At 42.2% G+C, this 1,153,433-nt stretch overlaps 6 protein-coding genes and 1 non-coding gene across 9 annotated transcripts; 4 read left to right on the plus strand and 3 right to left on the minus strand.

Annotated features, from left to right (window-relative positions):
* The first annotated feature begins 1,534 nt into the window (after nt 1-1,534).
* Nucleotides 1,535-141,708, plus strand: JARID2 (jumonji and AT-rich interaction domain containing 2). Its single transcript, XM_075270818.1, has 18 exons — nt 1,535-2,135; nt 62,858-62,993; nt 69,856-69,988; nt 85,354-85,523; nt 91,615-91,791; nt 100,861-101,090; nt 105,379-106,393; nt 110,174-110,670; nt 116,688-116,780; nt 121,204-121,322; nt 121,403-121,473; nt 124,721-124,835; nt 127,281-127,386; nt 127,847-128,029; nt 128,314-128,444; nt 130,739-130,922; nt 132,145-132,252; nt 139,432-141,708. Exons 1-18 carry the CDS (start codon nt 2,091-2,093, stop codon nt 139,612-139,614), a joined length of 3,696 nt encoding a protein of 1,231 aa, XP_075126919.1. The 5' UTR covers nt 1,535-2,090; the 3' UTR covers nt 139,615-141,708.
* Nucleotides 141,709-150,254: 8,546 nt separating this feature from the next.
* TRNAS-CGA (transfer RNA serine (anticodon CGA)) lies at nt 150,255-150,336 on the minus strand. The gene has a single exon. It is a non-coding gene; the product is annotated as a tRNA-Ser (tRNA).
* A 14,376-nt stretch (nt 150,337-164,712) lies between these two features.
* DTNBP1 (dystrobrevin binding protein 1) lies at nt 164,713-275,871 on the minus strand. The gene is made up of 10 exons (XM_075270849.1): nt 275,714-275,871; nt 268,945-268,998; nt 266,429-266,479; nt 263,962-264,022; nt 260,178-260,310; nt 258,458-258,590; nt 243,992-244,014; nt 170,603-170,758; nt 168,412-168,555; nt 164,713-166,258 (listed from the first exon to the last, which is right to left on the minus strand). The coding sequence occupies exons 1-10, from the start codon at nt 275,767-275,769 to the stop codon at nt 166,014-166,016; spliced, it is 1,056 nt and encodes a 351-aa protein (XP_075126950.1). The 5' UTR covers nt 275,770-275,871; the 3' UTR covers nt 164,713-166,013.
* Nucleotides 275,872-316,046: 40,175 nt separating this feature from the next.
* On the minus strand, nt 316,047-807,144 carry ATXN1 (ataxin 1). Of its 3 annotated transcripts, XR_012715457.1 has the most exons (8): nt 806,908-807,144; nt 727,858-727,954; nt 700,099-700,169; nt 630,770-630,827; nt 611,744-611,860; nt 572,984-575,027; nt 563,920-565,578; nt 316,047-316,057 (listed from the first exon to the last, which is right to left on the minus strand). XR_012715457.1 is itself a non-coding variant. In XM_075270820.1 (7 exons), exons 6-7 carry the CDS (start codon nt 574,856-574,858, stop codon nt 565,054-565,056), a joined length of 2,400 nt encoding a protein of 799 aa, XP_075126921.1. In that variant the 5' UTR covers nt 574,859-575,027; nt 611,744-611,860; nt 630,770-630,827; nt 700,099-700,169; nt 727,858-727,954; nt 806,908-807,144; the 3' UTR covers nt 553,543-565,053. The 3 variants fall into 3 exon arrangements, 2 of the variants coding, with proteins under 2 accessions (XP_075126921.1, XP_075126922.1); XM_075270820.1 differs by lacking the exon at nt 316,047-316,057 and having other exon boundaries at nt 553,543-565,578; XM_075270821.1 differs by lacking the exons at nt 316,047-316,057; nt 806,908-807,144 and adding an exon at nt 804,759-805,239 and having other exon boundaries at nt 553,543-565,578.
* MYLIP (myosin regulatory light chain interacting protein) lies at nt 410,530-430,217 on the plus strand. Its single transcript, XM_075270810.1, has 7 exons — nt 410,530-410,818; nt 414,253-414,443; nt 421,618-421,797; nt 423,572-423,769; nt 424,876-425,040; nt 425,846-426,266; nt 427,946-430,217. Exons 1-7 carry the CDS (start codon nt 410,732-410,734, stop codon nt 428,033-428,035), a joined length of 1,332 nt encoding a protein of 443 aa, XP_075126911.1. The 5' UTR covers nt 410,530-410,731; the 3' UTR covers nt 428,036-430,217.
* Nucleotides 477,838-539,145, plus strand: GMPR (guanosine monophosphate reductase). Its single transcript, XM_075270850.1, has 9 exons — nt 477,838-478,191; nt 483,352-483,471; nt 485,639-485,722; nt 486,130-486,303; nt 505,963-506,044; nt 507,406-507,512; nt 517,560-517,602; nt 525,043-525,202; nt 538,883-539,145. Exons 1-9 carry the CDS (start codon nt 478,105-478,107, stop codon nt 539,061-539,063), a joined length of 1,038 nt encoding a protein of 345 aa, XP_075126951.1. The 5' UTR covers nt 477,838-478,104; the 3' UTR covers nt 539,064-539,145.
* Nucleotides 807,145-1,050,610: 243,466 nt separating the features above from the next.
* STMND1 (stathmin domain containing 1) lies at nt 1,050,611-1,060,802 on the plus strand. Its single transcript, XM_075270855.1, has 5 exons — nt 1,050,611-1,050,787; nt 1,055,278-1,055,452; nt 1,056,203-1,056,339; nt 1,057,884-1,058,018; nt 1,060,512-1,060,802. Exons 1-5 carry the CDS (start codon nt 1,050,668-1,050,670, stop codon nt 1,060,800-1,060,802), a joined length of 858 nt encoding a protein of 285 aa, XP_075126956.1. The 5' UTR covers nt 1,050,611-1,050,667.
* The last annotated feature ends 92,631 nt before the right edge of the window (nt 1,060,803-1,153,433 follow it).

Raw genomic sequence — 1,153,433 nt, forward strand, 5'->3', positions numbered from 1 at the left:
TGTGTTTGCCGCGCACTGCCCACACGAGATTCCACTTTTTCCATGGATCAGACTGATGGGCCTTTTTTTCAGTGATCTAATTTGTCCATTTAAGGTAATACGCCTGTGAAGAAAACACGGATGCCAAATGGGATGCAACTCAATTTAGCACTTTATGTGATTATATCTTAAGGGATTCTAATCTGGGACACTCTCTCCGAAATGCAGCCCCCATTATGTCAATGACAGCCATGGCTAGTCAAACATGTCATCTGGGGAATGTAGTATCTTATGACAACATACTGGACACAGAGTGACTATTCCTTCTGGTTCATGGAGGTAGTAGTAGGGTCTTAAGCAGCAAAAACCATCCCATATGCCCTAAATCAGGGGTGGGCAATTCATTTTCCCATGGGGCCACATGAGAAATTGTAACGGTTCTAGAGGGCCATGCGCGTTGTGGCAAATTTAGCTCCACTCACTCCAAATGTCCCACAGTATTAAGTCCCTCTCCTGGTGCCCCAGTATAAACTAGCAGAAACTAGAAGGGACATTAAACTGGGGCAGCTGAAGGGGGACATTAAACTGGTGGCAACTAGAGGCTGCCCCAGTTTAATGTCACCCTCCATCTACCCCTTAGTTTAATGTCCCCCCTACATGTGCATTAAGTTTAACTGCTCCCATCTGCCCCTAGTTCCCCCCTCTTGCTCACACATGCTGTCTCTTCTCTATCATCCAGTAGCCTCCACTGCCAGCATCTTGTAGAAAGTATACAGTCCCGTGTGGCTTCGCCCACTAACGATTCATAGCCTATCCTGGTGATAGGCTATGATGACATCATCACAGGTCCTTGAACATCTGCCCCCTAGTATAATGCCCCCCCCTCCATGTGCATTCAGTTTAACTGCCCCCCTCCATGTGCCCCTAGTTCCCCCCTCTTGCTCACACATGGAGTCTCTTCTCTCTTTATCATCCAGCAGCTCCCATTGCCGGCAGCTTGCAGAAAGCACACAGTCCCGTGTAGCTCCGCCCACTAATGAGTCATAGCCTATCCTGATGATGGGCTGCGATGACATCATCATAGGTCCTTGAAAAACCTTCCAATAGCTAAGCGGGCCACCAGAAGCAGTCAGAGGGCCGGATGTGGCCCACGGGCCGCACATTGCCCGGGTCTGCCCTAAATAGTGGATATGGATGGGGGTTGTCTTCATGAAGCAAACCCCTTTAAATAGACCGCTTCACCACAAACTTCCTTAGACATAGTTCATGTACCTGACCATAGGTTGGTAATAATCCCTGTGCACCTGTAAGTCGCCTCCAGCAGGCAGCCTGCAGCGCACTCCCTAGGCCTTGCCTGATGAATTAGTAAGGCAGCACACAATACTCCATACTGGAGTTTCCTGTCATTTTGGCCGCAGATGTGAGGCTGTGTAACTGTGAGCCGCTTCTCAGATTTCTCTCATGCAGGTTCAGGGCATCCTGTAAGCTCCGCCCCGCCCGGCCATGTGACGCGCTGACGTCACGGGGACGTAGAGAGTCTTTCTCTGCATGAGGACTAGACACCACCCTGCTGCCGCTGCTATTGGTTGGAGGAGGCCGAGAAAAAAGAGACACACACACACACAGTGCAGACCTCACTGCTGCTAGAGTTCACTCTCTGGCAGCGTAAACGTGACTTCCAGCATTCGCTTTTTCATTTTCTTCTCATTATTTATGCGCCCCTTCCCCCGTTTTGTAGCCCCCTGCAGCCCCAGCTCCCCAGGTGACATTACTGTGCAACATGTAGCTGCTGAGCAGGCGCCACAACCATGTTCCTCTGGCACTGGAGACTGTGAATACTAACCACAAAGAAGCCCAGGGCGTCGTGTCTAATCCGTTCTCCTCCGGCGGCTCCAGCAATGTCTCGTCCACTATGGTTACTGTATGAGTGATCCCTCTGCATGCAGCAGCGCCAGCCACAAAGGATTGCTCTCAAGGTGAATCTGGTGACCGAGAGTCGGATTAGCAGCCGCCAGTGACCCGCACCAGCAGGATCTTTGCGTTCTGGAGCGTTTTTCCCTTTAATTCATGAGGCAGTCGTTGTCTTGTGCTGACCCTGTCTGGATCTCAGAATGAGCAAGGAAAGGCCCAAGAGGAATATCATTCAGAAGAGATATGTAAGTAGCGGCGCTATTGGGTGTTATTGTTGTGCGTGGCAGATCTCCAGGCGGACCTTTAAATGGCAAGGCTGCCTCAGCCTGCACTGACCTGACCTGACACGGTGGTGGGATTATACAATGGCTAGAAGTTTGGGGCTGGCTGGGCGCAGGCTCGGGCTTTCCTTTGTGTAGCTGCACAGCCATCCGGTGCGGGACCGGCCTGTGCACTATGGAGGGGCACTGTCGGGCCTTTGTCGCGCCGGGCGCCCCCCGGTCCTGCCTCATTGTTGCTAGAACCGCTTGTACTGGCGGTATGTTAACCCTTTGGGCTGCCGTAGCACAGATCCGCATTGCAGAGGGCATCCTAGGTGATGCCGGATCGGGCAGCCTTTGTTTGGGCTTGTGCTTAGGATGGGGTGAGCCCGGTGTGCAGGGTGTTTTCAATACATAGAAACTTGCATAGACCGCGGGCTGCCTGTGCCCCCTCCTCTCTGTATTGGAGGAACTCGTGCCACCCTACAAGGAATCGTGTCGCAGAGATTCTGCCTGGCAACATCTCAACTCCCCCAAATGGTCAGGGGGCGGTGTTTGTTTTTTTTTTTGGGGGGGTGGGGGGGTGGGGGGGGGTGGTGATGAGCCAGGAAGGGGGCGCAAGGAGGTATATGTGCTGAGCAGACCGTGGCCCATAAATCAGCCCCCTTCCCTCCCACTTGCAGCCATAAGCAAGGCTGCTGTCTGCTCGCCGGCCTGGCCCCCTCCTCCTGCCTCCCTCACATCTGCAGCCTGGTGAGAGCAACAGGTTCCACTGGACGGGCAGCCCGGCGATGAGGTGTGCCAGAAGGATCAGTGACGTCACAATGCTCTCCCAAAGCTCACGTTATAGGCTCTGTGACATGGGCAGTGAGCTGGGCACGTCATAGTAGAGGCGGGACGGCCTGCTGATGCCCTCTGGGGAATGTCAGGATGGTATATGTTACATCTGGTGACGTCACAGGCCGTGTAATGGCTGCTCTGTGCTGAGCATTACCTCACAGAGTGAAGGGCCAGAAAGACCCTGACTGTTAGCCATCAGTATGGCAGAGAATACATCTGTATTCTATATGTCTATACATAAACCATCTAGAAAATGTAGATATTTACCCTTTTTCTGTTTCACATCCATTGTGAAGAGCATTGCTATACCGACAACCACCATGCCAGTCAGCAATGGTGGCAGGTCCAGAAAATATTTGACCAAACACCCTGGCCATCTTCCAGGCTATATTATATGGGATCAGCCTGTGTGTTTGGAGAGGGCTGCAGTAGATAAATGTATACATCTGTATCCCATACACCTTATTACATGGTTCCACTGGCGGTATTCTCTTGGCCATGTGTCTTTATCCAGACCATGTCACAGGTCCATGTTGCACAAAGACTTCTCCAACGTCTTGGTGATTTTTTTTTTCTTAAGCAGACAGTCCCTCCTTCTCTTCTAGGTTAGTTGTAGGACATACAAGGTATTTCCATCACAGCAGGAATGTGAGATGTCTCGTAGACACCTATAGTTCCTAGACTTCCCACTAGATCTAGTCTCGTATTTTTAATGAAATTGGATATTGTGTAGGATGCATACTTGGTCTGTCCTTTTTCAGTAGTGTTTACGTCCCTGCAAATTCCTATAAATAGACGTATTAGGATAAGCCTTGTATTCACAGGCATTATATGTGGGACGTCCAAGAGTTTCTAGGCTTTGTACTGGTAAGATGCCAGGATAGTGGACTGACTTGACTCCAGCGCTGCGGTTTATTAACCATTTTGTAATAACGTGCGGTCACACTAGCCACATGTTCACCATACCAAATGTGTACTGTACACTCCAATACTGAGGAATTGTATGCTGTATTCTTCCATGCACAGATATATATGTACAATATAATGCTAATAGTCTGGCATCTACAAGTCAACGACAGGCCAGACCACTATGTTTTCTGGAATATTGCAAATCCAAATAAAATAAATCCTATAAGATTTCGTAAGACGTTGAGTTATAAAAACCGTACTGCAGGAGGCCTGAATGTTCCTTGCCCTTTAACATCTTCAACTTGTGGGAACAATATCATATCGATAAATCCATAGTCAAATGTATGTGGAAATCTTTAAGGAAGTTTTTTTAAATGTATTTTTTTTAGTTAAGTGGTTTAGAATACTATCTGAGTAATACTTTACTGATACCCCCTTCCAAACCCCTGTTCATATGCCATTGCTGCCCCAGGTTCCCTGTTGGTCTCTGTATTTTGGCCTTCAGTGGAGACATTTTGGCATTTATGTGGGACTGCTATGAAACATGTCTGTGCAACATCATTGGAGACCACGATACAAAGACCTGAGACCCATGTCTGCTTTTAGAGCTGAGTATTGGGCTACAATGCATACAACAGAGATGGGGGCGATTTCATAGCAGACTGCACTTCAATTATATCAGACTGCCATCCTTCCCCCATTGACTTCAGTTTGTTCCGATGCCCAGAGCAGGATAGGACTTAATCTATGATCATCCTAACGACACATCAGACCCACAATCTGCAGAGCCTTGACCTGCACACTCGGACATGTGCATGAGGCCTTACTCAGTTTATTTAATGCCACTGAATACACAGTGGCTCAGTGGTTAGCACTGTTGCCTTGCAATGCTGGGGTTCTCTATTGGTTCTCACCAGGAAGCTTTTGGTGAAACCATTCTAAGGGGCCAAACAACATTAAGTGCTTTCTTTCTAATGTTGAAAGACTTGCTGGTATCTTGCTTTTAAAGGTTTACTTCAAACATGTTTTTTTTTCTGAATGTGGTGTTTGAACTACTATACTATGCATGTGGAAAAAGTATACAGAGCATATAATATTTGGTTGATAAGTCAGTGCATAATCACATTTATAGATTTCAGATGATGGTTCCCACATCTATGTCATATATTTCTTGCCATGCCTAACCATGCTTCAAGAACAAACAGTGCAACTTGAATGAAGAATTGCTCAAGAATTTAGGGGGTGTTCCAGGATTTGGAACAACCTGGGGTGATGGATGTTGGTATAAAAGGAGAAAATAATAGGCATACTTTCCTGCCCGCTGCTGTTATCCATGCTCTGTTCCCTTCCCATTTTGTGTGCCAGGGCTCACAGTACTAGAAGCTGGTGAGTTCACATGACTGCTGGGAGGGAACTGGTGGCACCATTTTGTGATCTTACCGTTTTCTCACCAGTGAGCTCTTACGCCACTGACTGGTCTCAGCAGTTAGGTAAACATCATGTTTTCTTAAAGAAAGGGGACTGGGAGTGGACAGCAATGGACATCATACCTTTCTTTTCCATCTCAAGTTGCTCAGTGTGAACTACTTGTTTAACTAAGCTCTATTATTATTATTCAGAGCTCTGATCTATGACTTTAGCTTAGTTATATTGCTAGCAGGGAATATGAGGTAGCCCAAGGCTAGGTTGACACCAGTGTTGGCTCTCCGTTTGGGGATTCCGTTCCCTTCTTCGCTTGGAAAATGTGGAGCGTAAAGCGCTGCCAGCAGCACTTATCTCTCTGTATTTTTTTGCCCTTTTCAGGCGTAAACTTAGCGGACCCCATTATAGTATATAGGGTCCGTGGGCTTCCACAGGTAACTGCTTTTTTAAGCAGATTAGGTCTGCATTTGGGAGTTGGGGGGTTCCCAAGCGGGTACCCCAAATGGAAACCCGAATGCAGTTGTGAACCTAGTGTAATACGTGCCCCCATCCCATCATTGGCTCCCTCTTCAAGATAGATCTGTATGCTCAGATTGTGTATAAGCACAGTCTGTGATAAACAGGTCTGACAGGAGGTCAGTAATGAAAAGCTGATGTATATTACAGTAGAGGTAGAAAGGTTATAGAATACAGATTACTATCCCGCCAATGGGAATTATTAATGGGAGTATTAGCTAAATAGCATGCACATACTGAGGTAAGGGCAACCTGGAAGGTCACTTTAATGAACCAGTGGTGTTTTAGGATTGCTCATATGTTCCACAGATGGAATATGTCTTACAAAGTCTACTGGGGGTATGTAAAACTGAGGTTCTACCTGGATTAATGTATACAGTGAAGGCAGCCATATTGTGGCCTAGTTTGTCTTCCTCACCTAGTAAGTGAGGTAGACATTGTATAGGAATAGTGTTACCTACTCCAGAACTGTTAGGGTCAGTTCACACGTGAAAACCGCCTAGCTTATTTGTGCGAGGTAAAAAACCTCGAGGAGTTTTTTTGACGCTGTTTTTTGCATTCCGCGCGGTTTTTGACGAGGTTTTTGACGCGGTTTTCGCTAGCAGTTTTCGCTAGGTTTTTTTTTTCCTATATGTGCTATAGAAACTGCAGGCGAAAACCGCGCGGTTTTTTACCGCGCGGTTTTCGCCTCCCATTCACTTCTATGCAATTCTTCAGGCGTTTTCCGCCTGAAGAAAGGTCATGTCGCTTCTTCAGGCGGAAAACGCTAGGAGGAAAAAAAAAGCTAGTGGTCTACATAGACCACCATGTTAAAGGAGAGGTTTTTGAAGCGAATTCCGCTGTCAAAAACCTCCCCTTTGCCCACGTGTGAACTAGCCCTTAATGTGCTCTTAGAAGCTTTTGTTTCCCTTGTTCCTTCAAGGAGACCCGGAGTCTATGTAAATCTCTCACCTTTATTTGAACATCCAGTGCTTTTCTTTTGTTAGCTCCCCTGGTGATTCAGGGTGTAGTCATTTGGTGTGGTCAAATTGCGGTTTATTGGCACGAGACCACAAAAGCACATCAAAATGCTGCTGTTCTGTCGGGATTAAAAAAAACATCAAAAAACTGCATTTTACAATAAATTTGTAGTAACTATGCTAATAAAATTTAAGCCTGAATTGTGGGGCATCAGCTTCCCGCTGTGTTGGAAAATGAAGAGGAATTCCTCTTCATTCTCCGCCGTGTGAACGTACCCTAAGAGCATACATGTTGTCTCAGTGCCCTAAGGATACATAGTCTAAACCCAAACTGTATGTATTTACAATTTTACATACTGCTGCAGGCAAGTGCCCGGATTTTGGGGTGTTTTCGGTTATTCATATAGTAATCTTATTTATATTCCATATTATAACTGAGAAAGTAACAAACACATGCAAAAAGGACCAAAGAAAGAGGCCTGACAAGAACGCCCTTCTGACAGTGGGCAGAGATCGGTGCCAAAAGTAACTGCACCAATATCTCCAGCCCCGGGGCATATAACGGGAAAGCTGACAGTGCGCTGCATTCAGCACACAGTCTGCTTTCTAGAGGTATATAAAACCGCATGTGCAGGAAGACTTGAAAGGTCCTCTTTAATGCTTACTATGTGCTTTTGTCGAATTTGTTGTGAATATTTACCAGAACGTCTGAATGCCGTAAACCTATAGATGGCAATAATATAATAAAACTGTAAAAACCAGCCTTGTATTCACTATACACTAAAACTATAATTATCTTGCTGTTAACCCTCCCTTGTGCTACAATACCTGCCTCGAGTGCTAACAATCCCTTCCGTTTCCTCCTCTCTACTTGCAGATCTTGTCCTAAGCTGCTTCTCCATTCATTTGTGTCTTGTCACCTTGTTGCTCAGTTGGTCTCACAAAGGAATGTCTTTTCTAGCTTGATTTGTATTGTTTCTACTGTGGTATTTTACATTGTTATGCTTTTGTGCAGGCTAGTCGTTTTCTTCAAGTGTGTTCATTTTGAGCAGAAAGAAAGGAGCATAGCAACCATCATCTGCTAATTCTTCCAGCTGTTCCATTATTCATTTTGCTACTCCCATCCCCCATTCACTTGCCTCTTCTAGGCCTCTCGCACTTGCACCTGTTTCTTACTATGCCAGACGCCGTGCACTTTGGTGCATTAATTTTGCCTGAAACATCTGGATCTCCGATTCTTGTTTGGGTTACCTTTTTAATCTGTGATGGGTTTTTTTCCCCAAGTGAATGTTATTTGCTGTACTTTTAATGGTATTATTTACAGTTATGCATGATATTTCTGGTAAAGCAATTATCTAACAAGAATATCACCTCTTTATATAGAAGCCAATGCATGGATCAGCTGATCAGAAGTCACAGTTCCCGCTTTCCTAAACATCGCCAATCGGCTGAGGGCATCTGCAACCTTTATCTATTTTTTTCTGCATTGAATCAAATCAATATTAAGTTTTGAAGTCTAAAGTGAAATTTTAGGCAAACTTTTGAGAAAGGAGTGTATCGCCTCCCCCCCAATCATAGTAAACTGTCACTACCATGTCATAGAGCACATTACAGTGATAAACTGATACACATAAAGGTATGTTTTGTAGATTTGGAGACTCTTGTGGCAAAAAGGCAAAAAGTGTTGTAGTTATAATAACTTTATTGGCTAACCAGAAAAATTACATTTGCAGGCTTTCACAGTGGCTCCTTTTTTCAGGCTTTCCAAATGAATGCCTCACTTTCAGCTACTCTAAATCTTAAAGAGGACCTTTCACCACTTTTGGGCACATGCAGTGTTATATACTGCTGGAAAGCTGACAGTGCGCTGAATTCAGCGCACTGTCTGCTTTCCCGATCTGTGCCCGGTGTAAAGAGCTTACGGTGCCGGTACCGTAGTGCTCTATGGTCAGAAGGGCGTTTCTGACCATTAGCCAGAGACGTCCTTCTGCCTCGCGGCGCCAATCACGCTGTGCTGTGGAGCGGGGAGGAACTCCCCCCTCCCGCTCCTGATAATGCTGGTCTATGGACGAGCTGTGTGAGCAGAGGGAGGGGGCGTTCCTCCCCGCTCCACAGCACAGCGCGATAGGCGCCGCGAGGCAGAAGGACGTCTCTGGCTAATGGTCAGAAACGCCCTTCTGACCATAGAGCACTACGGTACCGGCACCGTAAGCGCTTTACACTGGGCACAGATCGGGAAAGCCGACAGTGCGCTGAATTCAGCGCACTGTCAGCTTTCCAGCAGTATATAACACTGCATGTGCCCAAAAGTGGTGAAAGGTCCTCTTTAAATACATTTCCTGAACAAAACCATATACATCAATATTAAGGGCTAGTTCACACGAGGCTATCCACGTCTTAATCCGCCCCTTTCAATGGTGGTCTATGGAGACCACTAGTTTTCTTTTTTCCGTGATCGGCAGCTGCCGATAGCGGGAAAAAAAGAAGCAAGCTGCCCTTTCTTCAGGCGGAAGCTACGGCGCACTGAGCCGTGGCTTCCTTCTAGTGGCAGCACCCTCCGATGTCGGCTCATTCATTTGAGCTGGCTGCGGAGGGGAAAGCCGCGATGGTCGTGGCAGGTGGGTTTTGACCCGAGTGTGACACGGCTCGCCGCCTCTCTCTCTGTGTCAAAACCCGCCCCACGTGTGAACGAGCCGTAACACTATACAAACTATATTCTCCCATAAACCTACAGGTTGGCCAAGATATCTGAGATGGAACAGCTATCAGTCACAACACACAAAAAATAAAAATGATATATATCACAATCTACAGCCAAGCTTTATGGTACAAATAGATCAGTTCATACTGTAAATACCGGAAAGCCATGCTAACATTAAGGAATACCTTCATACAACAGGGATATTGTCCATAGGCTGTAGATGAGCAGACCCATAGAGCTACAAGAATTCCAAGGAGCAGTGTCTTAGAGTACAAGCAGATGACATCAGCAGAGCGCCCCTAGTGGTTACATACGACCCTCAAATCAATATGTTGTGGAAAATTGTTACTAACCTTCACCTTTCACAGGGACAAGAAACTGAATGACGTGTTTCCAGATTTGTCTATCCTTGCATACAAACAACCATGGGCCATGGAAGGTGGAAAAAAAATAAAAATAACTCTTCTGTACCTTAGGTCTGGTCCTGTTGCTCAAGTGTCTGAGTTGTTGTTTTTTTTTTTTTGGACAACCCCTTTAAGTAATCTCCTGGTTAGAAGTATGCACACCTTATCATCAGTGACTGGTACGTTTCCATTCAACAGCAAAAAAATTAAAGACTTCTACCTATATCTTGTCATTAAAGAATGTCAACATACCAAATACAGAAGGACTATAACATTTCTGGGACATTTAGCTGTATGTCCTCCAATGTGGTACACATGACACCAAGTACCAGGCCACAGCTTGTCACACTTACTAGTATTGGTTATAAAAGATTTCTTCAAGAATGACAGAGAAAAATTTGGGAATTCAAGCTGGTAATAAAACTCAGATCACTGACTGACAAAAGGACCCAATCTAACACTTGGATTTATGAGACACAATTGAGCCCGTCCATCAGACTGACTCCAAACCATCCCCTCCCCCAACTCCTCACCCCTATAACCTCAGTTTATTACTCTAAACTTATCTTTATTGAGGAATCTCCTCATTAAGTAATTGTCTTTGGGTAGCATCTTGCGGTGTTCTGGTGAGGTCTCAGCCATTCTCAAATTAGGGTGGGGAGTGTTGGCCCCACATCTATCTTTTATTGACGACATATCCTAAATTTGGGCCTGGAGTTTCATTTTAAGCACTTCCTGCCTATTTTATCTGCTACTCTTACAAATGCCATAAGTAGGTTCTTCCTGTTAGGTTTCCCCATGGCTGAGTGTTGTATTTTGTGTGTCAGATGTGTTTTTTGTTTTGTTTTTTTTTTTTGGTAACTTTCTACAGTCTGGCTAATGAAAACACAAAGTGCTTCATGCAGATTGTGGGCATAGACAAGTACATTTTACTTATCTCTTGTCTATATATGTATTAAAAAAAGCAACCCAGCTATATGTCAAAATGTGGTCTATTGCTCACCTATGAGTCTGCCTACACACTAAAAGGAAGTGCAGGAAGTGAATGTACAATGTGTAAGTAGTTCCACAGAGAGGAAGCTGTCTCTTCTTTCTTTTATTAAAAAATCCAAAACCCCACAAATCTACTAAAACTATAATATAGGTTTAATAACGTGTATTTTTTTTCCTGCTCACAAAACAATAGAATTAAAGAGGACCTTTCACCGATTTGGGCACAGGCAGTTCTATATACTGCTGGAAAGCCAACAGTGCACTGAATTCAGCGCATTGTCGGCTTTCCCGATCTGTGCCCCAGGTAAAGGGCTATCGATCCCGGTACCTTAACGCTTTACAGTCAGAAGGGTGTTCCTGACAGTCTGTCAGGTACGTCCTTCTCCACAGTGAGCGGGGAGGAAAGCCCCCTACCCTCCTGATAATACTCGTCTATGGACAAGGAGTGTGAGCAGAGGGAGGGGGCGTTCCAGCGATAGGCGCTGCTGTGGAGGAGGACGTACCTGAGTGACTGTCAGAAACGCCCTTCTAACTGTAAAGAGCTACGGTACCAGGACCGAAAGCTCTTTATCCGGGGCACAGATCAGGAAAGCCGACAGTGCGCTGAATTTAGTGCACTGTCGGCTTTCCAGCAGTATATAGAACTGCCTGTGCCCAAATCGGTGAAAGGTCCTCCGTACTATGTAATAAGTTGAGCACTATATAGCCTCACTGAGACTTATACATGGCACGTCTCATGATGATATGAGGTGCACAACACCAAGGAACAGCTTATTAGTCGCCCCACACTATTAGATCCGGCGGGCTGCCCAGCATCTTAAAGGGATCCTATCTTTCAAACACATTTTTTTTCTAACTAACACGTAGGCATAGTCTTAAGAAAGGCTATTCTTCTCCTACCTTTCGTTGTCTTCTCTGCGCCACTGTTCGCTTGAAATTCCGCTTTTTCTCGGTATGTAAATGAGTTCTCTCGCAGCACTGGGGTGGGTACCAGCGCTCAAATAGCACTGGGGGGGGGGGCGGCCCCAATGCTGCTAGAGAACTCTCCAGCTCTGCCTCCATCTTCTGGAACGAGGTCTTCACTGGGTCGTCTTCCGGCGGTGTCTTCTAACTTCTAGGCCTCGGGCCTAGGGCAAGCCCACTGCGTGTGCCCACTAGTCACGAGAAAATGGCCACAGTATATGATAGAAAAAGCACGAGTGATGAAACATCGACTCAATCCAAACCTACAATCCATGAGGCAGGTGGATGGCAGCACTTCAGATGCACACAAAAGAGACATCTCCCGAGCACTTATACAGAATCCGTTACTAATAGTAATATAGTTTTATCATTCTAGTGTGAGTGTACCACTAGTAATCACATGGGAAAAGGCATATAATTTGTAAGTTTTGTAACTTCATTCAACGTCATACACTATAGAGCCCTACCTTAAAGAGTCTGATCTACATCGCTACTTTGTGAAAGAGTATAAGGAGAAAGGTTGTAGATTGCAATGCCTGAAGCCATCAGTCTAGACCAGACCTGGGCAATGAAAGGCCCGCATAGCTTTTGGAAGTTTGTTCAAGGACCTGTAATGACATCATCACAGCCTATCACCAGGATAGGCTATGACTCTTTAGTGGGCGGAGCCACACGGGACTGGGTGCTTGCTGCCAGCAAAGGAGGCTGCTGGATGATAAAGAAGAGACAGCATGTGTGAGCAAGAGGGGGGAACTAGGGGCAGCTGTAGGGGGCAGTTAAACTGAATGCAGATGGAAGGGGGACATTAAACTAGGGGGCACATGAGAGGAACATAATACTGTGGGACATTTAGAGGGAAACGTTATAATGTGGGGGTGTATAATGTTAGGGTGACTGTAGGAGGATTATACTTTGAGGGGGCACATGGAAAGATGATTAAGAATTGGCGGAGGCAGAGTAGAAGTGGGTGGAGCTAAATTTGTCACGGTGCGCGTGGCCCTCTAAAACCGTTACAATTTCTCATGTGCCCCCTTGGGAAAATTAATTGCCCACCCCTGGTCTAGACGTAAAAATCAAAGTATGCTTATGAAAGAGAATATGGATAACATCTTGTAAAGTCTTTTTCACATATCACTGTTTTCACCAGTGATTTGTATTGGCATGTGGCTTTTGAATACACTTCGCTCATGCAAAACACCATAAAAAGGCTTTTGGGGGACTACTTTTGGGTAGTGTACCTCTTAGTGAGAGATTGTAGACATGCCTCTGATGAACTCAGACATTTTGTGCAGTTGACCAACTTTAAGAGGAGGAAGCAGGATGGATGTTTTGATTGCCTGCCATCTAGACTGTTGTGACCTAGCTGTTAGAAGGTGTTAGGAACAGTGGTTATGTGAGGGCATGAACACAAAGTGAAAGGGCTCTGGACGGCCCAGTCGCACCAAGGAACATTTCATCTGCCAACAAGTGCGAGCTGCTCCCACAGTCTTGTTCTTCACCATCCAGAAACACGTCACCTTCATTACACAACCCTGTCTCTGCCTGGACCTTTTCCAGATGCTTAGAAGAAAATTTGGTGTGACGTCATTCATTACTTGTCCTACTATTGACAGCAAGCAACCATTACTTTAGTTTGCAGTGGTGTTGTGAATAGCAATCTTGACTGGAACTTTGTTGTTTTAACAACAAAATGGTTGGGTTGCAGCATGGAGGACTCTTGAAGAGCACTTCAATCCTGCCTTTGCTGTAGTGTGACTCTTCCCCCAACTGCTGGAGTGAAGATCTCGGGAGCAATCCAAGAGATACCAACAACTCTGTAATATATTCAGGACATCCTGAGATCATATGTTGCCACCACCTTTTTTTTTTCAGCAGGATAATACTTGTCCACATACAACAAGGTTTTCTCAGGAATGTCTCAACAAAACTTCAGCACTATCTAGGCTTACCTACTATATTTATCGCTAGTTGATCATTTATGGGACCAACTGGAACTCCAATTTATGTGTGCAAGATTTGTAAGCTCAGCTGCAACGTTTGCGGGCAGATATGCCACAGGGTGCTATTTGTATTCCTCCATGCCCAACCATTTCTCCTCTTGTATCTAGGCCAGAGGTGGACCAGGATAGTAAAGACTCCTTTTGTGTGTATAGGTTTTCCCAATAAGTGTATAATTTTGCACTAATACTTTATTCGCATATATCATGATTACACTGACAGAGTTTCATTCGATTCCTATAACTTGGTGTAGTGGTGTTTTGGTTTTTATGTCAGGTCGGCATATCGGCATCCCCTTATTACATGTACATAAAAGATGCGATAAACTAACAAGTGCTTGGTTGTTTGACTGATCACAAAGAATGTTTCCATGGCCTGCCTCTGTCTCTGCCAGCTGTAATGAAAAGTGTCGAGCAGGGTTCAAAACCAATATTGTGGTACATCCTTGGTGCCAAGAAAGGGACATGTGCAAAGTTAGTTAATGCCCCCTATTATGTGTTGTATTTCTGTACAATCCCTGATGGAAGCAGCTATTGAACCAAAGTCTGTACCTTAACTAAAAGGGAACATGGCGACATAGGGATTTTTTTGTTGAATTAATCTAAACCATGATATATTTATATATTATAGTGCTTATATCATTATCATACAGAATATTCGTGCCAAGTTTGGGTTGCTTCACTACAAAGTTCTTAGATATGGTACTAAAAACCATGAGCTTTTCTAAAAGAGCTGTGATTTTGTAAAACCTCAGCATTTTGTTCCATTTGGAAACATTGAGTTCTAAAATGCAGCAAAGTGTGTGAATATAGCCCGAGTGGCTCTAGGCTAAAACAATCTCCACTTGTGTAGAATTTTCTAGAAGTGTTCATGCTTTTCTGTGGTGTTGGGTTCTTTGTTTTCATGTTGCCATCTTTGACTCAGCGGCTGTTGTAGTTTGTCATAATTTTTAATTTTTTTTTTTCCCAATGATTGCTTGTAACCTCTGTCAAGATGCATTTTGGCACGAGAAGTTGTTTTGACTTTATTTGGCAGAGAAGCTTGTCAGTATAGCTGTTGCTATATAAAGGAAACATGCAGAATTGTCAGATTTGTGGCAGATGGCATTCACTTCTTTACTGACACATGACAGTTCTCGTATGGTCTGACATTGCATGAGGGTTTTTTTTGTCAGGTCTAGCATTGAAGTTGTGTGGTTGCTTTTATTTTTTTTATAAATTTAAGTTGAGGCCGGAGCCCCACATAGCGGAAATGTCTTGATTTTTCTGCAGCAAAAACCCAAGCATTTTACAGTAACTGCGAAGTGGATGGGATTCTGGCGCATTGCAGAAAAATCCCCACAGCCGACATGCAGACATGCCGTGATTTGAAAAACCCTTGCGTTTTTTGTAAATTGCAACATGTCAGTTATACATACAGAAACTAAAGGTATAATTGACCAGAAAATCCACAGCCAGAAACTCTGAAGACTTTCTGAGAAAAGCACTGCAGGAAAAACCACCATGCGCTTCCGCCATGTTTTTTTCCAGCAGCGCCTTTTGGCTGCAGCTGTCACATGTGGCGGGTGCGGTTTCTGCCTCAAGACAACAACGGAGCTGCAGGAAAATCGCCAGAGCCTCGGGCACATGTTGCATATGGTTTTATTTATTTATTTCACGTCCCCCAGCCTAATAAATAGATAAAATTTTAGGTTGGACAACCCCTTTAAATGTTTTGGTGACATTTTTATTGTTCATTGTAGATATTTTTGACCCTTTTATTTCTTTACATTACGTTACTATTTAACCAACACAAAATCTGCTTCAATATACGTATGTAGATCCATTCAATATCCTGGTTTGTGAGGGACCTGTTAAATTATATTTTGTTCATTACTGTGATATAATATAATATCTGCCTTCTATATACATTGGTAACAATACTGAAATTTTAACGTTTGTGTGTTGCCTGTATTTCTAATTCAGTCTCTGCCTCCTGAAATCTTGTCTTGTGTGATTGTTGCTTCTGTGGGGTTTTGCAAGTTTCTAAAATGCTCATTAAGGTCAACTTTTTAAGGTTTTTCTAAAGAACTGGCCACTAATGTAATTCAGGATATTTGAAGGGGGAGGGCGCGAGGCCTGTGGTTGACAATGATAGTCTTACGATATTGTGAAAACCAGTTCTCTGTAAAGGTCCAGCTGGGCTGCTCGCTTAATTCATTGCTCCATGGTGGGATCACCACAGCTGCTGGAAGCCCTTTACAAATGCAAAAAAGCTGTCAGTGTTTGTTCATCAGCGACACATGTGATGGGGCCAAGTTTAGGAACCTATGGTAGGGTGCTGCACATAAAATGGAAATATAATTGAGAACATCATTTGTTTTTTATGGCTTCTTTGTTCCTTCTAAAATTTGAACTGCTTTCTCTAGAATACAAGCTGACTTATATTTCTAATAGGAAAAAAAAATGGCTTTAGTAGGATGGTTGGTTGGCTTGTCGTGTTTTTTTTTTTTTTTCTTTTGATGCAGTGTTTTTAGAATGTTAAAATATCTCCCCATTTTGGTAAAATGATCCAAGCTTTGCACAGTTAGCCCCCTACATAAACACATGATAATAGACAGGCGTGTGTATGGGGCCATAAAAACATAAGGGGTCAGTGTGCTAGGTGTTAGAAATACCGCTTGCACACTGACAAGCACATGTTCTTTTGTATGGAGCCATGGAGTATTCTCGTGTAGACCTACAGTCTCCATATGTGAAGAAATTATCCCTAGGAGCAATACTTTTTTTAGTATCGTATGATCTACAATAGAACGTGCTATTTGTGTTATTTATGTTTTTTTCCTGTTGTATGTATTCAGAATCCAACAGATAAAGTTTCAATGTAAAATTGGAGACGTACAGAGGTCCTGAAATTCTATAGCCGTGCTATTATGGCTATATACAAAATGGAGCCGCATAATAAAGTAAGAAATTAGAAATGAATGCAAGGGAATCTCAGGGCAGGCTGTCTTTTAAGCTCTAGATTCTGTTCTATACCGTCTATACAGTCTGAGTATTGAGTTAACCCTGTATGTTTGTAGACCACGTATTCTGAATGTTTTGGTGTAAAGTGATGCCCTGCTGGCACTGCAGTGGGCCAATTTTGTGTCATAGCTGTAAAACAACAAAGTTCAAGTTATGCCAAGTACCCTCGTGAACATCAATCTGCATGATTTTGGTGGGGTTGAGTAATGGGTATGCCTGAAGGTGTTCACGAAAGCTTGAGAAAGTTGGTTTCATAAGAAGTGGTTGGGGTCAGTCTGCCACCCGGGGCCGGAACTTGGGGAAGCGCTGCAGTCATCATCATTTACATCAGCTCATGTACCTGCACACCATCCATTTAGTAGTGGTGGTGCAAGTTATTACAGCTTTGTCCCATTCACTAGCCTGGAATACAGCAGGTACTATGTGAAAAGCTTGCGCCTCCTAGGGTCCTGTGGTGGTGTAGGTTTGGTTTGCTAGACTTTTATTGGCTCTGATTGTTTTGTCTATATTGTCACCCATTTATTACTGTGTGCAGCGGGCTCTTCTATATATTGGAACCCATGAAAAGGAACCTAATGACTCTTTATTCCTTTACTAATGTTACCATTTGGCTTTAGTATTGCTGTAATACCATGTGGCACAGTTGTGCAGTAACATATCCAGTATGAAGTTTAGGTTCTGACGGTAAGTACTAGTAGATGTATGCATGTTCTTCCATTAAAAGAAATGTTAGGGGCAAAAGACCCCTCACGTATGCTGAAGTAGGTCTAGTTTAAATATGCAAGCTTGGAGAAGTCACGGACACACACACACAGTGTAGTGTATTAAGTGAGTTCTGATTTATTGTTACAGAGAGGTAGTTTTTATACAGACAAAAAGCAGGTTGGAGTTATAACATACCAGGATTGGATGTGGAATGGTAGCCTCTATCCATTGGCTAAAGCCTCATTACATTCCAACAGGAAGCTAACCCCCCACAGTCACTGTATATGTGTATCTCAAGGCTCCGAAGATAATTAGAGATCAAAGACTTGGTGCCACTTCTTGGATCTAACATTCAATAGACTATAGACATCCTCTGTTTACACACTTTACATTGACATGAAGGTGCAGCTCTGAAGTCCATCAGCTAGATAAGGATTCATTAGCATTCCATTTCCTTGTAGCCCATAGCATCTCCATGTTAATTAGTCTAACCAATTCCTTTTTGAGACAAACTACTTATCTTTGATAGAGAAAGATGGATGCCAAAATACAAGATGGAGGATGTGATCCTAACAGAAACTATCCCCCCCCCTTTTGCCTTATATAACAGTGTGCGACCAATCTCACATGGCTATGTGCCAGCGTCTTAGGCTAAGGCCCCACGGGATGATTCGCAGTTATATAGCACTGCGGGAAAAAACGCGGCGGGAATGCATCATAGTTGTTCCCGCAGCACTTTAAACAGAACGTTTGCGGAATTTTCCTCCGGAGACATTACCAAAATATCTACAGGAAAGTAGCCGGCGTTTCGGTAGATATAACTGACCTGCTGCGATTTCCAAAACCGTGCTGGTCTTGGAAATCGCAGCGTGTCCGCGCTGTGGTTTTTACTGCAAAGTGGGCATGGGATTCACATGAATCCTATCCACTTGGTAGTTACTGTAAAACGCTGCGATTTTTTTTTTTTTTTTCTTTCCCCTTGGCGTTTCCCACCCGTGGGGCCCCGGCCTTACAGAGTAGAGCCATTCAGTGCAGGGCTATCGGGTGCCTTAGCCGCCTGATCTTGTCTTTTCTCGGGTTTATTCTAAACTCACAGGCCTTTTTGACACTTTATTTCAGCTGTTTTTACATAGAATTATCTTCAATATATTTCTGTAAGATGTGAAAGTGACTACGTTGAAGAAATAAAGATGTTATTGAGTAAAGTGAATATTGGCACTACGTAGGTAGAAAGGTCCTCAGAAGGCACGGATTGTATCTAATACTTGCCTACGTGCAGTACAGGCTTTGAAATGGCTACCGTCAGTAGAAGATACAGCAGAGGGTCTGACTAGATGAGGTAATGCTGTACAAAGCAGTTTCCTCTGTGAAGGTTAATGGGTCTGTTTCTTTCCTGTCTTGTTGGGGAGTCTGAGCGACTTCCTTTCTTCATCACCTTTTCACTGCCTGGTAACAGGATCAGGTCTATTGATCTGGTTTCTTGTGGCCAGTTTGTCCAAATTGAGGATCCTTTCGGTATGCCATGTGGAAGAGTTTGGCGGGGTTAATTCATTACAGCGACATGATTCAGACGTGGAAGTTGTTCTACAATTTATCATGCTGCTGATATAGCAGCTCCTACTAAGACTATGCGGCTGTCTTGCTTCAATATGATTGTGAACAATTGTATGTGTATAGAGTCTGTAATTGAATTAGGCTTGGTGCCTGTGTATATACTGTCACCACTACAGGGAATATCTGGCAATACATTTGTGGCACGTCAGATTGATTTCTAATAATCTGTCTTTTACCGCTAACATATTTCACAATGCCTTACAACTGTGGAAGTAACAGATATGTGAAAAACAGGGAGGTAAAATAAGCGGAATCTGTACCTATAAGACCCCATGAACATAAGTGTGAAAAACTAAGGTTTTCTCAAGGTCTGTTATATTTCAGTTTTTAGAACAATGGGAGTCCTATTTTTGTCAGTTTTATAAGGATCCTATCTTTCAAACACTTTTTTTTTTCCTGAGTAACACGGAATAGCCTTAAAGGCTATTCTTCTCCAACCTTTTGTTGACTTCTCCGTGCCGCCGTTCAGTAGGAATCCCGGTTTTTAATTGTATACAAATGAGTTCTCTCACAGCACTGGGGGCGGGCCCCAGTGCTGCAAGAGAACTCTCTCCAGTGCCGCCTTTATCTTCGTCAGCAACAGCCTCTTCATCCTCTTCTTCCGGCGCAGGTTTCAGACTTCTAGGCCTCGGGCAGAGCAGACTGCACAGGCCACAAGAAAATGGCCACTTACACAGTATTGCAGTACATGCGCAGTCTGCTCTGCCCGAGGCTTAGAAGTCTGAAACCTGCCCCGGAAGAAGAGGACGCTGCTAACGAAGATGGAGGCGGTGCTGGAAAGAGTTCTCTCGCAGCATTGCGGATGCCCCCAGTGCTGCGAGAGAACTCATTTGCATACCGTTAAAAACCGGGATTCCTACTGAACGGCAGCGCGGAGAAGACAACGAAAGGTAGGAGAAGAATGGCCTTTCTTAAGGCTATTCTGATGTGTAACTCAGAAAAAAAAGTGTTTGAAAGATAGGATCCCTTTAATGGATGGGCGGATCAATGCAAGTCAATGGATTAGTTTTTAACACCCGATGGACCCCGTGTAACTTGTTTTAGCAGTCTGCCTTTCCATTCGGGTTTCCTGACGGACTAAAAAAATGGGGAAGCAAAACTAGTATGCATCCATTTTAATGTCAGGTTCTTTTTCACTCTTGTGTACAAGTAGCCTAAAAACTTACAATCGAAATGGAATTGGAAAATTGTCAGAATTGATGCATTAGCTATTTGTTTTGGCAAGGGGAATATGAAGGGGCTTTTGCTTAGATATCAGCACAGCTACACAATTACTGCCTAATTAAGACTAGGAGGGTTCTCATGATTGGTCAGACTTCCATCCATCAAGCATTTGCTCTTTATCATGTAAAAATCCCGTTTTAATTTTTTTAAACAGCCGGCCGGTAACATGGAGTTCTGAGAGAATAGGGTTAAGGATAGAGTACAGATATTCGTGACCTGGTCAGGTTGTGTGAGCCATTATTTGGCCTCCTTCAAGAAATTCGTTTTTAAGAGACTCCACAAGGAGAGAAAAAGAAGGATATTGGGAACAAGTTTAGTAATTCATGTTATAGAATGTGTACGGCACAACTTTGGAAAGATAAGAGTTGAAAATCATTGGCAGAGTAAAAAGCCACTTTAGGTTGGAAGATGGAGATGAGGGGAAATGTAAGACTATGCATGTCCATAAAAGTAAATGATGTAGGCATGACTTTGTCACTGTCTTGTGGCTTCATACCACATGGATCCTGAATACAATGGTACGCATGGCTCCTAAGCATCTGCTGCTGTTGAGCTCTCACCTAAGGCCTGTTGGAAATGCTGGAGGCACATTTTATGTGACTAGCATGTAGGTCTTGCCAAGTACTGCTTGGTGGGTGGCTGCAGAATTACATTTCAGTAAACTAAAGGGGCTTGTTTCCAAACATTTAGCACAGTGTGCAGCTCAATCTATCTGAAAGCACTATAGTCATATGTACTCGAAGAACGCCACCAGCAGAGAGCTACAATAAGCGTTTTGATTTCTTGCTCGTGAAATAGTTACCATAGCCGAAATGGTTACGATACTTAATACTTGAAGTGTACTTGCCTTCACCTAGTCGTGCTTCTCATGTGCACCCATTACAGAACCCAGTAAATCTTACGTACCAGCCTCTTATTTCTGAAATATTGCTACAGTATTGAATTGCAGAACTGTACTGGTTTCTGTGAAATGGGGTATAACTGTGGTCTGGTTATGTATCACAAGACAAGTAGGGTGTAGTCATTTTCTTTGTGCTTATGCAGAATGTATACATGCAGTCTTGGGTTTTTGTAGGTAAAATCTGAACATGTTATATTCTTATGCCCGTCCATATGCTTAGATAGATGTTGGCTCTTTTGATTCCCCCATACACATGAAAACTTGACTTTGTCAAGCGATGCTTATGTACTGAAATGGAAGAGGGGGAAAAGCTGCTAGGATATCTCCCTGGGAACAAAAGGTTTGGGCAGTTGAGATTAAGTCCCTGGTTCTTTGGCGTGCTAGGAGAGGCCTCCATCTATGTAGATGGCCAGCAGGTCCTTATTGATATTGGTGGGTTTGACGAATACTCCCCTGTGTATGGGCAGCATGGTGGCTCAGTGGTTAGCAATGTTGTCTTGCAGCGCTTGGGGTCCTGGGTCAATTTCATGTGTACTATTGTTTGCTGGTATCTACAGTGTGAAAACTGTCACAAAATAGAAATTCAGCGATGGAAACATGTGGATCAGTCTTCTGAAAATCTCCAGTAAATCTGTGTGAATGTGGCTTGAGGCTAAATGCATTGTTTAAGGTGCATTTAAGGACTTACAGGAAACTTCTTGTATCTCAAGTTTGCTTTTGATAGTTGGTAATTGTGTGCAATATACTGTCTAGATTTTCTAGGCCACTTTTGCCCTTGTGCATGGGGCTTGAATGGGGATAATCTGCATTCATATCAATGGTATACCAAGCTGCAAGTCTGTGGCAGAAATCTAATGGTGACCCCTAAATTTCTCCTTTGGGTAATCTGTTCGATTTTTCCAGAAAAAACTGGTTTGAACATACCCTAACAGATTTGTTGAGAGCTTTTCTTGTTTTGGCATTTTTGGGTCAACAACTTTGTACTCACTATAAAGCTTTCTCTGTCCCTGATCATAAATCTAGGCTCCTCCTTTAGGGCTAGTTCACATGGGCGAAGTTGGCAGTGGATATTGACGCAGAATCCACCTAAAAATCCGCTGCCAAAAATTGCTCCAATTGACTTCAATGGGAGCCACTCGCTTCTTTTTTCCACTAGCTAGTAGCAGGAAAAAAAGAAGCGAGATACACTATCTTGCCGCGGATTTCGTGGCTGAATCAAATGCGGCGCAAGGCTCCGGCCCATTCGTTTGGGCCTAATACATCGCGGAATGCCGCGACGGGATGCCAGTGAACTGCAGCGGCATCCCATCGCAGCTAGCTGCAACGGAATGTGTACACACGGAGTTCATTGAACTCTGTGTGAACTAGCCCTTATATAGGATCATTTTGCGCTGAATGGGGTATGTCCTTTCTGTCGTTGAGCAAACAAATTCCTCTTTCTGGTTCAGATGAGATGTTTCTAGTAGTCAGGAGGTTCTTATTTAGATCTGTGTTTTTAGATTTTTGCTGCTGATGCTACAGTTAGGTTCACACCTGCACCTGGGTTTTCCATTCTTCAGGTCCACTTAGAGACCTGAAGAACGGAGACCTAATCCCTTAAAAATCAGTTACCTGCAGAAACCCATGGACCACATAGACTTTAATTTCCACCATATTTCCACCCGACAAAGTCCTGCTTGCAGGACTTTACTCTCCGCATTTTTAAAAGCAAATTCAGGGAAGGAAACCCCCAATGGAATCCAGGTGCAGGTGTGAACACAGCCTTAGTTATAAAACTAGTTTGATATATTAATTTTGTTGATATGTAAAAATAATAAAAAGGGTAACGCTGGAATAAGGCTAGATAGGGACTTTGGTTGCTTAACATGAAGATGACAGTGTCACATTGCAACATTATATCTAATAACGGTCTGTGGTCACATTATATGAAGTAACGTGACCATGATTTGACTGTCACCATAAAGCCATACCCAGTGGCGTAACTAGGAATGGCGGGGCCCCGTGGCGAACCTTTGACATGGCCCCCCCCCCCCCCCCCCGGCTGACGTCGAAAACCCCGATCGACGCCGAAAACCCCGACCGACCCTACTCCCCGCATTCCTGCACACACTATTACGCCCCATAGTGGCCCCTGCACACATTATTACGCCCCATAGTGGCCCCCATAGTGGCCCCTGCACACATTATTACGCCCCATAGTGGCCCCTGCACACATTATTACGCCCCATAGTGGCCCCTGCACACATTATTACGCCCCATAGTGGCCCCTGCACACATTATTACGCCACATAGTGGCCCCTGCACACAGTATTACGTCCCATAGTGGCCCCTGCACACATTATTACGCCCCATAGTGGCCCCTGCACACATTATTACGCCCCATAGTGGCCCCTGCACACAGTATTACGTCCCATAGTGGCCCCTGCACACAGTATTATGTCCCATAGTGGCCCCTGTACACATTATTATGCCCCATAGTGGCCCCTGCACCCAGTATTATGTCCCGTTGTGGACACCCATTAACAATTATTATACTCTGGAGTCTTTTCAGACCCCAGAGTATAATAATCGGAGACCCAAGGGAAGAACAACATAAAAAAAAAAACACTGTAACTTGCCTGTCTCCCGACTCCCCGCTGGCGGCCATCTTCAATGACGTCAGGGACGTCATGTGACCGGGAGCCTGCGTCGCGACGCACAAGGACGCAGGCCCCGATCATGTGACGTCTGAGACGTCACACAAGTAGGCCGAAGCCTGCGCGGAGCCTGGAGAGGTAAGTATATGGGGCCCGTTAGCGGCTGGAGTAACTCCAGCCGGTAACGGCCTATTAAAAAAAAAAAAAAAACGCAGCGGTAGCGGCTGTCACCGGGCCCCTAATGTCCCGGGCTCTGTGGCAGCTGCTACTGCTGCTACCATGGTAGTTACGCCACTGGCCATACCTGTTTTTGGTTCCAAGACACATGTGATTTTATCTTGCTTGCCTGACATTTGGCATTTTTCTTTTTATTATTTTTTTATTTTTCCCTTTTTCTGCAAACCAATTACAAGTCTGAAATAACTGGGTGACTTCATGTTGAAGATAAATCACACAGGTTATGTGCTGAGGCAACCATAATCACCTTTGGGCCTAGCCTAATCCATTTGTGATCTGCGTACTAAGAATTGTTTACAGGGTTTCTAACTGGCTTCAGTAGGTTTTAAAGATAAGCCCAGTCACTGAATTGAAGTTGAAGACTGAAAAAACAGATCCTGAGAGATTAAATATAGTGAGGTCCGGCAGGTATCTGCTATGTTATCCGTCATCTACGATTTTCGCTGGACATTGTGACAGGTTGCATACGGAACCCCCGGGGCTGCTGTAAGTTTTATGTAGTATATAATTATATAATGCTGTTTAACTGAGTAATGAGCAAATTTGTGTATCCTAATTATTACTAATGCTGATGTTTCCTACGCCAGTCTTAATAAAGGCCCCAAATGGCGCGAAACACACCGGAATTGAAGCCCTGGTCTCCTAATATATCAGACCCATACCTGTGCGTCAGAATGGAAACCTAGATTTCTTGTGTGATATGAGTTATAATAAATATGTTGGGCCGAGGCATCCCTGGCCTGCTCACTTTCACAGAAAGGGGCAAGTGAAGTGCCAAACTAGAGAAGTGATGCATCTTTGGTGCAAGAAAGGGCCTTGTGTCTACAGACTTATACAATCTTCTTAGAACCCCCAGGAATCCTGAGACTGAAAGGGCTTGTAGCACCAGTTTAGTACTTTGACTTTAGCAAGAGGACATCTTCCTCTTTTCTTCCATCCCCCCCCCCCCTCCGGCTACTCTTATGGCCCATCAATAAATGAGTGAGCATTACCAATTACTTTGAATGTTGCCTACAACAGCTTTCTGCCCATGGCGCCACTCTGCGGGACAGAACAAACCCCTCTCTTCACATGGGATCTTCTACAATGTTAGGACTCCAGGTTTCAAAGGCCAGTGTTACTGGTTTATCCATGTGTGTCTCTTACATCCGTGAGAGCTAGCGGAGTGGAAGAGCTGGAGGTAATATTTCAGAATAATTGAGAAACCCTTCAACCCCCTGCCCCCAATTCCACAGTTTCCTGTTTGGTTCAGAGACGGTTAGGTGAGCTTAAATGAAGATGCTGCAGTGGTAGATCTAGTGTGCTTTGTTTCTGTATTTTAGTATATGTGCTCATTGTATGTAATTTATCTATAGTCATGTTATATGGAGTGCTGCACAAAAGTACAGTAGAAGGTCATGTGTGCATTGCATAGCTGATGCTTTATTCCTTGTACTAGATTAAAAAAAAAAAAAAAAAAAAAAAAAAAAAGCTGTGGGGTACAAGCTTATAAGGTTAGAGGGGTTCTCCTATCCTTAGGCTAGGCCATCAGTGTTTGATCATAGTGGGGCTGACCTCATAAACTTCCTCTGTTCGGAATAATGCATGGTCTGTATAGACGTCGTGGCTTCTCTGTATGAGTGGCTGTGCCTTGTTCCACCGGTCAAATAGTGATTGTCTCAGAGAACCTTTTTTCAGCTAAACAGCGTGCATGGACCTTGAATGGGATCACATGGTATTCCGCATATGTCTGCACTACGGAACTGTGAGACAATATAGTCCCTTTGTTTAGTAGCATGTTTTTCATGCACATACCGAACCTAGTGGGTCCCATATTATGAACCTGTACAATCTAGATCAGTATTATATTTATAGACCCTTATGACATAATCACACATACATACATACTGTACATACAGTCTGGAAAACTAAGAATAATGACGAGGATCCACAAAGTAGTTCTAAATAAAGACAATTCTTGGAAAACCTCTTAAAGCTATGGCAAAACATTAAAAAGAAAACCCAAACCCTCTTTTATATATGTGATTATATAAAACGTGTGCTATGGTAAGGGAATTCTGGTGCGGTTGGGTGTGTGAATCTGACCTATGCATAGCGCTATGTACAATTCTTGGCTGAGCTTTATCCATGTGTTGTAATTTTTTCCTCTTGCCTAAATAAACACTTTGACAGCTTATATAAACTTAGTGTTATAGGACTTTTTGTTGTGAAGGCAATAGATTGCAAGCTCATGTGGACAGGATTTAGGCTAGGGCTAACACAGTATGATCTCAAAACTTAGATCATGGATGGTGGGCAGAATCTCCAGTGAATGTAGTCACGTTGCAGCAAACCATTTTAAAATGACATAAGACATGGCCACCACCAAAAAATCCAAACCTACTGGATTTCAGCAGAATTACTCTCCTGTATAGCGACCTATAGTATCTGCATCATTTACTGAATCACGTGGTTAAAGCTGCTGCCTAGCCCTACTGTTATGGATGTTAGTATATACATTTAGTATGCAGGTCTTTAATGTGTTTTGATGTCGGCTCCAGAGGTTTTCTATGACAGAGCGAGGAGCGCTTTCCTGCCACACGTAAGCACAGCTGTAGCTCGGGGCGTCAGCGACAGACCAGCTTCAATGTGGGTGTATAAATAACAGAGTTAATGAAATCAAATATCACCACACCTCTCTTATGCTGTGGGAACGGTGCACGAAAAAGTCAGCCGTGTGTGCCAGCTTCGTAAAGGCCACGATGAAACATGTTTCTACTGATAATGCTTTCTGTTTGGAGACTCTGAGGGATTGCCGCTGATTTCATCTTGGTAGTCAATGTTTCCAAGAGCATGTACCGAGAAGGAAATCTTCATGGGAAGCTGCTTAAACGTAAATTCACACACGCAGGTTTATTGCAGAAATTTGCTCTGAAAATCAGTTTCGTACATCTGAATGAGTTTGTATCGGCAGCATGTGCATGGATTCCTACAGGCCCCATTCAGCTGACTAGGACAGTCACAGAAATGTCTGCAATAAATCTGCCGTGTGTAAATTCACCCTTAATGTACTTAGTAGTTTCTATCCAGTATTATTCTGAAAGCGCGTTGTATCATAGACCATATACTCCTACGAGCTTTGGCCTCCCATCCTGACATTCTTTACTGTACATAGATATTGTGACCTTTCACTCAGGACACGGTAACAAGGACAAACATGTTTCCAAGCTATCCCATCATAAGTAGTAAAACATGACTGGGGATAAAGGGAGGAAGCCAGCGGAGGGGGTGAATGTAAACATAAATGCGCTTCACTCACTGCTGCTATTTCATGCCAAAGTAAATGCTGGCTTTATGTCAGCCGTAGTGTTATAGGCTTATTTTACCTTTCCCTGTCCCTTAAAATAGATGACGATGACGACTGTCCCCGGTTATGTTGTATCCATGGGAATATCCGTTTGTTTATCCCTTTCCTTGGCTTTAAAGCTAACATATCATGAGAAAATGACCTATTGTTTAAATCATGTTTTTATGTTAAACATTTTTTTTTTAATAAACTTTTGATATTCCATGTTACTTGCAATTCAACGAAACCTGAGGTAATTTATCTTCCTGTTTTCATAGACACAATGGGGCAGGTTTAAGACTTTTTGCAAAGATAACATAGAAATTAAAAAAAAAAATAAAAAAAAAAAATCCCCAAATTCTTACATTTAATACTTGATTGAAAAAGCGCGTTATTTCTCTGGTGACACTTTCCATTTAACCCAATATCAATCGTAATAGTGCAGCGAATGTCAGATCTATAAATATGGCACTTAGGAGCTATATTATTATACAGCAAAGACTCTGTATCGGTGCCTGTACTGGTCAAACGTGAATGGGGCAGAGTTGCAATACCAAGCACAGCCACTAATGCAGTATATGGCACTATGCTTGCTAAACATTGAATAGGCATACCACTTAGCCAAACACTGCTGCTCCTTTGCTCAGCTGATCGGTGACGGTTCTGGGTTTCAGACCCCCACCAATATGATACTAGCAAGATCTTGTGGTGCTATGCGTCTAATCAAGTTAAAGTGAATAATAAATGCTGCGCCTAAGTGTCTCCTTTGTGTTCCTTCATGTAGAGGTCCAATGATACATTGAATAGCTATTTTGCTAAAACTGGCCAAGATCTGTCTGATCAGCTACTTCAGTTAACTATTGCACATATTTAAGGTTAAAAGCTGTATTTGTATGGCAAAAGTAAAGCTTTCTACTTTTCTTCCTAACCTTTAGAATCCAGTTCTAGCCTTAACAGAAAAAAACCAGATGATTTTTCAGTATTATCACCAAACTTTGACTTTGACTGCAGTGGGGTAGTGCTGAAGCGCCTAAAGCCACCGCTACTAGGGTTCAGCGATCAGGATCGGAAAAAAATCGGATTTCGATCGGCGATCGAGGAAATTTCGCGATCGGAATTCCGATCCCGATCTTTTTAGGCAGGATCGAGGTTGGAGTTTATTTCCCACAATGCTTTGCTACTGGACAAGCATTGTGGGAAAAGCTAACAATATTAGCTAGGTCCCATAGGAATGAATGGACACAGCCCGTGCTGGCGTCCGGCCGCTTAACCCCCTGGGCATCCATTGGCGGCCCCTTCCCCCCAAAGGGTATACTACCCCCCCCCCCCCTCCCTCCCTCCAGGCTCGCTCCCATGCACTTAGCCCCTCCTCCCTCCCCCCTCAGAGCAGCAGATACATCACTTGACTTATGACCAGATAAGTCAAGGGATGTGTCAAAAAAGCTGCTGGCTTCATGCAGGGCAGGAGCATAGCGATGTTGCAGGCATCTGTGCCGGCGTCTACACTCCCCGGCATCCGCCTCTCTATTACAGCGGATGCCGGGTCTGTAATCACATATGCAAAGCCAGTGGCGAGATGCCGGTGGCCCTGCGTGCACGCTCATAGATAGTGAGACCAGTCTAGCCTTCACAATGCCAATACAGACCCGGCATCCGCTGTAATAGAGAGAGGCGGATGCTGGGTCTGTATTCGCATTGTGAAGACTAGACTGGTCTCACTATCTATGAGCGTGCACGCAGGGCCAGCAGTATCTCGCCGCTGGCTTTGCATATGTAACCCTGCCCACCAATGACGCAACAAAGCAGGAAGACAGAAGATTTTACAGCAACGAAGACTGGTGAGTATGCGACGTGGGAATACCCCTTTAACCAAATCAAGCAAAATGACAATGCACAACATTCCCTGCCTGCCTGTTTATAGGGGTGATAGGTGGTATGGGGAGACCCTGTATTTGTGTATCCATCCTCTGATTATAGTTGCATTTGATGATTCCCGCAGTAGTGATGAACTAAGAATTTACACACCTTCTTTTAAAGTGAAAAAGGCCTAATATTTGTATGTGATTTTACAGCATTTTAGAATGTTGAATTGAATTTTAATTCTACTTTACGGCTTGCAGTGTTCTTGTAGAACTATTGCAGTATGAATTTATAACAGTGACTTGGGCTAAAGCCTCACATTGTGGAAAAGCTGCTGATTTTTTTTTTTTTTTTTTTTTTTTTTTTTTTTAAGGCAAAGCCAGGAGTGGATTGAACAGCAGGGAACAGTATTTGTGCTTCCTTTCTTTCCCATTCCTTTTCAAGCCACTCCTAACTTTGGCTCAATAGACATCAGCAAAATCTGCGACAAAAAAGCAGCTTTTCCACAAGGTGGGGCCTCGGCCTTATAAGGCATTTCTCCTTTTTTTAATCTGACTCTTCATTTTGTTCATATATGGTGAAATGAAAAATCCTAATCTGTATGTTGCTTCTTAATTCCACTGGCAGATGTGACGTGTGCTTGCCATGTGTTTCTTGCTCTCTCCTGACTTTGTGTGAGGTTTATGCTTATGACACGTACATCCTGTAGATACGTTCCATAGCGCTGCAACAAGTAGTGGCTGGAGCTCAATCCCATTGTGGTTTTGGCACAAAGATAAGAATTTAATTAGAAGAATTTGGTATATATTTTGTTCTTAGTTTTGGCTTTTTATCACTTCTTTTACTTTTCCCATGTGTTGTATACTTGAGCTTGTCATTGAGCTTGGAGCTACAGCACAGTTTCTGTCCTTTTAGAGATAATCAGATAATTCCATATTTGGGCTGCTAGCTACCGACACATGAAATTGTGCAGATTTTATTGTATTTTGTTTTTTAACTACACTGTGCAAATTTCCCTGTGAATCTTTTCCACTAAGGGTGATGTTGCATGAAGACTAAAATGGTTGCTACTGCAGCCTAAAATATAATTTGTCTCAAAATTTTCAGACTTGGGAGTTAATGACATAATATGTGTTAAACCTTTCCTACCCCAAGAACTGCTATCAGAAGAGAATTGTAGGGACCTTGTACACATTAGAAGGTCTGCAAAAATCTACGGGTTTGGATACCATGCATTCAGTAGGTATGGGCAGCCTCAAGCATGCTCTACAATTGACCACTGTTACATTGAGAGCAAAGACACACATTCAGGTTTTGTTCATGCAGTTTTTAAAGCCAAAACTGAGAGGATTGGGAAAATGAGAATTACATCTGTCTTGCCGGGTATTTTTTAAATATTCATGTTTTCAGATGGAATTTTTGAAGCCAAATCCTGCAGAGGAGAAGTAGCACCTGTTGTAGACTTTCACTCCCTTTATGTTCCACATCTGGTTTTGGCTTCAAAAACAGCACCTAAAAATGTGAGCATGTAAACAAATCCTTTAAATGCCTTTCTCTGTATATTGCTGCCATGTATAAGTAAAATTACATTTTAGGTGGAGAATGGAATGGTCACATAGGAGGGCTATAAGGTTGCACCATATGAACCTGGCCTTATACCAATTTATGTCTTTATTCACTTTTAAATTTGTGGTTATCTGGCGTCTTCATGACTTTTGGTTGCATATAAGATGCTGTTAAACCACTGGTTAATCACAACCTGTTTCCCCATCGCAAAGGTGATAGGGGGTTTTCTGAACATCTCCAATGTTTCTTATTGGAAAACGTTAAATGGTTGTCCAGAAATTACAGCAAACTTGGGGAGCTGTTGGGGTTGGTGTAAGACAAACAAAAAAAAAGCCATGCTCACCATTGTACAGCCTAGGTTCCCTTTCAGTCTTATACTGCTACTTGCTGGGCTGGAAGTAGAGGTGCTCACATAACTAATGGAATCAGTCAGGTTTCATGTTCCTTCCTGTGCCAGGACTTGCTGCGCCGAGAGCGGAGGGCTTCACTTGACCTCTAAGGCCAACCAGTGACCTCAGTAGTTGCTGGAGAGGGATCAGTGATGTAAAGAATTAGTGGTGGTTGTGACTGACAACTACTCAGGCCAATGGTTGGTCTCCGTGGTAATGCGAACCCCTCTGCTTCCGGCCTGGCAAGTCCCAGCGCAGGAGAGAGAGGGAAATCTATCCCTGTTCTTCCATTTTCAGTATTATGGTCTTAATTTGATCTCTTTGTAAACCAGTTGCACCATTTCCCATGGTATAGAATCTCTCCTAACTTTGCTTGAAAACCAAAGCATAATTTGGACCACAATGCAAAATTTGTAATGGGGCCCCCACCTACATTGTTATTTAGGATTAAGGGTATATTTTATCTGGCAGACAGAATGTGGGGCCCCCTCAGGATCCAGGGCCTGGTACTGACTGCCAATGCACATGAAACTGGCCTAAAGCTAGATAATTTCCAATACATCTATCACTTTTTAAGCACAAATGCCTAATTTAAGTATTGCTCTGGTGGTGATTTTGCCTTTTTCTTTTCAATAATTTTTATTAGATTTTTCAAAGAAACAAAAAAGAACAAGTCCAACAGGATATAACACAGGATCACTTAAGTGACCGCAATAACAAAGACATTACGTACATTAGATAATACAATGAGAATTACAAAGAAAATATTCGTTATTCGCCAATCTGCCTTTTTGTGTATGTATATAATGCTCTTAATATTGATTGAAATCTTGTGTGGTCTGCTGTATGACCTCTCTACCTCCTACAGCATTATAGTCAACACATGTAAACACTGTTTTATTGTCATATGTGGTCCTGTAGTAGCTTCAGCGGGCCAGTTGTCTAGGTCTTCCATATCCTGCCAGAGTTTTGTCCTTTAGGGAGAAAACCCACTCCCTATTTTCTGCGGAGAGGCAGTGGGAGGTACACCTATGAATGTATTTCTTTGGAACATGTTGGTCCTCAAATAATGAAGAAATAAAGCTGTATGACTTTATCAAAGAAGAGATTGTGATTCCTTTCTGCACACTGTGATACATAGGTAGGAGGTCAGTACTGATCTGCTTTACCAAACCCATTCCCAACATAATAGTACAGCGGGATTTTTAAATATTGTTGGCGTGCCTTATCCTTTTTAATGCTTTTGTCAAAGATGGCCAAAGTGCCATTTTGCTATAGGTGTATGGACACCGCCATTTTTGGGTGGATTGCTGGATCAAGAGGTGGTGATCGGTAATCATAACAATCAGGAGCCTATTGAAGGCTCCCATACTTGCCATTGTATCTGTTATATTACAGGAGCAAATTTTCAATTAATCCAGTACTGTTGGGGTGTGTATAGACAGTAGGGAAAATGGTCAGTTTATTCGATATGTTGTAGGTATCCTAAGAAAAGGTTCACAAGGGAGATTTTGTAGTGGGGCCCACCAAGATCCACTGACCATTCACTTCAATGGGAGCTTCTGGTGGAAACCATCTGAAGATTGAGCAAGATGCTTGAACCTAGCCTCTTTTAAGAAAATATGCTCTAGAATTATTTCATGGTAACATGTTTACGAACACTTATCTGGCATGGTGGAAAGGTCTTCAATAAATGTTTACATTAAAGATGTTTCTAGTTTACAGCATGTAGCATTACCATGCCTGGTCCCCCTTGTTTGGCAGCAGCAGTGGCTATACTCTACATTGATATCAGGATTTTGGAGTTAGCCTGGGACAATTTTGGGTATAGTTGGGGAAAAAAAGTTACTGACTACGCCCCAAAAAAAAAAAAAAATAAACTATTGCCGATATTGTCTAATAAATTGGATGTATAGTTTGAATTCCTAAGAAAGTAAATATAAAACAGTGACTAAATAAAGCTAGGTACGTACTTCTGCTGGGCTCTCTGCCATTCTGGTCTGCCGGGGATCCAAATGACAGTGAGCCCCTCAAACAACAGTTACCCATGGACCCCATAGCTTATTATGGTGCTGTGGGTTTCCAACATTTATACTGAAACTGGCGGAGAGAAAAGGAAGAAGGAACAACACTAATTCCGAAACGCGTAGCAATGTGTGCTATGACTGCATGTTTTGTGAATTCTCTATGGATATGACGTTTTTTTTTAAGACAAAGACTAAAGTTAATTTTTTAATACATCGTTGCCTGGTCGGTACTGGAATTATCCTAGGTTCCTTGGTGAATATTTCTGCAGGCACAAGTCCACCTGGCTCCGTGCACCACAGTAAGACGATCATTACTTAAGGGTGAGCTGGATATAATAGTTTATTGTATGTCATGTTATACCTTACAAGAATATCCAAGAGCAGTGGCTGTTCTTATCAAGCCTTTAGTTTGCTCTCCCCCTCATCGGTCTAGTCATAATGGAATGGAATGAGTGACGCTTGTTTGGTCGTGTGTTCCATAAAACAGCGATTTGAGCACTTCCTGCAGCAGACAGAATCGTATATTTTCTCAGCATGTTATGTAAATGAAGCCAATGGCCTCTTAATAGATAGTGTGATGGAATTTTCCAGCAAAAAAACTTTTGACGTATTATTTGGTGTGTTAGGCATGTTTACTATGCGACTTAAGAACCCCCCCTTTTCTTATTTTGATGGTGAGCGTCTGAATATGCACGGACTCCTCTCCATTAAGAATGAAGCTGAGAAAGGGGCAGCCTTTTGTTCTTGAGATCGGTAATCTTCCTTCTGCTGCCCACCAATTTGATTGATGTGTGTTTAGCAGGAAATGCCTATTTAATATTTAATATGTTTATTATATTATGTAAGCCAGCGTATGAGTAACCATCGTGCCAAGCCAAGGAATCTTGTGAATGAGCATTTTCTGACCTTGTGAATAAAAAAAACAAAAGACTTTCTAGTAGAAATCTTTCATCTTGCTGTTACCGTGATAAAATGAGGTTTGTTTTTTTCCCTACATAGAAAAACATGCTTAATTTTCAGCAAGCGTGTAGACTTTGCTTAGAACGGTCTTGTAACTTCCTTATAAATCCTATGGCACATAACAGACCCTCTAATCATATAATGGGAAATGCACATACACATATAGTAGTACTTCTTTTTCCACTATTGTTTAGTGCTTGCTGGACTAGCAAAACAGGTCAAATGGAAGAAATCTAACTGGACCCCTGGCCAGTAGTGGTCAGTTAGTAGACTGGTCTTACAGGATACCTCACAGTGAGGGCTCGCATAACTCCAGGTTAGGTCACCAGGCTCTTATCCTGTTGGCGTCTAGATTACCATAGGCTCAAGGGGCCTGATTCACCCCTGTCCCGCTCAATAGAACAGGATTGTATTGAATAGGGTCTTGAGTGTCAGCCAGTGCCTAATATAAAGAACAGGCCTCTCCTGGTATAGACTATAGTCCATATCTCACATAAACCCATACTCAATCTCTTAAAGATTGTTTAAACTTATAACATTGTTTATCTATAGCTTTTGCAAACTTGGAAAGCCGTATTTTTGGACAGCAATGAACCAAATGGGTAATGTGTTCTGTAAGCTTTGTGATGCCAGGAACTGGCAGTGCCCTCAGCACTATATACCAGTGGAACATGGCATGTATTGGCTCCAGTATGGCCTGATGTTTCTGCTGATGACTCTCGTTGCTTGCTTACCACTGAACAATGCTTTCTGAGCACAGTCGCCTTCTAGTACAGGATGTAGTAAACTTTGTCACTCTTTTGATCTACCACAAGTTGCTACTGCCTTGACCAGTGACATATAGAAGCAAGCTTCACAGAGACCCTCATTTTTCCCCCTATTTCTTTTAGTTTCCTTGCCTGCGGCTCCTGTTGTTAAGAAGGGTGAACGGAAATCGTCCAGACAGACTTCCTTTTGAGGCCTGATAATCATTAGTGGATTACTGAAATTTGCTGTCCCTGACCCCCTGCTGCAAGCCTACAGAAATGGCCTAGATTGCAATTAGGATTGTACATGGACTGTAAAGATCATTTGTCTAGCTTTTAAAGTGCTTCACCATCTTCCAAGTGTCATTTGTAGTGAGTTGTCTTGGTCCTTGAGGATTGATCACTGTCCCTTCTGGTTAACTCGAATGACACCAGGATATTATTTCCTGTCCTAGTTATCTGCAAATCCTTACTAAACAGCTCACAAGCAGGAAAGTGAAATCTGACCTATTCAGTTTACAATGAGCAAAGCACATCCTTTACTGCAATGTGCCATCTGCGCCGAACCATTCTGCATCCTGTATTTTATGAAATGCAGATGTAAGTAACGCTTACATCATTTCTTACTATGCATGAGAGTGGAGATCACGCTCTATATTTAACAATTCTAACAGCATTTATCATTTCCTTTGTATGTGAAAATTAATAGAAATATCCTCTTCTCAAAAGAACTGGTTTACTACGCGCTTGTCGCATTACTTCATTCATGCAATAATTCCTATAGTGAACAATCTTTGAACTGGTAACCTCAGATATATAAATATATTTATCGATGCATTACTGATCACAGTTGTACATAAAGATCTAGATCCAGGTTTGCTTCACTGCGCCACTTCCCATATCTCTTGTAAGAGAGAAGAGTACAGTAGTGAAGTACTCTTTCCCATGTTTTACTATTGTTGCTATGTTTGTAGCGAACACCTTGGTTAAGGCCATGTTCACATCTGCGTCAGAGTCTCCAGTGCAGTGTCCAGCAGGCATCCATAATCAAAAAGTCTGCTACACCAACTTTGTCTGCCAGCGTTGTCTGTTAAAAAGTAAGACTCTTCAGTGACCCCATTATAGTCAATAAGGGTCCCTCAAGATCAGTTGCTATCCGCCATTTAACAGACCATTTTTCTGTTCTTCTAAAACAGACACAGGTGTGAATCAAGTCCCATTTTACATGGGTGGATGTTATGCCAGATAGTGATGATTTCTAGCTGACTGGAAAAGATTTGATCAAAGATGATCAAGCAAATTATTGCTTATGGGTTGGTCGCCTGGCGTGTTGCATAAGTCAACATTTAGGACCGGTAATACTAGTGATTATTTGGCTGATTTTCTTCTGTGCAAAAGGCCCTTAAGGGCTAGTTCACACGGGGCCAAAGGGGCGGATTTTGACAGCGGAATCCACGTCATAATCCACCCCTTTACAATGGTCGTTTATGGAGACCACTTGCGTACTTTTTTTCCACTATCGGCAACTGCCGATTGCGAAAAAAAAAAGAAGCGAGCTGCCCTTTCTTCAGGCAGATTCTGTGGGTCGCTGAGCCGCGGCTTCCGCCTGGCAGCCGCGACCTCCGGCGTTGGCCCATTCATTTGCGCCGACTCCGGGGTGGGGGAAGCCGCGACTGCGGCATTGTGGCAGGCAGGTTTGACCATGTTTTGACTTGGCTCCCCGAGTCAAAATATGGTCAAAATCCGCCCCACCGCTCCCCGTGTGAACGAGCCCTAAAACTCCCTAAACTTACACCTCATACTTGTCTGATCCACTCTCATGGGCTTCTATGATCAAAATGACGTTTGATACCCAACGTGAGAGAAGAGAAACATTCCTAAGCAAGTGTTAAAGGGATAGTCTAGTTTCTTGAAACTGATGATGTGTCCTCAGAGTAGGTCATAAATATCAGATCAATGATAGTCCAGCACTTAAATGGAAGCTGAGCTGTAGTAAGCCAGCATGAACACTATACAGTGGACAGAGCCGGCTGCTTCTGGCACAGTTCACCACGTAGTTCCACCAACCTGATCTTAATGGCATATCCTTTAAAGGGTTTCCGGTTTTAAATATGGATTTATCCTAAGGATAGGACATTAATATCAGATTGGCACCTGTTTAAAGTGGCACTCCTTTGATCCAGCTTTTGCCTTAAAGGCCAAGTAATGTCATGTCTGACAGTTGCATGGCCTGTTTGCAGCTCAAATATATTCAGGACAATGGGAATGAGCTACAAATACCGAACACAGCTGCTATACAATGTACAGTGCTGCGCTTGGTAAGTAGTGAAGAGGATGCAACACTCCTCTGAATGTTGCAGTCTCTTTAAATCGTTTATCTGATTGGTGTGGATGTGACAGCCAATCTAATATATACAATCTGTACTGAGGATAGACTGTTAATATGTTAGTGTCAAAAAACTTTAAGGAGAAAGAACTATGGTAGAGTGGATATCTCAAATGTGATGTTCAAGGGCCATGGGAAATGCCTTGTTGGTCTTCACACATTAGAATACGATTACTTTTCTAAACTCTGGTTCTTGTGTGAAATTGCTTGACTGACAGCTGGTAATCTGATAATAGCACTTAGAGTATTGTCTGTCTTACAAAATGGCGTGCATGAGGTCGCAGAGAATTGACAGGTCTATCATTGGTTTCTATACTCTCACACTGATTGTTAAAGTATCTCCTGGCTTTGTGACAAAGCATTTTAACAACCCTGTTTGTAGTCTGCTAAGCAAGATATGCAGGTTAAGGAGAGCTGGATTTATGATGATGAGTGCTGGGTTACTGCCCAGTATCATGCCGAGTGGGCACTGAGTTTTTCAACGAGGAAATCCCACATCAAAGGCCGCTGTGTATTTTGTCGAGCCGCTCCTACTGTCATTAAAGCCAACAACTGAGATATATATTTAGATGACTCTTGAGCCACATACAATTGTTTGATGCTCTAAATTATAAGGTGTTCTTGAGGTAGTGTTAAATGTCTTCCGTGATTCCGTGTACCGGTGGTTCCTGTATCTTTCAGTATTACAAATGGCCCCTTTCTTGTTTCATGTGCTTAGAATAGCTGCTATGTAGATGCCAATTTTGGCACCATATGTAAAAGATCTCAACATCAGTCAAGATCAGGCCTGGATGGTAGGGCTGTATACAGATCACATGTAAAACTACTCAGAAGTGTTTGATTGAGAATCTTCCACAATAGGACAAAAAGGTAAAAAATGCTACAATATTTTTCAGTAAAATGTATTAAATATTTTCGGTTATCTATTTGTTTTGATGTGTTTTTAAGATGGTGCACCAATATAAGGTTGCATTCACACGATGGGGCCCTGCACTTTTTCATGGTCAAATATACATCCAAGGGAACTCAGATTTCACAGATCCTTCTGAGACATGGATCTACTGAGGGATCCATGAACTTAGCCCGAAATAAAGACTTATTCAGTATTTTTTTTTCTTGGATCATGGATTGTTAAAACAGCAATTGTGTGAATAGATCCATTAAAGGGGCTCTATCATTGGGAAAAGTAATTTTTAACTAAGCACATTCTTGCATAGCCTTTAGAAAGCGTATTTCACACCTACCTTTTGTATGTAAATCACCTCAGTGGTTTTTGAATGAGTCCGTTTTCATTCATATGCTAATTAGCTTTCAGCCAGCACAGGAAGTTCCCAGCAGCACTCATCTCTGCTATTCTCTCCTATCTGTGCGTGCAAACAGGAAGGAGGAACTCATCAGCAGCAGCACAGGCTACATAGGAAAGAATAGGAAGAGGGTGCACGATGACACTTCTGGGGTGCACCAAGAGGCTAATTAGCATATGAATAAAAACGGGCTCATTCAAAAACCACTGAGGCGATTTACATACAAAAGGTACTTGTGGAATAGCCTTTCTAAAGGCTATACAAGGATGTTCTTAGCTTAAAATGACTTTTCCCAATGATAAAGCCACGTTAAAGGTCTATGGGGTCATGTCCTGGGACAGATTGTTGTTTGCAGCCCTAGTATAACATTCTGGCATTCAGTCAGGGTTCTCAGGCCTCCAGGGTGTTGATCCCTACAGAACTGAGATTATGGCAGTTGTTTTAGCTACCTCCAATAATAGTTCTAAAAAGTACAGTAATTCTTCATAGATTTATTATGCCAAGGTGACTTGGTGGTTTTTATGGGCAGCAGATAATGTTCTTCGAGTCTTCCCTTCTACCTCAAAAGTCTTTGGACACTGCTGTATGTGAAGTGCTTGTAACCATTTTACAAGGCATTTTTCTGATTCTTTTCTCTTGCACTCTCCTCTGACATTAGTTGTGTCTCCATGGACAGAATAGTTGTTACTGTACAGAGAATTGGAAAAATAAGAATTAATTTCCCATTTGACAGTCTCCTTCCAGCTCCATTCAATATTCATGTCTCAGCTGGTGATGTAGGAAGAAGACTGCACCAATCCTGGCATATTGGCCAGCGGAGCAGAATGAACAGATTGAGCCATGAAATACATTTCTCATTCGTTAATAGCCATGCTGTAACTATATATTTGCGAAATTCAAGGAATTACAGGCAGCGCTCCATTGGTATAACATAACATATGGTGCCATGTCTAGTTGCAAGTCTTAACCCTTTAATTTTAAATGCGGTTTGACTTTATATGTGTTCCACTAATCTATTTTCTTTGATTCCTTATCTCATATTTCAATTACAACCTGAGACTTATTTATATAGAAATTTTCACCAGAGCAATGCCCCCATTGTCCTGTGTTGCTGTATGACGATTGGCAAGAGCAGGGCTACCCTACTTAGTTCTTTATGCCATAGGACAAAAAGATCGTAAAGACCCTCCTCCTTGGATAGACTGTGTCTCCTTAGTTGATCTCCAGCCAATGATAGATCAGGTCCACAGGGAAGTAAATGAAGTCTATCACCTCCCCCCAAACTTTGTCATCTGTCACTGCATATATAGATAACATACCTTTTGTCATGTATGTGACTTTTGTAGAGAAAAACTATGAAATCTTATCCAGATGAGGCAGTTGGTGCACTTGGGGCTTTAGATGGTAGGGGTCTCAATGGCAAGAGCAGTGCTCGGGGATGCAGGCCCACCCCTGTGCAACAACTAGCTCACTTGCGTAAGACTTCAAAGATGTTTTTCTCCAAATCTAGAAAAATCACATGCATAACAAAGGTATGATCTTTATCCCTATAATGTGCTGTGTAACATTATGGAGCCAGTTGAATATGCTTCAGGCAGGCGATAGACACCCTTTAATCGCTGTTTTCTCCAGAAGGATTTCTACAAGACTAGGTTAGGATGATGCAGACATTTTTGTTTCACTCCAGCGTTCAGCACTCCGTTCTCAGGTTTCCGTCTTCTGCATGCAAGAAGACAGAAACATGTCATGCCGAGTCCGGCCCTGAGCACCGGTGAGCGTTTTATGCTCTCCGTGGCAAAACCGTTTTTTTTTTTTTTTTTTAAACCGGACACAGAGTACTGCATGTCCAACTCTGTGTCTGGTTTAAAAATAACGGTTTCGCCGCGGAGAGCATAAAACGCTTACCGGCACTCACAGCCGGACACTTTTCAAAGATGCCGGTAGGTTTCCGTCTCCTGCTCAGTTTTGTGCAGGAAACGGAAACCTGCAGAATGGACTGCCGGGCGCAGATGTGAACGAGCCCTAAGCCATACTAGAAATAGTAGACTGCCATTCTTACGTCTTTTCAGGCACCGTATATTGGCTGTGGCAAACCTCCAGTTTACAGTAGGTATATTTGCCAGCTATGCAATTTTTCGCAGGATGGTTCAGGTCTGAACACATCTTGCTCTGCAAGGTTGTTAACCTGTGATTACCCAGAACCCCATCTGCGGTAAGAGGTCTGTGTAATGTGGGATTATGTGGTTAGGTAGGTTTGTGGACCTGGTAGGGACACGTGAATGAGAGTTACTGTTATGGTGTGTGTTATACACACAACTGCAGTATGCAGAGCAGATTGATACCTCATTATATCATATGTACTTTTGTCAGGTTGCTAAGGAATACTAGTGTTCGAACTCCATCAAAATTTCATTTGTTTTAATTGCTTTCATCTTGTGTGGCCTTGGGTTGATTTTATAGTGAGTCTCTCTTTCCTTGTTCCTACCACCTTGTCCATATCCTGCAGCCTTTCAGTGGGGTCTGTAATATCCACTTGTGTGGCCAGACCTTTACTAGGCAAATCCTGAAATAGAGCTTGTGTTCTGTACTGTTTTTATTATACATATAAACACACTGAAATGATTTTTAGCTGCCATTTTCTAATGGATGTAGTGATATTATTTACTATTCAAAGTAATTTGTAGCTCCCTTGTTTGGAGTGATTGTGGTGAAAGTTCTGTGGCATTCCTATGTATTAATCTCAAGTGTGAACCAGATGTGTATAGGGTCTACAAGCCTTGAAATACTTTATTGCTTAAATAAGCATGTCAGTGAAAAAAACCTACCAAGCACTGTATATTTAAAGATCTTATGTATGCCTTGTATGTACCTATTTTACATGATGTCTTATAGGAGTTGTTTGCTATCTTCATTCCTTTTTTTCTCTCTGGCATGGTTCCCCTAATGTAACATACATTTCTCATTATGCCTCTGACTTCGTAGAGACAGAGGGGGGGGGGTGTCTCGGTGCACTTCATATGCTCTGCCCTGAATCCTATCTAGGGGAAGCAAGTCACAAGTAAGTGACGTATAACTTCTGTCCCCTAACTCATAATGAAAAGTTTGTATTCCTATGTGCCTGTATTCACAGCCTAATGCTTCTGATGGGTTTCTGCCTGTCAATGCAGTCTTTAAACACTTGCCCACTGCCTTCTGCATTCATCTCATAGAGCATACACTGGAGATTCCGCACACAGCACACTCTGATATCATCGACCGTTATTGTGAGTTAGGGGAGTTGTAAAACTTTGCAGCTAATCATTGTAAGGACTAACCTATTACATCACTGTATTCCTCTTCCATTATAAATTGTTTCCCTCAGTACTGGATTTGCAAGCATTTTCAGTCACCATCCCAGCGGATCTGGATGTTCCAGTGTGGGTTGGAGAGTGAGGTGTGGGGGATACACAGCTTATCAATGTTAGATTTTATAGGTTTTAATAAGAGCATCCAGAACTGTGCACAAAGTTGTCTATATCTTTAATTCTGACGTTCTTTAGAAATGTATAAAGCAATGATCAAACGTGACACAATTGAGTTTTCCTGAAAATCAGTTTAGTCAGTCTTCTGCCATGCCCATAATGGCTACTTATAGGACAGCAAATATAGCTTTAACGTCTTTCCCCAGCCTCCTGTTGTACACTGGCTTGATGACAGAGGCTGGGTGGGCTACCAAGAGAGCAATCTCTTGACAGGCACGCCACTATTAAATCACCACAAGAAGGAAACCTCCGTTTACAAAAAGTCCCCGAGCAGCCAAATATTTGCTTTCAGTGTAATGACTCTTGTTTAAGGAAACTGCTATATTTAAAGATGCTTTGAAAATGTAGATTCTGTCTGGCTTATGAGGATCACTTCTTTCAATGCTTGCCACAGTGGAACCGCTGTAGAGGTATAAGCTGAAAGGGAGCCATAAGTGGAATCAGACTGCGCTGGATTAGAATGGTAAACAAGTCATTTACCATCAAATATGGTTGTAAATTTAGTCCATTACAATTACTATTATGCTTTAACGTAAAGTATAGTGTGATATAGAAAACAAAGTCAAAATGGTTCCTAGTGACCTGTAAGCTGGTTAGAAATGAGTCCATTAACTGTAAAAGTTACTTTTATTTTATAAACTAAATCATAATTTATCAATACGCTCTGTTAATAGCACCGTATTAACACCTTGCTGAATGTTTCAATAGAAAGAATGTCAAAATCCAAAAGACTTCTACTCGCCTATACAAATCTACAAACTAAATGCAAAGAATATACTGGTCACCAGAGCATTGTTTTGCAAAAATACTGGTATTATTATGGGATCTGAGGTTCTTCTGAGAATAATTGTTCTGAGTTCTTGATCATCCAGTCAGGATTTTAGCCATGGAACTGTTAGGAGTTATATCCATCCAAAGTGTTTCATTATCTCTGCCAACAGATACAATCCAGTATATTGTAAAGCTTCTCACTCACTTTTTAGGTGGATTTGTTTGGTTGCTCCTCCCATCCACTAGCCATATGCCCATTGCTCGAGGCCAAGTGTGCCTGTGTTCTCAAAGGGCAGAAGAGGTTAACCCTGCAGTGGAAAACATAGTATTACATGGCAGCCAATCAGGTTAATGGCCATCCTAGTAATACAAGACTACTTTCAGTTCACTGATGAGGTGTGTGTAGTGTTGTGTGTGTTTTTTTTTTAACATATATATATATATATATATATATATATATATATATATATATATATATATATATATATATATATATTAGGCCATTACCTGCTGGAGTAAGCCACAGATAATTGGCCCTATTTACTTACCTATCCCCGCTCCTGCTCATGGCTACCTGTGCTTCCCCTTCTGAAGATGTGAGCAGAAGCGGGAATCCGCAAGGGAGGCTGCGGGCCCGCGAACTCCACAAACACTGCAATTATTATACTCTGGGGACTTTTTAGACCCCAGAGTATAACTATTGGAGACCCAGGCGAGGTGAGGGAACATAAAAAATACGGTTTCTTGCCTCTCCAGCAGGATTTGGGCATGTTTGGTATCATCACTTGGATCGGGTCTGCATCATTATGCATCGCAATGCTGGCCTGCCTCATGTGACATCAGTACCAACGTTTAAGATGCCTGAAATCAGCTGGGAATGCGCTGGAGCCAGGAAGAGGTAAGTAAAAGTGTTTTTATGTTTGTATCCTCCCCTGGGTCTCAGATCATTATACTCTGGGGGCTGAAAAGACTCCAGAGTATAATTATTATTCATGGGTGGTCCACAATGGGGCATAATACTGTGTGTAGAGGCCATTATGGGGCATAATAGTGTACACAGGAGCCACTATGGGGCATTATACTGTGTGCAGGAATGCAGTTTGTGTGTTGGAGAAATCTTGGAGGAATCAGTTTAATAAAACTGCTATAGAGGTCCTCGTAGCTATTACACATGGAAGAAATGATAGCAGAGCTTGCGTAGGACAAAAAAGGTCAGAGGGGAAGTCCATATATATGTGTTTCTATATGGTACATGACTGTTTTCTTTCCTGTAACTTTCAGAACTTTCCTGATGTTACCGAAGATTGAAACTGATTTACCTATAAACTTACAGTAAACTCGATTTCCCCTTAATGTTTGTTTAGTTAGTGTCTTTCATGTTGTGTCTAGGTAGGTGCTGAGTTATTTCTGCGTCATAGGTAGAAGTACTGATTTTAGTTGTCTCCAGCTTACGTCTTCGATTTTGTTGGCTCCGCTGTAAAATTCTCCTAAGCAAGCAACCAGGTCATACAAAAATAGTATCAGTATATTCTTCTGCTAGTCCTTTAGCAGTAGAAAATAACTTGGCTGGATAAATGAAAAATGTTGAATTTTTTGTGATATATTTACAAAGATTTAGATTAATCTGTGCTGTTTATTTATAGAAAGATTATAGTTAGATGTTTGCTTAAAGATATAGTAGGTGCGGGATGAACCTACTTCAGTGTATTTGATGCCAGGAAGGGGTTAATCAAATAAGACTTGCTTTGTGCCCAGAGCATTGATATTTGGCAATCTATTTATAGAATGACCTTCAGCTCTGGTAACTGGCACAAGGTGAACTGCCTAGAAATGTATGAAATCTTGCGAATAATACACTCGGCAACTGTATTCTATATATTTATATACCTAAAATCCAAGGGCAGGTTTACATCGGGACAATATCTGTAATGTATAATGTGGATGACCAGAATTTGCCCATAAAACACTGAAAAGGGGGTCCCTCATTTCTCTTGATGTGTATTTTACTAAATACTTGTATTTTTCATAAAAACATTTTCATTAAACATTTTTAGAACACTACATCTTAAGCAATTTTTCTGCTATTCCTCCTAGATATTGATGAATGAATTGATAAATGGATGATACCAATCGCTGCTGACCATGACTATGACTATGGAGGGATATGACCCTTAGTATTTCTTCATACATTTCTTGAAGGAAAACGCAACAGTTATTATGGAAATGAGACTGGTTCTCTCTTTAACATATATGTACAAATAATTGTAGAGATGGGACCACGGGTATATGCACAGGTTATATCTTTTTGCTTGTTTTTTTTTCTGCACATGTGTGATAAAAAGCTTACACAACCTTGTTTTTTAATACTTTTGAAAATGAGTCTGTGAATGGGTTAAAGAGGTCATCCAGCAGGACGTTTGGACTCTGAGTGGGTTAAAAACATAAAATGGGGCTCAACAACTTTAGGCACCCTACACATGTGAAACTACAACCCCAGCATGCTGCATCTACTGCTGTGAGCAGCACCAAGAAGATCAACAGCTGGAGTGCTGAATGTTGCCTGTCCCTCATGTAAGGCTACGTCTGCATTCGGGTTTCTGTTCGGGGGTTCCACATGGGGACCCCCTGAATGGAAACTTAATTCGCATAAAAAAGTGGTTACCTTAGGAAACCCGCAGACCCCTTAGACTATATAATGAGGTCCGTGTGGTTTCCGCCCTAAAAGGAAGAAAAATGCAGAGAGAGCCACACTTTTCTCTCCATATTTTTCATGCGGAGAGGGAACGGAATTCCCAATCGCAATACAAGCAGGTATGAACCCAGCATAAGCTATTCAATACTTGCATCAATTTTTCAGCGCCAATTTTTTTTGGGAAAAATCCACTGCCAAAAAGCCCCGGCATGTTTTTTTTTTTTTTGTTCCACCTCCAATTCATGTTAATGGGCTTTGCCTGTAGGCGGAATCATACCTGCAGCCCAACACAATGCATTCTGATAGCCAAGACATGGCATTATACGCTGTATATGGGTGTATAATACATGTTTACATACTTTCTCCTGACCTTTCCTTGACTCTTTCTTATTACAGACTGATATGTTGAATACAGAATATGTTGCCAATAGGCCATATGATGATCATAATTCAATCCATTGCTACTGAATGCTTTGGCAATCATTCATCTGCACAAAACAAAAACACGAAGCAGCGCGCAATGCAAATGAATCAATGCGATGTTGGCTAAATAAGATGCTGATTACAGGCGGGATAAATAAATAATTCTGCATGGAAATGGGATCTGTCATGGTGCCCTTGCAAATATGTTGCTGTTGCAGAGCAGGGTGGAAACCCCTCATGTGCCACTTTATCTCTCACATACACTCTCTTTGGCAGTGCATGTGTCAGATCCTCCAGATGATGCAGACCAGTGCACATTGATCTTGGCACACTGTGCACGCTTGTTGGCCAAAGCAGGTTGTCAGGGATTTTGCTAACAAATCAATTAGCAAGTAGTAAATGGTTCTGACAGCAACAAACGCAGTCACTCTGTCTCCGATTGACAAGAAATTGCTGCATCAAACATAAGCTGTACATTGAGTGGATACGTTGGACGCCAAGAACTAGGAAACCTTATGTTGGTAATATGAGAGACCTCATTGATCCTTTAGGTTAGTCACATAGCCTTTATACCATATAAACAGCTGTTGCATCCAAGCCAGTTATTCAAGGGGTTAAGGCCTAGTGGTTTTTATGCTGGCATTATAAGACATATTATCACTCAATCACTGCTAATCTTTTAACAGCCCTCTCCATTGAAGGTGGATCCCCTGGATGTTGTCATGTGGTTAAAAAAACAACAACATTTTTATAGACCACAAAAGGGCTCAGGGGCAATATGGCCTGACACGTTACTGCAATGCCCACATAATGTAAAGTCACGTAGTAAAATGTCCCTGCATCATATTGGATCTTTGCTTTTTTTAAAAAAAAATTCTAAATATGTACCTCTGCCTGGAATCTTTATCTTCTAATCTGTTATTTTGTTATTGTAAAAAAAAATAAAAAAAATTATACTTTATATTTTTTCATCCATGATGGCAGCAGCCATCTTCTCTGAAATGTTTTTCACAGCATTCAGAGAGATGCCTTAGGCGGAAAATTGATTCCGCGTGTGAATGTCGCGGCATTCTGCTCTGGATTAGGCCCGAATTAATGGGCCTAATCAGGAGGGAGGGAGCCTCGGACGGCACGGAGGCGTCGGCCGCGGGAAGAAGGGTCATGTCGCTTCTTTTTTCCGCTACTAGCTAGTGGGGGAAAAAAAAGCGAGCTCCTCCCGTTGAAGTCAATGGGAGCCGTTTTTGGCAGCAGATTTTGAGGCGAATTCCGCGTCAAAATCCGCTGCCAAAAAACTGTGTGAACGAGCCCTTACAGCAGCCACATGATCGTAGAAACCTGCAGTCTGGAGATGACTCCAAGACATCTCTCAATGCAAGAATAAGACCACACCAAACACAATACTACTTTATTTGGAGGGGAAAAAATTTCCAATGCCAGTGATTGTTTCGGCATGATCTGTGACCTGTGCATGGGGCGGGTGTAATAGCATCAGCTGTGACCAGGTTGGCCATGGGGGACTCCTGCCAGACGGAATACAAACAAAGATGTGAACCAACCCTTAGGTTGAGGCCCCATGTTGCAGAAATGCAGCTTTTTTTGTTGCATATTTTGCTGTGGCTGTGTGTGTGTGTTTGTTTGTTTCTTTTAAGCTAAAACCAGGAGTGGAATGAACAGAAGGTAGAAGTATAAGAACTTCCTATATATATCCTGTTCCTTTGCAGCCATTCTTAGCTTTGGCTCAAAAAAAAACGCAGAAAAATCTGCAACAAAAAAGAAACTGTTTCTGCAACGTTGGGCCTCAGCCTTAGGCAGAATAAACTGCAAGCGCACCTGCTTTTGTGGTCAACCCACCTTGTTCAGGACTCATGCTGGAGTGCAGGGTATTCTTGAAGGGGTGAGTCTTACTTTCTAGAAAATAATTTTGCACATTGTGCTGTCAAACCTAAGGCTGGTCAGGCAGTGACCATTTCCTATTTGAATAGCTGGTATCCTGTGTTATTGTTGCTCAGGTGTTATTTTTCAAGGTAATCCTGCCAGGGGGATTATGAGATGACTGCTAAAAAGATAGTTAAAAAAAACAAAAAAAAATGCTATTGAAAAAAAATGTCTAACATAAAAACTGGATTTGAACAGTCATACATTCCCCTTTATAAAGGCAGTCTTTCACCAGACAAACCCTTTAATAAGAAGCATCTGTCAGACATTGCACCAAAACAGGATTAGGCCTCACATTGTGATCATTATGTCCAGTGTTATTTGTGCTGTTTAGTGGCATTACTATTCAGTCATGTTCTACACTGTGGAAATAAAAGGAGTATTATGGCTGCATTCTGTATTTCTATTGGTTTGTTTTCTTGTTTTGATAATTTTGCTTAGTGATTGTCTGCATTTTTTTTCTTACATCATGACAGTGTGCCCTGATAGCATGGGCTATTTTAGTGCCAACATTGCCTTCTGCCATGCCTGTGTGTACAGAGCGGCACGTATGCTCCAGCTGACCCTGCAGTTTCTCTAGATGGGTGGGGAGAAGCAAGGAGACTCCCTCTTCCCTCTCCATCTTAGCTTAGTTACTTTAAATTACTGCCACTTAAAGGTAATGGCCTGGTCTAGGAGGTCATGAATACGTGATGTGTGCTCATATGTGCTTCTTTTCATGTGATTAGAGCAGATTACTTTTGCTCCAGTCATGATTCTAGACATGCTGTCTCCAGAGCTCTACATTGCTGCGGCAGAGATCACATGTCCCTGGGCTTTCAGCTTTCATTGTCTTCTGGTAGAGGAAAAAAAAAAAAAAAAGAGGAAGTGCTCCACTTACCAGCAGATCTGTGAAAATGCACAATGCAAATAATAGTGCTGGCAGATTCAGCAGAAATCGCTTCATGCGCTCTACGTTGCTTACAGAAATAAATGGCCAGAAATCTGGAAAGTAACAGACATTTTAACCTGCAGAAAAGTTATTCGGACCATCAAAAAGCTGATGTCTCAGCAACACCTAAAAGTGTTACCATCTTTCTTTTTCAATATAATTTTTTTTCTCACCATGTGCTTTGAAAGAGGGATCATATATCCTGTAGACTGGCCTTTAATGCAAAATCGTAGCAAAATTTCTTTCAACAATTTGCAACATTAGTTTAAAAAAAATTATTAAAATGTGCACTTTCAGAAGAGTTTGCCATCTGCTCATTCATAAGATTGTTTCCTACTGATCACCCTGACTCATTGCATTTGCAACATCTCATAGACTGCACTGGTATTCTATTTTACCCCTCCTGGTGTGTGTTCCTATATATATATCCTATATATATATATATATATATATATATATATATATATATACACATACACACACACACACACACACACATACATACATACATACATATACGCTTTCTTTTGTCAAATTTTGGCTAGTGATGCATCTGCATCAGTCTCTCTATTGCCATTTAAAATCTGATGCACTCATTGTATGACAGATGGACATTGATGATGGTAGTGTGAATTTACCCTTAGGGCCCGTGCACACGGAGTTAACGCGAGCATTTAAGCATAATACACGCGTAAAAAATGCATAAAAATACACGTCATGTATTTTGATGCTTTTTTTTTTTACACGTGTAAAAAATTTCATTGAAGTCAATGGGAGTGTTATTTTTACACGTGTACCGTATTTTACGGACTGTAAGGCGCACTGGAATATAAGCCGCATTGCCCATGAGCGCCTTATAGTCCGTCTCGGTTCATATATAAGGCGCACCGGACTATAAGCCGCAGTCCGGTGCGCATTATATCTTATTGAAAGCGGCGGCAGGCAGACTTTGCCAGCGGCCGCTTAACCCCCCGCGTGCCAGCCGCTTCTATTGGAAGCACTCGGCAGGCGAGGAGGGGCTCTATCAGCAAAATCATGCTGATAGAGCCCAACCGTAAACGTTAGATTAAACTACCCCCCCCCCCCCCCCCCCCCCCCCGTTTTAAAATAAAAGCCTGAAACAGAATTGGGCGGGCATTCAGGCCTCCTCTTCCTCCGATGTTCCGTCCTCCTCCGGCGCTCGCAAGCTGATAATGGCCAGGGCACATGCGCAGTAGAAGCATTATGATATTGCGCATGCGCCCAGGCCATTATCAGCGAGCGCCGGAGGAGAAGGACGGAACATCGGAGGCAGAGGAGGCCTGAATGCCCGCCCGCCCGCCCTGCACCGCCGGGTAAGTTTCACGTTCTGTTTCAGCGTGACAGCAGGGCTGCCGGACACTTCCTATTCATTTCTATGGGAGCAGGCATGCGAGCGCTCCCCATAGAAATGAATGGACTGCTTTTTTCCATTCATTTCTATAGGGAGCGCTCGCATGCCGGCTCCCATAGAAATGAATGGGAAGTGTCTGTCCATTCATTTCTATGGGGAGCGCTCGCATGCCTGCTCCCATAGAAATGAATAGGAAGTGTCCGGCAGCCCTGCTGTAACGCCGGCGTGTACGGCTGTGATACACGCCGGCGTTCGGTAGTGTGAATGCACCCTTACGGTGCCTTTTATGTATGTATGGAAGCGGCACGCAGTCTTTGCCGCCGCTTTCATCCATATATAAGCCGCACCGGACTATAAGCCGCACTTACGATTTCTGAGGAAATCGTAGGTTTTTATGTGCGCCTTATAGTCCGGAAAATACGGTATTCTATTCACGTGTGTTATGTAAAAATACACTCGCGTTAACTCCGTGTGCACGGGCCCTTAGATCGCTGCTGAAAGATTATGCATTTGAGACCACCGCAAAACTGGACTAGTAGATTTTCTAATCGCATGTCTGGAGTTGGTAGGTGTCACATACAGACCATCCTAACATGCGATGTGGGTTTGAGGGTTTATTCACTCTACTCATTCAACCTTGAGCTTGCCCTTCACTCAGGTTGAAAATTGAGCCTAAATCACACCCAAAGTCCACGCGCCCCAGATACATGCTGCCACCGCTACTAACTTAAAGAGGACCTTTCACCATATCTGGGCACAGGCAGTGTTATATACTGCCAGAAAGCTGACAGTGCGCTGAGTTCAGCGCACTGTCGGCTTTCCCGATCCGTGCCCGGTGTAAAGCGCTATCGGTCCCGGTACCGTAGCGCTTTACAGTCAGAAGGGCGTTTCTGACCATTAGCCAGAGACGTCCTTCTGCCTTGCGGCGCCAATCGCGCTGTGCTGTGGAGCCGGGAGGAACGCCCCCTCCTTCTCCTGATAATGCTAGTCTACGGACAAGCTGTGTGAGCAGAGGGAGGGGGCGTTCCTCCCCGCTCCACAGCACAGCGCGATTGGCGCCGCGAGGCAGAAGGACGTCTCTGGCTAATGGTCAGAAACGCCCTTCTGACCATAGAAGAGCTACGGTACCGGGCCGTAAGCTCTTCACACCGGGCACAGATCGGGAAAGCCGACAGTGCGCTGAATTCAGCGCACTGTCAGCTTTCTGGCAGTATATAGAACTGCCTGTGCCCGGACATGGTGAAAGGTCCTAACCACATATCACTCACATATGTACACTTCTGTCTGTCAGACACTAACACCCCTCAAAAAGTTAATGGGTTTATATATATATATATATATATATATATATATATATATATATATATATATACACACACACACACACACACACACACACACACACACACACACACACGGAGCTGAACAGTTTGTAAAATAAAACGAAGAAAAGACCGAAAAACCTCGTGAATTAGTCCTTTTGTTTCCATGGAGCTTGAAGGATCTCAGATGGACACACACAATCTGTAATGGTGATCCCGTAATCGTGTTCAGCCACATCTACTCTGTATGAGGTGGGGGTTGAAGTGCCACTTCTTTTTGTCTGAGAAGGTTGGGAAATGACCTGCCCCATCTCCACCTGGCAAAGCTGAGTACCTACAGATCTCTAAGATCAATTTCTGGTTACAATACCCCACACTCCTCATGCCTGACTAATTCTTGATAGTAACAGGGATTCCTTAGAGCAATAAATCTGGCCTGTCTGGCATTACTTCAAAGGGTCTGCTGTGACCACACCTGGCAATGAAATGGAAGGGGATCTGATCCTGTGATCACAGGAAGATAATAGTTTGACTCCTGACTGTTCCCAGACATTACAGATATACACGTACACCAATATAATACACTAATGATACATAAATAATGTAATTCACTACGGATATATACCAAGAACTCCTCTATTTTCACAATGATGCAAAGTGACTGTGATAACACAGTAGGACCAGAGCACAAAAAAAACAAAAAAAAACTTCAGTGCCCCTGACGCAGAAGAGTCATGATGACCATCAGATTCCACAAAACAGAACAGGAAGAGAGAGAAGCTTGTTATGTAAGTCACCTTCAACAATTGGCCTAGAAAAGGAAGTTCTGGAAGAGATGGCAGTCTAGATCAGTTTTATACAGGGATCTGAGATTGATAGAACATGACGCATTTATATGGTAGATTTCTAAACCTTATTGAATTCCCATGAAAGTAGATATGTAACAAGCTTTGCATTTAGTTATACAATATTAACCCCTTCTCACTTCAGGCATTTCTCGATTTTCGTTTTCGACTCCCTGCCTTCCAAACCCTGGGCATTGTTTTTATGGCGTTTACTATACTGCCAAAATTACATGTCTTCTGTATTCTGTGGTTTGGTATGACTTCAGGGATAATGAATTTACATAGTATTGCAGTCCATGGGACTTTTGCTAAATAGCTATTGAGGCTGGTCATAGGCACAGGACGGATCTTACAAGATGTGGGAGCTGCTCGGCACTGTCATAGGTAAGGTGCTGGTGGAGTTTTTTTGGGGTTTTTTTAATAGAATTTTTAGGAGGCTACAGCAAGGTGCAATGCCCGCCATCGGAGTGAACTCTTAGCTCCAGATCTCCATTGAGCAAAACCATGGTGACCTGGTAGCTATGGCAGCCGTTCTGCAGCAGAGACTCCGCCATCTTTTAAAGAGGATCTTTCACCAATTGGGGCACATGCGGTTTTATATATCGCTAGAAAGCCGACAGTGAGCTGAATTCAGCGCACTGTTGGCTTTCACGATCTGTGCTATCAGTGCCAGTACCGTAGTTCTTCACTGTCAGAAGGGCGTTTCTGTCAGTCAGGAACGCCCTTCCTCACAGCAGCGCCTATAGCACTGAACTGTGAGAGCGGTGAGGAACGCCTCCCTTCTCTCCTGATAGTACTTGTCCATAGATGAGTAATGGAGGGGCGTTCCTCACCGCTCTCACAGTACAACGCTATAGGCTGAAGGCTCTTCACCGGGAGCACAGATCGTGAAAGCCGACAGTGTGCTGAATTCAGCGCACTGTCGGCTTTCTAGCGGTATATAAAACCGCGTGTGCCCTAGGTGGTGAAAGGTCCTCTTTAAAGATCCAACATTTGCCTTAATAACTAGATAAAATGCTTCTGGTTTGGTATAGATCCAGCTTTGAGGAAGGGCAACCTGTTGGCATGGGATTCTGGTCATACACTAGTTTTGGGTGAAGTAGAAAAACCTTACCAACCATAGCTATAAGATAAAATAATTGTATATACCATATAATTATTGAAGAGGTCATACCAGCGGATTCTTTATCCGTCTATTTCAGTTTGAGCTGGACATTGCGGTACTTCAGCCATTCTTTCCTATGGTTAGAAGGTTAATAATTATTGTGGCATAACCTCTTTAGTACTTTGATATACAATTTATTTTATTTTGAAACCACAGTTGGTAACCTTTTTCCTACTTCACCCAAAACTGGTGTGCAGCTAGAATTTCATGCCAACAGGTGACCCTGCATCTACGCCTAACAAAAGTCACTTTATCTTGTCAGGTGCCGCTTATTTTATACTGGCTTATTATTTCCACTTTAAATTGTGCCCTGCTGCTGCTTTTTTATTGGGGTGTGTAGGTGGTGATTTAGCCCTCGGCCTGTACAGCAGGCTCCAGATTGCCCCCGCTGATTAGCTGTTATTTAATGTGACCATGTGCCCGTACAGTCAGGGTCATTAAATCATGAGTCCCCTGTTTTGTGTCCCCTCTTATTCTTTTGGTGTAGCGAGATGCCCGCTCTAATTAGGGCAGCGATTAAGTTCATGGCTTGTTGAGCAGATTAGCGTGCTTTCAAAGTTTCCTTTCTTTTCTCTTATGTTTTTCCTCCTTCCCTACATTGTTTGTGTGTCTGCACCTGTATACACGTTGGTGTGAAAAGCCTCCCTTCCCACTGTGAGGCCTGTGCTGGACTTTTGGAATTATACACAAAGACTATTCCCTCAGTAGAATCCAGTTTTCCCTTCAATCCCTCGACTCGTAATTGCCACAGATGCTTCGGCCCCTCCCATACCACACTCACTTTTGTTTCATTCTGTGCCTTCTCCAACCGCTCCACATGTTGGTTACGTGACTAAAATTTCATTTCACCCATTTCACCATAATTGGCAAGGGTGTGTTCCATCCTTGTTTGCAATCGGCATGGATTGTGTTTCATTGCAAAGCATGTCGTAGTGGTTAATGTGAATATAGGCAAACCTTCTACCCCAGAGGGAAGAACTATAAGCGCTTCCTTTTATACTTTCCATTTCTCTTCAAGCCACTCTTGACTTTGGCTCAAAAACCGCAGCAAATATGCAACAAAAAACAGCTTATTAACGTGGCGCTTTAGCCTTTCCTGGTTTTATTTGCACATCTTTCCTCAGACTACTTTGTGGTGCCAATTTGTCCCTCATTTTTCAGGACACTGAAGGGCTTGTGTATCAGTGGCTTTAAGGTTCTTGAAAAAAATGGAGTATATACTTATGCAAGGTTGCTTGTGATAAAATGTGACACTTGCTGGTTTGCTCCAATGTAGAACAGCGAGGAGATGTCGCCATCCTATTTGGTTATATCACAGCTGGAAATAAGACTGGTTAGGCCAGTTTCAGGTATTGCATTGTCTTCTGAGTCAGATGTGGATTAGTTCACATTGAGTCTGAACCTTCCATCAGATGTAGATATTGTGAGTATTGCCCAGTGCATTGTCCACTTCTGGATACTTTGACTTATACTCCCAGGAGCATTCTTATCAAGCATACAGGACTCAAACAAGATGGCAACAAAGCCCCAGATCACTAAAATGTGCATGCATTCTGCCATCTGATACAAGTATCAGATACAGTATATTTACCTGCAGTGTACTGTTAGGGTCTTTTTCTACGGTTTTACCATGGCTGGTGTATATAGAAGTGGTTCCCACTCTGTTCTAGATAGCTGTTTTTGTTCCTGGTAAACTTTCGCTGGTTGCGGATTCTAGTACAATGGTTGCCTGTTGACACACCATTATTGATGTGTGTGAATTTTATGTACGTTTGGTCACTTACATCCTGTATATACTGTGTTTTCACAAAAACTGATCGATGGGTCTTTTTACAACAACTCTCATACATAAGATATTGGGATGTTTCTGAGGCTTGGAGTGAAATGCATTAGCGCCACGGGTGGGATGCTTTTTTATATCTTAGCTCATGCACCTGCTCCCTTAACCATGTTGCTATGTTTTGCACAATTAGACTATGGAAGTTCATGTTTTTTAGTAGTTTATTTAGTTTTAAGCCTTCAAAAATTAGCTCGTGCACCTTCTTCATAGTGCTTGCACACTACATTTGGTACAAGCCAGTTATTCTCTTTATGGGCTTATTCACTAAGAGGTATAGGTACCCCTATTAGAGGATTTTGCACATTCAGGCAATTGTGGCTTTAGGTTTATTGGTGTAGTATTTTAATGGCTCTAGTTTCAGATAGTGAATGATGGTTTCACTATGGTTTTTTGTATGTTTCTGAGGCTTGGAGTGAAATATTGAGAAATAAATGCTTCTACAGTCATCTACTCTAAAGCCACTTGTCCATTTACCATATATGTATTTCTTACCGATTCTCCTGGACCGTCTTCGAATCTACTATGAAAATGAGAAAATCTCTTGTTTCTTCACCTTTACTCGTAAGACTGGCCAAACGATCCTTTCCATATTTAACAGTGTGAACATACGCTAAATTTGTGGCAGCTAACCTGCGAAGATCATACAGTGTATGTCCCCAGCCCAAGTAATCCTTTTGCTAGGTAATGAGCCAAGCATCCGGATTCCAAGACAGAAGCTGCAATTTTCTTTTTCAGGTTTGACAAGTTCCTCTAAGTGGGAATGGCTTGGGCCTCATCCTTGTATTCTATGACCTTCTGTTTTGTTTTTTTTTGTCTTGATATAGAATTGAAGTCTAAAGTTATGTCCCTGTCTTGGCTGGAGTCAGTAATAAAAAGGTTTGACTCTGACTACAGAATAAAATGATTTTAAAGTATATTCTTCAATTCGATTAATTTACATTCATGGCAATTCAAGCACTGGCTTTTTTCCCCGAATTAGAGGCATTTTACTGCTCTTGTCTGATCATGGTTATATAAGACATTTATGAGGGAGTCTGTCGGGCTGTGGAAAAATAGGAGTCCCAGTTGATAGGTTAGCTTGCCACCTCCATATTTCTGGTTATATCAGGTCATCGTATGCTACAGTAGTTGGTTAGTCTCTATGGAAGGGTTAGACGATGGATAGATGAACAAGTAAGTATCATTTGTTGTGTAATATGGATGTACCGTAATGCTCAGAACAGCATGAAGTCGATCGCATACCTTCACTCCAAGTGTCAGCCTGGAAACATTCTCCTCTTGAAGCTTTATTATAACAGGTTCTGACCTTGTAAATTGAAGCCTCTCAGTCATTCGCCCTCTAGATGTTTCTGGAGAGCAATGAAGGCATTCATGGGATTTTTTAAGTAGAAACATGTGTTTTTCAGCTCTTTTCTTCTTTTGTTAAAATGCTGTGCTGACATGTTAAACAGGGGATGCAAATAGCACTTACATGCGTATGGTAGATAGTCTTGCTGGTGTTAGGATGGGGGTGGGGGCACCCTAATGCACTAAGCATAAAGCTTTTATGATCCAGCCTAATCTCCTCTGCACTGCATGTGACAGCCTTCTATGCTGTTCTAGATACATGGGAAGTAGAGCAGCAAATATTATTTAGCGGAAATCTGTCGTGCCTATGTGGCTTAATCTGGCACAAGTTTATAGTGCTGTGCACTCAGCAAGCTGTACAATGGTATCGAGCCATTTTTCTGGATGTGGAGCTATTTATCAGAGGTGGGAGCCAGCATCCCCCTTATTGCTTCCATCAGCAGGCTTGGACCTTTATATCCACAGCAGGGAGGGCTGCTGACTGTTTACAATGGAGATGCTGACTTGTAAATTCAGGCACTTGCACATGATTATACCGTGACTCACACAGAAAAGAATCTACCATGTCAAATCTGAATCACCGCTACTGTAATGTTACAGCCCTTTATTCTGCTGAGCAATAGGAAGTCCTAAGCTCTCTTACATCACCTATAAATAAGCATATTCACATGGACTGGTGTGTACCTTTTGTGTGTGTGAAGAAATACATACATGAGAAATGAGCTATTTGTCAGAAGAAACCTGAACAGCGCTCTTCAGAAAGCTAGCGAGCAAGCAGGCCAGATTTTCACAGTCAGCACATTGTACAAGTCCTAGTTATTCATTTACTGATTCTATATACTATGCCGCCTGGTTTATTCCATTGTTATGTATTGTCCTGCTTCCTTGCCATCCTGCTCGCTTCCTGCACTTAATCATTGGCTTTGCTCTGCTGTAAGGTTCCATGAAGTTAGCACTGCTAGATCTTCGCCGCATATAAAGACAATACCTCAGATACAAGTCTTTGTATCCACTAAGACATTTCATAATGCAAATTGGTTTCTTCTCTACTGCAGGAGAGCTTTCTCATGTTGGCTAAATCCGGCCCCCATCTCTAGACAGCTGCTTCGGGGTTCTTTCCTCTCTTCAGTACAAAACAGAGTTGTGGTTGTCTGGGGGAGATGCCGTTTGGCAAGTCTCCATACACCAGCTTGGTCTCTTCACTGAGAACCCCATCACCCAGACCTGCGACAAAGGCATCTCAACTGGCCAAGCAGCATCCTGCTCTGTATTGATGAGGGCCAAGAACCCCTACAGCCTCGTGGCTAATAATAAACTTAGGACTCATTGTGACCATCCAGGTAATGGTAGGATTGCTTGCATGGTCAGGGGGCTGTTCACTTGTTTGAGAATCTGTGGAATTTAGCTGATGATAGCGACTTTTGGCCAACCATTCCAAACATTGATAATAGCAGTTTGCGGTATTCTTATGGCTGATCATTTGCCTTTGAAGGTCTAGTGTGCAGTCCGCTCTGATTGTCTTCCTTCTGGAGAAGAGCTGAATGCTTATGTTGGGGGGGGGTGTAACATTCCATTTCCAGAAGCATCTGGTTTTGGTGTACGTGTGGAGGGATGAGGTGTGCTAATTTGTGGGATACCTGCAGAGGCTCTAGAAACTGTAATAATTAGAGATGAGTGAGTAGTGAAATAATCGAAAATTCGATTTGAGTAGACTCAATGTTCGACTATTCGTTCGAATATCGAATCCCATTATAGTCTATGGGAAAAACATGCTTGTTTCAGGGAAACCAAAATTCAACCAATTTGAGTCACCAAGTCCACAATGACACCCCAGGAAATGATGCCAACACCTCTGGAATGCAACTAGGATAGCAGGGGAACAAGCCTGGGTGCATCTAATACGCCCAAGTCCCAGTATTATTATTATTATTACTGCTGATTTAGCCAGCCAATGACTGTATACGTTTATTTTTCCAATGCCTATGTTGTCCTAGTTCATGTCCCACCTCCCCTGCATAGTTTTTGGTGTAAAAAAGCGCCAGGGAAGGTGGGAGGGGAATCAAATTTTTACTGCGTAGTATTCGATTGAGTACGAGTATTTCGAATACCGTAGTATTCGATCGAATACTACTCGCTCATCTTTAGTAATAATGGATACATATCTCCTTGCCCTGTCTCTGTTGTTTTTAACCATTTAAGGATCTTATAAAGGTGCCCATACACTTTGGTTTGGTGATTTTTAACCAAACCATTTGTCAAGTGAAATCTATTGACCAGTGACTTACCATGATCACCTGGTCTGTTGCATTGGAAATCACTGCCGGATAGTCAGAGGATACATTAATTTTTTTAGTTCATACTTTGCCCAGGGCCATTGAAACTGTGTGGCCAGTTTGAACAAGGTCCATGCCTAATATGGAGTAAAATGTGTACGGCAGTATATGTGAAATGATAGATGTATGACTGTTCAACCATTTTGTGTATGGACTTTTGTTTTTTTTCTCCCTTCCCCTAATGGTGTTAATATATCATATAGTATGTATACTTTGATATAGGTTATCAGGATAATAAAGCATACAGTGAGGTACTGTTTAACCATATTTTACTTCAATTTCTAACACCGTATAGCACATGACTAGGGTTTATTGTAGACAGAAAGTATGCAAGGGCCAAGAAACATAAGGTTTTCAGCTTTGTAAAACCACTCTTCCTGCTGCGGTTGGTGTGGAATTAAATCCAAAAAAAGTTCTTACACCTATTTTAAAACTCGGTGTAAACAGCAGTGGGATATGTGATGGCTTTTTCTAGAAATAAAGCAGTGAGCAGCTTCTGTTTGCATACCCCCGTACTGTGCTTCCTCTAGGGCCATACAATGATGTGTATGCTATGTGCACTGACAGGGACTGTATACAGCAATCGACTGGCTGATCTGTCTGTAATACAGTCCATTTCTAAATGATGCAAACAGTTAAAATAAAAAAAGAAGAAAAACCCAATGAGCACTTAACCTAATTCCACGTTTGTTTCCATAAGCTCATTTTGGAGCGGCTTGAGCTACAGAAGTGAGATCTGTCAGTTATTATAGCAGACAGGAATTCCAGCACAGCAGGTAATGACTTTACATTGTGCCTGTAATAAATAATGGATCAGTAGAGATTCATTAACAAAAAGGAAAATAATCAACACAACCGCAGGTTCATATCGCCTGAGTTTGTTAAAAGCCGTCTTTACTCGAACAACACATTATATATTTAACATTTTCATAAGCAATGCATGCTGGAAGAAATCGGGGGACCTTTGCTTTATAAATTGAACTCTCTGAGCAGAGCTCTCTATCGTGTTAACTCTTTGATTTGTATATCCATAAGGGGGCTGACTCGCCCTGCAAATGGGTTTTTCATTTGTAATATTTTGTTACTTTTGTCACCTACCGATAACTCTGGTGTAAAGCCTAAACCGGCTTCTAACCATCTACCAGTTGGCTTGTTATTTGTGTCTTTCCTTTTTCTCAGATAAAAGCCTTTCTGGCTAACAATGTCACTGTACATGTGGCTGTCTTGACTACTGCCTAAGATGTCTGACAAGCTTAGACTCCACGAAGACGACTTGGCAGCCGACCAACATATTTTTTAAGAAGGCTCAGCTGGTGGTCAGAACGCTCAGGACTTGCCACATTTGTGCAGTGCCAAAATTGTTTTCCTCCCGCCACTCTTAATCCAATTTTAAGTGCAGAGTTAAAGCCGCTTCTCACCTCTGATAATAAATAAAATAAATGGGCATGCCGCCCTGGTGTCTGTCTGTTCAGGCTCTTGCAGCCTGTTTTGTTAGCCTCTTCAGGTAAAATGAAATACATCTTTGTATAATTTCTTGATCTTTTATTGTATGCACAATTTTATGTTGTACTGTATATGATCTGTTGTTGGCATAGTTTTGTTAATGGAACATACAGAGCATAAAGTGATTCTTCCTTTGACTATATTCACATCTGCGCTGGAGATCTCCATTGGGGACTCCATAGCAGTCTGTCTGTACAGGACTCTTTCCTCTTCTGGTTTCAGATTTAAAATGACAGACACCCAACGGACTTAATGATGGTCAATACAGTCCGTCGGATTCTGTGTTTCTGCTATTTTAGCAGTCTGCCTCTCTTTCTGGTCCTCTGATGGACTAGAACAAGGGGATGCAACGCTTTTGTGAACTGAGCACCAGGCTGCACATGTCAATTTAAATGCCATAACACGCCTGAAGCATAGTCTGTGTCCAGGCTTGGTTGCCTGGACTGACCATCGCCATGTATATGGAACTCCCTGTATCTTAGTGGATTATGATGCAGTTAGCTCACCAGTGGCCAGATCACTACTGTAAAACTATCTGTTGGAAGGCCGCACTATTCGCACGGCGGCCATGGTCTGTCTGGGAAATATGGCCCACGCACACTGGCCTTGTTTCACAGACAGAGTATGGTCTTGTGAATAGGTACTTATTGCTCTTTAGGGAAAAACTAGGCGAATAAACTTTTTTGTACATGGGACTCACCTGTGCTGGGTCTCCAGCGAGAGCTATAGGTAGCAGCTATACTGTAAGTTAATGTGGGACCTAATAAAGAGCCTTGAAATATGGTTATGAATATCAGTTAAATCAGCGATCTGTCTCTTTTGCCTAATATTTCTAGTCAAGTTTCCAGGCTCTTTAGTGGGTCTGATATTGGCTTATATGATGGCTACCTTTATACTAATTTACATACTGGTTTTACAAAGACGGAGGACCAGGTTGAGAGATTACATTCCTACTGACAGGTGACTGCAAATAAGTTGCAAGCCCTTTTCATGACATGACATGGTCTGGTGACACAGACTATCACCAGGGCGGATACATTTTCCTGTTCTATTTGCCATATAGATATCAGAACCTTTGAACAAGTGTTAACATGAAATTAACTTATTGTCTATAAACTACAAATATGGCAGAATTACTAAAATAACAAGGCTTTGCTTGGGGTCTGCGTCAAATTTGGCATAAAAGTGGCATTGGGTTAATTTTTCCCCTGTAAATTGCCAGAAACCCATTGTCACAAATCCATTGTGAGTCATTGGGGTCCTTCAGTTGCCATTGGTGTTTTACCATATGGTGATCCGTCTCCAGCATTCTATGATGGAACAGAAGAAAAACAAAATATTTAATGCAGATACAAACCCAACCTAACAGAGTTCCTAATAACTACATTGACCCTGGCGATGCTTTAATGATGCGTTTGTGTGTTCTATACCTTGTTTGTAACTATGGGAAGGAGATAACCAGTGACAAATTTGGCACTAACCTATGTAATTTAGTTGAAAATAAATCTTTTGCTGTGGCACTTGCCCCATGCAGCCACTTTGAATTGGCATCCGTATAGTTGGGATCATTGCTAAAAACATACATACCTTTTTAGAATCACTTCCAGCTGCTCCTGTATGTGCTGACTATATGCAATTATTTGTCCCATTTCCCCTCTGATGATTGAGAGGACCCTAATGTCAGAGGCCGTTTGCAGATTGAAGATGTAACACAGAGCTTGGATTCCAGCCAGACTCAGGGGTTGGGGTTAGATCCCGAGGTTAAGTGATAACAAAGAGTATGTTGTTCAGTAATGCGATCATTGTGCCTCTCCCAGTAGCTGTTTAGGTGACTATACAAAGGTTAATTGGGTACAAAAATAAATGCAAAAATGCCCCGCAGTGCATAAGTCGTGTTTTGTATGAGTTTACATGTGATAGGTCAGTATTGGTCAACTCTTGCAGTATCAAGTGATGGGAATCCATTTGTGGCAAAATGAAAAATAAGACCTTGACTCAGTAAAGGAATCTACTGATACTCTGGAGATAATATATGTAAATCTATGTTTAATGCATACTGTCTTAAGACTGTACTATACATAAATGTAAATAAGCAGTATATTTTTATTTTTTTATAGGATGACAGTGATGGTATCCCGTGGTCAGAAGAAAGGGTGGTGCGTAAGGTTTTGTATCTGTCTCTCAAAGAATTCAAGACTGCACAGAAAAGACAAAGTGATGACTGTATTAATGGGAGCTTCAAAACTCCAAAAGGTGAGTCTGACATGTCGTCTTCCACACCAGCTCCTCCTGCTATGTCCACATGTCACGTTGATCCTTTTAAAACCCCTTTTTGTTTCTCCCTGACTCAGGGTATTTTAATAGTTTCTCTCCTATCTAACCTATATTTAGCAGGCTTAACTGCTTCTGTAACTCTGTAACCAAAGAGTGAATAGAGCCAAGGAAATGTTTTCATGCATCCCATTCATTTACCACCTGGATTTGGGTGGTTGCCTTGCCTGGTAGCACAGAGATCCTTGGAATGTAGAGATAGGAGAGAGCCACACCTATCAAATTTTTAAGCCATAACCTGTTTCTATAATTTTTTTTTTCTAAACGGGTTGTTGTATGATGAAACCCCCATCTATATTCCTCAAAGAATGTTGATGAGTGAGTGGGAGGGGATTATTTCCATCTCTGGTAACTGCCTTATTAGCCAGAAGAGAGTCACTATTGTAGCAATACAGGGAACCCATGGCTTATAATTGTATTCACCATATAGAATAGCATTTTTGTGTTTTACACTTATAAAAAAAAATTATATATATATATATATATATATATATATATATATATATATATATATATATATATAAATTTATTTCCCAGGAATAATTTTAGAATAGTATCTCCTGCTGTTTCTATTAATAGCTCTTACTATGTCCAGACAAGAAAATAGGCAAAAGTGGACGCACATGCTCAGTCTTTCTCCTGTCTCTGTAAAATATGCAGAGGGATCCCTGATGTGGTGAGCCACTAGACTTTGAAGCTGTTCAGTATTAGGTGTTTGTCAGAGGAGATGCTCAACATACAAAAACGGAGTGAGATAGCGTTATTGCAAATACATAGTTTTACAGCTGAAAATTAGAGGAGACCATGGCGTTTCAGAAGCAGTCTGTTCTCCTGATCAGGGATCCCTTTATATAAATAGTGGAGAAGAAAGAAGCAATGAGCACTACAAGGGAGACTTTCTCAAGCTTTTGTGGAATCTGTTTACCAGGCATGGCACCATACTGTAAATAAAGACTGTACCTGCAGCTCAGATTTGTTCACTTAAATACAATAGTAAAATGTTGTACCAAGCTCATCTGCAACTAAAAGGAGTGGAGCATTAATAAAGTGTTCCAGCCTAATGTCCTATAAATAGGCCTCAAACCCACCTTAAAACCCACATTGGGCAAAAGGTTTTTGGTGTTGCAGATTTTGTTTTCTTTGCTGCTTTCTTCTTTTTTTGTAAATCAAAGCCAGGATTGGATTGACTTCCTATACATTTCCCATGCCTTTGTAGCCACCCTCTGCTTTGGTTCAAAGAACTGTGAAATCCGCAACAAAAAAGCAGCTTTCCACAACGTGGAGCTTTTAGCCTTAAGGGAGGAGATATACATAAAATTAGAATGGAATCTATCTTAAATTCCATGCATTCATGCATACTTTTGGAAAAAAAAAATAAAATCGCACAGCTAAGAGTCAGCACAGCAAACTGCATGCGCTAATGCTTTTAGCTTCAAGCTATACATGTGGCAGTACCCCAAATGCAGTTCTCCCCAAGAGGTACCGTTCTCCTGTCAAATAGTTTTGTGTGACAGGTTAAGGAGAGCAGGACACCGCCCATCTATTGTATTCAGTAAAAAAAAAATGGGGGGCGGATTTTGGCACCGAGACTGTCGCAGCTCAGCGAGCTGCAGAATCCGCCTGAAGATAGGGCAGCTCACTTGTTTTTTCCGCTAGCGTCAACAAGAACGCTAGTGATCTCCATAGACCACCATTGTATGGCGGTGGATTATGAGGCGAAATCCGCTGTCAAAATCCACCTCCTTGCCCCCGTGTGAACTAGCCCTTACTGTATATGTTTCAGCAAATAGGAAAAGTTCCACTTACAAGTTAAAAGAAAAGAATTTAAAGATGTTGCTTCTTCTTACAAGTAAATACAGTGCTTGCATTCTCCATGAAATGAAAGAAACGTTTCCAATAACTCTGTGTTGCCCTCTGTTATTCCTCGTTGAAATGTATCAATAGTTTGGCTGTTACCATTCCCCTTGTGGGTGTCCCTACATGATGTGCACAGAGACACATTCCGAACTGGTAACGCCCAATTGTCCATTTATTCATACATTTCAAGGATGAGTAATAGAAAAACAGCACAATGGAGAGTTCTAAGAAGTGATGTCCCAGAATTAAAGCATGGAAATAAATTTACGGAAACATACATGTAGTGTGAGTGGCAACACCTCTTTAAGATCTCCTTATAGATAAAGTATAAAAAAACAAACTTGGAAGTCTTCAGTAGTTGATACCTTTTTAATGGCTAACTAATAATGATGACAGATTACAGCATTTCGGAACTCTCGGCTCCTTTCTCAAGTAAATTTAAAAACCATTTCTGAAGGATGCATATTTATGTACAAAAGGACACATAGGGATAGAATTCTAGGAGGAAGAGGGTTATTAGTTATTGGTAGAAACAATGTAAACAATTCCAGGTTCTTATCAGTTCTCAGGGTCTCAGGTCAGTGATTTCTGTAAGATGCCATGAACCCATGTGACAGATTTAACCCCTTCTCCAGTGTTTGAAGGGGTTAAATCTGTCACATGGGTTTATGGCATCTTACAGAAATCACTAACCTGAGACCCTGAGAGCTGATAAGAACCTGGAATGTTTACATTGTTTCTACTAATGACCCTCTACCCCCCCTTCCTCCTAGATTTCTATCCCTATGTGTCCTTTTGTATATAACTATGCATCCTTCAGAAATGGTTTTTAAATTTACTTGAGAAAGGAGCTGAGAGTTCCAAAACGTTGTAATCTGTCACCATTATTAGTTAGCCATTAAAAAGGTATCAACTACTGAAGACTATCAAGTTTTTTGTTATATATATATATATATATATATATATATATATATATATATATATATATATATATTTCCTACCCACTGGTTAACATGGTACAAGAACAAACATTTCCTTTGATAAAGTATGTAATTCAGAGCCTCAGCTTTGGTTCTCCGAGCCCATGTTAGACCCACTGGTGACCTGATTTACCCTTGGAGTCGGCTCGCAGGGGGATGAGTACTCTGGGCCTAGTCATTTGTCCTCTGACTTTGGCTGAGTATAAATAACTGAGCCTCCAAGTCATAAATCAATGCAGTGCTTCTGCCAACACCTATTACCATTTAAGCAAACTGGAATGTATGCATTATTTCAGGGACTCTAGTAGTATTTACATACAAAGATTTATGGAGCTCTTGTCAGCAAAATAGCATTACAAAGTGGAGCCACAAACGATCCCCTTGGTTACTATAACAAAGTGCAGACGCACTTGTCTGCTTCCCAAGTTTGCAGCAGCTAACATAATAAAAGCAGTGATGCCTTTCTTAAAGCAAAACAACCAAATGATGTGTTTTGTCTCTAGATTTCTATATAGCTCTTTCCTCACATGCAGTCTCACTATATTAAATGCTGCTATTTCAAGTCCCAGTAAGAGTTGTAGAGGAAGTCTAACTGTGTCTGCATATCAATCCCCTTGTGCAGCCATAACAAAGCTTTTTTTGCAAGTACAAATATTCTAAAAACTTATAGATATTTTTCTTTGTTTTATGTAAGACAAAATGAGATCAAGGTGTGTGTGTATGTACATATACATACATACACACATGGGGGTGGACAAAAAAAATGGAAACACTTGACGTTTTGACATCATAATGTTTGAACATGTTCAAATCAATCAAAACTTGACATATTTTAATGTTTTTTAATTCTGTTATTTGATATGGGTTTTTTTTAAACTACCTTTTTTAACACAAATTTAAGGAAATTTTTTATAACCTTCTAGAAATGGCAGACCTCTCAGACTTTCAAAGAGGCCAAATTGTTGGTGCTCGAATGGCAGGCGCTAGTGTAACAGAAAGTGCCCGAATGTTTTTGGCGTTTAAAGAGGTAATGTCTCAAAAGTAATGACTGCTTTTGAAAAAGAAGGGAAAACGTCCTCAGCCATGCACAGGTCTGGTCAAAAGTCGAAGTTGTCTGGGAGAGACAGTCTGACTCTAAAGCGAATTGTTAGAGTGGATCGCAAGACCACAGCTCCTAAAATCACTGCAGAGCTCAATAGACATGTACAGAACCCAGTTTCCACAAAAACTGTTCAAAGGGAGCTTCACAAATCTGGATTCCAAAGAAGAACTGCAATTAGAAAACCTCTGCTCTCAAAGACAAATGTTTCAAAGCTTTTAGAGTGGTGTGGAAACCACCAGAAACGGTCCCTCGAGCAATGGCAAAATGTGATTTTCTCTGACGAATCATCGTTTACCCTTTTTCCGACCTCTGGCCGTATTAACGTTTGGAGACAGCCAAAAGAATCATTTCATCCAGACTGCCTTCTCCCAACCGTCAAACATGGCGGGGGTTCAGGATGATCTGGGGTGCTATTTCTTGGAAAGCCGCGGGGACAATGATTTCCCTTCAAGGAAGAATTAACAGCCATCACTATTTAGGACTTTTGGCTGACCAAATTCATCCTATGGTACAAGAACTGTTTCCAGAGGGGGATGCCATCTTTCAGGATGATAATGCACCAATCCATAGAGCAAGAATTGTTAAAGAATGGCACGAGGAACATTCTAATGAAGTTCAGCATCTCATCTGGCCGCCACAATCACCAGAACTCAACATTATTGAGCATTTATGGTCGATTATAGAGATTCAAGTAAGAAGTTGATTTCCACCATCGTCTCTAAAAGAACTGGAGGGTGCTTTAACTGAAGAATGGGCTAAAATTCCGTTGGAAACAATTCACAATTTGTATGAATCAATACCTCGGAGAATTGAGGCTGTATTTGCTGCAAAAGGTGGACCAACACCATATCAAAAGTTATTTTGATGATTTTTCAAGGTGTTTCCATTCTTTGTCCACCCCCTATGCGTGTATGTGCGATATATAAAATCTGTGTGCCCAGGGATCTCCACCCAGGAAACTGCAGTGGAATGTGACCCAGAGTCAAGTGTCCAGGTCACATCTAAGTTCATTACAGCTTGTTTATACTGGTGGGTAGAGGGAAACTAGGGCCATTCTCAGATTCCACATTTTAATAGTTGTTTTTTCTGGTATTTTTGTTTGACGTTTTGGTTCTTTTTCCCAAATATCTGCTGCTTTGAGTAGGTTTTTCTTTTCTTTCCTTTTGACGTTGCCTTTGGAATGTAACTGAACACACTATGTGTCACTGCTTGTTGCTTCACTTAGCTTGGAGTGTTATTGTTTTTTTTTCTTGTCAGTCTAGGTTTTTATTGTTTCCTTTGTGTGTAAATGTAGTATTGTAATAAGTGATGTGGAAGTGCTGAGCTCTGAAATGACTAACCTTTGGTTAATGTTGTGATGTAGCGTGGTATTATAAAATATTGCAGATAATAAAGGACATAACTACTCTTCTGTGAATACTAAATTCATTTTTGTAGATTCAATGACAGCAGTTAAAATTAGATGCTCTGCCAAATGGCCGTTTCAATAATGTTTGTGTTGCGTTCACCAACCTCTAATATTTGCGTTACATAAATATCATTAGATGGTTTAACAAAGAGAATCAACCATGACTAAAGCAATTATCATCTCTGGTTCATAGGACTATCAGGTTACCATGGCTATAAAAGCTATGTGAAAGGGGTTTTATTAGAAGAGACCGGCTTCCCTCTTCCTATGAACAACTTAAAAAGCATGTTGGATGTGTATATTTATTGGCAACAATGTATTGAGCATTCTAGGTTAGGACTGATGTATGAAAACCACATTAAGCAAAATACTGTGAAGGAGTATGAGATTCTATTTGTTCTAATATACATATTACATCATCTTATCTCATACTGCTACTATGTAACATATCATGACATAAATTAGTAATGGCGTATGGTCCTGTTTAGGGTAGGCTAATGGAATCACTATGTTTATGAATATCCATACAATAGTAGGACCTTTGTCTTAAATGCTAGTAGTGTATCGATTCAGAAATTGGAACCATTACATGTGCATTGCCAATAAGATGTTCAGAGATAATAAATTATTGCTAGGTTTGTCTTGCATGGAGTCTTGGGCCATGTTCACTTCACATTTATAGACCGTGTATTGTATACAGAATAGCTCTGACAGATACAGTGGCGGCCATTATGTATAGGGTTCCACTGTTAAAAATTGAGAATATGCAAGCCATCCTGTGTATACCATACATTTGTATTGGAGTTCAATCCAGTCATTTTACTTGGTAGGAGATGGGTAGAGGAACCAGTGAAAGGCTCTCACTCCCCATTCATAACCATTTTAGGTAAGGCTAAGTACTAGGCTCTTTCTTTTGGCTAATATACCATTGTGTATATGCTTGAGCTGTTTATATTGTACATTGCCATTGTAATTTATCTAATTAGAGACCAAACTTTCCAGTTTTATGTAGCCATTTCTGTGATGTGGTTAAAATGTGGCCACCAGTTTGTGTGGATTTACATTCAGGCCAGTTTTTATAGTTCTAATTCACACACTTGTGAAATTCTAATAACTGATTTTGTATCTCTTTATCTTGTACAGCTGTTTTGCGCCTGTATTCTGTTTGGTGTAGTACACTTGGTGTCAGTTCAGACCAACTTTACTTGATTTGATTGTGAGACAGTTTTTTTTACAGGTTTTCTTGCTCACTGCAGCGGATTAGCCTGGAACAGATAACCTAGCCTAATAGAAATCTGATTTCTTGCTTTCTGGACCCAAACTGAACACAGTCACACTATAAAGATATGACTGTCGCTGGAGGTCCAGCTAGTCTATAATTGTTGCATTGTTCTGTGTTCTTTTTAATCTTGTTCATTATTTGTGGCCCTCTTGTAGGTCTTCTGCTTAATGGACAGTCTAAAGGATCAAGTCAATCCTCAGAAAATGAGAAGGATGACACATCTCAAGGTTCTTCACTCGCTAATAGTGTGACATCTTCAGATTCAGAAGATGGGCCTGTCAGGAAAAGGTAGGTCATGTTTAGATATTTAGGATACATTTCTAATAAATTCTTTTTGTGGTTGATACGTCTGTAAAATATCTTGCTTCACTTTTTCTCTGTGTTTGCAAACTTCTTGGGTGAATCGTGCAGCTGCCAATTGCCCATCATTTGATAAGTATTGTAAAGGAGTTGTCCTAGTTCTAAAAACGTTCTACTTGCAGGTGGAGGCAGTCCTCTCAGCTTCTATTTCTAGTGAAATGAATGACTCCTACTGAATTGCTATATGAGAATGAAAGAATAGAAAAAAACAATACAATATTAAAAGTATAGCAACATTTTTGATTATGAAAAGGAAATTGTAACTAGTGACTAGAGATGAGCGAATAGTATTCGAAACTAGAGTTATGAATACTTCGCTCCCATAGGAATGCATAGGAGCGGCCATACAGCAAGGGGTTAAGTGCTGCTATGGGAGCGAGATATTCGAAACTCTAGTTTCAAATACTATTCGCTCATCTCTACTAGTGACTAAAGACTTTTTAATGTTTTGTTTAATTTACTGCTTGTAGTGGCAGAATTTTAACACCTTGTATTATGCAAGATGCTGGCATTAATGGTTTATTATATATAATATATTTAAGTTAGTAAGGAACCACTTTGAGATTCAATTACAACACGTGCCGTCCTTTTATGATCTGTGAAGTTCTGCCCTCAGGCACTCCCATCGATTGAAGGAGCTGGAGCTCTAGTTTAGTACATTCCCTTCTAATTTTTTTTTTTTTTCTTGCACAATGGTACTGCCAGCCACATGAATAGGGCAAGCTGCTTTTTCCTGCACAGCGGCTTCCTGGCCACCCAGGGGAATATGGTGAACTGGGTGAAGCACTACAGCCTCTTCAATCCCAAATAGTGGGTTTCCCAGAGGATAGATCCCCATAGATCATAAAGCACTGGAGTTTTCTAGCTATATCTCATCACTTTACAAGATGGGAGTTCCCCTTTAATTTCTAGCTGTAGGCAAAAAAATTAAAAAGAACAATCCGAGAACCCAGGCCGTCTTGTATGGCTGCAGCCAATGCATATACTGTATGTGTCAGCATAAGGTTTATGTACGAAGTAGACAAACTACTGGTAACCACTGATTTTGTTACATGTTTAGAAATTGGGGTTATTGATACAGGAGGTTATTCTGGGGTAAATGCACAGAAGCCCGAACAAGATATTTTGCTATTAATTAAAGAAAAGTGGTTCTGCAAGATGAGTTGGGCCGAGATAAACGTGTAATGACTTCTACATCTTTTCTATTTTTGATGTGGACAGGGATTATCCGCACTTTGCACAGGTAGACCTGCTGTAGTTACCCAGAAGCCAGTAATCAAATTTAGTTTTTGAATGTGAAAATTAGTGAATAGTGCAGCCGCCTTTCTCGAAGAATTCAGTATGAAGTGAAGAGGAATGTGTGAAGAGTATTGTTGACCGACTTTTCATCGCTGTCTCCATTTAAATGGTGTAATTGATGCCATGGTGGAAATCTGTGTGCAGACGCTGGCTCAGAAATTGCTTTTTCAGTTGGATCAAACCTAAATGGCTAGTGAAAAGCTAATATTCATTCCTTGCCTGAAGTCTGTCTGGGGACCCCTAGCTGCTCGGGAAAAGTGCCATGCTTGTGCCTTCATAGCCTTTGCCAAAGTTAATAGGGGTTAAGGTTGTAGAAAAAAAAAAATACACGTCTACAGTCCATAAGGAGAAGGTGGAATATGCTGAAGATTCCTTCTGGAAATAAAATATCCTAGTTTCATTATAATATTAAGTATCAGTCTGAATGATGTAGCAGCAGTGTCTGACTGGAAAAAATCTTTACTACCATAAATGTATTTTACGGCATAGGAGTACCCAATCCTGCGTCTGACAGTACATTTTTGGCGCATGTGCTTAAAAAAGATTTTACAGGTAGTAGAAAAAAGCGCAAAAAAATCCACATAAAATTCTTTGAATAGAGGGTCAGTCAGCTGTGCAAAAATATGTATATATGAATATATGCATGTACAGCGTGTGAAATGAGTATTGAATACGTCGCCAATTTTCTAAGTAAATATATTTGTAAAGGTGTTATTGACATGAAATTCTCATCAGATGTCTGTAACAACCCATCCAATCCACACAGGCAAAGAAATCACATCATGGATGTCCATAAATGAAGGTATGTGTAATAATGAGAAATGACGCAGGAAAAAGAAGTGCAAAAAGCCACGGAAAGTCCTGACACCAGCTAAAATATATCAGTGACTAGAAAGCAATCCTGTTACTAATATGAAAAATATCAGTAAGTCCTCCACCTCCATGACTTGTATGCACACTGACCATGCAAGACTCCATTACTGAGCAAAAGGCATGTTCAAGAGCGTTTAAAGTTTACTCTACAACATATAGACAAGCCTGTGAAATACTGGGAGAATATAGTCTGGTGAGATGAGACCAACATTGAACTCTTTGGAAGTTTGGAGGTGGGAACATCATAGTGTGGGGCCTCTTTTCAGCATATAGCACTGGCAAACTTCATATAATTGAAGGATGAATGCACAAATATGCTGAAACATTCTACTGCCAGCTACCAGAATGATGATGATGATGAAATGAGGGAGGACAGTTCAACAAGACAGTGATCCCAAGGAAACTCAATTGGTTTCCAAGATAGAAAATAAAACTGCTAGAATGGCCCATCCAAACACCTGACCTGAATACAATATTAACTGCGGAAGGAACTAAAGCTCAGAGTTTGTGTGGAGTAATGGACCAAAATCACAGCGGAGCAATGCATGTGACTAGCTTCTCCATACAGGAGACGTTGTGAAGCGGTCATCGCCAACAAATGCTTTTGTACAAAGTATTACATACATTTCCGTAAGCGGGTTCAATACTTTTTTTTTTTTCCTGCGTCATTTATCATTACATATAACTATGGACATCTATGGTGTGATTTCTTTGCCTGTGCGGTTTGGATGGGTTGTTACCGACATCTGGTGAGAATTTCATGTCAAGAACACCTGTACAAATATATTTACTTAGGAATAAAGGATAGTCAGATATACTGAACCTTGTCTTTTTCTACTTGAAATTAACTATTTGCTTGACTTGGATGCAGGGTACAAATAATCCATATTTTGCAACAACCTAGGCAGCCTAATAATATTTGTTGTTCTTCTGAATTAAAAAAAAAAAAAAAAAATATATATATATATATATATATATATATATATATATATATACTTCCAGCTGTGAGCAGTGACTCTCACGTGGTAACTTTGATAGATACAAGCCACTGCTTTAATAGCCAGTGAATGGTAGATCTATTGTAAGTCTTTTTAAGACTGCAATGATAGAGTATTATACATAATAGAAACATGTTGTAGTCTCATTTTGAAGTACTCTTAGTCACTATTAAGTGAAATGAGATGATTGAGGTCAAGCGCCAGTCCTCTACAGCTGCCTCATATTATCAGCTAAAGAGTTGTCCCGTTTCAGCAAATACATGTAATTGTTTGTATAATGAAAATGTATACAATTTTCTCATATAATTTCTGTATTTTTTTATTTTTTTTTCAGTCTTCAAGATCTCTGTTTGCTGTCATTCCTTGTTTACTTCCAGTGGATAAAAATCAGTCCACTGTTGTGTAACGCACCCTCCACGGTCGTGTGACGCACCCTCCACGGTCATAAACATGGAATGACATAGCATGACATAGTCTCATAGCACAGTAATCAGACATCTGCCTGTTAACGAGCTTTTTATACACTGGAAGTAAGGGCGGGTTCACACTAGTGCCCGATCTCCGTTTTCAGGTTTCTGTCTTCTGCCGACAGAAGACGTAAACCTGGCAGACAGTGCCTGGCCATGAGCGCCTGTGAGCGTTTTGCGCTCTCCGTGGTGAAACCATTTTTTAAATTTTTATTTATTTATTTTTTTAACCGGACACAAAGTCCTGCATGTCTGACTTTGTGTCCGGTTAAAAAAAAAAATACAGTTTCTCAGTGGAGAGCACAAAAGGCTCAAAAGCGCTCACAGTCGGACACTTACCAAACCCTGCTTGAGGGGTAGGGAAGAGGGAAAACACAGCCCATCAACATAGAAGAATTATGAAAAAAATGTGCAAAAAACTTACATCCTTCTTGAGAGAACTGGATGCACGGATACAAGCCCTGTTGGCCCAGGGCGCACTTTGAGCAGGAAACGATGAAAACGACATCCAGCAGCCGCAAATTCTAAAAATCCACCCAGGCTACGACTAAGGAACCACGTTTTCCGAAACGTGTCAGCCAGTCAAGACGCATTCCTTTTACAATTGAAACTATTTTTGCTACATAAGAAAACTTATATTTTATCTTCAATACTAATAAAAGTGGATTTTTAGAATTTGTGGCTGCTGGATATCGTTTTCATCACTTTCCGAACCCAAATGAGTTTGAAAAGTGACTGCAAGTTTCCGTCTCCTGTCCAGTTTCTCGGGCAGGAAACAGAAACCTGCAAAACGGAGATTGGGTGCTGGTGTGAACCCGCCCTAAGCAGAATGACTGATAGCAAGCGGAGATCTACAAGACCGTACAAAACTGATACAGAAAGCATATTGGAAAATATTATTTTTTATTATGCTAAATATATTTATAGAAGTTGGTAGGGAAGTGCTCCATGACTACCCTATTAAGTCAGTACGATGTATATTAGATTTCTGTGCAATCATCCAACATTTAGATGTGTATAGGCCCAGTAGATGTTGGGGTACTGTTGGACTTTCTTCATATAAATACAGTCATAATAGTCAGGTATGTATAGCTTGGCACCATTTCACCTCCAAATTGTTATACACACAAATACTACTTTGCGGGACTGTAGCAGAGGAAGGTATATTAGGTTTCAATGTGCCTGGTTAGGGGTGTCCGATTTATTAATGCACTTGTATAGAACACAAAAATTAAAAACTGCTTTAAGCAGTAAAATAAACTATATTTCATAAATTTATTCTAAGTATATATTAATACAAATATAAGTTTTTGCTTTCATTGTGCTTGTATAGATTCTCATTTCAGTTTTTCTAATCATTGAAATGTGCACATGTGAGTATAGGTCAGCAAAAAAAATCAAAAATAAACGGACATTAAATAAAATTAAAAATTGTCATAAACTTTACCAAATGTGCTACAGTATAGAACTATGTAATGGGCGCTGTTGTTGCCAAAGATGACCTGTAAGGCTGGTCTTACATGGCCGTAATGATTTTACGGTCTACAAGTTGCTGATCAGCAACACTAGTTGCCCGTAAACGGCCGCACTCGCCCATAGAGTTCTATGGGCGAGTCCGTGTAGTGCCACAATTCACGGCCATTACGGACATGTTCTATAAATTGCGGACCACGGTTGTGGCCCGGCCACACCACGGATAAAATATCTGGTGGTGTAAGAGGCCGCATTAAATATAATGTTAATTGCTGACCATTTGCGGACTTACATTACGGCCGTGTAAGACCAGCCTCACACATAGATGTTTGTTTGTGCCATCCTGGTCTATGTTATATTAACAAAGCTTTATGTAATACTTTGCACTTACTTATATGTTGGTAAGTAAGTTTACTAGTCAGACTTTTCACGGCTGTCTTTATTCGTGAAGTACTGCCAAAAGAACATAGGCTTACTATTTTAGTAAGATAGTGTTGGTTGTTGGGTTTTTGGTTTTTTTTTCACTTTTTGTTTTTGTCATGTGATCTCATGGATTTCTGTCCCCTCTTTTCTTGATGACTCTGTTCTCAGTAGACCAGGTACCCAGAAAATTACATCTGTTTCTTGTAAATGTCAAGCAGCATGAACACGTTGTCATCGGGACAGCCTTCAGGGTCTGTTCAGTGTTTGGTCACAACTGTTGAAGTCAAAAGAGTTTGCTTGCAATCTGTCAGTTGCTAAAAATTCATGAAAGTCTCCAGGCTTCAGCAGCTAGGCTTCAAATATTGCTTTAAAGTGACAGGCGTGCCTGGAAATAGAACCATTCTCCAAGAAAGCTATACCTGCTGTCTTCAGACCTGATGAATTAGAACTAGTTTTGATATTTTAGTAGAATATTTGGCATTGTGTGTGCACACTTCAAAACAATATGTATACTCTATAATTGGATGTAAAGAACATCTATGTGTGGTCTTGCTTACATTAGGTTCACACCTGCATTCAGTTTTCCGTAAACCCAATCCACTTTAAAAAGTGGTTCTCTTCGGAAATCCTCATACCCCATGGACCAGGGGTTGGCAAGCCCTGGCTTGTGTGCCAAGAGTGGCACTCCTGGCATATATCATTGGCACGCCAGCAGCACGGGACCTGCAAGAATTACAGTCGGAGCTTCCTTCAGTGCTCTGCTAGAGCTAAGGCATAAGGACACTCCCCTTCTCTCACTGCCCTCCTATGAGAGGGGTGCAGGAAACCCAGGGGGTGGAGCTTAATCGCTCAGGTCTCTGCCTGCTATAGTGATAGCTCCTGCCGTCTGCACCCTGCAAAGGCCCCCGAGGAGAGGAGAGCTGCTAGCAAAGTGAAAAAAAAAAAAAACACACAACAAGTAGATGCTGGATTTACTATGCCTATTAATGTCAGGCATTTGGGGTTATTAATTTAGTGTTAGTAACTCCATGTGCCGCACATTAATAGTAATTAACCCCATCAAGTCCCTCACATTAACCCCTGTGTGCCCCACATAAGAGTTTCTAATATGTGAGACATATGGAGGTAATAATAAAAGACCTCAATAATGAAGATACTTAATTATTACCTCCAAGTCTCTCACATATCAGTAACTCTTACACAGGGGTTAATGTGAGGGACATGATGGGGTTGCTTGCTATTAATAAGAGGCACATGGAGTTGCTAAACTGTAATGCACATGACCAAACTTTTATCCACAATTGTGGATAAAACTATGGTCCTGTACAGTTCAATAGACCCGTACATATAGATCCTGTTTTTGCGGCTGAGTGTCTGGGCCATATTGAAGAGCTGTAAAATATAGAGCAGGTCCTATATGTGTCCTGTACCTTTCATATACCTGTCTGCATTTGCAGCCCTGTCAATTTATTTTTAATCTATAGGTCAATGAAAATCATATCCGTGCCATTTGTGTGCAGGAGGCCTAAGGCTGAAGCCCCACGTTGCGGACACAAAGAGCTTTTGTTGCAAATTTTGCTGTGGGTTTTTGAGCGAAAGTCATGAATGGCTACAAAAAAAAAAAAAAGGCAAATATTTAGGAAGCTTCTTATATGTCTCCCTTGTTCTCAATACACTTGAGCTCAGAATAACACAGCAAATTATGCAACAAAAACAGCTGCATTTCCGCAACACGGTGCCTCAGCCTTAGGCTAAGGCTCCATGTTTCAGAAATACAGCTTTTTTTTGTTGTTGTTGTTGCAGTTTTATGAGCCAAAGTCAGGAGTGAATCGAGCAGAAGAGAAGTATAAGAACTTCTTGTATATTCCCATTCCTTTTGTAGCCATTCATGGCTTTGGATTAAAAAAAACGCAGCAAAATCTGCAACAAAAAAACTTTGTTTCCACAACGTTCGGTCTCAGCCTTAGGGTGTTTCTTTTTGGGTAGTGACATTGTGTACCCAGGTGCTCCTAAAGCCAAATCCAGTTCCTGGGCACCAGCACTGTCATTTTGGTGTAAGTGTGACACCTAGTAATTCCTGGATGTGGTTTAGCTGTTACCGCGCCACCAGGAATTAAATGTGGCTGAAATTAATCCACATTTCACTTACAGAAAAGTGCAGGTACTTGCCACCGGGGATGTAGCATCCAGATACATAGTTGTTACACCTCTACAGGTGTTACCTCACTCTGCTACCAGTCACATATGTTATCACTAATTGTAGGTTACACATGTACTTCCATCGCTTCTAATGGAAAAGTACAGGTGTATCAAGGCAAATAACAATAAACACATGTGACTGGGAGCACAGTAGGACAGCACCCCTATGTTACGGTTTGTTATATATGACTTTAGCCCCTTCCCGACCCATGTGGTACTATTACCACATGGATGTCTAGTGCTTCACGACCGATGTGGTAATAGTACCACATGGATGTAAACAATCCCCGCAGCGCAGTGCGGGCGTTCTTGGAGCAGGTGTTAGTTGTATCTGACACCTAACAGCCTGCTCCATCCCCCTCCATCAGACATGAGTGCTGATTTTGGGTTTTAACCCGTTGATTGCCGTGATCAAACATGATCACGGCAAACAACGGGTTGCCCGATCTTGTAGGGATCCCCGGCACCCCCCGCTGCGAGATCGGGGGGTGCTGGTATCCCTACCATGTAGCCAGGGGTCTGATTAGTCACCCCTGGCAGTCCTGAGTCCCACTTACCTTTCTTATTCTGTGCGGGATCTCCTGAAGATAAGCTGTCCCGTCCGTCTGCACGAGCGGAGCCTCACTTCCTGTTTACAGAGTGATAACGTGCAGGCTCTTACTGAAGCCTGTGACTCACTCTGTAAACAGGATCAGTGATGCAAGCTTCACTCATGCAAGTGTCCCATAGGGACACATGAAAAAGTTAAAAAAAAAAAAAAAAAAGTGGAAAAAAAAAAAAGTGTTTTGAAACAATTAATAAAGTTATCAAGCCCCAAAAACCCTTTTTTTCTATAGAAAGTGAATTATATAAAAAAAAAACTTAAAAATTAATAAAAACAATACATATTTGGTATCGCCGCATCCGTAACAATCTGTACAATAAAACTGAAACAATATTTAATGTACACGGTGAATGACGGAAAAAAAAAACCCGCCGGAAGTAGTGATTTTTCGCCATCTCACCTTACAGAATGTGCTATAAAAAGTGATCAAAAAGTCAAATGCACCTCACAACAGTACCAATAAAAAGCACACATTGTCCCGCAAAAAATAAGCCCCCAACCAACACTGTCAACCAAAAAATAAAAATGTTACGCCTCTCAGAAGATGGCGATGCAAAAAACATTGATTTATGTCTCCAAATGTGTTTTTGTTCTGCAGAATTAGTTACGCATAAAAAAATAATATAAATGAGGTATCGCCGTAACCGTACCGACCCACAGAATAAAGATAATATGTTACTTATACTGTACGCTGCATGGCGAAAAATTTACAAGGTAAAACGCAATACCGGAATTGATTTTTTTTATTTAAATCCAGCAAAAAAAGAGTTAATAAAATGTATTCAGTAAGTTGTAGGCACCCAAAAATGGTGTCATTACAAAATACATCTCATCCCGCAAACAACAAGCCCTTATATGGCCACGTCACCAAAAGAATAAAGAAAATATAGCATCTAGTAATGCAAGAATAAAAACCCGCAAAAATCGCCAAATCATTAGAATACAACTGGCGGCGTCAGGAAGGGAATATATAAGCTGTGCGAGCGAATATCAGGGGACACCCCAGATTTAGAGCTTACGAGGGAAAATATACCAGAAGTGACCCCAAAGTGACCCCCAGAGTGACTCCCCCAATTATAGGAGCTACTGGGACATAGTAGGAAATTCGGTGTTTGCAATGTCCTCTGCACAGCTTATATATTCCCTCTTCGCCATCCGCTGTGCAGTCACGTCTGGGATACTAATACTCACTACACCCCCTGATAAATTCTTTGAGGGGTGTAGTTTTCAAACTGGGGTCACACCTTTGGGGAATCCACTTTTCTGGTACCCTACAGGCTCTACAAACATGACATGGCATCCAGATACCAAACATCTGAATCTGCGCTCCAAAAGCCGCATCGCGCTCCTTCCCTTCTGCGCCCTGCTGTGTGCCCAAACTGCATTTTATGCCACATATATGACACATGTATGATACTGGTGTACCCCGGATAATGCACGTAATGTCATATGTGGGTATAAATTGATATTAGGGCACAGCCAGACACAGAAGGGAAGAAGGGTTATTGGGTTTTTGTAGCACAGACTTAGACGGTTTGTTTGTTTTTTTTTGGATGCCATGACACTTTTGCAGAGACCCTAAAATTGCCCTTACAGAATGGGGTCACTTCTTGGGGAATTCCAGTTCACTGGCACCTCCAGGGCTCTGCAAAAACATCATGGCACCCAGAAAGTCCCTCTAAATCTGTACCCCAAAAGCTAAAAAGCGCAGTGCTCCTTCCCTTCTGAGCCCTGCTATGTGCCCAAGCAGCAGTTTATACCTACATATATAATTTTTTGCCCCTCAGGATGGCCCACTTAATAGTTTTAGGAGTGCAGGTCTCTGACAACACGAAGTGGGTGCAACGTATTGGGCACCGAAATGGCAGATTTCTTTAAAAATTAAAATTTTCATTTTGTACATTAATTTTTGGGAAGCATTTTTAGGCTCAAAATGATAATACCCCTTTATTCATTCCTTGACAGGTGTAGTTTCTAAAATGGGGTCACTTTTGAGGGGTTTCCATTGTATTGGTACTTTAGGGGCTCTGCAAATGCGACATGGCACCAGAAAACTGCCCTCAAAAGCCAAATAGCCCTCTTTCCATTCTGAGCCCCGCCATGTTCCCATACAGCAGATTATGGCCACATATGGGGTATTGCCGTGTTCAGGAGACATTGTGTGACAAACTGGGGGGCTTTTAATTCTCTAACTACTTGTAAAAATTAAAAATATGGCGCTAAATGGACGATTTATTGGAAAAAAGTAATTTTTCATTTTCACATCTCAATGGTAAAAAAAAATCTGTGAAACACCTGTAGGGTCCAAGTGCTCACTAAACCCCTTGATAAATTCCTTGAGGGGTCTAGTTTTCAAAATGGGGTCATTTGGGGAGGGGGGTTTCCACTGTTCTAGCACTTCAGGGGCTCTCCAAATGCAACATGGTGCCTGAAACAGATTTCAGCTAAATTTGCCCTCTAAAATCCCAATAGCGATCCTTCAGCTCTGGACCCTACAGTGTGCCCATACATCACTTTACATCCACATAAGGGGCATTTCTGTAGTTGGGAGAAAATGCTTGACAATTTTTTGGGGTGCATTTTCTCTTTTAACCCCTTGTGGAAATGCAAAATTTGGGGTTAAAGCAACATTTTATAGCAAAAAATGTCACTTTTCCTTTTGTTGGGCCAATTCTGTTACACTCCTGTAGGGTCAAAGTGCTCACTATACCCCTTAGTAAATTCTTTGAGGGGTATAGTTTCCAAAATGGGGTCACATTTGGGGGTTTCCACTGTTTTGGCACCTTGGGAGCTCTGCAAACGGGACATGGTGCCTGAAAAGTATTCTAGCAAAATCTGGCCTACGAAATCCAATTAGCGCTCCATCCGCTCTGAGAGCGACCGTGTGCCCGTACATTAGGGTACCAGCACATATTGGGTATTGTCGTGTTCGGGAGAAATTTTGTAACAAAATGTGGGGTGCAATTTTTCCTTTAACCCCTTGTGAAGATGAAAAATTTGGGGCTACAGTGACATTTTATTATAAAAAAAAGTAATTTTTCATTTTCACATCTCAATGGTAAAAAAATCTGTGAAACACCTGTAGGGTCCAAGGGCTCACTATACCCCTTGATAAATTCCTTGAGGGGTCTAGTTTCCAAAATGGGGTGACATTTTGGGGGTTTCCACTGTTTTGGCACCTTGGGGGCTTTGCAAACGGGACATGGCGCCTGAAAAGTATTGTAGCAAAATCTGGCCTACAAAATCCAATTAGCGCTCCATCCGTTCTGAGAGCGATCGTGTGCCCGTACATTAGGGTACCAGCACATATGGGGTATTATCGTGTTCGGGAGAAATTGTGTAACAAAATGTGGGGTGCAGTTTCTCCTTTAACCCTTAGTAAATGTGTAAATTCTAGGGCTAAATGAATATATTAGTGACAGAAATTGAAAAATGTAAATTTGACCTCCATTTTGTTGTAATTGTTGTGAAATGCTGAAAGGGTTAAGAAACTTTCTAACTGCTGTTTTGGATTCTTTCAAGAGTGCAGTTTTTAGAATGGAGTGATTTTCGGGGGGTTTTATTAGAGAGGCCTTTCAAGTACCCTTCAGAACTGAACTGGTCCCTTGAAAAATGTGTTTTGGAAATTTTCTTGAAAATTTGGAAAATTACTGCTTGACTTGTAAGCCTTATAATATCTGAAAAAAATGAAAGGGTGATTAAAATTTGATTGCTACATAAATCAGAGACATGGTTAATTATATTTATGAAAAAATTTGGGTAGTATGGATTTCTATTTGAAAGGCTTGCAATTTCAAAGTTTGAAAACTGCATTTTTTTCAAAATTTTCACCAAATTTCCTATTTTTTCATAATGAAAGACAAAACATATTGACAAAAATTTACTACTGACATGAAGTACAATGTGTTACGAAAAAACAATCTCAGAATCACTTGTGTAAGTTAAAGCGTCTCAAAGTTATTGCCATTTAAAGTGACACATGTCAGTTTTGAAAAAAAGAGGCCTGGTCCTCAAGTCACTTTTGAGCTGTGTCTCTATAGGGTTAGTATGGGTGTCATCAGCCTAAAAATTATTGTGCGACAATCAAGTACCTCATCAAAGGGTTGCCTACCCCTGCTATAGACTATGATGGGGTCTGCCGGGTTTCTGTCCGAAAAGGGCAGAAAATGCGGAGAGAAAAGAGCTGCTTGCAGGACTTTTGTCTCTGCATTTTTAATGCAGAATGGGGAATGGAATCTCCAGGCAGAGAGAGGCTTAGGGGGCATTCACATGATGTAACTTGGCGTTGATTCTGACACTTTAACTCGTGTCCGAATTAGCGCTGCAAAACAGAATCCCATTGACTTCACTGGGTTCTGTTTAGCGCGCGTAACACATTGAAATCAATAGGTTAAAAAGCCTCCCATTGATTTCAATGTGTTACGCACGCTAAACGGAACCCATTAAAGTCAATGGGATTCTGTTTTTCAGCGCTAATTCGGACACGAGTTAAAGTGTCAGAATCAATGCCACGTTACATCATGTGAATGCCCCCTAAGCCTCTCTCTGCCTCTCTCCCCTTACAGCTATAAAGTATTTATTTTTTTTGCATTTATTAGACTCCCTAAGGGTCTTGAACCCCAGGGTGCAGACAGAAGACGGAAACCTCAGAATGGAGACCAGACGCTGGTGTGAACCCTGCCTAAGGGCTCGTTCACATCTGCGCCCAGGACTCCGTTCTGTAGTTTTCCGTTTCCTGCACAAAACAGGGCAGGAGATGGAAACCTGCTGGCATCTTTCAAACCCATTCATTTGAATGGGTTTGAAAAGTGTCTGGCCGTGAGCGCCGGTGAGCGTTTTATGCTCTCCGTGGCGAAACCGTTTTTTTTTAACCGGACACAGAGTTGGACATGCAGTACTCTGTGTCCGGTTAAAAAAAAAAACAACTGTTTCGCCGCGGAGAGCTCAAAATGCTCACCGGCGCTCACGGCCGGACTCGGCATGACAGGTTTCTGTCTTCTGTCAGGAGTAGACTGAAACCTAATACGGAGTACCGAACGCTGGTGTGAACCCAGCGTAAGAAAGGCTTCTTTGGAAAGTGTAGAAGCCACCCTACAAGGTACTGTTATTAGTCCTACAACTTTTCCTGCTGACAGACTCCCTTTTAAAGCATGTGTTTACGCTTCACAGTAGTACAGTATAGTATTATACTATTCCATCAGGTTTTATACTGCAGATATATGGCAAATGTGGCACACATAGCCTGGGCTGTAACCTTCCAGACTTGCTAGACATGTCGGTGCTTCATAACAGGGAGGGGTTAAATACCTCTAATTGTTCAAAAATATTCTGGTGTTTGTTTGCAACTAATGGGCAGTATAAACTTTAATCTGAAAATGTGTCTGATTTATCACAGTGGTTTACACTCCAGCAGACACCCCCCCCCCGAGTATAATAATCGGACCCCCAGGGGAGGTGAGTGAACATAATATACGGTGTTACTCACCTCTCCAGGATCTGATGTTAATCTTAGCAGGCTTTGGGCCTGTATGGTATTATCCCAGACGTCACGTGGTCTGGGATATTAGCATATAGGCCCGAAGCCTTTGCTAGTAGTAATAGCCTGTTACTGCTAGCACAGGCTTTGGGCCTATATGGCAACAGGCTGGTACTGCTAGCACAGGCTTTGGGCCTATATTGTAATATCCCAGACCACCTGACATCTGGGACATTATCATACAGGCCCAAAGCCTGCTTAGATACATGAGCACAAACAGAATGCCATGCATTTTCCCCCCTCGGCTTATACCGAGTCAATAAGTTTTCCCAGTTTTTTTGTGGTAAAATTAGAGGCCTCGGCTTATATTCGGGTCAACTTATACTTGAGTATATAATTAAAACAGTCTGCAGCGGAAACCTCTGTGAGCTTTATCTAAAGCGCTGCAGAAAGAACTGTGATGCGTTGCCACCGCTGTTATTCCCACAGCGCTTTTTTTGCTATGGGATGTTATATGGGGCCTTAGCCAAAGATGACACCTCATGTGATTTTGGGCATATGAATTATACCTTCAGAGCCATTTCGGATTTTCTGTAGCATGTATGGGGTTTTCTTATAACTTGTCTACTGTATGTGTATTGTATTGCACTTTAGTTGCAGCTTTTCCCCGTGAATTCTGCACTAAGCTTTCTTCATCTGATGCATATGGATATAACCTTACTGCTAATACAGAGACTTACGCTAGGTTCACACCTGCGTTCAGGGTCTCCGTTCTATGGTTTCCGTCTTCTACATGCCAGAAGACGGAAACCATAGACCGGGTGCGGCATTGAGCGTTTTAGGCTCTCCGCCGCGAAACCGGTTTTTTAAATCCGGACACAGAGTACTGCATGTCCGACTCTGTGTCCGGATTATAAAACCCGGTTTCGCGGCGGAGAGCCTAAAACGCTCACCGCCACTCACGGCCGGACAGCTTTCTCACCCATTCAAATGAATGGGTGTGAGAGACTCCTGCAGGTTTCCGTATCCTGCTCTGTTTTATGCAGGAAACGGAAACCTGAAGTACGGAGAGGAGAACGCAGATGTGAACGAGCCCTTAGAGTTATTGGCAAGTGACATGGAATGCTTTTGTGATACTGGATGATCTGCCCGCTCTATCTAAATAACAGGGCACAAAAGGTTAATAATGAAGTATATTGAAGATTTCCTGGAACTCTCTCTACTTAGAAATTTTATCACAAACTAATGTGCCTCAAGCAGAATCAGCAAACCACCATTTTCTGTCCAGACATATCAAATGTATTACTATGGGGCCTGGGCAAAATGAAATCTTAGATTGTCAAATGTCACCCTGTGGCTAGTGATGAAGTGATGTTTTCTGAGTGATGTTATGTGTAGTACTGAATGTGTGTGACTTGCTCTATTCTCAAATACCTGTGTTAAAGAGCTTGAATTTTAATATGATTCCTTTTGTTCTTCAGGCCAAGGCTGCAAGCACAAAGAAAATTTGCCCAATCCCAGCCAAACAGTCCGAGCACAACCCCCATTAAAATTGTGGAGCCATTGCTACCCCCTCCAGTTACTCAAATATCTGACCTCTCCAAACGCAAGCCCAAGACTGAGGATTTCCTCACGTTTTTGTGTCTTCGAGGTAAGGCTCTCTTTATTGTCCTACAAAATTATTTTATTCACAGTCTCCAGGCAAAGCTAAGTCGCTGTATTATGGCCATTATAAAGCCTGACAGGGTAGACTATGACCATGATTCGGAGTACCGAAGAGAGAGTGCACGTCATGCTCCACCCTCTTAGGACCTGTGCTATATAGAGTATGGTAAATCTGCTTTTTCTGGAGTGTTCCTTTAAGTACGAGTGTGATGTGATTTCTGTGGTTACGTGGATGGCCTTGCCTTTCTATTCATTGGTTTGGTGACCGTTGGGCACATGATGTTCTAATGATCATCAGATACAGCCAAACTTAGCATAACTCTTAATTAAATAAACAATTGTGACCATCCTCAACTTGACTTTTCACCTTTTTTCTATGTCTTTTTGTTTCAAGACAGTGGCGGTGTACATTGGCTATATCACTCCTTAGTCATACAGTCCCTGTGTGTGCAGCTGTATTGTTTAGGTTATCACCCACTTAGAGAAAAAGAGCTAACGTACATATAACCTACTAGGGCCCATATCCTTTCTAATAGTAGATGGATAAGTAGAAAAAAAATGGTGACAGATCCTCTTTAAAAATCCTCCTTTTGAATTGTGTATGGAGGAACATTAGAGGCCCCAAGCATGTTTTCTGGAAGCTCTAGTACTACTGTGTACAATGTAGAGCTGTAATGTAGCAGCATTTGTGTATCCAAAAAGTAATGTTGGGCTGTGGCGACAAAGGAAAAAAAAATACCAAGTCCAAATTCAGTTTTAAAGTAATATGATTCATTTGTGAGAATTATTAATATTGTATAATTAATTAGATGAATAGTTTGTTGCATATTTACTTTCATAGGAATTTAATCCACTGCCCTAGAAAAATTCCTATAAAAAAAAAACCTGCACACGGTGAACCATTTGTTTAGCTACATCTGTAGTTGTCTATTGAAATAAAGAGAAAGCTACCCTGTCAGGAAACTGGCAAGTATGATGTGAGAGATTAAGAATTTTTTTTTTTTTTTTTTGCAAATCCCCACTTTCTGCCAAAATATACCTTATATTTCACCTATCTGTATTTGGCTCAAAATAAGTCTTTGTATTGTGCAAAAATTGAGTATTTTTTATACCTGTACATTCACCCTCATTGCATGTAACAAAATACTGATTCATAACACACTTCCTTTGTCTATAGGCTCCACAGTAGTCTATGGGCAGAAGGCAGTCCATGGATGCTGTTAAAAGAATCATTGGGGCTTATTATGTACAAAAAGGACATGAATTATAAATATGCAAACGTGAACAAAGTCTAACTATGTAAAATATCTGGCGATTCAGTCCTGTGAATTATAAATATGCGACTGTGGATACTATCCTCGTGATATGTCACTCTTCATATGTTAGGAAAAGATGAAATAAAAATACACAAAATAGACAACTGGGCACAGCTTGACATGTCTGGGAGCTTTCCATTTCCTTCATTTAAAGGCAGTGACAAATATGACATAGATATCAGTGTTAGATGATGCCTGCCTGCGGAAGTTTTTCACGTTGTACTATAGGTTACACACAGGGAATTGTGCAGATTCTTGTTCTGTATCATGACTATTTTCCCTGCTATTAAGGGTAACAATTCGCTAATTCCTCAGATGATTTGCTTTCATCCAATTTTAATCATATACTGCAAATGAAGTTATAATGTTTCTTGTTCTCTTCATGTGGAACAATTGAAAGTGTTCTCAGGGCCCATTATATTGATCTCCTGTGCCTAGGTTAGGTCATCAACAGGGTTGTAGCTATAGGGGGTGCAAAGGTACTAATCTTTTGCAGGCCCTGGAACCTGTGGTGTCCAAAGGACTTTCTACAACATAAGAATACACAAGTATTACATATTACATGGCACATAGTAAGAGGAGGCCCAATTACAGATTTGGCACTGGGGCTCAGGAGCCTAAAGTTATGCCTCAAGATCTGATCAGTAGAGGTCTGATACCTGGAACCCCCATAGATCAGCTGAGTGAAAGGGCTGCAGTGTTTAGACAAATGCCATGGCCTCTTCACTGGTTTACCAAGCACCTTGCTGTACATTTAGTGTTCTGGCATGGTGTTGCAGCTTTGCCCCATTCATTTTAATATGACTGAACTACAGCATTGTCATATAACTAATGGACATGATGTCCCTGGCCTGAGAAGAGTGGAGCTCACCCAGGTCCTGCAAGGTTTTCACATATCTTGTCTGTGGGCTCCCAGGTCTCAGACTCTCCTTAGGATATGCCATCAATATTAAATCTGTAACATTATGAACAGCATAATCAAAATGGAGACCCGAAGGACGGAAACCCAAATGCCATTGTGAACCTAGCATAAAAAGAGCAAGCCAGATGAGATTACATGTTTCTGCATAATGCTGTGGTAGCCATGATGGTTAAATGTGCCTTAAATTTTGACCAGTACAAGCAGCAAAGCACCTTTGGACAACACAACTGATGGCCTCTTACGTATTATGAAGGCAATAAATTCCACAAATTAACTGAAAACCATTTCTGATGGCTACTTCATAAAGCAATTAGAGAAAATGCCAAGAGTGTGCAAAGCTATCATTATAGCAGAAAGATACTTTGAAGGAATTGAAATATAAAATCTGTTTTACCTCTTGGTTTTACAGCAGTCACTAAGTGGCTCTATTCCACCATACGCCTTTGTATAATATACAGTATATTCTCATATGTATGAGCTTGCCATGGGACTTCCATACCTGGTGAACCTGGTACTTGCCTATCTACTCAAGGGTTTTTCTGATCAGGGATGTTTAACCATTTAGATTCCATGGTCAATAGCAACTGCAGTATTTAAATGGCTCCAGGAGGAGGGGTTCCCCCTATTAGACTTTATCATTGCCTTGTTTGCAGGGTGACACTGCAGTTACAGAAAACTATAGAAGGTCCTACAAGTAGTGCGTCATGTAGTGCAAGAGGCCAAATCTAGATCTTGTCCTTTCATTATAGACAGCATAATACATTTCACTACATAAGTGAAAACAATCATGAAAGAACTGAACTTTAATGAGTTTCATTAAAATTATTAAATGGGGGATGCTCCCAGTACATACCTTCAGTGTAGCTTAAACCCTTGTTAAAGGGATTCTACCATTAAAAATCTTTTTTTCTGTGGCTAACACGTCGGAATAGCCTTTAGAAAGGCTATTTGTCTCTTACCTTTAGATGGGATCTCCACCGCGCCGTTCCTTAGTAATACCGGTTTTTACTGGTATGTAAATTAGTTCTCTGGCAGCGATGGGGGCGGGCCCCAGTGCTGAAAATGCGATGAGGGCGTCCCCATCGCTGCCCGAGAACAGGATCCTGCGCCACCTCTATCTTCTGCTGGATCCTCCCCTTCTTTCTTCGTCTTTCTTCTGACGCCTGCGCAGTTGGCTCTGCCACTGAGACACTAGTAGAGCCGACTGCGCATGCGCGCAATTGCGGCCTCAGAACTATGGCCGCGCATGCGCAGTCAGCTCTACTAGTGTCAGAGCCGACAGAGGTGAAGCCACCGAAGAAAGATGAAGAAAGTCTCTTTTGAGACAGGCCCCTTTTACCTGGCGTATGAATACAGCCAGCAAACCCATGGTGTGTGTGTGTGAGGCTAAGGCTCCTCATTATGAAAATCTGATTTTTTTTTTTTTTTTTTTTTTTTTTTGGAGTGGATTGAGCAGAAGGGAGATGTATAAGAGCCTCCTTTTTATTTTTCCTGTTCCTATTGTAACCACTCTAACTAAACTGTGGGTTTGGCTTGAAGAAAAAAAAACAAAAAAAGCTTTGGCTTTTGCCTTGGGGCTTTAGCCTAAAAGAGCCTGGTTATTTGATAGGACCAAAGGATCTGGAAACGTTAATAATGTAATCTAATCAACCCGAATAAGATATTTAAGTCATTTGGCTTGCATGCCGTAGTGACCCATACTTAGACATTTTAAAATGTGTCTGGGTAAAAACATATGGTTTCTACTCCTGTAAACATTACGGGTCTGCTGCCAGCTAACACTGGAAAAAATAATGAAATGCTCTTTTGGCAAGCGGCAGGCATTTTCAGTGCTTGCAGTTAATCCAGCTGCCTGCTCCAAGACTTGAATTATTTCATCAGATCTTTAAATGTCCTGAAATTAGTCTGGAACGAGGAGTGCTTGTAGCTGTGATAGAGGAAAAACAGTTTATCTCAACATTCAAGCCGCGTACAGCACACGCTGTTACTGTCACTGCTTGGTCTTGAATCATGGGAGGTGTAGTTCACAGAGAACAGAATGGCCAGACCTGGTACACACAGCGATATGGCCTGATGACACGTAGCAGGTATTTGGGTCTATTTGGAAGGAATTCGTGATAAAACCCATTGTCATCAAAATCCAAAAAGTAATACGTAAGGCTCGTTTCACATCTGCATTCGTTCCCTTCTCCTTTATAGTCTACGGGGTCTGCGGGTTTCCTTAGGTAACCGCTTTTTCATGCATAGATGTGAACCGGGCCTTAGCACAGTAACACAATCTTGTATAGTGGTTACTACCATCATGATAGTAAAAAAAAAAAATCATCAACCTTGGAGGCTTTATCCATGGAAATCAATACATATGCTAACTCCTGTGAAGAACACTGAAATAGTGGTATTGTGGAAAGTGGTTAAACTGTAACTCTATTTTTCAGGCTCACCATATAAACCTTGGGTGCAGCCGGTGATATATCCTCAAGCTAGAATTTTTGTCTCAGAAAAATAAACGATTTATCCAAAAAATAAATACATTTTCAAGCTATTTTTCATGCAAGTCAACTTTAGACTTGACCACCTAGTGTAGGATTTCTCAATCCAAGTTCCCTGTGACCCGGTGCCAGTTACTTTAAAAGACCTACAGCAAGTATTTTCATGGTGCGGATTGTGAAATTGGCCTAAAACTACACAGTAGTTTGTGTTCACTTGACTGAAGATCACAACATTGAACCTAATGATAGTGAATGTGGTCATTGTGACCCACAAATTGGCACAACCACAACATAGCAGAAAAACATTTTTCACAACCACAATAGCTTTCTGCAGTTTAAAAGTAGCAATTTTAATGTTGCTTGGCCCCAAGTCGCTGTGTAGACCTAGCCTAATTTTGACCTTCCCAAAGTTGGTTATTGGGGGTGGGGGGGCTGGCAGAACTTACCCTTTGTCACGTTTCTTTGAAGTAAGATTGGGAGCAGGAATCTCCTAGGATGGATTTTTTTTTTCTTTTTCTTACAGAGATATTCAATGAATCGTTCTTCTATAAATTCATGAAAATCTTTCAAAGAAATAACTTCGGTGCCCACCAGTTATTACAAGGATGCACATGTGTGTCTGCAGCCAGCCACAGCGTACTTAGGCTTTGATTCTCTAAAAGAAACTTGTGACATTGAGCGTGCCCACGTGATCAGTTCCTGGCACAGAATAAGGTGGTGCAGAAGGGTCATCAAGGATATGAATTACATTTGTTCTCCTTATTAACATGCGTATGTGTTCTCATTCAGGAGCAATTACAGTTCTGTTGTCTTACTGGCAAATCGTCCATGAAGTAAGCGATGATAATCCCTTTAGCCTTGCTGCTACATAGATTCCTTCCTTTTAAATGTGGCTTTTTATGCCATGTAATGTAGTTGGCATCATATCAATAATGCCAGTGCTGCAATAGTCAATGTGTTTTTTATGGTATTTTTAACTAGTCTACATCAATCTTTTGGTAGTTACCCTTTTTACAGTACAAACAGCCTTTATAAAGGAATTGCAGCATCTGTATTCTGTATTTATATATATTTAGGCCACATAAAGAAATCTGCCGCCATATAACAGCATAAACTTATTTCCATATAGTAGATGGAGCTCCATCACAAGGAAGCATATAAAGGCCATCATGGAGATGGAATATATTAATGCAGCTTCTTGTCGGTATACAAGTCAAGGAAATAAAATCACTGGCGATCTATCTATACATTTGTGTGTCATACTTATAATGGTAATTCAGTGCTGTCATTATGTTAACAGGAGGTGTGTTGTACGTATAAATATAGAACAATTGCTTTTGTCATACATAGGTTCGCCTGCGTTACCAAGTAGCATGGCATACTTTGGAAGTTCTCAAGATGAAGAAGATGTTGAAGATGATGATGCAGAACTTGAGGACACAAAAATGACCACCACTAACTCTTCATCCTCATGCCACTCTACACCTCGGAAAGGCAAAACGCAGAAGCATGTTACCAATGGACATGGTTAGTATCCTCTTATGTGGATGTTGGCGCCGTGTTTGTATTTTATGTAATATAAACCAACTGACCAAATTAGTACAGTTTTTGATTTCAAAGCAAGTTTTATTTAGAGAAGTTCCTGAAAATCCCCATTCACCTCCTTGGAGGGGTTCCCATCTCAGACATTTATGGGACATCCACAGACGCCTTTGGGACCCGCACATATCGTTAGAACAGCGGTATGAGACGAACCACCACTGTCTAAGAAAGTGCAGGTCTTAGAAATGGGACTTGCATTGTAAGACATTTATGGCAAATCCACAGAACATGCCATAAATGTCTTGTTCTTAACATTCGTATTTATTTTATTGTGGTTTTTCTCTGCTCAGTGTATGTGAAATAACTTAACTCTCGCCTGTCATTCTCTGAACTTTTCATTGCTTTTTATGTTATGGATCTTATATGATCTAATATCCACTTATCTTTAATATCCTGTTTTCCAGCAATGGTAAGTTCTCTGAAATAATCATATAACCATTGTATTTTTTTTTTCTACCATGTTACCTGGTTTTCTTTGGTGGTCTCCAATACCCCTGTGGTTAGAGTTTGGCAGTAATATGTGGGCATGTCACGAGTACATGAAAACCTGTTATATCTCAATATGCCTTTAAAAAATACCTTTCACCACCTCCTCCAACTCCTCTGCTTTGGTTCCCTCAGTAGGTGCCACTCCATTGATTCTGGCTCAGTTGGAATTTTTTCTCTAGCTCCCACCATTCCTCAGCACTCAGCACTGTTTGTTTTGGAACAGAATATGCTAATTACACTCTGTACTGTCCGGGAGGGGGTCCTAGACTATCTTCTCCAGCCGAGGGCTGCCCACCTGACAGTAGATGGTCTAGTTGGTTTACTGGTACTGAAAGTAACCGCACTAATTGCTTGGGAATAGTGGGGACGACAGAAAACTGTAACTGGGCTGAAAACCGTGGTGCCTCTCAAATGATAGATGCAAAAAACCTGGAGTTGACGGAGGTGGCGACAGCTCCTAATTTTGTACAGAGGTTTTTATAATACTCAGTCACATGTATTAGAGTTTCTTTACTAGTAGTGTTGCTTGCAAAGAATATCATTGTTTTACAGGGGATGATACAGCTCACATTTATGATGTAGAAAATAAACCTGATCTAGACTCTAACCTTAGAAAGTTTTCACTTCTCTGACATAAATAAAGGGATTGACATATCTTGGAGATAGTCCCACTTAAGAGTTGGAACACAAACTCTTAACACAAATCTCCTATCCATGTCATCTGTTTTTCCATTAAAGCAGATTTATATGTTATGAGCTAAAGATATTTAAAAAGGCTATTCAGGTGCTGCTATTAGTGTGTAAAAAAGACTCCCTCCCTGTTTTTGTTAATTACCTTGTTAATCAATATGTAAATTAGCTGGATCATGCATGGTGGGCACGTCGTGCACCCCTTAGCGTCATAGCTTCTGCATACCCACCGCTGCCTCCAAGCCCCCCCTCCTCCTGCTTATTCACATCGGGTTCTGTTAAAAGCTATTGAAAGCATGCGCTACTGCGCACGCATCAGCGCCATTTTCGCATAAAGACCATTGCGAGCTGGAGCATGTGCAGTAGTGCGCCGGAGGGAGCACCACTATGCACGGGCGTGCTTTCAATAGCTTATAATAGAAACCGACGTGAATAAACATGAGGAGGGGGGCTTGGAGGCATCAGTGGGCGTGCAGAAGGATAAAACTCTGACCATGGTCATGTGATTTACGGTCCATAGTCATGTGATGCACAGTAATCAGACATCTGCCTGGTAACGAGCTGTGCACCTGTGTACTCATCACATGACCATGGACCGTACATCACATGACCATGGTCAGAGTTTTATCCTCTAGAAGTAACAGAATGAATGACAGCAAGCAGAGATCTAGAAAACCATGAGGAATTGATACAGAAAGTATATTGGAAAATTGTATATCTTTTTATTGTACATTTGTTTGCCAATATTGATTTGACAGTGGCCAACCCCTTTAACTTGAATAAATTGGCAGTGGGCATGTACAACTACCGCTCCATTCTGCTGAACCCTGTCCTCATGAGTGGTGGAGGTCCCAGTGGCCAAACACTTTGACTAATCTGTTATCCCCAATCCATTGGACAAGTATATGTGGTGGTAGGGAAATAACATTTTTACTGCCTCCAGATCAGTCCATATTAATCTAGAAGTATAGTTACTTATAAGATTGGTTTGTTTATGAGTTTGTATTGGTAGCTGGCGTGGTGAAGGCCTGCATCTAGTTGATAGGGTTTTGTGGTTTAACGGTCAGTGTTCTGTCATTGCCACAAGACAAAACAGGCTTAAATATGTGGAGTCTCTCCGATATCTGCAGGTCATCAGCTCTAGTGACACAGAAATAATTTGTTTCTATAAATATAGCATATATTGTGTCCAGCTGTATATGAGGATTTTGTCATCAGATATAGGGTGCTTTGGGGGCTCTAATAACTCCAGAGTAGCAATGACATTTCCAAGACCTTTACACTGGAGAAGTCATTTCATGAATATTACAGTTCTGTAAACACTTCAGTGTATTCAAGGACCTGATGGGTGTAAATCTGTCTGGTTTGTGCTCCAGGATTTTGTAATTTAATAATGAACATTATATAAATATTAGCATCAACACTGTATAAATAGTAACTGAATTACCTTTACTGCCCCTGTACCTTGCTGCCACATCTCAAGATGTGTCTGCCATCTTCAGTGGAAGTATTCTTTAGGCATGCTAAGTACAGAGCCTACAAGTCTGTTTCCATGGTCTAACTCTTGGTTGCTCTATAATTTCAGAGAAGGACCAAAAGTAAAAGCGGTTTCACCTCCACACTCATCATCACCCTTGTTTATAGATCATTTATTGCTTTACCATCCCACCCCGGTAGACTTTATATCCTTAATATGATCGCTCCATTTATCCTGACCATACAAGTAAACCACCATCAGTTGAAGTCTACTACATTAAAACACTCTAGTTATAGATTTATTGCTTTACCATCCCAAACCTGCTAAGCTATTGCTATGTATCTGTATATCCTACATAATATTATCCTACATAATCTAGTGAAATCATCATGAAACACCTTGTCATAGGTAATGTATTGCTCATTAGGTCCCACCCCTTGTAAGCTATTGCTATATATCTGTATAGCCTGCATAATGTAAACTCCCTGCATACCAGCGGTTCTTAACCTTGTTTGAGGTACCAAACCCACCAGTTTCATATGCACATTCACCGAACCTTTCTTTAGTGATAAATCAAATATGATTTTTTTTTCCACATTCAAGACATAGGCATATGTTTTTTCTACTGGTACACAAAATGAGCCGTGCATTAAGAACCACTTCTGTATACACTGACCATATGAGCAGCCTTAGACTACCACATAGTACAGTCTATGTTTTAATATTCTTTAACAAATGACATTAAAAATGTCCACTCCTGAAGATCAGAGGAGTGCCTGCTGTGAGATGTGCTGTTACTGCTTTGTGGGAATCTGACACACAAGTTTATTATTGTGTGGTTCCCTCCAAGCCGTCTACGTGTGTGTGAAACTGTGACCATGTCTGGAGCTCCTTCCTGTTGGCTTCTTGTAGTGCACAAGTGTAGACACAGGAGGATTTCCTCTCGAATCTTCACTCCAGTTCTAGGGTTTAATGTTGAACACAATGCTGAAGCATGCATGCTATCTTTGTACTAAAATGTGCATCAAATATGGATGTGCCTTAGCAATAATTCAAGAAGATATCCCAACCATCTCCAATAATTGGGAAGCGCAGTTTTTCTCTTGAAGATATCTGGTAGGGAAAAGAATATTAAAAACGAGTACAATAATCTGAATATGGCACAGTTTGGTGATCCTGTTTCTCAGGCACCTTTTAGAATTCTGATTCAAGTTGATCTCGAATTATTTTGTGGAGAATGCAAGCAATTACTGATACAGACATGGCAGTACATGATTCTCTTTAACCAAATCTATATATTCACCAGCTGAGATTAACTCTTTGGATGATTACCCCAAAATGTACATCTGTATTAGATAACACTTTTATCCAACGTAACATGACGCCAATGCTTTTACTCTATAATTCTTTTCATTCTTTTCTCACTACTTCACTGTTGGATGGTTAGAAGGATTGACCCTTTCTGCTGAGAGATTGGGATCTTGGCCAGAGATTCAGGGTTTTCTCATGCATATGATAGCTTTTAGCTTCCAGTGAGTGCTTGACAGTGCTGATCGAATGTGTATTCTTGTATATACAAATATACATATATGAAACATCCCAATGCATAACATTCCTTCCAGCATGCAAATATTTGTATACAATGTTTTCCAAGCAGGCCCACAACCAATAGCCCTGTGATACAAAATGGCAGAGGTCTGGCATTGATTCCGAGTGGCTGCTGCCAGCTGTGCTTCCCTCTAAGCCTCGATGTCTTGGGATGCTGTGTGTTTAGCCTTGGTTTTTTGTTTGGTTTTTTTTCTCCTCTTGTGCCAGAATTAATTATATGACATAATGATGTTTTGATGGCAGTGATGGAGATGTATTTGTACAGCTGTATGTGCATCACTTGCTCTCTTAATATCCATAGTTTTTTCTATCTGGATCTACTTTGGCACAGCCTGCATGTAGAAAATCTCATTAGCGTCTTGAAATGATTCTGCTCTCTGGCTGCATGCTGTTCAGCTGATCTCCTGCCTGTCTAAACTGTGCTGAAGGCTTCATTCCTTGTTTTGCTATGACCTCACTTGAGCTCTCCCCATGTCACATTCCCAGTTAACTTGATAGTTCGTCTGGGAATAGAACTGCACTGTGTAGATTCTTATATGTACGTACGCAGTCATTTTGGGTGGAGTCATATAGTCAAGTTCGTTCTCGTTTTTGAGGTTTATGATAATGCTAAAATAAATTTTTCTCTATATTTCTTTACCACTCGCTGTACACACGGTCTACTCACTCACATCAGTCTTCAGTGGGGCTCCGTTTAATTCCACTTCCTTGTAAATGTAAATCTTAGTATAACAAGCTATTTTTAAAACCTTCCAAGATAACACACTATGATATATACGCACACCAATTTAATAAGAATCCGATAAATCCAGTGGTGATCAACCTTGGTACATTCTAGAAACTCCATATATGAAGGGCTGTACCGAATTTCTATCTGGGGCTTTATCTTCTAGCAGACTTCAAAATGCTCAATCCTTATACTCCACATCTGCTCTCAAGGAGAGATGGGAGGCCCCTATACTGTACTTGCAAGATCCTTGACCTGAATTTTCGACAAAATTTTAGTTTATCACTCATTATAATGGTAATAGGTGGTTTCAATCTATGTGGCTGCTTAACTCCTTTTGCCTGTTGTTGCACAGAAAACACATGAAGGATGTGTCTTGGCTTATCAACTCCACAGTACTAGTATTATACACTCACCGGCCACTTTATTAGGTACACCATGCTAGTAACGGGTTGGACCCCCTTTTGCCTTCAGAACTGCCTCAATTCTTCGTGGCATAGATTCAACAAGGTGCTGGAAGCATTCCTCAGAGATTTTGGTCCATATTGACATGATGGCATCACACAGTTGCCGCAGATTTGTCGGCTGCACATCCATGATGCGAATCTCCCGTTCCACCACATCCCAAAGATGCTCTATTGGATTGAGATCTGGTGACTGTGGAGGCCATTGGAGTACAGTGAACTCATTGTCATGTTCAAGAAACCAGTCTGAGATGATTCCAGCCTTATGACATGGCATTGCATTATCCTGCTGAAAGTAGCCATCAGATGTTGGGTACATTGTGGTCATAAAGGGATGGACATGGTCAGCAACAATACTCAGGTAGGCTTTGGCGTTGCAACGATGCTCAATTGGTACCAAGGGGCCCAAAGAGTGCCAAGAAAATATTCCCCACACCATGACACCACCACCACCAGCCTGAACCGTTGATACAAGGCAGGATGAATCCATTCTTTCATGTTGTTGACGCCAAATTCTGACCCTACCATCCGAATGTCGCAGCAGAAATCGAGACTCATCAGACAAGGCAACGTTTTTCCAATCTTCAATTGTCCAATTTCGATGAGCTTGTGCAAATTGTAGCCTCAGTTTCCTGTTCTTAGCTGAAAGGAGTGGCACCCGGTGTGGTCTTCTGCTGCTGTAGCCCATCTGCCTCAAAGTTCGACGTACTGTGCGTTCAGAGATGCTCTTCTGGCTACCTTGGTTGTAACGGGTGGCTATTTGAGTCACTGTTGCCTTTCTATCAGCTCGAACCAGTCTGGCCATTCTCCTCTGACCTCTGGCATCAACAACGCATTTCCGCCCACAGAACTGCCGCTCACTGGATGTTTTTTCTTTTTCGGACCATTCTCTGTAAACCCTAGAGATGGTTGTGTGTGAAAATCCCAGTAGATCAGCAGTTTCTGAAATACTCAGACCAGCCCTTCTGGCACCAACAACCATGCCACGTTCAAAAGGCACTCAAATCACCTTTCTTCCCCATACTGATGCTCGGTTTGAACTGCAGGAGATTGTCTTGACCATGTCTACATGCCTAAATGCACTGAGTTGCCGCCATGTGATTGGCTGATTAGAAATTAAGTGTTAACGAGCAGTTGGGCAGGTGTACCTAATAAAGTGGCCGCTGAGTGTATATGGCTGTGGAGTCAGTAGGCCAAAGCACTGGCTTCGGCTGCTCTGTCTACCCACAGCCTGACTCTGACTTCTTTATAAATGGCCATTGTCAGACAGACTTGGTAAAGCTCCTTTAATTCGTGAGAAAACTGGTGATTGATTCCATGCAGAAGTATGGGGTCGGAGTCGGTAACTTTGTTCCCAACACCATAGATCTGGTAATCTAAAACCACGAGTATCTATTCATTCCATAATACCGTGGAACATTTATTCCTCTTGAACTAACAGCAGTTTCACATCCCCAGTTTTTTGATGATGGATTCTGCTCCTTCCCCTTTTTTATTCTCAGCGCCTTCAGGTTTATCTCCCCTCCTTACATCAGGCCACTTCCCATGTCTCTTACAGCCCTGTCTTTACGAACATAATCACGTAAGGAACCTAACCACAAATGAACACTTAGTGTAGAAATCTCACAATGTGAAAAAAACAGCAGTTCCTTTTTTTTTTCTATTACAATAAGACACTATTGCCGTTTACTACCTAGAAAATGTTCATGTAAACCACATCTACTCAAGCTTGCATCTGTTTTAATTTTATGCGTAAGATATTGTTAGAAATGTAGACATCAAATGATAGTGAAGTGAATAAAGCTGAATGTTTTTGAGAATTAATATGTTATATGCTAATATATGCTATTATTTTTAGCTGGATCATAGTTGTAGAAGGTAACGGTTTATGATCTGCTATTTCAGTTCAATACAATGTGCAGTAGTCTTATTGAATTTCCCCATGGTTGGAATATTAAAGGATTATCGTATTTATTTATTTTTAAAAAAGGTGTCTAGTGATCATGCTAGTAATAGGTCTTATTTTAATATGTATAGTAAATGATACTTCATAGTAAGCTAATGTAATACATGGAAATTTCTTTGATCTGGCCATCCAAATTTGCGCAGAAAAATGGTTTGTTTGTTTTTTTATAGGGGTGTTCCTTTCAAAGAAAAACATATACAGAATTGAGGCTTAAGTGTCTAATAGAGTCAGCAAACAAGTACAGTCTCCCCAAAATTATGTATTATATTCTTTAGCATATTGCACGGAACCAGGGCTTGACTGGGTTAATAAAACCACCATGGCACTGTACCATGGTACAATTTACTTGTACTGTACATCATAGGTAACCATAAGAAGCTCCAAATCTGTTACTCCCCTAGTCACCTGCACAGTTTGTGGTTTGATGGCCCCAATATGGCATATTTGTCAATCTTGGTCTGCAGCATGGCTTTCCTCTCATTCCTAGTCCGTAGTATGGCTGCCTCTCTCAATCCTGGTCCCCAGTATAGTAACCCTTTGACTTGTGGTTCTGCACTTGGTTCCCCTCTCACTTTTGGTCCCCAGAATGCCTACCCTTTCTATTTCCCCCCTTCACTGCTAATCTTGCTGATGTTTGTTGACATTTCATTGGCCAAAATCTGAACAGTAAAGCCCACCTAGGAATGCCCATTTTTGTGTAGAGTATAGATAAAGCCTGTCCCCTTTTGTGGCCCAGTTCCCGGCTTGTATGGAAGTTTACGGTGTGTTTTTTGCGGATACAAAAAACATATGTGAAAAATGATGACATCCGTTTACACAATCCATGTTAATTAAAAATGGATCAGTCTCTGTCCGTTCTTTTGTGGTTTGTTCTACTTTTCTGTCCTACAGTAGCTTTTTAATTTAACATTGACTATGTAAACGGATGGATCATTTTACATCTGTTGTCTTCAGTTTTTCGCATCAGTTTTTTGTCTCTGCAAAACTGATCAGTTAAACTGATGATCAAATGCGATGTGAATGGCCCCTTAGTTATATATTTTTTTTTATCTTGATCAGTTGCCAATGGATACATCCATGAAGGGAAGAACTTAGTCTAGCACTTGTTAGAAACCCAGCCATGATTTCCATAATGTGGAACTGTTGTTAGGCAGTCATACTACTGACCACAATAAGGAAATAAAGAAAAAAAAATCACCACTGAGATGAGTGGGGTAAAAAAAAATTCTTTAAAACTCTTCAACATTTTGAATGATTTAGATTTGCAAAAATGTTTTGCCTTTTCAATTGGGAAAACTATTTTAATCTTTAAAAGATTGTACTTTACCTTTGACTGTTTCTTCTCCATGCACATTAAATCCATGTCCTCAGAAATATTCTGCAGTGGGTAAAGGTAACATTTCTAAACTACTTATGAATACATATTGAAGATTTCAATCGCTGTGATGTAATGCATAGATCCAGTGGGAGAGAATACAGCTGCAGATGGTTAGCCTTTTTTTGTCATTTGATCATGTCAAGGAAGATCATTGTTCTATATGTTTTAACCTTTTTTTATGTTGTTACTTTGTAGTCTTTAACGGGTCTTGCAAATCATCGAAGGACAAAGAAACTTCTCATAGACACAAAAGCAAAGAGGCCACACCAGGGAAAGAGAAGAATAGCGATCACAAAGCCGAGAGCCGGAGAGAGTCTGCCGCTGCTAATCACCAACCTGCTTCTAACACGGGCTCACACGCCAAAGGGCTCGCTGCTAACAACCACCACAGTCATCTTAGATCGGCTCAGGATTTAAGGAAACAGGTAAACCTTATGCTCGCCTGCTTAAAGGAAAAATAAGCCCTACAAAATCTTAGATTTAGTCTTAAGATTTTTATTGTTTTCACCGTTGCATTGTAATTGGCACAATACATATTTATACCTGGGAAAGCGTTGACATTGCTGATGCAGGGTGAAGCGTCTAATGCTACAGACTTTATGGCACCTCAGGCCATGGTAATGTATGTGGAAAATCTAGAGAGTATTTGTTACTAGTGATATTCTACGCCTGGCTCCCAGATTCTTCTCAGTGCTGCAAGATGGGGAAATTCTGCACTCCAAGGCAACTTACTAAAGATAGCCCATAGCAAAGCACTGGGACAAAATAGAGTTCTAGTGAAACTAAGAGATCATTAAATCTCAATGTTACATACTGGCCTGATCTTTCTACTGGAGCATGGTATGTTATCCATTGTAACATCTATTAATACCTCTCTGTCTTCCCCTTCTTCAGCCCATCTCAGCACATTTGTCACATTCACTGACAGTCTTGTAACTGGGAATCTGTTCCTTTTGGAATAGAAATACTAATTTGGCAATAAACCCCGCATCATGTCAGTAGGCCTATTAACTGAGTCATGCATGATGTTAAGGGGGCTGCCCCTAGAGGGCAGCATACAGAGAGACTGTTCTCCTAATTACATCCTGGAGAATAGATTTGCATATTTTTTACCCAGTCTTGTAACTAGTTACAGTGCTGGGATTAAGAAGGAATATGCTTTCATCTTTGATGCGTTTTCCTTATTGTTAACCTGATGTTAAGGTAACTCATTATGATAACTTTAGGTACATACAAGCTAATGTATTGGCATCAGTCAGTGAAGATAAAGGGGTTCTCCGCTTTGGGTACTCTCTGCTTGTTAAAAATGTCCCTTGACAAAAGGTTGATCATGAAGTGTCTAACTGCTGGGATCACCAGTGCTCGGCTGTAATCTGCGAGGGGAACATGGCAGCAATTGTTTAATCTCCTTGCAGCGACACTGCAGGGGAAACAGAGTGGGATGTCTGACAGGTCCTCCAGAATAAGAGACTCTGTCACTATTCTCCACTCTGCCCAAGATAGGAGAATTCCTTAATACTTTATATGAAAAGTGGGTTTTCTAAACTGGACAATCCCTTTAAATTCTATAACCCTTTCTTATTTGTTTATTGTTGGACAAATTGCAATAAAAGTATAAAGTAAGTCGAATTGTAAGCCTAAAAGGAATAGAAAGCAAATGTATCAAACTAGGCTAAATAAAACCCACCTTTTTCAGTCTTTGTACCTAAAATCTACTGACATTTTGTGGCTTTCACGTGATGTGGAAGAATGAACTCTGAGATTTAAAATCCACAACATGTTCCGTATTGCTGCAGCCGTTGTATGACAGTGAGAGAGATCCACGGCACATCCACATCACAAATCCAAGTATACACTTATGTAATGTCTTTTCATACAGGTGCTAGGATTCTCATGTGTTTCATGACATTAGTTAGACTACAAGGTATTCAGATGGGTGCATGTAAATGAGCACTGTATACTCATCCTGATATAGTAGCTTGCTGCTGTATGGATATATATTGTATACTATACCTTCCTTCCTGTTAATAGTACAGAAAATGGAAAAGTCTACCCAGAGCCTAGCCGGGACTGATTTATCTACCTTCAGTTCTACCGAGGTCTGTTAAATGCAGAGCATTATCACAACAAGCAGGGAGCAGCTGCATCTAAAAGCTTTAACCTTTTCCCTGCTGGATGGGCGAATAGCACTTTTTGTGCTTTCCTCTGCAGGAACAGGCAGGCATATACCACCACATGGCTAGGTTTTTACATGGCCTCTAAGTACTGTATTTTTGTAGCTTGTGTCTCTGTTAAACATCCTTGTTAAATTTATTTTTGTCTTGGTTGTTAAGACACTGTCATTCCAATGCTTGCAGTGTCTCTCCCGATTTTTTTTTTTGTGTTTAAAACTTAGATTTTTTTTTCTCTTGTTCCCAAAGACAATTTCTGGAAAAAAATTATTTAAAGAAAACTATTTGTTTGCTGGTTTGTGAAATGAAGTGAAGACAAACCTCTTTTTCTCCTGATGTTCTTTGAAGGTTGGCTGTTTTGGGAAGCATTTCCACTATACAGGTGTTACACAGTGGAGGGAGTTTATTATGCCATCTACACTAGTTTTCTGACATAAATCAGTGATAATGTAGTGCATTTTTGGCGCATGTCCCTTTCCTCCATTTCTGGGTCTCACTCATTACTTTCTGTGAATGTGGACGGACTGGAGTGGGATTCCTCGGCTCAACATAATTGTTATAATTTGCCTTTTTTTTTTTTTTGGAAGGGGCAAGAGCCTCGTGATAAATCGAAAAGGCCTTGTTCCTATCGGACCCTTTATTAAGACTGGCATACAAAGTGCCAATCTTAATAAATAACACCCATTGTTCTGACAACACACAGCCAAATTATAATTGACACCAATTCATCTATTTCACATACTTCTAAGCCCCAGCACTGAATGCGGCTTTGGTGCAGTCTGAACAATACGTGGTAGCATCCTACTAATTTTTATAAATGCTATGGTGGAACTAGCTAATCCTAAACACCATAAGAAGTGACGTGCACTACAATTAACTGATGGCACCATAGATACACTTGAATATCATTCAGAAGTGGCTGCCAGGAGTAAATTAACTTTATTTCTAAAGAGTATACAAAGGAACGTTTGGAAGTTTATCAAGTAATATGTGGCAACTTTGTGATGGGAAAGTAGCAAATTTTGGTGCATGGAATATTTGCACCAAAAATTTGTGCTGCCTCTTACTAATTTTAAAAAGCGGTGGGAAAGTGGGTGGAGATAGCTGGGAGGATTCACATAATCGCATAAATCTTCTAGGAAGATTTGCCTGCTCCAACTTTCTTCCTAAAGCAGTAATAGTGCCATGTAAAGGCCTTTAGAAGGATCACCTTTGTATGCATTGCTTCATCAGTTTGTGGCCACAGTCTTCTTTTGATGGATATGCAGGCCATCTGAGTTGCCTTCAGATAGCCGTGACATAGGTGGAAGCTGAAATTTTGAATATGTCACAATTTACACCATTGAAACTTAATTTTAGACTTGTATATAAAACACCAATCTTAATAAGGGTAAGTTCACACTGGGTTTTTTGGATCGGAACCTGAATTGTGAATTGTGGTACTGATGTGTGGAGTTTCAGGATTATTGCTATAGATATAGTAACTATTGCTGTCGGCATGTCTGCAGACTGACATTGAATGTATTAAACTTTAGTATATACTTCAAGCTCAAAGGTATAGATTTTCAGCCCTATTGATGACCCCCCTCTCTTCAGTATAGTGTATATTACAAACCCTACATTACATATATATTGTATCTACATTGATATGGGACAGCTTTAATGAGGAAGGCTATGGAATCCATACTTGGAGGAGTGTATTATTTTATAGCATGTTAGTAAATTGGTCCACACGTGTAAAACACAGGGATAGGTTTGTCGCACTTACTTTTTTCCCCTACAGCTTTAAAGTTTCATAGTAATAATAGAGTGTCAGTCAGCATGTTTCCCAGTTTAGTGAGACAGTCTGGCATGTATTAGTAGTGGAGACAGACTCGCATAATTATAAGCTGTGAGACTGTTGGAAATGTCTCCTCCTTGCTGCCTGGTCTGGAAGGAGATAGGGCGCCTTTATTATGTTGTATCTCCCCCTCACTTGCCAATGACCGAGGATGAACTTCACAGATCACATTTCTCTAGACAAATACTATTCTCACATTACACAAGTCACGTTCAAAACTTAACTTTGTAGTGCTGAATAAACCCCTAAATAATTTACTACTTTATTTACAACTTATCCCAGATGTCTAGTAGTGTATTATTAGATAGGTTACACTATATAGCTGTACTATTAGGGTTATGTATAAACATTTTGTACTGTTTGATATTAAACTCATGGACAACTAAAACCAGGCTAAGAGCCCTAAGTCTAAGACGAGTTTAAAAGCAAAGCTTCAACTTATAGCTGAGAATTTACCCTTTGGGTCTATAGGCTTGAACTTGTAGGGAAGAACTTTCCTTGCACCTTGATCTTCTGTAACTTATAGCCAAGAACATATCACTATATTACATCTTGAAGTATGGTGTCCTGGGAAGCAGCCACCATAAACAAGTCATAAGCTTAAGTAATTTATTGACCTGTGACTTGCTACATTAATTGTTTGCTGGTTTGTAAATGGTTTCTTTTTTGACTCACATTATGCCCATTTTCTCAATTTTCCAGGTTTCAAAGGTGAATGGAATAACCCGATTATCATCGGGTAATAAAGCAGTCGGTGCCAAAAAGACTAGAGAAGCAAGACCTTCACCGTCCAAAACTGTGAAGTATACTGCAACGGTGACCAAGGGAACTGTCACATACACCAAAGCCAAGAAAGAACTGGATAAGGCAACCAAACTGAATCACAACAAAACCAGTTCATCTATTCACCACACAATCTCAGGGACCACAGAAAGCAGCAATGCAAAAACTCGTAAACAGGTGCTATCTCTTTCCACATCCAAGCCCAACTGTGCCACTGCTATTAGCTGTGTCAAGGTGAATGGCAAGTTGAACCAAAAGACTTGCACTAGGGAAGAGGGGCGGCAGCTAAGGGAGGGACTGCGTAACTCAAAAAGACGTCTGGAAGAGGCAAACCACCCCAACAAGGCACAGCCTTTGGTAAAAAAAATTAAAGTATCCGCCAGCTTGCCAGAGGTTAGAAGCAAGAGGCTAGCGGCGGAGAAACAGGTGCTTAATGGACATGTCAAAAAAGATGTGCCAGAAAAGATGCTGGAGAGAAACAGGCCAAAGCGGGCCTCTGCAGCCAAGAGCACACTAACTACACAAACACGCAGTAGGACGGAAGATGCTGGCTGTGAAAATCGCTCTACCTCACAGACCGATTCCTCGCACAAATCTGTGGACTCCACAAAACCTGAAAAAGTTGCTGGGAGGGCCAGGTGTGTAGCCATGTGTGAGATTCCTGTCCTCCGACCCTCTGCCAAGGAGTTTCATGACCCTTTGATCTACATTGAGTCCATCCGAACCAGAGTGGAGAAATATGGGATGTGTACGGTGATCCCGCCACCAGACTGGAGACCAGAGTGTAAGCTGAACGAAGAAATGCGCTTTGTGACGCAAAACCAACACATCCATAAGCTCGGTCGTCGCTGGGGCCCCAATGTACAGCGGCTGGCCTGCATCAAGAAGCACCTCAAATCTCAGGGCATCACCATGGATGAGCTTCCTCTGATAGGTGAGGTCATAACAAAAAAAAAAAAAAATTATATATATATTTTGCATGTGATGATTCTCAGGTCTGTTTTCTCACCGCAAAAGCAAAGGGGAAGATGACAGTGTTTGTGACCCACAGCTGTGTAATTTCAGTTCCTATTAATATTTCTATGAAAACAATTGCATAAACCTCCTATAGAGAATGAAAAAAAAAACTGATTGATAATTTTAGGGAATTTCCTTTGTGTTCCTTCTTTCTGGTGTAGTTCCTCTGTAGTAGTCTAAAAATGTCTATACATTCTATTTAGGAAACCTAAGCTTCTGAATCCAGTGCACACTGTGCTGATTTTTTCTTTTTTTTTCTTTTTCATGATTATCTACATGATCTTTAATTAACTTCTTCAATGAAGCAGCAAGCCCATGAAATTTCATGTGATAAATTCTAAGTCCTGAAGGAATGTCAATCATTTCCAGACATTGCCTTTGTTGCTCCTTTTCATTACTCTTTGCTCCACTTTATGCTCCATCAGGGATTTCTTTTGTAAGCGTTTCAGGATTCATATGTCTTAAGATTATTTTAAATGTGTGTGTGTCTAAGATTCTGTATGCTTTCAATGTGTCATCCCACTCGTCTTTGGTAAAGACGAGTCTTTTTGTGGGTGCCCAGATTTCATCTCGCGCTTTTGTGCCGTTGCCCGCTCACTTTCTCTTGTCACTGCTCTGAGCTCTCTGTGTTTTACATTTTTTACCTGTTTCGTGACTGATTTGTTTCAGTAACACTTTGCATAACCCACAGTCATTCATATCTATTTGCATCTATGTTTGTTTGTTTTTTGCTTCCTTAATGCAATGATAACTTTGTAATTCACACTTTGACTTAAATTGAACACTGACAACACAAGCAAAAAAAAACCCTGATGTTTGACATTTTTTCCTGGATACTTGAAACATTTTTCCCAAAACTGTTTCAAAGCTGATAAAATTACAAAGGAACTACAAATATGAAATGAGTGTCACGTTTTGTGTCTTCCTCCTAGGACCACAATCCGTGTGTGTCCAGGGATGTCTTACAACTCATGGACCCACACGTCTTGCTGTCCATGAAGTCTCTTATCTATTCTTCTCTTTACACTTGTTCCTGCAAAGTCTATGGCTTATTCAAAGAGGGGCAATGTACTAAGATGACTTGTACACTTTTTTTTTTTTTTTGTCTGTTGCTAGTAACTTCAAATTCATGCTTAACCTTTAACTCTTAACGTAACAAACTAGATGAATTTGTTACTAGCTGGATGGTAACGTAGAAGAGAGAGAGGCTTTAGCAAAGATCAGGATGTCCCCCTTTTTTGCCACACAGAGAATACGTGGTTGATGTTCTTTTCCCTTTTGCCTCATTTTTTGAGGTCATCAGGCCACTTTCTCACTGCCATGTTTGCTGATCAATGCAGTTCCTCAGGGGCGGTCCTGCACAGGTACTCATTATTAACACAGGTCACAGGAACAAACATAACTGAGCTCCATTTCTCCAAGGGTCCCTTTATCAGACTTATAATGTGTCTTTGGTACGTACTCAATTCTTTCTCGCATCCGTATTTCTCCACCAGTAACTACTGTGTTTGCCTGTTTGCTCTCTCTTCGGTGGTGTACAAAGCTCTTAAGATACAGCTTTTGTGTATTTTGTGACCATTTGCTTCATATTAGTACATAGCCCCTAATTTTTGATCTCCTGTTAATGTTTTGTTAAAATGTTTGTACACTATGTCACAACCTTTTTTTATTTTTTTTTCAATGAAAAAGCTTTGAGACATGATTCAATCCACGATCAGCTGGTGTCTGAATAAGCACCTGCATTTGCCTGGCTACTCAGTGCAGTGGCTGATGTTTTCTGCTCTCTATTGCCTCGCTACACAGGCAAATTTTAACCAAATTTTTTTTTTCTAATGTGCATTTTATCGAGTTACAACACAAGTGAAAATTACATTGCCACAGCCTTATTCCACCAAATTTTTATTGCATAGATTGTTTTGGATTTATGTCCTGGCAACTTTTACTGCTCAAGTTGCATATTTAGTGAAATGTGTATGTCTAATTTTTTGGAAGATGTGATCAGTAGGGTGTGATCTGCTCTTCTACTGATCCACTGATTTGTTGAGGAAATAGATGACTATGTAAGTGCTTATTGATGCACAAAGATTGAATCATATTCTCAAGTGTGTGTCAGCACAGATCCAAAGTGTGTTGATGGTCCACTATCTTTCCTGCTAAATAGCGAGAAGTTTTGCACAAAAATCTTCACGCATTAGATGCAGTCTAATTTCTCTGAATGTTTCCATCAATAGCAGATTTTCTAAAAATGAACTTTTGAATCGGATTCTAAATTTCCAAAGGTCTGAAATATTGATCTTTAGAGGATTCCCAAAAGTACAATGGTTTCTGTTCTGATTTCTGTATGCTGACACTACCATGCATATATCTAAGAGATATATATGATTAGGGTTGTCGCAAGCTTCAGTAGAAAGTGAAGGCGACACATAAAGTACAGCATTCGAGAGAGGATGGGTTGGCTGGTGGGTGTAAACACACATTGTTCTTTAGCAGAATTATGTGATGTGATACACATCCCAAAAAACCCAAGCCCCTTAATGTTTAATAACTACGCCCAGGGATTGTATTCCTGTGGCTTTCCCTACACTTGTGACAACCCTAAGCACCTTTGTGGCATTCCCTTTGAAATCCACACATTTTTTTCAACTATTAAGAAATTGATCTCTCTGTGTTTCTTTATGGCGCTATGCCTCCCAGGCATTCAAGAATCTTTCTCAGCACTCTGCCCTGACAGAAGACCAGGCCACAGAAGCCTCAGTGAACTCTTGCTATTAGGATCCATCTCCAATACTAGATTATAAATGGAGCCACTAATACATGACCCCCATGCTGACAAACCGGCAGGGTGGGGGTTATGTATTACAAGTTTCATATTGATGATCTTCCAGAAGTGAAGTGTCTATCAGTAAATTCCTTGTGCTGTGTATCTTGATCTCCACTGCCTAATAGTATGGGAACTTGCCAGCGAGCACCCCTGAGAATAGGCCTGTGACCAAGGTACCTCTCACTTCTAATGTTAGTCAAGACCTTTCTGGATTTGGTAAGTTGGAATATGTAAGCCAATACCTCTGGAGAGGAAACGTAAGCCAATCTTTCATTTTTTTTTTTAATGTAGTCCTGTACTTGTCTGCTAGGCTTCATAGGGCGTGTTTCTAGCTTTCTTCTTGTTACTTCTCATTATCTATACCATAGCTATGACTAATTTTTTTAGCCATTGCTGTGCTTACCGAATATTAAGTAGGAATTGCTACTTTTGTTAGTCCTTTGTCAGAGGTGAGGGTAGGACTGAGGTGCATGTGTTGAGGGATATCATTTGATACTTCAGTTATGTGATCTAGATTTTGTAGATAGAACACAAATTGATCAAAAGGCTCAATAAGTGGATTAGCTCTTACCTAAAATATAAAAGGTCAGAGTAACGTCTGATACTACTTGTTGGACACCCAGTATAGATTAAAGCTCTGATGGTTGTCTACCACTATAAGCTTTTAGGACTAGGCAAGAATCCAGAGAGATGTTACAGCCAGTGCTAAGCTCTACTTTAATGTGTTGGACACTTGGCAAGTATTGAAGTGATAAGTGTATATTCCTTTTTGAAGCTTTGGACCTTTAACAAGTGCCTATTAATGTGTATTTTAACACAAACACCCTTTCTAGTGTTTGACTATGTTTTCTTGTTTCCCTTACCACCTCTACGTAGGAGGCTGTGAGTTAGATCTAGCTCGATTTTTCCAACTCATCAATGAAATGGGAGGCATGCAACAAGTGACGGACCTCAAGAAGTGGAACAAGTTGGCTGACCTGCTTCGCATCCCTAAAACTGCGCAAGATCGACTAGCAAAACTACAGGAGGCCTACTGTCAATACCTTCTCTCCTATGACTCCCTTTCACCCGAGGAGCACAAAAAACTGGAGAAAGAAGTTCTGCAGGAGAAAGAGAACTTGGAAAAGAAAAAAGGTCCACTGGAGGGGCATGCTGAGAATTCTTACAGATTGCATTTGCTCCCAAGGTATGAGCCCAAAAATGGATTAATTAATGGAGTGGTGCACCGTAATGGCCTGCGTGGGAAGTTGAAAGAAATGGATGTCCCTTTAAAGAATGGAAGACGAAGGCTTTTTGCTCAGGAAAAAGAGTGCACAGAAGAAGAGCCTGAAGATAAGAGTTTATTTGGTGACCTACACAAGTGCATTTACAAAGTAAGTAAAATAGATTGTAGAGTAATAGATATTATAGATTGATGTTCTTCCTCACATCATGCAACACTTAGAAGCAAATATTACTTTAGAGAAGAAATTATCTTTAAAGGGGCTATACAAATGTTTCAAAAATATAAGGAACAGCATATGGTCTAAAATGACTTAACCCTACCATGTTTCACCCATCAAGCGCAGATACGTAGGCGGTGTCCTGTCTTCTATAGACTGCCAGCAATGCCTCTAATATAACACGACAACTGAGCCCCCTGTTTGGCTGCAGTGACCACGTGCCATTATTAAAGGTCAGCACTGGCAGCCTGTAATAAAGACTAGTGGGGGACCTCCGCAGCATTTGTGCTGAATTAGCATGGAGTGAAGGGGTCACTAGGTTTCTTGTCCTTTACCAGAGAGGTTCTACAGGAGGGACCCAGCTGCTGAACCAGAGCGGCTGCCATATTTAAAGACACAACATCTACCATACTAGTATGGCAGATGTCGATATATGGTATAATGAAAAACAAAACCTCAGATTATATCATGGCAATGGAATCGAATTTCCTCTACTTTCACAAGACTCATTTGGCACCTTTTTTTATACCTCAGTATAAAGGCACATTCAGCTAAAAAGGGGCAAAAAAAAATTGCTGCAAACAAACAAATATTTATTCCAAAATTGGTGGGGTCTGACCGCTGAGCATTAACGGGCTGCAGTAATAGTGTTGTGTCCCTTGAGAGTTTCTCTTGTTCAGCGATGCTCCCTGCCCAGCCAATGATTAGTAGCATAGGTGGGGTCTGACTGTCAAAATAATGCAATAGCCTTGTGTGAAAAGGGGGACCCTTTAAATTTTGTCAGCATTTGTTCTGTTATCTTGTAAATTCTAGAATGTAGAGATGTGCAGACAGTTTGCAGCACACTTTTTGACTCCCATTGTTTTATTCTGTTCCCTTGCCAAGTTTATGTTCATTTGAGGTGTGGCGATTTTATATCCTGTTTTTCTTTACTTCTTTTGATGAAGTATGGCAGTAGTAAAATTCCATGCACGTCTTGCTTATGTTATGTTTTAGGAACTCACTGTAAAAATAGAAAGGAAATACGGCAAGAAGTAACTGGAACTTTTACTAAATAAATTATATAAATATTCTATGGAAATAAATCCTCAGGTTAGGACAATTGATACAAGCACTTTATAAGAGTCTCGCCATGGCCTGCTTTATGATCGGACAATTAGAGTTTATTTAGATATTGTGCTTTGGATATGGTTGAAACTGCATTTAAAAAAAAATAAGTGATTTTTACCATGGTTTTTACTGCTGTTGCAGATTTTATAGGTGGAACGTAAAGGTAAAATGTAGTTAACGTATTAAAACTACAATATATATCCCAACTACTGTCTGCATACACTTTTAGGTTAAGGCCCCTTGTTGCAGAAACGGCTTTTTTGGTTGCAGGTTTTGATACGTTTTTTTGAGCCAAAACCAGGAGTGGATTGAGCAGAGGGGAGAAGTATAAGTACTTTTTATATATTTCCCATTTCTTTTGTAGTCATTCTTGGCTTTGGCTCAAAAAATTGCAACAAAATCTGCAACAAAAAAAAGCTGCGTTTCTGCAATGTGGGGCCTTAGCCTTAAAGAGGACTTTTCATGTCCTCATGCATATGCGGTTCTATATACTGATAGAGAGTAAACAGTATGCTAAATTCAGCACACTGTCAGTACCATAATGTGCCCCAGGTTTGGAGATATTGGTGCTGTTAATTTTTTCCCCCGCTACACTGTCAGGAACGCCCTTCTGACACTGGCGAGAGATCGGTGCTGAAACTAACAGAACCGATATCTCCAGCCCTTTTGGGACACATAACAGGAAAGCCGACAGTGCGCTGAATTCATTGCGTTGTCAGCTTTCTAGCTGTATATAAAATCGCTTATGCATGAGGACATTAAAGGTCCTCTTTAAGCTAAGTCTCATGTTACATAAACAGTCTTTTTGGCTGCAACAGAAACGGAGTGGGAAAAATGCTATATTTTACAGTACCAGCAAAGTGAATGAGATTCTGGTTAATATTCACATGCTGTGGGGAAAAAAACAATGCAGATGAGCTACATTTTCAAAAACACATGTGTTTTTAAGAATCAAAAGAATGTAAATATTAGCTACAGAAACATGACTTTTCCTATAGATAGAATAGAAAAATTATGCATTTTTTTTCTGCAGGATTTATTTATTTATTTTTTTAAATAGCTTCGGTTCACTACATTGAGCCTTAGGGTCAGTTCACATGTGAACAGCCCGCACGGGTTTTGACACCGAGAGAGACGCGGTGAGCCGCGTCTCTCTCTTGTCAAAACCCGCCTGCCGTGACCATCGCGGTCGCGGCTTTCCCTTCCGCTGTCGGCTCAAATGAAAGAGCTGACATAGGAGGGAGCTGCCGGGGGCTCAGCCGCGCGGCTTCCGCCTGAAGAAAGGGCATGTCCTTTCTTTTCGCCGCTAGCGGCAGCCCACCGCTAGCGGAAAAAAAAGCCCGGTGGTCTACATAGACCACCATTGTAAAGGGGCGGATTTTGAAGCGAAATCCGCTGTCAAAATCCGCCCCTTTGCCTACGTGTGAACTAGCCCTATAGTCTATAGCCAGTCATTCACATTCACTCCCATTTCGCTGTTTGAGGCTGGTCTTACACTTTTTTGCTGAAAAACTGCAAGTGGTTAGTGTTTAATTGTAGTAATGAGTATCCTGTGTCACTACATACGTCACCTGCATAATAACAGCCAGGTACAGGAGGCTTTCAGTTTATTATTAGCTGTTAGTATAGAAGTGGCATGTATAGTAATGTGCTAGGCATTACTGTATGCAGCAAAACAGCACCATGTAATTCCAGCCTAATAGTATGGCAAGGGGTACACACTATAAAGTGAAATACTCTTAGAATATGGAGTGGGAAGAGGTTAAAGTTCTTGTCCAGGCTTAAATTTTGTTTAGGCCGGGGAGGTGGGGAAAAAAAATCATGCTCGCCTATTCCTGGTTCTCCTGCATCCTCCCTATGCGGTCCGGTCCTGTTGCTTAGTTGCTCTCTTGCCTTGGAATTCCTCACCGTTTTTGACCTCCTGGGTCCCTTCCTCAGTGGTCATGTGTGTCAGGGACATCCGCTGGAGGAAAAAATAGAGTTGCAGGACCGGACCATGCTGGTTGGCATCAGGAACTGATGTGTGTTTCTGGTTGTTGTTGTTTGTTCAGTAATACTCACAGGAGACGTCTTCTCACATTTCCCGTCTCTTCCCTTTGGACCGCCATGACCACTTCTTGCAGCTTTGACTTGACTCTGTAAAGTTTGAAACACAGACATCTTTGACTCCTCACTTTCCACGCCTCCATCTCTATCTTTATCTCTCTATCATTCTCTCTCTCTCTCTCTCTATATATCTATCTATCTATCTATCTATCTATCTATCTATCTATCTATCTATATAACCTGCAGCCTATATTATGCCACAGAGGGGGGGGACAATAGACTGTGGGGCATGATAGAGGTTGCAGGGGGGGCGCTGTGGGGCATAATAGAGGTTACAGGGGTCACAGTGGACCCTTCAAGCTCTATTCTGCCCCACAGTTGCAAACCCATGAACTATTATTATACTCGGGGGTCTTTTCAGACCCCCGAGTATAATAATCAGAGCCCCAGGGTAGGTGAGGGAACATAATAAACTTTGTTACTCACCTCTCCTGGATCCGATTTTAATCCTAGAAGGCTTTGGGCCTGTATGGTAATGTTTCAGACGTCACATGGTCTGGCATATTACCATATAGGCCCAAAGCCTGGGCTAGCAGTACCATACAGGCCTAAAGCCTGTGGTAGCAGTAATAGCCTGTTGCCATACAGGCCCAAAGCCTGTGCTAGCAATAACAGGCTATTACTACTAGCACAGGCTTCGGGCCTATATGGTACTGCTAGCACAGGCTTTGGGCCTATATGGTAATATCCCAGACCATGTGACATCTGGGACATTACCATATAGGCCCGAAGCCTGCTAGGATTAACATCGGATCCCGGAGGGGTAAGTAATAGAGATGAGCGAGTACTATTCGAAACGGTAGTTTGGAATAGCACGCTCCCATAGGAATGAATGGGAGCAGACGGGGTTAAGCGGTAGGACGCTGGCCCCAGCTGTGTCCATTCATTCCTATGGGAGCGTGCTATTCCAAACTACCGTTTCGAATAGTACTTGCTCATCTCTAGTAAGTAACACTGTTTATTATGTTCCCTCACCTCCCCTGGGGCTCCGATTATTATAATCGGGGGTCTGAAAAGACCCCCCGAATATAATAGCAGTAGTGGGATTGCAGCCTGGACCCGGGCCTATTCACTACCGCCCTCCGCGGCCTATAGTACAAGGGGAAGAAGGGGCTGCAGTGAGCAGGTCTGGGGAGGTTGGTAAATAAGCTGCTACCTGCTGGGGATACTCAAATATAAAACAAACTATAAAACAAAAAAAAAGTTATCTTAATTACCGACCTCGCTGCTGCTCCCGCTGCCGCCACCTCTTCACCCGGCAGTAAGACGTCTGCGTCTCAGCGTAGGCGGCTTGATGACGCCACCTCCGCTGAGATGCAGACGTCTGAACCAGCGCAGGAGAGTGGCAGCTCTCCTGCGTTAGTTAGGGGGGGGGGGGGGGGGGGGGAGGAAAAAAAATAATAAATCGCCTGTGCTGCCACCCCCTCCGGAGTGCCACCCGAGCCGGTCTTCTCACCTTGCCTCACTAGAGGTGCGGCGCTGTGCACAGTAGCAACATAGTGGATGAGATTTTTCCAAATGTCTAGTGTTATAGTCTATGGGGTCTGCAGATAACCGTTTTAAGTCGGTTAGGTTTCCGTTTGGAGTGGTCCCCAAATGGAGCACCCCCTTCCCAAATGGAAACCTTAACGCTGACTTGAACCTAGCCTTGCACTGTCTATTGTGTATGCTTACCTCCCATGGTCCTCTGCTAACTACACTGGCTAGGTCTTTGGTACAATTGAAACAGCTTGTGAGTACACAGAACAACAGAACCAAAATAACCATAGGCAGCAGGGTGACTCAGTGGTTAGCACTGCAGCCTTGCAATGCTGGAGTTCTGGCTTTGAGTCCTGCCAAGGACAACATCTGCAAGGAGTTTGTATGTTGTCCGCATGTTTGCATGGGTTTCCTCCCACACTCCAAAGACATACTGATAGGGAATTTAAAAAGAAAAAAAAATAACCGTTGTGCACAAAATTGCATCAGTTATCTGAATTAACGGTTGAATTTGATTATTTTTCAATTAATTGCCCAACCCTAATTTTGGTTAAGCTGAGACATGGGTACTTCATGTGTCAGTTGAATCTTGAAAATGAGGCATGCCCAGTATGTTTGCTTGCCCCTCCTCACAAAAACTGATACTGTTGCACCCTGACAGGGGTCATGTCAAGCTAGAAGGGGTGGCCTTGCTTGCACTCACTGTGCTCTTGCAAAGGGGTAGTCAGATGTTTGCAAGCATGGCCCAGTACCTTGCTCTTGCCCTGTTCTGAACAATCAGGGATTATGTGCTAAAACCAGGAGCGGATCAAAACCCAGAATAAGCGCATATCTTTCCATTATACCTTACCTCTGTGTAATCTACACTCCTGGTTTTGGCTCCCTATCTCTGACCAAAAGATTGATGTGAGAAAAAGGCGTTTTGTAGGTGTTTTGTAGAGATCATGCAGAGGACATGGTTATTTATATCTCCTGAATCCTTTTCGCCTCCCAATGTGATTATTTTGTTCACACGCATTCGTGCGACGTTTCAGCCTCCAGGAGATCCTTAGTCCCATCTCCAAACAGAGAGAATTGCTGATCTCTTGGGATATGTACATCATTTCTGTAATATTTTTCAGTTCTGATGACCATATAGATTGTTTTATTTCATCCTACCATCACCTTTGCACAGACAACAGGAACTGCTTTACTTTTTTTTTTTCCTGTATCCTTAGTATGTATCATTCTAATTCTGTTTTTGCTGTCTGCAGGGAAGGTCCATGTCGCTCACCACCTTCTTCCGGACAGCAAGGAACGTCATGAATATGTGCTTCAACAAAGAGCCAACAGTAGCAGAGGTGGAGGTGAGCAACTAATTGTACATAACTGTACAGTGGTATAGAACGGAAAGAAGTAATGGAATGTATATGTGTATCTATAACACTTATGAGAAGACAGTGGAACAATAACAAGATGAAGCATATAGGAAATATGCAGGGTTTAATATCACCCATATATACACTAATGGCTACCTCCTTCATCTGGAACACATATCACGAAAACAAGTATTGCATTTAGGCTGAGGCTCCATGTCACGGAAAAGCTGCTTTTATTGTTGCAGATTTTGCTGCGGTTTTATGAGCCAAAGCCAGGATTGGATTGAGCAGACCGGAGAAGTATAAGAGTTTTAGATATTTCCCATTCCTTCTTAGAACCATTCTTGGCTTTGGCTCAAAAAAAGCAACAAAATCTGCAACACCACCTGCAGAATCCGACCATTAGGACTCACACTAACCATAAAAACTCAGGACCTATTGCCACCCTTTCAAGGGAGTGACAGTAGAGTAATGCGCACTGCAACTCTTCTTATTCTGTGCGACTGCCAAAGATGGCTATGCAGTCCTCGGCCACATTGTGGTCTCATAGAATTTAAGTGGGGACTATAGAACCCCTTTCACATGATTAGTGGGAAGGCTAAGTGGTTAAAATCCATTGATCAGGCACTTACAGTTGTATTCTTGGAAAAACCTCTTTAAGGCCGGGGCCCCACGGACCGGAAACGCAGCACTTTGCGAATCCCATCCCCACTTTGTGGAAAAGATCGCAGCACGGACACGCTGCGATTTGCAAAGCCGTTGCAGCTTTGCAAATCGCAGCATGTCAATTATATCTACGGAAACTCCAGCGGCTTTCCCGTAGATATAATGTTAAGAGAAAGTCTGCAGAGGAAAACTCTGTGAACTTTCTCTTAAAAGCGCTGCGGAAAGAACTGCAATGCGTTCACGCAGCGGTTCTTCCCGCAGCGCTTTAGTGCTGTGGATGCAGCCCGTGGGGCCTTAGACTGCTTTCACACAGTCAGTTTTTCTTTTTTTTTTTTCCTTTTGTAGATTGTGAGCCCCACATAGGGCTTTCAATGTACATTTGTTTTCCCTTTCAGTATGTCTTTTTTTTTTTTTTTTTTTTTGAGAATGTGATGGAAATCCACGCAAACACGGGGAGAACATGCAAACTCCTTGCAAATGTTTTTTTGCCCTTGGCAGGATTTGAACCAAGGACTCTAGCTCTGTAAGTCTGCAGTGCCGTGTGGCCCCTACAGTCAGTGATTTTCGACAGTGTTTGTGTGCCAAAATTAGTGGGTTAAAATCCGAGAACAGGTACAAATATTTATATTATACCTAATCTCTGTGTAGTCGCCACTCCTAATTTTGGCTCACAATCACTGAACAAAATTACAGACCAAACGCTGGCGTGTGAAAGCAGCCTAAGTGTAATGGCTCAGAAGAGACTTTGTCATATTGCTATCATTGTCTTATCAGGCGAGGCTATTACTAGAATGAAGTGGCTGATGTGCTACAAAAGCAATGCCCTACATGTTAACTTTTTATGTATATTATTTTTTTTTTACTTTTTTTTTGTACAAGTGATTTGTAGCAGTGTCTGTTTTGCTGTATGGTTTGGAAATGATTGAGGTTTTCCCAGAAGTAGTTAGACTGATGATGGTATTGTAGTCCATATGGAATATTCATGTTGTAGCTGACCTGTATAATACCACTTTGTTTCATGGGGAATGGAGAGCAGCTGCTAGCAATAATCTGTGGTGTACATGATATTTATGTTCTTGTTGGGCTGTCTAAAACTTCTAGAACAAAATTAATCTCATCCTCTGAAATGAGATTGTGAAATGTGAAGGCGCCCCAACAGCACCAGCATTATGTAGTAGGTCATGTTAGGACATTGCACAGAACAAGCTGCATATTATTATGCTCCTGCCATTGTGCCCTAATGCACTAGTGACAGACTGAGGGATTTAATATATAGGAGTATAAATAACAAGCGATGACTGAGCTGTACTGGAATATATATTAGGAAACTTAATACAAGAGGCAGACTTGTAGTTTGGTGATGGGCCTGACACCTTTCTTTGCAATGCAGCTGGGAGAGGATTGAACTGGGATTTGATAAAATTGCTATAGAATTAAAGAGGAATATTGTGCCTCAGCTCTGCTCTATTAACCCTAAGCCTTTATTCCATTCCATGTGTATTTTGTGCTGTGCTATTGGTGATGGCCATGTTTATTTCCCCTGAATTCTATAAAGTAACCATTTTGGACAAGGTATTATTGGGTATGATGATGTTACCTGCAAGTAAATATGGAAATGATTCCTGCTCTTCACTCAAAATAGTAGAGCTTTGTGGGTTTCCTGGAGGGGAAGGTATTTGCCTGTCTGCGGTGGTTTTAAGACTATGAATGTTTTAGAGGAAAGTTTTCTGCTGGTGACATGTGCTACATACTGTAAAGGTCATCTTTTTGGCCTCTAATGTCCATTCTTGTTTAAAGGCAACCATTCATATGCAGGTAGCATGTTATAAAGCAGGAGGGGTTTAGGAGATAGAGAGATATTTACCGTATTTTTCGGACTATAAGACGCACTTTTTTCCCCAAAAATTTCGGAGGAAAATGAGGGTGCGTCTTATAGTCTGAATGTGGGATGGCCGCGCTACTGCCACCGCTGGTTTTCTTCAGCGGCAGGAGTGTGACAATACTGCAGGCCCTGGCAGCTAAGACACTCCCCGGCATCCGCCGGTCTATTACAGCAGATGCCGGGGACTGTCTTAGCTGCCGGGGCCTGCAGATTGCCGCGCTACTGCCGCTGAAGAAAACCAGCGGTGGCAGTAGTGCGGCCATGCTGCAAATCCACTCCTCCTCCACAGGTCCCGGCAGTCAGTTAGCCCCGGGGCCGGTCCCCACCGGCCCTATACCTTCAGTGATGCAGGCCGGCTCCTGCACGGCGAGGCCGCAGGAGCCGACCTGTTCCGATGACAGCCGGGAGCCTAATGAAGGCTCCGAGGCTTGTCATAGATATATATTACTATCGCGGCTGGTCTATGACCCTCCGCGATAGTAATGTATAGAATCTCCCATAGACGGCAATACACTTGTATTGCCGTCTATGGGACTTGCAATCAAATGATTGCAGGTTCAAGCCCCCTAGGCGGGGGATAATAAAATAGTAAAAAAAAAAAAAAAAAAACACTTAAAAAAAATATAATAAAAAATAAAATAAATAAAAGTTCACCTCCTTTCCCTAGAATACATATAAAAGTATAACATTACTGTGAAACATACACATTAGGTATCCCTGTGTCTGAAAATGCCCGGTCTACTAATATTTTTATGTACAGTGAACGTCAAAATCAAAAGTGCTAAACTGCCGGGTTTTTCTCTCTGTTTTGCCTCTGAATTAAATAAAAGGTGATCTAAGCAATAAACATTTCCCAAAATGGTATATCTAAAAAGTACACCTGGCCCCACAAAAAAACCGCCCTATACATCCCCGTACAGCTGCAGGGTCACCTGTCAATGTGGCCTTGCAGCTGTTCCAAAACTACAACTCCCATATATTAAATATTTTACCATTTTTTGCCTGAAAATTTTTTTTCCCTATTTTTCTCCTCTAAAACCTGGGTGCGTCTTATAGTCCGAAAAATACGGTATCAGTCACTAAGCAAGACTATAAAATCTAGATTTACATCTGTATTCCTAAAATGGAACAGAAAAATAGAAATTCTGATGTATGTGAGCACAGACTAAAGCTGGCCATACGGATTAGCTTCTCGATGGCCATTATACGGCCATTTGATCACTTGTAGGCTCATCTGTCCAAATGATCCCACCATGAGCAACGTTAACAACTTGAAATTTAGGGTTTTTTTTTTTTAAAAAAAAAAGCAGTTAGTCTTTGCGAATTGGCAGATGACTGAGCTTTATTTTATTTTATTTTTTTTGCAGCTTGGAAAATTCAGTAATTTCTCACTCTTTCTTTCCTCTTTTTTTTACGACCATCTTCTTCGACTCTTTTTAGGCTAAAGCCAATGTGTCAGCGACACTTACACATTAATAAAAACCATGAACATATAAGCACATGCTTCAATGTCTCTGATTGGTACAACTGGTTGAGGGTCACGCCAATGCTCCTCCCTGAACATGGTGCACTGCAAGAATATGTTGAAAGCTGCTCCCATATAAAAGGTTGTGGCTTACATAAAGAGAATGTAGTTCACATTATCCACCTTCAGAAGACTGAATAGAGAAAACCAAGTACAAGACTATATGTCCTGTATTATTTTTGGTGGTCGTCTTTATCCATAGAAGTGAATTTGAATCTGTGTTTTTGAAGCAGACTAATTATATGGTTGCTAAGCTGGAGATCCCCTTTAAAACTCTGATCACTTTTTGACAATACCTCAATATTAAACTAAAACTAACTTGGTTCTCCTTATTGCAGCAAGAGTACTGGCGTATTGTTGAACAGAAGATTTGTCATGTAGCTGTGCATTGTGGAAAGGTTGACACGAAAACTCATGGCAGTGGATTTCCTGTGGGTAAAGCGGAGCCCTTCTCAAGGTGAGTATATTCTCATGTATTCGTCCTTTGTCACATGGAGCTGTGCAAATAGTCATATAGTTTCCTGTTATGTTTTCTAGGCATGGATGGAATCTGACAGTCCTTCCTAATAATTCAGGATCTATCCTGCGACACCTTGGTGCTGTGCCTGGTAAATTTCTGATATTATTTATAACTTACTTTATAAAGTTCCATTCTCATTCTGGTGACTTGTAGTAATTTGTTGAGGATACACTCATTGACAGAAAATAAAATCAAAATACACACCACGATAGAAATGTTGGATTGCTACTAAACTCGATGTGCAGTTAAAGAAGATCTGTCACCAAGTACAAAATGCTAAATGCCATACAGCGAGTCTCTGAACAGTTTGGTGTTTTTCTTTAATTCTGACCACCCATTTAAAAGATATGACCATGAAAGGGTACCATGTAAGCAAGCTCTGATTCTCTGTGTGGGTGGGAACCTTTTGTATTTTATTTTTTTTATTTTTTTTTATAAAAATGTAGATTGTGAGCCCCATACAGGGATCACAATGTACATTTTCATTTTTTCCTATTAGTATGTCTTTGTAGAATTGGAGGAAATCCACACAAACACGTGGAGAACATACAAACTCCTTGCAGATGTTGTTCCTGGCAGGATTCAAATCCAGGACTGCAGTGCTAACCACTGAGCCACTGTGTTGCCCCTAATTATTATTATTATTATTATTATTATTATTATTATTATTATTATTATTTTTTATTTTTTTTAAAGATTGTGAGTGCCATGTAGGGCTCACAATGTACATTTTTTACCTATAAGTATGTGTTTGGAGTTTGGGAAGAAATCCATGCAAACACAGAGAGAACATACAAACTCCTTGGAGATGTTGTTTCTGGCAGGATTCGAACCCAGGACTCTAGCACTGCAAGGCTGCAGTGCTAATTACTGAGCCACCATGTTGCCCCCTTGCATTTTATTTTATTTTTTAAATAAAAAGGTTTCTGCCAACGTGGAGAGTCAGAGCTATTTTATAATGACATTTGGTACTTGGTGAGGGATCCTCTTTAAGTCTCAGCAAGGTATGTAATTGGTTACAGGGGTTGCCGCAAGCAAGTATAAAAGTGCTTTCCCCACTGCCCTATAAAAGCTCTCACAGATGCTACTTTTGGGCTGTTTCCCTTTTGGTGAGAGTTTGATAAGTATACCTCTACGATGCATCTGAATACACAATGCCCAGTTGACAGACCTTGGGGGAATCATTTCCAGGCACTTAGCAAAAGGAAAATTGGTGTCACAAATGTCTCCCATTGCCTGCATTATCTTCCAGCCATCATCGCCTTAGTTTACAGCGGTGTCGTGAACAAGAAACATGGACTGGAACAGCCTAGATTCTAGTGACAAATCCAAGTTATGTTGGAATCTGACAACAGTCATGTTTTAGTATGGGGGTCTCGTGATAAGAGCTTATATCCTTATTGTGGAGCAAAACACTGCCCCATCTGCTGGTGTGATAATCTGGGCAGCCATTACATACAGCAGTCAGTCACCCCTTGTAGTGATACAAGGGAAACTAACAGTAATATGTGCAGGACATCCAGAGACCATATGTGTTGCCTCACATGGCTGGGCTTTCATCTGGCATTTTTCAGCAGAATAACACTCACCCTTACAAAGCAAGGGTTTCCCAAAAACTTCTCCGCCAGATTGCCATGCAAGCAGGCCAAGGAATTTTTTTTTAGATTTATCTCCAGTTGAACATCTGTGGAACCTGCTAGAACACAAACTTTAACAACCTTCAGGTATGCAGGTTCTACAGGCCTAGCTGCAGCCTCTGGTGGAAGAGAGTCCTAAAGGATACCACCTGGACTGTGTATACTAAAGAGAAGGGGAAAAAGAACAGAAATAAGCACTCCCTGTGCAGAACTTGTGATTTGTTTTAGGGAAAGACCCTAAAGGTGAAAGCCTTTAATCCTCTGTGGTTGAGTGCTCATGTGATGCGGTTGTGTATAGACACAACCACTATAACGGCATCAATATGTATAGTATAAAAGGGCAGCATCACTCACAAACTGCTCCTGGAACTGCCAAGGACGTTTCAACGTATACTACAGACAACAAAATACAAATCAGGATTTTTTGCTGACTCTACAATAATTGTTCCATAAATGTGGACCACGTGGAAATATTAACCGTTGGTTTTTATTCAAAATAAAAAATAGATAAACCCAAAGAAAAAATATATGGCGTCGGAGATAACACGTTTCGGGGTTTAAAAAAAAAACAAACCCTTCCTCAGATCAAAAGACACAAAAGAGATTGAACCACATCTTTAAGCTCTAGCACTTTCTTAATTAACAAAGTTGATTGGTGGAGAAGTTTTATTAACATATACACACACATGTACATAAATAAATGGGTATATAGATTTTAATCAAGTCACAAGGAATTAGCATAAGAAGGAAGTGCTAGAGTTAAAGATGTGGTCTTTTGTTCAGTCTCTTATGTGTCTTCTGATCTGAGGATGTATTTTAAACCATGAAGCATGTTATCTTTGACACAAGATTTTCTTTCTTTGGCTCTATCTGTTTTTTATTTTGAATAAAAAACAATGGTTAATAGCCGGTGGTCTGCTTTTATGGAACCATGCCTGTAGAGAGAGTGGTAAATCCTGTTTTTCTTGTTGCTCATACCAAGCCATAGAGCTTGGACTGGAGTATCCATGCCCAGTATCTCATCTTGTACCCAGGCTACACGTGGCCCAACAAGGCACTAGAGCCTCCATCCAATTGTACAGTTTTCCCCAGTAAACTTATCCTTTTAGTCTAATATTGTAATCACTTACATATATCATTTCATTAACGCACAAAGTTCATCCCATCCCAACAACTCTTCTTAGTGCTTTTTTTTTGGCACGGAGTGTTTATAGGTTATCCATTGATTCTGCTTTCACCATATATATGTCTTTAGTATGATATTTGTAGTGAACACCAAAGCTGTGCCATCTTCAGAAACTGCCATGTCCTTAGTGATTGAAAGTGCCTTGAAATCTTCATTTTTACAAATTGAAGCTTTCTAAGTCTGACCATTTGTTCTCCTTCCCTGCTGTGCAGGTGAAGGGAATGCTTATTTCTGTGCCTACTATCAATTCATCGCCCCTCCCAAAGAAGCATCAATAATATAATAGCAGTGAAGATTTCTTGCACTCACCCCTGGCAACACTTCAAATGTTTTTGCAGTAAAGCAGGTGTTAAGATTGTGGGATGATAGACAAAAATGTGGTATGGGTCATGATGTCCGGCTTTCTGATCTACTGATAAAATCTTCTTTCCAACTGTAGCCTTGATGTTTTATTCTCACAGCTATTGCTTGTCTTGACACTGTAAATAGAGTTCTTTATTTTCCTGTTTCAGGAGTAACAATTCCTTGGCTCAATATTGGCATGGTTTTTTCTACCTCATGCTGGTCCCGAGACCAAAATCACCTTCCCTACATTGACTACTTACACACTGGTGCTGACTGCATTTGGTAAGTGTTGAGATCTTTAAGTGTCGCACACTGTCACCAGCATTACCATTGGCTTTCTTTTATACTATGTGTTTAAGTCTTTTTGTGATGTTGTGTGTGAGTGTAGTAGCGCCTTACCACCATTAGGCTAGGGCTACACGGTAACGTTGGTCACAACTCTTGTGTGACCAAAGATTACTGTGTCACTGCAACTCCTTTACTCATGTTATTGAATGGACTCGCTAGCCTTATAGAAATTGGAATTCTTCATTTTCCTGGATTATTGAGTAAACAGTTTCAGGAGCTCAGTGGTCCAGAAACACTTCGATGTCCAGCAGCCTACATTTCAATGTCCTTAGTGGATATTTCTTACAATGCCAATCTCCTTAGTGAATATTTCTTACAATGTGTACTATGGCAGTCACGTCGTGTTATACGTCTCATGTGTACACAAACTAAAGAGTTCACATAGGGAGCCTGGCTACCATTCTACTGTAATGAACATTGCATTATTTATTCTGAAAAAGGTTATGTCCTTTGGCAGCCATCCTATATGTACACTAGCATGTCCAATCAGGTCAGGTTTCGTGTACCTCTATTCTAAGAGGAAGTGCTGTGTGTTCATCTGGATATATGTAGACTGAATTTAAATTTTTTCAACATTTGGAAATTGCAATCTTTCTGGCATTTTTGAAATGTTATGCAGAAGGTTATGAGAACCCACCCCCCTGCAAAAAAAAATAAAAAATCCCTACACTATACAAATAACCAAATTTCTGTATATGTAGACTTTGCAATAGTTTGTGATACACTTTAAAGGGAATCTTTCACCATCTCCAAAAATCACAGCTCTCTACATCAGTGAATAGATGCTGCTCCACTCATGCTGGCACAGTGGGAATTTTTTCTGGTGCCAGATATGCTATTTAGACTCTGTACTGTCAGGAGGGCGATGTCAGGCAGGAGCAGACAAGGGGGCGTGATTCTGAGCTCTTACACAGGCTGCCTCTGATTGGAGCTCTGAATCACACCCCCTGCCTGACACGGCCCTTCTGACAGAACAGAGTTAAAATAGCATATCGGTCACCAGAAATAAGGGTACTTAGAAACAGCGGAGGCTAGAGAGAAAATTCTAACTGCTCTGAAATCGGTGAAACTATGCCTATTAACAGATGTGTAGGGCTAGAATCGATAGATGTGGTGAAAGGTTCTCTTTAAAGTAACATCTGGCATTTTTGAGACAAATAGAACACTCCTCCAAAATATGTCAAAATTTTAAATCCAGACTAAAGCTCCACTCCAGTGACTATTTAATTTTTTTTAAGCCCTGTATTCCGGGCATATTAATGTGTATGTATGCAGATCATTCTCCTGATCACATGAGCTGGCGGCCGCTTTGTGCAGTTGAATAAAGTAAATGATACACCTGTGCACTGTTCATCACAAAAATCACTGGCTTTAAAGGGATTGTCTGGGAATTCAAGAAAGAAAACTGTGTCATTGCAGGAAATGTTATAAATTCAAAAAATGAATTAAAAAAAAAAATCTACATGTTATGTATATACATATTATTCTACATATATTATTAAAATTCAATTTTTTTCTGCCTACCACGTAGGAATAGCCTTAAGAAAGGCTATTCTTCTCCTACCTTTAGATGTCTTCTATGCTTTGCCGTTCGGTATATAATCCTGTTTTCGTCCGTATGCAAATGAGTTCTCACGCAGCACTGGGGGTGTCCCCAATGCTGCAAGAGAACTCTCCAGCGCTGCCTCTATCTTCTTCATGAACAGGTCTTCTTCCGGCTTTGGCTTAAAACTTCTAGGCTTTGGGCAAAGCCGACTGTGCATGCCTGCCGGCCACAAGAAAATGGCTGCTTACTATACTGTGTAAGCAACCATTTTCTTGTGGCCGGTGGGCATGCCCAGTCGGCTTTGCCCGAGGCCTAGAAGATTGAAGCCACTGCGGAAGAAGACCCGTGAAGAGGACATTCCTGAAGAAGATGTAGGCGGCGCTGGAGAGTTCTCTCGCAGCCTTGGGGACGCCCCCAGTGCTGCGAGAGAACTCATTAGCATACCGATGAAAATCCGGATTATATACTGAACGGCGGTGCGGAGAAGACATCTAAAGGTAGGAGAAGAAAAGCCTTTCTTAAGGCTATTCCTATGTGGTATGCAGAAAAAATTGAGCTTTAATGATAGGATCCCTTTAATTTCTTAAACTCCCGGACAATATCTTTAGAGTGTTTTCTGATGTAACTTTTAGAACAAGGGTACTACTATCAAAAGGAATCCTCCCATTTTTACAGTGAAACATATTAAGTAACCAAACGGTCATAAATGGTAAAAGTATTACATCTAAATAGACAGCTTATGGATGACAACTGGCACAGACAAAAATGAAGGCAATCTCTTATAGATCTGGATCCCTCTGTGTTGCTCTAACATCCACTATGTCCTGATATAGGTATTGCATTCCTGCTGAGGAAGAGAGCAAACTTGACAAAGTGGTACATACTCTACTTCAAGCCAATGGTACTCCTGGTCTTCAGATGCTTGAAAGCAATGTCATGGTAAGTGCATTCTGTGTATGTGAAATTGATTGGTTATTGGTAGACTTGTTCACACTTTTGCTGCCGTCCTGCCGTTATACATTACATCTGTTCACCAGTATTTCAGGCCCTTTTGGAGACTGTAAATTTCCAACAGATTTACACATGACCTGAAAGGGAGACCTACTTATCAGCTTGACTGTTTGCTAGTGGCAGAGTTATAGCACCTAGTTTAAATATCTACATTTATCTTCTGGATGTTTTCCAGGGTACAGTTGTGAAGATTTTCAGTTTTGGCATATAGATAACATGAACATCATCTCTCTTTGCTCAATATGTACCTGTGTGGTGAATATTCTTTCTTGCCAGTTAGCAAGTAGTCAGTATTTTGCTTCTTTTTGAATAATGTTTTTTTCTGACATTGCATTTGAAGTCTATATTCACATACCCTAATAATATTTCTAACATTTTCCACCCACAGATCTCCCCAGAGGTGCTGTGCAAGGAGGGGATCAAGGTGCACCGTACTGTACAGCAGAGCGGACAGTTTGTGGTCTGCTTCCCAGGATCCTTTGTGTCAAAAGTGTGCTGTGGCTACAGTGTTTCTGAAACTGTGCACTTTGCAACCACCCAGTGGACAAGCATGGGCTTCAAAACTGCCAAGGTATACATGAATATTTGCAAACTTAATTGCTCCCTTTAATATATAGCGATTTTCCAGCAATGACCATGTTCCTGACATGCTGCTAGTAACAGAAGAGTATCTAGCATCCACATCACATATAGTTCCACCCTAGTTAGAAGTCAGGCTAGTTATAAGACAAATGACATATTATCGGAATTCATCTTTACATGTGTCTTATAGATCACATCTATAATATGTTCTTGCTGCAGAATTTCATTATCTTTCCATCACGTTTTGCTCAATGTCTAATTTTTTTCTTTCAGGAAATGAAACGTCGACACATAGCAAAACCGTTCTCTATGGAGAAATTATTATATCAAATTGCAACAGCTGAGGCTAAAAAGGAGAACAGCCCAACTCTGAGTGTCATTTCTTCACTGCTCGGAGAGCTCAGGTAAAAGGAGATATATGGCTGAGGTGTTGGGTCCACAACACCATCAGTTTCACATTGTAGAAGTTTGAAAATTATATTAAAGTGTAACTAAACTTTCAGCTTTTGGTTTTCTGGCAGCTTTTGTAACATTGTATATTGTAACAAGTTTTACAATATACGCCTTTTTTTGAAGTCATGCGTTTCTTTATTGCTTCCCTTGCTTCTTTATTGAGAGCTGCTTGTCACTGTGTACAATATGCAGGTTTGTGTGTGTAATAAAGAGAGAATGGGGAGGGTCCCTTTTACACAGTTTTTATATCTTGGGTGTTCTAAAAAGTAGAAACTTGCTTCTAGTGTTGTATGAAAGAGGAGATTCTCTTTTCATTAGACACTAAGGTTTTTCCTGTTTTGTTTCCAAAGGGAAATACAGTCAGAATTGGGATATTTTTATGTACCGTATTTTACGGACTATAAGGCGCACTGGACTATAAGCCGCATTGCCCATGAGCGCCTTATAGTCCGTCTCGGTTCATATATAAGGCGCACCGGACTATAAGCCGCAGTCCGGTGCGCATTATATCTTATTGAAAGCGGCGGCAGGCAGACTTTGCCAGCGGCCGCTTAACCCCCCGCGTGCCAGCCGCTTCTATTGGAAGCGCTCGGCAGGCGAGGAGGGGCTCTATCAGCAAAATCATGCTGATAGAGCCCAACCGTAAACGTTAGATTAAACTACCCCCCCCCCCCCCCCGTTTTAAAATAAAAGCCTGAAACAGAATGTGAAACTTACCGAGCGGTGCAGGGTGGGCGGGCATTCAGGCCTCCTCTTCCTCCGATGTTCCGTCCTCCTCCGGCGCTCGCAAGCTGATAATGGCCAGGGCACATGCGCAGTAGAAGCATTATGATATTGCGCATGCGCCCAGGCCATTATCAGCGAGCGCCGGAGGAGAAGGACGGAACATCGGAGGCAGAGGAGGCCTGAATGCCCGCCCGCCCGCCCTGCACCGCTGGGTAAGTTTCACGTTCTGTTTCAGCGTGACAGCAGGGCTGCCGGACACTTCCTATTCATTTCTATGGGAGCAGGCATGCGAGCGCTCCCCATAGAAATGAATGGACTGCTTTTTTCCATTCATTTCTATAGGGAGCGCTCGCATGCCGGCTCCCATAGAAATGAATGGGAAGTGTCTGTCCATTCATTTCTATGGGGAGCGCTCGCATGCCTGCTCCCATAGAAATGAATAGGAAGTGTCCGGCAGCCCTGCTGTAACGCCGGCGTGTACGGCTGTGATACACGCCGGCGTTCGGTAGTGTGAATGCACCCTTGCGGTGCCTTTTATGTATGTATGGAAGCGGCACGCAGTCTTTGCCGCCGCTTCCATCCATATATAAGCCGCACCGGACTATAAGCCGCACTTACGATTTCTGAGGAAATCGTAGGTTTTTATGTGCGGCTTATAGTCCGGAAAATACGGTAGTTGCTCCCAACCCCGACTGTGTTTTCAACAAATGATATCTCTTTCATAGTGTCATATGAAAGATGAGAATCTCCTCTTTCGTACAAACCCAAGAGCAAGTTTCTATGTTTAATGCCCGAGATAATTGTTTGGTTACCCTCCTCCGCCCTTATTTTCTTTTCATTACACACACAAACCCCAACATTGCACACAATGGGAAGCCGTGTACAGCTCCCAATAAAGAAGCAAGAGAAAGCTTAAAGAAATGCAGGATTTCACAGAAAGCTTTTGCTCGTAACAAGCCAAGTCTCAATATTAGCATGTTAACGGCAACAACCAATCTATTATGTTTCATAAGCTTGCCGGGCTTGTGACTTGGTGGTGTTGCTTGTTTAATGCTGTTTTTTTTGTCTACTATGTAGCGTCTGTTTCCCAGAGGTGGTGGTTGATGACCAGTATCCGTAACTATATCTTCGAATTATATTTGTGTTGCAACTTTCTCTGGAGATCCCCTCCCGTATAAGGAATAGCTGAACGTTGAGAGCATCTCCATATGAAAACCGAGGCCATACACCATAATCTGAAGCATTGTGATGGATTCAGCTTATGCAGTGTCCTGAGACCTGAGCTGCAGTATTTACCGGCAGCTTGAGTCCAGTATAGCCCCATAACTGAGGAGTAGAGTGTAACCACAGGTGTCATCCTATTTCGACATATATCCTACGTGCTTTGCAAGTCAACAAATTTCCTTTTCAGTTCCAGTTCTTATTGCTTCACCCTGACTACAGAGCTGTGGAAGAGCTGGCTGTAATGAGGGTAGAGTGATCCACCATGCAGTTTCTGACTTGCTTTTTTGTTGGTCAGGGATACAGAGTTGAGGCAGAGAAGGGAACTCTTTGAGGCAGGCCTCCATTCATCGGCACGCTATGGGAGCCATGACACCAGCAACTCATCCATGGATGGGAAGAAAAAGCCTCGGAAGTGGCTGCAGTTTGAAACGTCCGAGAGAAGATGCCAGATTTGCCAGCATTTGTGTTACCTTTCCATGGTGAGCAAGAGCAGATTTGGTAATGGTGGTGTCAATGCTTTGGTTACTGCAGTATGTTCTTCAGTCTTCTTCTTGAGAACATGCAATAATTATATTCACAGCAGCACATTACTTCTAAGACGAGAGATAGCATGGCTGGATGCAGCTTGCAATCACAATATGACATGGTTCCTTACTCCCATTTCATCTACAATATACTTACTTCCATAGCATTACTTATGCATTGTATCTGTATATATAAACTCAGTGATGATGACACATCAGGCAGTTGTGTTTACTATTTGTAGAATTGAATTTCGAGATTTGTAAATTAAAAAAAAAATTTTTTATCAGTATTTCCAGTTTATACATCTTGCTGGCTCCCGCATGAATAAGTGATGTCATCTATTCATGACAAATCTATTTGAGCAAATCGTGATAAAATTCATGTTATTGTTTGCTTCTCACCCCATCCCTGTTAACTATTCAGTTGTCAGTTTGTGATGCGGCGCGATACATAATGTCTTTAATCAGCAGTTGTGCACTGATACTATATTGGTATTAGCCGATTGCTATATCTATATACTGTATTAGCGTAAGCCAGCAGGGGAGGTTCGGAGGATACAGAGGCAGTGTATGATCACTTATCCTATAGATTGTTTTAATAGGGTGACAAGGCTAGCATTTTATGTCCCTAACTTGTGTAGGAGACAAATAATTGTAGTCCCCTTACATATCCTAATATGTTCCTCTTCCAATAAAAATTGCTTTCTAGGGGACTATTAACCGCCTAAATGGGTGAGCAATATCTTTAAGATATCTGGCACACTTACACACCATGTCATGATATGGGAACTTTTACATATATTTTGTAACTGTTACCAGTCACCTTCTCATTTTGGACCAACTTGTATTTTAGGTTTAGTGGCCCTTTGAAAATTGGTTTCCATTCTGGATGTCCATCTACGGCCTGCCTCTTACCTTGCTGTTGGTACAAAGGGACTCAAATTACTGGGTTTGTTACTGCCACACAGGCCACTTCTTCATATTGTATCATTCATTAGAGCAATGTGCACTGGCGGGCATCCTCCAGTATGTAATATAATTACTGCGTACAATCACTATTTAACCTCCACCTCAATGAGATTATGTAGCTGTGTTTCAGTACTGGCTCCATTTCCTGCTCAATACTGACCGAATGTTGTTCTTGTCTAATATTCTCCTTCGCTTTATTTTCTCTCAGGTGGTGCAAGAAAATGAGAATGTCGTGTTCTGCCTGGAGTGTGCACTACGTCACGTGGAGAAGCAGAAGTCATGTCGCGGGTTAAAGCTGATGTATCGCTATGATGAGGTTCGTTGATAAATCCGACTGGTAGTAATCTAGAATATATACATAATATACTTTTTGTGTAGTTACTGCATGTTCGACAGCCATTATAGGCTACATATGGGAGTGAGGGCCCAGCTCACAAGACCTTATAATGAGGAAAAATGGTAAAAGTGCTTGTACAGTGGTCCAGCCATCTTTTATATCATATAGGATAATACACACAAAGGTGCATGAACCAGTCATCCACCAGTACATTTGTACACCGATATGAAGTGTATTTAAAGAGGACCTTTCATTAGATTGGGCACAGGCAGTTCTATATACTGCTGGAAAGCCGACAGTACGCTGAATTCAGCGCACTATCAGCTTTCCTGATCTGTGCCCCTGGTAAAGAGCTATCGGTCCCGGTACCGTAGCTCTTTACAGTCAGAAGGGCGTTTCTGACAGTCAGTCAGGTACGTCCTTCTCCACAGCAGAGCCTATCGCGCTGTACTGTGTGAGCAGGGAGGAACGCCCCCTCCCCTCCTGATAATACTCGTCTATGGACGAGCACTGTGAGCAGAGGAAGGGGGCGTTCCTCCCCGCTCACACTGTGCAGCGTGATAGGCGCTGATGTAGAGAAGGATATTCCTGACAGACTGTCAGAAACGCCCTTCTGACTGTAAAGCGCTATGGTACCGGGACCAATAGCGTATTACCCGGGGCACAGATCAAGAAAGCCGATAGTGCGCTGAATTCAGCGCACTGTCGGCTTTCCAGCAGTATATAGAACTGCTTGTGCCCAATCTGATGAAAGGTCCTCTTTCAGTGTGTGGATGTTAAGGGGTAGAGATGAGCGAACAGTGTTCTATCGAACACATGTTCGATCGGATATCAGGGTGTTCGCCATGTTCGAATCGAATCGAACACCACGTGGTAAAGTGCGCCAAAATTCGATTCCCCTCCCACCTTCCCTGGCGCCTTTTTTGCACCAATAACAGCGCAGGGGAGGTGGGACAGGAACTACGACACCGGGGGCATTGAAAAAAATTGGAAAAAGTCATTGGCTGCCGAAATCAGGTGACCTCCATTTTAGACGAATAGTGGATTTCAAATCCGGGTCATATGAGAATGTGAACTTTGTGACTATGAGACAGGGATAGCTGTACAGGCAGGGATAGCTAGGGATAACCTTTATTTAGGGGGGAATGTTATTAAAAATAACTTTTTGGGGCTCTATCGGGTGTGTAATTGTGATTTTTGTGAGATAAACTTTTTCCCATAGGGATGCATTGGCCAGCGCTGATTGGCCGAATTCCGTACTCTGGCCAATCAGTGCTGGCCAATGCATTCTATTAGCTTGATGAAGCAGAGTGTGCACAAGGGTTCAAGCGCACCCTCGGCTCTGATGTAGCAGAGCCGAGGCTGCACAAGGGTTCAAGCGCACCCTCGGCTCTGATGTAGGAGAGCCGAGGGTGCACTTGAACCCTTGTGCACCCTCAGCTCTGCTACATCAGAGCCGAGGGTGCGCTTGAACCCTTGTGCACACTCTGCTTCATCAAGCTAATAGAATGCATTGGCCAGCGCTGATTGGCCAATGTATTCTATTAGCCTGATGAAGTAGAGCTGAATGTGTGTGCTAAGCACACACATTCAGCTCTACTTCATCGGGCTAATAGAATGCATTGGCCAGCGCTGATTGGCCAGAGTACGGAACTCGACCAATCAGCGCTGGCTCTGCTGGAGGAGGCGGAGTCTAAGATCGCTCCACACCAGTCTCCATTCAGGTCCGACCTTAGACTCCGCCTCCTCCGGCAGAGCCAGCGCTGATTGGCCGAAGGCTGGCCAATGCATTCCTATGCGAATGCAGACTTAGCAGTGCTGAGTCAGTTTTGCTCAACTACACATCTGATGCACACTCGGCACTGCTACATCAGATGTAGCAATCTGATGTAGCAGAGCCGAGGGTGCACTAGAACCCCTGTGCAAACTCAGTTCACGCTAATAGAATGCATTGGCCAGCGCTGATTGGCCAATGCATTCTATTAGCCCGATGAAGTAGAGCTGAATGTGTGTGCTAAGCACACACATACAGCACTGCTTCATCACGCCAATACAATGCATTAGCCAGTGCTGATTGGCCAGAGTACGGAATTCGGCCAATCAGCGCTGGCTCTGCTGGAGGAGGCGGAGTCTAAGGTCGGACCTGAATGGAGACTGGTGTGGAGCGATCTTAGACTCCGCCTCCTCCAGCAGAGCCAGCGCTGATTGGTCGAGTTCCGTACTCTGGCCAATCAGCGCTGGCCAATGCATTCTATTAGCCCGATGAAGTAGAGCTGAATGTGTGTGCTTAGCACACACATTCAGCTCTACTTCATCAGGCTAATAGAATACATTGGCCAATCAGCGCTGGCCAATGCATTCTATTAGCTTGATGAAGCAGAGTGTGCACAAGGGTTCAAGCGCACCCTCGGCTCTGATGTAGCAGAGCTGAGGGTGCACAAGGGTTCAAGTGCACCCTCGGCTCTCCTACATCAGAGCCGAGGGTGCGCTTGAACCCTTGTGCAGCCTCAGCTCTGCTACATCAGAGCCGAGGGTGCGCTTGAACCCTTGTGCTTCATCAAGCTAATAGAATGCATTGGCCAGCGCTGATTGGCCAGAGTACGGAATTCGGCCAATCAGCGCTGGCTCTGCTGGAGGAGGCGGAGTCTAAGATCGCTCCACACCAGTCTCCATTCAGGTCCGACCTTAGACTCCGCCTCCTCCAGCAGAGCCAGCGCTGATTGGCCGAATTCCGTACTCTGGCCAATCAGCACTGGCTAATGCATTGTATTGGCGTGATGAAGCAGTGCTGAATGTGTGTGCTTAGCACACACATTCAGCTCTACTTCATCGGGCTAATAGAATGCATTGGCCAATCAGCGCTGGCCAATGCATTCTATTAGCGTGAACTGAGTTTGCACAGGGGTTCTAGTCCACCCTCGGCTCTGCTACATCAGATTGCTACATCTGATGTAGCAGTGCCGAGTGTGCATCAGATGTGTAGTTGAGCAAAACTGACTCAGCACTGCTAAGTCTGCATTCGCATAGGAATGCATTGGCCAGCCTTCGGCCAATCAGCGCTGGCTCTGCCGGAGGAGGCGGAGTCTAAGGTCGGACCTGAATGGAGACTGGTGTGGAGCGATCTTAGACTCCGCCTCCTCCAGCAGAGCCAGCGCTGATTGGCCGAATTCCGTACTCTGGCCAATCAGCACTGGCTAATGCATTGTATTGGCGTGATGAAGCAGTGCTGAATGTGTGTGCTTAGCACACACATTCAGCTCTACTTCATCGGGCTAATAGAATGCATTGGCCAGCGCTGATTGGCCAGAGTACGGAATTCGGCCAATCAGCGCTGGCTCTGCTGGAGGAGGCGGAGTCTAAGATCGCTCCACACCAGTCTCCATTCAGGTCCGACCTTAGACTCCGCCTCCTCCAGCAGAGCCAGCGCTGATTGGCCGAATTCCGTACTCTGGCCAATCAGCACTGGCTAATGCATTGTATTGGCGTGATGAAGCAGTGCTGAATGAGTGTGCTTAGCACACACATTCAGCTCTACTTCATCGGGCTAATAGAATGCATTGGCCAATCAGCGCTGGCCAATGCATTCTATTAGCGTGAACTGAGTTTGCACAGGGGTTCTAGTGCACCCTCGGCTCTGCTACATCATATTGCTACATCTGATGTAGCAGTGCCGAGTGTGCATCAGATGTGTAGTTGAGCAAAACTGACTAAGCACTGCTAAGTCTGCATTCGCATAGGAATGCATTGGCCAGCCTTCGGCCAATCAGCGCTGGCTCTGCCGGAGGAGGCGGAGTCTAAGGTCGGACCTGAATGGAGACTGGTGTGGAGCTATCTTAGACTCCGCCTCCTCCAGCAGAGCCAGCGCTGATTGGTCGAGTTCCGTACTCTGGCCAATCAGCACTGGCCAATGCATTTCTATGGGGAAAAGTTAGCTTGCGAAAATCGCAAACTGACAGGGATTTCCATGAAATAAAGTGACTTTTATGCCCCCAGACATGCTTCCCCTGCTGTCCCAGTGTCATTCCAGGGTGTTGGTATCATTTCCTGGGGTGTCATAGTGGACTTGGTGACCCTCCAGACACGAATTTGGGTTTCCCCCTTAACGAGTTTATGTTCCCCATAGACTATAATGGGGTTCGAAACCCATTCGAACACTCGAACAGTGAGCGGCTGTTCGAATCGAATTTCGAACCTCGAACATTTTAGTGTTCGCTCATCTCTATTAAGGGGTGCATACGAGTGCATTCATATGTACGTATGAACAGTTATATGAAGACACAACCTGCATTTGCATCCTTTTATCTTCTTTTTGCTGTATTTAAATGGATTGTTACCTAAAGACAGCACCTGTCCATATACCCTATTAGATTCCCCCAATTCATGAGTGATAGTTTTCCATGAGCCGATCCTGTTCTGACAGAACTTCTGCCTTTGTATTACCCGGATGTTTATTTATCCGAATAGGTACAATGTAATAATACATTTTCCCTCCAGTGGCTCCTGCTGTTGAAATTGCCTGGCTGTCACAGCTTTTTCCCAGTACAATCAGATGTTTGGTGGGTCCGGACCTAGAGTGCCAACTTGTTGCCCCAGGGCAACATTTTTTAAGGTTTTTCTCAGCTTTTAGGCAACTCATTTTAAAGGGGTATTCCCACGTCGCATACTTACCCGTCTTCGTTTCTGTGAAATCTTCTGTCTTCCGGCTTTGTTGCGTCATTGGTGGGCGGGGTCACATATGCAAAGCCAAGCGGCGAGATGCCGCTGGCCCTGCGCGCGCGTGCTCATAGAGCAGTCTAGCCTTCACAATGCGAATACAGACCCGACAGGGTGTCGGGTCTGTATTCGCATTGTGAAGGCTAGACTGGTCTATGAGCGCGCACACAGAGCCGGCGGCATCTCGCCGCTTGGCTTTGCATATGTGACCGCGGAGCGGAATAACAGCATCGCTTCTGCCGCTGCTGGCTTCATGCAGGGCAGAAGCATAGCGATGTTGCTGGCTTCACCTGTGCCGGCGTCTAACAGTCCCCAGAATCCGCCTCTCTATTACAGTGGATGCCGGGGAGTGTTAGACGCTGGCACAGGTGAAGCCAGCAACATCGCTATGCTTCTGCCCTGTATGAAGCCAGCAGCGGCAGAAGCGAAGCTGTTATTCCGCTCCCCCCCCCCCTCCCCCCCGGCATAGCAGCATCGCTTCTGCCGCTGCTGGCTTCATGCAGGGCAGAAGCATGGCGATGTTGATGGCTTCACCTGTGCCGGCGTCTAACCCTGTATTGGCGGCCCCTTCCCCCCCAAAGCGTAAACTACCCCCCCCCCCCCCTTCCAGGCTCGCTCCCGTGCACTTAGCCCCTCCTCCCTCCCCCCTGAGAGCAGGCTGATGCATCACTTGACTCATGAGCAGCTAGGTCAGGGCTGTGGCCACAAAAAAATGAATAAAGTAAGATAGTGGACAAACAAAGCAGTTTTGCTGAAGCAGTGTATTTAGGAAAAGTCTTACATCCACATTAACAAGCAGTATAGATAGGATCCTTGTGATGGGACAACCCCTTTAAGTATAATTTTGTAAACTTGTGCAAATAAGACACATTAAAGAAGGGGCGGACAAAGGCGGCAGAGGGCCCCTGTAAAAATAATGTCTGGGCCCTCCATCCCCACTAATTTGCCTCAGCAATCACATTGGGTTCAGGGCTTCTGAGGAATGATGGAATGGTGTATGACTGAACAGACTGCATATTTAGACACCAAAACGCTGGGGACACAGTATATTGTTCTGTAGTGGCCCCATTTCACACTATAATGCCCTTTAGTGGCCCTTCTACACACTAATTTCTTACAGTAGCCCCCACACACACAATAATGTCATATAGTGGCACCTCCACTTACTATAATGTCCCATAGTGGCCCCCATACAGTTTAATGTATGACAGTAGCAAATCCACACACTGTAATCCCCTATAGAGGCCCATACAGTTTTCTTTTACAAATTTTCCCCAAAATTTCTTCAAACCCCAAAGTATAAGGTGCATGGGAGGTGATTAAACATAATAAACAGTGCAGGTCTACTGGCCTCTTGGGATCTTAGCCGTCTCCTGATGCCATTCATGACGTCTCTGAGGCCTGTTATTAGGCCGCAGCAGTCACATCTGCATCTTTATGCAAAATGACACCTAAGTAACATCACATGGGTTACATCGTTGTTATGACACCGACGTGACCGCTGAGGCCAAGTCTCTAAGACCAGAAGAGGCCGATGACTGGTGCTGAATTCAAGGAGAGGCGAGTTACACGATTTATGATTAATCCCCTCCCCTGTTCAGTTATACTCTGTCCCGGACGGACCCACTGTTTACCGTCCACCTAAGTGGTCCTAAGGACAGTTCATCAATTTGGTAACACTATGGACTCTACACTGAAAACCAAGCACCATGCTGTACATTTCTGTAGCAGCTGTGCTTGGTATCGCAGCTCAACCCTGTTCACTTGAATGGTACTGAGCTGAGAACAGGCCATGTCATGGATTGAATGTGTTGTCACATGACCTGTGAAGTGGAGGGTCCATATTTTCAAATGGCTGATTTGCCTGGGTCCCCGGTGTCACAGCCCTGTTTATCTTCAATTGATGACCAATCCCAAGGGAAACTCTTCTAAATAGATCTTGCATTAAATCCTTCCCTGACTCCCCCCTTAAACATACATGGTGAGATGTTCTCTTCCTATGTTTATGGCCGTAGGATTAAGTGTAAGTGTCTCACACCTTTTGGCAGGATCTGTTTGAGCCCCATATGTTTTAGATACGTAATGCATTTTTTTTTCTTTTTTGTGCAAGTATAAACCTAGCGTAAAGTTTGTCACTGAATCCCAGCAACATGCCAAATGTTTTTCAAATTCACCTGTAGCTCTGAAGTTGACCACAAGGTGGCACAAATCTTGTTGTTTTGTTTTAAATGAAATTCTTCCAAGGTAATTTTTTTTTTCTATAGTGTAAGAAGTGAGAATTGTGAATACTTTTGTACCAAGAGAAAATGAACATTCAGAATTGAAATGCCAAAATCTATGTAAACGTTCCCACATCGTAGTAATGCACAACATATGGTTTTGTGCAGCTAGAATAGTTGCTGCTTTATCGCTTACTATTTTTAATGACTTTCATTTTGCTTCCAGGAACAAATAATAAGTCTTGTCAATCAGATCTGCGGGAAGGTGTCTGATAAAAGCAACAGCATTGAGAACTGTATGGTTAAAACTACACCAAAAAGGGGACCAAGGAAGAGAGCCACACTTGATGTGCCATGCTCCAGACTTTCATCCATCAGTTTGTCCAAAAGTGCTTCAAATTCATCCTGAAGATGCCAACACTCTCTCAGTTCTCTGATCATCATATAAATATATATATATAAATATATATTTTTATTTTGTAATTCTACCATAGTTTGGAGTACTTGCTGTAGAATGCAGGCTGTCTTTGCACTAGCTCTATGAAGATTTTTTTTGTTTCTTCTGGTTTTTAGAGAAGTAACTTTGTTTTAGCATTAAACTGTTGATTTTATTTTGTTTTGTATGTAGACGCTGCAGTCAGACTTTCAACACTGCAGTCTAGTCACTGTTTTATGGTAGTCTAAGAGGAGGGGCAGTCTGTGTTTTTTGATTTTTTTTCTGCCGCCCCATAGACTGAATTCTATACAGAAAGCCTTCCTTGACAACCGTGTGTGAAAAAAAAGGCTTTTAAAACATTTTGATAAGTTTAAGGTGTTTTTTTTGTTTCCCCCCCCCCCTTTGTATTTCTTTATCCAGTCAAGGGGAGCAGTTTTTTTCTAGAGGAAAAAAAAAATCGAAACTTGAACAAAATCTGCTTTTACTTGGCTATGTCTCATTCTGTCACGTGCAAGATGAGTTTTGTAATTTTTTTAAAATTGGGGTCTAAAATATAGTAACTTAAAAGGTAAAAAAAACTAAAAAAAAAAATAACAAAACACAAAAAGAAAAAAAAACAAAACACGGAGGATAGTTTGGCAGCTGATGGACTTTTTTTTTTTTTTTTTTTCTTCAAACAAAACCGGAGGCATAATGCTGAGACTTGGAAATGGTTCTCTGTTACCAGCACATTTCTATGCATCAGTTAAAGGAGAAGAAGAGGCAAACGAACTCAAGCTATGCCTTCCTGGCAGAAGTCACGTGGGGGGTGGGGGAATATAAACTGTGCCTGATTTCATAAGGAATCCATTCTGTTATTTTTGGTGCTGTTGGCTACTTTATCAAAAAATGAAAAAGAAATGTTAAAAAAAAAAAAAGAAAAAAAAACTTCAATAGCATCCTTTGGAAAAGAAAAGGAAAAGATGAATTTAAAGTATATAAATATATATATATATATAAATGGTCGAAGCCAGAAGTGCTTCTATGTCATAGACGTGCAATCTTTCTAACATTCCATTTCATTCCACTGCTACTATATCTCAACACATCACACAATCAGCATTAATATGTATGTACATTGTTTTATGTTCCAGCCCTTCTCTGTCATGTGTTCCCAGGACAGAGACCAATTTGCATCATCCATCACCTTCTAGAGCCACTAGGGTCTGACTTTTTTTTTTCCCCCCTTTTTTAATTATTTTTGTTCTGTCGTGAATGTGAAAATTAATTTTTCCTCATTGTCTTATTTTTCTCTGTTAGCTCTGTGTTCGCGAAAAGAAAAACAAATTACAAATCACAACCTTTTTTTTGTACATATGCTTGTAAATTGAATAAAATACTTGAGCCTTCTTTTGGGGATTGGGGTGGACAGGGGACGGTGAGAAGAAAAAAAAAGATGAAGAAAAAGCCTTACATTTCAGTTTCTTCATCAGGTGGTCTGGATGCTTACAGGGTTATTCTTGTAACATATATAAGTGCTGCTTACATCACTGAACAACTGAAAAGAAATAATGGCGGAACTTTTGCCCCTTTTTTCTGGTTGTTTGTATGTGTGGGACTAAAGTATAAAAAAAAAAAATAACAAAAAAAAAAGGGAAATTTGTTTTCACAAAATTTGTTCTTTGTTTCATGATTGAAAAAAAATCCGAAAAACAAACAAACAAACCCTGTAGCTAGCCATATTGCACTGAACTCGCCAGTGGTGACTATTGGGAGAGTGTCCTTTAATACAATTTGTTGGTTGTTGTTGCAGAAGACTGAACTGTTTTTGAATATTTAACAATAACATAAACTGAGTCAAGTGTTTTCAAATGTGGTTGTCCAGTTTTATGGCCTTGCTGTGTGCTTTTTCCCTCTTGACAGTAAACTTCTATGACTACGGCTTACAGGTTGACATTTAATTTATTAGCACTGCTCTGCTCTCTTTCCTTGTGACGGAAAGACTCCATGTTGTTTATTGCCAGTTTTGTTTACTTTTCAGGTTTGTACAACAAGGTTTATTAATAAATGAGACAATTTTTTTTTTGATACGTGTTTTGATTATTTTTAAGACTTGCCAATGTTGTCCGACTTCCACTGGTGCTAGGGCTGAATAACATTTAGTCACTTAGACACAAAACCTTAGTGTTCTTGCTAGCAGTCTGTAGACTTCTGTTTGACTGACCCATATTGCAATCCATAGTGTCTCCATGAAGACTTGTGGTGGCATCTATGAGAGGCACACAGAGGTACAGTTTGGGCCCATAGTTTTGGACTAGGCTTTACCTGTAGTGATTTTTACCACCGTGTAGGATGAATATCAGATTGTAGCGATGCTTTCTGTATAGTCAAAATGATCTGCTACATTGGATTAAAAATTGACACATCTGCTCTGTGATCTATATATGTTATTATGGGAATATGAGCAATACGGTCTACAGTTTCCTTACCACTGATCCAGTCATTGCATTTAGGCAGGCGCACAGTGTTCTTCAATGGGATTAACTTTTTTACATAAACCCGTGCATGTAATATATTGGCAGAGCATTTTTTTCCTGTGTTCTAAGTTTGTGACACTGCATTGTATAATTTTTTTTTTTTTTTTATTTTTATTTTTTGTAATCTGCTCCCATCTAGCACAAGCCCAATGGTGAACAAGAATATTGTCTTAGTCCCAGTGCAAAAATAACATCTGTAGAAATGTATGTGAACCCTGTGGTTTTCAGCCATTTTGGCCCTGCCTTTTGGAGTTTTTTTTCAAAACTTGATGATTAAACTAGTTTGGTTTGGTGTCTGTGTTTTTTCATTTTCTTTGATCATTGAACCAGGGTGTCCTCGACCAAATGGGAAACCCAGGGGGCATGGAGGTGGTAGTGAATAACAATCACTTGTCTTCTAAGGGCTGCCAGCAATGGAGGACAACAACTCGCATATGTTTTAACACAGGCAGGTACTAGGCATTGGGGTAAATGCAGAACATCTAGCTTGGTTTCTCATGAAAGGGGTCATAGCTTTGATGTGAAAAAATATGCCAAAATGTTGTCGCAAAGTCAGCCAAGAAATAGGAGGTACAAACCTACACTAGAGAGTTTACTGATGCAGCATGTTTAACCAATAGTAAATGTGGACCATTGTTTGACAATGGGGATTGGCAGGTTTTGTCATGTCAGAGTGCCTGCACTAACTCCTGCCCACAACTGATAGCACCCTCGCTTGTCACAGGAACATCAAAACTGGACCATGGAGAATTGAAATGAGGTAGGAGGCCTGGTATGAATCTCAGACAGCTGGAGCATGTGTAGAGCTTAACAGGAGTCAGCAGAAAATGGAGATATAAACTAATCACAGTACCTTGCAAGGCTGTCGGCACAGTCTGGAAGTGAGGGAAGCTGGGTTCAGATGGGGCAGCATGTGATCAGACATGCACAGTACAGTTAGTGGAGGGGGGAAGGGCTGAGCAGCCCATTGATGGAAAGCCCCGCCCCTACAACCTTTCTGCTAATTTGCATAGGGATAAAAGGACGATTTTTACAAGAATGGAGCAATGGTCCTCAATAAGAAATGCATCGTAAATTGTGCTAAGAGTGATACAAGGTACTATGATTAGTTTATAGCTTTATTTTCTGCTGACAGACTCCCCTTAGGACTCAGTATGTGAAGAAAAACTAGTGTAGGCAGTGTGAAGGTTTGGGTAATGCTCTGCTGGGAAACGTTAGCTCTAGATATTCATGTTAGTTTGATATGTGCTTGATGCATGTCACAAACAACCCCTTCACGGCACTGGTATTGTCTAATGGGTAGTAGGACTCCAAGTGAAGGCTCCAACATGTCTTCTGATACCACCGGATACATTCAGGGGTCTTTGGGCGTTCTTGCCTCAACAGGTCAGAAATTTTAGTAGCATAGGGAGGGAGGGGGCATCTACACAATATTAGGCAGGTAATTTCAGTTTTATGGCTGATTAGTGTATATTGGCGAATACATTTACAGGTTGTTCCTTCAAGCTGTTCTAAGCAGGAAGTAAGAATTTGAGGCTGAATTTGTGAAGCAGAAAATTTCTGCTTCAGGATATTGAACCAGATTTTATCTGCTTGCCAAACTGATGCAGATTTTGAGGATGAATATGGAAAAGGTTTATTTTCCACTTCCCACTCATTTCAATGGAAGTTCTCAGGCAGAATCCACCTGAAGAACGAGCATGTTGCCTATTTTTTACACTGGATGGGAAGAAAATATATATCATCAGGCAACCTCCTGCCCCCCAGCTTTAAAATAAATTCTTAGGCTAAGGCCCCACGTTGTGGAAACGCAGCTTTTTTTTGTTGCGTTTTTTTGAGCCAAAGCCAAGTAATTTTATAATAAGCTCTCATACTTCTCCCTTCTGCTCAATCCACTCCTGGCTTTAGCTCAAACACCACAGCAACACCTGCAAATAAGGGCTCGTTCACATCTGCACCCGGTCTCCGTTTTGCAGGTTTCCGTTTCCTGCCCAAAACAGAGCAGGAGACTACAAGCTGCCGGCATGTTTCAAGCCCATTCATTTGAATGGTTTTGAAAGATGTCTGGCTGTGAGCGTTTTATGCTCTCTGCAGTACATGCAGTACTCTGTGTACGATTTTAAAAAAAACGGTTTCACGGCGAAGAGTATAAAACGCTCACCACCGCTCACGGCCGGACCAATCTGACAGGTTTCTGTCTTCTGCATGCAGAAGACGGAGACCCAAACACTAGTGTGAACCTAGCGTCAAAAAGGCTGCATTTCCGAATGTGGGGCCTTAGATCAGGGGTAGGGAACCTTTGGCTCTCCAGCTGCTGTGAAACTACAACTCCCAGCATGCTCCATTCACTTCCATGGGAGTTCCCAGAACAGCAGAGCCAGTATGCATGCTGGGAGTTGTAGTTTTGCAACAGCTGGAGAGCCGTACGTTCCCTACCCCTGCCTTAGATGGTATTGTGTCTTGGGGGTTCTTTGGATCCCTAAAATCAATCTCAAACGCTGTGATAATTAGTTTGCCAGGTGGAACTAATTAAAGGAAACTTACTTAAGAAAGATGTTCCACATTATTAAGCAGGTCACATATTTCAAGCAATATGGGAAAGAAAAAAAAAGGATCTCTCTGCTGCCAAAAAGCGTCAAATAGAGCTATGCTATGGACAAGGTATGTAACCAGTACATATTTCGTGAAAACTTGTGTGCTCATCATACTTTGAAGAGATTTGTGGCTGATTCAGAGAACAGATGGGTTTGTGCAGATAAAGGTAAAATGAAGAAGGTTTCTGACAGACAAATTTATCGGACTAAGGGCTCGTTCCCACGATGTAACACGGCGCTCATTCTGACACGTAAACACGTGTCAGAGTCAGTGCTTCAAAACAGAATCCCATTGACTTCAATGGGTTCCGTTTAACGTGCGTAACACATTGAAATCAATGGGTTAAAAAAAAAAAAAAAAAAAAAGCCTCCCATTGATTTCAATGTGTATCGCGCGTAAGATGGAACCCATTGGGGATTCTGTTTTGAAGCGCTGACTCTGACACGTGTTTATGTGTCAGAATGAGCGCCGCATTACATCGTGGGAATGAGCCCTAAGAGAGCAACTGCTAAAATACTGTCACAAAGCACCTGTCATTTGCCCATTTAGGAAAATTAGATAGAAATATTTGAATAATACAGTGCCTTGCAAAAGTATTCATACCTCCTTGACCTTTTACTTAAATGTATTTTATTAAGATTTTAGGTGATAGACCAATACAAAGTACCAGAAAATTGTGAAGTGGAACGAGTGATTATGAAGATAATCTTGTTTCCCTTAGTCCTAACAGCGGCACAATGTGGGGTATTTCTGCCCCTGTGTGCTGGTAGGACAGGCGGATATTTAATTAGCCAATCAAATGCGTGGCAGGCCCTATAAGAGGGCACAAGAACCTCCCCTCTGCGTGTAAATACAAAAGTACCTCCATTACATTTATATACAGTTTTATACATAAGATATGATTCCCAGGGTGGGAAATCTTGTGCCGCTGTTAGGACTAAGGGAAACAAGATTATCTTCATAATCACTCGTTCCCTGTCGTCCTCAACAGCGGCACAATGTGGGGATATAGCAAGCAGGTCCCCAAGATGGGTGGGACAAACCCATGACCGAACTTAAACTGGTCTGGGCAAAGGCAGTGGAATCTGCCACTTGGTCCTTCAGGCGGTAATGCCAAATGAAGGTGGATTCAGATGCCCAAGAGGCAGCTGCATATATTTGGTCCACAGACAAAGCACTTCTTTCTGCCCGTGAAGTGGACACTGCCCTGGTTGAATGGGCATGAAGGAAAGATGGAGCCGACAGCCCTTGGGCGGTATAGGCGACTCTAATAGTCTCGGTAACCCACCGGGATATTGTAGCTTTGGCGGCTTTGGCGCCCTTGTTTTTCCCCGTGTAGCTGACCAACAGGTTTTCAGTCCACCTAAAGGGGCAAGTGCGCTGCAAGTAGATCTGCAGGCATCTAACCACATCCAGCTTGTGCCATCTTTCTTCTTCAGCAGAAGAAGGGAACGGAAAAAATACTGGAAGGGAAATCAGTTGGTTCCTGTTTACAGCAGATGGCACCTTGGGACGAAACCCAGGGAGGAACCTAAGCTGTACATGGTCAGAGAAAAAGGTGGTATATGGCTCCTCAGCGGACAAAGCTTGTAGTTCACTAACGCGTTTGGCAGGTGTGACTGCCAATAGCAGCGCCATTTTGCCGGTTAGCGACTTGAGGGAGACCTCTTCCAGAGGTTCAAATGGCTGGCCACATAGGGCGTTCAGGACCGGAATAAGGTCCCATTGGTGGACAGGGGTGTTTACCACCGGTCTCAGCCTAGTTGCCCCTTTAATAAAGGTGCTCACTAAAGGATCCTGAGACAAACGCCTCCCCAGATAGGCGGACAGGGCCGCTACGTGTACCTTGAGTGTGGCCGCAGTAAGACCTCTGTCTAGTCCGTCTTGAAGGAAGTCCAGGATCGCCTCCGTAGGGGGATCGGTGGAGTCCACTTGATGCTGCAGACACCAGGCATTAAAGATGTTACCTATTCGACGGTAGTTCCTGTTAGTCGAATCTGCTCTGGCGCTGGATAGGGTCTTCAAGACGGCTTGTGACAGTCCTCTATTTCTCAATAGGGACTGGTCAACCTCCAGGCTGTCAGGTTGAGTCTCCTCAGATCCTGGCATCTCAGCTCTCCTTGGGTTACCAGGTCTGGGAGTGGGGGAAGCCTCCAATATATGCCCTGACTCATTTGTATGAGCTGAGCAAACCAAGCCCTTTTTGGCCAGAACGGGATTATGGCTATTCCCGAGGCTTGGTCCTGTCTTATTTTTATCAATACCTTCGGTATGATTGGAATTGGAGGGAATATGTAAAACAGCCTGAACCTCCATGGGATGGACAGGGCATCCACCGCCAAGGGATTGTCCTCCTGGTACAGAGAGCAGAAGGTCCCCACCTTGGCGTTGAGTCGGGTAGCCATAAGATCGACCTCCGGGAGACCCCATCTCTGGACGATCTGTTGAAATACGTCTGGATTGAGAGACCATTCTCCTGATACGGTAATACCCTGACTCAGCTGATCCGCTACTATGTTCAGGGAGCCCTTTATGTGAACAGCGGATAACTGGACCAGATTCTTCTCCGCCTAGGCAAATATGAGATTCGTCTCTCTCAGCAAGGTTGGTGACCTGGTGCCCCCTTGTTTGTTTATATAGACTACCACCGTCATATTGTCTGACCGGTTTTTGACAGACTTGCCTTTCAATTCTGGGGCAAAGGGTACTAGGGCCAGGTACACTGCTCTGAGTTCCTTGAGATTGGATGACCCCAGCTCCGGACATCTCCATCGTCCTTGTACAGTTTTGTCTTGACAATGGGCTCCCCATCCCCACTGGGATGCATCTGTTGTCAACAGGGTCCACACTGTCGGGACCGTGGACCTTCCGTCTTTCAGGTGTATCCACCATCTGAGGGAAAGACGGGTAGCGGGAGAAAGGCAGATCTTCTTGTGCAATCCCCGTGGAGACCTGTTCCAGGTTCTCAACACTTCCATCTGCAGGGGACGCAAATGCCATAAAGTCCAAGGCACCGCCCTGGCCGAGGATGACATCAGGCCCAGGACTCTCATGGCGGTCCGGATGGTTACCTGCCAAGTGCGCAATAGGAATCGTGCACTGGCTTGGATTCTTTCCTTCCTTGGACTGGAGAGGAAGATCTGCATCGCTTCTGAATCCACTATAAATCCGAGGAATTTTCTTCAGGTGGATGGAACGATTTCGGACTTCTCCCAATTGATAATCCTAACTCCTGTAGGAAGTTGATGGCAAGGTTGAGCTGCTGGAGGAGGGCAGCAGGAGACTGAGCTTTCAGTAGCCAGTCGTCTAGATAAGGGACGATGAAAAGACCCTGAAGTCTGAGGGCCGCGGCGACCGGAGAAATCACCTTGGTGAATACCAGTGGGGCGGATGTGATGCCGAATGGCAGAGCTGTGAATTGATAGTGCTCCCTGTGGCCGGCCATAGCGACGGCAATCCTGAGGAACTTCCTGTGGAAATGAGCAATGGGGACATGTAGATAGGCGTCCCTCAAATCGAGGGTAACCATCACCTCTCCTGGCTGAAGAAACACAGCCACGGAATCCACGGTTTCCATTCGAAATGACCTCTTCCTGATAAACCGATTGAGGTACCTCAGATCTATTATCATCCTCCAGCCCCCGGTGAACTTGGGGACCAGAAAGACGGGGGAGTAGACTCCCAGACCGAGGTCTGAGGCTGGTACCTTCTCCAGGGCGCCCTTGGTAACATTCGGCAACCAAGGCTTCTAGACTGGCCTGCTGAGAAGGTGGAAGAGTTTGGGTGGAAACGAACCGATCTGGAGGTGGAAGATGAAAGTTGATGTGATACCCGTGTTGTATGATCTTCAACACCCATGGGTCTTGGATATGGGTGAACCATGCTCTGGAAAAGGAGGAAAGACGTCCTCCCAGGAAGGGGGGCCACAGGGAGCTGCCCCACGTCAAAACTCAGGCTTCCTCTTGGTGTCCTTCTTGGAAGCGCCACGACCAGCTCCCCTAGGGCGATATCTAAAACGCCGTTGTTGGGAAGGGCGTCTATAATTAGAGGAAGAACCTCTGCCTCTAGAGGGAGCACGTCTGCCCCTGGATGCTTGAGGTAGGGACCTTCCCCTACCTTCAGCTAATCCCTCCATAATGGCGTCTAAGCTTTGGCCAGACACCCTTCCCGGCTCAAAGGGGAGAGCACAGAGTGCTGCTTTAGACGCAAAATCTGCCCGCCAAGGCTTTAGCCAAAGGGGTCTACGGGCCGCAGTAGACAACGCCATAGATTTGGCGGAGATTTTTAATTGATGGCAGGAGGATTCCGCCAAATAATCTGCAGCCCTATGAACTCTTTTCATAGAGGCCAGAATCTCATCTCTGTCTACGCCCAAGTCTATATCCCGCTCCAAGGCGGCTAAGCGGTTGCGCAAAAGTCACCAACCATAGAGGAGGCTATGGCCACAGAGGCTTGCGCGGAGGAAGCTGAGTAGACCTTCTTCAGAACGGAGTCCGCCCTACGATCCAGAGGGTCCTGAAGATTTGAACCATCTTCCAAGGGCACCAGGGTTCTGCGGGACAGCTTTGCTACGGCCAAATCCACCTTCGGGGGAGGCCCCCAGGAATCCCACTGGGTAGTGTTAATAGGAAACAAACTCTTGAAGATCCTGGAAAGCGAATGTCCTTTCTCTGGCTGTTTCCACTGCTGCGCCATAAGGTCGGTCAGCGTGGCGTCCGCATGGAAGGCAATATGTCCCCCAGAGGCAGACGTGGAGGCTTCCCCGTCAACATCTCGGCCCACTGTAGACCGGATGGACTTCAGCAGCCTGCCCGTTTGTTCATAATGGAACGCAGTTCTGCTGGGATAACTGAGTCGTCCTCGGAGGAATCATCCTCTGCCACCCGCAGGTGTTACAGGGGGGGGGGGGAGAGACGAGGAACGGAGCTCAGAGCATGGTCTCCTGGTGAGCTGAGACAAGGTGCAATGGATCCCTTTGAGGGAATCATCCTGCAAAACAAAAAGGAGAGTACAAGCAAGGGAAAAACTATTTACCCAAGCGATGCCCAAACTCACCATCTCCTTGACCCAGGCCATCATATCTCTGGGAGAGGGCTCCACAGGTGGAGGACCTCTGCACCCGCGACAACGGGCCCACTCATAGCCTGAAAATAGGCAAGTTATAGGACCAGTAGTACCCCGCAGGGCACAACCTTTCAAGCCGCTACCTACCATCAGGGAGCGGTGTGTCGCAATCGAAGCAGGAAAGATGTTTCCTCTTGGAAGAGGTTTTCCTCCTACCATCCCCAGGAGGGGTAGTAGAGGATGACATATCCTACAGAGAGAGATAATAGACCATGCAACACTGTCACCATGACATCATACCAGCTTTTAAAAAAAGGGTAAATCTTACCAGGTCCAGTAGACCGGACAGCGAGGTGACTTGGCGCCCAACGTGCGACTCGAACCCACGACCTTGAGATTAAGAGTCTCATGCTCTACCGACTGAGCTAGCTGGGCTGGCGCTGTGAACAGGATCTGAACCTGTGCGGGGAGACCCCATTGGATTTCGAGTCCAAAACCTTAACCACTCGGCCATCACAGCCGGTTCCCAATAAAGTTTGCAAACTGGAAAAGAGTTCAAGATCAATGAACACCACAATCGCACGCCTTCAGCAGATACTGCAGGAAGGTCTCTGACACCAGGCCAGCCAGCCTCCTAATTCTGGCCGGCTGGAAGTGGGCGGAGCCACAATCAAAGCAGGTGAGGCAACCTGCCCAGACAACTAACCCTGTAATCAGGGGTCTGCTAAGATATACATTCCCCCCCACCAAGAGGCCCTTAACACGGGCACTTACCCCCACATCTCCCCGTCTTTTCCGGCCTTTAATAAGGCCTGAATCTTCCCTGAGTGAGCGGCCGCCAGCGCCAGGCCGTTGCCATGGCGCTATGATACTTCCGGCGAAACCGGAAGTGCGCGCTTACAGCGGCCGGCGGGGAACAGGATACACAACAGTGTGGTTCCACCCGCCGGCAGTCCGTGCGGCCACCAGAGGCGGCATGCGGAGTCCCCGGACTCTCACCAAAATGTCAGGTAAGTCACAAGGAGCAGGGGAAGCGGAGGAGAGGGGGGGCAGGGGGGATAGAGGGGGGTAGCCACACATGGCTAACAAGCACCTTCTCCCCGCAGGGCACAGAAGGTGACAAGAAGAAAACAACCGCTCAGGAGGTGAGTGATCCTGCTGAGCTTCTCAAAGAGGACACAAGTCCTCCCACCTGTCCTCTGTCCACACAGGACAGAAAAAAACACGCAGAGGGGAGGTTCTTGTGCCCTCTTATAGGGCCTGCCACGCATTTGATTGGCTAATTAAATATCCGCCTGTCCTACCAGCACACAGGGGCAGAAATACCCCACATTGTGCCGCTGTTGAGGACGACAGGGAAGAAAAATGATACATGGGTTACAAAATTTTAAATAAAAATCTGAAAAGTGTGATGTGCAAAAATATTTACCCTCCTACCTGTACTTTGATGCCCCTAACTAAAAGCCAGTGCACACAATTGGCTTCAGAAGTCAATTAGTTAATAGAGTCCAGCTGTAATTTAGTCTTAGTGGTTTGCTGGAGAACAATAGTGAACAAACAGCATCATGAAGACCAAGGAACTCAATAGACAGGTCAGAGATAAAGTTATGGAGAAGTTTAAAGCAGGGTCAGGTTATAAAAACATATTCCAAGCTTTGAGCTTCCCAAGCAGCACCGTTCAATCCACTATCCAAAAATGGGAAAATTATTCTACCACTGCAAACCTACCAAGACATGGCCGTCCATCTAAGCTAAAAGATCGAGCAAGGAGAGTTCTGGTTAGAATAGCAGCCAAGAGGTCCTTGGTCATGCTGGAGGAGCTGCAGAAATCCACAGCTCAGGTGGGAGAATCTGTCCACAGGACAACTATAAGTTGTGCACCTCACAAATCTGGCCTTTATGGAAGAGTGGCAAGAAGAAAAACATTGCTGAAAGAAAGACATAGTGCAGTTTTCAAACGTAGAAGGTGCTCTGGTCAGATAAGACCAAAGTTGAACTTTTTGGCCTAAATGCAAAGTGCTATGTGTGGCGGAAAAGTAACACTGTTCATCAACCTGAACACACCATCCCCACTATGAAACATGGTGGTGGCAGCATTATGCTATGGGGAGGGTTTTCTTCAGCAGGGACAGGGAAGATGGTCAGAATTGATGAGAAGATGGATGGAGCTAAATACAGGGCAATCCTGCAAGAAAACCTGTTGAAGACTGTAAAAGACTTGAGAAGGAGATTCATCTTCCTGCAAGACAATGACCCTAAACATACAGCCAGAGCTACAGTGGAATGGTTTAGATCAAAGAATATTCATGTGTTAGAATGACCCAGGCAAAGTCAAGACCTAAATCCCATTGAGCATCTGTGGCAAGACATGAAGATTGCTGTTCACAGACGCTCTCCATCCAATCTGGCTGAGCTTGAGCTATTTTGTAACTAAGAATTGGCAAAAATCTCAGTCTCTAGATACACAAAGCTGGTAGAGATATGCCCCAAAAGATCTGGAGTTGTTATTGCAGCAAAAGATAGCTTGATAAAGTAGTGATATAGGGGGCTGAATACTTTTGCACATCACACTTTTCAGATTTTTATTTGATTAAAATTTAGAAAACAATGTATTATTTTCCTCCCACTTCACAATTATCTGCTACTTTGTGTTGGTCTATGACTTAAAATCTCAAAAAAATACATTTAAGTTTGTGGTTGTAAAGTGACAAAATGTGAGAAAGTTCAAGTGGTACGAATACTTTTGCAAGCCAATTTAATTTGGAACACTTTGTAGATTAATAACTCACCTTTTACAGATCCTCTGTTCCAGCATGTTTTTATATATACTATTTTCTATATAAATGTTTTTGTGGAGCCAGACAACTTTCTCCAGCATGGTTCACTTATAAACTACTTGCCCCCTCCTTTGAAAAGTACAGGTACAAAATGTCCTTCTTAACAGTATGGGGATATAGTATGAACTGTTAGAATGTATGTGATCGACCATTAACGGATGAAGGCGGAGAAATCATCATTATCAATGGTAAGAATTGTTAAAGGTGAGTTAGGAAGTAAGAAAGTACACTTACGATAAAATTCCACAAGATGGCAGCGCAGAAACTTGTTGTTTAATTAGAACTACAGTATATTTGCCAAAGACATTAGAGATGAGCGAATAGTATTCGACCGAATAGTAGTATTCAATCGAATACCTCCCTTTGCATAGTTATTGGTGTACTCAGTCGAATACCACGCGGGAAAAATTCCATTCCCCTCCCAAATTCCCTGGCGTTTTTTTTTTTTTTTTTTTTTTTACAACTATGCAGGGGAGGTATTCGATCGAATATTCTCGCTCATCTCTAAAGGACATGAATGTTTATCACAAACAAGATGAATTAGCTCTGGATTAGATTTTCTCTACTCTTATGAATGTTTTCTCTATTCCCGGTGCACTACATGTCTAAGATTGTGGTGATATCGTATATAAATTACATGGCTTTTACAATATAGGTATCCGTGCACCGTGGAAGAAAACTGGACGAGCCCTGGCAAATAGCACATAATGGATGAGGCCAGGAAACCAGTGTCTTGAGTTTACCCTAAGACTCACAAGAAGGTCTCAAGATAACTTGTTAATTACCAGGCTACAGCTTGTAAAAGGATTATTCCCATCCTATAAAGTCATGACATATTGCTAGGATATGATGTATGGGGCGCCAACCTCTGGAAGCCTCACTGACTCTACAAGTGAAAGATTGTATGGCTTTAGAAAGACAGGAGCGCTTACAGAAAACAGGAGCTTACCTGTTCATGGGTTGTGTCTGACATAGTAGCAAAATGTTTCTAACGCTAGGTTCACACCTGCGTTCTACTCTCCTTTCTATGCTTTCCGTCTTCTGTATGCCAGAAGACGGAAACCACAGACCAGGTCCGGCCGTGAGCACTGGTGAGCATTTTATGCTCTTCGCCGTGAAACCAGATTTTTTTAATCCGGACACAGAGTACTGCATGTCCGACTCTGTGTCCGGATTAAAAAACCCGGTTTCGCAGTGGAGAGCGCAAAACGCTCACCGCCGCTCACGGCCGGACATCTTTCTCACCCATTCAAATGAATGGGTGAGAAAGACTCCTGCAGGTTTCCGTCTCCTGCTCTGTTTTATGCAGGAAACGGAAACCTGCAGTACGGAGAGCAGAACGCAGATGTGAACGAGCCCTAAGCAGAAATACCAAAAACAAATCCTGTGGACAGGTGTAGTGCTGTTTTTGTAAGGAAACAGCCATGTTTTTCTAGTCCTGGACAAACTCCCTTTAACTCTCTGAGAGAGTGTTATATCTTAAATGATTGCTTGCAGAGGTGTAGCAATCATGATCGCACCACCTGCATCTGCAACAAGGACTGGAGGAGTACAGGACCCACGGCCACCATGTTAGCGGTCAGGGAATCAGACTTTCTCATATTGCATACATATTGTAAATGGAAAAGGGTCTGGCTATTGCCGGTCTCCTTTCCAATTGATGCCAGTCCAGCGGAGGCGACTAAAAAAAAAATAAATATATATATATATATATATTCATACCCACCTCTCCTGGGCTCAGCATCCTTTTCGAGGCTATTCCTGCTGGTGACTTTAGTCACGTGCTCCTGATGTCACTGCTGCAGCCTGTGATTGGGCCCCAGTTTTCACATGGGGTGCACCAACATAATGATGTCATCACGCCCCACGTCACTGCTGAGACCCTATCATAGGCGCCAGCAGTGACATCTGGGGCTCATGACCAGTCATCAGAAAGCAGGAGAGAGCGAGGATGCCTGGGTGAGGTGAGGTAAGGTGAGTATTAGTGTTTGCTATTTTTAATCACTTCCCCTGGGTCTGAGGAGACCCCGGAGTATAATAATAGCTCCGGCTCTAGGAGGGCTCTTGGGATCATATAATACCGTGTGCAGGCCACTGCAGAGCAGATAACATTGTGTCAGGGCCACTGTGGAGCAAATAATACTGTGCGGGGGGACACTGCAGAGCATATAATACTGTGTGTGGAGGCCACTGTGGAGCATATAATGCTGTGCGGGGGACACTGCAGAGCATATAATACTGTGTGTGGACCACTGTGGAGCATATAATACTGTGTGGAGGACACTGCAGAAGATATAATACTGTGTGGGTGGCCACTGTGGAACATATTATGCTGTCCCAGTATTGTTTACGTGCCAGGTGCTGTGCTGCTCACTGTTACGGTTCTGTATATATATATATATATATATATATATATATATATATATATATATATTTTTTTTTTGAACAACAGAACCTCTTAGCTGCAAGACACTGCAGCGAGGTCCACAGGCCCAATGGTGGGCGGCTGTATGTCTGAACTCAATGTGAACTGCTGCAAAGACACTGCATCCTGAAAGTCAATGTAAACTACTGCAAAGACACTGCAGCGCGGTGTCAACTCAATGTGGTGTGTGTACTGTGCGACACTCCATGTGAACAAGGTGCAACTAAAACCCTGCCCGTTTAGCTCACTGGCCAGGTGCACCAGTACAAGTGAAACACACACGGCTGCCAAGGGTTAACACTCACCCCAGGCCAGCAAACACACACTTGACAGCTAGGGGCCACCACAGAAGTTTAGAACATTCTCCTGCACACAGCTTGGAGTTACCAGGGGAGTTTGCATGCTCTTGCACACAGCTTGGAGCCAAACACCCATGCTCCCGCACACAGCTAGGAGCCATACATGAAGTCAGACAGTACACATAGGCTATCTCAGAGACCATACCTGCTGCAGATCTACAAGCTGGAATGGCGTCTACCGCTCCTAGCCCTGTGTAGATCTAACGGTTCAGGGTTTACAGGTCTTACCGAACAGCACCCAGGAGAAGCAGAGAAACCCCACACAGAGGCCTAGTCTGAAACCTGCCTGAGTACTGGAGCCTATCCCTGCAAACTACTGTCATTCACTCCGTGGACTTTGAGGAGATTTTAGTCAAAGTGTGAGCACCCGGTGGGCGTCAGCTCACACTATTAAAAGGGAAGTCCCCGCCCAATAGGGGCGGTGGCCATGACCTCACCGCTCATGCTCAGTAGGGGAGAAATGGCACTTAGCTTGTGAGCAGCTCCAATACGTCTGAGCATGCTCAGTAAGGTGAAAGCTGCATGGTTAGCTGTGCGCTATGATAGCAACCTGTGGGACCCGATCCTAACACTCACGCACTGTATTATTGATAACTGTAGTAATGGGTACTACAGATGTATCCCTTTTAAGTATCTGAGATACCGCTGCAGCACTTGTAACCATCACTATCAAAAATTTGCTCTAGGGAAGGGGCTAGGGGGCCCTGCACAAAAGTTTCCACCATGGCCCACAACACTTGTGCCACTGATTGTTTTTCCATCTCTGTAGTTCGAAAGTCAACTTTTTAAAATTTCTCCATTGATAGTCATATGAGGGTTTGTTTTTTGTAGGATGACATGTAGTTTTACATGACATCATTTTGGGATACATATAATGGGGAAGATTTATTAAGACTGGGCTTTTGTGACACATTTTCACACCTTTGTACCAGAAACCTGGCATAGAGGGGTTGAAAAATTCCCCACATTGCTTTGTTTAATGTTAATAATATTGTTTGAGGGACTGCGCTTAAAAAAAAACAAACATAAAAAAACTGCAATGACAATTGTTTTGGGGTTTAGTGTTTGTGACACTCGTCTGGTAAAAATAGTAACTTTTCTATGTGTCATTGTTATTTCAAACATACAATTTTTGTTATATTTTACTGCTTTGAGGCACTATATCCTTAGGCCTGGTTCACATCTGCATTCGGTATTCCGTTCGGTGAGTCCACTGGGAGACCCCCTGAACCAGACCTGGACAATGTACGGCCCGCGGGCCACATCCGGCCCTCTGACTGCTTCTGTCCGGCCCGCATAGCTTGTGGAAGTTCGTTCAAGGACCTGTGATTATGTCATCACAGCCTATCACCTGGATAGGCTAAGACTCGTAAGTGGGTGGAGCCACACAGGACAGTGTGCTTGCTACAAGCTGCCGGCGATGGAGGCTGCTGGAACATAAAGAAAAGAGACGAGACAGCATGTGTGAGCAAAAGGGGGGAACTAGGGGCAGATGTAGGGGGGGCAAGTAAACTGAATGCAGATGGAGGGGGGACATTAAACTGGGGTCAACTGGAGGAGAATATTAAACCATGAGGGGTAGCTGGAGGGGGACATGTCTGCCTCTAGTTGCCCCCACTTTAATGTCCCCCTCAACTATCCCCACTGTTTAATGGCCCCCTCCAGCTGCCCCAGTTTAATGTCCGCTCTAGTTCCCCCAGTTTAAACTGGGGCACCAGGAGAGGAACTTAATACTGTGGGACATTTGGAGGGAAACATTATAATGTGGGGACATATAATGTACGGGTAACTGTAGGAGGATTATACTTTGTGGGGGCACATGGGAAAAATGATTAAGAATGGTCGGAGTCAGCGTAGAAGTGGGTGTAGCTAAATTTGCTGTAGTGCACATGGCCCTCTAGAACCGTTTCAATTTCTCATGTGGCCCCATGGGAAAATTAATTGCTCACCCCTGCCCTGAACAGAATACCGAACGCATTGACATGCGGTGAGCACTGAAAGCACACGGACCTCATAGACTATAAAGGGGTGCGAGTGCTTTCCATATGGTCTCCACACGAGTCATATGGAGAGGAAAGTAGTTCATGAGTCTTTTTTTTTTTTTTTTTAATTTATAAATGGAAAAAAAAGCAAACCAAGACACAAGACATAAAACCATATAAAGCCGAACATCCAAACAAACAGGAAATGGTTAACAATAGGTAGGGTCAATAACAAACAAAAGGACAATGTGTGAGGCACTCACAGTAAAACACATGATGAGGTAAATGTAGAAGCAAAGGCTAGAGTGAAAATAGAGCCAAAAAAAGGGACCCTGTCTATGTCGTAATGTGCGGTAATTTGCTGCTGGCCGCAGACACCCCAGGAGGGAGCCTATTCAGAATATATAGTAACATGCCGCTGTCACCACTAGAGTGGGCCTGTGCCATATGAGATAGTAACGTACCTCTGGCCGCGGTAACTACTAGAGGGAGCCTAACATAGCACAAGCTACAGGCACCACTAGAGGGAGCCTATTCCATACAATATAGTAAGATGCCACTGTCACAACTAGAGGGAGCTAATTTCATAATATAAAACACCAATGCAGTCACCAATTGAGAGCCACCCGCTCTATGTGAGAGACTAACATGACACCGGCCACAGTCACCCTTAGAGGGAGTCCATGCCAGATGATATAGTGAGAATGTGAGCTGAGCACACACAAGGGAGAAGGGGGGGCAGGGAGCAGAAAAGAGGGGGGATAGAAGGAAGGAAGAAACAGAGAAGAGTTCATGGAGTACTTGTCTCTCCACATGACTCGTGCGGAAAATACATAGTCCCAAACAGACTCCCCGAACGGAATACCGAATGCAGATGTGAACCAGGCCTAAGTATCATAATTACATATTCTCTATGTAGCAGTATAAAGCAAACTTAAGGGTTTTTTATGTTTGATTTTAGGGAACATACAACTTTTTTCTTCTTTGGGTTTGTGAAATAATAATAATAATAAAAAAAATAGTTCACCACAATGGCTTCATGGGAACTGCATATCTCTTATGACGTACTGTCATAGCATATGTTGGGAAGGCGTTGAAAACCTCACTGTAAATAAAGGAAGTCTCCAGCAATGGACATTGTTTTATTTTAAGGCCCCAAATCACTTCTCATTAACTTCACGAGCTCTGTTTTTCATTGTATCCCCAGCAGACTCGCACATGTAGATTTACTTGTTAGGAGTTACAAACCACATGTACAAGGCGTTCTTACAGCTCCGAGCCAGAGTTGTCGTCATATTTAGTTCTAAGGATGGAATGGCTTTCCTATCCTAATATGCGGTCTGCCTTTGTCTTGGTTGTAGACTTCTCCCATCTGCCCTGGGCAGTTCTCTCAGCCTTTACTGTATATATGGGGACACCCCTTACCTCTAGTACAGAGGTATAGCGTTCCACATGCCAGACAAGCACACTGCTAGGTGTCATATGGAGTTATTGTCTCAGTAGAATAGGATATGCAGCATCTGATGGCCACATTTTGTTTTAAGATTCATATGGAAGCAGGAAGAAGAATGAAAAGACATCAAAGCGGATTTTCCAGGCTTCATTAAAAACAAAAACATAATTAAAGATTATTATTATTATTATTGACCTATCCTGTTCTTAGGCACCATTACACACTTGCAGAGCTCCTGAGTTACCAGAACAGTTGAAGCCCCCATTTTGGAGACTACACCACCAATCGAGGAATCGATCTCAGGGTATAGTGATATTTTTGACCTTGCTGGTGTTTCATAAAATATATTAAATATTGGGCCATGAAAATAAAAGGGTTTTCTTTTTGTACAATAAAAACGTGCTTTTCCCCTAAATTGAATTTTCACAAGCAGTAAACAACATGAAGCACCTCAACATCTCAAAATTTTCCTGAATACAGAAATACCCTACATGTGGTTGTAAAGTGCTATATGAACACATGGGAAGGAAAGGGTGTTTACAGTACCTGTACCTGCTAATCCCATCCACACATTGCAGAAAATAATCCAGTGTGGAAATGCTGCAATTTGAAAAATGCTCAAATACCTACAGAAATGCTGACGGTTTCCCTATAGATATAATGGAAGCAGAAAAAGCGTGGCAGGAAAAATCATGATGCATTTCTGCCATGGTTTTCACCTGTGGTGCCTTTCAGCTGTGGCCCACTACATTGGGCCTTACCCTTAAGCAGATTATCCCCAGTACAACAGTGTCATACATGTGGGTGTAAGCTGCTGTTTAGGCACACAGCTCGGCTAGTTTTGGATGTCATGTCCTGTTTGCCTTGGAAGCGCCAGTAATGGGAAATTTCCCAAGAAGTTACCCCATTTTAGAAACTACACCCTTCACTGAATTGATAAGAGGGAATAGTGAGCATATTTAACCCCTGTAATTATTGTGCAGCTGCAAATTGCAATAGTTTCAGAAATATATTTCTGTGCCCAGCTTGTGCCAATAGAGACAGTCTAAAAACTGTTAATCGGGTTATCCCAGGTACAGCAACTTTAGCAGTGTGTCCACATAGACACAAGTGGGGCACATCATATTGTGCACTGGAATGATGCAATTACATCTTCACTTTTCTACTGCGCATTTATTTCTGGAAAATACATTAATGCAATGCTCGGGGGTAAATATACTCAATACACACCTGGATAAATTCCACAAGATGTGGTTTCCAAAATGGGGTTATGATATCTCACTTTACTTGAACTTTAGGGGCTCTTCAAAGGTGCATAATAAAAGGCAAGTGGCGGTCCTTTCATCCTGTGCCCAAACAGCAGTTTATGTCCACATATGTGACATGAGTGAGATTTTCTGGGTACAACAATCTCATGTGCGCGTAACCTGCTCTTTGGGTGTAGAAAAGAAGGAGCGCTGAAAGAGTACGATTCCGTTTTTAGAGTGCAGATTAAGATTTTGTGCTTGGAAGCTACAATCCCCAAGAAATTTACCAAGATGAGCTATAGTTTTCCAGAGGTAAATGAACAGTGGATAGTGAAAAGTGAATAGACATACCTCCCAACTTTCAAAGGACAGAAAGAGGAAAAAAATATTTGGAACCCATTTTTCTTTGTGCCCCCACACAGTACTCCTACAGTCACCCTAACATTATATGACACCACATTATAATATCCCCTCCAATTGCCTCACAGTATGAAGTCCCTCACTTCGTACTTCAGCTTAAGCTAGGGGCAAATAGAGAGGGACATTAAATTTGGAGCAACCAGGGGCAGACATGTCCCCCTCCAACCCCCACTGTTCAATGTCCTCCTCCAGTTGCCCTCAGTTTAATGTCACCCTCCATCTGCCCCCCCCCCAATTTAATGTCCACTCCTCCATCTGCCCCTAGTTTAATTACCCCCTTTCATCTGCCACCAATTTAATGTCCTCCCCTCCATCTGTCCCCAGTTTAATGTCCCTTTCCATCAGCTTAATGTCCCCCTCATCTGACACCAGCTTGATGTCCCCCTCCATCTACCACCAGTTTAATGCCCCCCCCCCTACATCTGCTACCAGTTTAACTGACCCCCTTCCCCAAAGTTCAACATAATAAAGTCACTGATACTCACCTCTCCTCACTCCCCTGCTGCTCTGTCTTTTCTCCTGAACTGTTCAGGGAGTTGCAGGCACGATGTGAGTGACGTGATTACATTGCGCCTACAGCACCCGGGGTGGCACATAGGGAGGGGAACAGTTGGGAGGTATGGGTGTAGGGCATTCTGGAGGGGGTCAATTCTGGCATCTTTTTCCTAATAAATGCTAAACCTAAACCCTACTCTGATATGCTTGCACTTATTACACATTTTTAATCCAATAATTTTTTTGTGTTTTTCTTTTTTTTTGTTCAAGCTATAATATTTTGGGGGTGTGCCTATAAGATACTAGCTAAATTTTAACTGTTTCTGGGAGGGACTAAAAATTTTTTAAAAAAAGTTAAAAACCCCACTATTCTAACATTGGCTTTTAACATTTTAGCCATTCAATGTACAGCATAAATAACATTTATTCAAGTTACCTTTTTTCTATGGTTTGTACAATTCCAATAATACCTAGTGGTAGTAAACTCATTGCAGGAATTAGTTCCAGGTCTCCGCTGTACATTACACATGTACTTTCCCAATGGATGCTGATGGGTGGGCCTGCTTATGAGCCCCCACGGTTGGTGACTGTGTTCAGGACAGGAGTCTTCCACAGGGATTGCCATTCTGCAAATATGCCTAGTTTTGAGGTTATGCAGGAAGGGGGTGCAGGTAATGTAAGCATAGCTTATTAAATCTACAAGCGTAACTAAACTTTTATTTATCAATTTTTTCTTAAGTCTTTTGTTCAAGTAAAAATAAACTTTATAATATACTTTATTATATTATATTTATTAATATATATATATTACATCACCCCTGATGAAGGCGATACAACGAAACGCACATCGGGAGGGCGGTTGTGGGACTTGTGTGAACATACACCACTTTATATTTACATCATGGGAAAGCAAAAAAAAACTTTTTTTGACGATGAACTTGCGGTGGTCTCTGTCATTATGCCTTGCTGGTTACTACAATTGAGGTGTATTTGGACGTCATGGTTTTCATAGACCTTCATATGGGGGGACACTTGACACTGAAGTTTGGCCTTATTTATCATGGCATAATTGTATACAAGATAGCTGGTTGGTCATAGTATTACTGCACTTGCATGCTAGTGCATACAATCTTTGTATATCCCGTGCATTTTTTACACAGCAATCTGCATATTATTATCAGGTGATATAGTAACACTATCTGCTGCATCCACCCCTGGTGGGAATTCCCTGTACTGCGGTTTTATCCTCTTATTTACATTTTTGTGTATTTTAATATATGTATTTATTGCAATAAAAATTATTTACATTTTTCTTATTTTATGTTTAGTACTTTAATTACCAAATTTGTCGTGTTTTCGTTTTGGTGTCAAGTTTAAGGTAATAGCACGCTCATGGAGGGGACATTTATGATATATATGGAGAATCCAATATAATGGTTCATTGTAAGTTAACCTTCCCCATTTATGCAATCTTTCCGATTTTTATAAATATGTCCTGTTTCTTCACTTATTTGCTTCCTTCTGCCACTGATCAAATCTGTGCTATAGACATCTATGAAGATCCTAAAAGCAGAGAAACATCTGTACTGTACAGTGACAGTAACAACTCATCTGAATTAGCAGAAACTGTTCTCCACCCTGTACTCACCTCTCCCCAGCAGCTCCAATAATCTGTATATAGGTCCCACGGCCTGTGACTGTCTAATGCAATGATCTGGGAAAAGCAGCCCAGGGACCTATATACAGAATAATGGAGCTACCACTGCTGGAAAAGGAAACCCATGGAGAGGGGAGTAATGGTTCGTTACATTTATGGCCTTACTTATTGCACTATTAAATAATAAGAAATATGAGACAGAATTCTCCTTTAATTCTACATTTGACCTCATATACAATAGCTACATAGTAGATGAGGTTGACTAAAAACAAGACTGTCAAGTCCAACCTATAACCCTACAATGTTGATCCAGAGGAAGGCAAAAAAAATTAAAAAAAATCCCATGAGGCTGATGCCAATTCCCCCATGTCAGGGGAAAGAAATTCCTTCCCAGCTCCAAATCTGGTAGTCAGTATAAAAGCCTGAATCACCTTTTCACCAAAAATCTGAAACCATTGTCTGTAACCTGTCCTTTCAAGAAAGGCATCCAGGCTCACAGTGAATTCCCCATCACCATATCTGGGTCTCTCTCCTTCTATTCCTCCCCCTCCCTATAAACTTCATTGTAAACTGATCACCTTTAGCATGGAGTATGGGACAGAACTAGCCTAGATTCACACAAGATTGAAGCTTTTTTTTTCGTCTTTATTGTTTTAGGATAAAGCTCCATGTAGTGTGCCGCAGCCAAAAAGTGCTGTGGAAAAGCATCACAATTTTTTCAGAGCGCTCTTCACAGAAAATGTGCAGTTTTCCTCCGCAGGCTCTGTGTCTCTATTATTCCTAGAATGAAAACACCAGCGTTTCTCTACGTATAAACGACATGCTGCAAATTACAAAAACATAAGGGTATTGAAATCGCAGCATTTCTGCTGTGCAGGTTATTCTGCAATGTGTGGATGGGATTAGCCAGAATCATCCACTTTGCAGGTTTTGCAAACTGCCATGTTTTTTTGCTTTATGTGGAGCCCCAGCCTTACATGTTATAGAAGTCTATCATGCAGGAAGAGGCTGCTCATTCAGGCATTTTGGTAGCTCTCCTTATAATACTCGGTACAGGACAGTATATTACTGGGAGGCAAGGAGTCCTGCTAGAGTGACTCACTGTCCTGCAACATGGTGATGGCTGTGCTGTCCTCTCCCCTCCAGTTTTTTTTTTTTTTCTTCGGGTCTCAGGAGCATTTTTTTTTCTTTTTAATCGAGTGGAGGTCAGTGTGATTTTATATATATATATATATATATATATATATATATATATATATATAGCTATGTGATATGATTATATATACATATAGGATTATAGCTTAGATGTGGGATCAAAACAATCACTATGCCCCTACAAAATTGCCTTGAGACAAGTGGGATGCAGCTGACTCTCCCTGGTTCTGTTGATCCAGCTGATAACAATACTGCCAGTTACAGATCTGAGGCGTAGAGGTGCCGTGACCACCCAGCTCTAAATCTGGGTAGAGCAGGAAACCTATGGCCTATACGCCACAATCTACCGGGAAGCGAGGGGGTGGTATCTGTTCAGTATGTCACAGAGCTGCAACCAGAGCAGACAAAGGTTGGGACCAGCTAGCAGAGCCATAAATAATGAACATCAGTGTTGGGGCACTGGGGAGGGTCCATTATCCTGTGTGGAACATTAGGAAAAAATATTAATGTAAGAGGAACAAGGGACACTATGTGGGGGGTGCATGGCCTGAAAATGGTTTAGAAAAAAATAAATGCCAGCATAAAGCAGACTTAAGGTAAATGTTAATTATCAATTATTTAGTGTGTCACGACTATGCCGTGACGTAGAGAAATTAAAATTTTAGAAATTGCTAAAATGTATCGAAATTTTCTGTAATTTTTGGATTTTATATACGTAAATGTAAAACACATCAGTCACAATCACATTCAAATGTGATTCTAAAATCTTGCAAATGTAGAGATTAGAGAAGATTTATTATGCCTTGTACTTTGCTTTTTCTTTATCAGTCTATGTTCCAACTGCAATGAATAAAGTTTACACAGTCTTAATGGTATGAAATTATTTAATTCATCAAGGCAAATACACAATAGTTGGCACAGAATAAATCAAAGAATACTGTCTGGAAGAAGTTCTCATTGTTTTCAAGTCTTTTTATGATATGTATTACAAGACTTGGGGTCTTCAATGTCTCAGGTAATATTCACCTTATTTCAGCAAGTCAATCACTGCTTCATAGGAATCTCTTTTGGGATAGAATTAGGTGACGTTCACATTAATATCTGTCTGGGGCTCATTCTTGGTTTTCTTTTGGAACAAGGATTCTAACTGATGGTGAAATATAAAAGAAGGTTGTCCACTTTCTGAAATGACAAACTGATATACTTGTATAGTTAGGCCTAGGTTGAGCTCAATGGATACAGAGACCGCTTCATTGAGTGTCTACATAAAGCACCCATGGGCAGCAGTATGCTTCAATGTGCCTGCTGAACAAGAAGCGAGGTTTACTATTCTAGTACAAATTATTTTATGACATTTCAGAAATATCTGTAGAAAACGGATAACCCTTTTAAGTCGAAATCAGTCAAAAATAAACATGTAGACTAAAAGGAAGAGTTCCTTTGATGGTCCCTCTACCCTTCCAAATCATGCATCAGTCATTGTACCATAAGTGATGCACAAAGACATATGACAGTGTATGGACTGCCATACTTCAGAGAGAGGACACCTTCCGCTACATGCCACAACTCCAACCTCCACCAAATCCATAGGAAAGAACCTTCATGTGAGACACAATAGAGGTCCACAGAATTCTATGGTTGTGGTATTTTGGAATCTATTGTGATTGGATCTCAAATCTGGTTTTGTACATGAGGCATAACTGTGAACTCAGCCATCCTTGTCATTCATATAACTAAGCTTTATCTTTGAGGGCATTTCTGTCATGTCTATTGTTTTCTGCTAGCATACAGGGGTTTCCAGAAAATACTGCGATCCGGTTATGGAAAACATTTGGCCTAGCTAAACATAAAAGCATCTATATTCCAGTAGTTGTTCATGCAGGACTTTAGTCCAATCCTCTCGGAGAGATAAATATGGTGCTTAAAAAACTAAGCACACACGTAAAACTGCGTAACTGAGCAGCACACCCACTCTCCTCCTCTAGTCTACAATCTCCATAAAAACACTATTTTAATATCAATTTGTTCGCAAATAACTCCAATACACAAGACTTTTGTGTACATTGGTAGGATAACAATTGCACTGCAAGTGGTGTTTGGCTCTTAAAGGCGGATTAGTAAAAGATGGCTAACAATCCAGGATACAGCAGCCACACAGAGCTGGCGTTCACGCGGTGTGGGAATCGCTTTCATCAGAACTTGTTTTTGCAGCATGGCTGACGCCTGGTACAGAGTCCACATGAACATCTTCATCGTCTGACTGGATAATGGGTGACTCCCCACCATCTTCACTGTTTTCCTGGCTGGCTGAATCAGTGCACGTGGAGGACAAGGAAGAAAGTTTATGTCTGAGTTCTGCTTGGCTGGGCACCTGAAGGGTTATCTCGTTTCGACAAGTGTCAAAGTCGGGGCCTTTAGCAGTTAACATAAGGAGAAAACACAAAGAAAAAACAACAAGGTATGAGGTCTGCATTCAAGATAGCAAGACAGCAGGTAGAGTTATAAAAAGGAGGAAAATGAAGCTTTCAGTACAAGACGGCAAATACACTTAATAAAAAGAAGCAATCTGACTGGCTGTTTGACTTTCCTGGGCACCAATTTGATGAATGCCCAAGTGAGTATTTACTGACACATACAAATGGAATATCGGTTTCATTCGGTCATCATTGAGCAAGATTAAAATAAAAACTGAAGATTCTTCCATCTGCAGGTTTTGTAATGATCTAGTGAGTCAGAGGGTGAGTCTTAACCAACACTGCCAACTGGCATCACATAATAAGCTGACAGCTAATATACCCTGTAATGTACAGGGCGTAGGATTAGTGTGGTCATATATGAAGAACAACAAGTGTGGAGCAAGTGCAGTAACTGTGGCTGCCATCTCTGCCTTCCCTTGTTCCCTGGTAGGTCTTAAAGCTCAAGCTCTCCATATAGTGAAAGTATTGCAATCCCTGCCCAATGGTCTGTAGCATTTCTATCTTTACTGAATCTACAGGGGGATTTCTGTCCAAATACAACCAAATCAGGAACATTTCCCATCTACTGTATCATGAAACTAATCCTCATGGGTTTCACCTTTTTTGAATTCCAAAATATACTAAATATCTCAGTCATGATCAAGTTACAACTTTTATTTAATACTTACAAAACCATTCACTGTCTTTTTTACAGTATAAATTATATATACATTGTATATGTATATATACATAAGCAATCTTCATCTTCCAGTCATGTAACAAGACAATATACTAAAGTCTGATCGGCCTCATCTATTCTTGGTCATCTTCAGTACAATGTTAGCTGGCATTATTGCAAGACTATCCAAAACATCTAGCTGTCATCCTTAATAATGCCTCTGGGTCCATGGAGCTGCTTAGTGATCCTTCCTGCAACTGTAGTACAACCCGTTTTATTGAATGGTTACCATATGTGCTGCTTAAAACCGACGACAATATCGCAAACATTAGTATTGGCCATTGTCTTAACTACAATGGATATTTATAGTACAGGGCATAGGAAAAGAACATGTAGGCTCTACTGCACAGTATTACCTGCCAATACTCACTAACGTCACCCAGCAGCGATGACATTAGTATGGCATGTGAGGTCACCTATAGTCTTCTGTATGTGCTTGTATGGCATATTATTGCTAGCACAGTGCTAGCTACATTGGACCAGAGGGGAGACTGGAGAGGTTTTCTTGTTAATTTACCCTGCATAATATGAGCTTGCATGTTTATAGGGAAAACAGGGAATACCTTTCTTAACAAGAACTATGCAAGTTTAAAAGCCAACAATCTGCATTACAGTGGCTCCCATTTTATTTTTGTTTGCTATTGTGTTATTTTTGTAATATACTTTATAAACTATTAATTTATCTAACTTCATTTTAATAGAAAACAGGCTATAAAGTTCCCACTAGGAATGCTCTAACTATGCCCTGCCAGGGAGAGTCTGTCCTATAGACCAGTACGCAATGCAGTACATAGAGCTGACGCATTTAACAAAGGGGAATGGTCACTTCAAATGGCTGCGTCTCTGGTTTTATACCACCTAGGAAAATTCAATATCACTAGTTAAAAAACATGTAGTCAGAAATGTTAACTTTATTTCCATTAGTCCATGTTCATCGTAGCTAGTAATTCATTCTTAGATTCTTGGTAGTGTACAGCTGAAAATCTTCTCTCTCTTTTGATACCAGAACCATTTTTCTAGGTGGTATAAAACCGGAGATACAGCCATTTGAAGTGACCATTTTCCCCTTACTAAATGCTTCAGCTCTGCATACTGACACTACAAATGTGTCCAGACTTATCCCTAGCTACAGCTCAGTTAGAGGGTTACAGCTGGATTTCTAGTAGAAAGGAAGTTAGGTAGGTTAATTAAATTATACTACAAAAATGTTCACAAAACAATCCCCAACGTTATAGCAAAAAATAAACTCCCAACAGTATTTATTTAAATAAATACTACATAGTTAGGGGATATCATCAATTGAAGCTCATTGGAATACACTATAATGTTGAGTATAATATTACAGACAATATGAAGAAGGTTACCAGTACCGATCATAGGGGAAAGCATATTGTTGTCCTCTCCTCCAGAATTTAAGAAAACGTCTAGTGCTTCCTGATCGGACATGTCCATCAGGTCCATTTGCTCCAACATGTCCACATTGACTTCCATAGAAGACATACTTCCTATGGGTTCTACAATAAAACAACAGTATTATACTGAATGCATAGACTTGTGTGAGCAATAATCACTAATTCAGAAGACGCTCTTGTTTCTTCATGTTTCTTATATGTGTATCTTTACTGAAAAAACATTTACCTTCAACAAAGAATAAAAATATACATCCTATTCTACTTGAATCTTGTCAAGGAAAACGATACAATACACTATAAAATTATATAAAGGAAACACTTCACAGGGTACTAGTAGAGCACTTGCCTTACATTTTGAAGAGCTATAAAGTATATAAAAGGAAAATTGCAATGCAAATATAGAAGGGCAACCATCATGATCTTCCCAACTTGCTGTTTCTGCAAAGATGCGGGCACACAGTTAAAGGGGTTAACTGGGGCTTTAAATTTATCCAGAAGATTCTTCATCATGGATCCAAGGTTACAACCTTCAGGTCACGTGATGGGAGCCAGCCCTCCATCCCCACGATCCCTCTGCCACCTCCCCTCCTTAACACACAGGTGTGCTATGGGGGTTGGGTTTACCATAGTCAACCAGCCCCCATAGTGCAGATTAATTACCAGTGAGATCAGGAGAGATGGGGGGGGAACATCCCAGGGTTGAAGGCTGGTTCTTCCAATCACATGACCTGGGGGGTCAGACAAGGCCAGAACTCTGAGTCCATGATGAAGAGTCAGCCCGATAAGTCAATGTAAATGTATGTCTCTGGACAACTCCTGGTAGAAAGCACAAAATGCTAAATGACATATTATTTCATTTCTGTTTTGCCCCTTAACTTCTTGGAGTTTTTTTTAAATCCGTCTACCCATTCCAAGGTCATTATGCAAGTTAGCTCTTATTCTTCAGATGGGTAGGAACCTCAGAACAATAGACAGTTACTACCCACTTGAAGAATAAGAGCTCATTTACATATAGCATTCCAGGGGCTGTATATTCTGAACAAGTGGACAGATTTAAAAAAACAAAAAAAAACCCCAAACCCTCAAACTGATCAGGGGTGTGGCCACAATCAAATGATGTAGGACATTAAAGGGGCTCTATCAGCAAAAGCATGCTGATAGAGCCCCACATATGCGTGAATAGCCTTTAAAAAGGCTATTCAGGCACCGTAAATGTTATATTAAACTGCCCCCCCCCCCCCCCGGTTTAAAATAAAACCCTAAAACAGAGTGTGATAAACTTACCGAACATGCACGGTGGGTGGGCATTCAGGGTGCACCGTCTTCTTCATCCACGCCTCCTCTTCCTGCGATGTCCTCGGCCCCGTCTTCCTCCGGCGCTCGCGAACTGACATTTGCTAAAAAAAAAAAAAAAAAAAAAAAAAAAATGGCCTGGGCGCATGCGCAGTAGCATGCTGCTTCTACTACGGCTACTGCGCGGGCTCCCAGGCCATTTTTTTTTTTAGCAAATGTCAGTTCGCGAGCGCCGGAGGAGGACGGGACCGAGGACATCGCAGGAAGAGGAGGCGTGGATGAAGAAGACGGCGGACCCTGAATGCCCGCCCAGCGTATGACAGGTATGTTTTCCATGCACAGAATAGGTGAACCATGTCTATCTGCAGAACAAGGGTTTCTCCAATACCAAATTGGGGGTTGCCGTCAAGATGAGAATGCATGGAAATGTGGCCAAGAAAGTATATGGCTTTCTTTATCCACTGCTACGGGAGTTTTGTTTCTGTAACACCCATAAAAATAATTGGAGAGAGCTGAAAACGTCAGGGAAAATGTTCTGCATATAGGTCTGGGTCCCACCTTTGTAATCGCACCTATCAGAAATTTATGTGGTATCCGGTGGAAGTCCCATAAATGTCTACAGCAACAGCAAAACAGGACTCTCAGTTTTCTCAAAGGGATACAGGTTAAAGAAACTGTTCCAGGAAATGTCCTCTAAATGAAAGACTGTATATGTAGTACAGTGAGTAAAAACTGCTCGGAGATCCAACACTTAAGTAAATACTCTAATACTCAAAACAATAAAACATTTTTTTTAAAAATCACCAATAAAAAAAGTCAGTGAACAGAGATACATGAAGGCATGGTAATAACTTGCCTCGTCTCTCAGCTATTTGCAGATATCCAGTAGACAAGTATTGTTCCATGTCCTGCTGAAAAGCCTCTTCAAAGAACTTTTGTCGTTCCTTTAACTTCATCTGCTGGGCATACTCCATGTCCAAAACCCTCTGAGTATGTTCTGAATCCAGATCAGCTATAAGAAAAGAAAAAATCCACTTAAGTTTTCAATACAAAGCACAACCTGGAATTTCTAACGTATAGAATAATATGTTACCATAATTAATGCAACAGATTAGCCTGCATTTAAAGGGGTTCTCATAATTTTCCACCAAATTGCAGAGTAGTAGACAGGTGTATAAAAGAAAGTAATAAACTTTATTCACCCCCTTCCTTCTGTTCCAGAACTTGGGGTCTGGTCCCAGCATCTCCAGCCCACCCGGACCAGCAGCAATGACGTCACAACTGTTTACATGATGATTCAGCAGCTACATGTGCAGCACATGAAGATTGAAGCAAACAATTGGCTTAACAGTCAGATTAAATGGGTATTCCCACGTCGCATACTCACCAGTCTTCACTGCTGTAAAATCTTCTTTCTTCCTGGTTTCTTGTGTCATTTGGTGGGCGGGGTTTCACGTGCAACCTGCTGTTTAGTTCCACCCCCAAATTAACATGTAGCTCCGCCCACCGCATAGCGTGATCATATGTCATCAAAGTTCCTCAAACAACACTATATGCACAATGCTGGACTATGAAGTACAGGCAGCAGCAACTCCATTCTGTGTTACATACAGAGACTGCCTGTCTCTGCCATAATGAACACAATTGAATTAGCTAGCTTGATAACTGAGAGAACAGAAGACGAGTTCAGAAATGAAAGCAGCTCCTCTCCTCTATCTGAAAGCAGGACCTAGGTCACGTGGTGTAGACACAGGAATAGCTACAGACACAGGCTAGCTCCCGTGCACTTAGCCCCTCCTCCCTCCCCCCTGAGAGCAGGCAGATACATCACTTGACTTTTGAGCAGATAAGTCAAGGGCTGTGTCAGCAATGGATTGAATAAAGTAAGATAGTGGACAAAGAAAGCAGTTTTGCTGAAGCAGTGTATTTAGGAAAAGTCTTACATCCACATTAACAAGCAGTATAGATAGGATCCTTGTGATGGGACAACCCTTTTAATGATGGATGTTGTCAAGACTTCTAGCTTTTAACAAATGACAATACTATATGTATTTTAACAGAAGTCCACGAAAGACAGATGCCACTAGACATCCAAGTCAGAAGTTTCTGTCAATAGATCACCCAACAGAATCCTCAGATGCAAAACGCAGTGTGTAAATGGTCTTGTAACCTTCATTTCCATACAAGCCAACCAACAATAAAAGTGAAATTTCATTTCTGGCAAAAAAATAAAAAATGTTTGCTGTAAAAGTAGCACACAGAACATGGAATGCATGAATGATACCACTGCTGAAACCTGACCTCTACTAAAATACCACAGATCAGAGAGATCATTGTCTCCCGACTACTAGTCAAATTAAAGTAGTAGAAATATAAAATTGGCATTTCCTTTCTGTAGATCCTACATTATGTAGTCTGTTAAACTATACTCTTCCAAGTAGTTGTAAGCCATAAGAAGAAATGGTCCAAAAATACAGAAGAGGTACAAATCTTTTCATTGTGCTTCTCTGTAGGTTCTGCTCCAGTTTTGGTATAAAAAAAAAAATTCTGAGCAGAATACTGCTGTGTGAACATACCCTAATAAAAACCTATAAATTCACTGGAATCGCTCTGGATGATGACCCTCCTTCCTCTCTATCTTTCCACGAAAGTTCATAAAGCTATAGACCATGAGTAGGCAACCTTGGGCACTCCAGCTGTTGTAAAACTGTAACTCCCAGCATGCATACATGCTCTGCTTTTCTTGGAACTCCCATGGAAGTGAATGGAGCATGTTGGGAGTTTTAGTTTCACAGTAGCTGGAGTGCTGAAGGTTGCTTACCCCTGCCGTAGACTATTAGGCTTCCTATCGATAGCAGAGAGATCCGTTATCCTTAGACTGAGGAAATCCCTGGCGCCCCCCTCTCTGTTGTCTTGGCTTCAGGAGGTCTTGCGCATCCGCACAATGAAAAACTTGCTTGCGGAATTGAAACAAGATAATAGAACCCATCAGTAGATGTGGCTCCTGTGGAATTACTTTTATTACTCCGCTGAGTTTGTCTGCCTTCTCTTCTGTATCTTCATAACCTTCCCTTTTCTTTCATACTATTATACCATGTTGATAAAAGAGAGAGGCAGATGGACATGGGTAATGGGGTGGACGTGGCATATCGGGACTTTTCAAAGGCTTTTGATACTGTACCACGTAAAAGGTTGGTATGCAAAATGAGAAGGTTGGGACTGGGGGAAAACATATGCATTTGGAACTAGCTTTAGAATTAGCAACTGGCTCACTGATAGGAAACAGAGGGTACTTGTTAATGGTAAATATTCAAACTGGGTCACAGTCACCAGTGGGGGCCACAGGGGTCAGTATTAGGTCCTCTCTTGTTTAATACTGATCAGCACAGAACTACAAGACTGTACTGCCCATGTGCAAGATTTGGACTATAGCGGACGTCAGAGCTGCAAGTGATGCGGCTAGGAAAGAGAGAGGGGGAAGGCACATAATGGAGAAGAGGATGGCAAAAGGAAGAAGATGCATTATTCCACGATGACACGGCTGTGCTCCCTGAGCAAGGCTAACACCCCATGTGTTCTTTGGACCTCATTTACATATGGGTAAAAAGGTGATTTATTCAAAAATGATTGGGCGGATCAGAGAAATTAAGATACTGTTGAAATAGCCTTTATAAATGGATATATTACTGTGTCATCAGTTAAAAATGCAATTTCCCAATGATAGACTCCCTTTAAACTTCATTAGTCATTTCTACAAACAGTTGTCCAAATCTCTGTATAATATTACACTAATCACCTTTGTTTTATAATCTTATAGAGTTCAGTACCATCTGAAAATTTGAAATTCCACTTTGTAGGCCCCCAACAAGAACATGCATACACTATAAAGAGGCGAACCCCATGCTGACCCCTGTGGTCTCCCACTTGTAACTGTGATCCAGTCAGGATGTACCATTAATAACCATCCTCAGGTTCTCATTGCATTCTGCATAAAAGCCTTTGAAGAGACAAGATACACAACATCCAGAAACATTTCCTACTACGGTATCAGCTGTCGCCGCTTTAAGGATTATCTATATTTAATCTTATGTAAATATGTGAAGCTCTGACCTTGCCCTGTGCTGTGCCAAAGTAGACTTAAGGCTTGTTGAGAAAGTGACAGAAATATTCATATTGGATATGAAACACTGTCAAAGAGATTCTCTAACCCCATGTCAATAAAAAAAGGAATTAGCTCACAGGCCGACCCGAAGATCTATTATTACATGATCTATAAATAGAGCGCCATATAATGCACTTTTCTTTCTCCAAGATCAGATTAAAGCAGTGCAAATCTTTAGAAAATTGGTGGATGTGTGCTAATGACTATTTAGACATTGTAAATACTGCTGAGCACTCAAGACGTCTGCCTTCACTTAAGACTGGCCTTGCTACTCCTGTCACAAGTGATTTCTAGAGAAGATATTCAGCAGTCTTTCTGGCAAATAAGGGAGGTCCTATATCCAATTTATTAAAGCTTCATTTATATTCGCTTATTAAAAACCTGTAATCTTTCTGTTCAGAAAAGGTCTTGGAATATAGTACCAATGTTATTCTAGGTACAAAGGGCTCCAGCCATGGGAAAAATAACTTCAGCTTTAATAAATGCCATGAAATCCAGATGAGATATGACGCAAGCAGGTGTGCAACAGACCCCTAGTCATAGCATGGCAATTGCTAGCCACCACCTGCAATACAGCTGGCCAATCAATACATTTGTCAGCCAGAACATTGACTCTCTCTCAGGTGAAGCTGTTGCATTGCTTATTACTAGAGATGAGCGAACACTAAAATGTTCGAGGTTCGAAATTCGATTCGAACAGCCGCTCAATGTTCGTGTGTTCGAACGGGTTTCGAACCCCATTATAGTCTATGGGGAACAGATACTCGTTAAGGGGGAAACCCAAATCCGTGTCTGGAGGGTCACCAAGTCCACTATGACAACCCAGGAAATGATGCCAACACCTCTGGAATGACACTGGGACAGCAGGGGAAGCATGCCTGGGGGCATCTAACACACCAAAGACCCTCTATTACCCCAACATCACAGCCTAACAACTACACACTTTACACACTCAATACCACCTCTCTGACAGTAGGAAAACACCTTGAAACATGTGTATTTGGCACTTGCAGTGAGGAGAGCTTGTCACCAGCAGTGAATTTGGCCCTTGTAGTAAGTTGAGGTTGGCACCAACATTTGTTTTGAAAATCAGGGTGGATTGAGCCTCTAACCAGCAGAGTTTGGGCAAATTCATGGTGGAGGGAGCCTCTAAAAACCCCAGTTTGGACCAATTCATGGTGGAGGGAGCCTCTAAACAGCCCAGTTTGGGCAAATTCATGGTGGAGGGAGCCTCTAAAAACCCCCAGTTTGGACCAATTCATGGTGGAGGGAGCCTCTAAAAAACCCCAGTTTGGACCAATTCATGGTTGAGGGAGCCTCTAAAAACCCCAGTTTGGACCAATTCATGGTGGAGGGAGCCTCTAAACAGCCCAGTTTGGGCAAATTCATGGTGGAGGGAGCCTCTAAACAGCCCAGTTTGGGCAAATTCATGGTGGAGGGAGCCTCTAAAAACCCCAGTTTGGACCAATTCATGGTGGAGGGAGCCTCTAAAAACCCCAGTTTGGACCAATTCATGGTGGTGGGAGCCTCTAAAAACCCCAGTTTGGACCAATTCATGATGGAGGGAGCCTCTAAAAACCCCAGTTTGGACCAATTCATGGTGGAGGGAGCCTCTAAACAGCCCAGTTTGGACCAATTCATGGTGGAGGGAGCCTCTAAAAACCCCCAGTTTGGACCAATTCATGGTGGAGGGAGCCTCTAAAAACCCCAGTTTGGACCAATTCATGGTGGAGGGAGCCTCTAAACAGCCCAGTTTGGACCAATTCATGGTGGAGGGAGCCTCTAAAAACCCCCAGTTTGGACCAATTCATGGTGGAGGGAGCCTCTAAAAACCCCAGTTTGGACCAATTCATGGTGGAGGGAGCCTCTAAAAACCCCAGTTTGGACCAATTCATGGTGGAGGGAGCCTCTAAACAGCCCAGTTTGGGCAAATTCATGGTGGAGGGAGCCTCTAAAAACCCCCAGTTTGGACCAATTCATGGTGGAGGGAGCCTCTAAAAACCCCAGTTTGGACCAATTCATGGTGGAGGGAGCCTCTAAACAGCCCAGTTTGGGCAAATTCATGGTGGAGGGAGCCTCTAAACAGCCCAGTTTGGGCAAATTCATGGTGGAGGGAGCCTCTAAAAACCCCAGTTTGGGTAAATTCATGGTGGAGGGAGCCTCTAAAAACCCCAGTTTGGACCAATTCATGGTGGAGGGAGCCTCTAAAAACCCCAGTTTGGACCAATTCATGGTGGAGGGAGCCTCTAAACAGCCCAGTTTGGACCAATTCATGATGGAGGGAGCCTCTAAACAGCCCAGTTTGGGCAAATTCATGGTGGAGGGAGCCTCTAAAAACCCCCAGTTTGGACCAATTCATGGTGGAGGGAGCCTCTAAAACCCCCCAGTTTGGACCAATTCATGGTGGAGGGAGCCTCTAAACAGCCCAGTTTGGGCAAATTCATGGTGGAGAGAGCCTCTAAACAGCCCACGAAATGTATCCAATATGTAAAATTTGCCAGCTACATCCGAGAGGTAATCCAAAAAATTCCACGATAGTAATAAAATATAACTTTTATTGTGTCTTCATCTTAAAAAGGTTACAGAGTAACCATAAAGGGGTACATCATTAACACAAGGCACAAGGCAACGCGTTTCGGGAATCACTGTTCCCTTTGTCTTAGCTCAAATTCAATACCCTCACTGACTCATTATAAACACTTAGTTAACGAGACCCCTCCTTTTCCTGTTACGCCTCCATACATCTTCTCTAAAAGACTTATTTAATACTCATGATCGCAACATATCACATCATAATCATTAGCAAATACATAATATAATATTTCATCTATAAAAAACAATATATAATACATAATAAACATGTCCCAAAAATCATTGTAATGAGAATACATACTATCGCATCAGTATCGCACATATAATCGCAATAGTAATCAATCCCTGTAAACAACACATACTATCGTATAAACACTTCCTATATAATGTATAAACAGTGTCCTACCTTATATAAAGGGCCCATAAATCCATAAAGTAAATTCTATTGATCTTACTGGAATAACGGAAAGTAACACTCCGTATACGACGTAATCCATGTTACTGGCCCCGCGCATGCGTATAGGCTAGTTGACTCACGCATGCGTCATAAATTAATTACATATAGAAACTTAACTTCCCATGCAAGAGGTTCCTATGTTAGCAGTTCCGCGCATGCGTATAAGCCAACCATCCCACGCATGCGTCATGAATTGCCTCACTCCCATACAAGGCAAAGCCAGCATTACTGGCACTGAAAATCAAATGGGAAAATACATATGTACATGTATAATTAACAATGTACATATATAATAACCATTTAAACTGCAAATTGATCACACTTAGACTCACCGGACATCCTCCCACTATACTACTACTCTAGAATAAGAATAATAATCAGTATAAATACATTGATATATAAGTACATTGATATAGATATGCTATCTACATCACTTACTGAAATTCACTCCAATTCAAAAAATGTAAGATACATCTGATCTAATATTAAGTCCTGATGGTTGGCGAGTTTTCAATCTCATAATCCAATAAGCTTCTCTCAAGAGAAGTTTTTTTCGCCAATTACCCCCCCTCGGAGGTCGGGAAACCTGTTCAATGGCATAATATCGTAAGCCTGTCATATCTCCCTGATGGATTTCTGAAAAATGACGGGAAACTCCTGAAGTATTTTCTCTATTCTGGTTAGATTGTGTGATGTGTTCAGAAATTCTTGTCTTAACCTGTCTAATCGTGCAGCCTACATACATAAGGCAACATATAGTGCACTCCATGATATAAACTACATGATCTGAACAACAGTTCATAAATGAAAAAATAGAAAAATGTTCCTTATGATCTGTGCTTTCAAAAGAATTGGTTTTATACGCATATCGGCACATATTACACCTACCCTGACCACATTTATGAAATCCCTTTAAGTTTAACCACGTAGTGGAACGCTCTTTTTGTTTGATGTACATACTCGGGGAGATCATATTCCCCAATGTACATCCCCGTTTCGCAACTATATCCACTCCACCTTTTAGGATGTCTCTGGTAACACTATCTTGTAATAAGATGGGCAGGTTACGGAAAAAAATGTTCTTAATGTCAGAAAATTGTCTATTAAAAGATGTTGAAAACACTGGCTTCTTTTCTCTAACAGTTTTAATCTCTTGTTTATTGTTACTCAACAAGGATTCTCTACTTTTCCTACTCACAATTCTTTCTGCTCTAGATAAACTCCAATTAGAATATCCTCTTTGTCTGAGTCTATCCAAGGTGAGTTTTTTTTGTGTTTGATAGGTCTCCTCATCAGAGCAAGCCCTGCGTGCCCTAATCAATTCTCCTACTGGTATGGATTTCAACGTATGGCCCGGGTGTTGACTGCTGGCCAATAATATACCATTGCCCGCAGTCGGCTTGCGATACAGACTAGTTTCCACTTTGTTAGTGTCTACATTCCCATGTAACTCTATATCTAAAAATGAAATACATTCTTTATGGTAATTATGAGTGAATTTCAGATTAATGTCATTAGCATTAAGGTATGCCATAAAACCAGAAATTCTTTGTTCATCTCCCTTCCAGACGACCAAAAGGTCATCTATATACCTTCCTAGCCAAATAATATTCTCATAATAGGGATTCACAGTAGTAAATATGAACTCCTCCTCCCACCACGAAAGAAATAAATTAGCAATCGTAGGGGAGAAGGGGGCACCCATGGGTGCCCCCCTAATCTGTAAGTAATATCTGCCACAAAATTCAAAAAAGTTGTGTTGCAGTAAAAAGGATGTAACCATAACAATGTACTCACATAAATTCAGTGAATACGAACTATATCTCCTCAGATGAAATTCTAAAGCTCTTAAAGCAATATCATAAGGAATACTAGGATATAAGATAAGATATTCCTTTAATAGTCCCACAATGGGGAAATTTCAGTGATACAGTTTCATAGATGGTACAGTAGTATATAGCAAGAGAGAAACACATAGAAGCTCATGGCAGATAGAGAAATCCTAGGAATCATAGCAACTAAAAAAAAGAAAGAAACACAGACACACTGCAGGATCATTTAGTTCTCTGTGCAGATTGATGTTAATAATAATAATTATAATAATAATAATAATACAGCCGACTTGGTTGTAGGACACAAGGAGGGGGGTCACAGCATGTGGATATAACAAGCAGAAATTTTGCAGAGGTGGGGGACATAGTCAGCTATCATGATAACATGTGGTAGTTCCTTTGGTAGGTGATGAGATCTCCTGCTCACAGCTGATAGTTCGGTATCTTGCATCAGCACTATTGTCCATTAACCACAAAAAATGCCCCAAATGTCCTTCATCACAAGCCCTCCTCCTCCTCCTTTCTTCTTACCACAGTGTTCTACTGCCCCAAGGAAGTCAGAGGCCATCCAGGTATACAGGGTGCTGCTCTCTTGCCAAGCTTCCATAACTCCTGGGGTAGGTGGGTGATGGTAGGTTCCCAGGTTGTAACAGTGTCCCACGTGTCCACAGTAATAGAAAGAAATACCAGTCAGCTGTAGCATCTTCACACATCAGCAATTGACGCCAGAAATCATCTCCTTGAATGAAGAAGTCCGCATTTCCATGTAGGTTTCTCTTCCATGCCGCATGTTGAGCCATGCTGTCCTAGCTGGGGGGATGGTAACAGGCACATGTGGAAACCAGCTGAACCAGGTCTTGAGTCCATGCTTTACAATGGAAACAAAAGGAACAAAAAACTCCACAGGGTCTTCCATTCGATTTATAGTTGCTAAATTCATAGTGCTAGATTGCTTGGTTACCGGATTCTTGAAGCTAGAGAGAAAAAGAGTGAAAAAGGAAAGAAAAGTTTGCTCCCAGCTTGGAGCACTGCATCAGGCAGCCAGCCTCTCAGGGGGCGGCGCCTAAAAAAAAACAAAAACAAAAAAAAAAAACAATTGTTCGATATCACAGGTCAGCCATATGTAGTCATCTTTCCATTTAAAATTCTGAAATTCTCTCAATACTGATTTTGAGTCTTGCAAAAAACCTGGGCCTCGTCTTACTAAGGGTTGTAGAAGCCCATCCAACCACACACAAAGTCTAGAATTAACGGAATCTATCCCTGCGATAATGGGACGCAACGGGGGTGGAATACATTTTTTGTGCGTCTTCGGAAGCCCGTGTAAAATGGCCATTATCGGGTGATCTGGAATCAAAAACTTAGCTTGTTCACTAGAAAAAATGCCCAAGCTAACCCCTACATTGATAATATCCTTTAGTTTGTTCATGAATTGATCTGAGGGGTTCTGCTCTAATTTCTTATATACTGATTTGTTCTCTACAATATCTAGACAACCTTGTACATAATCCTCCTCATTAAGTACAACAATTCTATTATCTTTATCTGACTGCTTATATACTATGCCCTTGCGATTTTTCAGATGTTTCAAAACTTCCCGTTCATAAATATTCAGATTATCTTTTTGTGGTCGTTTGCGGTTTTTAACTTATAACTTATGTATTATATATTGTTTTTTATAGATGAAATATTATATTATGTATTTGCTAATGATTATGATGTGATATGTTGCGATCATGAGTATTAAATAAGTCTTTTAGAGAAGATGTATGGAGGCGTAACAGGAAAAGGAGGGGTCTCGTTAACTAAGTGTTTATAATGAGTCAGTGAGGGTATTGAATTTGAGCTAAGACAAAGGGAACAGTGATTCCCGAAACGCGTTGCCTTGTGCCTTGTGTTAATGATGTACCCCTTTATGGTTACTCTGTAACCTTTTTAAGATGAAGACACAATAAAAGTTATATTTTATTACTATCGTGGAATTTTTTGGATTACCTCTCGGATGTAGCTGGCAAATTTTACATATTGGATACATTTCGTGGACGGCGGGTTCTGAAGTCACCTGCAAGCCGGGCTCCCTTGAGGCTCCTTATATACGTGTCGATATGGTGAGCTGAAATTTTCTTCTTTTTGGTTTTCTAAACAGCCCAGTTTGGGCAAATTCATGGTGGAGGGAGCCTCTAAAAACCCCAGTTTGGACCAATTCATGGTGGAGGGAGCCTCTAAAAACCCCAGTTTGGACCAATTCATGGTGGAGGGAGCCTCTAAAAACCCCAGTTTGGACCAATTCATGATGGAGGGAGCCTCTAAACAGCCCAGTTTGGGCAAATTCATGGTGGAGGGAGCCTCTAAAAACCCCCAGTTTGGACCAATTCATGGTGGAGGGAGCCTCTAAAAACCCCAGTTTGGACCAATTCATGGTGGAGGGAGCCTCTAAACAGCCCAGTTTAGGCAAATTCATGGTGGAGGGAGCCTCTAAAAACCCCAGTTTGGACCAATTCATGGTGGAGGGAGCCTCTAAAAACCCCAGTTTGGACCAATTCATGGTGGAGGGAGCCTCTAAACAGCCCAGTTTGGACCAATTCATGGTGGAGGGAGCCTCTAAAAACCCCAGTTTGGACCAATTCATGGTGGAGGGAGCCTCTAAACATCCCAGTTTGGGCAAATTCATGGTGGAGGGAGCCTCTAACCAGCCCAGTTTGGACCAATTCATGGTGGAGGGAGCCTCTAAAAACCCCAGTTTGGACCAATTCATGATGGAGGGAGCCTCTAAACAGCCCAGTTTGGACCAATTCATGGTGGAGAGAGCCTCTAAAAACCCCAGTTTGGACCAATTCATGGTGGAGGGAACCTCTAAACAGGCCAGTTTGGGCAAATTCATGCTGGAGGGAGCCTCTAACCAGCCCAGTTTGGACCAATTCATGGTGGAGGGAGCCTCTAAACAGCCCAGTTTGGACCAATTCATGGTGGAGGGAGCCTCTAAAAACCCCAGTTTGGACCAATTCATGGTGGAGGGAGCCGCTAAACAGCCCAGTTTGGACCAATTCATGGTGGAGGGAGCCTCTAACCAGCAGAGTTGGTGGAAATCAGGGTGGAGGGAGCCTCTAACCAGCAGAGTTGTGGGAAAGCAGGGTGGAGGGAGCCTCTAACCAGCAGAGTTGGTGGAAATCAGGGTGGAGGGAGCCTCTAACCAGCAGAGTTGTGGGAAAGCAGGGTAGAGGGAGCCTCTAACCAGCAGAGTTGTGGGAAAGCAGGGTGGAGGGAGCCTCTAACCAGCAGAGTTGTGGGAAAGCAGGGTGGAGGGAGCCTCTAACCAGCAGAGTTGGTGGAAATCAGGGTGGAGGGAGCCTCTAACCAGCAGAGTTGGGGGAAATCAGGGTGGAGGGAGCCTAGTATTAGCAGAATTGTGCAACGCTTATGGTGGATGAGTATGAGGATGCGGAGGAATTGGAGAGGTTGAGTACAGACATGGAGTTTCATGTTGGGGTGCTTTACACAGGTGGGCACAAAAATGAAGGCTCTATCCAGTGGTGGTTCATTTTTATCAAAGTGAGCCGGTCGGCACTCTCAGCTGACAGACGGGTGCGCTTGTCAGTGATGATGCCACCGGCTGCACTGAACACCCTCTCAGATAGGACGCTGGCGGCAGGACAGGACAGCACCTCCAAGGCATATAGGGCAAGTTCAAGCCACAGGTCCAACTTCGACACCCAATACGTGTAGGGCGCAGAGGGGTCGGAGAGGACAGGGCTGTGGTCGGAAAGGTATTCCCGCAACATGCACCTATACTTCTCACGCCTGGTGACACTAGGACCCTCCGTGGCGGCACTTTGGCGAGGGGGTGCCATCAAGGTGTCCCAGACCTTAGACAGTGTGCCCCTCGTTTGTGTGGACCGGTGAGAACTTGGTTGCCTACTGGAGGAACTGCCCTCCCTGCCGCCAACGTCACATGCTGGAAACATCTCCATCATATTCTGCACCAATTGCCTGTGGCAAGCATTGATGCGATTGGCCCTCCCCTCTACCGGAATAAAAGACGAGATGTTGTTTTTATACCGGGGGTCAAGGATAGCAAAGATCCAGTACTGGTTGTCCTCCATGATTTTGACAATACGCTTGTCGGTTGTAAAGCACCCTGTCACGGGATGGTTAGAGTCTATACTATAGGCAATGTGTAATATATATTTCATGTGGAATGTATTCTCTAACCTGTTATATACATCAGTGTGTAGTTGGCTGATTCGGGTCTAGTGTGTTAGCACATTGTATGCAAATACCTCTAACTAGTGAGGACAATGGGTGGAGATAATCTGATCAGTGTCTCCAAGAAGATGTTGGATGGTGCATTGTCCATAGTAGACAGGGAGTCTGCTCTCCTTGGCATAGGTGAGGGGGGAAGGATCTGTGGCTCAGCCCTTCCCACCCCCAGGTATAGGTGTAACAGTTTAGTATATAGTATATAGCTAGCAGTTAGTATGTGTTAGCCGGCCTGTGCACAGCTCTGCAGAGAGCCAGAATTTAGTTACAGGACCAAGGAACCAAAGCTATCATTGGATTGTGACTTCTGTGGACTTATTGTTATTACGGTTGATGTGACCGCCGCCGGCTACTAACTTTGTGGATTACAATAAATTGCTGTTGTCTCCCGACCTCTTGCGTCCCTGTTGATTCAAAAGACCATCCGGAGGAAGACGTATACCTTTGCTCCGTGACAACCTCTAACTAGTGAGGACAATGGGTGGAGATAATCTGATCAGTGTCTCCAAGAAGATGTTGGATGGTGCATTGTCCATAGTAGACAGGGAGTCTGCTCTCCTTGGCATAGGTGAGGGGGGAAGGATCTGTGGCTCAGCCCTTCCCACCCCCAGGTATAGGTGTAACAGTTTAGTATATAGTATATAGCTAGCAGTTAGTATGTGTTAGCCGGCCTGTGCACAGCTCTGCAGAGAGCCAGAATTTAGTTACAGGACCAAGGAACCAAAGCTATCATTGGATTGTGACTTCTGTGGACTTATTGTTATTACGGTTGATGTGACCGCCGCCGGCTACTAACTTTGTGGATTACAATAAATTGCTGTTGTCTCCCGACCTCTTGCGTCCCTGTTGATTCAAAAGACCATCCGGAGGAAGACGTATACCTTTGCTCCGTGACAGAGGTATTTGCATACAATGTGCTAACACACTAGACCCGAATCAGCCAACTACACACTGATGTATATAACAGGTTAGAGAATACATTCCACATGAAATATATATTACACATTGCCTATAGTATAGACTCTAACCATCCCGTGACAACCCCTCCCCCTCTCAAAACATGTGCATGACACAATTGGCCTACACAGGTAAATTGGGGAATGCACATCAGTCTCTATAGCTCATATGTCCTCCTGCCGGGATAACCCATCCGCGTTCTGGTGTTGGTTCCCTCGGCGGTGCTGAATGGTAAAGTTGTAGGGTTGAAGGGCTGGCATCTGTCAGAAAATCCGGTCGATCCATGTTGGCGTCTCTCTGAGCTTGGCTTCGGGTCACTGCTCCCACAAAGTGGCACTGTAGATTTCCAACATCGTTGCCTAACAGAACATCGGCCGGCAGCCCGCTCATCACACCAATTGTGCATCGTTTTGGTCCATAACCATAGTCGAGTTCCACGGTAGCTTTAGGAATACGTTTCCGAGTACCCCCTGCCAACTTGATAGAAATGCCAGGACCCTCCTCTAGGGCCTCGGGTCGCACAACTCGGGGGTCCGCTACCGTTAGGAAAGCTCCCGAGTCCCGGAATCCAACAACTGTTCGGCCATCCAGTAGGACCTCCTGCAAGTGCTTCCTCTGAAGGTTTGCGGGATGTGTGGCGGAAGGCTGAATCCCATAGACCCCTGGAGGTGGAACAGATGGGTCATTCATGGAGTCATCTGGACATGGGGCCAAACTTTCTGTCCTAGGGGTGGTTCCCAGGTAGTGAATAGGCCGAGATGCCACGGTGGCCCGTGCCCCCATGTTAACAGGGCAACTAGCTTGCAAATGTCCAGGCCGCCCGCAACCAAAACATCTGCGCTCTAGCATTCTTCCAGTAGGTCGTTGTCTAGGGACAGGGTTGTTCATAGCTGGAGGCCGATGGGCTGGGGCAAGGGTAGAGGGGAAATTGTAATCCTGAGGCCGGGCACGAAAGGTGGGTGGCTGGCTGAAGGGTGTCTGGCGGACTGTGGTAGTTTTCCGCTCCTCTGCAAACAACCTCTTCCACTGCGGCTTGATGGTCAGGCCCTCATCTGCAAGAGAAGCAGCTTGCTCAACTGTGGCTGGGTTCCGTTCCAGCACCCACTCACGGATCTCAGCGGGGCACTGGGAAAAGAACTGTTCCTTAAGTATGACTTGGAGGATCTTATCGACTGTGACAGCCTCCTCTCCTTCTAGCCAGCGCTTGCATGCTTGCTTCAACTTGTGGGCGAACATGTGGAAGGAGCTTCCCCCATTGTAAGACAAAGAGCGGAACTGAACTCGGTAGGACTCTGGAGTGACTGCATAATACTTCTGCACCGCTCTTTTAATGGCCTCATAGTCCCGCTGATCACTAGGGTCCATGGCTCTGAGAGCTTCCGCAGCCCCATCTCGTAGGTGCCCCACCAGATACCGGACCCAATCCTTCTCTGGGACTTCCATCAGGTGGCACTGGTGTTCGAAGTCCTGAAAATATCCATCAACATCCCCAGCCGCTTCATCAAAGGTCTTGAAGTGTTTATGGGAGACATATGGTGGTTCTCTCACTGTTGGGCTGGGGGTCGACGTTTGATTATAATTCCGCGCAGTTATCTCAGCCATTCGCATTTCATGCGCCATTCTTTCCTTTTCATGCGCCATTCTCTGTTCCTCCTTCTCCGTTTCCTGAGCCCTCTGTAACGCTCTACTCCTTTGCTCTGCAGTTGCTCCTAGCCCCAGCACTGCCAATTCCTCCTCATACAAAACAACCCATCTGCTCTTTTGGGTCTGTACCTGCCACTCCCGTATCTCTACTGTCTCCTGGGGGCAGCCCTCCTCATGGTCGCTTTGCAGGGTCATCTCCTCCAGTGCCTCGATCAGTTGCTCTTTCGTTCTTCCCTGGTAACTCAGGTTTAGTTCCCGGGCCCTTACTTGTAGACTTGCCATAGTCCAGTTCCTGTATTCTGAGGTTGTGGCTCCATTAATCGCTGAGCTGCTGTAGTCCATCTCGCTGTCCGCTGTTGATCCCACCGCTGCCACACCCCAACATGAACTCAGCCATGTCTGCCACAGTGTTAGTTGGCATGACTCCTCTGGCCCCACCGGAAAGTTCAATCTCCATTTCCTCCTCATCCTCCATGTCTACCCATCCGCGCTGCAACAATGGGACGATTCGAAGTTGCCCGGAAGCCTCCTGTATCACCATCACATCATCGGACAACTCTTCTTCCTCCTCCTCCTCCTCCATTAAACGCAGTGAAGCGGACAGATGTGTGGACCTACTCTCCAGCTGTGACGGATCGGATGCTATCCCTAACTCCTCTGTGTGATCTGAGTTATCCCTGATGTCAATCAGGGATTCTCTCAGAACACACAAGAGCGGGATTGTAAGGCTCACCATCGCATCCTCAGAGCTCACCCTCCTTGTGGACTCCTCAAAGACCCGTAGGATGTCACAAAGGTCTCTCATCCATGGCCACTCATGGATGTGAAACTGAGGCAGCTGACTTTGTGGCACCCTAGGGTTTTGTAGCTGGTATTCCATCAAAGGTCTCTGCTGCTCAACCACTCTATTCAACATCTGAAACGTTGAGTTCCAGCGTGTGGGGACGTCGCACAAAAGCCGGTGTTGTGGCACATGCAGGCGTTGCTGGAGAGATTTTAAGCTAGCAGCGGCTACTGTCGACTTGCGAAAGTGGGCGCACATGCGCCGCACTTTCACCAGTAGCTCTGGAACATTGGGGTAGCTCTTTAGGAAACGTTGCACCACTAGGTTGAAGACGTGGGCCAGGCATGGAACATGTTGGAGTCCGGCAAGCTCCAGAGCTGCTACCAGGTTCCGGCCGTTATCACAAACGACCATGCCTGGGCCCAGGTGCAGCGGCTCAAACCATATTGCCGTCTCATCGAGGAGGGCATCCCTCACCTCGGAGGCAGTGTGCTGTCTGTCCCCCAAGCTGATCAGCTTCAGCACAGCCTGCTGACGTCTACCAACGCCAGTGCTGCAACGTTTCCAACTCGTAGCTGGGGTCAATCTAACAGCGGAGGAGGAGGCGGTGGCGGAGGAGGAGGCGGTGGCGGAGGAGGAGGAGGAGGGGGGTGTTCTTCTCATGTCCCTGCCAGGAATGTTAGGCGGGGAGACGAGGTACACCGGGCCAGTTTGGGAAGCAGTCCCAGCCTCAACTACATTCACCCAGTGTGCCGTCAGTGAAATGTAGCGTCCCTGTCCGCATGCACTTGTCCACGCGTCGGTGGTCAAGTGGACCTTTGTGCAAAGCGCGGAACTAAGGGCCCGCCTGATGTTGAGTGACACGTGCTGGTGCAAGGCGGGGACGGCACACCGGGAGAAGTAGTGACGGCTAGGGACGGCATAGCGAGGTGCCGCAGTTGCCATCAGGTCCAGGAAGGCGGGAGTTTCAACAAGCCGGAACGCCAACATCTCCTGGGCCAGCAGTTTAGCGATGTTGGCGTTCAAGGCTTGCGCGTGTGGGTGGTTAGCAGTGTATTTCTGCCGCCGCTCCAATGTCTGAGAGATGGTGGGTTGTTGTAAAGAAGCGCCTGATGGTGCCTTTGATGGTGCAGGAGAAGGAGATAAGACAGGAACAGGGGAGGATGAGGGAGAAGTCAACAAAGTGGCGGAGGCAGATGAAGTGGTGTCCTGGCTCGTCCTCTGGAGTGCATCGCCAGCACAGTCAGCAGTGGCAGTGGCAGAGGCAGTGGCAGAGGCAGTGGCAGTGGCGTGAACGGCAGGCGGCCTTTGTCCTGCCGTTGCTGCCTGCCACTGATTCCAGTGCTTGGATTCCAAATGACGGCGCATTGAAGTGGTGGACAGGTTGCTCTTCTCAGAGCCCCTAATCAACTTCGAGAGGCAAATTGTGCAGACAACACTATATCTGTCCTCGGCGCATTCCTTGAAAAAACTCCACACCTTCGAGAAACGTGCCCTCGAGGTGGGAGTTTTTCGGGGCTGGGTACGAACTGGAACATCTTGGGAGATTCCGGGTGTGGCCTGGCTTCGCCTAAGCTGCTGACCTCTGCCTCTGCCTCTAGCTACCCTTTTTGGTGCTGCACCTGCCTCAACATCCACACTACTTTCCCCGCTTGACATCCCCCCTGTCCAGGTCGGGTCAGTGTCCTCATCATCCACCACTTCCTCTTCCAACTCCTGTCTCATCTCCTCCTCCCGCACAATGCGCCGGTCAACTGGATGCCCTGACGGCAACTGCGTCACATCATCGTCGATGAGGGTGGGTTGCTGGTCATCCACCACCAAATCGAACGGAGATGGAGGAGACTCTAGTGTTTGAGCATCTGGACACAGATTCTCCTCTGTTAGGTTCGTGGAATCGTGACGTGGAGAGGCAGGTTGAGGGACAATGAAAGGAGCGGAGAACAGCTCTGGGGAGCAGGGACAGTTGGGGTTATTGTTCTGTGAAGCTTGGGAATTTTGGGAGGAAGGAGGACAAGACTGTTGGGTAATAGGAGGAGAGGAGGCAGAGTCTGACTGGCTGCTGGACAATGTGCTGTAAGCGTTCTCTGACAGCCATTGCAAGACCTGTTCCTGGTTCTCGGGCCTACTAAGGTTTGTACCCTGCAGTTTAGTTAATGTGGCAAGCAACCCTGGCACTGTGGAGTGGCGCAATGCTTGCTGCCCCACAGGAGTAGGCACGGGACGCCCTGTGGCTTCACTGCTACCTTGCTCCCCAGAACCATTCCCCCGACCTCGCCCACGGCCTCGTCCACATCCCTTTCCGGGAGCCTTGCGCATTTTGAATTCCCAGTTAGAAATTGGCACTATATACCAGTAGCAAAAATTGTGGGTGCACGTAACCCCAATATATTCTTTGAATTCCCAGTCAGACAATGGCACTATATACCAGTAGCAAGAAATGAGGGTATTTATAACCCCAATATATTCTTTGAATTACCAGTCAGAAACTGGCACTATATGGCAGTAGCAAGAAATGAGGGTATTTATAACCCCAATATATTCTTTGAATTCCCAGTCAGACAATGGCACTGTATACCAGTAGTAAAAATTGTGGGTGCACGTAACCCCAATATATTCTTTGAATTACCAGTCAGAAACTGGCACTATATGGCAGTAGCAAGAAATGAGGGTATTTATAACCCCAATATATTCTTTGAATTACCAGTCAGAAACTGGCACTATATGGCAGTAGCAAGAAATGAGGGTATTTGTAACCCCAATATATTCTTTGAATTCCCAGTCAGACAATGGCACTATATACCAGTAGCAAGAAATGAGGGTATTTATAACCCCAATATATTCTTTGAATTCCCAGTCAGACAATGGCACTATATACCAGTAGCAAGAAATGAGGGTATTTATAACCCCAATATATTCTTTGAATTACCAGTCAGAAACTGGCACTATATGGCAGTAGCAAGAAATGAGGGTATTTGTAACCCCAATATATTCTTTGAATTCCCAGTCAGACAATGGCACTATATACCAGTAGCAAGAAATGAGGGTATTTGTAACCCCAATATATTCTTTGAATTCCCAGTCAGACAATGGCACTATATACCAGTAGCAAAAATTGTGGGTGCACGTAACCCCAATATATTCTTTGAATTACCAGTCAGAAACTGGCACTATATGGCAGTAGCAAGAAATGAGGGTATTTGTAACCCCAATATATTCTTTGAATTCCCAGTCAGACAATGGCACTATATACCAGTAGCAAGAAATGAGGGTATTTATAACCCCAATATATTCTTTGAATTCCCAGTCAGACAATGGCACTATATACCAGTAGCAAGAAATGAGGGTATTTATAACCCCAATATATTCTTTGAATTACCAGTCAGAAACTGGCACTATATGGCAGTAGCAAGAAATGAGGGTATTTGTAACCCCAATATATTCTTTGAATTCCCAGTCAGACAATGGCACTATATACCAGTAGCAAGAAATGAGGGTATTTGTAACCCCAATATATTCTTTGAATTCCCAGTCAGACAATGGCACTATATACCAGTAGCAAGAAATGAGGGTATTTGTAACCCCAATATATTCTTTGAATTCCCAGTCAGACAATGGCACTATATACCAGTAGCAAAAATTGTGGGTGCACGTAACCCCAATATATTCTTTGAATTACCAGTCAGAAACTGGCACTATATGGCAGTAGCAAGAAATGAGGGCATTTGTAACCCCAATATATTCTTTGAATTCCCAGTCAGACAATGGCACTATATACCAGTAGCAAGAAATGAGGGTATTTATAACCCCAATATATTCTTTGAATTCCCAGTCAGACAATGGCACTATATACCAGTAGCAAGAAATGAGGGTATTTATAACCCCAATATATTCTTTGAATTACCAGTCAGAAACTGGCACTATATGGCAGTAGCAAGAAATGAGGGTATTTGTAACCCCAATATATTCTTTGAATTCCCAGTCAGACAATGGCACTATATACCAGTAGCAAGAAATGAGGGTATTTATAACCCCAATATATTCTTTGAATTCCCAGTCAGACAATGGCACTATATACCAGTAGCAAAAATTGTGGGTGCACGTAACCCCAATATATTCTTTGAATTCCCAGTCAGACAATGGCACTATATGGCAGTAGCAAAAATAGTGGGTGTATATAGCCCCAATTCTATTGCTAGGGGACTTGCAGTGTATTTCTGGGGTGAAGGTGGGGGGCACACCGTTGGAACGGGTATCGGGGGTATATATCGGGTATACGGGAATACACTGTCAGTGTATTCCATTCAGGATCCTGGGAAAGCTGGGTTGCGGCGATTGAGCCCGTCAGTGCCACGTTACACTGACAAGCTTCTCCCTGGAATTGAAGTTATATGTAAGCCCAATATATTCTTTGAATTCCCAGTGAGACAATGGCACTATATGGCAGTAGCAAAAATAGTGGGTGTATATAGCCCCAATTCTATTGCTAGGGGACTTGCAGTGTATTTCTGGGGTGAAGGTGGGGGGGCACACCGTTGGAACGGGTATCGGGGGTATATATCGGGTATACGGGAATACACTGACAGTGTATTCCATTCAGGATCCTGGGAAAGCTGGGTTGCGGTGATTGAGCCCGTCAGTGCCACGTTACACTGACAAGCTTCTCCCTGGAATTTAGCTCTTATAAGAACTGTTGGTTGTCTTCTCCTTCCTATCCTAGCCTGTCCCTGCCTACCCAGAATCTAAGCCCTAGCTAACTGGACGGAAACCTCCGTCCCCGGTGAATTGCAAGCTCAGAATGACGCGAAGCTGGGCGTCGCTGTTCTTTTAAATTAGAGGTCACATGTTTTCGGCAGCCAATGGGTTTTGCCTACTTTTTTCAACGTCACCGGTGTCGTAGTTCCTGTCCCACCTACCCTGCGCTGTTATTGGAGCAAAAAAGGCGCCAGGGAAGGTGGGAGGGGAATCGAGTAATGGCGCACTTTACCACGCGGTGTTCGATTCGATTCGAACATGCCGAACAGCCTAATATCCGATCGAACATGAGTTTGATAGAACACTGTTCGCTCATCTCTACTTATTACACTTCACACACACACAAAAAATCAATCAATAAAAAAAACAAAAAACTGCAACACCGATTACAAATATGAGCAGCAAGAGAAATGAAATGCTATTCTTTGGAATTAGTCGCGTATCCACTCTTATATATGATTGTATTTTGTTCACTCACTCCCCATTGTTTATTACATGGTATACTGCAGTTGCTATGATGGCTATAATCTGCCCATAGATACTACTGGAGCCTGAAAATATCTAGATAATGGACCAGAACAGAGCTTAAATAGTAAATAGATTTTCTGCAAATGCGGGGAATATTGTAAAATAATGACATATATACGACCAAGTGAATATGGACAAAAATAAAATGAAATGAATATATGACAGGATTACAATATATGAATGATTATTTTATTGCACTCCCCTTTTGCCACTGAATTTTGGTTATTATTAACATATCAGCAATCCGGAATGGATAGCATAAAGTTAGTGACATGTCGATGGCAGTGTGAGATAGGATGGATGCAGAATAATTGAAACGATGGATGTGAGCAAGTTCCCTCTGAATGATTGAAGGTTGGCTTAATTTCTGTTATCTTTCAATGTATTGCCCAGGCCTAGAAGTATCTAATCTGCACCTATTAAAGCAGTTGCTTGTCCACTGCCATCACTGCTCTGGTCTCCAACCATAATCACTTTCTTTTGGCAAGCTGATCTTGTGCTTAGACAACACGTGATCATAACTTGCAACTTTTTGGATGGCCCAAGATGTAAAATAATGGTACTTAGCTTTTGGCCATCTCCATAGATTTGAATGGAATACAACACATAAGAATGTTTGTTGTTTCATTCAAGCAAGAAACTATAGCACCTGTGTTTTGGAGATTTAATTAAATGAGTTAGGTCATATATAATAAGGAACCAGATAACTACTTTATAGAGCAATGTGAAACATTCATAACATTCATCTATTTCCAAAGTCAAAAAGAAGGACATTTAAGGAGTTAAAAGGAACAGAGAGAGGGACGATTTGGAGGTAAAGCATAAATGCTGTGGCCAACCACTAGACTTATTGGCGGTATCTCCTGAGGTCCAGTGACTGACTGGACAGTCAGTCATGTGCTATACTTCTGCAGAGAATCCTGGCTCTCTGTCTTCTTAACCTAATCTATAACCCTTACAGATTCCATGTGTGTGACTGAGGCCTACTTGCTTTACATGCAGCCTCAAATATCTTGCAGATGAAAATTACTGAGCATTTGAGATTGTACCTCAATAATGGGACACAATAAAAGGCATGGGGAAAAAGAATGAAGAAAAGGAATGACAAATTATCAATTGCCATACATTTTAAGGCAAGTATAAAGAGTTTTTTGTGCTTTGGCGACATACAATGAAGAGGTTATGCATATAGTTTATACTGGAATGAACACATATTCCACATATACAGACAAATAGTCAATTCCCTGTGCTTCCTAGATACAGAATGAACAGCTTGTATAACTAGGTTATAGTGAAATCAACACATACTCCACATATACAGACATGTAGTAAAACCTTTGTGCTTCCTAGATATGGAATGAACAGCTTACAGGAATAGTTTGGAGTGGAATGAACACATATTCCACATATGTACACATGTAGTAAATTCCCTGTATAATACGTGGAATGTGTGTTCACTATATACTACATACATAATTTATTCAAATGGAATTGACAATATGTCAATATATGTGTGTGTTGACTCCAGTATAAACTGTATGTATAACCTATTCATTTTATGTCTCCAAAGCACAAGAAACTCATTATACTTGTCTTAATAGTTATAGCAATTAATAACATTGTTCATCCTTTTCCTTAATATTTTTTAGTATGTCCCCTCAAAAGCCACCTTTATAATAAAAGGGACTGCCTCCCAGAACACAGACCAGATCAAAGTCTATGCACTATGCTGAAAATATGGAAGCCAGGAAACTCACTGCAAGCAGCAAAATTGAGATCCATTTAGCAGATGTTTCGATAAGGCATATGTACCCATACAAATAAAGAAAATGAGACATTGTGTTAGTAATGGCACATGCTGCTCAGCACCACTGGGAAAGTCAACACAAATCAAGGGAAATAAGTGGAGCAGGAGACACAGAGAAGTGCTAATCTACTGAGTGCAGAAATAACAAAAAACACCTCATTGTATCCAATCTAAGTAATCTGAAGCCCTCATTAAAAGGATTTATAGACATGTGGTCAAAAGTAGAAAAACAAAGAAATCTACACTCTCCTCTTCAAACTCTTACCACTCCAGTGCCATGTCGTATATCATTCATATGACTACTGAAGAAAGGTGGTGACTACCAAAGTAGCAATGCTGGAGTATTAAAGGATGGGTGAGCAGGGGATAGATATTATTATTATTATTTTTTTTTTTATCTTCGTCCCTGCATTTGCAAAAATTTTTTTCATAAACTAAACATGTTAAAGAGCTAGTACAAGGTGAACCCACTAAATTGTAATATTGTAGTATTTTTACAAGATGTTAAATATGTAATGTGCAACATGCTATGACATGCTATACATTGAGTGATATTGTGGTCCTTGAACCCTTTAACTATCTCATCTAGGATTACTCAATGGTCATTTTCGCAGGAAACCAATCCAATCTAATGCGGTTTCTGTAGCTGAATTATAGCGCCAGCTAGATCCTACACATTTGTGCCAGGACCTCAATCGGGAAGAGAACTACTGTGCAAATATGATCCAGCAAATAGAGAATGTAAATATATGAATATAACAGGCAATAGGGTAGAAGAATATATCAATGTGAAGCAGGTGAACAGCAGAAAGACTGCTCATCTGTTACAGTGTGCCATGGTGACAAAGTATACATTTGCTGTAAGGCTGAAGTATAGGTCGTATCCATGACCACATATTAAATCTGCGCTGTTACATTTATGTTCTTCCAGCATACCAATCCATCAGAGACTGAGCAAACACCAGTCAATCTCAGAAAGACCTCTTGGCAATCGCAGATGAAAAACAGAACTTGTCAAGGACAACCCCTGCAATCCTTCCAGGCTTCTATTAACTACCCAACCACTGAACAAAGCCATATCAGTAAAGAATAGATTTACTTTACACAACTCTACTAGCAACTATATATTTGGCTCAATATCCACTACAGGCAAAATAGTTCCAAGAGAAGTGAATGATGGAATATTTGATCCATGCATCACAATGATATTACCTTGGAGGGTTTCCCTTTACTACTTGTATTGCTGGATCGTGTAAAAATGCATATTCCTATAGATTTTAACATAAAAGCCTAAGAAAGTGAACAAACCACTTAACAGCCATAGAGGGGCAATGTGGAATCTATATCAGAAGTCACACAATTTTTTATGCTTTGTCTGGCATCCTAAAACTTCCCAGTAGGCTTCTGTACAACCTATATTCAGGTTAAATACCAGACTCTACATTATATATTGCTAATTCTACTAAAATTTATACTACTGTACAAGACGACAGCTGGACAATCCCTGGGGCTGGTAGCCACTGCTTTTGGAGATTTACTCCTCAAGTCTACATTTTCTTTTTCCTTTGTAGATTTTTTTTTTCTTAACAAGTAAAAAGGGTAGAATTGGCTCGGACTGGTCTGTCTTCTACAGTTTGTATAGTTTTAGCCATATCTGACATGCACTTTGTGCACAGTTTATACTGGCCAGCTACTCAGATTTGTTGGACTGCATTTAGTGAATACATTATACACAACAGGAGACTATACATTGAGATTGTGTGGCACGTCTGTATGCCAGTGTGATTCCCAACAATCATACCCAATCTATGTAATGCTCCATCAGTCAAAACAGCAGTTTGCTACAATGGCCCAGATTTACTATTGTTGTTAAGGGGCTCTATCATTGGGAAAAGTCATTTTTAACTAAGCACATACTTGCATATCCTTTAGAAAGGCTATTTCACACCTACCTTTTGTATGTAAATCGCCTCAGTGGTTTTTGAAGAGAAGAGAAGGGAGAAGAGTTATCAGCACAGAAGCCTCTGGGTTCGTTCACATCTGCGCCCGTACTCCGTTCTGCAGGTTTCCGTTTCCTGCACAAAAAGGGGCAGGAGACGGAAACTTGCCTGCATGTTTCAATCCCATTCATTTGAATGGGCTTGAAAAGTGTCCGGCCGTGTGCGTTTTATGCACTCTGTGGCGAAACAGTTTTTTTAAACCGGACACAGAATCAGACAAGCAGTACTCGGTGTCTGGTTTGGAAAAAAAAACAAAAACAAAAAACACATGTTTCGCCGCCGAGCGCATAAAACACTTACCGTCGCTCACGGCCGGACTCGGCATGACAGGTTTCCGTCTGCTGCATGCAGAAGACGGAGACCTGAAAACGGAGTTCAGGCGCTGGTGTGATCCCAGTGTTTGCTGTACAAACACAGAGAATAGAGGGTGCACAATGAGACTTCCAGAGAAGGCTCATTAGCATATGAATAAAAACTGACATTCAAAAACTACAGAGGCAATTTACATACAAAAGGTAGGTGTGGAATAGCCTTTCTAAAGGCTATGCAAGTATGTGCTTAGCTAAAAATGACTTTTCCCAATGATAGAGCCCCTTTAAAATCAGACATTGGCATATTTGTGGCACATTTAGTTTAAGTTAAAAATTTTCTAACTTGCTTTTTCAGAAAAGTCGACATGGCGTAAACTTTTGATAAAGCAATGCATTTAGGAAAAGTCTTAAATCCCCATAAACTAGCAGTATAGATAGGATCCTTGTGATGGGACAACCCCTTTAACCTCTTCGCTGCCAAGGGTCTCTGGACATTTTGCACCTCCAGTAGCCAGAGCAATTTTCACAGTTTTGAGATGGACAAATCAAACCTAAATTGCAACATTAAAAAAGCATCCAACCCCCCCATACCTACCGTATTTTATGGACTATAAGGCGCACTGGACTATAAGCCGCATTGCCCATGAGCGCCTTATAGTCCGTCTCGGTTCATATATAAGGCGCACCGGACTATAAGCCGCAGTCCGGTGCGCATTATATCTTATTGAAAGCGGCGGCAGGCAGACTTTGCCAGCGGCCGCTTCTATTGGAAGCGCTCGGCAGGCGAGGAGGGGCTCTATCAGCAAAATCATGCTGATAGAGCCCAACCGTAAACGTTAGATTTAAACTACCCCCCCCCCCCCCCGTTTTAAAATAAAAGCCTGAAACAGAATGTGAAACTTACCGAGCGGTGCAGGGTGGGCGGGCATTCAGGCCTCCTCTTCCTCCGATGTTCCGTCCTCCTCCGGCGCTCGCAAGCTGATAATGGCCAGGGCACATGCGCAGTAGAAGCATTATGATATTGCGCATGCGCCCCGGCCATTATCAGCGAGCGCCGGAGGAGAAGGACGGAACATCGGAGGCAGAGGAGGCCTGAATGCCCGCCCGCCCTGCACCGCTGGGTAAGTTTCACGTTCTGTTTCAGGCCGGCGTGACAGCAGGGCTGCCGGACACTTCCTATTCATTTCTATGGGAGCAGGCATGCGAGCGCTCCCCATAGAAATGAATGGACTGCTTTTTTCCATTCATTTCTATAGGGAGCGCTCGCATGCCGGCTCCCATAGAAATGAATGGGAAGTGTCTGTCCATTCATTTCTATGGGGAGCGCTCGCATGCCTGCTCCCATAGAAATGAATAGGAAGTGTCCGGCAGCCCTGCTATAACGCCGGCGTGTACGGCTGTGATACACGCCGGCGTTCGGTAGTGTGAATGCACCCTTACGGTGCCTTTTATGTATGTATGGAAGCGGCACGCAGTCTTTGCCGCCGCTTCCATCCATATATAAGCCGCACCGGACTATAAGCCGCACTTACGATTTCTGAGGAAATCGTAGGTTTTTATGTGCGCCTTATAGTCCGGAAAATACGGTATATATTTTCTTAAAGTAGACACCTGCAGCATTGTCAGAATGCCACTTGGTACTGTATACGAACAGGCACCTTCATGCAATTTTGATTTAAAGTGAATGTTTTATGAAAAAATGCAAAAAAATGTATATTAGTTGTTAAAAGCAGAAACCAAACAAAAAATTAAATGCACCAAACCTCCTAAAAATAAGAGTTCAACATGTGCAGAGTTCATACATATCACTATGGCCTGAACCCGCATGCACGTGTCTTCAGAAAATCGCTAGAACTGGAAGGAACAAAAATCTGCTTTGAAGCTGGAAATGTTAAAAAAGTATCATCCTATAAAATGTAGGGATTACACACCATGAAAAGTAAGTGAACCCCTAAACTCTATATATTTTTTGAAAGTAGACAACCTGAAGATTACAAATGTCTTAATGGGTCATCGATAGCCACATCCACCTTCATGCAACTTTGCGACCAACACAAATAATTTTTTGAAAAAATACGCTAAAACACATATTTGCACCTACATTCATATACAAAATACTTTTAAAATAATAGCTTATGGTGTATACAATGTGTAAATATACTATATCTACCGCAAACATCAACTACAACAAGAGCTCGGACTCCCAAAAACACGAATACAGAAGACAAGCAGGATTTTGCTGTTGTTCACTAATATGTTAAAAAGCTATACTGCACCTACCAAACTGTGACTGTGATACCAAAATCTAACTTTTTTCAGAGTACACAGCATACCGTATATAAAAACACAATTTAATAGTTTATATATACAACCACCTTCATTCAACTTTGCAGCAAACAGAGATTGCTAGCAAAAATTGCGCAAAAATTCAAATTTGCCACTGAAGTGCGGCTCAAGAAATCCCTTTCTGCAAACATAATGTACTGTACATAAAACTGCAATATGTGAGGAGTTCATGCATACCACACATGTATATATTTACAGGGGCGGGTGTTAAAGAATCGCCAAAATCGCAGAAATGCGCCATCCCATTTTGTGCATGCAAATTAAATAGGACTTCACATAAAAATGTTATTTCCCATCCCCCTATAAAAATTTTAGCAATCTATACGTTCATCTCTAGTGATAATCGTTATTACTATTATTTTAGTGTGTAACGGACATCACTAGAGACGTATTTTACTGTAGAAAGCTCAGGTATAGACAGGACAGGGATTGGGTGAAATGTAAACTTTATTTGCGACTTTATGTATATGTTGTGTAAGTGTTTGGTGCGACTTTTTTTTGGGGGGGCTGCGACCTGGACAATGGTAAATGTCTGGGTCACAGCGCTAATAAACTTCCTGGTTATGTTCAGGAGGTATAACATAAGAATACCCCACTAGTAAAGCTCAGGGGGGAATTACATTATAACTGTATGTGACAATCAGAGACAAATGTATAGTATACGCTCTGATTGGCAGGAGAAGGGTTAATAGGGACAATAGAGTCCCTGTCACCCCCCTCCTGCTGTCACATACAAGTTATGAAGAGAGTCAGATCGTTTCTCTGTCTCTCTCTCTCTCTGCTGAACTGCTCCGTGTCCCTCTCCCTTTCCTGTCATAGATCGCAAATTGGTTGCTTAGACAGGAGGGGGGGACACTTTGGAGCTCTATATCTTTGGACTGCATCAACATATCTTGATGCTTTCAATTGCATTTTAAAGAGGAGAATCTCATCTTTAAAATGATATCAAGAACTCGATGATTGGATGTACAGTTTTGGAGCAATTAACTGTTGAAACGCTGTCGGGAATTGAGATCTGCAGTTGGATCTCAATGCCAAATAGTGTCTTCAACAGTGAATCGTTCCAAGACTGTAAGTAAAATCATCAAGTCCCTGGTATCATTTTAAAGATGAGAGTCTCTTCTTTAAAATGCATTTTAAAGCATCAAGATATGTTGATGCAGTCCAGAGATATGGGCATTAGTAGGGAGGACGTAGTAACTACGTCCTCCGCTACTGGAGTGCCACCTTGGGAGCACGTATAGCTTACGTGCCTGGCAGCAAAAGGGTTAAGATACCATTCCCCTTTGCTAAATGCTTCAGCTCTGCAAGATGCATTGAGTACATGTGTACAGCCAGAGTCTCCCTGGCAATATTTAAACTATTGCTAGGCTGGGTTCACATCTGTGTTACAACTCCGTGGGAGACTCCGCCTAAAATCGCCCTGCAACTCCCTCCAATGGTCTCATACTGAACCGGGTGGAAACCCCACAAATCCTATTATAGTTTATGGGGTCCGCAGGTGTCCATGGTTAAGCAAACATGCTCTCCGTCTTTCAGCTTCCCATGCAGACTCGAACGCTAATGTGAACTTTACAGCCTGTTTTTTATTAAAAGGAAGTTTGAGAGATGAATAAAGTATATTACAAAAATGTTCACAACACCCCTCTGACCCAATAGCAAAAAAAATAAATAAAATACATATATCATAAAATGGGAGTTACACTGCCACTAGGAGTTTCCCTTCTAGCCAATTTGCTGTTCCTTTCCTGTTACTAAGGTAGTCCCATCCATAGATTCCATTAAAAAGCAAGATGGTTTCACAGTGAGTGGAAGGAGGAGGGACTTGTCTCTTCACATAGTGAATGCATAGGTGAGGGGTGGTTTTTCCTTACAGCCTCCAGTCTGTAAACTGCTTTATCGGTGCACTCACGGTCATTCTGCACATCTCAAATCTTACAATGTAGGAAAAGTCTTCTAATGTATCTACTTCTGTCTGCTTGTGTAATTAGAGATGGGATATTATTCAGATTTCAAGCAGCTTTCCAGACTGTGCTCATAGACTGCTCTTTTCCTGGGTGAGGAATCTTTTTAGCTGCATCATACATGCATGTATTTTTCCTGTATTTGCAGATCAGCGTTCTTGGATATCTTATTATGCTCACTTGACCTTTTGTCAGCCATTTCCTATTGTACAGCTACTACTGGCAGAATTATATGTAAATAAACCAGTAGTACTTATAGTGGATAAGGGAGGGGGGCAGACTGCTGCTTATTGTGCACACCCACAGCGACAAATGTAAAATGTGCTAGTCATAATGAGGATATTTGCATAATAAAAACTGATAGGACACCACGTATAAAGTGTGCACCCAATATAGGGCTGTGTTAGCAGCGGAATGCAGTCTGATGACACACGGAGTGTCATCTGAGTGCAATCATGTCTATTGGGCTTCCGGACCCATTTTGTTGCAATAGCATGGATGGTTATAGAGCAGTTCCTATTCTGCACCGTGTTATAGGACTGGAATGGATCTAGAAGCTAAATTGATGTGAATGCAGCACTGGATGCATTTGGATGTTGAAACCTCAGCAATTCAAAGCAGAATTCACAGCACCAAGTAGACATGGGCCCATGAACTTTTATCCCACAATCCACAGTTTCTTTGCCAGTGAGCACCATTGCTGGCACCAAATCAAGACAAGTTCTGCACTGCTGTCCGGCTGGAAAGAGCCAATATACATTGACTCTTGTCATTCATGTGACAGACTACTCACTCTTTTACATCACCCTGGACAGAGAAGTCACCATAAAGGTGGTAATTACATTGTAAACTGGATACCTATTGTAATATCAGTGCCGTAACAATTACTGCTATAGCTGTTCTGGCACAGCTGGGAAGTTAGAAGCAAAATGTAGAAGAATGGTAGAATAGAGGCGGTGTTGCAGGGACTTATTTTTCAAATGGAACTTAGTACAGTATCTTGGGGGTCCCAAACAAAAACCTCAGCTAGAAACGGGTCCCCGACCCCAGAAAGTTTGTAAACCACTGCTATTCAGTAACGTCCAGCAGAATCACTGAGCAATGAACAAACTGAAGTTATTGCTGACAGATATCAATTAGGTCTATAGAGGAATAATAGAGATTAAAAACAGCGCACACATTTTTAAAGTGTGAATACTAAATTACAGCAATTTCCTCTATTTAGCTATACTAACTGTGCAACAACCATACACATCCAAATCTTCAAGTCTCTAAGCTGCAACCTAGCACACTAAAACAGAATCATAGCTGACAGTTTCTTAAGTTTTAAACCAATTTTCTAGTCTGTTCACTTATTTTATCATTTCAGAACATACAATGTGCAGTTACAGTGTCAAACCGCATCTCCGTCCAAACCTAAAATAGACTTTAGATCCAGATACACTGCCTAATGGATTTCTAACTGTGCCCTGGATTTCCTCCAGAAGTCCTGGGGGGGCTTTGGCTATCGCAGCACAAAAGACCCATTCACTGTAATTGCAGCCAGGCTACAGTTAATTCACAGTCTGCACAGAGACATCCCCGGGTGATACCCAAAGCAGTTAAACCAAGTCATTGGTAAAATATATATGTATATATAAAACTATACAACTAATGTACTTAGACTTGTATTACACCATTTACATCCATGCTAAAGACAAACATAATGCACGTCCTACAGTAGACTTAACATTTCATTCATTGATAGATGAATTCAAGTACTCAATTCAGTTATATAGGGTTATATAGTCCGGCATAAATAAATCCTTGTATAAAGAAAAGTTCTGCAACTTTCTAATATTTCTGTTTAGTTCCTCATTTCAAGATTTCTTCTGCTTTCTGTCAGTGAAGAGAAACATTAATATTTACATCTGGCTGAAAAACTGTATAGACCCAATACTGAGCTACAGCGGAGAGTTTGCTACACTTGTATCTAGTCAAGGTCTTGTTCACTCAGATAAGCAGGAAGAAAAGATGCTGCTCTGACCTTCAGCTAGTCTAGAAAATTAATCCAAGCTAATGTATGGAATCAGAAAATAATTTCTAATTATCTTTTGCATATTACCACGGTGGTGAAAAATAGAATTATGTATATTTTTAAAGGGATTCTGTCATTCCTAAAATGCATTTGTAGCTAAACATATGCCTGAATAGCCTTTCAAAAAAAAGCTATTCAGGTACTGCCTCTGCTACTGCAGCTCAAACCATGGTTTCTTTTAAAAACAAAAAAGTTGCATATGTAAATCAGTCCTAAGGAGCACCATGGGTGTTCCCCAGCGCCTCTGAGCACCCCCTCCCCCCTGTCATACCTTTGAAAACGCCCTTCCACAGCTTGCACTCTGTATGCCCTTCTCCTCATCCAGACAGCCCTGTATTCTCCATTGCCGCTCCAGCTGTTGAAATCTTGGGCATGCGTAGTACCGCTCCGTTCTGAGTGGTACTGCGCATGTCCGAGCGCCATTTTGGTGCAGTTCGCTATATAACTGTGCATACTGAGTATGCTATTGTATTATATGATTACAGTGTATTAAGTTATCCTATTTTGCCACATTGTAGCTTTTCCTTGCTCCCTTTTACTGCTGTATACTATTTGGTAAAACACTAATAAAAAAAAAATACAACAAAAACAAAACACGCAGTCGGTATTAGATAATTTATATGAAGCGCATGATATATAAGATATATTACCATCCCGACTGAGTTTTCAACCAGTTATAGCTCTTGAAAATATATAGATAGAAACTTGCTTTTGGTAACTAAGGATGCAGGGCTAAATTTTAGATCTCCAAACAAAATTTGACAAAAGGAGACAAAATTTGTTAGTATATTACAAAAATTATGATGATGACACAAATACTGCCAGAAAACCAAAAGCTTAGTTACACTTAAAGTACAAATATTACCTTGCTACCTACCTTGCCTTAGATTAGGCCCCCCATGGCTTTGAGATCAAGATGATTGGTGACAAGGGTACCAAAGTGACAGTAAGTAGATGGTGCCCAGGAGGGAGGATAGTGGTTGGCCTGTCTCTGAGCCTGGATGTCATCATCTCAGATATCTAATGCATATATATACTGTATATATATATATATGTATTATAGAGCACATAGACTGCATGAGATGCTGTACATCTGATATAGAGCGCAGTGAGTGTACTATGGCATGCACCCTTCTGGTAGTGGTTGTAGGGCTGGGGGCCCCAACAAGGGATTCACTGATTCCCCTGTGGGCCTGGTCACTCATCTGAATGACCTCCATGTAATACTACATTTCCTTTGCAGCAGCCACTGCATTATCAGATGAAAATATTAAAGTCTTTCTTCTCTTGAAGCACAATGACACTAATCTGGTACCTTATGGAGCACTATATGGTGGTTTATAAGCGCCATAGCTCTGTAACACAACTACATTGGCCTTGTGTGCTCCTAACCAGCACTTACACATTTACAATAGGATATAACCTGAATGGGCGCCACACTTCATGTTCAAACATTTCCAATAAGTGTAAACAAAATGAAATGAGAACGCACAACGTAAAGCAATTTTGTATAAATGGTATAATACAAGAGATACGTAGCTAGAAGGGTTAACATTAAATGACAAAATAAAAGGGCATGCCCAGGAAAATGAGGACACTTGTTCATGCCAAATTGATAGAAGACGCTATCTGACATTTAAAGTAAATGCTTTGTTATTTAACGGTGACTGAACGTCTCCTATGAAAACAGCTCAGCATCTGAAAATGCATGACTGCCTTCTGTAGTAATGTAGAGATGCATTATATGATCATCGCTTAAACTATACCGACAACAACACAATACCCAGCAATATTACCGTGGCTAAAGATTGGCATGAAACTCAGAAGTGCAAGAGATAGCATTATAAAAATCAGAGCTAGAAGCTGATGCTCTTCTTCAGCACTTGATGTAACATCTCATCTGCAGCAGAGGTTCTGGTAAAATGACAGGCACCATGAAGGATACCTTATGCACCCCAATATAGTCAATCAAGTCCATCTGGATCTACCTGTGTGTCATCTGATGGACCTGTCTTTAAAAACATGCCTCCCGTCCCTCCCATTCATTTCAGTGGCAGTCACGCAGATTTTTTTCTTCTAGCTCGTCGGCTACTGGCTCCCACTGAAATGAATGGGAGAGTATAGGAAGTGGGGTTTTTTTTAGAGGTAAATTCTGCCTCAAAATACACCAATAGAAATCCCAGTGTGAACATACACTTAGACTGCCTAGTCTAAGTTTATACCACATACTACTTTTGCCTGCAGTTTTGTACAGACTGAACTGCTACAGTATATGCTATAATTAGCAGAGGCCCAGGGGAGGTGAGTAAACCTACTAAACGTTGTTACTCACCTCTGCTGGGCTCCAGGCTATTCTTTGTCTTCTTCTGGGCTCCTGAATAACAATAGCGGCTGGTGAGACCTGTGATTTCGCTTCAACAGTCACATGGGGTTGTGATGAAAAGACACAAGTGTGAATGCACCAGCCATGCATCTTTGAATCATAATGCCACGTACCTGTGATTGAGCCTCAGCAGTTCCTAACATCATACAGAAAACCTGAAAAGGACCAGGAGCAGTGATGGCGCTTGGGAAGGTGAATAATACTGTTTTTTTTTTAATGTTTGCGAACTTCCCCTGAGCCTCTGTTAAATTATAGTTTGGGGTCTGAGCATAATAGCAGTTCTAGTTTGGCCGTGTCCAGTCCAAACGAACGACAATGCCAGGCAAACCTCCAAAGCTAAATTTTGAGAGGTTCACCCAACATATACCTGAAAAGAGGCATGAACTAAATCACCATTAATCGTAATTGAGGTAAAATGCCCGATTAATCACAATTTATATTTAGCCCATAATCACCCAAACCCTATTTACAATTAACTATTGGCTATGTAGGAATATCATTTTAACCAAAGACCTTGATTTATCAGGATAATGAAGAAGTATAAACTTAGTGCAAATGTAAAAGGTATATGCTGTGCCTACAGTTTCCTAGTTTCAGGTCATTCTACTCCTCCATTACCTCTAATACCCTAATGTTCCATACAGAACTGTTTTCCACATGAGGTTTCATTTAATTAATACTGTTTAGAAGCTAATGGAAGCCTGAAGTCTACCGTGAAATACCTCTAGGCCTCAACTGTATATTAAATATATGTCTCACATTCACATTAGGTTTTCCATTTATCATGAAATTATATTTCTCTGCTAGCGGCAAATAACTGAGCACCTGGTTCCTTTGAGGCTAAATGACATTTGAACATTTCCCCACAAGCAATTGAAGCTTTTCTAAATCCTTGCCATCCACTTCATAAACTTCTTAGAACTAGGCTTACCGTTAAAAAATAATATAGATAATAGCACAGAGATTATCACATGAACCATGCGTGCACTAACAATTTTAAGTATGTATGTATTAAATTATACCAACACAAATACAGTATGCTTAGAGAAATCCCTATTAAAATACACACACCACATAATATGCTGTATGAACACATGCCTACTGCAAATCTGAGCCCTGTGCCTTTGTAAAATGATACTTTGCAGCATAGAAGTTGATGCTTCCTTATCTTTTTCTGCAGATGGAGTATCTTTAGTGAATTTTAGAAGATGTAATTTAGCTACTTATTACGGCAATCAATAATATTTTACGCTTGGCCAAGTACAAGAATACACAAGCACAACTTAAAAGAAGGTCTTTCAGATGTAGTTTGAGTTTTAGTAACATGCAGACATCTGAGGACCTGCCTCTTCTTTGACATGTCTCTTTATGAATAATCATATTTACCAAAATACAACTAGTCTAGAATATCTTTTCTTAAAACTCTGCGTTGTATCGTTCCTCTGTTATTCTTCATCAAAATTTATGAAGTTGATAACTGGGAGAAAGGGGTGCTGCTACATAGTCTGACACAGTCCAGTCAGGGCTGACAGTGTCAGACTGAATAAGTACACTCCCCTTTGCCAGTTTCAATGTAAAGACATTCCCCTTGACAAAATGTATGGTAACACTCAGTGTCTAGGAGCGACAGCAGAGGAATGGTACTACATAGAGTTATGAGAAAAGTGACTCCAGAATTCTAATGTGGGAAACACAACTAGTCCGTAAAATAGTTCTCAGGTCCTATTTAGAGTGGTTTCAGACAAAGGTGCAGTTTTTCAGCCAAACCAGAAAAGACTTTAAGAGTAATTCCTTCTAGATCCACTTCTAGCATTTGGCTCAGAAATAATAAACTGCATCAGTCTTCTTAAAAATTTTAAAAAAGCAATATGTGAAATTACCCTAAACGACATTTTACCACAAATGACCATGTATCATCTATTGACAGGATAATTCACAGGTAATAAGTATATGGTGGTGGTGGTGGTGGTGGGGATCTCCTCCAAATACTTGGAGTACCAAGTTTACATTTGAGTGAGGTATGTGTCAGGCCCTGGCTGTTTCGCTCAGCTCCATACACTTTCAATGGAGCAACAGCGTACACTCATCTCTGGTTCCTGTACTAGTTATCATGAGGGTTCAACAGATCAGACATATCCTGTGGATTGCTAAAAAACTGTTCTTAATGGGGAAAATCCCCTTTAAATCTATACACTCACCGGCCACTTTATTAGGTACACCATGCTAGTAACGGGTTGGACCCCCTTTTGCCTTCAGAACTGCCTCAATTCTTCGTGGCATAGATTCAACAAGGTGCTGGAAGCATTCCTCAGAGATTTTGGTCCATATTGACATGATGGCATCACACAGTTGCCGCAGATTTGTCGGCTGCACATCCATGATGCGAATCTCCCGTTCCACCACATCCCAAAGATGCTCTATTGGATTGAGATCTGGTGACTGTGGAGGCCATTGGAGTACAGTGAACTCATTGTCATGTTCAAGAAACCAGTCTGAGATGATTCCAGCTTTATGACATGGCACATTATCCTGCTGAAAGTAGCCATCAGATGTTGGGTACATTGTGGTCATAAAGGGATGGACATGGTCAGCAACAATACTCAGGTAGGCTTTGGCGTTGCAACGATGCTCAATTGGTACCAAGGGGCCCAAAGAGTGCCAAGAAAATATTCCCCACACCATGACACCACCACCACCAGCCTGAACCGTTGATACAAGGCAGGATGGATCCATGCTTTCATGTTGTTGACGCCAAATTCTGACCCTACCATCCGAATGTCGCAGCAGAAATCGAGACTCATCAGACCAGGCAACGTTTTTCCAATCTTCAATTGTCCAATTTCGATGAGCTTGTGCAAATTGTAGCCTCAGTTTCCTGTTCTTAGCTGAAAGGAGTGGCACCCGGTGTGGTCTTCTGCTGCTGTAGCCCATCTGCCTCAAAGTTCGACGTACTGTGCGTTCAGAGATGCTCTTCTGGCTACCTTGGTTGTAACGGGTGGCTATTTGAGTCACTGTTGCCTTTCTATCAGCTCGAACCAGTCTGGCCATTCTCCTCTGACCTCTGGCATCAACAACGCATTTCCGCCCACAGAACTGCCGCTCACTGGATGTTTTTTCTTTTTCGGACCATTCTCTGTAAACCCTAGAGATGGTTGTGCGTGAAAATCCCAGTAGATCAGCAGTTTCTGAAATACTCAGACCAGCCCTTCTGGCACCAACAACCATGCCACGTTCAAAGGCACTCAAATCACCTTTCTTCCCCATGCTGATGATCGGTTTGAACTGCAGGAGATTGTCTTGACCATGTCTACATGCCTAAATGCACTGAGTTGCCACCATGTGATTGGCTGATTAGAAATTAAGTGTTAACGAGCAGTTGGACAGGTGTACCTAATAAAGTGGCCGGTGAGTGTATATTTCTTTTTTTAAAGGGATTTTTTTTTTGAGACTCACATATTGATAACCTAGTTTTATAATAGATCAACAATCTATGATCAATAGGATTCTGACAACCAGGATCACCCTTCCCCATCCCAGTTCAGCTTTTGGAAGAGACTGCGAAGCTTGCAAACGCTGAGGCCTCTTCCCCATACCAATGACATTATATGCAGTCACATGTTAAGGTAGCTGCTCAGTCCAACTAAAGCAACCTCTTCGGTATATACAATGCTGAGCTTGTTATTCAGTGAAAAGGCCATAGTACTCATTGTGGGTTTGTGTGTTTGGATGTTTGTTCCTCAATCACAGCCAAACGGCTGAATGGATTTTGTTGAAATTTCACACACACCGACATATTGCCCAGGAAGGAAGAATAGGCTACTTTAAATGTGGGTCACTCACCCCAAATCGCCACCGCAACCCTCCAAAGTTCTCTCCTGCTCTGATGTAGGAGCTGGCATTACGCCAGCCCAGGTCTTTCCACGCACCTCCTGTTGGTGCATGGCAGGGTGGGTGCGGGCTATGGAGCCAGCGCTGCAGCACCATACGTTGCCAGCAAAGTGTGGGCGGGCCGATTGACCGGGAAGACAGTAGTCAACATGGCGGCAGCCCGCATGCTCCAGCTGCCGCTGCCATTCCAGGCCGCCTACACACTGCCAGCATGCCGGCCGGCTACACAGGACCGGCAGATGTTGTGGACTACACACCATACACAAGGTGAATCCATCGGGATGGGGGGTGTCCGGTGTCCGCAACGATCGTCTCCATTAACCCTAACGCCGCCTCAGTCACAGCTGACCTGTCCTGATGTCCTCTGCCGATGCGTGGGCGCTGCTCCTTCTCTGCTATATTCCTTCTCTGTGTCGGCACCCGGACCAAGCTCCGGGGCCGGCGTCATGTTCCTATGGCAGCTGGGAGCCTTGCGCAGGGTCCCCGTCCCCGTCCTGTCGGTAGAGGTAGATGTAGGAGGTGACTGTAACTCTAAAGGGGGAAAGGGGGCCGGGGACGCGGGTGGGGGGTAAGGGGAGAGCCGGGGGTGCAGGTAGAGGGAAAGGGGAGGGCCAGAGGTGCAGCAGCGGGGCCGTGGGGTCCTGGCCCACGACGCTGTGGGAGGTGACCGCGCTAGCCGCAAGGAAAGGGCCATGGGGGGCCACGGGCCGCGCTGCAGGTGGATCGCGCAAGGGTGAGGGGACAGCAGACGAAGTCGCGGGCTATAGCTAGTACCATATATACTCAAGTATAAGTTTTTGTGCTGAAAAAGCCCCCCTCGGCTTATACTCGAGTCAAGCAAAAAAAATATTTATTTTAGCAAAGCAAAAACAAAACAAAAAAACGGACAATATAAAAAAAAAAAAAAAGTACACTAACTGATGCTGAATAACTGAAGCTAGTGTGTCCTTTCTTTTTTTAATTGATCCATTAAATGGATCAGTTACAAAAACGGACACATTAACATCAGTTAGGGCTCGTTCACATCTGCGCCCCGGTCTCCATTTTGCAGGTTTCCGTTTCCTGCCCGAAACAGGACAGGAGACGGAAACCTGCAGGCATTTTTCAAACCAATTCATTTGAATGGGTTTGAAAAGTGTCCGGCCGTGAGCGCCGGTGAGCATTTTGTGCTCTACGCAGCGAAACCAGTTTTTTTTTTTAACCGGACACAAAGTCGGACATGCAGGACTTTGTGTCCGGTTACAAAAAACGGTTTCGCGGCGGAGGGCACAAAACACTCACCGGCGCTCACGACTGGACACATTCTGACAGATTTTCGTCTTCTGTCTGCAGAACACGGAAACCTGAAAATGGAAATCAAGCGCTGGTGTGAACCCAGTGTCAGCGTCTGCTAATGTCTGTTATGATAAGTGTCCGTTTTTTTCTTTTTTTAATAGACACCTTCATTACGCAGTTCAACAGTAGTGTGAACCCTGCCTTACATTGCAGTAAGCTTAGCCAGTAAACAAATGCAGGAGACACAAGAGGCCCCCAGACACCCAGGAATCATTCAAGATGCTAAAAAGTATGTGGTTACATTTAATAACCCATTAATAGCACTAACAGGCACTTTTTAAAAAATATTTTTTGCCCGGAAAACCCCTTTAAGGTCATGTACAATACATACAGTGTACAGCAATAAAATATCCACAGGAACAGCTCATCCTGGCACAGAAAGAAAGATGCATGATACATGTAGTACTGCACACAACCTCATAGAGGTGCTAGAGATGCCAATTTGTGCATACACTTCAGAAAAACACATCTCTCCCTGCTGGCTTTACTTGTCAACATTTTAAAGTCTTCATTCATTGACATGTGATGCACATGGACAAGCTGAAGAGCCATTGTCAGCTGAAATTACTACAACTAGAAGCCGAATTACATAAACCAGATGACAGCACCATCATCTACAACATCAGTTTAAAGGGAGTCTGTCAGCAGGAAAATTGGTGTTAAACTAATTACAAATACCTTGTAGGGCGACTTCTATACTTTCCAAAGAGGTCTTTCTTATTCTGCATTGCAGCTCCACTTTCGTGAAAACCAGTGTGTTTTATTCTTATGCAAAGTAGCTGAAAAGGACTTTAGGGGCATTTCATCTCGTGCCAGGGCTTCACTCTAACCAACCATAACTACAGACAAGGCAATGGGGTGAAGAGATGGTCGGCAGAGAGTGAAGCCCTAGCAGGCATGCTCACACCCCTAAAGGCCTTTTCAGCTAATTTCCATAAGAGTAAAATGCTGAAAAAATTTCCTCAGGGCATCCCCACCAAATTAAGTTTACCAAAAAAAACTATAGTTTTGTTGTGCTTTTTCCAGTGCAGTTTAATTACAGCTGGAATGGATACATGTGATGGATACCAGGCAGATGTCTGTGCTGTGACTATGGCGAGCTGTGTACCTGTGTGCTCATCACATGACCATTGACCATATATTGCATGACCAGTCTCAGAATTTTATCTAATAGCAGTAACATTTGCCTCTCAATATTCATCTCAAAGTGGCTAAGCCCTTAAAAAATGCATGCAATTTTTCTATTGCAGTTTTGAAGCAATTGTAACTGCATCACGTGAATTCAATCCTCAAAACTACACCATCCTATACTTTCCAACCAGCACATACAAAAATTCACCTTTTACCATCACCAGGCTCCCTTAGTGGCCCCACATAGTATCAAGCTCCCCAGTGATCCACCGTGCAGTACATTCTCCCTAGTGGACCCCAGACACAAAAACGTGCTCCCCAGTGACCCCCAGGCAAGTAATAATGTCCCCTGTGACCCTCAGACAAGTATTAATGTCTTCAGTGGCGTATAGGCAAGAAATAATGGCCCCCTGACAACTAATAATGTCTCCCAGATAAGTAATGTCCCCCGGTGGGCCCAGGCAAGGAATAACGTCTCTCAGTGGTCCCCGGACAAGAAGCAATGTCCCTCAGTAGCACAATGACAACTAATGTCCTCAGTGGCCCCTAACAACTAATAATGTCCCCAGTGGCCCGACACTGTAGTTGTGCAGATCGATGCAGCAGGTCTTCAGCGAACATCACTAGCTCTCAAGGATGCTGATATAGTTAAAAGGAAGCATAAGGCTATTTCTCCACCATATAGTCGCTGCATCCCTGAGGGAACTCAACAGCATCCCTGGGTGCCGCAGTACCCCAATTGGGAACCACTGGTGTAAAGATATGATATAAGGGAAAATTACTCATCTAAAAGGATTTCTTGAGCCACATTCATTACATTTTAGGAAGTTTTAAAAAAAAAAGCCAATACTTTGTGCCACAATCTCAGTGAAGTTTGATTCAAAGGAGGCCAAACAAGAGGTCGCATAAGGAAGAGTCAATTATGTGTAGCAAAATGCGCCAAATCATGAGCTATGGGGATAAATTTGGCACATCTTCTGCCTGCCTGGTCTAGTTTGCGCTGTATGGATTTAAGACCATTATAATATTCTTTCTGTAACAAATGGGAAGCTGAAAATATTCCATATTTACTATAGTACGGCTCTTAGATGGCATTTGAGATCTGTAAATGGGAGAAAATGATCCAGTGTAGATGATAGTAGAAAGGGGAAAAAGTGGAGAAGACAATAATTGGTGACTGCTGAAATACAAAATAAAAAATATAAATCTGGAGTTATCTTTTTAGCATTATAAGAAGATATGGCCACTGAAACATGAATAGAAGTGTAATCTGCAAACAGAGGAATGCTGGAAGGCCACAGATCATCCCTGAGTCCTCCAAACATCCATCTCTCCGCTATGTGACAGTTGGATGACTGCAACCTCAGTCCAGGTTTCTATGGAAATCAATATACAGCACAGTTTGGCAATAAAGTGTACAGTTATATCCTTACTTGCTCTGTCAGCGTACAGAAGTTTATCTTCAAAACATGCAAATAAAAAGATCATTTTTACCTTTTAAGATGATAGATAATTTGCATGCCATGTTCCTGAAGAGAAATGCCCGGCCTGCAACATGCCCCTATGCTAACTGATGGGCTCCACAAGGAGTAAAAGAGCCCCCAACCAATCTAAATTTTCTGTAAAACACAAAGCGGTGCAAATTTTGTATATCTGTATATTACCAATGTGTACTTTCATCAGCCATCCATACAACCCAATTTCAGAACCCACTGTATGTGCTGACAACTGATGTAAACTAGAATTAACGCTCTTGTGAAAGACATCAACAGTAAATACCACGTGACAAATGTATTTATCAACTTGTATAAATTACCACACATCCAGAGCTTTTACCTTCCACCATCTCGTTACAGAAGAGGAAGTCTCTCAGCTACTTTCTTCATCTCGCCCTACAACCTGCAGTAGTGACCCCTTCCCCTCGCACCTTTTCCAATCTCTGTCGCCTGCTGTCACGACTTGCCTTACTAAAATATTTAACCTCTCTCTCTCTTCTGGAATCTTCCCATCCTCCTTCAAGCATGCTGTTATAACCCCGCTATTGAAAAAACCCTCCCTGGACCCATCCTGTGCTGCTAACTATCGACCTGTCTCTAACCTCCCCTTCATCTCTAAACTCTTGGAACGCCTGGTCTATTCTCGTTTAATCCGCTATCTCTCTGCTTGACCCCTTACAATCTGGTTTCCGCGCTCTGCACTCTACAGAACCAGCTCTCACAAAAGTCTCCAATGATCTCCTAATGGCTAAATCCAATGGTGACTTCTCTCTTCTTATTCTTCTGGACCTCTCTGCAGCTTTTGACACTGTTGACCATCATCTCCTCCTCACTATGCTCTGCTCAGTCAGCCTCATGGACACTGCGCTCTCCTGGTTCTCCTCTTATCTCTCAGACCGCACTTTCAGTGTATCATTTGCGGGTTCTGTTTCTTCCCCTCTTTACCTTGCCGTTGGGGTTCCTCAGGGCTCGGTCCTAGGCCCCCTGCTCTTTTCTCTCTACACAGCCCCCAATGGACAAACCATCGCCAGATTTGGCTTCAGGTACCATCTTTATGCTGATGACACCCAATTATACACATCTTCCCATGACATCACCCCTGCACTCATACAGAACACCAATGACTGTCTTTCTGCGGTCTCTAATATCATGTCCTCGCTCTATCTGAAACTAAATCTCTCTAAGACTGAACTACTACTGTTTCCACCATCTAATAGATCTGTCCCTGATATATCCATTGTAGTCTCAGGCCTTACTATAACTCCTAGGCAGCAGGCCCGCTGCCTCGGGGTCATGTTTGACGCAGACCTTTCCTTCACCCCTCATATTGAATCACTCGCATGTTCATGTCACCTCCACCTCAAAAACATCTCCATAATATGCCCTTTCCTCACCAGAGATACATTAAAGACACTTATTGTCTCTCCGATTCATTCTCGCCTTGACTACTGTAACTCCTTACTAATCGTCTTCCCCTCACTAAACTCTCCCCTCTACAATCTATTCTGAATGCAGCGGCCAGGCTCATCTATCAGGCTAGACGCTACAGCGATGCCTCCGGTCTGTGCCAGTCGCTACATTGGCTGCCTATTTATTATAGAATAAAATATAAAGTTATCACCCTCATCCACAAGGCTCTCCATAATGCCGCACCTCCATACATTTCCTCCCTCATCTCTGTCTACCGCCCAACCCGTGCTCTCCGTTCACTCAATGACCTAACACTTACATCCTCTATTATCAGAACCTCCCACGCTCGTATATAAGACTTCTACCGAGCTGCACCACTTCTCTGGAATGCTCTACCCCGGACAATCAGATTAACTCCCAATTTCTACAGTTTCAAACGCAAACTAAAGACGCATCTTTTCAGACAAGCCTATCACAATTCTTAATGTAAACCCTTCTGTACTGTAATTAGAATCCCCAAAATTTAACCTTCCTCTGTTCCCGCTCCCACATTACCCCACATGATATGTTGTCTTTTCAGGCTAACTTTATTTGTCCAAGCTCCATCCACATGTTACAGGACACCACTAGTGATGGCTCATAAAGTTTTGTTTGTGTAATGACAGTAACCTCTATTACAAAAATGTCTGAATACTGTATAAGCAATGCCAACCCCTGCTACCTCTTGTGTCACCTCCTCTACCTCATAGATTGTAAGCTCTTGCGAGCAGGGCTCTCAGTCCCATTGTGTGAAATGACGTTCTTTGTTATGTATCTGTCTGTATTTGAACCCTACAAATTGTACAGCGCTGCGGAATATGTTGGCGCTATATAAATAAAATGTATTATTATTATCTCGGAAATGGAGATTTGGTGAGCTGAGTGTCTGTCATCTTCCTGTTAAAAACATCTAAATGAAGCACTAAACCTCTATCCAAACAGGAAGGTCACACTACCGCCTGCTGGGGTCACATATGTCATACAGGAAGTATACATGCACTTTGTATCTGAGTCCTTTAGAACAAAACATTATATAATTTCACGGAAAACTCCAAAGACAGACAAAACTTACTGGTACCCTCAACTTAACATTTGGCTGGACAACCTTGGAAAAAAATAACTGAACTCAACTAGAATTTTGGACCGCTCTTCTTTTGCACACTGCTCCAGGTCTCTCATATTTGAAGGCCAGTGCCAGCAAAACAACTCCAAAACATCTTTGAACCACCATATCTGACTGTTGGTACTGTGTTTTTTTTTTTTGTTTTTTTTTTCTTAATGTAGATTGTGAGCCCCACATAGAGCTCACAATGTACATTTTTCTCTATCAGTATGTATTTGGAATATGGGATGGAAATCCATGCAAACACGGGGAGAACATACAAACTCCTTGCAGATGGTTTTTTGCCCTTGGCGGGATTTGAACACCAGGACTCCAGCGCTGCAAGGCTGCAGTGCTAACCACTGAGCCACCGTGTGGCCCCCCTCTGTGTTTTTTTTTTTGTAGGCCTCATTCCATTTTTGGTAAACTGTAGAATGATGTGCTTTACCAAAAAGCTCTATCTTGGTCTCATCTGTACATAAGATGTTTGACCAGAAGGATTTTGGCTTACTCACGTATGTTTTGGCTGTAGTCTAGATTTTTTATTTCTCTGTATCAGCAATGGGGTCCTCCTTGAGTCTCCTGCCATAGCGTTTCATTTCATTCAAACGTCGACAGATTGTTCTCATTTACAGTGATGCACCCTAAGCCTGCAAGATAGCTTGAATTTTTTAGGAATGTGATTGGGGCTGCTTATCCACCATCCTTACTATCATATGTTGCAAACTTTCATCAGTTTTTCTCTTTTATTCATGTCCAGGGAGATGAGCTACAGTACCATAGGTTGTATTTTCTTGAATATGTTACGCACCGTGGACACAGAAACACCAAACTTCTGGAGATGGACTTGTAACCTTAAGATGTTTGATATTTTTCCACAAATTTGGTTCTCAAGTCCTCAGACAGTTCTCCATTGCTTAGTGTGGCACACACAGACACTCAATGCAAATACTGAGTCAACTTCTATTCTTTTTATCTGATTTCAGGTGTGATTTTTATATTGCCCACACCTGTCACTTGCCACAAGTGAGTCTGAACAAGCATCACGTTTAAAACAAAGTTATTCGATCCATATTTTCTAACTTGCTTTAATATACTGTGACCTTCCTTTGTTTTTCCCTTTCCTTTTTGTTTCTTGTCTTATGTTTTCCCCTTAATATCTACATATTAATGTAACTTAATTACTGTACTATAAAAAAAATAATCCCTTAATAAAAATTATTGAAACCTAAAACAGTTATATACTTACAACTTTGAAAAGGTGTCAATTTTGTCCACCTATTTTTGAAGTTTTGCATGAAATTATGGCCAATTTGCCTTTTTTCCTCTTTTGTTTGTGTTGTTCCAATACAAACAATGGAAAGAAACTTGTGTATAACAAAACATGTTTAATTGCAATAAATTTCTAGGTGAAATATTTCATTTTCTTGAAAAATTTTAGGGGTGCCAACACTTATGACCATGACTGTATACACACACGTGCATTCATATATATGCAATGGCATTTCTGGTCAAAATGTGTGACACATTCCTGTTTCACATCTATATATTATATGAACAAAATAAAACAGAAGAGGCTCTTACAAACCATCACTCTATAGTAAAACTCTAATGTCATGGTACTTGACTCTCTGTTCCCATAACTTTAATTGCTTATGAGAGAGAATGAGAGAGGAGCAGAGTACAAGAACTACTTGTTCTGTCAATCATTGGAGTGCCACACCATCTGAACCCCACTGTCCTATGGACCCAAGGGGATAAGTGTCTGAATTCTAGGGGCTGCTGGCACCCCCAAAATGTATGACAATGGGAGTCCCATGCCCCCAGTTTGAGAGGACCAGCAGCTAAAGATTGTCAGCTGCTACTCCATTCACAGCATATGGGACTGCCAAAGGTAGCCAAGTACAGGACTAAAAAACACTTATAAAAAGGTAATGAATGTTTGAAATTTATGTTGCAATTTAAATACTTTAAAAAATTTGCACTGGCACACATTAAGCAAAAATAAAAAACAAAACTGCAGCAAAATAAATTCCAAGGCAACATATTCTAAAGCTATAACTGTTTTAAACACAAATGGCCTATTACGTAACATCTGGAAGCCATGTTTTTTCCATAGTCTAAAATCAAAATTGAAATGCAGTCAAACACCAAGTGTAAACTTGGTCTAATGCAAACATATACAGCGGGCATTTCCTAAATAACAACGCATTTTATTATAAATAATAGTGTAATAATAGTGTATTTAATCTGGTCTTTGACCATCAGCAAGCAGAGGATTTTTCAGAGTAAACAGATACAGATGTAGGCAGCAGAATTGTATTCTATGACTCATTTTCAAGGCTATTTGTTGCTTCTGCAGATTAGGCACTAGCAATGATAGCGCAAGGTACTACCCACATAATGAATAATAAGAGAAAATATAACCTAACACCCAGGGGCTTATCAACAGGCGCCATGAAGCCCATATTGATTTGCAAAAGAAGCAATTTATTTGGTCACACACCCAAGGACCTAGAATTCACCATCACTCACGACAACATTCCAGTACTCACATTCATTTTACACCACAGATCAATAACAGAAATATGTGAAGGGGAAGAAAAATCCTATCAGGCATCCAGTGAAAAGTAATCAATATAATCCAATTACTAGCATTTCATAACTTTTACAAATTGCAGGTGAAATTATAAAATACAACATCCTAGTACTACCGTTTCTATATTCCATAGAAATAAATACAACGCCAATACAATACAATGACCAAATAAAATTCAGGATTAGAGTATAAGAGACAAAGCATGCTAATTATATAAGGCAAGAAATACTATATCAGGATTCAGCACATTCCCTCCGGATTAGTGACAAAGAACATTAAGCGTGATTAGGATTTCTTTGCAAAACCATTTTGCCAGTGGGCAAAATGAAAGGAAGAAGTCGTACACCACAAACCGACACATGCTTCCTAAACTAGACTGTGCCAGCACTGCAGTGCAGCGCGCCTGTTCTAGACAACTTTAAGTCTGCACCTACACCAAAAATCCCAGTGGTCCAAGAGACCATTGACAAGCAGCTGTACCTACAGGAATTTCTCTGGCTGCTCCCAGTAGATCCTGGGGATGACATTGCTGGGAGGTTTCAGTGAGCAGACAGAAGATGGGAGCTGTCCAAGCCTTCAGTTACCAGGCACTGGAGTGCATCCTCCTGTAGAACAAAGAGACTGGAGAAGGATTCCGGCAGCCCGTTTTATAAATGAATAGTGCCGAGCTCCACAGTTTTTCAATTGGTTGCTAGTGCACATAGACTCATACATGGACATTACTAGCTCTGCCTCTACGAAGGCTGAATATGAACTGTCACGCTCGCTGGTGCACACAGATTCATGAATCTATTAGGGGAACGTACCACATGCTGCAAAAAAGAAAGGGGTGGCAAAAAAGGAGCATTATTTCTCAGCAGTGTTACCCACTGCACGCACCCACTAGAACAAACGGTAAGGCCTAAAATGATGGAAAGAAGCACAACAAATAAACAGGATATGTGAAATTGTGTGGCTAAATTTTGTTTTAAAATAAAGGTATAACCACCCCTCTCGTGGAAACACAGTGGCAATTTTCTGACGACCCTCTTAGGGGTCCTTGACATTCTTGTCACTGCCTGCCCCTATTCTACATGAGGTTTTTCCTCTATATTCACTGAAATGAGAAAATAGCAAAATACTGATAGAGTTACCTACAATGTACAATTACACACCTTCAGAGCATAACCTAAACTGATTATTGTCATAAGTGTCACAAAATATACCTTTTATACAAATAATTCTGTGGTCACTATAAAAAAAAAAAAGTTGTGCCACTCCACTGTTGTCAGGTTATACTTACACACTCATCTCTGCTATAGGGACGTGTATCATTACAGTATGTAAATCTGACTGCATACACTAAAGTAAGAAGTATGATATGGTACATGGCTATTTGTTACCCAAAGGACACTATTTACAATGCAATGTCACAGTATATATACACAATACAGCAATATAAAACACAGGAGCCTGCACACCTTAAAGGGGCTCTATCACTGGGAAAAGTCATTTTTATCTAATCACATGCTTGCATAGGCTTTAGAAAGTCTATTCCACACCTACCTTTAGTATGTAGATTGCCTCAGTGGTGTCTGAATAAGTCCGTTTTTATTGATATGCTAATGAGCTTCCAGCCAGCACAGGAAGTTCCCAGCAGCCTCCTCCCTTCTACTATCTTCTATGTGTGTGAAGCAAACAGGAAGCTGAGTCATCATCATCATCAGCAGTCTCCCATAGAAAACAATAGGGAAAGGTGTGCACGATCTATCGTGCACCAGTCTAATTAGCATATGAATAAAAACGGACTTATTCAGAAACCAATGAGGCAATCTACATACTATAGGTAGGTGTGAAATAGACTTTGTAAAGGCTATGCAAAGGTGTGATTAGTTAAAAATGACTTTTCCTAGTGATAGAGCCCCTTTAAGCCACTGCGCAGAACATCTGCATTTCCTCTACGACTAAGTACCTGTGAACAGAAAACTACTCTGAACGTGACACGCTAGAAGTAAAAGGGCTGTAAGCACTATCCAGCATGTAAATGGTGCGGTCCTTATCATGTATATTCTTCCGCCATACCCATAATCATGTCATGGAGCAGACATTATAAATTACATTCTGACAAGCAGCACTTATAAGTCGACAGACAAGCTTTTAAATATAATGTATCGCCTATTTGGAAGAGAAATTCATTACAACCCTACCTAGGAACAAGCCTAACACCTGTTTATTTCAATACAAAGACTGAAATACTGTGCTTAAGCTGTCACCGTATCATGTCAAAGCCTCCTTGATCAAGGCTGAAGCAGAGGAGATGCATGGACACAGCAGATGTGTCTGACAACGCTCCACAACTGCAAAGTAAGTCAGGCATGTCTGTTACATAATACTAGACTGAGGAGTACGGTAATAAAGAACCACAGACCTTTTTTGGACCCTAGTGCGGTGCTCAGCATTTGTAATAAGGCTTTAAAATTACAATTAAAGTATATGGAAGCAAAATTCATTACAATACAAAGGGTTGATCTAATTCAGTGGACCATGCATACCACCATCTGGAAATACTGTAATATAACCATACTTTTTATTGTTCAGTCCCACAAAAATGAATAAAAATATCATGTTTCCATATACTTGAATAATAATACATATATGGATAGATGCATAGATATAATCTCTTTATGCATATATAGCACCTATGCTCCCATCCACCTATTTGCCTATCTATGCATCTGTCCATGTATTTACCGTTCTACTAATCTATAAAATTAACAGGTCAGAACTCCAAAAATAGAAAAATAATGGACTTTATTAGCCCAAGATGCAACATTTAAAGAGGACCTTTCATGGTTTGGGGCACAGGCAGTTGCATATACTGCTGGAAAGCCGACAGTGCGCTGAATTCAGCACACTATTGGCTTTCCCAATCTGTGCCCTGGGTAAAGAGCTTTTGGTCCCGGTACCGTAACTCTTCACAGTCAGAAGGGCGTTCCTGACAGTCAATCAGGTACGTCCTTCTCCACAGCAGCGCCTATCGCGCTGTACAGTGTGAGCGGAGAGGAACGCCCCCTCCTTCTGCTCACAGTGCTTTTCCATAGATGAGTATTATCAGGAGGGGAGGGGGCATTCCTCCCCACTCACACTGTACAGTGCTATAGGCGCTGCTGTGGAGAAGGATGGTCCTGACTGACTGTCAGGAACGCCCTTCTGACTGTAAAGCGCTACGGTAGTGGGACAGAAAGCTTTTTACCTGGGGCACAGATCTGAATTCAGCACACTATTGGCTTCCTGCCTGTGCCCCAAACCATGAAAGGTCCTTTTTAAGTCCAGTCAGGACCTTTTTCAAGTTGTACTACACTGGCACGAGGATAAATAGCGCAAAATTGGTGAATTCAATTAAAACGTGATTAATAATGTGAAGACATACATAAATGTGCATGGATAAAGCCTTGGATATGGAATATGTGTGCCGCCGAGTCTTCTTCCTTTTCTTGGACATTAGATTTAGAGAAGCCGGGATGAAAACAGAGCCAGCCCTTCTACATCGCCCACAAAGCAAGTCATTCTAATTTGAATATGTGATTTTTGTAGAAAAATAACACAAAATTCACAAAAATAAAAAATATACTGTCCACTGCCAGGTAGTGGGCCTGGTTACATCATCATTTCCCTATGTAACACCCCTTGACCAGCTTTTAGGACTGGTTTATAAGCATTGCTCCAGCACATTCCTCCTAGAAATGTATAAATACATTGACATTGGAGTTCATACATGCTGATTCTACCAATCACTGCTGACAGCGTTGGCCTGTGCAGTAACACAACCCTTGACAAGGGGAATGGTAACACCCAGTCGTCAATTTATTCACATTGCTCAAGAGTTTAAAAAAAAAAAAAAAAAAAAAAAAAAAAAAAGGGCCAGAATTGTTCATTCATGGGGAATAAAAGTACTTACTAAAATGAGGTGTCAGAAGAGGAGAAAGATCTTCATGGGGTTTCCTGCTGCAGCAATGTCGTACTCTCTGTACAATTTATTGGAGTCCACTACATTCCACAAGCAGTGGGGGAAGGGCACATAAAGACCACTGCAATGTTTCTAGCGGTGCCTCTGTCTGCACAGCATTTTCCCATGGCTATACTTTACTGAACAGAAATATGTCTGTGTGAATTAGTGTGTATCTCTCAACCAGTGGATAGCGGCTGCAACAGAAAAGCCATCTATTCACCAAATACACAGAAATCTTCCATTTGCACACAGATAAGAACATAAGCTCTAAACATTGAATAATGAAGCATGCTTATATTAGCAGATGAAAGCACAGCCGGCATCATGAAGTAAAGCGCTCATTTCTCAGACTTCATTAACAAAGCCTTTCTCATCTCCATGTTTTGCTGTGCTGGGTAACCCTTCGACATATCCTTAATCTAATTAACCTAAAGGTCTGAGGAAACAGTGAGATAAATCTCAAGTCAACAGACATACATGAATACATCAGTCACGCTGGTAACCCATTGGGAGCCAACATGAAATCAAAACTAAGGTCTTGGAAAAGTCAAGATATAACAGGAAGTTAAAAAGCAGCAATTCCTATAATAAACATGGAACAACAAAAAATTGCAGGATTATAAATTATTTTTAGTATGCACAACAGCCATTGTTACCCTTACATGCAAGACATGGATGTATTTGGGCATTTAATCTTCTAGTCTGTACAATACCTCATGGGCCATATTACATAAGACCTTTACCAATTCAATATATACAGTGCCTTGTGAAAGTATTTTGTCACATTTCAGGCTTCAAACAAAGATATTAAATTTAAATGTTTGGGGGAAGAATCAACAAGTGGGACACAAATGTGAAGTGGAACGAAATATATTGAATATTTTAAACTTTTTTTTAAACAAAGAAAAAACTGAAAAGTGGGGCGTGCAATATTTGTCCCCCTTGCGTTAATACTTCGTAGCGCCACCTTTTGCTGTGATTACAGCTGCACATCACTTGGGGTATGTTTCTATCAGTTTTGCACTTCGAGAGACTGAAATTCTTGCTCATTCTTCCTTGCAAAACAGCTGGAGCTCAGTGAGGTTGGATGGAGAGCGTTTGTGAACAGCAGTTTTCAGCTCTTTCCACACATTCTTGATTGGATTCAGGTCTGGACTTTGACTTGACCATTGTAACACCTGGATACGTTTATTTGTGAACCATTCCACTGTAGATTTTGCTTTATGCTTTGGATCATTGTCCGGTTGGAAGATAAATCTCCGTGTGTATGTATGTATGTGTGTGTGTATATATATATATATATATATATATATATATATATATATATATATATATATATACACACATACATATATATACACATATATATATACACACACATATATATATATATATATATATACACAAATATATATACACACAAATATATATACACACACATATATATACACACACACATATATATATATATACACACATATATATATACACAGATATATATATATATATATACACACACATATATATATATATATATATATATATATATATACACACATATATATATACACATATATATATATATATATACACACACATATATATACACATATACAGTCCTATGAAAAAGTTTGGGCACCCCTATTAATTTTAATCATTTTTAGTTCTAAATATTTTGGTGTTTGCAGCAGCCATTTCAGTTTGATATAGCTAATAACTGATGGACACAGTAATATTTCAGGATTGAAATGAGGTTTATTGTACTAACAGAAAATATGCAATATGCATTAACCCCTTAAGGACCCGGCCATTTTTTGGTTTCGCATTTTCGTTTTTCCCTCCTCACATTTCAAGAGCCATAACTTTTTCATTTTTCAGTTCACAGAGTCACATGATGGCTTATTGTTTGCGGGACAAATTGTACTTTGTAATGGCATCATTCAATATGCTGTGCAATGTACTGGGAAGCTGGAGAAAAAAATCAGAATGAGGCGCAATTGGAGAAAAAATGCATTTGCGCCATTTTCTTATGGGTTTAATTTTTACAGCGTTCACTGTTTGGTACAAATGACATGTTACCTGTGTTCTACGTGTCAGTACGAACGCGGTGATACCAAATTTATATAGTATTTGAAATGTTTTGATACTTTTAAAAAAATGATAAACTTTGCAAAATAGAAAAAAAAATTTGTGTCATCATGTTCTAACACCTGTAACTTTTTCATATTTCCATGTATGGAGCTGGTTGTGGTGTCTTTTTATGCGGGACAAGATGACGTTTCTATTGATACCATTTGGGGAAAGATCTGATGGTTTGATCACTTTTTATTCAATTTTTTATAGGAGGCAAAGTGTTGAAAAAAACGCTTTTTGGCGGTTTTTATTTTTTTTGCCGCTACGCCGTTCGCAGTACGGGATAAATGTTTTAATATTCTAATAGTTCGGGCATTTTGGAGCGCAGGGATACCTAATATGTTTATGTTTAATGTTCTTTAATTACTTTTATAGCTAATCTAGGGAAAGGGGGGTGATTTGAACTTTTATATTTTTTTTATTTTTTTAATACTTTTAAAAACTTTTTTTTTTCTTCTGTTACATTTATGATCAGACCCCTTAGGTACCTTGAAACCTAGGGAGTCTGATCGCTCATACTATTCACTGCAATACTACAGTACTGCAGTGAATAGCAGAATCCCAGCACTTCTATTAGACGATGCCTCTGGCATCCTGTAATAGATCTAGTGCAGAGACAAGCCTGGAAGCCTTCAATAGGCTTCCGGCTGTCATAGCAACCGATCACCGCCCTCATGTGACGTTCAGGAGGGCGGCGATCGGCGAAACATGGCGGCGCCCATGCCGCCGGCGCCGTTTACACACTGCGGTCACGTTTGACCGCAGTGTGTAAAGGGTTAACAGCAGCGATCGGCTCGGGCACCGACCGCTGCTGTTATTGGCAGGTCCTGGCTGTATGATACAGCCGGCATCTGCCGTGTATGGAGCGAGCTCAGCGTGTGAGCTCGCTCCATACATCCCCATGCGACCCATGACGTACAGTTACGTCAAGGGTCGCTAAGGGGTTAAACCAAAATTTGACCGATGCAAAAGTATGGGCACCTCAACAGAAAAGTGACATTAATATTTAGTAGATCCTCCTTTTGCAAAGATAACAGCCTCTAGTCGCTTCCTGTAGCTTTTAATCAGATCCTGGATGAAGGTTTTTTGGACCATTCCTCTTTACAAAACAATTCAAGTTCAGTTAAGTTTGATGGTCGCCGAGCATGGGCAGCCCGCTCTCAAATGATCTGAAAACAAAGATTGTTCAACATAGTTGTTCATGGGAAGGTTACAAAAAGTTGTCTCAGAGATTCAACCTGTCAGTTTCCACTGTGAGGAACATTTTAAGGAAATGGAAGACCACAGGGACAGTTCTTGTTAAGCCCAGAAGAGGCAGGCCAAGAAAAATATCAGAAAGGCAGAGAAGAAGAATAGTGAGAACAGTCAAGGACAATCCACAGACCACCTCCAAAGAGCTGCAGCATCATCTTGCTGCAGATGGTGTCACTGTGCATCGGTCAACAATACAGCGCACTTTGCACAAGGAGAAGCTGTATGGGAGAGTGATGAGAAAGAAGCTGTTTCTGCAAGCACACCACAAACAGAGCCCCCTTAGGTATGTAAAAGCACATTTGGGCAAGCCTGTGGACTGTTGAAACAAAGATTGAATTGTTTGGTCATACAAAAAGGCGTTATGCATGGTGTCCAAAAAAAACAGCATTCCAAGAAAAACACTTGCTACCCACTGTAAAATTTGGTGGAAGTTCCATCATGCTTTGGGGCTGTGTGGCCAATGCTGGCACCGGGAATCTTGTTAAAGTTGAGGGTCGCATGGATTCCACTCAGTATCAGCAGATTCTTGAGAATAATGTTCAAGAATCAGTGACGAAGTTGAAGTTACGCCAGAGATAGATATTTCAGCAAGACAATGATCCAAAACACAGCTCCAAATCGACTCAGGCATTCATGCAGAGGGTCAATTACAATGTCCTGGAATGGCCATCCCAGTCCCCAGACCTGAATATCATTGAACATCTGTGGGATGATTTGAAGCGGGCTGTCCATGCTCGGCGACCATCTAACTTAACTGAACTTGAATTGTTTTGTAAAGAGGAATGGTCCAAAATACCTTCATCCAGGATCCAGGAACTGATTAAAAGCTACAGGAATCGACTAGAGGCTGTTATCTTTGCTAAAGGAGGATCTACTAAATATTAATGTTACTTTTCAGTTGAGGTGCCCATACTTTTGCACTGGTCAAATTTTGGTTTAATGCATATTGCATACTTTCTGTTAGTACAATAAACCTCATTTCAATCCTGAAATATTACTGTGTTCATCAGTTATTAGATATATCAAACTGAAATGGCTGTTGCAAACACCAAAATATTTAGAACTAAAAATGATTAAGATCAATAGGGGTGCCCAAACTTTTTCATAGGACTGTATATATATACATATATATATATATATATATATATATATATATATATATATTTATTAGCTGGTACCCGCGACTTCGTCTGCGGTGATTGTAGTAGTGGGTATATACAGGCGTGGGTAAGGTTTTCGTAGTGTGTATAAGGTATGGGATATGAAATGTAACTATCTTGTTTTTGCTATAATTCAGAGAATACGTGAGACTTTTGTGTTGAAGTTAATTTTTATTTGAGCTGCTATACGGTGTTGGTATAAACTTTACATAGTGACTTTGGGACAGAGGTATTTGAAGTTAACCCTTTCCCGCCGATGGCATTTTTTGATTTTCGTTTTTGACTCCCCTCCTTCTAAACCCCATAACTTTTTTATTTCTCCGCTCCCAGAGCCATATGAGGTCTTAATTTTTCCTGGGACAAATTTTTCTTCATGATGCCACCATTATTTATTCTATATAATGTACTGGGAAGCAGGGAAAAAATTCTGAATGGGGTGGATTTGAAGAAAAAAAAAAATCTTTTTTTGCGGGACCAGGTGTACTTTGTATTTCTACCATTTTCGGGAAATGTTATTGCTTTGATCACTTTTTATTCAAATTTTTATCAGAATCAAAACAGTGAAAAAATGGCGGTTTGGCACTTTTGACCATTTTTCCCGCTACGGCATTTACCGAATAGGAAAAATATTTGTATAGCTTTGTAGAGCGGGCGATTTCGGACGTGGGGATACCTAACATGTATGTGTTTCACAGTTTTTAACTACTTTTATATGTGTTCTAGGGAAAGGGGGGTGATTTGAATTTTTAATCCTTTTTATTTATTTATTTTTATATTTTTTTTACTTTTTTTAACCTTTTTTTTTTTGCATTTATTAGACCTCCTAGGGGTATTGACATGGGTGGGTGGTGTTGCGGATTGTCAGAGCGGTGGGGGTCGGCAAACATGGCTGCTCCGGAGCGTTAAAGAGAGCCTCCTGGAGTATCGTTAAGGTGAGGGGCAAAGTGGTAAAGTATATGTATATGTGATTGTGTGGGGTTAGGGGCGAGGCTGTAGAGGGCAATATGAATTTTGTGGCTTGCTATGGTCCAAAGTGTGTGAGATTGCAGAGATGGTGGTGTGAGTTTGGGTTTTGTGGGGGTCCTGGCACAAATGTATGTGCGCTATTGTGACGAAAAGTAGCCTATTGTTTAATTGGGTGTATTAACTATGTTTGTGGAAAATTTCAGCCAAATCGGTGGAGCGGTTCTTCCGTGATTGAGGAACAAACATCCGAACATGCAAACATCCAAACACACAAACCCACAAACTTTCACATTTATAATATTAATAGGACACATATATATATATATATACATATATATATATACATACATACATACATACATACATATACATACATACACACACACCCCTCTATGACTATGCAGCCCTTGTCCTGGGACTCTCAGTAAAAGGATGAGGCTGTAGATACATGATAATCTCCACCATGTGTTTCCCAACATCAGCATCTGGGAGTTGTTGGCCGCAAACTGAAGCATCCTCATTGTTAATATACCATATATACTCGAGTATAAGCCGACCCCCCTAATTTTACCACAGAAAAATGGGAAAACTTATTGACTCGAGTATAAGCCGGGGGGGGGGGGGGGGGGGATGCAGCAGCTACTGGAAAATTTCAAAAATTAAAATGGTCGGAGTTTTTGGGTGCAGTAGATGCTGGGGAAGGGGAGGGGTGTTGTGGTTGTCTGTCTGCCCCTTCCCTGAGCTTGAGGACTTGTTTTTTTTCAAATAGGTCTTGCACTGGTCGTCACACTATCTAAACAGGTCGGTTCTAGAGATGAGCGAACACTAAAATGTTCGAGGTTCGAAATTCGATTCGAACAGCCGCTCACTGTTCGAGTGTTCGAATGGGTTTCGAACCCCATTATAGTCTATGGGGAACATAAACTCGTTAAGGGGGAAACCCAAATTCGTGTCTGGAGGGTCACCAAGTCCACTATGACACCCCAGGAAATGATACCAACACCCTGGAATGACACTGGGACAGCAGGGGAAGCATGTCTGGGGGCATAAAAGTCACTTTATTTCATGGAAATCCCTGTCAGTTTGCGATTTTCGCAAGCTAACTTTTCCCCATAGAAATGCATTGGCCAGTGCTGATTGGCCAGAGTACGGAACTCGACCAATCAGCGCTGGCTCTGCTGGAGGAGGCAGAGTCTAACATCGCTCCACACCAGTCTCCATTCAGGTCCGACCTTAGACTCCGCCTCCTCCGGCAGAGCCAGCGCTGATTGGCCGAAGGCTGGCCAATGCATTCCTATGCGAATGCAGACTTAGCAGTGCTGAGTCAGTTTTGCTCAACTACACATCTGATGCACACTCGGCACTGCTACATCAGATGTAGCAATCTGATGTAGCAGAGCCGAGGGTGCACTAGAACCCCTGTGCAAACTCAGTTCACGCTAATAGAATGCATTGGCCAGCGCTGATTGGCCAATGCATTCTATTAGCCCGATGAAGTAGAGCTGAATGTGTGTGCTAAGCACACACATTCAGCACTGCTTCATCACGCCAATACAATGCATTAGCCAGTGCTGATTGGCCAGAGTACAGAATTCGGCCAATCAGCGCTGGCCAATGCATTCTATTAGCCCGATGAAGTAGAGCTGAATGTGTGTGCTAAGCACACACATTCAGCACTGCTTCATCACGCCAATACAATGCATTAGCCAGTGCTGATTGGCCAGAGTACGGAATTCGGCCAATCAGCGCTGGCTCTGCTGGAGGAGGCGGAGTCTAAGGTCGGACCTGAATGGAGACTGGTGTGGAGCGATCTTAGACTCCGCCTCCTCCAGCAGAGCCAGCGCTGATTGGCCGAATTCCGTACTCTGGCCAATCAGCGCTGGCCAATGCATTCTATTAGCCCGATGAAGTAGAGCTGAATGTGTGTGCTAAGCACACACATTCAGCACTGCTTCATCACGCCAATACAATGCATTAGCCAGTGCTGATTGGCCAGAGTACGGAATTCGGCCAATCAGCGCTGGCTCTGCTGGAGGAGGCGGAGTCTAAGATCGCTCCACACCAGTCTCCATTCAGGTCCGACCTTAGACTCCGCCTCCTCCGGCAGAGCCAGCGCTGATTGGCCGAAGGCTGGCCAATGCATTCCTATGCGAATGCAGACTTAGCAGTGCTGAGTCAGTTTTGCTCAACTACACATCTGATGCACACTCGGCACTGCTACATCAGATGTAGCAATGTGATGTAGCGGAGCCGAGGGTGCACTAGAACCCCTGTGCAAACTCAGTTCACGCTAATAGAATGCATTGGCCAGCGCTGATTGGCCAATGCATTCTATTAGCCCGATGAAGTAGAGCTGAATGTGTGTGCTAAGCACACTCATTCAGCACTGCTTCATCACGCCAATACAATGCATTAGCCAGTGCTGATTGGCCAGAGTACGGAATTCGGCCAATCAGCGCTGGCCAATGCATTCTATTAGCCCGATGAAGTAGAGCTGAATGTGTGTGCTAAGCACACACATTCAGCACTGCTTCATCACGCCAATACAATGCATTAGCCAGTGCTGATTGGCCAGAGTACGGAATTCGGCCAATCAGCGCTGGCTCTGCTGGAGGAGGCGGAGTCTAAGATCGCTCCACACCAGTCTCCATTCAGGTCCGATCTTAGACTCCGCCTCCTCCGGCAGAGCCAGCGCTGATTGGCCGAAGGCTGGCCAATGCATTCCTATGCGAATGCAGACTTAGCAGTGCTGAGTCAGTTTTGCTCAACTACACATCTGATGCACACTCGGCACTGCTACATCAGATGTAGCAATCTGATGTAGCAGAGCCGAGGGTGCACTAGAACCCCTGTGCAAACTCAGTTCACGCTAATAGAATGCATTGGCCAGCGCTGATTGGCCAATGCATTCTATTAGCCCGATGAAGTAGAGCTGAATGTGTGTGCTAAGCACACTCATTCAGCACTGCTTCATCACGCCAATACAATGCATTAGCCAGTGCTGATTGGCCAGAGTACGGAATTCGGCCAATCAGCGCTGGCTCTGCTGGAGGAGGCGGAGTCTAAGGTCGGACCTGAATGGAGACTGGTGTGGAGCGATCTTAGACTCCGCCTCCTCCAGCAGAGCCAGCGCTGATTGGCCAAATTCCGTACTCTGGCCAATCAGCACTGGCTAATGCATTGTATTGGCGTGATGAAGCAGTGCTGAATGTGTGTGCTTAGCACACACATTCAGCTCTACTTCATCGGGCTAATAGAATGCATTGGCCAGCGCTGATTGGCCGAATTCCGTACTCTGGCCAATCAGTGCTGGCCAATGCATTCTATTAGCTTGATGAAGCAGAGTGTGCACAAGGGTTCAAGCGCACCCTCGGCTCTGATGTAGCAGAGCCGAGGCTGCACAAGGGTTCAAGCGCACCCTCGGCTCTGATGTAGGAGAGCCGAGGGTGCACTTGAACCCTTGTGCACCCTCAGCTCTGCTACATCAGAGCCGAGGGTGCGCTTGAACCCTTGTGCACACTCTGCTTCATCAAGCTAATAGAATGCATTGGCCAGCGCTGATTGGCCAATGTATTCTATTAGCCTGATGAAGTAGAGCTGAATGTGTGTGCTAAGCACACACATTCAGCTCTACTTCATCGGGCTAATAGAATGCATTGGCCAGCGCTGATTGGCCAGAGTACGGAACTCGACCAATCAGCGCTGGCTCTGCTGGAGGAGGCGGAGTCTAAGATCGCTCCACACCAGTCTCCATTCAGGTCCGACCTTAGACTCCGCCTCCTCCAGCAGAGCCAGCGCTGATTGGCCGAATTCCGTACTCTGGCCAATCAGCACTGGCTAATGCATTGTATTGGCGTGATGAAGCAGTGCTGAATGTGTGTGCTTAGCACACACATTCAGCTCTACTTCATCGGGCTAATAGAATGCATTGGCCAATCAGCGCTGGCCAATGCATTCTATTAGCGTGAACTGAGTTTGCACAGGGGTTCTAGTGCACCCTCGGCTCTGCTACATCAGATTGCTACATCTGATGTAGCAGTGCCGAGTGTGCATCAGATGTGTAGTTGAGCAAAACTGACTCAGCACTGCTAAGTCTCTGCATTCGCATAGGAATGCATTGGCCAGCCTTCGGCCAATCAGCGCTGGCTCTGCCGGAGGAGGCGGAGTCTAAGGTCGGACCTGAATGGAGACTGGTGTGGAGCGATCTTAGACTCCGCCTCCTCCAGCAGAGCCAGCGCTGATTGGTCGAGTTCCGTACTCTGGCCAATCAGCGCTGGCCAATGCATTCTATTAGCCCGATGAAGTAGAGCTGAATGTGTGTGCTTAGCACACACATTCAGCTCTACTTCATCAGGCTAATAGAATACATTGGCCAATCAGCGCTGGCCAGTGCATTCTATTAGCTTGATGAAGCAGAGTGTGCACAAGGGTTCAAGCGCACCCTCGGCTCTGATGTAGCAGAGCTGAGGGTGCACAAGGGTTCAAGTGCACCCTCGGCTCTCCTACATCAGAGCCGAGGGTGCGCTTGAACCCTTGTGCAGCCTCGGCTCTGCTACATCAGAGCCGAGGGTGCGCTTGAACCCTTGTGCACACTCTGCTTCATCAAGCTAATAGAATGCATTGGCCAGCACTGATTGGCCAGAGTACGGAATTCGGCCAATCAGCGCTGGCCAATGCATCCCTATGGGAAAAAGTTTATCTCACAAAAATCACAATTACACACCCGATAGAGCCCCAAAAAGTTATTTTTAATAACATTCCCCCCTAAATAAAGGTTATCCCTAGCTATCCCTGCCTGTACAGCTATCCCTGTCTCATAGTCACAAAGTTCACATTCTCATATGACCCGGATTTGAAATCCACTATTCGTCTAAAATGGAGGTCACCTGATTTCGGCAGCCAATGACTTTTTCCAATTTTTTTCAATGCCCCCAGTGTCGTAGTTCCTGTCCCACCTCCCCTGCGCTGTTATTGGTGCAAAAAAGGCGCCAGGGAAGGTGGGAGGGGAATCGAATTTTGGCGCACTTTACCACGTGGTGTTCGATTCGATTCGAACATGGCGAACACCCTGATATCCGATCGAACATGTGTTCGATAGAACACTGTTCGCTCATCTCTAGTCGGTTCCATGGCTCAGATCCTCTTGGAGAGGAATTTGCAAATATATCCTCCTTGGTGGAAAAAGGAAACTTGCTCAAGCACCACCTTTTGGGAGGCATCTCCCTACAGATCAATGTCTGGCCTTCTTGAAACCTAGTTGCATATTGTGAGAATATAGCCAAGCCAGAATGACTCTTACAAAAGGAAAAGAACCCCCAAGCTGGCTGTGTGTGACAGATCCTAGTCATGGCTCAGAAAGAGACGATGCCTCAAGAGAAGCCGATTTGCAATGTACAAGGACTTATTGCCATGCATGCCCTGTAAAGAATTCTGTGAAATGGAAATGCAAATAAGTCTTCCCTGGTGAAAAAGAGGAACTAGCTCTAGGGCCACCTTCTTCGCAGTCATGTGAGGTAATACCCCCAAAACTGCTGTCTGCAGAGTTATTCTGGCTTTACTTTATAAACAGGCTATGTTGCTAGGTTTCAACTATAGAAGTTCCCCTTTCCCACCAAGGAGGACTTATTTGCAAATTCCTAGCACGGCACGCATGGTCTAATAATTCCCTGCACACTGTAAGATGACCTCCTTAATGAGACATAGTACCCCGTCTGACTCAGATCCTCTAATTCACAGGCAGTGAAGTGATTCCTACTACCATTGCGGGCCACCCAATAACAATCAATGCACTAGAAGTGTCTTGTCATCACTGTTTAACACTTACTTAGCCTTGGTTTATAGTCCTTGAAATATAGGTCTCTGTATATTTTAGCTCAGTGCAGAGGAACCCAACTTGTAATTCAGTTTATAGTGCTGCTCTGTAAATGAAATGCCATTTCAATTAGAAAGGATTTTATGAGCCCACAGAGTATAGAGGGAAAAAACTATTTCGGCTTGCAAAAAAACAAAACAAAATTGCTTATTCTACATATCCTTGAAAACCAGCCATCAATTTACTTAGATTTTATTGCACACTAGAACAAATTACCAGCAAACACTAATAATTCCTCAATAATCTTTGTCCTTTACCATGTCAATAGGAAGGGGACATGATCTGGGACTAGAACACAGACATCTTGGTTGTCTTGGCCTGTCCTGGTAACATGCTACAACATGATACTTCACAAGAAAAGCCATTGCAAACAGTGGAAAGAGTCAAAGTGATTGGCAACTGTTTACTTAATGCGTTAAAAATCATGTTAAACTTGGCTAGATGTGTAATATGGACACTCTTTGTATCAGTGTGTTCTTTGCACTCACACATTTATAGAAACAGAAAACCAGTACGCCATTATCTATTATATTAAAACACAATAAGTAATATGTTTAATATAACAACATTGTTTTGGAAAACCCCATTCCAACTTGTATTTTCACCGTTTTCCATCATTTTGTTGAAGTGGAACTTCATAGCTTTATGTTCTAAACAATATAAATATTTATTTCATATATTATCTTATGTTATGTGATGCTTCCTATGCCTGTCACACCAATAAAATCTCCAAGGCTTTCCAATGCTACTATGGTCAATATGTCAACTTTTCTTCTTTTAGTGGTTCTGTCATATAAGTGTGACCCCTAATTTCTCCATTACATCTAGGCACTGACTGCTTTATGGAAGTATGATACAGATAATGTATAACAATGTACAGCATGGATAACTTTACACCTTTAAAATATATGACTATTTACAACGGCTGCTAGAAAACTATCTGCAAAACATTATTTTTTTACCCTAGGTGGCTCAAAGTACATCATAAAATTGTACTGACACCTCCATCTGTCTCCAGCAAGAGCCAAAACGAGTTCTGTGCTCCAGTTCGTCGTTGTGACTACATGGAGGTTTTACAGTATGCAGATTAAACACCATAATGATAAGTTTCTTTGCAATCCCCTATTGGCTGTTCTTTATGTCAGTGACAATTACAGTAAGATCTCCTGTATCCTCACTACATGATTCACAGAACATGTCGCTTCATTCCCACCATTTCATTAGATGGTTCCTCTGTGCTTACTGTAATTACAGCCTAGTGTTATAGGCCTAACTGCACTTCTACTTACAGAGAATTCTGAAAAATGGATCCACTGAGCAGAAGGCAGTATGTACACAAATGCTAGTTCATTTTATTATACAATTTTATTATAGAATTTATCCTAAAAAAAATAAGCTGTGTTTCCGCAACGTGGGACCTCAGCCTAAGGCACCATGGGTCATCCCGCACTAAAAAAGGGCTGCGGAAAAAACCACGGTGATAACACATTGCGGTTCTTCCCGCAGCACTTTACACAGAAAGTTTGCAGAGGTTTCCTATGAGGACTTTCTGTTACAATTATATAGGGAAACTGCCAGTGTTTCCATAGATATAATTGACATGCTGTGATTTCCAATGCCACAACAGTTTTGGAAATTGCAGTGTGTCCGCACCGCAGTCTTTACTGCAAAGTGAGCAAGGGATTCACTAGAATCCCATCCACTTTACTCTGACTATAAAACGCCGTGATTTTTCAAATCATGGCGATTACATGCATTGAAGCCCCGGCCTAAAAGGGTTTTTCAAAGACCCAGCATACGGCTAATCAGCTGTGTGAAAAGCCAAAGCGCTTGGGGCCAGTAATATTCATTTGTCACATGTCAAATGAATGGGTCTGAGATGCAATACCAAAGTATAGTCAGTATACAGTATATGAATTTATTTGATATGCAATGAGGAGGCCACAACTTTCATCTGAGCGCCAAAGCATCTTCAAACAGCTAATCTGCAGGAATGATAGATCATCAATATGATATTGTGGGGTTCCCACACCTTAAGAATAGGCCATCAATATTAGAGCTAGTTCACACGGGGTGCCGCGTGAACATATTCAGTGCACCGGCATCCCGTCGCAGCTATCCGCTGCGGATTAGGTCCAAATGAATGGGCCTAGTCCGAAGGGTGGTGTCGCGAGGCGGACACCGCGGCTGAATCAGCCGTGAAATCCGTTTGAAGAAAGGGCAGCCTGCTTCTTTTTTCTGCATGCAGAAACAAACTGCTCGCACAAAAAGGAAATGACCAGCTTCCATTGATTTCAATGGGAGGAGGCAGTATTTTGATGCAGATTCCGCATCAAAATCCTGACCATTTTGCCCTGTGTGAACTAGCCCTTTAAGTCCACAAAACTTCTTCAAAGAAGCACAAAACAAATATACAAAAAAAAAAAAATAAATAATATCAAGGCACTTCCTCCTTTAATCTCCAACTTTCCTTTGATCCTATTTATCTCATATTTTAAATTAATCTGAAATATGTATGAAAGAATCACTTTATTCTCTAAAGGAATGTAACAAGACCGCTTGTGGAAAATTTATTAAGGCTGGAGTTTTATATGCTATTACCAACATGGGCAATATAAGTTTATATTGCTATTTTCAACCCCGGGGTTCTACAATCATGGCCAAAAGTTTTGAGAATGATACAAATAGTAATTTTTACAAAGTCTACTGCTTCACTTTTCCTAATGGCAATTTGCATGTACTCCAGAATGTTATAAAGAGTGATCAGCTTAACAGCAATTACTTGCAAAGTCAATATTTGCCTAGAAAATGAACTTTATCCCCCAAAACACATTTCAACATCATTGCAGCCCTGCCTTAAAAGGACCAGTTAACATCGTTTCAGTGATTGTTCCATTAACACAGGTGTGGGTGTTGATGAGGACAGGGCTGGAGATCAATCTGTCATGATTAAGTAAGAATGACACCACTGGACACTTTAATAGGAGGCTGGTGCTTGGCATCATTGTTTCTCTTCTGTTAACCATGGTTACCTCTAAAGAAACACATGCAGTCATCATTGCACTGCACAAAAATGGCCTAACAGGGAAGAGTATCGCAGCTAGAAAGATTGCACCTCAGTCAACAATCTATCGCATCATCAAGAACTTCAAGGAGAGAGGTTCCATTGTTGGCAAAAAGGCTCCAGGGCGCCCAAGAAAGACCAGCAAGCGCCATGACCGTCTCTTAAAAGTGTTTCAGCTGCGGGATCGGGCTACCAGCAATGCAGAGCTTGCTCAGGAATGGCAGCAGGCAGGTGTGAGTGCATCTGCACGCACTGTGAGGTGGAGTCTCTTGGAGCAAGGCCCGGTCTCAAGGAGGGCAGCGAAGAAGCCACTTCTCTCCAGAAAAAAACCCATCAGGGACAGACTGACATTCTGCAAAAGGTACAGGGAGTGGACTGCTGAGGACTGGGGTAAAGTCATTTTCTCTGATGAATCCCCTTTTCGATTGTTTGGGACATCTGGAAAACAGCTTATTCGGAGAAGATGAGGTGAGCGCTACCACCAGTCTTGTCTCATGCCAACTGTAAAGCATCCTGAAACCATTCATGTGTGGGGTTGCTTCTCAGCCAAGGGAATCGGCTCTCTCACAGTCTTGCCTAAAAACACACAGCCATGAATAAAGAATGGTACCAGAATGTCCTCCAAGATCAACTTCTCCCAACTGTCCAAGAGCAGTTTGGCGATCAAAAATGCCTTTTCCAGCATGATGGAGCACCTTGCCATAAAGCAAAGGTGATAACTAAATGGCTCAGGGAACAAAACATAAAGAGATTTTGGGTCCATGGCCTGGAAACTCCCCAGATCTTAATCCCATTGAGAACTTGTGGTCAATCATCAAGAGACGGGTGGACAAACAAAAACCTACTAATTCTGTTCTGACAAAATGCAAGCATTGATTGTGCAAGAATGGACTGCCATCAGTCAGGATTTGGTCCAGAAGTTGATTGAGAGCATGCCAGGGAGAATTACAGAGGTCCTGAAGAAGAAGGGTCAACACTGCAAATATTGACTTGCTGCATTAACTCATTCTAACTGTCAATATAAGCTTTTATTACTCATAATATGATTGCAATTATATTTCTGTATGTGATAAAAACATCTGACAAACACATATAAAAAACAGAGGGCAGCAGATCATGTGAAAATATAAGATTTGTGTCATTCTCAAAACTTTTGGCCATGACTGTAGGTTCAAACACGACCAAGGGCAGCATATGCAAAGAGTTTTCATGTTCTCCCCATGTTTGCGTAGTTTATCTCTGGGTACTCTGGTTTCCATACTACAAAGACATACTGATAGGAATATAGATTGTGAGACCTATATGGGACCGTGATTATCAATATCTGTATTGTACTATGGAATATGATGGTGCTATATAAGTAAGGACCGGCTCACATCTGCGTTTTTTATCTCTGCATGTTTCATGCAGAAGCAGACGCCACACAGACCTCATTATAGTCTATGGCAGGGGTGCCCAATACATCGATTGCGATCTACCAGTAGATCGCAATGGACGTATGGGTCGATCGCGGGATGCAGCCAGGGATCCCCGGTGTCTGCTTGTTCACAGTGCATGCTGAGAGTCGACTCTCAGCCTGCGCTGTGAACAGGCACTCCCGACACTTGCAGGCCGCTCTTAGGGATGGAGGGGGCCGCAGCGCTGCTTCTTCACAGCGCAGGCTGAGAGTCATCTACGGACACTGGCAGGTGGGGCTGCCGCAGCCCCAGCCTGCCAGTGTCCAGAGATAACTCTCAGCCTGCGCTGTGAAGAAGCAGACATCGGGAATCCCTGGGCAGCCACAGAACTCCGCTGTCTCCTGCTCTCACGCTCCGCAAGGCCCCGCCCACATGCCAGTCCCCGCCCACAGAATGCCCATCCCGCCCACAGGTCCGTCCGGCCCCGCCCACAAGAAGTGGGTAGTAGATCTTTCAACTTGGTCATGTAATACAGTAGCTCACACGCTGACAAAGTGTGAGCACCCCTGGTCTATGGGTTTCCTTAGGTAACCGCTTTTTTAATGTGTGCAGATGTGAACCATGCCTTAGCCAAACAAATAAACTAAAATCAATAAACATGAAGGTTGCTGGAGTACAATACACCAACATTTATTAAAGCACACCTTAAGGTTGAGAAACAAAGTGAAGATATTTTGTGGGATTTCTGTACACTAACTTTTATTGTTGATTCTAAAAAGTTTTTCAATGTATGAATTAAAATCAAATCACAGTACCAATATGGGATGGGTCTACCTGAGGATATCTGGCATATTCATATATCCATATCCCAACTAACGAACAGAAAAAAGTTGACCCACCTAATTCCTTACCAATCTCTATCAAAGTTAGGGTGCATTCACACAATGTAACGTGCAGCGTGATCTGGCACGTATACAGTGTGTCAGAGTTTGCGCGCCGTAAAAGCGAATGTAGTGAGAGAGTCCCTAACTCCCATTGAAATGAATGGGAGCTTTTACGGCACGCAAACTCTGACACGCCGTATACGTGCCAGATTACGCTGCACGTTACATCGTGTGAATGCACCCTTAGGGAGTAGTCCGTAGTCAGACCAGCTGTTAGAAAATTTGCTCGCTGACCCCCAACAAAAAATAGCCTGATAGCTAATAGTCGTGTAAAAGACTCTCTCACTACATTCAGTGAAGGGATATATGGCTACTTCTCCCTCATAGTCTCCCATTCATACACACCTATCCAGAATATGATTCTACCCTAAAGATAGGACACTTGCTAGGGCTATCTGATATGATGCAAAATCTGGAACCCATGCATACAGAGTCGTAAGTCCTTCTTTAAGTGGGTGATTGTACACTGGGGGTAGGAAGCTAACTTGGGTCAACTATAATTTCAATTCAGGAACCCATGCACACAATAAATTGTTCCTAAAGCGTTTCTGCTGTCTGCCTAAACAGACAGCTTCATCAGAGGTACGACAACGTTAATGAACAAGTTTTAGGAGCGGAGTAACGAACTTAGTTTGTGCCCGGGCGGCCTCAAGTGTTAACAGCCACCATAGAAGAAATAGAATGACAGACCGGAGAGCCTTCACAGCTGCTATGTGAAGGCTCCCAGCTGTCGTAGCAACGTGACACCGGCCCCCGTAACACCCGGCGGCCGCCATAGTTAATCACCTGCCATCCACCGTAATAGTACGGCGGATGTCAGGAAGGGGTTAAATAATATCAAAATTTGGTGGCCCATCTGCACTCCTACCAAGTACCACCCACTTGTCTCAAGTGCAAGAGCAAAACCTGTTATAAATGATATGATCACTAATTTATAAAAAAAATAAAAAAATAAAATTCATTTCTGCAAAACAAATGCTTTAGCCTTCCAAACAGTGGGATAGCATCTTATCTCCCTCTTGCTTTTATCATTTATTTTTTTAGGGTTTTATTTTCGCATAAAGTATATTCTAAAGCTAGAAAGCCATGGAACGGAAGCTGGCAATTATTGAATGTGGACGAAACACTATACCGTGATTTGGCATTCAGTAAATACTATGCTGGTATATTTATAGCATGTAATCATCACTGGCTTGTGTCACTCAGATCCATATGTTGTGACGTCTATTAGCCATTTTTCAAATCACAAAAAAAAAAAAAAAAAAAAAAAAAAACAGCCAATGCAAACTGTGAACAATTCAGTAAATGTATTTTCAATAGGCCAGTAGAATCAGCAGGAAAACAAAGGCAGATCCAACTACAAGTGACAACAAACCAACCTGAACAGATCTGTAGCTGCTCGAGGTAGCCGGCTTTTCCTCATAATTAGGCTGTAATTGCCTCTAGTTCCTCAGCTCTAATGTACCATAGGCAATTAAAGGAGATATCAGCAGAGGAAGGTTTTACAGAGAAGAACAGTCGCTTCTTAAAATGTGCCCAAACAAAAAGGTCCATCAAGAATGCTCTGGATCTAAACATTGAGACAGAAGTGGGCTAAAAGCATTACCAATTAAACATACAATACACAAAGAACTGCAGGTAACATTTGCTTACATCCTGGAATTCTTCTCTATACGCTTGTCAAAGAAATCAGCAAGGAACAGTACTCAATAACAAGTCATGGCTGCAATACAGACTTCCTTTCTAATTCATATAGCAACTAGTAAAACCAAGGCTACATTGTGCCTTTTTGTAGCACTATTGATAGATTTTAACCATTCAGTGACCGTTGCAGAACACAACATTGCACACAGCTTAAAGGGGGTTGTCCCATCTCAAGGATCCTATCTATATTGCTAGCTTATGTGGATTCAAGACTTTTCCTAAATACAGTGCCTTAGTAAAACTGCTTTGTTCAGCTGTTATCTTAATTTAATCACTTCATTGTTTACACTGTGTTTCAATAACCATGGGATGATCTTATCTCTCCTCCCAGGAAAAGTGACATAGCTCCCTGCTCTCAGGAGGAGAGGAAAAGAAGAGTTCTCAGAGCAGCTTGTATTTCTGAGCTGTTTATCTCCCTGCTTTTCCAGTTATCAGCTCTGCTAATTGAATTTTGCTGATAAGGGAGCACACAGGCATGCAAGGCCATCAGCATAGAAGCGACCCACCACTGGCCTTACATGTGAGACAGCAAGTGAAACCCCGCTCACCAATTTACGGAGAAAACCAGGAAGAGAACAGAGTTTACAGCCCGCAAGTTGGTGACTGGGCGACTTGGGAATACCCCTTTAAAACATGTCAAAATGAGGCTTAGTAGTGTGTGTGGCCTTCACATGCCTGTATGGCCTCCACATGCCTGTATGACCTCCCTAAAACGCCTGGGCATGCTCCTGATGAGGTTGCAGATAGTCTCCTGAGGCATCTCCTCCCAGACCTGGACTAAAGCATCTGCCAACTCCTTGACAGTCTGTGGTGCAACGTGACGTTGGTGGATGGAGTGAGATATGATGTCCCAGATGTGCTCAATCGGATTCAGGTCTGGGGAACGGGTGGGCTAGTCCATAGATTCAATGCCTTCATCTTGCAATTAACTGCTGACACTCCAGGCACATGAGTTCTAGCATTATACTGCATTAGGAGGAACCCAGCGGCAACTGCACCAGCATATGGTGTCACAAGGGTCTGAGGATCTCAACTCAGTATCTAATGGCAGTCAGGCTATCTCTGGCGAGCACATGGAGGGCTGTGCAGCCCTCCAAAGAAGTGCTACCCCACACCACTACTGATCCATTGCCAAACCGGTCATGCTGAAGGATGTTGCAGGCAGCAGATCACTCTCCACAGTGTCTCCAGACTCTGTCACATGTGCTCAGCGTGAACCTGCATTCATCTGTGAAGCACACAGGGCGTCAGTGGCGAAGTTGCCAATCCTGGTGTTCTGCACGTTGTTGGGCTGTGAGCACAACCCGCATCTGTGAACCTCGGGCCCTAAAACCATCCTCATGGAGTCGGTTTCTAATAGTTTGTGCAGACACATGCAAATTTGTGGCCTGCTGGAGGTAATTTTACAGGGCTCTGGCAGTGCTCCTCCTTGCACAAAGGCGGAGGCAGCAGTCCTGCTGCTGGGTTGTTGCCCTCCTACGGCCCCCTCCACATCTCCTGGTGTACTGGCCTGTCTCCTGGTAGCGTCTCCAGCCTCTGGACACTACGCTGACAGACACAGCAAACTTTCTTGCCACAGCTCGCAGTGATGTGAAATCCTGGATGAGCTGCACTACCTGTGCCACTTGTGTGGGTTATAGAGTCCGTTTCATGATACCATGAGTGTGAAAGCACAACCAACATTCAAAAGTGACCAAAACATCAGCCAGAAAGCATTGGTCCTGAGATATGGTCTGTGGCCCCCACCTGCAGAACCACTCCTTTATTGAGTGCGTCTCAATAATTGCCAATAATTTCCATCTGTTGTCTATTCCATTTGCAAAACAGCATGTGAAACTGATTGTCAATCAGTGTTGCTTGGAGTTACATTGTGTTCCTTAAGTGTTCCCTTTATTTTTTTGAGTATACAAAGTGTTTTGGCCAAATTGGACACAATAGCAGCAGAAAAACTAAAAGGACACCAAGTAAAGTGATCAGCAAAAGGGTAAGAATGTTTTGAACTTTTGACTTTCAGGCTCCATATCTCACCATCCACTACAGATTTGAATGTGAGACTACCATCATTTTATAGACAATCATCTTGGCTATTTAGCATATTAGTTATACAGATTGTCATGTAACTGCATTGTTATAGTTTTGCTCTTGTTGGTGAAATTTTTTTGTACCCTATAAATTACAACCCGTTCTGACATTCCCTAATAGCTCAGTGTGTTATTAGGTTGATCCTCAAACGAAAGGACACTGGTTTAAATCTAGGATCAGCCATGAAGAAGATTTCCCGAAAAAAAGAGAAACAGCCTCATTCAGCGCATTGATAGCGGCCTCTGAGCCAAGAAAATTGCCACACTGCATTATGTGAGTGCCATGACAGTAATAAAGTCCATCCATCCATTGAAAAGCGAAGAGATGGATGTCTAGGCAAAATATTGGCGTCAACAAGTTGGCTCCTCACAAGGTCTATTAGTTCTGGCACAATAAACACAGCACTGGAGTTGGCTTGTATGCTTCATAATAGTGAGATCACAAACGTCCATACAAGCACTGTATGACACGTGTTACACAAGTCTGGTGGCCCGAAATAAGTGAAGAAGCCTCAACTTTAATACAGTCATAAGAAGTATCAGATTGGGTTTACGAAAAAAGTACGAAAAGTAGACGGTAAAATATTGGAAACAGGCAATTTAGAGTGATGAGACGAAAGTCAATAGACTGTACTATGATGGGTGTAAATAGGTCTGGAATAAACAAGAGGAAAGGGGGCTAACTGATTGAGAAATTGAAGGAACTGTCTAGTTTGGTGGAGGAAACCTGATGATATGGGGTTGTTTCATAGTCAAAGGTGTCGGATACCTGACCAGTGGTCTCAATGCTGAGTCATATGCGATTATCCTAAAAGATGAGTTAATTCATACAGTACTGTGAGTATGAAAAGGACAACAGTGTTCCAGCAGGACAACGACCTGAGGTATAGGTTGAGATTAGCAAAGAAATGGTTCAATGACAATGAAGTAGAGGTGAAGGGGCAACACGGTTGCTCAGTAGTTAGCACTGCAGCCTTGCAGCACTGGAGTCCGGGGTTCGTATCCCGCCAGGAACAACATCTGCAAGGAGTTTGTATGTTCTCCCCATGTTTGTGTGGATTTCCTCCCATTCTACAAAGACATACTGATAGGAAAAAAATAAAAAGTACATTGTGATCCCTATATGGGGCTCACAATCTACATTTAAAACAGTCCCCAGACCTCAACCCAATCAAATACTTTTGGGTAGAGTTAAAGAAAAAGCTGTTTCATACCCAAATGAGTCCACCAGTATGCACCAATATTGGGAATGTGTAGAAGAAACCTGGAATCAGATTTCGGTCAAGACATGCTTCAATCTGATTGAGAGAACATACCTTAAAGGGATTACGGCAACACTGAAAGCCAAAAGGTGGATTTACAAAACACTAACAAAATAATAAAAATTAAAATTTAGATTTTTAGAAGCAGAACAGTAACAATACAGTTACATGAGAAGAATCTGCATAACTAATCATATGCTAAATAGTTACAAGTCAAATTTATGTATGAGATAGCCAAGATGATTATCTATAGATTGATGGTAGTCTCACATTCGAAGATGTAGTGGATGGTGAGATATGGAGCCTGAAAGTCAAAAATTTAAAATATTGCTACCCTTTTGCTTGTCAGTGTAGAGATTTCAACTTTTTAATAAAACTTAGGTAACCTTAAAGAAAAAAAAAAAAAAAAAAAACCTTAGTGTACCTCCAGTCTGAGAAACTTTTGCCAGAAAAAACTAAAAACAAGACATTTTGTATTCTGTGTATTTGCAACAAGAACATAGCTAGCATCCATTCACAAATATGGACTTCAGAATTAAGATATAAGAATAGAAAATCCTTTACCTTTTACATTTTCCAGCTCTTTCCTGTAAGAGAACACAAAAACCATCTTACAATCGCAGGTCACAATATCCACATACATACACATTTAGGACTATTCAAGACAGACAGGATGTACATTCCATACAAGGACAAAGACTCCATTGACAAACTGGACCTGACAAAATAAAAACATGAAATCTTGTAAGGCTAGGTTCACATCCGGAACCCGAATCTCAATTGTACACAGATTAATAGAAAGTGCCTAAAATTGTTGAAGAGAAGAGTCCTGTATGTAGGACTTTTTTCTCCTCTGCTATCAGTTTTAAAATGGCAGACATCCGGAGGACCCCATTATAGTCAAGGGGGGCCGCCAATGTCTGGCACTCTGTCATTCGTTTTCACTGGCAGACCCAAACAATGAAGACGATAGCACTAGGGTGAACCTGATGTCACAATTCTTCTATGTGGGTGATCTTCGCTGCCAGACAACAAACTAAGGGCTAGTTCACACGTGAGTATAAGGGGAGGTTTTTGACAGCGGATTTCGTGTCCAAAACCTCCCCTTATAATGGTGGTCTATGGAGACCGCCGGGTTTCTTTTCTCCGCTAGCGGCGGGCTGCTGCTAGCGGAGAAAAGAAGCGACATGCTCTTTCTTCAGGCGGAAGCCGCGCGGGCTGCGCCGCACGGCTTCCACCCGGCTGCAGCACCCTCCATGTTGGCTCATTCATTTGAGCCAACAGCGGAGGTGAAAGCCGCGACCGCGATCGCCGCGTCTCTCTCTGTGTCAAAACCCGCGCGGGCAGTTCACGTGTGAACTAGCCCTAACAGGCACTGTTCCTGGTGAAGAAAAAACAAAACAAAAAAAAAAAGGAAACAGGAAAATCTAAAATCAGTGTATTATACTACTCAAAATACATCTGTTTAAGGGTGCATGCACACTACGTAACGCCGGGCGTGTATGAGAGCCGTACACGCCGGCGTTACAGCAGGGCTGCCGAACACTTCCCATTCACTTCAATGGGAGCGCTCGTAAACGCCGCTGTTACGAGCGCTCCCATTGAAGTGAATGGGAAGTGTTCGGCAGTCTGCTGTAATGCCGGCGTGTATGGCTCTCATACACGCCCGGCGTTACTCAGTGTGCATGCACCCTAAAGAGAACCTGTCAGGTTGATTCGGGATACTAAACCTAAACATTCTGTAAATTATATATCAGAATTGGGAAATGAGAAAAAGTGCATTTGTGCGACTTTCTTACGGGCTACATTTTTATGACGTTCACTGTGCATCCAAAATTACATGTCTCCTGTACTCTAGGTTTCGGTACGATTCCGGGGATATCAAGATTACATAGTTTTACTTTACCTTATCCCCTTAACAATTATTACTGTATTTTTCGGACTATAAGACGCACTTTTTTCCCCCCCAAATTTCGGAGGAAAATGAGGGTGCGTCTTATAGTCCGAATGTGGGGGGGAGGAGCGGATTTACAGCATGGCCGCGCTACTGCCACCGCTGGTTTTCTGCAGCGGCAGGAGCGTGACAATCGGCAGGCCCCGGCAGCTAAGACAGTCCCCGGCATCCGCCGGTCTATTACAGCAGATGCCGGGGACTGTCTTAGCTGCCGGGCCTGCAGATTGCCACGCTCCTGCCGCTGAAGAAAACCAGCGGTGGCAGTAGCGCGGCCATGCTGCAAATCCGCTCCTCCTCCGCAGGTCCCGGCAGTTAGTTAGCCCCGGGGCCAGTCCCCACCGGCCCCATACCTTTAGTGATGCAGGCCGGCTCCTGCACGGCGAGGCCGCAAGAGCCGACCTGTTCCGATGACAGCTGGGAGCCTAATGAAGGCTCCCAGGCCTGTCATAGATATATATTACTATCGCGGCTGGTCTATGACACTCCGCGATAGTAATGTATAGAATCTCCCATAGACGGCAATACACTTGTATTGCCGTCTATGGAACTTGCAATCAAATGATTGCAGGTTCAAGCCCCCTAGGCGGGGGATAATAAAATAGTAAAAAAAAAAAAAAAAAAAAACCACTTAAAAAAATATAGTAAAAAATAAAATAAATAAAAGTTCACCTCCTTTCCCTAGAATACATATAAAAGTATAACATTACTGTGCTAAACCGCCGGGTTTTTCTCACCGTTTTGCCTCTGATTTAAATAAAAGGTGATCTAAGCAATAAACATTTCCTAAAATGGTATAACTAAAAAATACACCTGGCCCCACAAAAAAAACAAAAACAAAACGCCCTAATACATCCCCGTACAGCTGCAGGGTCACCTGGCAATGTGGCCTTGCAGCTGTTCCAAAACTACAACTCCCATACATTAAATATTTTACCATTTTTTGCCTGAAAATTTTAATTATTCCAAATTTTCCAAAAAATTATTCCAAACTTTGCAAAAAAAAAAAAAATGGCGCCATATTCTGGCACCCTTTTTCTATTTCCGTGTGTGGGGTAGCATAGGGTGTCTTTTTTTTTTTTTTGCAGGGCCATTTTCTTGCGTGTAAATTTTAGTTATACCATTTTGGGGAATGTATATTGCTTTGATCACTTTTTATTTAATTTTTTTTCCAAAGTCGAAACAACAAAGAATGGGCAGTTCAGCAATTTTATATATATTTTGCAGCCAGGGTGTTTTCAGACACGAGGATGACTAAATGTGTATATGTTTCATAGTATTTATTTAAATTTTATATGAATTCTATGGAAAGGGGTGGGGGTGATTTGAATTTCTACTTTTTATTTATTTTGTTATTTTGTATTTATTAGACCCCCCTAAGGATCATGAATCCCAGGAAGTCTCATCACTAATGCATTGCAAAATATCAGCATTTGTATGACATACGATTAAGCTGAGTTCACACAGTTTTTTGGTTAGGAAACCGACTCAAATTCCTCCTCCAAAAAACACCTCCCCGTACAGTTCTATGGTGAGGCGTTTTTAGGAGGAGGAATTTGAGTCAGTTTCCTGATCAAATAACTCCGTGTGAACTCAGCCTTAGAGTGGAAAGAAGGGGTCAAAGCCCAACCAAACTTTAACAATTTTTGATCGTCTGCCAGTATTTGTGCCATAAATACATTCTGTAATATTCTAGTTTAAATACATTTTGAATCCTTTCTGTGATGCGACCATCCTGGGACTAGGCAATGACCAACTCTCCACTCTGTGTGGTTCTAGGCCTAGCACAATCAGCAGCTGTACAGAACATATATGGTATAGGGCACTCGCTGGTAGGGACTCAGATAGCCCCACCAAGCTCAGATTGTTGCCCTGGGAGTGGATTTCTAGATCAACTTTATAGGCCATCTTAGTATTGTCCACCAACAGCTCTCTGATATTAGTTTGTGCTGTCGCCACATTGTCTTCAAGGGATGAAATCCGCTGCTCTGCTTCACCCAGACTATCACCATGGGCCACAACATCAGTTTGTATACTGTGCAGAGTTTCCAACATAATGGCAGCTTCCTTCTCTTGGATACCAGGTGCAAATTTTCTGACCCATTTACTCATAATCGTTTGCAGTTGAGCCAAATGCAGTGGAAGCTGGTGTCCAATTCCTCCTGCTCATCATCCAAGATATACTCCCCGTTGGAAGCCACATGACTCATTGCCATTTTGACACACCGCTGACTCAGTGACATGAGTTGAGAGGTGGTGAGTGGCAAATGGTTTTGTCTCCCTGCTGGCAGATTAATTTAGTCTCAGATGTCCACCCTGGAGATCTGTGATGGAGTCGTTGCTGACAGTGGCGTAACTACCACCATAGCAGCGGTAGCAGCTGCCACAGGGCCCGGGACATTAGGGGCCCGGTGACAGCTGCTACCGCTGCTATCATTATTCTCGGAGGTCTTTTCGGACCCCCGAGTATAATGATCGGGGCCCCCTGTTGGTGGAATACTTTCCACCAACAGGGGGCCCCGAAGCTGCAGCAACGGCTGAGAAACAGGAGCTGCAGGTCTGGCTCCTGTCAGCGCTTCAGGACGCTCTCCCTCTCTCCCCCCTCCCTTTCTCTGCTGTCCTCTGCCAACCAATGAGAGGAGGAGGCGGGGCTGATCCCTGCCGTCCTGCACTGGAGGAAGAAGCTGCTCCAGGAAAATGAAACTGAAGCTACACAGGTACGTACTGGGGTTACTTATTACTATCAGGCATTTGGGGGGATTACTTGTGTTTTAGTAACTCCATGTGCCTCATATTAATAGCAGTTAACCCCATCATGTCCCTCAAATTAACCCCTGTGTGCCTCACCATAAGAGTTACTGATATGTGAGACATATGGGGGTAATCGTAATGAAGATATTTTATTATTACCTCCATGTCTCTCACATATCAGTAACTCTTATGGTGAGGCAGACAGGGGTTAATGTGAGGGAGATGATGGGGTTAACTGCTATTAATATGAGGCACATGGAGTTACTAAATTGTAATGCACATGACCAGATTTTTTATCCACAATTTGTCCTGGTATAGCGGTCAGCGGTGACATGACAGTATTTAGTCCTGTAGGGGCCACTAAGGGACATAATACTGTGTGCAGTGGCCACTAAGGGACATAATACTGTGTGCAGGGGCCACTATGGGACATAATACTGTGTGCAGGGACCACTATGGGACATAATACTGTGTGCAGGGGCCTCTAAGGGACATAATACTGTGTGCAGGGACCACTATGGGACATAATACTGTGTGCAGGGGCCATTATTGGTCATAATAGAGCGCGCAGGAATGCGTAGGAGGGGCTCGGTCAAGATCTTCGGTGTCAGGGGGGCCCCATGTCAAAAGTTCGCCACGGGGCCCCGCCATTCCTAGTTACGCCACTGGTTGCTGATGTATACGGAGATTTAGAGGACAGTCTACAACAAAGCCTGGACCTCCCTACTCCCGTCTTTGCACTCTTTTACGATGAGGGGAAAATAAATAAATAAATATATATTTATTTTTAAGCTAAAACCAAAAGTGGATCTGGTAGACAGGAGAAACACAGTATAAGTGCTTTCTTAATACACTCAGCGGCCAAAAGTCTCGGGAAGGCATGTCCCACTGCCAGTTGTGTCAGATATGACGCTCAGTGTGACACGATATAGCCTATGGCGCTAGTGTCGCCAGGATATCTGAGCAGTCTGATGCAGACAGGTGTCTCGTGAACATGGCAGCACGTTACGAGTTAAGTGACTTTGAACTTAGGATGATAATCGGTGCAAGACGCATAGCATTTTGGAGATTACCCAGGAATTTGGGTTTCCAAGGGCAACAGTGTCTCAGGTAGACCTGCAATATCGCAGAGACAAAAGTTGGGAGCTGCATAAACCTGCGCACTGGTCCACCATGAGTGTTCGATGAATGGATGTTACGTCACCTCCGCAAGTCGTACAGGGCTCTCGACGGTCTACTGTGGGTGAAATCGCCACCGATTTGGATGTGGGGTGCCAGGACCCCATTTCCACCAGTACTGTATGCTTAGAACTGCACTGCATAGACTTCAACAGTCAACGCCTGACCCATGTCCCTTTGCTGAGAGCTCAAAGACTAGCAAGGGCCCGCGACCATCGTCACTGGCCAGTGGTGGCATGGTCTGATGAATCATGGTTCCAGTTGTACAGAGATGATGGGCATGTGAGAGTGTGGTGTATGCCCGATGAAGCCATGAATCCTGCAAGCCAACAGGGACGTGTCCAGGTGAGAGGTGGCTCCGTCATGGTCTGGGCCGTGTTCACATGGTTGCAATTGGGCCCAATTGTCCGGGTGCAGGGATCAATGACCAGTGCTCGATACATGCAACTTATGGCAGACCATCTACATCCCTTTCTGGTGTTGGAGTTCCCTGATGGGGATGCTGTGTACCAACAGGACAATGCAACATGTCATCACTTGTTGCTGGCAGGGGACTGGCTTAATGAACACACCAGTGATCTCATGACCCTCGATTGGCCTGCACGCTCACCTAGTCTCAACCCCCACAGAGAATTTATAGGATGCTGTGGATACCAGTGTCCGCTCCATGGACCCAGAGCCAACTACACGTGACCAACTGTGAGCTGCAGTGCAGAATGTGTGGATCAATATCCCTTTAGAAGTCTTCTAACACCTCATGGAGTCCATGCCTCGTCGTCTTGCTGCAGTTATCAGGGCTGGGGAGGGGAGACCCCGCTCTATTAACAGTGTATCCGGTACCTTCCCATGACTTTTGGCCACTCAATGTAGTTCCTTTTCTTTTTGAAGCCAGTCTTCGCTTTAGCCATGTGTGGCCTCAGCCTTAAATGAATATCTTCACTGGATAAAACAAACATTCTACCTCATACAGATTAGGGGTTCCTCAGCACCCCAAGTATTAGACTTTCAGAGCGCATTGGAAACTATACTGTAGAAAGTAATGCACAACCAGCTCCTCCAGAGAAATGGGAGGTTTTCAGGAGCCGCAGTCCAAGGCAGAATGCTAACAACCCTTACCCTTCCCAACTAAAAATATATTTATACATTTATCAGTACTAAAATATTAAATGTAGTGTTGTAATTAAGGAAACTGTATTAAAAGCCAGAGCAACAGGCAAAGAAAGGCATCTATAGATGAATATAAAAAAAAATGCTTTAGGGATTATCTGGCATTTTTCACTTGCAGAACAAAGAAATGACAAAGAGTACTAGAAAGTGGAATTATCTCACTTCCTGCCTCTCTGCAGACTATTGTGGCAGTTCTAATCCTGTCCACAAAGCTCAAGTGTTCTGTACTTAAAGCAGACAAATGGAGTCTAATTTTACCAGAAATTAAAAGCATCTCAATCTCTTCTTTTAGGTCAGGATAAAATTAGTAGGTAAAAGCCAGTTTGGGGGATGTTCAACACAGAAGAAGTTTTATTACACTGAAGGTAGCCATTAGTGGAGACACATTCATTTTTTTTTTCCCCATAAAAAATTCAAGTCTGCATATATTTTACATTTGCACAATGCAACCATGTACAGCAGAATTCAATACAAAGAATACATTTATTTTTTAATGCAAGAAAAGCTTGGGGTAATGCATACTATTGTATGACAGATCTATGTTGTCCGCAAATCGTTACTTTCCAGAATATAAAGTACTAATAAAGAGTATTGTGTCTAATGTCTTAAAGGGTTTCTACCATAAATGAACATTATTCCCTATTCACAGGAAAGGAGATAAAGTGTGTGATTGGAGAGGGTGTACAAGTCATGAGAATGTGGGGTCCTGAATTCCTCTGAATTGTGCAGCAGTCGCATATGTGCACTGAGGCAGCATTAATCTCTATGAAACTGCCGAAGAAAAGTACATTGTTGGGCTACCTAAGGCAATCCCATAGAAGTGAATAGAGCATCTATATACATGCAACTGCCATTTTATTACAACACAGGGACTCAAAACCCTCATTACCATTACTGACAAGGTCCCAGAAGACAGACCCCCTAGAAATTAGTTGTTATCTACCATTCTGCAGATAGGCAAGAAGATAAAACAGCACCCATTTAAGGTGGCTCTATTGTTGAAAGAGGAAGCAGAGTTGGTCACAGGTCTCTTGTTGATGATACAGATCTGTGTATACACTGTGTTTTTACAGTGCTACCACCCTGGCCATCAAGCTGATTAGGAAAGGTCATCCTAAGAACACCATCAATATAAAAATCCTGAAAACCCCTTTAACCCTGCTGTTCTGTTCGCATTTGCTATACACTTGTACTGTTCCCGGGTCAATATGACCCGACCTATTAATTCTTGATTTTTAGCTACTCTAATTGTTTTATTTGAATACTTTTTTCATTCAAATACTTTATGTGAACATGTTTGATCATAAACATAAGAAAAACTTAAATTCAAACTTTATTTTTTTATTTTTTTTCCTAAAAAGGTTACACGGGCTTTTTGCAATTATCTTCGATTGTTGACATTCTGCACACAAATAATAAAGCAGCTTTACATTACTATTACTAAAACATGAAATTTATCTTTTTGAAAACAAATTTTATAAATCGACAAATGAAAAATCATAAAAACTTCAACCATTTTAGAAAGAAAAAATAAAAAACTGAACATGTTCATGCGTTTTTACACTGAGCACAATAATAAGACCCATGTCCTTTACACAGATATTTTGAACATCCAGCACATGTCAGATTAGTCTTATTGTCACAGGAAGATGGACAGAAGCTCCATCTCTTCCTTTGTTTGCTGGTAGCTGTGCTGGTGGAGGCCGTGGATGTGGAGTCTCTTTCTTGAGCATGCTGGACACTTTTTACAATGGCTGCTGCTCCCTCACTTCTGGGGGTCACTTTTCTGCTCTCAATATATGGCCTCACCAGGGATTTTCACAATTCCTCAAGAAATAATCTTCTTTTATGCAGCTTATTCCGGTTCCAATCAGGGTCGATTTCTCTCCATAAGACAAATGCATTGTATGCAGAAACATCCAGTATGTTATAAAATAAAATCATTGGCCACCGATTGGTTTTGCGTTTGCATGTATATGTTGATATTACTTGGTCTAAAGTATCAACTGCTCCCTTTGTGGCATTATAATCCAAAATAATGTCAGGCTTTCTGTCTTCTCTATCACTTACGGCATTGTCATGGTGCATTGTGCTCATGAGAATTACCTGTATGGTTTTTTTCGGAACATAAGAAACAACAGTTGTATTTCCAGAAAAATAAAAAGTAGAACTGTAGACCTCTCTCTTGCTAAGGATACCTTGCGGTAGTTCAGGTTTGTTTTTTCTCATAGTACCCAGCATGGTAAGTTGTTTTTTCTTCAACATCTGGCCTAGTTGATAGGATGTAAAAAAGTTGTCACATGTGACATTTTGTCCTTTTAGTCCATGAATCAAATCTAGAACAACACACATACCCTGATTTTTTTCAGGTCTTTCATCAGGGGCTTTTCCTGTATACACTTGAACATTTAGAGCGTATGAACTTTTGCCGTCGCAAAGTGTCCAGATCTTGATGCCATATTTTGCTGGCTTACTTGGTATATATTGTCTGACTGGGCACCTACCTCGGAATGCCACCAGTTGCTCATCAACAGTTACATTTTCACCACTGTTATACAATTTTGGTAGAATCTCTACCCATTCATTCCAAACATTTCTATTAGGGGCTAGTTTATCTTTAGCTCTTCTTTCCATTCTATCTGTTTTAGAATCAAACCACAGTACTCTCGAAATGTCATGAAAACTTTCAAGACACATTGTAGCTCTAAATATGTGGCGACCGGTTTCGCAATTCCACAAACTTTTACCCTTTGAATGATAGACAACCAGTCTCCTCTCTCACAAACAGACTAGATAATTACTTGCTTACTGATAAGAACAGTGAAACCACCAACATTTGGGGATGAAGAACACATAAAAAACCATAACTTTTGCAGTAAGAAATAATCAGAGACCTGTAGAACAGTATAAAATGCTATCGGGTCATATTGACCCGAACAGTACAAGTGTAACAATCAGCATGTAGCAAAAAGTAAACAAAAGAAAACAAAAAAAAAAATGTAGAGCTCCACAAATGAGGAAAAGTCAAGGAACCACTAGTTTCAAATCCACATTTTAAAAAATCTGCAGGGTCTCAAAAATGATTTTGGGTCATATTGACCCGAACAGAACAGCAGGGTTAAATAATAAAATACTGGCCTTCAGCAGCTTTAAGTGGGGAGGTGGGGCACATCCACAAACTGTTTTACTGCACTGTGTAATAGGTGCCTAAGCTCTCCCTCTAGTGGTGTCAGAAGGCAGACAGACCAAAAGCTCCACACAGTATATGAAAAGCTGCACAGATTGATAAAACATATACAAAATTATTTTCATCACATCCCCTACAGTCGCACATGTTTGGTGACTGGCAGACATCTGCCATCAGAAGAAATATGGGTCATACTGTTTAGATGTCATAACGGTGTCATGGAATAAATAGAATCTACCTGAATTTGCTTAGAAGCAATTACTTCTATGCTTGGAGTCAATGTCCGCAACCTTTAAGAAATCAAGCAGTCTTTTCTGCCATCTGTCTGCAATTCTACAGCAGACACAACACAAGCCTAGCACTGTTTAATACCAATCTGAATCTCAATTCAGTGGTCTCGAGAGGGTTAAGTCATCCCAGCTTCCGAGTGTGGGAGAAATGTGTACAGGCCTTTAGCCACAGTCTCCTGGCATCCTACTGCCATGGGGTCTGTAAACTTCCTCTAAAATGACACATTTCAAAAACAGATTTAGTGAAAAAATGAGCCTGGTGCACAATAAAATTCAGCGGAAAAAAAACAAAAAAGAAAAAAAGAAAAAAAAAAACAGAAATTAAACTAGCAGGACAATTAGAAAAGTCATAAAAAGATGACACTCGTGGGTTAAAAGCAGTTTCTTCAGCACCTCACCAAGAAGCACTGGTTTAAGGTTTATAGTGTCCAAGATAAAACCATGTCCCTGTTAATAGTTGAGGCCATACTGCTTTTCACTGGAATATGGGTGTGAGAGAAGCAAAATGAAAGAAAAGGGGGATAGAAGACCGATTTTTAGTACAGGATTTTATGAAAAGGATCCGCGGTATTCCCATCTCCAGGATCATACTTACAATTATAGCATAAATTGGTTGTCTAGAATCTGAAAGTAATTGATACTGATGATCTATACACAGGATAGACTGGAAGATCTATACACTATATTCACTTGAATAGGAACAAGGCTTCTTTCGGCTGTATACTTCGTATATGTGGCTTACAGCAGCCCAAGAATATAATGGGGACAGGGCCAGGGTGTCAAACCTCACCCAATCTGATACTGATGACCTATCCTTTGGATAGATCATTGGTATCAATTACATTCAGATGTTGGACAACCTCTTAAAGCAATGTATTAGGTAAAACACTTCAGTTAGCTTAATTCATCTTGAACCAACTGTCAAAGACAATTGACTATATCTCCTCAGTGTTTTCTGCTTGTTGCTTAGACCAGGCATGTTCCTGATGAGGTTGCGGGTGGCCGCCTCCTCCCAGACCTTGACTAAAGTATCTGCCAACTCCTGGACAGTCTGTGGTGCAACATGACGTTGGTGGATGGAGCGAGACATGATGTCTCAGATGTGCTCAATCGGATTCAGGTCTGAGGAACGGGCGGGCCAGTCCATAGCTTCAATACCTTCATCTTGCAGGAATTGCTGACACACTCCAGCCACATGAGGTCTGGCATTGTCCTGCACTAGGAGGAATCCAGGTCCAACCGCACCAGCATATGGTCTCACAAGGGGTCTGAGGATCTCGTCTCGGTACCTAATGGCAGTCAGGCTACCTCTGGCGAGCACATGGAGGACAGTGCGGCCCTCCAAAGAAACGACACCCCACACCATTACTGACCCACTGCCAAACTGGTCATGCTGAAGGAAGTTGCAAATTGCTCTCCATGGAATCTCCAGACTCTGTCACATGTGCTCAGTGTGAACCTTCCTTCATCTGTGAAGAGCACAGGGCGCCAGTAGCAAAGTTGCCTATCCTGGTGTTCTGTGGCAAATGCCAAGGGTCCTGCAGTGTTGGTCAGTGAGCACAACCCCCATCTGTGGATGTCGGGCCCTAAAACCATCCTCATGGAGTCTGTTTCTAACAGTTTATGCAGACACATGCACATTTGTGGCCTGCTGGAGGTCATTTTGCAGGGCTCTGGCAGTGCTCCTCCTGTTTCTCCTTGCACAAAGGTGAAGGTAGCGGTCCTGCTGCTGGGTTGTTGCCCTCCACGTCCCCTGGTGTATTGGCCTGTCTCCTAGTAGCACCTCCAGTGTGTTACGTTGCACCACAGACTGTCCAGGAGTTGGCAGATGCTTTAGTCCAGGTCAGGGAGGAGATCCCTCAGGAGACCATCCACAACCTCATCAGGAACATGCCCAGGCATTGTAGGGAGGTCATACAGTCACATGGAGGCCACACACTGAGCCTCATTTTGACATGTTTTAAGGACATTACATCAAAGTTGGATCAGCCTGTTGGTGACTCCAAATCCAAATTGATGATTTTTGTGTGATTTTGTTATCAAGTATTCAATGAGAATATTTCGTTCATTCAGATCTAGGATGTGTTATTTGAGTGTTTCCTTTATTTATTTGAGCAGTGTATATTTCTTATTGTGGCTAACTACTGTATAAGCATGCTATCCTCTGTTACACTTGATAAAGGGGAGTAATCCGAGAAACACAGTGTTTGGATGAAATAAAGCTGTTTCTCGTATGGGATATGCATAGACAAGAACTGTTAATTTCCTACCTTCACAATCAATGGCTTGGGAATTGGTCCTATATCCTTATGCTTCCTGACTCCTTTGAGTGATCATTGGAATCTGCTGCTCCAGTCCCTCCAGGAAATCATTACTTCAAATCTATCTGGTTAATATCAGCATTTCAGCAGTTGTGGCTGGGTTTACAACCAAATAAGGTGAGAGTCTTGCTATTCTTTTTAACAGATTCACCTCCTGGCCAACAGTATTATGCTATGCCCTGCTCGGTGCCATTTGTTTTTAAGCTGTGCCTAAAATAGTCTGGGAAGGATGAGTGTCAGCCAATGATAAAACAAGCCAATTGTTTGCACTGTCATTTACACAGGGTGCTGCAAACTATATGAGGAGAAATGATCACTAAAGCAATCAATTGGCCCCCATACAGTTTTAATGTTTGCCGGCAGCAACATCCCCGTTTACTCATTCTGACATGTTGCTGACAAATGATTTTATTTTTTGTGTTGCACAAAGCATGCTGCCTGCAGGAGCAAGTGCACTAGAGGCGGACATGATTTGCCAAAGTTGTCTACAGACAATCATAGTGCAGGCGGAGGCTGTAAATGTCAACTAAGGTAAAAGTAATTGAGTTCACGTGACAAAAGTATTCACATCCATACACAGACAAACATATATGTAACATCTCTATTGCATGCTGTCTGTAATTTTATGTGTCAAGTTCATTAAGACACAGCAGCCTAATCAACCTACACAGAAAAACTATAACTACATTCTGTGGGACAGATTTATAGGGATTAAAAATTACAATTTTTTTTTTTTAACGCAAATTGGGTTTTGTGCACACATTTTAATCTTTTTTTTAGTTATGTGCCAATCAAATATATAAAGTGATCTGTATATTGCAGAAAACAGTGTAAAGTTTTAGCCTGTCTAGCCTTCCTCATACTCTATAATATAATCTGAATAGACAATAGGATACTATAACTATAATATTGTCAGTCCATGACTATACAGTTTATATGTACAATATCATAGATCAATAATATATGACTTTCAGTATTCTGGTACTATATACATATATACACCTCCTGTGGTTTAATTAAATATAATGGTAACACACGTTTATACTAGATTATCATCTACATAATCTGTAAAACCATAGTGTTTATTTATCATAGGCTATATCAAGGGCTGTACATTGTGTATAAATAGCAAGCCACAATAAATAAAGAGCAAAATAGGTTCAAGCGAAAGAATAAAAAACCCACTCACCTGCACTATAATGAATGTAGAGGTAAAAGTACATACAAAATTCCATACAAAATCCCGGTTGACCAGGTAAAGAAGTGGGAGGATTTTTTTTTTTTTTTTTACACTACATACACACTATTTCCTCTGCAATGTACAGATCACTTTATATCTGATGTGAATTAATCCAAACCATAAGTCTAAATGGAGACAGTGATCCAGGGTTTTTACACTGACTGCTAGATTGGAATCGGGAAGGAATTTTTTCCCCTGAAATGGGACAATTGGCATGAGCCTCATGGGTTGTTGTTTTTTTGCCTTCCCCTGGATCAACACTATAGGGGACTGTAGGGTTATAGGTTGGACTTGAAGGACTGATGTTTTCATCCAATCTCATCTACGATGTAACTATAAGTCTAAATATGGCACAAATGGTGTGAAGTAGATTTATAACTTGTATCCAGGTTGCCACCCTACTGAAGCACCCTAAAGATTGTGAATTCTTAGTGCAGCATATGTGGCTGTTTATGTGAAAAGGGCCCACACTGTCGATATGGAGTTCTTGGTATCATTGTAACGGTTATGGTGTAACATTGTCCGAAACAGCAAAAAATTTTTTATTGAAAGCACAATTGACATATTTTTAAATAAAATTTTTGCATAAAACAAAATTGTGATTTTTTTTACCCAAATATGTTTTGGACTATTTTCTCTATAATTAGTATCGACGATCTGGGCCCTTTTCACGTAAACAGCCACATATATCTCTTTATACATGCCAATAGATTTATTATCATTTCCTCCAGTTTATTGTCTCAAATGATCCCTGAAATCTATATCAGCTACACACTGGAATACAATTCAGTATGCAGGCGTGCAGTCTGGTGGAGGGTGTGTCTGATTTATGAAGAGGCATGCAAGTACTCAGTGAGAAGGACATGAAGAGTGACACGGAATATGCCAGTCTTCAGAAATCTTCCCCTTTGTCACTATGATTCTATGCATATGTTGACACCAACCTTTTAGTTTTCTTGTAGTTTTCTAGTTGTCTGTACTGCATGTGCTGGAACCGCTGAAATTCACATTGCTCGCATAGTTCCTCTAAGTCTGCTAAGCGTTTTTCAACATCTTCAAAACTTCCTTCCAGCAAAACTGATCAGTGAACAAAAACATTGTTACAGCACAAAAAAAATAAATAAATAAATAAAACACATGAAAAGGAAAAAAAAATAAATTTTTTTAATTTTATTTAAAAGACACAGATAATAGGCTCAAGAATCAATGCTAACATTTACAGCAATACAAATGACCTATTAAAGGGTTTAATTCACAGTACTAAATCTATGGGATTAAATATAAAAGCAGCATAGGGACTGGTACCAGTGGTACATTAGAAGGTCTGCTCCATGCAGATCAGCAGACTATGTAGAAAGACCAAGACAAGTAACAAATCATTCTGTGTTTTCTTCAACACAAGGGGCTGAGCCAAGACTGAAGATATGCTAAATGTTTCTCTTCAGCCGAAAACAGAAATGTACATTGTGCCATTCCAGCCAGCTGACTGCAGCAACTCTACTATCTCTGATACGGCGAATATCCTGAGAGAACATAGATAAAGCAATATTGTACAACAGGGGTTACAGCCCAAAGAATTTCTCTTCTTCACTAGGGGCACGTCAGCAGTCTCTCCGGGCTCTTAAAGGGGCTCTATCATTGGGAAAAGTCAGTTTTAACTAAGCACATTCTTACATAGTCTTTAGATAGGCTATTCCACACCTACCTTTTGAAAGTAAATCGCCTCAGTGGTTTTTTGAATGAGCCTGTTTTTATTCATATGCTAATTAGCCTCTCGGTGCATCCCAGAAGTCTGATTGTGCACCCTCTGCCTATTCTTTCCTATGCATAGGTACAGCACAGGTTGCTGCTGATGACTTCCTGCTTGCACACACAAAGAATAGCAGAGACGAGTGCTGCTGGGAACTTCCTGTGCTGGCTGGAAGCTAATTAGCATATGAATAAAAACAGGCTCATTCAAAAACCACAATTTACATACAAAAAGGTATGTGTGAAATAGCAATCCTAAAGGATATGCACCCTCTGCCTATTCCAGATTAGGAGGCAGAGGGGGAAGGGGGTTCCCCTTCACTGGCCTACCAGGAGGCTTAGTGTCATTGAGGTGTCCTACTTGGTCTTGCTGCTGATATGTCTATTGCTTAGCAGGCTGCTTCCTAATCTTATACTGAAACACTTTTGAAATGTAGCATTCTCGTCTCCACGTTCCAATCATAAGCTGTCCAAAAATACCTAGCATCTGAGCATTGAGACATGCTCTACAGTGATCAAAGCTTAAAAACAAAAAATTTTTATTATGTTTGATGATTTTTAAAAAAAATGTATTTCACAATCTAGAATAAAAAAAAATAAAAAATCCTATAATGATTATTCTGGCCACTAAGTCAAAGATTGACACTTTCCAATTCTGTAGGGGTTTTCTTTTCTGCAACAGTCGCCTCATATACATTACACGAGACAGAAATAGAAAGCAACATGTCTATAGACAATATCCATAGTGACCCATCATTGCATCCACAACTGACAATAGATGATGTCACAGTTTATGTATTCCCTCTCTATGCATTCCTAGAAAACTCTCCCATAGACTTTATTGATTCAGATTGAAAAGTGCTATATATCCCACTATCAAGTTTTAAAAAAATATTGAGATACAAGGTTACCTACCAAGTTTGGAAGTGACCGACTCGATATCTGCGAGTAATACTGGCATGTTTTGTAGCTGCTCCTGTAGTTCCACCAAGCCACTTCTCTTCTTCTCCCAGTGAGCAGACAGCATAACCACCTCACTGTCTATTAGCTGCAAACATTAAAAAAATTACAACAAAAAAAATAACCAAAAAAAGCCAAAATATTACATTTGTCTTATAGATACACATTTAGTTTGAAAAGCTAGCAATGTGTATAGGCATTTCCAGGAGTAGATGATGACATCTAGTGGCAGAATGATGCACTGTATTTATTCATTACACTTGCATGAAATGTCAAATGAATTATTATAGCTCTTGGGCAGTTATGCCAGAAAAACATGCCTCAATACTTACCGTATTTTTCGGACTATAAGACGCACTTTTTTCCCCCAAAATTTCGGAGGAAAATGAGGGTGCGTCTTATAGTCCGAATGTGCCGCGCTACTGCCACCGCTGGTTTTCTTCAGCGGCAGGAGCGTGACAATCTGCAGGCCCCGGCAGCTAAGACACTCCCCGGCATCCGCCGGTCTATTACAGCAGATGCCGGAGACTGTCTTAGCTGCCGGGGCCTGCAGATTGCCACGCTCCTGTCGCTGAAGAAATCCAGCGGTGGCAGTAGCGCGGCCATGCTGCAAATCCGCTCCTCCTCCACAGGTCCCGGCAGTCAGTTAGCCCCGGGGCCGGTCCCATACCTTTAGTGATGCAGGCCGGCTCCTGCACGGCGAGGCCGCAGGAGCCGACCTGTTCCGATGACAGCCGGGAGCCTAATGAAGGCTCCGAGGCTTGTCATAGATATATATTACTATCGCGGCTGGTCTATGACCCTCCGCGATAGTAATGTATAGAATCTCCCATAGACGGCAATACACTTGTATTGCCGTCTATGGGACTTGCAATCAAATGATTGCAGGTTCAAGCCCCCTAGGCGGGGGATAATAAAATAGTAAAAAAAAAAACACTTAAAAAAATAATAATAAAAAATAAAATAAAAGTTCACCTCCTTTCCCTAGAATACATATAAAAGTATAACATTACTGTGAAACATACACATTAGGTATCCCTGTGTCTGAAAATGCCCGGTCTACTAATATTTTTATGTACAGTGAACGTCAAAATCAAAAGTGCTAAACTGCATTAAACATTTCCCAAAATGGTATAACTAAAAAGTACACCTGGCCCCACAAAAAAAAAACAAACGCCCTATACATCCCCGTACAGCTGCAGGGTCACCTGTCAATGTGGCCTTGCAGCTGTTCTAAAACTACAACTCCCATACATTAAATATTTTACCATTTTTTGCCTGAAATTTTTTTTTCCCTATTTTTCTCCTCTAAAACCTGGGTGCGTCTTATAGTCCGAAAAATACGGTATGTGGTATCGTCATAATCATACCAATCCATAGAATAAATAACATGTTATATAGTTAAAGATGTATGTAAATTTTTATCTAGAGCTAACTAAAGAACTTTATGAATATTTACCCTATCCTGGCTCATTTGAGACCTCAGAAAATGTTTCTGATCAGAGCGTCCTTCCATTTAGCCTGTTGTACAGGCTTTGGCACTATATCACATGCTCCTCATGTAGATTTTCTAACCTTTACTTATGCTACATGTTTGCACGACTGGTCCATGGAGAACAGACACAGTGCGATCGCATCACTTTGTTATAAGTGGTGTGATCGTGCATACCCCTTCCTCTAGCCATGAGCGTGTCTATACACCCAGTACTACGGCTGTGCCCTTCCAATGACGTGTACGGAGACCGGTGGGTGCATTCTTTTGATAATCTCCCACCTTAAGTCTTCTTCAGAGGGGGCAGCGCAATCTCTATGGATTCGGTTTTATAAGGCCAAGCCTTGTCAGTGCTGACGTCAGCTATTTAAGTACTGAAGGGATTGGCAGTTTTTACTGCGTATCTTTCTATTGATCTGTTCCTTTGTTTTTGTACCCACATTTATTACTGTTCCTCATGAACCCTCATATATTATAGATTAAGGGGGAAACGCGTTGAGATTTTGAGGCATTGAGACAGGAGTACCCTCCTGGGTTCTCTTTGTTCCTTAGTGCGAGGCATTGTGCTTCAACTACTGGGGTTTGGATGTGTAAGTCAACAGATGGGGATTGTCCTTCTCCTGTTATCGGGGGGTTGTAGACTAGTCTGTTATTGGACTACACCCGTCATAATGTTTATTTGGGGGACATTTGAATCATAGGGCCATAATATTATTAGATTTGACTAAGCTATGGTGTATACATATTCAAGGCCCACTTTATTGGATAGTATAATCACATGAAAGAGGTGACTGATTATCTGACGAGAGAGGTCCTAGAGTGAATTTCATCCTACAGCAAAAATAACTGTCCCATGTGCCTAACCCTTGGATGGGAGCTCCTTTTTGATATCTGTTCATGCAGACATTTCACCTAGTTTTATCCTTTCATCACAAATAAAAGTTATGTTTTAGACTTTATTTCCCTACCATTCTGCTTTGTAACAAAATTCTTGAGCTTTGAATGGTGCTCACTCCGAATTGAAAAGATGGTGGAATTGCTGCTGTTTTTAATGATGCTACTGAAATATGACTCATGCCCCACAGAAAAATAAAAAAATAAAAAAACCTACAGCTAACATAAATTACAGCTATAAAGAAAAAAACCTGCTTCATCTTTAAGGCCATTTCTTAAAAGGATTTTCCATTTACCCCAGTTCTCATGACTATCAGGGTTCTTTGTGATCATACTGTGGATGGGGATAAACATTATCAATGAAAGACCACTAATGCAGCATTCATACTTGCGCCGCTGTCCGCCCTTTAGGCTTTCGTCCTAATCCCCAGAAAAACTGAATAGGGGACGGCGTACCGGCAGTCATTTTAAAAACCCATTCATTTGAATGGATTTTTAAGGCAGACTGTCGATATCCATATGCAGCCTCTCCGCAGTGAAATCGGTATTTTTGCACAGACGCAAAGTTGGACATGCAGGACTTTGTGTCCGTGCAAAAAAAACGGTTTTCCCGCGGAGAGGCTGCATACAGACTACGCATGTGGACTGGAAGAATCCCACTGCCAACCTGTCCTCTGGTCCAGGAAATTCAGCTCATGTAACTTCAATAAAGAGCCTTAGCAGACTACATTCTGCTGAAACATGTATCCTTCTGGATTTCCATTATCCCGCCTGGCTGAGGAAACCAGGTGAGACATACACCCCATCCACAATTGTACCATACACACAGTCCATAATGCTCTAACTCATTGTGCTGTATCACTGAAACTCTTTGTTTGCTTTAGATACTGCTGTTTTACAGTGTAAGTGAAGATCAAGGTAATATGGCATTTCTAGGAGTATAGGTGTTTAGGGAGGTATTCATTCCAATCTACAGATGAATTAATGACCCCCACACTCTGAGGTTGTTTTGCACTTTAAATTAGCTTTATTGAATGGAAGCAATCTATGTTACTTAATCTGTGACGTTTCAGTCCATCTTGGACCTAATCAGACGTCGGCTTGCAGAAAATAGGAAGGCAATGGTTGGGAGCCATGTAGCATAATATGGTCCAAGATGGACCACAACATCACATATGAAGTCATATGGATTGCTTTCACTTAATAAATATAAATTTAAAGGTGCAAACCAACCTCAGAATGTCAGGGGTCAATACTGCAGTTACACCCGATATGAACTTGTGACACATCAGAAGAGAGGACATACTGTGCCACAGAAATAAGTTTCAGGTTATACACACTGGTAACCTTTACCTCTCCAGCTTTAGCACATTCTTTGGCTCCTCTATGTAGTGCAGCCCAGGAATCTTCATACCTGTATAAGAAGAAGGAATCAGTATATGGTGCCATTATAAAAGACAGAATTATTGTACGACCTTATAAAGAGCAGAGTGGCTATTGCCTTTCACTACATCAGATTCTTCATAACTCTTAAGGCAGGTGACAGTTATGTGCCACACTATAAGTAAGTATTGACAGGAGACCTCATTTATTGAACATATTGAGAAAAGTTGTCTTGTTGCTTAAACTGCACTACAGGGGGCAAATTCAAGCCTTACAGTTATGACTCATGCTATCAAAAAGTCAGAAGAAGAAGAACATTTTTTGTACAGAAACTTTTTCCACCACCTAATCCAGTAAGTGGGTGTGAAGCAGGTATTGTTAACCTGACAAACTGATGTACCCCAGATTTACCCAAATACAAGATTTTAAAAAGTCATAAAAAAGATGGCTCCAACAGGAAGAATAACAGACTAGTCAAATCAGGGTTGGGCCACAGCAGATAGCACCATAGGGCAACAGGATAGATCTTTTCTGACTATGACATCTAACATAAAAGAACTTGAATGGGTTCCACCAAACAGTAAATCTAATTGATGGAGGCCGAGGCCCCATCCACCAAGAGGCCGCCATGGCCATAGTGGAGTGGGCTCTTGAAGAAGACCTTTCATGTCCTCAAAGATGTGCGGTATTACATACCACTAAAAAGCAGACATTGTCATGAATTCAGTGCACCGTCAGCTTTTCCAGTATATTGGAGATATCAGTAACGTTGGGGCAAGAGCATCTCAAACCCCAGGGAGGCTCTGAATCTGGCCAAACAGCAAATCCTTCCCTCGCCCTACATAGGAAGGAGGAGAAGACCTTGGGCTGCCGTGGACCATGGAATTATACCAAAGAACAGGTAGGGAAGTGAACTGCTTACCCAGGATATCTGTTCTCTGGCCCAGCCCTCTTAGCAAGCCAGGGAATAATGTAGGCTGGGACACAGGAAAAAGCAGTCAGTCAGTACCGACAGCAAGACTTTCGCAGTGTTATGGTTGCAGGGACCATTTAGTGTTGTTCCCTGTCCCGGGTGCGTGGGTATCCTCTGTGCTGCTGTGAAAGTGATTGACTTTAAAATTGATAGCTCTTCCCTATGGACTCTGGTTAACAGCTAACATGGGCAACTTTTTTTCTAAATTATTAACATTTTATTCAAATTACTTGAGAATTTTTTTTTTTTTCATTATTCTTAAACTACATCCAAAGAATTGCGCCTTTTTCATGTACCAAACATCTCAAAAATAGATGTATCAGTCTGTTGAAGGGGCTTATTCATGTAACAGAGAATAAGAGCTGTAACAAATATGTGTATAGACCCATAAATATTCATGGGTTTTTAAACAGCCTTTCATAAAACAACCATCACGTTGCTTTTATTCACCACATCATGTGAACAAGGTCTTGCCCTCACTAGTGGGAATTTGCATTGTGCACCAGTCTTAATAAAGTGTGCACTGGTGGATGATGCACACGAATTATTAACTCATACCAGTTTTTTTTATGCAAATTATAGTAAATCTTTCAGGGTGAGAAGTTCACACACCAGTATACTAGAAAACTGGCGCAGCAAGATAAGTAAATTCCTCATGTTGATGCTGACTGAGTGGTAACATAACGTTCGGCACTGTCACTGAAGCTGCCAGAAGAATTTCAAGGGTGAGTAAGGGTAATAATTCTTTATTTTATACGATTTCCTGGAAGTTTTTTGACCTTTCATGTTCTCTAATATGCAAAGCAGAATTTGCAGGTATGTGCCCCAGTGCAAGATAATTTGGTACCAATATCACTGTACTGTTAGAGGGGCGAGCCTCACAGCTCAGATTCAACTGACTATAAAAAACAAAAATGGGTGAACTCCACCAACCTAAGCAACTTCATTTTATTGTGAAGGAAATATACATTCCACAAGGATGTTGAGACTTGACCATCACAAATTAAAGAGACACTGTTTTGCATTATTTATGGAATTTTCTCTAGTGTTTGTCAAACAAAAATGTTTATACAAATGGTTACAACACAAAAAAGCCACCAAAATTCTTATAAAGAAAAGCTATTGAAAATGCTTGAAATGCTCAGTGCTTTACAAACAAACATCTAAACAGACAAAACAAGGGGCGGAAGTATTGCATTTCCGATTTAGTGTTGAGGACTGCCTGGTCTTCTATTTGGTTTCTCTTTCTCAGCAAAAGTTGATCATTTATAGAGAAAACAACCAAACAGGCGTCCAGGTACAGAGATCAATATCCCACGCCACACACGTGTTTCTTGTGTGCAGCGTTTGGAACGCAGCTCAAAGTGCTCAGCTAAATGAGCCCTCAGTAATCCGGATTTTATAGTCCATTGTATTTTTCTTTGCAGTCACATCAAAGGGATTAGAGATTGGTGAAGCCATTACCTGCTAAGAAGTTCCAAACCAGCTGGAAACTTGACAAACTGTTCAGATGGCCTATGAAGTTAAAACAAAAAAAAAAAACTTTTATAAGCTATTACTTTAGACATAATATAAATAAATTTGAAATAATTGTGCCAGTCATTGCACTACAGACTAAAGGGTATTCCCAAATTGTATGTGATGGCATATAACTAGGAGCTATGTGGGCATCATGAAGAAACATTTCCAGAGCCTAAATCTGCTTGTTATTTCAGGTGCCTTTTTCTAGAGTATCTTTCAGGGGAACATGCTGCTGAATTCTATTAGCATATCCATCCTGCATAGATTCAGCCTAAGGGTAAATTCACACGGGTTTTTTGGTTAGGATTTTGAGGCCGTATCAGTCTCAAAATCCTGACCAAAACGACGGCTCCCATTGAAATCAATGGGAGCCAGTCAGTTCTTTTCTCCTGGGAGCAGTTTGTTCCAGCTCCTGGAAAAAGAAGCGACATGCTCATTCTTTTAGGTGGATTTGTCTCGCGACAACCACCTGAAGACACTCCCTCCCGACTAGTCCCATTCATTTGGGCCTAATCCGGAGCGGAGTGCGTGACACTGCAGCGGCATCCAGTCGCAGCTACCCGCATTTTGGTCCAGAACCTGAGGCGGCCTCCGCCTCAGATTCTGGACCAAAAGACCCTGTGTGAACTTACTGTAAGAGCGGTTTCATATATGGCACTTCTGGGAAAATTGCTACTACAATTTTTGTAGGTTTCTGAGCCAAAGTAAGGAGTGGCTTCAAAAAAAGGCTGAAACAAAAAAGGATGGACTTCTACATACTTCCCCTTCCTGTGTTTAGGTCAGTAAACTTCATTGAAAACTACAGTTTAATTTTTTCACAGCAATACTGTGTGTGAAGCCACACTGAAGGTTAAAAAATAAATAACCTTAATTTTTGCAGTAATTGCTTCCTCTCCCACAATTTTATGCAGGACATCTAGGACATACATAGATGTGGTCAGCGTTTGGTTATACCCAACAGCTTCAGCACATGATGTCTATGCTTTTGATTTATCCTCCCTTTAGGAGCTCTGAGTGCTGAAGGCCATGTAAACACATACTGGAACGACGCTGCAAAACAAGAAGCTATCCTTCTATAGTCTTGGCTCCTGCTAGTATCTGCTGTCAGGGAAACCAATAAGCAGTAAAGGACTGTCAGGGAGTGACTACTATTAGCCAGAACTGCAGGTAATCTCGTGGTAGAACCCGTAAACTGGACAGGTCCGAGCAGTCATAAATCATCAAACAGCTCATTTGACCAACACACTCCTTTCCCACCATTGGCAGAGCTAGCATATTTAATTCAATGAGGAAATGGGTTTTCCGGGACAAAGAAAGCAAAAGAGGCGGACCAGGATTTTTTTTTTTTTTTTTAAGGTTTGTCTTTATGAAGCACCATAAATATCTGATTGGGGGGAGGGAGGGGGAATGACAGCTGGCCCACAGACAGATCAGCTCTACATGGCAGCTTCTGTTGCCCATACTATATACAGCATGGAGCCACAAGCAGTTGGCTCTGTACCCTGTATTAACTTCAGTGGGAGCTGAGCTGCATTGGAGCCAATTGCTTCTGTCTTCCTGTGGCCCCATACAGTTGATCAATGCAGGGACCGGCCCCCATGATCACATATTAATACCCAGGAAACACATAACACATCAACGTCCATCGGCGCTGAAAACTGTCAGTTTATTCAACATAAATCTTATTTGTTTGGCCATTCTTCATACAGGATGTACTAGGAGAAGACAACAGTTGTCTTCCCCCTCTCTTTTATTATGCCTCATCAGTTTGGCTGCGGCATATAAAACACTGGGTCTAAGTCTGTGTATGAAGAAAACATTTTACTACAGGGAGGGCAGAATGATTGTTTATTAAGTATGTAAAACTAAACCACCAGTAAGAAAAATGTTCCCAACAGGCATGTCTGCACCTATAGCGGCAAATGAGTTCTACTAAGGATGGGGAGGGGTAATCTGAAGAGTTGAAGGGGCTCTATCATTGGAAAAAGTCATTTTTAACTAATCACATCCTTGCATAGCCTTTAGAAATGCTATTCCACACCTACCTTTTGTATGTAAGCTGCCTCAGTAGATTTTGAATAAGTCCGTTTTTCTTTTTTTTATTTTTCTTGTGTTGCGGTGTATGCAACATAATAAGTCCGTTTTTCTTCATATACTAATTAGCCATTCCGTGCACCACGGTAGTCTCTGCTGTATATACAGCACAGGCTGCTGCTGACTCCTCCTCCCTGCGCTCATACACAGCATAGAGAGGAGAGCTGGCTGACAACTTCCTGTGCACTGAGAAGCTAATTAACATATGAATAAAAACAGACTTATTCAAACACTACTGAGGCAATTTACATACAAAAGGTAGGTGTGGAATAGCCTTTCTAAAGGCTATACAAGGATGTGATTAGTTACAAATGACTTTTGACAAGGATAGAGCCTCTTTAAGCTTTATTTTTTGTTGTTTGTACCTGTGTTGTTTTTTGATCTTCACGTCTCTTGACTTGTCACCCAGACTTTTCAACCTGCAATTGAGACAACAAAATTACTGACTCACACAATTCTTACAAGAAGATATATGCTTGAGAAGTATTGCGATACCTATAAATGTTTACCGCTTTCCAGTAGATTTTTTATTTTTTTTATTTCATTTTAGACCCTACAGTATACTTACACATACATCACTAGTGAACACAAAACGTGTGTACACTATATGTTTAGATTGCTTTCAATTTAATGTTACAAATCTGTCATTTAACATAGACAAATCAGCACACCACACCAATGTACACTTGTTAGAAGTTCTGTGCCTCTTTACACTAAGTGAAGCCATGCCCCTCTTCTATCTCAAACAAAGGCCTCTTCCTCATCACAAAAAATGGCAACAGATGAAGGGACCACTTTTATCTGGACTTGTGCAAGTCCTGGATATCCAGGAAACTAGTGTACGTGCAGTGCGCTTCAAAGGTGGATGCTGATGGACATGTCACTTCATCTTCCATACTGGTGACCTATCCTGTCGATAAGTCAGCAGTATCCAAAATACTTGAGTTCCTTGACAACCTCTGTAATAAGAGACATGGCTTCATAAAGTAGAATAAAGGTGCAGATACTTAAAGTCTAAATTTCTAGTTGGCACACATCTGATAACATTATACGTAAAGCACCCAGTCCCACTTACTTGGGTAAACAGAAGAAAGAGAATATAAGAGTCAATAAAAAAAAAATGCTCAAGGAAATACTTGACCCAGACAGCCAATATTTGCTCTGCCGCCAGCCTGTGAGAACATTTTCCACAGTGATTTCTGACTGGAAAGAAAGCGCTAGTGTAGATATTAGAGCAGCCATGGTCACCAAATTCTGAAATTGCCTTTACAGAAATGTCCTCATATAGAAGCGTCAGCAGATGTTCCCTCTTTCATCATTGTTAAGCTGTTACCTCAGAACCAACAGCTACATGAACGGAAATGTCCTTCAGCACAGAATAATGAGAACAGCCATGCGTGCGGCAATAGCACAGTACTACACAGTGTATGGAGCCGTCTGCATAAGGTGCAGATTTCAGCTGATCCGTAGAGGTTCAGGACCCCCACTAACCTAAGGACAGCCCATCAATATGTCATCTTGGACATCTTTAATGAGCGCAGACTTATGGAGCGCTGCAGGTAACTGCTGTTTTATAGGACGGGCTCTCCATTTGTCTCTCAACGACAGAGAGATCAGCCCAAGTGTGAATCTAGTCTAAAATGTAAATGTAGCAGATTTATTAGAAAGGTACGTAAATACCTGAGAATATGCTTTGAGCGAAGCTAGATTAAACAAAGGGACGTCTGTTAATGTGGCAGATCAAATACTTTGAAAATTCAGTAGAGCAAAAATGGGATTACAAAGACAAGTATTCATTGCCTAGTGAGCGACACAGAATGTATTGTGCCCAAACACAAGTCACAGGATAGACAGATCACGCGAGATATAACCAGCAGACAATTTTATGCCTTTTTCCAGAAAGAAGAAACTAGGATTTATGATCTGTATATATGTATGTATGTATGTATGTATGTATGTATGTATGTATGTATGTATGTACGTTTAGGCCAGATTCAGGTGATCAGGAACAAACTCCAGAATAAAAGAAGGCATTGTACTGTGAAAACCATGTAGTCACCGGTGTATGAATCTCACATATAGCCAACACTTGTGAAAGACTACTAGAAAGTAATGGCCCAAGTAATGTAGCTAGATACACCAAATGTATCACACTGAGCCAGGGGTCCGTGCTGTTATGTCCCAACTGCCCAATAGATAACAGGGGCACATCCTACCATAGAAGCTGGAATTAAAGAGGACTCAAACCCTAAAAAACAGCACCATACCAGTATCCCACCACCACTAAATAAATCTGAAAGAGAGTGCTTGAATATCTTGGTCACTGCCATAGACTTTGGATGGAACGGTGGTATGCTTGCTAGGCTGCCGATTCCAGCCTGGGTGAACAAGACATACAGGTCTCAATGGATTGAGCCCCCACCATTGTCATAGTTTCAACCTATGAAGGATATAGATGATAAATTGTTAGAATTGGAATATGCCTTTGAAGTGAAAAGAACACATATTATCATTTATAAGATAAACAGAATGGAGTCATTCACATCCCGGTTTTAACAACAATGGATGACAATGAATGGCCAACCATTTGCATTCATTTATTATCTGCTAAAAGGATGTTAAAATGTGATGTGAATGGTCCCACAGGACAGCAGACAGAGTTTGGTGGTGAGGTTTGGAGGCAGATAACCATCCACTGTTCTGAGCACTCTACTCTACTATGGACTTTCAGAATGGCAATATTATACTGTATCAATGGTTTTTTTTTCCCATTTACCACTGTAACTGTAGTCGGCCAAAGAACACCATCTACACACTGCGGCAGCACACGTACAATAAGGTGTGTAACTGAAAGTAACATTTTATCATTTACATACTACAACAACATTAGAGAATAAAATGCCTAATAAAACTAATCTATCATCCAGAAGAACCTGTACTTCCTGTTTAATGAGTAATATTCTATAGGTTCATACATGTTTGTAGGGCATCAGAAGAAATCTCATTCACTTGAGAGGCTGTCCACAAAAAACTGGTCTAAAGAAAAAGGCTACGGGCTCGTTCACATCTGCGCCCAGGTGTCCGTACTTCAGGTTTACGTTTCCTGCATAAAACAGAGCAGGAGACGGAAATCTGCAGGAGTCTTTCTCACCCATTCATTTGAATGGGTGAGAAAGATGTCCGGCCGTGAGCGGCGGTGAGCGTTTTATGCTCTCTGCCACGAAACCGGGTTTTATAATCCAGACACAGAGTCGGACATGCAGTACTCTGTGTCCGAATTTTAAAAAATCGGTTTCACGGCGGAGAGCATAAAACGCTCACCGCCGCTCACGGCCGGACCCGGTCTGTAGTTTCCGTCTTCTGGCATGCAGAAGACGGAAACCACAGAACGGACAGCTGAACGCAGGTGTGAACCTAGCGTCAGGAAGCAAAAAGTACTTCACGAACTGCAAGCTGTTTAAGGGGATCTTTCATGTCCTCTCATGAAACACAGGATATGTTACATACTTTTACAAGCTGTTCTTGTGCTGAACAAAGACTTCACTGCTGTTGGTTTTGCTACCGATGTCACTGTACTGTCAGGAGGGTGGTCGTACAGCCCCGTTCCATAGTGGAAGACAATATAAGTACTGCCAGGTGGGTGTACCTCAATGCCAAGAGGTGACGCTTTAAGGACTCTTTTGTCAGAAAAGTAAAAAACATGATGGAGACATATTCCGTCATGTTTTATACATGTGGGTGAATGCAGATTGACACTAGACGGAGGGGGTTGCATCTGCATCTGTATTTTAATGTCCATTGATCTCATAATGTGATGGATGAGAGCAATGGATAATACATAATGGTAGTGTGAACTCACCCTTACCGCTACGGTGTTTGCCGTATGGGGATAAATATCTTTATAATTTGGCCATTTTTGGACACAGATGTTTAATATATATATATATATATATATATTTTGTGATCTAGGAAAGGGGAATTAGAATATTTATTTAATATTTAATTTTCTAAAAGATTTTTTTTTTATATTCTATTGACCCAATAGCAAAAAAAAAAAAAAAAAAAAAAGTAAAATGGGAGTTAAACTATAAAGTATTGATGAGAGCACTGTACTCATTTAGTTACTGTATGAAACCACAGCGTGCAGGGTATGCTAGTAATACCACGTTGCTGATTACCCATGTGGAGTAGTGTTGCTTCATAGAGCTCATTTACATAATAACAAAAACAACAACATCTACTCAAGTGAACCTAAGCTATTAGCAGGGCTGGCTTCTGGACACAGACTCCCTTTAGGCTACAGGCTCATGTTACAGAAACACAGCATTTTTGGCTGTTGAAGAAACCTAGTGGAAAGAAACACTGCATTTTACAGAACCAACAAAGTGAATAAGATTTTCATTTCACCTCATCCACAAACTGAGGGAGAAGCAGAGCTGCAGAAACGACATTACTTTTTAGCTGCGGAATTGCAAAGGGATTTCCCTATATATTTAGCATAGGTTTCACTACATAGTGCCTTAGGCCAAGGACCCACATGGCGGAAAAGCTGCTTTTTTTTTTGCAGATTTTGCTGCAGTTTTTTTTTTTTCTTAGCTAAAGACAAGAATGACTTGAAAAGGAATGGGAAATATAAAGGAAGTTCTTCTACCTTCTGGTAAATCCCCTCTTGGCTTTGGCTCAAATGATTACAGCAAAATCTGCAACAAAAAAGCAGGTATTCTGCAATGTGGGGTTCACGCAGCAAAAAATGCTTCAGAAAAATGCAGTGAAAACTAACTGCATTTTTTTCTGGAGTGTTTTTCAGAGGAAAGGAAGATTTTGCAGAATTTCTGCCCCTATTAAAACTATATGAAAAAAGTCAGCGTTTCCGCAGTTGTAATTGACAATTGGCGATTTTCAAAAGCACAACTTTTGTGTTGCAGATTTTTTTCTGCAATTTGTGGATGGGATTAACCAGAATCCCAACCACTTTGCAGGTACTACAAAACAGTGTTTTTTTACAACATGGGGTCCTGGCCTAAAAGGGTTTTCTAGGCAAATTATATTGATGACCAGTCATCAGGTGGGTGGTCCCAGGAGTCCTGATAGTAACCTAGGACAGGTTATTAATATCATTTGTCTGGAAAACACCTTTATAGTAAATATCAATACTTACATAAAGAGAAAGTGAAACTGAATCCTCTCAAAGGACACATTGTTATATTCCTAACTGATGACTGGCTGACAAATATGCAGTTAGGAGACTCCTGCATTATGGATAAGGCCAGGCTCAGACTGGCCCACTGGGGTATGGGTGAATCCCCTGGTGGGCCCTGTGCCTTTTGGGTGCCCTACCAGATCCCTACTGCTTTCTTATTAGGCAGTGGAGGTCTGGTAATGTCACAACAGTGCAGCTACAACAAGGAAGAGCAGGCCTATGGAGCAGACAGGTAAGTAATGACCTCATACGGGGAGGGGGGGCAGTGAAGGGGTTCTTCACTTGTCGTCCCCCCCCCCCCATACTGCAGCTGACCCATTTCACAAGTTCCCCGCCATATAATGGCCTCTTCACTGGCCCGCCATACTGTATGGGAAGTAGTGATGGGGCCACTATATTGTGTGGGGGCAGTGATGAGGGCCAAAATCCTGTGGAGCGGGGGAGGGGAATTAAAGCATGGGGCATTGGGGGAAAATATTGAAGGGGTTGTCCGGGCTTAAAAAAAAAAAATAAATTATGGCCTGTCCTCAGGGCTCGTACGGCTGGACCAAGAAGCTGCTTGTGGTGCTATCTTATACAAAATGGGGCCAGAAGCAGAAAGCTCTGTTCACTTTATAGGGACCGAGCGCCTTATCTGCAACTCAGCCCTTATTGAAGTCAGTGGGAGCTGAGCTACAGTGAAGGTCCCATGTCGCTTTCCATTAATAGAGCCTTCTGCTTCCAGCCCTGTATTGTGTACAGGACAGGTGCTGGAAGCAGCTCCATAGAGCTAATGGAACAGTGTGTCGGCCCCCTAAAAATCAGGTACAAAAAAATTAAGCTTGGACAACCCTTTTAATATTCCCCACTAATTAATTAGCTCCCATTACTGGACGCATACAGTACTTATACGCAATATAATGGTGCAATCACTGGTCACCATACAGTATGGCGGATCGGTGAAAAGGTCACTGTGGGGGGAGTGAAGTGTCCATGACACTGAATAGACATTTGCGACAGATAATGGAGCATTAGGAACAGTCGAGTATGTCTTTTTTTTTAACTTTACTCCTCCCTGAAAACCACATGGGTTGCTCCAAATCCTGGACAGCCCCTTTAAAGGGTTTATCCATCTTTTGAGTTTTGATGTATCCTTAGGATAGGCCATCAATATTATAATTGAAGGGTCCGACAGTCAGGGCCTCTGCACATCAGCTTTTCCAGGACAGTGCAGCTACAGGTAATGTTAACAATTCCAGGAGCCACTCTGTTCACGTGCCATATAAAGTGTAGTTGTGGGTTTAGGCAGTGCACATCGTATGGCGGGTGTGCAGTACGGTAGTGTTATTTCCCGTGGCCGCGCTGACTTGGTACAGCTGATCTGCAGGGGTCCTGGAGGTTGGCCCCCATACATTCCATTCCGACACTGGCTAGGGTCATGTGGTGACTTTGGCCACAATTCCCATCATAGGACCAGCGATCATTGAGTTACTACGTGTGTCACTCACTAAGGCTAGCGATTGTAGCTGCATTGTACCACTGAGTGTGCCATGGCTGCAAGTTTACCATTGCTTGACTTTTTTGCGACTTGAAGTCGTGCCAATATCATTCACTAACATCAATGAAGGCGTCATAGAGCGACATGGCAACCTTTGGTCACACAATGGGAATGGCAGACAAAGTCACAGTGCAGCCTAAGAGATGGGGTTCTAAAGGAGTTTCCCATAAAGCTGCCAGCACCTGGCACAGACCATGCTGGATATGATGCCAGGGCTGAGGCAGGGGCACACTATACAATAGGATTTCCCCGGCTCATGCACACACAACACTTGTGAGCAGTCCCGCAAACTAGTGATGTGACCTCCAGCCCTGACTACAAGCATCAGCCTCCCTGCACCGAGATGCCCCGGGCGCACAGTGACAGCCAAGCCACACACAGGACCGCACAGATTTACCCGCTGGTCAGGTCCTGCTGCACACTGAGCAGTCGCTCCCTCAGGTTCTCAAACATCCTGCTGCGACAAGGGTCAGGCGTCAGCTATGCGACTCTCCGGGCAGCGCTGCATCAGCCCCTCCGGCAACAAGCGCGGCTCATCTTCCTCATAGCGTCACAGTCACAAGGAGAGAGGCGGGGCCGGAACAGACACTCGCCCCGCCTACTCACGCGCTCCTACTCTACTCACTCTGACGCTAACGCTGATACGACCCTGAGACACTAGAGGGCAGCATAACCCATGAAAAGGATTGGAGCTGCTGAGTACTGGAGGGATCTATGGCTGTGCTAGTCAGTACTCAGGTGTCCTCACAGCCCTGCTAGCTGACTGCTGTACAAGGCCTAGATCTCCAAAGTATATTGTTAGTACATGTCCTCATTGAAGACATCGGAACATGCTCAGGACTTGATAAAAATCACAACGAATGGGCTGAAGGAACTTTAACAGCAAGAATTACATGTGAAAGCAAAACTAGATAAAAGAAACAGTACAGAGAAAAAGATAAGATCTGGATAAGAAGTGATGCTGGACAGCGCCATTGTAACACATTGGTGGGCTCAGTGCAAAGACTGTATAAGTGCCCCCCTTCCCCATCACCAACGCTTAGGAACACCTGACCCATTTTTGCATTTTTGCTTACCTAAGCCAGTGCAGGACAAACTGTCCTGGACTGGCTTAGCGTCACCGTCTCGGCAGTCCGACATGGGAAGCGAGCGGTGGATTGGGGAGGCCCTGTGGATGCAGCGCTGCTCCATATTTATTTATAGCTTTTCCTGTCCCCCTGTTCAATTATCTCTCTGATCCTGGAGTCTGCAGGGAGCAACAGGCACAATGTAAGTGACGTCACCACATCGCGACTGCCTGCTTCATCTTTATCTTCAACTCATCCATGTCCGGAGTTGGGGCAACCTGAATCCACTGCCCGGAACAGTGGGACAGCGAATGCAGGACTGAAGGGAGTCCCTGCAACCATAGGGCCCAGTGCAAGGCCCAGTTGGCCTTATGGTTAAAGCAGCCCTGATGCTGGATCCTCCACACCTGTGGCACTGTCAGAGGCATCTCCACGCCCATGGTATAAGATGAGCTTCCTACCTTCTGTACCAGTCTATAACACTTCTGGCTCCAGGTCAGGGCATTCAGCCTACAGACTCCAATGCTGACTTGTGGACTCTTGGTGATGGTGTCCTATATATATAACACGTTCTGAGAAATCGGGTTTCTACCATCCCCAAGTATGGATTCATGACAGTCAACAGGGAAGTGCCTACATATGCTCCGTATCCGCCCCAAAATCCTGACCAAAAAGACGTCTCCCCCTGAAATCAATGGGAGCCGGTCAGTTCTTTTTTCGGGAGCCGTTTGTTCCACTTCCCAGATAAAAGAAGTGACATGCTCATTCTTTCAGGCGGATTCGCCTTGAGACATCCGCCTGAAGACACTCCCTCCCAACTAGGCCCCTTCACTTGGGCCTAATCCAGAGTGGAGTGCACAACTGGATGCCGGTCACAGCAACCTGTATTTTGGTCATGAACCTGAGGCGGCCTCCGCCTCAGGTTCTGGACCAAAAAAACCCATGTGAACTTAACCTAAAAGAGGTTGTCCAGAAATAAGGTTTGTCTGTCTAACCCTTAGGATCAGCAATAAATACCTACTGGTGGGGGAACAGAGACTAAAAACAGGAAGAGAGAATAATGCCAGGTGAATTGTCCGCAATACTAAGCACCAACAATAGGGGCAGCTAGTATAAATATCAAATATTGTGATATTATGATATTGAAAAAAAGCTAAACTATTATAAATATAACAACTAAGTATCACACAAAGAATGACTTATGCTGAGAAAACAATATATAGCTCCATTTTAAGGAGCAGCTTTCCCAGTTATGTGTGTATCTACATGCATCCATCCTGAACATACAGTCAGCTGTCTTAATGGTATATATACACACACCCGAAAGCACCACACTTAACACACATCTGTAAAATAACTGACTGGCTCTGACAGGGGCAGTATTTAGTAGTATGTGAACACCCTAGATTCACCAACGCTGCTGAAACACAGAAGAAAAAAAAATGCTGTATTTTACAGTCTATGCAAAGTGAAAGAGATTTCCTTAGAGGGATTATCCTGTTTATAACTTTGATGACCTATCCTTAGGATAGGACATCAATATTAGATCCACGGGAGTCCAACACCCCAGGTCACCGATACCGAGTCAGCATGGTTTGCTTCTCATCTGCCATACAAACTGTAATGGCATGTGTAGGTACTGCAACGTTGCTCCATTGAAATCCCATGTGGCAGCACTACAATACCTACACTTGCCGCTACATTTTTTTATGGCAAGTGAGCAACGTGGCTCACGGTATGTAAACCGAACTGTGCTGTCTCAGTACCAGTGACTTGTGGCGGTCCTGGGTGTCTGATCCTCAAAGATCTAATATTGATGGCCTATCCTAAAGAAACGCCATCAATGTTTAGAGCTGGATAACCCCTTTAAGGTTATATACACGCAGCTATGTGCTTTAACAGCTCGCACACTAAGCCATTATTTTGTTATGGCCCCATAAACGCACCCATGTATTATCATGTGTCCGTGTAATAGGCTATGAGTCTGGGGCAAAACAGGTCCTAATACTAATCTATGTTGAAACCCTGGTTTACAATATGAAATAGGCCCATGGAGAGTAAGTTTTCATCCATGCTCTGTCCATGCCATTTTCCCATGGACCCATAGATGCACACGTTATGGTGCATGCAGTCTTAATCTCATCCATGCGATGATGGAAATGGAGCGCTTTCAAAGACACACACATTTTTGAAAACCACAGCATATTTATTTTACCTGTGGGCATGCTGTGTTTTTTCCCCATATACTCATATTGGGGAAGCAAAAATGAAAAACGCAATAGAAAAAGTAAGTGTTTTTACTGTCCTTTTTCCTGCTGAGTTTCCACAGTTTTTTTTTCTGCAAAATTTTTTATCTGTAGATGCATTCTGTTATGTGTGACCTCATTTGTATATACAATAGATTGTGCATTGGGGTACAAAAATTATGTTATGCTTAAAGGGGCTCTATCAGCAAAATTATGCTGTATGAGCCCCATATATGCGTGAATAGCCTTTAAAAAGGCTATTCAGGCACCGCTAATGTTATTTTAAACTTCCCCCCTCGTTTTAAAATAAAACCATAAAAACATATATGTAAATCATACCTTAGCGTGCACGCTGGGCGGTGATGCACGATCTGACGTCATCTTCTGGCCTACCTCTTCTTTCTTCTTCTTTCGGCGACACCCTCCAGTCCTGGCTCTTCCCCGGCTTCATCGTCTTATTCTTCCGGCGGGTCAAATACGATTGGTTCAAATCCGGTGCGTGCGCAGAAGCCCTCCCTCCGGAGCTACTGCGCACGCTCCGACGCCATTTTTCTCAATGGCAGTGCCCATGCGCCAGATTTGAACCAATCGGGTTTGAACCACCAGAAGAAGACGATGAAGCCGGGGAAGAGACAGGACCAAGAGGGCGTTGCCGAAAGAAGAAAAAAGAAGAGGTAGGTGTGAAGGATCTCGCCTAGCCACCTCCACTTTTACCCAGCCTCTGGCCTACCTGGCCTTGCCACGGGCAAATCTTCGATCACCTTCTTACCTTTACCATCCGCTCTCACCCTGAGAGAGAGACCGGGTCTTATAGGATAATATGAGACGAGCTTTCTAAAGTTTTATATTTATTAACCCAAGAGGGTCGATACTAGACAACCAACATACATAGAGATATATGCCAGCGGATACAAGCTTATATGGTTACAGAAAGGTATGTTCTAGTGCAGTAAGATAAAAAGAATAAAAGATTAGAAGCAGAATTATAATACCCAGTTGGGTCTCCGGAGTTCACCTCATGAAATCCAGGGCATGGTCCTTTAGAGTCCACAAGTAATCCTTAGGTGGTAAGGGTTTGACTACGCCATTAACAGAATAGTCCAGGGTGCATGGTATCTCCATAGGCTATCGGGACCTTAGTCCAAGGGATTAGCTTCCACAACATCACAGCACTTCGTGACACATCCCAGCAGTCCAGGAAGAACAACAAGACCCTGGGTCTTCTCATGTGTGACAATATATCTCCACTCAGCCCCCTCCCACAATGAGGTCAGCAAGGTGGGCAGCTCTTCCACTCACCTTGTACTAGTATGACCATATACGGTCATAACTCTTTGAAAGTCTCCTATGGAGTCAGCTTGTCTGCTAAAAAGTGATAGCAAGGCTCTCAGTCCACTGATCCCAGACATCCCCTGCTAAGAGTAACGAAGTTAGCACAATCATGACAATGCTGTGCCCAGGTTGAGACAAAAAGATGAGCCAACTACCTCCAGGGAGGAATTAGGCTTGGGCAATTGGACACTATCTCTGGCATCTTGCTAATCAGGTCGAGTCAATTAACAGGGCAAAAGGTAAATATATTTGAGAAGGCAGTGAAAAAAAAAACATAACTTTGGGCCATTCATCACACCTCCCCCTTTTAGAGCGTGCTGGGAGGAAGGAGGGTCCTAAGATCACCTTCCTCACGCACCTCCATGTCCTCACACTGTCCAGGCAGGTCCTGGTACCTGAACCGCTCCCGGCTCACTGGTACCCTCCTCCCCACTAGTCTGAGTAGAGACTCTTCTAAGGCTCCCATTCTGAACTCTGCACCCCTGGCTACCCCAGGCTGCTTTGGGCCTTCCAGAGTCCTGGCATCTTGCAGCTCCACACTCACAACCCCAGGTTCTCAAGGTACCATTGTAGAGACTCCAACCTGGCAGTCTCCAAGGGCCCCTCCCACACTAACCACTAGCTGGGAGAGCGGGCCCCTGCACAACTGGCTACCTTTGGCCTGCTCCTGGCCCTCTCCAGAGTGCTGACATCCTGCAGATCCATACTCATAACCCCAGGTTCTGGAGGTACCATGGCAGAGACTCCATCCGGGCAATCTCTCAGAGTCTCTCCCATCCTAGTCTCGGTACTGAACCGCTACAGGTTCACGGATACCCTCCTCTCCCCAGTCTGAGCGAAGACCCTCAGCCACATTCATGTCCTGAGCTGGGCCCACCTGTCTACCTTCCCTGCACTAGAACATACAAAAATTTTGCAACACAAAGCACACAAAAAAGCGACTGCTTCAGAAATAAACTAAGTATGACTATGTCAAAGAAGGGACAGAATCAACGCAATAAATAAAATGACAATTTTTATTAAGTGATAATAAATATGAAAACATAAATTACACATAAACAACGGGGTAAATGCTTCACAAAAAGGCGGGTGGTGTGTGGTATTAAATAGTATATAGGTCTAGGGTGAAAAAAGTATGTATATGATAGTCATATAATAAGGGTTCACATGTTGTTGCAAGTGTGGCTCTTCCAAAGCAGATAAAAATATCCCATCAGTAAGAATGCACAACTGAGAGACATATGTGAAAATTGCATACATAGAAAAGGTGTAAAGCACCTACCACCCGTACCGCGCCCCGACGTGCGTTTCGCCCAACGGCTTCGTCCCCCTGACGAAGCCGTTGGGTGAAATGCGCGTCGGGGCGGGTTTCAACATAGACTAGGATTAGGACTAGAGATGAGCGAGTAGTACTCGATCGAGTAAGTATTCGATCGAATACTACGGTATTCGAAATACTCGTACTCGATCAAGTACCACTCGCTATTCGAATGGAAAAGTTCGATGCAGAACCAGCATTGATTGACCGAATGCTATACAGTCGGCCAATCAACGCTGGTTCTTCTCCTACCTTTAGAAGTCTTCTCCGTGCAGCTTCCCCACGGCATTTTCCGGCTCTGAATTCACTCTGCCAGGCATCAGGCCTGGGCAGAGCTGACTGTGCAAGCCCGCTTGTAGTGCGGACATGCGCAGTCGGCTCTGCCCAGGCCCGATGCCTGGCAAAATGAATTCAGAGCCGGAAGATGCCACGGGGACGCTGCACGGAGATGACTTCTCGGAGGATCCAGCCCGACCCTCACTCGTGGACTTGGTAAGTATAATTTGATCGAAAGTTGCCTACCCCTGAAACGAGCATTTTCCCCCCATAGACTATAATGGGGTTCGATATTCGATTCGAGTAGTCGAATATTGAGGGGCTACTCGAAACGAATATGGAATCTCGAACATTTTACTGTTCGCTCATCTCTAATTAGGACCTGTTTTGCCTCAGACTCATAGCCCCTTTAATTTTATGTTAAATTAAATTATGCTTCTTTGTACAGAAGTAAAAAGATAAAGCCATAGAGCTCCACTGACGAACAATGGCTCTGTATTTAAGACATTTCAAAGAGGTATATACTATAAAATATGACACATATTACACATACAGTAAATCTTCTGCAGTATGTCAGAGAATATTTTGATAACAGCGATTCTTAGGATATTATCAATCAATTCCATTCAATTCCTGAAATACCCTTCTTCAGAACTAAAAATACTCATTTGCAAAGCAAAAAGAACAATAAAAAACGGGAAAAAAATTAAGCTATTGCCCTGAAGTGCTATCTTATTTGCATATATGATAAATATCGCCCTGACGGCCTGTAAATAACAATAAAACTCAAATGTACCTGAACTGGCTTGCAGGATTATTATGAGATGCAGGAGACCATGAAAGAGGTGTTAATCTTTATTCTATTGCTTTACGTTACAGCTATATCAATGAATAAAACATAAATGTTATGTGTTGGCCTCATTGGAAGAGATACAGAACACTGCAGTGTGTGCCTGGAATACAGCAGTAAGAGCGGGGTTAAATTAATTATGATTTCTATAATTTCTCATTCTGAACATAACCAGCTCTATTCATTTTGGCTTGATATGTGGTGGATAAGTAATAGTGCCCTCAATCAACCTGGCACACAGCCTGGCTCTTGTGGAAGTCACAGGTCCTACAGTCATTAAAGCGAATATTGTGAACCTTTCGATGAAGATGATCTAGAGAAAATGAACTTGTACAATTTGCACTGATGTGGACATTACTTTCTGTCTACACAATAAGTGAATTGGTTTCACCTTGTCATTTCACAGCCTCAAGATTTTAATTGCATTTTCTTTCATTTGGTTTGAATATTTAAATATACACTGCTCATTTACATACAGTATATTCTAACACAAAATTAATCAGAACATGATGATACGTGGCTGCTAAGAAGATATTTCCATTCTAACATGGGCCACATATTAAAATGGCTTTCATTCAATAACCCTTATCTCTCCTTTTATCTATTAGGCTAAAGAATTTCTAAAGCGGTAAATGGCTCTCATAGATGCACAGTATTCCGAATCCTTGTGTGAATGGTCACTTAACTATTTTATCTGACCAGTTAAAAAGAATAGCTATTGTATCCTAAGGGAATAATCCAACTGTGGTTCAGTTTCTGAATTCCAAGTGCAGGCAGCCGCTCTATGGTAGCCCCATGGCCCATCTTCTACTGTCCACTTTTCATCCTATCCTATCCTATCCTATCCTTCCTATCTTATCCTATCCTACTAATCCTATCCTACTATTATAAATTTTGTTAGTCAATCACCCAAAAATGACTGAACGGATTTGAATGAAATTCGGCACATATATAGTCTGTAACCTCGATTAAAACATAGGCTACTTTTTATCCCAGTAAATGACATAGCTTCACGACTGTTATGAATTTATGTTCACATACTATATTACCTGCTCTTATCTCAGCTTCTGAGAAAGCCAGGGTTATTATCTCTCTGTGTAAACACACGCTAACCCTCAGTGGTTTGTGTACACACATTTGTATATTATCTGAACTGCTCCAGGCAGTGTAGGCACACTGACATGGACAAACAACTTTAATCCAAATTGGCAGTTTGTCAATTTTAAACATGCCGGGAAAAACAAAATCTAATTTGTCACAAACAACGACAGCTATGAAGGAAGCCAGAAGTCAACAGAGTTCTCTTCAAGTGGAGCTGAGGGATATAATTGACGCCAACACATGAATTATATGGCATTGCAGCGAGCTGCTGAGATGCTGGAACAATTACAGGCACGGTGGGAAGAACAACTTCAGTGCTAGGCCAACGGAGCAGGAGGATCATCAACAGCAATAACACGCTCATTATATGGCGTTTCAGCGAGCTGAGATGCCTCAACAATTACGGGCACAGCGCCAGAGTTCAGCGACAGGCCAGCTTGAGAGTTGCCAAAACGCAGGTGCAAGTGGATTATCAATGCCCACAACATGCTCATTATATGACTTCCCAGTGAGCTGCAGACATGCTGGAACAATCCCGGGCACAGTGCGAGGAACGCATTCAGCGACAAGCCAGCTTGACAGCTGTCGAAACGCCGGAGCAAGTGGATCATCAACACCAACACACTCATTATATGGTGTCCCAGCGAGCTGCTGAGATGCCGGAACAATCATAGGCACAGTGCGAGGAACAAGCTCAGGAGCAAGACAGCATGAGAGCTAACAAAACGCCGGAGCAGGCAAACCATCAATGGCCGCAGTTTGCTGAATATAGGTGGATCATCCACTCCAACAACCCGCAGACAAAGTCGCGGGCAGAAGTTAGTGCTATATATACTTGTGCCAAGGCTTCTTATGACGATATTGAAGTTAAGGCATCTTCAACTTTTTTCGGGCAATCATTCCAGACTTGTGCAGTGTGCGTTGCACGGTCATCTGTGATCTCACCATTACGATGCAATATAGTTACTGTAAGAACTTGATCACTTGGCTGGTGTGGGGGGCTAATAATATCTTATGAAAAATTATGTATAGAGGTAGAGGCAGCGATTATTCTATCTGTCCATCTCTCTCCCAGAGAGATGCAGTTTGGATCTTGCCAGACTGGTTATGCAAGACACTATGTACTGTGCTATCTTACAAAGAAACTAATTAAAATGGAGACAGTTCGGCAGGGACTACGGGCATTGTTAGGAAAGGATCAAAGACCAAAGACCCTTCCAAAGATAAAGGGACAAGAGAAGGGTAATTAAGCTAATTGTCTCCAACAAGGATGTCTATTGTCTTTAGAATACCATGAGATAGACATCTAGGATGTGTATTTGAGACATGTGCTGATGGCTGCCATTTTGATTGATACATGCGGCTACCATGAGGTCACTGACTCCATTTTAGAGTAAAACTAGCCTTCAGGGGGGTGTGACCTCTCTCCAGTTTCTTATCCAATAGATATGCATCAGGGCTATTGTTACAAACTTCTCCACCAATAGATGTATGCTAATTATACTAGCCAATCCTGTTCTGTCTATGCCATGTGATATATACTTTGTTCTAGCCACCATTAAACCAGAATCCATTTTGATACACGACCACCATGTGTCTCTGTTGATTCTCCAGGCCAAGATGGCGGAGGCCGATCTTGGCCTGTTAATTAATTTTCCTTTACAGACAGCATATCTCTGGGGTATTATGATTTCCCCCGACAGAAATTGTCGCCCAACGTGAGGGCGTTGATGATCGTTTGATGTGCAGCCGATAGTGTACTGATCCACTCACCAACCGATTTGGAGACGGGCCCGGAGGACTTCAGATGAATAAATCAGCGCTGAAAGAAAGGTAAGCGTTTGCTTTACCAAATAATTAATCTGAGTTCCTACGTGTCCCGGATCCTGTGTGTTGATAAGTGAGGTTAGTGCTGCATATAGTATAAAATCAACGCCATTTTTTATATAGCTCGGAAGAACCAAAAGAATATATATTGTCTGTAAAGGGGGTGGGAATGTTATACCTCATTCTTTGTATACTGTCCATGCTGTAATTTGATTGATACATCTGTTATAAAGTGTATAGGGAGGCATAGAAGGGAGAGTCAGTCTCCATCCTTAATACTGAGTGATTGAAAAGTCCTTGTTTAAACACTAAGGACTGAGTAGAATCCGCGCAAGTACGTGTAAAGATTCAGGGGTGTTCAGAATAGGTTTTGCCTTGAGCACAGATACCGGAAACTTGTACATTAGAGATTAGTTCAGTGAAAACAGAGTGACTGTTTGGGAGATCCCACTAAGAGAGGTCAGTATGTATGACCCTCGAGTAGTCAAGGGTGACCCTCTATTGTCTTAATTGCCCTAGAGGAGTGGGAAGCTCACAGCTGACTGGCCATCAGCTAGTATGGGGAAGGGACCCTCTGAGATATGGTACACCCCATATGAACTAATAGAAAGAGAGAGAGAGAGAGAGAAGTTGCCGCCCAAGTAAAAGAAAAAGGAAAAAAAATAAATAAATAAAAATCCTTAAGAGAGCAGGGGTTCCTAAGATAGGATTGTTTGATAGTAAATGTTGGGAACCAATGGAGATTAGATCATGCAGGACAGATACAGGAGCATAAGTTACAAAGAGGAATAAGCTCTGATTGAAGAACAGAATGGGGGGAGTGCAGAGTCAGCCAGTATGGAAATCCACCCAAAAGATAGTTTAAGGAAAGAGCAGTTAGAAATGGAGGTGAGAAACTGCTGATAAGATGTTGGATAGTTGGAAAAACAAATTAAGTAAGGATTGGTTACAGAAATAAGGTATTAAGTGTTTGTATATTTTCCTTAGTGTAAGGAAATGCATAGTGGACACACACTCAGTCCAGTTAAAAGATCAATGCGTTCTGCACATGGCATTGTGTTGTTAGTGCCATGTGAGTGATGATGAAGGTCAGGCCCCTCCCCCCAGTGTGACTCGTATATATCCACAGCAGAGGTATCATGGTATACAGGTTTGGTAGCAAGAAGGGGGGAGGGGAGACACGGCAGGTAGCTAAGATTTCAGCTATGAGTGATACAATGTAACATCATTGGTATAATGTATGGAGAATTATGAATATATGGTTTAATAATTTGTAACTGTATAATGTAAGCTGTTTTTAGAAATGCCAGTATTTGATTTTTAAACCTTGTGTAACAGTGGTAAAAACTTTGATTGGAATCTCATAAAGAAAAAATGTTAAAATTCTGGCAGTTGGCCCTTAAGGCAAAACCTCAAATATAGTTTAAAAGGTTCTGAACATCTGTGGTAATTAGAAGAGAGGGGTTTGCCATAGACATATTCAAAAACTGCACAAAGATATTAATATGTAATGTTGGTATCAGTATTGGCTGTTTAAATCATATTTAATGTCTTTAGAATTGGATTAATGGCATAAATTTTAGATAATCATTATTATGTTTATTTTTCAGTGATATACACATTGATAAGAAGTCGAAGCCAACTAATGACATGTTTGTTTATTTTTCCTCAATATTCAGCTGTGCAGGAATTATAACTAACCCTGTGATTATTTGTAGGAAAATAATTTATCATAATCTTTATGATTTTTTTTTTTTGTAACTCAAACTTTATTGAAATTTTTTTTTTTTTTTTTTTATACAATAAGAAAAGAAAAAACAATTACAAGGTACAGGGCGAACACCCGCCCTGCGAACAGAAAAAGCACACAGTGCGACACAAAATACAATCATAGAAGAAGAAAAAAAAAAAAAAAAATTAAAGACAAAGAAAACAACATAGAAAAAAGGGAAAAAGGAAAAAGGGGGGGGGAGGAGGAGGGAGGGGGTTAGTGGGACAGATGGGTGGGGGAGAGGACTAAATGTGGGGGGTGAAAGGGTAGGTAGGGGTGAGTGTGAGCAGTCAGGAAACCAGTGAGAGCGCTCGTCAGGTCATCCATACCACAGCCAGTTGGGAAGGGCTCGGGAGGAACCACTGGTCAAATACCTGAGACGAACAAGAGCATCAATCAGAGGAGGGGTCAGAACCCAGAAGCGTCCGGTACTCTGCAGACTGTTGAAACCTGAACCAGTAGAACCAGGTTTTGATGTACGCCTCAGTCGTGCCATGCAGGAAAGACGTGAGATTTTCCATGCGCATTATCTCGTTGACCTTCGAAATCCAGAGGGAGAGAGGAGGAGGATCCACTCGTTTCCAAAAAAGGGGGATACAAGTCCGGGCAGCAAGGATCAGGAATCTAAGTAGGGAGCGCTTAAAGACCTTTACAGAAGACTCACAATGATTAAGGAGGAACAGGGCAGGGCCCAAATGGTGAGAAGTTTCAGTAAGCTGGAGGGTTATCCGCTTGACCCCCTCCCAGAAGGACGAAAGGGCAGGACAGGACCAAAAAATGTGTAGCAGTGTGCCTTCCTCATCGCCACAGCGCCAACATAATGGGGAGACCTGAGGAAACATAGCATGGAGTCTCGTAGGAACCCTATACCATCGGGACAAGATTTTGTAGCTGGCCTCCTGGTGGCGAGAGCTGATGGAAGCAGTATGAGAAAGGCGAAAAATGCGCCTACGCTGCTCCTGAGAGAGGGAAAGGGACAAATCAGATTCCCATTTCAGCAAGAACTGCGGAACAAAATCCTCTGGAGGTTCAACCAGGATTCGGTAAGTGAGCGAGAGGGAGTGGCGAAGGGGGCCAGCACCAACACAAATCTTCTCCAAGGGGGTAGGTTCGACGCGGAACACTGCAGGAGCAGGGAGAGAATGTAAAAAGTGACGAAGTTGCATCCCCCGCCAAGCATCCAAAGGGGGCAGCTCAGGAGGGGCCTGGGAATTCAGAAGTGTAGTCCATCCCCCTGCGTCCTGGAAGTGACAGGCACGGAAAATCCCATGACGGCGCCAATTACGAAAAACTCGGTCAAACATTCCAGGTGGAAAGGCAGGATTGCCCAGCACTGGAAAAAAAGCGGAATCCTCAGGGAGGAGAGTGGAGCGAACAAGGCCTCTGGAACAAATCCGAAGCGTGGGACCAAGGGTAGGGTGAGAAAAGAGAGATGACAATGAGGAGGAGTCTAACCACGGGGCAACCTGCAAAGGGATCGGAGAGAATGCCTGTTCGATGTAGACCCAAGGTTTAGAAACAGCATGCCTACACCAGTCCACGACACGAGTCAGGTGAGTAGCCAAGTAATAGGACTTCAGGTCCGGAAGCGATAAACCACCGCAACTCTTGGGACGAAAGAGAAAAGCCTTGCTCACTCGGGCGGGTCTGCCCGACCAGATGAACTTCAATTGGACGGAAGTGAGGGATCTAAGAAAAGACAGAGGGATGTGAATGGGAAGCGCCTGCATCAAGTAGAGAAGACGAGGGAGAATGTTCATTTTAAAAATCGCGCATCTCCCGAACCAAGTAAAGGCTCCAGCGGACCATCGAGTACAATCAGCCCTGATAGACGCCAGAAGTGGGGGGAAGTTGCAACGAAAGAGATCTTTCGGCTCCGGAGTAAGATAAACCCCCAAATATTTGAGAGAAGTGGAGGCCCAATGAAAAGGGAAAGATTGACTCAAGGAGGTAGCCGCCGAAGAGGGAAGGGTCACATTAAGGGCTTCCGACTTCGAAAAGTTGATTTTAAAATTCGAAAGGGTCGAGTAAACCTGAAAGGCGAGCATCAGAGCCGGAAGAGAGACATGCGGGGAGGAGAGAAAAAACAGCAAGTCGTCTGCATAAGCCGCCACTTTGTATAAACGGGAAGAATGAGCAGCGCCTGAGATGTTCGGGTCGGCTCGAACCTGGCGGAGGAAGGGTTCAAGAGTCAGGATGAAAATGAGAGGCGAGAGGGGGCATCCTTGCCTAGTACCATTTCGGATAGGGAAGGATTGGGACAATAAACCGTTCACCCTGACCATCGCTGTAGGGAGAGAGTATAGAGCCATGATCCAACTCATCATGCGATTTCCAAGGCCAATATGTAACAGGGTCTCTTCCATGAACCGCCAGTTGACCCTGTCGAAGGCTTTCTCAGCGTCAGTTGAAAGAAGCATGAGAGGAGAGCCCGATTGTTTAGCTCCATACATGAGGTTGATAGTTTTGGTAGTATTATCTCGAGCCTCACGGCCGGGTAAAAATCCAGCTTGATCCGGGTGAACAATATTTCCTAACAAGGGCGATAAACGGGTCGCAAGGATCTTGGCTAAAATTTTTAGGTCAACATTAATTAGCGATATGGGGCGGTAGTTAGAGCACAGAAGAGGGTCCTTTCCGGGTTTGGGGATAACCGCTATGTGAGCACAGAGGGAGTCACGACAAAGGGCCGAGCCATTGGTGAGAGAGTTGAAAACTTTCAACAGTCTGGGGCGGAGTTCAGGGCCAAGTTTCTTATAGTATACCAAGGTAAAGCCGTCTGGGCCTGGGGCCTTACCCGTTGCCATACTGGAGATAGCTAAAGAAATTTCCTCTTCAACAATAGGAGATTCCAAGGCCGTCAAGTCCTCTAGGGACAGCGACGGGAGACCAGAGGAGGAGAGATAAGAGCGAATGCGATCTCGGAACTCCGTTTCAGGGAGAGGAGAAGGGCCAGAGTCTACAGAATACAAAGAGGCATAGTAGTCCCGAAAGGCAGCCGCAATATCGAGGGGCATGTGTAATCGAGTACCCTGGGCGGAACCGATGCATGAAACATAGGTGGAGGACTGCTGAACCCGAAGGGCCCTAGCTAGGGAACGCCCGCTCTTATTTCCGAATTCGTAAAAATGACGTCTACATTTAGCTAGAGTACCCTTCACCCTATCAGTGACAAGCGTACGCAATTCTTCTCGGGCGTTGGCAAGCTGAGAATAAACATCAGGAGTGATTTGGCGTTTATGAAGAAGTTCCAATGAGCGGATCCGCTGCAGCAGAGATTCAATGCAAGCCCGGCGTTCCTTGTTCAAGCGGGAACCATGTTGCAACAGGATACCCCGGATAAAACATTTGTGAGCTTCCCACACCATTGGGGGAGCAATCCCCGACAGTTCCTCCCTCTCAAAGTATTCCCCCAACCGGGTCTTAATGTCATCCAAGATTGTTACGTCATCAAGAAGTGATGCGTTAAGTTTCCATTGACGCTGGAAGGGAATAGGGGAGGACAAGGAAACAGACAAAGTAACCAATGCATGGTCGGAAAAAGTAATGTTGTCGACTTCCGCAGCCAATAAAGAATGGAGATGTTGGTGACGGATAAAGAGGTAATCGATACGAGAGTAGCGGTGATGGACCGGAGAATAATAGGAGTAATCCCTATCTAATGGGTGGAGTAACCTCCAGGAGTCCACAAGTTGGTGGGAATGAAGATCCCTCTTAACCCTCCTGATGAGCGAGTAAGGGTGAGAAGAGACGCCAGCAGAAGAGTCCAATGAAGGGTCTAGGACCAGATTGAGGTCCCCCCCCGCCACCAGGAAGCCCTCCACAAAGCCGTCCAACAGTCCTAAGTAAGAACTAAGAGCACGACCCTGTCCCGAGTTAGGTAAATACAAAGAAACAAAAGTAAAAAGCTGAGAGGAGATACGACCCTTGACCATAACAAGTCTCCCCTCAGAATCAGTGCGAGTCTCCAAATGTTCCCAAGGCAGGGAGCGAGAAATCAAGATACTAGTCCCTCTGGATTTCGGGTCGGGAGAAGAGCTATGATATGCATGAGGAAACCAAGCATTAGTCAACTTGTATGGCTTGGTAGAGTAATGGTGAGTTTCCTGCAAAAACACAACATGAAGGCGCTTACCTTTGAGCAGATTGAAGAGTCATAATCTTTATGATTTAATGGATGTGTGTGTGTGGAGCTCCAGTGTGAAGTTTGCATGGAAAATGAATGGGCCCATATGTGTGTCAAGTATATGTACAGGTTACATGTGTTTGCTATATGCACATGCTCTGTTTGTCCATGTTTGTATTGTTACATTTTTAGTCTCCACAGGGAGCAGATGAAGAAATTGAATGCTGATAGTCCCACAGAGGGTGGTGACAAGTAGATATGAGTTTCTTTCCATTGCTGAATACATATATGTGTGTTTTGATAAATATGAGATGTACTTAGTCATTGTTATTTAGATGATCCTTCTGATATGGGATTAGGCACCATAAGGGGTAGGCAATGCATGTGAGCTATCTTAATATGTACACGCAGGTAAAGATAAATCATAGTTTTGCAAAACAAAAGTGGTATTTCTGCGGCATTGTTTGCTACAAGGTGATAGACATCTGACTAAGTAGATCAGAAGTCACTCGAATATCTGCTCTGTAATGTGTTTTTGTGTATAAATTCTTGTTATGACGGGGGAGGGGGGAGATAGATTGATCCCTTAAAGTTTTTGCCTTCTCTGCTGATATATTTTGAGCATTTAATGAATTAGTTGTAATTCTGGAATAATTAGAAGTTGTAGAGAATTGAATTTACTTAGGATTGTATAAATAAGTCTGAATACAGGTTTGGCAAGTTTTAGCCAGCCAGCCACTTACAATGGCTGTACCCTCATACTACAATGTCTTAATTAGTGTCTTAATTAGGTCTCAAAAGTCCTATTGTATAATGGCTAAAGGGTAAATAGAGTATTGTATTGCCCTGTATAGCTTAAAGTGAGACACTGGAAATCTAATTAGAAGTGTCTCTTATTGTCACCTTAACTAAAAAGAGTCAAGAGAAGTAATAGGGGATGTGACACTGCCAGAAATAGGCAGAGTATTAAAAGATTAGGCAAATGTTTTATGGGAAATTAAGTGAATATTATGGTGATATGTTGATAATTTTAATTTTTTTTGTGCTACAGATAGACAGACCTGAACCTGATGTGTTTTCCTCTATCAGAACGGTGGTAAGGCAATCCTCACACAGATAGACAGATGTCATATTTCTTTGGCAAGATAGAGTAACATGGAATTTGCTCTACATCCTCCTCAAACATCTCATTTCAGCGTTATTTGACTTTTGAATCCTGCAACTCTTATACCAGTAGGAGTTCATGATTCAAAGGGGGAGTAGATAATGAGATATTTAGTAGATGAGATATTTTTAAACTCCTCTCAGAAGAGTCGGCTTCGGTCATGTCACTGACGCCCCATTGGAGAATCCTGACTATGATATGTTTGTGGACGGTTCCAGGTACCTAACAGAAAAAGGCAAATTTGAATACAGGGTATGCTGTAGTCATTATACATGACACCATAGTATAAGAAGCCCTTCCACCACACATGTCAGTACAAGAGGCCTGACCTTAGAGAGGCCTGATAGCATAGAAAACATTTACACTGACTCCAGGTATGCGTATGGCATTGCACATAGTTATGGTCCAATATGGAGGTCCAGGAACTTCCTGATGGCACAGGGCAAACCAATTAAGAATGGAAACTTAGTAAGTCAGTTGAGATATGGCCATATTGCTCCCTAAGCAGTTGGCAATTGTAAAAGTCAGAGCTCACACAAAGGGAAGAGACCCTGAGAGTATTGGAAATAGAAAGGCTGAGTAAGCAGCGGCACTACTGCCATGGAAGGGTCTCAACCAGGTGAGACATTGACCTAGCAGACCCCAAGGGGCTGTACTCTAAGGTGACTGGTGAGGAAATTGAGAAATGGACAAAGGCTGGTGCCAGAGAATGTGAAGGAATGTGAAAATGGGGGATAAATCAGTGTACCCCCAAATGGATGGTTTGGCCCACGGTAAGGTGCATGCCTCTTGAAATGCCATGGAGTCATTAGTGGGTAAACTATAGTTTGCCTCAGGTTGGAAGGGCTGCAGGGAATCACGTAAAAGCATGAAGAAGAAAGACCGATGGATGCGAGGATAAACTGCGCTACTCTCTTGAGATAAAATACGTTCTTTATTCCGCTTTTCTTAAAAACACGACGCTACATACAGCGTTTCGGGGGATTCCCCTTTCTCAAGTGTTACAGAAACACACAATGTACCTTAATAAAAACAAACAAATATCATAATGAATACAGGATATAGTTTCCTACAAAAAAAAAAAAAAAAAAAAAAAAAAAAGTAAACATGGATTTTAAGTCTCTTCCAACCATTATTAAAGACCTCAGTGTTACCCTCCAAAATAGTTGTCACTAATAAATGGTCTGGGTAGCTAAAGAGGCAAACCAACACAGATACAGAGTATAAGTCATCAAATGTAAATCATCCAAAACCAACAACATATAAAATACAATACAGCTAGATAGGAAGAGGGTTAGGGTAAGTTTTCTTACCAGACACAAAGTCAGGAGCAGGGATCAGGAGCATTGTATTTTATTGTATTTTATATGTTGTTGGTTTTGGATGATTTACATTTGATGACTTATACTCTGTATCTGTGTTGGTTTGCCTCTTTAGCTACCCAGACCATTTATTAGTGACAACTATTTTGGAGGGTAACACTGAGGTCTTTAATAATGGTTGGAAGAGACTTAAAATCCATGTTTAGTTGTTTACCTTTTTCTTTTTTTTTTTTTTTTTTGTAGGAAACTATATCCTGTATTCATTATGATATTTGTTTGTTTTTATTAAGGTACATTGTGTGTTTCTGTAACACTTAAGAAAGGGGAATCCCCCGAAACACTGTATGTAGCGTCGTGTTTTTAAGAAAAGCGGAATAAAGAACGTATTTTATCTCAAGAGAGTAGCGCAGTTTATCCTCGCATCCATCGGTCTTTCTTCTTCATTTATCGTTCCCTAAGGGGTATTTGGATGTTATTACTGCTGCTGTAAATCTCCCTTGTGTTTGGTACACGATCTTTTCAAATATATTTAAGTGTATGTTTGGGAATCATCTGGGTTGCTCGGTATATATATATATTTTTTCTTGTCACGTAAAAGCATGTCACATATGTGCTCTACACAATCCAGGACAGGTAGTTAAGACACACCGCATGCACACCAAAACCCCTGTATCCATTACATACAGTTGCCTGAATCTACAACGTACAAATGTGTTGGTCTGTGTGGATTTGTTCTCAGGTTGGATCAGCCGAGCAACGACGCAGGTAACTGCCAAGAAATTGATATCTGAGCTTGTGTGTAGATAGGGGATACCTGAGATGATAGAGTCTGATAGAGGGACACATTTCACAAGTGAAATAATGAATAAAATAATGTATGTATTGGGGATTGAGCAGAGTTCAGGCAAAGTAGAAAAGGTTCAAGTGCACACTCAAGGTGCTTTATGGAAGGGTGCTTAGACTAAGGGTTGTATTTTCCCCAGACTTCACAACTTAAGTATGATAAGTACTGCCAGCTATGTCCAGAACTTGTGTCAAAGACTGAAAGTAACACATGAACAGGCGTTTTCTTCTATTCTAGACCCCGTTTGATCTTTTGATTTTTTCCAGGAGCACATAGCTTGCAGGTGGTGATTGGGTGATAGTGAAAAGAGATATCAGAAAGACGGCCCCTCCCAAGTGCTGATGACAACTGCCGTCAAATTGGAGGATACCTGCTTCCCATTGTACAAAGATTCCTGAATCACGGCAGGAATGAAGAAATGGACATTATTTGTTTTTGTTTTGCTTTCCTAAAAGATAATGGGGATATGGCAAAACATTGTACAAATTGCCATGGGCATATTGTGTATATAGTACTTTCTTTCAAGTTAATTTTGATATGTCTTAATAGATGTTATGATAAAGATAGATATGATTGAAAGACCTTGTATGGGTATCAGATGGGGAATCCAGAAGATCTGGCAGCTAGGGAGCTAGTTGAATGTACTCTTCTGATACAAATACATATGTCTTAATGGGGGAATTGTGGGGGGCTAATAATATCTTATGAAAAATTATGTATAGAGGTAGAGGCAGCGATTATTCTATCTGTCCATCTCTCTCCCAGAGAGATGCAGTTTGGATCTTGCCAGACTGGTTATGCAAGACACTATGTACTGTGCTATCTTACAAAGAAACTAATTAAAATGGAGACAGTTCGGCAGGGACTACGGGCATTGTTAGGAAAGGATCAAAGACCAAAGACCCTTCCAAAGATAAAGGGACAAGAGAAGGGTAATTAAGCTAATTGTCTCCAACAAGGATGTCTATTGTCTTTAGAATACCATGAGATAGACATCTAGGATGTGTATTTGAGACATGTGCTGATGGCTGCCATTTTGATTGATACATGCGGCTACCATGAGGTCACTGACTCCATTTTAGAGTAAAACTAGCCTTCAGGGGGGTGTGACCTCTCTCCAGTTTCTTATCCAATAGATATGCATCAGGGCTATTGTTACAAACTTCTCCACCAATAGATGTATGCTAATTATACTAGCCAATCCTGTTCTGTCTATGCCATGTGATATATACTTTGTTCTAGCCACCATTAAACCAGAATCCATTTTGATACACGACCACCATGTGTCTCTGTTGATTCTCCGGGCTAAAGATGGCGGCAGCCGATCTTGGCCTGTTAATTAATTTTCCTTTACAGACAGCATATCTCTGGGGTATTATGATTTCCCCCGACACTGGTATTGTCTATAGGGAAGTACAGAATTTAGTACACAAGTAAACCAGAATGCTGTCGCCGTGATGTGGCAGATGGGCTCGCATAATTTACCTGTGCGTTACAAACCTCACATTTATAACTGTAGTCAGTGATGCATGAAAGTGTACACAAAGAGATTTATCATTTAAAGCTCTGCACCAGAAGGAAAAGCTCACTTGTCAAAATTGGGTCTAGTTTCCGAATGGCTTCTCTACTATTCTGGGTGCATCAGTCATCATCTAATCTACCTGGGCTTTTACTTTCCCTCCATTAATGTACTTTTTAGCTAGATTTAAAAGGTTATTCCAACAAGAAACATTTATCACCTATCCACTGTGTAGATGGCAAATATTAAATTGGTTGGGGTCCAAGTAGGCTGGCCACTAGACCGATAAATCACCAGTGCAAATATTGAATTTCTACCAGCCATATTAAATGTCAGTAATATTTAGAAAATATGACTTGATTTGCAGGAAGTGGGTGCTTGATTTGTGAGTCCTCATCTTAGGCCAGCAGTGTGCTTATACAGTTACCTGTAGATTTACTTACAGAGATAACAGCTTCACTGATCAAGCATTGTTCTAACCATCATTAGTGCTCAGTACCTTAGAGGACTTTGCAGAGTGAGAGTAAAAAGAGGATATAGGTGGCCGGAAACATAAGAGAATATAGGTGATCGTAGTCTTAGGCCCAAACACTATAAATAGATGAGAGGTGGTCTGAAAGCTAGGTAACAAGCTGTAAACACTGAGCTGGCGTAATAAGCAATATGTGATAAATGGAGCAAGACACATAAAACTAGCTTAACTTAAAAGTTTAAATATGATCCTGGAGATGGGAAAACCTCTTTAGGGGGCATTCACACGGAGTAACGCAGCACTGATTCTGGCACGATAACTCGCATGAGAATCAGCGCTCTTTAACAGAATCCCATTGACTTCAATGGGTTTCATTTAACGCGCATAACACATTGAATTTGATGGGGAATAGAGATGAGCGAACACTGTTCGGATCAGCCGTTCCGAACAGCACGCTCCCATAGAAATGAATGGAAGCACCTGGCACGGCGACCGGCCGCCGGCAAAGTGTACGTGCCAGGTGCTTCCATTCATCTCTATGGGAGCGTGCTGTTCGGAACGGCTGATCCGAACAGTGTTCGCTCATCTCTAATGGGGAGCTTTTTAACCCATTGATTTCAATGTGTTACGCGTGTTAAACAGGACCCATTGAAGTCAATAACACCCCCCTTTCTCACCGCTTAGCATCATCACTGGGCGGTAAAGAATGCCCCCTCTGACAGTACATGTCAGGACCTGAGTACTTTATAAAAATTTGTCTGTGTTTTGTAGGGGATTTGAGCTGGTGTTCTGTTGCTCTCTGGTGGTTTTCTTACCACTGGGCTATTCATTGGGGTGTTAAGTATCTGCCTTTAGTGTACACTTGAGGTCTCTTTGATGTGAGCCTCAGGTGTTTGTTATATTCATCACCCTATCAGATTGTTCTGGGGTCTGTATAAGGCAGAGGGCTGGCTTCAGTCTTTGCTGATTTTTGTTGTTACCAATCTGAATTTGTGGCCCAGTTAGGAGGAGTTACTTGTGGAAGTTGCACAGTTAAGGAACTGATTTGGAAGTGGTGTCACCTTGTAGAGATGAGCAAGTACTGTTCGGATCAGCCGAACAGCACGCTCAATAGAAATGAATGGAAGCACCTGGTACTTCCGCTTTGACGTCGGCCGGCCGCTTAACCCCCCCGCGTGCCGGCTACGTCCACTCATTTCTATGCGAGCGTGCTGTTCGGATCGGCTGATCCTCGCTCACTCATCTCTATTACCTCTATTACCTTGTGTGAGAGTCTGTTTTTCCCTCAACACTTCTACTCAACCCCTGTCCTACATTTTCTGGTTGCCTGACACTGTCTGGGTATTAGTGAGGTTTTGTTTATGGTTCCAAGTTTATTTTGCCCCTGTCCTGTTTAACCCTTTCCTCACTATTTCCACTGTTCCTTCCTTCATACTCCTGTTGTGTGTTTATGTTGTGCTGCGTGCTTGTTTACCAGCACGTCCCGTCCTAGTTGTTTCTGTTTGCAGCTGCACCTGTTCTTCGCTAGGGTGACCACCTTAAATATCCCAGTCCCTAGCCTCTTCCAGCTCTCTCCCTACCTATCCGTTAGGTCTTCTTGTTTAGAGAGCCAGAAGTTGTCGGGGCCAGGCTTAGCTTGGGAACAGACGACCAACACCCTCAGGCAGGGCCTTTTCAGCTGTGGTAGTGCCAGGGAGAGTTTTTTACCCCATTCCCATAGAGGTGCACACTGCATTCAGTATCCGGTTGCTTGGACATAGACACAATTGTGTCAGTACAGCGCTATGGACACTACTGTCAGGAAGGTGTTGCTCACAGACTGTCAGAAATGCCCCTCTGACAGTGAAGCGCTACAGTAACGGCACCGATAGCTCTGCACCAGAGGCACATAACGGGAAAGCTTATAGTGCGCTGAATATATAATACTGCATGTGCCCGAGGCCATGAAAGGTCCTCTTTAACTTTAGGCAAAAGGCAAAACAAAACTCCTACTCTTCCAAACTCTAACTAGTACAGAATGGGGTTAACTATATGTGTGGCTTGACTTGACGTGTGGCACTGGCTCCTCCAAAGTGGAATCCACCACCTGTGTCATGGGAGTAGTGGTAAAATAGCGTGGAATTATCCTGGGGTACAGTGAGTATTTTTACCCCACAAATGTTGCATCAATTTATGTTCCAGAAAACAATGCATAATCAGATGTGCAAAGTGAAAAAGCCAATATATTCAGGAATACGTCATTTCAGTTCACAATATGTTCTGCCTGGCTTGTGTCAAACGCGAATACTCCAAAAGCTGTTGTACCAAGGATAACCCGCTAAACAGTTATTGGAGTATGGGTCTTTTGTGACACAAGATAGGTACAGCATATTGGACCATTTTAACTTTTCACTGTGCATTCATTTCTGGAAATTAAATGAATGCAGTACTTGAGAGGTAAAAATGCTTGCTATGTCCCTTGATACATTCCTTGAGGAGAGTAATTTCTAAAATAGGGGGTCTATAGTCTAGGGCTAAATGAAAATATTAGTAAAAGAAATTGAAACGTGTAAGTTTCACTTCAAATTGTCTTAATCCCTGCTTATAGGGTTAAATACTTTGTATATGATGGTTTGACTTATTTAATGGGTGCCATTTTGAAAATAAGGTGATTTAAGGAGGTTTCTAAGGTTGGCTTCCATTGTGAATGTCTGTTGCTGTCTTCCATCATAGGATGACAGAAAAGGACATTAAATTGTTGCAGAGAACAGACACAGACTGATTCTGTGTCAGTTCTTATTGACACTAATGTAAACAACATGACAAAATGATGTGGACTCTGTGGATTTTCTATGAAAAATACTGCGGTAAAAAAAGCAATGGGTTTCTTCTGCGTTATTCCCCGCAGCACTTTTTTGCTGTATCCCACTACATGGAGCTTTAGGCTATCTTTTTTTGTCTAGTTTTCTATATTTTATATATCCATGAAAAATGAATGAAACACTTTTTTGTCTCCCAGACCCATAGAATTGCAGTGGTGTGATGCATCAGTTAAAAAAATGGATGTGCTTCTGTTGTTCATTCTTCTAAATAAACACAGTGGGCACCTTTATGTCTCAAATGTATCTACCCCTTATAAAGCTGATGTTACAAGTTGCCCTTTGACCTTGCAGCATCACAAGTAATGTAAGTGAATGGGACTGGAGCAACTGCCACTCTCAGTCAAACAGAATGTGTGCCCTTGGTTTTTTTGGCTTGGGAATGAAAATTGTGACCATGACAATCTCAGGTAGGATTACAAAATCATTGTATTTGCCCAGCCTAATATGCACCCATAATGGAACTAATTTGTTTAACAGTTTTTGCTGCTTGTTTACCCTTTTGTTCCATAACAAATATATTTTCCTGTCATTTCTACCAAAGAAAAGCAGATGATGTCTATTGTGCCAGTTTTATTTGTATAATTTAGCAATCACCTCAAATAACATGGCTTACTGTATTGCAGAAGGTGAGCCAGTTACAAGGCTACCAAATAGGTCTGTTATTTTCTGTGGTGTGAAAACTGTATTTCAGCATGTACTGCATTTATTGTTAATGTGAGTCCTCAGCTAGCGCTAAAATTGCACTGCACTGTGCTAAAGGAGAATCTACATGTAACATAAGTACAGGGAAGTGTCCGTCTAGATTCTCCTGCTGGATATGCAGAGCAGGAAGCAGCAGTGGCCCCTCTCCTCATGAGGGCCCTGGCCACTGCCTGACCTTGCTGGGTGCTGAAAACAGCCCTACATTTCGGGGCAACCTATTTTGCATATGATTATCTTAAATACAAGCTTTAGTTTAGAATGGCATCTCTATCTTCATCTCTTATTGACATCTGTTACTTCTTTTGTTTAAAAATAACCCAAATGTGAACACAGCCCAACTCACATGTATAGACAACAATCTCCAATCTTTTCTGGAAACACTACTGTGCACGGATCCTAAACCCCCTTCGGCTTGGGGCAATGTTATACGGAAAAAAGAAGCAAAAACCGGGTCCAGCAATCAAGGAGGAATCCAATAAAAATTAAAACTTAACGTTTAATGTTGATGCATGAAAAATCAAGGTTGCGTGCAAAAGACCATGATAAAAAAAACAGTCCATGGGTTAGACTGACGCGTTTTGGAACCTTTACGTTCCTTATTCATGGCTTGATCTTGCTGGGTGCTGAAAACAGCCCTACATTTGAGGACAACCTATTTTTCATATGACTATCTTAAATACAAGGTTTAGTTTAGAATGTCATCTCTATCTTCATCTCTTTTAGTAACATCTGTTTCTTTTGTTTAGTCTGTCATTTAGGCTGAGGCCCCATGTTGCGGAAATACAGCTTTTTTTGTTGCAGATTTTGTTGCTTTTTTTTGACAGTCTTAATCTGTGGTAGATTTTTTTAAAGTATACTGCTGATTGAAAAATCTTGCACTCCTTTACCCTGTGTAGTCTAATTTTATACCAGTGTTTAGATGGCTTAGTTTCTGATAATAACAAAAAAAAAAAAAAAAAAAAAAAAAAGCAGCAATATTCTTTTTAAGTGCATGGTGTTGTATATTAAATCCTGCTCTGTTTTACAAGCAATGCCCCTTTCCGGATAAGCTTCTCACAATTGCCGGATTCAGAGACTGTTAGAAAGTGTAGAGAATAGGATGTAGAGCATGTAAGCCCGTTTTTTGGGGGGTTTTTTGGCACAGACTACCCCAGAATTATCCTATTGGCCTTGTCTTTAGTATATCTTGCCCGTTGTATTGTATACATTCAAGTCATAATTTTTTGTAAATTAGATTATAATTTTTAATTTAGTTTTCACTTCTTAGACAGAAAAAATAGCACCGCAGTCTGCATTAGTTTTTAAAAAAACAAAACAAAAAACAAACAAACAGGAAGCGGATGGAAGGGACTTTCCATTTTATTTTAACATCTAAGTAAACAAGAAGTTTGTGGTTTTTTTCCTCTGTACAAAAAACGCCCAAAGTCAGTAGGAAAGGATAACATTGACCTGAAGACCTGAATGAGGACAGAGGCAGATAAAACTAGAGAAAAACTTTAATGTCCTTCATTCTGATCATCTAATGGATCAGAACAATGAATACTGTGCCAGTATCATAAATCTACCTTCACATATGCATGTTCAGGCTAGGAAACATAGCCTGTATATCAGCTGCATTTACAGGACTGACCACAGCTCTGTTAAACTAAACTCAGCAAGTCAGTTCAGCAACCGAGCTGCGAACATGCCAGCAAATGCACTTGATACATGAATCACTCTTCCTGGTCTAAAGGTGGCTGTTTGAACCCAGCTTTAATGAAACAATGGATGGATAATTGATGTGATGGGCAAAGGCATAAAGGGGGCATTCACATTTGCGCTCCTGTGCGCCGTGTGTCATTCTGCCAGGTGTTTTCCGTCCTATGCCCCACCGAAACAGCACAAGGGACTGCTTCCCGGCGGTCAGTTTCGCCAGGGCTTAGGACAGAAACCTGGCGGAATGATACAGAGCTCACAGGGGTGCAAGTGTGAACGCCCCCTTACCATGTGCTATCCATAATATTGGTGTTTTCTTATTTTATAGGGAAATCTTTGGAATCCTTGAGATTTCAGTGCCCGATAACAAATAGAAAATAGCTACCACTGCACCCACTAAAGCTACACCACAAGTGATGGATAGCAACCAATATCATCCAGCTCAACACATGTCATTTATAGCTTAAAAAAGGGAGAATTACCTGACAAGTTGTCAAGTTGTATAAAGTAATGACATCCTGAAAGTTATATGGCCAATATTGTTTGTTTTTTTTTCATGTTTCTGTACCCTAGCTGAATGCGGTGTGTGATGCCATTCTTTATTAGTTCAATGTAATACATTTTATGAATATGGAAATAAAGGCATTGAGAACCAGAGCCAGAATATAAATTGAATATTTATCTTGTTGACAATTGTGAATGTTTATTAACATAATATTATAACACAAAGTAATATTTGATGTGACAAAGAACAAAACTGTCTGAGCCGCAATGAATGAGACAATCCCTTAATTATTCCCTGTTGGAGATATCCCGCTCCTTTAGTCACAGTTAATAAACACAAAAAGAATATCTGTCAGAGTGAATAGGAGGGGAAAGTCGCACTGGCTGCTTATTCTAGCAACATTCTGCAGTTATTCACAGTAGTTTTGTTTATGGAAACAAAGAACAGTGTTCATAGTAAAACAGTCATTTTATGTAAAAGTCATAATAAACAATTTATGTGCATTGTACATTTTATTTAGTAATACATATAAAGTGAAGGAAATGATTCTGGATCACTAACCCTTATCAAAGATTTGTTAATATAATACTGTACCTAGAATTGGCCAAACAGTTTACATCTACTTTGCACATGGTTTAAAGTGAATCCTATCTTTTCTTCAACTGCATCCTGTATTCAGTGTCACAATGGAATTTCTTGGGCCTACTGGAGATTATTTGGAAGGTCTGGCTTCTATCCATGTAGAATATGTGTGTAAACTTTCAAACAACATTTGCGTCGCTGCTAGCATTTGTGTCTTTAATACATTTTATAATATACTTTATTAATAGAGATGAGCGAACAGTGTTCTATCGAACACATGTTCGATCGGATATCAGGGTGTTCGCCATGTTCGAATCGAATCGAACACCACGTGGTAAAGTGCGCCAAAATTCGATTCCCCTCCCACCTTCCCTGGCGCCTTTTTTGCACCAATAACAGCGCAGGGGAGGTGGGACAGGAACTACGACACCGGGGGCATTGAAAAAAATTGGAAAAAGTCATTGGCTGCCGAAATCAGGTGACCTCCATTTTAGACGAATAGTGGATTTCAAATCCGGGTCATATGAGAATGTGAACTTTGTGACTATGAGACAGGGATAGCTGTACAGGCAGGGATAGCTAGGGATAACCTTTATTTAGGGGGGAATGTTATTAAAAATAACTTTTTGGGGCTCTATCGGGTGTGTAATTGTGATTTTTGTGAGATAAACTTTTTCCCATAGGGATGCATTGGCCAGCGCTGATTGGCCGAATTCCGTACTCTGGCCAATCAGTGCTGGCCAATGCATTCTATTAGCTTGATGAAGCAGAGTGTGCACAAGGGTTCAAGCGCACCCTCGGCTCTGATGTAGCAGAGCCGAGGCTGCACAAGGGTTCAAGCGCACCCTCGGCTCTGATGTAGGAGAGCCGAGGGTGCACTTGAACCCTTGTGCACCCTCAGCTCTGCTACATCAGAGCCGAGGGTGCGCTTGAACCCTTGTGCACACTCTGCTTCATCAAGCTAATAGAATGCATTGGCCAGCGCTGATTGGCCAATGTATTCTATTAGCCTGATGAAGTAGAGCTGAATGTGTGTGCTAAGCACACACATTCAGCTCTACTTCATCGGGCTAATAGAATGCATTGGCCAGCGCTGATTGGCCAGAGTACGGAACTCGACCAATCAGCGCTGGCTCTGCTGGAGGAGGCGGAGTCTAAGATCGCTCCACACCAGTCTCCATTCAGGTCCGACCTTAGACTCCGCCTCCTCCGGCAGAGCCAGCGCTGATTGGCCGAAGGCTGGCCAATGCATTCCTATGCGAATGCAGAGACTTAGCAGTGCTGAGTCAGTTTTGCTCAACTACACATCTGATGCACACTCGGCACTGCTACATCAGATGTAGCAATCTGATGTAGCAGAGCCGAGGGTGCACTAGAACCCCTGTGCAAACTCAGTTCACGCTAATAGAATGCATTGGCCAGCGCTGATTGGCCAATGCATTCTATTAGCCCGATGAAGTAGAGCTGAATGTGTGTGCTAAGCACACACATTCAGCACTGCTTCATCACGCCAATACAATGCATTAGCCAGTGCTGATTGGCCAGAGTACGGAATTCGGCCAATCAGCGCTGGCTCTGCTGGAGGAGGCGGAGTCTAAGGTCGGACCTGAATGGAGACTGGTGTGGAGCGATCTTAGACTCCGCCTCCTCCAGCAGAGCCAGCGCTGATTGGTCGAGTTCCGTACTCTGGCCAATCAGCGCTGGCCAATGCATTCTATTAGCCCGATGAAGTAGAGCTGAATGTGTGTGCTTAGCACACACATTCAGCTCTACTTCATCAGGCTAATAGAATACATTGGCCAATCAGCGCTGGCCAATGCATTCTATTAGCTTGATGAAGCAGAGTGTGCACAAGGGTTCAAGCGCACCCTCGGCTCTGATGTAGCAGAGCCGAGGCTGCACAAGGGTTCAAGTGCACCCTCGGCTCTCCTACATCAGAGCCGAGGGTGCGCTTGAACCCTTGTGCAGCCTCGGCTCTGCTACATCAGAGCCGAGGGTGCGCTTGAACCCTTGTGCACACTCTGCTTCATCAAGCTAATAGAATGCATTGGCCAGCACTGATTGGCCAGAGTACGGAATTCGGCCAATCAGCGCTGGCCAATGCATTCTATTAGCCCGATGAAGTAGAGCTGAATGTGTGTGCTAAGCACACACATTCAGCACTGCTTCATCACGCCAATACAATGCATTAGCCAGTGCTGATTGGCCAGAGTACGGAATTCGGCCAATCAGCGCTGGCTCTGCTGGAGGAGGCGGAGTCTAAGATCGCTCCACACCAGTCTCCATTCAGGTCCGACCTTAGACTCCGCCTCCTCCAGCAGAGCCAGCGCTGATTGGCCGAATTCCGTACTCTGGCCAATCAGCACTGGCTAATGCATTGTATTGGCTTGATGAAGCAGTGCTGAATGTGTGTGCTTAGCACACACATTCAGCTCTACTTCATCGGGCTAATAGAATGCATTGGCCAGCGCTGATTGGCCGAATTCCGTACTCTGGCCAATCAGCACTGGCTAATGCATTGTATTGGCTTGATGAAGCAGTGCTGAATGTGTGTGCTTAGCACACACATTCAGCTCTACTTCATCGGGCTAATAGAATGCATTGGCCAATCAGCGCTGGCCAATGCATTCTATTAGCGTGAACTGAGTTTGCACAGGGGTTCTAGTGCACCCTCGGCTCTGCTACATCAGATTGCTACATCTGATGTAGCAGTGCCGAGTGTGCATCAGATGTGTAGTTGAGCAAAACTGACTCAGCACTGCTAAGTCTGCATTCGCATAGGAATGCATTGGCCAGCCTTCGGCCAATCAGCGCTGGCTCTGCCGGAGGAGGCGGAGTCTAAGGTCGGACCTGAATGGAGACTGGTGTGGAGCGATCTTAGACTCCGCCTCCTCCAGCAGAGCCAGCGCTGATTGGCCGAATTCCGTACTCTGGCCAATCAGCACTGGCTAATGCATTGTATTGGCTTGATGAAGCAGTGCTGAATGTGTGTGCTTAGCACACACATTCAGCTCTACTTCATCGGGCTAATAGAATGCATTGGCCAATCAGCGCTGGCCAATGCATTCTATTAGCGTGAACTGAGTTTGCACAGGGGTTCTAGTGCACCCTCGGCTCTGCTACATCAGATTGCTACATCTGATGTAGCAGTGCCGAGTGTGCATCAGATGTGTAGTTGAGCAAAACTGACTCAGCACTGCTAAGTCTGCATTCGCATAGGAATGCATTGGCCAGCCTTCGGCCAATCAGCGCTGGCTCTGCCGGAGGAGGCGGAGTCTAAGGTCGGACCTGAATGGAGACTGGTGTGGAGCTATCTTAGACTCCGCCTCCTCCAGCAGAGCCAGCGCTGATTGGTCGAGTTCCGTACTCTGGCCAATCAGCACTGGCCAATGCATTTCTATGGGGAAAAGTTAGCTTGCGAAAATCGCAAACTGACAGGGATTTCCATGAAATAAAGTGACTTTTATGCCCCCAGACATGCTTCCCCTGCTGTCCCAGTGTCATTCCAGGGTGTTGGTATCATTTCCTGGGGTGTCATAGTGGACTTGGTGACCCTCCAGACACGAATTTGGGTTTCCCCCTTAACGAGTTTATGTTCCCCATAGACTATAATGGGGTTCGAAACCCATTCGAACACTCGAACAGTGAGCGGCTGTTCGAATCGAATTTCGAACCTCGAACATTTTAGTGTTCGCTCATCTCTATTTATTAACAAATATTTTCTCTTTTCTGTGAAATCCTGCATTTCTTTATTTCTGTCTTTGCTTCTCTAGGCTGTGTCCTGTATCCTCACGAGACTATGCTTACTTCCAGCAGTTGTCATGTGCTGTACATCATTTACAACTCCAATTCCAAATACGTTGGGACACTGTGTAAAATGTTAAAGAAACAAAAATGCAATGCAAGAGAACAATGAATGTAATGATTTGGAAATCTCATATGACCACAATTTATTCTTTATAGATCAGAGTCTATATCAGGAGGTGAAAGTTAGACATTTTTCCATTTGATGTCCAGGCCAGCAGGTAACGAGGATCCGCAACTAGGAGACAGATGCACACTCACTGGTATATAACAGAGTTTACTTATAGGAAATGGGAATGAAATAACAAGGGAAACAACTAAGTTATATATAACAATATGAAAATAACACACAATATAAACTGGCCGTATCTGTCCCTGAAATATTTGTATGGTACCAGGTTTATACAGTCTCTTAGCTCTCTGTGGTGCTCCCTCGGTGCAGGCCTGGGTCCAGGAACTCAGCAGACTCTATCTTGCTTCTGTCTTGGGTGAAGGTCTGAACACAGTCTAAGGCACACTCTATAACACACACAGCAATCCAGAATGATGGTAAAGCAACTCCAGGAAACAGTCTATGCACACTTTTGGTTGAGCTTCAGCCATACATAGAAAGTCTCTCAACTTGGCTTTAGTCTCTAGAACAATCTCAGCAACACTGCTGCTTTCTCCTGTCAGTCTCTGCAGTGCTTCAGGCCTTCTACTGTGCCCTAAATCAGCAATAGCATCTAACAGGTCCTCAGCATCAGAATCTGGGCCCAAACTTGCTGCTCTGAGCTTGCTGCTCCATGTCACTTCCTTTGGACTGCACCATTCAGCAGGCAGAACCAGGGAGATTATTGTCTCTTACATTAGTACAGTCCCAGGCTATAATTCTTCACCCCAGTAGGTGGAAGCAGAACAATACTGTTAAGACAATGGGGGCTACTGACTGCTACATTGATATGAAAACGTTTAACTCATTTAGAAATTTATGGACTCAACACCTCTCAAATTTAAGAAAGTGTTAGAGATTTTCACATATCCCTCTCTCAGCAGTTTTGTCTGCTATTTCTCACTTCCTGTATTCTTCCACAAGCTGGTGGGCAGGCTTTGACCGTTTTTTGGACAGGACACTATGAAGTACCTCAGTAGATACAGGCATTACCTTTACTATAAGAGATTTTTATGATTACTATGATTAATATAAATGCAGAGTAAATAATATTCACAATAAATGTATATTACATTACACAGGTTTGTAAAGAAAAAAAATGTATACATGCTGCCAGGACTGACAGCTGATGTGCAGTAAACTCAATGTTATCCTTGTGTTTATATAGAGATTTACATACTGTCTGAACCTTTATTAGCAAAATGCATATTGCTGACCTGATTATCCTGACCAAAACGCAGCTCTGAAAGCAAGCACAACCCCATGAACTAAGCCCCCCTCCCCTCCAGAGAGCAGTGACTCACATAATCTGACCTGAGATTAATTAACAGGCAGGGTTCCTTGACAATCTTGTGTAAACAATGGAAGGAAACAAAGCAGCATTTCTAAGGCAATGCATTTAGGAAAACTTGAATTTAAATAAACTATCAGTTTAGATAGGATCTTTTATCAAAAGGTTGGGTAAGTAAATGGTACTATTAAAAACAGATGCCAAGGCGCACTCAACCATTGTCATCTGTTTTAGCTATGCATTATAACAAATCTAGTAAGCAGATGATGGAAATGTGATGTGATCCCAGCCTAAAATCAGCTAGGATCAGCTCTTTGTATCTCTGGCTTTCACAACATTTACTTTATATCCTTTTCTCTTCTGTCTCCATGCTCGAGTAAAGACAATGTGACCTCATGTCTTCACAATTATGTGGTTGCAAAGAAGAATCATAGTACTGTACATAGCTGGTCCTTAATGCAGTATTAATCTTGTGTAGACTCAGGTTAGCGTCCTAAAATGTCAGGTATGAAATGTAAACATGAAAAGCTCTAGTGAAGAACAGCTTTTATGGAAAAGCCAAACATGTCATACGGGTAATGTGCTGTGGCAAAAATCTATTTTTTCCTAGTCATTTAACAGAGTTGTATAAATAACATCAGACAAGAAAACTGTAGAAAAGCTCGCTTTCTGGTAGATCTCTCTTTTTTCACTCTCTCCCTCCACAAACTTTATGGATATATCTGTAAATAATATTGGAAGATACAAATGACATTGTGGGGATAAAAGGGACATGGCTGGATGGTAGCTATGACTAGGCTGTAAATGTACAGGGTTACTGTTTGTTTAGAAATGATCATGAAAATAAAATGATCAAAATAAAAAAATATATACTTAAAGGGGAGTTCACATCTGCACCCGGTCTCCGCTTTGTGGGTTTCCATCTTCTGCTGACAGGAGACGGAAACACAGCAGTCAGTGTCCGTCCGTGAGCTCCTGTGAGCATCTGGAAGTCCTGATAGCAGAGCCGACTGCGCATTTGTAGAAGTTTAAACCCAGCTCTGGAAGAAGACATGCAGAGAGGGTGTTCCTGAAGAAGATGGAGGCGGCACTGGAGTGTTCTCTCGCAGCATTGGGGACATCCCCAGTGCTGTTTGAGCACTGATGACTGCCCCCAGTGCTGCGAGAGAACTAATTTGCGTACAGACGAAAACCGGAATTTCTACCAAATGGCAGCGTGGAGAAGACATCTAAAGGTACCAGAAAAATAGCCTTTCTTAAAAATGTGATTTTATTGATAGAAACCCTTGAAAAGCAGGTCAGTGATTAGTAAGGGTTAATCAAGATTTCTACCTAAAATTTAAATTTGGCTTATTATTATTAATTCAAAAATTAGAGAAATAGCCAGTGTTTGGCAATTATATTTATTTTACTTACAAAATTATTAAAGTTTTGTTGTCGTGCCGGTTTTTCCTAGGTGGTATCAGAAAGTATTGGTTATCATTTTAAACTGACAACAAACTGTTAGTGATAGAATGATTTAACCATCAGCTTATGAGAAGGGATTTGAATGGTAAAAACAGTCTGGTCGCACTTCCTGGCTCAAATCATCAAATCGTAAAAAACTGCTAATACTTTTTGTAAGTGAAGTAAATATAATTACTATATCAAATATTGCCTATTGCTTAAACTTACGATTTTCCAGGCAATTAATGCATCAAAATACATACTTTTACTATAAAGTAATTAATTTATGTATTTATTAATAATAAAAAAAACTGTATATATTTTGATGTATTTTGTGATATTTTGGATGTTATTTGTAGGGCTTCTTTTATTGTGTTTGGGTGTAGCCCAGTATTTGCTGGTAGTTGATGGGAACTCTTGTAGGTTAATAAATACTTGATAATTGACAATTTACATTTTTGGGGGAAATATTCTTTAATACCTCAAGAACATCATTGGACTTGTGATTTCAACCTATAGTATAAAACCAGCTTGAAAATACTATACCAGAAAAGCAATAATAATTTAGAAACTAGGCTGTCTTATTCAATTTCCAATACTTCTTCAGCTCTCCTCGCCTAAATCCAATCTCTCATAGTTAACAAATGTTGTCAGAGTAAGCTCCTCACATATTTGACATGAGGTAATAAAATGTCAACAGGAAAGTGGGACAATTTACATTTCCGCTCATAAAAGCTGTCTGCAAGGTACAAGAGCAAGTTATAAATTCATTATTCATTAGGGTTTGATATGCATAAAAACAAAATATACATTCCAAGAGACTAATAAAAATAATAAAGTCCATGTTTATACAAGACAATTATAAGCAGATTTCTGAAATCTTCTGACAGTTCCTGGATAGAATTTAGAGGAGACAGCTGTACAGTTTTGGAATAAAAAACAAAAGAAAGAATAGATTTTCCTTTGTAAAGGTTTTTCAGATTTGCAAATTTCTTTAAATTACTCTTTTTAAGGCTAAAGCCCCATGTAGCTTTGCGGAGCAATTTTCACTGAAAGTTCACAGAGGTTTCCTAAAGAGGTGGTGGCAAAAGAGGACCTTTCACCACCTCTACCAACTCCCATCCATAGCATCTGTTAATAGGCTCTGGTCCATTGATTCCAGCACTGTTCTGGAGTAATAATCTGTATAAAAGTTTAGTGTGATCAATTTTTCTTTAGGTATGAGCCAGGTTTTTGACTCACAAACACACTTAACAAAGGTGTAATGAAGGCAGTCGCTCTACTATTAGTCTCAATGGTAGGTTTTCCTTTTGCTAAACGTCACCATTTTATGCTAACTGACTGATATAGTGATTGCACTATATGTATCATTAGTTGTGATTCATATTTCAAAACTCCAATCAGCATAAAGCTTAAAATAATTTTTCATAAATGAATGTGTGTGTGTGTGTGTGTGTGTGTGTGTGTGTATATATATATATATATATATATATATATATATATATATATATATATATATATATATATATCTCCTATTAATATTATAAAGGTGAAAGTTTGTGAGTTTGGATGTTTGTGGGTTTGTGTGTTTGGATGTTTGTTCCTCAATCACGCAAAACCCGCTCCACCGATTTGGCTGAAATTGCACAAACATAGTTACTACACTGGATTGCGCAATAGGCTACTTTTCGTCACAATAGCGCACATACGTTTTTCCCAGGACCCCCACAAAACTCAAACTCACATCACTATCTCTGCAATCTCACACACTTTGGACCATAGCAAGCCACAAAATTCATATTACCCTCTACAGCAGAGGTCAGCAACCCCTGGCACACGTGCCAAGAGTGGCACTCCTGCCATATTTCACTGGCACGCCAGCAGCACAAGACCTGCAAGAGTTAAATGAAGTCCGAGTCTCTTCAGTGCTCTGCTAGAGCTGAGGCATAAGGACACTCCCCTTTGAGAGGGGTGCAGGAAACCCAGGGGGTGGAGCTTAATCGCTCAGGTCTGTGCCTGCTATAGTGGTCTGCATCCTGCAAAGATTCCCCGAGGAGGAGAGGAAGCTGCTAGCAAAGTGAAACTGAAAAACACACAGGTACATAGGATTACTATTCTCATTAATGTCAGGCATTTGGGGTTATTAGTTTAGTGTTAGTAACTCCATGTGTCTCACATTAATAGCAATAAACCCCATCATGTCCCTCATATTAACCCCTGTGTGCCTCATATAAAGGTTACTAATATGTGAGACATATGGAGCTACTAATAAAAGACCTCAATAATGAAGATACTTAATTATTACCTCCAAGTACTCACATATCAGTAACTCTTACACAAGGGTTAATGTGAGAAACATGATGGGGTTAATTGCTATTAATAAGAGGCACATGGAGTTACTAAACTGTCGTGCATAGGGCCAGAATTTATGTTGCTTGCTCAAGAGTATCCTGTGCCCAAAACTTACATGTACTGGCGGAAAATAACAAATCATATCATGTCGTATATCGAAGTACAGGGCCGGCGTCAGCGCACGGCATAGTCGGGCAAGTGCCGGGGCCCTCAGAGCCTCTGGGGGCCCCCCGGCACTTGCCCGCCCCAGCACTTGCCTGTCCCGATTTCAGCTCATCGGCATCCGAAGGGGAGGGAACGGCATGACACTGGGGAAGATGAAGGGGGTGGGGAGAGAACGGCATGAAACTGGGGACAGAGATGGAGGGGGCCCAATGAAACTGGGGGGCAAATGAAGGGGAGGAGGGGAACGGCATGACACTGGGGAAGATGAAGGGGGTGGGGAGAGAATGGCATGAAACTGGGGACAGAGATGGAGGGGGCCCAATGAAACTGGGGGGGGCAAATGAAGGGGAGGGGGGGAACCGCATGACTCTGGGGAAGATGAAGGGGGTGGGGAGAGAACAGCATGAAACTGGGGACAGAGATGGAGGGGGCCCAATGAAACTGGGGGGCAAATGGAGAGGGGGGGAACGGCATGACACTGGGGCAGATGGGGGGGTGGAACAGCATGACACTGGGGCAGAGACGGGGGACATGAAACTGGGCAGATGAAGGGGGAGAACATGATGAAACTGGGGACAGAGGTGGAGGGGGGACATGAAACTGGGGGCAGAGGAAGGGTGTATATGAAACTGGGGGAGAGATGGAGGGGGGGCATATAATTTACGGGTGACTGTAGGAGGATTATACTGTGTGGGACCACATGATAAATGAATGAGTGGGCGGAGTCAACATAAAAGTGGGTGGAGACAAATTTGCCGCGGCGCACAGAGCACATTTTTCCCCTCTTTCTATTCTTTAAAAGTTGGGAGGTATGGCGTTGGTGATGCCACACTCCTGCGTGACGTCACTTGCTTCATCTGCAACGCACAGTGTCTCGACTCCCCCGCCTCCTTTACAAGGGGGCCCACTGAGGCTCTGTCGCCCAAGGGCCCATAAAAACCTGGAACCGGCCCTGTCGAAGTATATTCACTTGAAATACCTCTGTCCCAAAGACACTATGTACAGTTTCTCAGAACAACGTATAGCAGCTGAAATACAAATTACATTCAACACAAAAGTCTCACGTGTTCTCAGAATTACAGGAAAAACAAGATACAAAGTTACATTTCATATCCCATACCTTATACACAGTACGAAAACCTTACCCACACCTGTATATACCCACTTCTACAATCACCGCAGACGAAGTCGCGGGTACCAGCTAGTATATCTCTCTATATTATAAAAATGAATTCTTGTCTGTCTGTCTGTCTGTCCGTCCGTCTGTCTGTCTGTCTGTTCTCTAATGCGAACCAAACGATTGGACCGATCTTCACCAAATTTGGTACAGAGATACTTCAGATATCCGGGAAGGTTTAAGATGAGACTCCAACTCGCTCGGACGTACCGTTGCTGAGATACAGCATTCCAAACACAGTTCCCCCCCCCCCCTTAGCCAAAACAAAACTGCAAGACTTTCACTCATATTCCAACTGCAATACACACGGTCACTCCACATGCACAATACAACACTGATATCCAAACTGAGATACACGCATCAGAGGATTAGATACACAGATCAGCACACAGTATCACACGCCAGAGGATTAGATACACGGGTCTGCACACAGTCCCACACACCAGAGGATTAAATACGCACTTCTGCACACAGTTCCACACACTGAAGGATTTGATACGTGTATCTGCACACGGTTCCACATGCCGAAGGATTAGATACAGGCGTCTACACACAGTTCCACACTCCAGAGGATTAGATATGCGCATCTGCACACATTTGTACACGCCATAGGATTAGATACACGCATCTGCACAGAGTACCACATGTCGTAGGATTAGATACACGCGTCTACACACAGTTCCACACTCCAGAGGATTAGATACACGCGTCTGCACACAGTTGTACACACCATAGGATTAGATACACGCGTCTGCACACAGTACCACATGCAGTAGGATTAGATACGCGCGTCTACACATAGTTCCACATGCCGAAGGATTAGATACGCGCGTCTACACATAGTTCCACACGCCGAAGGATTAGATACGCGCCTCTTCACACAATACCACACAGGGGAGGATTAAATACGCGCATCTGCACACAGTACCACACGCCAGAGGATTAGATAAGCGCGTCTGCACACAGAACCAAATTACGTAGGATTAGATACGCGCGTTTGCAAACAGTACCACATGCCGTAGGATTAGATACGCGCCTCTTCACACAATACCACACAGGGGAGGATTAGATACATGCATCTGCACACAGTACCACACGACCGAGGGTTAGATGTGCGCGTCTGCACACAGTTACACATGCTGAAGGATTAGATACGTGTGTCTGCTCTAAGTACCACACGGGGGAGGATTAGATACGCACATCTGCACACAGTTCAACACGCTGGTGGATTAGATACGCATGTCTTCACATAGTACCACTGCCAGAGGATTAGGTACGCGTTTCTACACACACAGTATCACACGGGGAAGGATTAGATATGCGCATCTGCACACAGTACCACATGCCAGAGGATTGGATATGCACATCTTCACACAGTTCCATATGCCGGAGGATTAGAAATGCACGTCTGCACACTGTACCACATGCCGTAGTATTAGATATGTGCGTCTGCACACAGTTTCACACGCCGGAGGATTAGACACGCGCGTCTGCACACAGTACCAACCGCTGGGGATTGGATACATGCGTCTGCACACAATACCACATGCCAGAGGATTGGATACATGCATCTGCACACAGTTACACACACCAGAGGATTAGATAAGCAGGTCTGCACACAGTACCACATGCCGTAGGATTAGATACGTGCGTCTGCTTACAGATCCACACGCCAGAGGAATAAATACACGCATCTTCACACAGTTGTACACACCATAGGATTAGATACACACGTCTGCATACAGTACCACATGCTGTAGGATTAGATACACACATCTATACACAGTTCCACATGCCATAGGATTAGATACGTGCCTCTTCACACAATACCACACAGGGGAGGATTAGATATGTGCATCTGAACACAGTACCACACTTTGGAGGATTAGATACAGGCCTCTGCACACACTATCACATGGGGAGGATTAGATACGCGCATCTGCACACAGTACCACACGCCAGAGTATTAGATACGCACATCTGCACACAGTACCACACGCAAGAGTCATTAGATACGCACGTCTGCACACAGTTTCACTTACTGGAGGATTAGATACGCACCTCTTCACACAATACCACACGGGGAGGATTAGATATGTGCATCTGCACAAAGTAGCACACCAACAAGGATTGGATACTTGCATCTAAACACAGTACTACACGGGGAAGGATTAGATACAGCTTTACTCCAGGTATACATAACAACTAATCACAGGTTTTTCACTGACATCCAAAATGAGATACGCATAATCACATGACGCTTATGGACATACACATAAACAACATAAAAAATACATCAGTGCAAAATTGGACAATTCTTATGGGGCCACTACACAAACATATAATGTAATATACCCGTGCGAAGCAGGGTCCTCCCTCTAGTATATATATATATATATATATATATATATATATATATATATATATACCGTATATCTATATATATTTTTTTTATATTAAATGAAAGTCATGAGAAGTAACTCCAAAAGACATACTCATATTGAATTTAGATAGTGAGCTCTATATGGGACAGTGATTGACAATATCAAACCCAAAGCAATCTCAATACTAGATAAAAAACAAAGATACCCGCAAAAACTCAAAGCACCAACTAAGTATCAATGTATAAATAACACAAAAAATTCTTTTGATTTTAACTCTAAATTTATTGTTACAAAAATGTTTTTAATTGTAAAAAATATTATTGGTATCAGGAAAACACAAACACATAAAAACATTTAAAAACACACAACAAGAGTGGAGGTCGCACTGGACTGAGCAGCTCCAGCAGGTGTATAATCTGCTAGTGTGTGGGGGATGAGAACAGCCACAATAAATGTGTGTATAGAGAGGCCCAGTATTTTGTATATATAAATGTAAATAGGCTCCTATTGCCCACAATATCACAAGATCAGGGCACTTAATTGAAAAAATATATCTGTAGCATTGCAAAGATCATACCCACATCACCACTATATAGTAAGAGCATATCAGGTAACAGAACCAATGTAAAGTTACACACACACATGCCAGTATTACATAAGCCAACCTACATAGGACAAAATGTGAAGCATATACTTAAATCACTGCTCACCAGCTGCGACCTCCACTGAGCCCCGACGGACCGTTTCGCCCCTGCTTCTTCAATATCTGCAAAGCACTGCAAAATATGTTGGCGCTATGCAAGTAAGCAAAATAAAATAATAATATAAAGGCTACGCCCCTTCAAAAGGCCGCTTCTGCTTTTGGGCTCTCCTAGGTTTAGGTTTGTAAATATAGTTTATTAACTGGGCACATAGATGTGATTGAGGTGGTAATGGTAAAGCAGAGCAAGTAGAGTATATTAATATGTTTGAGTGTAGTAGGGCAAGCTCCCCTGTGTTAGGGAGGATGACAGTCTCAGGCTGCATTCACACTGAGTGACGCTGGCGTTTTTTGGGCTTATTTTTGCACATAGCGCCGCGTTAACTCGGTGCTATGTGCAAAAATAAGCACAAAAACCGCCAGCGTTACTCAGTGTGAATACAGCCTAAGGAATTTTACTGTCTCACAAGGGGACTTGAACCTGCAATTCCTCAGTCCACTGAACCCTAAATTACAACACTTCTCTTATAGCATGTTCCCAAGATCCCCCTCCTATATTTGTCTCAAACTGAAGGAGGATTTCAACAATAAATTATATAGTAAATGTTTACATAACAGTGAAATCACTCGGCCAGGATACTATAATACTGGATAAATGGAGACTTGTACAAGTTAAGTTAATTGCTTGACATTGGCTCTTGGAGATTCTTCTTTTTTTTTTTCTCCTATCAGTATGTCTTTTGTAGAAAGGGAGGAAATCCACGCAAACACAGGGAGAACATACAAACTCCTTGCAGATGTTGCTCCTGGCGGGATTCAAACCCATGACTCCAGCATTGCAAGGCTGCAGTGCTAATCACTGAGCCACTGTGTTGCTCTGGCTCTTGGAGATTCTTTTGATGAACTCGGGGGTTCTGGAAACATCACAGTCACTGGGTCATTTGATTGGAGGCAGCATTTGGATCCCCAGGTTGCTCCAACCCCCTTTTTTCCTCCAATTTTCCAACCCCCTTCTTTACCCAATTTCACAGATAAGTAATTACTGTAAGATCGGGGGAGGAGTGGTAGGAGCGACCTGGGAATCAGAGCAACCAGGGGGGGGGGGGGTTCAGAATGCTGCCTTTGATTACATCGAAAATCGAGCAGAACGCTTAGTTTTTTTTAGTTTTCTGCTGTCTGTCTCTCATTGAAAATAGTAAAAAGATTGTCAGGAGTTCAACACTCAGGGCACTCAAGAATCATTTGATCGAAGACTCCTCCCGGACAAATTATGTCACGCAACATAAGGGTTGGGCAGAGTACTTTGACAGCAGTTTCTTCCCCAATTCTCCATTCAGTACCAATGTACAGGTTATCTGTATATGCATGTGTGAGAGAATCTGGAGAGATAGTTGTCTGCCAAATCATTGACGCAATCTTATGTGTCTAGCCAGCATTATGCATTCAACTATGTGCAGACAAGAGAGACAACAGTGAGCACATTGACATAGATAAGGGATGGAAAGGCTTACTCTTCTTACAAGGAATTTGGTTCACACATTTGCATACCAAGAGGACCTGAGTCTTCGGCTTTATGCACTGTACCTTATTATGGCTTTGTCATTTACAGATGTCTGTGGGGCCCTAAAATACCCCTGACTGCCTCCAATTTCATACAGAGACATAGACTTTTATCTGCCAAATGGTAAAATTGTGCCAAGATCCAAAAAACACTCTGTTATTGTTGGTCTAGTATAGATTTTCCAAAACTATGTAGATTTCAGTGCAACCTTCAATGTTTTAGATACATATGTCTGTATATTTATTGATATGATACAAAGTAGTCACTCTATTCAATTTTCTTATATGGCACCGGGAATAACTTATAAGCACCTTCATTTTACATGAAACACGTGACAGATTCTCGACATTTTAATAATTCTAGAAACTGAGCTGGCGCATTGCTAATGAATTACACAGATTACACCTTCTACATCCATAAATAGACTTTTCTATCCTTTTACCACATTGACAGAACATTCCAAGTGTGATTCATAAATGCAATTGTAATTCTAGCTGATAATTGATCTGTACAAATATCACAGCATCATTATTGGGCTGCCAGTGACACAAGCCGGGTTTTGTCAATTCCACGCAGCAATGGCAGCCTTCTCAAATAAACCTTTCGGCGATATCTAGAGTTAACATCTGTACTGTCAAATAAAATTATGAATTTTTTGAGAAGTACCACTTTTTCTCTCTGAATGACTTTCTAAAGAACAGAGTTTATAAGCCCTGATAGAGCTGACACTGAAAATACCAGTTTACAAAGAGCTGAGAATTAATCAATGGCATTTCCCATGGTGTTAGAGGAGCTTATTCTTCTCTTATTGATTTTCTTAGATTGCACTAAACTGTAATAGAATTGCCTTTAGAAAACTGTCTGGAGTTATACAGTTTTGAGCACATTTTCCAAATTTCTATCATAAGAAACCATAGCTACATAGTTCTGGCATGGGAATGATTAAAGCAATGTCAAAATGGTACACACCATAGTCGTTGGTTATTATAGTATAATTCAACACACAGGGTGTAAGGGCCCCTTCACATGGAGGATACTCAGGCTGATTCGGAACGTGTAAACATTCCGAATCAGCAGCGTTTAAAGCAGGTCCCATTGCTTTCTATGGGAGCTGGCATACGTGCAGGCCCCATAGAAATGAATGGGCTGCTTATTCCCATTCATTTCTATGGGAAGCGCACGTATGCCGGCTCCCATAGAAAGCAATGGGACCTGCTTTAAACGCTGCTGATTTGGAATGTTTACACGTTCCGAATCAGCCAGAGTATCCTCCGTGTGAAGGGGCCCTTAGTATAACACAGGGTGTAAGTTGTTGGTCATTATAGTATAAATATAAAAACCACACTATCAACACAAGTAGATAGAAGGTAGACTTGTTTTCGGTCAGGCACAGGTGTATACATCCACTAGACAATGAACAATTTAATTTATTTCGTTTAAAAAGGGTTTCTAATGATAGAATTCCTTTATGAAATTCACACATTAGACTAGACCTCTTCATATATAAGACCCCTTACCAGACTCCCTAAATTCATTGTTATATCCTAAATTTATTCAGTCCCCAGACTTCCTAAATTGATTCATATCTTAGACCAGACCCCCAAATTAGAACACAGATCAGACCCTTTAAATTAATTCAGACCAGACTCCCTTAAATTAAAGGGATTCTCTGGTAATTACAAGTTATCACTTGTCCTTAGTATAGGGCATAACTGTCTCATTGGAAGGGGAGGCAACTGCAGGGACTGCCACCAGTCACAAGAACGTGAATCCCATATCCCCTCTATGTGAATGTAACAGAATGCCGCAGTTTAATTAATTTCTAGGGGACTGTTGATTAGAAGCTAATTATAGCATTCCAATATCTCTAATAGTATGCATGTACCACTCATCGCTCCATGCATAGGAGGCATACGGGACCCCTTTTCTAGTGATCAGTGTGGGTCACAGAAGTCAGATCATCACTGATCTTACAGCTATACACAACCCTGTGCTTAGGAGAAAACTTGTAACTACCCGAATTGCCCTTACGCAATACCCCCCCCCCCCCCGAACCAGGCCTTTAAGTTAATTCAGCCCCATACAAGACCCTTTAAATAGTCTAACACCAAATTAGATTTCAAATTTAATCATCCCTTAATCCATGACTGGGATATTCCCATGTCATTGATGTAACAAGCATTTAACTAACATGTGTAACCCACACTCTCACCCACCCAATGGAAATAAAGCAGTCACACACCAATATACGATGGGATAAGAGGGCCACAACAGCCAATTTATTGAAAAACATAATAACAACAACAACATTTTGTTATTGGAAGGTCGAGCAGGGCCAGCATAGTGATAGGCAGCCCAAGCGCAAATCTCCCAGCCGCAACGCGCTGACACGGGAGAGGACAAAAATCCTGGTACTGCCTTAACTCCCTTTACATGTTCATAACTTTATTATAGTGATACACAAAACACTCGCAGAGGTACCCTTCACCATGGGTCCCCTGTATTTCGCTGAAACTTCGGCTTACAGCGTGCCCTGCCAGACCTTCCACCGCCAGCACTAACATGCGTGATTCCTTAAGCATGGTAGTCCGCCCACACACTAACTGCTTTCTCAACACCCTCCTGCAATGCTAGCCAACCCCATACCCAACATCATTGAGGTGAACCCCATCCCGGCTCATATGACCGCTGTGTGGCACCTCCAAATCCCGGTGACGAACGACTATTCCCCCATTACGAGCGACAAAGGCAGAAACAGTGGTATTAACTTTACGTCGGGCTTTATTTAGCTTAGCAACCGACCGGGCATGTCGCCAGGACAGCCTGGCAACTATTTCTGTCCATACCAGTACAATGCCCGGGTACATAGACCAAATACGAAGAAGGTCGTACTTGATATCCCTCGCCAGCTCACGGGACGTACGGACACCAAGGTCATTACCGCCCGCGTGAATGACCAGGACGTTTGGAGGCCTATCCATCTGGGAATGAAAATGTAACACCGGCAGCAAAGCACTCCACAGCATCCCTCTCCTACCAATCCATCTTACTAAGGCTTGAGAACAGGACAAACCCAATTGCCTACTATTAGGCCTAACATCAGCTCTGATGGCTCCCCAGTGCACATACGAGTGCCCAACTATCCAAACGAGGCACAGGGCAGCATCTGAAAGAAAACGCACAAGGTACAAAAAACACTGAAAGAGCCAATTGGAAGAAACCGTAAATTAACAATATTAAAACAGTTACAGCATGAGTGGTTCTACAGCAGATTCGGACGAACATATATGCGATAACGTTTGGAAGCCCAACGACTGACGCGCATGACCGTGGACTCCGGCAATCCGCATCTCGCAGCCTCCGTTGCAGCCCCGATGCGAAATGAATGCGAATTATAGTGACAGGACGAAATGCCCAAACTGTCCAAGACTTTACGAAAAACCGCAACAAACTGGAAGCGAGAAAGAGCTTTACTTGACTCATGGATCAAAAAGGCCCCGCCGACAGCAGGCCGCATATGTAAAAACCTGCTAACAGCAGCAACCGGACAAGAATACGCACAGAGAACAGGCGAACCGTAAAACCTCTACCCCCTTGATCTGTCTTACTACGCAGCACCCGGCAAGAAACCCCTCCCCCGTCAATCGTAACATGGGACCTCAACAAACCATCATGGGAACTACAGGACGAACTGACTAACTCGCTGATACGGAATGCCCCAAAAAACGCAAGGGAGAATGCCACCCCAAACAACTGAGTTTCGAAAGCATTTCTGCAGACCAACGGTAGCCTTGAAAAAATGTCCTCCAATAAGCTAAATGACACCGGGCGCCTAGGATCAGGCATTGGGGGAGAACGGCTGAAACCCGCAAGGGCCTGACAGACCAAAAAATGTTTGGTGGTATCAGGTAACCCGTAAAATTTCAGCCAAAAAGAGAGGGCCGACAGGCTCCTGCGGGCAACAGACTTCGACCTACCCTGAGAAAAGCAAGAACCCAGCCATGAAAGAAGCAAGGAAACAGGAGCACCTGCATAGCAATCATGCCCTACCGTACCACAAAGACATGACCATTCCTGCCAGAACCGGGTATACGCCTTCCACGTAGATGCACAAAGGGAGCGCCCAACCAAGGTCAGAGCTGTCCGAACGCCAGATCCCATAGGTGAGCCGGACAAGGAGTTCCGTGAAGTGCTGCCCCCGGCGCCAAGGCCCGAAATCGGTCCCACTGGAAGCGAGAAAGAGCATCCGCAATGGAATTAGTCACCCCTGGGACATGGCGTGCGGACAGCCAAACATTAAAAGACAAACAAGTAAGCACCAAATGACGTACAAGACGAATGACTGGAGGAGAAGAAGAAGACAAGCTGCGTAATACATCAACAACCGACATATTATCACACAAAAACCTAACTCGTTTGTTTCTGAAAAGAGGACCCCAAACCTCAAGGGCTGCAACAATTGGAAAGAGCTCGAGCAAGGTGAGATTACGGGTGAAAGCAGCTTGTTTCCAAGAAAGGAGCCACTCGCCAGCAAACCACTGTCCCTGAAAGTAGGCACCAAAGCCAAAACTGCCAGACACATCTGTGTGCAAAGAGATGCCAACGTTATCACACCATGTCTCCTGCCAATCGGACTTGCCGTTGTAGGCAGAAAGAAAGGATGACCACACACGCAAATCGGACCTGTGCTCCGCTGTGAGTCTCACAAAGAGGGCTAGAAATCCCCGCCGTTGCTTGGGCCAAACGTCTGCAAAATATCCTCCCCATAGGGATAATTCTGCATGCAAAATTTAGTTTACCAAGTACCGACTGCAACTGGCGCAACCTCACCTTACGATATGTGATCAATTGATCCACAACCTTCCTCAAATCCACAACCTTCTCCAAAGGCAATCTGCATTCCATAGAAATGGAATCTATCTCAATTCCTAAAAATTGTAGCCTGGTGGTCGGTCCATCCGTCTTATCGGGAGAGAGAGGGATGCCAAAACGATAGGCAACCTGCTGCAAGGTAGACAGAAGAACTGAGCACACTGCTGAACCTGCTGGACCGATACACAAGAAGCCGTCTAAGTAATGCAAGATGGAGTGCAAATTAGACTCTTTCCTAACTACCCATTTAACAAATGTGGCAAAATGTTCAAAGTACGAACATGATGTAGCACAACCCATCGGGAGGCATCTATCAACATAATAAGAGCCCTCCCACCGAAAACCCAGCAAATATAAACTGTCAGGGTGAATTGGAAGGAGGCGAAATGCCAACTCTACGTCCGCCTTAGCCATAAGGGCCCCTGGACCGCATCGTCGCACCCAATCCACCGCCCTATCAAACGACACGTATGATACAGAGCACAACTCCTCGTCAATACCGTCGTTAACTGACAGTCCCTTAGGGAACAACAGGTGGTGGATTAGGCGAAATTTATTCGCCTCCTTCTTGGGAACAACGCCTAAAGGAGAAATGTGAAGATTGTGCAAGGGGGGATCAACAAAAGGCCCTGAAATGCGACCTAGCGACAACTCTTTTTTCAACTTGTCTGACACTACATCAGGCCGCAAGGGTGCGGATTTCAAATTCCTCAGACATGGGACAGAAACTGGAACAACAGAGGGTATGATAAAACCGTCTTTAAAACCTGCCAACAAAAACTGAGCTGCATTTCTATCAGGATAACTATTTAGATAAGGAAGCATCGGATCTAGCTGAACTGGTGTCATCCCTTTTTGTAGCAGAGTCTGCTTGCTTGGTCCTATGCTTTCTAAAACATTGGGACCCCGTGTGAGACCCTCCACAATGGCAACATTCGTGTTTGAAGCGGCAAGTGCTGCCGAAGTGGCACTGCCCCTCATTAAATTGCCAGCAACAACCGGGACGCTGCACTGAAAAAGACCCCCCTGTGCTGGACCGAAACGGCTGAGAAGGCAATCTAGCCGCCACCATGAGGCTCATCCACAAATTAATATCTTTGTGATCCCACCGGATTGACGGCCGGACCGCCTTCCTTTGACGAAACTGCTCATCGTAGAGAATCCAAGCGGTCCCGCCATAAACCCGGTAGGCCTCACCTATGGATTCCTCATAGCAAAATAAAGCAGAACAGTGCTGGGGAGCCTTCTCACCAATTATGCTAGCCAGTATATGAAACGCTTGGAGCCAGTTTGAGAAAGTGCGCGGAATCAAGCGATACCGGCGTCTTTCCTCCTCCTCTTTTTTTGACTCAGTGAGCTTGACTCTATCTAAGTTGAATTTTTCTAGAGGCAAAAGAGAAAATATCTCGACGTATTCGTCTCTCCATATCTTCTCTCTCACCTCTTGTTTAACATGAGCCCCCAAGAGGCCATCAAAACAGAGATAGATTTCACCCTTCGCTTCATCGCCGAGTCGAACCGGGTCAACCGGCACCTCACCCTGCGAAGTCCCCCCCGCATCAGGCGCCACGGCAACAGGTGTGACCGCCGAGGCCTCGGGAGCCGTCGCAGGAGAAGGAGCCGAACCCGGAGCGACCCAAGCCGCAGCAGGAGAAGGAACACTAACTGATGGTACATAACTATCAATAAACTGACGCACACTAGCAAACAGAGTAGCTAAAGGGTCAGGGGAGGGGGAAACATTAGCTGATGGGCAAGGATGGTTCAGGGGTGGGAGAAACCCTGACCGTAAAGGAATAAGAGAGTGTTGTGACTCACCAAGCTGGCTTCCGGTGGAGCGCTGAGGCAGCCGTTGTCCCGTAGTCTTCTGGAACGTAGTCCACATCCCCGGCATCTTCATCCTCATCATCATCAGTGTGGGGCTCAGCCGTAGCGGACCGTAGCTGGCGGTGATAGCAAGGTAGAATTCCGGACTCCCTGAAGTTGGCATGCTGGGCTCCATCTTGGCAGACATCCGGCACCTGGGACAAAGGTGTGCGAGGCTCCGTCCCCAGTGGGCGTGCCGCTGCGTGCAATCTCCTGGATGATTTCCTATGAGCCCTGGTGCTTGTGGTTGTAGAGGGCTGGGTGGAGGCAGAGGAGCAGGCAGGTAGGCGGGCCTCAAAGTCCTGAGGCTCCGCCTCCGTATCCCCGGCAACAGCGCGGTGTCTCCTGGTGCCTGTAGCTGCAGAGGGTCGTGTGGCAGCAGAAGAGCAGGGAGGTAGGCGGGCCCCAGGATCCCGAAGCTCCGCCTCTGTGTCCCTGGAAACGGTGCGACGTCTTCTGGTGGGCGGGACTAAGGATCCGGAGGTCCGGGCAGCGTCGCTGGAGGCCGACGCACCCGCTGACGTCACCGCGCCGGAAGTGGGCAGAGCAGGAGCGTCTAGGCCTGAAGCGGCCGTGGGAGCAGTGGAGCTGTGGTGCCGTGCGGCTGGATTCCGACGCATCCATGCTGCCTCACCTGTGGAAGGGAGCGCATCGGAGGCAGCTGCAGGACGCGGCGGGTCCCGTGAGGGGCTCCGAGCACGGCGCCGATGCTGGGGAGAAGCAGAGGGGCTGAGCCGCTGCGGAGGACGAGAAGGCCTGATGGGCCTGGAAGAGACTGGCGGGGGAGACGCCACAGCAGGAGGGGAGGCAGAGTCCGGCAAAGCCTCCAGGAGAGTGCGGCGGAGCCAATCCGTACCGTGGATGGCGGCCAGGCGCCGCATGGAGTCTTGGAGAAGCTGCTCGTCCGACATGGCTGCAAAGGTCCAAGATGAAGAATGACAGAGGGGGCAGAGAGGGGGATTATTAAATAGACCCCAGTATTGTAAACAACCCACCCCTTGGCCCAGGACTAACCCTAAACATAAACCCAGATCCCCGCCATAAACAATTAACCCTTGATAAGCTACCACCTCTGTTCATGACTATAGAAATCCCTGTCATGCTGGGCCTTTTGCTATATTTTATGCTCCGGCCCTTTCTGTCCCTCAAAATTTATAAGAGAACCGACTAGGCCCCCTAAAAACCCCAGATAAGACCTCCTTAAATGGTATATACCATTAGATCTAAGTAATTTTCAATAACTACATGTTGGAATGTCTTTTAGAAAGGCTATTCTATTCCTACCTATTCTAGTCTAGAACTATATGAGTGTATTGTGCCTGCGCAGTACACTTGTTCATGAACAAAGCACAGCGAAGAGGAATGATTTTCAAAGAAGTGGGTGTATCTGAGAGAGGAGGAGGAGGAACGCAGGCCATGGCGATAATGTGCTCAGAGCAGAGGAGTACCGCCCTGTGAAGTGAATTTGCATATCGGTAAAAAGCATTTTATTCACTAACGGTGGACAGGAACAGAAGGAGAAAGGTAGGACTAGAATAGCCTTTCTAAAGGCTGTTCCAACATGTGCTTTTTGAAAAATACATAGATTTAATAATAGATTCCCTTTAATAATCTGGCTTTAGACCAGAATCCTATACTTATCCGAAAGCTCTGGTGGATGATTCTCTGGGGCCTTACATTGTCAGTATAAAGATGTTGTATGTGCTTCTGTACATACACCCTCATGTTGTATGGTATCATAATCCAGTGTGGTGCTTAAGATGAGCCACAAGGGAAAAGTATATTGATGCACCCTAAAGTGGCACTGCTGCTCTGCTGCTTACCTGGTTTGCTTCCACACAAGAACCTGTAGATGAACAGCAGTGACAAATTCTGGAAGATTATTAGTCTCCCTAGACGGCCTCTAGACTTACGATATTACATTGGGGAGGGCCTGACTCTCAGACTAACTGCTGATATGTAGTTTGAGGGGACCATGGAATGAACTTGCACGGGATAAAGTTGTAACACCCTATACAACCACTACAAAAATTGCAGCTTTCTGCAATACAGTGTAATGCAAACAATGAAAAAGCTATAGACCCCACCCAAGGACCATAGTCTGTACAAACACCTGACTGGAAGGGTCCTGAGACCTGGACCACTGTATATGAAATACTTGGATGGCAGCTTTTCATACAGACCGCTGCACTACACAGTAACAGTGTCGACTTCTAGCCGTAAAAATGTTATTGAACGTCCTCTAATGCCTACCGTGAGGAAATAGCAGAAAAACTCCTACATATTCCCATGAAAGAAAACTTAACAAATCCTCCCAGCAGAGGAAGAACATAAAAGGGAATAGAAGATAACACAGTAGTCAAGAAGGTTTCTTTAGCATCATCTGCTCGCCTTTTATCAATCAGCTACAAAGTGGATTGGACAGTAGCGCTTTTATCTTCCTGCCATCCCTCACAGCAAATGTGCCAAAGTGAAAAGTAGTATTGATATAGACAAGTCCAATTTTCCCACGTTCTTCTGTGTAATTCATTTATATGTTCTGATTCATATTTGCTTTACATCATCGTAAGGCAAGAAAAGTGTTCTGGCAGTGAAGATCTCCTCTACATAAGCTTGTACTGTAATGGACTTGACACATTTTTTATTTCTGTGGTTACAACGTGGCGTTGTAGACTAGCTTTATCTAACTGGGATTATTGAAATAAATTTAACATTAACATGCAACTTGGGTATTCTACTTATGGTTTCTCATAAACCTCCTTTGATAATGACAGGAGTGCGATGTTTACACTGTTGTTAGAATTCTTTATTAATATGTTGCAGTACCATCAGGATTTTTGCAACAATATTCCTAAATTTGTGAACACCGCCTACGCAGGAAATGAATTTGTACACTCAGATGGGACAGAGATTAAGGATTTTATACACCTTCATTTTAAGCATCAGACCAAAAAAGAATTCCCCGTTTTTATTTTTTATAGGGAAAATTTTGCCAGGAAATGACCTATTGTTTAACCCTTTCCCACTGCAGGCATTTTTCAATTTTTTCGACTCCCTGCCTTCCAGATCCCATAACTTTTTTAAAAAAATTTCTGTTCATTGAGCCATATGACGGCTTAATGTCTGTGGGACAAATTGACTTATGATGGTATAACCATGGAGTTTGGCACATGTATGTGTGTATGATATAGAAGACGGGACTCTGTTACAATAAATTGGGACATTTATACATACCCTCAGACTGCATATGTATGCGTTCCCAATCCTGTAATGTTTGTTTTCACCCTTTATGGACACAGGGCAGTTTATATGCTCAGCTACTTTAATACTTTCCCTCCCCATCTTCCAAAACTCATAACTTTTTTTTATTTAGTGACAGAGCTATGTGACGGTTATTCTTTGCATGAGGAGTTGCACTTTTTTTTCACAATTTTGGGGTCCATATAATGTTTTTGATTTTTTGGGAGTCCATGTGAAATAACACAATTCTATCATAATTTTTGGCATTTTGTTTGTACGGCATTCACTCTGCATTAAAACTAACATGGCATTTTTTTCCGGCGGATCATTAGAATTAGAGATGAGAGAACGGCGTTCGATCGAATTAATATTCAATCGAATATCAGGCCGTTCGAGGTATTCGATTACAATCGAATACCACGAGGCAAACTCACTAAAAATTCGTATCCCCTCCCACCTTCCCTGGCGCTTTTTTTGCACCAATAACTGCACAGGGGAGATGGGACAGGAACTACGACAACAGAGGCATAGAAAAAAATCGGAAAAAGTAATTGGCTGGCTAAATCAGGTGACCTCCAATTTATACGAATAGTGGATTTAAGATCCGGGTCATATGAGACTGTGAACTATGTGACTGTGAGACAGGGATAGATGTACAGGCAGGGTTAGCTAGGGATTTCCTTTATTTAGGTGGGAATGTTACTCAAACAGCTCTTTGGGGCTTTATTCATGTTAAGACCTCAACATTGTACACCTGGTATTATCCCTGGATTGTCTATTGGCCATAAATCCCACCTGGTCTTTATGGACCAGATCGGGGAGAAGCGTTCCCAGGTGGTTGGCCAGAAGTTTAATAAAGATTTTCCGGTCCACATTAACTAAATAAATAGACCAATTGATAGTACAGTCATTGGGGTCATGGTGTACAGAGCCAGAAGCAGTAGCTAAACACAGATATTGCAGCTCATCTCTTATTCAAGCTTCCAAACTCTTTAAGCTCTGTTGTATGTTTTCTGACATAGAAATGATGAAATGGATGTGTGAAAATGCTTTTTATATTTTTTTTTTATAGTACTAGAACATGAAATCTATATTTACAGAAAAAGATAATGACTGGGTTATTCTTATGTAATAAATATATAATGACTGAGATGCAGGCAATGAGAAAACGGAAGGTCGTTGTGCTAGTTACTGTAGCTTAATGTTACAGATCCTTCACTATGAAATTTAGATGTACGGTACAATAAAAAGTTATAGACGTCAAAATACGGTACCCCAGAAAATCATTCATTTTCATAAAGAAACGTTTAATTTGTAAAAGATGTAATTGTAATTAGAGAAGAGCAAACAGTGAAATATTCGAGATTCGATATTCGTTTCGAATAGCCCCTCAATAATCGACTATTCGAACGAATATCGAACCCCTTTATAGTCTATGGGGAAAAATGCTTAGTTTCAGGAGAAGCCACACTTCGACTCAGGAGAGTCACCAAGTCCACTGTGACACCCCAGGAAATGATGCTAATACCCTGGAATGCAACTGGGACAGCAGGGGAAGCATGCCTGTGGGTATCTAACATGCCCAAGTACCTGTATTACGCCACTTTCTTGTCAGGATCCCTGTCAGCTTGCGATATGCAGGAGCTGACTTTTTCCCATAGGAATGCATTGACCAGCATTGATTGGCCGAATGGCATACAGAGTACAGTATTCGGCCAATCAACACTGGTTCTGCCGGAGGAGTCTAAGGTTGGTCCACAGCAGTCTCCATTGTGGCCCGATCTCAGATGTAGCAGTGTTGAGCACACTCAGCTCTACCACATCTCAGGTGTAGCAGAGCTGTGCGCTCAACACTGCTACATCTGAGATCTGACTGTGGACCAATCTTAGACTCCACCTCCTCCGGCAGAACCAGCGTTGATTGGCCGAATGCTGTATTCTGTATGGCATTCGGCCAATCAATGCTAGTCAATGCATTCCTATGGGAAAAAGTCAGCTCCCATCAGCTCCCATCATTGGGGTGTCATAGTGGACTTGGTGACTCTCCTGAGTCGAAGTGTGGCTTCCCCTGAAACTAAGCATTTTTCCCCATAGACTATAATGGGGTTCGATATTCGTTCGAATAGTCGATTATTGAGGAGCTATTTGAAATGAATATCGAATCTCGAATATTTCACTGTTTGCTCTTCTCTAATTACAATTACATCTTTTACAAATTAAACGTTTCTTTATGAAAATGAATTATTTTCTGGGGTACCGTATTTTGACGTCTATAACTTTTTACTGTACCGTACATCTACAGTCCTATGAAAAAGTTTGGGCACCCCTATTAATCTTAATTAGAGATGAGCGAACAGTGTTCTATCGAACTCATGTTCGATCGGATATTAGGCTGTTCGGCATGTTCGAATCGAATCGAACACCGCGTGGTAAAGTGCGCCATTACTCGATTCCCCTCCCACCTTCCCTGGCGCCTTTTTTGCTCCAATAACAGCGCAGGGTAGGTGGGACAGGAACTACGACACCGGTGACGTTGAGAAAAGTAGGCAAAACCCATTGGCTGCCGAAAACATGTGACCTCTAATTTAAAAGAACAGCGCCGCCCAGGTTCGCGTCATTCTGAGCTTGCAATTCACCAAGGACGGAGGTTTCCGTCCAGCTAGCTAGGGCTTAGATTCTGGGTAGGCAGGGACAGGCTAGGATAGGAAGGAGAAGACAACCAACAGCTCTTATAAGAGCTAAATTCCAGGGAGAAGCTTGTCAGTGTAACGTGGCACTGACGGGCTCAATCGCCGCAACCCAGCTTTCCCAGGATCCTGAATAGAATACACTGTCAGTGTATTCCCGTATACCCGATATATACCCCGATACCCGTTCCAACGGTGTGCCCCCCCACCTTCACCCCAGAAATACCCTGCAAGTCCCCTAGCAATAGAATTGGGGCTATATACACCCACAATTTTTACTACTGGTATACAGTGCCATTGTCTGACTGGGAATTCAAAGAATATATTGGGGTTATAAATACCCTCATTTCTTGCTACTGCCATATAGTGCCAGTTTCTGACTGGTAATTCAAAGAATATATTGGGGTTACGTGCACCCACAATTTTTACTACTGGTATACAGTGCCATTGTCTGACTGGGAATTCAAAGAATATATTGGGAATACAAATACCCTCATTTCTTGCTACTGCCATATAGTGCCAGTTTCTGACTGGTAATTCAAAGAATATATTGGGGTTACGTGCACCCACAATTTTTACTACTGGTATACAGTGCCATTGTCTGACTGGGAATTCAAAGAATATATTGGGGTTATAAATACCCTCATTTCTTGCTACTGCCATATAGTGCCAGTTTCTGACTGGTAATTCAAAGAATATATTGTGGTTACGTGCACCCACAATTTTTACTACTGGTATACAGTGCCATTGTCTGACTGGGAATTCAAAGAATATATTGGGAATACAAATACCCTCATTTCTTGCTACTGCCATATAGTGCCAGTGTCTGACTGGGAATTCAAAGAATATATTGGGGTTACGTGCACCCACAATTTTTACTACTGGTATACAGTGCCATTGTCTGACTGGGAATTCAAAGAATATATTGGGGTTATAAATACCCTCATTTCTTGCTACTGCCATATAGTGCCAGTTTCTGACTGGTAATTCAAAGAATATATTGTGGTTACGTGCACCCACAATTTTTACTACTGGTATACAGTGCCATTGTCTGACTGGGAATTCAAAGAATATATTGGGAATACAAATACCCTCATTTCTTGCTACTGCCATATAGTGCCAGTTTCTGACTGGTAATTCAAAGAATATATTGGGGTTACGTGCACCCACAATTTTTACTACTGGTATACAGTGCCATTGTCTGACTGGGAATTCAAAGAATATATTGGGAATACAAATACCCTCATTTCTTGCTACTGCCATATAGTGCCAGTTTCTGACTGGTAATTCAAAGAATATATTGTGGTTACGTGCACCCACAATTTTTACTACTGGTATACAGTGCCATTGTCTGACTGGGAATTCAAAGAATATATTGGGAATACAAATACCCTCATTTCTTGCTACTGCCATATAGTGCCAGTTTCTGACTGGTAATTCAAAGAATATATTGGGGTTACGTGCACCCACAATTTTTACTACTGGTATACAGTGCCATTGTCTGACTGGGAATTCAAAGAATATATTGGGAATACAAATACCCTCATTTCTTGCTACTGCCATATAGTGCCAGTGTCTGACTGGGAATTCAAAGAATATATTGGGGTTACGTGCACCCACAATTTTTACTACTGGTATACAGTGCCATTGTCTGACTGGGAATTCAAAGAATATATTGGGAATACAAATACCCTCATTTCTTGCTACTGCCATATAGTGCCAGTTTCTGACTGGTAATTCAAAGAATATATTGGGGTTACGTGCACCCACAATTTTTACTACTGGTATACAGTGCCATTGTCTGACTGGGAATTCAAAGAATATATTGGGAATACAAATACCCTCATTTCTTGCTACTGCCATATAGTGCCAGTGTCTGACTGGGAATTCAAAGAATATATTGGGGTTACGTGCACCCACAATTTTTACTACTGGTATACAGTGCCATTGTCTGACTGGGAATTCAAAGAATATATTGGGAATACAAATACCCTCATTTCTTGCTACTGCCATATAGTGCCAGTGTCTGACTGGGAATTCAAAGAATATATTGGGGTTACGTGCACCCACAATTTTTACTACTGGTATACAGTGCCATTGTCTGACTGGGAATTCAAAGAATATATTGGGAATACAAATACCCTCATTTCTTGCTACTGCCATATAGTGCCAGTGTCTGACTGGGAATTCAAAGAATATATTGGGGTTACGTGCACCCACAATTTTTACTACTGGTATACAGTGCCATTGTCTGACTGGGAATTCAAAGAATATATTGGGGTTATAAATACCCTCATTTCTTGCTACTGCCATATAGTGCCAGTTTCTGACTGGTAATTCAAAGAATATATTGGGGTTACGTGCACCCACAATTTTTACTACTGGTATACAGTGCCATTGTCTGACTGGGAATTCAAAGAATATATTGGGAATACAAATACCCTCATTTCTTGCTACTGCCATATAGTGCCAGTTTCTGACTGGTAATTCAAAGAATATATTGGGGTTACGTGCACCCACAATTTTTACTACTGGTATACAGTGCCATTGTCTGACTGGGAATTCAAAGAATATATTGGGAATACAAATACCCTCATTTCTTGCTACTGCCATATAGTGCCAGTGTCTGACTGGGAATTCAAAGAATATATTGGGGTTACGTGCACCCACAATTTTTACTACTGGTATACAGTGCCATTGTCTGACTGGGAATTCAAAGAATATATTGGGAATACAAATACCCTCATTTCTTGCTACTGCCATATAGTGCCAGTTTCTGACTGGTAATTCAAAGAATATATTGGGGTTACGTGCACCCACAATTTTTACTACTGGTATACAGTGCCATTGTCTGACTGGGAATTCAAAGAATATATTGGGAATACAAATACCCTCATTTCTTGCTACTGCCATATAGTGCCAGTGTCTGACTGGGAATTCAAAGAATATATTGGGGTTACGTGCACCCACAATTTTTACTACTGGTATACAGTGCCATTGTCTGACTGGGAATTCAAAGAATATATTGGGGTTATAAATACCCTCATTTCTTGCTACTGCCATATAGTGCCAGTTTCTGACTGGTAATTCAAAGAATATATTGTGGTTACGTGCACCCACAATTTTTACTACTGGTATACAGTGCCATTGTCTGACTGGGAATTCAAAGAATATATTGGGAATACAAATACCCTCATTTCTTGCTACTGCCATATAGTGCCAGTTTCTGACTGGTAATTCAAAGAATATATTGGGGTTACGTGCACCCACAATTTTTACTACTGGTATACAGTGCCATTGTCTGACTGGGAATTCAAAGAATATATTGGGAATACAAATACCCTCATTTCTTGCTACTGCCATATAGTGCCAGTGTCTGACTGGGAATTCAAAGAATATATTGTGGTTACGTGCACCCACAATTTTTACTACTGGTATACAGTGCCATTGTCTGACTGGGAATTCAAAGAATATATTGGGGTTATAAATACCCTCATTTCTTGCTACTGCCATATAGTGCCAGTTTCTGACTGGTAATTCAAAGAATATATTGGGGTTACGTGCACCCACAATTTTTACTACTGGTATACAGTGCCAATTTCTAACTAGGAATTCAAAATGCGCAAGGCTCCCGGAAAGGGACGTGGACGAGGCCGTGGGCGAGGTCGGGGGAATGGTTCTGGGGAGCAAGGTAGCAGTGAAGCCACAGGGCGTCCCGTGCCTACTCCTGTGGGGCAGCAAGCATTGCGCCACTCCACAGTGCCAGGGTTGCTTGCCACATTAACTAAACTGCAGGGTACAAACCTTAGTAGGCCCGAGAACCAGGAACAGGTCTTGCAATGGCTGTCAGAGAACACTTACAGCACATTGTCCAGCAGCCAGTCAGACTCTGCCTCCTCTCCTCCTATTACCCAACAGTCTTGTCTTCCTTCCTCCCAAAATTCCGAAGCTTTACAGAACAATAACCCAAACTGTCCCTGCTCCCCAGAGCTGTTCTCCGCTCCTTTCATTGTCCCTCAACCTGCCTCTCCACGTCACGATTCCACGAACCTAACAGAGGAGCATCTGTGTCCAGATGCTCAAACACTAGAGTCTCCTCCATCTCCGTTCGATTTGGTGGTGGATGACCAGCAACCCACCCTCATCGACGATGATGTGACGCAGTTGCCGTCAGGGCATCCAGTTGACCGGCGCATTGTGCGGGAGGAGGAGATGAGACAGGAGTTGGAAGAGGAAGTGGTGGATGATGAGGACACTGACCCGACCTGGACAGGGGGGATGTCAAGCGGGGAAAGTAGTGTGGATGTTGAGGCAGGTGCAGCACCAAAAAGGGTAGCTAGAGGCAGAGGTCAGCAGCTTAGGCGAAGCCAGGCCACACCCGGAATCTCCCAAGATGTTCCAGTTCGTACCCAGCAACGAAAAACTCCCACCTCGAGGGCACGTTTCTCGAAGGTGTGGAGTTTTTTCAAGGAATGCGCCGAGGACAGATATAGTGTTGTCTGCACAATTTGCCTCTCGAAATTGATTAGGGGCTCTGAGAAGAGCAACCTGTCCACCACTTCAATGCGCCGTCATTTGGAATCCAAGCACTGGAATCAGTGGCAGGCAGCAACGGCAGGACAAAGGCCGCCTGCCGTTCACGCCACTGCCACTGCCTCTGCCACTGCCTCTGCCTCTGCCACTGCCACTGCTGACTGTGCTGGCGATGCACTCCAGAGGACGAGCCAGGACACCACTTCATCTGCCTCCGCCACTTTGTTGACTTCTACCTCATCCTCCCCTGGTCCTGTCTTATCTCCTTCTCCTGCACCATCAAAGGCACCATCAGGCGTTTCTTTACAACAACCCACCATCTCTCAGACATTGGAGCGGCGGCAGAAATACACTGCTAACCACCCACACGCGCAAGCCTTGAACGCCAACATCGCTAAACTGCTGGCCCAGGAGATGTTGGCGTTCCGGCTTGTTGAAACTCCCGCCTTCCTGGACCTGATGGCAACTGCGGCACCTCGCTATGCCGTCCCTAGCCGTCACTACTTCTCCCGGTGTGCCGTCCCCGCCTTGCACCAGCACGTGTCACTCAACATCAGGCGGGCCCTTAGTTCCGCGCTTTGCACAAAGGTCCACTTGACCACCGACGCGTGGACAAGTGCATGCGGACAGGGACGCTACATTTCACTGACGGCACACTGGGTGAATGTAGTTGAGGCTGGGACTGCTTCCCAAACTGGCCCGGTGTACCTCGTCTCCCCGCCTAACATTCCTGGCAGGGACACGAGAAGAACACCCCCCTCCTCCTCCTCCTCTACCGCCTCCTCCTCCGCCACCGCCTCCTCCTCCGCCACCGCCTCCTCCTCCGCTGTTAGATTGACCCCAGCTACGAGTTGGAAACGTTGCAGCACTGGCGTTGGTAGACGTCAGCAGGCTGTGCTGAAGCTGATCAGCTTGGGGGACAGACAGCACACTGCCTCCGAGGTGAGGGATGCCCTCCTCGATGAGACGGCAATATGGTTTGAGCCGCTGCACCTGGGCCCAGGCATGGTCGTTTGTGATAACGGCCGGAACCTGGTAGCAGCTCTGGAGCTTGCCGGACTCCAACATGTTCCATGCCTGGCCCACGTCTTCAACCTAGTGGTGCAACGTTTCCTAAAGAGCTACCCCAATGTTCCAGAGCTACTGGTGAAAGTGCGGCGCATGTGCGCCCACTTTCGCAAGTCGACAGTAGCCGCTGCTAGCTTAAAATCTCTCCAGCAACGCCTGCATGTGCCACAACACCGGCTTTTGTGCGACGTCCCCACACGCTGGAACTCAACGTTTCAGATGTTGAATAGAGTGGTTGAGCAGCAGAGACCTTTGATGGAATACCAGCTACAAAACCCTAGGGTGCCACAAAGTCAGCTGCCTCAGTTTCACATCCATGAGTGGCCATGGATGAGAGACCTTTGTGACATCCTACGGGTCTTTGAGGAGTCCACAAGGAGGGTGAGCTCTGAGGATGCGATGGTGAGCCTTACAATCCCGCTCTTGTGTGTTCTGAGAGAATCCCTGATTGACATCAGGGATAACTCAGATCACACAGAGGAGTTAGGGATAGCATCCGATCCGTCACAGCTGGAGAGTAGGTCCACCCATCTGTCCGCTTCACTGCGTTTAATGGAGGAGGAGGAGGAGGAGGAGGAAGAAGAGTTGTCCGATGATGTGATGGTGATACAGGAGGCTTCCGGGCAACTTTGAATCGTCCCATTGTTGCAGCGCGGATGGGTAGACATGGAGGATGAGGAGGAAATGGAGATTGAACTTTCCGGTGGGGCCAGAGGAGTCATGCCAACTAACACTGTGGCAGACATGGCTGAGTTCATGTTGGGGTGCTTTACAACCGACAAGCGTATTGTCAAAATCATGGAGGACAACCAGTACTGGATCTTTGCTATCCTTGACCCCCGGTATAAAAACAACATCTCATCTTTTATTCCGGTAGAGGGGAGGGCCAATCGCATCAATGCTTGCCACAGGCAATTGGTGCAGAATATGATGGAGATGTTTCCAGCATGTGACGTTGGCGGCAGGGAGGGCAGTTCCTCCAGTAGGCAACCAAGTTCTCACCGGTCCACACAAACGAGGGGCACACTGTCTAAGGTCTGGGACACCTTGATGGCACCCCCTCGCCAAAGTGCCGCCACGGAGGGTCCTAGTGTCACCAGGCGTGAGAAGTATAGGCGCATGTTGCGGGAATACCTTTCCGACCACAGCCCTGTCCTCTCCGACCCCTCTGCGCCCTACACGTATTGGGTGTCGAAGTTGGACCTGTGGCTTGAACTTGCCCTATATGCCTTGGAGGTGCTGTCCTGTCCTGCCGCCAGCGTCCTATCTGAGAGGGTGTTCAGTGCAGCCGGTGGCATCATCACTGACAAGCGCACCCGTCTGTCAGCTGAGAGTGCCGACCGGCTCACTTTGATAAAAATGAACCACCACTGGGTAGAGCCGTCATTTTTGTGCCCACCTGTGTAAAGCACCCCAACATGAAACTCCATGTCTGTACTCAACCTCTCCAATTCCTCCGCATCCTCATACTCATCCACCATAAGCGTTGCACAATTCTGCTAATACTAGGCTCCCTCCACCCTGATTTCCCCCAACTCTGCTGGTTAGAGGCTCCCTCCACCCTGATTTCCACCAACTCTGCTGGTTAGAGGCTCCCTCCACCATGAATTGGTCCAAACTTGGCTGTTTAGAGGCTCCCTCCACCATTAATTGGTCCAAACTGGGCTGGTTAGAGGCTCCCTCCACCATGAATTGGTCCAAACTGGGTTTTTTAGAGGCTCCCTCCACCATTAATTGGTCCAAACTGGGCTGGTTAGAGGCTCCCTCCACCATGAATTTGCCCAAACTGGGCTGGTTAGAGGCTCCCTCCACCATGAATTGGTCCAAACTGGGGTTTTTAGAGGCTCCCTCCACCATGAATTGGTCCAAACTTGGCTGTTTAGAGGCTCCCTCCACCATTAATTGGTCCAAACTGGGCTGGTTAGAGGCTCCCTCCACCATGAATTGGTCCAAACTGGGGTTTTTAGAGGCTCCCTCCACCATGAATTGGTCCAAACTTGGCTGTTTAGAGGCTCCCTCCACCATTAATTGGTCCAAACTGGGCTGGTTAGAGGCTCCCTCCACCATGAATTGGTCCAAACTGGGATTTTTAGAGGCTCCCTCCACCATGAATTCGTCCAAACTGGGGTTTTTAGAGGCTCCCTCCACCATGAATTGGTCCAAACTGGGCTGTTTAGCGGCTCCCTCCACCATTAATTTTTCCAAACTGGGCTGGTTAGAGGCTCCCTCCACCATGAATGTGCCCAAACTGGGCTGTTTAGAGGCTCCCTCCACCATGAATTTGCCCAAACTGGGCTGGTTAGAGGCTCCCTCCACCATGAATTGGTCCAAACTTGGCTGTTTAGAGGCTCCCTCCACCATTAATTGGTCCAAACTGGGCTGGTTAGAGGCTCCCTCCACCATGAATTTGCCTAAACTGGGCTGGTTAGAGGCTCCCTCCACCATGAATTGGTCCAAACTGGGGTTTTTAGAGGCTCCCTCCACCATGAATTGGTCCAAACTTGGCTGTTTAGAGGCTCCCTCCACCATTAATTGGTCCAAACTGGGCTGGTTAGAGGCTCCCTCCACCATGAATTTGCCTAAACTGGGCTGGTTAGAGGCTCCCTCCACCATGAATTGGTCCAAACTGGGGTTTTTAGAGGCTCCCTCCACCATGAATTGGTCCAAACTTGGCTGTTTAGAGGCTCCCTCCACCATTAATTGGTCCAAACTGGGCTGGTTAGAGGCTCCCTCCACCATGAATTGGTCCAAACTGGGTTTTTTAGAGGCTCCCTCCACCATGAATTTGCCCAAACTGGGCTGTTTAGAGGCTCCCTCCACCATGAATTGGTCCAAACTGGGCTGGTTAGAGGCTCCCTCCACCATGAATTTCCCAAAACTTGGCTGTTTAGAGGCTCCCTCCACCATGAATTGGTCCAAACTGGGCTGGTTAGAGGCTCCCTCCACCATGAATTTGCCCAAACTGGGCTGTTTAGAGGCTCCCTCCACCATGAATTGGTCCAAACTGGGTTTTTTAGAGGCTCCCTCCACCATGAATTGGTCCAAACTTGGCTGTTTAGAGGCTCCCTCCACCATGAATTTGCCCAAACTGGGCTGGTTAGAGGCTCCCTCCACCATGAATTGGTCCAAACTGGGCTGGTTAGAGGCTCCCTCCACCATGAATTTGCCCAAACTGGGCTGTTTAGAGGCTCCCTCCACCATGAATTGGTCCAAACTGGGTTTTTTAGAGGCTCCCTCCACCATGAATTGGTCCAAACTGGGCTGTTTAGAGGCTCCCTCCACCATGAATTTGCCCAAACTGGGCTGGTTAGAGGCTCCCTCCACCATTAATTGGTCCAAACTGGGCTGGTTAGAGGCTCCCTCCACCATGAATTTGCCCAAACTGGGCTGTTTAGAGGCTCCCTCCACCATGAATTTGCCCAAACTGGGCTGTTTAGAGGCTCCCTCCACCATGAATTTGCCCAAACTGGGCTGGTTAGAGGCTCCCTCCACCATGAATTGGTCCAAACTGGGTTTTTTAGAGGCTCCCTCCACCATGAATTTGCCCAAACTGGGCTGGTTAGAGGCTCCCTCCACCATGAATTGGTCCAAACTGGGCTGGTTAGAGGCTCCCTCCACCATGAATTTGCCCAAACTGGGCTGTTTAGAGGCTCCCTCCACCATGAATTGGTCCAAACTGGGTTTTTTAGAGGCTCCCTCCACCATGAATTGGTCCAAACTGGGCTGTTTAGAGGCTCCCTCCACCACGAATTTGCCCAAACTGGGCTGGTTAGAGGCTCCCTCCACCATGAATTGGTCCAAACTGGGCTGGTTAGAGGCTCCCTCCACCATGAATTTGCCCAAACTGGGCTGTTTAGAGGCTCCCTCCACCATGAATTTGCCCAAACTGGGCTGTTTAGAGGCTCCCTCCACCATGAATTGGTCCAAACTGGGCTGTTTAGAGGCTCCCTCCACCATGAATTTGCCCAAACTGGGCTGGTTAGAGGCTCCCTCCACCATGAATTGGTCCAAACTGGGTTTTTAGAGGCTCCCTCCACCATGAATTTGCCCAAACTGGGCTGGTTAGAGGCTCCCTCCACCATGAATTGGTCCAAACTGGGTTTTTTAGAGGCTCCCTCCACCATGAATTTGCCCAAACTGGGCTGATTAGAGGCTCCCTCCACCATGAATTGGTCCAAACTGGGTTTTTTAGAGGCTCCCTCCACCATGAATTTGCCCACACTGGGCTGGTTAGAGGCTCCCTCCACCATGAATTGGTCCAAACTGGGGTTTTTAGAGGCTCCCTCCACCATGAATTTGCCCAAACTGGGGTGTTTAGAGGCTCCCTCCACCATGAATTTGCCCAAACTCTGCTGGTTAGAGGCTCAATCCACCCTGATTTTCAAAACAAATGTTGGTGCCAACCTCAACTTACTACAAGGGCCAAATTCACTGCTGGTGACAAGCTCTCCTCACTGCAAGTGCCAAATACACATGTTTCAAGGTGTTTTCCTACTGTCAGAGAGGTGGTATTGAGTGTGTAAAGTGTGTAGTTGTTAGGCTGTGATGTTGGGGTAATAGAGGGTCTTTGGTGTGTTAGATGCCCCCAGACATGCTTCCCCTGCTGTCCCAGTGTCATTCCAGAGGTGTTGGCATCATTTCCTGGGGTGTCATAGTGGACTTGGTGACCCTCCAGACACGGATTTGGGTTTCCCCCTTAACGAGTATCTGTTCCCCATAGACTATAATGGGGTTCGAAACCCATTCGAACACACGAACATTGAGCGGCTGTTCGAATCGAATTTCGAACCTCGAACATTTTAGTGTTCGCTCATCTCTAATCTTAATCATTTTTAGTTCTAAATATTTTGGTGTTTGCAGCAGTCATTTCAGTTTAATATATCTAATAACTGATGGACACAGTAATATTTCAGGATTGAAATGAGGTTTATTGTACTAACAGAAAATGCGCAATATGCATTAAACCAAAATTTGACCGGTGCAAAAATATGGGCACCTCAACAGAAAAGTGACATTAATATTTAGTAGATCCTCCTTTTGCAAAGATAACAGCCTCTAGTTGCTTCCTGTAGCTTTTAATCAGTTCCTGGATCCTGGATGAAGGTATTTTGGACCATTTCTTTCTACAAAACAATTCAAGTTCAGTTAAGTTAGATGGTCGCCGAACATGGACAGCCCACTCTCAAATGATCTGAAAACAAAGATTGTTCAACATAGTTGTTCAGGGGAAGGATACAAAACGTTGTCTCAGAGATTTAACCTGTCAGTTTCCACTGTGAGGAACATAGTAAGGAAATGGAAGACCACAGGGACAGTTCTTGTTAAGCCCAGAAGTGGCAGGCCAAGAAAAATATCAGAAAGGCAGAGAAGAAGAATGGTGAGAACAGTCAAGGACAATTCACAGACCACCTCCAAAGAGCTGCAGCATCATCTTGCTGCAGATGGTGTCACTGTGCATCGGTCAACAATACAGCGCACTTTGCACAAGGAGAAGCTGTATGGGAGAGTGATGAGAAAGAAGCCGTTTCTGCAAGCACACCACAAACAGAGTCGCCTGAGGTATGCAAAAGCACATTTGGACAAGCCAGCTTCATTTTGGAAGAAGGTCCTGTGGACTGATGAAACAAAGATTGAGTTGTTTGGTCATACAAAATGGCGTTATGCATGGTGTCCAAAAAAAACAGCATTCCAAGAAAAACACTTGCTACCCACTGTAAAATTTGGTGGAGGTTCCATCATGCTTTGGGGCTATATGGCCAATGCCGGCACCGGGAATCTTGTTAAAGTTGAGGGTCGCATGGATTCCACTCAGTATCAGCAGATTCCTGAGAATAATGTTCAAGAATCAGTGACGAAGTTGAAGTTACGCCAGGGATGGATATTTCAGCAAGACAATGATCCAAACACTGCTCCAATTCGACTCAGGCATTCATGCAGAGGAACAATTACAATGTTCTGGAATGGCCATCCCAGTCCCCAGACCTGAATATCATTGAATATCTGTGGGATGATTTGATGCTCGGCGACCATCAAACTTAACTGAACTTGAATTGTTTTGTAAAGAGGAATGGTCCAAAATACCTTCATCCAGGATCCAGGAACTGATTAAAAGCTACAGGAAGCGACTAGAGGCTGTTATCTGTGCAAAAGGAGGATCTACTAAATATTAATGTCACTTTTCTGTTGAGGTGCCCATACTTTTGCACCAGTCAAATTTTGGTTTAATGTATATTGCACATTTTCTGTTAGTACAATAAACCTCATTTCAATCCAGAAATATTACTGTGTCCATCAGTTATTAGATATATCAAACTGAAATGGCTGCTGCAAACACCAAAATATTTAGAACTAAAAATGATTAAGATTAATAGGGGTGCCCAAACTTTTTCATAGGACTGTAAATTTCATAGTGAAGGGTCTGTAACATTAAGCTACAGTAACTAGCACAACGACCTTCCGTTTTCTCATTGCCTGCATCTCAGTCATTATATATTTATTACATAAGAATAACCCAGTCATTATCTTTTTCTGTAAATATAGATTTCATGTTCTAGTACTATAAAAAAAAAATATAAAAAGCATTTTCACACATCCATTTCATCATTTCTATGTCAGAAAACATACAACAGAGCTTAAAGAGGTTGGAAGCTTGAATAAGAGATGAGCTGCAATATCTCTGTTTGGCTACTGCTTCTGGCTCTGTACACCATGACCCCAATGACTGTACTATCAATGGGCCTATTTATTTAGTTAATGTGGACCGGAAAATCTCTATTAAACTTCTGGCCAACCACCTGGGAACGCTTCTCCCCGATCTCGTACATAAAGACCAGGTGGGATTTATGGCCAATAGACAATCCAGGTCTACAATGTTGAGGTCTTAACGTGAATGGACTCTCCAGGTTTTCTTCTGAGTTTTGACGCAGAGAAGGCAATTGACTGACTAAACTGGTTGTTTTTATACGCCACTTTGATGAGGTTTGGATTTTCAGGTCCATTCCTAACTGCACTTTATTCTCTTTGCACTTCATACTTTATACTTCACTGATTACTGATGTAAACCTTCCCTACGAATCCTTGCCCCACTCAATATCTATAACTGAACAGGGCAGGGATGTCCCCTATCCCCTCTTCTATTTGTGCTTTGCAGGAAGCCCTTGACCTCTTGTATTTGCTGACATTCAGGGCATCATGGTTCTAAGATGGCTTGTTGTCAGGATATAAAATAAATAACTGTAGGACGGAAGCCCTAAGTATAATCCTCAACTCTTCTGTCCTAACAAACCTATGAAACCCTCTCAGACCCACTACCACAGATGGAGGCCGATTGGTTTCAATTGGCCTTTCCCTTTATTTGGGCAAAAGGACGTCATAGAATTCTGAAATCAGAACTACTAACTGCAGACTCTCTTGAGGGATTGGCAGTCCCAGATGTGTACCATCATTATTTGGCAGTCCTGCTTTGGAGGATCCCCTGTTGGGCCTAATTTAGCGCTTATAAAAATTGGGTTAAGATTGAGAAACTGTGGCTAGGCCCAATCCACTGTAATGCTCTTTTATGGTCTAACCTAATAGGTATGTTGCAGACTCCTCTGTTGGGACCAAGGACTTTCATCAGAACAATTTGCCAACTTTCTAACAAGCTTTACCTCTAACCTCTCTGAAGGCCATTTCTTCCTTCCTGTGTACCCTGTCCTTACTTTCCAGCTGCACCGCGTCTTATATTAAACCATAGGTTGATGCAGGGTTATTCCATTATGCCAGCATTGTTGATCTTTCTATAAGGACTAGATTACATTTTTCAGACCCTACAGTCCAGATGTTCAACTCATCCCTATTACCTAAGGATTACACACCTAGCCCTTCCGCTTCACCCTCACCCAATGTTCTTTAAGCCTACAAGCTTTCTCTTTCCATGCTCTTCCTTTTTGTTGCCCTACCTTTTCTCTCAGTCTTTGTCATGTATCACCCTGGTTTTATTTTTTTCATTTTATTAACAGCTGACTGTTTTCTTTTCTTTTTACTGTTACTCACATGTTTAATCCTCCACTACTGTAGCCTGACTGCCCCAGTGGTACCGCCAAGTGTTAGTTGCCTAAGAGTATTGATTGAGTGATTGGCATGTCGTTACTGCAGAACAACTCAGCAAGACCACTGGCCCACTAAAACATTGGATCAGTGGGGATTTTTTTTTTCTTTTTTAAATTTACCAGTAACAAATTCCCTGCTTTTATAAATAAAAAAATATAATTAGATTTGTGTCAATCTATTTAATTTCTGATCCAGATCTTTGTTAAGTTCCTTCCCTGACAGGTCTACATGACTGCTAATGATCAAAGTTGTGATCGCATCAAATGTGTGATTTGTTGTGTTTTGTGATTTTATTGTGATTTCTCCAGGAATTGGGGAAAACAATAAAAAAATAAATAAAAATCTGTCACCATACTTGCACTAATTCATTGTTAATTAACTTTGCGTAAACTATGGGATAGGAAATTAACATCAATCAAATGTAAATGGTTTCCATAAACCTCACAAATCAACATGTTTTCCCAGTATTAGGGAAGCAGCACACGACCGTGTTTGACCCGTGAAACACAGTCCGTGTGTTAGCCAGATTTATCGGCTTGAACTTTGTGCGGGGGACAGGACTCCTAATAGTATAGTTATGTATACTGCTAGGAGTCCCTTCCTTGCAGCGACATACTGTCCTGTATCATTTAGAGTGTAAGACAGTATGTCGCTGCGAGATTGGGACTCCTGGCATCGTAGATAACTATACCGTTAGGAGTCCTGCTCCCAGCATGAAGTTCAAGCTGGTAAATCTGGCTAACACATGGACTGTGTTTCACGGGTCAAACACGGTCATGTGCTGCTTCCCTAACACTGGGAAAACATGTTGATTTGTGAGGTGTATGGAAACCATTGACATTTGATTGATGTTAATTTCTTATCCCATAGTTTAAGCAACGTTAATTAACAATGAATTAGTGCAAGTATGGTGACAGATTTTTTTTCGGTCAACGGACCGCTTCATGGGTGAATCACGGTCATGTGCTGCCCCCTAACTCTGGGTCATCAGGGAGCTAACTGCAGATATGAGTACATGTTTATTATGGCAGTGGCAGTGTCCAGCCACATCAACAGGTTACATAGTGAATAGTGCCCAACCCTGAACTACCTTGTTCGGTTTATGCACCTGAATCTATGACACTACAATCTGGAAAATCTGGTAATTTTGGAAATAAAGAAAACGAGCAATCTGAACAATAATCGAGATATTCATATTCATATTCATTGAATATCCAGCACAGTATCGAACATTGTATAGCGACTGTATTTGGCACTGCAGCGCAATCCCATTCACTTGATAGGGCTTCTTCACGCAACTGATTTGAGAAGTCAATAATATCATAAAATCCTTTTAAATAATGTAATTATGACATTTGTGAACCAATGAACTTCTTAATAATAAATATATTAAAAATTGGTGATGCGTTCCTATTAAATGGAAGAAGATGTCAGATAAACATACTTATGTATTGTGTCAAATAGATTTATACATTTTATATACAGTATATATATATATATATATATATATATATATATATATATATATATATATAATCTGAAAGGTAACTCTTTATAATGTATACCTTTTGTAATAGCAAGAGGGGGTTTTTCTAGAAATTTGTGCCATCAGCATCAATAAAAGTCAGATTACATTTTACAGCTTCAATGTACCTTTGTGAGAACAAACAAACATAAATGGTTTTGATAGATGTCAAGGCCATGCTATCACTTAGAAGGTAATGGAAAGCATGGGTTACGTAATTCTGTAGGGAAACATAGATGCATATGTATGCTGTCTTCTGCTCTCTTTGACCTTTCCAGGAGTCAACAAATAGGCTGAAAATGGATGAATGGGATGTTTTCTGTCGCTGCACAGTTTTTGACCTTTTATACTTTGTATTCATTTTCATACCTTTTTTTTAGGATTATTTATTACTAGCTGGTACCCGCGACTTCGTCTGCGGTGATTGTAGAAGTGGGTATATACAGGCATGGGTAAGGTTTTCGTACTGTGTATAAGGTATGGGATATGAAATGTAAGTTTGTGTCTTGTTTTTTCTATAATTTAGAGAATACGTGAGACTTTTGTGTTGAAGTTAATTTGTATTTGAGCTGCTATACGGTGTTGTGAGAAACTTTACATAGTGACTTTGGGACAGAAGTATTTGAAGTTAACCCTTTCCCGCCGATGGCATTTTTTGATTTTCGTTTTTGACTCCCCTCCTTCTAAACCCCATAACTTTTTTATTTCTCCGCTCCCAGAGCCATATGAGGTCTTAATTTTTCCTGGGACAAATTTTTCTTCATGATGCCACCATTATTTATTCTATATAATGTACTGGGAAGCAGGGAAAAAATTCAGAATGGGGTGGATTTGAAGAAAAAATGCATTTCTGCGACTTTCTTACGGGCTTTGGTTTTACGGCGTTCACTGTGCAACCAAAATGACGTCCCCTGCATTCTGTGTTTCGTTACGATTCCCGGGATACCAAATTTATATGGTTTTATTTACATTTTGACCCCTTAAAAAAAAATCCAAAACTGTGTTAAAAAATTATTTTTTGAAAAGTCGCCATATTCCGACAGCCGTAACTTTTTTATACGTGCGTGTACGGGGATGTATAGGGCGTATTTTTTTGCGGGACCAGGTGTACTTTGTAGTTCTACCATTTTCGGGAAATGTTATTGCTTTGATCACTTTTTATTCACATTTTTATCAGAATCAAAACAGTGAAAAAATGGCGGTTTGGCACTTTTGACCATTTTACCCGCTACGGCGTTTACCAAACAGGAAAAATATTTGTATAGCTTTGTAGAGTGGGCGATTTCGAACGCGGGGATACCTAACATGTATGTGTTTCACAGTTTTTAACTACTTTTATATGTGTTCTAGGGAAAGGGGAGGTGATTTGAATTTTTAATCCTTTTTATTTATTTTTTTATATTTTTTTACTTTTTTTAAACTTTTTTTTTGCATTTATTAGACCTTCTAGGGGTATTGACATGGGTGGGCGGTGTCGCGGATTATCAGAGCGATGGGGGTCGGCAAACATGGCTGCTCCGGAGCGTTAAAGAGCGCCTCCTGGAGTATCGTTAAGGTGAGGGGCAAAGTGGTAAAGTATATGTATATGTGATTGCGTGCGGTTAGGGGCAAGGCTGTAGAGGGCAATATGAATGTTGTGGCTTGCTATGGTCCAAAGTGTGTGAGATTGCAAAGATGGTGGTGTGAGTTTGGGTTTTGTGGGGGTCCTGGCACAAACGTATGTGCGCTATTGTGACGAAAAGTAGCCTATTGTTTAATCGGGTGTATTAACTATGTTTGTGGAAAATTTCAGCCAAATCGGTGGAGCGGTTTTTCCGTGATTGAGGAACAAACATCCGAACATGCAAACATCCGAACATGCAAACATCCAAACACACAAACCCACAAACTCACACATTTATAATATTAATAGGATCAATGTACAGATAGTTTTCCAATCATAGTATGACATAACTTTACAACAGAAGTAGGGCCAGAAATATTAACTGGTAAAGAATAAATCAATGGCAATTACAATGAGACCTATGTACTAGCTGGTGACTAGTCTAAAAATCCTATCCTATTAATATTATAAATGTGAAAGTTTGTTTGTTTGGATGTTTGTTCCTCAATCACACCCGAATGGCTCAAAGGATTGCTTTGAAATTTCATACACACCTACATATTGGCCAGGAAGGATAAATAGGCTACTTTGAAAGTGTCTCACTCACCCCAAATCGCCACCGCGACCCTCAAAAGTTGGCTCCAGCTCCGCTGTCGGCCCTGCCATCATGCCAGCGCAGGTAGTGACACGCAGCTCCGATTGGTGCATGGCGGTGTGGGGGCGGGATAGGGAGACAGTACAGCGGACCCATAGGTTACCGCCGAAATGTGGGCGTGGCCAGCGCGCGAGGACACTTGCCTGAACATTGCGGCTGCCTGCATGTTCCCAACGCTGCTCAAATGCTGGCTGCCCACACATCGCCTAATGGTGGCATTACATGCAGCAGCGTAAGTAGGCCACAACTGCAAAGCCGCCCGTACCCACTGTTACCAACACTGTTGACATGCTGGCCACACATTGCGCAAATCATATTGTGTGACTAAAGATTAAGGAGTCGCCCTGTGACTCCTTCACTAATGTAAGTGAATAGAGGTGCATTGCGACCATGGGAATGGGCAGCATGGTGGCTCAGTGGTTAGGATTGCAGCACTGGAGTCCTGGGTTCAAATCCTTCCAAGGACAACATCTGCAAGGAGTTTGTATGTTCTCCCCGTGTGAGCCCTATATGGGACAGTAACTGTCAATGTCTGTAAAGCGCTGCAGAATATGATGGCGCTATAAAAATAAGCATAATAAATAAATAAGGGAATGTAGCAATGTTGACATCTAGTCACAAAAAATATGTATGCACTGTATAGCACTTTTTGCCAGTAGATGCCACAGTTGCAGCACCCTTCAGGCCACAATGTAAGTCCACTCACATTAGTGAAGGAATTGCAAGGCAACATGGCAATCTTTGGTCCTATGACAGCAGTTGCATCCAAAGTCAACCTAGCTGCAACGCTGAGTCTCATAAGAGACCCTCTGACGCAGCCGGGGGTCTACTTTAAGCTCTGGCTATACGGAAAACAGAGCTATCAGATTCCGATTTTGTTCTCCATATAGCGGCTAGTGAGAACAGGGGAAATCCCTTTGAAATATTATATGTCTGTATATTGTCCCAAGCTAAAGGCATGTGCCAGGTTTTAAAGCCGAATACCTGAGCCCAAGTCAGAAGAATGGATTTTGAATTGTTACTTGAATTGGAATTTAAAAAGCTGTTTCAAGTCCAAGCCTTCGGCTCATTATTAGGTTCCCTGGTCTTGCTCAACATTGGCATATTATGTGAGCAATGATCCGCAAGAAGTGTTTGGCACTAGTACACTGGGCTGCATTGTGTCAGGCATAATATTGATGCTGTTCTCTGAAAGACTTTGGCATTTACTTGTGGCACAACCTTAATGCAACATTCTGTAAGAATAAAAATAGTGCACATATTTGGGTATTATTTACCTAATGAAAAGCTTTATACCAAGGGCTTATTAGGATTACAGAGGCCTTCTTAATTCATTTACTGCCGAATTTCTTCAACTTACGGGATACTTAATTAAAACGCTCTAATTAACACTATTAAATACTGCACTTTTTTTTTGGAAAACTTTAAAGAGAATGTCTACTTTGGACAATATCTTTTTAATAAGTGTCTTTTGACAAAAAAATCTGATAGTATTGATCAGTTGATCAAAGTGCACCATGCTTCTTGATCCCTCAAGTAACAAGTATAATGTGATGGAAACCCTACAGCACATCTTCAATTTTCATGCTTTTACTAAATCTCCAAAGTGAGAGAATCTCTTCATAGTCCCTCTCTGCTCTGCCTAATAAAAAGGGTCTCGAACGGAGATAAACTTTATTGACTTGGAGGGTGACAAATATATTTTATTCCAATAATGACACATGTAAGTCACAAAGTCAAAACATATATCCAGATCACCCTATATCTTGACCATCCTCCTGGGAAGCACGGATGCAAATGGAGACTCCAACCAGCTGATATCAATAAAAACAGAGAAATCCAGCGTTAACCAGGTGATGTAATTAAAAAATAACTTATTTTTCTTCTATAAAAAAATTTACGTAATCACAGTGCGGAGTAAGCTAAGGATGTATAAGCATCATGTGGCCCCATCATGCTTATACATCCTTAAAGAGGACCTTTCATGGTCCGGGGCACAAGCAGATCTATATACTGCTGGACAGTCAGTCAGGTACGTCCTTCTACAAAGCAGCGCCTATCGTGCTGTACAGTGTGAGCGGGGAGGAACGCCCCCTCCCTCTGCTCACAGTTCTCGTCCATAGACGAGTATTATCAGGAGGGGAGGGGGCGTTCTTCCCTGGTCACACTGTACAGCGTGATAGGCGCTGCTGAGGAGAAGGATGTACCTGACTGACTATCAGGAACGCCCTTCTGACTGTAAAGAGCTACGGTACCGGGACCGATAGCTCTTTACCAGGGGCACAGATCGGGAAAGCCGACAGTGCCCTGAATTGAGCGTACCGTCGGCTTTCCAGCAATATATAGAACTGCCTGCGCCCCGGACCATGAAAGGTCCTCTTTAACTTACTCCGCATTGTGATTATGTAAAAAAATTTTATGGAAGAAAAATAAAAGTTATTTTTTAATTACATCACCTGGTCGACGCTGGATTTGTCTGTTTTTATCAATGACACATGTAAGGTTGGGTTCACACACCACCAAAATTGGCAGAGAAAAAAGTCCTGCACGGGGAACTTTTTCCTCCACCATTTTGAACCGGTGTAACCAGTGTAATGTAAAAGGTTATTCTGGTAATTGCAAGGAATCCCTTGTCCCTGGGAATGGAGAATACTGTCTTATTGGAGGGGGTCCAACTATTGAAACCCCATTGATTACATGAAGAAGGGTCCTGTATTCCCCATATGAATGTCATGTTGTACATATATGATGCCTCTCCATTCATCTCTTTGGGAACCAAAAACATTGAGTACTGCACTTGGCTATCTCTGCACCCTGAAGCTCCATTTATACAGGACACATAGGACCAATCAGACAATTTTCCCTTATTATGTGGATAGGAGATAACTGTAAATACAGAAGTACTCCATTTATACCGTATGCAGTTAGCTCCCATGCTCCCTCTAGTGGTGATTGCAGACAGCCAAATATTATTTTTGGAGCTTTGTATGAGAAAACCAAAGCTAAAATTGCTGTAAATATATATTAGGAAATGAATCAGCACAGAATTGTGGAAGAAGAAAAAAATGACATAAAGCATATGAGTTACTGATCTTATTATTTTACTTATTATACGCAAAATTAATCCTTTTGTGTAGTTTCTTTCCTTCAGAGAATTTGTTAAATAAATTAACCAACGCACTTCATCTCTTATATTATGATAGATGAAACCTTCCTTACACAGTGGGGTCAGGACTGCAAAACATAATGTTTACTGGCACCTATTGCTAACCCATATGCTACCTGAAAATTGTTAGATAGATAGATGTCATATACATGTTCTATTTACAAACATGACATTGATATATACTTGTCACTTTAGATATGATACCAAGAACTCAGTACTATTAGTAGAGCTTAGCTGCTAGCTCAGGACTTACAGTTGTCATATTGTTGGCTGTCATGGAGAGTCGCATTTCTCACAACCAATGGTATTAGTGAAGCAGTAGTCTGAGACGCTTCCTCACATTATGCTGAGGCTTGTAATAAGACATTGCTACAGTCTAGTGAATAGAGTCAGTGGGTGCAACTGGCGATATTTGCAAAGCTCTGAATGCTTACTCTGTTCTGAAGAGGAGTTACATGGGAACTCATACTAAGTTACTATTTTATTTTAGTTGCGCCAATGTTTAAGCCACTCTATGGAGAACACAAAATGACTGTCTGTTAACATATTAATGTAATATTTGCTCATCTGTAATATTTGAGTGCCAGAAACGAATTAGAATTTCTTTGTTTGTACACGGGGTACAAACTGATGCTAAAAAAGGAGAAACGCTCTATTTTTACGGTAAGTAAAACCTTCCTCAAACAAGGCTGTTATCAATACATCTTATTATAAGAGTTCATTCTGAAGCATAAAAATGATACATTCTACTGAAATAACTTATTTCTATCTCCACAATGTTCTCTTAACATAAGACCTATTATAATAACCTTGTATTGTATTCCACGTGCGCCATATTTAAATTCCATTTGTGTGAAGCATTTGATAAGATGAATCCTTCAGTCTGTGTGATCTCCAATGCTTTAGGTGATGTTATATCGGGTAGAATAGCTAAACCTTGCATTGCAGAACTTACCATTGTCTAGTATTTGACAATTGCATTTACCATTAATTGTAATGCCATTAATAGAGATGAGCGAGTATTCTTCGGATCAGCCGATCCGAACAGCACACTCCATAGAAATGAATGGATGCACCTGGTACTTCCGCTTTGACGGCGGCCGGCCGCTTAACCCCCCGCGTGCCGGCTACGTCCATTCATTTCTATGCGAGCGTGCTGTTCGGATCGGCTGATCCGAACAGTACTCGCTCATCTCTAGCCATTAACTATTACATTTTCTCTATCAATCCATAGTCTGATAATTTTAGAGTATACATCATATTGGTATAAATATTTAAATATCAGCATATTAGAGACAATAAAGAGAGTGAAAATAAACAGTAGGCTGTTCCATCGGCCATTTTGCGGTGGTCTTCTACAAGAAGTGGAGGATAATGGCTGATGGCGCCATTGGACCAAAATCATTGCATTTTTGTAAATCGCATCATGTCAATTATACCTACAGAAATACTAGCGTTTTCGTAAAGGTATAACTGAAGCATAAAATCAGCAGAGGAAAACTTTCCGCAAAAAGCGCTGTCGAAAAAAAAAATGCAATGCATGTATCCATTGCGGTTTTTCCTACGTCGCTTTTTGGCTGTGGTCTGTTACGTGATGCCTAAAAGTTTATTATTGGATATAGTGGATGAGTGGATTTGTATAACTTTTGTTTTATAAATTTTCAAAGACATACGGGAAAGTCCGGCCGTCAGAAACTATTAGACTGTGACAGCGGGGAGGTAACAGTTTCCATCATTGCGTCAATTACTGTCAGCTGGTGATCTCAGTGGACATCCATCAGTAGCCATGCATGATGCTTCTGCTCTAATGCAGATAATATCAAAAAGGGAACATAAGAAAAAGATCAAAAGTTTCTGTGACATTTTATCCTCTTAATAATCAGTTAATGGAACAATAAGTTGACTGTATAATATCCATTTTCTTTGCTTGGCTAGAGACAGAGTACCATATTTCTCTATGCTTTTTGGCATGCTGCAAATGAGCGTGACCACATAAAAATAATAGATATAGTCCAGTGATGGCGAACCTTTTAGAGACCGAGTGCCCAAACTGCAACCCAAAACCCACAAAATTTTCGTGGAGTGCCAACACGACAATATAGACTTAATACTATGCGGATCCACAATTGCGGACAGTTACTGACCAAAAATTACAGTCATGTGGGGCTTTACAGAGCTTTCAATAATACAAACAACGTTGTACTGAAATGTAAAGGTCTCGGCATTTGGTACTTTGAACAATTAATTTTCACTATTTACATCGCACAGGATCTGTTTTATAGTTACCGTGTAATATTCTTACATCCTGTACTAATATCACGTCTGCTATAAAACAGATACTGTGTGATATAAATAGTGAGGGGACCCCAGACAGTATTATATGCTCTGCAGTGGGCCCACCACACAATATTATATTCTCCACAGTACCACAGTAACCTCCCAGTGTTATATGCTCCGCAGTAGGTGTCCCCCCCCCACAGGATTATATGCTCCACAGTGGCATCCACACACAGTATTGTGTGCTTATAAATAGCCCCCCCCCAGTATTATATGCTCTTTAGTACACCCCCCAGTATTATAAGCCACCCCAGTATTATAAGCCCCCCAGTATTATACACTCCCCCCAGTATTATAAGCCCCCTCAGTATTATACACTCCCCCCAGTATTATACACCCCACCCAGTATTATAAGCCCCCCCAGTATTATACACTCCCCCCCAGTATCATACACCCCACCAAGTATTATAAGCGCTCCCCCCAACATCATATACACAGTGAGCCACTCTCATACTCACCCCTGAAGAGCCGCCGGCATCCACCTTCTTGTCACTGGCGGCGCTGATGACGTCATCGCGCCCGCGTCGGGGCAGAGGTCAAACTCTGCAGCCAGTGTAGGCCGCGGTCGCGCGATCCGCGGCCTACCCTGACAGCTTTCAGCTGTATGTGCATTTGCACATACAACTGAAGGCAGTGATCGCTCATCAACGGGGAATCCTGTACCGGATTCCCTGTTGGTGAGCGATCCGAGCGACCGCACGCGTGCCAGCATGGAGGGCTCTGCGTGCCCTCTCTGGCACGCGTGCCATAGGTTCGCCATCACTGATATAGTCCATGAGCTGTCCTGCCAAGCATCATTTTGGCTGCCATTACAGCTCCCACAATGGTTGTTGCCTAGCTTATCAAAATACAGTATGATAAATGTACAGCTAAGTGAACATATAGGAATAGAAGGGTACATGACTCCATAAATAAATGGAATTGTGGTGTAAAAATATAGAAATGCTCCCTGGCTGTTTTTATGTCTTATAGGATCAGGGATCATAACTTCCCACTATCTTCAGCCTAAAGATTGGGCCCCACTCAAGGATGGCATAGGTTGGATTAGACAAACATAGAAAGTGAACTGAAACAATTTATTTACTGAAAGTGAGGCAAATCAGTCATACAAGAGGCAACAAGCTTATGGTTACAGAGGCAAACATGAAGCAACTGGCTTGGTGGTCACAGAGTCTCTCATTGCAGATACAGCTTCCAGCTATCTCATATTTGTAACCCACAAGAAAAGTGCCCTCACACTAGCAGTACGCAGGGTGCAAACCTGCAGTATAACATTAATGTCAAAGTCTACTTTAGCTCATAGCAGCAACAGACTATGAGTGCAAGCCTTGCTCTCACTCAGCCTCAGGGTTGTAATCGATGTCACAGCACGGCTCATCAGGAGTCATCACCTTATGCTTTTTAGTGAGTGTGTGGAAACCATTAGAAATTTGGAGAAGAAGAGCTCATATTCTTTTTTGTGTATCAGTTCTTGATGTATTGCTCCTTTCAGAATTAAATCTAGCTCCTTCGGAAATACTAATTTAGGTTTAGCACTTGTGGGGGAGTAGGCTCAGCGGTAGCAACAACGGACCCAGAGACAGACACACCAAAATCCGATATAAGCAGGTTTTACCCTGTGCGTTTATTTTGAAAAACAGCAGAAAATAAACAGGCCTTTACTTCAGGCAAAAACATAAACAAAACCTGCTCACTTGAGCTGCTAACTAAACACAGGAACAATAACTGTACCCGTGTGGCTTGCTCCAGCCACACGAAAAACAAAACCAAACAAAACAGAGGCTGTGTTCACACAGGTCTCTCACCAGAGGTTAGGTTGTTGCGTGTTAGGATTATGCAGAGACTGCGGCCATGATATGGGTGTCGCTGTCTGTTCCTCTACACAATCCAGGGTTGCAAGGGTTAACCTGCCTTGCAACAGCCGGGCGTGGTCGACTGGTTGATCGACATGTGTATCAAGCAATGGACGCTCGGATTGGGCAGCTGGGCTATTTGCTGGTGACCGCCCCTTGCCTATATAAGGGGGCTGGTCTGGACGCCCGGTGCTCTATGATCAAATTCCAAACCCTGAAATGATGTGTGTTGTGTGTGCTTGGGTTCCTGCCTGAAATATTAGAAATTGCCCTAGTTAGCAAATGACCCCCGAGCTAGCATTTCCACTGTTAGTCAGGCAGCATGCTGCCTTGTATGTGTGGTGTAACTCAGTAGGGTCAGCTAGCAAAACTTCCCAGACAGGGTGACTGGGAGTGGGCTTGGCAATAGTTGCCTGGGTGGTTGGGTGGAACTACCACACACAGGGTTACTTGGTCTCTCGCTAGTCCTGGAGTTCAGGCTAGCCAGCTTGTTTATTTGTGCGGCTGCTCTGACTGCACAGGCCTCTGTGAATGTTAACAGAGCGCACCTGGTCATTTAATTTAGCTGGCAGTGACAGGAACTGTTAGTCTGTATTCACACCAGGTTGGTTGCAGTAATGGCCCAGAGGGCTCCGTAGGGTTTTCATTTAAGTTGTTTTTTTTTAATAAACCCTGCTGACCATAACATTGCGACAGGGCCCGGCACCTCATCTCTGCCCCAGGAACTGCCCAGGACGGAGGTCTTGACAGGGTTTTATAGGGCCTTGATGAGCCCCAGCTCCCACCTGTGCATGACAGCTCCTTCCTGCACTAGGACAAGAAGTGGTTAATTGCACAGGTGAGATTTTGCTACAGCCCTGTGTTAACCTCACTCACCACACATAAGTGAGGAACCTGGGAGAGATATAGCGTCCTTCTAGGATTTTACCAGTCACTTTCTCACACACTATATTTTCCATAAAAATACGGTCCGAAAGTAAGTTAAGGCAGAATGATTTACAGTAAATATTTCTCAGTATCCAAAATTATCACATTAAACCCCCTTGTCATAGAGTTTTATGGTTTTATTTAGTTCTAGATTAAATAAAGCCTGCCTCTCGGAAAACGAAAGATTTCCCACTTCCAAATTTTCAAAATATTCCCTTGCTAATTTGGAGAATATTTCAATGTGTTGATTATGAAATTGGGGCGGCACCCGTGTACTTTATAGTTGTAAGGCAGTACGTGGTGTTTTTGAAGTATCCCGATCATTATTAACCATTTATTATTCTTTAGCAATCTATTATCATAATAGGTTCATTATCATCCAATCTGGTGCTGCCCAGATCAGGACACTGTACTGATCCTCACTAGAGAATGATCCATGTAACCTTAACCAGCCCTGTCCTGTAGCATAGTGCATGACCTTAAAGGTACAATGTATATGTTACAGGCAAAGTACGAAATACAGGCATTATATAGAATGCCTGGCGTCTTTAGGCAAAGTATGAAATGAGAGAATTGTTACGTACTTTGCCTAGGCATTCTATAGAATGTCTAGGCATTTTATAGAATGCCTAATGCAAAGTATGAAAAAGCAAAATCGAATCAGAATGCCATTTCCCAAAACATTTCTTCGAATGACAATGAAAGTTGGACAAAACCAAAAATAAATTAGTCAAAATTGTTGCCTTAAAATGACAATGACATTTCGAATTACATTTCATGCTATTTTTTATGCAAATGCATTTCAAATTTTGGCACTTTGTTTTATACATACATTTGACAAATCCTTGACCGCTGTCACTAGATTGAGCGATTGCAACTGACCAGAGAGGAATTTCTCAGTCAGGAAGCGGGACAGATGCGCCGACTTCATTATGCTATAAGTGGGACAGAGAGATCATGAGAGATTCAACTTTATTAGATTCTGATTCTGGGGAGACACAGGAATTATTGCTAATGTAGATCACACCTGATACTGGCCCATGTCTACTGCGAATTCCCTAATGCCATTGTTTTAGCTTATAGCTTCACACCACATCTGATAAGCAGGAGTCACAATGTAGCCATATAAAGATAAAAGGCTATTTTTTAACTCCCAGCGGTGGAGACTGAGTGAGGGAGAGTTCCAACGTTCACAGCAACGCATATGTATGCTCATTGTAAGCTTCCAGGTCTACTCCGCATAGATCACTCTAGCCTTCCCTATCACAATCTCTTATATATTTCATACTTTGCCGTCTTCTCGTCAGGCATTTTATAGAATACCTAGGCAATGTGTGAAATGACAAATCATTTCATACATTGCCTGCTAGTTTTAGGCATTCTATAGAATGCCTAATTTCATACTTTGCCTGTAACATATACAAATCAAAATGCATGTACTTTGTCACTTAATACGGAAGATGTCCGCCACACCAGCTATCTACAAAGGGCAACTATCCACATAATAAATGTTACATTTTCACAGTAAACAGTTGAAAATACACATACAGTATATTGCAAGAACACAGCATGGGAAACATTAACCGATTGTCTCCCTTATGCATTCAAATAAAATCACCAGTGACCAAATAAAATTACAGTATTATGAGCAAATAATACTGCCATATAAGGTAAAGACAATAATCATACACATGACAAGCAAGGGTGAGAGCTGGGATCTGTGATAGCAGTGCCTGCAGAGAGTCAGGTAGTCTGAGACACACCCCCTGCCACATCAGTGATTCTCTGTAGCTCCGCCTTTTCAGGTTGACTTCTACAAGTCTATTACAGATTTACCAGAAAACTGATAACTATTATAGCAAAGGAAGAATGAACATGAAATACAGACTACTAAATTACCAGTGAGACGCAAATGGACATCAGGTCATTTCCTTAGGAGGGGAGACTGGAAGATCACTTTAAGGATTTAAATTACATTTGTATCTGACTGTGAATATGAAAGAAAGAAGCTAGCAGAATACACCATGATACAAATTTTCAATGCAATGTGTGCTATTGTTTCAGAGTTTTTATAGCATTTTTTTTTTCACTATAAATAGATGTATGAGTAACCTAGCAAGTCAGCCATATGGGATTTAATAATCAACATTGCTTGCAGGAATACGCCTCATCTACAACAACATTTAATTTACAAAAGGAGATACACAAAGGAATGTGAAGCCTATTAAAGTATTTACTTGTTATACGGACACTAATTGTATATCACTCACATAATATTAATATATAAACTTATATCATGACACCATCTAACTAGAAGCCTTACAGAATGATTTAAAGACAATTTGTCAACAGGAAGACAAATTACAGTAAATTAAAGGGGATGTCTGGGATAACTATAAAATCCTACACTAATCTAAACACCTTCATCCCTTCGACTTTCTAGATTACATTATTAATCAAAAATGCCTATTTACCCATATCCCTGGGGAGGTTATGTGGTGTATAGTTGGCTGCGCGTTCTTCACAGAAGGAAGACAAGATTAAGACAGGTAAAGTATAATAGGGTAGAGGGGTGGTTGGGCTGAGTGAGTTGGGAAGGGCTAGCAGTGGGAGGAATATCTAGGGAGACAGGGAGGGGGAGGAGTGAGAGGGAGATAGTGTAAGAGCCTACAACTACCAGAATGAACTACTAGGAAGCTACACCATGTAAACAAATGAAGAAGATGCTAGGCACTCCCAGAGCAACCCAGAAATCACTCAAAACACTGCTAAAGTTATATGGGTGCACTTATTAACCCATTAATAGTACTAATAGACCATTTTAAAAAAATGCCCGGAAAACCCCTTTAAGCGGTTTATTAAAGTGATATTCCTATCTCGGCATTTAGGGCTATATCCATAGAATAGGAATAGGTTGGATCCATAGTTATCAGGCATGTATGGGATATCCTATGGATAAAATTATGAACGTAAAGAGAGAATATCCCCTAAAGGAAATAGATTATTTGCATTTGGGAGCTTTAGGGTAGACTCTGCCACATACTCTTCTCCTCCCTGGGAAGCAGCCTTATCTTCAGGCGAACTACACCCAAATCTCCCACTGAAGAGAAGATTTCTCTCGTAGATTTTGCATAGCAAGTCTACCGTTGAATCTCTTGTGTGAACTCACCTTAGGGTATCCACTAACATTGTTAGCAGTTAGCTTAATAAAAATGAACCATCCATATGAGTGCCTGCGTTTCCTTCCTGACTATTTAGTTGAGGGAATTCATGTGAAGAAAAACTGATGTGTAGCTGGTGATGTTACATATCCTACATATTTTTGGAAGCTAGTCCATATATATATACATACAGTCCTATGAAAAAGTTTGGGCACCCCTATTAATCTTAATCATTTTTTGTTCTAAATATTTTGGTGTTTGCAACAGCCATTTCAGTTTGATATATCTAATAACTGATGGACACAGTAATATTTCAGGATTGAAATGAGGTTTATTGTACTAACAGAAAATGTGCAATATGCATTAAACCAAAATTTGACCGGTGCAAAAGTATGGGCACCCTTATCATTTTATTGATTTGAATTCCCCTAACTACTTTTTACTGACTTACTGAAGCACAAAATTGGTTTTGTAACCTCAGTGAGCTTTGAACTTCATAGCCAGATGTATCCAATCATAAGAAAAGGTATTTAAGGTGGCCAATTGCAAGTTGATCTCCTATTTGAATCTCCTCTGAAGAGTGGCATCATGGGCTACTCAAAACAACTCTCAAATGATCTGAAAACAAAGATTGTTCAACATAGTTGTTCAGGGGAAGGATACAAAAAGTTGTCTCAGAGATTTAACCTGTCAGTTTCCACTGTGAGGAACATAGTAAGGAAATGGAAGACCACAGGGACAGTTCTTGTTAAGCCCAGAAGTGGCAGGCCAAGAAAAATATCAGAAAGGCAGAGAAGAAGAATGGTGAGAACAGTCAAGGACAATCCACAGACCACCTCCAAAGAGCTGCAGCATCATCTTGCTGCAGATGGTGTCACTGTGCATCGGTCAACTATACAGCGCACTTTGCACAAATAGAAGCTGTATGGGAGAGTGATGAGAAAGAAGCCGTTTCTGCACGTACGCCACAAATAGAGTTGCCTGAGGTATGAAAAAGCACATTTGGACAAGGCAGCTTCATTTTGGAAACAAAAATTGAGTTGTTTGGTTATAAAAAAAGGCGTTATGCATGGCGTCCAAAAAGAAACAGCATTCCAAGAAAAACACATGCTACCCACTGTAAAATTTGGTGGAGGTTCCATCATGCTTTGGGGCTGTGTGGCCAATGCCGGCATCGGGAATCTTGTTAAAGTTGAGAGTCGCATGGATTCCACTCAGTATCAGCAGATTCTTGAGAATAATGTTCAAGAATCAGTGACGAAGTTGAAGTTACGCCGGGGATGGATATTTCAGCAAGACAATGATCCAAAACACCGCTCCAAATCCTCAGGCATTCATGCAGAGGAACAATTACAATGTTCTGGAATGGCCATCCCAGTCCCCAGACCTGAATATCATTGAACATCTGTGGGATGATTTGAAGCGGGCTGTCCATGCTCGGCGACCATCTAACTTAACTGAACTTGAATTGTTTGTCCAAAATACCTTTATCCAGGATCCAGGAACTGATTAAAAGCTACAGGAAGCGACTAGAGGCTGTTATCTTTGCAAAAGGAGGATCTACTAAATATTAATGTCACTTTTCTGTTGAGGTGCCCATACTTTTGCACCGGTCAAATTTTGGTTTAATGCATATTGCACATTTTCTGTTAGTACAATAAACCTCATTTCAATCCTGAAATATTACTGTGTCCATCAGTTATTAGATATATCAAACTGAAATGGCTGTTGCAAATACCAAAATATTTAGAACTAAAAATGATTAAGATTAATAGGGGTGCCCAAACTTTTTCATAGGACTGTATATATATATATATATATATATATATATATATATATATATATATATATATATATATATAGGCAAAAGTAGGGTATGATCTTTAACTGCAATGTTTCCAAATTTGGGGGGAAAAGAAGGGTGCGTCTTATAGTCCGAATGTGGCACCTGGCACCCGCTGTACTAGAGAGGCGGAAGCCGGAAAGGGATAGACGCCGGGGCCTGAGACATCGCTGCGCTCCACTGTCCTGCATGAAGCCAGCAGCGCAAGGAGTGATGCTATTCTGCTCCTCCGTCCCCCCGCCGCTGGCTTCATGCTGGGCAGAGAAGCGCAGCGATGTCTCAGGCCCGGCACCTGTGCCGGCGTCTATCCCTCCCCGGCATCCGCCTCTCTAGTACAGCGGATGCCGGGTCAGTATCAGCGGCCTCTTCTCCCCCGGGGCTGGTCCCCACCGGCCCCGTACCTGTAGAGTTGCAGGCCGGCTCCTGCGCGGCGATATCGCAGGAGCCGACCTGTTCGGGTGACAGCCGGGAGCCTAATGAGGCTCCCAGGCCTGTCACTGCTGTATTAGTATTGCGGCTGGGTCTAGGACCAGCCGTAATACTAATAGACAGAATGTCCCATAGACGGCAATACAGTTGTATTGCCACCTATGGGACTTGCAATCAAGTGACCGCAGGCTCAAGCCCCGGGGGGGGGAATAAAATAGTAAAAAAAAAAAAAGCTTTAAAAATATAAATAAAAGTTCTAAATCACCTCCTGTCCCTAGAAAAAAAAAAAAAAATAAATATATATCATAAACCACCGGGTTTTTTTTCAATACAAGGTGATCTAAGCAATAGATGGTATAACCCAAAATGGTATAACTAAAAAGTACAGCTGGCCCCACAAAAAAAAAACACTCTATGCATCCCCGTACAGCTGCAGGGTCACCTGTCAATGTGGCCTTGCAGCTGTTGCAAAACTACAACTCCCATATATTAAATATTTTACCATTTTTTGCTTCAAAATTTTTTTTCCCTATTTTCCTCCTCTAAAACCTAGGTGCGTCTTATAGTCCGAAAAATACGGTATATTTTCATTAAACTTATGACTCTACATATCTCTGCGTTGCAGGTTGTCATTGGATATAGAAATGAATCTGTACCTAATGCACGTCTAATCTGTAATGGAAGCTTCAGCTGTTCTCATGCACCTTCATTACACCACTATCCCATTTACATTATGGTAAAAACTGTTTTACCAAGTTAAATGTTTCATTGCTTTCAGCAGGGGAAGATTGAGGTTACTGGCAACTAAGAATAGCTCAATATTGATTCAAACTGTTCCTTCAGGACAGGATTTGTTACAGAATTCTGATAGGCAGAGCATTAGCAAAAGACGAAGAATTACTCATGAAAAGCAGTAGGAGCGAAACAAGTAAAATTAATTCAACAATAAAAAGGACTACATATCACTAGCAAGTATGGATAAGTATGGATAAGAAATCCAACGTATAGACTGATATACATATATATATATATATATATATATATATATATATATATATATATATATTTGTACCGTATAAGCCGGTAGATATAAAAGATAAAAATTGCAAGTTTTCAGTGGTTGATACCTTTTGATAGCTAACTGAAAACATTTAACTACTGAAGACTTTCAATTTTTATCCGGGGACTTTGGTTTACTAGTTAGTGGGTAGGTGTATATATATATGTAGAAGACTGCTCAGTTGGTATGCAATTTTTGCACATTCATTAGATTTCTGTATGTATGGAGGAGTTATTTCTATATTTGATTGTGATGATTCTCTAATTCCAGATCTATTATAGGCATATACTCTTTGAGTGGAGTGAACCCATTTTGGAGTTGGTCTGCTTCTACCTACATGCATTATTATATTTGCTATCTGCTCTTAATATTGGTATTAATCTAGCGGGATCTGTTTGCTTCCTATATTGGTATATCCTGGAGCATTTTTGTTATGCACTTTATATTTTGAGACCTGGGCGATATATTTATCCTTTTATTATAAGGTATACTATAACATTGCACTTTGTATCTATTTGTTAGCCATCTATTGTATACTTTTTGTCTGTGTAGCCCTATATACCCATGTCCTGTATGTTTCAGTCTGTATGTCTTTCTGGCAATATAACATCTGCCCTTCTGTATTATTTTGTAATAATAAATATATTTTTGTAGATTATTTGACTATAGTATTTTTTTTTGGACTGCATTTTGTTGTTTGTGTATGCCTAGTCATTTATCTTCCATACTGACCTTCATTTAGCAAAGTTTCAGTGGATCTTCCAAATTACCCCTAAGGATCCATTCACACGGCAGAAAATGAAGAGGTAATTTCTCTTCATTTTCCACCGCCGGCATTTTCACACGGGTTAGTCGCAACAGGATGCTGAAGCAATGCCGAGATAAATGGGCCTATTCAGGAGGGAGTCTCGAGCTGCAGACCCTGCAGGCAGAATCTGTGGCAAGATTGAGCAGGACGCTTCTTTTTCCCGCATCCTGCTGCGATCTCTGCCTTCCATTGCAAACAATGGGAGGCGAATTTAGGAGGAATCTGCTCCGAATTTGAGAGTGGAATCTGCCCCCAAATCCGCAGTAAATTCCTTCGTGTGAACTTACCCTTATGTGATGCATTTGTGTATTTATTTGTTTTTTATACATGTTATATAAATATGAATTATTATCTAATTGTGGGCCATTTTTATTACATTCTCCAAGTGAAATAGAACTGTAATATAGCCCCCATCGAAGTCTATAAGGCTTGGAGTACTTTATTCTCTTCTCTATCTTATGGAGAGTTCTCAAACTTTTCAACAATAAAAAATATCATAATACTTTATTTACAGTCACAAAAAAACAATCAACTTCTGAATTAACATTAATGTCATCTGGCAGATATGCAAATGTAATCATAATCATTAATCTCCAGTTTACTGTGCACCTGTGTCTGCCATTAGGAAAAACACTACAAATAATTATGTAATGTCTCCTACTGAGCCAGTGACTGCACCACTAGTAACAGAGCGGAGAGTATATCTTAGAAAAATGCCTAATTAAGTAGTTAAAGAACATTTATAGCTCTATAGTTAAGCTAGGGAAAAATTAATATTTCATAAAAGTTTTAAATAATTGAAATCACCACGGCTCAAATTCATATCACTTTGTTGAAACATCTAGTTACAGATATAACCGATGAGATATGAGAGGTTGCCAGAACGCATTATTGGCCTGAATGAAATTACATTTCCAATAAATTTAAGTCAGTGTACAGGGTGTGTCAGAGGGGATAAAGGCTAAAGCCCCACGTAGCGTGCTGCAGCAAAAAAAGCAAACCGGGGAAAACGTGGGGTTATGCATTCTGGTTTTTCACAAAGTCCCCAAAGGAAACCTTTCTGCTTCCATTATTCCTATAGGGAATGGTTGTATCCATAGGTATATAACTGCTGTGATTTCCAAAATTGGGACGGTTTTGGAAATTGCAGCTTATCCGCTGGAAGTATTTGCAGGGACTGTAAAACTTCATGTTTTTTTCCTTTGGCATTTCCACTGCGGCCAAACTGCAGCATTTACACCACAGCCTAAGGGCTAGTTCACACAGAGTTATTGGCAGCGGATTTTGATGCGGAATCCGCCTCATAATCTGCTGACAAAAACGTCTCCTATTGACTTCAATGGGAGCCGCTTGCTTCTTTTTTCCGCTAGTTAGTGGCGGAAAAAAAGTGACATGCCAATTCTTCCTGCAGATTCGTGTCCACGGCTTGAGACTCCCTCCCAATTACGCTAATTCATTCGGGCCTAATCCGGAGCGGAATGCCGTGACAGGATGCCGGTGCACTGCAGTACAGTACGGTATGTTCACACTTGGAATCCATTTTTTGCCGTGTAAACAAACCCTAAATCTGTATTGTCCCTTTTAAATGTAGTTTAGACAATTTGAAATTTTAACATGATTTTTTCCCCTCTCTCTTGCCAAGTTAAGAGACTTTTATTCAAAGAAACAAGTTCCTAAAGGTAAAGTCATATGACAGTTAACTCTTTGAGGTAGTCCTACTGCCAATATATTTACCATACTGCAGCAATAAAGGTTAAATAAGATCTGTCATCAGATTTCACAACAAAACCTGCAAACGTTATTAAAAAGATCTCTTCACACATCATATCTCTGATGTATTTCATTTACAATCCATGGCAGAATGGCCGTATAATGCAATACCTTTTGAAAGAATTCCCACTTGGGGGAAAACATATGCATTTGGGTTCACACCTGGCTCACTGATAGGAAACAGAGGGTGCTTGTTATGGTAAATATTCAGACTGGGCCACAGTCACCAGTATTAGGTCCTCTCTTGTTTAATATCTTTATTAATGACCTGGTAGAGGGTTTATAAAGCAGGGGGTCCATATTTGCAGATGATACTAAGCTTTGTAAGGTAATAAAAAATTACAGGGGATCTAAGGAAGCTGGAAGCATGGACGGAGACTTGGCAAATGAACTTTAATGTTGGCAAATGTAAAGTCATGCACTTTGGTTGACGTAATAAAATGTATGACTATGTACTAAATAGTAAATTACTGGGTAAGATTGCCAATGAAAAAGACCTGGGGATTTCGGTGGACAGAAAGCTTAGCTTTAGTGACCAGTGCCAGGCAGCTGCTGCCAAGGCAAATAACATTATGGGATGCATCAAAAGAGGTCTAGATTCTCATGGCAAGAGCATAGTTATGCTTTTATACAAATCACTGGTACGGCCACACTTAGAATATTGTGTGCAATTTTGGGCCCCGATATACAAGAAAGACATAATCGAACTTGAAAAAGTGCAAAGACTGGCAACCAAAATGATTAGGGGAATGGGTGGACTGGAGTACAACGATAGATTAACAAATTTGGGATTATTCAGTTTAGAGAAAATACATCTATGGGGAGATCGAATAACAATGTACAAATACATGAAGGGACAATACAAAGAAGTTTCTAAGGATATTTTTGCTCCAAGGTCGGTGACATTGACAAGGGGACATTCTCTATGTCTGGAGAATAGAAAGGTTCACCAGCAACATAGAAGGGGATTCTTCACAGTAAAAATAGTGAGGCTCTGGAACTCTCTGCCCCAGGAAGTGGTGATGGTGGATTCATTGAACAAGTTCAAAGAAGGTCTGGGTGCCTTTCTTGAAGAGAACAATATGGGTTATGGATTCTAGATTTTAAGGACACGTTGATCTAGGGCTTTTACACTGATTGCCAGATTGGAGTCAGGAAGGAATTTTTCCCCTGAAATGGGGCAACTGGCATGAGCCTCATGGGTTTCTTTGCCTTCCTCTTGATCAGCACTATAGGTTACTGTAGGGTTATAGGTTGGACTTGATGGACTGATGTCGTCATCCAACCTCATCTACTATGTAACTATATGTAACTATGATAGTAAGATGTTCATTTTATTATTCCATCAAGAGCAGGGGTGGATTGACCATGTACATCACCGGGAAAATTCCTGATGGGTCGACTGGGATATGGGCCGCTAAGCCGGCAAGTTACCTGTCCAGAGGCCTGGCCCTTACCATAATTATTGCTGTGGAGTGCAGCCCGTGACCCCTGCTCTATAACTTCAGAACCAAGACTGCTGGGCAGCACTGAGAATATGTGTTGGATGAATCTCACGAGGTTCACCAAGCAGTTTCATCGGGATAGCACAGGTCCTAACTGAAACTGATATTATACTCTTCAGACCACAGAGTATAATATGCTGAGGCCCAGGGGAGGTAACAAACAAAATAATCAGTGTTACTCACCTTTCCTGGGTTCTGATGTGGGTCTTCCAGCCTCTTCTGGTCGTAGGGAAGTCACAAATGACGTCAGAGACCACTGAGGCCTGTGATTGGGCCTCAGCCGACACATCGGTGTCATGACACATAATGACACCGGCGTGACCCACGTGACGTTATACCAACATGTAGATGCCAGAAGACAGGTGGCAGAGCCATAAGGGGTGAGTAACACTATTTATTATGTTTAATCACCTCCGTGGGGCCTCCAATCATTATACTCTGGGGTCTAAAGAGATCCCAAGTATAATAATGGTTTATGGGTGGCGAATTATAATGAACATAATTTAATAATGAAATGTTATTAATAAATTATTGGAACCAAAAAAGAAGAAATCAAAAATATAACGTTTATTAATATAATTAAATACATGGATAGCACTCTGACCCACACCACGGTCATCTGCAAATGGCCTTAGGGTGCATTCAGACTACGTAACGCCGGGCGTGTATGAGAGCCGTACACGCCGGCATTACGGCAGACTGCCGAACATTTCCCATTCACTTCAATGGGAGCGCTCGTAACAGCGGCGTTTACGAGCGCTCCCATTGAAGTGAATGGGAAGTGTTCGGCAGTCTGCCGTAATGCCGGCGTGTACGGCTCTCATACACGCCCGGCGTTACGTAGTCTGAATGCACCCTTAGAGTGTAGTTTTTAATTGCCTAATTCACAAGTGCAAAGATGAGTTAAAGAGACAGTGCTCCAGTGGCTTTAGGTTTAACCCCTTCCTGACATCCGCAGTACTAGTATGGCAGATGTCTGGTATTTAAATATGGCAGCCGCTCAGGAGCATGAGGTGGGCATTACAAGGGAGTTGCATGACCATAATGATGATGAGTCTAAAGAAAGTGGTGATGAACACATTGATATTTCCAATAATGATTCTGTTATGGACAGGATCTAGCAGCTCAGTCAGGGTACCACTGACAACCAGATGATATCAACGGAAATAGGTGCAGGCTGCAGCAAAATGTGACAACATGTGTGATACGTTTCCAGATATCTGACGTATGCATTACCAAATAACAAATTCATGACCCTGTGAAAGATCTGCAATCAGAAAAAAAGCCGTGACTGTGAGGGCACAAACATAGGAACTACATCTCTGTACTTACATGAAAAGGCATCATAAGCTCATTTGGGCAAATGAAATTGGTACTGGCAGACAATTTTCCCTTTTATCTTTCCTATAGCCATGCCAGATCTATACCTAGCACATGGTCATTGTTTTCATGGTCATCACTATCTGCTTCTTCTGCTCCATTCCAACGTCAGGCATCTATATGGGAATGTATGTCTTGTGCTCAGCCTCAATAGACGATACCTAGCTGCCATTATTTTTCTAGGAAAGCTGTCCCTGCTTTATATTGTTATATGTTGGGGAATGTGGCTCGCTTCCTGGATATGTCACTGTGTGGAAAGGTGCACAGCACCACTGACATGTGGAGCAGCAATTATGGACAGGAACAATACATGGCTTTCACATCCCACTACATGCAACAGACCACAATGAAATATTTTAAAATCCACCATTGGAGGCTCATGAGGGAAGTGTGTCATGACTTGAGGCCCTTGAAAGAGGTCACCAAACTTGTCAGTAGGACAACTGCGGCATCAGTGATGTCATCCCTGATATATATTTGTTGGAATTGCCTTTGCTAGGTTCGAAGAGCACTGTGTTTGCATCCACCTCCAAATCAGACCAACGACACCACATAGTTTTAACCTGACTAGTTGTCAGGTTTATTTTAACCCCTTCTGACATCTGCAGTACTATTACGGTGGATTCCAGGCCTTTAAAGATGGCGACCGTTGTGCTGCAAAGCGGCCACCATAGCTACTGGGTTCCCGCTGTAATGTACAGCAGAGACCTGGAACTGTTTTTTATAGGCCACTTCTTCTGTTTTCAAGTTCTGTATTTGTCACCTCCCCGATGCTATACGGTTGGCATAATACAAACAAAAAAACCTGAACTTTCTTTCTGCAATATTGCTATCTTCTCCAAGCCATGCCACTTTTCAATCAGGCATACTGCCATAATTTTTTCTTTAAATTCTGCAGTTGTCACCACTGTCACACTATTGGCATAATAAACAAAAGAAACCCTATTACTTCTTCCAAAACAACCATTGTGTGTCCATGAAAAAAACAAAGGCATTAATCTTTTTAGAGCATTTTTAATTTTAAAAAGTGTAAAAAAGTGACTGTATTTAAATAAGCAGACTGTATCCACTGCCTACCATCTGTTTTCCCATAGACTGACATGTTGCTGTGATTTTGTTATTACTTTGCCTGTGTTTTTCTGTTTCTAGAGGGCTATAAATTACATAGGGTCCTGAGAGCCCTGACAGTGTCATACACTATGTTTTAAAGCAATTTAAACACTGATTAGGAATTCATTTATTGAGACTGAAAGGAAACAAGGGACTGAACCCAAAATCATACTGCAGAGTCTTGCACATCTCTAGTTATAAATAATTCGGTGTCAGATCAGCATAAAAAAGAATCTGCTTTTTCTTAAAACAGTACAAGTGTCCCTTTGGTTGGGAGAACAAGGACCTGCTGACATGACTGCAAGAGCTATGCAGAGGTGAACCTTTGCACAGATAGATTATCTGATTGGAAAAATGGCGTGTGGCGATCCATCCTTGTACAGCAAGTGAAATTGGACATCACATTCCAAGCCAAAGGCATACCTCCCAACCGTCCCGATTTCTGCGGGACATTCACAATTTTCAGCTCCTGTCCCACGGTCCTGCACAGCTTCCCCATGTCCCGCTCTGCCCTGAGGTGTTTTACTTATTAACATACTTTCCCCGATCTCCCCCAGCTCTTATAACAGATACAAGGTTGTTACTGGGATAAGAGCCCGGGTGTGATCGGGAGAAAGCTGAAGGACCTTGTGTGACATCAGACGTCACGTGACTAGGTAGGCGTGTCTTAGTATCCCGTGCAATGCTGGAAGAGAAGGATAGATGTATCGGCTAAGGTACTGAGGGGGGAGGGGGATGTGAGATGAAGAGTGGAGAGTGTGTGTGTGTCTGTCTGTGTATATGTGTGTGTCTGTGAGTGAGTGTGTGTCTGTGTATGGTAATACAACTCTGGATATGATTAGTATAAGATAAATTAATGCTGCTCTGGATGATTAGTGATTAGTGTAACATATCTGACTGTAGCTCTAAATGTGGCTAGTGTAAGATACGTAAATACTGCTCTGGATGTGACTAGTGTGAAATATTTAAATGCTGCTCTGGATGTGACTAATGTAAGATATGTAAATGCTGCCTTGGATGTGACTAATGTATGACATGTGAATCCAGCTCTGGATGAGACTAGTGTAAGACATCTATGTGCTGCTTTGGATGTGACTAGTGTATGACATGTGAATCCAGCTCTGGATGTGACTAGTGTAAGACATGTATATACTGCTTTGGATGTGACTAGCAGTATAAGGTGTGTGTGTGTGTCAACAGTAACCTAGGGGCAGAGATGGAAGGGGAACGTAATACTGGGGGCAGAGATGGAAGGGGAACGTTATACTGAGGACAGAGATGAGTGGGACATGAAACTAGGGGCAGATAGAGGGGGGCAGATAAAGGTGGATATGGCTATTGATGACCCATTAAGACATTTGTAATCTTCAGGTTGTCAATTTTAAAAAAATATTTAGGGTTTAGGGGTTCACTTACTTTTCATGGTGTGTAATCCCTACATTTTATAGGATGATACTTTTTTAACATTTCCAGTTTCAAAGCAGTTTTTTGTTCCTTCCAGTTTATCGATTTTCTGAAGACACGTGCATGCGGGTGCAGGCCATAGTGATATGCATGAACTCTGCACATGTTGAACTCTTATTTTTAGGAGGTTTGGTGCATTTAATTTGGTTTCCGCTTTTAGCAACTAATATACATTTATTTTCATTTTTTCATAATACATTCACTTTAAATCAAAATTGCATGAAGGTGCCTGTTCGTATACAAGACCAAGTGGCATTCTGACAATGCTGCAGGTGTCTATTTAAAGAAAATATACAGGTATGGGGGGGGGGGGGGTTGGATGCTTTTTAATGTTGCAATTTAGGTTTGATTTGTCTGTCTCAAAACTATGAAAATTGCTCTGGCTGCTGGAGGTGCAAAATTTCCAGAGACCCTTGGCAGCGAAAAGGTTAAAGGACAAATGCAGATCAGATGGAGCCCGCTCTATCAGGTGTATGCACTTATGTCACAATGCTGAAGGACACCAGGACACTACGTGCAGCGTTCTGGTGTTTTTCAACATCAGCTTCAGCGCACCCTGGAGGTAGCAGTGGAGCCCGTCTGCACAAGAGTGTGGATGGGTAAATAAAAAGTATCAGACACTGCTTATTGCAATAACAATAAGTAGCGGCCAATTAAAAAAAGAATGCCACTCCCCCTGTAATATACTTGGTGGGGGCTCAAAAAAAAGATCATATTCTGAGGGTGGGTGCGAAAAAGAGGGACATATACTGTGGAGTTCCAAAAAAAGTCATATACTGTGGGAGAGGCAAAAATAGGTACCATATATTGGAGGGAAGGGATCATATACTGTTGGGGGGGGGGGCAAAAAGGAGTGCCATTTACTGTGTGGGGGACAAAAAGGGGTCATATACTGTGTCAGGGGGAGGAGGAAATAAAGGGATGCCATATACTGTGGGGGGGAGAAAAAAGGGTGTCATATACATATTGTGATAGGGGCCATTAAATTGTGTATGGGGCAAAAGAGGGCCATTATACTGCCTAAGGGGACAAAAGTGGGCCATTATACTATGTTGAGAGCATATAGCAATATATTGTGTGGGAGTCATTACAGTATCTGGGAGCATATGGGAGCCATTATTCTGTGTGCTGAGTATGAAGAGGGCCATTATACCCTGTGTAATGCATTATATTGTCATGCTGCTGAGCCCCTGCCATCTACCTCAGTCAATAAACATTTAAAAGCTTATGATCGTAGTTCACCCTCATCACGACTCATATAAGAAAATTAACATATTATATAGATAGATAGATTGTGAATTTTTTTTGTCCCTCTCTACACCGCCCAAAATAAAATACAGACAATGATATACTGTATATCTACCACAAAATAGTTAATAATATCACTTGTTCCACAAAAACAAGGCCAATATGGCTACATCAATGGTAAAGCAAATAAAAATGTGTGACTCTTGAATTTTGGCAGCAGGAAAAAATATTTTTTATTTGAAACTTGCTATTATGTTGCAAAAGCAGAGAGACAAAAAAAACTAACCTATACATATTTATTAATATAATTAATGTAAATGTTTGGCTCCATTAATGAAAAATAGTTAATAAAAGATGGTCATTTAGTAATATGTATCTTATCCTGCAATAAACAAGCCCTCATACAGTAATGTCTGTAGAGAAATAAATAGACCTTGATGCTAAAACAGTATTGGTGCTTAAATGGTTAAATCTTCAGCTGCATTTGTCACCATGGCAACTACAGCCAGCGACAACCAATAGGATTGCAGGATGGGAATTTGAAAAAATCAGTTGGCTGTGGTCAGTTAGTAGACGGTGAAGAGAGAAGAAGGACATGGAGGTGCTCGGGCTCTGCAGAGGTGATGACTGTGATAAGTGACCGGGATCTAATCCTAATACCAAAGACCTTAAGACATGACCAATCATTAGACAGACTGTATTACAGATAACAGCTAGGGGGCGACTGTTAATAAATGACCAGTATTAGCCTCTGTTCACATGAGCTTCTCTCTAATCTGACCCATCATTTATATAACAATAAGAAATATTTCCATGAATGTGTCTTGTCATTGTTAATAAGATTTCTTCCTATGTCCAATGGTGTCAGTTATCATCAGTTATCTCCACTTAGTCAGGTTTGGGTTTTTATGGGGCAGACAGGATAGCGCAGTCAGCTCTGCTATTCTACATAGTTATACAAGTGAGATCCAGACCTTCTGATGTTAGATTTAGACATCTGTCCTGCCTCCTGTTTTCATCCATTGGAAAGTAGTCATAATCTTTCTGCTTTAGTAAATGTCCAATGAAATGCCAAATATGTCTACAGATTGACAGATGCCAAAAGCATGGCTGCCATATACTTGCAAGGGGACGTTCACACTACCATTGCTAATGTTCGTTGCTATTATCTGTCATTGTTGTTAGCTAACTTACATAGTTTTATCTTTGTTTCCATATAGGATAAACTACATGAATGTGTCAGAGATACCAGGTATCACGTATGTAAATGTCTGTGTGTAGGGTGACCACAGTTGTGGTAAGTATGTCAATACTTAGTATGTGTAAGGTGTGTAAGGGGTACAGGAGAAAGATAAAAGGTGCAGAACGGTAGAGGAGGCAATAGAGAGGTGGGAAGGGTAGAAACAAAATGCATTGAAGAAGCAAGGCACAAAGGGGTAGAGAAGAGAGGAAAAAGGTGAGACTAGAGGCAAAGGAGAAAGGCACAGAAGTGTAGAGGAGAGGGGGAGAGGCGTGAAGAGAGAGAGAGGTGAGAGGCATGGCGGTAAGGCACAGAGGAGACAGGTGCCAGGCACTGAGGGTTAGAGGAGAGAGGTATGAGGGGGGGGGGAGGGGTAAAAGAGAGAGGTGCAGAAGAGAGAGGTAAAAGTATAAGAAAAAAATAGGAAGGTATAGGAAGAGAACACAGACTGGGACGTGGAGTGATAGAAGAGAGATGAGAAGAGAGGCTAAGGTGCAGAAAGTTAGAGAAGAGAGGCAAAGAGTAACAAAGGTGTAGAGGAGTGAATATCAAGGTGCAGAAGATTAGAAAAGATAGTCATTAGGTGCAAAGGGCTAGAGACCAGAGGTGCAAGGTGCAGAGTATAAGAGGAGATAGGCATAGAGGGGTAGAGGATAGTGGCACGGTGTGTGGTGGAGTACAGAAGCAAGGTATAGAGGTGCAGAAGGGTAGAAAAAAGAGGTGAGAGTCTTGAGGCATAAAGGGATCAGGAGAGAGGTACAAATTGTGGAGGAGTATAGGACAGAGGTATGGGGAGGGGTAGAGGAGAGAGGTGCCAGGCCCAGTGGGGTAAAGGAGAGAGGAGTGAGATGCAGAGGCGTAGAAGAAAGAGGCAAAAAGCATGGAACAGTAAATAAGAGTGGTAAGACTTGCAGAGATGTAGAGGAGAGAGGTGACAGACTTGAAAGAGGAGAGGTGCAGAGGCATAAAGTAGAGAGGTACAAGGCACAAAAACATAGAGGAGAGAGGTGCAAGACACAGAGGGGTAGAGGACAGAGGTGCCAGACTTGGAAAGAGAGAAGTTCAGAGGCATAAAGAAGAGAGGCATAAAAGCATAGAGGAGAGAGGTACAGAACATGGGGGGGAGGGGGGGGGGGGGGTAGAAGAGAAAATCGCAAGGCACAGAAAAGTAAAGAAGCGAGGTGTGAGCAGTGGAGGGATAGAGTAGAGAGGAACAAGAATGCAAGGTTATAGGACAAAGGTAAGGGCCATGGATGGGTAAAAGGGAGAGACTTGATAAATGGAGGGGTAGAGGAGAGAGGTATGGAGTGGTAGAGTAGTAGAGGAGAGAAGAGTGATGTGTGAAGGGATAGAGGAGAGAGGCAAGAGTCCCAGAGAAGAGAGGTGCGGAGGGGGAGAGATAAGAGGTCTAGTGGAGAGAGGCATGGATGGATAGAAGAGAGAGATCTGAGGTGGGAAGAGCGGAGGGGTAGAGGAGAGAGGCCTGAGGTGCGGTGGAATAGAGGAGACTAGAGAGGTGTAGAGGCGTAGAGGATAGAGGCAACAACTGCAAAGTGGTATAGGAGAGAAGTGAATAACATGGAGGGGTGGAGAAGATGAGAATGACATAACCCCTTTAATACTTCCTACTATAATACATGTAGCAATCTATGTAAATAGTATATACTGTATATAGGTGTTTGTGCTAGTTATATATGTAGACATGTCTAGATGTAGTTCAAGTTATGCAATTTGTATCTGTTATTGTCCACTTATGTAACAGTGTAATATATCTATATCAATTGCAAATGTCAGGTGCCTGTATGGTATATAGACATATATACATAGTAAAAACTTTACAACAATGTGTATATTTTATATAGGTATATTTGAAATTATGAATGAATGAACTATATATGTATTATATAAGTGGACAGCAGTTGCAGACTATTAGAAACATGGCAGTATATGATGGGTACATAATTTTTTTTCATAAATTAAGAATGTGTAAAGTGTGTACTGTATGTATTTCTATAATTATTTAAATATATATTTATTACATATTTGTATTTAAATATATATATATATATATATATATATATATATATATATATATATATATATATATAAAATATAGAAAAGTAAAGAAGCAAGGTGTGAGCAGTGAAGGGAAAGAGTAGAGAGGAACAAGGAATGCAAGGTTATATGACAAAGGTAAGGGCCATGGATGGGTAAAAGGGAGAGACTTGATAAATGGAGGGGTAGAGGAGAGAGGTATGGAGTGGTAGAGTAGTAGAGGAGAGAAGAGTGATGTGTGAAGAGATGGAGGAGAGAGGCAAGAGTCCCAGAGGAGAGAGATGCGGAGGGGGAGAGATAAGAGGTCTAGTGGAGAGAGGCATGGATGGATAGAAGAGAGAGGTCTGAGGTCGGAGGAGCGGAGGGATAGAGGAGAGAGGCCTGAGGTCGGAGGAGCGAAGGGATAGAGGAGAGAGGCCTGAGGTGTGATGGAATAGAGGAGACTGGAGAGGTGTAGAGGTGTAGAGGATAGAGGCAACAAGTGCAAAGTGGTATAGGAGAGTGGTGAATAACATGGAGGGGTGGAGAAGATGAGAATGACATAACCCCTTTAATACTTCATACTATAATACATGTAGCAATCTATGTAAATAGTATATACCAGGGGTCCTCAAACTTTTTAAACAGTGGGCCGGAGGCAGAGCAGGTCGCACAGACATCGGGAGCGGTGCCCTCCAATAGGTAAAGTGAAGTGCGCTCCATGGCCTGGCCCGAGCTCCCCATGAGCTTCATTATAAATGCACGCCTGCCGGCGTTGTCAGCGAGGCCAGACAGAAGTGCTTGGAGGGCCGCATGTGGCCCGCGGGCCACAGTTTGAGGATCCCTGGTATATACTGTACATATGTGTTTGTGCTAGTTATATATGTAGACATGTCTCGATGTAGTTCAAGTTATGAAATTTGTATCTGTTATTGTCCACTTATGTGATAGTGTAATATATCTATATCTATAGTAAATGTCAGGCGTCTGTATGGTATATAGACATATATACATAGTAAAATCTTTACAACAATGTGTATATTTTATATAGTATTTTATATAGGTATATTTGAAATTATGAATGAATGAACTTATGTATGTATTTCTATAATTATTTAAATATATATCTTTGAGTTGTGCCATTTACCTAATAAGTATCTCTATATAAATGATGTAGAATTTTTCTACTGTGTGTCTTTAAATATATTGTATGTCAATAAATACAATATTATATATGTTACAGTACATTACTATTATTAGTATATTATAGTATATTACTAAAGTTTTGTATGACATGTTTGAGCCCATCGACCACTTAGTGGCCTTATTGTGATGGGTCCCTACACTAACACTTTACATATAGGACAGGAATTTACATTCTTATAGACCTACTGTTACAGAGCAGTTTCTAAAAACTTGATCTCTGGGGTCTTATCTATGGGTAGTGGGGTGCAGCATTTATTAAACAAATAAAGTCTTAGTGTAGGGACCCATCTGAATGAGGTCGCCGTGACGTGGCAGATGGGCTCGCACAATTTGTCAAACTGTGCGCTAAGAACCTCACAATTATATCTGTAGTCAGTGATACATGTAGTCCATGCACTTTATCATTTAAAATTCTACACAAGAAGTATCAGCAGAGGTGCAGAGGTGTAGAGGAAAGAGAAGAAAGGTGCGAGGCACGGAGGAAGAGGGAGAGAGGAACAAGGTGTGGAGGAGTAGAGGACAGAGTCATGAGGTGTGGTGAGGTAGAGGAGAGAGGAGACAGGTGGGAGATGCAGAGGTGTGGAATGGAGGTGGAGAGAGGCAAAAAGCATGGAAGAGTAAATGAGTGAGGCAAGAAATGCAGAGATGTGGAGGAGAGAGGACAGAGGTGACTGACAGATTTGGAATGGAAGAGGTGCAGAGGCATAGACAAGAGAGGCACAAGGAAGAAAAGAATAGTGGAGAGATGCACAAGACTCAGAGGGATAGAGGAGAGAGGCGTAAGTAATGGAGAAGTAAAGGAGCAAGGTGCGAGCTGTGGAGGGATAGAGTACAGAACAAAGCATGGAGGAGTAGATGAGAGAGGTGAGAGGCACAGATGGGTAAAGTGGGTGGCATGAGGCATGAAGGATTAGAGGAGAGAAGTATGAAGGGGTAGACATACCTCCAAGTGTCCCGCATTTGGCGGGATAGTCCCGCTTTCATACTCCTGTCCCGCGATCCCGTGCAGCTCCCTACATGTCCCGCTATGTCCCTTTAATGTTTTACTGAACAATCATTCCTCCGATCACCGCCTGCTCTTATAACAGATAAAAGGCTCTGGAGGTATGCTTCACTATGGTTCAAGGACCCTGTGTGACATCATACGGTCACGTGACTAGGTGGGCGTGTCAGTGTCCTGTGCAGTGAAGAGATGAAGAGGTGCGTGTAAGGTACTGAGAAGGGTGGGGTGTGTGAGATGCAGGATGGAGCGAGAGAGAGAGTGTGAGTGTGTCTGTCTGTGTGTGTGTATGTCTGTCTGTCTGTGTGTTTGTCATTATACTGGGGGCAGAGATAGAGGGGGGGGACATGAAACTGGGGCTGAGAAGCAGGGGGGACATGAAAATGGGGGCAGATGAAAGGGGATATGAAACTGAGGGAGAAAAGGAGGGGGGAGATGAAACTGGGGGCAGAGATGGAGGAGGGGACATGAAATGGGGCAGATGAAGGGGCACTTAAACTGGGGGACATTAAACTGGGGACAACTGGAGGGGAGCATTAAACCATGGGAATAGCTGGAGGGGGACCTGTCTGCCTCTAGTTGCCCCTAGTGTAATGTCCCTCTCCAGCTACCCCTACGGTTTAATGTCTGCTTCTAGCTGCCCGAGTTTAATGTCCCCCTCTAGTTGCCCCCCGTTTAATGTCCCACTTCATCTGCCATTAATTTATTGTCCCCCTCCAACTACCCCATTGCTAATGTCCCCCTCCAGCTGCTCCAGTTTCATGTTTAAACTGGGGCACCAGGAGACGGACTTAATACTGTGGGGCAGTTGGAAGGGAACATAACAATGTGGGGGCATATAATGTACGGGTGACTGTAGGAGAATTATACTGTGGGGGCACATGAAAAATGAATGAGAATGGGCGGAATGAACTTAAAAGTGGGCGGAGCTCAATTTGCCACCACGTGCTATGCACGCCGCACATTTTATCCCTCTTTCTGTTGTTCAAAAGTTGGGAAGTATTCAAAGGCAGTAAACAGCATTGACACAAACCACTAGCAGAGCCGACTGCGCAGGCATCGGAGTTGACGCAGACAGAAGACAACAGAGAAGGGGAGGATGCAGGTGAAGATGGAGGCGTCGCTCGAGAGGCTGGGGCCCCGTTTGAGGCTGGGGCCCTCCCCCATTGCTGTGAGAGAACTCATTTGCATACCGGTTAAAACCAGTATTTCTAAGGAACGGCGCCATGGAGACTACGTTGAGAGGTAAGAGACGAATAGCCTTTCTAAAGGCTATTCCGACATCTAAAGCAAAAAAAAAGCGATTTAGTGGTAGAATCCCTTTAAAACCATTTCATTTGAATGGGTTTTTAAAGCTAACCACTAGAGATGAGCGAACAGTGTTCTATCGAACTCATGTTCGATCGGATATTAGGCTGTTCGGCATGTTCGAATCGAACACCGCGTGGTAAAGTGCGCCATTACTCGATTCCCCTTCCACCTTCCCTGGCGCCTTTTTTGCTCCAATAACAGCGCAGGGTAGGTGGGACATGAACTACGACACCGGTGACGTTGAGAAAAGTAGGCAAAACCCATTGGCTGCCGAAAACATGTGACCTCTAATTTAAAAGAACAGCGCCGCCCAGCTTCGCGTCATTCTGAGCTTGCAATTCACCGAGGACGGAGGTTTCCGTCCAGTTAGCTAGGGGTTAGATTCTGGGTAGGCAGGGACAGGCTAGATAGGAAGGAGAAGACAACCAACAGCTCTTATAAGAGCTAAATTCCAGGGAGAAGCTTGTCAGTGTAACGTGGCACTAACGGGCTCAATCGCCGCAACCCAGCTTTCCCAGGATCCTGAATGGAATACACTGTCAGTGTATTCCCGTATACCCGATATATACCCCCGATACCCGTTCCAACGGTGTGCCCCCCCACCTTCACCCCAGAAATACCCTGCAAGTCCCCTAGCAATAGGATTGGGGCTATATACACCCACTATTTTTGCTACTGCCATATAGTGCCATTGTCTCACTGGGAATTCAAAGAATATATTGGGCTTACATATAACTTCAATTCCAGGGAGAAGCTTGTCAGTGTAACGTGGCACTGACGGGCTCAATCGCCGCAACCCAGCTTTCCCAGGATCCTGAATGGAACACACTGACAGTGTATTCCCGTATACCCCATATATACACCCCAAATCCCCGTTCCAACGGTGTGCCCCCCCCCACCTTCACCTCAGAAATACCCTGCAAGTCCCCTAGCAATAGAATTGGGGCTATATACACCCACAATTTTTGCTACTGGTATATAGTGCCATTGTCTGACTGGGAATTCAAAGAATATATTGGGGTGACGTGCACCCACAATTTTTGCTACTGCTATACAGTGCCATTGTCTCACTGGGAATTCAAAGAATATATGGGGGTTATGTGCACCCACAATTTTTAATACTGGTATACAGTGCCATTGTCTGACTGGGAATTCAAAGAATATATTGGGGTTATGTGCACCCACAATTTTTACTACTGGTATACAGTGCCATTGTCTCACTGGGAATTCAAAGAATATATTGGGGTTATGTGCACCCACAATTTTTACTACTGGTATATAGTGCCATTGTCTGACTGGGAATTCAAAGAATATATGGGGGTTACGTGCACCCACAATTTTTGCTACTGCTATACAGTTCCATTGTCTCACTGGGAATTCAAAGAATATATGGGGGTTATGTGCACCCACAATTTTTAATACTGGTATACAGTGCCATTGTCTGACTGGGAATTCAAAGAATATATTGGGGTTATGTGCACCCACAATTTTTACTACTGGTATACAGTGCCATTGTCTGACTGGGAATTCAAAGAATATATGGGGGTTATGTGCACCCACAATTTTTACTACTGGTATATAGTGCCATTGTCTGACTGGGAATTCAAAGAATATATGGGGGTTATGTGCACCCACAATTTTTACTACTGGTATACAGTGCCATTGTCTGACTGGGAATTCAAAGAATATATGGGGGTTATGTGCACCCACAATTTTTAATACTGGTATACAGTGCCATTGTCTGACTGGGAATTCAAAGAATATATGGGGGTTATGTGCACCCACAATTTTTACTACTGGTATATAGTGCCATTGTCTGACTGGGAATTCAAAGAATATATGGGGGTTATGTGCACCCACAATTTTTAATACTGGTATACAGTGCCATTGTCTGACTGGGAATTCAAAGAATATATTGGGGTTATGTGCACCCACAATTTTTACTACTGGTATACAGTGCCATTGTCTGACTGGGAATTCAAAGAATATATTGGGGTTATGTGCACCCACAATTTTTACTACTGGTATATAGTGCCATTGTCTGACTGGGAATTCAAAGAATATATGGGGGTTATGTGCACCCACAATTTTTACTACTGGTATACAGTGCCATTGTCTGACTGGGAATTCAAAGAATATATGGGGGTTATGTGCACCCACAATTTTTAATACTGGTATACAGTGCCATTGTCTGACTGGGAATTCAAAGAATATATTGGGGTTATGTGCACCCACAATTTTTACTACTGGTATACAGTGCCATTGTCTGACTGGGAATTCAAAGAATATATGGGGGTTACGTGCACCCACAATTTTTGCTACTGGTATACAGTGCCATTGTCTCACTGGGAATTCCACAAATAATTTGGGGATTCATTCACCCTACATCTCAGGCTCTTGCCATATTCACCCAGGTTGTCAGTGCTGCACCAGCTCGTTCCCAGACAGCTCGGCCCGAAAAACACGTTACCTATATAGAGGATTTGGACAATGAAGACAACATGTTCTAAATCTAATGTCTGCACCTTCTCCAGAATTAAAATAAAGGCAGCGTTTAACTTTCAAATAGCACTGCACAAAGGAAGAGCTTATCAGCTTGTCTCATGACATGCTACTGAAAAGTTTCATTTGTGTATCTTAATGTAAATATAGTTGTATAAGCTTTTTGGGTTTTAGGCACTGCCAAGTTATTTATTACCACCCGCTCCCTTATAATGATGATGACGCCAAAGTCACTGTGGGTGTTCAGAGCTCACAGCTTTGGGTGACATTTGTCTTGCTCTCTGTCGGTACCAGCTGTCTTTTTGGATACCGTAAAGTTATGTTGACTTTATTAACAGCTATAGAAGCTTTAGCCAGGTTGTGACGGTGTGTAACCCTAACAACACTAAGTGGGATACACATTAATAGTCAGTCTATGTACGCTAAACGTATCACTGAAGTAATTTTTTTTCCCTCTCCCCTAATATAAGAAAGGAACAGACATTAGACCTAGACCGGGATTCGAGGCTTGAAAAAATCCAGTATTATTTGTTCTTCATGATGTGAAATATGTGTTGAAAAGCAACCCAAGATGAAGTCAGCCATGTGTGCCAGTGTGTTACTTGGCATGCCTTTGCTGGCCCCAACTGTAAGGGTCACTCTCCATTTCCTCCATTTTCCACTCCCCTTCACACCATTTGTGGTGAAGCAATGGGATGCACTGAAGTGCACCCTCTAGCCTCGTGTGGGATAGGGACATCAGATGCCACTCCAACCCCCTCGTCTTCCTCCGCCAGCCAACGGTGCGAAGATGAGAGGAGTGTGCTCTGAATGTTTTCTGCCTAGTTCTCACTTACGAAAATGGCCCCACTTTGACCTGTATATCAGGCACAATGGTGTAGGTTTCAAAGAAACATGGCACCAACAAGTTGGAAAACGTGGGCCATGCGTGGACCGTGTTTGAGTCTGGCAAGCTCCAGATCTGCTACCAGGTTCCAGCCATTATCACAGGCGCAAAAATGCCAGGCCCCAGGTGTAGCAGGGAAAAAAAAATGCCATCTCAGCCAGGATGGCATCCCTGACCTCGGAGGCACTGTGCTGTCTGTCCCCCAAGCTGATCAGTTTCAGCACGGCCTGCTGACATCTCCCCATGCCAGTGTTACAGTGTTTTCCGCTAGTAGCTGGGGTGGAGGTTGCAGCTTCGTAGGGTTTCAGTCTACTCCTGCCATGAATTTTGGCCTGGGAGAGGAGATAGGCCACCCCAGTTTGCACCCGGGGAACAGACTCCACCACATTCACCCTGCCTGTCATTAAAGATAAGCACTGTAGCATCCCTGACCACAGGCGCTTGTCCATGTGTCGGTGGTCAAGTGGACCTTGCAGCAAAGCGCAGAGCTCTGGGCCCGACTGATGTTATGGGACACATGCAGGCGCAAGGCAGAGACAGCACACCAAGAGAAGTAGTAACGGCTAGGCCCAGCATAGGGAGGTGCCCCAGCTGCCATCTGCTGACGGAAGGCCTGGGTCTCCAGAAGCATAAACAAACACCAACATCTCCAGGGCCAGCAGTTTATCGATGAGGCTGTTACAGGCTTGGGCATGGGGGTGGGTTGTATTGTACTTCTGCCTGCAATGAAAAGCTTGGGAAATGTGGAGTGGCTGGGAAGAGGCGCATGATGGTGCAGGCCAAAAGGGCGCATGAGGGTGAACTCCCCAATGTGTCAGAGATAGGTGTGTAGGTGTCCTTGCATCATATACTTGCACCATATTTGGCTTTGGAAGTTAATTTTGTGCCAAAAAGTGGTTAAGACAGCGATCCCTCAGCTACTCCCGTTACACTGTCTATTGAAGTTACCATCTGTGGAAGTGGACCACCATTTCTAAGATCCCAAAGGAAGCAGGCAAGAGATGTGCAGTTCAGAAAAAAAGATGAGAAAATAAGTTTAGGCTGTAGAGCACAGAGGGATCGGAGAGGACAGAGCTGGTGTCGGCCAGGTATTCCCACAACATGCGCCTATACTTGTCCCTCCTGGTGACACTAGGCCCCTGAGTGGCAGTAATTTGTCCAGGGGGGCCATTAACGTGTTCCAGACCTAGGAATAAGTCTTCCAACAGGGTAGAGTTTTGCATGCCTTTGCTTCTACCCACTGTTTTTGCTGCTTAGCTTCCCTCCACATCTACTCTGCTTTCACCCCTAAACATCACCCCAGTTTATGCCTTTGCTTCTACCCAGGTTTTTTGTTGATTTAGCTTCCCTCTACATCTACACTGCTTTAGCCCCTAGACATCACCCCTGTCCATGTGGGGTCGGTGGCCTCGTCATCCACCAACTCCTCTTCCAATTGCGCACTGCCCCCTTACTGCAAACCGCACATGACCACAGCTTGCCTTGATGGCAACTGTGTCTCATGATCCCCACTTAGGTCCAGACAAGTCGGTGGCGGGTCCAAAACCCCAAAATTGGAAGGAAATGGCAGATGCTGCAGTATTTCTAACACCTGTTCCTGGTGCTCGGGCCTGGTCTGTGTTGTACCCTGCACCCTGCTTAACGCATCTGCCATATCCGAAGTTGTGCTGAGCGCATGCTAATGTTTCGTGTCCAGTGCAATGGATGGGATGGGATTTCACATAAGTCTGCCACCCATGGCCACTCATGGTTGAGCAACTGAGGGAGTTGACTTTGACGAACCCGAGGGTTTTGGAGTTGGAACTACATCAAAGGTCTGTGCTGCTCACACACTCTGCTCAACACATGATATGTTTAGTGCCAGCAGTGTGGAGACGTCGCACAACAGCCGTTGTTCCAGCAGGTACAGGCGTTGTAGGAGTGCATAGAGGCTAGCAGCGGCAACTATACACTTTAAAAACTATCCGCACAAGCACCACACTTTCACCAGTAGCTCAGGAACATTGGGGTACCTTTTTCAAAAGATTAGCAGCAATGAGTTAAAAACGTGGCCCAGGCATGGAATATGTTGCAGGCTGCCAAGCTACAGAGCCAATCCCAGGTTACGGCCATTATCACACATGACAACATGCCTGGGCCCAGGTGCAGTGGCAAAAACCACATTGCCGTCTCATCGAGGATGGCATGACTCACTTTGTAGGCAGTGTGCTGTCTGGCCCCCAAGCTGATGAGCTTCAGCACGGCCCGCTGACGTCTCCCCACACCAGTGTTGCAGCGTTTCCAGCTCGTAGCTGGGGTCAATTTAACAGCGGAGGAGGGTGGTGTTTCAGCCCTCCTCCCAGGAATGTTGTGTGGGGAGACAAGTCAGGCCACCACATTTTGCGACCCGGTCCACGCCTCAACTACATTCAACCACTGTGCCCAAATTGAAAGTTAGCGTCCCTGTCCGCATGCACTTGTCCATTCGTAACTGGTCACATGGAACTTTAGGGCTAAGCGCTGAATTTAGGGACCGCCTCATGTTTGGGGGAAAGTGCCGGTGTGGACGGCACAGTGCGGTGGCGCAGTAGACACTCTGCCCAAAAAGGGCAGAGTGTCCCCCAGCCGGGATTCCAACATCTCCTGGGCCAGATTTCTTGAGATGAGGCCGTTGAAGCCTTGGGCATGTGGGTGGGTTGCGCTGTACTTTAGCATGAAATGAAAGGCTTGGGAGATGGGGAGTTGCTGGGAAGAGGCGCATGATGGCGCGGGCAAAAGGAGAAATGGCAGGAAAAGGTGAGGATAAGGGTGAACTCCCCAAAGTGTCAGAGGCAGATGTGGAGGTGTCCTGGCTCCTGGTCTGGACTGCAGCGCCAGCCCTGTCAACAGTGGAAGAGGCAGTGGCCGCCAGGCCAAACGACGATTATCCTGCGCTTGCTCTCACCCACTGAGCCCAGGGCTTGCCTTCCAAATGATGGCACCCGCAAGAGGTGGTGAGATTCCTCTCCGCAGATCTCCAAACCATCTTGGACTTGCAAATTGCACTAAATTTGTCATGTAACTGACATGTATATGATGAGTCTATCCATTGTCTGTTCATTTTGGTGAAAGTCAGCCTGTCAGCTGACAGACAGCTGTGCTTGTCAGTGATGATGTCACCGGCTGCTTGTACCCCCAGTTTTTGCTGCTTAGCTTGCCTCCACATCCACACTGCTTTTGCCCCTACACATCACCCCTATCCATGCCTGTGCCTCTAGCCATAAGTCTGCCACCCATGGAAACTCATGGTGCAGAAAGTGAGGGAGCTGACTCTGAGGAACCCTTGGGTTTTGTAGCTGGTACTCCATCAAAGGTCTCTGCTGCTCACACACCCTGCTGAACATACGGTATCTAGGGTTAGAGCGTGTGGTGACCTCGCACAACAGTAGGTGCTTCAGGCAGATGTAGGCCTTGCTGGAGTGTATTGCGGCTAGCTCCAGGTACTGTAGACTTGGGAAAGTGGGTGTCCAAGTGCCGCACTTTCACCCTTAGCTCAGCTAATTTGGGGTATGTTTTTAAAAATCATTGCACCACTACATTGAACATGTGGGCCAGGCATGGAACGTGTTGGAGGCTGGCAAGCTCCAGAGCCCTCCAACAAGCTAAAAAACCTGGCCCCAGGGGCAGCGGGGATAAACAAATTGCCATCTCATCCAGGATGGCATCCCTGACCTCAGAGGCAATGTGCTGTCCGTCTCCCAAGCTGATGAGCTTCAGCCCAGCCTGCTGACGTCTCCCCACACCAGTGTTGCAGCGTTTTCAGCTCGTAGCTGGGGTCAATCTAACAGCGGAGGAGGAGGAGGGTGGTGTTTCAGCCCTCCTCCCAGGAATGTTTTGTGGGGAAACAAGTCAGGAAAATTCTTGAAACGGGAGAGTTTTGCATCTTTGCCCTTGCTGCCTATGGACATCCCTTTGCCTCTAGCCACCATTTTCCCTGCTTTGCTTGCCTCCACATCCACACTGCTTTTGCCCCTAGACATCACCCCAGTCCATGCCTTAGCTTGTACCCCCAGTTTTTCCTGCTTAGCTTGCCTCCACATCCACACTGCTTTTGCCCCTAGACATCACCCCAGTCCATGCCTTAGCTTGTACCCCCAGTTTTTCCTGCTTAGCTTGCCTCCACATCCACACTGCTTTTGCCCCTAGACATCACCCCAGTCCATGCCTTAGCTTGTACCCCCAGTTTTTCCTGCTTAGCTTGCCTCCACATCCACACTGCTTTTGCCCCTAGACATCACCCCAGTCCATGCCTTAGCTTGTACCCCCAGTTTTTCCTGCTTAGCTTGCCTCCACATCCACACTGCTTTTGCCCCTAGACATCATCCCTATCCATGCCTCTTCCCCTAGCCATAACTCTGCCACCCCTGGAAACTCATGGTGCAGAAACTTTGGTTGCTGACTTTGAGGAACCCTTGGGTTTTGTAGATGGAACTCCATCAAAGGTCTGTGCAGCTCACACACCCTGCTCAAGATATGGTATTGTAGGGTTTCAGCGTGTGTGAATGACGGACAACAGCCTGTGTTTGGACAGATGTAGGCCTTGCTAGAGTGTTTTTAGGCTAGCAGCGACTCCTGTGCACTTGCAAAAGTGGGCGCACAAGCGCCGCATTTTCAACAGTAGCTTCGGTACATTTGGGTATGTTTTTAAAAAACTTTGCACCACTAGGTTAGACGTGGGCCAAACATGGAACGTGTTGGAGGCTGGCAAGCTCCAGAGCCGCTACCAGGTTCCAGCCATTATCACAGGCGTAAAAATGCCAGGCCCCAGGTGTAGCAGGGAAAAAAAAATGCCATCTCAGCCAGGATGGCATCCCTGACCTCGGAGGCACTGTGCTGTCTGTCCCCCAAGCTGATGAGCTTCAGCACCGCCTGCTGACGTCTCCCCACACCAGTGTTTTAGCGTTTGCCGCTAGTAGCTGTGGTGGAGGTTGCAGCGTCGTAGGGTTTCAGTCTACTCCTGCCATGAATTTTGGCCTGGGAGAGGAGATAGGCCACCCCAGTTTGCACCCGGGGAACAGACTCCACCACATTCACCCTGCCTGTCATTAAAGATAAGCACTGCAGCATCCCTGACCACAGGCGCTTGTCCAAGTGTCGGTGGTCAAGTGGACCTTGCAGCAAAGCGCGGAACTAAGGGCCCACCTGATGTTGAGTGACACGTGCTGGTGCAAGGCGGGGACGCCACACCGGGAGAAGTTGAGACGGCTAGGGACGGCATAGTGAGGTGCCACAGTTGCCATCAGGTCCGGGAAGGCGGGAGTTTCAACAAGCCGGAACGCCAACCTCTCCTGGGCCAGCAGTTTAGCGATGTTGGCGTTCTAGGCTTGCGTGGGTGGGTGGTTAGCGGTGTATTTCTGCCGGCGCTCCAATGTCTGAGAGATGGTGGGTTGTTGTAAAGAAGCGCCTGATGGTGCCTTTGATGGTGCAGGAGAAGGAGATAAGACAGAAACAGGGGAGGATGAGGGAGAAGTCAACAAAGTGGCGGAGGCAGATGAAGTGATGTCCTGGCTCGTCCTCTGGAGTGCATCGCCAGCACTGTGAGCAGAGGCAGTGGCATGAACGGCGGGCGACGTTTGTCCTGCCGTTGCTGCCTGCCACTGATTCCATTGCTTGGATTCCAAATGACGGTGCATTGAAGTGGTGGACAGGTTGCTCTTCTCAGGGCCCCTACTCGATTTCGAGAGGCAAATTGTGTAGACGACACTATATCTGTCCTCGGCGCATTCCTTGAAAAAACTCTACACCTTCAAGAAACGTGCCCTCGATGGGGGAGTTTTTCTGGGCTGGGTACAAAAGGGAACATCTTCGGACATTCCGGGTCTGGCCTGGCTTCGGCAAAGCAGCTGACCTCTGCCTCTGGACATGTCTCTGCCTCTAGCTACCCTTTTTGGTGCTGCACCTGCCTCAACATCCACACTACTTTCCCAGCTTGACATCTGCCTTGTCCAGGTGGGGTCGGTGTCCTCGTCGTCCACCACCTCCTCTTCCAACTCCTGTCTCGCCTCCTCCTCCTGCACAATGCGCATGTCAACTGGCTGCCCTGACAGCAACTGCGTCTCATCGTCGTCGATGAGGGTGGGTTGCTGGTCATCCGCCACCAAATCGACCGGAGATGGAATGGAGGAGACTCTAGTGTTTGAGCATCTGGACACAGATACTCGTCTGTTAGGTCCGTGGAATCGCGAAATGGAGGGGCAGGTTGCGGTACAGTCAAAGGAAGAGAGAACAGCTCTGGGGAGCAGGGACAGTTGGGGTTATTGTTCTGGGAAGATTGGGAATTTTGGGTGGAAGGAGGACAAGACTGTTGGGTAAGAGGAGGTAGAGGCTGACTGGCTGGTGGACAATGTGCTTTAAGCGTTATCCGACAGCCATTGCAAGACCTGTTCCTGGTTCTCGGGCCTACTAATCTTTGTACCATTCAGCCTAGTTAATGTGGAACTTTTGTGCAAAGCGCAGAACTTAGGGCCCGCCTGATGTTAAGGGACACACGCTGGTACAAGGCTCAACTCACCCTAAGTGCCAAAAACACTGCTGGTGCAAGGCTCTACTCATGCCAAGGGCCTCAATCTCTGCTGGTAGCTCAGCTTAAGGTCATGTAACTTTGTTTGGAAGGGCTCATGTTAAGGGCTAGAAAAGTGAATTTTGGAAGGTCTTACCACATCACACACACACACACACACACACACACACACACACACACACACACACTCAAAATGACAGTTAAGGGTGAGGGCTTTTGGAATTCCCATTGCCTATTCCATTTGTGGTTGTCATGGGGAACATGATTTAAAGGGGTGGTTGTTACTGTTTGTTGAGCTTAAATTGGGGTTTGTGTCCATCCATTTGGGGAGTAAAGAAGGTTTCCAGGTATTTTCCCACTTTGATAGAGGTTTTTTTGAATGTGGAAAGTGTGTAGTTGTTAGGCAGTGATGTTGGGGTAATAGAGGGTCTTTGGTGTGTTAGATGCCCCCAGACATGCTTCCCCTGCTGTCCCAGTGTCATTCCAGAGGTGTTGGCATCATTTCCTGGGGTGTCATAGTGGACTTGGTGACCCTCCAGACACGGATTTGGGTTTCCCCCTTAACGAGTATCTGTTCCCCATAGACTATAATGGGGTTCGAAACCTGTTCGAACACACGAACATTGAGCGGCTGTTCGAATCGAATTTCGAACCTCGAACATTTTAGTGTTCGCTCATCTCTACTAACCACTGGTGTCCATATGCAGCCTCTCCATGGGGAAACCGCTTTTTTTGGATGGACACAAAGTCTTGCATGGCCGACTTTGTGTCTGCATACAGACACTGGCAGTTTGCTTTAAAAACCTATTCAAATAAATGGGTTTTAAAACTGACTGCTGGGAAGCTGTCCCCTATCCAGTTTCCCAGGAAACAGGACAGAGACCCGGCGGGCGGACAAGTACCCTATGCCTGACTAGTGCCAGAGTTTGCCTTTGATAAGAAGATGCCGCACAGGAACCTAAACCCTGGACAGACACTAAGTCATACAGACAAACGCCAACAAATACCACTACACAGACACTATCACAGTAGGCCAGAGAAAAAACAGGCAAAGCAAGGATGCAAGACTCCTAAAAAACGCCTCACCATAGGACTGTATGGTGAGGCCTTTTTTGGAGGAGGAATTTGAGTCAGTTTCCTGACCAAATTCCTGAGCCAAACAACTCCGTGTGAATGCAGCCTTGGGAAAAACCTCTCCAAAACCACAAAGTCCAGACACACCGAGATTAACCCATGCCAGCGTGACCAGCCCCCTAACAGCTATGAGCCAAACGTTCAGCTATAGGTGTTCCATTGACCTCATATCACTGAACTCAAAGGCTATCATTGTGCATGGCAAGAGAGCAATGTACAGTAGAATAAAATGGAGGTCTTTCCGCTTCAATGATGAGTCCCGATTTTGTGTTGGATGCAACGATAGCTGGAGATTGGTCTGGAGACCATGAAGTGGGAACATCTTGCTCCCAGGAATATCGTGTGTAGTGGCATAAGGTAGGTAGCTGACACTTCTATCCTCAATTTAAGGTACACTAACAACTTAATGTTACATTGATGTGGTTGTCGAACCAGTGGTATGGCCATTTCTCCACCAGTATATAAATATATCTTACCCACACCTACTGTGTCTGCTTATATTCCCATATGGACTGTACACCTGAGGGCAGGTATCTCTTTCCTATCATGTTGGACATCTATTTAGGTCTGTGTTTACTGTACTAGATGCTGCAGAATATAAGTAAGCAAAATAAGTATCCCTCCACAAATGTGCAACACCATGGAATTAATGATAAATAATAATAATAATAATAATAATAATAATAATAGTGCCCCAATAGGGCACAATAGGTTTTATCTTTTTATGGCGTCTACCATGCAGTTTAAATAACACATTAGCTTTTTTGTTCAAGTGCAATGGTATAATAACAACAACAATAATTAAAATAATTTACTGTAACTTGATTTAAAACATTATTTCACCTTTGTGTAATGGTGTTTTTGGTATGTCAGACCTGAAGGACTTTTTGAGAATCTGAGCTGCTATGACAACCTTTAACCATCCGCCATTGTATAGTGGGGTTGCTGATGGAGAAACAAAAGTGGTCCCCTACATCTATAAGGTTGAGTTGACACGGGGTGTTTTGGTCAGGATTTTGAGGCTGTATTCACCTCAAAATCCTGACCAAAAAAATGGTTCCCATAGAAATCAATGGGAGACGGTCAGTTCTTTTTTTCCAGGAGCCGTTTGTTCCGTCTCCTGGAAAAAACGAAGTGACATGCTCATTCTTCAGACGGTCTCACCTCGCCTGAAGACACACCCTCCTCCCGACTAGGCCCATTCATTTGGGCCTAATCCTGATTGAAGTGCCACGACTGGATGCTATTGCAGTGCAATGGCATCCAGTCACGGCTACCCATAATTTGGACCGGAACCTGAGCCGGCCACCGCGTCAAATTCCAGTCTGAACCCAGCCTAAAGTTCTTATATGCTGCAATGCTGAGATGTTAAATGGACGCTAAGAGGTTAAGTGGACAGTCCTTTTATAGGGACACTGTGGTGGCACTACAGGAGAAATAAACTCTACCAGGTATCAATGCAGATTACAGAAAAACACTGTAGTCCATGCATGAAGTACTGATATATTAAGGTAGGTGATTACCAAATGCAATGGTATTTTGTCATTAAACATGCCCTATTTATGTACGTCAAAGTTTTTAATTATGACATTTTGTGAACAGAAAATATCTCAAGCCATTTTGACAACCTGACATTGTATAGTAACATTGTATTTCTAATCAGACATAGAACGTACTTGACATCCCATTGTGACTGTGTGACAAGTGTGCGCTTGTCACTGTCGCATCCAATAAGCCCCTGGCATATAACAGTAAGGAAGGCTCTTTTGTCTGCTATCTGACTCTCCAGACGATGTGAAAGGATTGAGTTGTTAATTTTATTATTTCATCAGACAAACCATGAATTACAAGTCGTAGCAGAATGTGTGAGAAGGTGACAGGCAGAGTGCTGAGGTACCGCTATATCAGCTCCAGGTTCCTGACTTATGTGTGGTCCAGGGCGGGTCTGGAATAGGCCTCAGGCCCAGGTGTGGGTCCATGGATCGTCACTGGACCATTAAAGGCTGCAAAGCCTACACTTCAGGGCAGATCCTGAGAGCGAGAGGAGGTGTATGGGTCTGTCCTGGCACAATGAGTCTGGTAAGACTGTGCTGTGTTTTTTTGTTGATTCGTGTGGCTGATAGTAAGCCACATGTACAGTTAGTGCGTATTGTCTAGTAAGCGCTCAGTGGAGCAGGCTTTTGTTTGACAATGTTTCTGCCTGAAGTTATGGCTGTATTTAATTTTGCTCATTTTTGTACCTGAAGTGAAGGTTTATTTATTTTCCTGTTTTTTTTTTTTGTTTTTGTTTTTTTTTTAAATAATGTTTGCTACAGATTTTGTGTCCCTGTTTCTGACTGGTTAGGTCTGCACCATTGCTGCTACAAAGCCACCTTCTCCACAAATGCTCGTAGAGTCCAGCAAAAATAATGGGTTAAACCAATTAATAATTTATTGAAATACATGCAGACATTGGAATTTATTACACATTATATTACTCCAAATATTGTGTTTGTATTATGAAATAATATATATATAGTGTGGTAAAGTGTACGGAAAGGTGGTGGATGGAGTGTATATCTCTCCTGGTTTCCTCAGCAAGGTGAGATAAAGGAAAGCCAGAGCAATCATGTTCTAGCAGAGCATAGTCTGCTGGAACTCTTGTTCCTTATTATGGGCTGGCTTTTCTGGACTGGAGGGCAGGTTGGTAGTGGGAGCCATCCAGTCCACACCCTTACTCCACCACGGGTTTTGCCCTGAGTCCAGGGCAGTCACAGGTGAAGCTTCCTTAGGACTATTTACTGGGAAAGGAAGCTCAGTTATGGGCCCTGATACACACACGGAGTGTGTGACAAAAATCACTCCTGAGACCAACAGGTATAGTGTGGACTTTGACCTGCTATTGTGGTGATTCAACCTGCTCTAGGTCAGAGAGGTAACCTGCTGTTTAGGTAGAGCCGGACAAGGCTTAGGTTTTGTTGTTTTGTTTCTTTGCTTGCACAGTGTTTTATGCAGAAAACCCAAATAAAACACTCTGGACTTGTTTATCCGACTACTTGTCTGCATGGTGTCATTGCCATTCCCAACCGTGTGAGCTGAACCCCCTACAATAGTTTTTAACTTTTTGATAGTAAGCAAGTTATCCTACACTATTCTATTAGACAGATGGTATTCTTGCTACAGATACCTGAACATGGAGTATGAAATCAGATACTGGTGTATTCAAAATGCACTACTACACATTCTATTACATTACTCCTATCCCTGTACCATCTCAAGCTACTATGACCAGGGACATTTTAACCATTGGGCCAATGGTGCACTTGCATCAGGCCCTATTGTACTGGGGGCCTCCTTCGGACAGTCTTGTCCCACTGCCCCTACTTCAACTCATTGGCAACCTCAAGACCTGTCCATTCCCTGTTACACTATTCATCCCCTCTCTTTCCCGGGAGCTGTAGGCAGGGATTTGCATTGCGGGAGGGGGGAGGGGGGGGGGCAAACTGGGTAATTGCCCAGGGTATCCATCCCCAAGGGGACCCCCGAGATTTGAAGCATCAGGGTTTTGGTCTGATGACTTGAATCCTGGGAGCTCCACAGGTGTTTTGGTGTGCTGTGCACCCCAACACTGCTTAATCCTATGACAGAGCAGGGAGCTGAAAAGTCCCTGCTCTGCCGTAAAGGACTGCCGGTAATGCACAGGACGTCACAGCGTGACGAGTTGCATCGTATTTGTAAGCATGAGGCCTGATACACACATTCATAGAATAGGATGTTACTGAGAAACACATGGTAACTGGAAATGATTTCATCTATTCTTAAGTCAAGTAGATGCACAAAATATTATACTGGTACATTTCTGAAATAAGTCTGGATGTACAAGGCTCCATGGAGTTGACATACTGGTCTATTATTTTATTTTCAAAACCAAATCTCTTGTTGAGCACAGAAGCCACATCTGCTATTAAGGTGCGAGTCTGTTTCCCTGGAAACTAAAATAACAGGTTTTGAAGAGTTAATTGACTTGCAAAGTGCAATACTCTGCAAAGTATTGGGACTGTGCATAGTGTAGAGTGGATAGTGTAGACATAGGAACATTATTATTTGTTTTTATATAGCTGCCCTTCAGTAAACCCTTTAAGGATTTAGCCTATTTTGGTTTATGGATTTGGCATTATTTTTTTTTTTAACTCTGTTTTCTGTTTTTCTGTAGGAGGGCATGTGTTTTAGGCTGAGACCCCATGTGGTGTAAACGCTATGGTTTGCCCATCGCAAAAATGCTGTGGAAAAAAACGTGGTGTTTTACAGTCGCTGAAAGGTGGATAGGATTCTAGTGACTACCATCCACACCTTGTGGAAAAATATACATGCAGCATCCATACTGCGATTTTCAAAACTATCTTGGTTTCCGAAATTGCAGCATGTTAAAAGGGGTTGTTCCATCAAAAGCATCCTATCTATACTGCTAGTTTATGTGGATTTAAGACTTTTCCTAAACACATTGCTGTATCAAATCTGCTTTGTTTGTACGCTATTTTATCAAAACTGCTTTGTTTGGCCGCTATTTTAACTTATTCACTTCATTGTTTACACTGCGTTTCTATGACCACGGGCCTGGTGCTGAGCTTATCTGCTCAGTCCACAAGTGACATAGTTGCCTGCTCTCAGGGGGGGAGGGAGGGGGCTGAGTGCTGGGAGCAGCTCTGAGCTGTGTATGTCTCTGCCACAGACAAGTAACGGAGCTCCTCAGATAGGGGAGGGGGGAGGTGTGCTCCGGTATTTCTGAGCTGTTTTATCTCCTGCTCTTCCAGTTATCAGTCGGTTTAATAGAATTTGGCTGATAAGGGCTGAGATAGGGAGTCCGGTACCTCTGTATGTATTGCAAGCTGACTCAAATCCATCTCTGCTACATCAGCTTCTACATCAGCTTCATACTGTGGTAATTAATTTACAACCAATCCCTCATTACTGACTGCAAACATAGCAGATAGCAGAGCAACCCCGCCCACCAATGTACCAATAAAACCAGGAAGTGAAGAGAGCACACAGCATGCAGGTTGGAGAACAGGCGAGATGGGAATACCCCTTTAATGATCCCTATGGAAATGCCAGCAGTTTCCCTATAGGTAATATTGAAGCAGAAAATCCACAGAGGTTTCCTTCCAAGGAGTCACTGATAGTGCCGCCTGAGGCGGCTGCCTCACCTTGCCTCATTTGAGGTGCGCCCCTGGATGAGCATCTCTACAGTCACAATCAGTGCTGATAATGCCAGGCAGTGCATGAAAATGTTTCCTTGATAAGAGGAATAACACAGCTGTCAATGTATCCATGTCTAGAAGGATAACTGAGGAACAGCACAACACAGAAGGGGAAATTTATTGAACGCAATAGGGAAAAAAGCAGTCCATTCATTTCTATGGGGAGCGCATGTATGCCGACTCCCATAGAAAGCAATGGGATCTGTTTTAACGCCGATGATTCGGAACGTGTTACACGTTCAGAATCAGCGAGCGTATACTCCGTGTGAAGGGGCCCTAACATATTGTACACCACATTTATCAAGTGGTTTAGATATTTTTTAGACAATTCCGACTTGTTCCAAAAAGAGACGTTGCCTATTTGGAAAAGGTGTGGCCTAACAGTGATACTAAAGCCAAAAATTTGCCAAAAAATTTTAAGCCAACTAATACGTGATGTAATGTTAGACTAGACAATCTAACAATACATGAGATTTATCAAACAGCATCAGACACTTTGTTAAATTTGGTGCTGCTTAGGACTGTCTTGTCTAAATTTGCACTTTCTAAAATTTAGAAACTATTAGTAAATCTATCCCAGAGTTGTAAGAAAAGATACTGTAGAACTGTTATTTCATTGGTAATGCAAGTATTTGCTAAAGCAGACATAGCAGAAGAGGTGACAGGTCCACCTTTTCCTTAGCGTATGTTATTAAGTTCTGCTCCACTGATTCCAAGGTGGTTGGAATTTTTTCTCTAGCCCCCAGTGTTCTCAAGCAATCATTGCAGTTAGTTTTGGTGCCTGATATGCTGTTTAAGCTCCGTAAAGTCAGAAGGGTTGTGTCAGGCAGGAGGCGTGATTCAAAGCTTCAATTTCAGGCAGCAAATCTCAGAGCTCAAAAATCTCACCCTTTGTCTGCTCCTGCCTGACACCGCCCTCCTGACAGTACAGAGACTAAATAGCATATCAGGCACCAAAACTAATGATTGCTTGGGAACACTGGGGGCTAGAGAGAAAATTCAAACTGTGTCAGAATAAGTGGAGCAGCTATTAATTGATGTAAATGATGGACTTGTTGGAGGTGGTGAAAGGTTCTCTTTAACAATCACCATTTATTTCATACATACATTTCTTTACTCTCATCTTCCTTGTAACTTTACTGCAGTGCTATGAAATGCTTAGACCATACTTTTGTAACATATTTTTAAAAATGTTTGTGTCTCAAAAATTTGTTTATCCACATGTACAGATTGTTAAGCAATTCATTCTTGCACTTACCCTATCTGTATGGTGTTTTATAAATACATTTTCTGCGTGACTAGAAAGGAAGGGTTCAGTATACTAAATCTAGACAGAATAATAATAGGAATGAAGGCTAACACACTGATATTTGGAGGACAAAACTACCTGACACTGAGAAGAAATTAATGAGAAGTATTCTAGGATCAGTGTTTCAATTATCATTGTCTGTAGGTGAAGGTGAAATAGACATATTTGGTCTTTCTGATGTACTACTGACTGAATACAAAAATATTGAAATTCAGGTTATTTTTAGTGTTGTGTGAACCCGTCGAATTTTGCCCAAAAGTTCAGTTCGGGTACCCAAACCTCATTGAAATGAATGGGGAACAAATCTTGGTAACCCAAAAATGGGGATATTAAGAGGTAGAAGGCTGCAAAATGGGGGTAATAACAGGGCTGTAAAAAATGGGGTAGGGACAGTACTTAAAATAATAACTATGTTGATTTCTTCGCACCAAGCTACTTGCCTATTGCAGATTCAGTCTACCAAGCCTAGTGCAGGGCTACAATCTTGTTTCTGGTGTCCTTCGACAGCTCTTTGGTTTTCACCATAGTGGAGTTTGGAGTCTGACTGTTTTTGAGGTTGTGGACAGGTGTCTTTTATACTGATAATAAGTTCATACAGGTGCCATTACTATTGGTAATGAGTGGAGGAAAGAGGAGACTCTTATAGAAGAAGTTACAGGTCTGTGAGAGCCAGAAATCTTGCTTGTTTGTAGGTGACCAAATACTTATTTTCCACCATAATTTGCAAATTAATTCTTTCCAAATCAGACAATGTGGTTTTCTGGATTTGTTTTCTCATTTTGTCTCTCATAGTTGAGGTCTACCTATGATATCAATTACAGGCTGACCTCATCTTTTTAAGTGGGAGAACTTGTACAATTGGTGGCTGACAAAATACTTTTTTCACCACTGTAAGTACTTCCACGTTGGGTGTTACTGTGCTAGGAGACGTATTGGTATACACACACTTACAGTTAGGGCCAGAAATATTTGGACAGTGACACAATTTTCGCGAGTTGGGCTCTGCATGCCACCACATTGGTTTTGAAATGAAACCTCTACAACAGAATTCAAGTGCAGATTGTAACGTTTAATTTGAAGGGTTGAACAAAAATATCTGATAGAAAATGTAGGAATTGTACACATTTCTTTACAAACACTCCACATTTTAGGAGCTCAAAAGTAATTGGACAAATAAACATAACCCAACCAAAATATTTTTATTTTCAATATTTTGTTGCGAATCCTTTGGAGGCAATCACTGCCTTAAGTCTGGAACCCATGGACATCACCAAACGCTGGGTTTCCTCCTTCTTAATGCTTTGCCAGGGCTTTACAGCCGCAGCCTTCAGGTCTTGCTTGTTTGTGGGTCTTTCCGCCTTAAGTCTGGATTTGAGCAAGTGAAATGCATGCTCAATTGGGTTAAGATCTGGTGATTGACTTGGCCATTGCAGAATGTTCCACTTTTTTGCACTCATGAACTCCTGGGTAGCTTTGGCTGTATGCTTGGGGTCATTGTCCATCTGTACTATGAAGCGCCGTCCGATCAACTTGGCAGCATTTGGCTGAATCTGGACTGAAAGTATATCCCGGTACACTTCAGAATTCATCCAGCTACTCTTGTCTGCTGTTATGTCATCAATAAACACAAGTGACCCAGTGCCATTGAAAGCCATGCATGCCCATGCCATCACGTTGCCTCCACCATGTTTTACAGAGGATGTGGTGTGCCTTGGATCATGTGCCGTTCCCTTTCTTCTCCAAACTTTTTTCTTCCCATCATTCTGGTACAGGTTGATCTTTGTCTCATCTGTCCATAGAATACTTTTCCAGAACTGGGCTGGCTTCTTGAGGTGTTTTTCAGCAAATTTAACTCTGGCCTGTCTATTTTTGGAATTGATGAATGGTTTGCATCTAGATGTGAACACTTTGTATTTACTTTCATGGAGTCTTCTCTTTACTGTTGACTTAGAGACAGATACACCTACTTCACTGAGAGTGTTCTGGACTTCAGTTGATGTTGTGAACGGGTTCTTCTTGACCAAAGAAAGTATGCGGCGATCATCCACCACTGTTGTCATCCGTGGACGCCCAGGCCTTTTTGAGTTCCCAAGCTCACCAGTCAATTCCTTTTTTCTTAGAATGTACCCGACTGTTGATTTTGCTACTCCAAGCATGTCTGCTATCTCTCTGATGGATTTTTTCTTTTTTTTCAGTCTCAGGATGTTCTGCTTCACCTCAATTGAGAGTTCCTTTGACCGCATGTTGTCTGGTCACAGCAACAGCTTCCAAATGCAAAACCACACACCTGGAATCAACCCCAGACCTTTTAACTATTTCATTGATTACAGGTTTACGAGGGAGACACCTTCAGAGTTAATTGAAGCCCTTAGAGTCCATTGTCCAATTACTTTTGGTCCCTTGAAAAAGAGGAGGCTATGCATTACAGAGCTATGATTCCTAAACCCTTTCTCCGATTTGGATGTGGAAACTCTCATATTGCAGCTGGGAGTGTGCACTTTCAGCCCATATTACATATATAATTGTATTTCTGAACATGTTTTAGTAAACAGCTAAAATAACAAAACTTGTGTCACTGTCCAAATATTTCTGGCCCTAACTGTATTGTTACTCTGCTAGGAGACAGTATGGGTATACACACAGTTATTGCTACTGTGCTAGGAGACGGTATGGGTATACACACAGTTATTGCTACTGCGTTAGGAGACATATGGGTATAAACACAGTTATTATTACTGTGCTAGGAGATGGTATGGGTATACACACAGTTATTGCTACTGTACTAGGAGACATATGGATATAAACACAGTTATTGTTACTCTGCTAGGAGACGGTATGGGTACACACTCAATTATTGTTACTGTGCTAGGAGACGGTATGGGTACACACGCAGTTATTGTTACTGTGCTAGGAGACGGTATGGGTACACACATGTTTATTGTTAATGCGCTAGGTGTTACTCTGCTAGGAGACGGTATGGGTACACACGCAGTTATTGTTACTGTGCTAAGAAACAGTATGGGTGCACACTCAGTTATTGTTACTGTGCTAGGAGACGGTAGGGGTACACACATAGTTATTGTTACTGTGCTAGGAGACAGTATGGGTATACATGCAGTTATTGTTACTGTGCTAGGAAACCATACGGGTAAATTCTACTTACCAAGTCCATGAGTGAGGGTCGGGCTGGATTCTTCTCCCTGCGCAGCATCCCCGCTTCCTCTTCTGGCCTTGAATTCACTCTGCTAAGCATCGGGCCTGGGCAGAGCCGACTGCGCATGCCCGCACTACAAGCAGACATGCGCAGTCGGCTCTGCCCAGGCCTGATGCCTGGCAGAGTGAATTCAGAGCCAGAAGACGCCGCAGGGACGCTGGGAGGGCAGGGAGAAGACTTCTAAAGGTAAGAGAAGAACCAGCGTTGATTGGCCGACTGTATAGCATTCTGCCAATCAACGCTGGTTCTGCATCGAATCTTAACTTCGAACAGCGAGTGGTACTCGATCGAGTACGAGTATTTGGAAAACCGTAGTATTCGATCAAATACCTACTCGATCGAGTACTACTCGCTCATCTCTAGCAGTTATTACTACTGCACTAGGTACACACACACAGTTTTGTTACTGCGCTAGCGGACTGTATGGGTACACACACAGATATTGAGCTAGGAGATAGTATGGGTACACATGTGGTTATTGTTACTGCGCTAGGAAGCGGTATGGGCAGTGGCGTAACTAGGAATGGCGGGGCCCCGTGGCGAACTTTTGACATGCCCCCCCCCACCGACACCGATGTCGAAGACCTCGACTGGCCCCCTCCTCCGCACTCTATTATGTCCCTTAGTGGCCCCTGCACACAGTATTATGCCCCATAGTGGCCCCTGAACACAGTATTGTGTCCCTTACTGGCCCCTGCACACAGTATTTTGTCCCTTACTGTCCCCTGCACACAGTATCATCCCCAATAGTGTCCCCTGCACACAGTATTATACCCCATAGTGGACAAACATAAACAATTATTATACTCTGGGGTCTTTTCAGACCCCAGAGTATAATAATCGGAGACCCAGGGGAATAAAAACATAAAAAATTACTGTTTCTTACCTGTCCCTGGCTCCTATGCTGTCTTCTCCACTGCCGTCCTTCTGAAATGACATCAGACGTCACATGACCCGGGACGCAGGCCGGGTTCATGTGACGTCAGAGACGTCAGAAAGGACATCAGGAAGGAGGCCTGGCAGGATCGTGGAGAGGTAAGTAACAGTGTTTTGTTACGTTCCCTTACCTCTCCCAAGCCTCCGATCATTATACTCGGGGGTCTGCAAAGACCCCCGAGCATAATTATAGTATTTGTGGGGCCCGCGGTGTCACTTGCTGATCCCGGCCCAGCCAGGATCGGCAAGTGAATAGGGCCCGTAACGGCCTATTTAAAAAAAAACAAAACGCAGCGGTACCGGCTGTCACCGGGCCCCCTAATGGCCCGGGCCCTGTGGCAGCCGCCTCCACTGCCTCTACGGTAGTTACACCCCTGGGTATGGGTACACACATGATTATTGTTACTGCACTAGGAGACAGTATGGGTGCATATGTGGTTATTGTTATTGCGCTAGGAGACGGTATGGGTACACATATGTTTATTGTTACTGCGCTAGGAGACGGTATGGGTACACACATGTTTATTGTTACTGCGCTAGGAGACGGTATGGGTACACACATGTGGTTATTGTTACTGCGCTAGGAGACGGTATGGGTACACATGTGGTTATTGTTACTGCGCTAGGAGACGGTATGGGTACACACATGTTTATTGTTACTGCGCTAGGAGACGGTATGGGTACACATATGTTTATTGTTACTGCGCTAGGAGACGGTATGGGTACACACATGTTTATTGTTACTGCGCTAGGAGACGGTATGGGTACACACATGTTTATTGTTACTACGCTAGGAGACGGTATGGGTACACACATGTGGTTATTGTTACTGCGCTAGGAGACGGTATGGGTACACATGTGGTTATTGTTACTGCGCTAGGAGACGGTATGGGTACACATGTGGTTATTGTTACTGCACTAAGAGACGGTATAGGTATATAAACACAGTTATTGTTATTATTTCTAGGCTAACTGTTCCTCACAGTATCAGGCTTCTCTCCGTACCTAGCTGCACTGCCCTGAAAAGGACAATTGTTACATTTAGCCAAGACCCTGACTGTCTCAATCTGAAGATGGCGGCTCTCCCTACCTAGCCTAACTAGCTGGAATGGCGACTGGACCTGTGACCCTACCTCTTATATAGAGGGGTCACATGTCTCGCCTGGCCAATCACAGCCATGCCCATACTGGACATGTCTGTGGACTTAAAGCTGATTGATTGGCTGCTCAGCAGTAAATCAACCAGCTTTAGGGCTTAACTCACAGAAAGAAGCCAAACTTTGTTAATTAAGTGCATTATAAAATGTATTAATGACACAAATGCTGCCAATGTTCAGTTAAGCAATAAAAGGCATTTTTTATGTGTTTGCCATTAGAAGGCAGCTATTGATCTTGTCCCCAGCGGATAAGTGGACACACACAAAGTTCTGCTTCAGACAAGCATGTTATAGTATTACAAACCATGTATGACTGTGTGTCTGCCGTCCTAAATTCACAGCAGATTTATAATGCTGTAAGTTCAGGTCAGTAGAGTCGCTCTTGGACCAGACAAAGTCTGTAATATGGGCACAAAAGTGTACCCATAATAGGCTCATATGAAAAAATTAGGTGACTGCAACTTTACAGCTATTGCTAAAAATCCAACATGTTGTAATGACTTCACATGGAAACATATATAATTTATACTTATAGCATAACATGAGACCCTACCATAAGATAGATGTCTCAACTGTAATGTGTTACAGTCTGGCATGAATAAGAACATCATCACATGTAAAAATAGTAATACATTTTGTCTACAGAATGGAAAAGTTTTATTTAAAAAAAAGGCAGAAAAAAATTAAAAATTAGAGTTGGAATTTGTTCGCTATAGCAACCTATCCCACTAAGATAAGATTGCTTTATGATGAACTGTAGAAAATAAAATGCAGTGCTTCCTTCTTCACAAACTAGATCATTCCCTGCTTATTTCAGGATCTTTTCCCTTTGGATGATGTGCAAGTTTCATGGCTGTACAGTGCAACAAGTACAGCAGTCTAGCCATAGCCATGTGATACTTTCCATAAGCGTGTACGTGTCACGCTAGTTTTGTACTATTGCAATCAAGTGCAAGTTTTCCACTTGCATAGTCCAATATGCAGACTTTAGGATTTGTGAATTAATGAACCATACACATTCTGCAAACACATGAGAAAGACCAGGTGCATGATCTTTTTTTAGTAGGGAGGACACAGATGTTTCTGGTTCTTGTAAGCTATTAATGTGGCCATTACTAAAGATTTAATGTAAATGAATATCTATATACAGTACATAGTAATGAATACTATATATAAAACCTGAAAGTCCTTGACCAGTGCATGAATGAGATCTGACCTTTTACTGTACATGTGCAATTGTAAGCCTTTGTGGACAGGGCCCTTTATCCTGCTATACCAGTTGGTCACTATCTATTATTAGAGATGAGCGAGTACTGTTCGGATCAGCCGATCCGAACAGCACGCTCGCATAGAAATGAATGGACATAGCTGGCACGCGGGGGGTTAAGCGGCCGGCCGCCGTCAAAGCGGAAGTACCAGGTGCTTCCATTCATTTCTATGGAGCGTGCTGTTCGGATCGGCTGATCCGAACAGTACTCGCTCATCTCTATTATACTTGTTTTTGTGTATTTTGTGTTTTGCATGTAAACCCTCTTTAAATGCAGAATCAATAAAAATAAATAATAAGAAATAATAGACAAATATCTTACGTTATTGACTGTGATAGAAAAAGCAGAGTGGAAATTCTCTAGAACCCCATCTGTCAGAAATTTCAATGTCCGTATTCCTCTTTTTCCAGCTAACAGCTGTTGCTTTAAGGTTACCATGGCCACCATCAAACTCTGCCCTGGGTTTGAGACACACACCCAATCAGAGCTCAGATTGTGGCTTTAAACTTGGTTCTAGCACTAGTCATATGTCATTCACAAGTCAGTGCCTACGTGCTTACTCACACGTAAGGGCGGGTTCACACCAGTGCCTGATCTCCATTATGCAGACTTCCATTTTCTGCCGGCAAAAGACGGAAACCTGCATTCAGTGTCCGCCCGTGAGCGTCTTCTGCTGTTCACGGCGAAACCATTTTTTTTTAACCGGACACAAAGTCCTGCATGTCCCACTTTGTGTCCGGTTAAAAAACCCCAGTTTCGCCGCAGAGAGAAGAAGACGCTCACGGGCGCTCACCAGCGGACACTTTTCAAACCCATGCAAATGAATGGGTTTGAAAACTGCCTGCTGGTTTCAGTCTCCTGTCCAGTTTCTCAGGCAAGAAACGAAAACCTTCATAACGGAGATCAGGCGCTGGTGTGAACCCGCCCTAAGTGTTTCATGGCCTTGTGCTAGCCGTTTATTCAGTAGCCCCTTTGTAGATAAAGGATCAATTTACACAACCGTTATTTGTAACGGCCCATGTAGCTGATCCCTGAAAAAAAAAGAACATGACAATTTTTAGGCCTGTTTCAACTAAGCTGTGAGACAGAAACTTTGTCCATTACCAAGATCGCAGCAAAAAAGACAGCAGGTAGGATTGCATTACAGAGAAGCTGAACCCCAAGGACTGGACAAAGGTAAAAAAAACCCTCAAATCTGATTGGTAATTACATCTTGCCCATGTAGCAGTCCTATGCGTATCAAATGTAAAAAAAAAAATTGAGGTGGGAAACATAACCCCCTTCCTAGCACGTGCCTTTTACACAATACGTTTTTCAAATGTAAGCACTATCAGAATGATCCTGTGGTGGAGCAGCTGTAGAGATCAATACAGAAGGTGGAGAGGGTGGAAACAAAGAAGGGCAAAAGTGGAGATGAGCTACCCACAAAATGGTCGTATAGCCATATAAGGTAGCTGAGCATTATCAAGTATGTAATGCAGTTTCAAGCATAAGTTTTTGGGTTTTTTTTAAATCGTATTTTTTAATTAAAAAATATTGCCAAAATTGAGTTTCTATTGATTCTTCTTTAATCAATATATATATTTTATCAGTTAATATTTACGTTCATCATATATATAATACATCATTTACCTTACACTATTTGTGGTATAAAATACAATATTTTTATAGGTATGTGCAGAGTGTGTGTTTGCATTTATAAATAAAATTTCTGAATAAAATTTACTTTTGATTAAAGTCTTATGTTGTATATACGTGAATTTTAAAAGGAGTATGTCTCCGGAATAAAGATTATATATTTTTACATAACAAGAAACTTTTGGAGTGCTGGATATCTATGTGTTACTTTTGATTAAACTTGAAATAAGACTTAAAGAGGATCTTTTGTGTCCTCGGACACCTGCAGTTTTATAATCCGCCAGAAAGCCGATAGTGTGCTGAATTCAGTGCATTGTCAGCTTTCCTGTTATGTGCCCCGATGCAAGAGATATCGGTGCCCTTACCGATATCTCTTCACTGTTAAAAGGGCATTACTGACAGTCTATCTGGGCTGTGAGGAACACCCCCACCCCTACTGTTCATAAGGCTATACTGTCAGAGGGGGCATTCCTTACCACCCAGCGATGACGCTGAGCAGTGAGGAATGCCCCCTCCTCCTGACAGTACTCGCCCATAGACTAGTACTTGGAGGGTGGGGGCAGTGGTGTAACTAGGAATGGCTGGGTCCCGTGGCAAACTTTTGACATGGCCCCCCCCCTACCGACACCGACGCAGAAGACCTCAACCGACCCCTCCTCCGCATTCCTGCGCGCTCTATTATGTCCCTTAGTGGCCCCTGCACACAGTATTATGTCCCATAGTGGCCCCTGCACACAGTATTATGTCCCTCAGTGGCTCCTGCACACAGTATTATGTCCCTCAGTGGCCCCTGCACACAGTATTATGTCCCTCAGTGGCCCCTGCACACAGTATTATGTCCCTCAGTGGCCCCTGCACACAGTATTATGTCCCTCAGTGGCCCCTGCACACAGTATTATCCCCAATAGTGGCCCCTGCACACAGTATTATGTCCCTCAGTGGCCCCTGCACACAGTATTATGTCCCTACACACACTATTATGTCCCTCAGTGGCCCCTGCACACACTATTATGTCCCTTAGTGGCCCTGCACAAAGTATTATGTCCCTTAGTGGCCCCTGCTTACAGTATTATGTCCCTTAGTGGCCCCTGCACACACTATTATTATATACAGACCCCAGAGTATAATAATCGGAGACCCGGGGGAATAAAAACATAAAAATCCCACTGTTGCTTACCTGTCCCCCGGCTCGTATGCTGTCAGCTGCCACTCTCGTCCGCCGCTCTCGTCCTTCTTTAATGACGTCGGACGTCACATGACCCGAGACGCAGGCCGGGATCATGTGACGTCAGAGACGTCAGACAACTACCGTAGGCCTGAGGCCTTGCAGGATCGTGGAGAGGTAAGTAACAGTGTTTGTTACGTTCCCTTACCTCTCCCGGGCCTCCGATTATTATACTCGTGGGTCTGAAAAGACCCCCCGAGTATAGTGATAGTGTTTGTGCGGCCTGCGGTGTCACTTACCAATCCCGGCCCAGCCAGGATCGGTAAGTAAATAGGGCCCGTTACCGGCTGAAGTAACTTCAGCCGGTAACGGCCTATTAAAAAAAAAACGCAGCAGTAGAGGCTGTCACCAGGCCCCCTAATGTCCCGGGCCCTGTGGCAGCTGCCTCTGCTGCCTCTACGGTAGTTACGCCCCTGGGTGGGGGCATTCCTCACCGCTTAAAGGGGCTGTATCATTGGGAAAAGTGTTTTTTTAACTAATCACATCCTTGCATAGCCTTTAGAAACGCTATTCCAAAACCTACTTTTAGTATGTAAATTGCCTCCGTGGTTTTTGAATAAGTCCATTTTTATTCATATGCTAATGAGCTTCCAGCCAGCACAGGAAGTTCCCAGCAACACTCGTCCCTGCTGTTATCTCCTATGTGTGTGTGCAAACAGGAAGCTGAGTCATCAGCAGCAGCAGCCTGTGCTGCATACGCCCATTGGAAACAATAGCAAAGAGGAGTGCATGATGCATCTTGCACCAGTCTAATTAGCATATGAATAAAAACGGACTTATTCAAAAACCGCTGAGGCAATTTACATACTAAAGGTAGGTGTGGAATAGACTTGTCTTGGTGTATGCCGATACAGTTGATTATGAGGTCAGATTATAATGGGGCAAATGGGCAAATTTACCACTATGCCAATTGGAGCCTTGGGTCCCATGCAACCACACATTTCACCCTTATTATAATCCACCCAACAGCTGGGGTGATATGCTTAGTTCTGGCAGACTCCCTTTAAAGTTTTTGTCCAATTTCAGCAAGTAACTACTATTTATTATATAATGAAATATCATACCATTTTCCAATATACTTTATTGATTAATTCATCATGGTTTGGTAAATCTCAACTCAAATTATGACGAATTGATGCAAATCCCGGAGAGCAAGATCATGGTCATCCGATGGACACCTAGGTACACAGCTAGTGAAAGAGAACTTTTTCCCACCTCCACAAAGTCTAGCCCTTTTATCATTTAATAGACATTACACCACTGATTCTAGCACAGTTGAACTTAAAAAAAGAAAAAAAAAACTGCTGTAAATTACATTATGTAAAACTAACCACAGCTAAAAAGTAAAGCATAAAAATAGTGGGATGGTTACTAAGGTAATGAGAATGGCATGGTTGTTAGTATTGTACTAACTAGGCGACAGATTATAACTTATCTTAAGACAACGATCAGCTCTTTCTAAGCAGAAATTAACCTTATCATCTAATATTAGTCTCCTGATGGACGAGAACAATCCAAAGTGACTCCGGCAACTTGTTGCACGTAGACATCTGTCAGAAAGCATGGAATTTCTCTGGGTGCTAGTAAGGGTCCGGGTTGAATAGACGGACCTTCCAAGCCCCCTGAGAGATGATAGGATGAATCTGCATCTGCAACAAATTAGCAACAGCATTTTTTTTATGTCTGATAAAATCAATGAAAAATCATCCATCAAATTGAAATGGTTTCCACTGAAGCGTACATCAGTTCTCAAAATAGGACTATTTAGTTGTAAGGAAATTGCTAAAAGAGCAATTCTGCAGTAGCTGCCAGTGAACCCTGGGAGGAGGGGCACAACAAAACAGTGAGCCCTAAGCTGAACCCCTGTTCCTACCTACTTACCTGAATTAGGCGACAGACAACAACTGGGCGGCAATCCCTTTTTAAGATATAAGTGATGACAGAGAACACAGACAAGACAAACAACAACTAAAGGGACGTCAGCTAGCCAAGGGGTTACTAACAGTCGAGCAGAGCAGTACAGAATCCAAATTCGAGAGAAATGTAAAGCCAGAGCTCAGGAATATGAATACAAGTAACAAACAGCAAAGAGTAAATAGCCAGCACGCACAAGGCAATAGCAAGCGCCAAGGTGAATGTGAGCAAATAATAAATAGAAAGGAGGAACCCGCCCCAGACTTTATAGAAAGATAGGCTGTTAATCACACAGGTAGGGCAAGATTAACTATTAGAGGAGCAGAGGGAAACCAAGGTGAAAGAGACGAGTGTGGTGGAAAAATAAATTACAGCGGTGAGTAAATAGGACAGTGTTCAGACAGTACAAGAAAACCAAAAAAGCAAGGAATCAAAGCTGAACACGCCTCCTACTCTGCAGCATGCGGTCGGAGGATGGCACCGAAATCTGAATGGGCAAGGACGTTACAGTTGTCTGGTTCTCATGGCCAAGTACACACCATGGATGTGTTTACTCGCTGTTTACTCTCTAAACCACTGTCTGATGTTGGTGATCTCCTGGTGCTGAAATTTAGCTTGTTCTTCTGGATTTCCCCTATGTCCTGACATGGCTATTTCTGTGACCTTCTGGAATTGACTATGGTTTGGACTCTGACACATCTCTGGTGACATTTTGACAATTCTGCACTCTCCTGGTTTGACCTCGGCTAGTTTATTACTCCCTCAGCCTGTAATAGGATAACTGGTTTGGATTCCTCTCTGCAGGTGCACTTCTTGTACCAAATTTTGACTTTGCAACCTGGGATCTGCTTTGGCTAAAATCCAACTGGACTGGCAGCAGGTTCTAGCGGAAACATAGGGTGTGCCTTAGACTCTGCAAATTAAAATGTTGGTGTTGGAATTGCTGAAATTTTTTTCCAGAAATTTAAGTGTTGCTTCCACAAAAAAAAAAAAAAAAACAGCGAAAAAAAGGCTAATTGGACATAACTTCACACAAAACTCCAAAAATGGACCAGACAAAATTGTTGGCACATTATCAAATTGTGGGTAAATAACTTTGTTTACAGCATGTGATGCTTGTTCAAACTCACCAGTGGCAAGTAACAGGTGTGGGCAATATAAAAATCCCACGTGAAACCAGATAAAAAGGAGAGAAGCTGACTCAATTTTGTATGTGCCGCATTAAGCTGTTAAAACAGAAAGAGGAAAAGAGAACTGTCTCAAGACTTGAGAACCTAAATGATAGAAAAATATCAACACTCCCAAGGTTATATCTCCAGAGATCTTGATGTTCCTTTGTCCACAATGAAAAACATAATTAAAAAGTTTACAACCCATGGCACTGTAGCTAATCTCCCTGGACGTGTACAGAAGAGAAAAATTGATGAACAGTTGCAACACAGAATAATCCGGATGGTGGATAAATAGCCCTAATCAAGTTCCAATCATGAGGCTTTCTGGTTATCCCGGACAAGCCCTTTAATTTTACACTTAGCCTATGTAACAGACCCTGTACTGTACTATACTAACCCTTACCTCCCACTCAGACCTCTGCATTTTGCACACCCTATACTAGATTATACCAACCTATCTCAATCTCTTCACTGCTTCCCCTTTCTTCCTGGGACCACATGGACCACTTCATGGTTGGTTACGGACGTTTCATCTGTTCGTCACTGTTGCCTTACAATGCTGGAGTCATTGGTTTGAATCTGATCAAGGGCAACATTTTTTGCTGCACAGAAGTGCGCCGGCCAGTGAATGGCACCATGCTGCAGGTCCCTGTACGGCAGCGCAGCTGGAAATGCCATTATGCAGCGAAAAAGTAAAGGGGTCATTGCACTGAATCAACGGTGGAGCATCAGTCTCAGGATTGGTGGGGTCCCAGAAGTTAGACCCCCACTGATCATATCTCCAATGGTCAATCTGTAGTGGTATACCATCATATTATAACTTGCAAAAACTGTGCTTTTTAGACACTTGTGCTATAATTTTCGGATCCAGTGAAGAGCGGTCAGAGGATCTTTTCTCGCCACCACTGAGGCCACTGATTAGCCTCGGCGGTCACGTGCAGCGCAGGACTTCTGGCAGCGATGGCACTGCGCGTTTCTGAACGAACAGCTGCAGCAGACACTGGAGCAATGGACATGTGATTTTTTTTGTTTTTCACCCACCCTAGCTTGATTAGACCATATCACGGACAATCCCATTAAAGGATTTTGACTGATAGATACACAGGGATGATACCATAGTGTATTCAGTCATTAACATCCCAGTGGTGGCTGTATATATGTAATAGACCTGATCTTGACATGACACTGTTTATTCTGTTCACTAGCTCTTGTACCTGTATAATCACACTTTGACCACTAGGTGTCTTCAATCACTTTTCAGCCAAGAAGCGTTGGTATAAACTACTAGATGCTACTGTACATGCAATCACTTCCCGTGCTGCCCTCTCAGCGCCTGGCTTCAGTTTGAACCAATGCGCATGTCCTGCAAGCCTCGGCACTAGGACAGCTGCCAATGAACCAATAAGTGTTGGTGGGTGTGGCTTATACTTGGGGAGGGCGTGGCTTAGACTGGATGATGGGCGGGCTTATGTGCCAGGCAGACGGGGACGTACTGCTCGGACTCTCCATTCCCTTGTGAGGAGGCTGCTGCCAGCAGGCGCCTTCCTGCGCTCCCTCATCTACATGCACGTACCCATAGGGGGTGCCCGGCTAGGACACAGGCCGCTCGTACACAGGAGGAGAGGGCTCAGCAGCTCCTTTATACTTGTATCTATTGGGAGAAGGCTTCCTCAGTGCTGCCATGCTGTTCTATGTGACGAGACCGGACTCGGTGGTCATGGAGGTGGTGGTGGATGCCAAGGCTAATGGGGAGGACTGCCTCAATCAGGTACACTAGTCTGGGATCATGGGATGGGGGATTCTTCTACTTCTCAGCAATCTGTTTTGTTGACCTCTTTCTGCCCACGTAGCAGCCCCCCCTCTGCTGCTAAGCAGACAGCCTGGCACAGCGGCGGGCACTCCTCACCTGTGCCCGGGCATTTTACTATGTCATATGTCGGTGTATCCTGGGGATCATTAGCCCTGCAGACACAGCAGACCCTGGTACACACCTGGCAGGTTGTTGCTGGCCCTGAATCAACAGCTGTATTCTGTTACAGTGCTTATATATATGCTGGCATCACTGGTTTACTACATGGTAGATATTGGGCACAGGCTGGTGACTTATTTACATTGCTATTTACTATGTGAGACTAATGTACATTCCTGCCTGCATGCCAGATTAGTAGTGTGCACACCTGCCTGTATATAGCAGTGCACTAGTCTACCTGTATACGGGCTAGCAGTGCACTAGTCTACCTGTATACGGGCTAGCAGTGCACTAGTCTACCTGTATACGGGCTAGCAGTGCACTAGTCTACCTGTATACGGGTTAGCAGTGCACTAGTCTACCTGTATACGGGCTAGCAGTGCACTAGTCTACCTGTATACGGGATAGCAGTGCACTAGTCTACCTGCATACGGGATAGCAGTGCACTAGTCTACCTGCATACGGGATAGCAGTGCACTAGTCTGCCCGTATACGGGATAGCAGGGCACTAGTCTACCCGTATACGGGATAGCAGGGCACTAGTCTACCCGTATACGGGATAGCAGTGCACTAGTCTACCCGTATACGGGATAGCAGTGCACTAGTCTACCCGTATACGGGATAGCAGTGCACTAGTCTACCCGTATACGGGATAGCAGTGTGCACACCTGCCTGTATACCAGAAAATAACGCACACCTTGAATTGTACAGTGAACACCTGACTGTATATTGGGTATAGTCTTGTAAGTGCTCTGTTCCTCCTAGATGTTAATGTATACCCTATAGATGTTTACTATTGCTGTGTACACATCTTACTTCATGCAATGTTTATTTTGTGCTTTCATGTGTGTTAGAAGATCACAGCACTGCAAAGAAGTCTTGGAAACTGTGACTTGTTATATGTAGGTCTTTGAGCAATCTAGAACCATTGGCAACTCAGCTATAATTTCCAACTTCAACTCCTAACATGCTCTGGCAGGCACATGCTGGGAGTTGCAGTTTTGGAACAGTTAGTTACAGGTTGTGATCTGCTGTCTAGCAAACTCTAGAGACACCAGATCTTATTGACTGATAAAGGCACAAATGTCTGGGCACAATTGTACAGAAGTTCTGACAAGTAAAGTAAGGATCACTCAGCATGGCGTCCAGTACTTTAAGAGAAAAAACAGTGCTGCTCTATTTCTGACAAATATAATGGTATCTATTGCAGTCTTGGAAATGATCTTTCAACACAGACGCAAACATAATCCAAACTATGTGAATCAGTAGCCTTCAACCTTAGGTTCAATAATTGTTGCAAAACTACATCTCCCAGCATCTTCAAGGCATGTCATAATAGTTTTATGGCAGCTGCAAAGCCCCCGGTAGGAGACAGACTTATATTGGTTGACCCAGTATTCAAGAGAGGTTTCTGACAGTGGCTTTTCCCCATATAGAACATGTGCACACTTGGCAGAACAGAGGATGCAAGTATGTGTAGAGATTGGGAGGAATAGCTGTCAGATGAATGTTCTTTAGTATGGGAACCCATTATGAAAAAGGCCAGCTTAATTATATTGGTGACAATCTCTATCATGCCACAAACATTTACTGACCTTACTATTTTACTACCACAGATTCCCAAATTGTCCCTCTGGCCAGTTGGATCATCTATGGTCACTTTAAGATCAGAGCTATGGAATGGTATTAAGTCTTTAGGTTTCCAGAGCTTATGTAGGTGGCAGTGTTAAGCTCTGACTACTGTTTATATGAAATGAACTTTTCTACAATCGCACTTAAAATCTTGTTGTTGTATTTTATTTTTTTAATGTGATTCATTCTTGCGTCAGAATTTTCTGCAGCTCCAACATTCCAGCTCACTGCTGACTCCTCTTAAGGGCCCGAGAACTGCTATGAGGGTTACTAGAGTTCATATCTATTTTAACCTATCTAGAGTGTGGAGCTGGAACGTTTTACTTTGTCTCCAGCTATCAGGCTCCGTTCTACACTTGGCGGGTTGTGTACACTGATATATACCGCCAGTTTGGCTCCATTACAAGGCCATACTTTAATTCCTATATCCACATTACAACTCTTACGCTATTGTTAACCAGGGCTCCATTATTGGTTAATTGGACCCCCGCACATTAATAATGGCTCTCTTCTTCTCCTAGCGGCGGTACTGTACATGAAGGACTACGATGTATTCTAGGAGTGAAAGCTGCCTTTTCATAGCTGTTACTGTAGCAGAATTAATACACAATAAAACAGCAATTGTTTCTTAACAAACAGCTGTCAGTGTCTAGAATATCAACTCGGATTATATGTATTCATAGCCATTGTCTGCGCAGTGTATGAGTCTATGAGCACCAGCAAGAGGAATAGTCTCCATGTATCTGGATACTTGCTGACTACAATATATAGAGAAACCTGGATACTTTCTTTAGAAATATTTAGGATCTGCTTTTAATATGTGAATGAGAATCCGGAAAGGGCGGCCTGACCACAAAGTTAGAATTGCCCGAGGTGTGTAGTATGGCTACTTACGTGTAGAAATCCTCTTATCCCATTCCTTTCATTTTGGGTAACTTGCTTATACAGTAAAGAGCTGACTTTATGGCAATCTTTGTCCTATGACGCACACTTTAAGCAGCCCACATACTGAATATTTATAAATCGTGCCCCTTATAGGGTAAATCCAGCTTTAGCAAATAGTGCTTTGTATTAGAGTGAATTATGGAGCTAGATAATACAGCGTATTCCAGGGTAAACAGTCTTTCGGATTTCACTGGGTTATCCGAGCGGTCAGGTATATATTGGATGTTATTGACTTGAAATACTCCTGTCATTCGTACCTTTGTGTTAGCAGAGTGCAACAAGAATTTGTTCTGAGTGTATTTGTTCGCTCGCTCAGTGGTTGAACATGAGCCAACATGTCTGTTCAGGGCTTACGATAAGCAAAGTGTCTATTCTGGTTTTTCAGAGTTGTGAGGGGGGTGGGCTGTTATATTTGTAGCTGGTATTAGGGGCCCCATCAAAATGGAGTAACACTTGGTTCTGTCTATAATATAGATGCAGAAGAAATGTATGTACTTGGTGCTGACTTTATATTACTGTGGAGTAAAATGAGTTCTGTTGTTCAGAGGTTTCTGATCTAAGACTATACAATGGTGGTTTTACAAACGTGACTTTATTGGGATTTTTATTTGCGTTTGGAAATTACTGACTTTTTATTTATTTTTTTTATTTTTTAGGTTTGCGAACGGCTCGGTATTATTGAAGAGGATTACTTTGGGTTACAGTTCAGTGGAAGTAAAGGAGAAAGTCTGTGGCTGAATCTGCGAAACCGAATATCCCAGCAGATGGACGGGCTGAGCCCCTTCAGGTTGAAGCTCCGAGTCAAGTTCTTTGTGGAGCCCCATCTTATTCTTCAGGAGCAGACCAGGTACAATAGTGATCTATAGAAGAAAGAAAACGGCCATTGGTTTTCTACTGTAATATTTATGGCTGTTAAGCTGCTACTAGTTCCCTAATGGGTGACATGGCTTAGAAAACTCTGTTAGAGAGAGTTAATAAATACACCCACTTGTCTAACAAGTCAGAATAAATGACCTTAAGGAGTTGTGCTGAGATGCATACAGATGCACCATGTTACAGCACATTTTCCAACAGTGTTTAGTTAGAACCAGACATCTTAGATGACCACACACTACTAGATAGTGGTGTCTGCTACATAACAATCATGTTTTGTAGTAATACTTCGCCTTCACAGTCAATATCTAGAATTTTCTGATCAGAAACTAGTGAAACTTCAAGCCAAGGATAATATAGAGTAAGACTTCAAAACAAAGAGCAAGCACCTTTATGTGTTTAAACCTTTACGTTGTCTTTCTATGACTTTAGTGTATAGGGAAGTAAAGTGGCTCTGGTTAACCTCACTCGTTTCGAGTCTGCCCTGTAGTAACCTCGCATAGCAGACTGTGTTATTATAGGTCATACAATACCGCAAGTACAGCCGAGCAGGAAACTCCCTCCCTCTTTAACTGGCTCAGCTTTTTTCCAGTTCTGGGTGCCGGATAAGGCTGTGAGTTTTTTTTTTTTTTTTTTTTCAGGAAGTACAGTTCAGATATGTAAAAGCGTAAATGTTTGGAGCCATGCAGATGTCGTGTTGGAGTTTTGCATTGTGAAAACCACTGTCCTTAGTGGCTGCTTCTTGTTACGATGTTGACAGCCTGTTTTTTTAATACCCTTGTATGTTGTGCGTAGGTACAGCACGGTATTGGTGAATAATTTATTAGTGTTGTCAGAGGATTTCAGAGTGTGTTGTGCAGATACCGGTTAATAGATTGGTGTAAACTGTTGAGGCAAGTGGATAGGCATTTTTAGATGTGTTTAATATTTTGTACCAAACAGAATTTTTCTGTTATGTATACAGTTTTTTTTTCCATTTTAAAGCATTCTGTTAACCTATCTCTGTACAACTGATGGTATTATGTGGTTAAAAAAAACCTCTTTGTAATACCCTGTCATTGTATACTGTGTTGATAGAACAGGGTATGATCATTTAGGACCCTCCCTATTAACCAGAGAGTCTACAGCAGTGATGGTGAACCTTTTAGAGACCAAGTGCCCAATCTGCAACCCAAAACCCACTAAATTATCACAAAGTGCCAATATGGCAATTTAACCTTAATACTGTGCAAATCCAGAATTGTGGACAATTCTGGACCGGCAAAATATGGACGTGTGAATGGGCTTTACAGAGCTTTGTTATGCAAACAACTTTGTTCTGCATTTGCTAGAATTTTGAACAATTAATGTTCACTATTATCATCGTACAGATCTGTTTTATAGGGCCGTGCAATGTTATTATGACTTGTAATAATATCACGTCTGCTATAAAACAGATACTGTGTGATATAAATAGTAAAGGGTCCCTTACTTATTACAATCATTTACAGTTACATATTGCTTATTACAATCTGCTCCACAGTGACCCCCACACAGTACAATCTGCTCCACAGTGGCCCCCACACAGTACAATCTGCTCCACAGTGGCCCCCACACAGTCCAATCTGCTTCCCAGTGGTCACCACACAGTATAATCTGTTCCACAGATGGGTGCCCACAGAGAAACACCTTTAGGTTCGCCATCACGGGTCTACAGTGTCAGTCACTGAATTCTCCACGTGGCCACTGCAGCAAATCACTGAGTTGGGTATGTTATTACTGCAGTGATAAGAGTATAATAAAGCTTCTTTCTTTTGTGGTGGTAACGCAAGAAACTGAACATTTTCTGCCATGTTCCACTACATATAACAAGTGATGGCTGGGACAGCTGTTGGAAACCTTTCTAAGGACATGTAAACGTGAATGTATGAAAAATCATCTGCAACAAACAGCTAGTTTTATTCATATGTGTATTGAGGTTGTATGGAGATAGCCTGTAGTCTCCAAGTCCATGTCATCTGAAAGTACGTTCTGCAGTTTTTGTTTTTTAGGGCTGCTTCATAATATGGCTAAGACCCCACGTTGCAGGAACACTTTTTTTTTTTTTTTTTCCTTCAGATTTTTCTGCGTTTTTTTGAGCCAAACCTAGAAGTGGCTACAGAATGGGAAATGCCTAGGAAGCAAAGTATACTTTGTCCTTCTGCTCGATCCATTCTCCTAGTTTTGGCTCAAAAAACCTCAGCAAAATTTGTAACAAAAGAAGCAGCTTTTCCACAACATGGTGCTTTAGCCAAAACGGAACATTTTACTTTGATTATATTTTATGAACGATCATTTGAGGTCACTTCCCATTTTATATGCTTTGCCACTATATATTTACGACCCCATACTATAGAATTTAGTTTCGGTTCAATTATTCGCATATCAGCAATCCTGATTGGACAGTGTACAGGTAGTGTCATATCATTGAGCCAATGGCAGATACACAATTGATATAATCCATGTGATCAAGTTCATAATAATTAATTGAGCTGATTTTCAGACTAATTTTTCGTGCACTACTACCAGTTTGTCTACAGTCAATTTTGTCAATGGCCCAAAATTGTATTGTTTGAATAGGGCGTAATAAAAGAGCATGAAGTAAACCTAAAGAATCCTCTAATCCAGTCGCAGTCATGTAACACACTATGTCTGGCCTACTGTTACACCTACACACTGCATAATCTTTTGCCTTGGCCTCCATGGAAGCATACAGTATAATTTACTACGGATAAATATTTCTCATTAAGAGGAAGTCGCATGACTGTAATATGATGACATTGGGTAACAGTGGGTCATTGACTCATAGTAAACTCGGCTAAGAGATGTTGGCAGGAGATGTAGAATATAGATTGGTGTAATAGGAAACTCCCTGGTTGGCCAGAGCTGCTTGTTTCTATGCAGAAGCTGCAGTCGCTGCCTTTCTTCCTCTTTTTGCAAACCAGTTTACAGCTTGTTTGTTGTACCTTAGAGGTCAGGATTTATACTCCATAGTGAATTTCCCTTGATAGTATCACATGCAGGCACTCTGTGTTTTGGTAGGGTGTCTGTAAACAGTGTTTGTACAGGTTTTCTGAAGCAGTTTTGAAGCAAAACCCAGCTGTGGATTTTAAAGGGAGAGAAAGCATAGGGGGGATATATTCAGAAAGTCAGGCTGACTTCAGTTAAAACCAGTTGTGTTTTTTTTTTTTTTTTTTTTGTTCCTCCCCTGTGCGGTTTTGATGTAGTTTTAACTGCACCCAACTGTTTGATTATACCATAAACAACAGATGCAACTTCTCCTCTTTCCTGATGGCACTCCGGTCCTGAAGGTCTGACACGTGCTCATTGCTCTTAAAGGGGTATTCCCATGTCCCTTGCTCACCAGTCTTCGCTGCTGCAAATACTTCTTTCTTCCTGGTTTTCGACTTAAATTGGTAGGCGGGGTTTCATATGCAAAGCCATACTTTCCGACTACCTCCAGTTTAGCTCCGCCCCTAAGTTAGTGTGTAGCTCTGCCCACCACATAAGCGTGTCCCTATGGGACGGCTGAAGGGCCTGTGATGTCATCAAAGGTCCTATAATACTTGGATTTAGCTTGTTCTATATAGAGTCGGCTAAATCCTAGTGGGCTAAGGGAACAGGTCCTTCTATCCACTAGCTTTTAGCCTGCTCTATATAAGAAAGCTAAATCTTAGTGAGCAGAGGGACCAGGTCCTTTAGCCCACTAGGATTTAACCTGTTTTATATAAGAAAGCAGCACTCATTTCCCCCCTCCTTTATCTGAGAGCAGGAAGCTAGGTCACAGGACACAGACACAGGAACAGCTACAGACACAGGCTCGCTCCCGTGCACTTAGCCCCTCCTCCTTCCCCCCTGAGAGCAGGCAGCTATGTCACTTGACATTTGAGCAGATAATCCCAAGGGCCATAGAAACTCGGTGTCAACAATTAAGTGAATAAAGTAAGATAGTGGACAAACAAAGCAGTTTTGCTGAAGCAGTGTATTTAGGAAAAGTCTTAAATCCACATTAACAAGCAGTATAGATAGGATCCTTGTGATGGGACAACACCTTTAAGCCTCATTTGTATGTTTTTTAGGCTAAGGCCCCACATAGCAAAACACACCCACATGATGTAAATGCAGCGGGGGGAAAAAAAGCAGTACTTTACACTAACTCCAAAGTGGACATGGGATTCTAGCAGATCCAATCCCCACTTTACATTAAAATATGTGCTGCTAACACTCGGCGATTTCCCACACCATTGCGGTTTCGGAAATCACAGCATGTCAATTATATCTACGGAAACGCTGACTGTTTTCCTGTAGGTGTAATTGAAGCAGAAAGTCTACAGAGGAAAACTCTGCAAACTTTTTCTCAAAAGTGCTGTGGGAAGAACCGCGATGCGTTTCAGTGCTTTTTTTGCTGCCTCGCCTAATACTGCTGCTACCGGGAGTATAAACAAGTACTCACCTGTGACTGGCTGCCGCACTCCCCTCACTCAAACTGCATGGGGTCTGTATATAAATGAACAGAGCTGCTGGCGGGGGGAAAACGGAGTTCTGTAGAGAGACGAGTACTCGCTGTTTGTGTCCTGTAGCAGCAGTATTAAAGACTAAGAATAGGAACTGGACAGCCTCCTTGACTGTGTAAATTACTTCTTGCAATTTCTTTACTGTGTATAAATAGGCAAAATGATTGTTTGAGCTGAAAGAGAAGGTTACCTGGGCTGTCTCCAAAATATTCCCCTATTATCGTATGATATGATATAAAAATGCCTAGAAGTCTTACTGCTGGGCTACAGATGTCTCTCCTTGCTGTATGGTCAGTGTAGAGAGGTGCCCTGATAATCTGGTAGTGATGGGGGCCACTATTTGGTGGTTTGTCCATCTCTAGTCTGGATGTTTGCTGTGTGTACGGCTGCGGATTGCACATAGAAAGCTGATGTTCAGTGTAAGTAGGGGAAAGGTTGCCACACAATGAGGTTTGTAACTAGAGAACACCAGGTGCGCGGCCGTCTTCCTCCTCCCAGGATTGTGGCCTCTGCTTAGTACTGTAGTTTCTTTCGTCGTTTTCTACCTTTATAAATATGGAAACTGATATCCTATTGACTGTACATGAACTACATCTAGCAAATGTATGCCAGAATCCTGATTTTGCCATAGATAATAATAAACTTTATATAGCGCCAACGTATTCCGTAGCACTTTACAAATCAGAGGACACGTGAACAGACAATATGAGACATTACAATGTGACAAAGAAATAAACCTATCAAACAATAGGAGCATAAAGCATCTATAAGCTGACTGTTTGGTAACTCTCCACCCCCTACCCCACTCCAGTCAAAATTGTTCCGGACTTCACAGGGCTGCTTGAGTTATCTTTTTTTCTTTTTAATGCATATCAGATAAGTTAGATTTTAGTACACCTTCTCCATAGTTGAGTAACGGGGGTGACAGGCCATTCCAGTGAAAATTGTGCTGCATACTGTGCTATTTTGTGAATCTGGGACAGAGGTGCAGATGTGTACATAGCCTAATATAACATTGCACTTTTTATTTTTTATTTTTTTTTTTGCTATTCAGACTTTGTATGGATCTGTGATAAAGGGAAACTGTGCTGTGTGCAACAGGTTATGGAAAATATTACAGATCTTAAGAAAAAAATGATGGATGATGCTGCCATGTGCATGACAGCACAGTTCACACTACACAATCAGGGTATGGATGTCTCCATTCCCTGGTGTTGCTTTATAAAAACAAGGATGCCATCTATGAGCATGGGTCTTGTCAGGAGGCATTTTTCATCAATTTTTGACAGGTTTCCATATAGATCAATAGAGCGGCATGCTGTGCTTTTCATTCGTCTGTCAGGAAATATAAAAAGGTACGATAATGCTCTGCCATCCTTTGATAAAGCGGGAACAAGGACTTGTTTACCCAAATGTATTGAGAACAAAGCGTATCCATCCTCGAAGATGTTCTCATAGGCTAGACGGTGATAAAATATACAGGAGATTTATTCTAATTTATAAGGCGCAGTTATCGCCCTCATTACTGTTATCTCAGATTTTTTTTTATTTGTTCTGAAATCTGCATTGACGCACAATGTACCGATGAGAGATGGCATTATTTTTAGTCTGTCCTGGTTTCCTACATGCAGGTTTACTTAGTAGAACATATTGGTAGGACTCAGTTCACAAAGCTCTCAACCTGTACGCCAAACATGTAGTATACTTTTCTGACGTTGGTGACATAGTGAACCTTCATATCTGCTTTTTCCTTTAGCTTTGGAATAAACCTATAATAGAAGAGATTGCCTTGTATCATGGTCTCTCTTATGTATTTGGTGGTTGCAGTGATCCATGAGCTTATGTATATGGCGCTGCCATGATTTGACACGTGAAGCTCCTTTACTTGTATGTTGTATTGAAGTGACTGTTTGTGTTGCTTTCTTCAGTCTGCAATAATCTGAAGGCACGTGTCCTAAGGTACATGAGCGTTACCATCTGATTCTTGTATTTTGGTCAGTCTTTAATATGATGTACGGTTTGTTTTGTGTTTCCTTAATTGGTTTGTTATGCAAGCGTTACGTTTTATAGGTGTGTTTTTTTCCCTTCCATGACACAACACGCATCTTTCGTATCCTCATTTTGGGAAGGGTAATGTTCTTGTATTTTATATTAATAGATATGTGTCTCAACCGGAAATATGTGCAGCTAGGTCTAACATTTTTAGTACCTGCCCACGTTTTGTTTTATCTCTAAATAGTGTCTCGATGAGCCAACTCATTATGTTACTGTACAGTACGTGCCGGGTACGCTACATGTGGAGCACATTAACAGGCCTTCATAAAACATATTAAAGCACACCCAGTTTATTTCTATTCTTTTTGTTACTGACCTATTTATGTGGACCTGGACAACTATAGTGCTAGAATATTTGAATATTTCCTATTATGTTTATTTTTCGAGATTTTTTTTTTTTTTTTTTGGTCTTTCAATTCACTCCAGCAATGAACACAACATTGCCCATTCTGTGATATCTAAATTTAAAGTTAAATTGTTTAGGTTACTGAGGAAATAACATGACACTATTGCCAAGGATTAGTTTACAGTGTTCATGCATTTCTTTTCTCTTTCCACTAGGCACATGTTTTTCTTGCACATAAAGGATGATCTCCTGGCTGGTCGGCTGCAGTGCACCCCAGAGCAGGCTGTGGAGCTGAGTGCCCTTCTTGCCCAGTTGGAATATGGAGACTATAATCAGAATACTGCCCGATACCAGAATATCTGTTCAAAGGAGCTTGAAACTGCTACATTAGAAAGGTATTACAATTCTTTTGTTTCTCTTGGGAAGTTTGCAATCTGACATGTTTTAAAGAAATCTTTATTTTCTTTGGGCTTGTGCCAACATTTATAGGCACAAAAACTTCCTCATATATACACGTGACCACGCAAAACCACCTAAACTGCCCAGAAAAAGTGGTGAAGAAAAAAACCTACTCTGTTGTAGAGCAAAAATTTAGAATATTTATTCAATTCAAAAATACAATACACAATAATACAAAATGGTTAAAAAGACATGGGCTAGATGAAAAAGTTTCGCTCAATTAAAGATGCATAAATGGGAATAGCTGCATTATGTGCAATCATTCCTATAGTATAATATCAAACTATAAATGTAATAGTTAATATTAAGGTGTTGACCACAGTATAAGCATGTGCAGAGGATCCACAAAAAATGTGTAGAGGGCACACCGTATATTAAAGAAATGAGAAGTCAATGACTGTTACACAAAACATTGTATTGCTGATATAAATTGCTCTAATAGCAATACTTCCTACTACACAGTGTATATACCTAGACTGACTGGCTCAGAGACATGCAAAAAGTAAACCCTAAATATAACAACAATTCTTACGGACAGCAAAGGTCTGTCTGTGGCCATGGTGAAAGTTGGCAATAGTCCCCCCAAAAAAAAGAGCCCCAGTGTTGAGGAGCCACCTCTGTTTATGTCTTTAGCTGAGGGCTGTTTTTTCATCTGGCCTATGTCTTTTTAACCACTATATTGTTTCGTATTGTATTTTTGCATAAATATTTTATTTCTATGCTATACAATTGAATTTTTTTTTTTTTTTTCTTGCCTCCCCCCCCCCCAACAAAAACACAAGAAAAACAGTACATGGAGTCAATGCAAATCTCTTCCACGGAATGGAAGCAAAATGTGGATGCTAGCTTGCTATAAAATGCCATTGTGAACTGAACTTATGCTAGTAGGGTTTTTTATGTCTTCGCCTTCAGTCTGCCTAGACATTTAATGGTTACACAAACAGGTATCATTTTTATATTGCAGATACTGTGGTATATTTACTTGAACAATGATTAATTCAGAACTAAAAAATCTACTTGATGGCACTTAATAATAATGAGCTGAATGTGAAAGGTGTAGACGCAAGAGGTTAAAATTAGACTACTTGTTCTGTTCTTATTACATAATTCATGTGAACTAGAAATCATTCCTATGGCAAACGTGTTACTGTAGGACATTGTTTTTGTCCTAAACAACTTGCCACCCTAACCTTGGGTGTGGTGAGATATCCATGTGCACATCGGTCAATGAGCAAAGTGTGCAGAATTCCAGTATCTTTCTAAAAACAGATCCTACACCCTGTACACTGCTAATCTCAGACATGAGCTGTACATCTAGTACCTGCAGTACAGAATGCTTCCTGAATAATAAGAGGGCTGTAGGAATATACAATCTAGTGCAGGGAAATGTGGAACCATATGACTTAAGCTTTGTTGGCTTTGCAGCTTGTATTCATATATTGTAAAAAACCCTCTCCTTCCTGTAATAAGATTATGCTGTAGCAATATGCGCAAGCAGCGGACCATTTTCTGATCATAATAACAGGGCTTAGGATGTCTATGAGAGGAGATTAGCAGAGGATGCACAGCCATGCTTTTTACGTGGCTCTGCCTGCACTACAGATTAGTTCCAGTTTCCTTGTCAGCAAGCAGCAGCATAGATCTTCTTCTTGTCATACTTCTTGCCTGTTCATCCAAGTGAATGCCCTGTCTTCTTTTGTCACCTTGCAGTATTATTGAAAAGCACAAAAGTCTGGAAGGACTAAGCCAGGCATCAGGAGAGTACCAGGTTCTTCAGATCGTCTCCACGTTGGAAAACTATGGGGTAGAGTGGCATTCTGTGCGAGATGCCGAAGGACAAAAGCTTGTAATAGGAATAGGTCCTGAAGGTGTTTCTATTTGCAAAGAAGACTTCAGCCCAATTAATAGGTGGGTATTCTGTTTAATGCCAGCCATTGTGCGACTGAGAATAAAAGTTTGGCCGTCATGTGTCTTGTAGCATGTGTTTGTGGACATTTACTTGCTTCCTGTTTTGGAACAGAACAATACAGTCACTGACTGACGCCTGAGCCTTGAGTAACAATTGTGTTTGTCCCGAACACGGGTTACAAAGTTCTTAAGACATATGTTGTTAGGACAAGTGTGGCTGCTAGCTGTGCTATTATACAGATTCTTGTTATTTAATAACAGACTTGCTAATGTTAAGAGGAAGTCGTTATTTGGATGAAAGTTCAGGCAGTGTACTTGACTGTATTATGGCTGTCCTGAAGAGATTGTTACTGATGTGGGGCCAGCTGCTGGCTGTGACATTACAGTGGAAATATAGAAGTACAGTGCCCACTATAATCACTAGGAGACATTCATACATGCCATATGGAAACCAAAGTGAACTAAACTAAAGTCAAATGTATTCAGGACAATATCAGTTTACCTGTCCATGTGCCAAAAATGAAAAACTATGCCCGCTATGAGCAACAGATTTGCTTTGTAATTTGCACCAATTTTTGGTGTAAATTTTATAGTAAATCTGGTAGACTGACAATAAGGACCTCCCACCTAACCATCACAATTTCTTGAGATTTTTTTCAAAAGTAGCACATAAAATATAATAAATTAAAAACTACAAATGTTACAAAATTTTAGAGCAAATATAACTCTTAATACATTCCCATTCAGTGAACCTGGGCTCCGGACCAGAGAATCTCTTTGTGTTGTCTCATTCCAATGTTTCTGTGTGCGCTCTCTCCATTTAATTCTTTTTCATCAGACAACCTATTATAGATGACATTGACTAGGCAGGTAGGAGAATAGAGTAAGGATGGAACAATTTTCCTTGAAAGTCAATCCATGTTGTTCCAAAACAGACCTATATAAAAAGGTCCTATCTGTCTAAATATCTGGTTATATATAACTGAAAGCTGTGCAACAAAGATGGCATGCAGCTTTGTAAATATATGTTTTTTTATGAGTGCTACCTTCATTTCTTGCATTTGTTGCTTATTAATTTACATTTTTGTATATCCCATATAAATTAGGATTACGTATCCTGTCATCCAAATGGCAACACAATCGGGAAAGAATGTATACTTGACAATAACCAAGGAGTCTGGAAATAGTCTGGTTCTTCTTTTTAAAGTGATCAGCACCAGAGCAGCCAGCGGTCTCTACAGGGCGATAACAGAGACTCATGCCTTTTACAGGTTAGTGGACAGAGCGATGTGAATATATTCAGTCTGTTATCAACTTCATTACTAAGCAGGTTGAACGTGTGGTTTTTATATTATTTATCTTGTAAGATTGGTTGGTTTAGATCTGCTGGGGCATATGGATATCAGAGGTTGGCGCTGGTCACAGGACCCCTCTTCAATTAACCAGAGTGGAATGTTGTTTTGTTTTTGTTTTTTCCGCATCAGCCATTCCTTTTATATGGCTGGCATGTTCTGCAGCATTTGCCAAGCTCAACTTTTCTTGGCAATAACATGCGATGGCTGGGCCAGTTTCAGTGTAGATGATATATAGCTTTGCAAGAAAGATTCAGTATAACATGTAATCTATACAGTTAAATCTCAGCTTTTCTATGGTTAATTTAGTCTTAGATCATCGTGGTAGATAGATGTAGTAAAGAGATTCCGGGGATTTCAGTCTTGCTGAGATTTCCAGCTATCGATGTACACTCATAAAGGGAATTATGTCAATCACTGATAGGACTGCCCACTGGACTCCTATGCCCAAAATGAGCAAGGGTTTCACGGAATAGATCACACTATACTGAATCTTCTCCCACACATCTATGTATCAGTCTCCTCAGCTTGCTAGCTGCAGATCAGGAGTTAACTGAACGGGCCCCCTTTATTGAGGGTCTTGCCAATATTTCATGGGACTGGACAATCTGATGAGTTTGTCAGTGCATATGTAATGATTCTTTTAACTTTTAGGAGTAGCATTAACTTTGGGTGGGCAAAGTTTATTATTGTATGTAACTTTTTTGTTTCTTTTGTATTTCAGGTGTGACACGGTTACCAGTGCTGTTATGATGCAGTACAGCCGAGATCTTAAAGGACATCTGGCATCACTATTTTTAAATGATAACATCAATGTTGGCAAGAAGTATGTGTTTGATATTAAAAGGACATCAAAGGAGGTTTATGACCATGCAAGACGAGCCTTATATAATGCTGGCATTATGGATCTGTACCCAAGGAGTGACCATAGTGGGCAGGGTTCCCCACTCAAGACCTCTGAAAGTACTCTTAAATGTAACAGCTGCGAGAGTCTCAGCTGTCAGCAAACAAAAGCCCTGCAGGAGAAGCTGAGGAAACTGAAAGAAGCCATGCTGTGCATGGTGTGCTGTGAAGAAGAAATTAATTCTGCCTTCTGCCCGTGCGGGCATATGGTGTGCTGCGAGGGATGTGCCACCCAATTACAGGTAACTGCTAAATCACTTATATTAACAATTGTCACCGGTTATTAATTCCCACTTGAAGCATGTGTGTATTGTGGTTTTTGTGTTTTTGTTTTTTTGGGGGTTTTTTCTATTCTTTACTCGACTGACTACTGTAAAATACTGAACTGTACAATAGATAAATGAAAGGACAGACTGTTCACTTTGAACGCAAAGCTGACTATAGTATGGTTAAGCGGCCTTATGGCTGTGTCAGATGTGCTGCATTAAATGTTCCAGTAAAATGAGAGAAGTCCAACGGAGCAAAAAGTTTAAAACCAAGAGTTTCATCAGAATCGAAAAATTTATGTTATCAATGTCCTGGGGTCTGATCTATCCCACGCAGCTACTCTTCATAGCACAAGCTATGATGAGCCGTTTCTTCACTGTAGTCTAGGGGTCAACAAACTTTTTTTTTTTTTTTTTTTCTTAAAGTCAAATCTGAAGTAGTTCATGGGCTTTTCAATAATTCTAAGGATGTTGACCCCCTACATGAACGTAATATATAATACATACCATAACAGTAACCAGTTAACTGGTTGATTGAACTTCCATTCCATGATCCTTGTCCATGACTTTGTTCGCAAAGATGATCCTTATCTGTTGGATATGAATATGAGTGAACACAGGATCTAGAGTTGTTTGCAGTAAGACTGCTTTGTGGGGGCACAAAATGCCCCTCATACAACCTGGTATTTTTGTTGAATAAACCAATAATAAATAAAACCTTGTTGAAATTAACAAATGCCACTGGTGTGTTCGGGCAACATCTGAGAGTGCCCTATACTGGGTGAATAGGCCTGAGGTGCTGAACCTGCCACAGGAGCCTGGGTTGCTAACCCCTGCTATAGTCAATACTTGGGCGGTAGGATAGGGAAGCCTGCTTCAGATATGTCTTGAGTAGCTCTACTTAATGAGGTTAACCCAAGAAAAGTACTAAACTTCATAGGATATTACATAAAAAGCTGATCAGTGGGGTTCTGAAGGCCAAGACTCTCATGATCCCAGAAAAATGTTTTGCTTTTTTTTTTTTTTTCTCCCTGCTGCTCCTTGAGCCTGACTGCAGCCGGGCTGAATGTAGATGTGGCACTTAGTGGCCAGCACTACCATTCACCAAGCCACACTCCTACATTCCGCTTGGCTGCTGTCAGACTTAATGTGCAGTGGGGGAAAATAGCTAGGTTCACACTAACATTGGGTTCTCCATCGTTGGGGAACCGAATGACGGAGAGCTGGACCTCTACAACAGTGGTTACGGAGAAACTGAGACCCCATTGCCCACAATGGGGTGTGCTGTTTTGAAACTGAAAGCAGTGGAGGAAAAAAATTCCAGCCTGAACCTACTCGTAGGTGGTATAAACTTTGACTACAAAGTCTAAAGCTAAACCAGATTTATAATCCAGCATATCAGCCCTCTGTAATCTATCAGTTTATATTGTCTAAGTATTACTCTGGATTAGTAAATCTGTTCTGTAGTTTGACTTTACAGACGCAATATAATTTGTATGTATGTGAGTTAAGTGAGACACTTAAGACATGTTTAGACTTATGAAAAATCTGAAGTTTTTTTTTAAAGGGACGCATTTGCCTTTAAGCCACAGTGCAAAATGAACAAGTTTAGGCCAAGTGTGTTGTGCTAATGAAATTCTTTCCTTTCTTCACAGTTGTGTCCAGTTTGCCGGGCTTCAGTAGATCACGTTCAGCACGTTTATTTGCCAACACACACGAGTTTGTTAAATCTGACTGTTATATAAGAAGAAGATACTTTAATTCTGCCTTGGACACTTTAACTTAAAAACCTGTATCTATGTACATTATCATTAACTACACCGCAAAATGCTACAACCATTGAATTTGCTACAACTAAAGAGGAGAGAAGATAAAATGCATCTTTCTGCTGGAAGACGCCCCTCAACAAGGATTTTTCAATTGACCTTGTACCTGATTTGATAGAAGGATAGGCGAGTCCTTCCTTCTGTTAGACCTTTTATTTTATGTGATCCACTTTTGGTTTATGCCAAACATAGCACAGATCTGTTCCAAATGTACTCCAATGGTGGATGTCAAGTTTTAGGGGTTTTAAATGGGTGGTTTTTAAGTTTCCGCCATTTTCTTGCCACTTGTACTTAGATTTTTTTTTAGCTGAATATTTGTATACCAGTCATCTATTCAGTGGTGTGACCATAATTTCTCATGAGTCACAGCTTAATTCACTAGAAACTTGTGAACTTTCTGAGAAAGGGGGGAAAGTGATGCTGCTAGACCCTAGTGAATTGTGAACTGTTTAGGTGGGTGGTACACTCTTAAAGGGCTAGGTGTGCTGAGTAAAGATGGCGATTCGAATCCATCTTTGTTTTATCTTTAGGCATATAAATTATTTTAAATTTAGTTTTTGTTTTAGTGAAAAGGGGACTAAAAGTGCAAAAAAATAAAAAATAAAAATTTGGGGGGAGGGGGGTTAATTTACAATCCTTTTACTCTGCCACCTTGTTCTTGGCCAATCCGTTAGTTGTTCGTTTTTGGTTGAAAGACTTTTATTTGTCTTATGTTTTATGTATTCTCATTCTGTATATTTTATTTATTTGATTGCTATAGTGATATCCCTTCAAGGCTAAAGCCCCACATTGCAGAAACGCAGCTTTTTTCTTTTTTTTTTTCTTTTTTTTTAACCAAGGCCAGGAGTGGATTGAGCAGAAGAGAGAAGTATAAAAGGCTATATATTTCCTATTTCCTATATATTTCCCATTCCTCTTGTAGCCATTTTTGGCTTGGGCTCAAAAAAACGCTGCAAAATTTGCAACAAAAAAGCTGCGTTTCAGAAACGTGGGGCCTCAGCCTAGATCAGTATTAGTATTAGAAAGCTTATGTTTAGGAGCTGTTCTGACTAATTTTTTTTTTTTGTGAATTTTTTTTCTCCTTTATCTTTTTTTGGTTAATATATGAATAAATAGCTTTATGTGCTCTGGTTATACAATTTTTATTTTAAATGTGAGATGTATAGCAAATGAATCATAGGTCAAAGGGCACAAAATATTGGGTGCATGCTGGTTTAAAATATCTATAGTAGATTTTTTTCTTTTTATTTTAAGGGATGTCCGTTTTGTTAAAACAATCAGTTCAGTATTTGTCCTTTTTGTATGTGTACAAGCATAGTATTTTTAGCTTATGCACTCTGTTCACTATCCTGTTCCTTTACGTTCTTTATTACCTGGGCATTATGGTCACCTAGGATGTTCACTGTACATGTATAGCACTGTGTATAAGTTTTCATTCTCGAAGGGTCTGTTTACATTTCCATAATTTCCATTGTGGTTTTTGTCATGAACTGAAACTATAGTGCAGTTCCAGGTCCATCACATGGCGGACACCAGCAGTAACAAATGGACCCTATTGACTTACAATTGGTCCATCAGGTTGCACCATGGTGTCTGCATTTTTGACAACTCTGCTCCTGCCAAATATGAGTATCTGTCACTGTCGTTTCTGGTTTGTGAACATAACCTAAGGACAATACTCAGTTCTAATGAGTCAGACTTTTGTCACATCAAGTGGGAAAACCATTGCTACACAGATATAGTGGAATCCAAGGTGGCCATTTTGGTGCAATACCCTGCAATTATAAAGCTGGGAAAATGAACACTGTCACTTTATGGAAAGATGTTCTTTATATACCTTTCTTATTGCCTTAATGTAGCAGTAATTTGTTCTTTATGCATTTTGTTTCTTTGCACAGACATTTTGTCAAAACTAATTAGAAAATTTACTCTACTTTTTTATGGCACATTGATGATGTATAGCCTCAAATTCCTAGAGGTATTTATTTTTTCACTTTGTAAAATATGGATTTTGCTTCCACATTCAACACTGGAGTCATTTCCTGTCTAGTGTGGTAGACAATATCTTGTCTTTTATATCTAGTTAAATAAAGGATTTCTGAAGATACCGTGATGTCTGAGTCTCTTGGGGACTTTAAACAAGCCATTTAGTGGTCGCTTTTACAACTTTAAAATTCTTTGCCTCGTCTCTTTGGAAGGAACAAAGATAATCTGTTGCTTAGTCTGTGTCTTGACAGTGCAAATATGCAGGATATTCTTTCGGCTCCTATAATGAACTGCTCTGAAAGAATACGTTCATTATGTCTACTTTGTCTTTATGACAGCTTTATACTGGAAAATGCATGGTTGTCAACAAGAACGAAAGGCTTAACATTGCACAATAGACCAGCCTGTTGGAGAATGGAAACCTGGCAGTTTGTTAAAACATGCAACAAAAATGACTAATAAATTGGATTACAAAGGAAGTCTACTCTCAAATTACAATGTGCCCTCCAGCTATACGTATACTATACATATGGTAGCCATCTAATCAGAATCACTTTTCAATTTGTTAGGCCATATATGCTTGTACATTGGCTGGCTGGGGTCATATCCGTAATATTCTGGAACAATTCATTACTACCACTGTTTTTACATATGCTATCAGACTTATCCACAGTCCTTAAACATCCAACATTTGATAGATTTTGATGTATACCTATTATGTCTTCTACTAAAACACGGACAATATTCCAGTAGTATATAATGTACACAGTAGATACAGTACATTGTAAAAAAAAATATATATATATCAGTATACGTATAGCACCAACTTTAATGTCCATATACATAAAAATGTCACTAACTGGTATGGAAAATTTTTGGCATTTTACATCCAGTAGATCTTAAACCATTTATCAAACAGGGGCAACTTGATGGCAAAGGGCTCAGTATGGGTTTAAAAAAACTCAATAGTGGTACTCTCCTTACAGACCCCTGGTACTCCTGTTGTCTAAACTGCCCACATCCCTGCTGGTCTCTACTTCTTACTCCTGTCGTAACACACAGTAAACTCTAGGAAATGTCTGCTCAGCGAATCACTGGTGGAGACAAGCTACTATGGCCAGTAACTGGTTACGTGAGCGGTCCTGCATGGTGAGGCTTAAAAAGGAATTAGAGAGTAGTGAAGAACCATGCTGGAATAGGAACAGTGGGGTATTGTGAGGGGGGGTCCTGCGATTTTGGCTCCATGGGGGTTATTTATTAACTGCGCCTTTTTTATTGAAAATTTTCACAGCTGCACCTTTTTTTATTTTTTCTCAGTTTTTTTGATAGTGGATATTTACTAAATAGGTGCAGTTCATTGATGAATGTTAAGCTCATTAGTTATTTTAAATCCACTTGCGTGGAATCGTGATTCCAATGTAACGTGGCATGTGATTTTTTTTTTTTTGCATGCAGGGTTTTTCTGTCCGCTTGAGAAGTCGGACATCTTCACTTGCGGACAGGGAAGGACGGGCACGGAGTGCAAAAGAACACACCCGATGCCCATTGAAATAAATGACAGGTGTCACGGACACAGCTAGTGTCCGCTCCTAATGTCCGTGCCAGATTTTGAGCGGACACTACCTGTCGGACACCAACGGTAGTGTGAACGCCCCCTAAGGTTGAAAACTGCAGTAGTAATTGACATAATGTGGGTATAAAGCTTGCCATGCAACTCGCATTATATGGTGTAAATCAAGCATGTGGATGAGTTTTGAGTGGGTTAGCATCGAGCCAAGTCATGTATTACTTTAAAATGTTTCTGGCCTTCCCCCTTGACCATCTGGGGTGTTCGCCTCTCCTTCAATCACAACATGTTAATAAGCTTCATTTGGTTATGAATGTGCAGAATCTGGTTTATTCACATAAAAATGTCACTTCAGACCCCAAAGTATAATGTATAATAGGTGGAGGCCCAGGGGAGGTGTAAAAAAAAATAAAAATAAAAAAACTCTCCTACCATCAGCTCTTTTGGGCCTTTTTCTGATGTCATCGCCCACGGTTAAGGCTGAGGCCCAAGTACAGGTCTCAAAGTTGAGGGAAATATAAATTTTGTTTTTTCACTTCCACCTATTATACTCTGGTGTTTATACTTTAATGAAAGTGTCCTGTTTTACAATCACGATTCCACATTCAGTTGTGAACATGTAAATAGGTGACCCCTGACATCCAGTATAACTTCCAGTAATCTAGATTAAAGAATGTTCAAAGGTTTATTACAGTCCAACCTTTGGAAGCCACATAGCGAAGAAATCCCCAGCAACATACAATAGCACTGACTAATATAGCTCTGTGTATTCAAGGGTCATCTGATGTGCGCCCAACTGCAGTAGTAGGGAGCTATTGGCAGAAATGACTACAATATTGCTATAGAGCAATGTAACAATCGGTCTTATTGTTAGCCAGAGTAACATGTCAGCTTTCTATTGAAAAACGTTCCACTAGGTTGAGGCATATAGCTTTAATGGGGCTCTATCATTGGGAAAAGTCATTTTTAACTAATCACATCCTTGCATAGCCTTTAGAAAGCCTATACCATACCTACCTTTAGTAAATTTTTTGTAAATTGCCTCAGTGGTTTTTGAATGAGCCCGTTTTTATTGATATGCTAATTAGCTTCCAGACAGCACAGGAAGTTCCCAGCCGCACTCATCGCTGCTATTCTCTCCTATCTGTGTGTGCAAACAGGAAGCTGAGTCGTCAGCAGCAGCCTGTGCTGTATACACCCATAGGAAACAATAGCAAAGAAGGTACACCAAGCCTAATTAGCATATCAATAAAAACGGACTTATTCAAAAACCACTGAGGCAATTTACATACAAAAGGTAGGTGTGGAATAGACTTTCTAAAGGCTATACAAGGATGTGCTTAGTTAAAAATGACTTTTCCCAATGATAGATCCCCTTTTAAAATATCACTCATGTATGTATTCTTTGGTACCTGAAGCCATGATCTTGTTTTTTAAGCAATGAAACTGATGTTACAGCAGTTTTCAAAACTTGGGCATTTTATAGCAGATCCTTGACTGGGACTCGCACTCCTCTTGAAAGCAGGGGTCATAAACCCTATCCAGTGTCCACACATATATGGCTCCCTCTATTTACTTCAATAGGAGTTGTGGAAATAAGGAACTAGAGAGCACTAATAAAGCACGAACCTCCTCTACATTCACAGCCATGACAGGTCGGAGTCGTCCACCCTGGTTTAAATAAGATAATCCTTTAAAGGGGTATTCCCACGTCACATACTCACCAGTCTTAACTGCTGTAAAATCTTTCTTCCTGGTTTCTTGCATCATTTGGTGGGCGGGTTTTCACATGCAACCTGCTGTTTAGCTCCGCCCCCAAATTTGTGTGTAGCTCCACCCACCCATATTGGACTATGAAGTACAGGCAGCAGCAACTCCATTCTGTGTTACATACAGAGACTGCCTGTCTCTGCCATAATGAACACAATTGAATTAGCTAGCCTGATAACTGGGAGAACAGAAGACAGTTCAGAAATGAAAGCAGCTCCTCTCCTCTATCTGATAGCAGGCAACTAGGTGACATGGTGTAGACACAGGAATAGCTAGAAACACAGGTTCGCTCCCTGCACTTAGCCCCTCCTCCCTCCCCCTGAGAGCAGCAGATACATCTCTTGACTTTTGAGCAGATAAGTCAAGGGCTGTGTCAACAATGAATTGAATAAAGTAAGATAGTGGACAAACAAAGCAGTTTTGCTGAAGCAGTGTATTTAGGAAAAGTCTTACATCCACATTAACAAGCAGTAAAGCAGTATAGATAGGATCCTTGTGATGGGACAACCCATTTATTAGTCCCACAGTGGGGAAATTTCAGTGTGTTACAGCAGCGTGGTAATACAGATACAGGGTAATACACAGTAATATATTACAGACGTAGGCACACAGATGCTGAGAAAAGAAAGACAAATACTATGAATCCATAGTAGCTAAGGAAGAAAAAGAAAGAAGACTTCAGAGTCATTTAGTTCTCTGTGCGGAGTGGCCTCGCTTGGTCTGATGTAGATTATGTAGCCTGATCGCAGTTGGGAGGAAGGAGCTCTGACAGCGCTCCTTCTCACACTTAGGGTGAAGCAGTCGGTCGCTTATAGTGCTGCCAAGTGCCGTCAAGGTCCCATACATGGGGTAGGTTTTATTCTCGTGCATGGAGCTTATCAAGGACAGTATTCAGGGGCGTAACTATCGTAGAGGTAGCGGAGGCACCTGCCACAGGGCCTGGGCCATTAGGGGGCCCGGTGACAGCCGCTACCGCTGCGTTTTTTTTTTTTTTTTTAATAGGCCGTTACGGGCCCTATTTACTTGCCGATCCTGGCTGGGCCGGGATTGGAAAGTGACACTGCATACCCCACAAATACTATCATTATACTCGGGGGTCTTTGCAGACTCCCGAGTATAATGATCGGCGGACTGGGAGAGGTAAGGGAACGTAAAAACACTGTTACTTACCTCTCCACGATCCTGCCAGGCCTCCTTCCTACTTGTCTGGCGTCACATGAACCCGGCCTGCTTCCCGGGTCATGTGACGTCCGACGTCATAAAAGAAAGACGGCAGAAGAGAAGACAGCGTAGGAGAACGGGGGACTTTTCAGACCCCCGAGTATAATAATCGGAGCCCCAGGGGAGGTGAGGGAACATAATAAACAATGTTACTTACCTCTCCGGGACCCGATGTTACTCCTAGCTGGCTTCGGGCCTATATGGTAATGCCCAGACGTCACGTGGTCTGGAATATTACCATATAGGCCCGAAGCCTGTTCTAGCAGTAACATATAGGCCTGAAGCCTGTGGTAGTAGTAATAACCTGTTACTGCGAGCACAGGCTTTGGGCCTGTATGGTAACAGGCTGTTACTGCTACCACAGGCTTTGGGCCTATATGTTACTGCTAGCTCAAGCTTTGGGCCTATATGGTAATATCCCAGACCACGTGACGTCTGACACATTACCATATAGGCCCAAAGCCTGCTAGGAGTAAAATCAGATCCCGGCGAGGTGAGTAACAGTGTTTATTATGTTCTCTCACCTCCCCTGGGGCTCCGATTATTATACTCAGGGTCTGAAAAGACCCCTGAGTATAATAATAGTACATGGGTGTGCAACTGTGGGGCATAATAGAGCTTGAAAGGTCCACTGTGGCCCCTGTAACCTCTATTATGCCCCACAGCAGCCCCCCAGCAACCTCTATTATGCCCCACAGTCTATTGTGCCACCGTGGGGCATAATATAGGCTGCAGGGGCTGCTGTGATATATATATATATATATATATATATATATATATATATATATATGGTCTGGATGTGTGGAGAAGTGAGGAGTCAAAGATGTCTGTGTTTCAAACTTTACAGAGTCAAGTTACAGCTGGAAGAAGTGGTCATGGCGGTCCAAAGGGAAGAGACGGGAAATGTGGGAAGACGTCTCCTGTGAGTATTACTGCACAAAATATTACTGCATTGTATTTATTGTAATGTTGTGATTTATTGTAATGGTACTGCTAGCACCCCCAATCCCCCCGCTGTCTGAGGTGGACAATCGAAAGATGCCCCCAAATCTTTCAATTACTACAACTCCCAGCAGCTCCAGATGCCCTGGAACTGTTGAGAGTTGTAGTCCACCCACCCCATAGATGATGTCCCACTCTATTGTTATGCTGGTGCCCTTTTCTAGAGCTCCAGCATAACAATATCCAAGTTTCAGAAACGCTGAGGACTTAGGATATGTTCACACATCAGTATGCCATCCGTCCGTTTGAATTCAGTTTGACACTTCAAAATGGACTGATACACATACTGATCTCTACTCTGTTTCCAATTGCTACTTTTAATCCCCTTATCTGTCCTCTAGGGGACGGAGAGCGTTTGCTATCAGCATAAAAAGGTGTCAGTATACAATCAGTATGTGCCTCAGTCCGTTTTGAAGTGTCAAACTGAATTCAAACGGACGGATGGCATACTGATGTGTGAACATACCCTTATCTGCCTGAAAATGGCTGACACCTGGCGGACCTCATTATGTTAATGAGGTCTGCCACTGTCTGTGTGTAACCGCCATTTTAATAGTCCACCTCTCCGTCATTCTGGTCCCATTGTGGACCTGTATGACGGAGAGCTTGCCGCTGTTGTGAACCTAGCATTAGGCTATCTCTACACTATAACTTCTGTCATACAACCAAAGATGTCACCCTGTGATTCTTTCACTCATGTTAGTGAATGGAGTCACATTGCAACCTGAGGGACCCAATGCGACTCCATTCACTAATGTGAAAGAGTCCCAAAGGGACACTGTGATCTTTGGTTGCATGAAGGAAGTAGTAGTGTAGCCATAGCTGTTTTGCACACTGTATTGTGCGTGAAAATGCACTTTAAACGTGTATAATGGCAAAAACTGGACGGGCGATATTACATATGGCAGTAGGGTGGGCCCCTGGAAATAATCCCACTGGTGGGCCCTAGGCACCCCAGTCCGACCCTGGCCCCGCCATTCCTGGTTACGCCACTGACAGTATCCTTCTGTCACCCACCACGTGTACTGGGTCCAGAGGGTTCCCCAGGACAGAGCTGGCCCTTCTGATCAGCCTGCCAAGTCTATTTCTGTCCCTGGTGGATAAACTGCTCCCCCAGCAGGCCACACTGAAAAAGATGGCTGAAGCAACCACCAATGGTGAGAGCATCACCTTTCCTGCATTCCCTGTACCTACCTGTATATCATAAATGTCTGCTGTGAGTAACCCCCTACATCCCCAGCTGAAAATATGTGCTGTCCCTTTTAATATTTTCTGAGCGAATAGCTTCAATCTTAGGTAAGCAGGGGGTACACTAGTCAGAAGAGGAGAAAATCTGTGCTTGTAAACCATTTGTGATTCTTAATTGTAATACACTCAGAGCTGTCACACAGCTTCCGAAAAGAAGCAATTCTGAGACAGAAATAGCATCACTTATGTACTCTGCCATAGCAGTTACTACCCACCATGTTCTATGATATTCTGAGTAATTTCACTCTTGATTGAAGTAAGAATTATTAGAAAAATACTTCCAGGTCAGGAAATAATAAGATATAGATCAGAGCAAGCATCTCGGCTCCCACTGTACAAAATGACAGAATAAATGAATAATCTGTATTATAATTCAATGCACTAACAACGTGGACTGCGTACTGTACATAAGGTCATGTTCTGTTCTTGTACTCCTGTCTGTAGGTGGAACTCCTGCAAAATCTGTCATTAGTATTATTTATAAAACAGGTCACGGACTGTGAATGGAGTAGAGGAAGAGAGTGTTACAAAATATCATAGGAATGTGGGTGGATACTTACATAGGAATAGTATTATCTATGATCTTCCACGTCACATTGTTCATTAAAAGTACAGTGATGTTCTGTATAACTATCATGATATGGATGTGTAAATGGACTTTAATAGTCACTTAAAGGGATTGTCCATGGAAAAATGATCTTAAATGCAACATTAACATTTGCCAAACACAGTACCTATAGAACTACAGTTGCTCCTCAGTAACATGCAGTACAAGGAGGCTATTAATAGACATAGTACACAGTGGCTGGAAGCAGCAACAAATATAGAATCAGAGTCCAGAAGCTTCAAAATACATCCTGGCACAAACAACATTATTTTGAGTACCACCACTGACATTATGTACAAATGGATTCCAACCTATGGCTTGTAACTCCTACATCAGTACATTGTGACCCCATGCTCATGACAGCATAGATCTACACCTATTGCAATCCCAGTCTGCCTGCACAGTCCCATACTGTCCAATATGTGCCGTACTGTTTTTATACTTCAATAAAAGGTTCTTCAACTGATATTTGGATTTGTGATTCACTCCCACAACCACTGAGAGCGGATCTTCTGGTACGGGACTTGGATCCCCACTGCTGTCCATTATACTGTTCACTGTCAAAAGTGTATTCTTATATCTTGTCTCATGTTTTCTTTCAATTAACATACAGGCTCAGTCCAACTGAGAGTGCATATTTATGAGTAGGCCAGAAGTCTCCCACCTCAGCTAACAGTCGGCCATGCAGTATATATGTGTAGTACTTCAAAGTACCTTCCTAAACAGTAGGGGAATCTGTAATAAATGTATGGAAGTGTGAATAGCAGTCCATGGGCTATGCCTGGCATTGTAATTCAGCCCTTTTCAGTTTAAGGTTAGTGAATATGAAGTTTGGAGTGCTGGAACCCTCACGGATCATGAGAATGAGGGTACCTTGTACCACTTTGTGAAAGGAAAGGAAAAGTGATGGTGCATGGGCAGTTGTTCCTTCATTTCCATGGGAGTGCCAAAGAGTATAGAGGTCAGCTATCTTGGGAAGTCCCATAGAAAATGAATAGAGAAGCTTGTGTGCATGTTCTACTTTCTCCTATGTTGAGATGAGGAAAGGAAACCCCTGTTGTTGTGATCGATAGAGCTCCTAGTGATCAGACCTCTGCTGATCAGACAGTAGTCCGATATCCAGTGCATAGGAATATCGTCAAATTCCTGGGACACCAAGTCAAGGTCATCAGTGCAAAGAGCACAGAAATCATATAAGTATTCTATTTATATTATAGAACAACTAGAACAATTAATTAGAGGAACTGTTCATACAGTGCTTTATTTATAGATGGCGCATTCATGTTCTGTCAACTGTAATTAAAAAGTACTCGATTACCATAAAGTGTGTCACATTGTACAGAGCTAAATACAGTGTTACATGGAGATGTACAGTATAAATCTAGTCTATAAATAGCTATGCCGAGCACTGTAGTTATGAGTATGTAATAATAATTATAGGCGGGATTACTTTTATCTTACTCATCATTTTATATTTATTTGTATTGTGACATGCTTGCATTGTATATTTACATAATGAGCAGAGAGTTTATTTTCATAGTCTTATATAGAATATAGAAATCCTATTTTATTTCACCCCAGAATCACCAGATGTTGTGGAATTCACAAAGTCCAAAAGGCAGAAAAGCAGCAGGAAGGAATAAAACGGAATTTTAAAGCAGCACTTCATGACATTTCTTAGACATGTAATGCTAGCCCACCATTAATATTACATAGCTAGTATGGTTGAAAAAAGATATATGGCCATCAACCAAGGGATGGGAAAGGGTATGACTAAAGTGATGAGTGAACGAAATAAGTGTTCTATGCATTACCATAAGATTCAATGAAATTTTGCGGCAAAAAGGCATCTAAGCAGATTTTGAAGCTGTCAGCTGTGGCCAGCTCCTGGGGAGGTCATTCCACAGATTTACAGTCCCTACACTGAAGAAGCCTTGTCTCCTCTGAATATTAATGAATGTAGGAGTGCCCCTTGTTTTTTGGAGGGATGTTACATGGAAAAGCTTTTTCCCATATGTATGTGCCATTTATATATTTATACAGATTTATCATATCTCCCCTTAAACACATTTTCTCAAGACTTCTCATAACTCTTTTAATCTCTCCTCATAACCGAGGCCATTTATTAATTTTGTGGCTCTTCCTTGTATCTTTTCTATCTCTAGGATACCGTTTCTATGACTGTGTTGCTTTGCACCTCACTGCGCTTGTTGCTCGGGACGGGAATGGAGGGGGCTAGATAAAAAAAATGCAACTGTTCTGTGTAGTGGAGCAGTGCCTATTACCAGATGCTAAGAACTTGAATTGTGGAGCTGGTGAAAGGTCAAGTTTAAGGCTGAGGCCCCATGTTGAGGAAACTCAGCTTTTTTGTTGCAGATTTTGCTGCGTTTTTTTGAGCCAAATCCAGTAGTAAGAGTAGAAATATAAGAACTTCCTATCTGAAACAAAAAAAGCTGTGTTTCCACAACATGGAGCCTTAGCCTAAATGTTTCCCACTTAAGATCTTGTGAAATGCGTCCCTTAACCTTAAAGTGGCCATTTTAAAACCGAGGGATTTTGCCCTGCCGACCTTTGTTTGTTTTTTACAATTTAAGTGGAATCTACCACCAAGGTTTTCAACAACACCGACATTTCCAACAAGTCCTCCATTATTAGAAATGACCAGATCCAACAAAGCATCCCCTCTAGTTGAATATTCTACAAGCTGGATCATAAAATCTTCCAGCAACAAGTTGAGCGATTTCTTTCCCATTGCAGATGATACGTATTCTAGCAGTATTATTTATTACATCCCAAGTCAGCTGCATATGTATATATAGAGGGGAGGTCAGTCCGTTCTGTGTATCATTATCTTTGAATTCTTTTCTGGCAGCTCTCAGATATGTGTAGAAAAAAAGCGTTCACAGCCCTGTGGTTTTTCTCGTGGTCTTAGTGCGAAAGAATTTTTTTCTTGTGCTACTACAGGTGCACGGGTAACCATGGAATCCTGCCGGTGCAGGTGCCAATACAAAATTCAAAAAAATCCAATAGTAATCCAGCAACCAGTTTTGCATTAGATTAAAACATTATGTTTTATTAGTCCATTTTTAAAAAAGGAGGTAATTCCTTTGCTTTGATAGAAAACCAGTGACAATAAATATGAAAAATGACACAGCACTTACATGAAAAAACGTGTTCGGATTACATAGGACAATAGACACACGATGCTTAACCGCCTACGCGTTTCAGGGTCCAAGCCCCTTCCTCATGGCGAAGTAAAGACTGAATGTGAGAAGGAGATGATTTATACCTTCCCTAACTGAGTGTTAATTAGCTGTAATTGGACACAGACGTATTCTGGCCCAAACCCACACTCAGTCCATACCTAACATGAATGCATGTACATACATTTAACACACACACAAAACATACAAATATAAACCATACATAAATAAAAAGTGAAAAATAAAAAATGTATTAAAATTAAAAACATGTTCTATTGATCTCGTGTACCAGTCTCATTTGTTTGTCCTAAACAGTTATTTCTATTATGCATCCCTCAATTTAATTATGCTCACTAAATTCTATTCTCGGAGTTTTATTTTTCCCGTGATCCACTGATGTACAAATTATCTGGTTTTTAACCTTATACCCTACCTGTTACGAAGTTGATACGCATATTTCCTACTCGCATTCTCCATTCCTTCACTCCTAGTGCATTAGTACGTACTGCGTGAATGACATGTTGTCCGGTCACATGATTCTTGTTACCACAGTAACTACTTATGTCATGTGATATCACATATTAAAACTTATATCAGGTAATATCGTGTTGTTTGTACGTACTATAGGTAGAAGGAATATTTCTACTGGACCGGAATAGTTTAACTTCTGTTTCCTACTGGTGAGTATTACCTTTCAATTGACTATGAGGCTATCGTGGTGTTTTACTAAGGTAATTTAGTTCAGTACTTTGAAAACGACAGTTTACGTTTATTCGTTATAGTAATTTCTAATTTATATTTAAATAGTAAATGTAATATAAATGAAATTATAAATAACTTTTCCATATACCACTAACAGGATGCCGTATGGAAAATTAATGTACATGTCAGTATGTGTATTACTGTATGATGTTACTCATTAACCAAATGAATATCCAAATATTGAACAAATATTTTCCCTATTGCGGACTATATCTAACTCCACTCCGTACTACTTGATGTTTTTGTTATAGAGACTTCGTGCTTAGTCTACCCCTATATACTTTTTAATAGAACCAAGACCGAAGTCAATAAAAATATGACAAATCCGTTCTATAATTTAAACCCATCGGGAATCTTGTTCCTAATTCTAGAATCCAATAAAATTCTCTCTTTCTTAACTTTCTCTGCCAATCACCTCCTCTAGGAGGTTTCTCCACTTGCTCTATTGCCCAGAATTGAAATGTTTGCAAAGATCCCTGATGTTCTTGGGAGAAATGTTTAGATGCACCTGATACATTAGTCGAAGTAGCTTTAGAGATGTCAGATATATGCTCGGCTATTCTGATCTTAATCATTCTAGTTGTGCATCCTACATAATATTTGTCACATGTGCTACACCAGATTATATATACCACATGGTCCGATTTGCAATTCAAAAAACTTGGTATTACATATTTTTTGTGGGAATTTTTGTTAAAGAAAACATTGATTTTTCTTGCATATTTACATGTCTGGCACCTCACTCCTCCACATCTATGGAAACCTTTATAATCCAGCCATGTTTCCCTAGTATTAGTTAATAATTTTGGAAGATTACTGGGTGAAAGAATATCCGACAAAGATTTACCTTTTCTAGATATAAATCTGCATCCTTTGTGTAAGATTTCTGTAAGTATTTCATCTTGTTGGAGTATAGGCAAATATTTGCACACTATACTTGTTATCTGTTTAAAATTGTTGTTATAATTTGTGCAAAAATATGTGCCTTCAAATTTCTCCCTATTATTTTGTCTACTATCTTGTAAAAGAGATGTTCTATCCTTATTGTTGATATTATTCTTGGCTCTATTTAGGGACCACATTGGATATCCTCTTTTTTTGAGTCTATTTATTGTATTACTTGCTTCCTCCTGAAACTTGCTGTCACTTGAACATGAACGTTTTACCCTAACCATCTCTCCCATGGGAATTGCCTTTTTCGTGTGGAAGGGATGGTTACTGGCAGCATGCAAAACAGTGTTACCATCATTAGGTTTTCTATAAAGACTAGTCTCAACTCCTCCTTCATCCGAATCCAAAGCAAAGGAATTACCTCCTTTTTTAAAAATGGACTAATAAAACATAATGTTTTAATCTAATGCAAAACTGGTTGCTGGATTACTATTGGATTTTTTTGAATTTTGTATTGGCACCTGCACCGGCAGGATTCCATGGTTACCCGTGCACCTGTAGTAGCACAAGAAAAAAATTCTTTCGCACTAAGACCACGAGAAAAACCACAGGGCTGTGAACGCTTTTTTTCTACACATTGACTTTTCCGGCTCTGTCCACGCGCCCACAGGTGGTGTAGTGCTCGTTTATAATAGAATCACAACAGGACTATATCAAAATAAGAGCAACATAGTGGTCTAAGTGCTATAAGAAAACCAGTTGACCAGCACTAAGGGAATTATAAAAATTTATTTTTTCCTACATACATATCGGATTACGAAAACTCGCCAGCACATTAAGAATATATATTTAGTCCGAAAAAGTTAAAAATGGATTCCCACTTTTCAGATGATATGAGAACAAAAAAACTAGATGACATGTTTGACCATGTGGTCACTACAGACAGTCATAATGGAGATTGTAAAGAATTATTACGCAAACTGAACAATACCTGGGCAGCTGAGGTTAGAACGTGGTGGGACTTTAATACTTTGAAAAAGTACATAGATAAATCTATGATCCCTAGAGGACTACGTATTAAAAAGTTCCCTACCACGATTTTCAATGAAAATTTTTGCACGAAGTGGGAGCAAATTTTATCTAAATGCTCGCTAGATTTAATGGCACTCATTGTGGAAGAAGAAGAAGTCAAATTGGGTAATTACAAAGAGGAACTCAAGAAAATTAAAATGGATCTGACTAAATATGAAAATACCACAGTGTACACAGAAAATTATGCCAAGTTAAAAAGCAAAATACAACAAATGGAGGAAAATATCACTAATACAAAACAGAGGAAATTTAATCGAGATAAGGCTGACTATGAGTCTAACCAAGTCTATAACTGGAAAAACACTACATCTACCCCTAAATCTATTTTAAAAAAAACGTAGAAGATTCAACAATTCGGGAAATTCTACCAACAATTCTTCCACTTCCAGGAGAGTGTCATTCAGTTCCTCAGGATCGGATTTTTTGGACGACAAGAATATACAATATCCTCCAAAAACCGACAAAAATTATGCAACAAGAAAAGGAAACACAGAGCAGGAAGAAAGCATAAAAACAACAACAAAAAAAACGAGATATTACACTCGCAGAACGAAAGAACACTAATAAAAGATAAGGAAGTACAACAAACATCAGGAGATCCCGAAATTAATACGGAAAGTGAGGATACATCTGTACTTAACCTGTCTTCTTACACTCTCACTAAGGATATGACAAAACTCCTGGACAAAGGACTAAATTTTGTACCAGCCCAGACAATCAATCTTACAGATACTTTATTGGACGTTAATAAATTCGTGCGATCTTTAACCATTAAACGCCATTTTTTTGATAGTGATGAGAAGGATGATGGTATTTTGAATGAAACATCCAAAATTCTCAAGAGAGAAAATGAATATGGTGATATGATGTTCAATGAACAAATGAGTTTAATCAATCTACAACAACTTGAAGATAGAGAACATATACGGCAAGTGCACACTATAGGCATAGCGGCTAAAAATCCGTATTTCTACCCCATCAAATCTAGAGTGCCAAGTTTGGACTCCTTTCAACATTTAGTTGAAAGGGATCTAAAACTCTTACATAAGGAACAAACACAGGCACGTTTTAAGGATAATCTTCCACCTAGGGAACGTGTAGCTTTAAAACAACTAGCTAATAATAAAGCCATCATAATTCGAACGGCGGACAAAGGTGGAAAAGTAGTGGTTCTAAATAGGGAAGATTATGTTGTAGAAGTTTTGAAAATATTGCATGACACCACAACATATAGGGCATTACAGGCGGATCCAACTAAAACATTTAAAATCAAACTTATAAAACTGGTGGAAGAAGGAGTTAACACAGGTATAATAATGGAAAAACATAGTAAATATTTAATACCAGAAAATCCAATTATACCTGTGTTTTATGGGGTGCCGAAGGTCCATAAAGGAATTATACCTCCACCCCTTCGTCCAATCATATCAGGGGTTAACTCCCTTAATGAAAATATCTGTTCATGGCTGGACGAGCTTCTCCAACCATTGGCAACCAGAGTGCCAGGATTCTTGAGAGATTCTAAAAGTGTTCTCAAACAGTTTGAAAATTTTGAGTGGCGAGACAACTATGTTTGGGTAACATGTGACGTGTGTAGTTTATATTCCAGTATACCACATGGTCTGGCTATCACAGCTTTATCTCACCATCTCTACAAATATTCAGACTATACAGAGGAGTTGTGTGAATATATTATTAGTGTAACGCAATATTTGCTAACACACAACTATTTCTGTTTTGATGATAGTTTCTTTTTGTAAACTTGCGGAGCCCCGATGGGGGCCCGCTTTTCCCCATCATTGGCTAACATCTATATGGCCTGGTGGGAGGAGGTGTATATCTATACTGATTCAAATCCTTTTTCATCTGATATAAGCTGGTACGGCCGCTACATAGATGACCTCCTACTGGTATGGTCGGGGGATGTGGCGGCCGTACCAGCGTTTGTACAGTATATTAATAACAATCATTTGAATCTTAAATTCACACATAATATACATCCGAAAGTTGTGAATTATTTGGATATAAGCCTGGTGGGAGATTCGGATGAAGGAGGAGTTGAGACTAGTCTTTATAGAAAACCTAATGATGGTAACACTGTTTTGCATGCTGCCAGTAACCATCCCTTCCACACGAAAAAGGCAATTCCCATGGGAGAGATGGTTAGGGTAAAACGTTCATGTTCAAGTGACAGCAAGTTTCAGGAGGAAGCAAGTAATACAATAAATAGACTCAAAAAAAGAGGATATCCAATGTGGTCCCTAAATAGAGCCAAGAATAATATCAACAATAAGGATAGAACATCTCTTTTACAAGATAGTAGACAAAATAATAGGGAGAAATTTGAAGGCACATATTTTTGCACAAATTATAACAACAATTTTAAACAGATAACAAGTATAGTGTGCAAATATTTGCCTATACTCCAACAAGATGAAATACTTACAGAAATCTTACACAAAGGATGCAGATTTATATCTAGAAAAGGTAAATCTTTGTCGGATATTCTTTCACCCAGTAATCTTCCAAAATTATTAACTAATACTAGGGAAACATGGCTGGATTATAAAGGTTTCCATAGATGTGGAGGAGTGAGGTGCCAGACATGTAAATATGCAAGAAAAATCAATGTTTTCTTTAACAAAAATTCCCACAAAAAATATGTAATACCAAGTTTTTTGAATTGCAAATCGGACCATGTGGTATATATAATCTGGTGTAGCACATGTGACAAATATTATGTAGGATGCACAACTAGAATGATTAAGATCAGAATAGCCGAGCATATATCTGACATCTCTAAAGCTACTTCGACTAATGTATCAGGTGCATCTAAACATTTCTCCCAAGAACATCAGGGATCTTTGCAAACATTTCAATTCTGGGCAATAGAGCAAGTGGAGAAACCTCCTAGAGGAGGTGATTGGCAGAGAAAGTTAAGAAAGAGAGAATTTTATTGGATTCTAGAATTAGGAACAAGATTCCCGATGGGTTTAAATTATAGAACGGATTTGTCATATTTTTATTGACTTCGGTCTTGGTTCTATTAAAAAGTATATAGGGGTAGACTAAGCACGAAGTCTCTATAACAAAAACATCAAGTAGTACGGAGTGGAGTTAGATATAGTCCGCAATAGGGAAAATATTTGTTCAATATTTGGATATTCATTTGGTTAATGAGTAACATCATACAGTAATACACATACTGACATGTACATTAATTTTCCATACGGCATCCTGTTAGTGGTATATGGAAAAGTTATTTATAATTTCATTTATATTACATTTACTATTTAAATATAAATTAGAAATTACTATAACGAATAAACGTAAACTGTCGTTTTCAAAGTACTGAACTAAATTACCTTAGTAAAACACCACGATAGCCTCATAGTCAATTGAAAGGTAATACTCACCAGTAGGAAACAGAAGTTAAACTATTCCGGTCCAGTAGAAATATTCCTTCTACCTATAGTACGTACAAACAACACGATATTACCTGATATAAGTTTTAATATGTGATATCACATGACATAAGTAGTTACTGTGGTAACAAGAATCATGTGACCGGACAACATGTCATTCACGCAGTACGTACTAATGCACTAGGAGTGAAGGAATGGAGAATGCGAGTAGGAAATATGCGTATCAACTTCGTAACAGGTAGGGTATAAGGTTAAAAACCAGATAATTTGTACATCAGTGGATCACGGGAAAAATAAAACTCCGAGAATAGAATTTAGTGAGCATAATTAAATTGAGGGATGCATAATAGAAATAACTGTTTAGGACAAACAAATGAGACTGGTACACGAGATCAATAGAACATGTTTTTAATTTTAATACATTTTTTATTTTTCACTTTTTATTTATGTATGGTTTATATTTGTATGTTTTGTGTGTGTGTTAAATGTATGTACATGCATTCATGTTAGGTATGGACTGAGTGTGGGTTTGGGCCAGAATACGTCTGTGTCCAATTACAGCTCTCAGATATCTTTACTCCCCAATCAGCTTGACTCTCCTGATTTATCTATACGACCTAATGGAAAAGTAGTGCAGTAATATAACAAATAAGTCCTTACAATTATTTGCTGCACAGTTTTAAAAATCCCTTGATTCACACTAACTGCCTTTATTATCTGTATGTGCTGTGTGCAGAATCTTCAGTGTATTTCCAACAGAGGCAGAATGACATTGTGTCCCCTTTTTATAATGTGAAAGAGCTGACAGAAAGAAACCTATTACAATCAGAAGAGACATGTTGACGTTGCATCACATAAAAACATGCACTGCCACTCTTCATTGTAAATTACGGGACAGTAGTTTCATATTGCATATCTATTGCGTGCTGCTAGATAGGATTCATAGCAGAGAAGGTTCACTATAATGAGACATCACTCCTCTACTTCCGCAAAGTAACTGACTTCATGGGAATTGTAACCTGTTTTAGTGGAACCATATCAGAGGTACAGGAAAAAAAGATATACACAAGACAATAAATTCCACATTTTTTTTTTTTTTACTAGGGAGCTTCTTTTAAATCCCTTTGGGGGGATCTAAGTGACCTGAAATGACCTGTGATGGACTCCCAAACAGGATGAAAATCACATATAAAGGATTCTCTAGTACAGCTCTCAAAACTCCTAACTCTGTGCAATACCATCAGTATTCGCTGTGTATATATTTGGATTGCACTGTGAGCACAAGTCTCTTTTCTGTCACCATATAATTTAAGAAGATGACAAAGGCACAAGGACATTGTCTTGAAGACTTCAACATAGAACTTTATTTGTAAAATATGATTATTGGATATCTACCAATATGTCAGGTTCATCAGTAATATTTCAAAGTTTGGCCAAAATAGGTAATTTAGCAAAGGCTTCACACTCTTTGCATGACATATAAGGAATGACATAGGCAGTAACTGATGCATGTTTACTCAACGCAAATATTACTTTGTTCATGTGAATGCTATTGACACAATAGAAGCACAATTAAAAGATATGCCCACAAATGCAACCTTTCCCTTATTCCTAATAGGTCTAAACCCTACCAATCACAAGAACCTTGGTGCCTTAGAAGCCTATATGAAAGAAGTGGAGGTCAATCAGACATGCTGCCATTCTGTTCATTACTATGGGACTGCTGGAGATAAGTGAGAACCTTACTTAGGCTATCTGCAAAATTCCTAATAGAAATGAACAGAGCAGCAGAGTGGTCATTCACAAAGAGACCATGGTCTTGTGATTGGTGGGGATTTTATGCTAGGTTCACACTAGCATTTAGAGAGCATGTCTGCTTAACAAAACAGTTACCGGTGTACACCCACAGACTCCATAGACTATAATAGGGTTCGCCCCGGTATCTGCCTAAAGCGGCAGAGAAAAGTCTACCTTATAGGACTTTTCTCTCTAACAATTTTCTGTAGTTGTGAACCCAGCCTTAGTGATTGGATTCTAAATGATCTTCAACCTATTCCGTATTATGTAGATGGAGATAAGATGAATTTATGAGCAGACTCCAAACATTCAATTTGTTTAGCTTTCTAACAACATTGCTTAATACGTGACCTGATTCAAGCCCTGCAGATTTCCAGAAAGCCTTAGTTCAGTATTTTTATCTAATAGATACTGTAACTTCCGAACTAAGATGACCTAGCTAACCTGCTATTGCATAACACTGTATGGAGGAGCTCCCATATAGAACTATCTGATACATAAAATAAGGTGTGTGCTGTGTGCTGAAAGAAAGACAACCAGGAAATACTCCCACTAAATTTATGTAACTGACATTAGTAACTTTATTAGTAGAACATTAGTGGCCTTGCCTTAGCTTTGTATGAAGTTCTCTAGAAAACAATATGCACCTGTTGAATTTAAAGAAGTTCTTCACATAAAAATATTTTTATCAAAAAACAGGTGTAAATTTGATGTCCTTCTAAGATTACTTTCCCCCACATTGTCTTCATTTCAGTAGCTTGAGTTAGGACAGGCTGGTTGCTAGGGACATGCTTCCTGACAACTCCATAGTAAAAACTATGATAGTTATGGAGAGCATATCTAGCAACCTGTCTGACAGTATGACAGGGCTGAAAAACGAAAAAGAAGCTTGAAATCTGCCACATCGGATTATTCCATATCTTTGGGATTAGTTAATTCGCTCTAGACACTGCAGCAGTATCCACAGTCTCTACCATCAAAAATATAGCATATGAGCAGCGCAACGCTTGGCATGTAAATAGTTCCGGTAACTGCGTGATCAGGAAAACAGCTAATCTGCAGGGGTCCCAACTGTCAGAGCCCCCCAATCTAAAATCTTGACAGCCTATCTTAAAGAGGGCCTGTCACCAAATACAAAAAGCTGAATGATATACGTCTTCTGGTCGCCATATGCCCCTGATGAAGTTGGTGTTTTTTGGGTTTTTTTTTATAATCCATCCACGCATTCTATAAGATAGCCCCCATGAAGCCACATGTAAATTAACTCTTTGTTTCCCAAGTAGGCAGTAACCTTTTTATTTTCTCTGAGAAAATAGAAAGTTAACACCCACATGGCGAACAAGATCTAATTTACATCTGGCGAACAAGATCTAATTTACATCTAACCTATAAGTAGTCATATCTTATGAATGGGTAGGTGGATTAAAAAAAATGCCAAACTGATCATGGGCACAGCAACAATGACATGATGTATGTAATGTAGCTTTCTTGTGTTTGGTGATAGGTCCCCTTTGAGGATACCCCTTTAGTTTCCTAAATTGAACCTCTTAAATATCTACACCCCTTAAAACTAAATTTACTTGAGTCTGCTAAAAATTGGAAGGGTTCTGTGACAAATCCTCTGTAGTTAATGGCATGTTCTTTATTTCTGACAGCATGTACTGAAGTAGATGAACACTGCTAGTTTAATAACAGAGCTGACTTAAGAAAACAGCAAGAGGTTGTTGCTGAAATATGGCAGACTCGGTTCGTTATCTTCAGTACCGCTGAGATAACTCGTTTTTTTCTATATAGTCAGCATGTTGCCAATCATTAACATAATGTTAGGGGCATAAAGACAGCATAAACCAGAAAAGATATGAAACGTATAGTCAGATCATAGTATCTACTATTATATAGTTAAGACACAATACCAAAAGTTAATCTTATCTCCCTTTGCTACATATGAACAGGTTATTTAACTGAAAATATATCTTTGTTTGCTGTGTAAGGCCATTGTCATACAGGCAGGCTATATGCACAAGAACGTGTGCATGTATGGGACCATGAGAGAATAGCACAGACAACACATGGATGGTATCTGTGTGCTGTCCAGGACCTCCACAGACCCTATTGAAGCCTATGACCTTCTGCTCTGCCAACAACAGAAGTGGGTCAGGGCTCCTCTTCTTCCCCGATTCTGGGATCTGGTTGTAATTTAAACAACTAGATAAGCATAACCCAGGAGAATTGGCAGCATCCCATCTCTGGCCCTATCTATGGCCATGTTTACATTGCAATTTTTTACGGAAGAACTGCATGCTGTTTTTATTTTCAATGATGTGCAGCATATGAATGCAGCATGTCAATTTTACCTGCGGAAATACTTGCGTTTTCCCTATAGATTTAATAAGGGAAGAAAAATCTAAGAAAAATGCAATGAAAAATGCTTCAGAAAAAAAGCAACGCGTTTCCACTGTATTTTTTTCCACAGAATTATTTTTAGCTGTGTTCCGCAACATGGGGCCTTATTGTGCTGCTGATCAGCTGCTCAGCAAGCAACTACTTTTCGGATGGCTGATTTAATCTTTTACGTAGTAGTAGAGAAATACTCAGCAGTGCCCGAGTATACAATGTGGGTGCAAAGGTCATACCGAAGTCACGAAGATCACCCGGCATCTGCTGGACCTCTTCAAGACTTGTGATAAAATACTAATATGTGCTGAAAAGTCATAAAATGTAAGATAAGAATGCTTTATCTAAAGTGGTGAAAAAGTGAAATGAAGCGGTTGCTCAAAGCAACCAATCTGGTGTTATCTGAAAGTCCTAATCTGATCGGTTGGTATAGACAACTGCTCCACTGTACCTTCCCATGTAGGATTATGTATTATATGACTTGATACTGACCGATAAGAAGGCAAAAAGTAAAAATCGTAAAATCCTGGAGACTATGTCAGATGAAGACTGATTTTCTACTATTATAATACAGGCGATCTCTCCTCTGGACTCAATCCTCTGATAATAGCTGACAACAGAGAACAATACTGAGTAGTGCAATCCTCTGATATTGCTGTATGTCAGCAAGGCTATTAAAAGAGAAGGACCTGCAATCTTCAGTTGGCTAATATGGGCCATATGAGTGCTGCCCTCTGATAATGACTGATAACAGAGAACAACAGTGAGGGCTGTAATCCTGTATTTTGCTGAGGCTATTAAGAGTAAAGGAGCTTCTATTGGTTAATATGGGTCATGTGATATAGAGGAAGTTAACCTGGTCTAAAATCTTCAGAAGGTAAGGTTCTGCTGGCATATACCAAACCACTTTTTTAATATGAGGCTGGGGAAGGTGCTCCAGTATCTTTCAACATGTTCCAGTCCGGTGTTTTTTTTTACAGCGGAAGTCCCCACAGCACTGTGACATCTCATGTCAGTGACCTCAGGAGCAGCAGAACCAGACTATGGTGGGAGACATCGGAGCACCAAGTATTATGGCCCACAGCACACGGTATTATGCCTCTGCACACGGCATTGTTCTCCATAGTGGCCCCTGCACACAGTATTATGCACTATAGTGGCCCTTGCACACGGTATTGTGCCCCATAGGGGCCCATGGACACTGTATTATGCTTCATAGTGGCTCCTGCACACACTATTATGCTCCATAGTGGCTCCTGCACACACTATTATGCTCCATAGTAGCACCTGCAGATGCTATTATGTCTCATAGTGGCCCCTGCAAATGTTATTATGCTTCATAGTGGTCCCTGCATAAGGCATTGTGCTCCATAGTGGTCCCTGCATACGGCATTGTGCTCCATAGTGGTCCCTGCACATGGTATTATGCCTCTACACACAGTATTATGCCCCTAGACATGGCATTATGCTCCATAGTAGCCCCTGCACAGGGTATTATGTTCCATAGTGGCCCCTGTACACACTATTATGCTATTATGCTCCATAGTGGCCCCTGCACATGGTATTATGTTCCATAGTGGCCCACTCATGAACTATTATTATACTCTGGGGTTTTTTAAGACCCCAGAGTATAATGATCGGAGACCCAGGGAAGGATACAAACATAAAAAACAATGTTAATTACCTCTCCTGGGCTACTGTGCACTCCCCGCTGCCTTCAGATCTCTTCAGTGTTGGATCAGACGTCACATGGCCGGCATCATGACAAATATTGAGGCCGACCTAGGGGGCAACACGGTGGCTCATTGGTTAGCACTGCAGCCTTGCAGCACTTTAGTTCTGTGTTCAAATCCAGCCAGGAACAACATCTGCAAGGAGTTTGTATGTTCTCCCTGTCTTTATGTGGGTTTCCTCCTATTCTACAAAGACATGCTAATAGGTAAAAAAAAATGCACATTGTGATCCCTATATGGAACTCACAATGTACATATAAATAAAAAAATATTGAGGCCGGTCTGGCCCATATAATGTCTGGGATGTCATTAAAGAGGCCCAAAGCCTGCTGAGAGTACACCGGATCACAAGAGAGGTGGCTAATAGAGATGAGCGAGTAGTATTTGATTGAATACCTCTCCTGCATAGTTATTTGTGTAAAAAAGCACCAGGAAAGGTGGGAGGGACATTGAATTTTTACTGCGTGGTATTCGACCAATTACACCAATAACTATACAGTGGAGGTATTTGATCGAATACTACTCGCTCATCTGTAGTGGCTAACACTAGCTTTTATGTTGAGCTCCTTCCTTGAGCCTCCAATCATTACACTCCGGGTTCTGAAAAGACCCCAGAATATAATAATAGTAGTATTTGTTGGGGTTTGCGGGCCCGCGGCCTCACTTACTGATACCCCCACCCTGCTCACAGCCACATCTGCTTCCCCTTCTGCGTCCCCTAGTAGATCTGGAAGTGGAGGCGGTCAGGAGCAGGAGCAGGGATAGGCAAGTAAATAGGGCCTGTTACCTGCTGGGGATACTGGTGCTTCCCTACTGTTTTATTAAAAGGCTTAAATGTTGGTTGGATAAGGTTGTGGTTTGCTTATAGAGAGACAATGTCAATAAAGGATAATGGGAGAAAAATCAAGGGTGTCTTCTCAAAGGAGTGGTCTTCTGGAACGAAAGGGCACATAAACTTCAAGTTACCGCCTGCTTAAAAGGGCTCAGGGGCAGTTGTTTTTTCACTAGTATTTAAGTGACTCCACACTAGTTAGGGTGCAACAGAAAAAATAAAAAGTCCTACAATGCTATAATTGTCAAATTTTAATAGGATAAATGTATTCGCCTCACATAAAAGTACATAGTGGGAGCTTTGGTGTCACCACTTATTATAAGTGAGCCACTTTATCACAAGAATGAGGGCCATTATATTCACCCCAGCCATTCTTTATTCTATGAGACTTTCAACTGTTTGACAACAGGACAAAGATCTTGTGATCTGCACTTCACCACCACTTCTGTTTTCTGATGACCATAGAAAAATCTCCAATTATTGGCACCATGCCACACTTTCTTTCTTCAGATCCAGTGCTAGTGCAGGGTAGAGACAACTTCTTTTTTCTGCATTCATATATTCATTTTTCATGGACCTATTGTTTTATGGATGTGTTTTGTTTGTGGTTGATGAGGCATTTAGGCATCATTCCTGAATTGTTACAGACGTGTGCTGTCAGACCTTTTACAGTCCATGTCGGTGGTTGATGTAAATATCTATATTTTTTTAATTCTTTGGATCCATGTACTACCCATAATATTCACAGACCTATAGACTACAATGGTGGTGATTAGTCTGAACCAAAACACAGCATACCGTATATACTCGAGTATAAGCTGACTTTTTCAGCACAGTTTTTATGCTGAAAAAAACCCCCTCGGCTTATACTCGAGTCAGGGTCCAACTCAGGGTCATTTTGCTAATATAAATGCATTGGTCAGAGGCCCCGATCATCCCCCTCACCGTCCCGATCAGTCCCTTAACCAATGCATTTGCATTGGCAAAATGAGGCATGCAGCACAGGACTGCAAGGACCTGCATAAATTAAGTGAAGGGGGAGTGTCCTTCAGTGGTTGCTCCAGTAAATGATGTAGGACACTCGCTTCTTCACTAGCAAGAGAGGTGAAAGCCCGGGAGGTGGCAGGTCCCTGCTCCTGTGTCTGCATCGAGGAGAGCTCATACAGTAAAGTGACAGTAAAACACACAGGTACATACTGGGATTACAATTTCTAGTAATGTCAGGCATTTGGGGTTATTAATTTAGTTTCAGTAACTCCATGTGCTTCACATTAATAGCAGTTAACCCCATCATGTCCCTCACATTAACCCCTGTGTGCCCCATGTAAGGGTTACTAATATGTGAGACAAATATGGAGGTAATAATAAAGTAGCTTAATAATGTTTAATGTAATAATTATTACCTCCATGTCTCTCTCATATCAGTAACCCTTATGTGAGGCAAACATGGGGTTAATGTGAGAGACATGATGGTGTTAACTGCTATTAACCTGAGGCACATGGAGTTACTAAACTGTAATACACATGACCAGACTTTTTATCTGCAATGGTGGATAAAATTATGCAATTATTACATTTCAATGGGCCCGTACACATAGATGCCGTCGCTTTTGCGGCTGTGTGTCCTGGCCAAATTGAAGAGCTGCAACTTATGGCGCAGGTCCTATATTTGTCCTATACCTGTCCTATATGTGTCTGCATATGCAGCCGTATCAATTCATTTTTAAAGGGATCCTATCATTCAACCACAATTTTTTCTCATTAACACGTCAGAATAGCCTTAAGAAAGTCTATTCTTCTCCTACCTTTCATTGTTTTCTCTGTGCTGCCGTTCGCTTGAAAATCCGTTTTTTTCAGTATGTTAATGAGTTCTCTAGCAGCACTGGGGGCAGGCCCCAGCGTTCAATCTGCACTGGGGTCGTCCTCAATGCTGCCAGGGAACTCTCCAGCGCCGCCTCCATCTTCTTCTGGAACGAAGTCTTTACTGTATCTTCTTCCGGCGGTGGCTTCTAACTTCTAGGCCTCGGGCCTAGGGCAAGCCAACTGCGCATGCTCCTCAGCCACAAGAAAATGGCCGCTTTCAATACTGTGTAAGCGGCCATTTTTCTTGTGGCCCTGGGCATGCGCAGTCAGTTAGAATCCACCGCCGGAAGAAGATGCGGTGAAGACCTCGTTCCAGAAGAAGATGGAGGCGGCACTGGAGAGTTCTCTGGCAGCATTGCAGACGCCCCCAGTGCTGTTTGAGCGCTGAGGCCCGCCCCCAGTACTGCGAGAGAACTCATTTACATACCAAAAAAACCTGGATTTTCAAGCAAACGGCGGCGCGGAGAAAACAACGAAAGGTAGGAGAAGAATAGCCTTTCTTAAGACTTTTCCGACGTGTTAATGAGAAAAAATTTTGATTGAATGATAGGATCCCTTTAATGGTCATCTGTTAATGTCATTTTATTGGCATCTATTTTAATTTTTGAAATTTTCCAGTAGCTGCTGCATTCCCCCCCCCTCCCCATTGACTTATACTCGAGTCAATAAGTTTTCCCACTTTTTTTTTGGTAAAATTAGGGGCCTCGGCTTATATTCGGGACAGTATCTATATGGTATCTCCTTTTTTTCATTTAATATGCCCTAGGTATGTAACCAAAAAACAAGAACATCTGAATAGCAACATAAAATGAAATGGGTCTGTGTGCTGTTTCTGTTGAACAAAGAGAGCAAATACCTGTTAAAAAATGTAATTATGAATATGCCCTTAGGAACATAAGAACTTCTATATATAAGATGCATCTCACATGGAGGACACATATAGAGTTGTCTACCTCATTTAACACCACAAACAGACACTGAAGAATGTAGAGCAACAAAAGAAGGTATTTTTTATTTTAGGCATTTTACTTTGGGGCCACAGTGAGAGGGCATTACTTATACTTTGTGTGGGCCACAAAAAGGGGGCATTATTTATACTTTGTGGGGACCACAATGAGGAGGCATTATTTACAGTGTGCGGGCCACAATGAGGAAGCATTATAGTTTGGGGCTTACAATGAAGAGGCATTATAGTGTGTGAGGTCCACAAAGAGAGGGCATTATTCAGTGTGGGCCACAAGGAGGATATTATACTGTGTGGTGGCCACAAGGGGTCATGATACCGTATAGGGGCACAAAGTGGGAAATGATACTGTATGGGAAGGACTGGTTAGGGCTAAATAGGGCATGGATGGGTTTGAGGCATTGCTTATGTGATGATGTGTAAGACCTGGGTCATATTAGATGCTATGATGTGGGCACATAGTATGGTGGAAAGAAGACATATATGCATCAGGTTCAGCTAGAGGTACAAAGATTGAGATTTGGATAAAGGGGAAGGTGTAAATCAGTAGAAATAGTTGTTTTTTTTTTTTTTTAACCACCTGAACTTTGATTTCGTCTGCCTCTTGAGTTCCTTATTTGCCATTTACTTACATTATTTTTGCCTTCAGACATTTACAGTATATATATTGCACTGACTCCCATGTTAGCTTGACATATTGAATTCCTGAGATATTTGTTTGCTCCTCTGTATTTTATTGTTTTGCACCTCTTGTTGTAGCTAGAATTATTACAATAAGGGCTTGTTCACATCTGCGCCCGTACTCCGTTCTGCAGGTTTCCGTTTCCTGCACAAAACAGGGGCAGGAGACGGAAACCTGCCGGCATGTTTCAAACCCATTTATTTGAATGGGCTTGAAAAGTGTCCGGCCGTGAGCATCGGTGAGCGTTTTATGCGCTCCGCGGCTAAACCGTTTTTTTTAAAACCAGACACAGAGTCGGACATGCAGTACTCTGTGTCCGGTTTAAAAAAACTGGTTTCACCGCGGAGAGCACAAAACGCTCACCGGTGCTCACGGCTTGACTCGGCATGGCAGGTTTCCGTCTTCTGCATGCCCTGAAAACGGAATTCAGGTGCTGGTGTGAACCCAGTGTAAGTTTCTGTCATTGTCTCCTCTTGAAATGAATTGTTCTCTTCTGTATGTAACTTGGCTTCTTGAAAATAGAATTTACAAAAAAAAAAACAAGTTCAAAATCGGCTTCCACATACAGTAGTGTTTTATGGAATAACAAATTTTGTCTTTGGATACTAAAAAATAAAATGGACTTAACTGAGTCTAAGCAACAATACTTGACACAACCTTTGGACAAGAGTGGCACTGTTAGCTGTAATGGAGGAGTAATTATGGAAATAGTTGCAGTTCAGGAACCCCTGCCCCCCATAATATATATATATATAGCTAAGATTGATGATGCTGTTTCTAAATGATATCAGCAGTCATTTTACTAGACAAACACTCACAAACAATATTAATCTGTTCACACTGCAGAACACTGATTTTACAATTAGCAAAAAAAATACTAATCAACTTTACATGTGTTATCATTTACTTTCTAAATGTAATTTTTGAAGTGTCTACAGAATATTACTATTCTCCATTCTTGGTTGCTTCCAATTAATGTAAAACATTTCTCTTTTTCTTCCGAAGCTTACAGTACACTATTCTGATGTTTTAGTGTATTATGATATATTATGCTATGCTGTAAACATTTCTTTTCTTTACATTATACTTTTCTTAAATTCTTTTGTCTGAAAGGGGCTCTATCAGCAAAATCATGCTGCTAGAGCCCCACATATGCGTGCATAGCCTTTAAAGAGGACCTTTCACCATATCTGGGCACATGCAGTGTTATATACTGCCGGAAAGCTGACTCCCGCTCCTGATAATGCTCGTCTATGGACGAGCTGTGTGAGCAGAGGGAGGAGGCGTTCCTCCCGGCTCCACAGTACAGTGCGATAGACGCCGCGAGGCAGAAGGACGTCTCTGGCTAATGGTCAGAAACGCCCTTCTGACCATAGAAGAGCTACGGTACCGGACCGTAAGCTCTTCACACCGGGCACAGATCGGGAAAGCCGACAGTGCGCTGAACTCAGCGCACTGTCAGCTTTCCGGCAGTATATAACACTGCATGTGCCCAGATATGGTGAAAGGTCCTCTTTAAAAAGGCTATTCAGGCACCGTAAAAGTTATATTAAACTACCCCCCCCCCCGTTTTAAAATAATAACCTAAAAAAGAATGTGCTCTACGTACGGAACGTGCACCCTGGGCAGCATTCAGGGTGTGTCTTCATCTTCTTCCCCGCCTCTTCTTCCTCCGACGTCCTCCGGTCCCGTCTTCCTCCGCCGCTTGCTTGCGGACACTGATAAAAAAAATAGCTTGGGCGCATGCGCAGTAGCACGTGGCTTCTACTACGGCTACTGCGCATGCGCCCAGGATATTTTTTTCCATCAGTGTCCGCGAGCAAGCGCCGGAGGAAGACGGGACTGGAGGACATCGGAGGAAGAAGAGGCGGGGAAGAAGATGAAGACACACCCTCAATGCCCGCCCAGGGTGCACGATCCGTAAGTAGAGGGGGTAGTTTAATATAACATTTACGGTGCCTGAATAGCCTTTTTAAAGGCTATGCACGCATATGTGGGGCTCTAGCAGCATGATTTTGCTGATAGAGCCCCTTTAAAGAAACAGTATGCATTCTACATAAACAAAAAGAAGGTCACGCCTAACTGTGATTATATGTATCTCTAACATGGGATCATATAGATATCTAAATTAATCTGCAGATTTGGATTATCTAAATATTGTCATTGAACTAAAATATAGCCCCAAAGTAGTGGGCCTCCACTGAACCAAACTAAGGGGGCATTCACACAGAGTAACGCGGCGCTGATTCTGGTACGATAACTTGCGTAAGAATCAGCGCTGCAAAACAGAATCCCATTGACTTCAATGGATTCCGTTTAACGCGTGTAACACATTGAAATCAATGGGTTAAAAAGCCTCCCATTGATTTTAATGGGAGGCTTTTTACTCTGTGTGAATGCCCCCTTAGATCACTATACCTTAGAACAGAGGTGGTCCGTATATATTGGCAATCATAGGGCTTTAGAATAAAGAATAGAGATGAGCGAACACTAAAATGTTCGAGGTTCGAAATTCGATTCGAACAGCCGCTCACTGTTCGAGTGTTCGAATGGGTTTCGAACCCCATTATAGTCTATGGGGAACATAAACTCGTTAAGGGGGAAACCCAAATTCGTGTCTGGAGGGTCACCAAGTCCACTATGACACCCCAGGAAATGATACCAACACCCTGGAATGACACTGGGACAGCAGGGGAAGCATGTCTGGGGGCATAAAAGTCACTTTATTTCATGGAAATCCCTGTCAGTTTGCGATTTTCGCAAGCTAACTTTTCCCCATAGAAATGCATTGGCCAGTGCTGATTGGCCAGAGTACGGAACTCGACCAATCAGCGCTGGCTCTGCTGGAGGAGGCGGAGTCTAAGATAGCTCCACACCAGTCTCCATTCAGGTCCGACCTTAGACTCCGCCTCCTCCGGCAGAGCCAGCGCTGATTGGCCGAAGGCTGGCCAATGCATTCCTATGCGAATGCAGACTTAGCAGTGCTGAGTCAGTTTTGCTCAACTACACATCTGATGCACACTCGGCACTGCTACATCAGATGTAGCAATCTGATGTAGCAGAGCCGAGGGTGCACTAGAACCCCTGTGCAAACTCAGTTCACGCTAATAGAATGCATTGGCCAGCGCTGATTGGCCAATGCATTCTATTAGCCCGATGAAGTAGAGCTGAATGTGTGTGCTAAGCACACACATTCAGCACTGCTTCATCAAGCCAATACAATGCATTAGCCAGTGCTGATTGGCCAGAGTACGGAATTCGGCCAATCAGCGCTGGCTCTGCTGGAGGAGGCGGAGTCTAAGGTCGCTCCACACCAGTCTCCATTCAGGTCCGACCTTAGACTCCGCCTCCTCCGGCAGAGCCAGCGCTGATTGGCCGAAGGCTGGCCAATGCATTCCTATGCGAATGCAGACTTAGCAGTGCTGAGTCAGTTTTGCTCAACTACACATCTGATGCACACTCGGCACTGCTACATCAGATGTAGCAATCTGATGTAGCAGAGCCGAGGGTGCACTAGAACCCCTGTGCAAACTCAGTTCACGCTAATAGAATGCATTGGCCAGCGCTGATTGGCCAATGCATTCTATTAGCCCGATGAAGTAGAGCTGAATGTGTGTGCTAAGCACACACATTCAGCACTGCTTCATCAAGCCAATACAATGCATTAGCCAGTGCTGATTGGCCAGAGTACGGAATTCGGCCAATCAGCGCTGGCCAATGCATTCTATTAGCCCGATGAAGTAGAGCTGAATGTGTGTGCTAAGCACACACATTCAGCTCTACTTCATCGGGCTAATAGAATGCATTGGCCAGCGCTGATTGGCCAGAGTACGGAACTCGACCAATCAGCGCTGGCTCTGCTGGAGGAGGCGGAGTCTAAGATCGCTCCACACCAGTCTCCATTCAGGTCCGACCTTAGACTCCGCCTCCTCCAGCAGAGCCAGCGCTGATTGGCCGAATTCCGTACTCTGGCCAATCAGCACTGGCTAATGCATTGTATTGGCTTGATGAAGCAGTGCTGAATGTGTGTGCTTAGCACACACATTCAGCTCTACTTCATCGGGCTAATAGAATGCATTGGCCAATCAGCGCTGGCCAATGCATTCTATTAGCGTGAACTGAGTTTGCACAGGGGTTCTAGTGCACCCTCGGCTCTGCTACATCAGATTGCTACATCTGATGTAGCAGTGCCGAGTGTGCATCAGATGTGTAGTTGAGCAAAACTGACTCAGCACTGCTAAGTATGCATTCGCATAGGAATGCATTGGCCAGCCTTCGGCCAATCAGCGCTGGCTCTGCCGGAGGAGGCGGAGTCTAAGGTCGGACCTGAATGGAGACTGGTGTGGAGCGACCTTAGACTCCGCCTCCTCCAGCAGAGCCAGCGCTGATTGGCCGAATTCCGTACTCTGGCCAATCAGCACTGGCTAATGCATTGTATTGGCTTGATGAAGCAGTGCTGAATGTGTGTGCTTAGCACACACATTCAGCTCTACTTCATCGGGCTAATAGAATGCATTGGCCAATCAGCGCTGGCCAATGCATTCTATTAGCGTGAACTGAGTTTGCACAGGGGTTCTAGTGCACCCTCGGCTCTGCTACATCAGATTGCTACATCTGATGTAGCAGTGCCGAGTGTGCATCAGATGTGTAGTTGAGCAAAACTGACTCAGCACTGCTAAGTCTCTGCATTCGCATAGGAATGCATTGGCCAGCCTTCGGCCAATCAGCGCTGGCTCTGCCGGAGGAGGCGGAGTCTAAGGTCGGACCTGAATGGAGACTGGTGTGGAGCGATCTTAGACTCCGCCTCCTCCAGCAGAGCCAGCGCTGATTGGTCGAGTTCCGTACTCTGGCCAATCAGCGCTGGCCAATGCATTCTATTAGCCCGATGAAGTAGAGCTGAATGTGTGTGCTTAGCACACACATTCAGCTCTACTTCATCAGGCTAATAGAATACATTGGCCAATCAGCGCTGGCCAATGCATTCTATTAGCTTGATGAAGCAGAGTGTGCACAAGGGTTCAAGCGCACCCTCGGCTCTGATGTAGCAGAGCTGAGGGTGCACAAGGGTTCAAGTGCACCCTCGGCTCTCCTACATCAGAGCCGAGGGTGCGCTTGAACCCTTGTGCAGCCTCGGCTCTGCTACATCAGAGCCGAGGGTGCGCTTGAACCCTTGTGCACACTCTGCTTCATCAAGCTAATAGAATGCATTGGCCAGCACTGATTGGCCAGAGTACGGAATTCGGCCAATCAGCGCTGGCCAATGCATCCCTATGGGAAAAAGTTTATCTCACAAAAATCACAATTACACACCCGATAGAGCCCCAAAAAGTTATTTTTAATAACATTCCCCCCTAAATAAAGGTTATCCCTAGCTATCCCTGCCTGTACAGCTATCCCTGTCTCATAGTCACAAAGTTCACATTCTCATATGACCCGGATTTGAAATCCACTATTCGTCTAAAATGGAGGTCACCTGATTTCGGCAGCCAATGACTTTTTCCAATTTTTTTCAATGCCCCCAGTGTCGTAGTTCCTGTCCCACCTCCCCTGCGCTGTTATTGGTGCAAAAAAGGCGCCAGGGAAGGTGGGAGGGGAATCGAATTTTGGCGCACTTTACCACGTGGTGTTCGATTCGATTCGAACATGGCGAACACCCTGATATCCGATCGAACATGTGTTCGATAGAACACTGTTCGCTCATCTCTAATAAAGAACGATTCACACCTATTGCTGAAAACTAATGTAGAGTAAAAATTGCAGCAAAAATCCCAGCTAAATGTCAGCACATGAGCTTCAAGTTGGAGTTGTGTAATATTTGTAGATGTATTATTTTGCTGAAGAAAGACTTTTTTAATGGTAAACAGGATTTACAAGATGGTTTAGATAGAAGATTGTTCTGGAGATGCTAATCTAGTAAAAAATACAAGAAGTATTAATGAAGGCACTGCCCCCTCCCCCATCCGCTGACTACGCCTCTGCTCAGATGTCTATCTGAGTGTCATCTGAGTGCTTGCTGCTTCAAAATCGACACATCAGACAACATGCTCAGTCATGTTCATGGGGATTTATTCTCTTAGCCCTTACTAATGCATGACTATTACATTTGGTTAGCCTTAGATTTGGGTATTTTTGCATAAGGTAGTTTTTCTGCCCATAGATATCCTAAAAAAGTATATCACCTAGATAAATCATTCAATAATGTTATGGCTATATTTGTTGTAGTAATGTAATATAATTATTTCCCAAGGATATGATGATCATCTGCAGATGTTAGACACAGGGCTGACAGGGGGCATCATAATCTGATACCAGACCCACATTAGTAAAATGTCTTCCCATGCAGTAAAGTATGGATGTGAATGGCCAGTATCTACAAGCTGGATAAACACCAATGTATCATTGTCCTTACTGGAATTAAACCATGGAAATGTGTCCAGTAAATTAGACATGAGCGAGTACTGTTCGAATCAGCCGATCCGAACAGCGCGCTCCATAGAAATGAATGGATGCACCTGGTACTTCTGCTTTGACGGCGGCCAGCCATTTAACCCCCCGCGTGTCGGCTACGTCCATTCATTTCTATGCGAGCGTGCTGTTCGGATCGGCTGATCCAAACAGTACTCGCTCATCTCTATCCAGTATGAACAGATAGGTGATCTCACATGTTATATTGTACAATACTGACACCATATTACGTTTTACTCCAGGTAGTGTCTCAGTGCAGTAGTTGGTATCAAGAGACTGCTGCTAGTGGGAATAGGAGCTAAGCAGTCTAGCAATAAATACGGTAGAAAGGAAGCCAGATTGTCAGCTCAGGGCCCTAGAGACAACAGAACAGACATGCTAATTTTATCTTCATCTTCACAAGCTACTGTATCACTATTAGAAGCTTATCGAAAAGAAAACCCCTCAAGTTCCTGCTTGGTGTAGACCTGGACACTGTATGCAGCATTAAAACTATTCCTCCCATACTTTTATTTGTGTTGCCGATGAGAGCTATACACTTTTATATACTGTGAGACGGTGACAGGCAGAGTGATGGAGTCCCGGTATATCTCCCCCAGATTTTTACCTTATGGGAAATATTTTTTATACTTTAATAGTTTGGACATTTTCAGACTTGGAGATGCCTAATGTGTTTATGTTTACTTTTATTTATTTATATTTCTATGGGATCTAGGGTAAATTAAACTTTCAATTTTTTACATTTTTTTATATTTTTAAAAACTTTCATGCCTTTTTTAAAAACTTTTTTTTTAGCCCCTCCCCCTCCACGGTGTGGTGCAGACAGGAGATAGTTGGGATCTGAGCAGCAAGCGCAGTGCTCCAAGGAGCTGATACCCCCCAGTGCCCCAACTGTATCATTTACACAAGATATGTTACAAAGTTGTTCTTTTACAAAACTGTCATAGATAACAAATGTTGTTTATCACTGTAATGTGCTGTGTAGCAATGATAACTGTGAGAGTATGTTCACATGGAAGAATTCCTCTTTATTTTCCACCGTGTGAACATACCCTGCGAGGGGTAAAATTTCCCTGGTAGCAGCCTTAGTCGTAACAAAACAAACAAATGTGCAAGTGACTAGGCCTCAAGCCCGAGGTGAGGCCTAGAAACACTGAGACAACATGCCTGGTGAGTCCAACAGCAGAGGCCAGAGTGAGGCCTGAGATGTAGCATGCCGCTGGCCATTTTTGAGAAGCCGCTCTTGCAGTTCAATATAGGAGCATACTGCGCAGGCGTCAGAGCTTGGACTGAGACGAGACGGAAGACAGAAGAGCTGCAGCTGAAGATGGAGGCGTCGCTGGAGAGAGTTCTCTGGCAGCAGTGGGGACGCCCCCATCACTGTTTGAGCGCTGAGGCCCACCCCCACTGCTACGAGAGAACTCATTTGCATACTGGTAAAAACTGGTATTTTTACGGAACGGCGGGCCGGCGACCACGTCTAAAGGTAAGAGACGAATAGCCTGTGTAATGGACTGCTTTTTTCCATTCATTTCTATGGGGAGCGCTCGCATGCCGGCTCCCATAGAAATGAATGGGAAGTGTTCGGCAGCCCTGCTGTAGCGCCGGCGTGTACGGCTGTGATACACGCTGGCGTTACGTAGTGTGAATGCACCCTTAAGCACAAAAAAAAAAACTGTTTTAGGGCTCGTTCACATCTGCGTCGTCGGTCCTTATTGCAGGTTTCCATTTCCTGCATAAAACAGATGCAGGAGACGGAAGCCTGCAGGAGACTTTCTCACCCATTCATTTGAATGGGTGAGAAAGCTGTCCGGCCGTGCGCGGCAGTGAGCGTTTTGCGCTCTCCGCCACGAAACCGGGTTTTATAATCCGGACACAGAGTCGGACATGCAGTACTCTGTGTCCGGATAAAAAAATCCGGTTTCGCGGCGGAGAGCCTAAAACGCTCACCGCCGCGCACGGCCGGACCCGATCTATGGTTTCCGTCTTCTGCCATGCAGAAGACGGAAACCATAGTACGGAGACCCCAGACGCAGGTGTGAACCCACCGTCAGTGGTAGAATCCCTTTAAGGAAATATGATACCCCAGGAGTATATCATATCTACATTATCTTTTTTCAAGTAATAGTTTTGTACTAGGTAGGATATAAATTTTCTGTACAAAATGGTTAGATAGACCATGGATGATCAATATAGTGAAATGAAGTCAGACAGTGACATCCGGTGGTTAACATTGGAAATGCAACTTTTATGAAAATAATGAAGGCTTCGTCTTGGCTTATTAGTAACAAAAAGTAACTACTGTATATGCTGATATATGTATATATATACTGACTATATATATTGTATATATATACATTTCAAAAGTCCCATCCTATGCAATAATCTAGTTGCCTACCTTTGAACTCTTGCTAGCTCTTCTACCTTTTACTATAAGGAGCCTAGCCAAAGCTTAACCCAAAATACAACATGGTACCTTACAAGATACGTTTAAAATGAAAATGTTGCATTAAGATTTTTCCTTCTCTTATTAGGTGCTAGAAGCACTAGCATGGTATATTTTATGGCTAGCAGAAAACAGAAATTAATACCCTTGTGCCTTGTCATGTTGAACTTTCAGATGAGATGCAGCGTAATTAATACTATAACAGAACAAGAATGTGCTGCCATGTCATTCACTCTTATACATCACTGGCCAAGGTGGCTTAGAATCTTGACAAAAGTCACCTGGGCTCAGTGTGTTGAGCCACGACCATGATCAGACAAGGTCTGTAGCCTGCGTTGCTCTGTATGTGGGAAATCCCAACAAATAAGCAAAATATAATTTCTCCCTTGAACATTTATTTTCACAATCTCTAATTGCAATAATACAAGGATCCTTTGCTGCCCAATGATCATAGTCCGCCTGAGTAAAAGACAGAAATTGGATCCAGCATAATGTTCCAAAAAAAGGGAATCTTATTTGTAGTGAGCAATAAACAGGCATGTGGCTATAGGGGTTATAGAGGTAGCACTTGCCACTGAGCCATAGATCTTCAGAGGACCCAAAGACCTCTGCACAACATAAAAAGGCACCAGTATTATAAGTGGTACATGGTAGTTAATAGGGGCCCAATTACATATTTTGCAGTGGGGCCCCAGAGCTTCATTTACACCTCTACAAACAATGTTCTTTGTTAAGCATACTGTATATCTGGCAGGTAAAGCAATTTTATACTCGCCATGGCTCATCTTAGCTAATTCTATCTTAATATCTCCAATAAGGATGTTAACCAGAATTAAGCGGTGTAACACATACAGTATTAATTCAGTATAAACAGTGCCCAATAATACAAATTATTGAACCCCCTATGCATGTTGCTAAAAAAGATACCAGTAAACCATCACATTAGTAAATGATGTATATGTACATAATAAGGATAAAGGAAAGACACTACATTCTAACTTCTCAATGGTTGTATTGCTATACATTTAAATTAGATCCTCTCATCTCAGACATAGAAAGAGGTTTCACACTTACTGACTAAATTTTAGCTGCCGCTGTGTTTTGTCTCTTCTGTTTTAGCAATATCACTTGGTACCAGTTTACACTTATTGAACATTTCACAGCTGACCCTATGCTAGCAGTTCATTGCACATATATTTATTATGACTTGCTCCACTATATCAACACAATTTTTTGCAACTAGGGATCTGTAGAAACCTAAATAACTAATATCTATATCCCAGCAGTCCACTACACCATTCAGCACTGTGGGTCCGCTTCCGACACCAGTACTATACACATCATAGGCCAGAAGCAAGTGGTTTTAATTTCTGTGCAGTGGCCATAAATTAGACTTCAATGGGAGCTGAGCTGCAGTTCCTGCGCCTGAGTCCTACACAGGGCACCAATCCAACTGCTTCCAGCCCACTACACCATTTTTAATATATGAGGCTGGGAAAGGTGAATAAAAAAAACAAAACAAAAATCCTAAAGTCACCTCTCCCCTGTGCTGTGTTATCTCCTAGCATGGTCCGGACCTGCCGCTCCAGTGTTTTGCTGTGGTGGAAGACTTGTGAGGACTTCTGCCTAAAGAAAACACGGGAGCAGCAGGACCAGACCACGGTGGGAGACACTGGAACATCGGGGGCATGTCAAAATATATGGTTTTTTTTTTTACCTTGCTCAACCTATTTAAAAAAAAAAAAAAAGAAAAAAAAAGATTATCCTGTTGTGGGATAAATTGTTCTTCATAATGGTACCATTCAATATTCCATATAATGTACTGGGAAACTGGTAAAAATTTAAAATGTGGTAGATTTGGAGAAAAAATGCCCTTGTGCAACTTCCTTATTGGAATTCACTCAAAATGACATCTCTCCTATATTCTGTGGGCTGGTACCATTCCAGGGCTACCAAATTTATATAGATTTTTTGTTTTTGTTTTTTGACAGTTACTATATTCTGGCACCTGTAACTTTTCTATATTTACATGTTCAAGGCTGCATAAGGCATCTTTTTTTGTAAAGAACAGATGTAAATTTTTATTTATACCAAATTGGGAAATGTCTATTACTGTGATCACTTTTTATCTACATTTTATGGGAGAACCAGCAAAAAGACAGCGCTCTGGTTCTTTTGATTTTTTACGATGTTCACTGTATGGGATAGCTTTTTATAAGTTTGTATACCATGAATTTTTGTGGGATTCACCGGTTTCCTGGTAGGACAGTCTGAGCCTAGTTGCCATGTTTCCACTGTATAACACAGCAGAGACTTGGTGCAAATGCCCACAATCAGAGTTCAGTCCCAAGCCTGTCATAGAATTATAGCTATTGAGGCTTGTCTGTGTCAGGCCTCAATAGCTATGTAGTGAATCTCCCATAGACTGCAATGCACTTGTATTGCAGTCTATTGGACAAGCAATCATAGGTTTAAGCCCCCTAAAGGGCTCCCTACCAAGATACATAAGACTGATCCCCACAATCACAGGATTCAAGAAGGCCCTGAAGACTCACCTATTCAGGAAGGCCTACAACCTCCAATAACACTATCACCTCACTGACATCTGTACAGTCTCCCCCTCTCCTTCTGTCTCTCCCCCCTTCCCCCATAGATTGTAAGCCCTCGCGGGCAGGGCCCTCTACCCCACTGTGCCAGTCGGTCACTGTTAGTATTATATCTACCTGTATATTCTGTGTACTGTATGTAACCCCCAAATGTAAAGCACCATGGAATTAATGGTGCTATACAAATAAATAATAATAATAATAATAATAATAATAATAAAAAGAATAATAATAAAAAGGGCTAATAAAAAGGTCTGTTAGTGCTATTAATGGGTTAATAAGTTCACCCAAATACTTTTAGCAGTGTTCGGAGTGATTTCTGGGTTTCTTGGGGAGCTCCTGACATCCTCTGCATTTGTTTACTGGTGTAGATTCCTGCTGTCAGTTGTAGGCTGACTCACACTACCTCCGTCTCACTCTCCCCCCTTCCTTTCTCACTCCTTTAGACTCCCTACCTGTCTCCCTAGTTATTCCACTCACTACTAGTCCTTCCCAACTAACTCAGCCCAACCCTTTACCCCATCATACTTATGTGTCTTCTTCTCCAGACTTTCCTTCTGAGACAGTTCCTCTTTGACTCTGCTGGCTCGTGAGTAGATTGGCGGTGTCTCCGACGCCTGTGCAATAGAGATGGCACCTACCTCTGCTGGTACGTGCACAGGCCCGAGGTGCCTGTGACACCTGTGCAGTAGAAATGGAGTGCCATGGAGAGGAAGACACTTAAGTATGATGGGATTGGGGGGAAGAGGAGTATTTGTGAGGCTACATTTCCAGAAAAAGGGAAACAGAACATTACCAGTTAATTAGAAAATATGCCTGGCTTGGTCACATTATGAGTAACTATACATTTTTTCTACAGTGTGTAATTTAGAAAGTATACTCAAAACAAAAAAGAGACGACACCGAGCAGACTTCTAGTGTAGATATTTGTGGAAACCAAAATGAAGGATATCCAAAATATATGGTAATAATAGTGACCCAAATGGCCTCTCACCTGATGTGGTTGTGACCCGTTCACAACCACGTAAAGAAATTCTTTATTTGTATATAGATGGAGGGAGCAGCACATCCAAAGAGCACCGATCAGGGAACAACCGGGAAAGAGAATGATACGAAGAAGTCAATAGACCACGCTCGGAGGTCACAGTAGAATTTATTAGTTAAAAGGTGCACAACGCTAAAACACTGCGTTTCGGGCCCTCACGCCCTTTTTCAAGTGCATATACTTAATCCACAGATGGCGTAGCATAGACCAGCTTTCTATGACAGAAAGTGTCAGATGAAAAGCGGTACGCAGTGTTTTAGCGTTGTGCACCTTTTAACTAATAAAGTCTACTGTGACCTCCGAGCGCGGTCTATTGCCTTCTTCGTATCATAATTTAGAAATTAGGCGGGGGGAAGGTGTTTAGATTAGTGTAGGAAAACCATTTTATCCCAGACACCCCCTTTAACTTTTATTCTTTTTTTAAGATGAGCAAAGAATAAAAATCAGCAATTCTAAGATTTTATTTAGTCTTACTGATCCTGCAGTCCTTTGATTACTTATATAATATATTGCAATACTTCTATGTACTATGTGCAGGGCCGCCGATAGGCCAGTACTACTGCTACTGGCGTCAGGGGCCCGGCCAAATTTAAAAATGGGGGGGGCCCGGGCCCCCTGGCGCCGGCAGCAGTCATTGTATGTCCTGTTTGTTTCAACTCAGATCTGCGACCAGAGGACGCAGATCTGAGTTGAACACGTACGCGGCTGAAGCAAGGAGCTGACACAGGTCAGCTCCTCGCTTCGCTGCTGCGCGCCTCTCTCGCTGACACATATGCGGCTGAAGTGAGGAGCTGACCTGTGTCATCTCCTCGCTTCGCCGCTGCCGCCTCTCTCGCTGACACATATGCGGCTGAAGCGAGGAGCTGACCTGTGTCAGCTCCTCGCTTCGCCGCTGCCGCCTCTCTCGCTGACACATACTGTATGCGGCTGAAGCGAGGAGCTGACCTGTGTCAGCTCCTCGCTTCGCCGCTGCCGCCGGCTACCCGGCAGTGTAGACGCGATGTGATGACGTCACATCGCATCTACAACTGTGTGCCAGTAAGAGAGAGAGGCGCGCAGAGAACAGCGGGGGAACGAAGGAGAAGGTAAGTGTAATGTGGAACGTGAAACTGGGGGCAGATGAAGGAGAGGACAGCATGACACTGGGGGCAGAGATGGAGGGACATGAATCTGGGGGCAGAGATGGAGGGGACATGAATCTGGGGGCAGAGATGGAGGGGACATGAATCTGGGGGAAGAGATGGGGAGACATGAATCTGGGGGCAGAGATGGAGGGACATGAATCTAGGGGCAGAGATGGAGAGGACATGAATCTGGGGCAGAGATGGGGGGGACATGAATCTGGGGGCAGAGATGGGGGGGACATGAATCTGGGGGCAGAGATGGAGGGACATGAATCTGGGGGCAGAGATGGTGGGGACATGAATCTGGGGGCAGAGATGGAGGGACATGAATCTGGGGGCAGAGATGGAGGGGACATGAATCTGGGGGCAGAGATGGAGGGGGCATGAATCTGGGGGCAGAGATGGGGGGGACATTAATCTGGGGGCAGAGATGGGGGGACATGAATCTGTGGGCAGAGATGGAGGGACATGAATCTGGGGGCAGAGATGGAGGGGACATGAATCTGGGGGCAGAGATGGGGGACATGAATCTGGGGGCAGAGATGGAGGGGACATGAATCTGGGGGAAGATGAAGGGTGTATATGAAGCTGGGGGAGAGACGGAGGGGGGACATATAATTTACGGGTGACTGTAGGAGGATTATACAGTGTGCGGGCACATGAAAAATTAATGAGTCGGCGGAGTCAACATAACAGTGCACGGGGCTAAATTTCCCGCGGCGCGCAAAGCACATTTTGTCCCTCTTTTGGTTCTTCAAAAGTTGGGAGATATGGGTACAGGGGGCAATGGAAAGATGTTAGAGGGTGGACGGGGGGGGGGATTGTTGGACATCGGGTGTGCGGCACTGCGGAGAGGGAACTGGGGCAATAGTATATAATATATGTTTTTAGCTGGAGAATAATAATGATGTAGGCTATGCTACTTGCATAGCAGCCTGTTTGGGGGTGGGACTTTCACTTTAAAGGAATGTTCACGTTGCGTTTTTGGCCTCCCTTGCCGGGATACGTTGGTAACCAGTCACAATCAGCTCCCCACTTATCCCTGCACGGAGAACTGCAGGCCCCCCTTTTTTTTAATGGCCAGTTCTTCGTGCAGGGATAAGTTGACAGCTGATTCTGACTGGTTACCAAAGTATCCTGGCAAGGGAGGCCAAAAACACAATGTGAATAAGCCCTGAGGATTTATTAGGAGGGCTCTTATAAATGGTTTTCGGCTATCTATAGGCGCTGTCACACGTAGCAGATTTTACCTGCAAATAGAATCTGATTAAGCCTTGTAATGCTGCTAAATAAAGGGAAATGTAATACATAATTGGTATGACACAAAATAAGGTAGTTTTAAAATGGCGGGGGGGCCCAGACACTTAGGCTGTATGGGGCCCCAAAATTCCTGATGGCAGCCCTGACTATGTGATAAACTGTGATAAACTGTCACGCAGTCTCGAATCTAATTTGAGGGCCTAATATGGTCACTCATGTGGTTGACCTGCAGGCATTTGCCAATTGGCAGTCCACAATCACATGAGAGGGGGTGTCAATGGAATCAGGGACATAACTACTGGGGTAGCAGACGTAGTGTCTGCCACAGAGCCCGGGACATTAGGGCGCCCAGGGGCAGTCGCTACTGCTGCAGAATTTTTTTTTAATAGGCCGTTACCTGCTGGAGTAACTCCAGCAGGTAACAAGCTCTATTTATTTACCGATCCTGGCTCCTGCTCACTGGTGCTAGCAATTTCCCTTTTGAGGAGGTGGCTGTGAGCAGGAGTCAGGATCGGTAAGCAAGGCCGTGGGCCAGCGAACCCCACAAACACTATCATTATACTCGGGGGGTCTTTTCAGCCCCCCGAGTATAATGATCGGAGGGCTAGGAGAGGTGAGGGAACATAAAAAACAATGTTACTTACCTCTCCTACGCTCCAGAAGGGTTCAGGCCTACTTGTGTGATGACACAGGCATCACATGAGCTGGGCTTGCGTTCTTATGCCTCACGATGCAGGCCCAGCTCAAGTGACGTCTTTTACATAATTGAAGATGGCCAACATCAGCGGGGAGTGCGTTGGAGTGAGGTCTTTTAGCCCTGTGGTTTCTGTCTTTGTCCATCATTGGTGGATCATTGATGAAGAAATCCATTGCCTTTTGAAAGAAACTTTAGCTTTGAATCTTGAACCTGCCGTATTATTCAAGCGCAGTGTTGGAGCAGCTTGAATAACATACACTTTGTTTCTTTATTAGCATAATTACAAATACTTTATATTCTTCATTGTTGATGAGGGATTTTGGCCTTTCTGCTGCCTAAGGAGAAGATTAAAGACAAAACCCATGCCCTCTGAGTTATACAGTAGATGAGAAAGGGAAATGAGAACATGTGGTATGCAAAAATGTGGTTTACAAAAACATTATGAAATTTGTGGCAAAGAACATGAAAAAACCTTCGTTTAGATTATTGGGAATATTACCAAACAGGCCTTGGGTCCATCATAAGGCTCATAATTGCCATGAAAACTAGTGAGCACCCCATGGTCCTGTTATAGGAACCTAATGGAGGGTCAGAGGGAGTCCTGCTTCTGACTAACCATTCAGATGCTGCAGCAGATGAGCTCACATCAATCCTGGAAGTTTCCAACTTGTGTAGCGTGGACTATTTATGTAACATACATATGTATACAGGCCGGTAAGAGTCCGCCAAAGTGTCACAACATAAAAATAAATTGGATTAGTTTTAGCATTGACACTAAGACACTTGATAAATGTAGGTTGATGTTACTGAAATAAATCAGATTCCAATTCTTTATAAAGAATAGTAAGTATCTGACATAATGAACACAACTAAACCTTCTTTTGTAGTTGTTACTTGGTAAGCCTCATTTCTGTAAGCTGTTGGGTTTCAATAACAACCTATACCAGAAAAAGCTACATTCTGGATGCTATGAACATCATCTGATAGATTGGAAGAAATCTGTTTTTCTTAACTGTACAGTGCATTTGATATAATAGTCATTGGAGACCCTTCTACTAACTGATTGTGTAATCTCATTTACTAAATTATTTCAATTGTTTTCCACATTTTTTCTTCTAAAATTTATTAGAAGAGCTGCAGATAGTGACTGGTCACATGTTTCTGTCAATTCTATGTTTTTGGAAAAACTTTTCAAGAGACTGGGCAAGCCCTTTTATAGTTACATATAGTTACATAGTAGATGAGGTTGGATGAAGACATCAGTCCATCAAGTCCACCCTATAACCCTACAGTACCTTACAGTGTTGATCCAGGGGAAGGCAAAAACCCACAAATTTTATGCCAATTGCCCCATTATAGTGGAAAAATTCCTTCCCGACTCCAATCTGGCAGTCAGTATAAAAACCCTGAATTAACGTGTCCTTAACAAAATCTAGAACCTATAACCCATAATATTGTTCTGTTCAAGAAAGGCATCCAGACCCTCCTTGAACTTGTTCAATGAATCCACCATCACCACTTCTTGGGGCAGAGAGTTCCAGAGCCTCGCTGTTCTTACTGTGAAGAATCCCCTTCTATTTTGCTGGTGAAACCTTCTCTCCTCCAAACATAGAGGATGTCCCCTTGTCACTGTCACTGGCCTAGGAGTAAAAAGATCATTAGAAAGTTCTTTATGTGGTCCCTTCATGTGTTTGTACTTTGTTATTAGGTCTCCCCATAGCCATCTTTTTTTCTACTCTGAATAACCCCAAGTCAGTTAGTCTATAACTATACTTCAATCCACCAATTTCCCTAATAATTTTGGTTGCCCATCTCTGCACTCTATCTAGTTCGATTATGTCCTTCTTGTATACTGGCGCCCAAAATTGTGTGCAATAGTCTATGTATGGCCACACCAGTGATTTGTATAGAGGCATAACTATGTTCTTGTCATGACAATCTAGACCTCTTTTGATGCATCCCATAATGTTATTTGCCTTATCAGCAGCTGCCTGGCACTGGTCATCCTATCCTACTAATATGTGAAAGTTTGTGTGTTTGGATGTTTGTTCCTCAATCACAGCCAAATGGCTGAACGTATTGGGCTGAGATTTTGCACATACCAAGATATTTATCAGGAAGGAAACACTGCCGACAGGCCTACCGTGACCGGCGAAACGCAGCCCCTGCTCCACTGCAGGACCTGAGATGACGTCATCACAGGTCTGTCAGCAGGGCTCCGATTGGTTTGCGGCAGGCTGTGGGCAGCCAGGTGGAGAAGCGGCGTGGCCCGATACGTCCGCAGCAGTCTGTGGGCGGTCCGATGTGCGATCCGGCCAACATCGCCATGTTTGCCACAGCCTTGCAAATGAGCAAGTACTATTCGAAACTCCAGTTTCGAATAGCACGCACCCATAGGAATGAATGGAAGCGGCCGGCACGCCGACTTTTCCGCTTAACCCCCTGCGTGCTGGCTACATCCATTCATTCCTATGGGTGCGTGCTATTCGAAACTGGAGTTTCGAATAGTACTTGCTCATTTCTAGTAAGCATCCTCTGTTTCCTATCAGTGATTGGGTGTTAGAAAATTATTTACATTGAGATACTCCAGGATAGCATCTCTTAGAAAGGCTCAAATATCTTTCCCACCACAGAAGACAAACTTACTGGCCTATAGTTTCCAGGACTACTTTTAGACCCCTTTTTGAATATTGGCACCACATTTGCTGTGCGCCAATCATACGGAACAGACCCAGTCGTTACTGAATCCTTAAAGGGGTTGTCCAAGATAAAATTAAAACCATACACTAATCTAAACACCCTCCCCCACCTACTTTCTATTTAACATAATTTATCAAAAATGTATATTTACCCATATCATGTAACCGCCCCAGGGACATTTGCTGGCAATCCGGTGATGATTTGTTTCCCCGTCACTACTACTCCCCCCCCCCATCCACTCCATCATACATACCTATCTTCTTCCTTCCAGGATTCTTCCTATGACACAGCTCCTCCCTCTTTATCTACTGTTGGTGTGTGCTATAGACCCAGCACTGCTTTGTACAGCTGATAACCCACCTTTACTGTGCAGGCTTGGGAGCAGCTCAGAAAACTGCGCAGTAGACGTGGATTGTCAGCTACAGAGCAGCACTGGGTTTATAGCACGCGCTGGCAGTCAGAAAAGAAGAATGGGCCAGTATACAGTATAATGGATTCCTGACCTTCCACCTACCGCTAGCAACGTGCACCATGACTGCTGGATCCACACCAGCCCCACCCAGTAATCTGTCAATCCGATCCGCGATGTGTCGAACTTGATCAAGAAGGCCACACTGCATGACGATCCCGGTCTTTGAGGCAGATTTCCCTGTCTATTCCCCTAATAATTGAATCTCCCACTACCAGCACCTGTCTAGTCTTCTCTGTGCTCCTATCCCCCTTCTTACTGGATCAGACATTCCCCTGGCTTTCAGAGGAAGTGTCTTGCTGCAGCAGTGTTACCCCTGTACTAACATCCTCCTCATCTGCCTATTTAGCAAAATTGTTGGAGTGTGCCAGTTCAGGACTAACCTCCCTGACACTCCTCTACCCCACTGCTTTCTGTCACCCAGCTGGCTGCCTCATGTTCCTGCACCTCCATCCTACCATCCCCCTCTGCACTTACCCCGGCAAATTACTGCTATGTGAGCAACAAACTCCTTTCCAAGTTATCAATGGATCTCAGTTAATAAAACGAGTAGTCCTTTGTATGCTGAGATGAAATTAATCAATCCATATTTTTATTCATTCCTTTATATGACATAATTACTTGTATGATAGCAAAGGGTGAGACACTTAAAGTGGCTGTCCAGGGAGTTTTATGTTACTTCTTCTGGGTTTTATTTTCACGATGGAGCTGAGCGTTCTGTGCTGATTCACAACATGCAAATGAGCAGAAAGTGCTTTGGGGGAGTGGCAATGCAGACAAGCCAGGAATGCTTACAAGACTGAGAGGCTGGGAAACAGGAAAGTTGTCAATTAATGGTATGGTGGTGGCACTGGGTGGAGTTGGCAGACAAGAGGCAGAGCTGGAAGCTAGCCCATCCAGGCTCTGACACACCACCACATCGCTATCTTGAAAAAAAATTTTTTTTGTACAAATGAGTCAAAAATTTTCAAAAATCAAGTAGTGAATGTACTCCGGAGACGATAGAATACAAGGTAGTGAGGGTAATTGTATAGCCCTTTGCCTGCTGACGGACTCCATACAAAGAGGTTGTCCAGTTTTTCAAAATTGTTGCCGTATCCATAGGACAGGTCATCAATTTCACATAGATCAGAACCCCTGACAATCAGCTGTTTCCCCGTGACAACTCGACCTGCAGTGTACTCACTGTACTTTTAATAGTGGTGGCTGTGAGTACTGCAATGGTTGCCCCATTTAAGTCTTGGGACAACATCTGTAGTACTCACAACCGCTACTATAAAAAGTACAGTGAGTAAGCATTGAAGGATGAGCCATCACAGGTTGCTAAAATCATGAGATATGTGTAGTTCTAATTAATCAAAGAAAAAAATGAAAAATTTCCCAACACATTATTTTTGACCCAATGAGTGCGATATTAATATTTTTATACCTGGTCATTGTCCAATCTTAATTATGATATATTAAAAGTAAATTTTTAGAGTGTACTCAGTTCTTTCAATTTTTTCTTTAAGCTGTCACGGGGGAACCGTCCTATCCTACGAAAAAGCTGGATAACCCTTTAAAGTCAGGGTGATTCTTTTATTGTGGCGGTGATTTGCAGACAGCAGGCTTGTCCTGTACCGAATAATATAATGAAAGCGACCGGTCCCTTTAATGGTACAGTCACCGTGATAAGTGCAGCTATGAATTATTTTGCATGTATAAGAGCTTCGCCTGTTGTGTTTAGTCAAGGAATAATTCCTGCAGGCTGTGCTTCCAGATCTCAGTCTCAGCATAAAAACCCCTCATTGATTGTCGTCCCTATGCAGAGCTTTGGTGTGGTTACGCAGCATTGCTATGGAGAGCCGTAGACTCTGTTTCACACACACATTCTCGCTCTGTCAGCCGGCAGAACAGGAGCCAGAGGGAAGACTACAGTTCTGTTGCTGAGCTCTTTCTAAAAACAGCACTTGCCTAATAAAGATATGGTGCTTGTGCGTTGACTGTTGGCCTTTTCCACACTATAAATACGCTTGCTGAAGATCATACAGGCTTTGCTTGTTTTAGCTTTGTATCTGGTACACACTCTCTGGAGCTAGCAGGAAGGATATCTGCACCCACTGCATTACAGGACTGTAAGATCTGATCAGTTACAAGGATGCCCAGAGTGGACGCAGACCTCAAGCTGGACTTTAAAGATGTCCTTTTCAGGCCAAAGAGGAGCAGTCTCAAAAGCAGATCGGAGGTGAGCTTTACTCGTCTTCATACTACAGCTGATATTTCTATGTGTTACTATTAGTATTATCACTTATACAAGGTACACATTGGTTAGCTTTTATCACATAATATACTGTAAGACAACAATATACTGTAAGATAACATTCTAAAGGTCTAAAGGGTGTTTACGTTGTATAACATTGTTTGACATAGTTTGCTAGTTAGAGTCCATTACAGCAGGTGCATGCATATTCTGAACTTGTCTTAAAAGACTTCTTTTGGTACAAATGGAAATTTCCACTTTTTTTTTTTTTTCCTAGGGAGGAATCTAGTTACATTGTAGACTTCGCAGCAGGGGGTGAGGCGTGCAGGATCTGAACCTTGTTGGGCTGCAGTCCTGCTTTCACCTTCAGTATTTCACCTTGGCAGCTAAAAGAACAATTCATAGATCTAGTTAGAAGTAGATTAGTCAGGCAACGACATTCAGAAAGCTAAGTGTGCAAAAGTATAAACACAAATGACAATGACAGCCGGCAGCACATACACCGGAGCTTTACAGCGCATACACTTTTCAATAAACATTCGGCTTATGATACAGTGTATGAAGTCTAATACTACATAAAGTAGTATAAAGTATAAAGTATGGCAAGGTCTGAGGCTATTTTCTGCTGTTATCCAATGTAACATTTTCAGTACTATATCTTCTATTTTGCAATCTATTAACCTATGAAGTGCCACACGTTATTTTAGTATATGAAGCATATAGTTTAACATTAATAGATGTATATTATTGATGCCTAAAATGGGGCTTATAATAACCATATTCCTATGCATTGATTGCAAGAATTAATAGAATTTTTATGTAATAATATGCCTGCTACATAACAGCAAGTCACTGATATTAACAGTATAATAAAGTATATTCAGGCAAGTGTATTTTCCTTAGCTTTGAAAAGGAAGTCACCTTCAAGGCATTCTTGCTGTAGGAGACTGTATCAGGCATGTGCTCTATTCACTACAGACAGTGGGCGCCTCCCTCTGGTATAGTGGCTTTCTGGGAAACTGCTATCTCATGTCCTGGTTGTTTTACCCATATGAAGCTTAGGTATTTCAAGGTACTTTATCTTAGGTAGGTCCCTTAGTTTCCTTCCAGTGACAGACAGCTAGTGATGTCACTATGATGCACTTACCCAGGGCTGGCACTATAAAGCATCACTGCATTGCAGCTGCGTCTGCTTACTTCAAGTCTGTTGAGGGATGGTCCTATGGCACTCCTGCTTGTGTCTGCACAATGCTTTCTTGACAGTAATGTGCAGGGCTTCACGTTATGCTCTGAACAGGGATACACTTGTATTTTTCTTGCTTCATTCATTGGTATGGTTGGTATAATCTTATATGAACAACTAAGGATACAATAAATATTATTTTCATGTTGGAATTTCCTTTTAATGTTAATAAAAAGTGTAAAAAAGTAAATAACTTGTATCCAGCCACATGATAATCTGTACACATTTGCATTACAATGCTACGTTTGACTCCATTGTGTGTGTTTGCTAAGGTAATAGGACGTTTAGGAAACACAATTAAGGGTATGTTCACACTTGCACCCTCCCTCCACTCAGGGATTCTGTTCCCCATTCCCTTTAAAGAGGACTTTTCACGTCCTCAGCCCCCCCCCCCACTCCTGCCAGTACAGGTCCATAGATGAATACTGGGGGGGGGGACGTTCCTCACCGCTCGGCGTCATCGCTGGGCGGTAAGGAACAACCAGTCTCACAGTACAGCACAGTAGACGCTACTGTGAGGAGGGACATTCCTGACAGACTGTTAGAAACAACCTTCTGACACTGAAGAGCTATGATACTGGCACCAATAGCTCTTCAGCGGGGGCTTAGAACGGGAAAGCTGATAGTGTGCTGAATTCAGCGCACTGTCAGCTTTCTAGTGGTGTATTCACAGTCCTTCTGCACAGCAGTGAATACAGCGCCTATAGGAGCGCTCCCTCTCTATGGACGAGTACTGTGAGAAGAGGGAGGGGGTGTTCCTCCCCGCTCACACAGTACAGCGCTATAGGTGCTGCTGTGCAGAAGGACATTCCTGACAGAGTGTCAGAAACGCCCTTCTGACTGTGAAGAGCTACAGTACCGGCACCACTAGCTCTTCACCTGGGCAAAGATCGGGAAAGCCGACAGTGTGCTGAATTCAGTGCACTGTTGGCTTTCCAGCAGTATATAATACCGCATGTGCCCAAATCCATGAAAGGTCCTCTTTAAACAGAAAGTTCACAGAGTTTTCCTCTGTGGACTTCCTGTTTCAAGTTATATCTATGGGGAAACTGGCAGCGTTTTCCCAGTGGGCTAAAGAACATTTGATCATGAGGGCTCCTGAACAGGACTTTTTCTGCTATTTGTGGCAGAAAAGCAATTAAGATTCCAGAAGGGCCCCCCAATCTTTGTTGCAAGGTGGCATCCAAGCAAGCACCTTCTTTTGCCAACCTCTTATTTCAACCTTTGTCTCTTGGTCCAACCAGTTCTCTTTCAACTAAGCTGGACACAGTTGATGGAAAAATTGATCACTAGGAAAATTTATTTGGCATTATTTTATGTTGATGAAGTCAAGTTAAAAAATAGAGGCATGGTTAATTTACACTGAAGCAAGATAGTAACATACAGCTCCTGTCAGATTTATGTGTCTCCATGGTTACAGACTAGATACAAATGTTGTGGTCTGATTCTGTAGTCATTCTTCTCTCTCTTAAGAGTTCTTTCATTACAAAATGTCATTTCCTTGCATCAGAGGTTCACGGTATTTGTGAATTCATTTATGGAGAAAGGTATTGAAAGCTTCTTTACCTTTTAAGTCTCGTAGTAGTGTCAGTGCTAAAAGGCAAACTGAAGATACATGAGTAGTCACACGGAGGATTACTGGAGAAATGCCAGGGCAACATATTCCCATAATATGCCAAAGTGCATGATAAAATAGAGACTGGTCAACATAGGCCACGTTGTACTTTCTCGTCTCCATTCTCCATTATCAACTCTGCAGAATGCACCTAAAACTGTATTAGAGTAGCTGCTGCTAATTCTACCCATCCCATATTATGTGTTTGCATTGCTACTTTTTTCCCTTTATGTTCTTTTTCATTCTATTTATACTGAACAATAAAATACAAAGAGGAAATCGCCTAAACAGGTCATATATATGTATAAAATATGTTTTTACATGTGACAAATATACCTGAGGGGCTACATACTATGCCTTAAGAGGATAGTCCAACTTTTCTTGGTGCACTACAGAGTAGGATCATATAAAAGCATTCTTGTAATAGAAGAGAACATAGGCTAACTAGTTTCAAAGGTTTTTCTGACTATACTAAGCAGTGACATATCACTAGGTTCTCCTGCTGGGACCCCCATGATCCTTAGGCCTAGTTCACATCTGCGTTCGGTATTCCGTTCGTGGAGTCCGCTTGAGGAACGCCTTAAATAACAGTTAGCAAAGAAGCCACACAGACCCCTTATATCATAATGGGGTCCGTGTGTTTTTGGTGCGGTGTCTGCACAAATCATGTGAAGAGAAAAGTACTGCAAGCACCACTTTTCTCTCTGCATGATTTGTGTGGACATGGCAGGGATTACACACAAACCACATTACAGTGTATGAGGTCTGTATGGCTAACCGCTTTTAATGCGTTCGGCATTCCGTTCGGGGGTCCCAAGGTTGACTCCCCAAATGGAATACTGAACCCAGATTTGTAAAAGGCCTTAGAATGAGGGAACTACATCTCTAGTTTTCCTGTCATGGCAGTAATCACACCGACCAGCTTAAATGGAGTGTTGCAGTTTACTTCACAACAGGGAGTTGAAAACCATCCCTGAATGTGTCTAATAAGAGTGTATTCAGACACAGGAAAATGGCGCTGAATTTGGTGTGGAATCCGTGTCAGATTTTGCTCTGAAAAAAAATCCCATTAAAGTCAATGGGAGGCTTTTTTTTCTCAGTGCTCAATCTGATGCAGATTCCACACCAAATTCAGCGCCATTTTCCTCCGTGTGAATACACCATAAGGGTCAATGCACACAGAGTTTTTTGGCGAGGAAAAAATCCGCTTCAGGAATTAGGAAATGTTTTTTTGGAGCGTTTTTGAGGCTTTTTTAGTTTTTGGTTTTTCTCCTCCAGCACAGTGTATGAACCTTGAAAAAAACGGTAGCGAGTTTTCCACCTCTCATTGACTGTGTTGGTTTTTGCAGGTGGAATCTGCCTGAAGGAAGCTTTTTCATTCGCTTGTGGAAAAATTCTGCGAGTGGAAAAATAAAGCGAGCGGAACCCATAGAACTCTATGGGGAGGCATTTTTTCCACTCGGATTCTGACATGGAGTGTCAAAATCAGCGCCCAAGCATTCCTTGTGCATTGACCCTAAGAGAGACCAGGGTAACTGTGTATTTAGGCTGGCATTTTGGCATCATTGGTATTTGCCTGAAGCAACAGTTTCCAGATTGTTTCTTTTTTCATCAATCTACTATCTACAGTCTGCAGAATAATCCAGTTTATTTTAGCTTTTTCTGGCTGTAAATGAAATAATCAATGTCTTCATGAGTTCTGTCTGAAATAATATATTGTGGATATCCAGTTTTCCCAATCACTTATGGTAGCTTAGTGTTCTCTGCCATGCTCGGTTTTATCCCCAGTTTACATCCTGCCTCAATCTAGTGTGACTCATTCTAGGTGTATAATTCTCTTTTCTGGGAGCGGAACATGTTTTTGTTTCACGCTTTTAAGGTGATTACCTGCAAGGATTATTACATAGTGCAATATCAGGGTAGATCACAGAGCAAAATTGAACATTATTGTTGTGAATATAAACCTATGGGATGCCATGAAATAGCAAAGATGTGATATTTCATTGTAATCTCCAAAGATCCCACAGTGTGATAATTACATCTCAGGGCCCAAGCATTAATGTAGTTTTATAGCCTAGTCTACAGCTCCCCTGCTATACTTGGTTTATTTGGTCTACTGTGAATCAGAAGCAGCACTCCTGTTGTTCATACATAACCTATGTCTTATTAGCACTATCTGGAAGTAAGCAACTATCTTGTTTAATCTCATACAATCCCTTTAATAGGAAGATAATGACACAGATAATTAAAGTGTATTCATTCATGTATTTGTGACTGTGTATTGCAGGTAGATCTGGTTCGCACATTTACATTCCGGAACTCCAAACAGACTTATACTGGGATCCCTATTATTGCAGCTAATATGGATACCGTGGGTACATTTGAAATGGCAAAAGCTTTGAGCAAGGTGAGATTCCATTCATCAAAAATGTAATTTAAAGGGAACCTGTCTCTTTATAATTCACCATGTGACCGTAGACTTAAAGTACTGTCTGTGGTTGATCTGTTTTTTTTTGAAGGATAACTCAATCATGTTTTCCAATGTCTTTGGGTCCCTGGAAAATTGACAGCATATGGATGATTTTTATAGACCCATTAAAAAAAAATGTCCAAACCTGATGACTTCAGTAAGATCAGCTGATGTGTATTGTAGGTGACATCACTACATTGCGCCTCCTGCTCCTAGGACACTGGTTTAATGGTGAAGCAGGTAGCGCCCCATTTCACTATTGTGTCCAATGAGTTGGAGTTCCCACAGCCTGGACCGACTGCCGGGAACACAGGTAGAGCAAATGCAGGACTGTCCCGCTGTCCCAAGGGAGCTCCCGCTACCATAGGGACAGTGCAAATGCATCATTAGCCCTATAGTTAAAGTGGCTCTGCATGCACATACCACCTTAGACTTCATGTATAGGACCATATTATGCTTCCGTTTTTTATAGATCTATCATACAGCGTCCATGGTTTGTATATAATCTGAGGAACCTGTACGCATAATATCAGTCCATAGCAGAGCTGTTCAGTGGTGGATCCAATATAAATTCTGAATACAGATAATGTAGGTCATGATTATGGTGTCCATAGAAATGCATGAATCCCACTGTTCCTCTGTATGCCTCCAGTTTTATACAGAAATACACAAAGGTATTTTCTCATGAAGAAAAGAAATAGTAACATTTAGCATTTGTATTGGAAAGCTGTCAGTGGGAAATCCATGGGATTCTTATTATGCTTAATACTTGGGGGTGCAAAGTACTACATGTTCTCTAAACCTAATCATAGAGATTTAATCCCTCAAAAGCTGCATTCAATAACAACTGCTGTATCTTGAGGAGGTTAGTCGAGGCAGGGACCCTCTTTAACCTGCGATCAGAAAAGGAAAATGTCCGGAAGGGGTTATAGTGAGTCAACATAGTCATTGGATATAAACTATACTCACACTACAGAAGGCCATTTTACTCACTTCCAATGGTACCATATTTTGGTTATTTGATGCCGTCATGCTCAGAAATAAAACTTTATGTAAATATGCAATGCATTCCCAAGTGCTACTTGGAGTGTTCCTTCAGAACCAAGTGCCAGAGCTCTAAAATATCGTAATAAACTTTATTAAATGACTGGCACAAAACATAGTCAGTAACATAAACATATTTAGAATCACTGTAAGGCCCAGTTCACATCTGCGTTTGGTATTCCATTGGGGGAGGGGATTCCACTTGGGGACCCCCCGAATAGAAACCTATATGCATTAAAAAGCGGTTAGCTAAGAAACCACATGGATCCCATAGACTATAATGGGGTCCATGTTTTCTACACGAAACATGCGCAGAGAAAAGTGCTGCTTGCAGTACTTTTCTCTTCGCATGATTCGTGCGGACACTGAGTGGAAATCACATGGACCTCATTATAGTCTATGGGGTCCGTGTGGTTCCTTAGCTAACCACCTTTTAATGCGTATAGGTTTTCATTCAAGGGGGACCCCAAGCAGCCTCACCGAATACAAAGAATGAACACAATAGTTTCTTTTATTTAACCACCAACAATCTGGCTATGATATTATTACATGGGATCTGAATATCTTTAGCTTTATAAAGGCCATGCCCATTAAAAAGCCCCTCCAACTTTTACCACAGTTAACCATTCGCACTTATGTGCACTACAGTATCTCAGAATGGGGTGGAAGCGAGGACGAATGAGACGTGGCAGTTGGAGTTGGTGGGGAGCATAAATGAGAAGGGGTGGATAGAGGCAATGGATGGGCATGGACCATGAGGTTGACAGGTGGGGAACCAATATGAGAGCAGTAGCACTTCAACATTCATTTGCTTATTTAGAACACCCTCGATTTATGAGAATAGGAATATTGAGTAACCAAAAAGGTAGCATTTCAATCATAGCCAAATGGCCTATAATACTATATATTTAGTTTATACCTGGTGATTCTGCTGACAGATTCCCTTTAATACACATGCTGGACAGATAAATAAGAATACACCATTATATAACATCCAGTATATGAGGAAGTTGTAAATGTGCTCTGCTAAATATACTGTTCCTCTTTTTTATCTTTTTAGCATACATTATTTACTACAATTCACAAGCATTATACATTAGAAGACTGGAAGAATTTTGCGTCTACATCTCCTGAATGCCTTGAGGTAGGTATACTTTAATATTCTATTTAGAGTTGTAAAATATAGAGTTTCTGACTTTAGCAAACTTAAAGTGGACCTTTCATCACTCTAACAAGTCCAGTTTTTTTTTACCTCAATTAATAGGTGACCCTCCACTTTTTCTGGAGCAGTTAAAATTATTTCTATTTCTCCTACTGTTCCTGAGCAATCAGTGCTGTTAGTTTTGGTGCCTGATACGCTATTTAGGCTCCATGTTGTCTGTGAAGAGTACAAACAATATACATTCATGATTCATAGATGTGTCTTAGATGGTCCTAGTAAAAAACCTTGCCAACTCGCTGATGTTTTGTTGGTTAGAGATCTACCTATTATTTTCATACAATGTGATATTTATCTCCAGACATTTATGATTTCATTGTGTTCTTCCACAGCACGTAGCAGCAAGCTCTGGAAGTAGTCAAGCTGATCTTGACAAGCTGAGCAGCATCCTGGAAGCCATTCCTCTTATTAAATATATTTGCTTGGATGTAGCTAATGGATATTCAGAACATTTTGTAGAGTTTGTGAAGACTGTACATGCCAAATTTCCAAACCACACTATTATGGTAAGTTACCTTATGTCATCTCATAAGCCATTTCCGAATCCTGGTTTGTACTTGTTTTGCTTAAATTCAGGTTTAAGACTTGAAGCTAATATTTATAGTTCTTAGCAATAAAGGTGTCTTTAGTGAGCTCCACAGCTATTCCTAGAGGAAGGTGGGCAAGGGATCGGAAGCTTTGTAACCAAAAAGCGAGCTCTTACCACCCAAAAAAGGAAATTGTAGGTACATTTGGAAGTGATACTGTTTGTATTACAGAAAAAATCTGATCTCATTTCTTGCTATGGCTAAGACCTTCAGTTTTCCACAATCTGTTATAAGCTAGCCCTAGTGTATATCATGCATATGGTTTTGTGCTATAGAAATAAACATTCACATGCTGCCTAAATGATTTGCTGGAAAATTTTAATCAAGTTGGGCTGACAAACATCATAAAATCTATAGACATGAGTATCATCCTATTAACAAATCTGCCACGACATCTCTGTTGACATTGACTTTATGGCTGTACTTAATTTAACAATGCCGCTAAATATATGCCTTAGAGCTATGGATCTGTATGCCTGTGCCGCTAACCTTTATTCATAAGGCAAAGCTCATGTCTGATATGCGAACCATATCCGTCTATCTATCTATCTATCTATCTATCTATCTATCTATCTATCTATCTATATTTATATATTTTTTTAAACTATATGGAATAACATCAACTACACTATTCCAAAGATTACTGTGTAGTTTACTTCAACTTGTGACCCTATGGGCAACTTATGCCACTGTATACCTATACACTGGCACACATTTAAGGAATCAGAGGTCTACATTCTACCTACATAATACCACCAACATACAATGGGCAATGTAAAGGCTGATTTATTCTAACAATGAATGACTTGTCATGTTGCTGATCGTCTGCTTGAGCATTGAGGAGTGTAAGTGGGCCATATGTTATTTTTTTAAGAATTCCAGTTGTATAAACAACCATAGTAGGATATGCTTTACAATACAGATTAAAACAAAAATTAAAGCCACATGAACAGTACCAGACGAACACGTACAAAAAAATGGATATTCATGGCATATATCTGGCCAATAGAACTTTAAGGGCTACTTTGGTATTTGTGTCAGGAGCACTTCCTAATGTATACACTCAATGTAGAGCCCAAATGATTATTGAATGGAGGATTACATACATCCCTTAGTAGAAAATTACTGTGCTAGGTAGATTTAGCAAATGCAATCGAATGTGCCTCCCTTGCCGGGATATTAGCTGGTATAAAAGCCACAAATTATCGCTATATTATTCTAGATGGTCAAAAGCTATAGCCACTATTACTATTACTAATATAGTCCTGTCTACACAGCTCTCTTACATCTGGGTGTGGTAATGGCAGAGCAATTGCTTTTGTGTGCTAAATACATCTGTGCCCCCACTGTCTACTTTAATGGGAAAATGTGTGTAGACCGTAGTGGAGGAACCATTACCTCACTGTCTCAGTAGAATTTAATTTGTGAACCACTAATGGGTTCTAATGATCATAGAAATATTTGTCAAGCTTTATATTTATGACTGGAGTCAATTACTAATGGAAAACTGTGTAATGGGATTTTGGGTCACAGTACAAAAAAGTCAATACTGTAAGATGTATATTTTGATAGGTGTTTCTACTCTTTTTATAACCCTATTCAGATACAGTGGTTTGCAAAAGTATTCAGAACTAGAGATGAGCGAACACTAAAATGTTCGAGGTTCGAAATTCGATTCGAACAGCCGCTCACTGTTCGAGTGTTCGAATGGGTTTCGAACCCCATTATAGTCTATGGGGAACATAAACTCGTTAAGGGGGAAACCCAAATTCGTGTCTGGAGGGTCACCAAGTCCACTATGACACCCCAGGAAATGATACCAACACCCTGGAATGACACTGGGACAGCAGGGGAAGCATGTCTGGGGGCATAAAAGTCACTTTATTTCATGGAAATCCCTGTCAGTTTGCGATTTTCGCAAGCTAACTTTTCCCCATAGAAATGCATTGGCCAGTGCTGATTGGCCAGAGTACGGAACTCGACCAATCAGCGCTGGCTCTGCTGGAGGAGGCGGAGTCTAAGATCGCTCCACACCAGTCTCCATTCAGGTCCGACCTTAGACTCCGCCTCCTCCGGCAGAGCCAGCGCTGATTGGCCGAAGGCTGGCCAATGCATTCCTATGCGAATGCAGAGACTTAGCAGTGCTGAGTCAGTTTTGCTCAACTACACATCTGATGCACACTCGGCACTGCTACATCAGATGTAGCAATCTGATGTAGCAGAGCCGAGGGTGCACTAGAACCCCTGTGCAAACTCAGTTCACGCTAATAGAATGCATTGGCCAGCGCTGATTGGCCAATGCATTCTATTAGCCCGATGAAGTAGAGCTGAATGTGTGTGCTAAGCACACACATTCAGCACTGCTTCATCACGCCAATACAATGCATTAGCCAGTGCTGATTGGCCAGAGTACGGAATTCGGCCAATCAGCGCTGGCTCTGCTGGAGGAGGCGGAGTCTAAGGTCGGACCTGAATGGAGACTGGTGTGGAGCGATCTTAGACTCCGCCTCCTCCAGCAGAGCCAGCGCTGATTGGCCGAATTCCGTACTCTGGCCAATCAGCGCTGGCCAATGCATTCTATTAGCCCGATGAAGTAGAGCTGAATGTGTGTGCTAAGCACACACATTCAGCACTGCTTCATCACGCCAATACAATGCATTAGCCAGTGCTGATTGGCCAGAGTACGGAATTCGGCCAATCAGCGCTGGCTCTGCTGGAGGAGGCGGAGTCTAAGGTCGGACCTGAATGGAGACTGGTGTGGAGCGATCTTAGACTCCGCCTCCTCCAGCAGAGCCAGCGCTGATTGGCCGAATTCCGTACTCTGGCCAATCAGCACTGGCTAATGCATTGTATTGGCGTGATGAAGCAGTGCTGAATGTGTGTGCTTAGCACACACATTCAGCTCTACTTCATCGGGCTAATAGAATGCATTGGCCAGCGCTGATTGGCCGAATTCCGTACTCTGGCCAATCAGTGCTGGCCAATGCATTCTATTAGCTTGATGAAGCAGAGTGTGCACAAGGGTTCAAGCGCACCCTCGGCTCTGATGTAGCAGAGCCGAGGCTGCACAAGGGTTCAAGCGCACCCTCGGCTCTGATGTAGGAGAGCCGAGGGTGCACTTGAACCCTTGTGCACCCTCAGCTCTGCTACATCAGAGCCGAGGGTGCGCTTGAACCCTTGTGCACACTCTGCTTCATCAAGCTAATAGAATGCATTGGCCAGCGCTGATTGGCCAATGTATTCTATTAGCCTGATGAAGTAGAGCTGAATGTGTGTGCTAAGCACACACATTCAGCTCTACTTCATCGGGCTAATAGAATGCATTGGCCAGCGCTGATTGGCCAGAGTACGGAACTCGACCAATCAGCGCTGGCTCTGCTGGAGGAGGCGGAGTCTAAGATCGCTCCACACCAGTCTCCATTCAGGTCCGACCTTAGACTCCGCCTCCTCCAGCAGAGCCAGCGCTGATTGGCCGAATTCCGTACTCTGGCCAATCAGCACTGGCTAATGCATTGTATTGGCGTGATGAAGCAGTGCTGAATGTGTGTGCTTAGCACACACATTCAGCTCTACTTCATCGGGCTAATAGAATGCATTGGCCAGCGCTGATTGGCCGAATTCCGTACTCTGGCCAATCAGCACTGGCTAATGCATTGTATTGGCGTGATGAAGCAGTGCTGAATGTGTGTGCTTAGCACACACATTCAGCTCTACTTCATCGGGCTAATAGAATGCATTGGCCAATCAGCGCTGGCCAATGCATTCTATTAGCGTGAACTGAGTTTGCACAGGGGTTCTAGTGCACCCTCGGCTCTGCTACATCAGATTGCTACATCTGATGTAGCAGTGCCGAGTGTGCATCAGATGTGTAGTTGAGCAAAACTGACTCAGCACTGCTAAGTCTCTGCATTCGCATAGGAATGCATTGGCCAGCCTTCGGCCAATCAGCGCTGGCTCTGCCGGAGGAGGCGGAGTCTAAGGTCGGACCTGAATGGAGACTGGTGTGGAGCGATCTTAGACTCCGCCTCCTCCAGCAGAGCCAGCGCTGATTGGTCGAGTTCCGTACTCTGGCCAATCAGCGCTGGCCAATGCATTCTATTAGCCCGATGAAGTAGAGCTGAATGTGTGTGCTTAGCACACACATTCAGCTCTACTTCATCAGGCTAATAGAATACATTGGCTAATCAGCGCTGGCCAATGCATTCTATTAGCTTGATGAAGCAGAGTGTGCACAAGGGTTCAAGCGCACCCTCGGCTCTGATGTAGCAGAGCTGAGGGTGCACAAGGGTTCAAGTGCACCCTCGGCTCTCCTACATCAGAGCCGAGGGTGCGCTTGAACCCTTGTGCAGCCTCGGCTCTGCTACATCAGAGCCGAGGGTGCGCTTGAACCCTTGTGCACACTCTGCTTCATCAAGCTAATAGAATGCATTGGCCAGCACTGATTGGCCAGAGTACGGAATTCGGCCAATCAGCGCTGGCCAATGCATCCCTATGGGAAAAAGTTTATCTCACAAAAATCACAATTACACACCCGATAGAGCCCCAAAAAGTTATTTTTAATAACATTCCCCCCTAAATAAAGGTTATCCCTAGCTATCCCTGCCTGTACAGCTATCCCTGTCTCATAGTCACAAAGTTCACATTCTCATATGACCCGGATTTGAAATCCACTATTCGTCTAAAATGGAGGTCACCTGTTTTCGGCAGCCAATGACTTTTTCCAATTTTTTTCAATGCCCCCGGTGTCGTAGTTCCTGTCCCACCTCCCCTGCGCTGTTATTGGTGCAAAAAAGGCGCCAGGGAAGGTGGGAGGGGAATCGAATTTTGGCGCACTTTACCACGTGGTGTTCGATTCGATTCGAACATGGCGAACACCCTGATATCCGATCGAACATGTGTTCGATAGAACACTGTTCGCTCATCTCTATTCAGAACCCATTGAACTTTTTCATATTTTGTCACCTTACAACCACAAACTTAAATGTATTTTATTGAGATTTTAAGTGACAGACCAACACAAAGTATCAAATAATTGTGAAGTGGAAGGAAAACGATACATGGTTATCAAAATTACAAACCAATAAAAATCTTGAAAGTGTGATGGGCAAAAGTATTCAGCCTGTACTCCGAAACCCCTAAGTAAAATCCAATGCAATCAATTGTCATCTGAAGTCACTTAATGAGTTATTTGAGCTCAGCTGTGTGTAATTTAGTCCCAGTATAAATATACGTCTTCTGTGAAGACTTCAGTAGTTTGTTAGAGAACACTTGTGAACAAACAGCATCATGAAGAACAAGGAACTCACCAGACATGTAAGAGATAAAGGTGTGGTTAAGTTTAAAGCAGGGTTAGGTTATAAAAACATATCTCAGGCTTTGAGCATCCAAAGGAGCACTGTTGAATCCATCAAAAATGGAAAAGGTATTCTACAACTTTAAACCTACCAAGACATGGCTGTCCACCTAAACTGACAGATCAAGCATGGAGAACACTGGTCAGAGAAGCAGCCAAGAGGCCTATGGTCAATCTGAGCTGCAGAAATCCACAGCTCAGGTGGGAGAATCTGTCCACAGGACAACTATAAGTTGTAAATTCCACAAATCTGGTCTTCAAGAAAGAGTGGCAAGAAGAAAACCATTGTTGAAAGAAAATCATAAGAAGAACCATTTGCAGGTTGCCACAAGCCATATAGGGGACACAACAAACATGTGGAAGAAGGTGCTCTGGTCAGATGAGACCAAACTTGAACTTTTTGGCCCAAATGCAAAGCACTATGTTTGGCTCATCACCTTGAACACACCATCCCCACTGTGAAGCATCATGCTGTGGGGATGCATTTCTTCAGCAAGCACAGGGAAGCTGGTCAGAGTTGATGCGAAGATGGATGGAGCTAAATACAGGGCAATCCTGGAAGAAAACCTGTTGGAGGCTGCAAAAGACTTGAAAATGGGAAGGAGATTCACCTTCCTGCAAGACAATGACCCTATTCCTGGCGCCGCCCCCTGAGTGTCTGGCTGCCTGATACAGTCCTCCAAGCTGGGAGCAACCTTTATCTTTCCTTTTTCACTCTTTTTCTCTGTATCTTCAAGAATCCTGTAACCAAGCTAACTAGCACTATGAATTAGCAACCATAAATCGAATGGAAGATCCTGTGGAGTATTTTGTTCCTTTTGTTTCTATTGTTAAGCATGGACAATGACTCAAGACCTGGACATGTGCACATGTGCCTGTTACCATCCCCCCCATGAGCTAAGGACAGCATGGTCACCATGAGGCAGAGAAAGCTAGAGGAGAGACCTGCAGGAAAGTACGGACTTCTTCTTTCAAGGAGAGGATTTTTGGCGTCTATTGCTGATGTGTGAAGATACCTACAGCTGACTGGTATTTCCTTCTTTTACTGCGGACACATGGGACTCTGTTACAACCTGGGAACCTACCATCACCCACCTACCCATGTGTTTATGGAAGCTTGGCAAGAGAGCAGCACCCTGTCTACCTGGATGGCTTCAGACCTCTCTGGGCAGTAGAACACAGTGGTAAGAAGAAAGGTAGAGGAGGGCTTGTGATGAGGGATATTTGGGGGCATTTTTTTTGTGGTTAATGGACAATAGCGCTGATGCAAGATACCGAACTATCAGCTGTGAGCATGAGATCTCACCACCTACCAAAGGAACTGCCACGTTATCATGATAGCTGCATATGTCCCCCACCTCTGCAAAAAAAAACGTGTTTTTTTTGCCTGTTATATCTACATGCTGTGACCCCCCTCCTCGTGTCCTCCAACCACGGTCGGGCTGTATTATTAACATCACTTCACACAGAGAACTAAATGATCCTGCAATGTGTCTGTGTTTCTTTCTTTTTAGTTGCTATGATTCCTAGGATTGCTCTATCTGCCATGAGCTTGTATGTGTTTTTTCTCTCTTGTTATATACCATCTATGAAACTGTATCACTGACATTTCCCCATTGTGGGACTATTAAAGGATTATCTTATCTTATCTTAAACATGCAGCCAGAGCTACAGTGGAATGGTTAAAGGGGTATTCCTATGAACATAACCATTTTTAAATTGTAGATAATAAATTTTCATTTTTTGCAAATGTAAGTAATTTTGCAGAGTTTAAAAGATTTTCTCTAAATATCTTGTGGTCACAGTCTGTTGTCTTGATCAGTTGCCAGTGGATACGACCATGGATGCAGGAACTTACTAATGTCAGAAAATCCACCATGATTTTTTTTTATGGTGGCTGGGATATATTCTCGTACATGTAGTGTCCCTGCTACAATAAGAAAATCATAGCTGGGTTCCTAACAAGTCCCAGACCACAGAAAGTTTCTGCATTTGTGGTCTTATCCATTGGTAACCAATCAAGACAACAGACTGTCATCGCTAAGATAGTTAGAGAAAATCTTTTAAACTCTGCAGAATTTTTATCTACTTATAGTTGCAAAAATGTATTTTAATTATCTACAAATATAGCTATGATTATGTTCATGGGAATACCCCTTTAAGATCAAAGAATATTCATGTGTTAGAATGGCCCAGTCAAGTCCAGATCTAAATTGAGCATCTGTGGTTGGTAGAGACAAACCCCAAAAGACTTGCAGCTGTAATTGCAGTGAAAGGTGACCCTACAAACCATTGCTACATGGGGGCTGAATACTTTTGCACATCACACTTTTAAGATATTTATTTCATTAAAGGGATTCTACCATTAAAACCTTTTTTTTTGTGGATAAAACGTCGGAATAGCCTTTAGAAAGGCTATTTGTCTCTTACCTTTAGACGTGGTCTCCGCTGCGCCGTTCCTTAGAAATACTGTTTTTTACCGGTATGCAAATGAGTTCTCTCGCAGCGATGGGGGCGTCCCCACCGCTGCTAGATAAGTGTCTCCAGCGCTGCCTCCTTCTTCGTCTGCAGCGTCATCTTCAATGTCTTCTTCCGGCGCAGGCTCGTAACTTCTAGGCCTTGGGCCCTGAGCAGAGCAGACTGCGCAGGCGCACAGGCCATGGGAAAATGGCCGCTAACAATACTGTGCAAGCGGCCATTTTCCCGTGCCTATGCGCCTGTGCTGTCTGCTCTGCCCAAGGCCCGAGGCCTAGAAGTTACGAGCCTGCGCCGGAAGAAGACATTGAAGATGACGCTGCGGACGAAGAAGGAGGCGGCGCTGGAGACACTTATCTGGTATCGGTGGGGACGCCCCCATCGCTGTTTGAGCGCTGTGGCCTGCCCCCATCGCTGTGAGAGAACTCATTTGCATACTGGTAAAACCCGGTATTTCTAAGGAACGGCACAGAGTAGACCACGTCTAAAGGTAAGGGACGAATAGCTTTTCTAAAGGCTATTCCGACGTCTTATCCACAAAAAAAAGGGTTTTAATGTTAGAATCACTTTAAAATGTTGAAAACCACTTATTTTCATTTCACTTCACAATTATTTGCTACTTTATGTTGGTCTATCACTTAAAATCTCAATAAAATACAAATAACTTTGTGGTTGTAAGGTAAAAAAATGTGAAAAAGTTCAAGGGGTATGAATATTTTTGCAAGTCACTGTATACTGTTCCAAAAGCCCTATTGAGTTACACATTAAATACCAGCAGTGTTAGATCTATAAAATGTTAACTCTTTAGTCCGTTTGAAATAAATTTTAATGTTCCTAAAATACCGGGTACCATGTTTATCAAGATGCTCATCTCAAAATGTGACTTGAAGGTTTGTTTGTACCCTTGGACACATAAGCTGTGAGTCACTATCTTCCATGGAGGCTCGGTTATAAAGTAAATTTAGGAAATTTTCTGTATGCGTCTGACTTGAAGAATAATCATGTCTATCCAACTCATTCCAGCCAAAAAGAACCACATTAGAGAATGATGACATCTTGAGATTGAGACACACCTAATAGTCTGAGACACTTCAAAAGGTTGTTTTATTTAAATGGTCATTAACCTTTCAGCAAATTTTGGATAAATGTATGGTACAGTATATGTACATGTGGAATAAGTCTATTTGTGGTTGTTATGTGACTTATATTTTGCATTTCTTTTCACTCTTTTCAAGCCTCTATAGTTAATTGTTGGAAACTAGCTGCTATGATCAAATTTATATCTATGTGAAAATATACCAGAAGTCTTAAAGGGATTCTATCATTAGAAACCATTTTTAAACTAAATACACATAGGAATAGCCTTAAGAAAGGCTATTCTTCTCTTACCTTTATTATTCTGATCTGCACAGAACGGGAAAGGCCACCGGAAAATGGCCAACTGCACATGTCTGCCAGACTTTTCCCTGTGGCCTCTCTCGTTCGGCTCACAGGAAAATGGCCGATGGACATGCGCAGTCGGTGCTTTTGGACCCAGAGAAGAAGGAGCATGAGAGAAGAAGGCGGAGGTGGTGAAGAAGACAGGCCATCGCTGGAGAGTTTCCAAGCAGCACTTGGGGACACCTCCAGTGCTGCGAGAAAACTCATTTACATAAAGCAGAAAAAAGATATTTCTAAAGAACGGCGGCGCGGAAGAGAATAATAAAGGTAAGAAAAGAATAACTTTTCTTAAGGCTATTCCTACGTGTCTTTAGTTTAAAAAGGGTTTCTAATGATAGAATTCATTTAAATCCTTAATGACCAATGATATACTTGTAAGTCTTTGGTCATAGGAGCTGAGCCCTCTCCACACAATGCAAATGCTGGCTGTATAATACAAACAGTCATGTTATTCTGTCTTAAAAACAAAAGGAGATGCTCCCATATAACGCCCTACTAACATGAAGTCAGGGAATATATGGAAATAAATGTAACTTGTCCCTATTGCTACTGAGGTTTGTAACAAATGCAGCAGGAATAGTTTCACTATATACTTGAAGGTGATTGTCAAGTGGCAGCAGTCCAGCTTGTCATCGACTTAAATGAGTTTACTGGCAAAACATGTTTGAATGCAGATGAGATAGTTGTAATACGTAGATTTGTTTCAAGGAATCGATGTACAATTATTGCTGCTTATTCTAATGTCAGGATGGACAGCAAGCACCTGTCAATAACCTAATACATGGAGCTATTGATCCTGCACACATAAGGTGTGTATATACAATGTATATACATGTGTGTGTTGCTGTATGTGTATATACAGTTTGTATATATTTTTTTGTCATACCGCAGGGTCATTGAATGACTTTCATAGCTGCATTATACAACATATGGAAAAACAGGAGATTCTGCACAATTTCTTTAACTCACTCATTCACTCAGAATCATGGAGGACATATAATATATATTTATATAGTATTGAATTGCACTGATGTGAATAAAGGACTTTGGAGTGGCATAGAAACTTCCTATTAGCTGCTGCAGTCTCTGTCTGTATATATATGCCTCCTTTCCATTTTCCGCTCCAGTTTGCTTCTACCTCTCCCCTCTTCATAGAGTTCTATTTGCAGCTGTAATATGATACTTCAGTAAATTGCAGTCCCTAATGAGAGACCATAAAACTTGTGCCTGCCTTTGCATAACTCCCATGAGGTGAGACCAAACCTAGCAAGTTGGTGTCTGTCCATATTTGCATGTGTTCCTGTGATTTCTGCACTACGGAGCGCCCCCTCTTTTTTCTTTTGTATCCTAATAAGAGACCAAGATATTCAGCAGAGATTTCGTAGTGAATGTCAGTTTAGGAAGCAGAGGGAAGATCAGAAAAATAGCCTGGATAGTGGATAAAGAATCATTTTTATTTTAGGATATGTTACAATATATATTTTTTTAAAATATTTGCTTGTACTAATGATTTATATTTGTTGAAAAGTTAGTGACCATTTAGGAAAAAATAAATTACACACATTTCAATATATATATATATATATATATATATATATATATATATATATATATACACAGACTCAAGAAGAAATAACAATACTTTACTCCCATGTAATGTATTGGGGTCTCCCAATTCTTACTCACTACTCATTATGCAACACTCAGGAAGGCCAGGACTGGTATCACGGGTAATATCCAATGTGGCCGGCTTTCAGGGGGTCCCTGGATCCCAAATGTGCACAAAATCTCCCTTTTTGATGTCCCCGACTACCCACCCCTGCTCTGATATCTGACAGTGACAACAGACAACCAGGCTTCGGGGGTAATCGTTGCTCTTTTTAATAGCAGGACAAAGTAATACAAATGTACATATGGAGGAATTCTACACAGACAATACAGCAATCTTTGTAGGCAGTGTCCAATTAAGCAGGTGATGGAGCTTGGAGCAGGAATGCTTTGGATAATTTAATTAATAGTTGCTTGAGTAGTAAACTTGTATATATTTGTAAAGATGGCCTGTATCCAGGGGGTTAATTCTCAACAACTGGGTACACGTATGTAGAATAGCAAATACAATTTTTCTTAGCACCGGGAGATTCTCGATTTCTGCCAGGCTAGCTATGGGCTTCTTAAATATACACTCACCGGCCACTTTATTAGGTACACCTGTCCAACTGCTCGTTAACACTTAATTTCTAATCAGCCAATCACATGGCGGCAACTCAGTGCATTTAGGCATGTAGACATGGTCAAGACAATCTCCTGCAGTTCAAACCGAGCATCAGTATGGGGAAGAAAGGTGATTTGAGTGCCTTTGAACATGGCATGGTTGCTGGTGCCAGAAGGGCTGGTCTGAGTATTTCAGAAACTGCTGATCTACTGGGATTTTCACGCACAACCATCTCTAGGGTTTACAGAGAATGGTCCGAAAAAGAAAAAACATCCAATGAGCGGAAGTTCTGTGGGCGGAAATGCGTTGTTGATGCCAGAGGTCAGAGGAGAATGGCCAGACTGGTTCGAGCTGATAGAAAGGCAACAGTGACTCCACCCGTTACAACCAAGGTAGCCAGAAGAGCATCTCTGAACGCACAGTACGTCGAACTTTGAGGCAGATGGGCTACAGCAGCAGAAGACCACACCGGGTGCCACTCCTTTCAGCTAAGAACAGGAAACTGAGGCTACAATTTGCACAAGCTCATCGAAATTGGACAATTGAAGATTGGAAAAACGTTGCCTGGTCTGATGAGTCTCGATTTCTGCTGCGACATTCGGATGGTAGGGTCAGAATTTGGCGTCAACAACATGAAAGCATGGATCCATCCTGCCTTGTATCAACGGTTCAGGCTGGTGGTGGTGGTGTCATGGTGTGGGGAATATTTTCTTGGCACTCTTTGGGCCCCTTGGTACCAATTGAGCATCGTTGCAACACCAAAGCCTACCTGAGTATTGTTGCTGACCATGTCCATCCCTTTATGACCACAATGTACCCAACATCTGATGGCTACTTTCAGCAGGATAATGCGCCATGTCATAAAGCTGAAATCATCTCAGACTGGTTTCTTGAACATGACAATGAGTTCACTGTACTCCAATGGCCTCCACAGTCACCAGATCTCAATCCAATAGAGCATCTTTGGGATGTGGTGGAACGGGAGATTCGCATCATGGATGTGCAGCCGACAAATCTGCGGCAACTGTGTGATGCCATCATGTCAATATGGACCAAAATCTCTGAGGAATGCTTCCAGCACCTTGTTGAATCTATGCCACGAAGAATTGAGGCAGTTCTGAAGGCAAAAGGGGGTCCAACCCGTTACTAGCATGGTGTACCTAATAAAGTGGCCGGTGAGTGTAGATTTGTCCCAAAGACTTACTTGAATAGAGAGATGCGTGTAGAAGTCCCAGATGTATGGATAAAACAGGTCCGTCAACTTTAGTGCTTGTAGGCTTGGAGCTCCAGAGGAAAACACTCTCTGAGAAGGACCTTGAGAACAGAGGGAAAGACATCTCTGCTTGCTGTACCCTGATAGTGGGCAGCCATTATCAGTTATCCATGTGCTCTGTCTTCTGGCTGTTTCTCTACCCCAGAAGACAAAAAAACCCAAAAGGTTCCCAACCCCCTCTCTAGAGAGGGCGGTCACTCAGCTCTGCCTCCAGGCCAGCCAAGCTCCCTTGAGTGGTCCTGGAGGTCACCTAATTATAATGGACACTCCCTGTACAGTGCCAGCTCAAATTACATTACAATGGTAAATATAGGCAGGTGTAGTACACAAAAACATCCACAAGATGGTGCATTAAGAGAATGTTACTGACTACTGGAGTGTAAGCATCTCCCAACATGAGCTCCTGACTTTCATCAAAGTAAAACCTTGTAATTGAGCTACCTGCAAGACGAAAACCAGGAAATATCGGCTCCATGGAAGACATAACTAAGCGAGACTAAAAACATCCCAAGAGAAAAATGAAATAAGAACAGAAAAAGGATTTTAAAATACAAGAGAAGATTCCTACAGACCTCAGACTGGCTGAATGCAACAGGAACATCACATCTGACCCCAGGATCCCACATCACAGAAGGTAGGGCCATCACTTGGCTAATCCCATAAGCAAGTAGATTATCCCTCAGAAATAAGGAAATCGGGGACACCCTCAGATTTTGGGAACCTGGGAGATTATAATATGGAATTCTTAGATGAACCTAGTATGAGCTCCATAGAACCTAGGACAAGGTCCCAGCACAGCAGGGGGTCAGGCATCCCAGAAGGTGTGAAAGAAGCAATGCAGCCAACAGAGGACATTGACTGTTATGCTAAGAGCACTGTCTCTGTACACAGTGGGGGGCAGGCCACTCTACAGATTACATACCCTGATAACATGAGTGCCAATGAAAAGAAAAATGCAAAGAAAGATCTCCTCAAAGCCCATGCTGAGACCCTGTTTGCTGATTACACATCAAACCAAAGAATGACTAACCTCATTATGCACACCGATTATATAAGAGCCTGGCAGCATGCAATATGTGACTGCTACAAGAGTACAACAACAGAAGAGGCGGATACAGGCAAAATAACAATCAGAATAAAAAACCCACAAGGGGCCGGCGAAGTGATTCTCACAACAACCATTTTTAATAATGGGACTTTAATGATTCAAGGAAGAGAAGATAGGCTTCACCAATATATAGAAAAATTCCCAGAAATCAAGAATCAGGCACAACTAAAAAGGGGCACAGACACAGGATCACCCACTGACTCAGGTGAATTACCCGTGACATCCCCCAACACTGCCAGCACACAAGCCAGCAAGCCCTCCCCCGACTCCTCACACCTCTCAGTAGAGTCCCTCACAGAGATTGTATCCCGGCTGGAGAGAGATTTTACTATCTATAAACACAATTATAACAGAAACTGTAATGTCAACGAACTGTCCAGCACAAATGGCGACACAAAAGCCATCCACAAACTTATCCAGGAAAACACAAATCTGAGAAAAGAGATAGCAGCCTGCCAGCAAGAGAATGTCAAGCTGTGGGATAAAATGACGCAGTGCCTACAAGAAATCACAGAACTAAAGGAAGAGTTATCAGGCCTGAAACTACAGACACAAGAGATAAGATCTAAGGAAGAGGGGGAGGAAAACACAACAGACTCTGATCAAGGTATCAATAAGCCAGAAATGCCTCACACATCACAAGAAAGCCCAGAACTGCCCATCACCCCAGACATAGAGCCAGAGAGAACCCAAACAACGAGAACCTCAAACCCAGATATAGTCCTGATCATAGACTCCAATGGCAAGTACATTAATACAAGAAAGCTCTTCCCACGGCAAAGAGTCAAGAAAATCCACAGCCCAACCATTGAAAAAGCCAATACCGTCATTTGCAAGCCTTTCTTCACTACCCCGAAACACATTGTCATACACACAGGCACAGAAGATCTCACTGACCAGCCCCAACAGACAGCGGGCCAACTGGTCCAACTAGCAGAGAAAGCAAAGCAACAGTTCCCAGACAGTAGTATCATCCTGTCATCTCTGCTCCCACGAGAAGACATCTCTGAAGCTACCATCATGGGGATCAACAAAGAGCTGGCGACCAGAATCAGACAAACATCAGGCATCACCCTGGCACAACACCCCTCCATAGATAAGCGTCACCTATATGATGACAAACACCTCAATAAACATGGCGTCAGCCTCCTAGCGAAGGAATTCAAAGACTTAGTGCTCAACAGAGCCCCCGGGCCTAGACAACAAACAAGACAAAGAACCATGGAAATAATACCCGACAACCGCCAATATCCAAGACAGAACCCCCCAAAGATGCCACCTATCAAGAAAAAGCCAACCAGAGCAACCCAGAGCACCAACATAGAGACAATAAAGAGAATAGAGCATGCGGTTACTACAATGGCCACAACAGCAATGCACATAAACCAATACCTGGCCACACTGCAACCAACCAAGAACCCAGCCCGTCCTCTGCAGGACAGCTCATTACAAGGTTGACACACTGAAGATGAAATCACTAACTATCAGTAGTTGGAACATACAAGGGCTGAACGCCTCAGCCTTTGGATCTAAATCAAAAGATCCAGACTTCATAGACAGACTAAAAAACATAGACATTCAAATCCTCCTAGAGACATGGACCCGGGCAGATGACGAGTCCCTAACACCCATGGGCTACAAGGAATTCTCAGTGCCCGCCCAGAAAAATAAGACCACCAAACATGGCCGCCACTCAGGAGGCATACTAATATGGTACAAGGAGGAGCTCAAAGAACACGTAAAAGCTACCAAACGTGGAACTAATCACATATGGATAAAAATAAGCAGCTCCATCCTCAGCGGCCAGCAGGACATCTATCTCTGTGCAGTATATATGCCCCCACCAGGGTCCCCCTACCACGACCCCGACACTTACGAGGTCCTACAAAGGGAAGCTGTCCACTTCCAACCCAAAGGCAGAGTACTAATATGCGGAGACCTGAATGCAAGGACAGGCACAGAGTTAGACTACCTGCCTCCAGACGACAACCCACATACGCACGGTAGTGAGATCCACCACCCAGAACCCACACAGACAAGAAGAAACAGCCAAGACAGAATTGTCAACAAGAGTGGGAGACAACTGCTGAACATGTGCCGAAGCCTAGGACTGTACATAATAAACGGACGTACCACAGGCGATCCCAGAGGACGCTTCACACTAAACTCTCAAGTGGGCAACAGCGTGGTGGACTATGCCATTACAGACGCAGACCTGTCAGACATTGAAGACTTCACAATCGCACCTGACTCCCATCTATCAGACCACAACCAGATCCTACTATACATGAGAACCAGGAACAAAACACCCATACATGAGCCCCAACAGTCCGGCCTCTACAACCTACCAAGACATTTCAAATGGGCCAACCACCAGGCCATAGAATATAGCAACGCAACCAACCGACCCGAAATCAAGACACTGCTCACAAACTTCCATACAAACAACTATCAGCCAGACCAACAGGGAGTCACCAGAGCTGTGAAGGATCTCAAGTACATCCTACAGACCACAGCAGAACTAGCAGGCCTGAAACGAACCAAACCCATAAGACAAACCAACAAACAGTCCCACAAATGGTTCGACAGCGACTGCAAAGCACTACGCCATACCCTAAGAACAGCCTCCAACCAAAAACACAGGGACCCCAACAACAAGGAGGTGAGGGAAGCCTACAGCAATCTATGCAAGCAATACAAGGGCACCCTCAGAGAGAAGAAACAGAGATACCTCTCCCACAAAATTGAGCAACTAGAGGACTCCCTCCAGGACAGCTCATTCTGGGAGACCTGGCACCACATGGGCACAAAGCCCAAGAAAAACTCTCTCCACATCCAAAATGGCAATATCTGGCTCAACTACTTCAGAGGTCTCTACAAAAACATCCCAGAAGAAGAACTAACTCCAGAACAGCAACAGATAATCACCAAACTGAGGGACATGGAGAAAGTCATCAAAGACTTCCAGAACCCTCTGGACTCGCCAATCACCATAAAAGATATACAGGAAAGAATTGTCCTGCTGAAAGGCAAAAAGGCCAGTGGCCCTGACGGCATCCTACCAGAGATGATCAAATACAGCCCTCCAGCAATACACGCGGCACTGGCAAAGCTATTCACCCTCGTGCTCAATGCTGGACACTTCCCCGAAGACTGGAACAAAGGGCTCATAACCCCCATCTACAAGAATGGGGACCAATATGACCCCAACAACTACAGAGGGATCTGCGTCAGCAGCACGCTAGGGAAACTGTTCAACAGCATCATCAATAACAGAATCCTCACCTTCCTCACACAACACGGGGTCCTCAGCAAGAGCCAAGCAGGGTTCATGCCAAACCACCGCACCACAGACCATATCTACACCCTGCACAGCCTCATCAAGACGCACGTCCACAACACCAGAAGAGGCAAGATATTCGCCTGCTTCGTGGACTTTAAGAAGGCGTTTGATTCAGTATGGCACCCAGGCCTACTTCTAAAACTCCTAGAGAGTGGAATAGGAGGAAGAACGTACGACGTCATCAAGAGCTCCTACACCGGAAACCAGTGCAGTGTGAAGGTGAATGGGAAAAGGACCGCATACTTCCAACAGGCCCGAGGGGTCAGACAAGGCTGTAGCCTGAGCCCAACGCTCTTCAACATCTATATCAATGAACTGGCTACAGCCCTGGAGGCCTCACCAACCCCAGGCCTCACCCTGAACGACCGGGAGGTGAAGTTCCTGCTATACGCCGATGACCTCCTACTCCTGGCCCCCACCGAGAAAGACCTCCAAGAAAGCCTGTCAGTGCTGGAAAAATTCAGCACCACATGGGCCCTACCCATCAACCAGAAGAAGACCAAAATCATGGTATTCCAGAAGAAGGGCCACAATAAAGCCTCCACCACCTCACAATTCACACTGAACGGCTCCACACTGGAGAAAACCAACAGCTACACCTACCTGGGGCTGGAGCTCAGCCAATCAGGAAGCTTCAAAGCAGCAATAGAAACCCTGAAAGCAAAAGCCTGCAGAACCTTCTACGCCATCAGAAGACAACTGTACCACCTCAAACCACCGGTGAAGGTCTGGATGAAGATATTTGACGCTGTCATCTCCCCGATCCTTCTCTATGGCAGTGAGGTTTGGGGCCCAGCCACCTACCCAGACCAGTCAAGGTGGGATTCCAGCCCAACAGAGAACTTCCACCTGGAGTTCTGCAAATACCTGCTACATGTCCATCGCAACACCACCAATATAGCCTGCAGGGCAGAGCTAGGCAGACTCCCCCTATGGCTCACCATACAGAAGAGGGCGCTAGCTTTCCAGGCACACATCCAGGGGAGCAAGCCTGACTCCTACCACCACCAAGCATGGCTAAGCCACCTGAGCAAACCAGACATTCAACAACCAAACAGCAGCCAACCACCAAACCAAAAACTCCAACAGATGATAACCAAGGCCGAAATAAAGGCGACCACAGAGGCAAACAGAGAGCGGTACATTGAAGAATGGAGAAACGAAATAAATAACTCCAAGAAACTCACCGTGTACCAATCCCTACAAAGGGACTACACCATGGCCACCTACCTGGAGAGAATACGCCACCCCAAGCACAGACAGACCCTGAGCCGATACAGACTGAGCGCCCACAACCTAGAGATAGAGACGGGGCGATACAGACAGACGTACAAGCCACGGGAGAAGAGACTGTGCCAGCACTGTGACCAGGGGGCCCTAGAAGACGAGACCCACTTCCTGCTACACTGCACCAAATACTCAGCTATGAGGGCCGTCTACTACCAAAGACTCTCTGCCCACATCCCAGACTTCATATCTGCAGACGAGAAGAGGAAACTCTACATCCTACTGGGAGAAGAAGAGGCCACTTTGGAGATCGCTGCCCAATACGTGTCCAGCTGTCACCAAACCAGAGGAAGATGAGACTCCACGGACTGTTATATTTATCCCAATACACCCGCCCGCCCACCCCCACCTCCCCATATAGCGGTCACCAACTAAGAGGAAGATGAGACTCCATGGACTGTTATATTTATCCCAAAACACCCGCCCCACCCACCCCCACCCCCACCTCCCCATATAGCAGTCACCAACGAAGAGGAAGATGAGACTCCATGGACTGTTATAACCTAACCCCCCCCCCCCCATACCCACCACCCACCCAACCCAACTCCCCCCCCCACCCACCCACTTTACTAGCTTTGGCAATGCCAAATACCTATTCGGACGTGCCAATAAAGCATTTTTTTTTTTAATAGACCCCCTGTGTGCTGGCTCTGGAAAACTAGAAATGAAGGAAGGAAGGGGGAGTAAATGCTTTACCTTATATGCAAAAGTCCATATCATCTCGGTCTGCAAGGACTATAAAAGGGAATTGGACTAGCAGTACCGGGACATTACAATTACGCAGATATTTGGGAAATGAGGGTGAATGAATGGGCATATATATATATATATATATATATATATATATATATATATAATTGATGGGGCAACCAAGGTTGCAGAATAAGCGGCGGCATGGCACAGTCTCGTAATGTGTATTGTACTTTCACACTGGATATTTTGGGATCATTTTTATGACAAATACTTTTACATTATTATCCAAGTTTGGTAAGTAGGGTAATAGGCGTGAAATTTTACATGTTGCTATTTACAAAGCAGAGAGCTTGTAAACTGGTTTGATGTTTCTTAATGTCTTAATATTTTATAGGCTGGAAATGTAGTTACAGGTGAAATGGTGGAGGAGCTCATTCTTTCTGGTGCTGACATTATAAAAGTTGGAATTGGACCAGGCAAGTTCAAAAGCAAATAATTTCAATTTGTATGAATCATTTATAGAATTTTATTTTTTACATATTTGGTTAACATTAATATCTATTTCAATCTGTATTAATAATTTATAGAGTTATATTTATTACATATTTACTTAATATTATTCATTCTTATACACAGATTTTGATAGTTTCATACCTACTACACATACTGGCACAGATTTACAAAGCCTGCTATATCTAGAAAGTTGCCTAAAATGCATCTTAACTTGGAGTATTTTGGCGCATGATGGCACAACGTAGATCCTGTGCCCTGTTCACCACTTTTTAAGACAGTGGGCATAGCATGGCAGCAATCTACCTGGGCTTATGCCAGAAAATTGGCATTTGTACCGCATATCTGTGACAGTTTCAGACTGTGTACCTACATACGCAATAATTACAAAGAAGCCGCATCCTGTGCCTGGTAGGGAATGAATTAAGATGATAATTAATAAGACTTGGCTACCTACATTTTGCACAAGTGTGCTGTGTGTACTTCCTCATAGACAGCCAATGCTGAGATGGTTTCTATTTATACTATGTACATCTTAGTCATTCAGCTCCCCATGATACTTTGCTCAGTTGTAACATAGATACTGTTTTGGTACTGTAAATAGCTTGTCTGATACTTCTCACTAAAGAGACAGCTGCATGGCCTGAAAATCATTTAGGGATGGATAACATACAAGACAGGCTATATACATTAAGGCTAGGATAACAGCTATTTTTTCACAAATCATATGACCACTTAAAATAGTATCAGTGTCAGTTCCACTTCGTGAGGCCCTTACCTTGAAGTCAACCCAAGTAGCTAGATTGCCAACAATATAATATGTATGGGACCAGGAACCAAAAGCAGGATCTGGCAAGTTGTATTTAGGCGACATGCACATGACTATGATTGAATGCCACAGAAGTCACATATAAGAGGCCTTAGGCTGTTTTTACACATTGTAGTGAAATTGTTTCAAATTGCAAAGTTTTGTCAAAACTGCAGCAAGTAAGGGTAAGTTCACACAGGGTTTTTTGGTCAGGATTTTGAGACCGTATCTGCTTCAAAATCCTGACCAAAAAGACGTCTTTCATTGATTTCAATCGGGCCTAGTCTGGAGCGGAGTGCACGAATGGATGCTGGTGCAGTGCACTGGCATTCAGTCGCAGCAACCTGTTTTTTGGTCCGGAACCTGAGGCAGCCTGCGCCTCAGGTTCCGGACCAAAAAAAACATGTGAACCCAGCCTAACCATGACTGCAGAAAAGAACACACAAGATCATGTTGTGAGAATCCAGCCATAATCATGGAGCATTCTAGAATTAAGACTTTATATTCTTACTTTGACAGGCTCAGTCTGTACAACCAGGATTAAAACAGGTGTCGGCTATCCCCAGCTGAGTGCTGTGATCGAATGTGCTGATTCTGCCCATGGTTTGAAAGGACACATCATCTCGGTAAGTACAGACATGCTCTTAATGTTAACATATAAGACATAATTGATTGTATCTTCAGAACTCTGCTTAGTTTTATGTCACACCTGCTATGTTCAGTTTATGAACTTTTTGAGTCTAAAATAATTGCATTTTGGTCACAAAACCTGAAGGCATTATTGTACTATCCCAACCTTAAGGCTGTTTTCACACAAGACTACATGTATTGTGTTTTTTGATCCTTCCCTCTTACTCCCCTTTCCCCCTCTTTTTCTTTGTCCTTTTGTTATTGCTTGTGATGTTTTGACACTTGATTTTCATGCCATGTCTTGAATCGTCCGTTCGGACTTGCCTTCTTGTATGACCTTGTTTCGCGGGCCTGGTTTCTACGGCCCTGCCTTGTTATGGTTTGCTTTTTTGTTTTGCTTCTTTGTAAATTGTTTAAAAATAAAGAATTTATAAAAAAAGGACTACATGTATTGCGATCTATGAAACAACAGAAGTTGAACATTCTAGTGTATTTCTGTGTGCCATTCATGTCCAATCCATGTTTGATCTATGTAACATATGCTGATATAGCAGAAGTTTGATCACAGGTATATAGCGCTAGTATGATATGCCTGTGATACACTATTTGAATTTCCAGGTAGTCCCTGTATTTATTTGCAGGTTATTCCAGCAATTCATATGGATTGCCTGAAGCTCCTGTCTCCCTCACCTCTCAGCCCTACACACTAAAGTGTTTAATAACATTCATCCAGCATGGAGGCATCTGAAAAGTTGTATGCTGTCAGTACCTAGGAAAACTGGATAGTAAACATATAGTACCCATCTTTCCAAGGTACTAAGACTACAAACAACTCATGAGCTGCTTCCAAACTTCATCAATATTATTATGCCTCTTTATGATTGCTGTTACTCCTGGTCACCTTGACAGTAAGTCACTTCAATGGTTTACTTTCAATGTCACCAGGAGTAACTTCAGTCACATAGCTAGTGCAGAGACTATTATGTAGCTGAGGAGTCCCTGCACTAGCTCATTCTGGCACACAGACCTTTGGGATGAGTAAGAATTCAGTCTCATCTCCAGGTCCCCAGTGTCGAAATAGAAACCAGTTAATTGAACTCTGGTTTCTCTTCATTTACCACAGAAGAAAGATAACAGCTCTCTCTATTTTTTATTTTTATTTTTCATACTGCAGTTTTTTTGTCTTTCAGATTGTGCTGGGTTGCTTGGATTACGTTGGATTCGTCAGGCTAAGCTGATGATCATTATTTTAACAAAAAAATCTCGTGTCTCTCTGTTTTTTTTTTTTAATACATTTTTACCACTTATCACAGTTTTTGGCCTGGCCCAGCCAGGGCCAGGCCAATACCAGTGTGCAGAGTTCCTTCTGCCTGGCTTTCTCTTTAGGATGATACCCATCTTTTCCTAGCACCCCTGATGATGTTGCGTATCTGGGCAATGTTTGGAGGATAAATACTAGCCTTTTCACCGGCTAACCCTAAGCCCCATCTTTGCAATGGACACAGTTAATCAATCAGACAGCAGCTATTACTAGAGCAGTAATAAAGTATTTAAAAGAAAAAACACAGACATAAGATTTTTTTTTAACTGAAATAATAACCTCCACACAACCTTTTTGACCATTTTATAGAAAAATAAAAAAAACAATGATTACCGATGAAGTACATCAATGTATTCCAAGTGATTCAGATAAAAAACACAAAAAAACTCAGCAGTATGAAAAATAATCTTTCTTCTATGATAAAGTAATAGAATCTAGAATTCTCTGAATTCTGGTGTCTATTCTGGTGCAGAGGACCTGGAGAGAAGACAGAATTCTGTCTCATTTCAAAAGTCTGTATGCTAAAATGAGCTAGTACAGGGACTCCTAAGCTACACGAGTCCCTGCACTAGCTATTGAAAGTAAGCCATTGAAGTAACTTTCTGTCAACCCAGTCACATTGAAGTGTAGGTAGGGCTAGGGGGTGGGGGGAGAATGGGCTGCCCAGCCATTCATATCAATTGACAGGCAGGAGCCATGCAGGTACAAAATTTCACACCTGCATTGCTCCACACCTATAGCAATATTTGTGTTAAGAATGGGTAACACACAAATGATGTCCAAATGCTGTCTGTTTTTTTTCACTTCACTGTTTCTTTACTGTCTCTAAGTCAGTGAAAAACAATGTATGTGTGAAAACAGTGGCATAACTAGCAAAGACTAGGCCCCCAGCAAATTTTTGACTTGGGGCAACTCCTTGGCATAGCGCCCCCTTTCTTGGCCCCCACACAGTATAACGCCCCATTTACACACATTATAATGTCCCAAAGTGGCCTCCAGACAGTATAATGTCCCATATCAGCCCCTCCACACAGTGTAATATTTCATAGCGGCCCCTCAAAACAGTATAACGTCCCATAGCAGCCTGTCCACACAGTATAATGTCCTGTAGTGGCTCCTGCACACACTATTATGCCCCATAATGGCCCCTGAACACAGTATTATGCCTCATAGTGGCGCCTGAACATAGTAGTATGTCCCACCATGGCCCCTGCACACAGTATTAAGCTCCATAGTGACCCCTGCACACACATTATTATGCCCCATAATGGCTCCTGAACACAGTATTATGCCCCATAGTGACCCCTGAACACAGTATTATGCCCCATACTGACCCCTCCACACACTATTATGCCTCATAATGGCCCTGCACATAGTATTATGCCCCATGGTGACCACTGAACAAAGAAATATGCCCCATAGTGGCCCCTGAACACAGTATTATGATGGCCTATAAAAAAAAAGCATCAGGGGCTTACCAGTCCCCCTAAGGTCCTAGGCCCTGTGGCAGCTGCTACCTTTGCTACCTCGGTATTTACGCTACTGTACGGTATTTACGCTACGTATTTATACTACGGTATTTACGCTACTCTATTGACTATTATGGGTCCATTTCCTGAGTGTTGTCCAGTTTTTTCATCAATAGCATACAGACAGAAAAATCATTAGTGTGAAAGTCTAAGAGCCAGCATTATAGATCCTGCTGTGTAGATTTATAAAAATGATTATATTGCAGCATCCTGACAAAATGTTTTTTTCCCTTTATAACTAGGTTTTAAAGTTACAGGAATTTGTCTACTTTCCAGCAGGGGTCAGGAAAGATTTTTTCTCTGCTACTGATAAATAGGAGTTTGAAAATAGAGGCTAGGGGATGCAGTGGTAGCAGTCGCTACAGGCCCATAGATGGACCCCAGAAGTCCCTCTGTCACATACAATATACACATAGAAAAAAGACGTGGACCCCAAATCCCATTATACATTGATCTATGCTTCCAAGCAAAATCTACAAAATGAAAAATAAGGCTCTTAGTATACATTTTGTTCACTACAGCCACAATGCAGGACCACATACTGTATAATACAGTATATACCACTATTCTAAACGGCACAAAGTTGGAATGTGGCCCCATTACTGATTTTACATTGGGGCCCAGGAGCTTTACGTTACACTTCTGTTTATTAGTATAAAGGGTTGAATTTAATGATTTTCAGCTTTCAAAACACCATGTATCTATCTGTATCTATAGGTATACAGTACATCTTGCTAGAGAAGCACTTCGGGAGCCAATGGTGTTTTGGAGACTAGATTCCTTCCTACTAAAGGTTTTAGCTAGAAATACAATCTTCCAGCCATCAGTTCAGCCTGCGTGGAACACTGGAAAAGGGAAGGAGGGGTGCAAAACCGTATTTACACCTTACAGAGATATCTCAGATCCCAGGCCCTACCCCTGTTCCTAATGGCTTTTTATGAAGGGGTAATATGAACTTTTATCTATATTATGTCCTGTCATAATAAACAGATAATCTATTTATACTCCAATTATCATAGTGTATATAGGTTTTTATTTTAGGTAAAATAAATAAGTTTCTCATTTAATTATATATCTGTAACTGATTATTTGCTAACTCCGCAGCAGAAGTAGGTACCATAATCCAGATCATGGCATCAAATAAGTCACATAAACTACCTGCGCCATACACACAGACAGCAATATAAGCTTAGTTTATACATTTTACACTGCCTCTATTCTGTTTGTATCTGATCTTTAGCATATAATCCTCTAAAAACAACACCTTTGTGCAGCAGAAAAAAACTGCATGAAAATAAGAGCATATTCATTCTTGTGTGGTAAAGATGGGGATGTTCACATTAAGCTTCACCCCTGCAATGAATGCATAGGGTGAAACCTGTGGCCAAATATAACACATACAGATTTTGCCATTAATGGGGTTGTACAGGATAACCAGGTTTTCTTTTTTTAATACGAGGCTTGGGAAGGTGCGAAAAACCCAAAACATACTCACCAGTGCTTGATGTTTGGTCACTTACAATTAGCCATCTTTGCTTTTATTTGCAGTAGTGTCATGAACAAGAAACTCCTTCTGCTAAGTGTCTGAAATGGTGCCTAAGCCTGGATGGTGGACAAGGAAACTGTGGGAGCTAATCTTGACTTTAGGCGGATCAAACAGTCCTCTCTACTGGTGGACTATTTGGGCTGGGCCCAGACTTTGCTAGTTATGCCCCTAGAATAGACATTGCACTCAACGAAAAAAGAGAGATTAACCAAAGGAGCAGGTTTGTCTGTGACTCGTCTTCTAAAAAAAAAACCTAAATCCAGGATGTGGCTATTGTAACAAGCTGGTCTTGACTGACAAAAGGATGAGGACCCTTTGGGACAAAACTGGCTTCCCTGAGATAGTAGTTTTCCATATTTTATCAGAATGAGTATGATAACCACAGACCCTGAGCCAATAAAAATTATGGCTATGATACTGTTGTACTTGGTGCTAGAGACATCAGATTACGATTAAATCCCTTCATGAGATTTGCATCACATCCAATGGTGAATAAGTGTCCTCCCAATGTATGGATGAAAAAACCCAATTACTGGAAACTTGTCATTTCCCGCCATAAGTCTCATTGAGCCTCTATTCAGTTTATTAAAGGGATTCTACCATTAAACTATCTTTTTTTCTAATGAACACATCGGAATAGCCTTAAGAAAGGCTATTCGTCTCCTACCTTTAGTCGTGGTCTCCGCCGCGCCGTTCAGTAGAAATACCGGTTTTAACCGGTATGCAAATGAGCTCTCCACAGCAATGAGGGTGAGCCTCAGTGCTAAAACACCGATGAGCGCGTCCCCATTGCTGCCCAGAGCTCTTTCCTGCGCTGCCTCCTTCTTCTGCAGCAACTCCGCCTCTTCTGGATCCCGGCCCCTGCCAGGATCGGTAAGTAAGTAGGGCCCATTACCGGCTGGAGTAACTCCAAGCGGTAACGGCCTATTAAAAAAAAAACAAAAAAAAACGCAGCGGTAGCGGCTGTCACCGGGCCCCCTAATATCCTGGGCCCTGTGGCAGCTGCTTCCCCGGTAGTTACGCCACTGCCCAGACTATAAACTAGTCTGGACCTCAGATGAGGCTCAGAGTCTGATGCAAATGATATTAGGGAGGTTCTCCTCAGCCACCTAAAGGTGCTGCTTCTATTTCTTTCTGGGCAGTCTCCTTGTTTTCTGACCCATTCAAATAAGAAGCTGATAGTAGGTTCACACTAGTGTTTGGGTTTCTGTTCTTCAGGTCTGCTTAGGGACCCAAAAAATAAACCCCCCAAACTCAGTCCATTTAAAAAGCAGTTACTCCTGGTAACCCATGGACCCCATAATGGGGAATACTGGATTTCCACATGAAAAATGTGTTTTTCAAGCGGATTCGAAGACGGAATCCCGAGTAGAGTGTGAACGATGGTGTGAATCCAGCATTAGCTGTAACATCCACTTTGAAGACCTTTGGCCCCAAGGAGTTGGTATGTCATTCAGTGGATTGCCTGGACAAGTGTAGCTGTAACATCCATTTGAAAGAACCTTGGTTCCATGGAGGTGATATGTCCTTTTGGCAGTTCCTTGGTTCTGTAACTGGATTGTCTGACAAAAACTCAACATCTAGTTTTTCAGTCCTCTCCTCCCTGCAAGATAAGGCAATATGCCCCAGAGCTCACCACTGGAGCCTGTAATTGGACCTCAGCAGTCATGTCATTATGATGATGTCATCAGATCAGTTGAGTTTGTGTGAACACTATTGCAGAATTTCTGTATCACCCAAGTGACCACAAGCAGATATATATATATATACAGTCCTATGAAAAAGTTTGGGCACCCCTATTAATCTTAATCATTTTTAGTTCTAAATATTTTGGTGTTTGCAGCAGCCATTTCAGTTTGATATATCTAATAACCAATGGACACAGTAATATTTCAGGATTGAAATGAGGTTTATTGTACTAACAGAAAATGTGCAATATGCATTAAACCAATATTTGACCTGTGCAAAAGTATGGGCACCTCAACAGAAAAGTGACATTAATATTTAGTAGATCCTCCTTTTGCAAAGATAACAGCCTCTAGTCGCTTCCTGTAGCTTTTAATCAGTTCCTGGATCCTGGATGAAGGGATTCTGGACCATTCCTCTTTACAAAACAATTCAAGTTCAGTTAAGTTTGATGGTCGCCGAGCCCGCTTCAAATCATCCCACAGATGTTCAATGATATTCAGGTCTGTGGACTGGGATGGCCATTCCAGAACATTGTAATTGTTCCTTTGGATCGATTTGGAGCGGTGTTTTGGATCATTGTCTTGCTGAAATATCCATCCCCGGCGTAACTTCAACTTCGTCACTGATTCTTGAACATTATTCTCAGGAATCTGCTGATACTGAGTGGAATCCATGCGACTCTCAACTTTAACAAGATTCCCACTGCCGGCATTGGCCACACAGCCCCAAAGCATGATGGAACCTCCACCAAATTTTACAGTGGGTAGCATGTGTTTTTCTTGGAATGCTGTTTTTTTTGGACGCCATTCATAACGCCTTTTTGTATGACCAAACAACTCAATCTTTGTTTCATCAGTCCACAGGACCTTCTTCCAAAATGAAGCTGCCTTGTCTAAATGTGCTTTTGCATACCTCAGGCGACTCTGTTTGTGGCGTGCTTGCAGAAACGGCTTCTTTCTCATCACTCTCCCATACAGCTTCTCATTGTGCAAAGTGCGCTGCATTGTTGACCGATGCACAGTGACACCATTAGCAGCAAGCTGATGCTGCAGCTCTTTGGAGGTGGTCTGTGAATTGTCCTTGACTGTTCTCACCATTCTTCTTCTCTGCCTTTCTGATATTTTTCTTGGCCTGCCACTTCTGGGCTTAACAAGAACTGTCCCTGTGGTCTTCTATTTCCTCACTATGTTCCTCACAGTGGAAACTGACAGGTTAAATCTCTGAGACAACTTTTTGTATCTTTCCCCTGAACAACTATGTTGAACAATTTTTGTTTTCAGATCATTTGAGAGCGGACTGTCCATGCTCGGCGACCATCAAACTTAACTGAACTTGTATTGTTTTGTAAAGAGGAATGGTCCAAAATACCTTCATCCAGGATCCAGGAACTGATTAAAAGCTACAGGAAGCGACTAGAGGCTGTTATCTTTGCAAAAGGAGGATCTACTAAATATTAATGTCACTTTTCTGTTGAGATGCCCATACTTTTGCACCGGTCAAATTTTGGTTTAATGCATATTGCACATTTTCTGTTAATACAATAAACCTCATTTCAATCCTGAAATATTACTGTGTCCATCAGTTATTAGATATATCAAACTGAAATGGCTGCTGCAAACACCAAAATATTTAGAACTAAAAATGATTAAGATTAATAGGGGTGCCCAAACTTTTTCATAGGACTGTATATATATATATATATATATATATATATATATATATATATATATATATATTTTTGTGCATTCCATATTTAACACAGACAGTTGCTAAAATGCGTAATCTTTCATTGTTGTCAGTACAACTCATATTTAGATACATGCCATTCCCTTGATAGTTCCATTTATTGGCTTTCTATCACTATAGCGTATAATCTAGCAGCTGAAATCAGAGCTTCCCAGACAGCCGCTCTTACGGACCTTTGTGGCTTGTATGATTGTAACATTACATCATTTTACTGTAAGGCTTGGCAAAGTATTTTAAAAGACAAAAGCAAGACAGAAAGAAATTTTTTATTCTGCACACTAGGTGGCGATCAGGATCTATGATATTTGTCCAGGTTGTGCTAAATGGCATCTGAGGGAAACCCTTTACCTTAGACAGCATTGCGAAATCAGTTTTACATTTAAGTGTGGATTTTGGCTGGGATTATTTTGCAGCAAGATTATTATAATATTTTTTAATCATTAGCTAGAACCTCATTGAAGATGACATTTAGGGTTGTATATAATACCTATTGTTTATCCATGTCTGTCTATTATCTCTCATGCACCATACAGTCCTATGAAAAAGTTTGGGCACCCCTATTAATCTTAATCATTTTTAGTTCTAAATATTTTGGTGTTTATAACAGCCATTTCAGTTTGATATATCTAATAACTGATGGACACAGTAATATTTCAGGATTGAAATGAGGTTTATTGTACTAACAGAAAATGTGCAATATGCATTAAACCAAAATTTGACCGGTGCAAAAGTATGGGCACCTCAACAGAAAAGTGACATTAATATTTAGTAGATCATCCTTTTGCAAAGATAACAGCCTCTAGTCGCTTCCTGTAGCTTTTAATCAGTTCCTGGATCCTGGATAAAGGTATTTTGGACAAACAATTCAAGTTCAGTTAAGTTAGATGGTCGCCGAGCATGGACAGCCCGCTTCAAATCATCCCACAGATGTTCAATGATATTCAGGTCTGGGGACTGGGATGGCCATTCCAGAACATTGTAATTGTTCCTCTGCATGAATGCCTGAGGATTTGGAGCGGTGTTTTGGATCATTGTCTTGCTGAAATATCCATCCCCGGGGTAACTTCAACTTCGTCACTGATTCTTGAACATTATTCTCAAGAATCTGCTGATACTGAGTGGAATCCATGCGACTCTCAACTTTAACAAGATTCCCGATGCCGGCATTGGCCACACAGCCCCAAAGCATGATGGAACCTCCACCAAATTTTACAGTGGGTAGCATGTGTTTTTCTTGGAATGCTGTTTCTTTTTGGACGCCATGCATAACGCCTTTTTTTATAACCAAACAACTCAATTTTTGTTTCCAAAATGAAGCTGCCTTGTCCAAATGTGCTTTTTCATACCTCAGGCAACTCTATTTGTGGCGTACGTGCAGAAACGGCTTCTTTCTCATCACTCTCCCATACAGCTTCTATTTGTGCAAAGTGCGCTGTATAGTTGACCGATGCACAGTGACACCATCTGCAGCAAGATGATGCTGCAGCTCTTTGGAGGTGGTCTGTGGATTGTCCTTGACTGTTCTCACCATTCTTCTTCTCTGCCTTTCTGATATTTTTCTTGGCCTGCCACTTCTGGGCTTAACAAGAACTGTCCCTGTGGTCTTCCATTTCCTTACTATGTTCCTCACAGTGGAAACTGACAGGTTAAATCTCTGAGACAACTTTTTGTATCCTTCCCCTGAACAACTATGTTGAACAATCTTTGTTTTCAGATCATTTGAGAGTTGTTTTGAGTAGCCCATGATGCCACTCTTCAGAGGAGATTCAAATAGGAGATCAACTTGCAATTGGCCACCTTAAATACCTTTTCTTATGATTGGATACATCTGGCTATGAAGTTCAAAGCTCACTGAGGTTACAAAACTAATTTTGTGCTTCAGTAAGTCAGTAAAAAGTAGTTAGGGGAATTCAAATCAATAAAATGATAAGGGTGCCCATACTTTTGCACTGGTCAAATTTTGGTTTAATGCATATTGCACATTTTCTGTTAGTACAATAAACCTCATTTCAATCCTGAAATATTACTGTGTCCATCAGTTATTAGATATATCAAACTGAAATGGCTGTTGCAAACACCAAAATATTTAGAACAAAAAATGATTAAGATTAATAGGGGTGCCCAAACTTTTTCATAGGACTGTATATGCAAATAAACGTATATAATAATATTGGCAATAGCATTAGAATGATTTCTGTTATATTTTTTATAGGATGGTGGCTGCAGTTGTCCAGGAGATGTGGCCAAAGCCTTTGGTAAGTTGTGTCACCATTTCCATTCCAAACACACCTTGGAGTTTCTTTTTATTTTTTACAGTAATTAACCCCTTCCTGCCACAGGCATTCTTCGATTTTTGTTTTCTGTTTTTGAATTCCCCCCTCCCCATTCCTAACCTCATAACCTTTTTATTTCTCCGCTCTCAGAGCCGTATGAGATCTTAATGTATGCAAGATACATTTTTTCTCCATGTTACCATTAAGTATTCTGTACAATGTACTGGGAAGCTGGAAAAAAATCAGAATGGGGTGGATTTGAAGAAAAAATCTATTTGTGTGACTTTCTTACGGGCTTAGTTTTTACGGTGTTCACTGTGCAGACAAAATGACATATCACCTGTATTCTATGTTTCGGTACGCTTTCGAGGATACCAAATTTATATGGTTTTATTTACATTTTAACCCCTTAGCAAAAATCCGAAACTATGCCAAAAAATGTTTTTTTCTAAAAGTTGCCATATTCTGATACCCTTAACTTTTTAGACTTCTGTGTACGAGGATGCACAGGGCATCTTTTTTTCAGGGTCAGGTGTAACGTTTTATTTATACCATTTTGGGGAATGGCTATTTCTTTGATCACTTTTTATTAAAACTTTTATCAGAGGCAAAACAGTGAAAAAACGGCGGTTTTGCACTTTTGATTTTTTCCCCCCCAGATTTTCTACAGTGTTTACCATATGGGAAAATGTTTTTTTTTTTTTAATAGATTTGTAGAATAGGCATTTTTGGGCACAGAGATACCTAATGTGTATGTGGTGTTTCACATAAGATAATCCTTTAATAGTCCCGCAATGGGGAAATTTCAGTGATACAGTTTCATGGATGGTACAGTAGTATATAACAAGAGAGAAAACACATACAAGCTCATGGCAGATAGAGGAATCCTAGGAATCACAGCAACTAAAAAAGAAAGAAACACAGACACACTGCAGGATCATTTAGTTCTCTGTGTGAAGTGATGTTAATAATACAGCCGAATGTGGTTGGAGGACACGAGGAGAGGGGTCACAGCATGTAGCTATAACAGGCAGAAACGTTTTTTTGCAGAGGTGGGGGACATATGCAGCTATCACGATAACATGTGGCAGTTCCTTTGGTAGGTGGTGAGATCTCCTGCTCACAGCTGATAGTTCGGTATCTTGCATCAGCGCTATTGTCCATTAACCACAAAAAATGCGTCAAATGTCCTTCATCACAAGCCCTCCTCCTTTCTTCTTATCACTGTGTTCTACTGCCCAAAGAAGTCTGAAGCCATCCAGGTATACATGGTGCTGTTCTCTTGCCAAGCTTCCATAAACTCATGGGGTAGGTGGGTGATGGTAGGTTCTCCGGCTGTAATAGAGTCCCACATGTCCACATTAATAGAAAGAAATACCAGTCAGCCGTAGGCCACCGGACATGCAGGACTTTGTGTCCGGTTAAAATAACCCCAAAAAACGGTTTCGCTCACAAAATGCTCAGGGACGCTCACTTTTCAAACCCATTCACTTGAATTAATTTGAAAACTGACTTCCGGGTTTCCGTCCCCTGTCCAGTTTCTCAGGGCAGAAGACGGAAACCCAGCAGGATTGCTTAAAGCATATATAGGCGCAGGTGTGAACCTGCCCTGACAGAGTTTATCACAGTATATTGTCACACCTATAAACTGTGCTATCAGTTTGTAATCCGTTTTCCAAAGACTTTTCCAATCCTCAATGTTAAAAAAAAACGTATTGGTTGCTGTTTGTCTGGAATACATATTTTTAGGTCGACAATAAAGTCCTGCAAGTTCTACTTCTCTCTGTGCACAAAAAAGCAGAAACCAGACGGAAATGGCACAAACTGATCTATGCTGATACTTTTAAAACCCATTGAAATTAATGGGTTTTAAACCGGACAGTTCAAATTCAGCTTTTTGAAGATTTCAAATACTGATTTCGAATACATTTGCTGAACGCAGATGTGAACCGGGCCTTAGGGAGCCTTCACGTGGAGTTTATGCTCGCTCATTCTGAACGTAAACTTGTTCAGAGTGAGCGGCGTAAATAACAGATCCCATTGACTTCATACGCGCATATCACATTGAAAGCAATAGGTAAAAAAGCCTCCCGCTGATTTCAATGGGTAGCACGCGTATGCCGGCACCCATTGAAATCAATGGGATCTGTTTTTTACACCACTTACTCTGAATGAGTTTTACGTTCAGAATGAGCTAGCGTAAACTCCGTATGAAGGCTTCCTTAGTAGAGTTTATGTCCTACTGAGAAGAGACATCTTATGGGCCATCCTACAGCTCCTCTGCACTCCCTAAAGTTACACTCCTTCTTGGGAATTATTCATAGGTGCGGCCAGCCAGAAATTAACCCTGTACTGGTCGGAGGCATTTTTTGATTTTCAATTTTTGTTTTTGACTCCCTACCTTTCAAATCCCATAACTTTTAAATTTTTCCGTTCACTGAGCCATATTAGGGCTTAATGTTTGCTAGACAAATTGCTCTTCATAATGGTGCCATTTATTATTCTGTAAAATGTACTGGGAAGCTGGAAAAAAAAATTCAAAATTGGAGAAAAAGAAACAATTGCATTTTTGCGACTTTCTTAGGGGCTTCGTTTTTAAGTCATTCATTGTGCAACCAAAATGACATGTCACCTGTATTCTAGCATAGGGCATCTCGGTTTGCGGGACCAGGTGTACTTTTAAGTTACACCATTTTGGGAATATATATATATATATATATATATATATATATATATATAATATATATATATATATTATACACACACATTTTTTAATACTAACACCTCCTGGGGGTCTTGGATCCCAGGGGGTCTGATCACTAATGCATTGCATTACAATGCATGGCAAAAAATTGGCATTTGTGTCCTACATAAATGCCATAGAAATGATTGACAGACAAGCCTGAGAGCCTTCAATAGGCTTCCAGGAAGCATGGCAATGGTTCGCTGGCTCTGGATCTCATACCAGGTGGAGTCAATACTAACCAAAATGGCATCTCGGTCAGCTTTGGGTTACTTGTACATTTGGTGAAACTTCTAAAACATTTACGTATACAAAGAGAGAGGAAAAATTTATATAATTTAGATTTTTCACAGTAGATATAATTGCATTGCAATATATATATATATTTTTTTTACTGGAGAGCACTTTACCGCTTCACATCTTAATTTACTTATAAAGTAACTTCGGAAAATAATTTGCATGACATATTTTTGTGCAGTCTGCTTTAAAGTCAAGTCAAGACACAATTATTCAGCCTTTTGGAACTGAAAATGCCTAGCATTCATTGCAGTTTGCTTTCTAAATACTGTCCCAAGATAGGTAATCAGTAAGTGGGCATGGTTATCTGGGACCTCCGCTGATCATCTGTTGGAAAGGTCCAAGGCACATGTACAAGCACCATGACCTGTTCATTGTGTACATTGCACATTATTTCATAACTGCCGAGTGACATAAGTACAGCCCTGTCCCATATAATTGAATAGAATGAGCTTGTTCTAACATCACAAGTCAGCAATAAATGGTCTGTAATCTGACGTGTGTGAGCATTGTGGCCCCTCCAAAAAGCTGATCAGCAGGAGTACTGGGTGTCGGACCTTCACTGATCTTTTATTGATTGCCTATCCTGAGGATGGATTATTAAGAAAAAAGAATTGCAGAACCCGTTTATTTCTTATATTTTCTTACATTGTGGCATACATTGGAAGCTTCTGATGGAGGCATACATTCAGAGAATAATCTCAATTCAGGCTACGGCCCCATGGGCCGGAACCGCCGTGCTAAAGTGCTGCTGGAACAACCGCAGCGTGAACTCATCGCGGTTCTTCCCACAGCGCTTTGGACAGAGAGTTCATGGAGTTTTCCTCTGCAGACTTTCTGTTACAGTTATATCTATGGGAAAGCTGCCGGTGTTTCCGTAGATATAAATGACATGCTGCGATTTTCAAAACCGCAACGGTTTCGGAAATCACAGCGTGTCCGCGATGCAATTTTTTTTTACAAACTGGGCATGAGATTCGTATGAATCCCATCCACTTTGCAAGTACTGTAAAACGCAGCGATTTTTACCGCGGCGTTTCTGCCGTGGACAAATCGTAGTATTTATGGCCTTATACCACCAATGCAGCCAAACAAGGATGTTGACAGAAACATGTAGATGTTGACATAAATAATGCCACCATAAGATGCACACACAAATAATGTCACATCCAAATATGATATAATTTCACACAAAACTCCAAAAATGAGCCAGACAAATAATGTCCAAATTTCCTTTTTTCAGTTTTTTTTTGTGTTATTCCAGTACACAAAAGGAAAATGAATTTATGTAATTTTTAATGTTAATTCTAGCAAATCCCATCCACAGAAAAATACGCGCAGCAGAAAAGCTGAAATTTCCAAAACCATTGGAAATCGCATGTCAGTTATACTTACGGAAACACCAGCAGTTTTCCTATAGGTATAACTAAGGCAGTAAGATAGAAGAGGAAAACTGTAAAAAAAAAAAAAATTGTGATGCGTTTCCGCCTCAATTTTTCCCACAGCGCTTTTTTGCTGTGGCCCGCTACGTGGAGGCTTAGTCTAAAACAGGAACAAAAATAACATATGCTGTAAGACATTTTGGAGCGGTCTGTCATGTATGATTTAATTATTCTTTGTGGCTTGATGTCAAGTTAATGTCTGCTGAAAAAAAAATGATTTAGGAAAAGGATAATACAATTTTATTTGAGAGTGTTGAGATTGTGGAATGTGAGCATGAAGAAATGTTTATAAGTCGCAGTATTCCCACACTAACACTGAAAAACATCTTGTGTCAAAAAACTCTTGAGTCAGATAATTCTCACTGATTCCTGCCCTGAGCTTGTGCTGTGACCAGCAACCTGCTAGATTCAGCTGGAAACAGGACTGTACCAGGCATCACTGTGCAGCGTCTGACCTCCAGATACAATCAGCGTTTTTTCCATTTTCTTTTGGCTGTATTTCAGTGTTAATTCTGCTTTACATTTGTGTGAATTATAGGCACATTTCTTAGATTGTAGCACTTTTATCAACACTCGTGCCTTGCGGCAATGTGATCCTGAGTGTGACCAGAATCTACTGACTTGATCATAATGTACAAAGACTGCAAAGAACCATGTAAAAAAGGAGAAAAGATAGTCAGCGAGTATAGAGCAGAGTCATTTGCTAATTATCCATGAAGCAAGTTTTAGGCTAAGGCCCCAATAGGCATCCAGCAGCAACAAAGCGCTGCGGGAAAAAACGCGGCGGGAACGCATCACAGTTCTTCCCGCAGCACTTTAAACAGAAAGTTTGTGGAGTTTTCCTCTGTGTACTTTCTGTTACAATTATACCTATGCGTAAACCGTCGGCATTTCTGTAGGTATAATTGGTATGCTGCGATTTCCAAAAACACATCGGTTTTGGAAATAGCTATGGCGGTTGTTACTGCAAAGGGGCATAGGATTTGCTAGAATCCCATCCACTTTGCCCGTACTGTAAAACGTTGCGATTTTTCCCACAGCGTTTCTCCCACTGGCAAATTGCGGCGTTTCAGTCCCGTGGGGCTGGAAGGAGCTTAAGGAGTGTTCACACTCTGTGTAATAGAAATTTCTACAATTTCTAGAAAATATCTTTTATATATCTGAACAGGTTTTTTCTACAACATGGGCATTAAGTTTTTACAAACTCTATTCAGTTATATACAAGATGCAGAGATTTGTGCAAAGTCCATCCCTACAATATTATAAGGCCAGTTCAGTTTTGTTAATTATTTTGCATCAGTATTTGAAAACCAGCCAGGAGTGGGTCCGAAATACAGAAGAGGAGCAAATCTTTCGATTATACTTTCTCTGTGGCCAGAGCCACATGGTGCATGAGCTTAGCTGCTGCCAGCTAACCCGCTGTGGGCTACAGTAGCAGCACTATGGATGAGGTAAAGCCCACAGTGCACATCACTCATTTTTCTTGCAATGTCAATCATTGGTATGGGTTTTACCAATGGCTTTCAGCCTTTGCAATCGATAATTATACCTGTGAAACCTTGGCAACTTGCTGCAGAATTTCACCACAGAATGTTTGCACTGCGTGGCCTTAGCCTTAGGCCCAGTTCACATGATGGTATCTGCTGCTGCTGATTTTTCTCCAGGAGAGGCAGAGATCAGAACAGGATGCTGAAAAAAATGACCATCTTGCTCGGAGTCCGCGGCTTAACACTTCATGGACGAGATGTCATTTTTATTTTAGCTTTGGGGTATATTGGAATTCTTGATTAACATTTATTTTTTGGGTGAGGGAATGGGTAAAAAAGCATTTCTGTTGGTTTTTTTGAGTCTTTAAATATGTCAGCTTCTCAGGAGCTATATTGTAAAATGGAGTCTTGGTGGCGATTCTCGTAATCAGAGCCCGCTCCGAGATTGTGGGAATTAACACAAGTGTGACCAAGGCACCTTTTTATATTTTTTATGATTACTATTCCTCTGAACAAGATCCATTGCCATGACAGCCAGGAGCCTATTGAAGCCCAGTATTGCCATTAGTAGAGGTCTATTAAATGCTGTCATAAGCAGTCTGTAATAGACCTCTATGAATTTTCCAATATACTTGAATGTATTAGCACTGCATTGTATAGTATTAGTAATCAGACTGTCTGAGGTTTATGTATAAAAGTAAAACAAAAAAATAAAAAAAAAATTGAAACTAAAAAAAACAAAAAACAAACAACTAAGGCCGGGACCCCATGTTGAAAAAATGCTGTGATTTGGCTGTAACAAAAATGCCACAACAAAAACTGTGGCATTTTACAGTACCTGCAAAGGGGATGACTAATTCTGACTAATTCCATCCATATTTTATTTTTTTCAAAGTTTTAGATTTTAAGGTGTTACAACATAACAAAAACAATATATACAGTTTTCCTCTTATTCATAATCCACATTCTGATTTTTTTTTCCAGCTTTCCAGTACATCATATTGTACCAAAGTGCAATTTGTCCCACAAAAAAATAAGCCCTCATATGACTCTATGAACAGAAAAATATAAAAGTTATGACTTTGGAAGGAGTTAAAGTGTCCATATACTGTAATTTACCAAATAATTTTTATAGATGTTTTTATAAGGAGGAACGGGAGAAAGTGGCAAATTGGAATGGGGTTGAGGTTTTTTAAAAAAAAAAAAATAAAAAAAAAATATTGTTATATAATTAAAGCTTAAGGGGTTAAAGAATTGGATAACCTCTTCAAGTTAGTAAAGAACAGCCCAGACACTTGATAGCGTAAAGATGGATCCCCCCAAATCATTGAGGGTAGGACCATTATCCCTTTTAGCCCTTATATATTGTTGTGGTGGAGTAGAACAATGGACTGTGTGATTGGACATTATGAAGATCTGCCTGTTTCACATCTTCCTTTATTTATTTATCCAGGAGCGGGGGCAGATTTTGTAATGCTGGGAGGAATGTTTGCTGGCCATAATCAGTGTTCAGGAGAAGTCACGGAGAAAAATGGAAAGAAAGTCATGCTTTTCTATGGTATGAGCTCAGACACCGCAATGAAGAAACATGCTGGTGGAGTGGCAGAATACAGGTACTACATATAAAGAAAATCCTCTTCCTAAACCTTTCAGTGATTACTGTCTTTTGTAGTCATTGTAACCATGAAGGACATATCTGCCTCCTAGACTTACCCTTTTTGTCCTCAAGGTCTAAAAGTTTTTCTTTTGCAGCTATAAGTCTGTGGATTATTTCTCTTTATATGTGCACAATACATTTCATTGCTACATAGGGGAAAATATTCTACAGTCATGGCCAAAAGTTTTGAGAATGATACAAATATAAATTTTTACAAAGTCTACTGCTTCAGTTTTTCTAATGGCAATTTGCATATACTCCAGAATGTTATAAAGAGTGATCAGCTTAACAGCAATTACTTGCAAAGTCAATATTTGCCTAGAAAATGAACTTTATCCCCCAAAACACATTTCAACATCATTGCAGCCCTGCCTTAAAAGGACCAGCTAACATTGTTTCAGTGATTGCTCCATTAACACAGGTGTGGGTGTTGATGAGGACAGGGCTGGAAATCAATCTGTCATGACTAAGTAAGAATGACACCACTGGACACTTTAAAAGGAGGCTGGTGCTTGGCATCATTGTTTCTCTTCTGTTAACCATGATTATCTCTAAAGAAACACGTGCAGTCATCATTGCACTGCACAAAAATGGCCTAACAGGGAAGAGTATCGCAGCTAGAAAGATTGCACCTCAGTCAACAATCTATCGCATCATCAAGAACTTCAAGGAAAGAGGTTCCATTGTTGGCAAAAAGGCTCCAGGGCACCCAAGAAAGACCAGCAAGTGCCAGGACCGTCTCTTAAAAGTGTTTCAGCTGCGGGATCGGGCTACCAGCAGTGCAGAGCTTGCTCAGGAATGGCAGCAGGCAGGTGTGAGTGCATCTGCATGCACTGTGAGGCGGAGACTCTTGGAGCAAGGCCTGGTCTCAAGGAGGGCAGCGAAGAAGCCACTTCTCTCCAGAAAAAACATCAGGGACAGACTGATATTCTGCAAAAGGTACAGGGAGTGGACTGCTGAGGACTGGGGTAAAGTCGTTTTCTCTGATGAATCCCCTTTTCGATTGTTTGGGACATCTGGAAAACAGCTTATTTGGAGAAGACGAGGTGAGCGCTACCACCAGTCTTGTCTCATGCCAACTGTAAAGCATCCTGAAACCATTCATGTGTGGGGTTGCTTCTCAGCCAAGGGAATCGGCTCTCTCACAGTCTTGCCTAAAAGCACAGCCATGAATAAAGAATGGTACCAGAATGTCCTCCAAGATCAACTTCTCCCAACCGTCCAAGAGCAGTTTGGCGATCAAGAATGCCTTTTCCAGCATGATGGAGCACCTTGCCATAAAGCAAAAGGTGATAACTAAATGGCTCAGGGAACAAAACAGAGAGATTTTGGGTCCATGGCCTGGAAACTCCCTACATCTTAATCCCATTGAGAACTTGTGGTCAATCATCAAGAGACGGGTGGACAAACAAAAATCTACAAATTCTGACAAAATGCAAGCATTGATTGTGCAAGAATGGACTGCTATCAGTCAGGATTTGGTCCAGAAGGTGATTGAGAGCATGCCAGGGAGAATTGCAGAGGTCCTGAAGACGAAGGGTCAACACTGCAAATATTGACTTGCTGCATTAACTCATTCTAACTGTCAATATAAGCTTTTGTTACTCATAATATGATTGCAATTATATTTCTGTAAGTGATAAAAACATCTGACAAACACACATAAAAACCAGAGGGCAGCAGATCATGTGAAAATATAAGATTTGTGTCATTCTCAAAACTTTTGGCCTGACTGTATAGTGAAATCTTCTTGCCCATGCAATAAAGACATGTTCACATGACAGACCTTTTACTCTGAAAAATCTTACACTGATTTGCAAGAAGATCCAGAGTTGAAGTGTAAAGCTGACCATCTGATTTCCACTTTGCTATGTCATAGCTATGCATGATATGTATGTATAGTGTTCTGTGTGAGCATGCCCTTAGGGAACTGCGTGTATATGACAATCTGGTACTGCAGTGGATCAAAGACTGCATTCAGAATTGATGTACTTCAAGAATTTTCCTCATTTACATTGTGCAACTTAAATTGAGCTCTTTGTGATGTATAATTTAAGGGATATTCAATTAGGTTTATCTAGAATGAATTAAAGAGGATAAACATACGTCATTTGACAGGTGCTGTCTCCTGAGCATTTTGGTGTTTTGTTTATCCAAATCCATCCAGCCATTCCAAAAATATAAGCCCTTTTAATGTTGGTGCAACTTAGGGTATAAGAGTCAAATGAGTGGTCACACTGTATAACATATAGCACACAGAGAACAACAGTGTTACCACCCACTTGGCTAGTACATCAAAATACCCAGGGTGACAATGTCTATCAGATGCTATATGCCATTGGGCTTTTCAGACCCGGTGACAGGTTCTCTTTATAGCACCAAATATTGATGACAGTCTTTATGTAAGGTGTAAGTAATGAGAAAATATGGATATCCAAGTCTAAAATTTGCATTAAAAAAGGTATTTTTGTATCTTGTGATTCCTGTAAAAAGAAGAGTTTCACTAACTTTCATGGTGTGAAAAGTTGAAGGGCTTGGAAGAAAACCCACTTCTATATGCCCTGGCATGCTTGTATGGACAGCAAATATGAGGGCCCTCAACTCTATACACCTGTCAGACTTATATTAATCTCATGCTTACAATTAAAAAGTGCCATCTAATACAGGTCACGCATTCGACTTCCTACAGTCCTTTGTCATTTTTCTTTCTATAATCCATCCACATCATCAAGTTCACCTCTTCTATAAGCGAGACTGAGCCCACTGACCTGCTAGGCCACATAGCAGCTTGTATGCCCGATACCCTGCTAAAGAGGACTTTAGTAACATAAAAAGGGGCCACTTCTAAGGACTTTGCTGCTTTATGGATTCATGATATTTTCATATGTATTATACTATTTATATTGCATAGTATTGGCTAATTGCGCTTTCGAGTTTTATGCTGGGCATTTAGGAGTTGATCACCATTTCTGTGTTGCTTTGCTCTAGGTTTCCTAGAATTCTCACTAGCAATGCTCTAGTACACAGTGCAGTATGTAGAGCCATAAGGAATAAGGTCACTGCAAATGGTTGTATCTCCGGTGTTATACCACCTGTAAAAATGCTTCTAGCATAAGAAGAAGGATAATATTCTCAGCAATACAACACTGTCTTTAAAAGGACTGAAGATATCACTAGTTGAAAACACAGTTGGGAATGTTATTTTTATATGTACCATGAACTGCTGCATATAAAGCTCAAATTTCCAACTATGTTTTAACTATTGACGTCTCAGATTGTTTTATAGCCATAGCTTTATATGTCATCTTTTATATGATACCAACAGCATTTTTATAGGTAGGTAGTATAAAGATACAGCCATTTGAAGTGACCATTGCCCCCTTTAGCAAATGCTACATCTGTAGAGTAGCAATACAATTGTGTACAGATTTTCCTGTTAACAGCTCAGTTAGGCCCCATTCACACGGGGCAAGAGGGAGCAGATTTTGGCACGGAATCCACGTCAGAATCCACCCCCTCTGAAGGGTGGTCTATGTAGCCTGCTAGCTTACTTTTCTTCAGGATGGATTCAATGAGCCGTGGCGTCTGCCTCGCGGCAGCACCCTCTGGACTAGGCCCATTCATTTGGGCCTACTCCGGAGTGGGGAGCCGCGACTTTCGGAAGCCACGACAGTTGTAGGAGGCGGATTTTGGCCCTATTCTGACGTGGCTTCCTGCATCAGAATCAGGACTAAAATCCACCATCCACGCCCCTTGTGATCGAGCCCTTAGAGGGTTCCTTGTGAGACTTTTACAGCTTGTTTTCTATTTAAAGGATGTTAGATGTGTTAGTTAAGTATATTACAAAAACATTCACCAAACACCCCCAACACAATAGCAAGGAAAAAAAATTAAATTAGTTACACTTTCAGTTAGCAAAAAGCTAAAATCCCTGTACTGTATGTGTCTATGATACATAAATGGTTAACCTATGGTTGGTTTATAACATTATTTTTCTAGGTTTCAGACACTTCTAAGGGTTCCACACAAGCTTTGCCTCCGAGAGATCGTAATAGGACTCCCTGCTGGTTAGGCCCATTTATCTGGGCCTAATAGGCAGCGGAAAGCCTCAATAGAATGCCAATGCCCTTCCCCTCACAGCTAGACCATGGCTGGAAAACCATGGCGGAAAATGAAGAATCATTCCAGTTCATTTTCCCCCATGTGAACTAACGCTTACTGTGGGCATTCTTTGAGTATTTAAATACAGGTTTATTAACGTGAATGGTGATTTTTAACAACAATGTGTATTTTATTTTAGTGTTGGCTGTTTCATAGCTTTATAGCTTTAGAATAAAAGAGCTAGATTCTGTGACCCTGGTTTGGGTGTATTGTGTAATAAAAGTAGGAGTTTGTCTGAAACCATTGTCCTTTTTGATCACAAACTTAGGTCACTGTTCAGTCCTTCCTCCATGGGGCCTCCATGCAGTTAGTCGTGATTTGTGGGGCTGCTGAGTATGAACATAAGCCAAATATAATCTCAAAAGGTAGTCAGTGCATGATGGATTTATATTATAAATATAGAATTTATATTATAAATATAGAATAATAAACATATATACACAAGACTATTGGTTCTAAATCTGTGGCTTTAACTATTGCAGACCTGCAGCATCCAGCATGTCATGACAGCCATAGGGGATCCTGGAGATCTGCTTTAACTATAAAAGAAGTTGATTCCCAGCCCTGTTTTAGTCACCGCATACTTTAGTAATCAGTAATATGTACTTTTGGGAAATGTATGAATGCTATTAAACTCACTAAAACAATGAGTTCATTCATGTCCCATTTTTTCTGTTTGGCACTAATAGAATCGCAAAAGAGACATGAAAAATTAATACATATAGTACATTCACTTGTCCTTACAGAAGTAGCAGAATTTAGCTTCACAATTAACATGTTAACAACAGTGTTGCACAAAGTGTTATGTTGGGTGTGTCAATAACTCCACAAAGACAGAAAGTCAAGGTTAACCTTGTTACATTGATATGAATGTGTACGGTATATACAGTCATGAGAATAACAAGATGCAACATCTTTGAATTCTATAATTTTATGTACATAAAAACATCAGGTCCTTACAAGGTTTTAAAATAGGTAAATACAATGTGAGATTAAGTACAAAACACACAGATTCCAAGGTTTCACTATTCACTATTAAAGGGGCTCTATCATTGGTAAAAGTCATTTTTAACTAAGCAAATCCTTGCATAGCCTTTTGAAAGGCTATTCCACACCTACCTTTTATATGTAAATCGCCTCAGTGGTTTTTGAATGAGCCTGTTTTTATTCATATGCTAATTAGCCTCTCGGTGCACCTGATTGTGCATCCTCTGCCTATTGTTTCCTATGTATGTGTACAGCACAGGCCGCTGCTGATGACTTCCTGCTTCCTGTTTGCACACACAGGTAGGAGAGAATAGCAGAGATGAGTGCTGTTGGGAACTTCCTGTGCTGGCTGGAAACTAATTAGCATATGAATAAAAACGGGGTCATTCAAAAACCACTGAGGCAATTTACATACAAAAGGTAGGTGTGAAGTAGCCTTTCTAAAGGCTATGCAAGGATGTGCTTGGTTAAAAATAACTTTTCCCAATGATAGAGCCCCTTTAAAGAAAAACGAAAAACCTAAATACACCCCATGAATCAGTAACTTGTAGAACCTCCTTTTGTAGCAAGAACCTGAAATAATCACTTTTTGTTTGACTTTAAGACTCTCTCACATTATTGTGGGATGACAAATGAGGAATTTTGGCCTATCCCTTTTCTATAGCATTGCTTCAGTTCGTTGGTTTGGGGGCACTTGTTTAAGGTGTCATCACAGCATTTCATTTCAGTTGCGTTGAGGTCTGGATTTTGACTGGGCCATTACAGCTCGTTGAGTCTTTTCTTTTTCAGCCATTTTGTTGTGGATTTGCTGGAATTATTCTGTTGCATAACCCAATTGTGGCCAAACTTTAGCTGTTAGATGGCCTCACACTAGAAATGTAGTACTGTTCATCATGGCCAAACATCTCCACTTTAGTCTCCTCCTTCCAAAGGACGTTGTTCTAGAAGTATTCTGTTTTGTTCTGATATAACTTGTTTAGTTTGCAAACTGTGCTATTATTTTTTTTTTAAGAATACACTTTCTGCTGGCAACTCTTCCAAACAGTTAACTTCAACATCTAACATCCTAACTGAGGCCTGTAGAGTCTTAGATGTAACTTTTGGGTTATTTGCAGTTTCTCTGAGCATCACATGGTCTGACCTTGGGTTGAATTTGTTGCAATATCCGTGAAGATTGTCAACTATCTTAAGTATTTGCTTCTCTAAGTTCATTGCTGACGTCTTTCCTCCTTGGCATTGTACTAACATATGCCTGAATACTCCAAACCAGCAAATTGCCAAAACTTCTGCTATAGAGGTGATCACACTTGCTGATGATCAATTAATCAAGGATGTTTGAATAGCAGCACTTTCCTGCCACCTACTCTTTTAATTCCTACGGAAGTAGTAAGAGTAGTTGCAAGAGTGAACTTCATTTTACACACAGTTTTTTTATTAAATAAATATGGACATGATGTAATATGTAAGATTATGTTTACCGATCTTCAAAGACCAGATGTTTTTGTCTGGATACATAATACCATAGAATTTAAAGAGGGTGCACTTTGCTTTTCCAAAGCCACTGAGTCACAAAGTGGTAGAATATGTAAAGAGACATGCACTAAGCTGACTCATTAACTGAAGAGCTCCAAACCTCAGCTGGAATTAACCTCAGAACAAAACTGTGCACGCAAACCTTAATGGCGTTATATTTCATGGCTGAGGAGCCATGTCATCAGATGGAGTAGTATAAAGCATGGTGCCACCGAACTCTGGATCACTGGAAACCATGCTTCTCTGTCTGAAAATTGGTGAATCCATCAGGATTTACTAAATGCCAGGAAAACTATACCTGCCTCAATGCATTGTGCCAACTGTAAAGTTTGATGGAGGAGACATTATGCTATGCAGGTGTTTTTCAAGTGTGACCTAGGGCCCAGCTCCAGTGAAGGGAAATCTTAATGCTTCAGCATACCAAGACATTTGGGACTAACTGTTCCCACAACTTGGTAGGAAGACTTAGGGGAAAACCATTTTCTGTTCCATCTAGGTCCATAACAACATGATTGGTTGAGTTTGATGTGGATGAGCTTTACTAACCTGCTCAGAGCTCTGACCTCAACCATATCAAACTGGATTGTGAGCCAGTGCTTTTGCCCAACATCAGTGTCTGACATCACAGATGCAGTTCTGCATGAATGGGCTAAAATTCCCAAAGACACACTCCAAAATTTGAAGAAAGTTTTCCCATAAGAGTAGAATCTGTTTTAACGACTGTTTGAACACATACACACACACACACACACACACACACACACACACACACACACACACACACACACATCAGAAGTAATAGCTGAAGATGGGCATATGACAAACTGTAAGGAGATAATTAGGTGAAGAAAAAGCCCAGTGTATAGAATAAAATCCCCAGGGTGACTTCTTTCTCTTTTACATTTCCGTAGCAGTGAAGTGTGAGGATAGTGTCAAGACATATTTATGCACTCCAGCCTGTCATAGCTGATACCTCACAGGATTTGCCATTTATTGCAGTCTGATGCTGTGTTCCTCACCAGTTAATTTATTCCCTTATGCAGCCTCTGGGAAAGTCTTGTGCCGAGTCCCTTCTGACATGATGATAAGACAGGAATTGTTATTTTTACATTTTACTTAGTAGGTTATTTTCCAGTCATTAACATTAAAGGTGGCCATACAACTTGGATAGATGTCTGATGAAAACTTGTTTGGCCGTCAGCCGACCCAGACTTCCCTGATACACATATATGCATGTGTGTATGTTCTCAAGGAGAAGCGAGTGAATAACCTGCTGCGTGACAACAGTGGTGGTGGATTATTATTTGTGAGAACAAAAGGATGGGACATGTTGAAATCCTATATGCCTGACTCCTCCGTTTCCCTGACATGTGCTAACACTTGGGAATTCCTGGTACAGCTGGTCTCACCAAAATCGGCAGGTCCCATTGATGGTTAACTCATTGATAAACCAACCTTAAAGGTCACATGTAAATTACTACCCAGTCTGTAGGAAGCATATTATACAGCAGGAGGAGCTTAGCAGATTGATATATAGGTTTCTGGCGGAATTCCTTGGTGGGCCTTGTGCCTTTTGGGGGCCCTACAGCATCCCCACTGCTTTTTTAAAAGGCAATGGCGGTCCAGTAAGGGTTAGTTCACACGTTGGGGGTCCGCGCGGGTTTTGACACAGAGAGAGACGCGGCGAGCCGTGTCTCTCTCTGGTCAAAACCCGCCTGCTGCGACCATCGTGGTCGCGGCTTTCCCCTCCTATGTCTGCTCAAATGAATGAGCTGACAGAGGAGGGTGCTGCCGCTAGGCGGAAGCCGCAGTCCAGCGCACCGCGGTTTCCGCCTGAAGATAGGACATGTCGCTTCTTTTCTCCACTAGCAGCAGCCCGCCGGTAGCGTGAAAAAGAAGAATGGCGGTCTGCATAGACCACCATTGTAAAGGGGCGGATTTTGAAGCGAAATCCGCTGTCAAAATCCACCCCTTTGCCCACGTGTGAAGGAGCCCTAAGGGTCTGTATTAACTTACCTATCCCCACTCCTGCTCACTGTATTCTTCTTCAGCCTCCAGGGGTCCCCTTGCACTGCAGATTATGTCATTGCGACACAATGTGCAGCACAGGGCCCATTGAAGGCTGAAAAGGGAAGAAGAGGCCGAGAGCAGAAGGGGATTGGTAAGTGAATGCAGCCACTTTAAGTGAATCAGTAAATGACTGCAGCCATGTTAAAAATACAACCGGATCAGCAGAAGTATGGAGAAGTTGTGCCCCAACCACAGGCCACAAGCTTCCTGCTCTACCATTCCCTGACTTGTAGGCCACAAGCTATTGATAAATAGTCATTTCAAAAGTGCTACAGAAATGCACTTCTCTTGATTGAAATTAGGATGGCTTTTCTCCTTTTTCAAGCAAGTTTTTCTCATGCAGTCTTGATGCTATGATTTCTGAAGCCTTTTTGGATAGTCCCAAATCATTCAGCTCATGCTGATCAAATGACTTACCAACTGAGTTTATCTTCATTGTTGCTTTCACTTTGTTCTTCACCATACTCCTGTTTTTCTAAAGAGGGTAGTTCAATAAGACCTGGCCTTGGGATTTCAACTGAATGAGACACTGGGCTTATAGCTGATGGTACACTAGGATGCTCTGTTTTACATTTATTTTTTTATGTATCTTGGGGTTTTCACTATATAAAAGTAACAAATACTACTATGTAAGGAAGCTATGTGGATTATGAGAACGGAGCTTTAGGTCCTTTAGGCTTAAATGATAGAAACAATATGGAAGTGTTTTTGTTATTTAAAGATGATCGGTCAGTTTACTATTGAGGGGCACCTTTATTTCTGTACTATATAAATATGAAGTAGTGGGTACTGCTTTAAATTTCATATTTGCTGGTTCTGCACTTTTTGATCATGGAATATTTTGCATTTTTTATATATATATATATATATATATATATATATATATATATACACAGTCCTATGAAAAAGTTTGGGCACCCCTATTAATCTTAATCATTTTTAGTTCTAAATATTTTGGTGTTTGCAACAGCCATTTCAGTTTGATATATCTAATAACTGATGGACACAGTAATATTTCAGGATTGAAATGAGGTTTATTGTACTAACAGAAAATGCGCAATATGCATTAAACCAAAATTTGACCGGTGCAAAAGTATGGGCACCCTTATCATTTTATTGATTTGAATACTCCTAACTACTTTTTACTGACTTACTGAAGCACAAAATTGGTTTTGTAACCTCAGTGAGCTTTGAACTTCATAGCCAGGTGTATCCAATCATGAGAAAAGGTATTTAAGGTGGCCAATTGCAAGTTGTTCTACTATTTGAATCTCCTCTGAAGAGTGGCATCATGGGCTACTCAAAACAACTCTCAAATGATCTGAAAACAAAGATTGTTCAACATAGTTGTTCAGCGGAAGGATACAAAAAGCTGTCTCAGAGATTTAACCTGTCAGTTTCCACTGTGAGGAACATAGTAAGGAAATGGAAGACCACAGGGACAGTTCTTGTTAAGCCCAGAAGTGGCAGGCCAAGAAAAATATCAAAAAGGCAGAGAAGAAGAATGGTGAGAACAGTCAAGGACAATCCACAGACCACCTCCAAAGAGCTGCAGCATCATCTTGCTGCAGATGGTGTCACTGTGCATCGGTCAACTATACAGCGCACTTTGCACAAATAGAAGCTGTATGGGAGAGTGATGAGAAAGAAGCCGTTTCTGCACGTACGCCACAAATAGAGTTGCCTGAGGTATGAAAAAGCACATTTGGACAAGGCAGCTTCATTTTGGAAACAAAAATTGAGTTGTTTGGTTATAAAAAAAGGCGTTATGCATGGCGTCCAAAAAGAAACAGCATTCCAAGAAAAACACATGCTACCCACTGTAAAATTTGGTGGAGGTTCCATCATGCTTTGGGGCTGTGTGGCCAATGCCGGCATCGGGAATCTTGTTAAAGTTGAGGGTCGCATGGATTCCACTCAGTATCAGCAGATTCTTGAGAATAATGTTCAAGAATCAGTGACGAAGTTGAAGTTACGCCGGGGATGGATATTTCAGCAAGACAATGATCCAAAACACTGCTCCAAATCCTCAGGCATTCATGCAGAGGAACAATTACAATGTTCTGGAATGGCCATCCCAGTCCCCAGACCTGAATATCATTGAACATCTGTGGGATGATTTGAAGCGGGCTGTCCATGCTCGGCGACCATCTAACTTAACTGAACTTGAATTGTTTGTCCAAAATACCTTTATCCAGGATCCAGGAACTGATTAAAAGCTACAGGAAGCGACTAGAGGCTGTTATCTTTGCAAAAGGAGGATGTACTAAATATTAATGTCACTTTTCTGTTGAGGTGCCCATACTTTTGCACCGGTCAAATTTTGGTTTAATGCATATTGCGCATTTTCTGTTAGTACAATAAACCTCATTTCAATCCTGAAATATTACTGTGTCCATCAGTTATTAGATATATCAAACTGAAATGGCTGTTGCAAATACCAAAATATTTAGAACTAAAAATGATTAAGATTAATAGGGGTGCCCAAACTTTTTCATAGGACTGTATATATATTGTGTTTGGACTATAGTGTATGTGTCGATGTCCTCAATACTTTGTTTGCCCATACTGCACGTGACCTGGTTTTCGATAATTATGAGGCTGTGAATCATGTTCTAGCGATATATTTGTCCTCATATAAAGTCAGATTGGCCTCCTAGAGCGTCTCATCATTGCTTTGGTAGCCAAGCATCACATGACATGAGTGGAGGGGTGTGGGGCACAATCGGCTGGGACAGCACGGAGGACAAAACATATAACAGGTGAGTTCTGGGGATATAGCATGACTTAGCGTTTAGTATGCGACACGATCGTTGCCTGACACTATTTGCGTGGCTCTCTTCCTATGCTTGTTGTTTTTTACAGATCCTGGTGAGTGCCCCCATCTTTCCTCTTTTTGCACTGTTGTGTGGACTTTTCTTAAAGGTATATTCATCACCTATTGGGATCTTTGCAACACCTCCATTTTGCTGTTTTTTAATATCTGAAGGATGAATTAGGGAGTGCTGCTCCTGTTATTTTTTTTTGGACTATTGATCCAAAAGTAACATCACTTGAATGATCTCTGGGCTCTCACCAAACAATAGGCATACCAAATGGCAATTTATCCCGTGTCCCCTTTGTCCACATCCATAAACTCTTGACACACTGCTTGCACACCTTGTGAGGAGCCCAAAATTTTTCTTGATCACCAAAGTTTACTTTAAAATATGCAAAATAGGCTTGCCTGACAAATAGGCTGATGTTTGTTCTTTGACTGGGAATGGTGAAACTGACACAGATATAACAAAATGAATCGGGGCTGTTTAGGCTGTTAGGATAAGAAATAGCAGAGGAAGACATGATCTAAAGGATATAAGTACATATGTAAATAAAAACATAAATTCTGCTAACTCCTTGTATGAAGACAAGAACTTGGACTATACTTAGGAATACGATTCACTATATAGAGTGTGACACAACCTCTCACCACACTGGCTCATGTGTAACTGAATAGCCTAGACACGTATGAACCTGTCGCTGGTCTCCAAGGTCGCCCCCCACCCCTCTAGACTTGAGGGAGGTTTGCTCTCAGCTAACAGGAGAGTATTAGTGGTTCCCTCAATCCATCCTTGAGTTGTCGCATTAAGATAAGGTGTAGAGGAAAAACTTGATGTGATGAAAGAAAACTAACTGCAGTCTAAACAGTGGAAAAATCGAAGTCAAAAGGAATTGTTCCCCAGTGAATACATCTGCATATTAATGAAGGCTAAACAATGTATAAAATAGAGCTTATATGTAACACATTCACATGAAGACATTTAAGAGGGTATTCCGGTCACAGCAAGTGACCCCCTATCTAAAGGTCTGACCTCTGGGACTCTCACCAATCACAGGAAGTGGGATGCTATGCTGTGATTGGAATACCCCTTTAACAAGCAGAGCAAGATAGAGGGGTCAGTTGTAGCAAATTATTTGAAACAGGACTATTCTTACATCTGATGAAGGGATTACATCCATTGGTATTTATCACCTTTACTTATATGATAAATGATAGGTGAACTCAACTACCGGGACTCCTGACGAGTTTTATTACATACCGAGAGGATGGTGGAGCACGGGAACCTCTTGCGTCATACAGCTCAAGAGGAGGAACCTAAGCAGCCATATACAGCTGTGTATCTATCTCTTTTTTTTGAAGCAATATACTTATGAGTTTGGTAATCGCTCCATTCATCTGCTTTATAATATCACCTTGTTATGGAGGAGGACAGAGACTCTAGGTTCCCCATTCTGGTGCCAGTGTGGGTTTCAGAGGTCAGACCCTCACAACCTGTAGATAGATGGTAATTGTAATGGCTATTATACTCTTTACATGCAGTCCTTCGGCCAGTCTGTCCCATGACTTTCATGTGCAGAAATAATCTGTGAAAAGTAACTCTAATCTTCAGGATGACACTTGTGCTGAGCTGACAAGATGTCTGTAGATAGAGAAGTGCCACGCTCTGCTTTGTTCCTCTGTCTATGCACCTGCTTTTCCTCTGTCTTGTCGCTTCCCTTTCCTGTCCTCTTACCAGCAGTGTGGTTGTATTTCCCGCTGTTAAGCCCCCTATGTACCCCCTCCCCTTTACAGCTCGCAGGAGTTACTTGTAGTCACTGACAGCAAAATATAATTACATTTCATAATGGCCTGTGCTTGTTAAAAAAATGCATTACTATCAATCACCATAACTAGTACTGACAAGTATGTGACAGTTCCTGTGACAGCTCACTATAATGCAGCAGGAGTTCCTTATATACCACATTCACAGTTAACTCTTTTTTATCTAGGCTAATGTTAGCAGTGTATTGTATGTGACTACTGAGGCGTATACTGGATCATTTATCCTATATATTCTGGTTTCAGGGCTTCTGAAGGCAGGACAGTGGAAGTTCCATACAGAGGAGATGTGGAGAACACTGTGCGGGACATCTTGGGTGGACTGAGATCCACTTGCACATATGTCGGAGCTGCCAAACTTAAAGAGCTAAGCAGAAGGACAACTTTTATTCGTGTGACTCAGCAATTCAACCAGATGTTTTCTTAATGTATTTGCTGTTTCCATACTAATCTCCTCACCCAGCCGTCCGGTTTTTAATTCCAAAAATAAACATGGGAAAAAAATAAAATGCAGTTGTAACATATGAAAATGTTTCTATGCAGTCGATCAGTGGTCTCCAACCTGTGGCCTTTCAATGGTTACAAAACTACAACACTCAACATACACACAACAGTCCCAGGCTGTGAGTTGTAGTTTTGCATCTCTTGGACTGCCAATGGTTGGAGATAGCAGCAGCAGATACAAGACATTACCATTAGAGATGAGCGAGTACTATTCAAAACTGCCATTTCGAATAGCACGCTCCCATAGGAAAGAATGGACACAGTCGGCACGCAGGGGGTTAAGTGGCCGGCACAGGCTGCATGCTGGCTGCATCCATTCATTCCTATGGGAGCGTGCTATTCAAAACGGCAGTTTCAAATGGTACTCATTAATTTACTATGTTTCTTGTGTTAATCTTGCCAAACCTTCTTAGTCTTAGTGACGGTAGACAGAAACAATTCATAGACAGTGCAGACAGCAATTTCTACTTAACATTTTTAATTTATTTCACAGGCAAATATATATATTTATTTATTTTGCATTTTATATTCTTATTTTAACTTCCAGTTTGACTCACTGTTATGATTGAATGTAATATATGCATTAACTTCTGCCACAGAAGTGCATTCATATACTGTGCTCAAACAACATTAGGCCAGGTTAGCCAGTAGATGTCATTTCTGGCCATTTTGTGGCCTTAAAAGGGAATTTCCTTTAGAATCATGTTCAGGCAGGTCACAATGATATGCCAGATGACATCACAATGGTGACCTGTGTTCTCTTCCTTGAGGCCTTAGTTCTGTATAGACTCAATCCTTGTGTTATTGAAAATGTAATTTCTTTGTGAAATGTCATATATTGATATTATGGTGAATTTCCCTTTTTAAAAAGGGAACATTTTTCTTTTACACACTTGTTAAAAGGTTGATGAAATATACCAAAAGGTCAAACTAGTGCCTTTGGTCTACCCGGAGGAAATAATTCTGAAGGCCTACCTTCAGTCAATACAGAACATGTACGCGTCCACTTTTAGGCCAGGGCGACACAGCAGTTTTGACTGTCACTCCCATCACGGAACCATAGAATGTTGTGTCCTTCACTAAGGACATGGAGTCGCATTGTGACCGTGAGGATGCCAAAACTGCTTCTAGTTACAAAATATTGAACACTGCTGTATTTTTTTGGCTAATGGTTACAGTTGCAGCATCCTTAGGGTTACAATGCAACTCAATTTACTTACACTAGTGGAGGAGTCACAGGATGACTTAGTGATCTTTGGTCATGTGATAATAATCACAACTAAAGATGGGCAAAACTTAAAAAATTTGTGTCAACAAATGTTTTTGAGGTCAGTATCTTCAGCGTGAGATTATGAAATTTCTCCAGATCAAAGGGTGTAATAAGTAGAGGCCAGGGGAGGTGCAACAACATAACAAACAGTTATATCCTTCTCCTATCCTGAGTGTCCAGAGGTGTCCTGGTGTCCTCTTCTGGCTTTTAGCTGACATCACATGCCCTGGTGCCACTACCGAGATCTGAAGTGACTCCAGAGTACAATACAGTTTTGTGGGTGAGCTCAAAAGTTTCCAGTTCTAATTGAGCCCAAAACATTTGAAAAATTCAGGTAAAATACAGTTTGATCTAATACGTTTCGCTCATCTCCAGTTGTAACACAATCACCATGTGGCTACAGCCTGAATTCATCTTATCTTATTAATAAATACCCTACTTGTAATAGGTGATGGTCTTCAGATAAGCTCCAAATAGAGTTGTCTTCTAGTAGAACCTTGAGGACAATTATTTAGTCAAAACTTGGCCCATCAGAGGACTCTTTGGTGATTTACCTGGCTAGTCCAACCTTGATAATAATGGCTGGCAACCTTAAAAATTTTATTTTTTCCGCTCTTTTTCACATTTCTATTAATAATTTAGGGGTTCGCCATCAGCCGCCATTTATTTCCACAGGTAGACATCTTTAGCCTTTCTAAGTGTTTAGATGTATCTAAAGTACAAACTCCTGCTACTGTATCTGCAAATCCACTGTTCTAATACGCATATGACTTTTTCCTGCAGACACACTTGTATGTCTGCCCGGAATATCGAAGAGGTTGTCTCCAAGACAACTAAGAACTTTTGAGTGGCACTAATGGAAAGTATGCAGACTGCCATGTAAGGTGTCTCAGTTTAACCTTCCATTTCTTTAATACCAACTTTTCATCAGGTATAATAGAAAACAGTATAATTTCAAGTTTACACCTGAAACTAATTTAAATCCAATAAAACTACTTATATGCATGGTTTATTGCTAAAAAATAATGCAATGTGTTAAAATGAAGATCATTCTTGCCAGACATCAATGCTTTGCACTGTGCAGAAGTTTGCAGATAAGAATATTATGTGACTGGAATGTAATATCTTTTCTATGTAACGTTGACGCTTATAGCATTCACTGTATGACCGAATTGTCCTGTTAACATGCACTCATATACTCAGCAGATCCTAGAAAATGTATATATTGTTGTAAGGATTGAATGTTCTTGTGGTTTTAAGATCATTGTGATATGTATGTGTTTCAGTATCATGTTTGTCTTGAAACTTACTCCCTTCTGCATAAAATTTGCATTTCTCATGTGACATGATGGCACAGCACCAACACATGTCCTCAATCGTCCATGCAAGGCTTGGGTCACTAAGACAGGTGTCAATCTTCTAATCATGTGCCATTTCAATAGATACCAGACAGCCATAATGATCTATGGATGACTAGAAGGATAACTGCAATGGCCCTATATAGGAACAGTACATGACATGAAGATGACAGGATGCAATGGAAGATTTTCTGTAGATGTGCCTTTATTAAACAGCTGCACTTTGGAAGAACCTTAAATTGTCTTCTAATCTTAGCCATAAAATAAAGATCCAAGCTGAAATGAAGATGATGGATAGTCTCCAGTGTACATTTTCTCTGTAATGTTTAAAGATCTACCAAATGCCTTCCATTGTCTAGTCATGTGCTTTTTAGCTCTATCATTTCTAATATATAATATTTGTATATTTAATGTCCGGATATAGATGTTGGATTATTTTTTGTCTACAATCAGGGATTTTTGCAGGGAAATCCATTGCAAAAGCGCCACCTCACCCCCATTCATCCTGCTCAGTCTTTTGGCAAATTCATCCCAAACGTCCCATTGAAGGGAATGAGAATAGGAAGTCTTACTGCCCCCGGCAAGAAAATTTCCATGGCAGATTTTTCATAGCAGCTTCTGCTGTAAAATATACCGTGTTACTCTCCCATAAAGAGGACTTGTCACAACTCCAGACATCTTTAAGTAAATACCTGTATTCATCTTGAAATAACAATTCTGAGGCATTTTTTCTTAGAACTCTATATTATGTGGTTCTCCTGTTATTCCTCCGAGAAGATTTTGAATAATTTCATAACCTGGTGATATCTCTACAAATATCTCTGAAACTATGAGCACCAAATGGACAATATTAGAGTATGAAGGGAGACGCCAGAGTATGAAGGGAGACCCTACAATTTTTGTATATGGTGGCCCAAACATAGTGAAACATTACTCACCTCTTCTGATCACCTTTTCCATTCCAGATGCTGCCCTGGTACTCGCTGCTCTTGTCTCCTTGGTGTCTCACACATGCAGAGAATTTTTGGAGAAGCAGAGATGGGTCACCACTTCAGCCAGTGATTGGATGGGAAACACCAAGCATTTCTGATGTGTTGGGAGACTCCGGGAAGTGCAATGCAGCAGGAACGCAGGCAGCATGTAGGCCAGAACAGTCTGGGAGAGGTGAAAATTTGTTACATCATGTTAGGGCTTCTCTCTTCAATCATTTTAGGAATATATATTTTCACCTTTTGTGACATTTTCCAACTTCTAATTTAGGAAATCTTTGGTCATACTAGGTAGGATAGTTTTCAGACAGACATATATGAATGATACTACCAGGGCCACTTTAACCATAGGTGCAATGGTGCAACCGCGAGCCCTATGGTTGCAGGGCCCCCTCAGCTGCTCTGGATGGAGTGGGACAGTCCCAGATTTAGAGTGAAGTCCCGCTTTTTTGGGCAGCAGGCACTGATTTCACCTCTATCTGTGTCCTTCAGCTGATATTGTCTGCGGCAGGGAATTGCATTGAGCTCTGAGCTGAAGACATCACAGTCGAAGTCTGCAGGTCTACAACAATGCAGTTTGATGAGTATTCCCTTTTTTTTTTTTAATATAAAGTTGGTGGTTGAGGGGGGCAGGGGAAATTAAGTTATGGGGGGTATTTGGGGGCTCACTTTCAAAAAATTTGCACAGGGCCCCCCAATACATTAAAACAGCCCTGGATTCTACAGTAGTTGTACAGCAAGGCTCAGAATGTATATAAACTCATATCAATGTCACATGAGTATTTGCATGTTTTCTAATATGACAGACCCAATTTTAATTATAGGTTTTAACAAAACAAATTACTAAAAGGATTGGCCTACTGTATAGATCAATGTGAAAGGTATCTTAGGTGCTATATTCTTTTCGAAGGTTTCCAGGAACATATGACTTATGAGAATATTTTGAGAGTACTTTATAAGGTATGACTCTTAATCCTGGCATGTGCATGTCTCTATGGATCATGGAAGAGTGGGAACCCAGATGACTAGCTGTATAATAGTCTCCCAAATAAATTCGGTATATGTTGTTCCTGAAGGTCTACATAGCCCATAGACTCTTATATTTGATAGTGCTTGTTTCACGAGTGTGACCGGAGGCAGATTAGAATACGTCACCTATTAAATGTGCTTTAGGTAGTTAATGTTCCGGGCAATCCGGCAAGACCTTGTGCTGCTTGAATGGCTCCTCACAGTCCATTAGTACAATATTTTGCAGGCTGCTTAAACAGATGGTTGGCGAAAGAATCTACCACTTGTTTTCAGTCTATTACAACCTGAAAATGACTTTATCTTTGCAGTGCCATTTTAATTACAATGCGGCTGCTTTGTCTCTTATTTTAGACCATGGAATAATCCTGCATGATGTATATTTAATTAAAATGTTCAGCAGCGTTTGTCTGAAGCTGCCTGTGGTAGTGAGGAATGAAGCCTGACTGCATGTGTGGGAGTGCTGTAGGCATGCAGGCTAGAGTACTCCAGAAATAGCAGAGCTGAATCAGAAACCTCTCATTTCCACATTCTAGTAAATACAGGTCTAATGGAGTGAAAGCCTGAATTGTGCTTATCTAGATGCTGACCACTGTGCCTTCAGAGCTAAGTGCAATATTCTCAGAGCTTTATTCATAGCTACTGCTGTCCTATATTTAAAAAGTCTGTATTATTACAGCCTCCATCTACCCCTGAACCGTTACTCTGTATTATTACAGCCTCCATCTACCCCTGCACCATCACTCTGTATTATTACAGCCTCCATCTATCCCTGTACCATCACTCTGTATTATTACAGCCTCCATCTACCCCTGCACCATCACTCTGTATTATTACAGCCTCCATCTATCCCTGCACCATCACTCTGTATTATTACAGCCTCCATCTACCCCTGTACCATCACTCTGTATTATTACAGCCTCCATCTACCCCTGCACCATCACTCTGTATTATTACAGCCTCCATCTACCCCTGCACCATCACTCTGTATTATTACAGCCTCCATCTACCCCTGCACCATCACTCTGTATTATTACAGCCTCCATCTACCCCTGCACCATAACTCTGTATTATTACAGCCTCCATCTATCCCTGCACCATTACTCTATATTATTACAGCCTCCATCTACCCCTGCACCATCACTCTGTATTATTACAGCTTCCATCTACCCCTGCACCATCACTCTGTATTATTACAGCCTCCATCTACCCCTGCACCGTCACTCTATATTATTACAGCCTCCATCTACCCCTGTACCATCATTCTGTATTATTACAGCTTCCATCTACCCCTGCACCATCACTCTGTATTATTACAGCCTCCATCTACCCCTGCACCATAACTCTGTATTATTACAGCCTCCATCTATCCCTGCACCGTCATTCTATATTATTACAGCCTCCATCTACCCCTGTACCGTCACTCTGTATTATTACAGCTTCCATCTACCCCTGCACCGTCACTCTGTATTATTACAGCCTCTATCTACCCCTGTACCATCACTCTGTATTATTACAGCCTCCATCTACCCCTGCACCATCACTCTGTATTATTACAGCCTCCATCTACCCCTGTACCATCACTCTGTATTATTACAGCCTCCATCTATCCCTGCACCATCACTCTGTATTATTACAGCCTCCATCTACTCCTGCACCATAACTCTGTATTATTACAGCCTCATCTATCCCTGCACCATCACTCTGTATTATTACAGCTTCCATCTACCCCTGGACCATCACTCTGTATTATTACAGCCTCCATCTACCCCTGCACCATCACTCTGTATTATTACAGCCTCCATCTACCCCTGAACCATCACTCTGTGTTATTACAGCCTCCATCTACCCCTGCACCATAACTCTGTATTATTACAGCCTCCATCTATCCCTGCACCATTACTCTATATTATTACAGCCTCCATCTACCCCTGTACCATCACTCTGTATTATTACAGCCTCCATCTACCCCTGAACCATCACTCTGTATTATTACAGCCTCCATCTACACCTGAACCATCACTCTGTATTATTACAGCCTCCATCTACCCCTGTACCGTCACTCTGTATTATTACAGCCTCCATCTACCCCTGAACCATCACTCTATATTATTACAGCCTCCATCTACCCCTGAACCATCACTCTGTATTATTACAGCCTCCATCTACACCTGAACCATCACTCTGTATTATTACAGCCTCCATCTACCCCTGTACCATCACTCTGTATTATTACAGCCTCCATCTACCCCTGCACCATCACTCTGTATTATTACAGCCTCCATCTACCCCTGCACCATAACTCTGTATTATTACAGCCTCCATCTACCCCTGTACCATCACTCTGTATTATTACAGCCTCCATCTATCCCTGCACCATCACTCTGTATTATTACAGCCTCCATCTACCCCTGCACCATAACTCTGTATTATTACAGCCTCCATCTATCCCTGCACCATCACTCTGTATTATTACAGCCTCTATCTACCCCTGTACCATCACTCTGTATTATTACAGCCTCCATCTACCCCTGCACCATCACTCTGTATTATTACAGCCTCCATCTATCCCTGCACCATCACTCTGTATTATTACAGCCTCCATTTACCCCTGTACCATCACTCTGTATTATTACAGCCTCCATCTACCCCTGCACCATAACTCTGTATTATTACAGCCTCCATCTACCCCTGCACCATAACTCTGTATTATTACAGCCTCATCTATCCCTGCACCATCACTCTGTATTATTACAGCTTCCATCTACCCCTGGACCATCACTCTGTATTATTACAGCCTCCATCTACCCCTGCACCATCACTCTGTATTATTACAGCCTCCATCTACCCCTGCACCATAACTCTGTATTATTACAGCCTCCATCTACCCCTGAACCATCACTCTGTGTTATTACAGCCTCCATCTACCCCTGCACCATAACTCTGTATTATTACAGCCTCCATCTATCCCTGCACCATTACTCTATATTATTACAGCCTCCATCTACCCCTGTACCATCACTCTGTATTATTACAGCCTCCATCTACCCCTGCACCATCACTCTATATTATTACAGCCTCCATCTACCCCTGAACCATCACTCTGTATTATTACAGCCTCCATCTACACCTGAACCATCACTCTGTATTATTACAGCCTCCATCTACCCCTGTACCATCACTCTGTATTATTACAGCCTCCATCTACCCCTGCACCATCACTCTGTATTATTACAGCCTCCATCTACCCCTGTACCATCACTCTGTATTATTACAGCCTCCATCTATCCCTGCACCATCACTCTGTATTATTACAGCCTCCATCTACCCCTGCACCATAACTCTGTATTATTACAGCCTCCATCTATCCCTGCACCATCACTCTGTATTATTACAGCCTCTATCTACCCCTGTACCATCACTCTGTATTATTACAGCCTCCATCTACCCCTGCACCATCACTCTGTATTATTACAGCCTCCATCTATCCCTGCACCATCACTCTGTATTATTACAGCCTCCATTTACCCCTGTACCATCACTCTGTATTATTACAGCCTCCATCTACCCCTGCACCATAACTCTGTATTATTACAGCCTCCATCTACCCCTGAACCATCACTCTGTATTATTACAGCTTCCATCTACCCCTGCACCATAACTCTGTATTATTACAGCCTCCATCTATCCCTGCACCATCACTCTGTATTATTACAGCCTCTATCTACCCCTGTACCATCACTCTGTATTATTACAGCCTCCATCTACCCCTGAACCATCACTCTGTATTATTACAGCCTCCATCTACCCCTGAACCGTTACTCTGTATTATTACAGCCTCCATCTACCCCTGCACCATCACTCTGTATTATTACAGCCTCCATCTATCCCTGTACCATCACTCTGTATTATTACAGCCTCCATCTACCCCTGCACCATCACTCTGTATTATTACAGCCTCCATCTATCCCTGCACCATCACTCTGTATTATTACAGCCTCCATCTACCCCTGCACCATCACTCTGTATTATTACAGCCTCCATCTACCCCTGCACCATAACTCTGTATTATTACAGCCTCCATCTATCCCTGCACCATTACTCTATATTATTACAGCCTCCATCTACCCCTGTACCACCACTCTGTATTATTACAGCCTCCATCTACCCCTGCACCGTCACTCTATATTATTACAGCCTCCATCTACCCCTGTACCATCATTCTGTATTATTACAGCTTCCATCTACCCCTGCACCATCACTCTGTATTATTACAGCCTCCATCTACCCCTGCACCATAACTCTGTATTATTACAGCCTCCATCTATCCCTGCACCGTCACTCTATATTATTACAGCCTCCATCTACCCCTGTACCGTCACTCTGTATTATTACAGCTTCCATCTACCCCTGCACCGTCACTCTGTATTATTACAGCCTCTATCTACCCCTGTACCATCACTCTGTATTATTACAGCCTCCATCTACCCCTGCACCATCACTCTGTATTATTACAGCCTCCATCTACCCCTGTACCATCACTCTGTATTATTACAGCCTCCATCTATCCCTGCACCATCACTCTGTGTTATTACAGCCTCCATCTACCCCTGCACCATAACTCTGTATTATTACAGCCTCATCTATCCCTGCACCATTACTCTATATTATTACAGCCTCCATCTACCCCTGCACCATTACTCTATATTATTACAGCTTCCATCTACCCCTGCACCATCACTCTGTATTATTACAGCTTCCATCTACCCCTGGACCATCACCCTGTATTATTACAGCCTCCATCTACCCCTGCACCATCACTCTGTATTATTACAGCCTCCATCTACCCCTGCACCATAACTCTTTATTATTACAGCCTCCATCTACCCCTGAACCATCACTCTGTGTTATTACAGCCTCCATCTACCCCTGCACCATAACTCTGTATTATTACAGCCTCCATCTATCCCTGCACCATTACTCTATATTATTACAGCCTCCATCTACCCCTGTACCATCACTCTGTATTATTACAGCCTCCATCTACCCCTGCACCATCACTCTATATTATTACAACCTCCATCTACCCCTGAACCATCACTCTGTATTATTACAGCCTCCATCTACACCTGAACCATCACTCTGTGTTATTACAGCCTCCATCTACCCCTGTACCATCACTCTGTATTATTACAGCCTCCATCTACCCCTGCACCATCACTCTGTATTATTACAGCCTCCATCTACCCCTGTACCATCACTCTGTATTATTACAGCCTCCATCTATCCCTGCACCATCACTCTGTATTATTACAGCCTCCATCTACCCCTGCACCATAACTCTGTATTATTACAGCCTCCATCTATCCCTGCACCATCACTCTGTATTATTACAGCCTCTATCTACCCCTGTACCATCACTCTGTATTATTACAGCCTCCATCTACCCCTGCACCATCACTCTGTATTATTACAGCCTCCATCTATCCCTGCACCATCACTCTGTATTATTACAGCCTCCATTTACCCCTGTACCATCACTCTGTATTATTACAGCCTCCATCTATCCCTGCACCATCACTCTGTATTATTACAGCCTCCATCTACCCCTGCACCATAACTCTGTATTATTACAGCCTCCATCTACCCCTGAACCATCACTCTGTATTATTACAGCTTCCATCTACCCCTGCACCATCACTCTGTATTATTACAGCCTCCATCTACCCCTGAACCATCACTCTGTATTATTACAGCCTCCATCTACCCCTGCACCATCACTCTGTATTATTACAGCCTCCATCTACCCCTGCACCATCACTCTATATTATTACAGCCTCCATCTACCCCTGAACCATCACTCTGTATTATTACAGCTTCCATCTACCCCTGCACCATCACTCTGTATTATTACAGCCTCCATCTACCCCTGAACCATCACTCTGTATTATTATAGCCTCCATCTACCCCTGCACCGTCACTCTGTGTTATTACAGCCTCCATCTACCCCTGCACCGTCACTTTGTATTATTACAGCCTTCATCTATCCCTGCTCCATCACTCTGTATCAGGGGTGTAACAACCGGGGTAGCAGGAGTAGCGGCTGCCACAGGGCCTGGGACATTAGGGGCCTGGCGAGAGCCACTACCCCTGCGTTTTTTTTCTTTTCTTTATAGGCCATTACCGGCTGGAGTTATTCCAGCCAGTAACGGGCCCTATTTACTTACTGATCCTGACAGGGGCCGGGACCGGTAAGTGATGCCGTGGGCCCCACAAGCATCATTATTATACATTATATATATATATATTATATATATTATCTTTTCAGACCCCCGAGTATAATGATCGGAGGCCCCGGAAAGGTAAAGGAATATAATAAACGTATTACTTACTTTTCCACACTCCGGGCAGGCTTCAGGCCTAGTTGTGTGATGTTCCTGATGTCCCATGACCCGGGACTTGCGTCCTGGATCATTTGATGTCAGTACGTCAATAAAGGTGGCCGAAACCACTGAAGACTGCAGCAGAGCAGGAGATAGGTAAGTAACAGTGGTTTTTTATGTTTGTATTCCCACGGTCCTCCGATTATTATACTCTGGGGTCTTTTCAGACCCCAAAGTGTAATAATTGTTCATTATGGGGAATACTACTGTGCACAGGGGCCACTATGGGACATACTACTGTGCACAGGGGCCACTATGGGACATACTACTGTGCACAGGGGCCACTATGGGACATACTACTGAGCACAGGGGCCACTATGGGACATACTACTGTGCACAGGGGCCACTATGGGACATACTACTGTGCACAGGGGCCACTATGGGACATACTACTGTGTACTGGGGCCACTATGGGACATAATACTGTGTACTGGGGACACTATTGGGCATAATAGAGCGCGCAGGAATGCGGCGGGAGGTCGGTCAGTCGAGGTCTTCGGTGTCGGTCAGGAAGGGGGGAGGGGCATGTCAAAAGCTCGCCATGGGGCCCCGCCATTCCTAGTTACTGCTCTGTATTATTACAGCTCTCCCTGCACCTTCAGCTTCAGTAAGTACAGTAGTATACAGTATGGTTAAAACAATTGTCTAAGATGAGGAAAAAACAAGACACTAGTGGGAAACTGTATCAAATGGAAAAAGCCGTATTTGCTAGATTCAGCCCAAAGATTAATTTTGGGTCTATTAAGTTTGTCATGAACCAGAAGTGCTATTAATATATTCCTGGGCACCCTTTCACTCCTTTAGGGTACTATATTGACCTGTTTTCCTGCACTGGGGTAAGCGGGAGGGGGTTTCACAAACCCCTGGGTCACCGTTGAGGCCCAGTCATTAGTAGTTCCATATGCTGTGAGGATGCCCAGTAGACATGAGGGACGGTGAGTATCTGTTTGTTATTTTTGCACACCTCCTTTGGACCTCCACTTATTATACTCCCTCTGAAGAGACCGCAGAGTATAATAATTTTACATCTAGTTCATGGGTGATAAACCCCAAAAGTTTTGAATTTGGCGCAAAACTAAAACTTTTGAAAAATTTGTGTCAAATGGATCTGAACCAGTTTGCACATTTTATTGCGCTTACCTATTACATCCCCTGCAATTCCAGTGCTGCAGCTCCAGTGCTCCCTGCTGGTCTTTGTTTACTGTGCTGCAGGAATGATGCCACAACACATGAAGCCATTGAGGGCAGCGTGTCAATGTGATGTCAGTCCTGCAGCAAGGTAAACAAATGCAGGTGGGGTGTTGCACTGAAATGGCATGGGGTGAGATGGGCTCATATTCTTTTACGGTTTAAGGCTAAGGCCCCACATAGCGAAACACAGTAAAAAAAAACACTGCAGAAAAAAATGCAGCGAGAGAAGGCAGCGTTTCCACTGGTATAATTGACATTCTTTTAAATTGCAGCTTTTCTGCTGCAGATTTTTTTCTATAATGTGTGGGTGGGGTTAACCAGAATCCCATTCACTTTGCAGGTACTGTAAAATGTTGTGTTTTCGCAACGTGGGGCTTTATGTTATGCAGTTTCTCACTATTGCCCTATTTTTGATTTATTCCAGAAATCCCCTTTAATAAACAACAAAAATAAAATGAATACACTTCCGGTTTATGCTGCTCATGGTAGCCACAGTGTTTGCTACTGGTAGAAAATGAAATCTTGGTTTTTCGACTGCTCATGTAATAGATAACCAGTGAATCCTATGTGATTATTTATACACTAGGGCTTATTCACTTTTTTATTTATTTGTTCTGTTTTTGTTGCATATTTTGTTATAGGTTGTGAGTATTTCACCCATAATTTTTGTTGAAGATTTTTTGCAGTTCTGTTGCTGTAATATGTATTAAAAACAAATATGTACATATGAAATATGCAAAAATAGTACATGTACATTTACATTTACATTTAAATTCAACCTATTGACATCCGTGGACTATAAACAGCACCAGTATACATATATTGGAACATGCAACGTGTTGAAAAAAGGTAATGTGCATTAAAAAACACATTCAGTATTTTCTGGAAATTAGGCTAAGGCCCCATGTTGCGGAAAATCTGCTTTTTCGTTGCAGATTTTGCTGCAGTTATTTTTTAAGCAGCCCTAGACTACAGAAGATATACAAAATATGCAACAAAAAGCAGCTTTTCCACAAAGTGGGGCTTTAGCCTTAGATACACTTTTTCTCCTTTGTGCTTTGCTCTAATGTTCTTGTATGTCTATTGGCCAAATACAGGGAGTGGCCGTGTTACAGTTAGGCTCGGTTCTTACCCTGGTATTATAAACATTGGAAAACTGATGACAAAATTAGAATTCATAGAAATTATCTTTGAAATGGTTTAAATAATCAGCTGGTTATTTCAGAGGGGAATTAAATTAAATGACCCCCCATTTCGTTTCGTACCATAAAACAAGTGATGCTGCACAAGGTGATCATTTCTGACCCTTCTTACCACTCACCAATTTAGAAATGTGTGAGAAAAGTGGTTTAGGCTTGGTTCACATCTGCGTTTGGTATTCAGTCTGGGGAGTCCACATGAGGATCTCCTGAACGGAATACCAAACGCATTGACAAGCGGTGAGCTTATGAAAGCACACAGACCCCATAGACTATAATGGGATCGGTGTGTGAAAGTACTTCATGAAGTTTTGGCCGGGCGCCAATACTGCAGTTCATCTCTCACTGAAGTCAATGGGAGTTGAGATGCAGCAGCGTTGATGGCCACGATACAGCGACCAGAGCTATGTGCTTCAGCCCCGTGTTGGGTATAGTGTGGGAGTCCTTTACAGTTCTTGACCAACATGGTAAACATGGGGGATTCTGATACTGGTTTGTCTAATTTCCATAAACGTTCAATGATACATAAATGGTTTTTATACAAAGGAAACACAGTATTATCATGGCTACCAGTAGCCATATATTGCTAAGCAGAGGGTCCACTGCCATTTTATATACATTTATATAGGCCTCGGGTAGTATAGAGGTTTCTGAGATAAAATAGTGGGGTCCTTCTTACTTTAAGAACTATTAATGTAAAAATGAACACAGTAACAAATAAAACGAATCCTTATGGCCACATATGGCATATTAGCCAAATGAATGTGACATGACTTACATGTTCTTGTTTATGTCACAGATGGACCTGGTACTTACCTGATCTGGGAATGTATTGCTGACTGAGTGAATAAAAGAATATTGGTGTAAAACTGTGAATTTTATGTGTGTTTTCTTTGTAGCGAAATAAAGAGAGAACAGACACAGGGTTGCAATTGGCACTGTTATTTTATTAGTACGAGTATACTGAAACAATAAACTTGTACTGGTATACAGACAATTTATTTAAAACAATTTTGTTCAAATTTTGAATCAAACATTGTTTTATTATAATGAAATAATTTCTACCTAGAAAACCTGCAAGCACCATCAAAGAAAGGGACCATAAAATTCAATAAACAGACTTGAGTGTATCCTACAAATAGACACACCACAATTAGAAAATAGAATATGAATTCTTCCATTTTTTTATATTTGTTTTTATAAAAGCTAGTGCAAGTACAATATTTTACACTGGAATTACAGAGAGTATGCACGCATATGGAAAAAAAAATTCTGTCACAATAAAAGCTCCAAACTATATCTGTATGCACTGAAATTTTTCCTCTGCTCAATAAGGTGCAAAACATTATTTCCTCCATCTTTCCACTTGATACTGGCTGGATCAGCCTAGATGGATTTTAAGACAAAGCTGCAAGTTCCTTTTCGTTTGGCGTATCTTGGAAGTGTGTCATACAGCAGAATATGAGAACAGCTCATTGATTCGCATTCGCTAGCACAAAATCATGACTTTCATATACTATATACCTGAGGTTGGGGATTTTCTTGTATTATCAAAATGAATTGTGATGTTATGGAGATAATCACAAAATAAAGGGTTAAACCTCTGTAAAGAGCTTCTGTCCAAATGTAATTCAGTGTATTTACCTACTCTTATAGGACTCTCAGGAAAAAGTTGTCCTATATATTTTACATCTTGTCACATGATATAGGAGCTGGGGTCATTCAGTATACATGTGCGAGATTTCTTCAACACCGTGTGTGTGTGTGTGTGTGTGAATATATATGTATGGACAATTCTCCATAAAGGTGATTCTTCCATCCTAAACTGTAAATTCTAAAAGAAGAGGAGGGCCTACAAGCAAGACAGAAGCAGAACGTGACACTTATTAAGCTGTGCACTAGAAATACACTTATTTTACAGCAAATATTTTTATCTTGCAAAATGAATCAATGTTTTTCAATTGTGTAATATCTGACATATTACAGAGATATTTTGCCCTGGAAGGATTGTTTGTAGGAGAAGCACAGAATGCTTATGCCTCTGCACAGAGCAACAGAAGACCAGTACTCCTTGTACTTTCATGTAGGCTCCCATGGCACCAACCTGCCAAAGTAGTATCTGAATGTGCTGTGACTTGGGGTATTGTGACATGCTTAAATCACGCTGCCTGATAAAACAATAAGTGCAGTAGTGACTGTCGGGTGGACATTATGTTCCAAAGCTAATTTTTTGCAATATTCAGATTAACCCTTGCAGGGTACCAGACACATAGAACATGTTGTTACATAACTTTTTGCACCATGTGTCTGAAGTTATGACATACCCACCCCTCTTCCTGCGTTACATAGCCATACAATGTGTGGTTTCAACAAATGTGCAGTCACAGATATTATGCTCCTCTGTCGCGAATGTTCTCCAATGTATGGATTGTGCTACTTTTTAGAAATTCATTTTCGATATTTTTAAATAAATCTATATGATGCATTATTATAAAATTTATTTGCACATTTTTTTCAGTGCCAGGAGATTAAGGACTTACCTAGCACCGTAAGCGTTATCTGTGAAACGCTTCCAAATTGTGACAGACACACGACCAAGAAAAGACATTTGCAGCTTTGACCAGCCAAAATAGAAACATTCACAAAATTAACATGGGTGAAGTCTTCAATTAGTTTCAATGGAAGACTTTAGTCTTTTCACGCAATGACAAGAAAACAATACAATTCAGAGATTATATCACAATAACTACTTCTTGTGGCAAGGTCACAAAGAACAAATATTCTTAATTGTAATTGCAGAAGAAACATCAGAAGCCTTCATTCATTCATTCTTTCTATCTGGGCAGTAGGAAATCCTACTTAGACAATATTTAAGGGAAAATTCTAGGTACCAAAAATTATATTTTATTTTAGGCCTGAATTTTTTGTAAACATTTTTCACAAATATAAATGGGAGGAAAAACATATTTGTGTCTCCAATAAGGGTTTGGACCTTTTTTGTGCAAGGCCATTTTTTTTTCTTAAAGCACAGCAGTAAGTTAGTCTTCCAATCATTTTACCTCATCCAACTCACTTGATATTTAAAGGTATTGTGACTTAAAGGTGTGTTATTTGGGATCGATTCACTCACACATTATTGGTGCAGTATTTTTTTAAGGAAGTTTTTCTTATCCAAACCCGCCATGGATGGAAAGGGATTAGGGAAAAGTTGTACTTTTCCTCTGTTATGAATCCTCTTTCGGGTTTGGCTGATAAAAAAAAAAAAAACACAACAAAATTGCTCCAAATACTGCCTGAGTGTATTTAGGGTTAACACAGACACAACTAGAATCACAACTGTGAAAGAAAACCTCACCAGACAAGATATGTGCCAGTATACCAGCTCCACATGACCAGATGTGGTGCCCTCAACGCATGGTACTACGGAGCAGCATGTGATATACTTTTACATACCTTGCAGAAACATCTATAAATATAACTTGTGAGTTTAAAGAATTTTTTTGGCTTCAGACTGCCATATATCATGTGTGTGCCCTCTTAGGACATGTTGAGCCAGAAATAGGGGAACCTTCATTACTTAAAGTTACCTTAAAGGTCCTCATCTCAGCACTCAAAGAATGTAAGGTGCAGAAGGAAATCGATGGATGATGTGGATTTCCACATATTTCCCCGTGCACCCCACTATACTTCGCTGCTGTAGGTAAAATGTGTATAATCTTGATAACAGCTGATTGTCTTAGTTCTAAGCATAGAGATTTACTTTTACTTCTAGTATCTGAGGCAATATACCATGCCACATCTACATCGACACAATCTTTGATAAACTGCTTCAGGTTTGTAAGAAATTTCTACATTGAATGGAGTTCCTTAAGACAAGTGATGGTGTTGAGCTCACCATCCTTATTCATGTTACATACCTATACACCATCATGGGAAAGACAAGGGGGATATGTATCAATACAAAGGTAAGCATTTCCCCAAAAAGTTTAGTGTCTCGTTGGTGTCCACAAATGTGCCCTTTAGTTTTGATAAATATCCCCGAAATGGCATGCCCAGTATCATATATATAAATTGATAAAGTGAGGGTGCTTGTCTGAAGTGGTCCATTTACATCTGTATCTAGGCCTCAATAATAAATCGTAAAACGTGGTTTAGACGATACTACTGATGACAAAATCGAATTGCATACATAGAAAAAATATTCAAGTTAGGATTTACTGACTAATCTTTGTGTAGTAATACTATTTATATGCAAATGGATACTAGAAAGGTAAATCATTATGACGACCCATACATTGTATATACATCATTCAGTTCTAGTGACCACACAATTATGCTATGTAACCAAGTATTTATAGAATAAGTTCCCTAAGTTTCCAGTTTTGGTCGATTTCTTCATTTTAACAGCGGATGAATTCAAGCTCTCAAATTCTTTAGGTCCAACAGTCCTAATTAAGTATAATTGTCCTTGACAAGCCATCAAAAAGTAGAAATTGTCTCTGGCTGAAGCCATGTACACCTGATCATCTAAACTTGACAGATTTCTATATACAATAAGAAAAAATAGTAAAGTTTTTTACCTTTCTACTTTTGTATACAAACGTGAATATCCGCGTGTGTGCGCACGTGTATAAACAAACGTTTATACACTGACGGACACACACAAACACACACACACACATACACGCATATATATATATATTTATATATATTTATTTACTTTACAAAGTATGAAACCCATCATTGTTTCAATAGAATCCATGTCTTTTCAAACACTGAATTACTCATTCCAACATTCATTTTTTGTGCAATTTTGTTTAAGCTTGTCATGTACTCCTAAATATGAGTGCTTCTGAAAAAAAAAAAAAGTATACGCTTCTCAGATTAGGTTTACATTAAAAAAAAAACCTATATATTCCAACAACATACAGTATAGTGCTACAAGAAAAGATTCTATCAGTAAGGTAACACATCTGAAGCGAGGTCATCTGCGTAAAAATTAAAAAAGAAAAACGTTTACTCCGGAGTAGAGGTGTGCAAGGTGTTTGGGTTTGTTTGTCATTTGGTTTAACACAACACTGCAAGATACAGTAATACCTAAGGACTTGACACTTGCAACCATATGACCGTGCTGCCATTTTTATCGTAATATGTTATTCTGCAAATTATTGACAAGGAGCCCAAAATAAAGACCAAGCGAGTGAAAACCTTTCACATCATCATTTTTATCATTTCTCTTACCACAGATAGATTGCCTTTGGGGCACAAACTGGAGTGTTATCTTGTCACATCGCCACAAGATAAGGAAAAAGTGCATTTTTTGTCTTGTTTTTTTTTTTAAATTTTGGCCATCTTGAAGTTATATGTTTGACATTTCAATGTCTTAAGTTACAGAAATTTCAAGATTCCTCCGCTTGGTTTCTCAAATTTTGCTCAGCAAAGGCTTGGCAGCACATAGTATATGGTCGCATTTTTTACCCGCTACTATATGTATTGCCTTTCTCTATTGTGTTGTCCCAAGCTGAAGGTAAAAACAGAACAAACATTTCTATATTGAACATCCCTACTCCAGAGTAGTGAAAGTGCTGCTTCTGGTCACATGTGTACCAAACATACACCAGCCCCATCCCTGAGTAAGAGGTGTGAAAGTTGTCTAAAAGTTAGCTGATAGGAAATACTAATGATGTCACTTCCTGTGAAACGGTGATGTTACAGAAAGACATGATAAAATTAAATGACTTCGAATTGGTGTAAATGGTAAATACAGACGGAGGAGGTTGAGGATCACATACACAATGTACACATAATCCAATGAGTTTAAAAGACATAAGGCAAAAAAATTATTGTCAATAAGTCACCCCTACTTAATGTGACCCACATAAAAGTTACCCAGTTAAAATCTGCAAACAGCAGTCATTATTCATATAGAAATCCCTATCGAGGTTCTTTTTCTTTATTGACTCCCTGACTAATTTATTGGTGATTGTGTTTCATTGTAAACTCAATGTCTGGCACTAAAACAAGGATTAAAAGATAAAATAACACAAAATAGAATGGCTGCCGTCAATGCTATTGCAAGGAGGACAACGGGAAACAGTGAAAGCCTGGTCTGCTATAAGCTAAATGTCAATTGAATAGATGTTAGGTATGCCTACTATTGTTACACCTCTTAATCCACCCAGCTCAAGAAACAAAGACAAGAATACGAGTACCATGAAGTTCTACGCAAAGATCCAGACTATGCCATAACCAAATAAAATACAAAACAAAATAAAAAGTAGCCATTATGGTTTCACAATCACTAGTTGCATCTGTATTAATAAGCAAGTGCGTTAAGAATGAATATAATCATAAGATAATATCTAAGGAGATATACATTGAAAGGATTACTCATCCCACAGTTCTGATAAATTCCACAACTGACCAATAACAGAGAAACACGTCAACATCGTAACATGCAAAGTAAAAGCAGCAGTCCATTATCACTCTTCTATCAGTCAACCCCATAAGTGGCCAGCACATAACAATTGGTTGCAAATATTTGAGAAACACAAGTTAAGCACTGAAACCCCAAAACAAATACCGTATGCAAGAAGCAGAGACTCCCATATGGGACACCGGAAACAGTATAGACAGCAATTGCAACAACTACATGTATTTTATATGTCATTGTTTAACGGAATTATCTTTCAACTCACCCGAGCATGCAATAAAACAAGCATTTGCCTACGTCCGTGACCATTCAATGGACTGCTGCTTTAATGTTGCTTGTATAGTTTATAGCATTCTTAAAAAAATATCTATTACTAATTGGTGCGGCGCCATAATGCTTGGTGCCAATGTTCATTTTGGGTTTGCTGAATGTAAGGGGTAGAAAAATAACACTTCACCTGTATGTATACTTTGAAATGTAAAAAATATATATGATGTCTATATACACATAGATCTATATCTTTTTTTTTATCTCTATTTTTTTTTTCTTGCTATACATACAGCTATATATACCTGACCCTGGAATTACATTTAGTAACGAATGGCAGAGCCATGAGTTAAAGATATTAAAAATCTAGAACAAGTGAAAAAACATGTACATGACTTGTATTACATTCATTTTTTCACGTGGCCATATATGTGAATGATCTCTATAAAGAGTGATGTCATGGAGCTTCCTGGACATTCTATAGACAGGACTGGTGCCCATGAGGATACTGGGAACCATTGACATGTGTCCCTATATCACAAACACAGAACCTACAACTAGACTTCTAAACCATGATCATATATAAATTCCTATACCAGGATACAAAGTTCTGAATTCATAATAGAAATGTGATGCCATCACGTATAGAGACTCTATATTGCATCTGAGGATGAGATAATAGAGACGTTGCATAGCAACCAAGTTATTTTTGCCTTGTCTCCATGCAGCTGCTATAATTTTTCCCCCCTGCTGCTGACAACTCTGCACACTGAGGTGAGATACACTCTGATTTCTATCGAGTGCATGCATGTGTATGTGAGTATGTATGCATCTATAGAAGATATATTCACATGCATATACATACATGGATGTACATGCAGCTGAGTGCTACCGTGGGACATGGATACTGTGAGAACTGTTTAGAGGATGCATTTGGGATGGCCCTGATCAACTCACTCCAGAAAAATTCATTCATCTATTTTTATTAAAAAAATAAATCTGCTATTTGTCTAGCCACCATGTCATTTATGAGGGTATACCGAGGTTAGATAACAGTCACAGGCATAGACTAAAACAAGGAGGCTTTGCCAGCATACAAAAGAACGCTTCAAATTCTCACATAGAAGTATGCAAAAATCTCCCGCTATTTACTATGCTTTATGGTGTACATCTCTTACGTTTCATGGAGATCTTCTATTTACCACTTTTCTTATTGGGAGCTGTCATGGTGGGACAACTTAATATATTAGCCTGGGAGCAACGCATAATGATCGCAATCCAGAAATTCGTAGTGCTAGACATTCCCCCGTATACTGTGCAAATGACCAACAGGCTCATGTGCAGTCACAGTGAAACAAAGGACCAGCACTTCAAAAGACTTATATGGCTTTCTTCACTGTAAGAACTGATGTCATATCGCTAGGATATGTTCTAATTCTCTCCATCAGTTCTCAGAATGAAGAGGCTACAGTGCTAACCCCATCGCCGCAGTAGTACTCCTACTCCAAAAAGAGTTGTGGCACATCCCAGTTTACTGGAATGGAAGGAGCTATGCTGCAAGGAGGGCTGATGGGCAGGAATATTACTAAAGGGACCTCTTCATTCTCAGGTTTGGTAGGGTTCACCGAGCTCCAACTTCCATTTGTCATAATGTTGCAACATGCCATAACATTACAAGATTAAAATGCAGATTATTTGTGCAATATCTTGCCAAGAATCAAATCTGAATGAGATCAAAATCTGCACTGTTTTTCCCCATCATTTTGTCTTAAGGTATCTATGAGAGATCCTCCAGACGGATGTTTGGTAGCAAGAACAGCTGCGATAACATGGCGTTTGCTTTCAGGTGCTCCCGTGAGTTTTCAGGGATATCTGAACTATGTTGCCTTTGCATGTATAGTGGTGATTGTAATTCCATACACATTCCCATCCCTCATACCAGATTAAACAGAAGTAAAAAGTGCCCTGAGGATAATAAGTACATCATCAGCCTGTCCGCAACCAGAGAGGACAGACATACTGTGTGAGACATGGGGTATGGGAGAGATGCTTTGTGGATATGGGTTCAGGTAGATGCAGCCACTCAACAAGCAGACTAAAAGAAATCCTTCTGAGTGTATCCGGATATCAGATTTTTGAGGTTCAGTTGATTAGTGAAAGAGAAGATGTTGAAGATATATAGCGTTACAGTATGATATATTGGTTCAATGCTACAGGATATGCCAGTCTTTATTTTTCATCACCTATCTTTTATTGCTTCCTGGATTGGCTGAAGTATTAGTAGTTATAAGGATCATTATCTTCAGTGTACTTTGAGGAGATGGTTATTGCCCAAAATATGTTTTACTTGATTTCAATGATTATTTTCTGCTTTTTGTAAATGTACACATATTGTTAAGATATGAAAATGTACATATATATCATTACAGTATAGGATCAGTTTTATGCTACTTGACTAAATATATTAGGAGACTGCTCAAGCAGAAAATCTCCAGTGTAATGGTGTTGATAATGTGTTATTACAATATCAGGGGTGCTGAAAAGTATCTTACACCCCCCTGCAGACTCCCGTGCTGTATATCAGCTGGCAATAGGCTGCTTTATGGCAGCCTGTGTATCAGTGCCATAAAATGTAGCCTTCAGTCTGCTGACAGATATTGAGGGATGCTAAAGTTGCTTCCCTAAGCCCTGCAGTATTTTCAATCGCAAGGGCGGAATTCTGTTATTAAAATTATATTACGGAATTACTATATGAGCATTACCGTGTTATTTTTCATAAAGTAGTTGAAAACTAAACCTGTGCTATAATAATTCATGTACTCCTGTAAGTGGATTTCAGCCCATGTGCTGTTCTCATACAAAGTGAAATGTCTGGACATTCCTTTAACTTTAGAGAAAGAAACCTATTTTATTCCCTCTGTAACCTGTCCCTGCCGCACTAATAAATGATAAGAGAGCTGTACCTGAGAGCTTGCCGGTTATTAGAGTAGGAGCATTGAAATTCTGTTAAATGGAGGCACTGCAGACAATTGGTGGTCTCGATGATCAAAAAAAAAAAGCGACAAAAACAAATTATGTCCATTCATAAAACAATTGGCAAATTGAAAAATAAAATTTGAAAATTCTATAAGAAATCAAATTTTATGGGACAAGCTGGAACATCCTGCAGAAACAGCATGTATCTACCATTAGAAGCAAGTATATAGATACCCAGTTTTCTAAAAAGAGATCTCTTTATCTCTTGAAGCTACATTTAGACTAGAAGATGACACTGGAGTCATGGTAAAGAAAAAAACTATGAACTCACTTTGGAAATTAGGGCCATAAAAGCCAGTATGTGCAAGACTCAAGTAAAAAATATCACAATATACACAACATCTAGAAAATCTAATTCAGGAGGATAAATATGATACAGAGAAAAAGAAACGAAACGCAACAGTGATTCCGTATTCGGGGAAAAAGTTGTCACACTTTTTTTTTCGGAAGTTCTCAACTAAAACAATAAAAGGAAAACAGAAGCTCAATCTTCATCCACAAGAGCAAGTTACCATAATAAGTATAAGGTGAACAACTGAAAATATGAAAGGCAGGTCGAAAGAAAAAAAGTGCATATAATACATATGGTATACATGACTTTTTGGACTAAGTGGGAACTACAAATTGACATTTTTCTCTGTGCAATATAAGATTTATGCCAAAATGCTTTTTGTTAATATAACAATGGGTAACTATGCATATCTACATATAAACTTCTTGTACTCGTGACTATAGGTGCTTGGTGTAGAGGTTAGTTAGAAGGTAAAGATACACAGACATAGACAGATACAGACGGCGACACAGGCATCCGTTTACAGACATCCATCCACACACGTTCTACTACACCGCGATTTCTCAGAATTCCTTCTCAGACTCTGTTCAGTGTGACAGAAAGATTGAAACTGAAAGAAACACTACCCTAACACATTAGGCAGGTTAATAGTAAGTAATTGCTACATGTATCCATGTTCTTTCAGCTGTTCATTCCTGTCTCTACAACATTATTACATTTAATTTGCAGGAATTGCATTCAAATGCGAAACTTAAGATGTGCAAACTGCAAGATTTTTTTTTTTTGTGGTTTTCTTATTTTTTTTTTGTTTAAAGTCCATCTTTTTTTTTAAAACACTGGACAATTATTTTTTTACGTCTTCTATCTAGCTTAATATTTCCCTATCCCCTCTCCGTAATCATGTCAGCTCACGTATGACTTTAACCCTTTCTTTTCTAAAAGTGCCTTCTGTAAAGTAGTCCTTTGGGACAATAAAACGATCACATCCTAGGTCAAGAATTACATTCATCCCTTTGAAACCACATTAAAAACTTTCGTCATCTTGCTCTAAGAAGCTCTATATATTTTCATGTAGGTTTCAGTGTTGAAAAAAAAAATATTTCAAAGAAAAAAAAAAACATATACTTTAAAATACACAGATTAAAAGTGAGATACAGTACTTAGCAAACATTAGACCAAGATGCTCGGCAATAAAGTGTGAACAGCATTTTAAGTGCTAATAGACAATCTCTAATTTCCCCTCCAGTTCTTGTTCCTTAATGTGTCACACTGAACGTTGAAAAAAAAAAAAAAAAAAAGTGGCACCAGTTGTAACTAAAGAAACATTGAACACAAAATGGTTGCAACCATGATGCGAGTAATTCATGTTAGTGCTCTATACAGGCAATGTGCTTAAACCCTGGGAAGCACACGCCACATTTACAGGACATTTCTATACTATAACAAATATCTGTCCCAACAAGAATTCGCCAGAGCTAACTCTTATTGGCCTGTGTCCTGTCAAATTTTTGTTTGCCTTGTTACATAGGCAAGCAATGCTTTGTCAGCAGATCTAACATTGGAAGTATTAATATTAATAAAAAAAAAAAATTTAAAGGACATAAATGACTTGAGTTTTCACAGCACAAAAAAATTTGAAACTTTTTAGAGCAAAGAGGGACTTTGACCCCCCCTAATATTAACTTGTGCAGTTAGGCTTCCTCAGGATGAATTCATGGTACTGTAGACCAAGTGCCATTTGTCACAATGATGTGGGTTTATGGTTATGATCATATATTTTATAACTGGAAATTATCTCAGAAATTCTCTGCTGTCTATAGGGTTCAAATTGTGAAAAAAACACCATACCAACATGAGACATGGCACTAGATTCCAAGCTATCATAAAACCAAATGAAGAAAAGGTAAACATAGATATTTCTCCCAACATATGACTATGAAATGGTATCTGGATCATCGTCCTCAAGACAATGACATTAAACTGGGATTGTTTGTGCTAGAGACCTACAACAGAAACAAACATGAAGCTATACCCTCCCAACAAGGGACAGCCCAAATATCTTTTCTTCATTTCCCTTGTAATCCTTTCTGAAAGAAAAAGCTGAAGTCGTTTGAATTTTGACGTTGGCACCCTGCAACTATATGACAGAAGCCATGTTTATACAATCCTGTCCATCAAGACTGCAGAAAGCTTAGCTCCCTCCAAACTCTACCATACGATTGAACACTTGTGGAAAGAACTTATGCACCAACAGTCTCCTGAAAGATACCAGCTGCGACTATAACAATGTTATAACATAAACCTAAAATAAGATGATAATGTGTAAATACTGGGTTATTTATTCTACAGTACAGTAATCTGAATAAAAAAGACAAGGGTAAGCCTATTTTTTTCTTCTCTAAACATGTTTCACTTGCCTAAGTTGGATCGACCTTCAATGCAAATCTTAACCTCCTGAGGAATAAAAGAAGGCTTGGGAAGAGTCAATGGTGGTTCATCTTCAGACTTCTCTAATTTTCTTGATTCTGGGGCAGACCACCTCCTCTTCCTTGTCACCATGGGTTTGCCAGGTTCAATTTTGGCTTCAAAGGTCGTAGCATTCAATCCAGCAGGACACCTTAGTTCACCATTCTCAGAGGACATCTGTGCACTTCCCTGATTAATCCCATTCTCCTGTTCTGCATATCTATGTCTACTTCCTGACAGACTGTCATTCTTTGGGTGCTTCAGTAAGATGCTAGCTGAATCCATTGGTTGCCCCTTCTTTATGGAGCCATTTTTCAGATTCTTGAGTGTAAGCGATATGCAGACATCTCCTACTGACAACTTGGAGCATGGTAAATCGAACAGCTGGCTTGTTCTCTCAGGACTACATGATGACCAGCCTTGGCCAAATACAAAAAACGGATATTCTATCAAGACTTCTACGCTGACCTGTAGAGATACAATAAAGCATAATACATGTTTAAAATTTACAATATTTGACAACCACTAGAATTGTTCTAAAGGTATATAGCAGTTTACTTGCACATGAACATAGCTATCTATAAAGAACTATAATTATAAATTATTATTCTTCAAGTATTCACCCACACAGCCACCGTATCCAAGCAGTGACCAGATACTAAGTTATCTTGAGTTGGCCGTACACTTATTTGACCAACATCTATTTCTCCAGACATACACATGAACACTTGGTTTTGCCATAAATCTATAATCCATATATTATGGATGAATTTTGGAAAAGACTTCCCATGGCAATGTTGTCATGGGTAATATCAATTGCAAATGGTCCAACACGATTTCCACTGAAATTCTTTAAAACCCATGAAATCAGCTAGGATGGGGCTCTCTTATCTTCAACATCCAAAAGAAAAGGGTATTTTTGTTCCTATTATGCTCGTAATATTATTTGGCTGCACAAATGAAATATTTTGTCCAGTGGGTGGACAATATGGTTAATAGGTTTGGACTAAATCTATGTAAAATTGGAGTTAATCTTAATCAAGTTGAATTGTATTTCTTCAGAATTATATTAGGAAATCACCCGCATATTGCATGCAACAAAAAGTCATATTAATAGTAAACCAAGCCAACACAACCTGTTGGAAATCTAAACGCCTAAATGTAGGGATCGAGTTTTAAGGTTATTGTGGAATATATCCCAAGTTAAGGTATTAAGGGCTCCTTCACACGGCGTAAGTGCTCGGCTCACTCCGGGCCGTACACGTGAGTACTTCTAAACACTTTCCTTTCACTTCAATGGGAGCGCTCGTAAAGCTGGCTTTACGCACGCTCCCCTTGAAGTGAATGGGAAGTGTTTAGAAGCGCTCGCATGTACAGCTCGGAATGAGCCGAGCGCTTACGCCGTGTGAAGGGGCCCTAAGATATCTGTAAAGTCTCAATACTCTGTGCATAAATATTTTCAGGAAATACACTTTGACCGCTCAGGAACAAAATTTGTACTCGCTTTAGAGCATTATAGTATTTTGGGATGTAACATAGATGCACTTGTAAAAATAATAGCAAAGCTTTAATATTCTATGTTGTTTAACAATGTTTGTAGGCTTGTTTTCTTCGTAAGAGATCTAGCACAGTCTAATAAGTGAAGTTTCTGAGTCTAGCTCGCATAGAACTTTTGATGCGATCACTACTTTAATGCATCATGGAATATTTCACACTGATACACTCTTCACATGCTGTATTATACTTTATCATTTTTATTTAAGCGTCAAATAGGCGCCTCAAGTGTCTTTATACCTCTGCAGATTTCACACACCTCTTTGAACATGCGCTAAGCGTCATATGTATTAGGGCTCTTTCACATGAATGATTTTTCTATCCGAGTGATGTCCGTGAAAAAAGTAACAGAACAATTTTTTCTCTTTTCTCTGCTCATCTCAAGTTTATGGGGCAGTGAAAAACCCCCAGAATGTACAAAGATCTCATCCATGCCATGTTTGTGTTTTATCCTGTTTACACTGATTCATTGCTAGATGATACTGGAAAATGAAGAAGAGAATCTGTACATGGATAAAATATGGAAATACACTAGGATGTACAATGTCCGTTTTTTATAGTCTATGAAATCAATGGTTTGTGTCAAAGTAGCCATAGAGGGATGGAGAAGCTTAATGTAGCTATTCCTTTATCCCCTTTATTGTGTTCACTGAGATGCATATTATTTAACAATTAGAAGTATTACATAGATTTAAGATACTTTGGTCATTTACAAGTCTTTGCAGACTATAGCATAATTTTAAGATATATCATCACTGTCCAACTGGTGGGGGTAAGATCATTTCATCATATTTCCCCACACACTGCTGTCAAGGTGCTGTGCAGGTACTGCAGCTCAGCCTCATATACTTGCATACGGTTACAGGAGTTATGCAGGGAAACATAAAACTTACTACATTTACAGAGTGCAGCGGAGTGCAGGACATCTATGCACGCTGCCTCCCTTGCTGTATTTCCAGTTCTCTGTGACGTCACTGACTCCATTCTACTTATGCTACAGGACATACAGTAGAACAGAGTCAGTCGGTCGCAGAGGAATAAGACCTATTGTACTCTGCAAAACTATCATCTGTTTATATATTAGTAATAAATCTTATCCAGGACAGGGAATGCACTAAGGTTTGCTGTTCCCTACATAACCCCTTTAACTCGGAGCTCTCTGTTCAGCACATGGACAAGAGTGCAGAGAATCTGCTGTATGATCCTCAATTGTGCTTATGAATATTGGGGATCTAACTACAAGGGTTTTAAGATTCAATGACTTCAAGAAAGGGATTGTGAATTCATACAGATGCAAACACAACCCTGAAACCATATCTCATACATTAGCTAGCATTGTACTGCATATATGTAGGTTATGTATTTAAATGTGCTGAAATGTAAGGAACCCTTATACATATTTATAGAAAATGTAATTTGATCTCAAATGCATTTTGTCTACTAGAAATCTAATAATGTTGCTAAATGCATAAATCATTTTCATACTGCTTGTTTTACAGCTCTACATTAGGACCTGTTCACACTTCAGGGTGTATTCTGACTGCATGCAATGTGCAAATGGGATTTTACTACTAATATAAGACTACTGTTCTGAAAGTGATGTATAGCATATATAATTCATACTGTACAGATATATGCACATTACCTTGCAGAGGTAAGGGCATGTTTCTTAAACTTAAAAACAAAAGCAATAGTAACTTGTATACTGTGTGTCACTTTTCTCATTAGCTGTATACGTTAGAAAAAGGAAGAGAAAAGCTTCATATCTGATGGCATTTATCCTCAGAACACACCACAACATGCTGAAACAAATACAGCAACCAACAATACTAAGCTACTTGTGATATTAGTCATTCAGAGCTGGGCTTGCCCTTTAAGACTGTGGGTGGGGGAATTTAGATGGTTATTTGTGTGCGATGTTATCATCCAGATTTCACAGTTTTATTTTCAATAACTAGGAAGCCATGTCAAGTGGTTTAGGTAACAGAACAGTCCCTTTATACTCTGTATATACATATAGCCAGTATCGCTGACAGATACTGAATTATGTTATGTGGCCTATTTAGAGCACATGAAAAAATATAGGGTTATCACCTTTATTATAAGGATTGAATAAGGAAGCTATTTGGTGATTTCCAATACATTATAGACAGTAGCATTCTTGTCATAGGAATTATTACACCAAGCTTATATAAATATAAACGTGTTCTGCTGACAGGTAACTGACTAACAAGAGGAGGTAACAGCTTAGCCACTGTCGTCTGAACCTGCCAGAAGAATACAGTACTATGTTTAAATAGGTCAAGGCGATATATTTGTCAAAATGAACAGTCATTTAGTTCAACATATCGTAGTACAGTGAAGATCCAAGGGATGGATTCCATTACACATCACCGATGCTCAGTGCACATAAACATCTGAACATGGCTGGTAGATTCATTTAATATCTCAACCAACTCTACATCCTGCAGCAGAGCGTTCCTTTGACTCTTCTCTATTACAAAACAAGAAAAACTCTTTGATGCACAGATGAAACTATAGGTTTATTCGATTTTGAAGTAGAAGACCTATATAAGGAATGCTCGAAGATAAGATGTTCTCTATGATTAGTGTCTGTGTCATCCTAAAGCTGGTCAAACACATTAGACAGAAGAACACTCGTTGAACAACTTTTGAACAAAGGATCATCTAGTGAAGAAACATTCAGATTAGCTCTCAAATGGCATTTGCTATGTACAGTCATGGCCAAAAGTTTTGAGAATGACACAAATATTATATTTTCACATGATCTGCTGCCCTCTGGTTTTTATGTGTGTTTGTCAGATGTTTTTATCACATACAGAAATATAATTGTAATCATATTATGAGTAACAAAAGCTTATATTGACAGGTAGAATGAGTTAATGCAGCAAGTCAATATTTGCAGTGTTGACCCTTCGTCTTCAGGACCTCTGCAATTCTCCCTGGCATGCTCTCAATCAACTTCTGGACCAAATCCTCACTGATAGCAGTCCATTCTTGCACAATCAATGCTTGCATTTTGTCAGAATTTGTAGGTTTTTGTTTGTCCACCCGTCTCTTGATGATTGACCACAAGTTCTCAATGGGATTAAGATCTGGGGAGTTTCCAGGCCATGGACCCAAAATCTCTATGTTTTGTTCCCTGAGCCATTTAGTTATCACCTTTGCTTTATGGCAAGGTGCTCCATCATGCTGGAAAATGCATTGTTGATGGCCAAACTGCTCTTGGACGGTTGGGAGAAGTTGATCTTGGAGGACATTCTGGTACCATTCTTTATTCATGGCTGTGTTTTTAGGCAAGACTGTGAGAGAGCCGATTCCCTTGACTGAGAAGCAACCCCACACATGAATGGTTTCAGGATGCTTTACAGTTGGCATGAGACAAGACTGGTGGTAGCGCTCACCTCATCTTCTCCGAATAAGCTGTTTTCCAGATGTCCCAAACAATCGAAAAGGGGATTCATCAGAGAAAATGACTTTACCCCAGTCCTCAGCAGTCCATTCCCTGTACCTTTTGCAGAATATCAGTCTGTCCCTGATGTTTTTTCTGGAGAGAAGTGGCTTCTTTGCTGCCCTCCTTGCTCCAAGAGTCTCCGCCTCACAATGCATGCAGATGCACTCACACCTGCCTGCTTCCATTCCTGAGCAAGCTCTGCACTGCTGGTAGCCCGATCCCGCAGCTGAAACACTTTTAAGAGACGGTCCTGGCGCTTGCTGGTCTTTCTTGGGCGCCCTGGAGCCTTTTTGCCAACAATGGAACCTCTCTCCTTGAAGTTCTTGATGATGCGATAGATTGTTGACTGAGGTGCAATCTTTCTAGCTGCGATACTCTTCCCTGTTAGGCCATTTTTGTGCAGTGCAGTGATGACTGCACGTGTTTCTTTAGAGATAACCATGGTTACCAGAAGAGAAACAATGATGCCAAGCACAAGCCTCCTTTTAAAGTGTCCAGTGGTGTCATTCTTTCTTAATCATGACAGATTGATCTCCAGCCCTGTCCTCATCAACACCCACACCTGTGTTAATGGAGCAATCACTGAAACGATGTTAGCTGGTCCTTGCAAGGCAGGGCTGCAATGATGTTGAAATGTGTTTGGGGGGATAAAGTTCATTTTCTAGGCAAATATTGACTTTGCAAGTAATTGCTGTTAAGCTGATCACTCTTTATAACATTCTGAAGTAGATGCAAATTGCCATTAGAACAACTGAAGCAGTAGACTTTGTAAAAATTTATATTTGTATCATTCTCAAAACTTTTGGCCATGACTGTATTGTGATACACAGAACCTGCAGAAACTAAATACTGCAAATTATAAAAACCAAATTTTATTGAGTTGTTAGGTAAAACTTACATGAATTTCCTTTAAAAAGCTCCCAAAGATGGCCATAGACTTGAAGCCATAATAATTCAAAAAGTGCAGTAATAACACATAATATCAGAATATCAGTCTATGAGATTCTAGATGGGCAAAAATTGGATAATTGTAGATTGCAAAGTAAAAAAATAACATAATATTTGCATTGCCCCATATATATTAAAGGGTTTGTGCAGTGAAAAATAAATATATAGGAGAAAAGGTGTAGGCGGCACTACTACTCTTATAATATCTTCTCACAACCCAGTTAAATAAACAGCAGTGGTAGTGTCAGGATTGGAATCGCTTCTTTCATTTCTTTTGAACGAATCAGCTGGTGCTCACTGCTTACATAGAGTAACAAATGTCCCAAAATAGAAAAAACAGGGCACTCACTAGGGCGATTCATTAAAATCAACAATTCTTTATTCCATACTTCTTAAAATCGTGTGTACATTGGAGAAAGGAATGGTAGCACTTTCAAGCAAAGCAATGACTGTTTTGTGCATCTTACGCTTCCTCAGTCTTGCAAGCTATAAAGTCTGATGAAGTGCAAGACGCACAAAACGGTTGTTGCTTTGCTTGAAAGTGCTACCATTTCTCTCTGAAATTTACACATGATTTTAAGAAATATGGAATAAAGAATCATTGATTTTAATGAATCGCCCTGGTGAGTGCCCTGCTTTTTTCTATTTTGGGGCATTAAAAAATAAAGCTCACCATAATACTGCATCTCCCTACATTTCCTCCCTCATTTTTGTCTATCCCGTGTTCTCCGTTTACTCAATGACCTAACACTTACATCCTCTATTATCAGAACCTTCCACGCTCGTATACAAGACTTCTCCTGAGTTGCACCACTTCTCTGGAATACTATACCCCAGACAATCATATTAGCTCCCAATTTCTACAGCTTCAAACAAATCCTAAAGATACATCTTTTCAGACAGGCCTATCACAATTACTAATGTAAACCCTTCCACAGTTAGAATGCCTAAAACTAACCTTCCACTATTTCCGCTTCCTACAAATTGTAAAGTGCTGTGGAATATGTTGGTGCTATAGAAATAAAATGTATTATTATTATTATTTAATTGTAGCGGTCCACATGTCCGTTGTCATGGTCTGTTGAAGGACTATTTGACGGACACCATTACAGTCAATGGGGCCTGTTGGTATACATATGTAATTGCAATTGTAGTAGTCCACTTGTCCGTTGTTCTGGTCCTCAACAACCACAACAATGGACAGCTCAACGCAATTGTGAGTTAAAAGGGAAACTGTTAGGAAATCAATTGTAGTTAAATCCTGTATCGGCATCAGATCAACAAACATGTCAAAAGTATAGAACTGGTGTTGGAGGCCACCATTATTATCCACCTATATTAAAGTACTTTATGAGGGCTTCTTTAGACAAATGTTTGCAAAACTTGTGTATCCTCAGAAAAAAGAGTGCAACTACAGATATTGTGTTCAGGCGGATGCTGCATGAAAAAAAGACATGTGCATGACCCAATTCAATGGATCCGTGTCTAGACATGAAACACTTCTATCTGAATAAACCCTAAAATAACCATCTGTACGTGACTGGTATATGCAATACGAAAATTATCACAAAAAAAACAAAGCAAGAGGACATCTGGAGGAAAAGGAATAATCTGCGCTGTCCTCGTGTAAACATTTTATTTGTATGTCATTTCTTAGGTTTTCTTTTACTAATGTTACTTATTGTTAAATAACCAGAAGTCATTGAGTGTGACAAATCACAGGTAAAACTGGGAAGCGCACTACTTCTTCACATGGCTTAAAACACAGTACAATGACCATATCCTGTCACAGATAAAGGTCCATTATTTTACCATACTGGACATTCTACATAGAGTTTTTATTGGATTACAATATACAGAACACATGACTCATTACAATATAATCTTTCCACTCACCTGGGCCCTGTGTTCTCCAACAGCAAATTGTACCACAGCAATGCCTGGACTATGGCTATTCTCAATCCTCTCAACTGTGCTGGAGTCTATTTTCAAGTCGTTGCTGATATCAGCGCTCTGTATGAAGTCTTCAGTTTTCAGATCCTCTACTTTCTTTAGTTCACCATTGGCTAGCTGAATGATTGACCCTTTTGCAAAATAAGGGGGCAGTGTAGGTGCAGCTGCCATAGGAGAAGCAACAGACTGTACAACTGGGAGGTGGAATTGAGCCGGAACCAAAGCGGTCTGGTAGGCTGTTTGAGTTGCTAGTGATTCAGCACTGTAGTTATCGCTTTTAGGAATGGGCGTAGTGACAAATGTATGAGGCACTGCTGCAAATTGGGGAGATGAAGTGACAATAGCAGGTGCTACCCCCACCGCAGATGATTCAATGTCTGGATTGCCAACTGGTATGAGCAAAGGCTGAGTGCCTGGAATCACCAAGTGCTGTGGCAAATTTCCAGGATAGCCAATGGTTTGCTGCTGACTGCTGAGATAGCCAATAACTGGCTGTTGTGTACCCGCATAAAAGGCTGCAGCAGGCAGCCCAACAGAAAGTTGCTCTGCTGCACTGTGAGTTGTCTGGATGACGGTGTGAGGAGATAAAGTGGCCACTGTTTTTACGCCTTCTGCGCATAAAGTCTGTTGTGGGGATAAAGCATAGGACCGGTGGGCTGGTTTTCCTAAGTGTAAGCTTCCCTTGTTATGAGCTGTTGAGGGTGAGGTTTCTCTCTTTATGGTTTGTGGAACATCAATGTCTGTGGCAGCTGTGTTGCTGTTGGGCACTACCATGACAGAGGTCCGAACACCTGAGGGATCCCGAGCACCAAATTCAGTACTAGGGTGCACCACTACGTGCCTTGTCTCATAATGTTGGGAAGCTGGTTTATTATTGCCTGCTTTCAATAGCTGTGCATCTGTGGAGGAAGGAACTACAAATCTCCTAACTTTCTCTATTTCACCATTTAATAATTCCTTGGCTTGTGACCTAAAACTTTCTCCTTTCTTTGTAGGGTCCCTAGCAATAAAATGAGCTCCTGAATCTGAGTACTGCACAACCACCTGGGAGGAAGTGCCCAGGGTAAGTGTCTGTGGAATCACTGGGTGGGTATGTAAATGCACTGGGATAGTTGGTGGTGATAGAGTTCTGACTCCACTCTGTGATGAGCTGGAAATGTGGACGTACTGACTTGACTGGGTAGGCGGTGATCCTGCTGCAATCAATCCAGGAGTCCGATCTAAATGTGATTCAATCTTATGACCCTGCTGGCTTAAGCTGCTTACATTTGCCAGCATAGTGGAATATGCTTCCATCTGGGTGCGTTGTGATGGAGTGGTGACTCCTGTAGCTGTTGAGGACACAGCACTTGATGCGGAATTCGATGTAGGTGAAATTAGCTGCGAATTGATGAATCCTGCATACGGTGGTCCACTATACTGCGGTCCAATAAACTGGAACGTTTGGGGCACATTAGTATATTGCACGGGAGATACAGATGCCCCTGATTGAGACTGCGCAGTTTGATAAACAGCAGGAATTGTTGTTGCTGTTGGTACCGACCTTGGAGCAGTGGGGGGAGAATAGTCTATACCAGTTGAATGTGTTTTATGTAAACCTACCCCCTGCTGTAAACCAGCTTCTACAGAAGTTCCTGCAGGCCCATGATGACGTCCACCATGGCTGCTTACTGTGGTGGAGAGCCATGATAAACTATCTGTACGGTGGTTTTCACTTGTCGGTCCGACTATCTTCTCTTCAGACGGTCGACTAGTGGCGGGAATTTCACGTTTCTTTGGTGGCAGGCTTTCATTGCTCCTTTCTTGATTAGATTTCATGTTTTGCTTTCTGCCACTCCCGCCAACCACCACTGCCTGCTCACTCTCTGACTGAGGCTGATTTCAGTCTGGTGAAAGGAAAATCACATTTAATTCCTGAAGGAAACCCAGCAACTTCATGGGGAATCATCTCCCTGGGAGCACAATGTTCCAACGACTGATGCGGAATCTAAAAAAAAAAGCAAAACATGAATAAAGAGCTTTATTAAAAATCAGAGCGTATAAAGAAGAGACTTCATCACAGTAACGTAAAAAAAAAATTAATTGACTTGTTTTTTTATATCTGCATATATTGTGCATATACTATAGTGTAAAAAAAATAATTTTTGGTTGAGGACGAAACATTTACAGTTAAATAATTGGAAAACAAGAGTTAAATTAATGACAGTGAAGGGCTCGTTCATATCTGCGCCCGGGAATCTGTTCTGCAGGTTTCCGTTTCCTGCACAAAACAGGGTAGGAGATGGAAACCTGCAGGCATCTTTCAAACCCATTCATTTGAATGGGTTTGAAAAGTTTCCGGCCGTGAGCGCTGGTGAGCGTTTTATGCTCTCTGCGGCGAAACCGTTTTTTTTTAAACCAGACAGAGAGTCAGACATGCAGTACTCTGAGTCCGGTTTAAAAAAAATGGTTTCGCCGTGGAGAGCATAAAACGCTCACCGTCGCTCACGGCCGGACTCGGCATGACAGGTTTCCGTCTTCTGAATGCAGAAAACGGAAACCTGATAACGGAGTCCAGACGCTGGTGTGAACCCAGCGGAATACTGAACTGTAACTATTACAAATTAATAACAGAGAATACTGTAACTATTACAAGTGAAAATTCATGCACTTGTCTAGATATTTTATTTTTACATATCAGCCTATATGCCTAAATTTGTCATAATTTATAAGAAATGATACAGGGATTTAGGGATGTATGGAAAGCATATACGGTAGATAGCATTATAGTGCTGTGTCCCTTTAATGTGCACATAACAATTAGAAATAACATAGTAATATTATATAAAATAAATGGTAGTACTCAGAGCATGGATGCTTTAATAAAGGTTAGCAAAAATATCAACCTACACACTTTTTCTTTTTTTTTTAAATATAAGGTATATCACATATAAGAGGTTTCATGAATGAGCACAGAAAGTACAAGATGGTCGGAGGCTGAGAGATCACTTTATTAAAGAAAATGTACGAAACTGGCACATTATGGTTGTTCAGTTTACTAATGGAAAGGCTTCTAAGAGAGACTTGTGAGTCACTGTGATGTTCTGGCAGACATGACAGTCTTTCAGCCAACATTCAGTGGAAGATGGACACCTTACAGTGCTGATGTTATGTACAGTATATAAAGTTGTGTGACTGGAACATGGGGCATTTCAATGATGGTGGAAGTAGGGAATGGATGTGTTATTTGTCACTGAATGATGCAGAGCTTTGAGTGCTGCAAAGCAACAGAGCTAGACAATCTTAGGAGTAGGAGAATTACAACACAGTTTAGTCAGATATAATCAATTACAGGAAGATTAGCGATAGAAATGATAGAAATGAAGGAAAATAATATTATTATGTCTAAGTCCATCATATTACTTCATACTTTACTGTGTGACATTCCACTCATCCTGCCACAGTTACCACCACACAGCCACACATGACCTGCGGCCTGGTCCATCACACTCCATTACACCACACTGTTGGTGCCACAGTGTTGGCATCAAAAAATCAAAACCAATTGGATTTCACATATGCTCCCATAAAGGGATTTTTTGGTAGCTTATTTTTTAATCAAACGCTTCCTCGGGCAAGCTAATCCTCATGGATCTCCCCATTGCTTCTGGTCGGATGCTTCCTGGGTTTCCACTGGTCACTCTTTCCTGGTTCCTCTCCAGGCTCTTACCAGCCCACAGGTGAAAAGGTATACCCCCTGAACGAGGATGGGCCCCCAATTCACCCTGGCATGGCACAGTACATTCATTGTACTTCACATCAATGTTTATTGTATAACATCTCACCTAGGCTATGTCTTTATAATATACTAGGTAGCTGGCTACTAACAGGACCCCAAGACAGAAACAATCAGAGACAAGGGTTAGGTAGCAGACCACTATTGAAAAAAAAATTATGTTAGTGCCATTTTAGGAATTTGAAAACATGTATCAGGTAATATTTGCATGCAGTTGTAAAGCGAGCCCACAGAATAAATTTAACTGGAGAGGTCAGGGGCAGTCCAGACCAACACTACTCTCCAAACACAAAAAAATGACTGCTCAAACCATAACTAGCTGCAGCAGTGGCCTACCTCAGCCAGTAATTGGCAAAACAGTCATATTCTGGGTGTCCAGAGGGACCAGGAAGGCAATTACCATGAAAGATGTGTTAATTTTTTTTTTTTTTTTTTTTTTATAATCACACAACCTATCAGTATATTTTTAAAGGAATTGGATATTGGCTTTAACCACTTCCATACCAGATCCTTTACCCCCCCTTCCAGACCAGGCACATTTTCAGGTTTTAGCCATGTTCCAGTTTAACTGCAAATTGTTTTTCTATTACTTTGCCAACCTATATGTATTTGGTCTCCTTTTTCTCGGAACATAATGGGCTTTCACGTTTTAGAACAAAATAAGTGATAAATTTAACCTTTTAGAAAAAAATAGAGGGAAAAGGGTAAAAAATGTGTAAAAAAAAATGCTTTTTCCTACATTTATACACAATAGCCTAAAAAAAAAAAATGCAATAAATATATAGATTCTAAAATATATTTTCTTATTTCTGCTGTTTGTATTAATACCACAATTGAGTATTTTATCCATTATTTTGGCCTACAGAAGAGCCTGCAATGAATGGTGTGCAAACCGCTGTGTTTCTGCATCCTGAGGCCAGGGCGTTGCACAGTGTTGGCGGCGTTGTACAGTGCTGGCAAAGTGGATGGGATTCATGTAAATCCCATGCCCACTTTGCGGAAAAGATCGCAGCGCGGACACACCGCGATTTCCAAATCTGTTGCGGCTTTGGAAATCGCAGCATGTCAATTATATGTAAGGAAACGCCGGCTGCTTTCCCGTAGATATAATGGGAAGAGAAAGTCCGCAGAGGTAAACTCTGTGAACTTTCTCTTCAAATCGCTGCGGGAAGAACCACAATGCGTTCACGCAGCGATTCTTCCCGCAGCGCTTCAGTGCTGCGTATATGGCCCGTGGGGCTTTAGCCTCAAAGTGTAATAATAATCTTTATTTATGGGTCACAAAAAATATGAATTTATGTATAAAAATAGAGAAATAGATAAAAAAAAGCATAGATAGATAGATAGATAGATAGATAGATAGATAGATAGATAGAATAGAGTGGGGGGCACTAAAGGGTGGGGGGAGTGTGTGTATGTGTAGTGATTTTTATTTACCAATCGCCCTCTCTGTCAGGATCTGAGGAGAGGGAGATTGGTAGCCACTTTATATACTTTTATTACTTTATGTGAGCACTGTGGCAGGCTGTCACAGTGCTCACATGCCCCAGAGACCACTATGCCCTATCAGGGTGGTCTCTGGGCAAAACTCTGTGATCATAGCTGTCTTCTGACAGCTGACCACGGAGCATTGCTGGGGGTGGAGGCAGAAGTGCTGATCTCCCTCTCTGATAAGCTAAAGGAGAGGGAGATCAGCGTTCAGCCAATGAAGTTTGTCTCTGTGACAAACTTCCTTGTGATCGCTGTGACTGGCTGTCACAGCGATCACACACCCACACAGGCTGGTCTCCGGATAAGCTCTGAAGTCTCCGCTGTTCAGTGGAGACTTCGGAGCTGTGTGCAAGGGGGGTGGAGGGAAGGAGGGGGAGGTGCAGTGGAGCAGAGGAGTATATTCTGCTCATGCACCATACGATCTGATCGCTGTGACAGGCTGTCACAGCGATCGTATGCCTAGAAACCACAGAAGCTGGTCTCTGGGCAAAGCTAATGAGGTTTCCACTGTCAATAGACAGCAGGACCTCATAGCAAAGTACAGGAGGGGGGTGGAGGCACAGCGGAGCAATCTGCTGATGTGCCGACTGTCGTTGTGATCTCTGTGACGGTGTGTCACAAGGATCACGTACCTGGAGACCACACAGAGTGGTCCCTGGGTGAAGCTCTGAGGTCTCCACTGTCTATTGACAGCGGGACCTTAGAGCTCAGTACGATGGGGGGAGGCGCAGTAGAGCAAGTTCTGCTGGACGTACAGGTACGTCCTGGCAGAACTAGGCAACCACCTTCCGGACGTATATAGTCTATGGGCGGTCCGGAAGTGGTTAAGTTATACTTTGAAAAGGACTCACAGCTGAAAAGCCGAATCATATACTCTACTTACGCTAGGTTCAGATTAGTGTTGCATCTCCGTCGTACCGGTCTATTCAGGAACCTGAACAACGCAGAGGCGGACCGCCTAAATGGTGGTTATATAAAGGGTCCAGCAGACACCATTGATTATGGGGACATTTTGACAGAGTCCAATGGAGATTCTGGTTCAAATGTGAACATAGCCTTACACAATGCCCATAGTCTACTTTGGACCCTAATTTACCTTTGCATTCATCCAATTTAATATATGAGGATCTATGAATTATTTTCTGTTCATTTCCATATGATAAAAAAGACATGGCATGCTGCGTAGGTTGGCCTATAAAGTATGTAGAAAAATAATCTCCACTTGAAGAGAATAATTCTGTAATATGACTGGATGTTACGGTACTTTTACTCTCCAAACAGAGTTTATCTGAAACTTAAATATAAAAAGTATTAAAGGACGAAATAAACAGATAACACCATGCAGTTCAAAGTGCTGACTTTTATTAGGATTGTGTAGGTGGGTGTCGAAACAAGTGTGAAAACAACTGTGAGGGGAAGACTGTGCTGAACAAAGGATAACTGTTAAAGAACTTGTGATAATTTTTTCTCTTTTTATGCTGGGAACATCTGCCTCACAGCACAGAAGATTTGAAAATTACAGTCATGCATATTTTGTTTTTAGCATATACACTGTAAGTGCCTAATATACAGTAGCACCAGCTGTGTCAATGGTAGGCAATGATACTGTATGTTCACGAACAGGAATGTAACCCATTTCTTACCATAAGCTAATATTATTTATTAAATATACTGTTTTATGTAAATATGGGCTTAGACCCACAGGACATAGAATGTCCTAAGACATACTGTACCTCTCAAAAGTCCTGGAATCAGTGGGACAGTCCCGGATTGTGGGTCCCATCCCAGTCGGGAGGAGGTATGTCCCCGATTCAACTCATCAGCGTCTAGAGGATGCAGATGAGATGAATACAGTGGTGAAGTAGGAGTGGACAGCTCCCACCCAGGGAGCTGTAGGCACAATGTGATTACATCATTCAAATCGTGCCTGCAGTTTCCTGAACAGTCCGTTAGATGACAATTCACAGAGCGGCAGGGGAGCGAGGAGAGGTGTTTTATTATATTAAACTGGAGGCAGATGAAGGGAGACATTAAACTGGGGGCAGATGAAGGGGAGACATTAAAATGGGAATAAATGGAGGGGAGACATTAAACTGGGGGAAGATGAAGAAGAACATTAAACTAGGGGGCATATGGAGGGTGACATTAAACTGGGGCAGCTGAAGGGGGGCATTAATCTGGGGGAAGATGGAGGGGGCATTAAACTGAGGACAGATTAAGGGGGACATTAAACTGGGGGCAGATGAAGGGGTATATTAAACTAGGGGAGATGAAGTGGAACAATAAACTGGGGGGCAGATGGATGGTAACATTAAACTAGGGGGCAAGTTGGAAGGGAACATTAAACTGTAGGCAACTGGAGGAGGAGATTAAACTTTGGGGGTAGTTGGAGGAGGACATGTTTGCCTTTATTTGCCCCCAATTTATTGTCCCCCTCCAGCTACCTCCACAGTTTAATGTTAACCTTCAGCTGCCTCAGTTTAATGTTCCCCTCTAGTTTCCCCAGTTTAATGTCCTGCTCCAGGAACCCCCAGTTTAATGACCCCCCTCCAGCTACCACCATGGTTTAATGTCCCTCTCTAGTTTCTCACAGTTTAAACTGGGGCATCCAGAGAGGGGACTTCATACTGTGGGTAATTGTAAGGGAACATTATAATTTGGGGCATATAATGTTCGGGTGACTATTGGAGGATTATACTATGTGGGGCACATAAAAAATTGATGGGAATGGGCAGAATCAACTTAGAAGTTGGTTAAGCTAAATTGTGCAGTAAAACTAAATTTGTGCCACTTTCTTATGGGTTTTATTTTTACAGTATTCACTGTATGGCCAAGGTTACCTAAATTCTGTAGGTTGTTCTGATTACGGCAATACAAAATTCATATAGCTTTGTAGTTTTTGTAAATTTATTTCTTGGAGTCGCCATATTCTGACACCTGTAGCTTTTTGAAATTTATATTACGGAGTAACAAGGTGTTTTTTTTTGTGGGGCTAGATGTGCTATTCATCTATACCATTTTAGGGAATGGGTAATTTTAGTCACATGACTTGATGTAGCGCCACCGAAGTGACTATGTAGCCTAATTCATACTGATACTTAAGGAATAAAATAATTCAGGGACATTTATACTGATGTTATTTTATTCACTTGACAGCAATAAAACAGAAGTATTCCCATACTGTTTGCTTTATTGCAGCTTATTTTGTATCCAGCCTCAGAGGAGTAAAAATTCAACTATTGCACCGAGTCTTAATATTTCTGAAAAACCAATTTAATGAAGTCATCTGTCGCCTGAGATAGGCGTGTAGTAATGATTCTAAATAGACTCGCTAAGCAGTGCAATAGATGAGGGCTGGTCCTGCAGCTCTGCAAAATTATACAGGGCTATTTACTGTGATAAAGTCATTTCAGTCTATTGAATGAGAATCCCCTTAGGGACCGCAAATGACTTATGATCCTACCACAGGGATGATAGGAGTATGAATAATACAATAGTCTACCTAATTCAGAGCAGGAGTATACCGGATTGGAAGTTAGCTGTAAATTGTATACATCTCTGTATTCTATTTCTAGAGATCTTTCTACCATGGAATATTCAAAAGGAATAACCACATACAATATCTGTAAAGAAATGATGAAATAATAACTCCCTAATATGATATGAACAGAATCTGACTCATAAGCCATTGAAATCAGTAAAATAGAGTACTTCAAGCAGCTAAATGGAAATTTCATGTCGAAGCCATTAGTCTTCAAATAGGAAGTAGATTATATACTATCTATAGAAAGGGTAGGGAATAGGCCGTACAATATCTATACAGAAATCTATAGCTTGCTTATGGAAAGTGTAAATTAAGCCATTTAATTTATTGAATGTTCTTGTCACAAAGAAACTTTCCATTGTTGGCTTTATTTCTTTTATTCTAATCTTATAATGGCAAATGGAAGCCCATTCCTTTAAGTTTACTACATTATACTTTGTGATGCCAATTAATTTATTAGATATTGAGCCACATTGAATAAGAGTGGCGTCTTGTATGCCATCCTTAATATAGGCACTGACAGGCACAAGACATGCCTGAATTATTAAAAGACACCGACCTAATAAATCAGGCATACGCCATGTACCAGAATGGAAATTTACGCCGCTCATATTTCCTGCATGACACCAAACCGGTGGGATTTATAAAAAAGATAAGTTGGGACAAGACTTCCCTGTCCCGCTTACATTAGTGGAAAGTGATGAGTGAGATGCAAAACAGGGGATGTGATATATCTTTGGTGCACCTTGCACCAAAGATGCGCCACATCTGGGCGCATCTACACCAGAAAGCTGGCATAGATGGGTTGATAAATTAGACCTGATGTATGCATATATTGTATATATTATGCCTTTAATACAATAATAAATGGCGGATGGCGGATTTTTGGTCCTGATTCTGACCTGGGAAGCTGCATCAGAATATGGCCAAAATCCGCCTGCTGCGACTTCCGACAGTCACGGCACTCCGATCCGGTGTAGGCCCAAATGAACGGGCCTAGTCCGGAGCGTGCTGCCATGAGGTGGACGCTGCAGCTGAATCAGCCGAAGAAAGGGCAGCTCTTGTGAGAGGGCGGATTATAGTGGGGATTCCCCATCTTGCCCAGTGTGAACGGGGCCTTATTCTTTGTAGAAACAGAGTTAAAGATGAACTTTTAGGGATTCCTGGTATGTGTATTTTACTAAATACTTGTATTTCTCAGTAAATAATTCAGGGACAAATTTCCTTATAAACCTGCATTCTTCCTCTGTTATTTCTCCTATAAATGTATGAATAAATTGACAATTGGGTGTTACCATTCTCATTGAAAAAGGGGACTGTTATATAGTCTGAATTATTTATAGAAACAAATGTCAGGAGAATTGACAAGTACACTGGATGATTAAAATTTTGGCTACCTATAGATGCCACAAGGGGAGTATGCAATGATTAATATGATTTAAGGCGGTGAGTCACTTTAGGCCCCTTGCACACTACCGTGATTGAACAGCACAACCAGTGCACGGGTAGTGTATTGGGCAGTGCTTCCATGGATCAATTCGTTCAATGAATAAGACCTGTCTTGAATTTTGTAGCTCAAACGGTCAGCCCACACTGACAGTTGTGTGTGTAGGCCAACAGAAAAGAATGGGTATTTGTGCGATCCAGGAAAAACCCAGATAGCACACTGAACTAGCACATGGTTGTATGCAAGGAGCCTTAGGGTGAGAAATTATGTGTAAACTAAATTGGTGTACTACAATTGGTGTACTCAGCCAGCTAGTTCATCTATATCTGGTCACTGCCACAATCTAAAGTACTTCAGTTTTGATCTTATAGAAGGAATGCAGACTTGAGGTTGTATGTTTGCTGTAAATTTTATTAACTTTGAAGAGTAAATCTATGATGTGGTTCTTCAAATCCACTGAAAATATTAGGGATGGTACACATGATACATACTTATTGTGTACACTATTATAAGGAAAATATCTTGAAAAAGTAAGTGAACAGTATTTTATTATTCATCTTACTTGTATTATACTGAGATTCTAAATTTGCAGTTCAGAAACTAGAACTGGCTTATATGGCCAACACCAGTATAGGAACACCATAGCAAAAGTATAGATTAACTATAAGTCATATTTCCTTCCTAAAGTGAGCGCTACCGATTTTGTAGTCTGAGCACACAAAATTTATAGACAAAAATGTCTGGGTGGGGGGTGTTAGAAAACCTGAAACATCTGGGTTTATTGAATACAATGAGACTAAAAATGATGTATGTAAAGCTGTGGTTTAAACTGGCCCAAGTCCAAAATGTGCAGTCGGTCTCTTGGCCTTATATTAAGTAAATGTGAAATGAATACATCTCTTGTAAAATAAAAATGACCAGCAGCTCCCACACAGATCATGAACTATATATATATATATATATATATATATATATATATATATATATATACTGTATATATATATATATATATATATATATATACATATATATATATATATATATATATATATATATATATATATATGTATGTTTGTGTCTCGGCATAATAAAATTACATTTATCTCACAAAGCAATGGTCACGGAAAGAATCACACCAAGTCCTCATGTATAGATTTATAAGCAGACAATGGTAAGGTAATAGATCATAGTGCTAATTAACACTCGGAATGGAAACCCACGAATCTGATACCTATTCACTGATATTTCTTATATTATGTTACTATAATGTACTATAATGTATTCCACTTTTATCATATAACATTTGCATTAGTATGAGAAAATCAATCATGTTATGGAAAGCAACTGAAAAAATTATCACATTTAGTTCAGTGTACCAGATTTACATCATATATATCTAGAGAGTGAGAGTTTATATTATATGTACATGAAGTTCAGAGGTGCTGATTTCAAGGACTTAAAGAACCTGTAGTAGTAGTAATAATAATAATAATAATAATAATAATAATAATAATAATTATTATAATTATTATTATTATTGTTTATTTAATTTATTTATTTTAGAGCACCTTAACCCCTTAAGGACCAGGCCATTTTTTGGTTTCGCATTTTCGTTTTTCCCTCCTCACATTTCAAGAGCCATAACTTTTTCATTTTTCAGTTCACAGAGTCACATGATAGCCTATTGTTTGCGGGACAAATTGTACTTTGTAATGGCACCATTCAATATGCTGTGCAATGTACTGGGAAGCTGGAAAAAAATTCAGAATGAGGCGCAATTGGAGAAAAAATGCATTTGCGCCATTTTCTTATGGGTTTAATTTTTACAGCATTCACTGTTTGGTACAAATGACATGTTACCTGTGTTCTACGTGTCAGTACAAACGCGGTGATACCAAATTTATATAGTATTTGAAATTTTTTGATACTTTTAAAAAAATGATAAACTTTGCAAAATAGAAAAAAAAATTTGTGTCATCATGTTCTAACACCTGTAACTTTTTCATATTTCCATGTATGGAGCTGGTTGTGGTGTCTTTTTATGCGGGACAAGATGACGTTTCTATTGATACCATTTGGGGAAAGATCCGATGGTTTGATCACTTTTTATTCAATTTTTTATAGGAGGCAAAGTGTTGAAAAAAACGCTTTTTGGCTGTTTTTATTTTTTTTGCTGCTACGCCGTTCACAGTACGGGATAAATGTTTTAATATTCTAATAGTTCAGGCATTTTGGAGCGCAGGGATACCTAATATGTTTATGTTTAATGTTCTTTAATTACTTTTATAGCTGATCTAGGGAAAGGGGGGTGATTTGAACTTTTATATTTTTTTTATTTTTTTAATACTTTTAAAAACTTTTTTTTTTCTTCTGTTACATTTATGATCAGACCCCTTAGGTACCTTGAAACCTAGGGAGTCTGATCGCTCATACTATTCACTGCAATACTACAGTATTGCAGTGAATAGGAAAATCGCAGCACTTCTATTAGACGATGCCTCTGGCATCGTCTAATAGATCTCGTGCAGAGACAAGCCTGGAAGCCTTCAATAGGCTTCCGGCTGTCATAGCAACCGATCACCGCCCTCTTGTGACGTTCAGGAGGGCGGCGATCGGGGAAACATGGCGGCGCCCATGCCGCCGGCGCCGTTTACACACTGCGGTCACGTTTGACCGCAGTGTGTAAAGGGTTAACAGCAGCGATCGGCTCGGGCACCGACCGCTGCTGTTATTGGCAGGTCCTGGCTGTATTATACAGCCGGCATCTGCCGTGTATGGAGCGAGCTCAGCGTGTGAGCTCGCTCCATACATCCCCATGCGACCCATGACGTACAGTTACGTCAAGGGTCGCTAAGGGGTTAAAACTCATGGGGATGTACAAATAAAAAACAAAAAATAAAATAAATGTACTGACCAACAGGAAACAGTAGGTGAGGGCAGAAGCTCTTCCAATGGTGTTGTACTAGCAGTAGCAGGGATGAAATAGCCATTAAGCATAATACTCATGTGTTTAGGGTGTCAAGGGAAGGGGTTGCCACTGAAAATTTCCTTTGACCTATTTACTGTGACATGGTGCAAAACTGCAATTGAAGATGAACCAGAGTCTACCAGGATACACAAAAATAATCATAATTTTTCATCCTACTGTAAGTTTTGTGTCATTTATTGTTTATATTTTGCATTATATTTCTATGGGGGCACCAATTTTAATCTGTCCCTGGGCAGCAGAATTACTGTTCTGTAGGTAGTAGGTTTTCCTGAAGAGGTGGATTTTCAGTTTGGTTTTGAAGGTTACAATTGTGGGGAAAGCCTGATGTGTTGGGTAGTGAGTTCCAGAGCATGAAAGATACATAGGCAGCATGTGAAAAGCGCTCCATTGACTTGTATTGGACTGTTTGTCCATAAAAATGACCATTACATATCCATTCTTCACGTTTGTGTTCAGAGGCCTTACTTATGCCCATTTTTCCTGTATCCATCTATTTTAACAGGTGGCATCATATTTAGAGATGAACGAGTACTGTTCGGATCAGCCGATCCAAACAGCACGCTCGCATAGAAATGAATGGACGTAGCCGGCACGCGGGGGGTTAAGCGGCCGGCCGGCATCAAAGCGGAAGTACCAGGTGCATCCATTCATTTCTATGGTGCATGCTGTTCAGATCGGCTGATCCAAACAGTACTCGCTCATCTCTAATCATATTCACATCACATTCAATGGTTTTAATGTTATGGCTGATCAAGGATATATATATATATATATATATATATATATATATATATATATATATATATATATATATATACCAATGCTTTCCTGGGAAATATGTGCGGAATGTTTTGTTGCACATACATTTCAACCAGACCAAACACAGCATATTTGGTATTACTGAGCCTTAATAGCACTTACATTCTTCTCCAGCAAAGATCAGAAGTTGCAAATGGAATCTGAATTTTCTTTGGCATACTGCATCAGAGCTAAATAGCTGCCTCATTTTTATTTATTTTAAGCAAGACATTTTAGATCATGGCATTATCTTAAAACTATTCATCATTTCAAGCTCAGCAAGCACGTATTCTTGCCTTTACTGTGTATTATAGGTTATATATGTGAAAAAATGTGAACTATGTGCAAGAACTGCATGAAGTCTCTGTATTTAGTGTCATGCATAACATTTGTTGTCAAACAAAGGTGTTGTATTGGTTTATATCAGGCTAAGGGCTATGTGGAGTCGATCCATTTCATTGTTGTGTACATGAGGTCTGAAAGGTATTTCTCATATTAGGTAGTTGTCACTTAGAGAGGTAGAGGTCACTTAGATTCTGCACATTAAACATAAAGCACGCACAGTCTCCTGCAGTGAATGGTAGTTTAACACAAGGACTTAATATGGGCTTGGCCAACAGGTTGCAGTTGCTTCCTCCAATGAGGTACAGATTTTGAATGTTGCTTAAAGGTGTATGCACATTTCAAGGATCCTATCTCAAGTGCTAGATTACGTAAATTCAAGAGTTTTCCTAAATACATTGCTGTGTAAACGTTGATTTGTTTACCAGCTATGTGAAATTATTGCTCCCTATTGTTCACTAAACATTGTCAAAGTACTAAGCCTCCTTATCTAGCATTGTAGAATGGGTGACTCTGGAGGAGAGGGGGGATGAGTTCTGGGGATCACACTTGCTCTCAGAGCTGTTATCTCCTGCTTTTGCTGGGGCAATCAGGTCAGCTAATCACATTATGATGATAACAGCTCAGACAGGCACATTGTAAATGTTGAACAATCATGAGGTCTAGGACTGAACATCAATGACAATGACATGTAGGCCTTCTTCACTCGACAGTAGTGGCTTTTGCTGTCCACAAATACCGATTCATAATCCGCAAAAAACATATGAGTATTTCATCAACAATCATGGGTTCGCAAAAGACTTGTGTGATCCCCTACACTTGACTGTGCTTTATATGTGGGCAAAAATACTTTATAATTTGTGGTTCTTGAATATGACACAGACACATGGTCCATAAAAATGAATGCATCCTGTATCCGGATTAAAACTACAGCCATGTGAAGGAGGCCTTACCCTGATGTATCATACAAGAATAAACAATAATGACCATGAAATTTAAAGGCAGAGTAACAAATATGACCAAGTATACACATAGCAATGACTGCTTGTTATTATAACAGGCAATAACTGTTATGTTAAGAGGAAAGGAACATGTAAAACTTAGTCATATTGAAGTAGAACCCTTGTAGATATCTTAAACTCCTATTCGCACACCTTCATCTCAACGTGTTTGGAAAGAATTGTCAAGTCCAGAAACACATACAAAAATCTGATGAACATCTAAGAACTGGTTGAGCAATTTTATAATAAGAAATCTCAGGAAAACAATACAGTTTCAGCACAACTATCTTCACCTTGTAGTTGTCTGTATGTGGGCTGCGTAAAGGGTAACATTTGCAAATATTGCTAAGAGATCCCCTGATTTCACTAAATAACCACCCTGCATTTCTCATGAGCTACAGGAGGGTGTGGGTGGTTTCTCAGGTTTATATTTATAAACCCACTTAGTTCTGAAACCAGTAATAATTACATTCAGTAATATGTTTTACTATGCTTCTAAAGAGAGAAGGAAAGTGAATATAAACTTAATAATCGGAGAATCCACAAGTACCATTCTGCTAAAAGAAGAAAAAGAAACCCATATGAGCAAGTTGGCTTCTCAATGTACTATGTCATTTAAGACAGCCATTAAAGGGAGTCTATCATCTTCCTTAACCCCGTCAGGTTGCCACCATGGCGCTGTAGGTGCTGTGATATGCTTCCATATCATACAATATGTTTCACAGTAACATGGACTCCAAGAAAAAAATTTGTTTTTCATCATGCAGAAGAGCTATCCAAACACAGCCTTCTCCGTTGAAAAAGACCCCCCTGTTTGCTTTGTTCCACCCCCTGTTTAGTGAGAAACGATAGTCTCGCTACTGCAACACCACCACTTGGTCTGTGAAGTTGTGGAGTTTGCACATGTGCAGTATGCACCTCGAATCTCAATGCATAAGTACATATGAGCTATATGCTCATGTACGTCGAACACTACAAGTGCATACTGTGTATGTACAAGATTTAACCAAACAGGGGATGACATCACAAAGGACATTTGTTTCCCACTGGCCAAAGGGTGTAACAAAGTATACAGGGGCATGTCTTCAAAGGAGAAAACTGTGCTCAGAGATCTTGGGGAATGCCTCCTGTGCTCCAAGCACCTAATTTGCATTCCTTGAAACCCATGCTTAATAAGGTGGAACATCCATAAGAAGGATGGCTAAGGATTTGCTCTCTGTTCTTTTCTTTTGTATGGTCTGGCCGGGCCACTGTTTGTGTAGTCTTGTTTTCTTGTTGGACTTATACATTGAAAATTTTTTGTCAATAAAAATCAAATATAAAATAAAATAAGAATTGCAGTAGTTCTATAACATATCGAATAGAAAACAATAACTATAAATCTAAATATTAAAGGCATTGCAATAACTCAATAATAGTCAGAAAATACAACTGTGTAGCAGGCCAAAGAATGGGACATATTCGAAAGTGAACTTTTGTGATAAAATCGTGCTTGACTTGAAAGGAACAACATGTCAGTTTTTTTTTTTTGTTGCAGGAAGCACTTTGTTTTCTCTCTTTTCCATTCTGCTTCTTTCTTAGAGTAAATTTGTTTTACTAGCTTTTATGGACAAGCTGTACCATGCCTACATATTTCTGAAATTGTCAAGCTGTCAGATTTTACAGAATATTGCTACTTGCAAAAAGATGCTAGCAGTGTCTAAATGGCCAAATGACAGCTGTCGTACTTGTACAGTCAAAGCTGTCATACGAAGTATACTGCGGGAGGTCAGATGGGAGTCAGAGGTAAGCCGGAGAGCCAGCCAAATCAATAAGCAACACTTACAGGTGTAGACACAGACGAAAAGTCCCCTCATAAAAGCTTCCTCTATAGTCTATATAAGTTCCAGTTCCTTATCTGCTATGAGTGCATTATCTGCCTCCTCTTTTGACTGATAGCATGAGCTGATATATAGTAGTGAATTTATTAAAAGCTACCAGATAGACATGATTAGAATGTAGCGCAAATCACTTTATAACCATATAGATTACATTTTTCTTTGCATTAAAAAGGTGTTTGCATGAACAGCAGTTATCCTATATCCATAACACATGGGATGTGGGTGGCAACACTGGGGGATTCAACCACTCTGTGGGAGGCGGAAAAGGCGCTAGTGGTTTTTGATGCTGTTTTTGACGCAGTTTTTTTTCAAGGTCCATACACTGTGCTGGAGGGAAAAAAATCAAAAACTAAAAACGCCACAAAAAAACCACTTCAAAAAAACATTTCCTAATTCCTGAAGCAGATTTTTTCCTCTCCAAAATCCTCGCCAAAAAACTTTGTGTGCATTGACCCACAGAATTGCCAGGGAGAGTCTGTTCAGTACACATGATCTCAATGCATAATCTAAGGGCTAGTTCACATGGGGCAATTTGGCAGCGGATTTTGATGTGGAAACCGCCTCAAAATCTGCTCCTCCTATTAACTTCAATGGGAGCCACTTGTTCTTTTTTCTGCTAGCTAAAGTGAGCTGCCCTATCTTGACGCGTATTCTGTGGCTGCCACGGGATGCCAGTGCACTGCGACCGGCATCCCGTCTCGGCAGCTGCGACGGAATGTGTGCACGCGGAACCCCGTGTGAACTAGCCCTTAAAGCTGTAGCATTCGCCAAAAGAGGAAGGTCACTTTAGATGGTTTTAAACAACCTAGAATTTCAGTTATCATGTAATATCAGACCATTTTCTAGGTTGTATATAACTCAAGATTTAGCCATGGGAAGTGACCGCGGAGAATGCTGCACCTCTATTTACTGGCAATATAAATGTCTATGTATTTCCCTGTTCAGTTACTAGAGATCATTTTACAGCCTCTTTTCTATTAAAAGGAAGTTAGATAGGTTAATTAAGTATATTACAGTTTGGTTGCTTTATATCAGTTTACTATATGTGCCATAAAAGCTTCCAATGCACTGATCCATTCACTATTCGAGTAGAATCTGGCAGGGCTTGTGTCTGGTTTTACAATCAGATTTTTGCCAGCTGATACATTAATAGAAATACAATGGTCTAAAAGCTGTCTAATAAGATCTTTGTAAACAGAGACAACATACAATTGGGAAAATGTATTAAAAATGGTGAAAATTACAGTAAAGTAAAACAGTTACCTATAGCAACCAATCAGATTCTAGATCATATATAGCACAGGAACCTTTGAAAATGAAAACTCAATCTGATTGGTTGCAAGTCCTCATTTGTGATGAGGATTAGAGATGAGCGAACACTGTTCGGATCAGCTGAGCCGAACAGCACGCTCCCATAGAAATGAATGGAAGCACCTGTGACGCCGGCCGGCCGCCAGCAAAGTCAGCGTCACTGGTGCTTCCATTCATTTCTATGGGAGCGTGCTGTTCGGATCGGCTGATCCGAACAGTGTTCGCTCATCTCTAATCAGGATATAATTTTATTTTGTGAAGTAGTTTTGGAGAGGATTTGAATATTTTTCATTTGACTGATGTGTAATTTCTAGAAATGACTCAGAAGCTCCGCTCATCACAAGACAAATCTCACAGGATACCATCTACGTGTACTGGCTTCGAAACCCGCTCATACAGTACAGTTCACATATAAACAGATATATTGGTCTAATGTGTAGCTTTAAGTAGTTGCTTGCTCTTGACCAGTTTAATTTGAAGATTTTTAGAGTTGGCATTATTAACAAGATTATAATTTCATCGAATACTGGGTGAAGGGTTTGTGACAATCCTGAAACAGCAAGGGACATTACAATGTAGAGGTCTAGATAGAGATCCTGCTCCTTCACATTCTGGTTCTATCAATCAAAAAGTACCATCAAAGTCAAAACTGATAATAGAGTAGGGGGCCAGCCCCATAGCGCTGGCTAATGTCCCAACAATAATCCAGAAAGTAAATTGGACACAAGATCAGTGAAAATAAAAGGGTACTTTATTCACCCCAAAATACAGCGACATTTCAGCTCGTTTTCATACAATCCAATGTTGCACATTACAAGTATACAGTGTCGGACTGGGAGGTCTAGGGCCCACTAGTGGAATTATTTCTAGGTCTATCGGACACAGCCAGGATCCTAAAAACACAAAAGTTTTGGAAATTGCAGCACTTCTGCTGAGCCTATTTTTCTGCAATGTGTGGTTGGGATTTGCTAGAATCCCATCCACTTTACAGGGACTATAAAATGTTGCGTTTACACCACGTGGGGACCTCTGCCTAAAAAAACAAGAAAATTAGTTTTAAAACCTGAAGGTCATTTCTGCATTTCCCTGTGACTTCAACTATGGATTGTGAAAAAAAAAAAGTGAAGCTTAACACTTTTTTTTCAGCGGTGTTTACTCCATAGGTAAACCGCGGCATTTACACTGCATGGTGCCCCAGCCTCCAAGGGGTTTTCCATAAATTGGATAATCAATAAAAAGAGTCAAGGTCCTTTTCCTGATGCATGGCTGAATACCTTTAGTAAGATGGAAGAGTTCATTTTGCCTAGAAGATGATTGTATGATTATATTGTAGTGAACACAATGGTTGCTAGTGCTGCCCAGTGTCAGTAATCCATCCCAAAATGTATCTAGGACTGGTTTCCTGTTGCTAGCGATCTGCAAGGGCAGGGTAAAGGGTGAATTCAAAGGCAAGCCTTAATATTATTCCTTTCACAGCTAGTCTGCACAACCTGTGAATATTTCTACAACACTGATGATTATGGAGCAGTACAACATCCTCTCTTCTCAGCTGCTCCACAATCTCTGATACAGACATACTGACCCTGTCTGGGACGATCCTCAGGGGTGGGATTTAAACGTCCCTATTCCTCAGATTACAAAGTTAGTAAGTACATATCGCTCTCCTGAAGTTATCTGCTTCTGTGCGATTACCACGACATACAAGTAAAGGATAATGTCATACTATCACAAGGCATTTAATGATGTACGTATACAGTATGTAATCTTCTGTCAACGTGTAGAAAGGGTTTGGTTTCTTAAGTACTCTATTCTGAATTACAAGGGGGGAGGGGGTCTCCATGCCATGTATTATCTATCTTTGACGACTATGAGAACTGTATAAAGCTTGATATCCCTTATGGCGTGGCTGCAGATTTATTGAACACTTGCTACCAGCTTCCCACGAAGACTACCACTGATCAGGGAACCCTTCTTACAACAAGTAGACAATGCATTTAATATAAAGAACATCTATAAATGATTATGTAAGTTTGGCTTATTTTAGTATATGTTATTCTTATTATATTCTTACACTATATTGCTGAAATAAAGATTCTGTGACTGTGAAGAGTCCTCTAAAAACATTACAGATTTATGTAGCAGGAAAAAAAGAAATCAAATAATCTGTTAAACAAGACCATTGTCTAGTCTAAGACTAACAGTAGGTTAACAAGAAGTCCATTCCCAGATTTCAAGAACAAGGCTGAATCTCCATAACAGAAACTGAACCACTAAACGTTTGTTTAACAGAGTTTTGTTCCAGTCTGGAAAAAAAGCAGAAATATTTTCTAGCAAAGCAAGTCAGGAGCAACTAAACACAGGCGCTGTGTACACATCTTATTCATGCCAATATCTCAGTGGAAGCCTGCCAGATTAATGTCTGGGCTGACATTCAAACATGCTCGGCTTCCTTGAGTGTTCTGCTCTCAGTAAACATTCACATTCACTTCTTAAGAAGAGACTACATTGATTGAACCCCCGCATCTCCCCACTCCTTAATCTATAGGCACAGCCATAACTCGGCAAGAGGCCAACCCTTCCCTTCCCTTTGACAAAAGCATTAATTCCCCTGCTACGGGTTATTAGTGGAATCTCTCCAAGGTCCCGTATTCTGTAACCCAGTGTTATAAGCTTAACATGTGTAGTCTTAGCTACTTTTAAAGGTGAAGGAGTCAATGATTAGAGATGCATTTCAAAGACAGGGTCTCAGGATGTGGGGTGTAACAGGCCATGACTTGAGCTGGAGATGATCATGCTTTGAAAATGCATCCTTGTGCCAAGCCAAGCAGCAGCCTGCCAGCCCATCCACTTGCAGAAAAAGTTATGTGTCTGTGTCTACAGTTATTGTGACTAAGAGACGCCCATTCTACAATCAACAAAAGGGCTTCCATGACAGTGCCCTTACAGCTTTACCCAACCCATACGAATAGACAAGTCTGGCATAAGCACAGGCTACAGCTTTCATGTGCCATTAGCAACATTAGAGCAACTTTTTACCATGTAACCATGATCTGTATAATCTAAGAGTGCCCATTCATTTAGTGGTTTGTATACAGTTTATGTGCTTTACCTATAGTTACTGAATGAATACTGCATTGCACAACAATGGTAATACCAGTGCAATTTTTCACTCCATTAACGTGTACAGACATCCTACATGTCCAGGTCATTCCCTAATATTGAGGTGTGAAATAATGAGATTTATTAAATGTCATCAGTAATGAATGCCATAGAGCCGTGATGGTGAACCTATGGGAAGTGTGCCAGAGAGGGCACTCAGAACCTTCTTTGTTGGCACACGCCATCACTCTGATCGCTCCCTAATGGGGAATTTAGTACAGTTGTATGTGAAAATGCATATACAGCTGAAAGCTGTCAGTGTAGGTGGCGGGTCCATGGGACTGTGGCTTACACTGACTGCAAAGTGTGATCTCTGCCCTGACACAGAGACGAAGATATAAGTCATCAGTACCTGCAGCCAGAAGAAGAAGGAGGGTGCTCTTCATGGGTCTGCATACTGTTTAAGTATCATATAATGCTGTGTGGGCACCTACTGTGGAGTATATAATACTGTGTGGGGACCCACTGTGGAGTATATAATACTGTGTGGGGACCCACAGTGGAACAAATAATACTGTGCCGGGGGCCTACATTGAAGTATATAATACTGTGAGGGGACCTACTGTGGAGCATATAATACTGTGGGGGGACCTACTGTGGAGCATATCATACTGCGTGGAGGCCACTGGGCATATAATACTGTGTGAAGGCTGCTGTGGTGCATATAATACTGTGGGGGGCCTACTGTGTAGTATATAATACTGTGTGAGAGCTACTATGGAGCATATAATACTGTGAGGGGGCCTACAGTGGAGTATTTAATGGTGTGAGGGAGCCTACTGCACAGCTTATAATACTGCATGGGGGGATACTGTGGAGCATATAATACTGTGAGGGGGCCTACTGTGGAGTATTTAATCGTGTGAGGGGGCCTACTGTAGAGCTTATAATACTGCGTTGGGGGGGCTACTGTGGAGCATATAATACTGTGTGGAGGACATTTACTTTTCAATACAAAGTTGTTTGTATCATTGAAAGGCCTGTAAAGCCCCAATTACACAACTGTATTTTGCAGGCCGGACAATTATGTGTTTAGCTAAAAAATGACTTTTCCCAATGATAGAGCCCCTTTAAACAGTCTGTCCAGGTTCCACTTCAAATTTAAGTAAAAAGCTTGAATTCCTTTTCCAGTACTTTGCTGTTTTTGTAATGACTGTTTTTTATTGAAATTCTACAGGTTGTCTATTTGACATATACTGCTCTCTGGTAACTGGAAGCTCACTGTACTGCCAATAAAACATTATGTAACTCAAATGCCATAAAACATAAGCAAACAAATTATTTACAAGGTTGGTTAACTTTTCTACAGATATACAAACACTTGAATGCTACTCTGCCATTCAGGAACATAGTTACCCTAAGGTAAATGTCAACAGGGTAACAAAAGCTTTTGAGCAATACATAAAGTAAGGTATTTAGCCATTATTTAAGTGTAAAGTGTGTGTTATAAAATCCTTCAGTATTTTACAATATTGTAAAATATCCTAACATGAACCAAAGAGCACAAATGTTAAAGAGGATCTCTGGCACCGGCACTAGAAAGCTAACAGTGTGATGAACTGGATGCACTGCAAGCTTTGACGGTACACGCTCAGGTGCCTGAGATATTGCTGCCGGTGGTTTTGGCACCAATATCCCTTCACTGTCAGAAGGGTGGGCCTTACAGCTCAGAGTTATTGCAGTAATCTTCAATAGCCTTGTACTGAATTCAGTGCACTGTCAGCTTTCTAGCGGTATATAATACCAGTCATGCCACGGGATGTAAAAGGTCCTATTTAAGGCCAGAGCCCCACATTGTGAAAACACAGCATTTTGACTGTGGTGGAAACACTGCGACAAAAAGACACTGTATTTTACAGTACCTGTAAAGTAGATGGGATTCTGGCTAATCCCATCCACACATTGCAGAAAAAACTCTGCAGCGGAAATGCTGCGATTTCCAAAACTGTAGTGTTTTTGTAAAATGCAACATGTCAATTATACTTACGGAAATGCTGACGTTTACCGCATAAGTATAATAGAGGCAGAAAGTCTACAGAGGACAACTCTGCAGACTTTCTGTGAAAAACGCTGCGGAAAAAAACATGATTCATTTCCGCTGTGGTCTCTTCAGCAAGGTTTTTGACAGAGGTTCACTGTGTGGGGCCTTAGCCTAAGGCTGAAGCCCCACATTGAGGAAACACAGCTTTTTTTGTTGCAGATTTTGTTGTGGTTTTTTGAGCCAGAGCCAGGAGTGGATTGAGCAGAAAGTAGAAGTATAAGAACTTCCTAGAGATTTCCCATAACTCTTGTAGTCATTCTTGGCTTTGGTTCAAAAAACCACAGCAAAATCTGCAACAAAAAAATCTGCGTTTCCGCAACGTGGGGCCTTAGCCTAAGGCTGGGGCCCCACGGGACGTAAATGCCGTGATTGGCCCACAGCAGAGGTGCTGTGGGAAAAATCGTGGCGTTGTACAGTGCAGGCAAAGTGGATGGGATTCATGCGAATCCCATCCCCACTTTGCGGAAAAGATCGCAGCGCGGACACGAAGCATGTCAATTATATCTACAGAAACGCCGACGGTTTTCACATAGATATAATGTTAAGAGAAAGTCCGCAGAGGAAAACTCTGTGAAATTTCTCTTAAAAGCGCTGCGGAAAGAACCGTGGGGCCTTAGCCTAAAGGTGTTTTCTAGGCCTTAAAACTGATTTTCTATCCTATTGATTGGTCATTAATTAAAGATTGGCAGAGGTCCAGCACATGAGCCCCCAGTCTATTAGCTGGGAAAACGGTGCAGCTTCTTCCATACTTACAAAGCACAGCACATTTGTATAACAGCTGCTTTTGGCATTGCAGCTCATCCTTTTCACTTGAATGGAACTGACCATGTCACCAATCAGACCATGTGAGCAATGAATGTGACATCACATGGCCTGTGAAGCTACTGCTTTAGGCTAAGGCCCCACAGGTAGGAAACGCCGCGCTAAAGCGCTGCAGGAACAACCGCGGTGTGAACGCATAGCGATTCTTCTCGCAGCGCTTTGAACAGAAAGTTCACATAGTTTTCCTCCACGGACTTTCTGTTACAATTATATCTATGGGAAAGCCTCTGGCGTTTCCATAGATATAATTGACATGCTGCGATTTTCAAAACCGTAACGGTTTTTGAAATCGCAGCGTGTCCGCACTGCTATTTTATTCGCAAAGTGGGGAGGGAATTCGCATGAATCCCATCCACTTTGCAACTACTGTAAAACACTGCAATTTTTCCCGCAGCGATTACAGACCGTGGGGCCCCAGCCTTAAAAAGGTGGTCCATAGTGGTGCTAGTTGTTGAACCCCTATGGATCTTCAATTGATGACCTATAATAAGGATGTCATCAATAAAAAGTCCTGGAAAACCAGTTCCATTTTAAAATGCACATTACGTAACTATAACTATTGAACAGTACAGTTACCATGTGCAAGCTAAGGATAACTGACCATAAAACATGAATCCCTTGTAACATGCACATATATATATATATATATATATATATATATATATATATATATATATACACAGAAAACTGACCATTTTTTGTTCAGGCCCATTTTTTATTAATGGGGTTTTCTACATACAATCTGATACTGTCCAATCAGAGCTGGAGATTAAAATTAGTAACTAAAATAGACATGTCATAAAAATAAAATATATTTCAGCCTAAAAAAATAGAGTATAGTAGAAGTGTTATTTTATTGAGTCATGCCAAATACATAGCGTGAAACTCAAAATTGGCCCTCTTAAAGAAGTGGGTCTAAAGGAATAAAAATCAGTTTCAGATAAATTTGGTCTAGGTGCGGTGTGACTCAGTTGGTTCCATGGAGCTTGGATCTACAATCCACACATGGAATAAAAGAACCTTCAGCACAAACTTCTCATAGCTGTAAATTCTTATAGTTATTGGCTCATCAAAGATTCCAGACAATGAATATGAGGTTTTAGAACTATTTTTGACTTTTCTCAGAATAGTCATGCAGTATGAAAAGAATAGGGTACAGTCTGTAAATAGCAAGAACTTGCTGTTTAGCTTTTTATTTATAGACTAGCCCTAGTCATTTTGGAGGAACAAGGCCAGACCATTTAATAATTTGGTCACAGGACTTCAGTTCTCATGATCAGTTGGGATCCAAACCATCCAGTAAATAGGTGATAAGCTTATCTCTTGGGAAAAGCCCCTTTAGGCCAGGGACCCAAATTTTTGAAAACACAGTTTTTCCACTACAGATCTTTTTTCTGCAATGTGTGGATGGGATTAACCACAATCCCATCCACATTGCAGGTACTGTAAAACACAGCGTTTTTTTGCTGTGGCGTTTCCATCATGGACAAAATGCTGCGTTTTACAGTACCTGCAATGTGGATGGGATTGTGGTTAAAAGATCTGTAGTGGAAAAGCCGCATTTTCAAAAACTGCAGCATGTCAATTATACCTGCGTAAACACAAGCATTTACCATATAGGTATAATAGATGATAATTAATATGTGTAAATGATTACAGTATTAGAGCGAGAGGATATGTTTATTGTGGAAAACTGTACTATTGAAATGAGGCTCTAGTACCCTGTTGGGTCCCCTCCAGCCTGGATATAAGATGAGATATGGTTGGGCATAGAGGCTTACAGGTTCCATATGGTATACTGCAGCACATTTGCCTTGACTTTCAATAAATCTGGTGACCAGGCAGATCAACAAAGTGTATTGCTGTATGTGGACAAGTATTAGTTTGGTGAAAAATGTCAGATGGAAAACATGACATGAGAGGCATCACATGTAGGTGCAGGATGTCCTGTGCTTATCGCTGAGCTGAAAGTGTCCCTTGTATCACTACTAGGGGAGAGCATACTTGTATGAGCAGTTGGGGAAACTTGTCCCTCCACAGCAAAGGCAGGTCTCCATACTCAAACCTGAATGTCGGTAGATCCAAACATAACCTAGATTTTCCACTAAATAAAACATGGGTCAAGACCTCAAAAGGTTTCTAATGTGTAACACCTCAGGCAGCGGTGGCATTGTGACAGCAATGTTAATTCCCTGTACATAGTCTGGGCAGAGTCAAGGTGTGCAAAGAAGATGGCACCTGTGTCTTGATGGTGGACAAGACTTATTGGACCATCCAGAGTCTGTTAGCCATGTGTGCATGCCCTCATGTAACCACTGCTCTCAACACCTCCTAACAACTGTCTAATTACCATCTTATTAGTTATGAGCCTCCTCTCAAAGTCTGTCAACTGAGTAAAATATCTTTGAATGCATTATAGAAGCATGTTTAAGTGCACTACCCAAAAGTAACACCTGAGAGCCTTTTAATAGGGCAGTGGGGAAAGGATTTTAACGCACCCTTGTGGGAAAATCCAGTATCAGACCATGGCTATGTCTTATGCCTGAGAAATAACTACATGCTGAGTATTGCAACATTTCTATCTGGGGCCATTATTTTGTTTTGTCAATGAGTGTATAAATATATATATATATATATATATACAGTCCTATGAAAAAGTTTGGGCACCCCTATTAATCTTAATAATTTTTAGTTCTAAATATTTTGGTGTTTGCAACGGCCATTTCAGTTTGATATATCTAATAACTGATGGACACAGTAATATTTCAGGATTGAAATGAGGTTTATTGTACTAACAGAAAATGCGCAATATGCATTAAACCAAAATTTGACCGGTGCAAAAGTATGGGCACCTCAACAGAAAAGTGACATTAATATTTAATATAGAGGAATGGTCCAAAATACCTTCATCCAGGATCCAGGAACTGATTAAAAGCTACAGGAAGCGACTAGAGGCTGTTATCTTTGCAAAAGGAGGATCTACTAAATATTAATGTCACTTTTCTGTTGAGGTGCCCATACTTTTGCACCGGGCAAATTTTGGTTTAATGCATATTGCACATTTTCTGTTTGCACAATAAACCTCATTTCAATCCTGAAATATTACTGTGTCCATCAGTTATTAGATATATCAAACTGAAATGGCTGTTGCAAACACCAAAATATTTAGAACTAAAAATGATTAAGATTAATAGGGGTGCCCAAACTTTTTCATAGCACTGTATATATATGCAGTCAGTATATAGTCCTCTCTTTATGTACAGTAGATTGATAGCTTCAGATGTACAGTAGAACAGTGGGAGAATACTTGCCAGATATTGATTATAGATAAATGTGTACTGTATATGATACAGGGAATCCATATTTAAATTAATAAAATTTGTATATGCATAATGGTAAAAATGAATGTACAATAACAAAAAATAGGAAGTGGAACATTTACAGTTAGAAACATACATTGCATTTAGCATATTGAGAATATATACGGTATACAGTGCTATACAAAATAAAACCGTTCACACCTTTTAATGAGATGTTCTGCTGAGAAAGATAATGACACTGGCCATTCATTAACATTGTCATCACTGGTGTAACAAGGGCTTTTTATACATTTAAGAAAATGTATGTACCTTGTGCGAATGATAAGGTCAGACAGGTGTAAGGATTTTTTTTATGTAACTTTTATCTGATGAATTTAAAGGGGAACTCCTCACATATTAGTTCCCCCTCCAGCCACTGATCACATAAGCTTTGCATGCCCTGTGATGTTATTTGCTACAGAGACTTTGTGTATATGTGTGCTTCCTTTGTGATAACTGCAGAAAACATGTTAAACTGACAAACAGCAGTGTAGAAATGTCTGCAACAAATCTGCCAAGTGTACATATGCTCCAAGAATGATGGAGTCAGCTGAACTTAAAGGAGCTGTATAAGAATAGAAATGTCTGCTTTTTTTTTTTTCAAGAAACATGCTCATTTTAGTTCATAGGTTGTGTCTGATATTGGGGCTAAATGCGCCGTTTGTACATGCCGGTGACTGCCAAAGGAATGATCATACTCCTGATTCTTGCCCAGTGGCCTGCTGACACTTGCTTGTCATTGATAACATCTTTTACATGGGCATAAAAAGAATTGTTTGTTGGCCCCATATCTCTCCATATAGGGAATGTGCTCATGTCAAATTATGCATGTCCATGAGAAGAGTTCTAACCAACACTCAAAAGCACAACTATTCACTAAACCCAGCAGGTCCAGCTCCTATAATCCCTATTGATAAACTGTTATCCATGGTAAAGTTGAGTTTAAGAGGTAGGGTCTGAAGAAGGGAACCCTCTACGAAGATCATATTCCGTAATAGAACATATGAACAAGAGTTGTCCTGTAATACCTATGCTTGCAGAACATGTTCAGTACATTTTTTTTACCAGTGTCACCTGTCACTTCATAGGTCTCATCTTCATAAATGCATATATGACTAGTATGATTATATCAAATAGATCACATATGACTAGGCTCTATAGAGTACGGGCCCATGTTACATGCTCCCATACAGCAAGGGTACCTATTTCAGGCCCCCAAACAGTAAGGCCTCCTGTTGTAGGCCCTCAAACAGTAAGGCCCCCATTAAAGCCTGTAACAGGGGCCATTACAGTATGGGGACCTGTAACAGGGACAGTATACTGTATGGGTCCAACAAAAGAGGCATTATATTTTATGGTGGTCAATAAACGGACAATATACTGTGTGAAAGGATCAGTAAATCAATTATACTGTGTGCGCCAGTACAGGGGCCATTATATTGTATAAAGATGGCATTATACATGTGGAGAATGGCGGGGCTTCAGTCAAAAGCTTTCTATGTGGCCCTGTCTTTCCTAGTTACATCCCCGTGTAAGTACACAGACAGCTGCCAACCACCGAGCAGAACCACCCACTGGACTCCTAAGCCCTGAATAAGTAGGGTTTTCAATAATTTATTGGTTCTGAATTCTCCCCCAGAAAGCTATAACTACGGTATATGATTTTCAGCAAGTCCTACTCTATAACATGCTGCTGGCAGATCACACAACATGTCCAATGTGACAACTTCTTTTTAACAACTACATTCATCAGAAATGGCAGAATTGTATGAAGAGAACAAACAAGACAATTATTTAAAAGACAAAGTACCTAAAGCATGAAGTAGCCTGACAAGCTTCAGCCGGGCACCTCCAAGATGTCAATCTAGCTAACATTACTTATGGTTTCTTAGACGTGTGCCTGCTTTGAAGCTCTGGTGGGTTCACTCCTGAATCTCAATTCTGTTGTATAACAGATTGTCTGTTCATAATGTTACATCCTAGATTAGCCTTCTCATATAACACCTTCCTTGATATGAAAGAAATCCGACTTAACTGCTGTGTTTTGCAGTTGTTGAGCCAGACAGTCATTAAGCATTCCCCTATTGCAGGCTAATTATAAGCAAATGAAACCTCAGATTCCATACTTGGGTTAGTGCCCGAGCAGCACATTCTTGCTTCAAGATATTTAAGACTATTCAAATACTTCTTGGAGAAATGGATTATAGGACGGAACTGAGGATTAACCGAGGAGCAAAACTGAAAAGGAAGAAAACGCTGTTGTGGTTCTCACATCTATCATCTATCTATCTATCTATCTATCTATCTATCTATCTATCTATCTATCTATCTATCTATCTATCTATCCATCCATCTATCTCATTCCAAGACATCTCAGATACATGTATGTATCTTTAATTGTATGCAGTGTCATGTCTCAGAATTTGGACTCATATGGGAAGTATGAGTTCCCTACCACATGCTTCTCCACATCTGTGAAGATCCACAGATACAGTAATCTGAACCTTCTGGCTGTAATCTTTAAGAAAAGAAACATATGTTAAATTAGACATTGTACAGTGTCCTAGTTATAAAAGACTATTACCACACGTATGTATATTACCCCAGCATCCAATAATTAGAAAACTATTAATTGGCGCTTGTTCCCAGAAGCAGAAGAATGTACTAAGTGAAATTTTTAGGAAATTTAATTAAAATACAAAGTGATGGCAACATATATGTTAAAGAGATTTGGGAAAATTTATTAAGACTCATTTTCATGTTAAACAAATTTTTTAAATATTATTTAGTGATTTTTTTTTAATTTTTTTAATTTCCATGTAAATATCTACCTGTACATTTGAAAAAAATCTTAAAATCCTGCACTTTTCACTCTGACCGCCAAGTCTAATAATATGCTGACACTTCCTGTTCTATAAGAGTTTTCTTTTCAGCAGTCATTTGATGAACATCACAAGTACTATCTGAACAATGTTATCATCTTTAACCCTTTAGTGTCAAGCTTGTTTTAGGTTTTAATGACCAAAGTATTTCCTGCTTTTTCCGGATACCTATAACTAGATTAAAATTTTGCTACTTTTGCAAAGTAAGAAAAGTTTTTATTGATGCCATTTTGAGGAATATGAGACACTTTAATCTCTTTTTAAACATTTTTTGGGAGCCAACAGACATAAAATGGCAATTATGGGATTTTTTTTTTTTAGTTGCTTTTTTCAATGCTCTGTGTAGCAAAAATAACATTACAGTTCTATTGCTTGGGAAACTAGATTAATATGACTGAGTTTCCCCTGTGAAACTTGTTCTGTGTGTTTTGTTGGATTTACTAGCCTGAACAGTATGCCAGGAGCGGGACTCAAGACCCTGCCTCCCAGCGACATACTGCCCGGTACCAATTACAATATGGGACAGTATGCCACTGGGAGCCAAGGACCCCTGGCATCATAGATAACTATACTCCTAGGAGTCCCGATCCTGGCATACTGTTCAGCCTGTTAAATCCAGTGAACACACAGGCCTAGTTCATGGGTGAAACACGGTCGTGTCAATCTAGGGTTAGATGGACATGATATTGTTCACATTGATAGCAGAATTTATCATCTATGACCAAGTTCTGATTTTATTAGATTTCTTCTGAAGAATGAACATGTACAAACAATTTAAGACTATTTGTACATGCTAAAGCCCAATGGGCCCTTTCACACATTGTGCGCTATAAACACTGGCATACAGAAATATAGGTGCTGTGAGATCTCTAGGGTTTTCTTGTCTATGAAGTAAGGGGACGATATGGTTACTCACTGTTAACGTTGAACATGATGTTCTGCCTCTTGATCTCATTATATAGCCGAACCTTAAAGAGCGCTACAGGTGACATGAATTTCTCAGGATCCTATAACCATGTTCTTTGTATGACTTGTAAATCTTGTAACAGTTTCCAAAGTTGATCAGTGTTACATTGTTGCAACAGGGATCACTATGCCAAAAATATTTCCTGCCGTAAATTATAAGACTATTATGAAAGGATTTTGTTCATATAAAGGACTGTGTGTGGAATTACATTTCTTTAATGCAGGCCCCAGATTTTGGAGTTGAGTCTTGTTACATGTGATAATTTACAGCCATGCTTGTACATGCTACTGTCTGCTGCAAGTGTGTATAAGGACCTATCGCATGAGAACTTGCTAAGCAGTTGCTTTGCATTCCTGTACAGTTACTGCACAGATGTTTTTCTCTATCCATTCATCGCTCGTGACAATACTCTCTCAGGACATTTGCAAGTGCGAGGGAAGGAGCTACGAGGGGAAGAGCAGTTTCAGAGATAAAGCAAAGATTGCATTGAGTACTGTACATGGTTTACACTAAGATGATCTGTAGTTGGGATTTGATCACTATATGAGATTATTCAAAGGTTTAATGGTTAAAGTACCATGAATACGTTTAGTAAACACAATGATTAAAGGAACATTAAACATACATATGGATACAAAAAGTAAACATTTTGCAAATATAGTTATCCTCTATGTTTGTCTGTCTGCTGTATTTTCTGACCCCCCCCCCTCCCAAAAAAAAAGTGGCATTTTACCTGCAAAGTGCGTGTGATTCTGGCTAAATCCATCCACACATTGCAGAGAATAATCTGTTGCACTTTTGTAAATCCCAGCATGTCAATAATACTCTGGCAGTTTCCATTTAGGTATAATTGAAGCTGGAAGTTTGCAGAGGAAGACTCTATGGACTCTCTGTGAAAAGCACTGCAGGAAACATCGCAATGCGTTTCCACCGCAATTTTCCCGCAGTGCTTTTTTGGCCGCGGCTCGCTACATGGGGCCTTAGCCTAAAGAAGACAATGCATGAATATAATGTATTTCACTAGTATATCCTGCCAAAACAAGTCAAACAACAATACGGGCATTATTCATTCTTATTGTTTGATTGTGGGTGAAACTCCTTTAATGCTTTAGGGGTTTGGAGAAAGTCCCATAAAAGTAAAAAATTAGTTAAACAAAGTTTACACAATATGTTGCCCTAAAACAAACAAAGCCATGCCAAGACTTACAACTTACAGCAGATACATTAGAGGATTGCTGTTGCACAGTGCTAACATTACATAACGTAACTACTATATTTTATTGACTGATACACAAGTCATCACACACATAAAGTGTGGAGTTAATAGGAAAATCAGCAAGCCATAAAGTATGTGCATCCCAGGCCGATATAATGGAATTCTGAGGATTGTATGTTATTCAGGTGAAGTTCCCAGATTTCCCAGCAGAGGGAGATCAATTCATAGTATGCTTACACTGACGCTTTCATGTTCTTAGCTGTTGCTCTTTATAAGATATTGGATGAGGTAATAAATAACCAATAAAATGGCTCTCTGAATTCTGCGGCAAATACTGTTGAGGCTACATCTCTTTTATTACCGATCTACTGTACATTTCTTATGTGTCAGTCAATGTGTACAATGCTGTACAATAGGTGAGGCAGAAATATATAACAGTAGCAGGAAACGAGTGTGCTGATTCTGTACGGATGATGGAAATAACCTTTAAGGTACACACACACACACACACACACACACACACACACACATAAATATGTATATATCACGAAAGACGCAGCATTTTACATTAACTGCATAGTGGATGGGATTCTGGCTAATCCCATCCACACAATGCAGAAAATAATCCACAGTAGAAATACTACGTTTTGAAAAATGCTTGCATTTTTGCAAATCGCAGCATGTCAATTATACCTATAGAAACGCTGGTGTTTTCCAGATAGGTATAATGGAAGCAGAAAAGCCATAGAGGAATACCCTGCAGACTTTCTGTGAAAAGTGATGCAGAAACTGCACTGCAAAACTGAAAAACACTCAAAAGGCAATGGTTTTAGAAATCGCAGTGTGTCTGTTGCGCATATTCTTCTGCAAGGTGTGGATGGGATTCACTAGTGACTGTATAACACTGCGTTTTTTTCCACAGCCTTTCTGCGACGGCCAAACCGCAGTGTTTATGCCACATGGGGCCCCAGCCTTAGACATTTATTTGTGAAATGCTTCACAAGTGGTATGGTTCAGAAGGAAAGGCAGCATGGACTTGTTGTATCATGTTGCATTAAAATTTGGGTACAGAAAAAATTGTTTAAAGCTAAGGCCCCATGTAGTGGGCTGCAGCAAAAAAGAGCTGCAGGAAAAACCGTGGCAGCAACGCATTGTGGATTTCTCTGCAACATTTTTCACAGTTTGCAAAGGTTTCGTCTGCAGACTTTCTGCTTTCATTATACCTATATAAAGGAAACCGTCAGCATTTCCATAGATATAATTGACATGTTGCAGTCTCCCGCTGCGTTTATTTTTTCTCAATGTGTAGATGGGATTCACTAGAATCGAATCCACCTTGTAGTGACTGTAAAATGCAGCGGGTTTTTTTGTGTGCCATTTTTGTGCCATTTTTTTGTGCCATGTGGCCCTCGGCCTCAATGATCCAACCAAGAAGATACAGTTAGACAAAAAAGTCTTAAGATGTGCCAAATGTATCACCCAACATGAGCTTCCTTGATAAATTTAGCTAATTCAGTTTATTTTTACACTGTCTAAATTGACACTATTAATAAATATTCTCCAATGTGTGGATCGGTTGAAGCACTGTGTAGCTTCCCAAAAAGTAGCAAGATGCTTTTATTTTTGACAACATGGGCACTGGCTTTAAGACCACAGTATTTACAGACGGTCCATGAATTCATGTATGGTTGCCAAGAATGATATTGGAGTAAATTGTCTGGGACTGGGAGAACATCAAGTGAAAGTGGGTCAGAACACACTTGAGAAAAAAGAGATGTGTCAGGGTAAATATATCCCACCCGTTCATTGCTGACTATCCTGCTGAATATAACTGCTCTATGCAAACAGTGGGAATGAAAATGACAACATGAAAGAATCAAAGGATAACACTGCACACTCTTATGTCTATGTAGGTGCTAACTGAATGGTTTTTGTATAAATCATAAAATCTATTAAACTAAAATTAGAATTGTAGAATTGTAAAGATATATAAGGATAAAATAATACTCAGAATCAAAATGAAGGTTATCCCATCTCCAGTTCCTTGGACTAAACTTGTGTTGCAGAAAAACTGCTTTTTGTGTTGCAGATTTTGCTCCTTTTTTTTGAGCCGAAGCCAGGAGTGGATTGAGCACCAGGTAAAAGTTATCCTATAAGATAGTGTTATCCTATAGGAGCTTCCTATATATTTCCCATTCCGTTTGTTGTCTCAAAAAAAAAGCAGCAAAATCTGCAACAAAAATAGTAGCGTTTCCACAACATGGGGCTCCAACCTTTAGAAGTGTCATTTTGTGACTGTATAAACAACACAAAATATGGACAAAATAAAATAGAGATCAAAGACAAACTGGTTAACTATTATCTCCAGTTCTAAGACATTGCTCGCCTTACGCCATAAGGCAGGATAATGTGTACTGCCAGCAGGTTTTCTGGGTGACAAAAGACTTCCTTAGCAGGAGCAAGTTATATATTGCCAAATTTGTGAACAGGTTGTACAGATTGCGGGTTGTACTTCACAGAAAAGTATTCTGTCATAGTTTAAACTTATTTGTACATTAATATAAAAATGTTCACTATCACTATCACCTCCAACTATCACAGAAACATTTCCATGTGGACAGAAAAGGTGCAAAACCTGCCCTCACATACTGACCACTGATAGGGTAGAGATACCAAATTCTAACAGGGAATATAAAATCCCAGGTACGTTCACCTAATGTAGTGTATTTGATAATGTGCACCAAATGTCCCACTGAAAATCTGTATGTAGGAGAGACCGGACAGCAACTTAGAATGCGGATGAATTCACATCGCCATACAATTAGAGAACGAAGACTGGACCTTCCCGTATCAAAACATTTCTGCAATGAGGATCATAATATCACAGATCACATGAAAACTTTGGTTTTAAGAAGGAATTTCAAATCAAAGAAAGATCGACAGATTTAAGAGTGTAAATGTATGACCCTGCTTCAAATACTGGAGAAGGGGCTAAATCTGTCACATGGTTTTATGTCATTTTACAGAAATCACTGACCTGAGACCCTGAGAACTGATAAAAACCTGGAATGTTAACATTGTTTTGTACCAATTACTAATAACCCTCTACCCCCCCTTCCTCCTGGAATTCTATCCCTATGTGCCCTTTAGTACATAAATATGCATCCTTCAGAAATGGTTTTAAATTTACTTGAGAAAGGAGCCGAGAGTTCCGAAACGTTGTAATCTGTCACCATTATTAGTTAGCCATTAAAAAGGTATCAACTACTGAAGACTATTACCGTATATACTCGAGTATAAGCCGAATTTTTCAGCCCAGTTTTTGTGCTGAAAAAACCCCCCTCGGCTTATACTCGAGTCAGCAAAAAAAAAAAAAAAATTTTTTATTTTTATTTTTATTTTTTTTTAGAGGGGGTGGGTCTATGACCAGCCACAATATTAATGTATAGAATCTCCCATAAAATAGTGCAAAAAAAAAAATAAATGTTCTAAATCCCTCCTTTCCCTAGAATACATAGAAAAGTAGAAAATGACTGTGAAACACATACACATTAGGTATCCCTGTGTCTGACAGTGCCCGGTCTACTGAATATAGGGTATCTGCAGTGCTTCTGTTCCATCAGGAAGGGGTTAATAGGAGCACTGCAGATACCCTATGTTCAGCCAGGCTGAATTCCAAGTGGGGGAAAAAAAGGAAGGGAAGGGACAGACAAAACCAAAACACCCTTCCCCAGCACCCAGCATCTACTGCACCCAAAAACTCTGACCATTTTAATTTTTGAAATTTTCCAGTAGCTGCTGCATTTCCCCCCCTAGGCTTATACTTGAGTCAATAAGTTTTCCCAGTTTTTTTGTGGTAAAATTGGGGGGGTCGGCTTATATTCGGGTCGGCTTATACTCGAGTATATACGGTAAGTTGTTTTTTTTTTTGTTTTTTTTTATATTTCCTACCCACTGGCTAACATGGTACGAGAACAAACACTTTTATCTAGAAATAGGCCATTCACCCTAATGGATATATAAACTATGATTTCGGATACTTCTGGGAGTGAAAAGATTAACCTCCTTAGACAAAAGGGTCTGTAGTGGCCATACATAGAGCCCCTGCCCAAGACTGGCTGCCATCTCACTAGAACTTGTGTTTGTTTCCATTAGTATACATTTTGGTTTTATTTTTCCAGAAGTAATGTGATCTACAGATTATGCAAAGTGTATGTTGCTGTGAAATGCTTTCTTTGTAGATACCGAGTGTGGAGACAACACTAGCAAAAACACAAAAAATACAGCACCACACAATATCCGGTATAGTATGTGAAATCAGAGATATATAATATAGGTGAATATAGGTTTGTGCTAACCTTAGAGGGTTGTCAACAGGTCACAACACCTCAAATTGCAGAATATATTATATGCGTCCACTCCAAGGCAGCTGCTGGCTCACCATCACAAGAAAGAGTATCCACGCTTACCATGATGTCTTCAGTCAAATTCCTTTATTAATACCATAAACATAATGCGTTTTGGAGCCATACAGCCGCTCCTTTTTCTAATGCTTAACAAACTATGCATCTGAAAAAGGAGCTGCTGTATAGCTCCGAAACACGTTATGTTTATGGTATTAATATAGGAATTTGATTGAAGACGTCCTGGTAAGCGCGAATACTTTTGCTTTGGTCCTTCTGGAATATTGTTTGAGGACAGAACATTGGTTTTGAATAGGGGTTGTACCATGGGAAGAGTACTTTGGAGATGTCCTGTGGTATGAGCCTGTACTAGCTGTGGTGTGATACTTGGGTTACACTGGGACAATGACTGTCCCTTCACATGTAGAGTCCACTTGGGTTGGTCAACTACTGTGACATGGGTGTCAGAGGTCTAGTTTGTAGTCTAGCAGGAAGTACTGCCTATGAGAATAGGAGGGATACAGCTAGTTCATGTGAGTCTTGTGTCTAGGTTACTGTTTGGTGTGCCATATCCTGCACAACTGAGTGTCTGGTGTTTTTTTTTTTTGGCCTGACTACATAACCCAATATGAAACTGTCAGATCTATATGAGTGGTCTGTACTAGGGTGTAGCTGTTAAGGCAGCCGAACTCTGCGGGGGCTCATAACGTGATAGGACACCTGGAAAGGGATAGCCACTCTAGGCACATCCACAAAAGTAATATTTACCCTGCCAGTAGCAGTTCTTGTACAAGGGGGTATATATGCAACATTTACCATTTTACACCATTGTGCATTCACAAACATGAAATATGTATATACGTAAATTTGTACAAGTATTATATAGTAATAGACATACAATAAAAAACATACATAGGGTAGAGTATGACTGGTGTGTACGGTATAAATAGTTGACATGTTGCATGTTGATAAATTACAACTATTTTTTATAATTTAATTTCCTATCAGAAACTCTTCTTCAGTGTTTGCCTATGGTTATGGAAAGCTTTGGCCATGAAAAAAAAGAGAAAAATATGCTTAACTTTTAGGTTGTCAGTATAAACAAACTCGCCTCCACATAGTGTAATACAAAAACAAAATTTACTAAGCCATGAAAGCAAGTTGTTCACAATCCCACAGAATAGGCCATAAAAGAAAGAATAGCGACATAACTACATTACTAAAATTACAAAAATTACAAAAATTCATATACAAAAAAGTGACCCAGTTAACTTACAGCATTCACTGTGGCAGGTCTGTAGACGTTTCGGCTAAGCTGTTCGTCCCAGTAAGAGTAATGGTTAAGTCTCTCCCAGCAGTGTGCAGCACCCTCTTTATTCACATAAATAAATACCTAAACAAAGGGAACAAAGAAGGAGATAACTCCATTTAATTGCTTAACATATTAACAACAGCTTCCTACTGACTGCTGGACCAAATGCATTTTAATGAGATTTCTGAATATGGGACCTTATGTGCAGCTCAAAGCCATATGAAATCCATCAGTGAAAGCTGGGGGATAATACATAGAATGGCCCCTCTTGTATATCGGCTTCTATTATAACCCGGCTCATTGTGTACCCAACAGCATGCAATATAAGCTTTTCATTACAGATCTATTGCTGTGTATTTCTCATCAAATATACAGGATTAAAGCAACGTTTTTATTATCAATAAAGGTAGCTGAAATAATTGCTAATCGCTATGTATTTTATTCCACGTGACCTCACCCCACGGCGTTTCAGAACAGCAGATAATACTGTTTCATTTAGTCCTTGCCCAATAACAAAGTTGGGAAAGAGCTCAACTAAAATGGCATCATGCATCTACTGCACCTGCTTCTTCCTTGTTATTTTGATAAAAAGTTAAGCTGGCTATATATATAAAATTTATTTCATTCCATCCAGCATACCATTTGTTGTATATAGGGGTGGCCCGACTTTCCCTTAATAACATACGTTGGAAGACGTAAAGATCCAGTTGGTGGATTTTAACATGTCCAGTGTTTAACTCCTAGAGGAAGATAAGTCAGTGCCTGAGGTGTCTGGTGCCGGCTAACCCTCTTCCAGAGGCCTGAGGACAGGTCATCAATCTTAGAAACTTTATAACCCCTTTTAAGGCCTCTCATGTCACATATGAAGACACCAGTACTATGAATGGCACGACTGGAGCTTCCAGTTATGCCATATGGAAACCTTCTCATTACAGTATAGACAAGCTGCTGGATATTGATACCACCGTCTGCTTCAGCTCACTTCATTACTTATTTGGCTATGACTGTGGATATGGGACATACAGCACAGGTTCATATAGACTATAGAAGGAAAGGTTACTGGGTAGCCTCAGACGGTCCCCAGTTCTCATGACCTCCATAGGTTACCTCTATGGTGCGTATGCTTGTGATATGAATTTTTGTGTATATGAGACAAAACCATTGCTCTGATGCCAGTTTCTACATTTGTAAGATTCTAAATAGTGAGTTTAGTTAAATCTACATTGACACAGCAAAGCAGGAGGGAAGATCCAAATGTCTAAATATAATTAGCAGCATGCTCTCAGAAGGAAATACACTCACTTTCTGCTATGACAATCTTTTTTTTTTTTTTTTTTTTTTTTTTTTAAATTTTAGCACATTTATGTAAAGTGCATATGTTCATTGCATACATTAACTCCAGAACCCATTCAAAATTAGAATTGTTTCCATATTTCATTTTATATAAAGGGTTTCCGTATCATGTTACTGCTCTGCGGTTCTAATACAGGGGCCCAGTCACTGGTAGACTAGCCATACACTTAAGATATCTGAAGGCGAAACCAATCAATGTTGGTGGAACCAGCCAACCATGTTATGTTCATGGTGGCCATTTCAGATGTCAGGGGAAATAATCAAGCAGTGAATTTCAACATGCTCAATCATTGTAGTCTGAGTTTTAGGCATACAGTTTCAACATGTATTTCTTCACAGAACAATTAGGGCCCCTTCACATGGCGTAAGCGCTCGGCTCATTCCGAGCCGTACACGCGAGCGCTTCGAAACACTTCCCATTAACTTAAATGGGAGCGCGCATAAAGCCGGCTTTACGCGCACTCCCATTGAAGTGAATGGGAAGTGTTTAGAAGTGCCCTTACAAGGGGCCCTTACATATTGTGATATGATATTAAGGCAATGATATGATGTAACATAGTAACATAGTACACAGGGCTGGATAGTCCATTAAGTTTAACCTATAGACCTACCAAATTGATCCAGAGGAAGGTATAAAACCCCACAATGCTGATTCTAATTGCCCCAACAGAGGACAAAATTCCTCCCAACTTCAAATATGGCAAATAGACTAAGTCCCTAAAAATTCTAGCTTTGATAAGCTATGATATTCTTACTTTTCAGGAAAGACATTCAGTCCCCTCTTGAACTTGTATAAGTTATCAGTCAACTCCACATCTTGCAGCAGTGACATCCATAGTCTCACTTTTCCTGTAACTAACCCCCCTCTATGGTAAAACTTGTTTTCATCTAGACAGAGGATGCCCCCTTGTTATTGATGCAGGTCTGGATCAGTAGAAAGATTTCGGTTCTGTCCATTCATATACTTGTACATCATAGTTACATCCCCCCTAAGGGCTCGGATCACACAGGCACAGAGGGGGCGGATTATGGCATGGAATCCACGTCATAATCCGCCCCCTCACAATGGTGGTCTATGGAGACTGCTAGCAACATGACCTTTCTTGAGACGGATTCAGCCTCAAGAAGTCAATACAAGTGAATGGGAGGTGGAAGCCGCGTCACGTTTTTTGGCAAAAAACGCGATGCAGTTTTTGGCAAAAACCGCACACAAAAACCACGTCGCGGTTTTTAAGGTCCATTCACTGACTGGGAGGTAAAAACCGCCTGGTGTTTTTTGAGGCTGTTTTTACCAAAAACCTCTCCAAAAAACGCCTCAGTGTCCAAAAACCGCTTCCAAATTCCTGAAGCGTTTTTTTTCCAGACCAAAATACGCCACACGGTATTCACGTGTGAGCTAACCCTAAGCCTTCTTTTCTTCCAAACTGAACAACCCCAAGTTTGGTAACCTGGCTTTATACTCTAATCCATTCATCCCCTTACACTAACACTGAAGCACAATTTTCAATTTTCACACAATTTTCAATTTTTACACAATAATGTCTGACTTTTTTCTGCTTCCTTCACCATGTTAATAAAAGAGACTGTGGCGATGGGTGAGGCCCCACCAAATTTCTCATCACTCACACTGGTAGAAATGATGCCTGAAATGAACCAACTATGAATTGGTGTTCATTTCGATCCAGGTGTATGGGCCTGCCAGAGCATGGGTCTCTCTTTATAAATGAGGCGTATTCTCCCCAGGGACACAGCTATGAAGACATATGTTCAATAGACCCCTGTTGTGCTGTCATCAGAAAACCAGCAACTTTTACAGAAGGCAGTATTCTGCAATGTAGGAGAGTAATGGACCTGTGCTGGCACAATACATTGTCACAATTGTATTAAGTGCTAGACTGAATAGATAATACAGAAAGCAGCAGCACGTCTCCTTTGCTTGTATAGATCTAGGATGTAAGGAGAGATATGTAGACATGCATAATAGGGTAATCCTTAATATAATAATGAAAGTGGCTTAAGAAGAAGATCTTCTGGTTTAATTAAAAAAAAAATTCCATTAACCAAACTAAGCACTAATAATTTATAGGGTTTAAATAAGATATTGCCTATTTGTCATATTAGACTAGTACATGGGAACTTCTGCTATTACAGCAATCTGACTTAAAAATCCTTCAAAACGGAGAAGACCAACAATGTGACAAGTAAATGCTCGATCCATAGTAAAGCTGGTCATATTACGTTAGATTTTAGATGACCGTTACCATCCATCTTTCATAAAGACAACTATTTCAGTTGTTCTCCACACAAATAAAGAATGTTCTAATGAATGTTCCTAATACAAAACTAACATTTGTTACACATATATTTGTCCCGATCAACAGGGTTTACGACCAGATCATATATTGAAAAATACATTCCTGCAATATACAAATCACACTCAGGTCTGTCAGTATAGCCCATACACAAAAGATTACATCTGACAGATGGCCAAACAAAATTCTACACAACCGATTTTGGTTGTGATGAACTTTAGTTCCTGGATGGTTGTATGGGATGAATGTAGGTGTATACAAGAATGACTGCTCATCCAAAATTTGTCTCTTCAGCAGTCTAAAATCTGATGTGTATGGCCAGCCTACAAAGTAAACAGGAACATATATATATATATATATATATATATATATATATGTTCCTTGAATCTATATGTGCCTTGAATCTATATGTTCCTTGAATCTATATGTTCCTCGAATCTATATCCAGGGCCATACTTTATGTAATGTACTCATTGATTTATACTTCTGCTTTAAAGAAAATCTTTTATGTCCTTGGGCAAATGTGGTTTTATATAGCACTAGAAAGCTGATTCAGCACACTGAGATATTGGTGCCATTATCAATCTCTGCCCACTGTCAGAAGGGTGTTCCTGACAGTCTAGCTGGGCTGTGAGTTACACCCCTCCTGATAGTACTCATCCATACCTGTGTACTGTCAGAGGGATCTTTCCTTACCACCCAGCCATGACGCTAAGCTGTGAAGAACGCCCCCCAGTACTAATCTATGGATGTGTACAGTCAGGAGTGGCATTCCTCACAGCTTAGCATCATTGCTGGGCGGTAAGGGACGCCCCCTCTGACAGTACATGGACGAGTATTGTCAGGAGGGGTGTTCCTCACAGCCCAACTACACTGTCAGGATCCCCCTTATGGCCGTGGGCAGAGATTGGTAAAGGCACTTATATCTCCAACCCCGGAGTACATAATGGGAAAGCCGATAGTGTGCTGAATTCCGCACACCGTCAGCTTTCTAGCGGTATATAAAACAGCATGTGCCCGAAGATATGAAAGGTCCTCTTTAAAAGGACTCCAGGAACAAATCCATGAAACAGGTGCAATGCATTTAGTACACAGTCTTAACAATGGAATGAAGCGGATGAATGTAGCATGAAAAAAATGCTAATTTACAGTGAAATGTTATTTTACAATAAATGTGCATAATGCTTCCAGCTGCCCCTGAGTTTCTTTTCTAAAAGCAGTATACTTTAACTCCTTAAAGTATTTTTGGTTCTGCTGTATTTTCTTTAACTGAAAACCCTCGTGTTTATTTTTACCCATGCTCACACAATAAAATGTAGTCTAATTTACAGGCAGCATGTTATAGAACAGGATTTGTTGAGCATATTGATATTTTTTGTGAGAAACAATTTCATAAAACCTGTGAATTAGTCATTTAAAACCAGCTCACTTTGGCCTATGAGTCCATTGGGTGGTCTCACCCACTGAATGACATCTCTCCTTATGTAGAAACATAGGGACGACAATCATTTGCTGATAAGACTAGCCAATTTACTCTTAAGGCCAAGATGAGCAGGAAGTTAAAAATGATCTTTCACCACCTCCACCATTTCAAGTTCTTAGTATCTGTTAAAGGGGCTCTATCACTAGGAAAAGTCATTTTTAACTAATCACACCTTTGCATAGCCTTTAGAAAGTCTATTTCACACCTACCTTTTGTATGTAGATTGCCTCAGTGGTTTCTGAATAAGTCTGTTTATATTCATATGCTAATTAGACTAGTGCACGATAGATGGTGCACACCTCTCTCTGCTGTTTTCTATGGGAGGCTGCTGCTGCTGCTGATGACTCGCTTCACACACATAGAAGATAATGGGAGGCTGCTGGGAACTTCCTGAGCTGGCTGGAGGCTCATTAGCATATGAATAAAAACGGGCTTATTCAGAAACCACTGAGGCAATCTACATACAAAACGTAGGTGTGGAATAGACTTTCTAAAGCCTATGCAAGAATGTGATTAGATAAAAATGACTTTTCCCAGTGATAGAGCCCCTTTAATAGTTGCTTCTCCACAGATTCCAGCAGAGTTGGAATTTTTTCTGTAGCAACCCACCCTTCCTGAGCAATGTTAGTTTTGGTGACTGATGTGCTATTTAGGTTTTGTAATGTCAGAAGGGCAGTGTCAGACAGGGATTTGTGATTCAGACCAATCAGAGGCAGCCAGTGTCAGAGCTCTGAATCACACCCTTTGACAGCATCTTGACAGTACATAGCCTAAATTTCATGTCAAGCATCAAAACTACCAGCATTGATTGCTTGGGAACAGCGGTGGGTAGAGAAAAAAATCCAACTGTGCTGGAATCAGTGGAGTGGCACCTATTAACAGATGTAAAGAGCTGGACTTGTTAGAGTGGTGAAAGGTTCTCTTTAAATGAATTATTGACAAATTCAACTGGCTCTTTTTCAACAAAACTATATATCAATCTGCTCAGCCTTTTCCTACTTTATACCATGCTGCCTGCAGTTCAGACACTGTTTTCAGTTTAAAGGAACCTGTCAAGTGATCCTGCCTTGGTGATAAGAAGATCAGCAATTCTTTAGGCTGGAACCTCACATTGCAAAAATGCAGCATTTAGGCCACGTCAATAACCACTGCAGTACAGTACCTGCAAAGTGGATGGGATTCTGGCTAAACCCATCCACACACTGCAGAAAAAAATCGCAGCATGTCAATTATACCTGTAGAAATGCAAAATGTAATGAAAAATGCTTCAGAAAGAATCGTGATGTGTTTCTGCCGCATGGAAGAATGTAGCAACTGTTTACAACTACACATGGTGAGGACTGAGGAGCTGTCACAATATTCTCATTGGCATTGGACACAAGCACTTATAGTCAACTCAATGCCAGGAGATCAGCACCTTTCTGCTCATCTATCATCCAAATAGCTTCAGCTCATAAAGTAAGAAACTGTTCAGTTCCAGGAATCTCCTCCAAAGGGTGGTCGCACCAAATATTGATTTGATTTAGCTTTCACTTTTATTCATTCACTTAATTCTGTTTATTGACAAACATAAACTATTAATACTTCAATTTTTTAAAGTTTTCTTACTTTTTCACACCTGTTTAAAACTTTTGCACAGTACTGCAAATAGATTTCTTGTGTCAATATTTTGTTCTTTCTTTCCCTGCCAAAGACATATCTCAAGGACAAAATTGATAAATTCATCACACCACAGGCTAACATAGGCTTGAGAAGAAAAATATTGGCTGGAATCATAACACATATTTGAATACAGAATCTATATTTTACACCGTTTCTATATTGTTCACATCAAAACATTAGCACTAAATATACTGACTATAATGGCTTCTGTTGGGTTTCCGCCTGAAAAGGGCTAAAATTGTGGAGAGAAAAGAGCTGCTTGAAGGACTCTCTGCATTCTTAAAGCAGAATCCCCAGGCAGAGAACATAGCCTTCTTGTGTTTTTTTTTTTTTTTTTTTTCATGCACAATATTTGTTAAACATGTAAAAATTGATCCTGCTATCAGAGATGTTCCAAAACAGAGGCTGTGAAGGGGTTAAGCTCTCCATACCTCCTTTCCCTGAAATTTTAGTCAAAAAAAATTTCTATAACCCACTATATCCTCTAGGTTACCTTTATACGGCATTTTCGCCCTAATCAAAATTTACTAAGGTGTCTAAAATGTGCCATGCTGTTCTGTAAGGTTATATGGGCATGGGTAGACTATAAAGGGACTGTATGTTACGGTGCACAATTGTAGGGCTGTTTGTACAACACAAAGATTCATTTTATTACACAACACCTTTCAATTTACTTGGAGCAGCTGCATAGCTGATATCATCTGAGATTTCTAAGATCTAACTATTGATTTAGATTTTACACGGTGCCTGGGCAAGTTTGTGTGGGCATTGGGAGCCATTCACTTTTATTACAAAGTCTTTCATTTCTATAAAGAATTGTAAATAGATTCCAACAGTCTTCCAAAGCAAACCTTGAATTTCTTGTCTGCATGGGAGAAAGTTCACATAGGGCACATTTTATTCTCTACACAGCAGATCACATTCGAAGGTTACATTACAATAATCCTTTTGTTGGCACCTGGGCTGCCATTTTGTTTCCAATTACTGATAACATATATAACCATACAATATACAGTATTTCAAAAGTCATAGACCTATTATAGCAGCAGGTCAATGTCAGACTATGTTCACACCAATATTTTTCAGGCGTGAACCTGCATTTTGTAATGCATCAGTATATACACTCACCGGCCACTTTATTAGGTACACCATGCTAGTAACGGGTTGGACCCCCTTTTGCCTTCAGAACTGCCTCAATTCTTCGTGGCATAGATTCAACAAGGTGCTGGAAGCATTCCTCAGAGATTTTGGTCCATATTGACATGATGGCATCACACAGTTGCCGCAGATTTGTCGGCTGCACATCCATGATGCGAATCTCCCGTTCCACCACATCCCATAGATGCTCTATTGGATTGAGATCTGGTGACTGTGGAGGCCATTGGAGTACAGTGAACTCATTGTCATGTTCAAGAAACCAGTCTGAGATGATTCCAGCTTTATGACATGGCGCATTATCCTGCTGAAAGTAGCCATCAGATGTTGGGTACATTGTGGTCATAAAGGGATGGACATGGTCAGCAACAATACTCAGGTAGGCTTTGGCATTGCAACGATGGTCAATTGGTACCAAGGGGCCCAAAGAGTGCCAAGAAAATATTCCCCACACCATGACACCACCACCACCAGCCTGAACCGTTGATACAAGGCAGGATGGATCCATGCTTTCATGTTGTTGACGCCAAATTCTGACCCTACCATCCGAATGTCGCAGCAGAAATTGAGACTCATCAGACCAGGCAACGTTTTTCCAATCTTCAATTGTCCAATTTCGATGAGCTTGTGCAAATTGTAGCCTCAGTTTCCTGTTCTTAGCTGAAAGGAGTGGCACCCGGTGTGGTCTTCTGCTGCTGTAGCCCATCTGCCTCAAAGTTGGACGTACTGTGCGTTCAGAGATGCTCTTCTGGCTACCTTGGTTGTAACGGGTGGCTATTTGAGTCACTGTTGCCTTTCTATCAGCTCGAACCAGTCTGGCCATTCTCCTCTGACCTCTGGCATCAACAACGCATTTCCGCCCACAGAACTGCCGCTCACTGGATGTTTTTTCTTTTTCGGACCATTCTCTGTAAACCCTAGAGATGGTTGTGCGTGAAAATCCCAGTAGATCAGCAGTTTCTGAAATACTCAGACCAGCCCTTCTGGCACCAACAACCATGCCACGTTCAAAGGCACTCAAATCACCTTTCTTCCCCATACTGATGCTCGGTTTGAACTGCAGGAGATTGTCTTGACCATGTCTACATGCCTAAATGCACTGAGTTGCCGCCATGTGATTGGCTGATTAGAAATTAAGTGTTAACGAGCAGTTGGACAGGTGTACCTAATAAAGTGGCCGGTGAGTGTATGTTTCAATCAGTTGTCTTATCTACCGTAAACTGTAATAACTTCAAGAGTAATAACACAAGGAATATCAGATAATACATCAGATCTTTGATGTTTTTGGGAAAATAAAATGTACATAATTGGTAGTATGCCAGGGAGAGACTTATTTTGTTTTATAAATTATGTTAACAATATAAAAAATATAGATAATTTATATACAGGGGGTTTAGTTCACTACTTGTGTTTACTCTACTATGCAAAACTGGACTCTAAGTATTAATGTGACCATACATGTAGCCAGTACTTACATTTTTCTGTGGAGACTGTTAAGGAGAATGTAATATTGTCTCCCAAAATCATAGTTACAAAGATATGATGCACATTGCAGCTTTCTCAAAGTTTTTGCTGCAAATTGCTCTAAGAACCATCACCAAACTGCTTTGATGTGCAATGATGTCTCAGATGTGTGCAGGACCTGCAGAAAGTCTTGCACCTATAAGGTCATATGACCATCTATGTACAGGTCCTGTTACTGCTGAAGGAATTACACAGGTAAGATCACATGACCATATATATGCAAGTCTTGAAGTCAGAAGGAGCACAGCAAGGCTGAGTCAGTATTGTATATGAGTCGGGTTTAGGGTCTGAATTCGTAACAGCGGCCTGGGTTTGCTTTGCATATAGAGGATGTAGTTTGGGATATGTATTTATAAAAGGGGTCTAGTTTGTATTTTTTAATTGGTCACATTTGGGGAATGCAATATTTGATAGGGATCTGTATTTTTAGATGGCTTATATATGGACTATCTTTACTCCTAGGTTGGATTTATTCTGAGGTTTATTCTGGAGTCTATTTATTCTAGGTTCTGGTCATGGATCTGAGTTTTATGTTCTGGTCTATGAATGTATTTGCACTACTGGGAATGGCTACAGAAGTGAGGGGCTATGTCTTGGCAGCAGAAATAGTCATAATGGTTTGAGATGAATGGAGAAGAGTAAGAGAAGATGTCACTGACTTTATAGAGGAGCTGTTGTCTTTCTTGAGTGTTACCATTCGCCTTGTTAAGAGGATATAACCTTACAAAGGCTGGTACCATCAATATTGTCAGTATGTGGGAACACATCCGTGTGACAAGTAGAATGGTAACAAGTTCTGGAGAACTGGTAAAGGGGGAAGCAAGCTTGTGAAATAGTTTTTGGTCTCCTTGATCTACTGTCAGTTGCTCAATATAATGACAACTACTAATGAATGACCTATGTGTATATCCTTATGACTGTCCGACCACTGAAAAGGTACTCAGAATTGTAACAGAAATTTCTATAATTATACATCTGCCCTGAATGGGATGTTGCAGAAACTTATGTGCATGCTGCAGAAACAAATTCACTGAGATGTTGCAGAAACAACCCCATTGAGATGTTGCAGAAACAACCCCATTGAGATGCACAGAACTGCTTTTCAGTCTCAGAAAAAACTTATGTTTGTGAATACACTGAAAGGAGCAAAGCACTTAAAAAAAAACACATTAGTTCCTGGGTTTTCCCCTCTACTTTTACATAGTTGTAGCATTTTATAGAAGTCTGATCAAGAGATATCTCATAGGCAAACACTGATCCATTAGACTGCTGTTTTTAGACATTTAATGAGTGCAGTTCACTTAGTAAAGCAACATCAGAGCAAAGATAAAGAACTGAGCACCTGTTGACAGAAAGGTCTTAAGTGAGAAATTTAGGAGCAGACTATTTTGTACACTGAGGAAGGGGTCATGTTGGACAATTTGGATAAGTGGATCCATGCAGATATCCTAGCTAAGTAATGAGGAGTTAGAATGTGTCTCTTACTCTGCTTCTGCCCATTGCCTGTAGTGGATAACAAGCAGCTGTTCTGCACTGGATAAGAATGATATGGTAAGGAAACAATGTACATCTGGGAGGAAATGAAAGACTTTTCAGATACTAGAAGTCAAACTAGGTGCTATGTGGCCAATATCATGTGCTGTTTACCAGTATTTTACTACCAAAGCTTTTTCAAAGAGAAATGTCTTATAGGCACCCATAATTTAAAAATGATATAAAAATGTTATTAAATGATTACATATATTGACAAAGTTGTGCCATGAAGCTCCTAGCCCCAAATCAAAATCTGTACCAGGTCCCCAACTATAATATATTGTTTATCACACCGGCCTCCTGCTATTGAGATTAGGCACCTTGCAGTCCCCCTAAAGCCTCTGGGGCTGGGTACAACTGCACCAACTTAAGTTACTCCCCAATATATCAAGTAGTATATCACTATATCACTGTATGAATGTAGTATTCAGTACCATATGCTGATCTTGAGTAACACTGTTAGCTAGGCACTATGTGGTAAACTACATCATGGTACACCATATGGAGGGGCACCAACAAAATGTGCAGAACAGGACATTGTTCAACATAAGGGCATCCTTTGGTATTAAAGATATTACAGTACAAAATATCAGTTGACTACTTACAATTGGGGAAATTTGCTATGCAAAATATATTAGAATTTCTTCAACAAATGCAGATAGCAATGTAATAAATCTCATTCGCCCTATGAAGCATATACCTAAGATAGAGCCAATTTTCATAGAAAGGCAATAGAGTCACTGGACTGCCTTTTGAAATGTGAGATAAAGTGAGAGCACATAGATAAAACCCCCCGAAAGGGGAAAACATATACACTACAGAGAGATAATGCAAGTTTACATTGCAGAGTTACAAGGTAACAGTCTTAGATACTGTATGTATAGCACCATTGCTTATTCTCTCATACTGATAGTGATAATGATTTGGGCACATCCATGGCTCTTTAACTGTGGAGATTTCATTTTTATAATATATACAATATTCTAATTCTTTACGGATTCCAAGATCACTTTGCAGAATGATAACCTGTACTATTTATTTGTAAAGGATTGTAGACAGATTCATTACACGGCTGATCTCTGTACTATAAAAAGCCATGTACCTTGAATTCCAGGAAGCAGAGATCTTGACATGACATATTGATACTCAGATGATTTTAGATAATTGTATACCTTTTTATTACGGACATTTTTATTTTAATATTCATGTGTATAAGCATGTAATTTGTGTGATATAGACCTTCTTTATGTCAGTAGGTGCTCCTGCCTCGTAGAATGCGCCAGCGTTACTTACATAACTCACTGCTCCATCAACTCCTGCTCTTATTCAAGCCTTTCCAGTGTGGAGACATGTTCACACTTCAAACTGCCCCAGGCAGGAAATTTAGTGGAGAAAATATCACAAAATACATCACTATGTACAACATAATGATACGGCTGATTAGATTAGAAAGAAGAAAGATGACCATCGACTGCCACATTACGTACATTCAGGCTACATAAAATTGAAACCTCACATTCTCACCTCTGCTGAATACAGGAAGAGCAAGAAAAAACCTCGGGCAAAGAATTAACCAATACTGAACGTTGTGTAAGGTGATAGATCATCCATTTCTAGGTTCTAGCAGAATTAGAACTCATGCACATGGCAAAGCCAGGTACACAGAGCCCCTATGATGGCACCCTGAGCCCCTATGGTACCATATTGTAGAGCCATAGGCTTTTTACATGTCTCCATATAGTGACAGCAACATATTACCATCTAGACGCAATGGGGAGAATACCTACATAATACCACATACAATGGAATCAGTCTTATTAACATATTTCCATAAATAAAATGCCAACAATAATGAAAGCTGCCAATTATTCCTTATTTAATTAAGATCGCTCTGTTGTATTGTGTCTCCTCTTTGTATACTGAAACATCTCATTTATCCCTAGAAACTGGTTATATTTTTCTACCTACTTAGTCACGGCATACATTAAAACCATGCCATGTTTCAGTAGAAACAAATATAAAAGTCCAAAGTAATATAGGAATACATCCTTAGAAGAAGTAGGTTAGAATTAATACTGAGGTTTTACTGCTTTCCGCAAACCAGGGTGATCGCTACGTTTAGGAAGAGGTGGACAAACTCATTGGCAGGCACTCAGCTACACTTGCCTAAAAAAAACAGCTTGAATTGGACTTTTCCTGAATAATTTTCTGTATAATCAACTTATAATAAAAATATAATGGCTAAAGGAACATCAGCCTTGCATGATCAATGGTTACATTTTTAAATATCGAGGGAGGGTTATCAATTCACCTACACTACTTTTTCTGGTATAGAGGGATGATATTGTGGTGCACATTTGGTGCAAGGCCCTTCCTTGCCCCACAAGTGCACCACAATCCTGCATCAATATTCAAGTAACAGAAAACATCTTTAGGCTGCGTGAACACCACATTTGGCCATGATGGAAACTCTGCAGCAAAAGCCGCAGCAATTTACAGGTTCCTGCAAAGTGCATGGAATTCTGGCTAATCTCATCAACACATTGCAGAAAAATGCTGCATTTTCAAAAACGTTGCATTTTCCATCATCATTAGTTGATGAGGCTAAGAACCAATATGGCAGAAATGCAATGGGTTTTTTTTGGCTGCTGTGCGGAAAACATGTCATTTTTACCATTTTTCTTTTTTTCCCTATAGAATAAAGGAAGAAAAACTGGTAATTTGCAACTGTGTAACTAAATATTTGCAAGTGGCATTTCTGCACTGACCTCGCCACTTTATCTAATGTCAGCATGGCCGGGGTGGGGCAGCAGCATCACCACCATATGCACCTTATTAATAATGAGTTACGTCACAAAAGTGACATAAATGATGGTGAAATCTATGGTAGCCCCAGGGTTTTGTCTAATTCATGAGACTCTGGTCTTGATGAATCACCCAATGTGTATCTCAGTATCTACTCTACATCTAGCATTGCCAATTGCTCTTATAAGTTCATAGGAATTTGGAAAAAAAAAAAGTGTATGCGTGTACGCGTATTCCTTCATAATTTAGTTTTATTTGTCCACATTGGAACATTTCCTAGTATGGTTAAAAATAAATGCTCTCTACAGTGACAGCAAAATCGCAGCCCGTTCCAAATGGAAGATATCATTATTATTTTTTCATAAATATATGCAACATTTATTTTACTTAAATGTTAAAAAAAAAAGTGAAAGACGTTAAAGAAACAAATGTGTTGCTCACGAATAGCCAACATTTTTTAGGTGTTTTGGGGTGTCTGTGGTGTGGGGTGTGCGGTGTCTTCGTTTTGGGGTTTCTATGACATAAAAAATATTCCAGCAACAAAATGGTTTATTAATTACATTCTGATTTATTATGTACAATGATAAGAAGGTCAACGGAAAAGCTCATGGCTTATTGGGTTACATGTTTTTAAAGTGTTCCTAAGCAGGACTTGTAAAAAGCCTTGTTTCAGGTGATCTATGTACACATATTCCATGGAGCAGTGTGCTTACACATGGCTGTGGCCACTCACTGTTGTTATATGTACGGTTGTGGACTATGAATTTTGTGGTCTACACAGAAACCAGGGATAGACACGTGACACTGAGATTGCTACATTTTTTGTATGCCCTTTTCCTATGTCCCAATGCCCCCATAGGGATAACAATCACATCTTTTATTTATTCTTCCATGCCTTCTTTTTATATGACTATGCAATGGGTTTTGGTAACTGTCAGGCAGTATATGAGAAACAAGATTGAGAAACAAACCTATGAGAAGGCAGCATTCTTATTTTTGTGTTGACATCAGCGGTAGAGCGGTTGGTGATCTAATATGAACATGTACTGGTCCCAGTCCTGAGGTTTACTGGTACAAGTGATCAAAGTCTATACTTTGGCAACTACTATGTTGAAGATTTTGTCGACTCATTTTTTTTTTTTTTTCGGTAGATAGTGTGAGAAGGTGACAGGCAAAGTGTTGTAGTCATGGTTAGAGATGAGCGAACACTAAAATGTTCGAGGTTCGAAATTCGATTCGAACAGCCGCTCACTGTTCGAGTGTTCGAATGGGTTTCGAACCCCATTATAGTCTATGGGGAACATAAACTCGTTAAGGGGGAAACCCAAATTCGTGTCTGGAGGGTCACCAAGTCCACTATGACACCCCAGGAAATGATACCAACACCCTGGAATGACACTGGGACAGCAGGGGAAGCATGTCTGGGGGCATAAAAGTCACTTTATTTCATGGAAATCCCTGTCAGTTTGTGATTTTCGCAAGCTAACTTTTCCCCATAGAAATGCATTGGCCAGTGCTGATTGGCCAGAGTACGGAACTCGACCAATCAGCGCTGGCTCTGCTGGAGGAGGCGGAGTCTAAGATAGCTCCACACCAGTCTCCATTCAGGTCCGACCTTAGACTCCGCCTCCTCCGGCAGAGCCAGCGCTGATTGGCCGAAGGCTGGCCAATGCATTCCTATGCGAATGCAGACTTAGCAGTGCTGAGTCAGTTTTGCTCAACTACACATCTGATGCACACTCGGCACTGCTACATCAGATGTAGCAATCTGATGTAGCAGAGCCGAGGGTGCACTAGAACCCCTGTGCAAACTCAGTTCACGCTAATAGAATGCATTGGCCAGCGCTGATTGGCCAATGCATTCTATTAGCCCGATGAAGTAGAGCTGAATGTGTGTGCTAAGCACACACATTCAGCACTGCTTCATCAAGCCAATACAATGCATTAGCCAGTGCTGATTGGCCAGAGTACGGAATTCGGCCAATCAGCGCTGGCCAATGCATTCTATTAGCCCGATGAAGTAGAGCTGAATGTGTGTGCTAAGCACACACATTCAGCACTGCTTCATCAAGCCAATACAATGCATTAGCCAGTGCTGATTGGCCAGAGTACGGAATTCGGCCAATCAGCGCTGGCTCTGCTGGAGGAGGCGGAGTCTAAGGTCGGACCTGAATGGAGACTGGTGTGGAGCGATCTTAGACTCCGCCTCCTCCAGCAGAGCCAGCGCTGATTGGCCGAATTCTGTACTCTGGCCAATCAGCACTGGCTAATGCATTGTATTGGCGTGATGAAGCAGTGCTGAATGTGTGTGCTTAGCACACACATTCAGCTCTACTTCATCGGGCTAATAGAATGCATTGGCCAGCGCTGATTGGCCGAATTCCGTACTCTGGCCAATCAGTGCTGGCCAATGCATTCTATTAGCTTGATGAAGCAGAGTGTGCACAAGGGTTCAAGCGCACCCTCGGCTCTGATGTAGCAGAGCCGAGGCTGCACAAGGGTTCAAGCGCACCCTCGGCTCTGATGTAGGAGAGCCGAGGGTGCACTTGAACCCTTGTGCAGCCTCGGCTCTGCTACATCAGAGCCGAGGGTGCGCTTGAACCCTTGTGCACACTCTGCTTCATCAAGCTAATAGAATGCATTGGCCAGCGCTGATTGGCCAATGTATTCTATTAGCCTGATGAAGTAGAGTGTGCACAAGGGTTCAAGCGCACCCTCGGCTCTGATGTAGCAGAGCCGAGGCTGCACAAGGGTTCAAGCGCACCCTCGGCTCTGATGTAGGAGAGCCGAGGGTCCACTTGAACCCTTGTGCAGCCTCGGCTCTGCTACATCAGAGCCGAGGGTGCGCTTGAACCCTTGTGCACACTCTGCTTCATCAAGCTAATAGAATGCATTGGCCAGCGCTGATTGGCCAATGTATTCTATTAGCCTGATGAAGTAGAGCTGAATGTGTGTGCTAAGCACACACATTCAGCTCTACTTCATCGGGCTAATAGAATGCATTGGCCAGCGCTGATTGGCCGAATTCCGTACTCTGGCCAATCAGCACTGGCTAATGCATTGTATTGGCGTGATGAAGCAGTGCTGAATGTGTGTGCTTAGCACACACATTCAGCTCTACTTCATCGGGCTAATAGAATGCATTGGCCAATCAGCGCTGGCCAATGCATTCTATTAGCGTGAACTGAGTTTGCACAGGGGTTCTAGTGCACCCTCGGCTCTGCTACATCAGATTGCTACATCTGATGTAGCAGTGCCGAGTGTGCATCAGATGTGTAGTTGAGCAAAACTGACTCAGCACTGCTAAGTCTCTGCATTCGCATAGGAATGCATTGGCCAGCCTTCGGCCAATCAGCGCTGGCTCTGCCGGAGGAGGCGGAGTCTAAGGTCGGACCTGAATGGAGACTGGTGTGGAGCGATCTTAGACTCCGCCTCCTCCAGCAGAGCCAGCGCTGATTGGTCGAGTTCCGTACTCTGGCCAATCAGCGCTGGCCAATGCATTCTATTAGCCCGATGAAGTAGAGCTGAATGTGTGTGCTTAGCACACACATTCAGCTCTACTTCATCAGGCTAATAGAATACATTGGCCAATCAGCGCTGGCCAATGCATTCTATTAGCTTGATGAAGCAGAGTGTGCACAAGGGTTCAAGCGCACCCTCGGCTCTGATGTAGCAGAGCTGAGGGTGCACAAGGGTTCAAGTGCACCCTCGGCTCTCCTACATCAGAGCCGAGGGTGCGCTTGAACCCTTGTGCAGCCTCGGCTCTGCTACATCAGAGCCGAGGGTGCGCTTGAACCCTTGTGCACACTCTGCTTCATCAAGCTAATAGAATGCATTGGCCAGCACTGATTGGCCAGAGTACGGAATTCGGCCAATCAGCGCTGGCCAATGCATCCCTATGGGAAAAAGTTTATCTCACAAAAATCACAATTACACACCCGATAGAGCCCCAAAAAGTTATTTTTAATAACATTCCCCCCTAAATAAAGGTTATCCCTAGCTATCCCTGCCTGTACAGCTATCCCTGTCTCATAGTCACAAAGTTCACATTCTCATATGACCCGGATTTGAAATCCACTATTCGTCTAAAATGGAGGTCACCTGATTTCGGCAGCCAATGACTTTTTCCAATTTTTTTCAATGCCCCCAGTGTCGTAGTTCCTGTCCCACCTCCCCTGCGCTGTTATTGGTGCAAAAAAGGCGCCAGGGAAGGTGGGAGGGGAATCGAATTTTGGCGCACTTTACCACGTGGTGTTCGATTCGATTCGAACATGGCGAACACCCTGATATCCGATCGAACATGTGTTCGATAGAACACTGTTCGCTCATCTCTAGTCATGGTATATCTCCCCCAGATTCCTGACATATGTGTGGTCCAGTGTGGATCTTGAATAAGCTGAAGCCCAGGTGTGGGTCCTGAGGCTCATTACTTGGCCATAAGAAGGATGCAAAGCCTGCCCTTCAGCGCAGTTCCTGGGAGGAGAGGAAGTGGCTGGGTCTTTCCTGACACTGAGAGCTTTGTGTACGGTACAGAATTATTTTGGTTGATTCTTGTGGCTGGTAGTAAGCCACACGTACAGTTAATATTTTCTGTTTAGTTAGTGCTCAGATGAGCAGGTTTTGTTTTGCCTTATTGCCTGAAGTTAAGGCTGTATTTTATTTTGCTTATCCTGTGCCTTATATAAAGTTTTATTTATTTTGCTTTTTTTAAAGTTAGAATTTCTTATAGACCTATGGTCTGTGTGTACAATAACAAACAGTTTACAATACACATGTAGGTATGCATTTTTTTCTTAACTCAATATATCCTTAGATGTGTGGCATGAGGTGACTAGCTTTTTAAAAAAACAAAAAACAATAACATGATTTTGTGATACTCTGTAACATGATACCTATCCTAAATGTGTCCATGTGTGACCACCCAGTGGTTGTATTGTGAGTTGCAGTCTGTCATGGGTTTTACTAGCATGTTGAAACATTGTATTCAATTTCTTTCATGAGCACTAAGGTAGCCCAATACTGACTATGGGGGCAAGAAAGAAGTGATAAAGGATAAATTAAGTTGTTAGACAACTGAATGATAGTCCTTCCTTATATACAACTCCATGCATGTTGATATATGTGTTCATCTCTAGCTATAGTTCTTGTAGGATGTTTCCTTACCTACTGGAGGATCTGTTTCTGTGTCTCAGATAGAGGAAGTTCCAGCTTCTTCATTAAACTGAAACAAAAAAAAAAAAAAAAAAAAAACAGAATAATTTTAGTGAATTAGTTTACAATATTTTACCATCATTAATGATTTCTGACATTTCTAAGCTGAAATGGAAATTATTACGGTCTATTAACAAATAAGACGTAACTACAAGCTTCAGCCGCAGTTATTTTATAAAGATGGCTTATCATAAAAACCATGACAGTTATTGTATGTTCTGAACTAGTGCTGTGCAAAAGGTCTCATACCCTAATATACAAAGACCCAGTTTTACTACTGTGTAAACAACTAGAAACTGGCGCATTTTTGCTTAGTGTGGCGCAGAAAGCTCCATCTGCTGTAGAGCGGCCAAACACAGTCATTGCTGAGCTGCAGTGAAGACATCCGGCCACTGTACAGCAGATGGAGCTTCTGTACAGCGTTCTGCTTCAGGCCCTGTATTGTGTTCAGGACAGGCGATAGAAGTGGCTCAGTACAGCTGATCGTTGAGGGGGTGCATAGGTAGATATGAGGATAGGCCATAAAATAATTAAGCCAGGATAAGCCCTTTTAGTGTGCACCAAATAGTGTAGACAAATTCAGGCTTAAAGTAAGCAAACTAAAGGTTGATATATATGCAGGCTAACCAGTCTGAAGATATGGCAGATTTATCATTGTCATGTACCCATACTGTAGTTTCCAATGAGAAACTGACGTTTTTACACCAAATTTGGAAAGATTGATCATTTACACCCCTGAGAACAACTATTCTGAAAAGCGGACACATTGGAGCATAGTTTAGCAGAGGTATAGTCTCCCATAGTTCAGCAGATTTACTAGAATTTCTTCCAGAAAATAGTGTGCATCTATGCATTACCTGAGATGATATCGTTAATTAATAGATTATTATAAAATTATTGAATTCATGAATATGTTAAAAAGAAGTTGAAGTTATACAGAATGCAGAAAAGGGGAATATTTCAGGTAGTCGATTATTGCTCCGGACACAGGGACATCCCAGGGATAGCAATTTGCATTAATCTCTAGAAAACCTGGGTCTGTCCCTGGAAATCAGGGAAACTTGGCAACCGTAATAAAGAATGCAGTCTTGTAGCACTTATCCTCTGTACAAGATTTTTTCTGTGAAATGCAGGCTTGAGTAGGAGGATTTTCCAGAACAGGAAATGAAATGATCACTCAATGAAAAAAGCCATGGTGTGAATTGCCTTTGAATACATTGAGCTTTTAGATGCATTTATGTAGAAGCTTGTGTTTCAGGAATAGATAGCCCCTATGATTAGTTTAAGCCTGATTAGGATATAGGCAATTTAGCAAGAAACAAGGTAACTTAGTTAGCATTCATCCACCTCTGCTGCACAGCCATTTGATCTCCCTCAAGGTCACTTTCTTAGTAACTTGATGAGCATTACATCATCTCATACAACAGGCCGGTTATATCAGCAATCGATAAGGAGGACTCTGCAGTACAGGAGCATCCCTTTGTACTTCAGAATCGGGTTACATCTCTACAGGCGCATACACCATTAACCACATGAGGACCGCCGTACGTAAATTTACGGCCTCATGTGCTGGTACCTAAAGACCGGACTATTGCCGAAATACGTCCGGCCTTTAGGTACCTTTCTGGCGGGGGGAGGGGTGCGGGGGGGACAGGGGTTAGGTGTTACTAACACCTAACCCCTTCCTCCATAACGTCCAGTCGGAACTGAGTCCGACTGGAAGTTTTAACCCTTTCGATCGCGCCGTGAAACATCACGGCGCGATCGAAAGGCATCCGCCGACAATTGAAGCTGATCGGCACCCCCCGCGGCGAGATCGGAGGGTGCCGATAGCAGTAAAAGGTAGTCTGGGGTCTGGCCAGTGACCCCAGACTGCCCGGAGCCCCCACATACCTGGTGATCCTGCCAGGACCTTCTGATGTCAGGCTGTGCGTCTACACAGCCTGACATCCTGCTACGGAATGCCATGTGGGACACCTGCAGGCTGTGTCTCACATGGCATTCTATATCAGCAAAGTATTGCTGATTGAAGTGTCCTAAATGGACACATGAAAAAGTAAAAAAAAATGTAAAAAAAATAAAATGAAGTGTATGAAAAAAATTAATAAAGTTATAAAGCCCAAAAATCCCTTTTTCTCAATAGAAAATGAATTATATAAAAAAAGAACTCAAAAGTAATAAAAACAATGCATATTTGGTATTGTCGCGTCCGTAACAATCTGTACAATAAAACTGAAATAATATTTAATGTACACGGCGAACGCCGGAAAAAAAAAACGGAAAAAACTCGCCGGAAGTAATGATTTTTCGCCATCTCACCATACAAAATATGCTATAAAAAGTGATCAAAAAGTCATATGCATCCGACAACAGTACCAATAAAAAGCGCAGGTTGTCCCGCAAAAAATAAGCCCTCAACCAACTCTGTCAACCGAAAAATAAAAATGTTACGCCTCTTAGAAGATGCGATGCAAAAAACATTGATTTATGTCCCCAAATGTGTTTTTCCTCTGCAGAACTAGTAACACATAAAAAAATACTATAAATGAGGTATCGCCGTAACCGTACCGACCCGCAGAATAAAGGGAACATGTTACTTATACTGTACGCTGCATGGCGCAAAATTAAAAAAGTAAAACTCAATGCCAGGATTGATTTTTTTTTTTTAAATCCAGCAAAAAAGGGTTAATAAAATGTATTCAATAAGATGTAGACACCCAAAAATGGTGTCATTACGAAATGCATCTCATCCCGCAAAGAATAAGCCCTTATATGGCCGCGTCACCAGAAACATAAAGAAAATATAGCATCTCACAATGTGAAGACAAAAACCCTCAAAAATTGCCAAATTATTAGAACACAACTGGGTGCGTCATGTAGGGAATATATAAGCTGTGTGAGCGGATATCAGGGGACACCCCAGATTTACAGCTTATGAGGGAACAGACACCAGAAGTGACCCCTAAAGTGACCCCCAGAGTGACTCCCCCAATCATAGGAGCTACGGGGACATAGTAGGGAATTTGGTGTTTGCAATGTCCTCCGCACAGCTTATACATTCCCTCTTCGCCATCCGCTGTGCAGTCACGTCCGGGATACTAATACTCACCACACCCCCTGATAAATTCTTTGAGGGGTGCAGTTTTCAAAATGGGGTCACTCCTGGTACCCCATGGAATCCACTTTTCTGGTACCTTACAGGCTCTACAAACATGACATGGCGTCCAGATACCAAACATCTGAATCTGTACTCCAAAAGCCGCATAGCGCTCCTTCCCTTCTGCACCCTGCTGTACGTCCAAACTGCAGTTTATGACACATGTATGACACATGTATGACACTGGTGTACCCCCGGATAACGGACATAATGTCATATGTGGGTATAAACTGATACTAGGGCACAGCCGGACACAGAAGGGAAGAAGGGTCATTTGGTTTTTGGAGCACAGACGGTTTGGTTTTTGGATGCCATGACACTTTTGTAGAGCTGAAACGCCAGTAATTTGGAATCCCCTGATAAATTACCTTATTTTGGAAACTACACCCCTGAAGGATTTATCCAGGGGTACAGACAGCATTTTTAACCCCCAAGTGTTGCTATAACTTTATATATATAACTATAACTGTAGTGGATTGTGAGAGGTGAAAATGACCATTTTTCCAGGAATACGTCCTTTCAGTGCCTAATATATTGTGTCCGCCTTGTATCAGAGATGAACGCTCTAAAAGCTGTTGTGCCTGGGATACCCGTTTAACAGTTTTTGGAGTGTCTCTGCTGACATAAGTCGGGCACAACATGTTGCACACTGAAATGGCAAATCTGTAAAATTTTCATTTTTAACTTCTCTATCAGTTGCGATTTCATTTCTGGAAACTAAATAAATGCAACACTCAAGGGTTAAAAATTCTCGCTACACCACTTGATAAATCCCATCTGTGGGCTAGTGTCCAAAATAGGGTGACATGTCTGCGGATTCCACTTTATTGGCAATTCAGGGGCTTTGCAAAAGTGGCAAAAAAAACCAAACTGTGCTCCAAAAACCAAAATAGCGCTCCTTCCCTTCTGTCCCCGGTTGTGCCCAAACAGCCGATTCTACCCACATATGGCATTAAGTACGTTATCCGGGGTACACCAGTGTCATACATGTGGGCATACACTGCTATTTGGGTACCCAGCAGGGTGCAGATGTGAAGGAGCAATATGTGCTTTTGGAGTGCAGATTTAGATTCTTCGTTTTTGGACACCACGTCACATTTGCAGAGACCCTAAAATTGCCCCTACAAAATGGGGTCACTTCTTGGTGAATTCCAGTTTACTGGAACCTCCAGGGCTCTGCAAAAACATCATGGCGCCCAGAGGGTCCCTCTAAATCTGTATCCCAAAAGCTAAAACGCACAGTGGTCCTTCCCTTCTGAGCCCTGCTGTGTGCCCAAGCAGCAGTTTACACCCACATATATAATTTTTTGACCCCCGGGATGGCCCACTTAATAGTTTTAGGAGTGCAGGTCTCTGACAACACAAAGTGGGTGCAACGTATTGGGCACCGAAATGGCAGATTTTTAAAAATTTCAATTTTCATTTTGTACATTAATTTTTGGGAAGCATTTTAGGCTCAAAATGATAATACCCCTTGATACATTCCTTGACAGGTGTAGTTTCTAAAATGGGGTCACTTTTGAGGGGTTTCCATTGTATTGATACTTTAGGGGCTCTGCAAATGCGACATGGCACCTCAAAACTATTCCAGCAATATATGCCCTCCAAAATCCAAATAGCGCTCTTTCCATTCTGAGCCCCAGCATGTACCCATACAGCAGATTTTGGCCACATATGGGGTATTGCCGTGTTCAGAAGAAATTGTGTAACAAACTGTGGGGGGCTTTTAATTCTTAAACTATTTGCAAAATTAAAACTATGGCGCTAAATGGACGATTTATTGGGAAAAAAAGTAATTTTTCATTTTCACATCCCAATGTTAATAAAATCTGTGAAACACCTGTGAGGCCAAAATACTCACTCTACCCCTAGACAAATTCTATGAGGGGTGTAGTTTCCAAAATGGGGTCACTTATAGGGGGTTTCCACTGTATTGGTACTTTAGGGGCTCTGCAAATGCGACATGGGACCTGAAAAATATTCCAGCAAAATCTGCCCTCCAAAAGCCAAATAGCCCTCTTTCCATTCTGAGCCCCGCCATGTTCCCATACAGCAGATTATGACCACATATGGGGCATTTCTGTGTTCAGCAGAATTTGTGTAACGAACTTTATGGAGCTTTTTCTCCTTTATCCTCTTGTGAAAATTAAAAATTTGGGGCTAAATTGACAGTTTGTTGGAAAAAAAGTAATTTTTCATTTTCATGGCCCAATGTTAATAAAATCTGTGAAACAGCTGTAGGGTCAAAATGCTCACTCTACCCTTTAATATGTTCTGTGGGGGGTATAGTTTCCCAAATGGGGTCACTTTTAGGGGGTTTCCACTGTATTGGTACTCTAGGGGCTCTGCTAATGCGACATGGCACCTAAAATTATTCCAGCAAAATCTGCCATCCAAAAGCCAAATAGCGCTCCTTCCATTCTGAGCCCCGCCATGTTCCCATACAGCAGATTATAGCCACATATGGGGTATTGCCGTGTTCAGGAGAAATTGTTTAACAAACTGTGGGGGGCTTTTACTCCTTTAACCCCTTGTGAAAATGAAAACTTTGGAGATAAAGTGACATTTTAGTAATTTTTCATTTACACATCCCAATGTTAGTAAAATCTGTGAAACAACTGTAGGGTCTAAATGCTGACTATACCCCTTGATGAATTCTGTGAGGGGTGTGGATTCTAAAATGGGGTCACTTTTGGGGGGTTTCCATTGTTTTGGTACTCTAGGGTCTCTGCAAATAAGGCATGGCGCTGAAAATTATTCCAGCAAAATCTGCTGTTCAAACACCCAGTGTCGCTCCTTCCCTTCCATGCACTGCCGTGTGCCCAAAAATCAGTTTACACCCACATGTGGGGTATTTCTGTGCACGGGAGAAATTGCACAATAAACTGTCAGATGCATTTTCTCCTTCAACCCTTTGTGAATGTGTTAATTTTGGGTCTAAATGAATGTATTAGTGAAAAAAAATGAAATGTCTAAATTTCACTGCCATATTATTTTTATTCTTATGAAATGCTTAAAGGGTTAACAAACATCCCAAATGCTGTTTTGAATAATTTGAGGGGTGCAGTTTTGAAAATGGGGTAATTTATGGGGGTTTCTATTATACAGGCCTTTATAATTACTTTCAGAACTGAAGTGGTCCCTAAAAAATTGGTTTGGAGAATTTTCTTGTAAATCTGGAAAATTGCTGTTACACTTGTAAGCCTTGTGACGTCCAAAATAAATTAAAAGACAATCAAAATATGATGCCAATATAAAGCAGAGATATGGGAGATAATATTTATTCATGTATTTGGATGGTATGACTATCTGCCTGAAAAGCAGATAATTTCACATTTTGAAAATTGCAATTTTTTTCAAATTTCCATCAAATTTCCTAGTTTTTTTATAAATAAATGCAAAAATATTGATTAGTGTTTACCACTAACATGAAGTATAATGTGTTACAAGAAAACAATCTCAAATTCATTTGTGTAAGTTAAAGCGTCTCAAAGTTATTGCCATTTAAAGTGACACATGTCAGTTTTGAAAAAAGAGGCCTGGTCTTTAACATACTTTTGGGCCTGGTCCTTAACCGGTTAAAGGGCATTTTTCACATTAGAAGCTCTGGTGAATCCTCTCAGAACAAAAGCCCAATTATTATTTGTTGCTCTGTTCTTTTCTGTAGAAATTGATGTAGTATATAGCATGAAAACAGATCTCCTTCTTGCCCAGAGATAAAACACAAACGTATAGACAGAGTTCACAAACAGTCATATCATCCTACGGCTAAAGAACAGACAACAGAATGGCGATGAAATATAAAAGACGCATAGCATGAGAAAAATCTTGGCACATCTTGTGGGATAAAAGTACACTAGTGAATGTATCAAATAAAACATGTTGAAGAAATGAAAACATGATAAAAGTATGCAACATCTTTAATGGGGGAAACGCAACATTGAAACTATGTCCGCTTGTATTATAGGGGTATTCTTAAAGGGAACCTGCTACCATAAAAATACACTATAAACTGCAAGTCAGGTCAGGAGGAAATGAGTAGACCTATACATAGTTTTATGGGAAAAGATTCAGTATGACTAGTCATTTATTTCTCTGTTCTTAGAAGGAGTAATGGAGTCCAGTGGTCCTAAAAAGTGATTGACAACCTCCTCCTCCTTCTCCTATGACTGTACATACAGAGATAGTTGTCAATGACCGTCCTTTACTCCAGGTAAGCATAACAAGAACAGAGAAACAAATTGATAAACTCTAAATCAAACCACTCACCACCTCCCTAACACGATGACTACAGACTACACTGCCTTCTCATGCTGACAGGTTTCCTTTAAATTACACATTTATGGCCTAGTCACTAGATATACAATGAATGTCTGATACATAAGAGTTCTACCTCCGGGATCTGCACCTGTTTGTCCCTTATTTCCTCATCCTACCAGTTCAGCTGTATTTGGAAATCCCATGGGGAGCAGCGCATGCGCATGCATTCACAGTGGCAGCAGCAGGACAAGAGTCTGGGATCCATGTTCTAGAGGCAATTTTGTTATATCCCCTGAACATGCCAGAGGATGAAAATATCCCTACAAGATATTATTTGCTAGCCTCAGTCTGCTTTTTCTGATCCACTGACAACAGGGGATAACAATGATTACTTCACACCAAACCAACCAGACATCCTTGTCAACAGGCAGGAGAAGAAAGAGTCACCCAGCAGAATTGTGGTCAGAGTCGTTGTATCATACCATAGTAATGACTGGTACCAAAGACATTCATAGAACAGAGGCAGACTATGTGGCTACTATAGGAAACTGGAAAGTCGGGTTGGTCTCCCCTTTTTACTACTGGGTGGTAAGCACTTGTGCAGGATTGCCCCTCCAGAATAACTGCATTTTTGATAGGGGGATATAAAGTACATATGGCTATAGACAAATTTATTTCTCTAATATCATGCTATAATATTTTCATAAATATTCTTCAGTTGTCAAGTGTTAAGAACAGATTTTTTATTTACATTGCACATTATTACACCACACAGTTACAGTTATAAAAGCTTTGCCACAGCCGGCACTTCAGAGATCTGAAATTTGCAATGCTTTGTTGCAGATGTTCACATCTTAGATTCCTACAGTTTGATACAGTAACTAATAGAGTGGAACAAGGGGAAGGGATTTAGCAACTTACCAAGGTATTAAGCGATTGCAAGTTACAGTAATGGATACCACACAATGCCCTGACTGTTTAGTCTAAGAATTTAACATGCTAACAATTGACGATTTCTCAGATAATTTCTTGTTTTTCACATGGCAGTGCTTACCTAGTCTAGGACTGGAGATGTTCTCATACTAGAACGTGATGTCATCAGAGACTGACCCACAAAAGCATGCTTCAAGAATTTTTGGTGACTAAATGAATGCTGTAGTTTTTACATTGGTCACTAGGTCTAATAAAAGGCCAACACTTCCTATTCTATAGACATCACTTTTCAGTATTCATTTCACTATCACCACAAGAAGAATTACAATGGAAGCTAACATCTATAACATAGAATCACACCGTTTACTGTATGCGATTGTCACAATCAGTGACGTAACTAGGAACGGCGGGGCCTCGTGGCGAACGTTTGACATGGGGACCCCCTCCCCCCTCTTGCCAAAGACCCCCCCCCCCCGCATTCCTGTGCTCTCTGTTATGCCTCATAGTGGTCCCTGCACACACTATTAAGATAAGATAAGATAATCCTTTATTATGCCCCATAGTGGCCCCTGTACACACTATTATGCCCAATAGTGGCTCCTACACACAGTATTATGCCCCATAGTAGCCCCTACACACAGTATTATGCCCCCTAGTGGCCCCTATACACAGTATGCCGCATAGTGGCCCCTACACACAGTATTATGCCCCATAGTAGCCCCTACACACAGTATTATGTCCCATAGTGGCCCCTATACACAGTATGCCCCATAGTGGCCCCTACACACAGTATTATGCCCCATAGCGGCCCCCTACACACACTATGTCCCACTGTGGACACCCATGAACAATTATTATACTCTGGGATCTTTTCCCGAGTGGGAATACAAACATAAAAAACAATGTTACTTACCTATCCCCAGCTCTGCTGCAGTCCTCGGTGGGGTCGGCCATCTTCAATGATGTCAGGGATAGTCACAGATGTAGGCCCGAAGCCTGCCCGGAAAGGTAAGTAACACGGTTTTTTATGCTACCTTACCTCCCCTGGACCACCGATCATTATACTCGTGGTCTGAAAAGACCCCTGAGTATAATAATGATGTTTGTGGGGCCCATGGCGTCACTTACCGATCCTGGCCACTGTCAGGATTGGTAAGTAAATAGGGCCTGTTACCGGCTGGAGTAACTCCAACCGGTAATAGCCTATTAAGAAAAGAAAAAATACGCAGCGGTAGCGGCTGTTGCCAGGCCCCTAATGTCCCGGGCCCTGTGGCATCCGCTACCACTGCTACCCCGGTAGTTACGCCATTGGTCACAATTCATCTTCTTTTCTGAAGATGTCCCAGAGTGGGTAATTTATCAAGTCCTACATTCTGAGATTCAATTCTCAAAAAGTTTCAAAACAGGGATTGCAACTTCTTTGGCTTATTTGCGCAAAGTTTTAGCAACTTTTTACTGTTTTAGGTTGAGGCCACAAGTTGCAAAAACACAGCTTTTTTGTTGCAAATTTTCTATTTTTATTTTTTTATTTTTTTTTAACTCAAAAATATGTGTGGATTAAGTAGATGCATAAATCCACACAGCAAATCTGCAGCATTTCTGGTACATGTGGGCATACCTTAATGCTAACATAATGTATCAAACTTTATCCCTTAAAACCAGAAGACATTTATTACACTGGAGATAACAGAATACCAATATAAAAGCGCACTTATATTAAGAAAATAAGTTATTGGAGACATTTTCTTTCCAATAGTTTTTATGGAGCCTAAGTAAAAATGAAATATAATGAAGAGATTTAACAAGCAGAATGCTTCTTCACATGAACAATGAATCTTATTCATGGTTGTGCGTTTTACGAGCTTTTTCAGGGTGCCATTTTCCCATCACCTACTTTAGAGAACATGGTTGTAGATCAGGCAGGCAAAAGCCTGCATAAGCAGAACCAGTATGCCTGCAGAGTATTTGTGTGGTAACTATGACAAGCATGTGAAACAGGATATAACCAAATGAGCGTTCTTTTCCCAGTAAGCTCAATATATTACACAGAATCTCAAGGCTTTCTTTCTGTGTACTAGACCTGCCCCAGCTTTTCCATAGGAGTCAGGAGTTACTGATGTATAGTTTACAGAGGTTATGGAGCTGTGCCAAAGTCTATCTATTTATATAAATGAGTAAACTCATATATTAAGGCTCTTTTCCCTATCATTAACAAGTATTGCTTATCCTAGGATAGAGAGTAAATGTCTGATCACTAGGGGGGTCTGCCTACTTGCACCCCAGGAATCACAAGATTGGGATAAAACTGCACTTAATATAGATAAGGGGAGCTCCTAACAGAACATGGTATCATCTAACATCAGAGCAGACCTGTCTCAGACTACAGAGCAATACATTTTGGAGACTTTGATACATACATTCGTTTTATACATTTTTTTTATTCATTGTCTGGAGGATATAGTCCTCATGCACACAATTGCATTACAGCAGTGGCGTAACTACCATGGTAGCAGCAGTAGCAGCTGCCACAGGGCCCGGGACATTAGGGGCCCGGGACATTAGGGGCCCGGTGGCAGCCGCTACCGCTGCGTTTTTTTTTTTTCCAGCCGCTAACGGGCCCTATATACTTACCGATCCTGGCAGGGGCCGGAATCGGTAAGTGACACTGCGGGCCCCACAAGCACTATTATACTCGGGGGTCTTTTCGGACCCCCGAGTATAATGATCGGAAGTGCAGGAGAGGTAACTGAACATAAAAAACTGTGTTACTTACCTCTCCAGGCTCCGCGCAGGCTTCGGCCTACTTGTGTGACGTCTCAGACGTCACATGATCGGGGCCTGCGTCCTTATGCGTCGCGACGCAGGCTCCCGGTCACATGACGTCCCCGACGTCATTGAAGATGGCCGCCAGCGGGGAGTCGGGAGACAGGTAAGTTACAGTGGTTTTTTTTATTTTTTTATGTTGTTCTTCCCCTGGGTCTCCGATTATTATACTCTGGGGTCTGAAAAGACCCCAGAGTATAATAATTGTTAATGGGTGTCCACAACGGGGCATAATAGTGGGTGAAGGGGCCACAATGGGGCATAATACTGTGTGCAGGGCCACTATGGGGGATAATACTGTGTGCAGGGGCCACTATGGGGGATAATACTGTGTGCAGGGGCCACTATGGTGCATAATAGTGTGTGCAGGGGCCACTATGGGGTATAATACTGTGTGCAGGGGCCACTATGGGGTATAATAATGTGTGCAGGGGCCACTATGGGGTATAATAATGTGTGCAGGGGCCACTATGGGGTATAATAATGTGTGCAGGGGCCACTATGGGGTATAATAATGTGTGCAGGGGCCACTATGGGGTATAATACTGTGTGCAGGGGCCACTATGGGGTGTAATAATGTGTGCAGGGGCCACTATGGGGTATAATAATGTGTGCAGGGGCCACTATGGGGTATAATACTGTGTGCAGGGGCCACTATGGGGTATAATACTGTGTGCAGGGGCCACTATGGGGTATAATACTGTGTGCAGAGGCCACTATGGGGTATAATAATGTGTGCAGGGGCCACTATGGAGCGTAATAGTGTGCGTAGGAATGCGGGGGTGGGGTCGTGCGGGGTTTTCGGCGTTGGTCAGGGTTTTCGATATCAGCCGGGGGGGGGGGGGGCATGTCAAAGGTTCGCCACGGGGCCCCGCCATTCCTAGTTACCTAGTTACGCCACTGCATTACAGATATGAACCACAATAAAAGTGTACAAATTCTATGGCTGCTTTATATGTATCATTTTTTCATAAACTTTTTTTCTGTGAAACTTGAGTAGAAGACAAGAAGACATAGAAGGCAATAGAGAGTGAAGTATTGGGAACATATACAGTGGGGCAAAAAAGTATTTAGTCAGTCACCAATAGTGCAAGTTCCACCACTTAAAAAGATGAGAGGCGTCTGTAATTTACATCATAGGTAGACCTCAACTATGAGAGACAAAATGAGAAACCAAATCCAGAAAATCACATTGTCTGATTTTGTAAGAATTTATTTGCAAATTATGGTGGAAAATAAGTATTTGGTTACCTACAAACAATCAAGATAACTGGCTCTCACAGACCTGTAACTTCTTCTTTAAGAGTCTCCTCTTTCCTCCACTCATTACCTGTAGTAATGGCACCTGTTTAAACTTGTTATCAGTATAAAAAGACACCTGTGCACACCCTCAAACAGTCAGACTCCAAACTCCACTATGGTGAAGACCAAAGAGCTGTCAAAGGACACCAGAAACAAAATTGTAGCCCTGTACCAGGCTGGGAAGACTGAATCTGCAATAGGCAACCAGCTTGGATTGAAGAAATCAACTGTGGGAGCAATAATTAGAAAATGGAAGACATACAAGACCACTGATAATCTCCCTCGATCTGCGGCTCCACGCAAAATCTCACCCCGTGGGGTCAAAATGATCACAAGAACGGTGAGCAAAAATCCCAGAACCATGCGGGGTGACCTAGTGAATGAACTGCAGAGAGCTGGGACCAATGTAACAAAGCCTACCATCAGTAACACACTACGCCGCCAGGGACTCAGATCCTGCAGTGCCAGACGTGTCCCACTGCTTAAGCCAGTACATGTCCGGGCCCGTCTAAAGTTTGCTAGAGAGCATTTGGATGATCCAGAAGAGTATTGGGAGAATGTCCTATGGTCTGATGAAACCAAACTGGAACTGTTTGGTAGAAACACAACTTTTCGTGTTTGGAGGAAAAAGAATACTGAGTTGCATCCATCAAACACCATACCTACTGTAAAGCATGGGGGTGGAAACATCATGCTTTGGGGCTGTTTCTCTGCAAAGGGGCCAGGACGACTGATCCGGGTACATGAAAGAATGAATGGGGCCATGTATCGTGAGATTTTGAGTGCAAACCTCCTTCCATCAGCAAGGGCATTGAAGATGAAACGTGGCTGGGTCTTTCAACGTGACAATGATCCAAAGCACACCGCCAGGGCAATGAAGGAGTGGCTTTGTAAGAAGCATTTCAAGGTCCTGGAGTGGCCTAGCCAGTCTCCAGATCTCAACCCTATAGAAAACCTTTGGAGGGAGTTGAAAGTCCGTGTTGCCAAGCGACAGCCCCAAAACATCACTGCTCTAGAGGAGATCTGCATGGAGGAATGGGCCAACATACCAACAACAGTGTGTGCCAACCTTGTGAAGACTTATAGAAAACGTTTGACCTCTGTCATTGCCAACAAAGGATATATAACAAAGTATTGAGATGAAATTTTGTTACTGACCAAATACTTATTTTCCACCATAATTTGCAAATAAATTCTTACAAAATCAGACAATATTATTTTTTTGAATTTGTTTTCTCATTTTGTCTCTCATAGTTGAGGTCTACCTATGATGTAAATTACAGACGCCTCTCATCTTTTTAAGTGGTGGAACTTGCACTATTGGTGACTGACTAAATACTTTTTTGCCCCACTGTATACTGTACATATACTTCAGAAGCTTACTGTACAAGAAGCACTGATCAACCCTACACTATAGATGTACAGCACCACTATTAACAATAAGGGAACTGGAAGAATTGTCAGTTTACAAAATATGGCATTGCACAAAACTTCAGTGGTGCAGTTTACTGTATTACCATAGAGGTATAGTCTTCCATTATCCAAGTCATTAGGTTGTTACGGCCACTACTGCCTAGTGTATTGATGTTCTGCATAGTAAAACATATTGCATCCAACCAAGATTTCTGTGATTTTTGGTTGGATGCAATATAAGTTTGGCAAGGTTAAAGTTAATCTGTTACTAGTTTTATGTCCTCTGTGAATGCAGTACAAGGCAGTAATAGACAGTCTGATTCCAGTGTTGTGTCTGTTATATGTACCTGTTATGTAGTTTTTGAGAAGCTTACACTTTATTGGTTACAGCACTCATATTGCACTGTGAGAAAGAAATCCTTATATTCATCACTCTTTAGCTGCCTATTGACAGCTTGTTCCCTTTCTCGCAGTGTAATGAAAATTCTTAAAGGAAAAAAATTGATTTGACATGACAGGTACGTATAACAGATACTGTATATATTCGAATATAAACCAAATTTTTTTTTTTTTTTTGGGGGGGGGGTCTATGACCAGCCACAGTAGCAATATATAGAATCTCCCATAAAATAGCGGGAAAGAAAGAAGCTTTTAAAAAATATATAATTAAAAAATTAAGTAAATAAATGTTCTAAATCCCTCCTTTCCCTAGAATACATATAAAAGTAGAAAATGACTGTGAAACACATTCACATTAGGTATCCCTTTGTCTGAAAGTTCCCGGTCTACTGAATATAGGCTATCTGCACTGCGCCTGTTCCGTCGGGAAGGGGTTAATAGGAGCAGATACCCTATATTAAGACTGGCTGAATTCCAAGTGGGGGAAAAAGAAAACAGTCCTCAAGCTCAGGGAAGGGTCAGACAGACAACCAAAACACCCCCTCCACTTCCCCAGCACCCAGCAACTACTGCACCCAAAAACTCCAACCATTTTAATTTTTGAAATTTTCCAGTAGCTGCTGCATTCCCCCCCCCCCCCCCAGGCTTATACTCGAGTATGCAGTTCCCAGTTTTTTGTGGTAAAATTAAGGGGTCTCTGTTTATATTCGGGTCGGCCTATACTGGAGTATATACGGCATCTTATGGCTTCCTCAGAAATGTCAGCATAAAAGTGATAGACATTCTTCCAATACTTATAAATAAGACATATATGTTACAAGGCAAACTTTTCATACATATGTGGTAAGCAGAGATGTAACTGGAAGCTCTTTGGACCAAATGCAAAATTTGTTATGGGGCTCCTACCTGTCGTGTGTCATTTAGAATAGTGGTATATTTTATAAGGCATAGGGACCTTTGGGGCCTCCGCAGGGTAAAGGGTGTTGTAGCAACTGCCACCGCAGCACCCCTATAGTTATACCCTGGTGGCAATATGGCTTTTCTAACCCATAGTACAATCTCCACACTTAGAGATACATGTCCATGAAGTAATGCAATTACAAAACTCCTTTCAACCATCTTACGAGTCTGACATCTTTCTAGACAACTTCCAGGCTACAGTCTTTGTTACCAATGAATAAGAAGAAAAAAGTCAATCTTTTTTGCAATTTAGAAAGCATCTGTTTCATAAATACCTGATCTGAAAAGCTGAACTTCTGCCAAAGAAAAGCAATTATATAGTGTCCATGAAGGTACTTTGTGGTTAGCAAATACTACCTACAACTGGATTCTTTCACAAATTCACATTATTCCATATTTGAATGCAAAGTCATTAGAGACGCATTAAGAATGTCCCCACTGTCTGTTTCTATCATTTCACAGGCCAGAGACACAGCTTTAGTTCTGCATTTAATGCAAGGATTATCTTGAAATATGAACGACTGCAGAGTATCTCCTTATCCATCCTGTTTCTGGAAAGTAGATCAGCACCTCCAGGCATAGGATACTGAACTATGAGATAGTCAGTGTAGTGGTACTTGGAAATTTCTTTAAAGGCAAACGCCGACCAAAACGAAAGTTTCCCATCTGGTCTAGTAAGGAATTCTAGGTGTCAGTCACTTCTACTCTTTCTGTTATTGCTTATAACACTAAATATCAAATAGGAACTGTTGTATAGTAGCAGTGTGAATCAGGCTTCAGAGGAAGGATTGTAAGATTTGAGTTTATGGAGATCTATCTGTCACAGAAAGCATAACTTCCTGTATGATGAAACCAACTCACACAAACTCATATCACAGTTACTGCTGATGATTAGACAGTGCTTTCCTCTGAACTGCTTATGTAATGCTGTCCTAAAGAATGGGATTCATAATATAGCTCAGACGAAAAGAAAGCAGTATGAAATCTAAAAATCGAGATGGTGCCTAATCTGAAGGAGACAGTAGGCTGAACTGCAGGGAAGGAAATATAATATAAAGTCATCCTTTAAGTTAGTATGGCCTTAGGTTGGAATATTTTCAACTTACAATGGTCTTTCCTGGGCTACTGTACAGTAACTTGAAACCTGATTCAGCATACAATGCCACATACACTGCTACCCTGGGGCATGTGTGATTGTCTGGAAGATCCAACTATTCAACCTGGACATTTCAGTGGTAAAACACCAGTATTAAAAAAATGGCATGCCTAAAGGATGTTGTGTTCTCCACCAATGCTATAAAACACCACAAACCAAATAAAAAAAGGTCTGTTCATAGATATTTTCATATAGAGTTTAAACTAGTACTTACAACTTTTCTACAAAAAAACCCAAAAAACTCCCAAACAGCTCTGTCGACAAAGGTGTAAAACTGTTCCAGGTGTCAGAATATGGCACTATAAAGAAGTTTAGAATTTTTTAGTGGTATTAAAACAGCAAAATTCTATAAAATTGTTATTGTTATGATTCTGACCAGCAGGTAATGGGTCCTCCTCTTCCCTTTCTGCATCCCATATCATGTCACTTGGCTCCCCTGGAGGACAGAAGGGAAAGTGGATGCGGCTGTGAGCAGGATTGGGGATTGGTAAGTGACGATGGGGGCCTGCGGCAAGAGTACTTGTTGGAAGAACCCCAACAAATACTGCTGTCTTTTCAGAACCTGGTAGGTCCGGGGGAGGTGAGCAAACATAACAACCAGTGTTACCATTCCTGTGCTCTGGCATGACTCACTGCAATCTTCGGGCCTCACAGACATCACGTGGCCAGGCCGGTGTCATTATGCATTGTGACTCCAGCCTGGTCCTCATAACGTCTGTGCCAACATTGAAGAGGACAACAAAAGTAGCAGGGAATGCACAGGAGCCCAGTAGGAGTAAGTAACATTGGTTTTTATGTTTGTCAGCTCCCCTGGGTCTCCAATCATTATACTCTAGGGTCTGAAAAGATCCCAGAGTAAAATAATAGTTTGTGAGTGGTGCACTATGTGGTCCACTATGAGGCACTGTGTGGTGGGACCATCATGGGACATAATACGGAGCGGAGGGGCCAGTGTGGGACATAATATTGTGTGGAGGGGCCACTGTGGGATATTATACTGTGTGGAGGGAACACTATGGAACAGAATACTGTGCGAAGGTGCCAAAATGGAACATAATACTGTGTGGAGTGGCCACTATGGGACATTATACTATGTGGAGGGGACGCGATGGGAAATTATACTATGTGGAGGGACTGCCATGGGACGTTATACTGTGTGCAGGGGCCAATATGGGATATTATACTGTGTGTAGGGGCCAATGTGGGATATTATGCTGTTTGGATGCCACTTTGGGACATTTTAGTTTGTGTAAATGAGGTGTTATACTGTGTGAGGGCCAGAAAAGTGGGTACTATGCTGTGGGGGCCCTTGAGTCAAAAGTTTGCTGTGGGGTCCAATCTTTGCTAGTTACCCCTCTACCTAAGGCTATCCCCCAGAAAACTGGGAACACAATATTAGAAATTGTTACAGATAAACACTACTTCTCTAATAAATATAACCTACATAAGTGATTTTGCAGACATTGGAATCGCCTACATAGGTGTATACTATCTGCGTTGGATGTCAGAGCACCATTCATTCTGTCATAGTTTGCAGATAAGACAAATGCTGGCAAGTTAATGCTGTGGATAAGGAAATTCCTGTATTTTTCCATCCGGCTGTGAGAGTCTAGAAACAAAGATGGAATTTATGCCTCAAAAAAATGTATGATTCTGCCTTAAGAAAACGGAATACTGGAAATGAGAAAGAAATGAAGAGAGTATGGGGAAAGTGTTATGATGAAGAGGAATGAAGAAAGAAAGATGAGACAGAAGAACAAGAACCAGAGCAAGATTTAGTGGAATCAAAGTCTGGAATACTTCAATGTTATATTTAGCCATTTCCCAAATAAAAGATTGCTTGTTTGGCATGTTATTTCCTACATTTTAACACTTTTAACCTTGAGTCTGGGAAAAAAGCTTTAGCACAATCATGTCAACAATGAAACTTAGTAGTATTCATATTCACAGGCAAACTCTACATTTTCATTATGGCTAGTTTAACTAGGAAAAGGGCCAAACGCAGCTAAAACCAGGTGTGGTGTACCTCGTAGAGCAGATGGTACTTGAGTAGGTGCCTGACACCAGTTTTTGGGTTTTTTTGCCACCGCAAAGGCTTTAAACAGTGCCAAGCAATACCATTGCCAATAGTACGGAGAGTGTTGATGCGGTGGCCATTTTATTAAAATAGACTTAAAGTGTGGCTCACATTGAGAAGCCTAATGGTACATCAATTCACATATGTTAACTGAAGTTGCTAATATAGGAGTACTGCAGTAGCAGAGATGAGTTTGTTAATGCAGAAAAGCTAAATCTGTGTGGTATAATGTTCTAACTGTAATTTTCTACAAGTAAGCCTACTTACAGTATAATGATATCCAAATGAAACAGTATAATGACAATTCATCAAAAGAAAGTTCTGTAACAAGCAGATTCAATTGAAGCATATTTCCATGTATTTAGTCACAAATGCATTGCAGATCAGGGTTTTGAACTGAACTAAATATTCTTTTTTACTCAAATGGTCACTATCTTTCAGAAAAAAATAGTCTCAATTAATAGAGAATGTGATTCTGGATCAAAATGTTATGTACTTTAATAACCTTCTAGCTAATTTGCTGTTCACTCCCTGTTATTAGGGAAGACCCGTCCATAGAGCCCTTAGCAAGAAAAATAAAACAGAGGCTTAAAGGCAGTCTGTCACCACCAGAAGTACTTCTAAGTCACTTATATGGTGTTGTAGCTGTTACTGTTAAGTAAACATATTATTTTGTGTCAAGGTGCCATCTTTCTGCAGAGAAAATCAAGCCATAGCTGTATGTACTTGTTTATATTTGTTTTTCCTGTATTGTGCATGTGGGAAGTATTGGTCCCACTATGTTGGACTTGCACTCCATTCATAAAGGCTATTTTATTGTGAGAGCATATACAACTTTTTGAACCTACTTTCTGAGTTCACTTTGTAGATTTAGACCCAAGGTCAAAAGAATTTTATCTGTATAGTGTAGGTTCCTATCTAAATGTGGTTCTATGGTCATTGCAAATATACCTGCTATACAGCTTTGGAGCCCTATGTTCATGTAATTCATCAGACAAAGCACTTTTCCCCTCTTTTTCAAATCAATAAAACTACAATTTACATGAAGATAAAGTCTCAAAGGTAAATCACAGGTACATTTGGAAGCTATAGATTCACCTCTTCAAGGTAATGTGATTAAGTTCATAACCAATTTACTATTGACAAACTCCCTTTAACCCTTTAAGGATGCAGGTTAGTTTGTATGTTAATACTTGCTGACTTTTTTCATATTTTCTAACGAGTTGTACTTTTATTTTACACCATTTTAGAGTACATATAATGTTTTGATGAGCTTTTATTAACCTTTTAGTTCTGTCCATGTGAAAAAAAAACTGTTATGTGGGTCATGTTATCATGTGGGTCGTGTAATCATGTTATCATGTTTTACCACTTTTACAAATAAAACATTACTTTTTAAAAATGTATGATATATATTTTTTTTACATTTTGTATTTTTTTTAAAGGTGTTAAATTGTGACAATAACTATACAGGTTTGGTATCACCGTAATTGTACTGACCCTATATGGTTTTGTGAATGGAAAAATAAAAAGTTATGGGTTTTTGGAAAGTAAAAAACAAAAATTTTAAAAATGGCTGCAACAGGAAGGGGTTTATGTTTGTATGTCTTAGCACCCTCTACTGAGTGCTGCTTCATTTCCAGTGTTTGCAGCCATAGAAATGAGCACCTTTTCATATTTATTTTCCTAAGAAAGTGCTGTCTGATTTGTCTTTTTTGTCTAACTGGGGTACTTTGAAATTATTTTTGCCTATGTTTGTCACCTAATGCCATTTCCTAACATAAAAATTGACAGGTCCTGCTGTGCAGTGACCACAAATAAAAAGGGGTTCTGCAGCAGACTCAGCCACTCCCCGAGTACACTGAACAGACAGCTAGACTATATATCAAAGATATGTTAACCATTACATGAATGGCCCCTGCAACACCATATAAGCATACCTCCCAACCGTCCCGATTTCCGCGGGACATTTACGATTCCGGTGACATGTCCCGCGGTCCCGGTTGGAGGGAGGTATGTCCCGATTTCAACTCACATCTGCATCCAGAGGACGCAGATCTGAGTTGAACACATACGCGGCTGAAGCAAGGAGCTGACACAGGTCAGCTCCTCGCTTCGCCGCTGCTTGCCGTCTACTGGTTGTGTAGACGCGATGTGATGAAACCACATTGCGTCTACAACTGTGTCAGCGAGAGAGAGAGAGGCGCGCAGAGAGCAGCGAGGGAGCGAAGGAGAAGGTAAGTGTAATGTGTACTAAGGTGGAACATGAAACTGGGGCAGATGAAGGAGAGGACGGCATGACACTGGGGGCACAGATGTGAGGACATGAATCTGGGGGCAGATGAAGGAGAGGACGGCATGACACTGGGGGCACAGATGTGAGGACATGAATCTGGGGCAGAGATGGAGGGGACATGAATCTGGGGGCAGAGATGGAGGGGACATGAATCTGGGGTCAGAGATGGAGGGGACATGAATCTGGGGTCAGAGATGGAGGGGACATGAATATGGGGGCAGAGATGGGGGACATGAATCTGGGGGCAGAGATGGGGGACAAGAATCTGGGGGCAGAGATGGGGGACATGAAACTGGGGGCAGAGATGGGGGACATGAATTGGGGGCAGAGATGGAGGGGACATGAAACTGGGGGCAGAGATGGAGGGGACATGAAACTGGGGGCAGAGATGGAGGGGGGACATGAAACTGGGGGCAGATGAAGGGTGTATATGAAACTGGGGGCAGAGGTGGAGGGGTGACATAATTTACGGGTGACTGTAGGAGGATTATACTGTGTGCGGGCACATGAAAAATTAATGAGTGGGCAGAGTCAACACAAAAGTGGGCGGGGCTAAATTTGCTGCGGCGCACTACACGCGCCGCACATTTTGTCCCTCTTTTGGTTCTGCAAAAGTTGGGAGGTATATATAAGTACTAAAGAAATATAAAAATATGGTATTACCATATAGTGTATGATACAAAATTTAACATTGTCCTTAAACCTACCTGAATCACAGCAATTTTGGAATACACTGCAATGAATAGGACATGTTATACACTAGCAAGGTAACCCGCAAGCTAATGTTTACAATGAGGACATTGAGAGTATAGCACTATATATATTTTTAGATTTAGGCACGGGTATATCGAATTTTTTTTATATTGCAATAGAGATGAGCGAACAGTGTTCTATCGAACTCATGTTCGATCGGATATTAGGCTGTTCGGCATGTTCGAATCGAATCGAACACCGCGTGGTAAAGTGCGCCATTACTCGATTCCCCTCCCACCTTCCCTGGCGCCTTTTTTGCTCCAATAACAGCGCAGGGTAGGTGGGACAGGAACTACGACACCGGTGACGTTGAGAAAAGTAGGCAAAACCCATTGGCTGCCGAAAACATGTGACCTCTAATTTAAAAGAACAGCGCCGCCCAGGTTCGCGTCATTCTGAGCTTGCAATTCACCGAGGACGGAGGTTTCCGTCCAGCTAGCTAGGGCTTAGATTCTGGGTAGGCAGGGACAGGCTAGGATAGGAAGGAGAAGACAACCAACAGCTCTTATAAGAGCTAAATTCCAGGGAGAAGCTTGTCAGTGTAACGTGGCACTGACGGGCTCAATCGCCGCAACCCAGCTTTCCCAGGATCCTGAATGGAATACACTGTCAGTGTATTCCCGTATACCCGATATATACCCCGATACCCGTTCCAACGGTGTGCCCCCCCACCTTCACCCCAGAAATACCCTGCAAGTCCCCTAGCAATAGAATTGGGGCTATATACACCCACAATTTTTACTACTGGTATACAGTGCCATTGTCTGACTGGGAATTCAAAGAATATATTGGGGTTATAAATACCCTCATTTCTTGCTACTGCCATATAGTGCCAGTTTCTGACTGGTAATTCAAAGAATATATTGGGGTTACGTGCACCCACAATTTTTACTACTGGTATACAGTGCCATTGTCTGACTGGGAATTCAAAGAATATATTGGGAATACAAATACCCTCATTTCTTGCTACTGCCATATAGTGCCAGTTTCTGACTGGTAATTCAAAGAATATATTGGGGTTACGTGCACCCACAATTTTTACTACTGGTATACAGTGCCATTGTCTGACTGGGAATTCAAAGAATATATTGGGGTTATAAATACCCTCATTTCTTGCTACTGCCATATAGTGCCAGTTTCTGACTGGTAATTCAAAGAATATATTGTGGTTACGTGCACCCACAATTTTTACTACTGGTATACAGTGCCATTGTCTGACTGGGAATTCAAAGAATATATTGGGAATACAAATACCCTCATTTCTTGCTACTGCCATATAGTGCCAGTGTCTGACTGGGAATTCAAAGAATATATTGGGGTTACGTGCACCCACAATTTTTACTACTGGTATACAGTGCCATTGTCTGACTGGGAATTCAAAGAATATATTGGGAATACAAATACCCTCATTTCTTGCTACTGCCATATAGTGCCAGTTTCTGACTGGTAATTCAAAGAATATATTGTGGTTACGTGCACCCACAATTTTTACTACTGGTATACAGTGCCATTGTCTGACTGGGAATTCAAAGAATATATTGGGAATACAAATACCCTCATTTCTTGCTACTGCCATATAGTGCCAGTTTCTGACTGGTAATTCAAAGAATATATTGTGGTTACGTGCACCCACAATTTTTACTACTGGTATACAGTGCCATTGTCTGACTGGGAATTCAAAGAATATATTGGGAATACAAATACCCTCATTTCTTGCTACTGCCATATAGTGCCAGTTTCTGACTGGTAATTCAAAGAATATATTGTGGTTACGTGCACCCACAATTTTTACTACTGGTATACAGTGCCATTGTCTGACTGGGAATTCAAAGAATATATTGGGAATACAAATACCCTCATTTCTTGCTACTGCCATATAGTGCCAGTTTCTGACTGGTAATTCAAAGAATATATTGTGGTTACGTGCACCCACAATTTTTACTACTGGTATACAGTGCCATTGTCTGACTGGGAATTCAAAGAATATATTGGGAATACAAATACCCTCATTTCTTGCTACTGCCATATAGTGCCAGTTTCTGACTGGTAATTCAAAGAATATATTGTGGTTACGTGCACCCACAATTTTTACTACTGGTATACAGTGCCATTGTCTGACTGGGAATTCAAAGAATATATTGGGAATACAAATACCCTCATTTCTTGCTACTGCCATATAGTGCCAGTGTCTGACTGGGAATTCAAAGAATATATTGGGGTTACGTGCACCCACAATTTTTACTACTGGTAAACAGTGCCATTGTCTGACTGGGAATTCAAAGAATATATTGGGAATACAAATACCCTCATTTCTTGCTACTGCCATATAGTGCCAGTTTCTGACTGGTAATTCAAAGAATATATTGGGGTTACGTGCACCCACAATTTTTACTACTGGTATACAGTGCCATTGTCTGACTGGGAATTCAAAGAATATATTGGGAATACAAATACCCTCATTTCTTGCTACTGCCATATAGTGCCAGTGTCTGACTGGGAATTCAAAGAATATATTGGGGTTACGTGCACCCACAATTTTTACTACTGGGATATATTGGGAATTCAAATACCCTCATTTCTTGCTACTGCCATACAGTGCCATTGTCTGACTGGGAATTCAAAGAATATATTGGGAATACAAATACCCTCATTTCTTGCTACTGCCATATAGTGCCAGTGTCTGACTGGGAATTCAAAGAATATATTGGGGTTACGTGCACCCACAATTTTTACTACTGGTATACAGTGCCAATTTCTAACTAGGAATTCAAAATGCGCAAGGCTCCCGGAAAGGGACGTGGACGAGGCCGTGGGCGAGGTCGGGGGAATGGTTCTGGGGAGCAAGGTAGCAGTGAAGCCACAGGGCGTCCCGTGCCTACTCCTGTGGGGCAGCAAGCATTGCGCCACTCCACAGTGCCAGGGTTGCTTGCCACATTAACTAAACTGCAGGGTACAAACCTTAGTAGGCCCGAGAACCAGGAACAGGTCTTGCAATGGCTGTCAGAGAACGCTTACAGCACATTGTCCAGCAGCCAGTCAGACTCTGCCTCCTCTCCTCCTATTACCCAACAGTCTTGTCTTCCTTCCTCCCAAAATTCCGAAGCTTTACAGAACAATAACCCAAACTGTCCCTGCTCCCCAGAGCTGTTCTCCGCTCCTTTCATTGTCCCTCAACCTGCCTCTCCACGTCACGATTCCACGAACCTAACAGAGGAGCATCTGTGTCCAGATGCTCAAACACTAGAGTCTCCTCCATCTCCGTTCGATTTGGTGGTGGATGACCAGCAACCCACCCTCATCGACGATGATGTGACGCAGTTGCCGTCAGGGCATCCAGTTGACCGGCGCATTGTGCGGGAGGAGGAGATGAGACAGGAGTTGGAAGAGGAAGTGGTGGATGATGAGGACACTGACCCGACCTGGACAGGGGGGATGTCAAGCGGGGAAAGTAGTGTGGATGTTGAGGCAGGTGCAGCACCAAAAAGGGTAGCTAGAGGCAGAGGCAGAGGTCAGCAGCTTAGGCGAAGCCAGGCCACACCCGGAATCTCCCAAGATGTTCCAGTTCGTACCCAGCCCCGAAAAACTCCCACCTCGAGGGCACGTTTCTCGAAGGTGTGGAGTTTTTTCAAGGAATGCGCCGAGGACAGATATAGTGTTGTCTGCACAATTTGCCTCTCGAAATTGATTAGGGGCTCTGAGAAGAGCAACCTGTCCACCACTTCAATGCGCCGTCATTTGGAATCCAAGCACTGGAATCAGTGGCAGGCAGCAACGGCAGGACAAAGGCCGCCTGCCGTTCACGCCACTGCCACTGCCTCTGCCTCTGCCACTGCCACTGCTGACTGTGCTGGCGATGCACTCCAGAGGACGAGCCAGGACACCACTTCATCTGCCTCCGCCACTTTGTTGACTTCTACCTCATCCTCCCCTGGTCCTGTCTTATCTCCTTCTCCTGCACCATCAAAGGCACCATCAGGCGTTTCTTTACAACAACCCACCATCTCTCAGACATTGGAGCGGCGGCAGAAATACACTGCTAACCACCCACACGCGCAAGCCTTGAACGCCAACATCGCTAAACTGCTGGCCCAGGAGATGTTGGCGTTCCGGCTTGTTGAAACTCCCGCCTTCCTGGACCTGATGGCAACTGCGGCACCTCGCTATGCCGTCCCTAGCCGTCACTACTTCTCCCGGTGTGCCGTCCCCGCCTTGCACCAGCACGTGTCACTCAACATCAGGCGGGCCCTTAGTTCCGCGCTTTGCACAAAGGTCCACTTGACCACCGACGCGTGGACAAGTGCATGCGGACAGGGACGCTACATTTCACTGACGGCACACTGGGTGAATGTAGTTGAGGCTGGGACTGCTTCCCAAACTGGCCCGGTGTACCTCGTCTCCCCGCCTAACATTCCTGGCAGGGACACGAGAAGAACACCCCCCTCCTCCTCCTCCTCTACCGCCTCCTCCTCCGCCACCGCCTCCTCCTCCGCCACCGCCTCCTCCTCCGCTGTTAGATTGACCCCAGCTACGAGTTGGAAACGTTGCAGCACTGGCGTTGGTAGACGTCAGCAGGCTGTGCTGAAGCTGATCAGCTTGGGGGACAGACAGCACACTGCCTCCGAGGTGAGGGATGCCCTCCTCGATGAGACGGCAATATGGTTTGAGCCGCTGCACCTGGGCCCAGGCATGGTCGTTTGTGATAACGGCCGGAACCTGGTAGCAGCTCTGGAGCTTGCCGGACTCCAACATGTTCCATGCCTGGCCCACGTCTTCAACCTAGTGGTGCAACGTTTCCTAAAGAGCTACCCCAATGTTCCAGAGCTACTGGTGAAAGTGCGGCGCATGTGCGCCCACTTTCGCAAGTCGACAGTAGCCGCTGCTAGCTTAAAATCTCTCCAGCAACGCCTGCATGTGCCCCAACACCGGCTTTTGTGCGACGTCCCCACACGCTGGAACTCAACGTTTCAGATGTTGAATAGAGTGGTTGAGCAGCAGAGACCTTTGATGGAATACCAGCTACAAAACCCTAGGGTGCCACAAAGTCAGCTGCCTCAGTTTCACATCCATGAGTGGCCATGGATGAGAGACCTTTGTGACATCCTACGGGTCTTTGAGGAGTCCACAAGGAGGGTGAGCTCTGAGGATGCGATGGTGAGCCTTACAATCCCGCTCTTGTGTGTTCTGAGAGAATCCCTGATTGACATCAGGGATAACTCAGATCACACAGAGGAGTTAGGGATAGCATCCGATCCGTCACAGCTGGAGAGTAGGTCCACACATCTGTCCGCTTCACTGCGTTTAATGGAGGAGGAGGAGGAGGAGGAGGAGGAGGAAGAAGAGTTGTCCGATGATGTGATGGTGATACAGGAGGCTTCCGGGCAACTTCGAATCGTCCCATTGTTGCAGCGCGGATGGGTAGACATGGAGGATGAGGAGGAAATGGAGATTGAACTTTCCGGTGGGGCCAGAGGAGTCATGCCAACTAACACTGTGGCAGACATGGCTGAGTTCATGTTGGGGTGCTTTACAACCGACAAGCGTATTGTCAAAATCATGGAGGACAACCAGTACTGGATCTTTGCTATCCTTGACCCCCGGTATAAAAACAACATCTCGTCTTTTATTCCGGTAGAGGGGAGGGCCAATCGCATCAATGCTTGCCACAGGCAATTGGTGCAGAATATGATGGAGATGTTTCCAGCATGTGACGTTGGCGGCAGGGAGGGCAGTTCCTCCAGTAGGCAACCAAGTTCTCACCGGTCCATACAAACGAGGGGCACACTGTCTAAGGTCTGGGACACCTTGATGGCACCCCCTCGCCAAAGTGCCGCCACGGAGGGTCCTAGTGTCACCAGGCGTGAGAAGTATAGGCGCATGTTGCGGGAATACCTTTCCGACCACAGCCCTGTCCTCTCCGACCCCTCTGCGCCCTACACGTATTGGGTGTCGAAGTTGGACCTGTGGCTTGAACTTGCCCTATATGCCTTGGAGGTGCTGTCCTGTCCTGCCGCCAGCGTCCTATCTGAGAGGGTGTTCAGTGCAGCCGGTGGCATCATCACTGACAAGCGCACCCGTCTGTCAGCTGAGAGTGCCGACCGGCTCACTTTGATAAAAATGAACCACCACTGGATAGAGCCTTCATTTTTGTGCCCACCTGTGTAAAGCACCCCAACATGAAACTCCATGTCTGTACTCAACCTCTCCAATTCCTCTGCATCCTCATACTCATCCACCATAAGCGTTGCACAATTCTGCTAATACTAGGCTCCCTACACCCTGATTTCCCCCAACTCTGCTGGTTAGAGGCTCCCTCCACCCTGATTTCCACCAACTCTGCTGGTTAGAGGCTCCCTCCACCATGAATTTGCCCAAACTGGGCTGTTTAGAGGCTCCCTCCACCATGAATTGGTCCAAACTGGGGTTTTTAGAGGCTCCCTCCACCATGAATTGGTCCAAACTGGGCTGTTTAGCGGCTCCCTCCACCATTAATTGGTCCAAACTTGGCTGTTTAGAGGCTCCCTCCACCATTAATTGGTCCAAACTGGGCTGGTTAGAGGCTCCCTCCACCATGAATTGGTCCAAACTGGGCTGTTTAGCGGCTCCCTCCACCATTAATTGGTCCAAACTTGGCTGTTTAGAGGCTCCCTCCACCATTAATTGGTCCAAACTGGGCTGGTTAGCGGCTCCCTCCACCATTAATTGGTCCAAACTGGGCTGGTTAGAGGCTCCCTCCACCATGAATTTGCCCAAACTGGGCTGTTTAGAGGCTCCCTCCACCATGAATTTGCCCAAACTGGGCTGGTTAGAGGCTCCCTCCACCATGAATTGGTCCAAACTGGGGTTTTTAGAGGCTCCCTCCACCATGAATTGGTCCAAACTTGGCTGTTTAGAGGCTCCCTCCACCATTAATTGGTCCAAACTGGGCTGGTTAGAGGCTCCCTCCACCATGAATTGGTCCAAACTGGGTTTTTTAGAGGCTCCCTCCACCATGAATTGGTCCAAACTGGGGTTTTTAGAGGCTCCCTCCACCATGAATTGGTCCAAACTGGGCTGTTTAGCGGCTCCCTCCACCATTAATTGGTCCAAACTGGGCTGGTTAGAGGCTCCCTCCACCATGAATGTGCCCAAACTGGGCTGTTTAGAGGCTCCCTCCACCATGAATTTGCCCAAACTGGGCTGGTTAGAGGCTCCCTCCACCATGAATTGGTCCAAACTGGGGTTTTTAGAGGCTCCCTCCACCATGAATTGGTCCAAACTTGGCTGTTTAGAGGCTCCCTCCACCATTAATTGGTCCAAACTGGGCTGGTTAGAGGCTCCCTCCACCATGAATGTGCCCAAACTGGGCTGTTTAGAGGCTCCCTCCACCATGAATTTGCCCAAACTGGGCTGGTTAGAGGGTCCCTCCACCATGAATTGGTCCAAACTGGGGTTTTTAGAGGCTCCCTCCACCATGAATTGGTCCAAACTTGGCTGTTTAGAGGCTCCCTCCACCATTAATTGGTCCAAACTGGGCTGGTTAGAGGCTCCCTCCACCATGAATTTGCCCAAACTGGGCTGGTTAGAGGCTCCCTCCACCATGAATTGGTCCAAACTGGGGTTTTTAGAGGCTCCCTCCACCATGAATTGGTCCAAACTTGGCTGTTTAGAGGCTCCCTCCACCATTAATTGGTCCAAACTGGGCTGGTTAGAGGCTCCCTCCACCATGAATTGGTCCAAACTGGGTTTTTTAGAGGCTCCCTCCACCATGAATTTGCCCAAACTGGGCTGTTTAGAGGCTCCCTCCACCATGAATTGGTCCAAACTGGGCTGGTTAGAGGCTCCCTCCACCATGAATTTCCCAAAACTTGGCTGTTTAGAGGCTCCCTCCACCATGAATTGGTCCAAACTGGGCTGGTTAGAGGCTCCCTCCACCATGAATTTGCCCAAACTGGGCTGTTTAGAGGCTCCCTCCACCATGAATTGGTCCAAACTGGGTTTTTTAGAGGCTCCCTCCACCATGAATTGGTCCAAACTGGGCTGTTTAGAGGCTCCCTCCACCATGAATTTGCCCAAACTGGGCTGGTTAGAGGCTCCCTCCACCATTAATTGGTCCAAACTGGGCTGGTTAGAGGCTCCCTCCACCATGAATTTGCCCAAACTGGGCTGTTTAGAGGCTCCCTCCACCATGAATTTGCCCAAACTGGGCTGTTTAGAGGCTCCCTCCACCATGAATTTGCCCAAACTGGGCTGGTTAGAGGCTCCCTCCACCATGAATTGGTCCAAACTGGGTTTTTTAGAGGCTCCCTCCACCATGAATTTGCCCAAACTGGGCTGGTTAGAGGCTCCCTCCACCATGAATTGGTCCAAACTGGGTTTTTTAGAGGCTCCCTCCACCATGAATTTGCCCAAACTGGGCTGGTTAGAGGCTCCCTCCACCATGAATTGGTCCAAACTGGGTTTTTTAGAGGCTCCCTCCACCATGAATTTGCCCACACTGGGCTGGTTAGAGGCTCCCTCCACCATGAATTGGTCCAAACTGGGTTTTTTAGAGGCTCCCTCCACCATGAATTGGTACAAACTGGGGTTTTTAGAGGCTCCCTCCACCATGAATTGGTCCAAACTGGGCTGTTTAGCGGCTCCCTCCACCATTAATTGGTCCAAACTTGGCTGTTTAGAGGCTCCCTCCACCATTAATTGGTCCAAACTGGGCTGGTTAGCGGCTCCCTCCACCATTAATTGGTCCAATCTTGGCTGGTTAGAGGCTCCCTCCACCATGAATTTGCCCAAACTGGGCTGTTTAGAGGCTCCCTCCACCATGAATTTGCCCAAACTGGGCTGGTTAGAGGCTCCCTCCACCATGAATGTGCCCAAACTGGGCTGTTTAGAGGCTCCCTCCACCATGAATTTGCCCAAACTGGGCTGGTTAGAGGCTCCCTCCACCATGAATTGGTCCAAACTGGGGTTTTTAGAGGCTCCCTCCACCATGAATTGGTCCAAACTTGGCTGTTTAGAGGCTCCCTCCACCATTAATTGGTCCAAACTGGGCTGGTTAGAGGCTCCCTCCACCATGAATCGGTCCAAACTGGGTTTTTTAGAGGCTCCCTCCACCATGAATTGGTCCAAACTGGGGTTTTTAGAGGCTCCCTCCACCATGAATTGGTCCAAACTGGGCTGTTTAGCGGCTCCCTCCACCATTAATTGGTCCAAACTGGGCTGGTTAGAGGCTCCCTCCACCATGAATGTGCCCAAACTGGGCTGTTTAGAGGCTCCCTCCACCATGAATTTGCCCAAACTGGGCTGGTTAGAGGCTCCCTCCACCATGAATTGGTCCAAACTGGGGTTTTTAGAGGCTCCCTCCACCATGAATTGGTCCAAACTTGGCTGTTTAGAGGCTCCCTCCACCATTAATTGGTCCAAACTGGGCTGGTTAGAGGCTCCCTCCACCATGAATTTGCCCAAACTGGGCTGGTTAGAGGCTCCCTCCACCATGAATTGGTCCAAACTGGGGTTTTTAGAGGCTCCCTCCACCATGAATTGGTCCAAACTTGGCTGTTTAGAGGCTCCCTCCACCATTAATTGGTCCAAACTGGGCTGGTTAGAGGCTCCCTCCACCATGAATTGGTCCAAACTGGGTTTTTTAGAGGCTCCCTCCACCATGAATTTGCCCAAACTGGGCTGTTTAGAGGCTCCCTCCACCATGAATTGGTCCAAACTGGGCTGGTTAGAGGCTCCCTCCACCATGAATTTCCCAAAACTTGGCTGTTTAGAGGCTCCCTCCACCATGAATTGGTCCAAACTGGGCTGGTTAGAGGCTCCCTCCACCATGAATTTGCCCAAACTGGGCTGTTTAGAGGCTCCCTCCACCATGAATTGGTCCAAACTGGGTTTTTTAGAGGCTCCCTCCACCATGAATTGGTCCAAACTGGGCTGTTTAGAGGCTCCCTCCACCATGAATTTGCCCAAACTGGGCTGGTTAGAGGCTCCCTCCACCATTAATTGGTCCAAACTGGGCTGGTTAGAGGCTCCCTCCACCATGAATTTGCCCAAACTGGGCTGTTTAGAGGCTCCCTCCACCATGAATTTGCCCAAACTGGGCTGTTTAGAGGCTCCCTCCACCATGAATTTGCCCAAACTGGGCTGGTTAGAGGCTCCCTCCACCATGAATTGGTCCAAACTGGGTTTTTTAGAGGCTCCCTCCACCATGAATTTGCCCAAACTGGGCTGGTTAGAGGCTCCCTCCACCATGAATTGGTCCAAACTGGGTTTTTTAGAGGCTCCCTCCACCATGAATTTGCCCAAACTGGGCTGGTTAGAGGCTCCCTCCACCATGAATTGGTCCAAACTGGGTTTTTTAGAGGCTCCCTCCACCATGAATTTGCCCACACTGGGCTGGTTAGAGGCTCCCTCCACCATGAATTGGTCCAAACTGGGGTTTTTAGAGGCTCCCTCCACCATGAATTTGCCCAAACTGGGGTGTTTAGAGGCTCCCTCCACCATGAATTTGCCCAAACTCTGCTGGTTAGAGGCTCAATCCACCCTGATTTTCAAAACAAATGTTGGTGCCAACCTCAACTTACTACAAGGGCCAAATTCACTGCTGGTGACAAGCTCTCCTCACTGCAAGTGCCAAATACACATGTTTCAAGGTGTTTTCCTACTGTCAGAGAGGTGGTATTGAGTGTGTAAAGTGTGTAGTTGTTAGGCTGTGATGTTGGGGTAATAGAGGGTCTTTGGTGTGTTAGATGCCCCCAGACATGCTTCCCCTGCTGTCCCAGTGTCATTCCAGAGGTGTTGGCATCATTTCCTGGGGTGTCATAGTGGACTTGGTGACCCTCCAGACACGGATTTGGGTTTCCCCCTTAACGAGTATCTGTTCCCCATAGACTATAATGGGGTTCGAAACCCGTTCGAACACACGAACATTGAGCGGCTGTTCGAATCGAATTTCGAACCTCGAACATTTTAGTGTTCGCTCATCTCTATATTGCAAGTTTCAAATTTTAACAGCTGCAGTGTATAGGACCTCCAAATACATATATAGAGGAAACAGTAAAGTGAAACTAACCTCCTACACAGTAAACTAAATACAGCAATGGATGATGGCTGGTGGCATGCAATATACAGAATATACAACAGGAGTAAATGTAACATTTGTATCTGTACTACAAATTGGACAGCAGCAGGAGGTACTAGGCAAATAGACTATCCCAGGTACAAATGCCCCAGGTACAGTATACAGTGATTTTAGTCCAATCTGGAACAATGTGTCGCTTTGGGATTTCCTAATTCTACAGTCAAAAGTCTTGTAATACTATAATCTTCTGGATACAAAAACTATTATCTTCTGGTTATTAACAGCTTATTTCCCCCTTCAGTTTCCAATGATGAAAAGTATACCAAGGGTTAAACTTAAATCACACTGTTCTAATAACTGAATAGAATATGAATGAAGCACCACATTAAGCAGGGATATAGAGAGATTTAGTACATAGTACAGCCATGGAACCAAACTATTACGAGAAAAAGGTTATTCTATGAGTAGCCCTGCTTAAAATGCATAGACAAACAACCATGTGAACTCACTGACTGTACTGTGCATACTCTCCTCCTCATTGAAGAATGTTCAGAGCACAAATCAAAGCTATTTTTAGCTGCCAACATTCAATTGAGAGACTGTAAGAACCAGGGTAGCCAAGACCGTCAGACAATGCAGTAAAATGCTGGCACTATCTGAGAAAAAATGGCACGCCCACATTACACATTACAGCCATCTTATCTGTCATTGTAGATTTCTAGACACCCGTAGACAACAACAATATCTATGCTATGTGGTATGAGGATACAAATGATTAACAGTCATTCACAGTCTTCAGAATAGCATTGAAAAGTTTTCTTGGATTTCAGCACTGACTTTACATGCCTACGCAGTGCCTGGAGAGAACTTCTATGTATATATAAAGAAAAAAAATTATATATAAAAAAATGTGTACATATATATATATACTGTGTATACTGTGTATGTATATACTGTGAAAACACCCCCAAAAATCCATTATCTATAACAGATAATACTGGTCATCGCCTTTGAGAGGCCCAAAGACCTAGAAGACCACTTTCACTATATGGTCATTAAAATATCAGGTAACTAAAGGAGCTAAAGATAACTAAAGAAGTTCTAAACCAAAAGCCAGTAACATATAAATCATTGTTAATATCATTTTACAAATATGCATTTTTAATGTTTCTGGTGATTCTAAGAACAGGAAAACACATTATATAAAGTAGTGATTATAGGGGCAGTTATTTCTGTGTCTTTCAGAAACCATATTAACCTCTTAAAGGGGTTATCCAGTTTCTAGTATTGATAGTCTATGCCTATCAATACTAGATCTACAAGGATCTGACACCTTTGGCCCCGGCCAACAGAATAAACAAATTTATGCTTTATCCGAAAAAAAAAAATACCTATGAGCAACCTCCTACTTATAATGGCACTACACGCAACATCATCTGATTGGTGAGTGTTACTGGTTTCATTTTTTGGAGGCTGCCGTGACTGTGTGATTTCTATTGTTTGCACTTCATACATTGGTACAAGATTTTCCTTCCCCTGCCTTTTAGGATTGTTATTAATGCATATTTATTAAAAGTTATGTTTTATAATTAATATTTCTATTCCATTTGGTGGCTTAGGTTTGTGCTTTAGAGCAGGTTCACACCTGCGCCCGAACTTCGTCCTGCAGTCAGTTTCCAAGTCCATTCATTTGAATGGGTTTGGAAAGTGTCCGACCGTGAGTGCCGATGAGCGTTTTGTGCTCTCCACGGCGAAACCTTTTTTTTTAACCGGACACAAAGTCGAACATGCAGTACTTTGTGTCCGGTTAAAAAAAACAAACAGTTTCACCGTGGAGAGCACAAAACGCTCACCGGCGCTCATGGCCAGACACTCTCTGTCGGGTTTCCATCTTCAGTCTGCAGAAGATGGAAACCCAACAGACGGAGATTGGGTGCCGATGTGAACGAGCCGTTACTTGTATGTTAAAAAAAAAGCAGTGCATTGTGAGGTCACATTTTGGCACCCATGGCTTTTAATTTTTCTGTTGATGGTACTGTAGTTTTTAATTATATAATTTTGGGGTACACAAAACTTTTTAATTGTTTTTTAATGCATTTTATTTGGGCGGCAAGGATGATCAAAAAACAGCACTACAGGAAATACTTGAGTAGCCAATCTTTGGCTTTGGTGGCTCACAGTTCTAGTTATTCCTAACCATTTTTATCAAAATAAAGGAACTGGAGTGCACTGAGGGATGAGAAGTTTCGCCCAGTGGAGTACTAGTGGTAGCCTCTCATGGTGTACTAAGTAGGTAACTTGAGGTAACTTGAGTAGCGTAACTTGAGGTGGTGCAGAGGGTGCAGTCACATTGGGGCCCAGAAGCCATAGGGGACCCATAAGCACTGGCATCAGTACTGAGATTGCAGCTTCCATCTGGTCCATAAACCAACGAAACCCACAGATTACCCTAACCACAATAAAGTTGATTAAACTCCTTAGCAACCGGCCTCTATGAAGTACTGGGACCCACCCTCAGGGTCCCAGGAACTGCGGTTTTGACGGCATATTGAATGCTTACGATAGGTTTATTGTCTCCTGATGATTTACGAGAGGTAGGAAAAGCGTTGAGACCTAGTAACCTTAATGGTCTGTTTAACAGACGGCATCTAGACGCTCCTTTACCCCATACATTGCCTGAGTCTAGCCATTAACATTAACCTAGGTGGCTCGGGCACAGCAGGTTTAGCTACAAACCAGCATTGTTATTGAGAGGTGTGTTATCTTACCTCTTAAGTAGCCGGACTCTGGGGGATTAAATAGCTTCCCTGCATGGGACTGGTGTGTGTGACAATTTTACATCTCGTGTATGGAATGTAAAATTGTTCCTTTGGCTGTATCCTGCAATTTCTATCAAAGGGAATATAGGAGCGTCACTTTATTCAATCAGGTGTTTTGTATCTACACCGAAACAGACACATTGATACACATAGTGGCTTACACTGCCCAGTTTTTTAACATTTTAAATAAAAGTTATGTTTTAGTATATCCTTTTTTTTAGGGCACCTCTCTTTGTGTTATAACATAAGCAACTGTAACCATCACTATCAAAAATTAGCTGTAGGAAAGAGGTAGGGGGGCCCTGGACAAAAGACTGCATCGGGGCCCACAAGACTTTAGTCACGCCACTGCTAAGTAGTGCCCAAATAGTAAAACCATACATAGTGAAAATAACATTACTGCAAAGTATCGGTTGTCCAAAGTCTTGTGCAGCTACCTTTTTCTTAGCTTGGAAACCAAGGCCTTCGTCTTCAGTAATAACGGGTGAAGCGCCCTGCATTGCACACCCTTACATCAGTCATGCAAGAATGCAAGAACTGGATCCTTTCCCCGGATTAGAACATGAATCAGCACTATGAGCGAGCCCCGTTTAGAGTTTTCTTATGGTCTTATTTGTGCTATCTATATGCTTAATTGGTTACAATCAAATATCACTTCACGCTGTAGTCTAAGTATTAACTGCAGTATAGACTGCTTGTATTGATGGAGAAATAAAATTTACCTTCCTTGACAAAATTTCTGCATTCCATACATTTACATTTAAAAAAAAAAAATCCCTCCAGAGAATTAGAGATCATTTTCTAATTCAAAAAATATTTTGTGCAATTTAGAGAATTTACAGTCCTGGTTAGAATCTGCTTATTAAAATGGTCTGCAATGGTAAAAACACAAATACAAAAGCGGTGCAGATGTGTCTTCCATTGCTTGGGGTTAGGTTAACTCATAATTACATTTATACAAAGCTGTACTTAATCCACTGTTTTCTATAGTGACCTATTTATGGTGAGTACATTCAGACTGGCACAATTTCTCATTGTCCCTTTCAGAAACATTGTCCTATATTTTAAGTCAGTGATGATCTGCTGCTACTGTTTGTTAGGTTCTTACAATGGTAAATGAGCATGGCCTAGACAAGTAATGGAAATGTGCTGAACAAATTCAGATTAGGTTGGAATATTGTAAATTATTACTCCTCAAACAAAAAGAGTGATTATACAACATTACACTCTTACACGTGTTTGCCAATCCTTACACAACTGCGGGTAACCTTCTGCACTATGTAATCTACAAATCCTATCATTAGCCAGCTATTTCCAGCAGCAAAGATGTCTACTTAAAAAGAAAGTTCATTTTCAGCATATTTTTGGGATAAGCACATATTAATACAGTAGGTGCATCCAAAGTGGTGTCAGGTAGAGTAGGCCGCTAAATGTACTGCCAGCTCATATTGTTTCTAAGAAGTTGTACAAGCCCATCACCTGTAATACATAGATAACCTATGTACAGACATGTACATGTAGGATTTAGCTGTCCGCTTGAAAAGTCGGAAATCTTTGTGAACGGACACTTAAGGACAGGCACGGACAGCAAAGGACACTGCATGCTTTCCCATTTAAAATCATGCAAAATGTCATGGACACAGCTAGTGTCCGAAGCTAATGTCCGCGCAAGATTTTGCATGGACATTAGTATCGGACACTAGCTATCAGACACCGACAGTAGTGTGAACGCCACCTAACTGATCTATTAAATGGATCAGTTAAAAAAAACTGACTCATTAGTATCAGTTAGCATCAGTTGGTTTCAATAGCTGTCCTTTTTTTATGCTTTCAAAGCATGTGTAGAAAATAAACAGACATAAAATAAATGGCTATTAGTTACCTACCGTTATACGTCCGTTGCCCATAGACCTCAAAGTTAAAAAAAAAATAACAGACACTTGCTGTCCATTTTTTCAAACAGACAGAAAAGTCCTGCAATGTAGGATTTTTTTGTCTACTTGAAAAAAAACAGAAATGGTTGTAAACGTACACTAAAGGACACAAGATAAAATCCCATTGAAATGAATGGAAATTGCAAACGGACCAGCTAGTGTCCGTTGCTAAAATCTTGTTTGGACAATAGCCACGGACACTATTGAGTGGACACCAACGGTAGTGTGAACGCCCCCTTATATTTATAGTTCACATATACTGCATTATACAAAACCTGCTTTATTGTTGTGTGGTGAGTTGAGCTACACACGATCAATAACAAAGTTGTACAATGGTCCTATGCCCACAGATACAATAGGATACCATTTGCATCAATCATGATAGAATTATGTAAAGGGAGATTGATGTGTAACTGTCATGTATTAAACCTAAATTTAACATTAAATGTGGCTATATATTGTGGGCATGAAAGTGGAAGCAGCAAAGGAAACCCCTTTTTTGCTTCATATCTGGTCTTGTCCGTTCCAATGTTATATTCCCTGTGATGGAAAGGAAGACACTCTCCTTGAACAGACCGAGAGTTCACTATTGTTCCAGGGAGTATCATTCCATTTGTTTATTCATGTTAAAGACTTTACTAAACTCCACTGACCAGGGAAGCAACTGTTTGCTTAGTATGTTTAGGCAATATGTAATATATTAGTACTTTAAACACTGGCCCATTTGCAGTAGTAATTCACTATAAGCTATGTGCACAGGATTCATCACCTACCAACAATGCTGTCATTGAGGTGGACATTAATCTACTAACTATTCTTCGCCAAAAGCCCCTATATCAAACAACGAGCCTTCTCTGCATATTTTATGAATATACTGCTGATAAAGCATTACAGTCCTATGAAAAAGTTTGGGCACCCCTATTAATCTTAATCATTTTTAGTTCTAAATATTTTGGTATTTGCAACAGCCATTTCAGTTTGATATATCTAATAACTGATGGACACAGTAATATTTCAGGATTGAAATGAGGTTTATTGTACTAACACAAAATGTGCAATATGCATTTAAACCAAAATTTGACCGGTGCAAAAGTATGGGCACCTCAACAGAAAAGTGACATTAATATTTAGTAGATCCTCCTTTTGCAAAGATAACAGCCTCTAGTCGCTTCCTGTAGCTTTTAATCAGTTCCTGGATCCTGGATAAAGGTATTTTGGACAAACAATTCAAGTTCAGTTAAGTTAGATGGTCGCCGAGCATGGACAGCCCGCTTCAAATCATCCCACAGATGTTCAATGATATTCAGGTCTGGGGACTGGGATGGCCATTCCAGAACATTGTAATTGTTCCTCTGCATGAATGCCTGAGGATTTGGAGCGGTGTTTTGGATCATTGTCTTGCTGAAATATCCATCCCCGGCGTAACTTCAACTTCGTCACTGATTCTTGAACATTATTCTCAAGAATCTGCTGATACTGAGTGGAATCCATGCGACTCTCAACTTTAACAAGATTCCCGATGCCGGCATTGGCCACACAGCCCCAAAGCATGATGGAACCTCCACCAAATTTTACAGTGGGTAGCATGTGTTTTTCTTGAAATGCTGTTTCTTTTTGGACGCCATGCATAACGCCTTTTTTTATAACCAAACAACTCAATTTTTGTTTCCAAAATGAAGCTGCCTTGTCCAAATATGCTTTTTCATACCTCAGGCAACTCTATTTGTGGCGTACGTGCAGAAACGGCTTCTTTCTCATCACTCTCCCATACAGCTTCTATTTGTGCAAAGTGCGCTGTATAGTTGACCGATGCACAGTGACACCATCTGCAGCAAGATGATGCTGCAGCTCTTTGGAGGTGGTCTGTGGATTGTCCTTGACTGTTCTCACCATTCTTCTTCTCTGCCTTTCTGATATTTTTCTTGGCCTGCCACTTCTGGGCTTAACAAGAACTGTCCCTGTGGTCTTCCATTTCCTTACTATGTTCCTCACAGTGGAAACTGACAGGTTAAATCTCTGAGACAACGTTTTGTATCCTTCCCCTGAACAACTATGTTGAACAATCTTTGTTTTCAGATCATTTGAGAGCGGGCTGTCCATGTTCGGCGACCATCAAACTTAACTGAACTTGAATTGTTTTGTAGAAAGAAATGGTCCAAAATACCTTCATCCAGGATCCAGGAACTGATTAAAAGCTACAGGAAGCGACTAGAGGCTGTTATCTTTGCAAAAGGAGGATGTAATAAATATTAATGTCACTTTTCTGTTGAGGTGCCCATATTTTTGCACCGGTCAAATTTTGGTTTAATGCATATTGCGCATTTTCTGTTAGTACAATAAACCTCATTTCAATCCTGAAATATTACTGTGTCCATCAGTTATTAGATATATCAAACTGAAATGGCTGTTGCAAACACCAAAATATTTAGAACTAAAAAATGATTAAGATTAATAGGGGTGCCCAAACTTTTTCATAGGACTGTATATCTCTGGCAAGCTTAACTTCCATATGAATGTGGCTATATGGTAATAATAGCTTTACAGTAAAGTCATCGTCAAAATACCTGTGTCAAAATAAATGATTCTTAAAATGTATGTTCAAAGAAGTAAATCAAACTTATGTAAACAAGGGATTAGAAACATTTTAAAATGGCATGATGTTACATTCTGACTCAATTCTGTTTCCACAAAAACAGGTCATGAACTATACTTTCAAAGATTCCAAAAGCACTTTAATTTTCCAGAGCAAAACATGAAACAAGCAAAAGTAAAATACAAAAACACTAGTTAGTTTTGGGGGAAAATCAACCTCTTTCATTTATCTATCTATCTATCTATCTATCTATCTATCTATCTATCTATCTATCTATCTATCTATCTATCTATCTATCTACCTGTCTGTCAGTCTGTCTATCTATCTGCTATGTCTATTCAGCTCTAAGCTAGTTCATAGCTAGAAAAAACAGACCATAAATAACAATTTAAAAATGAACAAAACATGAATTACACATAATGAGGCAGATTTATTAAGACTGGCATTTTGTACTCCTGTCTTGACAAAGTGCGATAAGTGCAAGGCATGCCTGATATATCAAGAGGCTCTGGCCTATTAATAAATCAGGTACATGCTTGGACTGGAAATCTACACCAGTCAGGAACTGGCATAGATTTCCAGAATTAATCACACCAAAAATTGGCACGAGTTCTAATAAATATGTCAGTACGAGGCGTTCTCAGCCAGCATTTGCTGAAAGTGGCGACTGAGGCACAGAATGAGGAATGTGTTGCATCTGTGGTGCAAGAAGCGGCACATTAACAAACATCTACACCACAAAACTGGCAAAACTGGTGTTAATAAATTCCTCCCAATATTCTTAAAAAAGACACAAGAAAGAAGAAGCCATAAGTGCAAAGCAATTGCCATCACCATAAACACACAAAATCTGGCCACTAGGGAGTAATATATATGCAGGCCTGAATAGGAGCTATATAAAAACTTCCATAAGTGAAGCTCTCAGAGGTTGGTATCCGCACCTTTTCTGGGATATCCTATGGACAGTCCACTAATGTTGATGGTGGGACTAACCCTCTAAATATTAGAAATGGCTACAAGAAAGAATGACTTTGTTTTGGAGACAAGAAGACATTAAGTAATGCAGAATGAGGATCTAAGGGGTAAATGCACCGCAGCAGAGGGTATTACAGAAATGTTATTTCAGAAGTGTAGCTATAATTGACCTACTATGAAGACTCCATGTCTATAATTGTGCGGTAACATAAAATTACAAAGTGTAAGTAATTGATGTTGTACTTAATAAAAGCCATTGCACACTTAAAAGAAACCTGTGGAAAAGGTTCCATAAATAGAATGAAAGAGAGCTGCGCCTTCAGCGTGAATACAGTGGATCTTTTGCAGACAGAGTTTGATCTTATGTTGTCAATTTTGACAGGAAAATTGGTGCAGGTAAATGCTATCGTGTCTGCCACATCCATCAGCAATTGTACTTTTGCTAATGTGTCACTATAACTTTGAAACATCTGATGCTATTTGTAATTTATTGTTTCTAAAAGTTTAGTATTTAATTCTGTATAACTTATCTTTTAGCAAGAAGCACGATGACTTCCAGATGAACTGCCTGTCTGATATAGTCTAATGCGGGCTATGGTTTATAGATTGCTGTTGGCTCAATGTTGTTTCGGTTAACAATTATTTCTCACCGCTCCCCCATGTAAAGTCTGCATGTTTTTCATTATGGATAGTGAGTACCTGCTGTCAGACATTTCTTCTTGCCTTCCCTGTTGTTGAGTTACAGTCCGGACATCACTATACACATTAGATGGACAGCTGGCCTCACAAGGACATTGACCTACAGACCATAGAAGCAGATCCTGTTCCAATCATGAAGTATGGGGCAGTCTAGGTTCCTATGAGGCATCAAGGCCCAGGTGTATCTGCTACCTCAGCACCCCAAGGCCTTGTCATTCCCCATACAGTACTGTGTATGAACTAGCCATGGAGATATTGGGGCATACACAGTACTATAGGATTGACTATACTATGAACATACTCAATAACGCCGGATAGTCAGCACATATGTAAGGTTTCAGTGAAGGAGCCATGGTTTCTCTGGTAGGCCTTAGGCCCTTCAATCCGACACTGTGGACTTGTATCTACATCTGGTTTCTCGTGTGGTTACAGATGGGATATTATTTGCAGACAGCAAACAACTTTCCTGACTGTGCTCATAGATTGCTCTTTTCCTGTGTCATGGATTGCTTTAACTGCATGTCTGCACGTATTAGCTCTATATTTGCAGTTTAGTGTTCCAGAATCTGGTATATTATGCTCACTTGGGCTTTTCTAAGCTATTTGTTTGAAATTTTACAGTTACTCCAGGTAACATGTAAAACCAGTAGTAAAAGTAGTCACAGATAGAAGAGGGGGCAGACTGCTCCTTATTGTACAAATCCCCAGCCTGAGAGAGAAATGGAAAAGGTGCTGCAGCCATGTGAAAAACTGCTAGGACACCATATATGAAGGCTTATATAGTCTTAGAATAAATTGCCCTGCAAGATTCTGCACATATTTCAAATTTTCATGAAAACTCAGGTGGTTTCCTACTCTCCTACTGGAATAAATATGTCTGGCAAATGGACACAATGGGTTAAAAAAATGTAAATAATTTGCAATAGCAATAGTCACCTTACCAATTCTCTGCTGCTGCTGTTTTGATGGGAATAGAAAGTAGAAATCAGCAGGGTCCTCGGCTCGAAACATCAGGAGTGGGACATCAGTAAAGTAAGTAGCTCTTATTTTTAAGTCATTCAGCCTCTTTACAAAGATTTGTGTCTTGTTGGAAAACACTTTTAGCTATATGTAAGGGTGTGAGGAAGATCCAATAGTATGAAGGTTACCAGTTTAATACCGCACTTATGAGTAAGAAATTCAATAAAGCCTTTATCAGAACGTATATTTAAATCTAAAGGTTATTGTGTAGGATTACTGACAAAAACAGAAGCGATACAGTCAAAACAAAACCCATTTATTCTAAGCAATGATTCAGGAAAAGGAAAGTGTCACTTTAAGAGCACAGAGCTCATGAAACCACAAGTCTATGCAGTGGTAACAGGTTACAATAAGGAATTACATTTTTGTTCTTACTTCAGCAGGATAGCGGTGCAAACGCCACGTTTCCAGATATAAAGTGTTATCTGTGATATAATAGAAATATAACATACAACTATTTGATTTACCTACCAGGATTCTTCTACAATTACTCTGAAGCTATGGCTTATGTCATTTTAAAGGGGCTCTATCAGCAAAATCATTCTGATAGAGCCCCACATATGCGTGAATAGCCTTTAAAAAGACTATTCAGGCACCGTAAATGTTATATTAAACTACCCCCCCCCCTCCGTGTTATCTACTGAATGTTATCTACTTACGCATCGTGCACTGTGGGCGGGCTTTCAGGGTGTGTCTTCTTCTTCATCCACGCCTCTTCTTCCTCCGATGTCCTCCGGTCCCGTCCTCCTCCGGCGCTCGCGAGCGGACACTGATATACAAAAAATGGCCTGGGCACATGCGCAGTAGCATGCGGCTTCTACTACGGCTACTGCGCAGGTGCCCAGGCCATTTTTTTTTCATCAGTGTCCGCTCGCGAGCGCCGGAGGAGGATGGGACCGGAGGACGTCGGAGGAAGAAGAGGCGTGGATGAAGAAGACGGCGCACCCTGAATGCCTGCCCACAGTGCACGATGTGTAAGTAAATCACATTCTTTTTTAGGGTTTTATTTTAAAACTGGGGGGGGTAGTTTAATATAACATTTACGGTGCCTGAATAGTCTTTTTAAAGGCTATTCACGCATATGTGGGGCTCTATCAGCATGATTTTGCTGATAGAGCCCCTTTAAAGGCATCTACTTTATAATTGAACAAATATATAAAAATAACTATATGATCCTCTGTATGTAGAAAAATAATCATGAATAATGATGGCTATCTAAGAGATGCATTCAGTACTGGGCGTGTACACATTATGAAATTATATTCTAGAAAATAGAAACAGATTTAGGGAATGGCGTTGATTTCAATTATGGCACATGTGGTAATTTGCCCGAATTATTAAGAGTCTGGAGCCTCTTAATACATCTGTATATGGCATACAATGCAAAAGAGAGTCCAAAATTTCCACACAAGTTGGATTTTTGTGCAAAAAAGGTATTGAAAGGGGGCACAGCAAGAGTTAGGCATGGGATCTGCCCTGTCAGATTATCATTTACACAAATTTACTGACTTGAATGTTGCCTGAAATCTACACCAGCTACATACTGGAGTAGATTTCTTTGCAAGCACATGATCCAGTGGAGGGTATATCTGATTTATGAAGAGACGTGCACCTTGTAATATCCTCCAACGGTGAATGAGATAGGCAGATTGGCAATAAAAAATCCTATATCTTCATTATCTAAAAGTAAGACAAAGGTGCAAACGTAGACTGATGGATCAAACTAATGCTCAATAATAAATTTTAACTTTGCAGGATCTATTATATGGCTTAATTTTTGTCAAAAATGCACCAAATTTTTGAGGCAATTATTTGGCACACAGTGTTCCTTCACAGGTTACACCCTTTCCTGGTAAGCCACAGCCTTTTGTGTAACACATCTGAGGCTTTGCACAGAAAGTTCGCAGAGGTTTCCTCTGCTGACTTTCTGCTTCAAATATATATCTATAGGGAAACCTCATTTTCCATAGATATAATTCACATGCTGCGATTTCCAAAACAGCAACGGTTTTGGAAATCTCCACGTGTGCTTACTGTGTATTTTACCACAAAGTAGGCATGAGATGCACTAAAATCCTATCCACTTTGCATTGACTATAAAACATCACGCCACGTTAATGTAGTTGTGATAGTTAGTCTTCCCCATTATGTGCTTCCCTGTATCATATTGTTGTCAGATTGCTCTTGCTACTACAGTTAAGGTTCCTTTTCTAGAAATACAAATTGATGACATTTCATAAACTGATAGCAATATACTATATTAATAGTAATAATAATATTAGTCATATAGTTCCAGAGATGCATTGCTTCTCCACACACAGCAGAACATCTGTACATGAGATTGTGTTTGGTGATGCGATATTCATCGAGGTCTTTGAAGTTGAGGCCCCCAGATTATACATTGAAGGCTGTTTATCTGGCTGAGTAACCTGCGTAATGCCACAGTCAATAACAAGAATGGTGTTACAAGGGAGGGGTGGGTTTTTTAAGAGCTTATTATTAGCCCTAGCCATAAAGATCACGGAGGGCTGACAATTAAATTGTGCCAACCCTGAGCCCCAGGACTGTCGTTTGTGAAATTTTATTAGGGTATACAGTATCTGAGGTTTTCATCAAAGACTCAAAAAATAAAACAAATATATAAAAAAAGCCAGCACCCAATCTAGACTAAGATTTCCTCCACCATATTTTATGTATACTGGCCATGTTCTTTGTGAATACTTCCTACCTAGAAGATCACTTTTCAATGCTATTTTGTAGAGTCATCTCTAAGAGCGTACCCAGTATTTTTATCTGCTAAACATCACTACTTGTAAAATTAAAAAATATATAAAAAAAGTTAGACGAAAACAAATTATACCATGAAATACAAAATATATTACCTACTCCAGTAATCGCAGCATAACATGAAGTGTTATCTGGTATAATATACGCGCGGCCTACAATTGCCAAAACTGCTGTGGCATTAGGAAATATGGTAACTTTGATAGGTGTCTCGTAGTTATAGTGCGTAGTTATAACATAGAAAGCTTTCCAGCCCTAACAGACAATTGGAAATGTCAAGTGTAAGGAGGTGACAGGTGCATAATTCATGTCATCTATTGCTTGAGCGGCTTGTATGTATTGTTTTGGTGATGTTATCTGAGGAAACATCACAGCAGTCCTACTAGTATTAAGACAGCAGACAGAACGAATACCCACTGGGTCATATTATCAGTATGTGTCACTGTGCCACTGTGAAGTTATCAGCTGGCCTTCCAACCCAGCGCATTGTCTGCTCAGCAATCTCATTCCATTTGACATTATATAGAAGTACATACAATTATCCTTTAGTCTCACAAAGTGAATCTGAGGAAAGGTGTTCGCCATCTTGGTTTGATTCATCTGGGTGAAAAACAAAAGTTGCGACTATCTTGAATAACACGTTTCATTGTGGGATATGAATAAGGGCTTTGAATTACTATGAATGGACTATGAATAAGTCTGAGTAATTGTCAGAAATGCAGTATGGATGTGTTACAGGTTATTTTTGTGCTTTCTACAAAGTCTATCAAATGCAGCAAATATAAATTCACATTCAGCCTTCATGCTATAAGGAAAGTCACACAGCTATGTCCAGGGGTTCTACAAGACTTTTGGTTGCCGGAGTCAAAAAGTGAAATGCCCCTTCTTCAAATGGGAATAAACAGTATTTTTGCCCAAATGTGGTCTCCTGCAAAAGATCAAGTCAAAATTCTTCTCTTCTCTGTCTTATTGCTTGCCTGAATATGCTTATACCGATTTACTGTCAGGGCATGTTAGTACTTGTACTTGTACAGTAATATAACTTTTGCTTTTACACTTTACCGAAAATTCATGCACAGACTATTGTTTTTGGTTTTATCCCTTCTTTTCATTTTTATTCAGACAGAACGGTTCAGCGGCTTAACCAGGAGGTAACTTATCTTCCTTAGACCTCACAAAGGAATGTTGGGACAACCTACGCTTTGATAGGAAGCTTTCCTGTACAGAACACTAGACAAGGTCATGGTCATTCTTCAGCTTGGCAGGAGACTTGACTCCTTTTTAAGTGGCACTTTTTTTTAACTAAGTTAAAGGAAACAACAAAATATCAAAACACAATGTAAACTTAAGAATGAGATATTAGAATAGAACAAGGGGTCAGAAAGGAAGAATAAGAGATCAGTCATCAAAAACCGACATCTAACAAATATGCACTTCATAGCTTCCTTTAAGAGCTCCATTCACTCCTACACATGACTCTTAAAGTTATAGACAGGTGAGCCAAGGATCTCCTATAGCACTATCATATAAGAACAATTGCTGACACTGCATATCATAAGGAATTTAGTAATAGTGAACAATGGGGCTGCAATTGCACTCAAAGGCTTGATTATATTAGTGACCAGTCCTTGCCACTGCTGCCACAAGATCGGTGTAACCCATTCAAATAAATGAATGGTGGGTGGGTGCGCCTTTATAACCCTTTTATCTTATGCATTCACATTCTGTGTAACTACAGTTATTGCAAGGGTCCATGCACAAGGTAAACCTGCATTCGCCACCTTGTACCTTGTACAGTGACATATGGGGATTGATTACCGACCGTATATACTCGAGTATAAGCCGAGTTTTTCAGCTCAGTTTTTGGGCTGAAAAAGTCTGCCTCGGCTTATATTTGGGTCATTACGGTAATACCGTAGTTACAGACCCGGCATACAGACATGGGGGTTGGTGCCGGGCCACAGCATCGCCACGCTCATAGCAGAAGTCCCGGGGCCTTCTAGCAGAAGTACCGTAAGTACCTCTGTAGTTTGCAATGTACAGCATCACCATGGCGATGCTGCGGGCCCGGCATCCGCCCCGGTGTCTGGATGCCGGGTCTGTGCTGCATGATCTGTAGCTATAATGGCGACCGCTCTGCTCCAGAGCGGTCACCATTAGAATCGGCACCTCCACTGTAACTCTTACAGTGGCAGTGCCGGAGTTACAGTGGAGATGCCCTCCGCTGCGGGGAAGCGGCAGGCGCTGCCATGCCCCTGGAGAGAGCGGACGCACCGCTCTCTCAAATGCGGCCCTGAAGCGCTGGGTTATCCCGGCTGCCAGCAGGAGCGCGTACCTCAAAGAAGACCTCGGCCGCCGGAGCTGAAGGAGAGATCCCCGGCAGGAGCACGTACCTGAAGACCTCGGCATGCAAAAGAAAAGCTGGCCGTCGGCAGAAGCGCTGAGAGGAAATCCAGGAAGCCGAGTCTGCTGAGGATTCCCCTCAGCGCTTTTGCAGGTGGCCGGCCACAGTTCCCCTTCAGGTCCGGCGGCAGAGGTCTTCCTTCAGGTCCACACTCCTGCCTGCGTCGGGGGATTCCCCTCAGCTCCTCTGTACAGGCTCCCCAGCTGCAGTGCTTATATATATATATATATATATATATATATATATATATATATATGGCACTGTTAATAAGATCAATTTGCACCCAAAAACAATGCAATTACGTTTACGTATGTTTATGGATACTATATATTCTATACCGGAAGTGGGTAAGGCTACACTGCTTTCCTGTCAGTTTCTATATAAATGGCTCATTGTGTTTATGACTCTAAAGGACTACAGTCCTATGAAAAAGTTTGGGCACCCCTATTAATCTTAATCATTTTTAGTTCTAAATATTTTGGTGTTTGCAACAGCCATTTCAGTTTGATATATCTAATAACTGATGGACACAGTAATATTTCAGGATTGAAATGAGGTTTATTGTACTAACAGAAAATGCGCAATATGCATTAAACCAAAATTTGACTGGTGCAAAAATATGGGCACCTCAACAGAAAAGTGACATTAATATTTAGTACATCCTCCTTTTGCAAAGATAACAGCTTCTAGTCGCTTCCTGTAGCTTTTAATCAGTTCCTGGATCCTGAATGAAGGTATTTTGGACCATTTCTTTCTACAAAACAATTCAAGTTCAGTTAAGTTTGATGGTCGCCGAACATGGACAGCCCGCTCTCAAATGATCTGAAAACAAAGATTGTTCAACATAGTTGTTCAGGGGAAGGATACAAAACGTTGTCTCAGAGATTTAACCTGTCAGTTTCCACTGTGAGGAACATAGTAAGGAAATGGAAGACCACAGGGACAGTTCTTGTTAAGCCCAGAAGTGGCAGGCCAAGAAAAATATCAGAAAGGCAGAGAAGAAGAATGGTGAAAACAGTCAAGGACAATCCACAGACCACCTCCAAAGAGCTGCAGCATCATCTTGCTGCAGATGGTGTCACTGTGCATCGGTCAACTATACAGCGCACTTTGCACACATAGAAGCTGTATGGGAGAGTGATGAGAAAGAAGCCGTTTCTGCACGTACGCCACAAATAGAGTTGCCTGAGGTATGAAAAAGCACATTTGGACAAGGCAGCTTCATTTTGGAAACAAAAATTGAGTTGTTTGGTTATAAAAAAAGGCGTTATGCATGGCGTCCAAAAAGAAACAGCATTCCAAGAAAAACACATGCTACCTACTGTAAAATTTGGTGGAGGTTCCATCATGCTTTGGGGCTGTATGGCCAATGCAGGCATCGGGAATCTTGTTAAAGTTGAGAGTCGCATGGATTCCACTCAGTATCAGCAGATTCTTGAGAATAATGTTCAAGAATCAGTGACGAAGTTGAAGTTACGCCGGGGATGGATATTTCAGCAAGACAATGATCCAAAACACCGCTCCAAATCCTCAGGCATTCATGCAGAGGAACAATTACAATGTTCTGGAATGGCCATCCCAGTCCCCAGACCTGAATATCATTGAACATCTGTGGGATGATTTGAAGCGGGCTGTCCATGCTCGGCGACCATCTAACTTAACTGAACTTGAATTGTTTGTCCAAAATACCTTTATCCAGGATCCAGGAACTGATTAAAAGCTACAGGAAGCGACTAGAGGCTGTTATCTTTGCAAAAGGAGGATCTACTAAATATTAATGTCACTTTTCTGTTGAGGTGCCCATACTTTTGCACCGGTCAAATTTTGGTTTAATGCATATTGCACATTTCCTGTTAGTACAATAAACCTCATTTCAATCCTGAAATATTACTGTGTCCATCAGTTATTAGATATATCAAACTGAAATGGCTGTTGCAAATACCAAAATATTTAGAACTAAAAATGATTAAGATTAATAGGGGTGCCCAAACTTTTTCATAGGACTGTAAATGGACACTTGAAAAAGGGATTGTTATTGTCCCGAAACGCGTTGTGTGTTGTCTTTTGAAAGCTGAATAAAATCGTTTGGAGGGTAAGCGCAGATCCATTGCTTTTTTTCATTTTGTATGCATAATCTGGATGATTGGTCTTATTTGGATTGAACTATTACGGTGATCTTTGCTGCTTTTAAGGCCCTTTTTGGAGGTGATATATGTTTGGCATAATAATATCTATCACAAGGTGATTTTCTATTACCCTAGTATTGGTTGAATTATCGATAAATGGGATAATGCGCTAGGTACGGCGCGGTGTTGTTTGTGTTTTTTTCTAGTCTAATTCTGAGTTGTCCTTGAGCTTGTGGTTGGAGACTTGCTACTGTCATGTCTCCCTTGGCCAGCACATGGAGAAAGCAGGAGACTCTACTCCGTAACTCTCTCTCACTTACTAACACACATACAGCACAATACTGATGTGAATAAAGTACATGGAGTGAGATACAAAACTTATTAATAATTCAACCAGCTTATGTTCACCTTCCTCAGCTTCTCTCTCATTCGGTTTCTCTTCACTCCTTCTAGACTCATATAATTTGATACCTTTTATAAGCTCAAAATCTGGTTTGGAAGACCAGGAGAGATTGAACAGAGATTTCAGAATGAATAACAGTAAAGGTGTATGAGGAATAGAACATTTCAAGTGAAAAAAGGCATTTCCTATATTCTTATATTCACTTGTACTGTTGATTTATGCAAAGTTTGTTGAAAGGTTAGTGACTATTTAAAGCTGAAAAATCACTCTATTTTGGCTCGAGAAAGAGTACATGCCAAAACATGCACATGGTTTTAACTGACTTAGGGTGGGGTTTATAAGACTCAGTAAAAGTCATTTAATGAATGAAGTTGGCAGTATAATACGCTTGAAGAAATTCTTTGGATCCATATATTGCTACACCCTTGGAGAATATTTGTGTATTTCTTCCAATGATGCCAGATTTTGGCTATACTCACCAACACATACACATATAAACACTATATATATATATATATATATATATATATATATATATATTTATTTATTTATTTTCCATGTTGACTAGCTTACTAGCTAATTTATCACACACCGGAGGGGAAAATCTACAATAAATTACTTCCTTATGACATCTAGATTATATTTCTAAAGGAAGAATGGAGATACCCAGAACTAAGAAAAGAAAAATAGCTTATTAAAACAAGAATTGATGTCAAACATATTTAGCTCCAGGGAATTTTTAAGTGGTGAGAAACAAAAATTATAGGCTACATTTATGAAATAAAATAAACTTAGCCTTCCCCATGTCATAAATCAAACAGCTGTCATAAGTTTATTCATGTTACTTTTTTTTACTACACAGAAAATGATCAGTCTACATAAGGAAATCAGTAGTAGTGTACATCTATGTATACCATGCATCTGGTGTCATATGAAACATGCATATATCCAGCACGTACCTGTATCCCAACTGTGTGTTATCTCCAGAAACAATATGACAGCAGAAGCATGGTGCTATGTTTTGTATTGTAAGGTATAGCTGTTTGAAGTAATAGCCCTTCCAGCCTTAGCTTCTCTGTCTTACACCCATATTCCCCTGTAATCCCGGGCAAAAACATACAATAAAGTAATAGGGTTCAAAAAGTGGATTTCAGCGAGGATTTCATGGAAAGGAGCCAACATAACTTAATAGTACATTACAAAATGTATTAATGGCACAAATACTGTCAGAAAATCTAAAATTGTTTAAAAACGTTTAAAATGTTTCAAAGGATCTTTGAAATTATATCCTAAGGATACATCATCAATACCTGTGACTCTATGGACAGGTATGGCACTGTTTCATTCATATTTTTCCTATCCTTGCAAGCCCTTTTAACAATAAACATATCAATATTTTGTTGCTCGGTAGTGTAAATTTAGCACCTATTTAAAGGGATTCTACCATTGAAATGAATTTTTTGGCGATCACACGTCGGAATAGCCTTTAGAAAGGCTATTTGTCTCTTACCTTTAGACGTGGTCTCCGCTGCGCCGTTCCTTAGAAATACCGGTTTTTACCGTTATGCAAATGAGTTCTCTCACAGCAATGGGGGCGGGCCCCAGCGCTGAAAATGCACTGGGGCATCCCCACTGCTGCACAAAATCACACTCCAGTGACGCCTCTATCTTTGGCTGGATCCTCTGTCATCTTCCTTTGCGTCACATCCGACGCCTGCGCAGTTGGCTCTGCCAGTGAGACACTGACACTTTCTAAAGGCTATTCCCTTTAAGGCCTGGTTAACATCTGTGTTCAGGTTTCCATTAGGGGAGTTTGCTTGTAAGCAGCACTTTTCTCTCCACATGTTTTGTGCGGAAACCGAACAGAAACCACACGGACCCCATTATAGTCTATGGACTTCCAAGTGGACTCCCCAACGAAATTCCGAACACAGATGTGAACTGGGCCTCGGTTGGCATTTTTGTGGCTTCAGTTCAAGAAACCCTTTAATAATGTATGCTTATTGTCATGTACACACTCTGGGTGGGGGGATGATGATTACAAAACACCAATGTAGACACTAAAATAATATATAGAAAAGTGCAAGGAAGCATGAACATATATCATCAATATCAAAAAAGTTGGGGAGTTGTGTAAAATGTAAAGAAAGCAAGAATGCAATTGCAGAAATCTAACATAACCTTAGTTTATTGATATTGCAACATAGAATACATATAACAAGTTGAAAGTTAGACTATACTATACTGTATTGTTAATCCTTCAGACAGGATTACCAATACAGCAGGAAAGTACTAATGAAAAACTGGAGGCTCAATTTTTAACTACAACCTCATGAGTGTGTATATAAAGAGCATGTTACAGAGGCAGAGTCTCTCATTGCAAAGACAAAGGTCGACCGATCTTTGGAAAACTTTATCTAAACATTATGTAACAATTTAAGAAAAAACTTCCTCAACGTAAAATTACAAATACAAATATCATCAAACGATTCAGAGAATCTGGGGAAATTAATGTGCACAATAGACAAGGCTGGAAGTCAGTATTGGATGCTCTCGATCTCTGGGGCCTCAGGCGGCACTTCATTACAAATAGGCATGAATCTGTAATGTAAATCATTGCATAGGCTCAAGAATACTTGCAGAAATCATTGTCTGCGAACACAGTTTTCAGTGCAATCCAGAAATGCAAGTTATAAATGTATGAATTAAAGAATAGGCCAGAAATACTACTGTTACAGACCAAAGCTAAGGCAGAATGGAAAACTGTTCTGTGGTAAGATGAATCAAAATTTGAAATTCTTTTTGGAAAGAACGGATACCATGTTCTGCAGACTCAAGATGAGAGGGATCATCCAGCTTGTTATCAGCACACAGTATGAAAGCCTGCATTTCTGATGTTATGAGGTTGCATTAGTGCCTATGGCAATGGTCAGCAACCTCCAGCACTTGTGGCAGCGTTAGCACTTTAGACATACTTAACCAGTACAAGGCCTTCTCTGATTTTTTTTTTTTAATTGCTGCTCCAGATTGTTCCAGTAATACCTCTCTCTCTCTCATCGAAACACAGAGAAGAAGAGGCACTAGGGGAAAACGCATGAGGCATTGCGTCCTAGTGTCCAGGCTACAACCTAGCCTATTCAGAGGGCAGCAATTGCCTGTACAATTTGTTTTTCTACCTTGAAGCAGATACAAAAGTGTAATATGGTAACTGAACACTCTAAAGTGGGAGTCTGTTCATTTCAACAAGGCTGGACAGATTATGGGTTTATTCAACAAAAAGACTAGGACTGTGTGAGGGCCATCTTCTGCCCTCACTTGGAGTCCTGTGTTCAACCAAAAGTTATATTCACCAGAGAAGGATCATCTTTGTATAAAACTCCGGGACAAAAATCATCTTGAAATGGAAGTCTAATCAGTTACTTGACTTTCTTGTAAGGATTGACATTCTTGTATGCAGGGCATACTAAGTATTATATCTTTACTTAAAAAAAAAAAAAATTGGCACACCATAGAAAAAAGTTTGCTGACTACTGGCCTATGGTATGGGAAGCTTACACATCGTGAAAGGCGCTATCAATGCTGAGAAGTATATAGAGATTATTAGGAATATCAGGAAAAGCCTTGCATATTTCAGCAAGACAATGCTAAACCACATACTGCATCCATCACCACTACATAGCTTTACAATGGAAGAGTCCAGGTGCTGAACTGCAGTCCAGAACCTTTACCAACAGGAATTAGTTGGTTCACTATGAAACAAGAACCTGAGAAAAGACATTTGAGGACTGAGGTGCAGGTAAGAATTCTACATCTTTCCCAAAACTCCATTGACTGGTCTCCTCACTTCACAAACTGTTGTACAATGAAGAGTGGATGCTACACAATTATAGACTTGCCCAACTTTTTTTTAAAAATGTGTTTCTGCATCAATTTCTGAATGAGTTGATTTTTTCAAATGAAATGGAACTTCTGAAATCTGTCCTATATTCTATTGTGAATATGAAAATATTGAAATTTTATAATTGAAAGTAGGGTTATATTTCCAAATTACTGAGATCTTTACATTTTACACAGCATCACAACTATAATACACACAGCTTCAGTCACTTGCGTGTTCATTACGAGTAAAGAAAGTGAACACTAAAGTCTAAAGTAACATCACAAAAGTAAAAGCAATTTTTTTCTCTATGTTTTTCATTGAGATTGTTTTGATAGTAAACTATAGTGGCTGTGGATATATGCAGATGTAATATTCTAGGAATTGCAGTCACCTTTTCTCTGAGCCACTTGGATGTGTAATCTTGAAATCTAGGGCCTTATTTCCTCTTCTATGCTCTCATTTCCAGATTACAGTGGAAGTGGATTCAGCTACTAGACTTGTTTTTGGCAAAGTGTAAAGTATGTTATGCAAAAATCACCATCATACTGTAGCAGTCGTATACGACAGTATTACAATATTATACCCAAAGTAAAATGTGTCTTTTCCACCAATTTTAAAACAAAAAGTTCAAGCCTGAATAATAGAAAATTCTACAGATGACCTCTCATACAGTGTAAGAAGAGAATGCCTGTCATGCACTAGGTGGCAACTGTGTGCATTTCATTCAGATGAATAGCATCCAGCTCTTCTCTTTGTCATCTTGGCATGCCGCCTTCTGTGATCTGAACACAAGGCTGCTTTCAGTGCTGTTTTTTTGTCTTCCAGGCAACCCCAGACAAGTAATCACAAAAACTCAGTCCTCCAATTTAGAATGAAGCTAGTCATCTGTATTTAACATGACAACTGTCCTAGACTTGCAGGCGATCTTTATTTTGGCTTACTGTCAGCTAATCTTGTTTTCTCAACATGCATATGTACAAGTAAAGCACAAGGCAATTGCAAGTTAATGGCTCATGATTACCTCCTATGGGTTACTATTAGAGATGAGCGAACAGTGTTCTATCGAACACATGTTCGATCGGATATCAGGGTGTTCGCCATGTTCGAATCGAATCGAACACCGCGTGGTAAAGTGCGCCAAAATTCGATTCCCCTCCCACCTTCCCTGGCGCCTTTTTTGCACCAATAACAGCGCAGGGGAGGTGGGACAGGAACTACGACACCGGGGGCATTGAAAAAAATTGGAAAAAGTCATTGGCTGCCGAAATCAGGTGACCTCCATTTTAGACGAATAGTGGATTTCAAATCCGGGTCATATGAGAATGTGAACTTTGTGACTATGAGACAGGGATAGCTGTACAGGCAGGGATAGCTAGGGATAACCTTTATTTAGGGGGGAATGTTATTAAAAATAACTTTTTGGGGCTCTATCGGGTGTGTAATTGTGATTTTTGTGAGATAAACTTTTTCCCATAGGGATGCATTGGCCAGCGCTGATTGGCCGAATTCCGTACTCTGGCCAATCAGTGCTGGCCAATGCATTCTATTAGCTTGATGAAGCAGAGTGTGCACAAGGGTTCAAGCGCACCCTCGGCTCTGATGTAGCAGAGCCGAGGCTGCACAAGGGTTCAAGCGCACCCTCGGCTCTGATGTAGGAGAGCCGAGGGTGCACTTGAACCCTTGTGCACCCTCAGCTCTGCTACATCAGAGCCGAGGGTGCGCTTGAACCCTTGTGCACACTCTGCTTCATCAAGCTAATAGAATGCATTGGCCAGCGCTGATTGGCCAATGTATTCTATTAGCCTGATGAAGTAGAGCTGAATGTGTGTGCTAAGCACACACATTCAGCTCTACTTCATCGGGCTAATAGAATGCATTGGCCAGCGCTGATTGGCCAGAGTACGGAACTCGACCAATCAGCGCTGGCTCTGCTGGAGGAGGCGGAGTCTAAGATCGCTCCACACCAGTCTCCATTCAGGTCCGACCTTAGACTCCGCCTCCTCCGGCAGAGCCAGCGCTGATTGGCCGAAGGCTGGCCAATGCATTCCTATGCGAATGCAGAGACTTAGCAGTGCTGAGTCAGTTTTGCTCAACTACACATCTGATGCACACTCGGCACTGCTACATCAGATGTAGCAATCTGATGTAGCAGAGCCGAGGGTGCACTAGAACCCCTGTGCAAACTCAGTTCACGCTAATAGAATGCATTGGCCAGCGCTGATTGGCCAATGCATTCTATTAGCCCGATGAAGTAGAGCTGAATGTGTGTGCTAAGCACACACATTCAGCACTGCTTCATCACGCCAATACAATGCATTAGCCAGTGCTGATTGGCCAGAGTACGGAATTCGGCCAATCAGCGCTGGCCAATGCATTCTATTAGCCCGATGAAGTAGAGCTGAATGTGTGTGCTAAGCACACACATTCAGCACTGCTTCATCACGCCAATACAATGCATTAGCCAGTGCTGATTGGCCAGAGTACGGAATTCGAATTCCGTACTCTGGCCAATCAGCGCTGGCCAATGCATTCTATTAGCCCGATGCTTAGCACACACATTCAGCTCTACTTCATCGGGCTAATAGAATGCATTGGCCAGCGCTGATTGGCCGAATTCCGTACTCTGGCCAATCAGCACTGGCTAATGCATTGTATTGGCGTGATGAAGCAGTGCTGAATGTGTGTGCTTAGCACACACATTCAGCTCTACTTCATCGGGCTAATAGAATGCATTGGCCAGCGCTGATTGGCCAGAGTACGGAATTCGGCCAATCAGCGCTGGCTCTGCTGGAGGAGGCGGAGTCTAAGATCGCTCCACACCAGTCTCCATTCAGGTCCGACCTTAGACTCCGCCTCCTCCAGCAGAGCCAGCGCTGATTGGCCGAATTCCGTACTCTGGCCAATCAGCACTGGCTAATGCATTGTATTGGCGTGATGAAGCAGTGCTGAATGTGTGTGCTTAGCACACACATTCAGCTCTACTTCATCGGGCTAATAGAATGCATTGGCCAGCGCTGATTGGCCGAATTCCGTACTCTGGCCAATCAGCACTGGCTAATGCATTGTATTGGCGTGATGAAGCAGTGCTGAATGAGTGTGCTTAGCACACACATTCAGCTCTACTTCATCGGGCTAATAGAATGCATTGGCCAATCAGCGCTGGCCAATGCATTCTATTAGCGTGAACTGAGTTTGCACAGGGGTTCTAGTGCACCCTCGGCTCTGCTACATCAGATTGCTACATCTGATGTAGCAGTGCCGAGTGTGCATCAGATGTGTAGTTGAGCAAAACTGACTCAGCACTGCTAAGTCTCTGCATTCGCATAGGAATGCATTGGCCAGCCTTCGGCCAATCAGCGCTGGCTCTGCCGGAGGAGGCGGAGTCTAAGGTCGGACCTGAATGGAGACTGGTGTGGAGCGATCTTAGACTCCGCCTCCTCCAGCAGAGCCAGCGCTGATTGGTCGAGTTCCGTACTCTGGCCAATCAGCACTGGCCAATGCATTTCTATGGGGAAAAGTTAGCTTGCGAAAATCGCAAACTGACAGGGATTTCCATGAAATAAAGTGACTTTTATGCCCCCAGACATGTTTCCCCTGCTGTCCCAGTGTCATTCCAGGGTGTTGGTATCATTTCCTGGGGTGTCATAGTGGACTTGGTGACCCTCCAGACACGAATTTGGGTTTCCCCCTTAACGAGTTTATGTTCCCCATAGACTATAATGGGGTTCGAAACCCATTCGAACACTCGAACAGTGAGCGGCTGTTCGAATCGAATTTCGAACCTCGAACATTTTAGTGTTCGCTCATCTCTAGTTACTATGCATTTTCCAAAAAGGAACATCCCTCACCAATACAAGAGTACACATACAAAATGAAAGATATTTACAAGTTGGAATTATATAAGATCTTCCAATGGAGTACACTAAATTATTTACTGCCTTTACTAAATGCATCAATTTAGCAAGGGGTCAATAGATTTACATTCAAAGTAGATCTTTTGCACAAAAACTTTAAAGCAATTATATTAAATTTCAAATATAATTTACACTTTACATAAATAATTAAAGGGATTATCTTTTTAATGTTGACAACCTCTTCTCATTAGCCAAAAGAAAAGTTGTCAATCCGCTCACCATGTTCTGTGAAATATAATCCTTGACACAACCGGGGTGCAAGGAAAAATTCCCAGGACTTCTGGAGCAAGTTGAAAGAGTATAGTACAAAGGGTAAAAAATCCAGCAAGTCTCCAAGCTATGAATAAAAGGCACACAAGCCCTGAAACGCGTAGGGTCGTTTGTATTTTTATATGGCGGTTTTTCTCAATTTTTTTGTTTGTTTCTCTTGTGGATTTTAATGCTTGATTAAAAGTTATTTTTTATGTGTATACAACCTTGGAGAAGTGCAGGTTTATTTTTTACCCTTTGTGCTATACTATTTCAACCTCTTCTCTTGACACTCAGCACCTGGCACCCCCAACAATGAGCAGTTGACAGCAGTCGTTGGCCATGGAGCTACACAGTGGACTGAGCTGGAAGCAGATAGTCCGATTTATTGTGTAGTAGACAAGCCCATTTACTGTGGCTCAGCTCCCATTCACTTATAGAGCTGTCACCACCCCCATTTAGCTGTTATTGTTGTTAGCTCCAACACTGATAATAGTAGCTGATCGAGTGCACAGTTCTAAAATAGCAGCTGAAACTCTAAGGCCAAGCCATTAGGCAAAAATTGCTATCAGTCCCAGAGCTAAAGGCACTAATAAAATCTATACAGAGGAGCCTACAAGTAAAAGAAAACCACCAGTGGCATCAGTAAAGCAGTGGCTGTGAACATATGCTGCTAGCTTCACTGATGTGAAGTGGTGACAAGTCCTCTATAAGAATGACATAAGTTGCTAAGCAAGACTTTATTTTGACTGACATGTCAAAATGTGTTAGCAAGTGTCAGTACTCCCTGTCCTCAGCTTAGGTAAAATACATTTTAAGCAGCACAGTTTTTTTGTCTTTGTCCAACAATCTTTCTCAGCAAGACCCCCCAAAATGTCAAAATGTCACTTAAGCAACTACCAACATGATGAGAGACTAGTACTGCCTCCGTCCTAAGGAAGAAGCACAGCACAGATAAGCTTAGAGGACATCTATAAATGCATGAGAAGTCGACAACTGCCTTCTGAATGTGTCTTCAGGGTCCATTGCTAGATACCTTATAAACATCTTAGTTTGGCATACAGTTGAAGGCTAGAATATATTCATACAATATACAGTCCTATGAAAAAGTTTGGGCACCCCTATTAATCTTAATCATTTTTAGTTCTAAATATTTTGGTATTTGCAACAGCCATTTCAGTTTGATATATCTAATAACTGATGGACACAGTAATATTTCAGGATTGAAATGAGGTTTATTGTACTAACAGAAAATGTGCAATATGCATTAAACCAAAATTTGACCGGTGCAAAAGTATGGGCACCTCAACAGAAAAGTGACATTAATATTTAGTAGATCCTCCTTTTGCAAAGATAACAGCCTCTAGTCGCTTCCTGTAGCTTTTAATCAGTTCCTGGATCCTGGATAAAGGTATTTTGGACCTACAATTCAAGTTCAGTTAAGTTAGATGGTCGCCGAGCATGGACAGCCCGCTTCAAATCATCCCACAGATGTTCAATGATATTCAGGTCTGGGGACTGGGATGGCCATTCCAGAACATTATAATTGTTCCTCTGCATGAATGCCTGAGTCGATTTGGAGCGGTGTTTTGGATCATTGTCTTGCTGAAATATCCATCCCCGGCGTAACTTCAACTTCGTCACTGATTCTTGAACATTATTCTCAAGAATCTGCTGATACTGAGTGGAATCCATGCGACCCTCAACTTTAACAAGATTCCCGATGCCGGCATTAGCCACACAGCCCCAAAGCATGATGGAACCTCCACCAAATTTTACAGTGGGTAGTAAGTGTTTTTCTTGGAATGCTGTTTCTTTTTGGACGCCATGCATAACGCCTTTTTTTTTATAACCAAACAACTCAATCTTTGTTTCCAAAATGAAGCTGCCTTGTCCAAATGTGCTTTTTCATACCTCAGGCAACTCTATTTGTGGCGTACGTGCAGAAACGGCTTCTTTCTCATCACTCTCCCATACAGCTTCTCCTTGTGCAAAGTGCGCTGTATTGCTGACTGATGCACAGTGACACCATCACTGCAGCTCTTTGGAGGTGGTCTGTGGATTGTCCTTGACTGTTCTCACCATTCTTTTTCTCTGCCTTTCTGATATTTTTCTTGGCCTGCCACTTCTGGGCTTAACAAGAACTGTCCCTGTGGTCTTCCATTTCCTTACTATGTTCCTCACAGTGGAAACTGACAGGTTAAATCTCTGAGACAACGTTTTGTATCCTTCCCCTGAACAACTATGTTGAACAATCTTTGTTTTCAGATCATTTGAGAGCGCGCTGTCCATGTTCGGCGACCATCAAACTTAACTGAACTTGAATTGTTTTGTAGAAAGAAATGGTCCAAAATCCCTTCATCCAGGATCCAGGAACTGATTAAAAGCTACAGGAAGCGACTAGAGGCTGTTATCTTTGCAAAAGGAGGATGTAATAAATATTAATGTCACTTTTCTGTTGAGGTGCCCATATTTTTGCACCGGTCAAATTTTGGTTTAATGCATATTGCACATTTTCTGTTAGTACAATAAACCTCATTTCAATCCTGAAATATTACTGTGTCCATCAGTTATTAGATATATCAAACTGAAATGGCTGTTGCAAACACCAAAATATTTAGAACTAAAAATGATTAAGATTAATAGGGGTGCCCAAACTTTTTCATAGGACTGTATTAGTAATTTTGGTTCCTCCGTTCTGGTGATTCTAAAAAAAGACAGAGCAGAAAGATGTGTAGGAGAGTTCCGTAGACATGTAGGTGATCATCTTAGCAATGTATCTGCTACTTTATGCAGTTGGAGACTGTGGATGACTTCTCCACATTTACAGAAACACATCTTTCTGCTCTGTCTTATTTAGAATCGCCAGAACGGAGGTGTTTGACTTTGACCCTCTACCTGCTGTAATGCTTGTCACTTTGTTTTCTAAGTGCTAACTCCATAGCAAAGAACGTTACAGCACATTACTAGCAATCCGGCCCCTCCATTCCAATTGGAATGGGTGCACAAGTCCCTCCACTGACATAAAAGGCGGGGTTTGGGGATACAGGCCCACCGTTTATTCATTCAGAATGGTGAGACATGCCTGTTCCCTCACGTGTCCAAGGTTGATTTGTCTTTGCACTCTAGCGGACATGCTGGGAGTGGGGGCTTTTTACATTTAAGATGAGGGAAACAGTGGCCCTGGTTCAGTTACAGGACCACAGCTGACACAAATGCTCCCCTGCACTCAGGGTGGAGCATCTACCTTAATAGCCTTACAACTAGCAAGCTACGGAAACATATGGTTGAGCAGCTGAAGGTCTTTCATTCCCCACTGGGCTCATACTTAGTAAGTGCATTGGCTTGGCTTTTAAATGAATGTTAATCTAGCACAATTTTTTTAGTGTGCACCTATGGTACTATCTATGGTGTTGGAAGTTGAATGAACACTTTTGCTATGTTTAACATTCTGAATGTTATAGTAAATACTAGCAATCCAACACCGTATAGACTAGATACTGTACCTACTGCACCAATGAACTTTTGTTAGGTGTAGTAAGCGTTCTTTTGTTTTGTGTGTTATTTTGAGATCCCCTAAGGATTACCCCTCCATCGTTTTGGGACACGAAACGTGTTTGGTTGAAGGAATTAAGGGAACGGATCTAATTTGATAGGGAGATACAGGGAAAGCTCTGGAGACTGCCCTTGTTAGGACAGGAATCATTGTGGGACATAGGTGAGAGATAGGGTATAATTACACCAGCCCTTCATCTGCAAGTCCTGTTGAGTCCCCAACGTCTCTCAATAGGTCCGGGCAAGACCGTTCCTCTGTTATCTAGAGCAAGGTTTGTAATATGCACTTAAATTCGCGATGTTTTTTGACCATCTTAAATATTTATTATTATAATTTATATTGAAATGAAAGTTTTATTGTTCTTTGGGTTCTCTGCTTGTGACAATAGATTGTTGGACCATGAAGTTTATTTAATAACATTGTAATTGCATGCTTTGGCAACACAAACCGAAATAAAAAAAATCGCAAGGAATTGAAAATCTAAAGAATATTTTAAGTTAAAAAGCTTATTATAAAATTAAGAAAACTTTGAGAACCCCAACAAGAGTAGCCAATAGACATGGCTTCTAATAACCTTTCATGTAATGTCTGTATTTTTATTATCAAAGCTAATAGCTTTTTGTTGCAAACAGTCAAGTGTATGGACAAGAGTGTAAAGCAAGAGTAAGAGTCTACTTCATGGACTGCCACTTACCTAAAATCCTTGAATGTTATTTATGCATTTTAGAGCTATATAACGTAATGTCAGAATTGTAACACCTTACTATATAAACAAGTATAGCTATATCTAGCCTCTCTAATTCATAGTCAAATGCTAAATATATTAAAATAGACACGGAACAACTCGGAGCTCAGCAACCTGTTTTTGAGCAGATGCACTTGAAGTCATGCAATAAGGATGAAATCTGACAAGAACAGTACATCTAATTAGTGCATAATATATTTTTATCTGCTGTGAACATCAGCTCTTTGCCAGAGAGAGAGAAGAGGAAATATTGTTTCCGCTAGTCTAAATCCTAAAATCCATAGCAAACACTGTAGTGAATGGAGCAAGTGATCTATAACAAACTGTTTTCTAAAAAAAAGTAAAATCTTTGTGGGTACATAGACGATGTTTGGTTTTTCCAATAATGGAGAATGGAACTATTTATTTTCACTAAATATTCAACAACTTGTTGACAAGTTTGATCCCTTTTACTATTTGTATGGTTAACGTGGAAACTTGAATAACTTTGTAAATTATATACACACATAAACACCAGATTTAATTTGATAGACAATTAAAAGTTAAAGATTTTTTGCAAATATAAGTATTTATATATTTAGCAGAGATTTAAAGATTTTCTCAACCATCTTGGTGGGACTGTTTTCTTTATCCATTGCCAATAGATATGACCATGAATGCAGGGACTTGTTAGAAACGCGGCCATTATTTCCTTATGTGGTTATCTTCTCATGCATGCAGTGTCTTTACCCCATAACCTGTCCACTATGAGGAAATCATGGCTGGGTTTCTGGCAAGTGCCAGACCATTGAAAGTTCCTGCATTTATGGCTATATCCATTTGCAACTGTTTAAGAAAAATGATTGTTACCACTAAAATGGTTTGAGAAAATCTTTAAAACACTCCAAAGTTTTTAATTTATAACTTGAAAATCAGGAAAACCAGCCACTCTTTCAAAGGATTTTTTCAATAAAAATTAACTTTTAATAATAAGTCATTACAAATTGCAAAAAAGTGAGCAAAACAAACAAAACAAAAAATCCCCCCTAAAAAAACGCCGACACGTTTCGGAACACAGTGTTCCTTTTTCTTCCTTCGAAAGAGTGGCCGGTTTTCCTGCTTTTCAAGTTATATCGTAAGGACATTTTTTTGTCCTGAATGTGCCGTGCACCTTGAAGAAAGTGAATTGTTGCAAAGAAGAAGATATTGGGTGAGCTCTGAGCTATTTTTGTTTTTGGATACTTATTAAAGTTTTTAATCATATATATTTGGAAAAATGTCCAACTTTTTATTGTCTATAAATCTACATATGGTTATCTCCATCTGAGAACCCCTTTACATTTTACTGATCTTATTTTAGTCTCTATTATAGCCAAAAACATTCATACTTTAGCAGACTTCTTCGAGTATTTTTTAATGTTATTACACTAGTTTAATTCACATACATAGTTGAGGAATTCCACATAGAGGGGTTTTCAGTGAAGTAAACCACTGTAAGATATACTTAAAGGCATATGGCATAATCGTCCTGAGCCAACCCCTTTAAAAATAACTTTTAAACTTCAACTGGAACTTATATTTAATTATTTCTCTAAAAAAAATGGTTTTGTGAGTTCATGCTTTGCTACACTGAATTGCTGCAAAATAAATGTTTTATTGATGCCTAGCCTATGTTTGACTTAGGAAATTGTTCTAATCAAAGCTTTGAATCAGATGGGAATATGTATTTTCCATGAGGCCACAGAGAAAGAACACAATTGATTTAAGTGCTTCCAGAACCAAGTCAATTAAAAAGCCATTCAAATGCACAATAGTCTTTAACGCATGATGGTGTGGGATATGCAGTAGTATATGAACACGGATAGATAAGAAATGTAAAAGGAGGACACCGTAGGAAGTAGTCAAAATACAAGGCATGATAAGAAGGGCTAAACTTAGTCATCTAAGTTTTCTATCTATAAGACTTAAAAAGGATCTATCACCACCTCTACCAACTCTTAGCCTAGTTGAAGACGAGCATGTGTATTTTGCAATCCACAAACTAGTATTCAGTGTTCTGTTTTTGTGGACCGTGTGTCATCAGTGTGTTTTCAGCATCCGTGCCGTAAATACGAAAGACACACTGAAGCGAAAAAAAGCCCCTGTGGGTAGCTAGTAGAGTTGAGCGAGTACTGTTCGGATCAGCCTATCCGAACAGCACGCACGCATTGATATGAATGGAAGCACCTGGTGCTTCCGGTTTGACAGCAGCCGGCCGCTTAACCCGCCGCGTGCCGGCTGCGTGCATTGATTTCAATGTGTGCGTGCTGTTCGGATCGGCTGATCCGAACAGTACTCGCTCATCTCTAGTAGCTAGGTAACTGTTCCACAAATACAGATGACACACAGATGACACGCAAAGTACATCCATGTGCCAACCATGGTTTTTAGTCTTCCATAGGCTAGGGCGAGTTTTTGCTGCAAACAATGAACAAAATAGGACATACTCCATGTTTTGCGGCGCAAACTTGCGACCCACACATTGATCTGCTTTGGTCCCTATAAATGAATGGGTCAATGTGCAATCTGGGAAAAACACAGATAGGCCACTAGTCTCTCTATGGTACCGGCACCGATAGCTCTTCTAGCAGGATATAAAACCGCATGTGCCCCAAGTGGTGAAAGGTCCTCTTTAAGGATAATAATGGAATATAAAAAGTGATCAACACATCAGACATTCCCCAAAACAATATGAATAGAAAATATATTTGGCCCTGTTGCTTATGCAGTCCCATATGCAGAAATATAAAAAAGATAAATATTTCTTCTTCATTCCCAGCTAAAGCTACATTAAAATGGTGTAATCGTGTTGTTCTCTATTTTACTATGTACTATTGACTATTGTTTATAACTATGAACTAAATTTATGACTTATTTACACTTGGCGGACAAGTTTTATTACATTGTTTTCATTCTTTTCCATTTTTTTTTAACCTTCTCCAGCCCAATTAGAAAAAAACATAGCTTGGACAAATACATTACAGTCTGGCAGCAGGTTTTCAATGGCAGTCACCAAATGACATAGAAGCATAATGTAAGTAAATTCAGTGCATAACAAGATAAGCAGATTACTAGCAACCTTATTCAACTTATGTCAACTGTATGTGAAATGCTATAATAATGTTGATTAGAGATGAGCGAACAGTGTTCTATCGAACACATGTTCGATCGGATATCAGGGTGTTCGCTATGTTCGAATCGAATCGAACACCGCGTGGTAAAGTGCGCCAAAATTCGATTCCCCTCCCACCTTCCCTGGCGCCTTTTTTGCACCAATAACAGCGCAGGGGAGGTGGGACAGGAACTACGACACCGGGGGCATTGAAAAAAATTGGAAAAAGTCATTGGCTGCCGAAATCAGGTGACCTCCATTTTAGACGAATAGTGGATTTCAAATCCGGGTCATATGAGAATGTGAACTTTGTGACTATGAGACAGGGATAGCTGTACAGGCAGGGATAGCTAGGGATAACCTTTATTTAGGGGGGAATGTTATTAAAAATAACTTTTTGGGGCTCTATCGGGTGTGTAATTGTGATTTTTGTGAGATAAACTTTTTCCCATAGGGATGCATTGGCCAGCGCTGATTGGCCGAATTCCGTACTCTGGCCAATCAGTGCTGGCCAATGCATTCTATTAGCTTGATGAAGCAGAGTGTGCACAAGGGTTCAAGCGCACCCTCGGCTCTGATGTAGCAGAGCCGAGGCTGCACAAGGGTTCAAGCGCACCCTCGGCTCTGATGTAGGAGAGCCGAGGGTGCACTTGAACCCTTGTGCACCCTCAGCTCTGCTACATCAGAACCGAGGGTGCGCTTGAACCCTTGTGCACACTCTGCTTCATCAAGCTAATAGAATGCATTGGCCAGCGCTGATTGGCCAATGTATTCTATTAGCCTGATGAAGTAGAGCTGAATGTGTGTGCTAAGCACACACATTCAGCTCTACTTCATCGGGCTAATAGAATGCATTGGCCAGCGCTGATTGGCCAGAGTACGGAACTCGACCAATCAGCGCTGGCTCTGCTGGAGGAGGCGGAGTCTAAGATCGCTCCACACCAGTCTCCATTCAGGTCCGACCTTAGACTCCGCCTCCTCCGGCAGAGCCAGCGCTGATTGGCCGAAGGCTGGCCAATGCATTCCTATGCGAATGCAGAGACTTAGCAGTGCTGAGTCAGTTTTGCTCAACTACACATCTGATGCACACTCGGCACTGCTACATCAGATGTAGCAATCTGATGTAGCAGAGCCGAGGGTGCACTAGAACCCCTGTGCAAACTCAGTTCACGCTAATAGAATGCATTGGCCAGCGCTGATTGGCCAATGCATTCTATTAGCCCGATGAAGTAGAGCTGAATGTGTGTGCTAAGCACACACATTCAGCACTGCTTCATCACGCCAATACAATGCATTAGCCAGTGCTGATTGGCCAGAGTACGGAATTCGGCCAATCAGCGCTGGCTCTGCTGGAGGAGGCGGAGTCTAAGGTCGGACCTGAATGGAGACTGGTGTGGAGCGATCTTAGACTCCACCTCCTCCAGCAGAGCCAGCGCTGATTGGCCGAATTCCGTACTCTGGCCAATCAGCACTGGCTAATGCATTGTATTGGTGTGATGAAGCAGTGCTGAATGTGTGTGCTTAGCACACACATTCAGCTCTACTTCATCGGGCTAATAGAATGCATTGGCCAGCGCTGATTGGCCGAATTCCGTACTCTGGCCAATCAGCACTGGCTAATGCATTGTATTGGCGTGATGAAGCAGTGCTGAATGTGTGTGCTTAGCACACACATTCAGCTCTGCTTCATCGGGCTAATAGAATGCATTGGCCAGCGCTGATTGGCCGAATTCCGTACTCTGGCCAATCAGCACTGGCTAATGCATTGTATTGGCGTGATGAAGCAGTGCTGAATGTGTGTGCTTAGCACACACATTCAGCTCTACTTCATCGGGCTAATAGAATGCATTGGCCAGCGCTGATTGGCCAGAGTACGGAATTCGGCCAATCAGCGCTGGCTCTGCTGGAGGAGGCGGAGTCTAAGATCGCTCCACACCAGTCTCCATTCAGGTCCGACCTTAGACTCCGCCTCCTCCAGCAGAGCCAGCGCTGATTGGCCGAATTCCGTACTCTGGCCAATCAGCACTGGCTAATGCATTGTATTGGCGTGATGAAGCAGTGCTGAATGTGTGTGCTTAGCACACACATTCAGCTCTACTTCATCGGGCTAATAGAATGCATTGGCCAGCGCTGATTGGCCGAATTCCGTACTCTGGCCAATCAGCACTGGCTAATGCATTGTATTGGCGTGATGAAGCAGTGCTGAATGTGTGTGCTTAGCACACACATTCAGCTCTACTTCATCGGGCTAATAGAATGCATTGGCCAGCGCTGATTGGCCGAATTCCGTACTCTGGCCAATCAGCACTGGCTAATGCATTGTATTGGCGTGATGAAGCAGTGCTGAATGTGTGTGCTTAGCACACACATTCAGCTCTACTTCATCGGGCTAATAGAATGCATTGGCCAGCGCTGATTGGCCGAATTCCGTACTCTGGCCAATCAGCACTGGCTAATGCATTGTATTGGCGTGATGAAGCAGTGCTGAATGAGTGTGCTTAGCACACACATTCAGCTCTACTTCATCGGGCTAATAGAATGCATTGGCCAATCAGCGCTGGCCAATGCATTCTATTAGCGTGAACTGAGTTTGCACAGGGGTTCTAGTGCACCCTCGGCTCTGCTACATCAGATTGCTACATCTGATGTAGCAGTGCCGAGTGTGCATCAGATGTGTAGTTGAGCAAAACTGACTCAGCACTGCTAAGTCTCTGCATTCGCATAGGAATGCATTGGCCAGCCTTCGGCCAATCAGCGCTGGCTCTGCCGGAGGAGGCGGAGTCTAAGGTCGGACCTGAATGGAGACTGGTGTGGAGCGATCTTAGACTCCGCCTCCTCCAGCAGAGCCAGCGCTGATTGGTCGAGTTCCGTACTCTGGCCAATCAGCACTGGCCAATGCATTTCTATGGGGAAAAGTTAGCTTGCGAAAATCGCAAACTGACAGGGATTTCCATGAAATAAAGTGACTTTTATGCCCCCAGACATGCTTCCCCTGCTGTCCCAGTGTCATTCCAGGGTGTTGGTATCATTTCCTGGGGTGTCATAGTGGACTTGGTGACCCTCCAGACACGAATTTGGGTTTCCCCCTTAACGAGTTTATGTTCCCCATAGACTATAATGGGGTTCGAAACCCATTCGAACACTCGAACAGTGAGCGGCTGTTCGAATCGAATTTCGAACCTCGAACATTTTAGTGTTCGCTCATCTCTAATGTTGATGATATGTGAGGATAAATGTATACATTCCAGACAATAGGTAATGTAGAGAAAGCGGGATGTCATAGCAATAAAGGTCTATTTGTTTTACATTTACAAAATGTAATACCAATATAAATGCTGCAGTTGGAACAAAAAATCCAGAAAGCAGCCAGTGAGAGAATATAGACTGCTTTCTTACATCTTAGATTTGTATTTTCTGAATGGTCACATCATCATATTCACTTTCAATTTCCCCAAAATGTACACTTACCAGTCTCTGTATTCTTGGCATCACTGGGAATATATTATTTACGAGGCTTGTCTACAACCATTGTCACAAGACTGTAAAACATGAAATAAACCATAGCTTTAGGGGTTGGAGCATATAAATCATACAAATCAGACTTTTATAAGTAGTGCATAAATATAAGGAACAAGAGGTCAAACCATTCTAGTAGGCCCAGACAAATATCAATGATATTACAGAGCTGCATACGGAAAGACCTGTGTCCAGTGGTTACCTTGTAGTCTATTGTATGACAACACATGTAAATTTCTTAAAGTTAATCCAAAGGCCCAACCAGGGTAAAACATATCAACCCCTGGACCGTTCCAATGTCCAAAGGAATCTCAGGATAAGCATATTCAGCTGCTATTATTTCAGACCTCCCAAATATACAGGAAAATGGACAAAAATGGTATATTACAAAAACCATAAGGCTAAGGTTGCAGAGCAACATATAGTTGCACGACATAAGTTCACTTGTTTCTTTTCTTCTGAAGAACTGTTTCCAGGAACTACAAGAAGATGTCATGATGATCCATAATACTGCAGCCATCCTTACCATATGTTTCCATAGACTCTTCAAGCTGTTTTCAGACTGTTCAGTGGGGAAAGTATGTCTGAATATATTAATATTATAAATGGAAACATTATATTACTATGTAGCCATGCTCAATGTAAAAATACTATATATAAACATTTATATGTAAAAACGTAGGTACCATGCTGTGAGTGGAAATATTGTCATGATGACTAAGAACAAGATCAACCATCCTACTTAATCCTACTTATAGTAGTTTTGCATTTAGTCATGATGGTTTTGAAGTCTGTCCGGTGTTGTGTTGTAGTAGATTTTTTTCATATAGATATATGTATATGAAACGTGCTAAAAATGTAGGTAGTGAATTCATCATAATGGCTGGAATTCAGGTCAGGTTGGTCAATTATAAGACTATTCACCAAGCATAAAATAGCTTTAGGCTTAGGCACCACATAGTGAGCCGCAATCAAAAAGCACTGCTGGTAAATCCTAGGCAGAAATGCATCATGGTTTTTCTGCAGCACTTTTCACAGAAATTTCGCAGCGTTTTCCTCTGCAGACTTCCTGCTTCGATTATACCAATACGGAAACCACCAGCGTTTCCATAGGTATAATTGACTTGCTGAGATTTACGAAAATGTCAAGGTTTTTAAAATCGCAGCATGTCTGCTGTGGATATTTTTCTGCAACGTGTGGATGGGATTGGCCAGAATCCCATCCACTACACAGGTACTGTAAATAAAATCTATTTCTAAGGAATACACAATGGTTATGTCATAGTAATAAAAGACACTATCATAGTCATTTATAACAGTCATTGAGTTTGTAAGCTCCTTTTGATTCTGCAGACCTTCTATCAGTGGTTTGTGGAGGTGATGTGAAAGTTAAGAAAGTTTTGAAATGGGTAAGTATATACTTTTCACTTTTTTGTCCAGCTTGGGGTCTGATCCATCGTAGGTGTTTGGTTTTGGGTCTGAAAGAGTTTACCTATTTAATCTGAGTTCTGAATGAATTATGAGGTTTGGTTTGAGGTTTTAAGATGTTTTAGGTTTAGATGTCTGGTATGGGTTCTAAATGGGTTTAGTGGTCTGCAGTCTTAAGTTAGGGGTAAATTCTGTATTTCTACAAAGCCCCACACCATGTTGTTCGCTACTCCAAACTTCACTGTTGGTCTGGTGTTTTTGGGGTGATATACAGTGTCTTATGGTATTCAAAGAGCTAAATGTTGGTCTCATCTCACCAGACTATATTCTCCCAGGGTTGACTAAATGTTGTTGAGCAAACTTTAAACACTCTTGAACATGCCTTTTGTTAAGTAATGGAGTCTTGCAAGGTGAGCGTACATGCCATGGAGGTTGAGGGCATTACTTATTATTTTCTTTAAATCAATTTCTTTAGCTTTCCACAGATGGTCCTTGGCTCTTGAACAAGTCTTCTGATCATTCCTTTCACTCTTCTGTCTGGTGAAATGATGTTCTTTCCACTTCTGGATTATGGCCCCAACAGTGCTTGCTGGAACCTTCAGTAGTTTAGAAATTCTTCTTTATCTAATGCCATCAGTATGTTTTACAACAATAAGTTTGCGAAGGTCTTGAGATAGCTCACTGGTGTTACTCATCATCAGATGTTTTTTGCGCGGCATCTCCGTAATGAGACACCTTTTTATAAGGCCATCTGTTGAACTATTTTTCATATTAGTAACAGGATTGCTATTTGGATTTCAGCTGGTGTCAGGACTTTCCATGGCTTTTTTCACCGCTTTCTTCATGAGTCAATACTTTTTCCCTTTATCATTGCTCATTATTACACAACTTAATTTATAGAGAACTATGGATTGATTTTTTTGCCTGTGTGGATTGGATGTTTCCGACAGCTGGTGAGAATTTCATGTCAATAGCACCTTAGATGTTTATTTCACCCACTATATATCCTTCAGTATAACTACACAGTGGTAGATGTCAGATCTTTTAGTTGGTGGTATACACCAGGAAATACTTCTGACTTACAATTTAGACTGACGCTGGGTTTACATCTGTGCTGGGTGTCGGTCCAGTGCAGATCTGATAAGATTGGATGAAAAGTCCCGCAACCCTGAATTTTATCTGGCGATTTAAGTTTAAAATAACTGACATCTAACTGACACACAACAGACCCCATTATAATCAATACGGTCCCTTGGGCTCCATTTGTGTTTGTTATTTTTGCGATTCACTTTGGCAACCTTCTGGTCCCAAGATGGATGTGAACCTAGCCTGAGGGCTCAAACATTATAGAGCAGATAAACTAAAACTGTCTTACTTTTAGACAGTGCAAAGTTATATTAAACAGTCTTAAACTGCACCAGATTTTCAAAAGTGTCTAAGGCTATGGTCATATTTAGGCCGGAGTCTCCACTGGAGACTCCATCTCTGTCGCAATATCCACCTGAAATTGTCAGTCAGAAAAATTCTTGCAAACACAGTTTTTCGTCTGTCACTTTTAATATTAACACAAAGAGACACCCGACAAACCCATTATAGTCAATGGGGTGCTTTGAGATCCATATGCAACTGCTATTTTAGAGGTCCACCTATCCTTTGTTCTGGTACACCTACACACCAGAACAATGGATAGACAACACTAATATGGACTTTAGTGTAATACTGTTTGAAAGTCTGCTTTCAGACTCATTGGTCTAATTTTACACCACTTATTAGTTGGCTTAGTTGGTGTAAATTATACCAGAAGTCTGATGCATATTTATTAGTTTATCTACATCAATGTGAACAGAACCTAAATCAACCGAGAAGATTTAATTGCATTTATTTATTCTGGTTTCTAATCTAAGTTTCTTTGTAAATCACTGCTGCATAGGAAGACGCCTGGGTCCCCTTGTAAAGTAGGACTCAGGGCCCACTGACAACAGTCATTTTGGGTCAAGTACCCTTTTCTTGCAGTAAAGATGTAATAGTTCTCCAAAACAACAAACACCTCCTGTTTGTAAGCATAAAATGCAATTACTGTAATGGATGCAGTTATCTGTGTAACCATAAAAATCGAACTCCCACGTTATAGCTGTCAGAAAGCGCTGCTGTTGCCCCATTAATATAAATGTCTTCTGGTATTCCTGTTCTGCTTAAAGTGACATTACACCTTGCAGGGCCATCCCAAAGACAGAAATTCTGTGTGCTGCAGCACTGTATGTGCAGTGCCATATGTCAGATATAGTCTTCCATAAAAGTATAAATTCTACTGAAAAATTACCTCCCTGATACAGCATCATATTGAGCCCAGAACAATTGCTTTTATATTCATTTCATACAGAAACTATCAAAATAAATTTCTGTACACTTCTGTATTAAATTAGTGGTATAAAGATGTCTCCATAGGTGTCCTATAACAGGTCTGTATAACCTGAAAGATGCAATGAGCCATAATATGATCATATGAACAAAGCCTAAAAGCTTTTTTATTAACAATTATATCACGGACATCCTATATTCTCTAAAGGGTGTCAATACAGACCTACACATTAGATACATTAAGGACTTTTCTATTCCAAACATGAAACATTTCAGGAACTGCCTGGTTAGGTTGAATTGAATTGCTCTTATATAGAAACATTTACACATGCCACTCGTACACGCACACCAACCCTTGTGGCAAGATCTCCTAATAGAACATAAAAGCTGTATGAATAAACCAGAACATTGTATGTTGGCTGTACGTAGGATGAAATGCAAGTACAAAAAGTTTCGGGTAACATATTTATATCATGAAGTCATCTTGATACTGTTGTATTATGCGTTATGTAAACCACTATAAGTTTATGACTAACAAATAATAACTTTCATATTGATGAAAAATATCTGCATCCTAGACAGACCTCCTACACCAACTTCCCCACAAAACAAAGCTTTGCATTCTGGGTAATGTACAAAAGAACCATTGCAGTCTTTCTGTTAGACCTTACAGCTTAGCAATGCAACCTCAAAAAGTAGAAAAGCATATGGAAGATACTAAAAGGAACTTATTGTTATAATTTTCCAAACTTCTGGCATTTCATGGTGACATGTCAGAAATCGGGATGAGTGAATTGGTTTGAATTTCACTCTAGGTTTCCAAAAGTTCCAGGCTCATTCCATACCTGGAACTTTGGGGTGTTTGTCACCCCCAAACCACTATTATACTCCAGGGCCTTTTCAGATCTTAAAGTATAATCGGTGGAAGTGGGGTGAGGCTGCGGAAACACATTAAATAGTTATTCTCACCTTCACTTACTTCTCCCATGTATCCTTGCAGTGTCTTCTGGACTCCGGTGTGAGATTATATGCTTCTGGGGTCACTTAGGCCTGTGAGACTCAGTGGTCCACCAGGGGCACATGACCTCACCCAGAAGACCAGAAAAGCACAAAAGATGACCCAGAAGAAGCTTAGGACAGGGAAGGTGAGTATAGTTGTTTGTGTTTCCATACCTCTACTTTATTATACTCTGGGGTTTGAAGAGACCCCACAGGATAATTATAGCACCTCCGATTCATGATTAACAAGTTTAGCCCAAATATTTTTTGGAACTCAACCACCTGTACCCTAAACAAACAACTCTTTAGAGGTTCGCTTATCTGTAGACAGAGGTTTTGATCAGAAGTAGTCCGTGCTGAAACCTCCGCCATTCACTAGAAAAAATAGCAGAAGGAGCTTTCATTTACATCTGCTCAGATCTGTTGGTGTAAACAGATCTGCGCAAAAGGGAACTGAAATGAGGGCCCAATCTTTCAGTTGTGTGATTTTGCCCCTTTGTTTTTGTGAGCGCTGAGGGCCTTAGCACCCAGGACTCCAACAATCAGAACCTCTGACATGTCACTATAACATGTCAGAAGTTTGTAAAAATGATAGATACCTTTTAAGGTTATGGTGCACCCTGCCATCAAATTACGCCATGTTCTATATTAGTGTATATACCAGTAATGCCTAACACGTAGTTCAGGGGCTGCATGTAGTACTGCATGATGTACTGCTCCCAGAGGAAGGCAAATGCATGTGGGGTAACTGCCTGGATAATGGTCTCTCCAATGTGCTGAGTATCCTGCCCAGCTACAAAGAGCAGTCTCTTTGTAACCTCCTCTGTTACAGGGGTACTGTGATATATTTCTCAATAGTTGGGCCATGTATATGTATAGGCATCTAGGTTATTACTTTTGTATATGTCTGTCTCCCCTAATATGAATTTGCCAAAAACAATAGCTCTCGAGTAATCTTTTTTGGAACAAAACCAGAAGATCTTTTTTATACAAGTTAACCTGAAATCAAACTGTGAACAATCTGTCATTGAATATTAATCCTTCAGGTTCAAAGTTTATATAGAAATGATGTGAACGCTGTCTTTAACGTGAGAAGGAACTCAACCATTTGACTTACCTCACTTACAGCTGTTCAGTCAGAGGTGTAAGTGCTTAATCCGAAGGTGAAATAGTTTAAAGCTTCCAATTTGTGACGTGACACAAACAACGCTTGATATTATGAAGAGTGTCAGTCAAAAAAGAGGAAGTGAGGACATTCGGATATTGCAACACTCTGTACAGGAAAAGTAAGGTAATAACAAGCACAAAAATATAGCAATAAGAATTTGATAAAAGATTCTCTTATTATATTGTGATATTCACAAATCACATTCAGATCTGAAAACTTAAACAGCTTTGTACTACACAACATGTTCAGTCCCATGTAACACGAATTCTTATCTACTTCCAATATTACTCAGGAACATACTGTAAATCTGAGTGGTAATAGATTGAAAACATCCAGAGGCATATTCCATAGCTAAATAACTTCTGCATCAGGGTTCTGCAGACCATGTAAGTAAATACAGCACAGAAAACACTTGGTCACTTACAGGTGACATCTCTGACTGTAATTGTTCACATTTCTCGTCACATCCATCTGCGCTGCCATGACCACTTCTTCAAGCCATGACTTGCCTCTGTAAAGTTTGTAACAAAGACATTTTTTGGCTCCTCACTCTGACACTTGACCTACATTGTCCTCACCTACACAAAGTCTCCATCCTGCTGCTAACAAGTTCTAAAATATATAATATAAAAATCCCCTGGGAAAGAACAATACTCCCTGCATGTGTGTCCCTTAAACTAGCAAAGCCTGTTTAATAAAGCATCTGTATTTCCCCCTCATTAAAGGGGTTGCCTAGCTAATTTTTATCAATGATATATTCTCAGTATAGGCCATTAATAAAAGATCCAAAACTCAAGACCCCCACTGATCAGCTGTTTGAAAAGACCACAGCGCTTGTGTAAGTGCTGTGACCCCTTCTCTCTTTATACTGCATTGTCTCATAGTGGCTGTGTGATATAATTACAGCCTTGATCTATTCACTTCTATGGGGTGAGGATGTAATTACATAGCATTGCTACAATGAAACAGACAGCATGCAATGTAAACAATGAAGAAGAGTTCACAGCTGATCATTGGGGGCACCACGTGTCAGACCCCAATGATGTTATTGATAACCAATCCTCAGGGTTGGTCATTGATAAAAATAAGCTATACAATAATTTAATAAAGTCCAAGCGCCATAGTAATTAATACTTCCAAATTGCCTTTGATATTATCCCCCTGACATAAATACTACCCTCCTTATATACTGTATAATGCTCCCCTATATAAATTATGCCTCTTTATATCACTTATAATGCCTATAATATAAAAGTGGCATTTTATAAGTAGGGTATTTTATGATATGTGGCATATTATAAGTTACAAGTTATAATATGCCATTTGTAGTATAATATATTATTTTGCCACTTATAAAATTGGATATGTAACATATGCTCCTTATAACATAACAGTTATGACATAAAATACCACTTATTATATGGCATTTTATAAGTGGCATATTATAAGTGGCATTTTATATCATAAGTGGTAATTTATAAGTGTCATATTATAAGTCATAACTTCTAATATAATATGCATCTTATAAAATTCCACCTTGCCACTTATGATATAAAATTCCAGTAATATTATGTCATATGTGGCATTTTATAAGTGGCATATTATAAGTTATAACTTATACCATTTGTTATAGGATATAGCACTTTGTCACTTATAGCATACCACTTATGAAATGCCATATTTGTGAAATTTTACATCAAAAAATGGTGGCATACTATTACTATAATACATCATTTACCATAAGTGGTTGTTATAACGTATAATATGTGTATTATAAAATGCCACTTCTAATACCCAAAGTGTGCAACAAAAATTAATAAAAGTTTTACTCACCTGCCTCCAATCCCTAGATGCAGGGAGCCTTTGAGTCTGCTGACTTATTGCTCTAACATGGGAGCACCCTGACCACAAACAAGCTGTCTATATCCCAGCACAGTGGGCGCAATGCTGTGACATTATTACGTCTGTCTGCACTGGAAAGAAGACATCTTGCTTGTGGTTTCAGATCCTTGTAAACTACAGACCCAAAGTGGCTTGTGGCTTACAAGTACAGAGTGGTTGAGCAGGAAGCAAACTGTTCTGCTTTGTCGGCAGATGCCGATAGTGTTGAAGGCGTGGCTAGTGTTTAGGGAGGTCTCAGGGTGGGCCACATTGAGTCAGTGGATCTGGGGCTGACACTCCTCTGCATCTCGTTCGCTGTGCCCTATTATGGCAGTAAAGCTATGTATGCACAAAAGGAATTTTATACCAGAAATATACCAGAAAACAACTTTAGTATACAAGTAGGTTTAAGAAAAAGGGGTTCAGATTTACTAAACTCCTACTCCACTTTTGTGGCCTAAAATAGTTGCAAACTTTGGGTTTGCTGCAAGTTTTCACAATCCCCAACCACTTTCCAAAAAGGGGACATAGTGAAGACGAGTTGCGGACGGGGTCATCGTCTGCACCAGACTAATCATTTATGCCAGTTTCCTTACATAAATGTCTGAAATGATCTCTAGCTATGAGCCTACACTTCATCATAGATCAGGTTAATATTCTGGCTGTGCAGGGATCATCCAGACTAAAGTACAAAACGCTGTCCTTAATAAATTCCCACTATAGTTTTTATTCCTATTGAGAGAAATGTAATTCTTTACTTGAAGCACTTGGAGTGCAGATTGCTCAATATTGCATTTAGATTGAAAAAGACAGACTGTTACAGGCCCATCACCTTCACATGAAAAGACTAGTGTACGAACCAAAGATCTCAGGAACTGGTATCAAAGAAACTGGATGGATTAAATGATTACACTGGCCCATACAGCAAGATTATTTGTCATAGGCCAGAAAAGAGTGAAATAAAAATGTTACCATTCACTGCATGTGTTATAATGACTAACATAATGTACACTGTATGTCAGAGAAAGGTTACATAGAAAAATGTTAGTAATGTTATTTCTTTCCCCTTGCCCAGCTATGACATGTAAATCAATAATAATCACAGGTTACTACTAGGTTATATTCACCATTAACACCTTTAGGAATAGACATAGCTAATGTATACCTTACCTTACAGTATGTGTACGTAGTTTAAAAATATATATAAATATACGTCCAGATTTATAGCAAATACATAAAATTCATGGCCTGTTCAGATTCCATAGGAAATTATGGAATAACACTTCTACAGATTATGTTAGGAGTCTAAGGGCCCCTTCACACTACGGATACGCTGCCTGATTCTGAACGTTAAAACACGGTCAGAATCAGCGCGTATAAAGCAGATCCCATTCATTTCAATGGGAGCCGGCATACGAGCGCTCCCCATTGAAATGAATGGGCTGCTTTTTACTCTACGAGCGCTCCCATTGAAGTGAATGGGAAGCGCTCGCGTGTAAGGCTCGGACTGAGCTGAGCGCCGGGCCCCTTCACACGGCGAGCCGTACACGTGAGCGCTTCTAAACACTTCCCATTCACTTTAATGGGAGTGCTCATAGAGTAAAAAGCAGCCCATTCATTTCAATGGGGAGCGCTCGTATGCCGGCTCCCATTGAAATGAATGGGATCTGCTTTATACGCGCTGATTCTGACCGTGTTTTAACGTTCAGAATCAGGCAGCGTATCCATAGTGTGAAGGGGCCCTAAGAGTATGTTCACACTTGAATTTTTACACTGCCATAGAAAAAAATTTTACACAAAAATGTGCATAGGTCTCAATGACTAATAATAGGGGCATCCCTATCGTGGACTTGCTGAGTCCCAAGTGTATATTTACAAGCTGAAGATTTATTGTGGAGATTTCTGCAACTGTCCCATTTCTGTGAATGAGGCTAATTATTATTATTTATTATGCTTACTTGTGTAGCGCCATCATATTCCGCAGCGCTTTACAGACATTGGGGTCTCATATAGGGCTCACAATCTACATTCCCGATCAGTATGTCTTTGGAGTGTGGAAGGAAACCGCAGTACCCCCACACAAACACGGGGAGAACATACAAACTCCTTGCAGATGTTGTCCTTGGCAGGGCTCAAACCCACGAGACTTGCATAAATCCACTGAAGAAATCCCATCACAAATTGCCTGCAACAAATCTGCCACATATGAATATACCCCTACACTGCCCTAGTTTTAGAGAGTGGGAATTGTCTATGTTCAGGCCTACCTCAATAGTTCAGGCCTTCCTCAATAGTTCAGGCCCACCTCAATAGTTCAGGCCTATAACAGTTGCAGGGTTGGCTTCTGTGCTAGTTAAACACTTCCTAGCCACAAATAAGACAATAAGACGCTTGAAGATTTCATTTTAGCTGTGGAAAGTGATGTTAACAGAGTGCCCTAGTTTATTGTTAGGGGGTGTAACAGTGAATTTTTGGAGACCTATACCTTGTATGATAAAACTAGGATAACAGTTGCAGTAAGTACCCACTAGACAGAAGTTTGTCGGGCTCAAGCTATATAACCACAACATACTTCACTACAAGTCTCTGCAACTAATTTAACAGGGGCTTTTGGTTGATTCCCACTTCCTACAGACATACCACATGCAGAAAGGCCAACAATACAGGAAAACATTCATAACCCAGCTTCTGCATTCTTCTGAGCAGGCAGAGACATCATGTTAATAGAGTATTACTGCTCGCTTCTGTGGTTAGGGCAGACTGTTCTACGCTCAACAGACTCATCAAGTTTTTTACCTACTAGCTATTAACCATAATAAATACAATGTAGAAAAAAATGAAGATTACATTTGGACTTCATTACATTAGAATAGGCAAAATATATAAGAGGTAAAAGAAAAAAAAACGGCTTTAGATAACAGTGGAAGATTTCTGCTAGGTAACAGTCTATAGGAGAAATTTATCAAGTTTTGCATCTTCTACACCCAGTCTTGAGCCCCTGTGAGCTGGAGAGGAGATACAACTAATTTATTAAGAGAAACATGTCTTTTAATCAAGTAGGCAAAGCTTTTGCCCTTTATGTCACAGAAACTCAAGTCTATGCCAGTTTGGCTCTTGTGTATATTTGAACTATAGTTCATGCCAGTATCTGGCATGAATACTAACAAATCTACATGGACATGCCCAATTCTGCTATGCCCTAAACCAAACTTTTTGGAAAAGTGCCATGCAAGCGCAATTTGTCCACGCACTAAAAATGGAGACTTTTTACCACCACAAATCTGACATAACCATTTTCAAAAATTCCCCCATGAGTCACATACATAGACTTTTTTATTTTCATCATATATAAGGTACTTAAGGATAAGGTTCATACAGCTGAAAAACCAGTTTATGTAATATATACACCACAATCAGAACATATACAAGGTGTTTATGTCGTGTTTAGTTGTCTACCAATAAGTATTTGGACACACAGTAAAGTTCTGCGGAGGTGGAGTTATGTTCTGGGGGTGTTTCTCCTGGTACAGACTGGAACCCTTGGGCCCAGTGCATGTAAACTCAACGCCGATACCTATTGCACTATTTTAGATAACAGTGTGCTTCCTGCATTATGGCGGTTCTATGGGTCGGACCAATGTTACTTCTAGGATGACAGCGCCAGCTGTCATGTAGCGAGGTCTACCATGGCTTGGTACAGTGACAATCAGGTTAACCCACTGGGCTGGCCTGCCCAGAGCCCAGACTTGAACCCTATCGAGCACCTCTGGGATGAGTTGGATCGCTGAACTAAGGGGTGCAGCAGCCATCCAAAATCTACTTTGGCTTGATACAGTGACAGTCAGGTTAACCCATTGGACTGGCCTGCCCAGAGCCCAGACTTGAACCCTATCGAGCACCTCTGGGATGAGTTGGATCGCCGAACTAAGGGGTGCTGCAGCCATCCAAAATCGGTGAAAGGACTTACCTGTCTTCTCCATACAAATGGAATAAAATACCACTAGCCGTCATACAAGGACTTGTGGAAAGCGTGCATTGGAGGGCTGAGGCTGTAATTGCCGTTCGTGCCGCTCGGACCACAGGTGTCCAAATACTCATTGGTAGACAGTGTATAATCACTTGCAGTTACAGACCCAAAGTCTAACACTGAACTATTGAAAGATTCTGGTTTCTAGGTCTCATTGTTGTCACTGTGCATTGTTGTCAAGAAGATTTTGCATAGATTATAATGTTCATTCTCATTAATACTCATATTTTACTGACTTAAGGCCCCTTAGTGACCACCAACAAAGGCGTATTGGCGGTCACTAAGGGGCCTTACTCTGATACCCATGACTTTTTACCCAACAAATATCAAAGCCTAGCACAGGTGGTCATGTACAGTCACGTACAGCTCGATTAAAATCTCACACTTGTGCTGTATATGACTAGCTGCTCTGGAAGAAGTGAAAAGGAGTAGAAGGAGGGATCATCTTTCAAGATGGTAGCAGTGAGAAACGGTGGCGGCTGATTACACAGGGGTGCTCGGGCCCAGGGATAACGTCCACGGTGCTCCCTGAAGATTAATTTGCATATAAAGAAAACCTGTTTAATTAAAAAAACAGCTGCGAGGAAAGACAGGTATGCCAAGAATAGCCTTTCTAAAGGCTATGTAAAGATATGCTTATTTATAGAGTGATCTAGGCAATGATAGACTCCCTTTAATCACCTGCTGGCATGAGATTTCTGACACCATTTCTATGCTAATTCTCTGGCATACATATTATAGGAAATTCTCCCTACATGCTTGAAAAGTGTAACATATCAAGTTTTCTTGTTGTTTTCTCTTACAAAGCAAGTTAACAAAAGGGGTTTTCTATTGAAATTCTGTGGTTACATATGCACAAATCCCCTGCCAAACCAGTTTTGCATTTTGTTGCTTCTGTTTTCATGTGTTAGAAGAAATTCCAAGTTAAAGTAACCGTCATAATAACATTCATTTTTATACATGGGTTAAGTCAGAAAAATTGCATAAAATTACAAATAAAAAGCATACAGTACTGTGCAAAAGTTTTAGCCAGGTACAGAAAACATGCTGCAAAGTAAGAATGCTTTCAAAAATAGAAATGTTAGTAGCTAGTTAACAAAATTAAGTGAAAAGAGAAATCTAAATCCAATCGATCGTGTGACTATCATTTACCTACAAGACATCATCAATTCCTCTGAATATACTTGCACAGAGTTTTTGAAGGAATTTAGCAGGAAGGTTTTTCCAAACATTTAGAAGAACTAAAGCGGCTTTCACACTACCACTGCTGTCCGCCTCGGGATGTCCGTGCAGGATTTTGTCCTCCATGCAGGATTTTGTGTCCGCGGAAAAACAACGGACACCAGACGGGTTTTAAAGCTGACCACTCGCAAGCCGCCTGCTGTCCAGTTTCCCCAGGGTTTACCACGGACACCCCGGGGCGGACAGCAGCGGCAGTGCGAACGCCACTTAACCATAGATATTCTGTAGATGTACGCTTGCTCAAATCCGTCTGTATCTTCATGTATTCCCAGACAGACTGGATGGTTTTGAGTTCATTATCATCACTTCCAGGATTACTCCTCCAAAGGGTGGCCAGATCTAATATTGAGTTCTTTTGTTCATTCACTTAATTTTGTTAATTAACAAAAATTATCTATTAGGTTCCGTTCACATCTGCATTCAGGGATTCCGTTTCCCTCTCTGCATGAAAACATTTTTGTGCAGAAACCGAGCAGAAACCACACGGACCCCATTATAGTCTATGGAGTCTGCAGGTTTCCTAAGGTAACCGCTTTTTTATGCAGATTAGGTTTCTGTTCAGGGAATCCCCATGTGGATCCCCCGGACAGAAACCCATGCACAGACGTTAATCAAGCCTTAATACTTCTATTTTTGAGAGCATTCTTACTTTACAGCATTTTTTCCACATCTGGCTGAAAATGTTGCACAGTGCTTTATATTAAAACGTTCTTGTGCATTATGAGAACCTTACAATATATCTCTACTGCCAGTATAGCCCGCTTTTATCTGCTAGCAGCAACTACAAAGAAATGAAATTTCACGCTGCTGTTCACCTCTAGGCAGAGTTCTGAATAATGGAGATATATTTGGTCACCAGGGTAAATGCAATTCTTTAGTACACAAGGCAGACCTTTGTTTTACTATGATGTTGTTCTCTTTACTTACTACACAGAAATGGGTGAGGCTATGCTTCCCAAAGTTATTTTTCCCCTAAACCTACACTTTTCAAAGGGTTTTGCTTTCAAATTAAATATATCAACTATCCAGAGTTTAGATAACAAATATATTACTATTTGGCCCACTGCTGAGCATGGGGGTTGGTAGCCACCCCTCATTGCATGAACAAAGTCAAAAGAACATTGACTTGATATTAATATAAATATTAATATAAATATAATCAACATATCAGGGTAACACAATGGTTCGGTGGTTAGCACTGGTGCCTTGCAGCACTGGAGTCCTAGGTTCAAATCCTGCCAGAGACAACACCTGTAAGGAGTTTGTATGCTCTCCCTGTGTTTGTGTGGATTTCCTCCCATACTCCCAAGACATACGGATAGGGGAAAATTTACATTGTGAGCCCTATATGGGGCTAACATTCTATATATATATATATATATATATATATATATATATATATATATATATATATAATCAATATAATATGGTATTGCTGTAATCAAACGACCCAAAAAAAGTTGGCATGTAACTTTTTAATTCAGAGTAAATGCCTTAAAAGAAAAAAAAAAATTGACAATATTTTTTCATAAAAACATTATGTTTTTATGTACCCCACAATAGTGAAATGTAGAGATGAGCGAACAGTGTTCTATCGAACACATGTTCGATCGGATATCAGGGTGTTCGCCATGTTCGAATCGAATCGAACACCACGTGGTAAAGTGCGCCAAAATTCGATTCCCCTCCCACCTTCCCTGGCGCCTTTTTTGCACCAATAACAGCGCAGGGGAGGTGGGACAGGAACTACGACACTGGGGGCATTGAAAAAAATTGGAAAAAGTCATTGGCTGCCGAAATCAGGTGACCTCCATTTTAGACGAATAGTGGATTTCAAATCCGGGTCATATGAGAATGTGAACTTTGTGACTATGAGACAGGGATAGCTGTACAGGCAGGGATAGCTAGGGATAACCTTTATTTAGGGGGGAATGTTATTAAAAATAACTTTTTGGGGCTCTATCGGGTGTGTAATTGTGATTTTTGTGAGATAAACTTTTTCCCATAGGGATGCATTGGCCAGCGCTGATTGGCCGAATTCCGTACTCTGGCCAATCAGTGCTGGCCAATGCATTCTATTAGCTTGATGAAGCAGAGTGTGCACAAGGGTTCAAGCGCACCCTCGGCTCTGATGTAGCAGAGCCGAGGCTGCACAAGGGTTCAAGCGCACCCTCGGCTCTGATGTAGGAGAGCCGAGGGTGCACTTGAACCCTTGTGCACCCTCAGCTCTGCTACATCAGAGCCGAGGGTGCGCTTGAACCCTTGTGCACACTCTGCTTCATCAAGCTAATAGAATGCATTGGCCAGCGCTGATTGGCCAATGTATTCTATTAGCCTGATGAAGTAGAGCTGAATGTGTGTGCTAAGCACACACATTCAGCTCTACTTCATCGGGCTAATAGAATGCATTGGCCAGCGCTGATTGGCCAGAGTACGGAACTCGACCAATCAGCGCTGGCTCTGCTGGAGGAGGCGGAGTCTAAGATCGCTCCACACCAGTCTCCATTCAGGTCCGACCTTAGACTCCGCCTCCTCCGGCAGAGCCAGCGCTGATTGGCCGAAGGCTGGCCAATGCATTCCTATGCGAATGCAGAGACTTAGCAGTGCTGAGTCAGTTTTGCTCAACTACACATCTGATGCACACTCGGCACTGCTACATCAGATGTAGCAATCTGATGTAGCAGAGCCGAGGGTGCACTAGAACCCCTGTGCAAACTCAGTTCACGCTAATAGAATGCATTGGCCAGCGCTGATTGGCCAATGCATTCTATTAGCCCGATGAAGTAGAGCTGAATGTGTGTGCTAAGCACACACATTCAGCACTGCTTCATCAAGCCAATACAATGCATTAGCCAGTGCTGATTGGCCAGAGTACGGAATTCGGCCAATCAGCGCTGGCCAATGCATTCTATTAGCCCGATGAAGTAGAGCTGAATGTGTGTGCTAAGCACACACATTCAGCACTGCTTCATCAAGCCAATACAATGCATTAGCCAGTGCTGATTGGCCAGAGTACGGAATTCGGCCAATCAGCGCTGGCTCTGCTGGAGGAGGCGGAGTCTAAGATCGCTCCACACCAGTCTCCATTCAGGTCCGACCTTAGACTCCGCCTCCTCCAGCAGAGCCAGCGCTGATTGGTCGAGTTCCGTACTCTGGCCAATCAGCGCTGGCCAATGCATTCTATTAGCCCGATGAAGTAGAGCTGAATGTGTGTGCTTAGCACACACATTCAGCTCTACTTCATCGGGCTAATAGAATGCATTGGCCAGCGCTGATTGGCCGAATTCCGTACTCTGGCCAATCAGCACTGGCTAATGCATTGTATTGGCTTGATGAAGCAGTGCTGAATGTGTGTGCTTAGCACACACATTCAGCTCTACTTCATCGGGCTAATAGAATGCATTGGCCAATCAGCGCTGGCCAATGCATTCTATTAGCGTGAACTGAGTTTGCACAGGGGTTCTAGTGCACCCTCGGCTCTGCTACATCAGATTGCTACATCTGATGTAGCAGTGCCGAGTGTGCATCAGATGTGTAGTTGAGCAAAACTGACTCAGCACTGCTAAGTCTGCATTCGCATAGGAATGCATTGGCCAGCCTTCGGCCAATCAGCGCTGGCTCTGCCGGAGGAGGCGGAGTCTAAGGTCGGACCTGAATGGAGACTGGTGTGGAGCGACCTTAGACTCCGCCTCCTCCAGCAGAGCCAGCGCTGATTGGCCGAATTCCGTACTCTGGCCAATCAGCACTGGCTAATGCATTGTATTGGCTTGATGAAGCAGTGTTGAATGTGTGTGCTTAGCACACACATTCAGCTCTACTTCATCGGGCTAATAGAATGCATTGGCCAGCGCTGATTGGCCGAATTCCGTACTCTGGCCAATCAGCACTGGCTAATGCATTGTATTGGCTTGATGAAGCAGTGCTGAATGTGTGTGCTTAGCACACACATTCAGCTCTACTTCATCGGGCTAATAGAATGCATTGGCCAATCAGCGCTGGCCAATGCATTCTATTAGCGTGAACTGAGTTTGCACAGGGGTTCTAGTGCACCCTCGGCTCTGCTACATCAGATTGCTACATCTGATGTAGCAGTGCCGAGTGTGCATCAGATGTGTAGTTGAGCAAAACTGACTCAGCACTGCTAAGTCTGCATTCGCATAGGAATGCATTGGCCAGCCTTCGGCCAATCAGCGCTGGCTCTGCCGGAGGAGGCGGAGTCTAAGGTCGGACCTGAATGGAGACTGGTGTGGAGCTATCTTAGACTCCGCCTCCTCCAGCAGAGCCAGCGCTGATTGGTCGAGTTCCGTACTCTGGCCAATCAGCACTGGCCAATGCATTTCTATGGGGAAAAGTTAGCTTGCGAAAATCGCAAACTGACAGGGATTTCCATGAAATAAAGTGACTTTTATGCCCCCAGACATGCTTCCCCTGCTGTCCCAGTGTCATTCCAGGGTGTTGGTATCATTTCCTGGGGTGTCATAGTGGACTTGGTGACCCTCCAGACACGAATTTGGGTTTCCCCCTTAACGAGTTTATGTTCCCCATAGACTATAATGGGGTTCGAAACCCATTCGAACACTCGAACAGTGAGCGGCTGTTCGAATCGAATTTCGAACCTCGAACATTTTAGTGTTCGCTCATCTCTAGTGAAATGAAAAATGTAACTTGTCACACAAAGAAAAAGCCCTCATATGGCTATTTTGACAGAAGAATACAATATTTATGATATCTCTAGGAAGGATGATGGAGGATATCAAAGAAGTAGCTGAGCCTTAAAGGGTTAAAAACATGAAACTCTCACCGGTTGCAACTGGACAACAACCTTATATTCAGGTTCTTGTCTATCAACCCACTCTACAGTGCAAGATGCAAAATGGCCATAAAAACATCCATTTTTCATGGCCGTCTTGCACCAGAGGGGCACCTGTTTTCGCGGATCTACCATACATTTGAGTGTGTGTGGGTATCCGTAAAAAAGGGAAAAAAAAGCACATGACCTATATTCTGACAAGTTAGTCACTTAAATTGTTGTGGGCAAAGGGCATAGTTGTATTTTCAGATTTCTCAGCCTCTGTGCAAAAGGTTGTACCGATGCTTAACACATATACACTCACCGGCCACTTTATTAGGTACACCATGCTAGTAACGGGTTGGACCCCCTTTTGCCTTCAGAACTGCCTCAATTCTTCGTGGCATAGATTCAACAAGGTGCTGGAAGCATTCCTCAGAGATTTTGGTCCATATTGACATGATGGCATCACACAGTTGCCGCAGATTTGTCGGCTGCACATCCATGATGCGAATCTCCCGTTCCACCACATCCCAAAGATGCTCTATTGGATTGAGATCTGGTGACTGTGGAGGCCATTGGAGTACAGTGAACTCATTGTCATGTTCAAGAAACCAGTCTGAGATGATTCCAGCTTTATGACATGGCGCATTATCCTGCTGAAAGTAGCCATCAGATGTTGGGTACATTGTGGTCATAAAGGGATGGACATGGTCAGCAACAATACTCAGGTAGGCTTTGGCGTTGCAACGATGCTCAATTGGTACCAAGGGGCCCAAAGAGTGCCAAGAAAATATTCCCCACACCATGACACCACCACCACCAGCCTGAACCGTTGATACAAGGCAGGATGGATCCATGCTTTCATGTTGTTGACGCCAAATTCTGACCCTACCATCCGAATGTCGCAGCAGAAATCGAGACTCATCAGACCAGGCAACGTTTTTCCAATCTTCAATTGTCCAATTTCGATGAGCTTGTGCAAATTGTAGCCTCAGTTTCCTGTTCTTAGCTGAAAGGAGTGGCACCCGGTGTGGTCTTCTGCTGCTGTAGCCCATCTGCCTCAAAGTTCGACGTACTGTGCGTTCAGAGAAGCTCTTCTGGCACTAGAACCCTTATGCACCCTCGGCTCTGCTACATCTGATGGGATGACCAGCACACGGTGTAGTTGAGCAGAACTGGCTCAGCACTGCTAAGTCTCTGCATTCCCATAGTAATGCATTGGCCAGCCTTCGGCCAATCAGTGCTGGCTCTGCCGGAGGAGGCAGAGTCTAAGGTCGGACCTGAATGGAGACTGGTGTGGAGCGATCTTAGACTCCGCCTCCTCCAGCAGAGCCAGCGCTGATTGGTCGAATTCCATACTCTGGCCAATCAGCGCTGTCCAATGCATTCCTATGGGGAAAAGTTAGCTTGCGAAAATCGCAATCTGACAGGGATTTCCATGAAATAAAGTGACTTTTATGCCCCAGACATGCTTCCCCTGCTGTCCCAGTGTCATTCCAGGGTGTTGGTATCATTTCCTGGGGTGTCATAGTGGACTTGGTGACCCTCCAGACACGGATTTGGGTTTCCCCCTTAACGAGTATATGTTCCCCATAGACTATAATGGGGTTCGAAACCTGTTCAAACACTCGAACAGTGAGCGGCTGTTCGAATCGAATTTTGAACCTCAAACATATTAGTGTTCGCTCATCTCTAGTACATACGTTAAATAAAATTGAAACGTTCCATTGTATAATGGGAAATATGCAATATGTATAATTGTATCAGTAGGCTGTTTGTATGACATGTCTTCAATCAAAGTGAATGTGGTGTCACCCTACAGAGCCATTGTTCTCACATGCTAGGGTGACATAAAGGCCTAGTTGCATTTACCACCTCTGCAGTCCTTATATCACTGGCCAAATGAAATGCAGGCTCTTACTCATTGCCTTGGACATTTCCTCATGAAGTTTTGATGTGTGTTCAGTTTTCTTCATGAGGTCTACTGTCTTTTTTAGTGTGCTGGATCTACGTTTGGATATATTTTTGTTTAAACAGAGGCTTCAGGCTTTTTTGTTGCAAGAAATATTATTGTCACCCTACTATGAAGCACTTCAAGTTATGGTAATGCTTTTTTTCTCTTTTAATAATAATTCCATCTTTTTCCACCTCCAGAATGATCTCCCTGCTGGGTTTTTATAAAACTAAAAAGTACTTGGTTCTTTTTACAACACGGGGAAATTAAAGGAGTATGCCGAAAATAAAAGCTCTTATGTTTCCACTACTGTTCTTTGGAGTACTTACTCTTATCTTTTATTTTCAGTCGGTATGAGAATGGAAACCATTACTTCAAGTTCACACGCAAGCGAATGATCCTAAGTGCAGAGATGTCAACTCACCCTGCTTTGTGGGAAATCTCACACTTTTTAAGCCCTTTTTGCAGGACCTTCCCAGACGTTTTAGGGGAGCTGGCAAGAGTTTACATTATGCTGGTTGTCATGCAAATCTCTGTATTCGTATGTGTATACTTGAATTTGTCACTCAGATTAACGAAAATCAAACTTCCTTGCTGTACAGTCCTGCAGTTATGTAGTGGCCAAAATAAGGGCAATATGAGAGCATTGTGTGGAACTGATGAATAGGGTTAGAAACACCAAAATACTTCTAACTTGAAAATAAAGTATAAATATTAAATTTTATGTTAGTACTTTATGTATGCCGAGTAAGAAAAAATAAGTTTCAAAAGGTGAATTGAAGGAACTTTTGCAAATACTTTGAAATCACTTTGAGATGACTACTCAAAATTATATTGAAGAGTGATTATCTATTATCAAAAATTCCAAGTAGCGGGCTGCTGCAAAAAAGCGCTGCGGGAAAAACCGTGCCAAATGGATTGCGGTTTTCCCCGCAGCACTTTTTACAGAAAGTCCGCAGAGCCTTAGGCCGGGGCCCCATGCGGCGTTTTACAGTCCCTGTAATGTAACTGGGATTCTAGAGAACCCATCCACACATTGCAGAAAAATACATGCAGTGGTAATGTTGTGATTTCCAAAACTGTTGTGGTTTTGCAAATTGCAGCATGTCAATTATACCTACAGATATGTCGGTAGTTTCCCTATAGATATCATTGAAGCAGAAAGTCAGCAGAGGAAACCTCTGTGGGATTTCTATGTGAAAAGCGCTCTAGTAAATACCTTGATGCGTTTCTGTCAAGGCTTTTCCCGCAGTGCATTTTTGCTGGGGTTCGCTATGTGGGGCCTTAGCCTTAGAAAAGTTTCAAAATGATAGGATTATGTCTGTTGTCTGTACCATAGATACACAGAGTTTGACAGTTTTGTTTACAGCCAAAGGAAGCTGGTAATACACATGCCATTCCACTTTTTAAGATTTCTGCTTTGATAAAAAAAACAAAAAACAAAAAAATTTTACTACAAAAAACAGTCTAAACACTCTAAACAGTCCCTCAGAATTCTAAATGTGAAAACAGCCATAGGCTAAGGCCCCGCTTTGGGAAAAGGTGCTTTTTGTTGCTGATTTTGCTGTTTTTTGAGCTAAACCCAGGAGTGGTTACAAAATGAATGGAAGATATAAATGAAGCAGTTACATTCTCCCCTTGCTCAAGTTATTGCAATTACCCATGTTTTGCTATACACATGTTTATTTCACGTGTTTTTTTCTTTTATGCGTTTTGGAACAACGCAAAAAAAAAAATCTAAAAATGATATAATTTCATGCAAAACTCAAAAAAAGTACAGCAACCCTTAACTTAATGTTTGGTTGCACACGCTTTGAAACAAATAACTGAAATCAATTGCTTCTAATAACCATCAACAAGCTTCTTACACCTCTCAGATGGAATTTTGGACCACTCTTCTTAAGCAAACTGCTCCAGGACTCTCATATTTGAAGGGTGTCTTCTCCTAACCGCAATTTTCAGATCTCTCCATAGGAGTTCAATGGGATTTAGATCCAGACTCATTGCTAGCCACTTCAGAATTCTCCAGCACTTTGTTTCTATCCATTTCTGGGTATTTTTTTAAAGTATGTCTTTGTCCTGCTGGATGACCCATGACCTAGGATGCAAGCCCAGCTTTCTGACAATGGACCTTACATTGAGATCCAAATTCCTTTGGTAATCTTTAGATTTCATGTTGCCTTGCACACAGTCAAGACTCCCAGTGCCAGAGGCAGCAAATCAACCCCAAAACATCTTTGAACCTCCACCATAATTGACTATTGGTACTATGTTCTTTTCCTTGTAGGCCTCATCCTATTTTTGGTAAACTTTAGAATGATGTGCTTTGCCAAAAAGCTCTATCTTCATCTCATCTACCCACAAGACATTTTCCTATGTGGATTTTGGTTTACTCACAGTTATTTTGACTATAAACTGTAGTCTAGCTTTTTTATGTCTCTGTGTCAGTAGTGGGGTCCTCCTGGGTCTCCTGCCATAGTGTTTCATTTCGTTCAAATGTCGATGGATAGTTTGCACTGACACTGATGCCCCCTGAGCCTGCAGGATAGCTTTGATTTCTTAGGAACTTGATTGGGGCTGCTTATCCACCATCCGGATTATCCTGCATTACAACCTTTCAGCAATTTTTCTCTTGTGTTTACGTCCAGGGAGATTAGCTACAGAGCTATGTGTTGTAAACGTCTTAATTATGTTGCACACTGTGGGCAAAGGAACATCAAGATTTCTGGAGATGGACTTGCAACCTTGATATTTTACCACAATTTTGGTACTCAAGTCTTCAGATAGTTCTCTTCTCTTTATGTTTTCCATGCTTAGTGTGGCACACACAGACACACAATGCAAAGACTGAGTCAACTTCTCTCCTTTTTATTTGGTTTCAGGCGTGATTGTTATATTGCCCACACCTGTTATTTGTCACAGCTGAGTTTGAAAGAGCGTGGGAAATTATGTACAATTTGCCTTTTTTCCTAATTTTTTTTCCCCAATACATACATAGGAAACAAACATGTAATTGAAATAATTTTCTACGACATATACTTTTTGAGGGGTGCCAACACTTACGCCCATGACTATAGTTTATACCTACAGTTGGGTTGTGGAAAAATACTGATATATATTTAGGCTGCTGCCTTTGGGTTTATGTGTGCTAAGATGTCATCAGATGACAAATCATGTTTTGAAGCTGGTACAGTATATAAATGGTAAATTGTTTTACCAAGTGCAGGGTCCTAGCCCCCACTTCTTGTGGTGGAGGCAGCCTAGCCAGAGGCCCATATTTTATTTTCACCTTGAGCTAGATATTTTGTTCAGCTAGCTCTGTAATAACCCTAGCTGCACAAGCCTGCATAGAAATAATTGTTCTCTATAGCATAATTCACCTCAGAAAAATGTTCTTGCTGGATATAATAGATCTTATTACCCTGGAATTCCTGAGCATTTACGACAGACATGTCTGATGTGAGACATTGAGGTCCTGACAGTTGCAGAGACTCTAGTAATCCTATATCCACTTTTGTTGAATAATTTAAAGAGCTATTATATTTTCAGACATTTCTCTGTGAAAGTATAGTCAGAACTATGCATCTCAGATGTCTTAGATAGGGAATAGAAATATATTTTATGGATTTCTGGGAAATCAAGCAAATGAAAACTCATAATTTCTCGTATTATGAAACTATATGTGTTTATCATACAAATGAAGACAAAGTTCAATTTATAAGAGATGGGAATTCAGGTACTACTCTACCAAAAAGCCAGGGTTAACCCAACATTATCTATTTGGTCATATTTATTGAGGTTCATCAACATAAGGCATAAGTCCCCTGATACTGAAGTTTCCAAGTGTCATGTGAAAGTATGGAAAGAACACTATGGCCTTTCAATTAAAAGAGTAGTGTTTCTATGGGGTTACAGAAAGTCCATGTATGATGTTTTAGCCTACAGGGATACGGTTTTGTAAGGAAGATATATCTGTTACTACTTTGGAACAGGATGATATATGCAGCTTTCTAATAAGGGAACTCCACAGAAAGGCACAGAAAGAACTAAACTGACTTTTTAGAAGGAGAGGAAGATTGGTATTAACTATAGTAAACCATTCACTAATATTACACTATTACTATTACTAGTAAAGTATATAAGGTTAGATCAAAGCATAAGTTGATCTAGTCCAAGCTATAGACCTATCAAGTTGATCCAAAGGAAGGTAAACTTCCCCATGAGGCTGATGACAATTGTACCAACAAAGAAAAAAAAATTCTTCCCAATTTCAAATATGGCAATTGCTAGCTCTATAACAAGGTACAGAATATCCTAGGCATGTCATAACCACCATAATTCTCTTCATATCACATGGGTCCCTGGTTCTCAGAATTCTGAGAAAGAAAGATAAAAATAAAGGATACTTGAAAGACATCTTGTTCCTCTCTATGGGTCATATACCTTGCATTGGGAAACAAGGAATGCAAAACAAATTGATAAAAGTGTTTTGCCCCAAAGAGACAAAAAAAATGACTATATACATATGGCTTGGCTTTTATTAGAGTCTGTATTGTACCCATATCACCTCAGCCTCAAAAAGATTCTACTTAAACTGAGCTGAGTAGGGTTGAGCGATTGGGATCGGAAAAGTTCGGATTTCGATCGGCGATCGAGTAAATTTCAAGAATTCCGATTTTGATCTTTTCGGGTGGGATCGAGATCGGAGGTTATTTCCCAGAATGCTTGGCTACTCAGCTGAATATACGGTAAAACAGCGACGAAGCAGAAGAGTAGCAGGCTGCGGTAAATCACTGTGTGCTGCGCTGCTGTGAGGACGACGAGGCAAGTTCGCGAGTAGATAGATAACACTGTACATTGACTTGTCTATCTACTAGACAAGTCAATGTACAGTAGTATCTATCTACTTGCGAACTTCGCTCAACTTACCTGTACAGAAGTGCTGCCGATGCCCTCTTCTAGTCCGGTCCTCTCTCCTTCACATGCCTTCAGAACGCCCTGCGCCCCCCTGCCTCCCTAGACTAGTATTATAGAGATATGCTGTGAGAAGACAGGGCTTGTGGCTTAGGAGAGTGTGGGCGGGTACTGGGAGGGGAGATGTGAATGATGCACTCACGTCTCCCCGCCCACACTCTCCTAAGCCACAACAAGTCCTGCCTACTCCCATCATCTCTAATACAAGCCTAGGGAGGTGGCGGCACTCTGAAGGCCTGTGAAGGAGAGACCAAGACCAGACCGCACCAAGAAGAACTGGGAGCGGCAGCGGATCCATGCAGGTAAGCGGACACCAGGGGGGATTTTTTTTTAATCACTACACAGCGTGGAGTCCAAAAATTGAAACTATTTTTGGACTACATGCTGTGTAGTGAATAGGATCGTTTTTAAAATACGATCTTCGATTATTTAAAAAAATCCCCTTGACTTGCATTGGGATCGGGTTCGAATGGAAAATGATCAGAAATCGGATTTTAAAAACGATCCTGAAATTTCAAGATCGGCTCAACCCTAGAGCTGAGATAAACTATTGAAAGACATATCGCTATCATTAATATCTATGTGCTCTTTGGTAAATAAAGGACATATTGAATACGTCAAAATACATTTCCTGTTCTTTTTTGGGCTCCTGTTTACTTCTCTACTGGAATCAGCAATGATGCAAATGTGAGTTGTCTTGACATTTGCATTGAGAGCGCAGGTTCTATCCATGTTGGCTGAGGCTCATAGCTAGTGTAGATTTGATTTTTCTGGGTCATGCACCAATTTTAATAAAGGACATTTTTTTTTTTATTAAACCGACTTATCACTAACACCATGGCTAGGGCTAAACCTGTAGTTTGACTGCTATTTCATTTACTTATTTTGCACCAACATACTTTGCAGTGGTTTACAGATATTGCCATCACTCACTGTCTACAATTACGCTCACAATCTAAATTCTCTATCATTATGTCTTTGAAGAGTGGGAGGAAACACATGCAAACATAAGGGGGAACATACAAATGCTGGCCTAGGCTGGAGTCAAACCCAGGGTCCCAGCTGTAGAAGGCCACCATGCTGCCCACTGCTCACTACTCCTGTATAATGTCATTCCTTATTGTAAATAAATGGAAACCGTTACATCGAAGTCTTCCAGGTAATGTGCAATATTTCAGAACAGGCCGGAGGCAGAAAGCATGAGAAGGGGTAGAGGGGGTGGAGGGGCTGATGCAGAAGGGGTGGGGAACCAAAAGGAGAGCTGGGCACTTGATTTCTGAGTGAGGGATCTGTGGGTAACGAAAAGGACTAAAAAACCTTGTATTTATGAATAAGTTGCTGAAGAAGATTTGTAATGGAACAACCAATAAGCACCACTTTCCAACATTTCTACATAACATACAGTACTTGCTAGATAAGAGCTCTTCAGGAACAGTCATAGTACTACAAAAGCTTTTCTATGACAAGATGGTATTTTCAATAGAGGGAAGCAATGGCAAGAATGCAGCTAAGCAACTGACTGTTAATAAAGAAATTGTCACAGTCTTCAGCATTGTGTAGCTTTCAATGTAATCTAATAGGGCAACCAGATACTGAGAAATCATTATCCAGTAGGTGATATAAGTTCTATCTATTACGTAAATTACTGTTAGTGTAATGCTTGTCTTTGACAACACATTACTGTATATTACTTTTCCTGGATAATTTCTCTATGTTCTATGATTATTTTTTGTTTTAAAGGCAGAGCATGGTATGGTTTTAGATAAAATAAAAAATCATACACAGTTCACCGATCACCTGCTACACCCATTCTTATGTGACCTGCTGGTGCAGGGATGCCATCTTGGTACAGTGGTGTGTGACTGGCTGCAGCCTATCCTATGACTGGCAAAACATGTGACAACAGGAGCAGCAGAGGATCGGTGAAGTATCTTACATACCATTCTGACCTTGGCTAATTTCAGTCATGTGACTAGGGGTGGAGCTTGTACAATAGCTCAATGTCTGGATGCTGTTCAGGGCTGACTGTAGGGTAGATGCTATAATGGAGTGGTTTAAATCAGCCATGGATCCAGTAGGTGGCGCTACTGCCTGTGACTGTTAATATGAGGCACCATCTGCTGTATTCATGTCAAGCCAGATGGATTAGGGTTGCATATAGGAGAGGTAGATGTAGCATCTACTTCAGCAATGGAACACCTGAAAATGCAAAGGACGGGCTGGAGGACAATATATTATTTTCGCCGTGTATGGTGTTGGTAGTACTGTAAAGAAACATTATTTTTGTTAAATCCCATTAGAATACATAAATTACTAGGCTCAGGTGCAATGGCAACCTATGAACCACCTACTGTTGACATCATGGCTGTGTACAAACTTTGGAAATGTCATTATTTTTGGTCTACTGTGATATATTGTTGGTATTTATAAGCATAACCACTTTTTGATTATTTTTAGTAATATTTATTTAGCTAACATTTGGAATCAATATATTTATAGCCTTCAGTATGCACTATAAAGAACTTATTAGAATTATTAAAGAGGTTATATGGGAAGGAAAATGTTTCTGCATTGTATACACTGCACCAGTAGGGTCAGCTTACTAATATAGATACCAGTTCCCTAGTAGGTCAAGGGATTGGAAGTCCTCGGTGTCAGTCTGCTCCAACTATCCATCACGTGACTGACCCCACTCAAACACAGGCAGCAAGAGCAGAGCAGGGTTCAATGTATAACTAAAAATAGTAGCATCAGCGGAGCAAACCGAAACAGAAGTCTTACAATCTCATGGCAGTTCTGTGAAAAATTCTGTATCGGCAATTCATAACCCCTATGTTAAATATATGTTAAAACAGATATTTTTGATAAGAAGAATTAAATTTGCTTACCAAAATTTTAATTCTTAAGACCATCATTCTTATTGTCCACAGCATCATCTTTCCTGGCTATTCCTGCAACATTGTTCCAATTTCTTGACCTTTTTTACTGAAAAAAAAAACATAATAAAAATGAGTATTATTACATTTTCTAACAACAGTAATAATAATAGTAGTAATAGCCATAATAATATTAATCACACAATGTTATTTAACACCTGATTATATTGGCATATTCCAATTGAACTACTGTACAGTACTCCTATCTGAGTTACAACCCCTTAAATGCAGTAATGTATTAAACAGAAGTATACAAAAATCCATAGCATTCATCTCCTCATATAAAACATTGGAAGTACAATGGTACATTGAGTTCACATTTTTTACATACATTCAGCAGATCCGTTTAAAGGGATCCTATCATTAAGAAAGGCTATTCTTCTCCTACCTTTAGATGTCTTCTCCGTGCCGTCATTCAGTATAAATCCCGGTTTTCGTCGGTATGCAAATTAATTCTATTACAGCACTGGGGGCTGGCCCCAGCGCTCAAACAGCACTGGGGGTGCCCCCAATGCTGCGAGAGAACTCTCCAGCATCGCCTCCATCTTCTTCAGGAACATCCTCTTCATACGTCTTCTTCTGGCGCAGGCTTCAAACTTCTAGGCCTCGGGCCTAGGGCAAAGCCGACTGCGCATGCCCACCAGCCACAAGAAAATGGCCTAGAAGTTTGAAGCTTGCTCCGGAAGTAGATGCGTGAAGAAGACGTTCCTGAAGAAGATGGAGGCGGCGCTGAAGAGTTCTCTCGCATCATTGGGGATGCCCCCAGTGCTTCAAGAGAACTCATTTGCGTATTGACGAAAACCGGGATTTATACCGAACAGTGGCGCGGAGAAGACAACTAAAGGTAGGAGAAGAATAGCCTTTCTTAAGGCTATTCCGACGTGTTAGTGAGAAAAAATTGAGTTTTAATGATAGGACCCCTTTAACGCATTCAAAGAACAGATGCAAATGGATGGTGATCATTGCCGAAAGAAAAGTGGATCAGTTTCTGAGTTTCTGGATAGATGTGGAATACTAGTACTAGGTTATAAATTCATCTTTCAAATCAATGGAAGGTCTGAAAAGCCCTATGACCTATATCATAAGTGCTGTCAACATATTGGTTTTATTTATCCAAACCCGTTTGCCATTCCAAAGATATAATCCATTTAGTGTCGATGTAAATTAGGGTATACTAGCCACATAGGCAGTAACACTGTGGTTTTTCTGGGTGTGGGGTCTCTGTGTGCTATATATAGAGTGTTACCGACCACTTAGTTAGAATACCTTAATTTATATCAACAATAAGACTGAGGCCCCACGTTGAGGAAACACAGCTTTTTTGTTGCAGATTTTGCTGCGGTTTTTTGAGCTAAAGTCTAAGTTTATTGAGCAGATGGAAGTAGCATAAGAACACTTTATATATTTCCCATTACTTTTATAGCCATTCTTTGGCTCAAAGTACTGCAGCAAAATCTATAACAAAAAAATCTGCATTTACGCAATGTGGGGCCTCGGCCTAAAAGGGATTATATATTTGAAATAGCTGAATAGATTTGAATAAACAACATACCAAAATACTCAGGGTGACTGAAGATGTATGTCATTGGACTTTTCAGACATGGTGACAGTTGCTCTTTAAATGGATCTGCTATCTGGATGAAAAAAAAAAGTGATAAAAGAGCACCTAAAATATGTGTAAAGAGGTATAAGGAACTGCTTAATGAATGATAAATGTATTTCAACTACTTGCTGTATGTGTTGAATCCTGAAATGAAATTTTTACTGACTGTGAATTGCAGGATATGGAAACACTCAAGTTTTAGACAGATGGGTTACAGGATGATGACTTAATAAAATGGGTTTGAATTGAGCTCTCTCAGAATATAATGTATTAGCTGGAATGCTGCCATTTGTACCTTTCTGGGTGAGCTAGGAATGGAGCCGCCCTTACAGAATACCATAGTTATACAAGTTCTTATTCTAGACAACAATATCATTATATTCCATTGATCAAAACTGAGCTCCTCTAAACACGATCCGCTATTCCAGTCAGAATTCTCAGCAAATTAAATGTTTAAAGGGAACATGGCAAGTGAATTTGGGACTCTAAAGCACCAAATGGTTCTTAGTGATTTAAGCTAAGGCCCCCTGTAGCGGACCGCTGCAAAAAGCGCTAGGGGAAAAACCGCTGCAGACTTTTTGCTTCAATTACACCTATAGGAAAATTGCCAGCATTTCCATAGGTATAACCAAAAACACAATGGTTATGGAAATCACATTTCTGCTGTGCATATTTTGCTGCAATATGTGGATGGGATTCCAATAGACTAATCGAGGAGTCCGTGTTCTCATCATACTCATTCTTGGGACTCCTGCTGCAGTACACCTTAGTTTCAAGGCACATGTGACACTGAAACTAACAATACTATAAAGTTAATGGTATCTTATGGATGGAAAACTGAATATGGCTCAATTCCAAAGTTTCAACTGCGGCCCCATAGTAACTCATTCTGCGTGTATTATCCACTTTTTCCATTATTCCTTTACTATGCCATTAAAACATTATTTCTGTACTGTGGTATCATAATGAATGCTTCTAACATTATTGTACCATGTGTTCATTTGTTCAATGCTATGATGCCACAATGTACATGACGACCTCTTTATTTCCAATAATTTTGTGCTTTGCTGTCATATCTCCATCCCTGTATTGTGACATCACCATGTCCATATACTGCCATCACTGTAATGTAACCTCATTGTGTATAATGTCCCTGTGGACATTTTTCCAGTACTGTGACATCACTGTGCAATTACATCTGCACCGTGACATCACTGTGTGTAATATCCCTGTATTGCATGATCCAAGTGCATAACAGAGACAAAAGATATTATATATGTTCATGTTGTGATTTTGCTGCGGAAGGCAGAGTACGAACCCATTACATATTTTGTTATGGGACCCCATGGTTATTTGTTATACCCCTCTTAGGTGTACGTTTAATGGTGGATTGTTGAGAGACATAAGGGGGTGTTCATTGCTGTGATATTAGAAAACAAGGGGCCTATAGCTGTTCTTGCACTGTCCTCAGCTACCTTTGTCTGCCCCTGCTTCTATTGTATAGCAGGATCATTTCAGTCATTACCAACTTTTAACTTGAAGAGGTTGGACACTCCTATGTTAACCTCATTCATTAACAGGATGGTCACTTACTATGTGTGTAGATAGACAGATAGATAGATATTACATTTAAAAAAAACCCTACCTTCACAGCAATGAACGTGACTTGTACTTATTTTCCTAGGCTAATTGCATTTGTAAAGCTATAAACCATTGAATAGATAATGTTGAATGTCAGCATTCAGCACTCATATTCCCATATTGCTCTTCTAGACATAATATGCATCTCCAAGCATCTTTTGTGCCTGGAAGGATCTTACATTGTGTCTGTATTCATTGTGAGCCTGTACTGGTAATATTGAAGACCTCATAGGATCCCACTTGTCTCTCACTAGTTAATAAGTGGATACATCTTTACACTTACACTCACCGGCCACTTTATTAGGTACACCATGCTAGTAACGGGTTGGACCCCCTTTTGCCTTCAGAACTGCCTCAATTCTTCTTGGCATAGATTCAACAAGGTGCTGGAAGCATTCCTCAGAGATTTTGGTCCATATTGACATGATGGCATCACACAGTTGCCGCAGATTTGTCGGCTGCACATCCATGATGCGAATCTCCCGTTCCACCACATCCCAAAGATGCTCTATTGGATTGAGATCTGGTGACTGTGGAGGCCATTGGAGTACAGTGAACTCATTGTCATGTTCAAGAAACCAGTCTGAGATGATTCCAGCTTTATGACATGGCGCATTATCCTGCTGAAAGTAGCCATCAGATGTTGGGTACATTGTGGTCATAAAGGGATGGACATGGTCAGCAACAATACTCAGGTAGGCTTTGGCGTTGCCACGATGCTCAATTGGTACCAAGGGGCCCAAAGAGTGCCAAGAAAATATTCCCCACACCATGACACCACCACCACCAGCCTGAACCGTTGATACAAGGCAGGATGGATCCATGCTTTCATGTTGTTGACGCCAAATTCTGACCCTACCATCCGAATGTCGCAGCAGAAATCGAGACTCATCAGACCAGGCAACGTTTTTCCAATCTTCAATTGTCCAATTTCGATGAGCTTGTGCAAATTGTAGCCTCAGTTTCCTGTTCTTAGCTGAAAGGAGTGGCACCCGGTGTGGTCTTCTGCTGCTGTAGCCCATCTGCCTCAAAGTTCGACGTACTGTGCGTTCAGAGATGCTCTTCTGGCTACCTTGGTTGTAACGGGTGGCTATTTGAGTCACTGTTGCCTTTCTATCAGCTGAAAGCAGTCTGGCCATTCTCCTCTGACCTCTGGCATCAACAACGCATTTCCGCCCACAGAACTGCCGCTCACTGGATGTTTTTTCTTTTTCGGACCATTCTCTGTAAACCCTAGAGATGGTTGTGCGTGAAAATCCCAGTAGATCAGCAGTTTCTGAAATACTCAGACCAGCCCTTCTGGCACCAACAACCATGCCACGTTCAAAGGCACTCAAATCACCTTTCTTCCCCATACTGATGCTCGGTTTGAACTGCAGGAGATTGTCTTGACCATGTCTACATGCCTAAATGCACTGAGTTGCCGCCATGTGATTGGCTGATTAGAAATTAAGTGTTAACGAGCAGTTGGACAGGTGTACCTAATAAAGTGGCCGGTGAGTGTAAATCGACGTGTTACAGAATTAAGCGCCAAGTGGATTTAAGAAAGGTATCTGAAGTACAAATTCTTTTTTCATTTTTTGACAGATAAAAAGGAACAAAAAGAGACTGGAAACTTTCAAGCGTGGAAAACATCAAAGTGACAACCTAATATCTTTTAAGAAATCGACATTCATATAACATGAAACAATACATTATAGAAAACTGTGACTTTCATTGTGTTCAAGGTCACTGGATTTTTTTTAATACAATTTTTTCACTTTAATTTGATAATAATAACTCAAAATATTATTCCCACATAATTTTTTTTGTATAGTTTTTGATGTAGCTTTTAGACGGAAAACCATGAGTGGATGCTAAAGAGAAAAGAGGGATAAGTCTTTCATATTTTTCCTTCTTTATCCCCTTAAAAGGGTTGTCCATGAATTAAAAACCCTGGAGGAGGCCAGGGAAGGGGAAACATAGAAAAAAAATACTCCCCTGCCTCTCCTGTGTCTGCCGCTGCGGTCTGATCCAACGCGCTGGTGCCTGGGCTGATAAAAATTTTGAGCCAATCAGTGACCTCAGCACCAACAGGAAAGAAACCAGTGACATGACTCTGGTTGAATGACCACAGGATAGAAATTGGTGGCCTCCTCCAGGGTTTTCAAAATTCGTAGACAACCCCTTTAAAGACCAGCCTATTTTAAACCATAAGGACCAAACTTTTTTTTCTTGTTTATTCATTGCTGAGCTATAACTTTTATTTTTCCTTCAGTGTAGACATATCTGTTTTTTGAAGGATAAAGCAATGGCACCATTTTTATGTACATATAATTTATAGATTAGCTTTTAATACTTTGGCAGGGATGTAAAAAAGAACACAAATCCAGCAATCCGATAGTTATAGTATAGCAATTTACTATGTGGTAGAAATAATAAGTTGACTTTAGTATATTGGTCATTATTAGAGATGAGCGAACAGTGTTCTATCGAACACATGTTCGATCGGATATCAGGGTGTTCGCCATGTTCGAATCGAATCGAACACCGCGTGGTAAAGTGCGCCAAAATTCGATTCCCCTCCCACCTTCCCTGGCGCCTTTTTTGCACCAATAACAGCGCAGGGGAGGTGGGACAGGAACTACGACACCGGGGGCATTGAAAAAAATTGGAAAAAGTCATTGGCTGCCGAAATCAGGTGACCTCCATTTTAGACGAATAGTGGATTTCAAATCCGGGTCATATGAGAATGTGAACTTTGTGACTATGAGACAGGGATAGCTGTACAGGCAGGGATAGCTAGGGATAACCTTTATTTAGGGGGGAATGTTATTAAAAATAACTTTTTGGGGCTCTATCGGGTGTGTAATTGTGATTTTTGTGAGATAAACTTTTTCCCATAGGGATGCATTGGCCAGCGCTGATTGGCCGAATTCCGTACTCTGGCCAATCAGTGCTGGCCAATGCATTCTATTAGCTTGATGAAGCAGAGTGTGCACAAGGGTTCAAGCGCACCCTCGGCTCTGATGTAGCAGAGCCGAGGCTGCACAAGGGTTCAAGCGCACCCTCGGCTCTGATGTAGGAGAGCCGAGGGTGCACTTGAACCCTTGTGCACCCTCAGCTCTGCTACATCAGAGCCGAGGGTGCGCTTGAACCCTTGTGCACACTCTGCTTCATCAAGCTAATAGAATGCATTGGCCAGCGCTGATTGGCCAATGTATTCTATTAGCCTGATGAAGTAGGCACTGCTTCATCACGCCAATACAATGCATTAGCCAGTGCTGATTGGCCAGAGTACGGAATTCGGCCAATCAGCGCTGGCTCTGCTGGAGGAGGCGGAGTCTAAGGTCGGACCTGAATGGAGACTGGTGTGGAGCGATCTTAGACTCCGCCTCCTCCAGCAGAGCCAGCGCTGATTGGCCGAATTCCGTACTCTGGCCAATCAGCACTGGCTAATGCATTGTATTGGCGTGATGAAGCAGTGCTGAATGTGTGTGCTTAGCACACACATTCAGCTCTACTTCATCGGGCTAATAGAATGCATTGGCCAGCGCTGATTGGCCGAATTCCGTACTCTGGCCAATCAGCACTGGCTAATGCATTGTATTGGCGTGATGAAGCAGTGCTGAATGTGTGTGCTTAGCACACACATTCAGCTCTACTTCATCGGGCTAATAGAATGCATTGGCCAGCGCTGATTGGCCGAATTCCGTACTCTGGCCAATCAGCACTGGCTAATGCATTGTATTGGCGTGATGAAGCAGTGCTGAATGTGTGTGCTTAGCACACACATTCAGCTCTACTTCATCGGGCTAATAGAATGCATTGGCCAGCGCTGATTGGCCGAATTCCGTACTCTGGCCAATCAGCACTGGCTAATGCATTGTATTGGCGTGATGAAGCAGTGCTGAATGTGTGTGCTTAGCACACACATTCAGCTCTACTTCATCGGGCTAATAGAATGCATTGGCCAGCGCTGATTGGCCAGAGTACGGAATTCGGCCAATCAGCGCTGGCTCTGCTGGAGGAGGCGGAGTCTAAGATCGCTCCACACCAGTCTCCATTCAGGTCCGACCTTAGACTCCGCCTCCTCCAGCAGAGCCAGCGCTGATTGGCCGAATTCCGTACTCTGGCCAATCAGCACTGGCTAATGCATTGTATTGGCGTGATGAAGCAGTGCTGAATGTGTGTGCTTAGCACACACATTCAGCTCTACTTCATCGGGCTAATAGAATGCATTGGCCAATCAGAGCTGGCCAATGCATTCTATTAGCGTGAACTGAGTTTGCACAGGGGTTCTAGTGCACCCTCGGCTCTGCTACATCAGATTGCTACATCTGATGTAGCAGTGCCGAGTGTGCATCAGATGTGTAGTTGAGCAAAACTGACTCAGCACTGCTAAGTCTCTGCATTCGCATAGGAATGCATTGGCCAGCCTTCGGCCAATCAGCGCTGGCTCTGCCGGAGGAGGCGGAGTCTAAGGTCGGACCTGAATGGAGACTGGTGTGGAGCGATCTTAGACTCCGCCTCCTCCAGCAGAGCCAGCGCTGATTGGTCGAGTTCCGTACTCTGGCCAATCAGCACTGGCCAATGCATTTCTATGGGGAAAAGTTAGCTTGCGAAAATCGCAAACTGACAGGGATTTCCATGAAATAAAGTGACTTTTATGCCCCCAGACATGCTTCCCCTGCTGTCCCAGTGTCATTCCAGGGTGTTGGTATCATTTCCTGGGGTGTCATAGTGGACTTGGTGACCCTCCAGACACGAATTTGGGTTTCCCCCTTAACGAGTTTATGTTCCCCATAGACTATAATGGGGTTCGAAACCCATTCGAACACTCGAACAGTGAGCGGCTGTTCGAATCGAATTTCGAACCTCGAACATTTTAGTGTTCGCTCATCTCTAGTCATTATGATTGTAGTGGTATTAAATATTTTTTTTAATGATAACATTTTTTAAATATTATTTATTTAATCATGTTTAATAATCAAGGTTGAAAAATGTGATGCCATTATATTTTTTGCATTGTGGGGGCATTTTAAACTAAATTCTATTAAAACGTATTTTACCGTTTTATACACTTAAGTTGCAGTTTCTATTGACCATCACAACTAAGGGATTAAAAGGTTATGATTAGAACTAGAACATTCAATCCCAGCTGTTGAGCTATTGTAATGGGATCCCAGGAGTCAGTAACCACCACGGTGATCACTCGGATCTATTAAAATAGTCTAAATGGTTATTAACTTTTTAGACAACTTGGTCTGATTTAATAGAGGATATAATTCTAGGCCAAAATGTAATGTACTTTAATTTAAGATGTTGCTATTTTCTACCTCAAAAAATCTAAAGTTGCTATTACTAGGTGACTCCATTCTAGCTAATTTGCTGTTCACTCCCTGCTACCAGGGAAGGTCCATCCATTGTTTAAAAAAGCAAGACCAACTCAGGCTAAGGCACCATGTAGCAGGCCGCAACAAAAAAATGATGCAGAAAAAACAGCAACATGTTGTGGTTTTTCCGGCAGCGCTTTTTACGTTAAGTCCGTAAAGGTTTCCTATGTGGACTTTCTGGTTCCATTATACTTATAGGTAAACGGTCAGCAATTCCATAGGTATAATTGACATGCTGCAATTTTCCAAAACCACAGCGTTTCCATTGAGGCTAAATCGCAGCGCTTACGTTACGTGAGGCCCCGGCCTCACAGTGAATGTAGGAGGGAGGCCCTGGGCTTTCTTCACACAGTAAATGGAGAGGGGAGGATTGCACATAGCTTTCCCAGCTTCTACACTGCACAGAAGTTTCTCACAGGTCAAAGAGAGTGTATTTGACTCTAACTGGCTGCTATTATTATTATTGATGGGACATTAGCCATAGACAGTAAGCAGCTTTCCAGGCTATGCTCAGATCTCTCTTATCTTGTGCCAGGGAACTTTTCAACTGCATCATAACTTGAAATTTTAGTGTATTGTCCCTGGTGCTTTTATTTTATGGTCACTTGAGGTTTTCTCTGCTATTTGCTATTTTACAGTACAGTTACTTCTGGCAGAATTAAATGTGAAGAAACCAGTTACTACCAGTAGTAATTATAATGCATAGGTAAGACAGGTAGACTGTTCCATACTGTACATACCCGCAACCTTAGACAAAACTGCAATAAACACTGCAAAAAAAAAAAAAATGTAGCAGAAATGTATCGTGTTTTTTACACAGCGCTTTCCATTGAGTTTTTGCTGAGTTTTCCACATCAGACTTGTTATACCTATGCCAAAAATGGCAACCTTTCTGAAGGTATAATTGACATGCTGCTTTTCCGCTGTGGAATTTTTTCTGCCGGGTATGGATGGGATTAGTGAGAATCCTATTGACTTTGCAGGTACTGTAAAACGTCCAAAATGCTGCATTTTCGCAACATAGGGCTTCAGCCTATATATATTTTTTTTAAGTTTATAGTGCAATATGGAATGCCATTTGGTATTGTTTATAGCATTCTATATTGTTTTCAATGCAGCATGCTCTAGCAATTCCCCATAGGCTCCTCTATAGGTATATAGTAAAAATGTTATACATCTTCAAAAAAAATAAATAAAATAAAATAAAATAAACAAAACCGTAAAAAAATCATAATGCTTGAGATTTTTTTTTTTTTTTTACAAATGTTTAAAAAAAAAAACATTGAAAAAAAAGTGTGTGTCTGTGTGTGTGTCTGTGTGTGTGTGTAAGAGAAATATAGGGGAGAACAAAGTACCGGTAGAATGAAACTACTAGAGTCATTATAGACCAGCAAACACCTCAAAAATAACTTTTATTTTGATTCTGGATATAGGTAACACCTCCAGATTTTAGTAGAGATAGAATACACGTCCCATTAGGCTAAATCCACTATACACAAAAAGTGAATCCTCACATGCACTTTACTAAGCTTCTCTGACATAAAGTAGGGGTATTGCAGCAAGTTCTATGGCTTTATCCCTTTTTCATGCTAAAAGCCATTTGTCACAGCGTTCACTAAACATGTTCTTTACTTTACAAATTGACCAAAGGATTATTTTAAAATGTCTTGCTGTCACACTATCAAATACAATCGTTTGTGTGGTTAAAAACGCAGCAGGAGCAACTTGAAAAGCGAAAATGTCAAGAGCTGCATACAATTTCATACTATTTTTGACCCATTGAGGCGATAAAGTAATTATGTATAATTCTTCACAATACTAAGCCTGGAATTCTCGGTTCTGTGAAATCTTAATAGCTCCTAATGGCAGTGTACAGTCTTCAGACGTCTGTTTGCAGTCTAGCAAATAACCACACAAAGACAGCAAATTTAGTATTGCATGCTACTTTTCGATTCTTTGCTGAAAAGCATGGGTAACAGAGTGAGACATTAGGACTTGACCAGCTGTAAGATGGTGAATGCCAATTATGAATCCTTGCCTACTATTACGGGAAGTCTTGTTGTGTATTGCAAAACAAGTTTGTAGCGACATGTGAAATGTAGAAATACGTAGAGAAAGATCACTAAATTGACCCTTGTGCGTGTGGAGCAGCGATTTGTCTCCACTCACTGTTTTTTGATCACATATAATCTGTGTATGTCTATACTTCAGGGCAGTGTTTCTTGGACTCCAGGAAGCCATAAACCCTACAGTCCTGCAGGGACTAATCTCCTCTCTGGCAGTGCTTGCAGCCCTATAGGTGGAGTGAGTGGAGCACTGGTCATGCAAACACACTGGTGCTCCATTCACTTTCAATACCTCAGCCTCTTGATCACTGGGGAACCTGGCAATTGGACCTCCAGCATTCACTTGTCAATACCCTTTAATGGGGCTGTCTTCTTTCAGAAACAGTGCCACATCTGTTCATGGGTTGAGTATGGCATTGCAGCTCAGCTCCATTGAAATGAAAGGGGCTGGGCTGCAATACCACATTCAACCCATGAACAGATGTGGCGCTGTTTATGGAACAATGAAACTATATTTTTCTAGTAATGAAAAATCAGTAGAGTCTTAATGGGCAGTGAGTTCTCTGACTATCTAAGCCTTTTGTACATCGTATCCTATCAGTTTTTTGCTGCTAATAGCCCCATATTTGGATTGTCTATCTAAGGCATGGAGTATGTACAATAAGGAGTAGTCTTCCCTCCTCTTCTATCCATTCTAAGTACTACTGGTAGTAACTGGTTTCATTACATGTATTTCTGCCAGAAGATCACTGTAAAATATTTTAAAAAAAAAAAAATAGCTGAGAAAAGCCTAAGAGACAATAATGCAGGAAATCCAAAGACACTAATCTGCAAATACAGGGTATGATGCTGGAAAGATTCCTGACACAGATAAAGAGAGCTATGAACACAATAAGAAAAGTTGCTTACTGTCTAGTCTATGACTAATACATCATCAGTAATAACACAACCAGCTATTCAGAAAGAATTCCACTCATTCTGACTTGTAAGAATCTTCTATGCAGGTAGAAGCTGGAAAAGCTTCACTGAGTGAAGAAAGCCCCTCCCTCCTGTAATCACTGTGAATACATCTTGCTTTCTTAATTATATCAATGGTCAAACCTTCCCTAGTAACAGGGAGTGAACAGCAAATTAGCAGGAAGAGAAACACTGAGTGGAACTTTAGAGGGGCTTTTGTGGATGAAAACAGCAACAATTAAAGTGCATTAGCTTTTGTTCCAAAATCACATACTCTATTTAATGAGACTAAGTTGTCTAAAAATGTTGTGACCATTTAAAGAGGACCTGTCAAAAGGGCGGGCCTTACTGCTCAGCATCATCGCTGGGCTGTGAGAAATGCCTCCCCTGACAGGTCTCTTCCATAGTCTTGTACCGTCTGGGTTGAATGGGGGATCCTCACAGTTCAGAGATGATGCTCGGCAGTACAGCCAGCTCTTCTGACAATGGAGTAAAATTGGTGCCGAAACTAACGTCACCGATATGTCTGGCACCTGGGCATTTACCAGTACAGCTGACAATCAGCACATTGTTAGCTTTCTAGCTATATACGTATATATTACCGCCGATCTCTGATGACTTGAAAGATCCAAGTGTATTGTAGATATATGGACCAATGTTCTTATATGTTAATTTGGGCAGTCCTTATGACTTTAGGTGGGATAATTTCTTTTCGATTATTTAATGTTACTACCAACACATTACAGATCCTTAATAAATGCCTATGGAAGGTATTACACAGCTATGCATTACACATATAATTTTATTTCTAGACATTTCGAAACGATCAGCACATGCATCACTATGAGCCGGATGACCTTTACTAAGAATATCTCCTGGAAAGTCAAGGTTTTTCATAAACCTTAGAAACATTCTTGCCCTCTACGTCTGGGAAATCACCATAGTAACAAGCAAATGTATGGGCTACTCCAAGCATCATTGAAGCATGCAGTATTACAATGTGTTTCTGCTCTATTATGCACTGTCCTATACTAATGACTACAACCTGCAAATCTGGATAGAGTGATTTAATGAAATAGCAAATCTCTCGAAGTGTTGCTGTGGCCACAAACATATTTAAAGGGATTGATCGGAAAGTGTAATGTGCCTGTACTGGCCACAGCTCACTGCTTGTGCAATACTAACCAAGTTAGGTTACCTAGGATTTAAAGGGGTTTTCTAGGTTACAAATATGACCAGTACTCCCACCAATCTGACATTGATAGCCTAGCCTAACAATAACTAGCAATATGATTAACACAGAAAATCCCTTCAAAAGAAACCGAAACAAAGATCTTCTTAAAGAGGGAAGGTTTTGGAGAGGTTTTATTCTTATTTTACTTGTCCAGAAATGCAGATGGTTGAGCACCTGCCAAAGATACTCCTAACCTCAATTTTAAGCAGGAATTCCATGATGGTGCATGGTTGTGATCTGTCTGATGATGGGATGGGATGGTGGAGCTTCTCTTCTTAATAACAGCAAAGCAGTTAAAGATAGAGATGAGCGAACAGTAAAATATTCGATATTCGATATTCGTTTCGAAGAGCCCCTCAATATTCGATTATTCGAACGAATATCGAACCCCATTATAGCCTATGGGGAAAAAAATGCTCCTTTCAGGGGATCCCACTCTTCGACTCAGGAGTGTCACCAAGTCCACTATGACACCGCAGGAGTAGATGGAGCGAATGGATGGGTTTAGTGCAGAGCTGTGTGTGTGACAGGAGGAGTAAGTAGAGGGATGGTTGGGTGTAGTGCAGAGCTGTGTGTGTGACTGGCATTGATTGGCCGAATGCTGTACTCTGTATGGCATTTGGCCAATCAACGCTGGTCAATGCATTCCTATGGGAAAAATTCAGCTCGCCATATCGCAAGCTGACAGGGATCCCAACCAGATAGAGCCCCAAAGAGCTGGGTGAGTGACATTCCCACCTAAATAAAGGTAATCCCTAGCTAACCCTGCCAGTACATCTATCCCTGTCTCACAGTCACATAGTTCATAGTCTCAAATTAACCGAATGTTAAATCCACCATTCTTATAATTTGGAGATCACCTAATTTAGCCAGCCAATTCCTTTTTCCGATTTTTTTTCGATGCCTCCGTTGTCGTAGTTCCTGTCTCAACTCCCCTGCACAGTTATTGGTGCAAAAAAAGTGCCAGGAAAGGTGGGAGGGGATACGAATTTTTAGTGCGTTTGCCTTGTGGTATTCGATTGGAATCGAATACTTTGAACGGCCTGATATTCGATCGAATATCTATGTGATCGAACAGTGTTCGCTCATCTCTAGTTAAAGAGTATAGTAGTCAGAAAAGCAGCCTAGTTCTGTAATTTTTTTTACAGCACTATTTTAAAATACTGCATTGCATTGCACAAATTCAGCTCTATGTATGTCCTATGTCAAATAAGACCTGGTTCACATCTGCGTTTCATATTCTGTTCGGGCAGTCCACTTGGGGACCCCCTGAATGGAATACCAAACACATTACAAAACAGTTAGCTAAGAAAGCACATGGACCCCATAGACTATAATGGGGTCCATGTGTTTTCTGTGTAGTGTCCGCACAAAACATGCAGAGAGAAATGTGGTGTTCGCAGTTTTTTTCTCTCCGCATGATTCGTGTGGACGCTAAGCGTAAATGACACAGACCCCATTATAGTCTATGGTGTCTATGTGCTTTCTTAGCTAACTTCTTTTTAATGCATTTAGTATTCTGTTCAGGGGGTCCCCAAGTGTACTCCCCGAATGTAATACTGAATGCAGATGTGAACCAGGCCTAAGTCATTTACATCCATTGGGTACTCCATCACAATGTCTACCTAAAATTGACAGATGAAAAAAAGGAAGACTATTTACTGAGCTGTTTTCAATTTTAAAGCAATGGACACCCGACGAACCCCATTATAATCACCGGGGTCTGTGGGCTCAGTGTGTATCCGCTATTATGCAGTATAGCATAAGCAATAATCTTTTTAGCAAAAATAATTTTTCTCAGTCTGTCAAGCCCATTATAACAATGTTAACAACCAGTGACATCCATAATGAACACCTACACATAATCACCATCACCGCTGAATAAAACACTCCTGGTAATGTATGTGTAGCTCTGTATTGACTATACTGATCTATCAGACACTTGGCTACAATACAGTTTTTCCAGCTGCAATTATGTACTTAACAGCAACTGCAATTTGTACAGTAAGTATGGTGAATTGCACAATGCTTGTCAATGCCATTCACAAGCGCAAATACACTGGAGACAAAGGTCAAAGCTGAGGCAGGCATCATTTCACAAAATGGACTACATATATATATATATATATATATATATATATATATATATATATATTTATTTATTTATTTATTTCAAAGTCATTAGATATCATGGAGAACCTTGAGGATGCAAACCTAAATATAAGTAACTAGTTTATTAATGCTATATCTAGGATCCTACACATAAGATGAAAAAGTCACCAAGTTCTGTGACCATATGATGAAGCTTCCACACTTGTCATTTTGATGGAAGCTTATATACTGCAGTGTTAGCAGCCAAGACTAAGAATAGATTAAAAGAAAAGAGAAGTGAAACCATTCCTTTATTCTTCCCGAACCATTCCTAATATTGCACTATATGAAAGCACCCTTAGGCCCAGGGCCCCAAATGGCATAAATGTCGTAGTTTGGCCGCAGTGGAAAAGAAAGTGTTGTTCTACAGTCCCTGCAAAGTGGCAAATCCCATCCACACATTGGGAAAAAATATGTGCAGAGGACACGCTGCATCTTCCAAAACCATTGCGGGATAAGCTGTTGTACAATACATTCATCTGTGCTCACTGTGATTCTTTGTATTCCAACAGCTGTATATTGTAAGATTCACTGATACAAGTGTTGATGACTCATGATTGTACTGTGTATAGTACATGTCACTGTCACTTTAAGGATCCATTTCACATTGCGTCTTTCCCATTCATTTAATCCAAATCCATTTAATGGGTGCAAGAAACAGATGCCAACAGTTGACCATTCGCTTATATAGGAATCAGCGTAAAAAAAAAAATCCATTTCTGTCCAGTTTTTTGAACACCACAAAAATGTTGTATCCATAAAAACATACAGACACGACTCTGATTTGTTTCTACATAGGTCTCTAAGTAAAAGGATGTAGATGTAAAAACTGTGATATGGCCTTTTTCTAAACATGAACAGAGTTTTGTGTATTCTGCAGACACTTTCTGAAAAAGGTGATGTATGTTAAACAGCTCTTATTTTGTGGTTCCCAATGGATCTGCACTATTCAGAAAGCTCACAACAACCAGACGTTGCAATTCTTTCCTGATGTATACAGTCATCATATTCCACTGGTTTCTGCTTTCTTTGGGTGAAAATGAGACAACACATATGGCACATATGCTAGATATGTTCACCTAACATAATGTGAACAGAGACTTACAGATAGCAGCAACAAAATATAATACTGTCAAACATTTTACTTGGATCAGTTATAGAGGAAAATATGTTTGCATCTTTAGGAGAGATAAGTGAAAATCGGATAATGAAGAGCGTTCTGTTGTGGCAAAAAAAAAAAAAATGAAATTATGTTAACAGCAAAAAGTATGTTAAATAAATGATCAGAAAGTAAAAGAAGGAATTACCAAAAGGGAATTACCAAAGTAATTAGATCTGAACATCAGATGACATATCATTGTTTCCAGAGGGGCTTTTCTCTTCCTCATCTCCTAAATAGCGCTCCAGCACAGTCCTAATATTTAGCAAGTCATTCATTCTTTCTATCATAACAGTAATAATGGGGTTAAAGATATTTCTTGAACTTTTCCCAGTTACTGTACATAGTAGCATGGAAAAACTGTACATACTGTTGTAGCCTAAAGCCCAGGTTTTTTTAGATGAGAATATACAGTATACAGATGTAGCATTTCTTAAGATCAAGTCTGGCATGTTGCTGGCACAATGTCTTGCACCAGAAACAAGTCAGAATTTTTAGCAGGAGCTACATGTCAAATCAGATGAATTACCTCTGCTATAACTGTTACCTACTTGATATTTTAATTTGTTTATGATTTGCATTAATTTCTGTACGTTATAGAAGACAACTTCAGCAATTCTCAAGATTAATTGATTTAGCCCCATAAACCCTCCATCTACTTTTCCCTTAAGGCGGGGTCCCACGTACCGTAAACATAACAATTGCTTTACAGTACCTGCAAAGTGGAATTCTGGCTAATCTTATCCATATATTGCAGAAAAATATCTGCAGTGGACATGCTGTGATTTTGAAAAACGTTGCATTTGTGTAAATCGCAACATTTCAATTACACGTGCATCTCAATAAATAAGAATATCATCAAAAAGTTTAGTTTTTTTTTTATTAGTAATTAAATTTTAAAAGTGAAACACATATATTATATTGAGTCATTACAAACAGAGTGAATTTTTTCAGGTGTTTCTTTCTGTTAATGTTGAGGATTATGGCTTACAGCCAAGGAAAACCCAAAAGTCATTATCTCAAAAAATTTGAATATTATATAAGACCGTAAGACTGTGAAAAAAATTATTTAACAGAAATGTTGGCCAAATTAAAAGTATGTCCGGAAAATTCCCTTTAGCAATGACCTTAGGTAGCTTAGCCTCCTTGTGGAGTGTGTCATTGACTGCCTTCTGGACATCTGTCAAGTCAGCAATCTTCCCCATGATTGTGTCGCCTACTGAACAAGACTAAGGGTGCATGCACACTACGTAACGCCGGGCGTGTATGAGAGCCGTACACGCCGGCGTTACAGCAGGGCTGCCGAACACTTCCCATTCACTTCAATGGGAGCGCTCGTAAACGCCGCTGTTACGAGCGTTCCCATTGAAGTGAATGGGAAGTGTTCGGCAGTCTGCTGTAATGCCGGCGTGTACGGCTCTCATACACGCCCGGCGTTACTCAGTGTGCATGCACCCTAAGGGAACTTTTATACGCTTAGGAAGCCTTTGCAGCTGTTTTGGGTTAATTATTCTAATTTTCTGAGATAATGACTTTTGGGGTTTCCTTGGCTTTAAGCCATAATCATCAATATTAACAGAAATAAGCATTTGAAAAAGTTCACTCTGTAATGACAATATAATACATGTGTTTCATTTTTTCAATTGAATTACTAAAAAAAAAAAAACTTTTTGATGACATTCTAATTTATTGAGATATATTTGTATACCTACAGAAACGCTGGCATGTGTGGATGGGATTAGCCAAAATCCCATCCACTTTGCAGGTACTGTAAAACACTTCCGCCACAGCCAAAATGCTGCGTTTTTACAATGCGAGACCCAGCCATAAAGTTTTTAAACAGCCAGACAAATCATAGGTGTGGTAAAACACTTCAGATTGTGAAATGTGCAGAGAGCAGATATTCAGAGAAGATAAGAAGCCAGTGTGAGCCTCATACACATTTACACCGAGACCCTCCACCCATTATTGAGTGAATACTAGAATGTGCACTGTCATGGCACTGGAAAATGAACATGCTGCTTGGCAAGACATCAAATATTACAGTTTGGCTCAGCTGCTGCAAGTTGTAATTTTGTCTGCAAGACATTTCTTTTGCCTTGCATATTATGTACCTAACATATTATACAAAAAGATACAAGGTATGATGTAACACTGCCTCATTCTCTTTAAAGAGGACCTGTCCCCAAGTACAAAATGCCAATGTCATAAATGTGCTATATATATATATATATATATATATATATATATATATATATATATATATTTCTGATTCTCGCTGCGCTCCTCATCAATTTGCTGTCTTTATTTTTTAATCTCTCCACAGATTGAAAAGATATCATATATTTCGAATAGGTTTATTTCTTTCTTTATTTGCTTCCTTATATAGCGACATCATATTCCGCAGCTCTTGTATTATGTATCACCATTCATACTTTACAAGGATCCCCTAACAGACGCTCAGGAGATGTCATGACTAGAATCCAAGCCTGCTAAATTATTAGAAGGGCTCGCCCATCCGCTAACCAGTTTATGTTCACTATTGATTGTATTGTAACCTGTGCTATTTCTGGTGTCATATCACCAAGTTAATGATTGTCACTTGTAGTACTAGCAACTGTTCCCAGCTTCAGAAGTCTTGTCGTGTACTACTACTAAATGTGAAAATCATTGACCATTGACGTGTACTCTGTTCTGAGAACTGCAGCAATAAAAATATTTTCTATGGCTATGCAATATTAGTTAAAGGGGTTTTCCAACCGCAAACAGATTTTTCATACTGTTGACCTACCTATAGGATATGTGATCTGTGTGGGTCTGACACCTGGAAACCCACACAGATCAGCAGTCTCCTGACACTAGAGACTGGTACAGTGGACTGGTAGCATGTGCAGGCTGCTTCTATACAAGTAATAGGAATGGCGCTGCAACCCTGTTCACTGCATAGTTGTGATCCAAGAAGTTGCAGTGTCACTCATATTACTTAAATAGGAGCAGATTGCGTGTTCTCCCGATCCACTACACAGCTTCCAGCAAATGGAGGTTGCAAGAAAAGCTGATCTGTACAAGATCCAGGTTTTCGAGCCCCACATATTATGTACTGATGGCCGCTTTTGTGGATAAGTTAACAGTATGAAAAAAAATTGAGGCCAGAAAACCCTTTTAGGCTAAGGCCCCCATGTAGTGGGCTGTAGCAAAAAAGCGCTTCGGGAAAAATAGATCGCAACGCATCGGTCTTTTTCCTGCAGTGCTTTTCACAGAAATTTTGCAGAGGCCTCACGTCGCATAAGTGTTGCAGTTTGGCCATGGCAGAAATGCTACATTTTACACTCTCTACAAAGTGAATGGGATTCTAGCGAATCCCATACATAAATTGCAGAGAAACAAGCACAGCGCACCATTGCGGTTTTGTAAACGCCAGCGGTTTCCCTATAGATATAACTAGAAATGAGCGAGTACTGTTCGGATCAGCGGATCCGAACAGCACGCTCCATAGAAATGAATGGATGCACCTGGTACTTCCGCTTTGACGGCGGCCGGATGCTTAACCCCCCGCGTGCCGGCTACGTCCATTCATTTCTATGCGAGCGTGCTGTTCGGATCGGCTGATCCGAACAGTACTCGCTCATCTCTAGATATAACAGAAACCTCTGCAGATTTTCTGTGAAAAGCGCTGTAGGAAAAACCATGATGTGTTGCCGCCATGGTTTTCCCACAACGGCTTTTTGCTGCGGCCCACTACATGGGGACTCACAAGGGTTACTAGTGCAGAAAACAATTATCATATACAGTACCCTATAACAAAATTCTGAATTAGAATTAGGATCCTCACCTATTACAGTAGAAAGTGGTTAAAAAGAGCACCTTTCACTCCAGGAGACCTACCCTTTCTTGCATATTACAGATACATCTTTGATCTGCATAGGTATTGTGTAATGCTTAAATTCACCTGTGGTGGCACTGCTGGGAAACTGATTTTTTCCCCACAGGTAATAAATAGCATTTAGACTCATTTATTTCTATGGCCCGATATAAATGTTCATGGTTTAGTGTTCAGGCTGCAGAAATTAATCGCAAAATATGGAGCAGGTCCTATACCTCTCCGTTACAGCAGCTCAGTTCATTCATTTAAGAGTATGGGTCTGTGAAAAAGACAAAAACCAATCCCTATGCCACCCGTTCCTTTTTTACAGAGCCATACACTGTCTACGGTTATGTGCATAAAGTCTTAACAGGTATCCCTAGGAATATATAACACTGAATGCCTAAACTGTGGTGAGATTATGGGGAGCCATAGTTGCTCCACTGCAAGGGAACATGGGAAAAATATGCAAATCTGTCTCCCAAGATGTAAACAGGGAGACAGTGCCCCTGTTATGCCGCCCTCTAATGGAAGCACCCTGAGGTGCTTCAGGGTGCTTCCCATAGAGGGCGGCATAACAGAGGCACTGTCTCCCTCTTTACATCTTGGGAGGCATATTTGCATATTCTTCCCATGTAACTGTGGTGTTAAAATGATTCTACAAGGAATCTTCCAAGCTTGGTCTCCAAAAGTAGATCTCAGAAACCATAATTGAGGAACTAGTTGTGTTTTCTTATTCTTATAGCACTGCTCCCATACATAGATTTCTCAGGGAAAGTTTCTTACATTGACCTCTGTGTAGACAATTGCTATGCACTATTAGAAGGCTGTCCAAAGCTGAGCAATCTTTCTGGTTTATAGGATAGTAATAAAAGTTTCACAGGACGAGTATACTCTGCAAACTTGCTATGTCGACAAGCCCATGAAAGGCAGGAAATGCCGCACATACAATCAAACATAGGTTTCTATAACAACCAATTTTATTATTGGTGTAATTTGAGGAAGCTATTCTAGAAAAGAGGAGAAAAAAACGAGAAACCCCCATTCATCAGAACATTTTAGGATTTTTTTTTTTTAAATCAAAATACTGCAAGCGACTAACACGAACGGATGTAAATACACTTGAAAGTTTTGTTGGGTAAGTATTGCCCTACGTCTACAACTTGTGCAGTGAGGAAGAACAAGGCATTTACTGTATATAAGACTGTAAGGATCTTTTGATCTCTGTCCATTAGAACTCGAGTCTTTTCTTAATTGCTCTGTGATGTGGCTGTGTAATGCTATGGTGGTGTGCGGGCTTACACACATTCTTAAGACAGACAGAAAAACATTTTTACAGACAATAGATAAAAAGCTTCTTATTCTCAGCCGCTTTCATGCAATGTTACTTTGCACTAGCTTTCACACAGCGGAAGCATTAAGCAGAAACGAGAGGTGAGCTTATGAACGAGACATCATTGTCTCTCTGTGATAATTAAGTGCCAAGACAGAAGTTTCTTAATTTTGTGTATGCTTGAACTGAATTCGGAGAACAGATCTGATACCTTGCAATGCTTGTCCAGTGCTAATTGTCACTACGATCCCTCATTACATTAACCTTGTCTCCGCACAGCAGTGCCTTAACAATTCAATGAATAGGCAATTTGTAAATGCAAAATCACCAGCCTTGAAAAAGTCAATAGAAACAGAAGAAGAGCATTTAACAGCCTAGACAGAAATCATATGGCACATTACAACATTATTGCTCAGGCTCCATGGCAACACGCACTTGCCTTGTTATTTGCAGTAAATCGCAGCATTACTGCAACACCAATGTTTCCCCATGGGAAAGAAAGTTGCAAGCAAAAAAAGCCTTGAGGAGGGGCTCATTGTTTTGCCTCACTGCTATTTGCCTGTTCTCTTTGATGAGGACAGTCGGTCACGCGCCATTGGTGTAGAGGTCACCACTGAGACCTATCATTGGCCCTCAAACAGCAAGTCAAAGTACACCATCAACTCAGAGAGGCAGCCATGCTGACCGAGCAGCTGGCACTGGAACTGAGGAGTTAGACGGAGTTCACATTGCCAATATCAAAATCTGTTACACTGATCCGTCATGTGTACACATTCTGTCGGCATCTGTCATCATTGATTTTACTATTAAAAACAAGCCATAGGGCTTTTTTTCTGTCCTCTTTGCTTACTTTTAAGCATACTGCTGTATTTTCCAGAATATCATTGGTACTGTAAAATGTAGGGTTCCCCAGCAGCTAAAAATGCCACATTTTCCCAACATAGGGCCTTAGCCTTAGGGCCCTTGCACAAGATTGAGTCCCGACTGTGGGAAATGCTCTATTTGTGGGCAGTGGACCCGAACTGAACTAGGCCGTGTCAATAGGAACCACTGCATCATAGTTATGATGCAGAGAGCTCCCACACAACTTAATCGCTGTTATGTCAGTTCATTACTGTAGTGTTCAGGAGATCACTGCATCATGACTGACTATGATGCAGTTGCTCTTAGGCCTGGTTCACATCTGCGTTTGGTACTCCATTTGGGGAGTCTGCTTGGGGGTCCCCCAAACGGAATACCGAATGCATTAAAAAGTGGTGAGCAATGAAAGCACATGGACCCCATAGACTATAATAATGCAGTGTTTGCACAAATCATGCAGGTAGAAAAGTACTTCAAGAACTGCTTTTCTCTCCGAATAATTCGTGCAGACACCGCGCAGAAAACACACGGACCCCATAATAGTCTATGGGATCCGTGTGCTTACATTGCTCACCGTTTTTTAATGCATTCGGTATTCCATTCGGGGGATCCCCGACACTAGTTCTGCCATTCAAGGGAGCTGCCATTCTGTTAGCAATGTGTTTAGTTCTTTGTAATAAAATATTACCAGGTTGTTACAAACACACAATATGATTCTTAGTTCAAATATTAGTGAAAAGACTTTGACACACATACAGTATATTACATTCATATAATGTACACCCCAAATACTCTATTAACAACATAAAAAGCAAAGTGAACAGATGGATTTCTTTTAAATATGGAGAAAGCAAGTGTTATGACAACAGACAAGACACAGAAAAGAGCTTTACTTAGATCATAATTAACTACTAAGGATTGAGGAGTCAAGATATAAAGCACACACTGGCACTTGGTCAAGAAAGGACGAAAGATCTTTAAATGTAATTATAAAGGTATAAAACAAAAGTCAGTATTCACTGTGGCTCTTTGTTGTTGGAAAAGCTGAAAAAAGACGGAAAAGGACAAAAAGTATTGATGTCTTTAATGACTGAACAGCTAGGAATAAAAGTGGACCCTAAGGGTGCATTCACATGTAGGAAGTTGGCGCTGATTCTGGCACGATAACTTGCGGCAGAATCAGGGCTGAAAAAAGACTCCCATTGACTTCAATGGGTTCCGTGTGGTAAACGGAACATATTGAAGTCAATGGGAGTCTTTTTTTCAGCGCTGATTCTGCTACGAGTTATCATGCCAGAATCAGCGCCAACTGCCTACATGTGAATGCACCCTTAGGGTGTGTTCACATGGAGGAAAATGGTGTGGAATTTCAGTGCTGAAAAAAAAGCCTCCCATTGACTTCAATGGGTTCCTTTTATTGCAGAAAAAGGAACCCATTGAAGTCAATGGGAGGCTTTTTTTCAGCGCTAAAATTCCACACCAAATTCCTCACCATTTTCCTCCGTGTGAATGGACCCTTTAAGGGAGTTTACCATCTCACCCAGTATATTCAACTACCAACACGCTGTTGCAGAGCACATTACAGTGATATATAACATACCTTTATTATTTGTGTGACTTTTGTAGATGAGGACAACTTTGAAGCCTTATGCAAATGAAGCGATTGGTGCACTGGGGGTGTGCCTTCAATTCCATGGAACACTGCTCTTGTCACCCAGCTACTGCCTTTGCCATCCTGTGCAGTGACATTTACATTGCCCATCCTATTTGAACAGTCACAGCAGTCCTTACAATGCCCACCCATAATTGCCTCATTTGCATAGGACATATTCAAGCATTACCATTCATCTTACCACAAACTATGCTAATACTGGAAAATGTGATACAGCTGTGATATGAAAACGTGGTAGAGAAGTAGAGGAAATACTGTATATAAATCAACAACATGATGGATGAATACCTTCACAGAAGTAATGAACACAGCATTGAGAAGACTTCAGAGAGAGAGAAACAAGACAAAAACACTAATCAAATATTCAATATGACAGCTCATAATGATAATATATAATAAATATATAATATGTATTATAATATACAATATAATGTTAAACTCCTGTTTTCAAGTGAGCCTTCCATTCACTTCTTGCAGTGTCCAGAAAGGTAAACTATATTACAACATACTTTTTTTTTTTTTTTTTTTTTACTATAGCACATTTCCTTTTTTAATGTTATAACATTGACCATCTTCCTAACACTCACCTTACTTTGCAAGCTCTTGTGCCTTTCACAGTCCACACAGAACATGTAAGAACATGCTGTAGCTTCTATCACCCCACCCTACAGCTGCAAAGCAATATCAATAATCTGCTTTGTGTAAGGAGCTCCTTAACCCTCAGCGGATCACATGGAGTCTTCAGTCATGTTTCATGTTTTTCCATAATCAATAAGAAAATATCTATCTATCTATCTATCTATCTATCTATCTATCTATCCAGTGGCGTAACTAGGAATGGCGGGGCCCCGTGGCGAACTTTTGACATGGGGCCCCCCCTCCCCAAACCGATGCCGAAGACCTCGACTGACCCCCTCCTCCGCACTCTATTATGTCCCTTAGTAAGCCCTGCACACAGTATTATGTCCATTAGTGGCCCCTGCACACAGTATTATCCCCAATAGTGTCCCCCGCACACACAGTATTAACCCCTATAGTGTCCCCTGCACACACAGTATTAACCCCTATAGTGTCCCCTGCACACACAGTATTAACCCCTATAGTGTCCAATGCACACACAGTATTAACCCCTATAGTGTCCCCTGCACACACTATTAACCCCTATAGTGTCCAATGCACACAGTATTATTAACCCCTATAGTGTCCAATGAACACACAGTATTAACCCCTATAGTGTCCAATGCACACACAGTATTAACCCCTATAGTGTCCCCTGCACACACACTATTAACCGCTATAGTGTCCAATGCACACAGTATTATTAACCCCTATAGTGTCCAATGCACACACAGTATTAACCCCTATAGTGTCCCCTACACACAGTATTAACCCCTATAGTGTCCCCTGCACACAGTATTATCCCCAATAGTGTCCCCATATGTCCCACTGTGGACACCTATAAACATTTATTATACTCTGGGGTCTGAAAAGACCCCAGAGTATAATAATCGGAGACCCGGGGGATTAAAACCATTAAAAGAACAGAGATAGTTGCTTACCTGTTCCTGTCGGCTGCCGCTCTTGTCCAGCTTTAATGACGTCAGACGTCACATGACCCGGGAAGCTGGCCTGGGTCATGTGACGTCAGACACGAATGACGGAGGCCTGGCAGGATCGTGGAGAGGTAAGTAACACTGTTTTTTATGTTACCTTACCTCTCCGGTCCGCCGATCATTATACTTGGGGGTCTGCAAAGACCCCCGAGTATAATGATAGCCTCTGTGGGCCCCGCGGTGTCACTTGCCGATCCCGGCCCAGCCAGGATCGGCAAGTGAATAGGGCCCGTAACGGACTTAAAAAAAAAAAAAACGCAGCGGTAGCGGCTGTCACCGGGCCCCCTAATGGCCCGGGCCCTGTGGCAGCTGCTACTGCTGCTACCACGGTAGTTACGCCCCTGTATCTATCTATCTATCTATCTATCTCCAATCTATCTATCTATCTATCTATCTATCTATCTATCTATCTATCTATCTATCTCCTATCTATCTATCTATCTCCTATCTATCTATCTATCTATCTATCTATCTCCTATCTATCTATCTATCTATCTATCTATCTATCTATCTATCTATCTATCCATAGAAATTTAAATCAAGAAAAAAACCAAGATACTTGGTTTTTTCCTTTGTTTATATTCTATTGGTTTTGTAGACTGGTACTTGGTTTATCTTTTTGGGGTACTAGCTTTGGTTTTCATTCATATACATAGAAATTTCCCAGATTTTGGCAGTATACTTGTTTTCTTAACCGGTATGGAATAGAACGACTGTTCATGCTCTTCTATTGACTCACATTTCATTTCTGGTATAATTGATTTTCTAGGATATAAGATGAGATGCACTTACACTAGGATTAAGTGATCTCTCTAGGGACATATTGACTGCAAACTTACTATACGTCTGTTTACCTGTAATCTATGGAAGTATAGCGTATTCCAGGAACTCGGTACTAAATTAGACACATTCGTGGAGATGGGTATAGAAACTAAAAGAAGAAATATAAAACATGTGACTCCACTTTGAAAACTGTGCATGGTTGATAAGAAAAGGTCTCCTGATAGATTTACAGTAGGTATATACTATAAATACACGTTTGGTATGTTTACATTGTGTCTTACTACCTTTTTTCCCACTGTTAGCTATATACATTGAGGATTAAAGTCACTATATAGTAAGCGCTGGTTATAATATGACAGTGTTAACTACACGTGGGAGGTTCAAACAGGCCTAAAAAATGTGTACGCATCACAATACTACTTGAGAAAGAGGAACTTGTGAGTGTTTCATAATAACAAGCTGTGGTGACTAAGGAGGAGCAGAGGTTACATTAATATAAAATGCCTGCTGCACATATACATATGAAGTGTTTGATTTCTCTAAACCACTGTCTCGTTCTGCCCTATTTTTACCATCTGCCAGCTGGGCATAGACTTTTCTTATGTGTCTGTCGATGTCTATGCTTTCAATGGAATCTGCAGAATAATATCTACGGCACTGCTGCAGATCATTCTTGGGGGAAAACAGGATCACCATGTTAAATTTTTCCTCTCATCCTCTTTTGTCCGAAACATTTGCAGAAGGTGATGGGTCGCTGCTCACCTCTTATTCATCTAGAGAAGTAACATGACAGATTATTGCTTTGTGACATGTCCTACAGTTATATCCTTCCACTATAAAATGGAATTCTTATTGTATTTAACTGCATATGTATTTGCTCTTTTGCATTCCTTTCTACTAAAACCAACAGGGAAAATCACGCCATTAGCACTAGAGACAAAGCTCACTGTATTTCTAAGATATTGCATCACCAGCTCGGTAACACACAGTGCACTAGGACTCTTAATAAATGACTGCATACATAATTCACCATTACATGTGACATCTGGATGATGCGTTATGTTAGGTAGAAAATGATGCAATGGACAAACTCTTCACCACTTTGGCTAAAGCCTGATACACGTGGCAAAGTGTTGTACAGACTTTGTACAGTGGTTCAGACTTGTAGGTACTAGAGATGAGCGAATACCGTTCGATCGAGTAGGTATTCGATCGAATATTACGGTATTCCACATATTCGATTCCGATCGAATACCACGCAGTAAACACAGTAAAAGTTTGTATCCCCTCCCTCCTTCCCTGGCTATTTTTTTGCACCAATAACTGTGCAGGGGAGGTGGGACATGAAGCAGAAAAACGTAGGTATTGGAAAAAAATAGGAAAAAGTCATTGGCTGGCTAAATCAGGTGACCTGGGATTTATAAGAATAGTGGCAGCCATATTCATGTCAGATGCGGTTTGGTGAGATAGGGAGAGACATCGTGATCAGGGTCAGAGAGAGATTTTAGCTTCTGCTAAAACTGAAAAACAACAGCTCTTTTCAGAGCTAAACTGCAGGAAGAGGATATATACACCTCTAGTATATAGACTCAACCTGCCAAAATTTCACAAAAACCCTTTTTAAGGCTCAAATTCCCTACCACTCGTATACACTATATACCTGTCCCATAGGCTCAACTCACCCAAAGGGCCAAAAACACTACTAGTTAAAGGCTCAATTTACGTCAAGGGCCAAAAACACTGCTGGTTACAGGCTCAATTCACGTCAAGGGCCAAAAACACTGCTGTTTAAAGGCTCAACTCATCCCAAGGACCAAAAACTAAAACACTGTTGGTACAAGGCTCAACTCACCCCAAGGGCCAAAAACACTGCTGGTTAAAGGCTCAACTCACCCCAAGGGCCAAAAACTAAAGCTCTGCTGGTTAAAGGCTCAATGCACCCAAAGGGCCTAATGCTCTGCTGGTGCAAGGCTCAACTCCCCTCAAGTGCCTCAATCTCTGCTGTAGCTCAGCTTAAGGTCCTCTAACTTAATTTGAAAGGGCTCACCTCAAAGGCCAGAAAAATATTTTCCTGAGGTCTCACCACATCACACACATATACACAATGACAGTTAAGGGTGGGGGCTGTTGGATTTCCCATTGCAAATGCCATCTGTGGTTGTCATGGGCAACATAATTTAAAGGGGTGCTTGCTAATGTTTCTTTAGCTTAAAATTTGTGTTTCTGTCCATACTATTGTGGAGGAAAGGTTTCCAAGTATTTTTCCACTTTCATAGAGGTTCTATTGAGTTTGGAAAGTGTCTAGTTGATAGGCTGTGATAGTGGGGTAATACTGGGACTTGGGCTTGTTAGATGCCCCCAGACATGCTTCCCCTGCTGTCCCAGTTGCATTCCAGAGGTGTTGGCATCATTTCCTGAGGTGTCATTGTAGACTTAGTGGAATTGTGGTTTCCCCTGAAACAAGCATTTTTTCCCCATGATGGGAATTGATACTCGGTTGAATAGTCGAATATTGAGGGTCTACTCGAAACGAATATCAAATATTTCACTACTTGCTCATCTCTAGTAGGTACTTCATAGACTGTTGAAAGGTTTTTTTTTTCTATTTGCATATATTATTAATATTCCAATCCTACTTATTATTGTATACAATCCTATACTATATACTGTATACAATGCTATAGAAGAAGAATAAAATTTTGTCCACAGGTCACCATTCAACGCAAAAAATGAACGGTATAATCCACTTAGTTGATATGAGTAACATCTCCACTATTTCCTATTGAATTGTCTGCCCACTGTCACTCACTCACTTTATTATTAGCCTTTAATGTACTATTTAATCTTATTCATACAGCTATGTACACACATTTGTATGTTGTTTGTAGCATACACTGATGCAACTACCTACAACATGACCGTAATAAAATCATAATGTAGTTTAACTGAACAGAGCATAAGAAGTACAGTCAGGACTAGATAAGGATTTCTAAATGAGCAGAAATGAGCTTTGGCATGCAAAGGGTGGGTATAGCATCCTTAACTGTAAAGGTCAAATGGATATCCTTACATCGTGAAGGCGCTGTTTATGAATCTACACTACATTACTTGAAAGTCAATAACTTTGTTGACTTGGGGCATAAACAGGAGAAGATGTACTGGATTATCGATCCTTCTGACATCATAAAAAAGACCTGATTAACTTCTGCTGCTGCGGGTTTAGATGTTCTATGCCCCAACACACAGATCAGCAAAGTATGTGTCTTCCTTCTTCAGAAACAGCAAAAACCACAAGCTCTTCAGCTCTATTACAACATTATTCAATGGAAATAGTAAAGCTGCTGGGAACGTGTAGAATAGTGTGCAGTGCTTGGATCAGAATCGGTTTCATTACATGCAGTGCTGCAGAATCAGGACTGTTTTGGCAGGCTAGAAGAGGTACTTGGTCAGAGCCCTAGCTCCAGTACTATTATACAGTACTTAGCTAACAGACTACAAAGGGTAACCATATGAAGTCATGTGGATTGTATTGAGTGGAGATGTTAGACTCTATTAACAACAGGAATGGAGCTAGAAGGGCTGGGCAGGACATGGCAGCTGCAATTGGAACTGGTGCCTGTGATGGAGTTAAAAAACCCCTTCTACTACATAAGATGACACACGAATTAGGGACCCGCAGAGGCATTAGAGCTCAGGGACTTAAAGGGGTTGGCCACTTTCAGACCAATATTGAGAGACAAATGTTATGGTTTGTATAATAAAAAGTTGTACAGTTTTCCAATATACTTTTTGTATCATTTCCTCACAGTTTTCTAGATCTCTGCTTGCTGTCATTCATTCTGTTGCTTCTAGTGGATAAAATCTGACCATGGTCATGTGATTTACGGTCCATGGTCATGTGATGAGCACACAGGTGCACAGATAATTACCAGGCAGATGTCTGCTTAGGCGCCGTTCTCATAGAGTAATGCGCTGCTCATTTAGACACGTATAAACGTGTCAGAACGCGACGTCTTCAAAACAGATCCCATTGATTTCAATGGGTGCTGGCTTATGCGCGCTACACATTGAAATCAATGGGAGGCTTTGTAACCCATTGATTTCAATGTGTTACGCGCGTAAGCCGGCACTCATTGAAATCAATGGGATCTGTTTTGAAGCGCCTTGCTCTGACATGTGTATACGTGTCTAAATGATCGGCGCGTTACTCCGTGAGAACGGAGCCTTACTGAGCTGTGACTATAACGAGCGGCACCTGTGTATTCAGCACATGACCATGGACCGTAAATCACATGACCATGATCAGACTTTTATCCACTAGAAGTAACAGAATGAATGACAGCAAGCAGAGATCTAGAAAACTGTGAGGAATTGATACAGAAAGTATATTGCAAAATTGTACAACTTTTCATTATACAAACCATAACATTTGTCTCTCAATATTGGTCTGAAAGTGGACAACCCCTTTAACGTAATGATGCCTTTTGGGGTTTCAGACTTTCCTCTATGTTACTAGCCAGTGTATTATGTCACAGTAGGCCATGATCAATCCGTTGATTTTGGAAACCATTTGAAAGAAAATCTACAGTCGAAATATATGGCTGACCCCCAGATTTCTGATGTGGATTTGTAGTTTGCATTGGCCGAGAATCCACAACATGATGAGCCCCTTTAAATAGCGTTACTTGGCTTATAGCTACCTGCTTTGGCTTCTGCAGTATTGAGGTATTGAATTTGCTTCATATCCGATTTCAAATTGGCATACAGGAGATTCAAAAACAATGCCAAAGTCGAATTTAAGCATTGCAATATGTGTGAGAATCAACAGGCCGACAGCCAACCACCTTCAACCATATCACCGCCACAAGGAGAGGTGACAGCTACTTGCAGTAGTACCCGGAAGTGAAGCTTTCTGGATCGCTAATTGCCACTGAAACCAAGACATCAGAGCTCAGTAAAGCTGACAGGAAACAGACAGGAGAGTGTATTGGCACTTTTAGCATTGCTGGCTCCCCCAAAAGAATCATTAGTAGAGATGAGCGAGTAGTATCCGATCAAATACCTCTCCTGCATAGTTATTGGTGTGAAAAAAGCGCCAGGGAAGGCGGGAGGAGAATGGAATTTTTACTGCGTTTACCATGTGGTATTCGACCAATATCACCAATAACTATGTAGGGAAGGTATTAGATCGAATACTACTCGCTCATCTCTAATCATTAGGATTAGTATTGAGTACATTAGTGTTGTGTATATAAGCAGGAATGTGAATTTTACCAGGAAACACATTTCAGACATAGTTTCTATATGAGACAATAGGTATAGATAAACCATGTCTCAAGCAGGCCATAATATATCTGATTAATATTTATCCATTCATGTTGATTGTTGAATGTATGTGGTTTTACGCTGTCTTTTTCTAGACTATAAGGCCTACATTCTTTAGATTTACCTAATTTAATATTGTGCAGTATGATATCCTATATTCTTCATGTACATGTCATAGTTTCCTGGGTACCCATAGTTTGGTCCGGTATTGTGAAGCTTCTATGTTTTCATTATCTGTGTCTAAGAACTGTAAAATATCTATCTACGCTCTTACCTCCTTGTACGGAGGTATTGTGATGGAGATAAGACTTTATGGCTGGATCCAGTCCAACACATTTCATAGCATCTTGCATTATAGTATTAGTGCCATACAATTGATATTTCCATTCTATCAGGAGGCATAGATGTACAGTACGAAACAGCAAAGTTGGGAACAAAATAAGTTATGGTAGCAAAATAGACAATATAATGTCTAACTGGAAATGTGCGGAATGCAAGGCAAGTATAACCTCAGGCTTTTATTATGAACTCAGTGTTACACAGATTGGCACAGAAATCCCATTCACAGATGTTTCTAGTAGAGACATTAACAGTAGTTATTGTGGCTCAGACCTAAACCTGTAAATCACTTTCACAGAATGCATGATGAAAATATGCTGCACCATGCCCTCTATTCAACAAGGAAAGCCTTTCCTGCAATACAAAGACTTTCCTGTTGATATGTGGAATGTTTTGTTGTTAGAAACATTAAGGAGAGAAAATAGGAGCAACCAAAGAAGTTGTTGTAGAAGTAAAATATGTGATCACAACTGTGTAAAATATTTTATTCGAATAGAGGAAGTAAAATCTGACTCTAAAAGTTTTTCTTGGATAGATATAAAAACTAGGATTGTCTTCTAATGTACTTACAATTACATATCAAAGTCCTTAGGCTTAGTCATCATAACGGTGGCTACAGATGCATCTGTCTTTATCTTTGCCTGAATTGGTTATGGACTCAACACACAAATTCAATATAAAACACTTGACAGGCTCCAACTCACATCACTGGGTGGTCATAAACTCACATAACAGACAACTTATGACAGAATATCATAAAATCACGTATTTTTCAAAGCTATTCATCTTGTACCACATATCTTAGATCAGAGGCATGGTTCGAAGCTTTTGAGTCCCAATGCATTTGCCATGTGTCATCCATAATACTGGTGACTTTTTATGTTGTAGAGAGACCTTTAGAACCTCTAAAGCAGGGGTAGGGAACCTTCGGCTCTCCAGCTGCTGTGAAACTACAACTCCCAACATGCTCCATTCACTTCCATGGGAGTTCCAAGAACAGCAGAGCAAGTGTGCATGCTGGGAGTTGTAGTTTTGCAACAGCTGGAGAGCCGTACATTCCCTACCCCTGCTCTAAAGGGTCCAGGGTCTGGTAATGATTGCTACCTCTGCCCCCACTGTAACTATACCCCTGTCTTAGAACAAGTTGAGCCAAGAGCAATGGTAAAGAAGTAAACATAAGTGTTTATAAATGATCAAGGTATGGAACAACAAGACCAGTCAAGTAATTTATCGATCAGGTCAAAATGCTTTAAAAGCTCCTAAACTTCTTAGTTTACCTTTTGACATAACTGTCATAGGGTATATCGCATTTAGGGTATGTTCACGCAGTAGAAATGGAAGAGGAATTTGCAGCAGACATGTGCCTGGAATTCCACTTCCTTTCCCCCCTCCAGAATCCCATAGTGGAAAGAGAGCAGAGCTGTACAAGCTTTGGAATGTGTAGCAAGATCCAGCAGGATGGTATTTGGTGCTGATTTTGAGGCACAATCCGCCTCAAAATTGCTCAAAATTCTGCCACATGAGCAGGCCATAGAGAGTTCATTAAATGCAATATAAAACACCTTTTCCTAAATGTTGGCATCTTTTTTGAATAAAAAGGCTTCATGAAGGACTTTGGCCCTTAGACCAGCAGTATGGGCATTCTCAAGACAAGGCTTTTTGAGGGTTGGTTAGGATGTCAATTGACCAAAAGTGTGCAATAGATACTGTTATCTCCTTCATTTCATTACTGCATGCCTCAGATCATTCTTTTTGCTTTAAATTAAATGCATTCAGTCTAAATATAGCACATATTAAAGCATGCATTACGGAATACTGGTATAACAAGCTTTAGACAAATACAGTAGCAATGGATTGCAAAGTATCGTTACAGTGAAGATCATTTCCAGGATATAAATATTTATAACTTAGCCTTAGGATAGGTCATCAATATCTCGTTGGTGGAGGTCCAACACTTGGGACCCCATATTAGCTGATTTAAGTGGCAATGGTGTTCCAATGAGACACATTTTTGCTTCACAGGCTAGTGATGTCACCTTCATTCATCATGTGGTCTATGTGCAGCTCAGTCCCTTCAAAGTGAATGTGACTTAGCTACAATCCCATGCAGAGGAGCTATCTAATGTATTGTACTGTGTATGGTGAGCAATGAAGATGTCACAGCTCTTGTCCAAACAATCTACCAATCAAACAATGATAGGTCCAGGTAAGGGCAGAACTACCACTACAGGGCCTGCAACATTAGGGTGTCTGCAGTATGGATCAATTCTCATTTAGTGGCTAGTAATGCCACAACAGGGGTCCACCTCGCAGCTTCCCACTTTGCCACTCAGCTGATCTGGGGCCTGATCAGCTACATTGAAGAGGGAACGTCTCTGTTGCACAGAAGCAGGTGAGCATGTTTGTAGAGCAGCAGAGGAGAGATGTTCCGCCACTGAGGACTGTTCTCACTCACCCAATGACCATGGATTAAGGGGAAATGACCGTAAGGGAAGAACATAAAGGGCACACAGTTCTCCTGCTCCCGCCGAAACAATGAAGACTTCACCACTACTCTCAGCAAATTCAGGGGCGCCAGTCAAAAGTCTGCTATCAGGCCCAGGCTTTTCCTTATTATGCCCCTTGATAGGTCAGCAATATCTTAGCCTCAGAATACCCCTTTAAATAACTTCCCATATGCAAACTCATGATTTCACAGTTTGGTACAGAAGGGAACAATGGTGGTGGGTGATAGATTATGCACATTTTGTGTCACTAGGCAATAGATAAGCACACACAGGAAAGGTAGTATCAGTTCACAATTTCATCAGTCTTTGTGATGCTGGTTTCAGTTATGTTCATGACAATGACAATATCAAATATGTCCTTCACAATAAATTCACCAGTCTGCATTATAAATATAGCAACAGCAGTTACTGTGCAAGCTAAATCAGAGCTGTTGAGCTAGCTCGCCACCATGTATCAATGTAACTAAATCTGATGAACTACTGCATTACTAATATCCATCATGTAATACTGTAGCACAAAGTATCCATTGTTAGAAAAAAAAAAAAAACCTAGTCTTTATGTTGATACTTTCGGAGTAGTTGTACCAAAAGGTGCCACATGTTCGTCAGCCTCTCCGTTTAGTATGAGACATGTATTTCGAGTCTCATGGGCCCCCACGTCAAATATATAATAGATCCCCTACATAATGTGCGCTGTTTACAAAACTGGTATCTTTTTTATGTGGCAAATGGCCTTTGGGCCTCTTCATGCAATAGGGCGTGACTTCCCAGTATCCTGGAAGAATGGAAAAATCCCCTCCCCGCCCAGGGGAATGTTCCCACATCTGACATTATATGTTTAGTCACAAAAAAGGGGAATTATCCCCCAAAAAGGAATGCCACGCCTCCATAAGGGTGGCTACAGTAAAGGGGACAAGGACACATTAAAATTTTTATGGAATGCTTCACATAAAAATATGGTAGAGAACATATTGGCCCATTTTATCTTATATTTAGAGAGCATGAGCTTAGTTAAAATAAAAGTTTATACAATCTATTAATTTGCCTAGTTTATGTAAACACTTTAACCCCTTCCTGCTCAATGCTGTACTATTACATCATACTAAGCAGATAGCGAATTCTCAGTATTATAATACTATGGTGCAGATCTGTTGTAGGCACAGGAGCTTTGCCTACTGTATAGCTTATAGGTTTCAACTGCATTATACAGCTGCAGGATTTAGAAAATTCTCCTACTCTGGCAGCTTAATCCCTCAGACGCCATGATCAATAATGATCATAGCATCGGGGTGGTTAGGGGGCAAAAACACCCCTTCTGGGCCCTGCAATGAAGTTCTGAAGAGATGCCATGGACAGTCAATGGCCTCCTGGCTTCCGTGTTCCATTACACATAGGAAATCTATGTGTCATGTACTTCAATACAGAATTATTGCAGAATATAGTACAAGTGATCAAGTGATCCCAGGTTCAAGTTCCCTGGTGGGACAGTAAAAAAAAAAAAAAATGTAAAAATGTTTTGTTAAAAAAGTATAAAATAAAAGTAATACGTTCATAAAATCCTGTACAGTGGGTACCGTAAAAAAAAAAAGTTAAATGTCACAGTACACAACTAATGTGTTTTGGTCACCTCGCTCCCACCTGAAAGAGCAATAGAAAGTGATCAAAAAGTTTGCATACCAGAAATTGAAACAAATAAAAACTACAACTTGTCCTGCAAATAAGAGAGCCCTCACGTAGGGTCAATGCACACAGAGTTTTTTTGCGAAGATTTGGAGATCAGAAAACCCGCTAGCAGAATACATAGAACTCTATGGTGAGGCTTATTGGGAGGCGGATTCTGATGCGGATTCATCGTCAAAATCCTCGCTAAAAAAACTCAGTGTGCATTGACTCTTAAAGTTAAGCCAACTAATGTTAGTTAGTTAGTTAGTTAGGATCAATAATAAGAGCTCGCATCTTTATAGGTGACATGCAGGAAACCTAAGGGACATTATCATCTCATATACTGTATCACATGTACAGTACTGTGCAAAGGTTTTAGGCAGGTGTGGGAAAAATGCTGCAAAGTAAGAATGCTTTCAAAAATAGAAGTGTTAATAGTTAATTTGTCAATTAACATAAATAAGTAAATGGACAAAACACAAACCTAAATCAGATCAGTATTTGGAGGAAGAATCCTGAAAGTGATGATATGGTTCTCACAGAGCCCTGATCTCAACATCATCCAGTCTGTCTGGGATTACATGAAGAGACAGAAGGATTTGAGCATAGCTACATCCATAGGAAATCTGATCCTTCAAAAACTGTGTGCGAGTGTACCTAGAATTGATGCTGTTTCGGAGGAAAAGAGTGGTCACACCAAATATTGATATTTTTTTTACCCACCTAGCTAAAACATATGCACAGTACTGTAATATGTAGTCATTTGGGCTACAGGATAGATGTTGCAATGCCAAAATTCAATGGGCATGCTATATATTTATCATAATAAACAGCATGATTAAAAATACACTTGTTAAAGGGAAACTCCAAGGAAAATCACAATTTGTCATGTGATTTCGTACCTACAATCACCTATGTGAAGCCAGCAAGATACTCAGGTGAGTTTGCTTGGGCTATTGTACTGTGTAGCAACAATCCATTTGTGCACCAGCTGACAATATCAATAATCTTGTGAGATCCTGCACTGTCAATGAGAAATCCTGCAGGTCACATCTTGTAATAACATATGGCTATTGCCATACAGTCATTATCTCTCTTTTTGCTGTGTCAAGTAATGATGCTCCCCTGCTATTTCCTTTGTGATCTCGGGAGGTCAGGTGCTAAGGGAGAATACGGGAACAGGATAAATTGGATTGGGGATCAAAAAGAGCAACACTAGGGTTAGATAAGGTGACCCCCCCCCATTCTAAACTGTAGGCCTAGTTTTTAGAGGTCATGTACACTTTCACAACCAACTTTCCGAATGACCAGTACCTCTATAATGGAAAAAGAAGCCGTTTTGCAGACTCATTAAAAATTTTATTACTGTTTTGTGTCTACAGCTGTCATGCAGATGTACGTGTATACATGGGAACACCAAAAAACAAGCCCTGCTTAGTCTTATCTGGCAGTCGTCCCTTCCAAACATACATTTATATATAAGCATGAAGTAGGGTAACGATAGAAGGCAATATGGATAGAATTTGTTTGTTGTCTGTTACCACGGAGATGTATAGTTCTGCATAACATCTATAGACACAAAACATTTTAATGGATACTATTTGTAATGTTGCTTTATTGTTCATTTTAGATGCACTGGAGTAATAAAAATGGTTGCAAAGTGGTTGTATAGGCTTTATATATGTAAACCTCACGGCTACCTGAAGTGCCAATGTTTGCTCCTTTGTCTCCTTATATGCTTCCTGACAATAATTGAGGTCTCATTCACACGAGGATTTTATGTGCTGTTATTATAGACAGAGCCAGAGCTTATAAAGTATACAAAGGCATAAAACACCAAGGGTGTACTGGACATATTTAAGGTTATAAAACAATTAGAAGGCAGACTGAAAAGCAAACAGTATGTGGGAAGGGCAAATTTCATTTTAAGAGCACATTCTCACATTATTTTCAAAGAATTACTCAGCTTTCAGCTGTTCTGAAAAACTGCACGTGGTAAAACCATGTCACAACTATTATTCCAAGAGAAAAGATGTAAGTACATTTATGCTTGCAAATGTGGAAAAAAAAAGCAAGATCTATTTATGTAGGCGCATATGTAATATAATGTGAGCACGATTAGTATAACTAATATAATATATATACACACACTCACACACACACACACACACACTGCTTGCTTAACAATATAATATGGGCTTGTACCACACAACATCTGGCCCTCACGCACCACCAGCATCATGCAAATGTACACAGCAGTGAATACTTCTTTCTTTCGTAGAGTGACAAATGAGTGACTTTTCATAATGGCTCAACAATACAAGGAACTGAGGCGTGACTCACAAGAGAACACAATTCACGAAGAACCCTCTAGGAATGTGTAGTTTGCAATGTGTGACCAAAAGGCGTACAAGATGATATTGGAATACAAAGAAAAAAAATACACTGCTTAGTCTGCTAATAGACAAGCAGATTTTTGTAATGATCTGCATGGAACGAATGCAGAGGGATGTAAGAAAGAAACAATAAACAGGAATCTAGAACAAGCTGAACAGTATGGAAAAGATTGTTAAAGGGATTTTTTGTAGTAGGCTTATCAACTAAGAATGGCTTACTTAAAAGGGGCTAATCCTACTAGTACTATGTGCCACCTACCTCTTAATTAGATTGTAAGCTCCTGGGCACTACTGCAGGATAGCATACTGTTATCCAAGATCTACAACTAATGCCCTATCCTTAAAGGGGTTGCCCCACAAAGCAAACTCAGCATGGCCTTTGAAATTGGTGGTGATTGGTGCTCCCATTCACTTAAATGAGAGCACCGGAGATATCCGACGTACAGCACTTGACTATCTCAAGTGCTCCCATGGAAATTAATTGGATCACCAACAGAGATGATTCTTACCCACATTCAGCCTGGCTGTGCTCAGGTTGAATGTAGAGTGGGCTGAAGAGTTTAATTTGTGGGACAACCCCATTTATAAGATTGGTGAGAGCATGACACCCACTACACCCATGAATGAGCAGATATCTGCACAGTCAGAAGCAGAAAGCTCCCAACACTATGCAGAGGCTGGGCCATGCTATTGCAGTTCAGCTCTTATAAATACATAGGAAGGTCATTTTATACTTCTTCCTTTTGATCAATTCACTCTTGGCTTTGGCTCAAAAAACCGCAACAAAATCTGCGACCAAATTAGCCACATATAAGTTATGGTTCGGGTGCCCCACATGGGGTAAGATCAGTGGATATATGTTTTACTTTCTGGTATTGCTTATCAAAATGGTTACACAAGTGACACAGAAGAATCACAGAAGTGTCAGAATCACCAAGAGCCCTAGCACCCATCAGTATATCACAATATCTTGAGCTCCGGCAATGAAAAGCATAGTTCAAAAGCTAAGCAACAATTTTTTTCAGTCCCAACTAAGTAAAGGATTCCTGTGCTCTGTTTAATAAAATATATTGTGAGATTCACAGTCTGACATGAAAGCCAGGGGGAATTTCATTTTACTGTTTCTTTCCTTCCATATTATACATATCAATTCCAGTCAGAAAGGGTGAAATTTCAATAATAAATGTATATTGTGGAATAATATGATATAAAAGTGTAGGTGCATGTTAGGTACAGGTGTGTCTTGAAGCTTCTAGAGCCCAAAGCAAAATTTGTAATGGCGCCAGCATTTACCATGGGACTATCTACAATACTTGTCTCCTTATGTTGTAGAGAGGCCTTTGCACCCTCTCAGGCTCCAAGGCCCAGTTGCGATTGTAACCTCTGCACTCGCTATAGCTATACCGCTAATGTTAGGTTCTCCACATTTGGAGATACTGAAGGATTTGGAAAAGTTTTTAGATTTAGGATCTTGAAAAGCAGACTGTATATACTTCTTGCTAACAATGTATATCCGCAGCTCTTTGGGGTTGGGTATTTAGATATTGTCTCCTATTGTGTCTCATTGCTTTCTTCTTTAACGATTGAACATATCACTTATACTAAGCAATAGAACTGAAGTTTTCTGAAGTTAAAGGTATGACAAAAATCAGAATTTTTGACACATGCGTTTTTTGTTGAGCGCTATGAAAGTTCCTGATAAATGTAGATTTCGATCCTGGTCTACAGCACCAGAGCTTTTCGTCAGCACAGGAAGATATTATGAACACGCAAATCGCTAGTCTTAATATATCAGCCCCATTGAATCCATAGCTAACGGTAAAGTATACTTCAGCAGTGTGTCCTTCAGAATATACTTTGGGGACAAATACACACTGTACTCATCTTTAATATAGTTGGCTCTGGTTTTACAATAATGCTATCAAATGAATAGGTGAGAGAGAATTAATCATTACATTGGAGGTGTAGGCTGTAACACAGCTAAGTGCTCCACACATTAATCCTTGTTTTCATACGTAAGATTACTTTTAGTAATCCACTTGAGTTCTATGAGATGGGGCTTTGTTCAAGTGACTAATGCTATTGAGGATTTTTTCCTCTGATTGATACAATGGGTTAGTATAATGAAGATACTTGTTGCCCTTGAAATCTGCTTGTCACCTGGGAACTACTTTGAGAATGTGTCCATACTTCTTACTTGTCATTCGCAATGCTGTTGTAGTACGCTAGTACAAATAAAAATAATTTCTTTGAAGAAGAGTGATTGCTTGGATGGTATTCAGATATTCAGAACAATATCTTTGGATATCCAAATGAGATTTTTATCTGCTGGTCAATAAAAGTCCATTATTGTGTGAGAGCCTGGGCCCAGGGTGGGTAGAATCCTCTCTTTGTGTAGTTGGTCAGTCCATCCCTGGGTGTGTTCTCTATGAATCAAAGATGTGCTAGTAAAAGTTACACTCAGTACAATATCCACTACTACAGGGGCGTACACAAGGGGAGGTTTCACAGTCAAAGCTTCCCCCTTGCTGACCCTGACTGGTCACCGCTCTCCTGAATGATGATTATAATTATCAGTGCAGTCTCCTACTGGTTACTGAGCTCCTCCAGGAACCAATGAGCAATTCCATCTATATTCATATAAGTACCTATTAGTTACCAGTATGCTTCCCAGTACTCACCACTTGTAGGACTGCTCACTCCTTCTCTATGTCGCTTGTTGGTATTACAGTTAATAGTGTGTGCTGGTGCCAGGAACAGAGAAGGAACAGGATTCCTAAAAGCAGTGAGTACTGAGCATATACATCACTGATCTCTATGTAGAGGCTAAGGACATTATACTGTTGGGGGCTGAGCTAGGGGCATATTAATGTATGAGGGGCTGAGCTGGGGACTTTATAATGTATGGGGGCTGTGGGCTTTATAATGTGCAAGGGCCTTAACCGTGTAGAGTCTAAGCTGGTGGCATTATAATTTGTGGTAGCGTGATGCCAATGAAAAGACAATGAAAAGTCAAACCAAAAAAATTCTCATGACTATTATTTATGCTGTCTTCTGTCATAAGATATCACGTTGCAGCAATTTAAAAAGTTGCAGAGGTTCAGGGTAACTCTGCTACATCTATATGTTAGTACATCTCTCCCAATATCGTTTGGACATTTGGTTATAATAATGGAAACTATTCTTTGTACGTGAATTGGAGGCTCAGATAATAATAAATAGGACAATAACAAATTATTATAAAGTATAACATACATAGGGGCCTATGGATATGTAGGATGTGTGCATGTGCAGATGTCCTGGCGCATACAGCATGTTATATGAAAGTTTACAGCTATTTCAGTAGTAATTTACATCCCCTGCATACTTATTTGGAGAAGATCTAGCTGAACCCACACATTATTTTACATGTTGCATTCTCAGTGTACCTTTTGTAACTTCTTTACTTTAAAGATATTTGCATTGAAAGACAAAATCTAATTGTCAGCCTAAAGAAAACCTCTGAATAATATCACTGGTTACTATGTACCCTCCTGCAACTTTTCTAAAAAAAAATATAATAACCAGCCATTTCTGACTGTATATACTATATAATAAGCTCTTCAAATGTACTAAATGTCAAATCGTAAAGAAAATTGGCAGTCGGCACTTGTAGCTGTACGCAAAGGGTTAACAATGGCTAAAGCGGCTCATTCACACAGGGAATCGTGTGTGGATTCCCCGCTACAAACACAAGTGCTAAAAACATACTTAACTAACATATCATCATAGAAAAATGATGTAACCTTTTCTTTTCCTAACAGGTCTTTAACACTCCCCTGAATGCTGTCAACAGGCTTTTCTTTGAGCTTCTTCTGTTCGTCATGGATCAGAGGAGTGACAAGACCTTGGCTTCTTTGACAGCCCAAGCCCAAAACATTAAAAGCGCTTATCTCCCTAGCTCCAGTCAGCTAAACTTGGCAGCCGTGTCTTCCCCAGCACATTGGTACAGACTGTACCACTTACTCAGCATTCTGGCTGGCTCTGTACCTTAAGGAGGAGCCTGGGAGTTCTGACAAGTTGACAGCTTTTCGGGTGTAGAAAATAAACGTCATTGTTCCCATATAAATAAAAAATGGATATATGAATGCGTATTGGATCAGCCCCTAACATGTCTGCTGTCAGTGAGGAAAGATGAATGGTGTACTTGAGGGCTAAGAATGTGAAATACCAAGTTACTGAATAAAGTATAAAGTTACACTTCTGTAAACTACACACTACTCCTCACTGTCAGGGCACCTGGTAGAGGTGTTTGTATAAGGCCTGTATAATGACTGAGGTAATCCGGGTGAAACTGTATGCTGTTCTGTATGGCACCATATTACTCTGCCTCTAAAGAAGAAAACCCCTTTAAGGCTGAGGCCACATTCTGTGCAAATGTTGCATTTTTGGCCTTTGCAGAAATTAAGCAGAAAACAATAATACATTTTCCATTCCCATCAAAGTTAATAAGATCTTATTTAATCTTATCCTATTTATTTAATTTTATCTTATTTTTTTAATGGGACTTGAGAAACATCACATAAATGCAAGTGTTACATTACACTGAACACAGAAATCATTAAAAATTACTGTCATTATAAAATACATTTTTCATGCATTTCGAAGTTGCAGAAATTAATACCGTGTGAAGAAATCTTAAGGCAGAGGCCACACATTGTGGAAAAGTTGCTTTTTTTTGTTGCAGATTTGACAACTTTTTTTGAGCCAAAGCCAACAGTGGATTTAGCAGATGGGAAATGTATACGCATAAGCATCTCATTTTTTCCGCAGCATTTTTCGCAGAATATTTCTGCCCCTTTTATACCCATAAGGAAAACATCAGCATTTCTGTAGGTTTAATTGACATGCTTCAATTTTCAAAAACCATAGTGTTTTATAAAACGCAATTTTTCCACTGTGGATTTGTTTTCTTATACTGTAAAACGCAGTGTTTTTTGCCGTGACGTTAATGTATTTTTTACGCTGATTCTGACACATTTCCCATGCCAAAAACTCAGTGTGCACAAACCCGTAGGCGTTTTTTTTCCCACAGCATTTCCATTGAATTTTTTCTGCATTTTTTTCTACTTTTTCCTTCACTTATTAAATGAGTTTTCTTTTTACCGCAATGTGTGAATGAGAGGAATCAAAATCTCATTCACTTTTCTGGTAGTGTAAAACACAGTGGGGGGGTCCCGCTGTATTCCGCTGGGACCTTACAGTTTTCAATGATGAATTCCATAGCTAAAATAAAATGTGTTTAAAATCATTGGCATATGGAAATACAGAAAGGCTCCATGGACTACTATCACAACCATATTATGACTCCTTGCAACTCATGGTCATATGTTTGACCCCTTTGTCACTATTTGTATAGACATTTTCTGCTCCCTATTTCTGTTTGTATAACGCAAACTTATGTCTGTGGTTCCATAAATGGCCTTCATTGACAAGGTGGACTAGAGAGCTGTCAAGAAGTCCCACTGCAGCAATGTTACTGATAAAAAGATATAGGTATATATTAAGCTGATATTCATGCAATTACCTGATATATGAGTGCAAGTTCACCAAAAATAAAAAAACAAACATGGAAATGTGAATTTAGTAAATGTATGTTTTGCTAGTAACTACAAAAAAATAACACATTCAGAAAGAAATTTTGGATTGTTACAAAACTCAGCATTAAATTACTCTTCAGGCAGATATGTACAGGTATCATCTGATTAGATGTTGGCCCTTGCCACAAGAGAGCATAAAAGTGCTTCTCCTACAAAAAGGCTCTCAGGTGCTACTTTTTGGTAGCCTACTTTTTGGTGAGAGATCATTGACTGCCAAACAAGCATCTACATTGCACTCGAAAACATTCTGCCCAAATGACAGACTTTAAGAAGGAGCGCATCATTGATCTGAGAGAAGCAGGGTGGCAAAAAGCCTTGAGCCGACTCAGACAGACCATTAGTAGAGAGGATCGCTGACAAGCTCAGTTTCCTTATCCACCATCCAGACATGTACCCATGTCTGGGTTTGAGTTTGGAGGTATGATAAGCGCCTCAATCCTGTCTTTGCTTATAGCGACACCGTCCTCCAACTGCTGTTGTGATGTTCTGGGGAGCCATCGTATACAACAGTTAATCATCACTAGAAGTGATATGACGGGCACTAACAGCTCAACATTATGTGCAGGACATCGTATGGCCACATGTGTTGCCACTCAAGCACAACTTCCCACTGGCATTTTTCAGTTGGATAATGTTTGTCCAGAAACTGCATGGGCCTTCCAGGAAAGTCTCCAGCAGATTGCAATACTTTCTTGACTTTCCTGGTTTCCAGATCTATTGTCAGTAGAGCACTTATGGGACCAGCTGCCACTCCAGCTGCAACAACCTATGAGTGTTCAGTACCTAGGGTCCAGCATTAGCCAACATGTGTGGGCTAATGTGCCACAGGATACCATACTAAACCTGTATGCCCAACTGTACCTCATCTTGTGTCAGGTCTAGAGGTAGCCCAACAGGGTACTATAGCCTCCTTTCAGTTATAAAGTTTTCCCAACAGACTGATTTTTTGGTGTAACTTTATAAGCATTTTCACATACCACTGCGACATTCAAATATACAGTATAAAGTTACATTCAATTCCATCATCTCCTTCTTGGTACATTTTTCTCTTAATTAGAATATATATATATATATATATATATATATATATATATACATACACATATATGGCCTAGGGTGGATCTGGAGTAGGACTCAATACCAGGTGTGAGTCCTTGGCTCATTGCTGGGCCAGAAAAAGGTTGCAGGTCCTGAACTGCAGTGCAGATCCAGAGAGTGAGAGGAGGTGGCTGGGTCTGCCCTGCAACCCCGAGGCCGGTGAGGCAATATTGTGTGTGTTTTGTTTGTGTGGCTGGTAGTAAGCCACATGTGTAGCTAGGTTATCATTTCTGTTTAGTCGCTCGGACGAGCAGGATTTTGTTTTTATTTTTGCCTAAAGTTAAGGCTGTATTTTGTTTTGCTCATTTGTGGCTGAAGTAAAGTTTTATTAGTTTTCCTAAATAAACCTGTTTGCTGCACATTCTGTGTCCCTGTCTTGACTATTTGGGTCCGCACCACTGCTTCCACTGAACTACCATCTCCACAATATATATCTATATACAGTATATCTACTGTATATCTATATAAATAGATAGATATATGATGCTTGCTTATTCAAACACTTCTACATTGTTTATCTTTATATCTATACAATACAATGTCATTATACAATGCTACCTCTGATGCCACCCCTCCTTTTGTGTCATCCCCTCTACCTCATAGATTGTAAGCTCTTGTGAGCAGGGCACTCAGTCCCATTGTGTGAAATGACTATTTCTTTTGAAATGTATCTTTTTTTGTCTGTACTTGAACCCTACAATTTGTACAGTGCTGTGGAATATGTTGGCGCTATATAAATAAAATATATTATTATACAGTATGTGCTATAAAAAGTGTACAGAATACAAATACAGTGCAAATGCTGCTACTGTGATATAGCTTGCAAACCACTACACATTGCCAAGTCGCAGGTATTATCTAGGGCACAATGAGTAGTTTGTCAGGAGCTAAATCTCATCTTTGAACCGATTAAATTACATGTAACTGAGCATACTCTAGTATATCCTGTACATTCAGCTCAGTCTGCCCATTCTAAAGTTACTAGAAAAACAGTGTTTCAGAGGGCACTAATTCTAAAACAACACCCACCTCTTAATCCAGGGTGTATAACATTAGGCGATCACATTGTGGCATGCTGCCCATAAAATTTATTTCCACCATCTCATAGGTGGAAACCTTTTCTTTATCCTATCCTTGTATGAAATACATTCTCCTAGTTGCCTGGGTAGTTGAAACTGTTGCACAACCATGAAGCCTGCATTTGCAGATTATAATGATACTTCATTTGGAACACAGTACGTATTTTATTGCCCTGAGCAGATGGGTTTACAAATTAGGCCAATGTATCATATAAAACATTCCTGTGCCCTACAGTGCAAGGAGCTGAGCAAGGAACATTATCAAGAAAAAACAAGTAATACCTGTATTAATATTTTTTTTTTCACTTTTGTTACCATCTCTATGCTGTACATATGGCCTAGTCAGAAAATTCTGAGTTTTCGCAAGTAGGACATAGTGCACCCTATGCAAAAAAATGCATTTTCTTAGTAAAGCTAAAGGCAGATTATAGAGAGGGCACAAGGCCTATGAGCCTCCCCCACCTTGAGGATCCAGGGAACTTCTATCACTCCTCCTTCATATTCAGACTGGTTCTTTAGATACATTGTTGAAATTACAATAGTGTAACAGGTGAAATAGTGTGGTAAATATAGTAACGCTGTGTTGGGTGGGTTCCAACAGTGGTGAGGGCATTCATATCCACCATACCTTTTCTCACTGTGGCTGTGATATGGTCAGGTGGGTTTCAAGTCCAGAGGTTTTGCCCAGGGTCTGAAAAGCTGAGGCCTTTAGGAGACTCCAGGCTGCCATTGTATGGTTACAGAAGAAAAAGAAGAATGAAAGTAGCCACTCAGACAGTCATTCAATTGCTGTGGTCAGGTGCGACCATGGTATCTGAGTCTGAAAATATCTGTGATCAGAAACTTCTCAGATCACGGCCAATACAGCAGGTGTCTAGGATGTAAAACAGCAGAGAGCCTGAGGCTTAAACTATTAATAGTATTACGTATGTCATGAAGGGGTTAACTATTACTAATGTCTTTACTTCTTATCTGAGTGATTTTACTTAGTACTTATACAAGTAGTGTGAGTAGTGACCAAAGTACTGACCAAAATTTACAATTAAGTCTATGGAGAGGAGATGGGGGAGGAGAAGGAGAAAAACAGAGATATGAGGCTGTTTACAGAATTAAGGAGTCATTTCTGAGAGTAATTCAGGAGTAATTTGTGATATATTTATGATGGTCTGCTAACGCATACTAGTGTAAATGACGATAATAGTAAAGGCAGCTGACCAGCTGGTAGAGTTTTCTAGTTGTCAAGAGACCTTTTACAATTTGTAAAGCACATAGGGGGTATTCATTAGGGGGAACTGCTATTACTGAAAACGGGAGATATCCAGAAATAGCTAAGCACAGTTATCATAGGAAGAACTGCAACCTGAAATGAAGGTGTCAAAATGGGGCATGCCATACAGTATCTTGTTGCTGAGCAGTTAAATACCTACTACAATTTACACCTTGGTTTCAAATTGAGCAGGTTAGTCCTTTGGTCACAAATGGTTCTAGAGCCGGTTAAACAAGTGTAGCAAGTCACTATCTCTCCTTCACAAATAAGATAATCAACAGAATACAGACTTGTCTACACATTATTATTAGAGATGAGCGAACACTAAAATGTTCGAGGTTCGAAATTCGATTCGAACAGCCGCTCACTGTTCGAGTGTTCGAATGGGTTTCGAACCCCATTATAGTCTATGGGGAACATAAACTCGTTAAGGGGGAAACCCAAATTCGTGTCTGGAGGGTCACCAAGTCCACTATGACACCCCAGGAAATGATACCAACACCCTGGAATGACACTGGGACAGCAGGGGAAGCATGTCTGGGGGCATAAAAGTCACTTTATTTCATGGAAATCCCTGTCAGTTTGCGATTTTCGCAAGCTAACTTTTCCCCATAGAAATGCATTGGCCAGTGCTGATTGGCCAGAGTACGGAACTCGACCAATCAGCGCTGGCTCTGCTGGAGGAGGCGGAGTCTAAGATAGCTCCACACCAGTCTCCATTCAGGTCCGACCTTAGACTCCGCCTCCTCCGGCAGAGCCAGCGCTGATTGGCCGAAGGCTGGCCAATGCATTCCTATGCGAATGCAGACTTAGCAGTGCTGAGTCAGTTTTGCTCAACTACACATCTGATGCACACTCGGCACTGCTACATCAGATGTAGCAATCTGATGTAGCAGAGCCGAGGGTGCACTAGAACCCCTGTGCAAACTCAGTTCACGCTAATAGAATGCATTGGCCAGCGCTGATTGGCCAATGCATTCTATTAGCCCGATGAAGTAGAGCTGAATGTGTGTGCTAAGCACACACATTCAGCACTGCTTCATCAAGCCAATACAATGCATTAGCCAGTGCTGATTGGCCAGAGTACGGAATTCGGCCAATCAGCGCTGGCCAATGCATTCTATTAGCCCGATGAAGTAGAGCTGAATGTGTGTGCTAAGCACACACATTCAGCACTGCTTCATCAAGCCAATACAATGCATTAGCCAGTGCTGATTGGCCAGAGTACGGAATTCGGCCAATCAGCGCTGGCTCTGCTGGAGGAGGCGGAGTCTAAGATCGCTCCACACCAGTCTCCATTCAGGTCCGACCTTAGACTCCGCCTCCTCCGGCAGAGCCAGCGCTGATTGGCCGAAGGCTGGCCAATGCATTCCTATGCGAATGCAGACTTAGCAGTGCTGAGTCAGTTTTGCTCAACTACACATCTGATGCACACTCGGCACTGCTACATCAGATGTAGCAATCTGATGTAGCAGAGCCGAGGGTGCACTAGAACCCCTGTGCAAACTCAGTTCACGCTAATAGAATGCATTGGCCAGCGCTGATTGGCCAATGCATTCTATTAGCCCGATGAAGTAGAGCTGAATGTGTGTGCTAAGCACACACATTCAGCACTGCTTCATCAAGCCAATACAATGCATTAGCCAGTGCTGATTGGCCAGAGGACGGAATTCGGCCAATCAGCGCTGGCTCTGCTGGAGGAGGCGGAGTCTAAGGTCGGACCTGAATGGAGACTGGTGTGGAGCGATCTTAGACTCCGCCTCCTCCAGCAGAGCCAGCGCTGATTGGCCGAATTCCGTACTCTGGCCAATCAGCACTGGCTAATGCATTGTATTGGCGTGATGAAGCAGTGCTGAATGTGTGTGCTTAGCACACACATTCAGCTCTACTTCATCGGGCTAATAGAATGCATTGGCCAGCGCTGATTGGCCGAATTCCGTACTCTGGCCAATCAGTGCTGGCCAATGCATTCTATTAGCTTGATGAAGCAGAGTGTGCACAAGGGTTCAAGCGCACCCTCGGCTCTGATGTAGCAGAGCCGAGGCTGCACAAGGGTTCAAGCGCACCCTCGGCTCTGATGTAGGAGAGCCGAGGGTGCACTTGAACCCTTGTGCAGCCTCGGCTCTGCTACATCAGAGCCGAGGGTGCGCTTGAACCCTTGTGCACACTCTGCTTCATCAAGCTAATAGAATGCATTGGCCAGCGCTGATTGGCCAATGTATTCTATTAGCCTGATGAAGTAGAGCTGAATGTGTGTGCTAAGCACACACATTCAGCTCTACTTCATCGGGCTAATAGAATGCATTGGCCAGCGCTGATTGGCCAGAGTACGGAACTCGACCAATCAGCGCTGGCTCTGCTGGAGGAGGCGGAGTCTAAGATCGCTCCACACCAGTCTCCATTCAGGTCCGACCTTAGACTCCGCCTCCTCCGGCAGAGCCAGCGCTGATTGGCCGAATTCCGTACTCTGGCCAATCAGCACTGGCTAATGCATTGTATTGGCGTGATGAAGCAGTGCTGAATGTGTGTGCTTAGCATACACATTCAGCTCTACTTCATCGGGCTAATAGAATGCATTGGCCAATCAGCGCTGGCCAATGCATTCTATTAGCGTGAACTGAGTTTGCACAGGGGTTCTAGTGCACCCTCGGCTCTGCTACATCAGATTGCTACATCTGATGTAGCAGTGCCGAGTGTGCATCAGATGTGTAGTTGAGCAAAACTGACTCAGCACTGCTAAGTCTCTGCATTCGCATAGGAATGCATTGGCCAGCCTTCGGCCAATCAGCGCTGGCTCTGCCGGAGGAGGCGGAGTCTAAGGTCGGACCTGAATGGAGACTGGTGTGGAGCGATCTTAGACTCCGCCTCCTCCAGCAGAGCCAGCGCTGATTGGTCGAGTTCCGTACTCTGGCCAATCAGCGCTGGCCAATGCATTCTATTAGCCCGATGAAGTAGAGCTGAATGTGTGTGCTTAGCACACACATTCAGCTCTACTTCATCAGGCTAATAGAATACATTGGCCAATCAGCGCTGGCCAATGCATTCTATTAGCTTGATGAAGCAGAGTGTGCACAAGGGTTCAAGCGCACCCTCGGCTCTGATGTAGCAGAGCTGAGGGTGCACAAGGGTTCAAGTGCACCCTCGGCTCTCCTACATCAGAGCCGAGGGTGCGCTTGAACCCTTGTGCAGCCTCGGCTCTGCTACATCAGAGCCGAGGGTGCGCTTGAACCCTTGTGCACACTCTGCTTCATCAAGCTAATAGAATGCATTGGCCAGCACTGATTGGCCAGAGTACGGAATTCGGCCAATCAGCGCTGGCCAATGCATCCCTATGGGAAAAAGTTTATCTCACAAAAATCACAATTACACACCCGATAGAGCCCCAAAAAGTTATTTTTAATAACATTCCCCCCTAAATAAAGGTTATCCCTAGCTATCCCTGCCTGTACAGCTATCCCTGTCTCATAGTCACAAAGTTCACATTCTCATATGACCCGGATTTGAAATCCACTATTCGTCTAAAATGGAGGTCACCTGATTTCGGCAGCCAATGACTTTTTCCAATTTTTTTCAATGCCCCCAGTGTCGTAGTTCCTGTCCCACCTCCCCTGCGCTGTTATTGGTGCAAAAAAGGCGCCAGGGAAGGTGGGAGGGGAATCGAATTTTGGCGCACTTTACCACGTGGTGTTCGATTCGATTCGAACATGGCGAACACCCTGATATCCGATCGAACATGTGTTCGATAGAACACTGTTCGCTCATCTCTAATTATTATGCACATTCAGGAATCTGCTTCAGGCCTTCGTCACAAAGGCAATGTACAATATAGCTGATTTCTTCAGATTAGCGTTCGTCACTATCAGTACCCATGTTACTCCAATAGGTAATGTGTTAAATGTTCACTAACTTTAAAAAGAACTTAGTCCTACTTAATGGAACATGTGATTCTGGACTAAAATGTAATGGACTTTAACCTACACCGTAGAAATTTTTTGGTTTTCAATTTTTGTTTTTGATTCCTTGCTTTCCAAACGCATTATCTTTTTCTGTTCACAGAGCCGTATCAGGGCTTAAATTTTGTGGGACAAATTTTACTTTGTAATGGTACCATTTAATATTTCATACAATGTACTGGGAAGCTGAAAAAATCTGAATGAAGTAGAATTGGAGAAAAGCTGCATTTGTTTGAATCTCTCTTTTTTTTTTATGGCGATCACTGTGCAGTCAAAATGAAATGTGAGCTATGTATTCCAAAGTTTTCTATAGTTTTATTTTATTTCAACCCCTTTAAAAAATCCAAAATATTGAAAGAAAAAATTCTTGGAGTTGCCATATTCTGAGGTCCGGAACCTTTTTATATTTCCGTGTGCAAGGATGAATAAGGCATCTTTTTATGCAGGGCCAGGTGTGTTTTTTTTTTTTTTTTTAATTTACACCAATTGGAGAATGGCATTCCTTTGATTTTTAATTAAAATGTTTATGGGAGGTGAAACAGCGAAAAAAAAAGTATACAGCTCTTATGATTTTTTTTCCTGCTATGTCGTTCACCATAAAGGAAAAATATGTTTTAAGTATGTAGACCAGGCATTTTGGGGCACAATGATACCTTATGTGTATGTGTTGCACTTTATTTTTTTACTTTTACATAGGTTTTAGAGTAGCCTGTAATAGAAGTATAAGCCAGACAAGCCTGGGAGGCTTCAAAAGGCTCCCAACTGTCATGGAAATGGATTGCTGGCCGGATCTCATTCTGGCAGCTGGCAATCCAGAAAATGGCAATCAGTTTTGACTGAGGCATCGGGAGGTATATGATACCCACAATTAGTGCAAGCACTCATTGCGGGCATTGCTGCCAGGTCTGTACTGTATAATACAGAGGCTATGGGTCATATTTAAATACCCCACTTCTGCCGTAAGCAGTGCTGCTTTCTGCCTAAAAAATCTCTATAAAGTTCTACTAGGTGTCTCCCTCTTAGCTAATTTGATGTTCACTCCCTGTTACTAGGGAAATCGCATCCATAGATACATCAGACTTAAGAAGACTTCACAGTTAGTGGAAGAAGGGGGGACTGTCCTGTCTTCCACACAGTGAATGGAGAGGGGAGGGGTTAGCTTTCTCTCATAGCACGTCTGCAAGTAGCTTTCTTGGTGCCCTGGACTGTACACAATGTCACAACTTACAATGTAAGAAAAGATTTCAATGTAGTTGCAAGCAGTTTTCCTGACCGTTCACATAAATTGCTTTTTTCCTAAGTCAGGGATCTTTTTTTGTTGCCTCATGCCTGCATGTATTTGCCCTATATTTGCCCTCCATTGTTCTTGGATTTCATATTTTATGTTCTCTTGGGCTTTTCTCAGCTATGCATTTGCTATTTGGAAAAATAGCAGTAGTTGCAGTAATGGTAATGGTTAGGGGAAATATGCAGACTGCTGATTATTGTACACACCCACAGTCTGATAGAGAAATGTAAAATGTGCTGTAGCCATAATGGGGTTATTAGAAAAGCCGTTAGGACACCATATGTGAAGGCTAATACAGTCATAGAACAGACGGCTGATCAAGACAACTTTTCATGAAAACCTTGTTCTCACAGTGCAAATTTAGTTCAGGTTTTAAATCTGTTTAGTAACTAAAATAAAGACAGCATCCACATTAAAGGAGCATAAACAAAAAACTAAGGCCTATCTTTTTCAAATGTAGCCATACCAATAGGAAGTTGCTGACTCGTGTACTCACCTGGATTGGTAGTGTGACATACAACACAATTTATACATATATAGGTAATCTAACTATGGTGACACTTGGTGTTCCTGCTGCTGCCAGAGGTGTTCATCCTATCTATAGGATAGGGGATACCTTACAGATCAGTCGGACTCGTTACCTGACTGTTCAGACCCTCACTGATCAGAACGAAGGACTATTCTGAATGAAGTGGTGTTGAGTCAGTATGAACACCACTTCATTCATTTCATTAGGAGTGATGGAGATAGACAAGGGATATACTTTGGGTTTCTCCAGTGCTCCCATTGAAATGAATGCAGCGCTACTGCGGAGCACTGCTCCATTCAGAACAAGAGACGAAAGCCCCTTGTTCTTTCTGATCAGTGGGGGTCTGAGGAGAACCACTAATCTGTAAGTTATCAACTATCCTATGAATAGGGAATACCTTGCTTTGTGGGAAAACCCCTTTAAAAGGATTCTACCACTAAAACGCTGTTTTGTGTGCTTTAGACGTCGGAATAGCCTTTAGAAAGGCTATTCGTCGCTTACCTTTAGACATGGTCTCCGCCGCGCCATTCCTTAGAAATACTTTTTTTTACCGGTATGCTATTGAGTTCTCCACAGCAATGAGGGCGGGCCCCAGCGCTCAAACTGCGATGGTGGGCATCCCTACTGCTGCCCGAGAACCCGCTCCAGCAACTCCTTCTTCTTCAGCTGCATCCTCCCTTTCTCTGTCGTCGTCCTTCTTCGTCAGCTCTGACGGTTGCGCAGTCGGCTCTGCCAGCGAGACACTGGTAGAGCCGACTGCGCATTCTGGCGGCCATATTTACGAGGCCTCAAGGCAAGAGTGCGCAGGTGTCAGAGCTGATGAAGAAGAAAGACGACAGAGAAGGGAAGGACGCAGCTAAAGAAGAAGGCATCATTGGAGCGGGTTCTCGGGCAGCAGTGGGGATGCCCCCATTGCCGTTTGAGCGCTGGGGCCCGCCCTCATTGCTGCGGAGAACTCATTAGCATACCGGTAAAAAACGGTATTTCTAAGGAACGGCGCGGCAGAGACCACGTCTAAAGGTAAGAGATGAATAGCCTTCCTAAAGGCTATTCCGATGTTTAAAGCACACAAAACAGCGTTTTAGTGGTAGAATCCCTTTAAGTTTATAATATAGAACAAAAACTCCTATAATGCCGCTGAATCCAGGGACAGATTTAGCCATTGGGACACCAGGAATCATGGGGTTCCTGCAACGGTGGACTACATTATGACTTTTTTTTTTTTCTTAATGGTCATTACCTATTGGGTTATTCCAGGTGGTAATGGACAATATTTATTCACTGATCCCCACTTCTCTCCGTATCCCTGTATGCTTCAGCTCCATAAAGCCTGACATTGTGAAGCTTCCTGACGTTGAGTGTAGTAGCAGACTGGAGCCATATAGGAGGGGGGCCTGGGCAGGAGTGAGAATTGGTAAGTAAATATTGGGCATTACTTGTTAAAATAATCCAATAATCCAGCCTAAAATGCTACTGAGTGGAGACCAATAAAAGGTGGAAATATACTGTGTGGGGCCCAATAATTTGGAAGAATACTGTGTGGAGGAAGTAAAGGAGGAGTATATGGAGGCCAATAAAGGAGGCATTCAACTGTGTGGGGGGTCAGTAAAGGTGGCGTTAAATTGTATGGAAACAGTAAAGGTGGCCTTATATTGTGAAGAGCAGTCCTGTATAAAATATGGAGGGGTCCAGAATAGGGAGATTGGCAATTAACTAGATATAATAGTGAAGGATTTTATACTATCTTATCCAGATTTTTTAACCTGCAAATGAGAATCATTCTTGTATAGGGGGAAGAGGGCATGACCTATATCATTATGGGACCCACCAGTCAAAATTTTGCTTGGAACCCCTAAAATGACAAGTCTACCCCTGGGCTATATCTGAGGATGTCATAAAAACTTTTTTAAAGCAGCTGACTGCTTATTTGTTATTCTATATGAACACAATGTCTTATTTATATACTAGATGAAATATATTGTTTCGGATCAACCATTTCTAAAGTAGTACATTTTATTATAGCCTCTGACTCTGTAGAAGAGGGTTCTAGCTCTATTTTGTGTACATCTCAGAGCTTTAATACAACCATGTGTTTGACTCCTACAAACTATTTTCCTATTGGCAACCAAGATAAAACCATGCTCTTATACCCAAAGCTATCTAAACATTCAGACAAATAAAGCAGGTATTGTTCATGATGTTGCCCATTTTCAAAGCTTTCAACATATTTTACATCTGCCTTTTTTGAAAACAATGCAATAAAGGCATATTCCATAAATATGTGGCTAGGACTATGAAATGATTCCGAAGCAATTAGTAAAATCAATATATATTGTTTTAAGAAAATACATGCCACTGCATGGAGAGAAGCAGAACAGCAGATTATAATGTGTGCACTCCTCATCAACATCCTATTGAACTTGATTTGCATATTGTATTACCGCATGTGGAGCCACCAATAGCTCCTAAGTGTTATCAACCAAATTTGTGGACTTGAAGCAATTATAAAAAAGATTTGTGAAACTACTGAATAATTAAACATAGAGTTGACTGGCTGGCACAGAACCGAATTGGCCAAAGGCCACATGGAGCTTTGATAAACATAGCGCTAAAATGGCAGATGAACAGAAGCTGAAGCACATGCGTCTTCTGTTTTCTTACCATCCATGCTTCTCTTATGTCTATTCAATAAGCAACTACTATTGTTTTCACTATTCAGAGAACACAAAGCCTGATTTTGCATTTAATATATAAGAACCATAGGTTTATGCAATATAATGAGTATATTTCAAAATTATGACATGGATTTACTTTATCAAAGGCATTAAGAGCCCATTCACATGGTGGAATCTTCTGCTTGAGGAGGATTCTGCCCCAAAATTAGAGGTAGATTCTGCCTCCCATTGTATTCAATGGCAGGCGGAGATTGGAGCAGGACACTAAAACAATAAGCTTCCTGCTCAATCTTGCCACAGGTTCCGCAGCAGATTCAGCTGCCAGATCTGCTGTGGGGAGCTGAGGGCGGAAAATGAAGAGGAATCTGAGGCGAAAGTCTAAGGTACCATGCAGACAACTGAGTGTGTAGTCCAAAGGAGATTCCATTGCTCCATTCTGTTCTGAGGATCATGGAGTAAATCTTTTCCAGATGTGTGAAAAAGGGTTGGAAAATATCAGAGCCGCCCATTGAAATCAAAGTAAGATGGAAGGTGCCCGAATGTCATTCAAATGTCATCTGAGTGCTTTTTTAATCTCCTGGGGTTGCACACTCGGTCATCTGCATGAGGACTGAAAGAGTTGTCTAATCTGAGACAGCTCCTATCAGAATGCAACCCCCAGGATGATCAGCTCATTGCTAAGTCATGGCCAGCTAGACTTTTTCCCTGTAGTGGCTGCTGCAGAGGAAATGTAGTATTACATGGTGACCATTCAGATGAATGACTGTCCTTGTAATGCAACGCCAACTCGAGACTAGCAAAACAGGAACCTCTAATACAGACCAAATCTATGCTGCCAACCACATGGGGTATGACCTTCCTCTATGATGTCTATATGTTCAGATGCGTAGCTTGCTAAATTTGTAATAGTGGCCATATAATAAGAGTGTCTTCCTATGTTGTAGAGAGTTCTTGTTGTAGAGAGTTCTTGGGCCCCTTCAGTGTCCAGGGCCCGGTAGCGATGTCTAACTCTCTACCCCCTACAGCTACTATCCTGCATATCTCCTAATAGGGCTCATAAAGAGAGGTTGCCTTCATTAGACAACCTTTTTAAGTGTATATTTGCTTTGTAGATATGGAGTAAAATATTAGATAGGACCTGTCATCTTTCCTGACATATCTACTAATGGATTGTATTTCCCATGAAATAATAACTCTAAATCATATGTTCTTATAACCTGCATTGTCCAGTTCCTCTTAGAAGTTTAGGAATAAATTGACCACTGGCTGTTACCAGTTAGAGATGTGTTCATAGACGCTGTGTCCAATCAGTCCACAAACTGTCCAATCAGTGCTGACAGTGTCAGAATATGTGGACACTCCCCTTTGAGAAGGGACCTGGTAAATTTCTAGAAGTAATAACAGAGGAACAGCACAACAGAGAGTTTTAAGAAAAGATATTTAGTCAAACAGGAGAATAGACCTTTTTAAAGTGATTCTCTATCTCTGCCGTGTCCAGGTATAAGGTATGTCTTAAAGTGAACCTGCCAGGGTTTTTTTCCACCGTACACTGGCCACATCATGTACAGGATGAAGTAATGACCTTTCCATTGGCGCCCTCTGTAATCTTTCTGTTGCAGCAAAGTGGAGTTATATGTGTTTGAAATCATAAAAAGTCATATGTAAATGAATCTAAGAAGCCAACGTGGGCGGTGAGCAGCTTCAGGGTAGTCACACAAGGTTCACATCTTACGTGTGACATCAGGGAGTGAGGGGACTGTGAGAGAGATGTCAATCATGCTGAAAAGGAGTGATTAGCAAGTGACCAAACTGAAGCTGTTCCTGGCCCGTTGTGACTACTTAGGTTAATTTGCATATTACTTTTTATGCTTCACTTTGCTGCTACAGAAAGATTACAGTGGCTAGTAATGGAAAGGTTATTACTTCACCCTATGAACTTATTTTCCTCCAGAATCTTCTACACTGTGATTCAGAACAGGCTTTGCCATGTGAATGAAGCCTATTATACAAGAAACCTAGGGACTATAACTGATTTAATTAAAATCTATTGGAAGAATTGCAACCAACAGTTAACTATGGGTGTAACCACATTTTACTCCACTTCCTATAGTAGTCAATCCAGCTTAGAATAAAGTATGCGGTAATGGTCAATATATAATATACATTGCTTAGTAGTACTTTGTGAAAAAAATACAATGAGCCTCTGAATAAATATCCCAAATGCTATGCTGTGTATCTCCCATTTTTTCTTATAGCTGTAATGTGAGAAAATCCAAGTATAACATTGTAGATCGCAGGCAAAGATATGCTTTTAAAGGGGTCAGCCCTAGTTGTAATGTTTAACTGCAAGCTGATTGTTCGACTGCTGGGATGACCGTGAAAACAGGGCGCCCATTTAGTCATCGGAAAGGCACTGTTGGAGATAAATAAGTGTTGTACCCAGCGGATGCTTAGTCCTCCACTCTACTAGGACATGGAATAACACCCCGTTCTCATGATTGGAGGGAGACTTAGACCTCAGGCCCCCAATGATCAGCATGATCGCCCTATACTGTGGATAGATGACAATATTAAAACTTGGGCCAATTTGTTTAATATATATGATTTTTCTTGATTAGATTTTTTCATTTAATATGATACATACAATGCTGGCATACTAGTTCTAGTCACCAAATTTTATAGTTGACAACACAAATGTATGCTCATTTATAAAATAAAAAATATAAAGCAGCTTTTTATTATAGCTGTGATCATCTGTATAACAGATACCTTGCTTCATGAACAACCATCAGGGGTAGGGAATTAAAATAGCTACAGTGGTGGAAAATGTGTTCATATTAAGGGCATAGGTGATGTAGTGGTAGCAGTGTCCCAGGCCTCAGTGCTTGAGAGGATCCAAAGTCCTTTCAGCCACATAAGAAGATACTCTTATAACTTACAATGGTAGGTGGGGAACCCCAGACATTTACGCTTCACTGCGTCATATAACGGCCATGCAGAGTCAAAGTTTTTAGTTTTACAATATGCTTGTAAAATGACATGATATGGGCAATATCACTGCTTTCAGTCTCGCCACTTTTCTTAATTTTCTCCCACTACATTGTAGCAGTCAGTAGTAGCCCCTATTGTCTTAACAGTGGTGTTTTGCTGCCATCTACTGGTGTGAAGAAATATAGCCTGGGACTGTACTACTGTGAGACAATAATCACCCTGTTCTGTTTGGTAAATGGTGCGGTCCAGAGGAAGTGACGTGAGCAGGAAGCACAGAGCAGCGTGGTGTGGATCCAGAGTGTGTGCTGTGAGGACCTGTGAGAGGCCATTGCTGCTGTAGGCCATAGTAGAAGGCCTGAAACACTGCAGAGACTGACTGGAGAAAGCGGCAGTGTTGTGGAGATTGTTCTGGAGACTAAAGCCGGACTGTGCCTTGGACTTTGTTCAGACCTTCACCCAAGACAGAAGCAAGCCAGAGTCTGCTGAGTTCCTGGACAGGCCTGCATCGAGGGAGCACCACAGAGAGCTGAGAGACTGTATAAACCCGGTACCGTACAAGTATCTCAGGGACAGCTAGGGCCAGTTTATAGCGTGCGTTATCCTCATACTGTTATATGTAACTTAGTTTTATTTTGTTGATTCCTTCCCATTTTCCATAAGTAAATTGTGTTATATACCTGCCAGTGTGCGTCTGTCTCCTAGTCGCGGATCCTCGTTACCTGCTGGCCCGGACTTACATTTTGGCGTAGTCGGCAGGATCCGTAGCTCAGGAGACATGTCGGACAGGGAAGAGGGAACCTCTGCCGGGTCAAGCTCAGGCGCCCCAGCTGATAGTCCCAATGTAGCTGTTTTACCAGGAAGGAGAATGGTGCCGCCGGGCTCAGTGATGAACCAAGTGACAAAATTTGATGGATGTAATATGACGGTAGCTGAATGGGCAGATCAGATACGAGGCTTACAGCAGATATATGACATTGCACCAGATGTGATAGTACAGTTAGCCACACTGACGCTGACAGGGGACGCCAAGACGACTGTCAGGCTACAACCAGCTAATGAGAAAAAGACATTTGATGAAGTAGTGACTTTGTTAGAGACCATTTATGGAGAGACAGCATCATTAGGTTCCCTAAAGGTCAGGTTCTTTCAGCGAACCCAGTCAGAAACTGAAACTCTCCCTCAGTATGCCAATGCCCTACAAGAACTACTCAATGACGTTAGGGAAAAAGGGGGAACCAACGCTATAGCCGACTATGACCGTACTCTCCGAGACCAGTTTGTCATAGGAATACGTGACAAGATCATAGCAGAGGCAATGCAAGATGAGATAAGGAGACGGCCACAATCTACCTTCAGTGACATACGGGTGGAGGCAATTTACCGTGCGAATAGTAAAGTGACAGAGCCACAGGTGAGACAGAGTGTCACACTAAGTCAAGGGGCTGAAGCAGCAGCTATAGGAAAAGCCAGAGACCTGGAGTCCATTATTCAGAAACTACAGGTACAAGTAGAATACCTAACAAAGCGCTGCGAAGATTATGCGCAGCAGGCCAAGAGAGGCTATGAAGGAGGAAGAGTGAATAAAGTACCTGAGAGTGGAGTGTCAGGGGCCTACCGAGGGGGCCCAGAACAGGACCGAGAACGTTGGGTCTACCGAGGGGGCCCAGAGAGACGACCACCTCGGCGAGAGATCCAGTGCTGGGTGTGTGGAAGACTGGGACATGTCGCTGCAAAATGCCCAGACAAGTTCCCAAGACAGCCGCCTTTAAACTAGAAGGTTCCAGCGCAGCGGGGCATGCGTTGGAAGGGAATAAAAGAGTGAAGGAAGTTAAGAGCCCTGATGATACACTGATTGCAGCAAGCCCAGTATTGCAGGTCAAGATGAATGATGTTCTTGTTACTGGAATGATAGATACGGGATCACAGGTTACCACTATGGGAAGAGAATGTTATGAACGGTACTTCCAACAGTCTGCCCAGTATGACCCTGAGATGTTTGTGAGTGTGGTGGCAGCCAATAACCTACCTGTCCCGGTATGCGGAGTAGTCTGGATGGACGTGAACATATGCGGCCGAGACTTAGGCAGAAGAGGTATTATCGTAGTCCAGGAGGGCTATGATAAACAGATCCCCGTAATTTTAGGGATGAATATTCTGAAGGACATGGACCACCTGCTGTTTGCTAGAGATGGGCATAATTATTGGAGAGAAGCTACTGCTCACCAACCCACTCGGGCTGCCTTACAGCGATTAATAAGGATGTGTGGACTACAGAGAGCCACCGGTGGAGAACAGCCCGTGGGCTGTATTACTGTTCCTCATCACACCAAGATAACACTACCAGCTGAAAGAGAGACTATTATATCGCTCCCACTGGGCACCACCCGGAAATTAGAAGGCCTCTCTGTCATGATTGACCCATTATCTAACCAGAGCGGGTGCACTAATGTGCTTGTGGCTCGCTCCTTGTCTGTGGTAACCCAGGGGAGAGTGTTGGTGCGGTGTGTCAATACCTATAACCAGAGTTTAGATCTGACTCCAGGTAGCCTCCTTGCCAAGGTCTATGCTGTCCCAGCTGAAATACGAAAGGCGACACCTTTAGAACTGACCCCGTCCGGGAAGGGGGAATGGTCAGTGACCGTGTCCACAGAAGCAGAAGGGCTCATTGTCTCCCATGAAGAAGGGCGGTTGCTGCGGGAACGGATGAAGTTAAATGTTTCCCGATTCACCACTGATCAAGTCAGAAAGATAGACCAGTTGCTAGGAGAACACAAGGCCTCATTTGCACGACATGAGAATGACTTTGGCTGTGCACAGGGAATCTATCACGAAATACCCACTGGAGATGCGGCTCCCATCCGAGAGAGATATCGGCAGATACCACCCCAACAGTACCAAGAAGTGAAAGATCTGCTGAATTCAATGCTGGAGAATGGAGTTGTTAGAGAGAGTCAAAGCCCTTGGGCTGCACCAGTGGTGTTAGTCAAAAAGAAGGACGGATCTTTAAGGTTCTGCGTGGATTATCGTAGACTGAACTCCTGCACTGTACGTGACTCTTACCCGCTCCCCCGTATTGAAGAATCGCTTACGGCCTTAGGCAAGGCCCGTTACTTCTCGTCCCTGGATTTAGCAAGTGGCTACTGGCAGGTCCCCATGAGTGAGAAAGACAAAGGGAAGACGGCTTTCATCCTCCCAATGGGTCTATATGAGTTCAACCGTATGCCTTTTGGTCTGACCAATGCCCCGGGTACATTCCAACGGCTCATGGAGAAATGTCTGGGCGATTTCAATTTCGAATTCACTCTGATTTACCTTGATGACATCATTGTCTATTCCGCTACATTCGAAGATCATCTTCAGAAGCTGGGGCAGGTTTTTAGGAGACTAAGAGAGCACGGTTTGAAGTTGAAGCCCAGTAAGTGTCGCCTGTTACAGGAAGAAATTGAATATTTGGGACATCGAATATCAGGACGTGGAGTGCAGCCATCCAGTGAGAAGATTGCGGCTGTGCGAGACTGGCCCACTCCTACCACCCTACGAGAGGTCCGTGCCTTCTTAGGGCTTGCTGGATATTACAGGCGGTTTGTGAAAGACTTTGCACACAAAGCTGAACCACTGAATGCGCTATTGAGGAATACCGCTAGGGGTCCGAAGGCTCAATGCGTGCCTTGGGGTATCGAACAAGAGAGAGCATTTCAAACTCTGAAAGATGCTTTGACCAACCCTCCAATTCTGGCATATGCTGATTACCATCTACCCTTTCAGCTTTATACAGACGCCAGCCAATATGGTCTTGGGGCAGTACTCTCCCAAATCCAGAATGGAGAAGAAAGAGTGATCGCATATGGCAGCCGGTCATTACGAGACTCTGAAAGAAACCCTGCTAATTACAGCTCCTTCCGCTTGGAGTTATTAGCCCTTGTGTGGGCAATGACTGAGAAGTTTGCGGGGTACCTCACCGGGGCAGAAGTACAAGTGTTGACAGACAACAATCCACTGGCACATTTGGATAATGCAAAGCTAGGTGCCCTGGAGCAACGGTGGATGGCCCGACTTTCTAAGTACCGCTACAGTGTGAAATATCGCTCCAAAAATGAGAATCAGAATGCCGATGCATTGTCCCGAGTCACCACCCAACCACCGGTCGGGGACATAGATCAAGAATTAGAATCAACAGAGGTACCTGATTTCACCCAGTTTTCCCAGAAGGTGGTGACTGCTCGACAGAGCGAAATACTGGGAACTCAAGTAGCTCCCTTCCTGGGCCCATCCCACCAAGAATGGATTGGGCTCCAGCAACGTGATCCAAGCCTGGCACTGCTATGCCGTTGTGTTAAAAAGGGGTGCAAGCCTACTACTGATGAAAGAGACCAGCTGTCACCCGAAGTATTAGCGGTACTGGGGCAGTGGAACCGATTGGAGATGAGGGACGGGATCCTACGACGGCGTGTATACTTGCCAACTGAAATTGACGCCTGTTATCAAATTGTAGTGACTACTGATCTGGCCCGTCCACTAGCCGCCGAGGTACATCGTAGGAATGGTCACTTTGGAGCTGAGAAGACCTTTAGGTGGCTCCAACGATTGATCTTCTGTCCGAGTCTCCGCTTCATTGTTGAAGAAGTATGTCGTGATTGCAGAGCATGCGAAATCAACAAAGTAGTTGAACAGAGGGCTCCAACACAGACCATAGTGACGAAAGAGCCACTTGAAGTATTGATGATTGACTATCTCGCCGTGGGATATTCTGCAAGTGGGCATCAGTATTGCTTAGTTATGGTAGATCACTTTACCAAATTTGCTGTAGCCGTTGCAACAAAGGACCAGACTGCTGAGTCGGCTGCTGAGGCCCTGTGTCACCACTTCATACGAGTGTACGGCTGCCCTCAACGCATTCACTCTGACCAAGGCGCCTGCTTTGAGGGGCGAGTCATGCAAGAAGTGCAACGTATTTATGGAATGAAAAAGTCACGCACCACCCCATACCATCCACAGGGGAACGGGGCATGTGAACGATTTAACCGCACATTACTTCAGATGATCCGTACCTTGGAAGCCGACAAGAAGCGACAATGGCCACAGTACCTGCCTGAATTGCTATGGGCCTATAATAATCAAATCCACTCTGTCACAGGGTACGCCCCATATGTTCTCTTCTTTGGGCGACCCGGAAAAGGTGTGGGAGACCTCAACCTCGAAGACACCGATGAATTTCCTTATCGAGGCCTGCCCACTTGGATTCAGGCTCACCGTCAGAGATTAGAGACTGTCCACCGGATAGTACGTGAGAGACTACAAGAACAAGTTCACCCTAATCATCGGCCGGTGCAGGACACCCCTCTTAAAGTGGGCGACTTAGTCTTGGTACGAGTAAAGAAGCCACTAGGGAAATTGGACAGTAGGTGGGAACCTGACCCTTACTGCATTGTGGCCCACCCTCATGTTGATAGTCCCGTTTACCAAGTCCAAAATACCCTGACCAAGCAGACGCGGACGCTACACCGTGACATGTTACGCCCATGTCAGTCTCAGGGACCAGTTCAGAACGACAGAGAGGAAGTGACTATGACACACCCCTCCACAAGTGAGCCCTGGTTGTGGGATGACGATGATGATAACGGGGGTGTTGTGGAAGCTGTGACCACCCCGACAGTAACTGGGCCTGCAACAGTAGTGACACCCCCGACTGCCATATCTGACCGTCCTAATGAGAGACCGACCTCTACACTTGCTGATGATATGACAAGCTTGCGGCGGACTAGTCGCTCCACAGCGGGTGTACCGCCAGTGCGTTATGCCCAGAATGAGTTTGTTTGGCCAGCGGTCCATCGTTACATCACAACATTGCGATTACAGAAATGTGTTGATGGGGCTATTGTTGTCAGGGACTGCCAACATTCGACTGGGGGGGTATGTAGCAGTCAGTAGTAGCCCCTATTGTCTTAACAGTGGTGTTTTGCTGCCATCTACTGGTGTGAAGAAATATAGCCTGGGACTGTACTACTGTGAGACAATAATCACCCTGTTCTGTTTGGTAAATGGTGCGGTCCAGAGGAAGTGACGTGAGCAGGAAGCACAGAGCAGCGTGGTGTGGATCCAGAGTGTGTGCTGTGAGGACCTGTGAGAGGCCATTGCTGCTGTAGGCCATAGTAGAAGGCCTGAAACACTGCAGAGACTGACTGGAGAAAGCGGCAGTGTTGTGGAGATTGTTCTGGAGACTAAAGCCGGACTGTGCCTTGGACTTTGTTCAGACCTTCACCCAAGACAGAAGCAAGCCAGAGTCTGCTGAGTTCCTGGACAGGCCTGCATCGAGGGAGCACCACAGAGAGCTGAGAGACTGTATAAACCCGGTACCGTACAAGTATCTCAGGGACAGCTAGGGCCAGTTTATAGCGTGCGTTATCCTCATACTGTTATATGTAACTTAGTTTTATTTTGTTGATTCCTTCCCATTTTCCATAAGTAAATTGTGTTATATACCTGCCAGTGTGCGTCTGTCTCCTAGTCGCGGATCCTCGTTACCTGCTGGCCCGGACTTACAACATCAAAGCAAGCGCCTTTTGTAAGCCGGTCTCAAGATGCTCATAGGAGAAAATGCCATTTAAATGAAAGACCAAATAGGGACTAAATAGAAAAATAAACTGCCATTACCAGCTGGCATACGAAGGAAGAGCTCTCAGAATGCCAAGCACTGGATGATTTGTTAAAACTAAGCCAAAATAGAAAAGTGATCATGCATCTGCTGGCCAGGAATCAGTTTTGTGGCTAGAAGATATTCAGTCTTGTGTTTTAGGATCTTGATCAGGAAACAAATTTACCAATAAGATCAGGTTACTAAAATTACTGACATGTATAGTGCAATGCAGCACAGTCGCTAGAGAAGACGGCCTCAAGACACCTGAATAGCTGATGCATGCTGTCTATTACCATGGCAGCCAGAAGATGGAACAGAGGCAGTGTCGGCACAGAGAAAGTCTGGCCAACATGAATTTCTATATTATTAGCAGGAAAGAGGACCGGCAGCAGAGACCACTATACAGTTCCTGGAAGCCCCTTCAAGCCCTCCTGTGCAGAACATTGAACCTACGTGTCAGAAATTGACTTTTCATCTTCCAAGAAACAGAGAGAATTTGTAAGCCTTAATGTTATCTATGCTTAAGGAAATTACAAGCTAGCACCAGATCTCACCTCTCAGCTGAGTCATCACTTTTCTCTTTCATTCATAAAAAGTTAGCTGTAGAACACACTGAAATGACTATTAGAAAAAAAACTAAATAAAAAGATTGTACGAGGTCATCATAGTCTGAACTAGGCCCCAAAATCATTGAGACTATATGGGGTCCCAATGATTTTTTATTATGAGCTGTACAGACCACAGTTCAGTGTTATAGACATCCTCCCCTAGAAGCATTTACCCTCGGCCCCTGCATGCTATTATATTTACTCGTAGATGTTATGAAATTTCATTTGGAGACACACAGAGGTACAGTATAGGCCCAAAGACTTCTATATGTGCTATATCACAGCCTAGTAAAACTAGGTAAAGAAACAGAGCCATTTGTCCATGGACATGGTATAGGTATACATCATTTAAAAAAATCACCTCTTTGCTAAAGTCCCCAAGATCAGAGTTTAGAACAAGAAAAATGAAAACGGATCCAAAATCTTATTTAGATGTATATATACTATAACAGAAAACTATTTTTAAAAAAACTCTAACAATTTTATTATTTCCATCATGTATGGATGTAAACCGGACAATATTCAGCATCCTTGCTGCGAAGGCAACCTGACCACGTCACTTCTCTTAAAGGGGTTGTCCCATCACAAGGATCCTATCTATACTGCTTGTTAATGTGGATGTAAGACTTTTCCTAAATACGCTGCTTCAGCGAAACTGCTTTGTTTGTCCACTATCTCACTTTATTCAATTCATTGATGACACAGCTCTTGACTTATCTGCTCAAAAGTCAAGTGATGTATCTGCCTGCTCTCAGGGGGGAGGGAGGAGGGGCTAAGTGCACGGGAGCGAGCCTGTGTTTCTAGCTATTCCTGTGTCTACACCACATGACCTAGCTTCCTGCTATCAGATAGAGGAGAGGAGCTGCTTTCATTTCTGAACTCGTCTTCTGTTCTCCCAGTTATCAGGTTAGCTGATTCAATTGTGTTCATTATGGCAGAGACAGACAGTCTCTGTATGTAACACAGAATGGAGTTGCTCCTTCCTGTACTTCATAGTCCAATATTGAGGACCTTTGATGACATCACAGGCCCTTCAGCCACTCCATAGGATCGCGCTATGAGGTGGGCGGAGCTACACTGTAATTTGGGGCGGAGCTAAACGGCAGGTTACATGTGAAACCCCACCCACCAAATGACGCAAGAAACCAGGAAGAAAGAAGATTTTACAGCAGTGAAGACTGGTGAGTATGCGACGTGGGAATATCCCTTTAATTAAAGTCAACAGAATGAGATGATATTGGACCCCAAACCCATTTAATAAACCTAAGGCTATATGGCCCAGACATCTATTTTTATTCATACACTTTCATAATGGAATCTCATATGTTAAAACTTAAACTTTCACAATGTTAAGCAATAGGTAATAGAGATAATCATAGGCATAAGACTTTTGACAATGAATTCTGTTCACAATCTCATGTCTCAAATACGGCTAAACTGCCTTCTATTATCTTTTAAGTATTAGACAGGTTTGCCCTTAGGTGGTCATACCAACTTACGTCGGGGCAAAAAGGATTGAGCATGTTAAATTTCGTTATGCCCAATCTTTTATTCTGAGGGAATATAAATCACCACCAGAGGTGTCTGACAATGACTTAGTCTACTTTCCCTACTTTATGATACATATATACATGGTTGGCTGAAATGAGTGTTCATGTGCATTAGGGGTTGGGAGGTGCAGCTGTTGGTTTAACAATTGTTCAACTGACAGCTATTAAATGTGCATAGTTAGCTATTGGACATGTTAATAAGGTAGAAGCGATAGTTGGTAGCATTCCTATGTCCATGGTCAGAATAAAAACAGTACAATGTCCCTAACTTTACTGTATGGACACCATCAAGTTACCCCTAAATGAGCAGCCTCAAAAGTCAATTAAAGGGGTTGTCCGGCCCCAAAATGATTTTTCATACGAAGCAACACCCAGACCCCACCCAGATCAGCTGCTATCGTAGCCTCCAGATGCCAGAAGTTACAGCAATGTGCAGGGAGTGTGTAGAGCAGCTACTATTACTAGACTAGAAGAAGCTGCATGTGTTCCCCTCTCACTGCTGTAATTTCTGGCGTTGGAGGCTACCAGAAAAGCTGATCTGGGTGGGGTCTGGGTATCAGAAACATGCTGATGGCCTATCCTGTTTCTAGGTCTCCAGTAAGAAAAATCATTTTGGGGCCAGAAAATCCCCTTAGACCAAGACTCCACACAGTGAAAAGCAACAGAAAAACTCTATGGAAAAAAAAAACACTGTGCTGTGAGTTTTGCTGGGTTTTCTCTGCACTTTTTGGGCCCCTTCACACGGAGTTTACGCCCGTGTACTCTGTATGCGCTTGGTGTATTCTGTACATTTTCCACGTGTAAGAATACACGTGTAAAATGTAGTTAGCCATTGAGTTCAATGGCATGTTCGTATAACGCGCGTCTTTTTGTGCGCGCGTCATGGGCGTTATACAAACATGCCATTGAACTCAATGGCTAACTACATTTTACACATGTATTTTTACACGTGTAAAATGTACAGAATACACGGAGCGTAAACTCAGTGTGAAGGGGCCCTTTCCCTTATTAAATATATATAAAGACTCATGCAATTCCGCAGTTAAAATTAACATATTTTAAACACAAATATTGTTTTGAAAATGCAGCTTTTTTCTCCTGATGTGTAGATCAGATGAAATAAAATCCCATTTACTTTGCTGGTACTTAAAAACACAGCATTTTGTCTTTTTGAGTCCCTTTTCAAAACAAATACTGTTACTACAGTAGCTGCTGTGTCAACTAATAGAACACATCTCCACCCAATCGTACGTGTATTGTCATGACAAGGAAAGTAGATTACTATGTAGGAATTTTCATTCTCACGTTAACAGCTTGTATATGATGAAAGCCTTTGCACTACAAGGCTGTTTTGATTTCTGAAAGTCTTTGTTGTAAATCAAAAGATAATATTAAGTCAAAATTACACTACATTGAAATGTCTCGATACAAAAGAATAATAATATAGAAAAAGAAGCATTATATATCCAGGAAAATTATAAACAGAAGTGAACAACAGCGCAAAAGGCAGCTTTGGTCAAAGTACGTATAATGTATGCCATATAAACATGCTATGCTTTTAATGAAGAGAGTCCCCTCAATACTTTAGGGACCTACAGAATGAATTCCAGGGACAAATACATTTATAGACTGACAGCATTTGGTTCTATCTAGTCCAGTATCTATGCTATTTTCTTTTACTTATTTATTTATTTATTTATTTATTTATTTATTTATTTATTTATTTAAAGTGGTTATCCAGGATTAGACATATGCTTCTGTCTTTTTTTTTATCCTAAACAGCACTACTATTGTGTGTGGTATTGCAGCTCGTTTCATTCCTAGCTAACTGAATGGGACTGAGTTGTAGTACCAGACACAGCCCATGGAGTAAAGCACTTTAAAAAAAAAACAAACCCCCCCCCTTTTTTCTGTAATCCTGAGAAACCTCTTTATAAAGTGCTAATCATTATGATTTTATTGTAATTGCATCATAATCTGGGAAACTATTTTTCTTTAGTATGGCTCTCTAATTGCGTGTAAAATAATTTTAAAAAAAGGCCTATAGAGGTTAAAAAGGGATTTTCACCACTTCCGTCAACATTCCTCTGATTCTGGCACAGTTTGATTTTTTTCTCCAGCCCCCACTATTTCTCAGCAATCAGTGCTGCTTGTTATAGCACAATGATGTTCTATACTGTCAGGTGGGCGGTCCATGGCTAGGCCAGACATGGAGGAACTACCCACCAGACAGTAGAAAACATATGTTTGCTGAAACTAAGAGAAATGATTGTTTGGTAGGCTTGGGAGCTAGAGAAAAAAAAATTCAACTGCAACAAAGTCAGTGGAGCAACATCTGGAGGTTTGGGGTGGCTGGAGGTGCTGAAAGGTCCTCTTTAACTAAATGCCAGGGCTTCGCTTATATTATACATTCATTATCTTTAACAGTTACCACTACGTTATGGCAAAGCTTTTGTAATAGTTAACTTAAAGGAGTTGTCCAGTTTATGAGCAATATTGATAAACAAATATGATGGTTTGTATAATGAAATGTTGTAACATTTTCCAATATATGTTCTGTATCAATTACTCATGGTTTTCTAGATCTGTACTTGCTGTTATTCTTTTTGCTATCAGTGGATAAAAATCAGTCCATGGTCATGTGATATATACTCCATGATGATGTAATCATAACTATGTCATTATTGTCACAGCATAGTAATCAGACAGCAGCCTGGTAATGAGCTGTGTATCTGTGTGCTTATCACATGACCATGGCTGTAGATCACATGACCATAGACTGTAGATCACATGACTATGGACTGTAGATCACATGACCATAGACTGTAGTTCACATGACCATAGACTGTAGATCACATGACCATGGACTGTACATCACATAACCATGGCCTGATTTTTAACCACTAGAAGTAAGCAGAATGACAGCAAGCAGAGATCTAGAAAATCTTGAGGAATTGATACAGAAAATATATTGGAAAATTGTATAACTTTTCATTATACAAACAGCAACATTCGTCTTTTAATATTGGTCTGAAGCTGGAAAATCCCTTGAAAGAGGCCCTGTCACCAAGTATAGAATGCTTTGATATACATCATGTGACTGTGCTCTTGAATAATTTGGCATTTATTTATCTTTAGTCCATCCATTCATCCATCTATTCAAAAGGTTATATTTAAATTATTTTCATTCACCAAGTAGGAGGTAACATTTGTTTTTCTAAGAGAAAATAAAAGGTTACCGCCTACTTGGTTAATAAGAGCTAATTTACATATAACGGCAATCAAATAGTACTGTCATTTAGCATGTTGTACTCGGTGACAGGTCCTCTTTAAGGCAGTATATACCCAATATGTGTCCAACTGTCACCAAACAAGAGGAAGATGAGACACATGGACTATCAAGCCCCCCACCCCCCATAGACTATTAAATCCCTGACAGACCACCCGAACACCACTAAGCGCCCCCCCATCACCTGTTTACCTCATACCCACCGATACCCACACGCCCCAAACAAGAACGACGAGACCCTAAGGACACTCAAACCCCTAACCCACAGACCCCGTACCCACCCCCCTCCACCACCCCCAACCCCTTTTTTTTTTTGCTTTGGCAGCACCAAATGTTTTATTCTTTATTCTTTTATTCTAATGCTAATAAAGCTCATTTGTTTGTTTGTTATATAGCACTACCACTTTACTGAGTGTAAGTAAAAGGGGCCTACTGTATTTTGTTTCTAGACACAGTTGTAAGAACAGAGACTGAAATTTTTGCTATTGTCCTTTGGCCCTAAACAATATTAGGCGACATTCACACTACCATTGTTACTGTCATATGATGAAAATCCATCATAGGATGACAGTAAAGGACATTAAGGGTAGCAGATTACCACACTGATGGAGCACCCTCCGTCTGTGTCTGTTCCCATCAAATCTAAGGTAAACAATATGATGTTTACTTTTGTAATAGAAGAAAAAATCTTGCATGCAGGAATTTTCTTTCATTAGAGAAGTAAAACCATAATGGAAGAAAGCTTCTGTCATGTCTTACATTGGGGTGAATACAGTGTACATTTGTCTTTTAATGTCCATTGCTCTCATCCTATTAAGGACCAGAGCAATGGACATTGAATTACAAAAGTGTAAACCCACCCTAATGCTTACCTTTTATTTAATTCTACTCAAGAGGCCCAACAGTATCTGGATTTTATATTTTAGTATATAACCTCCATTTTGTTGATGAGACAAAAAATTTAAATTAGTTGTAAAGTATGGCCTTTTAATGAGGTTCTCCAATGTCAATGGTCATTTGCCAATAAACCGATCCCATGTTGTTCCCTGCTGGACTCTCAGATATCAACTGCACCGCCAAATGGTAAGTGAAGCCATACACACCGAGCATTCAAAAGTATAGACTGGCCATATAATGCAAAACAGGATAGGCCCTCCACGCTTGATAACCACTGTCCATTCTTCTCAAGAGAACAGAACTCCCTATTGGGGTACATGAGAATGGATTTTCTAAACTGGACAAACTCTATGCTGAAAAATCTGTATATCACTATCTTTAAGATAAACCAGATACAGAAGTTACATAGTGAACATGGGGCCTAGTTTTCTAATGCTGTACAATAATAACATTCTGAACGATTTGTCTGCCAGACAACTACTGTAAAGTACTACAGACCCAATTGCATGCCATTATACTACTACTGTATTTTTGGTTACTTTTCAATTAAATCTGTATTTTTTCCATATATTTCTACTCTTCCCTTGCAGAGCTCTTGCTGGTATTGTAGTCTATAAAGAACGATTCATTTTTGGCTCTTATCATCCAAATCTATTCCAGATATAGCAGCAATCAAAGGCATCTACATATGTGTATGGCTGTAAATACACAGAGGAAGCATATTTCCTGTGGGAAAAATACCATTGTGCTATAAAGTATCAAATATGACTTGACTTTACATATGGATATATTTTATAATTTCCCTTAAACGTATAATCTTATTCCACTGCTTTATCATCAGTGTTATCACGACGCTATATAAATAATGACAGTATATTCTTCACTACTAAGGATAATCCTTGTGGACATCTAAAAATGTATAGAATTGATAAGAAATGCATCAGATTAGTAAGGCCCATCTGTTTAATAAAACTTTACATGAGCTCCTCATAGTTTCTGTTCTCTTTGCTGCTACGGATGGATTCCTCCAAACTAGTGCAAATGATTTCTGCCCTTTCCTCTGTAATGTGGGACCTGAAGTTGTACTTTATAAAAAAAAAAAATATAATAAAATAAAAGATTTTCTACAATCTTGAAAAATTAGACCAAACCAACAAACAAGTATCCTTGCATATGTTAAATAATGCTCTTTGGGCACAAAGGATCTAAGAATACCAATTGCTAAAATAAAAAAGGCCTTGTCGTATTTTTCTGTTTCTTTTTATTTTACTTGTACTGAGCTGCTAGTAACTGACTTTCTGCCTGTTCAGAATGTAGATATCTGTCAGGATGATGCAATATGCTACAAAAAAATTTCCTATGAGTGAACTGGAGTTGGACTCTCTATGAGCTATTTCAGCTAAACTAACAAGAGAAAATATGGCATATGTGTGCATAGCAATAGATGGTAAACAAGGGTGGGCACAGCCATCATGAAAAAAAATACTGTAAAATACTGTAATGTATGGGAACCCCAGTGAGGGGTTTCTGATCTTCGTTATGGCATGCACCTCACTTTCATCAAATTTGCCTGTACATTATTCTTTGTATGTGCCCACCACTGACAAGACTGACATTTGCTTGGGACTTGTATGCTCTTGCTCCAAAAATTTTAAAATATTGATTATGACTTTATATGAAACTGACCCGAGGCCTGGGTGAATATATACACTTTCTGTAAGTGGGTGAGGACTATGTATAGAGTAAGTGATATATATATATATATATATATATATATATATATATATATATATGAATAGATAAATATCTAAGTATCCAAAAGAACAGTAAGATATTGTATATTTTAGTGATGTCAAATTTTGCCTATTGTTTTTATCACACAATATTATAATATACCCAATAAAAAAAATAAAAAAAATAAATAAAAAACAAAGCCAATTAAAATTCAACATAACTTTGTTATATAAAAATTAGATCATTAATTGCTTTTTCTTTTTTTTTTTTCTTTGCATATATGCCAAAATCCAGACTGCTATTTCTTGCTGTTGTGCATTCCCCTACAACTGACTGCAGAGTATACTAGAAGTTTTAGTACAACAATATCAGGAAGGTGCCACTACAAAGTGTTAACTTTTTCCCATATTTTCATTGAATTTTAAATACTGTATAATCAGGTTTTAATTGTTTTATTGTACACATGCAGAGAATGCTTATATAAATAGATTTAGCTTCCCATTTCTCTTACGTTACAGTTTAGTTTAGTTATGTAACAGTCTCCTGCTTGTTTATATTGCCAGCAAGAAGCTTTCCTCTAAGGGTCACCAATATTTAGGAACATAATTATTTAGTACTTCCACATGTTGTGTGTGTGTATATATATATATATATATATATATATATATATATATATATATATATATATATGATGTCTATGACACTTAACTGACAACAGAGTGTCATAAGCCTGAGAGAGCCCTGTAGTCTCACTAACCTTTGCAAAGGAAAATGATTTTCCTAATATATAAATAACATATTGTATTAACCAGAACTATGGTATAAAGCTATCTATGCACAGCACAGTCTTGCTGCTAGGCCCATACCACCAAATATTCAATATATATGTTGGAGATGGTGGTATTGGCAATCCTTTCCATCTGCCATCCTGAGATATATTATTTTGTCCCCACATCTTATGATATTTGTCACCAGAGAAGTTAGGCCATGTTCATATGTTCAGAATTCTGTTGGCATTCACAGTCAATGCAAGTTCCCCATTCACATAAACAGGGGAAAAAGTGTGGAACAATGAAAAAGCTGTAGATTGTAAAGTCTACATATAAAAGTAAAAAAAAAAAAAAAAAAAAAAAAAAGCACATTCATTGATAATTGTATGTATATTGCAAGCTGCAACAATTATCTGATGTATATATATGGAGTACGTGGTGCATTGAGGAGTACGGTATAGATGGGACAGATGAGTTATTTCTCATGCTGAGCTGTACTTTATAGAACTGGCACATATATGCAGATTCTTCAGTGTATTTAGTTCAAGAATGACTAATAATGTATAGGAAATAAATCTTTACTCATCTGGGCCATAGGTTAGTGTCCTGTACTATATCAATACATTTGTGTTTTCTCATGGATATAAGCATACTTACACATAGGAAACAGGTTTTATAAAGTTTGGTATATGTATGGTACGTATACACCCAAGCTTAAAAAACTATTAACTATATTACTATATATAATAACTGCAGTCCACACTGAATTCACCACTGCTTGCCAACAAATCCATGAAAACAATTAGGAATTTTTAATACAAGTAATCTTTTTTTTTTACTAATATTTTATATTTTACATGTGGCATTTTTGTTTCTGCTGTGCAGATATCTGGGTGATATAATAGGCCTTCTGGTTATTAGATACTGTGTGAAGCCTCCTAAAATTCTGCCTATACCTTTTTCTAATTTAAAAGTAGTGAAGAGAGAAGAAAAAAGATTTTTTTTTTCTCAGTCATATAATTGTGTATAGTATTCTTGAATATATGTATACTATAGGTGTGTGTGTGTGTGTGTGTGTGTGTGTGTGTGTCATCAACAGATACAACTATTCAATGCAAATCCTTATAAATATTTTCTTCCTGAGAATAACCAAAATAAAACTATAATATTGGATCTAAATTTGGGTCTTTTTCAAGCATCTTATTGCCCGTATGTAATAATACTGATATTTTTTGATTCCATTAGTTTTTACAGAAGTCTTCACTCTCACATAAGGCTATGTATGATAGTAAGAAGCTGGAGTGATATGAGAGTTTACTTGCAGTCCCATAAAACAGCTCTCACATTGTGCTATGACACCAAGCTAGCTAAATGAGCCTTGTAGCAATGCTGTATCTCCTGTAATTCATCTCCGAGGAGTTCTAGGAACTAGGCCTTTGGGTTGTCTACTGCATATTACTCGAGGCTTTTTCCAGTTTCTAAATGAAGTCCACAACTAGGTCCTTTATTATTTTAGTGGATATAGTACCATGTCTACCCAATCTTTTTTTCACAGAAATCGCTTCACTAGCACAAGCAGCTCGCAGTATATTCGTGTGAATGTACAGACATATATCACTTGCTGCATCCCCTTAAGCCGAAACACTGGAAAAAGGGAAAGGATTTAATGCAATGTACAAATGCAAAGCAATCCTTATGAAAGGCCTAGCTATACTACCTGTATACAGTAAGTCATCCCTAAGCTATAGGCCTTACGATCTCGTGTCCATGTATCAGGCCCTGGGAGCTGTAGAGTTAACTGTTGATTGAGTCACGCCGAAAGAGGTCACTGGGCAGGACTGACAGATTTTCCTCAGCTTGCATCGAATCGCGGCGGACCCCGGTCTCATTTCTAGGAACAGGTTCATATGTACGTGAACTCCTATTTCTTTGTAGAAGGATTTTGGCCCACTCTACGGAAAGGCCTGTTTCCTGGGAAACCGTGGAAACCCCCTATAGTGCTAGCAATGACACCGTGATAGGAACAGGGTTTAGCAGCTTTCAATGCAGTTACAATTAAACTGTCTATAGCGATCGCTCCAGGAGCGGCTTCTAGTATACATACGTAAAGCAATCCATTTGCAATCCAGGGTAAACTCTTAGGCACAAACATTTGACATTCTGTAAATATAGATGGAAATGACTTTTTGAGCCACTAGGCTGCACATATTAGCGACGGATACAATGGATGATATCTTGTGGGCTTTACAGGTGGCAGATTTAACCCTTTGCAACCTTAACGACAAGAAGCCAAAGACATGAAAATGAAATTACCTTGAAAGTAGCCTACATTTAAAGACACTTGTCTTTGCACAAGCCTTTAGTCCATGGTTGACACAAACCTTTAGGGCTTCAGAATGTGCTTGACAACTTCATCCACACTCTTGTGTCATGCAATCTGCTCATTCTCTTACACGTCTGTCCTTGCTAAGCTAGGCAGCATTTCCCCTAGCTGAGCTTTCCCCGAGGCCCTGTCTCCTTTCACACACACCGCATCCTCCTCCCAGCTACGCCTGACTCACTGTACTCACCCACTGGGAGGAGGGAGCTTTACACTACACTACACACAGCTCTTTCACTATGCTTACTCACTGAGCTTCACGTACATACTATACAGGCAGTTGTAAGACCAGACCAATAAGAAGACCATCATTCTTCACTGACACCTGAGCTCCTGCATACAAACCTATGGTTTAGGGCCATGAATAGACTTGCTAGCTCTAGGGCCACCCATACATGCTTTGTTACTACACTACAAATATGTATTTGTTACGTATTATTTAACAATGTATGTCAAAAGTAATAAACAAATCATGTAGAGTAATATAAATATATATCATACAAAAATTTTTTTAATTGACACTCAACGTCTCAAATATACTATTGCCCTAGGTGTTACTTGTCAATTTAATGTTTGCTGAAGCAGGGTAATTAACATGTTGAGTGTCAAGTTGAATGTTGCTAGATTTGTACATTTATTTTAATATTCACAATATATACTTGCACATCATCACAGTTGCTGCCTCATAGATGAGGAATGGTATCATTCACCATTAGTCCCTTTACCACTTGTGTCTACCTCTTAATACATTGCGATAGTGAACTCTTACAGTTATGTTTGGAGTTGCTTTTCATATAAGTTTACTTTTACGCCTACTTTTATGTCTTAGACGAAGACTAATTTATAACACTTTGTGTTGCACCCTTGAAGATGATGGCACTAAGTAATAACAAGTTCATTAACTCCTTGACCAAAGGATTGAGTATAACCGTACTGTTCTCCAGGAGGGCCTGGAGGAAGCCTTCAATGTGTAGCTCTGCTTACTGGGGTGGAGCAGTGAGCCTACAAAGTGCTCCAGGCCGGCCTTTTTATCTCCCGGAGACATTAGGCCTTTACTTCAGAACAGGGACTCCGACTGATCTGATCTCAAACAAGTGGTGTCCTCCCTATTTCTCACACATAATAGACGTACACTACAGTCAAATACTACCAGTACTGAACATTTGGGCCTACAAACATGGACTGAACATGTCAGCCATGAATAATGTTAAATATAACTAATAACCTGGAATACGACAATAGTATGTGTGACACAAAACTTCTCCTCCACAGTTGGACATTACGTTGTCCGAGACTCCTTTTAATCTTGCATAAGACCCGTCTCGTGTATTTATCGTCCACATAAAGGCACTGGTAAATATAAGGCCAGGTGCACACAACATGTATGTGTCTCTGCTCTTACTGAATTAATAAATGACCAGACTCGACTTCAGTGACCATGAAGAATGACATGACAGAAATATTATAAGGAATGGAGCTGACTTTCCCCAGTAATGTGGCATTAGGTGGTCTCTATACAGGAGCAGACTGATAGATCAGACAGCAGGAGGAGGGGATTGACAGAGGTGACATAAACGTGCAGTCTCCTCTCTCGTACACATACACACGTAGGCTCTCCCTTTGCAGACTCTTTCCAGCACCCCATGGGGGAAGTGGTAACTGCACAGATCTCTTCCCTACTACTGCCAATGTTAACCACTGTTACTCCACACAACACTACAGGCAGCTCTTGCTCAGGAAGGGTTAATTCACATTGTCAGGGCCCATCACATCCACAAAAAGAATACTCATCCTTGTCTAATCGACCGAGTTTATTCATCGACCCTTATTGAGAACAATTATCAACCAATCTATGACACTAAGAGGGAAAAAAAAGACAGAGAATACGCCTGTACCTCCGGATGACTACAGTTTGCTGCTGCTTCTTTTTCAAGGCTTGAAAAGCAGGAACAGAAAGCCAGCTTATGGTCGCTTAGGTTGTATTGTATATAAATATCCTCAGGAATATGTGTGCATGCACAGAAACATCTTGTCTGCTGCTATTTCCACAATCGACAAAAAACAGACGAAAAATGGACTTACTGTAAAGTGCGGTAGAGAGGTTGTTGGTTGAAGAGGGTGTCTGAGCTGCTGCCTCTTTTTTTTTTTGTTACTCTGCCCCCCCTCTCGCAGTAAGACAGGTCTTGTATGTCTCCTCTACTGTAGTAGAAATGATGTCTGCAGTACAGCTCTCTCTCTCCAGTATGTAAATGTGTAATAGAAGCCAAATATGGAGCAGTTGGCTGCCTCTGCAACAGCTCAAGGATCCTACTTCATGCAAAAGGGAGGAAGGGGGGGGGAGTGTGTGGAGGCAAGGCAACACTTTGGCAGACAGCCAAGGCAGCCACACAGATTATTGCATACGCACAACAGAGCTGGGGCGGTCTCACTTAACCCTTTCTATAGCACTCTTCACTAGCCTGACATGCAAAAATCCATGCCATGTTGTATCGTCTTAAAGGGGATGTGCAGAAGTTAAACCTTTTATTTTTGAATATTAGAGAAGCAACGGTAAAGAAGGAAACGTAAATGTAAAGTAACTTTGAAAGTGAATGCTTTGATTTCAGCAGGGTGTGTGCTTCTGTTGAAAAGAAAAAGGGGTGGAGAAGAGTCATAGAGTAGGAATTGTGAGAGAAAGCCAAGCTCAATGTCCACAGGGATGAATAGAGCAGACTTGCATGTCAATGTCATTTAGGAAATAGCATTGAGCTTAACTGTTTTGGGGCCAATGAGGTCAGACTAGGCATTGCACAACAAACAGTGCTAATGCATGTATCCTTATCTCCAATGCAGAGAGTTCTCCAAGTCACCTGCTATTCTGCTGAAGCCATTGACATTCAATTAACTTGGAATGAAACAATAACAATATGACCACGAAGGTTGCAATAGTGGCTGGTAAATATGTTATATGAGATGAACACAATAGTCATAGTCACAAGAGCCCCATCCATGTTCTCTTTCCACAATCTGACACACAGATCATATTGTCACCATACATGAAGACAATACTATTAGGTGAGAAGTATCTCTGTCACCATTCTTCCCTAAAACTTAAAATATGCACTTTGGATCATGAATATTTAACTAGTTGCCAAGTTGGAAATTAATAACCGAGGATGTAAAAATGTTTTGTGTCTATGTGCTCTCCGTTGGAATACTTGGCAGTCATCTAAAGTTTTGGATCCTTACACTTAGGAAAGGAAACTGCCCTGAAAGTATAAATAGTGCTTGTGACCCCTAGGAAAAAGAGAATGTGCCCTTTCCCCTGGCGTGATGTAAAGGTGTTATGTTAAGACAAGGAAGAAACTACAACTGAGTCATTTACTCATGACACACCTACAGTATATTGCATTTCACCCTTGTCATAGCGTCACATTAGTGCAGATTGAATGGCATTCAATGTGTCTGTTTCCTTTTATTGTGTTTTCATATTGATTTGCAATGCAAGGATATCTTGGCCCTTCTGGGATATGGGAGAGTAAACACAAGGAAATTTATGTACAACTTTCTGGCTAAACATTGATCCTGGCCTGCGCTATTGTGGAAGCATATTTCAAGACTCCTGTCCTCCTAGATTGTAGGCGTCTGAATAGAACTGCCATTTGGGAAATAAAATAACTCAAATGCGTTATACTGAGATACATGCCAGTGACATAGTCTGCTGCAGTTTTATTTTTTTAACAAGGTGTAGACTTAACATTCCCCAACAAGTACAGTCGCATAGTTGTGTTTATTTCCTTGGCTCCCTTCCTTCATGACATCATCAGAAGTGCTTTACTCTCTCTCCTCCCCCCCTCCAACAATAGTCAGGGTTGTACATTGTCTAAGCCTGTCAGCTGACAGCTTGTCAGTAAACCACAGCATGCAGCGTGAAACTGTTGCTGATTCAGTGGAAGAGCTGTGCAGCCAATGACAGTGCAGCTGCCCCAAGTCAATCCACTCCCATCCTTGTCAGTCAAGCACGACTCAGCTCACTACATCTAGTACAACTGCTGGAAAGGAAGAAAGGTGCTCTGTCCTGAAAATGCTATTTAGCAGCTAGAAAGTAGCTCATGGTACTGAATGATAAACATGGCAAACAGTATAACAAAGGGAATTAGATCAAAGTCTTACATTTAGGAAATAGGAAACATTCACTGATGTATATAGAAGGAGGTTAAAGGAAGTTTCACTTTTTGTAAATTTTCCTAAAATTCAACTATTTACAATTCTGATGAAAAGACAATTTTCCTATGAAAATCGTCACCAAAATCAAAGCATTTTTAAAGACTAACAATAGTTTGCTGATTTAATAATGTCATACAGACTATTTCAGCAGTGTCCATACCGTACCCTTTTATGTTTTTATTAGTCCATTAATAACAAAATGATTGTTATCGTACTGCTAACACTGCGTACAATCTCTTAACAGGTTAACACTTGCAGTTTCTTTGTTAAATTCAAGTTTAGCCTCTTAAAGGGATTTTTCCACTCATTTTAAAAAGATTACTTTAAAAAAAAAAATGACTCTCTTTTTCCAGGTCATCTGTTTCCAGCATTGAGAGCGCCACTTTGCTGTTTTAAGTCCAGGCTGATGTCACCAATGATTTCCTGTTTTGTGAGTAGATCTCCGCTGCAGCCAATCCCAGGCCGCAGCAGTGACCTCTTCACAAATGACAGATTACTGATGAACACAGTCAATCATGTGTTGTTTGTGAAGAGGTCACTACTAAGGGCTGTGTTTACCTGCAGTAGAGACCTGTCCTGCCCTCAGATGGGACATCACTGCTGACATCAACTGGGTCCTGAAAACAGTAGCATGGAGCTGTCAACACTTAAAACCTTGGGAGGTGTGGAGAACGAGTCATTTTTTAATGTTACTGCCACTATTTTCCGCACAAAGTAAAAAAAGAGTTAGGCAACCCTTTTAAAGGGATTCTACCATTTAAACAGGTTTTTTTTCTAGTTGACACATAAGAATAGCCTTCAGAATGGCTATTCTTCGCCTTTAGATGTCTTCTCCACACCACTGTTCCGTAGAAATCCCATTTTTTGTTGGGATGCAAATGAGTTCTCTCATAGCGTGGGCAGTGCGTGGCAAGCACACGGACCCCATCTATAGTCTATAGCTTTCACAGCACAGCACTTGCAATTGCGATTGTATTGCATCCGGGGGGTCTCCATGCGGACTCTCCCCGGACGGAATACATACGCTAGTACGAACCAACCTTGAGACTATTCATTTCAAACTGCAGAAGTACTTACAGTACTTTTGCTAGCAGGCCAGGGAACGCAGACACACATCTTGTGTGGGCCTGAGCTTATGTGGTCACGTCACCAGGCGTGTGATGGAGCGGTGTGGGGGGCGGGCTCTGGAGAGAAAGGGAGCAGAGGCCCGCTGCGTTCCTAGCCTGCTGCTTGACTCGAGTATAAGCCAAGGGGGGCTTTTTCAGCACAAAAAATTATAGTCTATGGGGTCCGTGCGCTTTGACAGCTTGCAGTTGCGATTGTATTCCGTCCGGGGGGTCTCCATGCGGACTCTCCCCAGACAAAATATATACGCTAGTGTGAACCAACCCTAACATATACTGGGGGAAGTAATATACTGAGTGTGCATGTGTGTAAAAACAGGGGGTCTTAAACTCTGTGTGTTGGTGTAAAAAAGGGGCTCAAATACTGTGTAAGGGAGCAGAAAAGGGGGTCCTAAATTGTGTGGGGGCATAAAAGGGGGATCATATGCTGCATATAGGGTAAAAAAGTGGACCATATATTGTGTGGGGGCCATAAGAAATAGGTCATATACTGTGAGTATAGGAAAAGAAAGGGTTCATATACTGTGGGGAGGGGCATATAAAGTGGGTTCATATACTGTAGGGGCAAAAAAGGGTCATATACCATGTGGTGGATTTAAAAAAAGGATCATATACCATGTGGTGGGCCAGAATAAGGGGGTCACATACCTTGCGGGTGGACAGGAAAATGGGGTCATATACCATGTTGGGGGCCTAAAAAATGGGGTCATATACCGTGTGGGGGGCCAGAAAAAGGGAGTCATGTATTATGTGGTGGGTCAAGAAAAAGTAGGTTGTATATCATGAGGAGGTCAAAAAAGAGGGTGTTATACTATGTGGGGGTCAAACAAGGGGATTTTTTTGATCTGTCAATGGTGGGATGTCTCCTAATTAGGGAGGCCCCATCATGCAACCATAAATAGGTTGAGGATTTTATTTTTTTGGTGGGGGGGCTTTCTGTAGTTCGCCTCAGGCAGCAGAGAAGCTTGGTTCACCCCTAGTGCTGTCCTTCAAGTTCTTGGGACATTCTTGGTTTCTCCACTGCATCACACTTCCTGTGTCAAACTGGCAGGAGTAGGCTTTTTCTCTTCCTGAATCTGGTCATCACTGACCTGCTAAATTATGGAGTCACCAGTTTCTATCTTCTTCCATGACAGATTGTGGCATTTGTGCAGCCTCCTAGCTTTGTGTTCTGGCAGCCATCCCAGAAGGCCTTTTGGCCTGCATTTCCAGCATGGAGATATGGAATGTGGCAATCTAATGGAGATGATGGCATCCAGAGCTTGTGGTCTAGGCCCCTTATACTAATAATCATATCCCCATTCTTGTTCTGTCCTGTTATGATGTATCTAGTGGCCAAACCATACCACTACACCTAATATACAGTACATATATACAACGCAAATGGACAGGTTAGCCCAAAGGTGGGCTTTCACATGCCTTCCACTTGCTTCTCTACCAAATCACTGATACTTCTACTGATTCTTTAATGCTTTTGGCCTTTGGTTATGAGGTGCATACCCTGTAATCCACAATCTCAGCTTTGATGCAAAGAGTGTTCTGACTATGTTCTGTACCTGTAGCTTCCTGCCATGCTACTGCTTCTCTAATGTGTCTTTGCAACTCTACAGCACTGTAATGACTTTATGGTAGATGCTAGAATGAAATGGGTAAAATCAGGAGCTTCTTACTATGCTCTGGATCCAGTAAGTGGTGCTGCCTCCTGTGACTGTTAGCACGAGTCCCCCACCTGCTGTATCCACCTCAAACCTGGAGGGTTAGACTTGCATATAGGAGAGGCATAAGTAGCCTCTACCTCAACAACGGAACTCACGAAAATGCTAAGTGTTTGGGTGTAATAGATGTGACAAGCTGGCGGGTGGAGACAAGGCAGCGCCACCTACAGAATCCACTACACCCCTGATTTAAACAACTCCATTCTAGACTCAACCCTGACTTCACTACACTAGACTGTGTCCACTTCATGTGCTTCACAAATCTCTTTCATCAGCAACCAATTTCTCTCATGTGGTAGAGGTTTGCTATCAGCAGGAGGGTCTCCAATATAGAACTCTACTATTTGGATCTAGTTTGGATAAAAATTAAGAAGAAACACCACAACACATACTCTTTCAGTAGGGCTATACCCTATAAAGGCTCAACTGAACCCTGCATATTGATGCTTTAGTATTGGATTAAGTCAACTAAAGATATTTTTTGATATTTCAGCCTGTACATCTGACACTGTATTAATTGGAGAGCTGAGTTTTGAAAGGAACATACTGGAATATTTAAAATTTTAAGAAATGTGTCCCCTCTTAACTGATTCTTGATTTCGTCTAGGATCTCAATTTGTCTTAAAATTCATTCAAAAAATATTGTGGCAACATCTACAAACTAACAAGTTTACAAAAGTATTCACAACCCTTGAATATTTTCACATTTTGCCAGCTTACAACCAAAAACATAAATGTATTTGATTGAGATTTTAAGCCATAGACCAACACAGAGTAGTAGATAATTGTGAAGTGGAAGGAAAATGATACATGGTTTTCAAAATTTTTATCAAATAAAAGTTAGATATGCAAAAGTTTTCAGCCTGTACTCTGATACTCCTAAATAAAATACAATGCGCACAATTGCCTTCAGAAGTCACTTAATTATTTAATAGAGTCCAACTTTGTGTAATTTACACTCAGCATAAATACACCTGTTCTGCGAAGGCCTCAGTAGTTTGTCAGCGAGCAATAGTGAACAAACAGCATCATGAAGACCAAGCAACTCACCAGACAGGTCAGAGATAAAGTTACGGAGAAGTTTAAAGCAGGGTTAGATTATAAAAACATATCTCAGGGTTTGAGTATCCTGAGGAGCACTCTTCAATCCATCATCCAAAAATGGAAAAAGTATTCTACAACTGGAAACCTACCAAGGTATGGCCGCCCACCTAAACTAACAGATCGAGCAAAGAGAGCAATGGTCAGAGAAGCAACCAAGAGGCTCATGGTCACTCTGGAGGGGCTGCAGAAATCCACAGTTCAGGTGGGAGAATCTGTCCACAGGACAACTATAAGTTGTGCATGCCACAAATCTGGGCTTTACGGAAGAGTGGTAAGAAGAAAACCATTGTTGAAAGAAAGACATAAGAAGTGCCGTTTACAGTTTGCCACAAGCCATATAGGGGACACAGGAAACATGTGGAAGAAGGTGCTCTGGTCAAATGAGACCACAGTTTAACTTTTTGGCCTAAATGCAAAGCGCTATGTGTGGCAAAAAATTAACACTGATCAGCACCCAGAACACACCATCCCCACTATGAAACATGGTGGTGGCAGCATCATGCTATGGGGAGGGTTTTCTTCAGCAGGGACTGAGAAGCTGGTCAGAATTGATGGGAAGATGGATGGAGCTAAATACAGGGCAATCCTGCAGGAAAACTTGTTGAAGACTGCAAAAGACTTGAGAATGGGAAAGAGATTCACCTTCCTGAAAGGCAATGATCCTAAACATGCAGCCAGAGCTACAGTGGAATGGTTTAGATCAAAGAATATTCATGTATTAAAATGGCCCAGTCAAAATCAAGACCTAAATCGTATTGAGCATCTGTGGCAAGACATGAAGATTGCTGTTCACAGACACTCCCCTTCCAATCTGGCTGAGCTTGAGCTATTTTGCAAAGAAGAATGGGCAAAAATCTGTCTCTACATGCGCAAAGCTAGTAGTGACATACCCCAAAAGATCTGGGGTGTTAATTGCAGTGAAAGGAGACTCTACACCTCTACAAAAGTATTCAGCCCCTTACAGTGAAGGAAATAAGTATTTGATCCCTTGCTGATCTTATAAGTTTGCCCACTGACAAAGACATGAACATACTATAATTTTAAGGGTAGGTTAATTTTAACAGTGAAAGACAGAATATCAAAAATAAAATCGAGAAAATCACATTGTATAAACTTTATAAATCAGCAAGGGATCAAATAATTATTTCCTTCACTGTAAGGGGCTGAATACTTTTGTACATCACACTTTTCAGATTTTTATTTGAATAAAATTGTGAGATCCATGTATCATCTTCCTTCCACTTCACAATTATCTACTACTTTGTGTTGGTCACTTAAAATCTCAATAAAATACATTTAAATTTGTGGTTGTAAGGTGACAAAATGTGAAAAAGTTCAAGAGGTGTGAATACTTTTGCAAGCCATTGTAGATACAAATAGGATAGTAAGCAATTTTCTTAACATCTTCCAGACTGTCATTGACTATATAAGTCTGGGCTATCCACTCATATTCCTGTAGGGTTAAGCAGAAGCACAAAATTGTGCAACTGCAGAAGCGGTAAGCAGCTGTTACTACAGTCAAATCTCCCATAAGGAAGGCAGGGGAATGGGAACTGCATTAGCTGCTGGGTCCTAGAGAACCCAGATCAGCTCTGCAATAAGTGATAGGAGGCTGCATTCCTCCTGTAACTGGGGCTAAGGTATCAACTCCAGTTACAGGGGTAATAAAAAAGAATGTTAAAATGCCTCCTAAAGGTCCATTAAGAACAATGTATAAAAAAATAGACACCATGTCACAGGTTCAAGCCAACCCCCCCCCCCCCCCCCGTTCCCTGGCAACAACACAAAAATAAAATGTCACCTATGTAAAATTACTGTAATGTAGAGGGAAAACTATTTATTTATTATTTGCAGCACTTTATGCTATTAAAAAATATACGAAAAACAGACATATTTTCCTTCCTTTTTCTTCAAATTTTTTACAAATATTAAAATAAAGAAAAAACATACAAAAATCAGAAGAACATACAAATAAATCACTATTTATCACCAAAAAAACCCTGCAAAAGTTATTGGAATAACTCAAAGGAAAAAAATGTTTTAGCCCTCAAAATCAAATGTACAAAAGACAACAAAAAGGTGCCTGAAACTGAACCAGGGAAAACTGCTGTTCCTGAGTAGGTAAATGATAACTTGCTACAAAGCCATTTTCTGTTTCGAAAAACTGCTTAATGTGATACACATATTTGGACATGTCCAACCAACAGAGTCCAACACAGGTAATGGAGGGCACATCCGATCAGAGAACATAAATGCATCTTTAAGATAACTTTAGCAGTTGGAGCTCTATTAACACTCCATCCTTAACATAGATATAAAGATAACATAATATAGTGGCTATCTATAGCACTCACTAGAGGGAGCTTAGGAGTTAACTGCATACTGTTATACACTGAACTCCCTTGTTTATGTCTATTGCATTTGAAGCAGCAATTGCTTGCAATGTGGCCCTGTCCTGAAGTTCTTCTTGCACTGTCAGTTTCTGCAATGGATATAAATTAACAAGTGTGCTATATTTTTTTTACATTTTTCAACAATTGACTTAGCTGTATTTAATAAAAGAAGCACTTTCTGAAATCTGTCCCCTGTAGAGTACATTTCAACACAATGGTCCCTTCAGTTACAATATTAATTGGATTCAGGACAACCATAAAAAGTTGAGATACTTAACAAGATTTTAGATTTTGCAACACTCAAAAAACTTAAGTTGAGATTTTGCAATGAGTTTGTCAGTCAAAACAATGTAATTGACTCGGTGGACAGCCAGATCATAGTGCAGCAAGTTACATTAATGGCAGGTCTGACACTGTATTTAAAAAATGTTCAATTATAAAAAAGACTTAAAAGGAATCTATCATTTACAATAGGCATTTTAAACTAAACATATCTTTGCATAGCCTCTAGAAAGGCTATTCCAGTGATACCTTTTATTCTATCATTGGCGCCGATGTTTTACAATTATCCCGGTTTTAGTGATATGCAAATTAGCAAGCACGGAGCACCAGAAGTCTTCTAACTGTTGCTTGAGCTCAATTTGCATATCACTAAAACTGGAATCATTCAAAAATGCCGGCGCCGATGATAGAGTAAGGGCTAGTTCACACGTGGGCAAAGGGGCGGATTTTGACAGCAGATTTCGCTTCAAAATCCGCCCCTTTACAATGGTGGTCTATGCAGACCGCCGGGCTCCTTTTTTCCGCTAGCGGCGGGCTGCTGCTAGCGGAGAAAAGAAGCGACATGTCCTATCTTCAGGCGGAAGCCGCGGTGCGCTGGGCCGCGGCTTCCGCCTAGCAGCAGCACCCTCCTATGTCGACTCATTCATTTGAGCCGACATAGGAGGGGAAAGCCGCGACCGCGATGGTTCGCGGCAGGCGAGTTTTGACCAGAGAGAGATGCGTCTCGCCGTGTCTCTCTCTGTGTCAAAACCCGCGCGGATGGTTCACATGTGAACTGACCCTAAAAGGTATCCCTGGAATAGCCATTCTAAAAGCTATGCAAAAATATGTTTAATTAAAAATTGTTATTGCAAGTAATAAATTCCCTGTAACAAAATGAGGTTTTTTGGCAAAGAAAGGGTGACCTGGCCAGTTTATGTATAACACAGTAGACACTTCCGTTACAGAACAGTGCAGAGTTTCTATCCCAATCTTATGATTTTTCTGCCTATCTGTCTAAAATTGATTAAATTGAACTAAATTATGCACCAGATTAGTCCAGTAGTACTTTGCAATGCTGGTGCTGTTTTTCACTGCAGCAATTGCTTTCGATCATGCGATGACAACCTGTCTTTTCCCTAGGCTGGAATTGGTCATTAATAGACTGGTATTTAATGGAAATTAGCCAAATAATATAATAGCCGCCTTTTTGTTGTTCATGAGACTATTATTGCAGAATATGACATTTCAGGTTTTTATCAGAAATTTTAATAGAAGTCATTAAAAGTTATGTTTTAGATAAAATGACATTTTTTGTTTCTGTGATTGTGTAGTTCCCACTATAGTTTCCTTTAAATTGTGGAATTTAGCATGATTCCTCTCTCATTCTATGTCCCCAACATAGTATCCCTTGAAATTGTGGTTTTGAGCATGGATCCTTTTTCATTCCTAGTCTCCAGCATGGCATCCCTTTTAAATCATTGTCCTCAGCATGGTTTCAATCACATTCCTAGTCCCCAGCATATTTCTTCAAATTGTGCTTATCAACATTGCTCCCCTTTCATTCCTAGTCACTAGTACAGTATCCTTAACAGTTAGGGACCATCCTCCATAAATACAGAGAAAGAAGACCGCGCTCACCCAGGGACCAACAATCTTTATTAGCACAACGCGTTTCGAGCTGGACGGCTCTTTATCAAGTGCAAAAAAATCCAAAAAGAAAAGATCCACCTGCAGGATCATATAACATCATTGCATGGTGATGAAGAAGTCTTTGTGATCAAAAATCCCAAGGAATATACATATAACCACAGGTTTCTCACCATATAGAAACCTGTGGTTATATGTATATTCCTTGGGATTTTTGATCACAAAGACTTCTTCATCACCATGCAATGATGTTATATGATCCTGCAGGTGGATCTTTTCTTTTTGGATTTTTTTGCACTTGATAAAGAGCCGTCCAGCTCGAAACGCGTTGTGCTAATAAAGATTGTTGGTCCCTGGGTGAGCGCGGTCTTCTTTCTCTGTATTTATGGAGGATGGTCCCTAACTGTTATCCCTTGACGTCTATTGGCGTGTGACGACCTGCTGCTGCCTAGACCTATTCCTACTATTCGTTGTATATGCGATCAGGGTTGTTGTATCTATTTCAACCCTGTCAGGTGAGCAGCCTAAATTATTTCTGCTGACCTTGTTACTTCATCCCATTACTACACATTGGTCGGCTCGGTGCCTCTTTCTTTTCTATAGTACAGTATCCTTGTCCAGGACCCCAACAGGGCTACCCATCTCATTCCTGGTTCCTAGCATCACTTCCCTCTCATTTACTGCTAACCTTGATGATACTTGGTAACACTTTATAGGCCAAAATCCAACTTTACAGCTCATTTTGGAACACCCAAGAAATGCCCTTTTGGTGTGGGCTATACTTAACCCCTTAAGGACCAGGCCATTTTTTGGTTTCGCATTTTCGTTTTTCCCTCCTCACATTTCAAGAGCCATAACTTTTTCATTTTTCAGTTCACAGAGTCACATGATAGCTTATTGTTTGCGGGACAAATTGTACTTTGTAATGGCACCATTCAATATGCTGTGCAATGTACTGGGAAGCTGGAAAAAAATTCAGAATGAGGCGCAATTGGAGAAAAAATGCATTTGCGCCATTTTCTTATGGGTTTAATTTTTACAGCATTCACTGTTTGGTACAAATGACATGTTACCTGTGTTCTACGTGTCAGTACAAACGCGGTGATACCAAATTTATATAGTATTTGAAATTTTTTGATACTTTTAAAAAAATGATAAACTTTGCAAAATAGAAAAAAAATTTGTGTCATCATGTTCTAACACCTGTAACTTTTTCATATTTCCATGTATGGAGCTGGTTGTGGTGTCTTTTTATGCGGTACAAGATGACGTTTCTATTGATACCATTTGGGGAAAGATCCGATGGTTTGATCACTTTTTATTCAATTTTTTATAGGAGGCAAAGTGTTGAAAAAAACGCTTTTTGGCTGTTTTTATTTTTTTTGCCGCTACGCCGTTCGCAGTATGGGATAAATGTTTTAATATTCTAATAGTTCAGGCATTTTGGAGCGCAGGGATACCTAATATGTTTATGTTTAATGTTCTTTAATTACTTTTATAGCTGATCTAGGGAAAGGGAGGTGATTTGAACTTTTATATTTTTTTTATTTTTTTAATACTTTTAAAAACTTTTTTTTTTCTTCTGTTACATTTATGATCAGACCCCTTAGGTACCTTGAAACCTAGGGAGTCTGATCGCTCATACTATTCACTGCAATACTACAGTATTGCAGTGAATAGGAAAATCGCAGCACTTCTATTAGACGATGCCTCTGGCATCGTCTAATAGATCTAGTGCAGAGACAAGCCTGGAAGCCTTCAATAGGCTTCCGGCTGTCATAGCAACCGATCACCGCCCTCTTGTGACGTTCAGGAGGGCGGCGATCGGCAAAACATGGCGGCGCCCATGCCGCCGGCGCCGTTTACACACTGTGGTCACGTTTGACCGCAGTGTGTAAAGGGTTAACAGCAGCGATCGGCTCGGGCACCGACCGCTGCTGTTAGTGGCAGGTCCTGGCTGTATTATACAGCCGGCATCTGCCGTGTATGGAGCGAGCTCAGCGTGTGAGCTCGCTCCATACATCCCCATGCGACCCATGACGTACAGTTACGTCAAGGGTCGCTAAGGGGTTAAACCTTATCTAGCCCAAACCTTTTGTGGCCCAGTTTATGAGATTGCCTTGGCAAAATCGCGACTGTTGGCATATACGCTTGACATTGCGTGATCTCTTGATGTCCCTTTTGTTGGATAAGGGGGTGATCTGTTTATGGGATTAATGGGACTGAAAAAAAAAATCTGTGTTTTAGAGAGTAAGAAGGAGGGTCTTCTAAAATTAGTGGTACTCTGGAGAGTTTTCTCTGAAGCAAATAATTTGGCTTTGTGGATAACGTAGACAGGATATTTAGGTATTTTAAAACTATAGAAAACTTGTGTAAAGAATATGTTTAATCTTACTACATTTTTCTAATACTCAGAAATGTTTGAATACATGACTCTGCTTTGTTTATTAGATATGGCAGCTGGACCGTCTGTGTTGAATGCTGTGTGTGATAACTGCTCAAATTCACCACAAAGTCATTACTTTTATTTCTTGGCTTGAAGTAACATTATTGTAAAGATCTTTTAAACAATAATAGAACCTTCTGAAAAATTAGGTAAGTAAGCATTGAACTGTATATACAGTTAGACAACGTGTCTCATTAGGCTAAAAAGAGTTTCCCAAATTTCTCATTTGGAACAGAGTAAATAAATTTATAATCAATGTGCACCACCCTACAGCTGGGATCCATAATCACGTGTCCTGGATTCCTTATTGTTAGAGATGAGCGAACACTATTCGAAACAGCCGTTTCGAATAGCACGCTCCCATAGAAATTAATGGACGTAGCCAGCACGCGGGGGGTTAAGCGGCCGGCTGCCGGCAAAGTCTGCGTTCAGCTGCTTCCATTCATTTCTATGGAAGCGTGCTATTTGAAACGGCTGTTTCAAATAGCGTTCGCTCATCTCTACCTATATATAGGACATGAATCTAGAACAAGACTTGATATCAGCATCCAAAACGCCACAAAGTAAGGATATAATAAAACTTTACTTTTAATTAATCCATAGCATGATTAAGGGGTCATTTTCCCAAAACGCGTAAGGATTTATTACACTTTTACCACTACTGTATATTGTTTTTTTTCCTTTTTCATAGATTAATTAAAAAGTTTTATTAAATTCTCACTTTGTGGCTTTTTGGATGCTGGAATACCAAGTCTTCTTCTGGATTCATTATTACCTGTTGCTGAGAAGGTTCATATCCGTCCACCAGGAGTCAGAGGTTGATTACACTTGGAGCGTAAAACTTGAGAGTGGACTGTGTATTTTTACTTTTCTTTTTTGTTGAAAATAGAACATGACCTGTATTCTGATGGTCTGTGACAATAGACCATCAAAATAACAGTCATGTGAATAGCTCCCATTCACTGACAATGAATTTTATGCTGCTGTCCAGCACAGCCATTATTCACTGTTGTGTAATTGTAGTCTAATGCTTCTATCCAGGTTCAGTGGACAGAGTGAATATAGCAGGATATTGTACATTTAAAAAACAAAAAACAAAACATAGTGACAAAAATAAAAATCAAGTCATCAACAAATCTTTAAAAAATATGTTTCTCATAAAATTTAGGTTTAAAAATTGGCCATTGACTAGACGCATGCTGTGAGAGCTCAGTCCTAGATCCAGGCCAAACTCACCTATACTCTTACCAAAAACTACCTGGAACCATAGCTTTAAGATGTGGCAACTGAAAGCACCACCAAGAAACTGGAAAAATTAGCAAAACTGGCAGAGGTGTAGGCTCTGTGGGGCCTATCCCGGGGCCGCCATTAATGCTTTACTTTTAACTAGATTGGTGTCTGCAGACACCGGTCTAGTTAAAATTCTAGTTAAAATTAGAGGGCATTAGGATGATGGGCGTCATTTATATAAGGGCTATATATATAAGGGGTCAATAGGGGTGCAATATTTATGTCAGGGGGATTCAGGGGCATAATATAAGGGAGCTTCATGTAATTAAAGTGGTAATAGACTCACTGTGTGTGGCACAATGTATCAAATTTCCTACATCAATTAATTCACAGTAGAGAAGCTGATCAAACCTCCCATAGGAATTTAAAAATTAACTTTTATTATAACCTTTTAAAATCTCGGTTTATAACAATACAACATAAACCCAATGCTGAGAAACTTTTGCTTAATTGTTATGGGAGCATGCTACCATCACTATGCATTCCCTAATAGTAGCTACCTCCCTAAATAGCAAGTTTGCGGTCTTCACTCCCCATAGAGGTCTTTGAACAGGAAACAATTTGCTGCAGGCTCAGTGTACAATTACCCACCTCTTGGAGGTTACTGGCCTTATGCCACGCCAACCAAGGGGGGAGGGGGTCACTGGCTCAGTCTCCGTTCAGACCAGAACTATGCGGGTAAGATTGCCGCCAATCTTAATTCATATCTGACCCTACGCGTTTCGTTCTACTCATCAGGGGTCTTATCATTTCTCAAAATAGTAGCAGTAATAACTGTTTTGTTTTAAAGATGATGTGGGCGGTTGATACGCTGACCGCCAGCAGGACCGACGCTGAAAGTGATAGCGGCCGCAAAAGTTTCTCAACATTGGGTTTAAGTTGTATTGTTATAAACCGAGATTTTAAAAGGTTAATAAAAGTTAATTTTTAAATTCCTATGGGAGGTTTGATCAGCTTCTCTACTGTGAATTAATTAAAATGGTACTTGGACTTTATTAAAGGGCTTGCCCCATCTCAAGGATCCTATCTATACTGCTCACTTATGTAAATTGCAGACTTTTCCTAAATATATCGCTTTAGAAATGTTGCATTGTTTGCCTACTATGTGAACTTATTCCTCCCATTGTTTACACAGCTTTACCATGAACACAGACCTGTGAGATAGGGCAAGTGGTGTCACTCTCTAGTTCTTCCAGCAGGACAATCAATTCACGCAAACTCAGGGAGAACATACAAACTCCTTGCAGATGTTGTCCTTGGCAGGATTTAAACCTGGGACTCCAGTGCTGCAAGGCTGCAGTACTAACCACTGAGCCACCATGCTGTCCATACAAATTGGATGTTCTGCTTCTATTGTACCTATAGGGAAACGGCCAGAGTTTCCGTAGGTATAATTGACATGCTGTGATTTCCAAAACCACAATGGTTTTGGAAATCGCAGCTCACCCACTCCACATATTTTTCTGCAATGTGTGTATAGAATTCGCTAAAATGCCATCCACTTTGCAGTAACTGTAAAACGCTGCATTTTTCCTGTGGCGTTTACACCGTGACCACACCACGGCATTTAGACCACGTGAGGCCCAGCCTTAGGCTAAGGTCCCACATTGCACAAATCCCCTTTTTTTTGTTGCAGATTTTGTTGCAGTTTTTTTGAGCCAAGAATGGCTATAAATGGAATTGGAGATATATAGAAAGCTCTTACACTTCAAACCTGCTCAATCTAGTCCTGGTTTTGGCTCAAAAAAACGCAACAAAATCTGCAACAAAAAAAAAACTGTGCTTCCACAACGTGAGCCTCAGCCTTAAGGAGTTTTCCAGCTCATTTTTATTGGTGATCTCTACTCAGAATAAATCATTAATAAGAGATCAGTGAATCCCCGCTGACCAGCTGTATGAAGGGGCCATGGCTGTTTATATCACACGCTGTCTGTTTATAGTGACCGTGTGATGTAATTCCAGCCTTGTCACATAGATGTGTATAGGATGAGGCTGTAGTTACATTACATTGATGCTATGAGACGAATTATACTATGTAAACAGAGAAGCGGGCTCAGCACTTACACAGGTACCATGGTTCATTCAAACATCTGATCGTGGGGGTCCCGGTTATTGGAATCCCACTCATTTTTTTTTTTTTTTTTTACTTTTTAATCAGGAAACACTTGGGACATTATTAATAACGGGCACTATTTAAGGGGGTACATAGGGAAGTTATTAATTTAAAGATGGATTTGGGGGTATTATTCATTGGGGGGGTTATATTATACATTTTATAAATAGGGGTAGTAGCAGGATGGGTGTGCAGGTAAGGACAATGTGGTTAGGTGCCTGGAAAATTAAGGAACCAAAGATGTCTGTGTTGCAAACTTTACAGAGATTGAAAGAAGTGGTCATGGCCATCCAGAAGAAGAGAAGAGAAATTAAATGGAAATGTGAACGATTAGACAAGACGTTACCTGTAAGTCACTAAATGTTACTTACCTTCCCTGTATTCACCTAAATCATCTGCAGAGCCCTGTTTAGAGATGATATTTACCACTATGCAATCACTGTATAGTGATAATATCATTATACCCAAGTTGAGGGCCCACTTGGACATGTTCACTCCATGTGCTCAAACCCTAGCTACGCCTCTGAAATCTCATCTTTCAAACTGCGGCAGACAGATTAAAAGTATTCACCCCTGGCGAGGCCGGTGCATCCACAGGCCCTGCTACTACCACCTCTTCACCATTAGTCCCATATGAAATAGAGCAAGAGATCATGCTCCAGGAGGTCTAAGAAAGCCATTCAAGACTTTCATGAATAAAATAGATGAAATAAAGGTTGATATGGGCATCATTAAACAAGACATGTAAAAATTCAGGGACCAGGTAACTGAAACTGGAAGACGGAGGGATTCCAATATCAGCTAAGCTCATAGAAATAGAGAGATCAGCTTTGATGTGGGCCCAAAGGTCAGATGACCTTGAGAATAGGCTTTGCTGCAATAATAGAATTCTTGGCTTACCACGGAGGGCTGAAAGCAATGATTCTTATACATTTACTGAAAACTAGAAAGCTGCACGGCCAAAAGGTAACATTGAATACTAGAATGCAAGCATCACCTTCTTCCATGACATTGCTGAAAAAAGAAAGAAAGTCAAGAAAAGACTGTGAGACGTGAAGATTCCCTACCCCATTATATTTCCAGCTCATCTGGGGATTGTGCATGAGGAACGTGCCATCTTCTTTGTGAATCTGGCAAAAGCAGATGGATGGCCTACTACTCTCCAAGCCACTGAACTACCATCTACTGGGCTGGCAGATCATGCACTGGTTACACAGATGCTTGCAGTAATCACCGAACAAACCATATATGGCTAAGAACCTGGTGTTTTTTGCTAAACTGACTCAATGTCTAATAGAGACAGGGTAGTGAACAGTTACTACTGTATACAACCACTATGTTAAAAGGGACTGCCCAAGTACCCACCTCAACACAACCAACTTCCCTGAGTAATTTTCTACAGGAGAAATGCTGGCATGATCTGTGTAAAGCACTACACCCTGCCCTCCAAGAATTTATTTGTTACTCTCCTGGTAGAAACCCACTGTAACATATCGACTACATTTGTGGTAATGCATAAACCAACTCGAAGAAGGTGGCCATCAATCACCAAGCTCAGGGTCCTTCAAATCACTCGTCAATTCTCCCTTGAGAATGCCTCATCAACTAGTTCATGCAGATGAATACACTAAGTATATACTATATATATTATTATAATCATTCCTCTTATTAGGATGCACTCAAAGCATACCTGAGGAGCTGCTTGAATCATTGGTCTTATACTTGAAACAGGATTCCAACAGACAGGAGACAGAATTGACCATCTCATGCATCAATCTAGAGATGAACTATGTTCTTTATGTGGCCAAGTGCTTTATGTCCATTGAATGGGCCTCTCTGATCCAAGTTCTATGGTGCTTTGGATCAAATTTCATTAAAGAAACATGTCCCTATTTTAAAGTCCCACAACCTCCATACTTCTCAATGACCTCATGTCACAGCTATCCAAGGAAATCCAACAAGGCTTGCCACTGTCGCCTATACTTTTTGACATACTAATGGAACCTCTGACTATACCTGTGCTAATCCTATCAGACATACCTAACTCATCTGTGGAGGACTGCATTGTCCTGTATGCTAATGACTTGATGCTCTTTCTATCCCTCTTTGATGCTTCTCTGCCCCATGCCATCACATTGAGTGATACCTTTGAATCCTATTCAGGCTTATTTATGAGCTGGGTCAAACCCTGTCTCATACATCTTTCCCCATACAAATCCCATATTGTGAACTCTACCACCTTGGGACTGTGTATAGTCAACCGTTTCAAATACCAAGGGTTTATAATAACCAGACATTCCTTAGATATGATCAAGGCCTACATCTCCCCTCTATTGACTTTGTTCCAAGACAAAAACAGACTCTAAGCTAAACTACCTCTGCTACTTGCGGGCGGGGTCAATCAATAAATATTGACCTTTATATTGTGCCTTCTCCAGATCTAAGATGCCAGTAATGAAATTACAAAGACCTAAACTGTTGGCAGGTATGGCTTTTCTGGACATCTATCTTTATTGACCGAACAATTGAAATAACCATTGCTGTAATAACCAAAGTTGTTAAAACCAAAATACTGCCCATTCATAGAAGGGCACAAAAAGTATGGACTACTTTCAAGTGTAATAATCATGTACAGTGTAATAATCATTGTCTGTATATTTGCCTAAATAATCTCAGAGACCATGAATATATAGTTAGAGAAGCTGAGCTGTAAGATTCGTTATTATAAGGAGCAACAATCAGCAGTAACTGTGATAGGCAGGAAGTCCTGGTGAGGCTTTTTGGAAAGACTTAAAGGCATGTTGTCACAATGAGATCACCAACTAAAGTGAATGATTCCATGAATTTTAAGATATGATGGAATAACTAAATAAGGCAGTATTAGCTGGATTAGAAATATTGGGGGACTAGCTACATAATGAAACATTTGCCAGATTTTCGCATTGTCTTCTGCCTATAGTGAGGGGATTAAATCTGATACTGAATTTAATACTCTGATTTGAGCTGGGATAATTTTTGTTTACATATGATGTGCTTAAACCTATAGAGGTTATTCAAGGTCTAGACCAAAGACAACAATCATAAAGATATCATAAAAATGTAAAGCATATTGTGTTGTAAATACTCTCGATTTCTTCACCTCGAGGTTACTTCAGGAGATGTAAACACTCATTGTTGTCTTCTGGTATCCATGGGAGATGTCCACACCTGTCAATAGGTGAAAGATAAAAGACTCATTGGTCTCTAAATTCCCAGCTGCTATACAGCTTTGTACACAGCACTATAAAACTTCTTTACAGACTGATATATGGTGTCTAAACTTACGTTTCCTGTGCTGCTAAGTTAAAAGATAGATGTACACAGTCATTTTTTATTAGCTACCTGCCTATATAGATATTGGAACCCCACTGTATATACCCAGTAGATTGGAGAAGGTTACCATGTGGATATAAACTAGACTATAGTGGACATAGACTACAAAGGGCCATTGTGTAAGAACAGTATGTGGGACCATGCCAGTTATTTATGTCTCTTTAGTCTATACTTTACCAGGAGTAGTATACAGATATTATTTTTGACACATGGCTGTCAACATGGCTTCAACCTGGGGGACCCCTTCAAAGGGGGATTCGCTACTTGTGGCAAAGGTGGGAGTGACCTTTTAAACACTTCCGTACCAAGCCAATTTTCCTGGTTCGGGACCACACACACTTTTTTAATTTCAGTTATTTAATTTTGCATATTTTTTAAGTGACACATAGGGCTGTATTTTTATGTTTTCATATATATATATATATATATATATATATATATATATATATATATATATATATATATATATATATATCCCAGAAAATGTAAACAAAAAAGGAGGGAAAACGTTTCTGTCTTTCACGTTTCATGTTTTTTTTTTAATAGCACAATGTCCTACTAATAAACTTTTAAGCATAGTTTTTCCTCTCTGTTTTGGTCATTTTTATTGTGGTATTGTGTCTTTGGGGTGGGGCTAGAACCTGTAATGTGGGTATGGTGTTGGTGTATACTGTCCATAACTGCAGAGCTGATCTGGGTCCTACAGGAGCTCACAGCCACTAGTTCAGAGGAGAGACTCATAATGGCAGCTCCCATAGTTGTATGTAGCTCATAGCTCATTGAGCATTGTGTATACAGGGATTGGAAAGGCAGGGACGGTAATAAACAGTCCCAGCCCTCTCTAGGACGAGTAACAGCTGGTACTCCAGTTCTGAAGCTGCACGATTTTGTGGAGCAAACACTTCAAGGACGTACAGGTATGTTCCTGTAACATTAAGAGTAACGCTAGGTTCACACCTGCGTTCAGCACTCCATTCTGTGCTTTCCGTCTTCTACATGCAAGAAGACGGAAAGCACAGACCGGGTCCGGCCGTGAGCGGCGGTGAGCGTTTTATGCTCCCCGCCGCGAACCCGGTTTTTAAATCCGGACACAGAGTACTGCATGTCCGACTCAGTGTCCGGATTAAAAAACCCGGTTATGCGGCGGAGAGCGTAAAACGCTCACCGCCACTCACGGCCGGACAGCTTTCTCACCCATTAAAATGAATGGGTGAGAAAGACTCCTGCAGGTTTCCGTCTCCTGCTCTGTTTTATGCAGGAAACGGAAACCTGCAAGGGATCCTTCTTCTATTTAAAATTGCATTCTATTTATTTTTTTCATTCATTATGTGTGGTCCAGGTTTGGAAACCAAGATCACACTTGATGATGTATACAAAGCCGCCACTCTACTGCTTGCGCCTTTACCTTCATTACTCTTAATGGAAGGTGTCTCCCTAACCAAACTTCAGTAGTATGCAGCAAAAGGCAAACCTCACAAGATTTGTTTCAACAAATATTCATGAGGTTTAGCCTTCTGGTTTGTTTAGGAATGAACTTGTTCAGCACGAACTGGAAGTGCTATTATTATACTCTGGGTATCCAAGCTTCACTAGGGAGCACTCATGTCTGCTTTTCTGTTATAGTGCCTTCCATACATCACCATTAGGTGTGAACCTAAGTTTATAGCTTGTCTCACACCTAATGAAAAAATAAATACAATAAAACTTTAAATAGATAGGGAAACCTCCTTATTAGTATTCACTGCAATGAGGTGATGTCACAGTTGCAGTGAACATTTATGAGTTGACATCTAGGTGAAAGTGAACCTGCATCAGGTATCGGTTGAATGAGCATGAAAACAAGGAGGTTTGACATGTCTGTGTCACCAATCCAAAGGACCCCAAATAGGCACAGACAAAGTTGTTGAGGCATATCACTATTAGAGTTTAAAGAGGACCTTTCACCACTTTTGGGCACATGCAGTGTTATATACTGCCAGAAAGCCTTTCCCGATCTGTGCCCGGTGTAAAGAGCTTACGGTGCCGGTACCGTAGTGCTCTATGGTCAGAAGGGCGTTTCTGACCATTAGCCAGAGACGTCCTTCTGCCTCGCGGCGCCTATCGCGCTGTGCTGTGGAGCGGGGAGGAACACCCCCTCCCTCTGCTCACACAGCTCGTCCATAGACGAGCATTATCAGGAGCGGGAGGGGGGAGTTCCTCCCTGCTCCACAGTACAGCGCGATAGGCGCCGCGAGGCAGAAGGACGTCTCTGGCTAATGGTCAGAAACGCCCTTCTGACCATAGAGCACTACGGTACCGGCACCGTAAGCTCTTTACACCGGGCACAGATCGGGAAAGCCGACAGTGCGCTGAAATCAGCGCACTGTCAGCTTTCCAGCAGTATATAACACTGCATGTGCCCAAAAGTGGTGAAAGGTCCTCTTTAATGGCAAGGTTCCCACTCATGAGTATATGGTGAGCAGAGCAAGTGGACTATTAGACCATTAGGCCATTGTACGATTCCCACATTCCCAATTCCCGAGAAGAAAAGAGTGAAATAATATAAGGATAAAAGAAGAAAAAGAAAAAGAGAAACAGAAAAAAGAACATGAAGAGAGAGGAAAAATGGGGGGAGGTATTTATTAATTATTACATTATTAGTCTCTAAAGCTGTGACATGCCCAGAAGATAATCCAGTATTGCTTGTAATAATACATTTGTTGGAGTTGGGGGAATCCTCCACTAACAGTTCCTCCATCCACCCAATGTCTAGGGGTAAACGTGTACGGCAACAAGAAAATTACATAGTAAGCCTCTTTATTATTGGACAGAGTGCTCTGAATTATTCTCTTTTTTAAGGAGATGTTGTAATAGCATTACTGTTCAATAACTTATACGTTAAAGGGATTCTATTATTAGAAACCTGTTCTAAGCTAAACCCACATGAGAATAGCCTTAAGAAAGGCTATTCTTCCCCTACCTTTAGATGTCTTCTCAGCACTGTCATTCCTTAGATATCCCGGTTTTCGTCCATATGCTAATTAGTTTTCTTGCAGCACTGGGGACGGTCCCCAGTGCTCAAATAGCACTGGGGACATCCCCAGTGCTGTGATAAAACAATCCAGCGCCGCCTTCTTCTTGTTCACCACCTCCGCCTCTTCTTTCCTGTTTGACCACAGGAATAAGGCTGACTGTGTCACTGCTCATGTCCGTTGGCCATTTTCCTGTGGCCTCTCCCGTTCCACCACAGGAAAATGGAGACGGACATGCGCAGTCGGCGCTTTTTGAAGAAGATGTGACGGGACAAGGAAGAAGAGGCGGAGGAGGTGAACAAGAAGAAGGCGGCACTGGATAGTTTTCTTGCAGCACAGGAGATGCTCCCAGTGCTGTTTGAGCGCTGGAGACCACCCCCAGTGCTGTGAGAAAACTAATTAGCATATGGACGAAAACTGGGATATGTAAGGAACTGAGGCATAGAGAAGACATCTAAAGGTAGGGGAAAAATAGATTTTCTTAAGGCTATTCCGACATGGGTTTAGCTTAAAACAGGATTCTAATGATAGAATCCCTTTAAGAGATACGGACACCTTTACCACCAAGTTAACATACAGAAACTTATACAGTACATAATGTGCAGAACTCCCTGGAGGCTTAACGAAAAGCAGAAGAGGCTGTGAGCAGGAGCTGTGAAAAAACAAAACAGTAACGGGGCCACGCTGCCGCCCCTGGGTCAAGATCACTGTTTCTCAAAGTGGGCAATAACGCCCCCTTGTGGGTGCTGGAGGCCTACAGGGGGCAGTAAAGGACCCAGAGAAAATTGGGGGTGTTGAAGCAGTTTAGGGGACTGATGGCTAATTTGTGTTTTTCTAATATTTTAAAGTAAAATGAAAATCTACCTACTACACTACATCCATTATTATTTTATTGTTATTATTATTACTATTAGTAGTAGTAGTAGTATTTTTGAGTAAAGTCAAGCCTGATATTAAGAAACTTGTTAAAAATTATCAGATTCCTCGTTCACATTAGAGAAACAGGATAAGACTCATATGGCATGCTATAATTAAATGAAAGTAATGATTGTGATTTTTAAGATGTGATAAAGTTAAAAATTGTAGGGGGCGCTAGAAAGTAATTGATTCTCAAAGTGGGCGGTAGCTGAAATAAGTTTGAGAACCTCTGGTCTAGATGAATTGTTGCCTATTTGTATATTGAGAGTTGGAGTTCTCATCCCATTCCACCACATCCAGATGACCGGTGGTGACTGGGATAATAGAGATAGCTGAGCTTGTTTAGAAGTGAATAGGAGTTATAGAAGCAGCATAGCACATAGAGCTGGAATGTCTCCTTAAATTGAAAGTTAATAAGCAACCTTGTCTCAAACCTGCACATCTCTTCAAGCATATATGTATTGGATGTATTCTGGAGACCCCTGGGTTCCAGATGTTGGCTTTGTAGCTATCTGGTAGATACACCATAAATGTCTGGGATGCAAATTCCCTGTGAACTATAACCACCATTCATACTATACTCATGGAAACTTTCTTGTCGGCCATATTAGCTCTCCCTTCCTAACTTATATCTCTGCCAGCCAGTCAAACATAGAGTGAATGTACATGAATTATATAAAAGATAATACATAAATTATATAAAACTATGTATACATTACAGGTGAACATGGTAAAGGCAAAATAATGAGTGCTCCATACATTTAGTAGTGTCCACTGAGATGCTGCAATTCTAAAGTGAGCGATCATAAGATTCCTCGTGTACCTGCAGTTAAGGATCCACTCCTCTGGATGGAAAATGCTTGCACAATTTGATTTGATCATGCCAATAATGCATCACTGTAAGATACCATAAACAGTAATGTATAAATCTTATACATTTTATATCAGTGTTCTGAAATCTATTTCTCTCAGGTTGTTGTGTAACTACACATCCTGATTAGAGATGAGCAAACACTAAAATGTTCGAGGTTCGAAATTCAATTCGAACAGCCGCTCACTGTTCGTGTGTTCGAATGGGTTTCGAACCCCATTATAGTCTATGGGGAACATAAACTCGTTAAGGGGGAAACCCAAATTCGTGTCTGGAGGGTCACCAAGTCCACTATGACACCCCAGGAAATGATACCAACACCCTGGAATGACACTGGGACAGCAGGGGAAGCATGTCTGGGGGCATAAAAGTCACTTTATTTAATGGAAATCCCTGTCAGTTTGCGATTTTCGCAAGCTAACTTTTCCCCATAGAAATGCATTGGCCAGTGCTGATTGGCCAGAGTACGGAACTCGACCAATCAGCGCTGGCTCTGCTGGAGGAGGCGGAGTCTAAGATCGCTCCACACCAGTCTCCATTCAGGTCCGACCTTAGACTCCGCCTCCTCCGGCAGAGCCAGCGCTGATTGGCCGAAGGCTGGCCAATGCATTCCTATGCGAATGCAGAGACTTAGCAGTGCTGAGTCAGTTTTGCTCAACTACACATCTGATGCACACTCGGCACTGCTACATCAGATGTAGCAATCTGATGTAGCAGAGCCGAGGGTGCACTAGAACCCCTGTGCAAACTCAGTTCACGCTAATAGAATGCATTGGCCAGCGCTGATTGGCCAATGCATTCTATTAGCCCGATGAAGTAGAGCTGAATGTGTGTGCTAAGCACACACATTCAGCACTGCTTCATCACGCCAATACAATGCATTAGCCAGTGCTGATTGGCCAGAGTACGGAATTCGGCCAATCAGCGCTGGCTCTGCTGGAGGAGGCGGAGTCTAAGATCGCTCCACACCAGTCTCCATTCAGGTCCGACCTTAGACTCCGCCTCCTCCAGCAGAGCCAGCGCTGATTGGCTGAATTCCGTACTCTGGCCAATCAGCACTGGCTAATGCATTGTATTGGCGTGATGAAGCAGTGCTGAATGTGTGTGCTTAGCACACACATTCAGCTCTACTTCATCGGGCTAATAGAATGCATTGGGCAATCAGTGCTGGCCAATGCATTCTATTAGCTTGATGAAGCAGAGTGTGCACAAGGGTTCAAGCGCACCCTCGGCTCTGATGTAGCAGAGCCGAGGGTGCGCTTGAACCCTTGTGCAGCCTCGGCTCTGCTACATCAGAGCCGAGGGTGCGCTTGAACCCTTGTGCACACTCTGCTTCATCAAGCTAATAGAATGCATTGGCCAGCACTGATTGGCCAGAGTACGGAATTCGGCCAATCAGCGCTGGCCAATGCATCCCTATGGGAAAAAGTTTATCTCACAAAAATCACAATTACACACCCGATAGAGCCCCAAAAAGTTATTTTTAATAACATTCCCCCCTAAATAAAGGTTATCCCTAGCTATCCCTGCCTGTACAGCTATCCCTGTCTCATAGTCACAAAGTTCACATTCTCATATGACCCGGATTTGAAATCCACTATTCGTCTAAAATGGAGGTCACCTGATTTCGGCAGCCAATGACTTTTTCCAATTTTTTTCAATGCCCCCGGTGTCGTAGTTCCTGTCCCACCTCCCCTGCGCTGTTATTGGTGCAAAAAAGGCGCCAGGGAAGGTGGGAGAGGAATCGAATTTTGGCGCACTTTACCACGCGGTGTTCGATTCGATTCGAACATGGCGAACACCCTGATATCCGATCGAACATGTGTTCGATAGAACACTGTTCGCTCATCTCTAATCCTGATATATAATTGATGATATATTAAAGGTTGCAGATACTTGCAAATACCCACAGCACATATATAATGCATGTGAGCTTGTAGTAAAGCCTTTCTTCACCAAAGGTAATAATGAAGAATGTTGCCCTGGCTGCCTGGTTAAGGCTGTGTGGCCTTTTACCACTCCCCTGGCAAGATGTGGCTCTTCTATAGACTTATACTGTAAAGGGGAACATTCTTAACCACCTAACGATTATGATGAGCTTGAGGCCAGCCCCTCTGAAGGTGCGGGAATATTGGTAGCTAATAGGGTTGAGCGATCATCTTTTTATGTGGGATCGAGATCGGTGATTTTTCCCACAATGCATTGCTTAGCCTTCACACTGAGTATACGATGTATATTCAGTGTGAAGGCTCCGCTGCAGTTCCATAGGAATGAATGGAAGCAGCCGACACACAGCCTTAACCCCCTGCGCGTCGGCTGCCTTCATTCATTCGAATGGAAGGCTAAACTAAATCTCTAGCAGCTACTTACCTCTAGAGATGGCTGCTCCAGTGCCCTCCTTCTTCTTGCCTCTCTGCCCCGCCTCCCAGGTTAGTGTTTAAAGCGCTAGGTAGGCGGGGCTTGTGTCTTAGTGTGGGCGAGTACAGGGCGGGGAGACGTGATGTCTCCCCACCCAGTACCCGCCCACACTCTCCTAACCCACCCACACTCTCCTAACCTGGCAGGGAGGGGGCAGAGAAGAGCAGCGTGGAGCAGCAGCGAGGCGAAGAATGAAGGCACGGGGCACAGGACCAGCCATCTCTGGACATAAGTGGACACCAGGGGGTAGGATTGCTTTTAAAATCCGATCTCCAATTATTAAAAAAATCCCATTGACTTGCATTGGGATCGGAATTGGGATCGAGATCGGGTTCGAATGAAAAATGATCGGAAATCGGATTTTAAAATTGATCCTGAAAAGTCAAGATCGGCTCAACCCCAGTAGCTAACACATATTGGCAAAATTAAAGGGGCTCTATCAGCAAAATCATGCTGATAGAGCCCCACATATGTGTGAATAGCCTTTAAAAAGGCTATTCAGGGACCGCTAAAGTTATATTAAACTACCCCCCAGTTTTAAAATAATACCCTAAAAAAGAATGTGATCTACTTACGCATCGTGCACGCTGGGCGGGCATTCAGGGTGCGCCGTCTTCTTCATCCACGCCTCCTCTTCCTCCGATGTCCTCAGGTCCCGTCTTCCTCCGATGCTCGCGAACTGACATTGATAAAAAAAAATGGCCTGGGCGCATGCGCAGTAGCATGCGGCTTCTACTACGCCTGCGCCCAGGCCATTTTTTTTTATCAATGTCAGTTTGCGAGCGTTGGAGGAAGACGGGACCCGAGGACATCGGAGGAAGAGGAGGCGTGGATGAAGAAGAAGACACACCCTGAATGCCCACCCATCGTGCACAATGCGTAAGTAGATCACATTCTTTTTTAGGGTATTATTTTGAAATGGGGGGGTAGTTTAATATAACATTTACGGTGCCTGAATAGCCTTTTTAAAGGCTATTTTAAAGGCTATTCACGCATATGTGGGGCTCTATCAGCATGATTTTGCTGATAGAGCCCCGTTAAAGATGCGCTGAATTTAGTGGTACTGTATATAATATGCCATATCTTAGAAGACACAAAAGTGCACATTTTTGTGCATAATTTCTATTACAGCTAGAAATAGATGTATGACAAGAAGTTTTTTTTTTTTTTAAACCTATATATTGACCACATGACACATACCCAATCTGTTTTTATCCAGATCATTGGAATTAAACTGTATGAAATTTTTTTTGCAATAGAACTATTCCTAATTTGTCTTGGATACGGGATAAAGAGTGCTAAGGAACTTAATAGTAAGTGAAACTTTACTACTGCATAACAAAATAATTCCAGGCAGAAATGTTTGTCACCCATGCCATGGCCAAGCCAGTCATTCGGAACGTGTCTTTCAGTCAATAAATCTTTTGACAGTCTTAAAATTAATTATGCGCCTAATGGATTTATTTCATATTCATCAAGTGATAAGCACTGTATTTATCATGTTTCATGTACATTTCTAAGTACATAAGCAAGCCTTTACTGAATTTATTTTCTGCCTCCATGAGCACAACAATCACCATGAGCACTAATGTGTCATTATCATGCAATGTTTGTATTATCTCTTTGAGGGTTACAACATTGGCCTTGCTGTGTCCATAAATGACATTTATTACCTTTCTATGAGAAGATTATATATTTCTGAATGATTCAAGAACAAAACATAAATATATGTATGCAGTACTTTTCACCACACCTTTTCACCCCTGGCGAAGTACCACCTGCAGGTTCATAACTTATGTACATACTTACATAGAAAAGTTCTGCAAATATACGTGCACAGGTAAAAAAGTTATTAAAGAGCATACAATGAAGAGAGTTAGTTCCTGGCAAAAGAGATCTTCAGGAAGACATGACTACGATGATAACCTAGTACCAGGGGGGCAGGGAGGGAGCTTAACAGAGTTGGACAGGTCATAATGCAAATTCCCGGAGAGAGTAGGCTGAGTGGAGTCTGCAGACTACTTGCAGCACCCATAGGTCAGTTTATATCCCATTGTGGGTCTTGGAGTCAACGGCTGAAGAGACTGCATAGTCAGCAAGGATGACAGCAAAACCACTCTGTTGTTCTCACCACTCCCAAGATTATACTTACCTCTCCCCTTGAGCCTACTGCCCATGGGTACAATCCAGGTGTGCTTAGTTAAAGGAAATGTGTTATCCAGAAAATTACCTATGTTCTTTAATCACATTATATGTTTAATTATTAAATACTTTTTGTTGAAGTCTTAATACAAGTCAATATTATTATGCATATTTAAAAATATATTTTTTTAATATTTAAAATTAATAATCCTGCAGTTCTGACTCTGGCCACAAAACCAATTATTATGCTGAGACTTCCTGTGTTCTGTAGAAATACTCTTTGCAGCAGTCACTTCACTTATCAGCATACTGATGATTACAAAATCCACCAGTCACATCAGATGATTTAACTGCTTATCTACTCCCCCCTCTGCTCATGACCTTTATAAAGATCACAGAGCATGCCTAGAAAACACTCCCTTTGAACTCAATAAGGTCTGCTCTAAACAATTGTGTCTATGTCCATGGTCCATCTCCAGGAAACAGGAAGTCAAAAACTAGTTTAGGCTTAGTGGCAAGAGTTGGAATAGCCCCCTCCCCCTCCCTCTGCTCACGTCCCCTCCCTCTGCTCACAGTGCTCGTCCATAGACGAGTATTATCAGGAGGGGAGGGGGCGTTCCTACCCGCTCACACTGTGCAGCACGATAGGCGCTGCTGTGGAGAAGGACGTACCTGACAGACTGTTAGAAATGCCCTTCTGACTGTAAAGCGCTACGGTACCGGGACCGAAAGCTTTTTACCCGAGGCACAGATCGGAAAAGCTGATAGTGCGCTGAATTCATCGCACTGTTGGCTTTCCAGCAGTATATAGAATTGCCTGCGCCCAAATCCATGAAAGGTCCTCTTTAATTTCTGAGCCAGAGTAGTCTACAGTGGCAGCTGTCTAAACATGACATCAGAAAAGGCATTTGTAGAGAAGCAGTCCAGTCCTGGTTAGTCCCGTCCACTAATGTGAACATGTAACTGGACAGAGCTACTTATGTGAACGGAGGAGCATTTGCTTAATGTAATGGAAAGTGGATGGGACTGCCTGTAATAGCTAAACATCTTTACTGCATGGTCCCTTTTCTTCTATGTGTGCAACTGGTATGAACCATGTTAAAGGGGTATTCCCATTAAGATAACCATATCCATATTTCTAGATGATTAAAAGATAAACATTTTTGCAACTATAAATAGTTAAAAAATCTGCAGGGTTTTAAAGATTTTCTCTAACCATCTTAGTGGTGACAGTCTGTTGTCTAGATCGTAAACCAGGGGTCCTCAAACTTTTTAACCAGTGGGCCGGAGGCAGAGCAGGTCGCACAGACATCGGGAGCGGTGCCCTCCAATAGGTAAAGTGAAGTGCGCTCCATGGCCTGGCCCGAGCTCCCAAGGAGCTTCATTATAAATGCATGCCTGCCGGCGTTGTCGGCGGGGCCACACAAAAGTGCTTGGCGGGCCGCAGTTTGAGGACCCCTGTTGTAAACCTTCATTCAGGTAAAAAAAAAAATAAGCAAAATAAAACACAGCCTTAACTTCAGGCAAAAAACTTTTTAAAAAAACCTATTTGTCCAAGAACTAAGTAAACAGTAAAAAACTAACTATGCGTGTGGCTTACTACCAACCACATGAACAAACAAAGTAGCACAATGCAGTCTCTCCAGACTCTCAGTGTGTCAGGACAGACCCAGGCACTTCCTCTCACTCCCAGGATCTGCCCTGAAGTGCCGGTTCTGCAGCCTTTTATGGCTCAGTAACGAGCCTAGGACCCACACCTGGTCTGGGACCTACACAAGACCCGCACTGGACCACACTTATGTCAGAAACCTTGGGAAGATATATTGTGATTCCAGCACTCTGCCTGTCACCTTCTCACAATATATATGGAAGGTATGTTGTTTATTAATGTGTAATATAGGCTGTAACGCAGTGGCGGCTATGAATGCTTGGGGGAGGTGACCTATTCCCTTTAGAAACAAACACTATAAAATAAAGTAAAAGGAAAATGTTTGTTTTGGTACCGTGTTAGCCAGTGGTTATAAAATATAAAAAAAACAAAAAAACTTTGCAAGTTTTCAGTAGGTGATACCTTTTTAATGGCTAACTCATAATGATGACAGAATATAACGTTTCGAAGCTTCCTCTGAGCTTCTTCTTCAGATATAACTGAAGATCTGAATATCTGAAGAAGCTCAGAGGAAGCTTCGAAACGTTATATTCTGTCATCATTATGAGTTAGCCATTAAAAAAGGTATCACCTACTGAAGACTTGCAAAGTTTTTTTGTTTTTTTAATATTTTATAAAATAAAGGGGAGCTCTATGATCATACAAAATGCCCATGTCACGTGCAGGGGTGAACTTGCCCCTTTCGCCGCCTGAGGTGAACTACAGAAAGCCGCCCCCCCCCCCCCGGGAGCAGGGGGCGTGGTGGAGCGTGAGGGGGCGGGGTGAATCAAGGGGGCGTGGTTTAGCGGCATTCGCAGGCAGAGAGAAGGCATGGAGAAGACCTGCTCTCTGCCTGAGCGTGAGGGGAGGCTGCTGGAGCAGCGCTGCTTCAGTGGCCTCCCCAATCCAGCGCTCGGTGCTAAGCCGGTGCTTATGTAATCAAAAATGCCGCCCTCCCTGGGGCCCTGACATAGCGCCGCCTGAAGCGGTCGCTGCAGGTCGCCTCATGGGAGGTGCAGCGCTGGTCACGTGGAACTCAGGAAAAAAATGTTACAACAAATTGTGGTACAGAATTCTTATATGTCATGAAGGCATGTGGTTTGGAGAGGAGGACTATGCTACATCTGTGGTGACACTGACAAAAAAGATGAAATTGATGAAAAGGTGAATAGCCGCCAAACACCTGTAACCTTCCACCTTACTGCATCGCTCTACTTTTACCAGGCTTTATCCTGTTCATTAAAAGGGTTTGTGACATTTTCTAATTGTAGCATGGGTAGTTATTTCTAGATATTGTATAAACATTCTGTACATACCGGTTACATTGGTTGTAGAGGTTAACTTCGTCATAAATATATTGTAGAGCAGTAAGTGGCAGAGAATTCTATAAAGCCTAACTTTATAGTAGTGGTTGAGCAAGAAGTCAAATATCACATTGTTTTGTTTTCTTCTCTTTCTTTCTTCTTTCTACTCCTCCATGACCTTTTAACATACCCCAAGTGTTGTCCTGTCTTTTCTTCACAATTGTGAATTAGACATGTGTCCTTGACCAGTTATCTGATCAGGAACTTCACTAATCTGCTCCAAGCAGGTTATTACTGTTCAATGGGTTTTACCTTGCTCTTGCAGGACTGGCGTTTGTATACATTTGTCTCGTGTATGTACTATTGTATACATTTATACTGTTAGATTTTTATACTTAGACAATTAACAAAATTATATTAATTAAATGGATTAAACATTACAAAATAAGCAACTTAACAAATAGTCATAATGAAGAAATATTTCACCATTTCGAGTATACAGCTCCTATGTAAACCTTTGCATCTCAAACACTAGCCTAATGCTATAGTCACAATCCTTTATATATTCACCTGTAATTTTTAACTGTATTTTTATTACATACATCCTATAAATGATCAGTTAAAAGGGAAATGCTAAAATGTACGATGTTGTCTGAAACCTGCTGTCTTTAAGGTTTTATTGTGTTTGGGATTTATAGCTTTGCATAGCTTGGGTTTTAGAATTCTACAGAAAATGGATCCCTCATGTACAGATACTTCATTGTATTGCATTACAACAGGCCGTCAAAATATCGATAATGTGAATACCGCATTCACAGACAGTGAAAATAACACAGGTGTGTGATGACCATTAAAAACCAGTCGTCACTCAAACCATTTTCGCTGTCGTGTGAATATGGGGTTACTGATAAAGTGCACGCACTGCTACTATCATTACTAAACCTATAATCCCATTTTCTGGATCCATGACTAATGCTAAAAACAAATCATTTTGTTCAGCGACTTACCATACCCTATTTTAACCCTTCCCTGACTTTTGCCGTAGTAGTATAGCAGATGTCGGGTCTTTATAGATAGAGACCACTGTGAAGCAGAGCACAAGCCATACCCGCTAGGTCTCTGCTGGCACTAACCACTCTGATTGCTGGCATTGTTTTATGTTATGCTTCCCAAAGGTCTCTGGAACCCCCTGTGATGCCTCCCCATTGTGCCATAATTTTATTTTTGCAGGAAAGCTCCTGTGCAGCAAGATCGTGGGATCCATCCTGTTCCTATAACAACCAGGAGCCTTATGAATACTTTGAGGAATATAGTTATTGAGGCTTGTCCATGGGAGGCCCCAATAGCTATATAGCTCATTCCCCAGTTGGATTGCAGTCTTTGGAACAAGTAATCAAAAGATTGCAGGTTCAAGCCTCTTTTTTAAAACAGTTAAAAAATATATATAAAAAAGTTTTTAAAAATATAAAAAATCCTAAAAATTCAAATCACTTCCCCTTTTCCTAGAGTTGAAATAAAAATAAACAAACAAAAACAAACATAAAAGATATGTATCCCTATGTCTGAAAATGCCTGATCTACAAACATATGTTTACTAGAGATGAGCGAGTACTGTTCGGATCAGCCGATCCGAACAGCACGCTCCATAGAAATGAATGGATGCACCTGGTACTTCAGCTTTGATGGCGGCCAGCCGCTTAACCCCCCGCGTGCCGGCTACGTCCATTCATTTCTATGCGAGCGTGCTGTTCGGATCGGCTGATCCGAACAGTACTCGCTCATCTCTAATGTTTACCATACAGCGAACTATGTAGTAGAAAAAAAAATCAAAAGAACCAAACCACTGTTTTTTCACCATTTTGTCTTCCATAAAAATGTGAATAAAAAGTAATCAAAAGATCAGACATTCACTAAAATAAAACTAAAATAAAAAGTACATCTGGCCCCACAAAAAAAAAAGTTTCCTTATACAGGTCTGTACATGAAAATAAAAAAAGTGGGTGTCAGAATATGGTGACTCCAAGAAATAATTATTTTCAATTTTGGATTATTTTTTTTTAAAAAAGTGTTAAAACGTTTTTAAAAAAATCTAAAAATTTGGTAGCCCTGAAATCGTTCCGATCCATAATATACAGGTGACATGTCATTTGGGGTGCTTAGTGAACACTGTAAAAAAAAGCCTGTAAGAAAGTCATAAAAAATCATTCTTTTACTAATTCCACCTCATTATGAATTTTTTTTCTAGATTCCCAGTGCATTATGTAGAATATTAAATGGTACCATTTTAAAGTACAATTTAAGCCCTTGTACGTCTCTGTGACTGGAAAAATAAAAAGTTATGGCTTTTGGAAGGAGGGGAGTAGAAAATAAAAATTGAAAAATGGCTGCAGGAAGGGGTTAAAGAAGACATTTATTGGTCCACATACTAAAAATCTAAAGGATAAATCAAATTTAGTTTAAGAAGGATTAATGCAAACTTAATATTATAGTTGAGAAATTAATAACTGAAACCTAATAGCCCATTTTCTAAGGGAGCCGAAGATTAATATTAGGGGAATCAAACTAGCAGAGATTTATTAAGAAACCAAACAATTATTCTAGCTAACTGAGCTTTGGCTTGGTTTTCAGTATGGACTTCATTTATTGCTTAAGATAATATTAGATCTATGGTTAATAATTGACTGATTTGCAGACTATGTAAGGGTGAAGATTATGACTATAATTTTAAAGCTTTATTTATTTTTAGCTGACCTAGAAAATGACCTTGATCAAGAAACTTAATTAAATCGACCATTCCTTCTCAAACAAAGAGTCTCTTGTCCTCCTAAGATAGTAAGTCTCTCCTATGTAACATTTGAGATCTAAAGTTCGTGTGTCCCATTTTAAAGAAGCCTGTTTGTAACATTCATAAAAATACAATTCTGATGAGTAACAATATGTGATGAAGAAGGATGATTATGGTTATTAAATGAGTTTCTACGATTTAATGTTGATGTTTTACCTTTAAGATAGGCTATTAAGTACACTGGGACCCCACCTTCGAGAGCTCTCTTAACCATCAGAATGTCATGTGTTTGAAGGAGCCCACTAGTAAAGTTGTATTTTCTCTAGTACATTGTCCTCAATTAACATAATCCTTCTGATAAACTTCCCTGTATGTGTCAATGGGAACAGGATCTGAGACTGGCGCTGAACATTGGACTAACTATTGTAGCAAAGTGACAAAAGAGAATCATCAGATTATCATCATTACCAGAGACATAAATAAAAGTGTCGCATAGAGTCTATTATGTTCCTTAACTGTCAACTAAAGCTAAGACATCGCCACACCTCTAATGAGGCGAGGTGAGGCAATAGCCTCAGGTGGCGTTATGCTGGGGGGTGGGGTGGGGTGTTGGCATTTTGAGTAACCTAAGCCAGTCCAGGACAGGCCGCTTTAAAAAAAAAACAAGATGCATGCGACTCGTCCTGGGCTGGCTTAGTGTTTTCGGGGGGAGGAGAGAGATGGCTTGGGGAGACGCCAGCGGAAACGCCGGTGGCTTTCCCATAGATATAATGTTAAAAGAAAGTCCGCAGAGGAAAATTCTGTGAACTTTCTCTTAAAAGCGCTACGGAAAGAACCTCAATGCGTTCACGCAGCAGCTCGTGAGGCCTTAGCCAAAAACACTGTGTTACTGCAATGTAGGGTTCTGCCTAAAAAAAAAAGCAACTTTTTTTGTTGCAGATTTTGCTGAGGTTTTCTGAGCAAAAGCCAGGAGTGGATTAAGCAGGAGGTAGCAGTATAAGAGATTCCTATATATTTCCCATTTCTATTGTCGCCACTCCTGGGATTGTCTCAAAAAAAACCAAAAACCCGCAGCAAAATCTGCAACAAAAAAAGCTGCATTTCCGCAATGTGGGGCCTCAGCCTTAAGTAAACCTTTCATGTCCTCAGAGATGGGTGGTATTATATACCACTAGAAAGACGAAAGTGCACTGAATTGCACTGCTCCTATTAACCACTTCCTGACATCCGGCGGATGTTGGGAAGTGGTTAATAGTACCGCGGATGCCGGGTGTCAAACTATGGACAATCAAAACACGACACCCCCTCCCCCTTCGGTATTCAGTCCCGGGGGGGGGGGGGGGGTTGGTGTCTTTTGATCGTCTGCCTCAGGCAGCAGAGAGGCTAGGTTCACCGCTGAGATAAGACCCCATGTAGTGAACTGCAGCCAAAAACTGCTGTGGAAAAGACTGCAGCAGAAATGCATCGCGTTTGTTTCCACAGCATATTTCACAAAGAGTCCTCAGAGTTTTCCTCTGTGGACTTTCTGTCTTTTGTACCTATATGGAAAACGCCAGCATCTCTGTAGGTATATAATTGACATTCTGAGATTTACAAAAATGTGATGCAATGTACGTATGGGATTATCCAGATCTCAATTCACTTTGCAGGTACTGTAATATGCAGCGTGGAAACACTGCATAACACTGCCAAAACGCTGCCTATTTCCTTCGTGGGACCCTGGCCTAAGTTTTTCTTTGCTAGGTTCGCTTGAAGACTCCCCAAACAGAAACCTAATCCATTTAAAAAAGCTGTTACCTGCGGAATGGTGTCCGCCAGGTTTTCACCCAATTTCCACCTGAAAAAAATGAGGAGAGAAACGTGCTGCATGCAACACTGTTCTCTCCGCATTTTTTAAACAGGTTTGGGGACGGAAACTACGAACAGAGTTTAAGCGCTGGTGTGAACCCAGCCTAAGAATATTTCCCAATGCACCTATGCACTCAGTAACCCTATGTGGTCTTCCACTTTTTGACTGAGTTACTGTGTTGCCTAAATGTTTCCATTTTTAATAATATCACTCACAGAAGATGGTGGAATATCTAGAAGGAACTTTCACAAACTGGCTTGTTGCAACAGTGACATTCTATCACAGTACCCATTCATCCGCAAATGTTTATTGCTAAGTGTCTGATTTTATATATTTATGACAATGGGACTGAATAAAACACCTCAATTCAATGGTGAATAAAAGCTGTGTCACAATACTTTTCTCCATATAGTGTACTGTATGTTAATCCTACTAAATAGTTTGTGCCATTACGTCCTTCATGTTTCACAAACACTACTTTTAATGCAACTACTACATTAAGTCCCACGTTGCGAAAATGCCACAATTTGGCTATGGTGTTTTACAGTACAGGTATAACAGGAACAGAAATATACCTATCTAGTATCAAGGCTAGTAAAACAATGAATAATGTCCATATTATTCATTGCGAACGTACATCGGGGCTCTGAGTGGGAGTCACAGTGGTGAACACAATACTCTATATACTTGTATCTGAGGAGTTTGAGTATATCTTTATGTATGCAGGTACATATAATTGTGGCTAGTGTTTTATTTGTTATTTGCACATGCTAGTCTTGCACTCTATCTATTGATTCATTCATGAAGCTAGATACATCTTAAGTAAAATGCTCCATTTTGTGGATAATGTATTCTCACCTATGTATTTATACTTTTGTACTTGCACTTGCATTATTGCAGCTCACATTTTGGGATCCACAATCTTTAAATTATTGTGCATACTTATATATCTGGTGAATTATAAGATAAAATAAGATAAGATAAGATATTCCTTTAATAGTCCCACAATGGGGAAATTTCAGTGATACAGTTTCATAGATGGTACAGTAGTACTGTATATAACAGGAGAGAAACACATACAAGCTCATGGCAGATAGAGAAATCCTAGGAATCGTAGCAACTAAAAAAGAAAGAAACAAAGACACACTGCAGGATCATTTAGTTCTCTGTGCGGATTGATGTTAATAATAATAATAATAATAATAATAATAATAATAATACAGCCGACTTGGTTGTAGGACACGAGGAGGGGGTCACAGCATGTAGATATAACAAGCAGAAATTTTTGCAGAGGTGGGGGACATAGTCAACTATTATGATAACATGTGGTAGTTCTTGGTAGGTAGTGAGATCTCCTGCTCACAGCTGATAGTTTGTTATCTTGCATCAGCACTATTGTCCTTTTAACCACAAAAAAAGGCCCCAAATGTCCTTCATCACAAGCCCTCCTCCTCCTCCTTCCTTCTTACCACAGTGTTTTACTGCCCCAAGGAAGTCAGAAACCATCCAGGTATACATGGTGCTGCTCTCTTGCCAAGCTTCCATAACTCCTGAGGTAGGTGGGTGATGGGAGGTTCCCAGGCTGTAGCAGAGTCCCACGTGTCCACAGTAGAAGAAAGAAATACCAGTCAGCTGTAGGCATCTTCATGCATCAGCAATAGATGCCAAAAATCATCTCCTTGAAGAAGAAGTCCACACTTCCATGTAGGTTTTCCTCCATTCCGCATGGTGTCCATGCTGTCCTGGGGGGATGGTAACAGGCACATGTGCACACACAGGAAACCAGCTGAACCAGGTCTTGTCATTGTCCATGCTTTACAATGGAAACAAAAGGAACAAAATACTCCACAGGGTCTTCCATTCGATTTATAGTTGCTAATTCATAGTGCTAGATTCCTTGGTTACAGGATTCTTGAAGATACAGAGAAAAAAGAGTGAAAAAGGAAAGATAAAGTTTGCTCCCAGCTTGGAGGACTGTATCAGGAAGCCAGCCACTCAGGGGGGTGGCGCCAGAAAATAACAGCACACTCTTCAGCTCCTCTGACCCCTCTATGTTATACTGTATGTGTGTATCATGATTACTCTTTGTACTTATTGTGCTCTTCTCACTGTGACTCCCACTTATGTATTGTTTTCTATGTTTTTAATTGATTTAAAAAAAATTCTTTTTCTGCTCAAGTAGCTAATAAATAAAGTATATTTTTGCACAGTTTATATTTTTGTGGACATTATTCATTGTTTTACTAGCCATGATACTAGATAGGTATATCAATGTGTTTTGAAGTATCTGTTGGCCATTAACTCTAGTGTTGAGTATTTGTAGGTTTAATAATAGGGACAGAAAGTCTGCAGAGGAAAACTGACTGTGGGTGGAGCATTTTTTTCCCACTTTTTGGCTGTGGCTTGCTACGTGGGGCCTTAACCTAAAGGTGTATTTCAATCTTGGACATTTATGGCATACTCACAGGATATTTCATAAATGCCTGATAGATACAAGAAGCATATGTGGAACTCCGATAGAAGTACATTGAGAGAGGTATCCATGAGTGGCTACATTTCTATTTACAATGACCACAACACAGTGCTATGGCAACTATAATCCATGTTGCTGATCAGTGGAAATCCTTTACACTTTTATTTCAGGCTTTGAAACGTAAAATTCAGCTCAAAATGATTTCTGGGAAAACGAGATAGGACTGATTATAATGAACTGCAGAATAATTTTTGGCATCCTTGGAAAATCTACAGTATATGAGGACACTTCAAAATTCCCATGCTCTGTCCTTATAACCTGTCAGTTAGCATTTACACTCAGCGGCCACTTTATTAGGTACACCTGTCCAACTGCTCGTTAACACTTAATTTCTAATCAGCCAATCACATGGCGGCAACTCAGTGCATTTAGGCATGTAGACATGGTCAAGACAATCTCCTGCAGTTCAAACCGAGCATCAGTATGGGGAAGAAAGGTGATTTGAGTGCCTTTGAACGTGGCATGGTTGTTGGTGCCAGAAGGGCTGGTCTGAGTATTTCAGAAACTGCTGATCTACTGGGATTTTCACGCACAACCATCTCTAGGGTTTACAGAGAATGGTCCGAAAAGAAAAAACATCCAGTGAGCGGCAGTTCTGTGGGCGGAAATGCGTTGTTGATGCCAGAGGTCAGAGGAGAATGGCCAGACTGGTTCGAGCTGATAGAAAGGCAACAGTGACTCAAATAGCCACCCGTTACAACCAAAGTAGCCAGAAGAGCATCTCTGAACGCACAGTACGTCGAACTTTGAGGCAGATGGGCTACAGCAGCAGAAGACCACACCGGGTGCCACTCCTTTCAGCTAAGAACAGGAAACTGAGGCTACAATTTGCACAAGCTCATCGAAATTGGACAATTGAAGATTGGAAAAACGTTGCCTGGTCTGATGAGTCTCGATTTCTGCTGCGACATTCGGATGGTAGGGTCAGAATTTGGCGTCAACAACATGAAAGCATGGATCCATCCTGCCTTGTATCAACTGTTCAGGCTGGTGGTGGTGGTGTCATGGTGTGGGGAATATTTTCTTGGCACTCTTTGGGCCCCTTGGTACCAATTGAGCATCGTTGCAACGCCAAAGCCTACCTGAGTATTGTTGCTGACCATGTCCATCCCTTTATGACCACAATGTACCCAACATCTGATGGCTACTTTCAGCAGGATAATGCGCCATGTCATAAAGCTGGAATCATCTCAGACTGGTTTCTTGAACATGACAATGAGTTCACTGTACTCCAATGGCCTCCACAGTCACCAGATCTCAATCCAATAGAGCATCTTTGGGATGTGGTGGAACGGGAGAGTCGCATCATGGATGTGCAGCCAACAAATCTGCGGCAACTGTGTGATGCCATCATGTCAATATGGACCAAAATCTCTGAGGAATGCTTCCAGCACCTTGTTGAATCTATGCCACGAAGAATTGAGGCAGTTCTGAAGGCAAAAGGGGGTCCAACCCGTTACTAGCATGGTGTACCTAATAAAGTGGCCGGTGAGTGTATACCCAGTTTCTTCCTCCATTGGAAACATAAACTTAAATAGTAAATAATAATAAATAATCCCACCCAGACACCCCACACATTTTTGTTTTCTTCCAGTTACAATTGCAACTGGATATAATACAATTACAATTGTATTCCTTCACTACCTGGACGGTGGTCCTCCGTGTGGGATCTTGCTGTCCTTGTAGAACTTGAGTTCAGGTTGTTTTTTTTTTCTAACGTCTTATAATAAAATGATCTGACTTGAGTAGACGAAGCTAGTGGGAGGCTTTAAACAATGTCAGGTCTTTCATTGGATCGACACCTTATATAAGGATGAGGCTATATTAATTCATATCCCCTTTTTCTTGGGATATCCTGCTGTTATCAATAGATTTGTTTTTGGGAGTGCCTCTATTACCTTTCTGATTCATTGTATATATGTGTACATTAAACTAATATATACTTTTTATACTTTTATAAGTTTGGATAACTAAATAGAGTATTATTTAGGTAAATCTGTTTAGAAATAGTTGCTGTGTCCTAAATAACTCATGAAATGTGTACACTATGGACTGTCAGTGAGGACAGATATAAAACAATGGTTGAGCAGAGGAATATAAACAGCAGCACAGCTGAGACACAACGCTAAGGGCACAACTGTACTAAACTGCCTCAAGCTGGGTGTGAGCTGACATATGCCACTGCTCAGTAAGGGAAGCAGCCAGACTGAAAGACTGATTCCAAATCTTGTAATTTCCCACAAGGACTGGATTCTTCGGAATCACTCAAGCTAGACCAAATTCTGAAGCCGTAATTATTGCCGAGGTCCAGAAATTCTAATGCTATTGGAAACATCAGAATAATGGTTGACAAAATTATTGGTTTTATTTTATAGTCAAAAAATGTTTCTGTATAGTATACATTAGTTTATGTTACAAGGCTTTCACTAGAGAAAAAGAAGTAACCTAAAAGTTGCTTGCTTTATTATTGTCATTTTAAAAATATATTATAAAAATATAATATGGTTGCATGAATAAAAATATCAATTCCCTTATTATCTAAGTATGTCATTTATGGACATAAAATATATTAATGTATCGCAAGGCAGTGATTCACGCCTGTTCACCATTTGGATTCACTTCCTTCAACTTTTGAAACGAAGGGAGCCTTCACACGGAGTTTACGCTCCGCTCATTCAGTCACATAAACACGTGTCAAAGGGACCGCTGTAAAACACAATTCCATAGACTTCAGTTTGTGCTGGTCTTACACGCGCTACACATTGAAATCAATGGGAGGCTTTTAAACCCATTGATTTCAATGTGTAACGCGCGTAAAACCGGCACACATTGTAGTCTATGGGATTGTGTTTTACAGCCGTCACTTTGACACGTGCTTACACGTCTGAATGAGTGTAGCGTAACCTCCTTGTGAAGGCTCCCTAACAGGGTGTATTTAGATTTTTAGGTTTTTGCAGGCAGTTTTTGAATCCAAAACCAGGAGTGCATAGAAAAAAAGAGGAGAGCTTCACACAATTACGTGCCAACCAAACAAACGTGGGGTGGGACCCTAGCTTCGACACTGGGACAACGACTGTATCCCTGCGAAATAGAACAAAAGAGGAGAGATGCAGCACCTGTTCTTAAAGGGAACCTGTCAGGTGTTTTTTCCATCAGCAAGTGAAGAGCGCAATGGTGGGATGCAGCTGATTCTACCATCTAGTTGTATTTTTAATAACAAGATTAGTAGAAACGGGGAGAAGTGGCATCCTGACCTGTTGCTGCTACAGGTAACCAGGAAGCCACCATAGACTTCCTGCTCTACCACTCTCCAACTTGCAGTCAGTGATGGGGATTAGTAATGGTGACACTGTCCACCATACAGAGGTCCCTGCACTGATCCATCCATACACTGTTCCCCCCATTACAGTGGCTGTATCACTGGTTCCCCTGGACCCTCCCATTACAGTGACACCTTTACTGGTACCCCAATACAATGACACTTTCTCTGGTCCTCCAATACAATGATGGACTAGTGTTGGGGCCACTGTATGAGTGACCAGTGAGGTGTTATTATATTGTGTGGGGGATGTGATAGGGTCCATTATACTGGTGGGAGACAAAGTGTGTAGGGCATAAAGGGTCCCACGGTGGAGAGCATGGCGCAAATGTGAACCTAGCCTGAGTGTAGAATATAGTAGATTAGAACACCTGTCTTAATACATTCATTTTGGGATTTTTTTGTTCTCGATAAACATTCACACTTAAAGGGGTTGTCCCATCACAAGGATCCTATCTATACTGCTAGTTTATGTGGATTTAAGACTTTTCCTAAATGCATTGCTTTATCAAAACTGCTTTGTTTGGCCGCTATCTTAATTTATTCACTTCACTGTTTACACTCAGTTTCTATTGCGCTTGGAATTATCTGCTCATTTGTCAAGTGATGTAGCTGCCTGCTCTCAGGGGGGGAGGGAGGGGCTGGGAGCAGCTCTGAGCTGTTTGTGTCTTTTAAGTAGCAGAGCTTCTCAGAGAGCTCCGGGATTTCTGAGCTCTTATCAGTCAGTTTAATTGTATTTGGCTGATAAGGGCTGAGACAGGGAGTCCATTACCTCTGTATGTAATGCAAACTGACTCAAATCCAGCTCTGCTACATCAGCTTCACACTGTGGTAATTCATTTACAACCAATCCCGTGCAAGTGAAACCCCGCCCACCTATGTGCCGAGAAAAGCAGGAAGTGAAGAGAGCACAACAGCCTGCAGGTTAGTGAACAAGCGTCATGGGAATACCCCTTTAATATTTTTCTATGACTATAGCTTACATTGTGCATGCACAGTGAGGTAAGATGTACTCTTGACAGCGCTCCATGTGCTGGGATTTGTGGGAGAATAATCATGACACATCTCCAATAGAGTTAGGCTTTTGTTCACATCTTGTTTGCATCATTGTTCACATCTGTGCAAGAATGTCTCTGTTGGAGAATCCATCAGAGTGTCTGCCTGAAAATTGTTTGAGGGAAAACTCCTGCATGGGCTTTCTTCCGCTGGTTTCATTTATAAAATAACGGACACCTGACGGGCCCCATTATAGTCCTCCTACAGACCAGAACAATGTTTAGGCAATGATAGTGTGAACCTAGTGTAAGATTACCCAGGCTGCATTGAAATCGCTATTTTTGCGGTCTGCCCATCCATTTTTCTGGTCCTCCAAGAGACCAGAACAATGGTTAGGCAATGCTAGTGTGAACCAATTCATTCCAAATCGGGTTTAACCCAAATATCCCAAATTGTTCAACAGAAGAAATTACATCTTGTAAGTCTGTGTAACCTTACACTAGGTTCACAATGTCAATGCCTAAACGTTGTTCTGGTCTGTTGGAGGACCAGTATAATGGATAGGCAAATTGCAAAAATAGGAGTTACATAAGAAATCCGGTGGACCCCATTGACTATAATGGGGTCTGTTGGGTGTCTGTCATTTTATAATTGAATCCAGCGAAGGAAATCCCATGCAGGAGTTTTCCCTGCATAAATTTTCAGGCGGACACTCTGATGAATTCTCCAACAGAGACAGATGTAAATGATGATGCAAACAAGATGTAAAATTACTGCTGTGCTGTCCAGTGTCTAGAGTCTAGCAGCCATAGCCTCCTTTTTCTCTTCCCGCTTTCTCAATCTTAACATGGAGAAAACTTCATTATCTTCCCCTACCTTATATGGCCTCCCTACCTGACCCATCTATCAAAGTTAATGGTGCCACACTAACCCCAATGCCACAAGTCCTCTGCCTGGAGGTAATCCTCATTTCTACCCTATCCTTCAAACCTCATATCCAAACCCTTAAGGGCTCATTCACACGGGGAGCGGATTTTGACCATATTTTGACTTGAGGAGCCTGCCACGATGTTGCGGTTGTGGCTTCCCCCACCCCGGAGTCGGCTCAAATGAATGGGCCGACGCTGGAGGTTGCGGCTGCCAGGTGAAAGCCGTGGCTCAGCGAGTTGCAGCTTCTGCCTGAAGAAAGGGCAGCTCGCTTCTTTTTTTCCGCAGTTGGCGATAGCAGAAAAAAGAACGATAGTGGTCTCCATAGACCACTGTTGTAAAGGGGCGGATTATGACGTGGATTCCGCTGTCAAAATCTGCCCCTTTGGCCCCGTGTGAACTAGCCCTAACACTTCCTGCCACCTCCAACTCAAGAACATCCATCGAATCTGCTCCTTCCTCATCCCTAAAACTACAAGAAAATCTTCTTCACAAATGCATAATGTCTCGCTTAAACTACTGTAACACCGTTCTCCACAGCCTTCTAGCAAATTCTCTTACCCCCTCCAGTCTATCCTAAACTCTGCCACCAACTTAATAGACATTTTCAACGTTTTTTTTTAATCAACCTTTTCCTTAGGGGGATAGGACAGGCCCCTGATGTGTTTTTCTATTTTTACTAGGCCGCTACCTGCTGGAGTAACTCTAACAGGTAACGGGCCCTATTTACTTACCGAACCTCGCTCCTGCTCACGGCCGTCGAGACCCCCAAGTATAATGATTGGAGGGCTAGGAGAGGTGAGGGAGCATAAAAAACACTGTTACTTACCTCTCCTGGGCACCAGAAGGCTTCGAGCCTACTTGGTGATGTTCCAGACCCAAGGGGCCCATGTCAAATGTTCGCCTTGGGACTCCACCATTCCTAGTTACGCCACTGTCTGCACCCCTAACTGTACCTCCCTCATGTCCAGTTTGCACTGTCTTTTACATTAGTGTGTAACCATTCATGTATCATTTTGCAACTAATATTTTGTAAATTATGCAATCTTGAAAATAAATGCTGTATGTAAATATAATAGATGGGTAAAGATCTTATTCTTGCTACAACAGAAGAGTTTCCCTTCTTCTTGGTGAGTGGGTGATGTGATATATTAAGCTCACGCTGTGTGTCATTATAGTATACGGCTTGTGAACTCATAAAGCCTCCTGTAAAAACTGTTAATCCCAATGCAGGGATTTTAAGGAGTTAAATAACAGTATAATTTGCGCAAGTTATGGTAGTGACACATGACCAATGCGGATGGCAGATGTCTGCAGCAGTATAAAAGCAGACAAAGCAGGTCGAAGAAAATAAAATCTGTGACTGAAGGGAGGCAGAGATAGGAAGGAAAAAAACTTGATGAAAGCAAAGAAGTCAATGGACAGAGTAGTACCATGGCCTGTCTAATAATATTAGAGAAATTACATGGGATGTTGTTTATGCTGCTCACTATCTAAGCAGAAATGTTGTTTTGCCTGTACTAAAGAACAGATACACTCATAGTTATAACTAAATACTACAAAACAGCGATCTCCACCCTATGGGTCTCCAATATACAATTTCCAATATACAATGATAGTTACAGGCTGGCTGAAGTACATAGGATATTTATATATAAAATAATATTAAAGTGGAGGTTGAATGTTTTAAAATTCAGTAACATGACTCATATAAAGATTGGAAAATGTACATGCTTATGTATTTCCGCTAAGAACTGTAAAAATGTCCTAAACTATCTATAGGGCTTGTATATGTTCACTATATGGCCGCTGTGTGCATTTTCCCTATAGAAGATATCCACCTAGCAACAGCTAATGGATACAAGGGACTGCCTCCTAAATGCCATCTAAAAAGTGATTGTATGCATTCATGTGCAAGCAATCACTGCTTCAGGTGAGTCCAGATGAGGGTGCAGCTTCCACTCAGGTGAAACTCTACCTAGGCAGGACTTCTTAGGCTGACTTCAGATGGGCTCAGATTCTGGACCAAAACACCGGTAGCTGCGACTGGATGCTGGTGCAGTGCATCGGCATCCAGTCATGGCACTCCGCACCGGATTAGGCCCAAATGAATGATTTTGAGGCAAAATCCTGACCAAAAAACCCCATGTGAACTCAGCCTCAGGGTGCATTCACACTTCGGAACCGCTGACTGATTCTGAACGTTAAAACACGATCAGAATCAGCGTGTATAAAGCAGATCCCATTCATTTCAATGGGAGCCGGCATACGAGCACTCCCATTGAAGTGAATGGGAAGTTAGAAGCGCTCGCGTGTACGGCTCGGAATGAGCCAAGCGCTTACACCGTATGAAGGGGCCCATAGAGGAAAAAGCAGCCCATTCATTTCAATGGGGAGCGCTCGTATGCCGGCTCCCATTGAAATGAATGGGATCTGCTTTATACGCGCTGATTCTGATCGTGTTTTAACGTTCAGAATCAGTCAGCGTATTCGAAGTGTGAATGCACCCTTAGAAACTTTTCAGGCAGCATCAATGGAAGATACATGCAATGCATTTCTGACAGATTGTATATAGAAATGCCCAGAACAAGTGATTCTCTGCTGATTTTTCAGCAGGTAGAAAGAAGAGACATAACTCAGTTTAATCTTCATTAAAAAAAGAAGAAATTATTGCAAACAAGAAGAGATGGGCGAATCGGTTTGTAACAAGCCGGGCTCATCCCGAATATTCAGAATTGTTAGTTTTTTTTAACAAAAACAACAAAATGGCGATTCACTTTAGACAAACAAAAATGGCTGCTCTATGAGAAAACAGTCACGGCCACATGTTTGACCAGAAAATATAGAGAAGACGTGTGCAATATCTCAGACATGTCTGTGAAGTGGCAGCAACATCTGACAGCCTCTCAGCCAATAGACAGTGGTAGGTGGACCTTGCAGTCGCTGTATTAGAGCTATAGGGTTCTGACTCCACACAACCTGATTTTCGGAAAATCGATCTTGAAGTTTTGAAAGTTATAACTGTGAAATAAATAAGTGAATCGGGCTGTTTTATTTTTTTTATTTTTTTTTTACTGTACATAAATTATGAAAATAATTATAGGAAGAGTTTTTTTCATCTAAATTGTGATTTACATTTTATTCTAATTGTATCTATTTGTTTTCACAAACAACAATGATAATTGGAATGAAATAGATGAGTATTAACAGGTGAGGCCTAGAACTTGTAAGTGTTAATATGAATAATATAAGCTTTTTATGTGAAAAACCTTGTTGTTATTAGTATTACATGTTTCTGCACAGTTACTATTGCACAAGAAACTGGAATTCATAAAACAAATTATTTTATCTCATCCTTTTTTGTATCTGGCAATACAGTTGCATTCATCATCCCCCACGAGCTAAGAAGAAAACTTAGGAGATTTAGAAAATGCGGACGAAGAGCCGGCATATTGAAAGGCGAGAGAAAAAGCCGCAAAAAGCATGTGATTCCGGCCATCATTATGGGGAATGTGAGATCAATTGTGAATAAGATGGACGAACTGACAGCACTGACCAGGCATCAATAGGAGTTTCAGGAGTGCAGTATGATGCTGTTTACAGAGACTTGGCTTACTGAAATCACTCTGGACACACTTGCTTCCTTGGTGGGCTTCAAACTTCTTCATGCGGACAGGACGCTGGAGAGCGGTAAGCGCAAGGGAGGAGGGCTTGCAATGTTTGTGAATGAGAGATGGTGTAATCCAGGACATATTGTAGTTACGAAACAATCATGTGAAAAAGATATTAAACTACTAGCTGTGAGCATGAGACCTTATTACCTGCCAAGAGAACTATCACATTATTGTACTAGCTGCATATATCCCCCCTGCCACACAAGAGACAACAAAACGCTGGACTTGCTCTTTGTCAATGTAAGGGATGCATATAACTCATCTGCCGTACCACCCCTAGGCAGATCGGATCACAACCTGGTACATCTGCGACCCACTTACACTCCACTGGTGCGCCGAGAAACTGCGGTTACCCGTACAGTGAAAATTTGGTTAGAAGAAAGTGTCGAGGCTCTGAGAGATTGTTTTTTTTTTTTTTTTTTTTTAAATGTAGATTGTGAGCCCCACATAGAGCTCACAATGTACATTTTTCCCTATCAGTATGTCTTTTTTGGAATATGGGATGGAAATCCATGCAAACACGGGGAGAACATACAAACTCCTTGCAGATGGTTTAATGCCCTTGGCGGGATTTGAACACCAGGGCTCCAGCTCTGCAGGGCTGCAGTGCTAACCACTGAGCCACCGTGTGGCCCCCTCTCTGAGAGATTGTTTTAATATAACATTATGGGAAGTGTTTCAAGACTCATTTCCAGGTGACATTGAGGGACTCACATACTGCATAACGGACTATATTAATTTCTGTGTGGACAGCACGGTACCAACTAGAAAGGTGAGGTGTTTCTCCAATAACAAACCATGGATCAACTCTGAGATTAAAGCCCTTCTCAAGGAGAAAAAGAGAATCTTTAGGTCTGGGGACAAAAATGGCCTGGGGGAGGTGCTGAGACAACTGATCAGAAAAGGGAAAGCCATCTACAGGCAGAAGATGGAACTACAGATGGGAGAAGGTAGAATCTCGAAAGTGTGGGACAGTCTGAAGGCAATATCTGGACATAAACAAAAGGCTGGTCCTCAGATAGAAGGTGACAGGAAGTGGCTTAACAAGCTTGATATATTCTTCAATAGATTTGACTCCAAACCAACTCTCCCTTCACCAGCATGTCAGCCAACCCCACTCCCCTCACACACCAAGACCCAACCCCCACCGACCTGCAATTTGACTATCTGATCCTCAAGGAATCTCAAGTGTGTAGGGAAATCAAGAGGATTAAAGCAGACAAAGCCAGAGGACCCGATGGTTTAAGCGCAAGGGTTCTTAAAATGTGCAGTGACCAGCTGTGTGGCATTATTACGCACATGTACAATATGAGTCTAAAGCTGGGAGTGTTACCTCAACTGTGGAAAACATCTTGTGTGGTACCAATCCCAAAGAAACCCAACCCAATGGTCTACAATGACTACCGACCTGTAGCACTGACATTACACCTGATGAAAGTCCTAGAGAGACTGGTCCTAACACACCTACGACCTCTAGTGTGCCCCGCTCTGGACCCCCTCCAGTTTGCCTATTGGCCAGGCATTAGGGTAGATGACGCCATCATCCACTTTCTTCACAGAGCTCTCTCTCACCTGGAGAAACCCGGGAACACTGTGAGGATAATGTTCTTTGATTTCTCCAGTGCGTTCAACATTCAGCCAGGGTTATTGAGAGAGAAGCTGAACCTTGGTGGTGTGGACCATCACCTGTCCAACTGGACACTAGACTACCTCACAAACCGCCCTCAGTATGTGAGAGCCTGGGACTGTGTGTCCAACACTGTGATCTGTAGTACGGGGGCACCACAAGGTACAGTTCTTGCCCCATTTCTCTTCACACTGTGCACTGCTGATTTTACGCATAACTCATCCAGCTGTTACTTACAGAAGTACTCTGATGACTCTGCAATAGTAGGCCTCATCACTGATGGCGATGATAGGGAATACATAGACTTAAATCGTGATTTTGTTGAATGGTGCCAGCAGAACCACCTCAGGATTAATGCTGGGAAGACCAAGGAGATGGTGGTGGAGTTTAGTAAACGGAGAAGTTCTCCAACCCCGGTGGAGATCCAAGGAACATGCATTGAGATAGTCAGGACCTATAAGTATCTGGGTGTGCTGCTCAATAATAAATTAGACTGGGCTGATTCCATGGAGGCGCTGCACAGAAAGGGCCACAGCAGACTCTACCTGCTCAGGAGGCTGAGGGCCTTTGAAGTCCAGGGGACATTTCTTAGTGCCTTTTTCAACTCTGTGGTTGCTTCAGCCATCTTTTTCGGTGTGGCCTCCTGGGGGAGCAGTATATCAACCAGGGACAGAAATAGACTTGACAGGCTGGTATGGGGCTCACAATCTGCAAGAAAAAAAAAACTTAATGGAAAAAACAGGGCAAGCAAAAGACAAAAGGGCGGGGGAGGTAGGAGGAAACACTTATGCAAGTATTAACAGTAAGGATATGGGTGGTAAGCACAACACTGCTTCTGGTTTTCATGGCAGCGCCAGTAATTTCTGTGAATGAAGATGAAGTTTTGGAATATTTAGCTGGCTCATCTCAGTCATAGGAAGATCCATCCTAGATCTGGCATTCAGGAGTGATGTGATCTTGATTCAGGCCTCTGTGTGTTCTTCTTCCTCCTACATGACATGTAATTTACCACATGGTCTTTCTGGAGTGTCAACTGTATATCCTTCCCATTCTCCACTGACACAAATCCCTAGTAGTGATATGGCATCTACTGATTTCCCCAAGTCATTGCAGTCTTCGTCTTCTTTTTGATGAATTGAATGAGAACACTTGGCATTGTCTGCAAGCAGAGGAGGAATACATGATGACTGTTGGTGGCGGTGGCACTAGTGCTGGCAAATTATGCGGTACTACTACTACTGGTAATTGTTCTGGTAGGGGAGCTAGGGGGATTTCTGGTGGTGGAAATTTTGAAGGTGTGTTTTTTCAGCTACAGGGGAAAAAAAAACAACATGACCTATCATCAGGCCGATTTCACCTTGAAAAACCCCTTTAAATTAATGGGAGTCAAAAAAATGTGATTCAGATTTTTCAACGTGATCTTTGATGCAGTTTTTGATGTATTTTTTTACAAAAACTGTGTCAGAGTGTGCTGGAGTAAAAAAAACACATCATAAAACCATATCAAAACACATCAATAGTCATGCCAAAAAACGCATCACATAAAGAAAGGTGTCAAAAAAAGTTTCCTGAAGTAGATTTTTTCAGGCTATAAAAAACTATGTGCAGACATACCCTGATATATGTATTTTGCTTTCCTGGATAGTTATCAACTGTTTGAAAGTGGTAAAGGTGAAAGTGTCAAATTCTTTCATCCTACAAATTAATTTTCAGAGACTGTGTATTTATACATAACACATACATGCTAACTATTTGTACCATCGAAAAAAAAACGAAACATCATAGAAAGTATGTGCAGTTGAGATGTAGGCGAAGACAATGGAGTGAGATAGAACTTATTCATTCACTAGTCCTTGAATCACATATTAATATACATATATTAGTCACTACTAGAGTTACTGAGCACAGTGTCTTCTCCAATTCGTGAGACTACTGCTAGGTCTGTGCTACTTTACCCATAACCGTTTGCTAGGTGGTCATCTCCCATACAGAAAAACATAGTTTGCATTTTTCTAGGGAAAGGTTATCCACTTAGCAAAAGTGGCATAACTAGCCTGGGACCCATAGCAAACTTTTGATACGGCATAGCGCTTCCTTTCCTGGTTCCCACATAGTAAAATTCCCTCTTTACTTGCCCCCACATGGCAAAACGCTTCCTTTACTAACCCCCAAAATGTAAAACACTCCCTTAACTGGCCCCCATATGGTATTATGCACCTTTTACACACAGTATGATATCCCACAGTTACCCCTTCACCATGTATAATGTCTTACAGTGGCCCCTCCACACAGTATAACGTCCTACAGTGGCCACTATACAGTATAATGTCCCATAGTGACCATATATATAGTATCAGTATAATGTCCCATAGTGACCATAAAGTATCATAAAGTATCATTTCAAATAATTACCCCTCCACACAGTATAATGTCCCACATTGTCCCCTTCATCAAGTATAATGTTTCACAGTGGCCTCTATACAGTGTAATTAGAAAAAAACACAAAGAGCACCGCGCAATACCTAGCGCATTATCCCTAAATAGTTGAAATCTTAATCACTGATTAGGGCAATAAATAATCACCTTGTGATATGTATTTCAAGTGTAAAACAACAATATCACTCAAGAGGGTTGTTCAGCAGCAAGGATCTCCATAGTAAACAAAATGCAATCAGGACCAGTCATCCAAATGTAAATACACAGGAAAGACGAAATAAAATCAATGGATCCGCGCTTACCCTTCCAACGATTTTTATTCAGCATATAATGCCACCAATGAAGGTATTATGCATTACTAAGCCATCTATGTGTGATAAGTTGAATTTGTGGTAAATGTTAGTACAGTTTGTTTACCGGAAGTGAAACAGAGACAAATCACTTCCGGTATTTCGATATTGCTATAAAAGGAGCATATTCTGCTAATGTTTTAAAAGGACAAAAACGGACACTTGAGAAAGGGACGGGCTGCGTCCTGAAACGCGTTGTGTGTTGTCTATTATATGCTGAATAAAAATCGTTGGAAGGGTAAGCGCGGATCCATTGATTTTATTTAATCTTTCCTGTGTATTTACATTTGGATGACTGGTCCTGATTGCATTTTCTATACAGTGTAATGTCACATAGTTGCCTCCATACAGGCCAATGTCCCTCAGCGGCCCCTTCACAATATAATGTCTCATACTTGCCTCTATACAGTATAATGACCCATTAGTGACCTCCATACAGTATAATATTCCAGGTGATCAAACATAACAAACAGCATTACTCACCTCTCCTGGGCTCTGGTGCGGGTCTTTGGGCCTCTTCAATGTCACGTGGGTTATGATGGCATCATTATTCATCAGTATGACCAATATCCTGTAATTGTGCCTCAGTGGTCTGTAACATCTTGAAGAGGCCCAAACAGCCTTGCCCAGGAATGGTGAGTGACACTGTATTTTTTATGTCCATTCCCCTCCCCTGGGCCTTCGATCATTGTACATTGGTGTCTGAAGAGACACCAGGAATATAACAATAGCAGTTTAGTTCTGAATGTGTTCATTGTGAATGAAACTGCTGGGTGAACAAACAAATACTCTAAGTGTTGTGGCCTTAGCTACTGATCCCCACTCCTGCCCACGGCCACCTCCACTAATCCCTTCAGCCACTAGCTATGTCCTGCCGCTGCTCATGATGAGCAGGTTCATTGACATATGTTTTCATTTTTATTTTTTGGCCAATTTTCAGAAAATCCCTTTAATGCCCATAGGTTTAGAATGGAATTTCATAAACATTTCTGTAGGTGTAATGTGTAGGTACTGCAATACTTTTGTCCATATAGTGAATATTTCACTGTAATGGAGGAATAGTATGTCCATATTTATGAATGATATTATTATAATGCCAATGTCTGCTGGTACATGACAGTATTGTCCAGTCAGTGCACGGTTCGAGGGGATGATATTTTATTCCTCACTTCAGGCGGCAGAAAGGCTACAATTGACCCTTAGTATAATAAAGTACAAGTTACAAGATGACAAATGGTAGACACACTGGCACTGACTTACTATTGCGCATACGACTAGGTACTGGAGTAAACGTAGCGCATCTTTGGTTCAATGTGGCGTATCTTGGCGCATCTACATTGGGCTAGAATTTTCCAACATGCTGTGATAAATCTGGCATATTTTCAGACTGCTTGTCTAAATTTGCACTGTCTAAATAATAGTAAATCTATGCCGCTGAATTCTGTGCATTAATTACACAAGAAGTCAATTATAGAAAGAAATCTGTGTTTCAGATCCAGCATTGCATGTTAGTGCATGTTTAGATAATAGAGGATGATCTCTAGAGAACCGCTGGTAATCTCAATAATAGCACACAGCACGGCCATCTGCAGGGTTTTTGCACACAAGAGTGTTGCAGTGAAAACAGCTTTAATATTGTGGCACCCTGCAAGTAACTAGTAAGCATCCTTCCATCACCTTCTGGTATGAATTCCCATGTGTTCCTTCATTTTTATGTAATTTAAATACCTGAGATTAAAAGGGGTGTCCAATTGACTTTTTGTTATTTAATACTGCTGCTGAGGGGCCATTAAATATAATACACAAGTTTCTGTTTGCCTCTATTCCCCAACTATCATCACCAGTGATGTCCCATTGTGCTAGAGGAATGCTGCAGCCAATCTCAGGGCTCGGAGGTGACTCCTTCACAAATGGCACATGACTTACTTATGTGACATATCATTTGTGAAGAGGTGAACGCTGAGGTTTGTGATTGACTGCAGATGAATGGAGCTGGAGGTCAAGGGAAAGGTAAGCATATCTCCCAACCATCCAAGATTCTGTGCGACAGTCCTGTATTCGGGGTCGTGTCCTGCGGTCCTCGTCAGTGGGAGGTATGTCCTGGATTCAACTCATCTGCATCTGGAGAGAACACAGATGAGTTGAATACAGTGGTGAAGCAGGAGTGGACAGCCCCTGCCTCATCACTGTGTCCCTGCGTGCTCAGTCATGACTAGAATGGAGCTGCTCTTGGTAGGTATGATGTCACAGGAAAGGGCAGAGCCTCTTCAAGGAGGGTGGGGTCTCTTATATCACAGCTCTGTGATCTATAAAGGAAGGGTCGTGACTAGAATGGAGCTGCTCCTGGTAGGCATGATGTCACAGGAAGGGGTGGGGACTCTCTGAAGAGGGCGGGGTCTCTTGTATCACAGCTCTGTGCTCTATAGAGGAAGAAGGAGGGGAGCACGTGAAGATGAAAAACCGAAAGCAGTGAGGTGTTTTGTGGTACTGGATGATGGAAGGGGAGTGATAAGATTGTTTTACATGGGACTGCATGTTGGAGGAGGCTGAGGGGTGGAAGTGATGTATTTACATGGTACTGTATGTTGAGGAGTTGAAGAAAGAGTGATGTTTTACATGTGACTGTATCCTGAAGGGTCTGGGGGATTGGATTTATGTTTAGGGTGGGATAGGAGTCCCTGGGGTGCCATTGGCATAAAGAGATACAGGGTTCCTTGGGGTGCTTCTGGCATCTAAAGGGGGAGCAGGGGTATTTGGAGTGCTGCTGATTTCTAAGGGAGGTAGGGGTCTTTAGAGTGCTGCTGGCATCTAAGAGGAGGGGCAGGGGTCCTTGGGTTGCTGCTGGCATCTAAGGGGAAGTGGTCCATAGGATGCTACTGGCATCTAAGAGTTCTTTGGGTTCTGCTGACATCTAAAGGAGGGCAGGGGTCCTTTGGATGCTTCTTGCACCTAAGAGGGGACAGGGATCCTTGAGGTGCTGCTGGCATAAAGAGTGAGGTCCAGAGGTCCTTGGGGTGCTTCTGTAATCTAAGGGAGGGGGTGTCATTCTGACATCTAAAAGGGGTGGGCAGTGGTCCTGTAGGTGCTTCTGGCATGTGAATTGGAGCAGGGGTCCTTGGGTTGTTCGCATCTAAAGGGGGTGTTGCTGGCATGGATAGGGGGTAGGGGTCCTTGAGGTGTTGCTGGCATCTAAATGTTGGAGGCAGTGGTCCTTGAGGTGATGCTGGCATCTAAGTGGGTGTCCTTCTGGTATCTAAAGGGGGAGGCAGCAGCCCTTTAGGTGCTTCTGGCCTAAAGTAGGCAGGGGTCCTTAGGGTGCTGTTGGCATCTAAGGGGGGTACTGCTGGCATGGATAGGGGGCATGGATCCTTGAAGTGCTTATGGCATCTAAAGGGTGTGGGAGGAGGTAGGGGTCCTTGTGGTGCTGCTAGCATCTAAGTGGGGGGAGAGGGGTCTTTGTTGTGCTGCTGGCATTTAAGGGGACAGGGGTGCCAATAGCATCTTAATATGGGGATATGTGACTTCAGGGTGCTTCTGGCATCTAAAGGGGTCCTCATGGTGCTTCTGGCATCAAGTGGGGGAGAGGGGTGCTTCTAGCATCTAAGGGGGATGCTGTTGGCATGGATAGCGGGAAGGATCCCAGGTGCACTTATGGCAACTAAGTGGGTTGCAGACACAGGTCCCTGGGGTGCCATTGGCATTTAAATATGGGGGCATTTGTCCTTGGTGTGAGTCTGGCATTTAAATAGGGGGAAGGGGTTATTGGGGAGCTTCTGGCATATAATGGCAGCAGAGTTTTGTGGGATTTGGGTTTCTGGGGGGCTGCTGAATGTGTCTGTGTGGAATCCCTGGGGTAATTAATTTTGTGTGGGGGTTCCTGGAGTATTGCTTGTGTAAGAGGGGGTTTTGGAGGTGGTCCCAGGGTTCTTCCACCTGTCTCCATGTTTGGGGGTCACTGGGATGCTATTCGTGAGTGATGAGGTGCTGCTGGTGGTCCCTTGGGTACTTCCACCTGTGTGCATATGGTGGAGGGTCCAAGGGATGCTGCTGTGTGGTGTGCGGGTCCCTGGGGTACTATCCTCATGTAAGTGGGGGGCTTCTGTGGTGCTGCCTGTGTGTGTGTGTGGGGGTTGATGATCCCTGGGGGGCTTCCAGTGTATTGGACAGGTCGGGCCCATGGGGTCTTGTCACTTATGTGTTGGGAGGAGGCGGCTGCCCCAGTGTGCTGTGGGGATGGGAGGGGGCCTCTAGTACCTGGGGCACTGCCACCTGTGTGCTGGAAGAAGACCGGTCCATGGGGGGCTGCCGCCTGTATGCTGTTGTGATTTGGACCTCACTGGACTACTGCCTATGTGCAGTGTATGTGCTATGTGCCTATGTGCTGTTAGACATAGACCCTATGTTTACTTTCTCAGAAAGCACCAAGATCATAAACCTACCTACAGCAACTCCATTCTAGGCAGGTCAATAGTGAGAGAGCTATAATGCAACTGCTGTAAGGTGGACCTACCTATAGTAACGTCAGAATACACCGAGACCTTGAAACCACATATAGTAACTAAGATCAAGAACCTACCTGCAGTACCTCCATTCTAGTCAGGTCAGTAGTGAGACAGATGGAGGGACATTAAACTGGGGGCAGATGAAGGACATTAAACTGGGAGCAGATGAGGGGGCATTAAACTGGGGGCAAATGGAGGGGATATTAAACTAAGAGGAAACTGAAGGGGTACATTAAACCCCGGGGATAGCTGGAGTAGAACATTAAATTGGGGGGACATTAATGTCCCCCTCTAGTTGCCCCCAGTTTAATGTCTCTCTCCAACTACCCCAGTTTAATGTCCCCCTCTAGTTGCCCCCAGTTTGGATACATATATAGGTAAATATTAGAGATGGGCGAATGACTTTGTCACAAGCTAGGTTTGACATGAATATCCAAAATTGTTAGGTTTTCAACAAAACTAAATAAACGGTGATTCATCTTGGACAAACTAAAATGGCCCCCACCAAATATTTGAGCAGGAAATACAGACTAGACATGTGTATGTAACTCAGCCAATACATAGTGGTAGGTGGACACCTTACAGTGCTAATGTCATATACACTATATAAGGTGTTGCTGCTGCATGTATCATCACAAGCTAGTTGCATTAATGGTGGAGATATGAAAGGATCTTCCCGCAACACTTTTTTTTTGCTGTGGTCTGCTATGTGGGGCCTTAGTTTTAAGCAGTGTTACAGAGCCCATTATTTTACATTTAAATCCCTAAGCTATTGAATTCCATGGCCAATAATTACTAATGCATTGTTAGAGAGACATAAGGGTAATGATATGTAATAAAATATGGAATACCAAGAGACTCATATACTGTTCCTGTTCTACTGTCTTTGTCTGGCACAGGTTTGCTTTGTGAACTCACAAAACCATTATTTGACCTCTTGGAGAGTGAGCAAAGCATTTGTATAGAAAATACATAAAAAGGAAAAACTGAAAATGTAGACAAAAACCAAATGCCTAGAACCAACCTGTAATATCCGGAGGCCTGATTCTAGAACCGACCTATAATACCGGGAGAACGTCCTAATACAGCCTAGGACCAACCTGTGATGCATGAAGGAATGAGCCTGGAACAGACCTGTAATACATGGAGGACTGAACCTAGAACTGACTTCTAATACATGGAGGACTGAGTCTAGAACCATCCTATAATACATGGAGGACTGAGCCTAGAACCGACCTGTTATGCATGGAGGACTGAGCCTAGAACTGACATGTACTACATGACAAACTGAACCTAGAACCAACCTGTTATGAATGGAGGACTGTAATATATGGTGCTCTGATCCTAGAACCGACCTGCAATACAAGATGCTCTGAGCTTAGAGCCAACCTGTAATGCATAGAGGAATGATTCTAGAAGCAACCTGTAATGCATAGAGGAATGATTCTAGAAGCAACCTGTAATGCATAGAAGACTGAGCCTAGAACCGACCTGTAAGATAAGGTGCTCTGACCATAGAACCGACCTTTAATACAAGGTGCTCTGAGCCTCAAGCCGACCTGTAATGTATAGAGAACTGAGTCTAGAACTGACTTGTAATGCATGCAGGACTGAGCCTAGAACCGATCTTTGATATATGTGGGTTTAAAGCTAGAACTGATGTGTAATACACATGGGTCAGAGCCTAGGACTGACCTGTAATACACGGAGGCCTGTATTACAGGTTGGTTCTAGGTTCAGTCCTCCATGCATAACAGAACCGACCTGTTATGCATGGAGGACTGAGCCTAGAACTGACATATAATACATGAAGGACTGAACCTAGAAACAACCGGTAATGTATGAAGGTCTGACTCTGGAACTGATGTGTACTACATGGAGGTCTGAGGATAGAACTGATGTATAATACACATGAGTCTGAGCCAAGAACTGCTTAGAATCCACATTTAATACGGGGGCAACACGATGGCTCAGTGGTTAACACTGTAACCTTGCAGCGCTGGAGTCCTGGATTCGAATCCCGCCAGGACCAACACCTGCAAGGAGCTTGTACGTTCTCCCCTGTGTTTGCAGGGATTTCCTCCTATTCTACAAAGACATACTGATAGGAAAATAAATGTACATTGTGATCCCTATATGGGGCTCACAATCTACAACCCCCCTCCCCCCCAAAAAAAAAAACCAACTACATTTAATACATGAAGTGTAGACTAGAAACGATCAAAACTGAAATGTTCTGGTTATGGCGTAATCTAAAAACGAAATGGGCACAATGTTCTGTAGATTAACCAGTAGGAGTCCAATCACCTGGACCTCCAATGATAAAAACCTATGCTATGTCTCCATCACAAGCCTAATTTTCTTATTACGGTAAACCTTTTTCTCATTGATTTATTCCCATGTACGCTGTAAATTTTCCAAACAAGAAACAACTTTTTACATTAATCGTGCTCGTCTTCACATTGATCTGACTGGGTAGACTGCATAGAATTTTGTTGACTTTCCCTTTTACTTTCACAAGAAGAATAACAGGAAAAAAATTCCACTCAAGCAATAGCAATAAACAGTACAACACACCAGGACATTTGCATTATGAATGGACTACCGCTTGGCACATGACCTTAGCAAAACATTTTCACAAAATGTTTTTGAAAATGTTAATAATAATCTGCAGCGTTCAAACCTCGAAAAATCAAACTGAAAAATTAGAATCTACCTGTACATTATTATATGCTGAGAAAAAAAACAGCAACTCTTATAGACATAATAATAGCATAAAAAGTCCAAAGCAGCAACGTATTTTTCTTGAATCAAAAAGACTCAGTTCATTCCTCTCAAAGCTCCTTTTATGTTGAAGTATGCACTTGCATGTCCCGGCATAGACTTGAATGTGTATGAAATCCTAGCCTATGGTTTAATGTTAACACATGCTCTACAGGAATGAATAAAAAAGTAATTTCAGAAAAATAATTAACATGTAGACACAGGAACTTTTATATATTTTGTGCTATGTGCCAATTCTAGAAGACTATTCGATATCTTTCTACACAACTACAGTTTATTGAATAAAATGAGGGACAGGAAAAGTATAGTTTGCTCTACAGTACATAAAAATGTATTCAAGCTATGAAGTGTGGTTTAAAAAAAACAATTTTTTTTTGCTTAAAAAAAGGTGTAGCCTAATGGAAAATTGGAAAACTACAGCAACTACCAAGTACAAATACAGTATATGAATGGATGGAACAAAGACCTTTCTAATGATTTTTTTTTTTTACATCTAGTCCTGTGACAATGACACATATGTATTCCTTTATTTAGACAGGGATTCTTTACTGTAAGAGCAATGAAACTATGGAAAGCTCTACTGGAAGACTTTGTGATGGTTGAGTCATTGAACATGTTCAAGGGGGGCCTGGATATTTGTCTTGGCAACTTTGATATTACCATATAAGGGGGTGTTCACACTAATGCCCCTGTCCGCCCAGGGGTTTCCATTTTAAACCCCGGGGAAACTGGACAAGGGATGGCTTGCCGGCAGTCAGCTTTAAAAACCATTCATTTGAATTTTTTTAAAGGTAACCACCAGTGTCCGTATGCAACCTCTCCACCTGGAAACTTTTTTTTTGCACGGACACAAAGTCGTACATGCAGGACTTTGTGTCCGTGCAAAAAAAATGGTTTCACCGCGGAGAGGCTGCATATGGACACGGGTGGTTACCTTTAAAACCCATTCATATAAATGGGTTTTAAAGCTGACCGCCAGCAAGCCGTCCCCTGACCAGTTTTCCGGGTATTTAGGACGGAAACCCCTGAGTGGACAGCGGCAGTAGTGTGAACGCCTGCTAAGGGTACTGCATTTCTAGACTAGAAATTTTCCCTATTAGGTAGACTGTTTCTTCTAATATGGGTTAACTGGTATCTGGCTCATAAAGGTCTTCCTTTATGTGGATCTGTATTGTAGTTCTCTGTCATTTAGTGTACTTATATAAGAAGAAAGGGTTATTGTTAAATTGGTTATTTTCATGGATTAAATGTTGACACAGCATGTTATGTTACACATGAGACTGGACTTTCTGGCTATATGTAAAGATTTGACTATATACTACTGATAAGATATTGCGGCATGATTCCCTTATCTGTCACTGACAACCATCGCAACCTGGAGCATAGAAGTAAATTGAATGGCCTTATGGCCAGCATAAGACAGTATGTCTCCAAATGCTTGAAACTTGCTGATAAAGATGCTAGAATGACTTGTGTTCTGACACAGCCATATCAGATATTTCTTTAAACAGATGCTGCTTGACAGCAAGAAGTAATAGCACTTGGTCCTTAAATGCAAATTGCAAACAATCTTATTCTGGGCACAAAATGGATTGTATGGAACAGGCAGCTTTGTCAGTTACAATGTGAGTAAATCATGGTAAGGAAGACAGATTGATCCCTGAAGCTGAGGAAGCTACATGTTTACTTGGCTTTCTGTATAATCATTAGAACATCTTAAATTCCCTTACACTGTAACTAGACATCATTAAGACAAGGTAATTGCATAGAAAGCACAGTAAATCTCCTACAGTGTCTCTGTTAAAGGTGGACTGTAGTCTATCATCTGTCACATTGTGTAAGGGGCCAAGATAATTCACTAGCTTTTCAATGTTTTAAGCATGTAGGCTTGAATAACATATATATATATTTTTTTTCCCGTGCAGAGTACAGCATAAGTAACATGTTACCTTTATTCTGCGGGTCGGTACGGTTACAGCGATACCTCATTTATATGATTTTTTAATGCTTCGCTATTTGTGCAGAATAAAATTCAATTCAGGTGAAAAAATCAATTATTTTTGCATCGCCATCTTCTGAAAGGCATAACATTTTTATTTTTCGGTAGACAGAGGTGATTGAGGGCTTATTTTTTGCGGGATGACTTCTGCTTTTTATTGGTACCATTTTGGTTTTCATCTGACCATTTGAATACTTTTTATTGAACATTTTGTAAGGCAAAGGTGGTGAATAATCATTATTTTGTGCGGTTTTCTACGGGTTTTTTTTAATGATGTTCACCGTTCGGCTTAAATAATGTTTTAATTTTATTATTCAGATTATTACGGATGCGGTGATACCAAATATGTAATGTTTTTTTTTTTCTATTTTTCTTTATTTTACATAATAAAACATTTTATATGGGAAAAGGGATTTTTGGGGCTTTATTTATTTCTAATTTATTTTAAACTTATTTAAAAAATTTTATTTTTACTTTTTTATAACTTTCTTTTCTGTCCCCATGGAGAATTGAAGCAGTGATCTGCTGATCACTGCTTAACTACATGTACGCTCTGTATTGCAGAGTAAAGGAAGCTCTCAGCCCCGTGCACACAAGGGGATGGCCATATACAGTCAGACCTGCTCTAATCTGAAAAATTTTTTATTTAAGGGAGCCTTCACACGGAGTAAAACTCGTTCAGAATGCGCATGTAAAAACAGATCCCATTGACTTGAATGGGTGCCGGCATACGAGCGCTACCCATTGAAATCAATGGGAGGCTTTTTTCCCTATTGCTTTCAATGTGATACAAGTTTTACATTCAGAATGAGCAGAGCCTATACTCCATGTGAATGCTCCCTAAAGCTAACTGTTTCTGAAATTCAATTTCAAAAAAGACACACATAGCACCAGAACTGTTACCAATCACTATAATTAGACTAAGGAGTATGTGCAGTAAAAAAAAATATGACTGGAAAAAAACTTGGCCGGGTATAGGCTGGTACTAGCAATAAGAAATGTGGATGGTAAGAGGCTCGGCAACACTACTACTTCTCGTTTCGACATTCCCTCCAGAACCTACAATGTTTTTGTATTGTTGTACCCAATGAGAATGAAGATGTTTTTCAATGCAGTGAACCATAAATGTTGAGCGAGAGTTCTGTGTGTTCCTCTTTAACATATAATTTACCGTGATGTCTTTCTGTACTGTCAACCATGTCTTTTTCTTTATCTTCACAGACACAGATTCCATTCTCCAGTAGTCAACTGGCATCTGCTGAGAGAGATATTCCTCATAACTTCTTTCACTTTTTGATGAGTTGGATGAAAACTACTATTGTTTTTTGATGTAGAGGAGGAGTATATGGCAGCCATATACTAGTGCCGAGAGGGGAATCAGAGGGGTTCTACATATGTGTGTTGCTCGAATACTTTTCATAGTGCATAGCCCTAATGTCGTTATCCTCAGACATCGTTGATGTAGTATTGGAATTAATCGCCGATAGAAGAAACGCATTAGTGTTTAGTTATTTATCTAGCAGCGTTGCCAATAGCACTGCTTTCTGAGCATGTCAGGTGTTTAGCAGCTTGATCAGTAGTTTTGGTACCAGCAATGCTTCCGGAACATATCAAGCTGCCTACCTTTAATACTGTGTAGGCAAATAGCTTTTATTGCTGGCCCTTGGCAACACCATTCAGGGTTAGGCTGTTAGGATTGTGCAGTAACTGCGGCCATGACATGGGTGTCGCCGCCTGTTCCTATGCACAGTCCAGGGTTGCAGGGGTTAACCTGCCTTGCAACAGCCGGGTGTGGTCGAGTCTTTGATGGACATGTGTGTCGACCAATGGACATTCGGATTGGACAGCTGGGCTATCTGCTGGTGACCGCCCCTTGCCTATATAAGGATATGTGTGTGTATGTATGTTTGGGTTCCAGCCTGTAAACATTGCCCTAGTTAGCAAAAGACCCCTGAGATAGCAATGCCACTGTTAGTCAGGCAGCATGCTGCCTTGTATGTGTGTGGTGTAACTCAGTAGGGTCAGCTAGCATTCCTTCTCAGACAGGGTGACTGGGAGTGGGCTTGGCAATAGTTGCCTGGGTGGTTGGGTGGAACTACCACACACAGGGTTACTTGGTCTCTGGCTAGTCCTGGAGTTCAGGCTAGCCAGCTTGTTTATTTGTGCGGCTGCTCTGACTGCACAGAGCTCTGTGAGTTGCAACAGAGCACACCTGGTCATTTAATTTAGCTGGCAGTGACAGGAACTGTTAGTCTGTATTCACACCAGGTTGGTTGAAGTAATGGCACAGAGGGCTCCGTAGGGTTTTGTTTATTTTTTTAATAAACCCTGCTGACCATAACAGTATCATAGAGCCAGAGCCCCGCTGCAAAATGGCTTCAAAAACGCATTTAGTTAATCTTGTTGAGAGCCTGAATACACGCCTGGGAGCGGTGGAGCAACACTTGCAGCAATCTCCACCTGCTGCCCCAATTAATTTTTCTGACCTATCTCAAGGTTTAGTTCAGGCTATGGCTCAGCTGGTTGGTAGTCTGCCGACCCCTGCAGCGTCACAGTGTCCTCTCCTGCCTCCGGAGCGGTATGCGGGTGAGCCGCAGGGATGTCGGGGATTCATACACCAGTGTAAAACATACATTGAAGCTTGTCCAAGTCTCTTCCCAGATGAGAAATCTAAAGTAGCCTTTGTGGTTTCCTTGCTCACTGGGAGAGCATTGGCCTGGGTCACTCTGTTAAAAGAACAGGATGCAGCGGACTTGGCTACACTAGCCGCGCTGTGTGAAGCACTACGCCTGGTGTTTCATGGCCCAGTGCCCCAGTCCACCTTTGCCTCGCAGCTCTTATGTTTAAAGCAAGGCCAGAGCTCAGTAGCGGACTTTGCTATTGAGTTTCGAACCTTGGCATCCGAGCTGGATTGGCCAGATAAGTTACTGGTGGCAATATTTTGGGAAGGTTTGTCCTCAAATATTAAGGACGAACTAGCAGGCCGTAAACCTTCTACCTCCCTCTCTACCCTAATAAATTCAGCTACTCGTGTGGATACACAGTTGTCTGATAGGAGAGTGGAGCAGGGGCTCGAGCATAACTTCATGTCTCTGAGGGGGGTCATAAAATCTACCACTGCCTCACCTATTGTGGAGTCCACTGAACCTATGGACACCTCCCGTGCTTCCACTCCTGGTGGCAGCAGGAGTAGGAAAATTAAGGGGGTAATTTGTTACCGTTGCAACAGGCCAGGGCATATTGCTCCTCAATGCTCGACCCCACTGGAAAAGAAAGCTAGCCAAGTGTCCATCGGGGGTGGGTTACTTGGTACACAAAAGTCCCATAATCGTGTCCGTTTTCCAGTAGCCTTTAAACTGGGTAACGGTTGGGTTAATACTAGAGCAATGATAGACTCTGGGGCCATGGGGAATTTCATGTCAGCCAAATTCACCCAGCAAAATGGTATTCCCATGAGAGCTCTTAAAACCCCCATTAACATTACGGTGGTTGATGGGTCTCAGATTCGGCCGCAGATCCGATTTGAGACGCCACCGTTGCTTCTGCGGAGTAAAACACTGCATACAGAGAAGCTCTCTTTTCACATCTTGGAGGGCCTAACTGATGCAGTATTGCTAGGTCTCCCTTGGTTACGCCGGCACTCACCAGTCATAGACTGGAGGCAATGGGAGATTAATAAGTGGAGTCCTGAGTGGAAGGGAAGGTGTATGGAGGCTATACCAGCAGCTGTCCCTCCAGTGAGGCCTTCAAAGCAGGAGGTCTTACCCTCTCACCCTGCAGAGATCTTTACTATAAATGCTACTAAGACTCTGCCAGTACCTAGGTCTCAAAATTACTCCACTGACCTGTTGCCAAGGGCAACGCCGCCTCAAGGCAGAAGAAGGAGGCGTAAATCTGCAAAAAAGTCTTTTGGTCCCCTGCCATCAGGTGTCAGCCAGGGTTTTTGCCCACAAGGGAAAGCTAGGGAAAAACCTAACACTAAGCTGAATGTTGGCGCAGTTTCTGGGCAGAATAAAGGGACTAGACTTGTATACACCCCTGACTTGCCAAATCTTTTATTAAATGGCAAAGTTCCACGGCCTGTGCACTCTGCCATGAGTCAGGCCAAGGCCAGGAGTAGAGCTACAGCTCAAATCAGACATAGGTCAGGGATGGAGTTGTCCCCAAGGGATCGTGTCTGGCTCACTCCTCGCCATTTTCGTCTCCGACCCGGAGACGCATGGCGTCGTTGCGCCGTGGAGGGGGGGGGGTAGTGTTAGGATTGTGCAGTAACTGCGGCCATGACATGGGTGTCGCCGCCTGTTCCTATGCACAGTCCAGGGTTGCAGGGATTAACCTGCTTTGCAACAGCCGGGTGTGGTCGAGTCTTTGATGGACATGTGTGTCGACCAATGGACATTCGGATTGGGCAGCTGGGCTATCTGCTGGTGACCGCCCCTTGCCTATATAAGGGGGCTGGTCTGGACGCCCGGGCTCTATGATCACATTTGAAACCTGAAATGATATGTGTGTGTATGTATGTTTGGGTTCCAGCCTGTAAACATTGCCCTAGTTAGCAAAAGACCCCTGAGATAGCAATGCCACTGTTAATCAGGTTTGTGCGGCTACTCTGACTGCACAGAGCTCTGTGAGTTGCAACAGAGCACACCTGGTCATTTAATTTAGCTGGCAGTGACAGGAACTGTTAGTCTGTATTCACACCAGGTTGGTTGCAGTAATGGCCCAGAGGGCTCCGTAGGGTTTTGTTTATTTTTTTTAATAAACCCTGCTGACCATAACAGTATCATAGAGCCAGAGCCCCGCTTCAAAAACGCATTTAGTTAATCTTGTTGAGAGCCTGAATACACGCCTGGGAGCGGTGGAGCAACACTTGCAGCAATCTCCACCTGCTGCCCCAATTAACTTTTCTGACCTATCTCAAGGTTTAGTTCAGGCTATGGCTCAGCTGGTTGGTAGTCTGCCGACCCCTGCAGCGTCACCATGTCCTCTCCTGCCTCCGGAGCGGTATGCGGGTGAGCCGCAGGGATGTCGGAGATTCATACACCAGTGTAAAACATACATTGAAGCTTGTCCAAGTCTCTTCCCAGATGAGAAATCTAAAGTAGACTTTGTGGTTTCCTTGCTCACTGGGAGAGCATTGGCCTGGGTCACTCCCTGCTGACCATAACATAGGCTTATATCTTCTAATGGGCGATTGAAGAGACATTTATAAGCCCCAGAGGCGTAGCTAGCAGAGAAACTGTAACCAAACTGCTACACACCGAGTATGAGCCAAATCCAGTCTCAGGATGTTTTCACCAAAGCTCCTACGGGAGATGGACTTGGCAGAATCCCAGACCAGAGTAGACAACACAGAGGAATGTTCCACAAATTGATTAAGAAGCAGCGAGCAGAAGCCAGATAGCAGAATCGCAAGCAACTCACCAAAGAGTAAACAACAGAGCAGGGTCAGCAGCAGAGATAGCAGCGAAGTACAGGAGCAAGTGATGGAAGGAGAACTCGAGGTACGTAGCCGGAGTCAAATGCCAGAGAGAGTAAGTTCAGCAGAGTCGCAACCTAAAGAGAAGTCCAGGTACACAGCCCAATGGTCAGAGCCAGAGAAACACAAACAGGAACAGGAAACAACAGGGAAAGGAGCCAAAAACCAGGGTGAAACCAATAGCCAGCATGGAAGAGAGAAATGGAGGGGAATATAAAGACTCAGACCAGCACATAAATTAAAGCACAGTTTCTTAAAGGTGAATTCGTCTCTGTGAAACCGGCAGACTTAAAGGGGCCACAGTAGACGTCACAACCCTAACAGTAATTGGCATGGGTGAGCAATGGACAGTGCAAAATATGGCATTCACCTAGTTCAGCACAACTCCTGTTATTATGACAGACACACCACTTCTCTATCTGCCCCTCCCAGAGCATGCACCAAGACACTACCACATGCAGGTCACATGGAGCTTTTGAGAAAACTTGAGAAAACATGCACACAACACATGGCTTTGCAATGCAGTTCTCCTGTTTATTGCAGATGTTGGAAATCATATTTCCTAACCTGAAATACACATACAGTGAAATATTAAAATTACTTGTGCAAGCGATGCTTTCACTGTTCTGGAGGATATACTGCCCATCACAGCAGGGCCAAGCTTCCTCTCACCAGGTGTTCGCTGAGGTACACTAGTTCCCTGAATTGTCTGACATCTAGGTTGAGGTGTCCCGTTCTGCTCTGCCAGTTCTCTTCAGTCTCTTCAGACCCCAGAGTATACTAGATGGAGGCCCAGGGGAGGTATAAAAAGTAAAAAAGAGGTAAGCAAAGGTGAGTATGAATGTTTTTTACTTTATTTAACCTCCCAAGGACCTCCACATATAACACTGTGATCTGAAGAGATGAGTTTCAGTTTCATTAAAAAAAATTTAATAATTTGGAATAATTGGGTCTAGTCCGGCTCAGTACATACCCGATATGCCCATCTGTAGTGATGGGCATATATAACACATTATGTAATATAGTGCAAATACATTCTAGCACATAACCAATAAAGCAGGCTATTCTTTTGTAGTGCACTGACTTACTAATACTGTGCTCCTACACTACTAACACGCACGGTTGATACAGGAGTTCAGTTGTTCCTTGCGCAACTAACTGTTCAAAGCAGTTGTACATCCTAACAGTCCCCATTACAAATGGTTCCATTTAGTTGACAGCTGGGTGATCTGCCTAATGTAAAGCAAGCAATTCAGCTAATTTCATTTTAGCTATGACAATAAGATAAGTAGAGATCAGCGAGTAGTATTCGATCGAATACCTCGCCACCATAGGAATGCGTGTAAGCTGCCGAACACCAAGGGGTTAAGGGCATCGAATATTCAATACGCTTAACCCCTTGGTGTTCGGCCGCTTACACACATTCCTATGGCGGCGATGTATACACGCATTCCTATGACTATGAGGTATTCGATCGAATACTACTCACTCATCTCTAAAGATAAGATAAGAGATAATCCTTTAATAGTCCCACCAAGGGGAAATTCAGTGTGTTACAGAAGCATGGATAATACAGTACTACCGTATATACTCGAGTATAAGCCGACCCGAATATAAGCCGAGGCCCCTAATTTTACCACAAAATAACTGGGAAAACTTATTGACTCGAGTATAAGCCTAGGGGGGAAATGCAGCAGCTACTGGAAAATTTTAAAAATTAAAATGGTCTGAGTTTTTGGGTGCAGTAGTTGCTGGGTGTTGGGGAAGGGGAGGGGGTGTCTTGGTTGTCTGTCTGCCCCTTCCCTGAGCTTGAGGACTGTTTTTTTTTTCCCCCACTTGGAATTCAGCCTGGCTGAATATAGGGTATCTGCAGTGCTCCTATTAACCCCGTTCTGACGGAACAGGAGCACTGCAGATCCCCTATATTCAGTAGACCGGGCACTTTCAGACACAGGGATACCTAATGTGTATGTGTTTCACAGTAATTTTCTACTTTTGTGTCTATTCTAGGGAAAGGAGTGATTTAGAACTTTTAATTTTTTTTTATTTTTTTTTAAAGCTTTTGTTCCACTATTTTATGGGCGATTCTAGACATTGATATTGCTGCAGGTCATAGACCTCCCCACCTAAAGCCCTTTTATTAACTGTGTGTTGCAAAGGAACAGGACTATGATTGGACCTACTAGTATTAACCAGTGGTGCGACTACTAAAACCTACTCTAGAACCATGATTTGAAGGACAACAGCAGGAATCATGCGTTATAACAACCTGTTGCCGCTTTTTACGACAGTTGATGCTGCAGATACCATCTAGAGTTTCATGGATAAAGAAATGGAGAGGAGGCATTTGGCCACATTGTCCGTCACACCGTCACTGAACTGAGTGACGTCCAGACGCTATACAACTCATCCCCCATAATCCCCTCCCTCCCGATAGCTATGCCTAAGAATTATCTAGAAATAATCCCTTGAATATAATATGCATTCATTGTTGTGTTTCAGTCTAACTAGAAATAGTACAGAAGGATACATCTAATAGCTTCTGACAAATAATATATACCATTACCACCCAGGAATAAAAAAGGTCTTCTATTAAAAAGTGACATTTAAAAAGACTGAAAAGTTAATAAGTGTAGATGAATAATTTGTCTGAAGTGGCATTTATTATTTTCTTCTGCAGATAGGTAATTAAATGCTATCATTTTTTTAAAGGATTGTGCTAAATGATTTCATCCGAGCGTCTTATAGCATTCCAGAAGGTGCTCATGTGAAAAAGCCAACAAATGATTGTACCGCAGTCCTCAGACATCCGAAACAATTCAAGCTTTGGAATTATTAAAGAAAATGAATCATTTCTGTAGTGTTCATTCATTTCTATATTTCAGCTAACTAGAGGCAATGCTACTGTGATGGACTAAGACTAATCTCAATGACAGCTGTTGCTGGGCAAAAAAATGCTGAGAGTAATGAATGGTGTAAAAAAAAAGACAAAACTACCTACGTACTTTACCTATTCCTCCTCTGCTGTTTAAGCAATGGGTCCCCAGTCTTCTCTGCTGCCCTCTGTTCCCTGTTTTACAGTGATGAAGTCAGTGACACCCCCATATGGCTGCTGCAGGCAGTTAGTTATGTCATCGCTCCAGTGCTGGAATCTCTGCAGCAATGATGTAACTGTCTATACTACACTTAACCATCGAGACCAGTGGTTGGCTGCGGGAGCCACCAGAGGGGGGTCAAATATCTTATTGCTGAAGTGACAACACCAGGGGCCAGTAGAGAGAGCCACGTAGATCCAAGAATGGGTAAGTAACAGAGTTTGACAGTTTCATAGATTGTAAGCCCTTGCGGGCAGGGCCCTCTATTATACTGTCCTAGTCAGTCACTGTTAGGGTGCATTCACACGGAGGAAAATGGCGCTGAATTTGTAGCGCAATCCGCCTCAGAATCCACATGGGAAAAAAGCCTCCCATGGACTTCAATGGGTTCCTCTTTCTGATGTGGATTCCACACCAAATTCAGCGCCATTTTCCTCCATGTGAATGCACCCTTGGTATTATATTTGTTTTGTATACTTTGTGTACCGTATGTAAACCCTCAGATGTAAAGCACCATGGAAGTAATGGTGCTATATAAATAAATACTACTACTAAGACTGCTGGGAATGAACCTTATTCAAAATAATAACACCTCCACCCCAGAATAACCCCCAAAAACGACCAGGACAATGAAGTAAGGTTAAGTGGGTTGGCCACAGCTTTATTAACTGAATATTAACATAAACTCAAATCCAAATAAACGGTGTAGACCTACAAGTCTTCCTCCTAAGCAGGCCGCTGGTAGACAGCAGGACTGCTAAACTGTCCTTCGTCCTCCGGAATGTGGGACACTTCCGCCACGGAGGAGACAGTGTACCACCCCCTACAACTGGCTCCGACCAACCCCACCAGCCAAAACCAACGCCCTCTCAACGCCCATCTGCAAGTCAGATAAGAAAATGTCCAGGCCGATGGGGTTCAAGTAAACCCCATCCGGGAGGAGCAAATCCCTGTTGTCCCCAGACAGTTCAACATGCCTAACGGCTACACCACCCAAGGAGCACACATGTTTAGCAACCTGAACATTCAGAACTTTCCGGGAGCGCTCGAGCGCAGCGTGATAGCGAGGGGACCTGGGGACAACCTCAGACCAGACAGGTATCAATTTGGGAAAGAAATCAGCAAAACGAGTAAAATCCTGCCGAATAACAGAAATAAGGTCACCCAACTTCACTTTCCCCAAATTGTTCCCACCCGCATGAACCACTAAGATCACCATCCCCGTGACCCCCCGACTGAGCTTAGCTACCTCCGATAAGACCCGAACCCACTTAAGGCCTCAAATTCCCACCCAATGAACCGCAATACCGGCAAGGCCAAGGGAGAGGCCGGAAGGTCGAACCGCCACTCTGCGCTCCACCCAGAAAACATACGAGTGGCCCAAGATCCACACCGAGACAGGGGACGGACCTAGAAAAAAAAATCAAGCAAAAGAAATCACGCAAACAATAAATCGGGACGAACATAACGCGGGAAACAATCGGATTTCCACCTACCCAACCTTTTAATAGCTTCCAGATCCAAACCACAAAGGTCGGCTGTAGTGGCCGCCCCTATGCGGAAAGAATGAGTGCCGAACTCATCCGGATTCAAACCTAAAAAACACAGAGCTGAACGGAAAACCGCCGAGAACTGGAAACGCGTAAGCGGCAAACCGGAACTATGAACCAAAAATACAGGTGACCGAACGCGGTGTTCCAAAAACTCCCCAAATAAATGTACTGGACAAAAACGTGAATCTATGGGGCGGATAGGAACCCACGACCCCTGACCATAAACGTCGGTTTTGGAACGACGTATACAGATGCGTTTCCCCGAGGCGGCGTAGAAAACGTCCCCAACCGCCAACATCCCCCCGAGGACTTACTAGCAGGGAGAATTTCACCAATCCTCAGGGCACCAAAGAAAGCCAAGGAAAAGGCGACTCTAAACAGAAGGACCTCACCTTCACCATCACACACAACAGGGAGAATACGCAACAATTTCTCTAATAACTGGAGAGAGGGGGCGACGCAAGTCGCGATGCTCCGACTCTTTCCTCCGCCCCTTTAAAACCAAACCAAAAAGGACTTAGTCACATCCAGACGACCTAACAGTTTGAACATAAAGGCTAATCCGGCGAGCTTCCTCATCGCCGCCACAGCGGAAACCCCTTGACCGCGAAGACTGGCCAGGAAAATAAAACCTTCTGAGACAAAAGGCAATCCTCCGCGGGTAAAAAACCGCCAGAGGTAGACAAAAAATGTTGCCAGGCTCCAACGTGACCCCGCCATGTGGACGGGGCCACTGACTTCTGAACCAAGGACATCAGATCGACTCCAATAAGGTCCACAAGGCTGCCGGACACGGCGTCCCCTCCACCTCTGCCGATGGATGCAAAGAGCGAAAAAGTTGAAAGTTAGAACGGGACAAGGCATCAGCAATGGTATTTTGAGCCCCCGGAACATGGGAACCAGATGTTGACCTGCAGGAAGCGAAGAACCAAATGTCTAAGAAGCGCTAGCACCTCCAAAGAAGAGGAGGATAAGCTGTTCACCGCCTGCACGACCGACATGTTGTCAGACCAAAAGCATATGCGACAATTGCTGAGGTCGCGCCCCCATAACTCCACGGCCACGACTATGGGAAAAAGCTCGAGGAGAGTCAAATTTCTAACCAAACCATTTTCAACCCAGGAGGAGGGCCTCCGATCCCTACACCACTTACGGCCAAGGATCGCACCAAAACCATCGCTCCCCGCAGCGTCAGTAAAAAGGCAAAGGTCAGAACTAGCCACAAGTTGGGATTGACAGACCGCTCTACCATTGAACGACGACAGAAAAGACTGCCACACTCGTAGATCATCCTGCAGGGTCCGAGTAATCCTAATAAAATGGTGCGACTGATTAACACCCTTAGTAGCTAGGGACAAGCGACGACAAAAAGTGTGACCCATGGGGATTACTTTGCATGCAAAATTCAGGAGTCCTAAAAGAACCTGCATTTGATGCAAAGTAACCTTCTTAGAATTCGCGACCGTATTAACCTCACTCACTAGGCGATCCAGCTTATCTTCCGGTAAGCAGAAGACCATAGCGACCGAATCGATCTCAATTCCAAGAAAAGAGAGGCAGGTCAAAGGCCCCACCGTCTTTTCTTTGGAGAGGGGAACCCCGCACTACTCCATTAACGACTGAAAAGAATGCAACAAAAATTGACAAACCGGGGAACTGGGCGGCCCAACGAAAAGGAAATCATCCAAATAATGCAGGATGGAGTGATATCCCGTCTCGAAGCGCACAACCCATTCCAAAAAGGACGCAAAAAGCTCAAAATAGGAACAGGAAATTGAGCACCCCATTGGCAAACACATATCAATGAAAAACTTTTCGTGCAATGAGCAGCCAAGGAGGTGAAAACAGTCCAGATGAATGGGGAGTAACCGAAACACAGCTTCTATATCTGATTTAGCTAATAGGGCTCCCCTGCCCGCCCGACGCACTAAATCAACGGCTTTGTCAAAAGACGTGTAAGAAACCGCCGACAGCTCCTACTGATACCATCGTTAACTGAGTCCCCTTTGGGATAGGACAAGTGGTGAATGAGGCGAAATTTACCAAGTTCCCTCTTGGGCACTAAGCCCAATGGAGAAACCCTCAAATTAGCAAAAGGGGGGTCGTCAAACAGGCCCGCCATTCTGCCCAACGCCACTTCCTTCATCACCTTGTCCCAAGCCAAAGGTTCATCGGCCAAAACTGAACGAAGGTTACCAGAGAAGGAGGAGACCTGCGAATCCTCAAACAGGATGACAAAGCCAAACTCAAAACCCTCTTCAAGCAGTCTTGCCTCCCGCCTCCGCGGGTACAGACTTAGCCACTGCTGAAGAATTAAGCCTCTCACCGGAGTTCTCGCCTGCGCCGGAAGAACCCATCTTGGATAAATTCTTTCCCCGGCACGAGCATTTAAGGGCTGCATGATTACCCCCGCAGATAGAGCAGTCATGCCTGAATCTGCAGGAGTTGAAGAATCTACAGTGTCCTTCGTTGTAAAGCCAACAGGATCCCTTCAGCTTGTGGGGAATTGAACCTGGACTGGAGGACAAACCTCCGGTACCGGCCAGAAAGGACTTCTGAGACTTCTGGGAGAGGATGAGGTGAACCCAGACGTCCATTGCCTTCGACACCCAGCCAACTGCCGGGGTCAAAGTCAACTGATGCCTAAATTCCTCATCATAACACCACCAAGCCGAACCTCCGTGCAGCTTGTGGGCGCTATAGATGGTATCCAAATAGATAAAAAGCTCTGGGCCTTTAGCAGGATGCTGCTCGCACAGAATGTGCACAAAAATTGCAAAGGCCTGAAGCCAATTACCGAAAGTCTTTGCGACTTTCGGCTTCCTTTCCGAACCCCTCTCAAAAGACCTTTCTTTATCAACTGTCCCATGGTCAGTAGACAACAGGGACCAAATATCAATGTATTCACCCTGAGAGATTTTCTCCCGGGTCTCTGCCGGTACATGCGTACCGAGCGGAGAGACCCTGAAGAAAATGGAATCCCTGAAAGTTAGACCCGCAGGAAAGGCAGGCGGCGAAGGCAAGAGCCCGCAGACCCCCTCTCCCGGGGCCCTATCAGAGGGGGAATTCTCTACCGAGGCTAAGACGCGATGCAGAAAGGAGGCGAGATCTTCGCCCCGGGGCCGGGTTAGCAAGAGACAACCAGGCTGGGAGACATTTCAACTCATCGTCGGATCTGGTCCCTGTGGCCGGCCCGGGCTGGTGCAGTCCAGGTGCAGGTTCAGGAGCGGCAGGTGTATTGGCAGGGCGGTGAGACGCCTCTACGGTGATTCGGGATCCGGACGAGGCTGAAGGCCGGGGATGAGGTGACTGCGGGCTCCGAGACGCAGTGTGACGTCGATCCCCATGATGTGAAGAGCGAGCAGGAACTCCGGAATAGTCTCTCCCATGTCCATGGGAACAGCGGCTACGCGACCTTGAAGATGGGGCACGACTACTGCGTCGAGAACAGCAGCTGGAACGGCTGTGGCAAGGGTGGTAGGCGAAATCCCTTCTGTGGCAATGATGAGGCCGAGAAGTGCTGCCCCCTGAGGAAAAAGAAGAGGAACAGGAGGAGGCATGTGAACGGGACCTATGATCAGACCCCGCTGAAGAACGCCCTCCAGGGGCTCCCGCACGAGTTTTCCTGCGCCTATATCTGCATGTGGGACCCGGGTGACCTCTGCCACAAGGGACTGAGGGTGCCGGGGTACATGCGAGAAAACTTCTGGGGCGTTTGAACGATGGGGATCCCTGGCATGATATGAATGGGAATGCCCCACCGGTGCCCTGATGGAGTGGCCTAGATCAGTGCTGACGGGGTACGGCAGGGGGGAGCTAGTGTGTCGCATTGGTGGCAGCGGGGGGGGGGCAGACAGAGCCCCCCGAATCTGACCCTTGGGCAGAGTAAGCCCTACCCCCTTCCCGACCCGGCAACCGCCCACAAACCCCCACCGGGAGCAGGGGCTGTGCACCAACTGCCCCGGATAAACATGGCTCACCCGATGGAGGATCTTCACCTCCCGCTCCTGCGGACGCATCTCCAGCGGAAGCTCCGCCTCCCCTGTGCTGCTGTTGAACACGGGCTCCATGAAGATGGCGCCCGGCACTACTACCAGGCTCTGGCTTGGTCAGGGGCGTGGCTTCACCTCCTGCTCCGGCAGGAGGCCAAGATCCAGTGGGCGGAGCTTCGGGCGCATCATCAGCGGAAGCTCCGCCTCCCACGTGCAGCTGCTGCTGTACACAGGCTTCACAAAGATGGCGCCCGTCACTACCACCAGGCTCCGGCCTGGTCGGGGGCGTGGCTTCACCTCCTGCTCCGGCAGGAGGCCTTGATCCGGCAAGTGCTTTGGCCCCCGGAGCGCTGACTAAGCGGTGCCGGGTACTCGAGCCAGGCTCCAGCCTGGCGGTGGGTGGTCCTTCGCCTCCCGCTCCTGCGGGAGGTCTGACGAGCGCAGACCGGCCCCAGCTCCGGCAAACCCCTGGGCGGCTGCCGGGTGAAGATGTAGGCCGTGCCTGCGGCCTAGGATGGAGAGGCTGTCGGGTCCGGCTCCTGGCATGCAGTGAGGACTGTCCCCCCCCGCCCCAGATCCCCCCGGGCTGAGATGGGCAGGCCGCTGCACCTGGCGGTGAGGCCTGCCTGGAGGGTATGGATCCTCAGGGGGAACGCTGGCCATCGAATCCGTTCCTGGCTGTAGCCCTTTGAAAGACCTCCTGCAGCCAGCTTCCACCGCCAGCCTGCACCTTTTCGAAGATAAGCTTTTCCAGGTCTGCCATAAGGAATGGGTTCTGGAGAGCTGTTTCCACACATCCGACTGATGGAGGGTAAGTGCCTGACCCACGTGCCCCCTAAATATTATATAGACACACTCTGTTTATGTTATGACCTAATCAAAACATGGGGCGGAGGCAACAGATTCAAAGAATAACATGGTAACCCCCATCCCAGCAGTCAAAGCCCTTTTTCCTATACGGTGCTGCTATAATAATGATAAACAGTTTGACCAACTGTCTTATTACACTTGTGGGAACTTGCAGGTCACAATTGACTATGTTCACTATCATCTGGTGTGACGTAGTAGTCTACATGTCATGTAATGGCTAGTTATTAAGGAACCCTAGCCTAAAAAATAACATCTTGGCTATCTGCTGCCTCCAGTAGATTGAACTTAGTTGTACAGATGGGTGAAGCAATTTCTTACAAGATAGATTCATCCTGAATATTCCAAATTGTTAGTTTTTTAACAAAACTGAATAGTTTGAAATTCATCTCAGGCAAACTAAAATGGCTGCTGCGCAGTGAAAATACAGAAGAGACAGTGCTGATGTCACAGACATAATATAAGATTTTAGCTGAGGAAGACAGATCTATTTTAGGATGTGTTCAAGCTGAAAGACACATGTGCTATCATCATCACTGCATGATACAAAGCAATAGGGCCATATTCTACTGGAAACCAGCAACACTGCAATAGAAATACAGAATAATAAAAGGTGGAGAAATGGAACAAAGTTTACTTATATTGAATCAACTACAGGTAGATAGTCAGAGAAATCACAGGAGTGGAGGAAGAATGTCTGCACTGTGTGAGACTGACTGCTGCAGTTTGTACCACAGACAATGGACAGTGAACCCTTTCATTGCACAAAATCAAATTTGGTTAAATGTTTTGTAGTACAGGGTTAGATTGATCTGTGACTAACCAGAGCGTACCACACATTGCTTTTACTGACAAAGTGAGTTCTGTTAGTGAAAAACCATTTTAGGCTAAGGCCACATATAGCGAATCGAAGCCAAAAAATGCTGCGGAAAAGATTGCTATGGAAATGCATTGCAAATTTTTCCACAGAATTTTTTGCAGAAAGTCCACAGTTTTCCTCTGTGGACTTTCTGCTTTTATTATACCTATACAGAAAACAGCAGTGTTTCTTTAAGTATCATTGACATGATACAATTTGCAAAAACGCAAACATTTTTGAAATCACAGCAATTCCATTGTGGATTTTTTCTGCAATATAAAATGCTGAATTTCCACAACATGGGGCTCAGTCCTTAAGAGTTTTTTCGGGAAGAGTTTTATTTTTTTGCTAAATACATATAAAACATTGATGCAGCCTGTGGTAGTCATAAAATCTCCATTTTAGAAGTCTTCTCCATGCAGCTTCCCCGCGGCGTCTTCCAGCTCTTCATTCACTCTGTCAGGCATCGGGCCTGGGCAGAGGCGACTGCGCATGCCCGCTTGTAGTGCGGACATGCGCAGTCGGCTCTGCCCAGGCCCGATGCCTGGCAGAGTGAATTCAGAGCCGGAAGATACCGTGGGGAAGCTGCACGGAGGAGACTGCATGGAGGATCCAGCCCGACCCTCACTCGTGGACTTGGTAAGTATAAATTGATCGAACGTTGCCTACCCCTGAAACGTTGGGAAGAATATGCAAATCCGCCTTCCATGATGTAATTAGGAAGACAGTTGCTGCCTCATTGTTGCAAACCAATAGAGGGCGCTCACTGGAATGTGCAAGCCTGTCTTAAGACAGGATTCCAGTGAAATAACCCAATAATGGCTGCTCCCTTTAGCCTCATGCCCGACCTTCCAAGAGGCCTTTGTTTAGCAATGAAGCTGGGATTATTACCAGGTTATAGTCTCTCAATCGAGGACAGCTGTTTCGATCTGGTTGGATCTCATCAGCCCGATGTAGAGAGGACTATAACCTGGTAGAGGTGAGAAGCTTAGACAGGGTTCGGGGGATATTGTCACTCCCCACCCCTGAAACGAGCATTTTCCCCCCCATAGACTATAATAGGATTCGATATTCGATTCGAGTAGTCGGATATTGAGCGGCTACTCGAAACGAATATCGAATATCGAACATTTTACTGTTCGCTCATCTCTATTAAGGGTCTTTTTTTCTTAACCAGTATATACAAACTGCCGAAGTAATGGCAAAACACTGAAGCTAATCTGAAGAAACTCTACTTATCACATTTTTTTTTCTTAACCATAACCCCCAAAAAAACAAGCTTACTAAGGAAGTGTGTGCTAGTCTAATATGCATAAATCAGGTCATACTTTCAGTACTTTTAGTGCTTTGCTATTTTCTTGAACTGGTTTTTTGGAAAAAAAAAAAAAAGAGCAGTGCAGCATGCAATAAAATAACTGGTGAAAAACAGGACAAGGGACAGGTGAAAGGAGGGGGAGGAGGAAACACTGGTGCAAGTACTAACAATAAGAACATGGGTGGTAACAGAAACATTACTTCTGGTTTTGGTGGCAATGCCAGTCGCGACAGGATTGTTGTATTGCTGATATTTGAAGATTAATTTATTATTATTATTATTATTATTATTATTATTATTATTATTGCTTAGCTTGTTCATTTCCTGCATCTGAGATTTATGTGATCTTGAGTCAGGCTTCTGTGTATCCCTCCTCCTCTAACATTGTAACTTGTAATTTAGCTTTCTGGACTGACAACCATGATTAATTCTTCCTCAATGACATAGATCCCTTTTAGTGATGTGTCACCTGTTGGGAAAGCTATTTCTCCTAGTCAGAGTAATGGAGGCATAAGTGGAAGACATAACTGATGAAGGTGGTAGTTGTGGCAGGGGGTGTAGTACTGGTAGTCATTCTAGTAGAGGCATTAGGGAGAAACCTGAATTATGAGGATGTGCAATCCCATGGTCATCATTAGTAAGAAAAAACTTTTGTGAACCAGGTCAGGGTGACAAGGTGACATCAGATAAAGAGGGTGGTGGCAGTGTTAATAGTAACAATTCCTGCCAACCCCAACATCCAAAAAGTCTGCACGGGGCAGATCTAGGGGAAGTTCACAGGGTGGAGGTGGTGCCACTAGGGATGGTAACAATAGTGGTGGCAGTGGAAGACTGGTTTCCATTTCTACTGTTGTTGACATCAGTAAGTAAACTTGATAATTTCTCATGTGGGAGTTGTTTTGAACATTGCCAAATGATAAATACATGACAATGTGCAAAATCTGCAAGCAGAAACTTGGCTCTGGCCATGCAGGAACAAATGTAGGAACTACATCTCTATGTACTCACTAGAGATGAGTAGAGATGAGCGAACACTAAAATGTTCGAGGTTCGAAATTCGATTCGAACAGCCGCTCACTGTTCGAGTGTTCGAATGGGTTTCGAACCCCATTATAGTCTATGGGGAACATAAACTCGTTAAGGGGGAAACCCAAATTCGTGTCTGGAGGGTCACCAAGTCCACTATGACACCCCAGGAAATGATACCAACACCCTGGAATGACACTGGGACAGCAGCGGAAGCATGTCTGGGGGCATAAAAGTCACTTTATTTCATGGAAATCCCTGTCAGTTTGCGATTTTCGCAAGCTAACTTTTCCCCATAGAAATGCATTGGCCAGTGCTGATTGGCCAGAGTACGGAACTCGACCAATCAGCGCTGGCTCTGCTGGAGGAGGCGGAGTCTAAGATAGCTCCACACCAGTCTCCATTCAGGTCCGACCTTAGACTCCGCCTCCTCCGGCAGAGCCAGCGCTGATTGGCCGAAGGCTGGCCAATGCATTCCTATGCGAATGCAGACTTAGCAGTGCTGAGTCAGTTTTGCTCAACTACACATCTGATGCACACTCGGCACTGCTACATCAGATGTAGCAATCTGATGTAGCAGAGCCGAGGGTGCACTAGAACCCCTGTGCAAACTCAGTTCACGCTAATAGAATGCATTGGCCAGCGCTGATTGGCCAATGCATTCTATTAGCCCGATGAAGTAGAGCTGAATGTGTGTGCTAAGCACACACATTCAGCACTGCTTCATCAAGCCAATACAATGCATTAGCCAGTGCTGATTGGCCAGAGTACGGAATTCGGCCAATCAGCGCTGGCCAATGCATTCTATTAGCCCGATGAAGTAGAGCTGAATGTGTGTGCTAAGCACACACATTCAGCACTGCTTCATCAAGCCAATACAATGCATTAGCCAGTGCTGATTGGCCAGAGTACGGAATTCGGCCAATCAGCGCTGGCTCTGCTGGAGGAGGCGGAGTCTAAGATCGCTCCACACCAGTCTCCATTCAGGTCCGACCTTAGACTCCGCCTCCTCCGGCAGAGCCAGCGCTGATTGGCCGAAGGCTGGCCAATGCATTCCTATGCGAATGCAGACTTAGCAGTGCTGAGTCAGTTTTGCTCAACTACACATCTGATGCACACTCGGCACTGCTACATCAGATGTAGCAATCTGATGTAGCAGAGCCGAGGGTGCACTAGAACCCCTGTGCAAACTCAGTTCACGCTAATAGAATGCATTGGCCAGCGCTGATTGGCCAATGCATTCTATTAGCCCGATGAAGTAGAGCTGAATGTGTGTGCTAAGCACACACATTCAGCACTGCTTCATCAAGCCAATACAATGCATTAGCCAGTGCTGATTGGCCAGAGTACGGAATTCGGCCAATCAGCGCTGGCCAATGCATTCTATTAGCCCGATGAAGTAGAGCTGAATGTGTGTGCTAAGCACACACATTCAGCACTGCTTCATCAAGCCAATACAATGCATTAGCCAGTGCTGATTGGCCAGAGTACGGAATTCGGCCAATCAGCGCTGGCTCTGCCGGAGGAGGCGGAGTCTAAGGTCGGACCTGAATGGAGACTGGTGTGGAGCGATCTTAGACTCCGCCTCCTCCAGCAGAGCCAGCGCTGATTGGTCGAGTTCCGTACTCTGGCCAATCAGCGCTGGCCAATGCATTCTATTAGCCCGATGAAGTAGAGCTGAATGTGTGTGCTTAGCACACACATTCAGCTCTACTTCATCAGGCTAATAGAATACATTGGCCAATCAGCGCTGGCCAATGCATTCTATTAGCTTGATGAAGCAGAGTGTGCACAAGGGTTCAAGCGCACCCTCGGCTCTGATGTAGCAGAGCTGAGGGTGCACAAGGGTTCAAGTGCACCCTCGGCTCTCCTACATCAGAGCCGAGGGTGCGCTTGAACCCTTGTGCAGCCTCGGCTCTGCTACATCAGAGCCGAGGGTGCGCTTGAACCCTTGTGCACACTCTGCTTCATCAAGCTAATAGAATGCATTGGCCAGCACTGATTGGCCAGAGTACGGAATTCGGCCAATCAGCGCTGGCCAATGCATCCCTATGGGAAAAAGTTTATCTCACAAAAATCACAATTACACACCCGATAGAGCCCCAAAAAGTTATTTTTAATAACATTCCCCCCTAAATAAAGGTTATCCCTAGCTATCCCTGCCTGTACAGCTATCCCTGTCTCATAGTCACAAAGTTCACATTCTCATATGACCCGGATTTGAAATCCACTATTCGTCTAAAATGGAGGTCACCTGATTTCGGCAGCCAATGACTTTTTCCAATTTTTTTCAATGCCCCCAGTGTCGTAGTTCCTGTCCCACCTCCCCTGCGCTGTTATTGGTGCAAAAAAGGCGCCAGGGAAGGTGGGAGGGGAATCGAATTTTGGCGCACTTTACCACGTGGTGTTCGATTCGATTCGAACATGGCGAACACCCTGATATCCGATCGAACATGTGTTCGATAGAACACTGTTCGCTCATCTCTAGAGATGAGCGAGTAGTACTCGATCGAGTAGGTATTCGATCGAATACTACTGTATTCGAAATACTCGTACTCGATCGAATACCACTCGCTGTTCGAATGTAAAAGTTCGATGCAGAACCAGCATTGATTGGCCGAATGCTATACAGTCGGCCAATCAATGCTGGTTCTTCTCCTACCTTTAGAAGTCTTCTCCATGCAGCTTCCCCGCGGTGTCTTCTAGCTCTTCTGGCTCTTCATTCACTCTGCCAGGCATCGGGCCTGGGCAGAGCCGACTGCGCATGTCCGCTTGTAGTGCGGGCATGCGCAGTCGGCTCTGCCCAGGCCCGATGCCTGGCAGAGTGAATGAAGAGCTGGAAGAGCCGGAAGACGCAGCGGGGACGCTGCAAGGAGAAGACTGCACGGAGGATCCAGCCCGACCCTCACTCGTGGACTTGGTAAGTATAATTTGATCGAACGTTGCCTACCCCTGAAACGAGCATTTTCCCCCCATAGACTATAATAGGGTTCGATATTCAATTCGAGTAGTCGAATATTAAGGGGCTATTCGAAACGAATATCGAACCTCGGACATTTTACTGTTCGCTCATCTCTAGTAGTCACTTAAAAATGCATCTCTAGCTTATTTGGCAAAATAGATTTGGCAGTTGCACTAGCAGGATAAGTGAGCAGAACTGTCCTACTCTAGCTCTCCATAATTTTCCTTGTAAGGAAGCTACATCCACACCTAGTGCATGTTTGTTTTCATCATCTGTGTCTCCTCTTCCTCTTCCATGCCAATGTCCGTCATCCATAAGGGAATGTATGTTCAGGTTGTTGGTGATGCAGTCACTGCCATATCACTTTTTGGCAACTAATGTCATGTGTCCAAACTCAATGAAGCATTCCTAGCTGCCATTATTTCTCTAGGAAAGCTGTATCCAATGATCCTGTCCCATGCATGGGAAAGTGGCGATGGTGGAGAAAAAACTATTCTTTTTCCACAAAGACTGTTGTACAGAGCATAATAAATCTGTGCTATTGTATCTAACCTACAGGCAATTGGTGTAGTTAGAGGCTTTCAGCGATGACAGTAACAGTAAGACCTTAGCATTGATTACTTACATGTGGAAATCATTTACATTTTTGTGACATTTTAAAGAAATGATCTAAATCACAGCAGATGTAGAGCAGAAGTTTATGCAATTATTTAGAGCACTATAGTGTGCACTATATACTGTATCTATATGATTCTACATGGTTTGTTGTATTTAAGTAAGACTTGCCAATAGTAACAAAGACAAACAAGGCTGATTTATACCATACACTACAAAGCTACATATACAAAACAGATGAATCCATGCTTACGGATAGATTTGCTTATATTGTAAAAAGATTCATGAGAGCTGGAGGTTACAATGAATACTGGGTGGAAGAAAGAAGGAGGGGTATCTATTTCATATGCACTTAGGCACATACCTCTTTATAAACCTTGCATATTTTAGAACTACATTTTTTTTTCTAACTCATTTTATTGAGAAATGATGTAGACATACATGGCAGAAAGAGATTTAACATAATCAACATAGTCACATTGGCTCTGTCTATGACATATGGAAAGTATAGAGTGTACAAGCTACAGTGCATTAGGTATAAAGTATTCTATAAAGCAAAATAACTCACATAGACGCAGTTAGAGATACAGAATGCACAATGTCACTGTACAAGGTAATCTAACCTCAGCTATTCTTCTCCTACCTTTAGATGTCTTCTCCGCGCCGCCATTTGGTAGAAATCCTGGTTTTCGTCAATATGCAAATAAGTTCTCTCGCAGCACTGGTGGAAGGCCCCAAACAACACTGGGGGCATCCCCAATGCTGCGAGAGAACTCTCCAGCGCCACCTCCATCTTCTTCAGGAATGGCCTCTTTATGCGTCTTGCATACCGACGAAAACTGGGATTTTTATCGAACGGCGGCACGGAGAAGACATCTAAAGGTAGGAGAAGAATAGCCTTTCTTAAGGCTATTCCTATGTGTTAGTCTAAAAAAAAAATGCATTTTAATGATAGGATCCCTTTAACCACTTTATGACCTGAATTTTAATAAATCTGACTTAAGTTAAGGCTCCACTTAGTGAAACACATGCTATAAAAACACAGTGGAAAAATACTCATTGAACATTTTTCTCAGCATTTTTTCTTTCCTTATTAAATCTATAGGGAAAATGCAAGCATTTCCGCAGGTAATTTGTATGAAAAACACAGCTTTACCACAACATTTTTTTTTGCAATGTGTGGAAGGGATTAGCCAGAATATCATTCAATTTGCTGGTACTGTAAGGGCTCGTTCACATCTGCGCCCGGCACTCCGTACTTCAGGTTTCCGTTTCCTGCATAAAACAGAGCAGGAGACGGAAACCTGCAGGAGTCTCTCACCCATTCATTTGAATGGGTGAGAAAGCTGTGCGGCCGTGAGCGTTTTGCGCTCTCCACCGTGAAACCGGGTTTTATAATCCGGACACAGAGTCAGACATGCAGTACTCTGTGTCCGGATTAAAAAATCCGGTTTCGCGGCGGAGAGCATAAAATGCTCACCAGTGCTCACGGCCGGACCCGGTCTGTGCTTTCCGTCTTCTGGCATGCAGAAGACGGAAAGCACAGAACGGAGAGTAGAACGCAGGTGTGAACCTAGCGTAAGACATAAAACTGTATGAGCCAACACCAGTCGTGTCCTTTAAGGTGCAGATGGTGCCTGGATGTATAAAGTTAGCCTGAAATGGCACCATATTGTGTGGGTTAGAGATGAGCGAGTAGTATTCAATCGAATACCTCCCCTGCATAGTTATTGGTGTAAAAAAGCACCAGGGAAGGTGGGAGGGGCATCGGATTTTTACTGCGTTTACCGTGTGGTATTTGACCGATTACACCAATAACTATGCAGGAGAGGTATTCGATTGAATACTACTTGCTCATCTCTAGTGTGGGGTTATGTGGGAGATGGAACATAGGAGGGTTTGTTTTAGGGATTCCAATTACGATACAGAAGGGTTTACATTAGGAATTGTGATAGACCTGTCTGAAAAGATGTGTCTTTAGTTTGTGCTTGAAACTGTAGAAATTGGGAGTTAATCTGATTGTTCGGGATAGAGTATTCCAGAGAAGTGGTGCAGCTCGGGAGAAGTCTTGTATACGAGCGTGGGAGGTTCTCATAATAGAGAATGTTAGTCTTAGGTCATTGAGTGAACGCGGGTTGGGTGGTAGACAGAGATGAAGGAGGAAATGTAGGGAGGTGCGGCATTATGGAGAGACTTGTGGATGAGGGTGATAACTTTATATTGTATTCTGTAATGAATAGGCAGCCAATGTAGTGACTGACACAGACCAGAGGCATCACTGTAGCATCGAGACTGATAGATGAGCCTGACCGCTGCATTCAGAATAGATTGTAGAGGGAAGAGTTTAATAATCCCGTGGATTATCTAATAATGAAGGCTCCCATCTCATAATGTAGCGATGGAAGTGATTATTAGTTAGCATTAGCAAAGCTGAAATATACTATACATATTTTTTTTTTTTAAACTGACTCCCCTTTCAGTTTTAGTTGGTACTCTAGGTACTCACCTACTTTCATCTACTTATCATTTTGGCCAGATTTTATCTAAGGCTGTTTTGTGATTTTCTTAGGCCATATTCACACATCAATGTTTAGGTCAATCCTTGTTAGTCAAAATTAGGAACAGGTTACAAACACACAAAAGATTCTAATCTTTCTAGTATACCTTATTTCTGTGTGGTTCCCATGCCTGCTTTTGTCTGACCCAAAACACTGATGTGTGAACAAGGACTTAAACTACAGTAATTACAAAGAAAATCTGTAATCTGTGTAATCTGGGGAAAATCAGTATGCTGGTCATGTAGGAATGGCTTGTCCACTTATGTCATTATGTTACTGAGGATGAGGCTGTATGTCACAGGAATACAAATTGCTAAAAAAAAAAGATTGTGATGCACATCTATATAACACATAAATCTATGCTACTGAATTTCTAGCAGAGATTGAAAACTATTATGTTGATTGCTAAAGATCAAGTGTCTTTTAAAGCCATAACATGCACAATTACACCGCCCCATAGCAATTTTTTCATTGTCCCCCATAGCAGAGTATTTATACACATACATACATACACAAAATACACACAGAAACACATGGATAGAGTAGCATTGATATGCTCATGCACAAGCACACACATATGCACCACATGGAGTCTTCAAAAGGTTAAAAGTTTATATATCCTCATCATTCTAGATAAAAACTGCATACACAATGCAGAAAAATATCCAGCTAACAATTCAATACAGATTGCACGTAATTGGCATTCAGATATATATTGTACACGGCATACAGAAAATAGTGCATATGGAGGAGATTTATCAAGCCAGGTACATTATAGTTTTATCACATAAAAAGCATGAAAAAGTTACTAATTTTTTGCACAACTCAGGTTTTTGTGCAAAAAGTTTCACCAGTTTAATGGTGTAAATGTTCCTTGAAATCTACGACAATTACAAGCAGGGATATATTTCAGTGCCAGCACATAAATAAGGCGAACCCTCCACTCACACAGTGGAAAATGCCCTATAGACATGCTCAGCTAAATAGGGCATTGTGAAATTTATCAACATATTCACACCAGAAACCATTCGCAGAAGTGGAGTGTGGTCCAATTTCCACCAAAGAGGCATCATTGTGTCCCCTTTTTTGCTCCACTCTCCACTTTACAAAACGACAGCGATCCAAGATGTGGCAGTGTGTAGAAGGCATGTTAGGAATAAGAACAAAATGGCAGCCTGATTGGCCATGGTGGCTTTTGGCACCAAATCCTTTTACAGGCCCTAGGTTGACACTATTGGGAGGGAGTCAAACTGAGGTAATGCTGTAGGGTCTCCTAGAACACTTCCTGCTACTTGTCTTCTTATGATAGAATTATGTGGTGCCTTTGATATTAGGTGTGAATGATGGAACAGTAGACAGAATGATAGGGGTAACTGTGGTTTCTGAAAGAACTATGACATACCTTTGAAGACAGCAACAAGATGAGTATGGACATTCCATCTGAGATTCTCCAAGCTCCATGGAAACAAAAGGACTGTAATTCACAAGCTTTTTCTCCCTTCAATTTTACAAACTGTTTTGCTTATTTTGTCACTTTTTGTCTTTTTTATATATTATCACTGAACCCTTGGATATTAAATTATTCAATTTAATGGCAATTTGGGTATGCTCTGTGAACCATTTCCTTGTTTAACCCCTTAAGGACGCAGGGTACTTTGGGCTCAGACCCTGTTTTTCAAATATGACGTCTTTTACTTTATGTGAGGATAGCTTCATAATGCATTTACCTATCCAGGTGATTCCAAGACTGTTTTTTCGTGACACTTTGTACTTTATGTTGGTGGTAAATTTTGGTCATTATACTTTGCATTTGTTTGTTAAACTTCATAAAATTATCGATTTTGAAAGTTTCTGTTATTCTCGTGAAAACACAGACAGTCCTATCACACAAAATTCTTCCTAATTAACATTTCCCATATGTCTACTTTATATTGGCATTGTTTCTTCAATGTCCTTTTACTTTCCTAGGAAGTTAGAAGGCTTGTAACTTTAGTAGCAAATTGTCAGATTTTCAAGAAAATTTCAAGATTTTATATTCTAGGGACCTATTTAGTTGTGAAGTGACTTTGAGGGGCCTATATAATAGAAAACTCCCATAAATGACCCCATTTTTGAAACGGTAGTCTTCAAACTATTCAAAATTGTATATAGGAACTTTATTAACCCTTTAGGTGTTCCACAGGAATTAATTCAAAATGAAGGTGAAATTTCCAAAAGTCACTTTTTTATGCACATTTTCCATTTCAAACCACATTTTTCCGTAACAATGAAGGGGTTAACAGCAAAACATACCATAATATTTATTTCTGTGATTCTGCAGTTTGTAGAAATATCCCATATGTGGCCCTTCTGTGCAACGTGACTCAATACGTGTCCTCAGAAATCAAAGAGCACCTTTAGGGATTTCGGGCAGCAATTTCATTAGGATGGTTTTTAGATACCATGTTGCATTTACAGAGCCCTAGAAGTACCACAATAGTGGGAAACCTCCAAAAGTGACCCCATTTTGGAAACTGCACCCCTCAAAGAATTTATCAGGGGGTGTAGTGAGTATTAGTATCCCAGACGTGAATGCACAGTGGATGGTGAAGAGGTAATATGTAAGCGGTGCGGAGGACATTGGGAGCACCAAATTCCCTATTATGTCCCAGTAGCTCCTATGATTGGGGGGTCGCTTTGGGGGTCTCTTCTATTGTTTTTTCTCTTGTAAGCTGCAAAACTGGTCTGTACCCTGACATACGCCCGCACCACTTATATATTCCCCTTCTGACACATTTGGCGATTTTGGGGGGTTTTTGTCTTCACATTATTCAAGCTATATATTTTTATTTTTGTGGTGACGTGGCCATATGAGTGCTTGTATTTTTCCGGGATATGATTCATTTTGTAATGACACCATTTTTGGGTGCCTATAGCTTATTGGCTATTTTTTATTAACTCTTTTTTTGCTGGATAAAAAAAAAATCAATCAATTCTGGCATTGCATTTTACTTTTTAAATGTTTTTCCACATGGTGTACAGCATAAGTATCATGTGAACTTTATTCTTCGGGTTGGTACGGTTACGGCGATACCTCATTTATAGTTTTTTTTTATGTGTTAGTAATTTTGCGGAACAAAAACCCATTTGGGGACATAAATCAATGTTTTTTGCATCGCCATCTTCTGAGATGCGTAACATTTTTATTTTTCGATTGACAGAGTTGGTTGAGGGCTTATTTTTTGCGAGACAACCTGTGCTTTTCATTGGTACTATTTTGGTGTAGATATGACTTTTTGATCACTTTTTATAGCATATTTATTAAGGTGAGATGGCAAAAAATCATTATTTCCGGCGTTTTTTTTCCATTTTTTTTCTCGACATTTACCATATAGGTGAAATAATGTTTTAGTTTTATGGTACAGGTTGTTACGGACACGGCGATACCAAATATGCATTGTTTTTATTATTTTTTAGGTGTTTTTTTTAAATAAATCATTTGCTATAGAAAAGGGGAATTTTGGGGCTTTATTAATTAATTAATTTATTTCACACACTTTATTTATTTATTTTTTACACTTTTTTCACATTTTGTATTTGTCCTATTAGTGTACTTGAACCAGCAATACTCTGATTGCTGGTCCAGTACTATAGCCTGCAATACACGTGTATTGCAGGCTATATAGGAAGTGTGTCTCTGCAGACGCATAGACACACTTCCGGGCATCACGACAGGACAGCAAGGATCCAACCAGGTAAGCAGGGGTCCTAGCAGCCCGGGGTCACTCACCAGACCCCGGGCTACATAAACATCATCAGGGCACCCCCCGATCTCGCCGCGGGGGGTGCCCAGGGAGGGGTGATGTGACCGAAAATGCTCCCGATGTCGCGGACATGTGTCCGCGGCATCGGGAGGGTTAATACCGCCGATCGGAGCGGAGCTCCGACCGGCAATTCACTGGGGCAGCTCGTTCAGGCCCTCGGCTGTGTAATGCAGCCGAGTGCCGGGTGTAATGGCGCCGGCACAGCTTCTGTGCCGGCGCCATTACTGGTCAGTAATAGTACTGACCTGAGCGCGAACGTGCTACTTGCCAGGACGTACTATTACTGACCAGAGCGTTAAGGGGTTAAAGTGTGTTTGCCGTTTGATTGCTGGGAGAAATGAGAATGAGTTTGTCCTGGTTTCCTATTGGTCAGTCAGGCTTTTTTTGCGCAAAAATTTACAACTGTCTCCTGTTCTGCGCTCCGCATGCTATTTTTCTGAAAGGTTGATGGAAGCATGCAAGGCCAGATTAATATAGAATAGTTTACAGCAAAAAGTTACTGCTGGATATTTGCTGTTTAGGTGCTCAAACCAAAAGATGCATCAATATTATTAAAAAGCCCCACAATGACTTGTGTATGTACAAATTTCCAAAGTAATCTTCATTTGAGAAAAGCCCAATACTACAGCTAATAACTCATAATCATTTCTTTGAGGAATTCTACATGTTACTCAGAGAAGAAAGTTATGCAATACTTCTATAATTTCCAGCTGCAGCTCTTGGAATGATTTCCTTCCCTGATAAAACGATTGTTCAGCACGCAGCTGATGTGATGGATGCCAGCCCACATAGAGTAACTGAACAAATATGCACGTTTTATCACAGCATTATGCTGCTAGCTTCACACAGTAAAAGCAAACAAGCTAACCTACATACAGTTAGCAATATAACTAGCTCACACGTGCTTTAATAACTCATGTGTAACTAGAGGTCTATGGGTCTCGATGGAAATGTTTTACCTCCCCCTGTCGATCCCTTTGTACTAAAACCCTTAAGAGAAAATGTGTAAAAGATAACATTTCTTAATTGAGAGCTATAATTCTTCTTTAAGAAAATAAGAGCTGTACTACATATTTGTATATTGACCTCTATTATTTTACAAGAGAAAATATGGACTCAGGCAATGTTCGACCTTGTACTGGTAGTTAGCTGAAGAGAATAAACCTTTGTAGCACACAGGCTTCTTTCTATCAAGGCTCACACTGCATATCTTCCATCTAGTCCTTCATGGTCATGGTAATTTTTTGCGGTGGTAAGTAGAGATAGGCTAACCTTGTAAGATTGGTTTCATTTCCAGAAGTGTCCTTACTCTGGAGTCTCTTCCAACCACAAAGTATAATAATTGGAGGCCCAGAGTAGGTGCAGAAAAGTAATAAACACTGAGATTCACCTTCCCTCACATATTCTGCACTCACAGCATCTGGTTCTGCTTTGCAGGTATTGTTGGTCCTCTTTTGGGCTCCTGATGGTGATGTCAGTGGCAAAGCAATATGGCAGTGGTGTACCCCATGTGATTTATGAGGCCCAACTATATACCTCAGTGGTCCCCAGGGACCACTGAGGCCTGCCCCTGACATTATCCAGGACACTGGAAGAGACCAGAAGAGGACAAAAGATCTCCATGCAGGACGTGGAAAGGGAACCCAGGAGACAAGAGTGAATTAGAGTATCAATATTTATTATTTTTTGTATCTTCTCTGGGTCTTCGCTTATTATACTTTGGGGTCTTTACAGTCTCTAACAGTGAAGGTATACAATTTATCCAATCATTTTTTCATCTGTCATTTGCCACTGTGGATATAGTTACCCCACCTCTATTCAAAAAAGCTTTTGAAATATGATTAATGTATGTATGTTATGTAAGAGTGGGGGATGGGGAACTACTGGCCCCTAGGGACGGACTGTCAATATGGCTTACCTGGATCTAAACTGGCGAAGAATAGACACACACTGGATAACTTGTTGACTCTGCGGATCTCTCTTTACTGTAGTTAGTGTAATATTACATGTCTGGTATCAGAGTTGCTCTTATAGTAGTGAAAAACAACTTCTTCAGGCTTCCATTCTGCAGGGGTGAATAACACGCTTCCACTATGAGATTCTTTGCCCACCAACACAGTTCCAGGGCTCCCAAGGAGTTCCACAAACATTGCTGGCTTCGGGAACTGGCTGATATTCTGGTGTTGGTGATGCTCATGTTGCTGTAAGCAGGTCCAACAGCTCTCCCAACTAGCTGCTTACTGCTGGCATAGTTATAAAGCACTAGCTTAGCTTATACAATGCTTACTATGGTAACAGGTGCAGTAAGGCAGGGTTATATACTTTCCTGTTATAACAAGCTACTGTATCTGTTCAAGATGTGTGTCCGCACCCCTTACATGCAAATGGAGCCATATCCTGGAAACACATATTATATTAAAACGGATGCAGATATTGTTTTTTGAAAGAAAAGACCATTCATTTAATATATACAATATATTGTAATAATATTACATTCATCATTCTACAACAGAGAAAATGTTCTAGTACAGATGAGAGAACATTTGTAAATGTGCTAGACTTTGAATTTCACTTAGAATTAGCAAAAACCCACAAGTAACAGGAACACAACTTTTGCAAGGTATACCCCAGATTTTAAGGACTTCAACAGTTCTTCCAGAAGCTGCTCTGTCACATACTCCAAGCTAAATTTCCAATTAGCAGTGAATACGCGATTATCTAAGATGTAGATGGTGATAATGTACCAAGCGAGAAACTCATCCTCACCTTTTTTAAATAGTGCTTAAACTTCAGAGGTTTACTTTTAGTTAAAATAGAAACATCTAAAACTTTTTTCCTCAATGAATATGTCCAGATAAATCAAATCTCTAGGATCTCCTTTTAGCCCATGCTATATCAAGATGAAGAGCAAAATGCCTCGGACCTGGGGAAACCAACAATACCCAACCAGAAGGAGAAGGTGTTTGTGAAGTAGGTGGTTAATATATATTTCACAAATTCGACTTATGTACAGCTGAAAGTATTAAATAGTGGTCAGTCTTTTGTCCTACAAGTAATGCCAATTGGATCCTGTTAGATCTGGATTTACTTTGAGGCTCAAGACATATTTTGACAGTCAACAAATGATAACATCCAATCCAAATTAACCCTTAAGTACTATTAGGTTGTCTATCATAGTGATATGTGTATGATAGTGGTGTATGATAGACACCATAATAGTACTTAAGGGTTAAATCCATCAAAGTGAAGTATTTAAACTAGGAACTTTGTTTTATATAACAAATGTAGGTCCCATCCACCCCAGGCTAGATAACTTGTCGTACATATCAATAGTAACGAAGTGAACAATTTTCGTTTGGATCAATATCAAGAGGAATAGATGAAAGTACCTTCAATGGGAGCGCTCGAAGAGTAAAAAGCAGCCCATTCATTTCAATGGGGAGCGCTCGTATGCCGGCTCCCCATCGAAATGAATGGGAACTGCTTTATACGCGCTGATTCTGACCGTGTTTTAACGTTCAGAATCAGGCAGCGTATCAGTAGTGTGAAGGGGCCCTACATTAAGGTCTGGCTAAACTTTTTCCCCTTCTCTTCCCTGTATATAAGATCACCGGTAAGAGTGTTCTGATTTTACTTGAGCGCATTCTAAGTCGTAAAATATGATTTACATTTTTTGAGTTATATCTTGGGTTCACTATCTTTTTAATTGAAGTATTAAAATCTATGTTTTAATGTTTGATTCTTTACATTGGAATTAAATACTAAGAATATAACTGAACAAAGAGTTTTGGATGAATTGATTGATGATTCCCAATTATCTATCAAACTGGCAGACAAAGCAGGTGACATTGTAGTGATGGACATCTCCCAGTATTTCTACAAGAATTGGATATAATTGTGCAGACTCCCACATTAGTAACACCATAGACTTTTTGGTCATGGAAGGAAATGCAAAATGTCTGCCAAATGCATTATGATGTCTCTTGCTGTGAAGAGTCTATATATCTCCATGAAATATGATAAGGGCATTGGGTCAGTTCCATATTTTTTGTGTTAGACTAATATTTCTACATCTAAATTACAATTTATTGAATTAAAGAATTACTGTAATTTATCTTAACTAAGGACCACCGAAAAATAGTTGATAAAATGGGTGACAAATATTCTTCTACAAAAAAAGAGGTACTGCAATTGGAGATGAGCGAGTAGTGAAATATTCGAGATTCGATACTTATTTCGAGTAGACCCTCAATATTCGACTACTCGATCGAATATCGAATCCCATTATAGTCTATGGGAATAAAATGCTAATTTCAGGGGAAACTACAATTCGACAAATGGGATTCACCAAGTCCACGAGTAGCAGGAGGAGAGTGTTGAAGAGGAGCAAAGGAGAGTGCGGCACTTGGGCAGTCAGCATCGGGAACTATCTAGAGCTGGAGGCGGTTTCTGTATATTACCAGGAGAGCACAGAAGATGCGCAATTATCGACCAGAGACTGTCAAAACTAGCCTAGTACTAGAGCACTGGATGAGTAAAAGCAAAGCGGAAGGAATCCGGGCCCACATACAGAGAAAGAACTGTACAGAGCAGGACATGGCGCCAAGAGATTGATAGACCCGCAGGATAGTATTTTACCTTTGAGTAGCAATCCCCAGCATACCTCCTGCAGAACCAGCATTGATTGGCTGAATGCTATACAGTGTATAGCATTCGGCCAATCAACCATGGTTCTGCAGGAGGCTCATCTTTGACGAGGCGGAGTCTAAGATCAGACCACGGTGAAGACTTCTCTATTGTTAAATATGCACAAGAAAGTGACTTTGCTGCTCTCTTTGCATAGTGCTATGCAGCTGAAGAACTGTTCTGAGTTGGATTATTTTTTGAAAACTGGATTAGGATTATGCCAGGAGGGGCCTTGTTCAAAATATCCATTTAATATATAGTATTCTTGGCAGGGCACCAACTAGAATCTGATGGTCACTGTGTCAAAAACAAGTGACATGATCTGATTCTTTTGCAGTCAAAATAATGCTCGGCTATAGGATGTAAATTTGCAGAAGCCTATCTTTTTGGACATGCCTCTTTACTTTTGCGTTGGTATTTTCATCAGGGCTGTGAAGTCAGCAGGTCAAACCACCAAATCCGACTCCCATTTTTTCATAGCCTGATTTTCCACCCATTTCATAAATGGCTAACAGTCCTGGTTAAATAGAAGCTGTAAAACTCCTTTAACTAATAAAAAAAAATCAAGTGACTGAATTCCTATGAAACAAACTATGCATCTAATAGCAACAATTGTATAATGCAATTAAAAATAATGAATTGTTTTATTTAGAAGCCGAAGTTGATAACCTTTTTCCAATGCCACCTAAAACTGGCCCAGACTATGACTCCACAGCCCTGATTTCCATGCAGTGAGTGCTTGAGCATACCCCCTCGTATGAGGCTGTTTTGTACAATTGTAAAGCTTGAAAGGGCAATGAAACCGCCGTGGCAGCCTCCTGAGACCGGCCTTTTATAGTTTCATGTTTCTACCTACTACGGGGTTTCATAGTGACATATGCAGTGTTCTGTCTATGCAAATTAGTTTTACCATTTTGTGGGGGCTGCTATCTTTGTTTTAATTGCCAATTTGCTCTCATCAACAGTTGCCATTTACAGCCAAGGGAAACAGCAGCAATCACATTGAAATATTACCAACAAAAGTGGCATCTCCCACAAAATGGGTAATGTATTATTTGTTTGTTTTTTTCACTTATCTGTAGTTAAATTTGCTTTTTGGATTTGGTGTATAACTTGTCGCCAAATGTTGAAATGAAAATGACAGCACTGAATATAACTTGGCACAGGGGAGACGTGGGACACAAATATGTTTACATTTCTAAGAATGCTCACATCCATTATGGCAGTCCAGTATAGGTACAGTCTATTTAAGTTTTCTTATGAAAACCTGGTAAATTAAATGGGAACTTATATTGGCTGATACACGTAATATGACTAAATATTTAAAGACCTGCAAATTGCTACTGACTAACAGAAGTCATAAATAGGTTAGTTGCTATGGAAACCTGGTGTAAAGCTGTGTGTATGTGAAGAATAAAGAACCTGCGAGTTTCCATTGGTATGTAAGTGTCATGTGATCATGTGTATCTCAGTTTGGATAGCAGTGAAAAACCTGCGATTGCTTGTTATGGATACTTGGAGTAAAGCTGTGTGTATGTGACCTTCTGTAACAGTGTCATCCACAGTGCCCTACCCCTTTAAATCTGACCTACAGCGGTGATGAAAAATGGCCTGGTTGTTATGGAAACCTGGAGTAAAGCGTGTGCATATGGAGACTAAGCGCCTGTGAGCTTCTATTGGCTGATAAGTGACATGTGACTGTGTGTATTACAGTTGTAATATGATTGAAAGACTTGCAGGCTTGTATTGGCTAATCCAGGTCATTTTTTGGAAATACTATATCTCAGGAGAAGTACATCCTAGAGAGCTGAGACTCGGTCTAAAACCTCATGTACCTGTGTGTCAAATTTGGTGAGGATTGGTCCAGTTGTTTGGCCACACATAAAGAACATACAGAGGGACAGAAATTCATTTTTACATAAAAATAAAAATAGAGACAAAATAATTATATATGATGTAAATGGTGTTTAGGAAGGTTGCTGATAATACTGAATTATTGTCGTTGGATATATTTGTGTGCACAATAATCACAGATTTGTTTATATACTTATAGATATACTTGAAGATATGAATTATGTGTCTTACAGAATAATAATAATAATAATAATAATAATAATAATAATTTATTTATATAGCGCCAACATATTCCGCAGCACTGTACAATTTGTAGGGTTCAGATACAGACAGATACAAAACAAAGAATGTCATTTCACACAATGGGACTGAGGGCCCTGCTCACAAGAGCTTACAATCTATGAGGTAGAGGGGATGACACAAGAGGTAGGAGGGGCGGCATTGCTTATACAGTGTTCAGATAATTTTGTAATAGAGGTTGCAGCCATTACACAAACAAAGCTTTATGGGCCGTCACTAGTAGTGTCCTTTAACATGTGGATAGAGCATGGACAAATATGTTAGGCTGAAAAGGCATCGAGAAGGGTTTGCATTAGGAATTGTGATAGGCCTGTCTGAAAAGATGCGTCTTTAGTTTGCGTTTGAAACTGTAGAAATTGGGAGTTAATCTGATTGTCCGGGGTAGAGCATTCCAGAGAAGTGGTGCAGCTCGGGAGAAGTCTTGTATACGAGCGTGGGAGGTTCTGATAATAGAGGATGTAAGTGTTAGGTCATTGAGTGAGCGGAGAACACGGGTTGGGCGGTAGACAGAGATGAGGAAGGAAATGTAGGGAGGTGCGGCATTATGGAGAGCCTTGTGGATGAGGGTGATAACTTTATATTTTATTCTATATTGAATGGGCAGCCAATGTAGCGACTGGCACAGACCAGAGACATCGCTGTAGCGTCTAGACTGATAGATGAGCCTGGCCGCTGCATTCAGAATATATTGTAGAGGGGAGAGTTTAGTGAGGGGAAGACCAATTAGTAAGGAGTTACAGTAGTCAAGGGGAGAATGAATCAGAGAGACAATAAGTGTCTTTAGTGTATCTCTGGTAAGGAAAGGGCGTATTCTGGAGATGTTTTTGAGGTGGAGGTGACATGAACGTGCGAGTGATTCAATATGAGGGATGAAGGAAAGGTCTGCGTCAAACATGACCCCGAGGCAGCGGGCCTGCTGCCTAGGAGTTATAGTAAGGCCTGAGACTGCAATGGATATATCAGGAACAGATCTATTAGATGGTGGAAACAGTAGTAGTTTAGTCTTAGAGAGATTTAGTTTCAGATAGAGCGAGGACATGATATTAGAGACAGCAGAGAGACAATCACTGGTGTTCTGTATGAGTGCAGGAGTACAGAATTTTATAAATGAGATAAAGGTCAATGTCATTATTTCTTTATTGATCTTTTGTCTGTAAAATGTGTTGCACTCCACCCTAGACATCCTGAAAAGCAATGATTTATGTCTATAACTTAGATCCAGTACTTGCCTGTGGTAAGATCTATAATATTTAATATGTGTTCATTTGTGCCTTGCTGAAGCCCTGAAATGGGTTTTCCTGGCCCAAATAGATTTTTCATACTAATGGCCTACCAACATCAGTATGTGACTTGTGGGGAATTGACAACCAGACCTCGCACAAATACAAGTACCAAAAGTTATAGCAGTGAAAAGGGAGCACATGCAGACTGTGCTATTCAAGCTATAGGAGAGGCACAGCAGTCCCATCCACTGCATAGCAGCAGGAAATGGATTAGGAAAGACTGCTCACCATCCACTGCTGTAGCTACCTGTGCCCCGATGCTGCTAAAATAGCTGATCTGTACAGGATCTGGGTGTTGTTCCCCAGCTATAACATACTGATGTCCTATCCTGCAGATAAATCATCAATATAAAAAAATGACTTGGGGCTGGAAAAGCCTTTTAAGCAGTAGTGTTTTGTACCCATTTTTTTTTAGGACTTTCAGCAGGTGTGGGATTGGCCCATCTGTCATGTGACAATATGAGTTCAACAGAAATACTATACCGTCAGCTTATATTACCTGGAGTTTAGATGTTTTTGTAGACATTACAGTGAGATGAGTGGAGGGGATTGTGTTTGAGAAGCCTCATACAGATATCTATATGAGACATGTTTCTATAACCTGCTTAAAGCTGAAGCCCCATGTTACAGAAACGCAGCTTTTTATGTTGCCGATTTTGCTTCAGCTTTTTGAGCCAAAGCCAAGAAATGGCTACATAAGGGATGGTTAATATAAAAGGTACTTATATTTATACCTTTGTCTCAAAAAACCGTAGCAAAATCTGCAACAAAAAAGTTGTGTTTCCCCAACGTGGGGCTTCAGCCTAAACGGGTTTTCACATCAACAAAGTACCTACTCATAAAAAAAAGCATTGTGAGAAAAATGGAAATGCCTTTATGAGGCTTAGGCCCCAATGCAGAGTTTCTGCTTCAATTATACCTATATGGAAAACACCAGCATAGGCTCCATAGGTATAATTGATATGCTCAATTTACAAAAACGCAACAGTTTTTTAAATCACTGCATTTCCGCTGCACAAATTTTTCTGCAATGTGTGGATGGGATTAGCTGGAATCCCACCCAGTTTGCAATGACTGTAAAATCACAATGTTTACGCTATGTGGGGCGCTAGCCTTAAAATTGTTTTTAGTAATCATTTTTTAAACAGTTGAAGAGCAAATTAAGAAAGGTGACATCTCTGGGAAATGCTAGCATCAAAGTCTGAGACCTCTGACCTTATTTATCTTCTGTTGCCATAAGCTAGAATCATAACAACGCTCCCCAAAACAATTGCGCATGTTACCATCTATGTCCTGCTTTTCAGTGTCTTATGGTGTGTTGTTTGCACTTCCACTTCTGCTCACTGTCCAATAAATCTTCCCCTTACTGCTCCATGATAGGAGTGTGACTGCAGCCTTGCCTACTGTCCACTGGGAATGGCCACTTTTAGGCAATTACACAAAAAAAGTAAAACAGAAAAATGTAATTGTTATATAATTAAAGGTTGAGTGATAAAGGTGCTTCAATCTAGGGATTAGAATTAACAACACAGTGAGCATTGAGCAGCTGCAAAACTCACATATGATGGTGTGATCTGAGCATATTTGAGATCTATTTTCTATCCACTATTTGTTATTTATTTTGCTAAGAATAATGAATAATAACGCTATTATGCATTTATTATGCCACTATTGTTTTGTTCGCACCAAAGTTTTGCCACATCTTATATATCGTGGAGATGTGCCTGAAATGTTTTTTTTTTTTTCAAAATCCTTGACGTTTTATCTTGTGTAAGCAAAATGTTTGTTCTCGTACCGTATTAGACAGTGGGTAGGAAATATAAAAAAACAAAACTTGATAGTCTTCAGTAGTTGATACCTTTTTAATGGCTAACTAATAATGATGACAGATTACAACATTTTATCTTGTGGACAGATTTAGCATATTGGCAGAATTTCTTGTGCATTTCAGTGCATAGTGACATATTTTTATTGCATGTGGATAGATATTTTGGAACATGTGAACAAATATTTGACATAAACCAAACCATCAAACAGCTGGTATAAATTAGACTATATAGTATGTATTGCACTGGTTGCTTTAGTACTAGACACATGTATTGTATAAGAAAAATACAAAAGAGGTAAGTGTCTTGGAAGTCACTGTGAACTTCTGGCACCACATGACACCAGATGTTTTTTTGGGGGAATTAGTTCAAATTGTTTTCATCATAAAATATATAAAAACTGCTGTTCTAACAGCAAAACACCTATGCCGATCTGAAAAAAATCTGTTATGTAAGTATTTTTCTGCTCGCCTGATAAAAGTGTGACAGAGCCTGCTAATCTGATAAATTTTATTAAGCAGCCTGATAGAATAGATCTCCATTTGTTAAGGGGTTTATTTTTGGTTATCCAATATATATACAAACTGCTGCTTTTGTAATGACAAACAAAAGCAAGCTGACGCAGTTATAGAATAATAGTCACTGACCAAGTCACACTTTTAGTGCTTTTAGTGATTTGCTATTTTTCTTAAAATAGAAAGAAACAGGCCAAACCATTTATTAGTCCATTTATAAGTATGGGGAGGAGCAAAGTCCTATACATAAATGGTGCAGGCTCAGTCTGTTTACTGCTGGCATCAGGATCAGTCACATTGCACCACTAATGTGTTATGCTGTGAAGTCTAAATCTAACAGCAGTTTTTACTGCTCTTCTACTGGACCCCTGATGAGAGTCTTTTGAAATGCGTAGGGTCTCTCAGTTGTTTAGTGGAGCAGATCTGTTTCGCCATTATTTATTCTCGGTCTGTTGGTATGGCACAAGGCCAGCATTCTTGGACTGGACGGATGTTTTGCATTACTAACTAGTTGGTTTAATGTATCTTGATATTGGAGTAACATCTCTAGTCTTTTTGCGTATAACAATGGCAAAGGAGATTAGAATTTAGGGAGATTAAGTCTTAGGGATCTGTGTAACATATCATTCACTATGTACTTCCATCAATATATTCCATGTTGGGGCATAAGGATTGGTGCATGCCACTATCCCTGGTATACCACTTTTTGCCATACCCTCTGTCATTGTGTCTTAACACGCTCAGGTGCTATTACCACTATTACTTGGTGGCTTGCATCACACCTTGTATACCTTTTCATTTTAGTATATTTATATTAAAAGAGTTAAAGAGGTTGTCCCATCTCAAGAATCCTATCTATACTGGTAGCTTATGTAAATGGAAGACTTTTCCTAAATATACTTTAGAAATTTTGCTTTCTTTGCCTGCAATGTGACCTTATTTCTTCCATTGTTTACCCTGCGTTGCTATAACCACGGACCTGGGAGATGGAACAAGTGACATCACTTACTAAGTGCCGGCAGGACAATCCATTCAGCTAATTGCTGTTATCTCTCTATGTAAACACACAGATAATACTGAGTCCATTCTGTACACGAATCTGCATAATATCTGATTTGCAGAAGGATTGTGTGTCCTGTTCAGTGGAAATGGGGGTGAGGTGGGGGGGGGGGGAGTAATACAGGAAGTGAGAAGCAGACGCTGCAGGTAAAGCTTAAACAAGGAGATGGGAAAACCCCTTTAAGTTTTATATTTTGTCCTCCCAATATCTATACTCGGTGAGCTTCTATTCTTAATTGGGAGAAATATTTTTTCTTCCAGTGACATATTGTAGCTTACCAGCTTGGCTGAGTGATGTGTCCTGAACAGGAAGATAAGGTAAACTCAGGTTACTTCCCTGAAGACATAAGACTCAGGTGGTTGAATTCCAATTGATTGATCCTTATCTCCTTCAATATTTGCTATCTGGGAAGACTAGGGAAGCCTCCACATGGATTAGATGGTTGACTTCACCGAAACCGATAGGTTAAGCCACTATACGTCTAATATGTATGGCATGAAATAGTAGAAAATGAAGAGGAGAAGGTCATTGGCAGTTTTAAAAAAAAGGAGAAGGCAGTCATTGGCTATGAACTTTCTTCCCAATGTCACCTTCCTTATAAGTTTACGGAACCAGGAAGAAAAACTTTACACACTTTTCTATGACTTCAAGCAAGTGCTCGATTTTAATTTACCCTGATCTCAATGCTGACAGTTGCCCTTCTGCAGGCGTTTGTCTGCCTCCATTTTTAGCAGATCCTTTAACCATAACAACTATATGATTGAAAATCATTCTATATATCAGAATGGAGTTGCTTTAAGTCACTGAAATTTTTTCAACAATTCTCTCGTGTGAATATTTCATTAGAGTCAGTTTTGAGAACAAGGATTCATTGAGCGTATTATTCATCAAAACAAATTCCTAGCGGTCTTTTTTTGTTTGTTTTTATTTTTTTTTTCCAATGCACTGTGCACTCTTGCTCTTTGTAATATGAAGTGTAATATTCTTGATATATGTCTTGTTTCCAAAGTACTGTAACAGTAAAATGAACCATTCTCTTTACTTTACAATATTTCCCCATAAGGGCAGAGCAAAGGACAATCATGTTCTGCATACTAACTATACAGCTATAAACTTCCATTCATATTCTGTTATTTAAATGATGTAGCAATCCTACATGTAGCATAGCCCACACTAATGGATTGTATATGACATTCAGCACACGATAATTTGTTACTGTAGCTTTATTACTACAAGATCATTCCTGTTCAAGACTGTGTTTATATAGCTACAGACTAGTCATGTTCAGCAACAGCTGCATTCTTAACCCCTACCCGCTCTGCACCATACTATTATATCGTGCTGAACGTATACTTAATGCACAGCATCGTAATAGTACGGTGAGCTGTACAGGAGCTGTGTCCATGGCATTACCTCCAGCACTAGACTGTGTTACAGACAAGAGACAGGACCAGCTGCCGGAGTCAGAAGATACTTTGACTCTGGCAGATTAACCCCATGGATTCCGTGATCTATAGCGTTCATGGCATCCACATGTCCAGGCAGGGGTGAACCTGGGCTTTCTGTCACCTATAGCAGACGTCAGAGAGCCGCGCCCCCCCCCCCCGGAGGAGGGGGGTCGCGAGTGGAAGGGGCAGGGCCCAAAAAATATCAATAAAAAGTGATAGAATAATCAAACCTACCAAACATTGGTACTAATAAAAAGTAAAACTTGTCCTGCATATGAAGAGCCCTGACATATCTCCTGTTAGAATTGCCTGAAGGTAAATCCCAATAACAGCTGGTAAGACAGAGACAGTGAGCCCTAAACCTAGGCCCACTCCGTGTCCCTACCTCTTTGCCGCAACTGTCCTAATGACAGGAACAACTGGACGACAAACCCTACTCTAGATAAGTGATATACAGAACAGGACAATACAAGACAACACAGAAGAGGAGTCAGCAAGCCAAGGGTCAAACCTGAGAGACAAGATTGTACCAAATCACAATCTTAAGTAGTCAAAAGCCAAAAAGCAGAGATCAGAAAATACAATATAAGACCAAGGGAAATGCTTAGCAAGGTCAGAGACACAATAGCCATATGTGGGCTGATGGCCAATTTAAGGAAGTCCAAAACCTGCACCAGGCTTGATTGGCAGATAAGTTGTCAATCACAAGCAAACAAAAGTTAACCCTAACAGTGCCAACACGAAATGACAAGAGTCCGGGAGCAGGTAATCAAGAGCAGACATACCTCCTGAGCTGTACAATAAGGCTAGAGCTCAACATACAAATTACCTTATGTCCTTAAAGGAATAAAGGAAATTATTTAGTAGTAAAAATTGGTAAAACGACAATAATAATAATAATTCTTTTAAAAAAGGTCTATTAGTGCTACTAATGGGTTAATGCCAAATACCCAAGTACCTTTAGCAATGTTTGGAGTGATTTCTGGTTTACCTTTGGAGCTTCTGGCATCCTCTGAATTTGTTTACTAGGTGTAGCTTCCTGTTCGTTTATCCTACAACTACCATGATGCATTGTTCTAAAACACATACTGGAGGAGGCACGCCTGAGGAGGAAAAGCGACAGCTGTTTTTTGCAGATAGCATTCAAAATGCAAAATGCAAAACAGACCTCATGGGTTTTTCATTAGCATAAACTGATTTCAAGAAAAGGTTTAATTGCTACAGTAAGCTTGTCAATTTGAGCATAATGCTCAGGCAGTGTTCTAGTCATTAAGGTCATAAATCAAGATTACAGATAAAAATGACATTAGTCAGTCATGACCGCTTGCTGGATTTGAATACAATGACTGATGTGCTAACGTGATGTAGATTAAACTGTGTACTTACACTAGACCCTTAGCCAGGTGGTCTACATAATGAATAGATAAAGAAATCCTACCTGAGTACGCCAGGCGAGATGCATGGTTGCCCGTCTTATAACTGGGCTATTTAAACAGTGCCCCATGTATGATGTGGCGCCGGGCATACGTCATCAGAAGGGGACGCGCATGCGTGGTCATTCTAAGAAGACGCGCATGTGTAGTAATTAGAACCCCTGTAGTGGAGAGTGCACGCGTGATCTCCCGTCGGGGCGAGGTCACACGAAACCTAGCAGAAGCTCTCAATTGCACGTGCGCCTCACATTTAAGGGAGCGCACGCATAGGTGGCTCCAACTCCGTCGGGAGCTAGACCGTCCCTTCTTGTTGATAATAGAAGGTAACATATTATGATGACTAGCACTATTATTATACTGTTACAGTAGTTAACAATGGAGCTAAGGTTTCTATTGCTAGTAAGACACTAGGTGTAGATGACATATCAGGAGCAATGCATAGGTCCTATAGGTAAATAAGGATGATAGATATTAGATTTCTATAGGGGAAACCCAGCTGAATAGTGGGAATACCTAATTTCAAGGGGAAATACAGTAATCTCAATAGTATTAGTATAATGAATAATAACAAATGACTTGGATATGGTATTAACCTAACCAATTAGGTGATCCAAGGTTCTTGGGGGTTTGTATATTGTACAAGACAGACCGTATGACGAGGAGTGTGAATGATTGAATTAAGCATCATCATTTTGTTGCAATGGTAAAAGAATCAAATATAGATCTGCATGTAGATCTAAAAGCCCACAATGTCAGTAGTTTGATGAGAACCGTGGACTTTTTAGTTTTTAGTGACATCCTCAGAGGCTATGTTCAGGCCAGCCGGCTGAAGAGTATTCAGCCTGAACATCCAGAACATCTCTTTTCTATTGAGACTATGGAGTCTATCTGGTAAAGCAACGGGGACTGTATCGATTGCAGTAATCCTAAACCCTGAAAAATCTTTATTATGATATAACAAAGCGTGTCGCGATACACTGTGTTTGGTGTAACCATTGTTCACGTTGCATCTATGTTGATTAATGCGTTGTCTGAGTGGTCTTGTGGTCCGACCCACGTACTGGAGGCCACATGGGCACTCCAGCACGTAGATGTCCCAAGAGGAAGAGCAGTCTAGGTGATCCGACCCACGTACGGGTCTCGCAGGGTTCCATCATGGCGCACAGCGCCACCTGCGGGTCAATCCGACTCTTGCCCTCGGCCTCATGCAGTGAAGCGACTGGAGTCTAAGTGCCATTTTTCCCCAACTGAGCATGCTCGGACCTTTTGGAGCCGCTCACAGCCTAAGTGCCAGTTCTCCCCGACTGAGCATGAGCGGTGAGGTCATGGTTGCCGCCCCTATTGGGCGGGGACTTCCATTTAAAAAGAGTGAGTCGACGCCCACCTGGCGCTCACACTTTGTCTGAAATTCCTAGTCCTGATGACAGTGGTCCCAGGGAGAGTCTCCAGGGTCTAGGCAGGTTGCAGTGTAGGGTGCTATCAGATAGACCTGTAAATCCTGAATGACTGACAGCTCTACACCAAGGCCCGGAGCAATAGACATTGTTCCAGCCTGTGGAGCTGCAGTAGGCAGGGCCGGCTCCAGGTTTTTATGGGCCCTCGGGCGACAGAGCCTCAGTGGGCCCCCTTGTAAAGGAGGTGGGGGAGTCGAGACACTGTGCGTTGCAGATGAAGTGAGTGACGTCATGCAGGAGTGTGGCGTCACCAACGCCATACCTCCCAATCCTTTAAAGAGTAGAAAGAGGGGCAAAATGTGCGGCGCGCTCTGCGCGCCGCTGCAAATTTGGCCCCGCCCACTTTTATGTTGATTCCACCCATTCTCATTCATTTATCATGTGCTCCCACACAGTATAATCCTCCTACAGTCACCCGTAAATTATATGTCCCCCCTTCATCTCTCCCCCAGTTTCATATACACCCTTCCTCTGCCCCCAGTTTCATGTCCCCCCTCCATCTCTGTCCCCAGTTTCATCACGTTCTCTCCCTTCATCTGCCCACAGTTTCATGTCCCCCCGTCTCTGCCCCAGTTTCATGTTGTTCCCCCCTCCCCTTCATTTGCCCCCTCAGTTTCATTGGGCCCCCTCCATCTCTGTCCCCAGTTTCATGCCGTTCTCTCCCCACCCCCTTCATCTTCCCCAGTGTCATGCCGTTCCCCCCCTCCCCTTCATTTGCCCCCCAGTTTCATGGGCCCCCTTCATTATGTTTCACCTTAATATGTAATACAAAACAAACACTTACACTCACCTTCTATCACTCACCTTCCATCGTTCCCCCGACGATCCTCTCTCTCACTCCAGTCACATACGCGATGCAGGAGCTGTGAGATCAGCTCCTGCTTAGCTACGGCCCGGCTTGCGTGTGTAGGCGCGATGTGATGACGTCATCACGCCTACACACGCAAGCCGGGCCGGAGCTTTAAAGCAGGAGCTGATCTCACAGCTCCTGCATCGCGTATGTATTCAGCTCATCGGCGGACGGACGCCGATGAGCTGAAATTGTGACAGGCAAGTGCCGGGGGGCCCCCAGAGGCTCTGTGGGCCCCGGCACTTGCCCGACTATGCCGTGCGCTGACGCCGGCCCTGGCAGTAGGTGTGGTTTCCCAGGTAGCCGTGCTCGCCCTGTCTGGCTCTGTTGGAAGTTCCTAGCTGTGTGCAGGAGATTTCCTAGCTCCACAAGGACCTAGGTGTTTGCCCACTCCTAGCTGTGTGCAGGAGCACCCTAGCTACTGCAGGGGATTATGTTTGTCGCTGACCTGGGGTGAGTGTTAACCCTGGGCAGCTGTTTTGTGTTTGTTTACAGTCCGTTCACATTGGGAGCTGCACTGTCATTCACTCAGTGAAATTAACTGGTGAACTTGTGTTGCTCCCAGTTCACACTGTGCTGTACTGTTGCACACAGACATACAGCCGCCCATAGGGCCTGTGGACCTCGCTGCAGTGCCTTTGCAGCCCAAGAGGTTCTGCGGTTTCAAAATATTATTTTTGTATATATACCCAGAACCATAACAGAAGTGTGAGCCAAGGTCTTGCTGTCATGTCTGAACAGGTGCAGTTACAGCGCTACGTGCAGCAGTTGGAGGCGCGTCTGCTATCGCTGGAGCAGCGACCACCACCTACTGAGGACGCCTCCCTCACTGCACAGGTGTTAGCGCAAGCCCTAGCACACACACCATCAGCTACAGGGCAAAACCTCCGTCTGGCTCTCCCCAATAAATTTTCTGGAGAGTCAAAGGAGTGTAGGGGGTTTATCAGCCAGTGTACCATCCACTTTGAAATACAATCTGCCGCATTCCCCACCGAAAAAAGCAAAGTGGGGTTTGTAATATCTCTCCTGGCTGGCCGAGCATTAGAATGGGCCACACCACTATGGGAGCGGGGCGATCCAGTCACCACTCACGCCACATCTTTCTTGGGGTCCCTGAAAACTGCATTTGTGGGTCCACGGGTTACCTTTGACTCGTCCCTACAGCTACTCAATTTAAGCCAGGGTCCAGGGACAGTCAGTGCATATGCAGTACAATTTAGGACACTGGCATCCGAAATTGATTGGCCGGATAAGGCTTTAGTACCAGTCTTTTGGAGAGGGTTGGCTTCCCACGTTAAAGATGCTTTGGCAACCCGTGAAGTCCCTTTAACCCTAGAGGCCCTAATCGCTCTGGCTACTCGCATTGATCTACGACATGGTGCGCGAGAGCTGGAGATAGCGGCTAGCCGGCCCCATACTCGATTGGCTCCCGTATTCAATTCCTCCAGTTCTTCTGCACTGCCTGTAGAGGACACACCTGAGCCAATGGACGTTTCTCGTGCCGGAGTTATTTCCCGGCGTCCAAAGCGAGATTACGTATGTTACTCCTGTCAGCTGCCAGGGCATCTCTCCCCCCACTGCCCTATGAAGCAGGAAAAGGCAGGGAAACATCAGTCGCTAGTATCCGTTGGTGGGGGATTGCTAGTCAGGTCTACACCACCCACCAAGCTAGTCGTCACTGTACACTTAGTGGAGTGTAACCGTACTATACCGGCCAGGGCATGCATAGACTCTGGAGCGGACGGGGTGTTTATGTCCGCCGAGTTTGCACGCAAGAAAGGCATCCCGTTAGTGTTTCTGCCACAACCCATGAAGGTGCAGCTCATAAATGGCGCCACCTTACCCGTGGAGATCACACAACAGACGGTACCACTAGCTATGACATTCCCCTCCAACCACAGGGAGACCATGTCGTTTCTCTCTTTGCATAAGGGTACGGACGATCTCCTCCTGGGCCTCCCGTGGCTACGTCAACACTCGCCACAGATTAACTGGGCTAAGGGAGAGATAGCGTCCTGGAGTGACAACTGCCATCAGCACTGTCTGTCACAGGCGAAGGGGGTCACTCTCCAACCCGTGACTTCTGTCCCTATTGATGAAGTCACTGAGACAAAACGACCTATTATACCTTCTCAGAGGGTTCAGGTGGTTTCGTCCCTCATCCAGGCAGGGGGGCCGCCTGATAAAATTTCTGTACCATCCGACAAGCGTCGGGAGATGCTCGCCTGGGCGCACTCCTCACGCATTGGGGGACACTTGAGTAGCAGGGGAACGCAGAAACTCCTGGGCAAGTCTTGTTTTTGGCCTGGAATGGCTCGTGATGCCAGGAGATTTGTGCGGGCATGTGCAACCTGCGCCCGTAATAGGCCCGTGACAAAGGAAGGGGCCACAGCTAATGCTCACTGCCGTCCTGATCCCTCTCTTCAGCCCATGGTTCGGTCTGGGGTGCGCGCTAAAAACATTGACGCACCAGACGTTGTTGCGGCTTTTGAAGGGGGGGGGCGCTAGGAGGGGGGGTAATGTTAGGATCGGGTCTCGCAGGGTTCCATCATGGCGCACAGCGCCACCTGCGGGTCAATCCGACTCTTGCCCTCGGCCTCATGCAGTGAGGCGACTGGAGTCTAAGTGCCATTTTTCCCCAACTGAGCATGCTCGGACCTTTTGGAGCCGCTCACAGCCTAAGTGCCAGTTCTCCCCGACTGAGCATGAGCGGTGAGGTCATGGTTGCCGCCCCTATTGGGCGGGGACTTCCATTTAAAAAGAGTGAGTCGACGCCCGCCTGGCGCTCACACTTTGTCTGAAATTCCTAGTCCTGATGACAGTGGTCCCAGGGAGAGTCTCCAGGGTCTAGGCAGGTTGCAGTGTAGGGTGCTATCAGATAGACCTGTAAATCCTGAATGACTGACAGCTCTACACCAAGGCCCGGAGCAATAGACATTGTTCCAGCCTGTGGAGCTGCAGTAGGTGTGGTTTCCCAGGTAGCCGTGCTCGCCCTGTCTGGCTCTGTTGGAAGTTCCTAGCTGTGTGCAGGAGATCTCCTAGCTACTGCAAGGACCTAGGTGTTTGCCCACTCCTAGCTGTGTGCAGGAGCACCCCTAGCTACTGCAGGGGATTATGTTTGTCGCTGACCTGGGGTGAGTGTTAACCCTGGGCAGCTGTTTTGTGTTTGTTTACAGTCCGTTCACATTGGGAGCTGCACTGTCATTCACTCAGTGAAATTAACTGGTGAACTTGTGTTGCTCCCAGTTCACACTGTGCTGTACTGTTGCACACAGACATACAGCCGCCCATAGGGCCTGTGGACCTCGCTGCAGTGCCTTTGCAGCCCAAGAGGTTCTGCGGTTTCAAAATATTATTTTTGTATATATACCCAGAACCATAACAGCCATGCACACGGTCAAGCAGTCCAGTGCCAGAGGCAGCAAAGCAACCCCAAAACATCAGGGAACCTCCGCCATGTTTGACTGTAGGGACCGTGTTCTTTTCTTTGAAGGCCTCTTTTTTTTTCCCTGTAAACTCTATGTTGATGCCTTTTCCCAAAAAACTCTACTTTTGTCTCATCTGACCAAAGAACATTCTTCCAAAAAGTTTTTGGCTTTCTCAAGTAAGTTTTGGCAAACTCCGGTCTGACTTTTTTATGTCTGTGGGTAAGAAGTGGGGTCTTCCTGGGTATCCTACCATACAGTCCCTTTTCATTCAGATGCCTACGGATAGTATGGGTTGACACAGTTGTACCCTTGGACTGCAGGGCAGCTTGAACTTGTTTGGATGTTAGTCGAGGTTCTTTATCCACCATCCGCACAATTTTGCGTTGAAATCTCTCGTCAATTTTCTTTTCCGTCCACATCTAGGGAGGTTAGCCACAGTGCCATGGGCTTTAAACTTCTTAATGACTCTGTGCACGGTAGACATACGAACATTCAAGTCTTTGGAGATGGACTTGTAGCCTTGAGATTGCTCATGCTTTCTCACGATTTTGCTTCTCAAGTCCTCAGACAGTTCTTTGATCTTCTTCCTTTTCTCCATGTTCAATGTGGTACACACAAGGACACAGGACAGAGGTTAAGTCAACTTTAATCCATTTCAACTGGCTGCAAGTGTGATTTAGTTATTGCCACCACCTGTTAGGTGCCTCAGGTAAGTAACAGGTGCTGTTAATTACACAAATTAGGGAAGCATCACATGGTTTTTCAAACAGTGCCAATACTTTTGCCCACCCCCTTTTTATGTTTGGTATGGAATTATCTCCAATTTGGCTTTTTGACAATTCTTTTTGTGGTTTTCCATTGAAGACAAATTAAATGAAGATAATAATACCAAAGAATGTGTGATTGCAATCATTTTCTGGAAGAAAATGAGTATTATCTGACAGAATTGCAGGGGTGACAATACTTTTGGCCAACACTGTATGTCTTGCAGACCAAATAGGATCCTTGTGACAACCTAGTAGATTAATATGTGGAATTAATGGAAAGGCCCAGGGTTGTGCCTATGTCTAGAACAGTAGATGGCATAGATTTTAGCAATTGTTTATGTCATTGTTTATAGTGATAAATCTGGTAGGCCCATTGATCCCACCCACAGCGAGACTACTCCATAGACACTTTTTCTGAAAAGGATAAAGGCAGTGTAAAAATGACTTTGGTGAGAGACAACACGGTGGCTCAGTGGTTAGCACTGCAGCCTTGCAGCGCTGAAGTCCTTGTAGTAACATCTACAAGGAGTTTGTATGTTCTCTCTGTATTTGTGTGGATTTCCCCCCCATTCTACAAAGACATACTGATAGGGAAAAAAAAAAGTACATTGTGATCCCTATATGGGGCTCACAATCTAAATAAAAAAAAAAAAAATTGTTGCAAAAATGTTGCTAAAATTACATGTCATGGTCTGCAACTTTTTTCCACTAGTTTTCTGGCATAGGGGGATGATAAATCCTCTAAGTGTTTATCAGATTTCTAGCAGTTTCCTGGCAGGTTTTAGCAGTGCTGATAAATGTACATGTGAATAAAGCTCTGGTGAAATAGATACCTTGAAACGAAGGCCCAACATTGTGGAACACATTTAAAAAATGCTGTGGAACAAAAAAAACTGTGGAAACAAGTAACATTTTTTTCTGCAGTGTCTTTTGCTGCGTTTTTCTCTGTGTGAGGGTCCATTCACACAGAGGAAATGCACGCTCATTTTGTCAAAATACACGTGTGTATACACATTTTGCCAAAATGAGCGCGCGTTTACTCCGTGTGAATGGACCCTGATTTCTTCCTTTATTAAATTTATAGGGAAAACATGAGCGTTTCCACAGGTGAAATTTACACGCTGTGTTTTTCAAAAATGAATGCGGTTTTGAAAATACCGCATCATTTTTTTTCCAGAATGTGTGGCTGTGATTAGCCAGAATCTGATTCACTGTGCTGGTACTGTAAAACACAGCTATTGTTTCTGCTGTGTTTTCACAACGTTGGATCTTAGTCTAATTTTCTGTTTCCGAACCAGGGGATCCATGGGAAGCAAAATTTTCCTTGGAGCAGCCCTACCAAATAATTTTTTACCAAAAGACAAAAGCCAGCAACATTGATATGATTTTTTTATCACAATTTTCAAATTTGTAACTGGAACATAAATTTGTTTCACTTTTAAATTTAGAAAACCTCACTAAAAGCCACATCAAAACTGCATACATTTTTTCCAATGCAGTTCTGATGCAATTGTAAATGTATCAGAACTACACTGTGTGAATGTCAACCCTATATATATGCCATCATTGCTTTATGTTTTTTACCTTTGCTTTTTATGGATTTTGTATAACCCCAATGAGCCTCTATTGAGTGGGATATTAGGCTCTCACATACTGCCAGTATTTTCCTCGCTCTCTACAAGAGATGTTTGTTTGTTTATTTGCCATGTTCCCTTTACACTGGGCATGGGTTAACTCTTCTATAAACTTTTCCAAATGGACTTATCCAGTGTCATTTAGATCCTTTTATTTCACTGTTTAAGACCTAGGGGCTTGATGCAACGTTTTATAATGAATTTTATTTATTTATTTGTTTATTTATTATATTTTTTATATATATATCTTCATATGGATATTTTATAACTCTTTTACAGTTTTTTCTGCACTTGAGAAAGGACCCGTGGTGGTCCGAAACGCGTCGTGCTTGTCCTTGTTTTGTACCAATAAAATCTTTATGGTTTATCTCAACATTCGATTATTCATTAATTATCCAAATCTACCAGTGAGCGCGGACCTGTGTTTCCTCATACTCTATCTCTCCGGTAATCCGGTGTTTTTCTGGTTCTGCTGCCACTCTCCCCTGGATCCAAACAGGATTTTACAGGTGAGAGGCCAACTGGTTTTATGTTTTCTTATAACCACCTTATGTCAAGCTCTGTATAATACTACACTTTGAGCGCTCGGTGTCTCTCCCCTTTTGTTTTTACAATGATGGAACCCTGCGAGACCCGATCCTAACAATGGCATTATGAAGTCTGAAGACTACCAACAAATTTTGCAGCATAATGTAGGGCCCAGTGTGAGAAAGCTGGGTCTCCCTCAGAGGTCATGGGTCTTCCAGCAGGACAATGACCCAAAACACACTTCAAAAAGCACTAGAAAATGGTTTGAGAGAAAGCACTGGAGACTTCTAAAGTGGCCAGCAATGAGTCCAGACCTGAATCCCATGGAACACCTGTGGAGAGATCTCAAAATGGCAGTTTGAAGAAGGCCCCCTTCACATCTCAGGGACCTGGAGCAGTTTGCCAAAGAAGAATGGTCTAAAACTCCAGCAGAGCATTGTAAGAAACTCATTGATGGTTACTGGAAGCGGTTGTGCGCAGTTATTTTGTCTAAAGGTTGTGCTACCAAGTATTAGGCTGAGGGGGCCAATACTTTTGTCCGGCCCATTTTTGGAGTTTTATGTAAAATGATCAATGATTTGACTTTTTTTTCATTCTCTTTTGTGTTTTTTCATTGCAAGCAAAATAAATGAAGATATTAATACCAAAGAGTTTGTGCTTGCAATAATTTTCTGGAAGAAACTGAGTATTATATGACAGAATTGCAGGGGTGCCAATACTTTTGGCCAACACTGTAATACACTCTGCCTTGGTAGTGAGACATATTTGGTTAGAAGTTAGGAAATATAGTTAGATGATAACTAAGGGAAGGGAAAGTAACTATCTCCTCCAAACAACAAAGTGCTGCTCAAAGGTGTTGCAATCTTCATCTAACAGAGCAAACATTGTATAGCCTATATCTCTAAACAGTCTGTAAGCCTCATGTGTTCTTGACATAACATTAATATTACTATACTAAAATATGTAGAGATAAAAATCATATACAACAGTTAACATACTTTACTATTGTTGTGTTGTATTAAATGCTAAAAAATCATAAGAAATGATTTGTATTATGGGGCTCATTTATGAAAATTTGGGTATATAACAACGAGATCTTGCCTATAGCAACCAGTTAGATGTCTTACATTAGAAATACAGGAAATGTTTTGTTTTATCCTTATTAGTTTCTATGGACAACACTTCAACTTTTCCTTAAGTTTCCATAAATGAGACCCGCGGTGCTTTGCTGCCTTCTGCACATCCTCATCTTTGATTCTGCTTCTAGGTCAAGGGCTCTCCCTTTGGCAGCATGCCAGCTCAATCCACGACTCCCATAATCCTCTGGAATAAATCGAGTTTCCACTGAAATGTTTTGCCAGCTTCATTTCAAGTTGAAATGCGCTCCCTACCGTATGATATTCTCGTGTTCATTTTGCAGGAGGCAAAAATGGAAATGTGATAAAGAAACCCGTAATGCTGCCATCAAGGCACAATGTCAGAATTACAACAGTTTAACTTTCTATGCTCCAAAATGAAAAGAGTAATAAGGGATGTCTGTAACCTCCTGTACGCGACCTGTGTTCTAATTAGTATGATTACATTTTACTAGATAAACGCAGGCATACATTACTGCTAAGTGATGGCCCGGCTATAATTAAACATGGTTTAGCATAAATCTCAGAAAGGCCTAGCCCGTGTTGATTATGTGACCTCAGCTCATCTTAGTCACATCACTTGATCTCACATGACTGACATCATAGAACAAGCAATGATTAAAGCTCTTAATCTGTAATTGAGTAGCTTAAAGACTTCATTTCTCTCATTGTTGGACTGGATAAGAAGCAATAATATAGTAAACCCAAGTATTTAATATTCTTAAAGGGGTTCCAAGAGGAAAAAAAAACAAAGGTAATGAAATAAAAACTCTACACATTACTCATCTAATAAATCGCCTGCCGCCTTTGTGGTTACGCATCTGTCTTTGTATACATATTGGAAGAGTAGTATGCCTGCTATAGCCTTGATACAGTAGTAAGGGGATTTATAGAAATGTATATACAGTGAATGTAAAGTGTAGTTTTCCAAGATGCAGATACTAGAATTAAATTTCCTAGAATGTTGACTGTAATATAATTATGTAGGTGTATGATGTTTCTTTATTTAGTAATTCTTGTTTTCAATAGAAGTGGCAAAAGTATGCAAACTGTCTCATCCATGAGAGCCGCAAAATTAACAGACAGAATCAGCAGTTAAGGAATTAAGGATTAACACTAGAGATGAGGGAGTAGTGAAATATTCAATTTTCGATATTCGTTTCAAGTAGCCCCTCAATATTCGACTATTCAACCGAATATTGAATCCCATTATAGTCTATGGGGAAAAAAATGCTCATTTCAGGGGAAACCCAAATTCGACTAAGGAGAGTCACCAAGTCCACTATGACACCACAAGAAATGATGCCAACACCTCTGGAATGCAACTGGGACAGCAGGGGAAGCATGCCTGGGGGCATCTAACACGCCCATTCCCAGTATTACCCCAATATCACAGCCTATCAACTAGGCGACGCCTAGGTAGTCTATTTAGCTCTGGCTGTCTGGAGCGCAGGTTCGCTGATTCCCATGCTCTGACAGTTCAGGACATCTGTGAGTAACATCCTATGATATAACTTATTACAGACTTACCCTACATGTGAACCTTTGATTGACTGAATGTAAGATAAGACTACTGTCTCAGTTTTTAACTTTGTATATAACATGTTTGTGGCATTGCAGATTGTTTCCTGCTCTGAACATACCATAGACTGTTTCTATGATTGTAATGTTTTTTAGTTTTGGCAATCTGCTGATCTGTGTATTTTCTACTACTATTGTTTTAGTGGCCTGAGGAAGACGCCTGTTCGGCGTCGAAATGCGTAGCCTACATTTCGCCTATTTTTCTACTGTCAATTGGAATCAATAAAGACTCAATTATTTGGTTTTACTTTTGCATGCAATTGGCTTCTGTTTTACTGTCACACCGTAGCGCTCTATAGATATCCCGGGTTTTTATTTTGTATTTTCGTGTTCTTTAAACAGAAGAGTTTTAGTTTTTGGCCATTTGGGTGAGTTGAGCCTTTAAACAACAGTTTTAGTTTTTGGCTCTTGGGATGAATTGAGGATTGTAGGAGCATAATATTATGTTCCTATGTGATGAATTGAGGAACTGGAGAGCTGGAGCACACACGGAACTTCATGTTGGGGTGCTTGACACTGGTGGACATGCAAATGATGGGTCAATCCAGTGGCAGTTCATTTTGATCAGCGTCAGCCGGTCAGCACTGTCAGCTGACAGACGGGTGTGCTTATCGGTGATGATGCCACCGGCTGCGATGAAGAACCTTTCTGATAGAACGCTGGCGGCAGGGCAGCACCTCCAAGGCATAAAGCGCAAGTTCCACCCACAAGTCCAACTTGGAGACCCAATAAGTATAGGCTGCAGAGGCCGTTTATGTGGTATAGGCTGCTGAGAGCTCTGCGCTTACAGTAGCCATCTTACCTCCATTAGTGAAGTTGGTGTTAGGGTTAGGCAGTGAAACCAGAGCTCCCACCCACACTAAATTTATTGCAGACTTGTCCACAGTTGCCCTGTCAGCGGCAGACAGCTGGTACAAGGTCCATTCCAGTGACTACAGGGGAATAGGAGAGTCATCTCAGGTGTGTGTGCTCCTTACACCCCGGCCGTTATCTTAAAGCAGCTACCAAAATCTCACCATGCTGCAAGTATACCCACCTCAGTAAACACTCCATAATTCTGGGGGAAGAGAACACCCCATCAGAGATAGTTAACTCTACCAAGACCTCATTGGTCTTGAAGTGTATGAAATATCAACCTTCAGTTGAAGATTTAGCAAATGAAATTCAGCAACAAAAAAATCCTTAGCAGTAAGGTAAAGAATTATTTGTTTTTGCTTTAGTAATAAATATTGTACATGTATTAAAAATATAACTTTTTATTGTTAGATCTACAAATATCACAAAATTATGGATTTTTCTAGAAGTGACACCACCCGAGTTATGCTTGTTTTTTTTTTACGAATTTTGACACACGTCAAAAGGTTGGCCATCATTAGTGTATTACAATATATAAGCATTAGTTAACTATTGAATACCCAGTTTGATCTGAACAGGGCTACTGGTACGAGCGTACAGTTTCGTAAAGCTGACTTTAGTAGCAATAAAAGTGAGAATGTTTCATCAACAGGAGCATTACATGTAACGCTTCTCAAGCCTCTAGCATATACGTTAACAGTGCATCATACTGCTATATCATTCTATCACAGTCACAAATTTGTTAGCAAACCTTAACAAAAATAGCCTTACTGCAAAAATAATTACTTTCACAAAGTAACAGAACTTGCTGCAAGTTCTATTCTGTAACATTTTGGTGTTCACATCACTTAATCATTTTTATTAATGCTTTTTTTTCCATTTAAAATCAGGAACACAACACATGGCTCCAACGTCACACAGTAAAGTTTTACAGACTGATAGGGAATTTAGATTGTAAGCCCTATATGGGACAGTGACGGAATATGATGGCGCTATATGAGTATGCTAAGTTAATAATATAAACTATACACAAAGTCTATACATTTCATGAGAGATATATCTTATTGGTAAGCTCATGTAGATAACTAGCAAAATTGAAAATTAAAAGAATAATTTAAAAATTGATTCACTTCAATGATAGTCTCTTTTACATTATTATTATTATTATTATTATTAATAATAATAATAATAACAATACTAATAACATTACCTTTAGTAAATTACTGTTCCCTCATATTTGCTGGTAAGAATATAAAACTACTTGTAGTACAGCAACAACTACTACAACACAGATGTGAACTAAGCCTAAGTCTAAGCCATTAACTGGCAATTTATATTAATAGTATAATAATAATAATTTTACTTATATAGCTCAAATATATTCCGCAGTACTTTACAAATCAGAGGGCACATGAACAGACAATAATTACAATATGATAAAGAAATGAATATATCAAACAGTAGGAGTGAGGGCCCTGCTCGAAAGAGCTTACAATCTATGAGGAAATACAGACACAAGAGGTCAGAGGGCTTGTTTGGTACAATGGTGCAGTCATCTTTTAATAAATAAGGTGATATAAATGAAGCTATATGAGGCTGTCACCAGCCAGTATCTGTGAATATACAGATGGAGTGCAGGGTAACTTCTAGATGGAGAGGACAGGATCTGAGGAATAGACGATAGAATAGGATAAGAAATGTTAGTGTAGGTGAAGAATAGTGTGATCAGGTCATGTGATGAGTCTGTCTTGTTTCAACAGATGTAATTTTATCGCAGTTTTGAAGCTGCTGTAGTTGGGTATTAATCAAATTGTCCAGGGTAAAGCATTCCAGAACACTGATGGACCTCAACAAAAGTCTCAGAGATGGAAATAAGCTGTTTGGATAACAGAGGATGCAAGTCTAAGGTCATTGACAGAACAGGGAGGACAATTAGGGTGGTAGACAGGGATGAGGGAGGAGATGTAGGGAGGTGCAGCGAAATGGATGGATTTGTGGGTGAGTATGATATATTGATATCCTACCCTTAGGATAGGTCATTGATATCAGATGGGTCCATAGATAGGTTGTAACCTTGATTAAAACCTGGGCTACTTTTTATCACAGTAAATGACATGGCTTCAAGACTGTTATGAATTTATGTTCATATACTATATTATACTGCTCTTGCCTACCGGACAATCAGCTAATTGCAGGTTGCTGATAAAGCCAAGTATGTTATCTCTCTATGTAAACACATGGATAACAAGAGTCCACTCTGTTCAAGCATCTGTATTTTATCTGATCCACATAAGTGTTCTGTGTCCTCTAGGCAGCGTGCTGAGACACTGAGATGGGAAAACCCCTTTAATCCAAATTGGCAGTTTCCCAATTTCCCAAAGAAAATCTAATTTATCACAAATTTTTTTTTTTTTTTTAAATGAGAGCTATGAAGATAGCCAGAAGTCAAAAGAGTTCTCCTCAAATGGAGCTGAGGAGGATTAAGCAATCTAAGCGTCAAGCGACTCTTAGAGCAAACAAAACACTGGAGCTGGTGGATCATCGACGCCAACAACATACTCATTATATGGTGTCCCAGTGAGCTGCTGAGATACCAGAACAATCACAGGCACGGTGCGAGGAACAAGTTCAACAGCAGGACATCTTGACAGCTGCCGAAATACGAGAGCAGGCAAACCATCCACGGCACCAATTTGCTGAATATAGGCGGTTCATCAACCCCAACAACACACAGACGAAGTCGCAGGCAGAAACTAATAATAATTATATCAATCAATAATAATAATATCAGTCTGAGGCATCCCAGACCCCAGCACACTCTGCTCTCCACCTCATTCCACCCATTTTTACAAAAATTGCCGAGTTTAGTAAAGGGCCATGTGCCAAATATGTGTCACATTAATGGTTTGATAAATTCTCCCCATTGTTTCTTTCTATTGTATTTGTATAATATATATAGTACTAGTAGGAGTACCCCGCTTCGCACGGGTATATTTCATTTTTTGTTTGTGTAGTGGCCCCATAAGAATTGTCCAGTTTGGCACTGCTGTATCTTGTATATCATTTGTGTGTCTGTCCATAAGCATCTCATTTTGGATATCAGTGAAAAACCTGCGATAGGTTGTTATGACATAAAGCAATGAAGAAAAATGTCAGGGTTGCTATAGAAACCTGAAGTAAAACTCTAATATGTGGTACTCTGTGCAGAGTCGTGTATCTAATCTTCCAGCGTGTGGTACTGTGTGCTGAGGCATGTATCTAATCCTCTGGCGTGTGGTACTGTGTGCAGTGGTGCGTATCTAATCGTCCGGCTTGTGGTACTGTGTACAGACATGCGTATTTATCCTCTGGTGTGTGGTACTGTGTGCTGACTTGTATATCTAATCATCCAGCGTGTGGTACTGTGTGCTGACTTGTATATCTAATCATCCAGCGTGCGGTACTGTGTGTAGACACACATATCTAATCCCCTGGCATGTGATACTGTGTGCTGACTTGTGTATCTAATCCTTCAGCGTGTGGTACTGTGTAGATGTGCATATCTAATACTCCAGTGTGTGGTACTGTGTGAAGACATGCAACTCTAATCATTTGGCATATGGTACTGTGTGCAGACACGTGTATCTAACCCTCCCCATGTGGTAATGTGCAAAGACGTGCGTATCTAATCCTTCGGCATGTGTAACTGTGTATAGATGCACATATCTAATCCTCCAGTGTGTTGTAATGTGTGTTAACATGCGTAATCATCTGGCATGTGGTACTGTGTGCAGACACGTGTATCTAACCCTCCCCATGTGGTATTGTTTGCAGTGGCGTGTATCTAATCCTCCATTGTGTGGTATTGTGTATAGACGTGCGTATTTAATACTCCGGCATGTGAAACTGTGCGCAAACGCGCATATCTAGTCCTGCGGCATGTGGAACTGTGTGCAGACGTGCGTATCTAATCCTGCAGCATGTGGTATTGTGTAAAGACGTGCGTATCTAGTCCTATGACGTGCAACTGTGTATAGACACACGTATCTAATCCTCCAGTGTGTGGAACTGTGTGAAGATGCGCGTATCTAATCCTCTGTCGTGTGGTACTATGTGTTGAGGTGCATATCTAATCCTCCGGCATGTGGAACTGTGTGCAGACTTGCATATCTAATCCTCTGGCATGTGGAATTGTGTGTAGATGCACGTATCTAATCCCGCAGCGTGTGTAACTGTGTGCATTGGCATGTATGCAATCCTTCGGCATGTGGTATTATGTGTAGTGGCACGTATGTAATCTTGCGGCATGTGGAACTGTGTGCAGACGTGTGTATCTAATCCTCCAGCATGTGGTATTGCATGCAGTGGCACGTATCTAATCCTCCGGCGTGTGGTATTGTTTACAGTGGCGCGTATTCAATCCTCCGGTGTGTGGTATCGTGTGCAGTGGCATGTATCTAATCCTACGGCATGTGGTATTGTGTGAAGATGTTCATATCTAATCCTACAGCTTGTGGTACTGTATGCAGATGCCTGTATCTAAGCCTCCGGCGTGTGGTACTTTGTGAAGACGCGTGTATCTAATCCTCTGGCGTGTGATACTATGTGCTGACTTGTGTATCTAATCCTCTGGCTGGTGGTTCTTTGTGCAGACGCGTGTATCTACTCCTCTGGCATGTGGAACTGTGTGCAGACACGCGTATCTAAGATTTTGGCGTGTGGTACTTTGTATAGACGCACGCATCTAATCCTCCAGTGTGTAGAACTGTGTGCAGACGCATGTATCTTATCCTTTGCCATGTGATTCTGTGTGCCGACCTGTGTATCTAATCCTCCAGTGTGTGATACTTTGTGCAGACGCATGTATCTAATCCTCTGGCATGTGGTATTGTGTTAAGACATGTGTATCTAATCCTCCGTCTTGTGGTACTGTGTGCAGACGTGCGTTTCTAATCCTCCGGCGTGTAGTACTGTGTGAAGGCGTGCGTATCTAATCTTCTGGTGTGTGATATTGTGTACTGACCTGTGTATCTAATCCTCCAGCATGTGGAACTGTGTGCAGACGCACGTATCTAATCTTTCAGCGTGTGGTACTTTGTGCAGATGCGCATATCTAATCCTCTGGCATGTGGAACTGTGTGCAGACGTGCGTATCTACTCCTTTAGCATGTGGAACTGTGTGCTGACACATGTATCTAATCCTCTGGTGTGTGATACTGTGTGCTGACCTGTGTATCTAATCCTTTGGCGTGTGGTACTGTGTGAAGAAGTGCGTATATAATCCTTTGGCATGTGGAACTGTGTGCAGATGTGCATATCTAATCCTCTGGCGTGTGATACTGTGTGCTGATCTGTGTATTTAACCCTTCAGCGTGTGGTACTTTGAGCAGACGCACGTATCTAATCCTCTGGTGTGTGGAACTTTGTGCAGAAGCGCGTATCTAATCTTTAGCCATGTGGTACTTTGTGCAGATGCACGTATCTAATCATTTGGCATGTGATACTGTGTGCTGACCTGTGTATCTAATCCTTCAGTGTGTGGTACTTTGAGCAGACACGCATATCTAATCCTGTGGCGTGTGGAACTATGTGCAGATGCGCGTATCTAATCCTTCGGCTTGTGGAACTGTGCAGAGGTGCATATTTAATCCTCTGGCATGTGGAACTGTGTGCAGACGCACATATCTAATCCTTTGGCATGTGATACTGGGTGCTTACCTGTGTATCTAATCCTCTGATGTGTGTATCTCAGCTTGGATATCAGTGTTGGATTGTAGATGTCTAGTGATCGTGTGTATTGCAGTTGGAATATGAGTGAAAGACTTGCAGGTTTGTATTGGCTAATGGGGGTCAGGGTGTTGGGAAAGCTGTATCTCCGGAACTGTACATCCAAATGAGTTGGGTTCTCATCTTAAACCTTCCCGGACACCTGAAGTATCTGTGTGCCAAATTTGATGAAGATTGGTCCAGTCGTTTGGTCGCGCATAGAGAACAGACATAAAGATAGACAGACAGACAAGAATTCATTTTTATAATATAGAGAGATATTCACTGCTTTACGTTGATAATTCACTGGCTGGTGGCATTCTACACTGCTCAAAAAAATAAAGGGAACACTCAAATAATACATCCTAGATCTGAATGAATGAAATATTCTTATTAAATACTTTGTTCTGTACAAAGTTGAATGTGATGACAACAAAATCACACAAAAATCCTCAATGGAAATCAAATTTATTAACCAATGGAGGCCTGGATTTGGAGTTACCCCCAAAATGAAAGTGGAAATACTCACTACAGGCTGATTCAACTTTGATGTAATGTCCTTACAACATGTCAAAATGAGGCTCAGTAGTGTGTGTGTGGCCTCCACGTGCCTGTATGACCTCCCTACAATGCCTTTTAATTCCATATTTTTATTATGCACTGTACTTTTTTATGTAAATTAAATCTAAAATTTATTAAGATTGTTCTTTGGCTCTAGCATTCCCCTACTTCCGAAGAGTGAATATTGCTAGCCTTGTTACCCTGTTGTGTACTGGTGTGTGTGATGTGGCATACTGGTGTCTCATCATACTGTTAGTGGCGAGTGGTGGCAGCATTGTGTGGATGCATGAGTGTAAAAGGGCACTTCACTTCTATGTAGTATCATGTGATAGTTGAGCTGGAAGGGAATGTGGAAGCAGAGGTCCCTTTTATGATTGCATCTGGGTCAAATGTGTTCGTGTGCAGTGAGTTAGGTGTATGGATTACCCCAAAATTGATATACAGTGAGTGGCTATATCGGTGAGTGTGACTCCAATCCCTGAATATATGTTAAAGGGGTTGTCCCATCTCAAGGATCCTATCTCTACTGGTAGCTTATGTAAATTGAAGACTTTTCCTAAATATATTGCTTTAGAAATTCTGCTTTGTTTGCCTGCAATGTGACTTTATTCCTCCCATTGTTTACACATTGTTGCTCTAACCACGAACTTGGGAGATAGGACAAGTGACTTCACTTACTCAGGGTCAGGGGATAATCTTACACATCAGGGAGAGTGTGTGCCTACATAGGCAGTACGGAGACTTAAAAGTCATTCCTGCTTCACTAGGGATTCTGGTTAAAAAATATGCAAATCTATTCTCCAGGATGAAATTAGGAGAACAGTGCACTCTGTATGCCGCCCTCTAGAGGGCAGCATCCTTAACATCATGCATGACTCAGTTAAAAAGTCTAATATCATGATGCGGATTTAATTGCCAAATTAGTATTTCTATTCCAAAAGGAACAGATTCCCAGCTGTAGACAGCGCTGTTTCGGCCTATTGGGCCATACTCAGCATAGCGTAGGGATACTGATTTGGCAGAGTGAGAGACTATAGACCAGGGTCAGGGGATAATCATACACATCAGGGAGAGTATCGCTATGCTGAGGATGGCCCAATAGGCCGAAACAGCACTTTTCATAGCTGGGAATCTGTTCCTTTTGGAGTCATGCATGATGTTAAGGATGCTGCCCTCTAGAGGGTGGCGTACAGAGTGCACTGTTCTCCTAATTACATCATGGAGAATAGATTTGCATCTTTTTCACTTACTCTGTGCAGGCAGGACAATCAGTTCAGCTAATGGCAGTTTGCTGATAAAGTCGAGTCTGTTATCTCTCTTTGTAAACACACAGATAACACTGATTCTGATCTGTACAAGAATCTGCATATTATCTGATCTGTGTAAGTGTTGTGCGACTTCTCCAGTCCATTTACCAAGAGAAGGGGAGGGAGGAGAAATACAGGAAGTGAGAAGCAGATACTGCAAGCCACCTGGAGAAAGACCAAGATGGTAGAACTCCTTTAAGGGTTCAGTGCAGCACCATGTAAGGGTCTTTACCAAGACATCCCAGATATCTGGCATATGATCTCACTCAGACCAAAAGTATACAAAACAGGCAGCACTCCAAAATAGTGAAAAATATAAAGATGTGGGTTTAGATATATGTCTTTTAGAGATGAGGGAACAATTGGGGATTTGTCTCGGACTTTCTCTTCAGACCCTAGAATATAATAATTTCACTTCTGGTTCTATACAAACATGTTTGACCCGAAACTAATTAGAGAGCCGATCTACGGAGGTTCGTCCATCTCTGTATATACAGTGGGGCAAAAAAGTATTTAGTCAGTCACCAATAGTGCAAGTTCCACCACTTAAAAAGATGAGAGGCGTCTGTAATTTACAACATAGGTAGACCTCAACTATGAGAGACAAAATGAGAAAACAAATCCAGAAAATCACATTGTCTGATTTTCTAAGAATTAATTTGCAAATTATGGTGGAAAATAAGTATTTGGTCAGTAACAAAATTTCATCTCAATACTTTGTTATATATCCTTTGTTGGCAATGACAGAGGTCAAACGTTTTCTGTAAGTCTTCACAAGGTTGGCACACACTGTTGTTGGTATGTTGGCCCATTCCTCCATGCAGATCTCCTCTAGAGCAGTGATGTTTTGGGGCTGTCGCTTGGCAACACAGACTTTCAACTCCCTCCAAAGGTTTTCTATAGGGTTGAGATCTGGAGACTGGCTAGGCCACTCCAGGACCTTGAAATGCTTCTTACAAAGCCACTCCTTCGTTGCCCTGGCGGTGTGCTTTGGATCATTGTCATGTTGAAAGACCCAGCCACATTTCATCTTCAATGGCCTTGCTGATGGAAGGAGGTTTGCACTCAAAATCTCACGATACATGGCTCCATTCATACTTTCATGTACCCGGATCAGTCGTCCTGGCCCCTTTGCAGAGAAACAGCCCCAAAGCATGATGTTTCCACCCCCATGCTTTACAGTAGGTATGGTGTTTGATGGATGCAACTCAGTATTCTTTTTCCTCCAAACACGAAAAGTTGTGTTTCTACCAAACAGTTCCAGTTTGGTTTCATCAGACCATAGGACATTCTCCCAATACTCTTCTGAATCATCCAAATGCTCGCTAGCAAACTTCAGACGGGCCCGGACATGTACTGGCTTAAGCAGTGGGACACAACTGGCACTGCAGGATCTGAGTCCCTGGCGGCGTAGTGTGTTACTGATGGTAGGCTTTGTTACATTGGTCCCAGCTCTCTGCAGTTCATTCACTAGGGCCCCCCGCGTGGTTCTGGGATTTTTGCTCACCGTTCTTGTGATCATTTTGACCCCACGGGGTGAGATTTTGCGTGGAGCCCCAGATCGAGGGAGATTATCAGTGGTCTTGTATGTCTTCCATTTTCTAATTATTGCTCCCACAGTTGATTTCTTCAATCCAAGCTGGTTGCCTATTGCAGATTCAGTCTTCCCAGCCTGGTGCAGGGCTACAATTTTGTTTCTGGTGTCCTTTGACAGCTCTTTGGTCTTCACCATAGTGGAGTTTGGAGTCTGACTGTTTGAGGGTGTGCACAGGTGTCTTTTTATACTGATAACAAGTTTAAACAGGAGCCATTACTACAGGTAATGAGTGGAGGAAAGATGAGACTCTTAACCCTAGAATGCATACCTGGGGCCTCGCAGGCCCGCTCTGTTAATTGTTTTCTATATACTGCAATATTACTTTAGTTAGAATTCTGAAACTCTAGGTATTCCTCAGGTATATAGTTGTTAGTCATTTCCAGTTGTTCATATATTTTTATGTTACAGGCATTTCGGAATAACAACTCTTTTTTGTGAATACCCCATATTTACATACCTGGGGCCTTTTAGGCCCGTACTAGGTTTACATGTGATCCAACTTTATGATAGTGTATTTGGCTTCTGCAATCAAGCGACAATGGTGTCTTATAAAGCGAAGAAAGAAAAATCGGTCATATTACTGAGTACAATGCACCATGATGGAAGTATAGACACCAATAACAGGAAACTGAAACCCGAAATAATCTTGCATTATAATAAAACCAAAGGAGGAGTTGACAAGATGGACGAAATGATTGGAGAGTATACGTGCAAAAGGCAGACAAAACGTTGGCCTATAGTTCTTTTTTATAATATGCTATATGTGTCAGCCCTCAATACCTATATTGTTTATAGTGAGACTCATCCAGAATTCCATGCCAACAGAAAGGACAAGAGACGTCTATACTTGACGGAACTTTGCTATGAACTTTTAATGCCTACCATGATGGAGAGAAGCAGCACAAAATGCTTGCCAAGACAAACAACAGAAGCTATGATCAGATGTGGTATACGTTTTCAGGAACATCCAGAACCAAGAGATAAAAAAAGAAAGCGATGTTACATTTGTCCAGCAAAGAAGGACAGGAAATCGGAGCGTGTTTGTACTACTTGTGGACAAAATGTCTGCAAGGATCATTCTTCCGAACAGATAACGTGTGAAAGTTGTTGCGGTCATTAGTAAATTCGAAAAGGAAACTTTGAAAAGAGATATTCCTGCAGCATGTTTACTGCAACTTTTATAAAAAAAAACTTTGACAAAAAAACATGATTATAAAGAGTTATACCGAATGCGTATATTGGGCGTTTTAAGACCGTTCAGTTACTTTTTTGTTGTTTTTTGCACATAATGTTTTGAATTATTCACATCTTAGGATGCATTCCCACTAGCGCTGGTGTCTGCCTGGAGGTGATCTGTAATGGATCTGATCTCTTGGTAACTTCAGTTAAGGCTGCCGGAATGCCCGGATTCTACCAGCCTTAGCTGGGTTCACCAGGAGGTCAGATCCATTACAGATCCCCTCCTGGCAGACACCAGCACTAGTGGGAATGCATCCTTACTTTACAATTTTCAAATAAACTTTGTAAAGTGTTTTTATTTGAGTTATTCCATGTTATTTGCACACGGGCCTAAAAGGCCCCAGGTATGTAAAAGTGTAGATTTTTATGGTCATGCATTCTAGGGTTAAAGAAGAAGTTACAGGTCTATGAGAGCCAGAAATCTTGATTGCTTGTAGGTGACCAAATACTTATTTTCCACCATAATTTTCAAAAAAATTCTTACAAAATCAGACAATGTGATTTTCTGGATTTGTTTTCTCATTTTGTCTCTCATAGTTGAGGACTACCTATGATGTAAATTACAGACGCCTCTCATCTTTTTAAGTGGTGGAACTTGCACTATTGGTGACTGACTAAATACTTTTTTGCCCCACTGTATGTATATATATATATATAGAGAGAGAGAGAGAGAGAGAGAGAGAGAGAGAGAGAGAGTATTACAACTGAGATGTAAGATTAGAATTGGAACACATTATACTTTTACAATTGCTGCAATTTCATTTGACTACAATACAGCAATTCTAAATCATGAATACATTCCCATTTACATATCTTGCCTTCTTTCTTCCATTATCATATTTAGCATATTTAATTCTATTTCAGTTTTCCCCTTACATTCTTTTCTTTCTTACATCTGTGTAAATTCAAGTGGGTTTTAGCTGGATCTATGTTGCATCTCTGCACAGCAGCATCAGGTAGATTAAGGACACTCCATTCTCTGTTTTATAACGGAAGGTTTCACAAACTTTCACACCCACTGAACTCATTAGCAGATTGATGGCAGACAGGATGTCATTTGATGCACATGTACCTTAAATATAAGTGCTAAGCTGTACTGATCAAATATAGCCAAGAAGCATGACCTAAGAATCACTGCTAAGTAAACTTCTAAATCTACAAAAAATCAATAAAACATCATTACAGACACTTTATGAAAAGATCTTTTGTTGAAAAATTTGTAAGCTTTGCATATTCTTTGAGTATTTCTGACTATTTTCAAGATCTCTATTTGCTGTCGGTGGATAAAACAATAAAGTCCTTCAGTATTAATAGTAATACTGATAATATACTGATGGAATTTTATCTGTAAGGCTATGTTCACATTTGCAGTGGAGCTGCCATATAGTAGACTACTTTTGGGACAAAATAGCGTAGCATGGCAAAAAATTTCAATGCACCCTATTATAGCCTGTTGGAACCCGATGATCTCTGTCATGTATTCTTCTGTGATGGAACACATGTATGGTTATTTAGAGTTTGACATTTTTGCATATTTCAATAGGGCTCTCTGGTTTTAATTACACTTGTTATATCCATCCTATACTTCATTATCTTGTGATAGGGAGGGTGAGTTTAGGGCTCAGTTTAGACTAGGGTCAGGATCCGGTTGGGGGCTCCGGCTGATTTGGGCGGGGGCCAGAGTTAAGCACATAGGGTTGGATAGGCCCTTTCATAATAATATGGTCAAGTAAGGGAGAGTGCCTCAAATGTGGGGTCTCCTACAACGTGTGCCCATTTTGGATTCCTTGCTGTATGCCCATCTGCTAACCTCTTCTACCATTCCTACTGGTTGCACAGTATCAGCTGAGTTAGACCGGGCTATTTATTATTTCATCATTTCAGGCCGCTATGCTTGTATTACTATATTACAATACATAAAAGTGTTTACTGTTTGGGATGTGAATGGACATTGCGCATGTTTTTAGGACCCGGGATTTGATGTTTTTTTAACAATTGGTTTGCGCACCTTTAAAGTGACAGATCCACTCATACAGATTTGATCCTATCCTAAAAATGAGATCTGTGAAAAGAATAGTCATTCAGCACTACTTTACTTGCCAATCTGTTAGGGAAAAGGGATCATTTATAATTATATTACTTTAGTAAGACTCATTACTGGTACAGCTCAGTAAAAGGTGACATAAGGTTGATGGTTTGGAACTTTACACATTTCCCTTTTTTTCTTGCATTTGTTTTTCTACTGAAATTTGTCACATGTGTCATTCATGCCCAGATGGTTAGCAGACTTTATATAGTGTGTATATTATTTGGGCCACGTATGCGAATTGTGATTGTGATTGAATAATGCAGTAACACACTGACAACATACAGCCTTTGCTGATGACTGTCAGACACACAGTAAGTGCAGTCTCCTATACTGTATATCTCTATCATGTAAATCTAAATCTTGTACTCTAGTCCCATTCCCAACTTCTAAGTTGATTAGTACATTGCATTTCGACACACTGTATTACCTGCGTATCTGTATTTCAAGTCTGAGACCTAATTCCTCATGATTTGTTGTCCCCTGTCATGAGGTCCACTTGCGAGACATTATGGGAAAGTCAGCATGATCTCAAAGTTATATAGTGGAAATTGAAGAAGGCAGCTGCAGCACACAAACCCAAGAATATTGGTGAACTGGAAGCCAATGCCCATGAGCAATGGGATAAGATTCCTCAGGAATACTGTCAAAAGCTGGTATCAGGTATCAGTATCAGATTTGCAGCAGGTCAAACAAGAATAGTCTGCTGAGTAACAAGGACACTTGTCATGAGGGGTTAAATAATCATTTTGTATTGAAAATTTAATTTTGAAATTTGAAAATTTGAAAAACAAAATGAAAAATTGAAAAAAAAAATATTAGTTGTGTTGAGCTATTTGGATTGTTTTGTTTGCTTTATTCCAGAAAACTGAAAGTTTACAAATAAACCAAAGTTGCAGTGGGGGTGAATACTTCTCATCGCAGTGGTAATTTGAACCTTGTGTTGTGGGTTAACCTGGCAAAAAAATAAAACTTGTAAAACAATTTTCTGCGACTGTTTGCAAAATCTTCCAGATAACACATTTTGCATGCAGATTCCAGTGTTTAGTTATGAAGATGCAAAAAATCTTTAATCACAAATATGAATCATTAAGAATGTTGACTTGAGATCTTCAGCAGAAGAGATAAACTGTTACAGCAATTCTTGCTTACACCTAATTCACTTGAAAATATTTATTATTTTCTGTAATATGTTATCCAGACACAATCAATGTGCACATTAATGAACCTCTATCTATAATTATTTGCCTTCAGATTATCAGGGAAATATGCAGATTTCTAAATAAAGTAACCCATAGAGCAATGGTGGTGAAACTATGGCCAGAGAGGGCATTCAGAGTTCTCTCTGTGGGCACATAGCCAGACTACTGGATCACTCAGAAACAGCTGTCCAAGATCCCCCAGTGAGCGCTTCATGAAAACCTTGTGACTGCTTGCCCGACGCAGGTGTGATGACTTCATTCATTAGTGCCTGCTTTGCGGTGGAAGAAGAAGGCCACCCAGCTGCTCTTTGTCTGAGTGCATGTACGTACAGGAGGACATTGGACTGTGTGGGGCCATCGTGGAGCACATTGGATTGTGTAAGGACCACCGTGGAGCATATTGGACTGTTTGGGGACCACCGTGGAGCACATTGGACTGTTTTATAGCAAACATTTGATATTATTACAGGGTGTAATAACATTGCACAGTCACTATAAAACATATCCTGTACGATGTAAATAGCGAACATTAATTGGTCAAAAGTATACCAAATGCAAACTTCTACCTTTCTGTACAAAGTTGTTTGTATCATTGAAAGCTCTGTAGAGCCCCATTCACATGACAGTATTAAATTACCATGTTGACACTGGACACTATGCGATAAACCTATTCAAATGAATGGGTCTGAAAAGTGACTGCTGGTTTCCGTCTCCTCTCCAGTTTCTCGGGCAGAAGATGGAAACCTGAAAAAGGAGACCAGGGCGCAGATGTGAACCCGCCCTCACTCCGGGATGCTGCACATACACAAGAGAATTGGTAGTGTTTCAATGACTATTCTAGAAAGCAAAGGGTATGTTCTTCCTGCAAAGCAAGTCCAAGAAAATTATGCTGCTTGTATAAAGTGCACAGACAACTAAACATAGCTGGCACTATATCATATAGTATTAAGAAAATTAAGAAATGCCATAATTCTAATGTACTCTGAAAATTGGTAACAGCAAAAATTCATATCTAACCTTCTAGGGAAGGTTAGATATGAATAAATGGGAATAAAATCGATCATCAAAGCTATGAAAGTGTGTTCCTCTATTATTCACACTAATAACTTGTTCTCTCTGTAACCTTGCCTTGCTTGGGTAGTGTTATTATCATTAGATAAAAATTGGCCTTGATGCAGCTAGACAAGGTTAAACATAGGGGAAAACATTTATTTCAGTGAGACCTAAAGTAATCCAATATGTTACCTTCAGCAACTAATATTTTGACTGTAAAATTATAGCTTGTATCACTGCAATGTTCCTCTTACGGAGAATATCAGGCTGTGAGTTGCTTTTGAGCGAATGGTCATAAGGAGTACATGATATTGATCACTGGGGTCTGCGTGCCTACAGATTGATAAAACAAAAGGGTTGCAGCTCCCCAATGAGAACTGTGTCCCTTAAGCCAAAAATAATTCTCTAGACTCTCCACGGGCAATTTAGTTCATGTAGATTATTGTCAAATCTTCGGTAAAAGCTGGAAAAAAATTAATCTGTAATGGCCATCCAAGGGATGTAGTTTAGGGGCTGCAGAGGTAGCAGTTACTAACAGGCCCTGGATCCTGAGGGGGCCACATACTATATAAATCTATTCTGAATGTATGTACATCTCATGATGTCTATGAACATTAGTGTCTCTGACCTTTTGTTCTAGTGACTATAGTGACTGCATCAGGGTGAAATCTGCTATGAAAACCTGCAACATAATTTGACAAGCTGCGGAGGTCAATGGACACTGCAGATTTTTTCTGCAGCATGTTTGATAAGATTTCGTAAAACCTCATTCTCTTTGCTAGTACTGTAATACTCTGGATTTTCAGCATGTAGTTCTGCAGTAGATAATCCAAAGTGTATACACCAATATAAACATTCCCTGAGAATCTTTAACCGCTTCACGACGGCTGACTGTATATAAACGTCGGCGCGGCTTGGGCTCTGTGCCGCACCGACGTTTATAAACTGACCCTTTTGAAATGGGGATCGGGTCTCCCCGAGGGTCCGGAGCTCCGTGGACCTAGCGCTAATAGCTGCTGGGGTCCACGGAGACATGATCAGGACCTGATAGATTCAGGTCCTGATCATGTAGCAGCCATGTCAGGGAAAGTTTGTTGCAGTAACAAACTTTCCCTGACATGAGATGCCGCCCGCAGGTAAATGGTCCTGCGGGCGGCATCGTGAGCAGGTGTTAGCTATATGTTATAGCTAACACTGTGCCCGATGTACTCCGATTGGAGCTGGTGTCCGATCGGAGTTTAACCCCTTCAGTTCCGTGATCAAACATGATCACGGCACTGAAGCGGTTCTGCGATGTTATCGGCACCCCCCGCGGTGAGATCGGGGGGTGCCGATATGTAAAACATGCACCCTGGGGTCTAACCAGTGACCCCAGGCTGCATGAGCCCCCGTTACCTGGTTGACCCTGCCAGGTACTAAGAAAGCCAAGCGATGGGTCTACATCGCTTGGCTTCCTGTTACAGGCTGGAGACACGTGCAGCCTGTGTCTCCAGCCTGATTGATTCAGCAATGAAATCATTGCAGAATCAAGTGTCCTAAAAGAGACACATAAAAAAAAGTGAAAAATAATAAAGTGTTTGAAAAAAATTAATAAAGTTATAAAGCCCCAAAAATTCATTTTTATTCAATAGAAAATGAATTATATAAAAAAAACCTAAAAATTTATAAAAACAATGCATATCTGGTACCGCCGCGTCCGTAACAATCTGTACAATAAAACTGAAATAATATTTAATGTACATGGTGAACGGCGGAAAAAAAAAATGGAAAAAACCCGTTGGAAGTAGTGATTTTTCGCCATCTCACCTAAAAAAAAAATGCTATAAAAAGTGATCAAAAAGTCATATGCACCCCACAACAGTGCCAATAAAAAGCGCACATTGTCCCGCAAAAACTAAGCCCTCAAACAACACTGTCAACCGAAAAATAAAAATGTTACGCCTCTCAGAAGATGGCGATGCAAAAATCACTGATTTTGTCCCCAAATGTGTTTTTGTTCTGCAGAATTAGTATCGCATAAAAAAATATAAATGAGGTATTGCCGTAACCGTACTGACCCGCAGAATAAAGGTCACATATTACTTATAAGGTACGCTGCATGGCGAAAAATTAAAAAGGTAAAACGCAATGCCAGAATTGATTTTATTTTTTTTAAATCCAGCAAAAAAAGAGTTAATAAAATGTATTCAATAAATTGTAGGCACCCAAAAATGGTGTAATTACAAAATGCATCTCATCCCACAAACAACAAGCCCTTATATGGCCACGTCACCAGGAAAATATAGAAATTATAGCATCTAGTAATGTGAAGACAAAAAAAACCCCAAATCACCAAATCATTAGAACACAACTGGCTGCGTCAGGAAGGGAATATATAAGCTGTGCGAGCGTAAATCAGGGGACACCCCAGATTTACAGCTTATGAGCGAAAAGACACCAGGAGTGACCCCCAGAGTGACGCCCCCAATCATAGGAGCTCCTGGGACATAGTAGGGAATTTGGTGTCTGCAATGTTCTCCGCACAGCTTATATATTCCCTCTTCGCCATCCGCTGTGCAGTCACGTCTGGGATACTAATACTCAATAGACCCCCTGATAAATTCTTTGAGGGGTGCAGTTTTCAAAATGGGGTCACTCCTTTGGGGAATCCACTTTTCTGGTACCTTACAGGCTCTACAAACATGACATGACGTCCAGATACTAAACATCTGAATCTGTACTCCAAAAGCCGCATCGCACTCCTTCCCTTCTGAGCTCTGCTGTGTGCCCAAACTGCAGTTTATGCCACATGTATGACACATGTATGACACTGGTGTACCCGGGGTACCGTACGCAATGCCATATGTGGGAATAAACTGATATAGGGGCACAGCCAGACACAGAAGGGTTGTTTGGTTTTTGGAGCACGGGCGGTTTTGGATGCCACGACACTTTTGCAGAGCTGAAATGCCCGTAAAGTGGAATCCCCTGATATGAGACCTTATTTTGGAAACTACACCCCTGAAGGATTTATCCAGGGGTACAGAGAGCATTTTTAACTCCCAAGTGTTGCTATAACTTATTATCCATAAATGAATACGAAGCTGATTGTGAAAGGTAAAAATAATTTTTTCCAGGAATACGTCATTTCAGTGCCTAATATTTTGTGCCCAACTTGTATCAGAGATGAACGCTCTAAAAGCTGTTGTGCCCGGGATAAATCCCATCAGTGGGGTAGTGTCCAAAATGCGGTGACATGTCTGTGGATTCCACTTTATTGGTAATTCAGGGGCTTTGCAAAAGTGGCATGGTGTCCTAAGACCAAACTGTGCTCCAAAAACCAAAATAGCGCTCCTTCCCTTCTGTGCCCGGCTGTGCCCAAACAGCCGATTCTACCCACATATGGCATTACATACGTTATCCAGGGTACACCAGTGTCATACATGTGGGCATAAACCGCCATTTGGGTACACAGCAGGGCACAGATGTGAAGGAGCGATATGTACATTTGGAGTGCAGATTTAGATTGTTGGTGTTTGGACACCATATCATATTTGCAGAGACCCTAAAAATGCCCTTACAAAATGGGGTCACTTCTTGGGCAATTCCAGTTTACTGTTGCCTCCAGGGCTCTACAAAAACAACATGGCGCCCAGAGGGTTCCTCTAAATCTGCACCCCAAAAGCTAAAAAGCGCAGTGCTCCTTCTCTTCTGAGCCCTGCTCTGTGCCCAAGTAGCAGTTTACACCCACATATATAATTTTTTGCCCCTCAGGATGGCTCCTTAATAGTTTTAGGAGTGCAGGTCTCTGACAACACAAAGTGGGTGCAACGTATTGGGCACCGAAATGGCTGATTTCTTTAAAAATTTCAATTTTCATTTTGTACATTAATTTTTGGGAAGAATTTTTAGGCTCAAAATGATAATACGCCTTGATACATTCTTTGATGGGTGTAGTTTTTAAAATGGGGTCACTTTTGAGGGGTTTCTATTGTATTGATACTTTAGGGGCTCTGCAGATACGACATGGCACCTGAAAACTATTCCAGCAAAACCTGCTCTCAAAAACCCAAATAGCGCTCTTTCCATTCTGAGCCCCACCATGTACCCATACAGCAGATTATGGCCACATATGGAGTATTGCCGTGTTCAGGAGAAATTGTGTAACAAACTGTGGGGGGATTTTTCTCTTTTAACCCCTTGTGAAAATAAAAACTTTGGAGATAAAGGGACATTTTAGTAATTTTTAACCTACACATCCCAAGGTTAGTAAAATCTGTGAAACGGCTATAGGGTCAAAATACTCATTGTACCCCTCAATGAATACCTTAAGGGGTCTAGTTTATAAAATGGGGTCATTTATGGGGGGTTTCAATTGTTTTGGTAACTCAAAACTTGTTTGAATGCGCAATGGGCCTGAAATATTTAGAAGCAAAAATTATGTCTTTGAAATCCAGTTGGTGCTCCCTTCTTTTTGGGCCCTAACGTACGTCCGTACATAGGATTAAGGCCTCAAAGTGTACATTTTTGAACACAGGAGAAATGGGGTAATCTATTTTGGGGTGTTTCTCTTCATTTTCATGCATTATGGGGAAAAAAACTGCCTTTAAAATGACACTTTTGTGTAAAAAATATGAATTTTTTTTGTTTGACGCAAATTTTTTCAAAACCTATGGAGTCAAAATATTCATTATACCCCTCAATGAATAACTCACGGGGTCTAGTTTCTAAAATGGGGTCACAATTTGGAGGTTTCTACTATTTGGGCACCTTGAGGGCACTGCAAATGGGACATGGTGCTTGATCATGATTCCAGCAAAATCTGGTCTCCAAAACCCAATTAGCGCTCTTTCCGTTCTGAGTGCTGCCATGTGTCCGTATATCAGTATACCAGAACATATGGGGTATTGTTGCATTCAGTAGAAATTGTGTAGCAAAATGTGGGTTGCAATTTCTCCTTTACCCCCTTTTGAAGATGGAAAATTGGGGGCTAAAGTGACATTATATCAGAAAAAAAATAATTTTAAATTTTCATGTCTCAATGGTAAAAAAAAAATCTGTGAAACACCCATAGGGTCAAAGTGCTCACTATACCCCTGGATACATTTCTTGAGGGGTCTAGTTTTCAAAATGGTGTCATTTTGGGGGGGGTTTCTACTGTTCTGGCACTTCAGGGGCTCTGCAAATGCGACATGGTGCCTGAAACAGATTCCATCAAAATCTGCCCTCCAAAATCCCAATAGCTCTCCTTCTGTTCTGGACCCTACAGTGCGCCCATACATCATTTAACTTTCTCACATGGGACGGTTTCATGCTTGGGGGAAATTGCTTAATAGAATTTAGAATGCGTTTTCTCCTTTAACATGTTGTGAATGTGTAAATTCTAGGGTTAAATGAATATATTAGTGAAAAAAAATTTAAATTGTAAATTTGACCTCTATTTTGTTTTAATTGCCATGAAATGCTGAAAGGGTTAAGAAACTTCCTAAATGCAGTTATGAATTCTTCCAGGAGTGTAGTTTTTAGAATGGGGTGATTTATGGGGGTTTATATTAGAGAGGCCTTTCAAGACCCCTTCAGAACTGAACTGGTCCCTTGAAAAATGTGTGTTGGAAAGATTCTTACAAATTTGGAAAATTACTGCTTGACTTTTAAGCCTTATAACATCTGAAAAAAATGAAAGGGCAATTAAAGTTTGATGCCAATATAAAGCAGAGATATGGTAAATTAAATTTATGAAGTAGTTTGGGTAGTATGACATTCTACATGAAAGGCATGCAATTTCAAAGTTTGAAAACTGCATTTTTTTCAAAATTTTCACCAAATTTCCTATTTTTTCATAATAAAAGACAAAACATATTGACCAAAATGTACCACTGACACGAAGTACAAGGTGTCACGAGAAAACAGTCTCAGAATCACCATGATAAGTTAATGCATCTCAAAGTTATTACCACATAAAGTGACACATGTCAGATTTGAAAAATGAGGCCTGGTCATTTAGGTACTTTTAGGCTCTGTCTTGAAGAGGTTAAATATTAAAATGTTATCGGAGCATCAAATAAAATAGGGTTTGCCTCAGGATGATTTGCAGGCATTTTGTGAACTATCTCCAACTGGTTCACTTTGCTCATCCATTATTACCAATAATTTTTCATACTATTTTAATCTGCTAAGGCAAATTTTATATATAATTTTCTTTAACCTCATTAAAAGTATTCACCTTTGGGCATGCTATTTATTATCTTATTTTATTATCTCATTTATTATTATGTACAGTGGGGAAAAACGTATTTAGTCAGCCGCCAATTGTACAAGTTCTCCCACTTAAAAAGATGAGGTCGGCCTGTAATTGACATCATAGGTAGACCTCAACTATGAGAGACAAAATGAGAAAACAAATCCAGGAAATCACATTGTCTGATTTGGAAAGAATTTATTTGTAAATTATGGTGGAAAATAGGTATTTGGTATATAAGAAAAGTTCATCTCAATACTTTGTTATGTATCCTTTGTTGGCATTGACAGAGATCAAACGTTCTCTGTAGGTCTTCACAAGGTTGGCACACACTGTTTCTGGTATGTTGGCCCATTCCTCCATGCAGATCTCCTCTAGAGCAGGGATATTCTGGAGCTGTCACTGGGCAACACGGACTTTCAACTCCCTCCAAAGGTTTTCTATAGGGTTGAGATCTGGAGAATGGCTAGGCCACCCAGGACCTTGAACTGCTTCTTACAAAGCAATTCTGTTGTTGCCCTGGCAGTGTGCTTGGGATCATTGTCATGCTGAAAGACCCAGCCACGTTTCATCTTCAATGCCCTTGCTGATACGCGCGTACCACATTGAAAGCAATAGTAAAAAAGCCTCCCATTGATTTCAAAGGTGAGTGCGCGTATGCCGACACCCATAGAAATCAATGGGATCTGTTTTAACGCCGCTCATTCTGAGTGAGTTTACGTTCAGAATGAGCGGACCGTTTACTCCGTGTCAAGGCTCCCTGAAAATGCTGCGATTTCAAAAACGAGTTTGTCTAAACTAATTAAATCTATCTGACCTATTCTATTCTTCTCTTTTCCAATTAAATCTCCTCTTCTATATCTATCTAGATTTTCTGTAGTAATGTAATTTCTCTTCAATTTTGCACTGTCCCAGCAAGCTGAGGTCTGTCTTCTGGTCTTTATTTCCCTTCCTTTCCACAAAATGCCACTTCTCTGGAGATTCTCTTCTAATGTATCTATAATGTCATCAATGACCCCTCCACCCCCAGCCCCTCATGATTGGCTGATGCAAGGAAATACTGGAAAGCCCATATGGTTCACAGATCTTGTGATTCTTCTGGCCTCTTCTTTCTCTTCATTCTTGCCTGTGCACCTGTTACAAATCAGAAAAACTTTGGTTCTATTAAAAATCAAGATTTTTGAGAATTTTTTAAATCTGGTTTATAGAGGTTCACACATCTCTTGGTGTCGTTTTCATGTAACCCCTAGTTGCTGCAGCTAATTTTTTGTTTTTGCATTTTCATTTTTTAATAACAACTGGTAACTTAACTATTTTTTAAGTAACATTTTAACATTATATATACTGTACTGGATAGCTGGAAAAAAATCTGAATGGAGTGGAGTAAAAACACAGTTGCACCATTTTCGTTTGTGGTTCGTTTTTACAGGAATGCTCAAGTTACTTTTATTTTTTATATTTTTTATATTTTATACAGGAAAATGATGATTTGGGATTTTTTTCCCCCTTCATTATAGTATTTACCATATGGTGATTTTTTTTTTTTATGTTTTAATACCACAGCCATTTTCAGGCAATGCAACACCTGGCAATATTAATTTTTTTAAACTAATTTTTAGATGTAAGAAGGGGAAAGGTGGGTGATTTAAATTTCATATTTTTTATATTTTAAAAACAGTTTCTTTAATGTTTTTTTCAGCTTCTCTAACAAATAGATTATGGTCTATTGTAAAATCCCAAGATTTCTATTAAATAATTTAACAAAAATATGGCATTGACTTCTGATTCTGGTGCTGGTGTCCTTTTTGGCTAGGTGATATGGCCATCTCTGACAACTTCCCTGTCGTGCTGGATGTGCTGAAACAATATACTAAGTACATTTTTATGGTTATCCCCAAGCTTTTTACTTAAAGATGAGAACTTCATGGCCCTGCTAATGGTTTGAGTACATGGACACTAATGGTGCATATGTGACAAAAGCCAAACTTTTCTAGGAAATCAGATTTGATGGGGTGTGTTATGCTCATGTCTTGGCTTTCAAAAAAAAGAATGCAAGATCAGTATTAGGAGACAAGCACTGGGGCGCATCAGACTTAGATGGACTAGTTCTTTTTACAAAGACTCAGACAGCAAAGACACCTTGGTCTTCATAAAGAGGAACTATGACATATGGGCCAAACGCAGAGAAAATTTCTTCAGGACACAACAGGAGCTATGGCATCTTGGAGACAAATCTGGACGCATACTAGCCATTCTGGCAAGGGGTAAAAATCCCTACTATTATGTTCAACTTCTAAATTCTTCAGAGGGAACCTTAGCACAGACCCAAAAAAAGAAAACAATACAATACGGCAATGCTATTCCTCTCTCTATACAGTGTGTCAGAATAGCTGCCTCAGATGTGTATTTATAATATTTAAGTGGAATGTCTTATCCAGAGAAAGCTGGTTGAAAGTAAAAGTCAGAGAAAACTGGGTGTTCTCTTAGGGTGCCTTAACATGGAGTATACGCTCACTGATTCTGAACGTGTAACACGTTCCAAATCAGCGGTGTTAAAACAGATCCCATTGATTTCTATGGGAGCCGGCATACGTGCGCTCCCCATAGAAATGAATGGGCTGCTTTTTCCCTATTGCTTTCAATGTCACAGCCAAGAATTCTGTTTTGAGGTGGTGAGGAGCAGGAATTTTGGTTTTGAGATAGTAGAGAGTGATAGTGAGGGGCACCATATATACTGTGACCAGGATTTGCTTTATTGTTGAAGCTGTTTGTGCAATCTGTGGATGAAGAAATAAATCAGGCTTAAGGTCAGTTTTAAACCTCTTTCATGTACCATTCATCTTCTGCAGGAGATGGTGATTCTGTGAGCTGAGTAACTCCAAAAGTGTCACAATGGATAGTCTTGCAGATGTGCAAGCGTTAAAGGAACAAGTAGGTTTCTTAAATCATCTATCTATCTATCTATCTATCTATCTATCTATCTATCTATCTTTTCTGGGGAAACACAAGAGGTGATAAAATCTTTGCCTTCTGGCAAAGCTCTGGACCTAGGTGGTTACTTGGAAAGGGGGATGATTTTACAAAACATCAGGGCACATACTGGCCTTCCTAATAATATCATGAATCGAATGGATCAAGTGCTTCACTCATTACTTCTTACATAAAGCTGCTTCCCAAGGAAGGTAGGGACATAGAAAATCCATCTTCCTAACAAGATATTTTCCAGATAAATAAGGATTAGAGATGAGCGAACAGTGTTCTATCGAACTCATGTTCGATCGGATATTTGGCTGTTCGGCATGTTCGAATCGAATCGAACACCGCGTGGTAAAGTGCGCCATTACTCGATTCCCCTCCCACCTTCCCTGGCGCCTTTTTTGCTCCAATAACAGCGCAGGGTAGGTGGGACAGGAACTACGACACCGGTGACATTGAAAAAAGTAGGCAAAACCCATTGGCTGCCGAAAACATGTGACCTCTAATTTAAAAGAACAGCGACGCCCAGCTTCACGTCATTCTGAGCTTGCAATTCACCGGGGACGGAGGTTTCCGTCCAGCTAGCTAGGGCTTAGATTCTGGGTAGGCAGGGACAGGCTAGAATAGGAAGGAGAAGACAACCAACAGCTCTTATAAGAGCTAAATTCCAGGGAGAAGCTTGTCAGTGTAACGTGGCACTGACGGGCTCAATCGCCGCAACCCAGCTTTCCCAGGATCCTGAATGGAATACACTGTCAGTGTATTCCCATATACCCGATATATACCCCCGATACCCGTTCCAACGGTGTGCCCCCCCACCTTCACCCCAGAAATACCCTGCAAGTCCCCTAGCAATAGAATCGGGGCTATATACACCCACTATTTTTGCTACTGCCATATAGTGCCATTGTCTCACTGGGAATTCAAAGAATATATTGGGCTTACATATAACTTCAATTCCAGGGAGAAGCTTGTCAGTGTAACGTGGCACTGACGGGCTCAATCGCCGCAACCCAGCTTTCCCAGGATCCTGAATGGAACACACTGACAGTGTATTCCCGTATACCCCATATATACACCCCAAATCCCCGTTCCAACAGTGTGCCCCCCCACCTTCACCTCAGAAATACCCTGCAAGTCCCCTAGCAATAGAATTGGGGCTATATACACCCACTATTTTTGCTACTGGTATATAGTGCCATTGTCTGACTGGGAATTCAAAGAATATATTGGGGTTACGTGCACCCACAATTTTTGCTACTGGTATATAGTGCCATTGTCTCACTGGGAATTCAAAGAATATATTGGGGTTACGTGCACCCACAATTTTTGCTACTGGTATATAGTGCCATTGTCTGACTGGGAATTCAAAGAATATATTGGGGTTACAAATACCCTCATTTCTTGCTACTGGTATATAGTGCCATTGTCTGACTGGGAATTCAAAGAATATATTGGGGTTATAAATACCCTCATTTCTTGCTACTGGTATATAGTGCCATTGTCTGACTGGGAATTCAAAGAATATATTGGGGTTACGTGCACCCACAATTTTTGCTACTGGTATATAGTGCCATTGTCTCACTGGGAATTCAAAGAATATATTGGGGTTACGTGCACCCACAATTTTTGCTACTGGTATATAGTGCCATTGTCTGACTGGGAATTCAAAGAATATATTGGGGTTACAAATACCCTCATTTCTTCCTACTGCCATATAGTGCCAGTTTCTGACTGGTAATTCAAAGAATATATTGGGGTTACGTGCACCCACAATTTTTGCTACTGGTATATAGTGCCATTGTCTGACTGGTAATTCAAAGAATATATTGGGGTTATAAATACCCTCATTTCTTGCTACTGGTATATAGTGCCATTGTCTGACTGGGAATTCAAAGAATATATTGGGGTTATAAATACCCTCATTTCTTGCTACTGGTATATAGTGCCATTGTCTGACTGGGAATTCAAAGAATATATTGGGGTTACAAATACCATCATTTCTTGCTACTGGTATATAGTGCCATTGTCTGACTGGCAATTCAAAGAATATATTGGGGTTACGTGCACCCACAATTTTTGCTACTGGTATATAGTGCCATTGTCTGACTGGGAATTCAAAGAATATATTGGGGTTACAAATACCCTCATTTCTTGCTACTGCCATATAGTGCCAGTTTCTGACTGGTAATTCAAAGAATATATTGGGGTTACGTGCACCCACAATTTTTGCTACTGGTATATAGTGCCATTGTCTGACTGGGAATTCAAAGAATATATTGGGGTTACAAATACCCTCATTTCTTGCTACTGGTATATAGTGCCATTGTCTGACTGGGAATTCAAAGAATATATTGGGGTTACAAATACCCTCAATTCTTGCTACTGGTATATAGTGCCATTGTCTGACTGGGAATTCAAAGAATATATTGGGGTTATAAATACCCTCATTTCTTGCTACTGGTATATAGTGCCATTGTCTGACTGGGAATTCAAAGAATATACTGGGGTTACGTGCACCCACAATTTTTGCTACTGGTATATAGTGCCATTGTCTCACTGGGAATTCAAAGAATATATTGGGGTTACGTGCACCCACAATTTTTGCTACTGGTATATAGTGCCATTGTCTGACTGGGAATTCAAAGAATATATTGGGGTTACAAATACCCTCATTTCTTGCTACTGCCATATAGTGCCAGTTTCTGACTGGTAATTCAAAGAATATATTGGGGTTACGTGCACCCACAATTTTTGCTACTGGTATATAGTGCCATTGTCTGACTGGGAATTCAAAGAATATATTGGGGTTACAAATACCCTCATTTCTTGCTACTGGTATATAGTGCCATTGTCTGACTGGGAATTCAAAGAATATATTGGGGTTATAAATACCCTCATTTCTTGCTACTGGTATATAGTGCCATTGTCTGACTGGGAATTCAAAGAATATATTGGGGTTACGTGCACCCACAATTTTTGCTACTGGTATATAGTGCCATTGTTTCACTGGGAATTCAAAGAATATATTGGGGTTACGTGCACCCACAATTTTTGCTACTGGTATATAGTGCCATTGTCTGACTGGGAATTCAAAGAATATATTGGGGTTACAAATACCCTCATTTCTTGCTACTGCCATATAGTGCCAGTTTCTGACTGGTAATTCAAAGAATATATTGGGGTTACGTGCACCCACAATTTTTGCTACTGGTATATAGTGCCATTGTCTGACTGGGAATTCAAAGAATATATTGGGGTTACAAATACCCTCATTTCTTGCTACTGGTATATAGTGCCATTGTCTGACTGGGAATTCAAAGAATATATTGGGGTTACAAATACCCTCATTTCTTGCTACTGCCATATAGTGCCAGTTTCTGTCTGGGAATTCAAAGAATATATTGGGGTTATAAATACCCTCATTTCTTGCTACTGGTATATAGTGCCATTGTCTGACTGGGAATTCAAAGAATATATTGGAGTTACAAATACCCTCATTTCTTGCTACTGCCATATAGTGCCAGTTTCTGACTGGTAATTCAAAGAATATATTGGGGTTATAAATACCCTCATTTCTTGCTACTGGTATATAGTGCCATTGTCTGACTGGGAATTCAAAGAATATATTGGGGTTATAAATACCCTCATTTCTTGCTACTGGTATATAGTGCCATTGTCTGACTGGGAATTCAAAGAATATATTGGGGTTACGTGCACCCACAATTTTTGCTACTGGTATATAGTGCCAATTTCTAACTGGGAATTCAAAATGCGCAAGGCTCCCGGAAAGGGAAGTGGACGAGGCCGTGGGTGAGGTCGGGGGAATGGTTCTGGGGAGCAAGGTAGCAGTGAAGCCACAGGGCGTCCCGTGCCTACTCCTGTGGGGCAGCAAGCATTGCGCCACTCCACAGTGCCAGGGTTGCTTGCCACATAAACTAAACTGCAGGGTACAAACCTTAGTAGGCCCGAGAACCAGGAACAGGTCTTGCAATGGCTGTCAGAGAACGCTTACAGCACATTGTCCAGCAGCCAGTCAGACTCTGCCTCCTCTCCTCCTATTACCCAACAGTCTTGTCCTCCTTCCTCCCAAAATTCCCAAGCTTCACAGAACAATAACCCCAACTGTCCCTGCTCCCCAGAGCTGTTCTCCGCTCCTTTCATTGTCCCTCAACCTGCCTCTCCACGTCACGATTCCACGAACCTAACAGAGGAGCATCTGTGTCCAGATGCTCAAACACTAGAGTCTCCTCCATCTCCGTTCGATTTGGTGGTGGATGACCAGCAACCCACCCTCATCGACGATGATGTGACGCAGTTGCCGTCAGGGCATCCAGTTGACCGGCGCATTGTAAAGAGGAGAAGATGAGACAGGAGTTGGAAGAGGAAGTGGTGGATGATGAGGACACTGACCCGACCTGGACAGGGGGGATGTCAAGCGGGGAAAGTAGTGTGGATGTTGAGGCAGGTGCAGCACCAAAAAGGGTAGCTAGAGGCAGAGGTCAGCAGCTTAGGCGAAGCCAGGCCACACCCGGAATCTCCCAAGATGTTCCAGTTCGTACCCAGCCCCGAAAAACTCCCACCTCGAGGGCACGTTTCTCGAAGGTGTGGAGTTTTTTCAAGGAATGCGCCGAGGACAGATATAGTGTTGTCTGCACAATTTGCCTCTCGAAATTGATTAGGGGCTCTGAGAAGAGCAACCTGTCCACCACTTCAATGCGCCGTCATTTGGAATCCAAGCACTGGAATCAGTGGCAGGCAGCAACGGCAGGACAAAGGCCGCCTGCCGTTCACGCCACTGCCACTGCCTCTGCCACTGCCTCTGCCTCTGCCACTGCTGACTGTGCTGGCGATGCACTCCAGAGGACGAGCCAGGACACCACTTCATCTGCCTCCGCCACTTTGTTGACTTCTCCCTCATCCTCCCCTGTTCCTGTCTTATCTCCTTCTCCTGCACCATCAAAGGCACCATCAGGCGCTTCTTTACAACAACCCACCATCTCTCAGACATTGGAGCGGCGGCAGAAATACACTGCTAACCACCCACACGCGCAAGCCTTGAACGCCAACATCGCTAAACTGCTGGCCCAGGAGATGTTGGCGTTCCGGCTTGTTGAAACTCCCGCCTTCCTGGACCTGATGGCAACTGCGGCACCTCGCTATGCCGTCCCTAGCCGTCACTACTTCTCCCGGTGTGCCGTCCCCGCCTTGCACCAGCACGTGTCACTCAACATCAGGCGGGCCCTTAGTTCCGCGCTTTGCACAAAGGTCCACTTGACCACCGACGCGTGGACAAGTGCATGCGGACAGGGACGCTACATTTCACTGACGGCACACTGGGTGAATGTAGTTGAGGCTGGGACTGCTTCCCAAACTGGCCCGGTGTACCTCGTCTCCCCGCCTAACATTCCTGGCAGGGACAGGAGAAGAACACCCCCCTCCTCCTCCTCCTCTACCGCCTCCTCCTCCGCCACCGCCTCCTCCTCCGCCACCGCCTCCTCCTCCGCTGTTAGATTGACCTCAGCTACGAGTTGGAAACGTTGCAGCACTGGCGTTGGTAGACGTCAGCAGGCTGTGCTGAAGCTGATCAGCTTGGGGGACAGACAGCACACTGCCTCCGAGGTGAGGGATGCCCTCCTCGATGAGACGGCAATATGGTTTGAGCCGCTGCACCTGGGCCCAGGCATGGTCGTTTGTGATAACGGCCGGAACCTGGTAGCAGCTCTGGAGCTTGCCGGACTCCAACATGTTCCATGCCTGGCCCACGTCTTCAACCTAGTGGTGCAACGTTTCCTAAAGAGCTACCCCAATGTTCCAGAGCTACTGGTGAAAGTGCGGCGCATGTGCGCCCACTTTCGCAAGTCGACAGTAGCCGCTGCTAGCTTAAAATCTCTCCAGCAACGCCTGCATGTGCCACAACACCGGCTTTTGTGCGACGTCCCCACACGCTGGAACGCAACGTTTCAGATGTTGAATAGAGTGGTTGAGCAGCAGAGACCTTTGATGGAATACCAGCTACAAAACCCTAGGGTGCCACAAAGTCAGCTGCCTCAGTTTCACATCCATGAGTGGCCATGGATGAGAGACCTTTGTGACATCCTACGGGTCTTTGAGGAGTCCACAAGGAGGGTGAGCTCTGAGGATGCGATGGTGAGCCTTACAATCCCGCTCTTGTGTGTTCTGAGAGAATCCCTGATTGACATCAGGGATAACTCAGATCACACAGAGGAGTTAGGGATAGCATCCGATCCGTCACAGCTGGAAAGTAGGTCCACAAATCTGTCCGCTTCACTGCGTTTAATGGAGGAGGAGGAGGAGGAGGAGGAGGAGGAAGAAGAGTTGTCCGATGATGTGATGGTGATACAGGAGGCTTCCGGGCAACTTCGAATCGTCCCATTGTTGCAGCGCGGATGGGTAGACATGGAGGATGAGGAGGAAATGGAGATTGAACTTTCCGGTGGGGCCAGAGGAGTCATGACAAACTGGGCTAGTTAGAGGCTCCCTCCACCATGAATTGGTCCAAACTGGGGTTTTTAGAGGCTCCCTCCACCATGAATTGGTCCAAACTGGGGTTTTTAGAGGCTCCCTCCACCATGAATTTGCCCAAACTGGGCTGTTTAGAGGCTCCCTCCACCATGAATTGGTCCAAACTGGGGTTTTTAGAGGCTCCCTCCACCATGAATTGGTCCAAACTGGGCTGTTTATAGGCTCCCTCCACCATGAATTGGTCCAAACTGGGGTTTTTAGAGGCTCCCTCCACCATGAATTGGTCCAAATTGGGCTGGTTAGAGGCTCCCTCCACCATGAATTTGCCCAAACTGGGCTGTTTAGAGGCTCCCTCCACCATGAATTTGCCCAAACTGGGCTGTTTAGAGGCTCCCTCCACCATGAATTGGTCCAAACTGGGGTTTTTAGAGGCTCCCTCCACCATGAATTGGTCCAAACTGGGCTGTTTAGAGGCTCCCTCCACCATGAATTGGTCCAAACTGGGGTTTTTAGAGGCTCCCTCCACCATGAATTGGTCCAAACTGGGGTTTTTAGAGGCTCCCTCCACCATGAATTTGCCCAAACTGGGCTGTTTAGAGGCTCCCTCCACCATGAATTTGCCCAAACTGGGCTGTTTAGAGGCTCCCTCCACCATGAATTGGTCCAAACTGGGGTTTTTAGAGGCTCCCTCCACCATGAATTGGTCCAAACTGGGCTGTTTAGAGGCTCCCTCCACCATGAATTGGTCCAAACTGGGGTTTTTAGAGGCTCCCTCCACCATGAATTGGTCCAAACTGGGGTTTTTAGAGGCTCCCTCCACCATGAATTTGCCCAAACTGGGCTAGTTAGAGGCTCCCTCCACCATGAATTGGTCCAAACTGGGGTTTTTAGAGGCTCCCTCCACCATGAATTGGTCCAAACTGGGGTTTTAGAGGCTCCCTCCACCATGAATTTGCCCAAACTGGGCTGTTTAGAGGCTCCCTCCACCATGAATTGGTCCAAACTGGGGTTTTTAGAGGCTCCCTCCACCATGAATTGGTCCAAACTGGGCTGTTTAGAGGCTCCCTCCACCATGAATTGGTCCAAACTGGGGTTTTTAGAGGCTCCCTCCACCATGAATTGGTCCAAACTGGGGTTTTTAGAGGCTCCCTCCACCATGAATTTGCCCAAACTGGGCTAGTTAGAGGCTCCCTCCACCATGAATTGGTCCAAACTGGGGTTTTTAGAGGCTCCCTCCACCATGAATTGGTCCAAACTGGGGTTTTTAGAGGCTCCCTCCACCATGAATTTGCCCAAACTGGGCTGTTTAGAGGCTCCCTCCACCATGAATTGGTCCAAACTGGGGTTTTTAGAGGCTCCCTCCACCATGAATTGGTCCAAACTGGGGTTTTTAGAGGCTCCCTCCACCATGAATTTGCCCAAACTGGGCTAGTTAGAGGCTCCCTCCACCATGAATTGGTCCAAACTGGGGTTTTTAGAGGCTCCCTCCACCATGAATTGGTCCAAACTGGGGTTTTTAGAGGCTCCCTTCACCATGAATTTGCCCAAACTGGGCTTTTTAGAGGCTCCCTCCACCATGAATTTGCCCAAACTGGGCTGTTTAGAGGCTCCCTCCACCATGAATTGGTCCAAACTGGGGTTTTTAGAGGCTCCCTCCACCATGAATTGGTCCAAACTGGGCTGTTTATAGGCTCCCTCCACCATGAATTGGTCCAAACTGGGGTTTTTAGAGGCTCCCTCCACCATGAATTGGTCCAAACTGGGGTTTTTAGAGGCTCCCTCCACCATGAATTGGTCCAAACTGGGCTGTTTAGAGGCTCCCTCCACCATGAATTGGTCCAAACTGGGCTGTTTAGAGGCTCCCTCCACCATGAATTGGTCCAAACTGGGGTTTTTAGAGGCTCCCTCCACCATGAATTGGTCCAAACTGGGGTTTTTAGAGGCTCCCTCCACCATGAATTGGTCCAAACTGGGGTTTTTAGAGGCTCCCTCCACCATGAATTTGTCCAAACTCTGCTGGTTAGAGGCTCAATCCACCCTGATTTTCAAAACAAATGTTGGTGCCAACCTCAACTTACTACAAGGGCCAAATTCACTGCTGGTGACAAGCTCTCCTCACTGCAAGTGCCAAATACACATGTTTCAAGGTGTTTTCCTACTGTCAGAGAGGTGGTATTGAGTGTGTAAAGTGTGTAGTTGTTAGGCTGTGATGTTGGGGTAATAGAGGGTCTTTGGTGTGTTAGATGCCCCCAGACATGCTTCCCCTGCTGTCCCAGTGTCATTCCAGAGGTGTTGGCATCATTTCCTGGGGTGTCATAGTGGACTTGGTGACCCTCCAGACACGGATTTGGGTTTCCCCCTTAACGAGTATCTGTTCCCCATAGACTATAATGGGGTTCGAAACCCGTTCGAACACACGAACATTGAGCGGCTGTTCGAATCGAATTTCGAACCTCGAACATTTTAGTGTTCGCTCATCTCTAATAAGGATCTTAAAATCCTGGCTAAGCTTATAGTGGATAGACTAGCTCAGATAATTGATTTTACATTCCCAGGTGGGAATTATGCGCTGCAGATCAGTGGTCACTAATCTGTGCAGAGCCCCTGATCTGCCTTGGTCTCTTGATACAGAAAAGGCTTTTAAGTCTGTGTTGAAAGTGGCTGGAGCATATCTTCAATTCTATGGGTATATTTGGAGCTTTCTGCACCCTCTTGTTGACACCTGGTCTGAACCCTTGAGCCTAGGTCTATATTATGGATCACTTTTTGGTACCTTTACCCTTGAAAAAATTATAAAAATTATGTGTCTTTCAAGGCTAGTGTACAGGGTGAATACCAATACTACTGAAACATATCTATGTAAACAAATGAACATGGCCTTTTGTTAGGCAGTGTTAGGGAACCCTGGAACGGGGACACAAGAGACAGGGATTGGTTGCTAGCCACATAGGATGTATATAGCCTTCATACATTTGTCAACAACAACTTTATTTTTCTTTTTAATGCATTTTTTATTTTTATGTGAATGATAACCCCAGTCCAGAATGTATCCCTGTGTACATCACTCCATTTTTTAACAAGAGAGGTAGACACATATAGGGCACATGGGTGCACAACGTCAATCCATATTGCTAGTGCCCCCCTTCCTTCCTTCTGGTATAGCCCAGGGCTCATAAAGGGGCCAGGTACTCTGTCAGTTTACATATATATAGATGGTGTTTTGTTTGATGGTTTGAACCATCTAATATAGACATATATAATATATTTCCATATTGGGACATATAAACATTTAACTAAAGCTTTGCATCTTTTACTGGCGATATCATTTATTTTATAATAGGGGGTAGGGTAGGTATGTAGATGAGGACAATGTGGGTCAAGTGCCTGTAAAAATAAAGAGCCAAAGATGTCCGTGCTGCAAACTTTACAGAGACAAGTCACAGCTGGAAGAAGTGGTCATGGTGGTAAGATTGAAGAGAAGGGAAATATGAACGATTAAGTCAGAGACATCACCTGTAAAATCACATAATGTTACTGACCTGTTTTCACCTAAATGGTCTGTAGAGCCCCTTGTAGAGCCATTCTACCACTATACGATATACCTAAGTTTGAGGCCCACTTGGTCATGTTTGTCCACCCGTGCTGAACCCCTAGTTATGCCACTGCGTCTTGTTCTTACAGGAAACACAGGCCCAGATTTAATATTGTGGTTATGACTAGACATGGACATAAACCTGGAGCAGTGTATCATATATTTGAAGCAATGCAGTGCATTTCTGGCGCAATATGACTTAAATATGCAGAGCTGAGTGTGCAGCAGGGTTCACATCTCCAGTGTAGCAGTGCTGGTCATGCGCTCAGCTTCGCTGCATCTCCGGTGTAGTTGAGCTGAGCGCATGGCCAGCACTGCTACATCTCGGCATAGGAATGCATTGACCAGCATTGATTGGCCGAATGCCATACAGAGTACAGCATTCAGCCAATCAACGCTGGTTCTGCCGGAGGAGGAGGAGTCTAAGATTGGTCCACAGCAGTCTCCATTCTGGTCCGATATTAGACTTCGCCTCCTCACAGACGAGCCTCCGGCAGAATCAGCGTTGATTGGCCGAATGCTGTACTCTGTATGGCATTCGGCCAATCAACGCTGGTCAATGCATTCCTATGGGAAAAAGTCAGCTTGCGTATATCGCAAGCTGACAGGGATCCCGACTAGATAGTTTTTTTTCCGATGCCTCCGTTGTCGTAGTTCCTGTCCCACCTCTCCTGCGCAGTTATTGGTGCAAAAAAACGCCAGGGCAGGTGGGAGGGGATACAAATTTTTAGTGCGTTTCCCTCGTGGTAATCGATTGGAATCGAATACCTTGAACGGCATGATATTCAATCGAATATCTATTCGATCGAACAGTGTTCGCTCATCTCTAAATTACAATATATTACAATATATTCATGCTCATTTTCATGTGAGGGACAAAAATTTTATTTTTTTACTGGAGTACTTGTTGTAGACCTTTATGTAACTGTTCAATACATAACTGTCAATGAAGTTTGTAAAAATCCATAAATGTATAATAAAACAACCATTAGGCACTGTTCCCTTTAAGCTGTGTATTGTAAAGGTCATTGCCCAACACACAGCAATATTTCACCTGCTGCAGATTCAGAACCTTCAGACACTTTATTCCTGCACGCATTTGTTTAAGTCCCATCCACTAAACTGCTACCATACATCACAGCATGTAAGAAGACTGTGATTCCTACACAGCTAATCTCCTACGAACTCACCATGTGTGTCCCTGGCCTCATATAGATATATGGAATAGATTTTTAGAAAATTCTTGACCAAACTTTTCTACATGTTTTCATATTCTTATTTTATTCCATGTCATCCCTCTTCAAATGTCTGTAGGTTGCAACTGAAAAGGGCAAATGCAAAGGAGTAAAATGTGATTGAAATATCAGAATACAAACTAGATCATAAATAGGTCCGCACAGGAGCGGTATACACAGAACACCAGGATTATTAATAAAGACTGTTGTTTTATTTTTTTCTGTAAGATTCTATGAAGCAATGAATACAATTATTTGCAACGGAGTATGTACTGTAGTTTTTAAATGAGAATGTCCTGAAGTTGTGCAGAGAATAAGTAATAAAATGCGTACTTAAACTACATGACAGTAAAACGAATATACAGTAGGTCAATTTAAGTACTATTACTCTAATTTATTAAATTGTTTTCTGCAACATAAATAATAGGATATTATATTGTACTCCTAGCTAATTAGTTATATCATCCTATCACAGGGATAATATACAGAAACACTAATTAGATTTTTATATTAAAACAGAAATGGTTATATCTGATAAACGACAACAAAAATTATTAAAAAAATAGCCATTACATTTTGCTATTTGATGAAACTAATGAAACAATTAAGAAAAAAATTAAACAATTGCAAAAAATGTGTACTAATCCAGACTAAGGCTTGCTTCACATCTGCATTCGGTATTCCGTTCGGGGAGTCCACATGGACACCACCCAAATAGAATACCGAACACATTGACAAGCGGAATGAAAACATGCAGAGAGAAAAGTATGCTCACAATCTACTGTTCTCTCCACATGACTTGTGCGGAAACCATGCGGAAAACACATGGTGTCCACCTATCACTGACTATTGTCTGAGAGGCTTTCAGCTAATATCAGGTGGTGCCAGAACATCACAGTTCCTTCCTTATTTTTCCTGTGCAATACATATTGCGGTGGCCACTGTAGTTTGTCAAAGGCCGATCGCCATTTATTCATTCTTGTTAGAAACTGAACAATTTAGAATATTCAAGTCAAACCTGACTTTTGACTAATCGGATTGTCTATTGCTACATCTGATCAGAATTGGATCTACAGTATTTTTCAAAGCTGCTTTCACACTGTGATATTTCATTTTATTGTGCTGAACCATCATAGGATCAGAACAACAAACAGAAAAATGAATATAAGAATTGATGCAGACAGAGAACCTTCCATCATGTCACCATTCGCTTTCTTCCATCTTCTTTGTATATTTTTCATATTAACTGATTGTAGCAGTGCAGCTACTGTATCCGTAATAGGAAAGTTTCTAGGTTCCACTGTGTGAAAAACCTGGAAAGTGGCTGGCTTTCTGGATTTCTGCTCTATCTAGCAGGCTGGTCCAAGGTTTGGGCTGCTTAATGAACTTAATTAGGTGGCTGCTGAGAAGACTCCTGAAGACGGGAGTGTATTACTCAGACATGACACAGAGAAGAGGGATTTTCCTCGACTCCGTTCCATCTTCCATAGTTACTATCCTTCTCCAAACATAGGCACCATGAAATACCCCAACCCAATGATTGAGATGAGGCAACCATAATTGGATTTCTAAATGGGCCTGTGTGGCCACTTTATTAAATAGTGCCTGGACAAAGCTAAGATTTTGAGTTTATGGATTGCTTTTTGTGACACTGTGTGCAACCTGTTTAATAAACCTGGCTGAGGTCAGTTTCACACAGAAAATCCTTTGTGTTGGACTGAAATTCTTGCTGTGCCATTCAGTCTAATCCACGAAAGACGGCAATCCTGTGAGCCAATTCCCCTGAAGATCTCACACTGATGGATATTTCATTAATAATGTTGATTTGCATTAACACCTGCATTGCTATGGTTACTGCAGATATTTCACAAATATCTTAAAGCTTTTCATGACAGTAATGAGGTTGCAGTCTACTAAATGCAGGAGTGTGATCATATCACTTAATGTAAACCATAAGATAGGGTATCCATGATGATGGGCCATCAATATAAGATTGTGGAGGTTCAACACCCGGCACCCCACCAATCAGCTGTCTGTAGCAGATGCCAGCATCAGCACTCCACAATGAATGGAGATAGAAGCAGACATCTCTATCAGCTATGTAGTGGCTGTGACGGTTACTGTAGGGCCCATTTCAGAAAACTATTAGCACAACCAAATCACAGGACCTAACCCTGCCCCGGGTGACACAAGATTATTTATCACCAAAATAAAAATAACTGAAAGGGAGCGGGAAAACTTGCTTAAAATTTTTTTTTTGTAGTACTTTGTGTTAACCCTTTAACCACATGAGGACCGCCGTACGTAAATTTATGGCCTCATGTGCTGGTACCTAAAGACCAGACTATTGCTGATATACGTCCGGTCTTTAGGTACCTTCCTGGCGGGGTGAGGGGTGCGGGGGGGGGGGGGGGCAGGGGTTAGGTGTTACTAACACCTAACCCCTTCCTCAATAACGTCCAGTCGGAACTGAGTCCGACTGGACGTGTTAACCCTTTCGATCGTGCTGTGAAACATCACAGCGCAATCGAAAGGGATCCGCCGGCAATTGAATGTGATCGGCACCCCCCGCGGCGAGATCGGGGGGTGCCAATGTCAGTAAAAGGTAGTCTGGGGTCTGGCCAGTGACCCCAGACTACCAGAGCCCCCACATACCTGGTTGATCCTGCCGACCGATGGAGGAAGTGAGCGATGCAGCTCACTTTCTCTGTAGCTTGCAGGACACTGAATGCTGTGTCCTGCAAGCTACTGTGCAGAATCAGTTGGTGCTTTCATCAAAGCATCAACTGATTCAAGTGTCCTAAAGGGACACATGAAAAAGTAAAAAAAAAGTTAAAAAAAAAATAAAGTGTATGAAAAAAGTAATAAAGTTATAAAGACCAAAAATCCCTTTTTTTCTATACAAAATTAATTATATAAAAAAAGCACTAAAAATTAAAAAAAAGCAATACATATTTGGTATCGCCGCATCCATAACAACCTGTACAATAAAACTGAAATAATATTTAATGTACATAATGAACGTCGGAAAAAAACCCGGAAAAAACTCGCCGGAAGTAATGATTTTTTGCCATCTCATCCTACAAAATATGCTATAAAAAGTGATCAAAAAGTCATATGCACCCCACAACAGTGCCAATAAAAAGCGCACATTGTCCTGCAAAAAATAAGCCCTCAACCAACACTTTCAACCGAAAAATAAAAATATTACGCCTCTCAGAAGATGGCGATGCAAAAAACATTGATTTATGTCCCCATATGTGTTTTTGTTCTGCAGAATTAGTATCGCATAAAAAAATACTATAAATGAGGTATCGCCGTAACCGTACTGACCCACAGAATAAAGGCTACATGTTACTTATACTGTACGCTGCATGGCGAAAAATGTAAAATGTAAAACTCAATGCCAGGATTGTTTTTTTTTTTTTTTTTTTAAAATCCAGCAAGAAAGAGTTAATAAAATGTATTCAATAAGTTGTAGGCACCCAAAAATGGTGTCATTACAAAATGCATCTCATCCCGCAAACAACAACCCCTTATATGGCCACGTCACCAGAAAAATAAAGAAAATATAGCATCTAGCAATGTGAAGGCAAAACCCCCCAAAAATCGCCAAATTATTAGAACACAACTGGCTGCGTCAGGAAGGGAATATATAAGCTGTGCGAGCGAATATCAGCAGACACCCCAGATTTACAGCTTATGAGGGAAAAGGCACCAGAAGTGACCCCCAAAGTGACCCCCAGAGCAACTCCCCCAATCATAGGAGCTACTGGGACATAGTAGGGAATTTGGTGTTTGCAATGTTCTCCGCACAGCTTACATATTCCCTCTTCGCCATCCGCTGTGCAGTCACGTCTGGGATACTAATACTCACTACACCCCCTGATAAATTCTTTGAGGGGTGCAGTTTTCAAAATTAGGTCACTCCTTTGGAGAATCCACTTTTCTGGTACCTTACAGGCTCTACAAACATGACATGGCGTCCAGATACCAAACATCTGAATCTGTACTCCAAAAGCCGCATCGCGCTCCTTCCCTTCTGCGCCCTGCTGTGCGCCCAAACTGCAGTTTATGCCACATGTATGACACATGTATGACACTGGTGTACCCGTTATATCGGACGTAATGTCATATGTGGGTATAAACTGATATTAGGGCACAGCTGGACACAGAAGGGAAGAAGGGTTATTGGGTTTTTGGAGCACAGACGGTTTGGTTTTTGGATGCCATGACACTTTTGCGGAGCTGAAACACCAGTAAAGTGGAATCCCCTGATATGAGACCTTATTTTGGAAACTACACCCCTGAAGGATTTATCCAGGGGTACAGAGAGCATTTTTAACCCCCAAGTGTTGCTATAACTTATTATCCATAAATGAATATGAAGCGAGGTGAGAGGTGAAAATGACCATTTTTCCAGGAACCTGTCATTTCAGTGCGTAATATGTTGTGCCCGACTTGTATCAGAGATGAACGCTCCAAAAGCTGTTGTGCCCAGGATACCTGCTTACCAGTTTTTGGAGTGTGTATCTCTGCTGACATAAGTTGGGCACAACATATCGGGCACTAAAATGGCAAATCTCTGGAAAATTTTCATTTTTAACTTCTCATTATCAGTTGCGATTTCATTTCTGGAAACTAAATAAATGCAACACTCAGGGGTTAAAAATGCTTGCTACGCCACTTGATAAATCCCATCAGTGGGGTAGTGTCCAAAATGCGGTGATGTGTCTGCAGATTCCACTTTATTGGCAATTCAGGGGCTTTGCAAAAGTGGCATGACTTCCAAAAACCAAACTGTGCTCCAAAAACCAAAATAGTGTTCCTTCCCTTCTGTGCGCGGCTGTGCCCAAACAGCCATTTCTACCCACATATGGCATTAAGTACGTTATCCGGGGTACACCAGTGTCATACATGTGGGCATACACCGCTATTTGGGTACACAGCAGGGCTCAGATGTGAAGAAGCGATATGTGCTTTTGGAGTGCAGATTTAGATTCTTTGTTTTTGGACACCACGTCACATTTGCAGAGGCCCTAAAATTGTCCCTACAAAATGGGGTCACTTCTTGGTGAATTCCAGTTTACTGTCACCTGTGTAGTTTCTAAAATGGGGTCACTTTTGAGGGGTTTCTATTGTATTGATACTTTAGGGGCTCAGCAAATGCAACATGGCACCTGAGAACTATTCCAGCCACATCTGCTTTCTAAAAGCCAAATAGCGCTCTTTCCATTCTGAGCCCCACCATGTACCCATACAGCAGATTATGGCCACATATGGGGTATTGCTGTGTTAAGAAGAAATTGTGTAACAAACTGTGGGGGGCTTTTAATTCTTCAACTACTTGCAAAATTAAAAATATGGCGCTAAATGGACGATTAATTGGAAAAAAAAGTAATTTTTCATTTTTACGTCCCATTGTTAATAAAATCTGTGAATCAGCTGTGAGGCCAAAATGCTCACCAAACTCCTAGATACATTCTATGAGGGGTGTAATTTCCAAAATGGGGTCACTTTTAGGGGATTTCCACTTTATTGGTACACTAGGGGCTCTGCAAATGCGACATGGCACCTGAAAAATATTCCAGCAAAATCTGCCTTTCAAAAGCTGAACAGCGCTCTTTCCATTCTGAGCCCCACCATGTTCCCATACAGCAGATTATTACCACATATGGGGCATTTCTGTGTTCAGGAGAAATTGTGTAATGAACTTTAGGGTGCTTTTTCTCCTTTATCCTCTTGTGAAAATGAAAAATTTGGGGCTAAATTGACAGTTTGTTGGAAAGAAAAGTAAATTGTCATTTTCATGTCCCAATGTTAATAAAATCTGTGAAACAGCTGTAGGGTAAAAATGCTCACTATACCTTTTGATATGTTCTGTGGGGGGTGTAGTTTCCCAAATGGGGTCACTTTTAGGGGGTTTCCACTGTATTGGTACTCTAGGGGCTCTGCAAATGAGACATGGCACCTAAAAATTATTCCAGCAAAATCTGCCATCCAAAAGCAAAATAGCACTCCTTCCATTCCAAGCCCCGCCATGTTCCCATACAGCAGATTATGGCCACATATGGGGTATTGGTGTGTTCAGGATAAATTGTTTAACAAACTGTGGGGGGCTTTTACTCCTTTAACCCCTTGTGGAAATGAAAACTTTGGGGATAAAGTGACATTTTAGTAATTTTTCTTTTACACATTCCAATGTTAATAAAATCTGTGAAACAACTGTAGGGTCTAAATGCTCACTATACCCCTTGATGAATTCTGTGAGGTGTGTAGAGTCTAAAATGGGGTCACTTTTGGGTGGTTTCCATTGATTTGGTATGCTAAGGGCTCTGCAAATGAGGCATGGTGCCTGAAAATTATTCCAGCAAAATATACTGTTCAAACACCCAGTGTCGCTCCTTCCCTTCCATGTGCTGCCGTGTGCCCAAAAATCAGTTTACACCCACATGTGGGGTATTTCTGTGTACGGGAGAAATTGCATAACAAAATCTGAGATGCATTTTCTCCTTTAACCCTTTGTGAATGTGTTAATTTTAGGTCTAAATGAATGTATTAGTGAAAAAAAATAAAATGTCTAAATTTGACCTCCATATTATTTTTATTCTTATGAAATGCTTAAAGGATTAACAAACATCCCAAATGCTGTTTTGAATAATTTGAGGGGTGTAGTTTTGAAAATAGGGTGATTTATGGGGGTTTCTATTATACAGGCCTTTATAATTCCTTTCAGAACTGAAGTGGTCCCTAAAAAATTAGTTTGAGGAATTTTCTTGTAAATCTGGAAAATCGCTGTTATACTTGTAAGCCTTGTAACGGCCTAAATAAATTAAAAGACAATCAAAAGATGATGCCGATATAAAGCAGAGATATGGGAGATAATATTTATTCATGTATTTGGATGGTATAACTATCTGCCTGAAAAGCAGAGAATTTCACATTTTGAAAATTGCTATTTTTTCCAAATTTCCATCAAATTTCCTAGTTTTTTTTATAAATAAATACAAAAATATTGATTAGTGTTCACTAGAGATGAGCGAACACTAAAATGTTCGAGGTTCGAAATTCGAATCGAACAGCCGCTCACTGTTCGTGTGTTCGAACGGGTTTCGAACCCCATTATAGTCTATGGGGAACATATACTCGTTAAGGGGGAAACCCAAATCCGTATCTGGAGGGTCACCAAGTCCACTATGACACCCCAGGAAATGATGCCAACACCTCTGGAATGACACTGGGACAGCAGGGGAAGCATGTCTGGGGGCATCTAACACACCAAAGACCCTCTATTACCCCAACATCACAGCCTAACAACTACACACTTTACACATTCAAAAAAACCTCTATCAAAGTGGGAAAATACCTGGAAACCTTCTTTACTCCCCAAATGGATGGACACAAACCCCAATTTAAGCTCAACAAACAGTAACAACCACCCCTTTAAATCACGTTCCCCATGACAACCACGGATGGAATAGACAATGGGAAATCCAAAAGCCCTCACCCTTAACTGTCATTTTGAGTGTGTGTGTGTGTGTGTGTGTGTGATGTGGTAAGACCTTCCAAAATTCACTTTTCTAGCCCTTAACATGAGCCCTTCCAAACAAAGTTACAGGACCTTAAGCTGATCTACCAGCAGAGATTGAGGCCCTTGGCATGAGTAGAGCCTTGCACCAGCAGTGTTTTTGGCACTTAGGGTGAGTTAAGCCTTGTACCAGCGTGTGTCCCTTAACATCAGGCGGGCCCTAAGTTCTGCGCTTTGCACAAAAGTTCCACATTAACTAGGCTGAATGGTACAAAGATTAGTAGGCCCGAGAACCAGGAACAGGTCTTGCAATGGCTGTCGGATAACGCTTAAAGCACATTGTCCACCAGCCAGTCAGCCTCTACCTCCTCTTACCCAACAGTCTTGTCCTCCTTCCACCCAAAATTCCCAATCTTCCCAGAACAATAACCCCAACTGTCCCTGCTCCCCAGAGCTGTTCTCCCTTCCTTTGACTGTACCGCAACCTGCCCCTCCATTTCGCGATTCCACGGACCTAACAGACGAGTATCTGTGTCCAGATGCTCAAACACTAGAGTCTCCTCCATCTCCGGTCGATTTGGTGGCGGATGACCAGCAACCCACCCTCATCGACGACGATGAGACACAGTTGCTGTCAGGGCAGCCAGTTGACATGCGCATTGTGCAGGAGGAGGAGGCGAGACAGGAGTTGGAAGTGGAGGTGGTGGACGACGAGGACACCGACCCCACCTGGACAAGGCGGATATCAAGCTGGGAAAGTAGTGTGGATGTTGAGGCAGGTGCAGCACCAAAAAGGGTAGCTAGAGGCAGAGACATGTCCAGAGGCAGAGGTCAGCTGCTTTGCAGTCTGCTTTGCCGACCCTTTTGTACCCAGCCCAGAAACACTCCCCCATCGAGGGCACGTCTCTCAAAGGTGTAGAGTTTTTTCATGGAATGCGCCGAGGACAGATATAGTGTCGTCTACACAATTTGCCTCTCGAAATCGAGTAGGGGCCCTGAGAAGAGCAACCTGTCCACCACTTCAATGCACCGTCATTTGGAATCCAAGCACTGGAATCAGTGGCAGGCAGCAATGGCAGGACAAACGTCGCCCGCCATTCATGCCACTGCCTCTGCTCACAGTGCTGGCGATGCACTCCAGAGGACGAGCCAGGACATCACTTCATCTGCCTCTGCCACTTTATTGACTTCTCCCTCATCCTCCCCTTTTCCTGCCACTTCTCCTTTTGCCCGCGCCATCATGCGCCTCTTCCCAGCAACTCCCCATCTCCCAGGCCTTTCATTTCATGCTAAAGTACAGCGCAACCCACCCACATGCCCAAGGCTTCAACGGCCTCATCTCCAAAAATCTGGCCCAGGAGATGTTGGAGTCCCGGCTGGGGGACACTCTGCCCTTTTTGGGGCAGAGTGTCTACTGCGCCACCTCACTGTGCCGTCCACACCAGCACTTTCCCCCAAACATGAGGCGGTCCCTAAATTCAGCGCTTAGCTTAGCTGGGAAGAGGCGCATTATGGTGCAGGCCAAAAGGGCGGATGAGGGTGAACTCCCCAATGTGTCACAGATGGATATGTAGGTGTCCTTGCATCATATCCTTGCACCATACTTGGCTGGATTGGACTTTCATTTTGTGCCAAAAAGTGGTCAAGACAGCGATCCCTCAGCTAATCCCATTACACCATCCATTGCCAACTGCAGCGCTGAAATTACCATCTCTGGAAGTGGTCCAAAATCTTTCTCTGCATTTAGGCAGGCTTGATGCTATGGTAGGCTCCAGGGTTCTCTTAATGCATATTGCATGGGGGACTCAGATGTGTTTCTCAGCACTGAGACCACCACTTCTGAGATCCCAAAGGAAGTAGGCAGGAGATGTGCAGTGCAGAAAAAAAGATGAGAAAATAAGTGTAGGCTGTAGAGCACAGAGGGATCGGAGAGGGCAGAGCTGGTGTCGGCCAGGTATTCCCAGTCAGAAACTGGCACTATATGTCAGTGGCAGGACTTGAGTGTATTTGTAAACCCAATATATTCTTTGCATTCCCAGTCAGACAATGGCACTATATGGCAGTGGCAGGACTTGAAGGTATTTGTAACCCCAATATATTCTTTGCATTCCCAGTCAGACAATGGCACTATATGGCAGTGGCAGGACTTGAAGGTATTTGTAACCCCAATATATTCTTTGAATTCCCAGTGAGAAACTGGCACTATATGGCAGTGGCAGGACTTGAAGGTATTTGTAACCCCAATATATTCTTTGCATTCCCAGTCAGACAATGGCACTATATGGCAGTGGCAGGACTTGAAGGTATTTGTAACCCCAATATATTCTTTGAATTCCCAGTGAGAAACTGGCACTATATGGCAGTGGCAGGACTTGAAGGTATTTGTAACCCCAATATATTCTTTGCATTCCCAGTTAGACAATGGCACTATATGGCAGTGGCAGGACTTGAAGGTATTTGTAACCCCAATATATTCTTTGCATTCCCAGTCAGACAATGGCACTATATGGCAGTGGCAGGACTTGAAGGTATTTGTAACCCCAATATATTCTTTGCATTCTCAGTCAGACAATGGCACTATATGGCAGTGGCAGGACTTGAAGGTATTTGTAACCCCAATATATTCTTTGCATTCTCAGTCAGACAATGGCACTATATGGCAGTGGCAGGACTTGAAGGTATTTGTAACCCCAATATATTCTTTGAATTCCCAGTGAGAAACTGGCACTATATGGCAGTGGCAGGACTTGAAGGTATTTGTAACCCCAATATATTCTTTGCATTCCCAGTCAGACAATGGCACTATATGGCAGTGGCAGGACTTGAAGGTATTTGTAACCCCAATATATTCTTTGAATTCCCAGTGAGAAACTGGCACTATATGGCAGTGGCAGGACTTGAAGGTATTTGTAACCCCAATATATTCTTTGAATTCCCAGTGAGAAACTGGCACTATATGGCAGTGGCAGGACTTGAAGGTATTTGTAACCCCAATATATTCTTTGCATTCTCAGTCAGACAATGGCACTATATGGCAGTGGCAGGACTTGAAGGTATTTGTAACCCCAATATATTCTTTGCATTCCCAGTCAGACAATGGCACTATATGGCAGTGGCAGGACTTGAAGGTATTTGTAACCCCAATATATTTTTTGCATTCTCAGTCAGACAATGGCACTATATGGCAGTGGCAGGACTTGAAGGTATTTGTAACCCCAATATATTTTTTGCATTCCCAGTCAGACAATGGCACTATATGGCAGTGGCAGGACTTGAAGGTATTTGTAACCCCAATATATTCTTTGAATTCCCAGTGAGAAACTGGCACTATATGGCAGTGGCAGGACTTGAAGGTATTTGTAACCCCAATATATTCTTTGAATTCCCAGTGAGGAACTGGCACTATATGGCAGTGGCAGGACTTGAAGGTATTTGTAACCCCAATATATTCTTTGCATTCCCAGTAAGACAATGGCACTATATGGCAGTGGCAGGACTTGAAGGTATTTGTAACCCCAATATATTCTTTGAATTCCCAGTGAGAAACTGGCACTATATGGCAGTGGCAGGACTTGAAGGTATTTGTAACCCCAATATATTCTTTGCATTCCCAGTCAGACAATGGCACTATATGGCAGTGGCAGGACTTGAAGGTATTTGTAACCCCAATATATTCTTTGAATTCCCAGTGAGAAACTGGCACTATATGGCAGTGGCAGGACTTGAAGGTATTTGTAACCCCAATATATTCTTTGCATTCTCAGTCAGACAATGGCACTATATGGCAGTGGCAGGACTTGAAGGTATTTGTAACCCCAATATATTCTTTGCATTCCCAGTCAGACAATGGCACTATATGGCAGTGGCAGGACTTGAAGGTATTTGTAACCCCAATATATTCTTTGCATTCCCAGTCAGACAATGGCACTATATGGCAGTGGCAGGACTTGAAGGTATTTGTAACCCCAATATATTCTTTGCATTCTCAGTCAGACAATGGCACTATATGGCAGTGGCAGGACTTGAAGGTATTTGTAACCCCAATATATTCTTTGAATTCCCAGTCAGACAATGGCACTATATGGCAGTAGCAAAAATAGTGGGTGTATATAGCCCCAATTGTATTGCTAGGGGACTTGCATGGTATTTCTGGGGTGAAGGTGGGGGGGCACACTGTTGGAACGGGGATCGGGGGTGTATATGTAGGGTATACGGGAATACACTGTCAGTGTATTCCATTCAGGATCCTGGGAAAGCTGGGTTGCGGCGATTGAGCCCGTCAGTGCCACGTTACACTGACAAGCTTCTCCCTGGAATTTAGCTCTTACAAGAGCTGTTGTGGTTGTCTTCTCCTTCCTATCCTAGCCTGTCCCTGCCTACCCAGAATCTAAGCCCTAGCTAACTGGACGGAAACCTCCGTCCCCGGTGAATTGCAAGCTCAGAATGACGCGAACCTGGGCGGCGCTGTTCTTTTAAATTAGAGGTCACATGTTTTCGGCAGCCAATGGGTTTTTCCTACTTTTTTCAACGTCACCGGTGTCGTAGTTCCTGTCCCACCTACTCTGCGCTGTTATTGGAGCAAAAAAGGCGCCAGGGAAGGTGGAAGGGGACTCGAGTAATGGCGCACTTTACCACGCGGTGTTCGATTCGATTCGAACATGCCGAACAGCCTAATATCCGATCGAACATGAGTTCGATAGAACACTGTTCGCTCATCTCTAGTGTTTACCACTAACATGAAGTATAATGTGTTACGAAAAAACAATCTCAAAATCACTTGTGTAAGTTAAAGTGTCTCAAAGTTATTGCCATTTAAAGTGACACGTCAGTTTTGAAAAAAGAGGCCTGGTCCTTAATGCACTTCTGGGCCTGGTCCTTAACCGGTCAAGGACGCAGGGTAGTCTGAAATAAAAAAAACCTGCAAAAATTATTTGAATAAAGCAAACAAAATTTTTTTTATAACTCTCAAAACTGCATTTACAAAAAATCCAAAAACGTGTCTAGTCCTGAACCTGGGAAAATGAGCCGGTCCTGAAGTGATTCAAGCACGCATTTAGAATAATCCCAATACTATCAGCTAGGTATTAGGCTACTGCGCTTTTACGCATGTGTGTCAGACCTGCGTGCTACTAGAGATGACTTTATTATATATACCCTCAACTGACAAAGAGAAAAAAAAGCCCTGACTCATGAGTATTTGTTTATTTCTTACAGCTAGTAACATAGTAACAAAAGCTGCACTTTAGTTATATATTAACCCTGTGTAGATTGAAACTAAACGTGTCATTTATTGGCCATAGTGTACCTGACGTATGTCGAATCTGGCACACATCCATGCTGTGTAAACACAAGTCATGTCACTGAGTGCTTTGCACTGACTTTGACCTGTGTTGCTGATATTCCAAGTGAGTTGCAGCTGACAGCTCAGCCAGGAAGCAGCACACATTCATCTTTATTACCACCTCAGCTGTTTCGCTTGCTAGGAGATATGGCCAAGCCTCCATGCGATTGCACAGCACAGCTCTGATGTAGAGAGGACAGACAGCCAATCCGCCTCGACCTCTGCGACGTGCACAGCTGAATAGTGAAAGCAGGGCCCTACATGGGGAAGGTGCTGAGATAGCCATGTTTGTTCTAACAGGAACTTCCCAGACCAGGCTTGTTTGTACAGCCTATGGCAGGCTTCCAATCTAATTTGTGAATCTTTATTCACACCATATTTTCAAAGTAGGTCATGAAGCAGAGTAATGTGAGCGGGAGGAGGGGGTAAAGGAACAGCAGCAGCCACTGGAAAGAGGATAGGAATTGAGTCAGTCACAGGGGCGGTGAGCAAAACATGAAACTGAATGCGCTGGGCCAGCTGTATCAAGGTGCTTGTCTTGTTCAGACAGCTGACAGACAAGCTTCAACAGACCCAACCTCCCTCCCATTAATAGCAGTACAAGGACCAACTGTTCCCTGTGCCAGCTTCTACTTAAACATTAACTTCAATGAAAAGACAGTAAAAGAGATATCACCTTTTACACTTGCGGCTACCTCCAGGATTTACCAGTTTGGTGCTAGGGCAGCCATTAGCAGCAGAGATGTATAAAGGGTAAATGCAAGCGGTGCTTTATGATGCCTGTCTGAAAAGAAACGGCGAAGGCCTGGCAGTATTTTCACATGTCATCCAGCAAAGTTCTCCTGTCTGCTAATTTACGGCTGGATGTGTAAAACCTGGGGAGTGAAAAGACACTTTCACATTTTAATCAGGTTGCCAAACAATTTATAAACAAGTGGAGAAGACAGACACTACATCACACCCTGCCTGGTCCCGGAGTGTATTCCTGGCCTCTGGAGCGCTTAACTCTTCATCACATCCCATCAGGGATAATACTTGCTCTTTACAGGAGTTCTCATACATTTCTGCAATGCTTTTCTTATATTAGTTTGGCATGAATCTGAAAAACATGTAATGAAATGGAAAAGGATTTTTCTTTATTTAGCAGTATGAGGGCTAATAGTGAAGGTATGTTCATACATGGAATAATCATTGAAGAGATATGTCTGTAACTGTTCAATTCAACGGAAATGACTCTTCATGCAGTAGAAACAACCCATTCTGATGTATGGAATGGGACTTTTCAGTTGTAGAAATTTCTACACATAAATTAAATCCAGTGACTATGCAATGCGTTTGCTGACCATCATTTCTATCAGTGTTTGGCCATTCACATCTGCAGCCTATCACCACCCACTATAGCAACACAAAACCTACCTAATGTTTAATGCTGCCACCTTGTTGCCACTACCAGGAATATGCCTGTTATTGTCTATGTGCCACCATTTACAGTACTTACAATACTATCCTTTTCCTCCAAACACTCTATTGCCAAGATAATAGTACCTGAGTATAACATACAAGTCAGGTCCAAACTAGGAGAGCATAGGAGTATCTAAAATCATAGCAGAAGTAAGTTGAGAAGTTCATGGATAAAGCCAAAACAGCAAACTAACACCAATAACCAAGAATATAGCAGAAAACATAACTAAACTACAATCTATAGCAGGTACCTAAAATGCCCTGTCTCAGGTCAGGATTGGACATTAAGGCATCATTCTGATTAGATCTGCATCTCAAAGCTTTGACTTGCTGCAGACCCAGCCAGAGTTTGACTGGTAGGCATAGATTCAAAGTGATTATTGTGAGCATCACTCACTGAAAAGTATGATGGATACAAGTAGGATTACAGATATTGAGATTCTTAACAATAAAGGTGAACTTCAATAAATGCTACCTCTTGTGTCACCCCCTCTACCTCATAGATTGTAAGCTCTTGCGAGCAGGGCCCTCAGTCCCATTGTGTGAAATTACTTTCTTTGTAATGCATCTTTCTGTCTGTATTTGAACCCTACAAATTGTACAACGCTGCGGAATATGTTGGCGCTATATAAATAAAATTTATCTCATGTCCCCCCATCTCTGCCCCCAGCTTCATGCCCCCCCATCTCTGCCCCCAGTTTCTCCCCCCATGTTTGCCCCCCAGTGTCATGTCCCCCCATGTCTGCCCCCAGCTTCGTGGCTCCCCCCATCTCTACCCCCAGTTTCTCCCCCCCTATCTCTGGCCCCCAGTCTCATGTCCCCCCATCTCTGCCCCTAGCTTCATGCCCCCCCCCCTACAGTGGCCCCCGTGTAGTACCACTCACCTTTGTCTCTTTCCTATGCTCCTGTGTGTGCTGGCTGCCTGCATAGACTTCTCGTGCTGTTGCCTGTGTGTCGTTTATGTAGCAGAGTGAGCAGAGCAGAGCTTGCTGTGCTTTATATAGGACACACAGGCAGCGACGTGTATGCAGTCAGCCAGCACACACAGGAGCAGAGGAAACAGACAAAGGTGAGTGGCACTACACGGGGGGAACTGAAGCTGGGGACACCGATCGGGGGACACCCCCTACCCCCGGGCCCCCCCCCCCCCCCCCCCCCCCCCGCCCAGGACACCCTCTCCCCGCCGGACACCTCCCTCCCCTGGGACACCCCCGCCCCCCGGGACACCCCCTCCCCCCGCTGCACTGACCTGTATCTGTTGGGTCGGATGCAACAGCCTCCTCCGCGATGTGTGTGGCAGCCTGGCATAGCTGCAGCTCCAGGTCCCTGTGGGCAGCCTCCATGTTGTTCTCTGTGTCACAGCTGAATCGGCACGCCCACGTTGAGGCCTCAACCTATGCTGCCGCAGCCCTGGCTCCATAGCCCACCCACAGCTGCCATGCACCAATAGGAGGAGCGTGGACAGAGCAGTGCTGGCAGAATGCCAGCTTCTATAGCCGAGCCCGGAGGGGTGTTTGGAGGGTGACGGTGGCGATTTGGGGTGAGTGACCCACATTTAAAGTAGCCTATCATTCCTTCCTGGGAAATATGTAGGTGTGTGGGAATATGTTACAATGGGTAAAGTGATTCCAAATAAGCGTATTAGTACAAGTCTCAAATAGGTTACTTGATAGTTACAGTCTATACTGTAAATACTCTTTAAGCCATACACCCAAAATTGTGATAAAATTAGTCTTCAAAGAGAGTGAACATCTCAAAGAAGATGGCTTGTATGGAAAACTGAAAATTTGTCACAGACTATGTGGTCTGGGTAAAGGGTCTGTCTTCCCAAAGGGCTTTTGGACAGATTTCAATGTAACCTGTTAACAATGATGTTTATTTGAAGTAAAAAGTCAGATAGCAGGCAAAAGTTACATACCTAAGTTTTGTAAGTCATCAGGATGGTGGCAGCCTTGACATGCCCTTTAGCAAAGCTTTTATCTGACTTTTACTGGGATGCAATACATTATTTTAACAAATGAGCCATTGGCAAAAACAGGAGCAATGTATGCCTCATGGATCAAGGATTGGGAACCAGTGCAAGGCATTTAGGAAGGCAACGTGATGCCTCTGGAATATTTGGCCTTATGGTAAAAAGTAAAGGTTTCATGAGGGTGGTCTAGAGACTCCAACTAGAGACATAAACATAAAGACCCTGGAACTGTATAATGAAAATGCATCTGTATTCACAGGCTACAATAGGTATGTTAGTATCAGGTGGATAACCCATTGTGCAGAATGGCCTACCAATTGTTATATGGGTCAGCCAATGTCTAAACTATTAGTTTCAATAGCATTTCCCTGAATAATTTCATATCACAGAGCTGAATTTGTCACTCATAAGACAACAGAGGCTGAAATATAAAGCTAACCTTCATCATTTCAACCTCTGTTTACTTGGCTGCATGACATGCCAGGTACTCCACATCACCACAAAGACCAATCTTTGGCTTACTGGTATATGACATGTGACTGCTGAGGTCAGTGATGACTATGGTTTTGCAACACATCTCTGCAGACAAGTGAAGAAACCCGGCAAAATAAACAAAGTACCAGAGCAGTGATGATGAAAGTGTTGGGACATAAATGGGTGAGTTCTATGAAACATTATTAGTAAATCCCGTACCCTTGTACTGTCCTGAGAATAAGAACCATCTAGAAAGTGCCAGTAAAGACAAACAGCTCAAAAAAGAGAAATTCTTTTTGCAAGTAACAGAGCCCCTCTTCTATTTCTTTTTTTTAATCATTTATCATGTCAATCTGTCACACTTTATTGCTCTTCATTTACAGGAATTAGCAGTTCATCCTCCATCCTACCTAAAAGGTTTGACACAATTGATCACAGAGCTGAATCAACTCAACAGATCACCCAACAACCAGGTGGTCTCTCCTAACTTTATTCCAATAACCCCATCAACATGGTTTGAGAGCAAGTAATCATTTTCTTAATACCAATGAATCCTTGCCATTACAAAGAAAGTTTAGAATACATGGCATTCAATTCATTATTTCTATTTAATAACAATATATACCAACAAATAAGACATTGTGCCTTGAGCACTACTAAACATTGGCAGATAACTTCATTGACATGTTCAACTAGAACAACCTAGTTTTATCTTTTCCCCATCATTATTCCCTAAGGGACATTAAATTTCTTGATTTGGCCATTACAAAAAATCCAGAGTTTGCTCTCCACTTTCACCTTCTATAAGACAGTAGATGCCAATAATTTGTTAATTCAAACCATAGAAATGCAATATTTATGTAAGAGGGCAGTAGGGGCATAATTAACACATGGAAACATAATAATAGGGGAATTTAAGCGGGTACATTGGGCATGATTAATTGAGGGGCACTATTAATTTAAGGGGGCATATGGAAGCATTATTAAATTTTTTAAAAAATAGGGTTATTACTTATTTTCAGAGGATTTTTATATTACCGTATTTTTCGGACTATAAGACGCACCCAGGTTTTAGAGGAGAAAAATAGGGAAAAAAAATTTTCAGGCAAAAAATGGTAAAATATTTAATGTATGGGAGTTGTAGTTTTGGAACAGCTGCAAGACCACATTGACAGGTGACCCTGCAGCTGTACGGGGATGTATAGGGCGTTTTTTTTGTGGGGCAAGGTGTACTTTTTAGTTATACCATTTTGGGAAATGTTTATTGCTTAGATCACCTTTTATTTAATTCAGAGGCAAAACAGAGAGAAAAACCCGGCGGTTTAGCACTTTTGATTTTGACGTTCACTGTACATAAAAATATTAGTAGACCGGGCATTTTCAGACACAGGGATTCCTAATGTATATGTTTCACAGTAATGTTATACTTTTATATGTATTCTAGGGAAAGAAGGTGAACTTTTATTTATTTTATTTTTTATTATATTTTTTTTTTAAGTGTTTTTTTTTTTTTTTTTTTTTTTACTATTTTATTATCCCCTGCCTAGGGGGCTTGAACCTGCAATCATTTGATTGCAAGTCCCATAGACGGCAATACAAGTGTATTGCCGTCTATGGGAGATTCTATACATTACTATCGCGGAGTGTCATAGACCAGCCGCGATAGTAATATATATCTATGACAGGCCTGGGAGCCTTCATTAGGCTCCCGGCTGTTATTGGAACAGGTCGGCTCCTGCGGCCTCCGCTGTGCAGGAGCCGACCTGCATCACTGAAGGTATGGGGCCGGTGGGGACCGGCCCCGGGGCTAACTAACTGCCGGGACCTGCGGAGGAGCAGCGGATTTACAGCATGGCCGCGCTACTGCCACCGCTGGTTTTCTTCAGCGGCAGGAGCGTGGCAATCTGCAGGTCCCGGCAGCTAAGACAGTCCCCGGCATCTGCTGTAATAGACTGGCAGATGCCGGGGAGTGTCTTAGCTGCCGGGGCCTGCAGTATTGTCACGCTCCTGCCGCTGAAGAAAACCAGCGGTGGCAGTAGCGCGGCCATGCTGTAAATCCGCTCCTCCCCCACATTCGGACTATAAGATGCACCCTCATTTTCCTCCGAAATTTGGGGGGAAAAAAGTGCGTCTTATAGTCCGAAAAATACGGTACATATTTTATAAAAAAAAAAAAAAGACAGTAGCAAAAGGATGGGGATTGTGTAGGTGAGGAAAATGTGAGTTGGGTGCCTAAAAAAGTGTAAAAAGTGAAACGCCAAAGATGTCTGACTTTACAGAGACAAGTCAAAGTTGAAAGAAGTGGTTATCACTTTCCAGATGGAAAAGATGAGGATTGTGAATGATTATAGTCACCTATAAGTCAAAAAATATATTCTGTACTATATTCACCACTACACAGTCCCCGTACAATGACAATATGGCATACCTCAGTTGGAGGCCCACTTAAACATGTTTGCTCCTATGTAGAACCCCTAGCTATGCCTCTGCTCCCTTCCTTACTCCCCTCCCATTTTGGTCTTCATCACCCCCTCCCATTGCATGTCCTGGATGCATGCACAGTTATTTTCCATCAATCCCCTACTTTTCATGCTCTGCCACATCCTATCCCCAGGCCCAATCTCCATCACTATAGTTGACCTTTTTTTTCTTTTCTGCTTCCTTATCTACTTAAAGTGCACCTTTCATGTCCTCTAATATCACAAGTGCTGTATACCGATGCAGATTTTTTTGGTCGGTATCTGCCCTGGTTGCAGAGATATTGGAGCTGTTTGGGATTTTTTATCAATATCAATGCATTGACAGAGAGGCCAGCCTCACAGCTCCAGCGCCATATTCTCATTTTAGGTTGCACCAAAAAAAGAATTATTACTTGTGGGAGCAAAAAGGGACTGAATGGGAATGGGTAGGATCAAAGGAGTATTTTGATCCTACCCAGGTATGAATTATTGAAAAAAAAAATTCTCTAAAGTGTGTTATTTGCACCTCCAAATTTACCCATATTTTTGTCCTTTAAAAGGATATATGCTTAGGTACAGGGGCACTTAAACTTTTTTCAATTGACTCAACAATATATTAAAATAGCCCTGGGTGTATATATCAAATAGCACAGCATGAATGACATAGAATTGATCCCAACAGAAAAAAAATCCTATTAAATATGTGAGAGAAATCATCTCTGCTTGTTCTAATTTTAGAGTTTCTTAACAGGCACAACAGAGATGTCAATCTTGACTGAATTTACAATGTAAATAAAAAATATCCATCTGGTGGAATACATAAAGTAAAGGAATACTAATCTGTTGCATTTCTACTTACTATAGCTATGACATGTAAAACTACATACACTAAGGGTGCATTCACACGGAGTAACGTGCCGCGTGACCTGGCACGTATACGCCGTATGAGATTTTGAGTGCCGTATACGCTCCCATTGATTTCAATGGGCGTTAGTCTTGCATACGCCGCATTATTTTGCGGCCGTGATTTTGCGGCCGCAAAATCACGGCTGCAAAATAAAATGGCATATACGATCCAGGCTCCCATTGAAATTAATGGGAGCGTATACGGCGCTCAAAATCTCACACAGCGTATATGAGCCAGGTCACGCGGCACGTTACTCCGTGTGAATGCACCTAACACATCCTGTACCTTCACATGTTTATTACATGTCTAAACTAAGACTACCAGGTCTATGAGTACTAGTCACACACGACTATTGACTTCACCATGCCTGGCCTTTGTATAAAGATAACCAGAATTATAAGTCTTCAAAGGGAATATGTTACCAGAAAATGGCTTATTTTATCAAATTAAATTTTTATGTTAAACAAATTCTTTCTGACTTTTTGATGTACGGTAGTTCTTTTTTGAAGAAATTCAAAAATATATATTTTTAACTCTGAATAATAAACTGACATTTTCCAGTTCTATAGGGGTTTCTTTACAGCATTTACATCACATCATCTGGAAAAATCTTCCATAAGTTTTCGATAAATTGGATTCATTTCATTGCTGCCTATTACCATGACTCTGCTGTAAAGCATATCACTAAGTGTTGTTAACACAGCAGAGGAGACATTCAGGCAAGATGGCATCCGCATAATCAGTTACAAAAAGTAGAATAAAAAATCTACAATCTGAAACAAAAAACAGATTAGAAAACAATTAAATTTTCAAAAATCTTCATTTAATAAATAAATAAAAACATTGATGACGCAATCTTTTAGACCTCAAAAGTGACTTAAAAATTGTACCTCATGGAAATGTATTTGTAGTGGCTTATGGCTCTTTAAAGGGATTTCAAATTATTTTTTAAAAAGGTCTGTTAGTGCAACCAATGGGATAATAAGTACACCCAAATACCTTTAGGAATGTTTTGAGTGATTTTTTGGCTTTCTCGGGTGTCCTCTGCATTTGTTCACATGGGTAGCTTCCTGCGTTCTTAGCCTACAACTATCATGATGCATTGCAGTTCATTCAGATCCCCTTCTCACTTCCTCCCCCTCCCCCTAGCTAGCCCGCTACTAGCCCTACCTACTGACCTATCCAACCAACTCAGTCCCCAACCACCATCCCACCCCATCATACTTACCTGTCCTGGAGATGAGGTGCCGCTGTCCCCTCTCCAGTCCACACCTGGGATCCTGCGCAACAGAAAGCCGGAAGAAGCCACACATGTGCAATAGAACGCTGCTTCTGCCGGCGTTGTATTGCACAGCGCCAGTTCTGGATTCCTGGTGAAGGGAATCACTGCGGCTGGCTGTGTCTGGGCAATGTGACTGGCAGGAATACATAGCCTTTGCCTATGAGTTAATTTTTTTTAAAAAAGAATAATACAGTAAAGGTTTTCTTCATATTTTAGTTTCAGGCAGTAAATACTTGTTTCATTCCAATCTGCCCCTACTGCAGTCCAACCATTTACCACCATTACTCCTTTATATTCCTTCTCCAGATACAAAATATAATCTCAACTTACTTATGACTGGACACCAGAGACATGTTGTGTATGATGGTAGTAAGCAAATACCTTGCACCTTACATTTTGTCAGTTTTTACATCTTTTTTATTTCCCTTCCTTTCTTATCAGTGTAGACTGGCTGTGTTCACCATGCTGAATCTGTGACTCTGCCATACAACTTCCACCCCAATAACTCCAGCCGCGCTATTTGCATAGACAATGCCACATTTTTAAACATAAATCTCCAAAATGGGCCACCAGAAGATTTCAATAAGAACATAGTCACAATTGTGTCAAAATATTCCTTAGCATCATGCTGACAGTTTGATAGACCAAAATTTGCTGACAGGTTCCCATTAACCCAACTCATAAATGTGTATCCTGTGTGTGGACCAGTGTCTAATTTGTTTCAATCAATCTTGAACTACGGCTAATAAAAAATATGAACATTTATCTGAAATCTTAGGTGGGCGAAAATTGCCATTTAGACAGAAAGCAGACATATTACACATAATTTCTACTTGGAGAGGACGTCCGCTTTATCTCTATGCAGCTGAAATATACTGAATTCCTCCATCTCATTTCAGTAGAATTCTACCGCAGATCAGAAAAGAATGCAAACCAGTGATGACAAGAACTACTCATTGAATCCCACAATGTCAATTTACAATGACAGGCCAATTTTAAATGGAATTATTATGTATATTTTTCATGTACAAGTAAAAAAACAACATGACTAGAACGCTGCTTTTAATAAATGACGACTATCAGATCCTTTTGTTATATTAACTTTTCTACCGCTGTAAGACTATTTTTTTTAAATTTTAATACATGTTTATACTCAGTAGTCCTTGCATCTTGGTGCACAAAATTACTTAATGAGGACATTTCAAAACCTCGACCATCTTCACCTAATTGCATCCATTCAATAGGTACAAATCCACTGATTCCCATGCAGTTGGTTGGAATTTTTGTCTAACCCCACCATTCCTGAGCAATCAGTGTCGTTAGCTTCAGGCCCCGATATCCTAATATCCTAGGCTCTATTTTATCAAGTCGGTGTTTCTCCAGTACCACCCACCTGACAATTAGAGAACCACATTAGCATATTTGGGCTTACAAGTTACAGCTCTGAGACAAATACTTCAACAGGGCTGGCAGAAGCAACGCAGTGCTGCCTATTAAACAATGCAAAGAGTTGGAGTTGTTGGAAGTCGTAAAAGTTCCGCTTTAACGAAAGTCATTATGACCATTTTTATCTGCAGGTTCAGATTTTTTTTTCTCTTTTAAAGTATATACTAAAGCCAGTACTAGAAGATTGGTGCTATTTACTGAAGAAATAAACAGTCTACAACTACTCCTTACCAAAGCAGGAGTCCATCAGAAAAGAGAAAGAAATCTGTATGACAATATATTTTCATAGAAAACAAAACATTGGATGTAGCCATGTACTGTATTGTCTATCTTTTTGTTATCACCATGTGACTCTGAAAATAAAGTGATTTGACAGAGGACTCCGACTGTCACCCTATTTCCACGTTCTTCCACAATGAGTTATCATGACAACCAGGGGCCTAACAAATGCCACATTTTTTTCAGCTGTGTTTCTGCCATAGACAAATTGCAGCATTTGCGCCATGTGGGCCCTGGTCTCAGGGGGCTTTCTGGCCCCAAACAGAGTTTTCATACTGATGAACTAATCACAGGATAGGACATTATTATTTGATCTGTGGGGGTCTGACACATGGACCCAGCACAGATCAGCTGTTACGACAGCCTCCATGCACTGAAAGCTGCTGTAGAGGATGGGAGAAACCTATAATTCGTATAAGGTCATTAAAATGTAACTTTTATTAAAAAAAGCTGAATAAGAATATGTAAGTCACCACTGTGCTATCAAAGTGTGTGTATAAATAAATTTCTTGTGGATGTTATGTCCTAAAATCAGGAGCTAGTCACCCCCCATCCACAGCATTAGATATTTAGGATTGTTTTGCATGCAATTCTTATGTAGAGACCTCCTTTAAGTGCATTTCTCTCACATAAACTGTACTTGCTAAACCAGGCCAAGTGCATCTCCACAAGGTTAATTCAATTGCACTGATTCAATCTAAGGCCTGGTTCACATCTGCATTCAGACAATCCATTCGAAATCAGTATTTGAAATCTTCAAAAACTGATTTCAAACAGTTCGGATTAAAACCCATTGATTTCAATGAGTTTTAAAAGTATTGGCATGTACCAGTCTGCCCATTTCCATCTGGTATCTACTTTTTTGTGTGGAGAGAAAAGTAGAAATTGCAGGACTTTGTCTCTGTATTAAAAATAAGGATTCCAGACGGACAGCAACCAATCCGTTTTTTTTTTTTTAACATTGAGGTCTATGGAAAATGGATTACAAACGGATAGCAATCAGTTTGTGTCCATTTTGCAATCTGTTTTTTCCTCTGTGCATGTTCAGAATGAAGAAGGGGGGGGGGGGGGGGGGGAAACAATGAATTGGTCAAAAATGGATAGAAAGGAAGTCTACCACCTCCCCCAATGTATTCAACTGCCACCACGTAGACTACAATACCTCTATTATATATGTCACTTTTGTAAATTTGGAGAAAAACAACCTTGAGGCAGTTGGTGCACTGGCCCTTCAGCTTTTGGGAGAGCTATTCTTGTCACTCAGAATCCCTAACTCCTGCGTGAACCACTCCATGCAATGAGAGTTGATCCTTCCCATCACCCATCCTGCTTGAGCAGCAAGAGCAGTACTCCCAGGGCTAAGGGCCATTCCCTTTTGAGGGCGAACTTCTCAAACTTGCCCTACTGCATTGGGTCAACCTTAGACAGCTTTTCTTCCATTAAAACTACCACTTCAGTTCAAGTGCTCTCCTTTGTATGCTACACTATGACAACGCCCTAGATAAACTAAAAGATGTCTTAAGCCCTCACTGATCCAAAAACATTCCTATAATCTACTAAGAGTGACTTTGAGAAATTGAGAAGCTTTTGAGAAGAATTCTGTCCAGTTTCCTGCTGTTACAAAGCTGCAATTATTTATGTTTATGATTTGTAGTTATGAAATAGAAAAATGGAGCACCGGGTCCGTATAAATTTTTGTGTAAAGAAAGTTAATCAAAAATTTTTAGAAAAAATTATCAGCATCCTCTGCGCCATTTCTTTACCAAGTATTGGTACCACTAAGAAATTGGCTACTTTCAAAAGTGATACCTACCAGTAAGTATAGTGCTCCCTAAAAAGTAGTCTATCACCATAACCCAGCATGTTAACCCAGCCCTGTAAATCCTTGAATCAATGTATTTCCCCTTGTGAATCGGGGCTTCTGTTGCTAATATGCAAATGAGATCTTTCGACCAAAAAGGGCATTGCTGCTGCTCCAAAGAGGTAATCGACAATGCCCTCAATGCTCCAAACAGCTCATTTGCATATTGATAGAAACTGCTCCTTTTCAGCAATGGAGGCACTGATTCACAAGAATACACAGTTTGATTCAGGTGACCCTGATCTATCTATCTGCAGTGCTTAGTTGATATGCTGGGTTTGGGTGACGGATGGTTCTGGTGAAAGGATTTCATGAGCAGTCCAACAGTCTTCCTATTTCTAAATTCCAAGTCCACAATTTATAAAAAGTTCTGTAAATATAATTCACAAATAGGTATGTCATTTTTTCCAGAGGTTATTAATGGAGATCTGTTAGAATAAGAAGCGAATAAGACAATTTTTTGGAATTGACTTCTTAGAGGGAACAGATTAAAAGGAGTTTTTAATAAGTCACATAACCTTTAGTATTTTATTGGGATATACTAAAGTGTAGGACCAGCTGTAGTTGCAAAGTGAAGATAAAAGAATGACTTGCCATGTGATTCTGATCACTTGCATAAGCTTCATTTATTCTCTGGTGTTCACACTTCTCTGTTTCCACACTTAGAGGTTGCTAAGATATTCGTTGCCGACATTGAAGACTGTTGACAAGGAATTCCTCCTGATTAAGTGCTGCCCCTACACTGTTTTTTAATATCATGATGAGATGATTCTAGTTTTCTAGTTTAGAGAATGCTGGAAATCTAGTACAATAACTTGTAAGGCCAGTAAGCACCCAAGTACATAATATGAAAACCACTGACAGGTAAAGTGAATAACCTGTATTATCTTGTAGCTGGAACATATTAATAATAACCACTATTTATACAGTATTTATGACCCTTTGACATGGGCTGACACGTGTATTCATGATCAGGAATGGAATAGTTCAAAATTGGAAGGTCACCTCAAGCGCTGATGGATGTAGATGCAAGGGCCAAAGTTGTGCAGTTGTATCCTCTATTGGTTACTATGGTTTATGGAACTCAACTAGTGTCTTCATTGAGTATCAATCAAGGAAAATCAGAAGTTTAAATACATGTTTAGGTGAGAATACTGCAAAGAAGGTCAATTGGAAGTTGGTACCAAGAGGAAAAGATGCAAATGGAAGCTGATGATAGCAGGAAGCTTAAAAGACAGCTGTTATAAGCAGTTTCCATTTACTTTTACTGTTGGTATCAACTTCCTGTTCACCTCTTTCCTGTGTTGTATTCCTTCCCAGACATAGACTTTAGCTGCTAATTTTCTGTTATTGGTTACAGCACCAAATTGGAGCCTTCATCAGGTACAAACAGTCAAGAATAGAGATGATAGATTCTATACGAACACCACGTTGCAAATGCACTTAAAGTTCAATTCCCCTCCCACCTTCCCTGGGGCTTTTTCTGCACCAATAAAGCGCAGGGGAGGTGGGACAGGAACTATGACAACGGAGGCCATGAAAAAACTAGGATAAGGCCATTGGCTGCCGAGTGCATGTGACCTCTGATTCAAACAAACAGGCGGCATCATCTCTGATTCATTTGCGGCTTACACTTAGTTAGAGAGCTACACTAAAGGGAGAAGCTCAAACAAGCTTGGCACAGTCTCTACCCACAAATGCTAAAGTGGGATTCACAGCAATTAAGCCAGGCTTTATCTGCACAATCCAGGTGGGGATTAAGCTAAGTGGGATACACTGAAATTGTATGCCCATATACCCTATATACGCTTAATCCAGGGTTCAACAGTTTCGCCCCCCCTGAAACTAAGGGGTATACACTGAAATTCTCATCCCATATACACTATATATGCTTCATCCAGGTTGCCATGGTATGTACCCACAAAAAATTAGTGGGATAAACATTCTAATTCTCAGGATATATACGCTTCATCCAGGTTGTCACGGTGTGTACCCACAAAAAAATCAGTGGGCTATACATTCTAATTCTCAGGCTATATACGCTTCATCCAGGTTGTCACAGTGTGTACCCACAAAAATCAGTGGGATATATATTCTAATTCTCAGGCTATACACGCTTCATCCAGGTTGTCATGGTGTGTACCCACTAAACCATCAATACCATCTAAAAATGCGCAAAACTAGCGGTAAGGGTCGTAGACAAGGCCGTGGGTGAGGTCGGGGCGTGGGAATGCTGCTGGGGAGCAAGGTCGCGGTGAAGCCACAGCACATTCCGTGCCTACTCCTCAGGGGCAGCAAGCATTGCGCTTCTCCACAGTCCCCGGCTTGCTGGCCACATTAAGTAGGGTGCAGGGCACAAACCTAACTAGGCCCGAGCACCAGGAACATGTGTTACAATGGCTGGCGGATAATGCTTCCACCACATTATCCATCAGCCAGTCAGCCTCTACCTCAACTCCTCCTCCTACACAACATTCTGGTCAGCCTTCCTCCCAAAATGCCCAATCTTCCCAGCAGAGTAATCCCAACTTTCCCTGATCCCAGGAGCTGTCCTCTGGTCCTTTAACTGTCCCTCTCCCTGTCCCTCCATTTCCCGATTCCACGAAGCTACCAGACTACTTTCTGTGTCCAAATGCCCAAACACTGGAGTCTCCTCCATCTCCTGTTGATTTTGTGGTGGTTGACCAGCAACCCACCCTCAGTGATGATGACGAGACAAAGTTGCCGTCAGGGCAGCCTGTTGCCATGTGCGGTGTGCAGGAGGAGGAGGCGAGAGAGGAATTGGCAGAGGAGGTGGTGGACGACGAGGACACTGACCCGACCTGGACAGGGGCGATGTAAAGCGGGGAAAGCAGTGTCGATGTTGAGGCAGGTGCAGCACCAAAGAGGGTAGCTAGAGGCAGAGCCATGTCCAGAGGCAGAGGTCAGCTGCTTCGCCGAAGCCAGGCCACACCCAGAATGGCCCAAGATGTTCCCTATCATTGCCAGCCCAGAAAAACTCCCCCATCGAAGGCACGGTCCTCGATGGTGTGGAGCTTTTTCAAGGAATGCGAAGAGGACAAATATAGTGTGGTTTGCACAATTTGCCACTCTAAACTGAGTAGGGGCTCTGAAAAGAGCAACATTTCGACCACTTCCATGCGTAATCATTTGGAATCCAAGCACTGGGCTCAGTGGGAGAGAGCAAACACAGGACTATTGCCGCCACTGCCTCTCCCACTGTTGCCAGTGCTGGCGCTGCAGTCCAGAGCACCAGCCAGGACACCGCAACATCTGGCTCCGCCACTTTGGGGACTTCTCCCTCATCCTCCCCTGTTCCTGTCTCAGCTCCTTCTCCTGCATCATCATGCGCCTCCTCCCAGCAACCCATCATCTCTCAGACATTTCAGCGCAAGCAAAAATACAGCGCTAACCACCCACATGCACAAGCTTTGAACGCGCACATCTCCAAACTCCTGGCCCAGGAGATTTTGGCGTTCCAGCTTATGCAAACTCCGGCCTTCCAGGACCTGATGGCAAGTGCGGCACCTCGCTATGCCGTCCCTAGCCATCACTACTTCTCCCGGTATGCCATCGCCGCCTTGCACCAGCACGTGTCACTCAACATTAGGCGGGCCCTAAGTTCCGCGCTTTGCACAAAGGACCACTTGACCACCGACGCGTGGACAGGGACGCTAGATTTCACTGACGGCACACTGGGTGAATGTAGTTGAGGCTGGGACTGGGTCACAAACTGGGCCGGTGTACCTCGTCTCCCCGCCTATCATTCCTGGCAGGGGCTCTGAAACAACACCCTCCTCCTCCACCGCCATTAAATTGACTCCAGCTACGAGCTGGAAACGTTGCAGCGCTGGCGTGGGTAGACTTCAGCAGGCCGTGCTGAAGCTCATCAGCTTGGGGGACAGACAGCAGGTGAGGGATGCCCTCCTTGATGAGACAGCAGTATGGTTTGAGCCGCTGCACCTGGGCCCAGGCATGGTCGTGTCTGATAACAGCAGGAACCTGGTAGCAGCTCTGGAGCTTGCCAGCCTCCAACATGTTCCATGCCTGGCCCACGTCTTTCACCTAGTGGTGCAATTTTTTTTTAAAGACATACCCAAATGTGCACAAGATACTGATGAAAGTGCGGTGCTTGTGTGCCCACTTTCGCAAGTCTACAGTAGCCGCTGGTAGCCTCAAAAAACTCCAGCAACGCCTCCATCAGCCCAAACACCGGCTGTTGTGCGACGTCCCCACACGCTCGAACTCAACATATCATATGTTGAGCAGACTGGTTGAGCAGCAGAGACCTTTGATGGAGTACCATTTCCAAAACCCTAGGGTGCCACAAAGTCAGCTCCCTCAGTTTCTCAACCATGAGTGGCCATGGATGGGAGACCTATGTGAAATCCTACAGGTGTTTGAGGAGTCCACCAAGAGGGTCAGCTGTGACGACGCATTAGTGAGCGTAACAATCCCGCTCTCGTGTGTGATGCGAGAATCCCTCATTGCCATCAGGGATAACACAGATCACACTGAGGAGTCAGGGATAGCAGCAGAACCGTCACAGCAGGAGAGTAGTTCCACACACCTGTCCGCTTCATAGCGTTTAATGACGGAGAAGGAGGAGGAGGATGAAGACGTGGCAGATGATATGATTGTGACACAGGAGGCTACCGGGGAAGTTCAATGTGTCCCATTCTTGCAGCGCAGATGGGGCAAAAGGGAGGAGGAGAAAGAGGAGGAAATGGAGAGTGACCTTTCCGGTGGGGGCAGCGAAGTCATGCCAAGTAACACTCTGGCACACATGGCTGACTTCATGTTGGGGTGCTTTTCAAGTGACAAGCACGTAGTCAAAATAATGGAGAGCAACCAATACTGGATATTTGCAATCCTTGACCCCCGGTATAGAAATAATATCTCGTCTTTTATTCCGGTAGAGTGGAGGGCCAATCGCATTAATGACTGCCACAAGCAATTGGTGCAGAACATGATGGAGATGTTTCCATCAAGTGTCATTAGCGGCAGAGAGGACAGTTCCTCCATGAGGTGAACAAGTGCCGTCCTGTCCACACCCACAAGGGGTACACTGTCTAAATTCTGGGACACGTTAATGGCACCCCCTCGCCAAACTCCTGCCACTGAGGGGTCTAGTGTCACCAAGTGGGAAAAGTATAGGTGCATGTTGTGGGAATACCTGTCCGACCACAGCCCTGTCCTCTCCGATCCCTCTGTGCCCTACACATATTGGGTGTCAAAGTTGGACCTGTGGCTTGAACTTGCCCTATTCTTGGAGGTGCTGTCCTGTCCTGCCACCAGCGTGCTATCTGAAAGGGTTTTCAGCGCAGCCGGTAATATCATCACGAATAAGTGCAGCTGGCTGTCAGCTGAGAGTGCCGACCGGCTGACTTTCATCAAAATGAACAGCCACTGGATAGACCCATCATTTTCGTGCCCACCAGTGTCAGCACCCCAACATGAATTGTCATGTCTGCGCTCAACCTCTACAATTCCTCCTCATATTCCTCCACCATCTGCGTTGCACAATTCTGATCCTTCTAGGTTCAATACACCCTGATTTTCCCAAACTCTGCTGGTTAGAGGCTGAATCCACCCTGATTTCCCCAAACTCTGCTGGTTACAGGCAGAATCTACCCTGATTTCCCCAAACTCTGCTGGTTAGAGGCTGAATCCACCCTGATTTCCCTAAACTCTGCTGGTTAGAGGCTGAATCCACCCTGATTTCCCCAAACTCTGCTGGTTAGAGGCTGAATCCACCCTGATTTCCCCAAACTCTGCTGGTTAGAGGCTGAATCCACCCTGATTTCCCCAAACTCTGCTGGTTACAGGCTGAATCTACCCTGATTTCCCCAAACTCTGCTGGTTAGAGGCTGAATCCACCCTGATTTCCCTAAACTCTGCTGGTTAGAGGCTGAATCCACCCTGATTTCCCCAAACTCTGCTGGTTAGAGGCTGAATCCACCCTGATTTCCCCAAACTCTGCTGGTTAGAGGCTGAATCAACCCTGATTTCACCAAACTTTGCTGGTTAGTGGCTCAACTCACTCCAAGGGCCAAAAACACTGCTGGTGCAAGTCTCAACTCATCCAATGGGCAAAAAAACTCTGCTGGTGCAAGGCTGAACTAATTTAAAGGGCCTAAAACTCTGCTGGTAAGAGCTCAGCTTATGGGACTCTAACTTAATTTGGAAAGGCTCATGTTAAGGGCCAGAAAAGTGAATTTTGGAAGGTCTTACCACATCACACACACACACACACATCCACAAGGACAGTTAAAGGTGGGTACTGTTGGATTTCCCATTGCCTATTCCATCTGTGGTTGTCATGGGCTCAATGGCTTACTACATTTTACATGTGTATTTTTACACGTGTAAATTGGACAAAATGCGCAGAGCATAACTCCGTGTGAAGGCACCTTTATTAAAGGTTTGGATAGCGTCTTTTATCTATTTATGTAAACACAAATATAACATCGAGTTTACTGCAAGTCTGTTGTCAGTAGTTGTGGAATGTAAGTGTTCTCCAAACCTGTGTAATGTAATATACATTTACTGTGGATATTTGATCTGCATTATTATAGATTTTTAGTAATCAGAATAAGTAACTAGTTAAAGGCAATGCCTATATCTACTGGTACTATATCTAGGTATTTCATAGTGACTTGTCCATCAACCAGGCAGAGCCCACCCACCAGCTTTTTGAAGAATACAAGGAGATGGGAAAACACCTTTACCTGCACTTCTGTGCTCCATTTATATACATCTATCAGTGCCACAGTTGAAAATTTTTTTAGATTTTCTAATTACTTAGGACAAGGACATATTTTGTTACTTATTCAGACAGCAGGTGGTTCAGCTGCAGATTCATGACTGAGGCTTTATATCAAACCTACAGAGATAGTGTGCTTGCACTACAGCGATTAACTAGGTGGATAAATCACCAGGTGTTTGTGTATGTTTTTGCATGATCCACACAGTTGCAGCACCTTGTTTTTCTCTTTTCCCTCCAGTGAGTAATGATCAGGAAAGGACAGATCTGTGAAAATTAGTTCCTAATAAATGCTCTCTTTTTAACTACATTTACATTTAACGATCATTCCTGCTGTATGGGGATTAATGACTCATTTATCAACATACAGCAGCGACAGTTTGCATTTTCAAAGTGCTGCCAACAAACAATGATTTTAGATGTGTTCACCAATTCCTAGGAATCACTGGCCCAACAATTGGCCCATGTAATGTGACCTTTACAATTCAGAAGGTACATGTGCAAACAAAATCAGACATTACAGAGTATATTAGTCAGCAGGTGAACAATCTATTCTAGGGCCTGGAGAATTTCCAAAATGACAGGTCTTGTATTCCTGGTACACAGTGTTTTGTACCTACAATTGATAGCTCGAGTAAGTACAACTGCTAAACAGACAACAGGAAAGAGCTGCTATTGCACAAACTGCTGTAAAAATTAATCCTGCATAAGACAAAAAAGTGTCAGAACACACACTACATTGCAGCTGCACCATGGAGCAATGAAAGAAGTGATATGGTCTGAAAAATTGTGTTACCTTTTACATCAGGTGGATGAATGGGTTTCATGTATAATTTACCTGGGAAAGAAATGGCACCGGGGTGCACTATAGGAAGAAGACAAGACTGCATAGGCAGTGTTATGCTCCGGACAATGTTCTGTTGGGAAATCTTGAATCCTTGCATTTATGTAGATTGTACTTGGACACATACCCCTTACCTAAACATTGTTGCAGAACAAGTATACCAGACTGCCGCACTACAAAAATCATTCCAGAATCACTTACAGAATATGTAAAAGCATTGCTGGTGTACTGGACCTACAAAGTTACGATTAAGTATCTGTGGGATATGCTGGAAAGTCTGATTCATGGAGGTTCCACCTTGCAACTCACAAAAGGTTTACGACTAATGCCTTGGTGTCAGACACCTTCAGAGGTCTGAAGGAGTCCATATATCAAGGGGTCACAACAGTTTAGGTGGCTACAAGATTTTCATGTTACGTCAGATTAGAAGTAGAGGATAATATATCCTGTAGACTGTAGTATTAACTTTTTTAGGACAGCCTAGTCTGCCATTTTTTTCTATTGTTACATTTTAAAATCCATAACTTTTCTGTTTTTATTTCAAAATAGCTCAATCAGGGCTTATTTTTTGCACAAGCAAATTTATGATGTAAATCTGTTTTCCTTTATGGTAGTATCAACAGCAGCACAATACTTGGGTATTTCTGCCCCTGTGTGCTGATTTTTTTAATGAACCATTAAATGGTTATACATTGACCCCTCCTCCTCCTTAATATAAGGAAAGAAGTACCAACCGCCCAATGTGTAATTTAAGAAAGAAATATGTAAGAAATATTATATAACACATAGGGAGGGAGCCTTGTGTTGCTGTTGGAACTAAGGGAACATAGATTAATACCATAATCTATGCTTCCCTTTCATCCCACCAGTAGCACAATACTGGGGATCTAGCAACAAGAACCCCTAGGAAGAGCCATCTTGAAGAATAGAACTTAAAATGGAATGGGCAAAGGAAATGGCCTCAGTTTCCCGCGTGTTAAATCTATAATGATTTGCAAAGGTATAGAGAGAGTTTCAAGAAGCTGCAGAAATTATTTGTTCTGCCCAGGAGGCAAAAATGGCTCTTGTAGAATAAGCCTGACAGACTAAGCGGGGGTTTAACCTCTGTGAAGTAAAAGCCAGGTTTATGGCTTCCTTAAACCAGCAGTCCAAGAGGGTCTTAGAAGCCTTGAACCCTTTATTCTTCCCAGCAAAGACAAAGAGAGGTTCAAGGAGGGCAGAGAACTCCATTTGAAGGTTCTTTGTCCAAGCCGTCCTGAAGGAATAGCAGGATCTCTGGAATGGAAGGATCAGAGCTCTCGATTCCTTTGCTTTGCTTGATGCCCAGGAGATGAAGATGTTATGAATCCGGGCATGGTTCTTATTCGTAGACTCTGCTTTAGTGTAAGAGAAAGTACTTAGCACAGCTCCCAAAAATCCCTTAGAATATAATGGGGACTGCTAAACCTCCAGACTGTTACATTGTAGGATTTCAGATCCTGGCAGACCCTCATCCCTGAAACACCTCAAATATATCCTGTAATTCATCTTTATGAGCTTGGATAACTAATCTCTCTTTGGCCAGAATGGAATAATGGCAATTACAGAGACTTGGTCCTGTTTGATCCTCATCAATACCCTTGGTATCATGGAGGTTGGAGAGAATATGTATGCCAGCCTAAACCTCCAAGGGATAGACAGGGTATCCACAGACAAGGGATTGTCTTCCTTGTATAGAGAACAGAACTTCTCTACCTTGGCAATGAGTCTGGTTGCGATCAGGTCTACCTCTGGATGACCCTATTTCAGGGTGATTGCTTGAAGGACTTCTGGGTAGAGATACCATTCCTTTGGAACAGTGATGCCACAACTCAATTGATCCGCCACTATATACAGTGACCCTCGGATATGTACAGCAGAAAGATGGGTTTAGGTTCTTCTCTGCCCAACTGAAGATCTTCCCCACTTCATTTAGAACGAGTTGTGACTGAGTCCCTCCCTGCTTAGTCAAGTAAAGGATGGTTGTTATACTGTCCGATCTCACTCGGGTTGCCTTTTCTCTCAACTGGACGACAAAATAAAGTAGTGCCAAATGCATCACTTGGAGTTCTCTTCAATTGGAAGACATCATTTCCTCAAGGAAATTCCAAGAACCTTGGGTTGGAATGGCGCTTAGGTGGGATCCCCAACCTGTGAGTGATGCATCTGTAGTCAACAGGGTCCAGCGAGGCCAGACTGTGGACATTCCGTCTCTTAGCAGAATACACCACTTGAGAGATGAGTAGACTTCCTGACTGCTAGTTTTGTGATTCCAGGCCAACAGGACGTCTCTCTGCAGGAAGCGAAGATGCCATAATGCCCAAGGAGTTGCCTCTGCAGCCAAAGACATCAGTCCCAATGCTTTCATGCCTGTCCTGCTGGTGATTGGCAAAGGAACCAGTAGGAATTTTGTGGCCTTGATTATTTCTTCCCTTCTGGAGAAAGGAAGAGATACTCTCATTAAGCCTGAAGCGATACATACTGTGCATAGTAGATGAGGTTGGATAAAGACATTAGTCCATCAAGTCCAACCTATAACCCTACAATCCCCTACAGTGTTGATCCAAGGGAAGGCAAAAACCCCATGAGGCTCATGCCAATTGCCCTATTTCAGGGGAAAAATAATAAACCCTAGAAATGTCTTCTGGTTTGATGGGAATATTTGGGACTTTTCCCAACTAATAATCCAACCCAACTGTTGGAGAACAGTATTTTTTTTAGAAAGTTGTACTAGTATTGCACACAAAAAAATCACTTCTTTGCTGATACTCATTTTCCACCATATTCTGTGAGCCATAACTTTTTTTTATTTTCACATCATCACAGCTGTGTGAAGATTTGTTTTATGTGGGGTTACTTGCAGCATTTTGGGCTATATGTGATCTTTTGCTAGTTATTTAGAATTTGTTTTGGAGGCAAAGTAGCAAAAATAGAGTAATTTTGTTATATTTCATTTATTATTTTTACAACGTTCACCATGCAGGATAAGTAATGTTCTATTTTTGTAATGTGTGTCATTATGGATGCATCAATACCAAATTTGGCTATTTTTATCAATATTACTTTTGTGTTGCAGAACAGGAGTTGGATAAAGGCCTATTTATGTAGGTTTTTTTTACATTTTTGAAATATAGCATTTTATTATATTTTTTTACATTTGTACTTATTCCTAGTATGGGGCCTAATCACTATGCGGTGTGATTGCTAGTTGAGGACATTGCAATATTTATCTATTGCAATCTAGTATAAGTTAGAAAGTAAATGTATAAAACTATGCTCCTGAAAAACTCTTGTAGGTTAACATACAGTCCTATGAAAAAGTTTGGGCACCCCTATTAATCTTAATCATTTTTAGTTCTAAATATTTTGGTGTTTATAACAGCCATTTCAGTTTGATATATCTAATAACTGATGGACACAGTAATATTTCAGGATTGAAATGAGGTTTATTGTACTAACAGAAAATGTGCAATATGCATTAAACCAAAATTTGACCGATGCAAAAGTATGGGCACCTCAACAGAAAAGTGACATTAATATTTAGTAGATCCTCCTTTTGCAAAGATAACAGCCTCTAGTCGCTTCCTGTAGCTTTTAATCAGTTCCTGGATCCTGGATAAAGGTATTTTGGACAAACAATTCAAGTTCAGTTAAGTTAGATGGTCGCCAAGCATGGACAGCCCGCTTCAAATCATCCCACAGATGTTCAATGATATTCAGGTCTGGGGACTGGGATGGCCATTCCAGAACATTGTAATTGTTCCTCTGCATGAATGCCTGAGGATTTGGAGCGGTGTTTTGGATCATTGTCTTGCTGAAATATCCATCCCCGGCGTAACTTCAACTTCGTCACTGATTCTTGAACATTATTCTCAAGAATCTGCTGATACTGAGTGGAATCCATGCGACTCTCAACTTTAACAAGATTCCCGATGCCGGCATTGGCCACACAGCCCCAAAGCATGATGGAACCTCCACCAAATTTTACAGTGGGTAGCATGTGTTTTTCTTGGAATGCTGTTTCTTTTTGGACGCCATGCATAACGCCTTTTTTTATAACCAAACAACTCAATTTTTGTTTCCAAAATGAAGCTGCCTTGTCCAAATGTGCTTTTTCATACCTCAGGCAACTCTATTTGTGGCGTACGTGCAGAAACGGCTTCTTTCTCATCACTCTCCCATACAGCTTCTATTTGTGCAAAGTGCGCTGTATAGTTGACCGATGCACAGTGACACCATCTGCAGCAAGATGATGCTGCAGCTCTTTGGAGGTGGTCTGTGGATTGTCCTTGACTGTTCTCACCATTCTTCTTCTCTGCCTTTCTGATATTTTTCTTGGCCTGCCACTTCTGGGCTTAACAAGAACTGTCCCTGTGGTCTTCCATTTCCTTACTATGTTCCTCACAGTGGAAACTGACAGGTTAAATCTCTGAGACAACTTTTTGTATCCTTCCCCTGAACAACTATGTTGAACAATCTTTGTTTTCAGATCATTTGAGAGTTGTTTTGAGTAGCCCATGATGCCACTCTTCAGAGGAGATTCAAATAGGAGATCAACTTGCAATTGGCCACCTTAAATACCTTTTCTTATGATTGGATACATCTGGCTATGAAGTTCAAAGCTCACTGAGGTTACAAAACCAATTTTGTGCTTCAGTAAGTCAGTAAAAAGTAGTTAGGGGAATTCAAATCAATAAAATGATAAGGGTGCCCATACTTTTGCACCGGTCAAATTTTGGTTTAATGTATATTGCACATTTTCTGTTAGTACAATAAACCTCATTTCAATCCTGAAATATTACTGTGTCCATCAGTTATTAGATATATCAAACTGAAATGGCTGTTGCAAACACCAAAATATTTAGAACAAAAAATGATTTAGATTAATAGGGGTGCCCAAACTTTTTCATAGGACTGTATGATAGTGATGTGAGGGTTTCAATAGGCCTCTGATTACCTTGACCATGCATCTGCCATCCATTGTCACATTCTAGGGTTGCCACAGTCATTATTGATGACATCTAAGTGTTAAACCAGTGGTCTCAAATACATGAGCCGCATATGGATGAAGCTGTCATATAGGGAGAAAAGAACTCCTGGTTCTAAGAACATTAACCCTTTCACTGTCAAGGGTTTCTGGAAATTTTGCACCTCCAGTAGCCAGAGCAATTTTCACAGTTTTGAGATGGATAAATCAAAGCTAATTTGCAAAATTAAAAAAGCATCCAACCCTCCCACACCTATATTGAGTAAAATGTAAACTTTATTCATAATTTTGTGAATATGTTGTGTAAGTGTTTGGTGCGACTTTTTTTTTTGGCACTGCGACCTGGACAATGGTAAATGTCTGGGTCATAGCGCCAATAAACTTCCTGGTTATGTTCAGGGGGCATAACATAAGAATACCCCACTAGTAAAGCTCAGGGGGGAATTATATTATACCTGTATGTGACAATCAGAGTGCAAAAGTACAGTATGCGCTCTGATTGACAGGAGGGGGGAAATAGGGACTGAATCCCTTCTCCCCCCCCCCCCTCCTGGGGTCACATACAGGTTGTGCACAGGGACAGAGAAAATGCTTTTCTGTCTCTGTGCACGCTGCAGCTGCTCCTCCCCCACTAATGCTTCCTGAGACAGGAGGGGGGACACTTTAAAGTCCTGTATCTCAGGACTCGTTTGGGCTATGAAGATAATTTTAGATTAATTTTAAAGATGAGAATCTCATCTTTAAAATTATATCTTCATAATAGCCCTTACATATTTTTAGCGAATTGCTGTTAAAAACGCTGTTGGGAATTGGGATCTTCAATCCCCAATAGCGTTTTCAACAGGGAATCGCTTTGGCACAGTAAGGGTTAACATGAAGAACTTGGCATCATTTTAAAGATGAGAGTTTGGGACCCCTAGGTTAAATGGTGTTTTCGCTACTTGTAACTATTAGAAAAGGATGTCAGCTGAAGGCTACAGCTGACATCCTCTTCCAATGGTGCCATCTAAGCTCCTGATGAGCCAGCGCCATCTGGAGAGGACATTATTTTGTAGTAACCTGTTCCCGCCTTTGATACACTGTTACCTCATGGATAATTAAGCAGTCAAAAGAGAATTATAAAAGTGTCAAAAGTAAACGCTCTATTTGTTGTCCACAGCAACCATGCGGTCACTCACGTTGTATTCTACACTTGATAGGTTGTTGAGGGCAACAAAAATATTTGATCTTTAGTTTGACACCACACATTGGGAAAAAACTGTGCTCTTTGTTTCAGATTTTACTGTGGGTTTTTTAAGCAAAAGCCAGAACTGGATTTAGCAGAAGGAGAGAAGTATAAGTACTTCCTTTATATTTTCCATTCCTTTGAAGCCACTCTTGGCTTTGACTCAAAAAAAACAGAGCAAAATATAAATTAAAAAATGCAGCTTTTTTGCCTCAGCCTTAGGCAGTTTTCATGAATCTGCGCCATTGTTTATGATTTGCTTCTTGTAAAATTAATTCAAACAATAGTCAAGCAATACAGTAAATGCAGTACCTTCATGGTGCTCAAAATGCGTTGTATTTAATGTTTTTCCCAGCCGTAATGGACATCTACTTTTTCTAATGGAGTTTTCTGATGATGTGCATTCATGAAATGTCAGTCATTCTGTATACTATTCTCATTAAGGCCACATGCACATGGCACAGTCTTGCACAGGATTCTATAAGGAGACATCCTTGCAAATTCCTACTACAGAGCTCTAGGCAGATTCATATTTTAGGATTATTCTCCCTTTAGAAGAAATCCACTAAGGGAGAATATTTCCAGCATATGATATCTGAAGAAGCATGTCATGATTCATTTTATTCAAGAAATCAGATGCATATAAAGGTACAATAAAAGGACCAGTAGAACGCTATGGGCAATGGACAGTATTATGGCGCCATATCCTCCAAATCTTACTGATTTTAATAAATATATGACTGTATAGGTACAATCACCTTTCCATGTAAATCAATGATGGGATCCATATGTTTAACAAGAACATTTCAGATCCAGCCTCCTTTACAACTTCAGTTTCTATAGAAACCAATAATTAGATTACAATTTAAAAAAAAAAAAAAAAAAAAAAGTTTTATCAAAGAAATCTAAAATTATTATTGTACAGATTTTCCTTCCAAAAGGTATACAAGAAGTATCATTTCACAAAAGGTAAAATTCATCATTCATTAAAACTTATATTTATATCAGATCAAAACTGAATATCATTATCTATATAAGATGGTGATATTTATCAATTATTCATCCTGCAGCTTGTAAGTGATGCTATTGCTGAAATGTATTTATAGTCATCAGTTCAATTTACTTTTACTATAGATGGGAACTGTGTGTAAAATTCATTCAACACTGACAAAATGGAAAGATTCAACTTCTTTGATTATGATTTGCGAGGGATAGAGATTTACTAGAAAAAAAATACACCAAAATTAAAATTCTGGTAAAAATTGCACAAAATGATACATAATGAGGCATAGTTATTATTGTATTTGCTTCTAGAATGTACGGTAAAATGCGTCAATATCTGGTGCAATACACAAACAAAATGTGGCATCTACTTTTAATTGATTTTATCTGATTATCATCAATAGGAGGCTCGACTTAGCTGGAAAAGGGGTGTTTATGTTAGTGGAAAGGGGGGTGTATTTTTCTCCAAATGTTGGCGCAAACCAGCTGATTGGTGAGGCAAACTTTTAGACAGTCTGTATAAAGTTGGCCATACACATTAGATTTCAGGCTGCTATTGCTCATCTGAAATGAACATTCATTGATGGTTTGTAGAGTCGAGACTTCCAAACACTAACCCCTACACTGTATAATATGCTCCACAGTGGCCCCCACATAGTATAACCTGTATATGTTCTGTCTTGTGTGTATAGGTTTCCTCCTCTACTATGCATTTCAACTGCACTGATATCATGCAGATGCTGATGCAGTTATGTGCAGAGTATGTGTTGCAGCATGAGTGAGCAACACCTATCCCCCCCCCCCCAGCTACACCGATGGTTTGTGGTGTATATCCAACTTAAAGGGGTTGTCTGGGATAAATGGCAATCCCTATGCAAATCTAAACACCCTCCTACTTTCTAAATGACATAATTTAAAAAAAAAAATGTATTTACCAAGGGACATTTTCTGATTATCCGGTGACAATCTGTTTTCCTGTTTCTGGAAATGGATCATCACCACTACTCCCTACTCCATCATACTTAACTTTCAGGGTTCCTCCTGCGAGACGGCTGCTCCTTCTTTTCTGACTGCCGTTGCTTCTCCCAGCGCTTCTCTGCGCTTTGCTGCCAGTAATACACCTCTACTGTGCACTTGTCACACAGAGCAGCGCTGGGAGAAGAATACGTGCCTGCAGAATAAGAAGGAAGGGCAGTCCCTCAGTAAGAAGCCTGGGGGAAAGAAAGAGAGGTAAGTATATCATAGAGTCAGGGGTCAGTAGTGGGTGAGATAGCTTAGAGAGACAGGGAGGGGGTGTATGGGAGGGATAGAGAGAGTATGGAGGGAGAGAGGAAGGGGGTGGAGTTAGGTGAGAGGGGTTAGTGTGGAAGTTACATAGCAGAAAGCTGAACCATGTAAACAAATGCAGGAGATAACATGAGCTCCCAGACACACCCAGAAATCACTCAAAGCACAGCTAAAGGTATATAGGTGCATTTATTAACCCATTAATAGCACTAACAGACATTTTTTAAAAACCTTTTTTTGCCCGGAAAACCCCTTTAAGATTGCACTGTCTGTTACTAAATTTGGGCTTATGCACACCAAATTTATACTGTTTGAGATACCTGTACTTTTTCCACTTACTGGTAAGTTCACATGGGGTTTTTTGGACCAGATTTTGACGCAGAGGCCACCTCAGAATCACGTCCAAAAACGGCTAGCCACGACTGGATGCCGGCGCAGTGCATGACATCCAGTTGCAGCATTCTGCTCCGGATTAGGTTCAAATAAATGGGCCTAATCAGGAGGGAGCCTGACACCGCAGACGCCATGGTGGATTCAGCCATGGAATCCGCAGCAAGAATGGTCATGTTGCTTCTTTTTTCCGCGAACGGCAAAAAAATGCTAGCAGAAAGAAGTAGTGAACGTCTCCCATTGAAGTCAATGGGAGGCGTTGTTTGGAGCCGGATTCTGAGGCAGATTATGCTTCAAAATCCTGTCCAAAAAACCCTGTGTGAACTTACCCTACCACTTTTGAAAAGTGTTCCTGAAAAAGCTGTAGCGCAAATTTGATGTGTGCCATATTTTAGTGCAAACTGTTAATCAAACATGCTTAGACAGTTACACTAGATTTATGATAAATTTAGAGTACTTTCCAGCATCAACAATTAGGTACAGTTCCCAGTTGACACCACTAAGATGTAACACGGAGCATGTCCATGTGTGGAGACAAAGGATAAACAGATTTATCATGTACAGTATTTTTCAAGTAAGTTTTGCTGGAAGCAACATTACAGCAAACATATCATAGCACAGTTTTGGTGAATTTGTTGCATCTTGAAATAGGTCTGAAAATGTTTTTCAATTTTATGCCACCCACCTACTACATTACAAATTGAAAACTAATACAACTGACATTTTTGAGCAAATATCTGTAGAGAGATAAATAAGTTTATATGAAACAGTACAATTTTCAGTTATTCTACCCAATCTTTTAAATGGTTTAGCAGCGAAATTCTGTTGAACTGCTGCTTTGTGAACTCAAAATGGTTGTATTGGTAGCGCCCTCTGCTGGATAATGTTAGACTTACATCAGCCTTCATGAAAGTGTATATGGTATAATGTCTGGATATTGCACGTGGTATTCTTTTTTTTTTAACTGTAATGTTTATTGAAAATTTTAACATAACAAGAATCCAACAAAAGAGACAAAAACCAAGGAGAGGTAATACCGCCACCTATGGCTCAAGTCAAACAGAAAGTCAGGATAAGGAAGCACAGTAATAGACAAACGAATTGGGGGAGACAGACAGAGACAAAAGGGAAGGGGGGAGTACTAGGTCGCACATGGTATTCTAATATTCCAATTTGATTTTACAGTGCACTTACTTTTCATATTTCCTATGTTAAAATTAAGCTTCACAGTATTAGAGTGTATAAAGCTATTTATAGTGTAAGCAAGGCAATATATCTGGGTTGGCACAAATAATATAGCCCCCAAAGCAGCTCAGTTCAGGGTGGATAGATGGTTAACTAACATGCCCTAGAGATGGGGGGAAGAACCAAGACCATATCATCCTAATATTCAGATAAAGAGAAGGCAGGGCCTGTCAGGTAGCTATAGGGGGTTCAGCGGTAGCACTGAAATATCACTGTTCTAAATGGCATAACATAGGTAGGAGCAGGCTCGGACTGGCCCACTGAGAAATTAGTGGATCCCTTTACAGGCTCTACTGGCCCCTGGCTGCTATTTAGAAGGCCACAGCCCCTTACTACCCACAGCCTCTTCCCCTTCCTTTTCAGCCTCCAGGAAGTCCCCATTGTCACAGAGCATGATGTTCAATGGACGGGTCCTGCTTGAAAAGAGCCCTCAAAGTTGAGTCATGCCAACCTGTCATTATGCTGTATTTCCGAAGCTCAGAGCAATAGGTCTCAATGGAGCATTTGCCCTCCTGAGGGGTCAGGAGTTGTGATTCAGCAAGTCCAATGTGGTCAGGCTCAACATAAACAGCATTATTTGGAAAAAATTTCCAAATCAGCCCACCACAGCAGGTGGTGTTACAGAAGCCTCAGTTTGATTCTGGGTAAGAGTGTGTACCTGATTAGCCAGCTCAGACATCAAACCTGCCAAAGATTACATCTGAGTCGCAAGGTCCTGAATAGAAGCCATTCAACTCCAGAGTAGAAGGGTTTTTAAGTTTGGCTTTGTTATTCTGTAAAGGAATTTTTAGAAGAGCAATTCCCCAGTAACTGCTGTTGAAAACTGTGAGGAAGGGAAAGAGAAGAAAGTGACTTCTAAGCTGAACTCCTCCCCTGTCCTTGCCAACTTGCCTCAATGCCCTAAGCAGCAGAGGACAACTGGGTGACAGTCCCTTCTTATGATATAGGTGATAACAAAGAATGCAGACAAAACAAACAACAACAAATGGGAGGTCAGCTAGCCAAGGGGTTTTACAATAACACAATTGTCCTTGAGGTTTTCTGCAAGCAATAATCATTCAACATCTTTTGCTGCAAAAACACATGTGCACGTGCCACTGTACCACCCTATGTGTGCTTCACCTTCACACACACAGATCCCTGACTCAACATTTGTGTTTCACTGCTTTCAAAAACTTCACCTTAGGAAGAACAGCAACCCAAATGGCGGGGCTGCCAAGGCAAGAAGTAGTGTTGCTATTACCACCCACATTTTTATTGTTAGTATTAATACTTGCACTGGCAGATGGTATGACAGTACAAGTGATTTTACTTCACTGATTATATAATAATGATAATTTAATAATGATAATCACAGTTCTGAATAATTCCTGCCTGCAAGGATAATAATGCCAAAACACAGTAAAAATCAGTAACCACAGAAAAACAGAAAAAAATACTTAATAAAATTTCACTTTTTATTTAGTTAAGGGGATATCGTCACTCCATAGGGAGAGACCACCAATTAGGTGTGTGGAGTCTTATTAAGCCATGAGCGCTCCAATGTGCAAAGGAACATGGGAAGAATATGCAAATCTGACTTCCATGATGTAATTAGGAAGACAGAGCCTCAGTCAAGCAAACCAATAGAGGGTGCTCTCTTTAACACAATGCCGACCTTCTCAGAGGCCTTTGTTTGCAATGATGTTGGGATTGTAATCCCAATTTTAGACCACCGTCTAAAATTCATATTTCCAGACCCCCCTCTCCTGTGCTACAGACAGCCACCAAACCTCAGGAATATGGTTATTAGCAGCTCACTGTCACCTCCAACTAACAAAGGAACATTTCCATGTGGACAGAAGAGGTGCAAAACATGCCCTCACATACTGACCACCGACAAGATAGAGATACCAAACTCTAACAGGAAATATCAAATCCAAGGTATGTTCACCTGTAACACACCTAATGTAGTGTATTTAATAATGTTCACCAAATGTCCCACTGAAAATCTGTATGTTGGAAAGACCGGACAGCAGCTTAGAATGCGTATGAATTCACATCGCCATACAATTAGAGAACGAAGAATGGACCTTCCCGTGTCAAAACATTTCTGAAATGACGGTGGCTCAGTGGTTAGCACTGCAGCCTTGCAGCGCTGGAGTCCTGGTGTTCAAATCCCGCCAAGGGCAAAAAAAAAAAAACCATCTGCAAGGAGTTTGTATGTTCTCCCCGTGTTTGCATGGATTTCCATCCCATATTCCAAAAAAGACATACTGATAGGGAAAAATGTACATTGTGAGCTCTATGTGGGGCTCACAATCTACATTTAAAAAAAAAAAAAAAAATTTCTGAAATGAGGATCATAATATCACCGATGACATGAAAATTTTGGTTTCAAGAGGGAATTTTAAATCAAGGAAAGGGCAACGGATTTATGAGTATAAACTTATGACCCTTCTTCAAACACTCGAGAAGGGGTTAAATCTGTCACATGGGTTTATGACATCCTACAGAAATCACTGACTTGAGACCTTGTGAACTGATAAGAACCTGAGAACCTGCAATTGTTTACATTGTTTCTACCAATAACTAATAATAACCTTCTTCTCTCCCCTTCCTCCTAGAATTCTATCCCTATGTGTCCTTTTGTACACAAATATGCATCCTTCAGAAATGGTTTTTAAATTTACATGAGAAAGGAGCCTAGAGTTCCGAAACGTTGTAATCTGTCATCATTATTAGTTAGCCATTAAAAAGGTATCAACTACTGAAGACTATCAAGTTTTTTGTTTTTTTATATTTCCCACCCACTGGCTAACATGGTACGAGAACAAACATTTTCCTTAGACCCCAGAGTAAAGGAAAAGCAGCCAACAAGTGTTCAGAAACTCCTTGAACTCATTCAAGACTTTTGGACAACCACTCCATGCAGGGCCGGCTCCAGGTTTTTATGGGCCCTTGGGCGACAGAGCCTCAGTGGGCCCTCTTGTAAAGGAGGTGGGGGAGTCGAGACACTGTGCGTTGCAGATGAAGCGAGTGACATCATGCAGGAGTGTGGCGTCACCAATGCCATACCTCCCAATCTTTTAAAGAGTAGAAAGAGGGGCAAAATGTGCGCGCCGCTGCAAATTTAGCTCCACCCACTTTTATGTTGATTCCACCCATTCTCATTCATTATGTGCTCCCACACAGTATAATCCTCCTACAGTCACCTGTAAATTATATGCCCCCCCTCCATCTCTCCCCCAGTTTCATATACACCCTTCCTCTGCCCCCAGTTTCATGTCCCCCCTCCATCTCTGTCCCCAGTTTCATCACGTTCTCCCCCTTCATCTGCCCACAGTTTCATGTCCCCCGTCTCTGCCCCAGTGTCATGCCATTCCCCCCTTCCCCTTCATTTGCCCCTTCAGTTTCATTGGGCCCCCTCCATCTCTGTCCCCAGTTCCATGCCGTTCTCTCCCCACCCCCTCCATCTGCCCCAGTGTCATGCTGTTCTCCCCCCCTCCATCTGCCCCAGTGTCATGCTGTTCCCCCCTCCCCTTCATTTGCCCCCCAGTTTCTTTGGGCCCCCTCCATCTCTGTCCCCAGTTTCATGCCGTTCTCTCCCCACCCCCTTCATGTTCTCCAGTGTCATGCCGTTCCCCCCCTCCCCTTCATTTGCCCCCCAGTTTCATGGGCCCCCTTCATTATGTTTCACCTTAATATGTAATACAAAACAAACACTTACACTCACCTTCTATCACTCACCTTCCCTCGTTCCCCCGACGCTCCTCCCTCCAGTCACATACGCGATGCAGGAGCTGTGAGATTAGCTCCTGCTTAGCTCCGGACCGGCTTGCGTGTGTAGGCGTGATGCGATGACGTCATCGCGCCTACACACGCAAGCCGGGCCGGAGCTTTAAAGCAGGAGCTGATCTCGCAGCTCCTGCATCGCGTATGTATTCCAGCTCATCGGCGGACGGACGCCGATGAGCTGAAATTGTGACAGGCAAGTGCCGGGGGGCCCCCAGAGGCTCTGTGGGCCCCGGCACTTGCCCGACTATGCCGTGCGCTGACGCCGGCCCTGACTCCATGTGACTAGTACTACCTCATGAATTTGATTGAGAGAATGCCAAGAGTGCTGCAAATCTGTCATCAAAGCAAAAGGGGGTCACTTTGAAGAATTCAAAAATATAAAACACATTTTGGTTTGTTCACTACTTGATTCCATATGTTTGTCGCAGTTTTCTTGTCTTCAATATGAATCTACAATGTAGAGAAGAAAAATCAAATAAGAAAAAGAATGGAATGAAAAGGTCAAAACTCGAGTGATACTGTATATAGAGATATAGATATACTTCACATATTCTCTTCATCACACATAAAACTTTTGACTGATATAGTTTATACACTTCACAAATACATAAAACTCTTGACTGATACTGTACTGTAGAGATATACAGTGGGGCAAAAAAGTATTTAGTCAGTCACCAATAGTGCAAGTTCCACCACTTAAAAAGATGAGAGACGTCTGTAATTTACATCAAAGGTAGACCTCAACTATGAGAGACAAAATGAGAAAACAAATCCAGAAAATCACATTGTCTGATTTTGTAAGAATTTATTTGCAAATTATGGTGGAAAATAAGTATTTGGTCACCTACAAACAATCAAGATTTCTGGCTCTCACAGACCTGTAACTTCTTCTTTAAGAGTCTCCTCTTTCCTCCACTCATTACCTGTAGTAATGGCACCTGTTTAAACTTGTTATCAGTATAAAAAGACACCTGTGCACACCCTCAAACAGTCAGTCACTATGGTGAAGACCAAAGAGCTGTCAAAGGACACCAGAAACAAAATTGTAGCCCTGCACCAGGCTGGGAAGACTGAATCTGCAATAGGCAACCAGCTTGGATTGAAGAAATCAACTGTGGGAGCAATAATTAGAAAAATGGAAGACATACAAGACCACTGATAATCTCCCTCGATCTGGGGCTCCAAGCAAAATCTCACCCCGTGGGGTCAAAATGATCACAAGAACGGTGAGCAAAAATCCCAGAACCATGCGGGGTGACCTAGTGAATGAACTGCAGAGAGCTGGGACCAATGTAACAAAGCCTACCATCAGTAACACACTACGCCACCAGGGACTCAGATCCTGCAGTGACAGACGTGTCCCACTGCTTAAGCCAGTACACGTCCGGGCCCGTCTGAAGTTTGCTAGAGAGCATTTGGATGATCCAGAAGAGTATTGGGAGAATGTCCTATGGTCTGATGAAACCAAACTGGAACTGTTTGGTAGAAACACAACTTTTTGTGTTTGGAGGAAAAAGAATACTGAGTTGCATCCATCAAACACCATACCTACTGTAAAACATGGGGGTGGAAACATCATGCTTTGGGGCTGTTTCTCTGCAAAGGGGCCAGGACGACTGATCCGGGTACATAAAAGAATGAATAGGGCCATGTATCGTGAGATTTTGAGTCCAAATCTCCTTCCATCAGCAAGGGCATTGAAGATGAAACGTGGCTGAGTCTTTCAACATGACAATGATCCAAAGCACACCGCCAGGGCAACGAAGGAGTGGCTTTGTAAGAAGCATTTCAAGGTCCTGGAGTGGCCTAGCCAGTCTCCAGATCTCAACCCTATAGAAAACCTTTGGAGGGAGTTGAAAGTCCGTGTTGCCAAGCGACAGCCCCAAAACATCACTGCTCTAGAGGAGATCTACATGGAGGAATGGGCCAACATACCAGAAACAGTGTGTGCCAACCTTGTGAAGACTTATAGAAAACGTTTGACCTCTGTCATTGCCAGCAAAGGATATATAACAAAGTATTGAGATGAAATTTTGTTACTGACCAAATACTTATTTTCCACCATAATTTGCAAATAAATTCTTACAAAATCAGACAATGTGATTTTCTGGATTTGTTTTCTCATTTTGTCTCTCATAGTTGAGGTCTACCTATGATGTAAATTACAGACGCCTCTCATCTTTTTAAGTGGTGGAACTTGCACTATTGGTGACTGACTAAATAGTTTTTTGCCCCACTGTAAATATACTTAATATACTCTCTTCTCATACACACACACATATATATTGTGACAGTGTGACAGATGAACTTGTATATTTATGCCAATAGAAGAACAAAAAAAGTGTGTATTTCACCCTGGGAAAGCTGGGTGGAAGAGAAAATTCTGGGTGTTTACATTAGTGTAAAGATTAATTTTTATCCAGGAGAACCCCTTTAATGCTAAAAATGTAATGTGTTACATGCCATAGTGTCTGATGACAATGATACACCACTGTTAAGGGATGAGACTAATGTACTGTCATGTTTTGTAGATAACTTACCTTTAAGTCATGACTATGGCACACAACCTGTTCAGGTATATGCTGAGTGTTATGCAGCTGAATAACAAGCAATAGCCAAAGGTAAAGAAGGGACTAGCACAGCTATGCTGTTATCATCTTCCTATCAAGAATCGGTAGATCTCTGCCGTCTTCTCTGCACCACCTCAGAGGAGAATATAAATTGAGAAAAATCTTGTTTTCTTCCCTCAAAGATCAGAACATTCCTGGGCATTCAGTTGAATTCTTCCAGTCAAATGTCCTTCCTTGCACCAGAGAAGGTTCTGTCATTTGGGTACAGGGTAATGGAGCTGTACTTGACTCACAGATGTTCAGGAAGACAAGCTATGTCGGTCTTGGGGGTCTTCACCTCGACAATACCAGCGATAAAATGGGCCAGATTCCTTTGTAACCCCTTCAGTAGGAGAACTTGAATCTTTGAGACAGTTCTTCCTCGACCCTGGACTCCTCCAGGGTCAGAATTTCTCTGCTGTGGTGGACGAAACTAGAACAACTAAGGATAGAAGTCCCCTGGTCCTATACACGGATGCTAGTTCTTGGGGATGGTTTACACATTAGGGAAACAAATTTTGTCAGAGAAGGTGGCCAATAGGGGTAAGGAGTTCCTCTTCAAGTTACAAAGAACTCCTGACTATTCAGAAAGGCCTCTTGTCAGCTCAGAACAGTTTAGGATCCTTTCAGACAACTCTACAGCAGTCTCTTATATAAACCACCTAGGAGGAACTCGGTCAGCATCCCTTTTATCCATATCTGATTCAATTTCAGCTGGGAAGAGAACTGTTTTCTAAGCCTATCTGCAGTACACCAACAAGGGAAGCTTTTCTCAGCAAAACTCAGAGGAGAATTGTGTCTACACAGAGATTTTTCTTCTGATAGTGGACTTATGGGGTCTTCTAATAGTAGACCCCTTTGTCAACAGGCAGGTGGGGAGGTTATTTTCATTAAATCCCTCAGACAAGCCAACGGCAGTTGATGCCCCTAGTCAGAATTGAAGACAGGGTCTAAACTATGCTTTTCCCCTTATCTGCTTGATTCCGATAACTATGAAGAAAATTCATGAGAACAGAGCAGAGGTCATTCTTATTGCACTGAACTAGCCTTGGAGAACCTGGTACTCTTGGCTAATAATCCTTTTGGTGTTTCCTTCCCTGGCCTCTACCAGGGAGCGAGGATCTTCTCAAACAGAGGCCTCTGTTTTTGTCATACTTCTAAGGGAAGGAGCTTCATTGTGACATACACAGTGCTCTGTCTATGCAATTTAGCCCTACAGTTATGTGGAGGCACCAGAAAAAGACCAGACCCAGTCAGTGGGTGCAAGTTCCAAGTGATCAGGCATATGACCGCATGTAAATAATACAGCAAGGAAGTAAAGCAACAGCAGTCACTGATGATGAAGTGGTAGTTGGCAAGTCGGGTGCCCAAATTGCTCCAGAGCTGCTAGATGATCGGTGGGAAGATGCGCCAATAGATTATTGCCAGTGTAGACTTTACATGGAGTAGTGTTGAGATTGATTTCCCCAGTGACATCCCAGACAAGTACCAGGAAATCCAATTTGAAGGAACTGCATTTTGAGCATCTCTCTCCCCGATGGTGCTGGCATCCATGTGCAACTGGGAAGGTAAACTGGATAGTCCAGGATAGGTGGTGCAGTAAGCAGCTGCTTCAGTCGCAAGAAGGCTCCTTCCTGTCTCTCTCCTTTCTCTATAAAATGAAAGAAATTTTTTGAGAGAAGTCCTCAGTAGTTGATACCTTTTTTAATGGCTAACTCAAAAAGTTTTTTGATGACATATCGAGCTGTCGGGACTACTATAAAGGTCCCTTCATCAGGATGGGATGAAGGGACCTTTATAGTAGTCCCGAAAGCTCGATATGTCATCAAAAAACTTTTTGAGTTAGCCATTAAAAAAGGTATCAACTACTGAGGACTTCTCTCAAAAAATTTCTTTCATTTCATATCCACTGGCTAACACGGTACAAGGATATATTTTTCCTTTCTCTATAGGGATATTCCTTTTCATCTCCTCTTTGGGATGTCCTCACAAAAATTCTTGCAGTGGCTCAGAAATCTGAGCAAACATTGAGATGAACCGCCAGTAGTAACCTACAAAGCCCAGGAAACTTCTCACTTTCTTCACAGATGTTGGATGTACCAATTCTTGACCATCATCATCTTGTTGGGTCTGACATAACTTCCTCTGCACTCAAATGACCTGGGACTGCCACAAAGAACACTTGTATGACTTCACTTTAAGCCCTTGCTGAATTAAAATTTGAAAGACTTCAGTTGGATGCTGGAAATGGTCTTAGTAGATGATCACATCATCACGGCACAGCAGAACTGTTGCAATATTCTTCTGTCCCAGGCAGTGAGCCATCAGGTGTTGGAAGGTTCCAGATGTGTTACAGAGACCAAAGGGCTTGCTGATACAGAAATTGTAGAGGCCCATAGGTGTAATGAAAGCAGTCCTTTGAACTTCAGCTCCAGACACCCGCCAGTATCCACTGGTCCGGTCAAGAATGAAAAGTATACAGCTTCTTTCAAGGCTGTCAAAGATTCCTCTATTCTGAGAAGCGGATAGGCATCTTTGTGGGTGATAGCATTCAGTTTTCAGTATTTCACATAGAAATGGATTTTTCCATTTTCTTTTTTTTCTCAAATATTAGAGGGGCAGCCCCACGGGCTATGGCTGTCATAGATCGCATCAGCATCTTTCATTTCAGCAAGCAGTTTCTTCACTTGTTGATAATTCGCTGGTGGAATTGATATGTACACTCTGCTGGACAGCAAGCATATGAGTGGCTCACTGGATCATCTTCCAGCAGAATAGTGAGGATGTGGGTAGAGATTTCTGGATGGCTTCAATCATTTCACGATAGCAGTTGTGTAGCACATCAATACCCAACACAACGGGAGGAACCTCTTTATCATGCATGCTTGCCACAAATACACCTTGTCCATACAACTTCACTCATCCCCCTGAATGTTGGGTTGCCATGTTAATTTCTGGCTAGCACGTTTAACCAGGTTTCACTGGGCTGCACCAGCAGATTATCATCCCACTCTGGATAGTGGTGACTTGGGAGCCAGTATCAAGAAGTGCAGTGAAAAGACCCTGTTTATACAGATGATGACTTCTGGATGGGGGCCCACATATTTAGGAAGCCAGACTGACCCTGATGGACTTACTGTTCCTCTTCTTGAGGGGTGGTCCTTGGCCTCAAGGGATGCCGATCTAACTGCCAGCACTATGGTTATGGATAAGATATCCCACTTTATGGTATTATCTGCAGACAGGTCTCCTTGGTCCATAGTACAATTCAAATGGCAGTCTTATTTTGGGTACTTCCTCAGGAGTTTACCTCTACTCCGCAGCAGGGGATTTGTTTGTGCATATTTTCTGGTCCCATAGTAGTATCTGAGTGGGAGTAGCAACTCGTAGGGTTGTTAGTCTTTGGTCATAGGATAAGTGTAGGAAGGGTACACCAAGGTGTGAAATAGAGAGCATTCGGAACTTTCTCTTAAAAGAATCAGTTGCACAACCCTCGATGAATTGCTCTCTCAGGGTAGCATCAGGATCTTCAGTCTCATGAGCGCGTTTCTTGTATGATAATACAAAGTCTCTGAGAGGCTCATCAGGTTGTTGTCTCTTGCTATAGAAGCGCATTCTTAATTCTGAAGCAGTTCTGGCCTCAGAGTTGTTGCAAGACTTGTTCCAGTCAGCTTATGTGTGCAGGGCCATAACTTGACTTGCCTTTGGACAGCACCCTCTAGTTGACTTACAGTGCCTTGTAAAAGTATTCATACCCCTTGTACTTTTACACATTTTGTCATCTTACAACCACAAAATTAAATGTACAGTATATTATTGAGATTTTAAAGTGATAGACTAACACAAAGTAGCAGATAATTGTGAAGTGGAATGAAAATGATTTTCATCAAATAAATATCTGAAAAGTGTGACATGCAAATGTATTCAGCCCCCTTTCCCCCATATCAATACTTTCTAGAGCCACTTTTTGCTGAAATTACAGATTCGAGTCTTTTGGGATATGTCTCTACCAGCTTTGTGCATCTAGAGACTAAGATTTTTGCCTATTTTCCTTTGCAAAATAGCTCAAGCTCAGCCAGATTGGATGGAGAGCGTCTGTGAACAGCAATCTTCATGTCGTGCCACAGATGCTCAATGGGATTTAGGTCTGGACTTTGACTGGGTCATTCTAACACATGAATATTCTTTGATCTAAACTATTCCACTGTAGCTCTGGCTGTATGTTTAGGGTCTTGCTGGAAGATAAATCTCCATCCCAGTCTCAAGTCTTTTGCAGTCTCCAACAGGTTTTCTTCCAGGATTGCCTTGTATTTAGCTCCATCCATCTTCCCATCAATTCACAATCAACACAGCATGATATTGCCACCACCATGTTTCACAGTGGGGATGGTGTGTTCAGCGTGCTGAGCAGTGTTACTTTTCTGCCACACATAGCGCTTTGCCAAAAAGTTCAACTTTGGTTTCATCTAACCAGATCACCTTCTTCCACATCTTTCCTGTGTCCCCTATATGGCTTGTGGCAAACTGCAAATGGCACTTCTTATGTCTTTCTTTTAACAATGTTTTTCCTCTTACCACTTCTCCCACCTGAGCTGTGGATTTCTGCAGCTCCTCCAGAATGACCATGAGCCTCTTGGCTGCCTCCCTGATCAGTGCTCTCCTTGCTTGATCTGTTAGTTTTGGTGGATGGCCATGTCTTGGTAGGTTTGTAGTTGTAGAATACTTTTTCCATTTTTGGATGATGGATCGAACAGTGCTCCTCAGGATGCTCAAAGTTTGGAATATGTTTCTATAACCTAACCCTGCTTTAAACTTCTCCACAACTTTATCTCTGACCTATTTGGTAAGTTCATTGGTCTTCATGATGCTGTTTGTTCACTAAGGTTTACTAACAAACCACTGAGACTTTCACAAAACAGGTGTATTTATACTGAGACTAAATTACACACAGTTGGACTTTATTAACTAATTAAGTAACTTCTGAAGGCAATTGTGTGCACTGGATGTCATTTAGAGGTATCAGAGTACAGGGGGCTGAATAATTTTGAAATAATTTTTTATTTGATTAAAATCTTGAAAACTATGTAACATTTTCATACCACTTCACAATTATCTGCTACTTTGTGTTATGTTCGTTTATCACTTAAAATCTCAATAAAATATATTTAAGTTTATGGTTGTTGAAATGTGAAGAAATTCAAGAGATACTTTTGTAAGCCACTGTATCTGAACTTCTACCTTTTGTTCTTCATAGAGGGTATACAGTTTGAACATAGCCAATGTCTTCTCCTTAAAGTCTCTAAAAGTGTTAACTTCTCCATTGTAATGATCCTAAAGTATATAAAGTAGTATACATATAGTCTGCCCTACTACTCAAAATTGTTAGTACTTGTTACACTTTTATTTCACGTTGTCCTCTATATGAACTTATTGTACAATTGTATAATAATAATAAAATGTTAATAAAATCAGTATTTAAAATAAAACAAAACAATATAGTCAATAGTGTTTTATGTACTCACCTTTGATAGGGCGTATTCACTACAGAATGTAAACTTATCACCCTCATACACAAAGCTCTCCATGATGCTGCACCTCCCTACTTTTTCTCCCTCATCTCCATCTCTGTTCTCCATTTGGCCAGTGACCCAAAACTAACATGCTCTATTATCAGAACCTCCCACTCTCATCTCCGAGATTTCTCCCCATTTTTCTGGAATGCTGTACCCTAGGCATTGAGATTACCTCCGAACTTCAACAGTTTCACATGCATCTTTAAAGGGGTTGTGCAGGATAAACTAAAAATTAACCCCTAAACCTAAACTCAATCCCCCATTTAACTTCTAATTTACTTACATTTCAATTAAATTTTGCTAAAAAGAAAATCTATAATTACCCATATCCTTGGAGCAGTCAAGTGACCAACCCAGAGACACTTTCTGACATCCGGTGATGTTCCGTTTCACCGCTTCCGAAATGGAACCTCAGCATTACATTTCCCCCTCCCATATCCCCTGCATTATTTGCCAAGACATCCTGTGTCCAGGACAACTCCTCTGTGTCTTCTTGTTTTCTGGTAGTGGGCGGAATATGTTAGCAAGGAAAAACGGGGGGAGGGTTGAAGACGGGGAGGGATAGTAATGGGCAGGATTGCTATTTGAAAGAGAGATAGAGGAGAGTGGGAGGGGTTAGCAATGGGCGGGATCACTATTCTAATGAGAGAGAGGGAGGGGGAGTGCAGAGTGAGAGAGGAGGGGGGAGCTGAGTGAGAGAGAACTAGTGCAACTGCTGCACAGGAAGCTGCACATCAGGAAGCTAACATAATGTAAACAAACACAGAGGATGCAGCAGAATCCAAAGACACCCTGAAATCACTCCAAGCCCTGCTAAAGGTATATGGGTGTACTTCTTAACCCATTACAAACACTAACAGACCTTTATAATAAAAAAATAAAAAAAAATCTGCCCTGAAACCCCCTTTAAGACACACATCTTCAAGCAGGGCTAAAATCTTTCTTAATCTAAACACTTCTTTAGTTATGCTCCCTCAAACCAATCTTTCTCTGTCCCTCTTCCCCCTTCAATTTATCCCACAGGATATGATACATGATGTCTTTATTGGACTGTAACCCTGTATGCCCAGGCACTCTGGATCCTGGATTCTTTGTGTAAAGTAACCTTTCAACAGAAATTACTGATCGACTGAATTAATTTCTTCCACTGTACTTCTTTTATTATAAAAATATAAAACATAACAATGCACTATAAACAACATGCATAGTGACATATAACAAATGTACTGTACAATCATGACATTCCCAGAAACAGTAATATAACAATAATATAATATATATACAGTATATTAATAACAACTTTATTTATATAGTGCCAACATATTCGGCAGCACTTTACAAATCAATACTTTTTTTTAATGCAATATAACAATAAATCAACAGTAACACAAAAATAAATTTACCTTAACCTAATAACCGCAAAGTGAAGCCTGATCCCTCATCATCATTGTCCTGATAATGTCCAGTGGACCAGGCTTGTTAGTTCAAATCTCCAAGAGCCGCCCACATCCAAGCCACCAATACACAATATATACAATAAGCACAACTAATTCTCCGTAATACATAACATATTCACTTACATGTAGTCCGAGTGACACTCTGCATGATTTTTTTATTTTATTTTAAAGGGGCTCTATCAGCAAAATCATGGTGATAGAGCCCCACATATGCGTGAACAGCCTTTAAAAAGGCTATTCAGGCACCTTAAATGTTGTATTAAACTACCCCCCCCCCCCGTTTTAAAATAAAACCCTAAAACAGAATGTGATAAACTTACTGAACGTGCACGGGGGGCAGGCATTCAGGGTCCGACGTCTTCTTCATCCACGCCTCCTCTTCCTCTGATGTCCTCGGGTCCCGTCCTCCTCCGGCACTCGCAAACTAACATTTGCTTAAAAAAATGGCCTGGGCGCCTGCGCAGTAGCATGCTGCTTCTACTACGGCTACTGCGCAGGCGCCCAGGCCATTTTTTTTTTAGCAAATGTCAGTTCGCGAGCGCCGGAGGAGGACGGGACCCGAGGACATCAGAGGAAGAGGAGGCGTGGATGAAGAAGATGTCGGACCCTGAATGCCCGCCCACAGTGCACGTTCAGTAAGTTTATCACATTCTGTTTTAGGGTTTTATTTTAAAACGGGGGGTAGTTTAATATAACATTTACGGTGCCTGAATAGCCTTTTTAAAGGATATTCACGCATATGTGGGGCTCTATCAGCATGATTTTGCTGACAGAGCCCCTTTAACCATCTACAGTTTATCTGTCAGACCCCTGATGATCTTGAGAAAAGCATAGACTCTCCTTGCTAGAGCTAATGTCCAGCTGAACCACCTAATATTAGCCATTCTAATAAGGCTTCCCCGTGGCTTGATTGTAAAGCCCAGTGAACTGGCCTGGATGCTATTGGTGGATTCTGTCACTATTATGGGCTGACCTGAATGTTGTCATATGTATACTATGCCAGTCTGGTTCACTAACACAGTATTCTGAACCAGACAAATTTCTGTTGTTAGTTCGTTTTAAGGCACTCTTTTGAACACAATTAGTTTATTATTTTTTATTGACTTACTCATTAAAAGTTAGGTTTTAGTCATTTTTAGACCAATGATATATAGTTCAGTGAATGCCTACAAAATCTTGCCAACCACACATCAAGCCCCATATTACTTACACTGTACATTTTGTCTGTACTTGAACCCTACAATTTGTAAAGTACAGCTGAATGTGTCTGTGGTATATAATAAAATGTATTTTATTATTAATTATTAATTATTATTATTATTATTATTATTATTATTATTATTATTATTATTGTTTTGAAATGAACATGGGCAGAGCACAATTTACTTCATCTGCTTAGGGCACAAAAACACCTTGTACTGTCCTTGTGCTTCAGTATCTGGTAATAATATAGCACTAAGACAAAAAATAATACTGTCAGATGTCATTAGTTGCAGCATGATACACATTTTTCTAATATGTGTAATTCACTAGATAAAGTGTAAACTTGGCAATATGCGTGTTCCGAAAGAGATGCCTTACCATGCATGAAAACGATGGAGTGTATGAGACCCTATTCTTTGGCCTGTGACCAGAAACAACTAAACATTCATTAAAAGCCCAAATGTTCCTCCTAGCTAAAGAAATCACTTATAGTAGTTCTACGCATCCAAAATTAGAAAGAAGTAGTTGTTGTAATTTAATAATAAAGTAGCATTAAATATGTATATGTATGGTGTCACCCAGAGAAATCTTGTCAATAGTATTTCCTTTTTGCACTTTGACAGAGTAGACTTTGGTCTAGTGGGAAGCAGTCTAATTGAAGCTGTGAATAGCTACATCCATGACCTAGATTTCTTTCCATCCACAGGTAATGCAGCTATCCCTTGGCATTGATATGGAATGCCTGTCATTACTAGCAAAAAATAACATCACTAAATGTCATAGGAAACCCCTTTATCTCCAATGATGGGCCTGAGGGATTTATCAGCTTTCCATAAATTCAATAATATATCAAAAGGCATCCTGGAAAGAAAGAGGGAAGCAAGCAAAAGAGTCTATTGTAGTAATGTGACACCTGAACTCCTATGGCATATGCCGCTCTAATATGACATTGCAATTTAAGATTTTTTGACTATTTTACACTTAGTTGTATATTAATATAATATGCACTTACAGACAAATACAAAACACATAGATACATGAAATCGTGTCAGTAATTTATAATTTATACATTTTCAGTGAATTCAGAACATGTATCGCATACAGTCGTTCCACTGCAAACAGGCATCTCATATTACCAGGTCTGTCTATCTATGTCTATCAATTAGCACAACAAATGACATAGCAGCAAAATCCAGTGATGAACTTGTAACAGCACCAGGCGTAAACATTGTGTCGCCCATTATGCCAGTACCACTATATCCGAGCTTTTTTAACACATTGGTGGGCCCAGTCTAAAGGTTTCAGAAGTGGGGCCTCCCCCATCACCACCACTTAGAAATACATGATGTTTAGGAATTGCCTGTTGAGCAATTCCTCAGTGGCTGCTGCTGAAATCTGGGAGGAAGTGAATGACAGAGACAGTGAGTCCTAAACTTGACCTAGCCCCTGTCCCTACCTACTTGCCTTAACTGCCCTAGGCGGTAGAGCACAACTGGGCTATAGTTCCTATAGACAAGCAACACAGAAGAGGAGTCAGCAAGCCAAGGTCAAACCACAGAGACAAACAGTAATAAATCGAAATCCAAAGAGAAATCAAAAGCCAAAAACCAGAGGTTAGTACATGCAAAACAAGAGGTATACCTCCCAAATGGTCCGGATTCAGCAAGACAGTCCCGGATTCCGGGTCCTGCCCGCAGTCCCGATTGGCGGGGGGTATATCCAGCATTCAATTGTGGATTTAATTGTGTCCAGAGAGAACAAAGATGAGTTGAATACAGTGGTGAAGCAGGAGTGGACAGCTCCTAACTCACCAGTGTGGCACCCCCCAATGTGCTCTGGCTCCGGGAGCTGTAGGCGTGATGTGATGACATCTCTGACATTGCAACTGCAGCTCCATGAACACTCTTAAGACTCAAGAGACTGCAGACTGCGCAGCAGGGGAGCGAGCAGAGGTTAATACAGTGTTGGCCAAAAGTATTGGCACCCCTGCAATTCTGTCAGATAATAATTTTTGCAAAAAAAAATTATTGCAATCACAAACTCTTTGGTATTAATATCTTCATTTATTTTGCTTGCAATGAAAAAACACAAAAGAGTATGAAAAAAAAGTCAAATCATTGATCATTTTACACAAAACTCCAAAAATGGGCTGGACAAAAGTATTGGCACCCTCAGCCTAATACTTGGTAGCACAACCTTTACACAAAATAACTGCGAACAACCGCTTCCGGTAACCATCAATGAGTTTCTTACAAGGCTCTGCTGGAATTTTAGACCATTCTTCTTTGGCAAACTGCTCCAGGTCCCTGAGATGTGAAGGGTGCCTTCTCCAAACTGCCATTTTGAGATCTCTCCACAGGTGTTCTATGGGATTCAGGGCTGGACTTATTGCTGGCCACTTTAGAAGTCTCCAGTGCTTTCTCTCATTTTCTAGTGCTTTTTGAAGTGTGTTTTGGGTCATTGTCCTGCTGGAAGACTCATGACCTCTGAGGGAGACCCAGCTTTCTCACACTGGGCCCTACATTATGCTGAAAAATTTGTTGGTGGTCTTCATACTTCATAATGCCATGCACACGGTCAAGCAGTCCAGTGCCAGAGGCAGCAAAGCAACCCCAAAACATCAGGGAACCTCCGCCATGTTTGACTGTAGGGACCGTGTTCTTTTCTTTGAAGGTCTCTTTTTTTTCCTGTAAACTCTATGTTGACGCCTTTTCCCAAAAAGCTCTACTTTTGTCTCATCTGGACCAGAGAAAATTCTTCCAAAACATTATTGGCTTTCTCAGGTAAGTTTTGGCAAACTCCAGCCTGACTTTTTTATGTCTCTGGGTAAGAAGTGGGGTCTTCCTGGGTATCCTACCATACAGTCCCTTTTCATTCAGATGGCGACGGATAGTACGGGTTGACACTGTTGTACCCCCGGACTGCAGGGCAGCTTGAACTTGTTTGGATGTTAGTCGAGGCTCTTTATCCACCATCCGCACAATCTTTCGTTGAAATCTCTCGTCAATTTTTCTTTTCTGTCCACATCTAGGGAAGTTAGCCACAGTGCCATGGGCTTTAAACTTCTTTATGACACTGTGCACGGTAGACACAGGAACATTCAGGTCTTTGGAGATGGACTTGTAGCCTTGAGATTGCTCATGATTCCTCACAATTTTGCTTCTCAAGTCCTCAGACAGTTCTTTGGTCTTCTTTCTTTTCTCCATGCTCTATGTGGTACACACAAGGACACAGGACAGAGGTTGAGTCAACTTTAATCCATTTCAACTGTCTGCAAGTGTGATTTAGTTATTGCCACCACCTGTTAGGTGCCTCAGGTAAGTAACAGGTGCTGTTAATTACACAAATTAGAGAAGCATCACATGATTTTTGAAACAGTGCCAATACTTTTGTCCACCCCCTTTTTTATGTTTGATGTGGAAGAATATCCAATTTGGCTTTTTGACAATTCTTTTTGTGGTTTTCCATTGATGACAAATTAAATGAAGATAATAATACCAAAGAATTTGTGATTGCAATCATTTTCTGGAAGGAAATGAGTATTATCTGACAGAATTGCAGGGGTGCCAATACTTTTGGCCAACACTGTATCAGTGTTTTTATGTTAAAGTTTAGCAGATGAAGAGGAACATTAAACTGTGAGGGAAGACTAAAAGGGGGGGGGCATGTGGGGGACATTAAACTGTGGAGGCATATGAGGGGGACATTAAACTTTGGGGAGAGAAAGAAGAGGACATTAAACTTTAAGGACAAATAGAGGGGCAAAAACTGTTGGGACAGATGAATAGGGCAACTAGAAGGGTACATTAAACTGGGGGCAACTGAAGGAGGACATTAAACTGTCGGTGCACCAGAAGAGAAACTTTATACTGTGGGGTCAATTTGAGGAGAACATTATAATGTGGGGACATATAATATTAGGGTGACTGTAGGACCATTATACTGTGTGGAGAGCACAAAGTGAACTTGATGGAAAAGGGTGGATCCAATTTAGAAGTTGGTGGAGCTCATTATGCTGCAGCGCTCACAGCCGCTGGACATTTTGTCCTCTTTCTATCCTTTGAAAGTTGGGAGGTATGTACAGGTTACGCACAGACAATAATGATTTATTATTGTCTCTTCAGTCTGCAGCTCTGCTTCTTCCTCCTCCTTCCTCATTCACACAGCTGTAAGATGCTGCCTGAGACTGGAAGGAGGATGACAATTTAGAGCCCCATAGCTCAGCTCAGGATCCGTTAGGTCTATGAAGATGAGCTTGGATTCATTTTAAAGATGAGTACATCATCTTTAAAACTATATCAAGATCATCATGATAGCCTATAAATATTTTGAGCGATTTGCTGTTAAAAACTCTGTCGGGAATTGAGATCTGCATTGGGTTGTACTTTTAACAGCTATTATTCATTTATTTCTCAGGATATCTCCTTTTACTTCCCCCCGAATATCTAATGAGCTGCCGATCATCTTTTATACCAGATTGTAGATGTAGGCATATTATCCTTATGCTAGTTATTAGAGATGAGCAAACTGAAATATTTGATATTCGAGATTCATTTCGAGTAGAGCCTCAATATTCGACTACTCGATCGAATATCGAATCCCATTATAGTCTATGGGAAAAAATGCTCATTTCAGGGGAAACCACTATTCGACTAAAAGAGAGTCACCAAGTCCATGAATAGCAGGAGGAGAGTGTTTAGGAGGAGCGCTGTGCAGTTAAAGCACATGGACCCCATTATAGTCTATGGGGTCCGTGCGCTTTAACTGCACAGTGCTTGCAGTTGCGCTGATAAAAAGTAAGCTCCCTCGTAACCGCAAGCTGCCAGCTCTCCCGACTAGCAAAGATGAGCCTGCGGCAAATCAACGCTGGTTCTGCAGCAGGCTCCTCCTTGCTAGTCGGGAGAGCTGGCAGCGTGCTGTTACGAGGGAGCTGACTTTTTCTCATAGGAATGAATTGACCAGCGTTGATTGGCCAGTGTACAGCATTCAGCCAATCCGCCTCCTCACGGACAAGCCTCCGGCAGAACCAGCGTTGATTGGCCAAATGCTGAACACTGGCCAATCAACGCTGGCCAATTCATTCCTATGAGAAAAAGTCTGCTTCATCGTAACAGCAAGCTGCCAGCTCTCCTGACTAGCAAGGACGAGCCTGCTGCAGAACCAGCATTGATTTGCCGAATGCTATACACTGTATAACATTTGGCCAATCAACGCTGGCTCTGAATTGAATATTTACTGCGAATAGCTAGTAGTATTCGATCGAGTACGAGTATTTTGAATACTGTAGTATTCGATCGAATACCTACTTGATCGAATACTACTCGCTCATCTCTACTAGTTATATATTGGCAGTTCATATTTTCCCCTCTCATTATTTTAATCCTTAGTTCTGGGGCTTTCTGAGACTCATTATTTTATCAGCCACCTGGGTTCTCCTTTCTGCATATATACTAACCTAAGTGATATGCTTGAAATACTATGCAAGCACTTTTATAATCTGTTCATCAGTCTCTAGAGACACTGATGCCTTCCAATGGTGATTTCATTACCGGAAATTGCACAGGAGTAACGATCGCGCGCGCCCAGTCCATACAGTCAGGCAGAGAGTAAACGCCAATGTACATGAGGATCCATTGCATAACATCATTATAACGTATGAGTTTTGTATATCCTGTTTGTCTGTAATAAATAGCCTTACCTTTTCCATTTAATATGTGTTTTGAATACTTTTAATGTCCAAATATGTCTTCTCTTGATTTGCTCCTCACAAAGGGAGTTGCTTTCATGTGAAACACCTCTATAAAAAGGTGGGGTTTATGGGGCAACACGGTGGCTCAGTGGTTAGCACTGCAGCCTTGCAGTGCTGGAGTCCTGGGTTTGAATCCTGCCAGGAACAACCTCTGCAAGGAGTTTGCATGTTCTCCCCGTGTTTGCGTGGGTTTCCTCCCATTTTAAAAAGACATACTTAAATGAAAAAAATAAATAAAAATGTACATTGTAATCCCTATATGGGGCTCACAATCTACATTTAAAAAAGATGGGGTTCATGCACAAAAGATATTCCAACTTTTGTCTACACTTGAAAAAGGGGTGGCTATACCCCAAAATGTATAGTGTATTGTGTCTATCTTTCTTGCAAACAAAAAGTTTGATTTTTTTGGATCAAATGTTTTTGGTAAAGTGGTGTTCCTTCCTCCTCATTCCAAATAGTTTTGGGTTTGGTCCAACAATCTGTGATTAAAATGAATCCAGCTTGAGACTATTTACAAGCTAAACTCCATCTATCCTCAGCAAGCTAACTGACAGTTTTTTCCATGTACTCCTCCCCTACAGCTGCTGCAGAAATCCTTGAGGATCTACATATCAAATGTCCATACCACATAATCTAGAGCTTTTTGTCCTGTCCATGTCTGATGATCCATTTTGAGGCTAAGTCCACATCGGAAATGCATCACGTTTTTTTTTTTCTGCAGCGCTTTTCGTAGATAGTCTGCAGACTTTCTGTGGACTTTCTGTCCTTATTACACCTATATGGAAACTCCAGCATTTCTGTAGATATAATTGACATGCTGTAATTTACAAAAATGCAACACTTTTCAAAATCGCAGAATTGCTACTGCGGATATTTTTCTGCAATGTGTGGATGGGATAAGCCAGAATCCCACCCACTTTGCCGATACTGTAAAATGCGTATTTGCAACTTGGAGCCCCGGCCTGACCTCCAAACCTTATATTTTAGATTCCACATCAGGTTTCTAGGTATTTGTTGATTTTGTTTATATAATAACCTGATGTTTTTATTTTCTCTACAATGGCTTTCCAGTTATTTGGTGTTCTGTACTTGATGATCTAGCTATTAAATGTCCATACCTGTACCATGTGATCCACTGCTTTTTGCCCTGTCCATGCCTGGTGATCCACCATAGCCTTCAAGATTTTTAATCCAAAATGCACTCCAAGTGGCTATATGACTTTGTAATAAATAGAGATGAGCGAGTAGTACTCGATCGAGAACCACTCGCTGTTCGAATGTAAAAGTTCGATGCAGAACCAGCATTGATTGGCCGAATGCTATACAGTCGGCCAATCAACGCTGGTTCTTCTCCTACCTTTAGAAGTCTTCTCCGTGCAGCTTCCCCGCGGCGTCTTCCGGCTCTTCATTCACTCTGCCAGGCATCGGGCCTGGGCAGAGCCGACTGCGCATGTCCGCTTGTAGTGCAGGCATGCGCAGTCGGCTCTGCCCAGGCCCGATGCCTGGCAGAGTGAATGAAGAGCCGGAAAACACCGCGGGGACGCTGCAAGGAGAAGACTGCTCGGAGGATCCAGCCCGACCCTCACTCGTGGACTTGGTAAGTATAATTTGATCGAACGTTGCCTACCCCTGAAACGAGCATTTCCCCCCCATAGACTATAATAGGGTTCGATATTCGATTCGAGTAGTCGAATATTGAGGGGCTACTCGAAACGAATATGGAACCGCGAACATTTTACTGTTCGCTCATCTCTAGTAATAACCAAATGATAATGACAAGAGACAATGTCAAAATAATTCTGTGCCTGTTGTCTATGTTGTACATGAGTCTAACAATCAGCCTGTAAGAGGTTAAATATAGTAAATTTCCAATTCCATTGCTTAGTATCTGACTTTTGATGTAGGAGTGGGACAGCGGAAAAGCTATGAGTTGACAGATTATTCTCAGTAGTCCAATTGTAAGGGCCCAGGCCATGAAAAGCTTAACAGTAAATGGTCCAAGAGTCAGTAGATACATTAATAACTAGTTTGGATTTTTAGAAAAGCTATGGAAACGTTATGGAAACGTCAGTTTTAGAATTAGTGGTGGTCAAAGCTTAGCGGTCCCCTGATATCTTCTAAAATGTTTCTATTGCAATATTTTAATATGTTCTCATTGTCTAGTCCAATCCAAAACTTTACTTTATTTTCAGAAATGAAAGTGTTTGGGGAAACTGATACAATGTGTAGAATTATTTCACCTTAGCAGACCTCAGAAATGGAACAAAATCATTCAGGATGGCTCTACAGATCCCCATTGTGTATCTTACAGGCTTGAGACAAAAAAGGATACATGGGTTCATAACTACCTTCTTTGTGGTTTTTTTCTTAAAGAAACCCATGGCTTGATGTTAAGTACTTGCTGTCTCTAGACGTAAAATGACTTTTATTGCAAGAACAATGTTTCTTTCTGATACCTTGATCCCAGAAATCATTTAAAAAAAAAAGAAAGAAAAAGAAAATGCCTCTTGTACTTGTGTACAGCTTTTTTATGGTATATCCATGGCCTTGTGTCTGCATCAGCAGATGTTCTGTATGAATGCTTAAAAAAACTAATGGCATATCAAAATGGTTTCAATATAACATCTCTATGCCGAATTCAACAAACTGGGACAAGTGAAAAAGTCAAAATACACAGTTAGGCATTGCATATAAAAAGTTTTTATTCAGCTGCAAAAAGGCTGCAAAGTGCACATTGCCTTTTTGTTATTTGTTCTAGTTTATTGTAGAATCAGAACAAGGGACTGAAAAGCTAATGTAATGATGAATACAGATGGGGCACATTCTGTTTGCAGGAAAAAACATGCAAGACTTTATCTTTCATTTGAAAAGTAAATAAGATTGAATAAAGCTTTCAGATGAATGACAGATGAAGACACAATGTACCCATTTGCATCGATTGTTATATAAGCTTTTCAGTCCATTGTTCTGATCCTATGATGGATCAGAAAAATGGACTTAAAAGAAGCAGATGTGAACTTAGCCTTAACCATTACATACGATATGTCAGTAACTAATTTTCTACATTTATAATTATCATAATAGGTAGAATAATAACTTTTTTTTGTCTACTGAGCATGAAGCATGCATGGCTTTTGGAATCTATTAGATAAATATGGGTACATTCTATGTCATAAAATTTAGTTCAAACACATTTATTCATGTTTGCACCAAAAGTATAAGGTTTTGTACCGAATGAGCCACTTTACTATTTTTTTCTACAATAAGGGACAGATTGGCCCTGACGTATGACATTAAACGTGTCACAAAACATATGCCAAAAATTTACAATATAATAAAAATGGATATGAAAAATGCTTTGATTGATAGAAGTGGGGCAAGGCCAACAAAAGCAGGACTTTTAGTGATTAACCACAAGGAGGTATCTAATTCCTCACAGAGTCACCACAGTTCTCATAGAAATCAAAGTCATATAGAGACACCCTTTATAGCCACTCCCTGCTCCAGTAAGACTAGGGCTACACTGTGACCTTGGCTATGGTTCTTGTCATATAACCAAAGATCAATTTGTAAATAGACACTCTGTTGCCTTGGTAGATTGACAATGGATACAACCTTAAATGTAGGAATTTCCTATGGTATGGCACCTGTCAGAAAAGAAACCATGATTTACTTATTGGCTGACTTATCTTCTCATGTATGTAGTGTCCCTTTCTGATAACCAGTTCATTATAAGGACAAAAACATCTGGGTTGTACCATAGAAAGTTCTTGCAGTCATGGTCATATCCACCAGTGCTGTGGAGTTGATAGGCCAAACCACTGACTCCACAATAATTTTTCCACAGGACGCCCCCCCACTCTTGCTCCAACTCAAATCCTTCATAAATGGTTGTCGGCCAGGGGCCACACGGTGGATCAGTGGTTAGCACTGCAGCCTTGCAGCGCTGGAGTCCTGGTGTTCAAATCCCGCCAAGGGCACAAAACCATCTGCAAGGAGTTTGTATATTCTCCCCGTGTTTGCATGGATTTCCATCCCATATTCCAAAAAAGACATACTGATAGGGAAAAATGTACATTGTGAGCTCTGTGTGGGGCTCACAATCTACATTTAAAAAAAAAAAAAAATGGTTGTCGGCCATGGTGGAGACAGATACAGTAAAGTTCCCCATTTCACAAAAAAAGCTAATGATTGACTTACTAAAATCTCCCTCTGGAAGCCTTCTGGTAAGTGATTTCAGTTTCTGGGTCTGCTGGGACTAGTGGTACCCTGCCCAACGGTGGATTTCAAGTCTATCCCCACCATCAGAGGCTCTGTTGAACATCTCTGTAGGGTCGGTATTGGTGTGGCTCGGAATGCGCAGGATGTTCAAACCAGTTTTGTGCCATTTAATCAGTGTGTCTAGTGCTGGGACAAACTATTTTGCTTGGTGATGCTTCTGTTTCCTAACAATTTTTTTCTCATTCATTCAGGCCTAAAATTAACACATTCACAAAAGGTTAAAGGAAAAATGCACCTCAAAGTTTGTTGTTCAATTTCTCCCGTACACAGAAATACCCCACATGTGGGTGTAAACTGATGTTTGGGCACACAGCAGTGCAAGGAAGGGAAGGAGTGATACTGCGTGTTTGAAAAGCAGATTTTGCAGGAATAGTTTTCAGTAACATGCCTCATTCGCAGAGCCCCTAGAGTACCAATACAATAGAAACACCCAGAAATGAGCCCATTTTGGAAGCTACATCCCTCACAGAATTCATCAAGGAGTATAGTGAGGATTTTGACACCCCCCCCCCACACACACACACACACACACACACACACACACGCATATTCATTAAACAGATTTTATTAACTTTGGATGTGTAAATTAAAAAACTAACTTATCTCACTAAAATATCATTTTATCCCCAAAGTTTACTTTTCACAAGGGATTAAAGTAGAAAAAGCACCCCACAGTTTGTTAAACAATTGTCCCTGAACACGGTAATACCCCATATGTGGTCATAATCTGCTGTATCGGTATATGGTGGGGCTTGGAATGTAAAGCGTGCTATTTGGTTTTTGGAGGGCAGATTTTTCTGAAATAGTTTTCAGGTGCCATGTTGCATTTGCAGAGCTCCTAGAGTACCATTACAATGATCCAATATAATTACCCAAATTGATCCAGTTTTGGAAACCACACCCCTCCATATGAATGGATATAGTGATCCACTTTTGCAGAGCCCCTGAATTGGCAGCAAAGTGGAATCCACAGACACGTTATCCCATTTTGGAAACAATGCCACTGAAGGGATTTATCAAGTTGCGTAGTGAGCATTTTTAACCCTTGAGCATTGCATTAATTTAATTTCTAGAAATGAATGTGCAGCTGATAATGAAAAGTGAAAATTGCAATTTTTCCAGAGATATGCAATTTCAATGCCCAATATGTTGTGCCCAGCTTGTGTCCACAGAGACACACACACATTACAAAAACTGTTAGGCTGGAACCCTATGTAGCATAAACACCACAGTTTGACTGCAGAGGAAATGACATAGCAAAAACCCCAGCATTTTACAGTCCATGCAAAGTAGATGGGATTCTGGCACATTACAGAGAAACTCTGTAGAGGAAATGCTACAGTTTACAAAACTGTTGCATTTGTGGAATGTCCAACACTGCCAGTTTCCCTATACAGACATGGCCAAAAGTTTTGAGAATGTCACAAATATTATATTTCACATGATCTGCTGCCCTCTGGTTTTTATGTGTGTTTGTCAGATGTTTTTATCACATACAGAAATATAATTGCAATCATATTATGAGTAACAAAAGCTTATATTGACAGTTAGAATGAGTTAATGCAGCAAGTCAATATTTGCAGTGTTGACCCTTCTTCTTCAGGACCTCTGCAATTCTCTCTGGCATGCTCTCAATCAACTTCTGGACCAAATCCTGACTGATAGCAGTCCATTCTTGCACAATCAATGCTTGCATTTTGTCAGAATTTGTAGGTTTTTGTTTGTCCACCCGGCTCTTGATGATTGACCACAAGTTCTCAATGGGATTAAGATCTCGGGAGTTTCCAGGCCATGGACCTAAAATCTCTCTGTTTTGTTCCCTGAGACATTTAGTTATCACCTTTGCTTTATGGAAAGGTGCTCCATCATGCTGGAAAAGGCATTGTTGATCGCCAAACTGCTCTTGGACGGTTGGGAGAAGTTGATCTTGGAGGACATTCTGGTACCATTCTTTATTCATGGCTGTGTTTTTAGGCAAGACTGTGAGAGAGCCGATTCCCTTGGCTGAGAAGCAACCCCACACATGAATGATTTCAGGATGCTTTACAGTTGGCATGAGACAAGACTGGTGGTAGCGCTCACCTCCTCTTCTCCGAATAAGCTGTTTTCCAGATGTCCCAAACAATCAAAAAGGGGATTCATCAGAGAAAATGACTTTACCCCAGTCCTCAGCAGTCCACTCCCTGTACCTTTTGCAGAATATTAGTCTGTCCCTGATGTTTTTTTCTGGAGAGAAGTGGCTTCTTTGCTGCCCTCCTTGAGACCAGGCCTTGCTCCAAGAGTCTCCGCATCACAGTGCGTGCAGATGCACTCACACCTGCCTGCTGCCATTCCTGAGCAAGCTCTGCACTGCTGGTAGCCCGATCCCGCAGCTGAAACACTTTTAAGAGACGGTTCTGGCACTTGCTGGTCTTTCTTGGGCGCCCTGGAGTCTTTTGCCAACAATGGAACCTCTCTCCTTGAAGTTCTTGATGATGCGATAGATTGTTGACTGAGGTGCAATCTTTCTAGCTGCGATACTCTTCCCTGTTAGGCCATTTTTGTGCAGTGCAATGATGACTGCACTCATTTCTTTAGAGATAACCATGGTTAACAGAAGAGAAACAATAATGCCAAGCACCAGCCTCCTTTTAAAGTGTCCAGTGGTGTCATTCTTACTTAATCATGACAGATTGATCTCCAGCCCTGTCCTCATCAACACCCACACCTGTGTTAATGGAGCAATCACTGAAACGATGTTAGCTGGTCCTTTTAAGGCAGGGCTGCAATGATGTTGAAATGTGTTTTGGGGGATAAAGTTCATTTTCTAGGCAAATATTGACTTTGCAAGTAATTGCTGTTAAGCTGATCACTCTTTATAACATTCTGGAGTATATGCAAATTGCCATTAGAAAAACTGAAGCAGTAGACTTTGTAAAAATTAATATTTGTATCATTCTCAAAACATTTGGCCATGACAGTAGATATAATTGAAGCAAAAGGTCCACAGAGGACAGCACTGCAGAAAAAAACACCAAGCATTTCCGTCACAGATTTTGTACTGCAGCCCACTACGTGGGTCCTTAGTGTCAAGCGAGTATCCCGGGAACAACAGTTTTTGGAGCGTTCAGCTCTGATACAAGCTGGACACAACATATTATGCACTGAAATAGCATATTCCTGGAAAAATTGTCATTTTCACCTTCCACCATCAGCTGCATATTCATTTCTGTAAAATAAATTAATGCAATATTTGGAGGCTAAAGATGCTCACTGTACCCCTGGCTAGATTCTTTCATGAGTGTAGTTTCCACAATGGGGTCACTCCAGAGGATTCCACTTTACTAGTATTTCAGGGTTCTGTATAAGTGTCATGACATCCAAAAACAAAAATGTCTAAATTTTTACTCTAAAAACCACATTATGCTCATTTCCTTCTGTGTCCCGGCATGACTAAACATCAGTTTATACTCACATATGACATTAAGTACACTATCCTGGGTACACCAAGTGTCATACATGTGCGCATAAACTGCAGTTATGGTACACAGCTCGGCAAAGATGTGAAGGAGCACTATGTGGCTTTTGGGGTGCAGATTTAGATGTTTGGTATCTGGACACCATTTCAAGTTTAAAGAGCCTCTTAGGTACCAGAAAAGAGGTATCCCCTAAGAAGTCACTCCATTTTGAAAAATGCACCCCTCAAAGAATTTATCAACTGGTGCAGTGAGCAATAATATCCCTGACGTGAATGCACAGAAGATGGTGGAGAGTGAATACATAAGATGTGCAGAGTACTTTGGCTACACCAAATTCCCTACTATTTCCCCAGTAAATCCTATAATTGGGGAGGTCACTCTGAGGAGGTCACTTCTGGTTTCTATTCCATTATAAGCTCTAAATATGGGGCTTCAGTCTAAGAAGGATGTATCTCATTATTAAGCATACCAGAGGTTTCAAGAAGTATGGGAAAGAAAAAGGATATCTCTGCTGCCAAAAAACATTAAATAGTGCATTGCCTTGGATAAAGTATGAAAACATTAGGTATTTCAGGAAACTTTAGAGGGATTATCTAGTATAACAAGAAATTTTAACTATAAACTAAACACCCTCCCCCCGCCTACTTTCTAAATTACTTACTTTATCCAAACTGTATATTTACCATTATCTCCGAGGTGGTCATGTGACCTCCCCAGGCACATTTTCAGATTATCCGGTGATGTTCCATTGAAATGGAACGTCACATACACTATCCCTGTCCCCTCCATTTCCCTCTCCTCAATTCCTGTCCCCCCACCACACTACACCCCTCCCCATCATACTTACCTGGCTTCCTGCTGGAACCGCTGGTCACAGAGCGTCATCACTTGTTCACACATTCACAGCCGGAATGCCAGCATGCGCAATCGAGTCCCCAACCGGCCTGGTCTGCACAGGCTAACGCGGACACTTACATACCAGCATTCCAGCCCTATTGCACACACACTGGCTGTCTGGCTAGTTGTGCTGGCCTGCGCTTGCACAATAGAAAAGAAAAGCCGGCACCTGTATTATTATAGGCGACCTTCCTTACATATGTGCCTCCGATCTCCCTGGGCAAAGATAGTTATGAACTGTGCATGATAAGTGTTGAGTGAGCTGATGGTGTAGTGGATGTACTAGCTATGGAAACAGGGAGACGGAGTGTGTGAGAAAGAGAGAGGGTGAGTGAGTGAGTGAGTGAGTGAGGGACAAGTGAGGCATCATGGAACTTGTAAGAAACAAACCACAGGAAGACAGGGATGCAAACAAATGCAGAAGATGCCAGGAGCTCACTGAGAACTCCAGAAATCACTCAAAACACTGCTAAAGATATTTGGTTGCACTTATTAACATATTAATAGCACTAACAGACCTTTTCTGAAAAATTATTTTTTTCTCAGAAAACCTCTTTAATGCTGAAGCCCCAAGTTGTGGAAACACAGCGTTTTTGTTTCAGATCTTGTTGCATTTTTTTGAGCCAGAACCAAGAATGGCTACAAATGGAATCAGAAGTATATAGAAAGCTTTTATACTTCTAACTTCTGCTCAATCTAGTCTTGGCTTTGTCTCAAAAAAACAGCAAAAAAATTTGCAACAAAACAAAACTGCGTTTCCGCTATGTGGGGCCTTAGCCTAAGTGTGATCATTGTACTATAAAGAGATTTGTTTGTGCAGATAAAGGCATAATTAGGATGTTTCTGCCAGGCAGATTTGGATTAAGAGAGCAGCTTCTAAAATAGTAAAGTGTTAACATAAAGTGTTTTAATTTGCTGGTGCCTTTTGAGTCCCTCAAGCTTCAAGAATCCTCCAGAAGCTTGTAGATGTGTACAAACCTATTTGTCTACTCCTAAACAGTGTTCACAAGTAGAAACGGTTCCAGTGGACCCAGACAAGCATGAAGACTAATTTCGAAACAGTTTTCTTTATTGATGAGTGCCATGTAACCCTGTATGGTCCAGATGGATGAAGTAGTGGAAGGTTGGTGAATGGCCACCATTTCCCAACAAGGCTGCAAGGACAACGCGGAGGGGATGGAGTTATGTTTTCAACCAGAATCATGGGGAAAGAACTTTTAGGCCCCTTTAGGGTCCCTGAATGTGTGAATATTATCTCTGCAAAGTATATAGAGCTTCTGACTAACCACTTTCTTCCATGGTACATAAAGAACCTTGCCAATGCATCATCTCATGCAGCAAAAAATACCTCAGAGTCATTGGGCATAAAAGGAGAAAAACTCATGGTGTGATCAGCATCCTCCTCTGACCTCAACAATATTGAGAGCCTTTGGAGTGTCCTCAAGCAAAAAATCTATGAGGGTGGGAGGCAGGTCTCAAAAAACAGCTCTGGGAGGTTATTCTGACAACCTGCAAAGAAATTCATGCAGAAACTATCCAAAAACTCACAAGTTCAATGGATGCAAAAATTGAGATATCAAAGAATCAGGAGAGAGCGAGCAATGAGGGACAAAGGCATCCAGTACAAGACCATTGAAAGTACAGATTTTAGTAGAGACTGTACCTCCATTTTCTGTATGGATATTGTAACTCCCATCTTGGAAAGCTATGCAAAGTGTGCTGCAAGCTAAGCCTGTTCATCTGCCACACTGCCTCCTATGTTATTTCTAACTATGGCTAAGCCCCAATACATCAAATTGCTGCAAAATAATGCTGCAGAAAAGACGGTGGCAGAAACTAATCACGTTTTTTTTTCTGCAGTGTTTTTCACAAAAATGTTTCCTTTGCCCTTTCCTCTGACTTTCTATCCCCATTATACCTATATGGAAAATGCCAGAATCCCATCCACTTTGCAGGTAATATAAAACACGGTGTTTTTTGCATTTCCACAACATTGGGTTAAAATTGGGCTAACACTTAGGCCTTTTTTAATTCATTTTGGGGGCACCCAATAATTCCCTACAAGGACATAGATAGAGTTGAAATCACTGCCTGCTGCCCGAAACAGCATCCGGAATGTGGCACTAGCCCACTCAATCTAGCCCAATGGTTAAAGTGACCATGGTGGCCACTAGGGTATGCCCAGAGGAAAGTACACTACCACCCTCTTGCACTGTGCAACCTCCTCATCACTGTACGTGCGCTCAGTTTGTGGGAAGGACAAATCATAAGCCACGGCCAGAGAAAAGACTAGAGAATAACAAGACCAGAGAGGTTTTATAGACCATCCACCATCTTGGGCCTAGTTACCTTCTAAACTGATTCCCCAGGGTCATGTCGATACCTATGCACACTGCAATTGTTGGTTACTTACTAACTGAAATACTGTTATGTGTATCGTGCACTCTAGTTCTTTTAAGCTACAGGCATCTATTCTTATTTCCCTGGAGTTATATTACAAAGTGACGAGGAATGGTTGGCAGCATGGGACAGTAAACAGTTCTTGTAAGGATATGACACTGAGACACTTGGTAGTATATAAGCCAAGCCACATAAACAGGGAACTGAAATATGACCCAAAGCTGATCTGCTCAAAAGCAAAATGTCACTTTGAAAAAAATCTCTGTCTGAATGTTTTATTTACTCTCATGGGAAGCAGGAAAGATGCCTTCTGATAAAGTATTATGAATAGAGATGAGCGAACAGTGTTCTATCGAACACATGTTCGATCGGATATCAGGGTGTTCGCCATGTTCGAATCGAATCGAACACCACGTGGTAAAGTGCGCCAAAATTCGATTCCCCTCCCACCTTCCCTGGCGCCTTTTTTGCACCAATAACAGCGCAGGGGAGGTGGGACAGGAACTACGACACTGGGGGCATTGAAAAAAATTGGAAAAAGTCATTGGCTGCCGAAATCAGGTGACCTCCATTTTAGACGAATAGTGGATTTCAAATCCGGGTCATATGAGAATGTGAACTTTGTGACTATGAGACAGGGATAGCTGTACAGGCAGGGATAGCTAGGGATAACCTTTATTTAGGGGGGAATGTTATTAAAAATAACTTTTTGGGGCTCTATCGGGTGTGTAATTGTGATTTTTGTGAGATAAACTTTTTCCCATAGGGATGCATTGGCCAGCGCTGATTGGCCGAATTCCGTACTCTGGCCAATCAGTGCTGGCCAATGCATTCTATTAGCTTGATGAAGCAGAGTGTGCACAAGGGTTCAAGCGCACCCTCGGCTCTGATGTAGCAGAGCCGAGGCTGCACAAGGGTTCAAGCGCACCCTCGGCTCTGATGTAGGAGAGCCGAGGGTGCACTTGAACCCTTGTGCACCCTCAGCTCTGCTACATCAGAGCCGAGGGTGCGCTTGAACCCTTGTGCACACTCTGCTTCATCAAGCTAATAGAATGCATTGGCCAGCGCTGATTGGCCAATGTATTCTATTAGCCTGATGAAGTAGAGCTGAATGTGTGTGCTAAGCACACACATTCAGCTCTACTTCATCGGGCTAATAGAATGCATTGGCCAGCGCTGATTGGCCAGAGTACGGAACTCGACCAATCAGCGCTGGCTCTGCTGGAGGAGGCGGAGTCTAAGATCGCTCCACACCAGTCTCCATTCAGGTCCGACCTTAGACTCCGCCTCCTCCGGCAGAGCCAGCGCTGATTGGCCGAAGGCTGGCCAATGCATTCCTATGCGAATGCAGAGACTTAGCAGTGCTGAGTCAGTTTTGCTCAACTACACATCTGATGCACACTCGGCACTGCTACATCAGATGTAGCAATCTGATGTAGCAGAGCCGAGGGTGCACTAGAACCCCTGTGCAAACTCAGTTCACGCTAATAGAATGCATTGGCCAGCGCTGATTGGCCAATGCATTCTATTAGCCCGATGAAGTAGAGCTGAATGTGTGTGCTAAGCACACACATTCAGCACTGCTTCATCACGCCAATACAATGCATTAGCCAGTGCTGATTGGCCAGAGTACGGAATTCGGCCAATCAGCGCTGGCTCTGCTGGAGGAGGCGGAGTCTAAGGTCGGACCTGAATGGAGACTGGTGTGGAGCGATCTTAGACTCCGCCTCCTCCAGCAGAGCCAGCGCTGATTGGTCGAGTTCCGTACTCTGGCCAATCAGCGCTGGCCAATGCATTCTATTAGCCCGATGAAGTAGAGCTGAATGTGTGTGCTTAGCACACACATTCAGCTCTACTTCATCAGGCTAATAGAATACATTGGCCAATCAGCGCTGGCCAATGCATTCTATTAGCTTGATGAAGCAGAGTGTGCACAAGGGTTCAAGCGCACCCTCGGCTCTGATGTAGCAGAGCCGAGGCTGCACAAGGGTTCAAGTGCACCCTCGGCTCTCCTACATCAGAGCCGAGGGTGCGCTTGAACCCTTGTGCAGCCTCGGCTCTGCTACATCAGAGCCGAGGGTGCGCTTGAACCCTTGTGCACACTCTGCTTCATCAAGCTAATAGAATGCATTGGCCAGCACTGATTGGCCAGAGTACGGAATTCGGCCAATCAGCGCTGGCCAATGCATTCTATTAGCCCGATGAAGTAGAGCTGAATGTGTGTGCTAAGCACACACATTCAGCACTGCTTCATCACGCCAATACAATGCATTAGCCAGTGCTGATTGGCCAGAGTACGGAATTCGGCCAATCAGCGCTGGCTCTGCTGGAGGAGGCGGAGTCTAAGATCGCTCCACACCAGTCTCCATTCAGGTCCGACCTTAGACTCCGCCTCCTCCAGCAGAGCCAGCGCTGATTGGCCGAATTCCGTACTCTGGCCAATCAGCACTGGCTAATGCATTGTATTGGCTTGATGAAGCAGTGCTGAATGTGTGTGCTTAGCACACACATTCAGCTCTACTTCATCGGGCTAATAGAATGCATTGGCCAGCGCTGATTGGCCGAATTCCGTACTCTGGCCAATCAGCACTGGCTAATGCATTGTATTGGCTTGATGAAGCAGTGCTGAATGTGTGTGCTTAGCACACACATTCAGCTCTACTTCATCGGGCTAATAGAATGCATTGGCCAATCAGCGCTGGCCAATGCATTCTATTAGCGTGAACTGAGTTTGCACAGGGGTTCTAGTGCACCCTCGGCTCTGCTACATCAGATTGCTACATCTGATGTAGCAGTGCCGAGTGTGCATCAGATGTGTAGTTGAGCAAAACTGACTCAGCACTGCTAAGTCTGCATTCGCATAGGAATGCATTGGCCAGCCTTCGGCCAATCAGCGCTGGCTCTGCCGGAGGAGGCGGAGTCTAAGGTCGGACCTGAATGGAGACTGGTGTGGAGCTATCTTAGACTCCGCCTCCTCCAGCAGAGCCAGCGCTGATTGGTCGAGTTCCGTACTCTGGCCAATCAGCACTGGCCAATGCATTTCTATGGGGAAAAGTTAGCTTGTGAAAATCGCAAACTGACAGGGATTTCCATGAAATAAAGTGACTTTTATGCCCCCAGACATGCTTCCCCTGCTGTCCCAGTGTCATTCCAGGGTGTTGGTATCATTTCCTGGGGTGTCATAGTGGACTTGGTGACCCTCCAGACACGAATTTGGGTTTCCCCCTTAACGAGTTTATGTTCCCCATAGACTATAATGGGGTTCGAAACCCATTCGAACACTCGAACAGTGAGCGGCTGTTCGAATCGAATTTCGAACCTCGAACATTTTAGTGTTCGCTCATCTCTAATTATGAAGTCTGTGAACCACTGTATCTGTATTGTGGAGTGAAAACTGTATAGACTTTCTAAAGCTGGGGCCACACGTTGCGGAACAGCTGCTTTTTTGTTGCAGATTTTGCTGTGTTCTGTGAAGTCAAAGCCAAAAGTGTATTTATTAAAAGGAGAAGTACTGTGTAAGTGCTTTCTTTATATCTCTCATCCCTTTTTAAGCCACTCTTGCCTTTGTCTAAAAAAACAACCAAAATTTGCAATCAGCCTAAGGATGAGATCCATGGGTTCTCAGTGAAAATGGCTGCCAACATGTGGCAGCAACCTTAGATTGTGAATGGGACAGGCTGCATGCATACATGTGATGGTGAACAGGACTGACATGATACTGGAGCATCTGTAGATGATGTAGAGTAAACTTTCTGCTCTACAATCAGCTAGGCAGTATTACCTAAAACCCTGCCCCCACTTACCACCTGTGATGATGAAAGCCCCAGTTATATATTTCTAGGCATGTACTTTTCTTCTGTGTATTATTATTGGGTCATATTAACCTTTTTCCTTTCTGGAATGTGATATTTCTAGTCTGTATTGTACTTTTATCCGTATTTGATTGACGATTCATTGATATATATTTCTATATATGTTAGTGGCTTGTACCGACCCACTTGCGTTAATATATAAAAGTAGCCTCTGCCCACGACTTCATCTGCGGGTTGTTGTCATCGATGATCCGCCTATATTCAGCAAAATGCTGCCATCGATGATTTGCCTGCTCCGGCATTTCGGCAGCTTTCAAGCTATCCTGCTGCTGAACTTGTTCCTCACACCATGCCTGTGATTGTTCCGGCATGTCAGCAGCTCACTAGTACGCCATATAATGAGTGTGTTGGTGTTGATGATCCGTGTGCTCCAACATTTCGTCAGCTCTCAAGCTGGCCTGCCGCTGAACTTGTTTCTTGCACGGTGCCTGTGATTGTTCGAGCATCTCAGCACCTCGCTGGAACATCATATAATGAGCGTTTTGATGGTGTTGTTGATCCGCCTGCTCCGGCGTTTTGGCAGCTGTCAAGCTGGCCTGCCGCTGAACTCGTTCCTTGCACTGTGCCCATGATTGTTCCGGCATCTCAGCAGCTTAGCGGGATGCTATACAATGAGTGTGTTGTTGGCATCAATGATCTCCCTCAGCTGTGCTTGAGGAGAACTCTGTTGACTTCTGGTTACATTCATAGCTGTCGTTGTTTGCGACAAGTTAGATTTTCTTTTTCCAGGCATGTTTAAAATTGGCAAACTTCCAATTTGGAGTAAAGGTGTTTTCCCATGTCAGTTTGTCAGCACTGGAGCACATCAGATAATATGTAAATGTGTATACAGACTGAGTGTTAGCGTGTGTTTACACGAGAGATAACAGCTCTCACTGAGATAAGGTGCTGCTAAGACCTGTTTAATATAGTATTTGAACATAAATTCATAACAGTCATGAAGCCATGTCATTTACCGGAATAAAAAGTAGCCTATATTTTAACCAAGGTTACAAACTATGTGCCAAATTTCATTCAAATCCGTTCAGCCGTTTTTACGTGATTGAGGAACAAACATACAAACATACAAACTTTCACATTTATAATATTAGCAGGATTTATAAAGCTCGTTTCATTTTATCCTATAAACCGAGGCAATCACGGGGCGTGAGTGGAAGGTAAGAAAAGTCATCGTAAGCAGCTTGGTAAGACGAGATCTTTCACACCACCTACACATATATGAAGTAACATGCAACCTTCCCTTTGGCATTGTACTGAATATCTGGAAAACTATTCTAACCAAATCCTTTTCAATTCAAACATACTTGTTTTAGAATTTCAGTATGAATAGTAGCAAAGAGACCTTTCATTCTTAAAAACGTAATCCAAAATCACAACGTATCTAATATGATCAAATTGATAAAATACATTAGAAGAATATTTTTAAAAAAAAAAGTAAAAAAGACGAAAGTTTTGAAAAATAGAAAAAAATAGAAAAAATAAATAAAAGTTTAAATCACCCCCCCCCCTTTCCCTAGATCACATAGAAATAAAAATAAATACAAGTAAACAAACACACTAGGCATCCCAAGTCCGAAAATGTCTAAACTATTAAAATATAAAAACATTTGTCCCATATGGTAAACACCGTAGCAGGCAGCAAAAATCAAAATGGCTGATATGGCATTTTTTCGCAAAATTACCGCCCTAAAAAAAATGGAATAAAAAGTGATCAAAACATCATTCCCCAATGTTGTATCAATAAAAACTAAACATTTTCCTGCAAAAAAAGACACCTTACACAGGTCTGTACACTGAAATATAAAATGTTACAGGTGTCAGAATATGTTGATTCAAAGAATTTTTTTCTTCTAGGGATCCGTGTGCTTTCACTGCACACCACTTGCAGTGAATCCATGTGGACTCCCTGAATGCATTACCAAACGCAGATGTGAACCAGGGTGAAGCAGTCAGTCACTGACAGTGCTGCCCAGTGCTGTCATGGTCTCATACATGGGATGGGAGTTGTTCTCCAGCATGGAGCTTACCGCAGACAGTATCCTTCTGTCACCCACCACCTGTACTGGGTCCAGGGAGCTCCCCGGGACAGAGCTGGACCTTCTAATCAGCCTGTCAAGTCTATTTCTATCCCTGGCTGGTGTGTAACTCCCCCAGCAGGCCACTCCGAAGAAGATGGCTGATGCGAACACAGAGTTGAAAAGGCCCTAAGAAGTGCCCCTGGACTCCAAAGGCCCTCCGCCTCCTGAGCAGCCTGCTTAGAACTTGCTGTGACCCTTTCTGTGCAGTGCATCCAGGGGATCAGCCCAGTCCAGCTTATTATTGAGGAGCATAACCAGGTACTTATAGGTCTTGACTATCTCAGTGTCTGTCCCCTGGATGTCCACTTGGAGCATATCTCTGCTTACTAAAGTCCACCACCATCTCCTTGGCCTCCCAGCATTAATCCTGAGGTGGTTCCACTGGCACCATTCCACAAAATCCCAGTTTAAGTCTCTGTATTCCCTATCGTCTCAACCTGTGATAAGGCCGACTATAGCAGTGTCATCGGATACTTCTATAAGTAACAGCTAGATGAGTTATACCTAAAGTCAGCAGTGTACAGAGTGAAAAGGAAAGGGGAAAGAACTGTACCTTGTGGTGCCCCCGTACTACAGATCACACTGTGTCAGACACACAGTCCCAGGCTCTCACATACTGAGGTCGGTTTGTGAGGTAGTCTAGGATCCAGCAGGACAGGTGATGGTCCACTCCAACAAGGTCCAGGTTGTCTCTCAGCAGCCCTAGCTGAATGGTGTTAAAAGCACTGGAGAAATCAAAGAACATTATTCTCACAGTGTTTCCCAGCTTCTCCAGGTGAGAAAGAGCTCTGTGAAGAAGGTGAATGATGGTATTATCCATCACAGAGCTCACCAGAGGTCAGAGATGTGCCAGGACCATACTCTGCTTCAGGCTCATATTGTACATGTGTGTAATAACACCACACAGCTGCTTTCCACACATTTTAAGGACTTTCACCCACAGTCGTATCTGCTTTTATGTTCCTGATTTCCCTACACACTTGAGACTTTGTGAAGTTCAGATTGTAGCCAGATAGCAGTTGGGTGCAAAAGGAACTGATTTGATTTGAGCAACTGGTGGGGGTGGGCCCTGTCTTGGGGTGGGGGAGAGGGTGTTGAATGACATTCTGGAATGGGTACTGGTGGTGTGTGATCAAATCTGTTGAACAATAGATTCAGTTTATTAGCCAATTGGTGTCTCCTACTGCCTGGGAGATGGGTGTACTGTGACAGATATTGCTTTAAGACTATTCCAGACTTCACTGTGACAGCCTTCTGCCATCTGCTGTTCCTCCAGTAATTGACTTTCCCCTCCCTAATTTATCGCCTCAGTTCCTGATTAGACGTGTGACAGGGAGTGACTAAGTGCCTGTCAAAGCCCGCCACCTATATATTTTAAATAACTGGCTGTAGAGGTGCAGAGACATCAGTCATGCAGTTACTCAATGGTTGTAATAGCAGGTTTTTGTCTTACTAAGGTTGGATTCACATCAGCATCGGCGTCTCCCTAGGAGATTCTGCTGCAGATTCTGCTTAAAATTGGCGGAAACATATAAATCTTGTAAAGAGGACTACTCTCATAAATAGTTTCAGTATAAAACCAGTCGCAAATCCGATAGATTCATTATACTGTGGGTAACTGCTTTTTAAGCGGACAGGGTCTCCATCTTTTGGGTCCCCATGCGAACCCAAACAAAGGAGACCTGAACTCTAGTGTGAACCTAACATAAACTTCAATAGTATATTTCTTTCCAAGTATAATTTATTGGTGTATAGACTCATATCTCTATAACCCAATACAGTAAAAAGAAATTGGAAAGAAATATGCTATTTAGACTTGGCATGGCCCAATGCACATGACCATGTGCAGTGTACATGTCAGTAAAAATGGAACAGATGATACATGAATTGGTATGCGTGTATCAACCGTGGTGTCACTGACCCTTACATGGAAAAGAATGGACTGAGCGCAAATAAGGACAGTTATAGGACCTGCTCCATAATTCTTCCTACAGCCCGGACACACAGCAACATAAAGAATACAACTGTTTATGGGCATACAAATGAATGTGTCTGAAAAGTATCCTTGTGAGGATGGGACCTAAAAGAAAAATCTCACTTGGCGTCACTGAATCACTGAACTTGGCGGCTCATCAGTAGCGTGCATGCCTGTAATACAATGTTTCCTTGGTTCAATGCACATAACACTCTCAAAGAAGATATGAACAGAATAAATCTTTAAATACACTTGGAGACATCATAGTGCAGTGACTATCAATGCGCTGAAAACCATGGGAAGGGGAGGGCAAGTTGACCTGTGTAGTGTTGGCTGCTCCTTGTTTAGTTGCACAGCCATATTGAAAGTGGAGGTGGCATGGCCTCCCCCTCAGGGCCTCAGCAATTTACCACCTGAGTATAAACCTTTCCTTTACCTACGCTTTCATGTATAGTTGATATGGCTGTATGCCTAATACGGTGCAATGAAATAGTATAGGCAATGGCAATGGCTCAAATGGCTGAACCCGCCATGTTCTTTTACAATGAAACCTCTGCTTGGATACTATAAATGATTAACACATTTACATTGTAATTACATTGTAATAACAGACAAGAGGTATAATAAATCCTATGTTATATTAAATTTAGGTTTAATCTATGTTATAAACTAGGCTTTTAGAGCCGGAGTAGAATTTGTACATTAGGTCATGACTCCCCCTTTCGGCTTTTATAGTCTATTCCTGTAATCCCTCTAATATTAACAGGTTTGCTATCTACATTAGGACATAAAATTTCAAAGAATTCCAGTTATTAAGGTCTCCTCCATCTTCAACCGTATGAAATGCATTGTTGATACTGTATATGGGGTTCTCCTAACAATATATAAATAACTTGGTCTTTTTTAAGTGTGAACCTTTAGCGGGTGAGTCTGAAGCTCATACTTAGTAATGTTCCTTTCATGCTCTCAGTTTCTGCTCTCCCTTTCTGATTAGGTTTACATATGCATTCAGCCATGCCAGTAGTGAAGCAACCTGCTTGTTAGGTTCACAGCTGCTGTGAATACCATATCTCCAGCCAGAAAGGCTTCTTTCTTGTTTAGCTCATAGCACTGAATGGACCTCTCAGCACAGCTTGTTGTAGGAGGGTTTCATCTGGCGCATAACCAAACTCCTCCTATTTCTGAACTTTACATTTTTATCTTTCCTAGAAACTTGAACAAGATAGACAAGCACACATGTAGATGTACTGAATAAGTATCTAAACATAGACTTACATATGTACATGTCTACATCTGCATATATCAACAGGTACTGTATGGTCAGAGAGACCCACAGAATATCAGTGCATTACATAACTAGCCATTTATAATATAATAACATTATTATTAGTAGTAGTATTATTAATATTCTTATTATTATTACCATGCCATTTGAAATATCTGTAATAGCTCCTTTTACAATAATGTAATAATAGCACTTCAAGATTTTAGAATATAAACAAGTTACAGGTATTAGGCTTCGTTCACAATTGCATTGGAGTATCTGCAGACTACACCAAAAATTGTTGTAGAGGGAAGTCCTGCATATTATAGTCTATGGGGTCTGCAGGTAACTTCTGTTTCAGTAGGTAGGATCTCCGTCATTCAGATCTCCCGAACAACTGAGAGCATGGCGCAAGTGTGAACCTAGCCTTAATTCCACTAGACTATATTCTGTTTAATGGACAGTGCACAGAGCCTGTAGCATTCTGCACATTGACAGTGATATATTGTGCGTGAGCATGTCTAGACTTGTAGATTTATCAGATCTATATATACACCAAACACCAAAGTAATTCAAAGCAATCAAATGGATGGGACGTTTTGAGAAATAATAATTTACTATCATTGTCACTTTAAGACACTTTAAGACTTGTAGAGTTGTTTATGTCTGATCTGGTAAATGTGGCCATATGGTGCCATGTGTCCCCCAACTCAGAGTTTACAAGGATAGTAGGGAGTGTATTTGAAAGGCACACAGTGTATGGGAAGTATCATCTGTATAAAGAGGCAATGACTAAAAATAAATCTGATAAGTGCAGAGTAAACAAAACTTAGGTTTCACTACCCACTTGGGATAAAATAAGGTCTTACAAATGCTGTGCAGAGATGATATCAATACTGCAGTCTAAAAATGAATCTGACACTTTCACAAGCTCTAATGACTAAGCCATTTCTATAAGATCCAATGGTCATCATTTACCTAGACTTTAATACAGTCACTATTTAGGGAATTGCAGCTCGTATGATTTCTATTGTAAACCTGGAGACCAAGCAACAGCATCATATTCTAGACAGCAGTATTTTTATTTTTGCAATTTGTTGATATCAACTTTGCACCTAATGGAAGTCTGCCAGAAGTTTTGATTATGCAGAATTGTTGACAGAGCTATGTAATAGCAATGGACAGCAGGGTACAGGCAGACCCTAGGCTGCTTCTTGCACTGTGTATTGATCTCCACACAGCCATTGTTAAGTGTTGATTGTACTAAGGCATCTCAATAAATTATAATATCATTAAAAAGTTATGGGCTGTTGCTCAGTGGTCAAAGGAGTTTTCAGATGAAAGTACATTTTTATTTCATTTGGAAATCAAGGTCCCAGAGTCTGGAGGAAGAGTGGAGAGGCTGTACACAATCCAAGCTGCTTGAGGTTTAGGCTCCATTTCCATGGAGTAACGCGCCACTCATTTAGACACGTATACACGTGTCAGAGTGAGGCGCTTCAAAACAGATCCTATTGACTTCAATGGGTGCTGGCTTATGCGCGCTACACATTGAAATCAGTGGGAGGCTTTATAACCCATTGATTTCAATGGGATCTGTTTTGAAGCGCCTCTGGGAGGCAGATTTTGGAGGTGTTTTTGAACCAGATTTTCAGAATCAGCAACAAAATCGGCTTCCAAAATCTGCTTCAAACTCCTGAAGCAGAAATTTTCCGCCTGACAAATTCAGGGTCAAATTTCTCCATGTGAACCACCTCTAAAGCCTCTGCTACTTGGTGTCTCTCTTCTAGCCAACTCGATTTTCATTCCCAGTTACTAAAGAACTTCCTTCCTTAGCTATAACTGTGAAACAAGACGGGCTTACAGTGGGTAGAGAGGGAGGGTCTCGTCTCTCTTTGCACAGTGATTAAAAAGGGGTGGGACTGATTTCCCTCACAGCCACCACACATGTCTATAAACAACTTTGCCTGTGTACTGGACTGAACATTCTGCACATTTCACAGCTTACAATGTAACAAAAGTCTACTTATTTACTTGTATCTACTGCTGGTTGTTTGTGTTATTGCTGATGGGATGTTATCCCTTATTCACATCTGCGTTTGTATTCCATCCGGGGAAGACTGCATGGGGACTCACCTGAAAGGAATACCAAACGCAATTGCAAGCGCTGTGCAGTAAAAGCACACAGACCCCATAGACTATAATGGGGTCTGTGTGCTTGCCACGCGCTGCCTGCATGAATCATGCGGACAGGAAAGTAGATTGTGAACTACTTTCCTGTCCACATGTTCTGTGCGAAGATCTGGCGGTAAGCACAAAGACCCCATTGTAGTCTATGGGGTCTGTGTTCTTTTACTGCACAGCACCTGCAAATGCATTTGGTATTCTCTTCGGAGGGGTCCAGATGAGGACTCCCCCGGACGGAATACAAACGCTGATGTGAACCAACCCTTAGTCAAAGACAGCAAGCAGCTTTCCTGCCTGTGCTCATAGGTTTCTTCTTCTGTGTATCAGATTTGTTTAAATGCATCATGCCCTGTATTTAAAGTACAGTGTCCCTGCTACTTGTTTGCAATTTTACAGTTTCTCCTGGTAAAATGGCTTATAAAACCAGTAGTAGCAATAATGGGTGGGGGAGAGGAGCAGATTACTGCTTATTGTACATGTTCCTAACCTTAGAGAAAAATGAAAAATGTGCTGCAACCCTAATGGGGCTATTAGTACACTTATAGGACACCATGTATGAGGGCTTATACAGCTAGAGAAAAAACTGCCCTGCAACATTTTGCAGAATGTCCCTGCAGAAATATTCAACTTTTCCTAAAACTCTAAAATCATCCTCATGTTTAGAGATGAGCGAACAGTGAAATGTTCGAAGTTCGATACTCAATACTCAATACCCGACTGTTCGATCAAATATCGAACCCCATTATAGTCTATTATCTGTCTTTGTATACATATTGGAAGAGTAGTATGCCTGCTATAGCCTTGGTACAGTAGTAAGGGGATTTATAGAAATGTATATACAGTGAATGTAAAGTGTAGTTTTCCAAGATGCAGATACTAGAATTAAATTTCCTAGAATGTTGACTGTAATATAATTATGTAGGTGTATGATGTTTCTTTATTTAGTAATTCTTGTTTTCAATAGAAATGGCAAAAGTATGCAAACTGTCTCATCCATGAGAGCCGCAAAATTAACAGACAGAATCAGCAGTTAAGGAATTAAGGATTAACACTAGAGATGAGGGAGTAGTGAAATATTCAATTTTCGATATTCGTTTCAAGTAGCCCCTCAATATTCGACTATTCAACCGAATATTGAATCCCATTATAGTCTATGGGGAAAAAATGCTCATTTCAGGGGAAACCCAAATTCGACTCAGGAGGGTCACCAAGTCCACTATGACACCTCAGGAAATGATGCCAACAGCCTGGAATGCAACTGGGACAGCAGGGGAAGCATGCCTGGGGGTATCTAACATGCCCAAGTACCTGTATTACGCCACTTTCTCATCAGGATCCCTGTCAGCTTGCGATATGCGGGAGCTAACTTTTTCCCATAGGAATGCATTGACCAGCGGTGTAGCCGAGCTGAGCACACGGCCAGCACTGCTACGTCTAGGCATAGGAATGCATTGACCAGCATTGATTGGCCGAATGCCATACAGAGTACAGCATTCGACCAATTAACACTGGTTCTGCCGGAGGAGGCGGAGTCTAAGATCGGTCCACAATAGTCTCCATTCTGGTCCGATCTTAGACTCCACATCCTCAAAGACGAGCCTCTGGAAGAACCAGTGTTGATTGGACGAATGCTGTACTCTGTATGGCATTTGGCCACTCAACGCTGGTCAATGCATTCCTATGGGAAAAAGTCAGCTCATGCATATCGCAAAGCTGACAGGGATCCCGACTAGATAGCACTCCAAAGAGCTGGGTGAGTGACATTCCCACCTAAATAAAGGTAACCCCTAGCTAAACCTGCCTGTACATCTATCCTTGTCGCACAGTGACATAGTTCACAGTCTCATATTAATCGAATATTAAATCCACTATTCATATAAATTGGGGGTCACCTGAATTAGCCAGCCAATTCCTTTTTCCGATTTTTTTTTTAGATGCCTCCGTTGTCGTAGTTCCTGTCCCACCTCCCCTGTGCAGTTATTGGTGCAAGAAAAGCGCCAGGGCAGGTGGGAGAGGAATCAAATTTTTAGTGAGTTTGCCACCTGGTGTTCGACTGGAATCAAACATCTCGAATAGCCTGATATCCAATCGAACATGTACTCGATCGAACGCTGTTCACTTATCTCTACTCATGTTCAAGACTGCAGGCAGACTCCCTTTAAATAGGACCTGTCACTTCTATTGACTTGTCATTCTTGTATTCTGAAATATCTTTACTTAGAACTCTGCATTGTTCTTTTCCTGTGTTATTTCTCCTATAAATGAATGAATAAATTAACTATTAGGTGTTACCCATTGTTGGCTCAGGTTTTAGTAATAAAGGGGTTACACACATGAAACAAGGGAAACAGAACGTAAATGTTGTAATGGCGTTCACAAATGAACCTGAGCTTTAAGAGAGGTGAATGACGTACCACAAATCTATATATGCAAATTGTGCATCAATAATATTCATAAACTAAAACTTAACTGTTTTGCAAATAAAATCTGGACAGGCCATGACAGGCAGGCAAATTAAGCCCAGATAAACCCTTTAATAACCTCCCCTCCAATGTCCTACAGTTATGCTCAGATAGATAAAACTTTGCCATCGACCAGGTGCTGTTGTCACCTGGTCACACTGCAATCAGCAACTTGCATGTATAGGCAATCGTGTGGCAATCTTGGTCTTAGCACGCACCACCAAAGTAATCCAGTTCAAACTAGATGACATAAATAACCCTAATGGTAAATTCACACAAGGCCACCTCAGGTTCCGGTCCAAAAAAACGGGTAATCGCGACTTAATGCTGCTGCACTCCACTCCGGATTAGACCCAATGAATGGGCCTAGCCGGGAGTGTCTTCAGGCCGAATCGCAAGGCGAAACAGCCCGAAGAATGAGCATCTCGCTTCTTTTCTACGGGAGCCAGAACAAACCGGCTCCTGGAAAAAAAGACATGACCGGCTCCAATTGATTTCAAAGGGAGCCGTCTTTTTGGTCAGGATTTTGAGGTGGATACAACCTCAAAATCCTAACCAAAAATCTCCATGTGAACTTAACCTAAAGAATGGGCATAACTATCAGAGTAGCAAACATAGCAGCTGCTATAAGACCTAACAACTAAGGAGGCCCATCTCCACTCATAAGATTCATTTAGTTATGGCTATGCGCAATGGAAAATTGAAAGCGACCCCAATTCTAACTTTTAGCTATCCCAATTATGTCCATTATCCATTCTTGAGAATTACTTCTTTTGCCTTAGTACCATGTATTTCCAGTCTGAAATTTCCCCACTGTGGGACTATTAAAGGATTATCTTATCTTATCTTATGTATTGACATCATGTGTTCATTATAATTATACATGGCATGATTATGCTTTCTTAATCTTGCTCTGACCTTGTCAAAATGAAAATGCGTTATTCCTGTGCTATATCACCAAGTGTATTATCCCTGAACTATGGCATCACTCTACATGTTATTCCATTATTGTAAGCTTCCTGTGTGCATTATTCCTGCAATATGATAAAACTGTATACAGTAATATTGCTATCTCTGTTATCTGTGTGCAAACACTGTTTCCATTAACCCTGCACTATAACATTACTCTGTGCAATAAACTCACGCTATGACATCCCTGTGTGTATTATCCCAGTATTGGAACATCAGTGTGTACATTATCCACTGTGACACTATCGCAAAAATTATACCTGTTGAGTGACATTAATATGTACATGAAAAGAGTTTCCAAGGCAAACAATACTGATTAGCAATCTGTTAGGAGTCGGTCCGGAACCTCTGCGGTGTCATGCGGGGTTGCAGGCTCTCTCCTATCTCAGACTGCGGCCTAAACCTTTCGGCACAGGGGTTATGCTGCCTGCCGGAGCCTATGTGTGTTGAGCTTCCACTCCGGCTCACACACGCAATTCAGTCCTCTTTGGAAGTTAACTCTCCCCTGCTGTGTCCTGTGTGTCTCCTGCCTTGATTTCCTGGTTCTGTTTTTTACTCTGTTTTTTGCCTCTTGACTTTATACTCTGCTCTCTCCTGTTAACGACCCCGGCTTGCTTGACCTCTCTCCTGGATTACCCCTCTGTACTGCGCTGACCTCACGTTGACAACCCGGATTTGATGACTACTCTTTTGGTGCATTGTTCCCATCTGCTTGTTACCGCAACACTGAAAACCTTCTGGTAAGTGATTCCAGTTTCTGAGTCTGCTGTGACTAGTGCTGCGCTGTGCGTCTGGCTCTCCCTGGCCTGTAACGCCCTGCCTGACGGTAGCTTCCCCACCATCAGGGTGGCCCAGTGAACATCTCTGGAGGGTTGGGTTTGGTGTGGCTTGGAGTGTGCAGGACACTCAGCTCAGTTTTTGTACCATTTAATCAGTGTGTCTGGTGCTGCTGTAACACGTGCACAATGTGGCTTGGCATTGTCTTACTGAATTAAGCGAGATGTCCATGAAAAAGGTGTTGCTTGGATAAAAGCATATTTTGCTCCAAAACCTGCATGTGGCTGTCAGCATTAATGGTGCCTTCACAGATGTGCCTGTTACCCATGCCATGGGCACTAGCACACCCCCATACCATCAGAGATGCTGGCTTTTGAACTTTGCGCTGATAAATCCAGATATTCCTTTTCTCTTTGGCCTGGAGAACACGGCGTCCACTATTTCTAAAAACAATTTGAAATGTGGACTCGACAGACCACAGGACACTTTTCTACTTTGCATCTGTCCATCTTAGATAAGCTCAGCCCCAAAAAAATGTCAAAATGGGGTCAAAAGGATCATTAACTATCATTTACCCAAAAATCATTCCAGAAGTGTACAGTTATATTGTATTGTTATATGCACAAGAAATTGCATAGCAAATTGTATGGTGGTTTTTCTCCATTGAAAAATTTGGGGCTAAAGCAACATATAAATTGAAAGAAATTAACTGTTTATTTTTATGGCCCATTCAAACAGAGGTGAAGTCAAAAGTCTTTTTCTATGTTTTTGTTCCTCAAGGCCTTTGCAAACACATATGGGATATTTCTGCAACCTTTAGGGTCCATTCACATGAAGTAAACGCGCACTCATTTTGGCAAAATACACGTGTAAAGAATACACGTGTAAAAATAAGACTCCCATTGACTTCAATTACATTTTACACGTGTATTTTGACGTGTTTTTTTACACATGTAAAAAAATGTCATTGAAGTCAATGGGAGTTTTATTTGTACACGTGTATTTTGCCAAAATGAGCACGTGTTTACTCCATGTGAATGGACCCTTATTAGAATCATAGTAACTGATAATAGATTTGTTGTTTGTAACCACTTGATTTGTCCAAAATTCAAATGCTGTTTTGTATAATTTGAGAGATGCAGTTTATAAAATGTGATCATTTATTAGGGGTTTTCCATTATATAGGTTCCTCAAAGCCACTTCAGAACGGGATTAGTGGCAAATATACTGTTTTTGGAAATTCTCTTAAAAATGTGAAAACTTCAGCTATAGGCCTTCTGACTTCCTAAACAAAATAATATTTACAAAACGATGCCAACATAAAGTAGATATTTCGTAAATGGTAAATATTAATATTCTTTCAGTGACTGACTGCTTCACCTCAACTGTGAGAATGAGTGATATTGGAGATCCTTCCTCCCAACCGTGGTCAGTCTGTATAATAAACATCAGGCTAAGTGGAGATCACTCCGCACAGAGAACTAAATGATCCTGAAGTCTTCTCTTCTAGTATCTTTTTCTATCTGCTATTCTTAGCTTGTATGTGTTCTTTTTTGTAATCTATTATTGTATTATCTATGCCGCTGTAACAAACTGAATTTCCCCATGGTGTGACTATTAAAGGATTATCTTATCTTATAAGATGACTTTTTTTTCCATAAAGGCCATAACTGGACACAGTGGTAAGGGTTAATTCTGAAGATGTGCGCTGCTTGTTTTTACAATTCACTATTCAGGTAAGGTGTGTGATCTGGTAACAGGATATTAGTTCCATTGTCTAATGCTTTCATTGATGTTCTAAGGAAGGAGTGATGTGGTCAGAGACATGTTGACAGGTTTTTTTCTTGTGTGATATGGACATTAAACTATTTTGGAAGAATTGTTAAATAGGAGCATATTCTAATCTTGTCCTTCATTTGTACTGAGGAGGGTGTCTAGTTTCCTTGCACCCTGCAGAGGTGAGCAGGATGCTTTTATTCCCTTATTCTATGCATATACAGCACTCTAAAGGCAAACAATAGACGGCATTCCAGAAGGCATCTGCTAAGAACTATGCAGATATCACTCAGCTTCTACTACCAGATTCCCTCCTCACATGTCTACACATTGACTACACAGTGTTTGGAGCCCCTGGGTGTTCACGTACATGTCGCACAACAGCCTGGTGACGTCATCTATTGTAGCAACCTGTTATGGAAACAGAGGAGTCCTTAGTAACCGGGCTGGCTGTATATAAGAATGCAGAGCCTGTCATGCTGATCACATTCCCCTGCATTATAACTATGGGATGCCAGAGCTCTAGAGTGCGGGTCGTCAAACCCACGGATGGGAGGAAAAGCGGCTGGCCAGAGAAAGGCAAGTCGAAAACACAGGTCAGGAGATAAGCATATACATCTATTAAACCAACTGATCACACATCAGACAGCGATAGATAGATGTGAAGGAGATGTTGTCTAGTACACAGAGTTGATCCCCTTCTCTAGTTCTCCGTGTTTAAGCACATGGGACATTATTATAATCTTAGTATAAAACCAAGCTCACACAACAGAAAGAGCCACCCTGTATAAACCTAGTTTATCAGAATTTACCGTATTAAAATGGAATACATGGATCTTGTGTTATCAGATTTTTTTTTAGAAACAATTCTTTATAGATTGTCAGATTATTGTGTAAGTTCACACTCGTTGGCTGTCAGTTTGTACTTCACTCAGCTGTTCGGACTTAGTTATGTATCTGTATTCATTCAATGCTATGCTAAAATAAAAATGGAAATATAAGAAATAGAAAAGCTATTGTGTAAGCTTTCTGCTTTTAGACTGAAGAGTAACACAGGAAGCAATGTGAAGGGATCTTCTGGTTTTATTTTATCGTTGAAGTCAATCAAGATGGATAGAAATGGAAAGTCTTCTTATCTTATCTTATCTTATGGTAGAGTTGGAAGGGACCTCAAGGGCCATCAGGTCCAACCCCCTGCGAGTGCAGGTTTTCCTAAATCATCCCAGCTATATGTTTATCCAGATTCCGCTTGAAGATTTCCATTGATGGAGCGCCCACCACCTCCCGTGGCAGCCTATTCCACTCTCTCACTACCCTCACTGTCAGTCCTTTGTATCAATCAGGAAAACTTTACTGCCCATTGTTATAATCCTCAGACACCAAAAGAAGTGTGAATGTAATCTAATAGAAATAAATCTTACAATCACTTATTACACAATTCAGTGTAACATGTAAGGCTTTGCAAGACTTACAAATAAGGCCTCCTTCAAATGGAAGCATTTTTGGACAAACGAGAAGTGGTTTTACAAATCTTTCCAATTAAACTTTTCTCAGTATGTTTTACCTTCTTTGCCCATGGCATTTTCTGTGCCAAGCAACGCCATGACTAGATTTTGTATGTTGGTCAGTAGGGAATTATGAAAGGGCCTAGAAAAAAACATACACAAAAGTCTCCATACTATCCTTTTAAGATGATAGGGAAAAGCTTGATATTTCCACAAATATACAAGTAAACAGATCTGCTTTTTTTCAAATTTAAGCTTCATTATACCCTTGTTAACAATACCCGTTTATAGCTGTATGTAATGCCATATTATCAGCTGTTCAAACTTGATTGTCCAACATGATCATTTTATACAGCTGGTAAACTAGAAGCACTAGGGATTAGAGATGAGCGAACACTGTTCGGATCAGCCGATCCGAACAGCACGCACCCATAGAAATGAATGGAAGCACCTGTGACGCTGACTTTGCCAGCAGCCGGCGTCACAGGTGCTTCCATTCATTTCTACGGGTGCGTGCTGTTCGGATCGGCTGATCCGAACAGTGTTCGCTCATCTCTACTAGGGATCAGAAGAGACCCTCAGTATAAGGGCATATGTCCGTGATGCAGCCCAGCCGCAAAGAAAAAAAAAAAAACTGTTAGGGTCCATTCACACAGAATTTTTTTGGCAAGGATTTTGGCGCTGAATCCGTGTCGGGAAAAAACACTTCCCCATAGAGTTCTATGGGTTCCGCTAGCTTTTGTTTTCCGCTAGTGGGAAAAAAAAGCTTCCTTCAGGTCCATTCAAATGCTGAGGAATTTGGTGTGGAATTTCAGCACTGAAAAAAAAGCCTTCCATTGACTTCAGCACTGAATCTGACGGAGATTCCACACCAGATTCCTCACCATTTTCCTCCGTGTGAATAGACCTTTCAGGTGGATTCCGCCTGCAAAAACCAACGCAGTCAATGGGAGGCGGAAAATCCACGTTGAATTGGCAAAAACTGCATGGGAAAATTGCTAGCGGTTTTTTCACGGTCCATGCACTATACTGGTGGAAAAAAAACATTTCCTAATTACTGAAGCAGATTTTTTTCCTTGCCAAAAAACTCTGTGTCAATGGACCCTTATTTGTCAGAATGCACTCTTAGACTATGACCACCACATAGTGGGCCATAGCAAAAAAAAAAAAAGCGGGAAAAATTGTGGCGGTAACACATCACTGTTTTTCTTGCAGTGATTTTCACAGAAAGTCTGTAGAGGTTTCCAGTGTGCTGCGATTTCCAAAACCATAATATTTTTCCGCAAGCAGGGATGGGATTCGCTAGAATCCCATCCACTTTGCTGGGACTGTAAAACACCACATTTTTTCCGCTGCATTTCCGTCACAGGCAAACCCGGCATTTACACCATGTGGGGCCTCAGCCTGTAATGTCATCATAATAATTCACATGGCCTGTTTGCAGCTCATTCCTATACCTATGAATAAGATACCAAGCATTGCTGCTTTAAGGCTAAGGCCCCACGTTGAAGAAACGCAGCTTTTTTTGCTGGAAATTTCGCTGCGGTTTTTAGAGCCAAAGCCAAGAATGGCTACAAAGGGAATGGGAAATATATAGGAATTTCTGATACTTCTCCCTCCTGCTCAAACCACTCCTGGCATTGGCTCCAAAAACCGCAGCATAATCTGAAACAAAAAAAGCTGTGTTTCTGCAATGTGGGTCCTCAGTCTAAGGGTGAGAGCTGTGCAATGGTAAGCAGTGAGCTTTATGCAAGTACAAGTACAAAAAATAAGTGGCTGTATGTGACTACTATTAATTGTTGGGCTTCATCTGCGCTTGCTGTTGCTACTTGCTATTATTCTGACAAATGACTGTTTTATTTTTTATTTTTTTCATGTGGCTGGGCAGCAGTATTCATATGGCCGAGGTTTCCTTCCTGTCCCTGGTGTATGTTACTGCACGGTGAAATCACAGAAAAATTTGAATATATAACACTTTGTAGTAAACAACTCTAGCTGTGAATTAGGGAATACCAAAAAATCACTAAATACTCCAAGGTAGGTACCCTCAACAACAAAACGATAAAATGTAACTCCAACACCAACGCACCGACACCGTCGCACCAACATTCCTGATGTTTATCAGAACTGGTGTCTGCCGTTCATGACACTAAAAGGGGAATTATAGTGAGCAGCGCATATCTGAATACAGGTGTCTCGTTCCTTGGCACCATATAAGCTAGGCACTTATACCTTCTCTAGAGAAGTGTGGCGGGGCAATGGCTATCATCTGTTGGCTCTGAGTAATCACAACGGAGCACTCGGTTATTTATTGTCCTGTGCAGCACAAGGAAATGGACCTGACCTGTGTTTGTACTGACTGGGGCCAGTGTCTTGTTTAGCCTATGCGTAGTTTGCTGTCTCACGTTAACCCTGTGTTTCCCTACGGCAGATAACATACACCATGCCTGTCTGATAGCACCCAATTTTTCTAGTATGGGAGGTGTGGAAGAGTGCACTTTCATGACTAGGACTATTGGTAAAAAATATGCAAATCTATTCTCCTGGATGGAATTAGGAGAACAGAGTGCACTCTGTACACCACCCTATAGAGGGCAGCATCCTTAACATCATGAACGATTCAGTTATAAAGTCTTTTAATCATAATGTGGATTTAATTGCTAAATCAGTATTTCTGTACAGAAATACTGATTTAGCAATTAAATCCACATTATGATTAAAAGACTTTATAACTGAGTCGTTCATGATGTTAAGGATGCTGCCCTCTATAGGGTGGTGTACAGAGTGCACTCTGTTCTCCTAATTCCATCCAGGAGAATAGATTTGCATATTTTTTACCCATAATCCCTAGCGGAGCAGGAATGACTTGTAAGACTCCATACTGCCTATGTAGGCACACGCTCTCCCTAATGTGGACGAGTGTCCCCATACCCTGGCTAGGACTACTGTTTATTAGGGGTAGTGTGGGCTGATTTAGAACTTGAGTATCTGTATCCAACCCTTTTCCCTTCTGATATACAGTATTACACATCGTCCGTAACCCATAAGTGCCACAGCCACCCCACTTGTATGTAAAAGTATCGTTATATGACCGCTTACTGCCGGAATGATATTGAACGCTGCGGTTCATATAGTGACTTAGGGACCGAGTTTTTACCCACGCATTTTTAATTGTATTCATAAAAGTTACATTTTATCGTTTTGTTGTTGAAGGTAACTACCTTGGAGTATTTTGTAGTAAACAAATTGAAAATCTGATAAATCTTGAATTTTCATTTCAGTATGAAGTGAGTTAGATACTCCAGCTGTAGATTCTATTGTACACTATTATTATCTGGAATAATAGAATAACAAAACTGACGGCATATTTGACATTTTAATGTACACATTCACTAGTAACTGATAAGTAAACAACCAAAATACATGTCAGTGAGGGTCTATTTCAGCTGTCAACTGTGTTAACTACAACTAGTCAAAAGTGGGAGAAAAGTAACAAAGAGGAAGATCCCTATAGGGTGGTTGGGTCTTGTAAACTTCCTTCATCTTGTTGCTCTCTGGTATAAACCCTATCTAATTTGCAGGGTGGACTAAAGTCTCAAAAGAACATAACGTCCAATGCAAGAGATGGCTCTGCATTGTCTAAGGGGACACTGGATAGTGGAGTGTGTCTTGATGATGAAGGTACAAGTGGCCATATTCCAGGAACAGTGGCAGAATCTGTCTTTTCTCCAAGAAGAGCAATTGGTTTAACTAATGGTAATTTTACCTATTTCTATCTTACTGTATGTATTTTTATCATATAGCTATTATTACTACTGTATCCTTTGTTACTAGTGATTTTTCTACTTTTATAGTCTTATAATATAAGTGGTTTAGAAATGCCTGGCATCCGTAATGTTGTACACGGTAACACTGGTAGAAACGTGATTGACTGACACAGAAAACAATGTACATTGTTTCTTCTATTGAAGAAGACAAAGCAAAAGATGTAATTAGACAAAAACCTGAACACTGGTATCCTAGCAGCAAACTAACCCTTCACTTCCCACCAATGATCTGGAAACCTTTCAGACAATAGAGTTTTCTATGTGAATAAACCTGTTCATGTAGTGAATGGAGATTCTAACCTGCTTGTCTACAGCGTGACATTACCTGGATACTCAGTTACTCCAGGACCTTATAATATGTGCAATTAACTCCTTTATCTTCAGTGTTTGGTATCATTCAGAGCTTATCTGTTACATCTGGACTATTGTTTAGGCTAACAAAAGGGATTTCATACTGTTTCTTCTCAATGCAGACTGGTTGTATACATGTCTCCCTAGTTTTCTATGGCAATTTCCTAATAAATATCTATCAGTGCAGCACAGGTCAAGTGACAATAATTACTAGATGATTGTAATATTGGTATGTGCCTCCATACCTGTCCCTGGTCTCAGTATCTGTAGCATTGCAGGTACTATCATATATGAGTAACATCTTTGTACATATTATTCACTGTTCCAGATACACCTGTACTGAATCAAGAAGCAACCACAAGGGAAAGACAAACATCCTCTGATATCCTGGAGGAACTTATGTCTCAAGGGATAATACAAAGCCAAAGCAAAATTGTGAAAAATGGAGAAGCATATGATGTGGTGGTTAGTATAAAGTAGTATAACGTTATCATGATTATCTATTGTATTGTTGACTTGAAGATCGATGTGATACATTGTATATTTAGTAATTTGATTTATCCCATAAGTCGAGTAAAGTGATGCCAAATTGTGAAATTTAAGCAAATACAAATTTAACATAGAAACTTGTAAATAAAGCTTCCAAGACAAAATTTATGTTTGATAGATAGATAGTGTAAAAGCGGGTGCTTGGGGCTGGTTGTCAGGCAAATAAAACACACGTGAAGCTTGGTCTTCAGGTTCACACTGGTGCTTGGTTTATTAGGTGCAAATTCACAAAGTTCAACATAAACAGCTTTCCTTCAGCAAAAAGGAAAACAAAAGGCTTACTTCAGCCACAAGGCAATGCAGTCCACAAACTTAGCAGGCTGGCCCTTCTGGTTCTCCACAGCTACACAGGGTTTGGGTCCTCAACTCTCAATAGCAGCAGCAGTAATGAAAGACAGACACACCCTCCTGACTTCACAGGGTTAAGGCTCCAAATGTGTTCTAAGAAAACTCAGGGCCAGAGCTTGGAACCTGGGTCTTTGACTACACCCAAGACCCAGAACTGGATTCATCATTTACCTAGTGGCGAGGAGCCATCTCAATGGAATATACCTTCCCTCCACCACCTTTCCCTCCACTTGCCTACAATAGATAGATAGATAGATAGATAGATAGATAGATAGATAGATAGATAGATAGATAGACTATCTATCTATTGGTGTGTATATATATATATATATATATATATATATATATGTAGGTATATATTAAATTATTTGCTAGTTTTTAGCAGAATGAAGCAGAGTGTACTGCAGTATTTCTACTGATACATTCTTGCCTATTCTCTAATAAAGAATAAATACCCACAAAATAATATTAGTTTGTCTAAAAATCTCATTGTTGTTTCACCTAACCATAAAATTCTATCCCACAATTTTTTCTGGCAAGCTCAAATCCTGCCACTTTCTAACCATTCTTCATATCTATGGTCATCTTGTGCACTTTCACATCTGTCTAAGTTACTGACCTCCTTCGCTTCTTCAAAGTGATTGTTGGCCTGTCTGTGGCTTCCCTTACTAGTTGCTCTAACACTAAGCTTTGGGTTGTCTAAGATGTTCTTAACTGCTGCCAATTACTTGTATTTTCTCTTGTACATGCCTATAACTTTAACTCCCTAAGAATGCTCTTTTGTCTTAGTTTCTAAAGCTTTTATTCCAACTCAGATCATAACCAATGGTACTGGAACACTTTCTTTTAACCAAACACACTGACCATTCTTAATGGTCCATGGATAGAGACCAATTGTAAACCAGTTATTAGGGCAATATCTGCAATTTGGGTAAACTTGGCGCTTTCGCAGTACAAAGGTTGAATATTTATGGCAACATAATTTTTCACTTTTTAGGAACATCCCCATTCCATCATACATAAATATTAAAATCCCTCCAGGCAATTCTGTAGTTACACAAAAAAATTGTCTTAGCAGCTGATGAATAACATACTTATAAATAACATTGTAGGTCGATACACCAGGAAAATCATTACGGAGACCTCCTGCAAAACTAGAAAAACTTAAAACTATCAAGAAGAAAAACAAAAGTCTTACAAAGGAAGACATTGAAGCCAAGATGAACGCTGCAGAAGAGAGACGAAAGGTATAAAATTTTTTATGTAATACTATTTTAGTGCTAATGCTAAAAAGCACATAAAAATGACAGATCAGTCACCAGCAGTTTGTTAATTGGTTATTAATAGCTCATTTAGACACGTATACATGTGTCCGAGCGCGGCGCTTCAAAACAGAGCCCATTGATTTCAATGGGAAGTGCACGTATATGCCGATATACGCGCGCTTCCCATTGAAATCAATGGGCTCTGTTTTGAAGCGCCACGCTCGGACATGTGTATACGTGTCTAAATGAGCGGCGCGCTTACGCCGTGTGAAGGGGCCCTTAGCCTGAAGGGATTTTCTACTATCTATAAGATCTACCACTATTACCTATTCACAAGACAGATAATGATACTTGAGTGCTGGCAGTCCCCCACTGGAACCCATGCCAATTATTATAAAAGTGGTCCTGTGCGCCAGTATTCCTCCGACACAATAACCACAATGGTGTAGAGCTTTAGTGTAGCATTGCTGCATCTGACAGCCAAACACCAGACAGGCCTTAACTTGTGATGTATGTATTCATTAATTTAACCCTTAAGTACTATCATGGTGTCTACACTCACCGGCCACTTTATTAGGTACACCATGCTAGTAACGGGTTGGACCCCCTTTTGCCTTCAGAACTGCCTCAATTCTTCGTGGCATAGATTCAACAAGGTGCTGGAAGCATTCCTCAGAGATTTTGGTCCATATTGACATGATGGCATCACACAGTTGCCGCAGATTTGTCGGCTGCACATCCATGATGCGAATCTCCCGTTCCACCACATCCCAAAGATGCTATATTGGATTGAGATCTGGTGACTGTGGAGGCCATTGGAGTACAGTGAACTCATTGTCATGTTCAAGAAACCAGTCTGAGATGATTCCAGCTTTATGACATGGCGCATTATCCTGCTGAAAGTAGCCATCAGATGTTGGGTACATTGTGGTCATAAAGGGATGGACATGGTCAGCAACAATACTCAGGTAGGCTTTGGCGTTGCAACGATGCTCAATTGGTACCAAGGGGCCCAAAGAGTGCCAAGAAAATATTCCCCACACCATGACACCACCACCACCAGCCTGAACCGTTGATACAAGGCAGGATGGATCCATGCTTTCATGTTGTTGACGCCAAATTCTGACCCTACCATCCGAATGTCGCAGCAGAAATTGAGACTCATCAGACCAGGCAACGTTTTTCCAATCTTCAATTGTCCAATTTCGATGAGCTTGTGCAAATTGTAGCCTCAGTTTCCTGTTCTTAGCTGAAAGGAGTGGCACCCGGTGTGGTCTTCTGCTGCTGTAGCCCATCTGCCTCAAAGTTCGACGTACTGTGCGTTCAGAGATGCTCTTCTGGCTACCTTGGTTGAAACGGGTGGCTATTTGAGTCACTGTTGCCTTTCTATCAGCTCGAACCAGTCTGGCCATTCTCCTCTGACCTCTGGCATCAACAACGCATTTCCGCCCACAGAACTGCCGCTCACTGGATGTTTTTTCTTTTTCGGACCATTCTCTGTAAACCCTAGAGATGGTTGTGCATGAAAATCCCAGTAGATCAGCAGTTTCTGAAATACTCAGACCAGCCCTTCTGGCACCAACAACCATGCCACGTTCAAAGGCACTCAAATCACCTTTCTTCCCCATACCGATGCTCGGTTTGAACTGCAGGAGATTGTCTTGACCATGTCTACATGCCTAAATGCACTGAGTTGCCGCCATGTGCTTGGCTGATTAGAAATTAAGTGTTAACGAGCAGTTGGACAGGTGTACCTAATAAAGTGGCCGGTGAGTGTATAATAATGATATGTGTATGATAGTGGTGTATGATAGACACCATGATAGTGCTTAAGGGTTAAAATAATAAAAAGTGCTACACATTGCAGTTCTTCCCGCAGTGCTTTGGACAGAAAGTTCACTAAGGTTTCCTCCACGGACTTCCTATGTCAATTATACCTATAAAGAAACCCCTGACGTTTCCGTATGTATAATTGACATGCTTTGATTTACAAAACCACAACGGATTTGGGAAATCACCGCTTTTCCGCAGCATGATTTTTACCACAAAGTGGGGATGGGATTCGCTAGCATACCATCCACTTTGATGTGACTGTAAAATGCTGTATTTGTTTCTGCAGCGTTTCCGCCAATGGGCGTACCGCAGAGTTTATGCCACATGGAGTCACCATCTAAGGCTAGTTGATTTTTTTTTTAGGGTGTCCTGTAGACATTACTTGATAATTGTAGGAATGTTTACTCGTGTGTTATTACACTTACCCCATTCTCTAAATGTCTCTTCATAGCACTTGGCTTAAAAAAATCAAATAAAAATACAGTCAGTGAATGAAGAATACTGTATTACAATAGTACTATTCTAGCTTTCCAATAACAGTTCATTTCCAATTGCTTGTTGTTATTTAATATGTGAAACAAGATAATATTGCTTTGTTTGCTTACTGTGAATTGTCTGACAACTAATAATGAAATATTTCAGACAAAGGAAGAGGAACTAAAGAAAAGATTACGTGAAAGACCAATGACCGCCTTACCAAGCATAGCTCAGTTAAGAAGAGAAGACTGTTTAACGCCTGATGATGGACAAGAAGCTGAGGCCAAAGCACCAACTGAAACCTTAGATTCTGACGCATTGGAAAATGTAATAAGTGGACCAACTGAAAGCACTGATGTTACAGATGAGGATAATGAAATAGGTACCGTGGAATCTGACAATACCTACAACAACCCAACTGATCAGACCAATGACTTTGAAAATGATCTATTCTAATACAGAGCTCATTTTACGTACAGGTTCTAGAGCCTAAACAATTTTCTACTTTCATTGACTAAAGTGTATACGGTATATGGTATAATGAAGTTATGCAATTTTCAAACATGCTTTGTGTAACAGATCCTCACAGCTTCACTATCTATTATTGTAGCCATTGAATTGTTTACTTACAGTGTTAAAAAATCCGGCGCCATGGTCAGGTGATGATCAGACAGGTTCACTACTCATTGTAGGAGAAAGAAGTTATGAATGTACTGTAGCTGTATTCTCAACAGGTACCATAACAAATTGATTATGGTCAAAGGGGTTCCTTGTGATCATTGGTGTCTGTCACTTAATGGATGCATTCTTATCAGTACTTCTGTATTTGTGTTCCTATAATCAAACTGAAAAATGGAAATCATGCACAGATGTGAATTTACCCTAAGGGGGTGTTCACACTACCGTCATTGTCTGACAGGTAGTGTCCGCTCCTAGTGTCCGTTCAAAATCTGTCACGGACATTAGGAGCGGACACTAGCTGTGTCCGTGACACTTTTCATTCATTTAAATGGCGATCGGGTGCGTTCTTTTGCACTCCGTGCCTGTCCTTCACTGTCCGTTTGTAAAGATGTCTAACTTTTCAAGCGGACAGAAAAACCCGACGTGTAGGTTTTTTCTGTCCGCTTGAAAAGTCGGACATCTTTACAAACGGACAGCGAAGGACAGGCACGGAGTGCAAAAGAACGCACCCGATCGCCATTTAAATTAATGAAAAGTGTCACGGACACAGCTAGTGTCCGCTCCTAATGTCCGTGCGAGATTTTGAACGGACACTAGGAGCGGACACTACCTGTCGGACACTGACGGTAGTGTGAACGCTCCCTAAGTGGTTGTCGATGTGAACATCAAACCAATGGAGAATATTTCCCCTAATACTAAACTATAAAAGTTTCCATTCACTGGCCACAAGCAGAGGTCTTGAAGACTACAAAGAATTATTAAGCAAACTATGTTATATAATTGCATAACTTTACTTTTTTTTATTTTTAAAGGGAGCCTTTCAGCAGCAAAATTGGTATCAAGCTAATGACAGTACCTTGTATGACAGCTTCTAGACTTTCCAATGATGTCTTTCTGATTCTACATTGTAGCTCCATTTTCATGAAAATCAGTATTTTGTTCCAATTCAAATTGGCTGAAAGGGCTTTAGATGTGTGTCTTCCCCTGCAAGGGCTTCGCTCTATGATCTAACTGCCGCCCAGCTCTGCCCCCCATTGTTTGAGTCACACTTTGTCTGCAGTTAGGATTATATAGATCAGAGAGCGAAGCCCTTGCAAGGAAAGACCCGCACCTAAAGCCCTTTTCAGCTAATTTGCATAAAAATAAAGCACTAATTTTCATAAGGGAGCTGCAATGCAGAATAAGAAAAGCATCTTTGGAAAGTGTGGAAGCCGCCCTACAAAGTACTGTCATTAGTATGATACTGATTTCCTCCCTTCAAGTTAACCTTCCTATTTATACAGCAAACATTAAAAGAGGTCATTGATAAAGTAATATATGTTATAGTCTTCTATATTTTCTATAAGAAATTAGGATGCATAAATCAAAAAACCACCTTATAAGAAACATGATATCCTTGCCCATGACAACCAGGATCCATTTTTCATTTTTCAAAGGCATTTGAGAAAAAGAAAGCAGCAACCTGACAGATTGCCATGGTCAATTTCTCAACTTTGAAACATGCCACATATAGTGATTTTTTTTTTCACACATGATGCAACCACGCCTTCCAATATCCATGCTGTACAGTGAGTTGTAATAGGTAAAATGTTCAGATCGCATATGGGTAGCCTTGTGATCCTAGTCCTGTTAAATAAAGTATAATAGTAAACATAACAGAATAGTAGAGTGGAGCAACCCAGAACTCAGCAGTTTGGAAATGGCACAGTTAGTGGAAGGCCCAAGATGGTGGCTACAGTGGACACAGTGGCTTTTGGCACCATATCTTCTTATAAGCGCTGGGTGGCCACAGGGATGAAATGATGGTGTAGAGTCCTCTGGGGCATACCCTGCTACTGGTGTGGTGATGTTTCAGGGTGGCTTTGGTGTCAGGTATGAATAAAGGTGCAGGTGACAGGTTGGCAGTTGAAATAGGCGCAACTCACAGCTCAATTTACGTGGCACATCTAGTCACAAAGCATCATAGAGGTACATTCACTTACAGCAGCAAGTTCTACACATATAGCACTTTACTCACGGACAGGAGTGCCTATTGGTCTTTACCCCTTCCTCTAACCCTTTCCACTGTGGCAATCAGGGGCAACCCCTGGGATCTAGTCCTCTTCTCCAACCATTTTAGAGGAAAAGCAGGGCACAACTCATCTTCATATGGAAGTTTCTTCACTGGTACAGCAGTTTACAGTAAGTTCATAAACCTTGGTTCAGCAAGCATATGGTTCAGTGATATGGGACTACCTGTTAGCCAATTATCTGCCACTAAGTAGCTTGAAGAGCTGATGGGGATCTTCCACAATCTAACTCCATGCTCTATGATTATCTAAGCTTTGACCTGAACAAGAAGTATCTCGCTGGCTAAATGCTGAAACAACCACTAAACTCCAACCTTCTAGAATGCCAGAGCAACACAGAAATGGCAGATCAACTCCATAGTGTCCAGCGTAAAACAAGGATAGTATTGCAAATGAAAGGCTCAGACTTTGTAAGAGTGCCAGGGAGTACAACTTAGTTCTATCTATAGCAGAGTCAAAACAAATTATCATATATACTACTTCTAGCTGTGTTTTGTACATTACAAACTGCTCAAGACAGTTAGTGATAATGGATGATGAATCTGACACATAGGCCAGTCTACACCTTAAGCTACATCCCCTTCCCATAACCCTCACTTCTTTTTGGTAAGCACTGCTTACCTGTTGTACAAAGATCAGAAACTGTTCAAACAGAGTTTTTTTTAAATAAATGGGTGCCGCTCAGGAGTTTTTTCCGGGAGCCGGCTTGAGCCAGAAAAAGAAGTGAGATGCTCATTCTTCAGGCCGTTTTGCCTTGCAATTTGGCCTGAAGACACACCCTCCTCCGGACTAGGCCCATTCATTTGGGCCTAATCCGGAGGGGAGTGCGCGGCTGAATGTCGGTGCAGTGCACCAGCTTTCAGTTGTGGCTACATGGTTTTCGGAACGGAATCTGAGGCGGCAGCTGCCTCAGGTTCCGGTCCAAAAAATCCCATCTGAACTTACCCTTAGCGAAGGCCGCCTCAGGTTCCAGACCAAAATACTGGTCGCCCTGACTGGATGTCGCGAGGCAAATCCGCCTGAAAGAATGAACATCTCGCTTCTTTTTCCGGAAGCCGGAACAAACCGGTTTCAAAATCCTGACCCAAAAACTCTGTGTGAACTTACCCTTAGAAAATATCACAAAGATAAAAAATGTTGTGTAAATTCTGGCCCAGTTTCAATTGTTAATAGACTGGTGTATTTTCTCCTAACAGTTATTGGCCAGCTTATACTCCGGTAACTAATTTGCTTAAGAGGCCAGACTTACATTAATAACCATAATAGTAACCACCAACAAGGTCTAAGTTTGTTACACCATAACAAAAGATTAGTATGTATAGTTAATCAGTATAATGGATTTCATGGAAAGATTTTCTTCCAAGTACATACCTGCATACATTCATTTAGATACAATCCCTGCTTTTCTGTTTAAAAGTTTGTGTAGCTAAAGAAAAAAATAAGAAAAGATATTGTTTTATGTGAAATACAATTTAAACTTCCAATAGCTCCTAAACTAAGGCCAAATTCACACTTACCAGAGTTTGTTGCTGAACTGTAGAGGCAACTCTCATAAAAGCATTGCAAATGATGAACAAAGAATCCTGGACTACTGTCACACAGAAAGAATGTAAGTGTAGAAAAGATGGCTGCTTGCCAAAGAAAGCTATATGGATGTGTCAGTGCTATCTCGCTCGGGTTGAAGATCAGGTCAGCAAATAATATGTCCAGTGTAAGATTACTATTACTGGTACTGGATTTTTGCTTTTTCCTCCTATCAGTATGTCTTTGGAGTATGGGAGAAAATCCACACAAACACGGGGACAACATACAAACTCCTTGTAGATGATGTACTTGGAAGGATTCTAACCCAGGACTCCAGCCCTAGAAGACTGCAGTGCTAACCAATGAGCCACCATAAAACCTATTATTGGACTTTTGGTTTTTGCATTATAGCGTTTTCTGCTAGTTCAGGCACTTCCATCTTTGTTATACCTACCTTCATTTTGGTTAGTATCCTTATCTAGAAACAATGTGCACTTGCTTCAGGAATTGTTCAAGCTGTCGCAATGAAATAGTTTTTCTAACATGTTTTACTGTCAGTTGTCATGAAAATAGAAATGGATTGTAAATCTGAACCATGAATATGACAAACGGACCACATTTATCTGCACTAGAGATTGGTGAACTGCTTTGTCACAAACCATATTACATCTAAATATTCCAAATTATTTTTTTTAACAAAACAGAACAGTGATTTGCCTCAGATTACCTAAAATGGCTGCCGCCACATGTTTGAGCAGGAAATGCAGAAAAGGCACATGTGTATGAGCCACTGACTCACTGGGTGAGGTTCTAGCACCACCTGACAGCCGAACAGCCAATAGATAGTGATAGGGGAACACCTTACAGTGCTGATGTCATATACACTATATAAGATGCTCAAAGCATCACCAGAAACTAGATGCAGTAATGGCGGAGATAGTGCAGGGTCTGTGATTCATCTCACTGCATCATACAAAGCATATTTTGCAATATGAATGTAGTAAGATTCAAGCAATTACACAAGATGATCAGTGACAGAATTCAATAGATGGGAGTGATGGCATGGCTGTGCTGATGTTCGAGCTTTAGACTGCTGCATTTCTGCTCTAATACAGAATTAAAGACACCTGTCATTGATAATCTAACTTTGTCTAAGTCTATTGTGCAATAGAGCAGTTACATCTGTATACACTGTCTTTAAAGAGGACCTTTCATGGTTTGGGGCACAGGCAGTTCTATATACTGCCGGAAAACCTGACAGTGCGCTGAATTCAGCACACTGTCGGCTTTCCCGATCTGTGCCCCGGGTAAAGAGCTATCGGTCCCTGTACCGTAGATCTTTACAGACAGAAGGGCGTTCCTGACAGTCTGTCAGGTACGTCCTTCTCCCCAGCAGCGCTTATTGCTCTGTACAGTATGAGTGGGGAGGAACGCCCCCTCCTTCTGCTCACAGTGCTCGCCTATAGACGAGTATTATCAGGAGGGGAGGGGGCGTTCCTCCCCGGTCTCACTGTACAGCGCTATAGGCGCTGCTGTGGAGAAGGATGTACCTGACAGACTGTTCCTGACAGACAATCTGTTTCAAAAGTGGAGGACATGTTTTAGATTTTCCACCTGGATTTGTGGGTTGAAATTTACAGGTAGTGTATTACAGTAGCAGGAAGTTATTCCAATGGGACACTGTATGTCAGTAGAGCAAGGCGGAGGGCACATATTGTGGAAAAGCTGGGATTTTTCTACTGCAGATTTTGTTGCTGTTTTTTAAACCTGCAGTGAATTTTGCAGAAGAGAGAAGTTTCATGACATGACAACAAAAAGTCCCCTTATATACCACCTATACCCAAAATGCTAGAACTTAAAGAGGTCACTGGGGTTGGGAGGTTCCGAAAGAAGTAGAGAATATGGGACATGGTAACCATCTTGGTTAGTCACCGGAGCGTAGGGAGGATGACATGGACTGCAGGGTGCAAGTTTAATCAAATGACTTACCTTCCCCTAATTCATCTGTTGCAGAGCTGTCCTGGTCCTAGTCTGTGCATCCATCTTCCTTAGCTTGCCACTTCCTTCCTCTCTACTCCTCTGAGGATTGATGGGTAATCCCCCTGCTTAGCAGCAGGGATATGGTATGCTCCGCATATGCTTAGGTGGACACACCTCCTCCGTTGCCCTCCTCCCCCTGCTAGGAGGCGGGGTTTCGTTTGGTACATTCCGGACGGATTTAAACTGGGACAGGCGGCCATTTTACCCTCTCCGGCTGCCTGTCACCGACGAGTTGCGCTCACTCTGCGAGTTCACAGGTATGGCCGATGAAGCAGCACTAGTAGCGGCCTTCAAGGCTGGCTGGGATCGGGAGGGTGAGGCTTTCCTGGTGCGTCTAATTGCTGGCGCCCGGCAGGAAACCTCAGCCTCGGGGGCTTTGCCACCCTCTAGTTCCACTCGCAGGACGGCTCGGCGTTCTAGGCCTCCTGCGAGACTTAGCCCTAGTCCCTCATCACCTATTAGGAGACGGCGTAAGGAACGTACAGGCGCGTCTCTCTCACAGTGCGTGGGGGAGGCGGCGCCTATTCTCCTGCCAGTTGTTTGCCCCGCCCCCTCTGGCTTATCCGTTGCAGGGGCCATTTTGCAGCGTCCGGATAGTGGGTTAGATGCACCACGGACTATGGGCAGCATAGAATCTTCTGTAATTCCATCCCCAGCCCCGGTGGCTACTGCCTCGGTGGTTGAGAACCCCCAGGGACCGGTTGTAGCGTTGCCTGGTGCTTCGCATGGGCATGAATCTTCCTCGTCATCTTCCATGTCGCCCATCCCCCCGTCCCAGGCCTATAGGAACTTGTCGGGATTGCGAGCTCAGACAGGGAGAGGAAGGTCCCGGGGTTCTGTTAGAGGGGATCTAGGGATTCTTCTTCCTTGGTTTCCTCTTCTTCTTCAGAGCGCCATAGGCGTAAGTGCCGCAGGGCTCAAAAGGCTCAAAAAGTTAAGAAGAGTAAGGACCGCCGCCGCTTCCGGTCTTCTGTTAGGAGCCGGAGATCCGAGGGGTCCAAGAGTCACCGTCGCCGGTCGCCGAGTTCGGACAGTTCCTCCTCCAGCAGCCCCGCCAGGTCCATTCGGTCCCGCCATCATGGTCGGAAGAAGCATGTACCTGAAGTTCCCCTGGAGGTGATCTTCCCGCGCGGCTAGCCTCGCCGGAGTGCCTGCTCAGGCCTCCCAGGGCCTGCCCGTGGCTCCCCCAGTGGTCGTCCCTCCTGCGGGTGAGTTTGATTTTGCTGGGGCTTGGGGTTCAGATAGTTCTAGAACTGAGTTGCTGCCGGCCTTTAAGGCTTTAACGGCTCAACTCGAAATGTCTGGGAAACCAAAGGACGTGGCTTTCGTTTCTGTGGCCGCGGTTCATAAAGATGCTTTCTTTTGTGGGGTTAGCCCATTGGGGTCTCACCTAGACTCAGAGACCCGCGCTAAAATTGAGACAAACCAATTTGTTGACATATGGACTTTGATTTCAACCGATCAGCATACCGTGGATAGGGAGCGTAGGTTGGTGACGGAAAGAATCGTAGATAGGCGCCCGAAGGTCGCCAAGACCTTCGGGAATTGGTGTCAGGCGTTCGCCGTACTCGGCTGCGTCTTGGGTCAGAAGCACCCAGAGTGGTGCTCTGAGCTTTTTATCTATTTTGACACCATTTATGGTGCCTATAAGGCTCACGGGGGTAGCACATGGTGGCGGTACGACGAAGAATTTCGTCGCCGCCTTGCCCTTCAACCTGAAATTGGATGGGCGGTGAAGGCCACAGATGTGTGATCCGCCTCATCCTTTCCCAGAAGGCTTCGCCCTTTCAGTCAGGGGCCACCGGCGTGGGTGCCTCCAGCCCCATGCAGGTGGCCGTTCGGCGGCCCGGGACCTGCTGGCTCTTCAATGAGGGCCATTGCAGGTACTTCGGGCTCTGCAAGTTCCGCCACGAGTGTTCCACCTGTGGCGGTAACCACGCAGCCGCCAAGTGCACAAAGCCGGCGAAGCCTCCTGGAAAACAGGGTGATGGGAAGAACGCCGGTGAGCGTTCAGGCGATGGCCCCGTGGCTATATAGGTATCCTGACAAGGATGCAGCAGGGCAGTTACGTTTTGTGTTCTCTTTTGGTTTCTTTATACCCTTTATCTTTAGTCGTCAGGGCATTATGCCCCCTAATTTGAAGTCCGCTAGGGAATATCCGGAGGTGTTAAGGCAGTCTTTCTCAAAGTGGGTGATAACGCCCCCTTGTGGGCGCTGGAGGCCTATAGGGGGGCAGTAAAGGGCACAGAGAAGATTGGGGGGCGTTGAAGCGGTTTAGGAGGGCGATGGCTAATTTAAAGGGGTGGTATCATAACAATGATTCTATCTATACTGCTTGTTAATGTGGATTTAAGACTTTTCCTAAATACACTGCTTCAGCAAAACTGCTTTGTTTGTCCACTATCTTACTTTATTCACTTCATTATGGACACTAGCACCTGGCCCCCTGCTCATTGCTGAGGGAGCCACATGACGTAGCTCCCTGCTGTGTGGGGGGAGAGAGGGGGGGCTGAGTGTACGGAGCCAGCCTATGTCTGCACCACACATACACATCACATACACATCACCTAGCTCGCTGCTGTGAGATACAGGGGTGTGTGTGGAATAAGTGCTGCTTTCTTATATAAAGCAGTCTAAATCCTACTGGGCTAAAGGACCTGTTCACTAGGATAAAGCTTTATTATATAGAGCAGGCTGCTAGTGGACAGAGGAGCCAGGTCCTTTAGGAAACTCCGTACAAGGTAAATCCAAGTCTACAGGACCTTTTGATGACATCACAGGCCCTTCAGTCATCCCATAGGATCATGCTATGTGGTGGGCGGAGCTACACACTAATTTGGGGGCGGGGCTAATTGACGCGAGCAAACAGGAAGAAAGAAGATTTTTAGGCAGATTAGAAGGCAGATCAAGCTTCATGAGGCTACCCCTTTAAAATTGTTTTTTTGCTTTTAACACAAACTTTACCGCTCCTTTACGCTAAACGCACGTTTCCTCGTGTAACGCCATCTAGGGGACTAGACAGTAACTATTTCCTGTCCAAAAGTTGTCAAACTGTACTATAGATGGCGGTAAGCTCCAATATTAACATAATGACTGCGATTGTGATTCTTAAGATGTAGTAAAGTAAAAAAATTTGGGGGGGCGCTAGAAAATAATTAATTCTCGAAGTGGGCGGTAGACAAAATAAGTTTGAGAACCTCTGTGTTAAGGGAAAAGATAGGTAAGGAAGTGTCCTTGGGCTGTATTAGAGGCCCCTTTTCTTCCCCCCCTTTCCCCAATTTGCAGGTCTCCCCTTTGGGTGTGGTTCCTAAGAAGGAACCTGGCAAGTTTCGGTTTATCCATCACTTGTCGCATCCTAGGGGGATTTCCGTGAATGATGAGATCCCGAAGGAGGACGCTACAGTGTCTTACACATCCTTCGATAGGGCTGTGGAGTTGGTCCGCGCCGCGGGGAAGGGCGCTTTATTGGCCAAGTCGGATATAGAGTCGGCGTTCCGGCTCTTGCCGGTCCACCCCAATTGTCATCACTTGCTCGGGTGTGTGGTGGACGACATGTTTTATTATGATATGTGCCTCCCCATGGGCTGTTCCATATCATGCCACTTCTTCAAGATGTTCAGTACTTTCTTGGAGTGGGTGGTACGGTATGAAACGGGCTCTCGTTCTATTACGCACTATTTGGACGACTTCCTTTTTGTAGCCCCTGCTTCTTCCCCCCAGTGCCAGTTTCTCTTGGATTCCTTCCGTATCCTTATGCAGCGTTTCGGAGTTCCGTTGTCAGAAGACAAGACCGAGGGTCCCTCCTCCCGTCTTTCTTTTCTAGGCATAGAATTCGATTCCGAGGATATGGTTTATCGTTTGCCATTAGAAAAGTTGAATAAGCTCAGGAATTTGATTAAGGGTTTTCTTGGGGTTAGGAAGGTCACGCTTAGACAGTTGCAATCTCTGTTGGGTCTGTTAGTTTTTGCCTGCAGGGTTATGCCCATGGGCAGGGTGTTTTCCAGACGCCTGTCCCTGGCTACGAAGGGTGTGTCTTATCCCTCTCACCGTATTCGCATTACGGCACAGCACCGTGCCGATCTGCGGGTATGGGACTCTTTTTTAGATTCTTACAACGGTAGGACTGGTTGGTTGTCTAATGAGGTGTCTAATGCGGAGATTTCCTTATATACGGACGCTACAGAGGGTTGTGGTTTTGGGGCGGTGTATGGCTCCCAGTGGTGCGCGGGAGAGTGGCCGGATTCCTGGCGCCTTTCTTCGCTGTGCCGCAACCTTACCCTCCTGGAGCTGTTTCCCATTGTTGCTGCAATCGAGATATGGGGGGAACAGCTTAAGGACAGTAAAGTTTTGTTTTGGACCGACAACATGAGTGTCGTCCACTACCTCAATCACCTCACCTCCTCTTCCCTTCCGGTTTTGGCCTTGTTACAGCACATGGTTTTGCGTTGCTTAGAGTATAATATATTTTTCAGGGCTTGCCATGTTCCTGGTGTGTGTAATGCTATTGCTGATTCTCTATCACACTTTAATTGGCAGGAGTTCAGGACCCTTTTGCCGGATGCGTCCCTGGAGGGTATCCCATGCCCACCCCTGCTATGGGATTTGGTGACGACAGAGTGATCCCGTTGGTTCAAGCCTCCATTTCCCCTGCTACATGGTCTGGCCACGGTGAGGCCTGGGCGGAATGGTTGGGAGTATCAGGGGGGGTTCATAGCGGTAACCCGGACCCCTCCCCTCTTTTACAGTTTACTATTCGATATTTGGGTAATTTGAGGGAATTGGGTTTATCTTCGGTCGTTGCCCAAAGGCGGTTGTCTGGTGTCGGGTTTCACTTCTGTTTAAGAGGGTGGGTTGACGTTACTCGTCATTTTTTCATACGCCAGGCTCTTAAAGGCTGGCGTAAAGAATACGTTCGCAAGGAGCATCGGCGCCTGGTTACTCATAGTATCCTTGTGTCAATTGTTGGTTCCCTTACCTCGGTATGCGCCTCCCCGGGGGGTCCTTTGTTATTCAGCACTGCGTTCTGCCTGGCCTTTTGTGCAGCTCTCCGTATCGGGGAGCTGTGTTCGCCTTCAAAGTCCCAGGTAGGGGGTTTATCTCGGGATGACGTGTGGGTTTCCAATAATGTGGTCAAGGTTCGTGTTCGTCGTTCCAAGGTCGACGTTTTTGGCCGTGGCTCGTGGTTAACACTCAACGCCACAGGTGGCCCTGTCTGCCCGATGTACCTGGTCAGCCAGTATGCTTCGTCTCGTCCTGATTGTCCGAGTTTTCTTGCACACGATGACGGTTCTCCCCTTACCCGTTACCAGTTCCTAAAGGTTCTTCGGCTTTCTTTGGCGTTTTTGGGTCTTCCTGCAAGCGAATTTGGCACTCACTCATTCCGGATCGGGGCGGCCACGAAGGCCTCTAGGGCTGGCCTTCCGGAAGAGGCGGTTAAGCGCATTGGGAGATGGCGGTCTGCGTGTTGTGCTTCGTACGTTAGGCCTGATTTGGTTTTATGAGTTTCTTTGTTGTGTTTTTGTCTTCCAGATCCCGGTCCTCCTTCCGTGTTTATTTTGGGACATTCTTATATCTTTTGGGCGGCTCAGAGGGCCTCTTCTTTGCCGATAGGGGATGACCTGGGTTTTCAGAGTCTCGAAGTTCTGTGGCGGGGAATCAGAGGAATGCGATGGTCTCAGGTCCTCCTTGAGGCTGTGGAAGTGAGCAGACGTACTTGTTCTCCGGTGGTGCTGGTTATACACTATGGTGGAAATGATTTGTGTTTTTCGCGCATGGCTGACCTTATGGCGGTTATGGGTTCCGATGTTGCTAAACTTCCTGATTTTTTCCACAATTTTATCCTGGTATGGTCAGAAATAGTCCCCAGGCTTACTTGGCATGGGGCTCGAGACGCGGGTGCTGTCGAAAGGGGAGGAGAATTATTAATGCTAGGATGTCGCGCTTCGTTCACTCCAGGGGCGGAGTGGTGGTCCGTCATCGACGGTTGAAAGGGAACAACTCGGAATTTCTTAGATCTGATGGCGTTCACCTCAATGAGGTGGGTCTGGACATTTTCTTGTTTGCCTTGCGCGAAGGGGTAGAGCAGGCCCTTTATCTCCTTGGTGGGGGTCGGGGTATGGTGTGATTCTCCCCCCATCCCCTCCATGGCGGTAGTTCAAAGGAGATAAGGGCCGGAAAGGGAGTTTTACGGGCCCCCCGGAAGCAGGGCCGGGCTTAGCTCACCGGTTTATTGACAATATCTCTACAGTTGTTTTGATACGGTTAAATTTGCATAATTTTGCATAAACAGGTTATTGATAACATGGTTAATTATTAAAGCTGTGGCCACCATTCGCCCACTTAAAAGAATCTACAGTGTCTTTTCTTTATTTCAGGCGAAGTAAAAGAGGGGAAGGATAGTGTTGGTATGGGTTTACTTCATCCCTGCAGTCTTACCCAGTGGATTTGTCTAATCCAAGAAAGAGTGGGGCAGTGCCATGCACTAAGACCCTTTAAAAGTTTTGGGATCAGTGTGGCATAGTTCCATTTAAAATGGGCCTCTACTAATTGACAAAGATTAATTCCTCGGTATGGCAAGTATTTACCTCTAGACTAGTAGCCAAAATTTAGGGCAATCAACTGTGCATGGCTGGGGTTACATTGCATTGAAGAATTTCCGATTTAGATGAATTGAGCTTTAGGCCTGACAGTTGTATAAAATGGGAGAGGGTATTAATCAAGTTTGGGAGGGAAACTAAAGGGTTACTAATAGTTACCAGGATGACGTCTACAAAAAGGTTAGATTTGTATTTGCGATCACTAGAGATGAGCGAACAGTGTTCTATCGAACACATGTTCGATCGGATATCAGGGTGTTCGCCATGTTCGAATCGAATCGAACACCACGTGGTAAAGTGCGCCAAAATTCGATTCCCCTCCCACCTTCCCTGGCGCCTTTTTTGCACCAATAACAGCGCAGGGGAGGTGGGACAGGAACTACGACACCGGGGGCATTGAAAAAAATTGGAAAAAGTCATTGGCTGCCGAAATCAGGTGACCTCCTTTTTAGACGAATAGTGGATTTCAAATCCGGGTCATATGAGAATGTGAACTTTGTGACTATGAGACAGGGATAGCTGTACAGGCAGGGATAGCTAGGGATAACCTTTATTTAGGGGGGAATGTTATTAAAAATAACTTTTTGGGGCTCTATCGGGTGTGTAATTGTGATTTTTGTGAGATAAACTTTTTCCCATAGGGATGCATTGGCCAGCGCTGATTGGCCGAATTCCGTACTCTGGCCAATCAGTGCTGGCCAATGCATTCTATTAGCTTGATGAAGCAGAGTGTGCACAAGGGTTCAAGCGCACCCTCGGCTCTGATGTAGCAGAGCCGAGGCTGCACAAGGGTTCAAGCGCACCCTCGGCTCTGATGTAGGAGAGCCGAGGGTGCACTTGAACCCTTGTGCACCCTCAGCTCTGCTACATCAGAGCCGAGGGTGCGCTTGAACCCTTGTGCACACTCTGCTTCATCAAGCTAATAGAATGCATTGGCCAGCGCTGATTGGCCAATGTATTCTATTAGCCTGATGAAGTAGAGCTGAATGTGTGTGCTAAGCACACACATTCAGCTCTACTTCATCGGGCTAATAGAATGCATTGGCCAGCGCTGATTGGCCAGAGTACGGAACTCGACCAATCAGCGCTGGCTCTGCTGGAGGAGGCGGAGTCTAAGATCGCTCCACACCAGTCTCCATTCAGGTCCGACCTTAGACTCCGCCTCCTCCGGCAGAGCCAGCGCTGATTGGCCGAAGGCTGGCCAATGCATTCCTATGCGAATGCAGACTTAGCAGTGCTGAGTCAGTTTTGCTCAACTACACATCTGATGCACACTCGGCACTGCTACATCAGATGTAGCAATCTGATGTAGCAGAGCCGAGGGTGCACTAGAACCCCTGTGCAAACTCAGTTCACGCTAATAGAATGCATTGGCCAGCGCTGATTGGCCAATGCATTCTATTAGCCCGATGAAGTAGAGCTGAATGTGTGTGCTAAGCACACTCATTCAGCACTGCTTCATCACGCCAATACAATGCATTAGCCAGTGCTGATTGGCCAGAGTACGGAATTCGGCCAATCAGCGCTGGCTCTGCTGGAGGAGGCGGAGTCTAAGGTCGGACCTGAATGGAGACTGGTGTGGAGCGATCTTAGACTCCGCCTCCTCCAGCAGAGCCAGCGCTGATTGGTCGAGTTCCGTACTCTGGCCAATCAGCGCTGGCCAATGCATTCTATTAGCCCGATGAAGTAGAGCTGAATGTGTGTGCTTAGCACACACATTCAGCTCTACTTCATCAGGCTAATAGAATACATTGGCCAATCAGCGCTGGCCAATGCATTCTATTAGCTTGATGAAGCAGAGTGTGCACAAGGGTTCAAGCGCACCCTCGGCTCTGATGTAGCAGAGCTGAGGGTGCACAAGGGTTCAAGTGCACCCTCGGCTCTCCTACATCAGAGCCGAGGGTGCGCTTGAACCCTTGTGCAGCCTCAGCTCTGCTACATCAGAGCCGAGGGTGCGCTTGAACCCTTGTGCACACTCTGCTTCATCAAGCTAATAGAATGCATTGGCCAGCGCTGATTGGCCAGAGTACGGAATTCGGCCAATCAGCGCTGGCTCTGCTGGAGGAGGCGGAGTCTAAGATCGCTCCACACCAGTCTCCATTCAGGTCCGACCTTAGACTCCGCCTCCTCCAGCAGAGCCAGCGCTGATTGGCCGAATTCCGTACTCTGGCCAATCAGCACTGGCTAATGCATTGTATTGGCGTGATGAAGCAGTGCTGAATGTGTGTGCTTAGCACACACATTCAGCTCTACTTCATCTGGCTAATAGAATGCATTGGCCAATCAGCGCTGGCCAATGCATTCTATTAGCGTGAACTGAGTTTGCACAGGGGTTCTAGTGCACCCTCGGCTCTGCTACATCAGATTGCTACATCTGATGTAGCAGTGCCGAGTGTGCATCAGATGTGTAGTTGAGCAAAACTGACTCAGCACTGCTAAGTCTGCATTCGCATAGGAATGCATTGGCCAGCCTTCGGCCAATCAGCGCTGGCTCTGCCGGAGGAGGCGGAGTCTAAGGTCGGACCTGAATGGAGACTGGTGTGGAGCGATCTTAGACTCCGCCTCCTCCAGCAGAGCCAGCGCTGATTGGTCGAGTTCCGTACTCTGGCCAATCAGCACTGGCCAATGCATTTCTATGGGGAAAAGTTAGCTTGCGAAAATCGCAAACTGACAGGGATTTCCATGAAATAAAGTGACTTTTATGCCCCCAGACATGCTTCCCCTGCTGTCCCAGTGTCATTCCAGGGTGTTGGTATCATTTCCTGGGGTGTCATAGTGGACTTGGTGACCCTCCAGACACGAATTTGGGTTTCCCCCTTAACGAGTTTATGTTCCCCATAGACTATAATGGGGTTCGAAACCCATTCGAACACTCGAACAGTGAGCGGCTGTTCGAATCGAATTTCGAACCTCGAACATTTTAGTGTTCGCTCATCTCTAGCGATCACCAATCCACACACCCTTAATATCAGGGTGGGAGCAAATGACTATTGTTATCGCAAGGGCAAATAGGGCAGGAGACAGAGGGCAAACCTGTCAAGTGCCACAATGAATTGAATAGGTATTGGGGAATTCGTAGGGAGTTTCAAGGTGTCACTTAGATGCAATTTCAATGTAACATTCTTGAATTAGATAAGACTTTTAAGACCATTTAAATCCAATAATATGTTATTACAGTTGTCTGGTGCAAAAGTTGCACCTTTTTGGTACATGTCCATTTACACCAAAAATGTGCCAATCAGTTTATTTTCCAAGCTGCTCTCAACTTTTGAAAAAAATCAACGCTGGCAGGGACACCTCAGCTCAAACTATACCTGAAATCTACATTAGGATAAACCAGGAGGAGAACAAAGGGAAGGGAAGTGAAATGAGAAGTCAAGGTTAGTGCATGTCTGTGAAGTACCGTATTTTTCGGACTATAAGACCCACTTTTTTTCCCCCAAATTTCGGAGGAAAATGAGGGTGCGTCTTATAGTCTGAATGTGGGTTTGCAGCATGGCCGCGCTACTGCCACCGCTGGTTTTCTTCAGCGGCAGTAGCGCGGCAATCTGCAGGCCCCGGCAGCTAAGACAGTCCCCGGCATCTGCTGTAATAGACCGGCGGATGCCGGGGAGTGTCTTAGCTCCCGGGGCCTGCAGATTGCCGCGCTACTGCCACCGCTGGTTTTCTTCAGCGGCAGGAGCGTGACTATACTGCAGGCCCCGGCAGCTAAGACACTCCCCGGCATCCGCCCGTCTATTACAGCAGATGCCGGGGACTGTCTTAGCTGCCGGGGCCTGCAGATTGCCATGCTCCTGCCGCTGAAGAAAACCAGCGGTGGCAGTAGCGCGGCCATGCTGCAAATCCACTCCTCCTCCACAGGTCCCGGCAGTCAGTTAGCCCCCCCCACCGGCCCCATACCTTTAGTGATGCAGGCCGGCTCCTGCGGCCTCGCCGATGACAGCCGGGAGCCTAATGAAGGCTCCGAGGCTTGTCATAGATATATATTACTATCGCGGCTGGTCTATGACCCTCCGCGATAGTAATGTATAGAATCTCCCATAGACGGCAATACACTTGTATTGCCGTCTATGGAACTTGCAATCAAATGATTGCAGGTTCAAGCCCCCTAGGCGGGGGATATTAAAATAGTAAAAAAAAAAAACACTTAAAAAAAATATAATAAAAAATAAAATAAATAAAAGTTCACCTCCTTTCCCTAGAATACATATAAAAGTATAACATTACTGTGAAACATACACATTAGGTATCCCTGTGTCTGAAAATGCCCGGTCTACTAATATTTTTATGTACAGTGAACGTCAAAATCAAAAGTGCTAAACTGCCGGGTTTTTCTCTCTGTTTTGCCTCTGAATTAAATAAAAGGTGATCTAAGCAATAAACATTTCCCAAAATGGTATAACTAAAAAGTACACCTGGCCCCACAAAAAAAACGCCCTATACATCCCCGTACAGCTGCAGGGTCACCTGTCAATGTGGCCTTGCAGCTGTTCCAAAACTACAACTCCCATATATTAAATATTTTACCATTTTTTGCCTGAAATTTTTTTTTCCCTATTTTTCTCCACTAAAGCCTGGGTGCGTCTTATAGTCCGAAAAATACGGTACTTATGCACTATGACAAGACTAAAACTCCAAAACTGACATAAATTGCTGCCAGCTAGAATAGAAATTAGAGACCAGGGACATATTTATCGGCCTACATTAATGGATTTTTTTTTTTCTTTCGAGCTTGCCCTGAAAATTTAACTTCTAAAATTAAACTCATCAACACTTTTATCCCATGTAAATATTCTCTATTTTATTTTGTGAGAATACAGGGAATATATCAAGAGCATCTATACAAAAGCAGATTGGGATCCCAAATATAGAAAAATTTTAAATCAATTTGCAATATATATAGTATTATAGAGTATACAGTATATATTTGCATTTACTTTTGCATGTTTGTATTTAGCCAAGTTACTATATATTCAGTGTAAGGTGATCAAACACCTGGTCAAGCATGTGTTTCAAGTAGGGAATAAGCTGCTTCTGGACACTTCTGGCAGTGGCAGCTGTTATCTTTTGTAGTAGCTTTGATCATCAGATTGAAGCCATCAAGTTTTTGAGCTTCACTGCTGGAAGTGCTGAAGTGCCCCAAAGGATGGTGACTCGTAGGGTGCTTGAAATCACTGGTGATGGGATCCCACTGAGTCTGGCATACTACAATGCTTGTGAATACTTATCCTTTATGCTCAGTTCACATGGGGCACGGAATGGTGGATTTGGTCCTGACTGTGATGCTGGAAGCCGCGTCAGAATACCAAAATGTACCAGAAGACCAAAATGTACCTGCCACGGCTTCGGACAGTCGCAGCTTCCAAATGAATGGTCTAGAGTGGAGGATGCTGCCGCAAGGCAGACGCCGGGGCTGAACCAGCCGCGGAATCCACCTGAAGAAAGGGCAGCTCACTTTTTTTTCCAAGAGTGGAAACATACCGCTCACGGAAAAAAGTAAAATAGCGGTCTACATAGACCTCTATTGTGAGGGGGCGTATTCTGACTTGGATTCAGCGCCAAAATCTGCCCCCTCTTGCCCTGTGTGAACGAGCCCTTAGATGGGGATTTTTTATAGATCCGGCAGTTAGACCAGGCCATATCACTTATTTATTTCTTCTTTTGACTCGGAGGGTTGGGATTTGTTCAGGGGCCCTTTTCTTTTCAGAGAGGCATTCACGATAGACAGATGCAATAGACACATCCTTGTGCCTCCTCACTTTTTTGGCACTCAGGTGAAAGATGGCACGATCTTGGGCCTTCTGGAGAAAAAAGTGTCAGCTTTTATCTTGGGGAATAAAGGATCAGGCCTTATAAATTTCAACATGCCTGTACTTCTTGAAGTTTGATTGACTTTTCTCTTCTGTGTATGGGAGCCTTTACAATGTTTTTTCCTGTAAAACTGAAAGTTGAAACCAAGTTCAATCTTGTCACAACCAGTTCTGATTTGGGTAACCTAGAAATACCTTGAAACTAGTCACAATGAACATTATACGCGTAGAATGCCTGTGAATTAACATATCACATTGGGTACTGAATTACAGGCATACAAGCACCAATTGACTGTCTAGTAGCGCCTCACTACAGTACGGTACAATACCTTCTTTACCTGTTGTAGGAAGAGCTACTCCACTAGAGACCAGATAAAGTTGGCTCTGTTTTATAATTATTATTGCACACTGTGTGCATTGTATGGAATCCTGAAGAATTTTCCATGCTTTTCAATGACAGTGATTCACAGCTTTTACATTGTGATTAATGACTTTTGCATATGAGGTCTTGCTTTATCTTTATAAATTATTTGTTAATTTTCCTTCTTTCCTTTTGTTAACCTTTACATGCTTGGTGTGTTTGGGAGAAAAATTTCACCTTTTGGAGATTCTTTTTCACAAGGACACATGGGCTTTTTATTAGTTAAAATTGAAGCCAATTACTGTGACGTATAGCGATCAAGAAGGCAGAGAAGGTAATAAAACTTCCCTGCCTTTCCAGCTGAAATTACAGCCGGTTCCCAGTTTGTGCAGCTCCTGAGTTCTGCTTGGACGTACCAGTACTTCCTTGCAGAACAAGGCAACCACCTTCCGGATGTATATACCCAATGGGTGGTCCGGAAGTGGTTAAGCAATCAGCACTTAGTGCAGCAAGAGAATCTAAGATTTTCAATAATCTAATTGGCACTGCTACCACTCAGCCAGACATCTGAAGCAACTGAAGAAGACCACAGGGACAATGCGTTATTTTGGAATCCACCATTGAAGTCTATATCACATAAAAAGCTTCTCCACTGTATAAGCAATGCTACTTCCTATGTCACCCCTGCTACTTCTAGTGTCACCCCCTCTACCTCAAAGATTGTAAGCTCTTGAGACCAGGGCCCTCAGTCCCATTGTGTGACTTATCACTCTGTAACGTATCTTATTGACTGTACTTGAAACCTACAATTTGTAAAGTGCTGCGGAACATTTTGGCGCTACATAAATAAAATGCATTAATTATTATTATTATTATTATTATTATTATTATTATTATTATTCCACACTGTTGGCATAAAAATTATTAAAAAAAAAACAAACTGTTCCCCACATCAAAAAAACTCCTGTGCTATTGCTCCTCTCAATACCAACTAATTTTGGTTTTACATCTCTGCCCATAAAGGATAATTTAACGTGGCATTTTGTTTTAGAAAGCCACTTCTACATGACATTTCAACCAGACACAAAGCCACAACTTATTATCCTAATTAACAAACATTTTGTACTTGCAAGTCCTCCAAACAGTCCCCCAAACTCTGGAAGCGGCAGTGATCAGATGTGGGGATTGGTAAGTGAGGCTGCAGGTCTGCAAACCCCAACGAACATTGCTATCATTATACTCTGGGGCCTTTTCAGACCCCAGAGTATAATGATCAGATGCCCAGGGGAGATGAGAGAACATAAAAAACAGTGTTACTCACCTCTCCCGGGCATCTTCAGGAGTCTATGGACCTATTTGGTGATGTTCCAGACGTCACATGCATCATTATGTGTGACGACGCTGGCCTGGCTCACATGACATCTGTACCAACATTGAAAAGGGACGAAAGTAGCAGGGAGTGCTCCTGAGCCAAGGAGAAGTAAACATTGTTTTTATGCTTGTCACCTCCCCGGATCTCTGAACATTATACTCTGGAGTCTGAAAAGATCTCAGAGTATAATAATTCTTCATAGGTGGTCTACTATGGGGCATAATACTGTGTGCAGGGGCCACGGTGGGACATTATACTGTATGGATGGGCGGCTATGGGACATTATATTGTATTGAGGGGCCGCTATGAAAAATTACACCATGTGTAGGGGCCGATATGGGACATTATACTGTCTGAAGGCCACTTTGGGACATTATAGTGTATGTAATTGGGGCATTATACTATGTGGGGGCCAGGAAGGGGGGTGTTATGCTGTGGGGGGAACTCCAAGTCAAAAGTTTGCTGGGGAGCTAGTTTTGCCACTGGTCACAGACAATTTCTTAGTCATACACATGTGTCTCCTCTGTATTTCACATAGTGGAAGCCATTTTTATTCATCCGAGATAAATTACTATTTGTTTTGGTTGTTCGTAAAAACCAAACAGTTTGGAATATTTAGGAGCACAAGGCTGGTGACGAAGCAGTTCGCCCAGGTCTAGTTCTTTTTAAATCTAAAGTCAGAGTGCTAGGAATCTCCTTGATTGAGTTGTGGATTTCCATGTATTGAAGGCTCTTGTTCCTTCTTGCACCCAGGCAGTGAATTGTCCCATTGTGGCTTATATGTGTTCTCTAGTGTAAGGCATGCATACCAGTCATCGAAAGCAAATTATAAAATTATACCAGAATTCTGGCACAATTTCATTAGTACATCAGCCTCAATTTCAAATACTGTTTTGTATATTTTTATTCATTTCTTTTACTTTATTTCTTTTATTAAAACAACTTACAAGTAACAATATTTATAAGTGACTGGTTCTGCTTTTATCTGTCAAGTTAATGCAATGAATTTCTATTGAAATTTCTATTTCTATTCAATTTCTGTTCTATTTCTATTTCTTCTTGTGTTCAGCTTGGCTATTTGATAAACCGGATAAAAGGTATATACTATATCCTCATCACAAACAATTTATTAGCACAATGGTTCACTTTTCAGTTATTTCTAGATTATCAATAGCGAAAATACGTTGAATGTTTCTAAAATGACCAACTTGATAGTAGTTTTCTTTATTTACCAGTAGAGGTCCCACTGTCTACTTCATGAAAACAGATTCTAGGACTGTTATGTGATATTTGAATGTGATTTATTATGAATTCTCTCTTCAAGATTTGAAGATTTGCACTTCCTTGTCTGGATTTGCTCTTTAGGTAGCAAGATATTTCATTTAGAATTTCCATTTCTTTTTTTTATCAATTGATAAACTATCTATCTTGAGGCAACAAAGTTCCCCACATCTTTTTAACAACTATCACGCTGACAGTTCATATATAACTAATATTAGTAGAATTATTTTATTAGGCTTATTGTGGTTTTGTGGATACACAGTTACTTTGTGTATTGTAGGTCATGAGGTGAGAGCAAGACAATAACCCATTACGCTGGGTTCACACCAGCGCCTGAACTCCGTTTTCAGGTTTCCGTCTTCTGCATGCTGAAGACGGAAACCTGTCATGCCGAGTCCGACCATGAGCGCCAGTGAGCATTGTATGCTCTCCGCGGCAAAACTGTTTTTCTTTAACCGGACACAGAGTACTGCATGTCCGACTCTGTGTCCAGTTTAAAAAAAAACGGTTTCGCCGCGGAGAGCATAAAACGCTCATCAGCGCACACGGCCGGAGACTTTTCAAGCCCATTCAAAAGAATGGGCTTGAAACATGCTGGCAGGTTTTCGTCTCCTGCCCCCGGAAACCTGCAGAACGGAGTACGGGTGCAGATGTGAACGAGCCCTTACAATTTTGTCTTACATTTTTTGCACATGGCCTAATCTGATCAGGCCCCACTTTGAGGAAATGCAGCGTTTTTGGTTACTGTGGAAATACAGCAGAAAAAATGTTCTGTTCTACAGTACCAGCAAAGGGAATTAGATTTTGGCCTATCTCATCCACACAATACGGGTAACAAAAAAGCGGAAACGCTGCATTTTTTCCTATAGATTTGATAAGGGAACAAAAAATGCAAAGAAAAATTGCAACAAAAATGCAATCAAAAAGGCAGTAGAAAAAAATGCAATGTTTTTCAGATTTATATTTTTTCACTGCATTTTTAGCTGCTTTCCACAATATGGTGTCTTAGCCTTAACCAGCAAGTAATGACTCCAGCAGTGTATTCTACTCCAACCAGTGGTGTAACTACCGCCGTAGCAGCAGAGGCAGCTGCCACAGGGCCCGGGACATTAGGGGCCCGGTGACCAGGGTCGGACTGGGGTGTCTAGGGCCCACCAGTGGAATTGTTTCTAGGGGCCCACCACCAGGAACCTGCAGACCAGCGATACCGAGACAGGGCAGCTAAAGGTAATACCATCTCGGGAGCCATGCAGCTCACCTGCCATACAATGTGCAACAACATACTACCTAAACCTACTGCTACACTCTGTATGGAAAGTGAACAGCGCAGCTCCTAGAAATGTTACCATTACCTGTAGCCAGGATGTCCTGGAAGAGCTGATCTGCAGAGGTCCTGGATGTTGTATCATCACAGATGTAATACTGATGGCCTATCCTAAGGACAGACCATCAACATTATAAAGATGGATAAATCCTTTAAAGATTTGTCCAGGAATTGGATCAACCCATGTGCCTGATGGAAGGTGTAAAATAAAAAAATAAATAAAAAGCGCCTTCACCTGTCCCCATTGCTCCATTGTCCGCCGCCAGTGTCCATTTAATCTCGTGCCGGCGCCTCCTTGCTGGGAGTTCTGCACCTCATGGGACCACTGAACCCAATGAGATAAAGGATTTCCAGAAATAAGGCCATGAGACCGAACAGACACAGGCAGGAGGATAACGGGGCGCTGAGGACAAAAGCTCAATGCAAAACACTGCGTCTCACTGTTGCGCCTAATCCTTAAAGAGGACCTTTCACCAATTGGGGCACATGTGGATTAATACACTGTTAGAAAGGCGTTTATGCCAGTCAATCAGTAACACCCTTCCTCACAGTAGCGTCTATTGCGCTGTACTGTGTGAGGGGGCTTTGCTTACCGCCTAGTGATGACGCTGAGCGGTGAGGAACGCTTCCGATCTCACAGTACAGTGCAATAGGTGCTGCTGGGAAGAAGAACGTTCCTGACTGACTGTCAGAAATGCCGTTCTGACAGTGAAGAGCTATGGTACCGGCACCGATAGCTCTTTACTGGGGGCACAGAACAGGAAAGCTGCACTGAATTCAGCGCACTGTCGGCTTTCTAGCGGTATATAAAACCGCATGTGCCCCAGGAGGTGAAAGGTCCTCTGTAACATCTCAATATACTGTACATCACACTAAAAGGATAAGACCTAACACAGCGTCCCACAGCCAAAAAGCGCGGCAGGAAAACCCCGGCGGCAACACATCAGTTTTTCCTGCAGCGCTTTTTTCAGAAACTCCACAGAGGTTTGCTCTGAGGACTTTCTGTTTCCATTATACCTATACTGCAACACTACACACTCATACATATACATTCATATATACTCACACACACACACACACACACACACACACACACACACATATATATACAGTATATATAATTAGCATAGCATATACACATTTATGTACATTCATATACCATATATACTATATATACTCACATATATACATACACTCACACATTATTATAGCATACTGTATATACACACATACCTGTATACAAACATACAGTCCTCACACAGTATACAAGACACATGCTTTAACCCTTAAGTACTATCATGGTGTCTATCATAATGATATGTGTGTGATAGTGGTGTATGATAGACACCATGATTGGACTTAATGGTTAAACAAATGTACACATATACATATTAAACATTACATTTTACTAAAAAAAAGGAAAAAATATACTCACATTTGTGGATCATTGCAGCAGCAGCAGCAGACTCCTCTGTCCCCACACGGGCCGATGTAAGCGATGACTCACTGCTGGGAGGGGGAGGGGAAGGAAGTCCGGGCTGCAGAGAGATCGCTTCTAAAGATTGCAGGGAGAGATGCAGCAGCTGCCCCTGGTGTGCTCCGGTGTCCGATGTATACTTTCCTTATATTAATAGGGAAAGTATAGTATCAGCAGGAGGCCCCTCTGTGTAAGTGTCGGGGCCCTGGGAAACTGGCAGCCGGGCATCTTTAGTAATTACAGCGCTGCCGGCAGCCTGGGGCCCCGAGCTTACCGATCGGGCCCCTGCCACTAGCAGTGCTCAGTTTATCAATGCAAATGCATTGGACAGGGGCCTGAACCAGCCCCTGACATCCCGATCGGGCCCCTGACCAGTGCTTCTGCATTGACGAAATGAGCACTGTCAGTCCAGGCTGGGGCCTACCGGGGGATTCCCCGGTACCCCGGCGGGCCAGTCCGACCCTGCCGGTGACAGCCGCTACCGCTGCTATCATTATACTCGGGGCTCTTTTTGGACACTGGACACTCAGCCCTGGAGAGGTAAGAAAAATAAAAAACACTGTTACTTACCTCTCCATGATCCAGGCAGGCTTCAGCCTAGTCGTCTGATGTCTCATGACCCCGGCCTGCGTCCCGGGTCATGTGACGTCTGACGTCATTGAAGATGGACTACTTCGGAGGCCGACAGCATAGGAGCCGGGAGATAAGTGAGCGACAGAGGTTTTTTATGTTTTTCTCCCCCTGCGTCTCCAATTATTATATTCTGGGGTCTACAGTGTTTATGGGTGTTCACAGTGGGTCATAATACAGTGTGCAGGGGCCACTATGGGGTACAATACTGTGTGGAGGGGCCACTATGGGGGATAATACTGTGTGGAGGGGCCACTATGGGGTACAATACTGTGTGGAGGGGCCATTGAGGGACATAATACTGTGTGCAGGGGCCACTAAGGGACATAATAGTGTGTGCAGGAGCCACTAAGGGATATAATACTGTATGGAGGGGCCACTATGGGGTATAATACTGTGTGCAGGGGCCACTATGGGGCATAATAGAGCACGCAGGAATGCGTAGGAGGGGGTCGGTCGAGGTCTTCCACCTCGTTGGGGTAAGTGGGGACCCCATGTCAAAAGTTCGCCACAGGGCCCCGCCATTCCTAGTTACACCACTGACTCCAACTTCACTCTTTCTTAGAAATGATCAAAGACCTTCTATCAACATAGCTAAAAAAGGGTAGTAGTTAAAAAAAATTCTGTGTGAAATGACAAAAAAATCTGGGACATTCAGCCAAATAAGCCATACACTTTAGTCCAGATTTAATATTATAGTTAAATAGGACCCATGAATGACATCTGCAAGGAGTTTGTATGTTCTCCCCATATTTGCATGGCTTTCTTCCAATTCTACAAAAACATACTGATAGGAGAAAAAAATGTACATTGTGATCCCTATATGGGGCTCACAATCTACAAAAAAAAATAATTAAAGAGGACCTTTCCTGGAGATATCCATGCTATTATATCGGCACCGATCTCTTCCCACTGCCAGAATGGCATTTCTGACAGTCTAGCTGTGCTGTGAGGAACGCCCCCCACTGTATTCATCCATAGACTACTGTAGTACTGGGGGGCATTCTTCACAACTTAGTGTCATCGCTGGGCAGTAAGGAACACCCCTTCTGACAGTACAGGGCTATGGATGCATACTATTGGGGGGGAGGGCGTTCCTCACAGACCAACTAGACTGTCAGGAACGCCCTTCTGACAGTGGGCAGAGCACAAACGGCACCGATATCTCCAGGGAAAGTTGTCTGTCAGCTTTCTAGTGGTATATAAAACCGCATGTGCCTGAGGACATGAAAGGTCCTCTTTAACTATAACTGGTGTAAATGTGATACATCTTAGGCACATCACGGTACATCATAGGCAGAACTTTGTGCATCTGAGCTGCTCAGAAAAAGAAAGTGTGGTTTAAAAGAACTGTACCAAAAATTTGTCAAAATTTTAGTTGTCTTGATGTCAGCCAACCAATAGGTATTATAAATTTAGAACAGGCAGTCTAAAATGCCCCAGATTAATCATCCAGCATCAGTCACTGTGATAAATCAGGTACATTTTCGGTCTCTCTCTAAATTGACATTGTCTATCTCTTAGATAGATGTAGTTTATCGTCTACTTGTTCATTATTGATAAGAAATGTTCTGACTGGCAAGGAAGGCAAATTAGCTTAGAAGGGCGTAAGGATATTGAGCCATTGTTTCTCTTGGCTTTATGCTAAAGCAATTACTTGCTCTTCTAGTCTATTTATTTTTTGTTGGTGTCTATCTTCTCTTTTATTAATACCTATTATGGTAGGCTCACTGGAGTATGTTCTGTTCTAGGCCAGGGCTCACGTAGCATAACGCTGTGTTTTTACTGCAAAGTGGATGGGACTCTGGCTAATTTCATCTACACATTGCAGAAAAAAATACACAGTGGACAAGCTGCAATATCAAAAACTGTTGCGTTTTTGTAAACTATGTCAATTATACCTTCGGAAATGATGGTGTTTTCCGTTTAGGTATAATTGAAGCAGAAAGTCTGCAGAGTAAAACTCTGTGGACTTTAAGAGAAAAGCGCTACAGGAAAAAATGGAAAGTGTTTCTGCCTCAGTTTTTTCTGCAGTGCTCTTCGGCTGCGGTTTGTTACATGGAACCATAACCTTAGATATGTTTTCTGCTCCTGCTGTAATGATTCTGGATACTGAGTGAACCACTGGGTCCATTAACTTAAGGGCTGAGATCTGATTGCTGATTTATTTAGCGGGGCCTGGTACTAGCTGTAGGTTGGAAAATGTTCTGACTCAGGTTAACCCTCAGATACCTTGATCAATAACAATCACAGTATCTGAATGGTTAAGGGGTGCTCTTGGTCCTTCTATCATCCCTTTGAGTTTGAGAGGTTTCCATGGCAGCCAGGACGCTAATTAATGGGTTACTGGCTGCTGTTCCATTTTAGAAGTATTACAATACATTGCACAAGGGATCAAGTGATCCTATGTTACAGTCCCCTTGTGGGACACTGGAAAAAGTAAAGACAAAAATGTTTTGAAAAAGTGTAAAAAAATAAATACAAAAAATTTTGAAAATACCCTTTCCCATTTCCAAATAAATAATGTACCATATATACTCGAGTATAAGCCGACCTGAATAATAGGCGAGGGCCCCTAATTTTACCACAAAAAACTGGGAAAACTTATTGACTCGAGTATAAGCCTAGGGGGGAAATGCAGCAGCTACTGGAAAATTTCAAAAATTAAAATGGTCGGAGTTTTTGGGTGCAGTAGTTGCTGGGGAAGGGGAGGGGGTGTTTTGGTTGTCTGTCTGCCCCTTCCCTGAGCTTCAGGACTGGGATTTCTTTCCCCCACTTGGAATTCAGCCTGGCTGAATATAGGGGATCTGCAGTGCTCCTATTAACCCCTTCCCGACGGAACAGGAGCACTGCAGATCCCCTATATTCAGTAGACCAAGCACTTTCAGACACAGGGAAACCTAATGTGTTTGTGTTTCACAGTCATTTTCTACTTTTATATGTATTCTAGGGAAAGGAGGCATTTAGAACTTCTATTTATTTAATTTTTTTCATTATATTTTTTTAAAGCTTCTTTTTTTTCACTATTTTATGGGAGCTTCTATACATTACTATTGTGGCTGGTCATAGACCCCCCGCCCTCCAAAAAAAAAAAATTTTTTTTTTTTTTTTTGCTTGACTCGAGTATAAGCCGAGGGGGGATTTTTCAGCACAAAAACTGTGCTGAAAAACTCATCTTATACACGAGTATATACGGTATACAAAAAAAAATTTAAACTCATTAGTAGCGTTGAGTGAATAGTATTCGTCAAATACCTCGCTCCCATAGAAATGCGTGGAAGCGGCCGAGGGGTTAAGCGCTGTGAAGATTTGCCGGCTGCTAACACGCATTCCTATGGGAGCGAGGTATTCATATCTACTATTCACTCAACACTACTCATTAGGCCTGAGCTCATGTGCATAAGTCCGCATTATCTAAAAATAATGTTACGTATCTTGTACGGTGAACATCATAAAAAACTACTGCAATATTCAATTTGCATTCTCCAAATATTGCAATAAAAAATTGTACATGTCAAAAAATAGTACAAATAATAACTATAGCCTTGCCCAGAAAGAGAGCTCTCAAATAGCTCAACTAACAAAAAACTAAAAAAAATATAATACTTTTCCCCTCAGGAAATCATTTACTTTAGAAAAATGGCACTTTATTTTGTAAAAGCAGTAAAACATAATATGTGATATCACTATAATCATAATGATTTGCATTAAAACATTATATGGTGCCAACTAGAAGTACATCTTGCACAAACAATAATCCCTCATATGGCTACATCGGCAGAAAAAATGAAAAGTTATGAATTTTGGAAAGTGAAAATGGAAAATATGAAAAAGTCACTGAGCCTTATTGCCCAAACTACATTCTTAAAGGGTTAAATTATAATAAAAAAAAATGTCCAAAATTGCCTATTTCGGCCAACTTTTGTCTCCTGTGTATAGCTAGATGAAGGCTCCATTTAGACACATTATACACCTATTTAGCGGATCCCTTTAAGGCTAAGACCTCACGTTGCATTCCTCATCAAAAACGCACTGTGGCAGGCCGTTACGTGGGGATGCAGGAAAAAAAATGTTTCAGAAAAAAGCATTGCGTTTTTTTCTGAAGTATTTTTCTCAGAAAGTCTCCTCTGGACTTTCTGCCCCTATTACACCTAAACGGTAAACGCCAGAGTCTATGAATTTTTGCTTCAATTATACCTATAGGGAAACCACCGGCATTTCCATAGGTATAATTCAATTATATAAAGCAATGGTTTTGGAAATCGCAGCGTGTCTGTATAGAATCCAATCCACAACACAGTGACTGTAAAATGCTGCATTTTTTCCAAAGCGTTTCTGGTTATCAGTCAAACCGTGGTGTATATGCCACGTGTTTCCCCAGCCTAAAGGATGCAAAAATAGAAAACGGATACAAATGGATTAGTTTCTGTCCGGTTTTTGACGGACACAAAAGTGTGGCATTTTAAATATTTGTGTCGAGTCACAAAAACGGACAGAAACAAAACCATTTTTTTAAATGATAATCTCTGTGTAAAAGGATGGCCCTTTGTGTCCGTTTTTTGCATCTGTAAGGGAGCGTTCACACTACCGTCATCGTCCGACAGGTAGTGTCCGCTCCTAGTGTCCGTTCGAAATCTCGCACAGACATTAGGAGCGGACACTAGCTGTGTCTGTGACACTTTTCATTCATTTAAATGGCGATCGGGTGCGTTCTTTTGCACTCCGTGCCCTTCCTTCACTGTCCGCTTGTAAAGATGTCCGACTTTTCAAGCGGACAGCAAAACCCGACATGTAGGTTTTTTCTGTCCACTTGAAAAGTCGGACATCTTTACAAATGGACAGTTAAGGACAGGAATGGAGTGCAAAAGAATGCACCCGATTGCCATTTAAATGAATGAAAAGTGTCACGGACACAGCTAGTGTCCGCTCCTAATGTCTGTGCCAGAGGACACTAGGAGTGGACACTACCTGTTGGACACTGACGGTAGTGTGAACGCCCCCTAAAACAGATCTGAAAAAGTATGTGATCTGAATAGAGCCTAACAGTAACAATAAGGAACAATAAGGAAAGGAGGTAAGAATTTACTATGAGGGTCACGAATAAACACACTCCCTCTTTTTTGCTGACTTTAATTGAAAAAAAAATATTTGCTGCTATACATTTATTTTTATGTGTCCTTTTTTCCAAGGTAAAGTACTATGAAGTAGAAGAAATATAAGGCCCTTTGCAACATATGTCATGTCTGGAAAGCAGCTCCTAGGGATTGGTCTGCACAAGCTGTTTTTGATGTGATTTTTGTGCTTTTTATCAAATTTTCTATCGCAAACTTTATATGGTACCGCATTCACATAACAGTTGAGGATAAATGAGACATCTGAACTCAGCCTTATAATCCTCAAAGTCAGACACCTATTTCTTGGCATTTTTTTCTACTTACTTGGTCACTATGTTACACACCACCGAAACCACATTAAAAAAAACATAGCAACACAAAACACAGATGTAGCAGTTAATGTGTTGTAGTGGTAAATGTAATGCAAAAAAAAATATTGTGTGAATAGAAGTTAATATTTTTCCGTTTTTGTCTGTTGCATTTTGATGCTAAAAAGCACCAGGAAAAATAATTTAAAATGTAAAACTCCACAAAAACTGAATAAAGAGACAAACTTGTAATAACTACAATGACCACAAGATGGGGCCATAGTTGTATCATTTGAACTGATAGCAGTAACAGGTATGTTTACTGCACAGAAAAGGCACTTCTTCTTTTATTGTCAATCTATTCACCCACATGATGTTCACACTATGAAGTTGTCCCTTATTGTAGACATTATGGCAGATACTAGTGTGCCTGGTTGACACAAGTGTCCCTTTCTAGTGACAAATATGAAGCAGATTATCAGTGGGTGTTAAAGGAAATTATGTAAATTCTAAATTAATAGAAAAGACAAATTCTTTTTTCCATTGTTTTCATTTTATGGACACATAATGAAAAGTACCTAACATTTTCTCCTGTTGAAAATGTTTCATTTAAAGCCTCCATCTAAAAACTTTGTAGTTTTGTTGCATTATTTCTTCCAAGGCAAGATGACATTTGTTTTTTGTTTTTCTAACAGACATGACACAACAGCATTAATTTCGCTGTTAGTGAAAGGGGACTATTCTTATGACCATAACTTTGACAATACGTAGTCGTTGACTATCAAAATATAGGTTATGTTCTATTTTCTGCTATGTCCACATATCCCTTCATACATTGAAGCTGTGCACCTAGCCTAAAGGAAAGGTCATACATTGTGTCACTGTCCACATTCATCTGCATTGTCCCCCATTGAAAGGCCCAACAGTAGACTCAACAAAGCCTGGGCTGGGTGAACTGGAACACCTAAATATTGAACAGCCAAATATGCAATCCTACACATTATATGGGCTGAAACACCTCTGGGGGGCTAGAGAAATGGAGGGGTTAATGTCAACACCCCCTCTGGTCTAGTGCAGTGAAAGTATTAATACCAACATTACCTAAGAACCATGAAGCACATTTAGTTGATGAGAGTATTTGCAATGCTGCGTTTCATGAACTAAAGGATTGGTGTTTATATTCCACTGGAGATTGCTGCAATCTCCTGTAATATGTATAAAGTAATCTTATCAATGAATGTAGCCAGAAGGAGAACAAAAAACAGAGGGTACTGACCACATAGCTGGACACCTTTTGCTCACAAATTCAGTCCTTTATTGTGATATGTTAAAAGCAGCTCCTGGGAGGAGTAGATTACACATCGGCATCGAGGCAACAGCCGCTTCACGCTAATACTATATCGTGTATGCATGTTTAGGCTTGAGAAAGCGCTAGTAGTAGCGTGAAGCGGCTGTTGCCTCGATGCCGATGTGGACTCTACTCCCTCCCAGGAGCTGCTTTTAACATGTCACAATAAAGGACTGAATTTTTAAGCAAAAGGTGTCCAGCTATGTGGTCAGTGCCCTCTGTTTTTTGTTCTTCTTCTGGCTTCATTCCTTACAATATTACTTGTTGGAGTTCAGCACCACAATTATCACGTATTGTCATCCTATTGTGGGATATATGGTTATACAGAAGAAGAGATGATTGGTGAATTCATGTGAGGAAAAGGTAGTGCCATCCCTGTTTTTCTTCTTTATATTTCGTATACTTATCAATGAGATTGTTGACTTACAGTCAAGTCCATTCGGGTTCTGTCATGGTGTCCGATGAGGCTCAGTAGTGTGAAATGGGTTGCACAATAAATGGGTTGCATAATAAATTTTACCTGGGTATATAACATTACACAGTAAACATGGGTATCAATACAAAAATAAGCCACTCATTACATACACATATCACATCATAGCTGGTAATTCTAAACTCAAAGAGTATGCTGTGTATGCTGTAAAAAGATACAGGACATAGATTGAGCAAGGCAAACAAACTTCTGGCCCTCGAGGGTAATGAAGCAAATGATAGGAGTTTATTAGTATTACAATCCATAGACAAATTCAGGTCTTTTTTTCCGGGAGCCATTTCTTCCGGCCCTCGGAAAAAAAGAAGTGAGATGTTCATTCTTCAGGCCGAGTCGCCTCGTGATTCAGCCTGAAGACACTCCCTCCTCCAGACTAGGCCCTTTCATTGGTCCTAATCCAGAGCAGAGTGCGCGGCTGGATGCCAATGCAGTGCACCGGCTTTCAGTCGTGGCTACCCGGTTTTTGGATCGGAACCTGAGACGGCCTCCACCTCAGGTTCCGATCCAAAAAACCCAGTGTGAACTTACCCTCAATGGGATCCTGCAAGTGTGATTAGGGACAATAAACCAACCACAAATCCTTATAAACTAAGGGTTTACATTCCCAAATCACCCTGTTGTAAAGCCATCAGTGCCTGCAATAAAAATAAAAAATCTTAAGACTCACCCTATGGTTCTACATCCCATTCTGGCACAATTTAACACTGAAGCCAGAGGAGTATACATCAGCATCAGTACGCCTTCATCATACCTCGGGCACTTGCGAAGTTAAGCCCTGGTTGCACATCCTGGGCTTCACTGAAGAATTGCGCTGGTACTGGAAATGCCAGAGATGAATTCAATTAGACTTACCAAACTTCTCTCTGGATAAGTATAAAGGATTTTATTTTTTTTTAAATGTCGGCGCAAAACATGAATCTGTCACCTCCTTACTGCTGTCTCAGCCTTGTTTGGAATAAGGTGTAGAGTTCATCATCATCCACTAATCTGAACCATCCAGGGTTGCACGGCAATCATCAGTAAGCAAGACTGTTTCAAAATTAGTCTTCATGTATGTTTTCTTTGTTGCTTTGTAATAGTATTTTAGCAGCTGCTCTCTTCATTCAATGAGTTTGTCTGGCAGAAACCTTCCTTATTGTGTCTTTATCTGCACAAACTCATCTGTGCTCTGAATTAGACACAAACCTCTTCACAGTACGATGATCACGCTTGAGTTTTTGGAAATATCTAGTGTTTTCATACCTTGCCCAGGCATTGTACTATTTGATGTCTTTTGATAGCAGAGAGATCCTTTCTCTTTCCCATATTGCTTGAAACCTGTGGCTGCTTAATAATGTGCAAAGTCATTTTGCAGCGGCAAAAAATGCGTGTTATAGTACCTGCAAAGTGGATGGGATTCTGGGTAATTCCATCTACACATTGCAGAAAAAAATCTGCAGAAGAAAAACTTCATTTTCAAAAAAGCTCATACTCACATTTTGAAAACTGCAGCATGTCAAGTATACCTATGGAAATGCTGGTGTTTACCGTATAGGTGTAAAATGCGTTACTACTGCTTTTTTCCTCAGTGATTTTTTTCCTGTATCCCCACGTACCGGCATGCCGCAAAAATCGCTGTGTTGCCACCGCAGCTTTTTCATAGACAGAGGTTTTCTCAAAGGACTTTCTGCTTTCATTCGGGACAGCAGATCAGCAGAGGTCTCTGCTGTTTGACCCTCGCAAATCTAATATGGAATACTTATCCTAAGAAGAATTGATGTTTAGAAGAAATGGGTGGTTACATGAAATATTGATTTCATTTAAATTTCTAATTTGTTAATTACTTAATTGTGTTAATTGGCAAAATAAACTATTAAGACTTCTATTATTGTAAGAATTCTTTTTTTTAGTGTCCATTCACGTGGAGTAAACGTGCGCTCATTTTTGCATAATACACGTGTAAAGAATGTCCTTGATGTCAATGGGAGTCATATTTTTAAGCATGTATTCTTTACATCTGTATTATGCAAAAATGAGCGCGCTTTTACTCCGTGTGAATGGACCCTTAATTTGTCGATAAAAAGCGTAATATGAAGGGAAGAGACATGCAGCTGCTGCCAGTTATACCTAGTGAGGATTGTGCTTCTAATCCAACAGAACACACTACTAATCTCACATACCATTACATGGCCCAATACCCCATACAACAGAGGTTCATACTTCCTCCTCACATCATCCACTGTTACAGGGATAGAAGGGTTTAGGTCAAGAAAAATATAGAAGCATCTTTGGCAGCTCAGGGAACTCAGTGTCACTATTGAAATTCTGTAAAGTTATGCTATTGAATGGACTAAGAAGTTCAGGGGTCTATCATTACTGTATCTGGCGAGTCAACATTTACTCCAGTGGCTCTTAACTGGGGTTCGATCGAACCCTAGGCTCTATGCACAGTTAATTTTGTGTACCAGTAAAAAAAACATATACCTATGTCTTGAATTTTGAAAAAAAAAATCATATTTGATTTATCACTAAAGAAGGGCTCGGTGAATGTGCATATGAAACTGGTGGGATTGGTACCTCAAACAAGGTTAAGAACCACTGATTTACAAACAATAGAAAATATGGCTAAATAGACACCAGAGAGTTATGTAGCTTCCCATTTAACCTTGTAACACCAATGCAAGTCTTCCCAAGTTGGCCATCCACTTTATATACTTTATTTTGAGCAAGGTTTTTACAATTTTCCATTAAAAAAAAATCAATATCAAAGTAGAAATAATACAAAATTACAAAATCGTAGAATAATGTGGTCGAGACATATGATAAACAAAGAACAAAATTGAGAGACTAATAAACACAAAAAGGCAATAAGGTAATAGTGTAATAGTGTAAGATAACACATTGAAAGTATGAGAACAGTAGCTTCCAAGTAATCTGGGTGGAAGTGGGAGAGAGGGGGGGAGAGGAGTGAAGCACATAAGGGGGAGAGCAGAAATATGAAAGAAAGTGAGAAGACGGAGATGAGAAAGGTCAATCAGCCAGTATCAGTTGTCTTAGATAGTGACGACTATCAACAAAGGAAAGCCATGGAGACCACAATTTGAGGTAGTGATCATGGGTTCTGTTGGTCCAACTCACAATTTCCTCGAATTTAGAGAGTTGAAACACTTTCTCCAACCAGAGTTTGATCGAGGGCGGGTGTTGTTGTAACCAGAAGAGAGGAATAAGGATTTTTGCTGCTTCCAAGAGAATAGTTGGTAAGTCTTTTGAGGAAGGACAAAACTCATTCTGCGGTAGAGATAGAAGCACCAGTTCCGGAGTCAAAGGGGGGCAATGTCCAACGATAAGTGAGATATGTGATTCGACTTGTTCCCAGAACGGTCATATCTTTTCACATGACCACCGTACATGCAAATGAGAGCCGGGAAGCGCTTTACAGCGCCAGCATAAGTCTGAGTCAGTAAGCTTATGTCTGTGTAGCCATACAGGCGTTCTATGCCATCTTGCCAGTAGCTTGTAGTGCATTTCTTGGAATCTGACACATGTAGAGAAGCCATGGGAGTTGGAAAGGATAGAGGCAATTTCAGAATCGTCGAAAGAATGGTTCAATTCAGCCTCCCATGCTGCCAAATAGGGTGGTTTCTCTGTCACTTCCTCAGTTTGAAGAAATTTTCGACAAATAGAAATGGAAATAGGTACAACGTCTGGTTTTTTAAGAGAAAGTTTAAAAGGCGTAAATTTCCTACAGGGGGAGTATATCTTAAGAAGACAGAGGAGAGATGACCGTATTCTGGCGTGGTGCAGAAAGTTCAGAGGTGTGTCAGGTATTAAGGCTTGAAGGTCCGTGAGAGGGAGAGGTTTGCCATCCAAAAACAAGCCAGAAACTCGAAGATTGTTGAATTTGTCCCAGATATCCAAATCAATACTTTATTGCAACGGCAAACCAGGCAATGTAAAGGGAATGAGGGAGGCAGGAAGGAGTTGAGATACATGTGGAGACAGGTGATCGCGAACTTTCCTCCAAGTGGTAATGATCCCATCTAGAAGGGGGTCATGTTTAGGTGTAAATACAGGTGAGGGAGCGGAAGAAGAAGAAGGAAGCCAAATAGTCCACAAAATATCTGGGCCAAAGTGGCCATCCACTTTAGATGTATGTTGGCTAATGCAGGGTTCACACTACCGTTGAATTTCGTTATGAAGGTGTCCGTTAAAAAAAAAAAAACACCTATCATAACATCAGCGCCGCACCTCCCATGAGGCCACCAGAAGCGCCAGGGCCCCGGGGAGGGCGACATTTTTGCTTACCTAAGCCAGTCCAGGACAAGCTGTCCTGGACTGGCTTAGCGTCACCGAGCGGTGGATTGGGGAGGCCGCTGGAGCAGTCCTCTCTGTGCCTGCTCTCTGCCTGCTAACGCCACTCCGCCCCGCCCCCTTCGCTCTGCCCCATCCCCTCCGCTCCGCCCCCTCCTGGGGGGGGGGCTATCCGTCGTCCGCCTCAGGCGGCGAAAAAGGCAGGTTCACCCCTGCATAACATACATTAGTGGACACTAACTGATGTTAATGTGTCCGTTTTTTTTAACTGATCCATTTAAAGGATAAATTTTTTTTTTTAAAATGGACACAATAGCATCAGTTAGTATCAGATAGCATCTGTCAGTGTCTGTTAGTGGTTTTTTATACTGCCCGATTCTTTTGTTTTGTTTCTGCTTTCTGAGCATGTGCAGAAAAAAACGGACACCAAATAACGGACAGTAACTTATGGCTATCAGTCACTGTCCATTATAACCATATAAAAACCATAACTTATGAAAGTCACAATGGGCAACCTTTAGGCAATCTGTAAAACAAAACACTTTTCCAAGTCAGGATCTGAAAAGGACATACAAAACCGTACAAAATGGCAGAGTATGAACCCTTGCTCCACATACTGCTATAGAGCAAGTAGGGTGTCTGAAAGAGACAAATACTGCTTGCAACCAGGAATGACCCATTATTAGTGTCCACATCCGGTTTCACCAGTCTATCCCTTTCATTCCAGCATCATCCAGGTTGTGTGAAGGCTTTCACCACGTGCGATGTTCAGAACGGAAAACTCAAGATATGTTTAAGAGGTGCTAGTGTAGAAGACATCACGACACATTTTAAGGCTAATATGCAAGAGGAATGGTAGTCCTTATGTTCACAAATTGTTCTTGAGGCGGAGGCCGCCTCAGTTTCCGGACCAAAAAATGGGCAGCCGTGACTGGATGCCAGTGCAGTGCACCAGCATCCAGTCATGCACTCCACTCCGGATTAGGCCCAATGAATGGGCCTAGTCTGGAGGAGGGAGTGTCTTCAGACGTATCCGCCTGAAGAATGAACATGTCCCTTCTTTTTCCATTAATTTCAATGGGAGCCGTCTTTTTGGTCAGGATTTTGAGTCCGTATTCACCAAAATACCCCGTGTGAACTCAGCCTCAGGGTAGCAGGACTGTTTAACAGTCTAACATATATAACTCCTCCTTAACAGCAGATTCTGGAGAGATAATGTTTGCAATTCCACTGCCTGATCTTTTTGTTTTCATGGAGATAAGCTGGTGTCAGAGGCATCTATCAGTGGCTTTCTCCTCTTTCCCATGTCCAGAACATATGCTTGTCTGAGCTGAGTGTGCATGTGTATGGCGGGGCCAGACAGGAGAGTTGTGCTAACAATTTTTCAGCAGACAGCTAAGGCTAAGTTCACATCTCTGTAGGAGACTCGACTGCAGATTCTGCTTAAAATTGGTGGAGAGAAAGGACCTGCAAGAAAACAGCGAACACCTGGCATACTCCATTATAGTGCATGAAGTCCGCCAGTGTCCGTGTATAACTGATGTATTAGCACTTCGGCTTTCCACGAACCGCTAGCACCATGGTTCTACTATGAAAGCTAGCATCAAACCAGTGGCGTAACTACCGCCGTAGCAGCAGAGGCAGCTGCCACAGGGCCCGGGACATTAGGGGCCCGGTGACAGCCGCTACCGTTGCTATCATTATACTCGGGATTCTTTTCGGACCCCCAAGTATAATGATCTGCGGCCCGGGAGAGGTAAGAAACATAAAAAACACTGTTACTTACCTCTCCACGATCCGGGCAGGCTTCGGCCTAGTTGTCTGACGTCTCATGACCCCGGCCTGCATCTCGGGTCATGTGACGTCTGTCATCATTGACGATAGACTACTTTGGAGGCCTACAGCGTAGGAGCCGGGAGATAGGTGAGTAACAGTTTTTTTTATGTTTTTCTCCCCCTGGGTCTCCGATTATTATACTCTGGGGTCTGAAAAGACCCCAGAGTATAATAATTGTTTATGGGTGTCCACAGTGGGACATAATTCTGTGTGCAGGGGCCACTATGGGTTACAATACTGTGTGCAGGGTCCACTATGGGGAATAAAACTGTGTGTAGGGGCCACTATGGGACATAATACTGTGTGTAGGGGCCACTATGAGGGATAATACTGTGTGGAGGGGCCACTATGGGGGATAATACTGTGTGGAGGGGCCACTATGAGGGATAATACTGTGTGCAGGGGCCACTATGGGGTATAATACTGTGTGCAGGGGCCATTATGGGGCATAATAGAGCGCGCAGGAATGCGTAGGAGGGGGTCGGTCGTAGTCGTCGGTGTCGGTCGGGGAGGGGGGCCCCATGTCAAAAGTTCACCACGGGGCCCCGCCACTCCTAGTTACGCCACTGCGTCAAACTGTATGAATTGTATTGAAATAGCTTTCCAATTGTGTATAGGAAAACAATGCAGGGCAAGGTTATTTCAGAAGATTAGTTAGGTTTACTAGTGATAGAAGATTACACTTTGTTTACTGTTCAGCTCTTGTACTAGTGAACATTTATGGTTTTGACCTTTTCATTCCTCCACATTGAAGCTTCACTTTCTCCTTTCAGTCAGTGGAGATAAAATTGTAAGGCCTGAAGCTGACTGTTGTCTGGCATTACATGTCAAAGCCCATGCAGCTGTTTGGGGATCTACAGATTTGGTCACTGGCATGCTCAGATTTCAGATGAATTGCCAGCATAACTCGAAGGCTTAGATACTGAAGCCAAACTTGACTCGAGCCTACCACCTGGCTACATAGCAATTCTGAGGTCTTGGAAAGCCAGGGATGAATTCACACACAGTTTTAACACACTACTCCATCTTTATTAGACATATGTAAATATGCTGCTTATATTACATTTAGGAGATAGGTGGGGCAGCCTCTTTAATGTTGGACCTGTGATGTATCAGGAAATATTTTTTATTGCTTGAATGTACAACATTAATTCTCTATGAACATAACTTACATGTTACAGCTGACTCCCACTTTGGATGACATGGGTACAACTTCTCCACTGAATACATTTATTATGCTTGTCTTTACTTCCAAAACACCAGTGCTTGTGAATGTATGGAACCTTGCTCCACACAGATAGGGTGCATGTAAACCTTAGGGCAAACAACTGCTATGCAAATATAATGACAAGTTACTACCAATATATCTTTCTACAGTGATCATTAGGGACATTATACTACAGCTTTCCATTTTTACGGTACTATAGAATACAGCATGCGTAGGTTTAATTTTATATAGCTCCGTGTTGCAAAAAAAAGTTATAATAAACACATTCATTTAAATGTACCCACATGTAATTTACAAAAAAAACAATTTGCTGCATGGAACTGCCTCATACTGCTAAATCAATATAAAAACATTGAACGTTAAGGCTGCAGAATTGCAAACAGGCAAAACCGAAACAAAAAATGTTACTGTGCAGAAATCTGAAACAGGCTCAAACATTAAATACTTTTTTTTTTCATGAGTTTAAACAAATTAATCCTGAGAACTGTCTAAATGCTACTAACTCCTTAAAAATGTAGCAGCACGCTATTCCCTCAATAGATGTAAAATGAAGCCAATATTATCCTATTTAGTTATTGCTTTCTATCTGAAATTCTAAGCACTGTTCCAAAGGGGCTTTCTACAGAAAGGACATAAACTACTATCACTTACTACTGCTGATGACTAGACAGGCTCCTGTACAATAAGTCATAATGAAGAGAATGACAATGGAGACTCCCTGACTGTTTACTTATGGTCTCGGATTATTAAGGAAACTACAAAGAGAAAGATAATTACACTATCCTTGGCCAGGCAGAGATGTTACTGTCCCTAACTACCTATGTGATACTTCACATTTCCAGTCTTTCCGCAGATTACAATGCCTTGCAAACCCTGATACAGTTGAAATTGTTGCTGCTGTTTGTGTCAGCCCCGCATGGGCCCCCAAACTGTCCCTCTCCCACTAGCTACACCTCTGGTTACTCATCTTCCAGTGTGTTCTCTGTGTGTACTTCAAGCCACCAGGTTAGTTGCCAGGCAAGCAAACTTTGTGATTCCTGCTACAGTGATGTTTCTGTGCTATGCCACAGGCCCTATGTTTTTTCCTTCTGGCTGATTGCTCCAGATCGTGTATCAAACAATGATTTTCTAATACACTAACAATGCATTCTCAGCAAAGCCATGGATACTAATCCAGCTATTAAGTGGGCTGCCCACAAAATTACCATTATAGCGGAAACGGCTTGACTAAAGAGGGAAGAAACTAAACTGCAGATGGACCTAGAATATGGGCTCCTTAAATTGGACTTCGAAATCAAAAAGTCTTCTGATGGCCTATCGTTGGGTTTCCTTGCTCATGTCTCCCGGATTATGGGTATTACAGGGAACTTTCCAACAGGCCTTATGTACATTTTATAATGACCATATAACAAGCCTGATGAAATGCTGAGTGCATGAAACGGACGATATTTGATCTGCTGCAATCTCTCCACTGACGTACTGAAGATTTTTAAAGATGCCTTGATGGATATTATTGGAGGTCAGGGAGTCTGTAAGATTTTTAAAGAATATGTAATAAAGGATTGTCGTTTTTTTTTTTTTTTTTAACTGCTCTGGTGAGTGCCCTGCTTTTTTTCTATTGTTTTGGACATTCATTTTACTATTTATTCAGTGAGCACCACTACTTGGATACCATAGTTAAAATTAATTAAAAATAGCTATTAATGGACTGAGCAGTGTTTTTATCTCACACTACACATTGCTGTATGCTAAGACTGGATGATAAAAGAGATAACTGGTCCTCATATAGTAGTGCCGCTGAATGTCTTTTCTTGTTTTGTGACTTAAATGGAACTATGTCTCCAGAATTCCAACGTTACTTAAAGACTTAACAACATGGAACTATCCTATTCTTTCCTGGGTATTACATTTTGCCAATACCAGTCACATCAGTCACATATTACTTATAGTAAGGCCGGGGCCCCATGGACTGGAAATGCCAGGATTTGCCCGCAGCGAAGACGCTGCAGGAAAAATCGTGGCGTTGTACAGTGCAGGCAAAGAGGATGGGATTCATGCGAATCCCATCCCCACTTTGCGAAAAGATCGCAGCGCCGGCAGCTTTCCCGTAGATATAATGTTAAGAGAAAGTCCGCAGAGGAAAACTCTGTGAACTTTCTCTTAAGAGCGCTGCAGGTCCTTAGCCTTATAATTCATCCTCATAGTTTCCCAATATTGTGGACAGCATAGCAGCCTACACTTATCAGCACTATAAAAAATATCAAGGTGTACGTAAACCTGCTAAATGTACGACACATATATAATATGCTGTACATAGTGCCCAAACCCAGTGTAAATAGAGCCTAATACTGGCTGTAATCTTATCTTATCTTACCAATATTATAAATGTGAAAGTTTGTAGGTTTGGATGTTTGAATGTTTGTTCCTCAATCACGCAAAAACAGATTAATAGATTTGGATGAAATTTGGCACATAGATTGTTTGTAACCTCAATTAAAACATAAATGACATGGCTTCACGACTGTTATGAATTTATGTTCACATACTATATTAAACTGCTCTTGGCGCAGGCTGATAAAGCCAAATCTGTTATCTCTCCATGTAAACACGCAGCTAACCCTCAGTCCATTCTGTACATGCATTTGAATATTATCTGATCTGCTCCAGGCAACACGCTGACACACTGGATGGGAAAACACCTTTAATCCAAATTGGCAGTTTGCACATTTAAATATGCCAGGAAAAAGAAAATCTAATTTGTCACAAAATTCTAAAACAACGAGAGCTATGAATGTAGCCAGAAACCAACAGTTCTCCTCTTGCACAGCTGAGGGAGATCATCAACGCCAACAACATACTCATTATATGGTGTCTTAGCAAGCTGCTGAGATGCCAGAACAATCAAAGGCATGGCGCGAAAAAACAAGTTCAGCGGCAGGCCAGCTTGAGAGTTGCTGAAACGCCAGACCATGCGGATCCTCAACACCAACAACACGCTCATTATATGGCTTCCCAGTGAGCTGCTGAGATGCCGGAACAATCACGGGCACAGTGCAAGGAACGAGATCAGCAGCAGGCCAGCTTGACAGCTGCCGAAATGCCAGACCAGGCGGATCATCAACGCCAACAACACGCTCATTATATGGTGTCCCAGCGAGCTGCTGAGATGTCAGAACAAACACAGGCACGGCATGAGGAACAAGTTCAGAAGCAGGACAGCTTGACAGCTGCCAAAACGGCAGAACATGCAAACCATCGACGGCAGCAGTTTGCTGAATATAGGCGGATCATCGACACCAACAACATGCAGACAAAGTCGCGTGCAGAGGTTAGTTCAATATAAGTTAAAGATAAGCAGTAACAATGTTTACAAAGTTAAAATATAGTTAAGTTGTACTGGCAGTCTGTTGTCATATAAAAATAGCCATTTTATTAGAGCTCCATTTAAAGCATCACAGACATCATGAGGTTCAGTTTGGGATAACGCTCACATGTTCGTCTTGGCTACGACTGAACGGACAGTTACTGCTTGAAATACATAAGCACTACTTGCAACTGGACTTACTGACCTCTGTGATGTTTTCCAAGGTTCACTAATAAAATGTTGATAAGTTTATGACAAGAGAGTTGGGACAATGTTTCTATTTTTTTTTTTTACATGGAAAATGTTCTGAACAAGCATAACCTGGTCTGCTGTCCACCACTTACCTGTCGCCTACAGGAATGAAAATAAAAGATACAAGTGTTGAGCTGATTTTCTTAATGTATGTAATTATCTACATAAAGCTATAAACTGATGTTATGTTTAAAGATAATTATGTGCTGGGTACATTATATAGCAAAACTGTACATTGCCAGCATTACCAACAACTAAAAGTCACCAGTACAACACAAACCTTCTGCCGTTTAGAATTATCTTATCTCTTGGGAGAATAACAGGAAAAAAAAATGTTAGACACAATGGATGTCACTAACCACCTGTTGAGTAACATTTCTCCTACATAGCCACAAACAGGTGGGTAGAATGGCACAAAGCGAAACCCTTTCATGACTCTAGAGAGCAGCTGCAATAACCTTCAAATCACATTCTGTTTATACAAATGTTGAGACTACCAGCCACGTCATGCGTCAATACATAGACATAGATGTATTTAGAGGTTCTGGTTTAGGGTCTGTATGTTTTAGGGGTTTTTATTTGGGACCTCTTTTTAAGAAGCCTCATATGGAGTTTTTTGGCCTGGTATCGAGTTTGTAAATCTTCAATGTATCTGTATTTATTTAGACAGTCTGGGGTCTATTTATGTCAGAGATCTGAAAAGTGGTCTGGATTGATTTTGGAATTTGACAGAGGGGCTCCTATGCACTATTTGTGATTTGCATAGATCGGGGATGCACTTTATATCAAAGGGTGGAAAATAACTAAAAAAAAATGAAATACTATTTTACAGACACTCCCTCATAATTTTTCAAAAGTAATTCAGGGCTCTATTGAAGCGAAATTTAGAGCTCCATGGAATATAATTGCCCAAAAGCTGGAGTAAAGACCGCAACAATATTGTAAGTGAATTCAAATTTACTATAAGGTCAAAAAATGTGCAACATTAAGAAAAAGAAAAATGGCCAGGGTGATAGGGATAATAATAATAAAACTCAACTTTTATCAAAGTAGTTAAAAACTAGACATATGACCGTGATACATGGGACACACCCTATATATTTATGGTACTCAAACAGATAAAGTAGCACAAGACACATTTTTCAATAAGTCTTGTCCACTGTTACACAGGGTTGGTGGTTGAAAAAATGCCGCATAATACAAGAATTAGCGGTAAACATAGACATAACGCTAACTGCTTACCTATCCTTTATGGCTCAACATAAAGGGTAGTGGAATTGTGCAGTTGAGTCAGTAATGTAAATCATATTTGTCTAACCCCAAACGCACTCCCTATTGTGGTAGAAACACATTGAGAGAGAGAGTTAAGTTCAAAATAATAAAGATGGTACGGTAAAAAACACAGTTCCCGATGCCCTGCTGGTGGGCATTAACATTGAAAGTACCGGTGCCCACCATCAGGGCATTGGGAACTGGCTGCGGCAGGAATATATAAGCAATGCGAAAATCATAGAGAATTTGGTGTACCCAATGTACCCCACGCAGCTTACATATTCACTAGGGTTGAGCCGATCTTGACTTTTCAGGATCGATTTTAAAATCCGATTTCCGATCATTTTTCATTCGAACCCGATCTCGATCCCAATTCCGATCCCAATGCAAGTCAATGGGATTTTTTAATTAATCGGAGATCGGATTTTAAAAGCAATCCTATTCACTATACAGCATGGAATCTAACAATTGTTAGAATCCATGCTGTGTAGTGAATCACTAAATAGCCAGAGGATTTTTTTTTAATCCTCTGGCTACTTAGTCCCCCCTGGTGTCCACTTACCTCCAGAGATGGCTGGTCCGGTGCCCGGTCCTTCTTTCTTCTTTGCTTTGCTGCCGCTCCACGCTGCTCCCTGCCCCCTCCCTGCCAGGTTAGGAGAGTGTGGGCAGGTTAGGAGAGTGTGGGCGGGTACTGGGAGGGGAGACGTCATGTCTCCCCGCCCTGTACCCGCCCACAATCTCCTAAGCCACAAGCCCCGCCTACCTAGCACTTTAAACACTAACCTGGGAGGCGGGGCAGCGAGGCAAGAAGAAGGAGGGCACCGGAGCAGCCATCTCTAGAGGTAAGTAGCTGCTAGAGATGTTAGTTTAGCCTCCCATTCCAATGAATGGAGGCAGCCGGCGTGCAGGGGGTTAAGGCTGTGTGCCGGTTGCTTCCATTCATTCCTATGGAACTGCAGCGGAGCCTTCACACTGAGTATACACTATATACTCAGTATGAAGGCATTGTGGGAAATACTACCGATCTTGATCCCACCTAAAAAGATCGTGTTCGGAATTCCGATCGCAATCGTGAAATTTTCTCGATCGCCGATCGGAATCCGATTTTTTACGAATACGATCGCTCAACCCTAATATTCACTTTTCACCATCCACGGGCTGGGAGAACTAATGCTCCCCATGCCCCTAGATAAATCTGCACCCCAAAAGCCGCACATCACTCCTTCTGTGTCTCTGCTGTGTGCCCAAACAGAAGTTTATGCGCATATTTATGACACTGTCATTCCCAGGATAATGTACTTAATGTCAATTGCGGGTATAAACAGCTGTTTGGGCACACAGCCAGGATCACTCCTTCCCTTTGGTGAACTTTGTGTCCGGCTTAAAAAAAAATGGTTTCACCGTGGACAGGCAGAAAACACACACGGACAAGTGAATGGGTTTGAAAACTGACCGCCGGGTTTCCGTCCTCTGTCCAGTTTTGCCGGGGCTTAAGACGGAAACCCGGGGGAATGCACAAACTGGACAACAAGCACAGGTGTGAAAAGACCCTAAACTGACACAAACGGTCAGTTTTTTTGAATGGACAACCACTGACTAAGGGGGCATTCACACTTGCACCACTGTTTCCCCTTGGGTTTCCGTCCAAATCCCTGGAAAAACTGCATAGGGGACGGCTTGCTGGCAGTCAGTTTTAAAACCCATTCATTTGAAGGGGTTTTTTTTTAAAGAAAACTGTCAGTGTCCATACGCAACCTCTCCGTGGTGAAACCTTTTTTTTTCCATGGACACAGAGTAAGACATGCAGGACTTTGTGTAATTATGAAAAAAAACTGTTTTATCACGGAGAGGCTGCATATAGATACCGGTGGCTTGCTTTAAAAACCCATTCAAATGAATGGGTTTTAAAACTGACCTCCGGGAAGCCATCCCCTATGCAGTTTTTCCGGAGATTAGGACGGAAACCCAAAGTGCGGGCACAAGTGTGAACGCCCCCTAATCTGTCTATAAAAACTGAATTGGTTATCAGCTGTGTAACCATTTGGAATCCTTTTTGTACACAACTGTTTTTCTCTTAAAATGGTTTGCAAGCAGACGGATACCAGACGCAGATGTCAACCCAGTCTATGAATACTAGGAATTAAAAACTTATTAATTTATCTAAATAGAAAAAAAAAAGATAACATCTGTCACCACAATTCTATATCTGACTTTCCATATTGTAATGCTGGTGTCTTGGGCTGGGTTCACACAATGTATTTTGGCACGTAATGTGGCACGTAGACGCCACGGGAGCTTTTGCAGGCCGTATACGCTCCCATTGTTTTCAATGGGAGCCAGGACCGTATACGCAGCATTATTTGCAGCCGTGATTTTGCGGCGATTGCAAAATAGCGCCGCGTATATGGTACCGGCTCCCATTGAAAACAATGGGAGCGTATACGGCCTGCAAAAGCTCCCACGGCATCTACGTGCCACATTACGTGCCAAAATACATTGTGTGAACCCAGCCTTGCTGTTGTCAGCATTCTGCATTTCTGTAGCAGTGACCACAAACTTTTAGTGCCAGAACATAAACCCTCTCTATTGCTGTACCACCCCATCCTCTGTGAACTGTCTCCTCATTTCCTAGCCTCTGTATATATGGAGCATGCTGTGGCTTTTTCTGTTTTTTAAAGGCCCAGCACATTTATCAGGTATTCTGTCCCTGTCCAATCCCAGCCTAATCCCACCTAAATATTTGTGTTTGGAGCCATCCAGGCCAGTGACTGTGCACTTGAGGAAGGACTACCATATGTCGAAACGCGTTGTGCTGTTCCATTTGTTATTAAAGAAGTTTCTGTCATGTTCTGGGTGAGCATTGTTCTTCAGGCCGATCATTGTATCAGGCCGGCCCCAAGTTTTCGCTGATGGCAACTGTGTCTCATCCTCATCACTGAGGACGGAAAATGCTGGTTGCGGGTCCACAACCACAAAATCGGCAGGTGATGGTCCAGTGTTTGGGCATCAGTACACACAAAGTCATCTGGTAGCTCCTGGGATTTGAAGTGGTTCAACAGAGGGAGAGACAGTCAAAAGACCCGAAAAGAGATCCTAGGAGGTGGCAAGGGTGGGATGACTCTGTTGGTAAGATTGGGCATGTTGGGAGGAAGGAGGGGCAGACTCTTGGGTATGAACATGACTGCAGGTAGTGGCTGGAAAAGCAGCTGGAAGCATTATCCGCTAGCCATTGTAACACCTGTTCCTGGTGCTCGGGCCTGTTCTGCGTTGTACCCTGCACCCTGCTTAGCGCAGCTGTCATATCAGGAATTGTGATGAGCGCATGCTAATGTTTCTTGTCCAGTGGAAAGGATGGGATAGGATTTCACATGTCTGCCACCCATGGAAACTCATGGTGCAGAAACTGAGGGAGCTGACTTTAATTAACCCTTGGGTTTTGTAGATGGAACTCCATCAAAGGTCTCTGCTGCTCACACACCCTGCTCAATATATGGTAACTAGGGTTTCAGCGTGTGGTGACCTCGCACAACAGCCAGTGCTTCAGGCAGATGTAGGCATTGCTGGAGTGTATTGAGGCTAGCACCAGGTACTGTTGACTTGCCAAAGTGGGAGCACAAGCGCCGCACTTTAACCAGTATCTTGTATAAATTGGGGTAAGTTGTTAGAAACTGTTGCACCAATAATTTGAAAACTTAGGCCTTGTGTGGACCGTGTTTGAGTCTGGCAAGCTTCAGATCTGCTACCAGGTTCCGGCCACTATAACATACGCCAACCTGCACGTGGGCCTAGGTGCAGCGGGGCAAAAAATATTGCCATCTCATCCAGGATGACATCCCTGACCTCAGAGGCAGTGTGCTGTCTGTCACCCAAGCTGATGAGCTTCAGCACAGCCTGCTGACGTCTCCCTACACCAGTGTTGCAGCGTTTCCAGCTTGTAGCAGGGATCGATTTAACAGCGGAGGAGGAGGAGGGTGGTGTTTCAGCCCTCCTGCCAGGAATATTGGGCGGGGAGATAAGACAGGCCGCCACAGTTTGCGACCCGGTTCCAGCCTCAACTACATTCAGCCAGTGTGCCGCGATTGAGATGCTGCGTCCCTAGCCGCATGCACTTGTCCATGCGTCGGAGGTCAAGTGGAACTTTGTTCAACTTAGCGCAGAACTTAGGGCCCGCCTGATGTTACGGGACACGTGCTGGTCCAAGGCTCAACTCAACCTAAGGGCCAAAAACAGTGCTGGTGAATTTTATTCAGTTCCAAAGGACTCTGTGTTTAGATTTGGCTCAGTCGCAGCTCCAGAACATGCCTTGGAAGGCAAAGTTTCCTTTAGTGGCTCCATCTCAGCAGGATGATGATGGTGAAGCTTGGTTAAATCTGGTGCCGGAAGGGAAAGTGGTTTCTGATCTACATCTAAAGTACTGGAGCATGTTGTTTGGACTATTATCACCTGATCAGAACCCTGTAGAGGTAATGTACAGTTCGATATTATAGGACCATTACCAGTAGTAGTAGTTGCAGCCAATTCTCCACCTTTGCGGCCCTCTAAATAAAAGTTACCCCCAGAACTTGATTCCAAAATGTTATCAATTTCCCAATCCAAATCAAGATCAATGTCTGGGTCCTCAGTCCAATCCACTGCATCAATCCAACACAATGAGAGTGATGGTTCTGGAACCACCGTTTAGGGGCTAAGAATTTTAAAGGGTCTAACACTCTGCTGGTGCAAGGCTTAACTCAAAGGGCAAAAATCTCTGCTGGTGCAAGGCTGTTAAAGGGCCTAAAACTCTTCTGGTAAGAGGCTGAAGTTACCTAAAGGGCCTCAATCTCTTCTGGTAGCTCATCTTAAGAGCCTGTAACTTAATTTGCAAGGGCTCACTTTAAGGGCCAGTAAAGTGAATTTTTGAAGCTCTTACCACATCACACACACACACACACACACACACACAATGTCAGTTAAGGGTGGGTACTGTTGGATTTCCTATTGCCTATTCCATCTGTGGTTGTCATGGACAATGTGATTTAAAGGGGTGCTTTTTAATGTTTCTTTAGCTTAAATTTGGGTTTCTGTCCATCCATTTGGGGAAGAAAAAAGGTTTCCAGGTATTTTCCCACTTTGATAGAGGTTTTTTTGAGTGTGGAAAGTGTGTAGTTGATAGGCTGTGATGTTGGGGTAAAACAGTGACTTGGGCTTGTTAGATGCCCCCAGACATGCTTCCCCTGCTGTCCCAGTTGCATTCCAGAGGTGTTGGTATCATTTGCTGAGGTGTCATAGTGGACTTGGTGACCCTCCTGAGTCGAATGGTGGGATCCCCTGAAACGAAGCATTTTCCCCCCCCATAGACTATAATAGGGGTCGATATTTGTTCGAATAGTCGAATATTGAGCGGCTATTCGAAACAAATAACGAATATCGAATATTTTACTGTTTGCTCATCTCTAGTGAAGACCAGTGAGGACATTTACACAACTCCCCTAGGAATGGCCCAAAGTGAAACTGGTTAGGTAACACAATGGGTCCACAACCTACTGTTTATCACACATGTACACAATTCCCCACACCATTTTAGCAGTAAATTTATTAATAGATACCTTCCTATGTTGTATTTCTCCCCACTCCATAATATGGTATATTAAGATAGTTCATGTTAACCCCTTCCCTTCAGCATCCAGAATCATATACAAAAACTACCATCTTCACCAGTGGGAACCCTCTGTGCAGAGAGCGCATGCTTTCTTCCCACATCCACACAATTCTTTCCTGAGATAATTATAATGATGTATCTGGTTTTCTAGCTGTTCTTAATTATCATGTTCCCTAAAAGGTAGGTATTGTGCAGTTCTCTATAGCTCTGCAAAGTATCTGGAGGAGGCTTGCAGAGACATAACAGGATTCAAAATTATAGGCGTGATCCCTCCAACGTGGCAGGAGAAATGTGAACATACACATACAAATCCAGAGCAGAAGTAGGGCAGCCATGCAGGAATTTTAAGAGAGTTCCTGGAAAAAAAAAAACATGTATTCTATGTGACAGGCTAGAGGGTCCAAACCCAACAGATGTTACTGTGATTTTCTAAAGGATTCATCCTGTCCCTGATGGACTCTATTGAACGTACTGAGGTCCAACATAGTTTATTTATTATTCTTACTTATGTATGGCACCATCATATTCCGCAGCACTTTCACAGACATTGTCAGTCACTGTCCCATATAGGGCCCACAATCTTCATTCTTTTCATATGTCTTTAGAATATGGAAGGAAAGCAGAGTACCTGGAGAAAAACCATGCAAACATGGGAAGAACATACAAACATAGTTCATGTGAGGAAATTTTTGTTGGCAAGAATATAAACTTTAGCTTAAAGGGGTTGTCCCATCTCAAGGATCCTATCTATACTGGTAGCTTATGTAAAATGAAGATTTTTCCTAAATATATTGCTATAGAAATTCTGCTTTGTTTGCCTGCTATGTGACCTTATTCCTCCTATTGTTTACACAGCGTTGCTATAACCACTGACCTATAGGAAAAGTGATGTTATTTACTGCTCTTGCCGGCAGGACAATCCTTCAGCTAATTGCAGTTTGCTGATAAACATGATAAACATACAGATAACACTGAATCCATTGTGCCCAAGCATGTGCATATTATGTGATCTGCATAGGTATTGTGATCCTTCTCAAGCCTGTTCAGCAAGAGGGAGGGGGGGGGGGGGAGAAAAATACAGGAAGTGAGAAGAAGAGACTGCAGGCAAACTGCTGAAACACTGATATGGGAGAACCCCTTTAAATGCGAGGAGGAGGATATATAGAGAATTGAGGAGGATATATAGAGAATTGAAGAGGATATATTAAGAATTCCTATTGAATTGTAGCACAAACCTTACATAAAAACAGATACAGAATGTTGGCTGGGAGCCTGAGAAATTGATATCATGAGAGGTGGAGCTCAAACGGCTGACCTATCAAGAGACACATTCATGTCACATAAGCATACAGGACCACTGTAAAGATTTTGGCTTTATCTATAAGAGCTTTTTTTTTTTTTAATGTAGATTGTGAGCCCCATATAGTGATCACAATGTACTTTTTTTTTCCTATCAGTATGTCTTTGTAGAATGGGAGGAAATCCACGCAAACACGGGGAGAACATACAAACTCCTTGCAGATGTTGTTCCTGGCGGGATTCGAACACAGGACTCCAGTGCTGCAATGCTAACCACTGAGCCACCGTGTCACCCCTATGAAGTTTTTACAGGTAAAATGTCACTTTATGATTAACAGATGCTCCTCGTAGATAATTCTGAATTAATAAGGCAATGTTCCCTGTCCAGGATTCTTACTTATTACCCAGAGGACCAGTCCCGACCTGCAATACCGAGATGGGTTTGAATGGGCAATGTGTAATGCTTTATTTCCCAGTGGTGGCGCTACAGAGAAGCTGAACACTTACCGCCAAAAAGGTGATCACTTGTGATCAAGCCTGAGTATTTTTTCTTGCATTTTTCAGGTATTTTGTAAGTACAGTCGAAAACCCATTTGAATAAACGTATGCGTTTTTTTGGAAAATGCCTGCTTTTGGGGGGTTTTTGTTAAAAGAAACAAAGCAGCAGTGGCACAAAATGGAAAATACAGAATACAAATTTGGTCATTTTGTGCACCTGCTTTTTTTCTGAAGATATATATATATATATATATATATATATATATATATATATATATATATATAATATATATATATATATATAAAAATGCTTTGGTAAAAGAAAATGAAAACCCAGCCTAATAACAATGAATGTTTCAAAGGTACGACCACTTTAGGAGCAACTAACATTTCTGACAGATACTCATCTACAACAGTCTTGGAATTTCATTAGTCAACCACAGAAAATATAAAGACTTAAATATAAGTCATTAACTTGTTTATTTTCTGATCAAGCCATTACTCTATTATGATGGTTCCAAGACTTTCTGAAAGCAGGACCTTCTTTGGAGTGAAACTTTTATGTTCTTCAGCTGTATACTGCCTCTGTTCTACTTATTTTTCTTTCACACATAACTGATACATGCACAGCTCTGTTACCTCCATGTTTTCCCCCACACACAGTTCTGCTACTTCCAAGTTCCCTACACAAACAGCTCTGTTAACACCACGTTCTGAACACACACTATTCTGCTGTCTCTATTAGAGATGAGCGAACAGTGTTCTATCGAACTCATGTTCGATCGGATATTAGGCTGTTCGGCATGTTCGAATCGAATCGAACACCGCGTGGTAAAGTGCGCCATTACTCGATTCCCCTCCCACCTTCCCTGGCGCCTTTTTTGCTCCAATAACAGCGCAGGGTAGGTGGGACAGGAACTACGACACCGGTGACGTTGAAAAAAGTAGGCAAAACCCATTGGCTGCCGAAAACATGTGACCTCTAATTTAAAAGAACAGCGCCGCCCAGGTTCGCGTCATTCTGAGCTTGCAATTCACCGAGGACGGAGGTTTCCGTCCAGCTAGCTAGGGCTTAGATTCTGGGTAGGCAGGGACAGGCTAGGATAGGAAGGAGAAGACAACCAACAGCTCTTGTAAGAGCTAAATTCCAGGGAGAAGCTTGTCAGTGTAACGTGGCACTGACGGGCTCAATCGCCGCAACCCAGCTTTCCCAGGATCCTGAATGGAATACACTGTCAGTGTATTCCCGTATACCCGATATATACCCCGATACCCGTTCCAACGGTGTGCCCCCCCACCTTCACCCCAGAAATACCCTGCAAGTCCCCTAGCAATAGAATTGGGGCTATATACACCCACAATTTTTACTACTGGTATACAGTGCCATTGTCTGACTGGGAATTCAAAGAATATATTGGGAATACAAATACCCTCATTTCTTGCTACTGCCATATAGTGCCAGTGTCTGACTGGGAATTCAAAGAATATATTGGGGTTACGTGCACCCACAATTTTTACTACTGGTATACAGTGCCATTGTCTGACTGGGAATTCAAAGAATATATTGGGAATACAAATACCCTCATTTCTTGCTACTGCCATATAGTGCCAGTGTCTGACTGGGAATTCAAAGAATATATTGGGGTTACGTGCACCCACAATTTTTACTACTGGTATACAGTGCCATTGTCTGACTGGGAATTCAAAGAATATATTGGGAATACAAATACCCTCATTTCTTGCTACTGCCATATAGTGCCAGTGTCTGACTGGGAATTCAAAGAATATATTGGGGTTACGTGCACCCACAATTTTTACTACTGGTATACAGTGCCATTGTCTGACTGGGAATTCAAAGAATATATTGGGAATACAAATACCCTCATTTCTTGCTACTGCCATATAGTGCCAGTGTCTGACTGGTAATTCAAAGAATATATTGGGGTTACGTGCACCCACAATTTTTACTACTGGTATACAGTGCCATTGTCTGACTGGGAATTCAAAGAATATATTGGGAATACAAATACCCTCATTTCTTGCTACTGCCATATAGTGCCAGTGTCTGACTGGGAATTCAAAGAATATATTGGGGTTACGTGCACCCACAATTTTTACTACTGGTATACAGTGCCATTGTCTGACTGGGAATTCAAAGAATATATTGGGAATACAAATACCCTCATTTCTTGCTACTGCCATATAGTGCCAGTGTCTGACTGGGAATTCAAAGAATATATTGGGGTTACGTGCACCCACAATTTTTACTACTGGTATACAGTGCCATTGTCTGACTGGGAATTCAAAGAATATATTGGGAATACAAATACCCTCATTTCTTGCTACTGCCATATAGTGCCAGTGTCTGACTGGTAATTCAAAGAATATATTGGGGTTACGTGCACCCACAATTTTTACTACTGGTATACAGTGCCATTGTCTGACTGGGAATTCAAAGAATATATTGGGAATACAAATACCCTCATTTCTTGCTACTGCCATATAGTGCCAGTGTCTGACTGGGAATTCAAAGAATATATTGGGGTTACGTGCACCCACAATTTTTACTACTGGTATACAGTGCCATTGTCTGACTGGGAATTCAAAGAATATATTGGGAATACAAATACCCTCATTTCTTGCTACTGCCATATAGTGCCAGTGTCTGACTGGGAATTCAAAGAATATATTGGGGTTACGTGCACCCACAATTTTTACTACTGGTATACAGTGCCATTGTCTGACTGGGAATTCAAAGAATATATTGGGAATACAAATACCCTCATTTCTTGCTACTGCCATATAGTGCCAGTGTCTGACTGGTAATTCAAAGAATATATTGGGGTTACGTGCACCCACAATTTTTACTACTGGTATACAGTGCCATTGTCTGACTGGGAATTCAAAGAATATATTGGGAATACAAATACCCTCATTTCTTGCTACTGCCATATAGTGCCAGTGTCTGACTGGGAATTCAAAGAATATATTGGGGTTACGTGCACCCACAATTTTTACTACTGGTATACAGTGCCATTGTCTGACTGGGAATTCAAAGAATATATTGGGGTTATAAATACCCTCATTTCTTGCTACTGCCATATAGTGCCAGTTTCTGACTGGTAATTCAAAGAATATATTGGGGTTACGTGCACCCACAATTTTTACTACTGGTATACAGTGCCATTGTCTGACTGGGAATTCAAAGAGTATATTGGGAATACAAATACCCTCATTTCTTGCTACTGCCATATAGTGCCAGTTTCTGACTGGGAATTCAAAGAATATATTGGGGTTACGTGCACCCACAATTTTTACTACTGGTATACAGTGCCATTGTCTGACTGGGAATTCAAAGAATATATTGGGGTTATAAATACCCTCATTTCTTGCTACTGCCATATAGTGCCAGTTTCTGACTGGTAATTCAAAGAATATATTGGGGTTACGTGCACCCACAATTTTTACTACTGGTATACAGTGCCATTGTTTGACTGGGAATTCAAAGAGTATATTGGGAATACAAATACCCTCATTTCTTGCTACTGCCATATAGTGCCAGTTTCTGACTGGGAATTCAAAGAATATATTGGGGTTACGTGCACCCACAATTTTTACTACTGGTATACAGTGCCATTGTCTGACTGGGAATTCAAAGAGTATATTGGGAATACAAATACCCTCATTTCTTGCTACTGCCATATAGTGCCAGTTTCTGACTGGGAATTCAAAGAATATATTGGGGTTACGTGCACCCACAATTTTTACTACTGGTATACAGTGCCATTGTCTGACTGGGAATTCAAAGAATATATTGGGGTTATAAATACCCTCATTTCTTGCTACTGCCATATAGTGCCAGTTTCTGACTGGTAATTCAAAGAATATATTGGGGTTACGTGCACCCACAATTTTTACTACTGGTATACAGTGCCATTGTCTGACTGGGAATTCAAAGAGTATATTGGGAATACAAATACCCTCATTTCTTGCTACTGCCATATAGTGCCAGTGTCTGACTGGGAATTCAAAGAATATATTGGGGTTACGTGCACCCACAATTTTTACTACTGGTATACAGTGCCATTGTCTGACTGGGAATTCAAAGAATATATTGGGGTTATAAATACCCTCATTTCTTGCTACTGCCATATAGTGCCAGTTTCTGACTGGTAATTCAAAGAATATATTGGGGTTACGTGCACCCACAATTTTTACTACTGGTATACAGTGCCATTGTCTGACTGGGAATTCAAAGAGTATATTGGGAATACAAATACCCTCATTTCTTGCTACTGCCATATAGTGCCAGTGTCTGACTGGGAATTCAAAGAATATATTGGGGTTACGTGCACCCACAATTTTTACTACTGGTATACAGTGCCAATTTCTAACTAGGAATTCAAAATGCGCAAGGCTCCCGGAAAGGGACGTGGACGAGGCCGTGGGCGAGGTCGGGGGAATGGTTCTGGGGAGCAAGGTAGCAGTGAAGCCACAGGGCGTCCCGTGCCTACTCCTGTGGGGCAGCAAGCATTGCGCCACTCCACAGTGCCAGGGTTGCTTGCCACATTAACTAAACTGCAGGGTACAAACCTTAGTAGGCCCGAGAACCAGGAACAGGTCTTGCAATGGCTGTCAGAGAACGCTTACAGCACATTGTCCAGCAGCCAGTCAGACTCTGCCTCCTCTCCTCCTATTACCCAACAGTCTTGTCTTCCTTCCTCCCAAAATTCCGAAGCTTTACAGAACAATAACCCAAACTGTCCCTGCTCCCCAGAGCTGTTCTCCGCTCCTTTCATTGTCCCTCAACCTGCCTCTCCACGTCACGATTCCACGAACCTAACAGAGGAGCATCTGTGTCCAGATGCTCAAACACTAGAGTCTCCTCCATCTCCGTTCGATTTGGTGGTGGATGACCAGCAACCCACCCTCATCGACGATGATGTGACGCAGTTGCCGTCAGGGCATCCAGTTGACCGGCGCATTGTGCGGGAGGAGGAGATGAGACAGGAGTTGGAAGAGGAAGTGGTGGATGATGAGGACACTGACCCGACCTGGACAGGGGGGATGTCAAGCGGGGAAAGTAGTGTGGATGTTGAGGCAGGTGCAGCACCAAAAAGGGTAGCTAGAGGCAGAGGCAGAGGTCAGCAGCTTAGGCGAAGCCAGGCCACACCCGGAATCTCCCAAGATGTTCCAGTTCGTACCCAGCCCCGAAAAACTCCCACCTCGAGGGCACGTTTCTCGAAGGTGTGGAGTTTTTTCAAGGAATGCGCCGAGGACAGATATAGTGTTGTCTGCACAATTTGCCTCTCGAAATTGATTAGGGGCTCTGAGAAGAGCAACCTGTCCACCACTTCAATGCGCCGTCATTTGGAATCCAAGCACTGGAATCAGTGGCAGGCAGCAACGGCAGGACAAAGGCCGCCTGCCGTTCACGCCACTGCCACTGCCTCTGCCACTGCCTCTGCCACTGCCACTGCTGACTGTGCTGGCGATGCACTCCAGAGGACGAGCCAGGACACCACTTCATCTGCCTCCGCCACTTTGTTGACTTCTACCTCATCCTCCCCTGGTCCTGTCTTATCTCCTTCTCCTGCACCATCAAAGGCACCATCAGGCGTTTCTTTACAACAACCCACCATCTCTCAGACATTGGAGCGGCGGCAGAAATACACTGCTAACCACCCACACGCGCAAGCCTTGAACGCCAACATCGCTAAACTGCTGGCCCAGGAGATGTTGGCGTTCCGGCTTGTTGAAACTCCCGCCTTCCTGGACCTGATGGCAACTGCGGCACCTCGCTATGCCGTCCCTAGCCGTCACTACTTCTCCCGGTGTGCCGTCCCCGCCTTGCACCAGCACGTGTCACTCAACATCAGGCGGGCCCTTAGTTCCGCGCTTTGCACAAAGGTCCACTTGACCACCGACGCGTGGACAAGTGCATGCGGACAGGGACGCTACATTTCACTGACGGCACACTGGGTGAATGTAGTTGAGGCTGGGACTGCTTCCCAAACTGGCCCGGTGTACCTCGTCTCCCCGCCTAACATTCCTGGCAGGGACACGAGAAGAACACCCCCCTCCTCCTCCTCCGCCACCGCCTCCTCCTCCGCCACCGCCTCCTCCTCCGCTGTTAGATTGACCCCAGCTACGAGTTGGAAACGTTGCAGCACTGGCGTTGGTAGACGTCAGCAGGCTGTGCTGAAGCTGATCAGCTTGGGGGACAGACAGCACACTGCCTCCGAGGTGAGGGATGCCCTCCTCGATGAGACGGCAATATGGTTTGAGCCGCTGCACCTGGGCCCAGGCATGGTCGTTTGTGATAACGGCCGGAACCTGGTAGCAGCTCTGGAGCTTGCCGGACTCCAACATGTTCCATGCCTGGCCCACGTCTTCAACCTAGTGGTGCAACGTTTCCTAAAGAGCTACCCCAATGTTCCAGAGCTACTGGTGAAAGTGCGGCGCATGTGCGCCCACTTTCGCAAGTCGACAGTAGCCGCTGCTAGCTTAAAATCTCTCCAGCAACGCCTGCATGTGCCACAACACCGGCTTTTGTGCGACGTCCCCACACGCTGGAACTCAACGTTTCAGATGTTGAATAGAGTGGTTGAGCAGCAGAGACCTTTGATGGAATAATACCAGCTACAAAACCCTAGGGTGCCACAAAGTCAGCTGCCTCAGTTTCACATCCATGAGTGGCCATGGATGAGAGACCTTTGTGACATCCTACGGGTCTTTGAGGAGTCCACAAGGAGGGTGAGCTCTGAGGATGCGATGGTGAGCCTTACAATCCCGCTCTTGTGTGTTCTGCAGAGAATCCCTGATTGACATCAGGGATAACTCAGATCACACAGAGGAGTTAGGGATAGCATCCGATCCGTCACAGCTGGAGAGTAGGTCCACACATCTGTCCGCTTCACTGCGTTTAATGGAGGAGGAGGAGGAGGAGGAGGAGGAAGAAGAGTTGTCCGATGATGTGATGGTGATACAGGAGGCTTCCGGGCAACTTCGAATCGTCCCATTGTTGCAGCGCGGATGGGTAGACATGGAGGATGAGGAGGAAATGGAGATTGAACTTTCCGGTGGGGCCAGAGGAGTCATGCCAACTAACACTGTGGCAGACATGGCTGAGTTCATGTTGGGGTGCTTTACAACCGACAAGCGTATTGTCAAAATCATGGAGGACAACCAGTACTGGATCTTTGCTATCCTTGACCCCCGGTATAAAAACAACATCTCGTCTTTTATTCCGGTAGAGGGGAGGGCCAATCGCATCAATGCTTGCCACAGGCAATTGGTGCAGAATATGATGGAGATGTTTCCAGCATGTGACGTTGGCGGCAGGGAGGGCAGTTCCTCCAGTAGGCAACCAAGTTCTCACCGGTCCACACAAACGAGGGGCACACTGTCTAAGGTCTGGGACACCTTGATGGCACCCCCTCGCCAAAGTGCCGCCACGGAGGGTCCTAGTGTCACCAGGCGTGAGAAGTATAGGCGCATGTTGCGGGAATACCTTTCCGACCACAGCCCTGTCCTCTCCGACCCCTCTGCGCCCTACACGTATTGGGTGTCGAAGTTGGACCTGTGGCTTGAACTTGCCCTATATGCCTTGGAGGTGCTGTCCTGTCCTGCCGCCAGCGTCCTATCTGAGAGGGTGTTCAGTGCAGCCGGTGGCATCATCACTGACAAGCGCACCCGTCTGTCAGCTGAGAGTGCCGACCGGCTCACTTTGATAAAAATGAACCACCACTGGATAGAGCCTTCATTTTTGTGCCCACCTGTGTAAAGCACCCCAACATGAAACTCCATGTCTGTACTCAACCTCTCCAATTCCTCCGCATCCTCATACTCATCCACCATAAGCGTTGCACAATTCTGCTAATACTAGGCTCCCTCCAACATGATTTCCCCCAACTCTGCTGGTTAGAGGCTCCCTCCACCCTGATTTCCACCAACTCTGCTGGTTAGAGGCTCCCTCCACCCTGCTTTCCCACAACTCTGCTGGTTAGAGGCTCCTTCCACCATGAATTTGCCCAAACTGGGCTGTTTAGAGGCTCCCTCCACCATGAATTGGTCCAAACTGGGCTGGTTAGAGGCTCCCTCCACCATTAATTGGTCCAAACTGGGCTGGTTAGAGGCTCCCTCCACCATGAATTTGCCCAAACTGGGCTGTTTAGAGGCTCCCTCCACCATGAATTTGCCCAAACTGGGCTGTTTAGAGGCTCCCTCCACCATGAATTGGTCCAAACTGGGTTTTTTAGAGGCTCCCTCCACCATGAATTGGTCCAAACTGGGGTGGTTAGAGGCTCCCTCCACCATTAATTGGTCCAAACTGGGCTGGTTAGAGGCTCCCTCCACCATGAATTGGTCCAAACTGGGGTGGTTAGAGGCTCCCTCCACCATTAATTGGTCCAAACTGGGCTGGTTAGAGGCTCCCTCCACCATTAATTGGTCCAAACTGGGCTGGTTAGAGGCTCCCTCCACCATGAATTTGCCCAAACTGGGCTGTTTAGAGGCTCCCTCCACCATGAATTTGCCCAAACTGGCTGGTTAGAGGCTCCCTCCACCATGAATTGGTCCAAACGGGTTTTTAGAGGCTCCCTTCACCATGAATTGGTCCAAACTTGGCTGTTTAGAGGCTCCCTCCACCATGAATTGGTCCAAACTGGGGTGGTTAGAGGCTCCCTCCACCATGAATTTGCCCAAACTGGGCTGGTTAGAGGCTCCCTCCACCATGAATTGGTCCAAACGGGGTTTTTAGAGGCTCCCTTCACCATGAATTGGTCCAAACTTGGCTGTTTAGAGGCTCCCTCCACCATGAATTGGTCCAAACTGGGGTGGTTAGAGGCTCCCTCCACCATTAATTGGTCCAAACTGGGCTGGTTAGAGGCTCCCTCCACCATTAATTGGTCCAAACTGGGCTGGTTAGAGGCTCCCTCCACCATGAATTGGTCCAAACTGGGGTTTTTAGAGGCTCCCTCCACCATGAATTGGTCCAAACTTGGCTGTTTAGAGGCTCCCTCCACCATTAATTGGTCCAAACTGGGCTGGTTAGAGGCTCCCTCCACCATGAATTGTCCAAACTGGGTTTTTTAGAGGCTCCCTCCACCATGAATTTGCCCAAACTGGGCTGTTTAGAGGCTCCCTCCACCATGAATTGGTCCAAACTGGGTTTTTTAGAGGCTCCCTCCACCATGAATTGGTCCAAACTGGGTGGTTAGAGGCTCCCTCCACCATTAATTGGTCCAAACTGGGCTGGTTAGAGGCTCCCTCCACCATTAATTGGTCCAAACTGGGCTGGTTAGAGGCTCCCTCCACCATGAATTGGTCCAAACTGGGGTTTTTAGAGGCTCCCTCCACCATGAATTGGTCCAAACTTGGCTGTTTAGAGGCTCCCTCCACCATTAATTGGTCCAAACTGGGCTGGTTAGAGGCTCCCTCCACCATGAATTGGTCCAAACTGGGTTTTTTAGAGGCTCCCTCCACCATGAATTTGCCCAAACTGGGCTGTTTAGAGGCTCCCTCCACCATGAATTGGTCCAAACTGGGTTTTTTAGAGGCTCCCTCCACCATGAATTGGTCCAAACTGGGCTGGTTAGAGGCTCCCTCCACCATGAATTGGTCCAAACTGGGGTGGTTAGAGGCTCCCTCCACCATTAATTGGTCCAAACTGGGCTGGTTAGAGGCTCCCTCCACCATTAATTGGTCCAAACTGGGCTGGTTAGAGGCTCCTCCACCATTAATTGGTCCAAACTGGGCTGGTTAGAGGCTCCCTCCACCATGAATTGCCAAACTGGGCTGTTTAGAGGCTCCCTCCACCATGAATTTGGCCCAAACTGGGCTGGTTAGAGGCTCCCTCCACCATGAATTGGTCCAAACTGGGGGTTTTTAGAGGCTCCCTCCACCATGAATTGGTCCAAACTGGGCTGTTTAGAGGCTCCCTCCACCATTAATTGGTCCAAACTGGGCTGGTTAGAGGCTCCCTCCACCATGAATTGGTCCAAACTGGGTTTTTTAGAGGCTCCCTCCACCATGAATTTGCCAAACTGGGCTGTTTAGAGGCTCCCTCCACCATGAATTGGTCCAAACTGGGGTGGTTAGAGGCTCCCTCCACCATTAATTGGTCCAAACTGGGCTGGTTAGAGGCTCCCTCCACCATTAATTGGTCCAAACTGGGCTGGTTAGAGGCTCCCTCCACCATGAATTTGCCCAAACTGGGCTGTTTAGAGGCTCCCTCCACCATGAATTTGCCCAAACTGGGCTGGTTAGAGGCTCCCTCCACCATGAATTGGTCCAAACGGGTTTTTAGAGGCTCCCTTCACCATGAATTGGTCCAAACTTGGCTGTTTAGAGGCTCCCTCCACCATGAATTGGTCCAAACTGGGGTGGTTAGAGGCTCCCTCCACCATTAATTGGTCCAAACTGGGCTGGTTAGAGGCTCCCTCCACCATTATATGCCTTGGAGGTGCTGTCCTGTCCTGCCGCCAGCGTCCTATCTGAGAGGGTGTTCAGTGCAGCCGGTGGCATCATCACTGACAAGCGCACCCGTCTGTCAGCTGAGAGTGCCGACCGGCTCACTTTGATAAAAATGAACCACCACTGGATAGAGCCTTCATTTTTGTGCCCACCTGTGTAAAGCACCCCAACATGAAACTCCATGTCTGTACTCAACCTCTCCAATTCCTCCGCATCCTCATACTCATCCACCATAAGCGTTGCACAATTCTGCTAATACTAGGCTCCCTCCAACATGATTTCCCCCAACTCTGCTGGTTAGAGGCTCCCTCCACCCTGATTTCCACCAACTCTGCTGGTTAGAGGCTCCCTCCACCCTGCTTTCCCACAACTCTGCTGGTTAGAGGCTCCTTCCACCATGAATTTGCCCAAACTGGGCTGTTTAGAGGCTCCCTCCACCATGAATTGGTCCAAACTGGGCTGGTTAGAGGCTCCCTCCACCATTAATTGGTCCAAACTGGGCTGGTTAGAGGCTCCCTCCACCATGAATTTGCCCAAACTGGGCTGTTTAGAGGCTCCCTCCACCATGAATTTGCCCAAACTGGGCTGTTTAGAGGCTCCCTCCACCATGAATTGGTCCAAACTGGGTTTTTTAGAGGCTCCCTCCACCATGAATTGGTCCAAACTGGGGTGGTTAGAGGCTCCCTCCACCATGAATTGGTCCAAACTGGGGTGGTTAGAGGCTCCCTCCACCATTAATTGGTCCAAACTGGGCTGGTTAGAGGCTCCCTCCACCATTAATTGGTCCAAACTGGGCTGGTTAGAGGCTCCCTCCACCATGAATTTGCCCAAACTGGGCTGTTTAGAGGCTCCCTCCACCATGAATTTGCCCAAACTGGGCTGGTTAGAGGCTCCCTCCACCATGAATTGGTCCAAACGGGTTTTTAGAGGCTCCCTTCACCATGAATTGGTCCAAACTTGGCTGTTTAGAGGCTCCCTCCACCATGAATTGGTCCAAACTGGGGTGGTTAGAGGCTCCCTCCACCATGAATTTGCCCAAACTGGGCTGGTTAGAGGCTCCCTCCACCATGAATTGGTCCAAACGGGTTTTTAGAGGCTCCCTTCACCATGAATTGGTCCAAACTTGGCTGTTTAGAGGCTCCCTCCACCATGAATTGGTCCAAACTGGGGTGGTTAGAGGCTCCCTCCACCATTAATTGGTCCAAACTGGGCTGGTTAGAGGCTCCCTCCACCATTAATTGGTCCAAACTGGGCTGGTTAGAGGCTCCCTCCACCATGAATTGGTCCAAACTGGGGTTTTTAGAGGCTCCCTCCACCATGAATTGGTCCAAACTTGGCTGTTTAGAGGCTCCCTCCACCATTAATTGGTCCAATCTGGGCTGGTTAGAGGCTCCCTCCACCATGAATTGGTCCAAACTGGGTTTTTTAGAGGCTCCCTCCACCATGAATTTGCCCAAACTGGGCTGTTTAGAGGCTCCCTCCACCATGAATTGGTCCAAACTGGGTTTTTTAGAGGCTCCCTCCACCATGAATTGGTCCAAACTGGGGTGGTTAGAGGCTCCCTCCACCATTAATTGGTCCAAACTGGGCTGGTTAGAGGCTCCCTCCACCATTAATTGGTCCAAACTGGGCTGGTTAGAGGCTCCCTCCACCATGAATTGGTCCAAACTGGGGTTTTTAGAGGCTCCCTCCACCATGAATTGGTCCAAACTTGGCTGTTTAGAGGCTCCCTCCACCATTAATTGGTCCAAACTGGGCTGGTTAGAGGCTCCCTCCACCATGAATTGGTCCAAACTGGGTTTTTTAGAGGCTCCCTCCACCATGAATTTGCCCAAACTGGGCTGTTTAGAGGCTCCCTCCACCATGAATTGGTCCAAACTGGGTTTTTTAGAGGCTCCCTCCACCATGAATTGGTCCAAACTGGGCTGGTTAGAGGCTCCCTCCACCATGAATTGGTCCAAACTGGGGTGGTTAGAGGCTCCCTCCACCATTAATTGGTCCAAACTGGGCTGGTTAGAGGCTCCCTCCACCATTAATTGGTCCAAACTGGGCTGGTTAGAGGCTCCCTCCACCATTAATTGGTCCAAACTGGGCTGGTTAGAGGCTCCCTCCACCATGAATTTGCCCAAACTGGGCTGTTTAGAGGCTCCCTCCACCATGAATTTGCCCAAACTGGGCTGGTTAGAGGCTCCCTCCACCATGAATTGGTCCAAACTGGGGTTTTTAGAGGCTCCCTCCACCATGAATTGGTCCAAACTTGGCTGTTTAGAGGCTCCCTCCACCATTAATTGGTCCAAACTGGGCTGGTTAGAGGCTCCCTCCACCATGAATTGGTCCAAACTGGGTTTTTTAGAGGCTCCCTCCACCATGAATTTGCCCAAACTGGGCTGTTTAGAGGCTCCCTCCACCATGAATTGGTCCAAACTGGGGTGGTTAGAGGCTCCCTCCACCATTAATTGGTCCAAACTGGGCTGGTTAGAGGCTCCCTCCACCATTAATTGGTCCAAACTGGGCTGGTTAGAGGCTCCCTCCACCATGAATTTGCCCAAACTGGGCTGTTTAGAGGCTCCCTCCACCATGAATTTGCCCAAACTGGGCTGGTTAGAGGCTCCCTCCACCATGAATTGGTCCAAACGGGTTTTTAGAGGCTCCCTTCACCATGAATTGGTCCAAACTTGGCTGTTTAGAGGCTCCCTCCACCATGAATTGGTCCAAACTGGGGTGGTTAGAGGCTCCCTCCACCATTAATTGGTCCAAACTGGGCTGGTTAGAGGCTCCCTCCACCATTAATTGGTCCAAACTGGGCTGGTTAGAGGCTCCCTCCACCATGAATTGGTCCAAACTGGGGTTTTTAGAGGCTCCCTCCACCATGAATTGGTCCAAACTTGGCTGTTTAGAGGCTCCCTCCACCATTAATTGGTCCAAACTGGGCTGGTTAGAGGCTCCCTCCACCATGAATTGGTCCAAACTGGGTTTTTTAGAGGCTCCCTCCACCATGAATTTGCCCAAACTGGGCTGTTTAGAGGCTCCCTCCACCATGAATTGGTCCAAACTGGGTTTTTTAGAGGCTCCCTCCACCATGAATTGGTCCAAACTGGGGTGGTTAGAGGCTCCCTCCACCATTAATTGGTCCAAACTGGGCTGGTTAGAGGCTCCCTCCACCATTAATTGGTCCAAACTGGGCTGGTTAGAGGCTCCCTCCACCATGAATTGGTCCAAACTGGGGTTTTTAGAGGCTCCCTCCACCATGAATTGGTCCAAACTTGGCTGTTTAGAGGCTCCCTCCACCATTAATTGGTCCAAACTGGGCTGGTTAGAGGCTCCCTCCACCATGAATTGGTCCAAACTGGGTTTTTTAGAGGCTCCCTCCACCATGAATTTGCCCAAACTGGGCTGTTTAGAGGCTCCCTCCACCATGAATTGGTCCAAACTGGGTTTTTTAGAGGCTCCCTCCACCATGAATTGGTCCAAACTGGGCTGGTTAGAGGCTCCCTCCACCATGAATTGGTCCAAACTGGGGTGGTTAGAGGCTCCCTCCACCATTAATTGGTCCAAACTGGGCTGGTTAGAGGCTCCCTCCACCATTAATTGGTCCAAACTGGGCTGGTTAGAGGCTCCCTCCACCATTAATTGGTCCAAACTGGGCTGGTTAGAGGCTCCCTCCACCATGAATTTGCCCAAACTGGGCTGTTTAGAGGCTCCCTCCACCATGAATTTGCCCAAACTGGGCTGGTTAGAGGCTCCCTCCACCATGAATTGGTCCAAACTGGGGTTTTTAGAGGCTCCCTCCACCATGAATTGGTCCAAACTTGGCTGTTTAGAGGCTCCCTCCACCATTAATTGGTCCAAACTGGGCTGGTTAGAGGCTCCCTCCACCATGAATTGGTCCAAACTGGGTTTTTTAGAGGCTCCCTCCACCATGAATTTGCCCAAACTGGGCTGTTTAGAGGCTCCCTCCACCATGAATTGGTCCAAACTGGGGTGGTTAGAGGCTCCCTCCACCATTAATTGGTCCAAACTGGGCTGGTTAGAGGCTCCCTCCACCATTAATTGGTCCAAACTGGGCTGGTTAGAGGCTCCCTCCACCATGAATTTGCCCAAACTGGGCTGTTTAGAGGCTCCCTCCACCATGAATTTGCCCAAACTGGGCTGGTTAGAGGCTCCCTCCACCATGAATTGGTCCAAACGGGTTTTTAGAGGCTCCCTTCACCATGAATTGGTCCAAACTTGGCTGTTTAGAGGCTCCCTCCACCATGAATTGGTCCAAACTGGGGTGGTTAGAGGCTCCCTCCACCATTAATTGGTCCAAACTGGGCTGGTTAGAGGCTCCCTCCACCATTAATTGGTCCAAACTGGGCTGGTTAGAGGCTCCCTCCACCATGAATTGGTCCAAACTGGGGTTTTTAGAGGCTCCCTCCACCATGAATTGGTCCAAACTTGGCTGTTTAGAGGCTCCCTCCACCATTAATTGGTCCAAACTGGGCTGGTTAGAGGCTCCCTCCACCATGAATTGGTCCAAACTGGGTTTTTTAGAGGCTCCCTCCACCATGAATTTGCCCAAACTGGGCTGTTTAGAGGCTCCCTCCACCATGAATTGGTCCAAACTGGGTTTTTTAGAGGCTCCCTCCACCATGAATTGGTCCAAACTGGGCTGGTTAGAGGCTCCCTCCACCATTAATTGGTCCAAACTGGGCTGGTTAGAGGCTCCCTCCACCATTAATTGGTCCAAACTGGGCTGGTTAGAGGCTCCCTCCACCATTAATTGGTCCAAACTGGGCTGGTTAGAGGCTCCCTCCACCATTAATTGGTCCAAACTGGGCTGGTTAGAGGCTCCCTCCACCATGAATTTGCCCAAACTGGGCTGTTTAGAGGCTCCCTCCACCATGAATTTGCCCAAACTGGGCTGGTTAGAGGCTCCCTCCACCATGAATTGGTCCAAACTGGGGTTTTTAGAGGCTCCCTCCACCATGAATTGGTCCAAACTTGGCTGTTTAGAGGCTCCCTCCACCATTAATTGGTCCAAACTGGGCTGGTTAGAGGCTCCCTCCACCATGAATTGGTCCAAACTGGGTTTTTTAGAGGCTCCCTCCACCATGAATTTGCCCAAACTGGGCTGTTTAGAGGCTCCCTCCACCATGAATTGGTCCAAACTGGGGTGGTTAGAGGCTCCCTCCACCATTAATTGGTCCAAACTGGGCTGGTTAGAGGCTCCCTCCACCATTAATTGGTCCAAACTGGGCTGGTTAGAGGCTCCCTCCACCATGAATTTGCCCAAACTGGGCTGGTTAGAGGCTCCCTCCACCATGAATTGGTCCAAACTGGGTTTTTTAGAGGCTCCCTCCACCATGAATTTGCCCAAACTGGGCTGGTTAGAGGCTCCCTCCACCATGAATTGGTCCAAACTGGGGTTTTTAGAGGCTCCCTCCACCATGAATTTGCCCAAACTCTGCTGGTTAGAGGCTCAATCCACCCTGATTTTCAAAACAAATGTTGGTGCCAACCTCAACTTACTACAAGGGCCAAATTCACTGCTGGTGACAAGCTCTCCTCACTGCAAGTGCCAAATACACATGTTTCAAGGTGTTTTCCTACTGTCAGAGAGGTGGTATTGAGTGTGTAAAGTGTGTAGTTGTTAGGCTGTGATGTTGGGGTAATAGAGGGTCTTTGGTGTGTTAGATGCCCCCAGACATGCTTCCCCTGCTGTCCCAGTGTCATTCCAGAGGTGTTGGCATCATTTCCTGGGGTGTCATAGTGGACTTGGTGACCCTCCAGACACGGATTTGGGTTTCCCCCTTAACGAGTATCTGTTCCCCATAGACTATAATGGGGTTCGAAACCCGTTCGAACACACGAACATTGAGCGGCTGTTCGAATCGAATTTCGAACCTCGAACATTTTAGTGTTCGCTCATCTCTAGTCTCTATGTTCTTTGCACCCACAGCTCTGCTACTTCCATATTCTTCTCCACACACAGTTCTGCTACCTCCACATTCTCTACAAACACCACTCTGCTGTCTCCATCTTCTCCGGTGTGGCCTGCCAGGGATAGAAATAGACTTGACAGGCTGGTTAGAAGGGCCATCTCTGTCTTGGGGAGCCTCCTGGACCCAATACAGGTGGCGGGTGACAGAAGGATACCGTCCATGGTGAGCTCCATGCTGGAGAACAACTCCCATCCCATGTATGAAACCGTGACAGCACTGGGCAGTACTGTCAGTGACCAACTGCTTCACCCCAAGTATGAGAAGGAGCGCTATCTGAGATCCTTCCTCCCAGCTGCAGTCAAGCATCAGGCTAAGCGGAGAACACTCCACACAGATAACTAAATGATCCTGAGTCCTTCTTTTTCTTCTTAGTTGCTATGACTCCTAGTATCTTTTTTCTATCTGCTATGAGCTTGTATGTGTTCTTTCTTGAATATTTTACTGTATTATCCATGCTGCTGTAACACACTGAATTTCCCCATGTTGGGACTATTAAAAGATTACCTTATCTTCTCAGCACCTACACTTCAGCTTCCCCCTACACAGGCAGCCCTGGACAGCTTTCCATACACTCACATGACTGACATCATCAAAGGTTCATTTGCAGAACTGCAAAATACTGGCAATTGATATTGCCAGCAGTTTGCAGTCCTGCAATGTTTAAGAAATTTCTCAACCTGGCTCTGGAGGTATTTATACAACCCCTCAGTTTAGGAAACAGTGCTCTATTAAAAATATTACTACTTTTTCTTCTGGGTACTTTAAAGCATTGCTGCATTACATTGTATTTTAATTTGTCTCTGAAATTTACCATCAATAATGGGAGAAGGTTGTTCAACTGCAGTCTCCTTAGATGTTATGACACTGAGGGAACATCACATCTTTTTCTTGAACAAGAAATTTGTCTGTTTCTTGGAATGCCTGTCCTGGAGTTTTTCAGAACATTTGGACTATGAAAGGAAACCAATCTCAATATTGATATGGCTGTCAAAGAACTGTTACTGCAGGAAGAAGCAAAGTCTTTTGTAGTTTCAGTTTTTCCATTACATTGCTTGGTTTATGATATTTTGCTATTGCTGTTCTTTATATAACAGTTACACATTTTAAAAGGCAAAGCTATGTAATGTAACATAGTATATTATTCGGAAAATGTAAAGCTTGTGTTTACAGAAATAACTATACATGGTTCGCTGTCCCCCATCACTTATACACCTTTTAACTTTAAGAGGGGATCTTTAAAAATAGCATCCAGTCAGGTGCTAAGTGGACACCATATCTAGTGGGCCACGGGGTAGTTGCTGTTTTACAAAAAAGGCACCCAACAGCAGTACATACAATGTTTGATCACAGGAATTTAACCTTTCAAATGCTGGGGTCAGATGCAACCATGACATCTAAGACCTTATGCACAGTGACATTTTTGACGGATGTAAAAGCCATTAAAAATGGACATACATGTCCATTATTGCATAGTTACATAGTAGATGAGGTTGGATGAAGACATCGGTCCATCAAGTCCAACCTATAACCCTACAGTCCCCTACAGTGTTAATGCAGAGGGAGGCAAAAAACCCCATGAGGCTTATGCCAATTGTCCCACTTCAGGGGGAAAAAATTCCTGCCAGACTCCAATCTGGCAGTCAGTGTAAAAACCCTAGATCAACGTGTCCTTAAAGGGGCTCTATCATTAGATTTTGGCAATTTTAGATAATAATATGCCTGAATAGCCTTTAAAAAGGCTATTCAGGTGCTGATAATCGTTTTAGAAAAGATCCTCCCCTCATTTTTATGATTTACCGGTAAAACAGATATGCTAATGAGTCCATCCGTGCACCCCCCCCCCCCCTGCATCATACCTTCCTCACACCCACCTCTGTTGCTTGTGCTCTAAGTCCTCCTCCCCTTCCCTGTAGGTAACTGCCTCCAGAGTCTGTATTCTCGACGGTAGGGAATTGAAATCTCGGGAATGCGCAGTAAGCTTGCCTGAGCACCATTTTCTTGGCACTGAAAGTAAAACATGTTCGCCATGTGGGGGGGCCCCTGCCTATTTTTTACTTTCAGTTTCAGTTTGCAGTAATGAATAGCTCCTGCTCTATAATAATAATAATAATACATTTTATTTATATAGCGCCAACATATTCCGCAGCACTGTACAATTTATAGGGTTCAGATACAGACATACATAACAAAGAACGTCATTTCACACAATGGGACTGAGGGCCCTGCTCAAAAGAGCTTACAATCTATGAGGTAGAGGGGGTGACACAAGAGGTAGCAGGGCTGGCATTGCTTATACAGTGTTCAGACAATTTTGTGCATTAGGAATTGTGATAGGCTTGTCTGAAAAGATGCGTCTTTAGTTTGCGTTTGAAACTGTAGAAGTTGGGAGTTAATCTTATTGTCCGGGGTAGAGCATTCCAGAGAAGTGGTGCAGCTCGGTAGAAGTCTTGTATACGAGCGTGGAAGGTTCTGATAATAGAGGATGTAAGTGTTAGATCATTGAGTGAGCGGAGAACACGGGTTGGGCGGTAGACAGAGATGAGGGAAGAAATGTAGGGAGGTGCGGCATTATGGAGAGCCTTGTGGATGAGAGTAATAACTTTATATTTTATTCTATAATGAATAGGCAGCCAATGTAGTGACTGGCACAGACCGGAGGCATCGCTGTAGCGTCTAGCCTGATAGATGAGCCTGGCCGCTGCATTCAGAATAGATTGTAGAGGGGAGAGTTTAGTGAGGGGAAGACCGATTAGTAAGGAGTTACAGTAGTCAAGGCGAGAATGAATCGGAGAGACAATAAGTGTCTTTAGTGTATCTCTGGTAAGGAAAGGGCGTATTCTGGAGATGTTTTTGAGGTGGAGGTGACATGAACGTGCGAGTGATTCAATATGAGGGGTGAAGGAAAGGTCTGCGTCAAATATGACCCCGAGGCAGCGGGCATGCTGCCTAGGAGTTATAGTAAGGCCTGAGACTGCAATGGACTCTATGGCCTGAGACTCTATGAAATCAAGGCAGACGTTCAGGTGGCATGGCAGTCAAGAACCTTCAGGGCAGGGCTCACTAGTAAAATATTAGGTATCCCCACACTTAAAAATACAAATATTTATCCCATATGGTAAATACTGTAATGGGGGGGGACCAAATACTAAAATTACAGGGTTTTTTGTTGGGTCTAATCCCTCAAAACATATTACAAATAATTAAAATGTCAGATTTTCCCTGAAATGGTATCAATAATAAACAACAGCTACAAAGCTCAATACAATACAGTATGTTCTTAAAAAATGAAAATTGTACTTGTAATCCAATTGTGTTTGGTTCACTGTCCATTTGTGATATAAACATCACTTATTTTAGAATTGTAAGCAAAATGTATGCACAGATCAGTATAGAAATGATTTTTTCCGTTTTTATGTGATACTGAGGGTCAAATTTTGCCCTGAGTCTGCCTCCCATTGTTTTCAATGAGAGGCAGAGATAGTAGCAAAACGATGCAAAAATCATCACCCTGCTGGTTAGACCCATTCATCTGGGGGTAATCAGCAGTTGAAAGCCAATGCCCTGCGGACTAATACAGCGGTTAAAAGAGAAGTGGAGTTTCTCTTCATTTTCCACCGTGTGAACCTTTCCTAAAAGCACTTAGACCTAGTTCATATTTGCATTCGGTATTCCGTTCAGGGAGTCCGCTTGGGGACCCCCGAACAGAATACCAAATGCATTGACAAGCTATTAGCTTATGAAAGCACACAAACCCCATAGACTATAATGGGGTCCGTGAGTTTTCCGCATGGCATCGGCGTGGAATATACAGAGAGAAAAGTACTTCATAAACTACTTTCCTCTCCACATGACTCGTGCGGACACCATGCAAAAAACACATGGACACTATTACAGTCTATGGGTTCCGTGTGCTTTCATTGCTCACCGCTTGTCAATGCGTTCGGTATTCCACTCACGGGGTCCCCAAGTGGACTCCCAGAATGGAATACCGGATGCAGTTGTGAACTGGGCCTTATTTCTCCTGTCAAGTCTCATATAAGGACATAAAAAGTCAAATTAATAAAACTGATTTCTTTAATGAAATGACATCAAGATCTTATGACATATGTCTTTATTAGTATTACTCATTTATAAGTAAGGTTTTTAATGAACTATTCGTGCTGTTTTATACAAATTACATTATTATAGTTATCTATGTAATAAGAGACACTTGACTTACTTGCCTTGGGTGAATGGTACTGTTTACACATTTCATTGCCCTTTGTTTAGATGCTGCATTATTTATTTAGCTTCTATTGAGAAAATGATACTTAATAATGCAGCTAATAATTTGTAAAGAATAAGAAAAGTGAGATTCAATTTCTTCACATACAATATAATTGTGGATATTATCTTCCACGTTTCAGCAACTGAATTACTTCCTGATCCATTGTTATGGGTTAATAAAATAGGACTACGGTTACACAGATAAGACAATAAAAATTTCTACTGGTCATCTTTATCTATAACCAGACATAAAAGTCTTTGGTTTTATAGGGAACCTCTTGAATTGTGTACACTAATATACATAGTCATCTGGGTGGGCTCTTTGTGTGAAAGTCACAGTCTTATTGCTTTAATCACACGTACTGAGGTGTTATTGATGTTCCGGTTGTCAGCAGAAGCCTCCTAAAATCATGGTCAGTAAAACCAAGTGTAGTAGATTCATCTTCATCTCCACACTGCGTGTTTTGGGAGCTAGAGGAGATACTGATAGATGATGCTCCACCTGAGCTGGCAGCCCAGGGAGAAGGAATTTATGGCACATATGTGAGTACTTTTGTTATTGGACCAGGATCATATTTACAACTTATGCTACCCTAGGCACTATGCCTAAATACACCCCTTTAAAGGCCCACTTACCAATTAGCAACAGAGTTCACATGTTTATAGGTAATTCCAATGATAAAAGGCTAGTGTTAAAGGGGTTTCCCTTTTGGGCAAGTTATCCCGTATACACAGGATTAGAGATAAAAACAGATTGGAGGGGTCCCAACCACTCAGCCCCCCACCAGTTAGGTGGATAGGAGATTTCTGTCCCTGGTTCTAAATGGAGTGGTGGATGCACTTGTGGTCAGGCAGCATATACGCATCACTCCTTTCATTGCAATTGGAGTGCCATAGATAACTGAAGTAAAGCCTATCTAGAACTTGTCTGATCCTTCTGAAATGCCCCTTAACCCAAACAGCATGACTTACGGGAACAGCCAAGCAGTGCTACTACAGAAAAAAATGTAGCACAGCTGAGCTACATTGATTCCATAGCTTAACGGTTATGGAAAGAGCTTTGGTAAATTTGTTAAGTTCTCATTCTCTTCTACGGGAGAAATGGGAACAATATAGAGCAGCACTGACCAACTGTTCCAATAAATCCCATCCTAGGGATTGGCACTTGAGACCAGTTATTCCTATCTTGGAAGAGATTTGTAAAAACACAGACCTTTAGTGCAGATCACCTGGACACTTATTTCCATGCCAAAATTGATAAGATCCATAAGGAAATAACTGCCCAGTCCCTAGGTGGCATTGGTATCCTCATCAACTGCACTTCAGACTGTCCAATCTCATCTTTTGAACCTGTTACAGAACAGGAAGTATCTCAGCTCCTTTTTGCTTCTTGCTCTCCAACCTGCAGTAGTGACTCTTTGCCCTCAGACCTTCTCCAGTGTTAGGATAACAGATGCAGTTCTGAACCAATAGTGAGAACCATTAATAGATGCACTGATCAAAATGGTTAATACACCACTACGTTTACAACAACCCCCGGGCCGCACCATCTCCAACCCCACAGTGGTGTTCACCAGAGCCCCAGATTGTGGGGATGGACTTGGTGGCACTGCTAACATTGAGAACTCTTGCCAGAAGATGTCTTAGGTGGAGGTGGAGGTCCAAGGAACCAGAAGGCAGCAGTGAGTGGTCACCAAGTGGCAGCAGAGAGTCAAAGCGTAGTTGTACGGTCCAGGTCATAAACAAGAGGGCAACAGAGTACAGTGGGAAATCCAAAGGGAAGGTGAGGGAGGCCAAATCGGTAACAGGAGTGGTGGAGCAGTATAAAATCGGTATTTAGGAAGGGGGCCTAAAGGCAGAGGGCTAAAGGCAAGCCGGATCATAAACAGAAGTAGGCACAGTACAAATATCAGGAGGCAAAGGCAGGGTGAGAGGTCAAAGCAAGGGGTCAGAAAACACAGGTAGTCAGAACAGGAGAAATGCTTACTACCAGGAACATGAGGAAACACTGAATAACCAGCGGCGGTCTGGAGTCATAGCCATCCTTAAATAGGCTCTTTCCTGCCATTAGGCTGAAAACTGGAACCGACAACGCTGTGAAAGTTCCAATGAGACTCGGATACAGTGGAACGTCACGACCTGAGTTTTTGTGATTGAGTTGTGTGTTTTTCTGGTGGGGATTTCGGACGCTTCTGGGGCCTGTATAAGGAGGAGGGCAGGCTTCACTTGTTGCCGTTTTTCATTGTATCCAACATAGAATTCAAGAGGAGGAGGAGTGTTTTTGGAACTATAGCTGACTTGGAAGTGGTGTGAGTGTTGCCTTGTGAGTCTGGTTTTCCCCTCCATACTTCCACTCTGCCCTGTCCTTCAGTTCTTATTGCCTGCCACTGTCTTGGTGTTTGTGAGGAAGTTTGGGTTCCAGTTTGTTTTGCCCCAGTCCTGTGTTAACCCTTTCCTCACCTCTCCACTGTCCCTCTCCTCATTCTTTTGTTGCGTATTGTGTTGTGCTGCGTGTCTGTTGTCCAGCACATCCATCCTGTTTGTGTTGTCTGCAGCTGCACCTTGGTTTCTGTTGGGGTGACCACCTTAGTATCCCCAGTCCCTAACTCTCTTGTAGCTCTCGCCCTATCTGTCGGCTAGGCCTTCGTGTTAGAGAGCCAGGAGTTGTCGGGGCCAAGGCTAGCTTGGGAACAGCTGACCACCACCCGCAGGCAGGGCCTAGCTAGCCGCCCTGTTCCCTTAGCGGTGCAGTCTGCAGTCCGGATTTTGGGTCTAGGCATAGACACGAACGTGACATGGACTTGATAGCGCAAGAAGGAGAGGGTCAATAGCCTCTGCACAGCATTGCGGAGGCTCCGGCCCTGCTCCTAAAATCCAGTTTCTGTCTCCTGCTGTCACAACTTACCTTACTAAAATATTTAACCTTTTTCTCTCTTCTGGAATTTTCCCATCCTCTTTCAAACATGCTGTTATAACCACACTATTGAAGAAATCCTCCCTTGACCCATCCTGTGCAGCTAACTATCGATCTGTCTCTAACCTCCCCTTCATCAAATATCATGCCTATCTGAAACTGAATCTCTCTACGACTGAACTACTGTTGTTTTCACCATCTAATAGATTTGTCCCTGATATCTCCGTTGAAGTCTCCAGATTTACTTTAACTCCTAAGCAGTTTGCCCGCTGCCTTGGGTTGTGTTCGACTCAGATCTTTCCTTCACTCCCCATATCCGATCACTTGCACTCTCATGTCATCTCCACCTCAAAAACATCTCCAAAATATGCCCTTTCCTTACCAGAGATACATTACAGATACTTATTGTTGCTCTGATTCACTCTCTCCTTGACTACTGTAACTCCTTACTAATCGGTCTTCCCCTTACTAAACTCTCCCCTCTACAATCTATTCTGAATGCAGCGGCCAGACTCATCTATCAGGCTAGACACTACAGCAATGCCCTTGGTCTGTGCCAGTTACTACATTGGCTGCCTATTCATTACAGAATACAATATAAACTTAGCACCCTCATCCACAGGGCTCTCCATAATGTTGCACCTCCCTACATTTACTCCCTCATCTCTGTCTACCGCTCAACCTATGCTCTCCGTTCACTCAATGACCTAAAACTAACATCCTCTATTATCAGAACTTCCCACCCTCGTATACAAGACTTTTTCCGAGTTGCGCCACTTCTCTAGAATGCTCTACCCAAGACAATCAGATTAACTCCCAACTTCTACAGCTTCAAGCACAACCTAAAGACACATCTTTTCAGACAAACCTATCACAATTCCTAATGTTAACCCTTCTGTTGTTATAATCCCAAAAATGAACCCTCCTCTGTTCCCACTCCCACATTACTCCACACTATATGATGCCATTTCAGACTAACTTTATATGTCCAGGCACCATCTGCACATTAAACAACACGACTGGTGACGGCTCATACAGCATTATATTTGTGTAATGACACTAACCTCTATTAAAAAATTGTCTAAACATTGTATAAGCAATGCTACCTCCGATGCTGCCCCTGTTACCTTTTATGTCACCCCCTCTACCTCATAGATTGTAAGCTCTTGTGAGCAGGGCCCTCAGTCCCATTGTTGTGAATTACAAATTGTACAGTGCTGTCAAATATGTTGGCGCTATATAAATAAAATGTATTATTATTATTATTATTATTATTATTATTATTATTATTAATCAAAAGTACAGCAAATATCATTTGGGTGCTTAAAAACTTGATCATTTTGAGAAACAGGTAGAACAGATAATGTCCTAAGAAAGCAATCCTTGTCAGGCTGTTTGTGCAGATATCTACAATGAATGAATGCAGTGATTTATGACTATACTGCACAAATGTAGCAATCTCGACAAAGGTAACTTGCTGTCTCTACAATACAGATTTGAACAATATATTCAGAAACAGTGCCAGTGAAATAACAGAAAAAGCATTTTCTTTAATAAAATATGTTACAAAGTATATTATTATCAACGGCACTATAGATTTATGAAATGTATCACAAAGGTTTAGGTACACTTTAAAGTCTGCTACTTCTATATGTCTCCATAATGTGATAGCAATGCAGAAACTGTGAATATATAAAGATACACTTAGTAAGAATGTCTTCTGTGGCACAGCCCTGGGGCCAGGAGCTTTGAGTTCCTTTGTATTTACTTCTGTATTTACTTTCATCACATATTCTATACACTTTCATATATAGTAGATAGTCATATGGTTTCCGAGATTAGGACACAAGATTGTAGGCCCACTGGGCACAGATACGGATGTGAATGAATTCATTCCTTGTACGGTGCTGCATTCTGTATGTCAGTGCTATATAAATAATTGATAATAACACAAGAAATAAAGTCCAAGATAAAGAAGTTAGTTATATTGTGGGTATATGCAGTGCACTAGAAAGCAATGCTGACAGATTTAGACCATTCCTTGCTACCCAATTATTTTTTCTTGTTCTTTATCCTAGAAACTGGATAAGGCAATCTGATAGCTACATGAATAAAACAGTACAAGAGGTTTTGACACATAAACTAAACAAAAGAAACACAACCCACCACCTTGTTTATTTATTGATTAGTTGTTAATCCCAAGTCTTCTGAAACTAGGGGACATTTCCTTACCTAGATTTGATATTTTAACATAACATAGTATGAAAATGAAATTTCTACTAGTCAACATTTTTTTTCATATTACTAGCGGTAAAATCAACGATGATGATAACGCAAAATAAATATGTAAGGTAACCAGACCCATAGTAAACCAATAGCAATCAGACGACCAGCAATCCAGCTTTATTTTGGAAACGTATTTTAAAGCTGAGAAAAACTCTATTTTATCCCCATAGTTAACAATACCATTGAATTGAGGTGGCCGTCAACAGTCTGATATCTATGTAGTCGGAGTTGTTGAGGGTGAGTACATATTTTTTATGTTAGGACCCTCAAAAATCTTGGGCCAGTTCTGCAGTAGAGCGCAGACCATAACTTGATTGGCGCTAATATCGGTGAGGTTGAGTACATTTATTTTATGTATGCTTCCCCATTCTTATAAGGGTTTTAAAAGAACCTTTCAGGTGGTTTCTCCAACATAAACTTGCCCCATCATGTGCAGGATCAAATAATTATCTTTCTATTGGTGCCCCTTTATAATCTTTCAGTTCCAGCAAAGGGAAGTTATAAATGATTGAAAAAACAAAAAGTCATATGACAATTAGCATATGCAGTCATGGTAGGCAGGAGCTTCAGCTAAGTCATTCTGCCCTGTGCCATCTCCAATACAGTTCCCTTGCTGCCTGATATCATGAGGGTGATGTCATGCCCAGGAAATGTGATTAGCAAGGGGACAGCATAACTAGGTCAAAACTGCTCCTCGTTCAATGTGACTACTTCAGTTAATTTGCATATGATTTTTTTTATGCTTTCAAAGATTTATAACTGAACTTTGCTGCAACAGAAAGATTATAGAGGGGCTCCAATGGATAGGGAATTGATCTTGCACATGATGAGGACAGTTTATGCTACAAAAACCACTGTAAAATGTTCACGTAAAATATAGTTATAATTGACCCTAGACCAATGGCAGGATTGTTGTATGTTCACTGGTGAAGAAAGTTGGCAAGTTACACTTATGGAAACCTATCTGAAAATACTGTATAATATGTTTCCAGCTACACTGATAGGTAAAAGGGTAACAATGTTTTGAACTTTTGACTTTCAGGCTCCATATCTCACCATCCACTACATCTTCGATTGTGAGACTACCATCAATTTATAGACAATCATCTTGGCTATCTCGTACATAAATTTGACTTGTAACTATTTAGCATATTCTTGTCATGTAACTACATTGTTACAATTTTGTTCCTTATGGTGGAAAAACCTTTTTCTTCATGTATACTACAAATTCCCTAGTAGCTCAGTGTGCTTGTAGATTGAATCCCAAGCAAAAGGTCAATGGTTCAAATTGAAGATCAGCCATGAAGAATTTTTAAGAAAAGAGAAACAGCATAATCCAGCTCATCGATAGTGGTCTCTTAGATGAGAAAATTGCCAAACTGCATCATGTAAGTGCCAGGATAGCTTGAGGAATATGAAATGAAGTCCATTCTTCCATCAAAAGCCAAGAGGTGGACGTCCAGACAAAATATCATAGTCAACAAGTTCTCTCACAGAGTCTACCAGTTCTGGCTCAACAAATACGGCAATGAGGGTGGCTTGTATGCTTCATAATTGCGAGATCACAGATGTCTATGCAAGCACCTTGTCATGCATGTTACATAAGTCTGGAATGGTGGCCTGAAAAAAGATGAAGAAGCCTTGACTACAATATCGTCATAAGAAGCAATGTTTCATGTTTGCAAAAAAAACACAAAAAGTGGATAGTAGAAGATTGGAAACGTATGGTTTGAAGCAAGGAGACAAAAGCCAATAGACTGGGCTCTGATGGGTGTAAAAGGGTCCAGTAAACAAAAAGAGAACAGGGGGTAATGGATCAGGAAATTGAAACCTGACCATATGGGGGTGTTTTACAATCAAAGGCATTGGATACTTGACCAGGATTGATGATGGTCTCAATGCTGAGCTATAGTTGAGTATCCTACAAGATGAGTTACAACAGTGAATTTGGTCCCATACAAGCGATGAGATTCTCTGTATTACTAGAGCTAGAGTATGACTAGAGCTATCATTAGTTAAAAACAGATTCTAATCCCAACTGTGATTCTAACTGATGATATATGTGGAAATAATACAAATAAAATGTTGGTGTCAAATGAGGATAATCTCATCTTGCATATGACACCAAAAGCACCATTTTGTGTTTTATAATGGCCAAGATATAACCGTTTAAACCTCCACATTCAGTTTTCCTACTTTATTAGAGCCATGTACTACAGTAAGAGAAATAAGGCAAAGAATACAGAAAGAACAAAAAGTGGATTTCCGCACAAAATTTCATGACGACCCAAAGGAGCGAAATCCATTAATAAAGAATATTACTATAATTATTAATGTCACAAATGCTGCCAGAAAAGTTGACGACATTTTATTTACACGTTATATTTTATATTCTTCAGCATTTGAAAGTCAGTGAGCCCAGAATGGGAGATGGTTAGAGGCGCCAGCTTTTAAATAGGGAGACATTTTGTCTATTGAAATTAGATACCAGTTATCTGAAAATATGAATTTCCCATAGATTTGACTGGAGAGACCTAAGGCTTGTGTCTCATCCATGTACTATTTGATAAAAACAAAACCTCACACTTAGACTTTATCTGTGACACATACACTATGTGATCAAAAGTATCCAGAAACCCCCCCCAAAACATACATTTTTCATATTAGGTGCATTGTGCTGCCACCTACTGCCGGGTACTTCATATCAGCGACCTTAGTAGACATCGTGAGAGAGCAGAATGGGGCGCTCCGCAGAACTCACGGACTTCGAACGTGGTCAGGTGATTGGGTGCCACACATCACACAGGTCAATGCCAAATGACGCCTCTCTTGGTGTAAGGAGCGTAAACACTGGACGATTGAACAGTGGAAAAACGTTGTGTGGAGTGACGAATCATGGTACGCAATGTGGCGATCCGATGGCAGGGTGTGGGTATGGCGAATGCCTGGTGAACATCATCTGCCAGCGTGTATAGTGCCAAAAGTAAAATTCGGAGGCGGTGGTGTTATGGTGTGGTCGTGTTTTTTACATGGAGGGGGCTTACACCCCTTGTTGTTTTGCGTGGCACTATCACAGCACAGGTCTACATTGATGTTTTAAACACCCTCTTGCCTTTCACTGTTGAAGAGCAATTCGGGGATGGGGATTGCATCTTTCAACACGATCGAGCACCTGTTCATACTGCACGGCCTGTGGTGGAGTGGTTACACGACAATAACATCTCTGTAATGAACTGGCCTGCACAGAGTCCTGACTTGAATCCTATAGAACACCTTTCAAATGTTTTGAAACGCTGACTTCATGTCAGGCCTCACCGACCTACATCGATACCTCTCCTCAGTGCAGCACTCCGTGAAGAATGGGCTGCCATTCCCCAAGAAACTTTCCAGCACCTGATTGAACATATGCCTGCAAGAGTGGAAGCTGTCATCAAGGCTAAGGGTGGTCCAACACCATATTGAATTCCCGCATTACCAATGGAGGGCGCCACGAACTTGTAAGTCATTTTCAGCCAGGTGTCCGGATACTTTTGATCACATAGTGTATAAAACACTAACCTGCTCTGCTCCAGGAACCAAATGAAAACTGTTTTCAGTGTTAAAAGTCATATTCCTAAACCCTCATTTCCAGTGCTTGGAAATTTGATAAAATTATCTATGATAGAGATGAGCGAACACTAAAATGTTCGAGGTTCGAAATTCGAATCGAACAGCCGCTCACTGTTCGTGTGTTCGAACGGGTTTCGAACCCCATTATAGTCTATGGGGAACATATACTCGTTAAGGGGGAAACCCAAATCCGTGTCTGGAGGGTCACCAAGTCCACTATGACACCACAGGAAATGATGCCAACACCTCTGGAATGACACTGGGACAGCAGGGGAAGCATGTCTGGGGGGCATCTAACACACCAAAGACCCTCTATTACCCCAACATCACAGCCTAACAACTACACACTTTACACACTCAATACCACCTCTCTGACAGTAGGAAAACACCTTGAAACATGTGTATTTGGCACTTGCAGTGAGGAGAGCTTGTCACCAGCAGTGAATTTGGCCCTTGTAGTAAGTTGAGGTTGGCACCAACATTTGTTTTGAAAATCAGGGTGGATTGAGCCTCTAACCAGCAGAGTTTGGGCAAATTCATGGTGGAGGGAGCCTCTAAAAACCCCAGTTTGGACCAATTCATGGTGGAGGGAGCCTCTAAAAACCCCAGTTTGGACCAATTCATGGTGGAGGGAGCCTCTAAAAACCCCAGTTTGGACCAATTCATGGTGGAGGGAGCCTCTAAAAAACCCAGTTTGGACCAATTCATGGTGGAGGGAGCCTCTAAACAGCCCAGTTTGGACCAATTCATGGTGGAGGGAGCCTCTAAACAGCCCAGTTTGGGCAAATTCATGGTGGAGGGAGCCTCTAACCAGCCCAGTTTGGGCAAATTCATGGTGGAGGGAGCCTCTAAAAACCCCCGTTTGGACCAATTCATGGTGGAGGGAGCCTCTAAACAGCCCAGTTTGGGTAAATTCATGGTGGAGGGAGCCTCTAACCAGCCCAGTTTGGACCAAATCATGGTGGAGGGAGCCTCTAAAAACCCCAGTTTGGACCAATTCATGGTGGAGGGAGCCTCTAAAAACCCCAGTTTGGACCAATTCATGGTGGAGGGAGCCTCTAAAAACCTCATTTTGGACCAATTCATGCTGGAGGGAGCCTCTAAACAGCCCAGTTTGGGCAAATTCATGGTGGAGGGAGCCTCTAAAAACCCCAGTTTGGACCAATTCATGGTGGAGGGAGCCTCTAAAAACCCCAATTTGGACCAATTCATGGTGGAGGGAGCCTCTAAACAGCCCAGTTTGGGCAAATTCATGGTGGAGGGAGCCTCTAAAAACCCCAGTTTGGACCAATTCATGGTGGAGGGAGCCTCTAAAAACCCCAGTTTGGACCAATTCATGGTGGAGGGAGCCTCTAAAAAACCCAGTTTGGACCAATTCATGGTGGAGGGAGCCTCTAAACAGCCCAGTTTGGGCAAATTCATGGGGGAGGGAGCCTCTAAAAACCCCAGTTTGGACCAATTCATGGTGGAGGGAGCCTCTAAAAACCCCAGTTTGGACCAATTCATGGTGGAGGGAGCCTCTAAAAACCCCAGTTTGGACCAATTCATGGTGGAGGGAGCCTCTAAAAAACCCAGTTTGGACCAATTCATGGTGGAGGGAGCCTCTAACCAGCCCAGTTTGGACCAATTCATGGTGGAGGGAGCCTCTAAAAACCCCAGTTTGGACCAATTCATGGTGGAGGGAGCCTCTAAACAGCCCAGTTTGGACCAATTCATGGTGGAGGGAGCCTCTAAAAACCCCAATTTGGACCAATTCATGGTGGAGGGAGCCTCTAACCAGCCCAGTTTGGACCAATTCATGGTGGAGGGAGCCTCTAACCAGCCCAGTTTGGGCAAATTCATGGTGGAGGGAGCCTCTAAAAACCCCAATTTGGACCAATTCATGGTGGAGGGAGCCTCTAAACAGCCCAGTTTGGGCAAATTCATGGTGGAGGGAGCCTCTAAAAACCCCAGTTTGGACCAATTCATGGTGGAGGGAGCCTCTAAAAAACCCAGTTTGGACCAATTCATGGTGGAGGGAGCCTCTAACCAGCCCAGTTTGGACCAATTCATGGTGGAGGGAGCCTCTAAAAACCCCAGTTTGGACCAATTCATGGTGGAGGGAGCCTCTAAACAGCCCAGTTTGGACCAATTCATTGTGGAGGGAGCCTCTAAAAACCCCAATTTGGACCAATTCATGGTGGAGGGAGCCTCTAACCAGCCAAGTTTGGACCAATTCATGGTGGAGGGAGCCTCTAACCAGCCCAGTTTGGGCAAATTCATGGTGGAGGGAGCCTCTAAAAACCCCAATTTGGACCAATTCATGGTGGAGGGAGCCTCTAAACAGCCCAGTTTGGGCAAATTCATGGTGGAGGGAGCCTCTAAAAACCCCAGTTTGGACCAATTCATGGTGGAGGGAGCCTCTAAAAACCCCAGTTTGGACCAATTCATGGTGGAGGGAGCCTCTAAAAAACCCAGTTTGGACCAATTCATGGTGGAGGGAGCCTCTAAACAGCCCAGTTTGGGCAAATTCATGGTGGAGGGAGCCTCTAAAAACCCCAGTTTGGACCAATTCATGGTGGAGGGAGCCTCTAAAAACCCCAGTTTGGACCAATTCATGGTGGAGGGAGCCTCTAAAAACCCCAGTTTGGACCAATTCATGGTGGAGGGAGCCTCTAAAAAACCCAGTTTGGACCAATTCATGGTGGAGGGAGCCTCTAAACAGCCCAGTTTAGGCAAATTCATGGTGGAGGGAGCCTCTAACCAGCCCAGTTTGGACCAATTCATGGTGGAGGGAGCCTTTAAAAACCCCAGTTTGGACCAATTCATGGTGGAGGGAGCCTCTAAAAACCCCAGTTTGGACCAATTCATGCTGGAGGGAGCCTCTAAAAACCCCAGTTTGGGCAAATTCATGGTGGAGGGAGCCTCTAACCAGCAGAGTTGTGGGAAAGCAGGGTGGAGGGAGCCTCTAACCAGCAGAGTTGGTGGAAATCAGGGTGGAGGGAGCCTCTAACCAGCAGAGTTGGGGGAAATCATGTTGGAGGGAGCCTAGTATTAGCAGAATTGTGCAACGCTTATGGTGGATGAGTATGAGGATGCGGAGGAATTGGAGAGGTTGAGTACAGACATGGAGTTTCATGTTGGGGTGCTTTACACAGGTGGGCACAAAAATGAAGGCTCTATCCAGTGGTGGTTCATTTTTATCAAAGTGAGCCGGTCGGCACTCTCAGCTGACAGACGGGTGCGCTTGTCAGTGATGATGCCACCGGCTGCACTGAACACCCTCTCAGATAGGACGCTGGCGGCAGGACAGGACAGCACCTCCAAGGCATATAGGGCAAGTTCAAGCCACAGGTCCAACTTCGACACCCAATACGTGTAGGGCGCAGAGGGGTCGGAGAGGACAGGGCTGTGGTCGGAAAGGTATTCCCGCAACATGCGCCTATACTTCTCACGCCTGGTGACACTAGGACCCTCTGTGGCGGCACTTTGGCGAGGGGGTGCCATCAAGGTGTCCCAGACCTTAGACAGTGTGCCCCTCGTTTGTGTGGACCGGTGAGAACTTGGTCGCCTACTGGAGGAACTGTCCTCCCTGCCGCCAACGTCACATGCTGGAAACATCTCCATCATATTCTGCACCAATTGCCTGTGGCAAGCATTGATGCGATTGGCCCTCCCCTCTACCGGAATAAAAGACGAGATGTTGTTTTTATACCGGGGGTCAAGGATAGCAAAGATCCAGTACTGGTTGTCCTCCATGATTTTGACAATACGCTTGTCGGTTGTAAAGCACCCCAACATGAACTCAGCCATGTCTGCCACAGTGTTAGTTGGCATGACTCCTCTGGCCCCACCGGAAAGTTCAATCTCCATTTCCTCCTCATCCTCCATGTCTACCCATCCGCGCTGCAACAATGGGACGATTCGAAGTTGCCCGGAAGCCTCCTGTATCACCATCACATCATCGGACAACTCTTCTTCCTCCTCCTCCTCCTCCTCCTCCTCCTCCTCCATTAAACGCGATGAAGCGGACAGATGTGTGGACCTACTCTCCAGCTGTGACGGATCGGATGCTATCCCTGACTCCTCTGTGTGATCTGAGTTATCCCTGATGTCAATCAGGGATTCTCTCAGAACACACAAGAGCGGGATTGTAAGGCTCACCATCGCATCCTCAGAGCTCACCCTCCTTGTGGACTCCTCAAACACCCGTAGGATGTCACAAAGGTCTCTCATCCATGGCCACTCATGGATGAGAAACTGAGGCAGCTGACTTTGTGGCACCCTAGGGTTTTGTAGCTGGTATTCCATCAAAGGTCTCTGCTGCTCAACCACTCTATTCAACATCTGAAACGTTGAGTTCCAGCGTGTGGGGACATCGCACAAAAGCCGGTGTTGTGGCACATGCAGGCGTTGCTGGAGAGATTTTAAGCTAGCAGCGGCTACTGTCGACTTGCGAAAGTGGGCGCACATGCGCCGCACTTTCACCAGTAGCTCTGGAACATTGGGGTAGCTCTTTAGGAAACGTTGCACCACTAGGTTGAAGACGTGGGCCAGGCATGGAACATGTTGGAGTCCGGCAAGCTCCAGAGCTGCTACCAGGTTCCGGCCGTTATCACAAACGACCATACCTGGGCCCAGGTGCAGCGGCTCAAACCATATTGCCGTCTCATCGAGGAAGGCATCCCTCACCTCGGAGGCAGTGTGCTGTCTGTCCCCCAAGCTGATCAGCTTCAGCACAGCCTGCTGACGTCTACCAACGCCAGTGCTGCAACGTTTCCAACTCGTAGCTGGGGTCAATCTAACAGCGGAGGAGGAGGCGGTGGCGGAGGAGGAGGCGGTAGAGGAGGAGGAGGAGGGGGGTGTTCTTCTCGTGTCCCTGCCAGGAATGTTAGGCGGGGAGACGAGGTACACCGGGCCAGTTTGGGAAGCAGTCCCAGCCTCAACTACATTCACCCAGTGTGCCGTCAGTGAAATGTAGCGTCCCTGTCCGCATGCACTTGTCCACGCGTCGGTGGTCAAGTGGACCTTTGTGCAAAGCGCGGAACTAAGGGCCCGCCTGATGTTGAGTGACACGTGCTGGTGCAAGGCGGGGACGGCACACCGGGAGAAGTAGTGACGGCTAGGGATGGCATAGCGAGGTGCCGCAGTTGCCATCAGGTCCAGGAAGGCGGGAGTTTCAACAAGCCGGAACGCCAACATCTCCTGGGCCAGCAGTTTAGCGATGTTGGCGTTCAAGGCTTGCGCGTGTGGGTGGTTAGCAGTGTATTTCTGCCGCCACTCCAATGTCTGAGAGATGGTGGGTTGTTGTAAAGAAGCGCCTGATGGTGCCTATGATGGTGCAGGAGAAGGAGATAAGACAGGAACAGGGGAGGATGAGGGAGAAGTCAACAAAGTGGCGGAGGCAGATGAAGTGGTGTCCTGGCTCGTCCTCTGGAGTGCATCGCCAGCACAGTCAGCAGTGGCAGTGGCAGAGGCAGAGGCAGTGGCAGAGGCAGTGGCAGTGGCGTGAACGGCAGGCGGCCTTTGTCCTGCCGTTGCTGCCTGCCACTGATTCCAGTGCTTGGATTCCAAATGACGGCGCATTGAAGTGGTGGACAGGTTGCTCTTCTCAGAGCCCCTAATCAATTTCGAGAGGCAAATTGTGCAGACAACACTATATCTGTCCTCGGCGCATTCCTTGAAAAAACTCCACACCTTCGAGAAACGTGCCCTCGAGGTGGGAGTTTTTCGGGGCTGGGTACGAACTGGAACATCTTGGGAGATTCCGGGTGTGGCCTGGCTTCGCCTAAGCTGCTGACCTCTGCCTCTAGCTACCCTTTTTGGTGCTGCACTTGCCTCAACATCCACTCTACTTTCCCCGCTTGACATCCCCCCTGTCCAGGTCGGGTCAGTGTCCTCATCATCCACCACTTCCTCTTCCAACTCCTGTCTCATCTCCTCCTCCCGCACAATGCGCCGGTCAACTGGATGCCCTGACGGCAACTGCGTCACATCATCGTCGATGAGGGTGGGTTGCTGGTCATCCACCACCAAATCGAACGGAGATGGAGGAGACTCTAGTGTTTGAGCATCTGGACACAGATGCTCCTCTGTTAGGTTCGTGGAATCGTGACGTGGAGAGGCAGGTTGAGGGACAATGAAAGGAGCGGAGAACAGCTCTGGGGAGCAGGGACAGTTGGGGTTATTGTTCTGTGAAGCTTGGGAATTTTGGGAGGAAGGAGGACAAGACTGTTGGGTAATAGGAGGAGAGGAGGCAGAGTCTGACTGGCTGCTGGACAATGTGCTGTAAGCGTTCTCTGACAGCCATTGCAAGACCTGTTCCTGGTTCTCGGGCCTACTAAGGTTTGTACCCTGCAGTTTAGTTAATGTGGCAAGCAACCCTGGCAGTGTGGAGTGGCGCAATGCTTGCTGCCCCACAGGAGTAGGCACGGGACGCCCTGTGGCTTCACTGCTACCTTGCTCCCCAGAACCATTCCCCCGACCTCGCCCACGGCCTCGTCCACGTCCCTTTCCGGGAGCCTTGCGCATTTTGAATTCCCAGTTAGAAATTGGCACTATATACCAGTAGCAAAAATTGTGGGTGCACGTAACCCCAATATATTCTTTGAATTCCCAGTCAGACAATGGCACTATATACCAGTAGCAAGAAATGAGGGTATTTATAACCCCAATATATTCTTTGAATTACCAGTCAGAAACTGGCACTATATGGCAGTAGCAAGAAATGAGGGTATTTATAACCCCAATATATTCTTTGAATTCCCAGTCAGACAATGGCACTGTATACCAGTAGTAAAAATTGTGGGTGCACGTAACCCCAATATATTCTTTGAATTACCAGTCAGAAACTGGCACTATATGGCAGTAGCAAGAAATGAGGGTATTTGTAACCCCAATATATTCTTTGAATTCCCAGTCAGAAACTGGCACTGTATACCAGTAGTAAAAATTGTGGGTGCACGTAACCCCAATATATTCTTTGAATTCCCAGTCAGACAATGGCACTATATACCAGTAGCAAGAAATGAGGGTATTTATAACCCCAATATATTCTTTGAATTCCCAGTCAGAAACTGGCACTATATGGCAGTAGCAAGAAATGAGGGTATTTATAACCCCAATATATTCTTTGAATTCCCAGTCAGACAATGGCACTGTATACCAGTAGTAAAAATTGTGGGTGCACGTAACCCCAATATATTCTTTGAATTACCAGTCAGACAATGGCACTATATACCAGTAGCAAGAAATGAGGGTATTTATAACCCCAATATATTCTTTGAATTCCCAGTCAGAAACTGGCACTATATGGCAGTAGCAAGAAATGAGGGTATTTGTAACCCCAATATATTCTTTGAATTCCCAGTCAGAAACTGGCACTGTATACCAGTAGTAAAAATTGTGGGTGCACGTAACCCCAATATATTCTTTGAATTACCAGTCAGAAACTGGCACTATATGGCAGTAGCAAGAAATGAGGGTATTTGTAACCCCAATATATTCTTTGAATTCCCAGTCAGAAACTGGCACTGTATACCAGTAGTAAAAATTGTGGGTGCACGTAACCCCAATATATTCTTTGAATTCCCAGTCAGACAATGGCACTATATACCAGTAGCAAGAAATGAGGGTATTTATAACCCCAATATATTCTTTGAATTCCCAGTCAGAAACTGGCACTATATGGCAGTAGCAAGAAATGAGGGTATTTATAACCCCAATATATTCTTTGAATTCCCAGTCAGACAATGGCACTGTATACCAGTAGTAAAAATTGTGGGTGCACGTAACCCCAATATATTCTTTGAATTACCAGTCAGAAACTGGCACTATATGGCAGTAGCAAGAAATGAGGGTATTTGTAACCCCAATATATTCTTTGAATTCCCAGTCAGAAACTGGCACTGTATACCAGTAGTAAAAATTGTGGGTGCACGTAACCCCAATATATTCTTTGAATTCCCAGTCAGACAATGGCACTATATACCAGTAGCAAGAAATGAGGGTATTTATAACCCCAATATATTCTTTGAATTTCCAGTCAGACAATGGCACTGTATACCAGTAGTAAAAATTGTGGGTGCACGTAACCCCAATATATTCTTTGAATTCCCAGTCAGAAACTGGCACTATATGGCAGTAGCAAGAAATGAGGGTATTTATAACCCCAATATATTCTTTGAATTCCCAGTCAGACAATGGCACTGTATACCAGTAGTAAAAATTGTGGGTGCACGTAAGACCAATATATTCTTTGAATTACCAGTCAGAAACTGGCACTATATGGCAGTAGCAAGAAATGAGGGTATTTGTAACCCCAATATATTCTTTGAATTCCCAGTCAGAAACTGGCACTGTATACCAGTAGTAAAAATTGTGGGTGCACGTAACCCCAATATATTCTTTGAATTACCAGTCAGAAACTGGCACTATATGGCAGTAGCAAGAAATGAGGGTATTTGTAACCCCAATATATTCTTTGAATTCCCAGTCAGAAACTGGCACTGTATACCAGTAGTAAAAATTGTGGGTGCACGTAACCCCAATATATTCTTTGAATTCCCAGTCAGACAATGGCACTATATACCAGTAGCAAGAAATGAGGGTATTTATAACCCCAATATATTCTTTGAATTCCCAGTCAGACAATGGCACTGTATACCAGTAGTAAAAATTGTGGGTGCACGTAACCCCAATATATTCTTTGAATTCCCAGTCAGAAACTGGCACTATATGGCAGTAGCAAGAAATGAGGGTATTTATAACCCCAATATATTCTTTGAATTCCCAGTCAGACAATGGCACTGTATACCAGTAGTAAAAATTGTGGGTGCACGTAACCCCAATATATTCTTTGAATTACCAGTCAGAAACTGGCACTATATGGCAGTAGCAAGAAATGAGGGTATTTATAACCCCAATATATTCTTTGAATTCCCAGTCAGAAACTGGCACTGTATACCAGTAGTAAAAATTGTGGGTGCACGTAACCCCAATATATTCTTTGAATTCCCAGTCAGACAATGGCACTATATGGCAGTAGCAAAAATAGTGGGTGTATATAGCCCCAATTCTATTGCTAGGGGACTTGCAGGGTATTTCTGGGGTGAAGGTGGGGGGGCACACCGTTGGAACGGGTATCGGGGGTATATATCGGGTATACGGGAATACACTGACAGTGTATTCCATTCAGGATCCTGGGAAAGCTGGGTTGCGGCGATTGAGCCCGTCAGTGCCACGTTACACTGACAAGCTTCTCCCTGGAATTTAGCTCTTACAAGAGCTGTTGTGGTTGTCTTCTCCTTCCTATCCTAGCCTGTCCCTGCCTACCCAGAATCTAAGCCCTAGCTAGCTGGACGGAAACCTCCGTCCTCGGTGAATTGCAAGCTCAGAATGACGCGAACCTGGGCGGCGCTGTTCTTTTAAATTAGAGGTCACATGTTTTCGGCAGCCAATGGGTTTTGCCTACTTTTCTCAACGTCACCGGTGTCGTAGTTCCTGTCCCAGGAGGGGAATCGAGTAATGGCGCACTTTACCACGCGGTGTTCGATTCGATTCGAACATGCCGAACAGCCTAATATCCGATCGAACATGAGTTCGATAGAACACTGTTCGCTCATCTCTAATCTATGATAGTTGTGAGCACCTTTTATTACTATAAAGAGATATATGGAAAAAAAAAACCTCCAACAGTGAAGCTCTGACAACCCTTCTCTTACTCCACATAGGGCTTTATTAAACACTTACAAAAGATAAAGGATAAAATTGTATATAAGAAAATACAGAGACACCAGAAACTGACTTGCCTTCCCATCTTGAGTTTCACAACGTTACTTCCTCCTTTATATATAACAAATCCTGCACATAGATATGACAAATTTGGTGGGTTATCAGTATTGGAGGCCAATCTGTTCAGGATACAGGCTGTGGTGATCAAACAGTTTCCAGTACCAGTGGATATACCTGACTAGTAGAGATGAGCGAACAGTGTTCTATCGAACTCATGTTCGATCGGATATTAGGCTGTTCGGCATGTTCGAATCGAATCGAACACCGCGTGGTAAAGTGCGCCATTACTCGATTCCCCTCCCACCTTCCCTGGTGCCCTTTTTTGCTCCAATAACAGCGCAGGGTAGGTGGGACAGGAACTACGACACCGGTGACGTTGAGAAAAGTAGGCAAAACCCATTGGCTGCCGAAAACATGTGACCTCTAATTTAAAAGAACAGCGCCGCCCAGGTTCGCGTCATTCTGAGCTTGCAATTCACCGGGGACGGAGGTTTCCGTCCAGTTAGCTAGGGCTTAGATTCTGGGTAGGCAGGGACAGGCTAGGATAGGAAGGAGAAGACAACCAACAGCTCTTATAAGAGCTAAATTCCAGGGAGAAGCTTGTCAGTGTAACGTGGCACTGACGGGCTCAATCGCCGCAACCCAGCTTTCCCAGGATCCTGAATGGAATACACTGACAGTGTATTCCCGTATACCTCATATATACACCCCAAATCCCCGTTCCAACGGTGTGCCCCCCCACCTTCACCTCAGAAATACCCTGCAAGTCCCCTAGCAATAAAATTGGGGCTATATACACCCACTATTTTTGCTACTGCCATATAGTGCCATTGTCTGACTGGGAATTCAAAGAATATATTGGGGTTACAAATACCCTCATTTCCTGCTACTGCCATATAGTGCCAGTTTCTGACTGGGAATTCAAAGAATATATTGGGGTTACGTGCACCCACAATTTTTGCTACTGGTATATAGTGCCATTGTCTGACTGGGCATTCAAAGAATATATTGGGGTTACAAATACCCTCATTTCTTGCTACTGCCATATAGTGCCAGTTTCTGACTGGTAATTCAAAGAATATATTGGGGTTACGTGCACCCACAATTTTTGCTACTGGTATATAGTGCCATTGTCTGACTGGGAATTCAAACAATATATTGGGGTTACAAATACCCTCATTTCTTGCTACTGCCATATAGTGCCAGTTTCTGACTGGGAATTCAAAGAATATATTGGGGTTACGTGCACCCACAATTTTTGCTACTGCTATATAGTGCCATTGTCTGACTGGGAATTCAAAGAATATATTGGGGTTACGTGCACCCACAATTTTTGCTACTGCTATATAGTGCCATTGTCTGACTGGGAATTCAAAGAATATATTGGGTTTACAAATACCCTCATTTCTTGCTACTGCCATATAGTGCCAGTTTCTGACTGGTAATTCAAAGAATATATTGGGGTTACGTGCACCCACAATTTTTGCTACTGGTATATAGTGCCATTGTCTGACTGGGAATTCAAAGAATATATTGGGGTTACAAATACCCTCATTTCTTGCTACTGCCATATAGTGCCAGTTTCTGACTGGGAATTCAAAGAATATATTGGGGTTACATGCACCCACAATTTTTGCTACTGCTATATAGTGCCATTGTCTGACTGGGAATTCAAAGAA

The sequence above is a fragment of the Leptodactylus fuscus genome, chromosome 4 (assembly GCF_031893055.1).
Source record: "Leptodactylus fuscus isolate aLepFus1 chromosome 4, aLepFus1.hap2, whole genome shotgun sequence".
NCBI classification, from domain to species: Eukaryota; Metazoa; Chordata; class Amphibia; order Anura; family Leptodactylidae; genus Leptodactylus; species Leptodactylus fuscus.

What these genes read in the sequence shown, in the direction of transcription:
- DTNBP1 (XM_075270849.1), bottom strand. Translation starts at nt 275,769, where the DNA reads ATGTTTGAGAACCTGAGGGAGCGACTGCTCAGTGTGCAGCAGGACCTG. An exon ending in AAGATCAAAAAACAACACAG is followed by an intron (nt 266,480 to 268,944) that starts GTACAAACAACA and finishes TTAACTTCATAG; the next exon opens with GCCATCTGAACAGTTTGTCA. An exon ending in TATGCTTTCCCCTATGATCG is followed by an intron (nt 166,259 to 168,411) that starts GTACTGGTAACC and finishes TAACTGCTAAAG; the next exon opens with GCCCCGACTTTGACACTTGT.
- STMND1 (XM_075270855.1), top strand. Translation starts at nt 1,050,668, where the DNA reads ATGCTGATCACATTCCCCTGCATTATAACTATGGGATGCCAGAGCTCT. An exon ending in GAGAAGCATATGATGTGGTG is followed by an intron (nt 1,056,340 to 1,057,883) that starts GTTAGTATAAAG and finishes ATAACATTGTAG; the next exon opens with GTCGATACACCAGGAAAATC. An exon ending in CTGCAGAAGAGAGACGAAAG is followed by an intron (nt 1,058,019 to 1,060,511) that starts GTATAAAATTTT and finishes GAAATATTTCAG; the next exon opens with ACAAAGGAAGAGGAACTAAA.
- ATXN1 (XM_075270820.1), bottom strand. Translation starts at nt 574,858, where the DNA reads ATGAAATCTAATCAAGAAAGGAGCAATGAAAGCCTGCCACCAAAGAAA. An exon ending in TTGGAGAACACAGGGCCCAG is followed by an intron (nt 565,579 to 572,983) that starts GTGAGTGGAAAG and finishes GTATCTCTACAG; the next exon opens with GTCAGCGTAGAAGTCTTGAT.
- GMPR (XM_075270850.1), top strand. Translation starts at nt 478,105, where the DNA reads ATGCCCAGAGTGGACGCAGACCTCAAGCTGGACTTTAAAGATGTCCTT. An exon ending in CATCTCCTGAATGCCTTGAG is followed by an intron (nt 485,723 to 486,129) that starts GTAGGTATACTT and finishes GTTCTTCCACAG; the next exon opens with CACGTAGCAGCAAGCTCTGG. An exon ending in TGAAAGGACACATCATCTCG is followed by an intron (nt 507,513 to 517,559) that starts GTAAGTACAGAC and finishes TATTTTTTATAG; the next exon opens with GATGGTGGCTGCAGTTGTCC.
- MYLIP (XM_075270810.1), top strand. Translation starts at nt 410,732, where the DNA reads ATGCTGTTCTATGTGACGAGACCGGACTCGGTGGTCATGGAGGTGGTG. An exon ending in GGGAGGACTGCCTCAATCAG is followed by an intron (nt 410,819 to 414,252) that starts GTACACTAGTCT and finishes TTTATTTTTTAG; the next exon opens with GTTTGCGAACGGCTCGGTAT. An exon ending in GAAACTGCTACATTAGAAAG is followed by an intron (nt 421,798 to 423,571) that starts GTATTACAATTC and finishes GTCACCTTGCAG; the next exon opens with TATTATTGAAAAGCACAAAA.
- JARID2 (XM_075270818.1), top strand. Translation starts at nt 2,091, where the DNA reads ATGAGCAAGGAAAGGCCCAAGAGGAATATCATTCAGAAGAGATAT. An exon ending in TCACTGCTCGGAGAGCTCAG is followed by an intron (nt 128,445 to 130,738) that starts GTAAAAGGAGAT and finishes TTTGTTGGTCAG; the next exon opens with GGATACAGAGTTGAGGCAGA. An exon ending in TGATGTATCGCTATGATGAG is followed by an intron (nt 132,253 to 139,431) that starts GTTCGTTGATAA and finishes TTTTGCTTCCAG; the next exon opens with GAACAAATAATAAGTCTTGT.